Source organism: Botrytis sinoallii, assembly GCF_014898435.1.
Source record: "Botrytis sinoallii strain Bc 23 chromosome Unknown BSIN_005, whole genome shotgun sequence".
Taxonomy (NCBI): Eukaryota; Fungi; Ascomycota; class Leotiomycetes; order Helotiales; family Sclerotiniaceae; genus Botrytis; species Botrytis sinoallii.
Window position 1 is genome coordinate 1,154,812 of NW_024066032.1, and position 1,128,098 is coordinate 2,282,909.

Consider the following 1,128,098-nt stretch of genomic DNA (forward strand, 5'->3'; position numbering starts at 1 on the left):
TTAAAGCTTATTATAAAGGAATGGATAATAGAGGTATTTCATTATTTCCTTTTCGTATTACTCTTAAACTTTTTACAGATCTTATCCACAAACTCTACTTGAAATGGGCCTATACGTATAAACATCAGCAGCTCACCATAAGATTGGCAAACACCAGGCATTGGATATTGTAGGAAATCAACAAGCTTGAAAACAATATCAGCTCTTAGGAACTTATATTGCTTAGGGTAGTTTTGTGCAATCATATAGTATACTTGGTGCCAAAAGGGCAGTGGGTTGTCGACTTGAGTATGTAAGGCACTAAAGTGGTTTTTCGATTTATTAAAATCTCTTAAGATTTATTAATATAAAGTAAACTATCTGCAACTTCAGAAGAGATAGTTTTTCAAAATCTTTTCGATAATATATAGCTTGCAATAGATTGTTTATATCACTCTATTTCTAATTATAAATCAATTAATAATAAAATATATCTCAAAAATATAAATTCCTTACCTTGTATATCCCAGAGCTATATTTATTCCACCTTTTAGCACTCTTATCTGAGAAAGATATAGAGTGTATTGAATCAGCAAGATTATCCTCCTTATCCGAAGAAATGATTGTTTATTATATTAAAGCTGTAGAGTGATATGCAAATTTATTATTAACTGTACAAATTTCGAATAGAAATTGAAGAATCGACCAGCTTTCTGTATAATGACTTCGATACCAACGATATTTTCGATTATTAGCTTTGCTTACTTGTGAAAGCGTTTTCTATAAATGATTAGATGTATAAGACTGCATAATATCGTTTTTTTCATTGAATCTAATATCCCAACCAAATAGGTTAAAAAGATACCGATACTCTACATAACATCCCTTGATCTAAATCAAATCAATTAGATCAAATAAACAATAAAAAAAAGAGGATATTTATATCGAATTGATTTTCTTTTTAATTTGATCACCAGTTAGATTCTTATTACTATTAGTACGTGTCTTGTGCTCTAAAGTAATAGCTTGTGCAAATTGATTATAATGAAGTATTCTCCATCCAATGAATTGATCTGATCGTTGACTAGTCTTCTGTAAATGACTTTGCATTAAATTTAAAAGAAGCTTTTTATAGGGTTTCCATTTGAACTAATTCATAGATTTCTTCAAAATATTTTCGGTTTTAGTTTCCGGATTCACTAATTTATCCTCCCTTTCAATAATATCAATAAAGAAATTCTTTTCACTTTCTGAACCACTATAAATATTATATTTTAGATCTTGATTGATGTTATAACTATTATCGATATTCTTCTCGTCGTTATCGTTTTTATTGCTATCTATATCGATGTTTGTTGAGAACTTCTCATCAGTTTCAGAATCCTACTATATATTATAAATTAATATAATTAAAATAAGCTTTATTTGAATCAAATACCTATATATAGCTTTTCTTTTTTATAAAAAATATCTTCTTCTGATTAAAAATAATATCGTCATTATAAAAGGAACTGAATAGTGAATCTCTAATAAGAGAAAAGGAGGAGGGTATCATAATCTCAAAGTTGGCTTTGAGATTCGATTGCTTTTACTGTAGGTTTAGGCTTTCGTTTAGAATGACAAATTGAAAAAAAGAAACTTCGAGTTCGAAATCTTCTACCTCTTTTTCGTACAGATATAAACCTTCGATTGCTATCATCGTCAATAATTTTCGACTTCCTAAACGCTTTCGAGGTGTTTTGAGTAATGATTGCATCATTGGCCATTGAAATAATTTTATATATAGAAAATAGCTTCAAAAATACTTCAAAAAAAGATTCTTTCTTTGAAAAGAAAAGAAAAAAGAAAGATAAAATCAAAATATATTTCTTTTCCAATTCTAAACACTTTTTCAAGATCATTACTCTATTAAAGCTTTTTACATAGTTCTCAATTTTAAATATAAGGTTTTAATATCGAATTGAAATTTAAATTGAATATTCTAGAAAAACCACAGATTATTTGACGGATTTGACATCCAAACTATAAAACCACAGATTAATAATCCGCTCTTTTTGAAACGGATTGATGCCACCGCGAAATCCGCAATAGCACAAGGTGCAGATTATTTCAGCGGATTCAGCACGGATTTTACATCCAAACTAGCCCTTAGCCAAATAAATCCTTTTTTAAGATTTTCTTTCAATCATTCTTTTAGGGCTTCTAATTCGGGGTGGGATATGGAGTATAAGGTACTGAAAGAAGGAACAATTCTTTTTTTAAAACGGATCTTATGGTTGTATGGTTGATGAGGGGGTAGTTTCTCTGTATTCTTTAAGGAAAAGACATCTTTCCAATTTCAGAACTCAGGTAATAGGTTTTTTAGGGTTGAATACCTTTTTCTTTTTATTTAGAATATTATCGATTTGTTTGATCGATATCTGGAATATTTTATATTTCCAATAAGTGTAAGTCGAATAGGCTTTTAAGGAGATCACGACTATATCCTTATTCTTTAACCCTTCGAGGTAGGCAGGTAGATATATAGATCGGGCTTTTGAAGAAACATCTAATAGAGCTTTTATACAGAACAAACAGAACAGAGTGTTACAAAATTCATAGCAAAACAAACTATCGAACTGAAATGAGTTTATCGCAAAGTCAACACAAGGGTTGTGTTTTTTAAGCCAAGTTATTTTTAGTATAATAGGATAATGAGCTAGTTTGGTTATATATAAACAATCTTCTTTTCGATATGATTGTTAATTCTAAGTTCTACTTGGATATAGAAAGTAACTCGATTATTGGGCAGAGTGTTTCCATTAAATCCTATAACTTCGAATACTGTAGACAGTTGATGTACTGGTATTTTCTGGGAAGACATCCAACTTTGATTTGCAAAGGCAATTCCTTCACATCCACTATCGATTATAGCATATATCAAGAGAATATCTTTTTCTAAAAATAAGGTAATGAATAGAATTATTAGATTTATATAATTGTTTAGTTTATCTTCCAAAGGAAAACTATAAATAACAGCAGCAGATAAATAGAGGGTACACAGAGAATCATTCTAATCACAATTTAGATTAAGCGTATTCCGTTTCCCAAATTGATTAAGCTAGTCAACAAACAGGGAGGAAAACAAAGTGAGGAATAGATAGGGACTCAGCCCTTCAAAGGATTGTTTAGTATAGGGCTGATTCTTATAGGGCTGGTTGTAGTAATAATAACTCGGAATTGAATAGAATAGATATCAAGATACAAGCAGTCTTGTATTAGGTAACTAACAAAGCCATAGCAATAGTATTCGCTATGTTCCCACTGCAAACCTAGGTTTCTAGTAGTGTATTCCTTTTTTCTTAAGCTCAGGTCCATTGGATTTCTAGAAATAGATTTCGGGTTAGCGAGTTATAAAAGCAGAGTAGCGATTATTCTCCGGAATGAAGTTTCGAAAACGATAGGATAAATATAGTGGATTTGTTATTAATATTAATGGAATTAGTTATTGAATTATTATAAATAATTAATATATTAACGAAATTCATAAGTCGGAATAGAGTTATGCAATAGTATATTTTATAATTTGTAAAAGATTCCTTGAAATAGAAATAGGATTAGAATATTATTAGGTATCTCTCCTTTTAGAATAAGTTTCTGGAATTCCGCAAAGAAGGTGCTAAAATCGAGGTGTTTTTGCTTTAGTATATATAATTTATTCTGTATGTTTTGTATTCAATCAGAATTCTTAAAAGCGTTTTCGAAATATTCGAGAAGTACAGTATAATCAGTGAACTGAGAAATCCTATAGGAGATCTTAGATAGTATAAGCTTGTATACCTTTCCAATAAGTCTTCCAGCAATATAAATCAAGTAGATAGAAGTTGTCGGGAATCTATCATTATTCGTATTCAATTTTCTGTGTATCTATTAAACGAATCTGCACAGATTGAAGTAGGTGCCATCAAACTCTTTCAAATCGGGAATATGCTTATTCAATCGAGTAGTTGAAGTAGGTATAATAAATTCGAGAACAAAATCAACAGAAGTTTCGGGGGATATGGTTTTCAAACGAACAGATATAGTAGACATGGATTCGGCAAGGCAATCGAATAAACAAGTATTTTGAATAACAACCTACTCGTGCAAAGTAGCTTGAATACATTCACAAACTAAGGATTCGGAAATTTCGTATTCGAATAATCTGTTGATCTTCTTTAGCTCAATATAATATATAAATGCTAATTAAAGATATTAATACTAAACCTGGGGTCCTTCAATACAGAAATGCTAAATTCCAAGGAGTCCCCAGGCCGGCCAGATAGATGCGGAGCAGTTATTGCGAAAGCGATATTTTAATAGGTAGGAGCTATATAATATCACAAAGCAAATAAGCTGGATAAGATTCTAATAACTTTGCCCTAATCTAGCAAAACTATACTGATTCAGATAATAGATTCAAATTGAGGATTAAGATGTAGCTCAAAGAGCTACAATACAGGATCTTCTGAATTGAAGATATACAGAATTCTCACAGCAAGCTAGCCCGATCAGGCCCTAGCTCGCTTGCGCTCCGGTGCGAGCACTCCTTTCGGTCCTCTCCGATAGGACCAGCATATCACGTGAGCTCACACCGTGACAACTTAAAAAAACTTTATTTGAAAGATTGAAAGGTAATTTATAATATATATAAGATTTATTCATTATAACTTTTAATTGAGTGATTAATATATATTTAAAAATTAATAATTTAAAAGAATTTTAATGAAAAACCCTTACCAAAATCTAATATTATTAATAAACTCAATAGTTTCATAATTATATTAATAAATTATTTCAAATAATAATAAAATTCTAATATTTTTAGAATAATATTTCGATATTGAAATATATTTTAAAGCTTTAATATTATTATCTAAAAATTTATATTAATTTTTAAAATAGATATATAATCATCTAATTTTTAGAAAATATATAACTTTTTACCTAGAATATCTTTGATTAAGATTATTTATATAATACATTTAGTTAATCTATTATTATTCATTGATATTGTATTACATATAGAAATTTGAGTTTATTTATAATTGATTTGTTTTATTATTAATTTTTGAAAGAATGAATTAAATAGAGTTTATATTCTAATTATATTGTGTGTACCACTTTTCGTGTCACCTGCGAGGGTGTCAACTATGGCTGGGAAATGTGGTCTGTACATAATTAAAAACATCAACAGCTTTACAAATTATATCAAATATAAAAACTATATAATTGAAATTTAAGATTAAAACTTATTAATATAATAATAATTGAAAGTCTAATTATAAATTTCTTTATTTTATTTATTTTATTTCAAGAATAAATTTGATAGAGTTTTTAAATCCTATTATATTCCATTACAAAAATAAACACAATTTACGATTTTAAGAACTCTCAGATCACAATACTTTGATTGGCTGATAAGGAATTATAAGCGAACCCGGCCGTAGCTGGCACCTTAGGGGATAGATGCAACTATTCTTATGCAGGACAAGACGGTGATATCTGACCCTCACGAATTCACTGGCTTTATAACATGTAATGGTAGTGATTGACTGACAAACGAAACAAGCAAGCAAACAATGAATCCTAACACCAGAGATATAGTAATCTATCTACTGTGGTGAAATGCATGCATTCCAATGAGATTTTGTTATTTGATTTGTTGATTGAGATATCTCAATGTATTGATCATGATGGGTCTTTTTGAGGTCACAGAAGCTTAATCGATAACAGTAGTAGGTCTGTTAGTTCGATCCCTTCATTCGAGCAGCAGCAGTAGCAGTAGCAGTAGCAGTAGTATATTTGGGTAAGGCAAGGGACAAGGCTCGCACGGGCTACCTTTAATCTTCTCTACTGTGATTCCTCAATTCCACAATTTATTGGGAAACTTTCTCACAACCCATCTTTCCACTCAACTTCTAATTCCTCTCAACCTACATAAAAGGGTGCTGGATAATCAATTCAAAGGGAAATAGTCACCCCCCAAAACTAAACCTTCATATCCAGATGCATCTGTCTGCTTCTGTGAAGTCATACTACCTTTGGTCTTTCTTACAAAATCCCTGATGTGGGGCGCAAGGAACACATATCGCACCCCCCACCTCAAAACATAACGATCCCGCCTGAATAGGCTCATCATGGATCGCAGGAGAAAGCGTGAGTACTTGCATATTACCCTACGACATGCAGACATACAGGCTGACGTAAATATTGATTTGAAGGCGAACTGCGCGACTTAAACACTCGCGCTTGGAATGGCGAGAAAGGTTGGTTTGATATGCGAACAACTCATAAACCATTCTGTCTAACGTTGGATACAGACATTTATGCCGTGAACAAGTCACTAGACTCATCGCTCAAGAAGAATACAGCCTTCATCAAGCGCCTTCGAACCGCAATTTCAGCTGCGACCCTTAGCACCTTTCTACAAGAAATTCGAACCCTCAGCCTACACAAATATCTCTCGGAAATTATATCAGCTTGTTATGAAGGGCTTTGCAGACTCAAGTCGCCGGGAGAGGTTGAGGCGGGCGTAGAAATTGTCAGCGCATTACATCAGCGTTTTGGGCCGGCAGAATTTACAGAGTTTCTAGGATGGTTGGTAGGAAAAGGATTGGCTACACCCGAAAAGTCGTTATTGAAGAGTCTCGCAGCCGAAGCCCGGGAGAAGGAAGAAAAGGAGCGAATTGTACGACAGAGAGTACTTTTGAGAGTTGTCACCGAGTTGTGGCTGGTGGGAGTTTTGAGAACGTTGGACGATGTTGCTCGACCAGATGACGCATCTCACGGCAAGGAGTCTCTTTCGGGATCATCGAACAAGGCACCAGATACCAAAGTGAAACCGAACGGAGCTGGAAAGGGGGGAGGTGCGGAACCGTTTCCTCTAGAAGTTCTCAAGGATCTTCTGGGCCATGATAGGGATCATGCAAACTTGCCCTTACTGGTAATTTTTGTAAAAGCATTTGGTTGGGACATCCTCGGTGTCAGAGAAGCTGGATATGAGGGCAGAAAAATTGTGGAGGAAGACGGTACTACGAAGACGACGAACGATGCCACCGAAGGTGAAGGTGAGAATGAGGACGGCGACGAGAACGATTCGGTGGAAGTGACGTCACCCTTAGTGGACTCGACCCAAGATGCCCCTCTTGCTTCACCTGAACTCCAGGAGCGTTTCCGCAATATCCTCAACCGCTATTTTGAAGATGTCAAGGCGCACATTGTTCGCGATCAGAAGGCTATTGCTAAACAGGCCCGCAAAGACTCAGAAGCATATGTCAAATCTGGCCAATTGTTTGAGGATCGCCAGGCAAATTACGAGAAGGCGCTTAAAGGGCAAGATCGACTTGTATCAAATGCTCAAGTTCTCGCAGAATCTATTGGCGCAGAAATGCCAGATCTTAAGGACTCCGATGATTCTTCGGCCTTAGGCAATGGAGGCATTGGGCTTGTGAAGGCTGGCGATTATCTGAGAGGGGAGGGTGAGGGCGCAGGTATCTGGGAGGACGAAGATGAGCGAAGATTCTACGAAAATCTGGTAGATCTCAAAGGAAAGGTCCCGGGTATGCTCCTCGAAGATGGTAAAAAGAAGAAAACAGATACGGATGAGCAAGTGGGCAAAAAGGTCGACACCTCCGAGACGATTCCCGCGGAGACCACTGCGCCCACAGCAAAGACTGCAGATGATGATCAGTCTACAGCCATCGCCAACAAAACTATTGGTGCCCAGGTCGATGCATTGCTTGCTAGACTCCCTGATCTTACAAACAAAGACTTGATTGACGAGGCTGCTATTGATTTCTGTTTCTTGAACTCCAAAGCTTCTCGTAATCGTTTGATCAAAGCTGTGCAAGAGGTTCCTAAGGGCCGCAGTGATCTTCTGCCGTCATACTCAAGACTAGTAGCAACACTGGGAAAGTACATGCCTGACATTACCAAAGGCTTGGTTGACCACCTTGATCAAGAATTCCGTAGCCTTCAACGTCGCAAGGAAAAAGAATTCTTAGGCCAAGCCCGACTAGGAAACATCCGCTACTTAGCTGAGCTGACCAAATTTGGCGTGGTTCCTGAGCATGTTATATTCCATTGCTTGAAAGTCAGTCTTGACGACTTCTCACGGATGAATATTGAGATCATATGTAACTTGCTAGAAAACTGTGGTCGATACTTACTTCGCAATCCAGATATGTCCCCTCGAATGACATCCTTCTTGGAAACACTGAAACGCAAGAAGTCTGTCCAACATATTGGCCAACAAGAGAAGATGCTGATCGAAAATGCCGTTTACTATGTAGACCCGCCTCTACGACCAACGATCCAGCAAAAGGAGAGAACTCCAATTGATTTGTTCATTCGCAAGCTTGTCTATTCTGATATGACTACGCGAAATTATGCTAGAATTATCAGGTCGATTCGTAGACTTCACTGGGAAGAATCAGAGGTCTGTACTACCCTCAAACTTTAGAGGAGATTTGCTAACATTCTATCAAAGGTTGTCACTATTCTCGAAAAAGTCCTCTCCAAACCCGGAAAGGTGAAGTATGGTAACATTTATCTTTTGGCAATTGTTACAAGCGCTCTATTCCGTTACCACCAAGGGTTTGTAATCACAGTCATTGACAATGTATTGGAATACATCATTGTTGGTTTGGAGCAAAATGATTTTAAGTTCAATCAACGTCGGATTGCAGAAGCCAAGTACCTTGGGGAACTGTACAACTTTCGAATGGTGGATCATCCTGTAATATTTGACACAATGTACCGTATTTTGACATTTGGTCATGGTGAGCTTCAATCGCAGCATTTTACAATTTTGCGGCACGCTAACATGATTAGGTGGACCACCTGTGCCTGGTCGCATCAATCCTTTCGATATGCCTGATGACTTTTTCAGGATTCGTCTTGTAGCCATTCTATTAGAAAGTTGCGGCGTTTTCTTCAGTCGTGGTGCGGCGGGAAAGAAACTTGATTACTTCTTGTCATTTTTCCAGGTATATTATATTACAATTCCATTGTTGCTGCCATGCTAACCTGTGTAGTACTACATCTATACAAAAGATCCTCTCCCTATGGACATTGAATTCATCGTCAGTGATGTTTACGCGGCCACAAGACCTCAATGGAAGCTTGCTTCAAACATAGAAGAAGCTAGTCGTGCGTTCCAATTGGCCATGGCCCAGGATCAAAAGACTGCTGGCATCGAGAAGGTTGCTGAACCAGAGGAGCCTGACAGTGAGGCATCATCAGATGAAGGAGACGCAGGCATTCCAGAAGGAGATGTCGACGATGTTTCCCTAGATTCGGAAGAAGAAACGGAAATTGATGCTAATACAGACAACTTAACATCACCAACAGGAAATGAATCAGAAGAAGAGAATTTCAAAGTCACTCGCCAGGAAGAAGAAATCGACCCCGAAGATGAAGCCGACTTCGAACGTGAGTATGCTAAAATGATGGCTGAGAGTCTAGATTCCAGAAAATTTGAACGAAAAGCGACCTTCGATGTTCCACTTCCCATGAGACGCAAAGACCGTGAAGTCGCAAACCCAAGCGAATTGCCTAAAGAGACTACCTCAGAAAATGGTCCATCCAGTGGTACAATGGCATTCTCACTCTTAACAAAGCGTGGTAATCGACAACAGGTCAGAATTTATCTCCAAGAGATATTGCAATTGTCACTAACTATTCACTTGTTAGACTCGGACGGTAGCCCTCCCTTCAGACTCAAACTTCGCAATCGCTATGAAATCACAACAAGCTGCCGAGCGCGAGGAGCAACAACGCATCAAGAATCTAGTTCTGAATTATGATCTCAACGATGGCGAAGAACAAGATGGTGACTCTGCACTGCAACCCTTACTCCCTAATCCCAATATTCACACTTTCACTTCAGGTTTCGATAAAAATGCCTCTACAACGTTCTCCAGATCTGATAAATCTGGTAGTAACCGTAGTGGACAGAGGTCAAGAAAACTACAGCTTAGTGATGTTGATTGGTATGGTCCCCCAAAAGAGTCTTCTCAGATTCAAACTCCAGGAAATGCCCTAAAAGAAGAGAATCGTAAAGCCCGGAATATTCCTGAGTTGGACGTTGGGATAACTTCAGTATCTACGCGAAAAGTTTCCAAGTCATGCCCAAACCTCACTGTTGAAAGTAGCCCAAAAGATAAAGGTTCCCCCCAAAAGGAAGAGAATCTGCCAATGAGAGATACTCCTGGAAGTATTTCCAAGAAGTTCCATCCGAGATAATAATCTGGCTTTCATTTCGGCAATTTGGTATCCTACTTTGAACAGAGGACAACTCAAAAATTTGCTTTCATTTCTTCTTGCCAACATTACTAAAACAACAAGGATAGACGAGTGCTGACATGTTCCCCTTTATCCGGGGACCGCTTAATAGGACATGATAAATTTTGGTATTATCATATTCGCATTTCAAACCCGAACTTTGACTTGGGGATTGAGTTCGCGAACACATAAGTATACACTTCTTCTCTGCCCACTCGATATAAAGTTCACCGCAGTCTGTGGATGCTTCTTCTTCGGGTGTTCATTCATTAGGGGTATGATTCAACGTGGCCCATTGTCGACCGAGACTCAACGCATCAGCAAACAATCAATTCCGATGATGGATGATGAGTTGATGTTTGTCAAGGTGCTAGCTAACTCCCCAAAAGCGGCAAACGTAGTGGAGATGGAGGATGGGATGCAGATGTAGCTCTTTTGAGGATCCGAGAGATGAACTTTACAATTCACTCTGGTGACCAGGACGGATGGGTGCGCAGTTGATTGGTGGCACATGAGAAGTGAGGTACCTAGATAGATATGATGCTGAAGGATCGCACCGTGATGAAGATTAGAGAATTTGGTGGCCAATCTCATTTTTTTGTTCATCCACTCGTTGGACTTGCGTACCTTATCTTACCTTGCCTTGCTTCCTCTGTTGTCGTCGATAGTTTTACATTCTTCACGTGCATGCATATGTTTGTTTCATCCTCACTATCCCATTCTCGATCCTTACTCTTCTTCTTTGACTATCAGTAGAGGAATCTGGAATAGATATAGATACCTATAGATAGGGAGATTGTTATTGGGAAGATATGGATGGATTTAATTCAGCATATGTTTGTTACTCACTATTAATTGAAAATGAAGCACAGCACATCATATTGTATCGTATCGTATTGTTTCATAGTGTTTTGACGTAATTTATACAAATACCTAGTAATATATATATATGATATATCAGTATCGATATACATATAATAATTATACCACGATATAAACATATAAATAAACATATAAATAAATAAATAATCATTTCATCATTTAGAAAATCATTCAGAAAATCATCTAGAAAATCATCTAGAAATAAAGAGTTACTCTTTTTACAATTTATATAAGACTTATCTACTTACTTATTTCTTTATAAAACTATATATAAAAATAAATAATTATTACATCTTATATGATATATATATATATATATAAAAGTATCTTCATTTACATCTCTAACTCCTCGAGAATAAGAATCTCCTTTTTATTCTTAATTCTTAATTCTTAATTCTTGATTCTTTATTCTTTACTCTTAATTCTCTATTATTTATTCTTGATTCTTGATTCTCTATACTATCTAATATAACTCTCCTCTTTAATCCCCTCAGCCTATATCCCCCCCCCCTCTATCTCCCCTCCCTACGCAATATCGATACATTAAAAGATCCGTCGAGTTTCACTCACTCATATACTACATATCACACATCATATATCACCTAGCTAATTGATGTAGCAATCTAACAAAATATAAACATCTATTTATTAAACATCTATTAAAAATTGATTAACCATACATTCTCGTTTACTAACCCTTCCCCCCTTCTCCCTTCCAATTCCAATTACACTTCCTCTCCCTCCTCTCATAACCCCATACTCCCACATCTATAAACAACACATCAAATTACACAACATCACTCCACTCCATTCAAACTCCATTCATCGTATTCATATTCATAACATCCATTCATTCTATAAGATCATTCGTAGCTTCGCAGTTGTACCACAACGTACGTCATGCCTATTCTATTTATTTCCACCCAACTCCCTCCTTTCACATCATATATTTTCTGTTTACTTCTCTTCAACTTCTGGCTCAACCTTTTCAGCATCTGTCATGACCTCATCACCATTTGCTCCACTCTCGGCTGCCTCCATGGCCATCGCAGCTTGTTTAGCAGCTTCGGCCATATCTCTCTTCCTCTGTAATTCAGCCTCTTCTTGTTTCCTGACTTCCTCACGCTCAGCTTCGACTTTGTCAAAGTAGCGTTGAGCAATTGGTCCTGCTACCATGCGGATATCGTCCATCTTTGATACGTAGACAGCCTTGGATGCGTCTTCACCTTCATCGTAGAGCCAGTCCTATTTCCTAGTTAGTACGACTAATTCCAGGTATAAGCAAATTAAGAAAACTAACCTCGCTAGCCTCAAGCTTAGCCTTCAACTTCTCCTTCTCCTCATCACTTGCAAACTCGGCATATTGATCATCGATCTTGCTTCTCATTTCGTAAATGTAAGTCTCGAGTTCGTTCTTCTTCTCTTCGGTATCGGCGACCAATTTGTCTTCCATGTTCATGGTGTTTTCTTGTTCAGAAGCAGTGGCAATGGCGGCGGTGTCGAGGGAAGCGGTACCAGAAACAATTGGAAGATCACCCTTTCGGACTTGCTTCTTAACCTTTCTGGTCTTTGGTTTATCATCGGTGTCCATAGCCTTGGTGGTGTGTGTTAGTTTGTCATGTCCCTGTAAACGGGGACGTTTTGCGATACGCTCGTCTTCAGAATAGGGTTGAACATTATCAGAAATTTGGTTACTCACATCATCCTTCTTCTCACCATCCTTCTCTGGGATTGGCTCCTCAACTTCCATATCTTCAACGTAGTAACCTTGCTCAACGTTCAAGATACCGTGTAAATTGAGACGTGCCTTCAATTTACAGATCATGAAGTCATCCTTTGAGTCGGCCTTAACGTTCTTCACAGTAAATCTTCCGATCCATGGGTTCATTGTGCCGGGGAGTAATTCTGGCTTGGCATATTTGGCCTCTAAGTTGAATGGTTCCTTTCTGTAGAAAGTAAGGATCTTGGTTGAAGGCATAATTCCACCTCTGTTGAAAACGGTGAGGCTGGTATCTTCATCTGGAATATCTGGGGATTTTTCCCATGTGAATTCGATTGGGTAGTTAACGATATCGTGAATGGCAAAGTCGCGGACACGGAAAACTGGGGAAAGAATGGCGCAACTGAAAGCACATCCTCTCGCGATAGCCTCATCTTGGTTGAGGGTGAAGGAAAGGTTCTTTCCGAAGAATTGTTGGATGCGCTCCTTGAGAGCTGGGACACGTGTGCAACCACCAACAAGTTCGATAATGTCGATATCCTCAGCCTTCAATCCGGCATCGGCCAAAGCTTGCTCCAAAGGAACATGGGCACGGCTAAGAAGTGGCTCAACAAGTGCCTCGAGTTCCTCACGCTTCAACATAGCGCTAACATCAACGTCGTTCATCAAAGATTCAATGTTGAGAGGAGCCATGGCGTTGGCGGACAAGATCTTCTTCAACTTCTCGGCACCAGCGGCAACACGGACCATAGCCTTAGGGTTGGTCTTGATATCGATCTTGTACTTCTCCTTGAACTCTGCGGCGAAATGCTCAACCAAAGCCTTGTCGAAGTCTCGTCCACCGAAATGTCTGTCGTAAGCAGTTGACTTGACGGTGAGTTCACCCTTTCTAAATTCCACAATCGAGGCGGTATAGTTGGAGTGACCAATGTCGATGAAAGCCACACGACGGGGCTTCTCCTCTGGACTTGGGAGATCCAATTTAGTAATACCCCAGCCCAATGCAGCGGCGGTGGTATCGTTCATTAAACGGAGGAGCTTGACACCGGCAATCTCAGCAGCATCCATCAAACTTCTACGTTGAACATCCGTGAACCATGCTGGTACACTCATGACCATATCTGATACTGGAAGCTTCAACTCAACGGAAGCTGTTTGTTTGATCTTGCTCAGGTACATAGCCACGAGTTGAGTAGCAGTGTATCTTTCCTTCTTGCCCAAATATGTGACTTCCGCACCAACTTGACCGTTGAGGTCGACGAGAGGAGCCGAGACATAATCTTGTTCCAAAGCGACATCTGGGTCCTTTAACGATCTACCTGCCAATCTCTTGAGGGATCCAACAGTGTTCTTGAGGTTGGAGATTTCTTGTGTCTTCGCTGGTTCACCGAGGTATCTGGCTTTGGGTCCGAATCCTACAAGGGAACTAGATGGCAGACATGTTAGAAGTAATTCAAATGAAGTGGAATCCAGATAACTTACGGAGTTGCACGATTCGAGACTTCGTTTGTGATCTGCGCAAAAAATAGTTAGCATAAACTAACCCCCACCAAAGGGAAAACCCATCCAAGAGTGTGAAAACACATACGACATCGACACCACGGTTTCTTGCGACCGCGATGACTGTGTTCAGAGTACCGAAATCTACACCGACGACTATAACACCATGACAGTTAGTATCAAAGTCCCCATCAAAGAGCAGAGCTGGGTAAAGTAGTCATCACCTACCAGACATATTGAGTTTGAGTTGTTGTCTTTGCGCTTAAAAGTAAATGGGGGTAAGTAAAAGGTAGGAAGAAGAGGAATCTTCTCAAGATAAGGGAAGAAAGGATATCTAAAAAATTGGAATTCCTTTTTGGAAAGTCTGAAAAGAAGAAGATAAAAACTTTGGGGGGGGGGAATATGGGAGAGTTGTTCTTGTTGATAATCAAATCCTCAAGTTGGTTTTTGGCTTTTGGACAAAGTACGAAATCGAAGGGGTTCTCAGAAATTTTAATTTTTCAGTCTAATCTGGCGAAGGCGCGGTCCCATTGTCTACACACACCACCTGGGCACACTACACTACAAGCGCTTCCAGCTTAACGAAGAAACTTCTCGATCTTTCTCGACCAATTCACTTCATTATTACATCAGGGAATTTGCCATACACGGCTATTTACATATAATAGACAACCAGCCTTGTTCTTGCGTAATATTTTGGATTAAATTGGATATATTTTATATCTTATATATAAACATAAACACAAACATAGGTAAATATCCATAACAATACTAGTAGGTATACATCTAACATTCACATACCTATTCTTTCCTCTCTCTTCCTTTTGATATTGACATACGGAGTAGGTAATCATTCACGATTATATATCTGCACCCAGGTACGAGTATGGATATAAATGATTTCCCTCCCTCCCCTCTCAACACAACAAACCAAGCTACAAACCCCTCTCTACCCAAACACTTCCAAACACTTCCAATCATTCTCCCACTTTCTACTCACTTCGTTCACCCCTCTTAGTCACGTGATACGATTTGATAATTGATAAAGCGGACGATAAGGCGAAAACTAAAGTAAGAGCCACCAAGCAAACCCTGGCAGGAGTAGGACTGTCGGAGCCAGTTTGAGCCACTTTGTTGGTAAAGTGACGTCTGTTTGGTGGGGGATGGGAAGATGTTGTGTTGGCAAATTTTGATCAAAGAGCCCAAAGAGAATCAGAAACCACATCATAAGGAGTTTCGCCCTATTCTTTGTCACAAAAACAATAAATGTTAGGTATCAAGTTTCATTGGGACCATTGTAGGCATTGGCATTAATAAACGTATTCAAATGTCTAGTCACAATAATCATGATGTTTTCTGGGAATCCACATCCTGTATCGTAAATAAGTCTTAATTGTCAAACAAATATCCAGATTCAGGGCTTAGTTTCAAAATGTAGACATGACAGCAAACTTGTTTACTTTATTCGAATTATTCTACTGTAACTCTCTCTTCAGTTTCCTTTTATCATTAATTACAACTCCTGCCAAGAGTCATGGTTCTCTGGCCTCTATGATGCAAAATTCCTCCACATGCCTTTCTATGCTCGTGGTCTGGTATGGTTGTTTGTACGCCGCGCTATGCCCACTTCAATATGGTGTATAAAAACCCATCAAAATGCAAGATACAATATGCAGATGCCATGATATATGAATGCCCTTCGTAACGCCCAAGAAGTTCACCCTCCCTGTGCTTGTTCCGTAAACCTTTTCAGCCGAGGAATCTTCCTACAGGCTCTTTGGGCCCAATCCGATAGATCCCATTTCCCTTCCAGAATTTCGAAGCCCTATTTCCACCGGAGACTCTTCTCAACGTTTTGGTTTCGGTTCGGGAGAGTTTGAACTGTCAGAATGCTGATCTCTATCCGATCGCTGGTCTTCCATCTCAATTGGATCATCCCTCGAATTGGAACGAATCAAAGACGAACGACCCAGAGGACTTCGTCCATTTCGGTACGAAGATGCCTGAGGAACTGCCAAAGAATTTGATGTTGTTCCATCTAGGGACGCCAAAGATTCCACTGAATCCTGAAATTTACCCTTGGCCTCTGGCCCATCAGGAATTTCATAAACGTATCCCTAAGTATATAGTTAGCACTGTTCAATTTGCAAAGATCTATTATTGCTTACCTGGTTGTAGTATGCTCCAGCTGGTGCTTTTTGATTGGCTTGAGCAATCTCATACTTCTTTCTATCCTCTTCTCCCATGATACTTTCCACTCGTCTTGGCATGTACACTGAGTTTGTGCCGGTAAACCCTGACACATAACTATCGATAGATTCTCTGGATCCCGTGGGATTTTGCCCAGAAGGTGCAACGCGTCCCACAGCAACGCTAGTAAGAGAGTCATTGACATGTTGATACCATCCACCTGGGAGTCTCTCCGCAGCTGCGAAACGACCTTCGAGACGAGTTGGGGGCAACAAGGGAAGCGTTGGGCGGCGAACTATCTGGTTGTTTCGAGCTTCGGCAGCGGGTTTGAATGTTTCTGGAATAACATTGAGATCATCTCCAGCCTGCTCTGCTGCTTCGATAACTTGTTGTGGACTTGTAGTCGAATCGGCAGCTCCAGCATCTGCTCGAGGTCCACCCCAAGTTCGTTGTCCACAAGTGAAGATGCCATAAACCATGTAATACCAATTAAAGAAAGGATTAATGATAAACATCAATGGGTAGAGCCAAATCTTGAAACGGCGAAGTTTAGCACCAAAGTAGATCATCATCAACCAATTAAGGCCGAGTGAAATACCAATAAATCCAACTGGAAGATCTTGAACTTTCTTTGTAGTTGTGATAATCGAAAGTACCATGATGAAGAATAGTAGAGCTGTTGTTCGGATCGTGTTCTGCATAAATCGCACGACAGCCAAGATTGGATATCTCTTCCAGATTCTGATGTCAGTCAACATACAAACTTCATTGGTGATAAATCCCAAGAACCAACGACGGCGCTGCTTAATCAGAGATTGGTAAGTTTGAACAGCTTCGGTCTTGCAGAAAGCAGAGGTACACATTTGAATCTGAAATCTCTTCTTTGCTCCAATCATGAAAAGATGGGTGAGCCATCGATCCTCTCCCAAATGACATTTACCGTAGTCGAAAAGATCATCGCATTGCTCAGCCTTGTCAGCAAAATAGTACTTGGCCATACGGCGGAAAGCAGAAAATCGTAGCATCGTTAAAGCTCCTGGCAAACACGTGACGGAACCACAACCTGACTCGACTGTTCGCTCAAAGAGTTGGCCGTGAATGTATTCCATGTCTTGGAGCAGAGTAATGAGACTGTGTTTTTTGGTAGTCGAAGTAATAACCCCTGTCATTGCCAGCATATCTCTGGTGTTCCCCGGACTCAGCTCCATATCGTACATGAAGTTCTGGAGACAAACACGATCCAAAATACAATCGGAGTCGATGAAAAGGATGAACAGGTTGTCATTGCGCTTCAGGTATTCGGTATAAACTTTGTCGATCAACTTGAATGTGGCCTTCTGGCAGTGACGCTTTCCACCGTGTGGAAATCGGGAGACTGTAATTCGGGCAGTTCGGTAGGTCACGTCGATACTCTTTGGATAGGAATCTAGGGATAACGGAACTCCTAATGCCTCAATCGTCTTAAGGTATAATTCATCCTCTTGATCGCCATCGAAGGAAAGAAAGACGTGAATACAAGAAGGAGGGTAATCACAATCCACAATTGAATCAATAGCCGTCACCAAAATATCTGGTTCTTCCTTGTAACATGGCATGACAATCACAACCTTTGGTGCTGAGTGCTCATCTAACACTTGCTTTATACGTTTCTTTCGCCCCAAGGAATTTGTTACAATTTGATATACGCAAAAGAGCCATGGAATAGTGAGAAGAGCTGCGAACGACCAGAATCCGAACCATTGGAGGAAGGTAACCATTTCCTTTGGGAAATATTGAGTGACTCCTTCTGGTAAAGGAAGCGTGACAACCATAATGGGCAGATAAATCGCTCTGTAAAAGATCCCGATTAGCAAAGCCTACACACACATTCTTCAATAGATTTTGTACCTCAAGAGAAAGAAGACAATCGCCACGATTATTGACAACACCCGGACGGACCAGTGCTCAGCCTTTTGGAAAACCTTGAACAGACAATACATGAACGCTGCCAGCCAGAGAAACCACTCGAGGAATGCGGCAAGCATTACTGAGCCCACTATGGAGGTATAGACGATCTGGAACAAAAATTGTCAGTAAACTATTCTTCACAGCTCCATCGCGAAAAAAGGGCGAAGACATGAGCCTGAATAGGGAACAAACTACTCACATCTCTCACCGGCCATGGTGAAGTATCGTATTGAACCATCTTGAACCCCGAATAACAGTTTTAAATGTGATAGACTTTCCGCAGACGGGTAGTATGGATATAGGCCGAAAATTAAATCGCCGGCAGCAATATCTCAAGTTTGGGAATGGAAGAACACCATGCGCGAGGTTTCGAAAAGTGCCCGTCTGGAGATGAGTAACTAAAGAGCAAATTCGTCAGAGTGTGTCTGTGAAGAAATATTGGATTCATCAAACGTACAAACCAATGACTCTCCAGCGAGTTGGTCAATCTGAGTAATTCAAAGATCTTCCGTCACACGGTATTCGAGTTCCTGTTTAACCAGGTCAAATTCGAGAATAAATATGTTGAGCAACGCTCCGCCTAATCGGTTGAAAAGTTCAGGTAGACACAAGATGGTGTGGGAAAGAATAAATCGTATTCACTCAAGAAGGCGGGTTTGAGGCGTAGATTATTTCTGTATGATTTTGTGAAATGATCGTGAAAAGGAGAATGAAATGCAGGTTATCGTGGTTTGCTGCAAGTTGGACTATCACAGCAGGAAATGGGCGAAAGCTGCAGTATAATGTCTTGGTATATCGAATTAATGTTTGTTTGAAACGAATGGATGCCCGTTAGATGCGAGATGGTCCTAAAAGGAGAATTGAGGTTTCACCAAACGATTTGAGGAATTAAAATTTCTTTTTGGAACGATGAAAGGAAAGGAAAGGAAAGATTTCAATCTTCCAGTGATTGTGACGAAGTAAAAAGTCAAGAAGGGGAAAGTAACATGACCGTGGGAACGAATGAAGATGATGACAATGTTGGCTCCAACGGCGACCCAGCAAAGAATCTTTCTCTCGCAAGAATGATTAAATTTAGAAGGAAGATGATGAGGTCGAAGAAAGGTATTTGAAGAGGTTCGACCGGTGGTCCACGAGGGTCAAGTAGGAAGGAGAATAGTAAAAGGAAGTTAAATCATCACCCCTGCTTGACTTGGAGAGGGGGGCGTGGTGGGTGAAGTCCTTTTCTTATACTTGTTACTTGCCTCCCAGGGTGCATATTAGAAATAAGGAAATCTTCTACCGTTTCTTTAGACTGCGTCCGTGGGGCTTCTAAGGGTATACAAACTACACTGCATTGGAAAAAGCTGAGATGAAATCAATGTAACCATTGGCTCCTGGACTCCGACTCTTTTCTCTCTGCTCGTTTGGACCATATCAATCTCACAATTGAGGGAAGTGTCGTGGGAGCGTGGGACTGTGAGAGGAAGTGGGATGAAAATCATAAGAGGGTACGAGTCTCTAGTAGATGTGAAGAGTTCGCACGATACTCTTTTGGGTAAGGTCACATCGAAATATCCAAATCACCAAGGCGCTTTGATGATCGTGGGGGGGGTAGGGGAGTGGAAATATCTTTCCCGCCAAGCTATTCAGGTCCCTAGTCAGTTCTAATTCATCTATCGATCCTTTCCGCTGGTGCTAGGAGGTCCAAGTGTTTCCGGCTTCGTTGGGATCTATGACCAGGTGGGAGGGGAGGTGGGTAGATACATGATGTGGATAGCATTTCTACAACATCTCGAGAACATGTAAGATTTGTAAGATTACCTAGTACATCGTAGACACCTGAGGTATCCATATCTCCAGCTATCATCATATCTCTCTCATCGTTATACCTTCCTCATCATATCCTCCCTCCTCCCTCCAAACTTCCAAGAATCCTCACGTGTCAAAATAAAGGGCCATCCCAGGTGCAAAGTCGCGAAAGAGGTATATGTTGACCCAAAAATTAATTTGTATTCCATTCTTAACATCCCCCTCACCACCGGATTGTTCGCGCCATGGTCAAAAATATCTCAACCCTAGTCAAGCCCGGATCTTTTTCTTGCCCCTGGTTAACATGGATGTAAGGGCAACGAGTGGCCAGTTTCATCTTGCAGCTAAGAAGCGAGTGCAGCTTTTCAAGGTTTTGCAGCAAACGACCTTTCCAACGCGGTTACAAGAAGCACAGCAGCCAATTCTTTGCGAATATATTGATTGACTTTGCATGATACTTTGCCAGTCGCTCTCGTCTACTTGGGCACATTGTACATGCCTAGTACTTAGCCCAAGAATATCTATTCTTCTTCATGGATTTTTCTCCAACATTGTATCTGGTCGGTAGATCATTGGTTCACAGGTTTCTAGAGAGAATTCACCAAGTCGATTAAAGATGATCATCAAATTTTGAAACTCTCAAACATATCCTCCTCCACATCCAAGTCACGTTTTTCACGTTTTTCACGTCTTCGCATCAAAGAACAAGTATTTTAGTCGGTTCTAAACTCTAATTACTCATGGTGATTTGATTTAGTCCAGTCAAGTAAAGTTGAATTATCCTTTCCCGTGAGTAATTCCTTCTAATTTGAGGACTTTCGTCAAGCTAAATTTCTAGGGCGGTTGGATCCTGACCCTCGACTTTCAATGATTCTACGTACATTCGACGAAGACACGGCAGTATTGCATGCATAGTAACAAGAACAAGTTAAACAACATAGGAGAACAAGAAATCTATCCGAATAGGAATACCCAGACCGAAAAAGGTTCGATCCAGAATTAATCTTTACAATATCTTGGGATCACAACCATCTTTTCGAAATTCACTCAACATCTTACATTTTGTGGGGAGTGGAGGTTATGCCATCCATATCAACTTTCTTCTCTTCTTCCGTCAAGGTGCATAAACGAACGACCATTTGTACTATATACTAGGTAGGTAGGTAGGTATGCAGAAAGGACGATACCAGAAGAACTTCAGCTGTTGATTTTCTTGCACAGTAATGTACAGTCAAATCCAGAAGAAGCGTGAGGGTGCGAGCATTTTCCCCGCCTCTTCGTCCTACAAGGATGACGAGTCCTTTAGCTGTTGGTTACATTTCCCTCCTTCCTAGTATCATCAGTGTAGCCCGCGACGATAAAAACGGCTGTGCCAATACCTACATGGTGATCCGACTTTCATCCGTCAGAAGATGTCAGCCGTCAAGCTTTCATGCCCATTCTATGCATCACATCTTCTTTACTATCTGTACCGCAGGTTTTGTCAAGATCCAGTCGCAAATACCTGAACTACAAACATGGCATCATCAAATAATACGATGTAATAAGAAATGCAGTTAGCCTTCGAACAGCCTCCATCTACGCCACAAGGGACATCCTGTTCAGCCTTTCAGATCTTTAAGAAGATGTTCATTTGCTTTGACCGTTCTCAGACCTTTTGACACCTGTGTATGAATCAAAAACATCAGCAAACTTTTCTGGAAGCTGGACCTAACCCAGGACCAGATATACCGGCATTGCTTATGTACCCGATTAGGCTGACTATTTTGACTTCTATTATTGATCTCAAACAGCATTCAACCGTCACCTGACAGAAAGACTTATCGATGGATTATTACCTATCAAAGCTCGTTGATTGTTTCTCTCTGGTCACATTGTAGGGGATGAGAAGCCTCATTCTGTACAAACATTCAATCCTTTCAGCTGGACAGACTCTTGAGTCTTTATCATTGCTTTTTCTTTGCTTTGCCTTGCCTTACCTTACCTTATCTTACCTTACCCTCGGCTCAACCGAGATTGTTTTTCTTTTCATTTATTCTCATCGCCCATTCTGGACCAAGCGTACTAGAGCAGGTACGACAGTACATTTAAGTTATCTCATCCTCAGACCACACGGTGATTACATAATAGGCTTGAGGCCTTGTTTTCGAGGCAGGGGCCTCCCGAAGGTTCACCGTAGGGTCTGAAACAATTTGGTTCCGGCTTTGGTGTGAATAGTAACAATTCAGCTTTTTCTGATTTTTTAATTAATATTATTAAATCATTCAACAATCGTATTATTTTAGTGCAGATTCAATATATAAAGCTGATTTTTCTCATTATTTTGATATAATTTTTATTATTATAGCTCTATTAGATTATATACAAATACAGCTTTGAAAATTAAAAAGTAATATTTCAAATAGTAACATTTCAATAAAATAAGCACCCACCCCCTTCGAAATCCATTATCACCACAACTTTCAATTAAAAAATATATATTCCAGAAATCCTCTTATTTAGCTCATCCTCCTCATATAAACAGAATCTTAAATAATAAAAGTTGTTGTTGATTTCGAAGAGGTTGGGTGCTCTTAGCTCTAAAATTCTGAAGCAAAATGCCTTAAACTTAAGGCATTTTATATTCAGAATTTAACCACCACCGACAACATGATCCCAACGCCACTGATACATTTGAAAAGACTTGCAAGGTATTCAGCTCAATAAGGCGATTCGATTGATACTATTTTTATTATTAGTGAAGATAATTTGAAATCATTGAAAATAATTTAACTGATTTGAAAAAAAAACTTTTCAATTGAATTTCACAACAACCACAACTCCAATCAATTTAAAGTCGATTTATATAATAATATCAATTGAGCTTTTTCGAATGCTTTAATTAGTTTTTCAATAAATAATAGTTGAAAGGATGATGTATATAATTGAAGTGCTCTCACCAAACGAATTGAGTTGTTTACCAAAAACACACCCAAATACTCTCAGACTCTCGAGGAGATAAACGTTCCCCCCGATCCCTGATTGGCTGAAAAAAATTGATTATTAGTAAGCAATCCAAAATATCAATAGTATCAAAAAGACCAATATGAATCTTCAATACTATAAAAATTTTATCGACAAAGAGGGTTTGAAAGTGAGATAACATTTAAGGATCCTCGGAAAGGAATGGTATGTCAGGTTACCAAAATGCATGTGGTGCTTCCCCAAAAGATCGTCAAAATTTCATTTAATATTGGGGAACCAGAGTCGGAGTATTTTTAGGTGCCATATGAACGAAACTCAATCTCAGCTTCATCACTTGAATACGATTTTGTGCTTCTACAAGATATAAAATCAAGGATTTATACGATATATGGGATTGTATGTGTACATCCTCCGTACGAAGTATCCTAACACAATTACTGAAAGATTAAAATACACCCAAAACACATAAAACACACTCGCGACCGATAGAAAAAACCGAACATCAACCCCGCAAAATAAACGAAAATTTGAAAATGATTCTTTTTCAAAAATTAGTATTAATTTAATCTTATATTTTAAATCTTTTTGAATTAACCTATAGAAATTATAAGCTAATAAATAAGTATTGTCAAAGATTTGAAAATATTATATTGAGTTGTTGTTTATATATCAAATTTTGATTGAGGTGAAGATTTTTGGTGTTCGGTTTTTTCTGTCGGTCGCGAGACACACAAGTTCGATATGACGCCTCAACAAGCCGCAGAAAAACTTCAGACGGATTACTACGAAGATATATAGGTCGGATCCACGGGTAGGTATGAGTTTTATTAGTCTCTTCCACAATTAAGAGTCCGGTATCATCTTGAAACAAAAGATCGTAAGGAAGATTCAAGGTCAATGCTTTCACCCTTCACCGCCTCCTACTCACATCTTTCATTTCTGCCCTTCTTATCGTCACCATGATTCAGATTTGTTTTTTTCTCTCTCAAACTTTTGAAACTTCCTGAGTGGCGGAGTCTTCTCGTATTGTGTTGGCATACATTTTTTTTGTGCAAGCTGTCATATATACTGAATTTCATATGCACAACACCCCTTTTACACACATGGATTTTATGTACCTAAGTAAGTGATACTTGCGATTCAGTACCGGTATTATTAGTATGAACGTATGACAAGCGAGTGCTCATCCTTTGATTAGTAGACGAACTGAGCGGTAATGAGTGGATTGTCAAAATCTAGATCTTAGTCCAGATTTTTGGTGTCAAAATTACTGGTCAGATTTACTTTCATCTACGGAACTTTAGGTTTCATAATCTGATTACTGATCATGTTTGCACATCATCGATATTGATTGTATTGCCAGCCTTTGCTTTGCTCTTGCGAAATAGGCATCGTGTAGTCTTCCAAACTAGCATATTTTTTTTAAATATGGAGAGCTAGTTAGCTTCTCAATATCCTTTCCTCGTCAATCTTACTTTAGTATGATAAACTTCCATCAATCGAATTAGCAACGGTGATTAGACTCTCTTAGCAGAGCTTGTCCCTTCTTCTTGTCCTTGAAGATCAAAAATAACCTTTGATAGAAGAGTGTGAACGATGGAATAAACTTGTCTTCTAATTTCATTCCTTCGACTGTTTGTATACTTATATCATTCCCAATTAACTGGAGACGAGAATTATACTTTACAGTGCGTAAATGAACAGGTGCAGGATGAATATCTATCTCTATATATTCCGTCAACCTACAAAATTACTTCCTGTTGATTGATTGATTGACTGATTTTGTGGATTACTGTGGGAAGTATATTTATGTGATGTGGTTAATCTTTCTGGAATTCTGGGTGTCTTTGTTGTGTGTTAAGGTGGATGTATATTCATAGTCCTTACCACTTCATCTTCAGAACCTCAACCTAAAGATGCACACAGTACAGATCTGTTCTAATTAAATCCAACTGTCATCTATAGCATCTCTTCATGTTTTTAATTTAAATACGCATACATAGTAAATATATTTACTTCGTATAGCTGTTCTGAACTTGCTTTTCATATTCACATCTATATTTATCTCTCCACCAAATAAATGAATATCTCCTCATCAGTTTACCTTGTACATGTATACATAATAAAACACATTCTCATATATTAAACTCGCTATTCAAACTTCTTTATATGCATGTGCATATGCATATACATATCTCTATATGTCTCTCCATCGAAGAGGTCAATGAATGAATGAATGAGTAATAAATGAATAGGGAATGGCTGAATGAGTAACAAATGAGATAAATGGGAAAAGGGAGCAGGGGAAATACAATCTCTATAGTACATACTCCTACTATACCATAACCATACAACCATACAACTACATCCTCATATCAAGATAGAAAATAACTCGAATGAAATGATACCAGCAAAAATAACAACGTCAAGACTTCTTGTGAGTGAGGTGTTGATTTAGAACTCTTGTAATCTTACATATCCCCCCTCCCTCCTCAACGTTTAAACCCTTATAGTCGTTGCAATTTTTATTAGATAGTTCTATCTATAGGTACTTGAAGATTTTGAAGATTTTGAAGATTACATACATGACTTGTTATATTTATATAGATACTCGTACAAGATATATTTTTCTCGGTAGCTGTAGCTAATTGTTTTCTTATAATTGAAGGAATACTAAGCTATCTATCTATCTAGTAGAGAGAATATCTTGCTTGTGCTGTGTAGAATTTCTGGAGGAGTTTTGATTATAATGATAATGAGGAGTTTGGTTTGGTTTGGTTTCTGAGTATGCGCGAGGATGTTTTTTTGGAGTGGATGGGTTGGGTTGGGATGGAGGGGTTGATTCCTTTTGATTTGTCTTTTATTTCTAGTTTCGTATTTTTTCTCTTTCTAGTTCTGTTTGGGGTTAGAGAGAGTTGCTTTATAGATGTGTGTGTGTAATGTGGTATATGTCTGTATGTTGTTACTTGTATTAGTTATAACTATCTTGAGTTTTGTAACTTGGTAACTTGTGACGTGTGACTTGGTTACTTGTGACGGGTGACTGTAACTTTAATAACAAATATAATTAATTAAAAGTTTCAAATTATCTTCAATATATTCTATTTCAATAATAACAATAAAACTTCTAGTTCTTATCCCAAGCCATCCTCCAGTCAATGATAATATAACAATTTAATTACAGCCACCAACCAACCCCCTCTCCAACCCCTCTTTCCAACCCCTCTCCACTTCCACTTCCACTTCCAATTCCGACTCCAACAACCCATCTCTTCTTTTTCTCAAAATCAAAAGTAAAGTATGTTCTCTCCTCCTCTTCAAACTTCTCTAATCTATCTATTCGCAAATCTCTCGTTATTTCTCTTCTATACTCTTCTATACTTCTTCTATACTTCTTTATACTTCTTTTATACTTCTTTTAGACTTCTTTATACTTCTTTTATACTTCTTTTATACTTCTTTTATACTTCTTTTATACTTCTTTTATATTTCTTTTATACTTCTTTTATACTTCTTTTATATTTTTTTCTATACTCCTTTTAATACTCTTCTATAGGCTCCTCCCCCCTCCCCCAAGTCGTTCTCTCATTTTCATCTCTCACCTCTCACCTCTCGCCTCTCGCCTTCCCTTTTCTATATTTCCTTTTTCTATTTTCTAATAAAACTATAATTGCAGCAACGAATCAGAGCTATTAATTACCACAATCAATAACTTCTATCCATTCAGAAATTTCAAGACTTAAAAACTATTCGAGATCTCTAAAATCATAAAACACATCATCACTTAAATCTACTATCCAAGAATAGAGTAATATTGAGTTATAATATACAATCTTATATCTTAAATCTTAGCATCTCATATTTCATCTATTCACTCATTCATCTATTTATCTATTTATCTATTTATCTATTCATCTATTCATCTATCCATCTCTACCCCCCCAATCCAACCCAACACTTTACCTAGCTACATCTAGGCAATCTACCCCTCCAAACTATTCCCACTCAATTCTCAATCAACCTCAGCCCTCTTCTAAATCCGACCCCCCTAACCCATCACTCAACCCTATTTAAATCCAAATCTTAACCTCAAACCTCAACTCCCAACCTCAGCTCCCTAAATCTCATCTTCAATCTCGAAAATATACCCCCTCGCCTAAAATCCCTAAAATCCCTAAATCCAACCCTTCACCTCAACCCCCTCATCCTCTTCTAATCCAAATCTCTAATCTAAACCCCTTCAAACTATCCCAATTCCCCAACCTCAACTCCCCAACCTCCCCAACCTCCCCAAATTCAACCCTAAAATCCATTCCCTCATCCCCCATCCCCACCATCTAAATAAACCCAAATCCAATTCAAACTCTCAAACACACACACACAAAGAGAAACCCACCCCCCTATCTCTGTCCCTGTCCCTATTTCTTTCCCCTCTCCTTCTCCGTCCCCTTCTCCCTTCCCCTTCCCCTTCTCCCCTTCGCCTTCCTTTCCTTTCCTTTCTCTAAAATGCAAAATGTATCATCTACTTAAGCCTTTAGATACCTACCTACCTACCCACTATAAATCACCCAACACCTTCCTTACAGCCTTCAAACCTACAAACCTCTAAACCTCTAAACCTCTAAACTTATAAAAATATCAAAACATAAAACCATCTATCTACTCTCACCCATAAAAACAATTATATCTCAATATCTAATCCCCTCAAAAATATCTCTATTTCTTTATTCCTCTTCATCACTCCCCTTACTCTCCTCCCTCTCTCCTTCCTCTCTCCTCCCTCTCTCTTCTCCCTCTCTCCTCTCTCTCTCCTTTCTCTCTCCTCTCTCTCTCCTTCTTCTCTCCTCCTTCTCTCCTTCTTCTCTCCTCCTTCTCTCCTCCTTCTCTCTCTCCCCCTCCCTAAATTCACTCAATTATAAAATTACTCAATCAATCCAAATTATTCAAATCTTCAGTTCCTCATTAACAATACTATCCAATATATTATCCAAAATACATACATAAATACATACATACACACACTAACCTATCCAACCCCAGATCACCCTATAAAATCCCATATTTCTAAATTAGCACCAGTAGTATATTCAGCTTCAACCCCATCTCCATCTATAAAACCCCATCCTATTCCAAGGTCCCCAGATTCCAGTTTCCAGATTCCTAATATTTTCAAGTGAGAAAACCACACTGCGCCAAACGATTCCCATACCCATGCGATGCCATATCTTGCGATGCGATGCGATGCGATACCAAATTGCTACATGTCAAGAACCCAAAAAGCCAACCCTAGACTAATCCAGCTAGTTTATACTCCGAGTAATGTAATCACAATATTCACAAATCCCGATCCTAGTAATGCCTATGAATCCCCTCCTAGCTTCTCGCTTTCAAGACCCGCTCCTTCTCTCTCATTTCCACCAGCCATCTCCATCGAGAGCCCTACACCTAATTCTCTCAATCTTGTTGCCAACAATCCTTCGGCGGGAGATTGTCTTCCCTCTCTATCAGGAGTGTTGACTCTCGTTGGCGAGAATCCATCACTGCCATAACCCAAATCGCCTTTCTTCAATTTCTCATATAATCTCGTTCTTACCCCACTCCTCATACCACCCATTTCTACCTCTCCAAACGCCGTACCTGGTCTCGAATTATAATCCGAATTTAATGATTCGCTTGCCCCCAAATCCAATGGTCCAATATCACTATCTCCGTCCGTCATACCCCTCTTCGCAGGAAATTGAAAAGGAATAGGATCCACCACTCCCCCATTCGATGCACCGTCATCACCTCCAAAATCAAAATTCCTATTTCCACTCAATGGAAATCCAGAACTTCTCCTCCGAAACGCCTTTTCTGCCGCCAATGCCGCACCTGCACCTCCGAAACTCGAATCGCGAATTGCTTTATAAGTAGTAAATTTCGGTTCTGGAAATGTGATTTCGTTGTGAAGCTTTTCTTTACCATCTGGAACACGATTGGCAAAGACGACTCGTATACTTTTGTAAAGATAGTAGCGACCTCGAGTTGGTGAGCAAATATGGATATGAACTAGATAGCGGAGGGTAGGTCTTTCAGCGAGTGGATCAATGATAGGTGTGGATCGATGAGGCGAAGATGAAAGTGCCGAATCAAGAATAGGCCCGGCAGAGTAGCTCCGTTGACGGATAAACGTTTTAGTGCCAGGTTCCATTCCAGTGAGATCATATGGGACGAGAAACAATTTGACAGCTGTTTTGTTAGGGTTCTTGATGATAATTTGCAATTGTCCTTTCTCGGGGATACGATAGCTACCACCCGGAGGTGCTCGTGGAGAAGTGGATCGACGTTTTTGTTTTCCTGCTCTACGAATTTCTCGTTCTGAGACTTGTCCTGAACTTGATGGGTTGGTATCGAGATCATCCGTATGTATTCGGTCAAGCGTAGCATTTCTCCTCCTCTTTTGATTATCCTTGGCTTTCTCGGGGCTCGGCAATCCATTTTCTAAATCAATACAGCCAACATATGGACTAGGCCCATCATCAGATTTCCCTCTCCGACCATGACTTGTGGATTCATAGGCATAAAATACTGCCGGAAATGATAGGGTCACATGAGGTGGACATTTGAGACTCGGTTTGCACTTTCCGAACCCCAGCACCCCTATTTGAGCAACAAAATCGAGTGGTTTCGAGGGTGTAGTAGACATTCGTCCCCGAAGGATACTCTCTTCGTACGATCCCACCATCGAAGCATGCAGAGGTGATAAATCTGAAAATGAAGGTCTCCTAGACCGCGAGAAAATCGGTGTTTGCGGAGAAGATGTCGAGTGGGGCATTGTGTTGGAGGCAAGAGATCTCCGAGGTTGATGAGCTTGGTAAGGATATGTATTATCTCTCCTAAGACTCGGTAAAGGTTTGTTAAAAGCAGTGGATCCCGGTATAGAATTATTTGAATATGTTGAATGTGAAGCCTGCAAAGTATGACGTCTTGAGTTAGTTTTAGGTGTCCCGGGAGAAATGTCTATTGGATTTAAATTTGACGTATAATCTAAATCGTCGTTACTTTCTGATTGTACTAGAGGGCTTGTTGGTGCTTTCAATACAAAGCTCGAAGAGTATGAAGAGGATAACGATGGTGCACGAGTTCTTGTTCTTAGCTCTGCTTCAGCTCTATCCACTGATGGAAACCGAGGATCGAGTTGAAAGGGAGTAAAATTTCGCGGTGGAGATGTAGCTAGCCATGGTAAATTTACTGTGCCAAATCTCTTCATATCCTGTGCAGGACTGCCAGATATAGTTTGTTGTGGGCCTTCCGTGAAATTCCCACTGTGTAATGCGGACCTTGGTCTTTCAATCTCCAGACCAGCTTGTAAGCTAGGTTTGTCTACCGACGAGGGTCTGGTAGTATTGGATATTTCGGGAGATGGCAATAGGGGAGATGAATTCGAATGATTCGAAGTCTTTCGAATGGGAGTTTTTGGGCTTTGTCCATGAAGTAGGGACTCCAACTGTATTCACTGTCAATATAAAATCACATGCATTGGAGCTCAATGATTCACACACATTTAAATTCGGGAACCAACTCGAACTTTCGCCCCTTTTCAACCTTTCAATAAGATCCCCTCTGTCCAATGTTCCGCTGTATGAATTCTTCAAGCTTGTATCCAAACCCAAAGTCGGTATAGTCTTTGATCCCTCGGGGGTATCTGGTACAGGGCCTTCACATAATTCCGTTCTAATGCTTTCTTCACTATCTTTCCTCATGATCGTTCTTCTTTCCGGTGGTGACATTGAAACGGGCGTCATTTTTGGTTTTTGAATGGGCAATATCTCTCGGCCGTCACCGAGGTCATCTTGAAATATGGGCATGATGAATGGATGTGTGAATGGAGCCTTTTGAATTTGCTCCTTTTCGTTTGGTTATAAGAACATTTCAACGTAAATTTTGGATACTTCGGGGTGGAAGAGAGCTTTTATCTGTTGTGATGATGTGGATTTGGAGGGATGATGTTGTGACGAGGCGGGGGACAAGTGGTGGTTCCTTATTCCTTTGTCTCTGCCGATGTGATGTCGTATTGTATGCAGGACTTGTACGACGAATGAGAGGATGAGATGATCTGATATTTGATGGGAATTGATGTTAATAAGAGAGAAATTTGGAAGATGCGCGTTCACTAAATTCAGTAATGAGAATGCAATTTAACAGTTCGATATAAATGTATAGATATATACATACATATATATATATATATATGTATATGTATGTATGATAGTTAAAAATGTAAATAATAAAGAAGACAAGAAATGGAAGAGAGGAAAGAAAACCTAGAGGTCTTCAATGTACAGACCGGTATATGCTTGCTGTATGATGACTCTGCTCTCCCAAACTGATAACCCTACGATTACCGCGGATGCATTAAAATTCCACTATTCTACGTTATCGCTCTTGAGTACCGGGGTACCCTACAGATGGAAGAGTGGTAGGTATCAATTATATCATGCTAACTCGTATTCAATTTGGTGTCATCGGGTGTGAATCTAGTAAATCTCTGCATATGTAATAAGTCTCCACTAAAATTTTCTCACAAGACCCTTCCAGTTCAATTCATTCCACCAAGGTATCACATTACATCCTCGATTCTCATATTTTTCATTTCATCCCAGTATTACAATTTCACAAACGCTTTTCCACTCAACAAATTCCACAAATGGCTCCCACCAAGCGCCCCCGCGAAGAAGATAATTCATCACACTCAACTACCAAAAAACCTCGCCACGGCTTCAAAGTTGGCCCCGACAATTTGCCTGATGGAACTTGGCGTCGAAAGGTCATTGCCATTAAGAAGGACTTGATTCATAAGGCGAAAGTCAAGAAGTCGTATGCGAAAATAAAGGCGAGGGAACCTTTGAAGGACGAGAGGAAAATATATGCCGATGATGAGGATAAGGAGGACGAGGTAGCAAAAAATGAGGAAGGGGAGGATGCTGTCGAAGGAGAAGAACCAGCGGAGCTCCATCCACAGAGGAAAGCTATGCTTGATGAACCTGAAGCCGATACCGCCACCAAAACCGTTCCACGTTACTCGAATAATTCTGCAGATGCAAAGGACAAGAAGAGGGAAAGAGGTGAAAAGAGAGGAGCAAAGCCGGCGTATTTTGCAAAAGAATTAGCGTTTGCTGAGAAGCAAAAGGCAGAACAGCAAGCTCGAAGAGAAGAGTTTGAGAGGAAAGAAAGGGAGAAAAAGGCTAAAATTGAGGAGCGGGAGAGATTCAGGCGGCAGATGGCAAAGGCTAGAAGTGGAGGAAAGAATGGGCAAAGAAAATTGGGAAGGGAGAGTCAGGTTTTATTGGAGAAGGTCAAGAGGGTTGTGGGGTAATTGAAATATTAGTGGGATTTGAGTGAAGTAAAAAATGAGGGAGTCGTAGGGAGTCCTTTTGAATGGATGTAATGGTGGATATTAAAAAATGCAGCAGCGAGCTGCTCAGGGAAGGCTGGAAAAGCTTATGATACCCATGAAGTTATCACAGAGGAATGGACGAAAGGTCTATGTAGAATTATGGCGTTATGGCCTGTGCTTCCAACAAGCGTTCTTGCATCATGGCACTTTCTCAGAGGCATATTTAGTTAGTGTCTTGAATTAAACAGAGGTTGCGGTCATTTCTTCACTGCGATTTGCATTTTATATTGACAAATTATCATTAACGCTGCTATACGACATGCTATGTACTTCACTCTCCTAGTCCTACACTTCACCTAGTACTTCGTCTGATCATCGGACTTCAACCTGGACAATTGGAAGCCCTTTACCCTCCAGCCTCTCCATAAAACTCCAGTTTCTTCAAGAGCACCACTCAAAGCCTGTTTGACCTTTATCTTTTCCTCGAGTTCCGCTTCGATTCTTTGCATCTCGGCTAGATTAGCAGCCTGGCTTTCCAGCTGCTCGGCTCTCCTCAAGATCATAATATCTAGTTCTTCCGCAGTATCATCAAGTTTCTTCATGTCATCCTCTCTTGCTTCCTTGACTCTCAAATAATTCGCTCGCAAGTTAGCGATTTCGAGATCGGTCCGCTCCTGCTGTTCTCGTAACAACTGTTCCTCTGGTTTCGAGCCGTGGCTGTTTTCGGACTCGATATCACTTGTGGAGACTGGCTGGGACAATGGGGTCTCTTCGATTGTCTCGCTTGATGTCAAGGAATCATCAAAGGATGGAGGTGTTTGCCAATGTCAGAGGATCGCTTGAATCTGTGCTTGCCGAGATGTGGCTGGAATCGAAATTACCGTGATTATCCATCTGTGTCATACCATCCGTTCCACTTGGTCGCATTGCGGGTGGAGTGGCGAAGCCCCACTCGTCACCAATCCATTGTACACTGTTCTCTGCATCCTCTGTTTCGTTCGGTTGGAGTGATGGTGTATCATCAACCTCTTCTGACATTGTCTCTTGGAAATCGATTCTTTCGTCTGCAGTCGTTGGCTCTCCCGAATATACTCCCTCATTTGACGTCATTGTCTCATCCGGTTTCAAAGCTTCCTCGGGCGTAGTTGTCTCATCTGACATCATGGATTGATAATCTGCCAATGCAGGTGTAGTGGAGAAGCGAGAAGTGGTCGAATTCCGAGCTGATGGCACTGAATCTCGCTCGTTCTGCGGCTCGATCTGCGGCTCGTCTTCGGTTACGAACAAAGGACTTCCGGGCGGGCTGGCGGCTGGGGATGGAGGAGGAGCATAGGCTGCCCGCGGCTCGGTAGTGAAAGGTTCAAATCGCTCGCCAGTAGATGGCGTGATTAATTGTAGAGGGTACTCTTCTGCTCTTTTTGCCGTCTTGTCTTTAACTCTATAGCCACCCGCCCAACTTTTGTTGTCATGTGCTACCATACTTGCCATCCGTGGCTTGTTGGCTTTGGGCGTCTTGGGAATCCTGGGCGATTTTTGCGCCAGGGAAACTTTAAATCTCACTCTGCTACTATTAAGCTGCGAATCTCCTCGTCTTTTCCTTGGAGCATCGTCGACTGGAGAGTCTTCTGGTGTCATGATCCCATTCCCATGTTGCATTCTGCCAGCGTGAACACGAAGATCGCCAGGCTGCGAATAGTAACCGGTTTCGTGGTAGCTGAAGTGCTTGCGACCATGCTGCTCAAACCACTCGCGATATTCATCCGATTTCCTGGTATATCCTTCTTTTCTCATTGCTACCCCGACCATCGACCACCAGTACTTCATGGACTTCACACGATATTCCTTATTTACACGTGCTTTCACCATTTCAAAAAGGAAGTTCTTCTCTTTTTGAGTCCAATGCTTAGATTTTCGGGCTGGGCCTGGTGCCGCGACAGTCTCGGTAGTCACAGGAGTTACAGAGCTCTCGGAGGTGACTGGTGCTGTGGCCAATCTCGCTACATATGCTGCTTTAGTGCTTTCAGACTTGGTAGTCTTCAATTGCCTATATCTTTCCACCTCCTTGTCGACCTCATCTAGATTTTCTGGCCAGCGTGGAGCGATATCTCTTTGCATACCCTTCTTGCGCCAGTACAACCAACAGTCGTGTACTTCGAGAAATGTACCGGTTTTCACTGCAACGTTATTGCACGCTCTGCTGAGAATCTCTATCGCGCTCAAATAATTATTACCCGAATTTTCTGTAATCGTTTTGGTGATGACGTCACACATTAGCTTGGTGAAGCGGCGTATTGGGCCTCCGGCATGCTCGGAAAGGAGCTCGTACTCGTCCTCGGCTCTTGATGGAGGGGCTTCTTCTCTCTCTGGGGAAGCAACGACTTCTGCAGGATGCGAGACCAGTGGAGCTGACTCCCATTCTTCTGTTGCGTTTGCAGATCCTGCAACACCGCTAAGCGAAGTTCTCGCGGTGTCGAAGCGTGTATTCTCTGACCCCTGAGTGGTGGTCTCACGTGTACCAGGACCGAGGCGCGAAGGGTGGTGAACCGCATGATTGCGGTATGAAGCTCGAGGAAAATATGGATTATGTGTTCTATGGCTTGGTCTATAGCTATCAACTTCTCTTCTCGGTGTACTTCCAAAGTGTTTTGAAGCGTACGAGTCTGAGTCTCTTCTTGAGTCTTGATAATCTGCGAACATTTCTCTTTGTGACTTTAACATACGTGGTTCTTTTCTTGGTGGATCATCATTGTCGCGTTTTCCGAAGGAATTGATGCTGCTATGTCGTTCCATGTTGAATTATGTTTAGAGAGGAGGTGGTGGTTGTGAGATGTTGAAAGTAGAGAGGAATTCAGAACCCTTAAGTAATTCTCAAGAGTTCGCCTAAAGACGTAGTAAACCGTAGAGGCAGAGAGCGTATTGAATAAAGAGGGAAGGACTTCAACCTGATTGTCTCTGGCGATTGAGTTATTGTATGATGTTGTGTGTTGCGAGAGAGAGAATAAAGTTCTGGAGCGGTGCGAGGAGGGTTGTTAAATCTATCTTGCAACCTCGCGTAGCAACGAGAAAAACTGTGTTTACAGTACAGACTGTGGTGAAAAATACGCTAGTGCTCTCGAGTCTATATTCAGTACGTTCATTGCGACGAGAAAATTTTATGAGCGGGACAAGCCGTGGTGAGAAACGCGCTAGCGTTTCCGAGTCTATGTTCAGTATGGACATCGTGGCTAAAGAATCGAAGGGTCAGTACAGACTGTAGCAAGTAATGAGCTAGCGCTCTCGAGTTCATTCTCAAGATAGGTAGATTGTGAGCCGTATAGACCGTAGTGGAAAACTCGACAGAATATCAAAGTGGATTCTCCAAACTTCCGTTGCGAAGGCAAATCATATGAACCGTATGGACCGTAGTGGGTGACGCGACAAGTGAATCTCGAACTTCTCAGTAACGCGAAAAGCCGTATGAGCTGTGCAGCCTTTTAGATTGAGAAGTTCTCCTGTGGAAAAAATTTGCTTCGGCAAACCTGATTTTCTCAATGCGTTGAATTGTTCGAATTTGTTGAGACGATTGTCTGCTTCTCACGTTTGGGTGATATCACACTTTCTATTCACACTTTCTATTCACACTTTCTATTCACACTTTCTATTCACACTTTCTATTCACACTTTCTATTCACACTTTCTATTCACACTTTCTATTCACACTTTCTATTCACACTTTCTATTCGCTATTGCACCAGCTGCATTTTGTATCATTATATTTATAAGTCTTAGGGTACTTTCGTATGTCTTTCGCCAAAGAGTATAGCAACCAAGTACCTGGGGTTTCTACCCGCGGCTTGGCAGTACTGCAGCGGCGTATCTGGAACTGGCACTGGGATATGATGAAAGTAATCATCCGAGCCGTAACTGTTATACTGCCACAAGTATACATCGATTAGACATCTCCTAGGCTCATCTAAATTCTTGATCGCAGGTTGAGTTTGATATTGGGATCCAGACTTATGAAGGTACAGGAGGACCATGGATCGGGATAGTCATAGACCTTAACAGTATCTATTAGTCTGATAAAACCATTAGGGCACGCTCTTAACATCGTTCCATATCCTTCTTAACTATTGTTAGCGTGTGATTTGATGTTTAGATAAAAATGCACCGTCAAGTTTTGGCATATAAATAATCAAAAGAATGGATTTGACTGAGATATCGAGTATGGTAGTACGTAACTGTCAGTATTATCTAATGTTTGAAAGCGAATCTGTTCAGAACTTTGAGCCCAGAAGTCAAGTGGTTGTAATCGTAGCATCCTCGCAGTTTGTCGATCAAACGATGCTTTCAATTGTTTATTTGACTATTATATCAATCTAAACCCTCATGTCTCACCAAGTACTCAGCAATGAACCGATGAGACCCCACATCATCCGAAACATAATCTCTCTCCCCCGCAGGCCTGTCCACAAGCGCAAATAGTCCAAAGGATCTCTCATACATCAAAATGGCAAAATAGTAATCTACACGCACAGAACCATGAATGGACCGGTTAAGTGAGCTGGCCTCACTAACACACATTCTTTACAGCATTGTTAGACCTTATCATCTGAATCGAGAAGTGCGCACTAGCAAGGTGAATTACGATTAAGATTGAGATAAATGTATTCCCCTTTGTTAAAGTCATTCTACATGTATACCTAAAGATCATACAGAGAAATCAACCACACCAAGTACCCCATGGTACTTAAAAGGTCTTCAAATCCCCAAGACTAGTAGGACGAATCGAAAACATGTCGATAGGTATCTGTCAAAGTCGGTATTATCAAGGAAACTATCCGGAGTAGTGAGAAATCCCAACCAAAGTAAAGAAATAGACATGAAACTTTTCCCGGCCCAAAGAAATTACAATGCCCTCCTTACAGCACAATACACTTAGTAGTCGTCAAGGAAGCTTTCAATCATCGCAATACGCTTTGTGGCTTTCTCGCGAATTTCCCGTTGAACTGTAAGCTCCCGTTCTTTTGCATGTGCAGCCTTAAGCTCCAGATCTGCTCTTTCCTTGTGAGCAGCTATAGCGAGTTCCAATTGTTTGTATTCCTCCTCAGCCGCGTGTACCTTTTGTTGTTCCATTTCCCGATTTGCTTTCATAACGGTGGTCACATCAGATGTACTGTCCGGAATGTTTCTTTGTGGTGCAGACTCGAGAGAAGGTTGTTGGACTTCGATAGTTGATATTGCAACATCATTCGCTGAAGGTTCATTCGGTTCTGGTATAATTGAGCGACGACCAAAAGTCTCGGGTTTGTCCTGAAGATTATATATTAGAGAAACCTTCAAAGAAGCAGCGATCGAATGGTCAAAATAGAACAGGATTCTGAACTTGCCTGAGATTTCGAGTCAACCAGAATTCCCCCATGATTTTTCATCAAAATCTCCGGGCCCAGGCTGTGGCGAACTCTTTTGGCTGGGTTTTCCTCTTCTTGAAGATGATAACCAATGTCTGACACGCGATATCGCTTCAATCCCATACTTTGAACCCCTGGTTCATCGAGAATGGGAGTAGATAGATCTTTTTCGGTCTGTAGCTTAACTTCCTTTTGAATGTCTGCTTCTTTCGCATCTATAGCTCTCTGATTTCTATACCACAACTGAGTTTCCTTCATTAGTGACGATGGACTCGAATAATGACCTAATCAATGCACTCGTACCTTAATCTGCTCTCTGCTCAAACCTGTATCCTCTTCCAACTTGTTCACTACAGGGTTATCTAGGTGATTGTATTTTGTATACTCAATCATCAGAAGATCATGCTGCTGAGATGTAGCCTGGACTTGTACATCTCTCATAGCCGTCTCAGCTCTCGAATTATTCTGCTAATCCAACATTGTCAACAATCTTTGAACTATTGTGTGCGAAAGCTTAAATAATAATCACCTGGAAATATTCTCCAGTCGAGGATTGAGGAATCGAATAGCAAGGGTCAATTTTATGCGCTGCGTGCCCCGGAGAATTTTGTGCGGATTTCCCTCCACGCACTCGAACTATTCCACGCGAGGATTTCTCAATCGTATCTGGAGTTCTTTCATCGAAGTTGTACTTTTCTCTCCCCTTGTTCTTCCAGTAGATGTAAATGTTTGGAATTTTTCGGTAGATCTGACGTTGTTCTAAAGCGTTTGCCACAATACGCCAAATTTGATCCGCCGTGATGGGTTCCAGTTTGAGTTCTTTCTCTTTGTCTCGTTGACTTTTGATGCATTGGTATACAATATCACTCTCTTCATCCGACCAATTGCTTCCTGTCGCCCAAGGTTTAGAAGCATCCTCTCTGGACTCAATTTGGAACAAAACGTCACTTTTGGTGTCAGTCTCTCCATCGAAGTCTACAATTCCCTCTTCGTCTCTTTCTTCGTCTTCAGTGTCACTGAAGTCCCAAGGAGTAGATGGACCTTTCTTCGACGATTTCATTCTAGGTGGTTTAATCAGACGCATCCATTTAACATGAATGGCATTTGCTTGACGATTGAATCCGTGTTCTTCCATTTCATCGGCGACCTTCTCCCAGAATGGATTGTTCTTTCCACGTATGTCAACATGTTCCTGACGACTACAAATTTCCTTTAGCTTGGCAATCTCTTCAGAATGCCATCTTTTAACCTTTCCCATCGCAGAATCTTCTGATACTAGCAAATGATCTAAAAAAAATAACAGTTAGAAGTTTAATGAAAGTTAAAAGGTAGTTAGGGTAGCAAAGAGATATCAGTCGATAGAGTACACAATGAGAAGCTCAAAGTATAAAGCCTTCTTAAGTTGCTGCCCACGGGCGAGCTGGCGATTATTCAATGATGAAGTTCTATGATGTCTGAAAGTATTTGAAGATAACACACGGAAAAACGGGAAGGCGTGTAAAAGCAAACGTGCTGTGCCGCAACAGGGTTATCGCGCAAAGTCTATTTTTAACGTATCGAGGCGCGTGTTGATAGGTCTAAACTGAAGAGTCACATGCACACGCGATTTTGTCCTAGATACCTAGGTAGACAGGGCATCCATCCATCCATTCTTTTATGTAGGATTAAATTTCATGGTGAATGTTTATCAAAAGAACTATGTTTTTATCTCAAGGCATAGATACATTGCCATTAGGAATTCACGAAGATTTATTCTCAACACCTCTACTATCGACCAGAATATAATTTATTGTCCCCTCTCCTAGTTCGTTCATTTGGTCCACCCATTCACATATACAGAACCCTAAATGTATATAGTAGCGAGCAAGAAGAGGCGAGCTGATTCATTTGCTTGCTTTCCCAAAGATTTTATTAGTCCGCATTCAAGGACACCTGCAATGAGTTTTAAGTGGTATATTTCAAGGATTTTTCAAAGTGTAGATAATCTTTTAACTTCCTACGACAAATCTTCTCGTTGATTGTGAACTGGCTTCTCCCCTCGTGACTTTGTTAGGCGATCGTCAATTTCTGCTTGTAGACTTCTTTGTTCGATTTCAGCGACTTCGATTAGACTCTTCGACTGTTGAGATGTAGAGGTCCCCTGCACTGTCTAGGAATCTTCTCGATACTTAGATTCTGGTGATTTTTTCTTTATTATTGGAATTCTAGTCTCGGGGGGGAGGAAGGGGAGGGGGGGGGGGGTCAGGTGATGCTGAAATATCGTTGTAAGCTGCAAATCCAGGGGCGCTTTCCATTTTACTGGCCTCATTTATGACTTACATAACACATCCGCTTCCATTTGATCCGACTATTGAAGCATCACCTGATAGATACATCGGAGACTGGAGCGTGGAACTGGGTGGTGAATGAATGAGCAACGCCTGGAAAATCTGATGGCTCATGTAGCATATGAGAATAGTTCTATATATTTTCATGGTGTAGGAGCTTGCATTGCAAATTTGTAACCAAAGTGTTGTCATATGCCCGCAAAATCCAACGCGGCAACCTCTGAAGCACCGCCAAGATAGGTGTTCTAAATCGTGCTAACCCTTATAAAAGGGTCGAGCCATTCTCTTTTCCTCGCATGCCTCTCTTATTTGCGGAAACTCTCACTCGACCACCTGTAGTAACATTCACATCCAATCTACTAAACCACTTTCCCAGCCATATCTCTTGCTCCTCATCCGCCCCGCATAAAAAAATTTCCTTCAAAGTCTCAATTCCATAATCCTTATACCTTAACTCCGGAACTACATAACGAAGCTCATCTGCCCATTTGCCCGTTTTCTTGAGCTTGCGCCTTCTCAGTGGCAGTCCTAGCATTTTCCGAGTTTCGCCATCTGGATCGTCGTCGAGTGGACGAAAGGGACGTTTGATTGGGGGTTTGGCTTTCTGGAGTAGGGATTGATCAGTGCATGTGGATGAATAACAAGGAACAAGGGATGGATGGCAAGAGTCTTACTTCTTTCCCCGCTAGGGCATTCTTTACTAATTCTAATTCCTTTTGTTGTTGTCTTTTTTCATATTCGGAGATAGGCTCGGGGAGGTTTCCAGTAGCTGCCCGGTTTATCAGTATCAAAAAAGGTTTGGATATTAGGCAAAACACACACCTCGTAGTGCATTATCTCTCTTTCTTTTTTCTTGAGCCTCTAAGCGCTCGATGGATCTTAGTAGACGATCGCGCTGTTTAGCACTGATAGCTCTCTCACGCGGATCCTTGAAGGAAGTATCAATGACAGCGAGAAGTTGCTTTCTAAGTTCCTCGATCCGAATTCTCAGTTCAGACTTTGTTTCGTCTCATACCTAACAGCAAATGGTGTGTTTGACTTTCTCAATCTTTCCAGTGGGGCCTCATAGTCTTCTTCGTTGTCACCAAAATTGTTCCGAAAAGTGTTTCTTTCTGGCTCTTCATATATTTTCGGCTGGGCTGATAGCACAGATGCCTCCTTTGTAAATTTTGGGGATTCATTTTCTGTGGGGACCTGAAGCTTAGCTTTCATAACCTCCCTGCGAAGGAAAGCTTGGAGACCGAGTTTCTTGGTCATAATGACGGGTCAAGGTGGCGGAGATTCAAGCACTTGGTATTTTTAGGAGAAGAAGAGAAAAGGCCAGTATTACTCCGCATACTTACTGCAAAGATTTCGATTTGATAACGAAGCACTTAGATACTAATCTAATCCAAAGATGCGGGGTAAGCACAAGATGTTGGTGAATATCAGATCAATACTACAAGATACTGACAACATTTTCCCCTGAATTCATTCGGCAATGAAAATAAGGCTTGGCAATTCACAGCACTTTGGCAGCCATGCCAGAGCCACGTCAGAAAACACAAAGGGAGATAGATATTGAACAGCTATATTCAAGCAGGCTCAGTTGCACATTTTGATACCAGGAAAGTCTGTGGCAATTTCCTGGGTATGTAGGAATCACAACTCGACGAAGACATGAGGGCAAACTTACATCGATCTTGTTGGTCCACTTTACTTCGTTTATCTTAGCTTTCAAAAAACGTATCATACAATTTCAGCTTTGCTGACAGTAGTTTATCATCGCTAGTTCGGAAAATTTAGTTTTAACTTTGACCTGAATTATCTCCTACTTTGTTTTTTGTAAAGCTCGACAACTTTCGGTCTTCGCCAGCAACGAGGAGTCCGCCAACGTTTTATTATACAACCTTCGTGAGTATTATCATCTTGCTTGTCTTACGCTCAACGGTATCAATTTGTTTCTGAAGGTGGATACTAACTTCTCAACTTTGCAGCCCATCGATAAAAATGGAAGCCGATTCAGAACAACAGTTGGCAGAAACAGCTGTGCGTTGGCATTGGAGCTTGCCGGAGGAAGAATGTCTAGCTCGGCTCGTCAATAAACACAAGAAAAAAGCTGAAGACGGTGAAACTCATACAGGAAATCTCTTTGACGAGGTAGCCATCGAACTCAATGGACTGGGATTTGGCATAGAAAGAACTGGTGGTGCATGTGCCAGTAAATGGCGTCGAATGAGCGATAACCAATCAAAGCTGCGTGGCAACACATTGTTAAATGGCTCGAATTGGGATTATGACTTTGATGACACTGGAGACTTTATCACAGATGAAGATGAAGTTGACAAAGGTCCCAATAGCATGATTGATAAAAAACCAGAAGATAAGTAGACCTATATGGAGAGAAGAAGAATCGAGAACCCTCTACGAGAATATCAAAACTCTTCAGGAATTGAGCAATCAAGAGGGGTCATCAAAGTTTGCTAATGCAAAGCAACTTTTCAATCATGTAACCGCACTGCACAGAGTCAAAGGTTATTTTAGATCTTCAGATGCTTGTCATCACTATTGGAATACCACAGGTCGCGAGTTGTGGGACTATGATGAGCGAATTGTTGGAGATTTCAAGGTCAGTTTTCAAATTACGACTCACATCAAATATTCTAACTATCTTTCAGACGAATGATGCACGCAATGCAAAGGACATAAACTCTTCCTTCAAGACCAATGAAAGAGCAGTTGGGGACGTCAAGAAGTCAAAAAGATTTACACCTAGCCAGATAAGTGAACTGAGTCAATTAGCTAAAGAAACACTCAATCCATCCACGGAGCAAAAGGAGAAAGTTGCGAAGGATCATGGCATCAGTATTTTCCAAGTTTCGGTATGTTTGAGTTCTCATCACACATCCCAAGAGTTTGTAGTTTCTAACGAGATTTTAAGACCTATTTCGCAAATAAGAGATCCACCCAAAAGAAGGAAATGGCAAAAAACGCGTTAGACCACGAAAATTCCAAACGGAAGCAGTCTGGAAGACTGGAAGCAGAGTTCGCTGATGGTAACGAGTCGACTGTTGCTCGAGCAGATGATGTTTTGAGGGACACAAAGAAACTCAGACTGTCAAGTTCCTCCCACATAGCATTTAATAATGATGAGAAGAGTGCTAAGCTACCATCAGGTATCGAACAAGTGAGCGGGAATGAGTATATACCGTGTTTGATCATTGCTAACATAGAGCTAGGATTATATTCGTAAGCATTCTGCCTCACCACCATTTCCAAGCCCCACGAGACTGTACCCACCCGACAAAGACTTTATTGGATCGAATGCCCCTATCGAAATCAACGGTTCACCTATGCGCCCCACAAGCACCATGAAAGATGCACCGAATTCAGATGACGAGGCTGGGTTCAAAGAGATGCAAGAAATGGTGCTCGTTCAGCGTCGCAGAATCGAGGAAAGAATTTCAGCATCGATCGATAGACGAAAGCAACTGGAATTGGAAACAATTAGACATCAAACCAGTGCGGATATGGGGCGAGAGGCGGCGAAGGAACCCAGAAAAAAGTTGACGAGGAATTCAAGGTCGAGGCTCGATTGAGGACTAGACTCAATCAAATCGGAAGCTTGTAGAGAAGAGGACAAGAAAAGATGTTCATGTGTCATTAGCATTGATCTGTTTTCGAGCTGCGAGGGCCGCCCTTCTTCTTTGTAATCAGATTAAGAAAGAAACGCTATATGAAGGACAAATAGTAGATGCAGTTAGTAAGGATACAACAATGAGTTCACAAATGATGAGTTCACAATCACAAAGCGTAAGACACTCTCCAACCTTCAAAGCCACAGATAATCTACCCTCGAGTCGTATATCTACGAAAATACTGGGTACAAAGGTTATCTTAGGACTTGATGCGTAGTGAATAATCATGAAGCTTCTTGATGCAAGAGCACCGGCCCAACGGTTTCGCCATTTCATGTATACATTGGCACACGGTTGACACATGATACTCCACGAAATTTGTCATTCTGCAAGTCACTACATAGAACAGATTCAATGAATAAGTCAATGTCATGATTAAAAACCCCTCATCTTATTCTAAAGTCAACCACACCCAGCAGCAATCTCCGAGGTGCCACCTCTCCTCGTCCGAAGGTCTCAGGAAATGACTATCTACTTATTCCCATATGAAGCTAAACCTTTTTCAACCACTTCTTTATGCACCGCCATTTCATTCACTTGATACCACTTCGGGGAATCACTTATTCCGCTTGTTTTGATAGAAAATCTGATGCGCTAGTGGGAGGTACCGAGAGGAGTAAAATATTGCACTTTTATCTTTCGCGACCAAATCCCTCTTTTATCTACTTCTCAACAACGACCTTTGGACCAACTGACGTCCAACATCTGTGTCGGGGTCCTTTTTACGCGCTTTGCCCATGTTCTACTCTGAGTGTACTTGTTCGCAAAATTCATTTCATTCAAACGTCGAGTTCAATTTTTGTTTTTTCCCACAAGCCTTGTGTCGAGAATTGAGTAGCACGAACTCCTTTCAAACGACATCATCTCATCCATCAACACCCACTCCCAATACAATCAAATCGTCAAGTCACCTGCTACCTTGTGCACGTTGAAGTTACGTCTCTTCAATCTTCACCCTTCTCATTCTTTCGATTACAAAGCAAATCTACGACCTCAAATTTCGGCATAATGGCGCCACCTGATGAGACTTCTGTCAAGGAGGTACCAGCTCTCGCCAAGAATGCAGAGGTAGAGAAAGCAGACGAGCACAAACATGCAGAAGAGGAAGATGTCTTGACACTTCGATCACCAAATCTCGATGTCATTGGTGTCAAAAATGTCAATCAAGAGGTTAATCAGGGTGTCAATCAAGAACTCAATCAAGAGGTCAATCGAAAGGTCAATCAAGAAGTCAATCAAAAGGTCAATCGAAAGGTCAAAAAGCGCCTTCCATACACAAAATGGTCAGAAAAGGAACAAGAGATTGTTCGAGACATCATTGACAACCATAAAAGCAACCCAGAGACATCTAGAATGACTCTTGGGGAGCTGGATATATATTCAGTCAAGAAGCTAGCAGAGGCAGGATTCATCAGAACAGGATCGGCAGTTAGTTTTGTCCGGGGAAAACACATTGTAAATTCGATTACAGCAAGGTATGTGATCTTGTTGCTAATATGCCCGAGTCAATTCGTGCCATGGAAGCAAGAGAAGATTCTAAGAAATCTGCCACCGTCGCAAGCGAGCCGTTTCGTAGACGAAGTACAGTCCCTTTCCAGAGCGCAAGTGAGTTATGAATCATTGTTTTACTCGAATTATTCTAAACCTTTAGCTTCATTGCAGGAGTATGATACTTTGAGCAAAATGAAGAATAGCCAATTCGCTCTGAATGGCAAGCGGAACTACGAATCGTACAACGGCGATCCGGCAGTAGATAGTACCAATGCTACTAATGCTGCTGCTGCTCGGAACCGCAAGCACAGGCATGTTCCATGGCGACCAACGGCGCATTTAACCCAGTAACCAATGTTCCTTTTATCATTTTGAAACTTGATCAGCTGAACTTCTTGCTGACATAGAACAGCAGCAGGGCTTCCAAACGACTTCTGGATCCAAATCCTATGAAGTTGGCAAGAGACAAAGTGAGATGGGGTTGAAGATGCCACCAGCATCAAAGCGGATGTGTGTCACCAATAACAGCAAGGAAACTCCTGTTGCGATCCGAAACGATTCACCATTAGGTCAACCACAGTCAGAGAGTGATCGAGTGAACAAGCCAGACTTGAAAAAGCCAGAATTGAAAAAGCCAGAGCTGAATTAGCTGGTCTAAAAGCAGTGTTCTTGGAATGTTACCAAGTAAAGCATTGGTGTGAGATGCTTGTAGGGGAATATGATTCGCGGCGCAAGGAGGCAGCGGATATAGCAGCGGAGTACACAAAGAAAGCTAAAGAGAATGTGGACAAGATGCTCAAAATCCAGAAACTAAACCCAGAGTTCAGAGACTATGACTCATTCCCATAAATGTATAGTTGATAGGGCTGGCTTTGATTCAGAAGACGACAATGATAATAAAAAAGTGTAAAATGAAGTGTGAAATGAAATGTGAATGAAGTGAAACCAAACGAGTCAAAACCTACCTTCAAGATATTTAATTCAGGATTCAGAACTATAAGCAGTAGCCTGCAAGATCTACAATTGAGAAGTTGGCGTTAAAGTATCGTTCTCCATTGTATTAAGCGAGAGACTGAACAAGTCTCGTTAACACCAACGCATTCATAACGCTCTCATTAATTTTTGTTCCTGCTTATATCCTTCAAGTTTTTCTTAAAGACAAGTTTATTTCTATCCGTCATCAGGAACCAACAATATCAATTTAGAATATCAAAAAGTTGGGAGGGAGATGGCTCCTTGGGGGTTCCCGGAGCTCGATGTCATGTGTCCTTTCCCATGGTCTAAATGAGGTGAGATATGACAATAAACTTGCTACGGGAGTTACTGCAATAAGAAGAGGTCTACAATAATACTGCTAGTAAGACCATCAGTCGCACTGAATGAATTATGAGATGGTTCATCGGGGCGGAAACTTTTCGGCTACAAACAGTCACAAGGCAGGCCATCTCTCGAATTATGGCACCGGCGCTGCGAACAGAGCAAATGACAAAGCCCGGTGCGGAACAACCAAACGAAAAAATCACTAAATTGTTATGCTATTTGCTATATAGGTAGAACTATTCCATATGGAAAACAGGTGTATTCCTGGCCGCATCAGACAAATTCATAGAAATCTAATATGCAACGTCCGCACATACTAAATTTAAAGACACTAACCTTTCTGCAACGATAAGTAACCGTGATAGCATTACAGGTTCAGACTGACAAACAAGATGCTGGAAAAAACCACAAACTCAACAACAATTATCATCATTCCTCCAAGAACACGGGAACAGCCCACTTACCTCAGTAAAGTAAAACCTCCCAACATATAAGCAACAGTCCTAGTACCACAAAAACTATATACAATTCCACTTGACTGCTTACCAAGAGACTATCGTTGAATATGTCCCTGAAACCTCCAGCTAATCAGACAGCTACTTGGCTATCACATCATTGATTATACCATCACAGCAATATTCAGATTGATGGTTTGTTTCACTAAAACATCGAATGGACGTCTGCTCTCACGAAAAAGTTAAATACACCGCCGTAGAATACATCAGTTCCAACCGAGAGCTCTGAATACGAAACAAGGCATAGTCTAGACAGGGCTGAAGAGGAGCCGAGGGAATGGCGACGTGTAAGCAGGGGATGAGGGATGGACGAATTTGTGCGTCAGACTGTACGGCCTTTTATGCATATCATGTGAGGTGTAATGCGATTATATGACTGTTTGATGTTTATGGTTAACCTTGTTATAGTTTGTGTTACGCTGGGCGTTGGTTCAATGTAGGATGATAGGTGTCGTCACCCAGAAAGTGGGTTGGTAGATGCTGAGTAGGTATCAGTTTCAGGTCCGATAAGATTAGGGGCTGAGCTTGGAGTTGATTCATGCGGATGATTGTCAGTTGGTTGAAAAAGTTGGTGAGTGTCATTGAGGCGGCGGTTGGAAATTGCTGGCGATATGTTGGTGGTTTGTCCTGATACTCGTTGGACGGGTGCTATATAGCGCGTTGTGCTTGATATGAATCACGGATAATAATCAAGCTCATAACAGCTTCTCCCCCCTCTCGGTGTGGCACACCTCTAGATTCGACAAGAACGACGTCAAATTTATTCACGTGACATTCCAACACCCCTGCTCTCCCACCAACGAAAAGGCCGCGGCACTGGTGACCGGCATGAAACTTTTGGTAAGCGACAGGGGACAATGATCTGAATGAAGGGTCTAGAACGGAGTTCTATTCTTGTGATTTGCTCTCCACAAATAATCTCCCTTTGAAATTCAATCAGACAGGGTCAACTCTGGAGTCTGAAGAAAAGGATATGGTATATCATCCCTCGATCCCATATTTTCTGCAACTCCCTTTGTGATTGGGGTGATCAATGGGCCATGGGTAAAAATTTCTTGTTGGAAAACGCGGTCGAAACAAATCCAGGCGTTTCTTTAAGGAGGATCATCAAATTGACGCTGAAACATCGATGTAGTGTTTTAGGACAGGACAGATAGGCGGAGTTGCCGAATTAGGCATTAGCGATCGAATTATCTTTCTCGGCTGATAATTTCGTTCCTACCGGATCAGAACAATGGTATGGAGCATAAATTATATAATTCAGGGAAGGAAAGTCGACGTAAGAGCAATTTAGGTTTGATTCTTCCGATGAACTATTTTCAACCTACGTAGCAGCTACGTAAATTATGTACTCAGCCTCGTCCAAGGAGTTCGAAGTAAAGATTCAAAATCAAGGGGAAATTGTCAAACTGGACATGTGGGTAGCCGCGTGTTTGAATAGAATCAAGCGTTATTTGAGATGTGGTGTATCTAGTAATGGAAGAAGCGGTAAATCATCAACATTGTTCCCGGCGACCGACAGGAGGATTTTCGAGGTACATACTTTAGTCTGGTTCTTGACTACTAGCTAGACCTTTGGCATCTTTCTCGACGGACCAGCCTTTCCAATATTGAGAAGTTTAAGATTTACTTATGGGAGTCTCCAAAAAGAAGTTTCGTGGAGTATAGACCGTAACAAGGAGTATCATGTGCAAAGAGTACTCTCATCCTGGCTTTGAGTGGCAGCGGTGCTGTATGACGATAATCTTGTAATACGAAGAACACGATGTTATTCAAAATGCTTGGGAATTGGTGGCGAATGAATAACTACCTAGTATGTATATCTATAATTTCACGAGTACATATCAACATCCTCATTCGAACACAAGGACTCCATCTCATCATCTTATATGTACACACCATCTGTTTGGATCATCAAATACAACACACTCTTCAGCATGGAGAAATTGCTATATACTGGAAGATCCATGGATTACAGCATAAATAACACGAGATGAAAGGATGCGTTGTGGAAGTTCATATCGCCACGTTCATCTTCTCTATATGTCATCTTTCGATCAGCGAATAAGATGTGACCCGTCCTTATGTTCATCGCGACATCTCCTTGGTTGAGGGTCTATATTTGAAACCCTTAAAAGTGCCACCATGCAGGAATAATCGCATCTCGTAGGCTAAACACTCTCTTGGTTCCATCGACCCAAGGTTATTCCTGGTCTCGGATCAAACTCTGTTGGACATTGAAATGTCGGGTCATTTGTATGTATGGACTGGGTTCCGAAGATTCATTGTATCTTTTCGGTATTGGAGAACAACGGGAGGTCCTTATTGTGCCTCGAAAATCAGTTGTAGTTATATATATTTGACGGAATGTGAGGAGTACAGACGACATTCAATCTTTCCCGTTCCTTGGGGTCAATATACGAAGAACATCGATATTCCTTACTGTGACCATTCTTCCTGTACCTTACGCCATGAGAGGAGAATATGAATACCCTACCGAGGAACGAATATAAAAACTGATACATATTCTCCATCCATACCTGCAGATTTGATCTGCAACGGTAATTAAATTCTGAGTGTTTGGTATCTCGAATGGTCATCCTTCTTGTAGCTACCTACCTACCTATACTCTGCTTGGGAGAAAAAAGAGGTTAAATTAATTATTCTAATAAATTCTATAATAAATCAATAGATAATAAAAATACAAAAATTAATGATATCTAATAAATCCTTGAATAATCTTTTAATTATAAAGTATTTAAACATTTAAATTCTCTGAATTAGAATGGAACAATAGGATTTATTCAAGGGCTTTGCTAGTGGTCAATTCCGGCCTGTTTTTCCTCCTACGAAGAGTCTGTATCGTACCCAATCGGTACTCAACTTGATTCACTATATTCGGAATCAGAGCGGTCTTGTATGTTTATGTTATATAATTTTATCCCCTCTTGGTTCTAAAGGCTTATTAGACTGTGGGAGTTGTCTCATCTCACGACTTCCACTTCCAATTCCAACAACGTGGCTGCGCAGAACTGCCACCAGTAGATGCTCTGCCCCCCTTTGGAATGTATGCTGGTCGCTAAAGGATCATTAGCCTTTCCTTCTCCTCGATTCCTAAAATCTTACCTCCCTCGAGCCTCCTTGACCATTTTTGTCTCATCTGATCTGAGCCCAAGGGAATTTCTAGACCACTTCCCTCATTGATAAGAGTACGGATGTACCAACCACATTCACCCTGCGACCACGGTGAAGCAAGAAAGATACACCGTTTGGCATAAACCTTCTTCTATCAGTCTAGCCCTTCGTCTCCCTCTTCGTCTTTCCTTAGTATCTCTGTACTTGCTGGACTAAGGACTAAGATTACGTTTATATTGGTACAGGTACAGGTACTGACCTACTTATCGATAATACATTTAACAGCAGGCTGAACAAGAAGTCTCAAATCTCACAAATCGGATCGAATCGCAACTACATTCAATCAACATCAGTGGTATCTTCAACGGGTGGATTGATTTGATCTTGGGTGAATTCGTCCAACGTATATCTCATCTCATATCGTTCTCCAACAATTCACAGTTCATCCATCCCTCGATCTCGTCCCGTCACTACTACCTAGGTATTACTAATTATTCTCTCACCTCACCTGTCTGTTCTCTCCCATAGACAACCACCCTTCAACTCATTTTCTCCACCCAACTCAATTGACCCCCAACCTTCGCGAATCAAGCTCCAGGAACGTTTCTTTGATGATCGTCTATTCGCACTAGCTTCTTTTCCCCTTGCGAACTTGCATACCTCCGTAAACAATTCTCGAATCTCCTACAGACCGTGCGCTTTTACACTCTAGAAATCGACAAACCTAACGTCGAGGGATCGCATCTGTCAATTCATGTTCAGCCTGGGTCCACCGTCCGTGATACTCGAGGAGGAAGTGTATCTGCAGAAATAGAAGGACATTAAAAGGGTTTCTTTCGAGGCTCGCTCCTCACATACATCTGGCAAGATGGAATCGCCAGACAATAGTACATATCTGGAATCCCCTATGGAGGGTGACGATGTGGCATATCCGTGTAAAGGATGTGGTGATGTGAGTGTTCCCGTCCCTCGCACCCATAATGTGTTTACGAATCTGCCACTAAAAGTGATTTTTTTTGCACAGATCCTCGAGGAGGGAAAAGCCTTCGAACTTGGTAAGTTGTGAACTATCCCACGATCTTCTTCAGTCTCTTTACTATGCGTTACGTTGCTTGATTTGATTTGAGCCTCGAGTTGTACATTGAATATCCGAGAAATCAATCAAATGAACCCTCCGACCTCAAAATTTAACAATTCTAACGATCCTATAGCTGGCAATCGATGGCATTTAAATTGCTTCCGATGCAATACTTGCGGAACTCTCCTGGATTCCGATGCGAATTTGTTACTCCTGGGTGACGGGTCTCTTATCTGCAATAATTGCACTTACAGCTGCAGTGCTTGCAATAACAAAATTGAAGACCTCGCAATCCTCACCGGTGACCAAGCATTTTGTGCAACATGCTTTCGATGCAGGAACTGCAAACGTAAGATCGAAAACCTTCGTTATGCTCGCACATCTCAAGGAATATTTTGTATGAGCTGTCATGAATCGCTAATGGCTAGGCGGCGTAAAAAGTCGAGGGCCGCTGCGAATGCGAAGAAAAAAGACGATCAATCTCCTATGCTTGTCGATAAATCACTACCCGCCCTACCACCGAACGCCGTTCCACAAAGCGCCTTCTCCCCTGAACGTGAGATCCCGGATCCTCACAATGCAGATAACCCTACAGAATTATCACCAAGGCCGCGGCCAACATATTCTCGTACAGATTCCTCATCTAGGAATAGTTCTCGAAAACCTCGCGATGATACTTCCTCTCATCGAGCCTCCACCGATACTACAGGCCGAGATGGATTGACGCTTCCAACGACGACGTATCGAAATAATAGATATTCGGGGATATCGCAAATGTCTGAGATTGGAAATGGGGACGGGGAGAGCTTTTTCATACCTCTCGCTCTGGACCCAAGCCCTGCGCCATCCTTGACACCAAGATCTACGTCGACATCATGGGACACAAAGAAGGCGAAAGAGAACCAAGCACCAGATCGAGATTACTTTGGCGCGAAAGACAATATGCGAAGTCAAACCGAACCACAGCCACAGAGACGATCAAGGGATTTGAGGGATGCGAGTTCAACGTCAACACCGCACATCGCATTCCAAGATAAAAACCAACCATCCGATGAACAGTTGGCACAGATCAAGGACAGCATACGCAGAGCAGCAAACGGCACAGGCGCACCTGCCAAAGAACCATCTGCATCTACGAGCGATGATACTCTATTACAACATGCAAGCTCGCCAACCGCTGACGCCCCTGATGGAAAAACACAAGGATCTAGTGAAAAGTTCAGGTTAGGTGATGTTCCAAAGGGAAAGCGGGCTGGAACAACGAGAAGCGATTCTCAATCGGATTACACTGGCAGCGAGAGCAACTCCTCGAAATCTGCCATATCCAACATACCCACCAGGAAAGACAGCAACATGCCAAAAATGGACTCTCCAAGGACTCTAATGGCAGCAGACCAGATTACGTCCAGATCTTCACTGGAATCACGACCAAAGGACATGGAAAATTCTACCATTTCAAGGGTCAATTCTGGAAGTTCCAAAGTCTCAATACCCCGTAAGGAGATAGCCTCAGGACCAGTGAAAAGTCACGTTAGTACAATGAGCTTGTCTTCCGGAACAGAAACCTCTCCATCCACGGAATCCTCTCCAGAAGGAACAGCTCATACTCCGACAGTGAATGGCAAATTAATCTCTGGCCCCTTGTTGCAATCGCCTATAGATGATATGGTACCTCCAAATCGCTCGTCAACTCGCCCTCCTTTACCGAAACAACAACTCAGTGATACATACATGACTCCAAGAGCACCCCCAGCGCCGCCATCGGCAGGCTCGAATGGTACCGCTTCATCGCCCAATTTACCAAGGTGGAGTGCTGGCGGTGATCTTACCATGGATGAAGATATGGCTAGGATATTTGGCAACGATGAAGGCTCACAATCCATAATTCGCAGAGTCTCCAATGCTGTACGCCACGTTCGAAATACCAGCAGTGAAGCAAGCACTTCTGCCCGTGGTCATGGTCGTAGCGTCAGCGAAACAACCGCACGTACTCCTAACTCACCACGATGGCCAAAAACTCCAATTATAGAAGACACTAGCGGACCCAGAGATATTAGTAGCCCGATTTCTATAAGCTCGCCAAATCCTGGAGATGATCCGGCTTTGCTGAGAAGGCAACTTCGCAACTCCGAACAAAGAGTTGCAGAACTTGAGAGACAGTTCGTAAACGAGAAAGATTTGAAAACACTGAACAAAAAACTCATCGAAAAGCGAAAGACTGTCTCGGTTCTAGATTCTCAAACGGAACTTATGATCCGCCAATTGGAGGTTCTAGCTGGCTATGTGGAACGTGCCAAAGGTTCGAAACAACCACTTGACATCGCTGAGCTGGAAGATTCTGCCATCAAAGAATTTGTTCAAAAGCTTGATCGCCTTAAACAGTCAATGTCCGGCGCAATTGAGCAACTCTTTGAGGAGCGAGATGAATTGCTAGAAGAAAAGAACCAAGCTATTGCCGATCGTGATAGAGCTTTAGTTGAGTTTGAGCAATTATCGTCTAAGAATGCACAACTTGCAGATATGAATAATGATCTTACCCACCAAATCCAGGAACGCTTCAAATCGGCCAATACCAATATGGAAAGTCCAAGGCCATCAACAAACGGTCTGGGAATCTACACTCACCATAATAAGGATAAGTCTAACGTTTCCGTTCATTTAGATAATGCAAGCCTCCGCCCATCGGAAAGCAGTAGTGCTACCTACAATAATTCGATCAATAGCTATCCACACCCAATGGAACAGGACCCCAGCATGGAGCCAGCGACGTTGTTATCAGCACCCCATGTCGTCAATATCCGCAAGGGACAAGCAAAGAAGTTTAACTGGAAGAAGGGTGGCCAAACTGTTGCCAAGGGAGTCACTAAAGGTTTCAAGGGTGCTTTCTCCAGCGGACAAGAACGGCCATTAAACCAATGGCCAGGTCAGACTGGTGATAATATCGGTATGCCTTACAACATGACTATGGAGCACGTGCAATCTCCGGCCCCAAATGCCTCTGGGGCAAGCTTACCCAGGTCTACATCAAATGATCCCTCTCGCCAAGGATTTGGATTATTCAAGAAATCACAGTCAATGCCAAAGTCGATGTCTAGTGGTAACATTCTCGCCGCCGAGAGTCCTTCAACTCTGTTCGGTTCTGATCTTGTTGAAAGAGCTGATTATGAGCGTCGGCAAATTCCAAGTGTGGTCACTCGCTGCATTGAAGAAGTTGAATTGCGTGGAATGGACGTTGAGGGTATCTATCGGAAAACTGGAGGTACTGGGCAAGTCAACATTATCAAAGAAGGATTCGACAAGACTGAAGACTATGATATTTCGGATCCCGACCTCGATATCACCGCCGTTACCAGTGTTTTGAAACAATATTTCCGAAAGCTTCCTGTACCACTTTTGACCTTCGATGTTTATGATCGAGTGTTAGAATCAATCTGTAAGTTCAAACTCATACTCTGACAGAAGTTACTTGCTAACAACAACTATAGCTATCGAAGACAACGCAGAACGCTGCACACATCTGCGGAACACAGTTAACATGCTACCTCCCAAGCATCGTGATTGTCTTGAGTTTTTGATTTTCCATCTTGTGCGTGTGGCAAAACGAGATAGCGAGAACTTGGTATGTCCATTTGTATACATTGGTCTTCTGACATACTAATTGTTCGTTACAGATGACACCTAAGAATCTAGCAGTGGTTTTTGCACCGACTATCATGCGTGATCACAGCTTAGACCGTGAGATGACGGATATGCACGCCAAGAATCAAGCTGTTCAGTTCGTCATTGAGAACAGTTACGACATATTTGCTGGCGCTTAGAGAAGCTTATAACCTTACCACGAAACCTCTATGACCTTACACTTCTGAATGATTGGAACCTTTAACTTTTCTTATCTTATGTTTCGCTTTCAGCGTCGGATACGCAGAAAGCGTCGAGATGTATATTCTTTTTTGCACTCATGTTTAGCAAGGTGATGGGTGGGGCGTTAGTTCTGGAAAGCGAATGAATGATAGACCGATTTTTTCATCGATAACGGAGATTATTGAGAGAGAAATTTACATTTTTATGGCGTTTTTTTAAGTGCCTCACTTGCTTCTGTGTTTTTTGATTGATGATTGATTTGATTTGATATTTGAATGGCTGGAACTCTACATACTTGCTTGCTAGCTCTCTTTTCTCTTCTTCAAATCGAGCTAATTGATAGGCTTTCATGTCTGGGGCTATGTGTCTGAAGAATGCATATAGGGGCACGAAAAGGGGGCAATATGATTAGTAGGTACTGTGCATTTTACGCGAAAAGACGCTGCAGGGAGAGAAAGTTCTGGCATTAGCTTGGGGGTAGATCATGAGATAGAAAGTTCGTCGTCGCTTACGCAGAAAGGAGGATACTAAATCGAAAGCGTGGTTTATTTAGGGGTTGATATTTCTACTGCGATGTGGTGCGATGTGGTAAGGAGTGGTGAGGTGGTGGTTTTAATGGCTATGATGCGTGGAGGTTGTGGGTGTTGGTTAGTTCGGTTGTGTATGTATGTATGTATGTATGCGTGTATGTAGGTTAGTTAGTTAGCTTAGGGAATGATTATTGCGTTGATGTTGTATCATATCATACATCGGATGTTTGAGTGTGCGTGCGGTTGTGGATGGTGGATGCGTATGTGAAATGAACAATGGGTAGGTGGATTATCATCGCGCTCGTTTCCAGATGGATGATGGATAGATCAACTTGTTTTAATTCATTCGGTCGCGCATTTCATCATCTGTTCCACATATATCTATGTCTATATCATATCATATCATATCACCTCACTCCCTAGCCATCACTATATCCACATCCACATCCACATCTACATTCTCAACCCCCAACCAGCCAACCAGCCAACCAATCAACCCCATCAACTCAATACCCAAGTCTTCTCCATAAAAGAAAAATCAAAATCTCGATTCTCGCTATACAAAACCATCCCCGGCTGGATTTCTACCCTTTAATACACTTTCCACCAATCTATCTCATAGCATACTCCACCAGTATAACGCTCTTGGAAATTGAAAATTAGAAGATCAAAGAACCCCGCCTAGCGAACCCGGGGTTGTAAACTCCATACTCGTAATGTGCAAGGAGATATTGATCAACCAACTATACGGATCTGAACTCGAAATGTTACAGGATCTCTGTATAGCGAGTACCTACATTCAAGCAGCGATGCAATAAGTAGGTGGAACCGAATATACAATTAGCAAACATAGAAGCCGTCATTAGATCATCCATGATCATCACTCAAAATGCGCAAAGAAAGCTAGCCATGAGAGCGCACAAAAATGACAAGATTATAACATATAAATGTACTATGACTATGACTACGACTCAAACTCTTACGCCTCTGCCAATAACCAGAAAGTTGATATGTAACGTGCACTGCACAACGCCTTGTATCGCCCTTCCATTTTCCCTCGCTGCACACCATAGAATCCATCGCACCACCCAGAAAATATCCCAAAAATATCCAGTCAAAACAAAAGACTTTCGTATTGTACAACGATCTTACTCATGATTCCCTTCGTTCACCCAAATGAAACATTAGCTTATGCCACTGACCTTCGTTCCATGTCACCCTCCACACCGTCAGTTTCCTACCTCCAACTCCCTCTGCCTCTTGACAATATAGTACGTGATCAAGCTCTTTGGATCACCACTCACTCTCCCACCAATTCCACTCCAGAATCTTGCTTCTCCGATTCTTGCATGCGTACTCACACAGAGTACCACAGCATCCAGTCTCACTCCGCTCTCCTTGCTCTCAAGACACTTCGCTGCCAATTCCAGGATGCTATCAATTTCTGCATCTTCCAACTCAACTTCTGATTTGATATCTAAAGTCTGCTTGAGTATATGTAATCCCATACTAAATTTTCGGCATCCTTCCAATGTCATTTCTTCGTTGGAGAGGGAGTTGAGAATGGTCGTGATGGTCTCTTTGGGATTGGCAAGTGTAACAAGCTCATCGGCGAGAAGTTCGAGGCCACTGACAATATGGGCGCGTGCATCGTAGCAGGATCTAGTTACAAGAATAGAATGGAAGCCTTTCGCGATATGTGGTCTGAAGTGCTCTCGGTAATTTTTGTACAAGAGTTTAACTGTGGTTAGTATTTGTGCTTTGACATCCTGAACTTTTGCGGGCGAGAGATTTGTTAATGGTTCTTCAAGATATTCAAAAAGTCCTAACAAGAGGGCGGGGAATCTGCCTTCTCCCCATACGGCTTTGTTATCTCTGATCATGGCTTGAAGTTTTCGGAAACCGTGGACGTCTAGAGATTTGGCTCTGATCTTGGAAATACCACTATCGAGTAATTTTGTGCTTTGTTTGAGTTTATCCGGGGACATTGGCGGGTTCTTAGCTCCTTCACCATCAAATTCGCTAATGCCATTTCTTGACAGGTTCATAGCATCTTCATTGACAGGTACTTCTTCTAAAACGGATTGAGGAACTGTAGGTCCTGGGATAGTGGTGTCATCTGTGCTTGAGAATGGGTCTTCATAAACCTTCATTGGCTGATTGACAGGAGCTTTGATATCTTCCACCTCAGAAGGGTCAAAGACCTGGGGGAGTTTCTCAGATTTGATCCGTTCTAATCCTGTAATGGTGGGAACAACCATTGTAAAATCTTCATCTGCTCTTGAAGGACTAGACCCAGGTCCGGGTAATCCAGGTACCGATTTGGTTCTTGTCCTAACAGGACTACTGATGTGAGGAGAAGCAGCAAGTCTAGGAGAAGCAGTTGCGACTCGCCCAGATGTACTTTTTGCTGCAGGGCTTGTGTAAGTAGATTGGGTTGGATGATGAGATTGCGTGGGATGACTAGAATGGCTTGTGTTGGGTCTCGGAATTGGAGCTCTTCTAGCCTGGGGAGAGCTGGTAGCAACGGGAGTTTTAGATCTTGGTGGTCGTGCGGATGTAGAGGATGAAGGGCTGGCATTTGCTTCGCTGGAGGCTTGATTAGTTCTTCTTACAGAATACGGCCCGGCAGTTGCAGGTCTAGCAGCAAGTTCTGGTCTCTTGGATTTACTTGGTCGCATGGGTGCAACAGAAAGACCGCCACGAGATCCAGTAGCCTCTAGATGAGGTCTTGTGGGAGCTACTTCTGAAGACGATTGTTTACCTGATGCGGTTGGCACGGTCCTTGTTGGAGAAAATGTTGACATCGCAGAACCAGGACGAGTAGGAATAGTCTTGGTGGCCATTTGTGCCTTTTTCTGCGCTAACATAGTCTCCCTCAAAGATGGTCTAGGAGGTCCAGTAGTGCTCTTGGAGAAACCAAGGCCGGGTCTCGCGGAGCTGACTGCCGCTGCCTTCTTTGGTGCATTGGGATTGTCTGGAGAATTCTCTAGTAGTCTCCTCTGAGTCGGTTCTAGATCTTCGATTATCCTAAAACTCGTTAGTATCATTGAGAAAGCGAAGAAACGCTTATACACTTACAACTCAGCCCTTGCTGGCCATATCTGAGCAAAAGTCCAATAGGTCGATCTCATATTCTCGCGAACACCAGGATTGGCATCGGCTAGACCTTTCTTTATACATTTTTCAATCAGTTCCAAGCCTCCGCTGTGTTCAACGTGACTTTTGTGTTGCGCCTCCTTCTTAAGCAATGTTTTGAGCCAGCCTGTGGCATATGTTCTAGGCTGAACATTCTTGTCCTGGCATGCGAGCCAGATATGCTGCATGATCCGATGATTATAGGTAACGCCGCTGATAATAATATCAACGGTCAAATTTCCGTTCTGCGAACTAATTTTTTTAGTGCCACCACAGAGTTTGATAAGGTTTTGTAGAAGAATTTCGACCATAGGATCCAGTCCAGGCCCAGCAGTTCGAGCAATTTCTTGAACGACACTACACCCTTCTTTTGAAAGACTAGTTCTCAATGAATTAACAGCTTTCAAGATACCATCCAGAAGGCTTTTGATACCAGCAAGGAAAGCATCATGATAGTCGCTTGGGGCGTTTCCGGCGTTCAATCTTCGTAACTTTGTACAACTTTGTTCTCTCTTAAACCAATTTGCTTCAGACTCCTTGTCTTGAAACCATTGATGCATTTCTTGAAAAGTTTCCTCCAATTCCCTTTGTGTATTCACATATGCAGGGTCTACTTGCTCAACTCTGACTTCTGGTGTTGCTGGTCTTGAGACGTTCATCGCAGATGCACTACTAGCTAAAGGGTTTCGCATAGGGACTTCAGTTCTTTCCGGTTCCACAACTACTGGGGCTCCTCCTTGTATAAGTTGACTCGTGATAGCTGATACGATCGCTGGTCGAACGTTGAAGTTCTTCAACTGCTTCTTGAGATCGGATTTGGCTCCATTGGGGGCATTTCTGTGGCAATTAGAATATGAAAGTAATATGGCCGATGGAAAGAGACTTACTGGAATAAGGTGATGACAGTGTTTCTCGCAGTATCTCTTACCATGCCATCGGCATCTTCGAGTAGCTCCATTAGTGTAGTTACAAAACTTTTGAATGCCATCCCATGCTCTTGGTGCATCTATTTGATACGATAGTTAGAAAGTGTAAACAACCCCGCGCCAAAATGCATCTGTTTACCTGTACAATCCAATTCATTGAATTTTCTTTCATCCTCGAGTTCTTTCCTATCAGTCCTGCGTTCTTCACAATTCTTTCCACATCCATCGGCGCATTTTTCCAGAACGTTGTAAGACATTGCGCAGCAAGTTGTCGATATTTCTCCCTCTGATCGCCCATCTTATCATTTATCATTGGCAGAGTTCGGGCAGCTTCCTTGACAATATATTTTGGTTCCTGGCGTGACAATCTGGTGAGGAGATGATTGAGGGTAGAGAACCCAGCGTTGACTAGTGCGGCATGCTGCGACGACATTGCTATGCGCAAGGCTTCGAATAGTGAAAGTATGCATGGTTCTGGAACGTTATGTTGTTTGATACTGGATTTGATGTTGTTGATCTGATTGACCTTCGAATCTATCAAAGCATCTGTTCGAAGTATGGCCAGCAAATTTGCTACTTGATCTTCGGTGATCTTTTCACCCATGATTGAGGTGGGGTGAAGTTGAAGAAACCGTAAATATCAAATCAGGATATGTGCCTATCTGTAGATGAGATGTGCTGTCAGTGATTTTGAGAATAAAGGAGGTTATGCACAGTATGGCATTCGGTTATTGAAGAGATGATGATGTAGCACAATATTCACATTAAGAAACTATGAAATTTGGAGACACTTACGATGATGCTGTACGTTGGTATGTAACTCTCAAAATTCCCTTTGGAGATAAATCTGTCGCGTCAAAACAAATTATGGTTGCCCGGGCAGGGGGAGCACGGACTAGTCTCAGAGCTTCCATTATTATAAATACGATCAGACCCCAGCAAGAGGAGATAAGCCAGTCAGATTGGTAAGAGACATGAACATTTCTATACCTCTCATTGGACATGGAAATACTCTTGTTGACAACCTTGGAACCTATCATCTCAATATTGATTCCTATTCAAGAAGCAAAGAAAGCCCTTTCAGCCATTCTCATTTGGCAATATATCAATCAACAAACATCTACAGCCTGTCTCCTTACCGCATCTGAGTCCTCAACTTGAAAGAAGCTCATCCCTCTGCTCCATCAACAAGGTCAAGCTAGGAGACTAAACACGGCACTCATCACTCACTCCATTACCGACATCACCCAGCACCTATTCAACCTTCATTATTGCAATTCCGCATAAGAAGACCAATGCAACACAGGATCCTTGCAAGGAGTGACCTTGTCCTAAACCTTATCCTTTGAACCTTTGAACCCTACATATCACCCGCATAATGCCCACTTCCCCCGCAACCAGCCCGGTTCCTCCACCTGTATTCATGCCTCAATTCTCCAGCACCTCACCGGCTCCAACTCCTATACCGATGCCTCCTTCGAAAGAAAAGCCGGCTTCAAAGCTTAATAAAGATGACAGTTCCAATCCGTCTATCAAATTTCCTCTACCCAAGTTACGCCTCGAGTTGCGGGATCTCAATCATGCAGGATCGCATACTTTCTTGACCGCCGTTATAGCGAACGAGGCTCTACAGACAGCAGTTCAAAGCGTTCTCACGCTACTATATGAGTCTCCTGATTGTCCTACCACAACTCCGACTCCAACTCGATCGGTGACCCTGATACTCCGATCCATGGAAGGTGTGGCATATACAACAGGTAGCGACCTTGACAATGACCACAAGGAGATACATTTATCCCTAGATTACATACAGCACGAATCAATTAAGCCGGATCGAAAGAAGCATGAGATCATGGGTGTGTTGACTCATGAAATGGTACATTGCTATCAATACAATGGATTCAACACTTGCCCTGGTGGCTTGGTTGAAGGAATTGCAGATTGGGTTCGATTGAACGCCAATTTGAGTCCACCTCATTGGAAAAGAGAGGCTACCGGGAAATGGGATGCAGGTTACCAACACACCGGCTATTTTCTTGAATATCTGGAACAGAGATTCGGTAAAGGTACAGTAAGAAGGGTGAATGAAAAGTTGAGAGTTGAGCGATACGAGGAGAAACGATTCTGGACTGAACTTTGTGGAAGGCCGGTAGAACAGCTTTGGAAAGATTACTCGAAGCATCTGGAAGCAGAGGAGAGGAAAGCTGAAGAAGAAGAGTGTGTGATTGTGGAAAAGGAAGATGCTATAACACCCACAAAGTCCAAGTCAGAAGGGAATAAAGTGGCGCTTGCCACAAAAACGGAGGAAACGAAAGATAGCCCCACAAACACTGAGAAGCCTGAGTGAATTTCAGAGACGCTTTTTGAATCGATATATCATTCTACGAATCTCAAAAACAGTCTTTCTCCATCACTTCACCGAATGCATATGGCATGTTTCACATCAATGCTTATCTGAAGGTGTTCAAGATGAGCTTGTACAATTTAGAGGGTAATTTTCAACCAAGATTCCGATTATTCACAAGATTCAATCATTGGCTAACTTGAACTGTTATAGAAGGGTAGAATACCATAGAATGATACAATTATATTATGATTATACATTATATATTTTTATTACCTCCACCTATGTCCATACCATTCATCGCGATCTCTAATCCACTGTATCTTTCCTATTTGCTTCATCTCTACCGTGTATCCGTCGTTTGCTTAGATGATTTCGAACTCAATGGCTGTGGGTAGGAGACGAGAACTAATAGCATGCCCCAAATCCAAATCTATGGCCGAAGACAACCGCTAAATGGAATCTTTGTCCGAGGTCCAATTCTGGAATCTCACAATCTCCGTTTCCATTTCTCATGTCGCTGGCATACTTGTCGAACAATGTTTTCAGGTCCAACTCATCGTGGTACATATCATGTACAATTGTTTTTGTTGCGATAAACTTTTCAGAAGCAAACTTTGCATCTTCCAAAGCCTGCTTGAGTCTTACTACAAAGAAAAGATTTTTTGTTTCTCTCTGCGTACGCATTTCATACTGTTATAAACCCTTCCATAAATTTTTTGATGCTTGAAAATTGTTCGAAAAAGGGCTCATCACTAGCGGGAAGCAGTGATGCTATTTCTTGCAATTTATCTCGGGCCGAGGAAGATGGTACGATACTTGATGTTGAGGATGCAGAGCCGGTAAGGGTTACGGAAGATCCAGAGGAAGAATAGGGCGTGGCTCCATGAACTCTTTCATGATTGCTATCTGATGTTAGCGCGATGTGACACTTTTCGACGGCAATGGGAACATACGACATATCACTTTTGAATTTGAGATTAGCATCGCTTAGTTCCCTATTCCGGATTAACAATTGATGGAACTCTTTGTGAAAGTCGGCATAAACCTCTGAAAGACTCTTCTCTGTCGATACTGTGGACGGACGAGGAGGGTGGACGAGAAGGTTGGACTTAAAGATCCGACCGATGGCACTGGGGTGTGTCTTGCAGTCATGCTTTCGAATTATGTTCGATACTGAGGATTTATGAGGTTTCTATCAGGGGCCTATGAGGATTTTCAGCGGAAGCCAAAGACCATTTTATATCATGTGCAGGATTTCCGGGCTAATAGTAGTCATCGCTCCTTGGAAGTTCTGCAAAGACTCTAAATTGTACTTATTGAATCTACTTCTAGATTATGTTGACTAAGTTACAGTATACTTTTCCAAACGTCATTCAGGATTGATAATTCCTAGATTTGAAATCTCATGATTGACATTTTCAAACCCGAAGATTGATGTGATAATTGCCAGGAATAGACTTTTATCATATCATGTCTTTTTCACTTAGCGTGTCGCTAACTGGATAAGGGGAAAGTTAAAAGAAACCAACTACCGATGGGACATAAGTACAAGTAGATAACCAGGCTCAGATGAGGCATGAAATCATGATTCGTTCTTCCCCCCCACACTTGGCCTTGCTTTGGGACTTTTAGCTTATCGATAGACTTTCCAAGATTATGCCAAAGTGGAGGTTTATATCTCTGGCCCATGAAAAGTAGTCATTGTACTGTACCGTACATACGTAGTGCACCAACTCAATTGTACATATGCAATGCGAGATAGATGAAATCGATAGACGAATCTCCCCAGAACACGCAAACAGTATGAAACCAAAAATGGTTAATGGTTGGCGGTTGTTACGGCGCCAACTACATGATCTGTAGTTGCCTTCGTGCCTCAGGCATAGTATACTAGCGCGCCCTATTTCCTATAAATAGGGCTTCACTCTTCTATAACTCTTCTATCCTTATAATATAATATAAGTCTTTATCTATATCTTAACAATTTATATTATCTTCAAATAAGTTATTACAACTTTATTTCTTATTTTATTTCCAAAGTTTCATTAATACCTTATTCCAATTATACTGATCATATTTATTATTAATCTATTATATATCCTACTACTGATATTTTGAATCTCAAAAAATACTAAAGATAAATAAACAAATATCTATACTAGAAATACTTATATTTAGTTTATCTTTATAATTCCTTTTCTTAAACTATATTTTCAATTCTGTTGAAATCGATATCTTTTTTTTTATAGATCTATTCAATAATCCAAATACTGTATATTTCGTTATCATTCAAGCTATATTTGAATTAATCAAATCGATTACAAACTTATTACAAGTTTAAACTATTATTATTTAGATTTAAGCTATTAATACTCAATTAAAGATTATTGAATTGAAAGATACAATTGAGATATTGAAAATTACTATTCATAATAATTTACAAGCTTTATTTCATTGCAAGTATTTTGTTGCTTTTGAAAAGTTTAATGATAATAAATAAGATATCGCAAAGTGTTAAGATTAGTATACAAACTTTTTGTAATATAGTTAATCACTATTTAATTGTAATTACGAAAATGAATTAAAGTTTTAGAAAATCATATTTCTTACTAATCTACTTTCTGGCTCTATTTATACAAATAATCAGATATATTTTGATATAATTATAGACAATATGTATAATTCTGATCTTTGGCCTTCTGGATAGTATACTGTAACAGATATTTGGCATGAATTAAACAAGTAATACCAGATTCTAGATTTTTTATGTAAAGTTTTTATGGATTATAATAAATGTAAAATGAAGAAGACCTTATTTGGTAACTTTATTACCAAATTCAAGTAACTTGTTATCAAATGTAAGAAAATTATTGAATAACAAGTTATTGATTTTAAACTTAAAGTTTTATAAGAATTAATTAATATTTTAGTTAATTACTCTAATAAACTTTTGCTATTAATATTAATATGTGAGTAGTTTGATAATAAGATATTTATAATAACTTAAAGGAGAAGATTCATTTTGATAATCAATACAAAAATCAAAACATCAACTTTAATAATTAGAAAAAACCCAATAAAAAGAAGTTTGTTATTATTATTGTAATATTTACACCTAATCTTTTTAAAAATTCTATATAACTGAATACTGCTTGTTAAGACTAGCGACCCTTATTATATTACAATAAAGAATAATATCTAAATCTTGATCTTTATTTTTATTACAAAAAGCTTGGTTATATCAAATTCAACTACGAAGAAAAGCAATGTAACAATACAAAATATAATATTAACTCAGGAATTATACAATATCTTGATTGTTCTCCTACTATAAATCAATATATTCTGAATATTTATTGTTTTCCTATTATCGATTATTATTACAATCCCGAACCCTATTATAACGCTTATAACCTTATTTATTAGAATATATTCCTATCTACTAATTGTTTTTCAATTACTACAATACTATTTCGATATGCCTTTCCAGTTTTTATTAATAATAGAGATCTGGGCGGATTCGTTAAAGACTTTATATATTCGGATAATAGCGGAAATTCAATTTCCTAGTCAAGTATATTAAAAGACTAATCTCGATTTATAGTTGCGAATCAAGGTTTTTTATAAAAAGTTTGTTTTTGTAGATTAAGAGATTGGTTATGTTTAGGGATCCTTTGTATTTTAGAATAATGAATAGCAAATTTCTTAAAATCTCAATAGAAATTTCCTTGTATTTAATATAATTATTCTACTTATTGGTTTAATAGATAATGGAGCTGCGGGATATGGGTTTATAGATAGAACCTTTATATTCAAGCTTGGTATCCCTATACATCCTTTTCCTACTATCTGTAATCTATTATTTATAAACAAAAGAACTTCTAATATCCTATCTCAATATATATTGTTAGATCTATGGATTAATAATTATAAAGAAATTGGCTTATTCTATATTACCAATCTTTCCGATACGGACCCTATGATCCTCGGTCTTCCATAGCTTCAATACCATAACCCTATCATTAATTAGGCAATAATGACTCTTAAGTTTATATTTATATATTACTTCAGATATTGCTGCTCAATTAACTCTACTACAACTATCATCCCCGATTGTAATAATATGCTGACCTCAGTAAATACAATGCTCAATCCAATATTATATATATTTGTTAGAAAATCTATTTTGAAGTCTACTTCGAAGAAATCTATCTCAACCCTATATTGTGCTTTTACTAAAGAAATTATCGATAAAAGTCTTTAGACTCCCTTTTTCTCATTCTAAAACCAGTCGATACTTTTGGAATATAATCCTTTGATTTCAGTTGTGGAGAAGAATATTAATAGAAACCTTTATAATATAAATCTTGCTAATCCAATACCATTTAACTCAAATTGCTGTTATATTTATCGAATTAACGGAAAAACAGAGATTTATGCCAAAATGATACCAAACCGGCCGATCCTGAAATTAGTTCCAATATAAATCATTGTAGGCTTTAGGATATACAAAAGACTGTCATGAAACCAAAATGTTTTATTCTTATTGAATCCCCTATTACTATAGAAGCCTTTTGAAAAATCGATTAATATCTTATGAAATATCTAATAGAAAATAAACGATATAAAGTTCCTTATAGCTAATAGTTTTGTTCAATTCTGTAAAGATTAGGAAGTTTATATTACAAAAATAATTTGGAATAAATTAGATAGAGTTTGCGAGTTACATTATATAATAACAAACGATTCTATTTAACTATATTGCAATATTATAGAAAACAATATCAAGAAGTTTATGGAAAAGACTGATTGATCTGTACTATCTACAATAGAAATTCAGAATAAGCTACTACCCTAGCTTCGCAATCTATTTGCTAGATTCTTACTCTCTCTCACTAACAAACTCCCACTACAATACTCTTAGAATTACAAGATTGAAATTATATTAGGCAAAGAGTTCCTGTACAATAAAGATCGCCCAATATCTCCAGCCAAGCTTCAAGTCGTTTGCAAATAGCTCGATGATAATCTAAATAAAGGATTCATTTGCAAATCCTACTTCCGATTGGTTGTTCTACTCTTTCTAATTGCAAAGCCCAAAAGGAGTATTCGAATTTGCTAGGACTATCATAAATTGAATAATATTATTATTAAGAATCGTTATTTGCTGTTATTAATTAAAGAAATCTTTAATACCTTATATTATACTAAAGTTTATATCAAATTGGATATTATCGTTATATTCAATAAACTATAAATTGCGGAAGGTCACAAATAGAAAACTGCTTTTATAACTTGTTTCAGCTTATTCGAATCCCTGGTAATGCCTTTTGGCTTTTGCAATACTTCTGCCTCGTTTCAGAACTATATCAATTATGTTTTTTTTGATCTTCTGAATAAAAATTGTACAGTATACCTAAACAATATCTTGATTTACTCTGAGAATGTTACAAATTATCAAAAACAAGTTCGCAAAGTTGTTTAAAGACTTATTAATATTGGATTACAAATTGATATTGATAAATACAAATTCAAAACAAGGAAAACGAAATATTTCAGTCTAATTATTACTTCTGGTGATATCAAGATGAACCCTGATAAGGTTAAAATTATTCTTGAATAAAAGTTATTAATTAAACTAAAAGATCTTTAACATTTTCTAGAATTTATTAATTTTTATTAATACTTCATTCGCAATTTTTCTAAAATCACAAAACCTTTAAACCATTTATTGAAAAAAAAGAATATATGGAATTGGATTATTAATTAAAAGAATACCTTTGAAAATCTGAAGTATGCTTTTATCTTTATTCCAGTTCTTACAATATTTAATCATTATTGCTATATAATTATTAAGATAAATATTTCCGATTAGGCTGCAGGCAGAGTACTCTTTCAATATAACGATAAGGGCCGATTACACTTGATTGTATACTTCTCCTTAAAATACAACGCTATCAAATACAATTACGAGATTTATAATAAAAAACTATTAGCTATCATCAAATCCTTAAAAGAATAGAAACCCGAATTATATAGAACTCAAAAGCCATTCGAGATTATTATTAATTATAAGAATCTAGAATACTTCATATCAACAAAGATATTGAATCAAAGATAAACTAAATAAACTGAATTTCTGGTTAGTTTCAATTTTCGTATTATATACAGACCGGATCTTAAAGCAATTCGTTTCGATATATTGAATAGGAAAGCAGAAGATCGCTTTGTATATATTGACTCTAATAATAACCAAATCAAGAATCACTTATAAACAATTTTCCCGAAAAGAGTATTCGATATTGTTATATTCAAGGATCTTTGTGACACTTTGCCTTAGAAGAACTGCAAGAGCAGGGTACAATTTATCCTTAGAATCTACAACTATAGAATTGGGAGCAAAGCGCTTGTAGAGTGTTTCTATATACTAGCTATATACACGTGATCGTGTACGTGTATAAGCGTGTACGTGAGCGATCGCAGCTGCGATTGGGTGCGATCCGTAATACTACCCCTCCTTTCGAAAAAGCTTGCCCTTAAGCTTCACAATTATCTAATCTATAGACACATTGGTAATCTCAATAAGGCATTGTTGTTTACATTGTAATATAATATAATAAATAAGTGTATACACAAATTTTGCTTTTTTCACAACAAAAAGGTATATAGGAAATAAAGGAAACTATTTTGTAACCTAGCAACAGCACAAAGCCTTCGAAATATATAGATTGCCCGAATTTCCCTTTCTCTTCCAAATCTTTTCTGGTCACTTACCTTTTTTATATCCCTTGATTAATAATCAATATACCTTTTATATTATTAAGAAAACATAGCAGTAAGAGTAAGTTGTTACTAGCGCAACTGAAGCAATAGAAGGATGTATATATAGTAATAAGTTGTTTATTTTTCTTTTGCATTTACTTTACTGATATATTTCTTTACAGTTTGTAATGAAAAAAGCATCTGCCTCTTCTGTTGTATGAGGCAAGTGTTCTATTGAGGAAAAGGAGAAGTCAAGCTACAGTGGGAGTGATAGTAATCCTGTCGGCAAGAAGGAGGATGATGAGGAAGATGGGTTGGACAACGAAGATATATGTAAGTAAGGCTTTCTTTTAGTGTTTCCGGCTTATGGTCGGCTTGTTTAATAAATGCGATTATAGATATCGAAGGCAATATATTTAAGGGTGGGGTCAATCTTCGATATGCTTATTGAATGTATCCATTCTATCGTTTTCCAAGGTAGAATTCGGAGAAAGAATACAATCCTTTAATCAATCGTATTGATGATTACGAAAAGAAGTTCATTGACAAGTTGACTACAATAGTATATCATTTTCGTAATCTCGAAAATGATAGCAAGATAGTTGAGGAAGACATCCTGGAGGCCTTGCGTTAAAGTCAATCTAGTTGCAAATTCGATATACTTTATTACAAAAGCATTGGTTTTGTTGATATCGACAAATAGGGATCTTCAAATAAAAGGTTACCAAAAAAGATGATACCACAGCGGAAACAATGCGTTCAGAAGAACAGCTAGATTTGTATTGGCTGTATACACAATTGTGTTTCCGGTAAGGGAGATAGCGTCTACTATCGATTTCCTGGATAATCGTCTAATCAATCTCGCTGTCTGTTTTATCTAACTAGTAAGTATAAATATAAGCACTTGCCTAACAGGGATATATATAAGATATTTCTCTAATATCGATTAGCTATTGTTGAATATAGTAACATAGCAGAGATAAGTTATAACTTTTGCTAGCTTTTAGCAAAATTAATTCTTGAGATAACTTGATATACGGGAAGAACTAAAGAGTTGTATTTCGAAAAAAATGCTTTCTTTTACTTTTGCTCAAAAAGCCGTAAAGCATTGCATAGCAAAGGTTGCAGTGTGGAAAGACAAATTGGAATAGTAATACCAGCTTGTTCTAACTCAAATAAAAGTAAAACTTTTGGCAGCTTGTAAACAATTGAGTGTAACTGAACACTAACTTGGTTTTGTTATCATGTGTACTGTAACTAAGGATTGTTTTGTCTTTCAGTTTATGGTTATCCTATATATGCTTGTTATTACTGTTAGCTAGGGACTCAACTAATATTTCGATTTAAACCATTTAGTCTTTATTGTTGTGTCTCGCCTGATTGTAATTGTTGATATCTGTAAAGGCTTTCTTTCTGGCTTAATTTAAATCTACTAGGTAGGGGAAAAGACTTTCTTTGTTAACATTTCATCTTTATCCGATTACTTTCAATTTTTTGTGTGATTAGAATTTTCTTTGTTATAATAATGAATTAAAAAAGTTCTTTCTATCTTTTTCATTTATATATTGATTATTATTTGTGAAATTGTAATTATCCTTTCCATTTTTATAAAGACAAATCCATTCTGGTAAGTGTATAGAGGGTTCTGGCAGAGTGGGATTTCATAAATAAAAGTTACAGAGGTGGTGTGGGGCAGTTTTTAAGTCAGAAGCGGGGGTACCAGATAAGATCGTCATCGATGTTCAGTCATGATACTCTATACTTAAACTGTCGGTGTACTTTCTTTATAGTTAGAATACGCTCCATTTCCTATTCAGTATTATTGATGATATTTATTGGGGGTGGTGGTTTGAGAATTTGTTTGAGAAGTAGGTTGTTTATTGTTTTGTAGAGCTTATTAGATAGAAATACGGGGTGGACTTTTATAATGAGTAGTAAATCCAATCGAAAGGAATCTTTGATTCGATTAATAATCTTGAATCTATCTTGAATAGGGTAATCCAGTTTTTTGAATGATTGTTGTATCGGAAAGTCCTTTATATTGAGTTATATATAGTCTCCTATGTCGAAGTCGATTGAGCGGCGATACAAATTGATCAATCGAGATATCTTTTCTTATACATGTAAGATATTTTCTTTTGCTCAATTGAATACTAGTTTATTGTATTTGGTATACTTTCTAATATCGGTTATATTCAAATTGTTGATAGGTATGGTGAAGTCGAGTTTTCAATCCCAGGAATTGCAGGGTAGATAGCTATACAAAATCTCGTATAGAATTTGACTACCTAATGATTTATGGGGAAGTGTAAATTGAGCATAGTCCATTATTAATAGGAATTCAGATTAATCATTTTAATAATAGTTTATAAAGAATTGCAAGCATTGTTAAAGATATTGATTATAAATCTCAATTTGACTGTTAATTTGCGAATAGTGAGTGGTAAATAGCTTGACTTGTGTTTCTAAGATATTATTGAATTCTTATCAGAATTTGGATTTGAATTGAGGATTACAATTAGAGATTATAATCTCCAAAGTATTATAATATCTGTATATATAGTATAAGTACAAGCGGGCCTGATTTCTCGAATTAATTGATTTATAACAGAGTATCGAAATAGCTTGTTTAATCAATCGATTGATAATGATGAATATATTGTCGTAATTGTATTTATCCTTATTGAAACTATAGTAGTTTATAGTGATATATTACTATACTCGTATAGGGATTGGAAGCGGGTGGAGGAGATCGGAAATGCAATCTCTTGATATAAAGCTGCGCTTATATTTATAGCAATTCCGTATATATTAATCGATTGTATCATTTATATTCTTCCAATAATATTGATTGGCCAAAAGAGTGTAGGTCTTTTTAATATTAGGGTGTATAATAAAAACTGAATTGTGAACTTTGCAAATCAAATAGATTTGTAGATTTTCGGTGTTCGGTATGTAAAGTCGATTGTTATAAAGCAAAAGTCTTTTTTTGAGTATAAGATACTTGTGTGATTTGATAGTTTGAATGTACAGAGTTTCTAAATTTGGATAGAATCTATTTGCTTCAATAATACGATTTACAATATCGAAAAGCGGTGTAATTGCGTGTATATCGATATTTGCAATTACATCCAGATCTTGCCACAAAGATTTATATATAATCTTTGTATCCACCTGATCATCTTTTATAAGCTATTGAAGACGATTTTTTTTTTTAGTATTATTTTATTAATCCAATTTGTTAGTATAGCATGTAAGTATATCTATAAGTAGATTATTCTTTCCAGTACAGTATATAATGATAAAGTTATAATCAGTGAGTAGTTTTGTTTAGTGCGTTTATCGAGTATTTAGCTGTTTAATTGATATGAAGTATTCGAGCACTTTATAATCGGTGTATACTTTGATTTAATATAGGGATCCGGCAAGTTCGGTTTTCCAGTAACCTAGGGATTTAATGATTGTAAGCATTTCTTTATCATAAACTTTGTAATTTAGTTTGGTGGCAATCATTGTTTTCGAAAAATAGGCAACTAGTAATTATTCATCACCATACTTCTAAGATAGTACACTAGCGATTATACCATTGGATATATTGGTTTTCAGTATACAGGATAGTATATAATCGTAATGCTGTAGGAGAGAAGCGGAGATGAATCTATCTTTGAGTATATTAAATGCAATTTGATAGATTTCGTTGAAATGGAATTTGATATTTGCTTTTGTGAGTTCATGAAGAGGTTTTGCTATTATACTGTAATCCTTGATAAATCGGTAATAAAAGTTATAAAAACCTAAGAACGATTGGATACTTTTTATGGTAGTGGGGTAAATCCAAATAGCAATTACTTCAATCTTTTTTGGATCGATTTGTACACTGTTTGTAGAGATAATAAAATCTAAATACTTTATATATTTAACATTGAATTCACACTTCTTGAGGTCTACCTGGAGACTAGCGGATTCAAGTTGTTCGAGGATATACTTGATGTATTCCTTGTGTTCATTTTCGTTTTCAGAATATATAAGAATATTATTAAGGTAAGTAATACAGAAATTATCTAAATAGTTAAATAGGATATTGTTTATATATCGTTAGTAAATCGCAGGACCGTTTGTTAGTCCAAAAGGTAAAACTTTGCATTTGTAGGAACCATATCGAGTGCGGAAGGTAGTGTATTCTTTGAAAGCTGGATCTATGCGGATATAATGGAATGCTTGTCGAATATTTAATTTGGTATATACCTTTGTATCAGCGAGTCATGTGAGTGTCTTGTCAATGAGAGGTAGAGAGTACCTATCTTTGTGTGTTAAAGAATTGAGTAATCGAAAATCTATACAGAACCTTAAGCTTCTATTTAGCTTTCTTATGAAGAGAATCAGTGTTGCGAATGGTACTTGGCTAGATTCTATAAATTCTTTGGTAAGGTTTTTTATAATGTATTCTTTAATAATCTCAAGCTATTCGAGTGATATTTTATATAAGGGATTGTATTTAAAAGCTTTTTTATCTTTTCCTTTAAGTATGATCTTATGATTGTATAACTAGAAGAGAGGTAGGATATCGGATTTGCACTTGGAGAACGCTTGGTGATATTGCTGGTAAACTTTGGGGATCGGAGGCTTTATCTTGATGTTTGTGATGATGTGATTGAGAATAGCAATAGTTTTTGGTTTAGAATTGTTTAAGGTAATAACTGTAATTGAGATTCGATAATTATTGTTTTGACTAGATTTGTGAATCGAGATGATATTATTAATTTTTGTATATATAATTGTAAAGATTTTATAATCCTTATTTTTCTTATAGGTAAATTGAAATTGAATTGGTTTAAGTGTATAGATGTCGAATGTATTGGAGATATGAAGCAGGAGGGATTTGTAAACAGATTGAATAGAGATTTGACTGAGAGTAGGTTTCTTTTTCAGATTAACTGGAATCTGAGCTTTGATTGCATTTGAGATTATTGTATTAATCTTTTGGGGAGGGGTAATAAGTATCTTAGGTATAATCGATGCTATAATCGATTATCCATTATCAAGTTGATGGTATATCTCTTCCAATTGAGCATTCCGATTATCAGTATCTTTTTGTTTTAAATAACTGATTCTGGATTGTTAAAGACTGTTTCTGATTAAAAGTATATTTTTTGATAAGGAAACAGTAAAAGAATGCTCAAAAGGCTATTCGAAGTATTGGTTAAAACAATCAACTTTAATTCGGATTTCTATTAATCATTTGCAATCTAGGATTACATTATGTAAATCCAAATCGGTAATGAGAAATGGCAAATAAAACTATTGTCGAATATCAATCGTGAAATTAAGAAATGTGAAATGAGTGATAGCTTCACCTTGTATACTATTGTAGCTTTTGACTTCAATCAGTAATTCGAATAATATAAAACAGGGTTGAATATAGGGAATAATAATAAAAGGAGTGTTTTGTCGATAAAAGCAAAGCCATTCGCTTTAGAATCTATAAGAGATTAAGTATTATATGAATATCCGTTTTTTGAAAGTGTGTATAATAGATTTATGGAATCACCTTTTATTAGTTTTATCAAATCGAGGAATTTCATATCCCGAATTGTATTTAAAAAGGAACTTTTATTTAAGTGTATTGATTTAAATATTGATCTTTGGTAATACAAACGGATTTGATAGCTTTTACTTGTACTTCTTGATTTACATTCTCCTCAATATTCTTTTTTATATTATAGAACTCTTTGTTTTCTTCAATCTCTTGAATCTCGATTATAGTATTTATATTACTTGTGTATAATATAAAACTGTGATTTACTCCTGATATGGGAGCAGTAGTATTATAATTGAAATTGTTTTCTGAAAATGAAGTGTTGTTTAGCTTGAAGGTTTTTGTATAGCCAGTAGGAGTGTAAGGAGGATATTGGGTGTGAAACTGAGTAGATAGATTTGAATTATTCAATAAGCAGAGAGTGCTTCTAAGGGTAATCAATGAATTGGTGTTACTAGATGACTTTTTAAAAAGTATCTCTTTAATCGTTCTATAATAATTGTATTTTCGAAGTGTAATTTTGAATTTATTAATCTCAATAAGCTTGATAATCAGGTTCTCAACAATGTAGCATTTGTTGATGTAAAGATTAATAGCTTATTAAAGGAAATCGGATATTTTTCTTTCTAGATTATAAAGGAGAGTTATCGGATCAGTGATTTCTGTTTGTATAGCTAATAATCTAAACCTGCGATATCATACTAAAAAGTTTCCTTGTTAGATATTATTAGATATAATCTAATATTTGTATTCAGTTTGTGTATAATCGGCTTTAACCAGGTTTTTATAAATAACTGTAAGCTGATTAATCAATTACTATCCTATCAAGCAGGGTATTTGAATATATAGCGAGAATATGTATTCTTATGCCTTTCCTTTTATTTAATCTATTATATAAAATTGCCATTGTATTTCCAAAATAAATAAATTTTTGTAAAGTTCGAGTTGCTCGATAACCAATAACTACTAAAGGCTTGTTTTCGGCTCCATATTATCTTTGAATTTGGATAAAAGATTGATAGATTTCGAAATATACAGATACTTTACTATAGTAATAAGTGAATAAGAGTAGAGTGTTTGATAAATTTGTAGATTGCTTGGTAAAGCAACCGGATTTGAAAGAAGTCTGTTATTAATATTCGAAAGGAATCATTATAAAGACTAATTTTATAAGCAAGGGTTTTTCTTGTTTTTTCTTTTCTTGATAATAAGAGATACCCTTTCAATAAAATCGATTAGAATATTAGAAATCTAAACTCTATAATTCATAAGGGAATCTATATAATATTGCTATTGGTATTTTAAAGGTTGAAATAAGTAAACAATATTAAGACTACACTATAGTAATTTGTTTTTGAATCTTGCAATTTCATTCCGCAAATCCTCAAAGTCTTTAAGGATTGGCATTTGTTCTTCCTGTAACGGAAGAGTGTGTGTCGACATACTACCTTCGAGAGTTAATGCCTCGATTGAGGAGTCGTTTTCAGACTATTTACCCTTTTCACATTTACTAGTATTTATATTAGAATTGTAAGGACTGTAACCGTCGTTCTATTGAGATTGATTGTTATTGACTGAAGGCGTTTGGCTAGCGAGAGAAAAAGAATAATAAAGTCCTTTTGAAGTAAATGGGTTGAATATAATAATAATATTTGTAATTCTATATATTGAGGGTTTATTGTTTTCCGTCGAATAGATTTATTTGGAATCAGCCCTTTTTCTATAAGTGATATTGAATGTTCTTGATATACTCAAGAAGGTATTATGATTATAAGGTATTATTTAATCAGCTATCAGATGGCCATACAATTGTATAGTGAGTTGTAGATAATGTGACACTTTGCCTTAGAAGAATTGCAAGAGTAGGGTACAATTTATCCTTAGAATCTACAACTACAGAATCGGAAGCAAAGTGTTCGTAGAGTGTTCCTATATATTAGCTATGTACACGTGATCGTGCACGTGCGCAAGCGTGTACGTGAGCGATCGCAGCTGCGATTGGGTGCGATCCGTGACAATCTTATTCGATAAACAAATAACAATATCAATCTCATTATAATATTTATAGATATAATTATTTTTGATATTGAGAAGCCGATTAATAATCTTATCAATAAAATATACAAATTATCCAAATTAATTATTATTATATATAAAACATTTTAGAATCCAATTATTTGTTATTGACTGTTATTAATCCAAAAAAACCTCCAAATTGTTTTTCAAGACTGTAGATTAATCAATAATAAAATTTTTTATCATAACCACCTCTTTGTTTCTCTTTTCATTAAGCTTCGCATCTAGATTATATATTGAACGTACTCTATTAATCCGGCAGGACATTCTAGTCGAATTAAAACTATTGATCTTGTTTTTTGTACATACTAGTGATTTAATATATCAAGGGAAATCGAAACTTATATATAAGCCTATCAACTCTGCTTCCAAATCAAAGCCTTCTATCTTGCTGTACCCGGATTTCTAGAACCTCTATTAGTATTATTCCGTTTCTGATCTGATATCTCTATTGATTATATTATATTGTTACCGATTAATAAATGCTATAGCAAAAAACATCAATATATTATTACAATTGTTTGCTGTCTAATAAAAATGTATTATTTCATTCTGGTTATAGAACTATCCGTAAAGGAGCTTGTCGATCGGTTTGTCGAAAAAGTCTACTATCTATATAGTGTATTTGATAATATAATATTTGATAAAGATTTACAATTTATATCAGAATTCTAGAAGCATTTATCCAAGTATTTATTGATCACTTTGAAACAATCCTCCTCATTTCACTCCAAGTCCAATAGACAAATAGAAAGGATCAATATTATAATAAAACAATATCTTCAGGCTTTTATAAATTTCTATCAAAATAACTAATACAATTAGCTCCTATTTGTGAAGTTTGTACTTAATAATATTACCTCAGAGACTACCAGCATATCCCTATTCTTCACTAACTATAATTTTCATCTATACTTCAGTGTTGAGCTCTCTTCATCTGTTCCCCCAAACCTATCATATCAATACAAACGCAAGTTTCTAAAGGCCAACGAGATTGCAGATCGATTTGATATTATCCTAATAAAATTGAAAGCCCTAACCACTCAATCTATTCAGAAATATAAAGATTATATTAACAAGACTCGTACTGACACTCCTTTATACAAAGAAGATAATAAAGTATAGATTAGTATTAAAAATATAAAAACCAATTACTCAATAAAGAAAGATAATAATAAATAGAATAGCCCTTATAAGATTCTAAAAGTTTATAAACAAGCCTATCTATTTCAGTTCCTTATTAGTTTTAAAATCTTTTTAGTATTCCACAATTCATTATTCCAACTACTCTATTATTTATCTAGACTAGTTGATCAAAAAGTAATTAACGAAGTTGAATCCTATCGAAATCAAGGTTGTATTTTAAAAAGAAATAACGAAATGAATAAGAAAATCAAATAGTAGAAATTCAATAAACTATTTGATTACTATAACAAAAACGGATTTCATTATCAAATCAAATAAAAACATTACCCAGTATCTTGGCAACCTACTAAAAACTTTTGCAACTAGAAAGATATAATTATTGCTTTCTATTTAGCAAATCCAGATAAACCAGAACCACCTGTTTGGGTAAGCTTCAAAAGATTTACTACTTCTGATCCTTTACTAATATTTATATCAAGCATATCCCCGAATCGAGGTTAAGGCAAACCTAAAAAGTTTTAGCAATTAATTATTATTCCTAAGAAAGTTCATTTTAATCTAATAGTAGAAATTAGAGTATTTTAATGTTATTTTGTTTTCTAAAAGATCAATTGGTATTACGATTGTGGATCGATCGCCTTAAGCGGGGGGTACTATTACAACACCAACTATATGATTTGTAGTTGCCTTTGTGTCTCAGGTACAGTATACTAGCGCGCCCTACTTCCTATAAGTAGGGCTTCATTCTTTCATAGCTCTTCTACCCTTATGGTACAATATAAGTCTTTACCCGTACCTTGACAGGCGTAAGCAAGGAATGCTTTGTTTCCTCTTCCCTTCAATATTGGATATATCGATAGATTGAGAGAACTTTGAAACCTCCTAGACATGTATTTTGGGGCGAGCCAGCTCGCCAGTATTTCGGAGCGCCTAATATTTTCTATTATTTCATATTATTATTCTTGTTATTTAGATAATTTAGATAATTTAGATAATTTAGATAATTTAGATAATTTAGATAATTTAGATAATTTAGATAATTTAGATAATTTAGATAATTTAGATAATTTAGATAATTTAGATAATTTAGATAATTTAGATAATTTAGATAATTTAGATAATTTAGATAATTCAGATTTATTGATTTAAATTTAAATTTAAAGATTATAAGAATTAAGAGTTTAAGAATTAATCTCTATATATATATATATTATTATATCAAAATTAGAATAAAAAGATATATAAAAGAATAAAAAGAATAAAAAGAATAAAAAGAATAAAAAGAATAAAAAGAATAAAAGAATAAAAAGAATAAAAGAATAAAAAGAATAAAAAGAATAAAAAGAATAAAAGAATAAAAGAATAAAAGATATAAAAAGATAAAAAGAATAAAAAGAATAAAAGGTATTAAAGATAAAGTTTTATTCTTTATTTTTTTAATTCTTATACAATTAAACCTATAATAAAAAATATTATATAACTATATACAGATTATATAGTTATATAATATTTTTTATACAATTAAAACCTATAATAAAAAATATTATATAACCATATACAGATTACATCAAATATATATACTAGGTGGCAGAAACAAAAACGTTGTATTATATCGATACCTAGCATTGAGTAATACAACAATTATAACAAATCATATTAAAGGAATCTTATAACACCATAATACCATCAATATGCGATTGTAAGCAACCTATCGCACCGCCAAGCACATCAGATCGCAACCCAATCGCTTCAACGATAACAATAATAATTACATTGATAATTAAAATGAGTAGAGATAACGATATACAATCTATTTATAAAACAATAATTAATTAATTCTATAAGAAAACAGAAAGCGATAAGTAACTTTAAAGATTACAAATACAATTAATGTGTGTATTAAAACCCTGAGCAAAACAAAACTGAGCTATACCGATATACTAAAGTCTGTATATATCGATAGCATAATCAAGACTATAAGACAAGTTAAGCTTATATAGAAAACCCTTATATTAATTATAAGAGTAACCCCAAAGAGAATTACTAAATCCTATACTAATATATTTAAAACTGGAAAAGCACTTCAGATATCAAAAAGCACCAAGACGAGTATACCCAAAATAACAAAAACGATATAGGAGTGTAAACAATAAGAGCGAAATAGTTATACAATCTTTATAAAAATGGGAAATAGGTAATAGATAATTGCTAATAATTTTTTCGAATTGTAATTAAAAATTATAGAAACAATTCCTAGATTAAAGCTTGAACTAATCCCCTTGCTTTATTGTAATAGAATAAGGTGGACTCTGGAATACAAAATACTAGAGAAATGTAAGAATTTTTTGTAAAACGAAAATCGTATACAGTTGATTACTGTACTTGATGTAGATGATGCTCAAACTATAGAAATCTGGTACAACTATATTGTACCTCAGATTTTTTATAATATACTAGATATATTTATAACACTCCCAGATATAATTATTCAAGAAGAGATCAAGGTATAGATAAGAAAGAAATCAATGTAATACAGAGTCTTTAAATATAAAGTAAACCCTTTTACAAAAAGGGCCAATTAGATTATTAATTTCAAGAAGACAATAAAACTATTTTGGTTATTTAATATCAATAAATATTTGAAGCCTCTTAACAGGTTATGATACTCTCAATTATAATAGTACTCCAATGGATACTAGTTATACTATAACCTGTATATATATTATCACCCAACTCGCTATTCTAAGTGCAACAAATTGATTACTAAATATATTGATGAAAAGATTTATGAGTAATATTAAAACAATATTCAATATACAGAATGCCTAAAACTCTTTTGATCTGTATACAACAATTACCCAGCAACACCACAATTAATTAATAAAAAACTGATTAGACTTATCTACTAATAAATAAGAGAAATCAGGATTATTAGTTAAAAAGAAATTTAGGAAATATATAAAGGAAAGGTATTTGCTTTAACATTAGCTAAACAATTTTAAGTAATTATTTCCAGATTTTCTATACCAAGAGCCTGTATTACTGCCTACAAGAATAAATAGCAATTGATGAATCGATTATCTAAACAGACCTGATTAGGGGAGGGCCCCTTTAATAGTTTGATTTATATCCTGGGCCGTAATTCTTCATGTTGTGTTAATAAAGGGGTAAACTATAATATAGTAACTATAATTGAAAAAGCCTTTTTACCTCCCGATTTTGAAATGAGTGAAGGAAATGAATTAAATATCAACGAAATTGTTATTATCTTTGTATAAGTCATACAACCAATACAAACTCAACAGGGGGAAGGGGGCTTACAATTGTATAAACGAATGTGGGGTGCGGATACTTCAATTATATTACCCTCCTACAAGTCACTGGAAAGGCTAATATGAATATCATCTATATCCAAAAACCCCAACTATACAATAACTCGATAACCCAAAATCATACCGCATATAACCAATACCAGCCAATCGATACCTGGAAAACAATTAATAGCCCTAAGCATAGACCACAAATAATCACCTATATACAAAAAAGAGATAACTTGAAGATCAGACAAATAAAATAGACCAAAAACAGGAACCTACTTTGAATCAATATTAACAGATACTCAATTCTCAATGCCTATCGTGTCCCGCTCGATCTACTAACAATAGAATATATATTTAAACTAAAGATCGCCCCAGAAACTAATACAATTATTGGAAGTAATTTCAATACTAAATATAATCTATAGGAACCTGGAGTAGCAACTACCAATTAAGGTGATATGCTTGTACAATAAACTACCGAACAGGGAATGGAGTATATCAGGACTTCTGGTGTCTTTATATATACAAGGGGACATATTCTGGATCTGATCTTTTCCAATCTGATTATTGTTACGATAATGATTGATAACGATCTGTACAGCGGCTCTGACTATACTATTCAAGTTACTATTATTTCGGATAGAGGAACCTCTGAATACAAGCAAGCGTATATCCGGATACACAATTCAGATTTATCCTGCCTGACAGGCATAATAGCCAATTGCTTAGCAAATCTTTAGAACCTGGATTTCCAATCTATTTATAATATCGATAGACTGATTGCTAGATTTACAAGTATATTAAGTGCCTTTATAATAACTATAAAACAAAAAGGCTGCAAACCCTACCGATTATCTTTATAATAAATCAATAAGTGTAAGAAGGTATACCGAATATATATACAAACCAGGAAAACTGGAATTGCTAACGGAATAGCAATTGCCCAATAGGATTTATAAAGAGTTATGCAAATATTAAAACGAGTCTATTGAACTAAACACTTAGATAATATACAAAATAATTAGAAATTATACAAAATCATAAACTAATACAAGCTAATCCCAAAAGCAAATCTCAAAGTCTTTTTTCTAGTAATCGAAGACTAGAAGATTATTAATATCAGAAAAAAAGCCGAAGTACTCTTTATAATGGTATTTAACTATTTCAAAGTATCAAATAATCTATAATACAATCCTTTACAGGAACAGGGCTGTCAAACAACCTTATTATGGAAAAGAACAATCATCGCAAAGAAAATGGAAAAATATGTAATAGAAATTAAAAGCATATTATCTAAAATCGATCGGGTAATTGTTCACCTTTTCAAGATGTGCTGGCCTAGTATGAAGAATGTAATATATAAGATTTTCGCAGTCTGTCTTAGGCTTAGCTATTATTCTAACAAATAAAAACTCATTGAAGTAGTTATGTTGTTTAAGGTTGGTAAGAAGGATAGGATGTCCTCGAGATTGTAAAGGCTGATTGTGTTGATATCGTATATTGGAAAAGAACTAGAAAGGTATATTGTTAGTCAAATTGTATGGACGGCTATGAGATACAATATTATCAGCCTTTAGCATTACAGAGTACTGCCAAAAAGAGCCGGTATTAATCTCACAGCTATCTTTATTTATAATGCTGAGCTTGCTTTAGCAGTTGGTAAAGTAATTATATTAGTAATAATGGATGTTCAAAATGTTTATAATGTATTTCTTAAAAAACGGCTTTTATAATATATGAAGAAGCAGGGTTGGCCTATAGTGTTTTTGCAATTCGTTGATTCATTCCTGACTGGGAGATGTGTGTGTGTAAAGCTTGAGGGGATTACAATACAGGATTTCCTGGTTGTATGTGGTATTCCTTAGGGATCGTTACTTTCCCCTATTTTGTATACCCTCTATTTTGCTAAGCTTCTCAATCAAGATAGAGCATAGCACTTTGGATATACTGACGATATAGCTATATATTATATATCTAAGGACCTATCCACGAATATATATATACTCCACCGAACCATTCGATGTATTCTACAATAAAGAAATCAGAATAAGATCTTTTTTATTTCGGAAAAGTTTGAGCTATTTTATATATCAAGAAAGCATGAAATTGCAAATCCGGTTATAAAAATAAATCGGGATCTAGTTATTATACTGATCCTTTTAGAACTTATTAATGAAGTACAATCGATCTTATACTGACTTGGCGTTTTTTTTGATTGGTGCTTAATATTTTTATAGTATGTTAAAATGCGCATTGCGAAAGTTATACGTGTTGTATCCCACATCCGATCAATAGCTTATATAGCCTACAGACTATCTACAGCCTACTTGCGAAAAGCAATTATTACCTGTGTATTCCCTGTCGCTCTTTATAGCTCTAAAATATAATTCGATAGGTTATACAAACAACACCTAAATGCAGGTTATATTCCAATCGGCATTGAGATCAAGAAATATATCAATCTAGTCAGTAAAACGATTCACAATACAGCACGGGAAGCTTTACCCGTTTATAAAACAACCCTGATAATTGCATTCCTCATAGAAGCTAGTTTTCTAACTGGAATTATTGCACTAGAGCAAGCCAGATTAAGGTTTGTGTTTCAGCTTCAGATAGTGGATACACAACATTTACTTATAAACCGATTGAAGCTGTACATCAAGAAGAAAAGACGAGGTACAGGTACTCTGAAAGGTTCTAATACAAAACTGCAAAGAATGGGATAGACAATCCTTGCCACTAAGTGCCCCAGATTCTTACAACCTCACTTCTCTCCCGAGTACCATACCAATCCAATAAATAATATGGATAAAGAGAACGCCACAAAAACATTCAAGAAATAATGGGATTTAATCCCCCAAAAAAACTATTCTATATTTTCAAACGAATCTGAACAATACAACAAACACAATTACCGTATGGGGTACAGCTTTGCAATCTATCGCAACAAGCAACAGATCGATACCGGCTATAGCCGTGTACACGAACAATCGCATATTTTTGACACTAAGGCGATTGGCACATAGTGGGAACTAGAATGCCTTCTGAATATTATTAATTACTTCTATCAGAAATGAATATGGTTATATATTAATAGCATTTCAGTAATCTGGGGAATACAAGGAAACATTGCTGTCTTCTTTTAATAGATATACTACAAGTACCATCAAGTGATGTAATACTACGATATTGTAATCAAGTGGTTCCCTAGGTATATTGAGATTGAGGGTAACAAGGCAACCGATTGCTTTGTTGATCAGGGCATAGTTGGGCTGCTTGACCCTAACCCATTCTACCTCTTTACAATCAGCAGCTCCTATTCTATCCTATATGCCAAATATCGGCACTCCGAGAATAAATAGTAAAAAGAAAAAAGGGGTCTGATCTCCGAAATATATAATATATAGAAACTGGTATATAATATCTCGAAACCGAAAAGCCTTAAGCTTTTTTGTAGAATACTATATAGACTTATAGCGATGCAGACTGGATATAATGATTTTGCAGCTTATTATATTAGATTCAATTACAAAAATAACACAAACACCTATATATATAGAATTAAAAAAAGCCTATTACATTTCTTTCAATATTCAATCAATAATTAGATGCGCAGCGATTGGCTATTTGTACCAAATCGATTTCGATCCGAATGGGACGCGATAGTATATATCAATCGCATTCTGCAAATATAATATAGCTTTATTAACTTTCTTATTAGATCTAGATTCTATATTAGGATATGCTCAAACTATACGAAACTATACGAATTCCAATCTGTTTTAATATTTTAAGGATAAGCTCTCCACTTTAATCAATCTAAGATCTGCACCGAATAGTTATAAGCGCTCTGAGTGCTTTCCTAATCGATAGCGATCAATCTGATTATCTGCTGATACCCGGATGGTATATGAAACAAGGCTTTCTGAAACAGGATTACAAATCCTTAGACAGAATAGTTGTAGGATTGCTATGAGTGGTACTGAGTGGGGGAATATTAGAGGCAATAAGCTCCTGATTAACTAACATTACACTACTATAAGCGGCTGGAACGCTAGCGGCCTGTAGGCCTGCTCCTTAGTATATCTAGAATACCCCTTGGGAGGTCAGATATTAGACGTTAATCACTATAAATAAATAAATAAATATATACAGATTATATGACTACATACAAATTGGATTTCTGGGTATAGAAATATAATCAATATACGCTATATAAAAAATTCCGTAAAATCCGACGCATAAGTTTCTTTCGCTACGCTCCGAAACATTACGCATTCTCTTCTGTCGTATGCCGGTCTAATTGGGAAATTCAATATCGCGTGCAAATGGCAATACCACCATACAAGACAGGGCTGCCAGCTTCCTCATGGGTATTACTTTGAGCGGTTATCAAGCGGCACAGTAGAATTCCAACTATTTACAGTAGTGTGGAGTTTACTCCCCTCTCCCCCTCTCCCCCTCAAACTCTTAGACGCCTCTTTTGTCAAACCAACATCATTCATTCCGTGCTCCGTTTTAGTCTGCCTCTGCTCTAAAGGACTCTTTATATAGAACGACAAACGTCCCATCCATCTCTTAATATTGTACCTATTGTTTCTCTCTCTCTATCTCTCTCTCTATCTCTCTCTCTATCTCTCTCTCTATCTCTCTCTCTCTCTTTTTTTGTCTCTAGGTTTTCATGTAATTCAAATTTCCAGTTTTTTGATTAACCAAAAATAAATTCCAAGAATGCCTTTCATGTTTTCACCAGGTAAGTAATTACTCAATGAATGTACGGCACGGCATATTGCCACAATTTAAGTCCGTGATATTCATTCACACCCGACACACACACAAGTTACAGCACCCCAATTCTTATCCTGTGATAGGTGAAGATCACCCGATAACCCTGCAAGTAGTGGCGGTGTTTTTTGTATACACAACCTCATAAGAGGCGACCATTTATCATTTCAATACCCAATATTCCCACTACTTTCTCGTCCTTCCCTTCTCCATGAGAGATTCCCTTCAATCTCTCCATCAATACATTTCTCTTATCTCACAAAGTTTATTGAGGGAACATGCCTAATCATCCCGTTTTGGTTTCAGGTGCGGTAATCATAGCTGCTGTGGCTGTAGGCGTAAGTTTCCCCCTCTTTTTACAGAATCCATGCAATGCACAACGAAGAAATTCAAGAACTAATAGAAACAACAGGCGGCGATAGCAGTATATGAATCACCACAAGCCCGACAATTCGCTGAAGATGTTCGTCGTAGAATCGCAGTCGCATTACATTCCCTCGGCGATGAAATCAATCCGAATAGTCGACAGCCCCGTTTCAACCGACCTGAGGATGCAGAGGGTTTTATGCAGAGTGCTTCGGAAGTAGGCGTAGATGCCGATGAGGATAGCAGGAGAAAACAGAGAGAGGAATTAATGTATTGGAATGCAGTACGCATGGAAAGAATGGAAAAAGAGCAAAGGATGGATGAGAAGAGACCAGCAGGAAACCCGAGTCGAAAACCGAGTTTTGAGGATTTCTTACAAGAGGATCCCAATGCTGAGAAGGGCACTTTCGTTTACAATACTGGTACAGATTTGAATGGTCAAGCTGAAGAGGGTCTCACCCATCGACGCGGTGTTCGAGGTTTAAATCGATCGACAATCTACGCAAATCCATTTGCAGATGAGCACGGTATTGACAGCGAGGAACAACAAGCTATGGATAGAAGTTTAATGTCTCCCGGAGACGGCGAACAATACGAATCAGACTCTGAAGGATTATACAGTTGCCACGAAGGCCGAAGTCGATCCCGCTCTCGACAAAGTACCTCCACTCTCTCACCAGCAGAACCAATAGCCCACGAAGACGCCGAAACGCTTGTTGATCTTTCCGAACCTTTCAACCCAGATCCACCAGTCTCTGTACCTACCCTTGAAAATTTGGAAACTGAGCCAACTTACACTGCAAGAGCACAAGACAATGAAAATCCATTTGCATCCATTCACGCCTGGGCCGATCATACCGATAACGCAACTGGCTTTTATTCTCCTCTGCCTGTCACACCTCACGAACGCCCTTCAACTCCAACCGCCACCCAGAGCGCTCAAGTTACTCCCCCATCGCCCACCATCTCCAATCCCGATTATTCCTCCCTCGAGTCCCTTGATGGAGATGGAATGATTACTCCAACAAATTCCGCATCGTTAGCTGGTTCGGGCGAAGAAGTCTGGCACCCAAGAAGCGGCGCTACCAGTGACGCCGATGTCATGAGTGTAGATGACGGTATCGTCACACCTGATAGCTGGTCGGAAATCGGAAGCTTAGCAAGCGAAGATGAAGTGCACCATTAATCATTCGTATCAATTCATACATTACCAACACGTATTGAGAAGCTACAACATCTACTCACTCACAAAGCATGCGGTCTATAGCAAGCGTAGGAGTTGCATTCGGCGTCGGATACATATTAGATGTCATATCGTACAGAAAGTCCATGGGAACCATTACAATTAGCTAGCTGCAGGAACAGTATATTTGGAGGCATCACAGTTTGGGAATACAAGCATGGCGTCGGGATCAAGGGCAAACGGGGAATCGGGGTAAGGTTGGCGTACTGTAGTGGACATATCTAACTGTCTCTAAATTGATCGATTGACATAAAAATTTATTCTGAGATTTACGATTTCTTGGTTTGATGGGGCAGGGTGTTGAAATGGATAATTTCGTTCGGTTTGCTATTAGTGTGGAATTCGAATTTTTATGTGATGATGATGTGATGATGTGATGGTGTAGTTTATGTATGAACCCTTCTATCTCTATTGTAATTTTGATATTCATAAAGATTTAAAAGAAATGTTCAAAAGGATTTTATTATCTACTGGTAGTTTTGGTTTGAACTATTACAAAAAGTTATAATCCAACTCTCGATATCCTATGTTGTTTATAATTATAATTACAATCTTTACAAAACGAGCAGGTATATATAAGTACATACAAATTATACAAGAAACATAAATAAAAATACACAACCCCTCCACCCCATCCCCAGCCCTCAAGCCGGCACCCCCTCATACACCGCACCCTCTCTAACCCTCCGTCTCCTCTTCCCCTCTTTCTTCCTCCCCAAAACGCCCTTCCCACAATTCACACACAGGACGAGAAAAAAAATGAGCAACACGATAATCGTCGCCACCAACGGCACAATCACGGCTCTCTCTCTCGTACTATCGTCGGCCTCTTCATCGCTATACGGACACGTGGTATTCGGACCGCCAGTGGTCCAGCAATTTTTCGTATCGAGAGAATTAAAATCGAGCCAGATTTTCGGGTCGTCGGCGTCGAGGTCGCGGACGGGAGAGAGGTTTGTGACGGTTTGGGTGAGGTATGCGTTTTCGAGGGCGGTGCGGGGCGCGGAGAAGAGGTAGGGGGAGGGACAGGCTTGCGCGGCGTAGGAGTAGGAGATGGGGTAGGTGGTGAGGGTCCAGTTGTAGGGTTGTGAGGGGGCGCGGCAGGCGGCGTAGAGTTTGGTGGAGCAGTCGGTTACGTGCCAGTGGGTGGTGGATGGGTGGAGAGTGGCGCAGCGGAAGAGGGGGTCGTCGCTGTCGCTGCCGCTGTCGTTGGAGGAGCGGGGTTCGTAGGGGGCCCAGGACCAGATGGTGGAGTAGGTGTAGTTTTGGTAGGGGAGGTTGTTGGTGTCGGCGGTGGTGTTGAGAAGGGTTGTGTTTAGGGTTGGGGATATACCACACTTTGTGAGAGAGGATGTTAGGTTGAGGAGAGAAGTCAGGTTGGAATTCGAGTTTGTGGGATAGTCGAATCCGGGTATGTTTGCCGCGGTTGCCCAGGATGAGTTTACTTGAGAAACATCTTCGGTGGCATTAACAAGGAAGCAACCGGTTTCCACTACGCCAGCAGCACTGACTAATGTGTCATTGTCGCGGCGGTTGCTAAGATAGTTTGGGGGGAAGATAGTCCCTGCATCTCCACTGAAATTATAGTTTTCCATTTGAGGATCCACAGAGCCAAATTGTAAAAGCATTCGTTTGCCTTGAGAGAACCCGATGTAAGATTCTGACGGCCAACCATCTTCAGTCGATATGATACCAAATTCTTGTGTGACGGTAGTATAATAATCCAAAGCAGGGCGATATCTTTCTATAACTTGATACCAAGATGTATTTAAATTTGCCCGATTGGACCTTAGATTATTTGGCGTATATATGTATGCTGATAAATCCGCCGCGAAGAGGAACTCTAAAGATTCTAACGGAGCTGGAAGGTCGGTTGGCGGAGGGGCAGGGTCATCAATGCTAGAGCCAGTCTTTGCTGCGTGGATATTGAGAGTCAGTATCAGCATATATGCATCAATCGTATTTTGTGTTTCTTGTATGTAATCCAAAAGAATACTTGTTAGCATATGTAAGCTGATGGTGTTAGTACAAGTGTAACTTCCAATATTGTACAGCGATTTGTTCGAAGTGTTTAAGGTTGCAGAGGCTACAGGTAGTGTTGATTCGAGAGAGCTTGCTATTACGTCCACTGCAGACACACCATGGGAAGTAGGTCTTGAACTAAATGTACCATCTACATCTGTCATACTAGGTGAAGGAATGATGGAACTCGTGGCTGCATTCTGCCTAGGAATCAAATCTGTAGTTTGCTGGGCTAAAGTCAAACTGGCTATGGTGGATGAAAGCGTCGATGTTGGAGTTGATGTAGGGGCAACATCCGAGCTCGAAACTGGTACGGCAACAGGACAAAAAGTCCATAATTGCCTTGCTTCATCCCAATATAAATCCACTTCCAGTCTCCGGAATCCATTGGCTAACAAGTTGGAAATGCAAGTAGCCGCATCATTATCCTCATATTTGAGAAATGAGAAACATGCGGCCGTCAAAGAAATGCCAGGAGCCGTAGCATAATTGATTGGTATATTCAATCCCAAATCTCTTTGTGACTAAGAAATAATTTAGCAAGAGTGCCCATGTTGATCCGATCAGAAGAGCATAACACACCAGAAATGCTATATCGTAAGGAGACTCCGGTAAAGCAGCATTATCTGGTTTATAACTTTCGTTCATTTTACAAAGTGAGTGTCAATGTCTGCCTTCTACTCAATTATAACTGCGAATTTTGCCCCTCTGTTTTCTTTTCCATCCGAAGCATCCGAATGACTGAATGCTGTCATAGCTTGTGAACGGTCACCAAGGGGTATTTTATGAACTCAAGAGAAGAATGAAAGAAGGAGAGGATCATGCTCAACCAATATAGAAATGGTCAATCATCCTTATAGTAGACTCCAGATGATGAAATAGGTTTAGATAAAGGTTATAGAACCTAAAAATGTAAAGTTCTTTTTTCATTTTGTCATTTTAGCTCTTTTCGGATAGCCGATTCGATGATGAAGGAGGTTTACCTAATAAGAAATGAGCTCGATTCGGCGATTCTGTAACTGGGATGCCTGAGGACGCTAATGCTGCTGGATGCCGCGCTGATGCTCACATTCCTTGTCTAAGCTCGGAAAAAGCTCCGTGCACCGTTCATGCCAGCATGCCTCACGAGTTACCTAGGTACAGCTTACCTCATCCATCCATCCATCGTGCCTGTTAACGTCCGCCACATTGTGTGGCTGTATAACCCGATTTATACCCACACTAAAAATAAAGATTTGGACAGATAAGTTTAATCAATCTTTATTCACTGATTCACGCACTCACTGATTCACTCACTTCAACCACATTTTTGCTGTAGAAATCCCCCTTACATCAACTACATATTGTATTCGCTTTTACAGTTTCCAACATGGATTCTCCAAAAGCAGATCCCCAACAAGGACCACCACCAGGACTAGGTCAGATTCAATTCAGATTACCAGATGGTTCACAACCAAGTCCGGAACAAATACAGATGATGCAACAGCAAATCGCTCAACAGGCACAACAACAAGGATTATCGATACCTGAATTCATAGCAAAGATGAATGCGCAAAACCAAGCCCGACTACAAGCTCAACAAGCCCAGCAGCCATCTCCAGAACAAATTCAGGCCATGCAGAAGCAACTAGCTCAGGATGCTGAAAAGGCCGGAATGTCTGTACCTGAATTTGTAGCGAAGATTAAGGCGCAACAAGCTCAGCAACAAGCTCTACAACAAGGCCAACAGCCATCTCCAGAACAAATTCAGGCCATGCAGAAGCAACTAGCTCAGGATGCTGAAAAGGCCGGAATGTCTGTACCTGAATTTGTAGCGAAGATTAAGGCGCAACAAGCCCAGCAACAAGCTCTACAGCAAGGCCCACCACCATCTCCAGAACAAGTCCAGGCGATGAAGGAGAAATTGGCTCAAGATGCAGCAAAAGCTGGTATGACTGTACCCGAATTTGTGGAAAAGATAAAGGCGGATGCAATGGCCCAACAGCAGAAACAAAGAGAAGCTGCAATGGCCCAACAGCAGCAGCAGCAACCTCAGCCAATTCAACCAGGCCCTCCAAACCCAGCAGCTATTGCCCTCGCAAACTTCTTGATGAGTCAGGACTTAAAAGCGAGAACGTGTATCTTGAATGGTCAGAGAAAGGACATGTTCAAAGGTAAGCATTTTCACTACCATATTACAACTGTTTTCTAACATGCAATTACAGTGAAACGTGCTCTCCGAGCCATTCAATCACCAGCTTATGAAAAAGCTCGCAAGAAGAACCCACTTCTCCCCGAAATTACTGATCGCGCCTCTCTCGAAAATTGCTTCAAACTTCTCCCACTTTCTCTCCTTGCACTTCGTGTTTCTAAAGTCGACCCTCATGAAGGTCATGATCATGCCCCTGGTGCTCACAACACAAAGCGGGTGAAAGGGCTTTGGACTGTCAAAATCGAACAACAGCAAGAATGCAAGGAAGAGCTCCATTTCGTATGGCTTTATGAAGGTGCACAAATCAAACAGAAATTATACGCTGCTGGAGCATTAGCGATTGTGTTTGCAATTGTCATGTTCCCACTTTGGCCAATGAAGATGAGATTGGGTGTTTGGTATCTAAGTATGGGTATGCTTGGATTGTTAGGATTGTTCTTTGCGATGGCAATTTTCAGATTGATTCTGTTTGGTATTACAATGTTTGCAGTACCTCCTGGATTGTGGTTATACCCAAATCTGTTTGAGGACGTTGGATTCTTTGACAGTTTCAGACCCGTCTGGGGATGGCAAGAGGTATGTTCTCCTTCTCATGAAATATCTTGTTGTGGAGCAGGAAAAGCTAACGTGATCAATAGGAGAAGAAGAAAGGCAAGAAGAAGTCTAAGTCAAGTGCCTCCGCCAGTGCAAGCGCTATTGGAGCAGCAATGACAGGTCAACCAGCTCCAGCATCGGCAACCACGACAGGATCAACAGCACAGATTTCTACCGGAGAAACTACACAACGAAATTTAGCACCAAGAGTTGAGGAGGTATTTGATGAAGAGTAATTACGCGGTAAATGAATTTACTACGTGATATGATGTCTGCAAGACGGTTTTATGGATGGGCTGATGAATCGATCTATGGATGATCGGAAAATCACTGGTGTACAATAACTTTATGTGGATATTGGGAAGGAAATAATGTTCTTTTTCTTGATCCTAGATTTTTGATTTTACCTGCTTTTATTTATCTATCTTTGGTAGTGGTATTGTGACACTTAAATTTACATTTTGACAAGAGATTATCGACAATCGTAATGCAATTCTGATATAAAATACCAAGTGCAGCAGCCCTTTACATACAGTGTCTCCGCTTCTAATACATATTCTCATAGGAGACTTAGAATTCGGTCCGGTTGTCTGATTCTGATTCTGATGTAGTATTATTGTATTTATATTATATATTTCTTAGATGTGCAATACATTATTTTGAATGATGAGTATACCATTCCTAGGTATTTTCAATGATTGATATTCTATTAAAACACAAATGTTCAATCTCCAACTCCGTCCAAAATGCCAAATCTTCGACTCTCACACTTCAAAGACTATCCGAGTGATCATCCAAATGCTCAAACTGTTTTCCATAATCCTCCGGAAGCCTGAGATCTTTCGGCAATATATACTGTCCTCGACAAGTCCCCATTGTCCTACAATCTAAATCGCACTTCCCGTAGAGTCGACAATAGCACTTTTGTGCACTAGGACACGCCTGTCTATTAAGTCTTTCCAAATCCACCATTCCCTCCTCACCACCTTCCTGTTCCAAAAACAACACGTGCCACAAATAACTCAATATCCTGCCCGCGACCTTATCATCTTTAGGTGCCCCATTAGGATTCAACAACCACTGTCTCAGCGCTACATATTCCTCTCTCTCATGTTTCCAAATACTTTTCCTCGAAACGACAAACTGTGCACAACACTGACTCCTCACAACATCCGTTCTACTCAATTGTTCCCCCTCGCCGAACAACACTCTCAGCGCCTTCGGCATCGCCGCATCAGAAACCGCTCTTTTATCCCACGGCTGCAGCGATGCTTGCATACTCGTCTCCAGACTTCCTTGAGCGACCGCTTTATCCCCACACGTGCTGAGACTCCAATCACATTTCAGATTATGATACCCGTGTTCCGCCAAGGCACTTTCAAGATTAAGGTGAGATAACAGATCCAGATTATCGTATGTGGGATGGTCATTATGCCACTGGAAGCGATTTCCATGGACGAAGACCGCGCCCGCCGCAGGAACATTCTCGTAATTGTCAATGAGGAATGTGAGATAGGGCATGGCTTCATGCGCGCGATTCGCGGGCACCTGAAGGATTTTCTGAGAAGATTTCAGCAGAGGAGAGGAATCGACATTGTAGATGCAGATGTGATATTTGTGGCTGAGGGTATCCAACCAGCTGGGGTCGCCGTCGGCGGCGACGCGGGAGACGATCAGAGCGGGTTTGGTGGTGGTGGAGAGCCCGGGACAGATGCCGTGGGGAGGGGGGAGGGGGATTTTCCGGGATGAGGCATCGTGCGTGTACCGGATGCGGGTCCAGGGAAAAGAGGTGTTGCTGGATGAGCGGTTGAGGTAGATGATGAGGAAGAGGGCGCTGCTGAAAAGCGTGAGATGCACGAGGGCTTTGCGGGTGGTTCGTCTCATCTTTGGGAATTTGCTGATGAAATGTGGAGAGGGGGTTTAGAGATGAGATGAGATGTTCACTTATCTATTCATCTACCAAGCAAAAACTATTAAATATCTCCCATATAATCGACGTTTCAAGAATTGGTAATGATATCCCTGTCTTTTCTGTGGACATATCAACTCTTAAGGAAATTCCAACCTCCTAGTCAAAACGCACATCCATCGATCGTCTCCACTCCACTTAGGAGCTAAAAAATCGTTTCAAGCACTTAGGTTGCACTTAGACCCAAAAAAGCGACAAGTGGGTTTTGAAACCCCGCAATGGCGAATAAAACGCTTGAATATCGTACATGTATAGTTTATAGGCTGACTCGGAACTGACGAACTGAGTTTCTGAGTGTGTACAAAGACATTATGAAGACGAGCAAAGGAGTAAATAATATAAGCGACATTATATCTATTTATCTATCTATCTACCTATAAAACATAATTCACGATCCATCACTACAATTTAAATATATCATTTTTCTTTACTTCAAATTTTTCGTAATATAGATACATACAGTAAAGTAAAGTAAGTAATACTTTTAAAATTATAAATAGAATACCGATCAATACTACGAGTATAGAATGAATATTCGTACGATCATACTATATATCTATCCATATATATTTCCACGATTCAACGATTTACAGTACATAGTATATCAATGAAGAAAAGAGGAGAAATTTCTCACAGTTGAGTTATCATAAAAGTGCACTCGATCGATATTTTGATGTTAGAATCTTTGGAGTAAGATTTTATTATAGCTTGCTCCTGTAATATCCATATTCGTGATGCCTCTAATCATGTATTCGTATGCATAGTTCTGGTCCTCAAGAAGATTCTTCTGTATGCCGAATTGCATATGACTTGAGTTGGATATCTTCTCTCATGATAAAGGCATCTCTTATGTGCATTTCCTTGCCCGCCTAGGTATTTTTTGCTCCATCTCTCCATCTCTCGCTCTCGAGTTATTATTACAAAAATGCCAAATTCGTACAAGAAAGATTTACGCTCTTCATTATACAATCATTGAATCCTGAGTTCATTGAATATGCTTCTTCATCCACCTAACCCGTTTCTCATTTTCAGCATAATCGACTTATTCATCAATCTACTGCCAATCGTCATCACCCGCAACGTCATAATCGATGTTTTCTTGCATGTCCCTCTCACCACCATGTCCACTCATACCCATCGAATTAGAATCTTGTGCCATGGCATCACCTTCCATACCACCTTCCATCTTGGAATCTGATTCTGCATTACCACCTGCGGTTGGGTTCTGGGTGCTTGGCAATGTAACCGGTGGCAAAGGCGTTTGAATCCATGATAGTTCAACCTTCCCTACCGATGGAATTTCGCCGTTCTGAAGACCATACATGAATTTCTCAGCCGTGTGGCGATCTTTGAAAGTAATCTGACAACCGCTTGGCGTATTTGTGAGTTCGGTATATTCACCAATACCCTATGAATGTATTAGTACACATCGACGAAATTTTTAAAGGGGAAAAAAGGGAATCACACCAAAGATGCTCTCTCAAGCTCTCGTCCGTCTGAGGATTTGTAAAGTCGGCACCACTAACGGCAATCTTCTTTGTGCGATTATCAAGATTGTAGCGAGCTGGAGCACCACCAAAAGGAGCGCCGCCACGTCCCCTGAAACCACCTCGAAAACCACGTGGAGCAAAAGTACCTCTTCCTCTGTAGCCACCACGTCCGCGACCTCGCCCGCCCCATGTATCATCAGAAAGAGGGCTATCCAGACTCGGTAAACCTAAAGATTGAGCTTCCGCCTCTAAAGCTGCAAGTTGTTTTTTCAAGGCTTCTGTTTGAGATGAAGGTGCGGGCGCAGGAGAACCACCTTCTGCATTGATGCCTGGAGATACAGATTTACCAGACTTGGCTGCAAGTCTTTCCATCAACTTTCTCTTTTCCTCGGCTTGATTTTTCAGAAGCTCTTCTTGACGTCTTTCCAGCTCCTTACGAGTAGCTTCCATTTCCTGTTTCTTCTTCATTTTTTCCTCGTGAGCTTTCTGTACTTCTTGCTGCTTTTTCGCGAATTCTTCGATATCAATCTGAGGTTCATCCGACTCTCTTGCAGGGACTGAGCCTGATGTACCGTTACGATTTGTGCCATTAAATGATCCGTTAGCAGGAGGTTTTGGAAGCGCTTCATTATTTGTGAACCAATAGACCTTTACAAATCTGTTGTCAAAAATAACCTTAGGTGAGTTGTATGCTGCATTCGCCCCGTTCCAGTCATCAAATGTGATCAGAGCCAACCGTTTATATGGTTTCATGTCTACCTCCTTTATGTTACCGAATTGAGTAAAAAATTCTCGAACGGTTTCCTCTGAGAACTTTTCTTCTGGAATTTGCTCCACTACGATTGTAGTGTTGTTCTTGTTATAGTTTGCTCGATCTGATGAGAACTCTGATCGTCTCGCGCCTCTATTAGAGTGCATTTGCGATCCACCTCTGCCCATAGACTGCCCTCTGCCACGTCCCATACCACCACGGTTGTTTTCAAAGCCGCTGTATGGTGCTGGTCGTTGGATGTTGTCATTCTGGTTCTGACTTCCGGTCATAAGCGACGCATTGCTTGGATCGTACTCGTCTGTAGGTTTGCCAGCACCTCCAGGAACATATATCGAATCTTGACCATGCTCGAACATACAAGTATTTCCTCGCGCGCAAAATCCCTTTTGGTCGTAATCTCGACATCTTTGTTTCCTCTGGCCCGCTGGACCTGGATGCCCTCTATTTTGATTAGCTCCGTTAGGAGGAAATCCTGGCATACCCTGTGGAAGAGGCATACCCATCGCACCCATAGCTTGCTGCATAGCAAGAAGAGCTGCCATTGGATTGTTTGGATCGAGAGGAGGTAAGCCCGTTGGAGAACCTGGCATGTTAGGCATGTTAGGCATGTTAGGCATGTTAGGCATGAATTGCGCATTAGGCATTTGCATATGTTGTGGACGACCTTGAAATCCTCCTCTGCCATTATTGAAATTGTCGAAAGCTCCACGTCCTGCCGCGCCACCTCTTCGAGGTTGTTTATATGCGCGCGAATTCTGGTCTCCACCCCCCATATACATTTGAGAATCTCCATCGCCTCGTCCGTCAAATGCGCGCTTTCGGGAACCGTTTTGATGGCCCATCGCAGCTCCCATATTTTGGTTATTGAAAGCTGGAGCTGATGGTCCGGTAGGTGGCGCGAATTGTTGCGAATCACGACGAGGAGGTCCACCACTCAAGTAAGTCTTATATTGGAGGGCATCGAAGACATCTCGTACGAAAATTGATGTATCTTCTTTCAAGAAATCGGGAATTTCAGCCATGCAAAGTTGTCGAACTGTATTGACATCTCCATCATGTCGCAATAAAGCAAGAACATAATCGGCAAGAACATCTGCATCTGCATCTGATCTAGAAAGAAAATTAATGTCATATCTATGGGATGACGGAAATTGAAGCTGAACATACGTATTTTCAAGTCTCTTGATGATCCATTTCTTCAATTCTCCCGCATCTTCTTCTGGAAACAACATCTTGAAAATGGGATTCTTTTTGTTATAATATGCTGTTGAAAGGTATATTCCTAATTCTTCGTATCAATTCGTTTTCAGGAAAATTATTGATTCGCAATCATAAATTCATGACTGTCTGCACAAACAGTTTGTCTTTGGGAATAAATTATTGAATCGCCTCGGGGAAGTTAAACTTTTGGGAGACTGGAAGCTCTATTGTGGTCCGAGCTCACTAGGGTGATCCGAGTGCCTAATCACCTCTGTACAAGCAAATATCAAGGAAATTCATCGAGTAGAAATGATGTTAACCAAACACAACTGTTGTTCTAGACAATTTTCAAATCAATATATCTTTTCTATATTTGGATATACAACTCTCTACACCCTAGCACAAATTGTATTGAAACAAGGGGTGAATACTACAACAATTGACAGTTGGTTGATAATTGGTTGTACCAGAAGAGAAAAACGGCAAACCACTCTGGTGAATATAAATATGTTGGAAAATATGAAGTATCTGCTCTTATACAAATCTATGGTCTTTCTATATTCTAAATCTATATCTAATCATCTAGTATATCCTACAGCTTTTGTTTTCATTATTCATTTATAGCCTAGATCCTCTCATCGAATATCCTTCTGTTTGTTCCAGAAGGGCGTCCAAGGTTCAAGAGCTTCTTCAGATGAAGTTTCATGAAATCCTTTCACTTTAATCATAGGTACCTTCCCAGGACTTTGGTTGTCTGATTCTCTCACATCAACCATGGTATCTTCACTGATACTCCTAAGGCCATTCTTTGTAGTGATTGATCTCTTCAAATCACCCTTGGGAGCACCCATTGGTCTCCATCTCATCCATCTCAAAAACTTTTGTTTGTAGTTTTTGCTACTATGTTCATTTTCTCGTACAGACACACCTTTCTGTTTGGGCCCCTTTTCTTGATCATCAACATCTACTTTCACTGTAGCATTTCTTTTTCGCCAATACCAAATTCCTGCGCAGGAAATTGTTACCACAGTTACAGCTAGGATCACAAAAGCTATCTCTCTCAGCATTGCTTTTCTTCTCTCTCTTTCAGTACTATGATGAGACTTAGGATCGGGAGCTGTGGGTACCGGTGTCAGAATACTGTTGGGATTGGCAGTATCGCTGACCATGCTCGCTGGACTTGGTGGTGCTGGTCCCGTTGTCCAATTGGAGGGTTGAGGTCCAAGAACAAAATCCATTGTCCCACCATTCGCAAAGACATCGTTCCAGGTAAGCCATGATTGATTCCATGGTTTTCCATTCACTGTGAGGGATTGTACGTAGAAGGAGGACTCCGAACCATCAACAGTGGTCATAGCAAGTGTTTTCCCGCCACCAAGTTGAATGGTTGTGTTGGCGAACCATGGGCTGCCAATCAGGAAGGTGGTTTGCCCTACCATAGGGTATAAACCAAGCATATTCCAGATTAACCATGATTCCATTGCGCCAGCATCACTATTCCCTGGTAATCCACCAGGTGTAGGTGAGTAATATGACTTTGCAATGTATCGAGATTGCATTACACTCAAATCTTGTCTTCCTACGTAGTTATATAAGTAAGGTGTGGTGAACGATGGCTCATTGCCTGGGTTGAAGATCGTATTGTTAAATGCTGAAGAGCGCCCAGAGGTGTTGATTCCAGGTTTAAACATGGTGTCAAGACGATTGACGAAGGTTGACGGTCCACCTGATAATGCGATCAGTGTGTTCATGTCATGATGCATATTAAAGGAATATTCCCAAGGGAGTGCTTCATAGTAAGCATCTCCCCAATAACATCCACCACACGAGAGTGGGTCCTGTTTGATAAATCCTAAAGCACTTCTAGGAACGAGAAACCCATTAAACCCTACAGAAGTAGCGTTCGGGTTCCAGTGGTTTACCCAATTACGAGATCTCTCCAAGTATTTAGTTGCGTCGTCTTTTATTCCTAACCCATTCGCTACTTGATAAAGGGAAAAGTCGTTAAAAGAATACTCGACAGCTCGAGACACAGATCGGCCATATTTTGGTGTAATATACCCATACTGTAACCAATCTGGAAGGGCTCCACGACCTTCTTTCGTCGAAGATGAATTATCTCGAGGATCGTTGTTATTAGCTGGGGTAACCTCAGCATTTTTGACCATAGCTTGGTATCCAGTTGTCCAATTCACTGCCCCTCTCACTCCCTTTATATAGGCATCAGCTAGCACATTATCAGAATTCGACCCCCCTTGTATTGCGCCATTGAAGTTCGAGGACCTCGCATCTGGCATATAACCCTCGAATCGAAATATGTCAATCAGTGATCGAATATACTCCTCATATGCTACCGGCTGAAGTATATGAAGCAACGAAAAGGTACACCGAAATAGGTCCCAAGTTGTAAAGGTATCATCATAGTATGGCTCTGATGAAGTCCAGAGTGGGTTTTCCCCGGTCCGGTTGGATGGTAGTAAGTGCATGAAATATAGGGAGCTATATAATAACTGTAAATTCGTTTTATTGGTCTCGGTAGTCGTGACTTTGGATAATACTTCGGTATTCCAGACACTTTTCGCATCGTTGGTCAAGGTGGAGAGCGTTGTACCAGAAGGTATCTGTGAATTGACGTTTCCACAAGCCTGGGCTGATGATATAAAAGATATTCCTACTCTGGAGACTACCGTTGTAGTGTTGAAACTGAACACGGCTCCTAGTCGAGTTTTGGAAGAAGCAGATTTTTCTGTACCATAACTTGCAACTGCGCTTCCATTTAGGCTCATTCCGATAAATGTCTTTGATATCGCTGGACTTTCGAAATAGCCACAAAAGTATATTCTCCAGTCAGGTGCCATATTCCATCCATTGTTATAATCACCAAATCCTTCATAATGCCCATCCTCTAGCACAGTAATATTCCCGCCAAGGTAATTCTGGGAAAGGCCTTGTTTTCGATAGGATGGTAATACATGAGACACATCAACAACTACGTTTGGGGTGCCTTTACCCTCTGGGAATGTGTACTGATAAAAGCCCGCACGACTTGTTGCCGACAATTCAACAGTGATGTTGCTTCCCAGCGAAGCTTTGTAGTATCCTACCGATGTGATATCGGCAGAGGCCCGAGTATCATTCAGATTGGCCAGTGGGTTGGTTATGTTCCCAAGTATTGGCATCTGTGAGACAACACCATATTTCGGTGATCCTCCAGTTCCACTCTCGTGCATCATAGAGAATCCGGTAAAGTTGCCATTCAATGCAGCTCCAGAATAACTATCACTTCCCGTAAACATGTCAGGCCCAAGCTTGACCATACCAAAAGGTAAAGAAACTCCAGGGAACGTATTGCCTCCACTGGCCTCGCCATTCTAGAAAGTACATTAGGTAAACTCTGGTACTGGGTATCGTATCAACTTACTGATGTGAGGACATATCGTGAATAATCTACAGTAGACTGAGCCACCGCTCCACTTATGAGCCCGAGTAGGGCAGTGTAAAGATACATTAGAAAGGTGTCAAAAAAATCGAGATGTGTTAGAAGTTGGTTTCAATCCCATGATTATGGAGCCCTGAACCGTCCAAGAAATAGTGAAATTGTTGAACTGTTATATATGATCATGCATATTAGCAGTGGTGAATTCAGAGATGCATACACATCCTCTACTTTCCTCACAGAGTGGTGCCAAAAGCAAAGAGCGTCTGTGTGTAGGAGCAAGTATTTACATGAATGACTGGAGGATTTTATAATAGAGCCGTGAATCATAAAGAAATATGAAAGCAATGAGAGGGATCATAAAAATGACAGACTTGTAAATATAAAAAATGATCTTTTGCTGAAACACTCAAGTCAAATCAAGTGCTAAGAAAAGTCAGGAATGATCGAGGTGTCGAGTACAGCAAGAACGAAACATGGCACTTGTGACTTCCTTTAAGAATGATCAGGAACTCCGTGCTGTATTTCACGATACCAGTTACTTGAGTTCTAGACATTAGATCGATCCACTTGAATCCCCCAAAGTCTGCGCTGGTCCTGTGCATCTGCGCCATAATGAGGGGTCAGCACGAGTAAACATTGCCGTACGGGACCAATAGAACGCAATAAACCCAAAGGTTTTCTCAAACATGGCCCCCAAATCCATACATTATGAGGGGTTTTTGAGAATATAATTAGCCAAACAAAGTCTCTCGTTCACACATGGTAAGGAATTTGCTGGCACAAAAGGGGTCCGTAGCCAAATTAAGCTTCCCGATCTCGCGCAGTAGCCTTATATCAGCCCCCCTAAGCCCTAGCCACATCGGACAATTTGAGTACCAATAGGATTCTGTACTTGATCATCGTGTTTCCATTTTTATCATGTTTGTACCTGTCGACCGAATCAAAGGAGATGATGGTAGTTAAGTTATTTAACAGTTGGTTTCCATGTCACCGAATCTATTAAGATCTCTCCCTCTTTCTTCAATCATGGAATTGCGCCTCCAACATTTGATCTCCATAACATACCATCCCTCGAGGTCTCCCGAGGTCCATCTAAATCCAATTGTCGGTGGCTCATATGGTGAATATATACGAGAGATCATACCACCTATGATAGTCAGATATTCGCTCTGTTCTACTGCGTAATTACGATACAACTGTTTAAAAATCATTCTCAGCATGATCTATTTGATTTGATGGGAAAGTATCCAACAACAGCCAGCTGGACAAGGCACAAGATGACTATCAATCACTACCGCGCATTGCAAAAAGTCTCTCGAGTCTCTTTTCAACAAAAAAGCTGTTGGTCAAGATTGCCGACAGATACTGAGGTTTGCAAAATCGATTCTTCCGAAGAATGAGAACGAACTTACGAATCCTAAGCTTTAAGCTGATGTGTTCAAGCTTCCGGCGACCACCATACCGAATCCCGAGTGTGATGAATATTAGGCATTACTATAGTAAGCATGTACAGTCAGGATCTATGGCGTTCTAGAAGACAACTCCTACATGAGCAAGGGCTCTCAAACACGTCGCATCCATTGTTGAGTTGTTCTTAGTGTGCAGTATGGTGGCATATACGGATGGCACGCGAGTGAGATTTATAATCGAAGTGCTTACTATGTTATATACTTCTAAGCTCGGCGGAGCCGGTATTCACATTTGGCTGCTCTTCTCAGTGGAACGTTACTGTATCCTCAGAAACAGATTGTTGGTTGGTGAATGAGAGGAAGAGAGCGTATCTTAGCTTACCTCGCCTCCTCGTCTTCACACACACACACACACACACACACATCCACCACCGGCTGATAGATTTTGACTGACCTAATTCATGCTTTTCCAAGATTTTCTTAACCAACAATCAGAGATTAATCACCACGTGTGTCAGATACAAATCCCCCGCGTCGCTACCGTGCCACTCCAAAGATAGGAAAGATGGCGAAAGATCTAATGGCAACATTCTGTCTCATTCTGAGTCGAACAAATGGGATCAATATACAATTATATAAATCCATGGTACACGATACATGATACACGATGTATGATACACCATCGCTCCCGTGTATTACTCAGAAAGACTATTTTACGGCATACTACTCACATACCAAAATCCTTCTCATTCCTTCAAATCTTATATTGCCTCTTCGATGGCAATGATGATATCAAGCGTTGGTAATGTATCATTTCATTGTAAACACAGTTAGCATATACCACTACCTGATGATCATCAACATTATATTTCAATAATGAGCCACCATCACACTTTGCGTCACTTGGTAGATCCCAACATTTAGCTTTAGCTTTCAAAGTGATAAGAAACTAAAAATACACATCACATCGTGTGGAAATCTCATCACATCTAGGTTACTCTCCCGGATCGTCCTCGATGTCAAAACGCACGGATTTCTTCATCACAGGAACGTCTATTGAACGACCAGATTTTGCATTTTAAACCTAGAAACATAGCTAGGTAACTGGTAGATACATGTATTGTTGTAGATCTCTTTTAATAGCTTCAAATGATTTCTTGCATTAGTACAAAGGTTAGTCCGTCCTGCAAGGTACAGAAAGAATAGAATTGCTTGAATTATTTTCACAGCCATCCCATCCAAATTTTAATCCTTCCATTCCTTTCAAGTACACCCAAAGTCCATCAAAGTCCATCAAAGTATCCCAAAATGTGAGCAAATGTCAAGAGACCATTCCTGTCGGGGCAAATCCTTTCAATTAACTGGTAAATTTGCCGCCCAATGGTCAATCTAGCGGTCTATCTCCCCTTCCAACCCCGCCCACTCCATCTCATCACAACCTATCACCATGCACCAACAGAAACAATTGTGCGTAACTGCAAGCAGGTGTGAGCATGCATCTGCACGCCATGGGGTAATCATGGGTAATCATGGGCAATGTGGAATAATCATGGGTCATCTACACCCATCTCAAGCCTCACAATGCAATATTTACCCGCTGCGAAGAAACTCAAATTTGGTGTGCCTTTGGCTCTCAATTTCGAATAGGCTTTTTCCGGCGTCTCGATCTTTGACTGTCTGGTACGACGCTCCCATTTATGCCTAGATAACCAATCATTAAGATAGAGTTATCACATTCTTCATATCTCATCTATACTTTCGCAATGATGCTCTCTTAGCTTTCCACTTGATTGTTTCCCGTTATTTTTTCCCTTTGGAAATATTCTCACTCTCGTTTTCTATTGTCTTTTGTCTTTTGTCCTTTTCTCTTTTTACATTTAATTCAAATTGTGTTCGGTATGAAGTCGTGGTCATGCAATCTTTGAGCAGGTTTCTCACTGATGCGCAAATGGCATGGTTAACTTCTTCTATCAATTGTTGTGCGGCGGGGGAAGATGTGGAGAGCTCTGGTAAGCAAACAAATCACAATGCTCAAGTCAGCAAGTATGAGTTCTAACGAAACATCAAGAACCAGAGAAATCAATGCGAATAATAAATGGGCAACCTCAATTAATATCTCCCCCATTATCACAACCTCCAGAAAGGCCACCAACAGCATCTGCTTTTGAAAGACCAGAAACTAGAGGAAAAGAATGGGCGAGAACTCGATCGAGGACGTCAAGTCGTGCAAGCAGCTTTACTTTGAAAAGAAATTTATCATCTCGTGCGTCAAATCGAATGGTGATTAGTGCGCCATATAACTTCCAACATCATACGGAAATGAGTTATGTGAGAGAGCCCGAACGAGTCGTACTTAGGAAAGAACCGAAATTGCGACCGTTGGAATTGAGCATATACTTACCAGGAAATCGATTATCGCCCTTGCCTGAATTTGGACCTCACTTCAATGAAGACACGAAGAATCGTCCTTTAGTTCATATGAGAAGCGAGTCGGCATTGGAATTTAGGGTACCTAGAAAACCAGTTCTGTCGACAGTTATGGAAAGGAGATCAATGAACACCGAGGAGTTGTTGAATGCTTTGTCAAGTGATTTACCTCACGAACGTCCTACACGATTGAGAGCAAATACGGAACCACTTGCATATGAGAGAGTCAAGTCTGCATTGCTAGAGAATATGGAATTGGATAAAAAGTTAAAAGAACTTGATGACGCTATCGAGAGACGAAGTATTTATCTAGCCAGTCGACCAGTAAGTCGTGCAAGCCGAGCCGAGAGTCGACATGAAAGACGTGAGAGTATATACTCGGAGTTCACAGGTAGGTCTCTGATTACATCATTATATTCTAATGCGAAAATGCTAACAAACTCGAAGAACCCATGCCACCCATCACCGAGCTTCCACCCCACCATGTCGATCATCGCCCTCAAACCGCACCCTCTCGTCCTCGCCGCATGAAATCCCTAGACTCTTCTCTTCACGCACCTAAACTTCTTAAAGAACGTCCATTACCTCCCCCTCTTCCATTGGTTCTCCAAACACCTCAAATTACGAATCGAAGGAAATCTCTATCGCGGGTCTCCTCCTGGTTATTCCCATCCGGTTCCGAACAACAACACTCCCGTCACATGTCTCTCGATTCCGTTACCAACACTCCCAGACCCGTAACCTCTAGAGATGGCTTTTATCAATGCATCGAAGTCAAAGAAATCCATAACCCACACAGTGTGAGTAGTGTGAGTAGTATCGAAAGTGAAATTGATGGTAATGAAGATTACGAAGCGACGAGTTGGAGTGATAGTCCAAGTCTAGGATATGGAGCTAGATACGCACGGGGATTGGGGTATGAAGTGAGAGTTAGCGCGGATAGTAAGGGGTTGCAGGTCGCGCCACCAAGTAGAGATGGCGCGAGAACATTCGGTGGGAGTGAGAAGGGTGAGGAGGCTAGATGGAGTATGGCTTATGGACATGGACATGGAAGTGATAGCGTTGGAGTTGCAATTTGAGAGATGGAGAGATTTCTTGATTTGTCTTGTATAAATATTAACTGGTTGGTTGGGAGCAAAGGAGATGGGAATATGGAGGTTAGGTTGGTCGGTGGTATGGATGGTCGGTCGGTACGGTCTCTTCGATCTGGATGATTCGAATGGTTTTCAAAGTTTAGTTTTTTTTTTCGCAAAGGGGAAAAAGGGTCAGGATACTTCCTTTATGATACCACCTATTGTATTTTCGGCGTTGTGATTTTAGATATACATAGTTTAGATATGATAATGAGGAAGTAGTGTATGTATACATGATTTGATCAGATCTCATTGATATTACGTTAAGGTTAAATTCTATGAGAAGTGATGTTTAAGAGAGAGGTAGCTTTCAGGCCTTGAGATGGAAAGTAGCTTTACTTTGCAAGTTGATATTAGAAGTTGAGTTTCGAGTCTGAGAGTCAAGTGTGAGTTCTGGTGTTCTCACCTATATGCATCTCCAGCCCCTCCCTCACTCGATAAATAAAATACTAAAATTCACGAAACTCTAATTCTTGCCTCTATTCTTATTCTCATTCTCATTCCAATTGGAAATCGGAAATCGGAAATCAAAAGGAATTCGTAAGATATAGATATCAAATAGCCAATATAGAAAAGAGCTTTCTTCAGAGTATCTTATATGATTACATAGTTGATGGGAATATATTTATATATGAAATTTGAATACAAGGGCGTGGTTTTGATGAGAGCCCGGGTTTGTATACAGGCACTTTTCACATCAAAACTTATCTATTTTAGAATTCAATATTAAATTTGATTAATAATATTATATATTTGAATTATTATATATAAAGAGATTCTAATATATAATTTTACAATATGATTTTAGATTCTTTATAAATTCTTTTCATTTAATTAAAATCTATAATGAATTATTATTATTTAAAATTGTTATAAAAATAATACTTATTTTAAGGATTGAAATTTTATATAAGATTTATTGATTAATATTTCATTCAATTCAAAAAAAACCAATACTAGAATAATTGTTTATTAAATCTTTAAATACATTATGAATTTCAAAGTTTTATAAAGAATATTCAAATTATAATATATTTATAAAAACAGGGAATAAAGTATAGTTTTGATAAGGAAATTCGCTTAAATTCAATCCGGGCCCTCATCAAAAACACGCCCTCGTATAAAAAAGTCTTTCTCTCACGCGTTGCAAAAAGCGGCACTTGATTAACCTTACCTCGGTACCTAGGTATCTACCTAGTTAGAAGCTTAGTTTAGTATTATCCATCCGAGCCATTCATCCAACCATCCCATCCCATCCATCCGATCAACACAAAGAACCAACCAACGAACGAAACAAGTGGAGAAGAAATACATACCTAGTCATTCACACAACACACTATTCACTCTTTTCCCGAAAAGAAAAATCTTCTCTTCTACATCCATCCACCAGGTGATCTTATTTTTCGAAAAAGGAAGGAAAGAAAGAAGGAAAAAAACATGATGAGAGTGGGATTCGAACCCACGCCTATTACTAGACCAGGAGATTGCAGACAATCTTATGTTAAGCTTGACCTTAACCTGGCGCCTTAGACCAACTCGGCCATCTCACCTTTGAGATTTTTGATGTTGTGGGAGAGATGTGTGTGTATATATTGAAAAGTGTGGATGAAATTTTGATTGTGTGGGTGGGTTCTGTAGGGAGACCTAGATGCTAGGGGCTGGAGGGGCTGGGAGTGACTAATTGGGGGATGGATAGAGAGATCTTGTGTGGGAATTTGCGAGCACTGGGGTTGGAGAGGAATTAATGAGGATGTGGTTTTTGGGGTGTTTGGCGGAGAGGGAGAGGGGGAGGGGGAGTCTTTGATAGGATGTGAGGAGATTATTTGTATAGTAGATTCTTCCGGATCCTTTATTTCTGATTTCATCAATTACTTTTATATTATTCAATCTCTAGATCTTGAGTGAGATGATTAGTATTTATTTTATTTATCAAGCCACCTATCACTATTATTCATTTCTAGATAGATCAAAATATAAAATATAATTTTCCTTCCACAGCATACGAATCTGAAAATTCTCGGTGGGAAAATCCCTCGTTTCGCTATTTTGTCGGTCGGTTGATACGCGGGGTTGGAGTGAGATTCGAGGATTGATAATCATTAATTGTATTGAGATATCTGTCTGCTTCGAATAATAACTATCTAGGTAATTAGAATATAATTTATTTTCTCAAGTCAAGTTAAACAACGGAAGTCTATTATATTATTTATATATATATGTATGTATGTAAAATCTCAAGTAGGATTTCAAGTCTTCGAATTTGAGAACAGTTCTTATATTCGAGGTGCTCCCCCCCCTCTCTCTCAGGATGTATAGATAGATACCTATCTTTTATATCTACCTTACTGTTAAGAAATCATGGGATATCATTCTCTCATTCTCTCATTCATTCATGGTATATTAAAATAAAGTAAAGTTACATATACAATATCACATCGACTCTAATCTATTTTAAGACAAAGTTGTCGTCTTGACTCCCCAGCAATGCTATGACGAAAATAGCAAGTTTCTATATATTCTAGCTATACAATTTCGAGGATACTTTGTTACACTCTTAATTACTCAACTATGAAGTATTTCTAAACAATCATTCAAGAATCTTCGTTACAAATTGCTTCAATCCTATCAAATTACACATACACACACATATATATACATATATGTAGAATTCCCCAACCTCAACCCATCATCTCTTCTTTCAAATCCTCTCATCAGATACCTTACTCATCTCCTTGTGTAACGATCGAATAAACACCTCCATATCATCTATATCATCTTTATCAAAAAACCAAACAGCAAAAGTTATGTCTATATCTATATCTACCTACATACCAGCATACAGAACTCATCGTAAACTCTCCCATCACTACCTAGAGTAGATATCACTCCCATCCCGTACAAAACACAACTATACACAACTCTGACACCACAAACCTCCATCCATCCATCTTCCTCCTCCCAAGAAAATAAATCCCCTCCACCAAATCCGCAAACATTTAACCCCCCCCCTTTCATACCCACTACTAATGAAGTCCACAATACAATCAGTAGCACATCTCTACGTACATCTCCATCTCCATGAAAAGGAGCTGTAGAACATCCCAACATCCCAGATCTTATTAAAACCCTATCTCTCAACTCTCGAAAACATCGCACATCGCACATTACACAATCTAACTAACAATCACTCAAGATTCATAAAACTCTCAAACCGAGTCGAACATTAAGGATCAACAAACAACCGACCGTCATCATTTCTGAAAGGGCTGGCTAAAACGAGAGGAAGTATGTAGAGCTCCTAGGCTTTTGGTTCAGTCGCAAGAGCCATCTCTCTATTGATACACCGCCGATGACAAGTATATAATAGAGAAGGATACATATCAGCAGCTGTTGCAAACCCCTATCCTTTTCTCCTCTTCTCACAGGATACATACAGTATCACATTAAATCACACCACACCACGCAAGGCCTAATGATCGCATAAGAAGTAACAATGATCTATGTATCTATCTATCAATACCACATCTCAAACTCAACCCCTCAATCCACCCATCCCATCAAATAAACCTCCAAATTTCTCCATGAACATGTACTACATACAGTACAATGCAATACAGCCTTCGCCGAACCCCATCCTTTTCACGCATTGTATAAAGTCCTCTAAAAATATATTTCTAAAAAGTGTAGTGGTAACGAAGCTAACCTCCCGCTCCCCAAAATTGAAGTCATATCATGATCGTGCATTTGATTCCCCTGAAGATCATCCTGTCCACAAACGCCCACCCAGGAAGAACATGATATTAACAAAATGTAAAGAAAAACATAAGAGGTGGGAATCTAGTGTCTGATCTTGAATCAGAAAAAATGATGTATACATGTAACATCATCCCAAACTCCATCCCTAAGGATCTAATGTACCATTGACCCTTGTATCTAATTTTGACAATCCCAATGGTCCCCTCCAACCTGCCAATAACACCGAAATTTCAAGGTCCAAATCCCAGAAAATTGTCATTGTCATTACGCCTACTTCCTGAACAAATCTTTCAACTCTTCCAATCTCCTAATCGACGCTTCCTTTTTATCCAACCTTCCCTTCTGGGAATCCATGCTCAAGCTCGCCAGCTTTTGCTTCTTGTCTTGAATATGCAACATTTTCTCCTCAAAACTCTTATTCATAATAAATCGTACTGTCTGTACCTCTCTCTTTTGACCCAATCGATGTACACGATCAATAGCTTGAGCTTCAGCTGCAGGGTTGAATTGAGGTTCCATGACATAGACCTTATTAGCTGTGGTGAGATTAAGACCGAGGCCACCTGCAGCGATGGAAACTAGAATAACAACGATTGATGGATCATCGCGAAATTTCTCCATTGCCATTGAGCGAGCGATACGAGTCATTTTACCATCGAGACGTGTGTAAGGAATATTATTCTCCTGCAAAGCGAGTTGAATAAGGTCAAGATGAGTTGTCCAGCCAGAAAAGACAACACTTTTGATGGGTGGCTCGTTCGGTCTTGCTTGTGATTCCCTTCTAGATGCCAAAAGATCATGGATTAAAGCTATTGTCTTAGTATGAGGTCCACCATAATTTGATAAATCCTTGCCTGCTTTTGCCGATTCCTTGGTTTTCAATCGGGATTCTTCTTCCTTGTCTACTTCCTCCTGTTTCAGAGAAAAGAACATAGACGGAGAGATTTGTTGGTGACAAGTAGGACATCCGACTAAAGAACCACCAAAAGCCATCTCTTCCAATTGAGATTTGTAAGCACCAATGCACAAGCCACAAATGATATGGAAACATGGTGTCATGTATCCGATAACTTCTTCCTTAGATTCGCCATCAGAATCGACAACATCCTGAGAGCCAATCTTCCGATTGCACGTCAAGCAACTATCTGTGCCTGTATCCCTCATCAACTTATACATTTCATAAGCCTGTTTGGGTGTCATTCCATCTTGATCTTCGTATTCTTCACTATCAAGATCGATAGCGGAATCCTTGCTTAGACCATTCATGATTTTCAAGTCCTCAGGACTCAACAAGTCCTTGCCATGAGCGCAGACTTGACGAAGACGCAATATTGATTGCAAAATGTGATGAAAGGTTTTGCCTCCCAATGCACTTTCTCCCTGAGAAGTAATAACTTTAAGCCTATCTGTTGCATTCTTTTCGAAGATATCATAGACCATACGCTCTTCATCACTGAAATCTAGCCTAGCAATCTGATCATGACGCTTAGGAAGATCAATTTTGTCTTTGAGTCGACGAAGAGTAATGCTGTCGACTAACAATCGAAGTTTGGGAATGATTTCAGGATCGCATATCTTGAAAGGGGATAGTATATGTTGGGCAAACCCACTTCCGTTGAATGGTTTGACGCGAAGGAAATTCATCAAAGCACCTAGGTCCTCAAGTCGATTCTGAACTGGTGTACCTGTGCATGCCCATCGACGCTGTGCTGAAAGCCTACAAATAGCCTTGAATTGCAAAGTTGATTGTTCCCGAATCATATGAGCTTCGTCGAGTACAATTCGAAACCAATTCATCTCCTCGAGAGGATATTTACCATCTTTCTTTTTGTTCCTGTTATTGCATTCGCTAGCGACAGAACCATATGTAGTAATGACCATATCATACTCTGACAATTTCGTAACATCTTTGATACGATTAGCGCCATGATAGATATAATACTTCAAAGCATCGGGTTTGATATGTGCCTTGATCTGATCTTCCCAATTGGAAATGACACTGAGCGGAGCAACTAAAAGGGTAGTTTTGCAGTTCAAAGCGAGAGTTGCGGGTTCAAACTTGGGCTGAGCGGCAGCCTTGCCTGATTTAAGAACTGGCTGCTCTCTCTGGTCGGATTGTAATGGTCTTTGCTTCGCCCAGTCTCTTGAATCGTCCAGTGTTGTAGCTACCAAGGAGAGAATGCTGAGAGTTTTGCCAAGTCCCATCATATCGGCAAGAATTCCACCAAGTACCTGTGGTGGACTTTTACGTTCCTCATCACCGGTGATAACATTGTAATATATCCTCTGCCCATTATTCCCATGTCTAAGTTTCCACAAATCGCATTTATCATTTATCTCATAATTTCGTTCCTTTTCTCTATTTATCATGAAGTAGAGACCCTGTTTTTGATGTTTGAGCAGCTCCGTAGTAATCAAAGAACTTGGCTCCATCTCTGGTAAATTTTCAGATCTCGGCAATGAGTCGAAAACTCCCAAAACGTCATTTCGAATTTCTTCTGTTGTCCGAACGGGGGCCTGAGAACGAGATGCGTAAGATGAGTATGTACTAGACGTGGGCTGTAAGGCCCTTGAAGGCTTCTCTATAGCATGAGGATTGTGCAATGGAATGCCGGCTTCTACAGAAAGTGGGGTTCGTAACCACAATTGCTTGTGAGAGAGGTGCCGACCAATTTGAAGAGCGTGCTTTTTTGGTCCGTAAAGATTCAAATCCAAATTATAACGAACAGAGCATGGGGAACCCACTGGCTGATCATCAGGCGTCTTTCTTCTTGTAAGAATACGGGCAGCTGTTCTGACACCCATTTTTGGGGAGTCGAGGATGGGTGCGAGTCCAATTGCAGTATTCACATCGACACAGCCAATAATTTCGCGAGTACAATCGAGAGCGTGGATATTATTCGTCTTATCCCCTTCCTTCCTTCTCAAGACAATCTTTATCTGCGGCCAGTTCTCGGGTATAAGTGATTGGGCTCCAGGTTTTGGGGTTGGTACTCGATGAGCGTTGAGTTGAGATCCTTCAATACGTCCGTAGCAAACTTCCCTATCCTGCTCATTCCCGACAACTACAACATCATCGTCATCCACTAAAGATAAGTCGAGTACTTGTTTGGTACAACCATCCTTCGAGCCTTCAACTCTCCTGTTTTTCACATATTGTCCGTATGCACCTCCACTAGAACTTCCATTAAATTGTGCTCTGCTTCCCTCCCCAGTCAAGTCTTCTACTCTTCGGCGTTTTTGAGGTACCATGTCGCGATCTGTAATATTATGCATTCGATCCACAAAACTTCCCATGCCCGGCATCTGCCCACTTGGGTTTGCGTATGATGCAAAGCCATTCTGGCCATTCGAGTTCGAGTTCACGTTATAATTCGAGTTCGAGGGAGGTGACGGCGTATACGATCCGCCGGGGGTGTCAAACTGAAATAGAGGCTGAGAAGCAGATGCTGCTGGTGAAATTCTTGGTCGGGGATGAGGCGATAAATTGGGCGAGGGTCGTGAGTTTTGATTAACGCTTCGAGGATTTAGCAGTTGCGCGGGACTCCAATTTTGGGCATTTGTGGCATGACCGTTCGAAAGTGGTATACCGGGATTGTTCTCATTTTGATTCGGTCTTGATCTTGGAGGGTTTTGGCCTTGTGCGACAGAGAGATTGTAAGTAACAGGTTTATCAAAATCGGTAGGGTAATTTGGGTGTAGGTCTGAACTTCCAGATAGTTTGCCTTGGTGTGTATGTAGGGACTCTCCGTTTGCGAGGATTGGGAAATTACCAGAGAAGTTGCTATTCATTGAGGCCATAATTCTCCTTTATGGTAGATAACCTTGAATATTCGTCACGGTCGCATGCATTAAGTTGTGTGTTGTATGTACTGTTTGTGTGTATGGTTATGATGTGGTTGTAATGGTAGGTAGTTGTAAATTGAGCCGATAAATTCACAGGAGGGGCAATATTTATCACTAGGGAGGATTGTGCAAAAGTAAGTAGGAAAAAGAAAAAGTCGATGGAACTAAAATCATCGGAATGTGATCATTCTGTTTGATCTTCACTGAATTTTTTTGAGTTTCGTGAATACCTAGGCATTTATAGAATTTCTTATGTGTGAATGAGTAATGAATTTATTATTATATAGGTAGGTGAAAGTACGAAGGAGAGCAGACGTATGGATATGTACGGAGTAGGGATGTGGGAGAGAGAGGAGGCACAGCGATAGATGTGATAGAAAATTTCCGTAAGTCTTGAGGTACAAAGCAATTAGTAAGCAACGATATATCATTTTTAATAGGAAAGTTTTTCAAGTTATTTACCTAGATAGGTATGTAGGTATATTTGATACCAAAACAGATACCTAATTAAGTAGCTTTCAATCATATGAGAGTTTACTTATACAACAAAGCAGGTTCGAGATGTTTCGGCTGCTGCTTAGGTATGTTCGACGAGCTTCATCCATAGTATACCTAGGTAGGCTCGGTAGGTAGTCTCAGCGCACTAATGACATTGTTCACGTGCATAAACATCCTAATACATCGCCATCTCCCATTCTCATGCCCCCGGTGATTCATGTTCCCATTCTTAAATCACCTTCATCATAATCAAAAGAAGACTAAATATGACTGTAGTCGAGTTATCTAACTAGATTATCAAGTATTCATTTCTCACGTCTTCGGTAAATCACGTGACTATTCACCGGCCTCCGATAACTTGGTCGCCTAGTTCCCAGCGAGCCCAGTTAGTAAAAGCGAGTGTCCCTTTACTTAGGACTGTATTGCCTTCAGAATTAAATTATTAGAAACTACTAGGTATACTAATAGATATGTCACTCTCATCGAGCTAATTACAATGACATGAAGGTTATTATTCTAGCTCAACTCCGAACTCCTCATGGACTTGATACCAATGTTACGGAACACTCGCTTAGGACACTCGCTTTCACTAACTGGGAACGAGTCGGCGTTAACAAAAGCCGACTACGACATGAAGGTTTCGATGAGATGATCCAGCGGATAGCGTTTGTAACCTCAGAACCTCAATGATATCTTGTCGAAAATTCGTTGCCGAATTCTCTTTCAAATCGCGATGAGCTGAATTCGACACCTGTTCGTTCCCCTGGAGTCAAATTCAAAAAGCAGTCACCCTTTATATATTTGCTAAGCTCTGTACTTGAAGAGCAAGATATAAGCAGCTTAAAGATCGCTCGCATATCGGTCGCCTCTCGAAGCTCTAAACAAGAATCCACCACCAGTTCCATATCTTTGAAATGAGGGCCACGATGATCACAGTAAAAATCTATGCCATCTATGATACACAGCACTAAACGCAAAATTCGGCAAGAAAATGGCAATATTTGGCGATCCAGAACCCAAAGATCTCTCTACTGCTGTAGGCTCTGATGGTCAGCCACCATATACGATTATTGAAGGACGCTCAAACGAACCTGCAAAAAAGACGGAGGCTGACTCAGCATCAGATCATTCCCCCGAAGCAGACAGCCTAGATCTTAATTCTGAGGCTGCATTTAACGAACTCGGTTGCTTGATTGAATTTATTGATCACTATATCAAAGATTAAAAAAAAGTATTTAGCAAGCAGATCTTTCCAAAAGGTTGTTTTTAGTGACATTTGGCATCTCTTTAAACCCGGAGATGAAGTTATAGAGGGGAAACTCCTGCAAGTCTACCGAGTCGTCAGCGTTAATTCTAGAGTGCAGCATATAAGGTTAATCAGGACATCTCAAAGGCAAGACTATTCCAGAATGACTATCCATAGTCCTGTCACCATCCACTGTGTTTGTATAGATTATGACGGCAAACGCATTGGTCCGGTTTCGAAGCGTTTCACAATACAACAGTATGAAGGAGAATATAATGTCACCTCACTGCCAGTGTATCCACTCCGTTTCCGAAAGGAGATGAATCGTGAAGGGCTGATTCGCTAGAGGCCAGCTCTTTCTTGAGACAGCAGGTGTGAAACACATGCACTGTTCTGGACTCACCCTTGACACACGAGACGAGGTTGATAGTCAGGCAATGATTGATTTCGAAGAAGCTCTGCTTCAGCAAGAAAGCTGGGTACCCTCTGTTGAAAATCTAGCAGACACTGCTCTATACTCAGAAGACGAAAATGAGAAAATACCGGATATTTTCGACCCCGATGCAAGGCGTTACAGAAATCAGGAATGGGTCGGCGATTCATATGTTGATCGTAATCGCAAAGAAATTTTCATTGAAAGCAAGTATTCCGCTGTCAGTTGGAGGCATTCATCTTTAATGATTGTCCCATGAAGCCTACAAGAGGCTCGAGGTGACAATCTGCCGAGTCAAGACGAGTTATTGATCATGTCATACCGCGTGTTTGGCTTTATTTTACGCAGTCGAAAATGGGGTATACTTTCTGTCTCTACCTCTATTCTTCTCAGTTAAATCAGCATGGAGCTAGACTAATTGTTTTGCAGCAAAGTTGAATCTTGGAGATGTTACCGAGGTGAGGCAAGTTGATGATAAGGATGGCTTCGACCAATTGGTATTACCAAAGGGCCATAAGGATATGGTGAAGTGTCTAATCAGACAGCATTTCAGAGAGAAGGAGTCGAAGCTGGCAGATAAGGATGAAATGGATGTAGTGCGTGGGAAAGGTATGAGCTCCCAGTAATATATAAACTGTGCTGTACCTAACGCAATGCTGTTAAGGTAAAGGATTGATCATGCTCTTGCACGGAGCACCTGGGGTGGGCAAAACTTCCACAGCAGGTATTTTAATCTTTGCTTTACCTGTACTCGAATAGAGAGATCATACTAATACCGTTCTTCCCATAGAATGCGTAGGAGATTCTTTTCGAAAGCCTTTATTCCAGATCACTTGCGGTTGGTACCGACAATCACAATAATAGCTTAAGAAAAGAACTATGACAATGATGCAGGAGATCTTGGATCAGAAGCCGCTGAAGTCGAAGCAGCACTCGAAACTAATTTTTCGCTTGCAAACAGATGGGGCTGTATTCTGCTGATTGACGAAGCAGATATCTTCTTGGCAGAGAGGACTAGGCACGACTTTCTGCGCAATGCCCTTGTAGTGGGTATGTTGTGCCGTGAAACGAATTTCCTTTAAATACTAAAAAATTTCTAGTTTTTCTGCGTGTTTTGGAGTACTACGCAGGCATCCTTTTTCTTACCACGAATCGGGTTGGTGCTTTCGATGAGGCGTTCACGTCCAGGATTCACGTCAGTCTGTACTATCCACAACTTGATTGGAATTCCACCCTGGAGATATTCAAAATGAATATGCAACGGGTGAAAGATAGATTTGTGAAGAGAAACAGAAATTTAAAGATCGATGAGGCGGATATTGGTGCTTTTGCAAGGAGTTATTTTGACGAGTATAGGGAATGGAGATGGAACGGACGTTAAATCCGGAATGCATTCCAAACAGCACTCGCTCTTGCCGAATACGATGCTCAAGGAGACGGTGATTCTACAAGTCTCACTGACAACATCAACAAACAAGTAATTTTAAAGGGAAGTCATTTTGAAACAGTTTCCGAAGCGTACCTTGGGTTTGTTAATTACCTGAAAGAAGTGAATCATGGGGTGGGTACGTCCAAGAGAGCTCTTGACAGGAGTTATCGAGACGATGAATTTGGAGAGCCCAAGAGTTCAAGTTGGAGTCGTATTGGGGCACGAAGAGGGAGTGTCCCGCCAATACCACTAGTAACATCAAATCCTCGCCTTCCATCCGATCAAAATTTTCGGGACGATCGCCGTCAACAGTTTGGTAGAAAGATGCCTTCATGTGTACCAGTTAACGATTATGACCAGTCATATCACGTTAATCATTATCAAGATCCATGCTTGAGTCTGAATCTTGTCGATAGACGACAAGCTCAGCCAATGGAGCTAAATCGCGGCAGAGACTTCCCGCAGAATGCCTATAGCTTCCGAGAAGACCCCAACGACAGGGGTGACCTAAGTCGGAACTATACCACCACTAGCGAGGGTGGAATGAGGATAGCTCAACAACCCAGTCAAACTCATCAAGGCCCGCAAGCCTGGTCTATATCGGACAGAACGGAGAGAAATGATGGTTCCAACTATGTAAGCTATGTATCGGATCCAAACACGTCTGGTATGGAAAGAAGAGGGTTCCATCCCGAGGATAGATATGACAACCAATCAAGGCTTCCTAGTAGGGGGGCTGACAACCAGAGAACGAATTCTGGAGGATTTCAAAACGCAACCAGTCAAGGTTAAGACGATTAGATGACATGAAATTGCCACCACACACTCTTGCTAGCCTAGTTTACAAAGCTACATGAATACAGCTTAATTATCCTTTTCTTTTTCGAATCCTTTCTTTTCGCTAGTGAAATGAGCTCCCTCGTTTTAAATACCCTTCCGCATGGTTTTCTGTTTGTAAGTATTTGAGTTGCATCTAACAATCCATTCAGTATAGACGGCTGTTCACCTGTCCTAATCCGTTCTTGCTATAACTACCCAGACATTCTACCTCCTACTTCCCACTTCTTACTTCCTACTTCCTATCTCGTACACCACAAAAAGCGCATCAACAAGCCATCCTCATTACTTCTTTCCCTTTTTCTTCTCCTTTCCTTTCCCTCCGAGTTCCCTTCTACATACACACACCATCACCACCCAAACAAACATCTCTTACTAGCTACTCAAGAAGTTCCCAGAGACCCACCTACCTACCACCAACCCCTAAACCCCAGCCATTTCAAAACTCACAACCTCACAACCTCACCAACCCAGAAAAAAAGTCAAAGAACAGGATTTTCACACTATTCCCACTCCCCATCCAATTCGAGGAGAAATACGAACAAAGAAAATAGCTTAGTACTACTTGGTACTACTTAGTAATCAATAAATTCCATCCATCCACCTCATCAAGATCTATTTTTCATTTCCGTCAGCCTAATCAACTTTGAATTTATAGGTTTATCAAATAACAATAATAATAACAATAACGGGGTATCAATATCAATCCCAACATCAATCACGCTCAATCTAATAAGACTTTCCTACAAAACTTCAGATACCTAGGTAGGTAGTCATCAATTGCCGAAAAAGGATGAAAAAGAATAACACAAAAATCTTGATGTTTCAAATATATTTCATTCATTGTAAGCGAACGGCATACCAACCAATTTCATAAAAATCATGCTACCCCCTTGTCCCATATGATTACTGCCCCGAAGATGTCTATCTCCAGACTATTTTGACGCCCATTTGCAAAAAAATAAAAATCATGCGCCGCCTTCCGAGAAATAATATACATATTCGTACTCATTTATGCCTTTGCGGATCATCATTCCTTTTCCCCATTAACACCATGTAAAGACGGGGTTTTTGCTTTTGACTGTTTCAAGTCTCTCTACTATAACCTTCCTTTGATTACCCTCCATCCCTTCAGCTGCTGCATATCCCAAGTCCCCCTCAAGATCATCACCATCATACAATGTCTGAACAGCTCCACGACTCCTCGAGCTAAATGAGAATCTTCTCGATTCAAAATGGTTGCCGTTTGGTGACCTTGCAGGCCCATCATAACTCATACGATTTCTAGAATGTTGAAGGTGTGGTCGATCTGAGAATCTCACTCCATCCTTGGAAGTATTATCTCGAGAGAATCCTGTATTTGCAAATGTTGGCTCAGAAGACTCGAGGTCGGGGGAAGGCTCTTCGCTATATCGTGGACTAGCTAACTCGAATCGGTTTGGATTTGGTAATTCTGTAGATGGACTTGCAAGTCCAAGAAGATCTGGTTGCGGTGCTGGCGCATTGGCGGCACTAATATCCATTTCTTCATCAAGGCTATTGCGAGCCTCATTACGTCTTCGCATTTCTGCAGAAGGCACCCTCATAGGAACCGCAACAGGTATATCAACAAGATCATCCCAGACACAAACTCTTGGTCTTCGAGTCAACTCTAACGGACCGTGGTCTACCGTTTTGAGGGTTTCGACGACATTCCAAGCTTGTCCTTTCATGACAGCAATTTGTCTAGCGAACATGCGTTCTTGAAAATCTGCATCTTGACTGAATACCTTTCTCAACTCTAGCTGAGTCTCGCTCCACCATTGCTTCGAAGTCAGCAAGGGAAGAAAGTGTTCTCGAGTTTTTTGAGAAAATGGTTGTCCAATCAGTGATACAGGTAAGAATAACCATCCAAAGGGAAAACTTCGCCAAGCATCAGGATGCTTCCAAGGCCACGATAAACTATTATCAATCGCACCAATAGATATGGTTGGTGCTGCCATTCTAGATGGTGTAGCCGATCTACTTGTAGCTTCCATAGGCTCTTGACTACGGTAGGGATATGCCGGTAGATGAGAAATATTGATGTTATCAGAGCTAGAAACCACTCGTGGTGCATGTTCTGAGTCTGGATTGGTCCTCATTTGAGGAGGGTCTGAAACGATAGAAACGCCCTGATTTTCCCAGTCGATTTTGATCATCCAATTATCAAGGCCTCTGTCCGTATTTCGCATTATATAATCTAATATAACCAATTTCTCCAACTCCTCTCGAAATGATTGTTGTAATGCATCTGTCCAAGCAAAACGTCGATTTTGATTACCATCTCCAGATCCGGTAGGACTGCTAGCCCCTGCCCCTTCGTTACCCTCGTCTGACTTTGATGAACCTGGACGGCAAGTCTCTTTCCACCCTCTTTTGTTTCTGTGAGTATCGTTCATTCTAAATGCTCCATTTGCATGATCTGGCCAAGGGTGTTCACGGAGAAAGATATTCGCGTCCTTGAAACCTTTGAGGAAGACTTGGAAACTGCCAACCTTTGGAGGTAGAGGCTTTTTACTCCTGTAAAACTTCCTTCGATCCCAAAAATCATAATGGAAAGATTTCGAAGACAAGTGAACTATGTCGGTGTAGGGCACAAGGTGAGTTCGTAACCTACAGTCAAGCGTGTATGCTGCAGCTTCGGAAACATAACTCAAATTGGGAATCAGACATGCTCTGCCAAAGAAGCATGGAAATAAATTGCGATGAATCCATTTATTCCATTTCGGATTTCCTGCGGCGTACGGTTCCTCATCCTTCGGTTTGAACACACCGACTACTTTTCCATCACTATTTCGAGCAAAATAACTTCCAGAACTACCCTGAGATATCATTTTCGGATGCATACCCTGCTCAATCGCAACTCGAACACTTTCAACAACCTCCTCAAATTCCGATTTAGTCATTCGTCCATGATCGGGCTCCGATGCTAAAGTATCAGCAGTAACGGGTCGCATGCCTTCCGGTGCTTGAAAAACCGAGTGCTGGATTTCCAATTTTTCCTCCTGATGTGATTTCCCTTTTACTTTATTGATTTTAAACTTGGACGCTATCTCGTCGGCCCATCGTTCTAATCTAGCATTTATAGCTTTGATGTCCACGCCGGAGGCATTGCTTCCCATACGACTTCGCCTTCTCGTATGCCCAAACTTTCGATTATTTGTGGGTGAACTGTATCCATCTGTATACATTCCACCATGCGGTCGAGGTTGTGAAATAGAGGCATATCGTGGTGCGGTTGCTGGTTGTAAGGAAGCATGGCTGGCAGCGAGGGGGTCCTCATCTTCGTCATCGCTGAACTCTTCGGCTTGGGCAATTTGGGCATAACCCGTGGTAGCTGGTCGAAATCTTGGCATATTAAGTATGGTATTTAATTAGTATTGAAGTCGCCATGAAGTAGAATTGTTTATTTATGGTTATGAGGCATTTCCAGGAGCGGTGGAACTAAGCATGTTACAAGCTCTAGATTCACAACATGCCAGGTAGTCACCGTGGCCCCGGGTCGCGTCACTTATCAACATCCTTATCCAATCAAAAGGGTGGAGAACACAAGGCTGAAAGATTTATCCCCAAAGATGTCAAATCATGAAGAAACACGATGATTGATAAACTTGTGTCGATTGATATTCAGTACTAGGTACACTACTCGAGTAGTAGGTATAATTATCTAGACTGGATATTCGATGTCAAATGGAGTCAATTGGATTGAACACCATACCATCAATCCAGACATTGTAACGATGATTGAGTTGAATTGATTTCTATGATCTTGAGGCTTTGCGAATTTGATATCTTCTCGTACAATTGAGACATTGGCCAACGCCCTTACGATGCTGCCATAATCTCCTTTACTATCTTTGCGACCTCCCCCTTTTCTACATTCTTTTCTCCCAATACTTCAGGAGCAAATACTCTCTTCAACACATCTCCCATTTGCATCTTTGCTCCCTCGGCTTTCATGCCATTGACAAGATCCTTGACTGTATTTCTGATCTCTTCCTCACCAACCGTCTCAACACCACTAGCATATTCTTCCAAGACCTTCAATTGTTGTTCTTCCTTCTCAACGAGGTCTTCTCTACCTGCTGCCTTGAATTCTTCACTTGCAGCTCGGCTGGCATTCGCAGTTTTTCGGAGAAGAGCCAACATTTGCATATCGGTATTGATAGGTGAGGAAGTTTTAGAGGCATTGAGTGTTTGACTGAGGAGTGATCGAAGGACTGAGAGTCGGTTGCTATCTTTATTTTTCATGGCAGTCTTCATATCATTCCTATTACCAGACTGATATTAGTACAATTGCCCCCTCTAAACAAGAATAACGAATGTCATGTCGTGTGTACTGTGTGTACTGACCTGATCTTCAAGAGCATAGGCGGAAGGGTACTGGCAGAGCTTGCATAGCAGCGGCAGTAAATCCTCGAAGCTCTCACAGCTGGTCGTGAAAACATTGTCGATATGGGTGAGGGAATTTTGAGAATTTAAATATTTGGTAAAGGGAACTTGCAAAAAGTGATTCCCGTCTTAAAATTGAAGGTATTTTGTATTTTTGATTCAAGTCCACTCACTGTCTGCGAAGAAAACGAGGCTCGCCAAATTTATTTTCCCCGAAGCTGCGCTGCCTCATACATCACATAACACAACATTTGAATGAACGGACACCTACCTAGGTAGCTACGTCAATTGTATAGCACGACAGTTGTTTGTTACTTTGATACAGATATATTTGGATTATAATTGTCTATCCAGTATGTTATCATGGATGTGAATATATAGTTAGTGCATACATTCTCGTGCGGACTATGTCAACCCAAACATAAAGCCGTGAAACAAAACAGTTCTTTGATTCGTCAAACTCCCCTTTTAGGTGATCGTCAACTTCCCCGCATCTACTCATCACATATGAAGAGGGATGGTTGATCAGTTATTATATTATTGTTGTATATCTATTCGTACCTATCATGGTATTCTTTTCAAAACGAAAAAGAAATATCATCTGAACTACTAATGATTTGAAAGACCATAATTCGTTTGCTTATGTCTAATTCTTTATCAACTCAAAATATCTAAAATCGATTCCTTGCATGAACACCCTTCTTCGAGATCCAACGTCCTACTACTTCAATAACAGAGCTCTGTCTGCTCTACATATTTGATCCTACCACCATACTTTGATATGTCTCTTGATACTGTGCCACTATATAATCAACATTGAACCACTAACATTTTGACGTTCGCTGGCACCAGTCACCATCAACTTATCGTTCAGCCTCTGACCTCCGACCACTCATAGAGAGACGGACGATCACTCTTTATACACAATCTTTCATGTATACTATATCTTCGAGTATTACTCAAGGAACAAACTAACAAAAGAACATAGTTGACTGATTACCCAACATCAATCACAATAGACGACTTTACCTCCAAAGCTCGAACCTTGCAAACTGGATCACCAGAACTGTATCGAGACAAACAAACAAACTCCTAACATACATACAATTCCTCCAACTCCATCGTAAAAATGACACTTATTGACCCTCGCCCCGCAGCCCATCCACCTTCCAACGAACCTTCCCCTCAGCGTGGTCGTAAACGTCGCCGCTCTTCTGCTGCTTCTCCACCACCCATAATAACCAGTACATCCACGAATTTTCGAGGTCGAGTTCGTCATCGATCACCTCAGACATCTCACCTAACAACCTCCTCACCATTGCCAGTATCCTCACCCCTCAACCCCAAATCAACAAACGCAAACGCAACCATGACCCCCCTTACAGCCACAGCCCACAAAACCAAATACCAAAAGACTCACGCTACAGCAACGACAACGACCACGACTCCCTCCCCATCATCATCTCTTTTTCTTTGCTCTCCACGCTCAAAGACCCTGAGAGGTCAATCACCCTCCCGCTCTCGTAGCAAGGGTCACTCAGCCGATAAGGAGATTCCAAGGAGAAGACAGAGAACAAGAAGTAGAAGTCGATCTCACAGGGTTGCGATTGATGAAAAGGATAGCAGCAAGGGAAAAATGAAAGCTTTATCCGGCACAGAAAGAGCTTGAGATATAGGAGACTTGGAGTTTCATTGATTTAATTCGCGGAAAGATACCCACTTGGAATTGACTAATGGAAGATAATGGATACGATGTGGCGGTTGATCAACAGAAGACCCAAGAAGAATTCTCACTCGAGATCTCTATGAATGCTACGCCCCGGAGTATCTGAAGAAATTTTGGGTTTGCATTGGATGTATTGTTCGGGTACCAAGAATTTAGGAGTTCATTCCATTATGGGCTAGGGAGCAAGCACGTAGGCACTGGGCAGATAAGAGTTAGGCCTGAATGCATGAATTTTCTCTTCTCCAAGTATAACAATGGGCTCGTTCGCTCCATGAATAATAAATGAATACCAAGAGCAAATGCTCATCTTGAAATACACGCTATTTTTTTTAACGCATTGTACTACATACCATACATGCAAATAATATACACCAGCCAAGTTCTCTCTTCCACTTGTACTCTATCCTTAAATCCCATCCCATCCCATCCCATTCCACACAAACAAACAAAAAACCCAACCCAAAATCCCACCAACAAACCCCACCCATCCATCCGTCCACTCCACTCCACTTCCAACAAACACTCCACCCCACCCCACCCCACCCCATCCCATCCCGCCGTAAAATCCAAAATTTCACATACATATATATATTCTAATTCCTCCCTCAGCACCATCAAATAGGACAAACATCTTATAACAAAAAGATGGCCTCGGTGGCACAATTGGTTAGCGCGTGGGCCTTTTAAGCCCAAGGTTGAGGGTTCGAGCCCCTCCCGAGGCGAAGTTTTCTTCAGATCCATTTTTGGGGGTGACTTGTGATATCTATATCTGTACCTGTTCATTGTTTTTGGAATACTAGATGATGATAGGCGGGTTTGCTACTCTTGATACCTAGGTACCTAGTTAAAGAATAAAATGAATGATTGGAATTTTGCAAATTTTTGAAAAGTTTGGAAGGAAGGGCGAGGAAATGAGTGAGTGGATTCTTCTTCATGGATCGATGGTCTTGAGGTTGGCCTGGTGGAGTTTTTGGATGAAGTGAGTGGGTTTTTGACCGAGAGGATGATGGAAAATCCCTACCACCGTTCTGGTTGTTGTATTGACACTGACATTTGCAACCTCAAATTGTCATCCGGTAGACGTGAGATTATTGGAGTCTTTCGGTGGCAGAAGCGTATTACTGGGACTCTAGTCGTTCGTTTCAATACCCAGCATGTATCAGGGAGAAGTTCGAAACTATTCAAAAGACTGATCTCGTTTTAGGATTATTACGATTCGGACATGGAATGAATTCACATTTTCATATTGTTTTAGTTTCACCAATTAATAGGATACCATTGTTAAATGTCATAAATCATGTTTTTGAAACCCTTCAATTCGCCATGCTGCTAAATACATGAAGACTCGAAATGAAAACAGAAGCTCAAGAGATGTGAAAAGGCTCATCTGTCTATCACATGGCGTGCGGCTAGCTTTTTATACCAAATTGGCTATCAAGCCGAAGTGGCCAACGAGCATTCGCTCAGAAAATCATGAAGCGCCGGAGCTTGAGATAATCTTGATGTGAAATGTGCATGGGAATATGGAAAGGACGGTATCTTTTATTTTGGAAATTCGTTCTTTATAGCTTGTCATAGTACTATTGAAATGATTAGTCAAATGTTTTTTTGCAAAGGGTGATGATATAATGTAAACTTACGTTCTCGTAACCTGGAACCTCAACCTTGATACCCTTACGTTTACGGAGCTCTTGGACGATTTGTCCAGTCTTGGAGGTTGCGTCAATTGGTGATCCACCTGGAAGAATTTGCCAATGATCGAAGATGGATTGCGGGAAGGCTTGACCGGAGGTGTGGGAACGGAGATCAGCGTTGAATCCGAAAGATTCACCGACTGGCAAGTATGCCTTAATGGTGAAAAGAGGAGTTCCTGGACGTTGCTCCTCAGCGAAGACGTGACCTCTTCTTCTGGTGAGAACACCGTAAACACCACCCATGGCAGATTCTGGTACTTGAATCTCGACCAAGAAGACTGGCTCGAGGAGACCTGGCTCAGCCAAGAGGGTAGAAGCGTACAAGACACGACGGGTAGTTGGCATGACTTGTCCGGAACCACGATGGATAGCATCAGCGTGGAGGGTAACATCCATGATGTTGAATCTGCAAGATCTCATTGGCTCTTCAGCAATTGGACCTTCTCTTGAAGCCCATTGGAAACCAGAGACGACGGAATCCTTGATTTCGTTCAAGTATTGAACAGCCTTGGTTTGATCAACCAACAAGTTGGCACCGTTGGTATCTGGACCGAAACACCAAATCTTACGGGCATCAGTGACATCCCATCCGTGCTCATCGGCCAAGATACGGGCACGAGCCTTGAAATCATCACGGGGACCGATCTTTCCGGCCTCGATCTCCTTGGAAACCTCCTCGTCGAGAGGCTCAGCGATCATGTAAAGACGGTTGTGCTTGTTAGGGGATTTGGAAAGAGCAGTCATGCTGGACTTGCCAGTGACGGTCTCACGGTATGGAACGACAGGGTCGGAGATTCGGAGAGGAACACCAGCGTGGTCCTCCTCGAGATCCTTCAAGCAAATTTCCAAATGCAACTCACCGGCACCAGCAACAACGTGCTCACCGGATTCGGAGATGAAAGTCAAGACACAAGGATCGGACTTGGAGAGACGCTTGAGACCTTCGACAAGCTTGGGGAGATCTTGGGCGTTCTTGACCTCGACTGAACGTTGGACGACAGGGGAGACGGAGAACTTCATGACCTTCAAGTTGTGAGCGGTGTCACTGGTGGTGAGGGTACCAGACTTCAACAAGAATTGATCGATACCGACCAATCCGAGAATGTTACCGGCTGGAACATCGTCGATAGGGTCGACCTTACCACCCATCATGAGAACGACACGTTGGATGGCCTTGATGAACAAATCATCCTTCTTGCCAGGGGTGTAGTTAGGACCCTGGATACGGACCTTCAAACCGGAACGGACGGTACCAGCGAAGACACGACCGAAAGCGTAGAAACGTCCCTTATCAGATGTTGGTACCATCTTGGAGACGTACAACATAAGAGGAGCCTTAGGGTCACAGTCACGGATACCAATGCAGGCCTCATCATCTGGAGGACCCTCGTACAAGGTCTCAGCACGGTACTTTTGGGCGGTAACTGGGGATGGGAGATGGAGAATCAACATCTCCAAAAGAGCATCAGCAGCTGGCAAGAAAGTACGCATAATAACCTTGAGAAGTTGCTTGCCCTCCTTATCCTTGTCATCTGGAGAAAGCTTGATGTTAAGCTTCTCGAGGAGAGTTGGGATCTCGTCCTTCTTGAAGTTCATGACAGCAGCGAAGATACGGAAAATTGGGTCGAGAATGAACTGGTTGAAAGCACGCTCCAACTCCTTACCCTCGTGAGAAGACTTGGTAGTCCACTTCTTGGTGTGTGGGTTGAAATAGTTGTCGCCCCAGAGACGCTCCATCATCTTGTTTCTGTCAACACCGAATTTCTTGGCGTATCTTTGAGCGAATTGTCTGATGGTGAAAGCCCAGCCGTGGAGACCGGAACCGAAAGCAACCGTTCCCTTACCTGGGTAAACTTGGACATCACCCAAAGATTTGTCGAAGTAGGTAGAGATAACGACATTGACGGACTCGATGGTTCTCGAGAAAGATTGGTAAAGATCTTCCTTGGAGACTTGCAACTCGAGGAGAGCACGATCGACCTTGTTGATGATAACAACAGGCTTGATACGCTCACCAAGAGCTTGTCGGAGGACGGTCTCAGTTTGCACACAGACACCTTCAATGGTATCGACGACAACGAGAGCACCATCAGTGACACGGAGAGCAGCAGTAACTTCAGAGGAGAAATCAACGTGACCAGGTGAATCGATCAAGTTGATCAAGAAATCTCTTCCGTCGGTCTTTTGGCCAACAATGTCCTTCAAGTCGTCATCGTCTGGGAGGTTACCGTAGAGGGAGATGGCAGTGGACTTGATGGTAATACCACGCTCTTGTTCATCGGCACGGGTATCAGTAGCTCTGGCATCACCAGCCTTTGCGGCGGAGATAATACCAGCCTTGGAGAGCAAGGAATCGGTAAGGGTAGATTTTCCGTGGTCGACGTGGGCAATGACGGACATGTTACGAACGTTCGTAGCCTTGTCCATCAATTGGCGGACCTCCTCAACGGTGAAGCTATCAAGAGAAGAATCGTTAGCAAACAGTTCATTGTCAAAAGCATAAGCTTATCTCCGAATCCTCCATCTCGAGCTTATCATTTCAAGATCCTTAATCCATCAAAACAAGATGGTTAGAGATACTTTTGATGATTTGCGATTTAATAGTTTGATCTATGTATCTGCCCAGATGGTATGATGTTAAGAGAGAGGAAAAATAGGTACTTACTTAACCATGTTGGCGGTGGTGCTTCGAGAAGCTGATTAAAGAAGATTTATTGTTTTGACGTTCGACACACGCTCGAACGAATAGATACTTGAGTGGTTTATTGAACCACTTGAAGTATCGTAAATAGTTTGTAGATACCTGCTACAGACCCAAAAGTATTTGGGATAGAGAGATAATACAAAGAAAGATTTGGTGACACTTTCGATGTAGAATGAGAGGAAGAAGAAGAGGGGAAGAGAAGGAAGTCTTGTATAAAGGTGGGCAAGAATTTGGTAGGAAAAGATCTCGGGTGGGGCAGGTAAAAGTGGCGGGGTTCCAATTGTAATCTGGAAATTTTTCACTTAATTTTTTTGCACCGAGTTAGGTGGCTAGGCAACTATAATGCATGCCTTAAAAGGGTTAGTGCCCTAGTTGAGGTTTTGGAATGAGAATGAATTGCATCCGCCTACCAATTGTAAGCAGGATGGTAATTCAGATAATTTAATTCATCCCATTTATGAAGTGTGATGAAACCGAGTGAATACGCTTACGGAGGTGTACGGTATGTAGCATTCTTTACCTTTATTATCATTGGTTCATTCTGTAATAAGTGTATTAGTAAAGGGTACATTATCATTTTGTGCAGCTCAGGTCACCGTATATGTGTCAGTATGATTGTATACCCTACTGTACTTGAAAAAAGCACCTAGGTGTACTTTGGACATTTTCAAGTTTTAAATTCACCCTCCTCTTTTACTAGATATGCTCGATGTACTTGGTGGGGAGGAGGGGCTTACAAATTACAACGCACATTAACCACAACTCATTGTGATTTCCATATGAATTCCATATCATGGATTCATACAGACACTCCACTACATCTCATGACTATGTGACTGTATCAAAGAATTCATGATTTACCCACTCACTATTGGGTAATCAATAAAAGGATGGTAGCTCATTCACCCGGTCAACACTTACCCCTCCTCTTGACTCACCGCCTTACCGGCATGACAAATCCGGTCTGCGTCAGAATTGAGGAATGGATTGCTATTAATAGTATAAACTCAGCGATCTACTCTAAGACCTCTAGTCCTCCATCAGCAAGTTCACCCCAACTCCATCGCTGCTATCTGTAAAGATCATGTGTGAAACTGACACATGAATAAGTGATTCGCAAAGTCGAAATGTACTCAAGAGGACCCTAAAATCTTTTCATAAGCATCCTCTACCTCCCCAGCCAATTCTAATAACGCTACAATCACTATTTGATGTGTGAGATTTGGAAGTCGATCTCGATGTAACCCAAAGAATTCCAAAGGTGGTGTTGCTTCACCCAGACTTTGAAGAAGAGGAGTCTCGATGACAGGGGGCTCAAGGGCTGTATATTCATATTTCGATAGAGGAACGTTGACCTCGGCCGTAATCTTTTGTTGCTCACCCTCTTTACTTTGTGGATCTTCTGCGTTTGGTACACCCGTGATTTTCAAGGCCGAGGGTGGTAGAGGCTTTCCTAGTCTTTGTGCTAATACTTTTGTGTGTGTACCGTACATGCTACGAATGTAGCTGACACGGGAATAATTCCATCCAACCTCAACCTTCCCCTCAAAAGAGCTTTTGAATATGTAATCGATGTGGTTGGAACCAGGAATCTGCCAGGTTTGCATCGTGGCCTCGACCTGGGGGACTTTCAATATGGTACCACCACGAGATCCCGTGACACTATTGACCACATCTTCCACAGAAAGGTCGCTAACGGACTTTGGCGCCTCATCTTGCTTCACTCCAGCAAGTCCAATGCGAAGTTGACCGAGGGTGAGACCTAAAATACTATGAATCTTTCCCCGATCCATGGTTACGGCAAAACGTGCCTGTGCATTGAGTGCCTCGATTTTGAAGACTTGGTGGTCGGAGAATGTGCTTGGAAACGCCCCTATATTCAATGCTTTCAGTGTGACGATCACATCAGTGTGCAGTGATACAGGTGATTTCGACTTTTCTGGTTTCGGCTCCGTAACAGGTGTCTTGGGATTGGGTGACATTGTCTGAGAGATCGATTTACGTTTAATGTATTTTTCAATTTCCGAAAGGGACGTTTCATAATTACTCTTCTTCTCTTGAGCGAGACGCAAGAATGCTTGGTATAAAGCGAGTGCTTGCGAGGCGGTCGTTGCCGTACAAAAAATTTGTACTGCTTCCCCGTCTAAAATGGCAACGAGTCGATCTCCCTTCGCCTGCGTCCCATTACGAACATTATACATAAGGAATTCGAAAGATGTGATATCCGCGACTAAGAAGGCTTGATAATCAAATGCAGCCTTGACTCTTAATTGGCTGAAACCCAAAGAGCCTTGAACTAATGGCGTTTGATTCAATGCCTTCTCGCGTGCTGGCCATTGGATGGAGGTGCGTATTTTGAAATCCTGAAGCGCCACGAATCCACTCATTCTGCCTGAACTATCAACACCAACTTTGTCAAAGCCGAGACACAGATTTTGCTCCCAGTCCGAATTCTTTTTGGATGAGATCCAGAAATTTGATATAATGAAAGCGGATTTGCCGATAGCTTGGCCGAGATCCAATTGAACGTCCAGCTCAGCAATAGAGACTGTAGCATTCCAAGGGAAAGCACCAGTTGCTGCAACTTGCTGGTATCTCTGCACGAGAAAGGTTGATGATTGTATATTATCAGTTGACGATACGGGAGCTGTAGAGCCTTCACGCAACTCTTGTGGAACCCAAATCTCCCTAAAGAGCAGGAAATCTTGTAATTGCTTGGCATTGATTAAGACTTTCATAGGACTAATTTTTAATATTGCAGACATTCCGCTGGTGCCACTCACATGCTTACTATTCATGAGAGATAGGAAAATTGATTCAACATCAAAGCTTCCCGTAGATTCCCTGGAGTAAACATGTTGTACTGAAGCTTGTAGCCTTGAGAAAGCAACGGATGCAGCAAAGAAATGCCCATGCTCGGTCGATCGGACCGTGTTGATAGTCAAATAGATTTCGTCAAATCGCGCGCTAGCAGCAACACGAGCTATAGGTTGACAGCTAAGAGTGAACTCTTGCTTACAAATTCTAAGCCCTAGATTGAGGCGAGTGCGGCCAAGGACAGTACTGGGATCGGCTGCCAAAATGTTATCGTCATCGGAGCCCATGAATTTTTGTGGCGATGTTTTGGGCACCGACTTTTTATCCTTGCCATCCTCGCTTACAATGTCTTTGACTGAGGAAGATATCTCTAAAATGAGAGGCACAACTGATGGATAGAGTATGTTTGTCGAAGCGTCCACTTTCACCTCAGCATTCAGAGACGGGTCATCAAGACCATTATCTGTATACTCTATTTTCCAAGCCAGGCCAGGCGCGCGTAAGACCGTGCTACTACCGGCGTCTTTATGCGTAAATTGCCCATATCTTCCAGCATGAGGCACGCGACTCGTTATGCCTGCTTGATTTGTCTGCGTAGTCTCTGCCAGTTTCCTTCCCGACAGATATACAACAGCTCCAGCAAAGTCCGCATCCACCAGTAAAGACTCCATACGTTTCTTCCCGAAGAAGGGCTGCCTTTTGTTGGAAGGCGTTGGTAGTATTAGTGTCGGTGGTGGGCTTGCACTCCATGTAGCCGAAGCTACCCGTACCATTTCGGTAGCAGATCCAATTGATCGTTGAAGCTCAGCGGCAGGTATGATGAATTGAGAAGTCAGTCGCAAATCAAGGGATTTTCCTGCCGCTTGAAATGCTAACCTACGGGTATTTTGACCAGAAATATATCCAACATTGAAGATAACTTCTGGCAATAAAGCCGAGTTAAGCGAACGTTGGATTTTGTCATGTGATGAGGGTACCATTTGCAGTTGTAAGTCTTCAATGGTAAGTCGAGCAGAATTCTCCTTCCTTGTAGACAAACCAATACGTTTCAATGATAAAACCAGATTTTCCTTCTCAGAATGCGAGATGCGATCGTTTTCTGTATTGCCAACCAGCCAACTAACTTGGATATTGAGCAATTCCAGAGTGTACATCGAAGCAAACATAATGGTAGACGTTGAGCCAGTAATGCTATCATGATCTTTGGGCTCATCGTTGACTGTAATCCTTGGTCTGGACTTACGAAGTTTCTTAAAATACTGTTTTTCTCTAGTGAAGTCGATGTCTTTGATTTTATTTTGCAAATGACCCATGACATCTACTACAGAAGATGCAGTTTCCGCGAAAAGGTTGATTTCAAGGCCATTGCTAGTGAGATTGAATGATCTAACATCGTCCCCTATTTCGTTCTTTTTGCTCGTGGCAGTCAAGAATGCAGCGAATGCAAGATTTCCGCAAGGTTCCATAGTCCCATTGTTGAGGCGAGACAATTCAAACATAATACGATGCAGACTTACATGAATCTCTGGAAATTCATATGTTGCCCCATGTGCCTCCAGCCTGTTTGCAACTAGAAGTTGCACGCATCCGACGTTAAACTCAAGTCTTGCCGTGGTTTTTCCCTCTCGCGACGGTTCCGCGTTTGCATAAACATCTAAACCTGCAAAGGTTAGGTGAGCATCGTATATAAGAGCAGGACCGGCTTTCGGTGGTGAATCCGGTACTGGACTGCTGCTAGAACCGAATATTTCTTCAATATGTGCTTGTATTGCTTTGATATCGTCACGGATATCGGAAACGACACTAGATATTTCTGGTCGATTGAGTGCAGTCAAGAGACTATGGAGAGCAGCTGCATCAAGCTCTATGGGTTCCACAGAAGCAAAGACTGAAATCTTATTCTCTTCCACGGACATACTGCTAACAATACGACCGTTTGTTGGTGGCATTTGCAACAACGAAATACTTTGCTTTTTATCATTTTGGGCTGTTTGCACATCGTGTGAGTGTTCTTTAATGTCAAAATCAAAGACAATTTCGGACCCAAATTGAGCTGCCAAGGAAGCCCTAGCAACAACACCTGAAATGGTATATGTCAACGATTGTATGAGAGGTATGCTGATTTGATACATATTTAGGAACAGTGCCAAATTAATCTTGTTGATGGGCATTGATTCTTGAACACTTGATTGCAAGACATTCGGCGGCGATGCAGGTCGTTTGGCTGTAGGAAGCTTCGGTATCAAACGGTTCAGCTGCGCGACTTCATCCCCAATCACTAAGTCCAAGACTTCAATGAGTGCGACAATATCTTGCTGGACTATGAATGACAACTCTTGAGAATTTGCTGCAACTTTGAAAACGTTAAGAGAAGTTTCGTCGAGCATTGAGCTTTCGAATGACACATAGACACTTGGATTCCGCAGCTGGTACAGACTTAAAGGTTGCGAATGACTCTGAATTTTCGAGGTGGCAGCTTCTGCAGCGAGCATGATGTTTATCATAGTCGTGTTAGCAATGTCTTCTGTTGAAACAACAGATACTTTCAAGCCGTTACTAATGGAAACAGCTCTGAGATTTATTGTGTCAAGCGTGATAGAACCTTTGTCAGTTGCAATCACGACCTGAAGATTTTGTTTAGCTTTTACTTTTGGGCGAGCTAGCGTGATTGGTGAAGGCCTTTCTGGTACTTTTGCGTTCGATTCGCTTTGTTGATATAATTTTAAGATATCTTGCACAAGCTCACATAGTTCCCAATTTAAATTAATCGAAATTTTCTCGCAAAACACATGCACGATAGTGTTCTGAATTGTGTCTGTATCCGAGCCATGCTGCGATATAGATATTGGAGACGTGATGGAAGAACGCGTAGTTGTCACCGAAACACTGGCCGACAAAGAAGATAGTGCAACCTCGTTTTGCTTCGGACCTGGATCTATCACTAGCCTTACAAGTTCTGTTCGAAATGTTATGCTCAAGTTTGGTGCTTCTGCTACCGTTACCGTGGCATCATCGTTGGCAAAGCCGAAAACATTACTCATCAAGACACAAGTGCCAAGATTGTTGAGATCCCAGCTCCTCCATTGAGAAAAGCTAGCGAGGACTCGCTGAGCAGCGTCTTCGGGAACGCTTTCTGCATTATTTGCGCACCGGCTAACGATATCGTGTTGCGAAGATGTGCCAAGTATTGAATACATGTGTCGAAGTCGAGCAATTACTTTCCACGAATCATGGGTTCTCAAATGCCTCTGTGTGCTTCGAAGGACGTAAGCCGGTCTTGTCAAAAATAAAGGATCTGTAGCATGCTCCCCTGCAGTCGCGACGAGATATGTGAATAGCTGGAGACGATTTCGTTGTTGGCTTAATCTAGACGCAAATGTCTCACTTACTCGATCAGCGAGAACATTGGTACGATGTACCAACGACGCCAGATATTCAATCTTACTGCTAGCCGTGTTGACTTCTATAGTTTTGAAAATTATGTTTGCCGCCGTGTTATGTCCAGAAGAAATCCAGAACACAACATCCTCAAGAATCGCGTTCACAGCTGCCTGAGGATCATTTAGATCACCGAATCGTTCCTTCGCAGCCATGATAGCAGAACCGAGGTATAAATGGATTGCAGAGGACTGCCGACCAGCTTGGGCGGCGATGAAGTCCGAAGTTCCAGTTGTCTCACTTCTTGAGGTAATGGCAAGCTTTGCGATAGAGAGATCGTACTGATCATGCGTTTCATCTTTATCACTGTTCAAGTCATGTGCATCGGGCGAATTTAAGAATCGAAGACATATGCCTGGAGTCCGTATAGCTATATCAAGAACCTCGCCGTGTATCTTGTCTTTTTTGTCCATGCCAAATATCTCTCCCATGGAGCTAATCTGAAGATCATCTATCATATCCACAGGATCTACAGGTTGTATTGCAGTGAGTAAATCCGCAACAGCTCGCACTGCTTTCGGGCTAAACACTGCCTTGATACCCCCGGGCATTTCTATGATAAAGCTGACATGGGTGGCGTTCTCGCCCACTCGATCTGGCTGAATGTCTTCTAAATTCATGCGAGGTGATTGCATGGTGTTTTCGGTCTGAGCTTCTGGATCTAGGACTGGAAGATCCTTGATATCAGGTTCGACAGCCTCAAGTGGAAAATATGGCGCTATGTAAGAGCTTGAGAAGGTAACATTAGATGGAGGTATGCCTTTAGGCTCGCCAACAGCACTATAGAATGAAGATTGACGACCGGTCGAAACTGAAAGGTCTCTGAGATGCGATTGACCAGCCTGTATACTTCGAGAACGTGAAGCAGAAATGGATGTTCCCTCACGATTGAACGAGTGAGGCCGAATGATACTCTGATTGCTTCTGAAGCTTGAACTAGAAGCGGTCAAGAATGAGCTTTGGCGCCCAGTCTGAGGTCGATTCCTGCGAACCGACGATACATTGGAGGACATCTTGTAAGTAGATGGCCTATCTTGAATAAGGCCATCACTGTAAGAGAGTGGAAGGGGCATTGGCGGAACACACATTGCAGGCGGTTCAACATTCTCTTGATCTACGTCTGTCATAACATAATCATGTAAGAGGAAATCGGTCCGGTGCGTTCTTCGGTCATGAAGTCTCAGGTGTGCTTGCTGCAGGCGGCGATCCTCTACAAATGCAAGCTTCTTCAGGATCATCCCAAATGAAATCGTTGTTTGAATAAGGCCATGCGTCTCCACGGGATGTTGTGCTCTTGATCTGTGCCTTGAAGCTGATTCCGCATCAACACAGCCAAATTTCAGATTTGGTATTTGAAGATCTAGTTTCTTGGAGTAATGGGATCCAGCCCAATCATCGAAATTCAATATAATTTTAGAAGTGGAAAATAGAAAGGCTGCTTCTTCGACATGTATCCAAATGCGTATGGAATTAACCGAGGCACGGAGAAAAGTGACATCGTGCAATATTAATTCAGCAGTTGGCGGCAGAGCATTTTCATCGTCATCGAAGGAAAATGCAACTGCCTTGACACTTCCAAGCAATCGCACAAAGAATTCCGTTGTACACTCGCCAGTAATTGCGCCCACACTAAAGTCCCAATTACAGACGTAAGTTGGTTCAATAGGAGGCAGACCAAAAAGGCGGTTGCCCGATATATTAAGACCGTCGATAAAAAGCTGAGTACCAGACGTTGCGCTAGCAAAAGACATTCTACTATCACTTTCGGTACCCAAAGAGAAAGCTAGTGTGCCAAGCTCTACATCCAAGTCCATGTAATAGTTGGTGAAGCGAAGATCAGCAGCCAGTGTCGCAATCTCGATTCGAACATGGTCCTTTGCTGAATACAAATTTGCGGGTAAAATTACACTGGATTCGTCAGCAGATATGCTCAGGATCACATCGAGATCATTGCTCTTCTTGTGAGGTTGAACGTTCGCGTCCTCTTGGCTGTTGGCGGTTTTGACACGGATGGCTTCTTGGTGTTCCTCCAAGGTCCTGAAATGAATATCATCGCCAAAGTAATTGTCTTTCACCTTGAGGTAATATCGAATGACGAATCCATAGAATTGCGCTGTAGCCCCATTGCCATGTACATCAAGTATTAGTGTATCGGTATTACTGGAAGAAGTAGTTGCGCAATATTGATATTTTCCTCCAAGTTTTAAAGTATCGAGTTCAGCAATTTCTGTAGATTTCAGAAAGGTGGCCTGCGTATTCCACGGAGGCACATGCAGATTCAAACCACCGTGCTTAGCGGAAACATCAAACGATATATCGTTTCGGTGAGGCCGAAATGTATCGATGGGAATGCAAATGTCTGCAATCAGCGACTCTCCAAAAATGATGATGAAGGTATTATCGTCAAAATCGGCAGGATTGTTGATTATGTTGGAGTCATTGACGTTGAGGTAGAGTTTGAATGCCTGAAGGTTGAGGTTCACCAAATACCGAAACGGCGTAAATGTGAGATATTCTGGCGGCGGGCCACTGGCCCAGTCCCCAACAAGATCTGTGAGGAGGAAGATGTGTTCCCTCAGAATAAAAAGTTCTAGTCCGCGACTGCCAATATCGAAATTCCATGTTCGGAAACCGTTCCATTGTAAGGGATTTGATAGATCACAACTAATCACATTTCCGGTAGATCTCCAAAGTAGCCCGTGGTTAACGCTTGTAGTTATCTCGGTGTTGGGCAAATCCAATTGAAGCTTGTTTGAAAATCCAGATTCTCCTGCCACCATATCCATCAGGTATCGAATCGTTGCATTCGCCCCAACCTTAATATCAAGCCAACCAAAGGGTCTAACCTCGGGCCCAGGGGTCCCCTTGTCATCTTTTCTCCTGCGACCTCTGTTATTAGTTCTTTTTCGCTCGCTCGGCCGGGCACCAGCTGTTTCTGCTTGCTTTGTCCACTTCCAATTCTTCGATTCCTCTCTAATGGGCACTCGAAGTGTCGTCTCGTGGTCAAGTTCAATGTAAAGTTTGAATTGTGTTGGCACTCTATATTGACCAGGTCTAATCATTTTGGCAGGAGAGGCGTCTTTACACAGACCTGGAAAGAAGACTCGCTGGATCTCGGCCCGCTGCCTATCTGCCCAAGGACCGTAATTGATAACAGCACCTTCCAGAAGAAGATCGATCCCCCATTCGGGAGGAACATCACCATTGATGTTATTGCATGCTGATTTTGACACTTCACGTCGCCATGGAACCTTGGCCGGGACATCCCAGTAGAATCTCATAGTAGCGCTGGGGCTATCAACAATAGTAGTAACTGTTGCATATTCGTTAGAAGACCACCGCGCCTTGTCATCCTGCTCGCTTTCATCCAGATACCTCGAAAGACCTTGCCAGCTACTAGGGTTGGGGTCTCCTGGAATGGGTGAGTTGGAGCGGCTATCATGGCTGGATGAGAAAGACTCTACAGAGCTTCGAAAATAAGGTACAAGGTCTTGAATAGTATGCCATACTCTCTTGCGCTGTCGATGGAAAAAGCTGTGGGAGTGAACGCGGCTTGCAATAGCGTTCGACTGCTCAGGAACCCCGCGTTTGATTTTACAGGCTGCTGTAGTTTGATCTTCTTTGTAATCATCATTCGGTTGCATTTGTATAACGGGATGTTCGAAACGAAAATTTATTAGCTGTTTATACTGATCCAATTTAGTCGCTGCTGAGGCGTCCAGATCTCCCTCTGCTTTGTCCATTTTGACAATGAGCACGCTCTTGGTATTTTCATTCCCTAGTACCACTGCAGCTTTGGAACATTCAATATGAACGGGAAGAAACCTAAGTAAGAAAGTTGATTCCACTGTTGCATGCGACTCATCATTTTCCATATCGGCTGTCTGAGAATTCGCGGAAGATCTATCAGATTTATCCTCTACGCGAGGTGCTCCAGGCTTAGCTTGTTCTTCGATATGTGAGGGCGAAGTTTGAGAATCGGCAGTAGATTCCTTAAACAAGTCTTGCACATTCCCACGACCATTTACAACACCTTTCTTTCTTAATCTCACGTGCTGATGGGAATCATCTCCATGGCTCTGCGCAACATGATCTGTATCCTCACCATCTCCAGCAATTCCCGATATAATAGCATCGTATGCCGCACTTCGGTTGTAAACAAACCATTCCACCCCGTTCAAAACGATAGCGAATCGACACGGTAGTTTCTTCTTTTCTTTCGGCCCCGCTTCCTGATCAAGTCTCGCATCAACAGTCGGCTCCTGCTCCTTCTGCTTTTTTGTAGACTCGTGGGTTTCTAAGTCCAATTCTCTCACATTGCGGAGCCAATATTTCCATGTGATGTATCCATTTTGTATCAATATAGTTTCATTGTCGCCGTGGTATCTAACACCTTTGAAAAACACGCGCCCTCCTAAGAGAGATATTTGTAAAGCTTGGATGTCGACATACACTTGATATTGATGCCATGTCCATTTCCGAAGACCAAATGATACGATGGCAGCAAAAACACGGTTGAAATAGAAAAGGAAGAATAGTGTGCTATACGGGGGGTTAGCTATGTGAAAGCAACCACAGTATAAAGACTCACACAATCCCGCAGACAATCAACTCAATAAGGAAAATCCTAATCTATTAGTTAGCCTGCTTTTGCGCCGGGAATGCAGAAAGCTACCAATTGAAGCCCAGATCCGCTCGCAGAGGGGATGCTGTCAAGCCACTACTGCTCGCCATCTTTTAACGTCCTTGTTTGAAGTGTGTATGATGTAAAGTTCTACGTGATTCCGACTGAAATGCTCATGATCGCAAAGACTCCGGCCTCCATGCTACATATTGCATTGTCTCTTCAATATCGTCAATCTTTCGTTCTTCGTCTTCAAAAAAATCGAAATTACCGAGAGATATCAAGTGAAGTGGTCAGAGTAGCATCAATCCTTTTTGGTTGGATAGGTAAAATAGAAAAGATTAAACGTGTGGTAGATCGCGAAGTGGAATTGTAATGCTTCATAGGGGCCACTCGGCCGCATTAGCCCGCTTTGAAAGCTGGAAGCCACCGCCTTGGCAGAATTACGCACGCTTTCGCCTCTATGCTCTGCGACAAAACATGGCATAGCTTGGTATCAAGACCACTACAACTGCCCGCCTATCTCGCTGTGTGAACATTTTCCAGAGACTATAACATTCACTAGACTTTATCATTCATTTTTAACAGTATGAAGGAGAGTTTCGCAGATCATGTTAGTCGCACAATTTGAGACTTCTAAGCTCCAATCTACTCCTATAGCTTATCGTGACCAGGAGAGCGCGCCAACTTCATTGATTCTTCACGCCTTCCAAGATGATGGCAGGAAGTAGTGACCTATCCGGTGGTACTGGTGAGAAGTTGACAAATGCAACAATAGTGGTAGCTGGTTCTGCTGCATTGCTTGCCTCTTTACTATCAATCGTGTATGTTTGAGAGCGACTTCGTTCATTCACTTTAGAAGCTAACATCTTGTTCGACAGGTCGGTTTGGTTGCAAACGTATGTTATAAAGGCTACATGATACAACATTGGATCATTTTCCTAAACTTATTTTAGGAAAAACTATCGAAAACCTCTTTTACAACGCTATGTCATTCGAATCCTACTTATGTACGTGGATGAAGTCTTCAACAATATTTACAGTTCCTATATTGACCAATACGCTTAGGGTACCGATATACTCAATCTCGTCATGGACTAGTCTAGTTTCTAGAGAGGCAGCGATGTTTATCGATCCTATTCGTGATGTGTATGAGGTAGGTTGAACATCTTTGAATAACATGGCTCGAAACTGATTATTGGCAGGCTTTCACAATTTACACTTTCTTTCAACTCCTTATCAACTTCCTCGGGGGTGAACGAGCATTGATTATTATGATGCATGGACGAGAACCGGTTCATCACCTTTGGCCACTGAACCATGTCTTCCCCAAGGTCGATATATCCGACCCTCATACATTCTTGGCCATTAAGCGCGGGATTCTACAGTATGCTTGGCTGAAGCCTCTTCTTGGACTTTCAGCTATAATCATGAAAGCTACTGGTGTATATTCTGAGGGTACCATTTCTTTAACCTCCGGTTATATGTGGAGTGGTATTATCTACAACATTAGTGTGACATTGAGTCTATATTCACTCGGAATGTTTTGGGTTATCATGTCTAAAGATTTACAACCTTTTCGACCTGTACCGAAATTTTTGTGCATCAAGCTCATTATATTTGCTTCATACTGGCAAGGATTTCTTCTTTCGATTCTGGTCTTTCTCGGAGCAATTCCAGACAATGTGGAGGATTATACAGCCGATAGTCTTGCTGCGGCAATACAAGATGCCTTGATCTGTATCGAGATGCCTATTTTTGCCATTGGACATTGGTATGCCTTTTCATGGCACGACTATGCAGATGTCACTATATCTGCAGCTAGAATGCCGGTCCGCTACGCTATTCGGGATGCTTTTGGTATTCGTGATCTCATTGAGGATACGAAAGAGACATTCAGTGGGAAGAAATATGAGTATCGGTTATTTGATTCAGGGGATAACGTCTTGGCCCATGAAGGATCCTCGTCAAGAGTTGCTCGGATGATGGAAGGTATGCGATACGAGCGTGGTGGGAAAGGAAAGTATTGGATTCCCAAGCCAGGCGAAGCAACCGCCAGAACACCGTTGCTTGGAAACAATGCTGGATCTCCTGGAAGCCAATCTCCCGTACAACCTCGTGATGGCGATTCCGACTACATGGGGTGGGGAGACGGTGGGGTAGAACAGCAAGGTCTTGATCCTGAAGAAGAAGGTCTTTATGAGAGAGCTAGACAACTGGAATTCGGGGATTGGAATGTAAGTAAATTTGGCTTACTGCATGCTTAAAGCTAATCAATCATTTATAGTATCATGTGATTACTGCTCATGAACCGTCAAGGGAAAGATGGCTCACTGGGCAGCCTGATCTTCTGACAACCTCGGCAAATCGTCATCTCCTTCAACCTACTGATGACAACCGTATTCGAAGAGCCAGTAATATTAGAGAAACGGTCGAGGATGTCACTAAACGAACTAAGAGAAAGTCTTCAAGGAACAGTCGTAGCAGAGATTCCAAAGGCAAGAATAAAGAAAATTCGCCGCTGAGTGAAGAAGGAAGGGCTCCAATGCTCAAAGGCATGTTACGACAACATTCGTCTGCCTCCAGTTCAGCCAAATCCGACAGAAGTCAATTGGTTGATGTCATAGTCGAAGATACTGCGGCAGAAGAAACTGAAAGAGTTCGGGCTCGCAAAGAAGGAAGTTCGGGATGGAATGAAACTGAGCCCCGACGTTTTGTGTAAGTCCACCCTTTTATTGGACAAAACTCAAGGCTAATTCTTAAAGGCGAACATATGGAGACGGTACAGGTGAGGACATCCGGGAAGGATTCGAGCCCAATGATGATGCAGAGGCTGTGGATCCCAAGCCAGGTTTTGATGAAGAGTTCGCAGTTGATGGGTATAAGAATCATGGCAGTGTTCAGGAAAGCTCGGAGGAATCACACCATTGGAATGAAGCTCGACAAGAGAATGTGTTATTAAAGCCTAAATACGGAGTTGACGGAGAGGCGTTTGAGAATGTTTGGGGTAGTGGAAAACCATCGACTCCTCCACGGGAAAACCCCTGATGTATAATAAACACCCTTTGGTCTTTCGGGAGTGTTGCGGATATATGGTTGAGGCGTTTGTTCTAAGCATCATGTAAACATACACGGGTTTTCTTTTCTTCTTTCTTTTGTTTCCGCGGTTTTACCCATTCATACCGTAAATTAAACATAGGATTTTCTTCTCCAATTATCTGTGAAATTAAGGAATTTGATGTATCGCATTTGGGGTTCCAAGTACCAGGGCTGTGATATCTAGCTCTTTTCTATTTGCTGGTCCACGAATGCGACAAATCATATTTACATGGGACCAAGGAATATACCACGGGCATCTCAAATCTCAGGTAACACTTCCCATGCACAACATCCAAGCTCCATCGACCACTTGCTTATCTCAGTAGATGAACCATGTGTTGGCTTGGCTGGGGAATTACGGTTAACCCCGACTTGGTTTAAAGCTTGTGTAACACTAATCCGTTGACCCACTCTTCCCAAAAACACAAAGTCAGTCTACGGTGTAATGAGAACAGCTACTGGGCCCCTAATAAGGAATACTGTAGTAATGATAACAACTTTTGGTAAATTCGGTCACGATTGATTATTCAACACCCATCGAGACCACAAATTTTACGATGATGAGTGAGTTCCTTTAGGCTAAATAAAAGGGAAATTTCTAAAAGGCTATCTCGGATATTGTATATTAATGCTACACAGTATCACATTATGATACATACACCTAATTAGCGGGCCGAAAAGGTGTCTTTGTCTACTCGATATTCTATAGCCGTCGGCTTTACCTTCTCTGTGTAACTAACGGGCTGTGTTGTGTAACCACGGGACGGCAAAGGTTCTGAGGTTATTATGATATCTCTTATCCACACTTAGGAAGGAAGGGCCACTCAGAACTCAGAATACTTGGCTGGGCGATGACATCCGTGTCTATAAAAAGAAGGGGCCGAAATATTAAAGCGGGGATGACATCTCCCAGCTACATATGACCTAGTGTATGACCCAAAAGAAATCAGTAGTAGGGCTAAGCTTGCGAAAGAGCATCCTGTCATAGAACATACCCAGTACTTAGCACCTTTCAAAAATGGCATTGGATTTTCATATGTAGCTACTGGGATTCATGCGCTGTTTCCTGTCTCAAGAGGAATTTCACGTAGCATAGCATGCAATGTTCTCTTGCTTATAAGCTCTTACCCGGCTGCTCTGATGACCAAGGGTTCCATACTGCTTCCCGTTTGAAGAATCCCAACGTATCGGTAGCGAGTAAATCTTGGGAATGTATATATAAACCTCAAGACTCACAACTGATCTGAGAAAATCCCTTTCAAAAAAGCGGCTCTGCTATATCTATTTATGTTGCAGCGGTATCCCTTCGATTATTCTAGGCTATACACGCTTTGGGCTTTATCACCCTTTTGCGAACCGACCATTAGTCTAAAAGCACTTGCCATCTAGCGATCTCTAACACAATTTATCCAATCATGTTGAATATAAGGGTCGGGTGGACAAGGGACTACTTACGTTGAGCTTCTTGATCACATCTTCATTACATATATTCTATAATCTAGCCCAGGATGACTTTACATTAGATAAATTTTGAATTTCGTTATTGGAAACAGCTCATGAAAAAGATGGCCGACGAAAATGTACTAGGTAGCTGGAGGTAGTTAAACTGCTTACTTCTCAATGTGGAAAGAACAAGCAACTCGCGACACGATAAGGAAACACTAAAGCCTTTACAAAACCAAAGAACCTCACGTCACAAAAACCCATCAATTCTCTGTTCCTATTCACCATGAAGCCTGCCACTTGAGCGGGCGATGTATGTTCTCATTAGGTACGTCCAATCTTCATTGTGCTTAAATATACCATCTCTGAACATCATTGATTCCCTTTCAATCCAATTTTTGAGCGTCTTGGATGCAATCAAGTGTTCTTACTCTTCCCCTGCTAACATTCCAGTTCGGACTACCTAGTTCCTGGGCCTTTCAGACTATACGAGTGCTCCAATGTGCTTGTAAGTTACATATCAAACCCTGCGAACTATCGACGCGAGCGAGGTTTCCTTCCGATGCAAACATACAAAGGGAAGTACACCTGCGAACGGGAGATTAGCAACCTTCGTCTTTCAAATTATTTGGATGCAATAATCACCTTCAACAATGGGTCATCGGCCTCTACTCGAGCCTGCGCTACAAGAAGTTGAACATCTTGGATCGGCATCCTACCATTGATTAGATCTAATTCTGAGAGAGGAGCAGAGACAATCACTCTAGTCTTTCCGCGAATGGATAAATCGCAATGGATCCTAAGAATTGTTGTACGTTTTCTCTGTTGGAAGTACCAATATCATAGTCTCTGGAATCTATCGCACTTGCTATTAGTGTGCTTCTCTGCCCGCTCATTGCTTACTGACCGCTTGACCACTGTAAAGTTCTGAGGGTTAGCGTTTAGCCATTACCACGTATCGCCTTTAAAAGTTAATGAAATATTTGATTTCGAGTAGAAGATTAAGACCGTGTTACTTGGGAAAGTGTCCCATGGTTTTTGGTTATTCGAATGGATATGAAGTTGGAAACTTACACCACAAGTGTGAAGGGGAATCATTCTATGTTCAACATCGACAAATCCTGCAGCTCTCATCATTTCTGGAAGCCGGGGTGCCACGCGAAGATCTTTCAAGCCGTTCAAGCTCTCATTGTACCTAGTACTCCACTGTCTAAGAGCATGGGCTGTTGTTTTGTTCGATCAGATACAGTATCTTTACATAGTACCTGTCTGGAGAACTTACCCTCTGTTAGACTTCCATTGTCTGACTGAGCGTTATGATGCAGCTCCACCAACTGGCACCATCCTCCGGGTCGGAGTACACGAAGCATATCACGAAGGTATCCAGCCCATCTGTTCACATGTATAGCGCCCGACATCAATCGACTGTGGACAAGGTCGAAGTTGTGGGCCTGAAAAGTGAATCTATCAGATGTTATCAGACCTATTCCTTCTTTAGTCTTTTCTGTACAAACCGGTTGTTGAGATCGTCCACTTGCAAATACAAGTTTTCAGGTACGGTTTCTGGCTGGAAGGGATAAATATCAATCGCTATAACCTGCATGAACGTTAGCACTCGACCACACAGGCGGCTCCAATATTTCTGATGATGCTCAGCCATCTGCCCGGTACTGGCTGAGCTCTGCATTATATACACTCGAAGAATCATGCCGTTTTGTATTTCACTGAAAAGCAAGGGAAAGGAAGAGAACCTCGCATCCTGGGTTTTGTGTAGCAACGTCGATAGCCCAGCTGGCTGTTCCATAGCCACAATCCAGAATCCTTCTAGGTCTGTTCAGAGTCGGAAATAGAAGACGATTGTCGAAAACTCTGTTTAGGACTGCGTGCCAAACACGCAATCTTTCTAATTCGTCCTGCGCGGATGTTTTAGTTGAAGCTTTCTAGACTATTGTGTGTCTGCTGGTCGTATTACCTCATCGATAGGCTGGAAGTAAGATAAGTTCGCTATGGCATACTGCTGGAAGTGTCGATTGTGATATATGACAGTCTCGAAATAAGTGTTATCCACTTCGACTGTCTGAGATTCGGGATGGCTAGGTAGAAAGTTGTCATCTTAGCTAGTGATTCATTTTCTAGGGACCTTAATTGCAGAGCACAGAGAACCTACCTCGCCATGTTAGTTCTTCTCAATGTCTTTTAACCAAAATTCGTGCTACTGTTGCTTTCAAAAATCTAGTTTGAGGTAGCCGATGCGGGGCCAAAGACTGTATAACATGTATTGTCGAGGTTCGATTTTCAGTTTAGTTTTTCAAGCAAATTGGCGATCCATGCAATTCTCTTTCCGTCTACTAGATGTCACTGAATACCTCTATTGTACAAGCATCCATGTATTCTTATTTGCTATTCGTTGACCTTTTCAGAGCCTGTGTGGTGCGGGCATAAGCGGTTGCTTCCATGTCTGCACAGTCAATGTGGCATCTATCTGTTCCTTCACAAACGTGGTAAATCCGTGGTGTATGTCATATAAAAAGAGAGAAAACAGCAACTAGTTCAATAGGCAATAAGTATAGAAAGCTATTCCTGGCGCAAACCTTTATCAGAGTGATTAAAGAGCCAAATAGAAAAAGTCGCGAGCCACTCAAATTCTGTTGCTTGAATTAATGAGGCTTCAACAAGAAGGTCGTCAGTTGGTCTATTCACTCTCCAAGGTTCTTCTGCAAGGTCTGAGCACTAGTAAAGCCTTTTCTTTCCCACGTCAATAGGAATCAGAATATGAAAAGCTAGCGGGTGCTGTGCGGTACCTCCGAGTTCACTAATCGAATCGAAGCGGGGCAAAGAGTTCCTTAAATTTGCATCGACTAGCAGGTTATCTTTGCAGGCACCTCAGCATGCTTTAGGTTTCACTACTGGTTAATGGTCATGGTGTAAACTGACATTTGGCTATTGATACATGGTACTGAACAGTTCCACCACAACGAAAGAGGTAGCCATACTAGGATAGACCACAATCGGCGTTGCATGCCTCCTCTGGCATCCTTTCATCATGAGTGAAAGTTATGTTTCCATATAAAAGCCAAGGTCAAAAATCTCTTGAACAAGATGAGTGTTTATTGCGGCTTCTGTATTCGGACTATGTGAATACCTGGTGAGCGTATGACAAGAGACAAGGATGAGATATTGAGTGGCCACAGCCTGTAGCTGTTTGTTACCTGCACCAACGGGCCTTAGTTATTTTATCCAAGCTTATGACCTATAGTCAATCCAGTACATGTACGATGTGTTTTGCTGGATGCATGTCAAGCCCGTTATATGTGTTGATGGAAATTTTACCGGTAACACTAAGAAAGCAAAATCTGTACAGGCTCGGGCCGCCGATTCTTAAACAGCACAGATCTTCAGCTAATCATTCACCCTTGGTGGGCAGCCGACTTATTACACTTCATGTTAGGCATGCTCAGTGGAGCCAGACAATCGAACCGGGTCATTGGAACAAACCTTCTCAACGATAGCTACTAATGTTAAAATTGCAGTGCATAACAAAGGTGAGTAATTTGTATTCATGCTCTACGAACCTTATTTTGGAGAGATGATTTATAAGCTTGCTGAATTGTGGTAAATGGAAACAACACATTCTGTAACTTATGACCTGAAAAATTACCAGACTTGAGATTGTATGGACTATCAATGGCAAGAATTCTGCACTACCCGTGGAATATATTATATGGAATTCTTCAATCATCAAGACCCGACCCACTCGAACGTACAGATTACCTTCATATGCGTCACCCCCACCATAGCATACGACAACAATGCGTGCTCTGATGCCACTAAACGCTGGATCACACGACATTGTATATAGTGGCCGCATCAGCAAATATCCTTCAGCCAAAGATACCATGATGTACAGCTTGTTAATACCCAGTGGAGAAGCACAGCCTGTAGCAGCAAAAAAGCAAAAACACAATGGAGAGATTACCACAACTCGACTAGCCTTCCAATCTCTTAGACTTATTCAACGTTATTGTAGGGTTTTCTAGCCGGAGCGAAGTCGGACATGAGCCTAGGTATGTATGAAGTTTGATCCGATGGGGCCACTGTTACAGTTAAGCGTTTCCAATATGGAGAAACTTTAGAGCAAGAGGTTACATGCCGTAAGGATATCGGGATTTAATATCAAGTTCGACATCTGTGGCATCCCGAGTGTACTAAGCTGCCGTTCCTGGACAAAGTCTCCGAGACCCATTGCCTCGGAGATGTAGGGGGGTGTGGATTATGACTAATATTAATAATTTTGCTCAAGTAAACGGGTTATAGCAAGTTTTGGAAATTTTCTTCACCCAGAGATATAGTAGTATCATGAGGCCTATCGCAAAACCGTTGACAAACGTGTGGAAAGTGCCATGATTTATGTGAGTGCACGTGGAAAACCATTCTTCTGTGGAGATCATCACCTTTTATAGGCCGGCTACATTACATGATTAGCGATGAGGCATTAATGGAATTGAAGAATGGCCATTACTGAAAAAGTTTATAAGTTTCAGTTCGGAGAAAGAGTTTAGCTAGCACAGTCCGCTCCGTGTATTATCAAGCACGTCGGCCATTGGGCTATACTATCACCACAAATACTAGCAGACTCGGGAGATTAATCGTATGCATTACGTTGCGTAACATGTGCATCTTTATCCCCCAAGGATTGCAGCCTGACTCTCCCACTCAGTATCAAACCTTCGTCCGATATCAAATCTGGCTTCCTCGCTTTCCGCTCCAAGCAAGACAAGCAGCTTCAAAATATCATCAGAAGTAAGAAGCTAGAACGACTTGGCTTTCGTGTTCGGATGATTCGAGTTGGCCGCCTCTGTCTTAAACCTTAACTTTCTTCAATATCCATGACCACGTCTCATAAGCCTCACGCCAAAAAGCCATCCGAGATTTGAGTTCCCTCTACGTGTATCAGTGTCGAGCCCTGGCCGCGACAGAAAAGCCATGCAGATCGCCTATGTACGGATTAGATATGAGACTTACCGAGCTCCATAATGCTCCCTGCTAATATCTATACCACGCTTTTCAGTGAGCCATGATCGCCTTACACAGGTAGCATAATTGTTTATTTCTTGCATCCGATGACTTTATGCAAGATGCATAAGTTATACAAATGCATCTAGCACCCACCCTGTCCTAATATCATTCGTTACCACACGCCTGGACTCGGCACGTCGATGCCACTGGCGATCAGTGTTGGTATTCGGATGAGTTGGGAGATCGCCTCCAGCAGGCTGGAACGGTTGACAAGCATATTTCTTTTATGCGTCGGCCGTAATTCGAATATGTACCATGTGTGTTACTGTCTCCAATTGTCTCCAATTGTCTAACTAGATTAGGATCAACGTCGAAGCGACTTCATATGCGGAAATACATAATCAGCGACGCGAGCATGCTGGTTTCCATTAGCTTGGCATCGATCTAGATGATGAGCGAACTTTTTAACTCACTATAGAGAAACCAGGACATGGATCGAGAGGATATAAATTTCACAGCGCACGTGGGAGATTCCGGATATGCATACATACGTACATATCCTCCTTTGACAAGACCAATTAACACACTTTGAAACCACTATTGGAGAGTAACAGAAGCTGAGTCTCAAAACAAGTACACATTGGATTATCAAGCCAATATATTGCAAAGTGGATACAGATATACATAAATAAATACCAAGAAAGCAAAACCGACCCCATCGCTCGGCCCCTGAGACCATCCGGGATGCGTAAGCGACGGCAGTGCAGCTCGGCCGCTAAGAAACGGGGTTAGTCGTCTGGGTCTTGGATTCTGCCATGGTGTGGTATGTGCATCTAGTTAGTTTCGGAGTGACATGTTTTTCTTTTCTTCTGGCAGTGCCGCTGTGCGAGAAGGGGAGGTGGGATGCGTGGAATCGAACCGTGGTTATGGGTCGAGACTTGAGAGGGGACGGGATGGGATGATGGGATGCGTAGTGTTTGAGGGTTTGGAAGGGGATGAGGGGTGTTTGTATGTGTGTATTGTGTTGTGTTGTTTTGTCTTCTTTACTGGATGGTATATCTCACTTTACTCTCGGGAGAGATGTATCTATCAATCAACATTCCCATTTCCAATTCTCACAAATCTCCATGCTGCAGAGACAAGATCTATTCCTACAGAAAACACATTGAGTAACAGCTCATCAATCCATCAATTCACCAATCAATAACAAAATTCAAAAACTCCAGAGATGAAGAATTATTAAACCGGACCAATAACTCAACATTCCATCCTCTACCGCCTTCTCTCTCTCCTTTATATCATACATTTCATACCTACACGCAGAATTATTTTCTGCGTAACTCACATTGTACGTATCCTCATTCGAATTCTCGAATATTCTCCACCGAGCTACTCGAATACCGCTTCTCCTTCTCCACTCTTGGCACTGGGGATGGGGATGTGGATTGGTAATGGGAATTGATCCAAATGGAATGGGATGGGATATTTTCTCGGGGTCTAAATGACATCGTAAATGAGTAAATGAGTCTATCTTGGCATAGATATAGAGTTATGTTTTTTTCCGTCGCAAATCTCGGGTTTTGTATTTTTTGGGGGGGGGGGGGGGGCTATAGTCGTTGGTAGGTGTGGTATCTCGGGCATGTTATTGTGAGGTGTGAGGTGTGAGGTGTGAGGTGTGAGGTGTGAGTTATGAGTTATGAGTGGTGAGGTATAAATTGTAAATCACATCAGGGTTTCTTCATGAAAAGGGGAAGAGGGAATTTCAAGGAGAGGTGCGGAGGAGGAGGTATGGAGAAGAATCGAGACCCCCCCCCCCCCCCCAATAGATTTTCATTTCATAGGTACTTACTTGTCTGTCTATCTATCTACCAGACTTCCAAGCTGTAGAATGTAAATTTTCCAAACAAACCCCGGGGTTTGTAAGATTTAACTCGGATCTGGGATATGGGTTGATAGCTGTGGGTGTTTTAGAATTTTGCAGCAAGCAGGACAGGATAGGATAGGATAGGACAGATATAATGAGAGAAATAGGTATCCGATGAGCTCGCTCTGGGCGCGAAGAAGAGTTCTAAACTTGTAAACTTGTAAACTTCTGTTCTTCTGCTCTTCTATTCAATGTCCACTGAGATTTACCAAAGAGAGGATTACACACACAATACAGTCTCGCACGATGGAACAGATAATCTCTTTCTATTCCCTCGTGCTTCCTTTGCTATGTTTCGCTTTCTTATTGTATATCTAGAGAGCTATCTAGAGAGTGATGTTAATATGTAATGTGAATTCACAGTAGGTAGGTAGATCGATCCTTTCGAACTCGTCGGTGTATACTCATACTCATACTCATACTCATACTCATACTCATACTCATACTCATACTCATACTCATACTCATACTCATACTCATACTCATACTCATACTCATACTCATACTCATACTCATACTCATACTCATACTCATACTCATACTCATACTCATACTCATACTTGTATATAGTTCTATTCACATTTCATTGATCTTGCTACTGTTACCTACTTTCCAAGTTGATTCGAGTGTTTCCAATTCACTTCATATTCCAAGTACAATGTTTCTTTTTACGCCCTGGACTATGATAGAGATGTATCGGTTAAAGATAAATAAAGCAGATATAAAAAGTGGAATTATATTACAAAGTCGGGAGTAACAAACTCCAAAGCAAAAGAATTCTACGGAGTAATACAGTAATATTGATATTTATCGATACCAACGACTCAATATTAAAAGGGAGCTTTCCCTCAATTGTAAATTGACATTGAGAAATTTGTGAAGCTATAGATTTGTATTGTTTATCTTGTAAAAAAGTTTCGTATTCATCTCTATGTATCATCCTCCCATTTTACTTTTTGGTACGTAACACCTGACGGATACTGCATCTGAATACATTATGTCGTGAATGACTAAAGAGAACCCTCCCCAAAATCTCCAAAACGCCATGCATAATTCCATTATAGTAAGCTTGAAATAGAATTGTGCCTTGAATGTCAGAGGGTATTTTAACGACTGTTTGTTTTGCCGATACTGCGTTTTCCGGAGAACTAATTGCACATGTGTTAGCAGGGCGTTTGATATTGGGTTTAGAAGACCATTTTCAGGTACAGTAAGGAATGATGTGGGAATAGAGGATCGAGGGCAGTAACGTACCAAATGCTTTGGTCTGACACCAGCAACATGCCTATCGGCTTCACCTTGTCTCGCCATACGATTCATCTTTCTCTGGCCGAGTTTCTGGGCACGCTCAGCCTTTGTCCTGGACTCTTCGTTTCCAGCAACACCATCATCTCTTCTATTGGCCTGGCTTCTTGCTCTGCTCTTAGCACGCATCTTAGCTTCATAATCAGGATCATCAACATCCATAGCATCTTCAGTTTGTGCGCGGCTGCGTGTTTGACTACGGCCTCTAGATTGGGAGCGTGCACGGGCGACAATAGATGTGGTATCGTGACCGAGAGAGTCGAGGTGATCTTCCATCTCGGAAAGCTTCTTGCGAGTGGCAGAGCGGGGAATGAGAGCACGGTTCTTGAGGGATTTCTTCATCTTGGCTTCATTCTTGATGAGTTCACGCTTCTCGCGGATGAGGTTAGCCTTCATGCGGATCTCAGCATCTTCAGCATCCTCGAGATCGTCGTCAGAGTCGTAGTATCCTTCTGCCTCGAGCTTCTCTTCTTCCTCTTCCAAAGCGGCCAATTTGGCCTCGATATCTGGGTCCACGAAATCGTAAACGTTCTTTCCGTCGAAGATTTCGGGAATTTTGTCGTGCTTCCATTCGTCGTTCTCGAGCATATATTTATCCTTCAAGTCTACGTTGTAAACACCAGCTCCACCATTCTCTTCCTCAATATCACGAGCAAGCCTGATGCGCTCCGGATCACTTTTGTCGTACTTCTTCTTGGCCAAGGCAGCCTCTGGAATGAAGGCCTCACGGACAACACCATCCATAGGTCTGGCAACGTGAATTCTTGCGAGGACATCACCCAATCTACCACCAACAGCACCACTGCTGTTTGTACCAGCCTTGAGCTTTTGAGCAACACGATCAGCGATCAGACGCTCGCATGCAGCATTCTTAACTTCTTGAACTCCCTCGGCAGTTGTACATGATAGTTGCAATAACTCAACATCACCAGGCTTAAGGAGTGCCTGGAGTTGAGCTTGAGTCTCAGGATCCAAATCTTCGGGGCGTGTAACATCAATCTTGTTAATGACGATGAAAACGAGTTTGTTGGCGAAGAGAGGTTTGATACTTTGGAAAAGTTGCATTTGTGCTTGAACGGTGTAACCACACTGTTCAGACAAATCCATGAAGTAAAGAATGGCAGATCTTAAATGCGCAATAGCAGTAATAGACTGCATTTCAATAGTGTTCATCTCTTCCAGTGGATGATCCAATATACCGGGGGTATCAATTGCTTGAAACCTTAGGTATTTGTAATCGAAATGTCCGACAAACAAACTTTTGGTGGTGAAAGCATATGGTTGAACATCCACATCGGCTCTAGTAACACTCTTCAAGAAACTGGACTTTCCAACGTTGGGATAACCGCAGATCAAAAGTGTTCTTGTATTTGGGTCGATAGATGGAAGACGACCGAGATGCTGACGAACTTGATCGAGATACAAAAGAGGGTCTTTAAGTCTTCTGCAGATGGTGGCCATTCGTCCCAATGCAGCACGCTTAAGTTGTTTACATTGGAAGAGGGATTGACCATATTTGAGAAGTCGAACATAATCGCGAGAAACAATTTCAATCAGATGTTTGGCAGTTGACAATTGTCCTAGAGCGATACGGAAATGGTCGGCATCGTAGAGGGTGTTGAGGAGATCTTTGTGGAACGGATGAATATCTTGTAGTCGTGGGAATCCGTCCAAAATGAGAGAGAGCTTCTCGGAGAAAGTCTCAGCTGTGAACTTGACCTTTCTAGTGTAGAAACCTAACATGAATTAGTTAAAAGAGTCGTTGCGATGAAGGCAAATAAGTTCTGTACCTCTAATTCTGGTAATGGCAAATCCAGAACGAATTTGTGTAGGCAATCGACGTTGTGTTCTGCTCAACACAATATCGAGAAACTCTTGAGAGGTTGGAACCGGTTGAATATCCTTCCATGTGGTCTTCATGATGGGCAAATGGTATCGATGAAGTGTGATGGAGGTGTTGATGGGGATATCGAGAACTCGGCTTGAAGTTCTTTCGATAAGAATTTGGATAATTTTTTTTTGCTTAGTGCCTCAGAAACTGGCCGCGCTAGTGTATCTTATCGCTAATCGGTATTTAGAGTGTATTGGAGTGACTCTATCAGCTTTCAATCATATCAGAAAGTCTTACCTAGGTGGTAATTTCACTTCAAGCAGACAAAAATGATTCGCAAAGACATGATCGAGAGTATGCACAGCTCGACCTCCCTGTTGTGATTTTGCTTACCAGCAATTTGAGTCGGTCGATGGTGACTTGTATGTCAAAAGGAAGTACGCACCATTTCCATGTGGTGTGCCTTAAAAGATCCTTGCGGCGTCGACCTATCCTTCAAGTTCTGTTTTGGAGAGAGGAGAGAATTAAAACATTCAATACGATATACCTGGTATTCTTCCTAATACCTGCATTTTCATGTAGTTGTTGTCAAATGTATAGTAACAATCAACATCAACTGTAACGAAAAGAATGAATCAATGCTTATCATTGTATTCGTTTGGCCTGTACCAAATCTTCAATGAAACCATGACCGTAACATCTGCTTATCCGTTTTTTCTCAGGGTCGCTCATTCCCCACCATAATATCTTAGGTGCATCCGATGAGGTACCGAGAGGGGAGATGAAAAAATTATTTCCCCTCCATGACATAGACATTGTTATACGTAGTTCGAATTCCAAGACACAAAAAAACACTCGAGTTCCACTCACACACAAAACCTCGAACCTCACTCATTCCACACTTCGATACACATATCCATCATGTCCACCCTTTCTCCATACAAAGCTGAATTCCTCAAAGCCGCAATTGATGGCGGGGTCCTCAAATTCGGCAGCTTCGAATTGAAGTCGAAACGAATCTCTCCTTACTTTTTCAACGCCGGCGATTTCTACCGCGCAGATCTTCTCCGCGCTATTTCTACTGCTTATGCAAAGGCTATCATCGAGGCACAAGAAGCAAACATTCTGGACTTCGATATTGTGTTTGGACCTGCATACAAGGGCATTCCTCTTGCGACAGCTACCGTGGATAAGTTGGCCGATCTCGATCCAAAATACAATACTATGTGTTATTCTTTCGATAGAAAGGAAGCCAAGGATCACGGAGAGGGAGGAAATATCGTAGGAGCTCCTTTGAAGGGAAAGAGAGTTTTGATCGTGGATGATGTTGTGACTGCCGGAACTGCAAAGAGGGAGGCCATTGACAAGATTCGCAAGGAGGGTGGCATTGTAGCTGGTATTTTGGTGGCATTGGACCGAATGGAAAAATTGCCTTCGCCAACTGGAGATGATAGTGCCCCAATGCCAAGTGCGATTGGAGAGATCAGAAAAGAATATGGGATTCCAGTTTTGTCTATTTTGACATTAGATGATATTATTGGAGGTCTCAGCGGCATTGCGTCAGAGGAAAATGTCAAGAATATGGAAGAATACAGGGCTAAGTACAAGGCCAGCGATTAATAGATTCGAGACCCTGTTATAGCGCGTCATGCGGACATTTTTGCTCAGAGTGATATCAGATGTTAATAATCCGATTTCTTAATATTATTTAATCTATACTCTCATCTAATGAATTTTTAAATATATCATCTTACCTATCAATTATATATCATTTTAAAATAAATTTAAATTTAAAATCTAAATCTAAATTATTTTCAAAGATTTCAAAGATTTCAAAGATTTCAAAGATTTCAAAGATTTCAAAGATTTATATTAAAAAAGATTAGATAATATAAATTTTTATATTAGATAATTATTACAGAGGAATAGCTAGATATGTCGAATAATCACTTTGATTAGAAGATAGATATATATGATAATATTTGTCACGGCGCCAACTACATGATCTGTAGTTGCCTTCGTGCCTCAGGCACAGAATACTAGCGCGCCGTGACAATATTAAACTAGATTGACTTGAGGTATAATTATAAGGATTATATCAATCTTATATATTTTGATTGAGCAATAGAGTTGTTTAATTAGAGAAAAGACGTGTAGAATAGGTAGATTATTCGTATTAAGTGTAGTGCGTATTCTCTTGAAAGCTATGTACGATCCAGTTGAGTATATCAACCAAAGTGATTACCTAATACGCCTAATGCGTTTAGCCCGCTTTCTATTAGATATTAGGGTTCACGAAAGTAAAGAAATAAAAGAGGATTTTGTGAATATGTTTAATAGGTATTTTGGAGGAGTGCCATGCTTATTCATATGATATTCCACAAGACGGTGAATTCCGTAACAATAATATATATCAGATCGATTTTAGAATCAGATAATACTATATTAGACGAAAGAAATCGTTCTGAGCAAAAATGTCCGCATGTCGCGCCATACCCTGTTCGTAAATCAAGATACCCGTACGAGGAAATATACCACCACTTCACAAATGTTTGAAACTCCTGTGTGATCCCCTCTCCAAATGACAATGAACCGTGTATGAACCAAAACTGTAAAAGGGTATCATTCTCTAACCATAAGCTGTTCGTGCCTCGGGAGTCTTAAGATCATAAATCTGGACATGTGTCAGTGTCCATTCAAGACTGATCAGATGTGTACCTTACCATATCATACCAGCCGCCGCCACCAAATTGAGCATCACTCTTGCCCTTTTCTAAAAAGCCAAGCATCTTGTAGAAATTCACTTTATGCTTGAATAAATGTCAGTAAGATAAATGTGTGCGAAGACTATGCATGTCTCGAGTCAGAGCAAACTTACATCATGCGCGATAAGAGCCAATCTATCAGCAATTCCAGCACCATTCATTTGTTGCATGTACGCAGCCATAAGAACTTTTCCCAAACCGCGTCCTTGGAATGCCGGTAGAATGGCAACCGAATGAAGTACTATGGTCCGTCCATCTTCTTGATGGCCGATATTTGTACGTGGAGGTTTAGTGCCCTCCCAACCTTCAGGAACTCCCATGGATGCATCCGAAGCTGTCGTGTCATGTGTCTTGGCTGCAATAACATGACCGATGAGAACACTAATCGCTCCATTCCTTCGACTAGTTTCAACCGGACGGCCTGTGGCAAGAGTCTCGATTTTGGAATCGGAGCCGGGGACCATGGTGCAGAAGATACCCAAGCATAGCTCACCACATCTGGTAAGTCTATACCTTAGCTTGTCGAAGGTTAGCCACGCCAAATTCTCTAGACGAGAAGGGAATTAAGATATAGATGACCAACTTTTTCTCTAGATGCTCTTTCATTTGGATCTTCGAAAGCGATATTCTCGAGGGCCAAGACCGACTCCAGATCGGAGACAGTCAGAGGACGAGTGTACGGGTGAAGATCCCGATGAGAATTGGAATACATATGGAAGTTTTTGATTCGTTGATCTTCAGGTATAATTACAAAACCTCTTTGGGGTTCTTGCTGGTCGTCGAATTGTCGTGGTGTTACTGGATTGGGACTCTCTGATAAAATAGGTGATTGAGGTGTTCCTTCACGTTGTTCGTTTTCCGACATAATTTCAACTTTCTAGATTAGGTTGGGACCCGAGAAATGCTACTAGGTAGGTACCGTATCCAGGCAATTGTAGCCTTATGGGGAGAGATGGTGAATTAGTTCTAGATTTGACCGATTACCTAACTCCACGGGTAGAAATATGGCACGGATATGGACTGATAAGATTTGGAGGTTGGATCCGCATGAGCAATCCATTCACTTGTATTGAGCAATTGCAAAATGGAATGTCTGGAATCGATTTGATGGAAGTGAGGTCGAGCTGGGAAAACAGCAGATAAAATACAGGTGAAGAGTCAAAACCCGCGCCACAAAACCAAAAAAAAGAAGGCAACAGAGAACAAACGGCGTTTGATTCGATCATGTGCTAACAAGGCTGCTTTGTAGTAGGATTATACCTAGATAGGTATGTAGCTCATCGTCATTATTGGCTATTGTGTACAACCTTGATTGAGAGCTCGCATCTATATGCTGCTCTGGTGTAATGTAATGGTTATAATGGGCATTTTGGTAATATTTCTACAATAAATAGACAAATGAGGAAGAGATATCTACACATGGTCATACGATTAGATTGAGCTGATATTGTAGTAGATGTTGCAGTATATTTCAAGTACCTAGTATAAAGTAGCTCCTACCTACTACCTAGGTATGCTGCTTTCATTCTAGTTAGGTAGATACCTAGTATTCATATATTCATACATCTATACAATTGCTATTGAAACCCACGCTTGAAAATGTAACAACGCTTCATCTCTTCCATGGTTGAACAAGATATACGAGCTCGAAACATGTGGTTAGGTGACATTCAATTACATTACTAGGCTAACGAGTAGGTACTTATTGAGGCACATTTCTTCTATTGCACAGCATCTGCTTCTTGTGTGTGTGTACAAGAAGAGACCCCGAAAATTCTATATTTATATTCGCATTTATACGGAGTATCTGTTGATCTATTTCTTTTATCAGATGAAGCATTGAAGAAAACGTCCCCATTTGTATGTCTTTGTTGTCGCATCATTATCATTGCATTGAGGAATACCTTCAACATTTCCATACTCCAGAGTGCCGCTACTCCATATTCCATATACCTCAATCCCCTGCGGAAGAACATTCGTCACCAATTGAGGCGGATCTCTCATGTTATCCTCTTTAATCGGCTTCTACCCATCCCATCCATGGGTTTCATCGTCGGGTGCGGGCATGGCTGCATTCGCATGGTAACCAAAGAAGCTTTTAGCTACTCCTTAGGTACCTAATACCTAGTCAATAGATAATTTCATCTATTTTGAGTATCACAGGTCATTGGCACCATTGCTGATCGACATCAAACCGGTATCTTAGCTTCCCCAAGATTCTTCCTAGGTAGATTCATCACTCTTTGACATGCACTGCCACTGAAAATGAGTACCCGAATCAGTCACCAAGCCTTCCTGCTGCCGAAGACTTTGTCATCACACTCATTGGTATCCATGCATTCAGATGCACCGAATGAGGGAAAAGATAAGTGCAATGCAAGTACACCTGGGTAGTCAGTACATTCAAAAGCAAAAAAAAGAGGCAAACAAAAATGGTAGATGCTAGAACTTTCTGCGGTACAAAGTTTGCCATGTACCGTGTATGTAGTTCTACACTACCAGTGACCTCACAGATAGATAGATATTCGCTACAAACAACTTGTCTCCATTTCTAATTTACTAGCTTCATCCGCTTCTATTTCAGGCGATACTGGAGTGCTCGTCATACATGGATAACTACTTACCCCCAAGCTCTGACCGAAATAGTTAATAACCCCTCTACCATCACCATCACCATCACCATTACAATTTCAACTTCAAAGTTTCAATCTTTTCCACAAATTTCACTACTTCTCTTGAGAACCCAGATTTTCTAATATTTACAATATCATCTACTTTCTACAGTCTTCTAATATTGAAAAGTACAATACTTATTACTGCCACAGAAGTGCTACCTGTGACATAATCTTCAAAATGTTCGTTGAAGATCCCAAGAGAAGTGCTTGATTTGTGAGCTGAGGCTAATCATTTCAAACCTAGGCGTATCACTTTAACCATTACTGCTCCTACAGATGACGATGCAGATCTCATATCTCTCGAAATACCTCAAGACACCACGGTGGGCACATTGAAGGAATCCGTCCAAGCCGAATCTCGCATCCCTAAGAGAGATCAACATCTATACCACAATGGCCAACTACTACACGATGACAATAAGACCATGGAGCAATTACAGATTGGTGATGGAGAAATGCTTGCTTTGCATGTTAGGGAATACAGAGATCCTCCTGCTGCCACCGCACAACGAACTTCACAACCTGCTCGCGCACCTCCAGGAAGAGGAGGCCAACAACAGCCAGATCCAGAGACAATTAGATTACAATTGATAGGCAACGCGGAAATGAGACGAGAGGTCGCTCGTCAAAATCCGGAATTGGCTGCTGCTGCTGATAGTCCAGAACGATTTGCAGCAGTACTGAACCAAATGCGAAGCCGGGAAGCAGGTGAGGAGGCTAGGCGGAGACAGCAGATTGCGGATCTAAATGCCGATCCATTTGATGTCGATGCGCAAATGAGGATTGCGGAGATGATTCGTGAGCAACGAGTGCAGGAGAATTTGCAAAATGCTATTGAGCACAATCCCGAAGGTAGACATGAGGTACCCCATTCTGCCTGCGCCAAGCTTCTAACCTGATCAATCAATAGTATTCGGTCGTGTTCATATGTTGTACATCGATGTCGAAGTCAACGGACACAAAGTCAAGGCATTCGTCGATTCCGGTGCCCAAGCTACCATCATGTCTCCCAAATGTGCTGAAGATTGTGGTATAATGCGACTGGTCGACAAACGTTTCGCAGGTATCGCACGAGGAGTTGGTACCGCCGCTATTCTTGGCCGAGTTCACTCTGCGCAGATTAAGATCGGGAGTATGTTTCTTCCTTGCAGCTTCACCGTGATGGAAGGCAAAGATGTCGATTTACTTTTGGGCTTGGATATGTTAAAGAGACATCAAGCTTGTATAGATTTGTCCAAGGATAAACTCATCATACAAGGTGTCGAGGTTAGCTTTTTGGGAGAGGCAGATATTCCTAAGAATATGGAGGATGAGAGGGCAGAGGAGCCACAACTCGAGGGACCAGGAGGAACAACCATCGGAGCAAAATCTGGTGCAGTGTCAGGGCCTTCGACAGGACAGCAAGCACCCCAGAGCGCATCATCAGCACCAGCTGCTTCTGCTCCATCCGTCCCACCACAGCAGCAACAGCCGTCGTTTCCAGCAGAAAGTATAGATCAACTTGTAGCATTAGGATTCTCGCGCGATGAAGCCGTTAATGCGTTGGCGGCTTGTGGGGGAGATGTTCAGTACGCGGCTGGTCTTCTGTTCCAAGGATAGATTGGGGCTGGGCTGGATTGGATGCGCTAGGTTATGATACAGTACAGAGTGCGTTCAAACAATAATATGTTCAAAGGTCAGGCAGGCATGGCGTCGCATGGCAAAAAGGAACGAATGAGGGGCAGAAAGGATCAAAGTCAGAGGACACAGGACTTGATCTTCCCGACGATGTGGTCTGACGATAAAACCTTAAATAGCAAAACCGGCGTTAGCATAGCAGATGTGTGGCTTGATGCATTTGATTCTTTCTTCATGGTATATCTGCTCCTTTCTGATTTGAATTATGAAATGGGCGAATCTGGTCCCTAGGATAGTGCTTCACATGTGCCCATCACCTTCATTGTAATTACAGTACGCTTCCCCCACAAACTCATATCAACGTTCCCCCTATCTCAACTTGTAAACACAAGGTTTTAAAACTGCCGCCTCGCTGGAAACAGGTACCTCCTCGGGCTCATCCAAAAACTTAGCCTTGGGCTTCTTCTTCCACGTCTCTCCTTCTGGCATACCCTTTGGCACTGGTACACACTTGCCCTTGATAGGCGTTGCACCCTTAACAAAATGCATCTTGACAAACATCTTGTTACTCAAATCTACCGATTTTTCCGTCTGCAGAACAAATCCTCGCTTCTTAAGGACCTCAACGAAAGCCGAAACGTCGGTTTCCTGCTTGTTGTCTTCGTTACCATCAACGTGCACCATGAGATCTGCCTCGTTTTCCTCGTCGTCGGCGGCTTTTATGGCTTTTTTGTTGACGGGTTGGTTCTTTTTGCGGTGGCCTACGCTGTGCTCGACGACTTTCTTGTTGTTTCCTCCTACGCGACCGAAGCGGGATTTGATTTCAGCGATCCAGAGTTCACCTTTCCAGCGAAGAATGCGGAAGGCTTCTTCGATGAAGTCGATCCAATTGGTTCCCATGAGCGCCAGGCAGAAGATTGCGATATCGATACTTCCATCTTCGAGAGGGAGATTCGCGATATCCGCGCGAGTGACGAGGGGGCTGGGACTTTGGAGATCGAAACTGTGGATTTTTAGGTTGAGTTTCTTGAGATCTTTTTGGAGACCTGTAGAGAGAGCTGCGTCGCCGCATCCCAGATCAGCAATGCGACATGTGCCGTCTGTTCTTGGTAATGGAGTGAGATCAGTCTTTTCCTGGGCGGGTTGACCTCGCATATCTCGTCTGAGTTTACCGCGCTGGCGGATTTGGAGAGAGTAACCGTCGACGGGGTTTTCGGGCCAGACCTCTACTTGACGACGGAAACCTTCGTGGTACTCGGTGAACATTTCTGGGTTTTGTTGAAAGGTAGCGAGGGATTCGGCGGATGGAGTAGTATATAGAGATTGATTGAGGTGACGGAAGCGGGCGGAGATGAGCTTTTGACGCATAGAGGCTTGGAGTGGTGTTAATTTCGCTGCGGGCTTGGGAGGTTGAGGAGCTTTGCTCGAGGCAGCATTGGAGGTATCGTCTTTTGAAGATTGGTCATTGTCGGATGGTTTTGAGTCCTTGTCTTTCTTGTCCTTCTTATTCTTCTTTTGTTTCTTTTCTTTTTTGGATTCCGAAACTTCTGTCGATTCATCTGAAGGTTTTGCTGGTTTACTCTCATCCTCACCTGCGCTGACTTCCTTGGCTACCTTCTCTTTCTTCTCTTTTGTTTCCCCATTCTTTTCAGCATTCTTTACTTTCTTTGCTTTTGGTTTGCCTTCAATGACCGATTCCCAAAGTTCCGACAAGTTCGCTGCGTTAACATCTGGATTCTTTGCGCGTTTGCGTTTCTTGCTAGATTTCGTCTCGGCAGGCGCTCCTTCTTCATCAGCCTTTGAAGCTGCAGCAACAGGCTCCGCTTTTTGAGTTTTTAACAGACTCGGCGAGACTGACCATCCTGGAACTGCGAACATTGCGAAGAAATGGCAATGCTTGCTTGATGTTGTGAGGATTGATAATTATGAGGTTGGTAGTTGAGATAAATTCTAGACAATTAATTTTTTTCTGCTGCGATAAACTCGATAACGATGATAAATTTTGACCCCACATTTTTGCTTCAGCTAGCGTATTCTTCTGGGGAGCTTATTAACCGAACCATATGATGATCGATCGACCGAATTTCAATTATTTGATATACAGTAGAACTTGGCTATACCGGATTGAGAAATTCGATCTATCAAATCCGGTATAAAGGAGATTCTGGTATAAAAAATGATGGTTTAAGTGTTGCTATCAATTTTTATATCCGATTTCAATTCCAATCATTGATATTTTCAGAAAAATATTATGTGATAACAACTAATCACACTTACTCATACAAAAAAAAACTTATTCAGCTTAATTTATCACCAAAACTTATACCGGATTTGTGAAAAATAAGTCCGGTATTCCGGTTTTGCCCAAAAATCCAATATCACTATATAAAAAGTGATCAAATCAGGAAATTATTCCGGTATATCCCTGATTCTGGTATATCCCAGTCCGGTATAGCCAAGTTCTACTGTAGGTACTACAATGTTACCTACCTGCCAACTCACCTACTCACCTACTCACCTACCTAGTCGGTATCTAGTAATTCTTCTTCGCAGTAAGTTTTATTAGTAGTAAGAAAATGAATAATGTCTGATTCGCCCTCCATTTAACTTTATTCAATCTTGATTATTTGATTATTTGCCATGATTTACGTGGACAGCGAGTGCTTGCTTTACAGTTTGACCTTTGAACCAATTCTATTGTCTTAACATGCGGTGATATGCGTCTGGTATGATACCCTCGTATGGAGATGTTTGCTTCCCTCGGAGACCTACCGATTGAGAAAGAGTTTTACACATCCATTGGAACCTAGGTAATATTCTAGGTTATGATGGCGAATGTGTCTTGATCTGGAACTCTCCTTATATACAGTACTACTTATGTAGAATGATCGCTGTAGGTCATAACGCGGTGATGAAACGGTCAGCTCCAGGTGGGAGACGGCCGAACCGATTTTCTCTGGGTCGGTAGAACAGGGGTAAGGTTTAGTAGTGGCTTTGGGAAACATGGATACAAACCAAAAGATATTGGAATCATCAGCCTGTCATTCTTACAATCGGCCAAAAAGGGCACGAGAGGAGTTCTGAGATTTGCCATTATTTCTTGCTTGTCATACAAGGGATTGAAGGTCAATAGTCGAAGCCACAAAGTTTTCGGCGTCGTTTACAAGTATGGTCTAGATCGTTAGCTTCTCCGAACACCCAACCTTAGTTGCATACTTTCCGTCGGAAATAAGATCCAACTTCCAAGACAAGGATATCTAATTTGGAGCGGTGATGATATGGTACCGGTAGATTTGGCAGCTTGATATCAAGCGGAGAGTCCAAGATTCCGCCCCCGATGGAAGGTATCTATGGACTACGGAGTCTGGAATGCCGCTGTTGAATGTTCAATTAATTGGCAATACTGTTGGCCACCTCTAACACGAGGGAATGAATATACGATGTAGTGTACAGAGTATGAATTGCTAACTTTCCTTTTTTTATATGGGTAAGTATTGTGGTCCATGTGAAAATACTACATGGGAAGCCCAATAGACCGATGGCAGCATTCTGCATCAACCCCTGACTAACACCTCATTCTCCTCCTTTCCTACATCCGAATGTAAAAGATCAAGGTGGGTGGGTAGTGTTACCAGTCTATTTGGGTGCCTAAGTTTGATGTCAAGCCTTGTTTGAATCCCATAAGCCCAACTTCATGGGGTTTTCATAAGCTCAAGCCAATCGTTTCTTATCCCACGCAGCCTTGCAAATGAAAGACATTTTTAGTTTATGAGGGGATCTTCTCATCCGGCAAGCCACCAAAAATTAAAACTGGCTACTCGAGTAAAGGTTTACATACTGTAGTCATCTCGAAAATATATCCACTACAACGTAGAGCCAGCTCTGTAGTGATATGTTCAATTCCTACTTCCTCCTTACTTTCCAATTTGTCGATTTTTCCAATTTGGATGAAGCTCGGTTCAACTAGAGGAAAGGTCCACCAAAAAAACAACAACAACCGTATTGCAGGGAACCGCGGAATAAATCGAAGTGTGAATTTTGAGAAAAAGAGACTGGATGCTTCTTTCCTTCAACCCTCTCTTTACTTTTGATGCCTTTCTTCTACATCCAAATCTGGGCATCAACTTTGCCATCGCCATCGCCATTACAATCATCGTCGCCATCGCTACTGTCATTGTTGCCTCGCCCTTGCTGTCGCCATTTAATGATATCATCTACCTGACCTAGCTGAGCAACCTCCTTTTACCTTGGAAATTGGGACCCATCTTATTCAGCCTTTGTCGATTTTGGGTTAATCCCACCTTTAAGCACTCAAATACTGGTATCACACCAGACTTCAATTGCATACACCACCAAACGTCAACGCATAACTGGCTATACTTCATCTGGCATGACACATTTGAACTGAAGTTGCAAATAACAATGATTCACATCCCTTAGGGTACACAAATTGGTTGTTACTGTGAATAATCCCTCGTGGTGGCAATATCACCATTGTCTCAATTTCATCGACTTGTTCGATTATTGTAGTATATATTATGGTCTCCCAAGTTCACGGGTGAACCTACCGAAAATTGACGTTTCCCAAGGTTACACGAGTACTACCATGATGGAATCATGAGGTCCGAGTTTGAATCGTCATTTAAAGAGGGGAGATATAACTACGCTTAAACCAACCCACGGTCATTTTCAATATGAATACAGAGAAATCGCAGGATCTTGAAAACGAGGAGGAGGAGGAAGAGAGTCCCGCAGGTGTAAGAAAACCTGGTTCCAAGGCTCAGGGTAGGAAGCGCACGAAAACGGGATGCTTAAGTGAGTCTAAGCCGCACCAAAGCTAGGTTTGTGTTTGAAATGACTGACATTTCTACCCTGCTTTTAGCATGCAGAAAACGACGGATCAAGTGTGGGGAGGAAAAGCCAACATGTCAAAATTGTTCAAAATCCAAAAGGCACTGTGAGGGCTATATCCAGCGAGTTGTGTTCAAGGATCCTTTGAGTGCAACCCGGGGACCATTTGCCAATTCTTCCAGGCAACTTTCTCATCGGGATCTGGTCGGTCAAATCAGCGTCGTGTTGAGGCCCCAAAACCTTCTACTCTTACGCAAGTTCAATTACCAAATCTTGCACCGAAACCAGGTGACTCGGGCACATATCATAGCCCTCCATCTAGACTGCCCAATGAGACAAATCAAAGATTTGAACAAGGCATACACGTTTTCTCCGGTCGCGCGACTCAAGACGTAGTAGTCCAAAGGAACACCTCTCAAGAAACCCCAGAGGCAAAATCAGCCCAAAGAGATACCGTGGATCGTTCATACCTACCAACTCCCGAACACAGATCCCCTCCAGGTTCAGGGCCTACTCACTATGATTTTAATGCTCTCTTTGAGCAACAATCACCGCTTGGGAATTTCCCTGTTATGCAGTCCAGTCCCTCTCCATGGATTGTTGACCAGAATAGTACACCCCATGCCTACCCTCAAAAACATACACAAAATACGAATCCACAATTTTCGCTTCTCTCGCCACCTATGGTGACCACTCAGAGTAATACAAGCTGGCAACAACCGGCCTTTTCTCACCCACCTAATTTGAAATCAAGTATGTCACATGCCCCACTCACAAACCAAGTGACACCGACTATAGAAACAGCATATACACCTCCCTTTGACATGGCACAGCAGGCCAGTCATATATCGGATGAAACCTTTTCACATCGCACGGTCTCAAGAAAAACAGACGATCATACCATCGACAAGAAGAACTATGCGACGATTGAACGGGGAAATGAACGCGCATTTGACGATGATGAAATGAGCCTGGATAATGATCAAGGGGCTGATGACTACGAATATGATACTTCCAAAGCTCGGAACATGGACTATGGCATTGGACAAGTGATTGCCCTCCAAGCTCGACAGAATGCACAAGATCAAAGTCTTCGCTCTTTTACCTCACTGCTCGATCGATCTAATATGCTATTGGCTTACAATCCTTCACTACGGTCATCTCCACTCAATGATAGTATGACGGCTAAAATATTTTGTCATTTTATCAATGTGACTGGACCGAGTATTTCAATGTTCGAGCGGAATCCTGCCAATCCTTCTTTGATATTTCGGGGGACACCCGTGCCATCTTCTCAACAACATATCTGGACTTACACGTTTCCCATGCTTGCCTTGAAAAATGAAGCGCTTCTCCACGCAATACTCGCTTGCGCCAGCTTACACATTGCAAAACTGCAAAACACCCACATAACCGCATCTTTAAAGCACTACGCAATTGCTTTACGAAGGATTGCAAAGAGCGTATGCGTGCCTGGACGCCGAGAACATCCTGCTACTTTGGCTGCAACAATGCTGCTTGCGTTTTTATGAGTGCTGGTGTGCTGATCATCAAAAGTGGAGTAACCATCTGCTTGGGGGAAGGACCCTTGTGAGAGACATCGACTTCACTGGGATGACTCGCCATCTGAAGGATATGCGGGCACAGCTGCGTCAAGAAGACCGTGAGCGCTATCGTCAGGAGCAGATACATATGGGTAAAACATTTATTGAAGAAAAACGTAAATTCGCAGCCTCGTTAGAAGATGTGGACGAAAATATTGTTGGTGTATTGATGGGCCGAAGACTTCGCTACGATGACTTTGGACACATTATCGATGAAGTTTGGGAGAATACCGAAGACAGAATTTATAGCCCTAAGGATATTGAAACTTATGAAATGCAACGCGACCTTGTGTGGTGGTACTTTAAACAGGACGTTTACCAAAGTATATTAGGTGGAGGAAAGCTCTTCGCTGAGTATGATCGATGGAGTCTTTGCCCTCCGCGTGCACCACTCGGTCGATTAGACGCAGTTTACGGCACTTTTGATCATCTCATTCTGTTGATGGGACGACTTGCAGATTTCGCTGCCAAAGACTTGAAGAGGAAGACGTTAGCAATGAAAGCTGCGAACAACCCTATGAGTAATCAAATGCCAAATTTTGCAGGCATGGTACCAAATGTTAAGGAGGCAACTCTTCCTATGGGGTTTTCACCAACGCATTCTTCATCTCCTCAAAGCTCAGAGGGCGGAGATATGGATCTTGAGGCTCAAAGGCTTGAGGCAGAAGAAGAGTGGCAGGATATCCGCAATGCATTCAGTGTACTTGAAGATCATTTTGGTGAAGACTTTCAACCTTTAGGCGACGAATTCTCGACCCCAACTCAAACTCCCTTTGGCCCAGCTTTGCAATACCGAACTTATGGTATTGCTGGCATTTGGATGAACTATTACATGGGTCTTATTTCTTGTCATCGATCTCATCCTTCTATGCCACCAGCAGCAATGGTAGCTGCAGGCATGGCGGCTCGTAAGACAGCGTTCTTTGCAAACGAGCTCGGTCGTATCGCTGCTGGCATTGCACCGGATCTAAGCATGACACCTCAAGTCAATCCGGGAGTTGGTGCAGCACTTATGGAAAGCACAATCTGTCTCTTTTTGGCGGGCGTTCAAGTTAGTCTGTAATATCTGAGTGCTGTAATCTTGTACTGACCATTTGTAGTTCCAAAACCCGGACCAGCGGACATGGCTAATATGCCGGCTCAACGATGTGGCTCGTTTGACGGGTTGGGAAACATCACTCGCTAGTATGTAACTTCTTCATTCTCTATGAACTTGATGTCTCTACCTTTACTAATATATTTCAAGTCGCTTCCGGTTGCGAAACATCTTGGGTCAAGGCTGGAGAAATGGGGAGAGGTCCACCGTACACAAGGACGAGAGACGAGCGAGTAAGTCCACAAGTAGTGAATGTTACACGCAATGGGGAAAGAGTTGCAATGCAACAGCGGCAAGCAACTGATCAGGGATTCGTGATTAGTACTCATCAGAGAATTCATTATGCGATTGGTATTTTGGGTGTCCAAGATGATCTGAATAATCTTGACTTGAGATAAAAACCAATCATAGTCAAATGATATTCACCCTTTACAGAGTCCGAGAGTCGAGACACAAATAATCGAAACGTCGCCTGAACGATGGGTGTTTGGAAACAAATTTAACAATGCGACTTGAATCCGAAGTCGTCCAGAGTCATGTTGGAACAAGACCAACGGCTTGGTATAATGACGCTGTCAATAATGATATCGACGGTCGTCGCAGAAAGTGATTGGATAGCTCGTGCTCGAGCCTTGGCTGTCCAATATTTTTTCAATCTGGGCCATGAGTTCGAGATGGAAAGCAATGTTATGAATTGGGTTGGATCGAGTATGGGATGATGCCTTTCTTGAGATGAGATCGTGCATGATACGGATCTATGAATGAGATGAGCTTGCATAAGCCGAGGAGTCCTAGAACTCGTATAGTGTTATTCGTAACACAAATAATAATGTCATTTGTAATACTGATCTGGAAATGTTGTAGGAATATTCACGCGTTACTGTGATTTTATCTGTACCGATATTTGTGAGATTATGGATGAAGGATTTCGTGTGGTCAGGTAGTGAATATTAGACCATCACACATTTTCCAAATGAGGCCGACCGTCTTCGAATTCAAGATGGATGTTCTTGTTATCATCCAGGTCCAAATCTGATAATCAAGTGGTCCTTCATGCTTTAAACAATCAAATAATCTATCGGGACCTCGAAGCCCTGAAGTACATTTTATCGTCTATATTGAACTTCGACACTCACATGCTCTCACACATTTTGAGACTTCGTCAAAAGAACCACTCTTCACATTTCTAATCATTCATTTCGATATTAAAGTCTCATGTCATTTACGTTGTCTGAAGGTAGAGTCGAGGAGAAAATTCCATATTTCGATTTCTTTGGCTTCGTGAAGTAGTCTACAATGAGTTTAAAGGCGCTTTCGTTGACGGGAGTTCGGAAATCACACCTCATGTCAGAAAGCTGTACGGAAACAACGACTTCTTGACTAGTGTATGTTATCTCCTCTCATGGACTCGAGGAAGGGGAGAAGAATTCCAAGTTTGGAGATCTGGGTAGGGTAAGTGGAATGGACGGAATCACTTCTCTCGATTTCCAAACTCAGAAGCGGAAAACCAAAACGTCATCAGCCCTTGGATTATTTATCAACTCATCACCAAATAGTATGTCCCGACATTGAAGTTGTGGTAGTTGCAAACAACGTGCTTGCTTCATCAAGTAGGTAGGCACGGTGCACTTCGAGTAAACAAATATATCACCTCATCTTTTAAAACCTCCAGAATCATTTTTTGGTTGTTCAACTTACAACCTAGCAATTTAAAACATGTTTTTCGGCAAAACTACCGGGAAAAATAAGACTGGAGAGCAAGCTTCTAGTCAAAATGAGATCCCCAATATGGCCCAGTGCTTGGCTGCCAATCGAAGCAAACGCGACAACGAGCACATAAATGCGATGACCTTTCAAGATGAATACTATCGGGACCGTCTGCGAAATATGCAGGCCACCTACAAAGTTAAGCTAGACAGTTTCCCTGGTTTAGGTTACATTTCACGCATCAAACTGATCTGGGACCATGATCGTCTCTTGGGTACTTTTGAATTGGACGTTTCAAAGGTTCTTTACTTATTGATCCTGGTCCTAGTCAAGAGCACTTTAAGGCAGATATTGAATACTCAAAGTTCCACGAGGCACGAGCAAAAGATAAGGAATCGAGTGAAGAGTCTGGAGACGATAACGATGACGCAGATGATGGAGATGATGAGATTGCTACTACTCGAGAGTATCGTTTCAAATGGCGTGGCATAAATTCCAAGATACCACACAAGACTTTCAATTCTTCCTTTACTGTCGGCAAGATTCGATTTGGCAATGGCAAGATTTGGGGACACTTTGACGCAATGTCTGGTGTTGGGTTTCCAGGTAGTCGTTGTGAATTTCATGGCAAGATACCTCACGGTCCTTGTCTTGTGGATATGACTATTCAACAGTTTCTTGATAAATGGAATGGATATGCGGAGATTGAGGAGGATGAAGAGCCACGATCTCCTACTCCAAGATCTACAATGACAAGGTCACACACTGAACGTGATGGTGCTGGTTCAACACCTTCACCAAAGGGTGATACATCACAGATTGGGGAATGGACAGAGGATGATCAACAGAGTTTTGTTGATATGATTACAGGTATTTATGATATCACTAGTAGGGAGATAGAAGAGGATTGGTCGTCAAAGTCAAAGGGATTGATGGTTCGTCTTCACGTGGACCAGCAACAAGGAAAAGTGATGGGATTTTTTGACATCGGAATAGTTGAGGGTTTCTTCTGCTTGGATGATGGACTCGAAGACCTCACACATAACGATTCAATGGGTTTCACATGGCACGGAAAGGGAACATTCTCTGGATCATCTGAGAAAGGCACTGGTACGATTAGCATTCGAGCACGAGGAGGCAGAACAGTAGAAGGTATATTTTGTGGTATGCCTGATAAGAATGATGGCGAGATTGATTTCCGTGGTACAAAGCGAGTTCTCCCAATGGGAGTTTCGGGTCGCGGTGCGGGCTATTATCGTACGCAATGGGCAGAGTATTCGCGTTTTGGACTGGATGTTCCACAGCCAACTCCTCATAAAGGACGATGGGGAGTCGACAGGAGCTTGCTAAGAGAGTGAGCTGGAATCGCTCTGGGGATTCTGCCAAAGAGAGTGGTGCTCTGAAGAAGTCTCTGGATGAAGAATGGTTATGATGGTTTTGTACTATTCTTACGGATCATACATTATAGGGAAATGTTGGCATCGGCGAGATTTTTAGATCTTCGCATGCTCAATAGATGCATTAGATTAGATTATTAGACGAGAAACATTAATCCAGATCATCTTTGTACAGTGTGTTTATTATTTGTGATTGAATACTGCTGTACATGTGCAGGATTCATCTAGCCATTATTCGATATCCATCACCATCATGCCATGAATCTCATGGACATTGAATTGAGTATAACCAATCAAGTTCCCTCGTTGGTTGTGATTATTTACTCGTAGCTGGGAAATGGGAAATGGAAAATGGAAATGGAAATGGAAAAGCGAGAAACCAATTTAACTAGGTAGGTAGGTAGGTAGGTAGGTAGGTAGGTAGGTAACTAACTGTTGGGAAGTTGTATGGATTGAAGAGAAAAGATGGGGTTGTGAGGGTGAGGATTGATTAGGTCGTAGATAAAGATGTATTAAGTAGGTATATTTATATCTAGGTATATTGTAGATGGATATATGTGTAGATGAATAGATGAATAGATAAATAGATAACTAGATTAAATAGATAAATAGATAAATAGATAAATAGATAAATAGATAAATAGATAATAGATAAATAGATAAATAGATAAATAGATATAAATAGATAAATAGATAAATAGATAAATAGATAAATAGATAAATAGATAAATAGATAAATAGATAAATAGATAAATAGATAAATAGCATTCAATCCAATCCATTCACTCCAATCCACCATCTTCGAAATCTCAACCCACCTCTTTAATACAAACCTTCTGATACACGAAGTATATGGATATTCGTATGCATATGTGAAAAAGAGACGGACAATCCATATAAATCCGAAATGTAAATGTGGAATGTGCGAGATGCAGTGCATACAGGATCGATAATTGTGATGGTGGATACCTAACTTGGAAAAATATGGGGAGGGCGTGGCGCGGCGCGGCTTGCATGTAATGCTGTCTGCGCGTGTTTTGTACGATGGATCACGGATGGAGTACCACGTGAGTACTTAGGTACTGTACACGTTTTGGGTGGGTGAGATGTGGATTGAATAGATTGCGTGTTTAGATGCAGAGATTTTTATTTTTATTTTCATTTTTGGTCTGATTTCGTGATTTCATTGATTTCATTGGTTTGTTTCATGGGGACTCGGGAGGAGGTTATGGGATTGTTATGGGATTGTTATGTATGGGGTGGGTTAGTTAGAGGTTAGTAGGTAGGCGCAGGTTTTGACTACTGTAGGTGGCTCGGGTGGGTAGATACTGTACTAGGTAGGTAGGTAGGTATCTGGGATTGCGCATGCGTATGTGAGCTAAGGGGTGGATGAGCATGTACGGTTTGTTCGGTTGTGTGTGTGTTTGTTACTATGTATAACGATGGGCTTAATACGAACGGATGGATGGATCATGGATTGCTTTGGCGATTCTGGAGGGCTAGCGAGGTGTTGGAGAAAACGAAAACTCGTATTGGATTGCATTTGGATGGACTCTGTCTGCTACTGTGAGGTGGTGATATGTTATGTTGGATGATGTTTTGGGATGAATGGAATGGTGAGGGGCGAGGATGTTTATTCGATGTGTGTTGAATTAGATGTGAATATGCATAGGATTTATTAAATGTAGGTAGGTAAAGGTATATCTGTATCTCATGATTTCTTATGGTTGGAAGAGGTTTGATAGATAGATTGAATGGGTAGGTAGTAGGTAATATACAGTGTCGCGAGGAATTAATTCGACACAGTTCAGACGGCAGAGTGTGATCCAAGAAGAGAAGAGAGGAAGAATGATATGACAGGACATGATCATATACTTTTCCTCCCATCCTTGCTTCGCGTTGCTGGACACACGGGTGCTCCGTTCTCCGTATATCATTTATTTGTGGCTCTCGGCGTCCTCGAGTTCATGCAGGGAATGCTGAGTAGAATTGATGTGATTCATCCAATCAAAATTGATTAATGCAGATGAAACATACGTAACCGATTAAAGGGGCACTCACTTACTTGGTGTAGGTAGGTAGGTAGGTAGTGTAGGGAGGACGTGACTTGGTAGGAAGATGATGATAATCCATCGTCTCATCTGTTCCGAAATCAAGTCCACTGATTATTACGGAGGAGATCAAACCTTGGAACCCCTCCTCGCTTCATATCAAGAGAGGATCGACTTTTAGGTTTTGGGATAGATGGATAGATGGATACATTGATACATCCAACCTCCTGTGTAAAATTACTTTAAGTCGTGGGTTCTCTAGTCGGGGGTTTCAAGGGAGAATGTTAGTGATGATGACATCAATTTGGATGTTCATAGTCATAGGGATATTCATCGGGATAGGGCATCAGCACGATACCTAAGTTTTCTTTTCTTTTTGTTGATTAACATGTATAACATGTGTGAGATTAGATGGTAGGTCTGTATTGTAGTTCTTAGATACCTAGGTAGCTATGATACATGGGGTTGGAGATTATTCAGATTCAGATTCACTTGATATGAATGATCGATTCTGTCTATACCTACCTAGGTATACCTGGGTATGACCTACTTAAGTTAGATAATCCTGTCATACCTGTCATAGCATAGTCTGGAATTTCAATACAGACATGAACTGTAACATCATTAGCGCCATAGATACGGAGTCAAAGTATGAGTATCATCTCATATCTAATTCAATCTTTCCATTCGAGTATCGTTGCCGTACATCAAACTTGAGATTTCTGTATTCTATATATATACTAGGGACATATCTATGTATACCTCCTATGGTATACCTCCAATGTATGCCTCCAATGTATGTATAGCTAGATACGGATGATGTACCATGTCATGTTGTATATCTTCTCGATCCACCATACTTCTAGCATAGCCTCCTATCATTTTGATTCCACATGAAATCTTTATTGGACGATCAAGTATTGATTGATTTTCTTACTCTGTCTGTAGGGTAGATTATCACAAGAGCACAAGAGCACAAGAGCAAGCAAGAAAGAGAGAAAAACCTGTTAATAAAGTTTCTAATAAACCCAGTCAAGCCAGTGATGTACTAGATAGCTTAATAAAGCCTGCCCGCCCATACCCCAGCCCCTCGACTAAAATGTCAAAGGAATAAACTTCTCGAACGGCCTGAATTAATCTTATCCACCCAAAAAGGCAAAACCCTCACAACCCTCACGATCTTCTAGAGTTTCCCAAGCTTACGTTCTAGCTACATTTCCACGGGAAAATCGTAATATCCAGTTAAATAATCCACATTGCGATTTTCTTCCTCTTCATGCTTCATGCTTCATGCTTCATTCACGCTTCATTTACGCTTCATTCGGATTTTATAAATTATTCTTTTAATTGAAGGATTGATTCAATATACCATCTTGCATGATTCAAAGCGCAAGGACTCGAGAAACAATAAGAACTTGCTTGCCTTTACCTCGACGGACTTGGTTCAAATATATCCCAAGAACAACAACATCTTTGCACACGCAATTTAAAGAAGAGAAAACAGGACAATACTAGTAACAAACTCATTTGCTGTTGGCTTTACTCTCTGTCTGTTTTATGCCGAGAAGATCCTCCCGCTCGAATTCTCGCAATCTCAATAATTAACTACAAATTAACTGCGACACCTGTCGGCGCGCATAATTCCTCAATAATCAAGGAATATCACCCACCAATTTACCTCTACATGAAATCTCAACCATAACCACGAAACTTCTCTGAACAACTAATTTCTCAATTGTAAAGGGTTATCCCTATTCGATTTACCTCCTCCAAGACCGAATAAATTTCAAAGATCTCTATTGAGCGACATACAAAAAACTTCAAGTCTCCATATCCTTCCTAGGCGGATTTGCCGCCGACTCCTCCTCCATTATGGATCAAGCCGGGCATGCTCTCCTGGCTGCGAACCTCATATATGCTAGAGCAAATACGACAAATGGCACAACCACTACAGATGCTGAGACCGAAGTTCGACCACCTATATATAAAGCTATTGGAATTTCATTGGCTGTGGCGTCAGGAGTATTCATCGGAATATCGTTTGTGTTGAAGAAGATTGGATTACTGAAAGCCAATGAAAAATATAATGAGGAAGCAGGAGAAGGATATGCGTACCTTAAGAATGCCTTGTGGTGGTCTGGTATGTCTCTCATGATTCTTGGAGAAATTTGCAATTTTGTGGCATATGCATTTGTGGATGCCATTTTGGTTACTCCGCTGGGCGCACTCAGTGTCGTCATTACCACTATCTTATCCGCAATTTTCCTCAAGGAACGACTGAGTATGGTCGGAAAGGTTGGATGTTTTCTATGCATTGTTGGATCGGTGGTTATTGTCATGAACGCGCCAGCGGAAGCTTCGGCGGCGACCAATCAAGAAATGCAGCATTTTGTGATTGCTCCAGGGTTTCTGAGTTACGCCGGTGTCATCATCATCGGGTGTACCTTTCTTGGATTTTGGGCTGGACCACGATATGGAAAGAAATCCATGCTTGTGTATTTGTCAATTTGCAGTTTGATTGGAGGACTTAGTGTTGTTGCGACACAAGGGTTGGGAGCTGCAATTGTCACTCAAATTGGCGGTACAAAACAGTACAATCAGTGGTTCTTATACGTCTTATTCGTCTTCGTCGTTTGCACACTTTTGACGGAGATTATATATTTGAACAAAGCGCTCAACATTTACAATGCGGCATTGGTAACTCCTACATATTATGTTATGTTTACGAGTTCTACCATTGTCACTTCGGCCATTTTGTTCCGAGGGTTCAAGGGAACTCCAACCTCTATAATTACGGTCGTTATGGGGTTTCTGGTTATTTGTTCTGGTGTCGTCCTTCTCCAACTATCGAAATCGGCCAAAGATGTTCCCGATGCTGCCATTTTCGCAGGTGACCTCGATCAAATGCGCATCATTGCCGAACAAGAACAGCCAGAAACTGAGCCCAAGGCAGATGCTATCAGAGGAACAGCAGCTATTGTTAGAAAATTCTCTTCAGCTAGACAAAAGATGGAGATGGAGGAAGCTAAGAGGCTTCATGAAGAGTCTCACTTGGAACCACTTGGTGAAGATGAAATAATTGAATGGGACGGTCTCCGAAGACGTAGAACTACAATTGGTTCGAACTATAGCGCGAGCATGAGATCTCGTGCTAATTCATCTGTTCCTCCTCTGCCCGAAAATATGCACCATCAACCAACTCATCGAACAACTCTTCCTAGAACACCTATTGCTCACCCACCTCTCGGTATGTCTCATTTCCCGGATCCAGAAGAAGATCGCGACGAAGAGGATCGTCCAGGTACCGGTCTGAGTTCTTCCATCTTTGGCACTATTCGCAACCGTGTAGCTCGTGGCAAATCTCTTTCTTCGGGCACAAATCCTGTTGTCAACCTACAAAGTCCTACTCACCCTGTTCCCTTGACCGATATTCGTACCTACAGAGGCGGTGATGGCGATATTTACAAGAGCGAAAATAGCGATGAAGCTTACTACATTCATGATAATCATACTTTAGGTTTACCACCTGCTTTACGTGATCAGAAGACTGAGTATACTGGCTCGGGAGGTAGACATATTACTATTGCGGATGATCCACACCGTCCAATCTCCAGAGCTAGTAATTTAGTTCCACCTACACCCCCACCTCACTCTGCCAAGAGACAATTTTCATTCCAGAATGTCTTCAGAAAGGGTGGAGGACCACAACAAACTGACGGACCTCCACAAGAAGTCCGTTCGCCTGATAGAAAACGTGTGGGTTCTCGACATGGAAGTGATGAGGTTGTTAAGGGTGCAACCGAAGAAGAAAGATTGGGACTCGTCAAAGGCGATACGAGAACACAAAGCCCATCGGGTACATCTAGTACTCCTTCTTTCGATGAGGATCTTGAAGAATTAGAACCGTGGAGTTCTGAGACCAAGGGATTTAGAAGAAATCGTTCTCCTCCCAGAAGAGATCCTGCGTTGGGAGAAAAGGGTTCATTTCTTTAGGGATACAAGGATGGACATATGGGATATGATGGAATGATATGAATCATGTGGAGTTTTGGCGTTTGCGAATACCTAAGAAAGTTTTCCTTCTGGCATTATTATTTGTTTGGTTGATCGATTGATTGGATGGATGGATGGTAGGGTGGATTATTATTACTGCAAGTGTATAATCACAAGCTTTGTATATTGAAGAAAATGGGGGGAGGGCTTGACTAGAAGGCGATTTGGATTCGGGAAGAAGGATGGAGGAAGGAAGATGATTGGAATTATTCGAGGAAGTGACTGGGAGGGGAAAGAGAGACCTATGATACCTACCTAGAAACTATTATGAACTCGGTTGTAATCGCACCCAGGACTTCTTCTTACCTGTGATTGATGTATGTTGCTTCATGGACGGAGATGCTATGTGATGGGATTTTGTGAATGGAATGTGCGTGTGTGTGTGTGTGTGTGTGAGATGTATATTTTTTTGGCGGGGAAGGAGGGGGTGGGGTCTATTGTTATATTCAATGGGGTAGGTAGGTAGGTATTGGGGTTTTTGTGAGAGCGATTTACTTGCTGATTGGTGGAATGGAGTGGAGATGGGATGGGATGGAGAGTTTGCGGATAGAGAGATAAGTGAGCGAGTGGGCTTGGAAATAAGTGAGTACCTACGATATCTACCTAGTGGAAAATGGAGAGGAGAAAGTGGGTAAATGATTTCTGGAGTTTTGCTTTTATGATGCGGATTTGAAGGAGGGGGATAAGTAATAAGTGCTGGTAAATATCTATTCGAGTCTTTTTGTTATCGAGTATCGATTTAGTTTGGATGGTTTGTGTTGTTGTTATTATTGTTATCGTCGTTTAGATATTGAAGAGTTTTGTATATGTTAGAGTAGAAACGATGAGCGGTTATATCGTCAGTTTCGCGATCATACAAAGAGTACTGTCTAAGAAGTCTTTATCACAATTTCATCTCATCAAATTTAATAGAAACGATTTAATAGGATTATCGTTTCTTCGATCAAGTGTACGGGGGTTTATATATACACCGGAAAGTCTTCCAGGGTAGCTAGGCTGGCTATTCCGTGTAGAGTAATGTAGAGTGTGGGTTAGTAGGGAATAACCTTAATGAACAAAGTAGAAAGGGAATCCTAATCGCATCCTACCTCAATAATTCTCGCTACTATAGTTTATCTAGGAGAATATATATGCTAATGCATTTCTGTCGATCTTGGTAGAAGCGAACTTGAGATCAATCATTAAGCGAACTTATTTACTACGAGCAACTCATAGCTAGGTATTAGTAGTCTCTGAACACTTTTTGAGTATTAAGTATAGTATTATAGATTGCCTATCGAATCATCTAGAGGGAAGATATAGTGCATAGTGTAGTTTGACATCTGGGTGATGATGGAGCAAGAAACAAACAACCATGAACTCGTTAGTTATAGAGGAGCACAGTCTCAAAGCTTTTGATATTGTTATGAGTGATGTAATGGGTAGGTACTATTAAGGGTGATCCTTTTTCTGATGTTCATTTATTATTTTCTTGCTTTGCTCTTTTTGATTGATGAGTTACCGAATTTCTCAGTATCAATTGAGGCTGATGGTAGATATTGGAAGATTGGATATGTGAGTATGATTACCTACCTAGCAAGATTCATCGTTCGAGCCCATCTGAATCATCAAATTCTCACGCCTGAAATTGTCTTGTATGAGTGCACTGGTGTGAGTATTATTCATTGCATCATTGTGTATGACTTGGCTAATTAACTCTTAGTGAGAGACCCAGTCATTTACAATGAACACTATGATTCCAAGACCATGAGTTCAGCGCCAGATTTGTGCTCTTAAGTTTCAAAATTTCCTGGAAAGGAAAGGTAATAAAAGCACAACCAACTACCATTCTAAAATCCGAGAGTCCGCTTCAATATCCATCTTATTTAGACATATCTACATACCAACAACTATCTTCAAAATGGGGATTCATCAGGACAATCAAAATTCTCTCTCCCCTTCTGCGCACATTCTAACGCGTGAAGAACTTCCCTCCGCAGCCTTCACATCTCAAAATACCGATTTGATTCATACGGCGACTTTTTCACCACCACCCACCATCCAGCACGGACATCCTGTGATCTACACTCCATCCTTTCAAAGCACCAGAGCACATCGCGGATCAGATGGACATAAATCGACTGATGAGGATGGGATTGTTCATTCCTCGTTATTGGAGATTTTTCCTCAGAGAGTTGATAAAATGGCGCTGAGAGAGAGGATTGAAAAATGGATGGAGCAGGTTGAGCATGGGGAGTGGGAGACGGGGATGGAGACGGAGATGAAGACGGAGAGTAAGAGTAGAGAGGGAGGAGATGAGGTGATGGCGGGAGGAGTCTCTTGTTGTAAGGGTCGTAAGAGTCGTAAGAGAGATAGGAAGGGGAGGTATGTGGTGGGCGGTGATGAGTATGAGGATGAGGATGAGGATGGTGGTGGAGTACGTGGAAAGAAAAGTCGTGTGGGAGAGTGAGGGGATGGAGATGAAGATGGAGATAGTGAAGGAGGTATGTGTGAGGTTTTTGAGAGGGAGATAGTGAAGGATTTGGAAAGAAAGTATTCTCTTGAGGAGCTGGAATACTGAAAGGCTGAGACTCAGATATCATGGATATACTGTCTAGAGCGACTTGAACGAGTGGAAGCTCATTGTTCAAGTGAGGCTTGGATTTTTATGGATAGGCGCACGTATACGCTTTATGAGACTTGGGTTTTCTTAGCTGTTGTAGTTTAATATCATCGATGCTTTTGGTCTTTTCTTCTCTTTGCCTGGTTTTGAAATTGTTGGTTTGTGGAATTATTCAAGGAGTGAACTTTATCATACAGATTAACTTGAGTGAAATCTAATGCAACTGCTTGAAAAGTTTCTTGGCACCTTCTCCTCTTGTCCAGGCAGTCTCAACTCCTGAAAACCTCCTTTACTAAAAAGACGTTAAAATTACATTCCTCTCCTCTATCAACATATCTTCTCAACCTTCACATTTTCCCTCCAACAAACCAACCCCAGCCCAAAATCCCCGCTGCCACGGCCAAACTTCCTCCCTAGGTTTCCACTCCCAAATCGCCCCCGGCACTTTCCTCCACTCTCCACACCACCATTTCCAATCTTCCGCCGTCGGTACGCGATACCACGCCCAACCAACTCTCCCAGATTTCCCAGCTCTCGGATCTTTCCCAAACATTGCATTCTTGATCGCAATCTCATCATCATCAATCGCCCAGAGATACTCCCACTCTCCATATAAATATGGTTTCTTCTCTCCCTCTTCCGGAACCGCATATTTCTCATCGATAAACCCCATGATCATCCAATCATCAACTCGTTGATTGGGACCTTGAGATTGTAGAATTAGATTTTTGGCACAGTCGATGAAGGATTCTGCTGCTTGTGCATATGTGCTTTGACGATCTGGGGTAAGCTCCTCGAAAGAAGTCATGCAAATGTGTGCGCTTCCATTCATGTAAGTGATTCGATTCATGAGTTGGTTTGCGAGTAGGGTTTTGGTTCTGTGAAATCCTTTGTGTGGGTTTCGACCGGTCAGACTGGTGTGGCGGTTAAGATTACTAGTGGAGGTATTGTGACGGGGGTTTGCAGAGGGAATGTGGATGGGGTTGGGTGTGGTAATTGTTTCTCCGAAGGCTTGCGCCCATGTTGTAGACCATCGAGTGGACCACCAGGTTGAGGATTGTGGTGCTTCGTTGTTGGATTGGGATTTGGTTTCTTCTGTCTTCTTTTGTTGATTCTGGTATGGTTTGTAAACAGGAGGTGTTTGCTCCGGAGACCATGGAGATTCTGAAAAAGTGGCCCTGGTGTCAGATATCTGGCTTCCCACGACGTCGGCAAAGTAGGCTTGGCTGGGTGGTGAAATGATCACTTCTGATGCGTTGGCCCATCCAGTAGAAAACTCGTGCTGCCTCATTGCAAATATCATCGTTTGTGTCTTTGGGATCATCGAGTTGGAGATCATGGAACTTGTCTGGTCCAGTAAGGTAAGACCCTGTTGAATTGTATGAGGGAGGCTCTTCCTTAGACCAATGAGGTTCTTCAAGGTCTGTGGCATTAGTGATGGGTGGTGGACTTCGTACGGAGCCAATCATCTTGAATGGTGGATCTGTATTTTGTATGTTGATGAATTTGGAATGTGTATTGTGTGCGACGACGAAAAGTTATCGGCTTGCATAGATTGTTTCTTGATGATTTGAGGAATGGGAACAGCGAAACTATATAATACCATATCGATGAGTATCATGATTCCTCTCGTTTGTTTCGTTTACATGACTGGATTTGTTGATATCGATTGTATGACTTATTCGAAACTTTCGAAACTGAGTCAAAAATGTTGTGTGATAGTCATTTGGAAATTGAAATCATGAATAGTTACAAGTCAAGTTCGGATGAGAGCATATGATTTAAGAAATATGAAATTGCTACTAATACAGAGGATATGAAAACGCCTTTGAACATAAGTATCCACAGAGCGATATCAGCTAGACCCCTCCCTTTGCTCCTATACTCTCCGAAACATCAAATATTTCCAACTCTCAACAATCTATCTTGGAAATTCCCAACTATTCAACCTCTTTTGCACCGCTTAGGTCTAATATTCTCCTTTTCCACGCCTGGTATAGTTTGATTCTACTTGCTTCTGAAGGTCCAATATCTAACTCATGTTTTTCCTCTGTGACTTTCTCACTTATTTTGGTTGACTGCGAGTTATGACAGTGACTCTCTTCCTTGTTGTCTTCTCCCACTGTGATGGTGTTCTCGGAAAAATCATGATACTGCTCCGCACTGGCCCGACCAGCCAAATTGCAAGTAGACGAGTTTTCAGGTGCAGGTAAAGGCCAGTTAGAATCGTTGAGGGGAGCTGGAGGTGTAGATTTGGTTTCGGTTGCTGCTTCGGTTGCTTCTTTGATATGGGTGTTGGCTTTCTCCTTGATTTGCTTCGAGAACAATCTGTTAGAGAAAGTACGGATGTTTGGCTTGTGAAAGTGTGCTCGAAAGAGGTTACTAATGTGCACTGATGTTTTGTGTGTAACGATATTGGTCTTAAGGAGTTGGTTTTCTTGGACCAGCTTCCTTTTCTCAACATTTTCACTCGTCTCGACTAGTTGAGTTTCTCCAATCTGTTGTCTTTCAACAGTGGAAGATAAGATAGTACGAGCCCTTTGCATTCTCAATGCTCGAAGTCGGGCAAGATGATGTTCGGGCAGATACATCACTGGGAGACTTGGTATTCCATCCTGAAAGATATTGCCGATTGATATTTGGGGATTTGGTGATACGCCCACATTCTGCTGTATAGATTCTTCAGGTGAATGGACTGGAGGTTTTTGTATTTGTTGCATAGGTGGCAAAGTGTGCTTTTGTTTGTGGTACAGAAGCGCAGCTTTGTGAAGTTCGAGTTGATCGGGAGCTTTCGAGGGGTGTTTGGAGAAAAGCATTTTGAGCACGAGGATGGTTGAGCGGGTCGCAGATGCTTTTAATAAAATATCGATTCCGTTGATGTGAAAATCTTGATGGATCGTTCTGATTTCTTTGGTAAATGAAGTGAGAAATGAGATTAGGTTGAGAGTATTCAGAAATATATATAGCTCCCGACACTATATTCTGCTGACTCTACAAGGTATTTCGAATCATTTGAATATATCTAACAGGCAAAATATCCGCTTGGAATTTGTCAACGATAATACACAGTCAGGAAAATTTAATTTTCGAGTCAATACGTACAGATAAGAAAATGAAGCTGCAGTGAATACTTACCCATAGCCCCAGGATAAACCCTCTCACTCAAGTCACAATGAAAGATAAAGGCGCAATAATAATTCATATTGAATCTCAATACCTCTGAACCAAACTCAAAGGCGCTCAACATACATAGCACCTCTTTTCCAAAAAGCTTCAACCTCTATCAAAATCACGCCCCTTTTAACGAGTAACACGTTCTCACACACAATTCCCAGAAGTACAACAATCTCCTTTCCATAAGTTAGCAATGGAGCCTTTGTGTTAGAGATATCAAATATCGTACCTAAATAATCGCAGGTTCTAGATTCCTTACTTTTGAGGTGGCTCGATTCCCAGCACACTTTTGATCTGTTGCATGGCGGTAGGAGGAGAAGAGGCAGTGCCTAAGCCCTCTTGGCTAGAAGTCTCGACACGTTTTGGGCCTGCGGGTTCTCGTAGACCGAAACTACTAAAGGAGGTATATGCTGGTTGACGAGAAGCTCTTGGGTGTTGTTCGCTATTTGTTGATTTGGGATCTGGCAATTGTATGGCGGATTTTGTTTCATGAGTTGGGTGTATAGCCTTTTGGGGGGTAGGAGGCGGAGTTGGGTTTGAGGAAGTTGGTAGAGGAGTGTCAAGTAAGAGGGTTTGGAGGTTCATGAATGAGTCTGTGGTTGGACTATCCATAACTAGTCTCGTAAGATCTCAGGTAATAGATGGCTCACTGGTGTATAGAAAGATTGGAACACTTGATTATGTGTAGAACAATTGGATTTAGAAGCTGTTCTTGTCTTCAGTGTTGCGCAAAGATGTAGTACAATATACCTGGAGAGTTGTATCAAGGGCCAAGAATGGTCTAGCACAGAAATGTGACATCAAGTCTGAATGGACCATTGTTGGCATCCTTGTATTGAATAATCATTATCAGCCCACTTGACTGTGAATGAATACTTCTTATCTACTTAACCCCTCAGAAAAGAGTGAAAGCTACTCAAATTCATGTGTAAGCCTCAGTAGCTTTAGGTTCTTCAGATAACCATTAACTTTATCTTTATGAATAGCATGTAAATCTCAAGTAAACTTTATCATTTGAATGGAGCATCTCGGGTTCAAATTAGTTTCGATCTGTATATGCCATGCAGGTTGACTATCCCTTTCAAACCCAAAACCCAGAATGATTCCCACAACAACGACTGGACAGAGCCATCGAATCTAGCACGAATATCTGTCATAATGCTCCAAATCATAGAACCAGAGAACAAACTCGTCAGAAGGCTGCCCCTTGCCTGTCGGTAAATACTCCTTTCGGACGATCTCCAAATCCTCTAATACCTTTCTAGCGATCCACTCCATGCCCATTCCCATCTTCGCAGCTTTTTTCTTGTAACGACGCGTGAGGGCTCGTGTAGCTCGAGGAAAGTTTTTCGAGTTCGAGGTCATCAGATTAGCGGCCGGGGCGATAGCTGTAGAAGTACGGCGTTCGGGTTCTGCGTTGCTAAGGAACATGGTTACTGCCATGTAAACCGGGAAGTTTGACAGAGTATCGTTTGCTGGAGGATACTTAAGTTCTTGTGAAGAATATTTAAGCAATTCATTCAAGTGGAGAGTTCTCGTGCTATCTAGACCTTAAAAGTGTAATATAAGTCATGTATTGCTCACTGTGATTCAGATGTTTTCTATGTATAACTTAATAAAGGAATGTTCCAACTACGTATTTTGGTATCATCAAGCAACAATTCGAAAGCAAGCGAAAGCATCAGACAATCACTGTTCCCAGGCCGTGTCCAGGATTTTCAGAAGCCAGGACTGCATCCTTGCATTCAGAAGGTTTCAATTCGTGAAATCAATCAGACCATTCCAGTCATTTTGAGATATTGAATTTATTCTAACTATTGGACTACTTTCAAACATCAAAAGCTTACACCAGTCCCCCAGTCCAAATGATGAAACGCCTTGCCTCCAGATTATCATTATGCGTGCCTCCAGCGAGCTCCAGCTTGCCACGCTCCGTATCTGAGCTTGTCCAATTCAATCTGGTCCTTTCTAGCACCGCAAAAGTCGATGACAGCATTGTCATATGATTCATCGAACCATTCCAATCCTTCGCATTGATGTGAATTTGTGAGTTTGTCGGAAGTTCCATGAGCATTTTCGAAGTTCTTTATTTGAATGCGAATCAGCTGCTCAATCAATTTATGCTTTGCATCCTGCAAGTCATTCTTCATCAATAAGGTTGCACAGGACGAAGGATTGGGTAGCGTCTTGTAACTGTTGTTGTTGTTGTTGTTGTTGATACGTGCGGAGAATTCTTGAAGCCTAACAATGTATGGAGAACATGGAATGTTTAAGAACTCTTTGAACTTCTTCTCATGACCATACCATAACACCTCTTTAGCTAGAGCTGGTAATGGAGGATTTTCTGAGCAAGCAATTTGCGTGGAAAGCGATAACGTGATTACGGGTGGAATTCGTGGATCTTCGTCAGGTACCGAATCTTTCAATAGCATCAAGTATTTCTCGGACGCCAACCAAGCCTCAGATCCGACCAATGACATATTGCCTGGAACTGGACAGCTGTCATACATTGAAAGGTTGACAGGTTTTGAGACAATGTATTTTCGGCAGCTAATGAGGATTTCTTTCAGAATACGGAGACCAAAGCGTCGGTACGAAAGACTGTGTGATGTGTATTTACAATGTTGATATGTATTCAGTTGATCCAAAAAATGCTGGAGCGTTGCAAGAAAACTTTGTTGAAGTTTAGGTGTGAGGAGAAAACACCACCAATGAGGATGTTTATACATAAAATTCGAACAGATAGTATGATTCAGACATTATTTTTGGAAAATATGACTCCAAGAGAGGAAGATATGAATAATCGCTAGAATTATCATTGAGCTACCATCTCCCCATCATATCACTACTCCTCACAAGATATGGTGCGCTTCAAAGTTGTGGCTTCGTAGTATTGAACTGCATAGTCCCACGCATCAAAATAATCAATAACGTCCTTTTGCGATGGATGTTTCCCATTATGACCTTCCTGATAGACTCGAACAAAAAATGAGATTTCTTGGTTGACAATCTTTGAAATCTCCATATTCTTCATGCGCTGGAGGTTGCAGTCTTCCACCGACTGATCCATGACTTCACAAGGAGCATCAAATCCGACTTTGATGAGGTGTATCCGCACGGGCAACGTATAATCTTGCATATGGTAAAGTTCATATAACCTCAGGCGGTGTCTGAAATTGAGGATTTTAAGAGCATTATTGTAATTAGAAAATTTCATGCCCAGTCTGCTTTTTAAATAATCCAACGTATCAAGATGTGGTGCAGGCATCCTATGCATACCATCAACGCTTGAGTATGCTGGAGGTGCTTCTTCCATGTATGGACTGATCGAGTTTTCCTCCAAAGACATGGCTATAGTCTTTTGCTGTAGATTTTAGGGTTGCCACAAAGCTGACGAATACAAAGAAACATGGATTTTGAGTTCTGCTGTTTCTGGAACGTCTTGCGAAGAAAGTTATGAGTCTTAAGACTTGATCGAAACGAGAAGAATTATGTGCACGAATGGATGGAGTGAAACTGCTTTGATAGGAATAGAAGAAACCAAAAGATACACTTCAATATTGATGCACCGTTTGCCAACCTATTTTATATATACAACATGAAATTATGAATGATTCAGAGCGGCAGATGTTCCGCAAACAACCACGCGACGTGAGCATCACTTGATGTATACCTCCAGTCGTACAAACCTGTTTACACAATGGCTGCTTTGACAGTCTCGGACAATATATTGAGGCTGCAAGTACTAGTCATCAGATCAATAGATCTATCACAAACATGGTAACAGTACGATTATCGATTTTTGGTCCATCTAGAATAACCACTTGGGTATCATCGGTACCGGGCTTTGCAAGTTTATGATGTATGGTTTTCAGCTCGAAGTTGTTAGACCGTGTTCTGCGGACACCAATATCATATTGAGCGCCGTAAAAACTCCAAAGCTGTGGAAAGGAGGTCCCTGAAGAAGGCAATCATCTCCACAACGAAGCCAAAAGGTAATATTGGCTCTCCTGAGATAAGCATGTGTCTACAAGCATCATTCGAAACACCTAGGATCTAAGGGGTTTCAAGATGCTTTGGACCAACTTCTGGAAAATGCGCTCCACACATCGACAGGAAACAAATGCTTTGTGCTGATCTAGGTATCTTACAATACTATTGTCAGATATTGCCCAGGTGCCATTACTACCCACCGGATCTCCCGAGTGAGATAAAATAGATAGATTCGGAAGCAAACGTAGTCAATATTATGTGACTTAAGCCAGTGAAATCGGATAAAGATCGATGTACCAATAGCCACAAAGTTATCTTTCATTGATTTTCAAGATACCAAAATGATATTTGATCCACGCTCCAGGATAGCAATTTATTGATATCGTCCTTTCGGATTTCGCAACTCACCGCCCGATAGCGGTGAGCAAATGCGGGATTTAATGCTGGTAATATATATTACCCCAACCCAAATTTTTCTTCCTTCTCAATACCCCGCAATCATCAAACACCCCACCATACGACATCATGGAGAAAACTATAGGACTTTTGGGAGGAGGGCAATTGGGGCAGATGCTCTGCGAAGCTGCGAATCCTCTCGGTGTCAACGTTATTATTCTCGATGCACCAAACTCCCCAGCCAAACAAGTTAATGCCAAGAATGACCATCTTGATGGCTCTTTCATTGATGCTGAGAAAATCCGCGAACTTGCAAAGAAAGTAGATGTTTTGACAGTGGAAATCGAACATGTGGACACATACGTATTGGAGGAGCTCGCAAACTCTGGAGTGGAAGTTCAACCCAGTGGGTATTCATTTTGATATTCATTATGAATATGTTGGTTCAAACTTTGCAACAACACTAATATAACTTTAGGCTGGAAGACATTGCGAGTCATCCAGGACAAGTATTTACAGAAAGAGCACCTCATTAAAGCTGGAGTACAGACTGCGACATCACAAGCGGTAGAAGCTGGAAATCTTGAGGAGTTCGGGCGCACACACGGGTACCCCTTCATGCTTAAGGCAAGGAAAGACGCCTATGATGGACGAGGCAATTGTCCTGTGAAATCGGAATCGGATATCAAGAATGCACTTGAAGTGTTAAAGGATAGATCATTATATGCTGAGAAATGGGCAAGCTTCAGAATGGAGCTTGCGGTAATGGTTGTGAAGACAGAAAACGAAGTTTCCAAAGATGGGGACTCTACGATTGCATACCCGGTCGTCGAGACAATCCACGAAGATAGCATCTGCAAATTAGTTTATGCTCCAGCAAGAGGAATTTCCAGTGATCTCCAAAAGAAAGCACAAGCCTTAGCGCGTAAGGCAGTGGGTAGTCTTTGGGGTAAAGGTGTTTTTGGAGTTGAGCTGTTTGTTATGGAAGATGGTGAAATACTGGTCAATGAGATTGCTCCTCGCCCTCACAAGTGAGTATTTTGAGGCGTCATTTCAACAGGCAAATTTGGACGAGTACTGACACAATCTTCCTATAGTTCGGGACATTACACAATTGAAGCATGCCCAACCATGTCGCAATACAAATCTCAACTTCTTTCAATATTAGGTATCATGCCATCCTTCCCCAACTCAGCTATTCCTTCCATGTTTCCCGCAACTATCATGTTGAACATCCTTGGTGGAGCGTCAAAAGATTCCCACAAGGAGTTGATGCAACAAGCCGCCGCAATCCCCACGGCCAACCTTCACATGTACGGTAAAGAATCCAAGCCAGCTCGCAAAATTGGTCACATCACTGTCATTGGTAGCTCTATGGCTCAAGCTGAGCAACTTATTTCTCCCTTAATCACGCTTAACGATAACATGCGTGCCGAACGAAAAGGTCTCCCTAAATCCACATCCACCACAATCTCATCTCCATCTTCACCTCAAAAGCTCGTCGCTATTACTATGGGTTCAGACTCCGATCTCCCCGTTCTCAAACCCGGTCTTGCTATCCTTGATTCACTTCAAATTCCATACTTCCTTACTATAACATCTGCGCATCGTACACCACAACTCATGGCAGATTTTGCACGCGATGCCGCTTCCAATGGCTTCAAAGTTATCATTGCTGCTGCAGGTGGGGCGGCACATTTACCTGGTATGATCGCTGCGCAAACCCCTCTTCCAGTTATTGGTGTACCAGTAAAGGGAAGTACATTAGATGGAATGGATAGTCTTCTGAGCATAGTACAAATGCCAAGAGGAGTTCCTGTCGCAACTGTTGCTATTAATAACAGCGTCAACGCAGCGTTGTTAGCAGCAAGAATAATCGGAGCCAGTGATAGTGTGGTGTTCGCAAAGATGGAGGACTATATGAAGAAAATGGAAGATGAAGTTGTAGGAAAGAAAGGAAGATTAGAAGAGGTCGGATGGGAGGGATACTAGATTTTGAAGGATGTAGAATCACATTGATACCACGCATTTCAACTATGCACACGGGAATATATAGTTAAATGAACAATAGACAAATAAAATCAGCAACTAAATTCTCATTTGCTTGATGTATCTACTTAATTGATTCCTTTGCTAAATACCTATCAACGCCTGACCTCCGAACCAGAAAATATCAAGGAAGCATAAGGTGAAAAATCACGAGAATTGCGTCCTTCATTGAACCATTTCCCTTTCACTTACTCCATAGACTTATCCACGAAACTGGGCTCTCAGTGCCATCAATTGTGCCCTATCAGCTGGTGGCAGACTATCGATCAATTCCTGTGGCATGGCCATAACTTGCGCCATCAACGCATCTGCATCTGGTTCGGCTACTTGAGCTGGTGGTGGGGGAGCTTGTCTTTGTTGTGGAGGAGGTGGCGCATAACCTTGCACTGGCGGCGTACCCATCATTGGCAAACCCATCTGGCCTGACATATGTGGAGGAGGAGGGGGATACCCAGATGGGTATGCCGAACCTCCATATTGAGGAATAGCCGCAACGGGTAGAGGGATACTTGGGACGGGGGGAGCGGATACTGGTGCTGCGATCGATGATTCGATAATGGACGAGAGGGCTTCGGGTTGAACAAGGCCCATCAGAAGAAGGGCTTGAAAAACGGCATAGGAGAGTTGGGGAGCTTGATGGAGGAGTTCGGTCGCTTTTTGAGGATCGGTCGAGGCAAGGGTCTTCATTTGAGAGAGTACATCGAGAAGTTGGGATGGAGGGAGAGTGTTGAGAGTGCGAGAGATAGCATCAGGGCAGGTGAGGCCTTGGGGTAACTCGATGCCTATTGGCAGAGGCGGCAATGGGGCGGTGTTTGAGGCTTGAGGAATTGGTAGAGATGGAGGTGGAACTGGAAGGCCATTTGTATTGAGAGGGGGAGGTTGATAGTTTGGCGCAGACTGGAAAGAAATACAAATTAGCACACTCTCTTGGTAGATCGGATTATTATAGGGTATAAGCTCGACATACATTCTCTTCCTCACCACCATCATTTGAGAAATCAACGCGCAATTTTCGATTCATAATTTCGTAGTCGTTTAAATTCCTTACTGCAGAAGCTGCAGAATCTAGATGGACGCGCAAAAATTTAGCAGTGTAACTATGGATGGGAAAGTCGCAAACCAAACATGCAGTGTACTGCACGTACCTGAATCGGGATATTCTGCGAAACCGAAGCCTTTGGGTCTACCTGTTTCGCGATCATAGACAAGTCGAAAATTGACAACATTTCCCGCGCTGCTGAAGATATCTATTATCTGTTCCTCGGTAAGACCTTTTCATACGACATAAATTAGCTTGATACGGTACAGCGATGATGACCGGTCAAATAGAAAGAAGATAAATTACCATAAGGAATATTTCCAACAAATACAGACTTGGAAGGAGGTTTTATTGACATATTGAAAGAGATAATGAATGTTCCAGACTATGGAAATATGCGATGGACAGAGTTGAGATGATTTTGTTTGCAAGATTTGACCCTTTAGAAAGGAATGCAAATGGATTGATCACTTCTTTTGTCACTGCAAAATTGAGAAATGGCACAGAAAGTCTTTGAAGAAGTGATTTCTGGCTACTCTAAAATCCTTCTTGTCCTCTTCCTTATGAGCACCGACAATCCAAATCCCTTTTATAATTGCGGGAGTAAGGGCGATTAACAGTACTGCCTCTGTTTCGAGAAAATTCGATTTTTTTATGTTGTTTTGAGCAGTATGGAAGGGAAATACGTCCTCGATAGAAATGATAGTAAGGTTCAGTTCATCGCGCTTCACGACTTTCACTATGGCTTGGCGTCAAAGCTTGTGTGGAGTGAAGGTGCGGCTAAATTAAAAGTACGCTAGGACGGTTTTCGTTGATCTGATCATAGAGAGCTTCACAAATCCCCCCTCCGCATCACAATTTACTCCCCTCAAACCCCGCCACAATAACTCGCAGATCGATATTGTATCCGACTTTTCGAAAGCTGCCATCATGTCGAACAATCCACAAGATGTTTTCAAGAGGCTGCAGAGAATGGCAAATGAAGCAAGTAGAAGTGGTGGCGGAGGACCGGCACCAAAGGGAATAGCAGGTGGAGTGGCTACACTTATTGCACTGGGTGGAATCATGGTCGTTGGAAATAATGCGCTTTTCAACGTTGATGGTGGTCACAGAGCTATCAAATATACGAGACTGGGTGGTGTTGGCAAGCAAATCTACAGTGAAGGTATGTATTTACTTTTTCCTGGGGCGATTATTTCACGCACTGTGGTGGCTAACATTACAATTTTGCTTTCCAGGTACACATATCAAGATCCCATGGTTTGAGACCCCTATAGATTATGATGTTCGAGCGAAGCCACGCAATGTCGCCTCCCTCACCGGTACAAAGGATTTACAGATGGTCAACATTACCTGCCGTGTTCTCTCAAGGCCTCGAATCGATGCCCTTCCTCAAATCTACCGAACCTTAGGTACCGACTACGATGAGAGAGTATTGCCATCTATTGTGAATGAAGTTTTGAAGAGTGTAGTTGCGCAATTCAACGCCAGTCAGTTGATCACCCAACGTGAGATGGTTGCAAGATTAGTCAGAGAGAATTTGTCGAAGAGAGCAGCTAGATTCAACATCATGCTTGATGATGTTTCCTTAACGGTATGATATTATAAGATACTCTAAAAATGACACAGATGCTAATGAGTGAATAGCATCTCGCATTTTCTCCCGAGTTTACAGCAGCAGTAGAGGCCAAGCAAGTTGCACAGCAAGAAGCCCAGCGTGCTGCATTCGTAGTTGACAAGGCACGTCAAGAGAAGCAAGCTATGATTGTTAAGGCCCAGGGAGAAGCACGATCTGCGGAGTTGATTGGTGATGCTATCAAGAAGAGTCGATCATACGTCGATTTGAAGAGAATCGAGAATGCTAGAGCAATCGCTCAAATCATTCAAGAGGCTGGTGGACGCAACAAGATGTATTTGGATTCGGAGGGATTGGGATTAAATGTCACTGAGGCATTTGAGGATAAAAATAAAAAGGCATAATGAATTGGGATGGTAATAGTGAATTAAATAAACTCTCTCCACTGTACTACAAGCGTATGTAGCATGTATACTATATTTTCTGAAAGGTACAAGGTGTGCCAATCGGTTTCTGGCCCATGGCTATGAATGCATTTTTTGAGCACATATAATACGCCTTTCTTTGAGTCGATTAAATACCCACTACTGGTGATTAATAGGTGCAATTGCAATCTCTAAAAGGAGAAAATCACTTTTCTTCAAAACTTTCGAGTTTTTAAACTTCCATTTCTCGCTTGAAGTCGTGTTTGGGTATCCGTTAAGATCGTTGTAGCATTCAGATTGTTGATCACTTGCATTGACCCCTTGTTAAAATTCATACTCATCATATCATCCATTTCGGAATACGGATCAAGACTTGCTCGAAGTATAGGTCGGCTTAGAACGGCTCACAATTTTGGGCACGCAATCGCAGAGCTCTCGTGCTTTTGGAGGTAAATCACGTGATATACATCCATTTCTATCTCAATTCCCACCAACGATTTATCGTGGCGTGTCTTGGCGCTTGGCGCTTATAGCCAAGACACTCCCACCTTCCTTTTGGATGATAGCTTCCGATAGCATTTTTACGGACCTTCCCCTCAGGTTTAGATTGGCCCAGCCTCATGGTTGAGCATTTGGATCGATACGAGTAAACTCAGATGAATGAGCCAATTCAAACTGGTGTGTCCCTGGCCGATCTTCCCAAAAAATTGGAATTACCTTATAGAATCCTGGTATTACGATAAGACCACAGACGAACAATACAGGGGAAAGCTTTCTCCGCACTTTGTGTGACTTTACCGTTGAGTGAATGCATATTGCCTTGTTTAAACTTCGGATGTAAACTGTCAATATGTTTACTGTTATTGAGCTTGGCGCTCTAGCACGATATCATAGCCCGAGACAACAATCCAATTAGCGGGGCTCAATGGGATGAATGGTGAATATATAAAAGCTCGGCTTTTCCCCGAAAAGTTGTGTCTCGAAGTCACCCTCCTCTTACCGCCCTTCCTCATAGTCCGCTAGGATACTTGCTCATCATGCTCTTTACGATGAGGAGCTCTTTGTCGCTGGTGGCACTGTTATCCGCAGGGGTAGCTAATGCTACCTACACCAATTCTACACCGACATTCACTCCCCAAGCGATGTTGAGTTCTCCTCGTCGAGGGTCGGCAATCCCAAATGCAGATGGAACGCTTGCACTTTACACTGTGGCCACCTACTCATTTGAAGAACATCACAATTCTCATGAGCTCCGTGTGATGAACCTTGCGAATGGTACATCTTGGCTATTCAGCAATTCTAGTGGCATCAGCAATGCCAATTGGTTAGGCGATGGAAGTAAGATTATTTGGTTCGTTTCGGAGGATGATGGATCCACTAGTTTCGTCGTGGGAGACGCGACGGCACCAAGTGCGGAGTGAGTCTTCTATTACATCCGTTATGTGGTCTTTGGCTATACAAAAGACTATGCAAACCTCAAAAAGGGTTCCTTTTTGTATCTTAACTCAATTCTGACCCTCTTATAGACCCATCTCAGCAGGTTCTGTTCCTGGAGCAGTAGACAACCTCAAGCTAGTTAGCATTGGCGAGGGAACTCTTGGTGTTGCATTCAGTGGCCAAGCTTTACCCAATGGTACTTTGTACAATTCCGAACTCGCTCCTACACCTTATTCGACTGGAAGAGCGTATACCACCATTTTCGTGAGGCATTGGGATACTTGTGAGGAACTCCCAAGATTCTATTTGAAAACCAGCACTAACATAAAATAGACGTCACACCTCAAAGAAACAGTATTTGGTACGCGGCTTTGTCAACCACTGGCAGTAACTATACCCTCAGCGAACCAATTAATGTTTTGAACGGATCTGGACTCGAATCGCCCGTCCCACCATTCGGTGCTACAAACAGGCAAGTGAATGACGTCATATTACTTTCTGGGAAACTTTCTAATTTCGAACAGCTTTGACATCGGTAGCAAAGGTTTATCTTTCATTGCCAAGGACATTACTCTGAATCAAGCTACCACAACCAAGTCCGATGTTTACTATGTACCATTGACGACATTTACCGAAACCTCTCCGGAACTAAAAGTGGTTTCCACTCCCAATCTCGAGGGTGCCTCGGACGCTGTTGTCTTTTCACCCTCTGGATCTTCACTTGCTTTCGTTCGTATGGCACATATCGCCTACGAAAGTGACAAGAACCGCGTTCTACAAGTAGCAGATGTCACTTCCGATTTGACTGCTGTTGAATTCTTTGCCTCAGAAGATGGAAAGGGAGCTTGGGATCGTAGCCCAAGCACACTCCTTTACAGCCAAGATGGAGAGTCTATTCATGCAGTAGCCGAAGATTTCGCTAGGGTTAGACTGTTTACATTTTCTTCGGATCCTACAAACACAACCCTCCCATCCATTATTTATAAAGATGGCGGTGTAACAGATCTTCACCCTCAAGGAAAAGATAAGTTACTTATTAGCAGTTCAAGCTTTCTCGATAATTCGGTCTTCTCTTCCGTTGACCCCAGCGTTTCAGCTGCCACCAATGCATCATCTGGTGTCACCACCATCTCAGCTAATCTCAACAGTCTCAAAGCGTATGGACTTTCCCGTGATCTCATCTCGGATGTTTTCTACCAAGGCGATGGAGACTACCTAGTCCACGCCTGGGTCATTAAACCAAGTACATTTGTTGAAGGTCAAAAATACCCCCTAGCATTCTACATTCATGGTGGACCTCAGGGAGCAACTGAAGACCTTTGGAGTACCCGTTGGAACATGGCCGTGTTCGCCGAACAAGGCTATGTTGTTGTAGCCTTCAACCCTACCGGTAGTACAGGATTTGGTCAGAATCTCACCGACGGAATTCAAAACCAGTGGGGTGGTAGACCATACAACGATCTCGTCAAAGGTTGGGAATATATCGAAGAGAATCTCCCATACGTTGACACAGATCGAGCTATCGCTTTGGGTGCCAGTTATGGTGGATACATGGTAAACTGGATTCAAGGCCAACCTCTCGGTCGTAAATTCAAGGCTTTGTTCACACACGACGGATCTTTCTCCACTCTTGCCCAATATTCCTCCGAGGAACTTTGGTTCATGCAACATGATTTCAACGGAACACTCTGGGAAAACTTTGACAATTACGCACGTTGGAATCCGGCAAACCACACCGATGCCTGGTCTACTCCTCATCTCATTAACCATAATGAGTTGGATTACCGTCTTCCAATCGCGGAAGGTCTTGCTGCATTCAACATTCTCCAGGCAAAGGGAATTGAGAGTAAATTTTTGAGTTTCCCAGATGAAAACCATTGGGTTTTGAACCAGGAGAACAGTTTGGTGTGGCATAAGACGGTATTAGATTGGTTGAATGAACATGTAGGCTTACCTGTTTATTCCAGCCCAGATGATACCGATTATAGGGCTGTTTTGCAGAGTGGTTCTTGGATTTGAGGCCAATAAAAGGTTACGGCAAAGAGGTCATTAATAGGGTAGTTTGATAGGCCAATGAAAATTACATTTTACTTTCGAGCTTTTTTTTCTTTGGATGCACGAAGAGTGATGATTATTTATGCAAGCCTCTCGTTCAATATCCCATGTTGCCTCAAGATATTGTAGACTGGCGAGAGAGATCTTTTAGTCTCCCTCTCAGACGATAGAGAGTTCTTTCATGAAGACACTTTGGTGTTTTTGAAAGGGTATGAAGGTCGAGAAACACGTGAGTAAGCTTCCCTCACGTCTGCATGTTCTTTCCCGACTGTAGCTTTTCGTTATTATCTCAAATGTTAGGAACTAGTTCTCGCCCTAGAAAGTTGGAATAAAAACTGAGAACTACCTACGTGGCCTCACCATGCTTGGAGTGCTCATGCCATACAATAATTTTTTCCTATACATTCATTACCTACTGATTTGATGTTTGCTTTACTTTTCGTTCACCTTCATCTTCATCGGCATACAGACACAAAGTGAATAAACGGTCACCCAATCTGTCCATTTGGACCTTAACTTTTTAGAGTTTTTTTTAATTCCTTCCCTTTTGATATCAATTTTTTTCCTTCAATACAAATTTCTATCTTCCTATACTCAACATCAACTGTATTCGATAGGTTCGAAGGGAAAGATCAATTCGAAACAAAGGATTCCCTCCAGAGATCCGTTTTGTCATATTACACTCATTTCTGACAATCAGAAACCATGTCTTTCAATTCCGATAAACGAAATGGAAGTCGTGCTAGTTCCTATACTTTTTCTCCAAAAATATCCCAAATAGCTGAAGCTCCTTCTCCAGTTCTTCCACCAAATATCCGTAAGTGAATACTAGCACTGCTCTCTGCATATATCCCCTAAGACTTTCTCGTGGAACAGAGGTTCATTCTAACCAAATACACAAGATCCGACAACTTTTTGCGCCATTGGTCCTAATGCCTGCGATCTCGATATTCTCTCCCGTCTCCACGCTCAGACTGTCAGAGCCATGGGCCGCGATATTTCCCACGAAGAATTCTATCTCCGTATGGAAGGACGTCCTGCCAGAAGTCTTGCTCCCCTTTCTCCCAGCCCAAACATCAATCCATTTTCATCTTCCAATACCAAAATCAATCCTGAATACCAAACATCTGGAAAATGTCGAATGGAAAGTGGCACAACTGAATCTAGAACTAATAATCTAAGGAGTGGTATTAGTGCAATGGAAGCAATAGAGCCAGATCAAAAGTTCAGAGAATTTGTAGCGAGATGCGTGGGAATTACACCGCGGGCTTTATTTATGGGAGTTGGGGCAACAGAGAGGGCAGATAGAAAGGTTGGGAGAGGACCAGGTTTGACGGCTAAGGAAGAAGAAGAAAAGGGGGTTTACGAGAAAGTTGATTGGGGGGATGGGATTCTTGAGTATGTTTCTTAAGTTTTGGCGGAGTAGATTTGAAACCTTGTCCGGCTTACTAATGGAAAGTAGGTTTGATGCGTGGGTCGATATGGTATGCAAAGAGGTCCTAGCTATGAGAAGAAGACTCGATGCTTCAAGAGGTTTGATTTAAAATCGGCGAACAAATCAGTTGTTCTATTGGCGCACTGCTAATGGTACAAGCTGTCTCATATCCGTTACATCAGCTGCATTGAAGGCGACGGGTATTTGGAAGTAAAATATCAGTTGTTATTATCGCTCGATCCATCGACTCTGCTTATTTATACTAGCAGTAATGTTGGGGTGGGAGATGTATCGCTGGGAAGAAAGGGATGCAGATTGGAGAATTTCGTCTTGCTACAGTTACTTTCGTGACGAAGTTCTCTACATGCGCATAGATTTCGAGTTAACTCTTCTCTAAAAGATTCGAACTCCAACTGCTGGCAGATAGCTTAATAACCCTAATAATATTAATAACACCACCAATATTTATCAAGTGTCCGATGTTTGATGAGTGAGCGCTGTAAAAGAAACTCTTGGCCGAGAATAATGAGGAGCTTGCTCGATCTTCGTTAGGTAGAGCTAATAATATATCACCCTGCAACGTTCTGTTTCCCGATTTTAATGTATTTGAGGTTGTGCGGAAGACAACTCTTCCAGTGGAATCAAAGTAGTGAAAGAGATGCTGGATGAGTGGTTTAATAAAGTTAAAGAAAAGCTGCGCTCATGTAAAAGTAGTTCAATGCAGATGAGCAATTCAAGAGATTGAACACTTGAATGTAGTCAGTGACGAGTACCTACAGACAGAAAAATTGTAGAGTAATGGATGAGCCTATTCATATAACTACCCAGATACCTATAAACAATTCTCAAACAACGCACACAACATAATCTCCTGACACCCCAAACTCCTCTACATCATCATCACCCATTCATACCTTCATACCACCCAACCCAAATACTGCCATACCCCACCCTCCTTCCTCTCCTCACCTTTATATACCCCCAATTCTAACATCCCAACATAAGCATTCCACACGCCTCGTGGCGCAGCGGTTAGAATTTCTCACTCCCCGCAGTTTGAGATCTCGCCTTTCTTCCGCATTGTGGTACTTCGATCGGACAGTGCATAGAGTGCGGTTTCGCAAGGCAGTTTCGGACTGTCTTGATCGTACATGTAGACTGGGACTGCAAGCCGTCGCGGCTGAAGTTTTGCTGTTTTGGAGGGTGGGTCGGGGCTTGTTTTTGGGGGGATGGGGGTGTGGGTGAGTGAATGAGGTGGATGGAGTGGGGCGCTTTTTTGGCGAGGGAGGGGTTTGATGGGGGGGGTTTGATGGGAGGTTTGATGGGGTGGGAGAAGATGGGTTGGAAGGGGTGGGTGAAGGTGAGGTGAATTGGGGTTTGTGAGAATGTCAAACTTGGGCATTTCTTTGAATTTCAAATTCGGTTTTCGAAGTGGAGATCAAAGAATGGATTCATCGAAGGTTCTGCTCGAAGAATATTCTTTTACCACAAGAACCTATCTGCCGTTTTGATGCCCTGCATATTGAATTCTGGATTTTACTACATCTCTGGCTTTCGCAGCGCAAGACTCCGTTCATCTTGCTCACTGTATCACTTTGTTTGCTGCTGTGTCGCATGTTGTCGCCACCGTCTAGTAAATCTGGTGTGTAAGTTTCACGCCAATTAATTTAATATTCGCCTGCACTGTTTTCAGACCATGGCGCATACAGCTCTGAAGCCTGCTTATGATAGATGTGCGCGAATTGCGATTTTTCAAGTCTCGACTCGTTTGTCGAGTGAGTATGATTACGGCGCATGTGTCTACATAACTATACGAGACTGGGACACTCTCCCAGGAAACAAGACCAGAGTCATACACAGTGCAGGTCTTGAATGCAACTGCATATACATATGGTTCCAACACAGGGTCTTGACCGTATTGCGAGACAAAGGATTCCGTAAAGAGATGTTATCGAAGCCTTGCACTTGTGTATGAATGTGGAATGACATGAACCTCAAACGCCTTGGCGTAAATAGGTGCAAATGGCATACATTGGTATGCATTATTTTTTGTGCCTAGTTGGGCAGAAATATAACAACATACAACGCGGGTAGAACGAGGAAACACCAATATGCAGAATTCAAATATAAGAATGATGAGATAAGACTTACTGAGCCCATCGAGTTTTGGTTAGAGCTTCATGGGACTCCTCACAGGGCAATGAGAATCTAGTGTTTTACCCTTGGCCTACTTCTGCTTGAGGTCAAAAGTGTTCTAAGCCCATTCTTTTTCTCTTCATTCAGGAGTTTGAATAACTCCGAGCAAGCCAGGTCCAGAGCATTCCTTTTCAAGGAAGATGCAGTATGTCTCATCAAATACTTGAGTGTGTCTTACCACAACACATAACTACCCAAAATAACCAATTATACATGCTCTTAGAACAGGGATACTGTGACACTAGTATGTTGTTGCAGATACTGAAGAGCGACTGCTGGATTTTCGATCTTTTCAGTGATATATAAAGTCTTACCAAGTGCTGAGAATCAAACCATGACGAGTATAATCGTGCCTTGTATCTCACTTTATAACACACATTGTAAGCGCCACTTCTCAAAGTCCAACACCAACTTTATGACTCGATCATTGTTTCTTGGCTGGTTGACAGGCTGGTTGACAGGCTGGTTGCTCTCATTTTCCTTTCAACAGCTGCCTTATCTTATCTTGAAGTTCTTTTTTGTCTTTCCTATGCGATGGAATCGAGATACATGTGTTCAACTGAGTTGAGTGATCTAGGTTCGATGTGAAGTAATTCAATGTCACGTGTTGATGAATCACAGCGGTCGTCACGATCTAAATAACGTGGAGAAGGGAAAAAATGAGTAGTTATCCGGAAACTACCTACCTAGTCAGGGCTTAGCATGGCATTTCCGGTCCGTCGATTAAACTTAAGGAAGGAGCGCCTGGGGGTCCAAGCATGTGCGTGTAAGCTCCGAAATACTGTTAGGGTACTGTTTGAGGGACTGATTTAGAATCAGAGAATCAATCTTAGAAAAGATCCCTTTACGAAATCCTCTCGACTCAGATTGCTTGAAATGGGCATTCAAACAAGACAGCCTCTAATACTCAGCTCTTTTGATCATGCTGCTCTCGGATTATACTGTTCGAATCGGATCACTGATGGTCATGATTCGTGAGTAAAGTCGTGAATTACAACAAGGGTAAGATCCTGATTGAATTATTATCATGAAGCATCGAAAGGATTGAAGGATCTTATTGGCCTGGGATACAATGAAAGGTTACGCGTATACATGGGTATTCTCCTGAACCTCAATTGTTGTGTAGCTGGAAACTTGTTCCTATTCACCTGTTATATATCAAAGGCCATCTAGATTTACTTCAAACTTCAAGGTTGCCGACTTCCCCATAATGTTGGACGAGTTGCACAACGTTACAAAGCGGAATTATCCCATTGACGAAGCTCAATCTTATCTCGGAAGGACAGATGTCGAAAACGATAAGATAGAAGATGGAACAACTCAAAAAATGTTTTCTCGAGATGGTCATGATAGTTCTGCAGCTCGATCTGATGTACACAACGGCACTATTAAGTGCGGATCTCGCCAATTGATTGAGACATGGGTAGGCATGTTTGGCGACGATGTCTTCTTATGATAAGAACTAATGATTACTTTAGATGACCGAAGTACGATGTATGGATTACCTGCCACAGGTTCCAGTCCCCAAATTGATGGGAACTCGTCAGATGCACGTGATACGACAAACATGTCCAAACGTGAAGACGAAGAGCTAGTCACGGTTCCTGTCGCAAAGCTACAGCAACTGGTAGAATTTGGGATACAGGTACTGAAAGAAAGCAGAAGGAAGACGAACATTCGTGAAATTGACCTAGAGTATAACACAGCTCCGGCTTCAGAAGGCTTTCCTGTGATTCACTCTTATCGTTCGAAATCCCACTCTTCAACTAAATCAAAATTAGGTGCTAATGAATAATCCCCAGAAGCACGTTCGGAAATTCCACGCCCACTGAATCGCCCGAAGTACCTACATGAATTCTTAACTCGGGCTTGCGCGAATCCCTGGCCAGTTCGCAAGGTTGAAGTGAACCGTAATCAGGTGATTCATCTGGATCATCTTGGGCAGCCCTTTGATAGATTCAATCGTGTACATTTCGAGGCCATTTGGGAAAATCACTTCAGGATCTTCTTTGGATACGGACAAAGATCTGTAACTGCTTCAGAGATAGTGCGAAGAGGATGGTTTTGGAAAAGAATACTCAATGAGTGCGACAAAGAAATGATACCCTGGTTGCTCGAAATTGGGACTGATAATCCAGACGCTCGAGCAGCAATTCTGGTAAAGATTTTAATTTGCATCATCAAGTCGTCAATTGAAAGGAGATATTCTACTACTTCAACAATTGGGGCCATTCTCGAGCGTTGCTACACGAGCGGAGTATTACGCCAACCCGAAGATATCCCATCGAATCCAGATAACATTAACTTCCAAAAAGAAATGAGGCAGGACTATGGCTTTCATATAATTCTTGTTGCAATATCACTGAATATATTCAATGATTGTTTGATGGAAGATAATTCGGACCTGGGTCTCAACAGCCGCCAGATACTATGGTCCCCCATGGATTTGTTGAGAGAAGCTTGCGGGGGTGCCAACTTAGAACAAATTCTTGCTTTTCAGGGACCGGAACTTGTTGTATCAATTCTATCTGTATCAAAATCTTCGAATGCTCCAGTGCTATTGAAAAGCCCAACCACTAGCTCTGGACGTATCGACGATCTGAACATTGGGTCTTTGCAGACTATTGGGGATCTCCGAATAGTCTGGACAGATATTTTCGAGGAACATCTCCTCCTGAACCATGAAAATAAATGTTTGAAAATTGCACGACTACGACCCTTCGTTTGGGGGATGTTAAGTATTTTTCAGAACGACTGGTTAGTCATATTATCTTTCATTGTTCGGCATCATACTAATGACTTGAAAGCGTCCGTTGGTCTAGTATATACCGTCAGCCACGAGAGCTTTCAATCTTGAAAGAGCTAAAGGCCGATATCGAAAAGACATGGGCCATTCTCTTCTCAATCACAACTCTAGGCGAGAACTCCAAGAACAAATCACGGGTTAGGGAAAAGCTCAAGCATGAGTACGAGACCATTATTGACGAAGATCGAAATCCAATACATACAGATATTCAAACCCTCAAAGAATACCATATGCCATGGATAGAAGACGATTCAGCGACCGGCAGAGTGCAATCATACTACGAGTCACGATGGGAAAATCTTCAAGGAATCATTAAATCAAAACAAGACAAAAGTACCATTGCCTACTCCAATTTCGGCATGTTCGGAGACCGTGTGAGAGATCTGAGACAGTATATGGATCATCAAAAACCACATGGTTTGCGACAATTACTACGAGATTCTAGGGATGCGCTTAATTATTATACGTTTATGGGGGTTATTATCTTCGGATTGTTGACTGTCTTTCTCGCTCTGGCATCTTTTTTTGTGGGCGTCGCTCAGACGTATGCTGCGTTTAAAGCGTTGGATACGTCTTCTTAGTGTGAAGTTCGTGGCATGCTTGACGACCAGTACTCTTGTGGATGGAATTTAAGAGCCGTGTTGGAATTTTTTATTAGATTCTCGTACCGTGAAATGATTACTGTGAGCCGAAATGGCTAATCATATCTGCTTTGTGGCAAACACACTACGTCAGTACTCACGTCAACGAATCACCAGGAAACAATGCATGGACAATCCCAGATCTGTAATCAAACCTCTGAAGACGAGATATAGAATAAATCGAGCGCGAGAAAAGTCGAAAGATCGGATGAGTGGGTATGGAAAGATGTATATGCCACCCTTAAGACTTCTCTCACAAAAAAACACCCCGCAGGAAAGGGCAGAGAAATATGAAGTGTCCTGCTACTCTAGAGATCAGAGTTATAGAAGAGAATAATGGGAAAGACATGGGATTACAAGACATAAATATTGTGTACGAAACTGGGAACGGGGGTAATTATTTGCTTTGTATTCTAATTTTCATCATGTTGGGTTCCTTCCCTCTGTCATAAGGTTATCAGTGCTTTCTAGAATGTGGACCATGGTTTTATCCACTCTGAGATGAAGGTTTTACTTTAAGTAAGAAAATTACTGTCAGTTTGATCAATTCGTCGTTTTATATCGATTCAAAAAGAGTATAAATTTCTATATGCGATTGGTTTCAACATTCAAGAGACTTCAATTGCTGGACTGTAGTCTGGACTATCGAATACACGGTCTAGAGGGCCGTCAAGTGTTATGCAAGTCACTCGCCCCATTGTGTATCATGGGTTTATTAAACTTTCTGAGAATTTCTAAAGCTCTCTACCTAGGTAGCTAAATTTTACCATGAAATAAGAGACCAGCGAAATCTAAGCAGAACCCATTGGAAAAGAAAATGAAACCGTGAGACATCAAATCGTTAGAAGCACGTCAAGCTCCGCAATTATAGTCATAAGAAGCCCGTATTTCCATCCATCCCCTCATCTCCATCAAGTTTGATGCAATAATAGCTTATCCTTGACAAAAAAAAAACTCTGTATCAAGTTCTCACGAACAATGAATCACCAATTTCTATCCCTGCCAACTATTCGGAAGAAGACCAGGTACCCTCTCCATTTCCCTCAAACACACACCCGCAGCTAAGTATCTGAAGCTCTTTAGAGGTTCGTCTCGAGCGCCCTTCCTCTTTCTATCATCCAAAGAAACTGCAAAACAAGCAATGCTTCGCTCGAGAGCCTCATCCGAATACTCATCATTGACCTTGATGATGCAATTGACAATGAATGCCGCGATTTCGTCATATTTCTCTTTCATGCTGGTGCACAGCTCTCTTTGCTTTTTGCTTACAGATCCAACTTTTCCGAGAATGTTACCTACGAATACCTCGCGCTCGCTGATGGGACGAGTTGGATGTTCACTGTACTCATGCATTATATCTAGCATGTTGTTCTCATAACTGTATTTTCGTTAGTTGGAATAATCATAGAAAAGAAAAGGGAAACATGAGAATATGGGCTGTTCAATAGTCGAGACTAGCGGACTGGTTTTGAGGCTCCAATTTTTGGTGATTCAGCAATCGAGCTAATTCAGGTATTCGAATTGTTTGAATGTTCTAAACAAATCCAAAAATCAAAGCCCCTCGTTATCGGACCACAGTCTGGGCTATTTTGACAGCTTGTGAGAACTTACATTTCTTGAATCTCGAGGGCATCTTCGCGCAAATGTTGCCATTGAATTCCCTGGGAACGAGATTTAACGAACTCCCACATGTGCTGCATGACATCAGGACTATCATTAGCTTGTACGTTCAGCTTTTGAATATCCTCAAAGACTTTTCGCTCATCAATCGCCCGGTAAAGCCGTCCACAAACTTTTTTACTTTCATAGTACTTGATATTCGTGATTTCGTCCTCTTCGTCCATTGCCTCAATTGGAACATACTCTTTCACAAATTCCAGACGATCATCAGGCCGATGGGAGATTTTGATATGAGGACCTGGAGCCATAAAGTCAGGACGCCAGAGGGTACTCTTGGGGACACTTGGATCACCAAGATTAGGCTAAAGGAATTTAAAAGTTAGTGAGGAATCTCAGTCTGTTGGTAAAAAAATATCATACCGGAATTCCAGTTTTGGAATAGTCAACTGCCGTCGAGCAAAGCTCCGCCAATTTAAGGCAATTAGAACACTCGGTTCCCATCACATCTTGGTCTGCATACACTTGATGTCTATTGGATATAACACCAAGTTGGTCCGTCTTCATGAAAGTCAGGAAAAAATCTGCCATGTCTGGTTGTGTGACTGAGCGGCCGATGTCTAGAGGTGGCAATCGTCGATAGTCCGCAGGCGTTACAGTCCTCTTTAATTTCATATCTGGATCAAACATGACATAATAGAGATCCCCATCTAAGTCTCCACCCGATAACTGACTTGGTAGATCCCGAGGACCTTTCTGACTGAAGCAAACGCAGTTGTAAAGTTTCTTTAACGGAGAATCAGCTGGAACATCCACAGCAGTCGCCCATTGAATGTCTCCAGGATGAAGGGCAGGAGCACGAGTGATAACAACATTCGATCCGACCAGAGTTGTGCGTCTTCCATCCTCAAGCCAACAACAATAAATCTCGCCTTCCTCTAGAATTCCAGTCTCGTCCATGATACCATGTAGATGATAACCCTTCTCGACGGGTATTCTGGCCTTGTGCTTCAAAGTACGAAGCTCAATCAAGACTGTCATTTCGAGAACATCCCGTAAAAATAAATCATTTCTGAAGTCCAAACCTAAAGCAGAACAATGGTCAATAAGGTATGGGAGAAGAACAACATCTCCGACTCTTTTGGTTTGAAGAAATGTCGATGCGTTGTATGCATTGGCTGTGATTGCTCTCATTCGTGAGATTTCCTTTGCTTGGAGCCTCATGAAGTATTCAGGCTGCACTCCTAAGTCTTCCAGAATTTTAATGAATTGTCGATTAAGATACATAGGGAGGGGTTTGTATGCACCGCCGCATATTTCAAGATCATTCGAACTCGATCCTTCGAACTTTATCATAGAATCTCTGAGTCGTAACTGAACGCCTGGGAGACGACTATCCAGAGAAATCATTCCTTTGGCGCCTGTCATTATTGGTAAGCTGAGTTCAAGAACAACTATATCATAGAGTCATAAGATGGTCACACTAACCTTGATAGCGAATTTGGAAACAAGTCGGCTTCACACGGTGTTTATTCGGTAGTTTATCCCATATCTTGTGCATCAATAACTCCGACATTGTGCCCACTCCATCACTGAAGACTCTGCCATTTCGTTCGACGTCAGCAACTATTTCTATTGTGACAGTTTCATCAAGAGTGAGAGTATTTGGTGTATCAGAGAATGCCTGTCCGATTCGTGCCGCACATTTGGCCGGGGAGCGAATATCTCCAAACTGGCCTAAGTCGCGGATAATACGCTGGGCATCATGATATACATTGTTTTGTGTGAAAGGTGCCACAAACCAACAAGATTGTGTACGAAGAGAAGAATGTGAAGAGCCTAGGTACTCATATTTCTGTTTTCCAATTGAGAAACCATTTTGTAGAACTTTCTTGAAAACTCCGTCAAATATCTCGTCGTTAGAGACATTTGATGCATATTGAATTCTTCCGCCATCTTCATCGCAGAAGGTCACACGTACAAAGTTACTATGGCTGCCTAATGATAGAAACTCGGTCGTCAGTATGTGAGAATATTATTGTAGGATTCGAAAGGGGTTACGATTCAAATCAAATGGGAGGAAGAGGATAGGGGAGAAGTATAATGAGACTCACCAGCATATTTACGGAGTATGCGATTATTACTCTCAGACTCAGGACCATCTAGATACATCCCGGCAGGAGTAATGGTAACCCGATGAATCAAAGCAGTATTCTGAGAGGCTGTGCCCCCAAATCCTTCGGCATACTGGGCCTCTTGAGTCGAGGTCTTCTCAATATCCAAAAGTAGTTCAATGATGGCGTTCTCGTCAAAATCTTCCGCTTTGACATTGGGTCCAGGGTATGGGATTTGCAAAAATAACCTCCTCATGGTCGTGACGCAAATTGGAAGAGTAGTTCTTTCAAACATTGAAGTGAAGGCTGGTAGAAGATCGATTATTTTGCGAGGAGACAAATATCCGTTCTGGGCTAGCTTTTGGACTTGAAATGTCAATGGGAATGGTAGCTCGTTATTGAAACTCTCTAAAGCTTCATGGAGTTTCCTGAGTCCGATAATATGAGATTCTCTAGGACTAATAATTGAAGCAGAATGATGAATCATTGGAGGAATGCCTCGAGCATTCTTCAATGTCTCCAACTTTTGCTCAATAACCGATGAGAATCCGTTTGTGTCTTTGAATGTACAGCGATACACGCGAGAGCTCCCCGCAATCTCCTTGTGCTTATCGCCAAAACCAGCGACTCGAGACCTTTTTGTGTGAGGCCTGCTGCCGTTTCTGAGGTTTACTTTACCAAACATATTGATCATCTCAAGGAGATCATTTTTGGGGGGCGAATTGAAGAAATGAGGGGATTGATGAAGCGTCGCAGTAATTCCTGGGTAATGACCGTCATCAGTTGTGAGAAGTTCAATTGTATCATACCGAATTACCATCCTTGATCCGTTATTCAGAACCAATATCATTGCTCTCTCCTTGAAATGAACAATGATCCTACTTTGCCATATCAACTCCGGCATGAAGACCAAATTCTCTCCAAAATAACTCCAATTACCACACATGATTGTAGAGCATTCAAACGAAGTGTTAGCAACTGGTGGGCCATGATTAAGATAGGAATTCTCAACACGTTCTTTCTCTTCCTTTTCCAAGCATCGGAGCAAATATGGATTGGCAGCTGATTTACTCTTCTCACAATAAATCGGCGTACTGTGATAAACAAGCTTTGCCGGAGTAGCTCTCGGATTTCGTTGTCTATTGTTTGGTCTCCGTTCACCAAACTTGCGTAGAAATTTTTCTCCATCTGTAGCCGTCCGAAAGGTGATTTTCGCATAGTCTATGCTTCGCGCAGTGTAACAATGAAACGCACGAATTGTAAGAGCATTCAACTTGGGCCTGAGAAAATTGCGAAGATCGTGCTCTCCAGCATGAATTGGCACGTTTCTCACGAATACCTCCATTGCGTCTTGATGAATGTCACCACCGTGGAGATGGAAACAATTATCAAGTCAAGAGAATATCACAAGACCGGCGAGAAAATTCAGAGAGAAGAAAGCATCAAATGTGGGAGAAATATGAATGACTTCAGATAAGATAGAATAGAGAGACTTGATATTTCCAAGGTAGAAAGTATAAGAAGGTAAAGGTAAAGAAAGGTAAGGCTCAGTGAGCTGCTGGTAACCGTTGACTGGATGCGGGCAATTCACTGGTTGGTCGATAAACAAGAGCAAGGGTGTGTAAACGGCGGCTACATCCGCTTATCTGCAGGCGGGGTAAATCATTATCGTCCCATATTTGTATATTTTCCGTTTCTTACCTTTGTGAATTCTGCATCTCGTGACTAGAGCTTCATCTTTTTAATGCCGCCGACATGCTTTATTAAATAAACTCTGTCATCTAGAATTCTAGATACTTGAAGATCAACAGTACATGATCGCGAGGGGCACTTTGACAAAATTTCTATTCTTCAACAGACCCGTGACCTGACACTTTGCTTACAGAACTGTGGAGCATTTGAAAATTCAGAATCTGGCTTACCATAAAGCGAGGGCCAAAATACAAGCCTGCGTGGTTAAAGCGAGATAATTGGTAGTACCAACTTTAAGCTTCAACACTGGCAGCAATTTCATGAAGGCTACTATGGCATTCTGGCCATGCCGAACATGCTGAAAATGCTGATGACCTTGCGCTCGAGATCAAAACACTTTCAGACAACAAGCACCAATATAGAGCTCAAGAGACTATCGCTTGAAGGTCTATAGTAACCACTAGAATACCACAAGCAGGGTGGCTCCGTATGTTGAGAAAAATGCAGGTTTGGGAAAGAAAAAAAGCGTTCCTCTACGTCCTCATTTCCGACCTTTATTTCTAATCTTTCCTTCGACGTGGAGAAATGCAACGATTGATTTGGGAACCAAAGATCAAGACAAACATACTATGTGGCCACATTACCAAAGCAGCGCCGCACATCTATATACGCCTCCAACACTCGAATGCGTTGGAGCTCGAGCTTCTCCAATTAGGCCGATGAGTTCCAATTATTTCTGCCTCAACATTCTCGGTCCATAGACCAAACTTTGAGACTGGAGAATATCAAGTCCAGAAATCGGATAAAAGCTCTAACGTAGTTTAACACCGAGTGGCCCATATCACCAAGTGGCCCACTTTCACCTCAATTTACACTTTCAAACTCATATTATTCAATAACAATTAAATCAATTGATTAAAACTATTAAGAATCTAATAATCTAGAATCTATTATATTATTTTGATAGATTCTTGTATTATATCCTATCTTTCTACATTTACTATAATATCGATTAAAAAATACTTCCCTATTAAAATTCCCCTCTTTTTGATACTCATTATATTGAATCTAAATATCAATCTCTTGCTAAAATAATATATTAAGAGTTTTTTGTTCAGTAAATACTCTTTCTTAATATAATTAGGTTTTTTTCATACATCAATATTTGCTTAATATCTTATTTGTTATTCGAAGTATATGAATCTCTATATTTAAATGTCACAGTCAATCCGCATAAGGACTGGCGAGGACACGTGAATAGCCCTGCGGGCCTACCCCGAGCCGACACCAACCCGCGCACAATTATAAATTATAGAATTTTTATAGTTTAAAAAAATTAATGAAAAATCTTTATATTACATTATATCTAATTGATTCATTGTTATTATCTATTCTAACAATTCTTTTCATTCTATATATAAAACAATCCATCAACTATTTCTTAGTCGAATAACCATCGATACCACTATGATTTCAATAAAAAGAATACCTATCCTAAGGGAAAAACAGAACGCCCACAATACAACTCAAAACCAATCCAATGAAATTGTCAATCAATTTCTGCAGAGTATTAATAGCAATATCCATTCAGTTCCATTACACCCCTTTAGTAATAGCGAGGATATATTGTTGACTTAACAATTTCGAGAAATAAAAAAAGAAATGGCAGTCATAAGAGAAGCTCACAGAATAACTATAAACCATATCTTATATATAACTATCCCGATCGAGTATAACCAACCTACAGTCATACCGAATGCAACCCACCAGGTTGCCAACCTCAATTCAGAAAAATCACCGAAATTGTAGAGATTAAAATAATATAAAGAAAAGAATATCAAGAAAACTAAAAACTTCTTTTTCCAAACAGAAATTATATTTCGAAGTGATGGTGAATACCATTTCCCCACCAATACAAAGAAGATAGAATATATCATCCAATACTTCGAAAGACAGCCTCTAGCGATTTGGTGTTGATATATAAGCGAGTCGAATTACAAAGAAATGAATTAGAAAAACTTTAGGAAATACATATATAACACTATCATAAACAAAAAGACTAGGCAACAACAAGCAATCCAAAAGATTATGTATACAAAACAAAGGAAAAAAAAAACTGTAAATACATTATAACCTACCTAAAAGACCTTAAAAAAACATCGAACAAAAACAAAGAGTGTTTGAATCGAAAAACTCTTAACAGATCTATTACCCAACATAACTAGAAAAATCTCAAAATCCCCACAACAACCTAAATCGCACAATAAGCTTATAAGACAAACCTGTAGATTGAAAAATATAAAGAAATTATTCCAAGAAAAAGACACAGAGGAGCCACAACAACCCCGCAAACACAACCAATCACCCTCTCGATATCGAAACCCTTCTAAACACCCCCACCTAGAAAACAACCCAACCCTAACTACTAAACCAAAGGCCCAAGAATCCAACCAACCCTCTCGAAAGGAACCCTCTAAAGCCCTGAAATATCCTGTTGAAATACCATATACGGATTGCATTCGGAATACTATATACTATAAATGCCAACAAAAGAAGTACTATACTACAACCTATCGGAACAATGTTATATGCAGACGTTGTGGAGGGAGGCATAGAGAACCCGATTGTCAAAATAATCCATCTGAGATTATCTGCATAGGAAACGCTTAGATTCAGCAATTATAATAAATATCCCATTGATACTGGATTTATATAAGAAAGGGCGGACAATCTTTATAGTCACAACAATCTTTAATAACAACAACAAATCGATAACGCTTCAATGCTTTATCGACTCGAGAGCGCAAGTCAATATTATACAGCAAAGCAAGTGTATTGAGTAGGACTGGATCCCTACTAAGAAAAGCACTTCCCTTGTATTAACGAATAGTACCGCAATTGCATTGTATAGGGATTACAAATTCCTCATTGAAGTAAAAGATGAAAAAGGGGAAAGGAGAACCCACACCCATAGTTTCACATCAGCGGTACTGGACCTACTACGGATAGATACCATCCTAGATCTTTTATGGTTATAAACAGTCAATCCCAACATCGATTGGAAATCGATATCACTCCGATACCGCTACACCTTGAGCAAGCTTGAGATCATTTCTACAAAAAAATTTTATCAAGAAATAAAAGAAAGCAAAGCAGTCTTCGCAATCTTCCCAAACAAGATGACATCGCACCCAAAGATAAAAGGGGGCCGCCTGGTACTCGCATTAACCTCATATAAAATACCAAAGGAATTCCAAGAATACAAGAAAGCTTTCTCTGAAGAAGAAAGTAGCCTTTTACTTGAATATTATCCTATAGAGTATTGCATTGACCTCAAGCTCGATTCAACCCCTCTATAGGGTTCAATCTATTTCTTATCAAAGAAAGAGTCAGCAATATTACAAGACTATTTAGATAAATATCAAAAGAAAAGGTAGATAAGAAGATCCATTAGCTCAACAGAAGCTCCTATCATATTCGTTTTAAAGAAAGGGGGAGGCCATCGATTATATATCGATTATCGAGAGCTTAATCGGATTATAAAAAAGGATCGAATTTTCTTATCCCTTATTAGTAAATCCCTAGACCGATTCCGACAAGGTGCTATATTCATTAAATTAGATTTGAGAGATATATACCATCGCATCTGTATAAGAACGGGCGATAAGTAAAAAACAGCATTTCGCACGCGATATGGTCAATATAAATATAAGGTAATGCCTTTCAGTTTTATTAATACTTCTACAATATTTCAGATATATATTAATCAAGCACTAGCAAGGTTAGCGGATAATATATGTATAGTATACCTCGACAACATTTTAATTTATTTTAAAGATAGAACTATACATACAGCAGATATCCGATAGATGCTCGCATATCTCATTGAGTATAAGCTTTTTGCGAAGTTAAAGAAATGTATCTTCTATACCAACGAAGTCGAATTTCTAGGATTCGTTGTTTCAGCTGAGGGGGTTATGATAGAACCCGGGTGTGTTCAAACTATTACGGAATGGCTAATACCTAGTAGTCTAAAGGATATACAAATGTTTCTTGGCTTTGCGAACTTTTATCGACAGTTTATTAAAGCCTATTCGGCGATGGCTTATAGTATAATTGCGTTGATAAAAGGAATGTAGAAAGGGAAAATGGTGATCAAGTTCAAGTAAACTGATGAAATACAAAAGGTGTTCGAAGTATTAAAGAAAGCTTTCACATTGATACCTATTCTTCAGCATTTCGATTTTTTACTCTGTATAATAATCAAAACCGATGCTTCGATCTTTGTATTGGGTTGTGTATTGTTATAGCTTTTCTCAAAAAGGACCAAAAATGTATTGGTTTAATAATAGCACCTCATCGTGTTCTATTCGAGAAAGCTAAACCCAGCAAAGTAGCGATATTTTATTTACGATCAAGAATTATTAACGATATATACTGCTTTTGTATAGTAACGCCACTATACGATAGGGAGTCGACATATTGTTATAATTAAGTTGGATTACAATAGCCTTTAGCACTTTATGATAAAGAAAAGCTTGAATGATTGACAAACAAAGTGAACAGAGATTTTGGCCGTATACGATTTCGAGATAGTATATAGAGCAGGAAAATTGAATCCTATAGATGAACTGTTATACCACCTCGATTATACTATCGATATAAAGAGTATTAATGATATACTTTTAATCCTTCAGAATAAACTGAGGAATAGGTTGATAATTATGAAATTGTTTTAAAGTTTCCTTATCAAAAAGATGGAGCCTTTGTGTAATGTTATAGGTCTCTTACAAAGGGAAGGGTGTAGCCTATTATTCTATGAATAATCGAATTTATTGATTAAAGCTGATTGCAAATAGTCAATACCATATTAGATAGCTTACATTTTAACAAAAGACAAAATAGCATTTGAATTAGTATTAGAGACAATAAGAAATACTTTATTGCAACTCCAAGCAGATAACGATTTTATAAAGAATAAAGAGTATCTGAATCAAAGACTATACTCCACTAGAGTTGTTTTACCTTAGCAAATAAACACCAATAGACTTCTTAGACACAATAGGAACGCCTACATACCGTCAGATTCTGTTTTGAGAATAGAGATCCTGAAAGCCCATTACGATAATCCTATGGGGAGATATTAAGGTATTTCTAAAACTCTAGAAATCTTGAGATCTAAATATTTCTGGTTTTCAATAAGGAAAGATGTGAAAACGCATATTAAAATATACATAATATACCAGCGGACTGCTATTAAAAGGTATAAACCCTACAGCGAGTTGCAAACCCTTTTTATACCCTGTGAACCTTGGAAAGAGATAACTATGGATTTTATTACAGATCTACCCCTATCGAAATTAGGTAAGAATATTTACAATGCGGTTCTAGTAATTATCAATAGATTCACGAAAATTGCTTGATATATACCCGTTAACAAAGCGATCACTTCGCCGAAGTTTGCACAAATGTTGATACAGAATGTGTTTAAAGATTTCGGAGTATTAGAGGGTATTGTTTCGGATAGGGGATCGCAATTTGCAAGCAAATTCTAGAATAACTTCCTATTTTATTTTAGAATACGATACAAGCTCTCTATTACGTTCCACCCTCAAACCGATAGACAAACGGAATGGCAAAATCAGAATCTAATTCATTATATCAATTGTTATTCTAATTATCGACAGGACGATTGGGCTTCATTACTATTATTCGCAGAGTTCATTTATAATGCTATATGGCATAATACAATAAATATAAGTTCATTCCAAGCAATATACAGATTCTTACCAACATTCCATTATATCGGCAAGGACACCGATACCACAGGGAGGGTATCAGCTGTATACGAGCGAATTGTTTTCTTCAATAAAGAAAGGGATAAATTGAAAGAACTATAGCAAGCAGCTATAAACCGAAAATCGAAGAATATAGAGAGCACGGTATCCCAGCGATACAACATTAGGAATAAAGTAATACTAAGCATCCGAAATATCAAGCAACTTCGATTTAAAAAGAAGTTTTCAAACAGATTTATAGGCCTTTTTTGAGTAATAGATATAAAAACTAGTGGTCAAGTATATAAATTCAAACTACCACCTACCTATAAGATTCACAATGTTTTCCACATTTCCTTATTGGAACTATGGTATAAACAATAGAATACCACTGACCTACTGTTACTAAAGGAAATAGACAATCACCTGGAATACGAAGTAGAGAAAATCATAACATATAAAAAGAAAAATAGAAATATTCAATATCTAGTTTGATAGAAGGGCTACCAGTTAGTAGAAGATACATGAAAAGCATCCCGTGATCTGGATAACGCGAAAGAAGTATTAGAGGAATACAATAAAAAGGGGAAACTATTAATATAGAATTCGAAAGAAAAAAGGAAAAAAGCTATAAAACAATAGGGTTACGCTGTGTATCCACAAGCGAACCATTAGTAAGTCGAAGCTGTTCACGATGTTCCTCCTTTTACTGTTTTTTATCCTAACAAGAATGAGGATGCAACTTTTTACTTGCCGGTATATCGCATACTATTGCCAAGCGTATCAACTCATCCTGATGTCTCTTGAATACTTCAGGCTTCAACTCGTGAGTATCAGAGTTAATATTAACTGAATCCTTGTTGATACTCGGTATATAGGATTATTGCTATTCCTTCTATAAAGCCTCGTCCCTTGCAAGAGTACGCCTTTAACTAGTATAGGAACGCCGTCGTAAAGGCGTCGTCATATTAGTGTGTTGAGAGGGTCTTATAGCGAGAATTAACCTTCTCATCCTATATATCGAAAGGATTTGATATAGGAAGAAGAGTACCAAAGATAGCATTACCTACATCACTATCGTCGTGCTCACCCTCCTCCACCGAAAGCATATCAACTTCATCCTCGTTCTCATTTTCCTTCTCCTTTACTTTTACAGAAGCTTCGCTGGGCAATCGACCCTTCGTCGGCTGGTTATTGGCAACCCGCTAGTGCTTACAGGATCGAATACTTTCAGGAAAACCCGTACAGGCGTCAGACTTTTTAGTATAGATATTATGATTCATAAGGGGAATTTTAGACTTTTGTGGAATGCTATAGCCTCAATATCGAGAATCAGATAGAGAATTGGTAGTAGCCAATGCTGCCTTTTGTTTTGGAACTATTTGGGAAGCTTTATGAAAAGGGAGAATAATTTGAGGGGTCGATTTTCTGGTTGCAGATTGACGGGTGGAAACTGTTGAATCTCTAAAAACACACTTCTTTATTTGAGGGGTGGTAACATTGATATTGCCTTAAAAGATATAGAAAACGTTGGAACGTCGAGAGGCACCAATAATTTGGTAAAGAAAAGCAATGCCACCATTATTACCGATATTATTTTCATCGTTTTTATTAGAATCGAAAAGGGAATCCTCGGGGTACCTAATTCGATCTTTCTTGTACATTGAGGAACGAACACGGAAACGGGAACGAGATGATAATTTAGTATCGGTATGAAGGGGTCGATAGCTTTCCAAACCAATTATCATATTTACAGCACCCAAAGCCTTATCCCTTATAGGAATAGGGAGTGGGACAGGAGCGATAAGAGTACAGAAGTGAACAACCGGGGCAAGGAACTCGCCCTCATCATCCGAATCCATTGCAGATACTAGTTTCAGAATGGAACCCGGAACAGCAATATCCAATGTAAGCAAATTATTCTAGAGTTCAGGATATTAGCAAAAAACAATTTTATAAAGGAATGAGGGGTAATCAATAACAATTCGATAGGAGTCCACAAAACACTCTATAAGATCATCTATTCGATCCAGCTTCTTTATAACAAATAGAAATAGTGCCTTTACTGACTTTGGCTTTTTAATACCACCCTATTTATTTTCCTTTTGCAAAAAGGCCTTTATACTCTTGATATAGTGTTTATTCCAATACCTCAGTATATTTTCAGTATCCTATTCCTCTTGATTACCAGCAAAAGTAGTTAACCAAAAAGCTTGAGTCTGATATATGAGATTGATATTGGAAATGTATTGCAAAAATACCAACTAGCAGACTTTCTTTTGGATATAGTAATAACTACAAAGAGAATTAGAACCCTTATCGTAGTGATAGAAATCTTCAGGGACAGAAGTCGCAATACGCTTAAAGCAACAAAGACATATGGGAATAATTAGATTAGCAGGGCCTGCTGCAGACCGAGCTGCAATTGCCTAGGGATTGACAGGTTGAGGAGTGGTTATGATGAAATAAGGATCGGAAAAATAACGGGTAAAGAATAACCTATTGAAAGGGAAAATGCATTCGGGAAAGTAAAGGGAACTTATAGGGCCTCTAATAATCTATCAACAAAAGTGGTAAACGTATTGGAATGTTGTTTATTGATTATTTATAATTTCATAGCGTTCTTATTTTCTTTTGAAATGTATCCCGGATGTGATCACATGGCGCCTCATTTTCTTGTATTACACGAACCGATTTCGGGAAATAAACATATACGTCTCGGGGCGCGACGTACAAAATAGGAGGCTCTGTCACAATCAATCCGTGTAAGGGCTGGCGAGGACACGTGAGTAGCCCTGCAGGCCTACCCCGGACCGACGCCAACCCGTGCATAATTATAAATTATAGAATTTTCATAATTTAAAGAAATTAATGAAAAGTCTTTGTGCTATATTACACCTAATTGATTCATTGCTATTATCTACTCTAACATTAAAAGTATATTCTTATAAGCTAATCTCTTTGTATCTTTAGTTAGAATTAATATAATCTTAAATATAGGTATAGGAAAGCTTAATTGATAATAAGTTATTCAAGATTTAATTAATATTAATTAAAAAAAGTTTCAATTGAATTATAAAGAGTTTAAAAAATCTATTGATCTAGGTTAAAAAAGGAAAGGGTAGGTGTATAAATTCGAATATCTAATTTTGAGAGTATAGCTTCAGGATTAAATGAGATTAAACTTGTTCCTCGAAATTCTGATTTTATATTCTAAGAGATAATTGATTTTTTATATACAATTTTGAAAGCTATAAAGAATTCAACTTTCGAAATATAATTAATATATGCTTTAATGAATCTATCAATCTGAATACTATATAAACGTTTCAAGTTATTAAAACAGTTTATATCAAACAATTGAATTAAATAACTTGAATATAGTAGTAAACATATATATTTAATATTATTCTCTTTATAGTATATTTGAAAAGCTCTTGATTTATGGCTTTTATATTCATCTAATATCAATATTCGATATTTACCCTTTTTTTGATTCTTAATATACTTATCGAAGTATTTCAACTATTCTAAATCCGTCTCATTGTTTATTTATCCATTAGATGTAGGTTTAATAGTCCAATCCATAGGAAAATCGGTTTTTGTATATCAATTGGAAAAATGAACCTATTCTTGAATCACTAGAAATAGGAGTATAGTTTCACCCTTCCTGTGACACTTTGCCTTAGAAGAACTGCGAGAGCAGGGTACAATTTATCCTTAGAATCTACAACTACAGAATCGGGAGCAAAGCGCTCGTAGAGCGCTCCTATATACTAGCTATGTACACGTGATCGTGCACGTGCGCAAGCGCGCACGTGAGCGATCGCAGCTGCGATTGGGTGCGATCCGTGACACTTCCTATTACTATATATAATTATTATAGTCCATTCCCTATTGCCTAATTGTATTACCTTACTTCTATCATTTTGTTTAGTACTTATTACTACCATTCCAGAGTATATTATACCCATTATAAAGCTCGTTTTATCGAAATTATAAAAATCATAATCAAGAATATTATATTTCGCTTATATATTCAAAACTAATCAAAATCATTTCTCAATAAACTTAGGATCTTTATAAAAAGCTTTTTGAAAATCATAAATACAATTAAAACATATCTTTAATTTGATTCAACACTTTACAAATCAATACACCCAAAGCTTTCCAATACATTTCGTATCCCTCAATTCAAAAATATAATTCACCATATTTTCTACATTCTTTAATTTTGATAGAAATCCTCTTGAATCCATATTGAATATATATTGAACAATCATTTTTTTTTCTAATTCTATAATCTTATAACTATTAATTCAAGTTTTTATACAAAAAGATAAATCTTTCATTTTATATTGAAAAATCATACAAGGGATATTATAAAGTATAGCGGCTTTTTGAATACTTAGTTTTTTATTTTTATAAATAGATTTGATAGCGAGGAGTATACAAGCTTCTTGATTATTCGAATTCATCATAGGTTATTAATAAAACACGTGTTAAAAGAGAAAGGTGTAAATTGAGGTGAAAGTGGGCCACTCAGTGATATGGGCCACTCGATGTTAAACTACGTTACCTAAAGCTCAAATCACACTATCATCCGCCCTGATCCATTCAGAACTTTCGATTTCCCCACTCCTGTTAGCAACCGAGTGAGCCGAGGTATTCTGACCCCCACTTCTCATCTGATATCTTTTAATACTGTCTGCCTTGGTTGAAAGCGGCTATAGACCGGTCACTCCATGATCGAGGCGAAGTTGTTGACATCAGAAAGTCTTTTGATGAAGAGCAGGCAGAGAGTTTAATATTCTAGGATATTATTAGAATCACGAATTAGATATGCAACATTCCGATTTCTCGTGGTCGACGGAATGGTTTAGTACGGTGTGAGATAGCCAGGTAAGGCTTTTTGAATAGTTTATCGGGCTTCATGTGGCTCTGTGTAGGCTTTATTTAGAAAACACAAGAAAGTTGTCTCAGTTATTCCAAGACAAATCCTGGGAAGAGCTAGAACTTCTGGAACTTGTGGTGGTACTATTCATGTGCACGGGCCGAAAAAACTTACTTCCTCTTGGATTTGGTCGAAATTTTCAATATCAAACTAAAGACTCCCGGATTGGGGAATTGAACACAAATACATAGTGAACCCAGTGTTTCAAACTATCTAATCATCGTACTGAAAATCAGAACTTTCAGTCTCATTCAAACCTTCTATCCGTCATTCGATTACCTACTACCTAGTGAGCACATCCAAAGTCTACCTCGAAATAGGGTTTCTTCATCACGATTTACATGTATATGTCCAACCACTGACACAGAAAGTCATATATACTTTATCCCGGAAGTAAGTTCCCTAAACCTGTATTCAACATGCTTCCTCCATCCTTCTTTATGATTCAGAATAGATTTTGTTGCACATCTGATATAGCTATCTAATAATAATATACCTACAAATAGTACTATAACTATTTCCAGATCACCTCCACGACCAACACAGGCCTCGATACAATCCGATCCATCTTCCATCATGTCTCCACTTCCTTCTCTCCTTCTATTCTTCAAACTTTTGTTGCACATCTATTATACCTGCCTAATAATAATAGATCCCCAGATACAATGATCTCCATCCCCTCCAAAAAGCCTCTCCCATAACCATCCATCCCATTTCCCACATCCCCTCTCCCATCAAGATCTCAGACCCCATAACCACCCAATGTTGCACATCTAATATACCCATCTAATAATAATACCATCTTACTTTCCCTCCTCCCAACCTTCCCAACCTTCCCTCACCTATATCAATCCCTATATCAATCCCTATATCAAACATATTAATATAACATCCTCATATCAAACCGTCCACCTAGTAGGCACTAGCGTCTCCGACACGTCCACCCTGCGGCTCAAAAATAAACCCCAAGCCACTTCCTAGCGCGGAATTGACGCTGCACAAGAGCATGTTCTGGTCCGTCCGTGAAGAAGCTCGGTAATTGCTGTGGGTCGTGCTGGGGCTCAGGCCTCCTTACTTCTTTTCAAGTTTGGCGAGTGGGAAAATGGGGAAGAGTTGAGACTGTTTTTTTTTTCGGCCGAGAAGAAGGATTTGTTTTTTTTTTTTTGGTACCCTGAGATCCTGGGGATATAGAGATTTCGTGACTTTTGTGCGTTGGTTTGTCATGTTTCTTCGTGGATATCTATTAAGTGTACCGGTATTCGATTCAATGGATAGAAAACGAAATTTGCAATTTCAAGTGTTAGTTGCACCTTTCGATGATGATGGGATATTTTATGTCTCAGACTCTTGAGACACAAATGGAGAGACCGTTTCTCATCGTTCCTGACGTCACCATTATTGCATATCATGCTGTTGCTACTCCTTTCTCTTTTCTATTCTTGTGAATTGTTTGTAGTATTTGATCAAGTGCTGTCAAATATCCTTCGCTATGTTAATTCGTATCACGGAAAGTTATGTGTCTGTGAATGGAAAATTTGATCAAACTCACAATCGGGAAACAAGGTTTCCTGAAATCTATTTTGTATAGTATAGGGCATACAAGTTATGCTGAAGATCTACGAGACAGGAGGACTTGTGCCTTGTTCATCCAAGTCAAATTTGAGTCGGTTATTATAGAGGAACAAGAATTGCAAAGATGGAGCGATTTTGATCAATCGTGATCGCACAAACAATGCCATTCAATAGTCAATTCAATTCTACAGCAATTGTGAGGATTCATAATAAGTCCACTAAATCACTTATTAATATCTTACTAAATAAGGGATATCTTGATGACTAATACACATATAATATGATCTTATATTATAAAATCATATTATCATATAGTTGTATAATAGTATCTCTTATCAAATTGATTTATAATGGAATAGAATGAAATGGAACTAGATGGAAGTATACAGGAAATATCGCTAAATTGATTGGTTGTACTTTCTTTTTATTATCTAAAATGATTCTATAAGATACGATTTAAATCGATCTTATTTATAAGCATAGAATATACTGGAATTTCATTATAAACTATATAAACCTAGAATATTCTTTAAAGAAAATCTAGGAAAAAGCAAGCAATTCATCTCAACTCAGCCTAGCTCTTCTAAATTGACTTCAATTCAACTCTTATTCTATATATTCGATTTATCCCTCAAGCTTAAACTGACTAGATCTTCCACTATCATTATAATAATACTATTCCTTATTATTATAAAAGCTAACCTCCAAGAGCAATAAAGGAATTCATCTAATACACACAGTCTGCATTCCACATCTATAAAACAGTTATAATCCAACCATACCAAACATTTATGTACACTGCTCCGCTATGAGTTTCGCCAATCGTATGCGTCTTTCCCTTGACTTTTTCACATCTCTAATTCTGGAATACCCAATCAAGGAATGTTAGTATTAGGAAAGATCCCGATAGTTTGGCAACATCACTATCAATGCTAAAGATCCCACTGTCACCAAGATTATTGGTATAGTTCCTCATGCATACCCTTCAATCCTAAGCACTGTCAAGTTTTGAACAACCCAGAAACATCACTTTTGACTCTCCACAACTTACTTCTCTCTTGATCTGTATATCTGCCTGGAGCCAAAGGAGAATCATCAGCATCGAAAATTATATTCTTTCTCTCAAACAGAATTTGATATATCTAGACTCGAGCTATTCTGCAAAAGAATTTCTCACAGAAATATGCCATTATACAGTATAATTCCACCCCCCCTTCAATATCTTTTCTCCACTCCCATCTCTCATCTATGATTTTTCAATTCTTAGACCATCAACCTCTCATCTCTACACACACCACCAGTAATCACTATCACATCCCTCTTCTTCCTCTCCTACCAACACCAAGTACCCATCCATAAACCCCACAACTCCCAGTCAAAACCAAAACATCTACAAAAATACATCATAGTGCATCTGGGAATGGTCCACTCATCGACATGAGTGTATCTATTTTAATATAGAATAATTCCGAATGATCTATTATACGGCACGTTAACGATGCATCAAGCGCAGTAATCTCCTACCAAATAAAACGCATGTCAGAATCTAAACGACGTATCTCCAAGCTGTCTTTTTTATCGAGGAGAATCCTTGGAGAATAAAATACACACACCGTATTTGTGACTAACTATGTAGCTAATCTCCTCCCTCCCCCCAAAGATCCAGAAACCAATAATCCCTCTATCTTCTTCTCGTCATATTCTCAAAATTTGGTTTCTTCTCTTACCTTCGTCACTATCATCGTCACTATCATCGGACTTCCCACACCCCTCACCATCAATCCCCCTCACTATCAATCCTCCTCATCACCGATCCCCCCTCTCCCACAGAATATCAAATATCAAACACCAATTCACCCCCCTCCCCCCCCCTAATCTCCCTTCCTTCCTTCCTCCCAACCCCACACTTATACGTATACGCATCAAGTAATCCCAGCCCCACATACCCATGACCCACCAAAAAACTGCACTGCACAACCCAAAAATCAAACCACCACCCACCCTAATTCAGTTTTGTACATATACTCAGATAGTAAATAGACATACTATAATATCAGGATTTGAATAGATATAAAGGGGGTTACTTACATACTCACTTTTACCCATCTCTACCGAGTTAGATATTACATATTGGATATTGGATATGAGTTTCTCCTCGTAGTCAAGATTTGATCGGATGCGAGAATGGGTTTTAGCTGTAATAGACGCTATTCCATTTCACTCCGTCTGCACAGTGTTATCCCTCTATCCCGCTATATCTAACTACTATAACCTCCTCCTTCCCTCCCCCTTCCCTCTCCCTTAAACCACAACCTCATCTCAATTTCCAAAACGCATCTAAAAATTAGATAAAACTCCTCCTTTACCACTCATCAGAAACTCACCTCACCTCACCTCACCTCTCTATAATCTCCAGTAAAAATCTATAATCTACCTGTACCAATTTTCTGACATTTAGAATTTAGGGAGATCAATAAAATATGAGATATAAGTTTAGATCAAAATCGATTAGGGAAATATTAATGTTATTATTACTATTACCATCATATCCGACTAATTATTTCATCTTCCCAATTCACTAGTATTATCAATCATCTACAACAAATCCTCTCATTACCACCCACCCAACCTCCAAACCCCCAAACCATTCATTCATCTCACAACCAGCAAGCGAGGAGATTCCCCTCTCCCTCACCACAAGTCTTCTCTAATCCCATATATACCATATACGTCGTTTTTGATGTAAGATTAATATCGCTTCTACAAGAAACCCCTAATATTATTTCGCCTTATTATATATAGTTTGATAGCGCAAATCTTAAATCTCAAATCTCAAATCTCAAATCTCAAATCTCAAATCTCAAATCTCAAATCTCAAATCTCAAATCTCAAATCTCAAATCTCAAATCTCAAATCCTAAATTCCACCTATTGCTTTTTGTTTAAAGAATATAAAAAATACAAAAACCGCAAACAAAAAAAACCCCTCGAATATATAAATACACAATAAATCAATTGAACCCAGCTCAACTAAACTCAACTAAACACCATACTATACCCACCATACCCACCCATCAATACACTACACTACCACTATATTACACCTACACCTACACCTCCAACTCCCACCCAAACCTCCCCCTCCCCCTCCCCCTCCAATCCCAATCCCAATTCCAAAGAAATAACCAGTAAACTATCAACAAGTACTTTCTCTCCTAATCACCTAATATCTATTACCCATTACCCATTCCCTCGATTTAAAATCAATACGCATCCCCTCGATCCAAAAATTAATTCCTCTTCTTTCTCCCTCTTCTTTCTATTAATCAATCTCCCATTTTGCTAGATATATATACTCACTCCACTTAGCACACTCAGCATACTCAGTACACTCAGTACACTCAGTACACTCAGTCCCACTCAGTCCACTCAGTCCACTCAGTCCACTCAATCTCAATCTCAATCTCTCCCCATATCTATCCCCTCATCTATACACCCCCCCCCATTTCTCTTTCCTCTTCATCCCCACCTCCCCCTCCATCCACAGCATTCATAGCATTCTCTAAATCCTCCCAAAGCCTCCCAACCCCGCAGCTCCCATCCCATCCAATCCCATCCAATCCCATCCTACCCACTCTATTCAATCCAATACCTCAATACCCCAATACCACAATACATTCCTCCCCTTCACTCTCCAAACCCTAGCCACTCAACTAACATAACAATATAACAAAACAATAATACATCCTCAAAATCTAATCCTCTCATTACTCCCCTTCTCTCAAACCTATCTAGATATACGCAACCATCATTCTCATTTCTCATTCTTTCAATTAGCATCCAACTTACCCTGCCCCTTTCCATTCCCCATCCTACCCAAATCCAACCATCAAAACTTAAATCCACACATCACATCACAAGAATCTCACAAACCCCCTCAAACCACGATAAAACTTTTTGTTCTTATTCTTATTCTTATTCATATCCCTATCCCTATTTAACCACTAAATATCTCCACTTCCCAAATCAAGCTTAACCACGTCTCCCCTCCCATCATCTCATATCCACAAATGAATATCATCTAATCTCAAAACCAGATCAATCAAATAATGAATGAGACCTAGCAAAAATTCTCCTTCCACAACTTCCTCATCTACAATCCCAAAATACTACCGCTCAATAATAGCAAAACCAATCCTAATCAACCAAACCACTCAAATGGAAGGATGATATAAAAAAAGCCATCGAATCGATTCAAAGCACAGCTCTTTCTTGGCTCAATGTCTCATGCCAACCAATTGAAATTTATCACCAATTCATCTCCACTTCCCGTTCTTTCCTCCCCCTAAATCAATCTTTCCATCAATGACTAGCATTGAAGTCTGAAAGTCTCAACTCCCACCCAACATAACATGTTTCCTAGAATAGAAAGGTATCTCACAAGTAAAAGGCTCCGTCGTAGAAAAGAAGAATGTTCATAGATACACATTATTGTTATTAGCCCATGTAATAAGTGTATTAAATTTGGTTCTGAACTCCTCCGAAAGAATAACGAAAAAAAAGAACACCATCCACAAAAGAATTGCAAATTTGGTGCGAAAGAAGTGAAGAAAGAAAATATTGAATTTTGCTAATCGATTTGATGAAAATGCGCCAATAAAAACTTGTGTACATTCGTCGTTCTGTTCATATCGAATTTTGTCTGATCAATTCGATTCCCATTTGCGCCATATGTAAGACCCTATCTTTGTACTTGAAGGAAGTCTATATTGGGATATAGATAATCTATTCATCCCTTATTCGTTTGATAGGTAGGTAAATTACATGGCTTGACCTGGAACAGGCTTTCGCTCCACTGGACTTCTGATGTTTGGAGCGGATGGTGGAGATGAAGGACTATCTGTTGGCGCGGATGTAATCAATGTAGGACTTGGTTGTCTAGAGATAGGATCGGTATCCGAATCACTTCGAGCACGTCCTTCACTTTGTGGAGCCACTTCATGATTTGGTGGAGTGGTTGGTCGTTGTTCGGTCGCCTGACCTTGTGGAGTCATTGGTCTTGGAGCAGATGAACCTTGAGGTGTCATTGGTCTTTGTTGATTTGGGTGATTTGGAGGAACCATTGGTCGTTGACCTTGTGGAGTCATGGGTCTATTACCAGCTGGTGACATAGATCTTGGAGGACCTTGCATCATACCAGGGCCACGGGGAGGGCCTTGTCCATTTGGACCCATGGGTCTTGGAGGTCCAGCTGGGGACATAGATCTTGGGGGACCTTGCATCATACCAGGGCCACGGGGAGGGCCTTGTCCGTTTGGACCCATGGGTCTTGGAGGTCCATTGGGTGGTCCATTTGGTCTCACTGGAGAAGATGGATAAGGTGGACCGCCATCCTTGTTCGGAACGCGAGGAGGACCTTGATTCATACCAGGTGACATAGGACGTTGTTGAGGACCAGGTTGTTGAGGGCGTGGTTTAACAGGCCGAGTAGAGAGACAAGTTCGAGGAACGACACCTTGTTTAGAACGATCGAGACGAATGCAAAGAGCCTGTGTTCAATCAGTATGTGTAATTTAGAGTAAAATGTTTCATGGAAACTTACCCATCCATCATCATATTCATGCAAAATTCGAATCAATTGGCCAGCTTTCAATTCAAGTTCATCATCCATGGAAGGAACGAAATCAAGTTGAACTCGGTGAACAGTAGTATTAGGAGGACCTCCAGCTGCAGCAATAGCCAAACCGGTTACAGATTGAGCTTGAGTGGCACCTGATGCAGTACTGAATTCAGAACCAGAAGGACTTGGTGGGCTCAAAACTGTGTTGGGCTTGGTAGTGAAATCCATTTTGAGGCCATTACCGGCTTTAGAAGCACTACGAGCTAGACCAACTGGTTTGAGAGGGGCTGGAGCTGGAGAATTAGAAGCAGGAGACGATGCAGCAGCAGCAGCAACGACAGCAGAAGTAGCAATTACTTCACCTCCGTCGTTGAAACCTTCTATAATAGGTGGACCATTGGTGTTAGGGGTATCGATAGATTCAGCATGGTTACCAAATGGATTGTTTCTGTTCTGGTCTTCAGGTTGTTGTGAGTGATAGCTAGGCGCAGTTGACACTGGGGTTAACATGCCACCCATTTGAGAAGGTGCTTGACTGGCTCCAGTTTTCTCATTGAAGGGTTGGAATTGTGTCACAGGGCGGAGAGATAGACGATGAGCGGCTGTTGCTGCGGCTGCTCCTCCTCCATTTGAACGTTGACTTGCTTGACGTTGAACTTCTACGCGTGTAGCTTCCGCGCGACGAGCTGATGACGCTACCATGGCAGATTTCTCATCATCAAGACGTTCAGCCTTGGCCGCTTGCTTCTTCTTTCTGAAGAGAAATAAAAGAAGAGCAAGTCCAACTCCAAACAATAACAAAATACCAACGACCAATCCTGCTTTACCACCAGCACTCATACCGGAACTCGATGTATCTGCTGCAGCAGTGGAGGAAGCATTGGCCGAGGAAGCACCCGTAGAGGAAGCGACTGCGGTGCTTGTCGGTACATTATCGGTGGCTACGAGAAGAGCAACCGAGCTTCCTACCGACGTAGTGGCGACGAGGGAACTGGGAAGTTCGGAAGAACTGGAAGAACTGGAAGCGGAGGTTTTCAGAGTCGAGGCAGAAGTTGTTGTGTGACTTGCACTTGAAGAAGTAGCAGTGGTCTTGGCGGCTGTAGTTTTAGTGGAGGAGTGTGTCTCTTCAGCCGATGATGTTGTTTCATCTTCTTGTCCGACAGTTGAGTAACCTGCAATCGATCCGCTAAAGGTTGGTGAAGCGGTGACATAAACAACCGATACAATTGTTTGTAAAGCTGGTTCTGGATCTGGTTGCCTGACCTCAATTGGTGCTGCCATGATATCTTTCTGATTTAATTCGGCGCGCTTCGCATGACGTGCATGTTGGTGAGAACGACCTTTCATCTTGAGCGATTTGAAGATTTGTGGATTGAGTATGGATTGAATTGTGGGTGGACGTCAATAAATATTTTCGAGACAATAGTATCCTTTCGCTCCGACGGGATATCTTGTTGATCGTGTACGATAGTGGTATGATTATTGTAATAATCAACTAGGTATTCAGCTACTGACAGTATGTGAATTGTATTCGAAAAGAAGGTAATGGGAGTCAATCGCGTTTGAAGGTTGGTGTAAAGAATGTAATCCAATTATTGATTTTCTCGTCGCAGAGAGTGACTGTGTGTGTGAATGGACGGAGCAATGATTATTTTTCAATAATTATCAAAGCAACCCAAGGATTAACGGAATTATTGACCGATTGAACTTGATTTACCCTCGTCGATAAAGGAAGGACGACGAGATAGAGTTAATCTTGACTCTAAAAGATTGGGGGTGGGAAGGAAAAAGCAACGACGGTGGTGAAATTGAAAAGAGGGAGAGGTTGAGGGTGGAAGAGAGAGAGGAAAGGGTAGAGAGAAAGAGTGGAGTGGATTGGATGTGAATGGTAGGTGGTGAGTGATTGGGTGGTATGGGTGGCATGCATGTGGTATGTGGTGGGTGGTACAAGCGTGAGATAATAATTCTACTACGAGTCTAGTCTGCCAAAGGAAAAAGGGTTCGTCTCTTCTTTTTCGCTGATATCCAAGGTGGTGTGCATTGGAGCGGATTGCGGAGAAATGATGAGAATTCCACCCCAGTGTCATAAACCAATGTCCATTCCAGTAAGGTTGATCCGAATTCATTTAATCCCTTGATCCAATTATTTCCTCTTGCAGTAAGATCGATACGTGACAATTACAGAAATACTTGGGATGTCCCGTGGTTTGCTTGATTTATTACCATGACCCAGGGATTCAGATTTTACCGTAGTCCGATTCGAGCTAAGCTCCAGGAACCAGACACGGACCTATCCGATGAAAGGTGAGATGTGATTGGTGAATGGGCAGAAAATGAAATGAGGATTCTTGATGATTGTCAAGGGTGTTTCAACATGAACCTATCACTTACCTTGATCGAGACTAGGTCTAGTGAAATGGGTTAGCTTGGCTGTCTAACCCCCCTTGCATACTGGTAATGTGGCATGCATAATCAGGAACAGGAACAGGAACAGGAATAGATAGGAAATTGGAAAGTGATCCGTTTGTTGAATGGTAAATCATGAATGATGAGTGAATGAATCAAAATTTAAAAATGAGGGGATTGAGAGAGAGTGTGTATGTGTGTGGGTGAGTGAGTGGGTGTGAGTGTGAGTGTGTGAAGATAGAGTGAAGAACCCGTGACATGAAGAAATATATGACCAATGCGATTGTAGTAGGTACCTTTAGTAGTATATATTAATAAGTATCATGTCATTCTTCAACATTCATACCTACCAACCTAGATACTTCCCAATCAATCAATCAATCAATCAATCAATCATAAAAATCATAACACAATATATCTTCATCCGAAGTAATTCCTTACCTACTAGGTACCTACCTATCTCTCCTCCGTAACATCAACAATCTTCAACCTTATCATCTCAAGCATCGAAAGCCACGTATTCGTTAATTAATTTATATAAGCGCTTCCGTACCCTACTAAAATTCCTTGCTCCTGAACCTCTCTTCACATTTCTCTCTACCTTGACCAGGGCTCCACGAATATCCTCATAATCTATCTAGGTAGAGTCCTAGATATTCATCTAGAGAAATTTCCCCTTTACATTTTATTAAAGCCGTTGAACTTTGGAGTGAAGATGATTAATCATACTATCTAGGTAGGTAGGTATATACCTATATATTATGAAAAAATCCGATATCCGAGTGGCATCGATATCAGCCGGTTGTATTCAGATAATGTAAGATTACGATTCAGGAGTACAGACTGTACAGTAGATTATAACAATCTCATCGCAAGGGAAAAATAAAAGATGTCTTTTCCCGTATTTCCCTTTTCTATATTATTACAATCTTTCTATCTATCTACCTATCTAACCCAATGTATACCCATAAACATCACACCACCATCATCATCGTCGCCTCACAAACCCCAACCCCAACTCACAGACAAGATCTACGACGATCCCCCAAATACACTAACCATGAACTAATAAATCATTCCATTCTCCTCTTTCCTTTCCACTTCGATTTTCCACAGTACCTTCATACATACAGTGGACACATAAATACATACATTCATCCATCCATACAAACAAACAACCTTTTCTCCCTGCCCTCCCAATCCCCAATTCCATTCCCATACTATATAATATCATACATATCACATCCAATCATCCACCTACTTCATATCAAACCACATACATCACAGCACCAACAACCCGACACCCAAACAAAAAAAAACCTCATCACAACCACAGCGATCCTCATAATTCCTCTCCCCCCCCAAAAAACACCTACATATTTAAAATTACACAAGACAACGATCGACACAGAGGCTTAGATCCATCCACTAGCCCCATTTTATCGTTTTTCGCATGGAGCACGTGCTTGCTTACTGCATTCTTGGAAATTTCCGATGATTCCGGGGATTGGTGTGTGGTGTATTGATGGATATGACATGGTGAGATATGATGGGTTTTTCTAAGGTAATTCAAGTTACATCATAGCAGGTACAGAACTGTGATCTCAGACAACTTATAATTTCTTATCTAGGTATTGCCGATTTAAATCAATTTGTTCTTGTGTTTGGCTGGGGGGATGGGGACGGGGGTGATCTATCTTACTCTCGTGACCTCAGTGAGTGAAGAAATCGAAAGGAAGTTTATTTTAGAGAGGAAGTTCTGTGAGTATACGTCACATAACAAATCTTCCACAATGAGAACTGACAGATCTAGGCTGATGATACACTTGCATGCATGATTCAAGAGGGTTATTAAATTATGCTTATAGTATTATTCATAATACTAATGAATACTGAATACTGAATTCTTGAGAAATGTAATATAATATATCTCACGATACTTTTATTAGTGTTTATGTTGGTTCAATAATGAGATCAGGAATACGGGAGACGTGGTTCCCACTATCATTAGTAGGCCCCTAAATGTCTGTATTATATTCTGTTTAAAGAGCTAGCTAATAAGGGGAAATAGTAGGCCTTATATAGACATTACTGAAAGAGCTAGTTTTTTTGCATTCGCCTAAATATCTTTAATATAATAGCTATTATATTGAAATCATTCTTTTAAAGTGAATTCCCTTATTCATATACTCGAAACTCTTTTTTATAGCTTCAAATACAATAATTGAAAAGAAATTCATAAAATCATAAAAATCCTTTATCTGCTAATTAAAATCCCTGACCTCTTATTAGTAGAACCAATCTTTTCCTTTAATCTTGTTTCACTCACTTTATTGCCTTGATATCGATCTTATTTGTATTAATCAGATCAGCAAAAACTTGATATAGCTTTCCTTTTATTATTACATTAACTAAATTAATCAAATCATCAATCCAGATTACTTCAATAATCTCTTTTCACTTATAGGATTGATATAATACCATAATATCAATTATTAATCTCTTTCTTCCTGGATTTCTTATACATAATAGGATTCTTGGAATCAGCAGCAAAACATTCAGGATAGTAATCTTATATATAAGTTTGAATCTGAGATATAACTATTTACAGAAAAGATATTGATATAAGTATCTAATCTCTTTTCAACAAAGCTTGCTGCCCATCCCTTATAAACTCATCACTCAACTGATCACTCGAATACACTACACCCTAAAAACCGCAAACCCAATATATAACACAAAAGCCCTACTGCTCGGCTAAACAAATAGCAACCCATTTTTGCTTCTTCTCCTCTACCATAGAGATCGAAACTCACAATAAGCCTATTCACTCGAAAACCAAGCTCTGCCTCAACAATAATCCGAATCAGATATTCCCTTTTGGAAACAAAAGCGGATCGCATCTGCAGAGGAGCGAATAGCCCCTGGCATTAAAATTAAATTGCTAAATTCGGTCACGACAATCACACCGCTCAAATAGTTCCTTATCTTAGCATATCTAAATACCTTTAGGGAGATCCAAAACAGACGTTAATTAATATAAATAAATAAAAAAAATAAGTATCTAATCGTTTTTGAATAAATCCAAAAGAGATTCCTTTAGATTCGTTATACATATAATCGCTATTCCTAAAGGAAATAATATAACTTTGCTGGAATTTGGCAAAGTTACCTCAAAATCAATATCATAATCCCTATCCCTACCACCTCTACCACTACCTCTACTACCATTATTACCGCTTCTACTATTATTACTATCTTAACCACTATTCCAATTATCATCATTATCCGAATTATTATTATTATCAGATGATCCTACAAAAGTATTTCATATATCCCTAGAACCATAAAATGAAAAGGGTCTATATACCTCAAAAGGAACAGATGGAACAGCTTTGCTGATATTTAGTAAAATTAGATAACCAGCTGGGTTACCGTTTAGAGATTCGGTAGGAAAATCGGCAAAGAGTTCGACTTGTGGTTTCGGACTGAGTCCAACAGGAAGATAAACCTATTTCATAGATACAAATAATTGTACCTCATTAATCTGGTATTCCAAAAGCTATTCCACAGTCCAATCGTGATACTCTTTATGAAAAAATGCTTCCATTAAAGCATCATCGAGATTTGCATTTATATTAACATAAACTCCATAACATCACAAGACCTTGCAAAAGTCATATAATATCAACTTATCAATACTCCTAAGTAAGGCTTGTCGAATAAGCTTGAAATCGAATATAACTATATTCTAAAGAAATACGTCGGTGATCTTTGTATTCGAGTATATAGCCATTCAAAAAAGAAAGTATTCATTGATCTAGTGTTCTGTTTCCATTTTGAATATATATTCTTTATAAAACTATCTAGCTTTATTGAAATCTTTTGGAAAGGAATAGTTCTGAGATTCTCTTTTGAACTTCAAATCCTTAACAGTTTTCTGAATTTTTCTTTTTTCAGCTATTGCTTTATTAGGAATATAGAGATTGAAAGGAGTAGGAGGATGAGGAGAAGCACTGATTATATCTTTGTAGAGAGAAGTCTTGAATTCCTGTTACAGAGGATCGGTGTTGTCAGTTGTCGTATCGATAAATCCTTCTATATCAATGGATTGATCGGATAGAATAGATTTCTTGCCAGTATCGGGTTTCTTGCTAGCTTACTTAGAGCTAATGCTAGCGCTTGCCCGGGATGTCATAGTGCTGATAATGGGAAATAAAAAAAGTAAAAGTAAAAAAGTATTTCGAATAAATAAGTTAAATAATTTGTGATATTATTAATTAGTATTGATTCAATAATAAGATTAGAAATACAGGAAACATGATTCCCACTATTATTAGTAGACCCCTAAATGTCTATATTGTATTCTATCTAAAGAGCTAGCTAATAAGGGGAAGTAATAGACCTTATATAAACACTACTAAAAGAGCTAATCTCCTTCACATTTGCCTAAATACCTTTGATACAGTAGCCATTGTATTGAAGTCATTCTTTTGAAGTGAATTCCCTTGTTCACACAGTTTAAATATAACTCTCTCTTGGTTTGTAATTGCAGACTAGTTTTATAACTATACGTTTTTATATTCTTTCTCGAGTATTATTTTTTCTATTTCGTTTATTTAGAGATGTACTATTATATAGATATTTATTATTAAACGTTATATTATATATACTCGAATCGACTCTAGTATGTCTAAATAAGTTTCATTCAAGTCGACTTGAGAATATTATATATATATCGACGCGAATAAGATAGTAAATACTAGATGAGAATATATATATATTATTCTATCTCAGATCTTAATAAAGAAAAATAGAATAGCGAGATAGTAAAATATATAGAGAAAAGTATGGTTATCTGATTAGAATTTATACTTCTCATACTTGTCACGGGGTGACACTAAGCCCTTTCTGTCCTGTCCTGTCCTGCTATATATGTGAGAATAAGGTAGAACTTCCAGTTCTATCTTCTAGTCTTTTAAGCGTTTAGCTCAATAGTAAAGCTTCTGAATATTTCCAGAGGTGATCCTATGACATTAGGTAGAACTACCCTTAGTTATAAGTAGAGCTGTGTAAAGAGCCTACTTATAGTTTACAAGTCTTCATTGGTTTAGGGGCTAGCATATATAGATCCTGTTTGCCTGTCTGAATGCCTAAGGCATTAGAATCCAGAATCCTGAATCCTGAAACCTCCTAGTAGGTGATGGTATGGAGACCATACCTTAAGGAGGGGGGTGGTGTCACGGGGTGACACTAAGCCCTTTCTGTCCTGTCCTGTCCTGCTATATATGTGAGAGTAGGGTAGAACTTCCAGTTCTACCTCCTAGTCTTTTGGGCGTTTAGCTCAGCGGTAAAGCTTCTGAATACTCCCAGAGGTGATCCCGTGACAAAAGGTAAGATTTAGGGTTAGGGTTATATTATATAGATAAACTATAGATAATTATAAGTTTATATATCACGATATTATAAAGATCTAGTAATAGAAGATTAAATTCTATTCTTATATGAATTAGAATAAATGACTTCAATTCAATAACTACTATATTAAAGAGATTAAGCAGATATGAAAGAAACTAGCTCTTTTAGTAGTATCTATATAAGGCCTAACGCGGCATACCATGTTGCAATAGAATGTATACAAAAGCTACCCTTACAGAATAAAGCAGCTTTCAAACAAATATTATATAGGAGATCGGAAAGCGTGCATGGAGGCGCTCAGAGGATCGGAGACAAAGGCGCAAGTGCGCTAGCCATCGCTTGGGAGGCTACTGAGGGTATTGAGACCCTATCCCTAGGAAAGGGGGATCATGTAAATTAGAAGATCATCCAGCAGTTAGCCCAACCGTAATGCCCCCTGGGAGGCTCGCCTATACGGCCCGGTTGAAAATTACTAATAATAATAATAATAATATAAGGCCTACTACTTTTCTACATAGCTAGCTCTTTAGATGGAATACAATTAGATATTTAGAACCTATCAATACGTAGGTACTACGTCTTTCGTATCCTTCTCAAATTAATAATTCTATTCTATCCTATATAATATAATATATAGTGTAATTTCTATATTAACATCGACATCGAGATCAGATGTTTGATTAGTCTTATTCTTAGGATATTACCATCACTTAGGAAAAGAAAAAGAATAAGAATAAGAATAACCTTCAGAGTTTAGATTTCTGATATCTAGATCTTCAGCAAGAACGGGAGTTCAATGTATAGATCATGATCGATCAAGCATCAAGAAGTTGTGATCTGGAGAATTGAGAAAATGGAATGGATTCTGAAGAGGTGGATTTTTGGGTCGAGTAGTGGAAGTTTGGTTTAGTAAACAGTTGGGCTGTGATTAGATTTGATTTTCTATTGAGATGGGTATTGGAAGTGCATGAGCATGTTCAACAATTCGTGGACAGGAAGAAATCGACTAAAAGGAGAACGATATAATACCAATTTATGCAAAGACAATATCGTAGTTGAAAACCGTGCATATGTCAATATTAAATATTAAATATTAAAGATTAGGCTACACTACAAATACATCACCCCAACAATCCCACGTAACTAATTGACCCATCATAAATCATTCTTCCTATCTCACCACATAAAATCCATTCAAACCCACCCCCGCATCCCTCAACCTATCCACCTTCATCCTCAAACCCATCTTATGCAAAGGTACTCTATCCAACTCCCTCTGCGCCCTCAACCTCACATCCGCATATCCCGTCGTAGCTCTCTCCAACAATCCTCTCCCTTGCTCCTCCCCCGCCTCCGGTGCAAAAACCGGTTGACCAAGTATTGTCTGCGCAAAAACAATATCATTAAGTGAAGCGACCAACTCCTCTTCTATCTCATTTGCAGATACAGGATGCGCGTCTGGACGTATGAATCCCATAACTTTGATTTCCAAATTCTTCACATCATAGGCTTGGGGATCGAAACAATCGGATATGAAATGGATTTTGAATATTCTTTTGCTGGCTTCGGTAATCGTCGCTTTGTGAAGATTGGATGCTTGCATTGGTAACGAGGATATCACTGTTTGCGACCAGATATCCGTATCGAGACGCGGTGTTCCTTTATCTGGAAGTCGTCGAACCCATGCGAAATAATGCCCTCGGAGTTGATGAGATATGTGTTCTGCAATACCAGATAAAGTCATGGTAGGCATACTAAAGTAATCTCCCTCTTTCATTTCAATCTCAGATCGTGCTATGAAACAAATTGGATAAGGAGCTCTTGGTCCCGACTCATTGTCTCCACTTCCAGCTTGATTATATGAGAAACTTCTCACTCCCTTGTAATGAATGTTTCCATTTGTGATGGTCGATTTCACCATATCTTCTGTTCCGCTTTTTCCATAAAGTGCCACGGCTGCTTCCTTCTGGGTTTTAGAAGGCATGAAAGGTTGAGCAACTTTCATTGCAGTAGATGCAACTGGAGAAACCAATCCTCCAATTGTCTTGTTGGCATAAACAGTCATAGCCATAGCCCCAATTTCCAATGGTAAGGTACTCAAACTCGCACCTCTCATTGAAGAAGGACTTTTCGAAGCAGAAAGAATGCGGAAAACCGGACTTGGACACAAAACTTTTTTCTTCTCACCCTTACAAAGCACAAGGTGGAAATAGCCATCGCTTGCTTCGACCGGTATGCGGACTACAAGAGTCTCGCGCAATATATGTTTTGGATGTTTTGTTTTCTTCAAAAATTTCTTGATATCTCGCTGCCAGGCTCGCTCATCATTTTCTTTTAGTTGTTCTGCTGAAATGGGTATTGTTGGTGTGACGTTAATCCAACTACTATTATTTCCTACAAAAGCTTTCAGACGCATCCCAGTATTTCCAGACCACCCTTTGTCTTGAAGCCATACCTGCCGATCTGGCGGTAAAGGTGCATCTGAGAAGATTGAAACCGTAAGAGTTGTAGAACAACCTTGATAAAATACTAGACCGTGTGAATGTCGTAGAATAGAAAAGTGTTTTGTGCTTTCTGATGGATGAGATATGAGTCCTCCCGCGAAATGTCGTGCTTCTTGAAATGCCTTTGAGACGTAGGATGTGGATGGAGTGGATGATGGTTCTGATGATGTTTCGTTTGCGATTTTGGGAACGTCATTGAGGGCTGGTAGATTTGAAGGGGCGGCCGGGGCAGAGATTGTTCTTTCAATGTGTGTACCCGTTTGGGTGATTGGAAGGGTCTCAAAACCGGCGGGTGGAATGGGAACTGTGTGCGATTGCGACACTAAAGTTTGAGCAGCTTTGTTGTTACTATATTTCCCCGCTTTGCTGTCTTCTGATAGATTTCGACCATACTTTGTCGGATCATAGACATTGTTTCCCAAGGGCGTCGCTGGATTCAATTGGAGTGTTACGGGCTTGCGCTGGATTCGAGAGGGGTTCGCACCGTCGTAAGGCCGTAATGGCCTCGGGGTCTCACTGTATGCTGGTGGGGGCGAATAATAATCCATTTGAGTTTGTTTGTTAATTGATCATCATTTTCCGTGTTGTCAAACCGCCGATTTGAGTCCCCATTTCATTAAAATGAGTCGTTGCAGTATCATAATGGCCAAGATAGATGACTGTCGGGAATGTTTCAGTAATCTCGGTCAAAGCGTTAGTCATTATCTTGGAAGATATTGGCAGTAAAAACTGGTGAGTTCGCTCTTTATCATATGAACCATTATATTCACTTCCAGAAACCTCATATATGAAAGAATATTTTGATACCTTTTATGGTGTTCAGCTTGACGTATGGTTTGCCTTGCGCCCAAAAGATGTTTCGTGCATGCAAGCTTATTTTCCCCACCAAATCAATCAATCCACTTTGAACTAGCCTCACTCTGTGCTTCTCACGCAAGGGACGAACGATAAGTTGCATACCAAGCAAACTACCTTGTAAACATTTTGGTACTTTTGAATGTTCCATTTCGAATTTACCAGCCAAACGCTTCCAGTTGCCGACTTGCCTCTTACTGCTCCTGTACAGGTCGAAACAGCTAAACCCGATTTCTTTTTCCCCGACGGCTCGCCACAGCACGTGATATACAAGTCACGTGACATATACTATGCATCGCGTCCGTAACCTGCATGCGTAGATTGGCATACGATTTTATATAGGCAGTAAGAACCCTCTTAGGGGGAAGGAGACGGGATGAAATATATCAAAAGAAACCCTATACTACATGTGTGTACAACCTGACGAAGTCTGTCCAACAGAGAGATCGCTAATCACTTCCATATAACCCCAAAGGCAGCTCCTATAACAATAAGGCGAGCAAATAACTAATAATAGTCATACGGCTATATATCTCATCTATAACCTTTACTATATTCAATTGATTGCTATTAGCACCATAACTAATCCCTTTGTTGTCCCCATTGTGAATTCCAACTGTACTACCCGTATTGTGAGATTGATTGATGACAGTTCCTGCCCCACTATTGTTCAACTTCTCGTCCACAGAGCTCCCTAACCACGGATCGCACCCCTCAACAACTTCCTTGAGCTCCTCTAAATTAGACTTGCTGATACCCATGCACTCCTCATCACTGAGCTTGCGAAGTTTCTCGCGGTCATTCTCCGGAAATTTGTTTTCAAGATCATCGATCAACTTGCAGATGCTCTCTACAAACTTGTCAAAATGATCCTTTTTGTAAAAAAACCCATTTAATGCCTTCGATGACTTTGGATGCCTGACATTTACGCTTGCCGAGAAATCCCATAAACCGGACTCGAATTTTCTTTAGATCGGTTGGTAGGCATGATTCCGGATCAAGTGGCAGCGAACTTTTTCCATCTAGCTTTGTCTGTAACCTTCTTGCTTCCCGCTGAGCGCTCAATAAGCGATCCTGGATATGACCAAGAATTTCGTTTATAGAAGCTAAATCGTATGTATACCCACTCGCGTTCTTGCTGGGGTTGCTAGTGATAGTGAGACCAGCAATTTCACCCCAACGAGAAAGGCGAAGTTGAATAATATCGAGCTTTAGCTGATGAGTTTCGAAATCATCCTTGATTCTCTTGCAAGTTGAATGTAGCCTAGTGTGTCGACAGCAAACTGAAAGAGACTGATGGCTGTGCTAACGCCGTCCATATTTGGGAGAAGAATCAAATACTAGTATTTTATTTGTGTGTGATGTTAAAAGAAGAAAAGTTGTCGTAGGCGATTTGTGATTCTTTCTCAGAATTCAAAGTGACGGAAGAAATTTATATCAAAACGGAGTCGGTTCAAATGTATGCACTCGTGCAAAATAAGTCAATCAATCATAACGACGGTTGCAATATTCATATTGCGGAGTGGTTAATATCTATTATACTTAATGTAGTATCACTACTCCGCCCCTTTCAACAACGCACTCAATAGAAGCTACGGCGTTGTCTGTATCTACAGACCACTCAACTCAGTTCCTTGAGAATACTAAGTAGCAGAGACCTTTTGTAATCCTATTGTGTATCATACGTGAGGAATCACAACGTGTGTTGTCAGCAAGAGTACATGTGAGAGATCTGCACGGATCAGTATGAGGTTTATAAACATGTAAATTTACAATATCGGCGCAACAGATCAAGTTTTAATTGCTTGAAGAAAAAGATGATTATTCAGTATCGAGCCACTACGAACACCCCAGGTTTTTTTGAGCTGTCAACTCCGGCGAGGAGGATATCAACATACCCCACTAACGTACAGATGTGAATGGTCTCCAACGAAACACAAAGTTGAGGCTTTGCATTGGGCTGAGACGATTCCGGCCTAACGCCCCACCAGAGCATCAAACAAGCTGCACCACAAAGCTGTGGCATTTGTGCCATCCATTACAGCCCCGTTTTGTTACTCAAAATAGACGTGCAGATACCAAAACGAGGGACTAGTAGCCAACGGACAGCCACCTCCACTCGTTTCTCGACTTAGCTTAAAAATACAGCGAAACGACCCTTCTTTCTCGGCTCCAGTTCCGACTACCCTTCTTTCAATTCGCCTTCTTCTGGCCTGGTAGCTCGATACCAAACAAAGGGTGCATGCTATCATTGATACACGTGCTGCCATAAAGCATGCCACACTCCACTGACAGGCACGTCCCATAAGGGGGTAAAATACGAGGTAATTGGTGGCCCATGTGTGAGTGGAGTGTTGCATACTTTCTGGCCGTACGCGCAGAGCTTTATGGTCAAGCGCTTGTGCATGAAATGCTTTCTGAGGTGGGCCAGATAACTTGTATGTAATTCCTTAGCTTAGCACGTCCTCACACCCTACGGGTCATAGGTCATAGGTACGGAGATCTTCTCCATCCGTTGGACATACATAAATATCATCACCACCATCACCAAAAAATTAAACCCCCTGGATCTGCAAGCTAACAAATTTTCTGATCTGATAAGCGAGACTTCCGGCGGCCGTACGGTTGTGAAAAGACGGTCTTTTCTGCACTGTCATATCATATTATGTCAGCCCGTTTCTTCTGTGCCAGCGGCCGTTTCAAGATTTTTTTGACTGATATCATTTGATAATATACTGTCACATAACCAATCTCATCGAATATAGATCTCATATTAAATAAGTTTCTCAAATTGCCGTATTAGTGAACCTCAACATCATATCATCGAACTGACCATAGAGCGCTACGAGCTCGTCGGTCATACAAGTATTAGTATGTTGTTTGAACTGACCGTCGTATCAAGTTGCCATCCCTAGGTGGCTGCTAGATGGTGGGATAGAAATAGTTGTAAAAATACTACCTCTTTGCGCAGCTCAATCCAACTTTCAACTTGCATGGACTTCTTTAACGTGTGGATACGATGCAGCGATTAATAATTCACTGCGACATACTACCGAAAATCATGTATTTGTTGTCACGATTACAATGTTGCATCCGGAGGAGTGAAATAACTACCCTATGATGTTGTGATGTCTAATCATATACAGTCGAAGGCCCATTTACAGTACTCCTCAATAGCGGAGGTTATGCATGATAACGATGCATGGCCCAGTACATGTGACTATATCTTGACACTCACTACCACCACTATCATTGCATCTCTATCGACTCGGCTGGACGACTCAATCTAACTCTTAATTTAACTCTCAATTCAACAAAGATAATATCAATTATCATTCAAGTTATCATCCTGTAGCACATCAATAGCTGATCTACAGACTAACTGTTCATCGTCATGTCTGGAAACATTAGCCATAGAATCAATCAAAACGGCAATATTGGTCTGGTGCAAGGTGTAAACTATGGTGATAATATTCGATGTAAGTTTCGGGCATTTACAATACAAGTCCCAGTAACACTCACATTTGCAGATGAAACTCAAGGAAGCAAGACCCTGAAACATATTGCACAGGATGCACATGAAAGGACTAAAACAGCGTGGGAACATTCCGGAACATGCAGCTGGCTATTGCAGGAGACCGATCTTCAATCATGGCTGAAAATGGATGAGGAATATTCCTTTCTTTGGCTTTATGGCATTCGTAAGTTTCTTGAATCGCATAGTTCACAACGCCATACTGATAATTATACAGGAGGGTGCGGAAAATCAACTTTGATGTAAGTTTCCAGCTAGATTGACGTTGTCTTCATTGAATACTTAAGTCCGACCCTCGTGAACAAGCAATGGTTAATCTTTCTGCTGTCCAGGTCTCGTTTAATTGAGAGCACATACCAGGATCGATTTCCGATGAAAGGACATGGAGCTATACGTCTATTGTACTTCTACATCAGCGACGAAAATAATCCAGAAAGCTATCGAAACATGTTGATGACATTTTGGGACCAAGCGGTTCTAAAAACCGAAGAACGATCGACCCATACTTTCGTAAATAATCGTGATACACAGTTTCTTGAGAGCAAGCTGCATGAACTGCTTGTTTCCTTGAAACGCGATATATACATCTTCATTGATGCCGTGGATCAACTTTATTCACGTTCTCGCTATCAAATGATCATGGGACTCAACGAGATGGTTCAAAAGTTCAAGGGGACATCAATCAACCGCATCAGTGTAGCCATCAGCTCTCGTGATTGCGATGGTATGGAGAATCTACGAAAACACAAACTGTTTCCGATTGAAGTCACGGCGGAGAAAAGTAAAGGAGATATCGCAACTTACCTGTCGAAAAATCTCCAGTCAGCAGTCTTACGACGCACATCTAAGCTTAGGCAGCAGGTTTATGACAAATTAATGCAGAAAGCTGATGGGATGTGAGTATAGTGAAGTATCCCTCTCTACTTCAGCTGACATGAATGATCTTAGGTTCTTGTGGGTAAGCTTGCAAACGTTGAATATCTGCAACATGGAAATGGAATCACAAATCTTAAATGCCCTAGAAAGCCTCATTCCACCATAAGAGATGCAAAGACTCTACAAACGCTATGCCGAATACTTTGAAAACACAAAAGAACCAATTGAGCAACAGATATGCCAAAGAGCGATTGCTCTTCTAGCACATAATATAGAACCAATGCCAAAAGAGGTTCTCATTATAGCTGTCTCCTTGGATGCCAAGGGGATACCAAACCAGAAATTATACCAAGAACTGAACCGCAAGCCTACTATGATTATTCGCTATTGCAATTATTTGCTGCGCATGAACGAAAAACTTGGAGTCTTTCAATTCTGCCATGAAACTGTCTTTGAATTCTTCAGAAAATACAAGCCAGAGATATACAACCACAGGATTGCCCGAGTCTGTTTGTCTTACTTGTGCTCACTGGATCTCCCTCGAGGTCTTTCGAATGATGCTACATGGTTCAACCCGGGTAGTCTTGAGGAAATCCTTCAGAAGGAGCCATTTCTATCATTCGCATCTTCTAACTGGGCTACCAGCCTTGGGAAGAGCTTCGTGCCTGAAGATGGAAACAACCCAGAAATAAGACATTCTGGAATTTTCAATCTGTTGAAGATACTTTTTGGCAAGGACGGAGCAGTCGAAGAGAGAGGTAATTTGCAGCTATCATTTCAGATACATATGCTCAACCTGAGAAAGAAGATACCCAAAAACATCACCTACATCCACATCATTAGCTACTTCGCTCTTTTCAGACTGTTTGATACTTTGAGAGATAGAGGGTGGCTTAACCCGAATAAATCTGATATTGACGAGTTGAGGCCGATCCACTGGGCTATAAAGAATGAGAGTGATCTTGATGGTGCTAGCCGCACTGCAAAGAAGTTGATCGAATATGGCGCTGACTTCGATGCAAAAGACAAGGAAGGTCGCAGCCCCCTGTATTACGCGGCTTATTACGGAAATTTGAAAGTAATACAGCTACTGATAGAAAGAAAAGCTCAACTCGACTCCACAGACAAAAACAGTGAGACAGCTTTGATTGCTGCTTGCAGAAAACACCATGAGGCTATTATAAGGGTTCTCGTCGAGGCTGGAGCAGATGTGAAGATTAAAAGCCTTTTCGGTACTGCCCTTCACTTCATTTCCTCTATTGGATGTAGCCATTGTGCTGAAACAATACTTAAATATTGCGGAAAGCTCAGGAAAATTCGAAATGACGGGCCATTTGGAACTTCAATGCATGCTGCTGCATTTAATGGTCACTCAAATCTGGTTAAGCTCTTTTGCTCAGAAGGAATGTCTGTTCGTGTAGCAGATAGAACATACGGAAGCCCTGTGACAGCCGCAGTTGCGGGGCTTAACCCCGGCCTGGACCCAGCCCCTTTCGTGGAGATCATTCAGGAACTGATCAGACATGGGGTGAATATCAATGACCAAAACGGTGAACTAGGACCAGCTCTTCGTATAGCAGCATATCATGGTTATCCAAATATTGTGCGTCTGCTCTTAGAAAAAGGTGCCAAGGTCCGCAAAGCCACTGGTCCAATGGGTACGGCTTATGATGCTGCATCAGACCGCGGGCACGATGAAATCATGAAACTTTTGTTGGGCAGTGATCCAAATGCTGCAGACTACGCTGGCTTATCTGCCTCCAAAGCTCATGATCAGCAACAAATCCAACGCAAATTGTTCAAAAGCGCTGTCCAAGCAAGTAGTATGGATACAATCAACAAGCTCATTGAACAGTTTGTTATTCTCTTTGGAAATGAAATCAGAAAGGGTGAAACCACATTTCTTAAGCGGCTAGCAAAACTTGCCGAAAACGTCTTCGAAGACGTGACAACATTGGCAACAAAGATCCACGATGATTCCGATACACCCAAGAGAAAAAGAAACTTTGGCCGCAGACATTTTCATCGAGACAGGCTGTTTAGCATTTTGTGTATGGGGTTAGCACGCAAAGATTTCGAAGATGATGATCATGATTCAACCTCAGCAATGAGGCATGCTAGTGAAGCGTCTCCCGGTTATCGCGGAGCTGCGACTAATTTGGCCCAAAACAGTTTTGAAAAGCACTTCCCACAAGTTCTGAATCTACTGACTCAAGCTGCAGTGAAGATCCTGGAGAATGCCATTGAGAATAAGGATAGAGCTGTGATTAGGCTAACTGCCAATACGTGGATTGATGGATTGAACAACCTTGTCTCCTATCCTATTTTTGGCCAGTTTATGTTGACTAAAGTGGTTCAGAGGCGTGCGGCTGAACTCAAGCAACACTTGATCGACCCAGACTTGAGCCCAGATGAAAGATTTAAGAAAGCCGAGGCTCTAGCTCTTGTGGGCACTGAACTACTTTTGACAGCCGTTGGGCGCGGCCAGAAGTTCAAGCACCTGTCCCTTGTTATTTCTAAGCTTTGGATCAAGGCTATTAATGATGTCGAGAGCCTGGGTGAAGCAGGGAAGGCATCAATAAAAGAGTTCATACGAGCTTTTGTGGAGCGGTTCTCAGAAGCAGTCACAAACAAAGATCAAATCAACGCCGAAACATGTACAAAGGCTGGGATAGAGATCATGAGAGCAGTATCCATTGATAAGAATGAGACATTGCTGGAGAATTTGAGCAATGAGTGGGTGATACAATGGGCTATGGCTATTGAAAAAAATATGGAATATGTAGTCAAAGAGCCGATCCATCAAATGTTGAAAGATTACCAAGCATGCTTAAAGGACAACAAGTACAACGAAGGTATTGGTCTCGCAATTACAGGTATTGCAGTTCTTCGCTCGGCTTTCAAGCAAAAAGAAAGCCCAGCAGCATTGGTACTCCAGCCTTTCATCGAAGATGGCTTTGAATTGACGCAAAAATTTCTTGCACGGTGTGATACACCTACTGCTGCGGAAAATTTGAAGTCATTCCCGGTTGAGATTCAGGATCTAAGAGCTTTGCTTAACTCCATTATCAGCTTGCTTGCGATAGAAGAGATACAGCACCACCGCTTATCAGTGAGGCCTTTGGTTTCGCAGATTCTTGATCTCGCACAAGTTACTGTAGACTATCGCTCCCAAGAACTTTCTCAAGCTTTTACCCAGTGCGTTGAAGAGGCCGATCAAATCTTCTTTCCCCTTGAGCAAGATGAGCGACTCCTTCAGATTGGTAGAGCAGTTTTTTGTTTACTTGAGGTGGCGTTATACAAGAAAGAGAAATATTCCAATGTTTTGTCAATACTGAGAGGGGCGGCTCTGAATGGTATGATTAGGGTATCGACCTTTATCGGAAGTGGTCGATTGGTAGAATATGATGGAGTTATTAAGTATCTGAACCTTTATTAATATAAATAATTAAGGAAGTTAGAGCAGGAGACTAGATTACTATATTGAGTAGATTGAATGAAGAAAGTACGTTAATTGAGAGCGTAGAATGTATTGTAAGTAGGATATATTCTATCATAAAAAGATCTAAATCGAAGGCATGTAAATCTCTTTTGATGACTAAAGTAGCTAACTAAAGTAGCGCGCAATCTAGTAATAATGATTTCGTAGAAGTAATCTCAGATGATTTCATCCTAAAATAAGTGTTAATTTATGAATCCAAAGAACGAAATGAAACCGATTCACATTATAAAAACAGAATATCTCTAACCGTAGTATACTATTTTCAAAGTATTCGATTATCAAACCTCTTCTGATTGAATAAGTAATGTGCGGACGCTAGGACAGAGCTGTTCCGGCCGACGAACGGGCTAAATGCCTACGAAACCACTTCAATAATTCAGAGTTAAAATTAAGTTCTTCTGGGATTCATTTCAAAATGAATAACAAAGTTCTCCTAACATCCAAACCACAATTGACTAATTAAATTCTTCTCGCGTTCAAATTCAGGTTAGACAATCAAGTTCTTCGAGTAATACAATTCAATTTGATATTCAAATGCCTGGGATATTATTTTGGCGTGCAATTCATTACAATCATGTGGAGCCCCTTCACCAGACCCAAAATAAGCGAAACGGCGAAATCAAATTAAGATTTTTCGTATTTGTAAAAAGTGAAGGAATAATTTTCATAACCTAAAGTTGTGGTATGCAGTACATTTGCTTCTGTTTTCCACAGGTCTCGAATTTGATACAATCTGAATGAGAGGTCAAATTTAGAGTGAATATCAAAGATGACCCACTCGAGAGGCAGTCAGTGTATCGGCATTTCTCATGCCTATAACCTCAGGACTAAAGTTCCTGTTACGCAACCGAATCGCCGGAACGCTGCTGATATGCTCCACACGTTCATATGCTGAAATAACAGCCACATCAAACGTCAATTAGGATTAGGCCGAATGGTCCAGTGGTAGGATTGTTGTTTCGGGATACTCTCCCCACGTATACTCGTGATAGAATATGACAGATCCCGGGTTCGAACCCCGGTTCGGCCCTCCATTTTTGCTACCTTGTTAACGTTTTGATATTGAGTATTCTGGTTGGAACCACTGTCGTTCGAAGTTTTGACATTTTTCTTTTGTCCTGGTGGGGTACACGAACGAATGACTAATGATGCCTACCTACCTAAATAAGGGTTCTCGGGGTTGCAGATGCGATCCACCTATGCACACTAAGAAAAACATCGAATTCCATTTAACCTTCTTTTTCTTTCGTGATTTTACCCAAAAATTCGAATGTTCATAGGCCAGGTAAGACTGGTAGAAATTACCTCTCTGATCAGTCTCTTAACCCGGAAACCGATAAATTCCATAGCGAGAATACGTGGCCGAAAAGGGAGGGCCTTAAGAGTGCCTCCGGACTTGTGGAGTAATGTGAAAATTGGACCTACCGAAAAGTTTGAAAACTTCTCACTCACTTCTCTGACAAAAGAATGATTCATCCACTTGTCAAAACACAACTGCATGAATTTTCTGCAAAGTCGCGAGAGACGGGAAACTGGAGAGCATACCATCAATCTCAAACCCTCACCCAAAATGTAAAAGCTGACCACTGGCGGTCTCGAACCGCCGACCTTGGCGTGCCAAACCCATCTGAAAGATTGGAACAGATATTAGCACCACGCTCTAACCAACTGAGCTAAGCGGCCTGATTGGATACCAGCGGCGCCGTGTATCAATTCATATTGGTTTCTCTGATCAGACAAATTCACACAGTATTCAGAGCCTGGCTCTCTGGGTATTGGAATAGCTACCCACATCTCATTGACCTCGTCTTCCTGTAAGTTAGTCACAAGCAATGTGATACAGCTTTCGAGATTGCAACTGTAAGGGAATTGCTCACAGCATTTTACACTCCTGACTCGTTCCTTCCTATCTGAGATTTTTAGCAATTTTGTTAATACATAGTCTATACACAGATATTGGGAATCACTCTATGAGCAGACAATTACACGAGTAATGAGATACTTCTGAATTGATCTTGCAGCATTGGAAGAAAACCATTGTTTGGTGATAAATGATTTTCAATTGTTAGATGAGTTCGAGTATTGGATTCGTATTGAATGTCTGGATCTATTGAGAACAATAATACCTAGGCAGTAGCCTAATGTCTCGAGTATTCGAAAATTCGAAGTCGGAAGAATTTGATTCGGATTGATTACAACCGAACTATTTGACAAATTTTTGGAGGGGTCAGACTAGAGTCTAGCTCAGAAGGCGGGTATGTATGTGTGTATTCAATTTGATAATATCAGAGTAAGTACAGCTTGCTAATTCGGTAAAATCTAGTTAAGGCGAACTAGTCGTATACATGTTTAGTTTCGAGTTCTGAAAAGAGACGACTGAATGCTAATCTACTAGCTCTCAGTCAGCCAGAGATCTCTCAAAGACGTAAGTAATGTAGCAAACAGAGTAGCCTGATATTGTCATAAGAAGGCGGCGCAGTTGTTCATTGCATCCTACAAAAGTACAAATTACATGTAATATTGACTTCGCCAGCATAAAACTTGACATCAAGATTGAAACAATGGCGCCTTCTGCGCAGACAGTAAAATAATTGCATATAGATTGCAACCAACTCATATTGGAAGGATAACTAACAAACGTACGGGTATCATATAGACAGGTATCAATTCATAAAAACTGTTGCTCTCAAAACACTCAATAGATGTAACCTTCGCTTCCAAACACCGAAATCTTTCCCTTCCAAAGATACCCACCAAATTAACGTCCAAGACAAATTTTCTACTCATCACTTTCCTCGACAGGTCCACCCATACTTGCAGGTTTCTCCGTAAGTGCTCTCGTGATTCGTGCGTAAAATCTCGCAGCTTGTGGCCTTGGAAATTCTATCTCATCAACAAAATAGTCTGGTAATAGATCCAGTAAGGGTTTATCTCTGCTTGGATCTAAAAGTGGCGTATATCGACAATCTGGATCACCATCTGCCATTTTCTCGCTCTCAACACCTAATTTGAAGTGAAGAGCTAGTGTTAAAGTCAGTATAGAGTCATTATATTAGCAAGAAATAGGACAACTTACTACCATTACGACCTGTCTGAATACAATCAAAGACATCTTCTTCGGTTTCTCGTTTGACACCACGTATAATAAGTCCGGTTAAATCACTGTATAGATCTTCTTTCAATTGAGCGGCTTGTGCGGCTTGAGCTGCTTCTTGACTTCCAATAATACGCATACCACCATTGGCTTTGATAGCACTGCCTGGAACCTTGTTATTTGCGCTTTCGTATGATGCGGTTATCTTACGATTTGCTGCAAGCTTGGTAGACAATGTCTTGTTTTCTACCTGTGCTTCTGATAACGACAATTCCAATTGATGGATCTGGGCTTGTAAATTCGTAACTAATGCGTCTTGCGATTCAATTGTTTTCTTCAAACTTCGTGCTTCTTTTGCCAAAGAAGTTTGAGTTGCTAGATTGGCTTTCAAAGAAGCGATAAGCTCATTCGATACTACTCAAGGTTAGTGCCTGACCCGATTGCCTGAGTTTAAGAGTTCCTTACCCTTTGTTTTTTCCTCCGCTGCCTTTTTGTATCGGTCAAAAGTTTTCTCTGCTTCCTTGACCCCGACCTCTCGTAGATCTTGGTATTTTACCTCCACATGCTCAAGTTTCTTTGAAAGTTCGCCAAGCCTGCGTCTGACAGCTGGCTCATTCCTCTCTGTATCCGAAGCACTGCCTGCTCGGTGCCGCGAAACGGACATCTGTCGTCGCCGTGAGTCGTTGTGCGAGCGAGATCCTTTCCTTTTCACCTCAGGTATGCTATCTTCTTGTTCCAATTCTTCGATATCTTCATCCATTTCCACTTCTGTTTCTTGTGCTTGAGTTTCTTGAATAACCTTTTCAGGTGACCCTTGTTCTACAACAGGCTCCTCTTGTACCTTTGCTTTGCCTTTTCTTCCAGGCCTACCCTTTTTGCCCACGGGTGCTACGATTTCTTCTGCGATTTCTTCTGCGATTTCTGGTTCGGGAACCACTGTTTTAGTGGCTCTACCTCGAGTCGCAGCTGGTTTTTTCGTAGCTTTTGCTTCAACTTGCTTCGGCGCAGTAACCTCACCATCTAATTCATCACCCGAAGCTACATCCTCCATAGTGATATCTTCTGTCTCATCAATTTGCTCGGCCTCCTTCCCAGTATCCTTCTGTCGATTAATTTTGGCTGCCTGAACATTCTTTCTTCCTCTTTTTGCCTGGGATGATGATTCAGGTGTTGGCTTCCCATTGATTCTTCCACTCGTGCGACGCGCTGGGGATTTTATTTTTGTAACTTTTGATGGAGCAGTCTTAGGTCTTCCTCGTGCTTTCTTCGCAGCTGTATTATCTTTTAATTGTTGTTTCGACATTGTGCGCTCTACCAAGTGGTCATCCTCTGAGTCTGATCCTATCAGTCCTGCAAGTGTTGAGTTCTTGAACTTCGACATTTAATGTAAACAATGCGCTTGGATTGAGACGCGAGATGATTGAATGAGTAACGCGATTTTAGCGGTGAGGCTGTATAATTGTTAAAATCGTCTTAAGTTGGCAGAGTTCGATTCGCCGGTGTGATCTGATTTGCGACAGTAGAGAACTCAAATGAGTAGATTTAATAAGTGCAAATGTTGAGGCAACGGGGTAGTTCCATCCAAAATCGAGGGGAAACCTCTTGCCAAAGTAAACAAAGTTAGACGAGTGGCTTCTGTGGCTCATCGGATTTTATCCTTGCAGATCCGTGAACAGAGCACGTGTCAAAGCCTTTACATTTTTTCAGCCACATTAGACACCGAACAAACGCCACAGCACAAGCAAACCGCCGCGATCTCAAGTCAGCTATTCAGTTCTTAAACGGACAACTACAAAATCGCGTTTCTAGTATACTTTGATCTTAAAACTCCATTTTTGAAGCATCGGAAAGCTGCGACTAGGTGGCATATACTGTCTCTGAGCTTTGCGCATCATGATGGGGGATGGTAATAGTAGGAAGTATGGTCTCTTACAAGATCTATTATTGATCGTTGTTTCTGTGAGTATGCCAGGAATACCTCCACAATTTGCTTTACAACGACTAATCTGGCTGTCATTCATAGACTGCCTCTTTTTACTACGTCGCAAAGAGTTTAATACCGGCTCTACCTTTTCAGAACGATGCTGAGAAGGAACAACACGAAGAAGCAAGACTAAAAGCCGCGGCGAACCTGCGAAGATTAAATAGAAGGGGTAGTGATGAAGATTCAGATTCAGAGGAAACAGTCTCGGGGAGAGGAAAGTCTCGCCGTCCTCGCAAAGAGGACTTGATCCTCGATCAATATGAAAACCAGATTGCCATGGAAGTTGTAGCTCCAGAGGACATTCCTGTCGGTTTTGATGGTGAGTAATCTGTACTAAAAAGTAATACAAAGGTGCTAATTTTATACAGACATCGGTGGTTTGGACGACATTATCGAAGAATTGAAAGAATCCGTTATATATCCTCTCACAATGCCTCATTTATACTCGCATTCATCCCCTCTTTTATCTGCACCTTCTGGTGTATTATTATATGGTCCTCCAGGATGCGGCAAAACTATGTTGGCAAAGGCTTTGGCGCATGAAAGTGGAGCTTGTTTTATCAATCTACATATCTCGACTTTGACAGAAAAGTGGTATGGTGATTCAAATAAGCTGGTCCGCGCAGTATTTTCATTGGCCAGAAAGTTGCAACCCAGTATCGTGTTTATCGATGAAATAGATGCAGTGTTGGGACAAAGACGAAGTGGTGAACATGAAGCCAGTGGTATGGTCAAAGCAGAGTGAGTAAAATTATGCGGATATTTCATAATTCTAGCTAACGATTTCAGATTTATGACACTCTGGGATGGTCTCACTTCATCGAATAAGAGCGGATTACCAGCTAGAATTATGATTCTAGGTGCTACAAATCGAATTCAAGATATTGACGAGGCAATCTTACGAAGAATGCCCAAGAAATTTCCTGTTTCATTACCCTCGAACTCGCAAAGAAGACGTATCCTGAATTTGATCCTTAAAGATACAAAAACCGATCCAGATAACTTCGATATTGAATACCTTACAAGAGTTATGGCTGGTATGTCAGGAAGTGATATCAAGGAAGCATGTAGAGATGCAGCTATGGTTCCAGTTCGAGAATTCATCAGAGAACAGAGGGAAAGAGGCATGTCCATGAGTGGCGTTGACCATTCGAATGTTCGAGGTGTACGGACAGAGGATTTTTTCGGTAGAAAAGGGGGCGGCCAAATTATCAAGGACAATCATGCACGACACATAGCTGCGGAAACTACATCAACAACAAGAGGCACGACTTCTAGTGATGGTTATGAAGATGTTGAAGAGAGCGTTGCTGAATCAATGGATTAACGAATTTATCACGTATATCTGGTCATCTGAGTACAATCGCGTTGTATTATACTAGGTAGCTATGCACGGCGTTTGGGGGTTTGTAATGATATAGAAACAAAGAAAGCAAAACTTCCTTTCTTTCCATGATTCAATGAAAATATATTTCATGATCTAAATTACCAAGCTTCACCAATTCTTACCTTCATGGATTAAAATCATCTACTTTTTGAGCTGCATCGAAATGATGCTGATTCTTCACCTCGCTCGTTCACCTCCTATTCATCATTGTTATTGTTATACCCCTCTCTATGTGAATGCTTACAATCATCCCTCTCTTGAGGCGAATCGTGATAAGTGAGCACGTCATTTTTAGCGTCAAACAACCCCACATCTTCAGAGTCAGAGTCCGATTTACGGCGCTACGGAATTCTCCCTACAAAGTTATATCTGGGGAACCAAATTTCTGAGTCTTACAAACAAAATCAATACTTTCTCATATACTCTCACCGACCATAATTATTTGTTCAACTTATAAGGAATTGATATATTATACCAGCCTTCAATCTCAAGTCCAAGTTTGATTCATCATCTTTCATCCTCTTAAATCATTGCTGCTTCAATTGGAATTTCCCCGCTTCTGCAATCTCACACGACCTTGAAACACAATACCAATATCAATATGTCTTCACCATCCGGCTCCTCACAAGCATCTGGAGCTGGCAAAGCCAATGGCGCCCTCAACAAAGCATTCCCGCACATTGACCTTGATGGTCACAACCTTCCTCCCTCGCCTGCACCATCTAGTCCTCACAATGGCAGAAGATATGCCTTGGCCACCGAATTAGTTTACACCGAGACTAAGGATCAGTATGGAGCTTCAAGCATGCCGATATATCAATCTGCCACATTCAAACAAAATTTGGCCGGTGGCGGATCAGAATACGATTATACACGTTCCGGAAATCCTACAAGAACACACCTGGAACGACATCTCGCGAAGATTATGAACGCTAACCGTGCCCTCGTCGTTGGTTCTGGCATGGGAGCATTAGATGTTATTACACGAGTTTTACGACCTGGAGACGAAGTCATTACAGGAGATGATTTATACGGAGGTACCAATCGATTGTTGACATACTTGGCTGCGAATACTGGCATAATCGTACACCACGTCGATACGACTACTCCCGATAAAGTCAAAGCAGTTCTGGGTCCTAAAACAGCCATGGTTTTGCTCGAGACACCAACCAATCCTTTGATAAAAATTGTCGATATTGCGACAATTGCAAGGACAGCACACGAATTGAATGAGAAAGCTTTAGTTGTTGTTGACAATACTATGCTTTCTCCCATGCTATGCAATCCCTTGGATCTTGGCGCAGATATAGTCTATGAGTCAGGCACAAAATATCTCTCTGGGCATCACGATATCATGGCTGGTGTTCTAGCTTTCAATGACCCCGCCATTGGAGATAAGATGTACTTCACAATTAATTCTACTGGTTGCGGGCTCTCACCAAACGATTCATTCTTACTTATGAGGGGAATAAAAACTTTGGCAATCCGTATGGAACGACAACAAACAAACGCCCAAGCAATTGCTGAATTCCTTGAAACACATGGTTTCCGTGTAAGGTACCCTGGCTTGAAATCCCATCCTCAATATGATCTTCACTGGTCCATGGCTCGTGGAGCTGGAGCTGTGTTATCCTTTGAAACAGGCGATGTTGCTCTCTCTGAGAGAATTGTTGAGGCAGCAAAGTTATGGGGCATTAGTGTCAGTTTTGGTTGTGTCAACAGTCTGATCAGTATGCCATGCCAAATGAGTCATGCCAGTATTGATGCAAAGACCAGAAAGGAAAGACAGATGCCAGAAGATATCATTAGACTGTGTGTTGGAATTGAGGACGTGAATGATTTAATTGACGATTTGAGCCGTGCTGTAAGTACACATCGAAAAGGTCCACGTAATAATGCTAACTCTACCCAGCTCGTTCAAGCAGGTGCTGTGAAGGTAACTCTTGATGGATTCCATGCTGTAGAGACAGCTCAAGCTGTTGCTGAGGTACCGATAGCTGAATCGGATGCTGCTGCAGCTCCATTGTAATGAATGATTTAATGTACATTGCCAAGGCGTTCACGGAGTTGTGGGATGATTTTGATACTCAACTAGCAAATGTTTTGAGATTACCAAAATGAAAAGGAGCTAGATATTCAGATACACCGCCATAAATGAGGAATAATTGATCAATCAGATCATTGTCTCGTGTAAATTTGAGACAAGCGCCTCAAGCTTCAAGAAAAAGCAAATAGTGACTCACAAAGCATTATACATGGTCCTGATATCGGAGCTTTACTGTGATGCAAGGCGGAGGTGGCTCGTTTTGTATCAATACGCCACGAATAGTAATTTCCTAGCTGGAATGTTTCCGACCCTTCGACAATTGATTTCTATTTAACATCTCACATCCACATGCTTTCTTACCGAGTTTGGCTTTGTCTATGAAGGAAGATCTCGTGTCAGATTCGAGAACTCAATGTTGTTCGTATCCGGCTACGAAGAGCATCCTCTTCAACGTCATATTGCTTTCATGTACGACTACCATGGCCAGATTAGGCTTTTTGGCTGTGCTTTTACATATTATCCAAGTTAATGCAATTTCTTGGGAGGCAGCTCCTTCAACATCGATCGCAAATCAGACTACGTCTTCGCTACCGATTCAAACACCAAAGCCTTCTTTAATTACAGCGTCGTTTCCCAGCAACAATCATACCTACGAGTCACCAAATATCTGTGGGTGGGTAGATCACAACCCTGGTTGTGCTGAATACTCATTAATCTTGTGCAACAATGTTAATCAAAGTTAGATAATTCCTACACATGTGGGGGTTCCGCAACCTGCTTTTGGGATTCTTCTCTTAAATTAGTGGGATGTGGACATATGACGTCGATGGATTATTTCACCTCTTGCATTCCCTACAAGGCACTTAGTTATTGTGATAGCTCTTGCTTTGCGAATCCGAGTATCGTTCGTTGGTATGTTTTTGCTACAATTCTCTTCGGACCCTACTCTGATATTTTGTAAAGTGGCTCCGATATTCCCTATTGCGCAACTCCTCGTGTCGGGCCCGAAGGAAATTATTCAATCCTTGCATGTCAGGGACATGAACCATATGGAAGATCCGATATAAATTTGGCGTATAAAGGACAAACAACAGTCGGTCACCTTCCCAGATATCTTGGTGCGGACGGTATTGTTACATATGCTACGAATACACCGACAATGCCATCGTTAACCGCACCAAGCACCGGAAATCGCTCATCTCTTGGATTCGACGGCGCACCCGTACAAGTCTCAAGCACATTTTTCCAAAAGCCATCATCCAATTGTCATTCCAAGGCCTATCATAATGAAATCAGTGATATGAGTGTCGTCCCCGAAGCAGCTATCGTGGCAGGAACTATTGTAGGGAGTTTGGTGGTTATATGTGTAGTAGCTGGCTTCATTACGTTTCTTGTTTATAGATATAGGAGACGGATGCCTACTGCTAGTATGCAGGCGGATCTTGATATGATGCCGCTGGAAGAATTGGTAGGGAGGAAAACTAGTAATGGTCGGTTGTGTGGGCCGGCGCCTCGTGGATCCATACCATCACGAAGGTTCTAGCTAGTGGAATGATCTATCGGTCGATATATGAGATCTTACATTACTTTTAGGAAATAATAACTCTACATAGATTTGAAGTCGTGCTATTAAAAAAATTCATTGACATATAGATCTTTCAATGGACTGTTGAAGGCCACTGAAATTACTGAGTCATTGACATTGAGGGGCTAAGTTAATAGAATGAAATCTTTGTTGAGCAAGGTCTCTTTCTTTCTTATGAATACTACCAGATGTGAGCGAACATGATTTCCTGTTCCATCGTAATCAACAAAATTTCAAGGGATTGTTCAGGAAGCGATTCGAAGCCATTTTCTAGAAGAAACATAATCTCTCGGTAGAAAACCCTCAAATCCCGAAACTCCTGACCAAATACTCTTTTTGACATCCGAGTTTCTGACAGGATTTTAGTCAACCATGAGTCTTGATCATATCAGCACACTTTTCTGCCACCATTACAGCCGGTGCTTGTAAATGATGTGAAATAATCTGTGGGAATATGCTGGTATCACAGACTCTTAAACCTTTCACACCATGGACCTTCAACTGATCGTCTACTACACCGGGGGATTCAGCATCATCCGCAGGAGCCATTCTGCAGCTAGAAGAATAGTGATATATCGTCCTGATCCTACGCCTGATGAATTTATCGATTTCTTCGTCATTGTTATTCTTCGCATCTATGGCCTGTTTATCTTCTGGAAAAGTAATGTTCTCTTGTAGCGGGAAACCAGAAGCCCTCATAGTCACTGCAAGTTCCAAGGAAAGTCGTACAGAGGCTCGGGCAACAACATAGTCTTCAGGATTTGACAGGATGCCAAAATCGACTTTGGGTCTCTGGTGGGGGTCTGAAGACGCAAGACGAACGGTCCCACGAGATTTTGGTTTCGCGAGAGTGGCCAAGATAGAGAACATGCCCATTTTGGAAAACAAACGTTGGTGCTCCTCTAAATCATCCATAGCGGTGACAGCAAGAGGCATGAGCTCAATGTCTGGAATCAAATCCTGAATCTGACTACTTGCTGTGGCAAGCTTTTCATTGTCAATTCCAGCATAGTCCTGGTTGAGTGCTGAGGATCGAACGAATAGAGTTATATTATTAATGGGCATGCTGAGAATGCCGGAACGGAAAAATATGTATTTGAAGAATTCCAGTACGCCTAGCATTGGATGGATCACCAGTCTAGTGAGTGATTCCTTGACTGGAACTTTCCATGCAATTGGAATACTGTGATGATCACTCTATTGAAAAGTCAGCATGATTGATCCTCTTGTCGGGCATGATTTGGGGGTTCGCTCCGTACCAGTCCCGATCCAACACCTGGCAGATCCTTCACAACACTGATTCCATGCTCTTCTAGATGTTTCTGGGGTCCTATTCCACTGTTAAGTTTCACTGTTAGCATGTCTTACCATTTGATGAATGTTTGAAACCCGAGAAATGGTGGATTACCTCAACATTAAAACTTGGGGTGAGCCCAGAGCGCCCGAACAAACAGTCACTTCTCTTTTGACTTTAGCCGAGTATGTTTTGTCAGATTTCGAATTAGCAAGTTTGAAGAAGACCATATCGGGACGCGGAACTCCGTCTTCTTTCGAGAAGGCAATTCTTGATAAAATCGTGTTAGTGCAGATTGTCAAATGTTTTTCTCGTTCCAAGGCTATATCTCGAGGAAGAAAAGCGTCAAAGGTAGATACTCTCTGCCTCTGCTCGTTTACTGTAGAGTATACTGTTGTAACTCCATCAACCATGGCGTCAGGTGTGTTTGGATCGTCAATCTGAATAAAGCCTAGAGCTTTAGCGGCATTTGAAAAGCTAGCAAAAGTAAGCCTTGACGACCCACACAAACGCAACCTAGGCACTGTAGGTATCGAGATATACTTACAGCCGATATGCGCCGAATCCCCAAGTATGAAAAGGAAATGTCCGGATAATCCATGGACCTACACTGCCATCAGCTCTCAAAACTACTTGAGTAATCTTGGTTAAAATTACACACCAGAAGTCCCACGATACTCCGACTTTTGTGAGCCCATCACAGTTTCGCTTTTCATGAAATAAGGCAAGAGCTTGTCATAACTCCAATCCGGATGACCAAGCTGTGCCCAGTAATCATAGTCTGCAGCAGTGCCACGTGTGTAAACCATACTGTTGATTCTAGAGCCTCCACCCATAACTTCTCCGCAGAATGCCAAGCTTCGGCGATTGTCACAATACTTCATAGGCTCGCATTTCCAGCTGGAGGCACCGCCATCAGAGCGTAAGATGTTCGATGAAACAATGGGTATGCGGGACATGAAGTTATCGTTGGCAGGCCCGCGCTCAAGAAGCAGGACAGACACATTTGGATCCTCACTTAATCGTGAAGTCAGGACACAACCAGCTGTACCACCTTTCGGTTTGAGAGCATTGTGTCAGTCAAGATCCAGAAAAGCATGATACGAAAAGATGGATTGTAAGTGAACAAGTGAAGATACCTCCAATCACAATATAGTCGTAGGCCTGGCCATCCGCACATTTCGGGTGCCGCTACGGGTACTTCTTACTAAATGGCCACCACATGGTGAATAATTTCGAGGATTCAAAAAGGAAGATCCAAAAAACAGTCTCGGGTTATAGACACAGCTCCGTGAGGGTGCTTTGTATTTCGCACGACTGAAAGATACAAGTTGACAAGAAACTGTGAAACTAGTCTACAAAAGCTAGAGCTTGGTTCTTGCTGTCGTGGTTGTATTTGCAAAGACATAGGGCGGATCAAAAATGGAGTTTTAATAAGTCTTGTTACTGTGCCGCATTTTCCTTACCCTAGTTTCTAACAGTGCAACAAGATATTACCAACAAACGCCGCGCTCTTACATTAGCGTATGAGCTGCAAACATGGCTAAATGCTACCTTCAGATTCGAATAACTTTTCATAACTTTTCATTTTTCGCATCCATTGTGGAGGAGAGAGCATGTGCTTCGCCTACCCCTTCATCTACCCCAGCAAGGACTCCAAATCATGCAGTTCAAAATAATCACGTGATCATGTGCCAGTCGTAAACACATCAATTCTCGAGTAGAGGAGAACCGCTTTGTTCTTGTGAAGCATACAAAAAGATACCGGAAAAGTCTCGACACGATAGTTTCAAACGAGGCAGAAACATGACTTTGAAATAGATACAAACAAGTTAGCCTGGAGAAGTTATGCCTCAAAACCAAGCCGAGATCTCTAGCGTACCGTCTTTCAATGACTAAGTTTCAAGTGTAAGGTGGCATTTTCGGTGGCTATTTACATAATTATCATCTCGAAGGGATGAGCGACAAGTTTGAAATGGAGACCCGGCGTGATTGGGTGATAAGAGTTTCTTTCACTGCGATATCAAGCCAGTCACATCAAATTTTCAATTGTGCAGATGAACACGTGAAGTCTGCTACGGCTAGTTTTTTTGAAATTGTTCAGAAAGCTTATGTATTAACTCACTACCTAGGATTTTTAAAAACGAAATCAAGCACAAAATATGATGGCAGGGTTTTTGTTTAGGTGTATGGCACATAGCAAGTTCACAAATTATGGAAGTGTTTTTCTCATCTGTTGTCATTGATATGGTTTTTTTTCTATTCATTGTTACTGTCGCCAAAACTTTTATTGTGAATACCAGTTTCTGTATTGTTTTGACGATAGCAGGTAAGATATTTGGTAACACAACCATCATGGACCTTCAAGGGAGATAGGGGGGCATGAGAAAACTCGACGCAATCTGATATGCAACTACTATTTATCTATAAAATTCTCATGGCTCTATGGAAGTTAAAACCGTCTGATTATCCCTTATAGCGAGATTCACTTATGCTTTTCTTGATTAATTTTTCAGACTAGCCCTCTTTTAGGTGTAAAGCACTTTCGCAATATAAAAGACAAGACTAGTAAGTAAGTCCGGATCTTACCAAAGCCTTTCAACAGAGAACATCCCATTCGGGGATTCAAGACACTCAGAAGTTTTCTACGCGAGCAACAAGAATCTTTGAAGGTATGGATGTGGACCAGGCGCTCACGTAATCTGATGTTGCTATCTATATATCTATCTTTGGTATAGTTGTCGATTTAGATTTCATTTGTGTTTTTGTTGCTGTCATCTCTTTAAGAACATATGCTCAATTTGTCAAAAGGGAATAACAAACTGACCGTAATCGTAGAAGATCAATCCCTACCGAACCTTCCTTGTCAATTCCGAGACAGCTCTTCCACCCTTGGTCCTCTCTCCAACATTATCTCTGACAAATCTCCGTGGGTTGAGAATTAGTGCTCTTTGTAGAGATATATAGAGTTGTCAATTGATTTTGGTCTTGAAATTACATGCAAGCCTATCCATGGAATGGGGATCTGTCTTAATAATCTGTATACACTTAAGCTACTAGCGGCCCGGAACGTCTATATAATTGGCCAAGTCTGCGAGCGTAAAACAGCAAGTGAGAATTGCAATACGAAAAAATTGATCCCGATGACCCTTTCACAGTATTGTATTTCGAGTTTACGACCGTTGCGCGGATTCACAGCTTCAGAGACCACAAATTTTCATCCGACGAAAATCTTAGAAGCATGTATCTGAACCTTGATTGGCAGTACTACATAATACATAGGCTGTTTCTATTTTTTGTAGTCATAATAATGATGTCAAGCTTAAAGGTCATACCGATGGTTGCAGTTATGATAATTTTTACTGCCCAAACATTTCAAAACTCTGCGAAAAACAAGTATTCGTTGTCGTTAATCATGTTATTTGAGCATGGACTTCAAAATTCATCCTGTAATTTTCTTAGTATATACCAGCATGTATAATATCTGTTTATGGTTAAAGTCATTTTGAACCGATGCAGACACAGTATGAGTAGTGCCCAAGATATGACGCCGTGGATGAAGGCAAGTTGATGTAGAAGACGATTGCCTATCAGTATCACGGCACTTTGAGAGGAGTAACCAGGAAATTGAAAGCATGACGCACACAAAAAGATGTCGATATCAGATCAAGTTATGACTGCTATTTCCATGTGTCTTTCAAGCATTTCCGTATTTGCTCAAATCGATTGAGTCTAATTTCAACACTCAAGTTATTTTTGACAACAAATCAATGCCTCTTTCAAAAACAACAATTACAGCTTTTGTATATTGGCTTCACACAATTCATTTGACGCAGACATTCTGAAATTTATGGAGATTATGTAAGCCGTAATCGCGTAATTCAGGAGACACATGATGCACCGATTTCTTTGTTTGTAATAATCTAGAAAGGATGAGTCAATCAAAGTAGGTACACGATACAGATAGACTACTGAGACTTTTGGTTCTTATAAAGGGAGATAAAGCAAGATGATACATTGAAAAATACTCGCGAGCTATGAAATGTTTGAGATGTTCACACAAATTTTTGGCATGGGTAGGATGTAATGTGATTTTGTAATAGCATGAATTGTGAGAATTACCCCCCCCCCCCCCCCCCCCCCCCCCCCCCTCTTTGACCGCTAAGTCTCATTGAGAAACCATATTCATTTCCCATTTAGTATTTATACGAGGAATGTTCCGGAGTTCTGAGTTCTCTTTGCATCGGCGAAACTTTTCTTGAGATCCATCAGGAATTAGTGATACGTTAAACATTGCCTTGCAATAATTTTTTCACATCTGAAGCTTTCTATTTTCTTGTGCTCGTGCACTTTCCATCTTCGTGGGAGTGGTACGTACAGCGATAGCTCTTGCTTGGATCGGAAATAACCGTCCGACGGCCAACATAACTTCGGATTCTGGTCAGAAAGTCTAATGCAAACTCCTCGTTCTTTGCGTTTACATCTGCGAGTATGGGTAAATTGAGCTGTCTGAGAGTGTTAAATTCGAAAGTTATTATATCGAGCGCAAATAGACGAAGCTTGGAACCTTTCGGTAGTCTGCTGTAAATAACTAAAGCATCCGGTGAGCTAAGTGGAAAATCGGTCTGGATTACATCCATGACTTCATCCATGAGTTCAGTAAGACAAATCTTATCAGCTAGAATATAAACCTCGACCGGATTCCAGAAGCTGCCATCTGGTGGTAATCTGTTCGTGTAGACCCAACCTACCAACACGTCGAAAGCTACTGTGTTATCTTCTCGGAGTACTGCACTATTTGTGGCGTTTTCGGAAATCCACTATTGAACATCTTATCAAAGAAGGGTACGCGTGTACATAGAAGTTCTTTATGAATCCGGAACAACGTCAATTCTTTCCCGACTCTGATATCTACCATATGAGTCCCCGCTTTCCTAGTCTTAACTCAGCAAAATATTCTTACGCTACCAAGCGACTAAACGTCTGTACGATGCAGGGACACTGTACTCACTTCAAGAACGACATTCTGGATACCAACTTGTCTTCCTTCTCACCTATTCAATCTCTCTACAATTAGCACACTTCGAGATTAGTTCAAAACAGGATAATTATTGATTGAAAAGATGGAAACTACAACAAGCTATCGAGATACCATAAAAAGATGTTTTTCTGTCTCAACGTTCTTTGTCGAGTTTCAGAACAATGGTCTAGAGAATATTCGAGATGTTTAACACGTACAACTTACAAAAATATTCGACTATGAAACATGATTCCACAATAGAGTGCAAGGTCATTCCCGAAGAAAATAGGAATCGGAAGATGGACGAATGCTATGCCATGAATTTGGTGTTTAAATATCAGGTGGCATCATTTCACGCGATAAGGTAGAAGCACTATTGGAAGAACCTGATGTCTGAGATAGTCTTCTATGTATAATGAAGATTCATGTCCACTAGTGTAAATGAGATATGTATCATGTAACGTGTATAAACTGCCTTTTGGTGTGTCATACATCCAAGCTCCCGATTCATCGTTTCGTTATTGTAGAAGTTGTAATCTTTGCGTGATGTTCAAATATTTGACGATGACTGTAGCCATACAAGTACATCACTGTGGGAGCTCAGGAAGGATTCAAAGACTCGATCAGTTTAAGGAGGAATAAGGTCATATATTTAGCCTAAGAAACTCATGAATTCTCAAGTACTTAAAGGTGTGGATTATAAACACATTTGGAATTTTATCATCTGCTTCAAAACGAGGTCTTTAAGTTTTGAGTTGACGGATTACTAGAAGATTAATTACGAAAGCTAGAGTAGAAACTACATTGAATCATCCACTCTCTAATCAAAGTCTGGAAATAATGTTTTGGAGAAAGAAACTTTTTCGGAAGTGTACTTGGTAATGGTGTATGCATTCACCAAAAGTCATGAACTATTTTCTCGCCTCAACACCATCCTCGAAACAACATTTGGAAGAGAACGGTAATTGATAGGTTCACCCAGTATATATCACATGTTAAAGCTTCTAGATTTGAGAAACAGTCTTGTAACTCAGAATAAAAATTGACAATATAAATCTAGGCAATGGTGCTAGGATCCTATGTCATTGCAGCCACTCTCATTTCCGCCCGTCAAAAGATCCATAAACACTATCTCCACTCTAGAAGGCTGGAGACTCTTCGAACAGCCGCATCTTCTCTAATTCAACGAACAGCTGCAGCCGATTCCTTCTCCATGAATATGATAAATGCCACCATCACCTGCTGATGGATTGGTTGGCTTTGGGCCCCCACGGATTTGACCTCGAACGGCTGTGAGGAAATCGGCAGCCAGATCAGTCTCTCTTGTTACTATACCCATCAAAAGGGTCATCGGTGTGAGATCGGGCTCCTGGTTCAAGGAAAAGGCATAGAGTAAGCTGTTTAATACATATAAACGTATTTTTGAGCCCGGCAACGATCTTCTGTAAACCCAGATTACGTGGTTAATTGAGGGTAGAAAGTCATTGTCTTTAGAAAACTGTCGCAAGAGATCCATTGCCTCATTCATCAGGTCTGGTATGCATAGTTTATCCATAAGTAGGTAAAAATCGATGGTGTTCCAATTTGAAGATACAGAGCCGGGCGAAACACGATTCAAAGGTCGGAGTGGGTGATACTGAGAATACGCCATTCAAGTAATACATCAAACGACTGAGGAGAATCTTCGGGAAATTCTGCGGAGTTGTTTGAAGCCTCTGAGAAACCGCCGTTGAACATTTTATTGAAGTATGGTATCTTGGTACAGAGAATATTCTTGTGCACTCGATAATGCGTACGAGTTGGACCGATGTATAGATCGACCGTCTCGATGCCGACATTACTATTTATTGTTAGCATGGTCCAGACGCTCAAGAGGAAATTATAATTAGCACTGACCTGAGAAATGGATATGACTTTGGAGTAGATTCAGGGTCTGATTTTTCCTCCGACTTAGGATCCATGTTGAGCTAGGGTGCTAACCAGTAAATACCCTTTGTAGTTGTCGGTGACTAAAATCTCTGCGAGGTTGAGACTTCGAGTTCAACTTATAAGATATCTTGTAATGAGTTTTGCCTTTATTGAAGGTAATGTTACGGCAAGTAACGAACTTTTTGATACCTAGGTACTACAAATCATGATTGAGATCCACGTCAGGATTAGCAATCAACATGAGTGAATGGGTTCACTTCACCAGAGTTTCAAAATAGTCTACTGTATAATTCCGATGGATACATACCTAGTGAATTACCTAGTATTAGACAAATTTCAATTGTTTGAAGGTTGTAAAGGTATGGATACCCGGAGTCATTAATTAACCTCTTCAAGTTGAACCGGATTAATCGTTGATCATTTCCATAATTCAATACAATGTCGAGGACTTCTTGAAAGATATGCTTAAGAGGACTCAATCATCCAACCAAAAACATGTAACATAAATTTAGATTGTCCCTCTGCCTCTATCAGCATTAGTTCGAAAGTGTTAGTTCTAGAAGTAGAAGAGAAAGAAAAAAGGCTGATTAGACAGTGAAGTTCTATATGGCCAAGGGATATGTGTGAATAAGACGTAAAGAAGGAAAACATCAACATGTCATAGTGCACAAAAAGTTTGGGCTAACATCAACTGGATCAAACCAAATGTCAGACGAGACCTGGCGCATAATTAAGCGTGAGCCTGATTGATAGATGAATGGGGTTCCAAACGTCACTCTTGAGTTCTGAAAACTTCAGTGGCTTTATTTCTCTGCTAGAATACAAAAAGATCGCGTGTCAGTCTCATGGAGATGAATGACTTTCATAGTACACGTGATGTGAAAGCCTGTACTCGTTCAAAGAAAGAGATATTATGACTGTATATTGAACCGATCCTCCACATAGAAGACTCCTTTATTCCCCCATTTTCCTAACAGAAATTCCGTTCGTATTACTATTCAAGTTCTCTTAACCTGTAGCAGTCCTCGTCCTTTGTATGATTGTGCTACTCGCATTTGGTGGCAGGAATCTTTGGATCAATGACTCTCGGATCTGTTGGTGCTCCCACTTTGACATGTTTACGAAGTGTAAGCATGTAGTCTGCAAAGAGATCATTGTCGCTTTGCATTGCCTTGATGAAATGGTCATTGAGATTGGAACCCAAATTTTCTTGGGTGTGAAATCTCCAAACCAACACTTGAATAGTATATCTTCGAAGTGCTGCTCCTTCTGGAGTGATTTGGTATGCATTTGTAGCCCAGTCCATGCCAAAGTTTGAATTCTTAGCTCTACAACTGTGTCGATAAATGTCCAGTGCACGATCCTCCAACTGAGTGAGACCAAGCTTTTCTGCTAATGCGTAAAAGCATAGGAAATTCCAGTTCTCCGGGCCGGCATTATCCCCGACCTCATAAAATCGAACGTGTCCAGAGTATACCCACTCAATAAGTATATCAAAAGACTCAGGAAGGTCCTCGGGAAATTTTGCCGAATTCTCTTTCGCTTCCTTAAATCCGCCGTTAAACATTTTATCGAAGTATTGTATCTTGTTGCGGAGAAAAGATTTATGGACTAGAAAAAGAGCTTCTTTAGGGCCTACTATGAGATCGACTATTTCTGTCTTACTTTATACTGTTAGCTGGAAGTCTTTTTTTATTGTTTACTGTGAAATATACTTAAGAAAAGCATTACAAGTTTAATATATTCTTTTTTGATGCTGAAGTATAGTCGGATAGCTAAACCCATAACTTATTATCTACAACTCTCACCTTCTATTCGAACTTCTTAGAACAATTTACTTTTCTAATTTACTTAAAAAAATTGATAAATACATAGTTATATAAGTCTTTCAGATAATAGTTTGATCAATCTTGACAGAGCGTTCAGCTTCATTTGTCTTGCCCATAGCAAACCGGATTTTGAATTACTGCACTAAACGGATCATTTATTTTACTAGATAGATCGACAATTGCATTTCCACAACTACCGCGAGTACTTCCAAAGCTACCACGAGTATGGTCACTGCCTCCACCGCCCCTACGAGCAGAGCCTCTGTAAGTACCGCGTCCACCGAAAGGTGACGACATTCTTGATATGATTGAGAAGGATATTTCGAGATGAGCTTAAATGCAAGATCTATAGATGTAATTAGCAGGAATGTCATTTCCCAGAATGAAGTAAGAAGCACTTTTGGAATACTTGCGCGTTTGAATGATAGAAATGGTTCTGCAGAAGATCTATTGTCGAATTCGAGAATTCAAATTTTGTAGTCGAGTCAATGTTTTTCGGGAAAAGATCTGGAAGACTTATCCACGTATTTATCAATTTTTTCTAGCAAATCAGAAAAGTGAATTGTTCTAAGAAATTCGAACAGAAGGTGAGAGTCGTGGGTAGTAAGTCACGGGTTTAGCCATCCGACTATGCCCTAGCGTCAAAAGGGGATATATTGGACTTGTAACGCTCTTTCATATTAGATGCAAGTATTTCTTCAATTTGCATACTAAATTCACTGCAAAAAAGTCACAAAACTTTCATTCACACATATAGTTCAAGGAAGAAAAGACCATGTTTTTTAAATTTGCTTGATATTGGTTAATTAGGACGACACCAGGCGAGAAACAGGCATGTTCAGCCGATGCGAATGAGGAATGGGCGTCGACAGATCTTTCAATTATCTGAGAGCATCGCTGTAGAGATTTTCCTCTTGAGCTTGTTCTGCTTTTTAGTGCATTCATCGCCAAGCTTGTGACTGTGATATACACAATCTTTCCCAAGTCTTGGGTCAATTATGGCTTTACCATTAGATACCTCATCTCTCAAGGTGACAAGAAAATCTTTTCAGAGATCATCGTCATTTTTGAGGATACTATGCATCAAGTTGGTTGGCCATTTTGTTGTGAAGGCAGAGTTTGGTGATCTGAAGACAAAGATCAGAGTGTGCAACCCATATAGACGATATCCTGAGCCTTCTGGGACTCTTTGTACATTTTTCTAATACAATCCAATGTAATCAACTGAAGATAGACTCGTTGAGAGTCACGAAAACGATCCATTATTTCGTCCATTAACTCTGATAAACACAACTTCTCACAGATCAAATATAAACTGTGGCAACTTTCTGTAAAGCGCGCGCAATCCTCCTCATGGCTGAGCTGAGAAAATACGGCCGCTATAGACCCAGCCTATAAGCAAGTCAAACGACTCGAATGTGTCGTCAGGGAAAGTGGCTGAGTTGTTGGCAGATTCGACCCCAGGGCCGTTGAACATTTTATCGAAGTATGGAACTTTTCTGCAGAGGATGCCTTTATGAACACGGATGAGCTTCTTGTGGGGTCCGATGAACAGATCAACCATTTGAGTGCCTGCGATACTAAGAAACATTAATTTCACTAATTATGGTGTTTGGGTGGGATTTCTAACTCAGAAAAAGCGCCATTGCTGAGGGTTTTTGATTTTGTTTCGGAAGCCATGTTTGATCTGAGAAGCAACATCATTAGCCTCCGCATGCAAGAATCTCTTGATCATCATTTTAACTCACATTCTAGTGTCCAAGCACTTGGATATCTGGATCTTAAAAGATCTCCAGAATAGTTTGCGCGTTTTCGAAACTTTGAGGGGGGCCAGCTTAGACTTGTTAAATCTTCAATGGCAGAGCAAGGTGTGGTTGTTGATTTGAGTTATTCTTCGAAGCCGTATTTGATTACGTGACAAGAAATCGAGGCTCAAGACCGTTCGGAATTATCCATAGATGGAAACCTCTCAACGCGTTTCTTGGTGATTGATAAATCTTGAGCAAAGGTGACTTATTTATGTTGAGAAGTTGACTTGCAAAAGACAACTGGGAAGACAACTGGGAGGCTCGCGAGGCTACTGCCGTAGCATTCACCTCCACCTTTTACGAAAGACTACGTTATGGAGAAATTGTTCTGGGTGAAGCTTTCAAAATAATACGAAATGAAAGCTTGATTTAATTATAAAAGATCTTGATCCTGTCTATGATATGGTGCCATGAATACTTCTTTTCCTTCCCCCTTGACTCCCTATAGAAAAATTCTATCCCACCCATCCGAAAGGAAATTTTGTTACCAAGTACCTTCGAGATACGAAAAAGAGAATCTTGTCGTGTATTGATATGAGCAAGGAAATGGGCAGTCAGGATGATTATGGCGTATCCATAGAAGAGGCGCCGCTTCTTGGATCCATATCATCACCCCCACTCCAATTGTCCGCTCTTCTTGATAAATCCAAATAAATCTCCAACATTTACTCGTTCTTGGCTAGGAATTTTGTGAGAGAGGTCGTATCAACATCAGAAAATGGAATTGGTTCGCCACGAGAATCGTTCGAATACTCGAGCCCCTCAGTTGGCGGTTGCAATGACTGGAATCGAAGCATGCGGGCAGCGCACTGGCGGGGTTCTGATTTGTTTGCTGTCTTCTCAAAAATGTATTGGAACTCCTCAGCTGTGTAGTAAGTTTCGTAAGCCTCATCTTCGTGTCGCCAAATGTCCATAACGTGATTTTGTAGACTTGTCAAGCAGAGCTTGTCCGCTAAAACCCAAAGATGCAATTTTTTGCGAAAATCTCGACCCATAAGTGACCAGACCTTATTATCGTATGTGACCCAGGACATTAACATATCGAAGACTTCAAGATCATCTTCTGGGAGTATCGCCGTGTTTTCTTTCGCCTCTTTGAAATTTCCGTCGAACATCCTATCGAAAAATTTAACTTCGTTGCATAAAATGTCTTTGTAAACCTATGTGGCTTGTTAGTTTTTTCGGTTGAGGTATACCATGAGCGATATAAGATATGCAAAGCAATTCATACTATAAATCGACTTACACGAAACAATATCTTTTCTTCCCCAACATAAATGTCAACCATTTGAGTACCGTGCTCCTCGAGCAATTGCATCGATGCTTTTCCTTTACTCCCAGCCAATGCTGAAGCTGCTGTACTGGACTGACCTAGAACATCCGGAGCTTCATGATAAGCTGAAGTTCTCTGAATTTCTGCACTTCTCGTGAGAAGTTCGCTGATGGTGGGAATCTCCTCAATATCATTTTCGTCCGAAAGATCTGATCGAACCATTTGGAGCTCCCACAAGTGGGCTTCACTCGCCTCTGTCTTCTTTGATTGACTAGTCATATCTTCTGAGTTGATCTTTCCGGAAGCGATGAGAATTCTTTCAGCTTAAAAGAGATAGCAGACAAAACGTCGTTCAAAGACAAGTTAAGAAAAAAGATGAAGGGTTTGGTGAAGTTTTGAGAGACACACGTATGTGTTTTGAAAAGTACAAGTTGCGCTAAAATGTAACATGACAAGTATCTACCTAGTAGAAAATTGAGGCAATTTAGATTGATTATATATTAGATATTCAATTATATTACAACTATCTAATTCACTTTTTCTGTTTTAGCTTAGGTGTCACGGGGTAACACTAAGCCCTTTCTGTCCTGTCCTGTCCTGCTATATATGTGAGAGTAAGTTAGAACTTCCAGTTCTACCTCCTAGTCTTTTGGGCGTTTAGCTCAGCGGTAAAGCTTCTGAATACTCCCAGAGGTGATCCCGTGACATTAGGCTACAATCCCTAAACTAGAAAATTAAAATTGAATACAAAATTATATAAATATAAAGCTTTCTATAATTACAGAATAGATTATTTCCTAAAAGTTAAAAGTTATTTAAAATATAACATTAAAAGTTGAATTAATCGCATATATATTCTTTATTACATTCTTTATATAATTATGTTTAATTTCATCAGATCAAACTTTAACTAATTTGAATTTCTATAATAATAGTAAATTCTTTGTATATAAATTTATAAATTTATTATGATATTCGCTAGCTTATTTATTAATATTAATTCGATGAATAAAAAAGAAAAATAAATAACTCAAATTTAAGCCTTAAATCTAAAAAACTTTAAAGAATTTCTTATATCAACTTAAATACTCTCAACTATCTTTTATCCCAATCATTTATTAACTTTAATCGTACTAACTCATTTCAGAATATGGAAAATTATAATTTCTATTTTAATCGGATCAGAAATAGATTTCAAAACTGAAATAGATATATAGCAATTATAGATCGGAAATAAAAACACTCCATTTCCTATACGATAGGTATGAATGAAAGACGTTGAAGTGAATTGATTATGTAATTTGGACCACAGCATTTTCGTGTAATGGTCACACAGCAATACTTGAATTTCACAACGTATACTACCTGCAAAAGAATGATGCTCACTGAATGAAAACTTGATTAATTAGTGTTTTCTAAAATTCTTCAAGAGTTTGAATCTACATGTTATAATACTATGAAAAATTAGATCTCTGTTCCCACGATAATGCTAACGTCGCCCATACTTCGAGAATCGACACGTTCACTGCGTAGATACATCTGACGCCACTCAAAATAGAGTAACCTGGATAATCGACAGAACTAAGCATTGTATCAATTAGCAGCTCTTTCCTCTGTTGAAACTTCACTTCGAGCATCGAGGAAGTTTGACCAAGATCTAATTTTAAACATTCTAGATAACAAGCAGGTGTATGATAGCCAGCTAGAAAAAAAGAAGAAAACATGTGATTAAATCATGAGAGAAGCATGAATTAAGAAATTTGTCCATTTTGAAAACTGAAGATATCTGCAAAAATGCAATGAAAGCTATTTAACTATGTAACTATTTTCCCCTCAACAAAATTTCGAAGGAAACTTTTTCTTCGAAATACGACCCGTTCGCGATCGATTTAGATCATAGTTATTAAACCAAATTGATTGCAATTGCCCCCCAGTGATTCTGACCAGTAGTTGTTGTGCTACTGTCGTCGGCGCTCCGAACACGAAACATACACGAAAATTCGCGTAAAATTTTCTCACTCCGAACTACCAGAATAAGAACTAGATCCTCAATATGAGCTCTCTTAACAATCCATCAACATTTAGGGATACGGCCATGATGGAGGCTCCTTCTGAAGCCTCCATTATACCAAACACTTATCCTACTGTTGTCCTAGGTACCCCAATATCTTCAAGCCCTCCCCCGCCTTCTGAAAACCCTCAATTCGAAATCTCTAGCCCTATCCTATCAACCAACCAGCCAGCCAGTTCTGGAAGAAGATTTGAAGAATTCAATCTACTTAGTGACCCCTTTATTACTCAAGATACAACCAATACTACCTATATATTCAATCAGAATAAGAAACGGGGCCCTACAATACCCCTTAGCAATCAGAACAAACAACCTAGAATCCAAAACAACCCAAACACACCCAAGGAAGCTATTTTGAAAGCTAGAGACCTTATAGTGCTAGCTTCCTCTCTCTCCCAATCACGCGAAGAACAATCCAAGCTCTTAGATCTCCTAGAGATCTTTAGAGAATATACTGAAAAGGGGAAGCTTACTACAGCTTCGAATATCATCACCTCTCAAATCACCCATTTGGAAACCGCTACACGCAAAATCGAATCACAAGCGAAAGCATTAGCTAAACCTCTTCCGCCCACTACTGCTACTACCACTACATTGAAACCAACATACGCTGATATTTCAAAAAAAGGAGAATGGAATTTAGTCCCCAAAGGGAAAAACATTACATCTACTAATATAGAAAAGAAATCTAACCTCATCCAAAAACGAATTATCTTAATCAAGCCAGATTTTCCAAACCCTACCTCCTTTTCCCCTCTAATTATCCGAAACAAAATAAATGAAGCCTTTCAAAAGATCGGAATCAAAGGGCCAGTCATTGCAGCAGCAACTATATCCTTCAATAATAATATCATTATCACAACAAATGATCCCTTTACATCACAATTCTTATTGGAGAAGAAAGCGATTTGGAGTAATATTATCAAATTCGAAAGAATCCAAAAGGATCAAGAATGGCACAAAGTCATTATTCACAAAATCCCAATTAAAGAATTCTCAGGCACAAAAGGAATGGATCTTATACTCGACGAAATCAAAACCTTCAATCCAGACTTCAAGCCTATAGGAACCCCCTTTTGGCTTACACCCGCCCCCAGAAGAGCCCATCAACGAGAGGGTGCTATCGTTATTGCTTTTGCTACAAAATCAGAAGCAGAATTAGCTATTCGAAAGCGATTATATATTGCTGGAAGTAGTATAAGAGTAGAACAATTCTACGAATCAAAACCAACTACACAATGTCAGAAATGTCAAGGATTTGGGCATCAGGATGCCTATTGTAGAAGGAACCCTTCCTGTGGATTATGTGGAGGCAAGCACATTACATCAGTACACTTGTGTATGGTATGTAATATCAGAGGAAAGTTCTGTCAACACTTAGAAGTAAAATGCTCGAATTGCCAAGGGAATCATGCAGCAAATTCGAAAACATGCGAAACCTATCAGGCTATTCAACAAAAATCGAATACTACTCATTAATGAGTCACACTAATATTCGAATCCTTCAAATAAATCTCAATCGGAGTTCACAAGCTACAGAGAACGTTCTACAGCTTGCAATAGAACTTAACATCGACCTCATTATGATTCAAGAACCTTGGATTATTAAAAACGGAATCGATTACTCAAATTCAAGATCTATTATACACTCCAATTTCACACAAACATTACCAAGACTCAATCCTAATTACCGGCCACGTACACTACTATACACATCAAAAACTCTTCAAGCTACAATCAATCTAGCTTCCGATTCTCCAATAGATTCTGATATACAGATTTTCAATTGTCAAAATGGAAACAAAACCTTTCAAATCATCAATATATACAACGAAGCTGATCAAGCTAAAGAGAAAGGTTTCACAATCGAAAGGTGCTTGTATAATATATCTATCACACAAGAAACCATCCTTTTAGGCGACTTCAATGCCCATCACCCATGGTGGGATCCTTTTTCGAAGAAAAGCGGAAACGCTGATCAATTAGCTGAATGGTTTGAAGATCAGAATCTCATTCTTTTAAACGAGCCCGGAATCAGCACTTTCTATCGAACTAATCTCCTTAATCCAAGTGTTCTTGATCTAACGCTAGCATCAGAGGGAATCTCTCCTCAAATTCACAATTGGCAAACGCTTTCAGATACAGGATCCGATCATGCAGGAATACTATTCGAATTAAAAGGAAAAGAAGATCTAAGTACTTCTAATACTGGATCGATAGCTAGATACAATACTAAGCTAGCGAATTGGGAAAAGTTCGAATCAATACTCAAATCGGAATCCTTATATTCCCCTATTCTGTCGAATTTAGAATTAATCCTTCCAACCAAAGAGGATTCCTTAAACCTTTTGAAAAACAAAGACAATCACTATCTAACTCTAGATCAAGCAGCAAGCGAACTTACTAGGATCATTCAAAAGCAATAGAAAGGTGTATACCTAAAATTGTTTCAATCAAAAGGGCCAAACCATGGTGGACACCTGAATTGAAAGATCTCCGAAAAGAGCTAAGAGAAGCAAAGCAAAGAATTGAATCAGATCTGGAGAATCATAGCTCTAAGGAAGGATATCGAATCGCTAGAAACAAGTACTTTCAAGCTATTAAAACAGCAAAGAAGGATCATTGGAATAAGTTTCTAGAAAAGGAGGACACAAAGACAATTTTCAAAGCAATGGCCTATACTAAAGACTTTCAAGATCAAAGGATACCGGATATTGCAACAGAAAGCTCTTTCGAAGGAAAATGCTCTGCTTTCAGATCAACTCTGTTCCCACCCCCTCCTATTACCCCAAAACCACAATGGGAAGGGTATAAACAATCCAAGCAATGGGAATGGCCTAATCTTACTCAAATCGAATTAAGCAATGCCTGTTCAGTCAAAATCCAAGGAAAAACCCCTGGCCCAGATGGAATCACTCAAGAGATCATTATAAAGGCTTACAAAGCAATCCCACAAACCTTTTTTACTCTCTTTAGTAAACTTATTAATCTAGGATATCACCCGAAATGTTGGAAACAAGCCACAGGAGCTATTCTGAAGAAAGCTTCCAAACCAGATTATTCCCTTCCAAAAGCATATAGAGTAATTGCACTCTTAAATTGCCTGGGTAAAATAAGCGAAAGGATTCTAGCTCAACGATTAGGATATTTAGCGGAAACAACCCATCTCCTTCACAAGAGTCAAATGGGAGGACGCCAAAAGAAATCAGCAATCGATGCTGCACTTTTACTGACTACAGAAATTGAAAGAAACAAGCAAGCCAGTAAAAAGACCTCAATATTATTTATGGATATAAAGGGAGCATTCGATCACGTTTCGAGAAATCGACTATTAGATATTTGTAAGAAGCTAAAACTGCCCACAAATCTGATAGCCTGGATAGCCTCATTTCTTCAACAAAGATAATTGAAACTATCTTTTAATAATCAAATCGAATCTTTCAAGCCAATTTCGACCGGAATACCACAAGGCAGCCCGATTTCTCCAATTCTCTTCCTTATATATATCAGGGAGCTCTTTTTACCCAATTCGATCAAGTTTCTTTCCTATATAGATGATATTGCTTTAATCACACATTCATCTACATGGAAAAAGAATATCAAAACCCTAGAGAGAGTTACAAAACAAATCTATGAACTCAGTTCTAGAAATGCAATCCAATTCGATTTGGCAAAAACAGAGCTAATGCACTTTTCATCATCCAAATTGACGAAAAAATATCCAATCACGCTACCCAATTCGGAAATAATTGTACCCCAATCTCTCATTAGATGGCTGGGAATATGGTTCGACCCGAACCTCAAATTCGATCAACATGTTAATATTCGAATCACACAAGCGAAAGGTGCCTTCCATCGAATGGCTCGATTAGCTAACACCGAAAAGGGCCTTAATCCTAAAGCCCTTAGACAATTATATATAGCATGTGTAACCAGTATAGCTGATTACGGATCAGTGATTTGGTGGAGAGGTCAAACTCATTTCAAGAATATAATGCAATCGCTTCAAAACCTAGCTCTTCGAAAGATATTAGGAGTCTTCAAAACAGCCCCAATCCTTCCAATGGAAGTAGAAGCAGGCCTAAAGCCCCCAAAAATTCGATTAGATTCAAATGTTAGGCAATACGCGTTTCGTCTAGCTAAACTCTCGCCAAACCATCCAATCAATATCGAAAAAGAAATATCAGCTCAATATCAAACCGATTTGGAAGTAATCCCTACTCCTCAAGAAAACGATATAAATCAATCCAACTTGATAGAATTAGAGGATCAATAAATCAGGATCTCAATCCTATTTCACTTGAAAAGATTATTCACTTCAACTTCCCCCCATGGAAAAAGGAAATTCCCTTCAGAGTTAATATTAGCAATTCATCAAAAGAAGATACTGCTATTCTTCACAATATCGTTTTCAATCACAGAGATAAGGATACTACCTACATTTATACTGATGCCTCTTCTACTGAAAAAGGAATAGGTATAGGTGTAGGTATAATCGCAATACAACCAAACAATCGAATTTCATATCAACAACAATTGAATATTGGTAGCAATCAACTAGTGTATAATGGAGAGCTTTACGGGGTTACTAGAGCTATTGAATATGCTAGCAACAATTGCCTGTATTGGCAACAAATTCAAGATATATTCGGACAACCAAGCTGGTCTATATCGCTTAAAAACACCATCAGACCACCCTGGACAGGCCTATCAGATTCGAGCAATCAAAGCAGCGGAAATCATCAAGCAAAAGGAGCTGAAGTATCTCTAAATTGGGTTCCAGGACATACTTTAGTAGAAGGAAATGAGCTAGCAGATAAACTAGCAAAGGAAGCAACCACAATATGTTCTATCTCAACGAAACAAGTTTTGGACTTCTAGGTATGATGATCAAAGAATACGATTCAGATCAATGGCTTTCTACTCTCAATCAATACAAACTCAGATCAAATCAATCCCCTTTGACCTATTCAAAGCTATTTCCATGGAAGATAGGATCGAAAATCAAGCTACCAAGCGAAACCAAGCGAAACACTGCTAGCGCATATTTTCAACTCAAATTAGGTCATGGATATATCAAATCTTATTTACATCGATTCAAACTCTCTGATAACAAATGTATATGTGGTAATATTGAGGCTCCACAACACCTCCTTATTAGTTGTCCCATATACAAAGCAGAGAGAAAAGAAATATTCAAGAATATACCACTATCTAAGATCACTATACAGTTCCTACTCCATACAAAAGTAGGTATTGAATTAGCCATTAAATTCATCAATATCACCAAATCGCTACAAGAGCATGGCACCTGGCCAGGGCTCTCATACAAGACGAGATAGAGGAAGGAATAGTAGTAGAAGAGGAGAGAGGAGAAGAGAATGAAGAAAAAGTAATTAGAGAAATAAGAGAGGGCTTTGATTTCCTTACAATTTCTTAATTTTCACAATTTTCTTATTATATACAATGTGTATAATGAGCGGGCACTGTTCCCCAGCATTTGTTTTTACTTCCCTAAATCGTATATATCCATTTTTGTAGAATAAAAAGTTATCCGCTAGAGCCTCTAGAGGCCTAGCCGTCCTATATAGTCTTAGACTGAAGATGGACGTAAATGAAATCAATCAATCAATCAATCAATCTATTTTCCCCTCAAAGGTATCCCAAACTCACTTTATGCTACACTTAAAGCGCCCAAGCCATGGATAGTGATCTCAGATCACTCCATACCATAAACTCTCTCGAAATATCCGCGAACTGTACAATTGACCCAGAAATATCCTATCGGGGAACAAGCAACGCCGCAAGCTCAATTATCCTCTACAGCCGCATTGCGACGTTTGATTGAAATAGGACAGTCATGATGAGAAAAATGCTGATGCAATTCGCATAGGTTCCATTTTCGTGGATCAAGAGGATGCTCATAAGTTCCGCGATCTGTGATTTGGCTTCTGCAGTATTCGATATAGTCGATACCGGCATTTTCAGAGCGGGACAGGAGGCTCCAAAGCTCGTGACTAGGAATCTTAGGTCTACCAGTGTCTTTGTTGGATTCATCGGAGGTCAAGAGCCAGCTGAAGTTTGTGTTAGTTTGTGTTCAAGAAGAGAGGGAAGGGAGAGAGCATGGTAAACATACTCAAAAACAGCAATATAGAGCTTTCTCAAAGGATTACCGGGATCAGTTTGTGAATAAACGGTACTAAACTCCCGAACATCTGGTAAAATGGCTGCTTTATCATCCCCACCCCAAAACTCTCTCATAGCCAAATCCATAAGCTCATCGCACAATCGAGGGATATGGAAATCGGTTGCCATGATGTACGCGTCGACAAAACGGTAGTTAGAAAGACCTTCGGCTCGTCCTGGCTTATGCAACTCTAGTGGCATAACTGTACCCTTAGTAAGCCATTGAATGATGACTCTGGAAGATGAAGCCATGTATCCGCGCACATAGACCGAGTTGGAGTAAGGCTTGCGAAACTTGTTAAAGTGGGGTATGATTTCGAGTAAAGCTTCGAAAACGGTTTCTGTGAAGTAAAATGTCGCGTAATCTTCTAGTTGACCACCGAGACCACAACTAACCATGCAAATCTTTCTGGAAAATTGTTAGATATGATGAAAAAAGCTGCTGGAAAAAACTACTCACTCAGGTTCCTCAAACTTCTCGCGACTACGCTTGTTGCTTTTCTGGGATGGATCCTGGGATGAACTTGTAGATTGCTTCGGTGCCATCGTTGATTGTGTAGCTGGCTTTTTATCTTCATCCTGAGATTCGGAGTTGTAACTTGCCTTGTGAGTAAGAGGAAGACGGATAGATTTTGTGGCTAAAGTAGTTGACTTCTTATTGTGTCCCTTTGGGGACTTGTTTGTAGAATCTGCAATAAAAGATGATGATCTTGGGAGTGCCTGTCTTTCTAATACTGAAGGTGGGGCCTTTTTGTAAAGTCTTGTCTTCTTTTTAAGTGAAAAAGAAGAAAAGGGACGGGTGGCAGGACGTATAGCTGTGTGATTCAATTGTTCACTTGGGATTAGGTCGGGATCCTGCTTTGGATAAATCGAGCGATACTTTCTAGCTGTATCCGCAGTTGCTGATGTTGTGGCCGTAGTATTTATTGAAGACGGGGCAAGTGTTCCGGTGGTAGTCGTGGCTTGCTTAAGAAAAGGTCTGAGAGATCTTTGAGCTGAATTTGATGGTTCTTTAATATCGGATTGTTTTGGAACTCGAGTTCTTAATGAAGATCTGCGGTCCATTTCAGTGGAGGCAGTATTCTGGGGAGAAGACATGGCTGGTGGTAAGTTGATATCAATCCAAAAGCCGCATTTGATTTGGAGAAAAAGTGAGGGTGTGGCTTATCAATGTAATTTATCAAGTTTATCAGAATCGGGCCGTGTTAAGAAAAGGTATGTAAATTGAGATTGAGAAATTTGACGAGCCTTGCTAATTTTCCTTGAAATTTAAGCGAGGATCTATGGTCTCATTTCGTCAATCATGTGAGCGACAATTCACTTTGTTTTCTTCACGCTAGCAGAAATAAATCTTTCCAATAACACTTGATTAAAGTATTGTTTCAATTGATATACCTATACCTACCTAGGTAGGCATACAAAGGAGAACTTCGCAATAGGTGCAGTCGTATGATACTACATATTCATTCTATTCACCAGTCTAGACAGTTAGCATTGTGTACTAATTTAGCACCCTCGCTCATCTAATACAGCTACCTAGGTATAATATATGACTTGAGATCATTCACTATACTTCTTATGAACCCTATCAACATTTAAAATTCTGTTTTGAAAATATTCTCGTTTAATGACCATCCCTGTGAGGTTTCTTGAAAGAATTGATCAAATTCGATCTCTGATAGAAGAGAGTTGAGAAGTTTCATCTACACGCTAGTAATAAAAACATTCAATCGAGAGGAAAAATAAGCTATTAAAAGAGGACTGATATTGGAATACCTACTATTGGAAAACGAACAACAAACACATCACAGAATTTAACACTTTGATTTTTATGGTGAATCATGGATTATTGTAAGACGAAGAAAGTCAATCTTGTTGCTTAAAGACAAAAAGAAGCGGAAGCCCAATAACCGGGCTTATAAATATAGTGAATCAGATTAAATTTCTTCTTGCAATACTCTGTGATTCATCATGACTTGAAGATACAATGTCACGTCAATTTCAATTGCAAACAAATTGTTGATTATCAAAAAAAGAATACAATTTTATCTATAAATGTTACCGAACTATGTACTTGAAAAAACCGAGACCAAAATTCAGAGCAATAACAGGATATACCTCATTCATAACAATTCACAAAGCATTGAAATCATCACCACTACCCCCTCTACTCCCCAAACACCGGACTCTCAAAAACCCCCTCAAACGCCTCCGCCAACCAAACCTTCCTATCCACTGGCATCCTCAGCGCTCCCTTGCCAGGCCAGCCCTCTATCCACCCTGCCGATCCATCCGCTTCTCTAACACACCTCTTTCCAATCCCCCTCCTTCACATTCTCACCCTTCTCCACCATAACCACCACCACACTTTCCCAATCCCTAAATCCCTCGTCCAACAACGTCCTACTCCCATTCTTCAACCATCTCCTCTCAATCCTCAGCTTCACTATTTTCCTCTCTCCCACCTTCGCCCTTTGTACGATCGCTGAAAGATGTCGTTTCAACTGCGACACATTCCACAGTATCGGAATATCATGACACACCAAATAATGCGGTGGCGCCGCACCCGGAAAATGTTGTTTCGCAGAAGTGAAAATCGTGAGATTGAGACTAATCTTTCTGCGCTCAGCAGACTCGGAAGCATAAGCGTGCATCCAAGCTATATCTACAGGGGCCAATTCGTAGTCAGCCGGGACAGGAGTACGAATAGATGGCGACGGACCATCGGGAGCTACGGTTCCCGCTCTCCCTTGCAAGTGTGTAGGACCTCTGAAGCTCAACCAGGAGATGTCGGGAAAATTGAATCTGCCGGCGATGCTTTGGAAAAGTCCACCTCCTTGAGCCCTTTTTGCAAGTGCAGCAGCTTCTTCTTGATCCTTTTTATCCTGCTCTTTCTTCTCACGTTCCTTTTTCTCCTTTCTGAGTTCAGGATTTTGAGCTTCTGACTCGAGGTTTTCTACTGTCACTGATGTTTCAACCTCTCCTCTTTCTTTCCGTTTCTTCTCGATGTGATCGCGTGCCAATCGTTCTTCCCTTTCTACTTGATCTTTCTCCTTTTGCTTCTTAGCTTTTTCACGTTGAAGGTTATCCCACTGATTCGCTTTTTCAGCTATCAGTCGATCTTCTTTATCTTTCTTCTCCTGCTCCTGACGTTTCTTCTCGTTTTCTTTCTGCAGAATTTCGTTTTGTTTAAGCTCCTTCTGCAAACGATCAATTTGTTCATCTACCAATCGATCTAGCTTATCCTTCGCCTCTCGCTCTAGGCGTTCATTTTCTCCGCGTTCTTTCTGCTTCTTCATCTTTCCGCCAATTTTCTCCTCTCCTCCTTAAACCTAAGTCGATCATTTTCCTTCTTATCTTTATCCTCTTTAGCCTTACGTTCATCCGCAAGTTTTTTCTCTTTAAGTGCCTCCTGAGCCTGTTCTTTTTCCACCCGTTCACGCTCTTTCCGTTCGATTTCATCGTTCTTATCTTGTGCGATTTTGTCCCTTTTCCTTTTCTCATCTTCCTCCTGTTGAGCTTTCTTCTGCATTTCTGCACGTTTCTTCTCAGCTTCTGCCTTTTGCTCCGCAGGTGGCTTTTCCCCAGGCTTGTCCTCGCCCTTACCCGCCGGCGTGGAAGGAGTGACCCCTCCAGCCGCAGGGTTGACCCGTTTAGCTTCAGCCAGGAGATCATCTAATGAAGCAGTGACCGCTCCAGCTTTTGTCAGGAGACCATCTTTTATCTTGTTCAAAATATCTCCAACATCAATCGGTGCACCTGGCTTTTTCTTATCTTCCTTATCTTTCAAATCTTTAGCAATCTTATCCCTAGCGATTTGAGCGGCCTTTTCTTTCTCTTCTCTCTCTCTATTAATCTGATCTCTGAGGGCCATCTCTCTTGCCTCTCTCTCCTTTCTCTCCTTCTCGGCTTTGTCTGCTTTGGCTAATTCATCTCTTTTCCTCTCCTCCTCCTTTTTCTTTTCATCAGCTTCGCCCTTACCTCTTGCCGTTTCCTCGTCCTTCAATTCTTGTTTCCTGAGTTTTTCAGCTTCTTCCCAGGCAGCCGCCTCTCCACGATCCTTCTTCTCTTTGCCCTTTCCTCTGCTGGTGCTCCTTCTCCTCAAGAGCCTTTAGCTCCTCTTTGGACATCATAAGTCTAGCAACCAGTTTTTCTAATCTTTTCTTCGCAGCTCGAATCCGCTTTTGACTTTTCTCCTCTTCGGCTGGGTTAATCGGGCCAGGATTCATCACACTCTTTTCTTTTACCCGCATCAACTCCGAATCAATCAGTTCGCCTTCACCTGTCCTGACTACCTCCTCGTTGTTTCTTACCATCGTCAGATATTCCAAGAAATCTGCAACCTCACGATCCGTTTCAAAGGTAAGACTTGATCTCTGTTCTTGAATCGACGAAAGTGATTTTCCAGGTCTAAAGGGTGAACCAGGACGCGGCTCAGGAAGTGATATGTTTCTCTGCTTCTTCAGTTGAACTGGTGCGAGGATCTGTTTCCGCGGAATCTTTCGGAGCCAAAGATACGTTAACGGTGACAGCCGTCTCAGCTTCTCCACCATCTCCAGCTCCTTTAGGCGCTGTGCGAACACTGAGTAGACCTTTTCTTCCCGAATCCTTTTCACCTTGTGTAGATGGTTCGGGTATAACGACTCCCTTGCCTTTAAGAGCGACTACGAGTCCAGAAATATCCATCCGTTTTCTTTGCCCAACCACCGGTGGTGCGTTTTGCGCATCATGTACTCCCTCAATATCCTCAATAGTCTTATCCACTTCGGTATCTCAATCTTCTTCTTTGCTACCGTCGCCGCGAGGGCATCCGCAAATTGACGCTTCTTTACCTCTTCTTCCTCCTTATTTCGCTTATCAAGTTTGCGAAATTTCAATAATTTTCTTCAGCTTCAGCTTCCGATTTCAGCCAAGCATCCTGCCGATCAGCTTTCACCTCATCCGCTTGTTCTTTCCAAAGGTCGGTCAATTCCTTGTTTCTCTGGAGTAAAATGGGCCGACGAATATCTTGAAAAGCTTCCCAATAGATGTCTCTATCTTCCGAATCGGAGAATTCACCAATCTGATCGAAAAGATCTTCTAGTTCTTCAGGTGCATCTTCTTTTTCCCATTTATCTCTCAGAAGCTGTTCAGCAAAAGACTCTCGAAGTACCATAGGTGGCGGTTGTTGTGCAGGTGCCGCGAAATGATGTCCAGCCGGCATCTCTAGCACCGCTCGCTCGGCAGGCGTCATATCCTTCGCTTTTTGCCAAACGGAATCAGGACGCATGTGAACTTGGAGTTTTACTAGTTCGACCTTTTCTTCAAGTTCAATTTTGGCTTCCAATACTTCAAGTAGTTCTTGTAATCTGAGTTTCACAAGGACATTGGTTTCCAACTCCACATTATTTCTTAACGTGTTGAGACTTTGCCGTCTTTCTTCTAATCTAATAGATTCTTTGATACCAAGCGTGCACCTGATGATGACGTTTTGCAATTGGAGTATTTTGCTCTGATCGGTTTCAATTTTGAGCCGACGACTCGCTACACTTCTCTGTTCAAAAAGCCACGCCAGATGTTTTTCGCGTGCATCATACAGATCATTTTGTGCCCACGCTTCGAGCTCTTGAGCTGCAGTTTTGCTTTCCGAGCTTCTATCACGGTCTATCCACTCCTTAAACTTTTCTTCGACGGTAGGTGATTCTGCAGGTTCGGCAGCCCATCTACGATATTTTTCACTTTGGCCTGGAGAATTCTATTTGGATTAGTACGTGCAATTGCGAAGGATATATCACATCTACTTACATTCGAATCATGCGGTAGAGGCTTTTGAACAGGGTGTCTTGGAGGAGATGCACCGTATAAACTGCCCTCATCATCTGCTACAGGTTCCTCAGCCGCTGGTCGGTCTGCTTTGTCTTCTTCCCCAGTAGGTTCTTTTCCCTTATGCGAATCTACCTCCCCTGTCTCCAAGTCTTCACCACCTCCAGTTTTCTTTGGACTTTCAAAATTTTCCGTCTTCTTACTACCCGTTGAACTTCTTTCAGCAATAGGGGAGAGATCAGGGGAGAGAAAGAGAGGTCTTCGCGGTCTTCGTGGTGGTTTACCTCGCCCGCCCCATCTATCACCTTGCAAAGGATCTTTCAAAGGACTTTGCAAAGGGTTAACTTCCTCTGCCCTACTCAAAGGTGCCGTTGCTTGTGTAGTATCAAGGGGTTTCATCGCCGGTACAGGAGCCATGGAGCCCCGAGCTCTTTCTGCCCGACGCTCCGCTCTCGTTTCTCGAACTCCAGCCTGAACCCGAGTCGATACCACAGCTTGTATTCTAGCCATATCATAAGTACCATCTGGATTTTTAAACTGCGAAATATCCAATGGTGGTGGTTTCCCTTTTGTAGGAGCAGGGATCTTAAAATTCGGATCCTTCTCAGTCTCCGCAGGTTTGGGACTCGGCTGTCCTGTACCCTGAGCCGGTCTCCCAATGCCAGATAAACCAATCTCACCATCTCCCGTTCCCGGTGATCCAGGACCACTTCCTCCACGAAGGCCACCAGCAAAAACAGCTTGCGGACGAATTGCAGGTCGTTCATCAGGACCTTGAATTGTTCCTGAAAGATCAGCCGAGTCGCGACTGCTGAAACTACGTCCAACCTCTGTTTTGCCACTTAGACTTTGCGCCCGCCCTTCTGACAAAGTCATCAAGCCAGGTCTCGAGTACGGGAAGTCTCGTCTGCGGCGTCCAGTTATGTCGGCCATGCTGTATGCAATTGTCATTGTACTTGAGAATGTTACGTGTGCGATACTAACTTTTCGGTAAGGTGCTTGATCACAGCAATGATAACCTGCAGTGCAGACATGGATCAAATAGCTGGCTTTATTCATAGCGACCCCTTTGTTGCGTTCTAACTTGATCCGGCCACTAAAATCGTAGTCGTGATTAATTGTTTTGTTTCCCAAATCTCAAATCTTACATACAAAGAAATGTGTTATGAACCGGAATTGGTCACACTCCTTTGATCGTTCTCTTCGAATAGCCATAGCAGCCAGAAGCCAACAATGAAGCTCTATTCAACGCCATAGATATAATCAATGCGATTGTAAAACTGTCTTCGAGAAAGCTATGACACATCACTAGCCACGTCCATAGAAAATATATGCGAGCAAGTAAGATCATAATGAGGACTCTGACCGCACCAGGCAGGCAATCTATACATTTGGACAATAACCGACCGCTCAAATTGTCGCAGGCTCCACTTTCCCAATGTTATAAACAAGACGCACTCGATTTACAGCTTTTCTTGCCTCCCGCCCTTGCTCGAAAGCCTGCGTCGTCGTTTCTTGACCCAAAAACCTATGATACATCCACCATCGCTGATCAAGAACATCGAGTTGATGAAGGAAGAGTGCACCGGCACCTTGAAAACCGTTTCCCGTCTGGAAGTCATTCTTCGCTGTATTAAAATGTATGCCATGAAGCCATGTTTTATTATCACGTAAAATTAATGGAGCCGAACCAAATTCAACGATTTCTCCTCTGGAATTAGAATTTTCCGTCCCCTTATTATAAAAGATAAAAAAATCGTCAATCTGATGACTCCAGGGAAGTATATGCGCCACTTCCATTGATTTTTGTCCACGCAAATTATTGCTACCCTCTGTGCCTAAGCTTTCAATGTCTGCTATATTCCAGCCCAAATATTTCAGTCCATTTTTCAGACATACTTTGCGTACTTCGAACGCACTAATAGTTGTTCCTTCGCTATAAAAGCCTCCCTCATGAATCATGAAATCAATCAATGAGCCGAAACACAATCGATCTATCTCCCAATTGATATAGAGCTGAGAATCCCTCAACGGTCCGCCAAATACTTCGCGTGAAAAGTCTACATGGCTATAATATTTGAGGGCTTCCACCCTGAACTCTCTGTTGACATGTAGGATCGGTGGAGGTTTAGTGTAAGTAACCAGTTGACCTCCAGTTGGCGGACATCTTCCCACGTTCCCACCCATTCGGAGTGAACGAAATGATGCATCGATATTTCTTTGCTGGAAACAAGCCAACTTACAAATACAAAGACGAATTTCGATGGGTAGATCTGGAAAAAATGTAAACGTGCTCGAGGTCGCCATCGTTGTTTCTATCGTTATAGTGTGAATACAACGAACGGTATTTGGACTAGAATGATGCCGAATTCTTCAGAATGGTAATGGATTAAAGAGTCAGATGATAAAACCTGCTTCAAGGATGAGAATCTTAATACTTTGAAAAGGTATTAAGGAAGCTGTCGAGGAAGGGATGAATAGAAGTGATGAGGATTGTGTGAAGTAAGTTATAATAACAACCAACAAAAAAATGATAACCGGTTTTTTTCTTTTAAGAAATAAGAGTTACTACGAGGAGTCTCTCAAAATTATTATTCTTATAGACTTGACCAGTGATACTCCCTAGTAGCCGAGAAACTATAAATTCCAGAGAATGATCATCCTCTCCAACTAGCTTGAAGCAAGCGAAAAAAACACCGTTTACATAAGCTGAGCTTAGTATCTGATTGGACATTCATCTTGTACCAATTGAACCATTACCTTTAGACTACCTCTAGACTTGTGTCTAGCTGCCAACAATTCAGGCTTTGACGTTGCTACCTACTTATTACTCATTTTCGAAAGGACACCTCTCATTTCCAAAACGGGGCAGGTTCCATGAATAGTCGATCACCCATAATGCTCTGAAATCATATTGCCAGGCATCAATTTTCCACAGATTATCCGACTATGTCAACGAAGGACCGTTCAAAAGAAAGCTCCTCCCACTTGGGGGTTGAAGCTGTGTGGTCAATAAATGTGCTTAGAGTGGGAGGGAGGGTGTAGTAACCCTAAAATAGCCTTGACAACATAAGATGCCTCAGGATCACAGCACGTATCAGTCAGTAGTAGGATAGGGTATGCGCTCAATTCATCTCAACTACAGTAAACGAAACGAAACGAAACGAAGACAGGGTAGTGGAGGTAGGTGTATCATATGTGAGTTGGCGAACGAAAAGAATTGCAAGCATTGACCACCCATCTATCATTCAGTCATTCCACGTCCTGCCAACAATCGATCGTTCTGTCGGCCATTCATACTATACATTTCATTCTTCCGATCCTTCCAACCATCTAACAACTCCAGTCCCAACAACCTAATAATAGTAGTTCTCATCGTTCGTCCTTCCTCTCATGTATTGAGGCTCGCTTCCCCTTACGTAGATATCCTCGTACAAAATTTGTGGGGTCGCATCTGGGAAAGGCATCTCTTCGGCCTCCTTGACCTCCGCATCGACCTTGGCTCTTGCCTCCTTGTCAATGGACTTCAACTCATCCTCGGTTGTAACGTTCCATTCGATCAACTTTTGTTTCAGACCAGCGATTGGATCTTGGGTGCTACGCATACGTTGGATTTCCTCACGAGTACGGTATGTGGTTCCTGGATCGGACATGGAGTGTCCTCCATAACGGTATGTAACATATTCGAGGACTAATGGACCGTTACCAGCGTTGGCGTATTCCTTGGCGTGCTTGACAGCAGCCTTAACAGCAAGAGCATCCATTCCGTTGACCTTAAGACCTGGAATGTATTGACCACGCTTGTAGTAATCGGTAAGAGCAGAAGATCTGTTGGCTGCGGTACCCATACCATATTTGTTGTCTGAAACAATCAGTATACACTCAGCCTCATAGTCAGGTTAAATACTTACTCTCACAACCGAAGAGAACTGGCAATTTCCATAATTTAGCCATGTTGAAAGCCTCGAAGACTTGTCCTTGGTTACTGGCACCATCACCGTACAAAGCAACAGAGACATTCTTGTTGCCATTGTATTGATGAGCAAAAGCCAAACCAGCACCAACTGGAACTTGGGCACCGACAATACCGTTTCCACCATAGAAACCCTTGGTGAACATGTGCATGGAACCACCCTTTCCGTAGGCGATACCCTCACGACGACCCAACAATTCACCGATGATAGATTTTACGGAAGCACCGCGCATAAGAGCAAAACCGTGGCATCTGTATGCAGTAATAATGTCGTCCTCCTTGGTAAGAGAGTGCTCGATACCGACGGCGACGGCTTCTTGACCAGTTGACAAATGGCAGAAACCACGAATTTTCTTCTCCTTGTAGAGTCTATCGGCTGCCATTTCCATACGACTAAATTTTCCCATCAGCGGAATCTTCGGTCGTGATACCAAATCATGATCTTACCGCATAGAAACCATATCGATATACATCTGCTTCAGCTCTTTCTTGGTGGTCTCCATGGTGTAGGATGGAGGATCGAGCTCGTAGGTCTCGAAAGACTCGTCCGATAATTGTAATGTGAATGGCTTATCATCTTCCTATCGTCCCAGAGAATCATTAATATACACATTCCATGTATGCAATAATCAATTGGGATATCTCAACAGGAAATCTTACTTGGGGAACAGCATCTTTATCGGCGTGCGCGGAGGCGGCGTCTGTGGTAACCGTTCTCTTCACGAGAGCAGCTCTGGAAATGGCATTTCTGCGCAGAGGTGCGGCAGATCGTGCCTTCAATGCTCTCGAGAACATGGTTGTGGTGGTAGAGAATGTGTTGTAGGGAGTGAGGGAGGCGGAAGATAACTCGTGGAAATTTCTCAGCAGCTGCCAAACAAAAGATGTTGACGGTTGGGATGCTTCGATTAGAGTAGTCCCATTTTGGTTTAGTTCGGACAGATTGTTCCTCAAGCTTCCGACCCAAAATCACGTGTAACGGAAACGTTAGAGCCCGACAATTTACCATTCGGCCTTACTTGCGGACCCTCTTGTCTAACTCGGGTTTCCACGTTCAGTCTTTATTTCATCGATCACTCAAGAAGAAAAGCCATAGCATAGATTTGATTCTTTCGCATTTTACTATGCTACCCTACCAACTCAAAGGACAAGCTTAAGCAAGTAACTCCCTGACCCTGGGGAATCCCTAATGCAGATTCTCTCGATGCTACGCCGTTAAATTCTTCCCTTTGAACTGTCCCCCTTTCCTTTGCCCTATTGGTATTTGAGCTATTAAAAATCATCTGTACTATTCTGCCAACCAGTCAAATGAAAAACGCCCTGCCCCAGATGCTTCTTTGCTTCTTTATAAACAAGTCTTCTGTGCTTCGATCAATCAAAGGTCAATCAATATGGACATAAAATAGGTAGGTGATGTATGAGGATTGCGGAAGGATGACGGTAAAATATGTGAGACCGTATTCTCTCACAGTATTGTAATCATCTCTCAATGGAGAAGTGGTGGTAGTGACTATAGATTCCATGACCCAGTACGTGAAAGAAGCAATCAGAATTAGTGAGTGCTTATTATATAGATTAGTTAAATGGCCTGGATCAGTCATCTTCGTGAAAGAAAGTAGGCCCGGTAGCTTGCGGAGGAGCTGTCGATGGTCCAGCATCGACCATTTCAATATCATCCCTCTGATAAGATGCTTCATGTGTCATGATCCCTTGCATAGCTTGGTCTTGACTACCGCTCCGATATTCGATGGCACTTAGTGGTCTAGCGGGCCCAGTGATGGGAGGAGTTTGTTGGCCATAGGGATTCTCATACAGAACATCTTCTGGCGGAGAAAATGACCACACCTTAGATTATGTTAATATAATTCAGGGAAAGGGGAGGACTATGGTACTTACTTCCATTATAGTGCGATTTGATCTGCTTGCCATAACCACGCACTTTTCTTCTTCAAAGGCCACTCTCCAAACAGCCTCAGCAGGAGCAGTGAGTTCACGAACAAGTTGACCAGTCTTAAGATCCCAAACTTTGACTCGACCATCACTACCTCCACTAACCACTCGTGTATCATCAAATTGTAAACTTGTGACACTATTGTCATGAGCAGCTAATCGATGAATTGGGGCCATCTTTTCAAGAGACCAAACGCGAACAGACCCATCAGAACCACCAGTGACCAAAGTGTTTCCTCGCATTTGCAATTGCCCAACTAGCGAGGTGTGTCCTTGAAGAATAGCTTGACAGGATCTAATTATTTGTTAGTGTGATTTTTCACATCTCAATCGAAAACACATACCCATTTTCTGGATCCCATATCCGAACACTGGTGTCAAGACTTCCAGTAGCTATTCTCTTTCCATCAAAAGCAATAGCATAGATTTGAGAGAAATGTCCCGAGAGTGTTCGTAAACATCTTCCCTCCGAGATGCTCCACACTCTAGCTGTAGTATCATAACTTCCAGATACAACAATATCTCCTTTAATTTCTAGGCATCTAACACTTGCCTGGTGACCCACAAGGACATTTTTGCAAACTCCAGTCTTAATATCCCAGATTCTTAGAGTGGTATCTCGAGAGCCTGAAATTGCCGTGTTTGCATCAGACATCTTCAGGCACCGGACTGTGGAAGTATGTCCACGCAGAGTATGTAAACTCTCACTGTTATTCGTTAGTACCTGGTCTCGAAAATGTGATTGGCAACACATACCCAGCAGCCATGTCCCACACTCGTACATCACGATCGCAACCTCCACTAACAAGTGTATCCTCCCATGGTACCATTGCCCAAACACCCATTACATGCCCAGTCAAGGTCTTTTGTGCATTTCCATCCGTATTGAAAACATGAATCTTAGCGTTGTCCAATGCTACCACAATGTACTTTGGTGTCAGATGTAGACTTGTAACAACACCCTGATCTTGTGTAATATGCCTTGCGATGTTTTGTCCTCCAGTCCTCCAGGCGGTTTCGACCAAATATCTTTGTTTAAAGTGTGATTTATACGACCTGATCTTTGGTCTTCTCAATGCGCCAGAGGCAGTAGCACTATCAAAGCTCCTGGAACTTCCAGGGACTTGTGATAATCCTGCGCTGATTCCGGGAAAAGAATGTGCAAGGGCCGAAGTCTCTCCTGCTTGTAATGCCTTATGAACGGGGTGTGGAGGAGGTCGAAGTGACGGTATTAGAGGTGTAACGGGATGATGTTCTGACATTCTTCGACCATAATCGTGCTTCGCACATAATTTCATCCAAGTGACATCGTCTGCAAGAAGATCTCTCCAACGTTTCGAAACCTGGGACGAGCGCGCAAGTACTTTCGGGTCGTCGATACAAGACAGAATCTATACAAATCAATTAGCTTGGGCTTCACCTCTTGAAAATGGAAACATACACGAAGGCATAGTTCATCTGGTAAAGTGGTAAATGGATCTTTCTTCAATAACGGGCTAACATATTGATGTACAAAGCTTAGTTGTTGGCTTGTGCACAAATTCAAAAGATCTCCTAATATTCTCGTTCTTTCGGGTGCTGAACTTTGCGCGAAGTATATTCTGATTTGTGATAAAAATATATCCTCCTTTTCTCCCGCCTCACTCCAATCTGGCTGCGGGTGATCAGGACCTGGACTGGCTGCCGGTGTAGGGGGAGGAGGAGGGTCATGACTCGAGTGTGTGGGAGACTGTATATCGGCGGAAGAAGTCGTCATATTTGGCGTCGGAGGACCTCTTGGTCTACTTAGGATCTTTTCTAACCTTTGCGGCATTGGAATGCGCTCGCCATTTGTGTCGACCGTTAACGCTCGGGTGGGAGACATTTCGCCGTCTCTTTCAATGGGTGCAATGGAAGCCCTTCTGTCTGTTAAGCTCAAAGGTCTGAAATTGTCCATAGCCGCTTTCTCTTACCCTCTTTCTTCAACCAGTTGTTCCGTCTAGGTTGAACGGTTGAGAAAAGGTTACGATCGTAGATGCGGAGGTCGTGAAGGTCTTTCCCGACTAGATTGAGGCTTGGGACCAAGGGAAGAATTTGGATTGACAATCAACGGATGAAATCTCGACCATGGAAATGAAAAACGATTGCGCCAATTGGTAGAAAGTCGAATATATTAAATTTAAACCAAGGAATCGTCTTTTAACGTGTGTTGAAGGCGGTGTTGAGAGAAGGTCGTGCAACGTAGTGTCCAAGGGAACACATTCGAATGCGTTGTCGTTAGGGTTGAAACTCGATGATTAATGGCACAATTTGAATCAAGTATGTTTTAATATCTATACCGATCACGAATATAAATGGCAAGAATCAATCGTAATGATATGGTCTATACTTGTTGAATTGTTTGACGATAAGATGATATTCAAAAAGGGAGTAATATAAATGCTTTCGTACTTTTAATGTACTTTGTACTGGCTGGGCTGAGCTTGATCTTGAGATGAGAGAGAGTCTTCTGTGTGGTAAGCCAGTGGAAGTGGAACGTCGTGGGTCGTGGGTCGTGGGTCGTAGGTGGATTTTGCTAATTGGAGTTAATGAACTTTTGGGTGGTCTCAGTCATTATTGCGGTCATGCCTAGGAGGCAGGGATAATTCGTTAATGAAGTAAGGATGTTGAAGAACTTAAAAGTGGAAAAAATGGATGATCATGTACATGTTATCAAAGTATGATATGGCCATTCAGAGTTTGGTCGTTGACTTGGATGGAGATGTCTTTGGGATCATGTTCTCGATACGAAGATATCCAAATCAAGGTATGGCAGGTCACTGCAAACAGACAATCACACATGGGAGAATTACCTACCTCGCACAGCACTAGATGAATGAACCTCCACGTTTCTTGTTACTCCTTTATAAATCGAGGGGTGGATCTATCTGTACTGTCTGCACTACCTAGGTAGAATAGATTATCTATTGAAGTATCAACATCACTCGCTCCCAAGTTAATAAATGATTTCAGGTCTTCGTCGTCATGACTTATCGATAGTGTAGAATTTGAAAGACTGTCAGCTAGAACTGAGATCTTTCAATCTCTATTTGAACACCAGAGTAATAATAGTTCAATGAGAGCATCAGTGAAAGAACTCTATGATATCAGGGGGGCTTAAGTTCTGGTACCGATTCTTTGATTGACCTGCTTGAGTTGGTGGTGGTGGCGGTGGAACTGTCATATAGCTACAAATATCCCATTATAAATCAATATTCTACATCTAATTTTTCTAAACGCCTAATAGCAATTAAGCGTCTAGAGAGTGTGGCCATCAATACCCAAGTCTCTTATATGTTATCCCTCCGTCACATAGGTACCTACTCTTAGGAAAGTTCCAAGATGCGAATTACAATTTCTACGCAGTGAGCATTCAATCATTTCATCCAACCTATCTAGATTTAGGTATCAACAGTAGCACCCACAACATCTAGAATCCTCAAATAAGCAACACATCAGTGCATACATAGCACATGACCCATTTTGTCTTTCACCACACACATTAATCATCACAAATCATACTCTTTGAACCAAACCTACCACATGATATCACGAATCGTTGGAATCGAGAATCCACTCCATCATCTTCAGAAAAGGGGGGGCGAAAAACTCACTTACAACTCGTGCCGTGCCACTAAATAATCTAATCTCACACCACCTAATCGCCTCCTTTTTTGTTATCGCGATAAGGCCTCCTAACAAACTAATAAACATTTTCCCAAATACCTACATCATCGCTATGCTCGCCAATATCGGGAGCACGATCACGAACTTTTCAATAGTCAAAGGTTAAACTCAAGGCTTAAGCTAAAATACTGGAAACAGAAGGCTGTGCATCTATTTTTCTCGTTTCAAATCCTCCAACCTTTTTACCCCTTACATTTTGTACATTTCGTACTTTTCTTAGCTTTTCTAAGGTTTCAATATCGAAGAGCGCAGGACTTTTCGTCCAGAACAATGAAGCGAAATCAATCCGCATTAACATGGTAAAATACATCTGAATTGTCTGTTCTCTAAAAATAGTATGGAGTCAAAGGGTCCAGTGTTTCGAGATCCAAGGTTTTGTCTCGGAGTGGAGCTTTGATGTAAGCGAATTATGCGTTCACCCCCCTCTTCAATTTCTAATTGCAAACCTAATTGGGAGAAATAACGGAGATGAATATCCTAAAATTTCCAATGGGTAGGAACATAATATAATTGGTATCATATTCCTCCCTCCTGTGCCCAATCTATATCTTACAAGAACATCCATCTATGCGTTTTATCTTTTGCATTCTCGTACTGGACGAGCATAAGTTTCCATTCCATTCCATGCCCTTTCTCCTCTCTTTTATATATACAAAGCCTTCCTTCATCTAGCCTTCCACTCAATGGTCATGACCAAACTGTGTTAATAGAGGGATCAACATTCCCCCGACAGCCGCGAGCGTATCTCTCATTTGCGGTTTCGCTTGTTTACGTTGTGAAATACCGTCAAGATACCCATTGGAATTTGTGTGTTCATGGGAATGCACCCCCGAATCTTCTTGCATAGCATGCATTGCGACGTATCTATTCACTTGTTATTAGCCCTGTCTGCCTTTTGTTTGTTTAAAAAGAATTAGGTGTGCCTTACAGAAAAGTTCCACCAGAAAACAATAGTAACATTCCCGTCCACCATTGTCCTTTGGCTCCCTCAATATTTCCACCACCAAGAATATTTACTAATAGAAACGTCGTGATGGCACCAAATGGAGCTGCGAGACTAAAAACTATGAGATGACCACGTGCTGCTCGTTTCGAAAGTCCTTGCTTCAGTAAGACCGATGTAAGTCCAAAGGCGGCAGGCGCTTTATGGACCATGATTGCAATGAAAATGATAAACCCTAGTTTCGTGTTGGATGTAGAGGCGGATGCACCCATAGCTATTCCATCTGCCGATGCATGTATCACAAGCCCTGTCGTTGTAGCCAGACTACGACTTTGCTTCGGGCTCGGCGTGAGTGATTGAAAAAAGCCGTCTGATTCTTCATCAGACGAAGAGATGTTTGATATTCCTTGAGATAGATTATTAAGAGAAATTTGCCTTGGAGCTACCGGGGCTTGTAATTTCTCGGAAGCATGTCTTGGAACTTTGTCAATTAAGAACATAAGAATGAATCCCAAAATCAGAGATAAACCAATCCAGAATGTAGGTGATTCGTACTCGTCGTGATGCACATCGCTTGCACCCGTTGGTTTTTCATCCGACTTTTCCGGTGCACTATTTTCCTTTTCCTCTGCCAGAGTTTCCCTGGTAATGATCTCAACTTCTACGGGCTCCGAAGTCCTTGAATTTAGCTGGGCATGTCTTCGGTTGACAATTGCTTTGTTCGAGTATGCGATTGTGTTGACTCCACCAACCCACGATAGCTCGGAGCTTCTCTCTTGAACCCTCATGCTCCTTGCTCCATGAGTATGTGCCGAAGATCCTGCAGTATATACTGCTTCAATTCCTTCGGGTATGATAACAACCAGCGAAGTCCCGACAAGTACTCCCATACCAATCGTAGATATTAATCGAAGTTGGGACGGCGATAAGGTCATAGATAGTGGAATTGCTCCAGCAAGAAAGCAACTAAATACTTCATCAGCATATGAGTTGCAAGCTTTGAGTAGGGGAATTACCTCAAGCACATTATCACGCTCAAAATGAGCAGCATAAATAACCCGTCGAACATCGTGAATACCCTCTATTTGCTGCACCTTTAAAATCTACGTCGCAATCCTATAAATACCAGATCAAAAAGAATATCACCGCTTCATTTCGAAATCAGAATCACAATAAGTAGAAAGGAGACAAGACAATTGATTAAATCCTCAGAAAGGCAGGTGAAAGATAATTTTCCTATGCTTGCGCACTCCCACTCCCTTTATAAAGAAATCAATTCGTCACTCCGGGATGACAGATTTGGGGTCTTACTCAATACACGAACGAGGCTGAACTACCAGATTGAACTAAACTAATAATAAAGAGTGCCACATTGTTAAGTAATTTATTAGAAATCCCTGTAACTTCTGGGGAGAAAACGCGTCTCGGCGGAAAATCACTCTACTCCTTACGCGATTTGTTAAGCTCTGGTGAAGCTTTGAACCTGTACAGAAATATTTACAATTGATCTCAATTGACAACGACAATTACTCAACAAGCCTATCTATCTTTCGCATTAACAGTATCAGCAAAATTATTGTCGCAAAGATGGCTGAAATCGATTCAGATTGTAGGTATTATTAATTTCTTTAACCCAAAGTCTTTTTATTGTTCCAGTCGATCGGCCGTGTTCATCACAGAATATTCTACCTATTGCTCCCCCCCCCCAATGCTCCGTGTTGAACTGTATGCGCCGACGAGCAAAAGCTCACGAAGATCAATTTCATACTTCATAAAAGCTAACATAATGAAATGCAGGGTCGTCCGATTCAAATGAGGCCATATATATCTCTCTTGTCACCCCAAGCGCCGAAGGCATAACCTCACTTCACACCTTCAATCCAAAATTCACATATCCCATATTCGGGGAAGAGGAATCAATATTTGGATATCAGGGATTGAGAATCAACTTGAAATATAATGCCTGTGATATGCGACCTGGCCTACAAATTACCTACAACAAGAAATTTAAAGCAGTCGGTGATATAGAACCAACAGACCTGAAGGCAGTGCTGGAACCATTCTTACCAAAGAGTATGTTCACTTCACGAAGAACTTCCAGGAACTGTCACTAACATCAACACAGCTGCTTTTGAAAAATCAAGTGTTTTTGAATCGCATATTTCAGCTACCCCAGCAGATTGGCATCCACCAGGAGAACTCTTTCGCACAATTGAGGTCGGTGGAGAAATTTTTGAAATATGGAAAGGCAATCTCTCGGATCCGGTCATTCAACAAACCATCAAGCGGGTGCAAACTCTAGTCCCATTGTTTATTGAAGGAGGAACATTACTTGATCTTGATGAATCAGAAGATGATCTTGGACGTTGGACAGTATTCTTCTTGTACCACAAGAAGCCAGCCGCAGCCTCATTTTTTGAGAAATCATCATCCTACATATTCATGGGCTTTTGTACCGTTTATCGCTATTTCGTATATACGCCCGCTACTCCTCCACAATCCCCCAATGGCGACAAAATAGCTCCCGAGTTCACAATCCCTGTTGATGGTGTATCGTTTAACACTCTTCCATGTCGTTCAAGAATATCGCAATTTCTCATTCTACCCCCTTTCCAAAGCGGGGGCAAAGGATCACTATTTTACAACGCCGTATTCGATTACTTATCTAGTGACCCATATACAAGAGAAATCACAGTGGAGGACCCGAATGAAGCATTTGATGATTTAAGAGACATCAACGATCTAGGTCGTTTACTCAAAGACGAACGTTTCCTCAAATTAAAACTAGACTCAAAGGTGAAAATTAACTCTAAAGGTCCAGCACCAGCCAAACTCTTTGATACCGATGCATACGAGAAGCTTCGAGTCCAATCAAAAATCGCCCCTCGCCAATTCGCTCGTCTTCATGAAATGTATCTTCTATCTATAATCCCCCCATCCGCCAAAGCAGCCCTTTTGCGCGACATGGGAAAACCACAAAAGTCTCTCCCGCCTCCCAAAAAAGAGGATGAACACATGTATTATCTCTGGCAACTCCTCGTGAAACAACGTCTCTATCGTCACAACAAAGATGCATTAGCGCAATTTGATCGCGGAGAAAGAATCGATAAATTGAACGAAGCTTTAATGGGCGTAGAGGCTGATTATGGAAGGTTGATTGAGATGGTTGAGGAGAGAATTGAGATGGATAAATCGACTGTTATTGGAAAGGGGAAGGGAAAGAATGTGGCTAATGGAAATGGAAAGAGGGCTGCTGATGATGAGGATGATGAGGATGAAGAAGATGATGAAAGTGAGGAGCCTTTGGCTAAGAGGTTGAAGTTTGCTTCTTGAATAGCATCGGTGGTAATATGGTTGGTATAGGATGGAAGAGGCACGTGTATTAAAAGTGGTGCCGTACATTGGTACTCACTATATCATGGAGTTCGGGTGTGATTGAATTTAGGGATGATATCAGGGAATGCTTGAGATCTTTGGTTTTCGGATGGGAAAGAATAAATCTGGAGAGAAAGAACGAACATTAGAGTCAGATAATTCAACTTCAGATATCAGTACACAACAAAATTCGAATGAAATATTTCAAATGCTATTTGCGCTGATTCTTTGGGTATCCCCATTATCCTATAGTTTTCCCTTTCATTTTGTCCAACCATTTTTCCAAGCCGCCCGCCCATTACCCATCGCTAAACACCAAACCCAACCGTGCAATCTCGTTAAAATCTAAAACCTCATCCCATTACCTAACCCCCACAACTCCCTTTCCAAGCTGCCCCTCCACAACAGCCGCCTCCCTCACTGCTCTCGCTACCGCCCCCTTGACTCTTCCCTCCTCAAGCACCAGCAATCCTCCTATCCTACATCCACCTAGCGTACTCACTTTATCCCTCAAAAGCGCAGGATGCTCACCCGATAGAACCAAACCAGCTGCACCATACATAGTCTGCGCAGCTATTTTTTGCGATTTTGCTCGTGGGAGTCGCATGCCTACAGTACCGTCTATGGGGGCCTCGAGAATTAATGTGAAAAATGCTGGAGCGGAACCACAGAGAGTAGTACAGGTAGGTAGGTATCCATGGTTGAAGAGGAAGAAAAATAACTTCGTCGATACGTGTGGAGATCTAGGTTAGAAGTGTAGTTGTGCTTTCATGGAGGAGGGGGTAGAAGTATTTAATACTGTTATTGATTCTTGGATCTGAGAAAAGAGGTTGGGTATTGCGCGGACGATGGTACAGGGGTTGGAAGCGGAAGCGAGGTCGGTAAGACCTTTTGTTTGTTTGACGAAGAGCTGAGTCTGGAGCTGTTTGATGGTCACGCCGGCAAAGATACTGGTTAGAAGTTTAGCGGCTAGGGCTTGCGCTACGTTGGGCTCGGATGGGATCTCGTTTACTGTGTAGGGCTTACAGGTTCGGTTGGGTAGGCGGGAGTTGATGTTCCTGATGTGTTTGGGGGGATGAGAATTCGGGTTTGAGGCGTATTGAGGGAGCTGAGTATTCCAGAGAGGATTGCTATACCCATTGCTATACCCATCGTTCCTACATTCAAGTATCAGTGTTGGGTTTTGCTTTTGATCCATGTTCTGGCATGACTCCCCCGGAAAGCTAGCAAATAAGTAGACATTCATCCACAAACGATTGGTATATCCAACAGATGTGCATAAAAATGGAGTTTGGTTTCTAAGATACTATTGTCCAAGTGAATAAACTTATAGATACAGAAATATAGCAAAGTGTAACATAAAATATAATTTCTCTGCGCATATGGGAGAAGTACATGTCCATATCTCGTCCCATAGCCTACAAGACCAGGTACGGACGACCGATGGCTCCTACCGTACTTGAGAAGAACTTCACTGTTTCAAAAACAATAAATTTAAATTGGCAATGTAATTTCCTCTCGACTCCATCTCTTCGAGTCAATGAAAGAGGTTCAGAAAAAACAAACACACAAACATACCACAACCAAGAACTGTCAAGGTCATTTCTGATTCCATATTTTCAATTAAAGAACTCATAATTGATTATCTCCTTCTTGGATCGGAGTTATCATCAAAGTAATTATCTCCAATACATTCTTGAAGTATCTTCTTCATATATATCCCTTGTTCGGAATATTGAGGTTCTAACTTTGAAGTAAGAAGTCAAGCAAAGCTCCCTTCCCCACCACACCAAAATACTGCCAACGCTCCACCGCCCAAATTTCACCCAACAAAGCGTAGTGCTTCAAAACTACATCATGGATACAACCAGACCAGCTCCACTGCGCAACAGTGAACTGCTAAATTCCATTGAGGAGCCGACTTTTCGCGCGAATTTACCTGATCCCATATCAAGCAAGCCGCTCAAAGCGAGGGTCAAGCCAGCGCAAAAAGAGATGGATCCCTTCGAAGTGCGCATTCGCTTTACGCAATATTTACAACATCTGAATGCGAGTGTTACGAGTGCGAATAAGACGGCACAGTATGCGTTGAAATATAGGGATATGGATGAAGATTTGCATAGTTGCATTCTGGAACAACTGGAGAAAGTACGTCTATATTTTTTTTCTGGTGTCTAGAGATTGGATCTGTGGGATTCAAGAAGGAAGCGCGTTTCTGAAATTTTATGACAGCGACTTGGGTTGTTAAAAGAATGTAGCTGACCTGAAATTCAGAATTCTATGAACAATAGGGCAAATATCATGTTTTTCATCGAAATTTTATGCGACATGGCATCGAGAGAAGGACACGATGATTATGTACGCATGATGCAAAGAGATATTCTACGGGTAGTTGATGCCGTTGCGCCAGAAGATGGATCCGGAGCAGCCAATGTTAAAGTAGTGCGCAAGGTTCTCCAAGGCCTTCAACAAAAATCCTTCCTCTTACCTCAAACTGTTACGGAAATTGAGGAATGTCTCAAGGAACGCGATACCCAACCCGACGCACTCATGTCTTCTCCGCCCGCAAACGAAGCCAATGGAAATGGAACCTCACAACATGCTACTCCCAAACAAGCTAAACCAAATGGAGTAGGGAGATTGGATAAGAGACAGATTGAACAGAGAATTGAAGAGGATCGTGAGAGACATAAAAGATTGAGAGAACATATCTGGGCTGTACCGGCCTTGGGACCCAATTCGGAATTCGATAAGTTGTGGGATGAAACGAGCGATTTGGGAGATGATGATATGGATTTGTATGAAGAAGAAGCTATGGAGAGAAAAGAGGCCGGAAGGGAATGGTTTAATGAGCAAGTTCATAAAAGTAGACTGGAGGGTCAATCTTGAGTGAAGGGTCACTTTTTCCCGGTCATGGCGTTAAATTGCATCATATGGCGGAGTTCGTGCATTGGAGTTCTACGGTTGTTCAGGTATACCGGGATCATTATGTGGCATATAATTGGACGGCGTGATTATATATAGGTTTGAGGACTTTTGCATCGCGCGGCTATATAGTCTTAGGTGCTCATTTGTATGGACAAGATTGAGGATTCGGCACATACATATGCGGTAATATCATTTTATCTTACAGAGATTTTGTGTTGAGAACTCAGCTTTCAATACAGAAACAGGGAAGTGGGACCTTTGAAATTATGGCAACTATCATGTTCAATAAGCATTTTCGCAAGATCACTTTGATTGCGACTACAAATTTACAATTCCCTCCAAAGTATGGAAGCATCGGGCAACATAAGGGTTCTTACCAGTGTATGCAATATGGCACCTGTGCGGCATATTCATCTTTGCATCCAGCCACAATTCCGCCTGCGAATCTCATATCTTGGATAGTATTTTCTTTCCATTATAATTCCTTGTGTGTTTGAAGACCACGAAATTGGCTTGCTATGACGATCTAGCCACCTTTTAAACCTCGCAGTAGCAGGCCAAGTAGTTCTTAATGTTTGTTGGCTTGAGTCTGTGGGTGAAAAGTCGACAAATAACAAGCACTAACTTCCCCTTGATCTTACTAGAGAGGTTCTCTCGGGGCTAGAGAGCCTCTCATAGCATTATTTGGGGATTCAAGAGAATTCACTTTAAGAATAAATGTTCTTTTGTTCTCTTGCCACGAGTTTCAGTGTCTTGTTGTAGTGTAGTTCGTATCTCTTTTTAATCCTCAAATGACCCTTTTTGAGTTCCACAGGGTGGTAATTTATTTTAGATGGTTTTTCGGAAAGCTATATAGACGGTGTTTTGCGAGGATTTCGGGGTTTTCAGGCGATAGAGAGATGAATTGAGTCGGGAGGAAATAGAGTAGTTGATCCTGATGAGACGCATCGCCTATCAGTTATATCTTTCGCTAAATTATGACCTAGCACTGTAGGTGAAGAGAGACTTTGCACATCTTTAGATTGAAGATTTGATCGTTGGATTTTAGTTAATTACTCAACGATTGCATATTTCACATCACTGAAACACTTAACTTAACATAGAAACTTATTCCTAGCATTAAATATCATTAAACAAAGCGAGAGCTACTAGGGAGCTCTTTTCACAGATTCCTAGCCAAATAATATGATATTGACCTCTACAAGATAGACAAAAGGTTATTTCAAAAGCGGTGTTCTGTCTTTCAATCTTCTTCTAGAGGCTGGATTCTGAACCAAATTCATCACCTTCTTTATTCCACGTTTCTTCTCTATAGGCATAGACGCCTCAGAAACTGAGGAGTCACTGAAATCGTCGTCCGAGAATATCGAGAGTGATTTCTTGCAGGAGGTGTGGGTTTCGATGAAGAACCATCAGTCACATCTTGGGGACGTCGTTTGGGGGTAGATAGTGGCTTTGATGAAGCTGGCTTCCTCGAAGAAGGCGCTGTGTCTGATTCTGAATCTCGTTTTTCATTGCTTCGCCCTCGAGGAGAATGCGTTTGAGAGATTTCAGGTGACCTCTCACGACCTGTATGTGAAGGCGGCAATAGTTTATAACACAATTTCAAACACTTTTCAAGGGTTTTATAATCAGAGTTCGCTTTTCCCCATTGATTTTTCAACGCTCGACGTTCCCTGTCTTTACCGGTTTTGTTTTTAAGATCGTCGTCTATGCGTACGTATAGATCATACCGCCAATTACTCGGCGATTTGGAAGGGTTATGTGAAATTGTTGCTAGAAATTCTTTGCGCTCTTTATCTAGTTTATCAAGAGCTTCTGGGGCCTGTCGTTCGCCTTTTTTCAACTCGGACGCTGTAGGTTGCAAGTAGTGGCGGGATGTGTCAAGAAGCGCTAAAGCAGAAAATTCAAACAAAAGCTTCCCCAACCATGCTTCACGTGAAGTTCCATTTAGTTTTAGCATTTTATCGGCAAATTCAAGGGAATCACTGTAGCCGTCACCGGCATTAGCCAAACACACCGCTTTACTCATCGCACCTCTCGCTTCAACGAGTATTTTCCCCCGCGTTGTCTCAAGGTTTGGTTGTCCATCGCGAAGCAGTTCTTTGACTAGGCGCGAGAGTTTAGATTTGCTTTTACTGAACTCCCATTCTTTTTTTCTGTATGTCAAAGGATTTTAATTCATGATGTATCTTGAGATCACGATTATGATCAAAATCTGTATCATCCTGATAAAGGCGACGTATTCACCATCGAGCCATTGTTCCAGAAGATAGTGATAGCTTTCAAATCGAGCGTCTTGTACGTTAGATATTTCCTTACGGAGATTGAGTTTGTAAGTTCTTGCAGCTAACCATACCCAGAACTTTTCAGCTTTTAATTGCTACCCAAGATCTCTCGTCAGTATTTATTATTGGGAAAATCATGGGTAAATACTTACTTCATGCGCCATCCAATCTTCCTTGCCATTAATAGAGATCATTGTGTTCCAAAACCGCTTACCAAGGATTCCAATATCCGATTTATCGAGAGGTTTGTTTTACGGAGCCGCACATGACAGTAAACCATTGCTCGGTGAACTCACACAGAAGAGTACGGTCCCACTGCACAGAATCTCGACACCGTTCATTGAGAAGGTTGACTCGAACAGCATTCTCGTGGGTCACACCAAAGACAAGTCTCGCAACCTCCACGGCTTTTTTGTGACTATCCTCTGTAAATTTCCCAAGTAATATCACTGATTGACCATGTTTTTCATCTTCATCTCGAAATTGATAATATTTGCTGGTGTTACGTTGAAGGGCTAATTTGTAAAATATCATGGCCAAGATCTGGTGGATTAAACTGCCTTTTGATACATCTGCAAAGAGGAAATCCTTCCGATTATATAGTTGTGGCGGGCCATTTTAGAATGCTGTAAGAAAATTTGTCTTTGAATATTGGTCTTAGCATGCCCCACAGCAAACATGTAAGTAAGCAAAATGTAGAAAAACATGCTGAACGGTAAGCTGTAGGTGGAAACGTTGGAGGTTAATTTGAGGATCTCGAAAAGTACGTGCAATGCTTTTCTTAACCCCATAAAATTGAAATTATCGTCAATGTAGGACAGCAAACAACAACTGAAGTTATAATACTGAGGACGAGGGGTGCGATGAATCGTAATCAGGGCAAATGACTGAAATAGAAAGACTTTATTGAATAAGATATCAGCGAATTACACCATTTGCAATACAAGCTGTCGAAAACCATTTTATCCAGCGCTAAACAGTACACGGTGTTACAAAGCAGACCGAATCGGCTATTTTCTGGCCGATATAGCCGAATCCCATAAGAGGCTCGAATTTGAGGTATCTTGCCAGCCCGCCTGCGCTTGATTATTTATCATATGGCAGCAAAAACAAGCATGTAGCTATGAATCTCGTGCGCGAGATTCTCGACTGCAAATAGACTGATAATAGAGGTTGTTATCGTGAAGTAGTTCTACACTTAATATAGCCGCATTTTGCTCGTAATAATCTGGTTTACGCTCTTGTTTTTGGTTGCAGATTTGGGCCTTATTGATTTTCCAGGAAGTGCAGGTCCACTACCTGTGACATTTCCATCGAAAAAGGCTCGGATCTGACTAGTGACTCAGTAAAGCATCGAGAGCCCCGAGAAATATAATCGTGCAATACTAGTTATTCACTACGAAGTCAAATACCAGAGCCCCGGGCATAGAATGCGATGTCATATTGAGAAGTTCCTAATTTTCTCATCCCACGACAGGTCTAATAGCCTCAACACTTCAATAACATTTCTCAAATTATCAATATTATGATCCCAAATGTAGGATTCATCCTTCGTAGCCTTGTCGCTATGATGGCCATCGAGGAACGACTACCCCAAGGCTATTGACAAGCAGACACTACATATTTTTGACCGAGTCATTTTTGGGGCCAATTATTATCCAATTTACAACTCCATGGAAAAAGATCTGAGGACCAAAGCATCACTTACCGATATATCAAAATGGAGCATCAAATAATGGAGGACGACTGATAAAACAGTTTGAGGGGAGTGTGTCAGTTGCTTGGAGGTATGTGTATTCAATAGGTTAATTCTTCTCGCCTGAAAAGTTTGTAAGCACGAACACAGGTGACAGCATGCACATTCATATATGATAGGAGGTGTGTAACTACAACGCATTATATTCCACAAGCTCAACTCAATTAGAAAGTCAGGCTTACTGTCCACCCGTGATGTCTTCCACCCAGACTCTTAGCCTATCTAATATCATAGTTCAATCACTAAATTGAATATTTTGTTTTCGTCTTCCACCATACGTCTTATCTCAGCAACAATTTTATTAAGCCGAATTGAAATTTCGATAATTTCTCTATCCATTTCATGACGTGATCTAAGATCATTATTCGCCGTTGCTCGGGTCATGGCCACTTGCAATCTGGGGAGTCTAAGCCTCAGCCGTGTAGCAGTCTCCTGATCTTCATCAATCTGAACATCTAGTTTCTCTATCATGCCATCAAGGTCCCTTTTCGCCTGTAGGAACCTGGCGAACATTGCTGAACTAAGCCGCCTGTATGCGCTAAGATGCTTGAAATTCCTAACCAGTTGGTCGACCTCCTCTAGTGATATTTCAGCGCAATTCGTTTGCTGTGTATTACAACACAATATCATAAGAACTTACTCGCAAGGATGTGTCTGCCAGAATCAGACATAATGAGGATGCCACCTGATTCTTGTGTAAAATCTCACAACGTTGACCTGTTGAGCTATGGCACTGACAAATCTAGATCTGTGATTTGATGGCGGGTGAAGGCCAAATAAGTAAGATTTGGATAACAAATTCGGAGGTATCAAATTGACATAGATCAGTGTAGATGAACAATAGGGGATGTCTGAAAGACGCGTAACTTGTTTTGACAGGAGGTTTTTGAAGTTTTCAGTTTTGTTATTTGGTGTTTAATGTGCGGTTGTATCTGAGGATTGAACGTAAGTGGGCTAGAATATCGAAACTGTTCAACGCATCTTTAGAGCGTTATTGGTATGGTGGAATTAAGAATCATTCCATGACCATTGCATCTCCAATCATATCATGTACTGCGTCACAATTCAGCATTGGAATCACTTCTCCTCGAAGAATGCGTCACGATACGTTCGAAGGACTTCTCATGTCAGTGCATGATGCATTTCAAGTCATTTCTGTTAACCCTACCGGTTTAATCACTGGAAAAAGGAAGCCATCAATCCTATGACAAATCTACAGAACTCATGAGTTCCGAAACAATGACTAACTCAAAAATGTTGAGTCAGCGCTCTATGGGCTGCTAATTTGGATCTTGAAGTGCATATATCTGTGTCATAATCATATCACATATCTTACAGTCAGAGTTTAACAAAAATGCGTTCTGTTGTGAAAGCTCGTTCGGTTACTTGAAAAGCCATGCATTCTACCACGCAATAAAATCACTCCGCTTTTGCTCTTTAGCACTTGTCACTCCATCACTGAACTGTCAAAACTGTGAAGGATTGAGACAGGTCTGAGGTGGAGCGTATGTAAAAAAGGTGTTAGGATTGATATGAATTCCAATCACGAGCAACGCCTCTGTAGCACTTCTTTATGACTGGCTTAATCCTGTATGTTTGCATACCATGACCTGGCTGTAAGCGCTTGATCAACCTATCCAGATATACTCTATCTGTGAACAAACTCCACAATTTGATCCTTCCCACACCTTCAAATTTCTCGCATTTCTCCTGCAGAGCACCCTCCAGCAAGTTCTTAATAATCTGATGTTCTCTTCTATTCACAGGAGCTTCAACTTGCTCCGACTTTATTTCCCAATATTGCTTCATTCTAGATTTAATTTCTTTCTCAAGAATTTTTTTTCGTGGTTCAAGGAGTTTTCGTCACGTAGTATTTCGTTTCTTAACTTCTCGGCTTCATCATGACAACTGCGACGAGTTTCATAGTATAAGCTGTTCGGGACGTCGCCAAGATTTCTTATTAATTGCAATAAGTCCATAACACGACCTAATAAAAAGTCAGCATTGTGTTAATTGAATAGAGATTGTATAATGCTTTACTAGTGTATTTGGTATTTTTTGTGTATTCAAGCTGGGTTGTGAGTTCTGGCATCAGGGCTTGAAAGCTCAAATTGACAGATGGAATATCAGACATATCAATATTTGTTGACAAAATATGTATTCAGCAGTGTAGTTGAGAGAAATATGTCAAAATTTGAGGCCGAACAAACGAAATTTAATGATGTAAGAATGAAATACCGATGAATCGCGAAAGTTGACTGGATATTGCTAAATGATGTTCGCGTTTTTGTTTCCACGAAGGGTCGATGAGGATTTCGGTGTGTTGTCTTGTAAGTTTCTGATTTGATGTCTGATGTTTGATGCCCAATCGTTTCTGGATATTAAACGAATTTGAGTAGACGGGAACTCGAAGTTTTTATGCTCTCTTGAGCTCTCTAAGGGAAACCTCCAGTCATTCCAAATCACTGTGTCATTCAGTAAGAAATGCTTTGTGAGTCACGCTGTATCCCATAAACCCCCTAAATTTCTTTAAATGACTGCGTTGAACGACCCCCTCTCCAATGCGATTCGAATCATAGTTCATCCTTTTCTTTTATGTCTTTCAAAATGACAATAGCATCAGTTTCACGTGAATATCAAAATCATAGATTAGGAAAACTTGACATCAAATCATGTTACACACAGGTCACGTTTGACAGACGATTTAATAGAGGTTGAACTAGAATTCACTTCATTGTAAAAACTCGGCTACTCTGTAAAACCAGGCATTCTGCGATACAAATAGATCCTCCACTCAGGCTCTCTAGCAGCATAATTTGGTACTTAATGCTACACTGCCTCTTTAACTGCAAAGTCTTCCGCTCATCCCCTTGATACATCTGGACCTACCTATATCCAAAGGCTGTCACACTCTTTAAATCTTCATGGATAGTAGCACTATGCAAATCTTATCCATTCAAGTTCTTGACGCCAACTTTCTACAAAATGTAGATGTGAAGCTAAAGTTGCCAGCTGATAACGCAAAACACTGATTTCCTCCTGTCTATTTTGCAACATGTTGTCTCTTATGACTCGCATTCGATCTCCCCAGCGTAAAAGACTCCTGAGCCCATCTTGCAATCCACGGAGTCTGATCTCTAATACACTTCTTTCATGGCGGAGATTTTCCAACAGACGTACCACACTTCCCTGCACACGCACATGAATTTGTTGGCGATTAGAACATTCCGTCGACATTTCTCTGAAATTTTGCATATCTCCTCTTATGGAATCGAAATCTTCTAAAAATACGGTCAGTATACTGCATTCTTAAGATGTTAAAGTAGGAGGAGCCTACCAGAATTACCTGTGACGTGATCTCTCATCTGTGGACATGATGATGGTTCGTAACAGTGATAATGGCTATGGCTTGGCCGAGATAAAAGTCTGAGAGTACTTATGCGAGAACTCGTTGGACAAGAAGGTAGATGGATGAATGTTGAAGTACCTCAGGGATCGTACCTGTGTTTGATTTATTGACGAGCATCTACTGTTGTGTTGCCTTGCTTTTGATTTTTGCTTTCGCTTTCGAAATTCGACTTTGCTTGGTTTCTAAACTTCCACCTCGAGGGGAACTCCCAGCCTATTTGAGCACTCCAAAGCAGCTCTAAGGCACCTCAAAATGATTATACCATTGACTCTTAAATCATATCTCGGGTGACTTGTCCCTGAAAAACATCCCAGACAGACTCATAACTCGACATTCGACTCATTATCCAGGCGCATTCTGCAAGAAAATCATAAAATCCACCATTTCAGTCACGATTTCTCTCGAAAAGGCTCATGTCGAGGTGATTCTGGAGTCAAAATACATTTTTTGATTGATAATCGTCGAAACCACACTGAAAAATTGGACCTCCAGTCATCTTTCCTGAATTAAAGCTCGCAGAAAGGTATGAAATAAACGTCGTAGTGTATCTTTACTCATATCATACACCATACCAAGACAAATTCGAGACTTCGAATCATATCAGATTTCTTCTCTCGAATCATGCTTTATACAACATTACTTTCGAGTCATTACCGAAATCAGAGATTGGAAATTTCAGACCTGATTATCAATCACACCCATAGTCAACTTTGACTCGAGCTTTCTCAAATCATAATGTAATCTTACATGAATCACAATAATAAGTACAGAGATGCCTCATATGAATCCTGGAATACTTCCAGCTCTCACTCACACGCCGACATATGAATTCAGCCACCGACGCATATCGAAAACTTAGCACTCCTTCCCGCCTTCAACTCTTTCCAACTTCCCTCCATGTTCCCCTCTTCGAATTATCTTCCTCTCATCAGAATCCCCCCAAAATCTGTAGGGACCATAGAATCCCCCAAACGAACTCAAGCTCCAATCCTTCGAACGTTCAAGCCTCAGTAACATTTAAAGCTCAACCTATCCATCCAAATACCTACTTAAGCACACAAACAAAAACTCAACATCCAAAAGTCCTATTCGTCACTGCAGTATCTGAAAAGCTCACGCCATCAAGACCCCAGGAAACACAAAGTTTGAGGGCAAGGAACGAAGCAAATAACTATACTATTCTTGCAACGATATAAAACCCAACAAACCCTCCCAAATAACTTCCATACACATCCACATCCAAGAAAATTCACACTCCATCCCCCACGAAACCACAAAACGCTCTCAGCGACGACAAGCTATCCCCAGACTACCCTTCCATTACAATCTGATTACATTCTCCTACCCTCCCATTCTCCCACCCTCATAATACAATCTTCACAAAACATGTACACCATCAAACCATCAAACCCCACCAAACACTACCTCCCACAAAATACCATACACCACAAAATCAACTCACCCATTCTCCCAGCCATCTTCTCCCCCCCTAAAAATTAGGGACGTATCCTATCCAATCGAACCCCACCAACACCACTTCTTAGCGAGCTACCATCTAAGTACCTGTATACCCATACACCCCTACACCCATAAACCCATATACCAACCAACGTAGCACAGCGATCACTCAATGCAGCCCACCAATCAAAAAAGAATTCCGATATCAATCTCAATATCAATGAAACGATAATTAGCGAGTAGCACTACCTACCCACGTACCAACTTGTGTTTCCTTTTGCACGCATTGGCGATCACTCGATACATCCATCACATATCACAACAAAAATCCCAATTCCCACACCTCTATACCAATCATCTCCACATCCATCATTACACAAGAAAACCACACAGCATCTAAAAGAACATTCAAAAACAAATACTTAACATAAAATAAAAAAACTCCTTTGTAATTCAATTCATGATATATAAATGTCCCCACCCCCAAAAATTCTTCAACCCAATAATAATATCCATGACGATATCCATGCCATATAATTATTCTTCATTTCAACGAATCCCATTACTGAAGTTGAAGGAAAACCCTAGGAAGAAAAACCCCTAAAATAAAATAAACCGTAAATGATAGGAGTAGAATACAAGAAAATACAGTAGTCAAGTATAAACCCGATCATAACAGTCATAACCTTCGTAGCTCTATTAAGCTTTTGTTCGTTTCTTTCATCATGAATCCTTTTCATGTCTCATCGTGTGGGTATTGGGGATGGCATTCCGATCCATCCACGTAAATAAAAAAACAAAGCCTTCCTGCCAAAACCAACGATATTCTTTTCCCCAAATATACGCCTGATGTTGTGTCGTCCAAAAATTCCAAGAAAAAATAACAACGGAAGCATTATGCAAATAGCGTAATAAAAGACAATCCCCAACCATCATCTCATAGTACAAACCAAGATCCGACCTATCCACCTCATCAAAATTCCTATCTTTTATCATCCGATAATAGACTATCCCAAAGAATATAAAAAGCATGCCTTCATGCCTAATCCCTTCCTGGTATCTGATCATAATTCATTTACTACGTCTCGAATACTCCATCTCCAGGAGTTTCCTTCAGTGTTGCGCGCGGCGCCGACCCATTTCTCACACTTTCTCCTCCAGCGCTCTTCCTCCTCTCTCTGTCGCCTAACAAATTCTGGACCGACATCAAATTCTTCACCAACAAGCCAATCGCTGAGACCACTGGCACCTTCACCTTTCATACCAGAAACTTCATCAGACTCTTTAGAGGGCCCCTCCTCAAGATCAGGAACATCCTTAAAGACATCTTCCTCATCTTCGAGCGCATCAAATCCATCCATGGTATCACCAGATTCACTTTTTGCTCTTTTGTTGTCCCCTGGCATTTTAAGCCAACACATACGTTGCGGGTCAAAGACCATTCCGCCAACAACTTGGACATTCTGGGCAGAGTTTATATTGGTGATAAGCGCAGGACGAGGTGTCGAGCATTCCTTTTCCCGATATATTTGTGGTGCTGTCGTTCTTGGTGTCTGTACAGGTATTGACGCTGTCGGGGTTGCAGAAGCTGGCATATCAAAGGCCGATACTTCAATTTCGTTGCCTTCCCATCGGTAGTTAATAGGATCATATTGCATTCCTTTTACAGCTACAAAGAAAGATTAGCGGTAGTTTCAGAAGTTATGCGGAGGGTATACGTACATCTGGGATTGTTTACATTTCCCATGGGCTTAATAAGTTGTGGCTTTTGGGGCACCTTATTCTTTTTTGATCGAACTGAACCTTGTACATGAACCGGACTGAGTCCAGTTGTTGCTGAAACCTTCGCCCTCCATTGATTTGTAAGAGCAGCAAGAGGAGCACCAGACCCAGAGACAGTGCGATGAGATGATGTTGCTTCCCGAGCCATGCGGCTGGCGGCAGTATCGCGCGCAAAGCGCGGCAATTCACTCCTGCTTTTCGCTGGTGTCAATGGTGTTAGAGGTATAGGCGATGGGTTTCGGATGGGCATAATGTGTTGATGAGCTCTGTTGCGAAGTGAAAGCTGTTTAGGCGGGCCACGGCCGATTGGCTCTTTGACGAACCTTTGCTCTGCATCTCGTGAAGTAGGTAGATCATCAAAAGCATCAAGTTCACAGCCATCACCAAAATGTCTTCGTCGAACAGGTTTTGTGATTTGTCGCTTCATAGTAGCTTCACGAGCAAGCATATCGGCGCCCCGAAGAGATCTGCGCGGACTGGGCGATCGAAACGTTTGCCTTGAAAGCGTTCTCGATGGTGGACGAAAATCGGCGCTATTGGTTGAGGACTCAGAATCGTTACGGCGAAGATGCCGGGACGTTTTTGCAGTGACATGATGTGATTGAGAACTGGAAGCACCACCAGCAGGTAAGAATGGAACATGATTTTTCCTAACAAAGGACATGCTAGACTCAGCTCCGGATCGATCTTTTTCGACAGGTTCCTTGGACCGAGACATTGAGAGTGGCCTATTATAGACTTCCGTTCGAGACTGAGGTCTCTCATATCGTGTAGGCATTGGCTTAGCTGGCGAAGGCTGATAAGTCTTCATGGTTGGCATTGACCGCTTGAGCTTTAGTAGTTGGGAACTGGTCGTTGTAGGCTCATTGCGCAGAGTTGATGTGGATAACTTTGCGCCTAGTTCACGACGCCGAGGAGTTGATGGAGGTATTGGATGATTAGAAGATGATGCGTTAGACAATCCAATACTATTGATTGAAGAATGGACTGAATTTCCCAACCTAGATTGCGACCTACGGTTTCGACTTGGTATTGGCCCACCACTCTCCGAAACTGGTTCGAGAGATGATGGAATACGTTCATGTCCATGTGGCCTAGGGAGTCGGGAGGTGGAAGGAAGCGCAGGTTTATTTGTAAAAGTTAATGAAACCGATGGCTTGGGTCGAGTTGGGCTTTGTTGTTTAGCAGGGTTAACCTTTACGTTACGATTTAATGTGAGCTTCTTCGAATCGAAGACATCCCCATCGCCAATCTCAAGCCCGGTCAAAAAGTCATCCTTTCCACCCAAACTTTTTCTTGGTTGCTTTACCTCTACTGGACGTTCTGGCCAATCATTTAATTGACGCCTCTTGAGAATATCCTCGAAATTGAGAGGGCCACTCGGTAAGACTAAACCTTCAAGACCTTCATCTTCACTCTCAGCAGTCATGGAACTGGCGATACTGGGGCTCATCGCAAAGGAATCTGAGTTCCTATTGGATCGACCGTCTCTTTTTGTTCCACCAAATCGAGTACCTAAACTGCCTTCACCCCAATCGTCAAAATCGTCCTGGATACTCTGGGGGGTCTTCGGGATATCTTTACGAGATGTGAGCTTCAAAGCTCCATCTGAAGGAAGTTGTAGATCTTGTTCGAAATCTTCTTCGGTTTCCTTACATTTCTCTGGTTTCGTTGATGTGACAGAAGGTGCCATAGACTGGGGGTTCCGTATCTTTGCAACTTTTATAGTTGCTTCGCCATCTCCAAAGAAGTCATCGTCCTCCTCATCTCTGTAGCGATCAAGCATGTTCGACGATGCCGCCTTCGTTTTTAATTCGGGTCTTGGGCTAACATGGAAGATCGGAGCAGCCATCAATGTCTTCTGTGGACTTAGAGATCCAGAGCCGCTGACTTGACGTAGTGTTTCTGGGAATTGAGACCCATCTTGTTGTTTGATCTTTAGGGCTTCTCCAATTGGTACTTCGATATCCCCATCATCCCAATCATCTGAAATCACTTTCCTTAATTTTCTTCCACCAAGTCTCTTTATACTTCCTCCTAATAAAGCCGAGGAAGGTACGTTTTCTGGTAAAGGTATACCGGCTCTTTTAGCTGTAGCGATCGCATCGTTCATGGCTCGTTCGTCGTCTTCTGGTAAATGTACTTGTCGTTCCTCGTTGTAGTCCGATCTTATCGATAAACGTGAAGAAACCGATTCTCTGCGTGTCGACGCAATGGTCGCAGTTGTTGCTGCTGAAGCACTGCGAAATGTAAAATCATCGCCCCCAGTGTCAAGGTCATCATCATCCCAGTTTTCCACATCGTCCTCCACGGGTGCCCGCGGCTTCAATACCAATTGATCCATTTCGAGCCCGATTGTGTGTCGCAAAAGATCGAAAGTTTGATGAAATATTGCGACCGTGTACTACTTCTCAATTATGAGCTTCAAGATGAGTTGAAGTTTTTCAATCAGCTTAATCGCGGGTAAGTAACTATCGTGAATTCATGTCGTAAAAAACTTGCAGATCGGAATGTTTTTTTGTTGACGTTGTCGTAAAGGAGGAACTGCAACTGTAATTTGCTTTGTTTTGTTTCGTGTTGATTGAATAGCGAATGAATGTATGAGTGAATCAGTGCATTCGTGGTCGCAATGGTGATTCCCTGGTTTCGAATTTGTGGTGCTCGGTGTGCTCGGTGCTTGGATCTTGTTATTTTGAGTTCGCTGGCTTCAATTGAAATGAGTATCAGGATCGTGTGGATTGATGTTGATGTTTTCTTCCACCTTTGCTGGTATCAAACCTCCAGCGCCCTTTTGAGGGCAGGTAGCAAAGAATTGTTGTTGGAAATTCGAAAGGCGATGAATCTCTTGACACTCCTGGCGGGTGGGTATTGAATGTTGAAGTGGGTTGAAAATTTAGTTCTCCGCTGTATTCAGTGTTCACGGGGGATTGAGTGGATGAGTCGAATGATTGAAGCTCTGTGGCTGGCTACTTTGAGGAAAGAATCATGGGAATTGACCAGCCACGAGGATTTGATGCGAAGAAGAAGGAATGATTGGGTGCATTAAACGAAGAAAAATGAATAAATGAAGATTAATCGCGACGCGTCTGTTTCTCTTGACGGGATTGGTGCTATTTGCTTTATTTGGGTTGATTATTGATATTAAATTGATTCTTTTATTTTTGGTGGATTTGTTATTGGATCTATAGTACGGATGATATAGATGGACCGTATGGTATCTATGGTGTCGTATTTCATCTGAGTGTACCCGTCCGTACCCGTACTATTGCGATGGATCATATCATGTATATAACAACCAACAAGAACTACCTCTTTCCTCACTCCTCGTACCGAGCTGAATGGAAGTAAAGTCTGATATCTGTCATTAGGCAGAATGGGAGTGAAGTGAGCAATAGAAAGTCAATTCCTCATCGTTGCCTGATCTACCAGCAGATCTACCATTGATATCTACCTACCTACGTATCGTAGCAAATAGTAAATAAAATTGATTATATCATCATCACATTTGTTTGTATTTAATTCATCTCGTGGAAAATTTAATACGGATTTACATCTCCCCTTCCCTTATTGATCCTTTGATTCGGCTTTCTTGTTTCATCACTCCCATCACCAACCAACCTTATTAAACCGAATCAGATCAGCACCAGGAATACAGCCGTAACCATACTATGGCGGCGAAGCAACTTCCAGCGGTTCTTCGCATTACATCGAGCGCTACGAACCAAGATGAAGTTTTTCTTCTTCACGTCGAGTCTGCTGGGTCGCGACCTTTAGATCTCAAGTTAGTTGGGACGGATGGTGAACTCGTATTTGCGGTCTCAGGTAAGCTCCGACCTTTGTTTGGATCGTCCCGCGCTGGAGGTCCCTGATTTTCAACCCTGATTTTCACATTCATGCGTTAATTGCGGGACCTCAAATTAATATTAATCTTCATTCTAGTAAAACACAGCAAATTATCTGCACTCAAGTCGAAGAATTCTCCATGTAGCGACGAAGGATGGATTCTGATTTTGTCATCCATTCTGCTTCATGAGCCGCCGAAGGAAGGGAATGAGAATGTGACCAGAGGAGTTGAGATTCATGCTAAAGTGGAGAAGAAAGCCGTGACCCTCGTGATCCAAAAAGTTATTGAAGGGATCAAAGTACGTATCCTCCCAGTCATTATGTTGGCAATCTTATCATATTACATACTAATTATACATCAGCAACGTCTCGGCGCAATCAAACTGGATGAAACCGAAGAAGAAGAAATTGGCCTTTTCGAATGGTGCGCTCTAGCAACAAAGTCGGCAGATTCGGCAAAGGATGAGCTGGAAGCATTACAAACTAAGTACAGGGAACAGCAGAAAATGTTGGATGGACTCAATGAAACTTTCAGGGAAGTAAATAAAACAAAATCCGACTATGAGATTCAGCTGTTGGAGAAGTTTAGCCTCTTGCAGAATGAGAAGAAGCTCAAAATAAGGGACCAACAAACCTTATTAGCAAGCGCCAAAGTTGATCCAGAAAAAGTCGATACAATGCGAGCTACAAGATCTGGGAAGTTCAGAACCGCCGGCACATCGAGAACTGGGAAGCGTAAAGCCAGGAAGGAAGCGCAGGCTGAAAGCTCAGATTCAGATGATGCTTTTGAAAAAATGGATATTGACAAAAAGCAACAGGAGGATGATATCGCCGATGAATCCGACCAACAAGGGATACAAACTCCTGATCGCTCGGATGAAGAGACTGAAGATGAGGCAGACGCTCCACAGTCAAAAGCTCAGCGTCGTACGGGAAAAAATATCGTTCAAGATGATTCGGATGAGGAGATGCAAATAGCGCCTAAATCAACAGAGACAACAAAAATCGCCGAGCTACCAGCTAAAAGGGAACTACCATTTGCCAAAAAGCCAGTTCCGGTACCTGCAGATGATGGATCTGAGACCGAATCGGGCTCGGACGATGAACTATAATAGACATTCTCATTCCAATAAGAATTATCCTTCAATGAATAACGGGTCAAATCAATGAATGTCCCAAACTGTCTCATCGACACTACACAACATACAATCGTGATTGGACCTCGCAAATAATATGAATCTTCCCAAGCGCAAACGATATGCAAATCATAATCACGATTTCAATTCTCAATTCCCATTCACGCACTTCATTCACTTGCAGCAACTCGGCAATCCCAAAGCTAAAGCTCCACAGTGACTCGTGCGTATCCCTGACAACCACCATCTCGAGCGGGATTTACAGAGTTGACGATATAACGGTGGGGGAAATTGTGCATGTCGCATGCACAGGTGGGGTGAAATATGTATGCACTCTATGCACCACGAGAGTGTGGATATCACACCGACATTTCTACATGCTGTGAAGAGGGGCGTTACTGGGTGATGATTCTGTCCCATCGTGTGGCGGGGATATATAAGGGACCTGGAAGTCTTTTGAGGAATGGGTATTGTGTGAACAATGATTGAAAGAAAGGCTGGCGAGAGTCGGTGGTGGTCAGTATATGGTGTGTGCGGCGATGTGGCTGGAAGCTTTGGGGGCCGCAAAAAAATTTGAAGGTGGTAAATAAATAATTTCCAGCCTTCTTTTGTTTCTGTGGCAATACTATCTTGCATCAAATATATCATTTCATGCCAGCCTCCGTCAAGTGATGGAGGTTCTTCGTGGTCATGGAGTCTTGACCGCACTATCATATCAATCCCCCGAAGATAATTTAAAATTTCACATCTAATTACTATTAATATCTCATCGAATATGATAATTTGTCTGATAAGCAGCTTGATTTTCGAGATTTTTTGGACACACTCTTATTAGATTCTATCTGCCAGTATATCTACTCATACTCATGGTATAATATAATACATTTGAATTTTTCACTGTTGCAATCCAGGGTACCAAATTTCGCAGTGAGCATCCAAATCGCTCATTCATTAAGACGGTCCATTTGCTATACTCGTCCATGTTAGGGCATGCACAAGAACAATATTACACTACCGAGATTACCAACCCCATGGCTACTGTTACACACACTCTACCCTGCACTTTCACCCCATCAGTAACAGTAACAAACTACAATAATACTCTTCATCTACGCTTGTGAAAGCAAAGCTGAATGAGAGATCAAGTGAAATTCATCAAATAAAAAAGACTCCCTTTCGGTCTGCAAAGAAATATGCATATAGCACACGTATATTGTGAATTAGCTATATACTATCTGAAGTACATGAAGCTGTCACATACGACCATAGACTGAGGAGAATTGGGCATCCCGTCCGCTCTGCCATACACAAGCCTCAGATCGGTAGATTAGTAGTTGGGTGGGTGACCACCAGCGAATCCCTACTGTTGTATGTTTCTCTCATTTTGTTACTTTGCTATTGTTTTGATTGTTTTTTTGTACAAGTACCTCGCTAGGTATGAATGAGTGGATGAGAGTAGATTTTGATTTTGATAAGTAGGAGGGGGAGGGGTGTACTAAAATTTTAGGGTGCTTCTTGGAGAAGACAAGAAATTGAAAGGGCAGTTAATAGGTTAGAAATTATCTGGGTACGATGTAGGGAAGGATATTTTTGGCTGACGCAACTGGAAACCGAGTATATATTTCGTAGCGATATCAAGTGGCTTGGTATCTTGATTCTGAGGTGAAGTGTAGGTAGCTGATGCATTTTTGCAGAACTATGGGAACATGAAAAAAGGGAAATGATAGTAAAATATGATTTTCATTTCCTCACAGAGATGTGATGTCAGGTATCTGAATCAGAGAACCACAAAGTAGAAGATGTATGATGTGCATGCGGTTCATTGACCTGTTCTTAATGTGAATATGTCACGACTGTTTACTCGCGGGACTCTGAATCCGGTGGAATGTTGAGATGATTCCGATAAGTTGAGAAGATTGTCTGACAGTTCCATCTTATCGTGTGCTTTTCGTAAATCTGTTCGATTTAGTTCTTGCATTTCATTCGGGATGAAGTTGAAGCTGGACGTAATGAATACATATATTTATTGTGGTGCGTTGTGATTCTGAGAAAATCTTGTCATGGAGCATCGTTTGAGAAAGTTGAAGGTAATGAGTTTCCCAGTACCTGCGATGCTAAGATGTCACTTCGGTCTTGGTGATTGTTCATATTCTAGAGAGAAAATCAACTGGGAAGCAGAGATTCAGGACTTCCTCGATGTCAGAATCAGAATCGGTGACTGTGAGGATTTTAAAATTGACTATATGTGAAGCTCTGCGAGGGGATTTGCTTGGATAGAGGTACAAACGCAATTTAGAAAGCACGCGGTAAGGCCCCGAAGTATCTTTTACATGATTTAAAGAAAACCACACCGCATACACGCATTAGGAAAACGAATTGCTGCAAATGTGAACGAAGTTAAAAGGAGTAATTCGAATATTAAAAGTGGTGGTGGTTGATATAAATATTATACATACTCCGAGCCAGAGTTTATGGGTAATATGGTAGAAAAAGTGGTGGGAGGAGGTGGGAAACGAGAGTGTCCTGAATGATCAATAATGTCTTTCTGGAGTTCGATTGGTGAGGTGCTTGTTCTCGAAATACTTCTATGGTCTCCTCGCTAATAAATCATGAGGTTTCCTGAAAGAGTGGTCTTGTCTATTGTGTGTAGAGCTCTCATAAATACAATGTGCTCCTCCCCTGGAGCTGCATGCGAATAGCCAAGAAGAGGAGCTAAATTTTCGAAAGCAGAGCTTGCTTCTATTGAGGGATGTATGGATTAATATGTAGGATGTTGAGTTTCTAATGACGATGTGTATCTGCTACATGTCTTGGCTGATGAGAAGATCTGAATGGCAGATACGTCAGTACATATAGGGTGCAGGTACGACTTGAGGATAGAGATGGGCTAGTAATTCGATTATTGTTAAAGGAGAAGATAAGTGCTAGGTAATCATTGATATGCGAAGATAAGTAGGGCATCAGGAGAAAACGTTGGTCTCGGATAAAGAAGTAGGTATGGTCAAAGTTTGAGCAGTGTTATGCATGATATGAACAGTGAGCAATTGCATGTTCTGATACAGCTAGGTCTATACTTTGGTGTAGTAGCACATTTTAAAAGTATAGTAGATAGCTTTGCATATCTGAATTTGACTGCTAGACGTATCATATGATAGACCTCCTCAAAGGAAAACCATTGATTGGTAGCCTTCCTGCCATTCTGCACCACTCCGTTATACTTGATTACGAACATGTGGTTGTGAACAGTTGTGAAAATAATCCTAATTCTCAAAACTGCCCACTCATCTCCTCGTACCAATTTGGTAACCTGAAATGATCTACTTTTTTGACTAATATCCAAGAGTAGGCGTTCGAGTATTAATTGTGCCCGTTATGTATATGTCGCTCACTGACTGACGCTTTTATACCCTCTATGATGTTTAATTCGAGGTGAAGATCTCTTCATTGAAATAGATTGGTTCAACTATCATTCATCTCGGATAATTTACGACATTCGTTGTGAACTCTTTTGCGTGACAATATCGAAAATCAGAACGAGAAAATTCTGTTGGTTTTCACTTCCAAATGCAGTAACGTAGACGCTCCCAAAATTAGACTACCTCCAGAGAACGAGATATAGAGCTTTACGAAAGGCCTTCCATGTTAAAAAAAAGTTTCATTCCAATGGTCTGGCGGTAGGAAGGAATCGAATTTTCTCTGCTATCCTGCCTGCCCAGCCACTACTATGGGTTGTAAGAAGCCAATCGAAGATTCTTGATTCTACCGTTCCCAACACCGCTTCAAATATATATTACCTGCCATCTTGCAAAGCACGATTTGCCAATTTCTCCGCTTCTGTATTATCCTCTCTCGGGACGCTCCAAAAACGAACCAAAACTTTGTGCTCCGCAAGATCCAAAATAGCCTTGTCAATCTTGTCTATCAACTCACGGTTAACGACCTTTTCACCCTCGGAACTTTCAAAGCCATTTTTGCGCCATAACCAAATCGACGTGGTGAAGGTGTCATAAACATATGTTGAATCCGTCATGATAACGATTGTGAATGATCCTTCACGCTCGCTAGTGGACCGCCAATTTTCAAGGACTGAGCTGTTTATGAGATTCAGTGCAAGATCAACGGCAACCAGCTGCGCGTAGTCTTTAGTTTGCTGTCCCCCATCAGATCCCTCTATCGTTTCGTACGTATTGAAACCTGAATCCTCCCCGAAGAATATCCCACAAGATGATTTGCTTCCCGAAGCATTCCCACCTTGAGGACAAGCTCCATCAACAGCAACCACCAAGCTCTTCTTGTCACCAGCCATCTCATTTGCATCATGAACATGAGAAATCCCAGAAGTTTGATCATAATAAATAAATCTCTTAGTATTTCTACTAGCCGGGGAAAAGTACTGATGGAGATCAAATTTGCGCGAGAATATCTGCTGATCCTCCAAAGATCTTTCCTTATCCCGCCTAGCCTCTCGCATTAGATACTTTTCCAACATCTCGAATCCCAAGTAAGAAGATTGGCCACTTGCTTGGAGGTATTATTGATGGAAGATAGTGGGTGGATGTTAGTGATCTCTCATGTTGTGATAGGATTGAGGAAATTTGTTACTGTTGCGAATGACTAAGCAAACTAACTTGAGCACGACTCCACCAGCTAATTCACCAGCACCCTCGTGTGGGAATACACAAAACCCAGCACACTCTTTTAACAACACTTCTACTTCAACATGAAACAGCAATCCAACAAACCTTCAAAAAATTCCCCAAGCAACTCAAAACATCACAAACCACAAGCCTCGCAATTCCAGAAAACACATCGCATCTTAACACCTAAACGGTCTATACCAACAAACAAGGATAATAGTCGGGGTTTCAAGCGGGGAAAGCGAGTATCCCGAGTTGACCAGAATCGATTGAATTGACGTCATTTAATAATCCCAATACCGTTATATTGCCAGATAGGACTTTGTTGGATACAAATTGCTATTTTTCTTGAAGTTATTTCAATCCGTTTCTAGGCCAGAAACAAGGTATAAGAACACTTGTTTTCCACATTTAGTACTAGTCAGCCGCTTGAAGGGCCGACTGTCAGAGGATATTCTTGGATGTGCTAGTATTTCTGTTCTCGGTGTATCCGCGTTTTAGCCTAATTCATGGTCGCCTACTGCAAAAACATTCAGCAAGTTCTAGTACCTTGTCATTGTGCCCTGACTAGGTATTGTCCTAGGCCCTCGAAGCACATTTTAGTCATGTCACTTGCTCGATACAGGGTGCAACCCAGTAAGATGAGGTCATACATGCATCTTATCATATTCACTAACGCTGAAACTCAGGATTGGTATTGTTGATGGCATAAGACGGCTAAGAGGTAAGATGCCAGTAAAAGCACAAAAAATCTAACCTCGCAATGAAGTGGAATGAAGTCCAATGATCAGATGTATTTGCCAAATACTCCTCGATTTTTCCACCAATCTTCCCATCTATGACCTATCCTCCGGTGCAAACTTATCCCTCCAAAAGCCCCTATAATGTTTCTCGCTACCGATCTTAGCAATCTCCTCCACCTCCTTCGGTGTCAGTTTGAATTGTTTAATCTTCTGATATCCCTTCAATCGGTCCTCATTTCCACTAGTAGTCAATGCCACGATTCCCTGATCAATGACCCATCTCAATGCAATCTCACCGGGTGTGACTCCATACTTCTTAGCTAGAAGAGAATAGGTATCGTCCAAAGGTCCAGGAGAAGCCTTGACGGCAGCGGTCAACGGAGAGTAGGCTGCTATTGCTATGTCCTTCTCGCGAAGGAAAGGAATCAGAGATCCATGTTGAAGGTAAGGGTGATATTCGATCTGGTTGATGGAAGGGATAATCTTCGCCGTCTCCAAAATAGTTTCTATGTCCTTTTGTAGGAAGTTAGACACTCCAATAGATTTCGCTTTTCCGGATGCATGAATTGCTTCCATCTCTGCCCACTTTCTTTGTAAATCTTGAGGGGTCTTGGCGAAGTATGGAGCGTGAATCAAGTAGAGATCGACATAGTCGAGTTGAAGCTTCTTCAGAGATTCTTCAAAGGTAGCTTGTGTGTCAACTACTTTGGTACCAGTAATCTTGGTAGTTATGAAGAATTTCTCTCGAGGAACACCGGATTCTTTGATTGCCATACCCATCTCGGTTTCATTTCCATACACTAGAAACAGGTGTTACAAATGGTAATCATTCGAAAGCATTGAATGATGAGAAACACCTTGAGCTCCATCTAAATGATAGTAGCCAGCATTGATGGCCATGACGGCCGTTTTCACAATCTCATTATCGATCTGACCATCTAAATTGGGCTTGTAATGAGCAGTTCCAAGGCCATACCCAAGCATTGGAATCTCAGTCCCATCATTTAACTTGAGATTTTGCAATTGACTCATCTGCTTTGGAGAATCGCCCGAATTGCCTCCAGCTCCAAAAGAACTTTGATATGCCGAGGTTTCAGAATTCATCATGTAACGAGCAGGAATTGCAGAGAAATGGAGATTAAAAGAACGTTTTATAAGAGGACGAGTGGAAAATCTGAAAGCAGAATTGATCAATGTATTCATAGGAAACAACAGTGAAGGAGGAGGTAGAATGTAGGTACTACCTAGATATATATCTATACTCCCGTTGCATGACGATTTTAAAGTTCATCAACTCCACCAAGCCCACTATGTCACCCGAGAAAGCTCCCGAGCTCCTGTAAAACTATAACTAGGGGTAGCTTGTGGTCCGCATGGATTATTAACGATTATCAACACCCAATCAAGCCGGAGCACGACATTTGCCTCCCTTGCCCCTCATTCTTAGACACAAACCAAAAGTACTTAGGTAGGTATTCAAAGCAGTCCCAAACCATACCCAATCACAGAATACTTTGATAGTTTTCTCAAGTTTGATAGAATATTTATCAGCTTCTGTTTATCAAGAGTATCTATAGTATCATCAAAATAGTTCATGCTCTTGCGTTTCTTCTCAAGACCTCTGGTACCCCGCTTGCGCATAGCTCAGATGGCATCTCATATCTCTCAAAGCAGTCCCTCGAAGGCCTCTTCCTTTGCCGGAAAATCCCTCGCAGACCTTCCTAAATCATGGACATTTACCTCATCACTACCTCCCGATCCTCAGTTTCCCACGCCTGCCGCATCGCACAAAACTGCTCGCGATGAAATTGGACCTCGGCAGGTAAAGGGCGCATTATTTACTTGGGTTCGACCGGAACATTCGGTAAATCCAGAACTTCTCGCGGTAAGTCCCACTGCGATGAGAGATTTGGGAATTAAGGAGGGAGAAGAATCCACGGAAGAATTCAAACAAACAGTTGCCGGCAATAAAATTCCAGGATGGGATGAAGAGAAATTGGAGGGAGGATATCCATGGGCGCAATGTTATGGCGGGTGGCAATTTGGTTCTTGGGCAGGTCAATTGGGCGATGGACGAGCAATCTCTTTATTCGAGACGACAAATCCGAGTAGTAACGTTCGATACGAATTACAATTGAAGGGTGCAGGAATAACGCCATACTCGAGATTTGCAGATGGGAAAGCTGTGTTAAGATCAAGTATAAGGGAGTTTATTGTCTCTGAGGCTCTGAATGGATTGAAGATCCCTACTACCCGAGCTCTTTCCCTGACTCTCTTGCCGCTTTCGAAAGTCAGGAGGGAAATAACAGAACCCGGGGCCATTGTGGCAAGATTCGCCGAATCTTGGTTACGTATTGGAACATTCGATATACTACGAGCGCGTGGGGATAGAGCTTTGATAAGAGAGCTTTGCACATATATCGCAGAAAATGTATTTCAAGGATGGGAATCATTACCAGGAAGAAATTCTGCAGATGATGGCAAAACAGAAACTATTGAAAGAGGAGTATCGAAGGACACAATTGAAGGTCCGGCTGGTTTCGAAGAAAATCGCTTCACTCGTCTATATCGCGAAATTGTATTGCGCAATGCAAAGACAGTTGCAGCGTGGCAAGCATATGCCTTCACAAATGGTGTACTTAATACGGACAATACATCCATCTTTGGTTTATCCATTGACTTTGGACCATTCGCTTTCCTCGATAATTTCGACCCTAGCTATACTCCTAACCACGATGACCATATGCTTCGCTACTCCTACCGCAATCAACCAACCATAATCTGGTGGAATCTAGTCCGTCTAGGTGAATCTTTGGGTGAATTAATAGGTGCAGGTGCCGGTGTCGACTCTGAAGAATTCATTGAGAAAGGAGTCCGCCAAGAAGCCGCCGACGAAATAGTTTCCCGCGCAGAAGCTCTCATAACCCGCATTGGCGAAGAATACAAAGCCACCTTCCTAGCAGAATACAAGCGTCTCATGACCGCCCGTCTCGGACTCAAGGTATTCAAAGAAACGGATTTCGAAACTTTATACAGCGAACTACTTGATACAATGGAAAGCCTAGAATTAGACTTCAACCAATTCTTCCGTAAACTTTCCTCCATCCCCATTGCCTCTCTCGAAACCAGCGCCTCGCGAAAAGAAATCTCCACCACCTTTTTCCATCACGAAGGCGTCACCGGTCTTAACAACACCATGGAATCAGCAACCACTCGTCTCAGCGACTGGCTTCAGAAATGGCAAGGAAGAATATATGAAGATTGGGGACCGGATGGCGATGACGAGAATCGCATGATAGCAATGAAGAAAGTGAATCCGAAATTCATACCCAAGGGTTGGGTTTTGGATGAAATTATCAAGAGGGTAGACAAGGGTGGCGAGAGAGAGGTACTGAATAGAGTCATGAAGATGGTGAGTGATCCATTCAAGGAAAGTTGGGATGGGGATAAAGAGGAAGAAGAGAGATGGTGTGGGGATGTGCCGAGGGGTGATAGAGCTATGCAGTGTAGTTGTTCTTCATGAGTGGTTAGTTGTTCGAGATCAGGCAAGATGATAGGGGTGATAAATATATATCATACATATATCATGGGTAATTTCAGAATAGGATGTCAGAATATATTACATCACATAATACACATAGATGTCTAAACTGCATAGAACTTGAAGGAACACACTTCTCAAATGTATCACAAATGTATCAATGAAAATTCAAGTGCAAGATAATCTTTCTCAAAGCACAAGATGTGCATCACAGTATTATTGGTTTGATAGTCATTTTTCGTATTTCCAAAAGATGTAGACTGCAGTATCTAGTTTTCACCTTTCTGTTGACCATCAAACTCATATCCCCATTTTCTCACTCGTTCAATCATGTTCATCTGATTCTCATGACTTATCCTCCCCTACTGAAGAAGTTTCAAAAATCTTCATCGAAGATGAATGACAATCTTCATTCGAGCAAAATCAGCCCTTTCAGCCAGCCTTTATTTCGTCTCATCATTGACACCCAACTCCCAAAGTATAGTTTGTGATATCAAATGAGACCTTTTTGTCTTTGTGAATAAGAAAATCCCCCACTCCCTTCAATCACCAGTGATCTGCTTCACGCGCCACCGAAGCCGATGAAGATCCAGTAATATCTCAGTCTCGCTCACGAGACCCTTCGTGGTAATACACGCAAGAAACAAAATGCAAAAGAAAACGATTGTAAACACGTTTAAAGGAAATAGCTCCTCCCCCTTGCTGTTTTGATCCGAAATTAAAAAATTCGTCGCGAAGTTTTTGATACACAGCAAAGAAAGTTATCCTGATCCAGCAAATTTCGATTCATGATTGGGTGTGTTTTATTGTGACACAGTCTGGGAATCACCATGACTTCGATATCCCGTACCACGGCCACGTGTAGGCTGTCCATTACCGGCATAACCACCTCTTCCTCTGTATCCACCACGGCCGCGACCACGACCGCGGTATCCTCCACGATAGCCGCCATTATCGACACTTCCCTGGCCGAAGGTTTCAACATTCTTCTTTTGTTCTTCGCCTCGCCATTGATGTCCACCAGCTCTGTTTCCGGCAGCTTCTGTACGGTCCTTTGCCTCACTCGAAATGTTGTCGAAAAATGATGTGGCTTTGTTATATGCCTTGGGTGCGGTTTCCTCAACCTCAGCCTCAGGCGCAGGAGGCTGTTCCCCAAGGGGAGATCCAGCAATAGCCTCCTTGACCAGGTCTTGTTTATTGAATTTTGCATTAGCAGATTCGAAATCAAAGTCGGCCGCGGGGACATCGACTTTAGCTGGACCAGGAGCCCGACCACCACGTCCTCGTCCTCTTGCGGTAAATCCATTAGTGCCTGGTTGTCTGGGAGCACGAACAGGTTCGGTTGTTCGCATTTCGTTGACCTTTCTGGTTAGGTTATCAACTGCACTTCCATTGCTTTGTTGACCTCCAACTGGAGGGAGTTTAGCCATTGCAGCAGCAACAGCGGCAGTCGCAGCTTGTGTGGCATCTCTCAAACTTGCGGAAGTGTCATTCTGTTTTGGAACTGCAGAGGTAGTGGTGTTTTGTAATGGAGCTTTGGTCACTGCAGGACTAGCTAATGGAATTGCTGGTTGAACGCGACCGGCGCTTCTAGGACCACTTGGGGTAGCTCGAGCTGCGGGAGGAGCTGTAGGCTGAGATTGTTTCGTAGCGCTTGCATCTACTTCAGTTGGTGAATTCTTGGAAGGAGGTGGTGTCGCTTGCTTGGGAGCTGGTCCAGCATTATTTCCAGTACCAGGAGCTTGAACATCTGCTAGTTTGTCTGTTGGGTTTGCGGAAGTAGGAGTTTGTTGTTTGTTCGCACCAGGTCCAATTGGCGATGGCTTTTGTTGCTGATTTTGCTGTTGGAAGTGTTGACCTGGTGGTGGGAAACCATAGCCTGGTGGAGGGGGAAATTGGCCAGGGTGTTGAGGAAATCCATGTCCAGGTGGGGGATACCAGCCTGGCGGGCCACCAAATGGCGACATTCCTGGAAACCCTGGACCAGGAGGAGCTCCTCTACCCCACCCTGCAGGCGGAGGAGGGTAAAATCCAGGAGGTGGATATTGTCCAAAAGCCATGCCTGGAGGTGGTCCTTGTTGCTGGGGAGCATTTTGTCCTTGCGGTGGAGGTCCCCGCGGATTTTGATTTTGAGGAGTAGGGGGTCCTGGCACAGATGTAGGAGCTGGACGAGTTCCGCTCTATGATAAGTAATCTTGTTAGCCAAAACTCTATGAGGATCAAACAATGAATATATGATTTGAGGGTCTGAATCAGAAGGAAGGCAACGGAAAATCTCCACACGGTTTTGCGCTCTCGGAGACAATATGATTTAACATCCGAAATATCTCATCATTAAAAGGAAGTCGATAGGTACAACCAAGAATAATTTGGTACGCTGGCTCAAAAGGATAGCTCACTTACTCCAAGAATCGCAGGATCATTGGGCACCTGTGGGGGGATGCTTTCTCTGGGCGCAGGCGCTTCCTCAATACGCAGATCCTTTACATCACCCCCACGGAAGACAATGTACTCGTAAATGTTATCCGAAGCTGCAATCTCCTCTTCGGGGTTGTCCTTTCGTCCTTCTGTTCCATGGGACTTGACGTTTTCCAAGGCCACCGTTGCGTTTTCCGAGTTAATCTCATGAAGCGTACCGACGTATCTTAACTCGCGTTAATACTTGGCCAAATGTGACTTAACCATCGTAAATACCTAATATCGCTCTTTGATACCAAGGATATCCTTGATCTATGAACGCGCCTTTGTCAGTATGTGATGTAGAGTGTTGAAGAAGGTCCTCCAGTTTCAGCCTTGGAACTCACCCTATGAATTCAGACATGATGCCTTGTTAAACTGCGATCAGCTCACAGCCCACAGCTAGCTGCAGAGTAAAGAAAAAACGAGTAAAATCAAAAGAAAGAATGAGTATGTTGGATATCGGGCAATTGAAATGTAAGATGTTGAAGTGTGTTGGAGAGAGAGTTGTTTAATGTTGGGTGTTACTTTTGTGGAGGGCATGAGTGTTACTCTGGCGAAAAGCTTAAAGCTAAGGTGCGGTGCGGCAAGGAAGCGCTCGCTTGAACTCTGTTCCTGTTTCGGTATAGGACCCGTCCCAAAGCTCCAGCTGTCGACGGGATTATGTAATATGATTGGTTGGATCTATCGATTACGGCATGGCATATGACAGCTTGATAATTCACTACGGTTAGTCAAATGAACCTATAAAGCACCTCAACCCACCATGTGGGATTATCTCAGCCTTATTACAACCACCTACGTGACCTCACCTCATCATCCCCATCATCGACTACTTGTATTATTACGATTCTTCTCTACACAGTGAATCGGAGAGCAGTGAATTGGAGAGCGAACTCTTGCCGAGAGCTATTCTTTATCAAAACCTCTTATTATATTAATCTTTCCAATACAATCCAACCTCATCAAACACATCAACGATTTACCTCAATAATATCACAACACCACAACACCCCACCATCTGATAAGCCGGCCTCGCCAACGTCGCCATTTACCACCATAATTTCTGTGTTACACCGATATTTACTTATGACCAGCAGCTTTGTGTCTTTTCTTTCTTAATCACCATCTCATCTCGTTCTCCAGAATGGCGACAGATACTTCAGATCAATCAGGAAGTAGTGATATCAGCATTTACAAGGATCTCGTTTCATATCCATGGGATACCGATAAAGAGTTCCAGGTAAGCTTCTTGCTATCTTCTTTCAAACCCTCCTTCATTGGCCCTCGATACGTTATTCAGAGTTGCAGATTTTGGTAAACCATCGATTAACATAAAATAGGGCGGTCTATCAGCTATATTAGGCAATGCATCTTCACCTGATCAAATTCGAGAATTGACGCTTCGGGCTCAGTGTTTCTATCTCTCTCGTAAGAAGAAGATTGACATCAATTTTGATGGATATAAGGCATATCTGGCAACTCACCCATCCACATCTTCTTCTACTGATGCCCCTGCGCCTGATAGCGCCAGTTCAGCAAATGATACTTCATCTTCCAACACTCCAAATCTCGATCATGAAAATGACCTTCTACCTGCTATCACTACAGCTGATGAAAAGGCCCCGCCACCATATCCTCCATCTTTTGCTGAAATCGTCGCTTTAATCACAGCTGGTGCCACCATTCCGGGAATCCGTGATATTCCCGATACAGTTCTGACGGATCAGGGTACTAAGCCGGTTGCACGAAAGCGTCGTAAGCCATGGGAGAAAGACGTTGACGAGGAAGCAATTCAGGGTGGAGGAACTTTTGGCGACCACCGAGATACCATCATACAGCAAGAATACCCAACTGATGTATAAAGGTATCCATTTGCATTGTGGTCACGTTTTCTCACAAATACTTTACATTTTCCGAAATTATGGGAACGGCTATATCCAAGGACCAATTACTTTGTGGAAGCAGCCAGGCATTGAGCTTCTTTTTACGCTACCCTTCTTCTGGTTCATATGACAAAAGACCGTGGACATCAGATGGTTTTATCAAGCTAGAAGCTCGCAAGCTGATACATTTTCATGTTGTTCAAATGAAAGCTGTTGTACTTGTGATTTGTTCTATGGATTTCTACAATGCACGCGGGTTTTTTCTAAAATCGCTGCTTATGTCACTTTCCGAGCTTGAAAGAGTTGTCAGATCTCCCCAAGTCAACCTCTTTCTGCGTTCTAGTGAACCTTGTGTTGCCAGTCGGATCTATCGAGTGCGGTATTTTTAGTAGCGCCAAAACTTCGCGCGACCATGGTATTGGGCGGGACTTTATAAGAATCTGAATATTCATAAGAAGCCCAGGATTAGAACACAGCATTGAGTCGAGATTCATTTCATAACTTTCTGGGGCTGGACATACGATTGTAGACCAATCTTTGTCCTTCAATTTATAATCGAATCACTTTAAGGAACCACCTAAAAGTAATCTTTCAATTACAATAAACTGTCTTATCTCCCCTGATTTTATCCTTTGAATCAATATTTGAGAGCTATTTAGTGAAACGCATGGTTAGAAGGCTCCTGAACTTGGCAGATTAATAAACATTTGAACCAGCCATCTTTTCGGGGCGCCAGCCATTAGATGATGACATCTAATACCTTCGAAGACGAGTTTTTTATTTCTAATCGAAATATCTTACAAGCTCAAAATTTCGCATACATCAGTGGGTTTGGGGAGACTTCACCTCCCAGTGTAGATCCTTCGCAATGTACATCCCCATATCATTAATTATCTTCATACAATCATCATTCTGCAATTGTAATTGCAATTTGAGGGGATGATAAAAAGTTCCACATGCTAGATCTACAGACAGTTGCCAAGCACTATCGTTTACCCCCCGCCAAGGGCCTCGGACATCAATTAGCGAGCACAAGTATGCATCTGACGTTCTGAATCGTTCTATTGTTATGCTATAGTCATCTGCTATTAGGCAAACCTTATTTTCGAACCATTTTGTCTTATAGTAAGGTGGTCTCACCTCGGTCATTATCTTCCAAGATTGTGTTTCAGGTGACTAATAATTAGATTCCTGATTTTTGCTTGTCTAATATTCACTCTCACAGTCTACAAAAAATTGCTCTTATTACCCATCACCCTCAATAGAATTAAGATAGCTTTCTGAGTTCTGTGTGTCCACTTGAATAATATGCTCTCAATAAAATCTTGACTTTCCAGCCTACACAATCGAATTTGACGACAATTAAGAGCACCCACAACGACTCCAAATTCATTTAGCATTCTTACATCTACTAGTCTTGCCATTCCTTTCATCTCTGCATTATGAAGGTTCTTTTGTTTGTCTCTGCACTTGTTGCACTCATCATACCTGCGCTAGCTGGAACTGTTCCTCTCGAATCCAAACAGTCCATCGTAGGATTGTGGGGAAAATCAACCGATATTTCCGTTCTATATTGCTACAGTGAGTAATGAATACCTAAGCTCTGGAAAGTTCTTGTCATTTCAAGAAATACCCGTGTCTGAACTCCAGTTAAGCAATATTGTAGTGGATGCTACTTGCATGCAAATGCGAGAGCATTGGCAATCCTGTCAAGTAGATCTTTTCAAAGACGTCAATGCACCCATCGGCAATCCCATCGCTCGCAACGAACTGGTAGCAAGCTGTCTTTGCAACGCCGGTATGCCTGACTTGACATCCGAGTGTCTGGCCTGTATCAGTCTTGCTAGCCAAAATTTCGTGGTCCAAGAAACTTTGCACACGCTTGCTCAAGATGTGTGTGATAAGAAGATTACTCTTGGTCAATATGAAAATCATGCCTCGCAATTTGGTAGCGCGGTGAAGTTTCCTCTTATCTTGCCATCGCTTTGGCTTAATGGTACGAAGGTTACATCTCCGGATCAAATTGTTGTGGAGAAGTGAAATCTTCAGTCGTGTTCGTGAGTGTTTTACAGTCCATCGGGCGTTCACGTTTTGCTATATTCTCCGCTTCTACTACTAATTAATGAGTTCAGAATTCGATAGCTTCCTGGTGGAGATCGATTTCAGCATGCGGAAAAAATGGGCGCACTCATGAAGTGCAGGTCTACTATGACGAAATCATTTTATTGGTCCTTTCTTGAATTTGCGATAGTGGTCAAGAGATTCGGCGGCGTTGCTTTCCAGGGAAAGCCCACTCTTCAGATTTAAGGATATGAATTGACTATTTTTTGAACATTCGTTTTGGTTCCATTATGATGAGGCTTCACGTTTATGCTTGTGGTTGCTGCATTTAAATCCCTTTCTTGCGACCATGACTACAATGTATGTTGCTGTAGGCGAGACCCCGCCAAAAATTTAACATACACAGCGCAGATACTTGCTACTCCAAGACTACATTCGTTCCTCATACTCATAAATCTTATTCGGATTGCATCAGAAACCCCTCACCATCATATTTTCTGCTACCATGGGATAATATGCAACACTTTAGGGTTCCTAAAGATCTCGTATCATTGATCCATGCAAATCACTATCACAGGAAAGATGCTTTTCAATGAAAACCCTTTCATTTGTTAGAATGTGTCGTAGACACAAATAACTATCGTAGCCTTTTCCAATGTGACGATAACTCAGATCAATTAAATACAGAAGCTTTTATAGCCGCAGCCATAGGCCAATTTACTCATCTGCTAGACGATCCATATTATGAAACAACCCTGTGTTTTTGTACAAATATCTCCTAGCACCAAGACCAATTTTCCTATTCCTCGTTCCAATCCTCTATTCTGATTGTAGGCACTATATCTTTTTCACCTTTAGATGTACTTAGACTTGCAGTGACCACTTGAATGAACGGTATCTCCCATCTTTCTACCTCGCTTGGATCTGCCCAGGGAGTAACAGAAACTAGTTTGACACCCATTAGTTAGCTGGATATTCATAAGTCCTAATTGACCTTCGTCATGTTTTGATTTAGTGAAAGTACTCACAACCTCGATTCCCAGCTTCAATAGCCCGTGATTTAATAAAGTCGAGTATCAGCCACGCATCTGATGCCAATCGTCTTGCTGACCAGTACTCAGTATGTGGTTCTACTTCTGACGATGCCACTGGCTTGCCTAATGCCTTCCTCCAATATTGAGAGAGAGATTTCCGGGAAATAACAGAAGCATCATGGGGACCACTTGAAACCATTCGAATTCTCTCTGGAGCATAAAATTGTATCTCGCCATTGTAAATTGGTCTCTCCGGTACTACATCTTCGACTTCTAGTAACAACATGATACCCTGGAGATTTGCAAACGTCGAGATTATGCAACGGAGGAAATTCAGCATGTCTTCCAGCTCAAAAAGAGATTTTCGTCGTGTTTTGTATGAAATCGCGAGATATTTCAGGTTATGAAAAGCTGAGCGAGCAAGTGCTGATCTTCGTAGTTCGTCGAGCCAAAAATCTCCTTGGATCCATATGATATCTTGAGGGTTGTAAATTATGTTTCTGTGCGTACGCGTTGAATAAATGGGAAACGAACTCGGCGGTCCATCGGCGAATGAATCACGTAGGGCGGTATTGTGTTTCTCATTGGCAATTATCTTTAATGCATCCTCAATGCTTAAAGTGGTATGCGATCTGGTAATTCCTGGCTTGGTGAACCTATCAAGAAACATATCCCGGTATTCATGATTGAGGCATAGGATTGGTGGCAAGGAACCGCACGTAAGACGAAAGCTCTTTCCAAACATATAGTGATGTTGTAGAAGATCAGATGAAACGAAATTCAATGTTGTAATGCGTGGTTCTTCGAGGTACAATTCCAAAATGTCAAGCTGTTGAGATGCACAAGTGTCAGTTGTCTTTCATTGAGAAGGGGGTCTTGTGAAGTACAAATAGATATTAGCAATGAGACACTTACTCTTAGTTCAATTGGCAAGTCTTGAAATCTATTGAACGTCCTTTCTTCTTCCTCTTCGTCCCACGACCCACCATTATGAAGAACTTCTCCATTACTTTGTGATTCGCCAGCGTTCGTGGTATTTGTGCCCAACTCATGATTCAATGAAGACTTAGAAACCTTGAAAAATAATCGTTTCGAAATTTTCTTTACTTTTTGAAAAAACAGATAATTTTTATGAGGTCCTTCCATTCCAGTCGAAGCTTGTTGATACCTGTGGACAACAGCATGATTTGTGACAGCTGTTGAAATTCTTTCGAGTCGCTTTCTTTCAAAATCAGTAATAAAACGAAGCATCCTGGAAATGTAAGAAAGGTTATATTATCCATGGGATTTTGAAAATGCAATTTTTCTTATGTATGTAGCAAGTTCTGTGACTTTAACTCCGTAGATGGAATAGCCAAGGAAGTATACCCAAAAGAGTTAGTGCGTGCAGACAAATTTAGCAATTATATTCACTCTATATGATACGATACTAGCTCTGCCTGGATCCGATGAGAATTAGAAAATAGATATGTTGCTATTGATTGTATTGATAACAAAGTGGAATGAGAGTCAAAGAACCCCCCGCATCTGATTCAACCCGCTTCTTTACTCCGCATTGCTTAAGATAATAGCAGCGGGCTTTCACACTCTGATGAAATGGATATGAATCTTCAAATCAACAACAAAATTACTTGAAGCGAATTATCATGGACTTTCAATCAAGACCATATCCAAGTGAAAATCTTGAATCACTTCACTGCCAAGCTACATAGAAAATGATGTAAATTTTTGGCGAGCATGATCGTGAAGCTAGCGGTCTTTGATAAGAATCCCGGTATCAACGCAAGTGAACTTATCACAAGTGTGCTGAATGCTACTCCAAAATAACACATAACACAAATTCCTCTCTCAATAGAGCTCATAGAGAACTGCTAGAGTGCGCATGGGGTTCAAAAGTCTTTCTACCTCAACAATCACGACAACTCAGCGCCCCTTCGATAGAGCAGAAAAATGAACCATTTATCCAATACTGCACTCATTTAATCCCATGCCATGTTATGATTCAAGGATCAACCAAAAGCATCCGACAAGCATTTCAAAGTCATTTTCTACAATGGAATATCTAGAACATTGAGTATTGGGAGCTCTTCCGAGGTTCAATACATTGCTAACCAAGCTAAGTAACGGGTGTCCATATCTGTCCATAAATCTAATGTCACTATCCAGTTCTTCGTTCCGACCTGCCATGGACTTTTTATCAATAAGCATCACTGACTGCCTAAAACTAAAAAATTCAAATAAAGGGTAAGTTTCCATGAATCAACTACTTATGATAAAACTCCCCCAGATTCCTAGTAGTAAATACACGCTGTAGCCACGGATCGTAGCAAGAGTAGGCAGAAACAGATTTTAGAACAGCCATGCTCGAACGCTGGATAGCCAACTCGACCTTTGTGGGCCAGGGAAATGAGTATGTCGCTTTCGATTGCTCTGTTGAAAGACATGACTACTCCGATTTCTGACCACTCTTCTTAGGCTTGCTGTACCGCTCATCGCTTTTATGGTACCTTTGATATCTGTTGGAGCATGATGTCCATCGAAAGTCAAAGGGTCCTGATTGAAGAGATGTCAGAGCTATTATTCCTAGAAATATTTAGTATTGATCATCAATCACTGGATCACAGTTCACACCTTATATGCTCTGGCACTCTTCGACTAGATAAAAATAGAAGTACTTAGACGGCAACTTACTTTCTTACATGTCTCTTCAAAGCTGATTTCAAACGTTACCAGAGTGCGACTAGGTATTATTCTCAATTATTCCGTCAGCCGACAACGAAGTCTTTTCCTCCGTTCTAGCCCGTTTTTGATTCCCTTCTTTACCTGTATCAGGAACTGCTCGTTTACGAAGAGACCATTTTTTGCCTTTCTGTTTGAATTCCGGTTGCTTTTCCAATAGAGGGAAGTGATTTGGCCTCTCTAGCATTCTTCTCATTTTTCTTTGAAAACACTTCTTCGACGGGTCGTCTTATACTTATTAAAGCTGGATCATGCTGTTCACTAGATTCGCTAGTGTCATTCCACTGTTCAATTTGGGTGGCCTTCTTTTCACGTAGCTCATAATTCTTGATCATGTCTGTTAACTCATCCCAAGTTCCATTTTCCTATTGCACATTAACTTTAATTAACGAGGGGTTAGAGCTGAAACTTACATCAATATTGTTTGCTCGCAGCACTAGAAGTACCTGTTTCTCGAAACATTTCTCGGCCCGTTTTTCTTGTTCCTACACAACATGAGCTAATTGCAACCTCATTATGATGTATATATACCTTTGTTATATAACGAGTGCGAGTAGCCGATGCTTTAGATTCAACCACATGCATTGTTCTGTAATGGCGCCAAAGATCCTAGGCGTATCTCTTTTCTGATGATCATTAATTGGAAATAATTTGGGGCATCTTTGTCGGGGCATACCGTGTTTTCACATAGACTCCCATCTTGATTAGGCGCACGACAGAAAATCTCGCCTTTGGGGATGTGAAATCCCCTTCTTGTTTCTTTCGACTTTTCGTCTATCCAATCTTCCTTCTCCCATGCCATCATTTCCTTTGGACGGGTAGTAAATTGGTAATACAGTTTGCCCAAATTGGGGTTCATTATATCTGATTGTTAATCAACGTTATGTGAGTCACTGCTGAGGGTCGGTATTATGGCTTTGCACTTTTTTTTAGACTTGGAGGTGGTTGGGAGGGCTATCAAGCACTGGGAGTTGAGGTTTGGATCTAGGCGATAAGAAGTCGAACGATAGAATTATCGATTACTGACAGATCAATATGATATTGATGAGAAAATTGTTTTATTTAATCAATAAAGTGATGCAAAGTGTTGTAGTAGTTGAAAGAATAAGAATAGGAAGTAGCATGGCCATGTGAGATCTGTAGTATTCTCTCGTAGAATCCGGAAGGAAACAACATCGCTTAGGTAGCAAAAGTCTTTCCAAGCAAGTACTCTTATGGTTCCTTCTCTTGATAGCTTGCTATGTGTAAAAATGGATATCAAACCGAAGTATGGATTACCACAAAGCCTGTTGAAAATTAAACGTGCAGCTGTGATGAATGAATTAATCAGATAAAAATACAAATCGTTCACACTTGATGCTCAGATCAGGAAATAACATGTCTTCAAGCTTCCAAGATGATTAATCCAAGAAAAATTGGTATTTTTCTCTAATAAGCGTCTAAATCCCTAACACATATAACACTTTAGCAATTAAACCATGAGTAGAAAAGATGAGATGATCTGTTCTGAAAAGGCTTGAGATTTATAGAATACATGAAGTTTCACTGAATCTACAAGAGGAACACAAATGACAGAATACATTTCGTGCTAATCGTTTGGAATAATGCTTTTCGTAGTCTATACTTCATTCCTATTATACTACCAAGGTTCCTTAGATTCTGATATCAAGTCCCATGTTACCATGTCGCAATATCCACTTAGTTGCGATCTATTTCCTCAAGTTGCTTGTATGTAGTAGCGGCTAGAAATCTTACAGACGGTACAGTCCATTTTCGAAATACCTGGACTAGCTGGTGACCTTTGTCGTCTCCTTGATCCACTTGTTTCATCGTTAGCAAAGCATTTCAGATGCTTGGTATAAAATATGGAAAGTAGCTTACCAGTCGACATCCCAATACTCGTCTTGAAACCCTGAAGACCGCAGTACAAATCTTCTGCTGGATTAGTCTTAGTTAGACTCGGCATTTTCTGCACTGTCTCCTGTTTCCGCATGAAATAGAACTTTATTGACCGTGTCATAGAACAAACCAAATTGTACCAATGATTTGGCTTCCACTCCCCGTGAATTACGCTTAATACAAGTTCTTTACCTAAGGAAAGAATTGTTTGTGTATGGTGGGTAACAACGTTGTCTTCTGGGAAACTTTTCGGCGTGAGATCCATAAAGGTAATTTCATCGCGTACACCAGGAATTGTGAAATCAAGACGCTCCATAATGACGATTAGTTCCCGCAATTCACAGAAGCAATGGACAAGAAGAATAGATAAGCGATGAAGATTATCCCAATTCACAAGAACATCTCGAGATGATAGAGTAATGACCAAACTTTGGGACAATCCAATCATAGGAAAAAACATAAGACAAAAGGCTGGCGTGGCGGCTCCCTTCGGTTGGCCATGACCAGAAGTCGATTTCGCGGAGCCAAATTGCATCACTGGCGGCTTTATATGCGATTGCTGGTAATGATTCGGAACCAGTAGATAAATTGCTGCATTGAGATAAACAATTTAATCTTTGAATTGCTTGTTGACGAGTCAGACGATTGACGTATAGCTGAGGATTTTTTTGACCACTATCAACAAGTCGAACTTGATAATGGCCATAGGAATCGCCGTTAATATATTTGCATGAAGTTGAAACAATTCTTGGAGCTTCGAATGCGTATTTCCATATTTTCAGCTGGACTTTTTGTTAGAGTCCTTCTTCTCCATTATTCATGACATTTATAGTTCCTACTGCATACATGTTCACTTACTTTTATTTCGGTTGGAAGCCACTCAAATAAACCAAAATCACCATCGTTAGTGATCACCGTAACTCTTTCTCCTGCGACAGTGATGATGAATTTATTTTATCAACAATGGTCTCAGTGGTTTTAGGAATTGAACTTTCCCACACCAATCACGCCCGATCGAAGTGTTTGTACAGAATTGAGGCCAAGATTACGGAATGCAGAGTGCGAGAGATCTCTTCTTTTCGAAATTGAATCTGTTCTGGTGCCCGAAATCACTAAATCTTCGTTGGCAGACATAGAGACGGTAGAAAGGAGCGAAATTTAAGTAAAACTTCGAAAGGCGAGAACTTTGCTGGTAGGGTTTGGCTATGAGGTCAAATAAGATTCCTCAAAAAAGATACCAAGATTGGAAAGGGTCATTGAGGGTCCTCCGAAGATCAGTGAGAAAGCCGTAGTAGAGACCCCTCTTATATAGCAATCATTGATAATTATTCTTCAAGAGTTGCTCGAGTTTCATGTAAAGCTGATTGGTTTCCGAAGATGAAGATGAAGATAAAGGCTCGAAGTACGGAGTTACCCTTGCCCGAGGGTGTATAGGTGGTCTTGGATATCAGACTATCTTATATTTCAACGAACGCACGAGTACAGCAAGACAGGAAACAATTTAGTGAATATTATGTATTGAACGGAATGAAACGCATGCTACTTACCTATCTATATCTATAGATTGTATTCCAGAATCAATGACATATAGAAGATTCAACATTCAGTGGAATTTTAAGTACCTTTGCTGGTCATTGAATTGCTTATTATCCAATTTGAAATAGATATTAAAATAGTTGGAATTTTAAAATTAGTCGCCTTGTTCAATATGAGATCTTACATTATCGTAACATACGTATTTTAATGAATGCCCTAGAAAAACATTAAAGAGTTCAATTCATCTCTTCACCATCTAATAAAGATTCGGCAATCAGAAACAACTAATCAACATCTCTTTCTGGTAAAGTGCTGTCATACATCATGATAACATCATGATACATGTGTTTATACATTAACTCTACGAAGCATGAAATGCTTATACAGCGGCTTATACATATAATTCTGATGTTAATTGGTTCAAATTTCAAATTAGCCGAACGAACGCATTCAATAACTTCACTCTTCCATATTTCACTCATTCTACGCCAATTCAAGAAGTGATTGCTTATCAGTCGGAGTAGGCACTCCTACCATCATATGTACATCTTTATAATTTTGTCTTCCATTCAATCCACAAGCCTGCTAACTTTCAAACGACACATCTTACAACAACAGCAACAACAACATGACAGATCACACGATAAGTACTAATTCCTCTTATCACAATGAACCTAGAGAAATGAAGCTTGAAGACAAGACTGAGAAAGACTTAGATTCTTCGAGTCACCTAAAAGACGAAGGAAAAGAAGAATGTAGTATCTCCAATGAACCTCGCAAGAATAACATTTTGGACCTGATCAGAAGTTCAACAAGTGGCACCTCTCATCAAGATTCCCAAGAACTCAGAGATCAAGGCACAGAGAACGAAGCAAGAAGTGCCCCTTTTGGTAGAAAAACCGAGACTTCCAGCAGAAAGGAACGTCTTTATGAGCTGGTAGCAGCAGAGCCTCTTCATGGAATCACATCTTCTACTTTAGATTTTATCTACGCAACATTGGAGGATGAAAACTTGTCTAAAAACTCTGAGCTTAGTGACAAGATTAGACAGGCTTTTTCCGCTTTGGAAGATGAACTCTTCAGTGAAGATAAGGAAGCGATCTTTGAGAAGTTCCCTAAACTTCCTCCTGAAGTTCGAGTATGTTAAAAATTTCTAAGTATCCTTCTGCTAGTCTAAAGGCTAATTTGAAGCTATCTTCCGATTCCCGCTAACATTTTCACAGACAATGATCTGGAAGCAGAATCTTCTAGAACCAAAAGTTGTGCGCGTCGGTATTGTGCCAACAGAACGCACAATAGAGCAATGGCAATACAGCGGTGGTGAACTTATGAAAATCGATGATCATATGCCGATGCTACTCGAACGAAACTCCATTCTCAAGACCCCTCCCTGCTCTCTTCTCTATGTCAATAGAGAATCTCGAGATCAAGCATTACAAGTACACGGTGTGTTTTGGGAACAGAAGCGCCCGTGTAAAGAAGCCGAGGGCGGTTATGTTTCAATCAACCGCATATATGTCAATTGGGAGATCGATACATTATGGTTGGATTATAACCTCTCCGTCGCGTGGCGTGATAATAAAATGGATCCAAGCGACATACTGATCACACCAATGCCGGCATACGACAAAGTTCGTCGTCTTGCAACACCAGGAGAATCTATCGAATGGCCTTGTGACTTTCAAGTATCGGATACAGGTTTAGCAATTGCAGATTTCCCAAATCTAGAGGACTTGTTTTTGCTAGTTCCTACGAAAGAGACAGAATGGAGCGACCCGATTCTCGTCCCAACGCCAATAAACACGAAATTCTGTAGCATTCTCGACAAATTCGATGCGGACTCACTTGGTTCGGGTCTCGAATTCTTTATTGACGAAGATGAATACGACATTATTGCTGAGAATTTAGATATAGGTGAATTGAGGGACATTGTATATTGTGTCTTTCAGCACACCCTTGAGAATTTTACTTCTGCAGATAACGAGGAAGAAATCGAAGGTAAGAATAAGGTATCAAAGACATTAAATCAGGTAACTAACTACTCTTACCAGCGGGATATATACGTGATCTTTCCACCTGGGAATGGCCAGATGTTCGATTCATGGAAGTAAGCACAATTGAGAAGGAGAAAGTCAAATTTATAGCTAAAGCTCTACTTGAGGTTCTGCCAGCAGGGGTCTATGAAGTAGACGATGAAGACACAGATGAAGAAAGCCGTGGTCCCAGCAGTACATCATTTTATTACATGCTGCTTTTGCGAGATTAGCGTTAGAGGGACTTCAGGAACAGGCAAATCTCCAGTCGAGCAAAGGCAAGCGCCTTGGTTGGGTTTTCCAAGCTAGATTTGCAATAAATGGATGATACATATGATGGTAAAATTTGACACTATGTGCTTCCATAAACCGCACTAGTGCAGAGCACGCAGCTTATTCTTCACATAATACACGTGAAATTCTTGAACGGGAAAAGGAAACGGCAGAGCAGATTTCCTGACTTCCAGTCCAAAAGCATACCTAGTTTACTACTAACGTGAGAAATTCGAATAACATAAGCAAAGCTTGAAAGATTGATATCAGGTGGAAAAGCTCTCGCATTCTTCCTTGGCTTCCAAGTCATGCCTCTCTGTTCATTCTTCCACTCAACCTTTCTCTCTCACAGCACATATTACCCCAGAAACCAAAACGAGAGACAATTACAGTGTCACTAATATCACATATAGATTATTGAAGTAACAATTGATTCTTAAATTCATTAACAATTTACATATTGTACAAACTTTGGTAGCTTCAGGCAGCTGACTCATAAAACTTTCCGAATTCCGTCAGAATCCTTGACCAAAGATTACGCCTGTGGATCATCACAACAACTGACAGGTGAATATAGTATACCAACAATTTTAAGATGTACCCCCAAAAAGCCTAATCGTAAAAACATCTATCTTCGCGGATCTCGTTGATCATCCCGGCTTCGGTAATATTGTTGTTCTCTTTCCCTTTCCTGTCTCTCTCTCTCTCGTTCTCTCTCATAGTGATGCTCATAGCGCTCTTGAGTTTGTTGTTGTTGATATTGCATGTGGTGGGAAGGTGCTTGGGCATAACCTTGCTGACCTGAAACTGATGTAGATGGAGCAGCATTATAGTTCCGGGCATCGAAGCTATTTTGTCGTGAGTTGTGCACATGATGACCTACTTGATGACCTTGAATCCATTGACCACGTGGTGCTGGTGGAGTTCGATGTCCACTTTGTCCACTTTGTCCGAATGCTATAGATCGATGACTGGCTGCCACTTGAGGTGCTGAATGGAAGTCTACCGGTGTATTCGGTTGTTGTGGCACAGCGAATTGTGATTGACGATTATATATATCACGATCGGAAGCTTGAGGTATGTCATGAGGAGACGACATTGTCTGACGTGCCATCTGTTGACTAGCAGGAGGAGGAGTAGCAGAATAAGGTGATTCATTAAGCTTCGTAATTGGACTTCGTGTATATCCGCTCGGAGCATTTATTTCATTTAAAGGCTCTCGACGAATAGATGAAGACTGCGAACCAATTGTTTGGCGAGATGGTTGAGAATACATCTGGTGATGTTGTACAGTTGGTGGGGGTGCATGACTTCGGCCTTCATAAGGTGTTGGTGTGTAACTGCGACCCACGGAGGATGAATGTTGATGCATAGATTGAGAAGATGATTGTGGATACCCATGCTGTGGATTCGTTTGAGAAGATATTTGATGTTGAGCCTGCTGCATCTGCTGATTTTGTTGAATTTGCTGGGACATTTGTTGCGACTGTTGAGATGAATGCGATGAAAATCGTGAAGTCTGCAATGAACGTTGAGGTGGTGGAGTTTGTGAATTTTGAATGGGAATTGCCGCGGCACCACCAACTCTCTTCGGTTGGACTTGTGCTATGGGAGGAGCTCTGCTAGGTTCACTGGATTCATCGTTCAACAAGGACATGATATTGGAAGTCTTTCTTGGTGTGTCTTGCTGACGTATAGCAGCAACAGCCGCTGGTGGAGGCGGTGGTGTTGAATACTGCTCTTGGATTGGCGGGGTAACAATGCCCGATCGACCGAAAGCTGGAGAGGGAGATGGAATCAAGTTTGGAGCAACACTCATACCATCACTAAGCAAATTCCTGACACCTTGACTTCTCGGATATTGTTGATTTGGTGCTAAAGATGGTGCTTGTCTTCGAACGTCCGTTGCGGTGACTGTCGAATATGGAACCTCGGGTCTTGTAGGTGCCATTGATCCTGTACGGCTAGAGTGTGCAGAGTATAGTTCATATTGTTGTGGATTTCGTACATCAATTTCCTCTTGCTTCATCTGAAAATTTCGTTGTTCTCGCTTTTCTTTTCGATCTTGTTGTTCTCGTTGTTCACGCTGCTCATGGTCACGCTCTTGTTTTCTCTTCAAAGTTCGTTCTAGCTGTTCTTGTTTTGACTCCCTTTCCCTTTGTAGCTGTTGTTGCCGCTCGATAGCCTCCATTTCCCTTAGCTGCTCTCGTCTTTGGAATACCTGCTGTTGCTCACGATGTGTCTGTTCTCGCAAAGCCTGCTGCTCTCGAAGGGCTTGTTCTCGCTCTCGAATCGCTTGCTCTCGAAGGGCTTGTTCTCGAATAGCTTGCTGCTCTCGTCTGGCCTGGTCTTGTAAAGCTAGTCGCTTTATGGCTTGTTGTTGTTCCTGTGACATTCGTTCTACCTCATGCTCAAGAGCCTTCTGCCTCTCGCGATGGGCTTCCTCGGCGACCCGGGCTGATCTTTGAGAAGCAAGTGTGGTTGGATCGGAAATTGGTGAAGCATTTTGAGATTGCTGCGAAAGATTACTCTGTAACGTAGGACGTTGATTATCAGTCGTGAAGAAGCCCATAGCAGGACCTCTTGGTTGTCTAACTTGCTGACTCTGAATTTGTTGTGGTTGTGGTTGTATCTGAGAGGCTGTTGCTGTTGCTGATGGTGATGCTGATATTGGTTGTTGCTGTTGCGGGATTTGAGATAAGCTGTGTTGATTAGCCTGATGATGGGAGCGTTTGGATGGCAATGAACTAGGAGTTATCGTTTGATTCATTGATTGGGGAACTGGTCCAGCTTGAGCTAAAGCTGGGAACCTAGTACTCAATGTGGGCTGAGGAGGGGAGGCTTGAGAAAGAGTTATAGGTTGGTTAGCAGATAGTTCATCGAGATCCATAGCAGAAGCTGATCTCGATAGAGGAGCGGGTGAGGGGTCATATCGTCGCTTCGTTGGAGCAGTTGGTGTTGGTGCCGGTCCAGTAGATTCGCCTCTCTCACGTTTCGAGTCAGCATCTCGAGTGATCGCTTCCCATTCTTTCTTACTTCCAGAATCAACCGAGCGTTGGTAGTAGTTCTTGACCTGTTCAGCAATGTTAGCTAGCCGCTTAAGGCCTAGTTTTCCTTTCTTGATATCAAGCCAATCAGAAAATATATCGTTATATACCATGGTATGTGTTTTTGTTCCCATATGTTTTGCAATCCCTTGCCAATCTGTACCAAAATGTCGTAGTAATTCAGGAAAGTCATGCACCTCCGGGACACTCCAATAGCTAGAAGTTTGTTGTTGGGCAGTAGAACGACGATCCGGTTGAGATTCAACAGTTGTTGGAGGGGCAGATCCAACACGTTCAGGTGCAATTGGAACCTCTAGATTAGCTGGTGTAAGTCTTTCGGGTGTCATGAATGGTGGTGAAAATGCTGGAAGTTGTTGAGGAACAATACTTTCATATGGAGGGAAACGAGCAGGAGCTACAGGAGGTCTAATTGGAGTAGGCTCGGGTGCAGCGGTTGATGGGGGAGGATTCGGCGATTCATCGTTACGGGTAGCAGGAGATGGGGCAGCTGCTAGAAGTTGACTAGCCTTGGGTTGTTTCGGAACCTTCTCTCGTGGAACCTTTACTTTCCTTTTGGGTGGAGCTGAGTCACCATTTGCATCTCCTTTTGGGGTAGCAACTCTTTTCGCTGGAGTTGGTGCAGGACTGGCGCCTTCATTGTCAGTTGGTGGAGGTGCTTCAAAATTCCAGGTTGGAGCAGCAGCTCTCCTAGGTCGACGTCTTTCGTTGCCATTCTCGACATCTGGTGTAGCGTCGGTGTCGTTGCCGCCTCCATTTTCTATGTTGGTAATGAGAACGCTAGATTTTTTCGCTCCTTTCCTCCTACCTGTTTTAACTTGATTATTTTTCTTCTTGAAGATCGCTTTCCATTCATCAGTTGTTTTGATAATGTAATAGTGTTGAATGCAGGCCTTGTAATCACGATGTGGAAGGCTTTCTGCGATGACAGAAAATTGCTTGCCAGAATGGGAGTACTTCTCTCGAAAAATGCGAGCCTCTTCTTCCGTGAAATTGTCGATAGATTCTCCGAATTCAAGCATACGAAATGATCGCTCAAATGGAACCTTATGCGTAGTATCTACAAACATAGTTTCTTTGTATTCATCATCCCAACACATATCTGGAATGCTCGCTTCCTTGGAATTAGCGGTCTCTTCCCTGGCATCCTGTTCTTGCTGTTCCTTCGATTCTTTAGCTTCACGCTCGGATTCACGAAGGACGCGTTCTATATCGTGCTCTGTCGCAAATCTACTCCCAGTACGCCGCTGACCCTCTGTCTTCGGATCTGAACCATTTACCGATTTGCCTCGTTCGACCGATTCCTCGGCTTCCCTGTCTTGGGCTTTAGCAAATGCTTCTCTACTTCGCACAGCAATCGGATCCAAATCCATATCAGTAAATGTGCGGTATTTGGCATAATTGTCTGCCCACAGTTTCCCTTCTTCTTGTTGTCTTCTCCATTTCTGCGCCATTTTTTCTTCCATGAACCTCGTAAGAGAGGGTTCGGCATCAGGAGCAATTTCAAGAGAGCTCAAGAACTCTGGATCCTCGTCCCATTTATTATAATCGTACATTGGCAAAGATTCCGGAGGGGGTGTCTTTGTATCCCTGGGGTGCTTGACGGCGTCGAGAATTTTAGACTGGCGATCCTCTTCGAGGGCGGCTTCTTGTTGAACAAGCTTCTGCCGTAAAAGTTGGAATCCGGCTTGTTCAGCTTCATCTTCGTCATCATCACTTTCTTCGGGGATCTCCATCGTTAGTTCTGGGGCCTGTGGTACTGGTGAAGGCATCTTTTGTGGTCCAAAATCATAATGACCATCTTGTTCTTTTCGAAGACGGCGAATTTCTTCTCCGGAATTGCTCATGTCATTAACTGCCTCCTGGTTGACAGATTCATTATTTTCAACTGTCTCTGTACCCTCCATCTGATGATCACCATCTGCATCTTTATCCATTGATCTTTGGATTGGAGCCTGAGTCCTGGGACTAATTAGTGAATCATCTTCAGGTGCTTCAGCATCTGGGAGGATCTCAGTATCAATGGTTCCTAGAGATACTGGGAATTTGTAAACTGGTTCAGTTTCTGACTTTCTTTCTTTCTCAGCAGCTAATCCTGATACCTCGTTTGACTCGGGCGGTCCTACATCCGTAGATTTCTCCACAATTTTTTGGTCGTCATGGGGCTCCAAGACACGCTCAGAATAATCTCTTGATAACGAAGGCGAAGGTGGCCTCTCTGAGCTGGAGAAATTCGTACCAGCATGTTGAGGCTCCATGCTAGGGAGAGCTTGGAAGTCGTTGTTGGAGGTGTTGTTTTCAAGATCAGTTCGCGGTAATAGTGATGACTCGGTCGTAGAAGGTTGGGGTTCTGTGGGCTCAACGGTAGCAGGTTGAATGTCAGATGGTGCAGTATCTTTAGATGCATCATCCTTTGAGGAGTTTTCTTCGGATACACCAGCTTTAGAGAGACTCTCGTTAGTGGACCGGTCATTTGAGCTCTCAACATCCGCTTTTGTGACTGTGGAATGGGGAATATCAACATTGGTCTCGGTGGCTTTGATGGGAGTTCGAGAATCTTCAGATGGCGATTGACTTCTCTCAATGGGCAATGGAGCAAGATTAATCGCTGGCGTTGATTCTGCTTCCTTAGTGATAGAATCCTTTGTAATCAGATGAGTACTGGAATTGGAATCTTCGGTGACTGCAGTGGGTGGTGATTGTGGTTCGACAGAGGGAATAGCTGGCTTTTCTGGGTCAGTAGATGGAGGTTGACTTGAATGTCGATGATGTTTCTCATTAACGCTCGAGTCGATTGTTGCTGCTGGAATGACCGGTTTCAGAAATGGTGAAGCTGGACTTTGATGATCTTCACCGACAAAGGGCTTAGAATCGGATGAAATGTCTTTTGTCGGGTCCAACACTACGTCGGGCTCTTTCTGAGGCTCTGAGTGAGGTTCAAGCTCAGATACAGATTTATTTCCCCCCTCAGTCAGTGCGTAAGGTATATCGTTTGCGGATTCAGAGCCAATGGATTCAGACAAAGTATCCGGAACTTCTCTTGTATCTAATAGCAGAGGCAGATCCCTAAACGAATTGACAAGAAAGAACTGGTCAAGAGGAGGTAAGTCGGGTCTGTTGCGAGCATCGTTCATGCTACGCCTGACCTCCGCTAATTCACTCTCGAAATTGATCTCATCCTCAGGGTCATCATCATTGAAGGGGTCCAAATCGGAGTCGGAATAATCATCACTGATCTGTATTTTGGGTGGGCGTCTACCGAACAAGGGCTTTCGCTGACGACGTTTTTTGTCAACTCGTGCTATCTCATCAAATTTGTGTTCTGGGGTTGCGACGACTTGTGTGTCCGATCTGTTGTCTAGCGGGGGGTTTTCAATGGACTGTGAAACTATAGATTTTGCAGGAACGTAGAGGCTGCCTGGAGCCCCACGGCCGGCAAGAAAACGGGGCGCAGTTGGGACCGATACACCAGGTACAGGACTTTCACTGACCGATGTTCCAGTTGAACCAAATGCAGGAACCTGAGGAGGAGGGGCTTCATATGGTCAGCATCATACACAGAACACACATGTTGAAACATGCACAGGAACCAAATTGAAGTGCCAAGAACAGGAAAAGTAATTAGATCGTGAGACTTACTTGCGGATGGTTGAGTTCTACGTGGAAAATTCGGTTCAGGAGATCTACTGCGGACTTGAGTTCGATGATAATGTTCATCGTAGTTATAAGGTCGTCCACGTCCACGTGCTAATCCATTTCCTCTTGCTCTACCATAACCATGAACAAATGGTTGAGATGACTCGGACGAAGGCGAGGTAACAGACATTGGACCGTCTCGTGAGCCTCTTCGAGCACGATCAAGGTCCAAGCTTGAAGGTACGTCACGAGTATCTCTACTATTGTAGTTAGGAGATCTTCCCCTACCAAGAGGAGATGAAGGCCTTCGCCCTTTGAAGCTGTCCCGACCACCCCATTCTCGATCACGGCTTCGATCATCGCGAAACGGTACTAAAGGTCCTCTGTTGTCCCTTCGAATATCTCTATAGTCTCTTTCTCTTTCTATTTCTCGGCCACGTTCTCGTTCTCGATCTCGATCCCGATCGCGGTCTCTACTCTCATCTCGCCAGCTACCTCTTCCGCGACCACGACCTCTGCCACCTCTGAAATCACCCCGATATCCGAAATCACCTCGATATCCATCGCCAAAACTGTTGCCTCTAGGGCCGCTTGGGGGGTCGATATAACTTTTGGATCCAGCCCGTGGTCCTCGAGGAGGATCGCGTAATGATGAATCTCGATTTGTATCTCGTGAAAGTGTATGCCTATCTGAGAAAAGCTCTCGATTTTGATTGTGATTAAATGCGGCAGTGTTCGCTCTTGAGTTTGATGGCGATCGGCGCCTGTCACCGCCGCGCGCAGCCCCTCTATAAGTATCGGAATCGCGGGAGTCGAGATATCGTCTTGGAGATCGATCCACTGGAGAGCGGGCGCGAGGTGATGTGTGTGGTCGAGTCCTGAAAGATTGAGGTTAGAATCAATTCTCATATAGTAATCATTGAAGCGACAAACATTGCGATGAGATTTACAAAAGGGGAAGACTACAATTTGTAGCAATCCCCCGTCCCTGTCGTCCTTCTTTAGTCGGTATCTCAGCGCTTGACTACCTAGTATTTATCGGTATAGCCACTGCAGTTACGACTCTGGTCCGGCGCTGCTGTTCATCAAATGGATACTTAAATAATGCCAAAAGCGTAAGCGGTGGGTGTTGATGTTGAATGACAGCGCTGAGTATTGTCGCTGGCGCAGTATTGAATCTTGAGAAGCATGCGAAATGGATTTGATCGAATACTGAGGTTGCCGCAATTGTTCATTCCCGCAGCACGACCGATATAGTTCGACTTGGCTCGAAAGGTTTGACCAATCAAATCTCGTTGTTTGCGGTCCGATCCTTCAAGGTTTTATAGCCTCGAATTTTGACCTCAGCCTCAGGGTTTCTGAGCCTAGCTTCGGATGTTATCATGTGATTAGCTACACTTGTATTGTTTTCAAAAGGAATCAATTGATAATATTTAATCAATTTATGTGAATTGATAGTAAAATATTCCTTATTCACCAAAATCATACTTTAAGACTACCTAGTAAATACTGAATGATTTATCTGCACCCTAGATAATTTTTGATCATCCCACACTGAAAACCCATTACCTGTCTACCTAGCAGGTACAGGTACCTACTGGTATCTACAAGCATTTATTAAACATTTCCCCGCAACGATTTAATCCTATTGAAGTCGCACAAGTTATGTGCTCCACTATTCAGCCACAATATAAAAATACCCAGGTGCTCCATATTATTGGATTAGCTAATCATTCGAGATGTGGCTTGACGAGGGCGCTCTTGGTGGAGAATAAAATTTCAACACTTCAATCAGAGCCACTAATAAAGTTAATGCGCTGCACGGGCCACAAATCGCTTCTTCCTGCATCAAAACTTTTGATCACATTTCCTGACCAAGACATATGAAAATATACATGAACACAACATATTTATTAATACTTCTTGGAATTTGAATTTGTATACCGTTCTCTATCACAGTCGATACCAGCATATTCATAATAGAAAGCCCAGAAATGGCCTCAACATCCAATTCCGATGGAGCACCTCCATCCTCCGTCATGGATGCAGTTCTCGTCCCTTCAAACGAAATGCCAGTCAATGCACAAAAAGTCGAAGAGCTTGACTTTAACAAATTTGCTGGGCGCCCAATAACTGTTGATGATCTATTGAGTGGTATGAATAATATGGGCTTTCAAGCAAGTTCCATTGGTGAAGCTGTTCGAATAATTAATGATATGGTACGTTATTCCTCTCTCATCATTTCTGCAAAACCTAACACTACTAGCGTGCATGGCGTGGTCCAGAACCAACAGATCGTACCACCATTTTTCTTGGATATACTTCAAATTTGATCTCAAGTGGACTTCGTGGTACTCTTCGCTATCTCGCTCAACATCGTCACATTTCTGCAATCGTCACCACTGCCGGTGGTGTCGAAGAAGATATCATTAAATGTCTTGGTCCCACCTACATGGGTTCATTCTCTACTCCTGGAGCTGAGCTACGTGCCAAAGGTCAGAACCGTATTGGAAATCTTATTGTTCCTAATAACAACTATTGCGCATTTGAAGACTGGGTAATGCCCATTCTCGACACCATGCTTGCTGAGCAAGAGGAATCGAAAAAAGATCCCGACACTGACAATCACATTCACTGGACCCCCAGTAAAATCATCAGAAGATTGGGCAAAGAGATCAACAATGAAGAGTCACTACTTTATTGGGCCTACAAGAATGACATCCCTATTTTCTGCCCGGCACTTACCGATGGTTCCTTAGGCGATATGCTTTACTTTCACACTTTCAAATCCTCTCCGGCTCAACTTCGTGTGGATCTTGTTGAAGATATTCGCAAGATAAATACTATGGCTGTACGAGCCCAGCGAGCAGGAATGATTATTCTAGGTGGAGGTGTAGTCAAACATCACATTGCGAATGCCTGTCTGATGAGAAATGGTGCCGAGAGCGCAGTTTACATCAATACTGCGCAAGAATTCGATGGAAGTGATGCTGGAGCGAGACCTGATGAAGCAGTTAGTTGGGGAAAAATTAAAGTTGGAGCTGATAGTGTCAAGGTTTATGTTGAAGCAACTGCCTGTTTCCCACTGATAGTGGCAGGTACCTTTGCAAAGGACCAAGAGAAGAGTGTATCTCAAACTTCAATACCCTCGGAAAATTAAGAACAGAATTACGATTCCAAATTGATATCTCTCCATGCACGTGAACCTATGTAGATAACAGACTATTTCTTGCTAAGAATTGGAAACTGATGGTCATATCAATTTGTGCTGTCAGATTATCTACGCTTCCATGATCTCTACTCTTGAAAAAATGTTTACCTAGGATTTCATTGGTAGACCGATAGATAGGATATCATACACGCTCCCTTCCGCTTACAAAATCCATTAATAAATAAAGTAACAGTCATCGTGCCTGACATTTCCCAATTTCAGCAGCAGGAGCAAGCTTCTGTGTGAAAATGTCACTTCCGGGATTTATTTACATAGTCAGTGTCTCTACCATCGGGTTTGTGATAAGTTAAGTGAGAATTTAAGCCAGAAAATCCCTTTGAGTGGTATTGAAAGGTTTCCTTCCTTGTGTAGTAAATCGCAGTTCCAGGGAAGTTTTGTTAGTATAATAATATTAATGATGAACGATGGATGCATCACCTTGGAGATATATAAAAAGCGTACTGGGCGGCGGCCCATTGACTAAATGGTTATAATTATTATGTTCGGAGAAGAATGAATTTTCATTCATTGTTGGGGGTGGAGTCAAACATAAGAATATGTTTTGTGAAGGTATGGATGGATGAATGTATGGATTAATTGATATCTATGGAAAGTGCAAGAAGTGGATTTAAAAGTTTGATATGCATCTCGCTGGTTGCGGTGGATGGGTTTGTTCAAATATAGATTACCTGCCTATGATATCTCTTAGATGAGGGCGTTGAGAGGTTGAGAGCTCGGTGGATAGTTTTAGTTTGCTGTAATGGACTCAAATATTTGATGGGAATTATGGTGGGTATAGAGAAGTAATGGTAAGTTATTGATATAGGTAGGCTTAATGATATCTCGTTTCAGTATTTAGGGATTACAAGTCTAGGCTGATTGCGTGTCGTCTGAAAATCAAGAGCAGGTAATGAAGAGGCTTCATGCCTTGAGAATCAAAGCTTAGAATCACATTTCATTCATCACAATGAAGTCAAATATTAAAGATAATGAGTTAAAAATAACCTACATCACCAAATTAAAAAAGCCCCATCATCCTTCAAAAGACTGACCTGCTCTGACCTAAAATTCAAAACAAACCAGATTCAAACTGCGCCACTCGCATGAGCAAGCAAGAAGAATGAACCTCCAGGGCTGGCCTTCACAAAATCCGCCACGTATCAGAACTCTGTTACTCTCAACATGTATCAACGGCTGACCGGGGATCAGCACGCTGTATTGAGAAAGAATCCTGCGTCTCAAGCACCCATGATATCCGAAGTTAACCTTGCATATCATATACCTTGAGAACACGTCGCATTAAGAGTGAAGACCAACCAACCCATTCAAACAAACGCAACTAAAAAAATCCCCCCAAACGCCGCATTATAAAATACCCCAAACGCCGCATTATACAATCCAAACCACCACACATCCAAACCAAATCAGCTTCGATATCCTAATCGATGATCAAGATTTTTCTTGCTTTAGCTTGGTTCGGGGAGCGCGGGGTTTTCTCTCGACCACCGTCAGTTCCTCCGGGAGTCCCTCGGCTGGTAATGGAACGCCGATTGCATCCAATTTGACTTCGAGCTCTTTTCTGACCCGAGGCTTGAAGCCTTGTTTCTGATAAAGTTGGCGCTCTTCCTCAGCCTTGACCTCCCTAGCTGCCTTTTTTTGCTCCGCAGTCAATGGCGTCTTGGCTGCGGAAGATTTTTGCCTTTTGGCAGAGGTCTTCTTCGCTCTTTGGCGAGGCTTTTTGGCCAGAGGTGCAGTAGTGGTACTATTGACATCCTCGGCTCCCCGCTTCCGTTTCTCAACTTTTTGTACGGGTGGTTGAGAAGCAGCTTCTTTGCCGGACCCAATTTTTGAGTCATCTGACTCGGGAAGCGTTGTAGGTGGCGATGGTAGTTTGGCAGCCTCTGGTGTAGGGGATCCCCGATAGGAGATCGTGTCTTGACAGCTAATTGTATCAGATTGATCATTAGCTGTAGGGACTACCCGTCCTTGGCGTAATTCCTCAATCCAAATAGCCTCAGAATCGGATACAGGATTTGTCGTCATCCACATCAAAAGATTCACGAGGTCCCGGTCGGCCAAAACGTCGGTCATTTTGAAAGAATTAATGCCTAGTGTTGGGTTTGAGGTTCTATAGTACAATAATTGTCAGCCTGTATTCTACATATCAGATAATATAAGAGATCAGACTACAGTGTTCATTGATAGATAAGCGTATTCCAAAATGTTTACAGCTTTGGTCCACAGGGTGTCCAATAGTCTGGACTGTAGTCCAACAATGAAGATTATCAAGTCCCTCAAAACTAGTTAGAATATTCAACCGATTTGAGATGTTGAATTTGATTAGAATATTGAATTGTCTTCAAGCTTTCAATGGCTTTTAAACATTCAAACTCTTACATTGTTGGATTGCAGTTCAACAATGAAGATTATCAAATTCCCCAAAATCAATTAGAACATTCAGACTATTTGAGATATTGAATTTGATTGGAACTTTGAACCATCCTCAAGCTTTTAAATGCTTTTGGATATTCAAAATCTTATATTGTTGGACTGCAGTCTGGACTATTAGATACCCTGGCTATGGCATTGATGATGTATCAAATCTGATCTGTCAAACCGGCTAATGAGATACTCTGCGGTGACAGATCGATTTGAGACTTTTCACCATTGCAAAGCTGTAGAAATTTAAAGGAGATTCGCTTATTGGGTTACAGGGAAGATCGTAACGTCAGTGATAGATAGGTGTAGAATCCTATGCTTTCATCTGAAGATAAGAGATATAAACAGCAAGGGTCGACGAGATTGTACTCCTAGGACGGAGTCTCGAGGAGTGGGGTAGAATTTGACTACTTACTTTGTTGTGATTGAATGATCTGTTTGTTGTGGTTGCGGAAGTAGATTGTGAAAGTAGATTGTGATAGTAGGTTGTGAAAGTAGATTGTGGAAATAGATTGTGGAAGTAGAATCGTGTTGTGTTCGTGAATGTTAATGATTGGAAAAATGGAATCAGGGGGGGCTTCAACTTTTTAAATGGACATGAACATTCTAAGTAACTCGCTTGTACGGTAGGTACGTAGATCATTGAGCCATTGATGCCTAGCTCTATCGACGATATCAATGTGTATACTGTAGCGAAAGCTTAACAGTCTTAGCCCCATGTTGGATACCATATTATTACCAACTTTTCAACAATCAAGATCTATCCTATAGGACTCGGTACGACGATCAAGTCACGATTGTTTTACTATAGTTATTTTTCAAGCAAAGTAAGTCTCTCCATTGTTGGATGAGTATCCCGCGATACATACCAAAGTATGTAAAGTTCGAACTTAAGAGTTCAGTTGGGATCCATCATCTCGTTGGTACTACCCCACGCACCATCAATGATATGACCGGTGGACGATTCAAAGGGTCATAGATGGGTATGATCTAACGGTTCATTTGATATGACGGTTGTTTCTTACCCTCATACGATAGGTCTGCGCATACTGATTTGAATTTCGTGATCAAAATGGATTTACGAGCCACTGTGATATACCAATTACATTACAATCTACCCCAGTACAATTCAAAGTTACCTTACTTTTTCTGGACACTGAATTTTTCAACCATATTCATCCCTTTTTAAATTCTTATTGTGAAACTCATTCCCTCACTCACCATGGTAGTCTCGATGTTCAAGAACGTCATTACTCATCATACAAATGAACTCGCAAAGAATTAATCCACAATCCTCCAAGCTCAATGATTTCGGCAGACACATCATACGCCTGTCTTGTGCATGCTTCTTGATGAATTCAACTCTACTGTCTTCAACATGCTCGCACCTTGTCTTTGCTGTTAAATAAGCTCAGGAGTCGCTGGAACAATACGTTCACCAATATTCATCTTATTTGTGTGATGATTCTATCTCGTTCCATCACTCCACTTCAATTTCTCGTAGAAAGCTAAGCGGAACAAGTAATAATTTATCATGTAAAGAGTGACTTCATGGTATTAGAAGATCTAGCTTTATTGGTGCTAGTCAAAATAGTCTTGTTGAAAAACACACAACAATTTGTAATGACTGAGATGTAAAATCAATCCATCTTATTGAGTTGATTAAACCTCGATAATGTATTCTGAAGTTTTGAAGTAACAATTGACAGTCAAAATAATCTCAAAATAATATCTTATCTCATTTCCGTGGTTGTAAGAACGATTGAATCTCGATTTTGATGTACCCACGACTAAGCGGAGCCTCCTCGCTAGTGCGTTGAGTTTATTTTGACGTCGGTAATCTCGAAAATTCAACCAATCATTCAGCATGCCCCATAATCCAACTAGACAAAAACACGAATATATTATTTGAGGTAAATTTGGGTATACAAAATAAGGGAGCGGTACTCCGTAGACACAAATGCTTTCCTTTTCGAGAGCAGAGCCTCTTCGTTCATAGAGAGGCCATTCGACAACTCCATACTGTCCTTATGAATGACTTCAATTTCGAACTGCTTAAAAACAACAGTCAATGAGGTTGGTATGATTGCGGGAATTCAAGCAATGAATAATCAAATTTTTACGAAATTTTCTTGGATTTCAAATAAATGGACTGAGGGTCCACTGTCGCTTCCTAAAGTAGCGAACATGTCTAGTCTACAATAGTTCCTTGGCAAAAAAAAGTCGATAAACAGGTGTGGCAGTTATGAAATAGATGCACGTGGGACGAATTATCGGTATCTTGTACCGGAGGGTTCATGATTCTCCTCGCATTCCTGGACTTCAAAATTTGCCTACTTCATTCGATCAGGCAAACTATTCTCGCCACCAGCCTCTGCAGTTCCATTATTGGATCCTCAAGTTATGGTCGTCCCATTGAGGAAAAGAATACATGCTATCATTCATACTGAGCAACTACAAGTAAATGGAAACGAGTCGTCGAATTAATTCTTTCAAACGCGAAGGTTGTAATCACCCCTCTACTAAAAGAGAAAGGACATCCTAGGTATTATCAAAAGTACAAGCCCCTACGAATATAGAATAAGAGCGCAGTGTTAGCATCTCAAACGGCAGAGATGTGAAATATCCCTCTTTCAAAAGAGAAGGTAACCTGCTGAGTATTAAAGATAGGCGCGCAAAGATACATAAAATGACATTACTAAATTAATATATAAACTGACAAAAGAAGTATTACAGGGCGTCTTTGAATGATATGCTACTATAAATATTCTAAAATAATATATTCATCTTGAGCGAATATACACACTTGTCGTCTTTACGCTCTGGAGAACAAGATTTCAAATGCCTCCTATTTTGTATTATGTTCACTTGATTTGAGGCATTACACATTATCGCCTTGGATTTTATATGTGCCGGAATTGCACCGTGAATCGCTGTGAAGTCGAGACTCCATGCTCTTTCTGTGGGTTACAAATTTGTTCCACCATTTCACTATATCTGTTGTTCGACAACCAACTTTTTACATGTCAATATCATCTGTTACCGTAAAATTCATCATTTTAATCTACCTACCTGTATATAAAAGCTCTCGACGATATCTTTTCATGATACTATCTCCGCAATATTTCTTTATCGCCATTTATACCTCTATTCCAAATGTTTACCCCTCGTCTTGACGCCATTAAAATGGTATCCTTGTCTTTCAAAGTCAACTAACCTAGACATTGCTTCGATCTCCAAACAAGTAGCTGATGAAAATTGTTTACTGTATGCCTCATTCCAGCGGCTGACCAGCTGCGAATGATGAGTTACCACCGATCACCCTCGTCATACGATTTCAATACAGCCTAGAAGGTTTCTTCGCCGCTTTGCAGAACTTCATTCTCTCCGCAAGCCTCTACCAAAACGATGTGGCATATTGATGAAGAAATGCGGCGAGTTCGATTCTACCCATTCGTTCCACATCTATGCAATAAATCATCTTGCCGGCGATTATCAGACTGGATCAAATTCGACTGAATCTTCTGGAACAAAACGGTGGAACGCGCAGATGCAAGATCTCAGGACGCCAACCTCATAGATGAGACTCCCTCATGAGCTTGAAAGCAAGCCGAATATTGAGGCTTCGACTATCAAACACATCTACTAGATGGCTGCCTCATACAGATCTTAACAATAATCCTAATCTACCACGTACATACCGCATGGCGCATTCAACTCCTATACCTAGATCAGGACCCATACACGATAAGATCGTGAGAAGCCAATGAATTTTGAAGAGTTCCTCGATCAAGAGCTCTGACAGGCCAGGTTTTGCATGGTATTGTGCCCAAATACCTCAAAGATAAACATGCTAACTGGCAAATTACGGACTGTTCTCATTGCAGTAACCGAAAACCATTGATATTCATGTCGACAACCTTTCCCCGTTCTTTTCCGGCAACCATCTCTGAGTATTTGTGGACGATAAGTGAGTTATATGAGTGGAAGTATGCATCTCGATGCCGTCAATTCGATGTCCGACGACCCGAAAATCTGATGACCTTGAGCTTGGAATGGCCACAGATGAGATTGTGTCGAGTAGGATAGCTTCTTTAAACCAGCTGTACATCTCTTCTGCATTCTAGAACCACGGTACTCTGCCCCCTTTTTCAAAAAGAGACGATGAGGAGAGGGTACCGAATAATAGTGGGCTTTTAGAGACGGTAGTGGCAGGACAGGACAGGAATTTAGCAACCACAAATCTCCACGTCAAGACGAGAACTTTCAATCTTGACAGTGCAATAAATATAACAGAGGGTAATTGTTAGTAGGGAATTGATATGGCAGGCTGATAAGAGCAGCAGGAAGATGGGTGTAGCGGGATGATGGGATTTGTGAAGCAACTACCATTGCAAGAAAATGTCTATATGTTGGCAGAGTGATGGCAGATCTTTTATGACTGTTGATTCATGAGAGAATCATACCGGTTCCAATTAATCCTCCCTCAAAGTAGGCATACTGACAATCCCGATCTAGATGCAGTATTGCTTTATTATTCTGAACACTCAGTATATACTATGTAGGAAGCCCATATAGTAGTAATTACTTCATGTCCCCTACATACTTCCCCAAATGAAATTGGGCCCATTCGGCAACTTCACATATTAAATATTACTCGGAATTCACTAAAATATTGGAATCTGATATGGAATACTCATTCTACTCTAAGACTAAATCAGGTCTGGAAAACTAACATCTGAATGAGACTGAATACTCTACATCAGATTCCCATATTTCAGCACATCTCTGTGAGTATTGGACAAGGTAATATGCAATGAAGCGAATGTGGTCTCCAATTATCTGGGGAAGAGTGGTGAAAGACTCAAAACCAGCCACAATATTACTGGTGTAGACCGGTCATTGCTCGAGCGAGAAGATTCAGCATCTCCCTCGACTCAAATATCTCTTGGTCTTGACTCGGTCTTGACGACTTGATCCCACTCATTGAATTGTGAGAATAATTTGATGTGACTTCGATCTCATGGTACGTCAGTCCTATCTTGCATAGGCATGATTCAAGGTCCCCCCTGTCTTTCGTCTGCCCCCTTCAAATAACAAACCCTCTAGATTTGAAGCTGTCCAAAGTTGTGGTCAATTTAATTGTAGACCTTTGAAAAAGTGGTAGTGTAATACCAATGGCGTCCCCAACGTGCAATCCAGATATCGAAGTCTTAGCTCCTCATGAGCTCCGAAGGAAAATGACAATTGCTCATCCCTATTATCAGGTTAATCATCTTAAAACCAATCCGTCTAGGATGATATGCCATTCATTATCCCAATCAAACTTATATGGACGACATCCCTGTCTTAACGCGGTAAGGCCGTGCTTCGTATTCGCTTCTCGTCTTTCAACCCCTTTATATTGTTTCCATTATCGAATGGCATTCTATTTACAACCGGTACAGGTTCTTCGACTCAATTCATAAGTATCTTCTCATTGGTGTTTTCTTGCGTTCCTGAAATCTTCCTTCTTTTATATTCATCTGCTATGAGTTCAACAACGACTTCTATTAACACCCAACCCAAGAGATTCTATAACACACTCATTAGCACAGTCATCAGCACAATCATCAACACACCCCCTTCCTATCATTCTTCAACTTTATGAATTCTTTCTCTCTGGAACTCAAGACTCCGAATTGTGTAGGTATATTTAATATCGTACATGTCATTTTTTCACAATAATTAATTCTCTCAATACGTGTCTACAATATCTAGGGCAATTTAAACGATTGTGATATTTAGATATTTACAGGGTATGTTTATAGAATTTCGACTCTATTTCTCACAGAGCGAGCAGATCTAGGATACACTTTTGCAATAACAAGTTAAGTTCACCTTTTCAAATTTTGAGTCGATATGTGATCATTAGATTTTAGCCGTGCTAGGTATTCATCTACCTACCTTTTGAAATTTGAGTGCTTGTTATTTGGAGGATACATGATGTCATTATCTTGAGGGAAAGAGTGGGGACTGAGGTTTCTTGACAGATTGCAGATCGTTAGAGTGTGAGTTTGAGGTTAGTTTAGAGGTGGTTGGGTTGGCTAAAGACTAAAGATAGTCGGTGTTATAGGTAGAGGACACTTAATGGCATTTCTAGATATGGAGAAGATTTTGATCTGTCGATCCTCTGGATTGGGTAAGATTTGGATGGCAGGTGAGAGTTAGATTTATTGAAGTGGGAAACTGTGAGATTGCGTGATTGGATTTTGAGATGGGATGGGATGGGATGGGATGGTTGGTGAGTGAGCTAATGGGTGAGCTAATGGATGGGGAAGTTTGGATCGGGTGTTAGGGTTTTTGATGGGGAGTTTTTCTTTTTTTTTTTTTTTTTGCTTGGTGGTTGTGTGGGGGGAGGAAAGGAAGGAATTCTTTGTTGAGTTGAGTCATTGATAGGAATGGCTTGGTTTATGGGCTAGGTGCTTGGTGTGTATTTGTATATCTATCTATATTAGGTACCTAGATAGACATTATATTTTTAAATTTGTAGGAAAGGTAGGAAAGATAGGAAAAATCTTGCAAATGACGTGTGCATGAAAAAGTTTGATGAATAGGTAAGCAAATGAATGCCGACTGGAATAGTTCGTAATGAGTAAGAAAGAAATTCGAAAGCTGGATCCGAGTCCGAAGGATGGGAATTGGGAATTGGAAATTGGAAGTAGGAAGTCGGAAGTGAAATTGCCTATCTAGGTAATAAATGTCAAATTTATGATACATGATGTTTAGGATGAGATATTGATCCATATAGATGATTGAAGATATTTAATGTTTAGTAATTATGGGATCTTTGTATGTTCATTATGTTTTTTGGGACGAGATGAAACACTGGATATTGTAGATTATTGAATTACAGATGGAAGGGAGTGTTTCATGGATTTCCATTACCATTACTACATGAGATTTGTGAAGTTGACATTGATGATAAGTATTCAGTTGTGGATTTGGAATATCTTCTTATTCCTCTATTTACCCATCTATCCTCTCATTCATCGATTTTATATACATCAAGGATCTCAAATTGAGGAATTTCATATTGACTTTAGAAATCGCTTTATTATAAAATATGTATTTACTCATCCAGTTTTGCTATCCTGATATCTCAATAGGTACTCTACGATCTTCCCATTCGAAATCTCAATATCTCATCCTAAAATATCATCTCAACACCACATCCCTCTAACCACCCACTCTCCACTTCAAAACCAACTTTGGGACTCACCATCACAAAGTCAAGATAAACTCAATCCACTCACTCCAGATCCTCTCCATCCTCTCCATCCTCTCCATTCTCTTCATCCTCTCACCACTCTCCCCAACCCTACCTAAATACATACTCCCATCCAACCTTCCCATCTCATCCATCCACCCACCCACCTACCAATCCAAATAACCCCAATTCCATTCTCTTCTTATTATACTCAATATACAAATATACACATATTTATTCATCCATATATATATACACATATACACATATACACATATACACATATACACATATACACATATACACATATATAATAAAGAAACACATACATCCAAACACATATAACCTAGCCTCTAAATAATAAAATAGAATCCTCCACCTCTCATCTTCCTGATACTCAATACATACCTACCTACCTATCTATCTCTCACAGCGATTTATCTCTTTTTATTTTTATTTTTATTTTTATTTTTATTTTTATTTTCACTTCATTTTCACTCACTAGACTAGGTAGATAACATGTAAGATCTTACATAAAATGATTAATCAAGTAGGTGATAGTTAGTTTATACAGTATACAGTAAAAGAATATCTATCGACCTAGCATTTACTAGATTGGGTATTCATCCATTTATCCCTCCGTCTACTCATCCATCTACCCCTCCATCTATCCCACTCCTTTTCTTTCCATCCCTTTCCTCACTCCTCACTCCTCATCAATCCATCTACTCACCCATCTACTCACCCATCTACTCACCCACAGCTACCAAACCCCCAACCCACCCTCCTTCGCAAAACCACGCACCAATCTGAATCAACACTACAAATACCAAAATAGATTCTAGTTACCGTTTGTCAAGTACGCGATACCGACAATGGAATGAGATTTAGATATGGAGAATTGATGGATTGTCTAGATTATGTATACTCGATGTGATACTGGACTTACATATGGATAAATCTTGTTATGCAAAACGCTTTGAAGAGAAGAGTTAACTTCCAAGGTTTGGTAGACACTGGAGCTGATATAGTGCACTAGCTGCGAGGGAACAATTCTCTTACCTATTGCCACGGTAACATCGATTAAGGGTGCTAATACCGAGACGACAATGGACCCTGAGAGATAAGTTGGAGCTGAAAAATGTCACGACGAGAAGGAACGTCGCAATCCCCAAAATAAGACACCGAAAATCACGGACCCAACCATTTCATTCCCAGTAAATACTAGGTAAAATGCTTACATCGTGACAATAATAAGTACTAACGATCCCGGCATCTGTCAATACGATACCTACTAGGTAGTATACACATAGACGCGAAGCACAGCACAACAAAGCAAAGCAAAGCCGCAAAACGAATTCCAAGTTTGAGCACACGACATCATCGTTCACCGCACAGATCACCACATTCTCCAAGCTGCTGCTGATCGCGCGAGGATCTCCTGTTCCAGAGGGTGAAAGGACGGCTCGCGGCGAGCTCTAGAGTTTCCTACGATCATCAATTCCCGAGTCAAGGCTTGTCGTTGATGATGATTTTTGATGAGGGGTGCTCCACTCTTCCTGTTTCATGGCGGTTGGAAAAGTAAGTGGGCATCGAACTGTGAATTTTGTCGAGTCGAAATTGCGACTGTGCAGGTTGACTGACGGGTTTTCGAATTATCGCCGATGTTCTGGAATTGTGTTGACGTACTTCAATTCATGTGATGAGGGACCTCAGATTCATCGATTCGTCATCCTCATATCATTTGCAATTGCGAACCAAAGAGAGATTCTTCAACGCATCACATGATCAAAAAGGGTACCGGCGAGAAAGAATAAGTGATGTAAGAGAACATGGTATATGTGAAAGTTGGAAATGCTACAATGAATACCTACCTATCGGAACATTTTCTTCTCTTGGATATCCATGGTGGTAATATTGATCGCGGCTTCTTATCATTTCAGCCTTTTGACAACGGGATCTCTAGATAGTGATTCCGATTGGGTAGTGTGATGAACATCCAACTATTGAACCTGTTGGGATCTGGAAGGGTATTGAGAATACGATGAACTGACTCCATTTGCCATCATTGGAAGATTTGATTGACTCAAGTCAGATTGCTGAAAGTCTCATTTGACGGGATTGACATGTCTAGAAGCAAGCAATTCATCCGGGTAGCATATTGCTTTTTTAACATGTTTTGAAGGATTGCGCTTCCAATTAAATAATATAAATAGCATCTCCAGACAATTGGAGTCTTCGGACCCGATCTACCAATGTCTTGAAAAATGATGGGTGTGTTTTGATTATCCAAGAATCAGTAATCGAATTGGAAATGAGCATTCCCTTTACTTCCTCGCAATCGATGATTTCGTGTGAGTAAAGGAAAGATTCAATATTGAAAAACGAAGTGACTGGGTCGGGGAAAATAGGGGACCAGAAGCACACATCGTATCGTTGCGAACAGACCACATCATGTCCCTTTAGTATATGAAAGTTTGATCATCATGTCGGTTCGCCCCGCAGCCAATATTAACTGGATTGAGTATGATGGATCCTTTTTGAAAAAGGGGTTCGTGATCCAGGTCGAATCATATCTTTGCGGTGAGGCGTGGTAGTTCCTTCTGTGACGTTTCATTGGTCTTGTTTTAGGAAACAATGTCAAGAGATATGCGTGGGCCTCGAACATTTTGGATCGTTCTTTGGGTGATTTTGTTTTCTTTCTGGAATTGGGAAATTGTTTGGTACTGGAACTTGGAGATGATTTATTCCGAAATGAGGATGTCGGTTCTTCGTATTCTAGAAGGTAAAGAAAACCGGCAGAGTGGATTGTGTACAGGATTGTGTACAGGAACTAAGAAGTGACATTTTGAGGGGGAAGGGGAGGGGAGGGGATATTGAGCTTGTATAATTTGTAAGACGTGGGACGGTGAGATGGGGGATTTGAGTTTTAGGGAACATGAGTTGGAGGTTGGAGGTGCAGGTAGAAGAAGGGTGATGGTGATTGTGATTGTGATTGTGATACTTGGAGTTGTGTATCTAGATGGGACGTTGAGTAGTTTTTGATATATGAGTAGTTGATATAAAGAAAACATTGAGTGATGGTGCTGAGTAATGAGTAAGATTGAACAGCGTTCGTTGCTATAGAGATTCAGAATATTCAATTATATTCAACTAATTTGATTTGATTTGATTTGATTTGTTTTGATTTGTTTTGACTTTACGAGTATATACAGGACTGAGTAGTGATAAAATAACTTTTTCTGTTTAATGTATGTTGTGGGCGTACAACTCCCCTGCTCTAATTCCAATAGATTGTAATTGGATAAACTCTATACCCAATCCGGAAAATACGAATGATGTTGGAGGGGAGCACCAGAGGAAAAAGGAAAAGAAAGGAAAAAGAAGGCGATGAAGTCGAGGGACAAAGTCGACGGATTCTGCGCCTTCCACGAAATCTCCCCAAAGATGTATGGAGGAGTGGGTATGGATACTTTTGATTAATCTATCAAGATTGAATACCCCATTTGGGCAATTTGGTACGGAAGTATTTCATGGTGGAATCCACGAACTCCACTTCCCGGTAATTGTCTCTCATCCATGACTTGCATCTCAGGAGCATCTCGAAGGACATCTTTCTGGGTGTTGGTACGAATAATTACTAGACTCCCTGGTAAGTACTCCATACGGTACTCCCATTTCATATTACCGTTACCGAATCACGAAAATGTATCGAATCATGATATGATACATCTGATCTAATGATAGGTCGATGGATTGATTGACTTTGGATTGCCTCTGGATGTGCTCCGGATGTGCTCCGGATTTGTATTGTATATATTTGCATATGTAAACACCTAGGTATACGTATATATATATATACACATAAATATACGTGTATATAGAAAAGGCTATTCTCGAATCTTTCCACCCAAGTACATACATGGAGATATAACGAATGATATGAATTCATCTAGGTCCTCCGTACAGCTTCTCATGTATATCACCATAGTATATGAGATATAAATCTGCAGAGATCAACATGAACCAACTGCAGGAAGCGCACCATCACTGCAGAAACCTGTTCCACATGAACCAATGAACACTCGATGATGCATGGATGGATAGAATTGTGATCATTTTTTTTATTTCATTTTGATAGTGATGGTATTAGTGTTTTACATGGAAATGTACGGAGTACTCCTACGGCGTACGCAGAATGGACTTCTGTCACCGGTCAGTGGTGATTGTAGAGTAATATGTAAGATATATTTGGGGGGTTAAATTAATGCGACTCGACTCTTGAAATGTTATATGTATACCACCTGGTAGGTATATGAATGTATATGGCCCAGGGTCCAATATATCTAATGTCCACGGCTTCATTCAACCCACCAACTAACTACCTACCTACTACCTCCCTACCTACCCAATACCTCAAGATATCATGCTTCACAACATTCCATTCCATTTCAAACCCAACATAATCGATAATCGGAACCAGCCCAAGATTCCATTCCATGTCCGTACCACATTCAAATCCCAAGCCAATCGATTTCGGTTCCTTACCTTTGGTTTGATGGAGTACAGACCCGAGAAATGCCCTAAAGTCTTTTCTTGTCCTGCCCTTTTCGATCTTCTTCCCTCCGTTCATCTGTTCATCTTATCTTAATCGGGTATTGGATGCACATATATTGATCAAACTGATGGGGGTCACGGGATGAATGAATGAGTAATGGCAAGGAAAGTTTAAAATAGAAAAAATCAAAAGGAATTTAAACATTCTCTAGTATCTTTAGTATCTTTAGTCAAGAAATTCGAATGGCTTATGTTGTTGGTTCGATCTAAGAGGTGTGATACTAGCCAGAACTAATGACGAAAGTCACTACTTCTTAAGTCGGTACACTATGATATCGGTCGGTATGTATGGTAGAGGGAGAGAGAGATGGAGAAAAAGGAAATGGAAAAGTATATTTATGGATGATGGTATTGTTATGATCATTGAATCAGGTATTTCGATTTGCCCTATCTATTCGAGAGAAACCAAACACTGCTTCATTTCCCGTCCAAATCCAAGTCCACGTTCCAGTCCAAAGCAATTCTTCATTTATTGCCCCGCTCACAAAATAACATATCAAAAGAAAATATCCCGAAAAGAGTCTTGTTTCTATTTAGATTGTACTATTAAACAAAACAAAACCATTGAATTCTATCTAGGTATTTATCTCTCTCTCTCTCTCTCTCTCTACCTACCTACCCACCTACCCACCCACCTACCCAGTATCTCCCACCTCAACTCGAAACGGTTTTCATTATCTATCCCCTTTCCTCTTCCCCATCCCCTCCCCCTTCCCCTTCAATTTTATGATGATTGGAAGCGAATCTCCCTAGGTATGTACTATGTATCTATGTATCTATGAATGATATATGTACATCTGTACATCTGTATATCGGTATCGGTATCTGTCTGTGTGTGCCTGTGTCTACCTTATACTATAAAAGTCGTAGGTGCTAGGTAGAGTGCCCAGTAATCTAAACTAACCTTATTCCAGATTAGCTTCATTAAGGAGTCACTTTCTGGCTTCTCTTCCCAGGTTTAATAAAATCATTAAAGCAGATTTCTCCCCTTCCATCATTTCATCACCTCGAAGAAAGTCTCTCCTCTCTCTCTCCTTCCATTCTTCATTCTTCCTCGATTCTCCTCCAACCAACCGGCGTCAAGTATTAAAGTCTTCTTATAATACTTGTTACTTGTGCTCTATTCGAAGTCGATTCTCTTTTCTTCAAATCTAATGTCAAAGTCGTCACTTTATCTATCCTTCTTTCTACAATAACCATCCATAGGTCAATTTCACAATCTCACACTCTCCCAATTAACTTCTGGTCGCAATCTCCCCACAGCAAGGAGAACGAACACACACCCCCCCCCAGTACAAAATACCTATCGTCAGAATTATTATTCAACCACCCACATCAAAAATAATTTAAAAACAACCACCACATAAATATCTTTAAAAACTCGAGCAACAAACGTCAGAGATCTTACACACTTATCCCGCGAACAGAGACTCGTCTCGATTTGGTGTGAGAAATCATCACCTGACAGTGCTTTTTTTCGCTCAAAATCTTTGGGGGTACTATTGTGCGAACACTTCGGACTAAAGCTTTGACAAGCGTGCCCACCGGCTCCTTGCATCACAACAAACTTTTCTTTTCTCTTTCTTGACATCAAGACTATCTGCCTCTCATGATGAGTCAACAGTATTCCGAGATGTTCCAGGATTACCCTCCAAATCGATCGCCAGCGTCAAGTCGAGGAGCTTATGGCAATATGACGCTTAATCGCCAATCATCGCGACAATTTATGGACAATTATCAAGCACCTCTTCAGAATGGAGGAGGACTGTACGCTTCCGACGACGCATCACAATACAACGCAAATCAAGCCGGCTATAGAGGTCCTTCCAGCAACGTGAATTATGCCTACGAGAGTCAGACTTGGAACTATGGAGGTGCGAATGGAGCTAGCACAATGGGCACAGCAGGCCGCATGAGACCTCAACAACAACAAGCTCGCAGAGCTGAAATCCCATCTGTATGTTACCCCTATGTTATTTACGAATTGAATTTTGCGCGCCTCTCGAAATGAAACTGACATTTGGTAGGGTTGGATGAATCCAGGTACTCCATCTCTCGGCGGTCCAATCACTCAAACATCCTTACAACAGCATAACTTGTCTGGCATGTTTGAACAACCTCAACATTCCCATCGCTCACCCCCACCACCAAATCAGCAAAGCGATCACGAAGAGCTAATCCCAACCGCTATCGTCATCAAAAATATTCCTTTTGCTGTGAAGAAAGAACAACTAACAGAAATGATGTCTAACATGGGATTGCCATTACCATATGCCTTTAATTATCACTTCGATAATGGTGTTTTCAGGGGTTTAGCATTCGCTAACTTTACTGATGCTCGCGAAACGCAACAAGTCATCGATGCCTTGAACCACATGGACTTGCAAGGACGAAAGCTCCGAGTAGAGTACAAGAAGATGCTTCCAGCTGCAGAGCGCGATCGAATCGAACGCGATAAGAGAGAAAGACGCGGCCAACTTGAAGAGCAACACCGCGCACCAAATGTCATCTCCACAGGCTCCCTTCATACCGCAGGATCTATGACTTCCATGAATTCCGGCTTGAGAACTACATCTCCTTCACCTGTAAACATGCGTCAGAATGTTGCCGCCACCAATGGTACCGCTGGTGAGTGCTGATTTCTCTTTTTCTCGCGCACAAAACTACTGAACTAACCTTCTTGCAGCAGAGTACGATTTGAATGATCCAACAACATTGAACTATTACACCGAGCTACTCTTCTTCAAACAAGACGCCGAAAGAGAAGTTTTAACATTCGCGCCTACAGTTTCTCCTGCCGATCGAAGGATAATCCACACCTTGGCTCACAACATGGGATTGGACCACCACTCCCAAGGACATGGCGAACTTCGTCAAGTACAAATTGTCAAGCCTAAGCTTGCCAGTCCACCTTTGAACTCAATTCAAGCCGGATACTATAACGAATCCCAACGTCGTGGACTCAACCGAGCTGCAACAATCGATTTCAGTGAGCAGCGAGCCAATGACGCTGCCTACCAGATGCATACTCTCGGCCGACAAGGTTCCGGTCTTCTGGATATCCCAGGTTCTCCAGGGGTACGTGACCTGCTCAGTGGTGATCGTAATTTACGAACCGCCAAATCGTTTGCGGACTTGCGCTCATACACGCCATCACCTGTACCATCGTCGGCGAGCTTCCCAGCTAATATGACCCAGAATATCGCCAGATTCCAAGGCAACGATTATGGTCTCGGATCAGTTACAGGTGGAACCCCTAACTTGACTCCTACGTCTGCAGGACCCTTGGGTCTCAGAGAGGATGCGTTCCTTGCCAATGGCATGAGCAACATGTCACTTGGATATGATCGTCAACCCCGTTCGAATGCGCCCGGTCGCATTGGTCAAGAAAGAGATAGCTACACATCAAATGCTGGTCCTATTGGAAGCCAGCGTCCAGTCAATGGAAGCCTTGAAGATAGCAGCTCCAGAAATGGACAAAGTGCAGTTCCAGAGAGACAACCAAGAGGCCCTACTAGTGATCAATGGGGATCAGGATTTTCTCGCAACAGACAAAATGGCCATGGTAGCAAAAGCAGTGATGGTAAGTCGTGATGATCAATCCTGAGAATTTCTAGCTAACCAAATGTCAGATTCATCTGAGCGCAACGGATTCACCTCCGCATCTCGGTTCATGTAATACTCCTCAAGAGATTTACGACGTTACGAACATTAGAGCTATTGACGTGATCTATTACCACTTATTATAACGTCAAATCACGGGCAGCGGCGTTTAGTTGTCATCCCTCTTCCCTCGGCGGAAACACGTTCTCTTCCATGCGGTCTTTTTCGGGGCTTCTGATTTGCCTATCAACAGGCTCGTCAAGCTCGGCTCTTGTTACTGTAATTACACTTGTGACCTTGATCTCCCATTTGGGAGCCCCGGGGCTCTAGATCTATTCTTGCTCGCGGTATATACAAATTTTGCTTAATACTATCACCGATTGGCTTCCGCGAACGACGACATATTACGAATCAACTAGGATACCATTAAATCGACTGGGCAACCTTGACGATAACGCTACTATGACCTCCTTTCGGTATCCATCAAAACTAGGATCCGGATTATTTTAACGTCTTTGGACAATGAATCCGATAATAATAGGGGCTCGCCACACCCCTTTTCTACCCACGATTGACGACCGTAACGTCCTGTCATGCTATAAAATTATAAAAATTACCTTGGTCTGATATTCCAGATATCGACATCAACCAACATCTATGTTTACTCGCTGGTTCTCGAGTTGAATTCACAGGGCTGATTGAGGAATACGAAAATCCATTGTATTTTAATTGTTTGCTGCTCCTCTAGGTCATCGAAGTTGGAAAATTCTTGTACTGTTGTTGCTGGGAATATTGATTCCAGAAGGGGGGTTTGAAGGCCATGGATATGTGCATGTTTGATTTCAGGGTGTATTGGGTTCTGACTCTTATTGGATGAGACACGGAGTAGGACTTCAATGCACCCTTTTGCGCTTGAATTTGTGCTGCAACTGATATTATCATGTTATCACGGCGTCTGGTGGCGGGGAAATAATAGGATATAGGGAAAACAATCACTCATCGCCTACTCTGTCTTATTATCATATGTTTCGTGACCATGCGTGATTCTCTACTTGACATCTTCCTGTCCTAAGTTGTTCTATCGACCAAATTGTAACTATCCCCTTAACAAAATACCTACCTAGATCCCGATTGTTTACTGATTGTTTACTGTCCTTCACCGCTATTTCGATACCACTCGGGCCGGGACTTCCGCTCCGTACGGAAGGTTACTTTGCATCCGAGCCTCTTAGCTTGATATACCTACAGATGTTGAACCGCAGAAGTTGAAACATTTCCACGTGGTTCAAGGATGTTATCGGTGATAGATGGGAATTGGTACATCAGTATCGTTGAACGCTTGAGATATGAATTCTAGAGAGAGCGATAGTGCAGATTGGGGAATACTCTGTTGATTGGATGTGATGAGATGTGCTTCAAGAATCAGGTTGGGGAACGAATCTAGAATGAAAGTTGAAGTGAGGATAGGCAGATGGTTGGTTGAACTGTTGACATGAATCTTGATTGGCTGTTGGAGCTCATTGGCAGTTGAGGTTTCTTATCCAATCCAATGTCATGCCTTGATGTGAGGATTATGTAAGCTTAAGCTCACCCTAGCTCCATTGAAATTCAATCAGAAGTCAAATAATTGATCGACGTCTTTCCATCGCAGCCAACACATCTCACAAGGCCTCATTAATTTGTCGGACTTGCTCCTTTGTGCAACTCAACATGTCGTCACTCTACAATCTCGAACCTCAACCTACTGCATCATGCATTTTACACACCACCTCTGGCGATATCTCTCTCGAGCTCTGGGCGCAACAAATTCCTCTCGCGTCTCGTAATTTTCTGCAACATTGCCTCGACGGCTATTACGATAATACGGTATTTCATCGACTTGTGCCGGGCTTTATTCTACAGGGTGGTGATCCTACCGGTACTGGATCTGGTGGAGAATCGATTTACGATGGCGGCGAATTTTCTGAAGAGAATGGCATATGGCCGATGGAGGAGCGGAAAGGTCAAAATGCGGGACCGAGAGGAGTGGGCTTCAAGGACGAGTTTCACAGCAGGATAAAATATAATAGGAGAGGATTGTTGGGGATGGCTAATGAAGGGAAAGACACGAATGGGAGTCAGTTCTTCTTGACTTTAGGGGATACGCCTGAGTTGATGGGGAAGAATACGTTGTTTGGTAGGGTGGAGGGAGAGACGATATATAATTTGGCGAGGATGGGGGAGGCGGAGTGTGGAGAGGGAGAGCGACCATTGTATCCTACGAAGATTACGGGGGTGGAGGTGTTGGTTAACCCGTTTAAGGATATGGTTAGGAGAGAGAGGGTTGCGAAAATTGCGGTTCCCGAGAAGAAGGCTCCAGAAAAGAAAAAGAAGAGGAAGGCTGGGAAACAGTTGTTAAGTTTTGGGGATGAGGGGGAGGAAGGTGTCGAACAACCAGTTGTTAAGAAAAAGGCGAAATTCGATACGAGGATTGTAATGGACGATGGAACTGCAGATAATGCGCCGGAACCAGAACCCAAGGCTAAATTCATACCAAAAAAGAAAGCGCCCAAAGCACGATCATCTGAATCTCCTCAATCATCACCAGAACCCGAAGCAAGAGCACCTCCCAAACCGTTGCCCAATAGAGCCGCAAAACTCGAACGAGATATTTCTTCCTCTCCAGAGCCTCAAGTTCAAAAGGTTACCTCTTTGCTAGATCGCACAAATGCGCAAATAGCGGAACTAAAAGCGTCTATGAAGCGGAATGTTCAAACAGCTCCCGAGCCGGAGAAGAAGAAATCAGCTTTGGAAGCCATGATTCCTGCAACATCCGTTCGTGGACGAAAGCGCAACGCAAATGGAAAGTCAAATGCTAGTAACGATCAAGCAGCTCTAGATATCTTGCGAGCATTTCGGGAGAAACTGGAAACTGCACCACCTGAAAAGGAAGTGGCTAAGCCTGCCTCACATGACGAAGCTGAATCCAAACAGGAGGAAAATGGAACCGTTGATGATGAAGAAGCTGCATTGTGTGATTTACACTTTATTGCAAATTGTCAGTCCTGTAGATCATGGGAAGCGCAAGGGGAAGAAGAAGAGGAAGAAGATTTTAATGACAAAGGGTGGATGTCTCACGCGTTGAGTTTCAAGGAAGACAAATTAGGCAAGGATCTCAGTTATAGGAAGAAAGCCGAAGAAGAACTGGTGGTTATTGATCCTAGAGAGAAAGCTAAATCGCTGAGGGAGGAAATGAAGGCGAAAAGAGAAGCGAAAGCTGGAGGTTCGACGGGTAGAGAATGGGATATCAAGCGGAACGAGAAATTAACGAGAGGGTCGGCTTTGGCTGGGAGAGGAGCTAAGTAGGAAATATGTATGGTAATGGTGATGAGGAAGTGTGATGAATGGTTCACATGACGGAATGGTCTCAAATGACATAAAGAAGGAAGATCTTTCTGGTCATGATTCTAGAAGCTAAATTGACGCTTCAGTGGTGTCTTCCAAAGTGATGCAGATGATGCGACGGTGAACAATAAAGATGATGAAATAGGCGATTTATGGAAAGAGGATGAATTAGAAAGGTAAAGAAGAGAGAGGATGGAAGGGACCTGGATCTCTTGGCAGTCCGTAGGACTACCGCTGGGGTGGCAGTCTATAAGGATAGATAGCATTGAAGTAGGAAGTTCTCAAAGCAAATTATTTGGAACCACATTTCAGATTTCAAAGAAAGGTTTCGAGCGTAGCGAGCTAAGGGGGTTTGGGGGCTTGCCCCCATTTACAGGGGTTTAGATGGGAGATGGTTGGGTAGAAATGGAAATGGAGATGTAAGTGATTTTGAAGACGTGTGTTTTCTGTTCTGGATGGATGACTTTCTTTGGATGGGTTTTATGTGGATAATGTGGCTAGGTATGTATGTATAATAGGATATGTATGATAGGTATCAATAGTATGTATGGTATTGAGAATTGAGAATTGGCTAGGTGAAAGTGTATTTTTGAGATGTTGTGGTTTTGGATTGGATTGGATTGGATTGGGAACTCCGGACTCCTTGTGTGTTGTGTGTTGGGGAAGGGGGGTGATGAATGGATTGTTGTTTATTTGAGAGGAGAGATGTTGAGGGGTGGGAGAGATAGGAGAGATGAAAATTTTTGGTGGGTAGATGGATAGATAGATGGATAGGTATTGTTATTATTGCTGTTGATGTATTCTATTTCATACTCTCTCTGCGATGTAATGTGAAGAAAAATAAATATATTTCTGTAAGATAGATACTGTAGTTGGATGATAGAATGAATGATTGAATGATTGAATGTCACCTAGGTACGGAGTAGGTAGATAGATAGTAGATAGATAAGGTTAGATATCCATCAAGCTACCGAGCTCGCGACCGACGGAATATTCCGAATACCAAACTACTAAACCTGCAAGATTAAACGAAAATGAATGTTTGGTTGTGGATTACTGGGTAGGTACTAGGTAGGTAGGTAGGTAGGTAGGTAGGTATATATCTCTTTTTCGAATTGGAGTTTGGAGTGGGATTTGAGATTTGAGATTTGAGATTGAGGGTTTGGGTTCTTTGGGATTTTTATGATGGGAGTTTTGGTTTTGATTTAGGATAGGATAGGATAGGAGATGGATGGATGGTAGTGAGGATTTGGAGGTGTAGAGTTTTGGTTGATTGTGAGCTGGCTAGGTTAACTACTCTGTAGATAGATATCTGCTAGTGTTATTAGGCTTATAAGTTATTTTATTTATTTATTATACGTACTGAGTACGTACCAGGGAGGTAGGTATCTCCTTCTTCTACCAGTTCCTCTTCCCTGTCAGACCCACTGAGCTAGTAATAAATATTATCTAATTAAAAGAATGAAAAATGAAAACTTTGAAAAGTCGATGATTTTCTGTGATGATTTTCAGTGATGCACTAGCGATTTATCGATCAGAGGATTGAGAGCGGAGCTTTGGCTGATAAGATTAAGGTTGGTGAGAGACCGGGAGTGGAGAGAGGAATGGTCAGCCTTGTTATTAGTCAGCATTGTCATCATCGATGAAAGCTGGGGTGGGTGAAATTTCTGAAGAACGTATACTCCGGAGATGCGGATTCGTAGGGGAATGTGTGTATGTTTATGTATGGGAAGTTTTATATATTGTAATATCATGGACTGTTTGTGAGTATATAAAGAGAGAGAGGTATGAAGTTAAAACATCCATCAATTGATTATCATCATATTTACACTTGATAATCTGATCCATCTACCCACCTACAGTAGTACCTCTTCCATCTACCTAGGTACCTAGGTACATTTCCTCTCAATGAAAAACACATCTATCAAACATTAGACATTACCTAGATACTAGATAGACAGAGATAATTTATACGGAAAATAATTTATATTTATATATAATTTAAATCTCATAAAAAGATGTCTTCAATTCCCATTCACCTGAGATCTCTCTCTTTCTCTTTCCACAAATACTCCATCTAGATCTAGATAATCAAAAACGTTTCAATTCCCATCCAAAAAAGAACAATAAACTTCAAGTTCAAGAAGAATTCCTCCCCCTTCCCAAAACACACAACGAAGAGGAATATCAACTCTATCAACTTGCATCATACATAACCCCACTACCTATTTCCACCCCCTTCAACCTTTGTTTGGAACAATAACTTATTCTAAGAATCATCTCAACACATCTACCATTGACTCATATCTTCCGTCCATACCTTTGATCCGCCATCATCATTTATAGATACCTTCAATCCTTCCTGCACAATTCCATCAAACTCATCGCGCCGAGCCTCTACCAGAATCTCCCGCGACAATCGCAAAAAAATTAAAGGCAAACATTTTCCAGCATAGAGTAAACCATTTATCTTCGAGTTTGGCGTCGCACATCTATCCTCTGCTTGAAGTCGCTAGGGAGGCTGCAGGTAGCCTCGACTTTGGACCCGTGAATCGTTTGCTACGGCACCACAATACAGCTGCACAATTTCCACTTCTACATAACAGCTCACACTTCGACCTTCACTTCCCCCTTCACTTCCCCCTTCCATCTACTTCTACAACGACACCTACACATCTCGTAGAAGATCACTTCCACGCCCATCCCGGATACACACCTCATCGAATGTATTCTCCTCATATGTCTTCCACCAATCCCCGAAAAAGAGCTGCACCGGGAGCCTCGTCTGCTATTCAAACACCGCAGATGCAACAAACATATAATGCAGGTACCCAGCTACCCAGTGCCGAATTCTTGCGCTGGAATCAAAACTCTGAATCTCAGAATTTCGCAGATCCAACCACGAGCAATTATATGAATATGTTTGGAGCAAATCCCGGTCTACCGCAAACGACCACTGGTTTCGACCATTCCCTTGCCGCGCAAACTCATTCCACACAATTGGCTCGTCGACCGAATGTCAATAACAATCGCCAACTTGTTGCGCCGCGGACGTACGACGGTTCGGGTGATGCTTGGGGAGCTTTTGACGATTCGATGATGGATTTACAGAATGGGCACGGGGTGAATGGGGAAAATGATGATATTGAAGCGTTGGAGGAAAAGGCGGCTATTGCCAAGAGAGATGCTCAGTCAAAGAGAAAACAGATCCCACCATTTGTGCAGAAGCTAAGCAGGTAAGCGCTTCCTCTTTTGCGAGCTTCGATTGAGATTGTTTGCGCTGACTTTCTTCCTTGATAGCTTTCTTGACGAATCCAAGAATACGGAACTTATACGATGGTCTGATCGAGGTGATTCGTTTGTGGTGTTGGATGAGGATGAGTTTGCGAAAACGTTGATTCCGGAATTGTTTAAGCATAATAATTATGCCTCTTTCGTGCGACAACTCAACATGTATGGTTTCCACAAGAGAGTAGGACTTTCCGATAATTCGATGAAGGCTAGTGAGAGGAAAAACAAGAGCCCGAGTGAATATTACAATCCTTACTTCAAGCGTGGACATCCAAATCTTCTCTGGCTCATTAATAAACCGAAGGGTGGAACGAATAAGATTCGAAAGGAGGGAGGACCTAGGAGAGGGAAAGCTGAGGAGATGGGAGATGGAGATAGTGATGATGAAGCAAGAGATATTGAAGAATTTGGTCAAAATAATTATACCAACAATGCAGCCACCAATCGAGCGATATCAGCCGCGCCAGAATCTGGACCCTTACAACGACGAGAAATTGCAGTTGTTCAGGGTCAGATCTCTGATATTCAAAAACAACAGAACACCATCTCACAAGCGATTGCACGTCTGAGAAAGGATCATAATCAACTCTATCAACAAGCTATGGCTTTCCAAAATCTTCACGAACGTCATGAGAGTTCAATCAATGCTATTCTCACATTTCTTGCTACGGTCTACAACAGAAGTTTGGATGGACAGGGAGCTGAAAATATTACTCGGATGTTTCAAACTGGGTTAAATCAACAAGGTCCACATCAACAACAAGGCAATGTTGTGGATATTGGTGACCTTGGAACTCCTCAGCAGCAACCAGCGGCTGGGAGTGTTAGTCCGGTTGTTCGCAAAACACAAAAGTTATTGACAGCAGGACCACCGGAACGAGAAAGTAGTCGGGTTACTGAAGCTTCAACGGCTGCTTCGAGTCCAAGAAATCAATATTCTACTCCACGTTCTGGAACAGTTGAAGAACTTTTCGAATCTCCTAGTGATAGTACGACAACGAAGACCGAACCGCAAAGAGATATGTTGAATATTATTCAAAACGCCAACTCACAAAGTCGACCGGAGAATAATGTTATGGACTTTCCGGATATGCTCACACATTACGAAAATGCAAATGGAAATTCCCCGCTGACCTCGGAACAGCGCAGCAATATGCTTAATATCATTGCTAGCACTTCGTCGGCTCCAGGTTCTAACAATGCACTTGTAAGCCCGGCACCTCAAGCTCCTGATCTAGCGCAAATGGCCTATACGCAAGCTGAGATTGAAAACTTGATGGGATTACAACAACAGCAAAGTGATCGTATTGCAAGTCTTTCCGCAAATCTTACGCCTCTCAGTCCTTCGGGTTCTATTCCTGGTGTTCAAGGCGACTCGTATTTTAATGGTGCTGAATCCATTGACCCTCAGCATTCACATCTGGATTTAGATAAATTTTTTCGATTCCCAGCTTTTATAGTGGAGGGAGTCCGGGCAATCCGAGTTTTAACTTTGATGATTTTGGCAATGGAGTTGATGGAAGTGGGTATGGTGGTGGAGAAAGTCATTTTGATGTTGGTATGGATGGTGTGAATGATGGGAGTGTGAATGGTACCGGCTCGAGTGGGAATGGAGCGAGTAGGATTGTCGAGACGGTGGCGAGTAGTGAGTCGACGAGTCCGGCGGATGATGGGATGGGAGATGGCAATGGGAATTCGAATGGAAATAGTAATGAGAATGACAACGCGAGTAATAAGCGGAGGCGGAAGATTTGAGGATGGGAGATGGAGTGGGTGGGAGATAGTGCAAAATGCGAAAATTATGGGATAAGATGTTAAGGCTGGTGTCAAGGGGCGTTTTTCTTTCCATGGAAATGGCTATGGAAATGGAGTAGTTTAGGTGGAATGGATGGGTGGATACTCTGAGAGGATTGATAGTTGTGGGGGGATATTATGTTGGTCGATTTTTACCTCTTTAGACTTCCGGCTCGTGGAGTTTCTTTCTGTTTAGTCTATTTCTCTGTCGAGGTGAAATGGAATGAATGGATGGAGTGATAGTACATGAGAGAGGAGCAGGAGCAGGAGCAGGAGCAAGGAAAAAAGAAAAAGTAAAGGGGAGAAAAATTCATGTTCATATTCATATTCATATTCATATCGTACTTGTGAGGATTGAAGATGGGGATGTATGTGGGTGGTGGATATTTGAATTTGAACTAGGTATGCTGAAGGGAAGATGGGATACTGTTGGTATGCTAGTTAGTGGTGATGGTGGTTGATGTTGGTGGTGGGGGAGGGGGGGGGAGTTTCTTTTCCGATTCATTTCCGTTAGGGAGAGATGGGATAGGCATAGTGGCATAGTCATAGTCATAGTCATAGCATACATGCATGGCGTTTCTAACCTTTTCGCAAGCTTACGGTTGACTTTTGAACCAATTTTTCAGATTTTTTTGTTGATTGTCGTGTGCTTGTTTGTCCGTGTCTTGTCTTGTATTTTGGGTTTGGTATATTCTAGTTATAGGGTTGATGGGGTGGGATGGATGGATGGATGGATGGGTTGAGTAAGTGATAGCTGGAGAGGAGGGGTTGCTGTATAGAGGTTGTAAAGCTACATGCATATGTATCTAGTAAGAAGAGAGTAAGAAAGCAAGAAATTAAGGAAGTAAGAAAGAAAGAGAGTAAAGAAGAAAGCAAAAAGCAAGTCAGTCAGTGAGTACAATTATCTATCCTATCTATATCAATATGAATTGATATTGATATTGGATTGGTATTGGATTGATTATTATCATGGAGAAAATTAGCAACCAATAATGTTGTATCCAAAGGATACTAGATAGAATGATTTAAATAGATGTGTGTGTATGCTGATGTGTGTATGTGTTGATGGATGTGGGATAGATGTGAGTGGGACACGATTGAATGGGGAAGGGAGGGAGAGTTTTTGGTATGTGTAGGTATGTGTATATATTGAAGAGGAGAGGAATGTTGATTTGCGGATTTTGTGTCTGGGGGATGAAGGAGGGGTTTGATGGGAGATGAATACTTTGAGATTTGAGGTTTAAGTTCGAGTAAAATAGCTGTTGTTTAGTGCTCGTAGTGGATGGTGGATTGTTTGAGTTGTATTCGAGGTTTGTGGTGTGAATATGTATGTGTACCTATGTATACCAAATCATCGTGGTCGAACATCGCTTGAGAGATAGGAGGAGAGTAGAGGAAGGGGGGTTTGCCACAGATAAGTAGATTGTATTTTTCAGGGAATGGAATAGAAAGAAGGAAGGAAGCACGCAAGAAGAATGGTAATTCCTATTGCCTGTTCTTCTTCTGAAGAGAATCGATCTCGCTTTTCGTTGAAATGGATAATTAATCATGTCGAAAGTTATCTTGAGATTTCGGAGGGAGATTGTTGTTGAGTACACTCGAGTAGCGTGTAGGTTTGGTGGATTTTTAAGGGCAAGTGGGACCTAGAGAGATAGAAGAACATCTTTAAATTTCTTAGTAACTCTACCGCGTTAAATATTCGTGATTGTTCGTCGAGAACGTCAATAATGACTCGAAAAGATGTCTTGAGGGATCGGTAAGTCGAGGCACGGGAATGCCAAGATCCGTAGATGCATGAAGATTTGATAGAAATCTATCTATTGAAATCTAAATGAGATGATTTTTGAAGAAAATATAGTATTGCTCCTTTCCTGATGAATGATTATCGATTGGTGAAGCTGTGGAGCGATTGATGGTTTTGGACTTAACCATCGGCTTCTCATTGCTTTCTCTTGAAATCGACATCTCGTCTTTGATCAAAGAATCAGATGAACATTCAGAATTTGATTGACAACTACTAAGTTGTGGAGAAGCAATGGAACATTACCTAGTTTTGATGCTAGCAATAACGATCTGCTATCCTAGCCTATACAACTGATGGAACTTATGCCCATTATATTTCCAATCCATGCTGTTCATGCGACCGCGACCATTTCTCCATGGATAATATCAAAAAAAGACGCAAATATTGATTTCAACCAGCTATTCGTAAAGACGTTCATATGATTGGTATGAATGATACACCCAAAGAAGAGCAAGTACGCGAATGAACATCAGCATGTCATCAACCAACTCGAATCTGCCTTTCCATAACCATCCCAACCCAGGAGATTAAACATACCAGCTAATGCGGCGAAGTTTCGTAGGAAACTAACACGTATCTAGTTCATTACATTCTAAGAGGCCGTTGTAATAGTCGTCAATGTGAAGATGTGAACTAGACCAATGACCCGAATCCAGAAGATTGAAGGTCTTAGCTAGATAAGAGGGTGGGATTTCAAACATGTTTCTGTCATCTTTCGTCATGCTCTGCGCGTTCTCATTTACTGAAAGGTTGACTTTTGAAAATTAGAATGCATCAGAATTAGGCACCGACTTGGAATATTCAATTTTGGACCTGCGGATCTCCTCCTAGTCATTGCGGAGCCAAGGAATATATATAACTCATTGTTAAAGTAATCGGATGACAGGATTATATATAGCTTTGCGGACCAATAGTTCAGCCATCACCCTAAAAGATGAAGAACGAAGAGTAGGCTAATGATATATAGGATTCGGATTATTGTCCTTTCATCATGAGCTTCTGTGTATCTGAAGCGAGTTCTCGTGCTCTCCTAAATAGGATATCGTATTTTGGACAAATAGTTCTCAGGGTCCTTGCGAGCTTGCAAGTATCGCATTGTCATATTTCTCGTAATCCGTAGATCCACAAATTGTACGGAGTATATTGCTGGCTTGATCTGACATGGCAAGTTCCGTTCCAAATCTCGAGATCCATGACATTGATATAGATTTGAATGCTCCGAATGAAACCAGTTCCTGCAAGATGATTGACAAGGTCCAGACAATCTAAAAGTGGTATAAGAACTGCAAAATTTCTATGTTAACCTTAATGCCCCATGCCTGGTATTTGATTCCCGAAAAACATCACGGGTGGCTGAACATCAAAAAGTCAATCTCTTGTTAATTAATCAATCCCCCGCATTTTATCGTGTAACATGGGGGTAATGGCGATTAGGAATCATCTTCAATCGCTTGTGGTTTGCGCTTGCGACTCGAGTTGTGCAACACTATTTGCAACGAAATTTAGAGGATTTTGTCATGATACTAAACGGATTTGATCCTGTGTTGCATATACATGAGTTTGATGAATGCTTCGATGGTGACGAATTTTCAGTCATACCTAAATCATCGTACTCGAAATGATCAAAATAGAAAATCAGCAGCGGATGTATACCCTTTTTGGGAAATACTTGGCGATGTCAACGTATACGCCCCAGACAATACAGTGCTTACTCCGTGGCTAAACATTTTGCACTGTGTTACCATGAATTTGAGACGTCAGGGACCTATGACGATCCTGCGTAAGCGACGGTTGAACTGAAATAAAGGCCAGGCTCATCGATATGATAAAACAATAAGTTGCTAATTCTCACAAGACAGTAGGTGCTTTCAATAGCTCTGCTTGACAGCGATCACATGCACCATCCAGGAAGTTGTCTTTATTTTCATTGTGATTTGAAAGGTTGAGCTGACTTCTGTAAATTTTGCGTTGTGCGAGCCTCGGACTATTCGTGGGCCTTCGACTGATCTTGTCCCGAATATTAGTGTAGGGAGGAACAAGGTATATAAAGCTCATACCAGTAATGTGAAGCGAGAAGAGAATTTCGGATGATATGTAAAGTGATTGTTGGTTACACCCGATATTTTCTTGTAAGAGTTATGGTCATCGCTCATCGCACACCGTAACGTTTTGTAATATAATCCTGCAAAATTCATGTTTCTTATATAAACTAAAATACTATATAATTAATCCAATTATTAATATTAAATTATAAAAACTTTATAATAAATAATTTGAATTATTATATATATATAAAAGTTTCTAATTTATTTTTAAATATTTTAATTGAAAAGTTATATAAACTTTTAATTAAAAAAAATTCAGAATTTTTAAACTTGTAACACTTTCCCCATACAAAATAAGCGAATTTTTTCAAAGTTTTTCGAATTTCCAACTTTAAACTTTTAAAAATACTATTATAAAAAATATTTAAAAATAAATGATATATTTTTTTAAGTAATTCCAATAATTCTGGATATTTTTATAATATGGTTTTTAATTTTATCTTTTATTATAACAAATAAGCTAGGATATAATAAAAAAAATAATCCTATATTTTAGCCGGCAAAAACGTTACCTGTGCGATGAGCGATGGCCCCAACTCTTACATCTTTAACCAATTGTGACGACCATTGCTTAATGTATTGTGCATTAATTCCAATTAAGCTTATTACTACCGCTAATAAACTTCTAAAGTGTCGATATCATGGCGATTATCAATTCGAACCAGTTCTTAGTTTTGATGGGGCGCCTATTGATAAGATAAATAGAATCTGGCACAAGTACGCGAGCTTTGTAGATCTGAGCCTTGGCCATCAGTCAGACAGATAGCTGGGTGCAAAAACCTGGGTTCAAAGTTCATTTATCTTTGAAACGGTTGGATGAATTTGTGGATATCGTCCTTGGAGTGAACTTCAGGAGGCGATTCAACGTTCGCAAAATGTTCCGAGCCGTTATCATGTGGCTGACACAACCAATGAGTTGCGGGGAGGATAACAATATCAATCCGAAGTAAAGTGGTCATATCCATTCTTAGGTCAACCAAAAATGGGTTGTAATACGGCTTAACAATACTCCATGTGTATGACGCACTTCATTGGCTTTTGAGTTGACGTGGTAAATTGATTGGCGGAGTTCAAGGGGCTAGAGAATAAATGTGATAGTATAGCCCGGAAAAATGGAGACGAATGTAATCTGATTATTGTATGCGTGTTGCCCTGCATCTCGGATAGGTTTCTACATCAAGTAGAAATACGGTTTGGTAACAACAAATGTACAGAGACAAAAGGAACGTTTGAAGAATCTCGCTACTTATGTTAGTCGGGATTTCAAAAGGAGGGAAGTTCCGTTCCGTTCACCAAAACGGTCCGTTGACATCTTACAATATTCAATTTTCATTGTTTCTCAAAATCCCAAGCTTCTCCCAGTATGAAGTTATAACCTTAAATCAAAAGTTTGGTTCTTGGGATAGCCCGCTGTAGATCTGATTGGCTAGCTCGTTCATCTTCCACGGAGACGTCAAGGGTTGGTGGACCCTGCTATGCCTGTCAAAAATGCCTGTTCCATATGCGCCCATAGTTCCCATTTGGAACAGCAATCCCGGTATCTCCAAGACCAGCGCAGTATGGAGTCCAATACCATGATCTTAAATTCCAAAAAATCTGGCTTATGGATACTTCGCCATCCGGTCATGGTCATATAAGGCGACCGGCCAGTAAATTAATCGAGTGGATCATTTGTAGCTTAACCTGGCCACATTTAAACATAAGGTAAATAGTATATGAATCGCTGAATCAATTATCTGTGGAAAGGTCCATCTCTCATTTTGCTCATAAGCCTAGCCAGCTAGCATACCGTCGAAATCTTCACATCAAGCCATTATCAGGACTGGTAAGTTGGTCATAAATTCTTGAACATAACACATGAATGTGTGAGATGAAAGTATATGGAGAACCATCTCAATCGACTAATCATCAACATTCGCTATCCTCTTTCAAAATGGCTGGAGCTTCGACAAAGCAGGTTATAAAGAAGGAAGTTCCCAAACGCTCTCGGGCATTCAGTACAAGAGTTAAGACGGGTTGCAAAACTTGCAAGTGAGTCCATATTTGACATCCTACCTTCTTGATATCGATCAATTCTAGATAGGCCAAAATGCTTTTTCGATAGCTAGGTTCTCACTTGATGATATATCATCAATGGTAGAGCCGTCTATTTTCTGACTTTCTTTTGAACAGCACCGTCGAAGCCAAATTCTGTGCACGAACCTGTCAACTGACAAATTTCTTGTAGGGTTCGCCATGTAAAATGCGACGAAGGGAGACCCGGATGTAGGAAATGTGCTGCAACAGGGCGTCAATGTGACGGCTATGCTCATTGTACCCCTAGTCCAAACCCCAAACCTAGTGCAATTTCGTCTTCGATCGTCCCGAAATCTTCCAGCCGTGCCACACATGAAATACCTCCAATAATTCCCGACTTCTTGTCCCCAACGCTAGCTGTCAGTGATCAGGAACAGCATTCTTTCAACTTTTTCCATAGACAAACTGCGCCTCAGCTAAGCGGTTGCTTTGGCTCGAAATTTTGGAATTGTTTCGTTCTGCAAGCTTCGCATCGTGAGCCGGCTGTACGACATGCAGCTATTGCGCTTGGGTCTTTACATGAGAGGTTTGAGTTGGAAGATAGATTTATCTCCAAGGTAAAGGATGATACTGAGGAGAATTCCTTTGCCGTACGTCAATATGTGAAGGCAATAAATTGTCTGGTGCAACCGAACATGTCCAAGCATACATGTAAGTCGGCAAACGTTGCGTTAACAACCTGCATACTATTCATATGCTTCGAGGTAAGTGTCTTTGTAATTTCCGTTTATTTGTTCGAATTTTTGAATCCCAACTTATGATGCATCTGAAGACTTTAAGAGGGCACCACGACTCCGCTCTCGCGCATATCGACGGCGGAGTAAAAATATTTTCGGAGCTGGAGGTATCCGGACACTCAACTCCTGTTTCGTATGATCTGCCTGAAGATCATATTCCCGTTCCAATATTCCGTATGTTATTCGGCAGATTAGATACACAAGCCTCGGTTTTAACTTCAAGGGCACGTATAATTGATGGCGAGTCTGGCTCTTCACCAAATTCTATTCCAGACAGGTTTCTGAACATCGAACAAGCGCGCGAGGCAATGGAATCAATCTGGACATATAGCGCAAGAAACCTCTTGTCTTGCTCCATGTATAATGGCGTTCCCCTTCCTCTGCCTACCAGCCAGGAAACCAAATTACAACTATTGGCTCATCTCGAGAATTGGAACCGAGCATTTGAATCATTTTCATGCACGTCAATCGAGAGAGGTAATATTGAAATAGTCAGTCCGATGGAAATGAGAGCGAGGGACCTTCTCCGCCTACACAAAACTATGACCCAAATATTGGTCACGACCTCCACAACACATTCTGCAAGGTTTAACGAATCGAGTGAGTTACTTTGGGATGATTTTAAGTTGGAATTCGAGGCGATGGTAAAGTGGGCATCCGATATTATCCACACGCCATCGAATATTCAAATAGGAGGTCGTAAAGCCGCAAGTTTCACATTAGACAATGAAATACTACAGCCCCTATTCCTAGTAGCCACGAAATGTCGACATAGACGCATAAGAAACAAAGCTATCCTGTTACTAAGCCAGGCTGATAGGCAGGAAGGTCTATGGAACAGTTTGTTGACTGCAAAAGTGGCCGAGAGAATTCGAGAAATTGAGGAAAGTGGATTGGGCGAAATGATAGCAATAGTCCCGGAATCGAATCGCCTACGAAACATCGAAATGAAGTTCGAATTTGAAGGCTATCATGGAAGAAGAGCGTGGCTTGGATATAGGACTTTCTCTGCGTATGAAAGCGGAGAATGGATCCAAATTTATGAACGCAACACCCCGCCCGAGACGTTCAGAACACCGAGCGGGTCGACAGATTTATCTTTTCAGGTTCATGATAATCTGAAAATTGAAAGAAACAGGGAGCAATCCTTCGAATCAGCATGGAGAGTCAGTATCAAATCAGAATTGTCATAAATCTGGCGCAGGATTGGATATGGTAATATCTGAATATCGACCGTGTTCCCTACAGCATGAATTGATGATCGAATAGCGTAATGGACTAGAGAAAGTATCTAGAGAATGCATAAAGACATCGCTGTTCCAATGTATATCCATTGACCTAAAAAAGGTGGAACTTTGTGAAGACAAACATACTCCATATAAAAGTACTGGAAAGTCAGATCTTCAAGTGGCTTCCAGTATGGGGTGACTTGCGCACCAGAACTCACGGACCCGGCACTTAGAGTCATTGGCAGACTTGGTATATCAGAATCACGGTGACATTCGGATGCAGGGCCGCACAGGAGTGTGATAGTACCGCAGCCACACAGATTGCATGATGCCTATTTACTGTATATGGTCTCATACGATACAATCATGTACCTTGTAATATGAGGTATCAGTAAAAGCTAGTTACAGTCAACTAATGCTACTCTGACAAGCAAGGGGATACGTACGTACAGGTAACAAGGGTGAAAAATAAGCCTGCATGACTGCCGCTTGCAACGAGACATCTCAGCATATCGTTATGAGACCATCTGATACAGATATTAATTTTCAATTAATCAAATATTACCAAAATGCCCTCACTGTATTAGATCACCCAGTCCCTTTCTAATTTTATCCAACAGATGAGGTCGTGTCCGAATTTGAATGTATGTTCGAGGTAAGATTCCGGTGAATGTTGATGACCATAACATGAGCTTCATTTTGCCAATCTAATTTGAAGATAATAAGACTCAATTGATGATTGATAAATGATAATGATAATGACAAGGGTGATTTACCGGCGTCGAGAGGCATCAAGAGGCACCTGCATCAAGAATTGTTGTCAAGTTGTTGCCACGTATCACGTGATAGTATTATGTAATCACCAAATTGGCTGGTAATCAAATTGAATGCCCTTCCATCAATCCGAGATGTTGAATCGTACAATATATTCTACTGTTTTCTAGTATTCTTATACAGTTCTGTTCATAATTCAATCTCACTGAAAGAGTCAACTCTCAAAACTACATGAAATGATGACCGAAGCATCCGAATTACTTGGATATGCAAACAGAGTGATGTCGATTCTACATTCTGGTCATTTTTGAACGAACTTCACAAACAATTCATGCCTTGAATACGCTCATGAACTACTTGTGCCAACCACGAAATCACTTCAGGAATTGGAGATCGTGTATCTAGTCCTAACCTGTGATACAATACCTCTGGATATCGCAAACACATAGGATTACCATTTTCTTGGCTCGCATATCCTATTATAACATACGCGAAGGTTTTCGAGGACGAGATAAGAAAGCTTGCCAAATTTTCTCAAATCTATCCTTAGCTATCACTTCTTGGTGGCATAGATACCGAAATGAATTCAGTAGTATGGCTGAGCAGTGACCCTCATACTTCTGGAATTTCTTTTGGTTTTTTGGAAACTGGGCTTTTCAACACTGGAGATTAGACGTCTGGGGCTCTTATGCTTGATGATTTTGTCCATCTCAAACGCTACAGCCCATCGCCTATACCAAGATTGTTTGTTTTTGGACTGAGAAAGAACGTATAGAAAGACACGACTTCTCCTATCATACATCACACAGATTGTACTTTTGAATTACCGAAATCGGTCAATCTACAGCGCACGGTAGATCAAGTGCAGTGTTTAAGAAATCGTACTTACATGTCCACCATAGTGATAAAACACCTTCATATTGAGAACATCGACATCAAGGCTATGTCAACCCCGATGTTGTACTTCTGGGATGCGTGAATGCTCAACACTCGCTGTAACCTTAAAGGGTGCTGATTGAAAATCATCGACCATCCGAGACTGGGCTATGGACCGCCAACAACCAGAAAGCGACCCCCAACAGGATCGCAGAATCTTGAAACCCAAACCAGATTAGGGAGTCAAATTTACTTTGTGTCTAGTGACTTTCAATGACGAAAACTCAACACCAATGTTCAAATACATGAATTTGGATATTGAACCATCATGAACGTGGTTCAGCAGACAGTTAGTTGAAACGTTTGGTTTAAACCATAGAACATCTATTCATCGGAATTGGCAGCGCTTAATCCATCTCGAACATCTGTAAAATTCGATGAGTTGTTGGTAGGATCTCCCAATAATTTGACCTCGAACTGATCAGGAAGATTGATAGCACACCAACTCGCATAATGCTGCTGGCTGGTCTTGGCCACTACCCAACCAACAACTTTCGTATGATTTTGAAACGTCATTTTATAAAATTCTCATTCCAACACTATTTATTCCTTTGTTGCTTATCTATCGATGATACATTACACGCACCTCTAATATAGTTAGACGGAATAATTATGTGAAAGAAAGATCACGCCTCATAGACAAAGACGTCTCAACAGCAGATGGTGAACCTGACCAGATGGTTGAGAATGAGAAAATTTAAGAAATTAAATCTTTAATTGCTCATCTATAGAGGTTCTCGTTTCTTGTTCAATTGCTTGCTTTTTCTCTATTTTCCTGTCATTCCATCTCATCTATTTGATTAGCAAAGTAGGGTCACCATTTGGATTAATTGGCCTTTTTGAACCTTGACATTGACATTGTGGTCGGAGCCTCAGGTTGTTCTAACACGGGTCTACTTTCAAAGAATTGCCGCCACAGCGACGGGATGTGTGACTGAAGACTTGGAAAGTTTCGTGAGAAGAACACCGAAATTACACTTGGAATCTTTAGGGCTTCGTCATTGACTTCTTGACATCGGCAACATCGCGCTGGCGTTGGATGAGATTTTCCAATACTCAAGAACGAGTAAATTGTTGAAATAGCTTCCCAGTAACAAACAAAGAAATTATCCCGTCCAACATCAACATCTATTCCACCTCATTTCTCGAGAGATCAGTAGATCATCAAGTTACCATTGATCGACAACTTCAACGAGGATATCATAATAACGTATGATGGATCGTCGACCACAATACATAACTGTGCCCAGCTATCCCTCTCTTCTCAAACATGGAACATCCCATCCCTCACCTCTTTCCCCCTTAACCCCACCTCGACGACTCCACCAACGCAGCCTGCTACCCAGCCCACCCATCTCGCCACATCTTCACAAACCCCCACCTCCTATACCTTACCCATGGATTTGGCGCTTGCCACATATGTCACTCTGTTTACCGTCTTGGCGTCACCCGTCGCTGCCGTAAGATCTACTCATGTCCCCTCATACACGTCACTTACTAACAGCGAGCTCTATAGTCGAAGACGGTCATTACTTCTGTTCTATGCCAACTCCACCCCCATCTCCACAAACCGCTTCTCCCGTGTCCCCATCCCCCTCTACTAGTTCTCTTTCCTCCATGATTCCCCCCAAAAAGAAAAAGAAACGTCGTCGCCAACCCCGTGGCTGCCGCGCCGAATTTGACTACACAGGTTGGGAACATTACAACCACTGGCGACGGGACATCTCTCTCCTGAAAACCGAATCTCGTTCTCTGAACAACCCACACTTCATCCCTCCATTGAAAATAGGCAAAGATTGTTACCGCGACTGCGATTTTCCCTCGGAATGTCAAACTGTACATTTACGATCGGCAGTAACCCCTAAAACGCGACAAAAAAGCGAGCCGGAGTTAATTTTCCCCATTTCTCCCATCAGTGCCGAGGAACGTCAACGCATAGATGATGAACGAGAAGATCAACAGTTGATCTTTGATATAGCAGCTACTACACCACCAGCCACTCGTGCTCATGGCGAATTCCATAGTTCCTCAACTCTCATGCCCGATATTACTTCTCCCGATTTCAACACGCTCGTTGAGCGCGAACGGCGCAAGAGTTTGGAAGCGGAGAAACGCGGATTAGAACACGAGGCGCAATTCATTGTTAGTCCTCTGACAAGTCATACCGCCTTTGCGGATATAAATTATGGCGGCAGTGGATCTACGAGTCCGAAAGGAAAAGAATGTGAAAACGAAAGACAAGAATTGAAAGATGGTTTGGGAGTCTCGTATCCTCCTGAACTAGACGATCTAGCAGGAGAAGAAGAAACAGAAGAGGATGAACAGGGATACGTGAGGGAGTTCATACGGGTGAAGAAACGGAAAAGCATAGCGAAAATTGAACAGCTCACGGGATTGAGGTTATCAGAGGTGCAGTATGGAAAGATGGTAGGAGAGGTGGTGGACGGAGATTTGGGAGGGACCGAGGGTGAGAGAAGGAGAGGGAAGCAAAAGTCGGAGATCTAGTGTAGAGATTGAAAGTCCACCTAGTAGTCCGTTGAAGATGTTTTATACAGTAGAGGATTGTGATGATGAGGATGATCTTGATGAGGTCACCCCCTGGGATGAACAGAGGAGGAAGCATATTCGATAATGATCCACATTTGTTTGATTCGAGTAATTTGGTGGACCTGCAACTGGGAGGTTCTTCGAGGAAGTGGATATTGCGAATTGCCGGAATGTATAAATAACATTTAGCATTGGTTTGGTATTCAAAATACCGCATAATCATTTTGAACATCACATTTACTATTGTAAAGTTGAAGTAATATCCGATCTCATTCAAAATCGATAATAGTACATCGGCCTGAGGTGATTCCACAACAATCCAGAGAGAAGTCGTTCCGAATTGTGCCTCATTCATGGATGAACTCATGTAGCCTTTTATAATCCTATCTCATAGTCCGATCCATGATAAGTAATCAATTCCATTATGAAACCAAGCAAAAAGTGAATATCCCCAAGACACCATCAAACTCTGAACCCTTAGAAAGAGAAGAAGGAAATAGCGTAAAAAAAGCGGAGTGCGTAAATGAATCGTAGACGTGTGTGTTTGCGATGATCATGCGGACTCGATAGTCTTCTTCTTCTTCTGTTCTACCTTCAAAAGTAACGCGCGGTTTATGTGTGGTAGCACACCTCCGAAAGCGATAGTTGCGCGAATGAGTGTATCGAGTTCTTCGTCACCGCGAATGGCAAGTTGTAGATGGCGGGGTGTGATACGCTTGACTTTGAGATCCTTGGCAGCGTTCTAAAATGATCAGTGGATGCTTTTTTACGCAATCGTGGGGTATAGATGTAGCTTACTCCTGCGAGCTCAAGTACCTCAGCAGTTAGGTATTCTAAGACCGCTGTAACATAAACTGCTGCCTTCGCTCCCACGCGCATCTTGTTCTGGGTGTTGTTCTTCAAGAAACGCTTGACACGACCGCAAGGAAACTGTTTTCAATATTTGTCAGCATATAAAAATCTAACAATTAATGCGCAATTCAAAACAAAGAAAGAGGTATTCCGAAATCGAGGTTTTCCCAGGATGAGAAAATTTATCTCGCGTATGCACGTCTTGTTGATATTCGGTGCGCGTCAAAAAGAACTCCTCGACGAGGCTTTGGAGATATAGTTGATTCATGGATAGGAGTTTGTAGTCATCGAGATTAATGTGTATCGCGACTGTTGGTAATTGTTCCAAGGGATTGTTCGCAGATCGAAAGTTGACGCGACTTGGTGGGGTGTAGATATTGTAAAAATCGTAGTTTCCGTCTCTCTCCGGATCGAACCACAAAATTTCATAGAGACAAAGAGAAAATAAAATACAAAGCTTGCGCAATACTAACCTGAAGACCGGCTTTGCTTGAATGACTTTGTTGCTTCTTGTTTCCATCTGCGCCAATCTTGCCTCCAGCAGATGACTTTCCACCAGAAGATTTTCCTTTTCCGCCGGCCATTGTAAAATATTGAGAATAAACCTAAATATTAAGGTAGAAGTTGATGTATGAGATGTAAGTTTTGATGTTTTTGAAATTATGAGTTTGTATGTTGATGTTTGACAGAAAGAAGGCGCGTTGATTTGAAAAGTGATAGTAATAAGATATAGGTAAGGTATGTAGCCGTTCTTTGCTTGATTGGAATCCTTGATGATGACTGGTAGCCGAAGCGAGGCTTGTGTGAATCTGGAAAGATGCGAGTTCAAAGAGGAGAGAAGAAGTTGAAAAGCAACAGCAATACTTGGCTGAGAAGCTTTTAAACTTACTAGAATGATAGAGAATGTAATGATTATCATATATAGATGTATAAATGATAGATGAAGATGGTGGTGAAAGAGATATATGGAGATCATGTAGGAACTCTCACTACCATGAGGAACCATGATTTCGCCATATGATGGTTACTTTCATAGCAGCCCCACGTTAATGATGAGAGACTTACCTGTGAAGCCGTGAGATACAGATGAAATAGAAGAAGAGGTCAAGGAGAGTTGTTAAGTATTCATAAAGCTGTCATGGTTTGATGTTTGTCGTTGATTCAACAACAATCTGGGGGAAATCTATGAACCTGAGGATCTGATCACGTGTCGTTCTAGCGCACGGATTATTTTTTGGACTTGACCTGGGGTTTATCCGATGACATCCTTACTTCGTACATCGTAAGAACATTCTTCGCCTGGCCTTGACAATTTGGATGAATCTTATCATAACTGCGTTCCCAATTCCCTTCGCTGTTGAATTGTTTAAACACTCTTTCCCCCGTTTTCATATTCAGCATTCAGCTTGTATCATACCTGGTATGCATACAATACAACATGTAGAACAAGCATGATCTGTACGTCATCCTATGCATCGCAAGGTCCGGTCGCACGAAGGATGGCAAAAAACTCACGACATTAGAGATGAAAATCTCACAAGTCAAACATTTTCAATCACTGGAAACTGTATTGAAATGCTTGTTGGGCCTGGGATGTGATACTGCCCTTTTTGTTAAAATTGTTTTATATTTTCTTGTTTCTCAAACTCGACCTACGGTCTGAATAGAGAATTACATCCTCGTTTGCAAGATTTATGAAGCAAGGCGTTTATCGAATCAGTACGCCCAGTTGTCACTTTCAAACTCAACTTATACCTCAAAGCATCCTTTCTTTAAAACGGGAAGCAACGATTGATGTTTTTCATCTAAGTTAGACCTCTACCGATGTTTTGTTTCACCCATCACCCTGGACCTACCATCTCAGGCTCCAACCTCAAGAGATGCTCGTAAATTCCCTATGAGCCTGTTGTTGGATCTCTACATAGTAGGAAGGTAACATTCCTCATAAACTTGCTTGATTGGTCCAATCCTAGGCTGCATAGCTGGCCGTCTGTTTCTCCTCCATGCGATTCTGGCATGTGTCATGTGGTTAGCAAAGTGCTGCACTTGAAGGTGGCCACCATGATAATTTTGCGGTCCACGAGTGAAAGGTGATGGGAGCGATGGGCTACATGATTACTAAAGGGAAAGAGCGAATGTTCATATTTTGATTCAAAAATCAGAAAGCATTCATGCTCGTCGATTTATTATTCAAATACATCTATCGCCTGTCCCTTTTCCTTACCCCCGGGGAATACAATACTACAATCTACAAAGCTTGTTTAAGCAATCAAGTTGATAAATAAAGATCTTGTCATTGACTTATTATTGCAGCTGCTCTTATATGCATCCAGTTCTTGCTTTTCGCCCCCAGTGTGGGTATTTGGAAAATTCTATCATATTCGAGTCTGAAGCTGGTTCTTTCTAAGTTCAAAGATATTGATCAGGGAGATGGGGAAGGGGGCACGGAAGTATAGAGAGAGATGGCGGTGGTCATTGGCATGGTTAGAACCTTGTCTTCAAATCTTTTCATTCAAATTCATCAGGAAGTTCCTGCTATGGATATTTCGTTATGGCATGTCAATATACTATCCACTGGTTAAACGAGTGCCATTCAATGGACGTTAAAAGCTCAGGCTTAGCCCTTTTTTGGTTGGATCTCTCATTTCTTAATCACAGTTGATGATTGGAATTGTTTAATTTCTCATATGGTCATTTTACTGATCCTCTGAGCTTTCTTACAGAGTTTCCGGGATTCAAATCTTTTGTATCATAAGCTCGAATTTTTTCTGATTCCGTGTCTGCAGATCTACCAGAATACACAATAAAGATATGCAAGCGTCTAGGTACAAGGGCAGAGAAAAACTTAGTAATGCATTGTATCTTTGAATTATGGGTACTATTCCTTCGACCTACTCATTTCTATCTTCGTTATCGATATGTTCCAACCACTCTAACCCTCCCTCGCACATACCTTACTACAACTTGGATGTCCTACTTCTCCACACTTCTTACATCTAATTCTCAGCCACATTTTTGTCCCTGGACAAAATCCATGTACACACGGCGTACAAATATTAAACACCCCTTCCTTCCCAGTGACCGTCTCTCCCTCTTCAACAATCTGTTCAAACACAATCCCTGAGCATTTAACACATCTTTCTCTCCCACATTCCTTACAAGCTTGTGTCCATCCAAAAGCTCCATCCCATTCATAAGCAATCTCTGTTTCCTGCTTTCTCTTGCACCGGTATGCTTTCTTTCATTACCCCAGATTCAATATCCTCTGCCGTCCATGAAAATAGAGATAAGCTACTCGGTCGATAATGCTGACTGTCACTTCTTCGACGATTGACCGGCATATCTGGAGCCCAACTAACGCTCTTTGATCTCTCCACCTCTGTACCTATCTGTCCATTCAACCAACTAGAACTTCTCGATCCAACCGGCTCAGGGTATTCATACAAAGGCCGCAGCGATTTTGCCGATGGCGGCGGACTTCCTGAAAAAAGGGAAATTGACCGTTTCGAACTTCCGGTGATAGTAAGGGATCTGCGAAAAGGATGTAAGGATAATGAAGAAACAGATGAAGATAATAATTTCTCGTCGCCTATCAAGCTCGTCAGCCGTAAATTTGGATTCGAAACAGATCGAGATCGAGATTGTGATTGGGAATTTTTAGATCGCGTAGTAGATGAGGATAATTTTGAACGTGTGCGATAAAATGAATAAGGCGAGGAAAAACAACAGATTTGATCGCCGCAGTGAATACTACGATATGTATCTTCTTCTTCATTATGAAGATTCTGGGCTTTGGCTTTGGCATTTGCCCGACGGGCTTTGGCAATGGAGTGAGATTTGAATGTCGAAAGGAGTTTGTTGACGGATTTGTACGTCTCATACTCGCCGGGGTGGATTTGAGGAATACGAGGGGCTGGTGTACTGGTTGAAGAGGCGGATGAACTATTTGATGAAATGGGGGCGCGGGCTAGAAATGTGCGTAAAGGACTTAGAGATGCGAGAGCTAGGAGGGAGTGAAAGGATGAAGTTCGATTTTTATTGTGTAGAGAACTATCTGGGGATTTGGGAGACTGTTGCATGGTGAGAAGAATGAGCGCTGTTCTGTTCGTGAGTACTAAAAAATTCCATGCTGCTATTGAAAATGAAGAGAAAAAAGCGACACGGGCTGCAAAATCTTTACAGTACTAGATGAAATGGATAGACTCGGTATGGGAATAAATCTATCAATGAGCTTCGAAGACTTTACTTTGTGTGGCTACAGGTAGAAGGATTTAGTTTCGCTTTGTATTAAAGTGACTAACACAATAGAATACAGATGGAGTATTATGAATCATTCTCGCATATTCACAGCATGTGAATCACAGGAGTGGTAATTTAGTCATTTAGGTTGTTGAACTATTCGACACATGTAGAATGGAAGTGACACGAAAGTAAGTCTTACTAGTCATGTGATCATTTGAAAGACTTATAACCTTAGTACGGTCATCATAGAATAAAAAGAAAAATTAAGTTTATGATCTCAAGCACGTGATGCAACTGGTGCCTCGATCATCATCTAGAGATGAATACACATGTCAAGACATTTTGCTGGAAAATAATTTGTCAATATGTATTCATATGTGATTGCTCCCAAGTGAAGTTTGTCATATTTGCGACGACACCTTGAGTTGAAATTTTTGACCTCGATGACGTATCCGCGAGGTATCCAGCTTCATCTATCAATGTGTTCTCTTCGCGAACCGAACAAAAAGATCGGATTGTATATATGCCCCAGCACTGAACGACTTCCACGGCTTGATCGGATTCACCAAGGATATATCGATCTTCTAAATAGCTTTTTAGGTCAGTTTGTTAGATTCCCTGCTGGAAACAAAACTCACTTCTACGAGAACCTTTCCCATTTCCATCATGGCTATATTCTTCCCGGAACAAGACCATTTACCGGACCCAAAAACTAAATCGGCTGCGAGAGTCATTTTTCTTGATTTATCATTGTCGTCACATTCGAGCCATCTTTCTGGCCTGAAGATATGGGCATCTGGCCCAAACGTAGCTTTCGAATGCGTAATAGAAATCAAACTAAGTGAAACGTCGGTTCCAGCTGGTATACTAAAGCCATTAATGATATCGCCGCCTTCAGGTACCGTTTTTGGTAGAAGTCCAGCGATTACAGGAAACTTCCGGAGACCTTCCTTGATAACTGCTTGCAAATAAGGAATGGCTTTTGCTTCATTATCAGTTACTGGGGAGGAGATTTCGCCATTTTTGACGCCTTCATCGATAGCAGCTTGCAAGGCCATGTAGCAAGTTGGAGAAGTTGTAATGTGAAGTAACATAGCTCGAATTGCCATGGCAGTCGTGTCCGTAACAGCGATTCTATCCCTCCATTAGCTTTGCAGGTCCAAGAAAATGAAAAGAGGATTGTTGAGACAAATACTTGAAGCAATGTCTCGGAATTAGCTTCTTCTTGAGTGAGTCCGTGGGCGATGAAAGAACCAAGCATATCATTCTGGACCTCTTTTGATTCTCCAAATCGCTTCGCAACGATATCTTTTGCAACTCTATTACTTGTTAGCCTTTTCTCCTCATGGAGATGTAGCAACCATACTGAATCATTTTTCCAAAACCAAGCTTATCTTTTTCTGTTGGTAGAAATGGTTTGAAGATAAAACTTCGTGATAGAGTTAACAACCATGGCAAGACTCCTGCAACAACAACAGCCGGTAGTAATTGTTCAACAGTCTTGATGTAATCATGCATGTCGTCATCTTGAGCAACACATCCAAAAGGCGTCCCAAAAGCCACATCGATATCTGTAATTGCATCCAATGTGAAGTATTGAATCTTCTTAGCAAAGTCAAAAGGTCGGAAATTGGTTGGTGTTGAAAGGTATTTTCGCTCAATCAAATCAATGAACGCATTAAGTTGCCTATCAATTGATTGCTCGAGGTTTTCAACGTCTTTGCCCGAATACTAATCAAGGGATCAATACAACCTCATAGCTAGGCTTTTCGAAATGATTAACCTACACCTGCAGCAGTCTTCACTTTCAGGTCGGTATGAATTTTCTCGTCTATAGTCGATAACATAGTGTCTTGATCAGGATTGAAAGCGAAAGAACTATAAAATCTCGATCGACGATATCCTAACTTTGCAGTACCCATCCGTCGAATGACATCAGGATCACTACAAATAAGATCATTTGGTCCAATACGTGCCAATGAACCTTCCAGATTGAATTAGCATGGTGAGTTTCAAGTCAAATCAAGGTATGCTAACCATATGTTTCGCACACATCATTCAACGCTTCTGGCATTCTGCCGGATAATGCTGATTTTAGCTTTCATAAATTTGAGAATGGTGCTAATCGAGGTCCAGGAATATGACGAAGGCGAGACCATACGAGATATCGATTGACTATCAGCGCTGTTGTGAGAAATACTACCAGGATCCCGTGAAACAGCATTTGACCGAGTAAAAACCCAAGATTCAGAATATAAGAAGGCATTGTTTCAACGAGACTTCAACAAAAATATCTTCATATGGTTTGGATGGATCGTGAAGATATATAGCCATAATATCGACACACTATAAGATGGGCGTGTCAGATGCGATCATCAATAAGGTTATCAGTATCTCCACCGAATAAGCAGCATGCACTCCATGTAATGCCCTAACCAGATCAACTCCGACGTGCATAATGCATGAGATTGCGGGTATATATACCTGTCATCTCTTGGTACGAAGTCGGATTGGACACCCGAGCGGGGTAATCATACATGAAGGTGAAGATATGAAAGAGAACAGTCCGTTGTTACAGGTTCACAAAATCAAGGCAACCTTGTGCCTGTCACGTGATACTAGTCAAATCCGTTGCTTGCTCTTTCTCTCCTCGCTCACGCCTCACACCCCATGACCGATACCTCACATTTGAATCCAAGAATTGCGGATTGTTTCTACATATAATATATAAATTAAGGTATATAAGTTCTATTCTATCTAAAAATGCAACGCTTTTACCAGGGTATTGATACCAACGACGCCATCAAAATGCAACGATGCCAAATCATCTCATGAAAAATAATCATAGACAAGTGTACTTCATATTAGTCATTCCATCCAACATATAAGTGTATCCATCATCATGATACATTGCATTACACCACCCGTTCTGGTTTCTCCTCTTCAATCGAAGGTGCAGCAGTGGTAACTGCAGTGCCAGTGCCAGTCTCCTCGTCGACTGGCTGATTCTTAGGTACACCGAAATCGGTTGGAGCATGACGAGACATCTTTCTCAATCTTTCACCGTACTTGTAGAACAAGAAAGGAATTGGTAAAAATGCGATAGCCAAGAAACCCAACAAACTACCAGCCCATTGGACACCGAGATTGTGGAACATTGCTGTGGCAAACAATGGGAATCCAGCACCGAAGAAAGATCGAAGGAAGGTATTGGCAGCGATCGCACTGGCAGCGACAAACAAATATGAATCGATGAGGTAGTTCAAAGCTTGTAAGAAGATGGTCATAATACCGGCTCCAGTTAATATACCACTGACAGTTGGAGCGGCCCAGTTGATGGATGGATAGTTTCCTGTCCATGCAAACCAGAATAGACCACATGGGAATAGACAAGCACCAACCATCATTGGAACAAGTCTCTCTTCTGGAACTGGAATACCACCGTTCGCCTTGAGTTTGCGATTATATCTTGGCTCGAAGGCAATGACGATACCACAACCGAAGAGAACACCAATGATCATTCCCAAATATGGTAGTGTTGCAACTGCTGGGTCGATTCCACGGTATTCAGCGAACACAATAGGGTAGGCTTCCAAGAAAAGATACAAGATACCATAGATGAAAGCGGTATAGATGGTGATGAGGAATACGATTGGCTCTCCGAAGAGAAGCTTGAACGGGAGGAACAAATGCTTTCTGACAAGATCATCAAAGCTGATGATCTCTTCTTCACTGATATGGTGAATGGCAAAGTTACCAGTCTCTTTTCGAATCTTTCCTGCTCGGCTTTGGAGGAGTGTTTTGGCGTATGTTTCCTCGAGGAACAAGATGTCGAGAATGAAAGCGAGAGCACCCATGATACCAGTGATGTATTCGGTCCATCTCCAACCAAGGTGAGAGGTGGTGATGAATGCTCCAACGATAGGCGAGATGAAAGGGCCGATAAATACCAATGCTGAGAAAGCAGCAATAGCAATACCTCGAGTCTCGTTTCCAAACATATCAGCGAAAGCGCCACCGACGACAGCCAAGGGGCAAGAAGCGAAGACACCTGCGAAGAATCGACATAACATCAATGTTTGGAAGTCCTTGGCAGTTGCCGCTGCAAACATAAAGCAGGTGAAAACAAAGCATGCTAAGGTTACAGGTTTCTTTCGACCATAGAGTTCAGATATTGGACCAAAGAACAAGGGACCTGTAAGATGTTTATTAGCCATGATGTTCAAGGTATAAATCAAGGGGATAAACATACCAGTTGCAAACCACAGATATATAAAGTCAAACCAAGAATAGACACAACCTCACTGACGCCAAATTCGTAGGCAACTGGTGCCACAGCTGCTGAGTATACAGATGAACCCCATGATGCGATAAGAGTATCAAAACCAAGAACTGCAGCAGTTCTCATCTTCCTTCCAAAAGTCCATGACTTTGCATTGGCAGGGTCATTTTCATCTGTTAGTTCGACGAGATAGTTGCTCTGTTCACCAACAAGATGAGGTGGTAGTCCTCTATCTTTTCCCAATCGATATGATTTATGGGTCGTTGAGATAACGATCGGTTCATCGGGGCGGGGTGCTAAGTCGAACATATTGCACGCAAAAGATCCAAAATCTTATGGGTAATTCGAACTGAGAGACGATCACAATCTTTGAGATGGATGAAGAAGAAGATTCATGGTGCGAGAGATCCTCCTTATTATGTTATTATTTGGCACTCTTCACTACTAAATAATTTCCGGGTAGGATGAAAGTTCTAGCGATTAGTATGATGTAAATCCACATAAAATCCACAAAACTAGCGACCCACTGCGGCCGTATCATCAAGAAATGATCAGTTAACCTCGGCAAGTTTTGAGGGCTTACGACCTTTTTCTCATAGATCCAAATGTTTACCGCCAGACAACCAACCAGATGGGAGAAAAATTTGCGGTTTTGGGGTTCAAGATCATTCTACGCCTGTTCTAGATCTACAACGCCTGTGACGCACGGAATGTGGCACTGATAACTATGCGTTTCTAGTAAGATATAATGACCATGGTTCACTATAGGATACCGGTATGGGTACGCTTGCCAAGGTGAAAACTTTATTTATAATTTTGTTTTAAAGGATTTTTCAAAGGGATCATCAGTAGGACCGAAACTGGAAGAAAGGAAAGTTCTTTCGGTGTGGTGTGATTGACTCAAGTAGGTGAGGAAATTCCACGCACCACCAAGAGTGAACCGAGGTACGACTTATCAATATATTGTTCATTTAGGGGCAAATTTCTCGTTTCCCCTACATTGTACCTAGGTACATTTCCTGTCCACGTAATTTGATTCCACATTCTCATTTTTTGCATTTCAAATCAAAAGCAAAGTAAATTCTACACATATGGCATAAAAGATTTCACGTATTGAAAGTAGACTGATTTTAATGTATTTTCTTTGTCATTGATCTCCAGGCTGTTCGTAGCTTCTTCGAGTCTAGATAGGTTTTCACCTTGGGAAGCACCTATCCGCTCATCAGCCGATCCGCCACATATAAACTCCGACGCTAAAAAGCTTGAGCCTCTCGAGATGCGAAACCAAATCAATCATTAGTACCCATGACGCTCAAACTTTCTGCGATGTCAGACCTGCCATCAGATAACAAAAGAAATACCCGAAATCAGCATAAGCTGTCAAATCCATGCCAAAAGCAATTCCTATGCTTATCTGCCAGCGATACTGATTGATCTGCTTCTCTAATCAGTTGATCACCTCGATAGATCCAGTTTTCCTACACCCCCATCGGCAATGCTGAATCATTCGGGTGTTTGGCGAATAATAAAGTTGTGGTTAATTGCAGGGGAATTGACAACGATTGACCCATTGGAAATTCCCAATATCGGCATGAATCCAGCAACCATTATACGCACTGGTACATCTTCCCGCATAGCAGAATTCAGGGAAAGCGGTAAGACGTTGGTTGTTAAATGCCATGTGACCGACAATCTTATATGGAAGTTGACTGGCCATATTAATGTTTTGGCCCGAATACATGCCTCCGATTGTACGGCAGGAACTGTCGAAAAGGTAAACCCAATCATCCGTGGCTCCCGCGGCGAGTCTTTCACGTGTGACCGTGACGGCTATGGTGCAATAGCCAGCGTCGGCATGATGGCAAAGATCTCCTCGACGAGCGATTGTTCCATCACGAGTCTCAATGATTTCTCCATCACTAGCCTTGATTGGTTCGTCAAGAGCCTCAACATCAACTGATACTCCATCACTAGCCTCAATTGTGTTGTCTCGACGGGCATTCATGTTGTTGCATTGGAATACACAAACATTTTGCCACTGATCTTTTCCATTGCCGATAGGGACTCTGTACCAGCAAGGGTCCTTTGATCCCCAGCATCTACCAGCATAGCAAATGCTGGGGTTAGTTACAATGCGTCCGACGGTACCGTCCTTCGGCGGCTAGTGTTCCGACAACCTTATATGGAAGACGGCTGGCCATGTCGATATTGAAGGCCCGATTCCATGAATCCATATCTATTACAGTAACTATCGAAAAGGTAAATGAACTCAGGGAGATCAGCGGCGATTCTCGATGGAGTTACGGTGATACCGATGGTGCAGTAGTTTTCAGGAGCCATGTGGCATGTAAATCCAGGATCAGCGCGAGGTGCAAGTGAAACTGCCTTGGAGACGATTGGGGTCGCGTTGACGAATGGGACAGTGATTGAGAGAAGTGAGAGAAGTCCAATCATGCTTGGCATAATGCGGCTTGGATTAAGGGAAATCATTTTGAGGTTGGGTAGGTGTCAGAGTTTCGATTGTGATTTAAGCTGAAGTATCGTCAGTTCTTTGCTCGTCAAACGAAGTTTCTTTTCACTTACTGTGGATGTGGGGATGTATTGAGGCAAACGGAGACAGAGAAAGATTTAGACGTGGTGTTTTCTTGCGTAGAGAGTCTAAGGCGTTGTTCTGATGTTGTGTTGATAAAAAGTAAAATTGTAGGCGGGAGAGAGCTCAACCTTTTATGGTGGTTGAAGAGCTTGAGAAAGAGCTTGAGATACTAGCCTGTACCGTACCGTTGAATCTTTCATGAGAGTACTGTGCAAAATATCTCGAAAACATAGTATGGTTCAAGCCAATACGGCTTCAGAGAGATGACTGCTCATTTCATTTTGAAAAGGTAATCTGATTCCAAGCGAATGCCGCTTTGGTGAGCCTATCGTATATGGTGATTCATATTATTGAAGCAACTTGAGGAAATTAGTTCGAGTGAATACTAAAAATTTGCTTCACCTACAAAGTTACACATGGCAGTCAAGAGTCGGGAAAATTTTGATAAGCAAGAAAAGAATGAAGCCGTATCCAGGTTTTTTAGCTAATCTTCATTTACAAAGGTGAAAATGTAGTCACAGATATACACCATGTATTGGATTCATTTTGAGATATATTTACCCCAAGACTTAGTTAACCACAAGTCAAGGATTTACTTTGCAACGTGTGAATTTCCGCTACTCTTCCAATCTCTCCAAATTACATTTTGTCCTTTATCTTGCAATGTCAGGATGAATCTGAAAGCTTGCCTTCTTAGCCCTTGATGAACAGTATTCACCCGAACTCCATTTGTCATCCTTTGTTTCTACCTTGTATCTTTGTTAGTACCGCACCTTCGGTCAACGAGAGGGCTGCGTGTTGGTAGTTCCATCGACGTCTCTAAAGCCGGAGCACTCTATTGTTACACCCATACTTAGGTATTGTTACTTGACCATTTCCCCTTCGCCTACGTAGTCTTTGTAACTATCCTGTGCCTTAGCCTCGCTTTTCGCATGCTTCGACATTTAAATCTGAATGGCACTATGGGACGAAGTTCATACCGGAAAGCCTGTCGTTTTGAGGCTTAAATCTCTGAGTTAGAAGCATAAAACTTTCTAGAAAGACTCAATCATCTCGATCCCTAGTGGAAAAGCAGATGAATAGACTTGGCGGTTATTCAGTCGTGTCAAATCTATTTTGATATATTCACTATCAGATCCTAGGACATTCCTCGTAGCGCTTTTGCAGATGATAGGGCTGATGTATTCACTCTGAACTCTTGATTCATGGAGAATCATTGATTACGGACGTCTAATGTTTTTTTTCGGCGGGCTGACACGAGAGAAGCCAACACGAGAAGTTCCATATTTCATTCGTAATGCTGTGTACTAGCCAACATATCTCTACTTACATTTATCAGCGAGACTATCGGTCTCGAGCAATCCTGCATGGTAACTAACAGTCCTTTCTGTTTTCAATTGGATCACAATTATCAAGAGCAACAGTTTGTGTTTTGCCAATGTAAGCTGCCAAGCAGTACTTTATAATCAACATCAAGCTTTTTTTTTCTGCCGAAATGTGGCGCGTGTGGCATAGAAAGTTTTGACTGTCTGTTTTTGAGTGATGTGCGGGATATCCAGAATTCTCCAATGTCTAATGAGAGGAGATAGAATGTCTCCTTTGTATCGAATAGTTATTGATTTCTTGGCTGGGTAGTTTTGTCGATTATCAATCATATCTCCCTAAATTGACGAAGTGGAAGTGGAGTCTAGAATGACTTCGTTATATACCTTTCACTGATACCATTTCGGAGGGTTAAGTGACTCTGAGGCAGAACATATTTTCCATGGTACATGCCAAGCAATATCCAAAGTATTACATTCCTCAAAACGCCCACCATTAAAATACGTGAAATAATTCACAACAGAGATCTTTGGAATGTAGGGAAGAACGTGTCAACATGTGCCGGGCCTCACAAAAGGAGCAGATATTGCTCAATTTTTCTCGCTCCAGATTTCCGAAGGCATCCTTGGTTTCTTCACTTCGACTTTCAATAAGATTGTTAATTGATACCTTTTGCAGCGCATCATATCGCCCTATTCATAACCACTGATATCTAATAAAAGAACAATTTCCGAGGCCAGATATCTTCAAGTGGGTATCTTATGTCAAGATTGATATTGCTCATAACCGCCGAACCCCAACAAACAAATCTACGCCGAAGAGGTCAGAGGTCCTAGAATTTAGGACATAAATACTCGCACATTTCCAATAATAAGAAGAGAAAACAAAATCCATCATCTCGACTTTTCGTGGCCATTCAGAAATACAACAGTAATCTGCAAAGAAAAGGACACAGCCCTACTCTTCGTTTCTAATATCAAAGCGTACGCTCATTTCTCTTTCACGATATTCACAGCTAATCGAGAACTAGAATATATACCCACAATCAGGTCATTCAAAAATGCAATTCCTAAATATTACTACAAGCTCCCTCAGAGTTGTCTTTGCTATTGCTCTCTTTGTCCTTTCAGCACCCACAATCGCAGTGCCATTACCACTTTCTCACACCGTCAGCTATCCTGTTTCGGGTGCCCATGAATCACACTCTGATGAGTTGCCACATACAGAGCTACAGTAGATAAATCGACTTGCACTTGGAATCTTAGGATTTGCACTAGATCTATTTACTGGGGATATTCTTTTGCGTAAAGAAGCTCAATGCTCAATGCTCAGGATATGGTCTGGGCTATTCCCATGCAAGTGGAGAATGTAGAAACATATTTTGGTACCAACATTGTGGAAAGAGATAGAGGGGCCACTTGGAGGACCAAGCGAGCAAACCGAATAGTGTAACACGAGCGAACATGGCCTTGAACGCGGCAGTAGCAAACGACTCTTGGCCAGACTTTGACAGAGGCCCTTCACTTTACATAAATTCCGGCGTCACGAGTCAAAAAGAAAGTTGAAAACAAGGGACGTCGGGTTTACATTTAGAAACACATGGCTTTAGGGTGCGGGGAATAATGTTAGAATGGGATATGACCCAAGACCCGGGGCTCTCGAAGCGAGGTCAGATTTGTGGTTAGTGGTACCAAAGTGGAGGATTCGTACGATGTCAAACGTACGTACTGTTGGATCGCGCTTGGACTTTGTGGTGGTTTGAGATGCGTCTATTGTACTTTAAATAACATTTAGCCGCCCTCGATTGAGTATCGAATAATTACCTAGGGTCTATACAATATTAGCTAGTGTTGATTGTGTTCTAGATCTTTGTGTTACCTTCCTGTTCGTGCTGTGGTATTATTAAATGCTGGTGTGTGTTTAACAAATTTGATGTGAAGTGGCTAGCACGGTCATGTGATAACCCCGAGCGCCATTGAAGGTACCTCGTAGAATGATTTTTATTATTCAAGATATCTAGCATTCTCAAAATTCTACTGAAACTACGAACTATGGGTACCTCAATCATTCTCCTCTAATGGAGGCCTCGGCCTTCCTTATTCACCACTCAGAGAGGGATCTCTTGTCATCTACAGCCTCATTTTCTCCTCGCCCGGAGGCCCCGCGATGATTTCAACACTTTCATTGGCTGATGAAGCAGCCACAAGGTCATACGCAGGTGGGTAGCAGTATCTCCAGAACTCCAGGCTATCATTGCAGGTGGTCGTCTGGATCTATGTGCGCAGCCACGTCCCTAATTGTGCCGCGCTTGTTCATCGCAGGGCCTCCGTTTGATTCAGAATAAAATTCGCGATTGCTCCGTTCCATTTTATTCATCAACACTTCATCACAACACAATTCATTTGTACTTATATTCACTGAATAAGGGACATCGAGTCCTCTAAACTGAGATCTGACAGCATTTTGCTGTAAGATCTCAGATCTAATTTTGACGAGCGGAGACGTACATCTCCGCATAGCAACCTATCTCGAGTTATGATGATTGGCAATTAGGTATGTAAGCTGGTGCGAATGATAGAACCCTTTTGCTCATTCAATTATAGGTAGAAAAGACGACTTCTACGACATCCCTCTAGACTTCACAAATTCAATTGGGATGATTTTGGACAATTTGACAATGATCCATGTTCAGAATTCCTCAATTTCTTCAACGATGAGCCGAGCTCAGAATCACATCAAGATGCTTACAGCATCTCACCCGTGATTGCCGATGCCTCACCGTTTGTGTTCCCTTTCGAATCACTTCCAAATGTACCCGTCGATGATCACCAAGATATGGGCTCTGGTTTTAGTCGCCCATGTGATGAGCTTTGTTACGCGCAATCACATGCTAGAACTCCTGCCTTGGACAATAATGCCTACAACCAAACCGATGTCACTTCGAATAGCTATCCTCCTCTTTCGGCAAATGTTTCCTCCAGGAGCTCTCCACAAGAGAGTCCAGGAAAGAAGACTATCAAAGATGCAAAGCACTTTTGCACTATTTGTCAGAAAGGTTGCAATACAAAAGCTATTCTCAGGTAAGCTCCGATGACCGTTTTCTCATTATTTGGTTAAATTCCACACTACACAAAAGACCCCCCTCATCTTTTCACAAAAGAGGCGTAACAAGATTCACATTCGAAATGCTCATAGCTTTACATTTTCTCGAGAGTTGGAGACCAAATCTAAACATATCGATATACAAATTTCCCCCATGTCGAGTTTTTTTTCCCAGAGCATTGGGGAAATAATCCGAGGCAACATATACCCCATTCAAGCATTGATACTAACTAGTAATACAAGACGACATCTCAAGATCCACGATCCGAATCTCAAATGCGAATCCCCCGGCTGCTCACAAAAGCCATTCGCAGAGAACAGAGATCTCGAACGAAATCGCGCATCTCATGGCATTATTGGTCCTCTGCTTTATTTTTGTTCGTCGGAAAGTTGTCACATGTCCCATATTGGTGGCTACAAAGGCTCAGTTCGAGCAGACAACATTAAGTGGCATATTAGGAGACGACACGCAGGACAAGATATCCCAGTTTTAGGAATGGAAGTATAATATTTATGTGAATCTCTAGAGGTTGTTGATGAAGTCGCATTATTTCATCGACAATGTCAGAGAATTTCGAGCAACATTTTTACCACCACACTACAACACTACTACTCCAACTCAAACACGCTTGATTCAAATCAGATCATCCAAAATCCTGAGCTCCGACATGTCAGATCCGATTCTGATTTAAGTTTCGGACTCAATGTTGATGACGAAAAAGGACAAATGAAGAATTACAAAGCTGACATTTTCTGGGTAGTAGTGCCCACTGTATGTAGCAAAGAATGGTGCGTCCAAGCAGCCATTTAATTTTCGAAAATCTACAAAGTAGATTCTAACTCAGGTCCTAAAGATGCATCTCATCTGCTTACTCCTCTCTCGCCTGCGATACACGACTTTCAGATTACTTTAATGACCTGAGAATCTTAGGGGTTTACTTTTGTAGCGATTACGATGAGATTCAACAACGTCCTTCATATGAATCGTCAAATTACATAAATTCATATATTACATTACGCTAAATCATACATTCAATTACACTTCACAACTCCCATCCCTTCACTTCTTCTCCGCCTTCTTTGGATTTTTCTCCCACTTCTTACACCATTTATCCCAACTCTTTGCGCCCTTCCCCAAAACCCCAAGTAAATCATCTTTTGCTTCTCGTTCCTGCCACCTCTCATCATCCCAGTCCCTCATCCCGCCCTCTGGCATCCCCCCTCTCTCCCCACTCTTAACCCTCCCTCTCATATCCGGTTCCCATCCCATCGCTTTCAAAACCTCCGTTTCTGTCGGTGGCACCCCCGCACTTGCAAATCTCTTCGGATTCTGCTTATGACATAATTCTTTGACATATCTCTCTAAGATTCTCAATTGTTCAGATTTATGAAAGCGGAGGTACAATTCTCGATCTTGGATGCGCATTTGTTCGTGATCATGAATTGTGTCCTGGGAGGATAATCTTTTGGTTACGGAGCGAGAGACGAGATAGCCGCGAACGGAGGTGAAAGTCCATACGGCGTCTACTTCGAAGAGACCACCGAAAGGCCAGATGACGGCGGCAAATGTGTCTATTAAAAGGGTGGGGAGGAGGAGAAGAGTAGAGATTGCAGCATGTTTTTTAGCACGGGCTTTAGTGCGGGTTAGTTGGGAAAGGAATTGGTTGCGGAGGTCGATAGGTGAATAAGGTATGGTGGGTGGGTATATCAGATGAAGTTCTTCGATTTCTAATGAAAGGGTCGGGAATTAGTTTGATTTTGGCGAGAAATGGATGAGGGGAAGAAATACCTTTTCTTGGCACTCGGTTGAGAAACGTGATGTCTGTATTTTTGATGGAATTGATTCCCCAGACTACTCCTCTGGTGGTTTTACTATGAAGTCCTTTGAGACTCATAGTTTTACCATCATAAGTCTTGGCTTTCTTGACCTATGGTGAAAGGATGGTCAGCTGTGAATCATGTGATTGGATTCCACATTTCGCAAAAAAAGAACACACACCTCACGCTGCCAGACTCGTTTTCCCTTATGTCGTTTACCCTCTTTAATGCCTTCAGCTGGTTTAAGAAGATGAGCAGCTGGTGGTGTATATACTAGGTAGCGCTAATTGACTATTAGTGAAATCCCAAAATAAGATGGTAGGAAGGTTCAACCTGAGGAAATTCTGCATCAGAAACATCGATTGGTTTAGGGAGAGGTATAAGATATGCGACCACTCTATGAGATTCTCGGGTATAGTAAACTTCATTTGGGTTGTGTTGAGAGATTCTTCGGGGTGGAAGAGCTGGACCGGTGTGGATACTGGAATCTGATCTGTCACGCGGGAGAGGTGATGGGTTCTCGGAAGAGCTGGTTTCGTATGACTCAACAGTGGGTATAGGAGGTCTATTCGGAGAAGGTGTTGATGTGATATTGTGGGTAGAGTTTGCTGAAGTTTGATTCAAGAGATTCGAATTTGATCGACGTGTAAAGAGTGGTAGAGGTATAGCAGATGGGTCATCTCCAGGAACACCTCGAATCGTCGCATTATCGTCAGGTGATGAAGCCGAAGAACTTCGGGGAGGCAATGAAGGTGGTTGTTGCGATTGTGGTTGTATTTGTGGTTGTGATGAAGTAAGAGGCCTAGGAGTATTTTCTATGGGATCCGCTGGGAGTTCATAATATATGTGGTTGACCATCTTTTGAATCTCTATTCACTCGACAGAGATGGAAATATGGAAAAGAAGCAAAAACGTTCGAGAAAGAAAGAATGTAACATTTCGCTTTGAATGTGTTTGATTTTGATACAGAATTGATAAAATGCAGTTTCATGCTGTTGTACGAGCACATGATGCATAGTGAACACGGCGCTCATGTTTGAAAGGGAAATCCTTGCTTCGAAACACAATGCAAAGAAATTCTCATTTCAAAAGCAATTATAGCATTGAAATTGCGAGTGTGTTGACCCGTTTGTTTGCTTTTTGTTTTGATCCTCATCTCCCTCATACTCCACTGTGTTGTAGACGGGAATAGTCATCTTACCAAAGTGCTCTCAGGTGTTAAAGTCAAGTGACGGGAAGGTGCACGAGTCAGATGATGATATGATCACGTGATACTGATGTTTCTTGTCGCAACTAACGATGAGAAAACGAAGCAAAGAGTGATCATTGAGATATGGGTAGAGATATGATCGCGCCATATCATGAGAGAAATCTTCTCAAGTATGTCAATACCATGTGTAGCTTATCGGACTCAACTGATTTGGTTTAGAGCCTCGATGAATGAACTCGGATCGCCCGGTAACAAACGCCTCCAATCTCAATTGATCAATCGCTGTTACAAAGCATGAAGAAGAGGAGAGAGTACATAGAAGGAACTTTTAGAATGCGAATTGATCGAACGAAGTAGTCAGTATATACCGATAGCGTCTAGGCGGATGTAAGTGGCTGATCATTGTTAAATAGAAAAATAATCTCGACCTGGCTGAAGGCTCGGCGCGGAGGGATAGATTCCTTCCGACACGAACGAATGGAATCTTCTTCTATATTGGCTAATGGGCGATTAATCATCCTTGGCTGCTTCATCCAGGCGCAATTGTGTAACTTGCATGTTGTCAGCCCTATTGGATTGCTTCCCTCGAGCTTCCATACCTAGGCATCATCCGTGTACCGGCAACGTCATGCTCATGCATAAGTGTTATGATGGATGCATAAAATTGCAAGAATTCAAGGCTTCTTGGTTCCGGATCAATGATTTTCAAATAGAGTGGTCCGGATAGATAAGATGCATTCACATCCGATATCAGAACGGAGGTAAGATATAGAAGACGGAGGATCGGACATTAACCCGGAGGAAAGAAAAGATTTATGAAAAGGATTATTATGAAGATAGAGTTTGGACGTTTCGTCATAATGCTGACTAGGTATACTTCATTAGTAATCCATGTGTAGATCAATTGAGGCGCGGAAACAAACGAGATTCCATGAAGGGGTAGGCTGACGGGGCAGGGCTGTTTATTGACATTTTACAACTTTTGCTTTCTTCCTTCTTTTCTATTATTTCACACTTGAATTACTAGTAACCATAAATAAATCAACTTCATTATCAATAATTATGTAGATATATTTATCTAGTAGATACCTAGTAGATAGATGTAAGATGTGCTCCCAATTACACACTCCCAAGAAATCTTCATCATCTCTTCTGTTAACCCGCCAGAACGGCGGAGTTATGTTCAAAAGTTGACTCCTTTTTCTTTAGCTTTTATACGCACGGTTCGAATTCATCTGGCATGGAGTTAGATCACTGACTATGGTTCCGTCAAGTATTGTCAAATATTATTATCCGGCACGGCGAGCTGAATAAACTGGGAATCACGAAATCATTCTCCATAATTAAAAGTAAATACTGGTAGTTATCTAACTTATACTTTTGGGGAGAAGATGATACCCATGTAATACTTGTCAAGAATCGAATGTATTGGGGGCGAAGAAGAGCTACCTCCCTAGATACCTTTTTATCTTCCAAAGTTTCTATACAGTCGTCAAGCTTGCAAGATTCCTGGATTTCGCATCTTCTAGTCGTTTATCACTATCATCACACACACTAATTCGCATGTTCATATGTCTTTCCGATCTCCTGTCAAGGATTTCTGACAGGAATTACCCAGAAGGATCGACAACACTTGCTCTTCATCATTCGAATGTCCATTAATTGGGCGAAGCACCCCCACTGCTTTAGAGTATCCGTACTAATATCTGGGTACCTAAATACCGGTATCTCGTATCTCGTATCTCGCTCGGGTCGACATTCTGTATGATATAATGTCGAGAATGTATAATCTGTGAGCCCCTTTGTGTGTTCTCCGTCATATTGGGACCAATTGAGTAAGCCACTTACCCATTTGACGGTAGTTGAATGGTCAGCTTTGGAGTTGGCTGGATTTTATTTATTTATACAAGAGACATAGCTCCCACCCACTCCATACACATTGAAGAAAGCGTTTGATCTGAACTTAATTTCGACTGCATTCTTGTTCCTATCTCTTCATCAAAATTTTGGAAGACCAAAGGAACATTCAGCTCACGGTTTCTCTTTGTCTTAACTTTTATGCCCACCGTCGATACTTTTATTAATATCCTACAATTCTATCCTTATCAGTAATAATTATCAGTGACGACATTGGCTATACCCCACATCCACATTCGACAATTGAGCTTGAACCACAGGACGAGTGTGCCAATTAATTATGGCTTCCGCTTCGAATCATGAGCGTCATGATTATTTCCCCGAAAGATCAGACAATATTCTGAATCCTCAGTCGGAAAATTACGAGAACGATGTTGAAGGAACGATATCATCAAGCAGCGATGACTCTCTAGATCCAGATACCACATTGGAGCCCGTTGAAACCAACGAAACTGCTCGAGAAAGACAATTCGAATCAATAAGGGCAGGAGACCGAGAACAATTACAGAGAATAGCTTCAGGTTTCGGGGGGTCTCAGCTTGGAAGAACTTTGACTAATGCTACAAATGGAACACATGAATTGGAGAAAAAAGATACCCTGTATGGGGTCAAGTTGGGAGATTCCACGTTGGACCCCAACTCCCCAGATTTTGACGTATATAAATGGGCTAAGATGTAAGTTTTGGCATGATCAATTAATTGTTTGGACACGGACTAATTGTGTACTTTCCAGGATGATGAGGCTGGTTGATGAGAATCAAGTCATACAAAGACGTGCTGGAATTGTATTCAAGAATCTAAAAGTGTGTGGCTCCGGATCAGCAATAAACATACAAAAGAATGTCGGCTCTCTGTTGATGGCACCTCTACGATTCAGAGAATTTGTCGGGAAAGGTTCGGAGAAGACCATCCTCAATGATTTTAATGGCGTTTTGAAATCAGGAGAGATGTTGATTGTTCTCGGAAGACCTGGGTCCGGTTGCTCCACGTTTCTTAAATCTTTAATGGGGGAACTTTACGGATTGGACATGAAGTCACAATCGGAAATTCATTATAATGGTTTGTTATATTCATACACCCATTGAATAGTGATGATGCTAATGATCATAGGTATTACACAAAAGCAAATGCTCAAACAATTTCGAGGTGAAATTGTATACAATCAAGAAGTTGATAAGCATTTCCCTCATTTGACTGTTGGAGAGACTTTAGAATTCGCTGCGAGTGTTCGAACGCCTCAACAAAGACTTGTTGAGGGAACAACTCGTTCAGCCTGGGCAAAGCATATGACTAAGGTCGTCATGGCTATTTATGGATTATCTCACACGTACAACACCAAAGTCGGTAATGATTTTGTACGAGGTGTATCTGGAGGTGAGAGGAAACGTGTTAGTATTGCTGAGATGGCATTGGCTGGTTCACCAATTGCTTCATGGGATAATGCTACACGTGGTTTAGATGCTGCAACTGCTCTGGAGGTGAGTAAACATTCACCATAGCAATCACTAGCAAATCACTGACTCGAGAAATAGTTTACAAAATCATTGCGAATGACTGCCAATCTGTGTGGTTCATGTCATTTAGTTGCCATTTATCAAGCTAGTCAACAGATTTATGATCAGTTTGATAAAGCTATTGTGCTTTATGAAGGCCGTCAGATCTATTATGGTCCTTGTGACCAAGCGAAGCAGTATTTCGTGGATATGGGCTGGGAGTGCCCAAGGTAAGTGCACACAACAAAATGCCATGATTACATGCAATTATTTGGACAATACTGACTGAATGTAGCCGTCAAACCACAGGTGACTTTTTGACTTCGATCACCAATCCCTCAGAACGAAAAGTGAGACCCGGCTTTGAGAAGAAGGTTCCTAGAACTCCTGAAGAATTTGAGAAATACTTCAAAGATTCAAAGATCTTTCAGAGAATGATGAATGAGATGAAATCACACGAAGAGGAATTCCCAATGGGCGGCAAAACATTGGAACAATTCAAAGCAAGTCGAAAGGGTATGCAAGCAGACCATTTACGGCCAGAGTCACCATATACAGTCAGCGTTGTCATGCAGACAAAACTTTGTGCAAAGCGAGCAGTTCAACGGTTATGGAACGACAAAACATCCACCATTACTACAATAATAGGACAGATTGCTATGGCTTTGATCATCGGATCTATCTTTTACAATACCCCGGATAATACAGCAAGTTTCTTTCAAAAAGGAGGTGTACTTTTCTTCGCGGTATTGCTCAATGCTCTCATCGCCATTTCGGAAATTAATACTCTATACTCTCAACGACCGATCGTAGAGAAGCAAGCATCTTACGCATTTTATCATCCTTTCACTGAAGCTTTGGCTGGTGTTGTCGTTGACATACCGGTAAAATTCGCCATCGCTACGTGTTTCAACATCATTCTATATTTTCTCTCTGGTCTGAAAAGAGAAGCAGGTGCATTCTTTGTCTTCTTTCTCTTCAACTTTGTCGCGATTCTGACGGTAAGAATTCCTCTAACGCTACAGTCATTTCACGATACTAATAAACACTTTAGATGAGTCAAATATATCGCAGTATTGCAGCAGCGACGAAAACCATATCCCAAGCATTAGCCATAGCTGGTGTGGCCACACTTGCGATTGTCATTTATACCGGTTTCGTTATTCCTAGACCACTAATGCATCCCTGGTTCAAATGGATTTCATGGATAAATCCAGTTGCATATGCATTTGAAGCTTTATTCGTCAATGAACTACACGGAAAAAAGTTTGTTTGTTCGACTTTAGTACCAACAGGTCCTGGCTATGTTCAAACTGGTACCAACTTTGTTTGCGCTGTTGCAGGCTCTGTTGTTGGCTCGACTACTGTTAGTGGTGATGATTACTTGCAAGCACAATTTCAATACTCTTACTCCCACATCTGGCGTAATTTAGGATTCTTGTTTGCGTTCATGATTTTCTTTTTGGCTTTCTACCTCCTTGCAACAGAGTTCAATGCATCCACAGACAGTAAAGCCGAAGTCTTAGTCTTTCGTCGTGGACATGTACCAACGAACTTGTTGGCCGCCGAGAAAGCTGCAAAGAACGACGAAGAAGCACATGTCGGGAATGGTTCTGCTGTCAAGGAAGGCAATTTGGATAAACAAGGAGAAGAAGTTCAAGCATTGCCCCCTCAAACAGACGTATTTACATGGAAAGATGTTTGTTATGATATTAAGATCAAGAATGAACCTCGCAGACTTCTTGATAATGTATCCGGATGGGTCAAGCCTGGTACCCTAACAGCCTTGATGGGTGTTTCTGGTGCAGGAAAAACAACTTTACTTGATGTTCTTGCCCAAAGAGTCTCTATGGGTGTAATCACAGGTGATATGTTGGTTAGCGGCAAACCCCTCGACGCATCCTTTCAACGAAAGACCGGATACGTTCAACAACAAGATTTACATCTTGAAACCACAACTGTTAGAGAAGCTCTTCGATTTTCTGCTATGCTACGTCAACCAAAATCTGTTTCTAAAAAAGAAAAGTATGATTTCGTGGAAGATGTTATCAAGATGTTGAACATGGAAGAGTTCTCGGAAGCAGTAGTTGGTGTTCCAGGTGAGGGATTGAATGTGGAGCAACGAAAGTTATTGACCATTGGTGTCGAATTGGCTGCTAAACCTGCACTCTTACTCTTCTTGGATGAACCTACTTCCGGTTTGGATTCACAATCTTCATGGGCAATTGTTTCGTTTTTGAGAAAGTTGGCCGATAATGGTCAGGCGGTCTTGGCTACTATACATCAACCTAGTGCTATTCTGTTCCAAGAATTCGACCGATTACTATTTTTAGCAAAAGGTGGAAGAACTGTATATTTTGGAGATATTGGTCATAATTCGGAGACTCTACTCAAATATTTTGAATCTCATGGTGCGGCCAAATGTGGAGAGGATGAGAATCCAGCAGAGTATATGCTGACAATGGTTGGTGCTGGTGCACAAGGAAAGTCTACTCAAGATTGGTAAGATTGATTCTCGTTCCCTGACATCACAGAGACTAATTCAATATAGGCATCAAGTATGGAAGGAAAGTGATGAAGCCAAAGATATCCAAAGAGAAATCTCACGCATTCAACAAGAAATGGGCCATCAATCATCTCAAGATGATAGTAATTCCCATGGCGAATTTGCCATGCCATTTACTATCCAACTTCTTGAGGTCATGAAGCGTGTATTTCAACAATACTGGCGTACACCGGGTTATGTATACTCCAAACTTGTTCTTGGTGTGGCATCTGCTCTCTTCATTGGATTTTCATTCTTCCACGCCGATGCATCTCAACAAGGTCTTCAAGATGTTATCTTCTCCATCTTCATGATAACAACTATCTTCACCACTCTCGTACAACAGATTATGCCCAGATTCATTCTACAAAGAGATCTTTATGAGGTTCGGGAAAGACCATCAAAAGCATACAGCTGGAAAGCTTTCATCATCGCTAATATCGCCGTCGAAATTCCATATCAAATTCTCCTTGGTATCATGGTATTTGCGTCCTACTTTTATCCAATTTATACCAACAATGGTATTCCACCATCAGGTCGACAAGGTCTTATTCTCCTTCTTCTTATTCAATTTTTCGTCTTCGCTAGCACATTCGCACACATGCTTATTTCCGCTCTTCCGGATGCTGAAACTGCTGGTAATATCGCAACATTGATGTTCTCACTTACCCTGACCTTTAATGGAGTCTTTCAACCCCCACAAGCTCTTCCTGGATTTTGGATCTTTATGTACCGTGTTTCGCCTTTGACTTGTAAGTTCTTCTTTCCGCTACTAGTAATCATCAATTCTAACGTCTTTCAGATCTCGTTTCAGCTATCGCGTCTACTGGTCTCTCCGGCCGTCAAGTAACCTGTTCCGACAATGAACTTGCAGTCATGCAACCACCCGCTGGCGATACTTGTGGTAGCTACCTCCAGTCATATGCCACCGCAGCTGGAGGTTCCATCTATAACCCCGAAGCTACAGCAGATTGTCAATATTGTTCTTCATCCAACGCGGATCAATTTCTCTCGTCGGTAGCGATTAGCTATAGTACTCGATGGAGAGACTATGGTATTGTTTTCGCATACATTGTTTTTAATATTTTCATGGCGGTTTTGTTGTATTATTTGATTAGAGTTAGAAAGAGTAGCGGGAAGAGCTTCAAGGAAAAGTTGGGGGCTTTGGGAGCACTTTTCAAGAAGGATTCGAAGAGTGATAATACGAAGACGACGGGAAAGAAAATGGAGACCCCGCAAGCTAAGGGTCATTAGTACTTAGGGTGTGGATGGTTAATATGTAATTATTTAGGTTGGTTTGTTGTTTATTAGAAGGGGGCATGCCTCCAGATGGCTTAGCTTTCTTTTCTTTTCGTTGCTATTGCTGTTGCAATTTTTTGTATATTCTTAATGAGACTAATGGTACATACCTGATTTGAAGTATCTACAATACTCGTATATCCCGTGGGTTTCAAGAATGAAAATGAGATTAGTGGGGGTGATATACCCCGCCAAAAATAATCGATGGTGCTTTCCATAGGGGTCGTGCTTGATCATGACTCATATCAAACATGGACAGAACAGTTTTCCGAAGATTAATGCTAAGTAGCGTATAAAAACCCATGCATATTTATGCGATTGTACTTACAAGCCGGGTCAACGCCGCAAGTGCAGGACTGATAGTATTAGTCAAGAAATTCTGACTCTGAAAATTGGCTGAGAAATCGGTGTACTTGAGGTAAGTGCCAAAGACCGCATTCATGAGCGTTTTCTCCAGTAGGTGTTGAAGGATATTTCGGGGGCGTTGGGAACGACGGTTTGTTTACTTCGAGGGTTACGCCGGCTATTAGGTAGCCGTTGTTGTCGATGACTTGGAGAATGGATACGAAATTTTCGGTATCGTTTTGCACGACTAATCGCGGGAGTAAACGGCCTGCTGTGTTGGCGTTGAAGACGTTGGCGCCGAAGGCGGCGGAATTGTAGTATTCTAGGAATGAGGAGGATGCTGGGGATGCGTAAGCGTAAGGGATCTCGAATTGTCGAGTGTGGAAAGGACGGGCGAAAAGACGCTATCGATTGTATCTTGCACGACGTCAAGACCTGTGACTGGAGAGATGAGGAAAAAACCGGGGCCAATGATCCAGACGATTTGTAAGCCGCTGTCGACCATCCGTGGCAATGATTGCAGGAATATTTTGATAGTCTGCCAATATGCGGTAAAGCCTTCTGTCATGGCTGGGGGCGCAAATTGCAAAGTCGCGGAGGATATTGAAGTGACTGTGGGATGGAATGCGACAGTTGCGGATATAGAACAATGTCGTATGTTCCTCCACCACCTCCAGATAGGGCCCAGAAGAGATCTGGATTTTGAGTAGAAGTAGCTGTAACGAGTGTTCCTACCCCAGTCACAACTTGCCATTCCAAGACCTGGTCAACTGCCAATCCGAACTCTGTAGCAAGCGGTCCGTGTCCGCCTCCTTGCCCATATCAGCCAGCCGGTGCGACAGTAGGATAATTTACCGTAATAATGATGCCGTTGTTTGCATCGGCAAATTCATAGGCTTGTTGAGATGAGACCCCTGATCCGACTACTGCTGCCTTTCCTGTATATGCTGCAGACTCGTACGAGTCGGTGAGAGATATGGATGTGAGATGATATGTCCAAACGGCAAGAGCACCAGCCCCAGTGGATTTGCCATTATAGTCATAGCCGGTGGCGCGAATCACCGGACGAACATTAAAAAGATTGGCAAATTTGACTGCTTCTTTAACATCGTCCGCGGTAGTTGCATTGACTGTATAGCTAACATAGTTACCTAATGCACACAATGTAGTGTTCGAAAGAAAGGGATTGCACGCGTTATCTGCGAACATCCAAGCCATAGCAGAGCAACAGGAAGAGGAAGAAAGGTGGGTTTCTGGGAGAAACCAGTTTTCTTTCAACGTAGCACATACTATTGCATTATAGGTTGCAAACTGATCGTTGTGACAGACGGCCGCGATGGGGACGGGAGCAATTAGTTTTCCGCCTATTTTTGATTGAAACTGTCCCAATCGCTGATAGCATTTATCTCCTGGAAAGCAGCGGCATGTAGAGGGAATTATTGGTGTTGGCATTGCTTCATATGATGCGAAGGGTACCATTGAAGGTAACAAAGCTAGCATACTGCTAAAAATAGACGTCATGATTGCGATGATCGAGAAGATATTCCCAATAGCCCGTCTCGATTTTGAGAGAGCGGGGTCCGTCGTTTCTATATCGATTATCTCGTATCGGAAAAGACGGAATTTTTGTTGGTATCTTGCTGGTGACCAATGACTTATCACAAAATATACACACACAAAAGACATCAGTCGTAAGACTCTTGCATGACTGCATAATGTTGTCTCTCAAATTCTCGAATTTCAAGAGTTGGGGTATTGGTAGCCACTGGGTTACAGAGTACATCGGTCCGATTTCTTTTTGGGGAACCAGCCGTTGGGTTTTCACAATATTTGGAACTGCCAGCACTGGATAGTTACATTGCTAGCACAGAAAGATATTATATTGCAACGTCCCACAGCTTCTTAATCTGACAGATGCAATCAGCAATACTTTCGGTCGATAAACATGATATGCTCGACTCTAGGGCAACTGGACCGACTGTTAGTGTAAAAAGCAGGTGATTGTATCGGATCACTTCAACTCACACATCTCAAATATTAATGCTCCAATATCTAGGGAATATTGTGCCACGTTGGCCCTCGCTTGTCATTGTCCTTCGCTTGTCATTGTCCTTTGAAAGGTTAAAGCGACGTGGCGATTAGTTTCTATTGCGTCTGATAGCTCATGGAAGAAGAAATGCAAATAAAAGGTGATGGGAATATTCAATGGTGTGTAATTATTTCTGCTGGGTGTGCATTAACCTTATTAGCTTTACCCGGAACAATTTTGGCATGTGAGGTGTGCGATTATGAATGGATCCACATTCTAGTGTAAATGCATGGATTACTAAGCTAATCTTGACGACATCTCAACATTCACTAATTTCAGACTTCACTTCACTCTTGTTGGATACCCGACCAAATTTGGAGTGAGTAATATCAAATTTGCTTGGGATGTATGGATTAAGATTAAAATCTAACATACATGAGCCCTTCAGAGCGACCTTTCAAATCAATAAAAATCAGAGCACCAATGACACCATCGACAAGTTTGAGTGCAAAAGTCCCAAGCGTGACCAGCTTCAGAACACTTATGACACAAGTCAGACTTTCCTTTCGGATTGATACCTCTGAAAGATTCTGGATCTGGATTTACTATAAATCAAAAACGTATCAGTATCAAGATCATGAATGGGCAGAAAGAGACTTACCATAAGTAGTCCACATCTGGAGTTCCAGTTTGTATTGATGAATATCGGCTGATACACCGTTGAACTTACTGTTCAGATATAGCTTGTTCCACAAACAGGCCATCATCTTGACCGAAATCCATTCATTCCTATTCTTCAGATCACGAACTCCGTTTTGAGCGATGACTCGAAGCTGACTTGGAAATTTCTTAAGATCGACCTGGGAAGATATCAAAAACCCGTAAATCTGTGGTGCAATCCCAAGTTTGAAATCAACTATAGTTTTCTGGCTTGGCTCTTCAGGAATCCACATAAATGTAGAATCTTGGCGTAAAGTATCATCAAATTCAGACAGGTAATGCCGAACCTGGCCGTCAAATCCGACTTGTGTATTAAATTCAGCTTCGCATTCAACTTGAGGGGTGTCTGATTCACTGCGCTGGTCTGATTGCGAAGCTCCAAAACGTGGAGAATTATCGAACGGAAAAGATGGAAGCTGATCAGCGCTCTGAACCACTTCAGCTCCCATGGTCTTTTGAGGTAGCGCGGGAGCTGGACCACGGCGTGTCTTTTGTTGATCAGATGGTTTGGGGAGACCACTGCTTGTGTTTGGTCGATCAGGTGTGTTGAGGACTTCGGCTGGGACAGTGACATTCTTCAGATTATCTCTGGCAGCTGGAACGCAGAGTTAGTATGGATACCAATGGTGTAAATTCGAATCTTCAGAGTGAATTCACCTCTATGTCTGTTTGCAGCTTCCTCAATAAACTGGTCCAAAGTCTTTACCTTGGACCGGTTTTCAGCAGCTTCAGCTTCTAAAATTGCATCATTAGTATCTCAAAGATGAGTAGAATCCAATGACTTACTTGCTCCCTTGGGCTTCTGCGCTCCCAATCCTCCCTGCAGAATCAGATCTTCTCTCTTTCTCTCTTCTTCTCTCAGAGCTGATATGAAGATTAATATTCATGTTCTATATGCATATAGGCTTGCTCACCCTCTGTCCCAGAGAACCAGGCGTTCTTCTCGCTCGCCATTGTCGATTTTTCTGAAGTTAAGGTTAAAAAATGCGAACAACAGTCAAGGTTAAGGATGAAAAATTACTCACTGGCTTCTTCTTGGTTGCTTGCTTGTTCAAGCAATTGTGTTCTTCTTCTCATGTTGTTGACTCGATTTGCCATCTTTTCCGTTGTTTTAATAATGCAAAGTAAAGGTTTCGAGGTTTATTTTACAACTGAGGCGCTGATAATAGGACCATCGGCTGAAGCTGAAAGACTAGGGCATGTTAGTGTTATTTTGGCAATCGCTTAATTTCGCACTAAACCATTTTGATCTTATTAATTCTTCAGCGGTTGCTACTTGACTTTTACCCACATACAACCACGAACAATCATACATCAGAATCAACAAGATGTCAGACATCAAACGTGCTTATGCACTATTATACGTCTCAGTCGCGCCAAAAATCCGAAAGTATCTTCTGGATACAAAAGCAAAAAAATAAGACCCCCAACTGGCTGACACACGACACCACTGATAGATCTCCGTTATCTCTGGATCAAAGCCTCAAAGCTGTCAATGATATGGTGGTTTTATACATCAACAATACGGCAACGCCAAATTCTGATCCTGAGATTGTGAAGTTCGAAACTGAGCGACATGCTTGGGTAACGATCAGTAAGTGAGATTCTGAGATGAGGAAAATATCTTATTAACAATGGATTACAGACATGGTTTTCAATCAGAGAGCTGATTTCCCTGGCGTTCGGCCGTATGTCGTCACTCCAACAGCGATACAAAATCCTGAACAAAAGTCCAAGTGGAAGCCCGTTTCTACACAAGATATCGTCACCTGGAAGAGCATGGGCAACCGTGCTATGTTTCAAGGGAAGGAAACTTTAGACTTGCCGTGGGCAAAGCTTCTGAAAACCAGCCTTCATGGTTGGAAGATGGAGGATGGAATCCCCATCCCATTCTTTGGGCGTCTGATCCATCACCGCCGAGCATTCCTCCTGACCACTGGCACCAACTTCCGCACAATGACCAGTTTCCAGAAGAGGGTCGGGTCTCGAATCAACGTCACCGTTGAAAGACCTGATCGAAGAGATGGAGAGAATGCATCCATGGTCTGCATTTATCTGAACATCAGAAACCCCTCTGATTATCGCAAGGATAATGTTCTGATGGATGTTGCATACATTTTGAACTTCCTGAGCAGGTACAAGATCGTCGTCAGTCAATCCAAATTTGGTCAATTTGGATGTCCTGACCTTGTCAAGATGTGGGACTCTTTCGTGTCTTCTGAATACCCGCATTCTGTAGCATTCAAGTTGCCCGCTCCCATCGTGTCAAGATCTAAACAAGAAGAGGATGACGCTGAATACCACCGCCTTGCTGGGGAAGAAGATCGAAAGATCAAAGAGGCTGAGGAGAAGGCAAAGGCCGAGCAATTGGTACGTTATCATCTTGTACTTGTTTTTTCATTCTTTTCGAATTATACTGACATCTTATAGGCAGCTGAAGTCAAGAAGACATTTGAAGAAACTGAGAAGAGACAGCGGGCCGAGGAAGAGGAGGCAGCTGAAGAGAAGAGATTGGTATGTTCTTATCTTGCAGTTGTTTTTTCAATTTTTTTCAAATTATACTGACAACTCATAGGAACACCCTCTGATCAAGAATCCTCTCGAAAAACCTGATTGGCTTCACCAGAAGACTTTGAGTGTAAGTTTCATTGCTGGATCCCTTCACTCAAACATGACACTAACCATTTATATAGTGGATGGTTGTGAATTACTCTGAAGAATTATCGGGAGATGAACTCTTGATGGTGTTAAGACGAGATTTTGGTATCTGTCCCAAAGTCTGATCTCTGAATGGTGTTGCGAGGGATGAAGCATTTCTGGTTCATACTCTGAATTTCAGTGGCATATCAACATTGCTGTGGGTATGAAGTAAAAGAAAAAGCACCACAATACTACCTTCTTCAAACGTATATTATTTTCATTGTGATTCCCTCTCTAGAATGCTTTAAAATGTTACGTTGCTCTGGATTTGACAGGCTGTCATTGGAATGATCCTCAAACCTCAATGTGTAGGATTCCTAAGAAACTCAAGGAAATCACAATCATCACATGGTTGGGATCTGGAAGAACGGTAAAAATGGACGTCACTGCATATAAAGTAGTCGAAATGATAAATGAGTAGTATGATCCTAGTGCCCTCAATTATACCCGCAGATTGACAGAGAAGTTTGAGGACTACAATTGTGCGATGTTGAAGCAGAACTGTCAATTCACAAAACTACAAGGTAAACAGTTATTCGATATGTCTTCAGTCCAAACCAAAATCCAGGCTTTGGGGAAGAAAGAGACGAAAAAGTCAATCTGGCAGTTCTGGTATGAGATTTGACTTGACATTTGCGCCGTAGCTTCACAGCTTAAAAGGCAGAATAATACGAGAATACCACTCCATAAACACCTAAAATTACACATGTTCATGTAGACTCATAGAAAAGGGCACATAATGCATTACACCATACTTTTATGGTGGGTATAAGCCCTTCAGCTCCTGAGATTCGGAGACTCCACTCTAATAAACCCAATCCCCAATCGGGATACAAGTGCCAAATCGTAAACTACACATCCGTGTATTCTAATCACGTATGGCAATGGTCACAACAGAGAATTATTAGGTAATATGAAAGTGAGATGATATTTGAGCTAGTGTAGCTATCATGTGACCATGATTCGTTGCGCGGAGACCATGCGAGACTTCGAGATAACCACAAATTCTGAGCAGAACACAAACATCAAAGCATAAAACTTTGCAACTTTTACTTCAGAACTGCACATACCTCAACCAGTATGTCAAATTTGAGACACCATAGAGATTACTCTGAAAATGAAGAGATTCAATTACCTGTCCCAAAGCGAGTGCCGATCAATTGGTCCGACGAAGATGATAGAGCTCTTGCTGAAACATCATCATGGGAAATCCGAATCTGGAGGAAGTAAAGGAGTTATATGGAATTGATGCCACAGATATTATCCCCCCAAACACAACAGCATCTTTTCTATCTGATCGTGGAACTGACAATGTTCCTGTTTGGGCCATACTTCCTGCTCGGAGATTGACAAAGATACCAAAATGCCCAATTTTTAGTGGTCATCCTGGTTTGAACTTATTACATTACTCAATGTTATTGGCCAGATTTCATCGACTGCCTCATTCGAGTATGACTCCGAACAATACACGCGTGCGACAATATCTGGAAAATCATATGCCTCCATTACCTGAACCTCCAAGGAATCTGCCATTACACTCTGACTTCACTAAAAACATCAAGAGATGCGCTGAACAGAATCCCAGGGAATCGACCGTAGCTTTAGGAATTTCTCCTTTGGATTTCGATATCATCATAAACTCATGGGATGTATATGTTAAGGAGAACCCTGAACATAGATTGAAAACCGTTGCTGAATATTCAGCTCGGAGGACCGAACGTATACCGGCATCCGAGAATGGGGCAATTTTACAATTAAAAAAGAGAGCCTTGGTGAATGCATTTCGTCGACCTGCGGACAGAATTGCTGATGATGCACAAATGCCTGAAGAGCCAAATGATCTCGAATCTCCTGATATGACTTCTGACGACGAATCCCCGATCCAAGGTCAAGAGGATTTTGAAAATCTCGAGCGTCAATCTGAGCCTATGGCTGAAAATCCACCACCTGGGCAGCCAGCACAACATAGACGAGATGGACGGCGTGAGCCTGTAGCTCAGAATCATTACCAAAGTGACAGCGAAGATTCTGAGTATCAACCCAGATCCAAAGCTCCAAATGGACCATATAATCGTTCAAGAAAGCACCAAGGAAATAGAGACGAAGAAAATTCTGAACACCGGCCGGACTCTGTAGCTCAGTATCAGTCATCAAACTATTCGGCACAACACCAAAGCGAGAGTGAAGGTTCTGATCACCAGCTCAGCCCCGCAACCCTGAACAAGGCTTCTGATAACTTATCGGTACGCCAGGGAAGAGGTCGGCGTAAGGCCGGAGCTCGGAACAGGATGATGAAGCCTCCTTCCCCTCAAGGAGGTCCTTCTAGTGGTCGTCCATTATCCAAACAGAATCCTCCCGTCTTGGCTGAAGTGATTGTCATTTCCTCTGACGATGAATATCCCGTAAAAAAAGAAGCCCTGGAGCAGGACCGAGAAGAGGGAAAGCCCTCCCTGAAACAACGAGAACACGATCATCTGAACACTCGGCACAAATAAGAGAAAAGAAAGGATTCGAAGCTGGGCCGATAACTGTCAATAGATTTGGGGTTTCCGCAGAGAGTAGAAGAGGAACAGAAAACTATAGACTCGAAGGAGAGGAGGTTTCGACTTATCCCATGACTCCCACACGATTATATGACTCCCCAGTACAATACCAGAGAGGACCTGAACGTGGAACAGGATGGGGAGATTCTGATGTAGAGGAGGAGGATGATCAGCTTGAGGTCATGATGAAAGATTCGGCACAAGGCAGAAGAAAAGGAAATTCTAAATACCGACATGAGACTCTGAGTTCTCTATCACAAACCAGAGGAAAGATAGATTCTGATTATCAATACGAGCCTCCGAGTTCCTTGTCTGACCGTAGACAAAAAAAAAAGAGTTGAATCTGACATACAGTCTCTAACCTCTTCGGCACAACACGAAAGAAGAGATAGAAGTGCTGATGATCACCTGGGACCTACTCCTCGCACAAAATCACAAAACCATTCAAATAATCGTCGAGAAGAGAGCTATCCTGAGCTAAATGACTGGAATAGTTTGTATGACGAAGATCTTGAAGAAGATGAAGAATCTGAAAGATATATCCCTGAAGAGAACTTTCGTGTTCAGAGTTTCGGCATCAAAGATCCTGCACTTGTGGGAGGAAATGATGAGGTGAGTGCTTACGCATATATCCGCCACTCAGATGCTATTCAACAGATACTAATATTCATCAGGTCCGCAGACGGAGACGTGAACAACTTGAATCGACAATCACCAAAACTACTTCTGAGAGCCGTGACGAGGACAACAATCAGAGATCTGAAGAAGATGTAAGAACAAGCTGGCATAAAGATACCCCGCACATGCTGGTTGAAGGAGAACGTATTCATGGAGCTCTTGGGCCAGAAGTCAACGCATTCGACAAATTTCTGCTACAAGAGGCTAATATACAATCTGATAATGGTATGCGGGCTCTGAGTATCTCGGAGGAGAAGGAGATAGTGCCCTGGAAGAGGTTATCTGATAGGAGATAATGAAGTGCGGTAAATATCTGAAAGATTCAGTCTCGAAAGATATGTTGCTAGATCTTCGGATCATGATTTCTATGGATGGTAAAAGACTAGACAGTAGTATTCTGCACTTGCTTTGACTTCGATGGATTGATTAGGAATACTCCGCTGGGAACCATGGATGCTGAAAGCTTCTATGAAGAACCAAGTCAGAGGTTGATTTCGATAACATTGGGGTTTAGTTTTTGTAGTGGATTAGCTAGCTACTAAGTGAATAGAATAAATTCATTCAATGATCGAAATAGGAAAGACTATATGCTTTGATAGGCTCCTGCCAATTCTTGACATTGAATCACTTGAGTCCCTCGTAGCTTCCCTGTTATTTCCCGTCAAAACGAACGAATCTGGAGATTCTTTTGCATACATCTAAAGCTTCAGACATCGACGCATATGCTTCAACCAATATCTGCTGCAGTCCATCTTGTCCACGAGTTTCCCGAATTGTAGCAGTGTATCGTGTCTGGGACTCTGGTTGGCTTGTTTGATCAAGCAAATGTTGTCTACATCACTGCCTAATAGATTGATTAGATATAGTCTTCAATTTGTAAATTAAATTGATTCAGAAATAAGACTATAATTTTTTTTTAATAATAAGATATCAATAATAAAGCTCTAATTGTTAACAACAATTGGAGATCGCTTAATTCCACACTAGTTTCTTCCAATCTCATTATCTCAGCCATTGCCAGGAGAAATTTTTCCACACACAACAACAACAAAAAATTATCAACTTCAAATTTTAAAGCATCGATCATTGAAGATGGCAGATCTCAATTCATACTACGCGCTACCATATATAACGGTGGAACCACAAATTCGTAAGCATCCCGAGAAGACAAAGAAAGCAAACCAAAATCCGATCAACTTTTTGACGCATGATCAAGTTGATGGGAAAGAGCTGACTCTCGATCAAAGGTTCAGATCTCCGAAGATCATAAATGCCAATTCAAACCCTCGTAGTGAGGTACAAGGAGCTGATTGCTCTTCCACTTACGTGGATTATTCGATCTCATCTTACTCTGAGTAAGTAAGACTTTGGTCCTCTCCATGAAGAATAATTACCTTCGATCTATCGCTGACCTTTTTTTTCTTACCAGACCGAAGCCAAAGGTTCTGATAAAGATCAAATTTGATTCTGATTACGTCCTCTTCAGAACGTAAGTCTTTTGTTTTCCCTACTCAGAATACTTGCTTTCGATCTATTGCTGACTTTTCATCGTTTCACAGAGAAAAGTTCTTCTGATTCGCCCACCCACCAACTCTGGTTGCTGTTGGACAAACGGTAAGTGTTCCTATCACTCGCTTTTGGTGAATAATTACTGACGTTCGTATTTGATTCTTAGGCGCCATGTCTGACAGCGCTCCTGTTACACCAGCGGCTGGAAAGCGCATCCATTCACCTGAAGGAGAATCTTCCAACAAACATCTGAGGTCTGCTGAAACACACAAGCAATCTGTCTTCACAACTCCCAGTGGAGCTGATGCATCAGCCAAGGCACAAAACCCAGTGTCTGCACCAGTGGAGACAAACCCTGAAGGTGAATCCTCATCAGCAGCGACTCTGTCGAAGATTCAATCTCTATTATCTGGATCTCTTATCCACTCCACTCCATCTGATCCAAAGAGACCCTATACACCCCCAAACATCACACTCATCGCGCGGAATATCCAGTCATCATGCCTTGATAAAGCTAGAGATTGGATCCCCGCTGATGGAGATGGAGTGGAGTCAAAATGGGCTCAAGACCACATCATATTCAATCCAACATCCGAACCAGACGATGCTTCGTCGTTTCCCCGATTCAGGTACTATTTTGATGCGGCAGTTTACGCTCTGATGAGAGTGGTCGGTGCCAGTGATAGGTGCAAATATGCACCTGCCGATTTCAATTCACATGGTGACATTCTGAGGAAGAGAGTGTCCGTTGGTTTATCAGCGGTTTCTGATAATCTTCAGATTATCAGATACGATAAGAAGCCTCTCCGCGGGAGTGTACCTTTGGCACTTCCTGATCATCACCTACCTGACTATGTCGATGTCGATAAGTCCAACAAACCTGACTGGCCAGCACAGAAGTTTGGCGATCTCGACGTCAGACCAGTTCCGAACACAAGAGAGGAGCTGGCAAACGAGGCGATTTTTCAGAAAAACCAACAGAGATACAAAGAATCTGGGTTGAAAGCACTATCTGGAGTGCCTGATCACGATGACGAGCCACCATCTGACGAAGCCGACGTTCAGACTTTAATCAACGCAATTGCGAGAACTGACGCAAACCCTTCCAGGCCAAGTCATAGCCGGAAGGTCAGCCAACCTTCACCGCTGAGCGGGCCGCCAATTATGGCAACGCTGACATCTCAGAACAATAAAAATTCTGATGACGTCTTCGCAAACTCAGTTGTTGGATTCGGGAAGGCTGACACGAAAATTCTGAAGGCCAACCTTCAAAAAGCCATTACAGCGATCGAGGAGATCGACGTTCTGAGAACAACTGTCTCCAAGCTGCAAAACGAAGTTCAAGGTCAGAACTTTCAGCTGATATCCAAGCTGAAACTATTCAACCTGCTGATATTCAGCCTGCTGATATCCAACCTCACACCCAGCCCGCCATATCCCAGCCTGCTGATATTCAAGCCGGTATTCAGCCTGCTGATATTGAGCCTGCCGTCATTCAAGCCGATATTCAAGCTGATACCGAAGCAAATGCCATCCGATCTGCTGATACCCAATCCGCCATCTTCCAACCCGCTGACATTCAAGCCGGTGCCATCCAAGCCGCTGTCATTCAAGCCGGTGTCATCCAAGTCAGTGTCCACGCCGATACCGAAGCTGATATCGAAGCTGATCTGAATCCTGTTCACAATACAGATTCAGTAGCTGAAAGTTCTGAAGCCAATCCCTTGCTTGACACGAACCTACCAGTCAAGTACAGGTGGACAACAAGTCGATCTTGAACACAGCGTTGACGCCCAAGAGAATCGGGTTTCTGTTGGGAAGGTTGATAAATCCGCTCGTCACATTGCTCTTAGTGAGCCACAAGTATGTCAAGATACACAGGAAGCGCTATGATTAACATATCGTCCATAGCTCCTATCCCTACTCTAAATAGATATCCATGGGAAATTAAAGTCTCAACACTTATCGTTTGCTAAGTCCAAATGTTAAGCTCATATGTATATATATAGGAGTATTTCCAAATAATTCAAATAATTAGGAATCACATTGCAAATGTCACTTGGTATCTAGATTTATTTAATGAGCGAAAATTTCTTTCAATAGCATCTTAATTGCTGGGATCTAACTAAGATAGACACTTTATGTCAATGAACTATGATTTTGATGTTGCCTTGATCAATTTCCCACATCGACTTCGTCTCTCCCTATGAACAAAGGAATAAGAGAATTGAAGTAATCTAGAGTCATTCCCTTCCCCCGCAGCCACTCTCTATTCCTCATCCCTATCTCGAACAACTCTCTTTCTTCGCAAGGCTGCAAGATCAAATTTGTATTGACAGAATCTCTCCTTGTACACATCTGCCTTGAAAAGATCTCTCCATGCAGCTGTCATTCCTGCGACTTGCTTGTCCATGTCCTCCTCAACTGTCAGGGCAACCGTCTCGAATTCATCGAACTCCCGATCCTCCATCATTCGATCCAGCTTACCAAGCATGGTTTCTCTTGGCCATGTTGCACGGAGGTTATCGAATCTGCGCTTCTGTCTGCGGAACTCTGCAGCTGTATCAGGGTTCTTCTTGCGCTCAAACTCTGCGGCATATTTTTCGATTAATAGTAGCCAGTGAGCAAATCCAGCATCTTTTCTCTCCCAAAATTGGTCTCGTTCAGATTTGAAAGACTTTAGCTTGTTAGAAGCATCTAGCAATCTCTTATACTGGAGTCGCAATTGCTTGACCACTTCTTCCCTATGCTGCTTGAAACTAGAATTTTGCATAGTCAAATCGGCATTTCTGGCTTGGAACAGAGACTCTTCCGGGTCGTTGTTGCCGTCTTTGTTGCGGTTTGGGTTTGGAACATGATACTCAGTGTATCTCTTGTAACCGAACTCGATAAGTTCATGTATGTCCTCTGGATGAGAACGAATATTGTCGTGCATAGTTAAGGGAGCGCGGAAATTCATGTCCATCTTGAAGGGAAGATATCGCTCGAAGCTCTCCGCGAGAATGACAAGCTTTTCTCGCATCGTGAATATTCTGTTTACTTAGTTAGCACATAATCTTCGTATCAAAGGAATTGAAGATTCTTACCTCTCAACTGGTCTACCGCTTTGTACCAGATTTTGTAGCATGCGAGTCAATACTTTCCCAGGCTCGTGGGAATTCCAGACAACTTCGTCTGGGTTGAAGCCGTCGATTTCATGGAGGAACGACGGGTACTCATTTCTGATGGTTAATTTTCCGACATTGCGTAACATGGTAAGTGGTGCTAGTGTTTCCCATGGCTTCCACGTACGGCATATTCCCAACCGCCCGACTTGAGCTGGATTAGGTGGACCGGTTCCTGTCTTCAACATGACAATCTCGATCTTCTTTGGACGAGCGTCGCAGACTGCTCTACAGAATTCGTAGAACTGTTGGTGTGAATCGGTTTTATCGACAGACGAATCGACGAGAACTTTCCAGGAACGGGCTTGTGTCATTGCCAAAGACTTGACAGGAATCTCAAGTCGAGTGAGTGGAGAGGTAAGCTTGTATCTGTATCTCAATATAGGACAAGGGCATGACATAACAGGTCTCTGCCCAAGCTTCCACCGCGATAGCTGTAATCGCACTTGATAATGAAGGTTTGGTCGTACAAGACCTCCGAAGCTTCTGCGTAGACGCTGCGACATGTGCGTAATATGGCCGGTGTGAGTCCATAGGTGGCTTCGACTCCAAACTCGGTGTCTGCTTCAATGGCCTTCATGGTTCCTACAACTGGATTTACTAAGAGCTCCTTGTAGATCATTCGTCTAACCTCGAGTGGGAGCTTGTCGAGTGCAGATTTTTTGGACTTGGTCATGATGCCTGGCTTTCTTCGGGAAATCCAGCGTGAGCCCTGTCGAGATTGTGTTTGGTTATCTAAATACAGTTAGCATGTTATAAACCATAGGAGCTATCGAGAAAAATTTGATATCTTACCATTGATGTCCGTCATCTCAATATCTGAGTCGTCTGAAGAGAACATTTTGACTGGTCAGGAGTCTCGAAATATTTGAATTGAAAGAGTATTTTTCTCTGTATGAGTATCTTTGAAGTTGGTTTTGGATGTTTATTCTCTGATTGAGAATGAGAAGAAGTTGCTTTGGATATTTTTCCTGCGAATGAGAATGAGAGGGAGAGCTCAGTGGATTGAGAGGTTTATATATTAATTGTATTGGATGCCATGTTCGCAAAAGTTGCCGTACACCGTACTGAGTTGGTAATCCTCATCAGAACCGTAACGAATCCAAATGTTTCCTCAAACCGTGCCAAATCGTATGGTCACATCCCAAGTCTTTAGTACGACAGTAGCAGTGACCGTAGTAAACTCAGAGGACTAGCAGTTCAGTTTACTATTCCATGTAGCCACTACCGAAGTTGATCACATCGTTGCTCATGACTTATCACCAGGTAATGACCGTAGATAATATCATGGTGGTAAAGTCCGGCACAATGATTTGGTTGCATCAACTAAATCAAAGTGAATGCAGTACGGTCCTCATAATTTGCAAAAGAGATGATCTTAACCGTAGTTCTCTGTCAAGAACCATACTTGGATATCCATGGATGAAGACCAGTTATACGGACCGTAATACCATATCAACGCCACTAGAAACGGCGCAAGGGTCGTAATGAGACATGTATAATGATTGATAGATGACAGTGAATTAACTCTACCTACCTACATCATGGTGTTTTTAAATGGTTGTAGAAGCATCACGTGACACACTCTCTTGTCGTTTAAATGCAGATGATGTCCTATCGTCTAATATCTAGGCGAACGAGATGGATTGGAAGATGGTTTATACCCATCATGATACGTACAATCATCTAATAGAGATGGACTCTCGGTAAAGATCTAGTCTATCACTCAATCACTCAATTTTTCAATCGCTCAATCGCTCAAATGCTCATATTCTCAGACGCTCAATCAGTCATGTTCATGCAGAAACAAGCACTCAAGTTAAAAATTTATCCACAAACGTGCATGTCTAAGTGTTGAATGGAAACTATACATTCACTAGATGGAGTTGTTAATCCAAAAATCTGGAGAATCTGATCAATATCATCAAATGTTATTTTAAAGCAAGTATGAAAGCCTGCATTAGATTTCACAATGAGCCAATCACAAGAGATGGTATTAGAAAGATGGAAACTCGAGTATCACTACTAATTCAATAGTCAGACGCCTTTGATATCTGAATCCTGACAGGATTCATTGCTTCAGTATAAATCTCTTTTAGCCACACTATATTGAGCTTGAAGAACTGCTTCCACTGGTTCCAGGTTGTAGAGATGCTCCAAATGTCGCGGTTGAAGAATAAAGTGTATTGCGAACTCAAAAATTGTGACTAATCGTTCAAATTAGTGAAGAAGTGCCGAAAGAAAATGTTTCATGGGGGATTGAATTCTTGATATATTAGTTCCTTACTTTCCTGTTAGCCTGGTGATAGATTAATTGGGCCTTTTGATCGGACTTCAGCAAGAAAATTTATCACTCATTAGATCTGTAATCAGAGAGCAAAGTTATCTTGCTTAGTGATTTTTGCAAAAGGACCTTGTACCCCTCTTCTTCCTACATGTTTTACAGTCTCTTAATATTTCCCTGGGTGTTTTCTGCAAGATAACACAAGACTGTGTTGCATGATTTTCGGGATCATGAGAGAGTACTGTATTAGCTAGCGAGGCGCTAGCGCTTCCTTATATAAATACTAGCTTCCCATGATTAGTAGTGATCAAGAACGATTACAATCATAATAGACTAAAACACTTTACACTTATCAACCAAGTTGACTATCAGCAATAATAAGCAACACAACAACCTTACGGAAGGCACGCAATTTTGTTAAGGAAACAATTCTGTGGTCCAACTTAATACAAGTCACGACGGTGGGATAGCAGGCACTGAGAACAATAGCAACAGAGAAGTATGGTGTGCTACCTTTATTCATCCGCTTTTCTAACACTTCAATGAACAGTCACGAAAGACTGCCTCTGAGCGATCCAATTTTTGAACATCTACCACAATGGAAATCGAAGCCGTACTTGATCAAGCCGATCCGCCCCCATCACTCAATACACTGCCGCTAGAGATTCGATTCAAGATCTTCAAAGAGCTACTCATCAATCCTGTTCTAGGAGAATTGAAATCTATTCTGGGAAACTACCAAGTCCAGGCTCCAAATGACCCTATCAAATATCATCTGCATCCTTCGATTCTCAGAGTCTGTCGACAGAACTACGAGGAAGGATGCGAGATCTTGTACTCTCAGCCATTCTTCCTATGCTATAACAGACAAATGTTAAATATGGGCCATCCGCAAGGGAATAAAAACATATTTACTCCTCTGTTGAGGTATGGTGGTTCATACCGCCAAAAAGGCCTGGATTGCAAAGAAATCAAAGCAATAACACAACCGGCATTTAAAAAGGTTCGACAATGGAGAATAATCATTAGCTCGTACACGATTAGGAAGGCAATAAGACCGGAGTGGGAGCACAACCTGTTTCAACACTTCTGCGACCTTGTGTTCGGTGTCCCTATCAGAGAGCTTGAGGTCATACTATGGGACCTAGCCGTACCCGAATATGGCGAGGAACTTATGGAGCCACGACAAACTTTCCTGCCTTTGACAATCCTTCGAAACGTAGGAAACTTAACTATCAGGGAGGCGGCACTGGATGAATTCCCACCACCTGCACCACGAAATAATAGTCGCTTTTCGCAAAGCAACCGCAAACTGTTGCTCGCTTATCCCGACGAGTCGAACCTCTTAGACAAGAAGTCATACAAAAAGTTGAAGCGCTTAGTCGAGGGTAATAGACCGGTCGAGAGGTAAGTTGTGACATTTGAAAAGTAACTTTACAGCGACAACAACTAACACAATCAGGCCTTCTGAAATGAACAGACACCTCATCAATTTTGTACTGTCTTTCGAGAATTTTGCTCCATGGAAGCTAGACCTGAGAAATATGGGTGAAGATGTAATAGCAGTAGCTCATAGTGGAAATGCGCCATTTCGCGGGTGAGAAAAGAGCTTTGACTTGAACCCCTATATGGATGATCCAAGAAATTTTCATGAGGAGGCGTTTAGAAAAGCAGCGAAAGCCTCGCTGAGTTTTGATAGTATGGGATTCAAATCCGTCAGAGCGGACATTGTTAAGCATCTTCAGCCACAGTACAATCGCATTGTTAATGCTTCTCGTGTCTTGGTAGCTGCCATTGAAGAGGACAAAAAAAAGGTACCGGGCTCTTGATCTAGAGTCACCAAGAGGATACGTTCACAAATATGAGGCTGCTAGACTGGTGATTTTAATCGAGAAGTATGCTGCAGCCTTCAAACGTGATCAGGATGAGAGGATTGAAATTGCATTTCGAGTTGAAAGAAAAGAAATAAAGAGTTTTCGCTTGGATCACCCAAGAGAAATAATGCTTCGAAGACTAGGAAGAGCCTTTGAGCACGGAAGATATGACTTGTTTATAGACGTGTTCAAAGATTTATTGCGTGATCTACAGGCCCAGTTCTCGGAAATCAAGCAGAGCTGGAGAGATTTATTCAAAAGCGATACACATGGAAATACGATATGTCGTACAGAGTATGATAGCTATAGCGGTAGTTTGGATGGTATTATCGACTTGGCAGTCTGATAACCAACTATTTGGTTCTGAATTGGTACATTCAGCAGGGTGTAATTATCATTGAAATAACGAGGACATCAAGGAAGCAGACAAAAACTGTGGTTATGCATGAGCATTTGCAGCCATTTTCAGCTTGAATCAGTTTGTTTGAGTTTTTGAAATTTGGGTGAAATTATGGAAAGTTTGTATTTTTTTCATGCTTTCTTTTCTTAGAGAGTTAGACAACCGATCAATCACTCTGTATCAAATACTACCTTCTCCATTCATACAACATTCCCAAAGATCTCAAATAAACTTTTTGTAAGAGTGATTTCCTTGTAAATCATTAAAATGCATACTTTGCTATCATGGATTTCTCAACTTCTTCCTCCCGGCCATTCTCTTATGTCTTTCTTCTTCTTGTCTCCTCAAATCTCTGTAAAAAGCCAATTCTGGATCCTCATCATCCGATTCCTCATATTTGCTGAACTCTTGACGACTTTCGCTAGGAATAGCCACAGGTTTCCTAGCTATGTTTTCCTTTGCCACGGGAGAGTCTGGCTCTATATCCCCACCAAAATCTAGTTCCTCAACTTCCACTTCCACACCTTTACTTGGCTGTCTCAAGTCAATACCCTCGTATCGATTTCCAGTCTGAGAAACTGAACTGCTCTTCCTCTCCCTTCTTCCTGCGCTCAACAATTCAACATTTTCAAACTCCAAATTCCCTGTTCCCTTCCCCACTTCAAGTCCCCTTAACCATCCAATTTCCGCCAGAAGTGCAATATGCTGTTGTTGCAGATTCCCTCTTCTCCTCTCAAATGCTGATCCATCGCCTAGTACCCATTGCAACCTCTTCTTCACCGGGATATGTTCACCTTCATAAACCTCTTTTCTACACCCTTCCAATAGTCTGCATATGTCCAAGATACTTTCTCTTACATCATTGATGATGCCATCTAGTCTTTTGGAGGCAAATGGGCTTCGAGAAAGATATTTAGAATGTTGGGAACGGAGAAGAATAAGATGTTCTAGGTCAGTAGAAACCCGTTCGGTGAGGGAGAAACAGGTCTTTACGTCTGCTGGAGTATTCTTGATATCTTTGACGAATGCAGCGATGGAGATTGAATGAGATAGAGCCTTAAATGGGTGAATTAGTATTTCTAGGTGAAATTCGAGAAATATGTGATAGAAGAGGGGCGCATCATTTTGTGTGCATTGGGAATCCCAAGAAAGACATGCTTACCCCGGCTACACTAGCTATAGTGCTAACAGTAATAGGGTCCGGCATGATCAGTCAACCGGAGAAAGATTGAATAGATCTTAGGGATGGAAAACAGCTGTCGACAGCTTCTTGAGTTTAAGATAGTCTACAGCGATGATATCCAATGGAGAAAACGGGGAAAATGAGGAGAAGTGATAACATGCATGTGCGTGATCTAGGTAGCTTATCAGCCTCTGCCACACTGAATATTACTCAGCCTCAAAAGCCTTCTGCAGCTCCGCGGCTAAGTAGCTAGTCTTATATTCCTGAAAATGCATTACTTTTGTGGGACTTGGAACTCTGTAGTACTGAGTACTCTGACTAAGAAATTTGAGCAGTTTGTCTAGAACAACCCAACACCTTTCTGGAGCCTCATCTTCTCAATCTATGACTAGCATCTAATCTTCCATATAATGGAGCACTTATGGATTTTGTTTATTGATTAATATTAATGCTACATACTCCTTTTAGAAGTACCTCTAATACCTATCCCCTTAAATCGTTTCCCTCTCCTGCTCACAAACAACCCTCCGGCGTTCTTTTCCGTCTTTATTAATTACCTCCTCTAAACTAGGGAATACAATAATCTGGCCCTTGGTGTTCGATTCCACTCCTGCGCTTGTTTGCCAACCAAACAGCCAATTTCCTGGTTGTGCTAACAGCAGCAATCCGAACTCCCTCCCTTGATAGATGATTGAGGCGAGATTCTCGAATTGTGAACTTTTGCTACTGGGTTTTATGAAAGGCTGGAGTATGGAGTTGAGAAGGTTGATAACTCTTGCTATTGATGGGTCTTTGGAAGCGTCTTCTGGAGATTTTGATGAAGACATATGACGTGTGGATATCTCTCGCACTCGGGATAGTACGTTGCCGTGTGCTGTTGAGAAAACTTTAGAAATCACTCTATAGGAAAGACAAGAAATTCTATGGAAGAAAGTGCTGAAAAATGAATAATGCATACCATCCTGTTTGTTCAACTGCTTATTATCCTTCAAAGCTGAACGATAAAAGCTTGTGATCTCATCAGGCAACAATGAATAGTCAGAACCACTATTTAGCTCTACCCCTCTCAAGATGACCCAGGCGATAAGACTTTTGATTGCTATCTGTCGCTCACTAGAATTGCCAAGTAGTGATCCAAGCGTAGAGATCGTAGGCTCAGTTCGTTCCGAATATCCACATTTCCTCAACGTCGCCGCGAAATCCTGAGAGGTTCCAGTATGTGGTCCTGTAGTATAGTGATTTTCGACATGTTGGTAGATCAATTCTCCAAGATTTTGCATTTGGTGCCGCAATTGACTATCATCTGCTCGTTCAGCAATTACATAGCTTTGCATTTGTGTTTCGGGATCTTTGGATATTGCAACACCATGATCTGTAGTAGCATTTCTTTTGCTGTATCCATTTCCAGAGTTCCACGGTGTTTTCGATGCTCGTTTTCTCCTAAAGTAAAACCAAAGGCCAATCGAACCGAGAAGTGCACCAACAATGAAAGTAGCTATTGCGATACCAGCAATAGCTCCTCCAGAAACCGAAGAGCCATGGTGACCAGTCGCGGTTGAATTTGCAGGACCAGTATAGGTCGGAAAGCCTGTCGAGGTTGGCGATGAAGAGGTTGCTAAAGTAGTGGATTCCGTAGTAGGGCTTGCTGTGTTAGAGGCTCCCGATGCAAGACTAGCACCAGAAGGATTGGAAGATGCATTCGAACTTGACATGATTGAATTGCATGAACTTTGAAAGATACTCAACAAAATCAAATGCAAATGCCAATCTTCATTTCCAGATCAACAAGAAAACAAAGAACAAGCTCTGGGGGAATGGCATCGCGTGAGATTCATGAGGCTCTCGGCCTTAGAGCGCAGCGCCGCCTCATTAATCGGTTTGGACATGGGACGGATTAAGTACCAAGATCAATCGGTGAGTTCCCTATCTAGAGAGGAGACTCCACAAAGTTCATGTAACCAATCTAATTTGTGTTGCATTGCATGGACATTGAATTAATCTGTGCCGCAATCCTTCTCCATTAATGGATATTTCTTCAATAAGCATTGGCTTAATTGTTTTGGGGTCCAAAGCTAGTGCATGATCCTTGTCATTCCTAGAACTTTTCCCTTCATCCGGTCACAATGTTGCCATTTTTGCAGTTTTATCTTGGAATACTAACTGATATTTGAATCGCTAAGAAGCATACGAATAAATAAGATCAATCTGACAGGTGTTTTGCAAAAGTCTTGCCCTGGCGCGGACAAAATAAGTTCCACACCAAGGAAACCATTGGGTCAATATTCTAATATATTCCACAATCAAATGCTGTCAACGCTCCAATTTGAATTTATAGGTCAAATCATTTTGATATTCCAGAACAGATTAGATGTTCATATACATACCCTACTCCAAATCAGTTTACATGCTCGAATATATATTTTAAAATTTATTTTGGTGTGTGATTTAGAATCTATTTTCTCCGTGCGGAGCCTGGTTCTTTGGCCTCCACATTTACTTACTTTGTGGTGACATGAACATACATGAGTATGACAGTCTGGAATAATAGAACCAAGCAGGATAGAAACAACGAAGTTAATAGGCTGATAAGATTGCGGCTGATAGATCAGTTATTGGCTAATCACCCAAATAAGAATGTAAATCTGGGGGCTGGACTTATAGCGACATTGTCAGATAGATTACAAATTACCATTACCTGGTTGATGATTACTTTTTTGGTCAAGTAGCATCGCAAAAGTCAAATTATTCAAGATGATTATGCTGTGAAATCAATGAAGTTCTTAGAGGCCGGTACACCTTGCTCATAATCAATCAATTTCTTCTCGATCAAAAGTTCCCTATTTTTGATCCTTTTCGATTCCTCCTGGGTAAATTTGCACGCGCAAGGAAAAAAGACCACTTCAGTCACGATGGCTCCCTTCGATGATAACGCTCCGGATATCATAGTGGGGATTGATTTTGGGCAGACATACACTGGTAAGTCTAGCAACACACTGTGAGTATACACGAAATACTAAGAACCACTTCTAGGAGTTGTATGGTCAAACTTGAGCAATTCCAATCCCACCAAAAGTATTCAAGAATGGCCCGGATTACCTCCAGATTCAGTGGAAACGAAAGTTCCAACGACGATTGCATATTCACGCAATTCAAATGGTAGACATGAAACCGTTTGGGGATTCTCATGCGATCCCGATGATGAATATCATGAATTTGCAAAAGTACATGAGCATTTTAAGATCTACTTAGATCAACATAGTTTGGATTTAGCTCGGAAGGGGGGTGTAAGAGATATGCCTGAAACTGTTGACGAAGCAAAATATCTCGTGACGGATTATTTACACCAGATTTACAAGCACGTCAAACTATGTATCGAAGCTATTACCGGAAGTTGGAAAGAGAAGAGGATCGAATTTGTCTTTAGTCTTCCCACCACCTGGGATGCTTTGGACACCGTTAATAGATTCAACGAAGCGATTAGTGCGGCTGGCTTCACATCTCAAAATCCGGATAAGCATTCGGCGAAATTGGAATTGACCGAAGCTGAAGCTGCAGCTGTTTATTTTGTGACAAACTCCGAAATTGAACTTGAGAAAGGAGATATCATTCTCATTTGTGATGCAGGTGGAGGAACAACCGAGTAAGTCCTGGCTTAAGTTTAGATATTGATGCACTGTAAGTTTATCAAGTCACAGTCGCTAATTGCCTCTCTCAGCCTTGGTCTTGTCGAAGTAGCGGATCCAAACCCTCAAAGACCAGCATTGAAGCAGGTAGCAGAAGTTAAAGGTGTTGGTATCGGATCGACAATGATTGACCGAGCATTCGAACGTCTCGTACAAAATCGATTGGATGCGTATCCCGACATAGAACTTCCAGATAACCTAGCACATAAACTAGCTAGAGGTTCGTCCTTTCAGTCTATTAAACATAACTTCGGTACGACTTCAGGCAATCATGCTGTATATATACTACGACTCGATAAATTGGGAATTGGGATTGACAAAGATCTAACTCACCCGGGACTTCGGATGAAAGGGTAGAATGCAATTTTCAAGGCGAGTGAATGAATATCCAAGGCGACCAATGCTAACAAAACATAGATTCGAAATACAATCTCTGTTTGACGTGCAAATATCTGGTATAATACGTAAAATTGACAAACAACTGGACTGGATGCAAACGCATAGAAGCCATGATGATGTGGTAAGTCCTTCAAAAATGGAAAACGAGATCTTGGCTAAAATTTATAGAAATTTCTTGTCTTGAGTGGCGGTCTTGGAGGCTCACAATATGTAAAGACCAAGATTGAAGAATACTTTCATCGAAATCCTCGCCAAATAGCACATCGTATAAGAATTTTAAAATCTCAAGAGCCACGGCTTTCAGTGGTAAAGGGATTGGTGATAGATAGAAGGCAAAGAATAAAAGTTGGATCGGCGACTCTGAAAACTAGAGTGTTCGTATCTCAAACATTTCGCTTTTCGTATGACGGCAATACTAACACAATGAGAAACACAGAGCAAGAGCGAGTTACGGTGTCTTATGTCGTCAGGAATACAACCCCGCGATTCATGTAGGAGAAACCATCATAACTGATCCTTACAACAAGAAACAAAAATGGGCAACGATGCAAATTGACTGGATCATAAAAAAGGTATAGTGAATGCAATTCTCCAGACACCGACTCCTAATTCTTACAATTATCAAGGATGACACTATCGAGACTGATTCTGCTCGAGACCGACTGTTCACGAGGAAGATTATTCCGGGAGACAATAATCGAACATGGGATACAACAATTGTAATTTCCCACGAAGATCGTAACAATCTACCCACGAGTTTCAGACACTGTGAGTTCCAATCCCACCAGCATAAATATAGAAAATTAACGAATAGCTGCAGCCAATGTCTCAAAACTGTGCACAGTGCACTCGGATTTGAAGGAAGTCGACGAGGAAGAATTTGAACCGAAAAATCGAAAGCTCTGGCAACGAAAGAAATACTATCTCGCCACGTTTACCGTGCGAGTAATAGTTGCACCAGCAGATTTAAGGTTTGAACTATGGTTCAAGGGGATGAAATATAACAGAAGTCATGAGCCGCTATCGATAGATTGGGATCCCGCTGGAGCTTCATTGCGTCCACCGTCAATTGATAGACCGGTGGATGGATGGGAAAGTCGTGTGCAGTTGTAGGGGAATTTTTTGTGTAACTATTATAGTCAAGAATTCCAACGTATATAGAATAACTTATTAATAGTGTGCTGTTACTATTTAAAATAGTGTCTCTGTTTGGGGAAGATGTCGCAAAGTGGAAGCCACAGCCAAGCACAATTGTGGCTGATGCGTTTATTGACTTCCTTCACACGGATGTCAACTGAGCAGACAGCATCAAATGAAAATCGAATCCATCAAAAATTATAGGGGTCCGACAACAAAGCTTCAGCAAAATAGGACGCTAGGTGGTTCTTCCTATGTAGGTACTGAATCATATTCAAAGCTATATACACAATGATTCTAAGCGTCTCAATCACGCTGCCCCTGCCAATTATGTACAAAACTACAACCCTTGCCCCTCTAGTCTAAACATAAGCAATGGTTACTGACTTATCAGTAACACTAGACTTTCGTTAGGACAGTATTCGAGCTAGTCTCAATATCCAAATTACCGCGCCAGATGGTGTGACCGTTTTGGAAGCAGTAGTAGCGACTGCGTCGGAGAAAACAACACTTCCATAGTTTGCGAGACCGATAGTGCTAGAATCAACGCTCAAATCCTCCATGATCCATTCAGCACTAACACCACACAAAGTATTCGCCGAGGAAACGGTCCTGGTGTATGATTTTCCTGTGGATTTATTTTTCATAACAACGGTTCCTTGGTTGAGGCCACTAGTGGTGATATTTACGGAGATAACCTGGAGTTGTTAGTTTGGTTCCTGCATTACGGCAATAAGACTAGGAAACTTACATCTTCAGCTGTGAGAGTACCTAAATCAATGACTTGAGTTGCGGCGGGGTACCATTCATACCAAGCATAGTATGAAATTTCACCCGTCGATTTCTCAATTGTGGCATCAACACCTGCTTGCCAGAGGTTGTTACAATTATATCCATCAATACCAACCCAGGTAGAAGCCGTGAAGTCTGATGCTGAGGTCTCTCCTGTAGTACCAACCTGTGGCTTGGGTATCGAAAAAGAAGCAGAAACACCAGTATAAACAGCACCAGTAAGAACAGCACCAGACCAGCTCTCATTGTAGTATTCGGAACGAGCAGCGTTCTTGTTTCGCTGAGCAAGTCTTTGCTTGGCATTGAGCTTCGTTGTTGGTGCTGCAACAGCCGAGCTTACAAGGAGAGCTGCGACGGCAATTGAGTACTTCATGTTGATAGATGGTAATGATAGTTTCAAGAACGAAGACAGATAAAACAAGTAAAGATTTGAAGCAACTTGCTTTTGAGAGAATCAAAGAGCAGAACGAGTGAATATAGCTTGAAAACTCGTCAGATGAATGATAGACTTCAAAGCAACTTGGCTGAGCTTAAGTTATATAAGACAAGACACCTTTCCCAACCATCGTATTACCATGTAATTGTCTAATCTGTAATTTCAAGAAGTACGGTACATACTCGCAGAGCAGTACGAATTCTTCTAATTTCCATATTGCTATGGAAATTATAGAAGACTGGAAGAATCTCGTTTCAGTTTCATATAGATTATCTTCGAGGAGATTCAATGCCGATTACCATTTAGCAAACGGCTTTCAGTAAAATCAGTGGAATCAGTGGACCCATCATATCATGGATGACACTCTGTCTCAGATCTTATGGTGTGCACGATATGAGAATCAAACTCTAAAATCTGGAGAAACTGTTGCTCATCTATTCCGCAAGCTGGACATATTGCCAAGTGCACTTACGAGGGCGTGTTTTTGATGAGGGCCCGGGTCCGTGCACAGGCACTTTTCACACCAAAACTTACCTACTTTAGAATTCAATATTAAATTTAATTAATATTATTTTATATTTGAAAAACTATATATAAATAGACTTTAATATAGAATTTTATAAAATCATTTTACATTCTTTATAAGTTTTTCTAATCTAATCAAAATCCATAAGAAATTATTATTGTTTAAAATTATTATAAAAATAATACTTATTTAGAGTATTAAAATTCTATATAAGATTTATTAATCGATATCGTATTTAAATAAAGAAAATTGATATTAAAATAATTATTTATTAAATCTTTAAATATATATTGAGTTTCAAAGTTTTATAAAGAATATTCAAATTATATTATATTTATAAAAATAGGGAATAAAAGTATACTTTTGTCACAGCGCCAACTATATGATCTATAGTTGCCTTGTATCTCAGGCATAGCATACTAGTGCGCCCTATTTCCTATAAGTAGGGCTTTACTTTTTCATAGTTCTTCTACCCTTATAATATAATATAAGTCTTTATCCATACCTTGATAATTTATATTATCTTCAAATAAACTATTACAGCTTTATTTCTTATTTTATTTCCAAAGCCCTATTAATGCCTTATCCCAATCACGCTGATCATATTTATTATTGATTTATTATATATCTTACCACCAATATTTTGAACCTCAAAAAGTTGCTGAAGATAGGTAAACAAGTATTTATACCAGAAGCACTTGTATCTAGCTTACCTTCGCAATTTCTTTTCTTAAATCACATTCTCAATTCTGTTGAAATCGATATTTCTTTCTTTACAAATCTATTCAATAATCTAAATGCTATATACTTTACTATTACTCAAGTTATATTTGAATTAATCGAATCAATTGCAAGCTCATTACAAGTCCAAACTACTACTACTCAGACTCAAGCTATCAATACTCAATCAAAGATTATCGAATTGAAAGATATAATTAAGATATTGAAGATTACTATTTGTAATAATTCATAAGCTTTATTTTATCACAAATATCTTATTACCTCTAAAAAGTTTAATAATGATAAACAAAATATCATAAAGTATTAGATCAATATATAACTTTCATAGTATAATCAATTATTACTTGACTACAGATTACAAAAATAAATCAGAGTTTTAGAAAATCATATTTCTTATTAGTCTATTTTCTGATTTTGTTTATACAAATAATTAGATATACTTTGATATAATTATAGATAATGCATATGATTTCGATCTTTGGCTCTCTGAATGGCATACTATAGCAGGCATTTGGTGTGAATTAAATAAATAATATCAAACTCTAGATTTCTTATACAAAGTTTTTATAAATTATAATAAATGTAAAATAAAGAAGATCCTATTTGATAACTTTATTACTGAATTCAAACAGCTTGTTATCAAATATAAGAAGATTGCTGAATAATAAGTCGCTGATTTTAAATTCAAAGTTTTATAAGAACTAATTAATACTTCAGTTAATCGTTCTAATAAATCTTTTGCTGCTAATATTGACATATAAATAGTCTGGTGGCAAGATATCTATAATGATTTAGAGGAGAAGATTTATCTTGATAATTAATATAAGAATCAAGGCATCAATTTTAGCAATCAGAAAAAATCTAATAAAAAAAGCCTGCTATTATTATTATAATATCTATATCTAATCTCTTTAGAGATCCTATATAACTGGATGTTATTTGTTAAGGTCAGCAACTCTTATTATATTATAATAGAGAACAATATCTAGATCTTAGCCTTTATCTTTATTATAAAAAGCCTGATTATATCAAATTCAACTACAAAGAAAAGCAATATAATAATACAAAATATAATATCAATTTAGAAACTATACAATACTCTGATTATTCTTTTGCTATAAATCAATACACTTTGAATATTCATCATTTTCCTATTATCAATTACTATTACAATCCTGGATCTTATTATAATGTTTATAGTTTTATTTATCAGAATACATTCCTATCTGCTAATCGTTTCTGATTATTGTAGTACTATTTCGATATATCTCTCTAGTCCCCACTAATAATAGAGATCTGAGCGGATTCGTTGAAGGCTCTATATATTCGAATGATAGTGGAAATTCAATTTTTTAGTTAAGTATATTAAAAGACTCATGAATAAATCGAATCTATTATCTATTATCTAAATAAATATATGAAAAAGCCTCACACTATATGTAATAGTATCATTCAAAAAATTTCTATCTCAATTTATCATACAAAATCAGGATCTCAAATACAACGATTATAACAAATTATATTAAAGGAATCTTATAATACCATGATACCGTTAATATGCGATCATAAGCAACCTGTCGCACCGCCGAGCGTGTCGGGTCGCGACCCAATCGCTCCAACAACAACAACAACAACCATATCAACAACTAAAGCAAGTGAAGATAACGATATATAATCTATCTACAAAGCAATAACCAATCAATTCTATAAAAAAAACAGAAAGCAATAAATAACCCTAAAGATTGTGAGTGCAATCAACATATACATTAAAATCCTAAACAAAACGGAATTGAGCTACACTGATACACTGAGGTCTGTATGTATTGATGATATAATTAAGATTATAAGACAAGCCGGGCTTATATAAAGAATCCCTATATTAATTACAAAAGCAACCCCAAAGAGAATTATCAAATTCTATACTAATACACTCAAGATTAAAAGAACGCCTCAAATACTAAAGGATGCCAAGACAAGCACACCCAAAATAATGGAAATGATACAGAAGCATAAACGACAAAAACAAAACAGCTATACAATCTTTATAAAAATAGGAAGTGGGTAACAAATAATCACCAATAATCCTTTCGAATTGTAATTAAAGATTATAAAAGCAATTCCTAGATTAAGACTCAAATTAATCCCTTCACTCTATTACAACAAAACAAAATAAACTTTAGGATACAAAACGCTAGAGGAATGTAAGAATCTCTTGTAAAACGAAAATCGTATATAGTTGATTACCGTGTTTAATGCGGATGATGTTTAAATTGCGGAGACCTGATACAATTATATTGTGCTTTAGGTTCCTCACAATATACTAGGTGTGCTTATAATATTTCTAGATATGATTATTCGAAAAGAGATCAAGGTATAGGTAGGAGAGAAACCAATACAATACAGAGTCTTTAAGTACAAAGTAAACCCTTTTATAAAAAGAGTCAACTGGATTATTAGTTTCAAAAAACAATAAAAACCATTCCGGTTATTTAATATTAGTGAATACTCGAAGCCCCTTAACAGATCGCGATGCCCTTAATTACAATAATATTTTAATAAGTGCTAGTTATATTATAACCCGTATATGTGTTATTGCCCGGCTTGTTGCTTTAGGTATAGCAAACTGACTACTAAACATACCAACAGAAAGATCTATAAGCAATATCAAAACAATACTTAATATACGGGATACCTAGAATCCTTTCAATCTGTGTATAACAATTACCTAGCAATACCATAATCAGTTAATGGAAAACTAATCAGGCTTATTTACCAACAAATAAAAGAAGTCAGAATTACTAGCCAAAGAAAGACTTAGGAAACATGTAAGGAAAAGGTACCTACTTCAACACTAGCCAAATAATCTCAAATGGTTATCTCCAACTCTTTGTATTGGAAGCTTATATTATTATTTATAAGAATGAATAGCAATTAATGATTAATTATTTAAATAGGTCTGATTAGGGGAGGGCTTCTCCAATAGTCTGATTTACACTTTGGACTGTAATCTTTTATATTGTATTAACAAAGGGGTAAACTATAATGTAACAGTTATAACTGAAAAAGCCTTCTCACCTCCCGATTCTGAAATAAACGAAAGAAATAAATCAAACATTAACAAAACCACTACCACTCCTATATAAATCGTATAACCAGTACAAACTTAATAGGGAAAAAGAGACTCACAATTGTATAAGCAAATGTGGGGTGCGGACATTTTAATTATATTATTTTTCTACAGATTACTAGAAAAACTAATATGGATATTATCTATATCCAAAAACCCCGACTATACAATAACTCGATAACCCAAAATCATATCATATATAATCGATATCAGCTAATCGATATCTAGAAAGCAATTGATAGCTTTAAACATGGGTTACAAATAATATCTATATATAAAAAGGAAGCAACTTGAAGGTCAGACAAATGAGGTAGACTGGAAGTAGGGATTTACTTTAGATCAATGTTAATGGGTATTCGATTTTTAATATTTATTGCACCCCATTTGATTTACTAATAATAAAATATATATTTGGATTAGAGATTGCTTTAGGGATTAGTATAATTATCGAAGATAATTTCAATACTAAATATAATCTGTAAGAACCTGGAGTAGCAATTATCAATCAAAATAACACACTTACACAATGGGCTGTCGAATAGGGAATGGAGTATATCGAGACTTTTAGTGCTTTATGTATACAAGGGGATATATTCTGGATCTGACCTTTTCCAATCTGATTACCACTACAATAATGATTGATAACAATCTGTATAACAGCTTCAATCATGCTACTCAAATCACTACCATCTCGAATAAAGAAACCTCTAAATACAAACAAACATACATCCGGATATACAATTTAGATTTACTCTGCCTGGTAGGTATAATAACCAACCGCTTAGCGAATCTTTAGAACCCGGACCTCCAATCTATCTACAATATCGACAAACTAATTGCCAAACTCACAAGCACACTAAGCGCTTTTATAGTAATTGTAGAGTAAAAAGGCCACAAACCCTATCAATCATCCCCATAATAGACCGACGAGTATAAGGAAACACACCGAACATATACACAAACCAAAAGAACTGGAAACTACTGATGGAATAGCAATTACCTAGCAGGATCTATAAAGGGTTATACGAGTATCGAAACAAATCTATTGGATTAAATGCTTGAATAATGTACAGGGACAATTAGGAACTATATAAAGTCATGAATTAATACAAATTGACCTCAGAAACCAAACCTCAAAACCTCTCCTCTAATAATCAAAGGCCAAAAGATTACTAATATCAAGAAAAAAGCCAAAATACTTTTTATAACAATATTTAATCACTTTAAAATATCAAATGATTTACAGCATAACCCTTTATAAAAACAGAACTGCTAGATGACCTTACCATAAAAAAGAATAATCATTACAGAGAAAATGGAAAAATATGTAATAGAAGTCAGGAGTATGTTATCTGGAGTTGATTGGGTAATTGTTTACCTCCTTAAGGTGTGCTGGTTTAATACAAAGAGTGTAATATATAAGATTTTCGCAACCTGTTTAGGTTTAGCTATTATTCTGACGAGTGGAAACTTGTTGAAGTAGTTATACTGTCCAAGGTTAGTAAGAAGAATAAAATGTTCTTGAAATTGTAGAGGTTGATTGTATTGATATTGTATATTAGAAAAGGACTAGAAAGGTATATCGCTAGTCAAATTGTATGGACGGCTATGAGATATAATGTTATCAGCTCTCAGTATTGCGAAGTGCTACCAAAAAGAGCCGGTATTGATCTTATAGCTGTCTTTACTCATAATACTAAGTGTATTTTAGTAGCTGATAAAGTGGTTATATTAGTAATAATGAATGTATAAGGTGTCTATGATGTACTCCTTAAAAGACAGTTTTTATAATATATGAAGAAGCAGAGTTGGCTTATAACGCTCTTGCAATTTGTTGATTCATTTCTGATTGAAAAATATATGTGTATAAGGTTTAAGGGAATCACAATATAGAATTTCCCGGTTATATGCGGTACCCCCCAAAAATCACTACTCTTCTTTATCCTGTATACCCTTTATCTTATTAAACTTCTTAATCAAGATAAAACACAATGCTTTGGATATACTAATGATATAGTTATATATCATATATTTAAGAACCTATCTACAAATATAGACAAAAAGACCATTGTCCTCCGCAAGGAGCCTGGCTGGTTCAGTGGTAGAGTGATCGGGTCACTCTCCTACTGTTCTATCGATTTATGGCTATAGCGATCTGATCCACATGATCTACCCTACTATACCACCTCATATGCCCACCTTTAATGTGGACCCTCTAACACAGCCCACTGAGCTCCGACAATCTACCCACTAACCCTAATAGAGCTTTTCTATTATAGGCCGCAAAAAACAATCGATCGAATACTAAAGGGGAACTGATCCCCCTCCCAGCCGCACCACTACGCCTATACGCATTCCGCTACTCAGCGGAACCATCATTCCAACTACTCCTCTCGAGCAGCCCCAATAACCGAATCCTCCACTCCTCTGGAGCACCATCACACACACACCCACTTCTTCTTGAAGCAACACACCTATACACACACCACTCCTGTCCATAAACATAATTCTATAAACAAAAATAATTATACATCAGAGCGCTCCCTCCCATAAGCAGAAGGAAGCGCTAGGAATATGGGGCCAATCAAAAACAGCCCTATTTGCAATCATTACACTAACTTGTTTAGGATATATAGAAGGAACTAGGTTTACCCTGTAAGGTTTTACTAGCGTGCGCATCAGCGCCTTTCTGTATTTGTAACTCTAGATCTAGCCACGTCTTTCATACCCCTCGGGAGGTCCTCTACAAGACGTTAATCACTATAAATAAATAAATAAATAAATATCTACAAATATATATATACTCCACCAAACTGTTCAACACATCCTACAATAGAAAGATCAGAATAAAATCTTTTTCGCTCCAGAAAAGTTTGAGTTATTTCACCTATCGAGGAAGTATGAAATTGCAAATCTGATTATAAGGATAAATCGGAATCTAATTATTATACCGATCTTTTTAGGGCTTATCAACAGAGTACAACTGACTTTACATTAGCTTAACATCTTTTTTGATCGGCGCCTAACATTCCTACAGCATATCAAAACATACACCACAAAAGCTATACATATTATATCCCACATCCAATCAATAACTCATACAGCCTACAGACCATTTGTAACCTGCTTACAAAAAGCAATTATTACCTATATACTCCCTATCGCCCTCTTCAACTTCGAAGTATAATTCAATAAACTATACAAACAACACCCAAATACAGATTATATTCCAATCAGTATTAGAATCAAGAAATATATCAACCTAGTTAGCAAAACGATTTATAATACAATACAGGGAGCTTTACTTATCTATAAGACGATCCTGATGACCGCACTCCTTATAAAAGTTAGTCTCCCAGCTGGAATTGTTATACTAAAGCAAGTCAGACTAAGGTTTGTGTTTTGGCTTCAGACAGTAAATACACAATATCTACTTGTAAACCAATTAAAACTGTACATCAGAAAGAAAAACGAGATAACAGGTATTCTGAAAGATCCCAATCACAAAACTACAAAGAATAGGATAGATAATCCCTACCATCGAGTGCCCCAGACTTTTACGGCCTTACTTCTCTCTGAGTGCTGTATCGATTTAATAAATGGTATAAATAAAAAGACACCACAAAAGTATTCAAGGAATAATAGAACTTAATCCCCCAAAAAGACTATTCTATATTTTCAAACAGATCTAAACAATATGATGAATATAATCATTGTATAGGATACAGCTTTGTAATCTATTACAACAAGTAATAAATCGATATTAGCTACAACTATATATACGAATAGTTGTATGTTTTTGATGTTAAGGCAATTGGTGCGTAGCGGGGACTAAAATGTTTTCTGAGTATTATTAATCGCCCCTACCAGAAACAAATATAGTTATATATTGATAGTATCTTAGTAATCTAAGAAATATAAGAAAGTGCTATTGTCTTCTTTCAATAAGTATATTACAAATGCTATTAAGTAATATAATATTATAATATTATAATCAAATAATCCCCTGGTATACTGAGATTAAGGGCAACAAGGCAGCCGATTGTCTTGCTGATCAGGGTATGCTGGGCCGCTTGACTCTGGCTTATCCTGCCTTTCTATAGTTAGTAGTTTTCGCTTTGTTCTATATACCAAATATCAGTGCTTCAAGAGTAGATAGTAAAAGGAAAAAAGGGTCTGATCTCCGAAACGTATAATATATAAAAACCGATATATAATACTCTCAAAACCAAAAAGCCTGTCACGGCGCCAACTACATGATCTGTAGTTGCCTTCGTGCCTCAGGCACAGCATACTAGCGCGCCCTACTTCCTATAAGTAGGGCTTCACTCTTCCATAGCTCTTCTACCCTTATGGTACAATATAAGTCTTTACCCGTACCTTGACAGTTTGTACCATCTTCAAATAAGCTATCACAGCTTTATTTCTTATTTTATTTCCAAAGCCCCACCGACGTCTTGTCCCGATCGCGCCGATCGCACCCACCGTTGATCCATTGTACACCCTGCCGCCGATGTTTTGAGCCTCAAAAGTGCCGAAGATGGGTGAAACAAGCACCTGCACCAGAAGCGCCTGCATCTGGCTTACCTCCGCAGTTCCTTTTCTTGAACCACGTTCTCAACCTCCGCCGAAGCCGATATCTCTCCCTTTACAGACCTATTCAATGATCCAAACGCTGCACACTTCGCTGCCGCTCAAGCCGTGTTTGAATCGATCGAATCGATCGCAGGCTCATTACAAGCCCAAGCTGCCGCTGCTCAGGCCCAAGCCACCGATGCTCAATCAAAGATTGTCGAATTGAAAGACACAATTGAGACATTGAAGATTGCTGTTCGCAATAATTCGCAAGCTTCACCTCGTCGCAAGTATCTCGCCGCCCCCGAAAGTTCAGTGGTGATGAGCAAGATATCGCAAAGCGCCAAGATCAGTACACGACTTTTCGTAGCGCAGTCAATCGCTGCTTGACCGCGGATTACGAAAATGAATCAGAGTTTCAGAAAATCCACATTTCTTGCTAGCCTACTTCTGGCCCCTGCTTATACGAACAATCAGATACACTTTGATACAATCACAGACAACGCGCATGATTCCGACTTTGGCCCTCTGGATGGCGCACTGTAGCAGGCATCTGGCGTGAATTAAACAAGCAATACAGACTCTAGATCTCTCACGCAAAGCTTTCCATGGATTACGATAAATGTAAAATGAAGAAGACCCCATTTGGTAACTTTATTTACCGAATTCAAGCAGCTCGCTATCAAATGCAAGAAGACTGCCGAACAACAAGTCGCTGATCTTAAACTCAAAGTCTCACAAGAACTAATCGATGCTTCAGTTAACCGCCCCCATAAACCTTCTGCCGCCGACATCGACGCGTGGGTAGTCTGGTGGCAAGGCATCTACGATGACTTAGAGGAGAAGATTCATCTTGACAATCAACGCAAGAACCCAAGGCCACCAACTTCAGCGATCAGAAAAAACCCAATGAAAAGAAGCCTGCTATCGCTGCTGTAATACCTACGCCTGATCCCTCTGGAGATCCTATGCAACTGGATTGCTGCTCGCCAAGGCCAGCGACCCTTATTACGTTACAATAGAGAAACAATGTCTATATCTTGGCCTCTGTCTTTATTGCAAAAAGCCCGGTCATATCAAATTCAACTGCGAAGAAAAGCGACGCAACGATGCAAAATATAATACCAACTCAGGAACCATACAATAACCCGATCGTTCCCCCTGCTACGAACCAACACGCTCCGAATGTCCACCGTTTTCCCGTTACCGATCACCATCACAACCCCGGACCCTATCGCAACGCTTATAGCCCTACTTACCAGAATACATTCCCGCCTGCTAATCGTTTCCCGACTGCCGCGGCACCATTTCGATACGCCTCTCCAGTCCCCACTGGCAGCAGAGATCTGGGCGGATTCGTTGAAGGCTCCGTACATTCGGATGATAGCGGAAATTCAATTCCCCAGCCAAGCATGTTAAAAGACTAACCTCGATTCATAGTCGCGAATCGAGGTTCGTTGTGGAAAGTTTGCCTTTGTGGATTAAGAGATCGGTTATGTCTAGGGATCCTTTGTATCTTAGAACAATGAATAGCAAATCTCTTAAAATCTCAACGGAAATTTTCCTTGCGCCTAACGTGATCATCCCACTCATTGGCTTAGTAGATAGTGGAGCCGCGGGATATGGGTTTATAGATAGAACCCTCATATCCAAGCTTGGTATCCCTACACGTCCCCTCCCTACTACCCGCAACCTGTTACTTGCAGACGGAAGGACTTCTGATATCCTATCTCAGTATGCACTGTTAGATATACGGATTAACAATCATAAAGAATTGGCTTATTCTATATTACCAATCTTTCCGACGCGGACCCTATGATCCTCGGTCTTCCATGGCTTCAGCGCCATAACCCTACCATTAATTGGGCAACAATGACTCTTAAGTTCACGTCCACGTACTGCTCCAGATATTGCTGCCCAGTTAACTCTGCTGCAACTGTCGTCCCCGATCGTAACGATGTGCCGACCCCAGCAGACACAGCGCTCAATCCAATACCACGTACACCCGTTAGGAAGTCTATTTTGAAGTCTACTTCGAAGAAATCTACCTCAACCCCATATCGTGCCTTTGCCGAAGAAGTCATCGACGAAAGTCTCCAGACTCCCTCCTTCTCACCCCAAGACCAGTCGATACTTTTGGAATACGATCCTCCGACTCCAGCTGTGGAGAAGAATACTGATAGAAACCTCTACAACATAGATCCTGCTGATCCAATGCCACCCGACTCAAACCGCCGCTACACTCACCGAATCAACGGAAAAACAGAGACCCGCGCCAAGATGATACCAAACCGGCCGATCCTGAAACCGGCCCCAGCGCGGATCATCGCAGGCTCTAGGATACACAAAAGACCGCCACGAAACCAAAAACGTTTTACCCCCATTGAACCCCCTATCGCTACAGAAGCCCTCTGAGGAACCGACTGACGCCTTACGAAATATCCGACAGAAAATGAACGATATAAAGTTCCTCACAGCTAATAGCTTTGTTCAATTCTGTAAAGATCAGGAAGCTTATATCACAAAAGTAACCTGGGATGAATTAGATAGAGCTTGCGAGTTACACCGTATAATAACAAACGATCCTATTCAACTACGTCGCAGTATCATGGAAAGCGATATCAAGAAGTTCATGGAAAAGACCGACCGACCCGTACCATCTACAACAGAGATTCAGAGCAAGCTACCACCCTGGCTTCGCGATCTGTTCGCTGGGTTCTTACCCTCCCTCGCCAACGAGCTCCCGCCACGACGCTCTTGGGATCACAAGATCGAGATCATGCCAGGCAAAGAGCCCCCGTACAACAAAGGTCGCCCAATGTCCCCAGCCGAGCTCCAAGTCGTTCGCAAATGGCTCGATGATAACCTAAATAAAGGATTCATCCGCGAATCCCGCTCCCGATCGGCCGCCCCACTCCTCCTAGCTGCAAAGCCCGGGGGGGCGTTCGAATTTGCCAGGACTACCGTGGACTGAACAATGTTACTATTAAGAACCGTTATCCGCTGCCACTGATCAAAGAAACCCTCGATGCCTTATGCTATGCTAAAGTTTATACCAAATTGGATATCATCGCCGCGTTCAATAAACTACGGATCGCGGAAGGTCACGAATGGAAGACCGCTTTTACAACTCGTTTCGGCTTATTCGAATCCCTGGTGATGCCTTTCGGCCTTTGCAATGCTCCTGCCTCGTTTCAGAACTATATCAATCATGTTCTTTTTGATCTCCTGGATAAGAATTGTACAGCGTACCTAGACGATATCTTGATCTACTCTGAGAATGTTACAGATCATCGAAAGCAAGTTCGCGAAGTCGTGCAGAGACTCATTGACGCTGGATTACAAATTGACATTGACAAATGCGAGTTCGAAACGAGGAGAACGAAGTACCTCGGCCTGATCATTACTCCTGGTGGTATCGAGATGGACCCCGACAAGGTTAAGACTATCCTCGAATGGAAGTCGTTAACTAAGCTAAAAGACCTCCAACGCTTTCTAGGGTTCGCCAACTTCTACCGACGCTTCATTCGCAACTTTTCTAAAATCACGGAACCTTTAAACCGCCTGCTGAAAAAAGAGAATATATGGAATTGGACTGCTGATCAAGAGAATGCCTTTGAAAACCTGAAGCATGCCTTTGCCTCCGCTCCAGTCCTTGCAATGTTTGATCACCACCGCCGCACAGTTGTCGAGACAGATGCTTCCGACTGGGCTGCGGGCGGAGTACTCTCTCAGTATGACGATGAGGGCCGACTACGCCCGGTTGCATACTTCTCCTCAAAACACAGCGCTGCCGAATGCAACTACGAGATCTATGATAAGGAACTACTAGCTATCATCAAGTCCTTAGAAGAATGGAGACCCGAACTATATGGAACTCAAGAGCCGTTCGAGATCATTACTGATCATAAGAATCTAGAGTACTTCACATCGACAAAGATGTTGAATCAAAGACAAGCTAGATGGGCTGAATTCCTGGCTGGTTTCAACTTTCGTATCATATACAGACCGGGTCTTAAAGCAGTTCGCCCCGATGCACTGAGTAGGAAAGCAGAAGATCGCCCTGTACACGCCGACCCTAATGACGACCGAATCAAGAATCGCTTACAAACAGTCCTCCCGAAAAGAGTATTCGACACCGCTGCATTCAAGAACCTCATCCGACAAACAAATAACGACATCGACCTCACCGCGGCGCCTATGGGTATGATCATCCCCGATACTGAGAAGCCGATCGACGATCTTATCGATAAAGCATACGAATCATCCGAATTGGTCACTACCATGCGTAAAACACTTCAGAACCCAACTGCTCGCCATTGGCCGCTATCGATCCGAAAAGACCTCCGAATCGCTCTTCAAGACTGTAGATTAATCAATAATAAAATTTTCTATCGCGACCGCCTCTTTGTTCCCCCCTCCGCTGAGCTTCGCACCCAGATCATATACCGAACGCACTCCACTGGTCCGGCAGGACATCCCGGTCGAGTTAAAACTATTGATCTCGTCTCCCGCACATACTGGTGGCCCAATATGTCGAGGGAAATCGAAACTTACGTACAAGCCTGTCAACTCTGCTTCCGAACCAAAGCCTCCCGTCTTGCCGCACCCGGATTCCTAGAACCCCTGCCAGTACCATTCCGCCCCTGGTCCGATATCTCCATTGACTACATTACACCGCTACCAATCAGCGAACGCTATGGCAAAAAGCATCAACATATCGTCACAGTTGTCTGCCGCCTAACGAAAATGCGTCATTTCATCCCGGTTATAGGACTGTCCGCAGAGGAGCTCGCCGATCGGTTCGTCGAAAAAGTCTACTGCCTACACGGTGCACCTGACAATATAGTATCCGATAGAGGTTCACAATTTATATCAGAATTCTGGAAGCACTTATCCGAGCGTCTATCGATCACTTTGAAACGATCCTCCTCGTTCCACCCCGAGTCCGACGGACAAACAGAGAGGATCAATGCCATGGTAGAACAATATCTTCGGGCTTTTATGAACTTCCACCAAGATGACTGGTACGATTGGCTCCCACTCGCGGAGTTTGCGCTTAATAATACCACCTCAGAGACTACCGGCGTATCCCCATTCTTCGCTAACTACGGTTTTCACCCACGCCTCGGCGTTGAGCCCTCTTCACCTGTTCCCCCAAACCTATCATATCAACGCAAACGCGAGTTCCTAAAGGCCAACGAGATTGCGGACCGATTTGATATCATCCTAACAAAATTGAAAGCCCTAGCCGCTCAATCCATTCAGAGATATGAAGATTACGCTAACAAGACTCGCACCGACGCCCCTCTATACAAAGAAGGTAACAAAGTATGGGTTAGTACTAAGAATATGAAAACCAATCGCCCGATGAAGAAAGGTGATGACAAATGGGATGGCCCCTATAAGATTCTAAAAGTTTATAAACGAGCCTGTCTACTCCAGCTCCCCACTAGTTTTAAGATCTTTCCAGTATTCCACAACTCATTACTCCGACCACTCCACCGCTCACCTGGACTAGCCGGTCAAGAAGCGATCAACGAAGCCGAATCCCGTCGAAACCAAGGCCGTATCCTAGAAAGAGATGACGAAACGAACGAGGAAACCGAGCGGTGGGAATTCGATAAACTACTTGACTGCCATAACGAGGACGGATTTCACTACCAAGTCAAATGGAAACATCACCCAGCATCTTGGCAACCCGCCGAAGACCTTCGCGGCCAAGAAGACACGATCATCGCTTTCCATTTAGCAAATCCAGATAAGCCAGAACCGCCCGCTTGGGTAGGCTTCAAAAGATCTACTACTCCTGATCCCCCGCTAGTACTTACACCAAGCGCACCCCCGAATCGAGGCCGAGGCAGACCTAAAAAGCTCCGGCAATTGATTACTACTCCCAAGAAAGTTCATTTTAATCCAATAGTAGAAATTAGAGTATTTTAGTGTTATTTTGTTTTCTAAAAGGTCAATTGGTATTGCGATCGTGGACCGATCGCCTTGAGCGGGGGGTACTGTCACGGCGCCAACTACATGATCTGTAGTTGCCTTCGTGCCTCAGGCACAGCATACTAGCGCGCCCTACTTCCTATAAGTAGGGCTTCACTCTTCCATAGCTCTTCTACCCTTATGGTACAATATAAGTCTTTACCCGTACCTTGACAAAGCCTCAAGCTTCTTTGCAGAATACTATATAGACTTATAGTGATATAGATTGGACACAGTGATTTTGCAATTTATTATATTAAATTCAATTACAAAAATAGTATAAACATTTGTATATATGGGATTGAGAAAAGCATATTGTATTTCTTTTAATATTCAATTAATAATTGGACGCGTAGCGACTGGCTACTTGTACCAAATCGACTTTGATCCAAATGGGATACAATAGTATATATCAACCGCATCCTATAAATACAATATAGCTTTACTGACCTTCTTGCTAGATTCAGATTCTATACTAGAATATACTCAAACTACACGAAACTATGCGAATTCCAATTTGTTTCAATATTTCGAGGATAAACTCTTTACCCCAATCAATCTAAGACCTGCATCGAATAGCTATAAGCATTTTGAGCATTCTCCCGATTGATAACAATTGATCTGATCATCCGCCAATATCTGGATGATATATAAAACAAGACTCTCTAAAACAAAACCACAAACCCTTAGACAAAACAGCCGCAGAATCGCTATAAGCGGTATTGAGCAGGGGAATATTAGAGGCAATAAGCCTTTGATTAGCTAACATTACATTACTATGAGCAGTTAGAATGCTAGTGGTCTGTAGGCCCGCTCTTTAGTACATCTAGAATATTCTTTGGGAGATTAGATAATAGATGCTAATTACTATAAATAAATAAATAAATAAATATATTAAAAGACTAATCTTAATTTATAATTGCAAATCAAGATTCTTTATGAAAAATTTGCCTTTATAAATTAAGAGATCGATTATATTTAGGGATCCTTTGTATCTTAGAATAATGAATAGCAAATCTCTTAAAATCTCAATGGAAATTTTCCTTGCACTTAATATGATCATTGTTAGAAAAGGTGCTCATACCGCATATCACACTATGCTATATCGGGATTAGCCCGCATGTGACACTGTCGAGTCCACACATATATATCGTATCGTTATATAGAACTTAATAATATTAAGGCTTTTCCACCAACTCATATATAATCTTCTAACAGGTTATGAGCCCGGGTTCGCGTGGCGCTAGGATTAGTCTTCCGGAGTCACTTGATTAAAGCTGCAACAGACAGTAGCTACTCCGTCAAATCCGGAGACTGTCGTCTTCGTAAATATGGTTCAATCCTAAAGACATCCAGATGGCATCTGGCCCAATACGATTGAGCAATTGGGGGAGCGCGGCTCCGCTCGGCGAATGAATCTGGCTTCGGTGCCGTCGTAAGATTCCGGCATCCTGTGTGGTGTCGTAAAGCGCGCGGCGCTATCACGGTGGAGACCGTAAGAAATACTCAGGTGCGCGGCACCACAGTGATCCAACCTACAGGGTTGAAGAGGGCGACGAAGCTCTGGCAGACGACTGCCACCCACTCTTATCTTCTTTCGACAACTCGAGAATCCCAGTTACGATACGATTCCCTCGATTTCCCATCTTTCGATTCTTTTCTTCGTCTCGATCCTCGTAAGCTCTACATCGATGGCAACGATGCGGTATAAGCAACCGATAGTGCCTTACGAATCGATTAAACTTTATACAGTTGAGGGTTACCTGTAGAAAACCTTGAAGTTGAGAATGCTTTGGATATAGTTTATGGGGGAGCTACGAAAACCCATCTGATTTAATAAAGATTTTCTTCGTCTCAGAAATTTTCCCACCATCCCCCCCATTTCTTCGACAGTTTTCCGATCATCCACACCTATGATCTGATAAGTGTAATGATCATTGGATTATTGTTTTATTTAATGCCAGTTTTTATGGTATTTAATTTGTTTCGCTCACCAGTTCCGCCATTTTACGACATCTCAGCTCTCAATCTCATCTCCTTTCGACTTCGATCTTCTTTCACTTATTTATAGTTCGTGTAATATATTCTGTTCTGACAGATCAGTGTATATTATTAAGCACAGATCGACTGTCTTTCTTTTCGATCACCGTCTTCATACGATTTCGACTTCGATCTTCTATGTCGACAATGGCTACGCTGGCGATCGAGGGGGAGGGAGAGTATATAGGAAGCCGGAGGGTCTATAGGGACCCGAAGGCATTGAGTGTAGGGAGCCGGAGGTCCCAAAGGGAACCGGAGGCGATCCGAAACCATATATGGAGGAGGAGCGGATGACTACGGTAGTGGGAGAACGCGTATTACTATACTTAGGTAGGAGATGATGGAACCATCTCCTACACTCCTTATGGTAGAGACCAGCAAGACCAAGGTGATCAAGGGTATCACCGTCAGTCTTGTGTTCCCTCTTGGATATGTTCAAGAGGGAGAGGAAGAGTTGTAGGATACACTCTATGGGGGAGCGCCCTGGCGTTCCACCATATAGGAGAGGTGTACGATATCTCCTATACCCTTGTAGAGGAGAGCAAGGATCAAGGGATCCTATATGATCAGGGTGATCATGTAGGAGACTGTATCCCAGCTTCTCTACTAAGAGGGAAGAGCTGTAGAGGTACAGGCTCTATAGGTCAGTAGGTATCGTACCACTAATACGATCCCTACGCCCTTAGAGAAGCGTCTACACTAGATATTGGGTAATCCTAAAGGAGAGGTTTTTCTTTAAAAAATTGATTAAAGATATTGGTTCCTGGAAGAGATATTATCAGCGATCAAACACTCCCATGATCATATTACTTGCTGATCCGAGAACGCTTCCTGGCGGTGTGTGAGATCTGATCTATTGATTTTATAGCGGTTTTGATAGCTACAATCTCAAAGCGCTTTCTGGCATCCGTTGGAATCAACTCGCTAGCTTCAAGATACTTGTTAGCGATTCTCGAGATTCACCGAATAAGAGTGATCAAATGCTGTACACATACCTATACGATACAGATCATGCCGCTTAGCTTGGTTGAAACCAATTATAGCCCCGACTTACGATATAGCTCTTCATAGCTTTCGATAAGCTACATAGCTTTAGATATGCAATATCAGCATAGGGGAGTATTAGAAAAGGTGCTCATACCGCATATCATACTATGCTATATCGGGATTAGCCTGCATGTGACACTGTCGAGTCCATACATATATATCGTATCGTTATGTAGAACTTAATAATATTAAGGCTTTTCCACCAACTCATATATGATCTTCTAACAATCATCCCATTTATTGATTTAATAGATAGTGGAGCTATAGGATATAGGTTTATAAATAGAACTCTTATATTCAAGCTTGGTATCCCTATACATCCCCTTTCTATTATCTGCAACCTGTTATTTACAGATAAAAGGATTTTTGATATCCTATTTCAATATATACTATTAGATCTATGGATTAACAATTATAAAGAAATTGACTTATTTTATATTACTAATCTTTCCAATACAGATTCTATAATCCTCAGTCTTTTATAGCTTTAGCACTATAATTCTATCATTAATTGAATAACAATAACTCTTAAATTCATATCCATGTATTACTCTAGATATTGCTGCCCAATTAACTCTATTGCAATTGTTATCCCCAATCATAATAATATACTGACCCCAGCAGATATAGCGCTCAATCCAATACTATATATATTTGTTAGAAAGTTTATTTTGAAATCTACTTTAAAGAAATCTATCTCAACCCTATATTGTATCTTTATTGAAGAAATTATCAACAAAAATCTTCAGACTCTTTCCTTTTCATCCCAAAACTAATCGATATTTTTGGAATACGATTTTTCGACTCTAGCTATAAAGAGGAATACTGATAGAAACCTCTATAATATAGATCTTATTGATCCAATACTATCCGACTCAAACTATCACTATATTTACCGAATTAATGGAAAAACAGAGATCTGTATCAAGATGATATCAAATCAGCCAATCCTGAAACTAATCTCAGTATAGATTATTATAGGCTTTAGGATATACAAAAGACTGTTATAAAACCAAAACGTTTTACCCCTATTAAATCCCCTATCGCTATAGAAGCCCTTTAAGGAATCAACTAATGCCTTATGAAATATTTGATAGAAAATGAACAATATAAAATTCCTTATAGCTAATAGCTTTATTCAATTCTATAAAGATCAAAAAACTTATATTACTGTTACGTAAGCGGACACAATAGGAGTTGTAAGCTTTACCACTACGCCACACACGCAATCTGTCCAAAAGGCACAGTATCAGGGATTGTTTCCTGATAGCTTACTACTATATATATATCCATATAACAGAGCCCTCCTCTTTAACCTTTTCGTCCCGAAAAGGCTAGTACAGGGGCTATTATACTATACTATAGTCAACCATATGATTTGTAATAATAGAATAACACTCTTCTATTATCTAATACCCTCACCATTAATAATCCATTATTAATGAATTCAGAATATCCAATCATTAAGCAGATACATCCTCGTCCCTAATTCGATCCACTTTTCAATTGGTTGTTAACCCAGTTCCAATTAAAAGCCCGAATCAGAGATCCCAGAACGATATCCACAAGGTAAAATCCCTGATACTCTGTTACGTAAGCGGACACAATAGGAGTTGTAAGCTTTACCACTACGCCACACACGCAATCTGTCCAAAAGGCACAGTATCAGGGATTGTTTCCTGATAGCTTACTACTATATATATATCCATATAACAATTACAAAAATAATTTGGGATGAATTAGATAGAGCTTGTGAGTTATATTATATAATAATAAATAATCCTATTCAATTATATCACAATATTATAAAAAGTAATATCAAAAAGTTTATAAAAAAGACCGACTGATTTGTATTATCTATAATAGAGATTCAAAGCAAACTATTATCCTAGCTTTATAATCTATTCACTGGGTTTTTATCTTTTCTTATTAATAAGCTCCTATTACAATACTCTTGGGATTATAAGATTGAGATTATACTAAACAAAGAGTCTTTATACAATAAAGATCGCTTAATATCCTTAGTCGAGCTTCAAATCGTTTACAAATGGCTCGATAATAATCTAAATAAAGGATTTATTTGCAAATCCTACTTCTAATTGGTTGTTCTACTTTTTCTAATTGCAAAGTCCGAAGAGGGTGTTTGAATTTGCTAGGATTATTATAGACTGAATAATATTATTATTAAGAATTGTTATTTATTATCACTAATTAAAGAAACTCTCGATACTTTATATTATACTAAAGTTTATATCAAATTAAATATTATTGTTGTGTTTAATAAACTATAGATTACAAAAGGTTATAAATGGAAGATTGTTTTTATAATTTGTTTTGGCTTATTCGAATTTCTGGTAATGTTTTTTGGTCTTTGTAATGCTTCTGTTTTGTTTTAGAACTATATTAATTATATTCTTTTTAATCTTTTGAATAAGAATTATACAATATATTTAAATAATATCTTGATCTACTCTAAGAATATTACAAATTATTAAAAATAAGTTTGCAAAATTGTTTAAAAACTTATTGATATTGGATTACAAATTGATATTGATAAATACAAATTCGAAATAAGAAGAACAAAATATTTCGGCCTGATTATTACTTCTAATAATATCAAGATAGACTCTAACAAGGTTAAGATTATTCTTAAATAGAAATTGTTAATTAAATTAAAAGATCTTTCAACATTTTCTAAAGTTTACTAATTTCTATCGACACTTTATTTACAACTTTTCTAAAATTACAGAATCTTTAAATCGCTTACTAAAAAAAGAGAATATATAGAATTGGATTATTAATCAAAAAATGCTTTTGAAAACCTAAAGTATATCTTTACTTTCACTCCAGTTCTTATAATATTTGATTACTATTACTATATAGTTATCAAAACAGATACTTCCAATTGAATTATGAGTAAAATACTCTTTTAATATAACATAAGTGTCACGAGGTGACACTAAGCCCTTTCTGTCCTGTCCTGTCCTGTCCTACTATATATGTAAGAGTAAGATAGAACTTCCAGTTCTACCTCCTAGTCTTTTGGACATTTAGCTCAGCGGTAAAGCTTCTGAATACTCCCAGAAGTGATCCCGTGACATTAGATAGAACTACCCTTGGTTATATGTGGAGCTGTGCGGGGGGCCCACTTATAGCTTACAGGCCATTGGTCTGGGGGCTAGCATATATAGATCCTGTCTGCCTGTCTGAATGCCTGAGGCATTAGAATCCAGAATCCTGAATCCTGAAACCTCCTAGTAGGTGATGGTATGGAGACCATACCTTGAGGAGGGGGGTGGTGTCACGGGGTGACACTAAGCCCTTTCTATCCTATCCTGTCCTGTCCTGCTATATATGTGAGAGTAAGGTAGAACTTCCAGTTCTACCTCCTAGTCTTTTGGGCGTTTAGCTCAGCGGTAAAGCTTCTGAATACTCCCAGAAGTGATCCCGTGACAATAAGGGCCAACTACATCTAATTACATATTTCTCCTTAAAATATAATATTGCTGAATATAATTATGAGATTTATAATAAGAAACTACTAGCTATTATTAAATCCTTAAAAAAATGAAAACCCGAACTATATAGAACTTAAGAGTTGTTTGAAATTATTATTAATTATAAAAATCTAGAATACTTTATATTAATAAAGATATTAAATCAAAGATAAGCTAAATAGGCTGAATTCCTAATTGATTTCAACTTTTGTATTATATATAGATTGGGTTTTAAAACAATTTACTCTAATATACTGAATAGAAAAACAAAAGATCGCCTTGTATACACTAATCCTAATAATATGTCACGGTGTGAGCTCACGTGATATGCTGGTCCTATCGGAGAGGACCGAAAGGAGCGCTCGTATCGGAGCGCAAGCGAGCTAGGGCCCGATCGGGCTAGCTCGCTATAAGAATTCCGTATATCTTTAATTCAGAAGATTCTGTATTATAGTTCTTTAAGCTATATCTTAATCCTCAATCTAAATCTATTATTCGAATCAGTATAGTCTTATTAGATTAAAGTAAAGTTATTAGAATTTTATTCAGCCTATCTGCCTTGTAATATTATATAACTCCTACCCATTAAAATATCGCTTTTGCAATAACTACTCTATATTTACCTGGCCAATCTGGAGACTCCTCGGAATTTAGTATTTCTGTATCAGAGAACCCCCAGGTTTAATATCAATATCTCTAATTAGCATCTGTATATTATATCGAGCTAAAGGAGATCAACAAATCGCTTGAATATGAAATTTCCGAATCCCTAATCTACAAATGTATTCAAACTATTTTGTACAAGCAGGTTGCTATTCAAAATACTTATTTACTCAATTGCCTTACCAAATTCATATCTACTATATCTATTTGTTTGGAAACCGTATTTCCCGAAACTCCCGCTGACTTTATTCCCGAACTCACTGTATCTACTTCGACCACTCGATTGAATAAGCATATCTCCAATCCGAAAGAGTTTGATGACACTTTTTCCAATCTGTACAGATTCGTTTAATAGATATATAGAAAATTGAATATGAATAATAATAAATTCCTAATAACTTCTATCTACTTAACTTATATTGCTAGAAGATTTACTAAAAAGGTATATAAACTTATACTACCTAAAATCTCCTATGGGATTTCTTAGTTTATTGATTATATTGCATTCCTCGAATATCTCGAAAATGCCTTTGGGGATTCTAATCGAATACAAAACATATAGAATAAATTATATATATTAAAGTAAAAACATCTTGATTTTAGTATCTTCTTTATAGAATTCTAGAAACTTGTTTTAAAAAAAGAAATATTTAATGATATTTTAACCCTGTTTTTATTTCAAAAAATCTCTTGTGAATTATAAGATATACTATTGTATAATCCTATTTCGATCTGTGAATTTCGTTAATATACTAATTACTTATAACAATTCAATAATCGATTCTATCAACACTAATAACAAGTCCACTGTATTTGTTTTATTGCTTTTGAAACTTTATCCCGAAGAATAATTATTATTCTACCTTTATAACTCACTAACCCAAAGTCTACTCCTAGAGATCTAATGGATTTGAGTTTAGGAAAAAAGGAATACACTGCTAAGAATCTGGGTTCGCAGTGGGAATATGGTAAATGCTATTGCTGTAGCTCTGCCAACTATCTAATATAAGACTGCCCGCACCTCGATATCTGTTCTATTCAATTTCGAATTATTATTATTACAACTAGCCCTATAAGAATTAGCTCTGTATTGAACAATTCTCCGAGGGGCTGAGTCCCTATCCGTTTCCCATCTCGCTCTCCTCCCCGTTTGCCAATTAGCTCAATCAATTCGGGAAATGGGATACACCTGATCTAAACTGTGATTAGGATAATCCTTTGTATATCCTCCATTTATCTACTATTGCTACTTATAGCTTTCCTTTGAAAAATGAATTAAACAATTATGTGGATCTAATAATTCTATTTATTACCCTGCTTTTGGAAAAAGATACCCTTTTGATATACGCTATAGTCGATAGCGGATGTGAAGAAATTGTTTTCACAAATCGAAGTTGAGTGTCTTCCCAGAAAATACTAGTATATCAATTATCTACAGTGTTCGAAGTTATAGGATTTAATGGAAATACTCTACCTAATAATCAAGTTATCTTTTATATCTGGATAGGACTCAGAATCAATAATTATATTGAGAAGAAGATTGTTTTATATATAATCAAGCTAGTTCATTATCCTATTGTACTAAGAATAGCTTGGCTTAAGAAATACAATCCCTATATCGATTTTGCGATAAACTCGTTTCAATTCAATAGCTCGTTTTGCTACGAATTTTGTAACATTTTATTCTGCTTGTTCTATATAAAAGCTCTATTAGATATTCCTTTAAAAGCCTGATCTATATATCTGCCTGCCTATCCCAAAGGGTTAAAGAATAAGGATATAGCTACAATCTCCCTAAGAGCCTGTTTGACTTATGCCCACCAGAAATATGAAATATTCTAGATATTAATCAAACAAATCAATAATATTCTAAATAAGAAGAAGAAGATATTCGACCCTAAAGATTTATTATTTGAATTCTGAAATTAGAAAAATGTCTTCTTTTCAAAGAATACAGAGAAGCTACCCTCTTATCGACTATATAATTATGAGATTCATTTTAAAGAAAGAGCTATTCCTTTTTTCAATATCTTATATTTTATATTCCATTCCGAATTAAAAGCTTTGAAAAAATAATTGAAAAAGAATCTTAAAAAAGGATTTATCCAGTTAAGCTCCTCTCTCACTGCTTCCCCTATTTTATTTGTTAAGAAGACTGATAAAGGCCTCTGATTTTGTATAGATTATTATACTTTGAATAACTTGTTGATTAAGGATTGATATCCTTTATTATTAATAAAAGAATCTCTAAATAATCTGAAAGGAATAAAGTATTTCAATAAGATCGATATTATCTTTGCTTTTAATAATATAAGAGTAAAAGAAGGGTAGGAATATCTAACTGCATTCTGTATCTAATTCGGACTGTTCGAATCCTTAATTATACTGTTTAGGCTGATAAGAGCCCCTATAATCTTTTAGAGGTTTATCAATGATTCTCTATGGGGATACCTGGATATATTTTGCATTGCTTATCTGAACAATATTCTGATATACAGCTAAACTCGAAAGGAATATATTTGCTATATTCAGAAGGTTCTATAAGTATTGAGGAAAGCCGGCTTATTTACTAAATTCGAAAAGTGCGAATTCCTGAAATCCGAAATCAAGTTTCTAAATCTTATTATAGAAAATAATGATATCCGAATAAACCCAAAGAAAATCCGAACAATCATGAATTGAAAACCACCTATTAATATAATCGATATCCAAGTATTTATTGGATTTTCGAACTTTTATTAACAATTTATTAGAGATTTTTCAAAGATTATTAATCCAATAATAAATCTAATTAGAAAGAATATTCTATTTCTATAAAACTCTATTTATCAAAAAGTATTCGATTGATTGAAGCAAGTATTTATTAAAATATTTATTCTGATTTCCTTTGATTGGAAAAAGAAAGTGATTATAGAAACCGATACCTCCGATTATATATCCATTGGAGTATTCTTTCAATACAATAATAATGGAATACTTAGACCTGTTATATTTTTCTCTAAAAAATATTCAGTAGCTAAATATAATTATAAGATTTACAATAAAGAACTGCTAGTTATTATTTGTTGTTTCGAAGAATAGTATTCCGAGTTAAAAGGTGCTGTATTATTAATTCAAGTAATCACCAATTATAGAAATCTGGAATACTTTATTACAACAAAACTATTAAACCATTATCAAGCTTGCTAATTCGAATTTCTATCTCGATTTAATTTCCGAATCACCTATCGTTCTGGAAAGCTAGGTGCCAAACCCAATACACTAACCAGAAGATCAGAAGATCTTCCTAAGAAGGAGAATGAATATCTTCTGTATCAAAATTGTATTATTCTAAAACAAAAGAACCTGGATCCCGACCTGTTTCCTACTACTGTTACCCTAATCGAATTCAAGATTACTAAAAGAATATACTTTACTATAACTATTTGTAATTAGAGAAACCCTGATTTTATTGATATTATTAATCACTTGGATTCTGATGATACTATAACTTTATCAAAAAATAATAAAGTTATAAAGCCTGTAATTCCATATGCTATATCTATACCCAATCCTGCAATACAATTAGAGAACCCAGAAAATCCTCTAAACCTTTTTGTCGATCTGCTTACCCTATTCTACAAAGACTACTAAGCCAACCTTATACCTAAATCTATTCTGAAATCCCTACAAAAAGGATCCCCGAAACACCCGAAAATCACTTTTACCGAATATACCAAAAACAACAATCTACTATACTATCGAGAGAAACTATACATTCCCAACCACAACCCCCTGAAAACCTATCTGCTCTATTTATACCACGAATCGCCCGCCACTGATTACCTGCACTATATCCAAACCTTCGAATTACTATCCCGAAACTATTATTAGCCTGAATACTACGATTATATTATACAATGAATCCATAACTACTATAGTTACCACCACACTACCCCAAATCGCAAAGGTTAGAAGGAAGTTCTCTATTCGCTCCCGATCCTATAGAAAGCTTGGCAAGATATCTCAATAGATTTCATTATATATCTATCCGAAAATACTAGTTTTGATGTTATTATAGTAATAGTCAATCGATTGATAAAAATAAAATATTTTTTGTTCTACTATAGTATTTGTAATTCTGAAGAGGTTGTCTGCCTATTCCGAAAGAATATCTGAAAGCTTTATAGCTTATCCCTAACCATTATATTTGATTGTAAAACTTAATTCGTTTCTGAATTCTGAAAATATATCTGTAAGTATTTAGATGTAGTTGTTAAGCTTTCAATCGCTTACCATTCTGAAACTGATGAACAAATTGAAAGAGCTAATACAATACTGAAACAATATCTCTAGTCATATATAGTTTACTTACAAAACGATTAGGTAGAATAACTTTCACTTACCGAATTCTCTATTAACAATATCTAGTCCGAAAGCACTCGAATAATCCTATTCTTCTTGAATTATAAATTCCACCCCCATCTAAATTTCGAGCCTGCATTATCCTAAAGTAATTATCTTGTTATATGAGATACTAAAGAATTCGTTACTAAAATGGAAGCCATTTTCTTATATTTATAAACCGAATTAATTACTAGTCAAGCCTGATATTCGAAGAATGTTGATGCCCGCTATTCCCCTACCTATAAATACTTGCCCAATAACCTAGTTTAACTAAATACCAGAAACATCAAAACTCTATATCTACAGAAAAAGCTTGATTGGAAGAACCTTGGGCTCTTCAAAATCCTGAACCTGATAGACCCCTATGTCTATAAACTAGAGCTCTTAGTCTCGATAAAGATTCATTCTGTTTTTTATATCAACTTGTTATATCCTATATATAATAATCTTATTCCTAGATAATATAATCCACCATTACTTTCTATAGAAATAAACGGCCTCAAGCGTTTTGAGATTATTGAAATCCTAAATTCCTATTAAGAAAAAAGAGGTTATGGAGAATCTTATCTAAAATATATTATCCATTAGATTAGCTACAATACATCAATTAAAGAATCTGCAAACTACCTGGAAAATATATAAGAACTAATCTACAACTTTCATTATAGATATTCTAACAAACCCGATTCCACTTGATCGGACCTTGCCTACCTATAGATTATAAACCGTGACATACCGCCTCAACAGAACTCGATCCTTAAAAGAGGGGTAATGTTATAGTATAAACTCACATAATATACTGATCCTATTAGAGAAAACCGAAAAGAGTATTCGCATCAAAACACAAGCGAGTTAGAGCCTGATTAGACTAGCTCACTGTAAGAATTCCGTATATCTTCAACTCAAAAGATCCTGTATTGTAGCTTTTTGAGCTACATCTTAATCCTCAATCTGAATCTATTACCCGAATCAGTATAGCCTTGCCAGATTAGGGCAAAGTTATTAGAACCCTATCCAGCCCGCCTGCCCCGTGATATAATAACCGAATCAAGAATCGCTTATAAATAATCCTTTCGAAAAAAGTATTCGATATTACTATATTCAAGAATCTTATTCAATAAATAAATAACAATATCAACCTCACTGTAGTGTTTATAGGTATAATTATCTTTAATACTGAGAAGCCAATTAATAATCTTATCAATAAAGTATACAAATCATTCGAATTAATTATTATTATACATAAAACACTTCAAAATCCAATTATTTATTATTGGTTATTATCGATCCGAAAAGACCTCTGAATTACTTTTCAAAACTATAAATTAATCAATAATAAAATTTTCTATTACAATCACCTTTTTATTTCTCTTTCTACAAAGCTTTACATCCAGATTATATATCAAATATACTGTCACGGGGTGACACTAAGCCCTTTCTGTCCTGTCCTGTCCTGTCCTGTCCTGCTATATATGTGAGAGTAAGGTAGAACTTCCAGTTCTACCTCCTAGTCTTTTGGGCGTTTAGCTCAGCGGTAAAGCTTCTGAATACTCCCAGAAGTGATCCCGTGACATTAGGTAGAACTACCCTTGGTTATATGTGGAGCTGTGCGGGGGGCCCACTTATAGCTTACAAGCCTTCATTGGTTTGGGGGCTAGCATATATAGATCCTGTCTGCCTGTCTGAATGCCTGAGGCATTAGAATCCAGAATCCTGAAACCTCCTAGTAGGTGATGGTATGGAGACCATACCTTGAGGAGGGGGTGGTGTCACGGGGTGACACTAAGCCCTTTCTGTCCTGTCCTGTCCTGTCCTGTCCTGCTATATATGTGAGAGTAAGGTAGAACTTCCAGTTCTACCTCCTAGTCTTTTGGGCGTTTAGCTCAGCGGTAAAGCTTCTGAATACTCCCAGAAGTGATCCCGTGACATATACTCCACTAATCCAGCAGAACATTCCGGTTGAATTAAAACTATTGATTTTGTCTTTTGTATATACTAATAGCTTAATATATCAAAAGAAATCGAAACTTATATATAAGCCTGTTAACTCTATTTCCAAACCAAAGCTTTCCGTCTTATTGCACCCGGATTCCTAGAATCCCTATCAATATTATTTCGCCTCTAATCCGATATCTCCATTGACTATATTATATTGCTATTAATCAATAAATATTATAACAAAAAGTATCAATATATCATTATAATTATCTATTACTTAACGAAAATACATTATTTCATTTTGATTATAGGATTATTTATAAAGAAGCTTGCCAATCAGTTTATTGAAAAAGTCTATTGCCTATACAGTGCATCTGACAATATAGTATTCAATAAAGATTTACAATTTATATTAGAATTCTAAAAGCATTTATTCAAATATCTATTAATCATTTTGAAATAATTCTTTTTATTTCATTTCAAGTTTAATAAACAAACAAAGAGGATTAATATTATGGTAAAACAATATCTTCAGGTTTTTATAAACTTCTATTAAGATGATTGATACAATTAGCTCCTATTTGCAGAGTTTGCGTTTAATAATACTACCTCAAAGACTATTAGCATATCCCTATTTTTTATTAACTACAATTTTCACTTATGCCTTGATATTAAGCCCTCTTCACCTATTCCCTTAAATCTATTATATTAATACAAACGCGAGTTTCTAAAGGCTAATGAGATTGCAAATCGATTTGATATTATTCTAACAAAATTAAAAGCCCTAGCTATTTAATTTATTCAGAGATATAAAGATTATACTAATAAAACTTGTATTAATATTCCTTTATATAAAGAAAATAATAAAGTATAGATTAGTATTAAGAATATGAAAATTAATTATTCAATAAAAAAAGATAATAATAAATAAAATAGTTTCTATAAAATTCTAAAAGTTTATAAATAAGCCTATCTATTTCAGCTTCCCATTAATTTTAAGATCTTTTCAGTATTCCATAATTTATTACTTCGACTACTTTATTGTTTATTTAAACTAACTAATTAAGAAGTAATTAATAAAACCGAATCCCATTGAAACCAAGGCTGTATTCTAAAAAGAAATAACAAAATAAACAAGGAAATCAAGCGGTGGGAATTTAATAAACTACTTGACTATTATAACAAAAACGAATTTTACTATCAAATTAAATGGAAATATTACCTAGTATTTTAGTAATCCGTTGAAAACCTTTGTGACTAGAAAGATATGATTATTATTGTCACGGCGCCAAGTACTCTACCACTAAGCCACGTAACCCCAAAAGGGTATAAGTAGTTTGATCAACATCAAACCTACTAAGTAGAGTTATAACCAATCCGTGATACTACTTCCTCCTTCAACCCCGGAATGGGCATAGCGGGATCTCGTCCCCTATCCCGGAATAGGATTGCCAAGGATTCTAGTAGTAGAAATTGATTACGTACCTAAAAGTGGGCGGGACCGCTTTTCCCTGACTAATCGGATTCCATCACGAAAAGCCTTCGGGTAGGATCAAACTAACTGTCACGGCGCCAAGTACTCTACCACTAAGCCACGTAACCCCAAAAGGGTATAAGTAGTTTGATCAACATCAAACCTACTAAGTAGAGTTATAACCAATCCGTGATAATTATTTTCTATTTAACAAATCCAGATAAGTTAGAATCGTTTGTTTGGGTAGATTTCAAAAGATCTATTATTTCTGATCCCCCACTAGTATTTACATTAAGCATACTCCCAAATCGAGGCTAAAGCAAATCTAAAAAGCTTTGGTAATTAATTATTATTTTCAAAAAAGTTCATTTTAATTTAATAATAGAAATTAGAGTATTTTAATATTATTTTGTTTTCTAAAAGATTAATTGGTATTATAATTATAAACCGATTGTTTTAAGCGGGGGGTATTATTATAGTGCCAACTATATGATCTATAGTTGCCTTTATGCTTCAGGTACAGCATATTAGTGCGCCCTATTTTCTATAAGTAGGGCTTTATTCTTCCATAGCTCTTCTACCCTTATGATATAATATAAGTCTTTACCCGTACCTTGACAACTTTTGATAAGGAAATTCGCTTAAATTCAATCCGGGCCCTCATCAAAAACACGCCCTCGTAGAACTGGCAATATAAGTCGCGTGAGGTGATTGTGTGAATGTCAGAACGGCTTTTGGATGTCATGGTGAGTTATTTTCTTGAGCGAACTGACTGAAATTCAAACCAATTCCGCTTACCTAATATTGCGGATGCAAGGGGCTAAGTTTCGATTGGTCTAGAACGAATTAGAATTACTAGGTCCTACGTAACAAACGAATGAAATGAGATGTCAGCCTTGTCAAAGTTAACTTTACAAGGCTGTAGATACAATATCATCGACTTGCATGATAGATTGCGATCATCAAAATATGTACACAACATACCTAGGTATCCAGCAACAACCTTCAATGATACGCATGGGTTCTTTTAACTGCACGTTAAACGTGATACTGCATGATTTTCGATGACCATCACGAATCCCCTACTGTGAGCCAATAATTTCGAGCTCATAAACAAACCCACCTGGTTTTATCCGACAATCAAATAAAATAACGACAAAATTACTTCCAAATTTACATATATCTAAGCCCACGATTGTTGAGGCTGACCGGAAGAATCTCATATCAAATCGTAGAGCAAAATGACATCCTCATCAACATCCTCCTCACCTCCACCACCCGACCCTGACGACTACCTATTTCAATCACACTACCAACCAAATCCTACGCATCTCAATCCCTCTCATCCCCTAACGCCCCGACCACATTCTCGACCCAGCTCGTCTTCGTCCTCCGAATCCCCCTCACCACCCCCTCTCCAACACAATTTCTTCGCACCCCCCTTCTACAACCGACCTCCTACACCTCTTCCCCCCTCCCCCTCACTAACCAGTCTCCTCCGACCCTCTCGCCCCACCACCCCCGATTCCTCCGCCGATGAACTCGAGCCTCCCGTCCCGCGGGCGTCCCCCAAAGTTCCAACCTACGAATACTACGGTTTCGTACTCTACCTTTTCTCCTCTCTAACCTTCCTGCTCTACCTCCTCTGGTCCTACCTCCCATCTCCCTTCCTACACGCTCTAGGAATCTACTACTACCCCAATCGCTGGTGGTCTCTCGCGTTGCCGAGTTGGATCGTTATGCTCCTCGTATATATCTATGTTGCGCTCGCGAGTTATAATACCGGATATCTTACTCTAGGTATGAGTAATGTGGAGACGATTATAGATGGGGCTGCGAATGTGTGTTTAGTTGATGGGAGAGGAATGGCGGGAGCGAGTCATGCTAGTCAAGAGGAGAATGCTAGGGAGAAAGATAGGAGGAGAGGTAAGGAGAAGGAAAGGGGTACGGGCTATACTGGGGGAGGGAAAGAGGCGGATGTGAGGGCATGGAAGAAAGTTTGGAGTCGAGGTACAGATGCTGTAATGGATGTACCATTGGGTGGTGTGTGTGAAATTTTATATGGAGATGGGAGGGAAGATCTTGAGATGGACGATGATGATGATTATTATTGAGCTTAAAAAGAAAGACGGCGGCCGAAAGCAATCTATACCCATATCCGTTGTATCTTTAGTGCTTAAGTGTAATGACATCTAATGAACACAATTTTGCATGATGCTATGCGCAAATTCGATCTCAATTATTGGACCAGAGCATCCACCTTCTATCATTACTTCAATCTTGTTACAGGTGTTACTCATACATGACACGATGAAAACACTTATGTGATTCCAAGAAAATAGGTATCTTCATTCCGTTGTTTGTACAAGATTGGCCTCCGCTCTATACTTTCCCATCACACAACCCATATTATCCCTATGCCTTCCACTTCCATAAACGAGTTGAGCAAATCATCTAATCAGCTCACTCACCCAGGCACCCACCCATCAAAACTACACATCCACCATCCATTTTCCTCCCTTACATCATCAAATCATCTCCCACCAGTAATGCTAAAAGGCCAATCAAAAAGTTATCAGCAGACTCACTTTCTGCCAAATCAAGAAAAATAAAAGTATCATCTAAACTACAAAAACATTATCTTATCTTTCATCTCATCTTAACACATGCCGTTTTCCACCTAGGATTGGAATATTTCCTCCAAATTTATCGATCCCTACTTTCTCTTCCTAGATCATGAAAGTACAATTCGGCTGAAGTATGCCCTCTGCCACACGAAAACAACCCCCAACTGTGTGAGAAGACATGTTGATTGGTGAAAATGCAAAGAGAATGTCAAACAAATCAGAGAACATTCATATGTGAGATGTAATGCATATAACATTTAACCTCATCACTCCTTTCGACCATCCGTTCATTGATTCCATATATCCATGTAGAAGACGTATATGCGTTTCATCTCAAATGGAAAAATTAGAGGAAAAATATTGAATATGGGGTATTATCACAAATTAGCGCGCAAAAACTTTTACGACGCCATCACCTCCACCACTAACGATCCATCTTCCATCTTGACTCCATACGACTGAGCATACACCTTCCCCACGCATAAGTCTATGACTTGTCATCTCTTGAGTGCAGCTACGTGTCTCTAAAGACCAGAATCGTAGACTAGCATCATGACCTGCAGAGACAAGCTCACGTCCATCAGGAGATAGTGATAGAGCAGAAATAGCTGCTGGATGAGCAAGCATGTTGTATGTGCATTGACCTAAATTAATTAGTCATGAATTGTCGGTGAGGTTAAGGGGGTAACTTACCGCTATTAGCATCATAAAATCTAATGAAGCGATCCTCATGTCCACTGATGATAATGCCTTCAACACCACCACTTCTACCTGTTGCTCCACTAACAACATTCTCATCTTCAGACATTCCTCGATTAGAATCGGAACTCAAGGAACTATCAAGACCGGTAGTAGTTGCAACAATTGCATTGACCCCTGTTGATTGGGTGCCATTAGATGTTTCCAGACTGGCCATAGAGGCAACTTCTTCACCAGTTCTTGTATCATATACCAGAACAGCTGCGTCAGAATAAGACACGGCAAATGATTCGCCTGAAGTGGCTAAAGGTGTTATACAAGTAGGGGATGCGGTGCTATTAGGTCTGGTTATAGAATGTATTAATGTGTAATGGAAAGGCGAAGTCGAGGCAACGCTTGGTTGAGGGGATGATGGGAATGCTGAGCCAGATGACATTGAGTTACCCCGAACTCTGCCACCTCTTCGGCTACCTCCGCCAGAAGGTGATACAAGCTGTGGAGGTGCGCTTACAGACCACACTTTGACAGTGCCATCTGCAGCACCACTTGCTAAAATAATACGATCTGGTCCACCAAAAGCATTACTTTGACCAAAAATCGATCCAGTTGTACCAGGGAGTACGCAGACTGCCCATACTGCATCTGTATGACCATCGAGAGTCGCCTTAGGATCAACTCGCCCTCGCTCCCATACTCTAACGGTAGCGTCTTGGCCACCAGAGAATATCCATCCGTCACCTTGTGCACGTCCACCACTGGCAAAGTTTTGTGATGGAGACCAAGCAGTCAAGCACATGACAGCTCCAGCATGACCACGGTGAGTAAAATAACTTTGAATATCCAAATCATTGGCGCTGACATGGAATGTGCCTTGATCTTCATAACGGGCGGGAATGATCCATCTTTTAATTGTACCGTCGTCGCCTGCTGTGCATAATTCTGGTTCTCCGGGACTTCCGCCTCCAGTAAATATTACCGAACGAACTGCATCTAGGTGACCTCTGAGTCCGAATCGAACTTTGAAACTACCACTATCCGGCCTTTGTGTTGGATTTAATGAGAGTTCATGTTCGCCACTTTTCCTTCTTGATATAGAGGTTTTTCTCCGATGTGAGCCTGGACCACGAATAGGCGATTTTGGTATATCTTGAGCTGATGGAAATACATCTGTATCAGGCCTCTGAGTCGCAATCTTATTTTCTTGTTCTGTAGTTTGAGCTGGCTCATTGAAATCCCATCCATCGGTATCAGAAGAACCTGACTTCTCTATTGCTTCTTCATTTTCAATAGGTCGTCCATAGGAGTCATAAGAATGATTGACTTTTGTTATGGGCTCTTCCGCCGGTTGGGCTTTCTCTGGAGATCTAAATGTAGAAGACCATTCTTGTTGAGAAGGTTGTGGTAAAGGTAGTTGGTCTGCTAAAAACCTTGGCGCTGGATTATCGGGATTTGGTACAGAATGTTTATTAGGACTTGGGACTGGTGGTGGATTATGGTTAGGTGTCGGAGAAGGCGCTGGAGGAGCTCTTGATAATTCTGGTACTCTCATGACTTTTGATCCGGAGTATCGCTGTTGCATTTCTTCGATATTTTGCTGCTGAGCTTGGCTAACTCCGAAAGGTAGAATCTCCTCCGGTGGTTGTGGGGCTTCTCGTGGTGGCATAGGGTTTGGTGGTGCGATCAAGAGATAAGTGAGCTCTCCTTGAGATTTGTCCATAAAATCTTTCATGTTACCTTTCTCCGCTTGAACCGCCTTTTTCGCATCGGGTTCCCCGTCAACCACGAGGAATGAGTTATGTGCCTCTCTTTTAGTTGCTACATCTATTAGTCTTCAATAAGCACAAGATTTTCAATTGACTTACGACGCGAATCTTTATCCTTGGTCCCTTTATTTGCTGGCACCGGCGCTGTACCACCAGATTTGATCGCTTTCAATTGTGCCTCTCGATCCTTGGCCACTCTCTCCAACATTGTGAGGAATTTCTTCAAACTCTCATTTGACCCTTCAAGTTTTCTAGTATTGCCCTCTAATTTGGCTATCCTACTTTTCATTTCTTGTCTTTCGATCTCCCAAGCATTTCGTTCCCTCTCATGTCGATGCCACTCAGTTTGTAAGAATCGCATAACACCTAATTGCGAATTAGTTTAACCACAAGAACAAAACGACTAAGCGCATACCTTGTAGTGTATATTCTGTCCCTTGAGGTTGATTTGCTTGGTTCCCTCCATCACCTACATTACCACCCCCATTATTTTGACCTCCACTACCCCCCATACCAGATAGAGACTGCCAGGCCATCTCGTTCCCCAGGCCCAGGCCAGTCCCTCTTTTATAACCTAGAATCCGCCTTGTGCGCTAATTTCGCATCCAAATTCGAGGGCACGATGAGCATTTGTTAATCTTGGTTGGCGCAAGATATGTTGAGTGGTCGCCAAAGACAACGAGGCCTTAATTTTTCTCCAGTAAACTACCAATGCTCAATTGAACATCTTTGCGCACAGAACTGTTTAAGATAACCAAAGTACAATAGAGGTCAATAGACTGAGATTTGTGAATCTGTAAATCTTCTTTGATGCGTCTGTACAAGTTTGTCGCGTAAGTGAAACGTATGACATTCAAAATCATAAGAAGGAAGTCTGAAGGAGGGCGTTTCTTTCCAAATAGAGATCGTGAGCTACCAACCAAGCCAACTATCCAATTCTAAACCGATATCCATGTGTCAGGCCGCTTTTAAGGCCATTATAAATGCTTCGCCTGGGGTATTGTTGTCTTGGAGGTGTAGGTGACGCCGCCTTTAACTTAAGGTGGCCATAGCTCCTGTGGCATTTGAGTTTTTGGGGTCTGCGGATAGATACAATCTATAAAAGAGAGACCCCTCGAACCTTAAGGTTAAAATGGATGTTATTTTTGCCTTCGTGTTGATCTGTTGATGAATGTCTATAGAAGACTTATAGATAAGTTTCTCTGTTTCTTATTGCTCACACTTAAAGATATATCGAGTCACCATTCGCAAAACCAGTACAATATGATACTTCGATTTGTAGCAACAAGACAAAACATTCTGATACCCGCTATTGGTGTTGTATCAGCCCTAATGACCATATTGATATCAGACAATGCACAAGCTCATCTAACGCGTTTCATAAGGATAACTTTGATATCGGTGTTCTAACACGAATGCAGCGAGCTGGGGGGGGGGGGGGGGGGGTTGGAGGCTTGCATAAGAGGGAAAAAGGAATGTGTATGTACATCCTTGTCATAAAAAGCAAGTGTTTGAGTATGGTTATCGCTGAAGGATTCGTAAATATCCTTCGTGTACATTCACATATGCATACCTCGAAGGTTAACAAAGTCCAGCCTTTCCAGCCCTTCCAACCTTGATCATGACGATCATAGATATGACGTGCAAACTCCAAATTCCTTCCATATCGCTCTCAAGACTAATGAAGATACAACCCAATGTATCGATGCCCATACCCGTACTCATACACATACCCATACCCATATAATTTCCTTCCTCAAAATTCCAACTCCTCAACTTCCATCCCGCACTCTATACAACTCTTGACGCTCATTCCATCCTCGTTCTCCACCGTTTGACCCCATTCATGTTCATGTTTCCCATTACTAATCACATCTCCAAACTTTCCACCTTTTCCATCACCCGCTAATCCCCTCCTATATGCTTCGGTTCTCGTCTTTTTCTTTAATTCTTTCAGTTTACTCTTGAACTTTTCTTCTTTCCTCTTCTTCTTCTCTGCTTCTCTTTTTTCAAATTCCGCATCTAGTGCTTCTGCACTTCCCCACTTCGTCTTAAATGCATATTCCTCCACTTGATATCGTAGGAACAACATCATATCATGCCAATGTGATTTATGCGGATTGGGCTTGTTGAGATGTGGTAAGAGCTCTCCATCTTTTAATTCCGCTACAAAGAACATTAGTACAAGCCCATTATCATGCAGAAGCTATGAAACTTACGATCTGTAATGAGATAATCCTCCTTTGCCTCCGTTTTAGTTAACAAACTATATTTCTCAGGAAACTTCTCCTTACATCCATTACAAACCCTACACTTGAAAATCTCATCCCACACAAAATCGATCTCTAAACTTTTGCACTCCCGGCACTTCTTATTATCCCCTCCAAGTACACTCAACCCGGGTTCAAAGGGTCCCTCTTTCCTATTTCGCAACCCTTTCAATAGCTGATGTCTTTCCCATTCCTTCAGTGTCATATGCGCAGGTTTCTCTCCATCTTTCGATGCATGTAATGCCTTATTCCATGGATCATCTTCTTCAGCTAAGAATCCACCTTTCGTATCCGTCATCTTGCTAAAATCATGATCAACATATTTCCGAAACTTCCGTGCAGCTTGCAGTGAGGAATCATCGGCTCGCGCCTCTTTGGCAGCTTGTCGCGCATCGCGAGAAGTGGCGGGAATTGATGAGGTTGAAATAGAAGAGTGAGTGCGTTTTTGACCCGCCAGAGTTATATCGGGAGTAGCAATAAAACCCGAGGGTGTACGATTGGTATCATTTACGGACGACGCTTTCTCACGAGCTATAGATTGTTCGCGGAGTGCTTTAGCCTTGAGTCTGTTCTCTTCCTAATGAAATAACTTAGTAAATGAGAGGCCAAATTGTCTGAATGGTTGCCTTGTACTGACTATTCTTCTTTTAACGTCGGGTGTTGGCGGTGATGTAACTTGAGATCTAGTTCTTCTTGCAGGCGGGGGAGTATTCGATCTTTCCATAATGTCAAATTGTGTAAAAAAAATGGCAATTATCAAATTCCTGAACTTCCATGTATCTAATAAAGTAAATTTGTAACAAGGCTGAACTCTGGAAGTGGCGAGAAGTTTAAAATGTTCAGCCTCGGTGTTCTTGGGCTGCGCTAAAGCTAAATTCGTCATTAATACTTTCAGACCACAAGGTGAATGTATTGAACCACAAAAAAAGCTTTGAGAACTCTATGAACTACAATGGATAATGGACGAATAGAGTATAACGTAGAAAGTATTGATGGCATTGAAGGGTAGTTTCCATCTACTTGTCTCTATGATACAAACGAGATAAAAATCTCTTGCCCGTCCATCCCCCAGTTTTACCGCTCCATGCCCCTGGACTTGAAGTCCAATCCCCAGTTTCCCGATCCCCCAGTCTTTGAAAACATTACATCGTGTATGTCTGATGTTTGAACATCTATTCGTCCTTGACACCTCCACGGCCTGCCTTCTCAGCAGCCTCAATAGACTTCTTATCTTGTGTTGCGGAAGCTCCTCCTTGAAGACTGCTCATCAAACCAGCTGGTGCCTTGAATGGTCTCTTCATGTCCCCAGTGGCTGGCTGTCCGAAAAGATGAATCTTAACCATGTTACCCTCGAATGCGCCCTTGAGTGGGATAATAGATTGAATCATGAGAGGGTTGGTGTATTTGAAATACAAGTGCATAACAGCCATCATTCCAACACCCATTAATTGTGCCTTGTAGAGAGCCTTCATTTGATCGCTATCATATTTATGGACGGTAGTGGTAACGAGCTTGGGTTCTTCGGCGGAACCCATTTGGGGTTGTTCAACGTATTTGAGAGTAGTCATGTCTATAACATTAGTCTATTAGTATCTATAGTAGCTATGCGCAATGAGTTAGGCTACATACCCTTCTTCTTGTTGATCAAAAATTGAGTATAAGCGTAAACGCCCGCGATGATGATGTTGGATAGAATGTAAATCCCGCGGACAATGTTCAAAACGTTGGGATCCTCAAGAGGAACACGTTTAGAGACTTGCATCATCCCAAGGATGATGATCAAGTTGGTTCTATTTAAATCATCAGTAACAATCTCAAGAGAAACAACAAGACGGAGTTTCGGGAAAGTTGTTCATACACTTGAGGACTGATAGCCATTTTGTCTTATTTAGAAATAGGAACCGGTATGAAATGATGGGATTGATAAGGAGATCGTAATTGAATACGACCAAATGATACTTGAAAGAGATATCAATAAAGAGACAAGAGTTGTTGGTCTCTTTCTAGACTTTATGTTGTACTCTTTAAACAAATTGACAGATCCCAAGAAATAAATTTGAAGAGTGGAAAGAAGACAATCGTCGCGATTAGAAGCGGCGGCCCTAAGCTGTACTGTGCCCGAAGCTTGCCTAACAAAGTCTAGACCCTTGTAAAAGTGGCTGAGGACAGATTTGATTTTATGTTTCACTGGCCATCTATGTAACGTCGTTACCGTATTGATAATTCTCGAATATCACGAAGTAAAACAAATACGATTTAGGTAATCAATACAACATGTCTAGTGATGGCCTTGTTACATTGTTGGATTTCAACTTGATCAATCACGAGATCGAACACGCATCTATAGAAATACATATAATGAAGCAACAATTTCAGTTATCAGCACAAGAAGAATGAAGTTTCGAGGCAATCTTCATGTTTCTTTCAATTCAATATGCAAACCCTTTACTTATACAATAAGAAATTACTCAAGTGAGTCTCAATTCTAGAGCGAGTGCATCAAGTGCTTCTATCACAAGGAAACTCTTCCTCGTTTCCTCACTATTCCAAACTTGTCCACATCTTCTAGAATCCCTTGGTGTTCTAGGTTCTCGTAAATTTTCCTTGTGACATGTTATCTTTTCCATTTCTTCCTTCTCCTGCTCCTGTCGAGAAGCCTCAACCTCCAATAATTGAACCAAGTCCTTTGTCGAAACTGAATGTGGTAAAGGATGATGCTCAACTTCATCTACTGGAATCTTGTGGGCAATAAGTTTCCTTTTCGGCTGAAGATATGCTGGCACCAATGTAGATATGTCTACAAGTTCGGTGCCCTTTCCTTTTTCGCCAATCTGCAAAACCCCCCAAGAAGACGCACCATTGGATCCTACACTACCACGGTTTTCTCCGTCGCTTCTCTGTTGGGCGTTGCCGATTTGAGTATGTTGTTGGGGGCTTGAATAATTCAATATTGTTTGTGATGTGGTTAAAGCCATACCAATATCGTGGTTAGAGTTTGATGGTATATGTGGTTGATATGGACCATAGTTCGCATTATATACCGGAGACGGGACTCTTCCTATTGCAGGCTCGCCTACCATTGTCTGACGTTTTGAAGTCCTGACAGATACCCTTTGTGGAGTTGGATCGAGAATCTCGGGAGTGAGCTGTACAGGTAAGATTGGGCTCTGTTCGAGAGGTTGGTCTTCGACGCCTGATGTCCGCGCGGCCTTAATGGATATAGAAGGACCTTGAGAACTCTTCCTGGTGTCACTAGCGGGAAACGTCAGTTTGGTTCTTGTCCTCGTCAATATCATATCGCGTAGATTTGAGAACGTTGTGATTTGATCTTCACATACCTGAATAATGATACATGTTTGTTACGAACACCACCAGAGCTACGACAGCGCAGCTTTCGTAGAAAATGTGGCATCTGACGTATTTTATTACGAAAAGGATTCAAGACTTTCAAATCCTTGACACGGGGACGATATTGTAGACAGCTTCGCCAAATTGAACACGAGTCTACTCTTTCATAATAAATTTGGCGTGAACCACGATTGGGATTGATGATATTGAACGTTTGTGGGTTGTTCATATTTTTGGGAGGTAATATTGCGTCTTGTTACAAATGGGATGCATATAGCAAATATTTCTTCTAATGCATTGCCGACCTATGATTCAATTATTCCTCAGAATCATGTGTGTTTATTAGCTAGTCATAACTCGGCGACATGGAACATTTTATTTATTACTGCAAAGTCACAGTCATATTCATTGATTTCATGTTCATAGGACAGCATATTCATAGGAAAGCATATTCATAGGACATCATATTCATAGGACAGCATATTCAAACAAACGTCCACAAGTTTGCATAGTTGTATGAGTAACTGTTAGAAATCTCGTATTTTACTATCTACTCATTATGTAGTTTAGATCTGACAGATGTATTCTTGTAATAGCCTGCCATTGATTGCACAGAGAATTTCGACAGTAACGAAAGGAAAGAAACGAATCCACTGACCCTTGCCTTCTGGCCCTCAAGGCTCGAACACTATGCTTTATCTCAGTCCGGCTAAGAAGGGATTGTGTATTTGACAGAAGATATGTGCATCCCTCCCCAACATATCAACTCTCAGACCAGCTGAGATATGAACATTCATTACCAAAATGAAATAGAGAAAGAAAAGAGAAATTGAAAACCGAAAACTGTAGCACATGCCCTGGAAGGTTTGACGGTGTTGAGATCCGAATATTGAGATAATGAACGAAATTCAGAAGTTGATCGTGGATGTAGATGAACGAAACAGAATAGGATTAAGAGTATTCAGCAAAATCTTTGCAGAGTTGAGGTTTGCGGAATAGTGTCATTTGAGCTCGTAAATCTGCCTCCGATAATAATCAAAATTGAACTCAATAACCATAATAGATGAAATCATAAATTGCATACCTTGATCATTCAGACTCTTTCCGCACCTTCACTCCCAGATCTCAAGTCTATCCCCACAAAGCAGGAGAGTATTCATTAACCTTCTCATTCTTGCTCGCTTTTTTGATACTCTCAAAGCATTTTGTACACCAGCCATTATTAGGCTCCGTCACAACATTGGTTGCTTTTGTGGGGATTTTGTTCGTACAATCCTTCTGGACAAGGAGAGGTGTAAGTTGATGACCAGTCGCTTTTGCGCAAGCTTTTATTTCTTCTGCATCGGCAAGTCTTATTTTTCCGCAATTATTGCATTTGAAAACCATTTCGGGTACACATTGTTTTGGGTTATGGTTGATGTTCTGTGTTCTTGTTGAGACGGGGAGTTGTTGAGTTGTGGTATTCTTTGGAAAAGTGGAAACAGATAGATACGGACTGGGAGGAATCGTAACTTAAGTAAACTAGAGCTTCTTGTCGCCTCTACGGAGATGACTCGATCATAATACCAATTTTCGCATTATTCACATTTGGCGGATCAATGCATGAGTCTTTTGACTGGATTAATCATCATATATCTTGAAGTGACTAGGTTTAATTGCTACCAGCTGGTTTCTCCTCTTTTGCACCACTCTTACCTTTTTCTTTCCTTTTCATATAACCTTAGAAACCTTAATACCTAAAAAGCCCATATGTATCCTTATTACCCTCATCAAAAAATCCACGGATAAACTTCTCTTGCTCTGTGTATCTCACGAACACACATTGATCCCCATTGTCAGGTCTTCGAGATCACCAAATGAAACATCATTCCAACAGCTATATCTTCTTGCATTCGCATAGCCATATGAAGCAGGCAGGATTATTTCGAACTTCCTATAAAATTGGTTCTGCTTTTGATGTGGTAATTTGCACAGTGACGTGAGCTTTCCAGTGATTGAGCTGACCATGATTCGTATTCAGCTGCTGGCGAATAAACAAGAGTATACCACTATTGCACGTGCCTCTTAGTTTTTTATTTCGCATCCTGTTATATTGGTGGCCGGCTCCCAATCAGAATTCACTCATTAGGTATCTTACTACCACCCCCCTCCCCCCCTCCCACCCCATCCACCAAACTCAACCCCACAAACGCCAACAAATACATACCCAACCCCCAACCCCTCTCACATAAAACAAATCTGGAGCTCTCAGCCGTGTTGGACTCTTTTCCTTTACGCATTCTGCATTCCAAGTTCTCAATGCATCCTTGGTTTGCCCTTTCATCGGGCAGTTGTGATTTATTCTTCCATAAAGTCAGTCAGATTATGTTTCTGTTATTTTCTGGGCATTTGTTTTGATGATTTGGGGATGATGTTGAGATTTTTATAAGGAGGTTGGAGGCTGGAGGTGATCAGTTGGAGTGATTTTGTGGGTCTTTGGGGGGGAAGGAGTGGTTATTCACTCGCGACAAGAATCTATTGAAGGATTTGAATTTTGAGAACGCACATTTTATTACTGGAGTAAGAATCGACATGAATCAAAAATTATTCAAAAACTGACCTGCCACTAAATCCGCAACTCAAGCAGCAAGTATAAAAAGCATAGTTTTCTTCTCTTATGGATACCTCAGCACTATAATCTACACTCTCCCAACCCTCTCATCCATACCACAATTTCCCACCTCCACAACCAACCTCCTCCCATCAAACCCCCGCATGCTCAAAGCCGCTCATAGGCCCTCCACTCCCTATCGCTTTCCCCTTCCCCTTCCCCTTCCCCTCACTCTTCCTCTCCAAAATCCACCTCGGCGTCATGCGTGCAGCAATCCCCGGATGCCGCCAAAAATACTCCTTTTCACAAGCCGGACAGAGATGTTTCGAAAACAAATCTCTCACTTCTCGATTGAGTTTTACCAGACCCGGTGGACATGCGCATGTGCTTCGATTGCCGGAGCCGAGTCCCGAGTGGTAGACTCCACAGCTGTTACCGTGGGCTACTTTGTGGGGACAGTGTTTGAATCCGTAGAGGAATTCGGGGGGTGGAGATTCTGTAGACATGTGTTTTTCTTTTTACTTCGGAGGTTTGGGGGTTGGGGTAGAGAGTGGTGATGAGTTTGTGTTTGATTTTATTGGAATAGCTGTTGGTAGATACTTATCTTTATAGAAGACTGGTCGATCATGCGAATCCGACTTCTGGTAGATACCATTCAGCGTTGATGTTTTCAGACAGATTATTAAACTTCCTAGGTGATGATTGTGCTACAATTATGAATGTTTTGGTGCCCCACTTATTCACTCCCCTAAATTTCAGTCCTCGCTAAATGCTTGGCTCTCTTCCTCACATATTGAAGCCAATCATTCATTCGGATACGACGTATAGAAGAAAGAAATACAGGTGACAGTTTTTATAAACATGAGCTTTTTCAACCCTAGAGAAGGGATTGATTATTCAGAGCAGTTGCGACGCAAATAATCGTTTTTGATAAAGTGACATGTAAGAGAAAATCATATGTGTATATTATCTCTGGTAAAAGGTAGGCCCATGCCGACTAAGTTTTAGTTATTAATCGCCATTCGCAGTCTTCTCAATATGCCCAATACCTGTTGTGTATATAGCTTCTATGTACGCGACTAGCATAGATTCGATACTTGTTGATGTATTCTGGTACAGAATGGCATCCACTGGCCCAGTGAAATCTCCTAAGGATTTGAATTGTTGGTAAGTAGAATCCCATGATTCCAGATTAAAATGAAAGACTGAATTGATCATGAAAGCAAGTGATTCTCTCTTCAACAGATACCTATCTGAATAGCATCCTCAACTAGCTTTGTAGTACTTGAGCTGTCCGCGTAGAGTCACAAATACTCATCGGTAGTGAATCGCATACTTAATCCCGCAAAACTCCCGTTATCGTAAAGTTTTCAATTTGATCTTTGAGAGCAAGGCTCGTCCTCTCCATGGCAGTGAAAATCGCAATTTGGGAACGCTCTTGGATCTTGAGGAGCAAAACCTGGAGCATCTGATCTCATCAGATTGAGAAAGTCGATAGTTAAATCCTGGTGGAGGCTCATGGCTGTTGCCATATCCTCAGTTGTCCAAAAATTTCGAATATCTTCAGAGTTGTATTCAACGAAAATATAATACATGCAGTGACACATAAGCTTTCGAAGAGGGGAGTCTTTTGGTGTCAATTGGTATACCTCGCTGACCAAACTTACCCTGGGAAATCTGTTAGACTTTTCATATGTATTTTTGTATGTGTCGAGAACAAGATCCACGAGCTCAGGCAAGCATAGCTTATCCGCGAAACTATACAGCGATAGTAGGTTCAGGTCATGCTCAATCTTTTCTAATGAGGTAGAAGCATTAAGGACTCGCAAAGTACCAAAATATATCCAACCCATGAAAAAATCAAAACATTTTGGATCATCTTCTGGAAAGAATGCTTTACCCTCCAATCCCTCAACGAAATTACTTGAGAACATTTTTCGGAAATATGGCACTTTATCACAAAGTATACCTCGATGGACTCGGAAGAGCTTCTTCTGTGGTCCCACGTGAATATCAACTATTTCTGATCCCATAATCCTAACGCACAGTTAGCAAGCCATGATTCAAGTGACAGATTAAATATTAACTTACTCAAGAAATTCAGGAAGATCTCCTCGAGATTTCCTCAAGGACACAGCTTCTGTTCTCTTCTGCTCTGCCACATCTCGGTCTGTTTTAGCTTTGGAGAGGGCAATCCCACTCTTTATAGTTGAGGGAGAACTTTTTACATCATCGTTTTTTTCTGAAGATGAAGACGAATGTGAGCATGTGCTTTGCTGATCTACCTCGATCGGGGTTGTGGAAATAACCGACATATCGGTTCGTTTTTCCTTCAAGCCTAGTCGTAGTTGAAGAGTTTCGTTATGTCTGGTGTAAAACTCCTCTCATTAAAAATTGTTTGGCTGTAAATTCTTTCTAAAATAGGTTAGTGTGAACTCTATGACTGTAAATTGAAACGGATACATACGTGTCGAAAGCTACTTGACCTGGCCAAAATGCTCAAATGGAGGAAAGACAGTTGGGTCGTAATGACAAATTCCAGATCTGAATTGAGTATTGATTTCTCGCAGAACAATTAATAAACAACTCAAATTGTTGTGTTTGGTGTGGTGATAAGACTTGTCACAGTAAAAATTGGTTCATCTTGAGATTTAAATTCAGGAAAGATTTGACGAGGCTATTTATAAGTTTCGCTATTGATTATACACGGCAGCCACGTGTGATTCAAATTAGCCCGTACATTGCCCCAAGCAGTTGAATGACCGTAAGGTCGTTAGCCTACCTACCGTAGTACTCTTCGCGAGAGGGGTAGTGTCAATATATAAGGATTGCTTCTTCCTGTTCATAGCTAGATCTTTAGACTGAATAAAATATTGACAATCAGGACCGACATGATATCTGCTGCGTTATCCATTCTCTCCTTGTACAAGCATAAAACATCATAGAAGGAAGATCCGAGTACTATCGGAGGGATCAGAGAGGTAGATCACGCCGAGATGTGTGCATACTATGCCAAGATATTATCTGAAAGATCTACCAAGGGTCAACAGTGAGTTAAAAAATGTCCCCAGACCTAAGTATCACCAAAGGCTGACTATTTTTGAGGTTTATAGATTCGGAAATGGTTGATATCCACGTTGGAAAGGATGAGGATTCGGGTCACTTCCAGCTCCACAAATCGATTCTCTGTGAAAAAGTTCCATACTTCGAAAAGATGTTCAATGGAAATTTTGAAGAGGGCACAACTAACTCCGCAACTCTACCCGAGGATGATCCCGAAGCTTTCAACATACTTATTTCCGTAAGTACTCTTTCCTGAACTGTGATTTAACCACGCCTACTCCCCTCTACCTTCTGCAAAAGAGAGAAGTACTTGCAGATGATCATAGTTCTGCCATGAATCAAAGTGCTATTACAATAAGCGGAAATATCACGTTGTTTGTATTATCATTCCTGTTGCGTACTGATGGCTTGTTCAATATAGTGGATTTACTCAGACCAAGTGTTCCCGGTGGGACTAAGAGAGTGCACACATGAGACATGGTGCGTTGGAAAACTATATTTGTTAGCAGATAAGCTCTGTCTTCCCGACTTGATGGACCGAATATTAGACGAACTCACATTCAGCATGGACAAGGATAATTGGATGCCGAACATTACTATGAACACTCCACTCAGCGTTCCACTCAGCGTTCAGAATCTCTACAAATGCTGTCCCCGCGAGAATTGTGGTATGTTTCGACTCCTTGTCTCTTTGATGTGCCATCTACTATGCGAAACGTACAATGCACATTGCCTGGAGACTTGGCCAACAGAAGAGATTGACTCGTTTCTCACATGCCACGACGACTTGAGACATGAGGTTTTCAAGATGATGAGGACCGAACGTGAGCACACAACTTTCAGCGAGCAGTTGTTCAAACCAGGATGCCGGGTTCATGAACATGGAGAGGACCAGCCTTGTTCTCAGCTCTACAGAAGAGCAAACAAGCAAACGGAGCAAGATTCGTGAGCAATGATTAAGAACACATATCTCGGGTAGTAGATAGCAAATACGCTGGGAGTGGGTCTTCTTGTAGTCTCCAAGTCGTGGAGCAAAGACAGATTAACAGCTCGACGATCGACAGCTAAATACTAGATAACCAATAATAAAAAAGATTGATCCCTCTTTTGAGACTTTCGTTGATATACATTCATTGCTTTGACAGTTTCTGTTTGACAGTTTCTGTTTTCGCAACGTTGGTTCCAGCATATATCTGAGATACGAATTGACATCAAGTCAAGTGAAGTGAAGCTTGGGAGACCCTCGAGAGACCCTCCCCAAATAAAGTGCAAGCTCGAACCGGCCAAGCCGGAAGCAGCGTCCACGTGACCGTAGATCATCTCCCCGCCATCTTCCATTACATTCCAAGGTTACTACCATTTCTGATCATCAATAGTAGTAGGTCGAAACCTCAATTCTTCGACACAATTGATGTATATAATGTGAAGTTTCCTACATCTACAATTCATCATCTTACCGTCCCAAGGTCCCGATCTTCTCTTCCCTACTCGTATATGCACAATAATCCAATGCAAAAGGCGAATTAACTCCGACATCCGCTCTATCCTGAAATGACGTAACATGGATATCATTGATAGCTACCCCTGTGCATTGGGCTAGAATTTCTCGGGAACGGCCAAAACCAACACAGGGACGAAAGCTTATCAAGGAACATCGGCACCACCATTCGTTTGACTTGACGTCTCTACTACCAAAATAACTTTCAAGGACCACTCATTTATTGTTCCTTTTCCAAGTTTCTGTTCACAAGAATTTGTGTTTAATACTTTGCTCTCGCTCTTGCTCTTGCTCTCATCCAGTCTTCTATACTTCATTAATACACAGACTTCTTCCGATTGTGAGGTTATTGTCAATTCACGAGTGAAAGAGCAGCTGCGATAAGGAATTCCACCCAAAACCTACACAAACATCACCAAGACACAACCAATTCTCCCCAAACCAACCAATTGATCTCTCTCAAAATGCCATCTCTCGAAAAAGCTCTTCCGCAACCTAAGATTGAGCTATACAGTGGAAAATACTTCGCAGCTTGTGGACTTGGTGGTATAATTGGTATGACCCCTCTTATCTACCCCTCCATGAACCATCGCTCATCCTCAATGCCTCTTCCGGATCTTCCGCAACTAACAATCTCTTCCTCTCAGCCTGTGGCCCAACTCATACTGCCGTCACCCCGCTCGATCTTGTAAAATGTCGTCGTCAAGTCGACTCCAAACTTTATACCTCCAACCTTAGCGCCTGGTCCAAAATCTACCGTGCCGAAGGTCTTCGCGGAGTCTTCTTCGGATGGTCTCCTACATTCGTGGGATACTGTTTCCAGGGTGGTGGAAAATACGGTTTCTATGAAGTATTCAAATATCTATATGGCGAGAAATTGTTCCCACACGCAAATCAAACGGCAATCTTCTTGGGAGCTAGTGCTAGTGCGGAGTTTTTGGCAGACATGGCACTTTGTCCATTTGAAGCTATCAAGGTCAGGATGCAAACTACTTTGCCGCCTTTTGCAAACAGTTTGAGAGAGGGAATGTCAAAGGTTATTAAAGAGGAGGGATACGGAGGGTAAGTTTGCTCTCTCCTTCCAAGAGATCTCTTGGGATTTGGAAACGTATGCTAATTGCTCCTAAAATAGACTCTACAAAGGCCTCTATCCTCTCTGGGGTCGACAAATCCCTTACACAATGGTGAAATTCGCAACTTTCGAAACCACCGTCAACAAAATCTACGCTTATTTGGGGAAGCCTAAATCCTCTTATTCCGGTCTCCAACAAACTGGAGTTTCTTTCCTCGGTGGTTATATTGCTGGTATTGGTTGCGCTGTTATCTCTCATCCAGCAGATGTTATGGTCTCGAAACTTAACAGTGATAGAAAAGCCGGAGAAGGAGCTGGAAAGGCTATGACGAGGATTTATGGAAACATTGGATTTGGAGGTCTTTGGAATGGCCTACCTGTTAGAATTGTAATGATTGGAACATTAACAGCATTCCAATGGTTGATTTATGATAGTTTCAAGGTAGCATTGGGCTTACCTACTACAGGAGGTCATTAGATTAGATGGTGCTGGGTGAAAAATAGCTGGAAAGGAATTGGGAGATAGCGAGTTGGGGATACGGAGTCGGCGGGATGGATTGGTTTGGGTTCTTTAATGAGATATTAATGAATTAAATGATTTATTTAAAATATTTTCTAACATTCAATTACGGATATCTTGGGTGGAATAGACGTGTAGCTCACGTACTGGTGGCACGCGGCTCTGAAACCAGAACACCTAAGCAGGGGATGTCAAGGAGCTGAAGACTACAATTTTTCTCTACACATCTGTGGTAAGGCAACAGTATTACTTTCATACTTATTCTCTTTCTCGAAGTTTTTCCTCTGATATCAATTGGGGCACACCTTCGTTCACCGACGATTATTATATGAAGGGTGAAATGGAGGAATTTCAGGTAAGTCGACCCAATTACTCAGACTATATGATATAGGGGATTCGAAACAAGGGCTTTTCTAATCCTTGTTATATGTAGAATGGTTTCTATAAAACTCAACAAAAACAACCTCCCCATCGTTGATCGGCTCGGTATTATCCTCCTTCTAAATCAATGTATGTATTGGTTTCGTGGATGGCTGTGTATTATCTTCCTATTCTTGACCCGCGGAAATAGAGTGGTGATCTTGATTCGGTGAGTGAGCAAGAGTTCGGAGATGTGGAATATTCCTATGAATGACTGCTTGGTTATAGACTATAATAATGGTTTGAGTTCTTTTGGATTTTGAAACGCATTAACGGTATTTCCAGGGGGTTTTTTTGACGGACGTCCACGGGTTGCATAATCATTCTTCTTCGTCGAATTCCGCAGGGTTCCGGGCGAGGTTGATATCATAACCGCCATACCGTTCGGGATTGATTCGCTCATGATGAAACATCTTGGTGACTAGATTATAATGCGACGGAAAGGAACATACTTCCACAGTACCCAAGTGTTTTCCTTGATGGTGAGTCCTCGAGACAGAAGGTATATAACTAACTTCCGACTTGTGTGAGAGTCTAAAGTAGAGGCTATCATTTCTCCGATAAAATTCAACGTTCTCTTAAAGACGACGATCTAATTGAACTCTCAGAAGTTAGGTATGTCGAAAGTAATCAATTGGAGATCAAACTCATACCTAGGTGGTTTGTTCATTTCAAACTTGTCATCCGTTTCCTTCCTATTTCATCTTGAATTTCCTGTCAGCCCAATCCAGTTCCCATGCTTCATTCCTTCTTGGAGAGCTGCCATATACTTATGTAGGTATCTAGATAACGTGAAATGGACACCTATGTATTATTGCGCATTAGCATCGATGATTCTTATGTACCTGTATACATATATATATATGGTCATTTATCTGCAGTACGGGAGTTTTTCATACTTCGAGCGTCGATTGCAATACTGCGCAATATTCTGCATGTTCGGCGATGAATCTAAAAGGAAGCGACGTGTGAGGAAAATCGTTATCCTCTTCTTCTCGTAGCATATTTGTCTGGTATGCATAGTCTGCTAAATTGTGTTTCATCTTAGCTTGTTTCTTAGATTTGTCTAGCTGTTGAGATGCGTCATTGAGGGAATTCTCCATTTCAACATTCACGTTGTTCACAAATAAAACAACACTCAATAGAAGATTTCCAGACATATGAGGACAGTTCAGATGATTGAATGGTGTCAAAATGTATACATAGCTTGCGCGGTTGATGATGGAGATCCATTTAGTAGGTCCGACTTTGATGAGATCTGTATGCCTTCACTTCATACTATAATGATAACGGCGCCATCTACAAGTCTATCAAAATGACGTTTCGATTTCTATGGCGTGATATTTGACCTTGGAAGTTATTGAGACTTGTCATCTATCAGTATCGACTAACCAAATGAAGCGTAATCTACCCCGCCAAACCGTTGAAAGTCGGACATATGACAGCACGCCTTAACGTTCGTCGACCTTTTTCATAAACTATACCTATTCAGAGCATTGACTAGTTTGTAGCGCAACTATCTTCCAATGTTTCATCGTTTGGTATACCACTAGATGAAGATTTCTCTCACTGATCAACTCTTAAGTTCCATCTTATGGGGTGATCTCTCCTCAATCGAGTTTACGTTGAAGCTAAAGCTGTCAAAATGTCTAATCAAGTGTCGACGGTTTCAACACTAAGTTTCTATGTGAAATGACACGTATATATAGTTGAAAATTCCCTCAATCTGAAAAGATTCTCTCTCTCTTTTTCCCTAACAATCATCACTCAACTCAGGAAAACAATTTCATTATTGCATATTGGCTTTCCTGCCTCATATCATTATCAACTTTGCGAATTCAGATTCTACATCAACAGTCCATCCACATCATCTCATTCTCATCTTCAACAGCTACAGCATCCAAGACCATCACCATGGTCATATCAACAAGCATCGCAGTTGGACTAGCCAGCGCCGTCGGACAGGCAACTAGCTTTACCCTCTTCATATATTTCAGTCCTCCAAATCTTTTACATAAATATCTATCGATTCTTCTCACTGACGGGGAATTATGTTGGCACCAAGGTCATCAATTTTGTGCTATCTTGTCTTTCTTCTTTACATTCATATTCAGTATGAGTGTCATACCATGTGTGTTGAGAATCAGGGGTGAGAAAGGCGACCGAAGCGAACACGAAAACGCATTGGAGGCGAAGACAAAAGATAAGACAGAAGAGGAACCAATAATGACCAAAATGGAAAGCGAGACGAATGATATCAAAGAAGCGAGATCCTCAAAAATCCAACAATCCTCCGAGGAAGTGAAAGAAACGGACAAATCCTCAAATTATGACGAGCTTGTGGAAATACGTGTGGAACTTGTCAATACCAAAACCGCATTAAAGAAGGAGCAAGAACGAGTAAACCGCATCGAACAAGTTATGGAGTCGCTTCAGGCACAAGTTGATGTCTTGCAAGCCAGATTGACAGTTAAAGATGCAGAAGCTAAGAATGAACGCAAAATGGTAGAGGCGATGGAGGAGGATCGCGAGGGACGAGCTGATCTTTTGGAAACGGGAATGATGACGCTAGAGGCAAAAATTGAGGAAGTTTTAGAGAGGTTAGATGAGAATGATAAGAGTCATGAGGCAATCGGAGAGTGGGTTGAGAAATTCAATAGCGAAGGTGCAAAGACCAAGGGGGAGCTCAAGAGATTCGATCGTGTTGATAAAGAGATCAATGGAGTGTATCGTCATTTGAGAAAGGAAGTCCGTAAAATTCAGGAAACCGCAAAAGGTAATCTCGAGGAGCTTAGGGCAGATGTGCAGGCCGTTGAGAAATATTGGATGGAGGAGTTGCAAAGGATAGATGACAATAGACAAAGTAGAGAGTGGGATCTCAGAGGGGAGATTAAAACTGAAATCAAAAATGATTTGAGAAGAGAACAGGAGATAAAGGAGATTGATGAGTGGTGGGAAAAGAGATGGGGTCCAGGAGGGGTTACCGAGGAACAATTGATAGCATACCATGAAGCTCAAGATAAGAAGGAGGCGGAAGTCTCAAATATAGCTTCTAACGTGGAGCGCTCCTCGCACGCAGACGCCGAGGCTGTAGAGACCAGAGTCGAGCAAAAGATGGTAGAAAATCTGGATGGCGATAAGAAGCAAGAAGCAGATCCATTGGTCGAAAGTGAGACGCCGATTCAAGAGAAAAAATATCCTTCTCACAAGGCTGTTGAACATGCTATGCAACCCTCCCTCGATCAAGAAAGAGATGCGGAAATGAAAGATGTCGATCAAGGGAAAGATGAAGTCATGGAAGATATCACGCATGAACTCGAGGATGGAGCTGAGGTTAAGGAGAAAGGCGATAATTTAGACGAGGAGTGGACTGAGCTTCGATATTAGAAAGGGTTCTGGAAGTTTGTGGAGTCTGGGGGTTTATGGGAGTCATGGGAGTTGAGGGTTATGAGGGCTATGAGTGGTGTGGGGAGTTAAGGGATTTACGGGAACCATGGAAAATTATGGAATTTACGAGAACTATGGAAGTCATAGGAGTTTTAGGAATTATGGAAAATTATAGGAGTTATGGAAAATTATAGGAGTTTTAGGAATCATGAAAGTCATGGAATATACGGGAGATATAAGAATTTCGGGACATTTGGAGTCATGAGTATCATCGATATATACCCAAGGGAATCTCTTATTATGCGTTCTCGATGAACACAATATAATAGACAATTCAAAAGATAAAAAAAGTAATCTTACATATAAAAGATCAACAAAAGATCAAAAAAAGATGAAAATATTATCACCAAAAAAATTAAAATACATTCTAACCACAATATAACCCCTCAAAGTAACTCTACTCGAGTATAAAAGTGAAAATGGAAAGAACAAACAACGAACTGTGAAGAATTTCCCTTCCGCGTAACCTTACTAAGATGAATTTACTTGACGTATCTCACAGGTAGGCAAGTTTTTACTTAGTACAGGCTAAGTATTTATTAAGAGTGAGGAAGGGATACTCTCCAAACCGTCCACAATAAACATCAATATGCATACGATTCAACTCGTATTCTAGCATTCCCTTATAGAATGGCAGTGTAGGCAATAGTATACTATAGTAAAACGGTGGCGCGTATGAAGCTTTTGATACGGTAGCTAGTGCATATTAGACAATTGAAAACTCACTATTGTAGGTATCATTTGAAACGGATATTTACAAAGATATATGGGAAAATTGAAATATAAAACTAAAAATCAAAATTAATCCTAATAAAGTTTAGATAATAAAAAATACTACTCAATTATCAATATTCATATTCAAAGGCAACAAAAAAGATCAAAATATTTGATAATATTGATAATTTAGTATCAATTAATAACAATTATTTAATTGAATATATAATTTAATGTTATTGAAATCTGGGAATAACCTCAAATTCATATATAACTTATTCTGTATTAATCAGAGATTTGTATTTCTGTATTCTATTAGTGGTATTCAATATTATTCTAAGATTGAATATCTTTAGTAGTATTGAATTCCATATCATATACGTATATTTCGGGAAAAAATCGATACGTATTACTATCTAATCTATATATAGATTACGAGAAATGATATTGCCTACACTGTAGAATGGTACTGTCGGATACTAAGTTGGAATGTGTGAGTGGGTCAAGATCTCAGATAAGAAGAAAAAGAGAAGTAAGGAGCGAATATTAGGATTTATGTACGAAGTTGAGACGGCTAGGTAGATATATGAGTTAAGGATTTAATATGGTGAAGTGAAATTATGGAGGTCGTTTCATTGATCTCACAATCATGGAAGATATAAATGATATCATGTGAGTGAACGCATGGTGATGTTGAAGTCTGACTTGGCCATCAACATTTGAGGAGTGGGATTATAGGTGGTATAAAGTAAGGTTTTATGATGGAGTGAATCACATCTTTAAAGAAACGCTGACTACGCTGATTTCATCTTGAGACCATAGTATATGGAGCAAAAAAAGTTGAGATTGTAAGTATAGCTAAGCTATATATCCATTGAAATATCATATCGTCATAACCCATATCCGTTCGTCCATCCATTCCGTTCCCAATTACCGTCCGAAGCTATTTATCTAGCCATTGTATTCTATGCTTTATTGCAGAACACATTCTTTCATTCCAACTCCAAACGCCTTAGATGTCAATTCCATCAACAACAATACCCTTCTTCCATTCATACTCCATAAACTTAGCAATCTCACCAGCAGTCTCTTCATTGACCATAACGCTGACAAGATACAAACTAGCATCAAGTCCACATGTAATGGCTCCAGTGGTGATGACTCGAAGACCACCAAGTCGTAAAGCAGCTCTACGAGCATTACTTTCACGACGATTGTTTGATTCCTTCCAAGCATTGGAGCCCTTACGAGCATTTGATGGACGTCTAGCATCAGACTTGCGACGAACGTATTGACTCTCCTCTGGAGAATCAATATCAAATCGAAGATTATTCACCACATATCTCTCCTCAACAACATCACAACGTTCTGCCAAGTCTCTTTGTGCGGCCTCACTATTGATGTTTTCGAATTTGGCGAAGTAGTCGGGGTGAGTGGTAGCTGAAAGACCGTGAAGGATACCTTGTTGAGCAAGGAAGAGAGAGCCAGTGCAGATGGATAGAAGTGTGCGTTCCTTTTCAGGATGTTTCTTCTGCAAATCAGAGAAAGCTCTGATGAGACCAAGAGGTTCAGCTTTGTTCTTGAGGACTTGATCAGATCCACCACCTGGGACGATGAGGATGTCGTATTGAGAAAGAGTGGCATAAGCATCTTTGTAATTGAAGTGAGCACGGAATGCAGCTCCTTGATTGGAGATGGTAAATTCCTCGGCAGCAACGAACTTGCAATCGAATGCCTTGGATTCTGTAATGAAAGAGTTGAAGGTTAGCAATTGAACAAGCGGTGATGGTCAAAAGTAAAACATGAATAACAAATAAAGAAAGAGTAGTTCACTCGACCTCAAGTATAAGAGTAAATGAATCGAACTCACTTGGATCATTAACATCATGCTGAGCACGGCTAAGGACTTCAAGGGGACCGATAAAATCCAAAGCATCCATGCCAGCATGAAGTGTGAATAACACTTTGATGATAGGAATTTCTGGTGTTGACATGATTGCGACTGAAGAGGTATATCAAAACGATATGATGTTGAATTGTTCAAGTGGTTGAAGTGGTTGATGAAAAGTTGAAGAAGATGATTGACTTGATGAAAGGTTGATCTTCAAATTGAATCGATGATGAGGGGGAAGAAGAGGTTATAAAGTATTGAAAACAAGGTCAGGTCGTACGAGCAAGCAAAAGATCACCATATTCCTCACGTGTTGGATTGAAATGCGGGGTAGCTATGAGGAGGACAATTTACTTTTCCTTTTATGGATTAGTCTCTGGATCGGACAATGCGGGGAATTTACCCCTGTCTCCTTCTCCTTCTCTCTGCCCCTCCTTTTCTTCTTCTCTAGGAACATGTCACACGCGACCATTCCAAGCATTCCGAACCTATGATGATATGTCATTAAGCATTTAAGCATTAACAAAGATCGAGAATCTTTACTCCATTCATACCTCAAAGCAGCCAAAAATGGAGATCAATTGACAGTTACCACCGACTTGAGAATATGACGATGACAGACCCACCCAATCATACCACAATCTGAGATCATTCGATGGTATAATTGGGCAATTGAAACGCGTATTCCATTGGCTTTTTAAGGTTCAAGCTCATGTATAGAGCTATAATAATTCCCTCAATTTATGGATCTTTACTATCGTATCAAAACGCTATGGGCCATCGCGTGTTGGTAGCATCGACCGATTGATGAAATGCTTGGCGAAGTCATGATTGTGTTGGATCATTGGCCAGAATCACTAATAAGGTTGAGTAGTTGTTGCCGATTGAGCTACTCTCTCAATTCATTCGGAGGATCTCCGAGATATCAAGAGTCTTCCCATTTGCATTGAATATGAATAGATGATAACCTCGATATGCCCACGGATTGGAGCATAGAAAACTCACAACTATCCGATGTAACGTCGAGTCATGGGTTCGAAACCAGACATTCACGACGGTATTATGATAGTCAATTCATTGAATACTGAGGTCCCTCCACTCACTTTCCATTTGTGTATCGATTGACGACATGTTCAGTGTCTCTGAAGCTTCATGTCCTGAATGAAGTATGCAGATATCACGCCAGTAACGCATCATGTTTTACTGGAAATTATGCAGAATCATGTGACCCGTTTCTGGCTTTCGTCGACCAAACAGTAACAAGGGCGATGGTTTCCACAAATTCTCACCAATTGCTTGATTAAGATTGAAGCATCCATGGAAAGTCTCCATGGTATGAATTATCTCTGAGCCCTACACCTCAAAGAGTCCAGAACAATGGGAGGCCTCATTGTGTCAATATGAGTTTATGAAGTCATCGACTTGGCTTCTAGGATACATAAGCTCTGGAGAGTTGAGGAAAGAACTTGGGTATGTCGATGGTGGAAGTTATGGTAGGAACTCAAACAAATGATTAATTTAGTTTGATATTGATCTATTTAACGAAGTGTAAGTCTTCAAAAAATGGCATCTCCCCCGTCTTGCTGAAATAGGTAGTTATACACACTCACAGTCTCCAAGACCTCGCTCTCCTGCCTCTCCAGGCACATAACTGTCTCGGCGAATCTCCTTTCCATTTAACTATTCACGGCGAATCGGCCCGTCCCTTAGCCATACTACCATAAAGTCCCAACTTCATTCTCCCTCGCCTCCTCATTTTTACCGAGCAATCATGCAAAGACCAACAACGGGACAGACCCTACTTGTGCATAAATAAAGTCAAGGTGGACAGAACTAAGTGTTCAAGGCAATATTGCTGCCGGAAAGAGAATTCTCAACGGAACCATCGCCTTTGGTTTCATTGAATTGGCTCTATTGAAGTGCTGGTCTGCTGACTAGAGCGATCAAGGACCTGGATTAGTAAAACCGAAGTAGAAGAAGACTGGGCTGAGAAGTCCTTGTAAAATCGTTACTATCTTCGAGAACTGATGTGTAGATTTCTCGCCTTCTGCAGATACATATTCGGGATGTGAAAATTGAGAAGGCTATTTACTCAAGAGAGATTCCAGAATTCCCGTATTCCGTATTGGAAATTTTGATTTTCTTCTAAAAATCACCTTTTGATACCCAATTGTATGACATGAGGTACGTATTGAATATCAAATACATTCATAGATTATCTAATCTAGACAAGAAAAGTTTCATGTATTTTTCTTTTCTTTTTCTTCTGGACCTGGACCATAAAGCTTGAATGCATACCTATATACACTTTGTGCTTGAATCAACGCATCAAAACAATTTACGACACGTGGATCCCTTGAGGAAAATAAACTGCTTTTCACGTACAAACACCCACGGATTTAACGCTAGCAAGCAAAGTGTGTAAACCAGAACTCTCATTATCGAGTACTTCGAAATTTTATCGAAGTCTCTATACCCAAAAATCGGCTTTTATATGCCTACCTCATAGAAAGGAACGAATTCAGAAACCCTCGCTTTCGGTCGAGTAGGTCCTCTAAATACCCCTCGAGATGGAACAGCAAATTTGCCGAGTGAGGTGAATTTAGGAAAGGTGCTAAATGCCTTTCTTCCTCGAATCTTTCTAATATTCTTTTATCCTTACTGGTAAAAAATGACGAATACCCAGGTAATACCCTATGGCCTTTTCATAAGGTGTGGAAATTCGCGGCAGGAATAAATTCCTACGATAGCCCCAGCCATGGTATTGCTTGGTAGAAACCGCCTCTCGGTGACACAAAAAGGTATAGGAGTCGCCAAACAAGAGAGGTTCCGAATAGGTGGGTCGAATCAGAAGCGTCATTATTGGCGGCATTGTCGTTCATCGTTATAAATGGTGGCTAGGGACCGAAGTACACGGCGTTTCTCATTAGTGCACCTTTTATTCAGACCAATTCCATTTCTCCCCTCTCAACATGCTCTTTGATATCCGACCATCTTGCAATCACAACTTCTCCTCTCCCAACATCTTTGACATCATCACCATCTCTTCCTCTTCCCAAAACAGATATGCTACCACCATCACCAGTAAATTCTTCGTAACTTCCCGTACCTCTGGCAAATACCGCTGTATCTTCATCCGGTCCACTTATCATAGAAATACCTCCAGCTTGATCATTCAAATTCTGTAGTGTGCTCGGAAAACTTCCCAGAAAACTCGACAGGTAATGGTTATGTAGTAATTGTTGATGTCTCGTGGCATACGCAATTTCGGTTTCCGATAATCGTGATCGAAGGTCTTCGTTGCTCAGATAGTGTAAAGTATGCGCATCAATCTACAATATACAAGTAAGCAAATGCGCATCCAATTGTGCATGTTGTTGGGCATACCTTTGCGATTCTGGCTCTGACCAATCCTCTGATTAGATACTTCCACCTCTCCAACTCAGTTTGTAAACAAATAAGACCAAAATTGGTCTTCGGATCCATATCTCCAGTTAATTCCTCTACCTTCTCGATTTGCTTTTTGATTCGTTCTGTAACTCGTTCGACAAGATTATTGGGAGGCCATCTATTATCTCAGCAGATGTCAGTCCCGATTGTAATAAGGATATCGTAGGACGCTCGAGGTCGTCGCATGTGGTGAAAAATGGGTTAGAACCAACGGTAGAATTTCTGGAGCTCCACGCTCATTAATCCAAGCTCTTGTTAGAGCTTGTAAGTCCGCCTCGGGTGTATTTGCATTTCTGGGTCGCAATGCGTCCTCGAAAGGATCGTTGAGAAATTCATCGATATCCATTATTGCAGATGATATGAAATTGGGGGATAAAAGGGGGACTCCTTGTATTTGAATATAATAATTGTGAGAAATTTAATTATCCATGGGATGGTTGTAGAATATTTGATATTAATATCAAGCGCCAAGTCGCGGGGTCGGCGCGTTTAAACGCGTTTGATATTATGGGTCTCAAAGGCGACGGATCTTATATCACTTCTGTTGATGAATATCAAGGTTCAATGTTCGATTCATTAACTTGGCTACATGCTAGGTAGTATGAGTATTATGTTTTGCCATCAAGTCATTCAAAGTGTAACATAAAAGGAGCAAGATTGGAAATGAATCTGAATATTTATAACAATTATGGATTTGATAAACACCCGTGGACATCCTCGAGACATCATAGACAAAAAGGTCCAGGCTTTGACTCCAAAAATTGCGGAGCTCAGAAATCCATAATTCATTCGCTTACCTAATCAGACCCAGAAAGATCTCGAGACCCTCAAGAAAATGAAATGGCAAAAAATGAACACATTCTTCCTCCCTTTGCGATACAAAATCCAGTCGAAAAAAATGCAAAAAAATTGGTAGCTTCTCTTTGATTGAGCGTGTCATCCTTAGTGCAGGGGCCATGCTAATCTTCTCTGTATCGTTTCAAATTGACCACTAGTGAAATTGTTAGTTTAGATGTTGATTGCGAGAGAATCGGTAAATACTTACAATGCCCGAAGGCGAAGTAATTTGTAACATTTAAATTTATATAGTACCCCAACTGTCCCAAGATCAGGCTAATAATTTTCTGCAACCACAAAAAAAAGGTTTCCACCACAATAAGCAAAAGATGATAATGAAGTTCATTTCTGCCATCGCACTTTCCACTCGATAAATGTTTCGGAGAACCTCCAAGCATTTTCTCGTCGCAAATGTTATTCCATGCTGTTATTATCGCATTCTGTAAATGACTATATCGGTTTTGTTGGATTCTCGGACAAGTAGTGGTGGGTTTTTGCAACGATTGCGTTTCTATCACATCAACTTCTGCATTCGAGTGATTCAACTTACATACATATGATTGGCAGACTGTTGCCGACATATTTCCCCTTTTCATGAAACCCAATTGCCAGTATAGTCTGTAGGATATGGTATGTTGGTACACGCTTCTCTTCATGCTACAGACTTCTCTGCTTGATCTTGACCAGGGTTTTTTCGCTAAGTCGTTGCCTCCAAATCTCCATTCAACCGTTGAATGGTGACTTGAAGCATTCCAATAGAGACGGCTGATTGACAGCTTAAAAGCCTCGAAACATCATGGTCCTGTGCAAATATAAGTAGGTTCCTAGCTTATCTCTGGAAATAATTTGTGGTCATGTTGGAGGTGGGGTAGTAACCCCGCGTTAGGGCTAGATGTGGGTTTGAAGTAACCGCCTCTAGACCGCATGAGAAATCATGTCTAGCATTTCCAATATCATTTACCCTCTCAATAATCTTCAAGATATATGGTTATTCTTTCCTCGTTGCTTCCCAGGGCTAGTCGTGGTATAGTCCCAATCATAGATGAAGTCTCATCATGGATACAACTTTATTGTTGGAATTACCGCTCAAAGTCTTGGCGAATTGTGGGCAAATAATGAACCCTATACATACATACGTTCTATCATCGATAGGGCTGAATACGCTATCGCCGGCCCTTCATCTTGTTCGTCGTTTAGTTGGACCTCGAACAATATGTGGACCTATTGGCAAAGGTGAGTTGGAATGGTTGATGGTTTATTTGTGATTTCGATCATATCGATGCATTATACAAATTGGATTGGGACGGTGGATTGCTTTTCATTCAACCCAGAGTGGGATATCAACGATGTGACATTTAGTGGAATGAAGAATCGAACGTTTACGTTGGAGTGAATTTGAAGTAATAGTGAGTAATACATTGCTTGGAGTCAGAATATTAGTACTCATCGCTGGGACTCGTTGACACCCCATGACTGTGTTTATATTTATAAATAGTATATTTAGTTCTATTTATTCGATTAATCATACAACCAGGCTTCTTGAATACACCTTATGAAGCTCGAAATTTGTCTACTTAAGCTTCGAGATCCCCTCGAATGTAAAATGTAAAGCAGAAGCAAAAAAGACATTTCTATACATATATATTCTTGAACTGATCATATCTCCCTCGTTGGCATCATTGAAATCTCGAAAAACATCTCTTCTTTCTTGCAATCTAAATCATTCGGTTGTTCATCATGTCAGCACTAACTGAGAATCAACGCAAAAAAGCTCGCCAGACCGTCCAAGCGCGCGGTATATCTGGGCCTCCAGCTACCAATGTTAAAGCCTCAACGACATTGATTGCAGATGGTGGAGATAGTAGTTATACACGACATGTCAACTATCCTACGCCACAGCCTCCTGGTATTCCTGGCACCCCTCACAATGATAGAGGTCAATCATCAACACCCGGTCCCTCTACCATTCATGGCCATCCTAATTTGGCACCTCAAAACCCTTCCAGGTCAGTCCCGAGCAGTCCTCTTCAATCAAACCAGGCTCCTCCTCGATCAGCACGTTCCCAGCACCCGGGTATGAATGCCTCCATGGCCAGGCAATCTAGCGATACTGGTAGGCCCAGAAGCCAGGATCATACTATCTCCACCTAACGCAATTCATCCAGACCTCCCTCGGCTCATTCTAGAGCTTCCTCTGGTGACGCTCCCCCAAATGACACGGCAAGCACCTCCCAACGTGGCTCTAGTGACTCTAGCCGTAGTCGTTCCTCTGCCGTGTCCTCTCGAGATCCTTTTGAATACGATAGCCCCGAGTACAAAGAGCGCCTCGAAAAGAAATGACAATGCACAATTACTAGGTTGGAAGCGAGACTTGGGTGTTTTTTGTTTTGGATAGATAAAGAGGTTCAAGGAAAAGTCTAGGTTTTGGGATATATGGGTGTCATTGGTTCGTTCGTGTGTTTTTTGGGGGATTGAGGGTTTTCTTTTCTTATAAATAATTTTTTCCTAGGAATGGGAGTCAGTTTGGGGGGGTGCAAAGGGGACTATTGTCACGGATCGCATCCAATCGCAGCTGTGATCGCTTACATGCGCACTTGCGCATGTGCACGATTACGTATACATAGCTAGTATATAGGAGCACTCTACAAGCACTTTGCTCCCGATTCTATAGTTATAGATTCTAAGGATAAATTGTACCCTGCTCTTGCAGTTCTTTTAAGGCAAAGTATTATATTATCTATAACTCACTATACGATCGCATGGCCATCTGGTGGCCAATCAAATAATACCTTATAACTATAATATCTTTTTGGGTATATCGAGAATGTTTGATATTATTTATAGAAAGAGAACTGATTCTAAGTAAATCTATTCGATGGAAGATAACAAATCCCTAATATACAAAATTACAAGTACTGTTATTATGTCCAATCCATTTATTTCAAAAGGATTTCATTGCTTTTCCCCTTTTGCTGGTTGAGTATTTCTAATTGATGATAGTTAATTTCAATAAAGCAATAATTACAATCCTTACAATTCTAATATAAATATTGATAGATATGGAAAGGGTAAATAATCTGGAAACAACTTCTCAATTGAGGTATTAATTCTTGAGAGTAGTATATTGATGCATATTTTTTTGTTATAGGAAGAACAAGTACTAATCCTTAAAGATTTTGAGAATTTGCAAAACAAAATTGTAAGACTTAAAAACAAATTGCTATAGTATAGTTTTAGTATCACTTACCTATCTTAACCTTCAAGATACTGATAGCAATATTATACAGATTCCTTGTAAATCGCGGAGTCCGGATTTTTGATATTTCAGTTGATTTTATTAAAAGAGTATTTCCTACTACTGAAAAAAGGAAGAATAAAAAAAACCTTTGTTTGTGAAGTTAGTCTTTACAATAATCCTTTTTGAATATTAATAGTAAATTCTTTTCAAACCTGGTTACTTTGCCAAACGACCCACAAATTCATTAAATATTCTATTTTTGTTTACCTACCACTATAGTAAAGTATTTATATATTTCAAAGCCTATTAATCTTTTATTTAAATTTAAAGATAATATAAAGTTAAAAGCAAGCCTTAGTAGCTATTAATTATCAAGCGATTTGAACTTTATAAAAATTCGTTTATTTTGGAAGCATAATAATGATTTTATATAATAAATTAAATAGAAGGAGAGATACAAGAATACATATTCTTGTTATATATTCAAGTCTCCCATTTGACAGAATAGTAATTAATTAATCAGTTCATAGTTATTTACAAAAATCTGGCTGAAGTCAATTATACATGAACTAAATATAAACACTGAATTATATCTAATAATATTCAATAAGGAAACTTTCTAGTATAATATTACAGATTTAGATTATTAATTATATAAATAGAAATCACCAATCCAACAACTCTCTCCACAATCTGAAAAGAAAAATATCCGATTTCCTTCGATAAGCTATTAGCCTTTATATTAATGAATACTATATTATTAAGAATCTGGTTATTAAGCTTATTAAAATCAATAAACTCGAAGTTATACTTCAAGAATGTAATTATTATAGAATGATTAAAGAAATACCTTTTAGAAAGTTATCTAGTAATACTGATTTGTTAATTATCTTTAGAAGTATTCTCTGTTTATCAAGTAATTCGAATTTATTTATTCAATTTCATATTTAATATCCTTTTTATATTCCTACTAATTATATAAAAACCTTTAAGTCAAATAATATTCTATCTTTAGAAAACAATTTCAATCATAATATTATCATTCCTGTATCAGGAATGAATTACAGTTTTATATTATATATAGATAATATAAATATTATAACCGAGATTTAAGAGATTAAAGAAGACAAAGAGTTTTATAATATAAAAGAGAATATTGAAAAGAATATAAACCAAAAAGTGTAAGCAAAAGCTATCGAATCTGTTTGTACTACTAAAGACCAATATTTAAAATCAATATGCTTAAATAGAAGTTCCCTTTTAAATACAATTCGGGATATAAAATTCCTTGATTTGATAAAATTAATAGAAAGTAATTCTATAAATCTACCATACACATTTTTGAAGAATAAATATTTATATAATATTCAATCTCTTATAAATTCTAAAGTGAATAACTGTCACGGGATCACTTCTGGGAGTATTCAGAAGCTTTACCGCTGAGCTAAACGCCCAAAAGACTAGGAGGTAGAACTGGAAGTTCTACCTTACTCTCACATATATAGCAGGACAGGACAGGACAGAAAGGGCTTAGTGTCACCCCGTGACACCACCCCCCTCCCTAAGGTATGGTCTCCATACCATCACCTACTAGGAGGTTTCAGGATTCTGGATTCTAATGCCTCAGGCATTCAGACAGGCAGACAGGATCTATATATGCTAGCCCCCAAACCAATGAAGGCTTGTAAGCTATAAGTGGGCCCCCCACACAGCTCCACTTATAACCAAGGGTAGTTCTACCTAATGTCACGGGATCACTTCTGGGAGTATTCAGAAGCTTTACCGCTGAGCTAAACGCCCAAAAGACTAGGAGGTAGAACTGGAAGTTCTACCTTACTCTCACATATATAGCAGGACAGGACAGGACAGAAAGGGCTTAGTGTCACCCCGTGACAATAACTTTGCTTTTATTAATAAAATACTTCTTTTATTATTATTCTTTATATTTAAACCCCGCTTTATATTATTCGAATCATTAATTGAAATCAAAAGCTATAATAGTGTATAAAGTGAAGCTATTACTTATTCATATTTTTAATTTCATAATTAATATTCGATAATAGTCTTATTTGCTATTTTTCATTATTGATTTAAATTCACATAATATAATTCTAGATTGCAAATGGTTAGTAGAGATTCGAGTTAAAGTCGATTGTTTTAATCGATATCTCGAATAGCCTTTCGAGTATCCTCCTATTGTTTTTTTATCAAAAAATATACTTTTAATTAGAAACAATCTTTAATAATTCAGAATCAGTTATTTGAGATAAAAAGATATTAATAATCGGAACGCCCGATTGAAAGAGATATATTATCGACTTGATAATGAATAACTGATTATAACACTAATCATACTTGAAATACTTATTATTCCTTTTTAAAAAACTAATATAATAATCTTAGATATGATCGAAATTTAGATTTCAATCAATCTGAAGAAGAAATCTACTTTTAATCAATCTCTATTCAGTCTATTTATGAATCCCTTTTGTTTTATATCTTCAACATATTCGATATCTATATACTCAAGCTAACTCAATTTCAATTTATTTATAAAAGAAGCAAGAATTATGAGATCTTTATAATTATATATATAGAGATTGATAATATTATTTCAATTCACAAATCTAATTAAAACAATAACTATTAAATCTTAACCGCAATTACTGTTTTAAATAGTTTTAAATCAGAAATTATTACTATTTTCAATTATATTATTATAGATATTGAAACAAAACCTTTAATCCCTAAAGCTTATTAGCAATATCATCAAGTATTCTTCAAACACAAATCTGATATCCTATTTTTCTTTTGGTTATACAATTACAAGATTATATTTGAAAAAGAAAATGAAAAAGCTTTCAAATATAATTCCTTATATAAGATATTGCTCAAATAGTTTGAGATTATTAAAGAATATATTATAAAGAATCTTGCTAAAGGATTTATAGAATTCAGTTAAGTATTGTTTATAATACCAATTCTTTTTATAAAAAAGCCAAATAAAAGTTTAAAGTTCTATATAGATTTTTAATTATTCAATTCTTTAATATATAAAGATAGATACCCTCTATCTTTTATTAATGAAATATTTATATGATTTATTGGTGTGAAGGTGTATATCAAATTAGATATTCAATAAATATTCTATTATATCTATATGGATCCAGCTTCCGAAGAATATACTATTTTTCGCATTTAATATAGTTTTTATAAATACAAAGTTTTACCTTTTGAATTAATAAATAGCTCTATAACTTATTAATAATATATAAACAATATTCTATTTGATTATTTAAATAACTTCTATATTACTTATCTCAATAATATTCTTATATATTCTGAAAACAAAAATAAACACAAAAAACACATCAAACATATTCTCAAATAATTTAAATCTATTAATCTTTAGGCAGATTTTAAAAAGTATAAATTCAATATCAAATATACAAAGTATTTAGGTTTTATTATTTCTACAAATAGTGTACAAATCGATTCAGAAAAGATTGAAATAATCACTATTTGGATTTACCCTACTACTATAAAGAGTATCTAATCATTTTTAGATTTTTATAACTTTTATTATTAATTCATTAAGAATTATAATATAATAGCAAAACCTCTTTATAAATTTACAAAAATGAATGTCAAATTCCATTTCAATAAAACCTATCAAATTGCATTTGATATACTCAAAGATAAACTCATCTCCGCTTCTCTCCTACAGTATTACAATTATATATTACCCTATATATTAGAAACCAATATATCCGATAGTATAATCGCTAGTGTACTATCTCAAAAGCATAATAACAAATGATTACCAATTATCTATTTTTCGAAAACAATGATTGTCGCTAAATTGAACTACGAAATTTATGATAAAGAAATACTTACAATTATCAAATCCCTAAATTATTAAAAAGCTGAATTTATTAAATCCCTACACCAAATCAAAATGTATATCAATTATAAAGTACTCGAGTATTTTATATCAATTAAATAACTAAACATTCGATAAATATATTGGGTAGAATTATTTACTAATTATAACTTTATTATTATGTATCGTACTGAAAAGAATAATCTATTTATAGATATGCTTATACACTATATCAATGAATTGAATCAATAAAACAATATTAAGAAGAAGAATTGTTTTCAGTAACTTATAAAAGATAATCAAATGGATATAAAGATTATATATAAATCTTTACAATAAGATCTGGATGTAATTACAAATATCGATATATATATAATCATATTGCTTTTTGATATTATAAATTATATTATTAAAATAAATAGATTTTATTCAAGTTTAGAAACTTTACGTATTTAGATTACCAAATTGTACAAGCATTTTATATTTGAGAAAGGACTTTTGTTTTATAATGATCGATTTTATATATCGGATATCAAAAATCTATAAATCTATTTGATTTGTGAAGTTTATAATTCAATCTTTATTATATACTTTGATATTAAAAAGATCTACATTCTTTTAGCTAATTAATATTATTAGAAGAATATAAATAATACAATTAACCAATATATATAGAATTGCTATAAATACAAATATAGCTTTATATCAAAAAATCACACTCCCAGTTTTCTCTATTTGCTCCCAATCTCTACACAAGTATAACAATATATTACCATAGATTACTACAATTTCAACAAGAATAAATATAGTTATGATAATATATTTGTTATTATTAATCAATTAATCAAATAAGCTATTTCGATACCCTATCATAAATCAATCGATTTGAAAGATCAGGCCTGCTTATACCTATACTATGTATATAGATATTATAATACCCCGGAAATTATAATTTCTGATTATAATTCTCAATTCATATTCAAATTCTGATAAGAATTCAATAATATTTTAGAAATACAAATCAAATTATTTATTACTCACTACCTGCAAATTGATAGTTAAATTGAGATTTATAATTAATATCTCTAATAACATTTATAACCCTTTATAAGCTATTATCAAGATAATTAATCTGAATTCCTATTAATAATAAATTATATTCAACTTACACTTTCCTATAAATTACTAGGTAATTAAACTTTGTACGAGACCTTGTATAACTACCTACCCTGCAATCCCTAGAATTGAAAACCCGACCCCACCGCACTTATTGATAATTTGAATATAATTAATGTTAAAGAATATACTAAATATAATAAATTAGTATTTAATTGAACAAAAGAAAATATCTTGCATATACAAGAAAAAATATCTCGATCAACCAACTCACATCACTGTTTAGTTGATTTCGATATGGGAGATTATGTATAGCTTAGTATGAAGGACTTTTTGATACAATAACTATCCAAAAAACTGAATTACTCTATTCAAAGAAAATTCAAGATTATTGGTTGGACCGGAGATTCCTTTCGATTAGACTTATTATTTACTATAAAAGTCCATCCCATATTTCTATCTAATAAGCTCTGCAAAATAGCAGATAACTTATTTCCTGGATAAATCCTCGAATTATTATTTTTAATAAATATTATCAATAATACCAAATGGAAAGTGGAGTATATTTTAGCTATAAAGAAAGTATACCAATAGCTTAAATATAGAGTATTATAGTTAAATATCAATAACAATCTCATTTAGTATTCCACCTCTAACTTAAAAACTGCCCTGCACTATCTCTATAACTTCCATCTACAAAATCCCACTTTATCAGGATTCCCTGCGCACCTACCGAAATAGATTCGTTTTTACAAAAATGAAAAGAATAATTACGATTTCACAAACAACAATCAATATATAAATGAAAAAGACAGAAAGAATTTCTTTAATTCATTATTATAATAAAGAAAATCCTAATTGCATAAAAGGCTAAAAGCAATCGGACAAAGATGAAATATCAACAAAGAAAGTCTTTTTCTTTGCCCGATAGGTTTAAATCAAGCCAAAAAGAAAGCCCCTACAACCATCAATGGTTACAATCGGGTAAGGCACAACAATAAAAATTAAATAGTTTAAATCGAAATACTAGTCAAATCCCCAGTCAACAATAATGACAAGTATATACAGGATAACCATAAGCTGAAAAACAAGATGACTTTTAATTGCAGCACGTGTAATCATAAGACTAAGCTAATGCTCAATCGTATCTAATTATTTGCAAGCTACTGAAAGCTTTATTTTCATTTAAGTTATAACGAACTAGTACTATTACTCCAATTTGTCTCCCCGTATTACAATCTCTGCCACATAACACTCCACGGCTTCTCGAGCAAGGATAAAAAAAAGCATTTTTTTCGAAACATGACTCTTTAACTCTTTCCGCATATTAAGTTATTTTAAGAGTTAATTTTGTTAAAAGCTAGTTAAATTGTAATTTACTTTTATTATATTATTATACTTAGTAATAGCTAATTAATATTAAAGAAATATCTTATGCATATCCCTATCAGATAAGTACTCACACTTATACTTGCCAGCCAGATAAAGCAGATAGCGAGATTGACTAAACGATTGTTCAGAAAATTGATAGCAGATGCTATCTTTCTTGTTGGAAATATAACTATATATATAGTTAGCACAAATCCAACCGTCCTTCTGAATATATTATTCTCATTATAATATTATCTTTTTTGATAACTTCTTATTTAAAGATTCCTACTTATCAATATCAATAAAACCAATACTTTTGTAATAAAGCATATCGAATTTATAATCAAATTGATTTTGATATAAGGCCTTTAGGATATCTTCCTCAACTATCTCACCATCATTTTCGAGATTACAAAAATGATATACCACTGTAATCAACTTATTAGCAAACTTCTTTTCGTAATTATCAATATAATCAATTAAAGGATTATATTCTTCCTCCAAATTCTATCTCAGAAAACAATAAAACGGATATATCTAATAAGCATATCAAAGATCGACCCTACCCTCAGACATATTGCTTTTGGCATCTGTAATCACACTTATTAAATAAGCCAACCATAAACCGAAAACATTAAAAGAAAGCCTCACTTATATGCATCTTCGTCGTTCAATCCATCTTCCTTATTATCCTTCTCCTTGTCAACAGGATTACTACCACTTCCGCTACAGCTCGACTCCTCCTCTTCCTCAATAAAATACTTATCTTATATAACAAAAAAGGTAGATACTCTCTTTATTACAAGCTGTAAAAAAATATATCAGTAAGCAAACACAAAAAAAAAATAAACAATTCATTACTATATACATATCCTCCTACTGTTTCAATTACACTAACAACAATTTACTCTTACTACTATATTTTCTTAATAATATAGAAGGCATATTGATTATTAATCGAAGGATATAAAGAAAATAAGTGATCAGAAAAGATTTAAAAGAAAAAGAAAAATTCAGATGATCTATATACTTCAAAGGCTTTACACTATTACTAGACTACAAAACAGTTTCCTCCGTTTTCTATACACCTTCTTGTTATAAAAAAAGTAAAATTTGTATATACATTTATTTACCACGTTATACTACAATATAAACAATAATGCTTTATTAGAATCGCTGATATATTTATGAATTAGATAATTATAAAATTTAAAGACAAGCTTTTTCGAAAGGAAAGATAGTATTACAGATCGCATTCAATTACAGCTGCAATCACTTATATACACGCTTATATATATGTATAATCATATATATATAATTAATATATAGGAATACTCTATAAACGCTTTGCTCCCGATTCTGTAATTATAGATTCTAAGGATAAATTGTACCCTGCTCTCGCAGTTCTTCTAAGGCAAAGTGTCACAACTATTTTCTTTGGACCGGAAGTCTTCTTTTTTCACGTTGTTCTTTTTTCGTTGCTTTACTAGGAAATTGGTGGGCTAGTATATAATTCGGGGTTGGTATAAATACTTGCGGGGTAGGAAATCACACAGTTGGAAACAATCGGCGACTATTTGGGCGAGGAAATCTTTTTTGTATGGAGCTCAACTAGTCCTTTATATGAATTCTATAGTTTTGGATCAATCAATGCTTTTACCATGCTAAACCTTATCTCATCAATCAATGCAAAATGATTCATGTAACAGAGTCAGTAGAAATACTCCTAGTAAAGGAAGACAGAGGATGCGAATTGTCTATGAGAAAATGCGGGGTCATGAGGAGTTAGGAGGAAGTAAAGTGCCACAATACGAATATAAGCGGAGGACTTAAGGGGCGTAGCTTTAGCGAGCTATTCGTAAAAGAAAAAACAGGCGGAATTTGATCATCTATGGATTTCTATAGTATCTTTATAAATTGATAATTCCTCTTTAAAATTATGTGAAAAAAACCTTTAAATTTTATTTGAACAATAAGAAATAATTTCTCTCGCGATTTTATTGAATTTATATAATACATTTGTGGTTGATCTTTGATTCAATTAATTCAGAAGATTTCAGTAGATTTAAATCATCATATCGTGCTACATAGGCGAGCCGCGAGCCCATTTTTTCAGCAAGAAAGAGCCGAGAAAGCTGATCAATCATGAATAAATCCTGAAAATAAAAGTAAGCGCTAATTACAAGCGCATCAATATATATAATACAGGGGAGCGCCATCATTTTTTTTCTTTCATACAATCATTAATCCCATTAGCGAAATAGGAAATTCCGGAAAACGTTTTACACCGTAAAAACCAAGCTTTTCAATTTACCAACCTCTAAAACACAATTCGTATTTAAATATATACATTTAATGACAAGCTAAGCAAATCACATAAATTATGGAAGACCCCGCAACAGCACCCTGGAACATTCATATCAGTTCCTCCGACCTCAGCAAACTAAAAGCCGGTTTCGAGGCACCAGATATGGATCACAGATGGGAAAGTACTCCTAAAGATGCTGATGAAAATGGAATCATATATGTCCATACCAGTCGCAGCTGGACTGAAGAAGATCATTTTATACTTGCTGTGAAAGCGAGTGTTGAGGATGGTGCGGAGATTGTGTCTATTACGTGGGATCAAAATGAAGGGAGGTGAGGAGGGAAGAGGAGTATGCGAAGAAGGAAGTGGTGGTTATTTGTAGGATGGTGTTGAATTGCGAGTTTGAGGCGCTGCCGTTTTATGATAGGAAGGTTTTATGGGGTTCGAGGAGGTAGTTTCGAGTCTGGTGGTTGGGGTGGTGCTGCCACTGAGTGAGAATAAGAAGTGGCGAAAAGTTCATAGAATACCTATGACCAACCTGAGGGCATTTGTATTTGTATTTGTTTTTGTTTTTTATACACATAATATGCGGAAATATCGTACGAAACTGAATTCAACAAAATAGAGTTCGTCCAATCATTTGCCCCATTTTTATCCAACATCACACTTTCCAATGGCACGATTTTACATGACTCTCACCATATAAAAGCACTCTCCTTTCCTGAAATTATTGAAATAACGGAAAAGATGGCCAATCGAGTCAACAACATGAGAAGGAGGGGGCTTCTGCTTCTTTGGTCTTACAAGCTTATGATTGAACACGGGAAATGAGGTCGTGGTATTTGACCTATCTTTGGATGGAAAAAAGAAGACGCACTGGAATGAAAACGATAACAATATGTAAGAATTGAAAATAAAATTTGAATCTCTGTAGTTTTGTTCTACTCAGATATCCTGGACCTGTCGGAATATAAAGCAAAGAGAGATAACCAGCCCTCTGGTGAAATTCCGACTCACGCCATATTCTTCGAATTGTTCCTTGGGGATTCCTGTTTATTGCAGCCTAGTAAAAATTGAAGTCCTTTATATACCTTCGCAACGATTTCCTTTACCGACTTCTGGAGTGTGGAAACAATGCTCAGATGGCACTAGTGAATCATGAAGTCATTTACTTGCCTTCAATTCGCATTATCGATCTTACAGACCAATTCTCTGCAAGACCGCGTCTCTTTCCTCTCTCTTTTACGATCTCAACATATAAGCTTTCACCCTTCCTGATTTCTATGTTCTGTACCTAGATAGGCATCTGCCCTTGAAAAGGCTGCAAAGATTGGCGAGAAGAACAGCCTGCGCCGATATCTCAATTTGACTTATTGAGCGACAATTGGTCTAAAGTGGAGTTTAAGATCTTACTGTCACCACTTTATGAGATGGCGCCAGAGATGTTAAGGACGTAGAACTAAAATGACAGTGAAAAGTTATATTGGACAACGGAATAAATCTAAATCTCGAAGCTTAAATCCTTGAATTCACCTAAATTAATCCGATATCACTACATGGTAACCATCTGCCCAACTTCATAAGTTTTTGTTGTGATGGACGTAAAAGCCCTTGATGCTTTAGAACAGGCTGGCAGGATGAACAACTTTTATAGAAAGCGTGTGCAGGCCATGGGTGCATATGGAGAAAGGGCTGACGGTACATTGAATCTGTGTACATTCACCATCTGCCGCCTTCTTCCCAGCGCACCCCTCCCCTTCCAATACCTACATGATTCACCCTCAATCTTCCACAAACAAGCATCATCTTCAGCGAAACACGAACCTCACCCCCCATCTCATACCCTCGTCCAACAGCCCAACACAAATCCAAATTCCTTTTCACGCGATATATAAGCAGCTCTTCCAACCATTTTAGCTCATTAAACCGAACGTTAAAGAACAAAGCCAGAAAACTATAAGGCATGACTTGTAAGTTTGAGACAAACTATTTGCCATTACTCCATTCTCAAGAGAATTGCAAGAATGGGATGGGGAATTTAAATTGGGGCCCAAAGACTATGGTGAAAATGAGATGGAAGTAGAATGATAGCTTGGGTGATCAATATATGACAACAAAAGTAACTATTATACAAGCGTAGAGAAATGATAGCATTATATTGGGTCCCAAATCCCGTCCAGCTCGTGTTCATTCCTCCTTCACGAACAGCTAAACACCCGCAACTGGCTCAGAACTACACGCAACCTTGCCAACAACTATTAGTTGCAGACCTCATAATTTCTCCCCAATCATTGTGCAGTTTGCTGTTTGAAATACAAGGAGTAGGAACATTTATATAACAATTAATAGAAAGTTTGGAAGTGTATCCCGTAGTTTTGGAGAGATTTCCATCAAGCGAGAGTGAATTTATTGGACCAATTTTTTTTTGAAACCACTCCAAATGCTGTATGTGTAATGATTTGCGGACAATAACAGTTTTCTCAATTCGGAGACTAGATTATAATGAGGCATTGTGAAATCTTTCACAAGCTACAACTGTGTTTACCATGTATCCTCCGAGTTTTTTTTGACCAGACTCGACTGAAGATATGACGATAAAAGTAATGATGACAAAAATTATAATTGTTGGTAAGATTGTCAACAAAAGTACACTTCTGTTCGTCTCTCTCGTCCTTTATGATTGTTTCGACCTTACTTTAAACTCCAAATCGTAGTGGACACAGAGTCTCTTGGGCACGGTGACGAAGCTAGAACTTCTTGCACGCCCTTGAGGTTTGCTTTTGCCAGCTATTCAACTTTGCTGAAGTATCACGTCGAAGATGCTGCGCCTTTAAATGTCACAGGGCGGAAATTGTTTGCCGAGTACTAAGACGAACGCAGGAGTTATGAATTGATACTCAGATAGAGTCTTTGATTCACCAACTATTTCTCAACTCTATACAAATACCTGTCGTTCAACGCATTCACCATCTCGTCCCACATTTTCCCTTTTTGTTATTCCTACTTTCTTAATGCTAACAAGCTCTCTTGTAAATTGGCTTTCTGTTCCATCTCCCCTCTCTGCAGCTGATTGAGGAGTACCCAATTGAAAGCGAGATGAGGATAGCATACTGAACCAGCATTCCTACATGATACATCATTAATGCGGGCGAAGCTGGACGTGAATAAGGTACGATATCTTGATCTCCACTTGGCACAGTATTGAACTGAAAAGCACGCAACGAAAGAGGTAAAGAATCAACAGAGAAAGGAGAAGTGGAAAATGGCAGCGAAGGACTGCTTCGGCGAAGGACTTCGAAGATGGTAAAAAACAAATCCGAATCTTCTCTCGAAGTCTGGGAGACCACGAGTATGCACGGAGGCATATTACTCATGAAGGTTTCGTCTACACAACAGAGAAAGCAAGTGTTAAGGATCTTTTCTCGCACGTAATGTTTGGATCAATTATGAAAGCCCTGAGTGACGACTTTTATAACAGAACCCCAATCTCTAGAGTGGGAAGTCAGGAGGATGAAGTAATGAGTCTACTAGCGCACGGTTTTGTTCTAACCTTCGATATTCACTAGATCTCACTTCTCCTCACTAACATTGCTTTGCTCTCCTTTAGTCGTCTTTCCCTATTAATAGCACATCCTCTCCTAGTCTTAACTATTTCTATCTATACGATAACGAGACAAGAGATCACTTATACAGGGAGTGAGATACATGTGGCATTCATCCACGTGAACAATATCTCGTTTCCATATCAAAGCCTTGAACCTGTTCTATCCCCTAAGCCTCCAAGTCTCGATGTCTAAATCACTTGATAATAACACGCCAGAGTGTAAAATTGACGGCAAGTGTGGAATGGATGACAATGATACTCCAAATCAACAATATCCATCACGAATTTCTTCCTTTTCCGTTCACACAACAGAAACAGCTTCTTATTATTTCCTGGCTCGAACTATCTGTATGTTCGAGATTAACAATGGTCTTACCCATGTCGTTGAAAAGAAGTCTCTAACATTTCCGCACAAACTGCCACTTTCATGAGAAGGAGGCTCTTTATATGCGCTCTTCTTCCCCATTCTCTTCCGCTTCCGATTCGACTTTCAGATTCACTACAATCTTTACACTCCGACTACCGCCTTTGTCAGAAGATTTCACCCCTCATAAAGCTCCTTCGCCAATCTGCTAAGTTTTCCAAGTCTCCATCTGCTCATCATAAAGCACGAGGTTTCTCAATCACCAATACGGGTAAGTACCTATCACCAAAACTTCAGTACTCCCAATGAATAGTCTTCTCATTCAGCTCAGAAGTACCTGGTACCCACTCACTTATCCGCATGCTCGTCCTCCATGTTCTCAGGCTATATTCAATAACTGATCACCTAAAATTACCGTCTGGTTTTTGAGCCTCTCGTGTCACCCATCATTATATAAATAGCGTTCTTCCCTTAAAGTTTCTTCTTCATCAGAAAGCCAAAACAATGACAGGAAGAAATATGCGGGGTACAGTACATATTCCAATCCCATTGATATCATCTCTCTCTCTCCGTGTTCACTTTGAAACTGCGTGCTAAATTCGTATATCTATATTTCGCGGGAGATTTACATGAATTAGACGACAGAGAGGGGCGACAGTGATAACAACAATGATGAGGATGATAATATTCATAAATATCTAACAACACTCAGAAATTCGATAAAAGCATACTTAACAACAATTCAAGGGACCTTCCATAGATTCCATAGAAAGAGAGAGCCATGAAACCAGAGCTCAACAGTCGATACAATCTTTCGGAGGACTCTTCAGATTGTGACCATTTATATTACCCATGTCATCTGTCAAGAGGGTAGTTTATATCGCAAAGTAAGAGAAAAAGAGAATGAAAGGGAAGTGAAGAGATAAAGAGAGAGGAGTGGAAGGAGGGGTCGTGAACATTTGAGCACACAAGGGAATCATGCCCCCCTCGCCCCTAACTCTCGCTCTCTTTTCCTCGCAAAACAATCTTCCTCACCATCCTCTCGCTCCTGCTTTTCCCTCACTGTCTCCCCTCACCTCCAGCCACCCACCAGCTTTTCGTAACCATTTATTACAAAAACTCCCTCTACTTCTCCGGATAACCAACGAACAAACTTCCAGACTTCGTGCGCGGATACAAAGGAACATGCCCATCCTAAACCCCCAAGAGCTTAAATCAGAACTTCTCATTTTCATTCATAAATCATTTTTAACCCCTCATTTATAACCCCACCTTTCATTACCACAGCCCATGACATTTGGCAGAAGTTCTAAACACTACAGAAAAGAAAAAAGTGCAAAAGAGAGAGAGCCAATAACAACAGTAATAACAAGAGTCAACAAGTCCGAAATAGCCATAAAACACATTTACTGATGAATTAAGCCATAACAACAAAAATATACCACTTTCAGTCAGAATAACAACAATAGTTTTAGCAATCAATTTTACCCCTCCCGTCAGCACTGACGATACTGGACGCCCGATGTTGCACCGGTATCTGATGCATTGCATATGTTGATTATAGTAGCATATCCACCACTTTGCAGAATTTCTCGCATAATTTTTTCAATAATTGGTTATCAAGGGAGGAGAAGGATACGTCCTCTTGTATTCGACAGAGAGAGAGAATCAGGCCACTTGAACAAACAATGAATAAACCCTTCCCCTCATGAACATTACATTCATAAAACCCATGATGCCGTCACTATAACTGGCGGTGAATATCCACGATGGAAGATCGAACGCATGGCGAACGGGTTGGAAATGATGCAATGTGAAATATAGGCTGGAGAGAGATCTCTGGAGGCAAAATGATTTTCATAGATGAGCTCACCTACCGCCTATCATACAGCAATTAGCTATCGTCATGATAACATCTCATCCCCATCATCAAAATGACAACACAACATTGCCACCCCTCAAGTTCATGTCCATGTCCTCCACCACGATCATCCAGTCGATCTCCCCATCTCCATTCGTATCCTCCATTCTTCATCCTCCACCCACCAACATCCACAAACTCTATCCTTCACTCTCTTACCCACCAGCAATCCACAATCTCCAACCCTTCAAAAATTTCTCGCCATCACGTTCTTTCTCATCAACACATACCGACGCAGCAATGCGGGGTACTTTTGCATTGCATGGCATGACATGACACTTGCCATCTCACAACACCTCCACCCCTAATCCATCCATCTCTTTGCATGATACATCATACATACATGATTCTATTGAAAAGCAGCTGCAAATGCAATCCATCCATCCAACTCTCCAACCATTTGATCTTCCATCCACTTTATATACATTTCCTCACCACCCTACACTTACGATTCATGCCTCCCTAGCCGACCGATAATCCCCCCATGCACGCGTGCCGCGTGCGTCACTAATTGTTCTCCTCTCAAAATATGCAATGCAATGCAGATGCACCATCCATAGTGCATATATACCTGGATACATATCATGATATCCATCGTGGCACTTGCACTTTCTTCTTATCAAAGATCATGAACGGATAAAAAAATCATTCGTCCACGATAGATACGATGAAAATCATTTGAATGTAACGTACGGGATTTACGGAACATCTTGCTACCTAGCTTTCAGAAAGAAAGAAGGAAAGAAAATAATTCAAAATATAACTCTCTCGAGTCAAGATGACAGTATACTATCTTCACGTAAATACTTACTTATCCATGATGATAGGATCATCCTCTGAATTTGATACACACGATGATCATCAAAAGTCACAGATTGATATTCCGAGTCCTTACTTGCCCCTTCCATTTCTTCCGTTACTTACTAGGTACTAGGTAGGTAATTCCAGTTCCATTCAAGCTCGCAGTCAGTTCAATCAATCACGAATTAATTGATTTGTCACTTTATCTTTTCCCGTTTGAAGAAATCAAATATATGAATCCAGGGTCCGATCAGATCATCGTTGTTCCCCCAACGCAAAATTAATCCCATCCCATCTCCACTCCACTACACCTACCCCCCTCAGGTTTCCGCAGCGACGAACGAAACGGCCGGTCAGATCGTGAGTTCCGATTCCACTGGTCCGACTCAGACAAAGAAAGACAAGACAGGAGACACGAGAATACCAGGGAAAAGAAGAAAAAACGGGAGAGCTTGTTTCAAGGTTGGGCGACGAGGCTCTCGAGCTCAACTTATCTCATGAGTATCAAACCAAAAAAAGAAGATTTAGGAAAATCTTCAAGTCGAGTCAACTTGCCAAAAAAAAAGAAGAGTCTATAGAGTCTAGAGACTGCTTGTAAAACAAAGGGTCCTTTCATGTATCGTTTAAAACACACTCTAGACCTAGGCGAAATGAAACAGATACACAGAAGACACACTTCAGAAGTTGATTGATACTAGGTATGTATATAATCGCTGGTTTCCCCAGAGACTGGGTTAAGGGGGGACGTGAATGTGGAAAGTCAAATTTCCAATATATTGAAATTGGGTTCGTTCGTTCGTGTCGTTGGTGGTCGGTCGGTGTGTTCAGTGTGCTAAGTAAGTAAGTCGCAAGTAAAGTAAGTCAAGTCTGTCAGGTCTGGTGAGTACAGTTATGCCATAGTTCCATAGTTCTTGGGCTTATTGAAAGCTTTGGGCATTGGCATATGCCTTTCTAACCCTATTGTCTTGTATCCTATCCTAATCCTGTCCTATGCTATCATACTAGATGTCCAACCGGTATTCCATCACCGACGACCAGACCCAGAGTGTCGATCCAAGTTTCGTCAATGTGTCCAGAAAGAATATTCATTTCCGATGAGGATGGATAACTTCAAGGTACCGACTCCTTCGTGATTGTGCTTGTACACAAGAAGAAAGTTGTACAAGTTTCATCATAAGTATTTTCCGAATATCGCAGATTGATATGAATTGTCATAAAAAAATGCAAGCCGCCATGACAGATTATGTATATATATATGTAACATACTCCATAGCGATGTCCATCCCTCAGCAAACTAACAAAATTTTCCACGCAAGTATATATTAACATCATACGCCTAGGAAAAACCATCACGAACCATCATGAGCCATTTGTCACCACTTCGGTCATATATCCACTCGAGATAGTAAATCTACGTAGTAATTCGTAAAAGATCTTCAAGTTCCAAACCCCAGACTCTGATGGATCTGACCATTGCACATCTCTCGGCAAGAATAGGAAAAAAAGAAGCTCAAGAAAGAAAAATCTTTCTCTACCACAGCAACGGTTTAGAAAGTTAAAACAAACTCCACTTGCACCGAGCGGAGCGAAAGCTTGCTATCCTATCCTGTCCTATCCATCCATCGTTCGCCGGAGGAGTGGAATCCGTACTGTGGATATTGATATCCATCCAACCATCCAACCATCCACCCATCTCCATCTATCCGCTTCACTTCAGCACCAACTTAGAGTAGTAAAAGCATAAGAAATCAGGGTCCCCATCCAAAACAAAATCCCCAATTTATTTTAGAATGTCCATTCTACCCGAACCCCCCCCACAATCCAGCAAGCGAAACACCCGTAGTACATACCGAGAAACACGATGAAAAACAAAATTCACTAGAAGAAATAATGATGATAATAATTAAAAAGAGTGGAACTCCACCTTTTTCTTCCTTTTCCTATGGGTTTTTCTAGAACCATTTGCATTAATTAATGATCTGAGCTTTCTTACCTACCTAGGTATCTATATCTCTAGTCTCTCTCTTTTTGGGGGGGGGGGGGGAGGGGGCCGGCGGAGCGGGGCATGGCTCATTCATACTAAATCTTTCTTGACACAAGCTTGAAGCTATAGCTAGGTAGCTATAGCTATGACTTAGCTTAGCTTACGTCTTCGTAGATGCCGCGCAGAGATCAAAATACCGGGCCGGAAGTGTGCAGATTGTAGATTGTAGGTTGTAGATTGTAGATTCCAGATTCGAGATGGATGCATGCAGAAGCATAAAGGGACCAATACATATACATTTACATACACATACACGTATACATGATACATATCACAATACACATCACACTCCTCCTCATCCATCTCCAACTTCAGCACTTCACAAACCCCGAATAAATAGAAGAATAATCCGCACTAGCAAGACTCAGGCGAGGAGGGGAAATACGTCGTACTAAAAGATGGTGGGTAGGCTGTAGCTAGCTAGCCAACTAGCTCGGGTGGAACGGATATCTCCCAAGCTTTACTTCGCCGCGGGCTTATTCCATATTCTCCTCTCCTCTCTCCACTGACTCCTGAGGCTCTGACGAGCGAATTGCAATTATAGTATAGATGCGGGCCGGCTGGCTGATGGGCTAATTGGCTGTGCCGTGCTGTGCTTTGTTTTCCACATCTTGCGGCTGTGCACGATACATCTAGATTCTACACGATACATTAAATGCATCACGTAGATGCGAGGAAGGATTCTGTTTCCCCGAAGCTTCGATGTCTAGGTAGGTATCTATACACATAAATTCATACTAGATGCTAACACCAAAACGTACAATTTGACCTGATTTACCCAAGTATCTAGAAAATACATACACACATTTAAATACATACATAAATACATACATACCACTACAAAGCAAGCAAGCAAGCAAGTAATTAAAAAAATCTTCTCCAAATACCCAGATCTAGATACCAACCTCCCTCCATCCCTCCATCCCTTCGTACGTCCATGTAAGTAATACCTGCAGAAGCGAACCGAACATACCTACAGTACTTCCAAGACCTGCATACATAAAGAACGAAAACACGGATATAGTATCAGAAAAGTACAAGAAAAAAGAGGATATATAATAAATACCGAACGGATCGTCGGGATGAATTTGACTTTCTATTTCCTGTTTCTATTTCCGATTGTTCTTTCGGCTCTGGATAGTAGGTAGGTATTGGGTATTGTGAAATCTTCCGGTGTGAATATTGATATGTAGATATCTACCTAGTATTTTTTGGATTCTCAAGCGGATGGCAAGTTAGATTTTTGAGCGGATGGGGAAAGGTTTTTGTTTATATAGGTATATAAATTGATTGATATAGATATAAAAAACTATACACATACATACATTACAATTCTCTTTCTTTCAAACTCATAACATAAACATATTTATTATTATTTGGTTCTCTTTCGAGATATTCATCACCACGATACGAATTGAAATTCTGTCTGCTCATAAACGAAGGAATCATTTGACTCCCATCCTATCTACCTTCTGCTCGATCCTCTCTCAAGAGAAGCTTACCTGGTATGCTTAACATATTAATACCTACCAAGATATATCTCGTGATATCCATCTCAAAAACAAGCACAGAAAATCAAAAAATCATAATCATAAATTCCATACTATCGATAACTCTCCTCTAGGTTTCATTTCATTTCTCCCTACTATCCCATCTCGCAAGTAATCATCCATCTCTCTATGTACCTAGTTTACCGTATCTATCTATCTAACACTCAATACCCATCTATTTATCCCTCCATCCCTCCATCCCTCCATCCATCCACCCACCCATCATCACCCAGTGAAGATCAAACCCAAACCCAACCCCAACCCCAAACCCAGACGTATTCCCTTCCTTCTATCGTCTGATACATCCGAATCCAAATAGAACAAAATCCCAAGTAAACTCTCTCCCATCTAAGTTTCTAAAAATGGTACCTACCTAGCATCCCATTCCATTCCATTACGATTGCGTAAAAAACAAACCAGACGCCCCATTTATTTCGCTCAACGAGGAAAAAGAAGTGCTTGTGAAATACCTACCTACCTAAGTAGGCTGGAAGGTATGAAACCGTCCGACCAGTCTGTGCGTTGCTCTCACGCAAAAATGTAAAGCATGTCATACCTACTAGGTAGTATCATGTGATTCATATCATACCAGGTTATCTAAATTATCTCTATCGATCTACGAGTATTCATCTATCTGTATACACTACAAACTACAATAACTTTCGAGTTCTATTTCTATAGATAGATACTTCCTCCATACTCTATCAGAAGATAGATGTATAAAAAAGCTCTAGCAAGCCCTACCTACCTATCTAACCACCCATCTACCTAGCAAAAATTCAATTCCCCTCCATCTCATCTCATCATCTCACCCACCTTCCCAGCTGAGAAACACACAGCCCACCATTCCCAGCCATCTTCTTTTTTCCCATTTGCGGGATCTCTCTGGAAGCAGGATGATTACCTAGTACATATATATTCATTCCCATATCCATTGAGGATTTAAACATAACTCCCCGGTCGCATTGATGTTGCGGGGTTAGAGTGGGAGATTCATATGTATTGTACGGAGTAGAAGGAAGAGAAAAACTTCCAGAATGATCGAATGATTGAATAAATGATTGAATGAATGAAAAGAATTATGCTCTCTTGGGTTTAAACATATCAATCCATCACTCATCACTCAGCTCACACATCCCAAGCATAAAACTCGGGATATATCATACATGCAAGCCTCCGAAACCACGGGCGTGAAAGGTATCTATCTCTATCTTACTCTGTATATCCACTTGGCTGCGCTGCATTGCATAAGAGAGAACGCGAAGAATCACCAGTTACAACAGAGCAAGCACATAGCAACCAGAGTTTGTTTATTGATAAGAGAGATAGATACCCCAAAAGACATACCTAGTTAGATAAATAGATAACTAGATAGATAGAGGGGTCAAAAAACACTCACAAACAAAAGATCTTCAAATCCCTCGAGATTCCAATCTTCGACTCGTAATACCATACGGTATTCCAGCATTCAAATTTCCAATTCCCATCATGAGGAAAGGAATACGATGCGGGTATCGTAGACATCCATAGATAGGGAATCCCAAATTAAGACAAAAAAGACCCAAGCTTTATTATTACTAGGTAATTCAATACACATCTCCGAAGATCTGCAATCTCTGCGCACACCGCAAAGCTCGTGACGTCGTTTCAATTTGGCGAGAAGTGGATTCCCATTTTGTTTATTTTCCTTGTTCACTGACACGTCTTCCGAGGGAAATTTTTCTTTCGTGCATTTGGCTTGGATATGTATTATAGTACATATTACATATTACATATTACTTACCTACACACGCACGAAAAGATGCAAAAGAACGAAATCCACAATTGATGAATAAAAGAATAAAAGAATAAAATGGACTCATGTAAAGAAGGCGGCAACTTGCATAGCTGCCATATCATTCATTGTACTCCTCACGTACCATCCCGTTCCCTTGCCGTATCCGACACAGGAAAGATCTAATCTATGGCCGGCCTTCTATCGTGTAGCCGCCGCGAGTCCAAACCCCGGCTGACATATCGCATCATGTTGAGGACTGTGATTGGCAGATGAGGAAGAGTGTCTCTCAGCTCGCGTTGATATCCTTGCCGTGTTTATTTTTGATAACTGATCGATGATGATTGCTCTATCAGATATGAGACCACACGTTGAATCAAAGATAGAGCAAAAAATATATAAGCTCTGTGTTGTCAAAGTTCTCATCTCCTTTTGTTTAGGAATCCCCTCACAGAAATTCAATGTTTGGACAAAACATAACCGTCGCTTCCAGAAGATTGAGACGGATACTTTACGAGAATTTGCCAATGACATCAATTGCTTGCCCGGGAATCGAAATTTGGAGTGAGAATCGAAGAAGTAAAATATTAAAGATGGAGATAATTTGATACAAGGTTCCTATTCTCGGAGCGTTTAGAACAAAATCTTGATCCCTTGAAAATCTGGCCTGCTTTCAAGGTTCTTGTTCCGTTTCTAAAAAGCATACGGTACCATACAGTGTACATAATAGACAAGGGGGAGGGGGGGCAATATTCAATTGGTATGTAGCAAGGCTCGAGAGTTCAATGTGGAGAATACAAACAAAACGAGCAAACTTGACAAGGCTATCAAAACGTTGAACTGGCCAGATCCAGACTTTGTTTCGAATGAGGAATTCATTCTCGTGACATTGACGAGTCAATTGCTGTGAATGGTGGATATATATACACATATATACCTTATAGATGTAGATGATTTTCCTTCTTAGCCCTGAAAGTAGTTGACCGAGTAGCCTTATTGAGTTCCAAGTTGAATTATCCTTGGTTCCTCCGTTGATATTAATCAACGATGTAGCCCGGTCGCTCTATGACCTTCTTCTGAAAAGTTGAGATCCTCTTTTCTTCAAGAAAAGGAGACAAGTCTGAAGCAAAAGGATCTCGATGAACTTAACCCGCGGTGGAGTCAGCAATGTCAGTACTCCTCACCATTGAGGAGACTAGAAGGGATCATTAGTTTATTCGTCGACTTACGACATTTTCTTACCCGTTGATAATCACCCAAATTGCCAGGCTGAGCTGAAATTCGTCTCCTGAGACTTTTAGTTGGTCCGCGGGAGCGAATTTCGGCGTCGGTCGGCCAGGCTACCAATCTCGTGAGATGATAATCAGCCAAGCCTCCCCTAGATATCCTCGGGGGAAATGGGCTGAATTGGCAAGGCTATGAACATGGTGATACGAGCCATTGGGTTAATAATCGTAATGAAATTTGTATCTGTAACTTGTTAGTACGGCATATCCGATAAGAATGATTTCTCCAATCAGTCCCCTCGTCCATCTTCATCATGGTTGACCTGGACACCCACACCGCTGCTCAACTCGTCCCCTCATGTTCCTAAATGAGAATCCTTCGGTTGAGAAGTCAATATATCATCATACGGAAAGTCATAGCTGACCTTCCAGCGACGACGACGATTGATGATAAAAATACAATTGACACTTGGCTAACTACCCCGGGCGGCTACATTAGAGGCCACATGGAGAACATAATTTTATGATTCTGCCTTGTAGAGTCCGAGAGCAGAAACAAATAATGACGATGGAACAAAATTGTGGATGATTTTATGCGTTGTCAACTCTAATAGGTCGGCCTCTGGTGAGACCTCAATTTGAAGGATTGTGTCCGCGCTTGATGGTCGAATGGGATGTATAACCTTATGCTTATATTGCTGGATAATGGAGACATATGTAATTGCTATCCATAAAACCTTGACACAATTTCAGATAGACAATAATGTCGCACAAATTCTGCCTATGATACCAAAAGTGTAGGCGCTCGGGATACCAGGCATCTGGGTTTCTCGCTTTCGTCAGGGGTACCGATCAGTATCGTGCTTGCTCTACGGAGTCTTGAACATGGAAGCTATTTTCACCCCATTGATTGTATCGAGTAGTCTTTGGCTTTGTGTAGATATCGCCTAGTAGACATAGAGACAACTGGCTCTTTCGAGATATCGGGAACAAAAGACCACATGCAGGTGACCCTCTGATGATAAGGCTAAATGATTTGAAAGTTGTTTGTAATTGAGGGGAGACGCGTTTTGGTAAATATTTACTTTCACGCTTTGTTTTCGCGCCCACTATTGTGATGTATAAACGCACTCTGGATATGTACGAAAGAACAAAAGAATGATTGAACGAATGAAATTGTGTAAAGCGAGAATCTGAGCACGATGTATAAACACCAAAGCGGGAAGATATTCAGGTTGACCAATACCAAAGATAGAAAGCAGCTAGGATAGATAACGTGATGCAATGGAAAGCTACGAGATACATCTGCTAGGTCGGTACTAGGGAATCAATGCATGAAACTTAAGACGCAAAAGCTTAAATTTCATAAACCTTGTGCATGCCCTGTGCATTTTGCTACACTTTCCAAGGTTTGCATCTAGAATTTACTTGATCGGCAATAGTTGTTTTGCTTGCATATTTGACTGATCAATTCATTGTTCAGATGATATTCAAGATATGAATGAATGAATGAATGAATGAATGCCTTTGATCTGATTTTGAATCTTGATATCGATATTGATGGAAGTGTCTCAATGGATATACCTAGGTCGATGGGATAACAAAACCTGTGTCTATCGAGATAGTATCCTCTTCCCCATCAATATCAGAATGTCATGTTCATAATTCCGGATAACGAATGGGCAGAATCAGTGATATCAGCCAGTGATAAGAACGAGAATTGGTATCAGAACCCAGCATCTGTGAGTTATAACACTTGCAGATATTATACATCTTTTGATATACCATCATTTTTGCTTCTTCATCTCACATCCACCATGGTAATCCCTTGATTGCTCTCCCAAGCCAATATACTTACCGGTGTTGAATATGATCTATATCATCTCATCAATTATACTTCTATCAAAACCATCTCGATGCACTTCTAACGACATCATCAATCTAAATGTTACATATCTGATTCATAACCTTCTTTGTACACTTGATCCATATGAAATACCCAGCTGCATATCACTCAAGGTCACCTGCAGAGCATAAACCAACCCATGCACCATATTGATGTCTATTTCTCACTCAGCAACCGTACGGACGGAGTGTATTTGCTGAACCAATCCATCATGCTTGATACTCTCCGCTCCTTCGCCGCACGACAACAGCCCACCCATCGAGCCATCCACCTCTGGAGTCCTAACTCATTGTCCTCTGGTGCTGTTCGCTTTTGTTTCTTTCTGCGAACTAGGTAAGGATTCGTAGAACCGATGGATTCATGGATCCCCATCAAAAGCAAGGTACCAAGTAAGTTGGCGTAGACCCATCAGCAAGGCTAGAAGCTGACTAGGTGAGTAGCCATGTTTTAGTTGGTTGCTGTGGTTGATGGCTGGCCTAGCTCTAAGAAGTAACAATTAAATATTCCGCTTCCCTTCCATCATGTACGAGTTCCAACCCTTTACTGCCCAGTTCGCGAGCAGATCCCCGCAGCCAGGAGACAAAGCTACATCCAGGTTGGCATTAACCAGATTCGTAATACTGTAGATTTTTGGCTTCCGTGGGGCATGTCCATAGCAGGAAAGAGGTCCATTCTATCGTGCGATTCGTTAGAGAGCGGTTTGACCTGGATACTTTTGAACCCACCAAAGCTCCTACTAGGTACCTTGAACCTTTTTACCCACTTCCCTAGCACTTCACTACCACCCACGCTTCATGTGAGGATCACGATACTGGAAATAATTAGAGGGTTAAGGTTAGGATTAGGATAGTAAAGTTAGCAGGGCCAGCATCGCAGGCAGAGCACGTATAGCACGTATCGGTAATGAATAGAAGAGAAGCCAATCAAGAGAGGGTAAAAAGTAGCAGGTCTAGTATGATTGTGGTTATAGTTTGTCTATAATAAGAGAAGAAAATATAGTGAGAGGGGATGAGAGACAGCAAAGTATCAAACAGACCCAGGCATTTAGACATTGTACGCACCTTTCTTGGTATCCCCTCACCTCGTCTCGTCTAACTAGCTACCTAGCAGCTACCTCGGAAACGAAATATATTCATTTTTTTTTAATCTCCCTGACAACACCAGAGCGACAGGACCATCCAAGGAATATAATTGTAATGAGAAAATGAACTCCACTGGCGACACCAATTGATACCACTAAATCCCGATTTTTCTTGTTTGCTTGGATAAACCCTTAGTTAATTCGAATTCATTTATCTTCAACCAATTCGCACTTCTCAATTCCTCTTTTTCTCTTACTATCACGACTACTAACCCTTTTAACTTTCGACCGTCGACCCTTCCCTTCCCTTCCCTTCCCTTCCCTTTGGTCCCCTTAGGTTCGTCTTCTTCAACTGGACGCCACCAACCCAAAGATCCCTTGCGATAATTCCGTCGTGGTATTAAACATACCAAGGGAGCAAGAAAATTAGAAAAGGTCAACTTCCCCCACACCAGCCTTTCTTTTATATGTGAGATATATCATCGACCAGGGCCGACCATCCTTCGAACCTACCATTAGACCTTTTCTTCCGACGAATTGATCTCTCGACCTGAATCACGACCCGATCCTCGAGTAATAATCCGGTTTAAGCCACCAAATTCAATCATCGACCGAAAAGTACATACCAAAAGGCAATACAATCAACCCGATAGGTTTCGATGCACCAAGCATTCCAGTAATTCCCATCGGACAACCTTTCAATCTCTACAGCTCCTCGTGAACCAGCAGCATTCTACCATTGTTCGCAGTTTGTATAGCAACGACATCTGGGAATATCCTCCCCATTTGATTGTTTGCCGTCAACCTGATCTCGGAACACTCTACATCTATACTACAATTTATAATCGCGTCAGCGGATCTTCCCTGCAGTGGACTTCAGTTGAATCAATTCAATTGATAGTATAATTTAGAGTAGCCAATTCACCTCTTGAGCTCACATCCCGTTCACTATGGAGTCTTCACCCATAGCTGCAATGCAGCCTTCTTCATTTATGCCAGCTTGGGCTAGAAATGACATGTATGCCTCTCACCCACACGCACATATGTCAAACGTCACTGCAAATTCTTTCGGTCCAGGTGCTTTCGACTTTCGGGATTTGAGCATGAAGCATTCTGCAAAAGCGGATTACTTCTTGGTTAAACCTGTTCGTGGTTCTTCACCTACAGCAAGCTTGGCGGCAGATCTATCTCAAAATTTTCACATTGACATGAGGTACATTAAATTCAAACTATCTTCATTGTGTGTATGCTTTACTAACATCAATCATTTACAGTCCCCAATTACCAACTCCTCGTCGATCTCTCTTCACATCGAATCTTTTTGGGACATTGGATGGTAGGGGTAAGAGTTGATCTACAGGAAGATATGACTGGAGATGTTAACAAGATATAGATTGTGCTACTACTCCTCCTTTACCTTCCTCCTCACCAGGTCCATTGAACGAAAGAATGGATATATCCCCTCTTCCACATAAGCAACCATATTTCTCTGCGCAAATTGAGATGGCTTCACCTACACCAGCAGGTACACCAGTGGAAGATACAGCTATGGGGTCATCTCCAATTCGTTCTAGTCTATTGGACGCCCCAAAACCTTTTGGTGCTGAGTAAGTGCAAATTATACATTCCAAAGATTATCGTACTAATACAAGCTATAGGAGACGCAAAAATGGATTATTACGACCATCCCTCTCACGTACCAAGGGTTTCTCGACGAATTCCCTTCCTCGACAAAACGCCGAAAGTCAATTGCCTCCCTTCCGCTTCGGTGCTGGAAGCAGCAAGTTGTCTACCTCTACATCAATGTCTTTGGGCGAATGTTTCATGGAATCACCACCACGAGAACGTCCTGAACGTCCTTCGGGTGGAATCATGGCACCACCACCTCGATTGAGCAGACCATTCTCAAGTGTGTCAAGCAGAGTCGTCAATGGATCACCAATTGGCAGCCACTCCCGCAGAACTTCCAATCCGTTAGTTCGGCCTAGGAAACAATTTCGACGATCCCTCAGCATGTTTGAAAGTCCACAAGATATTGTCAAAGAAAAGGGGAATACGTCGAGCAACTTGGAGACCGTCATGGATGTTGATGAAATACACCAACCAATCTTACCACACTTTTTCCAAGAAGGTCAACCTGATAGCATTCCTAGAATTGCCAAGGAGACTTTATTGGAAATTCTTGATGGAAAATACGATGATGAATATGACCAACGAATGATTGTTGACTGCAGATTCGAATATGAATACGAAGGTGGACATATCGATGGTGCTGTCAACTATAATGACAAAGAATTATTGACCAGTCAATTGTTTGAAGAAAATATCCCTGGCAAAACCCTCCTAATCTTTCATTGCGAATACTCCGCACATCGAGCACCCATAATGGCTCGTCACGTACGACAACAAGATCGTACTACTAACGTCGAACAATACCCAAAACTTTCTTACCCTGAAGTGTATATCCTGGATGGTGGTTACAGTGCTTTCTTTACAGAACATCAAGGCCGTTGCTTTCCCCAGAATTACGTTGAAATGGATGCTAAGGAACATGCTTACACATGTGAGCGGGAAATGGGAAGACTTCGACAAAATAGAACCAAGCTCAGCAGAGCACACACTTATGCCATTGGCCAACACGGACAAATTGATGATAGCCCTACTGCACCCAGTCGATCAAAATCGAGTGGCAGTATGTTAACGACAGAAATGACGAGTTCCCCTATGATGAGCTCTCCTATATTTTACGACCGAGGTACCCCACGAAGACAAGTCTCATACTAAATAATACCTTTGCATCTGATTTGGCGTTTAGCATGGCATTGCATTCTTTCACTCGGAGTTTTTTTGGTATTTACAAGTTCGGAACAGAATCCGACACTCATTACAACAGGTCGTCTAGATACCCTGACCTGTTTTCTTTTTCTACAATTACTCACCGATTTTCTAATTTCTCGGTTGAGTCTTCCTTCAGTCGTCCGTTTTCATCTTCGAAAGGTTTTACGGAAAGTTTTTCTATATCAAACAAATTTGCTCTGGCGTATTGGCGTGCATCTAAAGAGTTCCTGTGTCTTGCTTGTCACACACACTCTCTCATTGTCTAGGTTCTACCCTAAACAATGCATTCGACATACTTTTTGAGTTATCAGCGAGTCCTTTTTTAATATCGATCATCGAGTCGATTCAGCGAAAAACAAACCTTTCTTGGATCAGGAATCCCGGACCACAACATTCTTTACACGAACCTTTTTTTATTACCATGAGAACGACCCATAAATGGCCGAAACACGATGACGTTATCAAATTTCCTTTTTGCAAAGAAGCAAACTTCTAGTCTTGACATCGACTAAAGAATGTTTCAATACTCTCTACATCAACTCAAAGTTTTCTAACTCTGGAATTTTTCCAAATCGTACATACAACACACACATGCACATGCACCTCAATTCTATGGATTCGAAACATTCGATTTGCTTTCAATTCCTTCGACTATTTTCACCATAGACCGATATTCACTAAAACTCCTTTAATATTTCCCATCAATCAACAAATCGTTTGCGTCTGGATCTTGAGCTTTACTCCTTTTTAATGATACGTTTGACAGTTACATGTGCATCCGCAAAGTTAAGCTTGTTTGCTTTTTCTCGTTGCTTTTAAAAAGAAATACAGATGGATTGTTAAGAGATAATGATTGACGTTAGGGGCTGTCAGAATATAGGGTGTGAAATAAATGGATGATCAGGGGATGAAAAAACTGATACCTTTTTCTCGTAATACAGTTGATGGGTTGGAAGATGATATAGTAGCTGGGCTTTCTGCTGCCTTTGTTGGGGTGAAAGAAACTTACTTTTATTTGTTTAACTGTATGAGTGTTTGGAGTACTAGGAATAGGGAGAAGGAAAACGAGGTGGAGAGCCGTATTTGCAACCCTAAATGGGTGTAGAGTTCTGTCACACGCTGATGAGACTGCTACTTTCTACTTACTTACTGCTTTACTTATACCTCACGAGTATTCTTGAAAAAAGGAACCGTGTTGAGAGACGATACTTAAGATATGAAATGAAAAAAACAAGTTAAAAATTTATATCATGGGGTTTTTGATTGAGTGCTTGTGATGTATAGAAGGTTGATGCCATCAAGTGGCTAGATATTTGTACTTGGATCACTTGTTTTTGGAATTCATTGACGGTAGGTACGGTACGCTAAATAGGTAATATCTTTGCTTTTACTTGGGTGTCCTTGATCATTCATCTTTTTCTTGTGTATACCTATACATACCTAGGTATCTATCTATGTATATATATATTTACTCACTCACAGAGATGAATTCATCTACCTACGTACTGGTCCTTCATTTTCGATTCCTAGTGTCTCTCTTCCTATGTGCATCTGGTTGTATTCACTTGTGTCGTTGGGTCATCCCCTCCTTTCATCGTACTCGTAGATTTGATGATAATTTATATTTCATTTTTATCTCATGGTGGGTATAAAAGCTACCGAGTTTTTGATGTTGATGCGGCACAATGCCCCAAAGTTTGGTCAGAGATGAGTCCTGCAAGACCTCTGTCTTTGAGAAATCTTCAATTGGAGTTCTGTTGGGTTTTCATTCGTTGGATCTATTTGGCAGCGTGGCGGGAGTGCGTCGCGTGTATTTGTCGTTTGGATTTTATTATTGTTGTTTCTTCATTCCTTTTTCTTCATTCCTTTTGATTGGTGATTTGATATTTCAAAATTTGCTGGCGTTGATCAATCGTCACTTCCAATCTTTCCCGCCACGTTTATTTAGTCTTGCCTCGAGACTTTGGTCTTGATATCTGAAGAGTGTTATCAATCAATTGCGAATGAGATGATCATATCTTCACTCTCTTAAAATCGCGACGTGGTCAGAAACCCTCCCGTCAACTTCAAAGTCTAGCGTAGATCTGTCGAGCCCCTTTGAGAGATTGGAGGGAGGCTTTTATATCCGAATTGGAAGTCAAGTTTGGAGGAATTACTTGGGGATGAAAGTAAGAAAGTACGGTGATGATTCACTTTTTCGTCTTTGAGGGGTCTTGATTAGGAGTTGGTGTATCTCATACAAGTTCATGATTCCCTATTCATCGATCTCTGGTGTAACCTCTACTTTTGAGACCGGAGCAGAGTTTATGAGGGGAGGGATATATAAATATGTATCTTTTCACCTCTTTGGAATATACAAAAGATTAATAGGATACAGGGAGAATTCAAGGCCGACTGCAACAGCAGATGCATATGTTATATCTCCTATAGCTAGCATCGATATTTTTCTAGTTGAAGAATCAATAAGCCAAGATTGTGGAAGGGGATGAAGTAAAGAGAGAGAGAAGTTGACGGTACCTGAGTATTTACTGTCACTACTCCAATATTCAAAGTTGTCATTGATTTTATCTACTGCCATTCTATACTGTAAGTTACTGAAGTTGTTGCATCTGGATTACTCTACTTGTAGTGTATGATTTGCGAGAGTTCTTGATTGTAAAAGTCGTGCCATCTATGATTTGGGTTTTGATGTATGCTCGAAGTCTCCTCAGCTCGCACACCTCTTCACGGGTTGCATTTATTTACCGCTCAATTCTGGCAGGTCTAGTGTATATATACTACTAGATGAGATAGTCACGCATCTCAAAGTCGGGAAATAGAAAGCGGGGAGGAGAGGGGGGTCTGGGATGGGGGCAAGGTTCAGGTGATATGTGAATCATGCCATGAAAAGTCAAAGTTTGCGTATGTATTCACTCATCGCTCTTCCTTGCCAGCATTCTCCTCGTTTGTCTGCTTATAAGGTGCCTCCTTGTCTTCTATCTCACTTCTTGCACCCAGTAAATACCATCATCATCTTCAATGTCTTTAACGAGACGGTTAATTTTTGTGATTATTACACCAAACTTGAGTCAGAAAATTTGAAGCCCGAAATCCAAAACCCTGTTTCTTTTAGATTGTGATATAAATAGTCCTAGTTAAGAAAGTTGTATGTGTCATGTTATGGGTTTGCATGCAGTTAATGCTCATATCTTCGAGTACCAGGAGATGTAATAATTGAAACGAGTATGTTTTGAACACAAACTAGACTTGAGTCGTAGTAATGTGACGTTGATAGTGTGAGGAATGGATTTCGGTATTCTTAGGAGTGAGGGTCAAGGGGGAAAAAGAGAAGAGGAGGCTGTCTGTTTATATCAAGCTGTTGATGTTGTTGTTGTTTAATCCATATAACTGCTTGTATTCATACCGCTTGAAGATTTTTTGGGTGAGATTGTAGCTCACACTTATTAACATGCAGCATCCAGCCTTTTGCCCCTGCTACAAAGAACAATTTTATCAGTTACTTTGTAAATCTGTTTTCCGGTAGCTGTGCTGATTATCTTATTCGCAGGTAGTGGGTGGATAGTGTTTATATAGCAGAAAAGGTTTCCAAGTAGGTGATTTATTCACTCACTTATTACATTCCCTCAACTGCTTCCGTTTTCAGTGTACGCATGATGTTATCATGTGATTACAAGCTCCGTTCAATGGTTATATAAACGTTTGCTCGAACAAGATTTCATAGAGCCAAGATTTCCGAAGGATACTATTACAATGGGCCAGGCGGTTTCTTTGACTTTGTTGATAGATTCTCGATATGAGTTGTATTAGGTTAGGTGTTTTGTATTTGTAGAATAATGGATAGATAAATTAGTAACTATACTGGTAGAAACTTATTATTGTTGTCGTTTCCAAAGGTTGAGAAGATGGGATTTCTGAGATAATAACAGCTAGTAATTGTTGTTGTCATTCGACTTTGTATTATTAATCTCCGAACTTTCAGACGAGCTCCAGCTCCGCCAACAACTCAAGAGTCGAAATGTCAGGAAGTATTTCCGTCTCTAGCACTATTCTGGGCTAATTATAATAATCATGGTAACTTTCCTACAATGAGCCATTATACTTAAGCTTTGGTGCTTTGTAATCTGGTTAAGCTGTGACAGACTAGGAAGAGAGGACTGTTTATACAACTTGAAAACAAAAAAGCAAAGTGGACTTAGAGGATGAAATCAAATCCGGAGAATCTAGTAGTGAATGTGAGATCCAGAAAAGATGTTAACGTGATTTATTGATTCAAGATCATCAGACACTCGTTCACTTACTTCTTCCTTGCTTTTTAGTTTCCCGCCTTGCAAACTTTGCTGGAGGCTTATTTAAGGGCTCCGCCGAGAGGCTCCCTAGAGCACAAACTGAATCCATGCCGTCAGAACTAGACGTTACATACCGACAAAGTTACTGTAGACGAGTTCATGTAAATTTATTCATTTTGGATATATGATATAATATTGGAAGTTCTGATCTGAAATCTTGGTGTGATGTAGGAGGAGCAGTGTTGCTTGATTCGCCCATTCGGCTTCAGATGATCGAACTCAGCGAATTGTCATTTCGTGTATAAGACTAATACACTAACGATGTAGTTCTGATAATGTTGTACCTCGCTAAAGATGTCAACGAAAAAGAGTAAAAGTAAAATCAACATGATCGCGCAACTAAAGCAGGCGCAGTGCAAACCAAACTGCAATCTCTAACCATGTATCTCGTTTGAGCCAGTCGAAGATGGAAGAGTTTTTTCTTAATACCAATATCTTAAAAGTTTTTTCAGCAAAGTGTGCCCCCAGTAATTTCTACTAACAACAAATTCTCTGTCACCCAACGCTTTCTATCACACTTTTTCCTACCTTTGATATTTCCAAGTTTTTCTCCCACACCCAAATATATTTTCAACGGCCCTCTTCTAGCTGATACCTTCCTAAATTCTGCATTCGGATCTGATAGGTCAGGTATACTCTCATTCCCCATGCAGACCATATTCTAATGTTGAATGGGTACAGAGTTCTGACATCACCTCATCATAATCTTTTAATTCCATCAGTATTGAGACAACAGTCATGTTCATATCTACAAATGCGACATCTCTGTCTCGAGCCTTCTTTAAGTTCCGCGCGCTAATTCTTTAGCCTGGAGTGCGTGAAATTCTGGTCTGTTTCTGCGTCACACTCAACATGAACTATATTTGAGGAACCAAAGTCAGAAGTCTTTGAGGAAGAATTGATAGCTTGCGCTTTTACGGTACAGGAGCAGTACATTTCGCGTGAAGCTGATATTGCTCCGCAAACAAAATGGGACCATTTAAATGCAACTCTAAGAGAATCGTGCGCTAGAAAACTTACTCCCTCTTCAGAGGATGGAAAAAATGTTGTTGAGGTCTTAGAATTGTGTACAGGTTCGTCTGTGCACAAAGGAATAAGACGGTATTTGAGCATGGCTGCCTTATTCTTTGCGCCTCAGAGCTGTGTCTTAGATTTAAACAAAGAGAAGAGGCATACAACCATCAATTTGATGTTTCAGATTATTTGGTGGAGTGGTTGAAATCAACAGGAATTTATCTGTTGGGATGGGGAAAGGAAAGGATACAGATTGGGCAGAAGTTCTCACTTAATGGGAGTAGTCTTCTATCCATCATGAGAGCTCTGAAATCTAACCAATAAATGAGGAAATCAATAACTTCAAAGATTTTGGAGGCGCATGCACGCTGTGAGTATTTTACTTCGCTAACGGCTTCATGAAACCACGATTGTTATGTTCAAAGAGAAGCTTTAGCATACAAGAAGCAACCATACTGACCTGTCCTCATCAATTGTACCCCTTCATCAACAGCATCCGTAAAACTCACATCACCTATACCACCCAAGTATCCACAACATCATTACTCAACAACTCGCACTTCCCATCAAATCAAATCAAGAAATCAAACCATCATCATGTAAGTACCACTTGTTAAAGATCAAGTCTCACCACACTAAAATACACACAGGTGTGAGAGGACCACAGCTAAAAAGGTCATCAAGCGATTTGATGGAGCTGTCCAAATCGAAACCTTCAGCAAGTATGTGGATTGTCAGAGAAAACATTGCGCAAGCTCTGGTTCTTACAATTCTTCGCCACCGGTGGGTAGCATCAAGAACGGCAACGGGAACACGGATGTAGAGAAAAAATAGGAATGTTCTCTCAGGTTGTGCTACGACTTTTCCTGTTCTGCTGAATCTCCTTCTGGGCACGGGTGCGTGGGAGATTTGGTTTGGAGATATGAGCGCAGCTGTGGATTGATGGGTTGGACGCCGAGGTTGAGATCTTTGGAGGCGAAGGAGGAATATGGAATGGTTTCGGAGAACACCGACACAGACAAATACCAAGTCTAGGTTCTGGAACACTTGCCCTGATTGAATTTTGAGGGTGCCGTGGTAGTGGGGGACTCACGTTCGATTAAAGCGTAACATTATTCATTGAAATGGAACTCAGCATTTCTTGCTATGAAGAACTTCTTCTAAACATGAGATGATAATATCCTGTATATCATGATCTATAAACCGCTCCTTTTTGACCTTTAATGAGATCATACCAAGTCCCACAGGTAATGTTCTCCGCTCGGAGAATCTGTAGCAAAAGAATACATGCCTTGAACACACTGCACAGTAAAGAATTCAAAAATATCACCCACGAGATGTGAAAGTGAAAAACATGGCTCATTGAATATCATCTATCTGTTCGTTGTCAAAATCATAATAATACACACAAAAGTACAAATGCCATCCCTGCCTGACTCCTGACTCCTTAATCTATCTTTTCAACGATATAATCTAATGCCATAACCGAACTAGAAACTCCAACTCCTCATAGATCAAGTGGATATCTCTTTCTGATCTGTCCTCCATACTTGTAGATCAAACCTGTTGCGGGAATCATCGCTACAGCTATGAACCCCAGCATAGTGTTTCCCCATCCCAGTCCCAATTTTGCATAAATGCTTGGCGCAGCTAACGGCAATAGAGCGCCGAAAAGACTCCTACTAGCCGTCATAGCTGCTGTCGCACTAGCTGCAAAAAGAGGGAAGCTATCAATAATATATGTCTGGATAGGGATGAAAACCCCCATCATGCCGAATCCGAAGGGAATCAATCCGATAACTGGTATGATCCAGTGGGCGTGTTTTTCGGCTGACCATCCATACCAGAAAAATGTGATGGGAATGAATAATGAAAAGAAGAGACAGGCCGGTAAACGCATTTCCGGCTCGAAAATACCGTTATTTGCCGCGGTCATACGTATCACTGTCTTGTCGGAGATTTTCGTCACGAGAGCTAGACCCGAGAAGAATCCAATGCCAATACCAATATAAGCAAGGCCACAGAGTCCCACACTCCATCCGTATTGCTCTTGGAATACTGGGGTGATTGTAGTGAACAACAGGTATAGTAAGCTGTATGCAAAACAGATGTATATCGAAAGTATGAAAACGATTGGTGACATGAATAACATCTTGAGTGGTCGAAGAAGGCCATTGAGAAGAACTGTTCTGGTACTAGGATCACCTCCTAAATCATAGCAAGATAATAAATCTGGACGATTAAGCTCTAGCCGAAGCTTTTGCGTTTTTCTTCGTATTAAAACAGGAGGATAAGTTTCGCGATTGAATATTTCAATGCCAATTGTTGTTACTGTGCCAGCACAGAATATAGCCCAGAAAATCCAATGCCAGCCAACTCTTTCTGCTATGAAGCCACCGCAGATGGGTCCTACTACTGGTCCAAACAAAGGACCAATGGTGTACGCTGCTGAAGCCGCTCCACGTTGCTCGCGTCGAAAAAGGTCAGCTATCACACCACCACCGAGCGCCAAACAACCGGAACCACCAATACCCGCAAAGAAACGAAATATTATGAGTGCGGTGAGGTTAGGAGCAAGAGCGCAACCAATTTGAAATAGACAAAAGACGATATTGGATGCACATAGTACAGGCCGTCTTCCATAAATCTCTGATAATGGTGATAAGAACAGAGGTCCGAAGACAATGCCTAAAAGAAAGACCGTAACAGTAAATGTGCTTAGTGTTTCATTATGATTGTTGAATGTCTCTTCGATGTAAGGCACACCAGGAGCGACCATAGAAGATGCTAGAGGACTGACAACAGTGATGCTTGATATTAGTCCGAGAAGAAGCCATTTTCGGCTTGGAGGAAAGTTTTGAGGGTTATTTGGGTCGTCCTGGCCATCCCAACCAACAATGCCTGCATATAAATCGGTTTCTGGTGCCAGTGCATCACTGGGTTTAGTATGTGCGGGAACATCGTTTAATTTAACATCCGTCTATATTCAGTTAGTCTTGGAGCAAACCGGGAGTCAGAATACATGCTTTTGGATAATTAACAAGAGCTATGTCTGAGAGATTTGATGAATCTTCAAACTTGTGGCTGCTAACATGACTCTTATGAGTGCTTCCAGTAGGAACTCTTTCTACAGAGTACGTATGTGATGTATTTGAACCATATAGTGTTTCCTCGGATCCAGCCACTCGCGTGTGTCCTCGCTCTTGAGCTTCCAACATCTGTATCGATTGAACGTGACTTTTTATGTACCTACAATCGAAACAATGATGTGCTCAGTCGGTCGCAATATCTTTGATAAACTTAAAAGAATGCCTGGAGATGATGGGGTTTGGTGGTGCGAATCATAGGTAGGAGGGATTCGCGCAAATGTCCTTCTCACTTTCAGTATTTGATCAAAACTCTGTTTCTATGCATTCTGCTCTACTCTTGGTGTCGCTGGAGTGAAATGAATGATAAAAAGTAAGTGAGTCTCGAAGTAGAATGAATGTATTTGGGAGGAAATCAAGAATACGACGAGAAAGAAATTATCTGAAAACCGTTGCAAATTACTGGACATGCAAAAAAAAGGTCAATGAAAATCCCATCGGGCAGCTATTTACACAACATCTCAAACATATGTTGTCCTTGACATCATTGTCCAACCTTCGGATCCGAATATACCCGGACAGAAAATTATGGCTTACGTTCACAGCTGCCAGTAACCTACTGTAATCATTGTATGATAAATCAATCAATGAATATAAGCCGGATCCGACGAATTATTTTGATTTGGAATATAATATCACGGTACTCTCACAAAGACGATTTGATTCACTGTCGCACTCGCAATAGTCCAACAGATCAATGCGAAGATAGAATTAAGAGAGCGATGCTTTGCAAGAAGCATTGCTATCTCTAGCTAAGCAACTCGGAACCTTGCAGGTTACATTGCCAGCCAACAGCAAAACAATATCGAAACCATGCTGTCCTTGCCACTGAAACCTTGCAGCAGGCAGGATTTCAACATATTTGAACAAGAGGGTTGGAGCAGATATATTCCAAGTGGGCTTCACTGTTAATAAGGTTGTCGAGAAGCCTTTCTTGACGAAACCGAGTTCACTGTATCCAACACTGAAACCCTTTCTCGATGCTATCGGAGGCACGTTGTATAGTCCAGTATCTCAGGAACACGCATATATTTCAAATAGGCTGATATGGTCATCGAGAAGCCCTCTTGATGGTACGAGGGTCCATTGTATCCAACATCGAAAGCCTTGCGTGCACCATGTTCACCTGGAAGGCTACCTCATCATGTGGCAAGAGCAGAAGAACGACTGGTGAAGACGAAAAGTTACAAAAATCTGCCTATGGTCGCACCGGGGTCAGAACGCATTGAGCATCGCAGTGTTGCAGTAGCGCAAGGCTGAGTAATACGTGGGGGCTAGTACCATTTCAGCGGACCCCGAAAGTGACCCCATATCCCATACCAATACCCACTCCCTCTCCCATAAACCCTGTGTATCAAACCAACCACACCATAGCCTCCAATTGATTGATTGATTGTTCACTGCAAAGCCACTTCACTTCATTCATATGGTGCATCATTCACCATATATAAATCATCATCAATTGTGCCATCCAAATATAATATGTGAATAAGTATATCAAGGTTTCGGTATTCAACATTGCTACAGTGCATTACCAGATACTTATATTAACTTGCTTACCTGCACCCCTCCCTCCCCACCACAGTGCTATCACCCACTATACATCATTCGTGATTACAACCTTTACATTCGTCCAAATCTTGCTAAGAGTCTGTCACAATGGCCAAAAAATCGAAGAACTCCATTCCGAACCCACCACGAAGTATTTCTGACGACTCCAACAACGACGATGGAGCTCCCGTTTACACACCACCCGAAACTGAGTCTAATGATAGTCTATCGACCTCAGCTCATCTTCCGGACCCAAACCATCTCCACGATGTAATTATAGGACTTCAAAATGTCAATCTTGCGCAAGATAAAGCTGATCAGCTGGAGCAAGAGGTAGACAAGGATATCTCTACGAATAAAAAGAAGCAGGGTAGAGGTCGAAATCGTTCTTCAAGCAAGAAATCAGTTTCCGCAGATGTCGTGGTCAGCAATGTCACCGGTTCCCTCCAGAACCTTGCAGTTTCCGACAAAGATCTAAACAATTTGGAGTCAGAGAAGATCAACCTGAAAGCTGCAAAGAACAGAAGGAGGAAGGAGAGGAAGAAGAGACGCAAGGCTCGACTAGCTGAGGAGGAAGAGCAAACCCGGGGTGAAATATCCAACTACAAATGGTTCAAAGACGCGGGATGGAACGACATGAAAGATTTCATGATAGGTCATGGATTTAAATGGGGTGATGTTGACGATTATGCTGCGGCAAGTGAGTTGATCAAGAGACTCAAAGAGGATCAAGGTTCCGAGGAACATGCCGAACCAGAGCCACCAAAGAAAGAAGTAATCAAGGATGCTTCTGTCAAGGCAAAGATTGCAAAGACCAAGAAGAAGACTGTAGTCGGCTTGTGGAAAGATTACTTTGGAAATGAAACTGAGCTTGCAAATTGGCAAAGACTTTGCGTCGATGTTGGCTTGGAAGAGATACCTACAAGTATTACTCAGTGTCGCAAGGTAAATAATACATATTCTTCCATGGTCTCGTTATGATGCTAATATCTATATTTCTATAGGCTCTAGGAAAAGTCTGGGTTAACATCTTCGATTTCCTCGACGCCAAAGCTGAAGGTAAACCAGTTAAGAGATACCCGAGCGAACATAAACTTGCTAAATATACACTGGACACTGGCAAAATTTACCCAAAGAGTAAAGCTAAGGAAGGCGGTCCCGTTAGAGTTCTATTGGCGCACATTTTCAGACACTAGGAACAGATTTAATGAGGTTCTTGAGGCGTCATTTTCTGACATGTTACGCAAGGATGATTTTATGAGCAAACGGATGACATATTTGGGAATTTGACTTTATGGTTGGGATATCAGGATTTGGGATAGTATGGATGTTCAGCATGATTATAGCGTATTGGCATGGGATTTGTATCGCGTTCATCAGATTGTGTTTGGGCGGGACAGTAATAGCCTGGAGTGTGGATAGCTGCATATACAACGCATATACAAGCATTTTTGCACATTCTTCTGATGTTCTCGTTTGTTTTTACCTTTTCTACTTTGACATCTCTTTTCTTTTTCTCTTTCTCCCTTGTTCTGAATGCTCTCTATTATTTCCTTCTCTTCGTGAAACTTTCTACCTGCACCCTTCCACTCTTTTCTCATTCTGCATTGCTGCATCATTACATACTCTAACTCCCGGCGTCAACTTGTTTGCACTCCTATCAAGGATACAATCATGCACAAAGATACAACCAAAAATTCCCAACCATCCTATTCATCCCAAATTCTATGCTTTGAATTTCTCACCACCCTAACATAAATATCCAGCAATCAACACCCACCTTAACTCATCAATCCTCATCCCTCCCCACACCAAAACAACCTCTCTCCCCTATTCACGCGTGCGCTCGCATCATACCAGCTCCCCCCGAACCTCCCCGGGAACCCCAAAATGCCACCCCGTCGCCCCAATATCGCCGGGGACTTTGATAAATATTTCGGAAACGTAAGCGATCTACGAAATTGGCAGCAATTGTGCGCGGATGTGAGAATTCCTAGAGCGTGGAATTTGGGGAGTATTAATGCTTGTAGAAAGGTGGGTCTGAGGAGTGTTGATCTCGTGGTTTGGGAAGAGGAGAGATGGGTTGGGATTGGGATGTTGCGGTCTGGAGACTGGAGATTGGAGACTCGTGGTTCTTTTATGATGATTATCACTCCCTATATATCTTACTTCTTCATTTTTCATCCACGCATCCTCGTCATCTATCTTGCCTCTCGCATTTCCCGTTACTAATACACATATCTATCCCTTCTAGGCGCTCTCCAAAGTCCACGTCAATATCTGTCAACTGTTGGACTCCTATCAGACTGGTGTTCCCGTGCGCCTTTCTCAACTAGGGATGAGCTTCTTGCGTATACGATCAAGAAACATAAGTTTTATCCATTGAGTGAGGCGAAGAAAGGGGGGCCGGTTAGGGGATTGCTTTTCAAGAGGGGATAGAGGGGGGATGCAGGTATGGGATGAAGATGAGAGGAGAGGAGAGATTATTGGGAAGAGTTGGGATGAAATGCATGAAATGGATAACAGAGGGCAATTGAAAGATTTGTGGATGGTTGAAGAACTTACTTGTGTGAACTCCAGACCTTGAAAAGGTAGGATAATGACTGACCTCAACGTTGGAAAAAACTGAATCAAGCTCGACTTACATAGTTTTGCGAATTTTTCACTCTTAACTCAAGAGAACGGGGGGTTTTTAATATGTCAAATCCGACACTATAATCATTCATTACATCTATACCACTAACTTCTAATTTCCCACAACCTGATCTTTCCAGCTTCATTACCAACCGCCAAAACATCACTTCCACTACCAAATGCCACGGACGAAATTCTTCCTAATGGTGTATTCGATGTTGGCCAGTTCTTATATACTGTACAACTAGGTAGATGTACCAATCTCAAGGCATCTTTCTTCCACCTACTACTGAAAACCAACAATTGTCCATCGGGACTAATTTGCAAATGACTTGTAGGTGTAGTTAATTGCAAAAGTCGTCTATTTGGCTCAGGTCTCTCGGGTATGTTTATGTCGTTTCCTGAGATGAAATTCTTGCGATCGTAAATATTTACCACACCACTTTGAGATCCAATCACTACCCAACGATCTCCACCGAGTTGTTTAGGTCCATTTGGTCCACCGAGTGTGAGGACAGTAGCACCAATGGAACCATCATCATTCCAACGAGCGACAAAAGATCCAGTTTCCATACTCCATTCTCCTACTTCCCCACCCTTTCCCACAACAGTCAATCCTTCTCCAGTTTTCCACCAAGCGAAATCAGCAACTCCATTTTTGCCTTCAATTCTTGCTGATGCTATCCATTGTGTTGTATTTGCATCAAGAATATTTATGAGACCGCCTCCCTTCTTCGATGAACCAATCAGTCCCATATATCGGCCACAAGGACTGAGCTTGAATCTTTCCATAGTCTTTTGATCATCCTTATGACCATAAATTCGCGTAACCTTGTTGATCTCTCCAGAAGGAAGATCCCAGATGTGGAAAAAACGGCGTCGACCAGCGAAAATGATTTTGTCTCCGGAAGGGTGAAGGAATGCGGATGTAGCAATGGGTGTTTTCCTAACGTGAACGCTAGTCAGTTGTGGATGTGGATGTGGATGAGCTGTAGGCGCATATTGGTGTAGATATAGAGTTGATGCTGGACCTGAAGAAAGTATGACTGGGTATTCTGGATGGAAGGAAAGAGAAGTGACGGCTGATGGTTGAGTTTTGGGTATATCCCTCGTTCTTTGAATATCGAGAACTTCTGGTCTGAGTTTCGGTCTTTTTGAGGTTGCGGGTGCTTCTTTTGTGAGAGCTCCGGCATCTTGAAGAAGTCTTGCGAGAGGTAATGTAGAAAGGTCGGAATCATCAACGTCCATATCATTCGAAGACAATGAAGAGTCGGAGGCTGCAGATGACCTGCGACGTCGTTTTGTCGGTCTAGAAGATTGCGCCCACTCTGGAACAGGATTGAGACGCTCAAATTGCATTCGTAGTCGCCGTGTGTACTCTCTTCCACTAACTACATCTTCTCCTTCATTGACTCTAAGTTTTCGTAATCGAGAATTTCCAGCCAGAGATACATTCAATCGATCATCGTCACTATCTTCCCAAGCTAGCGCATCTCCTCCTTCTTCGTCTTCAGGTTGTGGACGTGGTATTAATGCATCTTGAGGCACTGTTGATGGTCCGGAGTCTAGAAAAAATAGCTATAGAAAAAGTTAGTGATTAACATCTATATTTGGGCGGCGGAGTTATACATCTGCATCGTCAACTCCCTCAATTTCAATGTCCTCTTGTTCTTCATCTTGACCTTTTTCTTCTTCTTCATCTGCCGATTCGAAATCCATATCTTGACCCAATTGAGCCGTGAATCCTGCACCATCTCCCAAAACAAGTCTGTCTAACTCTTCTTCATCGGAATCCTTATCCATCATGTCAACACTCTCATTGTCACTGGCACTCTCCTCATTTTCTTGAAGAATTGTTCGCGCATCTTTTTTTGGTTTTGCGCTACCATTGGCAGACTTTTTTGATCGTAAGGGAGGCATTGTGGGTGATTGTATAGTTTTATTTCACGTATATTCCGTTTTCTCATCAACTTTTTTTTGTCTGATAGAGAATAAATTTGCAGGGATATTGTACAGGGATTAAAAACAGTATGGGAAACGTGACTACTTCTAGTATTTCATTGGGTGTGCATCTAAGAACGCGCCTTTGGTCACACGTTGCGTGCAAGGTGTGTTTTTGGTAAGAAAAGCGGACATTTTATCACGATTGCACTCTCCATATGAATAACTACAAGTACACCACTTGAAATACATGCTCTTTTCAATATTGATATCAAATCGAACAATCAAGATTTTCAACTGAAATGTCGTAAAAAATCCTTGGAGCTTTTCGACGATCATTTGTTTGGGAGAACATTAGTTCTCTTTTTCACCAGTTATGTATATGAACCATCCGCTATATTCGCACTTTGTAGATGTTATGCTTCATTTCCTATAAATCTGAATCCCCTATTTAAGCCTTCTTGCTCGATATTTGTTTTATTCTCTTCTGTTTTTGTAACAACAAAATAGTCTTTAATCTATCACCATGAGCACCACACGAGACATAGCGAGTGCCTGTATCGTTGGTAGTTTGTGCAGGATTATATATATTTTCATAAGATATCAATGAACACAGAGACGGCGAATGTGAGAACGGAAATATAGTGGTATTTCTGCTCGACGTCAACCAGGGACGATCACCTGTTCTAATTTCAGTCCCATGAGGGCATTCTAGATGATAATGGACATACAGATGAAAAGATTGGTCTAGGATGGCGTAGTAGAAGTCTATGGAAGTAAGTTGGGCTTGAAAACAATGCGGTACTGGAGCACAACCCCTTGGCAAGGGGAGACTATAAGATTGAGAGCTCTTCAATCCTGGATGAAGTGCGCATTATCTAATATCGTGACGAGCTTCTGTAGCCAATTTCAGAAGCTATCTTTGGTCTGGAAGGAAAGCTAGCCATGTAAGTGGTTTTCAGGCTTGATCCAGTGGTCTTTTTCTAAATGAACTTCTAATATTGATCGATTGAATGACCGATTTAAGAATATGAAAAGAGCTACTTCAGCAATTCCCAATTTCCTCGTGATTGATTCATTTTTGTCCTTGAACATTCTCCCAGCTATTTTCTTCAACACTAGCACAAGCCTTGCGATATTCAAATGACAAACAAATAGATTAATCAAGCTCTCCTGAATAACAACACGATAAGTTCGCTTCAATTTAGCACTATTCGACGAAGTCTTTGTTCGCCCTCCGGATCCGTCATTCAGAATCATCTTAACCATAACATGAAAGGAGAAAGTTCTTGTCGCTTGTTCACCCACAGCCGTCCTTTATCCCCTTTGAACGTCGAAATATTTTAATCCATTGTACAGCAAGCTCCAAAACCCATCTCGAGTTCCCATCTCTAATTTTTTCCTGTTGGAACCTTGACATCCAGGAAACTTCACAGAGATTTTCATTGTGATCTCATGAAACTCTAACCATATCCATATTCAAAGCCAATATACACTTACATACTTCGATCCTCTAGCAGCCATGGCCGGCATTTTGACTAGCGAAGAAAGGGCCGAACGAGCCGCAGCTCGACAATATCTCGAGCGACCATGGCGCAACCTCGACTTCTGCGTCTACCGCTTCGTTCCCCCAACCGATAAACGTGGACTTCCCTACCCAGAAATAACAATAAATGGTCAAGCCCGAGGACTCGCTGCCGATAAAGTCTGGGTCGGAGATTTCGCTCCTCGTTGGGGAGAATTTCTTCTCGATCTAGGCGAACCAGTTTATGATATACAAAATCATCAACCCTTAGTAACACGACTCGAAGGATTCGGACTCGATCAAGGACGTGTCAAATATAGAAATCTACAACAATTACCCTTTCCCTGGGGAATCGATGGCTCGCTGCCCGTACAAATATGGGCCAATGAACAATTTCGGGATAATCATCGCTTACCATTCAATCCCAGAGGAATGAGTCGTCTAGACCTCCAATGGGAAGCCCGACGACGCGGTCTTCCCACCAAAGGAAAACGCTCCGAAATAATCCAACGAATCAACCGTCTCGAATTAAAAAAAGGAATCCAAGCCCCTGACTTCTACCAACGCGAAGCGCAGCTGCGTCTCGATTCCGTCCAACTCCCTCTCTTCCGCGTTCTCGAGCCCCAGGAACCAGTAAAATCGACACCCCAAACTCCCTTAAAACAACCTCCTTTCGACACGGGCGAAATCGTCCTCGTCTACGGTCACTTCACCGGCGACGAGACCGTGTGTCTCGTGCGCGACTATGAAGGAAATCGCGGACGCATCAGTATTGATTTTCTCGAAGAAATCCAAATGCCGTTCGGACTCAAGTTGAACCGACGCGAATTAGTCGAGGTGCTTGAGAGATTGGGCTGGGCGGATGAAGTGGAGAAGACGCCTGAGCCGGAGGAGGGCACCGACGAGTGGAAGGCATTGGCGGCGAAGAGACGTGCGGAAATGGAAAAGGCGGGGGCGACGCAAATGTGGCAGGATTATGATACGAGGTGGAAGGAGGGGATGAAGAGAAAGAAGAGGGCTGAGGATGCGAAGAAGGCGGAGAGAGAAGCGAAGAAGGCAAATTGGCAGCTGCGGCGAAAGCGGCGGGGGCTAAGTGACGGATTTGACTTTATGGGGATTGGGGATTGGGTTTTAGGTTGGATAGCAGTTGGTTTTGTGTGGTAGAATGGACTAGCTTGTTTATCTCCTGTTTATTGTATGTATTCAAAATGTATGATGATATATCACATTTGCATTTGAAAATAGGCCAAGAATACGAATCGCTATTTATTTTGGTATCAATGTTATATTTAGTTCTTTTTATCCCATACCACTCACTCCCAGCAAACATCTCGCTTCCATCGGGACGTCCAAAATTCCCCTTCCTCTCGATACTTTTTCATGATGCACGGAGTTTTCAACGCCTAAACTCCTCATATGCGAGGGCAATTACATATCCTTTTCGACACAATCACAGGGCATCTCCTTGCCTTATCACTCCCTAACCATACCCCTAGCCCTTGTCCTCTCATCCACCGTCAAAACCCAAACCATCTCTACTTCCTCTTCACCCAAACCATCACCTTCAACATTAACCGCCTCCCATTCTTCCTCATCCATATTGACAACCATAGCAACCTGCAATACCCTTGCAAAAACATCTCTCAAGCCATACTTTCCTCCTCTCGCAATTACTCCTACAATCCCCCCATAATCTCTTTCCATCCTAGTTGCTCCCAATGCATTCATTTTCCCGCTATAATTCCAAACTCTTCTTTCTAGAACTCTTGCTAGATATTGAACGGTTTGCTCTAGGAGGGTATTGAATGGTGTCGTGGACATGATTCTCTGAATAGGTTTCATGAGAGCATCCCAATGATGTTCGAAACGACGAGATACCATGTCCTGTAGTATTTCTTGAGGATCATCATCAGTATCATTTTGGCGGGCTATTTCAGCGAGATCTTCTGATGTAAGGGAATAATCTACGTCGCGGAAAGTTTCGCTTAAAACAGGACGAAGTCGTGGTTTAATGACATTATTGAACATTACTTGAAGACCTTCGCTGATTAACTCGTTGGTCTTTGACGAAAATGTCGCATTAAGACTGGTGAGAGAATTGGAAACGAAAGTGGCGTCATGACCATAGGGGAACATGTCTTTTAAAGCTGGAGCAGGTGGTGCACCTTTAGCTTGAGATGCGCTGTTTGTTTCGGAAGATTGGAGATGACTCGACACAATTCTGGAAATATAGTCATTTGATACAACAAGACTGTTGATCAGGACGATAAAAGCGATAATTCTATCTTCCGGTGGAAATCCACCTTGGACGAGTGGTTTTGGGTAAGATTCGTCTCGCATTTTGCGTTGAACCATTCCTACAAAATCGGTTCCCAAAACTCTGCTTATTGCTGGAATAACGGATTCGATTACACCACGTTGTGATGTTGAGATGGATCGTTTAAGTACTGCATTGACGATATACATAACATCATCAACAGCAGAGATTATGTATGGAGCAGTTCCATCTATAGAATTTGATAGATTGAGAGATAATCCTGTAGGAGATTCATCCAATTGAAATGCTTTTTCAACAGATCGTCGAAAGAAAAATGTAGTCATAACATTGAATGGATCCTTCAGACGATTTGAAATTTTTCGACTAAGAGCTGATTTGTCTATTAACTCTGGCATGACTAGAGGATCATCTGAGCTAGCTTCTGGATCCTGTGATGTATTAGAAATGGCTTGCAGAAGGGCTGGTATTGATGTTGGACTTACCCTGCACTTGCCGCTCAAGAATCGAGTATATAATGACCAACGACCTAACATCACAGCCATCTCATTCAAAAGACCATCTACTTCTTTCATATCCACACCCTCATCTTCACTTGCTCTCCCATTAGCAGCCGCTCCAACTGCAGGTGATCCCGTCCTCGAAATTCCAGTCGGTCTTTGATTCGGTAGAAAGCTTTGCACCAAGAAAGAAAACGGATAACTTCTCACATCTGTCAATCTCCTATCGACATTTTTCTCGTCTCCCCATGTGTCCAAAACAATCCCGCCTTGCACGTCTGCCTCAGCCTGTAATCTCTCTATCACTCTAACCATCTTCCCGGCCCCATAGTGTCTTTCCACCAACCCTCCATGTCCCTCCACGATCTGCGCAATGTGTTCAAACAACCTCGTCAACGCCTGCGCGTAGAAGAATCCCTCTTTACCTCTCTCCCCTTTCGTCCCCTCCTTTAAATTCTTCCTCGCCGTTCCTGCTACTCCTTGACAGACATATCTTCCATAAACATCCAGCCCAACCTCCTCCCTCCCAATCAATGGGAACAATTTAAAGAACCTCGTAACTCTCACTCCATCCCCTTCCTCAGCGGCCTTCTCAAACTCTCTCAAAAACAATCCGCACAAGCTTTTCTTTGCTTCCTCAATCGTCACACCTGGCGCATCCGGTACTTCAACACTTGGAACCGTCCTTGCCGCAAAATTTCCCTCAACAATATGTGCCGGGATTTTCGACGCTCTTGCAATATATCCCGCTGCAGCTTCCCAGTCTTGCGGAGCCCCCATGCTACCCACCACACCATTTACACATGCTTTCAATTCCGCGACTTGTTCTACAACGGCCAATGTTTCCTCGACTCGTTTCTTCTCCAAATCCAATTCCTTTACCTTCGAGCTCAATTTCTCGGCCGTGCCAGCGGCATTATCTAGCATTCCATTTGAAATGGCTCTGGTATTTATAACATTTGTGCCAAGATGCGCGCGTAAAAGATCGAGTCGGCCGAGGTCGCGGGAGAGCGAGGTTTGAGAAGAGATGAGGGATTGGAGACTAGTAGTGATCGCTGCATCGCGGGTATGGAGGTTTGAGAGGATGTTTTGGATAGAGGCTAGGGAGGAGGCATTGCGAATGGATGATTGAGCTGATTCTGGAGACGGTGTTGTGGGTAGAGGTGTGAGACTGCCATTTGGGAGGCCGGGTGGAGGCATTGGGTGGGTTGAGGCATGGGTAGCTCTTCTTTGGGGAAGCTGGGTTGAGGTCGGGTGCATCTTTAGGTGTCATCTTTTTGGGTGTGGGGTAAGCGAGAAATAATATATTGACGATTTGACGATTTGATCAATAATTTGTCCCCTCCCTTTGATCATTTCTAAATTTAATTCTTATGTGTGATTGATCAAATCATTGTGAATTCTCCTTACTTTTATTTACTACAATGTATACGCTTGGGAATCTATGCAATACTAAATCTATGTATACAATAGGCATTAAAAGCCATATTTCATTTATACGACTTGACTATACCCACTACCAAGCCTTCTCCTACTCCTTGATTTCCACCATTTTCTTGCTTCATCCGCCCAGAATACAGAACTTGTTAAGATAACCAAGCCAACCAAATCTGTAAGTGCCAGAGCTTCTGTTTGAAATACTTCCTGAAGCCAGGGGAAGTATATGACTAGTATTTGTCCACCAAGACTCAACGAAACTGCCCAATTGAATAGCTTGTTTGAAAACAGCCCGACCTCACCTCTGAGGACAGACTTTGATTCTGAACGACAGTTCAACGCATTAAACATATCGAAAAGAACGAAGCAGGTAAAGGTCATGGTTGTATCTCTCTTACTGACTTTGCCATCTGAAAGCATTTCGTGAGTATAAACTGCCATGGTACCTAACATGATAATGGTAGCGGACGTAAGGACTCGAGTGATCAATGCTCTTGTAAGCACAGGAGCATTTCTCTTTCGGGGTGGTCGGTTCATAACATCTGGATCCACTGGCTCCACGCCTAATGATTGAGCTGGGGGTCCATCCATGATAATATCTAGAGAAATTGTTAGTACAAATATGTGATACAACCCAAAATTAACTTACTAATCCAAAGGATCTGCATCGCATTTAAGGGATTCTTGAATCCCAAACACGTGCAGACTAGAACCAAGCTGAGTGCCGCAGCACTTGTGCTAAGTTGAAATGTAAGGAAATTTTGGATATTACTGAAAATCCCTTTGCCCTCTTCGATTGCTTTGAGAATAGTTGAAAAATCGTCATCAGTCAAGATCATATCTGCAGCTTCTTTGGCAACATCTGTTCCTTGCAAACCCATAGATATGCCAATGTCAGCCTTCTTGAGGGCAGGTGCATCATTGACACCATCACCCGTCATTGCGACAATATCACCACGAGCTTGTAGTGCTCTGATAATTTTCATCTTATGATCTGGACTGGTTCTGGCGAAAACGGAAGTATTGGCTATGGCGGCTCGTAACTCTTCATCGGTCATCTCATCTATCTCATCACCTCGTAAGACTGGTCTAACTTCTACAGAGTTTACTGAATGCGCACGTGGTGCTGCAATAGGCATACCGAGCTTCTTCGCAATAGCGAGGGCAGTTGTTTCAGCATCTCCAGTGATCATAATCACTTTAACACCGCCCCGCATGAGTCGCCGAATCGATTTCGAAACACCTGTTCGTGGAGGATCACTCATACCAACCAATCCAGCAAATGTGAGACCATTGTAGACGTCTTCGCTGTGAGACACATGGTGGTCTAATTTCGAGACTGGTGTTGCACTTCGGCTTGTTGGAGCCAATGATTTGGCTTGCCTGGCAACTGGGCCACTAGCAAAACCAAGAACTCTAAGTCCTTCAGAAGCAAGCTTTTCGGCAGCTTGTAAAGCTTGTTGTCTCTTTGCAGCATCCAACTGAACTTCACGACCGTCTTTTGTAAGGTATGTATCACACCTTTCCAAAACTCGCTCGATAGCTCCTTTAATATAAGCATGTTCTTTTGGACTCGATGTACCTTCCGGGCCCAGATCTCCAATGGTAACACCCATCCATTTTCTTTCAGAACTGAATGGGGTTTCCCCAATACGATGACCTAAGCCTTCACGGACGTCGTGCTCTCTGAATCGATCGAGCATATCAAGCATCGCAACATCAGTCGGTTGACCGACCCACCTGCTTTTCAAAACTTGACCTGAAGCACGACCCTGAGTAGAGGATAAAATAGCGACTGACGATGCTGATGGAGCATGAAGATGAGTAAGACGTGCGTTATTAGCTATATTTCCGATGCGAAGAATACGAAGAGTCACAGTATCAGCTTTAGACTCTACTGTCTCATCATCCGAATCAACATCCAATGGAGCTTCGGCATCAGAATACCACATTTTAACAGTAGTCATATGATTCATGGTAAGAGTACCTGGAGAATAATCAGTATTCCGAACAAGCTTTGTGATTTATTAAGCATACCTGTTTTATCACTGCACACAACATTGACCGATCCTAGAGTTTCCACACTTGGCATTTTTCGCACTATAGCATTGTGTCGTGCCATTCGATGTACGCCAAGAGCCAGGGTGACTGTAACAATAATTGGTAAACCTTCAGGGATAGCTGCAACAGCTAAGGATATCGAAATTGTGAATATATCCAACCATGCTTTTCCTTGTAACCATCCAACTAAAGAGATTACCGCAATAATGACGAAAGAAGCTTGACTTAAGTGGTTTCCTAAATCGTCCATTGAAAGCTGTAGGGGAGTTCTAGGACTCTCCGTTTCCGATACACTTGCAGCAATTGTTCCAAAATGAGTATTTCCACCTGTTGCATAGACAATTCCTTGACCATGCCCAGATCTTACAAGTGTTCCCATGAAAGCAATATTAGTCGTGCTGTTTAATCTGATATCTGCACCTACAGCTCCATTGGCAGGAGAGGCATAATCGGAGGATGTAGGTGGTTCTAGTGAGCTAGATCCGGGTCTAAAATCGATATGTCTAGCTTCCGCAGTGATTCGGACAGGCTCATTTTCTCCAGTTAAGTTGGATTCATCAATTGTCAAATCTGAAGCTTTTGTGACACGAATATCGGCAGGTATACGATCTCCAGTAGTAAATAAAACGAGATCTCCAGGAACCAATTTCGATGCCATCATTTTTTGTGATACAGATTCTGCCATACTAGAATCCGCGTCAGATCCAGAGTCTGCCATCAATGCTTCCGTCTCTGGGACATCTCGGGCGCTAGGGGGCCATGCAGGTGTTCTAGGGGTTGTAGTTCTCATTTCTCCTCGTATTATGTGCGCATGATTGGGGACCAGGTGGTTTAATGCCTCAATCGATTTTTCAGAACGATACTCTTGTACGAATCCTACTGTGACCACAATTGTAACTGCAACGGCAATACTGATCGCATCATCTTTGTTTCCAGCTATTACTGACATAACAGCTGAACCCAATAACAACAGAATCAAAGTTTCCTTGAATTGCTTCACAAATCGAAGCCATAATGGTTCGGGAGGTTCGTGGGGAAGTTCATTCGGTCCTTGATCGTGTAATCTAGCAAGAGCTTCTGCGGGTGTCAAACCTGACGTGAGTGAGGTCTGTAATCGTTCTGCGGTTTCTGCGGGTGTAAGACCGGAAAATTCATCTGCTATTGACTGTTGCGCATTAGTCGTATTAGTCGGGATCCTTTCTGGTTCAGCTGAAATTGGGCGTTCACTAACTTTGGCCATCGCTGAGGACGATCGAGTATGTCTGCTCTTTGAATTGGCTCTATCCCTTGACCTTGGTCTCGAAGATGGCTCTGAAATTGGCTCTCTACCATTCGCGGATGGAAGGTTGACCATGGGCAATAAAGATCCCGAAGGACTACCAGATCTTGCAGGGCGCGGCCACGACATAGCTTCAATTCCAACTATTCAGAAAGCCCTTTTACCGTCTGCGAGAGTAACGAGCAGCAGTATTTGCTGTCGTTATGCTTAATGCCTATCACTGAGGCATGCGAATTTGGCCGAAACGAAAGAGGAAATGTGGTAAGTTAAGAATTTGAGTAAAGGCCACCCATTAAACAAAACAAGAGAGCTCCTCCCAACTCCAACATGCAAGAAATTGATCTCTGAAAGTAGTGTAATTGTATTTCTCAAAGAATTGGTTGATAGTCTTTTAGATTTTGATCCATAGTAATTATCGAATTACGTGTCGTCTCCCCGTAATAACTTTTCCTACCAGTTTCAAAAAGTAGAAGAGTATCCAGTATCAGGTATTATACCCAGTAGGCAATCAGCATCTGCAGTGAGCTGAGCACGGTCTAGGGTTTTTGGTATATCCTCCCCTGTAGTTAGGTCGCATGCCTGGGCGAGACTTTCTCCAAGGGGGTTTCTAGGCCTGGAATTGGAATCTAGAAGTCCTGGGAAGGGGGTTTAAAGTTTGAATAAGCACTGCCTAGGTATATATACTTCGTAGGGGAAAAAGATGTAGAACCAAGAAGACCGTTGCTCCGTAAGAGAAACCACCAGTGAATTGTTATAAAATAAATATGCACCCGGTCGAGACTTTATCATACATCAAATTGCCATACTTCATACCCAGTAGGTCAGGTCAGTATTACCCAGCTCGCTTAGATAGATATTACTACAGTACTGTTTTATTTATCAGACTTCACACCAATTCACATATCAGTTGGTTGAAGTTTTCCCTCTTTGTCCTTCTCTCTTGCTCGAACTGCATATGGTATTGAATAGATAAATACCTACCTAGGTAAATATAGAAAGGTAGAAATGTCACGTGTAGATTACGGTTTTAGGCTCCAGACCCACTTGTTGACGAAGCTTTTAGCCATTAATAGCTTAGCGTTAAAAATCCAAAATGTATCCCAGCCTCTTGATTCTTCTTCTTCATTGCGCAAACATTAACCTCCCCACCCACCTGTTCCCCCATCCTTTCTTAAGCTTTATCACCTGGTCGTCGTCGTCGCATCGCATTAAAGCACTACAATCAATTCGTTGCTACGATTGCCATATTGTTCTTTCGATACCTGTGGTTTCTTGCTACAATTTAATGCCGCGACGCGCTTAATTCATAACACATATTCATCGAGAGCTGTCAAAATCCAATATCCTCGACGCGCCATCAAACGAACGAAAGAGTCGACGGTCAACAGTAGGCAATATACACGCGTTTTCATTATTGAATCCACTTAACAAAACCTACACTTCCTCGCGCGAGGGCGCCATACATTTCTTGCTACCACCATGTTTTACTCAGAGACTTTGTTGAGCAAGACGGGGCCTTTGGCTCGTGTCTGGCTTTCGGCAAATTTAGAGCGCAAGTTGTCAAAAAATCATATTCTACAAGCCAGCGTCAAGGATAGTGTTGAAGCTATCGTCACACCTAATCAAGCACCAATGGCTTTACGTCTAAGTGGTCAACTGTTGCTAGGAGTGGTCAGAATTTATAGTCGAAAAGCGCGTTATTTGCTGGATGATTGTAATGAAGCTCTCATAAAAATTAAAATGGTACGTTTTAATATTCCAATAGCTTCAATGTAAATACTAACCATTCCAACCTAGGCCTTCCGTCTCTCCGGCAACAATGATATTCCCGCCGGACTACATATGCCTTCTAGAGATGCTCTCATGCTTCCCGATATGCTTACTGAAGGGGATAACCTCGAAATGCCACCGATGCCTGATGCATCATTCCTTTTTTCCCAATTGGACGAAGAATCGGCATTGGGTCGCAAACGAAGAGGTGCTAGCCGTGATATAAACTTGCAGGACGAGTTCAACAATAGTCAATTCTTACAAAATAGTGTCGAAGATAACAACGCAGATGAGGATGAGCTCGCATTAGAACCATTAGACGATGATCTTGATTTGGGTCTTGATTTTGGACTCGACGATATAAACCCTAAGGCGACTGGAGCTGATAGATCTGGAGCTGATATCAGTCTCGAATTCGGACGAGATGCACCAGCAGCAAGAGCTGTTGAAGATGACTTACTCAGTGAATTGGATATTCAACCACGAGCAAAGGATGTCTTTGATGATGGAGATCGTGAAAATTCAATCAACCTCGGTTTTGGTAATGATGATGTTGGATTCCACATCGGTGATGATGATGGGGACATCGACATGCTTAACATTGGTGGAGAACCAGATATCTCTGCTCTTCCACGTGCTCCAGAACTCGAGCGTCTTCGCATTTCCGAATCGCCACTTTCCGATATCGACGAAACTATTGTTGCCGAAGTCGAGGCAAATCAGCAACAAAGAGAAGGATCTGGATTATTCGCACCAGAAGATGAGACAGAACAATCAATCTTTCGCCAACCAGCTCAACGTGCTAGAAAGTTTAAACCTTTGATGCCTGATGATGATACTACCATTTCTAAGTATGCTATTCAAGAATTGCAGAAGAATCACGAGGCTATTTTACGTCCTCAGTCATTCCTTCCCCGTGATCCTCAACTTTTGGCATTAATGGAAATGCAAAAGAATGGTGGCTTTGTTTCTAATATTATGGGTGAAGGAAGAAGTATGGGTTGGGCACCAGAGCTTCGTGGAATGCTTTCACTCGATGCTGTTCGTAGGACAGGAGACTTGAAGCGTAAGCGTGATGGTGGTGTTGCTGATGTGGATGGTGAGCAAGAACCAGGTGCCAACAAATCACCACGTTTGGATCTTGGAGAGGAAGAGGATCTTGGTGCCAATCTTGCTGGTGATGCTGGTTTAGGTCGGGACGACACAATGATTGCTGCTGATGGTACAATCATTGAAATGGGGGGTGATGATGAATTCAATATCAACATTGACGATGACGAACACAACGCTACTGCCGGCTTAAGAGACGCTCGCAGCGTAAGTCCAGGCAACCAATTCGACGAGACAACCGCACCTCTTGTACACCCTGCGGATAGCGGCCCCGTATCGCTCGGTACCACTCACGCTGTTCATCTTCTCCGTGAACGATTTGGCAATGAGGCAGCCAACAGCCCAGACAAGCGCAAGAAGGCCAGCGTACTTTTCCAGGACTTATTACCAGAAGGTACAACAAGCAAAGCCGATGCTACCAAGATGTTCTTTGAAGTTTTGGTACTCGCAACCAAGGATGCCGTTAAGGTTGAGCAACCAGAAAACTCTCTAGGAGGGCCAATCCGTGTTAGAGGCAAACGAGGTCTTTGGGGTGCCTGGGCTGAAAGAGAAGCTGGTGGTGAAATTGCTGAGGAGAGTGCCCCCGGTCCCTCAGCTACTGCACCTTTGTTGGAAGCATCCAGAATGGTCTCTGTTTCTGCCTAAGAAAGAAAATATGTTGTTGTATGAGTACATTATTGCATTTAAGGAAAAAGGAAACGCTGGTCCAGCGATTGGCGTCAAGGTTATCTTTTTCGTAGGCACAACTCTTAGTTTATGAATCCGGCGTTTGAGAGTTGATATCCTGGGCGTTATACGAAAGCTTCAAGGCCCAGTCTGATTGATGATTGGGGTTTGTTTGGGTACCATATGGGCGTGCAACTTGAGAGTTGTTATGATGAGTGATTGAGTAGGGTTCAAACGTATAAATAAAAATTTACAATGTTCATAATTACCTATTCTGTGTTTAATTATATTCTTGTGATTGCGTCTTTGAGTGGTATTCTGTTCTTTTTTCTTCTTCCCCAAAATGTTTAGAAAAGCTATTTGTAATATCAATCTTTTGTCCTGTTGACCATATATACAATGCTGCCTTACTCGTTCATATTTAAGAAGTGTTCATAATTAAGAATTAAGGGATTGTGATGTCGAGGAGAGTATTGAAAAATGTTATTCTGTATGCCTAGTAGACTTGAACAGCCTAAATATTTGCTCTGCGATTCACAATGCTGATCGTCAATAACTAGAGCGATACTTCCATCGCTCCATTAGAAGTGTATTCAAAAACCTGATTCAAATTCCACGACTTTAAATACAAATCCGATTCAATAGCATTGATATTTCAACAACACCACAAGCCAAATTCTCATTCGTCAAAACTCAAGGGTTAACCAACACCGTCGATCTAAATCAATTAGCCCATCAATTCCACCCGAAGGACAAATGAAGAAGGAAAACCTACCCGCTTTCCTCCTCAAACCGCTTTCCCTTCTCCTTCTCCTTCCCATCCTTTTCCTTCTCCTCATAAAACTCATCCACATCCACTACCTGTCTCCCATTCCAATTCGTCATAATATCCTGTCCCTTTGTCCTCACTCTATTCTGATACCACCCCGGCATCGCTCTCAACCACGTGAGGCTAACCCCAAACCCAGGATAAATCCCCTGCCCACTCTTCCCCTTCAAAATCTTCTTGACAATTTCTTCCGCCACCGTATCCACCTCCAGCGTCGGAAGCAAAAACGTCGCATCATTTTTATATCCTTGAAACAGTGCCGTTTTCGTATATCCCTGGTTAATCACTATCGTTCTTACTTTCGGCGCGTTGTATTTGGTGAGGAGTTCAGCGGTTAGTCCTTCGTGGAAGGATAGCGCGGCGGCTTTGGATGAGGCATAGTCGGTCATGTTTGGGACGGGGAGATAGGCGGCGAGACTGGCGATTGTGACGACCATGCCGTGGTTTTTGTCGATCATGGAGGGGAGAAATTCCTTGGTGGTGAAATAGTGCGAGAGCGTGTTGACGTCGAAGGTAAATCGGATATCTTTCTCGGTGGAGTCGAGGATGCTTTTTCCGCGCGCGACGCCCGCGTTGTTGATGAGGATGGTCGGATTACCGACTTCGGAGCGGATGCGAGATGCGGTTGTGGCGATGGTGGATGGGGAGGTGATGTCGCATTTGTAGTAATGCACATTTGGTGCTTGGGGATGTGTTAGTATTGTTCAATTGAAGGGTTTCAAAAGACATAGGTAGGGTAACATACTCGTCTCGAAAGTCATAGGAATCACATCTAATACCACAACTGTGATGTCCTTCTCTGCTAAAAGCTTTACTACTTGACCACCGATCCCTCCCGCACCACCGGTGATCAACACAATTTCTTTCTTCCAATCATATACATCGTCTACCCAATTATTCTGCACGCCTCTTTCCAAATAATTCGACACTAATCTGACAACCCCAAAATAGAAGAGTTTTCGAATTCGAGAAAAGGCCGTTTCATGAAGAATCGAAAGATCATTTCCCCGTTTAGTGTAACGAGCTAGAATGAGGAAGACCAATGTAAAAGCGGGATTTAATGCCGTTTTCTTGATGAGGCTACCAAGGGAATCGCTTCAGAAACCTAATATGTTGTGTGAGCTTTGGTGCTACGAGTACAGGGAGTTCAAGCTTATACCTTCGCGTGGAAGCCATCCGTTATGCATTGGCATATTTCCCGTCTGTTGTGTAATATTATTGATAGTTATGAGGGTTTGTCGATGAGACGAATTGATAATGAAGTTTCAATGGGATGAAAGGGGAGAAAAGAGAATATCTTGACAGGAATGCTACTACCTTTGACTTAACTATGATATTCCAGATATCCGGCTTAGCATTTATCGAAGCACATGCTGGCCAATCAGAATAGGGAAAGTTTGCCAACCGAGGAAAGGATTTGAGTCTTGAATTGCGGGGAGCGGGGTCTAGCGCGTAGGTTTCCCCATGAGAGGTGTAGGTATTATGGGGCTATGTGATAACACTTCGCAAGCTTCTCGTTCTTTGCTTTAATCCTGGATTTTTCCATCGGCAAATTCTTCGGGTTTTCTTTCGACTCCAATCTACTGCTCCGAAATCTTACCGAGCAACATAGAGAAAATAAAACTGTCTAGACATAATACTTTATGGGAGAGTAAGTGACCTTACTATGGGAGGATATAACTGAAGGACACTTGAAGCTGTGGGCTAATTGGTTGCTAGCTTGTCACGGAGTTGTTAGCTCTCAAACTAACTAATGCAACGGAAACGGGACCCTAAGGATGCGTCGGTGGATTATGAAACTTAAATTAGATTGGAAATTAGTACAGAATCTACCCCCCTTAACCCTTGACTCGATGTTCTAGAAATTATAGCGCAAACATCATAACCAGACTTCCTATCCATATATAATGTACACCAGTTCTCCAATCGATGGAGCTTCCAGCACCAATTCCATCCTGTGAAGAAGCTGTAGTTTGTATGGCCGTTCCTGCAATACGAGTAAAACTATTTGCCGACGCGTTTAATGTTGCCCAAGGAATCAAATCATTATTGATAGAATCACAAGAAGGTCTATCACTTTGCTCAGGTATAGAGTTGGTGACTTGAATTGGCAGGTCGAAAATTGTGTACTGATCAGTTCCATTCAATCGGAAGTTTTGACGGATGGAAATCTACAAGATTGTTAGAGTTGGCTCACAAGCATAGGATGGATATCAAGGACGCACGTTATATGCCCCTCTTGCAGTGTTTTTATCCGATGTGCCATCACCAACAAGACAGTCAGGCCAAACCCAGTTTACATGTTTGACTGTGCTACTTGATTCTTGAGCCATGATTTCGCCTAAGCTCGCATTTCCTGCCGTCGCGGTTCCATTTGAGATTGTGAAGTTTTTGCCTGTAGTATAACTGGAGAGAAACATGGTGATGTTATAGATCTCCGAGACAGCGTTCTTCGGATAGGGTGGAAGTTGAAGCTGTCCATCTGAGGAGACATCTAGCGCAACTTGTAGGAAATCTAAACGATTAGAAAACATCCAACATCCAAAGTTAGGCGTTTGTTAGAACTTACCCCCTCCAAGTGGTGTATTTGGTTGCGGCGCATCGACTATCGCGATACCGGGAGTATAAATTTGTCCATTGACAATTTCTTGGGAGAAAATACCTTGAACGCAGAGACAAATGAAAAGAATGAGGGAATGTAATGCCGCCATGGCGAAAAGATACTCAGCAATACAATGTACAGAAAATCAAAGAAGCAATGGATACATCATGTCAAAGGAAGAATGGGCAGTTGGTTTTACATGTAATATCAGCATGACAATATACGAAATAACGACCAGGGGATAAATTTCCGTTCCAATCTCTTGAATGAAATGTTCGTTACGAATTAATATAAATTATGCATGACAGTGTTCAAATCAACAAATTGATTGGTTCGGTCAACTGATTCCGAAATATCGAAGAAGAAGACCAATCAAATTTTGATTGAGACTCGGCTTGTATCAAATATATTGCATTGCTTGAATTTACTTCTCGATGGTGCTTCAACTGCCAAAAATCCTTCTCAACCTTCCAATGTGTCACAAACGGATCACGTGAAAATAAGGTTATCAATAAACTTAACAGGCTTCTATTCACACCCCACTCACTGTCTTGTCCACACCTCATTGGTAAATACACTCGGATGTTATAAGTCCAACAAATGGCCGGCCGTGAAGATATAATCTTCTTGTGATTGACTCATTTACTGGTACATCATTGAATTCCTCATCTTACATCCCCACGGTTACATGTTGAAGTGCTTCACATTATGAATTCCATACTCCGGCCCACACGTGGGATCCGAATCTCTTCCGTGTCAACCAGCACCTTATTATCCAAATGCCATTTCAGCAACCCCTCTAATCAAGGGCGTGGCAGTTATCAAAAGAGATCTCAAAGGCCGGGCTTTGGGCGTGCTGAGAGTAGACTCTTCAAGGTATCTGAGGAAGTGAGAGAGGCTACGAGGTATGAGAAACCAGTTGTAGCTTTGGAAACCACCATTTATACTCACGGATATTCATATCCTGATAATGTCAAGTTGGCCCTCGATTTAGAGGATGTTGTTCGTCTTAATGGAGGAATCCCAGCAACAATTGGAATCTTGGACGGTGTTGCACGTGTGGGATTAAACAAGGAGGAATTGATTGCTATTGCATCTGCCGCTGGTAAACCGGAGACTATGAAGGTTTCCCGTAGAGATTTACCTTATATTTTGGGAATGGTAAGTGGTAGTTTCTGTGCTGATCTGTGCATTTTAACATACTATATTCTTCTGGGTAAAAATGACAATAAACTAACGGTAGTTAGGGGATCACCGGACGCAAGATTACTGGTGGTACTACAATTGCTGGTACCATGATTCTAGCACGTAAAGCTGGAATTAGTGTCTTCGGAACTGGCGGTCTAGGTGGCGTTCATCGTGGAGGTCAGGACAGTATGGATATTTCTGCCGACCTCACTGAACTTGGACGTACCCCAGTTGCCGTGATCAGCAGTGGCTGTAAAAGCTTTCTAGATATTCCTCGGACATTGGAGTATCTAGAGACTCAAGGAGCCGGCGTCTTCACATTTGCAGATGGACGTACTGGACCGATCGACTATCCGGCATTTTTCACTCGTGATAGTGGTGTTAAAAGTCCTATGGTTATTCAAAATGCTGAAGAAGCTGCTGCCATTATCTGTAAGTTTTGACTCTATCCCTCGTCAATTTCCATTTAGTAAGCGATGATTAACAATAGTAGATGCCCAGGACTTTTTCAGACCTGCTAGCGGTTTTCATTTTGCAAATCCAATTCCTGAAGAATTCTCCCTTCCCAAGTCTGAAATTGACAAGGCAATCGATCAAGCAGTCCAAGAAGCCGCCGAACAGGGCTTCCATGGCCACTCAAATACTCCCTTCATTTTGGCAAGGATCAAAGAACTTACAAAGGGTAATAGCACTGCAGCAAATCGGGCATTGATAGAATCCAATGTCAAAATGGCGACAAAAGTAGCAGTTGAGCTTTCTAGGTTAAGAACACGCGGGTTAGTGATGCCTGGGATCAAACATTTGATATTGGCTCAATAGATATTCATAGGGAAAACACTAGTAAAGTCCTCACACGGCCTTCCTCTACAGCGAATATAAACAAGATAGACCCCAATCACCCTAGCTTAGAACTGTCCTCTTCCAGTGTCTCTACTTCAAAGGTTTGCAATAATCCTCCTTGCCTTCCACAATGTTTTTTTGAGGAACCCACTTTTTAGAATATTACTGCTTTCTAATTCTTTATTGCCTGTAGCCCAGCATAGTCGTTGTAGGCTCAATAGCTATAGATCTCGCTTGTGACTATACTCCTCGTACCACGCAATCGACAGGGGCTTCTTCTCCTCAGATGCATACATCGAATATCGCGAAAATCCATTCATCGATAGGTGGTGTTGGTTATAACGTCTTACGTGCAGCTCAACTTAGTAGCAAGGAGCCAATCAGTCTATATACATTTATTGCTGATGACCAGTGAGTTACCCACAATCGTGTCATCAATCGATTCTGATAATTCTAGGGCCGGAAAATCGATACTTCAAAGCTTACAAAGCAATGGACTCAATACCGATGATATCACAATATGTTCAAAAGGTACTGACTACCGCACAGCTCAGTATGTCGCTATTAACGATGGAAAGAAAGATCTCGTCATTGCCATGGCCGATATGGATATATTTGCTAGGCCATCCAATGACTCATCTATTCGAACCATTCACAGCAAACTGAAGTCTCTTACATCTTCCACAAAATGGGTCATTATAGACGCAAATTGGCAATCAGAAGTCATTCAAGAGTTCTTGAGCGCCACGAAATCATCTTCATCTTCCATCAAGATTGCATATGAACCCGTCTCAACCATTAAATCCGCACGTCTTTTTGAACGCCCTATCAGCTCACCTCTCAGGGTCAATAAGCTCCCAGTCTTCCCAAACAACATTGTGGATCTCGCAACTCCTAATGAGCACGAACTCACTTCTATGCACGATTCCGCCACTACCCACGGTAAATTCGAGACTGACGAATGGTGGCAAACAATCGATGCTCTTGGTATTCCTAGCACCGGTGCTCGAGATCGTTTCGTACAGATGACATCCAAGGATCTCACTGACCAAGGGATTCCTGTCAAAGCTGTTCAACTCCTCCCTTATATCCCAACTCTTCTTACTAAGCTTGGGTCTCAAGGAGTTTTACTTACTTCCATATTATCGCCTACTGATCTACGACTTCGAGATCCGGATCATGCTCCATATATTCTATCGCGCTGTACTAATGGAAATGAAGAAGTGGGTGGTGTATATATGAGGTTATTCCCAGCGGCAGAGAAAGTTGAAGAGGGTGATGTGGTTAGTGTTAATGGGGTTGGTGATACATTTATGGGTGTCTTGATATCGGGGTTGGCGAGAGGATGTGAATTGAGAGATGGATTGATTGAGATTGCACAGAAGGGAGCGGTGATGACATTGAAGAGTAGTGAGAGTGTTAGTCCTGAAGTTGGAGAGTTGAAGGAGAAATTAGATGAGTTGTCTCGACGATGAGGTTCGGGAAGACTTTTAAGATGTAGGGAAAACAAGGGGAACATATCATGTTAGACTTATATCTTAGGGACCCAGGTACTTAGGATATAATGCCCATGGGTAGCATGATGTTGGGATGTCGAACCTAATGATGTATCTAACGCGATCGATTGTCGATGATGTTCAAGGTGTGATGACAACATTTGGCGGGTTTTGAAAAACATGGGGATATCTAGCCTAATGGAAAACGACAATCTCATGCATTCATTCATGGTGGGAATTGTTGGAAAGAGAGCTCACCTTCCCCTCTTCGTGATTGATTTGATTTTGCTTGGGATTTCGAGAAAGATCAATCGATGCCGTGCAGTCTACAATGTTGAATTGATCCTACCTGGCAAGAACAATTCTTAGACGCGATACGAAGAGTAGCATTGTAAGATTACTTTTCAAGCGACCAATCGATTAAAATACTCACGAATCTGACCATTCCCATCCCCATTATTTAGAGACCCAAAATTTGTATTCTCTTATCTAAAGAGGTTGCATAATTTCCCCGGCTCGTACGTACGAAAGACAAGGAATAGAAATGGTTGAAACCCATTCGTAGATATATTGCTTAAGGATCGCCACAGCCAGGAATATCAAGCACATTCTCCTCCCAAGCTGTGAGATTATTCTCTTGGGAGGATTTATGAAAGGAAGGGCTTTTTGATATTGTGCAAATTGATAAGAAAAGAGAAAGCACGGAGTGATGAATTCACGATTCCCATTTTTGAAACTCGGTATGATGGTATGAATACTTATTTCTATGCACTCTTCAATACCCGTATGAACTATGCAATCGAACGTGCTGTCTCCCCTCTACGATCTCATCCTGAGAAATCACAAGACACTTTTTTGATATTGTTTGAGTCTGGTCATGGAGGGTGATAGCATAGATATCTCACTCACTGTCTCTTTCTCTCAAAATGTCTGGGAAATCGCTGGGTAGCAGATGATTTCTTGCATAAATATTCTCGGATACAGATACACATACATACATACATACATACATATATACATACACATATACATACATACAGACATACTGTATAATCAAGTCAGCCTCGAAAGTTATCTCATCATTATTCATCATCAATCAGATGACCATCATCCCCTACGTTCCATTCAACACCCCGAAGTTTATCTGCTCCCCGGAGCAACTATCCTCAAGCATCCAAACAAATTACAGGTGACTACCCACCTACCTACATAGGTATCGAAAGACCCCGCACCACCACATCCTTCGTACAAACCTTGAGATGACGACATATGCAACGATGCAGATAAGGGGACAACCAATACTAGCACTTAGGAGCGAGCTATGGTGCGATAGCTGAATGTGTAAAAGCTGGGTATGGACGTGATGATGACTGAACGAGAGGGAAAGATAGGGGACTGGGAAGGGGAGGGATCTGATTGGATGTTCGATACGAATTCTTCTCCCGTTGGGAGGAGGTTAAATGTGCAGAGAGATCTGGAGGAACTAATTGGATAAGCGAGGGATTGGATTTTCTTCGGTCCGAGGGGTCTGATGATTATCTTTTGGTGAGGTGTTGGTGTTGGGGGTGGTGTTATGTACTGAGTAGATGAGGTGAAGTGGGATTGTGTGCTTGACGGGATTCAATTGCGATGGGGATGGGGAATTATTGGATTTTGATAGGGAGAAAGAAAGAAAGAAAGGAAGGAAGGTGGTAAGATAACAGCAAGGTAGGTAATCATAGCAACAAGCAACAGAAAATAGTTCGTTCATAGGCTCATAGGTACAATCACATCGCCAGAGATTAACAATTAGCAAGCGGCACCTATCTACATCAACATTTACATCATTAACAACATCCAATCAATCCTCCAAAATAAAATAAAATAAAACCATCATTTTCTCAAAACCCAAAAAAGCTAAAAGAGTAGCCATTTATTCTTATTTCGTCTCAAATAAGCATCAATAGTATGAATGAATAGTGGAACCTCCAATCCCAGATTTAAGATCTTTCTCTCATGAAAAAGGATATTTAGATGTATCCCGTCCACACGATATCCAAATCCTTCCTAGCACCATTCGCAAACTGGGAGGTTGTCCCCCCAAAAAACTTAAGCTTTGAATTGGCAGATAAGTTTGAAATCTTAGCTGGGAGAGTGAGAGAGGGAGCGTGTTCCAAAGCTACAAGTCTTGTCTCGTCGTCTAGACTTCTCGTACGAACTTGTCAACATTCATATGACTCGGTCGGGAGAGAATAGCTATCTATCTCACCAGACTCTTTCCTGCCAAACAAGACAACGCCAGACCAGACCAGACCATGCATTTCACGTAAACGTAACCCAACGTTCCATCGCTATTGAAATGAATGAGTAGAACGAATCTCGATCATTCGAGGAGAGCACACCTAGTCGCTGTCATAGTCGCAGATCATGGTGCACCCATCCCATCCATTTACATACAGCAGAGACCAAGAGCGACGACATTTTAAAATTTTCGTGAAGATCGATCGTTGGCGCAAGTGAGAAAGTATATCGGATTCTGGGACTAATGCTCGGAGCTATCCTCGCTACTGACTTAGCAACTTGTCACATACCGTCGATCACTAGGATTCTATCCTATACCTACCTAGGTAGGTACCAGATCTTTAATTGTATGTTTATGAGTATCGAAACAGGAAAGGAATTTATTTCTCTTTAGAGTTTTCGATAATATGAGGAAGAAGAGGATTATTAGTAGGAAGAATGATATTGATGATTTATATGGTACAATTTTGAGAATATGCAAGAGATGTAGAATTAAGAATCGATACGATTTACGAATTAAAGGAAGAAGTTGCCTATATTTACCCCTTGCATATAAGTTATACTTACATACCTACCGATGGTACACACATAACTATGTACCTATCTAAAATCCTCACATGATTACCAAGAGCCGAGGGCTACACATACATACATACATACTGCACAATCCAACCCCAATACAATACACCATGCCCCAACTCCCGAGATGAAAATAGAACGCACCCGAAATACCAAACCCAGCACAGTCCCTCGCTCGAAACTTTCACAGCCATGAACGTCCCACTCCGCATGCATTCCCGCCCGTCAGCGGGCGTTCCGCAATCCAGGCTCGAGAGTGCGAGTGCGAGCGCGAGCGCGATCCATTCCTCGGATGCAGTGCGTGTGTTTCCATTTCCATACCGAAGACCTCAGATCTCATACACCTGACTGACACCTGATACCACAACACCCCCGTTCATTGAAACTTTGTTTCGTCCTTTGCGTTTTTGTTTCTCCCGGTGTCAACTCGTGCTTTGACTGACACTTGGTTTGGTTGTATCCTTGTATATGTATCTCTTTCCTGATTTGCATGCCTAGGTCATAGTTATTTATCTATTTGGTGTTTATTACATGTAGCAATTTCTCGATGTATCTTAGATATGGATCCATGTGTCTCTGGGTTTTCTTACTCCAGACTCCAGACTCCTCCATGTTCTATACTTCATGCTAGTATATCATATCATATCACATCACATCATGCTTAACCAAACCATACCAAACTATACCATACCATACCCTATACAATCTACGCCATCCATCCACCCAGCTACTCATGCAACTAACAGACCCAGCAACACGCGAAAAACAAAAACAAAAACCCAAAAGCAAAACCGAAAAAAACACAAGTCTTGCGATCGATCTACTTTACTCGGTATCACGTACCGTACCCATCTCATCAATGCTAATCCCCAGCTGAAATTTACCTAAGACTTTCTTCCATGCTAGGGATCCTTCCATGTATACTACAGTAGTACACTACCTATCGCAATGACACACATAGTATGCTCGGTACATCGATTGCAGTTTTTGTATTGTTGTGTTGTTGTGTGCGTGTGTGTTTCTCAATTGATGAGTTTTGCAAAGATGATCTCGGAGGTGTAGTGGTTGGGGTGTTTGTTGGGTTTGGGATGCTTGGCTTTTTGTGGAGGTGTGGAGGTGTCTGTGGAGGTGATCTCTTTAGTTGTCGAGTTGTCTGTTTTGATATGTATGTTGTCTATCTAGTGATGTCGTTGTCTAGCTTGTCTATCCCATCTATCCATCTACCTCATGATATGCTCGCGAGCCTCCCATCTCCATGCTCGTAACGTGTAACGTGGGGCGGCTTCACATCATCCCTATCTATCCATGTCTATTGATTCCACTCATTCCATTCATTCCATCACCAAGCCACTCTTCCACAACCCCAGCATTCCATGTTCCCAACACCGAAAAGCGGGGGTCCGATATGCATGTATGGGGAAGTGCGGTCCCCGATAAAGTAAGCACCTAAGCAAGTAAGTTGATAATCTCCCAACATGCAAATCGACCATTTACCCAATTCCGTAATAAATAAATCCCGTAAACCGTAAATGTACCATACATACAGTTTTTTTTAAATCCCATAAGCACAATACCAAAGGTGCACCAACCTTATATTTCATTTCCAGCACCACAATCTCCATCTCCATCTCCAGAAAGCACGGCACAAAACATCTCCAGACTTTCGACACTCGTCTCGATTGATCGATCGACCAATGCTTCCCGTGAAGAGATCCTCTACGCATTGCTCTCTCATGTCATCTGCAAAGTTTATTCACACACTATGACTTTAGTTATTTAACGTTACATACTACTAAGTATCTAATATCGTCAGTTTACGCATGTTAAGCATGTTAAGCATGTTCTATTAGTAATAAAGGGGGTTGTAAACTTGTAATACGGAATTTGTGTTTGGGATGGGATGTCCGGTATCCGAGTTCCGATCACGTGGGAGAAGAAGGATGGGATACGATATGATATGATACGATATCCAAGATACTCTTTCAAACGTTTAGCCTCATACAGAGTAGGGCCAAAGGAAGACATTAACCATATTGAAATCGAATTGAATTGGATTGAATACCAGATACCTACCTAGTACCCAGCAACCGATGGCTCAGATAATCGAAGCCACATACGAGAAATTCTAGAACAAAGATCTCGAGACATACCTCGGATTCAAGCCTTCTTTTGCGCACTTTAGCTGGGGGAGTGAGTGTGATGAATCAAGAAGAGAAATAGAAAAAGGGTCTTGTACTTGTTGGTACTTGTTGGTACTCACTCGAGTATGTTTGATACGTGTATCATATCATCATACCATTTGGATTCTCTCGACTCTGAAAGTACCTATCTAGATATGTATTGCACAGGTACTTACTATCCGTCCAAGAAAGAGTATCTACATACCAAATACTAGATACTGAATAGATAGGTAATCAACATTCCATTCCATTCTCATTACATTCCCCCCAAAACTCCCCAAAACCCCAATGATGTGATATAATATAACATAATACCCCCCCCCCCCCCAAAAAAAAAGCACCGATAAACCCAACCCAAAAAGTCCGTGAGATACCTAAGGTTACCTAGTAGTACCAAAACTAAGTCACAAACCCACCCCAAAAAAGATCTTCACAACTTAAAAATCATTTCCCTATGTGTGCTTTGACAGCGCAGTGATGATCACTACCCAGATAATGAGGGATGGGAAGGAAACATTCGCGATCCCCGGGAGTGGTAGGGCGGTAAGTAGGGAGGGAGGTGAGTGGAGGTAAGTTGGTTTATTATATTTTGTTTTGTCTTTTTGATTTTGTTGAGATGTTTGGGATGTCTGATATGTGTGTGTGTGTGTAAATATCCGAGGATATATAAGTATTTGAGGATATATATCTGAATATATGTATATATGTATATAAGTATCTAATCTGAGAATACATGTATATATATACATATATAAACAAATACATACTAACAATAACTACTCATACAACTCTTCATCTCTCTCACTAAGGGAGGGAATAGAAAAAGACTACCTAGTATCTACCATCCAACCATTACCACCTACAACCTCAAATATAGATATATCTTCTATCATAATTCCAATCTCATCTCATCTCATCAGATATAGATAGATAGATAGATTCATCGAGAAACATCTATCTGTTCAGCCCAAGCGTTAATAAAATTAATCAAATCAATAAACCATCTTTTCTATTCTTATTCTTATTCTTTTTCTTTTTTCTTTTTTCTTTTTTCTCTCTTTCTTCAGTAATATAATATAATACAACATAACATAATATAATATCACCCATCTAGATCAAACAAACTAGATCTCAGCACACACCACATCACACCAGACACATACACATACACATACACATACATATACATACAACATAATACACTCAGAACAGACTAACAAAAAGTACCATTCCACAAATGTGATATTGATTGTATCATACTCTTACTCTTATTCTTCCTTAGTCTTGGTACATACTAGGTACGATACATAATTTCTCGCTAGCATAAGGCTCGGTGGTTCGGCTAGAATGTTTTTGGAAGGGTTGATGGTTCAAGGTACCCAGGATCAGAATGCTTGCACGTACATACTTCGTAGTATGATTGATTGATTGATTAGGTATAATCTGGTATGGATGACTATGACGGAATGAAGTAAGAACTCATAACATAATATCGAAATTACCTTCTTCTTAATTTCATCACCCGCTCGGTATTTTATGTGTATTCTCTGTATTCTCTGTGCTCGCTCTCTCCCTCTCTCGCGGTATATATAAGATCGGAGTCGTCTCCATATAAGCCATAATCTTTAATCTATAATCCATAACTCTTCTTACGACCGATGATGGCTTGGGCGGGGGCTTGGGCTTAGTATCCATAAAGTGTGTCCACCATCCGTTGTCCGCTGGAGAGAGAGCTCGTACTTCCATCCATGATCCATATTCATATTCATATCCATATTCATATCTACATGCCACACACACATACCACAATAAAACCACAATAACACAAGTAAGCCGTCCTCCTTTTATTCATATATCTATCATAATCACAGCATGATCCCGACAAATCCACCCATGATCCATGATCCATTATCCATATCCATCATCATCATCCGCCATCCGTCATCCACCCTCATCCACCCTCATCCACCCTCATCCACCCTCATCCACCCTCATCCACCTCATCCACCCTCATCCACCCTCATCCACCTCATCCACTTCCTTGCATGACCTTTACCCCAGAATCTCAACAATTTCTTCACACTTCAATTTCACTATCCATTTTAGTTTATGCTGATCGTGCAAAGTTATAAAACAGATTCCAAATAACTTTTATACTCATCAAAACATTTTGCGAATTCTTTCATACCACTTCCATCCACATATCATACAATCTTTGCGATGCGAATTTGATTTTCGTCTTTGAAATTTTGACGTTGGGATTGTATCAAATAGCTCGAAAGCCCGTTAAGCTACCCCAACGGATTTTGTTAGTGTGCGTGTTAGTACCCAGGTATCATACCAATCAATACCAACACTCACTCTCAGTCAATCAAATTTCACAAAGGAAATTTTACTTATATTGCCTGCACGCGGCCACAATTTTTAAATCAACTTATCTCTTAATGTTCAAACCGAACTTGGACTCTCCGTATCAATTCAATAACAATCAACAAAAGAAATATGGATCTCTCGAGAGAAGATGAATATTTCGAGTGGGTGGATCGAACCGATTTGGTCGATGTTGCACCGCGAATAATTCGTCAACCCGAAATCTCAGCCTTGAAAGTTATTTGTATGGACGATGCCGACGATGATGAATTCGAATTTCCAAGGTATGACGATATACAATGGAATAACAACAACGAGGATCAGGTTCCCAAGGAGGAATATGACGCTCAAGTCGACTATTACCTTCAATCTCCCTCGCTACAACCGACATACCTCGAAGATGATATATCATTGTGCAGTACTCCAACAACCCTCTCTCCCTCAGATCAATCACCAGCATCCGAACTTTCGGAGCTGCCGGAACCCACTGAACCTTGCGATATCACCGAAACTGTGGATGACTTGGGTGTCCGAGTGAAACCATCACGCCATGTAGATTATCTCGCACACGATTGGCCAGAGGAGGATTTATGGGCGTCCTGGAAATTCATTCAATCACATCGTACCGCATATGAAAATAGCAAAAGATTAGAGAATGCGTCTTGGAGAGGTTGGGCGAAGAAACGATCCAATCTGAAAACCATCGACCCATCAACATTTGGCTGGTATGCATGCACCTTTAATTTGGGGTTTCTTGTCAGCGCAATGCTAACACAACAGTAGGGAAAAGGACCATGATACAACATGGCTATATGGACCACTTCACAAGCCAGAATCCTCGCACTCTCTATTTTCTTCTCCAATGGATATGGATTGTCGACCAAAATTGACGAGATCGTTATCATACGCAGACGTCAATGTAAAGCCGATTCTTAAACAACGAGGCATATGCGATGTATTATTGAAACGTTCATCGTCGGCTGGATTGGAATCGATGGAATCTTCCCTGCCTTCCCTCTCTTCTGGCAGATCATCTCCTACATCGACCTCTTCAAGAAAATGTGTTCGCTTCAACGATGAAGTTGAACAATACATCGCAGTGAATAGTTCATATGAAGAGGTAACCGATTATACGACGGGGAAATCGAACATGCGCATTGTCGCCAAACTTCCAAACTCGACTCTCAAGAATACTGTCGAGGTTGATAATATTTCCGCCGTGGCTTATAGTCTACAACAATCTTTGATACAAGATCATTTCGTCCTACCGAGGTTCGAATATGAAGAATACGCCAGTGCTGCGAATGGCGATGATGATGAGTGGGAGCTTTCGATGATAGGGATGGATTTCAAGTCGTCGACGACTTCGATTTCAGTAGGAGGAGGTATTTATTAATCTGGGTAATATTTCACACTTAGCATGGCGTCTGGGTGGAATAAATAATAGCAGCATAACAGGTGTTTTGCATAGCATGTTTTGAGGAATTATGGGATGAATGATACCACTTGCTACTCGGTGCCCTTGGTTGGCAACCTGACTGGCTGAAATTTGAAGAGGAACGTAATGTCCTCGCCGGTACTATAATGTCCGGCATGGTTTTGTACCCATAGCATAGCACATAATGAAAGAAAGAAATTAAAAGTCAAAACATGAGGATCTTGATATGATACGATAGATGATAGTATATGGTTTCACGCTGTGAAAGGCGGAGGTGGTGAACGTAGGTCGCTGGCAATATGTATATGTATATGTAGTATGAGGGGTTAGCTTGGAATTTTCACTAGAGTCGCGCGCGTGATTGGATGGGGCAGAAATTCACCGCTTGAGATATCGTAGATATCACCAGATTATTTTGAATAGAGATGATTCGATGAGAGTGGAATGAGAATGAGAATAGGAAGAAGAAATGAGAATGGGAAGAAAAGAGAGAAAAGACATGTGAGATGAAATGACATGTGAATGAATGGATGGGGATGGGGATGTTCTATGTTTTATATGGATAGCTATAGGGGGAACCGGTCCGGTACTCTAGAGAGTAGGGAGTAGGGGAGAGGGGAGTAGAGAGTAGAGAGTAGAGAGTAGATTGATCGGAATAGGGCCCGAGTTTGACAGGGGGAGGGGGTGGAAAGGAGGGAAAGGAGGGAAAGGAGGGAAAGGAGTGGGAGGGAATGGAGGAGGGAGGGGAGGTTTATATGTAAGTAGGTATCTGGTTAGGTATTTGGGTTGTAGTCTGATATTTGATATTTGATGTTCGATTTTTGAGAGGGGAGGGAGGGGAGGGGATACTAGGTAGATAGATAGTTTTATATGACATCAATCTACCTGGTATAACACTCTACCCGTAAGAGATACCGATAGGTCGAATGAACAACAAAGTAGGGTTTCAAAGTGCTCTTAGAATCTACCACTATCGAATGAAGGAGTTCGTGGTCCGGAGGGCTTTGTGTACTAGACTATATACAAGTAATCAAGACACGTGCAGGCTCGCACGTGCTCGGACAAAACTTCCTTCGATGTTCGGTCGTAAAACTCTTCGGTCGTAAAACTCACTCGATAGCATCTCAGAATGCTTTTCGAAACGATTGATCATCCCATGATTCTTTTCCGATTAAATCAAATAAGGCCTTGCATAAGCCTGCATAATGGCCTTAAGGCGTTGAATCGAATCACCTGCCCACCTGGGTAAATTCAGGGTTCTCATTAACCTGATATCTGGAAAAATAAGTTTTGATGCCAGTGGATGTTTACATTCTATATCTACTTCTCCAAGAAACGTTTGTTTTTTTTATAATCGTCACTCCTTTTAGATTATATTCTACTTGCATTCACGCTTAATTCTCAATATGAAAAATGAAGGAAACTGTTCAGAAAATAAGAAAAAGGAACTTTGTGATACGTGCAACAACATTCCAGCAGTAACATTCTTCAGTAATAGGAAACCAACACGAGGATGTGAGTTGGAATATGGGCCGACAAAATCGTATCAGCTTTTTGAAGGTCGCAACGCATTAAAAGAACTAAGACTATCTGCAACCAACGGTTTTAGTCTTTGTAAATTGTTCCAGGATGCTCTCGAATGTGCTCACTATAACCCCGACGAGCATCTACGAAGATTCCCAGAATACTGCGATAGGGGAATTTGGCTCCAAAGAAGGCAAGAACAGAAGACCACTTTGCAGATCACTCTTGGCTCTCATTGCAAAATGTGGCTTGATGACCGGCTGATTATCCATGAGGATGAGGCTACAACTAGGTCTATTGATTCTCCTTCATATGTAACCGAAACTGAGTCGGATTCTCCTGCTAATTTTGCTCTCGCTCGTTCATGGCTGGCTGAGTGCCGCATGGAACATGAAGACTGTAGAGAATTACTAGAATTCGAACTGCCTACAAGGCTGCTGGATGTTGCGGTGCCCTCAAAACCAGGCATAGTTCGCCTTTGCTTCACATCTGACTTGCCCGCCGAAGGAGCGGACTACGCAGCGCTTAGTCACTGTTGGGGTTCCAATCAACCTCCAAAGACAACTAAGAACAATTTGCAAAGTCAGCTACTAGGGTTTCCTGAAAATCGACTTCCTCAGACCTTCTACGATGCTGTGCGCACAACTAGGGAACTTGGTCTTCGATACCTCTGGATTGATTCATTGTGTATTGTGCAGGACGATCGAAACGATTTCGAAGTAGAGTGCGCTCGAATGAACACTATATATACCAACGCTCTATGCACAATCGCTGCATCTGATGCCAGAGATTCCAGAGATGGGCTTTTCCAATCGCGGACGATGAAACCAGTTCGACTAACTTACGAGAGCGACGGCAGCGAACCCAAGTTAACAGTAACAATCCAACCTGCGTTTGATGGAGATTGGATGGGGCTTTTGCAAAGCCGTGGCTGGGTGCTCCAAGAACAACACCTGTCTCCGCGTATCATTTGTTACACGAAGAAATTTTTGGCATGGGAGTGCAGAACTGCTATAGCATCGGAAATTCTAAAGAAGATGCGTCTCAAAACCGATGTTTATAGGTTTGCCAACGAGGAAGCCTCCCCTCTGCGATTCTTGGATGGAGGAAGATCGAAACTCGGGCCTTCTGAGGAGAGTCGCATGTGGGGACCCGATTACAAATTCAAGGAACTTCGAAGCCATTGGTATGGCGCTGTACACCAATATTCGCACTGCCGTCTGTCACACCTTGAGGACAAGCTACCAGCATTCGCTGGCTTTGCTGCAGAGTGGAAGCGAATTAAGCCAAATGACGAATACTTGGCTGGTTTGTGGAAAAGTGATATTTTTAGGGGACTTGCGTGGTTCCCTGGCTCCGGGAAGCACGAATTCAGCCGCCGCCTGCCCGAATCTGATGCAATTTGGCCACCGTCGACCCCTTTTAGAGGCATACCATCCTGGTCCTGGGCGGCGTTCGACGGCGGTGTGGCTCACATTGGGGAAACATGGCTCTCCGGGGCATTTTATGATTACGATTACAAACCGAATACCTTTCAGACAAAGCTAAACGCTTCGATTATTTCTTCCGCTCCACATCTCGATAGTGCAACCACAACGACAGTTGGGCGGAATCCTTTTGGACACGTGAGTCAAGGCAAGATCACTGTATCAGGTTGGTCGATTGTCGTTACTTTGAGTGAATCAGAATTTGTACCCGACGACCCAGTCATAGGGGAAGGCCCAAAGGGGTACCATCTGTCTCCAGATCATAGTGTGGAGTGTGGAATGGTGTGTTTCGATTACGATCCTTTCTGCCTCCCGAAGATACAAGTACGGCTTCTACAACTCGATGCGGGCCAAGCTCTCCGTGGGCCCATGGCATGCGTATGCGGGCTGGCTTTGATACAGCTGAAAGGTGAGGAATTGACTACGACCGAAGATTTGTATAAGCGAATTGGCATGTTTGAAATCGATTGCGAGTCCTTTTGGTTGCTAAGGAGAGAACGAAAGGTTATTACAATGATTTGAAAACAATATTTAAATATTACATCTGAATATATGTTATTATAAGTTTTAGTTCCCTACCCCGGTTTCCCGTTATTCCTTTATTTTGAACACTTTGATTTTCAAAACTAATCATTTTCAAAATTCTTAATATATTATACTCTTTTATGTTTTCGGGATCTTTAATGAGTAAGAATATTATCTACCGCGCTATCGTCATCAACTAGCCCTATTACGTCAGGAGATACGCAACCGAGATATTTATTTTGATAATAGTAATATTCCATCAAGAGTAAAAAGAAAGCAGGAATGCTTCCTCTTTTGAATATGGCTAACTATTCGTAGGAGAAAAAACAGACGGAATTTAATCATTTCTATAATATCTTTATCACTCAATTATTTCGTCTGAAAATCATATTATTAGTTTGAGAAGAATTCAGATGATATAGTACCTACGATGATAGATTCTAGATATCAATATTGTATTCTATCTCAAGAGCTGACTGTATATAGAAATAGTAGACCGTTAAATAAGGGCTACTGAAAGAGCTAGTCTCTTTCGTATTCGCTTAGGTAATATAGTAGTTATAATGAGTTAAAGTCATTGACCCGCGTTCGTTCATATAGGTATAAAATAAAACTATTAGATATCATTCGAATAATGAGGAGTTATTTCTTCTAGTTCTATTGAATTTTTTATAAATTGTTTGTAGTTGATTTTTGATTTTTGATTTAATTTATTCACAAAATATAATAGAAATTTAAATAATCAAATTCCGTCTGCTTTTCTTCTTAAAGATCATCAGTCATCAATCGAATTAAATATATTATTAAATTCGATATTCGGATAGTAATATTATTCATTGGTATTATATTCTCAATATCTAAATCTCTAAAATAAAAGTCTTATATAATATATTTCTTTTATCCTCTGCACATCTTAAAAGTTTTCCTGAACCTCATCATCAAGACAATACATCTAATTCAATTACATTCAGCGGTCCAGTTCCACATGCGAGACCCGTGGCCATTCTTGACTACCGTCGGTAAGCTCCATTGTCGGGATATCGCGTAGATTTCTCAACATTAAGCGAGGCTCCCCTCTCGGAAGATGAAGGAAGGTCCGATGTATCCTTCTAACTGATCTGCCCGAATACCCTTTCGATGATATAATCTTACATACCGATTGGCCAAATACACTTCAAGATTTCGGATATAGGTTTTGTGGCTACCCTCGAAATGATCTCCTAGAAACGTGATCTACAGATTGGAACCCTCTTGATGCTAGATGGCAAATTACCATCAAGTCGACTGAGATACCTTGGGTCAAAGACCATGTGGTGAGTGGGCCTATTAATTTTGCTTGTGGATATCACTAACTATAATTGTTTATAGGTCAATGGAACTATTATTTACCCAGGTGCCGGAATGATTATTATGGCTATAGAAGCTTTGAAGAAATTTGAGAAGATGCTCCCATCCCAATATGTCGAGCTTTGAGATTCGTGATGTAATGTTTCAAAAACCACTTGTCATTCAAGTAGATTCTCCCGGGACAGAGATTTTATTTTCTCTCCGTCGGTTAAGCGATGGGCCCAAGAAAACTCCACCCAAACCAACTACGCTTCAGGAAACACATACCAAGACGCATTTGCTCGCTATCGACTCGCCAATAGACAACGCGCAGTATCTCTCAATCTCGGACCCATAAGCGAAGATGGGCATTCTATTGGCAACCCCATTGCTTTTGAGCACCTATTCAAGAGCGACAATTACATCCTGCAGTCTGGGGCCGATCTTTGTAACCTGCTTGATCACTTTTGCAATCCGCATCTTGATATATTGTACCCCCAACTCCTAATGGGTATCAGAGACCCTCTTGGAATCCATTCCCAAAACCGCGAGGAACCGCAATGAATGCATAATAAGCTCTTTTCTCATTTTTTACACTCGAGGGATTAAATCTACAAACCACATATCAACCAGAAGACAAAGCGATAGCCAGAAGACAAAGCGGTAGATACACCTTCTATCAAAACTAGCCATCTCACACGCCTCCTGATAGCTTTACAGAAACTAGATATACCAATCGAAGACAATACGGAAAATGATGCAGGCTCAAAAAAAATCACTGATAAATCCATTAATTACCCCAACATCTTGCGCATTTCCTACTAAATAGCACGTGTTGAATAAGAGACTAGCAAGTTTACATATTTCTCTATCGCCGCTTCCCTTTTCCTAGCTGTCCCGAGATCTAGCTATTTCCCTCCATCTGCTTAAGATACCAAGCCCCTATCATATTCCACAACAAATCTTTAAATCTACCCAACGCAGGAGCCTTGCCACCCGAGAATTCTGCCGTCAACCCATCGAGTGCAGCAAATTAAAGTGCTCTGCATAGGTATTTCAATCCTTTCTCATTCTCCACAACGGTCTTCTCCCATGTCCAGGCACCCGGTCCTTCGACAATTTCATTCTGCTTGTCTTTGGCTTTTGTAGCTTCGCCAACGAGAAGAGCAGTTGATTCCCCAGAGAGAGTCACTCATCGTAGCCCATCCATCCACCTGGTTTCTCCGGCAAAAGCCCACTCGAAGCTAACAACACCTCGGGATGATTCGTCATTCGACCAAACTTGATGACGTACTTATTAATGCCAGTAGTCAAGATATACTTCTCCTCAATCTTCTCTGCCTCTCCTTCCTGCGCCACAAATCTAGCATTACGTCCACCAAACCAAGACCCATCCCCCAAAACATAACCCTTGGACTTAACCTCCCCTTTCTTCACAAAATGCGTAGCAATATAAATCAACTTCTTATCCCACCCAGCACAACAACCGACTCCACATCTCATACGACTCATACGGGGCAACTTCCTTTCTGAAGCTACAGCTCGTACCTCCCAAGATGATACCCTAGCGTCCCCTCATCCGACAAGCTACTTCATGTGGGGTGGTAACTTGAGTATGATTCTTAGGAAGTTCTGCCAGCGAGATGACTCTTCTTCAACCAAGTTATTTGTATCTCTCGAGTCATCTACCTGCTTCATATAGCCTTTCCCACTATCACCAGGATTTCGAGTAATGTTTCCATACTTTTGAGACCTGGTAGTAAAGGATTTGGTTGCATCCAATGTTGAGCGCAAGCGTTCACTTTTCAAGTATGAAAACAGTGAGCGATAAGTTGGGAAGCAGGCGGCAAGTAAATAGGTTCCTGGCTCAGCAACGGTGTATGCAAATACTGTGACATTGAGCCATCCTGGATCTTCGAAGATGGGAACGGTGAAAATTCCGACAGCGCGCAGGATTGAAGCGAGGATTTCGCTAAGTAATTTATTAGTCAAGTTCACAGGCTGAAAGTATTTGCAAGTTAGTCTCTCTTGCCTACTGGCAGTAAGAAGGGTGATTGTAACACAGATCTTGAGCTGCGAAGTTGCTTTTAAGTTCCATATTGCTGGCAGCGGGTCAAGAGTAAGACCAGGTCGGTAATGATGTTTGGAATTGATGCATAGGCAAAAAATGCCTTGATGTCAAAAATCACACAAGCACAATACACCTACATACGATAATAGTAGAAATTACAATAAATTATTATTAAGAGCCAGAAGAGCCAGTCAGCCAGGTTCCCATACTTTCATATTTCCATATCATCGTAACATACCATGCTCAGCTAAGCCATTAGAACATACACCATCGCTATGTATCCCATTCCATTTTCCCATCAGCAAATTCTGCAACAGCTAATACTTAGTATCTCTCTCCACCTGTAAACACTCCTTGTTCATTTCAAAATTCCATCTCTGACTTCTCACTAAATAATTAATCTCCATAATGCAATTCATGAAATTCCTCGTCATCACTTTCAAATCCTTCGAGCCACTCCAATTCTTGTTCCATCAATCCTTGTCCCAATTTTTTATTGATTTTGCAACCAATATCTGTAATATCATCCTTAAAAAGACACTCTCTGTGCCAGCTAATACGTTGACAGTGCTCCCACATATCTTCAATAAGTCTCTTTGTCCATTTAGCAATTTGTAAAGGGCTCTTTACAACGATGTCTTGCTTTTGCATCCAGCGTAACTTTCTGAAAAGTCTTCTCTCTCCAAATGAAAGTATGCTGCCTCATACATTGTGGTTCCTTTCTGTACTTGAATCTGAATATGATCAGGCATAGTTCGATTCAATAAACTGGCGATCTTATCGAGTTCGTAGATGTAGCGATCCAGATCCTCTCCAAGAGTACTCTCGTATGGATCCTCTTCGTATTGATGAAATACACCACAACCAGTACACTCATGAAATACTCCTGAAAGTCTCTCCTTTTCGACGAAAGCTGTCAACTTCTTAGATGCATCGACCATTCTTCTGTATTGAGGATCAAGTTCTTTCAAAATAGAAGCTCTAGCAGCTTTGAACTCTGTGACATCCTCCTTATCTTTGGCTATGATGGCTTCTGTCCTAGGTGTCAGCGATTTTCAGATAAATGTTGGTTCAGATGTCGTGCGGGCATGGAAGTAAGTTCATGCTTCAAGAATAATGATTGACTTACTAGAAAAGGCGAGCTCCACTGGATGATACGATAAAGGAGAGCGAGATTTGAAAGGGTTACCAAGAGAAGCACCAGGAAGTTGCCAACCGAAATGACGAGTTTCTCGCCTACTACCTTCATGACCTCTTTGCAAAGTGATCAAGTCCATTGTGAATTTTCCAGATCTTTCGAATGACACTACATATCGCTCTAATCGCTCATACATCTTAAATACCTTTTCAACGGGTGAAAGATCCTCCGCAATAGCTTGATATTTCTGAACGATAGGCAATGCCAAATTCATAGATCTCTCGAGATTGACCTCGACTGTCTGGGCTTCGCTATAAGGAAAGTAATACTCAGGCCCAGCTCCACACAAATGGGTAGATTGTGGTAAGTCTGTTTTGAATTGTGCAATGTTCAACTCCAATTTGATGTCTCTCAAGAGCCTCAGCGGTTGAAGCAGATATTTCAGTTGATCTTGTGAAAATTTGTATTGTGTGTCCTCAGTCTTAATCGTAGCAATACCGGTATTGACTCTCGCAAGTGCAAGGACGATTTCGAGAGATCTTTGCGGTTGTGTTGGAGCTTCTTGACATAACGCTTGACAAAAGTGAACGAAAGACTTTGCTGGTACTGGATTTGTTGGAGTCGGTCTGTATGCCCCAGTGAGTATTCTCCAGCGCTTAACTTTCTTCAAGGCGCTGAATGCGGAGAAATCAAAAGGGTCTCTGTTCCAGAATATCCCATCATGTTGCGCTCCAAATCATCCTCTGCATCACTATCATCAAAATCATCGAAGCTAGGATCCGTAAATCTGGTGAGTGGGGATTGTGGGACATGAAGGGAGCCAACTGGACCATAACCACCAATGCATTCGATAATGAAAGTGTTTGAGCCGTAGAGAATTGGTTCCGCTTCACTGTGAATTGCTTTACATGTACTTAAGATTGCTGGGGTAAGTTCGAACTTGACAGATTTTCCATATTCGACAGCCTTGCCAATAGATTCAGTTTCACTCAACTTAGGATTGACCAAGAGCAGTTTATAGATCTTGAGACGAAGTTCAATGGGAAGTTTTCTCATGAAAGGTGAAGTAGATTTAGCTTGGATCAGACTTTCTTTCGCATCCTTTAACTGCGCAAGAGTACTTTCAATGGTAGCTTGCTTAGCCTTGATGGTGTGACGGAGACTAGCACATGATCTTTGCTCTGCTTCAAGTTGCATGCGAAGCAGATTGATCTGATCATTTTTGGTTGGAAGTCTTGGCATGGTGATGACGGCGAAAACGACGATGATGTTGATGATGTCGCTTTTGACTGTTGACGACCTTTGAGAACTACATCAAAAATCAGCTCAGTTGAGAGAGTGCACAGAAAGCGGAATTGATTATACCTTTTATTTCCTTTACCCTGATTTTTCACTGGCCACTCATGAATATCAAATCAATTCTTATGTTGAGAAGTTGAGATGGTATCTGTCGTGACACGACTGTACTCCACCAGTGCCAAGGTTACCAAATATTCGAGATGGCTCGAATAACAAATGGCAGTTTATGGTTTGAGTGATTTGATTGAATTGAAGACGAATACCTATGGAGATGAAGAAGATAAGATTTGGGAAATGATTTTATTTGTGCAAGTAAAAGTGAATGATTGAGAATGAACTTGCTGCCTTAAGGGTCCTTCCTTTCTTAGAACGGAAGGGGAAGGAACAATTGATGCAGAAATGTAGACATACATAACATCAATCAAGACTTCAATGCCAGAATCAAAGACAATGATTGTATGGAATATTCACGCCTTTTGTATACCCAGAATTGTTTTATGTAATGCTACACATAAATGTGTCTTCCACTTGATTACTTGTATAGAAATTGAAAGGTGTAACGATAAATGCGTGTGGGACTATCATTCACGGCCTTGTAGAGGTTCAACATCTGTGAAAAGCTAGGTAGGTTCTACCTATTGGATAAATTGGAAGCAATTGAGTATTTTGTAGATAAATGATGTAGAAGCTCGAATTTTGTACCAACCTGAATGCCATACTGTAAAGTTCCTGTCTTAGTTTTCCATCCCGGATTTTTCATTCTCACCCCTATCGTAAAAGTCGTAACAGTCTAGTTGTTATTCCCCAGAATCAATCTAAATACCATCTCCCTTCCACCATTTACCATTTCAACATCTTCCTAGTTCTTGCCCTTCGTCGCCCGATCTAAATTGAATGCTGCACTAATCAAAGCCAAATGACTAAACGCCTGTGGCGTATTCCCCAGTTGCTCACCACTCCTCGCAATCTCCTCACTAAACATACTCAAATGATTACCAAAACTTAACATATTTTCGAATATGTTAACTGCCTTTACCAGATACTTTCTATCATAAACACCCGCTCTAGTAAGTGCTTCAACCAACCAGAAGGTACACATAGAAAATGCACCTTCACGACCACCTACACCATCTTCAGATGTAGAGGTATTGTAACGGAAGACGAGACCAGTTTCTGTGAGTCCTCCTTTTTCGGGAGAAAGAAGGATTTTATCGATTGTGTTCAGGAAACGAGGATCATTGGGAGAGATGAAGAAGACGAGTGGTGCGATGAGAATAGAAGCATCGAGCATAGTGCGTGATTCATAACTTTGAACAAACATTTGCTTTTCGGTATTGTAACCTATATATTTGTCAGTTGGCCCAAGTTGTATTAATCTATACCATGTGAATGTAAATTACCTTTCTGCATAATTTCCTCGTAGATAGCATCACGAACCCTCAACCATTCTGTTTTATTCGGACATGGCAAACAACGTTTCTCTGCAAGACGTACTCCACGGTCAAATGCTACCCAAAGCATGACTTTGGAATATGTATAGTTTTGTTTCTTGCTTCGAACTTCCCAAATTGACATATCGGTATCTTGCCAAATTTTCAAAACATAATCTGAAAGTTCTTAGTATAATGTACTAGTGAAAGAGTGGCGTGAAATAAAATACCTAAAATCTCTCGAACTGCTACCCATTGATCCCATGTGACAGGCTTTCCATATTTGTTCCAAAGATATATAGCGTCCATAAGCTCACCATAGATATCAAACTGTTGATGGAAAGCTGCACCATTGCCGATACGAACAGGTCCACTATCTCTATAACCAGAGAGATGGCTATGCATGATTAGTCTATGGAAGGAAAGAAAAGGATATCTCAAATTCTCACCTAAGCTCAAGTTCCGGGATATCAGTCTCGCCCCTAATTGTGAACATGATTGGCAAAGCACCATCTGGGCCCCTTGACAATCTGAATCGATCACTGATAAAATTCATGTATGCATCTGCCTCATCGACAAATCCCATCCTGAGTAGAATGTAGATGGTGAAACTAGAATCTCGTACCCAGGAATAGCGATAATCCCAATTGCTTAAAAAGTTAGCGAGATGCCCATAGAAGATCTCATTATATTTACCGAACTCCTCCAATGTCTTCAGGAATAGAGAATGTGGGTGCTGCAATGATCGCACCAGTAGGCTCATAAGTCAATAATTTCAAAATCATTAAACTTCTGGCCACAACCTCTCTCCAACGACCTGTATATTTACTTTGACCAATCCAACTTGACCAATATCTTTGGGTGTCATGTTGTTGTGTATCTAATACTTCGGTAGTGACGTCCCTGGTGATATGATCCGGAATATCATCACGCAAGACGAATGAAATAGCTTGACCTTCTTGTAATCGTATGTTTGCAACAACACCGTCACCTTTACCTTCCTTCTGTCTTACTCGGCGGAATATTAGGGAAGGGCATGAATCTATATTCTCCTCACCATGATCAATAGTCACATCGAGTTGAAGCTTCAAATCTTTACTGGAGAAGGTGACCGTTTTACTCTCAAGCGCTCCTGGAGGATGTTCCGGCATGAGGATTTCCAAATCATGTTCATCGCGGGCATAATTGAAGGCTGGGAATATCTCCACATCTAGACAAAGTTGTGAGATATGATGACTGCCGCCGTGTTCTGGATCTTTCTCACCTAAATCGACGCTGCCTCGAATACATTCGACTCGTCGTACCAGCCATTTCTTTAATTCGCCCTGAACTTTTGTAGTCTCCCGGAAAGGCATGGAACTTTTCTTTGCGACATGACTATGATTTGGACGTGGAAAGAAGTCAATCAAATCAACAACTCCTTCTTCATGGATATATCGAGTTTGTAGGATGTTGGAGGACGGGAGATATTGTTGCTTTGTGTTGAAAGTAACTCCATTCGCAGGTGAGATGGAAAAATGACCACCTGAGGTATTCGCAGAGTTAGCATTGGTAAATATGATACTGGGGGTGAGATACAATCCGGGGTAACTGATGGAGCTCATTGCGGGAGAGACAAATGAGGGGTCCACGGTAGCTTAACATCCCCAGGATTTTGAGACGGCATTACAAACGAAGCTCCCAACCAACCTTTGTTTTTGTCTAGAAGTCGACCAAATATTGAAGGAGAATCGAAGTCTGGCCTGAATTTGTAAATTATAAGTATTCTGAAAAGGGTGGAGATACTCCATCGATTGCAAACATAGCTTACCAGCACATGAAATCAATACTTCCATCAATACCTACCAACGCACAAGTTCGCATATTCCCAATGAGACCATAATTTTCAATTGGCAAATATCCTGTATCATGGCGACGAGACGTCTGCGCAACACCGGGGACGGACATTGTTGATAGATCCAGGTACGCGTTGTTTGTTGAAATGATTGATGCAAGTTGCCTTGTGATGAGAGATGACGAGAAAATAGTCAACGGTTCCAAAAAGAAAAAGGAACAAAGCAATCAAAACAGTGTAACGAAATATTGCAGGAAAAGGAGATGTTATTGCAATCAAGTCAATCCTACGAGTTGGTGAACTGTGATACGTCAATGAGTGTACACAAGATATAAGATTATTTGTGTAGCCATGAGAATGATTGATGGCTTATATTTGCTGCAGGTAGGTTTGAAAACAGGAAATTGATACCTTGATATTAAAATGAGGACTGGCTCAATTGATGTTTGATTTGAAGAGAAGTTTGCATATCGGAGTTGAATCTCGGATAGCCACGAGAGAAGCTTGAGGAGAAAACGCGATCGATCTTTTCGTCATACCTACCTGCGCTCGCTGCGTTACTTACGGACGGGATGTGAGGGGAAAGCTTGACATTTCCGACGTTCCGTTGATTAGAACTAAACCCAACTCGGGTCCACCAGGTCCCTTTCTCTTTTAGTCACAACACGACCACACGACGACATGTGATGGTTGACTTTTTGATCAATTGACGCTACTCGAGTAGGTACTAGGGAGAGAGGGATGTCCCGTTACCCAAAGTTCCATGCAATGCCCAGAATTATCTTTGTTCGACCAAGAACCTCAAATGGGTCAGAGGGACAACATGAAGTAAGTGTAAGAAGATATGTTGTGTCCGCTTAATTGAGTGAAACAAGTAGCTATGAGAAGATGACTTTATGGCTTCATCGTCTGACACAACATAAGCGGTCAAGAAGGATAGCTGAAGTCATTAACAACAGTTGAGAGTAGGAGTGGGAGTGGGAGTGGAAGTGGGAGTGAAAAGAACCCGACAATGCAGAAATCCTGTCAACATTCGAGATCAGAGACTTTCTTGGATAATCGGATTTGAACATTTGTTAACATTCTATTTGTTGACTTCATAGGACGTCAGTCTATTATACTTTGGCTCTTAAGGCTGATCGTGATTGTGATTTGTGCGTTTTCACCTCATCCTAGAACGCATGGACGATCTGTGGGAAGAATCATGAAGGATGCTCAAGAGTCAAGATGTCCAAGATGTTCAGGAACTTTTCACTTCTAGAACGACAGATCATACATGCTTAGACTTAGACTAGGATGTAACTCAGATGATAGCTGTCGGAACGGGGCGGAAGTACTAGGTAATTAGTTGCTCGGTGGGAACTGCAGTGGAGTGAGGATACTTTGCAGAAAAGTCATCACGGATGTCCGCATTGTCCGGTCAAGGGTTTATTTGTGTGTTTATGGCCAATAAGAGGGAGGGAGAGAGAGAAGGTAAGAGATGAAATATATATATATATATATACCAGTACTCGAGTAGGCAGGAATACATTGATCATCTCGGCTGAGGCATCTAATTGATCATGATTACATCCTGAGAATCCCATTTGATAGATGTAGATGGGTACCGGCACTCGTACATAATTCAAAACGATGATCCAAACCTAATATAAAACCTGCAAAACCTGATATCACAATTGAGGTCAAAGCAATCTCCTAGCTGTAGAAGGATAGGTAGATAGGTAGGTAGGATTACCTTCCCGTTACTATTGTACCCAAGGGTGGTAATATCTTTGTTGCCCAATATATCAGTTCAAGTCCATCAAGATATGTACGTGATATGCCTCTTTATCGAGTCTTCAATCATGTAGTTACTGTAGTATAAAATGACAACTCCTATGAAATGTACCTCGCAATCAACGAGTGAATGAGTAAATAGATAAACAAGTAGGTGTATACGATATATATAATCCTAAACATCAGAAAACAAACCAAAAAAACACATAAACTTTCATATATTTAACCGCTCAAAATTAAATCCGTTAATTTCGTTTCACATTCACAACATCGAGGTCTCATTCGTACTCAAATCAATCGCCAAGTCAAGTAAGTAACCAGTCGCGTGTACCTCATACCATACACCTACAAAGCTCACACGCATTTGTATCACACCTCACCATCACTTAGTAACACAACTCATACTCCTGCACTGTACATTAGACCTTGGACCTTAGACACTCCAGGACTGTACAAAGTACACTGCTGTACTATTCTCTGACCCTCTTTTCGAACCCCCTTGATGCTTGCCAAGGTTACCAAAAGATCCAAAACTTATCCATAATCGGAGATAAATCGCAATCAAATCGCAACTCATCACGGTATAGTGAGGGTCTGATCTCCACACTACTACACCATTCGAAAGGTTACAGGCCCAAAATATTGAAAGTACATTAGCAAATCAACCCTGATTCAGTAATTACCATGGCCTTGGAAGAAGAGACGAGATTCGAGAATCCTGCACAACATCATTCACAATTCGACAGAGAAGAAGTAGTAGCAGAAGAGGAGGAGTTTTCAAATACCCTACTCAGATCCGATCAAATCTCCACTACGAACACTTCACTCGACTCTTCGCAATTACGATTACAATCACAATCACAATCTCAATCACAATCACAATCACGGTCAAATCAACCCTCACAATCCCATTTTCCCATACAAACTTTATCAAGAACCTCAATATCTGAAGCATCGGCGCGGTCGGAAGAAGAGTTGTTAGAGCCAGATGCTGCTACAGCTCTCGCAGATTTACATCCCACAGATACAAATATGGATTCGCAACCTTCAGGTCATCGGCGGAGGAGGAGTAGCATGATGAATAATTTAGATGGAAGTTTACGAGCTCCAAGAGCAAAGCGATCACCCAGAACATCGACAATTGGACTGGATTTGAAATCCGGAGATAGAGTGTCAGACGACGATTCGAGATCAACTAGTGATGACATGGAATTAAACCATTTCTCAGAAGAGGGTGATTTACAAGACGATGAAGAAACGGGGTTGACTGCTAAATCCAAAGCCAAAAGAAAGAAGAAGAAGATACGGCATCAATCAATGGATCATAGAATTGCGGGAGAGATCAAAGTAACGAAAGATGAGAAGAAAGAAGCGGATTGGAATGTCATAAGGAAGAGTTTAATGAATGGAGTTTTAATAGGACTTTGGTATACATTTTCTCTATCAATATCTATAGTAAGTTCATCATCTCCCATCTCGTAGATTTTCCTAACTCTCAAATAGTATAACAAATGGATGTTTGACCCAAAGCATCTCAACTTCCATTTCCCTTTATTTACAACATGTATGCATATGCTAGTACAATTCTCTCTCGCGAGTCTCGTCCTTTACTTTCTTCCTCAATTCCGTCCTCGATACGATTCCATCTCCAACCCTCATAATACACATGTATCGGATTCAGATATGGCTCAACATGAGGTGGATTCAAAGAAACCGTTAATGACGAGAATGTTTTACTTTACGCGCATAGGACCATGTGGAATGGCAACAGGATTGGATATTGGTCTTGGAAATATGTCTTTGAAATTCATCACCCTTACATTTTATAGTTTGTGTTCCCTATCGATTTCCAAATACTTCCATGCTAACATATATAAAAGCAATGTGCAAATCCTCATCTCTAGCATTTGTACTTCTTTTCGCATTCGTTTTTCGTCTCGAAATCCCTTCATGGCGTTTAGTCGGTATCATATTCACTATGACAATTGGTGTAGTAATGATGGTATTTGGCGAAGTGGATTTCTCAACAAAAGGCTTCGTCCTTGTTATATTTGCCGCATTTTTCTCCGGTTTTCGTTGGGGTTTAACACAAATCCTCCTTCTTCGCAATCCAGCAACTTCAAATCCTTTCTCCTCGATTTTCTACCTAGCTCCAATCATGTTCGTCTCGCTTCTCGTCATCGCTACCCCCGTAGAAGGATTTCCCGCCCTTTGGGAGGGTCTTAAAGCTCTAGTAGAAGTAAAAGGTCCGGTTTTTGGTCCTTTACTTCTTCTATTCCCGGGTTGTATAGCATTTTGCATGACGGCTTCTGAATTCGCTCTGCTGCAGCGTACATCTGTGGTTACTCTATCCATCGCAGGTATCTTCAAAGAAGTAGTAACAATTTCAGCCGCAGGATTGGTTTTCCATGACCCTCTCACCCCGATCAATATTTCAGGCCTTTTCGTTACAATAGGTGCAATCGCAGCATATAATTGGATCAAAATTCGTAAAATGAGAGAAGATGCTCAAAATGAAGCACATAGAATTCATGAAGCGACGGAGAGAGCAAGAGAAAGTGGGAGTGACGCGGATGGAGAAGATGGGGAAAGTGATTGGGATGGTCAGGAAGGTAGTTATGTTACCAGTGATGGTGATGTGCTACCTAATCCAGATAGATTCCAGGTTAAGAAGGGGGAAAGCTCGAGAGCTGAACATGCGCCGTTGGTGGGCGGGAGTTCGAAAAAGGATTTGAGTGATTGATTTTTTGTTGATTGATTTTTTGTTGATTGATTTTTTGTTGATTGATTGGTTGGATTCATGGGAAGAGTGATGGGTGCATCGAATTGGATTGAGTTGAGTTCGAATCGCATTTTCAGTATAGATATTTATTTTCATATCCAAAGGAGCGAGACGGTAAGACGGCGAGAGAAGAGGGGAGGGGATGAGGTATATATTTATATAAATATGAACTCCCATACTGTGGTGTGGGTATGCAACGAAAGTAGGTGATAGCATGAAATTGGATGGGGATACCCGGCGTTTTTTTGTATGCATTTTAGGTACTTGGTACTTTGTCTTAGATGGTTATTTTCGGATGGGTTTGGGTGGTAATATGTGGATGGTTGGATGGATGGATGGATGGATGGAGGGATGGTTGGAGGGTGGGTTAGTAGCATAGCATAGCAAAGCATAGCAAAGCAAAGCATAGCATGCGTATGAAGATATTTGGTTTCTTGGATAGAGATTGAAGAAATGCTTGATTGGATATCATTTAACTTTAACTTTGACTTTGACTACAATATGTGTATATGTATGACCGTGTATGTAAGTATAGAGTTGGGGTATCATTATCATATCACATGAATCTCTCGTCTTTTCTTCTATACCTTCAATGTCTCCCCTCTCCCCTCCTCTCCACCCTCCCTGTCTCATCTCTAGAGCTACAACAATAAAGCCATACTCAACCCACGATTTCCTCACCCCAAGAAATCTCCACTCTCCTCTTCATCCCCAACCTCTTCCCCACCTTGCCCACCACCTTCTCCAAATCCACATCTCTCTCCCCCTCCCAAAAAACCCTCAAACAAACCCCCTCCTTCTTCCCCTTCTTCCCCAACCCCTCCTCCCACGTTCCCTCAAACCTCAGCCCTCGCGCCCCTCCTCCACTCATCCCAGGAACCGTCACAACCCCACAAACCACCCTCGCCACCGCCCCCATATACTCACACCACCACGCCTTTTCCTCCCCCAACACCTTTCTCAACCCCTCCAAAACCCCTCGATCCATCTTCCCCACATCATTCTCCCACCGCGCACACATCGTCAGTGCCAACACTGCAATCACCCCATGCGTCAACCCGGGCATTCCTGCAATCGCCCCGGAAATAGGCGCATGCAATGCGCGCGCCGCGTTGAGATTCGATATATCCGCCATATCGTCACCCATGTGTTTTCCTACATATTCCAAAATTTCAGGGGTGAAGATTTCCGTGCCCGGTTGAGCAACCGGGAGAGCGGAAGAGAGGATTTTTGCAAGCGCGGCGGATTGGATAGGGGTGCTGGATAATTGAGAGGGGAAAAGAAGAAGAGGATGGGTTTCTTGTATTTGAGGTGGAAGTTTGAGATATAGAACCCCTTCGCGATTTCCTCCGCCGCAGAATATCACTTCTTTGATATTGGGAACGGTTGCTATGATTCCCTCCACCACCTCGACTATGGCGGGAAATTGTTCCCGACGTCTTTTACTCATGCCGTGGATCTTTTCTTTTTCCTCGGCATTGACTCTGAGCATTTCTTTCGTTTGTTTGAAGCGTTTCCCAGATACTGTGTAGCCGGCGATAGAGGGGATGGGATATGGATTGATGGGATCAGTATGCATCAACATACTTCCGTAACCTCTGAATCCTCCACCGCAGAAATATATCGTCACACCTTCATCCTTCACATGCTTTTGAAGTTTGGGAAACCTGTGACATAATCCCTGAAAGGTCTCTTGAAATCGAGAACGCATATCAGTGCGAATATCATGAATATCATCCCCCTTCATCTTCGCCGTCATCTTCGCTGCTCCAAAAGGCATACTCTTCGCACACGCCGCACTTTTCGTCCAATATCTTTCTCCCTCTCCCTCTTCCTCCACACTAATCTCCGCAACCTCTCCCATCTCCCTCACAGCACCCCCACTATCCATAAAAGTCATCTGCACACTCCCACCCCCCAAATCCATCATCACACCCTCCACACCCCCAAACCCACTCCGCGCCCCCAACGCCCCCAGCAAACTCTCCACCTGCGGACTCAAAATATCCACTTCCAATCCACTCTCCCTACCAATCGCCCTCGTCATCTCCTCCCTATTCTCCGCCGTGCGCATCGCCTCCGTGGCAAACACCCCGATATTCTTCCGCAAAACACCGTACGAATCGCATATCTTTTTGAATCCCGCGAGACACCCCGCCACGCGCGAAATCGTCTCGGCGTCGAAGTAGAATTCTCGAGACCCGGGAAGCGAAGAATGTAGCGCGTCGTAAAGAGAAATGGCAGCCCGATCGCGATAGATGCAGTGAAGGAGACGGGATGTAGGAGGTGAGAGATCGGAGATGGAGAAGCGGATTCCATTGCTAGGCTTTATTTAGTAGGGGATTCTTTCTTTCTTTCTTTCTCTTACCTTCCCATATCAACTAAAGCATATAAATGATCTGTGGATTTCTCGACGCCATTGATATCATGAGGGGGCATTCTGGTAGAAATGTTATCAATGGTTATGACGGATGGATCTGCCACTGAGGCATTTGTATTGTCTCCCATCTTGAAATCAGAGATTATTGAAGATGTGTAAATTCTATTAAAAGAATGTCTTTGTGGTTTAAACAAAAGTCATTTAGAAAATGATATTGAAAGTGGCATTGTGGGACGCGCTGCCAACTTTTTTGAGGACTTGCATGTTGTATCGCTGGAAAATGTGCCCCGCGTTTTGGAGGGGCATGACATGTGATTGAAATTGTTCCTCGACGTTTTGGGTTTTGGGTTTTGGGTTCTACACTGGAGACATTACCATTTTCAATTGTTCTGCTACTGAAGATCTTGTGGCTAAAGATTCCTGACAATGTTGATAATACTTATATATTAGTAGTTTATTGGATGTTACCACCAATCTCACATATCATATTGGCACACAAAAGGTGGGATTCAATCAAGCTAGGTAAGATAAAACAAAAAATCTCTATTCATACAACTCATAGTATTATCATACAAGCAGAATAAGAAACTAATAAGCAAACAAATTTGAAAATCAACGCTTAAATCCTTTTCTCAGCAGAGAATTCATCCATCCACCAATCTTCATCCATCAGCAAAGTTCCACCACAGTTCAATCAATACCATATCCACCAATGCCCATGATGATTTTTAGAGCCACTCTCCTTTCATCTCCTCTCTAATCATACCCATTCTTAGTATAAGACCACTCCAGTTCAGTTCAGTCCGATCCAACCCAACCCATATGAAATCTCAAAATCCCTACGACCTACTCACTAATACCCAGATCACCGACTCAAAAACAAATCTTCAACTCAATATCCAAACCACAAATTCTATTAACATCAAGGTTCTTTCATGCCCCAAGGATAAATCAAAGGAGGAAGTTCCTCACTCACAAAGTAGGAGTGTTTTCAATTATAGAAATGTGAAGTTCGAAAACCCAAAGTTAGTCGTTTGGTTATGTTGCGGCGAATCTCGTCATCGTAAATAATTCCATAGAGATTCTTCGTATCATCCGTCAAGTCGGTATCGATGCCAAAACCATCCATAAACCTTGCTTATCTTACATGCCGTGATGGTCTTCATCAACATTATCATTGTGATGATCGACGCCGTGAAAAGCATCGCCAAATGCACTATCATCGACGAGATCACCCAAACCATGTCCATCATCACCCATGGCATCACCGGCATCATATGAAGCTAAAGCATCACCAGCTGTATCTAAATCTTCAAGATCGAAATCATTTTCGTTGAGTTCGGTATGATGTTCTTGTTCTTCCTGTCCCCCTTGGTGTTCTTGATGTTCTTGTTGTGGTTCGGGTAAGGAGGTAGAAGTTGTTGTTTGTTCTAGTGTATTGTTATCGGAAGATGGCTTGGAAAAATCAGATAATGTTGATTGTTGATTTTGATTTTGAGTTTGAGGATTTGGTGTATCGTTGTTTGAATTATTGTTAGAAGGGTCTGCTGTAGGTGAGACACCTCCTGGTGGTACAACAACCCAATCTGATGTATCAGCACCTGTTGTAGGTGGCGCTGTTGTAGTCATGGGTTGTTGAGTTTCTGCTGTTGAAGATGAATCTTGCATATGAACATCATTTTGTTCTTGTTGTGGAGGAGATTGACTCTGTTGTGTAATTTGTGGTGTTCCCATAGTTTGAGAGAGATGTGGAGATGCCATATGTAAAGCTCCAGCTGGTGTAGTTGCTGCAGAAGGATGTTGTAAGTGACCAGGAGTTGGATAACTGGCACTTACTGGTGTGGCGTGTGATGAAGATGGATTACTATTGTGGAATTGATCCAGTAAACCAGCAGTAGAATTGGTCATATCAACATCACCGACATCACCAACATCAGTATCATTCATAAGAACACCACTTTGTTGAGAATTGTTTCGAGAAGGTTGAGAAGGTGGAGGACTTGCTCGTGCAGTAACTTCTTCATATCCACCATCTTGAATACGACGAAGTTCACTAATCGCAACTGCATGACGACCAAGAGAAGCTTCAACCTTTGCAAGGACATCATCAACCTTGGAAGGAATATTGATTGGAATTTCAGATTCTTCATTTTCTTCTTCATCGATTTTACCTTCAAGTCTCCAATATTCGGGACCAATATCTGAAGGGTTATCGACAGCGGTACGCAATTCTTTCTCAGCTTGAGAAATAAGAGAACCTCTTTGAAATTTTGCAACACGTTTTGCATGCTTAGCTTTCATTTTTTCAATATCCTTGTTGGTTTGTGCAATAGTATCATGAGCTCTTTTGCGGAACTCATCTGCCTTTCCAGGATCAAGACGACCAACATAATTAAGGGTTGGTTCTTCAGTCTCTTTGAGAGGAGCATTAAATATGCCTTCAGTGAGACTGCTTAGTTCACCACGAAGACCAAGTCCAAGGTCTGTGGGAACAATTTGATTGATGGCGTAGGGTGAAGAGAGTACTTCCTCCATCCACTCATAATTTGCAAGGAACCTGCTATAACTGATTTCCCTAGGTGTTGTAAGATCAAACCAATCTCCTCGAGAATTCTCTTCCTCGTCTTCTTCGACAACTGCTGCAGCATTATTTGCGACTGCTGCTTGAGCAACATTGGCCGTACGAGCGCGTTTTGATGGCGGACCAGGTTGAGGGTGAGTAGGATATGCCATTGATTGAGGAACTCTTGGTGGAATGCTTGCTGCATACATTGGAGCACCTCTTGGATGACCACGAGGGAAATCGATCTTTGCCCAATTTGCTCTATCATGAAGTAAGAACTCCTTGTGAATAAGTTGACCTTGTTGATGTAAGTATTGTCGTGTACTCATAATGGTTTGAATTTGTTGATTGATTGGGATCATATGTGGTGGGAGACGATCCTCGGGAGGAGCTTGAGTATAATGTATAATCCATAGATTTGGATCAGGTGAAGGATTTTGATTTGGAATTCGTGGTGGTAAAAGTCGATATCGGCGACGAGTATGAGATGCGATAGGTTCTCCAGTACCATAGCCGATTTTGCAATGGTAAATTTCTAGAGTCTGCGAAAGCAAACGAGGTCAGTTAAATTCTGCCCAAATCACATTCATATAAACTCACGCAGCCCATAACTTCGAGAGAGAAAGCTGTCTCTCCAGGAGCCCAGACGTAGCCATCACTTGGAAATTCCTGACCCAATGAAGGTGTTTGCCATGATAATAAGACTGTGCCATCAACCGGTCGGTCCAGGTAAGTCCAATAAACAGGAGCTTGATCGCGAGTAATTTTAGGTCCATTCATAAGCCATTCTGCGACTCTTTCGGGATGTAATTGTGTAGGTGTAATTGGAAATCGATATGTAGAGAGAAGATGAACGTGATGTAACTGCGCAATGAATTAGATGATAATTGACAATTGAAGCTGGAATAAGTTGTAAACATACCAAGTCGCGATGAATCCCTTGAGAGGGATCTTGCATTACCTGCATCGTGAAGGTAATGATTGAAATCGCAAAAAGAAAAGCTTGTAATTGCCGTAAGTTCAAAGAAATTTGACCAGTAGAGAGATTGATAATCGACAGGTGAAGTTCACAATCAATCTGTCGCGAATGTTAACAGACGCGAATTAGGTGATGGAAGTTGAAAAGGCACTAGTTCTGATCTAGCACGTGACATTTACCTCCATGTCCCAAGAAGGAGACCTGTAAATCGTAAGACAACAACGCGTAAGAAGTTTATAGGAAATTCGCAGATGGGAACACCAGTTTCTCAGGATTCTTGTTCAGCCAAAGGTATGAGTAGCTATCAGTACCATATTCTTAAGAGAAAGTTAGTTGCGGCATTCGCCCAGGAAATCCAATCCAATCCAAATGGGGACAACAAACAATGAGTACTTCAAAAATTCCAGGTTTGTGCCAAAATCTCGGGCTATGGTACCTCAAGCAATACCATATTCATTGACCTCTCCTTTGTAATAAAGGATCAAGGTCTCGGGTTCCAAATCCATCTCTGGGAATTGTACACATTTAGCCCTGTGCTCTTCCAAAAGATATCCATTGAATCCGTCGTAGTTCCAGTCATAATCTTCTCTCTGATTGGATCGTTAGTTTATTGTATCTAGATGGATTGAGCGAACTCAAAAGAGGAATGACGGCAAGTCAATTACATAGACGAGAGATACAACGAGGAGCTTATAGGGCACGCAAGAGTGTATACTGACAGTATCCATTGCATCGCTTTCAAGGGATCTCAACACATTTGCAACCCCGAATCTTACCACCTCTCGACCCAAGGCAACAAGCCCCTTGCCATTTGGACGTTGCAAGACTCGACTTTCCGAGATAGCTAGAGGAGACTTTGGATATTTTGGAAAATTTGGGAGGAGCACCGGCTTTGCCTCTTTCTTGTTCTTGACAACTCCGCTAAAGGTAGTTTCTTTGGCGAATTTTGACTTGAATACTGGTTTTTCTGACTTTCCCAACTTTTTCGTTTGAATTCTGCCGGACGTCTTCGTCTCGAAAGTATATTCGATCTTTCTATCAAGATCCATTTGATCTTGCTTGGGTTCAACGCGTTCAACGGGATTGCTAGACTTTTTCAAGGAAGTCTTTATTCTTCGAAGCAAAGTTGCTTGCTGTTTGCTCAAGGGGTAATGAATGAGTCGGATAGGACGATTGGGAGGGGTCGCAGAAGTTGGCTTTGAGTTAGACATCATCTCATCTGGGCTAGATACCTGCTTTTTTGGAGACGTCACCGTCTTTTTTATGTTCTTCGTAACTCTACCTTTAAGGGTTTTATGAACAATCTTTTCGTACATCTTGTTTGAAGTCGCAGGAGCAATTGGGTTGAATTGAGGAAAAAGCATTGTGATTGTAAAGGTATTTATGAATTGTTAATACGTTATTGTGTATAGTTAGTCAATTGTGTTTATCGATCGTGGTTATTAGTTGCCAATTGTCGATATGGTGGTGGTAATGCAGGTCGTAATGGTTGTAAGTTTTTTTCCAGAATCAGATTTACTTTTAAGGAAAAAAAGAAGATAAAGTATTTTCAGTCAAAGCTACGGCACATAAGAAGAGGCTTGGGGAGGACCACAAGGTATTTCTGAAATACCTTACTGACCGTATCAAAATTTCATTCGCTTACATTCAAAGTTGACTTTTGGTATTTTATAGTGAATTTGGATACGCGAAAATGATTGATTATGATGAGGACGAGATAAGGAAGTGAAAGTGAAGTTTGGAGAGATTTATAATGAATGTGACTGTTCTGAAGCTGGTTCAAGAGTTCGAGGTGTTGTTTATTAGTGGTTATGGCATATCGCTATTAACAGAGCTAAAGCTTCGCTTCGGAATATGGGATAGGGGAATTTCGGAAGAGTAATTTATGTCACAATTCACAAAAACTGGCTCTGGATTATGGATTATAGACACACAACTTTTGCACTACATTATGTGTTGCGTAGCAGTCAGTTAAAGTTTCATAGCTATCATCGACTCCAGATCAGCATGTTATCTACTCTTCCTTAGCATTGTCGTCAACCCCAGATCACCGTTCTCATCTGATCTTAGTTAGCATCTCCACCTGCTCTCAGTCATCTGTCTTACTCAATCACACGCCATCGCAACAGTAAAGGAACATATACCTTAACATCTCTCAAGCTCAAGGAGGATATGTACCCACAGATCTCGTATTTCATGAAAGGAGGTTATGTAGAACTTAGGTTGATGATTTGAAATCACAAATCATCTTCTCGGGGTGTTTCAAAATCACTACATCGTCTACATACTGCGTTACGTTTGTTAGGTAACAGGAATTATTCATTCTTCTGTAATCCTGATACTTTGACATTCAAGATTCTAGATGGGTTGATGATGATGTATAGAGATTCTGGGGGTTAAGGACTGCTCGGGTTATGGTTTTTGGGTGGTGTCGGATATGTGATGAGATCATGGTTTCTCTTACTGCTTTTGGTCACTTTGCTTGAGAATTAAGGTTGTATGGTATTCATTATCTGAACTATTAATGGTTTGCACCGAACGCCTAACATACCGTGGAAACATCAAGTTCACACCCTTAAATTCATAAAACTCCCAAGAACATCCGCCCAAGAGTCCCCCCAAAAAACTCAATAACCCCAACAACCCTACCACCCCACAACCTTCATCCTCACATTCATCCCTCCCACCGGCTTCGTCGTCACCACCCCACCAACCTTCACCTCCTCCTCCTTATCCCACATTTCCCACTCCAAACCCCCCACCGTCCCCGCCAACAAACACTTAAACTCACTAATCGCAAACCCTCTCCCAATACAACTCCTCTCCCCATGAAAAAACGTCATATTCGCAAAATTACTCTCCGCACCACCAGTATTCGCACATCCATCTTGGAGCCAACGCTCCGGAGACCACTCGTCTGCTTTGGGACCCCAGAGAAGCGGCGATCGGTTGATGGCCAGCGGGGAAATAAGCACGCGTGTTCCGAGGGGAAGGGAGATGGGTGCGGAGTTGGGGAGTGAGATGCTGGTAGTACGCGGGTGGTCTGCGCACGGAGAGAGGAACGGTGGGGTAGAGACGGAGCGTTTCTTGAATCATGGCGTTGAGGATGGGGAGAGAATCGATGATTGTGTGGTCTGGTTGTGGGGAGTTGGGATCGCTGGGAGAAGGAATTGCAGCGTGGATTTCTTGACGGAGTTTGGTTTGCCATTCGGGATGGATGGCGAGGAGATAGATGGCCCATGTGAGTGCTGAGGATGTAGTTTCGTGACCGGCGGCTAGGAAAGTAAGGAGTTGGTCTTCGAGATCCTCGTTACTGAAGTCGTTGGATCGGACGAGGATACTGAGGATGTCCATTCCGTCGACTGTTTTACCTTCGCTTACTGCTTGACGTTTTTTGTCGATGACTTCACGACAAAAGGTTCGGAGATTCCCGGTTGTTTCGGCGATTACTTTGCTATATTTGAAAGGTAGTTTCTGAATGAGATCTTGAGGACCGAAGATATTGGCTGCAAAGTAAAGACCTTTACTAAAGGTAGGCTCGAGAAGTTCGTTGTAATCTCGTACGAGAGGATCATCTGGATTTCGAAGAGCACCGAAATCTCTACCCACACCGGCTACACCAATAATATCCAATGTAACGCGAGTAGCCCATTCATTGAATTCGATATGAGATTCATTCCTTTTTTCCAATGTGCTCGTTTCGCTTATTTCTTGTGAGATACCTTCGACAAGACCAAGAGCTTTGGCCCAGAATACTGGGTATAATCCTCTGATATGTTTGACTTGAAAAGCGGGAAGTAGATGTTTGCGTTGAAACTTATGAAGAGAACCTTCCGACATGATAGGCCCCTCACCCAAGATCAGAGAAAGGAATTTCCGAACTCCATATGGTTTTTCATAATCGTATGAATTATCCGCTAGAATACTTTTCAATACTTGAGGAGATGTTGGAATAAGTCTTTCGATATTGCCAAAGGATCGAATGCGGATTAAACCATCATTAGGTACATTTTTAACAAACTCTTTGATTTCATGTCCAGGTGGTTTGGTAAATTGTGCTGTGCCATTACCCCAGAGATAGTTATGGGACTAGATATAAATATTAATGATTGAAGGAAGTTCTGAAGAGTCGAAAAAACTCACCACTGGACCAGGTAGATGACGAAGCGGACTAAAAAAGAAAGGATATATGAACATGCGCCAAAACGAAAATAATGAAACATCAACTAAAAGAAAACGAATCGCTGATCTCGAAATCCGGTCGACAATGAAGTGTTGTGGAAATATATAAACCAAGGTTGCAGCAAGAGCTGAACAGGCCAACCATTCTGTTTTCCCCATCTTTTCAATTTCTCTTGATCAAATGTGTATAAATGTGATGCAAAATATAAATGCAAGTAATTCACAACAATAGAAAGAAGGAGGTCAATATATATATCTTATCCCACACCCTCGAATCGCCAAACCATACAAAACCGTACTATCAACACTTTAGAAACAACCTACCAGGCAATCCGATGGACGTTTCAACAACGAAAGAAGACAACCCTGGCAATCCATCAATCAAGTACGATCAAGTTCATCTTTCATCTCGGTTTCACATGCCATTTGACATGTTTACAGCTTTGACAACATCAAAAACTGTTTGGTTTTTGCCTGAAACACGATGCGATGGAACAAGGGGTGTGTTTCTGAAATTTTCTTGCGAGCCAGTAAAGGTTTTGCAATCAACCTTAGGTATCATCAAGGCTGAATTAATAAATCCTGATAATATGTGACGGGGTAGGATAGTATGGGGAAGTCTTCTTTCTTTGGCAGGCTATTCGCAGGAGAAAAAACAGGCGGGATTCGACCACTTCTATGATACAATATCATTCAATTACTTTCCTTCAATATTATATAAAATAAAATATCGAAAACATTGTCTAAACAATAAGGGGCTAAAATTTCTTTTGATCTTTTTAAATTTATATAAATCATTTGTAAATGATTTATTATTCAATTAAATTAGAAGATTTTAATAGAGATTTAAATTGTCAAATTCCGCCTGTTTTTTCTCCTGCGAATAGGCAGGCACACGGGCTCGAGGCGGGGTATGCTTTGTACAGTATAAGCTGACTAACCTAACTGGGAGCATTTTCTTGCTACTATCCCCCCTATTCGTAGGAGAAAAAACAGGCCGGTATTGACCAATGCGCAATGGTACGTGCACCCTCACCAAAACAACGCGTAGAGAGAGGTATTACGCATTGGTCAATTTCGGCCTGTTTTTCTCCCACGAATAGCCCCCTTATACACGAACCGATAATCATGGCCTCACCTACCTATCATTTCACCAAGACTAGGTATGATTTGTATGTAGATATAGTTTGAATTATAAATGCAAACAATTGTTATGCTTATCTGTTAAGTAAAGAATACTGCTCTGGGTAATTTCGACCATACGAATTATCGTGGCGTTGTATCTCAAGGATCAGCTCAATCGAAAGTTTGCCATTAACAAATCCAAAGCCATACCTCGGTATGTGTCCTGTTGACATGCGCCGACGATCATTACTTCTCTCTCGCCCTCTCTTCCTCTCCCATATACTTCGACTGGCTTGAAACCCACTGACTTGGTGTCCACTCTTACTTTGATAATTATCCTAAAACCTTCAAGCCACCCTTGGTTTTGCTTCCTGCCTTTTGAATGCCAGCTCCAGTCCTATCTTTATTACCTTGTCCTCCATCATTCCTATTACCACCTTTCCCCTTGTTCTTGTTATTCTTTCCATGTTTGTTGTCCTTGGGTGTAACAGCCTTGATCTCAGTAGTACTTCTTCTTAAAAGAACAGGATGACTACCGATATATTTTCCTTGCATATCCCTAGCAGCTTGAAAGAAATCATCTCCATCACTAAAACTAACAAATCCATATCCTTTACTTTTCGTAGTACGTTTATCCCGAATAACTCGTGCTTTTTGTAATGATGTCCAACGAGAAAATGCCTTGTGTAAAGATTCATCAGTAACTTCACCAGCAAGATTACCAACGAAAAGGCGAAAATGAGAAGGATCCCATTCAAGAAGGGAAGAATCTGTCCATTGTGAACCACCACCTGTTCGTACAACTGTCTTTTGATTGGTCTTAGAATCCGACACAATTGCTGCGACACCTGTATCATTATGCGCCGCGTTCGTGATTGCTTGTGAAGTCATACTAGGTCCAGTCTCGGTTCTACCTAATGGTGTCGCATTCGCATTCGATGCTGATGTTGATACTTCTCCAGTTGTGGGATACTTTCGAACAGCTCCAGTATAACCATTATTAGAGGCAGAAGTTGCATTTGCATCCTTTCCGGCGTATGCGCTTTGCCATTGTGCTATCTGTGCTGCCATTTCTGGATCTTCATCAAATCCACCCATACCACGTCCTGCAGATGCCGTCGGTGGCGCAAAGGGATTTCGAATTTGTGGTGTAGCTCCATATGCAGCTTCTTGTTGCGGTGCGGCAGAATATGGATTGTATGGTTGAGGTTGTTGATAAGCAGTGGGAGGTTGTTGAAAGCCTTGATAACTTGGCTGTACCGGAGCAGCTACTGATCTGGGAGCAAAACCAGTAAAGCCGCCATATCCTCCCGATGCAGGAGGTCTCGATGGGCCATTATTGTTATTGCTAAAGGCAGGTTTAAAACCCGGCTTGTGGATTTGTGGATGGAGGTGGTCGGGCGGGCAAGGAGGGATGTGGCGAAGGAGTGGATTTAATACCTGGTGGAGGAGGATAGGACATGATGAATTGCTGTACGTATATATCTCTTGATGAGTGTTTAGACGTACCTTTGCGCTTTCAAAACGCACTGGTTATCCCAAAAATCCTAAACAGAAACCGAATAGTTCTTGCGGAACTCTATCGTGATTGTTGCGAACTTTTCTGATGTGGATATCTTATGATTTGTTATTAAGTGGCGTTGAAATGTGCGAGTATTTGATTGATACGGTTGTGATAATTTATGATCTGGCAATGCGACCCGACGTTGTTGTCTACGATGAGGCGCCGAGAATGCATAATCTCAATTATTTTACGACACGTGATATGTATGTGGTTAGTCAGCTCATATTGAGCATCAGCTGACTCAGTAGTCATGCCTTAAAACGTGGGCTCTAAAGTGATGTGTCGGGCCGATCGGAAAGTTGAATTTCCCGGTTGTTTTAGCTTGGTGGGGTGAACTACGACATACGTAGTAAGAAAAATCAACAACCGCTTGGCTCGTCATCACTGTTGGTGGTGAGAAGAAAGGGAAACATGTAGAAGTCTAGATTTCCAGAATTTCCATAAACGAGGACCTGAGTTGGAAGAGTTGGATGGAAATTGTACTTTGGAGATGAGTGTGCCTTGAGTGTGGTACAAACCTCGCAGCCGGAGAAATGACAAGAACAGAAGAAAGTATGTAGATAAAAGTGGGGTGGAGGGGATTGACAACTTACACTTGCAAGTTACGAGACCAACAACCTGACACCGAGGAGCCGGAGTGGTCATTACTCTCCAATATGATAAAATACCACCAGAGTAACAGAAACTGAAGATGACACGGTGCGGACTAGTTGGGCACGTCGTAAGTATGATGTGTGAATGAGAATACTTTGGTTTCCCATAGTAGAGTAGCTAGTACGAGTCGACATATACCTACGAGTGATTACTATCAATCTCTCAAGCAGGTACTAGGTAGGTATCAATATCAAATTGGATGAATAATCATGAGGCGTCACCGAGCAAACAAACGTCTCATAAGCATAAGCATAAGCCATAGGTATTCAACAAAGCCATATTAATTTGGATCCCCGGACGCATCTTTTCTCTTCTCGATACAGCTTCACCGAAGATATCAACGAGGGACGAGTTAGTAAGGAGGGGTAACTCATTCAACCAATCACCGTCGTCGAATCAAATTAATTGACCAAAAGAGTTAAATCACGAAAGAATCTTATATAGAATTAATCCAATCATTTTCCGTCCTACATCATAATATTCCTCGCCGTCGTATAATCTCCAAAAAGTTCTTCCGAAAACAGCTCGTCGGCGTTTATATTCTTGGGACACTTTGGGAGAATATCTCATCCAAGCAAGGTAAGGAAGAGAGAGGTCAAGGTCATCCAAGGTCATCCATCTAGCTACCGAGCATCTATCTTGGGAACGAGAGGGTCGAGTGCGGAGTATGAACAGGAACATGAGACCAGGAAACCCACGAAATAGTAATAGCGGTGCCGGTGCTTCTGAAGTAAGTTAAACTAATCGAATAATAAGAGAGCGTTGCGTTGCGTTGCTTTGCTTTGCCCCTCCTTTTAAAAATGGTGGTTTGGAAGAAGGCCCAACCAACCATCTTTCATTACTTAACCATCCTCCCCTCCCATCCCATCCGTCTCTTTCCTACCTCTTATATCTTAGTCTCCCTCTTCATTCTTTCCCCCCATTTCTTCCGAACAACAAATTAATTCTCAACTCTTTTGTCAACAACAATCATTGAAAATATCATCAGGATAAATTCAATCAACGTTTAATTCATCTACAAAACCATCTCAAGATGTCTGCACCAGAAGCAACGTAAGTATTCATTTACACTCTTTACACTCTTTACACACATTCAACAAAAGACATGTTCCCCTCCATGTTGCCGTTGCAAAAAATAATACCCCGCCATCAAACATCTTTCTTCTCAAATCAAATACACCAACAAATATCACCTTTCAATACACTCACTGACTGACAATGATGCAGCGGAGATTTCGGCCTCATCGGCTTGGCTGTTATGGGTCAAAACATTATCCTTAACGCTGCTGACCATGGTTTCAACGTTATTGCTTTCAACCGTACCACATCAAAGGTTGATCGTTTCCTCGAGAATGAGGCGAAGGGTATGATAATTTTCCTAGTACTCTCTTGGCAGATGATGAGAATCAAAAATCTAACCCTGGTGAATCCTGATAGGCAAATCCATCGAGGGTGCACACTCAATTGAGGAGTTCTGCGCCAAGTTGAAGAAGCCCCGTCGTATTATGCTCTTGGTCATGGCTGGTAAGCCAGTTGACGACTTCATCGAGACCGTCCTCCCTCACATTGAGGAAGGTGATATCATCATTGATGGTGGTAACTCCCATTTCCCCGATACCAACCGCAGAACAAAATACTTGGCTCAAAAGGGTATCCGTTTCGTTGGTAGCGGTGTTTCCGGTGGTGAAGAGGGTGCCAGATATGGTCCATCTTTGATGCCTGGTGGAAACGAGGAGGCTTGGCCATACATCAAGGATGTTTTCCAGAGTATCGCTGCCAAATCTGACGGTGAGGCATGCTGTGAATGGGTTGGTGATGATGGTGCTGGTCACTACGTCAAGATGGTTCACAACGGTATTGAGTATGGTGACATGCAACTCATTTGCGAAGTAAGTAAATCTCTAGTCATAATCTCCATAGTTCTCGACTAACCTTAATAGGCTTATGATATCATGAAGCGTGGTCTCGGTATGCAAGACAAGGAAATTGGTGATGTTTTCGCCGAATGGAACAAGGGTGTCCTCGATTCATTCTTGATCGAAATTACCCGTGATATTATGTACTTCAACGATGATGATGGAACCCCACTTCTCGAGAAGATTATGGATTCCGCTGGACAAAAGGGTACCGGAAAGTGGACTGCCATTAACGCTCTTGACCTCGGAATGCCAGTTACCTTGATTGCCGAATCCGTCCTTTCCCGTTGTCTTTCATCCATCAAGGAGGAGCGTACTCGTGCCTCCAAGGTCCTTTCTTACGTTGGACGATCAAACAAATTCGAGGGTGACAAGAAGCAATTCCTCGAGGATTTGGAGCAAGCTTTGTATGCTTCAAAGATTATTTCATACGCCCAAGGTTTCATGCTTATGCAAGAGGTATGATCAGATCCCAATTTTTAACAATATTTTGATACTAATAATGTTTCAGGCTGCCAAGGAATTCAACTGGAAGCTTAACAAGCCATCCATTGCTTTGATGTGGAGAGGTGGATGCATTATCAGATCCGTTTTCCTTAAGGATATCACAGCTGCCTACCGTGCTGATGATAACTTGGAGAACTTGTTGTTCAGTGATTTCTTCAACAAGGCTATCCACAAGGCTCAACCAGGATGGAGAGATGTTGTTTCCAAGTCTGCCCTCATGGGTATTCCAACCCCAGCTTTCTCCACTGCTTTGTCTTGGTTCGATGGTTACCGTACCAAGGATCTCCCAGCCAACCTTCTCCAAGCTCAAAGAGATTACTTCGGTGCCCACACCTTCAAGATCAAGCCAGAGCACGCCTCTGAGAAATACCCAGTCGGAAAGGATATTCACGTCAACTGGACTGGACGTGGAGGAAACGTTTCCGCTTCTACTTACCAAGCATAAATTGGATATATTTTTTATTGATGGGAAAGATAGCGCATTGGCGGTTCATGCCTAAAATTGGCGACAGGGGAAATGTATTTAGACTACGCATGCAATGAATGAAATGAAATGGCACATGGATTAATTTATTTGATGGTTCACATTGCTTTATTGTTGAAGTTTATGATTTGGGCTGTGAATCTGATACCCTGACATACTCATCATGATACCTGGAGTTAAAAGTTTAGTGGTTGTATTCATCGCCGCCGTGGAGAATGGGTGGGGCGGTTGGTACTATGGGAAGGGGAGGACAGTATGAGTTCACAATGAGTATAGTATACTAGATTAAGATGCGAAGCTAAATAATTGACCTAGGTTTTGAGATGATATCCATCTTACCCCCCTCCTCTACCTCTACCCTTTCATAATCACAATCACCTCACACAATCACCACAAGCGAATCATTGCCTCATTTCCCAGTCCCTCACTTAAAAGGATACCCGACCCTCCTCTCCTCTGAGCCCTTCTCAACCCCTCGTCACCTATCGCACCTTACACCTCTGGCCCCGCCCCGACGACTCTTTTACAAATTTGTAAGTAGGTATTAGAAGAATATCATAGCTGTTGGTGTTGGTGGTTGATTAGGTGGTTGCTTAGGTGGTTGATAAGCATGGTCTAAAGTAGTTGGATTGGGGGGCTGTAAGGGCTGGAAGTTGTTTTGTGAGATTGGTAAGTTGGGGTCTGGAGGTTTGTGGTTCTTATGTTTGGGATTTGGGATTTGGGATTTGTGTAAGTTATTGTCTGGATGTTTGGAGGTATTGATGCAGACGGAACTTTGGGAAGGTTGGTTTGATGGTGTTGTGGTTGTGGTTGTGAGGGGGAGAAAGGGGAGGAAGTGTGAAGACCAAGTAGAAAATAGAAGGAGTTGGGATGGGATGGGATGGGATGGGATGAGTAATATTTTGATAATGGCATACTGCAAATTGGAGGTGAAGGGAGAACGAGGAGGGAAAAGAATCACGCAGCACAAGGAAAGCATAGAAGAGAGGGGGGGGGGAGCAACGAGATGAGTTACGCGCTCATCTGTAGGAGCGCATCGGGAGGTAGATGCAGCAAGCAGTCAGAATATTTCACGGAAATCAAATGGGATATGTATGGGATATATATAATATCATATAAATTCTCCCCAGTGCAAAGGAAACTAGTTACATGAAGACATTTTGAAAGTCGACTAGACTCTGAACCCCGAAAAAGGTTTGAAGCCCCGAATAAGGCGTTTACAAGCACAGAGGCCTGGGATATAAGCACAAAGGCCTGGGATACAAAGTTGAACGAAACATATAAAAGAGAAGAGAGAAGAGAGAGAAGAAGCAGCAGAAGAAGAAGAGGAAGAGAAAGATGGAGGGGAGGTCGTACAAGGGATTGAATCAATCCCACGAACCTCTGCCTTCATCTCCGCCATCAACCCCCGAGAACCCGGCGAAGTCTTGGAATTCTTCATCCCACGCATAATATTCATGCAAGATTTCCCAAATGTCTTCATCACTCTTACCATGAAATCTTGGCTTTGATTTATGATGAGCGATCAACTTCTTCTGCCTAGCAATGCGTACATCAATCACCCATTCTTCTTCTACTTTATCATCTTTAACTTCATCGTCAAGCTCTTCGGCTTCGACTTCCTCTGACCAAGAACCAATATGGTCACTCTTTAGAGCATCATCGATTTTTTTGAGATCCTGTGGAGTTGGAGGAGCAGATGAAGTCGTGCCTGAAGTAGCATTTGGACGAAGTGGAGCATTGGTAGCGGGGGCTGCAGCAGGTGAATAGCCAACTGTAGCTGCCCAAGTAGGAAAATACTCGTCGGCAAACAGTGGCTTGGATCTCGGCTGTACCTTAGCGGCCTCCCGGGAGTATGCTCCCAGAAATTTTTGACACTCCGCACACGCGTCACGAACTTTCTAGTCGTCTTTGAGTTTCAATGTCCATGGTTCCGCGTAGAACATTAAATGGAGGTCAAATGTTCCACATTGAATCCGGACATTGGGAAACTTCTTTTCCACCGCCATCACAGATCTACCTCGAGGACCAATAAGCCATGATTTGGTTGAATTGGGATGAACAGGACCAACTGTGTATAGAGGTATACTGCTGTTGTCTTGTTTAGTGAGCATTGGCGGTCTTGGTAATCTGGAGGGAGCGGAACGTGGAGTTGGTTTGGCTGGGGAAGCCGCAGCAGCTTTTGCTTTCGCTTTAGCGGCTTCAGCATCGGCGGTTGCTTTGGCGTTGTCGGCAGCTTTCTTGGCGGCAGCAGCATCAGCAGTCTCTTTGGCTTTGCCGGCAGCTTTCTTGGCGGCAGCAGCGTTGGCAGTTGCTTTGGCTTTCTCGACAGCTTTCTTGGCGGCGGCATCGGCGTTTGCTTTCGCTTTGGAGGCTTCAGCTTCAGCAGCTTTCTTGGCGGCAGCAGCATCAGCAATCGCTTTAGCTTTGGCGGAGTTCTCCTGTTCTTTGGTAAGATTAGGAGGGGCGTTCGCGTTCTTCGTGTCTTTCCCTTTGTCATTGGACTTCGAGCTCTCGCCTGTTGCTGGTTGTGCACCTGCAACTGGCTTGGGCTTGACTCCAGGGAAAGGATGGCTTCTGACTAGAGTTATCAGCATCCTCATTAATTATCTCATTCAAAATGAATAACTTACAGAGCTCGCGCCACAACAATTTTTCCACATAGTACAATTTGACTTGCAAGTGGTAGTCGGCATAAATGGCTTTGCGCTTGACGGTGGCAGTCCATTTAGCCCTACTTGCTTCGATGATAGCTAACGTTATTTGGAAGTCATCTGCTTTCATGATTTCCCACATGGCGGGCCATGTGGTTTCTATTTTTCATACAGCGCCATTTGGGTTATGTGGTGTAATTTTTGAAAGGTAAGATCGATCAATATTTTGATTTTGTAAAAGTCTCGTTTGTTGTGGGCGAACGCGCTAAACCTTATTAAGTTTTATCCAATCATTCAAGTAAACATTGTTGACGTGAGGCAAAGTGAAAGGAAGTAAAGTGAGGTAAAATTCATTTCACTATATCTAATATAGTGGACCACTTATGGTAGCTGTTCTACGGCGAATAAATTTTCGTTCCACTGACCATCGGCACAATCACATTCGCCACATCTGTTGGATCTCTCCATGCTGACCAGTCATGGGTAAGTAGGCCTATACAAAATTCGTTAGTCTCAGGATTCAGAATGCTCGTCTTCCTCTCCATGTCTACAGACTATGAAATCACAGAAAACTTAGAAAAACTTACCCCATGTCTCTTCGAAATCTTGACTTCCAGACCTAATATAATAGCTTCCACTCAAGACCCAAACCATCCATCCACCCTTAATGGAAGTTAGATAGGTCTTCAAACAAGTCGAATAAACCGTTGCATAATCCGCCGCTGTCTGGGCATGACCCCACTCCGTCATCACCACTGGCATTTGATTCGTGACTCCAGCATTCAGAGCATTATATCCTTGAGACCTTAGACTACTTTGCAAACTCGAGCAGCTGCTAGTACTGCTTGCGTAATTGTGAAGTTCCAAAACCAACTTGTTAGCATATGAGAAAGATGATTTAAGGAACTTTTGCGTGGTGGAGGGTGTAAGGAGAGCAGCGTTTGGGATGGTTGATAAATCGGTATCGAAGTTGAGACCGGAGATGAAGATTAAAACGTTGGGATTAGCGGTGTGGATACTGTTCATTCCGGCTACAACGTTGGTGTACCAATTTTCCCAGTTGTATGAGGATGAATCGAGAGAAGCGTTGGATTTTGGTTCACGAAGTTCGTTGCGGAGTGCCATGGACATTAAGTTACCCCAGGATGCACCCTGGTTTTTGTCAGATCGTGTAATGGATGGAAAAAGGGGGATGAGCTTGAGAGTACCCTCAAAAATGGAGAGGATTGAAAGATTGGGATAGAATCATGTGATCGGGTAGAAGTGACTTGGGAGAGAAATGACTTACCCGAGTAGCCATGTATGCAATACCTCGTTGCCAATTTGCAACGTTGAAGTAAGTATCTCCAAACCAAGAGTTTCCATCAGTATTAGAGCAGCACCAAATAGCCTTCGAGACATGATTATCAAGATGCACATAAATCTGCTGCTTGAAGCACTCCGCAGCAATAGCATCAAAGACCTTCAATCATTAATCAGGTCAGCAACATCTTCAAAGTTACAGTGATTGGAATATTCCTACCTGCATCCTAGTTGTCTTACTTGTAAAAGTAGGGTTATTCTTGATAACCTGATTGAAAACAGCTGTGCCATTAGTTGTTCCCAATGCCTTTGTGAAACTTGTCAAAATCGATGTATCCACTTGACCATTGGCATAAAAATCATCAATCATCTCGATGGCATATGTGAGACGAATGACATTCATGCCTAGACTCTTAATCTTTGTCACGATACTGGCAATTGATTGATATTGAAGACCTTCAGGTATCATGGTGTCTGCAGCACCAGGCCAATTGGCACCAGCATAAGACACATTATGGCCGGCTGAATCAAGAATCCATCGACCTGATGTGGTAAAGGGGGCGTAAGGCCAGGAGGCTCGTTCTTCGATTGGAGATGCGGTAATGGATAAAAGAAGAGGGGAAATCAGAAGGAGGATTTTTGAGAAGTACATGATGGGCAGAAGAGAAGAGTCGTACTCTGTGACTGCATAGAAAATCCCTCATCTTGTCGGGGCAGGACATCATGTTATAGAGATTTTGGCTCAAGTACTACGAATGCAGCTGGGTGGAGTCCGTATCAATTGAGCCATATATGTAAACAAGTTTATCTTCTCTTTCCAAGAACAGGACTTCCCGTATAACGAGCCATAAAGGTTACATCTTAGTTTTGCTGCTGACCTACAATGATTGGAGCGCATGCTTTACTTCATTCGACTCCACTTGGTCAAAAAGTCCAAAGTATAACTCGTCGGCCCCCTTCGGCCCATGTCAAAATTATGCTCATCACAAGATCAATACACTCAGTCAGGTCCATATACAGATCGACGTCATGAATTGGTAATGTATGCATGCAGTTTAAAGTAGATACAATGGATCTGATGCAACATTGCAAAGAATCTTTACCTCGGGGGATTCGGGGAGACCATAATATAGGAAGTTCGGCAGCTAATCAATGTGGGGTAGCGCCGGCTGATCTTCCTCGTGTTACCTTGGATGAAGATTCAACAGTGGTGGAAAATTAGGGTTTGTGGGGAAACTAGCGGGGTACGATTGGTATAATTTTATGCAAAACTACGCAACTATGTTTTCTAATCATGATCTAACTGTTTGATCCACCCAAAAGAAGTCATCGAAAGGCCAAGATCCACTACTTTATACCTATTAGACTTCAATCTTCTTCCATAAATAGAGTAAACAAAACGCACATGCCAAAAGCATGGACTAGTGATAGTGTTGAAATAGTATCCAAGCGTCATATTACAACTTCCTCCTTCAAATATCCCCAAGTATTTCACTTCATTATTTAGGTCCAGGAGTTTCATATCTATATCCTGATACTGAAAGGACCGTTCCTAATCCCCGATGTACTTCGGCTTGAAATGGTCCAAATGGTACTCGCTCTCCATCAATTGATATGTAACCATCTGACTGGTTCTTTGGAGTGATGCGGTATGCTTCAACTTTGCGGTAATTGACATATGGTAAGCCGAAGAATTTCCCACTCTCGACAGCCGGCATAAGTTGAAGTGCTTGGAGTCGACTAAGATTTGAATAATCAATGGTTACCATATCCATGCAACCATCATTTGGAAGTGCAGCTGGAAAGTAATCTACATCTGCCCCCATCCAAGACATCTAAAAAGCATCAATTAGCTCACTTCGAAAGTCACGTTACTTTTATCGAGGAAAATACTCACATTGCCACAGTAGAAACTTCCCAAATTATCATGTTGTTCGACTTCCCATCCTTGAGGTAATGGATCGCTAGAATTTCCATATTTCAACTCGGGTAAGCCGCCCTCTAAAGAACCATTTTCTCGTAACGAGTCTTCAGAAGTACTTCCGATTTCCATAGCTTCACGATAACGTCGCTTGATATCCTCTTTATCGTCCACAACCACCTTGACTGCGATGTCACACGGGAAGATTTTCTTTTGGATAGACTTCATGACAAAACCATAGACAAAACGTGTTCCTCCCATCCACCGCAAATGCTCTGTTCCCAGGTCAAACTCAGCCACGATACCGAGTGCTTGCGAGAGAAAGGATAGATGTCTCTCTTCGCCCTGTGTGACCGAAATTAGGTCTAAAGGAGTACGAATACCTTTAACTATTGAAAGAGCTGCGATACTGGTAGATCTTATATTACCATGAAGACTACAATGTAATCCATTTCCAGATCCGCAAGGTATGTGCGCGATAGCCATTTTCGAAAGAGCTCTCTTCGCATCTTTACGTTTGCCAAGACCATTGAAAACCTCGAATGGAAGACCATCTCCAGAACAACAGATTAACACATCATAAGCTTCTATATCGAGTTTTTCCACAATATCAGTGGCCCCCCTTGAGGCTTTAGTTACCGTCACATCGATAGATAGATGAGCAGCATCAAAGATAGGCGCAACGTCTTTTGCATAGATTTTTTCGGATTGTCCCTTTCCACTCTTTGGGTTAATTATCACTTTAACTCGTTTCTGTTGCTGGGATTTGCCATATGCGCGATCTTTGAGCCTAGAAACCCATGCTTTCACTCGATCTCGCTCTTCTTCAATGATATACTTCAGTACCGCTGGTTGAAGAACAGTCTTTGAAATCTCCTTTGCGTAATTTATGATGAGTTCAGTTTCAGTTATTTCAGCCCAAAGGATCTGACGCAAAGGTATTGCCCTCAGAGTTGATGCCCCAACAGGCTCTGAGTAGGCAGATGCATCCAGTGTTACGGAACGACGGGCACCGGCTGATTTTGCTCCTTTCTCTGGCTTTTTTGCTGTCTCGGCGCCTGTGTACTCTTGAGTATATTGAAGATACTATACGAAATAGACCTACATACCTTTGATAACCAACGACTCAGGACTCAAGGACAAAGAGACATCTTTGCTAACAAATAGTGTATTGTCAATATCGAATTGACCAGCACTGCCACTTGAAGCAGTTTGTCCTGATGGGGGGATTGAATTAGAGGATGTAGGAGATGTTGCCATCTCAAATTTAGTTGCTGAAGATAGTTTTTGACAAACAATCACACTGTCTGTAAATGAACGTGATACCGAGGTTGCGAAAATATCCGGTATCAAATTGTCCAATCCAATGCAAAAACGACGGCTGGATGTGCTATTAAGGTTGAATCTCTTCGTCTCATAAACACACAAACAATTCTAGAAAATTAGATGGAAGGACAGAAAGTCAATAAATTTGAGTTGAATAAAACATTTCACCATCCGGTCAAGTGAAACCCACGATGCTGGTGCGACGCGCGACCTTCCTCATCTGGGGCACGAGTTTGATGATTACGAGGTTGTGATTTGCTCAGACGCGCTGCAACCCTTGTTCAAGGGCAGGGATGAGAAGTGCTATCAATATTGTGACTGTATCTTGATGAGATATGGAAGAGTAAAATCGTTCAATATTGACCAATTGTGTGAGTTTGGTGTTCGATGGTAAATATCGTGGAACTACCAATCTTCCTCGTCGTTCACTTCACTGCACGTCCACTAAATGACATTAGAGGGGACGTCTTATAAATAAACGCTGCCCAGAATCGTTTCTGCGACGCCTTGAAAGGGTGAAAACATAGATGTAATCTCCATCATCATTCCATGCTTCCCAAGATCGGAAAAGGCCCAAAAGAATGAGACGATAGATTCGTTAATTTACGAAAAAAGAGAGAGTAGAAGGGTTGGAAAGCGTTTGCTGAGTGTCACGTGATATTGTTCCTCTATGCGGCCGCTCCTAGTTTCATGAGGACAACTTCCTTAATTGTCTTCATGCAATTGCCGCACTCGGCTCGCCATAAAATTTCACGACTCGTTCCTTTCAAAATTGCTGTCCGTTTCAGCTTGCCATGCTCCCAACGCCCAACTTGATAACTGCATCGGGTAATAATAGCTCGAGAGAGTCATGCATTTCGATTCCGTTGCTCGGAAGGAATAAAAGAGAAACGTTATGGCATGGCTCCAAAGACTTTACAATCTGAGCTAGAACAAATTACCTGCCAACTTGCGGAGAAGCATTGGCCTGGTAGTGGAATCACTACCGTTCGATGGAAGATTGGAGGATACAATGTGACTTATCACGTCACGTATGATGATGGCTTCAAGCCATTGTTCGTTTCGCTGTATTAGGTCGATCGCTCTATCGCACCTAGAAGGTGGAAAACGAGGCTGTTGCATTCCAATAACTCCGCAAGCATACCAAGATTCCAGTTCCACGGCCATTGGCGTTGGAAAAATTGCTCTTGCACCGTATATTGTGGAAGAATTTGTGGAGGGGGATCTCGTTTCTGGTTTTTTTATGGACTCTAGGATAGAGCTACGGGACTTACATTTTCTCTTGGCTCTTAAGTCGGCACAGTCTGCTACCACTTTGATACCATGCAATAAAAATATTCTCAGCTCTGGATAACATGTCACATGAATCAAATTGCATTCTCATCATACTAACTTGTAGTGATTTTCTGAACTTTAAGAGTGGCAGAGTGTGATTTATGTTCATTCCAAGATTCAAGTTACTAAAAATTAAAAGGGAAACAAATAATAAAGGGCTACTAAGCCCTGTACCCCTAAAGAGGTCTAATGGACCCAAAAAATCCATATGAAGGAAATAAGTAGATCCTTTGAGCCCCCAGAAAGGCACGTGAAACCCCAAGAAAGGTTTAAAGGACATAGAAGCCCATTGAGCGCCAATAAATGCAATTCAAAGAAACGCAAGGAAAAGAGAAGAAAAAATGGACGATCTTAAGTGATGATTGTAAAGGGGGAGAGAAGGATGAGGATCAGAACAATGAGCAGTTGGCTTGTTTATTGAGATCACTTCTATCCTGAAGATGAGTATCAGCAATAGATTGCCGGTTTCCTCTTTCTTACTTCTCTTTGGTGACCTAGTTACTTGACTTGAGATAGTCCTCAAGGCACCCCGATTGTCCGAACGAGTTGCTCAAGAAATCATTAAGAAACTTGAAAGCAGGCTCACAGAGCTCAACGGTATCGTTGTAAGTCATGCTTCCGATATCAATAGGTTCGCAGTAGAATATAAGCTCTTCCTTATGGAGACCATATTCAAATCGAACTCCAAAGTGCTTTTATCCTGCCGCCTTAAGTGACATCAACATTTCGGCAACTGTGGGGCTTGCCGGGACGGATATGCCATAGCGAGGGCGTTCCCAGAGCTGCTTCATCGTGTTTAATTGTGGAGAATGTTCAAGCTTGAGACGTTTTGTCTACTCTGTTACCGCCCTCTCGCTTTGTGGTAATGCGTCAAGATCGGAAATTGTTCTCTTTCGCTTACCTGCGGATAATTCGATTGGAGGACTATGGGCGGCAGCGTCAGGACAAGGGATCTTTCCCGAAGTAGGATGTAAACCCGCTGGTGCTGACGGTCTCGGTGACAAATTTTCTGCTCCTTGACTACAGCCCTGCTGTGATTCGACGTCCTCCCTATTTCCCATGATTTTTGGAGGCGGTGGGATAGCGTGAGATTGTGCCTGAGGCGTATTCACCCTTTCTTGCGCAGAAGATTGACCAGCGGTAGAGGTATTACTTCTGCTTGCAAGTCTAAGATCGGCCTTGGGCGTGTTTTCTATCAGATAGGTAAGACTTACATCTAAATCATCTCCAAGACTTTCCGTGTGAATAAAACAGATCAGACAGGCGACAATTTTGTTCTCTCACCCTCCACGCGCATTTCACCACGAGTTTTCGAAGCTTTCGGATCTATTTCCAGACGTGGGCGTTCCCTTCAATGTGGCAGTTGCTCCTTGTGAACAATTGAGATGGGTGAGAGGTGTGCTCACAATGTCATGATGATTTGAATTCTTCGGAATCTCCTTTTCGCCACTCGCATAGCTTCTCCCTTCTACCATTGGTTCGTTAGATGTTCCATTTACTAGAGAACTATTTGTGCTAATAGTGCTAGACCAGGTCGGCTTTGACTGTGATCGAACTTCATTTTCAGGAGTAGGCGGATACACTCTCATCATTGCTGCTGGTCCCTTGGGAATATTGATGGTTTGAGAAAGGGATGAGCGGATGGAATTATGATGACTTGACTTTATTAAAGTCCCACTCTCGCTGGACAAATGGCCATCTCTCATTGCTGCTGGCTCCGTTGGGACATTATGAACCTATGATAAACTGATGGAACTACGATGGATTGACCCCGAGAGAGTCTGATCCTCGATAGTTGAGTGATCACTCCGAATTGCCTTAGGCGCGGTCGGAACCTTTAGACCCGGAGGGGTAAAATTTTGGTTATGCGGTTCTGACAAGTAATCTGTTTGGCTGGCTCTATCTATTGTTATAGATGGATTGGAAGATTTATCAGTTTGATCACCAGCCCCTATCAACAAAACAATGGTATAATCTGCAGCCTTCATAGCATCATACTTATTCTTTGCATATACGAGGATCTTGTATTGTTCTTTGCCAAAGAAGATATACTGTAAAGTATAAAAATCAACCGGCAAATCATCTGCAAATTCTGATATTGAGCCCAAAGCCCGATCTCTTTCCTTGAGCAATTCGTGTTTGGTATGCCTATCATTTGGCGAGAAACCGGGCAAATTTTCCAAGACTTGATTGAAGTTTGTTCTTGTGACCACACTGCTTACGACAAAATTACCAATGTAATGATACTCGTCTGTGTCTTGTGAAAGTAGCAAAAGAGTAGGATAAGCGGTTCCTTGCGTCGCTCGAGTCGATTCCGCTGTAGCTTGGGAGACAAAATGGACAATCTGTCCGTAGGTTTGCATAGGGGTTGATAGAGGGAAGATACATGGTTGCGTGTTCAAATTTATGGTGAAAAATCCCGTCCATTGAACGAGATTTGGAACATGCGATGGTGGAACTATGTTAAGAGTGTGATTGATAGGCCCAAGGATTCTATTGAGAAAGGACTCGTGGAGTGCGTTAGTAGCAGGCGGGATCTGTACCGAAGCATTGGTAATGGCAGTTTTATGGCGGGATTTCTGGGATTCAAAAGTTGCAATGGTAGGAAGAAGATTATTGGAAGAAGTCATAGCGTTATCTGCCGGATCAGTTGGGTTGGAATGTAGAGGTGAATGGAGAGCGCATGCTTTGGACAGATGGTCGCGAATTTCGTCCGCGCACATTGGAGGAATCTAAGGAGTTCAAATAGTATATGCGAGCAAGGTAAAATACATTTTGAAAGTCTCGCTTTCCCCCAATTCTGGAGTTTGGTATGACCAAAGGAAGGGTCGATAAGTCGTTGCGAGCGTCACTTGTAATATCTGATGAAGTTCTTTGCCTTTGAAACATTTTCTCCATAGCGCAAACTCCAATTACTCCACCCCTCTCTTTTGCCGAATTCCAGAGCCTCAATATGTTTTCCTCCGCGATTTTCTCACCCCCTAATCTTGCAGCGGAAACATCTTTCTCATCCTTCTCCCGCGTATTTAGGATCTCTCGTTGCAGCATTGCTTGATCGTGTTCTAACTGCAAAAATTGTTCATTCAATCTATTGTTCTAATTCTCAAGTGCGTTGGCACGTCGAATTTGATCTTTTAGTTGGATTGCAAAAGATAATTCTTTGTTGAGCGTGGCTTTAGTATAGTTGTTTTTGCAGTCATTCGTTGTATACTGATTCTCTAAGTGGCTCCATGCTTGGTTACATAGAAGTACGAGATCCGACGTGCCGCGTTCCTCATGAAGCCTGCCTGCTATGATGCTTGTAGACGCTTCGTTACATTGAACCTTTTCGCTTGCTGGTATCTGTGTCCCATTCTCATGGAAGGGTACGATTGCTGAAGGTGACATCTGGCTGATCGATACCTGTGCTTTTGGCCTGCAAAATCTCGTTGAGATTCTGTTCTGGCTAGCTTCATATTCACGAATTGGAACAACTGTTAGAGCCACAGTGTCTAAAGAATTGTTAAGCTCGAAATAATTTGCGCAAAGCCATTGCGAGAAAGACTTCTGCCTAAACTCGGAAAACGTCTCGCCGAACTGCCATCGGTAGGAATTGAACCGTTCATCATTTAAGACCGGACTAATCCAATGCGGTCGAACATTAAGAGAACGCCCGAGCAAAGACTCTAGAAACTTCAGTCACCTAGCTGATCTCCAAAAGATTCTGGTACGCACCTATGAAATCATGCGATCGAATTCTCGTATACTTTTGGACATCGCGTCTTGTCTATCTATGAGATTGTGATGATGCTTTTATACTAATGAAGCCTCCATCAAATGCCTTGTTACACTTATTGATATCTTCCAACAACCATTTGATGGTCATTTTTTGTGGCAGTGGATGGAATTTGTTTACTTCGTCCGGTTCACTAGGAAATCCATCATATTCAGGACTCGTAACCCTCCAATTAAAACTAATACTTGACTCTCGAGGTGTTCGAATAAGTTCAAATAAGCCTGTCCTCGCAGCTAATGCATTCAGGATTAGTACGGGACGCGACAAGTGAACGTTGCAAGCGGATTTACTTACAGATGAGCCCCAAGAGTTTACGCTGAAGAGTTCTTGCACGCTCAAGCCGCTCTGGCGTAGCTCCTGTGACAATTAGTTGATCCATCCCGCAGGTGGATACGTTGTCTCTTCAGTCCAAATCCCAACGTAGTATAAAGTCAAGCTTGGTGCCATATATTTGACCTCACGTTTCAAAATCAGAAATGAAATGAACCCCGATTACCAATTTATTTAATGCGACTTTCAAGATCGATATGATTGATTCATTGCATCTTTTCCTGGTTATCTGTATCCGTTGAGTGAATATATTGATTGGGACTGAGAAGGTAGATGTGAGATTTCCATGAACCCATTTCGGTCGCAGCTACCGGCCTTCAGACGGATAAATCAATTGCAGGTTCTGGCTAGCTGCAGAGAATGCACACTAGAGGGTTGAATCTGCCAACAGATTATATTGAACTTGTCTTTGGTAATCTGCTGTGATTGGCTGTCGAATAATCAAGAATTATGATTGATCAGCAAGATGCATAATGCCGGTAGCCCGTCGTACGCATCAAGAGTATAGCAAACGCGGCATGTAATCTACCTGAAAATTCTAAGATTGAGCTTGATTTGCCTGCCTGAGACTTGGGTCGAACTAGATATAGAGCTCATTTCATACTCTTGACAATACTTTTTTAAGAATATTAGCGTCGTGCTAATCCGCAACTATCTATATCATGACAGGCCAGAACTTACTATCTCCCGAGACAAATAGAAATGCATTTCAACGGGAATATTGCGTCTTCAGATCAAAGAAAGTCTCAGTGGTTATGTTTAAGGCCAGCCAGACCCGTTCACCGATTAGTACCTCCTGCTATCGCCGTTAACACGCGAACCGCATGAGCTTGTCTTAACTGACCCTGATCCCTACAAGTAGAGTATAGCCTAGACATAGTCATTTTATTGTACTAAGGGCTCGTTTCATACTATCTGCAGTATAGTCAACTGCGAACTCGTAGCAAGGGACAGGAGACAATTGCTATGCAGCTATTATATGATGTGGAGTGTAGCAGGCTCTTGTTCTTCTGGACTAGGAAACAATTAGCACTATATCAACATCAATAGGGTCGAACATTTCACATCGCTAACATCACATCTTAGATTTCAATATTAATTCGAAAGATGGTTGAGAGCACGACGGTCAACACTCAAGCGTGACCGATGGTTACGCTGAGATTCACGATCAATGATGGAGAATCAGAAGGATTCTCACAAGATACATTTTCAACCACCATGCTTCTTAATTATATATCTAGATAGGTAATTCAAAGTTTGCTTGTTACACAAGGAGGAGGACAGGTGCAATTCGCAACCCCGGCAGTCAATCCAGTGCTTATTTCATTAGCAATCAAATTAGCGGCCGCTGCAAATCCTCAGGCACATATCGCTTATCGGAAATTTTTCACCGAACTCTAACTTCACTTCATTCGATCATCAATCAATCATACATATTAAACTTCACCATCTATCACTCACAAAACGATATATTCAGCAAATCATGTGTATTGAGTTGTGTTCATCGACATGGTTAATCTAGAGCTGGTTTCAAGAAATATTTACCCAGGAAGCACAAATGGCATAAACACCAGTGGATGCATGGTCTGACGGGACACTTCTCAACTTTCGAAATTTTCAACAAATTCATTCTTCGATTGTTTGATATCATAATTTATCTTTTGATTGTTCAATCAATAATCAAACATTGTAACAATTCCCAAGAGATATTTCCAAGTCCATTCTCGTATTGTCTTGTCAGTTCGTACATCAGTAGTGAACCTACCAATAAAGCAATACAAATATGTCTTTCCCGATTTCAAGATATTATTCCGAAAAGTGTGCGGCGTATAGAGAGCTTCTTGCACTCCTATAGTTACCTTCTTTTACTTCTCCTATTTTGATACCAGCAAGGAAGTTTCTAGCAGAGATTCGGAGATCTACAGACCAGTCAAGTAACTTTCAAAAACCATACTTCATACCACTTTCTGTCTCTTCTTGATTTTTCTACCAAAAAATTAATGTTGTCTCAGTCAGTTCATTTCATTCAATGTATACTTCTGGAAATTTATCAAATTGTTAGTTTGTTAGTTCATTCGATATCAAATGCTCCCCCCCCCCCCCCCCCCCCCCCCAAGAGAATCACTTATGCATGGAAAAAGTTTGAGCTGGAAAATGATGCATTTTTCTAAGAATACATGTTATATAATTGGCTCCGCTAGGAATACCAAGCCCCCCAAAAGGCATGATGAACCCCACGAAAGGTTATATGAACACAAAGGTCCAGTATGAACACCAAGGTTCTGATATTACATTAAGAGCGGAGCAACAAATTAAAGGAGAAAAGAGAGAGAGAAAAGGAGAAAAGATCAGTGAGGCTTTCCGGTAAGAGGAGGCAACTGGAAGCTATTATTGGCCTTTAGGTTCCACGTCATTATCAGCCTTCGCCCAACTAGGTTTGAGTTCAGGATAAGACATGGAATCTTCCAACTTTTCCAACTTTATATAGGGTGTGCGAAGGGGTGATCTTTCGCGGTAAGTCTCAGTCTTAATCTGAGCTTCAGGGCTTTGACTCAGATTTTTGGCTTTGGTTGCATCGCGCCTGGCTTTTGCTCTCGCCCGATTCTTACGATTGAGAATCGTTTTCCTGGCTGCTTTTGCTGCCGATGCTGCATCTCCTGCATCTCCTGGAGCATCATCAAAGTTAGAGAGCACATTCTCAACTTTCAACAAAGGTTCCACGTCATCATCAGAGATATCGCCGTCATTATCAGCCTTCACCCGACTGGAATTGAGTTTAGGATATAATATGCGATCTGCCAATTTGACACCGGATGTGCGGAGAGGCGATCTTTCGCGGTGAGTTTCAGTCTCAGTCTGACCTTTGGGGCTTTGACTTCGATCCTTGACTTTGGCGTTGGATGCACCCTTGATGGCGAGCTTCTTCCGACCACGACCATTATTACCACCAGCGGGAGCAAGATTCATCAAGTTCTGGGCGAATTTGGTCAAGCTGCTCTCAAGTCCTGCAAGAGTAATTGTATCAGGTGATGAGGCGGGTGCTGATCTTGGCGGCTGCGACGGCGGTGGAGGTGGAGGCGGTGGTGGTGGATTCGATGCGTATGATGGAAATTGCGGCATCATCGGAGGAGGAAAATATTGTGCCGATGGTGGAGGAAGTTGTGATTGTGGTCGACGACCGAGACCGCTTGCATTACGGGTCAATCCTCTCTCCGATCTATCTTTGAGATGAATCACGAGAGAAGGATTTCCCCAGGCTGGGTCTTCTGCAATTAGTGGATCTTCCTGCCATGTCCTTGCGTAAACATAGTCTCTCCAATAATGTGGATTTTCCAATTGGTACTGCAGTGCGAAAGATGGTGTCCAGATTTTCGGTCTGGTTTCGGCGGATAGGGCTTGCCAAACTGGATGTTCAGTCAATTCAGTTGGCCATGATAACATAGCTTTCTGATTTCGACCGAGCATCAGCAAGTGGCGTTGATTACCATCGGATTTCCATGCTTTGACACATTCAAAAAGAACGTGGTCCGTTGTGTTGCACATTGGACATCCATCGATAACACCGAATGCATTAACTGGACCAACACATCTTTTCAGCTCATCACCTATGCGAGAGCAATTGCCGCACTGAAGTACAACTTTTCGTGCTGCAGCTCTTTGCTGGTCGCGATTTAGCGGTTGGGGGCCTTGTAGCTGCCATGATCCGTTAGGATTTTGCGTGCCATAAGGTTGTTGATAGCCTTGAGGCTGCCATGCTCCGTTAGGACTTGGAGTGGGCCAAGGTTGTGGTTACGGGTAATAGTATTGACCGGATGAGTAGTCATATACTGGTGCGTTTTGGTATGCGTAAGGATTTGCGTACGGATTTGGATTTGGATTTGGAGGTCCATACCCAGGTGGGTAGTTGCCTCTCGAGTTTGGGTTCATCGTTGAGGTTGATGAATTTTTTATGTGGGTGGTTGAGGAAAGAAATATTCAAAGTTGAAAATAATATATAAATACTAGGTATTGTGCGGCCCTACTACAAAATTTTGCCTGAGTTCATATTTCATATTGCTCAGGTAACCATGTTGTTGCCCTTATTTCTACTCATATATCCGTTGCACTATTCAGAGTTATTCCCGTGGCTCTATAGAAATCTGTGCCGTTTTCTTTCCTTTCTTGATATCAGTGAGAGATAAATTCAAACAACACGTGTCTGACCAATCTCCAATAGACTAATGGACATCTCCAAGAAGGCTATCAATAATGCCAGAGAGCGAGATCCCCAGATCTGGGCTTCTTTGTTTTCGAGAGCCGACTCCAGATCCCAACTCACTGGGATCACTGTTCCACCAGAAGCCAGAATGGCAATAATCATTGTTGAATGGACAGATGAATGAAGCTAGATTATGGTCTTCAGATGAATCTGCAGGTTGTTGAGTGAAAATGTAGATAGCTAGTAGTTGTATGTTTCAAACCCAAGTCCACAATCTCCTCATTACAAAATGCCTATATCTGACGTGGTTTTTCCCCTCCAATATTACAAGTTGACTTAGATTAGTGGTATTGGAAACTCCTCAATTGGGGTACTGAAGGCTAGGTAATTCGTGAAAATATGTATTGAAACCACAACTCAACTCAAGGCTTTACTGCGTAAGTAAACTTACACAGTTTTCAATATTGACCCATCTGATCCAAGCAAGATTTTCTAAACCCGATTGTGAATTTAAATAATATCCTCCCATCAGATAAACTACAAAGACCACCTACTTTGATAGTGAAGTTTGCTTTGAAACTGACTACTAATGAAAAATCTCGAGATATATTGAGCCTGTCATTCGACAAATGCATGAAGAAAACCCCCAAATCAGGCCTATCCCACACGAATAACCATCCCCCCCCTAAATCTTCTTCCAAATCAGGTTTACTTGGTCAGCATCACGCATTCTCAAAAGTAATTCCATGTCACAGTCTTGAGTGACAAACAAAGCTCTCTCTTGTGCCTTTTCCGGGGTTTCATTATCGTTTTGAACGACACTCACTCGGTGATGTCGTAGCAAGATTGCTAAAACTGCGACAAATTCGACCTGGGAGAACTTTTGACCAGGACAATTCTGTGGTCCATCAGACCAAGGGAAAAACGTACTGGTAGCAGGAGTAATAACTTTCTCTGTGTTCAATGTGCCAGTGTGGGAAGTTGGGTCGGGCGTAGATTCAATCCAGCGAGAAGGGTTACAAAGCGAGGGATCTTCCCAGTACTTTGGATGCATTTGAATTCCGAGTATACTAGGCATTACTCCTGTATGGGGTGGAATGATAATATTTTTCCTTGTATATCTAGCGTTTGTGGAATGTCATTGCTCCACTTGGGCAGTGCCATGATGGGCGGAAATTGTCGAAGAGTTTCGAGCTATATTAGATGTATTAGAAAAAATGAGAATGTAGAAGAGGAAACTTTTGAATGGACTGAGTTACGTACTAGTACAGCTCTACATCTGTTAAGCTTCTCAAACACCTTTTCGTATTCCAATGATTCGTCGGCAGTATCTTTGATGACTTCTTGCAATTCCTCCGCAACCCAATCTTGAACTTCTGGATAGGCTGCAAGGAGAATCATGCTAAAAGCTAGTGTATTTGCCGTGGTATCGTGCCCGGCAAAATTGATAACAAAAATATTGCCAAAAATTTCTTCGACCGTGAGACCTTTGGAAGCAGATTGTGCCGTTTGTCGGGATGGAACCATTTCCTCTTTTTGATGTACTCCCAAAGCTCTTACAAAAGAAGTCATTAAAGTTCCACTGCCGACCTTACCCTCTTTGAGTAAGGTAGACTCTTCATCCAACATATTTTCCATGTATACTTTGAAATCAGTAGCAGCCTTACCCACGAGCCTCCAAGATTTCGGCATAAAGGGTAGACACAAATATCGGAAAGGAATAAACATGATCAATATTACATTATCCAGGACAGTTTGCAGCGCGTCACGATAGCTAACAGCTTCATCTGTTGCAGCCTGGGCAGAGCTACGAAATTGATATGATTTTCGAAAGCCAGTTGCAGCGAGAACATTCAGAGATAGAGTGCGCGTATCTTTGGCGGTGGATATTTCCCGAGATTCGGAACGCTGATTCCATGTCTCCAGCATTTCTTTTGCCTGCTTGAGTGACTCCTGCCAAACGAACTTCATGATGTTTTCGTTGAAGGGTGTAGCCAGAACTTTTCTGTGTCGTGGCCAATTAGTCCAGTTTGCTGTGGATATACATGGACCGTAGACCTCGAGAAGAGCTAACAGGAATTAGTGTTCTGTTGATCACCAAACCTAGTGATAACTTACTGTACATCTTGGATGGGCGAAGAAAATCTCCGCGTCGGGTAAATATTTCATGAATAGCATTAGGATCTGCAACATAAACGTAGATATCACAAGGAGTGACCAATCCAAAGATTGGACCATATTTCAAATGCGATGTTGCTTTGTCGTGAAAATGCCAGCCTCGGCGTGAATAATGACTAAAATTGCCAAAGATTATAGGTAATTGATCCAACAGTCTCCAGAGAGATGGCTCCAAAATCAGCCAAATCATATTCATTGGGTCCACGGGGAGCCGAATAAGAGGAATTCCCATCTTTGATGCACGACGATGGTTGATTTCCATGGCAATCATGCTCCATAGCAAATAGCCTAGAGCCAAACCGCTAACAATCTCGGCGAACATATCGATCTGTTTTTGAAGGCTATGTATTATCGAAAAGGTTGAATCACCAATGTTGAGAATAGTAGAGAGTTAAATACCCTCAAAGATGTCTTGGGGTTGTGAATATGCGACGAAGAGGCGTAGGTAGATCGTCTTTCGGCTGCAAGTAACTGCCTACAATTCACCTGATGGTTACAAACACATCCATCTAACAGCCGAGCCGAAAATATGTTATTGGTTGAGGACTTGAAAATTCCAAACTAAAAGATGGACATGGTGCTACTTCGGTTTGCATGTAGTTCTGCTTTAGTTTTTCTGAGAAATTAAAATTATTGAAACTGCTGTTTACTTGCTGGGTTTCTCTTTGGGCGAAAGGGTTGGCTCAAATCTCTGATCCAACCAACTGTTTGTTGTATATTGCTACCCACCAGCCAACACCCCCTAATTATAATGCGTTCATTCCTAGACTGCAAATCTTCTCTTCTATCTATCCTGCAGGTAAACACACGCAATGTGCCAAATAAACTTCAATTGCGGAGTAGAAAGTAGATGAAAAGTCAATGTTTGGAAAAGTTCTTGTTCGTTGTATGATGAGTCTCAACCCTGTACATAGCTCTTCGGATACAACAACAAAACGAGGCTCCACTCTGAAGAGAATTGAGCTGTGGTCGAGTTTTGAACGTATTTCGTTTAGTTATCATCTTCCTATAGCTCTGGTTATACTTTCATTCGTGAGACATTCATACAATCTAGATTCTTTGTTATTTAATGAGAATATCCGATATATGTATAGCTCTTCATCATATCTATCTATCTGAATCTATCATTCCAACGCATTTCAGACGCCAATAAATCATTGTATGACCTGCGAAACAATGTTATGCTAAACGAATATTGAAAGAAGCATCAAACATTCGAACTTCCATACTGCAAACTCTTTACCACTGCTTCATCTCAAATGAAGTCATAATATAGTCGCACATCCTCCCGTCGTCCACCAAACCTAACCCAATCGACAAGCAGTAGGTGGACAATATCCATGATTACAACTATAACTACACAATCCCAAATAACTATCATCTTCTCCTGGTAACGGATAACCTGCTTGATTTGTGATTGGTGGCTCAGGAATTTGAGCACCATACGATAAACATGTACAAGGACCAGGGGGACAATAGCCAAAGTTGCAGGTAAATTGACAGAGACCGATATAATTTCCTGGACCCCAGCCTGAGGTACAGACTGTAGAGGGAGAAGGTGTTGAAGGGGAGGTGGATGTTGAGGAACTGGAAGTAGGGGAAGAAGTTTTGGTCGTGGTGGGAATAATGGAAGTAGGAGAAGTTGTGGTCGTGGAGGAAATAATTGAAGTGCTGGAATTGGTTATGCTAGTTGTTGATGTAGTGCTGGAGGATGAGGGTGTAGTTGGAATTGGGAGAGTACTTGTCGTACTCGTTGTGGTGATGGGACTAGATGTTGACGATGTAGAGGTAGAGGTAGAAGTCGTGGTTATTAAAGTACTCGTTGAAGTTGTATTAGCCGGTGGCGGCGGACCATCACTACTAGTACCATTCAAAGATCCCACATATGCATTGAAGTTGTATTTCTCGCACTTGTCGGCTATTTTCAAACCACCATATCCATTCAAGACTGGACTGCCTTCTCTAGTGACCATGAAATATTGGTTCCCTACACCCATGGTGAAATTGGTGGTGACGATCCCAGCAGGTACGTCAATTGATAGAGGAGTCTTATCTCCACTGGTAACAACTAGAGTTGCTGGTTTTGTAAGGAGAGTGGTGACAAATATATCATCAGCGAGCATTTCGCGTCCATTTGGAGGTCCAAGAGTATCATTTGCGCAAGTAATGCCTTTAGGTGTTGGTCGATACCAATATACAAGTTGATCTTCTGTGATGGTTGGTGTACTTGCTCCAGCTTTATAAGCAGCGATATATGGTTTTGTAATTATACGCCAACCATCGTGAGGAAAGCCGTCAGCCCACTGTGATGAACCATCATCTTTATGATTTGGCTCCGCTGGAGAGATGTAGTGAGATTCACCGAAATCTAGAACATCCGTGAGCTTAATTTTGCTTTCATGAAGCATCATACTTACCATTCCAAGATATAATTTCAATAAGTGCGGGCTTCATAGCCAACATTTGATTCCATCGGTCGGTAATGAGTTCTTCGCTTATGAACACCCAGTTCTTAGAGTTAAAATGTGTCGAGAACCATGGAGAAACAGCTAAATGAAAATCAATAATGATTCCTGCTTCCAAAATCATGGATTACTTACGAGCCATATATGGCTTTCCTTTGAGATTTGTCAGGAATTTATCATCCCATGAAGTTGACATTGGACCGGGAATAATACTATTTCCACCATCTGTAGGCCATGCTAACCAAGAAAAAGCACCATCGAACGATGTAGAGAGATAACTTGCTTCGATAGGATCTTGCATCATAGGAATGGCAAAGATTGAGTGATTTGTTCCAGCTTTGACAGGTGCCCAATCAAAATAATCTCCCACAAAGGTACTGACCACAGCTCCTCCATTATATTGCATTTGGCCAGGATGAGATGCATATTTGTTCATGTAATCTGTGATGTTGTTGGTGTTTCCGTTATTCCAATATGCAAAGTCGAATGATATGAAAACATGAAATCCAGTTTCTTCGGCTGCTTGATATGCAAGTGCAAGTTGAGTTGGAGTATAGCTATCAATACTTGCACAATTCAAAGCGAACCCGTCAATGCCGATCTCTTGTGCATATGCCATATCCATCTTCCAGTCAGATAGTTTATAATTCTCGACAATCCCAACCTGTTGAGAAACTGATTAATATGAGTATCAAAAGACTATCGACAAGGATAACTTACCATAAAATGAGCAAAGACATATTTAGGAGATGTAGCTCGGTTTACTGTTGGTGCGGAAAAGGATAACCATGGTAAGAATGATATTGCAGCCAAGACACTGATAAGAGTAGAGTGAAGAATCATTTTGATGTTGAAATGGAATACAGATGCGGAAAAAGCCAAAAGACACCAGGGACTATGAGAATAAATATGTTTGTAGCTAAAGTCATATTTCACCGAGGTGATGAGCCTATATTGTATAAATTACGAAAGATGGGTTCGTTGATCTATGTATGACCAAAATTTATTGGCGCTCATTGTGAATGATCACATATTGTACCAGTGAATAACGTCGATATGTTTTATAACTTATGAGACTTTGCGGAGAATGAAGTTACACCAGGGGTTCACATCCCGCAAAAACCTCAAGCAATTGTTACTAGTTTGTAGGGCCTTTGGATCTCCCTTCTCTCGGAGCGAACCACGACACAAGACAAGAGCAAGAGATCATTGAGACATCTAGGATCGATTTTCTTCCTCTCACTGTAGAAAGCTGACAAAACTAATCATTTCAGATTCGTCATTGCCAAACAATTGGCTTTCGAAGTAGCTGATTCATTTTCCTCGTCCCGACTCAACTTAAAGCCTTCCTATATTGAAACATATATGTCGTACTTCATGCGAGAAATTTGATGTCCAGCGGACAAACAGGTTACGTGGTACGTACATTATAATTCCGGCGTTAGAGTGTCATGTTGTGCACCGGGAATTAGTTGTAATGTCATACGAAGATTATAGCTTTGGAAGAACGACATTTGACGGATCTGACTTCGATCCATCACTTTATGTAACATTGAGGAATATGCGTGACTAAAGGCTCATGCTCAACATACTTGCAACCCTAAACAGGCTATTCTAATTGTTCTAGATGACGAGAACTGTTAGAAAAGCATGAAGGTACAACAAGAGAAATCAAGACAGTCTATGCCAGAGCACTTTCTCAAAGGTCACCTGATCGGGCCGATAGAAAGACTCGGCTGATGATTTCCTATCATCTTGACACCTCTCATGACCAACAATTGTGAGCACTGGCTCCTTGAAGTTAACGATACCTATCGTAGTCTTGGTGGCTAGAACTTGGTGGCTAGAAACTGGTGGCTAGAAATTGGTGGCTAGAACTAACTACCGTGAATGAAAAAGTTTGTTTCTTTGCTTCATGACTCTAGCACAAAATGGCGAGAAGCAGATATATAAATAATGATCCGTTGAAGGCACCCATTTCTTCATCCAATCTTCTTCATAACGACAATTGTATGGAACAGAGATCTTACCTATCGACACGAGATTGAAAAAATACCAAATCAATGTTGCCAACAACAGTTCTAGACACATCCTGTGCACTACCATGGATAAGTAGTTGTTACTTTTGGAGTGAAGAATTCAAAGAAAATCATCTGATCTCGCGACATTATTCTGCCAGAAAAGCGGTCAAGCACCCCTCCAGGACAGTATCATTATCCTCAAAATTCAGCCCCTCAAAGTCTCAAAACTTTAACAAACATACACGATTCTTTTTTTCGAAAATTCCAGAAAATCACTCAAAATGGCGCCTCCATCTCAACTCGCTATAGCTACATCATCTGTTGCTCGTCTTGTAAAGGAAGAAGCTTCATACCATAAAGAGTTGGTTTCTCAACAGGCACGATTAAAGAAATTAGAGGAAGCTACTGAGGAGGATGAGAACAGAGAGTATTCTCTGAAGCAGGAGGTTAGTATTCTACGTTCTTGTGCTCTTATACCATAGCAATCTGGGTATCAAAAACTAATAATCGAATAGCGCGCCGCAATCGAAGAAACCAAAGCAGTCTTCCCACCACTCCGTGAGCGACTCGCAGACGCTATACTTAAGTTGGAGGACTTAGTTCAAAGAGGTGGTGATGAGGCAGAAGAGGCAAAGGCAAATGATGTTATCAATCAAGCAAAGAAGGCTATTGCTGCTGGAAACTAAGGATTCTGGATGACGAAATCATGATTCACGATGAATATACCCAATTTTGCGAAGCGTTATGAATGATGTGTGACGAAGGTTTTGATGAAATGCACAATTTACACCGCAAGATAATACAAAGTCATTGAGGGTATCATTCTGATTTGGTATGGTACATTATATTGTACATAGTGTTGAAAGTATTATTGATTAAAAATACCTACGTGGTATCCATCTTATCACCAACTTCTCCCTCATCTATTGATCCTTCTTCTGGTTCATTAATTGTGACTCTTGGTGTTCCTTCTTGCGTTGAATTCATCCCATCCGCCATAGGTGTGTCGGCCGAATGATCCATGTCCACTTGTCTAGCACTTGCATCTGTCATTGCAAAATCTTCCCCTTCTCCCTCTTCCCCTCTACGTTTACGACTTCTAGCCCGTTCTGATCGCGTTGGAGATGCTATTCGACTCGTTGATCTACCTCTTGAGCCAGACCTCGAGCCAGACCTCGAACCGGGCCTTGAACCGGATCTTGATATTGATCCAGAAGGCATAGGTTTGGGTTTAAGTGTATCTCTTTCTGGACTTCCTTGTCTTGGTGTTGCATCGTCACTTGTGCTATTTCGCCTTTGGGGGGTCGGTCCATCACCATCTCCATCTCCAACCTCACCATCTTCCTCCCCTCCGTCCATACCTTCTCGTCTTTCGACCTCTTCTTTCTCATCTCTAATCAACCTTCTCAATTGCATTCCCTCCTCAACAATTCTACCAAATTGTTCTCTCCTCTCTTTCCATGTCTCACCATATGTTCTGCTTTCTCTTTCTAACTCCTTGCACTCATCTTCCAATTTCCTCAAATTAATTTCTTGATCCTTTCGTGGTCGCAATAACATATTATTCGTGATCTTCTCGGCCAATTCGTCAAACTTCTTTCTCTGTTCCAATGTAGTCTTCGCCTCTTCCAATTGGATTCTCAACTGAGCAGTACTATCTCTCACCGCTTGTGCTGTTTCCAAAATATGTTCCTTGTCGGCCTTGTACCTCTCGCGTTCGCGTTCATTACTGTTGCGAAGAAATTGAATGCGCGCGAGACTGCTGTCAAATGCTGCGAAATCGAGAAGTACATCTTCGCGCAATTGACGACGCTCATCGAGAATCTTTTGTTGATCAGCTTCCCCAATCTCTTCGTTGGAATCTAATGGTGGTGTAGGAAGTTTGCTAGGCGTAGTGACGAATCCAGGAGTGAGTAAACGTTTAGTGATACGCTTGAAAGGTTTTTCTTCGACATTAAGAAGGCGAGATTTGTGTAGTTCGTCCTCCTCTCTTTGATCTAAGAGTTGATAGGAAGCCATCTTGAAGGTATGTATTTATCGATTATTGTCTGTTGGTCGTGATATTGATGCGGAACATTTGAAAGCTAAGAATAGTTCTACGAATTTACCACGGCCGCTAGTGCACCTCTAGTCCGGGGTTCCAGATGCTGGTGACCCACCTCACTCAGTGCGGGCTTCATAATCTATAAATTCCCCCAAACTTCTTCTTTGTTCAAAATAAAGCATGCTATTCACCAATTCTCAATTTTCTACAACAATTTTAATTCATTTTAATTTCAGGAAAGAAATCTACCTTCACGAATCTATCTCTTCATTTCTGCCATACAAAAACTTCAATTTAATCAGAGTAAATCCTCTTTTATATCACAAAACGCTTAATCTGTCAACCTCTCGAACGGTCAGCCTCTCCAACACAGGTACATCTAGAGATCCTTGAGTACTCCTTGAAATTATCATTCATCCCTATTTTTAACACGAAACGACATTATGGAAGAACATACCGGTGTCAAGTCCCTGTACAATCTTTGTAAAGCAACCTGTTTAAGAAATATCAAAGGTAGGCTTTGTATATTACTTTATTATGATTTGATCGTTCATCGCTAACATCTTCAAGACTTGCATGATATTGGATATACATCATACCATGTAGCCTACCCTATCCTAAAGAATATTACCAATCCCGAACAACTTCATAAAATCGAGCAAAGATCTCCACATATAAAGGGTGAAACTGCGGAGCTCTGGAAAGCATTCATCGTTCGAGACATTCCTAAATGGCAAACAAAGAATTATGTGCCAAGAGATCCAACCAAGTGGGCTCAAGTTTACAAGAAATACAAAACCGAGCATGATGAGGAAGTTGCTAGCGCTCAAGCCATTCTGATGAATTCAATGAATGCATTGAAGCAACATAAACAAGATCATGTTAGCAGATTTGTCGATCTCAAACGTTTACCGAAAATTCCAAGGGATTATGGAATGCGCGCACACAATGGAGGTGTTCCTTTGACCAAGGGAAGGGCTCTTCAAAATGCTGGACCTAGTTCCTTGACTTGGGGTGGAGGTAGCAGAACAAAAATTACGGATGGTGCAAGCGTACTGACGAAAGCTCGTCGAGAAGCTAAGGAGATGAGTCAAAGAAGTAAACTCAATACGTTGAGCAGCGGATTAAGACACGGACAAGTACAAAGGGCCCCTGCTGGAATGTCTCAAGAATACAAAATTGCCAACCAACCTGCATTAAAGATTTTAACAAGACATAGGCCATCGGGTGCCAGAAGTCCCGGTGCTCTCAGTTCACCATCTAGTGGACCTTCCCTGGAGGATCGTGAAAAGCGATTACGCGATGCAATGAGTGGTAGAAAGCCAGTTTCCAGTTCTTCAAAGGAGCCTATGGGTGGAGCTTCAGCCGGAACCCCGACCATGCTAGATGACGACATGTTCGGTGATGATTCGGATGGTGTAGATAACCTTTTTGACGAGGATGAAGAGACAGAACCAACTCACAAAGCAACGACTCGGCCACCGCCATCTCGCAAGATCATGAAACCAGTTGCACCATCAACTCGCATTCGTTCATCCTCCCCACCAAACAAGGCAACATCAAGACCATCCGCACCATCTTCTCGCACGAGCTCGGCACCATCATCTCGACCAGCAACACCCGGAGCTATGATGCCTGCTCGTAGACGACCAGCTCCTGTCGATATCTTCAACCGTGGACCTAAGAAACCTAGAAGATAGACGGCCAACATTCTTTGTACATTTTATTATCTCATATATCGGGTTTTGGATTGGGAAGTGGTACTTTGGGATCTGGGGGGTTTATCAGTGAGGCGTTTTGGAGGGCTATATTATTTCATAGGCCATGGGTGACGACATGTTTTGTTATATAGGTATCAAAAGGGCTTCTAGAATATCGGGATATTAGGGACCGGATCATGGAGTTTATTAGAATCTAGTGAAGTCTGTAGCTGTTTTGATAGCTATTATATGAGCAGCATTGTAAATGATAATTATCCATACATAAATCTTATTGTCACAAATGAGTATTATCTCATGAATGAACGAACTTCAAGTAAAACCCGAATTGCGTTTTTATGAAGAGTTTATTATTGAGATATGCGCGGTCTATTGAAAATCTAATCCCATATCAGACAGCCAAAATCGAATTCATGCACGCACGCAGAAAACCGCCCATTGTATAATATTCGGAATTTCTGTGTCATCCATCAATAAAATGCCCAATCATCTGCCCATCAATGTAATCTCATCGTATCGCATCGCATCGCAATGTATCGTATCGTGAAAAGGGGGGGAAAAGAGACGTAACCAATGAAAACTTGCTCGAATGCGTAAAAGTCATGAAGAAGGAGGTACGGGGTATTTCGGTAGGCAGCAACGCGGTCGAAAGTTGAGAGGAAAATGACATGAGAGGTTTTTTAAATGCCGCCGCGGAGTGCGAGAACTAAATGTAGTGTCGCTCCAGGTTCGAGTTCGTAGTCTTTTACTAGCTTGTCGTCGGCCCTGGGGGGAGGTGTTAGTTGGGAGGTTGGAGATGGAGGGGAGGGGAGGGGAAGAAATGAGAATAGAGTAAAATGAAACTGAACGTACATTTGCTTGCCGCCATAAATTAAACGCTGTTGAACGGGTGGAATGCCTTCCTTCTCCTCGACCTTTTCCTTAACTCTCTCGATCTGTGATGGGAATGTTAGTTGGCGTTGTAAAGGAAGAATATGGAACTGTTGTGACAAACGTACCTTGTTGTCAGCTTCGACATCGAGCTCGATTTCCTTGCCAGTGAGGGTTCGGACTCTGCGAATTATTAGTATGGAAGATTTGCAGATATCGAGAGGAGGATATGAGAGAGATATGACAAGACATACTTGATGAGCATTGTTGCGGTGGTAAAGATTGATTACTTTTGGGGAGGATCTTGGTAGGAATGGTTTCCAATGTTCAGATATGGGAACTTGGTAGTGTAAGGTTGATTAAATCTTTCAAGACCGATTGTGTGTCTGAAGAACTTCTGTTCTTTAAATAGTTCAAAAGAGTTCAAGGAGAATGCAGAAGATCTTCGTGGTGAGATTTCGATTGGAGGGGGAGTGATGATCAATTTGAATTGAGGATGAGCAGGTGGTGGGGTTGGAGGTGGAAGTGGAAGAGGTGCAGTAATTGGAGGCTGACTGCTCTCTTTAGTAGGCTTGGAACCCATCTTGTTGCAGTATCGATGGGGGTAGTTCGGATTATTGTTGTTCCTAAACAAAGTTTTTCCGAGGATATCCCAGCCATAAAAAGCTCTTAAAACTGCACTAATGAGACCCCTGTCATGAATTATGATGGTCCAAGCTTCCCTCTCCCTCTATCACTCAGGTAAATCTTACCACCTGGCATACCTTGACATTTCCTCACCACATCTCATCATATCATGAACACACATTCATGTCAATGATTCTCAAAAGAACAACCAAAACTACAGTTGTCTTATCACTTACTTCAATATAGTGTTTCCTCTGTTGAGATGCTCAAATGCTTCTGAATCTGAGCATTGTATCTTTGTATCTTTGTTAAGAGTTATCAGTGCCTACCAGCATGCCAAATCCTACCACTTAGATTTTATATCAAGACTTAGAAGAAATCAATATCGAGTTGGCTCATCGAAATTTATTGCAAGATGCCATTCTTTTCATACTTGAAATCTCTTGTGTATCTCAGACCAATTTCTTTGAGAAAAACATCTTGCCTATGCAGAAACCAAGTAATGAAGTTTCATGCTATTGATGTAGTAAGATATTCCTTACCAGAGAAGTGTAAATGACTCGGTCTTGATGAAATACACTATACTTCTAGTGAAGCTACATAAAAGTCCTCCGTTTCTTTCTATACTTGAAAGAAACGTTCTCATTCTCGTATTATTGACCTGGGACTCCTTCACGGCCAGTCCTTCAAAGGACATCTTTATCGTGGATTGCTTCTCTTTGTTGTTGTGTTAACTTTTCATGATCTTTGACAAAGACTTTTCATAATGTACATCCAGGAAACAAAATTATCAATTCACAAGAAGTTTTGACCCCTCTTAGTAACTTCAACATTCTCAAATTTGCCGACAATGCCAACAATAAAATTTGGACAAGCGACAAATACAATCTTTAATGTTAGTCGGACCAAATATGGAGAGAAGCGAGTTTATGTCCATCCACATGGTTATGCTTCTGCAGCCAGCGGGTGGTCTCCCACAGGCTACCTTCACCATAGTGGCAGTTTAAAAAAGATCGAAGAGGAAAAAACGCATCGAGGAATTCCAAAGAACGAAACTCCGCGAATTCACGATACGGGAGCTTGTCGATTTTGATATAGTTAGTGGTAGAGTTCTGGAAGAATCAGATCTTGATTCAATTCCAATTAATCCTATATTCGCACAAAACATGTGGGAGAAAGTTGGGCAGAGACAACGGGAATGGATTCTACAGACGCCCGAAGAGATGGAAGGTGGCCATTACATCATGGACAACCCTTATATTTTGAAGGAAATGAAGCCAGTTCTCACATTAGCAAGTGCATTTCTTGCTGAAATGCATACTTTACCATTTGTATATCCCCTCTTCCACGGCTTTATTAGGTAGATCTTGTGAAGATAATTGATTGACTTATTTCTTAGTTGGATGCAATGCTCTTAGGACCTCGAATACTGGTAGATCAACGCACTTCAACAACTAGGTTTCCGGAAGGAGTTTATACATTCTGGCGCAGAGATCAAGAAACTAGGACGGCAAATGGTTCTGAAGAATGTGAAAAAGCTTTTACTAAATGTTTAAAAGCGTTACAAAAAAGAATGATGTGGGGGTTTGCCTCGGGTATCCGTATGCCATGGGATGACGCTCCTCAACAGAGTAATTGTCTTGGTGTGACTCACTTAGGTTGGGATAGTGATGACAGATCAGTCATCTGGATATTCTTGGACATGAAGCTCTGTGATATACTATTGAGGAACGATTTGACCTCTGCAGAGAAAGCTGGTGCCCAATATTACTTAGCAATTGTCATGATTCACGAGTTAACACATGCGATTGGTTTTGACTTTCTCGACGACCCGAATATCAAGATGCGCGGCGATGGGTACGAACCATATTTCGAGGATTCACCTCAGTCCGAATTGGGGTATGAAATGGAAAATAGCGTGATTTATACGAACTTGGATAAATATTGGAATACTTGGCTAATCAGTATCAGGTTTTTGGTGGTATCATCGAACCAGTCTTCAAGGCACCTGCAGCTCCACTTGCATATAGGATGTGTTCCAGTTATCCCTCTTGGTGTCACATAAGCCAGCGAACCCCGACAACAATTGTTAGAGATGCGGCTGCGGACTATAATGATGTGTCATATCTTTACTTTATCCCGATTCAAACTTTAGAGGATCTGAGAAAACTGGGCTTTTGGAATACTGTTATTCGGCGGGTAAGTTCTACTATCCACCTCTACTCTTACCACCGAACAGATTCAAGACTTTACTAACTTCTACAACTTGAAGTTTGGCTTCTCCGCAATTCATGCTCGGTCAATAAAACATGGGTGGGGATCGCTAACCATGTCGCTATGGGAAAACAAAGATGAATACGGTGTTCCTGAAAGTTCGACGATGAGGATAGCTAGATTTAGGATCCATGAAGGGAGACAAGAAGCTATGAGACAAGAATTAGCCAAATCGGTCGCGGCGTACCAATTAAAAACAACTTTCACCTTCAAGAAAGACAGCATTCAAAGTTTTAGATGATATAATGGCAAGTGCATCAAAAGAAGAAGAGTTCTATGAATTCACTCAAGAGCAAGAAAAAAAGCTCTCCGCGATACGTGAAGCTTGCATCGAACTGCAAAAACCATCGATTGCTGCTGATTCAGGACAACGTGGTGAGATAGCTTTACTGCTTATCCCAAAGCTCAAGCAAGCAGTAGTAGCCCACAAGGAAAGTTTCGTTCTCCTAGAAGACTCGGAAGCATTTAGGCATGGAAAATTTCGAGATCGCCGCGCCACACTTTTTCGTTGGAATGTCGGTACTCGTAGATTGCTCAATGATATAATTACCGGAGTGGACGAAACACCAAATAAAGATGAGAATCTAATCGCAACTCTTGAACAACTCGCCGGGTTCCTTGCCCAGCTCGAAGATGTGCGGTTGAAAATCTTCCCCCCATTACCTACTTGGACAATTGGACATGAATTTAAGCCAGAGGGAATCGCAGAATTGAAACTATGGCCCGAGGATTTCTTTGCAGGAGAACTGGCAGAATTGGATTTCATGTATCATCTCTACAATGCAGCGTTGGAGCCCAACTTGAATGGATGCCGTGCTTTGGCAGCAAATAGGATGATGAATAATCAGGGTTCGTCGTCGATATCGTTTTATTGTCGCTTTGTGTGCATGACTCTGGCGGTGGTGTGTAGTGATGAGTGGATGGAGAAGGATTGGGAAGAGAGGAATCGAGTGGTGGAGGAGAAGTTGCTGTGGTTGAGAATTATGATGGAGAGGTGTACGGTGTTGTGGGGGAGTACTTTTCAGGGGTGGATACAGTGGCTTGAGTGGAGGAGGATGAAGGGGGAGATGAGAAGGCGGTGGAGAGGCGGCGAGGATAATCAGGGTGAACTCCGAGAGGGAGAGGAGGAGGAGGAGGGAAAGGTTCTAGGGGGTCGTGGGGAGGGTGGAAGGGAGCGTGGGCGTGTGGGCAGGCGGGCGGGTGAATTTTGTTACACGGGGGCTTGTATGGTGGTTCTGAACAATTGTGGGATTGAGAAATGATGTTAGGTGTTCTTATTGTATGTACAAAACTTTGCTAGTATGATTATTGTAGTTGTTTTGGGGGTTTGAAAACTCTTCTTCTCGATTGTATTCGTTCATTTGATTCACTTTTCTGCGTCGGGTTATTGCTCTTGAGATAAATCATTACCAGTCCCCTCCCTTAATATTCCGCTCAAGTAGTGAGCTCTGTGCACCATTTCACCGACCGTATCGGTTTCTATTGCAATCATTCTCAACCATATTCAAATTTCTCAACATACCATCAAAAGTTTTTGAAGATGATGAATTGGAGTGAAGTTCATTGTATTCAATGATAATTACTTGCTGTTAATTTGATTGTGAGGTCTTATTTGTGGGTATGATAATTTTGAATTCATGTTTCACAAGATTCGAGTACGAGCGAGATGATATCTTGTTTGGAACCTAATTAGTGATTGAATGGAAATGGATTATATACAAAAACTCTTGGTGCGTTTCTTCATCCTAATATATACCTTCAACCTCCTTCCCACTCTTTCCCTTCCTCTTTCTCCAACACCGCCTCCAACTAACTAACAAACCTCACCACATTCGCCCCATAAACATTCTCATTCGCGGTATAACTTGCTACACTCTTCCCATTCATGTCAATCATACTTTCCACCCCCAGCGTATTCAATCCATATACATACACCGTCGAACCTGCATATGCTTCCGTCGCGGACCCGCCTTCATCGATATCGAAAATTTGGGTCTGGCAGTTACTGTTGTAAGTTGTGCTGGTGTGGTTGGAGCATGCTGTGGGGCGAGGGGAGGGGATTGTTAGTTTGAGGGATGGAGAGAAGAGATAGAAAGGGAATGGGAGATAATCGGTTGAGGGGAGGGAAAATTTACTAAGACTATAATTGTTAAAGAAACTGTAAAAACCAGCGCCGTAGACGAGCATTTTCTGGGAATCTAAAATGCGTAATCCCCATGCGTCATAACATGTAGCAGATTTGCCGGCGCAGAAAGTGGCGAAATCGGGGTCGTTGAGGGTGGTGACTGGGGGGAAGGGTGAGGTTGCTTGGGGGACGGGTTGGTAGTAACTTTGGTTGTTAGGGTGGTTGTGGAGTAGAGGGTGGGAGAAAGAGAAGGGGTATCATAGGATTAGAAGGAGTGGAAAGGGCAAGGCAAATAATGGGGAAGTGGAAAGGGTGTTGAAAGATGGCTTGGAATCGGAGAGAACACTTACGGGGTTTCCGTCTGGATATATCCCATAAATACATTTTGAGTGTTGGCGAATTGGTATTGATAAAGCGCGTGATGTTCGACAGCTGTTCCAATCCTAGATAATTCTTAGTGATTCTGCAATAAACGACAAGGGGGGAAATACATACAGCCAGAAGTTTCCAGTAGTACTCTCGACCGATAATCCTCTTCCACTATAGATAGAGATTTGAGTATCAATCACATCATCAATATCATGATCTGCATTCCACAACCATACATTTTCCATATACAATCCACTCGCGATACTAGTGATTTTCATACTCATAAATGCAGCGATGAAATTAGGATTCGGTTGGGTACCTGTCGTGGGACATTGAGCAACCTGTAAATTGCTACCATCAAACCCACCAAGTCGGGTATGCACATCCCATATTCCGGAAGGCGTGGTAGATGTAGATGCGAGATTCCATTGGATGAGTGTTGCTCCTGCTGTGGCGCCTTGCGTTGATACAATCATATCTGACCATTCTACAATACCGGTTTGGCCACTTGTGGATCCGATTCGTATAATTGGTTGAGGAGCAGCCATATTGGCGAAGAAGGATCCAGATCCCATTATTACGGGATAAGTCTCTCCGACAATTCGAGCACCTGCTGGACTAGAAATTGTGGTGGTTACTTTATAAATACCAGAGTCGAAGTATACCACTTTACCAGCAGCAGTTGCAGAGGTGATGATTGCTTGGATAGCAGCTGAATCATCCGTTACCCCATCGCCTTTAGCTCCGGCTGTACGAACACTAACAAATTGAGTGGCTGCAAGAGCGTTGTATTGAGATTTAGATCGAGTATAATATCTTGTACCACTGAGCAATGATGCTGGACGAGGGAAAGCAGATGTTGCACCTTGAGTTGAAGTGGGACCTGTAGGACTATAGGTATTACCTTGCACCCAAGCAGCGACTGTCATGGAACCGGTGCTTCCTGCTAAAGATACACTATTTGCACCTTCTACTGCGGTTGGTACATTAGTGAAAACCACATTTTCGATGGCTAAACTTCCAGCGGTAAGAGGAAGTGATGTACTGCTTCGAGCAGTAAGGATACCAATAGGAGTATTAGAGAAAGTATTGTCAATGACAGTTACTGATCCAACTTGTTGTGCTGTAGAGCCTCCATCAAACATATCGAGACCTACACCACAGTTGTTGATTGATAATCCCATATATGTCCATCCCAATCTTAAATTGTCAGTATTATAATTAGAGTAAGATGAAGGAAAATTACCCCAAAGTCGATATATAGCGGTCCCGCAACTATGGAAGTTAATTTGGTAGTACCTCGGGAAGCGAGATTCTTACTTATTGAATGTTAAATTTCGCGAGGTGAATCGCTGCGATCCAACACTCATGCCATATTGACCACCATTGAAGATGAGATCATTCAAATAACCACCAGAGCCTATAGTATTCTGTTAGTGATATGTATCTTGGAAACGAAAATAGGCACCTACCATTTTCTATGAAAACTCCTTGATGTAAAGTACCACTCGCTTTATTGAGATTGAAAACCATATTTTGGAGACTGGTTGCTTGAGATGTTGGCCAGTGAATACCTCGTGCCAACGAAGTAGCGGGCATATTTGTAGTGTCAATGATAAAATTTCGTACTTGACGATAAAATACATTCGTAGTTCCATAATCTGGTACAGATGATCCATAAGGGTCGGCATCAATAAGTGCTAGACCTACAAAACCAGCAGTGGCTTTGATTGTTGGTAAAGCATTTGGATTTCCAATCAATTGAGTCATATATTAGGGAAGAATTGGAGATGAGATCAAGTAAGTTCCAGCAGGAAAGTACACCACGGCTGGCGAGTTAGTGGCAGATGCACATCCAACTCCTGGAACTCCTTCGACACAGCGAGATCCATACGCAATTGCTGCATTAATCGCAGCTGTATCATCGGTTACACCGTTGCCTTGGTGATTGGTCAGTAATTTGACATCTAAAGATGCTACGAGTATATACCTGTGGCTCCAAAGTCCTTCACATTTCTGAACACTTGATATGCAGTCCCTTGGGGATTATAAGGAGCGACTCCCTGATGGGCAATTGTTTCATACCAATAGGCTTGACCGAGACATGAGGAAATGAGACCAAAGATGATCCAAAATGAAGTGAAGGAAATCATATTCAAAAGATGGTATATACAAAAGGAGTGGTGGTTGGTTGTACAAAAGAATGGAATTTAGCAAAGTAGCAGATGAAGCTTTTATATAGGAGAAAATTGGTACTATGAGCACTCAGGTATATTTCATCATCGGATTGATTGCCTGGAAGCATAGAAGAAAAAATTGATGCCAAAATACTCGGTTCGCTCCTGGATAGTTACTTCGAGGGCTGCAACAACCAGCACAAGGTCCATTCAATACATGGCACATGCAGCGGTAGCAAACATGATTTTTCGATCTCCTGAGCATAGTGACAAGGGAAAATCAGCTACCGGAGATGAGTGTGGGGAAGATCGTGGGGTTCAAGAAGAGATTGATGGAAGAAACCGGAAGAAAGAAGGCACATGCCTTCATGAAATGACACTTCAGTCCGGTAACGTCTCATTATTTGGAAAGTTCATATATTTTTTGTCTTCACAACTTATTGATAGTTTGATGCCTGCCTTGTAGAGGAAATGAAAGGAACAGATCGACAGTGAACAAGCAGTTAAATTTAGGAAAAGGAGTCTATCGGGGAATAACAATCTGACTCTAATCTTCAGGTCTTCCTGAACACGGCACTCGACCTCAAATTTGAAGGTTACATTCACCATCTGGTGATAGTAGTACAAGGTATGTACCATCCCAGGCCTGTCAGCTCATGATCGAACAAGATGATTGGATCAACAAGGCCTCCATACAACTCCTAGAGACCTACCCTATCCAGGTATGGGGTAGCATACTTGTTTAGGGGGCATATCGGGACCTGCATTGTGGATATCATAAGATGAGGTGAGATGGGATAAAATGGGATGATAGTTTTTCCGACCCAAGAAACATTCAAATAGCGATTCTCATTTGCGGGGTAAAAGGGGGGTAAAAGAGCCTTGTTGAAAATCTCGGGCCTTTTCAAACCGCACATTCTGTTCCTGCGCCTTCATGCCACGGCTAATAATTCCGAATTTTGATCTGTCTCAATGACACCTGCCGAAAAAGCTTAGCCAAAAGCCAGCGTTGCATGTTTCAGAAAATATAAGCTTTTCTGAATCAATGATACCGTATTACGCGCAAGCTCGAATCGCGCCACGACGGACGAGCAAGTCTATTTGATAAAGACACATGATCAAATCAGAATTGCTCCAGAAGAAGGTCGTACCTAGGTATTCCTTTTAGACAAATGGAACCTTTGCAAGGCTTTCTGCAGGGCGTACTGAAGCCGATGGATGTCAGTCATGCATTAAGAGGCATGTGTAAAAGCAAAGATTGCTATGTGCTAGACTCTCCCTGTTGATGGATGAGAATTGCCTCGGAAGTATAATGTTCAATGTTCAATGTTCAATGTTCAATGTTTCGGCTTGGTGGTTGTATTTATCACATGGACGATACATGGATAAAAATGTAAGCACATGCTAAGGTTTCATACGCGTACACGCTAATCTATACCCAGAGGGTGACACGGATCACATTTCCATTTTCTCTATGATTTTCTAGATTTCTACAATAACTTATACCCAATGGATGAGAATGAGATAAATTAATGGTAATCAGATAAAAACCCTCGAGAATTCTCCCAATGCCATTATCGCCATAGCCTGACCGTATGGCATACTTGTCCTATCAATATCAATGTAATGCTGTAAGGTATGACCCATCGCTGTCCCAAAACTGACATCAAGTAATTCTCCTTGATCATTAACTTTCCCCAACACAGCTTTTATGGCTTTAATCGCACAATTCTGATATTCCTCCCCTTCTATATATCGCATTCTTAATGCTTTCAATATACCATATGCAAATCCAGCTGTTGCAGAACTTTCAATATAAGATCCTGTATCTGCAGATTGATCCAGAAGGGTACGCCATAAACCATCGTCTTCTTGATATTGAACCAATGCTTGACACTGCGCTTCCAGAGTATCGATGAGATGAATACGGAATGAATCATTGGTTGGCAAATCGAGCAATTCCAACATTTCTGGAATGACAATTGTTAACCAAGAGTTACCTCTCGCCCATAATGCCTTTGCAAAGTTATGTCCTCCGTCTGCAAAGGTCCATCCATGAAAGAATAACCCAGTCTTGGTGTCAAATAGATATTTGATATGGAGGAGAAACTGCCTCTTCGCTTCCTCCACATAATGAGGTCGATTTAAGACTTTCCCAATCTTCGCTAATGGAAGAACCGTCATCATTAGGGTATCATCCCACAATTCTTGAGCGTTGGTCGAGTTGTATGTCATGTGTGACATCCCACCATATTTTGTTCGTGGAAGCTCATACATTGCCCATTCTGCCCAGTTTTCCAACCACGGCAAGAACTTATTGACCTTCTTCTCTTCATACACGTATGCTAGCGTCAACATCGCGGCTACTGTGTTGATATTCTTGGTAGTTCCTCCTTCATCGAAGCGATTTTGAAACCACTTTTCGATAATCTCCAAGGAGTCTTGAGAACCGGTGAGGCAGTGATCTTTCCAAAGACCATAAAGTCCAATACCATGTGTCCACTCCCATCCTTGCCATCCTTTGGTATCTATGACTCTGCCATCTTCCAATTTCAATAGAAATTTCCCAGATTCATCCTTGATATGAACCATTTGAAAAATCAAGGAGTCGATGGCCTTTCGAACATCGCTCGAGGAAACATTGTAGATTTCTTGCGACATTTTTGTCTCGATTGTATTGAAGTCAATTGGGTTTGAACTCTCTGGACTTGACAATTCTCACTCCTTCCACTCATGATATATCTACTCTTGAAATCCGGTATGATTTCTGCCGAACCCCGAACTGTCAGCCCTTGGCAAATCCCCCGCGTTTATCCTTACTAGTCTTTCACGTGATATTTCTAACTGCTGCTTTACACAGCGGGAACCACATCTGTTTGTTGGTTGTTTCTTCATCTGATGATTGAATTGCATTCATCACAAGCCCGGCTCTTGATACGATGCATTTATCATGCATATATGGCATCAACACAAAATACATAATGCAAGTTGCCATTGCTATCCAGTGGAATCCAGATCATGATTTCCGAGTTCTGGAATCAATACCAATATGATTCTGCTGCATATTCTTGAAAATTTTCATGGACTCATTCCAATTCGTTCGGGTAGCCACAGCAATTTAATCTCGTTTGCCTAATTTGAAAGACAGAGTGTTTGCTTTCCAAGGTTACCTACTGTCGGTATGGGACGCGCAGTCTTCTGACACAGATACCTGTTGGAGTTGCCGAGGGAATTGATTCAACGGATTGAGGCACTGTTTGTTGGATATCTTTGGTGACAAATCAAATGTCTTTACCTTTGAAAAGCACATTGGAGTTTACGAGGTGGTTTCCAAACTCTCACCGAGTGTCGAAAAAGAAAATCTGATATAACCATTCAGGTATCTCGCCAAGGGTTCCACGGGAAACAGCATTAGGGTGTATACAGTGACTTAAAAGTCCATCCTCACGCTGTTATTTGTGCCAGATTTGCAATCTTTCTTGTGGTTAGACGTGTCTATTGTGCTCAAAAGGCGATGATTATTCCAACCATCGTCATTATTCGATGCAATCACGATGTCCCAGCTACATCCAAACGTTCAGTTAGAAGAGGAGATGAAGAGTTTCCAAATCGGGAGATTGGTAATCAAAGTTCATGAGCAATTACATACTTTAAAAAGTAAGTGTTTATCATAGCCCTCTCTTTGTTGACTCGTCAATCTAAAAGATTACACTCTTAGTGAAAGCCATCAAGGAATTCTATGATGGATATGGCGAGGATATGAGTGGGTGTTTGTGGGAACTTTCAGATCCAGCTGATCCAGGGAGGGAGTTGGTCTGGATTCCAATCAACCACTCATTGGTATTACCGCCTCTGAATGGATGGCCAACGAGCGCATTAGAAAGATTAGAAAAGAACTTGAAGTACGAGAATCTTAATATGAGTTGGCTGAAGAACACTAGAACGGTCAGAGTGAAATGCCTTAATTCTCTTCAATACCAGGACTACGAAAACGGCTTTGGTTTTTGTGGCCCTCGATTTGATTACAACTTTCGTGGTATACACGATCGATTGTTACACACCTTAGGTAAGAGGCTTGCCTGCGATCCCCAGAATCGTACTATATATTATCTCAGTTGATACTGTTTCTTATCTATTTCTAAAAGTCACTAATTGCAATTACATAGAGAGAGCTTGTGGTAAGCGTCTACTGCGATCAACGGACCAGTTTGATCCCCGGAACCCACCTTCTTTTCTCACATGGAAGTTTTCTTGTTGCCAGTTTCCGAACTCCAATATCGAGGAATGGACTCCTTCAGAGATTTCTGAGTGCCATATGGCATTGGATGGTGTCAAACTGCGTGTCGAGTTGTTACCCGATCCTGAGTGGGTGCTTCGATGCTTGCGAAGTTCCATATTCTCTAAGCTCTCATGCACGACAGGTATATCCGAATAGAGTGTCCTCTATATCCTGCTGCTGCTAACTATACGAAGATTTGAACACCAGAAAGCGCTTAACCATAAATGATGTAAAAGAACTCTTCTTGCGAGGGCCTAAACTTTCTGGATGGAGATGGTCATTTGAAAGCTGTCTTTCCACCCCGAACATTCTCAAGGCTTTACAAGATGTGGACAGAAGTATCGGATCAGGATTCTGGTCAAAAAAACGCTTGCTCGAATGCGACAACTTGATCGAGAAAGGGATGCTGAAATTGGAGCCAATTGATAGTACTTGCAGAGGTATGAAATTTTTAATTTTTGGATGGATAGAGACTTTTTAACCTGAGGATAGATTTCGAGATAGGTAAGAACAATATCGGAATAAGCAGGACAACTCAAGATTTATCTGTCTCCAAGAGAACACTCGCAATAGAGAATACCATGCCAATAGAAAGCCACACCACCCAAGGTATTGGCAAGAAACTTGTCGATGTTTCCAAAAATATGTATGAAGAACTAGTTAGTCGACGTATATTGGAGACGAAAAAGATTCTTGAGGAGCAACATACTGTCCAAATTACTGCGCTAAACTTAGAAATGTCGAAAGTCTCTGATGAACTCGCAAATAATTGGACCATCTTTCGTACAGCCAATGATGAGAAAGAAAAAGTTGCGACGGCACATTCGGCTCTTCAAGCAAGGGTAGAAGTGTTACGCAGGGAGCTTGACGAATGCAATTCAAGTAAAAGGGATTTGTTCTTGGCTAACCAGGACTTGTGTCAGCGCATTGAAAATACGACCAAAGAAAAATATGAAGCGGAGGCCAATGCAAAAATATGGAAAGAGAAATACGACGCTAAGCATGAAGCCATGATTTGGCACTTAGGCATATTGAACACAATGTTTAAGGACATTACCACACAGCGACTTGAGCTTGAATATGAGAAAAAAGAGTTTAAGGAGGATGTTTCACAATTATGCGCGGGGAAAGGACTCGGAACGATGAATGTACAAACAGCAGGACAACCTGTCGACCAAAAAGTGGCTCTCCAGGACACCGAATCCAGTCAACTAGATGTCTTTACGGGTATCAAGCAAGCCCACCTTCAACACATTCTATTAGTCCGTGAAATTGACTACAATCGAGGACTAAAAGATGGCCAGAGCACTCAGGTAAACAAGGGAACGTCGCAGGTCTTGAGTGCTACTGCAATTGTTGGGCAGGAGTTACCAAGCTTGCAAAGTAAAGATAAAGAACAGAAATTGCACGAGAGAATTGTAGCAAAGCCTAAAGAGCTTGGGATCAAAGCGCCTGATCGACCCAAACATCCTCCTGTTCAAGCAACTCTCGCTCCCAAATTCGTCAAGTCTTTCAACGTGGAATACGAGATAGGGCTATTACCTCAATCTCTCGGTTGCAAGATTTTCCCTTCCAAATTGTCCTTATTTAATCATACATTTCTTAAGCAATTCTATGGCGGTGGTGCCGAATTTTGGAATAACATGGAACTCGCAATGGAGATTGGGCCACCACACGACATGTATCGAAATCGGATTCTCAAAATACATAGTGATTCACAATCTAGTATGTATTTCGGGCAACTTCCAATCATGGGGCAACATGGTGCTCTTTTACTTATTCACGGTCTCGACGATAATTCTCTTGGTATTGAGTCTATACCAACAAAGGGACACCCGACATTTCTTAATACGGTTCAAGGCCATGCGATGTATATTGGAAACTACACGGTGACCAAACAACATGTGAATCATTGTTCCGAACATCTTTTCGGACTTGAAATTAGAGAATGCTTGTCGAAAGATGAATCTAACACCCATAGATTTATAGAATGGTTTCAGAAAGAGACTGGTGCTGATGCGGCCACCACGAGTATTGGACTGAGTAAAATAGTCACAGCATTCAAAAAGGGTGTTATTCGAACGAGCTGGACGGTACTCCAATTCATAGGATTTGATCTAGAACATTACGAAGGATTGCTAAAAATGTATGCGCAAATCCAACCGTTTTGCAATAGGGGAAAAGGTATCCCATTGAAAGGACGTTCAGGGGGGCTTTGAGCATTTACTTCTGAATGAGCTATTGGGCACATCGACGAAAAGAGTCCATGATATTGAAAATCCGAGTGAGAGTGAAAGAAAACGGCCGAAGGCGGCTCAGCAAGATGAGATACAAGCTTCTCAACCGCAAGAGTTGGAGGATGAGCTGACTATTGTTGTGGATACTACGCCTAGAACTCAATGATCGCTTAGTTTGATGATATACCTCGGAGCTCGCTTGATATCATCGAATGTTATTTCTGCGCCATTACGGAGCGGGAAAAGTCGGGACGGGTAGGGATGAGGTTGTAATGTTATTTGATTCTACTTTTGACGGTACCGGATGTCAGAGTCAGGGAAGAAAGTGTGTTTGTTTGTTTTTTGAATTGTTGGGGGTTTTCAAGTGATTTAATAGTGTGAAATGTAGATGTGTTTGAGGTATGGATGTGGTTTCGAGGTTCCGACGATGTGCTTGCGGGTGAGATGGCAATACCATTTTTTCTTCATTTTTCTAAAAAATGAATAAAGAAATAAACTTCTAGCAGATTTTAACTCCTATGAGGAGATTTGGTCAGAGGAGGTGTTAAATACGAAAATACCATGTCCCAAATTCAATAGTATCTCTTTTCGTGGGTTTACGTTTTGATGCTTGGGCTGCAAGGTTTGGGAGTTTGATGTTTTGTTATGGCAGAAATGTCTTTTTGTAGCCATCACCATATTTATTTCCATATTTCTACTTCCATCCATCAATTAAAAGGGAAAAAAGCTTCTCCTCCTTTGAGCTTTAACATTCTGTACGCATTTCTCAGGAGTCCAAAACCACCATTCGCAAGGTAAAAATGTTAAAGTAATACTTAAAAGATGAAATCAAATCTAGATGAACTGCTTAATCTTCTAATCTATACTCCAATATCCTTTCTTCATTCTTTCTAATTTCCAACATCTCTCTCTACAGTTTACTCTCTCTCTTTCCCTCGCCCCCTTTATTCCCCTCTCCCTCTCCTCTAACGAGCTCTTCCACCTTCGCAAACCGATAGAAGAATTTCAAACTCTCCGGATTCAGCAACGTACCACTAGGTTTAATAATCTTCCCCGAAACAATTTGCTTAACGGGAAGTTCGACTTTCTTCAGATTTACAGTTGTCTAGATAGGTGAGCCGGAGATTAGTTCAAGCATACGAGATAGAGTACGAGATCTTTTCCAGGCTTGAGAAGAGGAACTCACAGGAATATCTGGGGCTTCGAAAATCCACTTGGGAACATGTCGTTTACTTAACTCTCTTCCGATTACCTCTTTTACCTTTTCTTTCAACTTGTCGCTAAACTTCTCACCCTCTCTCATTACTAAAAATAACATCACCCTCTCGTCTTCATCCCCTTCTCTTTTCTGTCCCACGCATAAACTCTCTTGGACTTCCTTTCCAAAATATTTCTCAATGATACTATAGATCTCCGCGCTGCCAAAGCGAACACCACTAGGATTCAAGACACCATCCGCTCGACCATGGAAATGTAAGTTATGAGTTACGGGATGAATGGATACGAAATCACCATGAGTCCAGACATGGGTATATTTTGAGAAGTAGGAGGAATGGTACAAGGAACCACTGGGGTCGCGGAAAAAGAAGGCGGGAATGTTAGGGAAAGCGTGGGGAGCTACTAGCTCACCGGGCGTGCCGTGCTCAACTGGAACGCCTTGGCCGCTTTCGATGAGAGCATCGTAAACCGCAATGGGTGTGCCTAAGCTAGGACCTTGGGTGCCTCCAACATAAACTGGAGTGAGGGGATTCCCTTGACCAAAACACCCTGCCTTTTGAATCATTAGCGAACTCATAATAAATATACCAAGAATACGGGACAACTCACAATATCCGTCCCTCCAGAGATATTAGCCAAATGCACCGTTTTTGGAAATCCCACATCATAGAACCATTCAAAAATTTGATCCGACAACACCATACCCGTGCTCGTTACCGTGTGCAAACTCGAAAGATCCGTCACATCTTTTGGCACAATCCCATTTTTCTGCATTTCTGCCATCCACCTGGGAGATGTCCCAAAGTGCGTAACTTTCAACTTGCCAAGGAGTTTTACAAAGGTAGTGAGATCGGGTTGAAAGGGACTTCCATCGTAGAGAACTAGGCGACATCCGGTGAGTAGATTGGAGATGGAACTAAAATACATGATCCACCCGGTTGTTGTGTATTGAAGAACAGTACAATGGGGACCGGTTTCTAGATGAAGGATTCCTTCTTTGGCTGCGCTGAGAACTGCACCACCAATGGAATGGACGATGCATTTTGGTGTTCCAGTGGTACCGGATGAATACGCAATGAAGAACGGATCGTGGAAAGCTGTTTTTGCAAAAGTAAGAGTGTGAGAGGTAGATTTTGAGAGGTAAGTAGATAGACTTTGGGTACGAGGAATTTCGGTGATATCCGAGGGTGTTTGAAATCTAGGCATAGAAACCATTCCTTTGAACCCTTTAACATCTTTCATCCCATGCACGATTGCGACCATCTTTTCGCGAAGATCAACTGTCTTGCCATTGTAGACGGCCCAATCATCCATAAAAATAAACTATTTTACGCATGTTAATTTTTCACGCGTCACATGTTATAGTTAAAAATGGCAGACATACCTTTGGTTCAACCTGTAAAGCTCGTTGCAAAACACCTTGAACACCCATATCCGTCGAACTGCTACTGAACAACCCCCCAAGTGATGCTACAGCCAGAAAAACCTTCAGGGTATCAAAAGAATTACTAGCCACCACTACCACTCTATCACCTGTCCCAACGCCATGTTCCTTCATAGCACTAGCTAACTCCGCTACTCCTTTCCTTAACTCCCCCCAACTAATATCACGTATTTCTGTTCCTCCCTCTCGAACCTCAGTTAGAGCAATCTTATCATCTTCTTTCCCAATTGTACCTCTATGAGATGATGCATGACCGGGTACTCGCGAATACAAGATATTTTCAGCAAAATTCATATATACACCCGAGAACCAACGCGGTATAGAATCTATAGGGGCATTCTCATCAACAACGGTCGTGTAAGAGCCGCTATAGATTAGACTGAGAAATTGGAAAGCTTGATCCCAGAACTGAGCTCGGGAGGTAGTGGAATATCGCCAGAGATCCCAGAAGTTCTGGAGTTGTCAATTAGTATATCATAGACAGGAGAGAGGGGTTTAAATTACATCGATCTGAAGATTGTATTTTTGATTGATTTCCTGCATCAGTTTATACATAGCTGTGCTTTTAGGACTGGGATGCTCCCAGAGCTTTCTGGGTAGACTCAAGGTACTCATGTCTGTATACAATCTCCTGAAACTCTGACGAAACGATGAAATGAACAATTAGATGTCGAAGCAAATTGATATGATAATGAAGGAGGAGGTCTTCAAAAGCTAGGTAGGCTTTGCTGTCTAACTATTAATAGCCGCGGAACTAAGTATCTATGTGGAGAAGATCTTCCCCAGATGGTGCCAAATGGCGGGATGCGGGGGTAAGGTTAATTTACCGCGGCATCAATCCGTTGGACGATTGATGCTAACACTTTCTAATTTTAACATCTATATCATATTCTTCTTTACATACCGGCATCCAATATATAGGAAAGACGGACACGGTAGATTGGAACTAACAACGGTAGTCTGAAATCCGAGACGGTTGATATACTCCCGCATCCAAAGTTTAGCTATGGCTGGATGGTCGGAGAGACATTCTCAAAGCCACGGCTCTTTTTGTCATCTTACCTCTACCTCCACGTATACCTATACTTATATGCAACAACTTTCCCAGATCAGACAATATGCTAACGAAGTATTTCGCTTTCGTATCATCGTTTGATCTCCAGAGCTCCAGTAATAAACATTCGATTTTCACTGCTAAATCTAGCCTCATCAAACTCATACCTACCACTTAATGAGTCTAGCTCGATAATAGCGAATAGGAGGTGATCTCATTCTATAAGGCCGGAGTAAGATACGAAGTACCATTTAAGTGGATTTACTGTATCATGACGATAAAAATATTCCTTTCAAAGCTGCAGATATGTTTACACAGCGACTTCTATATATATAATAAGCTTGTCGCTAAGATCCGAGAGGTAACAAAGAAAAAGTCACACCACCAAGATAACGTGGCTGATATCAGACTATCTACCCCTCATTATTCAACAGGAGTGTTACTTGATACTATACAATATTCACAATACTCGCTATCCAGGAAAACAAACTCATCGCATCTACTATCTCCAACCCGCATTTCTTCAACTCCCCAATCTCCATTTACCTCTGCGAATGATAACAGAAGTAGCATCGGCACCGAAGAAACTCCATGCCGGACGATATTCTTCCTCTAAATCTCCATTTCCCATATCATTTAGCGAAATTTCACTAACCGATTTCCCTACTACGTGCACGTCCCTGCTATATGCACGATCTCGATCACCCTTTTTGAATAACTTTAAAAATTAATAACAATTCCAATTTATAAAATAAAGAGCTAGCAATTTAATTGATAAATAATAAAATACAATACTATCTAAAAATATAATAAAATCTTCAGATTTTGAATTTCGATAGAACTTGTAGTGTTCGCTCTCTACTAGATTGCAATATGATCTCTTCCTTTTTCCCTTTCAAATTATTAGTCTTTATAATATCAAAAAGCTTTATAATCTTTATTGATATTAGATTTATAGTAGAAAAAGCTTTGGGGAACTTTTTATTTTTTTTGATTAGAGATTTTATTGATTTTAAAGTCTTTTTAATCTTTTCTTTTATATTATATATAATCTGATAATTAATCTTCCTTTATAATATTCTTTCTTTCGTTTCAATCTCCTTTTATTTCTTTTTAGCTTTCTTTTTAGCTTTTATTTAAAACTTAGTTTCTTTTTCTTACTTTTTTTTAAATACTTTATCTTCTTGATATACTCTAGTTTTAATAATAACAAAAGGTAACTATAAAAACACACCATTCTTCTCTTCTCTAATAAGATTTAAATACTTTGAATAAACTCTTTTCCTTTTTTCAAACTTTAGAGTTTCTTTTAAACCTTTAAATCTATATTTCTGTATAGAAACTTCAGTTTCTAATATAATTGCAGTTTTAAAAAGCTTTAAAATGATCTTATAGATAGGAGTGCAATGAAATTCTAATTTCATTTTACATATCGCTTTTGATGTATATAATATAGTAAGAGTATTCCTATAAGTTTTAAATAATGTAGATAGTATAAGAAAAGCTTTCAAAGCAATATAATCGATTGTAAAACTTCTATTCATAGGATATATACTCGTTTTTTTGAAGAATCGTAAAATATTATACTTTGTATAAATAAGCTTTCAAGCCTTTTTAAATATACCCCAAAATATATATTTTGTTATATCAATAATCCTTTTGCTATTATATATCAAATTATTCAATAATGTATTGTAATTTATTAAAAGAGCATTAAAGGTTCCAATATCGAAAGGCTGTAATCGATATATAAAATAAAGAAAGAGAATTAAAATAATAATCTTTAATTTATTATATTTTAAAAGGAATTCTATATTAATATAATTAGAATAATTATCAATAATAAATAGATAATATCTTCCATCTGCTTTTTGATATATAACAAGGTCGAATATGTTTATAAGTTAATATAAACTAAAAGCATTCGATAATTACTTATTACTTGAAATTTCAAAATAGGCTTTATTCTTTTCCCCTATATCCTGAACCTATATATCTTATAGATCCCCTGAGTCTTCTTTATAAATAAGAGCAGAAGGGAGAGCTATTCCATTAGCATATATAGCTACCAATAGGATAATAAACTCTCTTAATCCATTTTGCCTAGCTTTTGTTACTCTGCCTCTATTATAAGTATTAGTACTCATTATCCTTTTTATAATTCTCCCTATATTGATTATAAAGCCCTTCTCATCCCAATTATATATATCTCTCAGCTATATATTGTATTTTATAATTACTTTTATTAACTAAATTAAAAAAAGAGAAATATTAACAAAAGCATTTTAGATAATAAAGATTAACAATAATAGAAAATAGCTTAAACCAGATTATAAAAGTAATCAAATATAACAATATTATCAACTTTCATATATAAATTATTAATATAACAGAGATATTGACTTTTAAGATATATTGAATGCTTTTTAATAAAATTGCTAGTTTAATTCTTTTTCACCTTTTTGCTTAGAATTTTTTTTGTAAGGTTTTTGATTATACAGCTTATAGAAAGAATAGATCTTTATATTAGTTTATTGATTTGATTAATTAAAATCTTCTCTTGATTACTAAAAAGTGTTTATTTCGTATCGAAGAGGAACTATTTTCTCGAGATAGTTTTATTTCTATATTGTTGGGAGAGTATGGATTAATCAATTTTAAAGAAATTAACTATCTAGATGTATTTAGAAGCTTGAACCCCTTTCGAATAATCTAATGCAAGTTTTATATAAGTTTCTAAAGGTATATCATTAATGTTTGAAGCCATAATATTGATATTTTCAAAGTCGTGCATATAGTAGGAACGTGTACATAGTGGGGAAATCGGTTATCTGACAAAGTAAGACTGCAAGGGTTATTGAAGTCCGCCCCACCAATCAATCAATACAAATACAACATCACCTCACCAAACTCTGATTTCCGACTCTAGATATCGATAAAAGCTACTATCAAACAGCACTCCCGCCAATTATTTACCCCACAACCCCCTCTCAAAATGTCCCGCTACTGGCCCCACCCCCCCTACGCCGAGGACCAACCTCACTCTGGACTAATCCTGTGGACCCACATCCTCACTCGCGCTCCCCCTACCGCCGCTTTCCTCACTCCCTTCATATCCGCCAGCACTCTTATCTACCGCAAACTCCCCTTACCCGCCTCCCTACTTCCCCGCTCCCAACCGTCTTCCTTTCCCTCCCAGCTCCTCAATCTCCGCTCCATGGGCACTAACACTCTCGGCGTCACTTCTCTCGTCACCCTCGCAACAATTGCCCTTATGTACGGGCGCACAGATATTGAATATCGAGATCGCAGTTGGCGGCTCTTAGAAAACAAAGGACAGATGGAATCTGACGATTGGATGTATGGTGGTATGATAGTTGGTGCTCTTTGGAAGTTCAAATCTGGGTCTCTGGTAGATTGGAGGGTGAGAGTTGGGAGTATCAGCGCAGGAAGCGCAATAGGGGTCCTGGGGTATTTAGGTTGGAGATATGGAGTCAAAGGGGGAAAATGGGATGAAGATGAAAGGAATCAGAGGACTGAGAGTACGAAATTATAATTTGCGATTCGGGCTTCAGGTTGCATGGCACGTGGGTTTAGGAGTTCGGCGGAAAGTAATTGGATATCACCCACTCTTTTTTATCTGTAGGTTCTTGTATATTACTACAACCCTTGAATTGACTGATACCCCATGTGAGTGTGTATATAAATTGATCAACAACCATCCCTCATCAGCGAACAGGTGATCAAGTTTCAAATGCTATACGCCATTTAGAATGCATTTTTACCCCCTCTTTACCCATTTATTCTGCTATTGTCCCAATTGCCTTCCGTCCCACCAACATACGCCCCTAAAAGAGAAAAAAACTCCAACCAGTGTAAAGAAGCGAGAATTTCCCATCTCAGACCTCCGGTCCTCATTTCCACCTTTCCCAGAACCCCAGCTCCTTAACCAATCCACCGAAAGAATGCTAATCGCCATCACTAAGCTCCATCGAATTGACTTCATTCACCACCACTTTGCTCCTTGACTTCCCCTTCCCTTTCGTTCTGCTTGGTCTCAAACCTGCCAAAACCTCATCTTTCCTCAATGATAATTCCCTCTCAATTTCATCTTCCTCATCATCAAAAATCCTACTTCCATTTATACCATGAATAGCCGTTTCCTCCAAGGCCTTATTAAGTAATTCGGTCGCAATAGCATCTTGAGGTGAAATAGCAAGTGCTTCGTGGAACATCAAAACAGCTTCAAAAGGTTTCCTCTGCTCCATTAATACCAAACCCTTTGCACAAAAAATAGCTGGATCTTTTCCGCCTTGCCGAAGTACCGCATCAAATTCTGCCAGAGCGGCATCCCATTGATGAAGACGTCGATATGCATGACCCAGATTTGAGCGAGTGGATATCCAAGCTTGTGGATCACTGTCAATCTCTTCAGCAATTTCGAGCGCTTTCCTTAATATCAAGACAGCATCTTCGAGTCGTTCTTGGTGATAGAATACTACTCCCATCTCGTTCAGTAGTAATGGATCGGTTTTACAGAGTTCATATGCAGTTTTCAAGAACTCATCGGCTAGAGTCATGTTGTTTAGCATGTGATTTTGCATGCCTAGAAATAGTTGAGGCAAGTGAGTGCCCATAAAAAGTCTTGCCGCTGTCGAATACGCTGAGATTGCTTGATCATGTTCTCCTTCTGCTGCGAAAGTATGGGCGAATCCAATCCAAGCAGGTCCAAAATGAGGATCCATCATACTGGCTTTACTGAAATAACGTCGAGCTTCAGCGACTTTGTTTATGGCCAAATAGTATATGCCTACGGCAAGCCAAGTACAGGGCTCTTCTGGATGATTATCCGCCAAATCGTGTGATACCTGTCAGTGAAAGTGTCAGCATTTATGGTGTGTCATAACTTTTTCTTAGAAATTCCTCGGAAAAGATTGAGCCGTCCTAGGTCCATCCCCAAAAGATGCGTCATTGGGAGTTATGAATAAGAAGTCGCGAAATCTAATTATGCTCTCAAAAAAAAGGAAGACCATGGACTTACGAGGAACAGAGCATTCTTCAGTTGTAATTCGTACAGACATGCTAAATGCAAAGGGTATATACTAAAATTGTATTTGTCTTCCTCGAGGATAGAATTTGTAATAGCTAGAGCATCCTTAAACCTGCATTGTGTAAAAAACAGATCCGCTTTAGATAATAAAAGATCTGGATTTGTAGCAAGGTTGTAATGTGTTGAGAGAGTTTCTGTTGCTGTTGTAAACGCTGCTGGGTTCTTGTATTTCGAAAGTCGAGTAGTATAAAGCATTTTTGTAAATTCGGCAGCTTCTTGAGAGGATGAAGTATCGTCCGTAACGGATATAGTATCAAAATCCAGGGATTCTAGAAATTGCCATTCCTCTTCTGGTGACATAAGACAATTCTTCATAAGCTGCTCGAATGCTTCGAAGCATTGTACATCTATTCGAACAGCATCTTTGTAACATTCTTTCGCTCTATCGAAAGCATTTTGTTTGGCATAGCAAAGTCCTCGTAGAAAGCACATTGCAGCTTCGAATTTGACATTTGCCGCTTCATCTTTTGCCATCTCATCTTGTCTATGCCGACTGCTCTGTGTCGTTGATCCATTTCGTGCATGGCCTCTCGTATGTTGTAACTTTTTTCTGTTGTGACCGGCCGTTGATATTAAATGTGTAGGATTCTTCTCGCCGAGTATACTCAAAGCCTCCTCGAATCTCGATTGTTTTATGAGACAATGGCCTGCAAGGTACCGGCAGGATGGATTTCGAGCTATTAAGTCTTGTTTGGTGAGGAAACTCTGAGCTCTTGTATAGTTTCCCGTGGAGAAATGCACTTGTGCAAGCCAAAAAGCATCTTTATCACTTTCTATAAGATGGTTAGAACCAACAAGTTACCAGAGGAGTATCTAAGGGGTGGTACTTGTTATAGCTAGCAATTTATCTCCAATAAATATTGCCGAGTCGTATTGGTGCTTATTCATAGCATCCTGCCGCCAATCTCTCAAGAATTTCTCCATATCTTATCGTAAATTGTACCCATACAATCAAATTCCAAGATTATTATGATCAATGTCAAAGGGTATCAATTACGAAGGGGTACAAAATTAGGTTTATTGTTTGTTTTCATAGCGAGGCAGTCGCGTGGGGTGACGCGAGGCTGAGGTCTTTATCAATGATTTTCACGAGGCCAGGCGATAGAGGCTTACATAATGTATATTGGACTGGGCTATCGATTTGATCCAGAACTTCGTCGCCTTGTCTCGTCTCTCACCTATCATCCATCATTGCATCGCCAACTCGGAATCGAAACCACCCTCATCCACTTTGAACAACTAAAACCTACCCTACTACGATAACAATCAGATTATTTACAGCAGCTTAATTCAAGATGTCCGAGCGAAAAGTTCTCACCAAATACTACCCACCCGATTTCGATCCTTCGAAGATTGTTAAGTCGCGCGCTCCCAAACAAGTTGGCCCGAAAGTACAGACAGTCCGTTTGATGGCACCATTTCCCATGAAATGTACGGCTTGTGGAGAATATATCTACAAAGGGCGGAAGTTCAACGCGCGCAAAGAAACTACGGAGGAGAAATACTTGGCTATCTCAATTTACAGGTTTTACATCAAATGTACAAGATGTTCTGGCGAAATTACTTTCAAGACGGATCCCAAAAACATGGATTATCAGTGCGAGCGTGGTGCGAAAAGAAACACCGAACCGTGGCGAGTGAATGGAGGTGGCCTTCAAGAAAGCGATGAAGAGAGACTGGATCGTCTGGAAAGAGAAGAACAAGAGCGAGATGCCATGCAAGAATTGGAGGATAAAACAGCAGAAGCAAAAACAGAAATGGCTGTTGCCGATGCATTGGATGAAATCCGCACAAGAAATGCAAGGAATGAACGGGTCGGAAAGGATGGCACTGAGGTCACTGTAACGCGAGAAAATGTTGACTCGGAACGAGAAAGACAGGAAAGAGAAGACGAAGAGGTTGCTCGAAGGGCGTTCATGAGGAGACAGGAGGCTATGGAAGAGATTATAGAGGATGATGCTGATGATGTCGGTGCAGGACCAGCACCAAAGATTACTAAAGAAGAGACATTAGCAATGCCACCTCCCAGCTTCAAACGAGTTGTAAAAAAGAAAAAAGATCATGCTGCTGCATTGGGGATCAAGAAGAAGCCTTCCCTGGTTTAAATGAAGACTTCGGCTGTGACGGCAGACGATAGAAATAATTCGATATTCTGTTAACATTCGAGGGGATTGATATGGCAAAGCGTTATGCTGGCACAAGATCATGTTTGTAAAATCAAAAACCATTCGTTCAAAATGCCACTGGAAATGTCAAAAGTGTTTAGACTAACTAAACGCAGATTGTCAACGGCTTTAGGGTTACTCCCGTGCATCCGTCTTACGCTTTGATGATCATATTACAGCAAAACCTCTCCATAAGGATCCCCCTACAAGGATAACCTCTCTATAAGGATATATTTTTCGGTCCCAAAAAAATTTAGGCCTAAAAAAGGCCTATATCCTTAAAACCCTTCCATTAGGATATCCTTATATTTTTCGGTCCTAGAATCACATGTATTCTTAATGGACTAATAGAATCATTAGGATTAGTTATTATATAATCGATATATTGAAATTTTATTCATTTTTTATGAAAATAATATTTTTTTCGGAATTGTTACGGAATATGTCCTGATCGGGACTAATCGGAAGCAGATTACTATTATGTTGGGATTAGTCGGATACCTCTATACAAGGATATCTCTATATATCCTTAAAAAAGTCTACAAAAACCAATATCCTTATAAAGAGGTTTTGCTGTACATCGATATAGCGCATGTTTCAGGGGTAACATTTGAATCATGCAAATTGCCGATATTTCCGCTCTGGGTCCGAAAGTCAATTACTTCTTCCGCTCACATTGATTATTCGTTGTTTTGCCTTTTCGATGCAGAAAAGATTCGAGTGCAAATATGGGGTCATCCGCATTGCATTTAAGACGAACCAATCTCGTATACGAATGACGTTGTCTAAACTTACTTTACTTTGTGAGAGGATAAGCATTTATTTATGATCATAGATGGAGGAAACGATGCTTCGTACTCAGTGCGCAAGATGTAACGACAGGACGATTCGTCAGTTAATTACATATCGTTCGAGGTATACGAAGCACTGAGCAGAATTTCAAGCATTCATGCAGGCAGGTGGGTTACGTCTGGTAGTTCAGTCCATCATATCTAGTAGATGTTTTACTCTCAGTCTCACCAATATATCAACGGGATTCTTTCGGCAATATCACGTGAAAGCCTACCAATCCTTTTTTTGGTAATGAACTCCTGATCCAGTTTGATCTGGATTCTCGTATTTTCTTCGATGGTTGACCCCCCATTTTGTGTGACAACGCCGATGTCCTTTTCTGATTGCCGGCGTCAGTACCCAAGAGCACTCCGCACTGTTTGCATGATTATCAAGGCGACCTTGTCTGTAAAGGCTTCGAGAAGCTTGTGTGGATTGAGAGAGGGTAGATCGGCAAATTTCCATTCACAAACCCCACATCTGATCTTTTGTATCATCACTTCAAGGCTGATGCTGGCTTCAATCGTAACGATGAGCTAATTAATCATCTTCATGGGCGGCACTTTTCTCCCGCGGTTCTTAGGAAAAGTTTGATGGACGCCACAGCCGTTATCAGTGAGGGCTTTTGTTGACTTTTGTATGGATCATATCGTAAGTTCCGACATACCCGCCAGGCGGATCGGAACACAATTAACTATCGAATACACTCCGATTTTGAGCATGTGTGGGTGGGTGTCAATGGAGGTGTGAGATATGTCGTCGTTCATTCATGAGATAGGTGAAAAGTCTCCAACTTATAGGGGGCTTTGGAGATATAAGTATCATCTCAATCCTGAGCATCAAAATCTTCCTTTTACTCCATCATCATTATCATTTTATTATCATCTTCTTACAGCTTTACGATAAACTTGAAATTCTTGCTTCCAATAATAATAAACCAAACAAATCTTCCTATTTATTACTTGACTTATTAAACACTATCACATAAACATGGGCTCTGTTCAAAGAGAAACTCCAGCTTACGGGCAGCGCTTACTACCAACCTTGGTTGACGAAAAGGCTGGAAGCGATCCTAATCGTATTATATATTCTTATGCGAAAACCACCAAAGCAGTAGATGGTTTCGTCGAAGTATCACAAAAGCGCCTCGCCAACGCGGTGAACAGAGCTGCTTGGTGGATTGAGAAGTTACTTGGAAAGGGCAAGAACTTCCCATCCGTAGGATATGTTGGTCCAGGTAAATCTAGAATATATATCCGATCACCTCAAAGTTATGTGCTAACTATTTCGAAGGGGATCTGAGATATCAAATCCTTGCCATAGCACTCGTCAAGGCTGGCTACAAGATCCTCCTCAATTCCCCAAGAAACAGTATCGAAGGACATCTCAATGTCATAAAACAATCCGAGTGCAACATTTGGTTACTACCTAGCCACAGCACTGGTAATATCCGTGAAGTCCTTAAGGTCCGTCCTATGACTGTTCTCGACTGTCCAGAACTCGACTTCTTCCTCGACGAAACACCAGTTCCACATTATGCCTACAATAAAACATGGGCAGAGGCATCTCAGGAGCCTACTCTTGTCTTGCACACATCTGGATCAACAGGTCTTCCTAAGCCTATTGTTGTTCGACACGCTTTAGGTGCGGTTCTTGACGCACAAAGGTTGGTGAAATGCGAAAATGAAGAAGCCCTTCAATCGGATTGGTGGAGAGGATCTAAGGCCTTTTCAAGTTTCCCAACTTTCCATGCTGCCGGTGTTTATATAAATCTTTTCAGCGCGTTGTTCCTCGACATTCACGTTGTGTTGGCATCACCATTAGCTCCAGTAACCCCCAGTTTGGTGGACGACATGATTGAGCATGCTGGCGTTGATGCTCTGATGCTTGCTCCATCAACAGTCGAAGAATTGGCATTCTCTTCCTCGAGTCTAGAGTTGATTCAAAAGAAGAACATCAAGTACATTTGCTTTGGCGGTGGACCAGTTGGACAAAAAGCTGGAGACATCCTCACAAAAATCACAATTCTTCAAAATCTGATTGGAAGCACAGAAGCTAGCCTTTTCGCACTCATTTGGCCAGGAAGAGACGATTGGAGATATTTCAAATTCCACACCGACAATGGTCTCAAATTTGTGGATAGAGGTGACGGTCTCTATGAAATGCTTGTTGTCCGAGATCCAAAGTTGGAAAAGTTACAAGGAATGTTTCATACTTTCCCCGAACTCAATGAAATTTCTACAAATGATTTATGTTCGAAACACCCCACAAAGCCGGACATGTGGCTCTATCGTGGCAGAGCAGATGATATCATTGTATTCTCAAACGGCGAGAAGCTGAATCCTGTCACAATGGAACAAACCATCAACGAACACGAATTAGTCCGCTCAGCAATCATTGTTGGTCAAGCTCGCTTCCAACCTGCCGTCATCATCGAGTTGATCAACCCGGTAGAAGTAACCGAAGACAATAAAAAGGACTTGATCTCTCGTATCCAACCTTTCATCGACGCTGCAAACAAAGGCTCACCAAGCCACGGTCAAATCAAAGATGGCTTTGTGATGTTTGCTAAACCCGAAAAGCCATTCTTGCGCGCTGGAAAGGGTACTGTTCAACGTGCAGCAACTATCAAACTTTACGAACCGGAAATTGAAGAGCTCTTCGCTAACACAGAAGGTGGTGATGATAGCGGTCTCGATACTAGTTCTTTAGAATCATTGACTTCTACATTGAAGGATTTAGTTGCCAAGATAGCTAGCGTTAATGAGCTTAGTGTCGATGAGGACGTCTTTGCAAGCGGATCATTCGATTCTTTACTCGTTTTCACTCTTTTGAGACAATTGCGATCAGCTTTAAAGAATGATAACGTTGAAACCGAGAAGTTGCAAGCTAGCACCATCTACAAAAATCCAACCGTCAAATCTCTCGCATCAGTTGTCTTCAAACTTGCTCATCCATTGGAAAACCGAGAAGATTCTTCCAAAACCGACTTCGATGAGAGACAAGCAATGTTTGAGAAATACGCGAAGGACTTGCCAACCAAGACTTCTGGTACCGCTGCTCAAGATTCAAATGCTAAGATTTCCGTCATCTTGACAGGAAGTACCGGATCTATGGGTAGTTACATGCTCGACGATTTAGTCGCCTTACCTCACATCTCCAGAGTCTATGCACTTAACCGAGCCGTCAATGGCGAGGAGAGACAAAGAGGAGCCAGCTCAAGCCATGGTCTCAACACTGATTTCAGCAAAGTTACATTCTATAAAACAGACATTTCGCAACCACGTTTCGGACTCGACCAGGAATCATATGATGAGTTGTTGAACAATACCACTCATATCATTCACAACCAATGGCAAGTAGACTTTAACTTAAGTCTTGCATCTTTCGAACCTCACATCCGAGGTGTACGAAACTTGATTGATTTCGCGGCCCAAAGCAAGAACAACGCTATTGTATCCTTCATTTCATCGATCGGTGTTACACAAGGAAAGAATTGGGAAAAGCCTGTTCCAGAACTTATCATTGATGATTGGAATGCAGCGGCTATGGGATATGGTTCTTCGAAACTTATCTCTGAGGTACTTTTGGCGGAAGCTAATAAAGTTGGTGGTGTACGCACGCAAGTACTTCGTGTTGGACAGGTATCTGGACCTGTGAGGAAAGAGAAGGGAAGATGGAATATCCAGGAATGGTTCCCTACTGTAAGTTTTCATGTCCCCTTTAAAGAGACAAAGAAGCAGAATCCTAATAAAACATCCTAGATCGTCTCAGCATCCCAATACATGAAAGCCGTCCCCACAACCATCGCAGCCATGAACCGTATCGACTGGGTCCCCGTCGATATCCTCTCCAACATAATCCTCGACCTAGCTGATCTCTCCAAACCCTCTTCCTCTTCCCCTTCCACCCAAACCGCCTTTTACCACCTCGTAAACCCCACTTCCATAACCTGGTCCACCATCTCCCCCATCCTCGCCTCCCAAATCGGCGCAGACTGCAAGATTGTCTCTTGGGAAGAATGGGTCGCCCTCCTCCGCAAATCCGCCGAGCGCGGAGAAATCGCTCAGAATCGGGGTATCAAACTCTTGGAATTTTACGAGGGGTCGGGCAAGGGAGCTCCGCTTGCGAATTTAGAGACGGAGAAGACAGTTGCCAAGAGTGAGACTTTGAGACAATTGGAGCCGGTTAATGGAAGCTGGATGGAGCTATGGATGAGACAGTGGGCTGCTTGAAATGATATAAGGTGATGTTTACATGGGTGGGGAGTTTGGAAATTATGGAAGGTAGCGGGGAATAGATTTCTTTTCTATTTTATTCGGGCATTGCGATGGCGCATTGAAAGATGGGGGTGCATGTATCAAGGTGGAGTTACTGGATGTAGTAAATTAGCCTTCTATTTCAACAAATTTATAACAATGGTTAAGACAAAAGATACGCCTATTGACAATAAGGTGCGATGAAAAGGTGACAAGCGATGAACTTTATAGGGAGGATAGAGCTAAGAAACTGGTATTTTCCAGTGCTTGATTATGCAATGAATGTGTATCAATCATTTGTCTGCAAACTCTAAATCTGTCCTTCCTGTGCTCCATTTTCAGTGCTGAAAAAAAGGGAAGGTGACCAGCTACCTTCTATGCAAAACCACAATTCTTCTACTAACAACGAAATGCTAGACACCCAATGCACCGACATTCAATCTTGTGCATTTTCCCAAATTCCAAACCAACCCAAGAATGATGATCATTTATCTGATAGTGCATTGGCACTTCGACCTCTCTCTTACTATTCTCTTCTTTTCCTCCAAAATCCATTCTTCCTCTCTCTTTTTATCCGCCAACTCCCTTAACTCCTTTCCCATATCCGTTTTGATGCCCCGCCCGCCAGTAGGATCTGGTTGATCAAGGAAATCATGAATCCCAATTTCGCTCTCGTTACTTTTCGCAGCCTTCGCATCAACTTCTAGATTCCTGGATTTAGTGAGATCTTCCCCTTCATGTCAAAGAGAGCGTGTTCACAAACCGGCATACTCCTCGCTTTCATCCGCCCAATTTCTCAATTTCTCTCTCCTGAAGAATTCGAAATCCCATTCTCCTTTCTCCAAAGCATCCAAATCTGTAAAGACATATGTTTGAGCTTCTTTCTCTTCTCCTGTTTCAACAGCTTCGGCCATGATTGCATTGACACCGTGTACATGTTCTTTATCCTTTGGAGTCAGGATCTTTACAGTGACTACTTTTCGCTCATATTGAGATCCTTCAAAGTAATCAAGATTGCGCATGTTGGAGGGCGTAAGACCGGTTACATAGGTACCACGGACAGTATGACCTGGTTCGGAGATTATGGCCGGATAGTCAGCGAATCTAACACGGTGTCGACAGTAGTCATGGAGAAGGGCGGGAGTGATGGTTAGAGAAGTAGAAGGATGATTGGAGGCACCGTAGATCACGCGGTAGAGAACTTCGGGGGCCATCTAATTGGGAAAAGAGTTAGTGATAGTAGAAGAACAGAGGGTGGAAAAAGTAGAGGAAGAGTAGAAGGCGGAGACCAAATAGCGAGTATGAGAATCAGAGAGAGAGAGAGGAGAGACTTACGAGAGTGCCGTAGAAGAATGCATTGTAAGTTTCGGGGAGGGTTGGCTCGGTCATCTCTGTGTTTCCTGCTGCCATTGATATCAAACTTGTGTATGTAGAAATGGTAAGCCTCCTCTTGATATTGCCTATCAACTTCCTTCCCAGTAGAGTGAATGTGGAGAGTTCAAGACGAAGATAAGTGACAGAGATGCGACGATGGAAAGAATGACAAGAAGAACCAAAAAAATCTTTCAATATCCTACCAAACTTATAGAAAAAACTTAACTCAGCTGCCTCATGTTAACGAAGTCATACTTTATGCAATCATTCTTTGTATGGAGGGTAATATCTACGCGCCGATGATTAGAGAGGTCTCTCGGTGTGTTACTCACTGATAAAGAAAGATAAGGAACTTGTATTAGTCATCGCAGATATGACAGCTTTCGCTAATCCTTTCAGAGACTAGCTCGACTAGGTAGGTAACTAGACATATTTTACGATCAACGGTTTATCATTGATCCATATCAATGCATTTTCATCTTCATCATGAGTACAAACGATATTGAGCATTATCTAAAACTAAAAATACTCTGATTCTGTCCTATCTCTTTGTTGTTCTAACATTCTAGATCTTCACCGGTTTCATCAAGGAACAAATACCAGAATCATCAAGTGATGATCAATTTACCTATTTTGCGCTGAGAATTTGCTAGGAAAGAACTAGAGAGCTCTGGAGTCACGTCAAACGTTGAGCTAAAGTCTTAGTTGGCCATCACTTCTCTATTTCCTTCCCTTTTCGCCATTCTTTAGTTTTTCAAAGACTTTTGAGAGTTATTCACTTGATAGTTGGATAGATGTCGTTATTTTAAGCAAGATCGTCCCATGCTAGTATCCTACTATAAGAGTTTTGATAGGAGAATAAAGAATTGATCTCGTGACCACTCTACTAATTATGAAGCTACATCAATCTTAGTTTTCAATAGTAAATAGTTCACTGGAAGTATGGCTAAAATTTAAGGACGTGACGTTATGACAAGTGTTTGATCCTTTCCCCCCCCCAAAGCAAAATATACATATATAAAGTCTTGTCTACGTACATGCTTAACTCTTCTTTCTTTTCATACACAAACTCTTACGCACACACACCAGGACAGTCAAACTCCGAGATGTTGTTATCAAACCTCATCAGTGCGACTGGCCTTGCAGTCCTCGCGGGCCCAAGTCATGCAGTTGCTTCCCATAATTCATTTCCTTCCAATCAAGCTTCAATCGAATTTTCTGAAGAGAATCAAATGCTTTTTGGTCATTATCAAACCATAACTCACCTTTTGAGCAATCTTCATGGAAGAATCGGCATCAACGATTGACGCCACAATAAATTTTCAACTTAGTAGACAAGAGCCACATTATATCGACCCTGAAGACCTCAAACTCGTACCAGTACATGATCTCGAGGAATATAACGAGGCTAATTGGGTAAGAATCAATGACAAGAGATCGTTTTGCAGTGTGGAAGTGTCAATACTATGAATACTGGAGAAGATTGGGCTCTTATGCAACGCTGCACCAATGAAGAAGTTGCTATTCGTCGATTGATGGCCACCTTCAATGACGAAGGCCATGAATTTGTTGTGTCAATCCCTGTCCTTAAAAATGCATCTACAACCCGCGAAGGCACCTACCGATGTATCAAAGATTCATGTCCAAAAGGTCCATTGGCACTTGCGACTCCTACCTCCGCAGCAACAATTTTAAACGGCGCAGTTACTGCATCGCCCATTCGCGATATTTTCGGACAGCCGACTGCAAAAGAGAGTGGTAGTGGTCTCCAAAAACCGACTGAGACTGCATCACAGACTAGCGACCATCTCCAGGCGCAGATTACACCACAAATTGGAAGCGTCACAAAATCGACAACTCTTATGACTATTACGCGTGCTTCGAACCTAGAAGATTTTTCTCCAAAATCTCCAATCGAAAACGAAGTTATCCACGCACCAACCAAACAGCTTCCAGAGCCTGAAGACCTACCAGCTGGTCGTTGGCTCGCCAAGAGAAAAGAAGATCCCTACATCACCGTTCCAAGACCCGAGTGCGTTCCTCCACCAGATGATTTCACCTTGTCGGGGAAGATCAGAACCGTCAGCCGCAATCCACGCAAGACTAGGTATACCACTTATGAATACTGGGGTTATACTTCGACTGCGATTATCCCTCCTGATCCTAACCGCCCGCCACCACTGCCATCTATTATATATCCAACTTGGGTAACAAATTCATTTTCCAAACATGGTCTTGCCGCAAAGTTTGGATGGATTATTTCAACATGGATTATTTTCGGAAGAGGGATATTGTAGAGAGAGTTTTGGGGGACTTGCAAGTTGCTGCTCGTAGGTAATAGGAAGATGTGGGTTAAGAGGAGTACTTGGGAAGAGGATTCGGAAATGGATTCACAAAGGCATCTCTTTGGGTGTCAATGGATTAAGAGAATAAGATTTGTTAAGGGACTTGGGTGGAGTTAGGATCTGGATGTAGGTCCATCTGCAAAAGCCTGCAAAGTAATGTAGTACCCGGGTTACAAGTGTACATACGTCTGACTTTTATAGATAGATAGAATAATTCCACAAGTCTGCTGTTTCAAGTTGCTAGCACTTTGATGCAGTATGAAATTATATAATAATAAATAGTGGCTAGTCTGACAGAATGTTTGTGACACTTCCTGTTATAACAATTCATCGAATCCTCGACAACAAAACATCGATCAACGCTCAATAGTATTATACAGGAAAGGTACCACCATCTTAGCGTGACTTTGAAGAATTCTTTGGCGAATCCTTTGATCAACAACAATCACGGCTTATCTGTAACCTGTGAGCTGCATGTCTTGCAGAGTACATATTTACGACGGCACAACATATTGAAGCAATTGTATAAATCAAATGACGTTTTCTGTGACCTGACATGGAAGATTATTTGGTATTAAATCTAGAATGAAGATATATTTTCAAAGTAATTCTGCAAGAATGTTTTAAGTTTATTCTTATTCGTTGGCTTGCAGTGCATCGAAATCACCAATTGTATCAGATTTTAGTGCCGTATTTCGTGTCATTTGATCGCCCTCATCACATCCCACCGAAAGAAAAAATAGTAGCCCCGCCATTCATCAAACCAGCCAGCCTTACCGTATCTACCTACATTGATATAAAACCAACGAACAATTTCGAACATACAATACAACAAGAGATAACCTCATCAATCTAACGACAAATTCGAATAATCGCATTGATATAGCATCCGCGTAATAGGAATCACAACAAAATGGAGAAAATCACAGAAAAGATCGCGGCTTTGCCTCCAGACACCAATTACTTCTCCCTCGAATTCTTTCCACCAAAGACCTCAATGGGTTCTTCGAATCTACGTGCTCGTCTTGACAGAATGTCTCGAGCATTGAGGCCTTTATTTGTCACCGTTACATGGGGTGCTGCGGATCTTACTGCGATCAAGTCTTTAGAACTCGCAGAGTTATGTCAAAGGGATTTGGGCCTCACAACGTGTCTACATTTGACTTGCACAAACATGAGTCGAGCATTGGTGGATCAAGCATTGGAAGATGCAAAGGCATTGGGAATTAGAAACATATTGGCTTTGAGGGGCGATCCCCCTAGGAGTGAGGAATACCGTGCCATTGACGAGAAGAATGGTGATACGCCTGCTATGGATTGGGAGTTTGAGTGGGCAATCGATTTGGTACGATATATTAGAAAACAATACGGCGACTACTTTTGTGTTGGAGTGGCGGCATACCCAGAAGGACATGCGGATGAAGGACATCCAGAGGGTCAAAGCCTTGAACATGACCTGCCATACTTGGTGGAGAAGGTTCAAGCGGGCGCGGATTTTATCATGACACAATTATTCTTCGATGTCGACGCATACGACGGATTTGAACAAAAGCTACGAGATCATCCAAGTGGCGCATTTAAGGATATTCCTATTATACCTGGTATGATGCCAATTCAAAGTTATCAAATGATCAAGCGAACTACGAAACTCAGCCACGCGAAACTACCCTCAACTATTATAACAAGATTGGATGCGGTTCGAGGGGATGATGAGATGGTTAAAAAGGTCGGGGTGGATATTTTGAGCGAAATGGTCGAACATTTGAAGGGCACAAAATCTCAGTACTCGGGGCCTAGAGGTTTCCATTTCTACACTCTCAATTTGGAGAAGGCGGTATCTTTCATCTTGGAACGAACAGAGCTTATTCCAGACGCTGAAACCGTCGCCGCTCTGGAACCAGAATTCGTTCCTACCATTCCAGATATTGCAGATTTAATGTCTATCCATAGTGGTTCTCACAAACGTAGCTCCAGACGTCGATCATCTGTTGGATCTGATCCTTACAATCGCATTATAATTACTGCACCTCAAACCTCCAATCCTAGCTTTGAAGCCACAGCACAAGAAGCTGGTATTCCAGCTGAAGCTGTCAACTCGCGAGCCAATACTCTTGCAATCAGTGAAGGAGAAGGTAGTCTTGGTCGAGAGGCCACATGGGATGACTTTCTAACGGTCGTGGGGTGATGCTCGTTCTCCTGCTTATGGAGAGATTGTGGATACGGTGTTTTCACTTCACATGTCCATTAACCAAGCTATCAAACTTTGGGTCATCCAAGTTCAGAGCTGATATCACGGACATCTTCATTCGTCATCTAGAGTCAACTCAACCGCCATTCCTTGGAGTGAGGAAGGTCCAATGAAGAAACCAACTCTATCAAAAAGCAACTCCTGAGTCTCAATAAGAAGGGTTGGTGGACGGTAGCCTCCCAACCTGCAGTCAACGGACTCAAATCCTCAGACTCAATTTTTGGATGGGGACCCAAGAATGGATTCGTATTCCAAAAAGCATTCGTAGAACTCTTCCTTCCAACAGCTGATTGGAAAACCCTACATGCTAAACTCACATCTCCTGAACTCCGGGACACAGTCTCTTTCTACGCCTCAAATGCCAAAGGAGATTTCATATCCAGTGATGAAGCAGTCGGAAGCACAAATGCAGTAACATGGGGTGCATTCCCTGGCAAAGAAATCATTACACCAACGATTATTGAGGAGGTTAGTTTTAGGGCATGGGCGGAAGAAGCGTTTGGCATTTGGGGAGAGTGGGCAAGAGTTTATGGGAAGGATAGTCAAACGAGGAAGATTATTGATGGAATCAAGGAGGATGTTTGGTTGGTTAATGTTAGTCATCATGCTTATTGTGAGGGAGAGGGATTGTGGGATGTCCTTTTGAATTAGAAGGGATGGTAGCTTGAGATGGGAAATCGGATCAGGATGGATATTGAATGCGATGACTGCTTTGTATTTGGATGCATCTTGAGGTTTTAAATGAAATCGTCGGCTGCATGATTGGTGGGAGGGATTAGTTATAGGTGTTGGGCGTATAGGAGAATTATAAGATTGACTCTAATTGGATTTTTTGATTGTATGAATTGAGAAGATTTGAAAGCCTCTTGATTTTTCTCAGAACTTCTATTGTCTTTTTATTGCTTCATCATTATTGACTTGGTGTTTATTGGAAAACTATTTTCTTCTATTTTTTCGATATTTTTAGGAGAGAATTCTAACTCATGTCACACATTTATATACGATTCAACACACATCTCACACCCAAAACCTGAGATCTAAAACTCCAAAGTATAAAAACTCGCAAAACTTTTTATTCATCTGTAATTACTGACTGTCATTAACCATAATTATTTTCGTAATTCCCGATTCGGAAGAAGTGAAACGATTCGTCCGTCATGTGTCTGTCTGTCTGCCATCTACTCGCTCGCTAGCTATCCATCTACCGCTCAAACTCATCTTTCCTGAGAATCTGAGATTGTGAGAATTTGGAATGAATAAAGGGAATGAGTGAAAGAAGTGAATGAAACCATGATATCCTTCCTTGAAATTGAAAAATTGAAAAATTGAAATAACCACCACCATTATCATCAATCATCATCATCATCATTCTGAAGTAAATGAATGAGTAATCGAATGATTGGTGAAACGAACTAACTGAATAACTGACTAACCGACTAACCAGACCGGGCTGAATGAATGAAGGAAGGAAGGAAGCAAGTAAGAAATATGAACCATCTGAAGCGAACCAAGGAATTGAAAAGAATGAAAAGAAAATCGAATTGAATCGGATCGAATCGAATCGAATCGAAGTGGATAGAGAACTCGCAACCTGTTGTGTTCATCCTATCCCATCCTATCCTAAACTATCGCATCGTATCGCAATGTATCACAACCCCCTGCGAGAAATCAAAGACCGAGCCTGAGAATGCTTGGATTCGGGGAGTGTTTGTCAGCATGCTATCAACATTTGATTTTTCTCTTTCGAGAAAATCATCGAGTTGTTGTTTGTTGTGGGTTGTCGGAGAAAGAGAGGATGATGAATTGGATGGATGAGATGGATGAGATGGATGAGATGGATGAGATGGATGAGATGGATGAGATGGATGAGATGGATGAGATGGATGAGATGGATGAGATGGATGAGATGGATGATATGGATGAGTGGATGAGATGGATGAGATGGATGAGATGGATGAGATGGATGAGATGGATGAGATGGATGAGATGGATGAGATGGATGAGATGGATGAGATGGATGAGATGGATGAGATGGATGAGATGGATGAGATGGATGAGATGGATGAGATGGATGAGGGATGGATGAGATGGATGAGATGGATGAGATGATGAGATGGATGAGATGGATGAGATGGATGAGATGGATGAGATGGGATGAGATGGATGAGATGGATGAGATGACTAGAGCAAAATTCGATATCTCGGTGAAAAGAGGGAGGAAATTTCTGCTATCGAATTGATTGAATAGCGAAGGAGGCGAGGAAGGAATCGAGTTGAATGAAGTGAACTGTGGATGAAAAATTGTAAATTGTAAATCGAAAGTCGCAAGTCGAAAGTCGAAAGCATAATTAGATGAGGTCCTCCGAAATGTAATCATAAAGTATTTGCGTGAAAAAAAAGCGAGGAAACGAAAATGTCGAAAATGGGCGTAGAGTTGAAACGATGAAGAGGGTTGTTGTGGATATCTTAGCAACGAAAGTAGAGTATCCGGATCCCGAATATCGTAGTTTGAATCTGTGATCGCTGTGTCGTCATCGCGCCATTAGATACTCCATCCCACGCATAAGGTCGCTCCCAATTCCGAAAATCTAAGACTCATCGTCGTAGAAAACATCTTCCTCTTCAACTCCATCACCTCCGTTTCCATGAACAAGACGAAGATCAAGACCATGACCGTTTCCATTTCCGTGACCATAACCATGACCAAATCCACCACCACCAAGCATATCCTCATCACCATCCGCAGCGCGACCAAAATCATAAGCACCAATATCCTCATCCTTGATGATCAGATCGTCGTCGCCCTCGTCATCGGAATCACATAGCTCTTGATGTTAGTCTTTGCAGCTCGGCTGGGTGTTGCCGGCTTCTTTTCGACGCGGCCGCCCTTGACTTTGTTGATTGTTTCCTTCTTGACTGGAGAGCCCTTCTTGGATGGCGTAGCCATTTCCATGTCACTGTCATCATCGCCCTCCTCATTGCTGGATGCAGCGGCTTTCTTGGTGGATTTCTTGGCTGAACGAGGAGCACGAGCCTTCTTGGGGGTCGTACCTAGGGAATCATTAGTACCGAGCGGTGAGTTGAGAGCCCAAGCAGGTTCTTTGCGCATTCTGTTGTTTATGTTAGTTCTTCTGTTTTTGAATGAAGGGAACAGAGCGGATACGTACCTTTCGAAGCGAGTGGATATAGCCTTACCTGTAACACCATCACCAAATTTCTCGGCGGTGGCTGAAAGATGTTAGTGAGACATTCCTTCAATGAATGAGTGGTAGTGATGAATGGGCGATGACAAATGAAACATGAAGGCGTGGGTGTGTAAAATCAACACGAGGATGAAGGGAGTTAGGAATAGCAAGAACCATTCTTAGCAGCAGCTTTGATGGGTCGAAATCGATGCTCCAGAGAAGATACGGTGGTGCCATCATCCAACCACTTTGCCATTGCTATGACGTACATTAATATCTGATCTGAGTTTCTCAAAACTAAAGAAAGGTATGTGCTAGCGACGAAATGAAATTGAGGAATGGGGTAACGGGGAAATTCTCGCATATGTTAGCACCAATATTGAGGGTTTGTGGATCAATTCCAGCCTTGAAAGCTTCGCGCTGGCGATGTGCATTGATTGGCTTTTAAAGCTCAAAATTGAAATTAAATTCCGCCTTTGGTGGAGTCCTTGCCGAACATGTTGCTAATTTCTAGATAGCTGGAGAGATGAATGATGTGTTCTTCATGTTGTTGTGTAACGGAACATAAATTAAAGGAAATATTAACGAAACAATATCGCTTTCAAAGAACACTCGCCCTTATTGCCGCGTTTTCTAGGATCAGGATTCAGAGCTGCGTCAAAGTCCTTGGGATCTTTTCCGTTGAGCACTGCATCTTTTTGGATCTTAGCACCAGCTCTGATGCCGCGAAATTGCCATTTAATTGAGCTGACGTCTGTGTCCGAACCGAAGTGCTTCGCCATTTCTGTTGACCAACATTAATATTGAGAACAAAACGGGTGTAGAGTGCTAGGGAAATGTGCATGTATTCAAGGCCCGCAATGGAATATGTAAATCAAGAGACCATTGGAATTGAGTATGATATCTTTGCAGTCTTTGCCAGCAGCTCTCGCACTGCGAATCTGGTCGACATGCTTCTTGATGGTGGTTGCAAATTGGAATTTGATTCTACCAGCAGTAGCATCTGAACCAAAACACTTTTGAACTTCTGGGAGAAAGTTAATATGTGCTTGAAATAAATATGTGTGTAGAAGCGTAAGATGAAATAGATCGAAAACTGTCAATTAAACATGGTAGAACTTCTAACCAGTCTTGCCGCCAGTGACAATATCAACCGTTGAAGGATTTTCGCCTGCAGCAAGCATGGCTTTCTGACGTTTGGCGATGACCTTGTAACGAGTGTCGAATTGAAATCGAAGACCGTTCATAGTGGAATCTCCCATGAATTTGTCCATTTCTGCAATTGATCAGCCATGGGCATCATGTAACAGTTATTGCAGAGAGCTAGGTGATGTTTGATAATAATAGAAGAAAAAACACGAAGAATCAAGATGACAGAATTCCTGACCATCCTTTTCCTTCTTGGCAGGCATTAAACCTTCCAGATCAACACTCTTGGGATCTCGACCGGCTGCTCGCATCTTGGTTTGGCGACTGCCAAGAACCTTGATACGCTTTCCAATCTGTTGCTTAATAGCATCAACGGTAACATCTGATCCCATAATTGCAACGATCTCTAATATTCAAGGTATCAGTGCTGGCCAAATGCGGTTGAAAGGATGTATGTGCTGTGCTGTGATAAAATTGTTCAAAAAAACTGTAAATAGATGACAGAGTTTCTGACCACCTCCTAGACCATCAAGGCTGACTTCCATAGAGTCTTGACCTGCTGCTAGCATCGACATCTGACGTTTGCAAAGAACTTTGACAGTCCGACGAAAGTGATTCTGGAGAGATGAAGGAGTAGTGTCTGATCCCATAATCCTTGCAGTCTCTAATAACGTGATATCAGTGGTGCTCAAACAGAATGGAAATCAAAAAGTCAATGCAGCGAAACATGACCATAAAAGCCAGGAGCAAATTGTTGACAGAACTTCTGACCACCTTTTGGGTTGTTTAAGGAGACATCCAAAGGATCTTTACCGGCATCAAAAAAAAGCTATTTGACGACGGGAAAGAGCTCTGATGGTTGCATTGTACTGGATCTTGATAGCTATGGGAGTGACATCCGAGCCCATGTACTTGGCAACCTCTGGACTCAAAATCAGTTCTGTGCAAACATAAAGAAAGTGTGATTGGTGTGTTGAGAAGATACGGTAATGTTCCACAAAATATGAACAGAGCTTTTCCTAAGAATGAAGATATCACCAGACTTCTGTTGACTACCCAATTTGTCCAAACTGGCATCCTTGGGGTCTTTGCCAACAGCACATAAAGCATTTTGACGAGCAGCCAAAACTCTGAAGCTTCGACTGAACTGTGCTTTAACACTAATAGGAGTGACATCTGATCCCATCTTTGCAGCAATCTCTAAGGGATATCAGTGGATTTCAAAAGCAAGGAAAGGTGATGGGTGCTGTGTGAAGATGTGAGAGCAGTCTCGAAAACATAGACAGAACTTCCTGACCAGCCTTATATCGGCGAGTACCCAAGTCTGTCAAATCAACATCTTTACAGTCCTCGCCGGCATCACGCATGGCAATCAAGCGTTCACCAAGAGGTTTGATGGTTTCTCGAAGCTGTGATTGGATGTGACTAGCTGGAGTTGCTGATCCCATAAGCACGGAAGTCGCTAATGCAGCATTAGTGTAGGCAAAAAGGGACAAATCTGTGCTCTTGTGATATGGAACTTGAAAGACGAAAAAAACATAAACTCATTCCCACCCTTTCCCTTGCAGGCAACCTCTCCATTTGTATCGCCCACATTCATGAGGATAGGATCTTGTCCTCTGGCAACGGCAGCGTTGATCAGTTTAGCATCAGACTTCAAACGCCTAAATCTGTTGTCAAGCGCAGAGGCAGTGCAATCTCCACCAAAGCGAATGCTGATTGCTGTATGAAAATCAATACACGAACGAGCAGAATTATCCGCGAAATTTTCATTGTGCATGAAGAAAAGATTGATGAACAATAACTTATGCTCCACGATGAATGATACCTTTCTTAACGCTAAAATCGTTCTCGAGATTGACGGTAGAGGCATTGAGTCCTGCATCGACTGCTTTTCGGAGGCTCTCGGCATTACGCTTTATGCCACTCATACAACGCCATATTTGGTGATAATTTGACTCATCTCCGTAGTATTTGGATATTGCTGGTAAAATCAGGGATCAAAGACAAAAGAAAGAAGATGGAGAATGATTAAACTTGCGAAGGCCAAAACTAAAGAGGGAGAATTCTTAATGAAATTGTTTACTAACCTGCGTAATCGAGTTTGAGATTTGGGTGTGCAGCAACAATGGCGCTGAGGAGGCGAACTACCATCGTGTGAGTATAAATGTAAGAAAAGTGATCGTTTGGACAAACCAGTTGCTTCATAAGACTTCCAATTAGGCATGATTGCGGTATTGGAAGGTCTGCAGATAGATGGATCAGTATGGTTATTTTACTTTGGATAGTCGAATAGACCGGTAAGTCGCGGTAACAAAAGCACGTAGAAGATACAAGAGTAGGAGGTGGAAAAGTATGACTAGAAAAGAAAGAGGAAGTGGGAGAGGAGATGAGAGAAAAAAAGCAACGACGATAAGAATTATCGATAGTGCGTGATCAACAGTGAATTCTCATTATGCTCAAGTAAAGGTGAACAAGATCGAGAGACTCAAACAACGCACTTGGCGACAATTATGAGGAAAATGTATTTGTCAAGATTGACAGAAACAGAGTATTGATGGATGGGAATGGTCGAGTATAGAAAGTTATTGTAGGAAGAGAACAATAACATACTTGGTTGGGTGTTTTGTTGTTATGTGTTGCTATGGAGAGTGCGCCTTGTGCGATATCGACGACGACGATCTAGAAATCCAAATCAGTATTAGTAACTCATAGACCAGGATCATTTCTATTCAAGAAAGTGATAATGGGAACAGGAAAAGTACTCACAGTAGTCAAGAATGCTATGCGATAGATGAAAATAGATGATTGATCAAAGTATTGTTGAAGTTAATGGAGGTTGTAAAAGGTTGTTGAGGTTGTGGGGGAAAAGAAAGATGTGCGAAAATGGGTCGAGATTTGGGACTTTAAATAAGTGAATTTTGAGCAGCCAAAAGAAGCGGGAAGAAAGAGCGCCAATAGGGAAATCAGGTTTCAGTAATCTAGAAATCCTGTAAGCCTGGTGTTGTCTATTGTTCAAAGTCTGAATAGATTCAAATAATTCAATGTCAAGCGCATATTTTATACCGGTCATAACACAGTGAGGAATAGACATTTTTGATTGAGCCAAGTTTCCAATCTATTCTACACAGCAGACCCTTCATTTCTGAGCTAATTCGACTAATCCAAGATGATGGTTGTAATTATTTTCTATTCTTCCCTATCCCAAAGATACTTCAAGTACATTGAATTCTCCAGATTGTCTTCCCAAGATATTCACAATTGCACGTTTCTTCCGCAACAATAGCGGGGTCCTCGCACGGACTGAAACCCGATAGATTCTTGATGTAGGCATATGGGTATGCTGCCTGCGGGAACTTTTCCGTGAAACTTGGTGTATATTGGTTTTGCTTTTTTCGTTTGTTGCCATCGGATACCAGCATCATCTTGTGCGACTTGATACTTTTTTTTCGTTTTTGATTACATGAGGAGTCTGCTGCCTAATCATTTGTATTTCAAGAAACAAACACAAGAAATAGATTCAGCTATTAGGCAATTATGGTAGTATATTGGAAAGATTCTAAATCAATGATCCAGAAAAAGATCTCAATATTCCAAGGTGGTCTGATACATCATTTTGAATACTATCAGATATCTACTACATTTCAAATAACTACAACAGAATTGGGAAAATAGCGAGAAAAGATTGGAAATAGATAGAACAATTTTAAGAATTAAAAAGGAATAAGAAGAATAACCAATTAATATTCGCAAGCTGATCCAATTGGACAATGACTAGTGTCCAGTTGTTTGCAAGTAAACTGCTGAAGCAGTATTCAGTGGATGTACTTCGAACTCGCTGCTTGAAAAACAACAAACACTCGCTGCATATTGCCTGCAATAATGAATCCACGACATTAGTCTCTAAAAGCTCCTTTCCGTTGCGCGAGCAGATAATGTATGCATAAACCCAAATTCCCTCGGCTTCAAATGACCCAACGTGCTGCTGATCCAAAGGTGTGCAAAAACCAATGAAACGGGATGTCTCCCCACCTTCCCCAGGAAGAAAGATCCTCGGCCTTATCAATTCCGCCAACATACCTATCATATTGATGCCGGATGTATCCTCTTTTGGGATATGATACAATAGAATGGACCCAATAATCTTAGTGTCTTAGCATGTCCTGAATTGTATTCTACACATCTTCAACGACTTTATTCGTTTCCTGAGTGGTCTGCTTTGATTTCTCAAATTCCATCCCCAGAGCAGCAATAGCATTTCTGGCACAAATTGCAGCATCCCAATTACCTTCTCTCCTAGGTACAATATCTAGAAGCACTTTTATGGCCTTTTTCCGGGTAGAGATAACCCCGAACATCGCCGCTGCCATAAGCGATGGTATAATCCCAGCATGAAATACAAATCCCTTTTCAAAATTTGGGTGGGCAGCGACTATTTTGCAAATTTCCACGACCTCTTCAAAGCTGGATTGATAGAAACGAGCTGGGGTTTGTGGAAAGAAAGCCGAATGAAAGCTATTACGTGTTGTTAACCAGTGCGCTCGTAACATACGAATACTCATAATGTCGACATCTTCTTCTCTGGCACGCATGGCCAATGGCTCAAAAGCAATCTGCCATTGATCGAGTTTGTCTAAGATCTCCTTGAATTCAACCGCTGCTGGAGACCAATCGAGCATTCGATGATTCCATATCGCCGAATCTGATATTTCTTCTTCCGTGGGCTCTTCTCCTCCTCCTCGAATAAGTGTTACTGTGCTCATGAGAAAGCTGATGACCTGCCTGCAAATTGACGTGAAATTTGCACCCGCATCATCGATGCTTATAAACCGCGTTGGAATCAGGCTGGGAATATACATTTGAGTTCCATGTATGATATCTTGTGCTTGTGCTATCGTGGGATCGATGGCGGAAACCAATCCAATATGCGTGCTATGAAACGTGGCAAAAATGACGTCTTCAATGATATTTGGGGCTGGTGATAATGTTGGATCCGCTACCTGTCGCTTTTCGCGGTCTTTCATCCATGCTTGAAGTAAACTTGCAGCGCTTTGAATCTGGGTTATCGCCGCCATTCGATTTCCGTGAAAGTTCTCAAAGGAGAATATAAGTAATGTGGCAAGTAAAGTCATTCGAATAGGTATGAGCTTTTTGATTCCACCAAGAGCTTTACCATATTCCTGTATGGCAAATCTATAATCATCATTCATCGCCATAAGCTGACCCTGCTTGCGTGCTTTCATGACCCTACTGAGAGCCCCAATTGCACAGACAGCCTGGAGAATACATGGTTCCTGATGACATGCTTGAAGCATAACACTACTCCATAGTTCAGAATAAAATCCGCCAAAGACTTGGATCGTAACATCGCTACAGAAGAACCGAAAATATTGGAAGTGTCTTGGACTTTCGAATTTGATATCAGAAATGCTCTTTATAGGACCATGACTGAAAAGTGATTGCCCAATAGTATTCGCGACCTCCTTCGGTAGGATTGTTCTCCTGGTTGCGACTCTAGATTTTGGAATTTCACGTGTTAAATAGCCACACTTTTGAGAAGTGCCTTTATAAAATATTTTACAGCGACTACACTCTGGCTTTCCTTCATCGCATTTAATCCGTCGAGTTCTGGTGCTTGTTAGCCATAGGAACAAAATAATTAGGCTTGTCCGGGAGACAGACTTGCATGTTGTACAACCCGAGTGAACTTTCGGCAATCCTCTTCGCTTTCGTAGCGGTCTCGACGTTTCTTCTCCTGTACTAAGATCTCGTTTTAGCTGCGGTGGAGGTGTTATAACTAAGAACATTTTCCGGACGGTGTTGGAAGAAAATGTCGAGATGGCTACAAATGCAGCTGTAGAACACCAAGATTCTGGCAGGGCTATGTGCTCAAATGTAACGTGACAAAATGGCTCTTTTGTCCGTCACAACCGAGTATACAGCTGATCTTTACCCTTGTCGGAATATATTGAACGCTGAAGGAACTGGTGGGTCATCCAAGCCGGGAGATAAAACCGAACTCCCATTTTTGACATCTGAAAGCTTTTGGCATTCCAATTTAAATTGAAAAAATCAATTAATTTCTGAGAAATGAAGCTTGACAACACCTCTCGAAAATCTGATTCAAATTTAGTGTTCCAATAGCCTTTGCAAGTGTATAGGTGTTCAGGTTTTCTCCAAGTTGCCAGCCAAAATCAGAATTCCACCTCATCGTGAAATACGAAGAGTGTGCCGACAAGGCGATGTACTGGGTACATACTTGTACAACGTTGTCGGAGCCGCCGTGCATGAGGTCCTTGCACTTTCCATTCCTGGTCCTGGGGGTATGTCTACCCCAATTCGTGGAATCACTCATATGAATGACAGGGTACCCGCCCAGACCCAAGATTCAGCTTATCAAGATAAGCATGATTCCTTCACACTGACAAAGAAGATTGAACTTCAAATACACACCTTGGTGTATTGATATATGTGAAGGTAAGAAAAGATGGACACTTTAATGGAATATTCATGTTTCATCAGCTGAACAGGTCATTGATCGTCGCATTTTATACGGAACTTTTGAAGAATTCTCTGATGCCAGTCCCGAGAGACGTTTCCATTGACACACCAGCGGATGATTCTTTTCACGGTTGATTCGGTGGGGAATTTTGCCATATCGAAATTGGACATCCCGACCCGAGACCCACATCCTGGCTTAGCTGCAGATCCTCAAGACATTTCCGGACATCAACCACTACGAAATGGTTTTGGTACTTGGAGTGCACGTGAAATGATGAAATTAAAAGGTGCCTCTTTCTCCACTCCGAGGGCCATTTCATTAGAGTCATTGAGCCCTCGAGCTTGGATCATTTCTTCAAAACTCTCGATGGGGCAAGAATTTATATCATTCAACAAAGTAAGGCGTTTTGAATTTTAAACATTTAAATGTTGGCCGATGCTTCCTAGAAAGGTTCCAAGAATACGGTTTCAATTTTCTGGGTTTGAAAACTGGTATCCTATTTTAGCCTAGATGGCTGAGGAAGAATCGATCGATCGACGTCACTGACAAGCTAAAACGCCCAGCGTCTTCGCTTCCGGAGTTGGCATAAGGTCATAGAAATGTTTCTAGTCTTGTGCGGGGACAAACGTTCTCTTCTAACTTGATAAAATTGGTATGGAGAGCCTCTGCCGAGTACTAAATGGCGGGAAATATGGCCCTTTATGCTGGCGCCATTGCTCGGCACTGGCTATGAGCCGAACCTAATCTGTATGGAGAGCCTCGTCATTGTCCATGATGACTTGAATTGTCTTGCCTATGAGACATATCCCAGATACATAGCAGCACGAATCCTCGTCCTGAATGTTTTGCTCACCATACATCGCAGTAAGGATCGAAGAAGAGAATCTATCATTCAGCAACAAGACAGTAGCAGTTCTCTTCAATTCGAGTGATTCCACCACAGCACAGATTTCGACTGAATTGAGGGGGTTTTATAACAATGGCAACTCAGGAATCCGAAGATCCGGTTCGAATGCTAGTTCTTGAGACAGATTCGCCACATCCTGATATTAGAGACGAAAAGGGTGGCTACAGTGATATCTTGAACGCTTTATTTCAGGATGCTGGGAAAGAACACGATCCACCCTTGAAAATAGAGACAGAAATGCACTATGTTGTCGATGATCCTGAAAACGGTCATCATGGACACGTTCCTCAAGTCTCCGATGTCGATCCATCGATCAACGCCATATTGATTACGGGAAGCATGTACGACGCTCATGGAGACGACCCATGGATTCAACGACTGCTGCAACTTTTGCGAGATCTTTGGATTGAACGAAAGGATATGAAGTTCAGTGGTGTTTGTTTCGGTCACCAGATATTATCGCGGGCTTTAGGGGCAAAAGTAGAGCCAGAGCCGTCTGGAAGATGGGAATTGTCACATACGGAGATGGACTTGACGTCTGTGGGCCAGAGACTGTTCCAAACGAAAGACAAGAAACTTAGTCTACATCAAATGCATCAAGATCAAGTGACTATTGTACCATCAGCGTCGACAACTGATTTGCTCTCTGAAGATGATAACGTTGAAAATTGGGCCAGTACTGAACATACAAAGATTCAAGGTCTGTATTTGAGGGAGAGGCTGTTCACCAGTCAGGGACACCTTGGTTTTGACGAAGATATGGTACATCTCGAAATTGAAATGCGTGTTGAGAGTGGCGGAATCAAGGATAAGGAGGTTGCAGAGAAGGCGAAGGATACCGCACACTTAAGGCACGATGGATTGGCTGTTGCTGGCGCAATCTTGAGGTTTTTCCATGGAGATGATCGGGACATTCCATGAAGGGGTTATTGCCATGAATCGTCAGATTCGGTTGAGCGAATTTGTTTTCTGAATTTCAGCGACAGTTAGCGCACAGAAATATTTTTCATCGTATTTACACAATCTGGAGGCTGTGGATTTGTGTCATTTTCAGTGAAACTGTTGTTCGATAGTATATTTCAGGCTTCTAGAACATAATGAACTGAACTGGGCCCTGGTGATCTGTCTGTGGTGTCAACGGCATGAAAAGGGAATGGATATCCACCGATGGATAAGCCAAAACGGCTCTATCTCAGCTGTACAACCAAAGGATCTCATTGACGCTCTCCAAGAAAAGCCCCCTCGCGCACCGACGATCAATGGTAAGGTGTCACAACATCAATGGTCATGGAAACAAGATTTGGGGTTTTCTGATATTAAAATAGATCGATATTGGAACGGTGACATTCTCATTAGTGATTCTAGTAGGAGATGTTGGGGTGGTACAGCATGCATACTACCAAAATTAAAATTACATAAGCGACACATTGGTCAAGGTCGTACACCCGCATACCACAACACTTTCGTCGAAACCCATTCAATCCTTCTCCTGCTGCAAATGACTATAAGAGATTTATCGTCCAACTTCTCACACAATACGTACCATTTCTCACAAAAGATGTAGTACCATCAACCCCAGCTTCGCACAACAAGGTGTTCAAAATTCCGCTCAAGTGATGGAAGCGGCTGAATGTAACGCAAGATTACTTACCCATGTCCCCTCCCCGCGTTTTAGGGAGATTAAGGATTCCGAACCAACACACTAAGAACTGTTCTGCCGTTGAATACGAACAACAGCGGAAGGATTTTGGAATCCTACCCAGGCTGCAGAATTCTACCGCCGTCACTCAAGAAAGAAGCATAACACATAATGACGATAAGGCTATGCAACGCTGAAGAATGTGGAAATGAAGGTGTCGATCTTACCCAATATGCGGCTGATCGTCGAGAAATAAGTGAAGATATAAAAATATAGGAATGTAGCATCGTCATGTTTCTCTTTCTTATCTTTCTATTTAGTATTTACCGTAAATTTATGCTCATCATTTATTCCATTTCATTTCCATTCAATAATCCAGAATCCTCAACTATGTCTTTCTCCAAGATTTTTATTGCCTTCGCAGGTATCATAGCTGTCGCTTCGAGTAACCCTCTTGTTGCTAGAGCATCAACTGCTTGCTCAACATCTAGTGGGCCCGGCTTCTGTCAGAGCACTTCGAGCTCCTGCTCGGGTGGAAAGTACATTGCTGGTGCTTGCCCAGGAGGGGTCGATAATCAATGTTGCGTAGCAACATGTTCCAGCGGAAAGGGTACATGTCAAGCGACATCCATCGCCTGCTCTGGAGGTTCTTTCAGTAGCGGTCTTTGTCCCGGACCGGCTGATATCCAGGTACGCCTTTTTCACATCTCCAAAGCTCCATATACTGATAGCCATTAGTGCTGCATCAAGAGTGGCGGTGGTACTACTCCACCATCTACCGGTGCTGGTTCTGTAGGCTTCGATATATCTCAACTCGGCACCTCAGCATTCTTCGAGTGCGCCAAGAAAACCAAAGACGTAGTCGCTATCCGGGGATATCAGCAAGCTTGCGGAACCGGCGGTCAAGTAGACAAGAACTTCGTGGCCTCCTACAAGAACGCCAAAGCCGGCGGTTTCACCCGCATCGACTCCTACATCTTCCCCTGCACCGGTACACCCACCGGCTCCGAGCCCAACTGCAAGAGCGTTGACACCCAGATGGCCGAATACCTCAAAGTAATATCCGACAACAACATGGACATCCACACTCTCTGGCTCGATATCGAGCCCACATCCGTCTCCAATTCTCCCTGCAATGCCTGGAATCTCGGTGCTGCAGTCAATGAAAAGCTTGCTAAGCAATGGGTTGCAGCAATGAAAGCCACAGGATTAAAATGGGGAATATATGCAAATGGTAACCAATGGAGCGGCATGTTTGCCAGTAGGAGTACAGACGTTGGAAGTGATTTGCCTTTGTGGGCTGTGCAAGAGGATTACAAAGAGGGTGTAAATACAGTGACTACCTTTATGGGGGGTTGGACAAAGGCGGTTGCTAAGCAGTACAGTCTTGGTATGTATACTTTGATCTCTTTCTCATTCCTTCTGTCTCCGATTCGAAATTTGCGCGATTAGATACTGACATGTGCTATAGATACTACCTTATGTGGTCTCGGTGTGGACTTGGACTCCTTTGTGTGAGTATTGGAACTTGGAAGCCGAAGGGGCATCGAACCCATGATATTTCCTCAAATTGTAGAAACTAACCCTCTTTGTCGATATTCTTGTTTTTAAATCAGTTCGAATATCATTCCGTCTAAGATCATCACACTTGTGAATAGCCTTGAATTATCACCGCATGTGTGCATGTGTCAGTGAAAGTGAAAGTGTGTATGTTCCGAGATGTGGCACCGTCACACAAACGTGGCATATCTTTTCGATCACAGTATTACGGGCATTAATTAGACACCTGAGTAAACCTTATTAGCAACTATTTAATTTAGCCTCGCCGATGCTCCTTCCCTGCCATCTTATTATACATGAAAAGCCAAGGGTATTCCCAAATCCAACGCCATGCCAGATCCCATTTGCATTGTGTCATATCGTATCGTCATATCTGAAAGTAGCATCTATCTATCGATTGATCTTCATATCCATCTAAACAATTCCAGCCTCAGTACCTGTTGCGCCTCTATCAGCACTCTTTCTCGCCGGACTATCAAGTTCTTCGAAATCCCTCGCAGCAATCTTCGCATTCTCCAAAGCGCAATTGAAGCGTTCCTCTCCCGGTGGAAGGATGGCCGCAAGGTATGTATTGGTCGTAAATTTAACAACAAACATACTAAAGTTTGGCATCTTCAATTCAAATAAACTGAACTGCTCGGCGGATTTGGGTGTACCGGTATAACGAGAGGTGCTTTGTTTGAAGTTTTTGATAATATTCGAAAGACGCTCGAACCGATCAGTGGTAGGATTCGCTTCTCCCTCTGGGGAAGTCCAGCTTGAGACGACAAGGAAAGACGAGCGCTCAAATAGGAGAACCTCTTCAGCTTCAATGATAGTACCGAGTGAAGAGAGATGTCTTTCGATTTCTCCGAGATTGGGAACTAGATCGTGAATGATTTCCGCCCATGCCTTGTAAAGCGATTGATCCCAGATAGATGTTGCGAATGGTACGATATTGAATGATTCTGATTTAGATCGGACGAGTGAGATTCTCTCATGAAAGATATCCTCTCGTTGGTTCGGAAGGACAAGATCCATCTTATGAATCAGGACATAGATACTTGCGGTTGGTGAGAATTGAGTGAGTGCAGTAATGATCGAGCGATATGTTAAAAGATCACGATCGAAATCCCGAGATTCGATATCGAAAACGTAAATGAGGACGCCGACACTAGAGAATACATGTTGACGTTGTTGAGATAAATAGTTTTCCATGAACGCATCCTGACTATATTTTTGTTAGCCGTGTTCAAAAGTCTGAACTAAATACACAGCAACGCAGACTGTAATGATATGGAAAATTCAATATTAATCTGCGAGCAGTATGAGAGACCAATTTGTTATCTTGTAAAGTCTGCCAAAACTCGAATGTAACTTGCGATGACTACCCCGCACCCCATGTTTATGGAAAGCTCGAAAACACCATAAAACAAGAACTCACCCTCCACAATCCCATAGATTGAGTGTTAAATTTCCTAGAAATTTGACATGGCTAAGATCGACATCAATTGTTGCTCCCAATCGTCTTGTATCCTTTGCGACATAGTTCGAAAAGATAATGCTTCTCATAGAACTCTTTCCCGAACCCGACTTTCCCATCAGCAGAACCTTCTTCTTTCTTGGCTTTTTGGATTCAGATGGAGAAGATACTGCGGAAGCAGCAGACTCCTCTTGCTGTCGATGATTCTCCATTTTTGGCTGAGGTACAGAATTGGTGGAATTAGAGAGAGATTGGGAGGTCGAAGCTTGAGCTTGACCTTTTGAACCAGAGGTAAAGCGGTGAAAGTAGTCCATGGTGGAGTTCGGGGAAACTGTTATTCCGAATGATGGTCTGAGAGAGGAATTTAGAAGTATGAACCAAATAATCTTTTTGTCAAGGAAAAGAAGACTGACAATCCATAACTTCTTTGATTTTGGTAGAAATATATTCTCAAAGATGACAAGTTTAGGACAAACCCAACCCATTTGAATGGCAGGATTCAGTTTTGAGTAAAACTCTTATCCAATCAAATATTAGCCTGCAAACCAACCGAATAATCCCAATATCAACAGGACATCACAACAGCCTTCTGGCCTCTTCATATTATCCCTCACTCGTGAGCATGGATTTTCTTAGTGAGGGCCATGTATATTTCAGGTATTTGATTCTTATTAATATCAGAAAACACCACCCGATGTAAAATGAAGCTTGCTCTGTATCTATCGATACAAGAAACTGTTTATGAAGCTTGCAACTTTGTTATTGTTGAGTGCTATCCTATTAATTCCTCTCTACGGAGGTACAAATTTCCTCTATCCATGCCGGCTGGTAGGGTTTCAGTCGTGCTATAGGCTTCTATCTTGGCATCAACTCTCAATTGGAGACAATCCACTTGGGTAGTTTCTTACACCACGTTACCGTCAGGCGACAGGCGGATCAATCTGCCTTACAAGGGGTTTTACGCAGCCATTGCAATTTCAAAATGTGTGAGCATCCAGTTCAGGCTTGATTTAAGACCAATCTCACTGCTACCTTACCGATCGGGGCATTTATCTCGGTGGGATGCTCTCCCCTTTATCATTGGGTCGGCTCTACTACAACTCATTAAATCCTGAGCCTGTCAAGGGCAATGTAGATAGTAGTGTATGGCGGGGTAAATGCAGGGCACACGTAGGGCATAGATGGTTGTATGGTACCTCAATTACTATGATCTACCTTGCATTTCTGCGTGCAGATCTTTTTTTGTGTGATGTAGGCAAGAGTATTTCCAGTGGAGATCTGGTGGGCGAAAGGAATATTGCGTCGGATGACTCAGAGAATGTTGCCCTACACTCAGACCACTGAGTTTCAAAAGAGTGATTACAAGCAAAGTTCTCACGGTTGGAAGATATGAATGGAATTGTATCATTCCCCGTCGAGAGTACAACCTAAGACCCGCAAACTCAGATTCAAAATTTTGGCGCCTGGGAATTACCCGTTTGATATAGACTTGTATATCTAGACTTAAGGACCTTAAAATAGGTTTGGAATCACTTGCGAAGTAGGATTGCCAAGTGATGGAGTACTGGTAATTCATCCATATTCTAAAGACACGTTAAGTTTCTCGATCTCTTAGACAGCACTGCCTGGATTCTTGGATCCTCATTTGAATTTAAGACATGTTTATGGGAAATTCTTTGTCGACTATACAAATCAGGCCGAGTTGCAAGTCTCGTGGAATAGCCGACAAGTATCGGATGTGGTTTTCATTCATTCCAAGGTTTGGCACGATGACTTGTCAGCTAATTTTTGTATTAAAATGCTGCCCAGAACCCACTTAAAACTTCTTTGAAGCTGTATCTATTACTACCATGAGTCTGCAAGGCCTTTTTCTTAAATTCAAAGTGAACTCGATACTTCAGCCAGGGAGGAATGTCTTCAACCTTAGTCAGTATTGGGGCAACCAAATCCCCAGCGTAATGTCGTCTGAGCAGAGATTTTGCATGTGGTGCTCTACCATCACTGAAACTCTCTTGCTCATACTCAAGTATTCTTTGTTTTTGATGCACTGGTACTTCCATCAAACTAACGAGAGGTCCGCGTGAAGTAATCGTGATGTTGAAAACAAACGCATAGATGCCCAAGTAGCCTCTTTCCATACTAGTACGCTGGGTGAAGGTTATTATGGCTGTCATACCATTTGGCTGTAATTGATTGCTTTGCACTCTTATCCCATCCTCAAGTTTTACTAATTTCGTTTGTCGAGTGTTAGAAAGCCATTCAGTCGTCATGGTGAAGCCTAATTCTGCTAACGCCTTGGTCTCTATCCAAATGTCACAAGGTTCGAGAACCTTATTGATAGGTTGATGCTGCCTGACAAATATACTTTCCATATATTCCTGTATCCTCGATGCTGAAAATTTGTCTAGGCAGGGACTTATTCCAATTTCCAAATGCGAAAGTGGACTTCTGTCGAGTTGACGAATGTCAATTATTTCGACGGACTCGGGGTCAATTCTCGAAAATTCGTTACCACGATTGCGAATGAGGTATACTGCCAATACGTATGGGTTACCTGAATTGGTATTTCCCTCGTAGCAACATTGAAGAGGTGCAAGCTTGGTGTCTGATGGGTAGGCGGAAGGTTCGTGCGCGAGATGCCTGACATAACCACAAGAACAATCTGTGAAAGGCGTTGCAAGTGGTGACTCTAATTGTAAGCCCTTATTCGTCATCAGGTATGGTCTTCTCGTTGAATTTGGATTCCATTTTTGTATGGTGTCAAATGCTTTAGAGACAATCTCGGCGGAGTCGCGAAACGCTTTTGGAGAATGAGCTAGTAGCCCCCCTCCTATCTCACTTGAATCTCTCCATGCGAATATTGATTCATCATCAGATACAGCCAATATCTCAAGTTGAAGTCTCATAAAGGCTTTCTTGCCTTCTCCATATAATGGGGCCATGTTAACGTCGAATAGACCCAGGAGACTATAAGCCTGATCTTCAACCCTAGTTGTCGATCTTCGAGAAGCCCAAGACATCTTTTGGGCAATCGAAGCGCTTCTCCAGTTATTCATGTCCAAAATTCCGGTAATTGTTCGAAGTTCATCTTGGAGGTCTTCCTTTCTCCCAATTAGATCCCAATTTCGGTCGAAGAAAGTCAACTTTTTTGGAGCAAGTAGTTCTTGTAGTGTCCACCCCCTTGTGAACCAATCACTGGATTTTAATTCTGCCAGGTTTGAAGGATCAGGACGATTCTCAATATCGCTCAAATAGGCATAGCAAATTTCTGCTTTCTGATACCATTGAAACATGGAGTTGATAGCTTCTGAAAGCTCAGCACTGCTCGCTTTATCGATACAACAAGTATCAATCCAAACATACATCCAACCGTCTAGTCTGGCCTGCTTACAACATCCTTGAATTTTGGCGAACCCTTTTACATTCATGCAATCACCAGCTTGCATGTCATGAAATGTTACCTCTTTCTTGCCCCATCGGTGTGAAAGAATTGCATATGCTGGAATATGGCCATCGTAGAATTCCTCGAGGCATAGTGATGATGTGTTTATAAGACGCATTTTGTTCGGACTACAAAAATCAATCATTCGAAGTGAGGGTAGGTAGGAGTTGGCGGTGTGGATGAAATTCTCAGCCACATTTGCGGAAAGCAAAGTGTGGCGCCACACGTCAACTTCAGAATTCGGGTACTACCTACCTTGCCTAGGTATCACATTCCAATAAGTCTGTAGGTAGACAATCAGGGAAAGGATAGCAATTGTGATCATTTAATTCCAAGATGCACGGAAACCTGGGATCCTGAAAAGGGAAAAAGAAAATTATTGGCGAAAGATTGATTGTAGACCACTTAGAATTTCATTCAGAGTATCCGTACCTGAAGCTTGTATATCAATGAGTCTTCTAATTGTAGAAGAAAAGATCAAATCAAATAGTGGCCTATTAAAGAGGAGAATCGACTGTTGCAGTATCAACGACTGGGAACGAGAATAAGACTTTCCACCAGGACTGGGCCGCCAAGTCAGTAAATTGGCCAAGATGGCGGCTTCGCGTAGAATTATGAGTGCTTGCAGGCGGAAAGTTGCATATTACTGCAAGTGCCGCAACATTTGGGGCAGAACATATCGCACGCCAAAATAAATCACTCAACCTAAAGAGTCATCATGCCTTAAATCATTTTACCATCTGTTCTAATCATTGAGTTTTGAAATGGTACCAACAGTGTTTTTGTTCAGCTACCTAGTCTAATCAACGTCTCGAGTAATCAGTAAGCTCGCTCAACACAGAAGAGGATCTCCCATTTTCCATTCATTATAACAAATCGACTTTCAGAAAAAATGCACACCAAGTCCCATGTTGCCTAAAGTACCTAAGTGCAGTGGGTATCCCATCATTCTATCCAACAATCTCTCCCGGTCATGAAATCATTACGTCATTCAACACAACCCCGATCCAATTCATGATTTATGGGCCTCGCAATATGCTTTGCTCTTCTCAAAATCCTCATACTCGCAGTAGCACCAAGCGTTGAGACAAGAACATGTATTTCTCGGGTTAACCGGTTTGAAAGTTTGCCATCGCAGATATCCTTCCTTCCCAGTGCGAAGATTTTTAACCTTCACTCTGCCCCAACCTCGCTCGCAGGCTTCGAGAAATTTGCATCGATCTCCGATTTCAGTCTCGAGAACTGGACCAAAATCGTGAGGAAAGTGAGCATGTTGCTTCACAGCTAAGATGGCTCCGGGTGCTTGTCCAGCGGCTGTCAGGGGGTCGTTTACTTCTGGAAGTGTCTTTGTTGTAAAATTGGTTGCATATAGTGGGGAATTTGGATAATTGGACGTCTGAAGAGGTGAGGCTATCGATGAGTAAGTTTGGGTATACATTTCATCAACCTGTAACCAATCCTCCTCTGTGGGAAGTTTGAAATCCATACCATATAATCCACTCATATCCTGACCACCATAAACTGGCATCAGTCTTGGTGGACGGCGTGCAGAATATGCTTGCCAAGTTTCATAGACACATCGACATCCTACACCTAAGCAACCGCATTTTCCATCGTACGGAACCGGAAGTAGATCTTCCCAATCGATGGTTCCTGACATACTAGTACGAAGATTCTTAACTTCAACTTGACTGAAATTGTAATTCGCCAAAATCTCGACATAATCACCCACTTTTGCGAGCGGTGAACAGAAAGCCGTGGCTTTCAATGATCTCTTGATTGGAAGGATAGCGCCAATTTGCTGACCTTCAAATGTTGCCGCATCGTGAACTTGAATGGTAGATCTCTCATCTTGTGTGGTTTTCTTGAATGCCGTTGAAGGTGCATAAGTAACATTAGGCGGGGTGTCAAATGGTGTCATCGGAGGTATATTGTAGTCCATTCTGAAGGTCGTGGGAGAAGTCTGCTCGCCTAGATTATTTTCAAACATCTTTCAAATTGCTTTATATTGTGACTTTCGAGCATCTTCGATATTAAGTAAGTAAACAAAAGCATGAACTATGATCATTTAGTGCACTTCCATTTTTCCTCAGATTCAACACGCTTTAAAGCATAAAGCAGTATGATGTGTCTATCCGAAGGCTAAAACACGTTTTCAACGCCACAATCTTTCATTGGGACGAAATGACTCATGGGCATGGATTGAGCTGGTATACTGTGTTCACTTCTGGTCGTTCTCGAGCTGCAAGGAGTAGATTAATACAACTGGGCTGATATGATATTCGGCATGTTGCATTTGAAGCTGTGAATGGGTTGGGAGAAATGCAGACCGATAGGTTATCTGGACCTTGTAGATTGCAAAATGCCGCATTCGCATGTAAGGCTATCAGAAAATGATCTCAGCCAATATGATTGAAAAACCAAGTTATGGCGCAGTCGGTGTAACACATGCGGAACGAAACTTTTCGAAACTTTCGAAATGCTCATTTCAAAATAAGACAAAACGCGTGGTTGGTGAGCAAGTATAGAATCTGGTGAATGCGAGATTTAGGCCTCCCACCAAACGTGCTGCAAACAGCCTGTTCAGCCAATAATTGTATTTGAAGTTCCGTTTGAACCTTTGGACTTCGCCCATATGATATGCTTCGTGACGCGTCTGAAGTATATTGTTTCGGGTATTGAACATGGGCAGTGTCGCATACGTCACTTCTGTAGCGTCTATAATACACGATGCAGGCTCCAATCAGTCCTGGACTATCCATGATAATTGATAGATGTTCGATGTTGAGATATCACTCAAGTTGAGAAACACTGCGCAGTTGACGGGACGGCGCTTAAACATGTGTAGTTCTGCTGCAAATGCTGGATTTTGCTTTCTTTCTGTGTCAGCCACAAAGTTCCACCGTTAGGCTAGCCCTGGTAAGATTGAAACTCCCCGGGCCAATTGCACAATTACCAAAACCTGGCGAAGCAGTGGCGAAGCAATATCTGCGACTCTGAATCGCGGACGACAGCAGATTATAACGTGCGTGCGGAAATATACATTAAATGTAACCGTAACTAGATTTCCACCAGGCTTCAACTCAACCGGAATCAAAGCCCAACACGATGTTTGACTTTGCAACCTAAAATGTTTATGGGTCAACCAAGTATTCGACTGCTTCGCCTTTCCGTCTCTCGGCTCCAGGGCTCGAGCCGTGATGCAGGTTTACCAATTCTTAATCTCATCTGCTGTTTGTACTTTGGGAGTGGCAGTGCATGCAAGCCTCGTTGATCCCGTGATTTTGGCGTGATGTGATGTGTGTTTTGTTGCACGTCTGTATTTGAGATCATATTAAATTATTTTGAATAAACTTTCGAGTGAAGAAACGCAGAAATCACGTGAAATATTTCAAAATCCTTCTCAGAATACATGCATCCTGGTGATCCTTTGCCCATGAAGTTGGGTCGCAGAAAGGCATGGTTTTTGATATTTATAATTTCTATGGTAGGAGATATCTTGTAAGTGGAATCAATGATGAGATATTGATATCATGTTTTCAAGCTCGTACTACTCATGGGGTGAAGGTTTCTCAGTCTCTGGATTATATCCAACAAACACCCAAGACGCCTATTACGCCTAATATGCCAAAGACGCCAACCTTGAGTACTCCGTTTCATCCGCAAAAACACATTACAACATGACAGTGAGACAAACAAAAAGTACCTCCCATTCTATCGATCTAAAGCTTGCGCTTGACACTACATTTGATGATTAGCCTTCACTCTAGAATGTATATTACCAATTAGAACATAAGTGAACATACCATCTGCCAATACAACCCTCTCATTCCCAACAAGCGTCCATGACTTCCTCTTTCCACCACATTTCCCCTTTCTCCTAGGACAAAAATGACATCTGCATTCTGAACAGTCGCCAATCTATGCGCGACAACAATCATGGTTCTTCCCCTTCCGGTCCTTTCAAACACAGCTTGCACACTCCTCTCCGTCTCAGAATCTAAATTAGACGTCGCTTCATCTAACAACAACAATTTTGGATTCCGAATCAAAGCTCGTGCAATAGCAATTCGTTGTTTTTGACCACCCGATAGTGCGACTCCATGAGCGCCCACAGCAGTGTTGTAACCTTCGGGGAGTGAGGATATGAAGTCATGGATCTCTGCATCGCGACAGGTTTGATGGAGTACGGTGTCTGATACCTCTTCTTCGTCTGAGACGCCCAGGAGAATATTGTCGCGGATCGAACCTTCAAATAAGGAAGGTTCTTGCGCAACCAACGAGATGAACTTGCGATATTCTTCAAGAGAGATGTCATTGATATTCGTGTCTTGGTAGAGAACTTGACCACTCTGGATTTGATAAAATCTCTCGAGTAGGGATATAATACTTGTTTTGCCGCATCCAGATGGTCCAACAATGGCTGCGAATTGCCCCTTCTCAATAATCATGTCGAGTCCATTGAGCACTAGAACATCACGAGTAGGATACTTGAAAGAGACATTTTTGAGCTCAATTTTGACTCCGCGAGAGCTTTTCTCTGGATCGTGAGCATCTGCAAAGTCGTAAAGCACTGACTCATTATCGTTTTTATCTTCAGGTCTCATGCCATGGATACGATCTGCTGCTGCAAAAGCTTGCGCCACATTTGGTCCGAAACTTAGAGATTGGCCTGCGGTGGTACTCCCTTGTACGACGGCTAAGTATACAACTAGATAATTAAAAGGGGTATACTCATGGTCCGCCAGAAGCTGGCCACCATACCAGAGAACAAATGCCATACATAGTATAGCGATGCTATCGCTCATTGCGAATATAAAAGTTGAGAATCTAGCTTTCCGGAAAGCTTTCTTGGTATAATTTCGTAAAAGTTTCTCGTATCGTCCGCAAATCTCCGATTCTAGAGTAAGAGCTGATACTGTCCGGAACGCACCAATAGATTCAGTAGCGAATTTTGAGCTCTCAGCAAATACTTCGTTGTTCATTTTCTCGAATTGGGTTTCGTATCGAAGTCGGAAAAATCCTGCGGCTAGAATGATGGGCATCGTCGTCACCACGGTCAATAGAGTGAGTTTCCATCCAAAATAAAAGGACATTGCCACAGATCCAAAGATGTTAAACATAGAGATGAGCACGATTGCCATGTTGATTCCGAGTAACTGCTGAAGTTGGGTAGGGTCACTCGCCATTCTAGCTGTCAAACTGCCCACGGAGTTCTCCTCTTCATCATAGTATGATACAGGCTTTGAGAGCACATTTTGAAAGTATTCTTGGCGATATGTAGCTGTGATATTCTGACACTATTGTTAGTCGCTGAAGTAGCCAACAACCAACAAAACTTACGAATGAGACCGTGTTTGAAGACCATCCGAGGGCACAATAACTGAGACCCACACTGATGGCCAACAACGTAAACATGAAGCACCAATAATTGGTCTGGACTTGGAGAGCTTGTCCCCATAAATTAAATAGCGAAATGAGTTTTGCAAATAGAAATGCATGTAATGGGAATGAAGCACCAGCGCCCAAAGAGCTTAGAAACATTATTGTATACCATACCCATCGTGGCTTTTGTTCCCAAAGAAAAAGTACAAAGCTCCCCACAAGAGTTTTTGGCTTCGCTACAGGGAACCCCATCTCCAAGCTGGATGATTCTTCTGCCACATCAAGACTGATTCTTTCAAATGTTGGTGAGTCTATTCTTCGTTTCTCGGGGTCGCTAGGAGTATCAATTTCTTTTCTAGGAAGCTTGCCATTTCCCAGCTGTTGAGCATTTGCAAGTGCCCGATATGGACCATTTAAATCCATTAACAGCTGTTCGTGAGTTCCCTGTTGTACTACCTGTCCTTTCTTCATAACGACGATATTGTCAGCTTTAATAACGGTAGATAGACGATGCGCTATTGTGATCGTAGTTCGGTTCTTGGAGACTTTGTCCAGCGCAGCTTGAACTATTCTTTCACTTCTGACATCGATAGCGCTCGTTGCTTCATCCAGAATCAATATCTTTGGCTGCTTAACAATACTTCTTGCAATTGCCAGTCTCTGTCGTTGACCCCCACTGAGTTTTATCCCAGAGTCGCCTACTATTGTATCATATCCCTATAAAGATTTAGAAGCCTTTCAAATAAATGAATCATGATTTCATGGCTAGCATTACCTCTGGAAGTCGTTTAATAAATTCATCCGCAAATGCCTCCTTGCAAGCTCGTCTCACTAATCTCCTCTTCTTTTCGTGGGATTCATATTCCCATTTAGTACCTATCAGACCATATTCCACATTTCTGTAAATAGTGGTATTGAATAAAAATGGTTCTTGCTGAACGAGTCCTATCTGTGACCTCCACCACTTCAGGTCAATCTCATGTAATTTTCGGCCTCCGACAGTGATTGTACCATTTCGGAAGAAAAGTGTCTTGCGATTTCTTAGTGATGGATGACCTTTAAGCAATTTTTCATGGATCGAAACTTACAATGGCATTATCCGTGAGGTTTCCATCAAGCTCATACCACCTCTCGATCAACCCGACGATGGTACTTTTCCCTGAGCCAGATGCTCCGACAATAGCTGTCAGTTTTCCGGCTGGAAATCGAACACTGAGATTGTCAAGTACTTTCACATCATGCCTCAGAGGATAGGCAAAGTTGACATTCTCAAGAACGATATCTTCCCTGGAAGAAACATCCGGTGCCTTGAAACCATCTGTTTTTGGCTGTGGAGCATCAATGATACTGAAGAGAATACCCGCAGCACCGGCGGCTTGTGCGGCAGCAGTGATGGGTGCTGCTATACCCCCAATAGACATTACAATAGTCATTATAGACGATAAAACGCTGAAGCTATTGATTAATGTCATATATCAAAGTGAATTAGGGTGAGTAATGAAAACGAACATAATTATAGTTGAGACGCTAGCAATTTCGGATTCTAGGTACAATTTAATGGCGAACCAAAATGACATTGCAAAGGTACTGTTATGTTTGTAAGTATAAATTCTCATGAGTGTATGGAGCAGACTTACGCATGAATTGCGAAAAATACTAAGTCCCGGTCAGTATGGGTAAGAAAAGAGATTTTTGAGGACATACCAGGAGCTTGCTGAATTGCTACCAAGGGAGACATAAGTAAACCTCGCCGCCGAGATTCTTGTACCCATGCAGCATATCTCTTTGCCATTTTCCCTTCAGCTTCACAGGCGACAACCATCCTAATCGAACTGAAAATTTCACTCGCAATAGAGGAAGACACTTGGTCAGCTTCCTCAACCCGCTTCAGCATCTTTACCAATCGTGGAATTGTGTATGAATAAAATGCAATGATAAAAACCAAGCCAGTGCTGGTTACAAGTGTGAGCAACCAATTGTAGTAAAATGCGACTATCAAAGCCGAGAAAATTAAAGAGACGCTTTGAAGAAACATGGAAAGCTTTTCGGAGATACCAAGTTGGAGTATATTAGCAGTAATGGTTATAATGGATGCTGTTTGCCCTGATGGTAAGGTATCAAGCACCGAAATGGGTTGACGAAAAAGGGCATTGAGATACGCTATTCGCATTGATGCGGATATTCGAATGCTCACCATCCGAAATCCCAGCTATACGAGTGTTAGGAAACTTTCGAGGATCTATATGTGTAATCCACTCACAACAGCGACGTAATCGAGGAGGAGCCTCCCTAAGAACAGGTAGAGCATGTAAATTCTGTACAGTTGCATTAGTATCTACCATCAATCCTCTTCACATATGCTGCTACTCACACATTTTGATTGATAGCTTCAGTGAATACCTCTTTTGTTTCATCCGAGTTGGGGTTATAAAACCCACTGAAGTCGCCTACCAGTGAACCTAGAAATACACTCAGCACTCCAAACAGTCACCAGATAAATGGTAGTTCATAATTCTTACCAAAAACAACATTCATGAGAGGTAATGTGATACCAGTGAACACTGAAGCACCACCTGCCGCAAGGAGGAGTAATTTGTCATCACTATTTGTATAAGAGAATATTCGCTGTGGAGGATTTTAGTCATGTGCAAAAGTCCAGTATGAGGTGAATACTCACCCTAAAATGAGACAAAGCAAGCCTATACTCTGCGCTGATATAAGGTGCCTTAGACTTTGGTGGAGGATCAATGACTTCGACGTTCCCATTGTCTATTTGGATACCTTCCTCGCCTGGTAGTAAAGGTTCCTTTGCTGAAGTTGGCCATTGCGTTGGTGAGGTAGGTGAATTAAAGTCTCCGGAATGTGGGGAGAGAATCTCTTCCATTAAAGCATCTGTTTGCAATGGAGCTCCATGGAATTTGTGAGACCGTTTTACCATCCCTATACTCGAAAGCGACGTATCTGCCTTCTCGCCATCATCATAGCCTACTGCAACATCTGATAACAAAGGCACATTTGATTGAGAGAACTTTGGTGGAGGCGATGATGACGACCTGCTGTCAATATTCCCTGCCATCTTGACTTTCTGAAGTGTAAAGTTTCCATAGAGATTCTCATGAAAGCATCACCTCTCTCAAGGTGGCAAATCAAAACCACTCAATGTCGACATAAAGTTTCTTGTTTCGAAATTGCCCCGCTCTCTCATTGTAAAGCTGACTCGGTCTCAGGAGAAGAAATTAGAGATTGATGGTGGAGCCAGAAATAGACCTCACATCCGTGCATATGGAGAACCCTTGGTCTGATCGCGGGCACTGAACGCTGTAGCACACGGCTTAATTGGTTAAGATAAAAACATGATACATGACAGGAAATCTCGCCAGAATTTGTTTTGATAAGAAATGAACGCAATTGAATATGTTAAGTTTCTGCAAATCTCCTGATAGTTCCCTTGAATAATCATTGCAGGGGATTCGACTTTGTATGTGAAATCCTCGATCTCCATTGTATAAGATCGACTATTACATGGTTAGAGTCAAACAAGATCAATTGTAGTTGTTTCTTCCTTTGACTTGGCGTGACAGAATATACAGACGGAATTGTTGCATAGTACCCTCGGCTAAGGCCCCCCTTCAAAATGTGAAAATCCTCAAACTTGAGATCACCTAGCACGAAACCATTTCTTGGCCATTTCGAAGAATGAAATGTACATGAAGACACTCCCAGTAGTTTCATAGAGCCAGGTATGAGGATAACATATGTAAGTTCAAAGAGAAGGATGGTTGTTCTGTCGAACGATGTACAGCACACCAGCGCAGAAACATTACAAATGAACATCCCGCTATTTAATGAAATAAATTTATATACTATAAATATAATAGTCGTAATAACGCCTTTGATCCTGCCAGGTCGCCTCTACATTTGGTATCGTGTAATAATTAAATTTTTTGTAATGAAGAAAAAAGTGTCCGGTCTACGATCCGGCAATCCCAACCTCCACAGCATGCGTGAGGCCTGCTCACTGCAAGGGTGCAAGGCCTTCTGTTAGGTATTTGACATAAATGCGCCAATGCATTGTCTCCTTTGAGACCTCACAAAAGACCAATATTCGAGCCCATTGTGCGTATTATGTTGCCAAGCTCTCGGACTGTCTCTGGATCTCTGGGCAATGTGTGGCCTTTTCCATGATCAAAGAGGTACGCATTGTCCATATCGCATACATTGTAGAGCGAAATACATCCTGCAAGATATGGGTCTAACGAGCCAACTAAATTAAGAGTTAGATTGTGTTTATGGTACCATTTGAGAGTTTGTTAGACTTACTGATGTGAACGGTTGGAATGGTGATTGTCAAATCGGTTTCATCCGCAAGAACAATTCCGTCAAATTCTGGTGTCATTGGAGGCCACCCGGCAAAGAATATAGCGCATTTGAACATTGGCGTTCTTCCCTCGACTTCGAATCGTTTTTGTTCATGCAACAACAGCGTCCCTGCAACTGTAGCTCCCTCTGAGTATCCAATGATTCCATCGAAAGGTCCTTCTTCTTGCATAATATCGTATAAGTACTCCATGGCGTCTTGTGCACTCTCCTCACCGTAAGTGCCATCGGCATTTGGGACAGGAATTGCGGAACCAATTCCACCTCTCATCAGTTCTCGCATTTGATCTTCTGCGGTTGCACCCTTGGGAAAGTTTCGAATGCGATCAAGAAGATCGCTTCCCCCTTCTTCCGTGTTACCGGGCTTTATGAATCGATAATGTGGCCCAGGACCGAAATAATCTTCATATCCTTCTGGAGGAAAGGCGTCAACTGGACCATGAGCGAAGAATAATTCGGCAGTCTCATCAGACGCTAATTCCTTAATGAGAGGAGCTATTTTAAAAGTAAGCATGATTCACATGTCAATGAGAACTGCCGAGGATACACACCAAGCTGCACTCTAAATTTCTGCGTAAAGTCAGCTTAAGCACCAAGTTTGCAAGCGATGTTGAGAGATTATACTTACATCTGAGCTTCCATATGCTCCGCAAAGACATAAAAACTTCATGATTGAGAATGATTGAGGGAAGATGATATTCTGAAGTCTGATATCAAAGAGTTCAATATTGTATTAACCGTAGAAACGACGAGTAAATTATTGCAAGTATAAAGTTTGATCGAGGTCTCTATCTGGGGTTTATGAAGCTCCTTAAGCTTTTAAGAATGGAAGATCTGGTCAAGGATCTATATTGCTTCACAGCCAGGGAACCCATCCGAATTCTGGAGATCTCCATATTGAAACTTTGATAATACAAACATCCCTTCAAATCACGTCTGTCATCTTGGAACAAGTTTAAGATGATGTGCACAGACGGAAGAAATTGGGGATGTAATCTCGCCCGAGTCGGATATTGTGGATATCCTGCATCTTCAGCAAATGATTGGATAGGAGACTCTTCACTAATGAATCTTAGATCGTTTCTATTCAATAAGAGACCCTTTGGGTAAGAAGTCTGGGTATAGATCCACAGATTATATGGGGGTTTTGAGGATGGAGGTGAGGGAATTACCGGTCGATCAGGAACACCCGACTTGAGTCGAAGAAGGCTAATAAGGTTGGTGGCGTGAGGGGTAAGGTTTGTGTGATTGTGGCTGGAGAAATGACGCGCCACAACCACAACCACAGACCTCGGACACAGTAAAGGCAAATGCACTTTTTCTGGTCGAGTCTGATCTCAAGTGCTTTTGGATGTTTCGAAATGAAGTTCAGTGCACAACACGACGTCCAGTCAGAAGGGTAAGATACATGGACTGACTTGCCGGCTATGCACTAATCGCTGGTTTCACCGACCCTATCTAAAAGGTAACCTGAATCAGAAAAGGAAGTATGTGCTTCAGCTTTGTTTTTGTCTGCATTCCTGTTTCATGCCTCTTTCCCCGTGTTCACGGTTCGTGGTGTAGCTAAGCTTTAGGCCCAGCTGTTGGTCGATGCTTCATTTATCATTGTTCATGGATCATGCTCACCATATCTCTTGGAAGGAGGCGTTGAAAGTGTATGCTACAATCGATTCTTGGTTACCTATGGAACGAACGACGACAGAGTCCATTACCGGGTGTAGACCAATGCATCATGGGGATAATGTGATGCGATGCAATCCCCAGCACGCTTTGAGAGGTTCGAACACCAGAGCCTGACAGTTTTAACCTTATCGTTTCGGCTCTTTTATCATTCCATAATGATCAACATGAATTGTCAATTAGATGGGATGAAAAGCCAAGATTTGATTGACACGGTTTTGTGCAATACCACCCGCTTTGAACATGGGATGGCAGCCGTGCGAGATTTTATCCGTTTGCATACCCGACACTTGACCGGGAACTCAAAGCTCATATTTCCCATCATTCTAGCTATGATTTGAAACACGACCATGTTTAAGTGAAGATTAGCTTGAACTGGCCCCAAAAGGAATTGACAAATCAATTCAGCGCATAATATAGCCAAAACCATCTACATGTTCTTGTGATTCTTATTTTACAATGTTATTGTAATACCAGACGGCTTTAATCACAACGAAAAAGATATGGCGCCTTCAGCGACCACCTGGAATTCGCCCCAGGAGGGTATGAATGGTGCAGTTGAGGAAACGGTACTGGAGCAGACCTTCGAAGCTGCTCCAGGAGAAAGCGATGATGCGCCTGAAGTCAAGGCCTTCAAAGATATTTATTCTCAAGCTTTTAAAGATGGATACATTTCGGGATATAGCCAACCCCAACTTGCAAAGCAGATACCAATAGCAATCGTTGGAATTTCATGTCGGCTGCCAGGAAATGTTAGCACTCCGGATGAGTTTTGGGAGCTCTGTTCGAGAGCTCGAAGCGGTTGGTCAGAAATACCGAAGGAGAGATTTGATACCGCAAGCTTCTATCATCCAAATCCAGGAAAGGCTGGCTGTTTTAATGCAGCTGGCGGAAATTTTCTCAAAGAAGATGTAGGGCTCTTTGATGCGCCGTTTTTCAGTCTTACTGCCCAGGAAGCAACTTCGATGGATCCTCAGCAACGAATTTTGCTAGAATGTACTTTTGAAGCTTTGGAGAGTGCGGGTATACCGAAACATGAAATTGTTGGGAAGGATGTGGGTGTGTTTGTCGGTGGCTCATTCTCAGAGTACGAATCCGCATCATTTGTGGACACTGATAGTATTCCTATGTACCAAGCTACAGGTAAATAATTCTTCCCTGGCCACACATTTTGCTTTACTGAATATTCAACCTAGGATGTGCTTTTGCTATGCAGTCGAATCGTATTTCTCATTTCTTTGATTTACGAGGGCCTAGTTTTACCATGGACACTGCATGCTCTTCGAGTTTGGTTGCTTTACATCAAGCTTGCCAGAGTATTCGGAATGGAGAATGTAAATCAGCTATCACCGGTGGATGCCATCTCAATATGCTACCAGAAAACTGGATTTCAATGTCAAATTCTCGGTGAGTCTGCCATAACTCCCTAGCATTTTGGGATCCCATCTAACATATACAGTTTGTTTTCCGATGAAGGGAGATCTTTCTCTTTCGATAGCCGGGGCACTGGTTATGGACGCGGTGAGGGTTGTGGTTTGGTTGTTTTAAAACCTTTAGAGCAAGCTCTTAAGGATAACGACAACATCAGGGCCGTTATAAGAGGAAGCGGAATCAACCAAGATGGTAAAACTCCTGGAATAACCATGCCCAACGGTTCTGCACAAGGTAAGTCCAGAATTAATTCTAATTGACATTGCCATCCGAAATGTTAACCGGATTAGAATCGCTCATGAAATGGGTCTACGAAAGTGCTGATATCGATCCAAAAGACACAGGTTACGTGGAAGCTCACGGAACCGGTACCAAGGTTGGGGATCCTATAGAAGCTACCGCTCTGTATAATGTATTTGGAGAAGGCAGAAATGCCAGAAATCCCCTCTTCATTGGATCCGTGAAATCAAATATTGGACATCTTGAAGCTGCTTCTGGTGAGTATCACTCGGTTATCCTAAATTGCCTAAAAAGCTAAGAAATATCTCACAGGTATCATATCGGTGATTAAGACGGCTATGATGCTTGAAAGAGGCTTTATCCTGCCTAATTACGATTTCAAGACGCCTAATGGGAACATACCCTTTTCGAAATGGCATTTGAAGGTTGGTCATCGATCGCTTATAGTAGACCGAATTAATGCTGATCTTTCACAGGTTCCTATCAGTCAACGCCCATGGCCAAGAGCAAAGAAGTTTGCTAGTGTAAATAACTTTGGGTTTGGGGGTACAAATGCACATGTTGTTTTAGAACGAGCTCCTTTCATAAATGAGCTTGAGCCTGAATCCAGTGAGAAAGCGCTGCAAGGCAGAAGACTAATCGCCTTGTCCGCGAACGATAAAGGAGCTCTAGAGGCGCTCATGAAGAACATCGGGATATATTTAGAAAGAAGACCAGAATTTTTTCAAAATGGTCTAATGAGTAACGTTGCTTACACACTTGGACAACGAAGATCTCTGTAAGTGCTCATTCCATCCATCTAGTATATCCAAGATGTCTCATTTGAGCTATATTGTTTCTATTCCTAGAAGATCGACGGCACTGGTGCTAACTTAATAATGCTTAGACTGCAATGGAGAGTAGCTATTCCAGCCACATCATCCTTCGAACTCATACAAGCACTCAACTCTGGGAAAATTACTCCAATGAGAGAGATCGAGCCACTGCGTATAGGTTTCATATTTACCGGACAGGGTGCTCAATGGAACGCAATGGGCCGGGAGCTTTATGAACATTATCCAGTCTTCGCTGCATCCCTAGATGCTTGTGACAGATGTCTCGTTTCATTTGGGGCTCCTTTCTCCCTCATCACCGAACTAAATAAAGATGCTACAACATCGCTTATCAACGAAGCCCATATAAGTCAACCTGCATGCACAGCCATCCAGTTGGCCTTGACTGATTTATTAAGGAGTTGGAACATAATTCCAGCAGCCGTCGCTGGTCATTCCAGTGGTGAAATTGGAGCAGCATACGCAGCTGGAATTTTACCCCTCGACTCCTGCATAGCCATTGCATACTACAGAGGTCTAGCGACTGTTGGATTAAAGAAGAAATTTCCAGATCTTCGAGGATCAATGATGGCTGTAGGCTGTACTAAGGAAGAAATGGAGCCACTCATCGATCAACTTAGCGCAAAGACAGCTCGTATAGCTTGCTTCAACAGTCCGTCTAGTTTGACTATCTCAGGAGACGAGCCGGCAATCGACGAACTTCAAGCATTAATGGATCAGAAACAAATGTTCAATAGAAAGCTACAAGTTGATGTGGCTTATCATTCTCATCACATGAGCTTGGTCTCAAAAGATTACCGAAGCTGCCTTCAGTCTCTTGCTCCACCCAAAACTTCAAATGTCAAGTTTCATTCTTCATTACTTGGTCATCTCGCTGAAGGATCAAGACTCGAGGCCCAGTATTGGGTAGATAATCTGACACAAGCGGTTCGATTCTCTGAAGCTTTGACGGATATGTGTGCACCAGGTGATGGACATAAAACTGGTGTGAATATGCTCATTGAACTTGGGCCTCATTCAGCCCTCGCTGGCCCAATCAAGCAGATTCTAAAGGCTTGTGGGAAGGATGCAATGAAAATTCCTTATGCATCTGCGCTTGTGAGGAAGAAGGATGCTGTAGAGACAGCAATCGATTTGGCTTCAACGTTATTCACGAAAGGCGCATTTCTTGACCTTGGCGCCATTAATATTACTCCCCCTCTTAATCCTCCTTCATTACTGATCGACATGCCTCGATATCCCTGGAACCACACAACAAAATACTGGCATGAACCACGCTTGACTCAGAAACACAAAAGTCGCACAGCTCAACGTCATGATCTTCTAGGTACCCTAGCCAATTACTCGAATGATCTGGAGCCAACTTGGAGAAATATTCTTCGAATTGATGATGTTCCATGGCTTCGGCACCATAAAATTCAATCCCTTACCCTTTTCCCCATGTCTGCTTTCATTGAGATAGCAATCGAAGCGGCATCGCAGAAAGCAGCATCTAATAATATTCAGTACGACAATTTCGAGCTTCGCGATGTCTCCGTCACCAAGCCCCTTATGCTTACTGAAGAGCCTGTCGAAATTACTCTTCAGCTACGTTCCCGTATACCAGACAATTGTGCTTCCGATATTTGGGACGAGTTCAAAATTCATTCGTGGGCTGCGAATAAAGGATGGACCTTGCATTGCCAGGGAATAGTAGCCACTAGACTAGGCAATCACGATCTTGGACTTGAGATGAAATCAAGCATCGCAAAGATTACTGAAGCAGCAACAAGTACCGTCAACAAATCCGAATTATACGACTCGCTTTCAAATATTGGTGTTTCATATGGATCGAGTTTCCAAGGTATGAATGATTGCTTCGCTTGTGAAGACGCCTCCATGGCACATGTCGTGATTCCAGACACCAAGCAAGAAATGCCAAAGGAGCATCAAGAAGATATGATAATTCATCCAGCATTACTAGAGCAAGTCATCGAGATGTATTGGCCAATCATCGACGCCGGAAAGACTTCATTGGATACTGTCTATTTGCCTTCATCTGTTGGACAAATCACTATTTCCCGAGAAATAACAAAACTCATGAGAAGTCCGGGTGCATCCCTTCGGGCCTTCTGTGAGGGTACCTTTCCATCTGGTTACCCCAAGCCCACCAATATCTCAATGTTTGCCGTGGACAATGACCTATCAGAAGCTCCACTGATTACAATTCGCGATTTAACAGTTTCGCCAATCGTAGAAACGAATTCAAATTCAGAGAATGACATACACAGGGAGCTTTGTTATAAACTAGATTGGGAGCCTGTATTTGAGTCTTCAATCTCTACGGAACAAAATGGTGCCTCAAATGAGGTATCAAAGGCATCCAATGGATCAGTAAATGGTACAACGATCGAAGTAAAAAACCACGATTATGCATCCGAAGGCATCGTCATTATCCATGAGAGTTCGGATGAACAAATAGCTCTTTCAACCAGATTGACCGAGTCTCTAGAGCATTTGACCGGGAAAATACCCGAGATGGGTAGTCTATCTCAGGTTGAAACGACCGAAAAGCTCTGTCTGATCATTTCAGAGCTTGATAAACCATTGCTGTCAACACTCACATGTTCCCAATTCCTTGCGTTACAAAAAGCATTGATTGGATCTCGTGGAGTACTCTGGGTGATCAGAGGAGCATATGGTGATTCATCTAATCCTACTACCAACATGGTCACTGGTCTAAGCAGAAGTATTCGTTCCGAGTCAATGCTGAAATTTTCAACCTTAGACTTAGATCCAAAAAGTGCTATTTCTGATGAGAACACGGCCAACGCTATTCTCAAAGTCTTCAAAAGTGTTTTTGATCCAGAAGCTGACGCAAACTGCGAGTTGGAATTCATGGAGAGAAAGAATGTATTTTTTACGCCACGTATCATCAATGACTCAGAAATGAACGAATATGTTCACAAACAAACAAAAGATTCTGCTTTGGAGTTGACACGATTTGGACAGGAACATCGACCATTGAAGATGGCCATTTCAGTACCAGGTGTTTTTGAAACCCTTCACTTCATCGATGCATCGCCGGAGGAATCTATAGAAGATAGCAAGATTGAGATTGAGGTTAAAGCAATCGGCATGAATTCAGTAGATCTTACTGCTGTTTCAGGGCATACTGATTATGACGGCTTTGGCTGCGAGTGCAGTGGTATCGTTACGAAGACAGGTAGTCGTGTTACCAACTTTGCCAAGGGCGATCGTATTTCAGGAATTGCAGTATCTCAAGGAGTCTACTCTAGCCGTGCTCTTTTGGATTCTTCTACTGCTTTTAAGATCAATGATGATATATCATTCGAGGTTGGTGCATCAATCCCTGTGGCATTTTGCACTGCATACTATGGTTTGAATAATATCGGACGATTGTTTCCAGATGATACTGTCTTGATTCATGGAGGATCCAGTGCATTTGGCCAAGCAGCTATCAATCTTACCCAGAACATGGGTGCTAAGGTTTTTGTAACCGTTGGTAGCATCGAGAAGAAGGATTTACTCAAATCAACGTATGGTCTCTCTGAAGAGGAGATAGTCGTAAGCCATAATACTTCGTTCGGACCGAAAGATCTCCAACAAACATACAGAGGCAACTTTGACATCGTGTTGAATTGTATTCCAACAGATACAGATACGCTCCAAGAGTTATCTTCATGCTTGAGCAACTTCGGGCGCTTCATCAATCTCGCAAAACAAGAAAATCATCCAAAACTTGGAAGCGGAACCAACAGAAGTTATTCTTCCGTTGACTTGATATCTCTGGGCACTGAAAGACCTAGAACTTTGAGCGCCGTCCTCTCACGGATCTCTAGCTTCTTGATTCAGGGTTCCATCAAGCCTATCAGCACCACAGTCTTCTCAATTTCGGACATTGAGACAGCGTTCAAAACATTGCAATCAGCAAAGTTCGACGGGAAATTAATTATTGCACCGGAGCCAGATGATTTGGTCAAGGTTAGTTATTTCAAGATACACTGCCATGAAAAATACTAACAATATCACAGGCCACTCCCGCAGATAAGAGAAGCAAGATACTTCGCTCAGATGCCACATATATACTCATCGGAGGAACTGGTGGCTTGGGCCGAAGTATGGCTAGATGGATGGTCAGCAAAGGTGCCAAATATCTTGTTCTTGTGTCAAGAAATGGCTCTGTCACTGGAGAAGTTAAGAAGATGGTTGATGATCTCAGTACTGTTGGTGCCAATATTGTGATTCGACGTTGTGACGTGTCGAACAGCGAGGCAGTAAATAATTTGGTCACGAATGAGCTTACAGATATGCCTGAAGTCAGAGGTGTCATCCATGGAGCTATGGTCCTACAAGTAAGTACAATCGTCTAATTATGTTTCATTATAGCTAACAGAAGCAGGATGTTCTATTCGAAAAAATGACATACGAAGAATATACCTCCGTTATTGAATCTAAAGTCCAAGGTGCTTGGAACTTCCACAATGCTCTTAAATCGCAAGCATTGGATTTTTTCGTCGCTATTTCTTCTGCCGCCGGTGCAGTTGGAAACAGAGGTCAAGCTTCCTATGCTGCGGCCAATACATTCCTAAATGCATTTGTGCAATATCGTCTCGCTCAAGGCTTGCCTGCCTCATCCCTAGATCTTACCGCCGTGTCTGACGCCGGATATCTCGCGGAAAACCTCGACGCAGCAGCCGAAGTGAGCAAGAACCTCGGAAGTGACACTATATGCGAAGCAGAGGTATTAGCACTTCTCGGGGCTGCCATTACTGGTCGTTTGGCTAGTACATGTAACAATCACACAATAACAGGAATGCGTATCACCACTCCGCCACCTTTTTGGACGAACGATGCCAAATTCAAACATCTACGACTCGCCCACGAAGCTCTTTCATCCTCTCTCTCCGATTCTCCATCAGCCAATATATCCTTCAATGCCGCACTTAAGAACGCCACCACAATTGAGGAAGCGCAGGAAGCCGTTACGCGAGGATTATTACATATTTTACCTTGTGTTTTGATGTTGGAAGCAGAAGATATGGATGTTACACGAAGTTTATCGAACTATGCATTGGATTCTTTGGTAGCAATTGAGGTGAGGAATTTCATTGCGAGGGAATTTGAGACCAATTTACAGGTTTTGGAATTGTTGAGTAGTGGCAGTATTGAGATGTTGGCGAGAGCCATTTGTGGAAAGAGTAAACTGTGTAGTTTTTAGATTATGTTATGAATTTTGGGTTATTAGATGGTGTGAGGATAAAACCCGGCTGGCTGGGTGTGAATTATAATCCCAGAATTTAATTTATTTTCAAGGTTTATTATTAAGTCGAACTATAATTCAAACCAATCATCTTCATTTTCCAAGCAATTTTCCTTATCAATACCATCTCATTCTCCTTTTCCTTGGCCATTTGATTGAACGAACCTTAATAGTACAGCCCGAAGTGGGAACAGCAATCATCACGAACAACGGATGTCTCCTCAGCTCTCAGGGGCCTGGTACTTCCCTTCCCGAAGTGACCAATTAAAGTGGATTGAAAGTCCCATTCCCTTATTTTTTCGCTTCTTGTTCTTCTTGATGCTTGACCCAACACTCCGGATCCGAACTCTGATCCCGTCCACCTGGTGCTCTAATCCGAAGTAATCGTACCTCTTGAGTCTCTTCTGCTCTTTTTTTAGAACACATAGCTAAAACGAAATACTGGATACCTAGCCATACATTTCAGAGTAACAAACAAGGAACTAGATAACTTTTAACGAGTAAATTCATGTAATTTCTCAACGCCTTGTGATATTCCCCAGGGAGAGAACAGGGAGCTATCGTATCGTAGAAGCTAATGTGATTACTAAGCTTGGCGATCAAACGCTTGGTCCTTTTTCCTTTGCCCCTAGTCACTGCCTCTCCTCTCATCTTAATAAATGGCTGTGTTTTAATATAAGCTAAACATGGTCTTTTATGTCAACTCATCGACTTGTTCATCTTCCGCTTCTGTCAGTATGGACTTTGGATGACAATTGAGAACGTTGCTTGAGTATGATATTTCAGTGCCTATCTTTGAACGCTGTTTGATTCGATTTGTTTATCAGCCAGCTTCATTTCAAGCCACAATTTCTTGGCATCAGCAGCCACATAAGGACCTGACAGTATCAATCTGTATGAAGAACAGTACGATACTCAGATCTAAGTTATCTTTCACGCAATTCACATACCTATGCTGAAGATGTCTACAACCCCAATCTCCCCAGGGACTTCCACTCCCCACAGTCATCACCACAGAGGTCATCGACTCCGCAATTTCATGCTTCCCAATGGCCGAAAAGTGCACATAGCGCCTTCTCCAGAAGAGGCCGATCTCCTTCGTCGACACCTCAGCACCATAGAAAAAGATCAACCTTTTGATCTCGTGATCAACGGATCTCCTGAACATCTCGACGCGCTTCGAACCGCGCATAGTCATCATGAATCTAAGCGACTGGCACTAAAAGATAAACATGGTGACGCTTATGATGAATTCGAAAATGTGAAATTAGAACTAGATGTCTTGGGCTCAGAGCTTCATATGTTGACAGACCATTCCGTGGCATTGGATGCGAATTTTTCGAAATATGGGTATAGTGCGCATTTAAGAACTTATGATGATGGGTCGGAACATACCAGTCGGGCGAGCTCATCGTATCACGGGCCTGATGATCATGAAAAGAAAGATTGGGCAGCGGAAAAGAGGAAGGGGAGAATTATCAAACTATATAAAAAGGTCAAGTCTGACATGATATGGACAATGAACACTGACTCATTTTGTCTCCTTCCTCTTTGTATACTGACGAACTAACAACATTTCAGCCTACTGTCAGGCAATATTTTCACCGTGGTTTATTATGGAGAGCATCAGGAACTACGGAAGTAGCATCATTTGAACTCTTTGTGGACCTATTATACGTTGGTATTCTCGCTATAAATGGAGATCATGCCGCTGAAAGTCCCACTGGATATGAGCTCCTAAGATTTTTCGTAACATTCATCATGAGTTGGAAGATCTGGAGTGATCTAACACTCATTATCTCTTGGTTCGAAACCGATGATATAGCTCAAAGAGTCTTAATATTGTTTGTCATGGCGTGTTTACTTGGGTGAGTGAAGTCGTAGATTCTTCTGATACTGCCCTCTATATGCTTTCGTCGTTGCGCGTTTATATTCAGTCTAATCTTGGACAGCCTCACCACAAATATGTTGGAAGCCTTCGAAAAGTCATACACAATGCTAGTCGCATTCTATTTAACCGCTCGTCTTTTCATGGGCTCATATTATTTATTTCTCGCTTGGCTTATACCCATGGTTCGAGGCATGCTAATAGCCCAAGCCATCATTATTCTGGTCCCCAGTATCCTTTGGATAGGAAGCATCTACGTCGATCTACCTCAACGATTCGCCATCATTGCTATTGCCATACTCGTAGATTTAACCGGTACGGCAGGTGTAGTATTCCTCGTTCGAGGTTCTAAACTCATCTCAATTAGACTGGCCGAGTGGACTGATCGAGTGTTTGAATTTTACCCTGCTACAAATATCGAACATAAGACCGAACGAACAAACGCGTTTGTGACATTGGTCTTTGGCTATTCAGTTGTCGCTGTTATCTATCAAAGCGCAGCGTCATTTGGGTTAAATGCATTCTTTGGAAAAGCCGTTCTGGGCCTCATTCAAGCATTTGTTTTTAACTGGATATATTTTGATTTGGACGGTACGGATCTATTTACGCATGCTATTCGACGAGATGTTAAGGCTTCTATCATCTGGGGTTTTGCACATTTACCCTTTATTATGAGTTATGTTCTAGGTGGTGCTGCACTTTCTAGACTCGTTGTTGCGAGAGATTGTGGTGATACTCCTCTTGAGAGTCTCACGGAAGCATACCAGGAGAAATCTGAATCTGAAGTTTCTCATGGGTTGCGTTGGTTTTATTGTGTCGGTTTCGGTGTTGCACTCTTTTTTATGGGTATGAACTCTCTTCCACTCTCTCCACCAGTGGTGTACGGATTGGCAGGACACTGCAAAGATCGACTTGGAAATATTTCTTGACATATCGATTTGCATATCTTAGGAATTGTTACAATATCTTATTAGAGTTGAGCAATGAAAAGATAGATTATGATATCAAGCAATTGATGAATGAATTTGTCAAACATTTCAAAAGTCGAGAAGTGTCCCGTCGTTCCATGCGCCCACTGGTGCTTTACATCTCTTCATTCTCGCAACTGACCTTTTCTCTTTAGGTATTATATCAGCCTGCCACATCCATAAAAAAGACCACCACGGCATTCGACTTGCCAAGCGCTACCGCCTGCTCAATCGTCTCATTGTCTGCATAATCCTCATATGTCTTCCTCTTTCATCCCTAAATTCCCTCACACTCATCTTCACTGTCACTGGATTGGTAGTCTGGGTACTCGTGTTGGAGCTATGGGGCCATAGTTGTCCGGATGAAACATTTTTTGGAGGTGGAATGAAGTGCGGATATACGGCAAAGTGTAAGATATCGAGGAAAGATTTAGAGGAGAAAGGAAGAATGGGAGAGGTAATAAGACTCAAGGAGTTGGGTGGTGGGGAGGGGGGCGTTTATGAGGGAAGTTGATGAGGGAAGTTGATGAGGGAAGTTGTGAGGGAAGTTGATGAGGGAAGTGTTGATGAGGGAGTTGATGAGGGAAGTTGATGAGGGAAGTTGATGAGGGAAGTTGATGAGGGAAGTTGATTGAGGGAAGTTGATGAGGGAAGTTGATGAGGAAGTTGATGCGGGAGTTGATGAGAGGAAGAGGGTTGAGTGGACATAATGACTATGGCAAGATGAATATAGGTTTAATAATTAGAAGTGGTCAGTGATACATCCAATTGTATTCGTTCATTGTATGAATATACAAGGGAACATATGAATGTTCGCTATTACGAATACGCCGTTCTGTCGCCAGGACTCTATATCGATGCATGGGGAAAAGTCTATAATTAAAACATCTCTGCATATTTTGGGTCGCACATCTGATAACTATTGATATCTTGCAGATGCAATGCGATACGAGCTTCACCGAGTCTTCTCTTGGCATCATCGATCCTTGATTCGCAGTCGTATCACCGTTTTTGATATGGCGACCTGCATATGTTCAACAGCAGGGTAAAAATGGATTGGTCAATGGTCGATCAATTACGTTGCTTAGTTACACGGTCTGCAGGTTGTTGAGGGGATGGCAATTGACCAATCGGGAATGTTGAGTTGAATTTGTGTTAGAAACGTAGTGCCAGTTTTGTTTACTCTATAAGTTCGCTGCTCCCGATTTATATTTTTGAAAGTCTACAAACTCACAGTTTGAGAACAGACGCGCAAGTTCATCACTTGGTTTCGTTTGTGAGATCTGAATTCTTTAGTGTATATTGAGTACATACTGCAGTGCACATCCATCAATCCATCACGATGATTTTCTCCTCCTTTTCACTCTCCATCATTCTCGCACTCTCCACCCTCAGTGCCGCTCTCCCTCAATCTCCTACAGACGCCAACCTCACCAGTAACCCAGGATCCTGGCACCGTCTCCCATCCATCCCCCTCTATCCCCGCCAAGAACACACAACCGTGTATCTAGACCCCTACATCTACATTCTCGGCGGCATCATCCCTCCACCTCCACCCCAGCACCGACCCCTATCCCACCACAACCCTCATGCAGCGCTTCTCCCTCACCACCAACACCTGGTCCCGCGCCGCCGATCTTCCCATCCCCCTCAACCACGCCAACGCCGCCATCCTCAACGGCGCCATCTACCTCCTCGGCGGCCTCACCCCCGACTCCACCGGCATCTGGCTGGCCAACCGCTCCTGCTACCGCTACGATCCCAGCAGCAACACCTGGACACAACTCTCCACCTCCTTTCCCTCTGGACTCCAAATCGGCGCTGCAGCCGTTGCCCGCCGCGGCAACACCATCTATCTCGCGGGCGGTCTCACCTATCTCAATATCTCCGAAACCTATCAACCCAGCGTCTCGTACTTCACCGCGTACACCGCCGGGTTCGAGACGTGGACTTCTCTTCCTGCGCTGCCGCACCCGAGAGATCATGCTGGGAAGGGTTTCTCGGGGATAACGGCCCGTTGTATGTTATGGGGGGAGGGAATATTGGGCACGATACCGTGGTGGTCACGAATTACATGTATGATTTTCAGAAGGGGGAGTGGCGTGAGAAGGAGGGATTTTTGACCCCCCGAGGAGGAGTAGCGAGTGCGTGGTGGGGGGAGGATTTTTGTTATGGGGGGGGAGGGAAATAAGGAGAGTGCGAGTGGCGTTTTTGAGGAGAATGAAGCGTATGATACGGAGAGGGATCAGTGGAGGAGTTATGCGCCGATGGATGTTCCGAGGGTATGTTTGTGTGCTTTTTCTTTCTTTTTGGTTGATTGATTCTGGGGAAATCGAGATGTTATGTTTGTCTGTGATATTTCTTGTCTTCTTTTCTTTTCATCCTGCCGTGCTCTTTCTTTCTTTCTCTTATCTCTCTTCCCTCTTTTTACTTCTTTATTTTTCTTAGATGTTGCACTCGATCTCTCCCTAAACCCTTGAGTCAACCGTAACTCTAAAATAACAATCCCTACTAACATCCACTTCCCCCTCTAGCACGGCACATCTGCAGTAGCCGTCGGAAACAAGATCTACGTTCCCGGTGGAGGATTGACAGAAGGGGGGAACCCCACAGATTATTTTAGTTATTTTGAAGTTCCTTATTGAGTTTGTGATATTGGTCGATGTGGTTTAGTAAGTAAGTATGGACTCTGAGAAGCGAGAAGAAAGGCGGTAGTCAAAATTCACCTTCGAGTTGGTTATTTTGGTAAAGTGTTGCAAATTTTTGATATGATATGATACCATACGATGTGAAATAGCGAGATTGGCGAGGTTGGAAGTTGGATGCGTATGAATGGGTTGCTTTAAATACATACATACTTACAAGCATATATTTATCCGTACAGTTACTCATCTCCTTGAAAGTCAAATTAAATCCAATTACAAAATAATACATATCAATCGTCCTTGCATTTCCCTCTCCTCTCTTGCTCCATTCAATCATTCCCATCCTCCATCTCATCTCTTTCCCCTCCTATCTCTTTCCTCTCCCATCTCTTTCGACTCCTATCTCCTTCCTCTTCCTCCTATTCCCCTCTTCTCCCTCACTTCGTATTAACCCCCACCTCACACGCACTCAACGCCAACGCACAACTTGTAATTTCCCCCGCCCCATCCGCCGTCTTCATACACATTCCAAACGCTCCCACACACGCCACACTTCCCCACGCCCCATTCGTACACACGGTTGCTACCCTCTTTTCCGGGTTGTCCGCATCTCTTTTCGCGGTTGCGGTTGCGTTTGTGCAGGTGGAGAGGTTGAGTGCGCTATTGATTTTTCCGTCAGTCTTAGACTTCTTATTGTTACTGTTGAAAGAGAGTCACACTTACCAAGTTGCGATTGCGTCATTATCGCCAGATGCGGCTGTCATGCAGGTGTTGTAGGTATCGATACATGTGAATCGACCGTGGCGGTAGAACAAGACGATGTTTTTGTGTTTGTGTCTGGAGGAGCTGGAAGCGCGGTGGTGAGAGTGAAGAGGATAGCGAGAGTAGTTGTGAGTTGAGAGATTTTGGTATACATTTTGGGATGGGTTTGACGGTGCGGAATTTATGATGTAGATAGAGTTCTGAGAAAAGTGATTAAAAATGTGGTGGAATGTAATAAGGAAGTTGTTTTAGAGATATTGTGTCTTGTATCTTGTGTTTGTAGAATATGTAAGAGAAGAAGGAGAAGAGAAAAGAAGAGAATTTCTTTACTAATAATCTGCTATGATGTGAAAGAATGAATCTCCTCTCCATTGGGAATTCATCATGATATATATAGCCATACACATACAAGTACATATATTCATCAATCATCGTCTCCCAAGCCCCCATCCATCGCGCATACTTCTCCCCCTCTCTCCCCGCTCCACATTGAAGTCATGACAACGGACAATGCACTACGCACAATGCACAACATACCTCCTCACTCCCTTACTCGCAGTACAAAAAGCCCAGAACATGACATCATACCTACCAGACCTAACCATCCAGATGATCACCCATAGCAAAAAAATACACTTCCCCCTTCCATCTAACCTCGCAAACCCCATTTCATCTAATAATGCCAGCACGATCGAATGACGAAAGATGCCATCTCCATCTCCATTTCCAGACATAGGTATGTCCACTTAGATATCCATCCAAGACCATCACAGCTCTAATGATCAGACGACACTACCATTTCCCCTCTCCGCATTACACTTGACATCAATCGCAGGAATCGCGAGAGAGGAAAAAAAATTGACGTCACAGCCTCCTAATCTCTCAAATCCCAAGTCCCAAGTCCTAATAAATCCCAAACCTCAAACCTCGCATCGCAACCCCATCCATCCATCACGTTTCACCATGCAAATAATGGCACCACGCACTCCTAAAAATAAAAAGATAATTAAAAGAAATACACCCTCAATATGCCATGCGCAACATATCCCAACTCTCGATTTGATCTATCCACCCCGCTGAGAGAAATCCAAGTCTTACGTTTTCATCAACATCGTACGTCATACATACTTACTTACCTAGGGTACTTGGAAGTTAAATAAGAATCTTCCATCCCCATCTCCGTCCCCAATCCCAAAACCAGCATCCTAACCAAAGCCAGTGCGAAAGGCGAGGCTATGCGTCTATGCGTCCATCCAAATACCATGTCTGCCATACCTAGGTAAGTAAATCCATCACGCATCCCGACTCCTCCCAACATCAGATGAACATGAAACCAGATCTCCGAATCATGACATCTACATCCACATCCACATCCATATTAGCAAAAACAATGAACAATGACTTCATTATCAAATCCATCTCTCCAGATCTTAATAACCTCCCTCGCTCCCTCCCTATCAAGACTTCAGATCTACTCTCCTCCCCCTTTTCTCCCCAAGAAAAAACAAAAGACAAAAGCGAACCACAACTTCACACTCAACTGTTCTCCCATGATATGACATGATATCGCATCTTTCCCCCTTTCATCTTGATTTTCCGTCTTGGAGAAACATGATATCATTTCATTTTATCACCCATCCCCCACATACCACGATTCATCCCCCTTTCTTTCATCCCACCTTCCACTCACCCACCTCCTCATTTGTCTCCTCTCCTCCTCCTTCCATCTTTCCACTACTTTATCAATTCAATTGCCCTATCCAACCTACCTTTCGTTCTCTATACTCTTTACCAAATACCACCATTCCTTCTACTTATACAGTTCATTCAAGATCGCAATCACTCACCTCAATCTTTCCCATTTCCCCTCTCATCCCCTCCTCAGAAACCCTCATGATACCCACTTAAACTATACGATGGGATCCATATGGAAATTGCCGGAAAGACTTTAAACATATCAGATAGAAGAAGCCTCCGAGCTAGTCAGTTATTCGAAGACCATCAACCCTCATCCTCTTGAGGAAAAGAACTATATATGCCTACTAGATTATTTACACCATAAAACACAATTTCAAACATCGCACTTCGCAAATCAGACACTCAATAGCAACAATTAAAAGCAACGACAGTGACTGAAATCGTTCAGACAAATGTCATCCATTCTATTCTTGTCTTGACTGGCGACATTCATTATCTTGACAGTTCATCCCCAACCAACCATTCATCTTCCCATCCAATCCATCCATACATGCGCAGACGTGCCACCCTTTCATACGTTCCAAAATTCAAGTAATGTAGTAGGCCCAAAAGTCCAAAAATCGCAGCGCCCAAGTAATTTGTGCTATCTCATCCTGTCCATACAAAATTTCTGTCTATCCAACTTTCCAGTTTCCCATTCCCAATTGATTCAATCAAAGACGATCGAACATTGAAATTTGAAATGGGTTTCAAAAAGGCGAGATAGTAATAGAAACCCCAAGATGAGAGCGGGTATAATCAAGTAACGCCTTCTTCCACTCTTTCGTAGAATCAGTATCTCCCATATTCATATCATCGCCCCCCATAAAATCCGAATTTGATTTTTCCACCCGGATATTGCAGTTTCCCATCCGCTCCATACCAGAAATGCAAAAAACCCCCTGTTAACTCCTCGACGCACGAGAAATGTACGCTCCACTTTTGTATAAGAGATAAAAGTGCCATACTGGCCACCTTATTTATTCAATGTAATAAGATATTGAAAATACGTCAAATAATTGACGAGTCCAAGAAGAAGAGGAAATATAGATACTGTGAAGTAAAACGTAAAACGCCAACCGGTTTTCTAATAGAACACGTGCCTCGTGGATAGATAGATGAGAAGCAGGGAAGAATAGGTATGCTCGAGAAAAGCTATTAAGTAACAGAGAGCGAAGCTCGGTCTCAATCGGATTTTTATAACGCTTTTGGGTATAATATCGCTAAAAAGAGATCTTCGTGACGGGGGAAAAGTGAATTTTCAAAGGCGAGAGACATGTAGAAGAGATAATTGCTGGTAAATGATGATAAAGGTCAAACCCTTTTAGATTGAAAAACTTTGTCGCAAATGTTATCGAGAAAGCATATCGTAGACCGTCCGAATAATTTGAACTTGATCTAGAATCGAGGATCACGATAACCATTACGGTTTAAATCCGATTGATATTGAACTCCACTAATGGATTCAGGTTGTGATATTCCACGAAGTGGTGGTAATTGTTCCTCGCGTTGATAAGAGCCTCTTGGAGCATAATTTTCTTGTTGGTATGCATTCATGTTGACATGTTGACCGCCATTCTGTGGTATTGGAGTGAAGCCGTTCATCACAGACTGGTGATTATTGGAACCGCCTTGATTTACTTCGTTACGAAGCTGTGAGTTCTCCAAGCGGATGACATTGTTCTCACGGCGAAGACTTTCATTCTCTAGTTGTGAGTTGTGAAGCCTCGATTTCAAATCTTGAATTTCCTTCGTCTGTGTATGGTGTTCGGCGATAGCTATATAAATCTTCTTAGTACATAGTCAATGGGTGTTATTCGAATCAAATACCTTTTGTCAATATCTCCCACTTGCTAGCTTTATTACCGCGCTCTTGAGGCATCAAATCCCTCAAGGTTTCAAACAATTCCTTCATTTCAGTTCGACGCTTTCTTTCCGCAAGTTTATGACTGACACGAAGTTCAGGTGTGCGGCTGTAGGGTTGCCCATTGTTTGGAGAATCGGCATCTTCAGCTTGTAAATCAGAAACTTGGCGATTTTGTAGAGAATGATGGTGATGTGATACATTTTGAAACTCAGATGAGGCTCGCGATGATCTGAAATCGGCCGACACTCCATCTTCTAACCTTCTCTGTCCAGCTGGCAGACGAGATTCTGTGGTGTATTGGCTGCTTGCGACCGAGTCTGCCATACTACTACGTCTCGAGTCAAGATTTAAGAACGAAGTACCAACTCTACTTATGCTCTGGCTGTCCTCGGCATGGCGATCGTGTGAGTTTGATACTCTGATTGGCTCTTCAGGAAACGCCCAGGCTTCTCCCCTAGTTGGCTCAGCAGCTCGAGCAATACTAGACATGGCAGGACCAGTAATCTTGGGAGCAGTCTTTGGGACTGTACTTCTGGGGGATGTTGGCTCGGGCAGACGTTGAGGTTGATAGCTGTTCGAGAATCGAGGGTTTGACAAGCGATCGGCGGCATTCCCAGGGTTGCGCTGCTGCTGCAAAGTGCTTTGGATAGAGGTGGTTGATTGATTGTTGCTGGCGTATGGGGAATTGAGTCGCAACTCTTGAAACCCCAATCTTGAATCGACACTCTCCCGACGGGAATCTCCGTTCATTGAAAAAGCTCCCAGTCCAGATCCATATGATTGTCTATTTGACTGGCCCATCGACAGTAGTGAACTCGCCATGGAATGTTCGTAAGATGGAGAGACCATAGATGCGACGCTCATGCCATTAGAAGTTGGAGAGGTGAGCTGTTGATTGGCAATGTGGTTTGCTGCAGGTGAGGGGCTTATATCAGCGCTGGAGGAATGATAACCAGTTGGCGAAGGGGCCATGATGACTTCGCCGTTCGATAATTGTTGCGAGTTATCTAAATTGGGAGGTATTCGTTAGCAAGTTGTTAGAAGCGCATGTTGAAGAGAATGCCCCAAGACTCACGCTTCGATGCCGAATCTAGATTTGAATAATAAGCAGAGTCTCTCATGCGCTCTTCAGGGCCAACTTCATTTAAAACTTCAGCCAGCCCAGTGGGCATTCTAGTTGATGGCGGACGTGAATCCATCCTAATCGATTTGATCGACACAATTGCTTGCTCTAATCACTTATCGTCTATTCTATTTTGAGTGGCGGCGGGGATTTTTCTCAATTTAGGACTGAAGATAGAAAGCGGGCAAGATTCGCGATTCGCGAGTCGCAATTGAAGAGAGACAATTCGGAGTATTGGAGTGATAGGATGGATAGGATACCTGGGTGGTTCAAGGTGGTTGGGAAGATATTGAATCGTGAGGAGTGAATGTCGAATATCGTATCTCGTTCGGAATTAAGTTGAATCGTAGATTGAACTGTAGCTTTGTATGTTGCGAGGGTTTAAGAAATTTTCTGGAAGAGTGCAGATAAAGGTAAAGTTGTGTTCTTGTTCTGCAAGGGAGAATAATGGATTATGGTTTTCGGGGAGCGGTGATCGGTGGTCGGGTCCTCGCGTATAGCACTAAAGACTCGGTGGTGGTGGTGGTTATGGTGGGTTGGTGGGATTTTGAGTTTATACGTGTAAAGGACCTAGTATGTAGCTATGTACCGTAAGATGTACCGACTCGTCTTCCTACATGCGTGGAAAGTGTAAAAAATCAAAGGATAAAAGGGTCTGGCTGAAATCGGGAAGTTTAACTTTGCTTGGCTTATATAAAATGATCAAGACGCAACCACAATAAGAAAAGGAGATGGTGCTGGAATCTTCAATGAACGGTGATGATGAGGTTCATGAGTTCTCGTGATGCCAATAAAGTATATTATAATTGTGCTTGATGCTGATGGGGGGGGAGTATACGACCGAGTACTGGAATGTGGTCCCGTATATAATTGGATCGAGGAAAGTCTGTTTTCGGTGTGTTAGTAGATCTGGGGGACGAGAGAAGTGCAGGTGCAAGTAAGTACTGGTCGTGGTGGTGGATAAGTAGTACAAGTAGTACACACCTAGCGATCAGAATCCCGTCCTAGCATCCAGTATGTGTCAAGTACGAGTACTCGGATACGATTCCCCTCCTTCTGGGATAGGAAGAAAAAGTGGTTTGGTGATTTGCAAGAACCAGAGCCCTTGTGCTGATTGTACGGAGGAAAGAAGAAGGAGAAGGAGAAGAAGAAGAAGATCCCTTGCGGCTTGTGCTAATTGTGAAGAGGGAGAAGAAGAACGGCCAGCCCCTTGTGAAGTTGAACTTGTGCGTGGAAAAAGGTTTATGGAGCCCGTTATGATGGACTGGGGAATTCGTAGTCTCTTCTTTAATAATAATAATGATAATGATAATGAGGTGCACAGTCGGGAAGACGTATGGTCGCCAAGTGTGGATTGTGTGGATGGTGGAAGGCGGATTGTGGGTTCCCTTTGTACTGGACGGGGTGCTGTACAGTAGGACAGGGTCAAGGAATCTTTTAGTGCAAGAGTACAATGATGGCGACTCAGGGAGAAAATTTGTAGATACGTGAACCACGGGCAAAACGGCCAACTTGACTTGGAGAAAGATTGAGTATGATATGTAGATTGTGTAGATAGGTTCCAGCACCTTTGGGGGAGGAGATAGATGGTCTGTCTCGTATTTGATATTGGCGAGAGAGGAGAGAAGATGAAGGGGAAAGAGATTCAAGTATTTCGTAAGAAGGTGTAACAGAACACGGTGGAGTTATTTCTGTCGAGACTCAAGACTCAAAGCCATAAGATTGAGTTCGATGATGGAACTCTGTATGGACTGACTGATACTGGATGAATACCGGTATGTTATATCCACGAAAATCAGAACTGCCGACGTTTCTTAGATTGTGCGGCCAGGATCCAAGATTTCGAACACTTGAATCACTCAATTTACTCTTCCTAGGGGGGGAGGGAAGAAAAGTAAGTTCCGTATCTAATACTGAATGAGCAATATTCCAAAGATATATAGAATGGGAAGGTTATTCGATCGATCAATATGTAAGTGTGTGCAGATTGTACTAAACTCTCCGTTTAGTCCTTTCCTCGACGGTGATTTGATGTCCACTGTCCACCCATCAACTGATCCATGAAAATGGATTGAAAGGGTGTGATTATGCCCTCCCTTGTGTTTCTACAATGTGCAATTGCTGCGTGGGTTAGTACTAGGATTATTGTCCTCATGTTCTAGGATCATTTATGACCATGTTTGAATGTCAATCTAAACCAATTGGAGTGTAATTTCCCTGGAAAAAGTAATTATATTTAATATCTATTACTATTTTGTTGAAAATGGGATTTCTTCCCCAACTTGTCTCTCCCCCTCCCTCTCCCCGCAAAGAAAGATCAATCATATCAATCGACCAAACCGGCGAATTTCTAGCTAGCCATAGGTAGGTATGTATCATCTAGGTATCGTCTATCTGTCATCTAAGGAAAAGACTCCGAAAGTTGGGTTTGTGAAGTTTGAGTTTACTTGCATTAGTTCGAAGCAAGTAAGTAAGGTTAAGCATCTAGTCTGTATAACTGTAGCGCCTTGGATTGTGGAGAGAGCAAGACAGAAAGAGAAAAGAGAGTACAAGAAAGATAATCGCTGGTAGCCATGCAAGTCGTCGGCGAGATCACAATCGAAAGTGTGAGAAGTCCGAAAGGATATCTAAGCAATCATAAGAAATCATAACCGTTCCATCAGTGCCTGGCTGGGTATCTAGTTTGTAATACTCTTATAACGATTAACATATGTAAACTACTTTGATATGGCAACTGAACTGTGCCGCATCCCCTCATCATTCATGTCAGCCATGTATCCATGGATTACATCGTAAATCGTGATGGATAAATGATTGGGCATATTGCGATTTGGTGCTTACTCGTCTTTGGATCAGATCAGACCAGATCAGACAATAAGATAATCAATAGTTGCGCCATCTTTTCATCTATTTCCCCTCAATCCCTCGACATCGCGCGCGGGAGGTTCCTGGGTCAAATATTGGTATCTGGATCATGTATCACTGATTAAGTGAGGCATGCTGCAGGTCTCGCAAAGCTACATGATACATGGCAAGTAGATGTGATTAGCGTGGTCTGATTGTTCATTGGTATTTCTTGGGAATTACCACTCAATGATAGTTCGATATGGCCAAAAGGAAAAGGAATAGTTATGGTATTATAGTCTTTGTCTCTCAGAGTTTTGAAGAAGATCTGATCAGATCTGACAAGTCACCTCCGCCAGATGCTGCAACTCAAATTCCTCACCCATTACTGAAAACTCCGAAGATCTTGACTTGACAATGACAGGGAAACAGTTTCTATTGTATTACTTGACTAGGCACTCTCAACGGCTTTGTTGAGCTGGTACAGAGTATAAGTCGTACGGGACTAAGACATGATATCAAAATAACGATACTACAGAATCTGGGAGAAGCTTGGAAGTGAAAATGTCTTGGGGGTTTCCTTCCATCTTGACTCTGGAGTCCGGAGTCTGGGGCCTAGACGGAGATATCAAGCCTTCCAGGAATCCATAAGGTCTTTATCCAAGACAATTGACTTGCAGTATCGATCGATATCGTGCCAGCTTACTACTAATCCTACCTTATTACTACCTAGGCAGAGTAGACCTGTCGACAATACCTATCCTATCTAGAAAGATAAAAAGCTCAGATCAATCTATGGCTCTTTTTTCTTGAACGCTCGTGCCTGACAGGACAAACTTCTCCACAAAATGTTTCCGAGTATTGATCCGGCAAGTTTTTTACAATGTCGATTCTGTACCTAGTACCTACCTACACTGCAGAGTGCCTGCGAAGTGGCTACGGAGTGTCTGCGGAGTACCTTGGGAAATACTAGGTAGTCTCTAGTAGTTAGATATTGCATCTCTTCACACAAACTTTAATCGCTCGTCTCCTCAAAATGGCATTCTTGCCGTTGCATCCTATCCAGTGATTCCAATCTCATCCCATCCCGTATACCCAGTCTCCCAGTCTATCAAACAAGCAGTGCTGTCGATATCAGCTAATACATTTATCCTTTCATCACTGGCATATATCTGCCGTTGTTTCAAAAGCAGCGTTAAGCTACCTTGAACCTTGTTCCCCGATTAAAAAAACCCTAGTATACACGGTAGGCTTCGACCTGGTCCGACCCTGTTGCTGCACAATGCGCGGCATGAAAGAGCAGGGCTTCCAAAAATCATCTGGAGGTTGGGGGCCACGCTGACCGAGAACGACACACGCCCCTTCAAACTTTCTCAAACATTCGATACCTACGTCAATCATTGCATAGGATGGGATCTAGACTGATTCATTGTACAAAACGGTGACATGATTCATTGATGAACCACCTCATCAACAATGATTCATAGAGGTACTTGTCGACACTGCATTAGATGCTTGTTCTCGCCCGTCTGACGACTGGAGGTACTTGTACTTAGGTAGGTACCAATTACTGGGTATTTGACTTCTCCAGGGTTTTGTGTGGAGTGAGATCTCACCCCTTCTCAAAGTATTACACAGGCTTTATATCACTCTGTGCATTCAGGCTCAAATGTTTATCGGTGTCATGGCAGTTTTGCAAATCACCGAAGATTGTTGATCAATGATATGATTTGTTAAAATGTACCACCTGGCGCTTGTCGATAGACGCTGTTCGCCCAGGATATCAGGACATCATCGAGGGGAGGGGAGGGGAGCAGGGAGCTTACTCATAAATCCTTGCCTACGACGCTGTGAGCCCAATCTGGATTGAATCCACAAACCCCCGAGTTTAAACCTTGGAATATCTTACTCTCACTCATGAAATTCCTGATCCTCGGCTCGGGGATGCATCTCATGAAGGAGGTGACGCCGTCACGCCGCCGTGATTACAGGTGACATGAACAAAGAAATGGTGATGGACTTGCAGTAGAGGCAAGCAATGCTTCGGAATGACCTAAATCAATCAACTTGTCCTGTCACTCCTGTGGCAGCCCTCATAACCGCCCCGAAATATGGTTTGGGGCCAAGATTCGGACCATCATATCTCAATGAAAATCTTAGCAATTTGCCAATTCACTTGCAGGGTTTCAAGTTGCATTAGTAAGTCTTTAAAGTGTAAGTTAGGCTGTTTAATCCACGATATATGAACGTGGTAAATCTAGATCGACCTTCGTAACAACGTGTGAGCGTGTATTTGGGGTGAAAGCTTAAACTATTAATAACCAATAAATGAAGTCCAGGTGTGAATGGGGGTTTCGTTAAAATGGGGTAAATTCGCAGTAGTACAGATGAATCTGAATATAAGGGCCTAAAAATTTCAAGGCCTAAATGCCCGTATACAGGGGTTGCTCGTATATCCATACAGTTTCAGCCTTGGCATTTAGTCTTGTTTTATATTTTTAGCCTTTCCATTTTCATTAAATATATCATGTGAATTTATGAATTCATTATGTGATACCTAGGCTAAAGCTTGGGCTATTCCCACTAATTTTTATAAGGGCATTGGGAAAATTAGAACCATATGCTCTTATATAAAGAAATGCCCGTTTAAGTCAATTTCACTATATAAATTTTTAGAAAATCTAAAAATATGCCCGTATAAAGGGGCTGCCCGTATATCCAGGTTCATCTGTAAAAATGATGAAAAGGGTCTAATAAGAGCTGACAAGATGTGGTGACGCTATTTAGGTTAGGTAATAAATAGTAGATACAGTCAAATGGCTAAAATTAGGTTATAATTTATTACATGCACCGTATGTAGCATTTATTATGTAGATATATACGAGTAGATATCGAGAATAGAAACGTGAAATAGTATTCATCTACCGAAGTAATAGACGATATTCATTCGGATAAACTTCAAATTGCTAAAGCTACGCTAACGCTAAAGTTAACTACCTAATCAGGTGCGAGGGATTTCGGAGGGAAGAAAAAGAGGATGGCTCGGATGGATTGATATTCAGATCTTAAAGGAACAATAAAGATCAGTCAGATTTCCTTACGGCATCTTCATCCGCATCGACGATCCTTCGGATATGACCATCAATCCATTCATCCTCAGCTCGTGGCTCAGTTCACTGCACGGCCCCCATTCTTTTCATGATCCTTCACGTCCTCAATTCAGATGTTCAACATGTATGTATGATGTATGGATGGATGGATGGATGGGTGGGTGGGTGGTGAAGCTTAAGGTTACTTATTGTACTAACAGACTAGTACTTGGAAATGGTACTTTGTTGATGTTACGGTTACACTCATCATGAGGTACTTTTCGCTTTCGGTGCTTTTCTTCCACTCAACCCATTTGAGCATTCCTCCACCACACGCTCCACACCACCATTACCCATTTCCAGCCCTTTTCAAAGTCTGGACTACCATGTGCTGAGCCACCAAATAAATGAAGATCCATGGAAATACTTCGTTGCAATACCTCCGCGGTATGCACGATGCACCAAATACATGTACTTTCCACACTTCACATTTTCCATCCAATCATGAAATATGGTTCTTTGGGTGAATCCAGCTTCCGGGAATTTCTTCCAAGCACACAATTTCCCTGAAGCTTTCCCTCCTACCACTCGGCCTGCGTGACAGATAACTTGTATCGTGGAACATCAAGTCACATCATGGAGATCAGTATGTACCATTCAAGTCGTTCCGTTTGCTACCGACTACATGGAACCTTATATCGATGATCATTCTTGTACTTCTATATACTTGAAGTTGTACAACTCGACCCAATCTAAGTGGGTTGGTAAAATGTGAATGCATCTGATACTTCGATCTCTGTGCTCATATCCTTACATCACAAATTCTACGTGGCTTCGGATGCGTTGAAATACAATTGACAATCTCTTCGTTGTATATATGCCGATGCAGCATAATCTATATACCTTCAATATATACCCTATCGTTTCGTCAACAAGATTCATATGAAAGTTCCCAGCTCACACGATGAGTCTGGACGAAGCTTATTTCGTTCTTATTGAACAAGGAAATTTGAAGTAAAATTTCTCAAGAAGTACAAACTCACGGGATCACAACATTTTCATTTATCTACCCCAATTTTCATCTCATAATTTAAGGGTACCTGCCTATAAGTCGTGATACCATACGGTGGCGTGTCTCCATATCGCCAATTGATCCCCATGTTACCCCCTTACCTAGAGTTTTCTACGGCCTCCAAATTTTGCCTCACACAGATGTATCGATACACCAAATAAAGTTTCCAAAACAATTTTGAACACAAAAACATACTCTAGGATGTGATGATTGTGACGTTTTTTCTTTCTGCTGAATCTTTGTGTAAAGTACGCATGCTACTTGCATTTATATCTTGAACTATGGTTCCTCAAGAACACACGGCTGGAAAGTATCCTAGACATATATGAGATGAGCTCAGCTGCTCTCATTCACCGAATCAGATATTAACGAACCATTTTGAAGGATTTGGTCAGGGACATATTCAAATACGGTTCAGCAATAAAGAAATGCATCGGGAGCCTCATATCACCTCTCGATTCTTATATTGGCATTCTTTTCTAAATTGATATTGACTACTCCGTCATTTTTACCCGTCAATGTTATACAAGCCATATCAGCTCCATGCTAGCAACGACGACATTTGAATACTTCGTCATACTCATCTAGCTTCCTGTTTTCCAGGTATTAGATAAACTCCCAGCGCTTGTTGCAAGATTATGAAACTATAATACTGTGCTTTGTACCCAGATATAAAGCTTCTAGTCAAGGACTGGACTCTACGATATCTTAGAGCTGGTTTGTACCACATCGGCCTTACTGTATCTATCCGAGCCGATAGCACTATCATTCATACCAATCAAGCTCGTTCAATAATCCAGATGCACCTGATTTCCCCATTGGAATAATTGATAGTATATGATTGTATTTCGAGAAGAGTTTCAAGACAACCCCAATCACAACAAAGTAAAATCGTGAAAATCTTTCAACATTCTCTCCCCATCCATCCTTAGCAGCCCTTTCACTTCAACTTTCCAATATCCATCCTCCTTACACAAATCGTTCCGTTCCATCGCACACTCCACAGCACCACAAGACCACAACACCACATCTCACACACCACCATATCCCGCCCCTGGAAATAAATTAATTCTTCTTTCAGAAAAGAAAAAAAGATGGCTAAAGCGTGTTTACAGGCGTACACTACACTACACTACATAACACTCTATTTCATTTCTCAATCCATTCTGCATACGTAATATACGTGTTGCTTCCACAACATATTTACTCGGTTCGGAAGATGCAGGTTCAGGGCCGGTAATATGGTAATGTGCCGTTCTGGTATTATGTTTCTTTGTGCAATGTGATGGGATATGATGTGATAAGTGTGGTGATACAGGTAGGTATTCTGTATCTTACTCTGCATCTTTACTCGCTTTCATTTTGAATGAAATGAAGAAGATGCAAGTGCTAGGGTATCAAAAATCCGGGGAACGGGGAGGAGTGCGGTATATAGAGGATTCTTGGAATTTTAAGAGGGGACGCGTATGTATGTATTTCTCTCTGTGTGCATCTGCATGTGTGCGTATGCACGTCATCAAAACCCGGACGGAACCGCGGAGGTTTTGTTTATGTATGCATACGTGTATGTATGTAGGTTTATTATATATATGCGAGTTCTGGGCGGGATAGCAAATGGGGATTAAAAATAATTCCGGTTTGAATGGTTTAGTGAGGAGGTAGACATTGATAGACTTGACATCTCTGGAAAAAGTATTCATCCATCCAAGGGCTTAATTGAGAAATGCTAATTTTGATATGTCTAGAGAGTACTCGACGCATAAATATTCCCCTATCCTATCTTATCCTATCCCATCCCAATCATGCAATCTTCCATATATATCCATCCATTGATCCAGACACACATCACATCACATCACATCGCATCTCGATCCTGCATCTTCTCGATAACGCATGTACAATGAATGTAAGATACAATGTACAATCCCTTTCCATCTTCTACCCTTCATCCTCGCTTCTTTTTCGCTTTCCTGCTGTGTTTTATAGTAAGTAGATAGATAGATAGCATTGCATATCGAGACTCAACTCTCAACTCTCAAATCCTCCACCTATCAACTCTCAATCTTCCCAATACAAAATCTAATGAAATCACAGATACACTATGCGTACCTACATACCCAAATATATATAGATACCCAGTATTCCATATTCCAGAACACACAACTCCATAGAAATATACAATCTCAATATCCATTCATCTATCTATCTCTCACACCAACTATAACTACCTATAACCATAAAATCCCTCATTCCACACGCCTTATTTCATGATATCCTATCCCATCGCATACTATCTCACTCTCCTCCCATACAATCAAATAAAACAAAATAAAATAAAACCTCCTCCCCCCTGCCCTCAATTTTTCTCCTCCTTTCCTCCTCTTCTTTTCTTAATCCTCTTTACTTTTCTTAATAAAGATTCAAAATAGACATACATATATAATATAACATAATATCCAACCTATCCCAACCTATCCCATCCCACTCTCCTCCAACCCACCATCATCATCCTCATCTCCATCTCCATCTCCACCATCATCATCAATCTCAACATCAACCTCAACATCCCGAATACAAGTAAGACTTACTGCCTAGTAATTACTTACAAGTATAACCTCCACCCGGAATCATGAGAGGAATGGAATGAACATTAACCCGAGAACTTTCGGATCCGAATATACATCTACATTTATATCCGCATCTTACATTCTGTGGATTATGGATTATCGATTATGTAATCTTTGTTCAATTTTTTTTCCAGCACAGTAATCATGTTGTTATATTCTAGAATTAGTAGGTAGGTATTTTATAATTATGAGACTGTGAGGTTGATATTGATATTGATGTTGATGAGGATGAGGATGAATATGAGAATAGAGATAAAACTACATATCAAAAATGATTTCCAAACATACCTAGGTACCTACCTATAATCAATCAGCCATTCAAAAACTTAATAGCTAGGTATCTCTATCTGCGCCCCCATTACACAGGTGAAAAGAGTCAGAAAAAATATTCAAAATCTCTTGATCCCATTCTATCTCTTCCTCTTCCTTTTCCTTCTTCTTGATACTTTGCTTTGCCCCTCTCTTTTCAATCCCTTTTCCACACGATATATACTAGCTAAAAACACACAGAATCTTCAAAAACAAAAACTCTGCATCAAAAATAGGTAAATACTAACTGTATTGAATCCCACCAACAATCCCAGTACCAAATTCCAAAAGCCAAATCCCAAAATCGATATAAAATAAATCTTTCCTACTATACATCCAGTGCCCCAATAGATATGCATTTTTTATGCTCCTCTTTTTTCCCATTCCATTCTGCCCAGTCCTCTTGCACCAAATTTGTATACATCCACAATGACCATATAATACAATGCCCTATCCATAGAGTGTGCAATCCCGTTAAAATCCCACGCCCGCCAACTCCAATAATGCCCCATAACATCTAGGCTCTGAAATATCCCAATAACCAAGCCGACTTCTCGGCAGAACCGATGTATATCTAACAAAAGAAACCCCAAATGATCAAAGATGTCTCCACCCACTCTGATACAAAACCTGCATCTCATTGATCAAACACTCCAATCCCAATTCTTCCCTCAATTCCTCTCCTTCCCCCTCCTTCGTCCACTTTTGCACTCTCCTCCCCACCCGTCCCCTCTCCACCCATCCACTCCCCCATTCCCTCACCCACCCCATCCTAACCCCCCAAACTCCCCTCACAGCCTCCCATCTCCCAGGCCATCCCCCCTTCCCATTAACCATCTCATAAATCTCCCTCTTATACCCCACCCTCACATTCGGATTCACATAAATCCCCTTCTTCTCTCTCAGCGGGTTATCCGCATGAATGAGACAACATTCGCTACCCTCTACATGTTTTTCCGCAAGAGAATCAGGGACGCCTCTGAATTTAAGACCCTTGAATTCTTTCTTCGAATTTAAAGAAATGGAAGAGGAAGGATACCAAGGCTCCCCATCGAAAACAACCATTCCGTTCCAACAACTTTTGACAGGCGCGGGGTCATTTCTTTTCAATGCATTTAGAGATTGTGAGGCGTAGAAGTAAGGCCAGGAAAGCGATGAAGTTTTTCGACCAGAGGAGTCACGGAGGGCAAAGGTATCATAGTATTGGGAAGGCAGGGAGAAATCTAGGGAGCAGGCTGCTGCATAGAAGTTGTTGTTAGTAGCGAGTAGGGTTGTTACATCAGTTGTCTGTTTCGGAGTTAGCTAGGCGCTTGGTTGTAGGGATATGGATAGTGAATGGAATGAGTAGATCGAAGATAGAGATAGAGACACGGGAAGCCTACGACGATGGATATGAATCACAAACGAAGGGGAAGAAGGAGAAGAAACACGTGACAACATACCGTAAAAACCACATCGTTAATCCACAAAATCTTATTAAACTTCCTTCCCCTCCCTTCATCCCATACCCTCAAGAGAGGTTCCATAGCTCTATTCCTCAATCTCGCCAAATAAGGGATTCGTCTCATTTCCCACCCACTTTCACTTTCTTTCCTCCCCGTATACAACCATCCAGTTCTATCCTGCCCCTCCTCTGGCACATCTTTTAATTCTTCAAGCTGAGCCAGACGATCCATACCCAATTCAATCGTCCTTTCTACCCCCGCCTCCCCTAACATCCCATCCAAATCCATCAGCGCCGCTTTCGTTCCATCCCACGAACCCGATTCAATAATCGAGACATACACATTTTGGGGACCCAGATGGTGAGCCAGGGATACAAGAGCCGGAGACCAATTTTGCCTGAGCATTATTTCAGATCTACGAAATATGGCTGCTATGAAAATTGTTTCATTATTGGGATTCCCCATTTGTGGTTTGGATCCCTGAAAAGCCTGTCTACTTTCAACATCACTAAATAATAATGATTCTTGATTCTCCTCCCCTCCACCCCTTTCCACCGATAAAGAATCCTGACCTGGTAATGAGGGGGCTTCACGTTGATTTGACGTCAAATCAGATGGGTTAATCGCCGAAAATGGAGGCGTGATAGTACGTATTGGATTTGGAAGTTGGATGATGATCCAATAAGCATCGAAGAGGAAAAACACCAAAAGAGCGAGAACCAGATTCGGAAGACGTGAGTGGGGATGAAGAGGGGATCGTGGGGCACGAAGGTAACGTTTTGGAAGGAATGTCATGGTTTGGTTTTGAATGTTGATGCCGGTCTGGTCCTGCCAGGAAAAGATGTGTGTGGTCCAGTTGTGGTTGTCTTACGACCGCAATGAGGGATTATGAACGGGCCGAAATGGCTAGGTATGGTAAACCTAGCTCCGAGCTACCTTGTAGCAATGCAACATAAAACGTGCTCAGGGAACAGTCAAGCTTACAACAAGAGAAGTAAATAGTGATCCTAGTATATAGGTAGTATCGGGCGTCCCTTTCGGAGATATGATACAGAGGGGAAGGCGGTGGCTAGGCGTTTGAATCCGGGGTTCAGATTCGAGCCCGTCTCGACAATTCTATCCCCTAGGAAATATGGAGGAGCGGAGCTTGTGAACTTGTGAGTTTGCGAATCTGTACTTCGTGAAGAAAGCCAAACGATTTATTCAATCGAAGCTTGGGAGAAGTGAAGGAAAGTCAATGCATGATTTTATGACTTTTGTTCTGTGAATAACCGTTGGTTGGTTTCTAATTTCCGTTTTCAGCAAAACTTCGTGATGTAACGATGACTAGGTATGTCAAAGGATTCAATTATGTTTCCACAAGTAGCATCCTGGATACACATCCCCAACTGAACTCGTACCGCAACAAAGGGAGAAAGCGAAAAGAGGAAGAGTACAAAATGGTACAGCGCCGTTGGAAAACGCAAATGGAAAGTTAATTAAGGGATCGAAATATTACATCGATAGGAGTAAGAACCCTACACATGTAAGCTCGTTAGTGTTGGCCCGACCGAGCTTACTTTATTCAGTGATTGATCTGAGACATGGAATCACCTGCAGCACTCCTTCTGCTGACTCCGTAGTTGACTGGTAGCTAGCGATTCAACGGCCTGGGGATCCCCAGATTTTGAACCTTTTTGTATCTTCGGTCTGAGTGCATATAAATAAAGTATATCGATTGAATGTCCAAGTACCTAATCAATAAGTTTGTTGAAGTTCATGGTAAGAAGACAAAAAGGGAACTTTCATTCGTTGAATGTACAGATAGATAACCCATGGTTTGAATATCTAGGTAAATTTCTCTCGTTTCCTCTAATATCAACAAGTTGTTGGTCATTACTTTTCACATATATAATATGGATTGGGATGTTGATATCGACTGGGACGGCGGTCATGTTAACTGGGACGATCATATCAATTGGAATAATAATGTCAACTGAAAACCCCATATCAATTAGGACAATCATCTCAATTGGAAGAAAGTAAAAGGTCATCAGAAATTCCCTCTTCATCTGCACTCCCAGTCCCACTCACAATTCTTCTGGAGTACATCGGACTACTGAATCTTCAAGTTTTCAACAAGTTTTCAACAAGATTTTGATGAATCCAAAGCTACCTAGTGGCAAGCAGGCTATCTTATTCGCAGTCGTAATAATTAGTGCTCTTATTTGTACTTCTCATTGAATCATCTATCACAATGCAACTGGACTGGTATTGTGTTAAAAAAAAGTACATCATAAGATTAATACACTCCATCTGTCTACTGGGTATTTATCTATCTATATATCTATCCATCCATCTATGCGTTATAAAAAACATGTTTTTATATATAAAATTATGCTGAAGATTCAATGGCCTTTTGTTGCGCCTCAAACTCCTTACTGAAAGGATAACTGGTATATCCCTCAGCCTCCTTCTTGTTATAAAAGAAATTTCTATCATATGGAGTGAACTCAATTCCCTCCTTAACTCTGAATGGAAGATCTGGGTTGGTGATGAAGTATCTTCCGAATACAATCACGATATCCTTTCCTTTGTATTCTTCATCAACAGCCTTCTTTGCAGATTCGGCTTTGAAACCTCCGGCGAGGAGAACTGGACTGGTGCCATTCCAGGTATCGATCAAGAAGTCAACCTTCTCGGTTGCTTCGACATTTGCATCTCCGGTAATTCTTGATTCGACAACGTGGAGGTATGCAAGGCTCAATTTTTTGAGCTCTTGGGCGATATAAGTAAATTGTGGAACAGGATCTTCCATCCTCATTCCTTGGAAAGGAGAAAATGGACTCAATCTGAAACTAGTCTTCTCAGCACCAACAGCTGCAACGACAGCCTTGGCAACCTCGAGACCAAAACGTGCGCGGTTCTCAACACTTCCTCCCCAGGAGTCGGTACGCTTGTTTGCTGTATCTTGGAAAAATTGATCGACCAAATAACCGTTTGCTCCGTGGATCTCAACACCGTCAAATCCAGCTTCAACTGCGTTCTTGGCAGCTTGTGCGTACAATCCAATATATTCCTTAATCTCGGCCTCGGTCAAAGGTTCTGGCTTAGCACCTCCCTCGAAAGCAATATCGCTTGAAGACTTGAGTTTGTAGCCACCTTCTTCTTGTAAGTTTGATGGGTCTGCAGCTCTTCCTAATGCCCACAATTGTATCCAGATGTATGATTTCTTTGCGTGTACGGCGTCGGTGACCTTTTTCCATCCGGCAATTTGTTCTTTGCTCCAGATACCGGGGGGGTTGGCATAACCAGCGGCTTGGGGAGCAATGAAGGTAGCTTCGGAGATGAGGAGTGTGCCGGGAACAGAAGCACGTTGGGCGTAGTATTCGACAACCATTGGAGTGGGTACGTGGTTGTCATCGGCACGGAATCGAGTGAGAGGTGCCATGGCAATTCGATGTTGGAGCTCGGAAGTTCCGACTTTGAGAGGGGTGAAAAGAGTGGAGGAAGACATGTTTGTGTCGTATTATCGAGTAATTGGTGTATGTATGAGTATGTAATTGTAGTTGTAGGTTCAATTGCTTGTCTATTTGTATACTTGTCTGAATCGATATGAAATGGAATGAATCGAAAGCAAGAAGAGGCCACCTACCTACCTTTATACTTTCAATTGATATGTGGGAATATCGCGCAGTTGCGCATGAATAGGAAAAAAACCAAGTAAGTTGATTGTTCAGCAAGATGGTCCTAGCAATCATCTCATTCCACTACTGATGCTTACCATACCAGAAAACCCATAGCAATCGTATCGAACACGTTGGTTTGGCGTATCATGTATCCAAGATATCTCCGAGGGTAGTGGGGGTTGTTCGGGGAAATGATATGATGATAGTCGCTAGTTCTCTGATCTCGCAGGAAGAGATAGTTTCTGCAGAGATCTGAAGCTTTCCGTACAGATGGAGAAGACCTTTTGCCCATGTTGCGGTAGCGAAGATCCATCAAAGCTTATAAATCAAAAAAACTTCATGACGTTTTGTCAAGGCAATTGATTCTCAACTGCCGACATCCGACCGGGTACCAGAATTATGTAAGCCATGGGAAGATGTTTTACGAGACTGATGACAATTCAGAAAGCAAGAAGACATTCCCCAAGGACCCCAACATCAAACAATTTCCTTGCGTTGTAAAAGTGCCAAGGTTTTTGGAAGGAAAAGTGGATTTCCTATCTTCCCCAAAACCCTTACTCCGTATAATGCTTATACATCTGGAAAATTCGAAAAGCGCTAGCAAGATTTTATAATTTAAGCTCAATGCGGGTTGAGATTGCATCGCCTACGTGCGTACTAGGTGACTATCAAAGTTGCTTGATTTATTATCATTTATTTATCGAATCCTTTGATTTTGAGATACTACTTGTTTCTCGAATTTTCCAGATGAATAAGTTATTTGAAAGAGGGTCATTAAAAAGGAGAAGCAATAAACGACGCACCTACTACCCCATTTGTAAAAGCAGCGACCCGTCTTCCCACCCCGCTACATGAGCCTCCAAAAAAAATAACTTGCTCATCACCAACACGACAACTTCTTCAATTTTGGAGATAGAAGAATGCAAAAAAGTGTAAAATGATATTGGAGCGGCAGGGAGTCGAACCCTGGACTTCATCGATACTAGTCAAGCACATCTGATGATATATATGACAATGCAAACGAGGCACTCTACCACTGAGTTACAGCCCCTGGTAGTTGTTATGGAATGTGTAGTTCATTTGAATATATATTACTGACAACATGGAGAGAAGATGCTGTGATGATGGAGCAATGTATCAATTAAAGCTACTTATTAGGTAAGAGTTATCGAATATACTTACCGCACACCGTGATGTTTTGTGACATAATCCCTGCAAAATTCATGTTTTTCTATATAAACTAAAATATCATATAACTGATATAATTATTAATATTAAATTATAAAACTTTGTGATAAATAATATGAATCATTATTTATATATAAAAATTTCTAATTTATTTTGAAATATTTTTATTGAAAAGTTATATGAGTTTTTAATTGAAAAGTTCAGAATTTTTAACTTGTAATGCTTTTCCTATACAAAATAAGCGAATTTCTAGAAAATTTTCGAATTTCCAACTTCAACCCCTCAAAAATACTATTATAAAAATATTTAAAAATAAATCATATGTTTTTTTAGATAATTCAAGTAATTATAAATCTTTACATAATACTATCTTCAATTTTATCTTATATATTTATAAATAAACCAGGGTGTAAAAAGCTGAATAATCGTATATTTTAGCCGGAAAAGCGTTACATGTGCGGTGAGTAGGTTCCAGAACTCTTACTAATGGTTGGCTCTTCAAGTGGGTGACTAGTTGTAGTTATTGACTCTCATAGATGAAGTATTCTCTGTTGATTATACTTTTATTCTATGCTAATCGATGTCTTTGACTCAGGGAAAGTCATTAATATAAATAGAAAATGTAATGAGATAAGTAATCATATACAATTCCAACAAATCAAGATATACAGTAATGAAATTACTCAAACCATCATATATTCAATATAAAATTAACAAACAATAATTCCCACGATATTCAAACATCTTCAAGCTCCTTTGTATTAGAGCTATCAACTGATATAGACAGAAGTGTAACTAATTAAAAACATGACAATTAATCGTTTTCGAGAGTCAGCGACTATGGAGTACAGTCCCTAGCTTCTCATCGGTAATGATTCGGTAATATTTAGCATTAAACGGAAGAAAGAGCCAAGAGCAAAAACTCTTCGCATCAAGAAGGGTTATAATGAATGCATTGACTAGGTACTCAAAGATATCGAGTATCTGCTTAGGTACTTGTCCATTCTTACAAATCAAATCTTTCTACAACACTTCATACCAAAAACCATCATGATTCATGCTTATGCAGACATCCATATTTTCATCTTCTATTAATACACTCCCTCCCTTCTTACCCCTCTAAATACCGCGGCGACGGCAAGATTAATAATCATCGTAACAGAAATCATGCTGTCTCATCCACACATATTCTGACCTTCGTATATTGAAACCGGGAAGTGTGTGTCTCCTCAGAAAATTGGGGGTTAAAGTCATATACCCAGGATCTCTATGGTTTTCAAGGACGGGAGAGAAGAGCATATTCGAGCGATTTGAAAGTTTAAATTCATCGGAGAATTGTTTTAGGTGATTCCTGCGTCATTTTCGGCTTGCGGAAACATGCCTCTTTCCGAAGTATAAGGAGAGGTTTAGAGTTTTAGAGAGAGGTAGGGTGTATGTCCCCATTTTTATCAAGAAATTCTTGGTACATTTTTGTTTATATTTTGCTTGATCAATAATTCCCAAAATCTCAAAGATTGGGGGAATTCACTCTTTTCGCCCTTTGGAAGAAGCTTGCGTTATATATCAGTACAACACACCTGTTTAACAAGTGGCACTTTTTGGCTATGTGATTGTGATACGGATTGAATATCTGAAATGGATGAAATCTCTCAAACAACTCAAATGCTTCATGTGAGTTCAAATTTCGAGAATGAAAAAAGTCGAATCAGTAAGGCACAATCCATTCTCATCACAACGATTTTCATCCAACAATAGTATCAATCAACCTCCTTCCCCAGAGAGCTCCACCTACTTCATTTCCCTCTCTTTAAGCCTCTCATCCTTCATCCACACCGACCATTTCCCCCCAAGCCCATCACCTCTCCATACCGCTTTGAAACCCATAAGTTCCGGTCTCAATCTATTACTCACTCTATGGCATGCCATACCCATCATCATCGCCGCAAAACTTCCTCTAAAAAATCTCTTCTGATCTTCTTTTCTGGCCCTCAACTGCGTGGTCGGGATACTCAAGTTGAGATCCTGATGTTTCAATTTCCCGTCTAGCCAGTCTTCTAGCACGTAGGTATCGATGTCATCTATCAAAAGAGCTAGGAGGATGATCGCCTTTTTTACATTGTTCGCTTATTTCCTCACGTACTCTCTCTGTCTCTTGTCTCGGGTCAGGAAATGTACGACAGGTGTTATATAAATCGATTCTATATTTTCGCCCTTTAGTTCTAGAAAGTTCTCCCACCCAAGCTCAAATAATGAACTTTGATTTTCCTATTGCAAATCAAAATACTATGATCAGGTCCTACACTCCTGCAAAGAACACCACCAGCGAGTAAAGGCGATCCCGCATCGGCCTTCAACTTTCCTGCTTGAATCTTCGAGAAAGTAGCTTGAAACCAACTAGGATACATTCTAAAATCCTTCAGGGATTCTCCTCCGAAAGCCCAAATGTTCTCCCACGACTATCAAAGCTTCATTCCTAATCGTCTCGTCGGATAAACAGCTACAGGAAAAGAACAACTTAGTTTCCAGCACTTCCCAGATATCGTATCAAGTCTCTCTTTCGCGCTGCAAATCACCTGGAATAACTCTAACAGGGCCCGATCCCCATATCCAAACTCGCATCAGACTCGTATCCTCACTCCTCTTAACATGCACCGCTGTGTACCGTGCCAACGCAATCCAATCATCTCTATCCCAATATACTTCAATCTCCCTCTCTCAACCAACATCCTCACTCCTACTCCACGCTTTCCACCTAACTCTCAATACAATCTCCGTTTCCACAACTCCACAAGATCACAAATCAAAACCATACACCCTATCATCCCATCGAAAATAAGAGTAAAACAATAGGAACATTACTATCCCACAAATCTCCCCTCTCAAATCCACGACCTATCTTGATCTCCGAGAAAAACCTAAAGATGAATCGGCAGGATGGTAAAAGGCACAAATCTTAAATAGCGCAGCATGTATATTCTCATTATCCGAACCAGAGATTCCGAGCCAGAGATAGAGAGTATGAAAACGGATTTTCGGGATGAGAAAATCTAATATAAGCAGAAGACTCAGTACACCTCCAATACACACCAAAATACACATACCAATTGACATAGTGATAGATTATTACCTCTCTAAAAAGAAAATACAAAGTCAACGATAAAGACATCTCTAAGAATATAACTGGAATCTCTCACCTCTCATCAACTTTGGATTGCGGCGTGGACGATTCTGCGAGACCGTGTTATATAGCTATAACATAGGTAGGTAATGCGAGATCGACGTCGAGAAACCTAATCGGTGATTAGAGGACGAGTAGCCATTGGATGAGGAAGAAATGTTTTATCACGTGAATATCTCATTCACTCATTCGCACCGCACTATAAAGTTTTGTTGCATATCTACTGACCGGGGGGGTGGGTACCAATGACAATTTTGGTCACATATTTCCATACCCCCGGGTACAAAAGACATTTTTATCATCATATATTCTCGTTCTTTAAATTGACGAACTGGCTCTGAAGTTTTTCAGTGAAAGTATATCTTGAACTCTGCCTTGTGGATATCTAATTTATGCTAAATATATGTACTTCAAGCACCACCATACTAGAACAAACCCCTCTAGTGACCGAAATGTCCTTCTGAACTCCTCAAACAGAATATTGCCTCGATTTATTAAACTTTGTCAACCTTTTGGTGCTACCTCCACTATCCCTGATTCTGAAAGACATTACCTCCCTTAATCCATTCCTCACTAATAACCAACGCATCGACCATTCCCCTCTTCAACCTCATAACCTTCGCATCTCTCTCCTTAATCTGCTGTTGCAAACTGAGATACTTCGCCTTCCAACTCTCTTCATTGTCATCGATTCCTCTCCCCATATTTCCCATTCCTTCCCTCATTCCCATCTCCAGGTTATTCTCCACAACTGTAGCTCTTATCGTAAAATCCCCTTCAAGGCTACCAAATCTCATTTTCCAATGACATTCGTAATCCGTTCTTGGTGGCGGGCCGGGGAATTCAAGTCTTGTGACGCGAAGACGTGTCATGAGGGGACCGCCTGCCAGTGCTGAAAGATTAATAAGGAAAGCTTCTGTGCTGCTAGATTCCGCTTGAAGATTTCGGATGACTTGTTTGCAGATTTTGGATGCTTCGTCTATAGAGCATCGTTGGATCGAATTTCCGGCTCCGTCGTACCATTCGGCGGCAAGAATTTCTCCAATGAAGTGAGATTCTAAAGCATCGATATTGGTACGGTCAAAATCTTCATTTTGACGAAATGCTATACTGACAAAGTGTTCGAAACTGGGGTCTTGAGGTCCATTGGCAGGATTGTTGAAATACTCCATGAGTGACGTTTGTTGAGATTGTTCAATTAAATCATTTTGCATATTCGTATCGGTCTCACCGTTTAGAAGTACAACGGGTGGTGGCGGTGTTGCTAATCGAACGTTTCCACCTTTTCTTTGTGGGACTTGTAGCGAAAGTCGGCTTGGTCGAGAATTTTGAGTTTGTGGAATGACAGTAGGTGGAGTGGCCCTGACACCAGCAGGAAAGAAATGAGAAATCTCGGAATCTGCCACTATAGGAGTAGCGGTTGGTGTATCTCTTGTTGAACCAGGATTGGCAGGAAAGGTCGAAAACGGACCATCTGTAACAGAACGGTTATTAGGTGGTCTACCTCGTAATTTTCCAGTAGAGGCACTACCATTACTTGGCCATGCTGATGATACTGCAGGCCCATGACGACGCCTTGACCGAGATTTATTCGGCGTTGTGGCTGATTGAGGTTCATTGCTATCCGGCCATAGGTGTGTTCTGTTTGATGGAGTGAGAGCTGATTGTGGATAAGCTGATAGAGGAGTTGCACTTTCTGGTGGAGCACCCCATCTGAAGTTGTCCACTAAAGGGCCTCGAACTTCTGTTGCAGACCATGGACTTAAACGAGCATCGAAGCCCTGTTGGAAAGAAGAATTTGCTGTCGCTGGTGTAGCACTATCCGGATGTAAGGTCGCCCTGGGAATCATAAAATCTTCAGATAGTGTAGGCGAGTGTAACCGAGGACGTTGAGATGGTGATCTCCCTATCTCATCATCTTCCCTATCCTCGGCCTTCTTTCGTCCACGCTTAGGTCTTGTTTCCGGAAGCAAAGCACGGAGAGCCAAATCTTCATCGGCGGGTACCCCATCTCGACCATGCTCTGATGGTGATTCGCCAGGGGATGGTACTTGTGTCCAATACACATGAGGTTTGTTCAATAAATATTCAAAAAATGCATCAACATGCATTGCATGCAACCACCGCTAAATGTTGTTAGTGTTACATTGACGAGTGTCTGAGATCCACTTGCATACCTTGAGCCTAACAGCATATTGTTGTACCTTTTGAGCACTCTGACCTTTCTCCAAAGAAGGAGGTTCAACTCCCAAATCTATTGCCAATTGTGCCCACGTTTTGATCTCCTTATTCTCTAATTTACAAATCAATTCGAATAATACAAAAGTGCTGAAACTTTTGTTGTCACTTTTGGGAGGCGCGCGAAATATTCGCTTCAATTCAGCAGTATCTGTATCTGATGCCACCGCGGGATTGCAGTACATGATGAAGCCTACGTAGGCATCGTCAAAGTTCTCGTCTGTAACTTCTCTCGAAGGTAGACTTCGAGAATTCTGGCGACTTGGAGATGAATTGCCCAGCGGCGAAGGCTGTCCCGGACGCTCAGGCATCACTCTATCCTGAACATTTGCACATGATGCTTGATTGTGGGCTTGAATATATTGTTCACCTCCTTGAGGCGCAATCGTGGCATATTTACTACGCTTTGTAGCTTCAGGGGTCATTGCAGAGACATGAAGGACTGGGAGCATTCTCCCACTTTTGAATTATCAGATGACCCAGGCTAAATTTCTGATACAAGTAATGAAAATATGTAGTTTTAAGAAAATATATGAGAAATTTGACTATAATATGATGACTTGATAGATAGATATAATGAGATTTACTTCTAATATTTGAAATATACACCCCAAAAGGAAAAGCTGTTAATGAAAGACACGTTTCCCCTTTCTCCCTACCGGTACTCCAATTGACAGTTGAAAAGAGAGACAAATGATTTTAACGATAGAAACGAACGACGTTGGGTATATATGCTATATAACTAATGACAAAAGTTTAGATATATTTTCGCGATAAATTAAACAAAAAGGGGGTATATATTTAGCGTTGACAAGAATGATGAATAATCGATGATAATTACTTTGGAACCAAATAATTGTTAATGAGGAGAAATAAATTGATGTTAAGTTTGAAGTGAAGTTTAATCTGATTGAGCTTTGCTTTCCCAAGCCGAATGATTACTAATCACATGCAAGAATAGATCATCGGCACGTGAATGAGAATGCTACCTAAGCACGTGTCAGTATTAATTAAATTGAGGTGGGGAATCTCCGGGACAATGCAAGGGGGGGCCCGCATTGCCTCGGTAAGTCGGAAATGGCCTTTGATAGGTAGGTACCGGTATGTAAGTTGACAATGCACATCTGATGCAGCGAGAGGACAAAACTACCTAGGTACCGGTATTGAGGAGGATAATAATAATTCATCTTTCTTCATTCTTCACGTCTTTCATATCATATTTCCAATCTGGATTTCTCCATAATAAACTTACACTCCTTATTTTCAATATCAGAACGTCATCGACATCACATATACCTACACAAAACAATCATGGCAGCTCAACAATCAGATAATGTTGCTCATGCTCTATCCGGTGCTGGTGGGGGCATTCTTTCCATGGCTCTTACGTATTAGACCCCTATCCTTCTCCGCATTTCAAAAGTTAACAATTTGAAGCTATCCTCTTATTACGCTTTCCACGCGCGCACAAGTCGAATCGAAACGCGCTGATTCGGGATTTCTTGACGCTGTAAAGCGTATCATCGAGCGTGAAGGTATTACAGGCCTTTATGCTGGACTCGATTCAGCACTATTTGGAATCAGTGTTACAAATTTTGTATATTACTACTGGTATGAATGGACTCGTTCGGGTTTCGAGAAGGCGGCACTCAAGGCTGGCCGAGCTTCAAAAAAGCTCACAACAATCGAATCGATGATCGCGGGAGCAATCGCAGGCTCAGCAACAGTCTTGCTCACAAATCCTATTTGGGTAGTCAATACACGAATGACTACACGAAAGAGAAACAAGGAGACGGGTGAGGGCTTTCTACCTGGGGCAAAGGCACCTACAACAGTCGGCACATTGCTTGCACTCATTAAAGAAGAAGGCCCACAAGCGCTTTTCTCTGGAGTCGTGCCTGCTTTGGTGCTTGTTATCAACCCCATATTACAATATACGATTTTCGAGCAGTTAAAGAATGCAATCGAGAAGAAGAAGAGAATCACCCCAACAATGGCATTCCTTCTAGGCGCATTAGGAAAGCTATTTGCTACTTCAATCACATACCCTTACATCACAGTAAAAAGTCGCATGCACGTTGCCGGAAGAGATGGAGGAAAGGAAAGTATGATTCAAGGCATGAGACGTATTTTGAAAGAAGAGGGCTACGCTGGATTTTATAAAGGTAAGCGATACCTTTTTTTTGAAATTATTACGAGGCTTGTTACTGACTTTACTTCAGGGATTGCTCCCAAAGTCTCACAAAGTGTTATGACTGCTGCATTTTTGTTCGCCTTTAAGGACGTTTTGTATGAACAAACCATCAGGCTGAGAAGAAACCTTCCTGCCAAAGTGGCTGTGAAGTAAATATAGTCCTCGGTTATCGAGGTAGACCTGTGGTGCTCTTGGAACATGGATCTGATTGTAAGTTATGGCTTTGCTGGAGTGTACATATATACGGTATTTGGACTGTTTAAGGAAGGGCGTTAGAATATATCTGCGTAAGATATGGTGTCGGAATAGACTTCTCCTATTGTTATTAATAGGAAGGGGTCGTACACATACAATTTGGAATATCAGATATTGTTGAAACAACCATAACAGGGCATGAATAGTCATCGATTAAGGATGTTAGCAATTTTACCTAATTTTTCTTACTAAAGTTGTAGTTGAGTAACCACCAAGTGTACGAAATGTATCTATTAGATCCCATCTCATCACTCTCCTCAATGTCTGAATTCAAACTGGATATTGAAAGATTTATCAGGCTTGATCCACTAATCATGTGATCGCGCGAAAGGCAAACACGGAGTGCCGCCGGTCTTGAATACTTTATTTATTTACAGCGACAGTATTGAAAATGCGATTTTTGCAAAGGTTTGGTTCCTCTCGTGCTTTGACGAAAAGAAAACAGCAATTAAGATTATCCCATACACATATCATGGAAAATTCAACTGAAATTGATGAATATGGCTTCAGCTCTGGCGACGAGGCAGACATGCTAGACTTGACAAACGCGGTCGATGCTAGCATCAACCATGGCCACAAGCGTAAAGCTTCTCCCGAGCAGACTTCGTCGATTTTCAAGAGACAGGCAATCCAGAGCTCCCACAAGGTATTTGAGTCGGCAACGTCTGCACTGAGTCGCCACTTTGGTTTCAAATCTTTTCGGTTGAAGCAGGAGCAAGCCATATCAAGAATTCTTGGTGGCGATAGTGCCGTTGTTGTCTTTCCTACTGGAGGTGGCAAGAGTCTCTGCTTTCAAGTCCCGGCACTTGCTTTTGAAGAAGAAGACAAGATTCTCAGGACTCGTGATGAAGGCGAACATGGCAGTGAGTAAAAGTTAAGAGTGCTATGCGGGAATTCTTATTCAACATCTTATGAACAAATGAACCAGACCACCTCAAATGAAGCTTCGGTTTCATGGATTCTTCTTTGATTTCATTTACATTTTGAAAAGAATACTAATTTTAGTGATATGCAGTTACCCTGGTAGTATCGCCACTCATAGCTTTGATGAAAGATCAGGTGGATGCTCTTGTTCGTCGCGGTGTTGCTGCTGCAACTTTCGACTCGAGCAAGACTAGAGAAGACTTTATTCAAACATGCAACCAACTGAGAAGTGGAAAGTTAAAGTTACTATACGTAGCACCTGAGAGGCTGAACAATGAGGGTTTCGTGGAGCAAATGAAATATGTCCGGGGAGGTATCAGATTACTTGCAGTAGACGAAGCACATTGTATCAGCGAGTGGGGCCACAGTTTCCGTCCAGACTACCTAAGTTGTACCTCAAACTCTACCAGAAATGCATCATCTACTGACTAGGTATATGTAGAAATTGCCCGTTTTGCTGATGAGATCAGAGCAGAGAGAGTCATTTGCTTAACTGCTACGGCTACACCCCGTGTTGCGCAAGACATCTGTGATGCGTTCAAAATCGAAGATTCTGGACTCTTTCGAACCTCCACCTATCGACCTAATCTACATTTATTGGCTGAGTCAGGAGATAGGAAGGTTACTATGCTGCCCAAGCTTATAGACTTTTTACGAAAGCATAAAGGCTCAACTATCATATATGTTACTTTGCAGAAGCAAACGGAGAATCTTGCAAATATATTGGTAGAGGCGGGCTTCAAAGCTAACGCATTCCACGCAGGAATGACGACTGAAGCCAAGACAAAGCTGCAGGACGATTTTATGAGGAGCAATGACATGATTATGGTCGCAACTATTGCTTTTGGGATGGGAATTGATAAGGGCTCTATTCGCAATGTTATACATTTCAGTGTCCCTCAAAGTCTGGAATCTTACAGTTAGTAACTTTTATCATTGAAATCCTAGCTGTTACCACCCCAGCCGCTGCATCTAGATCTCTACTATGTTCAGGTTTACCCTCAAAGCTACCAAGATCCACACCTCATTTTTACTACTCAGTTTCGAAGTAGAAACTTCTCCGTACTACTTGATGATTGCAAATGCCAAAGCTCTTCATGCTGATATTTGCACAGGTCAGGAAATTGGAAGAAGTGGTCGAGATGGGATAATTTCTAACTGTTTCTTCTTCATATGTGGCGAGGATCTTCATTTCCGTGAATTATTCGCACGAGGTGACCTACCATCTCTTACATCCATTCGTGGACTACTAAACGACATATTTGATTCAACTGCGAAAAGGCTTCCAATAGGAGGTGAGATACACAGTTCGCATTATAATCAAACGAAGGAATTCGATATCCGCCCCACAGTTCTAGGTGGTATATATGCACAATTAGAGCTGGGCCACGGTCTTATTCGTGCTACTACACCATTATATCAGAAATATTCGTATGTTGCAAACGATCGCATGTATCATTCCAAAATCAAGTCAGATCGAAGTCCAGCAGCAGCAGCGATCGCAGCCTGTGGAGAGAAAAAATCTAAGTTCCATCACATCGATGTAGACGCTGCAGCTCGTCGTTATAGCCTTGGAAGAAACGAGGTCATTGGCAAGCTTAACGCATGGAACGCCGAAGGAATTCTAGAATTAAAAGCAAGCCAGGTTGTAAATGTCTACAAAGTCACTAAACCTCTTCCCAAAACCGCAAAGGAGATTGAGACAATCGCAAAGACAATTTACAGCAGCATGGAAACACGCGAAAAGCAAGCTTTAGAGCGCTCAGAGAAAATCTTACAGCTTATCACCGGTAAGGCTTGTTTTTCCAAAAAATTGGCCCAGCATTTCGGAGATGAGCTGCCTGACGGAAAGGAAGAATGCGGTCATTGTCAATGGTGCTTAACACATAAGCCCGTCGAGATTCAACTTCCCCCTCCTGTTCCTTTCAATACTATAGCTTTCAACAACGTTCTTAATATGATTGAAGAGCGCGATGATCCAAGGTTCCTCGCTAGAGTAGCTTTTGGTATCTCTACTCCGAGAGTGACGGCGATGAAGTTAGGAAAGAGTCCCATCTTTGGTTCGATGGATGATCATGAGTTCTTCGGTAAGTGGGATGTGGATTCGAACAGACTCGTGATTACAAAGTGGCTAACGAAATATTGGCTGTAGGTTCTTCTTGAAGCATTTGAGAAGGAATGCACATAGGGTTGGGCTTGTGGGGCACGACTTTGTAGTATATTTGGAATATTTAGCGAAGGTCTTGATGGTCCTGCATAGGATATTTCATTTCTAGCTTTTTCGGCACAGTTGTATGAGAAATCAGGATGAAATGAATGGTACTATTGAGAAGGAAGTAGCTTGAGTCGTGCATCACGTAGATGCTGGCTCATAGCATAAAGCATAAATCTCATTTTAAATACAACTCGCATTATCTCTGACATATCTAGACATCGAGCAAACTTAACGAATAGCAGCTAAGGGCTGGGACTTCCAGTATTTGTTTCATTACTTCATTGAGAGGGTGTTTACGTCCAATATTCTTACAAAGTCCCAAGCATGTCTTTTTGTCCGAACACCAATACGCTAAATCAATTCATGTCCCATGTCAATCATCTTCACCCCATATATAATACAATTGCGCCTTCATTCTCTCATCGCCTCCCCAGGTTTTGCTCATGCACCCAAAAGGCCGGACAAGGAGCCCCCTCGTCACCTCTTCCGTTCTTCATCCCGCCCAAAAGCCAATCCGTCAACCCAACGACTTTAGCCCCTACACCTCTTTCCCAATTTCCCCCCTCTTGAACGTGCTCAATAGTATGCGACCAGATCCTTCCCTCTTCATCGAATTCGAAGAGGAAAAGTCCAGTAAATTCCTTACTATCGTCCTCACCACTTCCACCCCCCAACCACTCTGTAATCTTATCCACATTCTCTCGCGCCCCAATCCCTTTGTAAAAACCTCCTGTTCCTTTGTTTTTTGTCTTACCAATGGTCCTCCATCGTACGATTAATTGTTCGCGAGTTGATCCTCTAGATGACGATTGGCTCATTCGCTCAGAAAGTATTTCAAGCTTCACATTTCCGACGAGGGGAACGCGACCCCAGGCAATAGGAGATGTCCATAGAGCGGCGGAATATGCGACGCGGCCGGAGACAGTGGGGAGATGGGGGTGCGTGGAGGGGAAGAGGTGGAGGGTTATTTGCGGGGAGAGTATTTCTTGGGGAAGTGGAGATTGGAGGAGGGAAGGAAGACGTTCTTGGAGAATGCGGAGGGCTGAGATTTGTTAGTATATTGTTTGTAAGTGGGTGAATAAATTGAGGGGGGAGCGGGGGGAGGGGCTGCTTGCTTTTGCCAAGTTTGACTGTTCTCTCGTTGTTGGGAGGCTTTGGTGGTGAATCCTCATTCCGAGGATTTGAGCCGGTGAACCAGATATCCGGTAGGACCCTAGGTCCTGCGTTGACAGTTGCTAGACATCGAGCACTTTTCTGACATGTGTATGTAGTGGCAAGCTTCGTTTGGCATGTTGAAGAAGTAGAGGAGAACTTCGAGGCCCGTCTTCTAGTAAGGCGTAGGATACTGTAAGATTTCGACATCAGCTTGGATGGATCGCATTCATATGCAAAGACATCAATCAATACATTCAATAAGGTCAAGAAGAAAAAGTAAGAGTTGCAACCATCGTCATGATAATTGGTTTCTACCACTTTTTTTGATATCCATATTCATTCCCTCATCCAGTGATATTCAAGCTTTATCAATCGGCCTTACAAGCTGCTGATTGCCGATCAGATAGGTACAAAGCGGTGCGGTCAGGGGGTCAGTTGATCAGGAGTTTGAATGAATCACAAGAAACAAGAAACCGCAGAAACAATAAAAGAATCACATTATCGTATATTGGTTTGAATCATTCAGCGTTTTTGAATCAAGCAAACGGTGTAAAGGAAAAGAGAATAAATAGTCCCAAGTATCCAATACGTGTAAGAATGAGATTATTGCATCTGATTCTTCCATTGTGTGTTTGTGCATATAATAAGATTAAAGATATAAATTGAATAATATACGAGTAGAGACATTCACCTGCAAACGCCTCCTCCATCTTCCAAGGCTGTACCAAGTATCACCACCATCCTTAGCCAAGTAATCCCGGCCAATTCTGATTCACGTGATACTCGTCTAACGCCCGTGGACCGCCTCTGCACCTTAAACACAGTTGAGGTTCCCAAGAGTTGCGATATCTTATTCTACAACTACAACCACAAGACATCGAAAAGGATAACCAAGAGGTATCATAGAATTTCCACACAAAACAACATACCTTTCAACAACCAACCGCAAATATGAATCCCGAGTAGTAAGTTGAAACCCCTCAGATCAAACGTCATCCTTTCATCAACTTCAAAGAAACCGCCATCTACATTATATCTCCCAAGACCCAATACTGATCATGCTATTTGCAGAGTACATTATACATACCCCTCATCACGAAGATGCCATTACCATCGCATAGAGTGCACTCGAGTGGTCCACGTCAACATGTATATCCTGAACGGACTCCGACTGACGAACTTAATAGATACGATTACCTCTTCAAGCTCCTCCTTATCGGTGACTCCGGTGTAGGAAAGTCCTGTCTGTTATTGCGATTCGCAGATGACACTTATACCGAGAGTTACATCTCGACTATTGGTGTTGACTTCGTGGGTGTTGCAGTTCCCGGTTCACAAAGTATTATTTGCTGATGGCGATGTAGAAAATCCGCACGATTGAGTTGGACGGCAAGACCGTCCAGTTACAAATTGTAAGGAAACCCGAAAGAGAATAATGTGGAGGCATTGTACTGATAGTTTTACTTTGTAGTGGGATACCGCTGGACAAGAGCGTTTCCGTACCATCACATCCTCGTATTACCGAGGTGCTCACGGTATCTGCGTTGTCTACGATGTGACCGACATGGACTCGTTCAACAACGTCAAGCAATGGCTACAAGAGATCGACAGATACGCAACAGAGGGCGTCAACAAGTTGCTTGTAGGCAACAAGAGCGATATGTCAGACAAGAAGGTCGTGGACTACACCGTCGCAAAGGTACATATCATCACATGCTCTCAACCATCTGGAATCTTTAATCAGGCTCCATCAGATTTCCTTAGAAAATTGCGACTAACATGCATTGTTTTAGGAATTTGCTGACAGCCTCGGCATCCCATTCCTCGAGACTTCCGCCAAGAATGCCAGCAACGTCGAGCAAGCTTTCTTGACCATGGCACGCCAAATTAAGGAAAGAATTGGCACAACTACCGCAAACAATAAGCCAGCGGTACAAGTCGGGCAGGGCCAGGGAGTACAATCGGGGTCTGCTGGTGGATGTTGTTAGATGGTGTCATTTGTCGATCGGTCGAACTCAATCTAGGTTATTGAAGAACCTAGAACGTCACGAACTTCTGCTTCCCTTTTATTATCCGCATTAGACTGATGGTCCCTTGGATCGGCCTCTGTATTTCGTCTGTCTTTCGCTGCCTCCGCTAGCAAAGCATCGCAGCAAAATCACATAGCAAATCTTTGCACCAATGACGCTAAGGAAGGAAGAGGGGAAATAGATAACTTTAATGGCTGATGGACGGAGGGAACATAACCCAGTTGTGAAACATTTGGCGTGAAATGGGAGGAATTTCGGGGGATGGATCTTGTCATTGTTTTTATTTCCTTTTTTATTGATGCACGGTTTTCCTTATTTGGGTCTGAACCTTATTTTTCGACGCTACTTATTGATGGCATCGAGATTCTTTTTACATTTTATTATGACAGGCAAGGCAATATTCGAGACTTTTTCCGCGAGACATGGGCTTTGTATTGTATTGCATGATATGTGGGGTTTATCTTGATCTTGATGTTGATGTTGATCTGATATGATATGACATGATGTGAAATGTGAAGCGATCCCAATCTCAGTGTCTAGGTGAATCAGTTTGTTGGTGACCGTGAGAGCAAGTCGGTTTGTTTCAAGTTTAGAGGGGACAGAGTTGTGTGTGAATGGATGCACAATGTCGAGGCGCTATGCTGCGTTCGGGGTTGAATTTAAGGGGCTATTTGCACTTGTCACACAGGTACTACCTAGGTATTTGTAGTAGGGAGGCAAATAGCCAAAGATTATGATTGGTGGTTGATTGTGATAGATAAGTAAGTGTCTGTGGGAGATTGGCTTGCGGTGTGATATTTGGGGTTTTTGTTGTAAGTTATGTATATTTATCTACATACCTATGTACGAAGTTAGGTATGTATATGAGCTCCGAGATGGAGGTTCTGGATTTTCTTCATAGAGGTGTGGGTTTATGGAGAGTGGCACTTATATGTAAGCGTGATAGTGCTTTTGACTCTGGCTAGGGATAACAGGTAGATAAAGGTATAAATAGTGTTTCATTATTTAGATGAATTAACTCCTAGCGCAAACATCTCATTGATCATAATAACGTAAGACTTACAAGCCAATTACTTACTCGCGTCCCCAAAAGCCGTCCCAACTCCTCAATCCCCCACACATTCTGTGGAACTCGAACCCTAAACCTCAAACCTCGATCCCCAGCTCCTTCCCAATAATAACAGCTGCCTTCTCGCCAACTGCTAGAGCAGTGTTATTGGTATTTGCACCCACATTCTCCGGAACCATACTCAGGTCACAAATCTTCAATCCCTGCGTCCCGTACACATTTAGATACTTATCTACCACACCCCCTTTTTCTTTCGGCTTCATCGCACATGTTCCTAACGAGTGCCATGTTGTATTCAGATTATCTCTGATCCAATCTTCAATAAGTGCATCATCTTCTGCACTATATTCTATATCCTTTATTTCTCCCTCAAGTGCCCCATTAGATAATGCTGCAGCAGATTTCTTTCCAAATTTTGGATGTCCCAGTTCTAATTCCCCACGGTAATAGGGAAGTCGTCTACATATTTCTCGTTGCATTTTATATGCCCAAAGCTGTTTCTTCAAATCACTTGGGTGACTTAAAAAGCCAGCGTCAAATTCATAGCCATTCTGTACGTCAGTAGAAGACGTGATGTGGATGGAACCACGTGAATAGGGGTAGGCAGTGTAGGTGCACATGGTTATATATTGGCCTGGATCGACAAGTGTTGGGTCTGCTAGAAAGGTACTCACGACGCCGCAGAGCATGAGAGGCTTTGTGGGATAGGGAGCGAAGTCTCGGTCCCAGTCTGAGACGAAGTCGGTACCGAGAGCTTCGACTTCGGAGGTAGTGGGACGGAGTTTGCTGCATACGTCTAAGGGCCTTTGTCAATTTTGAAGGCAAGACTTGGAGTTGTAACAGGACTTACCAACTGCATTCCAGCCCAATTGAGGGTCTTTGGCTTCAAGTGATTTGACAAAATCTTTCCTTCCACTCAAGATGTTGTCTATGGTTTCAGAATCATCGAGTGATGTTCTGTAAGGATACAAAAGTAAATGATGATCTATTCACAAGATATAATTAGCGACTATCCCTGAAAAAACCACGGGATTGAATAGGCTCTGCTCACCTTGATATGACTCGCCCACCCCATCTAATTCATTAACAACCTCTACTCCGCATCTCTCAAGCACATCTCTCCTGCCTACCCCACTCCTCTCCAAGACCTGCGGTGTCCCCAAGGCTCCTGCACTCACAACCACTAATTTCTCTGCTCTGATTGTGTGTGGAATTGCTTTACTAAGTGCAACAAAGGGTTGATGGTCTTCATTGGGTATGTATTCTATACCTGTTGCTCGAGGAGGTATAGAGGAATCAAACAGCACACGTACGACTTTCGATTCGGGGAGTATTTTAAGATTTGGGTATGAAGATGATTGAAGGAGTGGGTGGATGTAAGTGTGTGCTGCGTCTTGGCGTTTGCCGTCTGGAGAGACGTAGCGTTGCCATCTCTATAGAAAGGAGATGATGTCAATATTTTGAACGAAAAGAAAATACATGATAGAAAATGCAAAGGAAACTTACACTAAACCCTCCACACTCCTCTCCATCCTGCAAATCTACAATTTCCCTATACCCCATCCCTTTGATCGTCTCCATGAAGGTATCAACACTCTTCCCCTGATATCCACCATCGCTCACATTCACAGGTCCCTCATATCCATGTTTCTCTTTGTCAAATCCCTTTCCGGTAGGATGAAATGTTTCCAATTTCTTACACATTTCGAGCATGTCTTTTCCGGTCCATCCTTCTGTATCCCAAGAATCGAAATCGATAGATTGGGCTCGCGTGTACATCATGAAATTTATGGATGAGCCGCCACCAAGGAGACCTCCGGCTGGGATAATTGGGGAGCGATTGTTGAGGTGCTGGGAAGGTTGACCTTTGTAAAACTATTTGATGTCAGTATATATAGATTACCATCATTCTCCTTCTTCCACCTTCGACTCTCGGCGTCCAAATGTCCAGACCGCAGCTCAACAATCAAAAGCTTTGGAATATCCAGTTCCTTCTTTACAATCTCAAAACTAGAATTTTAAATGAATTGCAGTCCAAACTATCGGCAATACTGGGCCCCCAAAAATAGAAAAGAGATGGGATAACATACCAAAGCAGTCTTACTTTCCGGTGCCAAATGAGATAAATACACGGCCGGAGTAGTAATACTCGGATCTTGGAAATTGTTCTTGCCGCCCTCGACAAGTAAGATTCGTAGATCTGGATTTGCCTTGGCTAGACGACCGGCGCAGACACACGCAGCTGTGCCGCCGCCGGCGAAGATGATATCGACGGTTTGGGGAGCTATAGGTGCCATCGTTCTTAAAGAGAGAAAATGTTAACTGAGAGGGGGCTATATATAGTGATTAGGAAATTGTAAAGTGCTAAAGCAGGTTATGACAGTTTTCTGGCGGCTTGCAGGAAATCTTGGAATATCCCTCAGAAGTATATAGAAAACCTCAGATTTTCAAAAGGGAAAAAGATTAGCAGAGAAGATTATTCGGCTCGTTCCTTTCTTGTAGGACAAGTTGTGTTCAACGTTGAACAAGTAGGGAAGTACAAGTATCTTATGTACTTTTCCGTTACTCACAACTCATAACTCGCATCCCACTTGTCACTCGTCGCCCCTCACTCCTCACTCCTTCCCGCGCACCATCAGCCACTGCCTATTTTTGCACGTCGCTCTTTCCCTAGGTTATACAAATTGAGCCTTCGAATTTCCACTTCCCCGCACTTTGCTTTGATTACCCAGGTAATCCATTATCAGCGCTCGCTACCTTTAAAGTTTCCAATTGACTTATCTCCTAGCTCACAGCCACACTCTCCCTCTATCGCCGTCCCCATCATTAGAATCCCTCGCTCCGTACTCCCCCTTCTGTCCGACACTAGCACATGTGTATCATGATAGTGTATCTTGTACTCATCCTCCCTACGTTTCAGAGCGTTTGTGTACTAACGTGTCCCCGACAGAAATGTACCGAAGTCCCGTGCCAACGCAAGTGCCAGGTCCATGCGTGATCGACGGACTAGACTCCGCCCCAGACGCTGAGAGAAACGGAAAGGTGCCGTCCCTAGTTTATGTTCTTAACTTTTTGTAGTATGATTGATCGATTTGTTAATGAATGCCAACTTTACTAGCGAGGGTCCCCTAGAACCTTCGTACAGATACGAGTACATCGGTTAATAGATTATCACGTAAAACATTAAGCAAATCAAAATATATTTCTGTCTCCCTAGGTATATATATATCTAGGTATATATGAATATTTGATAAGTATTATTTATTAATATAATGAGCTATCACATTCATGCTTATTACTTATTGAAATATCTTCAAGTCAAGTCAAATCTTAGCAAATTACATATCTAGACAATTCTTAAAAATATCAACTATTAAATTTATAACACACATATCATTATCAATCTTTTCCTATAAGCTGCGTAAACTAGTGTACAATCGCATTCTCCTTCCTCTCAAATGCTTTTCATCTCCTTTCTAAAATCGACTCAATGGTGCCTGTTTGTTTCGTTATGTCATACTTTTCTCTGTTTTGGTTTTGATTGATTTACCTTGTACATTAGGAACAAACATGAATGAGAATAAAAATGCATCCTAGCCATCAAGTAGTTCTCACAAACATTATAATAATTTTTGAACATTAATCTGAGATTCCCACATATAAGAGAAGGAAACCTGTCCACCATATGCAGACACTGAATCGAACGAGAACTTGCTAGAATTTATGAACTAAGTTGAAAGAATTGAAAGAACTATAACATGAACAAACCCGGACGAGAACCCAAACACCTCATCACCCCTTAACCCAAATATCCTTAAACGCCAAACAATTCATCCTCATCTCAGGATTTGGTATTATGTACGCCCCCAAGAATCATCATTAGACCCATCAATGCACACCAAAATTTCTTCCACATTATGCCCCCTTGAGGTTATTTGGTTTTAATGTCATCATGTTGGAAAGGCTCCTCGAAATACAATCCACCTACTTTGTCGTGCCTGTTGTAACCTTTCTCAAATTCTTCAGCATGTCTTCAATTAAAGACTCTGAGTCAATTGGTACGTCTGGTAAGTCATGGGTTTGCGGAGGAGGAGCAAAAGTTTGTGGCTGTGCCTGCGAAGCGTTGAGGGTTTGGAAATGTTGCTGATGAGGGTAGATGGGTTTCGCCTCCTGCTGAGGAGGTTGAGGTGGGACCTGAGACTGATTTGAGGCATCGATCGGTTGCTGACTGGGTTCTCTCTGGGCGAGAGGAGGAGAATATGAGGGAGGAGTAATGAGAGAAGCTTTCGCAACCGGTTGAGGCTGTGACAATGGATTATCGCCAATCTTCTGTGCAACTTGAGGCGCAGGTTGAGATTGCGGAGGTTGAATTTGTTGGGACTTCTGAGGTTCCTCAGTTTGCTGAGCTTGCTTGGACTCGATTGTTTTCGCCACTTGAGACGCGAATCCAGATTGCGTGGGAGAGCCTTGGCCACCAGACGGAAGGTAAGATGAATTTGGATACTGAGTAGAACCGTGACTTTTGTGGTTGTGTTGCTGACGACCTTGCTGCTGAGGATTTTGTTGCTGACCTTGTGGCTGCGGCACGTGGTGATTGTGAAACATCGAGCTGTACTCCTTCCGAATAGCTGGGTGCAAGGGCGAGTCTTTCCTTTCCCATTGATTCGTATCGTACGGCTTAGGCGTAACCTGTTGAGTTGGTGTTTGCTGATGTCTGGGTATGGAAGGTGAAGAATAGCTTGGTCTTGCAGATGAGGTTGCCGGGGAATATATTTGGGGCCCATTGGAGGAATAGGAACCGCGGGAAGATTGGGGGGTATAAGAAGTAGGATAAGATGCTTTCCTGCCAACACCCCCGGTGTAGGAAGAAATTGAGGTTGGGGTTGATGCTGTAGATGATCCCGATTTTGCAAATAGGGTCTTCTTGAGATGCTCTGTCCAATTTCCTTGGTAACCATTCATGAATCCTCCACCTTCTCTGTAGGGGCTCTTATATTCCATAGGTGAGCGGTTATGCTCGATCTGCAAGTAGAGATACTTCGCAAAAACGTTTCCCATTTTAGGGGCAGCTGCTCTACTACTAAAAGGATTGTTTCCTTTCGCCAACGACTGAGTTGGTCGATAATTTGTATTGGGTGGAGCCAGTGGACTAGCAGTTGGTTGGGGATGACGCGGTGTAGCTGCTTGATGAGGCTGGCGTGGTGGAGCATATTTAACTTGTGGTGCATAATTGACTTGTGGAGGATAGCTGACTTGTGGAGCATAGCTATTATTTGGTGTATAAGCGGCTTTCGGAGGAACAGCCGCAGATTGATTCGTAGAACCAGTTGCGGGAGGAGTAGTGGAAGTGGGCGCAGGAGACGCCGGGTTGTTTTGAAATCTGGGATCAGTACCAAAGTTGAGACCAACTGCAGGTACTTGGACAGGCCTAGATGCCGCTGACTGTCGCAAGAAAGCTTGTTGAGATTGGTATGATTGCGCATCTATCAAACCACTGTGATAACCATCTTCAGATTTACGAGGCTTATACACATATGGTTTCTCTGACCTCGCAACAAAAGGCGCGGAAGTTCCAGAGGATGGTGCCGGTTGGTTCACAAGTTTGGTAGCAGCCATCTTCTGCATTGCCTGTGCCGCCGGGCCCATATTGGAAGTGTTGGCTGTGGGCATCTTTGTTGTGGTTGCAGAAATTTTGTTCGTGGATGTAGGATATGAGGCTGCATAAGATGTACGTGGCGCAGCTGTAGCCGGTTTGGGAATTGTATCAAGGAAATGACCTTTAGGATTGTGTCTCTGGATCCTTAGATCTTCCGTAAATTGTGCCCTAGCCTCTGTGGAGTTCTTTCCAAGATAATACCAAACTTGGTTCTCCTTGCTCAAATCTAATTTGACCTGTGCCGCATTGCGAGCGATACTTTCTGTATTAAACTCTGCCCATGTGAAGCCCTTGACAAATGGATCTTCAGCTCTTGGAATATCATCTACTTGACGTTTTGTGGTGTTGAGTGACGCTGCCTCAATACGAGATTTTGGCATGGGGATTGCTTTCTCGGATGGCTTGGCGAGAGTAAAGAATGACGCGTCAGGGATGAGAATCCATTTATATTCGACTTCAACGCGGGTCACTAAAAGAAGAGTTAGCAAGATCATCATACAACTATAAAAAGTTTTTACGAACCCGCGAGGCAGAATATCAACAAGCACTGTCTCTTCATCTTTCCGATTCTCGATGATGGTACCTGCAAATATGTCGCCCTTGTGAAACTGCATTTGACAGACTTCGCCAACCTTCAACTCCTTGGCACCATTACGAATACGGTCGTCTTCCTCGAGAGAATCGCTGTCCAGCCTCTTATCGCGTTTGATGCGATGGAAGCGACAACTGAATTCGATGCCCCACTCTTTGTACTCGGTACCATCCTCTCCAAACACTGGAATTTCACCTTGCTCAACAAAGACGCCTGCAGCTGCTGCGCAGGTCGCATGATATGCTCTTGTACACTTCTTCTTAGAGCATTGAAAGCATGCACCTTTCTTCGAGCGGCAATAGTTGCACTTGAGGTCAAATCGAGCTTTGGAAATCTCCTTGATGCCCGTAACCACTTCTTTCTTGTCCGCTTCTTCAACGATCGTTTCTGGAATGTACTGAGCACACATACGATGTGCCTGTTTACCATCCTCGGTTGGGAGTAGAGGCTCGGAGGGAATGTCGTTGGGACACAAGACACAAGGTTCGTTGACCGGTGCTTTGATGCGCATTCGAATTCTCTTCACATTTTGCTGCTCGTCCGACTCACTCTTGACACGCTTTCTCTTGCGTTGTGATTTAGTTTTAACCTTTGCGTCGCCACTGCTGTCAGGGGGAGTAGGGAGATCTGTCGTTTCATTTTCGTCGTCTTCCTCTTCTTCTTCATCCTCGTCAAAGTCGGTTTCATATTCAGTCTCTTCGCCATTCATTTTGCGTTCTAAATCCCGAACATTGATCCAAACGCTGTCTTGAGCTTGATCACAGTCGCACTTCTTAGCCACCTTTCCGTATTCAAGCCAAGATGGTAAACCAAAGTTAACAGCCTCAGCGCAATTGTACCCGAGATTGTATCCAGAATGATATCCGTATGGGAAGGTAATCACAAACTCTCCTGGTCGGTGAACAATTTTGTTGACCTTGATGTTATAGTTTGACAACAAGTGCTGAGGTGATATCAAAAATGTTTTGTGACGAAGGAATTCGCTACAAGCTTTAGCATCAGCTGGCCAGATGTTTTTCATCGCAGCTTCGAATCGTCGTGCATCCCCCTGAGAGATACTGTACCATTGCTTCGGTGCGCCAAAGTGAAGATAGTTGATACTATAGAGGTCGACATCCTCCAAATGCCAGGCAAATGTAGCTTTCCACATGCCCAAGTAAAGATATGCAGTGTTGACACCAGGAATTTGCCCGCCCAAATGATCAAGTATATTAGGCAACTTTCCAAGGTTCCATTCAGTCGTTTTGTCATCGAACAATGATCCCATCATATCCGCTCCATAAAGTGGTGGGGCATATGTGAGGGTACGCCAATAGTGTCGTTCCAATTCTTCACACCTCTCCGCCGAGTAATCTTCACCCTCTAGCTCGTAATTGAAGTTCTCAAACGCGGCTTCGTCTACTACGCCTGCTTCACCACGGCGATTGTTCTTACGACGAGAAGAAACAGATATGGCTTTAGGCTGTCTTCCCCCCTTTGGTTTGACAGGCGTATCATCCTCGTTTACTTCTTGCTTGACGGACGATGAATCACCTTCGGTTTTCGGAGATATTGGAGTCGGTAAACGATCTGGAGTTCCACCTTCTGAATCGACAGTAGCATTTGTCTTAAGTCTGGACGGCCGGCCAGGTTTTCTTTTTCCTCCCGGTGTTGAAGCCTTTGCTCTAGTTGTAGCTTTAACCTTTTCAACATTGGCTCTCCTTTCACCTCTCTTGGCCGGAGGTTGATGTTCGCTTTGGTCGCACAACTGTCGCCATTGTGGAAGGTTGTAAGAACGTTGATGGAGAATGTTAGCTTGTCGGTATGTTCCGCTCTGACCCATGATATCTTGTTTAATCGGATCCTTCACTCTAATCGTTTTTATAGCGTCGTCGAGCGGTGGAAGGGCAGCTTTCCATTCGGGTGGTGGGATAACCTTGACAATACCAGATTTCATACCATATTTATTGACTTTATCCATCTAGACATCGTCGCATTAGCATACACCCCAGGGGGACTTTGAGGAGGTTGTTCACTCACGAAGAGATTAAAGTCCTTGAACTGAGGCATGGTCGGCATAAAAACAGGGACTCTGCCATCGTCTTCCCAATGTTCTGGTTCAATTGGCTCATCTGCTGTAAACTCGAGATCTGATAATTCTGAGTCGCTTGATGGATCGGTTCTGATAGTGTTGTTGCTTTCTGGTGGCGAAGCAAGACCCTGCGGAATCGCAGATGGCTCGCCCTCACTGGGAACAACTACCTGGTCGGTAGCAGTCGACATCGTGTAGGCTCACATGCGATCGACCATGCGACTTTATTATGCGTGATGTGGTTGTGTTATCAAATCGTGAATTTGGGAGAGTAGGTGAAGGTCGTCGAAGTGTGGAGGGGGGATTGAAGAATGATGCGCGCTGTGGAAAAGAATGGATCGAATCTTGGCAGATGTCGAAAGAAACAATTGACAACTTTATCCTATTAAAAATAAAGGCAACTTTAATATCCTCGTTGATAAGGTCTTAGATGAATTATCGGATTCGCAGTTGATTGTCGGATTATTGTGTATGTATATCGTACGGCTACTGAATGAAACAAGATAGGACGATTTATTGAGGTGCGATTTCCCTCGAATGATTCTCCTACTTGCCGATACGAACTAACCTTTATCCACTTTAGCGAATCTTCTTTCGGTTCCCATTTCTAGAACAGTGGATCTGCATTTTTGATAAAAGAAAAAATGGTTCACCGAGATTACTTTTATCTTCCACCTCAGTCTTCGCCATCACTTCAATCAGACTTCTCAATGATCTCTACGATACATTGACAAACATGTATTTTATCTCTTGACAATTTTTATCGTTATAATTACCTACCTAGGTAATTTCGGTAATTACAATTCTTTTTTTATTTTATCATAATAAAGGACACAGAATTCTTTCTAGACGCACCCACACATACATCACATCAACAGAAATACCAAGATATCAATTACTTCATCGGAGGAGATAGGAAAGGGGTACCAACAATCAGCTGCGATCCAAGTATATATGGTGATGTCGAAATTCTTCCCGTTGTATGAGATAAGGAGATAACATACACACACACACACATACCTAGTATATACATGTCTACACTTCGGCAGGTCCCAAGTATTGCAACTGTTGAAGATTCTTGCTCATTGTTTTGCCATTTATTTCCCCCTTTCCCCCTTTGGCTCTGCATTCTATCCATTCTTCGTGATTTTTTTCAACACTGATTGCTTCTTCTTACTATAACTATCAAGGATTGATGGTTTTATCTCGATTTATCCCGGTCAGGATCGTCTCATGCAGTGCACAGTTCACCTTCCTGTAAGATGAGCATCATCATCATCTCAACTTATCCATACAGATTTGGATTTCATCATCACATTACATAGGGCTGAGAAGTTTATCTGTACCTACTAGTCTCATTGCTTTGTACCGTACAGTTTCGGAGCTTGACTTGTGCATCTGTGTACAGTCTGTCCATATCAATCAAGTCAAGTGCGACAAAGAATGATACCACATACATCTCTCAAATCCTAAAGTCATGATTGACTTATCGACCTGGATTCTATGGTATACGACGTATAATTAGGAAAAGTTGATATGACGTGGGTTCCGGCATGAGATGATTGAGATACTCGATAAGTACTCGTATCTGATAGGAAAATTACCCCTGCGCTAGTGAAATCTCTGTCATCGAACTTGCATCAAGCCAAAACCCATCTTCGTCAAATTTAAGCTTCCATAAGGCGTAGGGCCGAGTGGCTAAAAGCGGTGACACCTTTGCATCTCCACCTAACCTACCCAAGCAAATCTTACCCGTTTTCCCCATGACATCCCGGCAAATCTGGGGAGACATAGTGTCTCACTGATTGGAATCACATCACCACAGCCCAGTCATGATCTTCAAACATGTCCAACAGGTGTTTGTCGAAAAAATTTGAATACCAACCTCGCAAACACTCTACTGGCATCTAGCCCTGGGCATTTTGGTCCGAGGTATCGATGTCATCTTGAAAGTCCAATCTGATTTAGAACATTAATAGGGTCTGGACATTTGATCTGGCTGGAGAATGTGACTATGTTGTTTGTATGATCAACGATATCACTGGAGGCATGGTAATAAAGATGCAACTAGATGTGCAAATTGTGAAAGTGGACAAGAACTGGGCGACGAGCTCACGAATCAAATCGCTCGGCAACATACATATGGCTTGACACTGACTCGTGCTCTATCACGACTGACTCCCCCAAGATTGGAATTGAGAACCACCTCGACTTCAACATGAAGCAAGTTCCATCCAACAGTTGCAAAGTATGACGATTGTGTTCAAATTTTCAAGTGTTCGTACCCTTTTTATCACTGATGCTAGGCTAATCTTATCTTGGCCCCACACCTCGTAAATAGCTCACACGTCCATTGATCGATTTTTACTTGACATTCACGAACATCACGGCTACAATGTAGATAAGGCTGCGATTTCTAGTGCTTTGGTGTGACCTCATATGATTGATGAGCTACCAATAACAATCAATATGCTGATGTAATGAGATATATGGCAGCGCAATCTCGCCATTGCGCCGTACGCTCAATAACAATCGCAAACACAGGATAAACATACAGCTCAGTGTAATGTCGCAGGTATATATCTAGGAGAATAACATCCCATTCATTTTGGAGGCGCGCGTTGCAGATATTATGTTAGAGCCTCAGTGGCTGATAGTGCAGATACAAGAGGGAAACCTCTTGTGACCCTTCCTGCAAAGACTAGTACAAAATATGTAACTACATATTGCTATAAAAAGGTAACCCCTACAACACACAAAAGCATCTTGCAAAAACCTCGACACATTTTCTCGTAGACTCTAAACATTTCACTAATGTACCCACTCCACCCATGAATCACAGATCAAACCACTGAAATAAACCCTCGCCTCACGCTGTCTAGACCATACTCTATACCCCATACCCCATATCCCATCATCCTAATATCCAGCAACCTCACAGCAAAAGCAACACCCTCCAACCAAACACCATATCAGACACATATCCACACGCCCACGCGCCCACATAATCTCCTTTTCCAACTTCCAACTTCCCACTCCCCCGTCTTCCTCCTATATCAAATCTCGCAAATTCCTAACCAACATAACCGTAAACTTCCAGCTAACACTTAAACACACGTCCAACACACAATCTAACATTCCATCGATCCCACTCGCATAAATTAAAGCACCTCACCTCACATCTCCTCGCCCACAGAATCCTCAAGACTACCTGCAGGCCAATGGTGAGGAAAATTCGCCGAACTACGACGTAGAGCTCGAAATAGTAAGATCTAGACACAACACAGTGCTGATCTGAGATTGGCAAGATGCAGCAAATATGAACCGCGAACCTCGGTTTCGAAATGCTTCGCAGTGAGATTGCAGGAAAGTGATTGGGAGTGAGTTTTCTCACTGAAATGAAGTGAAAGTCAAATAACACTTTACGCTGGATAAAATACTCCTCACTGCATACACAACCAAAAGATCACTCATCACTATCATCACTCTCTCATATGATTATGTATCGGGGTTCTTTCTTTTTTTTCGTCATTCATACAACCATCATCAAATCATAGGTATCAATCATTCCATTTTTTATCGTTTCGATTTGGCCAGCCCAATCCGATCCGATCCGTTGCGTTCATCCAGCCCAGCCCAGTCCAACCGTCCTAAAAGACCAAGACCAGCGAACCAAAGACCAAACCAACCGAACTTTTCAATGTGTGCCCCGGGTATGAACAAGCAGCCTGCATAAAAGCGCGCAAAAAGGAAAATCAAGTTGGCCAAAGTACAGGAAATGTGTGTTGTGTATGTAATGCCATAAAAAAAACGAGACGCTCTCCCATATCGTATTGTACCCCTATGCCATATCCAGCCAATATCAAGAACATGACAGATTCATGCAAATGCTTAATTGTGCTGTTTTCGCAATTGCAAATATTAAATGCAAGAAAAACTTTACCCATTTCGCCTTTGTGTGATGCCATGCCGCGAGAAACAAGTTGAATGAAAGAATCAGGATATTACAAGTTGCGTGAGCTAATGCATCTAGGATTTCACAGTTTGTGAGGCCATAGAGCTGTTTCCGAAAGGTGAATCTATGATGACTCGCCTCTTGGGGCACGAGGAGCACCACGAGGAGCACCACGTCCGCGTCCTCTGTATCCATCGCCTCTGAAGCCACCACGACCTCGGCCACCTCTACCACCTCGATGATCTCCACGGCCACGGTTGCGGCTGACTTCATGGAAGCCATCATTGTTGCTGACTGGAGGGGTAGGAGTCTTCTGAAGCGAAGTCATTAGCAGGGTACTCTCATTTATTGTACAAATCGGGATCAACTTACTGAACCAGGACTCTCAGGTTGCTCATCGGCCCAGCTTTGAGTGTTAGAAGGGGCAGCAGGAGTAGCAGTAACACCGACATCTGTCTCAGTGGCTTCACGAGGAACCTCGACCCACTCTTGCGATGTAGACAAATCGTTGTTGTTATCCCAATTTGCCTCAGCTGCAGCATTTCCTCCTTCGCCAAAAGCTGAATTTTGGGGAATTCCTTGAGCTTCCTCGAAGCTTGGTGATTGGTGGCCATCGCTCAATGCACTTGTGACGGGGTCATCGATTTCAGTCAAACCGGCGTTGGCGATAGTTGGGTCACTTTGAACGGGATATTCGGCGACTTCGGTTTGTGTTCTCTCTTCATCTGCGAGCTCGGTGGGTTCGGCGACAGATGTGGTTGGCAGCGCAAGGGCAATGGCCTTGATGTCGGCAACTAATATACCAATCAGTGAATTGTAATAATTACAACTACAGGTGAACTTACAGGTTGTGGTAAGTTCTTCGCCGTTGACGGATGAACAGACTTCATTAGATCCTTGGATGATCTTTGTCATGGCAGCTACAGCAGCTTCGTCTCCACTGTAAACTTGAGTGAGAAGCCCTTCAATTCCCTTATTCTCATCGAGCTCTGGATCATTTTCTGGGCTTCGGCGCAAGGCAGCGAGACAGAGAAACTTAGTGATAAGCAACAAATTACTCTCTTGTTCTTCAGCCTTTTCCTTAGCAACAGAATCCTTAGCAGCCTTGACTTTCTCCTCGAGTTCTTTGCTGGCACGCTCATTGAAAGTCTTTTCGAATTCGGCCTTCTCCAACTGAAGCTTTGTCTTGTATTCTTGGTCGAACTTCTTATATTGTGCGATTTGCTCCTCAAGCTGGGCTAAAGATGCTTGGAGGGATGGCTTCTTCAAAATTTGTGCCTTTTGGTCAGCATTGATCTTGCGAGTAGCTACCAATTCGTCCAAGCTCTTGCCTGGGTTTTCGGCGAGAACATTGTCAACTTTTGAAGCGTTGGTCTATCCGATATATAATTAGCAATTTGCCTAAGGGCGATCAAATGTAGATTGTGTTGGCTTACGATCTTCTTGTTGACATTACGGATGCTCCTAACACCAGTTGTTAGCTGTGTCAACCCCACCAAAGATTGACAAGAATGCCAATGATGGATAAACTTAGATGGCCTAGAAAAAAAATCTTACTTGTAGAGCTCCTTGATATATGGACTCTCGTATGCTCCATCTCCATTGCTGTTCTCTTCAGCATTAGTGGACGAGGCCTTTTCTGTAACAGCAACATCTGCTTGTGCGGCGGGCTTTTGCCCGTCGACAGCTTCAGTCTTGGCCTTCTTCTTCTTTGCAGACTTAGATTCCGGCTTAGAAGCTGGGTTTTGAACTACGGAAGCAGCCATTGTGAACTTGTTTTGTTGTGTGATCGTGATGTTTGGTTTCGTGATACAGAAATCTCGAGAAAGATAGCTTGCTCGTAAGTGAATGAATGATTAAAATGCGTCGTCTATGAATAAAACGAAGTATTTAATACAAGAAGATGAGGAAGAAGATATTTTCAGGTTTAAGAACGAAGTTTTGTGAGATAGGATTTTTTAGGAAGTGTTGGTATCAATTATCAAAAGTGAGTGAGCTCCAAGATGATGGGAAGAGATGTTTGGATCGGAACCTTGTCAGCCTTAGCGAACGTGGAAGAAGGAAGTGGAATAACTTCTGCCCCCAACAGAAGAAGAAGTAGGAGCAGAAGGTCAACGCATCTAATAAATTTTATAAGGTATTGGACTGTGGAAATGAAGTTGAGCTGTATTTAGACATTATTGAATTCTTATTTTATTGTAGTTTGATCATACCAACCACAAGTGATTGATGTATGGCTAAAAAGAGTTGCTAGCATCTGGTCATCTTCGCCTTGTCCCCCGAGCTCCGTGAAATTCACAGCCTCGCGCATCAGTCCAATACATTCTTCTTCTTCTTCTTCCTCATGCTTGTCGACCACCAATGGTATCGTACCTAGGTACTCTTCGCATCGCCATCTGCCGTCCGATCCATTGTTCGTAGCATCTTTTTTAAGTAGGTACATCTCGTATTCCTCCTTCGGATTCAAGCGCCCTTGAGACCCATACCCTCTTGGAAAGCGAATTCACTATATCATTTATACAACCACGTATCGAAGCTCGAGCATCATCCCTTAAATTTCGATAGCGATAGCTAGTTTGATATGGTTATTATAGGTATGGGTAGCAAGAGGGTTAGACTTACTTCAGTAACCTTTTTGATACTCTTGGCACTAATGCCACGCTCTCCAGCCTGCTTCGCATTGATACCAGCTTCCTTCATTAACCTGAATCAATTAGACAATATTTCTCGATAACTGACTCCGCAGAATGGACGTTATCGTGACATACGTTTCGAGAAATAGCATATAATCGAGGAAGATCTGTGATAATTGTATCAGTGAATGTCCTTTTAGCCCGGAACGCGTCGTAAAACATACCAATACATCAACATTTTTGGTGAGATTACGCTTGGAATGAGCTTTCACGATCTTCTTAAGATTTGCTCGAGGATAGAGTTTCTGTCCTGTAGCCATGCTTCCGGGAATGGCAGATATTATTCGTATGAAGAAGAATGCTTGCGATAAGATTATGTTGCTAAGTTTGGTTGTGTACAAAGGAATTACTATGATGCTCTCTTCGCGTGATGTGATGTGATGTGATGTTTGAGTTTCTACAGCCTTGTCATGTGTCGTCGCTTATTGGTTGAAACTTCAAGCTTCCGCCAAGCTTTCGTCGGATAAGCTACCTAATTAGGCAAGTGGGCGGTATCGTCCCTTCCCGCACCTGCCAACCTTAGCACCTATGACAAACGGACTAAATTTCCATAGTTACTTCTGATTTACTCCGTGCTTGAACTCCGTGCTTTCATCCACGCTTTCCTTCGGCCTTCTTTCCAATTCTTTCTTCTTTAAATACCAGAACTCCAATCAAAGTCCTCCCAACCATTCAAGAACATTCCCAAATTACAAAGTCCGATTCAACGTCAACTGGTTTGACCGTTTCTTGATATCTAGTACTAGATCTCACCACAGTCGTTGAACCATTCACATCATGGCTTCTTCAGCATCCGACCGAGATGTGCTTCCAGATTCGGTCAAGCCTTCTCACTATGCGCTCTCTATCTACGATATCGAGTTAGGAGGAGCTTTTAGTTATCAAGGAACAGTCAGAATCGATATCAAAATCGTCAAGCCAACCAAGGAAATCACTTTGAATGCTTTTCAACTCAAGTTGCATGAAGCAGAGGTTTCTTTCACTTCCGGGAAGACTTCTCAGTCTATTAAGTCCAGTGAGATATCTTATGATACCAAGAAACAACGTGTAACTTTAAGTTTCCCGGACGAGCTTTCTGTTTCTGAAAATGCCATACTAGCAATCAAATTTCAAGGAACTGTCAACAATGACATGGCTGGCTTTTATTATTCAAAATACAAACCTCAAGTCACCCCAGCCGCATCTGTTCCTAAGGTTGATGAGTTCCATTGCATGTATAGCACTCAATTTGAGTCATCTGATGCTCGCAGGGCTTTCCCATGTTTTGATGAGCCTAACTTGAAGGCCACTTTTGACTTCGAGATCGAAATTCCCAAGGACCAAATTGCTTTGAGCAATATGCCTGAGAAAGGCTCAAGAAATTCTAAGGACGGATTTCACTTCATTGAATTCGAGAGAACACCAATCATGAGTACCTATCTCCTAGCTTGGGCCATGGGAGATTTCGAGTACATCGAGGACTTCACAAAGCGCAAGTATAACGGAAAGTCACTGCCTGTCCGTGTCTATACTACCAGAGGATTAAAGAGCCAAGCACAATATGCTCTCGATCATTCACCCAAAGTCATCGATTTGTTTTCTGAAATCTTTGATATTGATTATCCACTTCCTAAAGCCGATTTGCTTGCGGTACATGAATTTGTGAGTCTCAAAATGCCTTTCCATCTGCAATGGCCTCTATGTCCAATTACTATCGACCCTTTCACTAACCATTCATTCTAGTCCCATGGAGCGTATGATAGCCCCCTTAGATTTCCCACACCTACTGTTTTATGAGGACGTTAGCTAACTTTTTAAATTATCGGATAGTATGGAGAACTGGGGTCTGGTTAGTTTTAACATTCTTTTATGTGATTGAAGTATTTACTCACTGGTACAGGTTACCTATCGCACAACAGCTGTCTTGTTTGACGAGAAGACTTCTGATACAAAATACAAAAATAGAATTGCCTATGTCGTTGCGCACGAACTTGCCCATCAATGGTTTGGTAATCTAGTGACCATGGACTGGTGGAGTGAACTTTGGCTAAACGAGGGTTTCGCTACCTGGGTCGGGTGGTTGGCAACAGATCACTTCCATCCTGATTGGTGTGTATGGGATCAGTTCGTGGCTGAGGGTATGCAAACTGCATTTCAATTGGACTCCCTACGCAGCTCGCACCCTATTGAAGTACCTGTCAAAGATGCTTTGGATGTTGACCAAATTTTCGACCACATCAGCTACCTCAAAGGTAGCTCGGTAATTCGAATGCTAGCCACGCATCTTGGCCAAAAGACTTTCCTGAAGGGCGTGTCAGATTATTTAAAGGCACATGCTTATGGCAATGCTACAACACAAGATTTGTGGTCAGCTTTGAGCGAAGCTTCTGGTCTAGACGTCAAGGCTATCATTGATCCATGGATCACCAAGATTGGCTATCCTGTTCTCACGGTTGAAGAAGAGCCTGGTCAAATTAGCATCAAACAAAGTCGTTACCTTTCAACTGGAGATGTAAAACCCGAAGATGATGAAACAACTTGGTGGGTGCCTTTGGATTTCCAAGGAAAGGTGGGAGCCAAGGGAGCACAGCAAATCGCGTTTGAACAAAAAGAAGATGTAGTTCGAGATGTCGATGATTCTTTCTACAAGATTAATACCGATACTGCAGGCTTTTATCGAGTCAATTATCCACCGTCAAGACTTGCCAAGTTGGGTTCACAATTGGATCGCCTCAGCTTGACTGACAAAATTGGTGAGTCTAGATCAAGATTTTGATTATCTTATAGTTCAAACGGCAGTTCAGTCCAACAGTGAGATATCATTACGTCTAATTGATCTCTTGATACGCTCGGTTATTCAATTAACTGGCATATGGATTTTGCTCAAGATTGAATCTGTCCGTACGATCAAACTGCATTCGGACGTTCGAGGCTTTCGGGTTCGGATTTTAGTCTGGACTGTTATAGTCCAATATGCTTCGTCATCTCATTCTGATAACTAATACTCTCCTAGGTCTAATCGCAGACGCGGGTTCACTCGCAATTTCAGGACAAGCAGGAACTCCAGCGTTCTTGTCTTTAGTACAAGGTTTAGCTAATGAATCGAATCACTTTGTTTGGTCAAAGATCCTAGGACCAATTGGTACTATCAAATCTGTGTTTTCCGACGATGATGCGGTCTCCAATGGCTTGAAAGCATTCTTGCTGAAACTGGTCTCCCCGGCGGCGGAAAAGATAGGTTGGGAACAGCCTGCAGATGAAAATTTCCTTAAGTCTCAACTTAGACCTCAATTAATCTTGAGTGCTGGTCTTAATGGACATAAAGAGTAAGTTCAGAAGGATTTATTGCCCGAGTATTTCATAACTGACAAGTTACAGAATTATCACCGAAGCTAAACGTCGCTTCGATCTATACACAAGCGGCAAGGATAAGACTGTCATTCATCCAAGTCTTAGAAGCGCCATCTATGGTCTTTCCGTTCGATATGGCGATAAATCAGAATATGAGGCTTTGAAGAAAGAGTACCGCGAAACAACTTCCATTGATGGCAAAGAAATTGTTCTCCGTGCAATGGGACGTGTTCAAACCCCAGAACTCATTTCAGATTATTTCGAGTTCCTTTTCAAGGAGGTCGCAACGCAAGATGTACACACAGGTGCATCTGCTCTTGCAGCCAATACCAAAACACGTTACCAGCTTTGGCAATACATCCAAGACAACTTTGATCCAGTTAAAGAAAGATTGTGAGTACTCAATGGCACACTGAATAGCTTCTCTATTTAATAGCATTACTAATACTTTTGACAGATCTGCTAACATGGTTGTCTTCGATCGATTCATAAGACTTTCTCTATCAACCTTCAGTGATGATAATGTCAACAAGGAAATTGAAAAGTTCTTTGAAAATAAAGACAACAGAGGATATGATAGATCACTAGCAATTATTGGTGATACTATCAAAGGAAGAGCAGCTCTCAAATCAAGAGACAGGGAGGTTATCCTTGAATGGTTGCAAACCAATGGTTATTGCTGAATTCAACCAAGCTATGGATATTCATATTGATCTGATAGGTTCTCGAGCATTGCATCTATTTTCTTAGGAATCGAAAGAAAGAAACATATCTAGTATAAAATTACATCCATTCGTTATTCAAAATTGATGGATTCCCCTCACTGTTTTCTATGTCTGTTTGACCAATGATCGTGAACCGCATAAATGTCTATGTATTCTTACATCACCTCCCTTCTACATGAACACAGATTGAACGGGTTGTTCAAAACATACATGGCTAGGTTTCTGTGCGAAGTACTCTTTTTTTCAATATTCCTTCGATATTAAGAAGAAAAAAAAGAAGACTGAAAGCTATCCAGAGATGTTCGAAGTTTTTCGGATCATTCTTATTATACCCAAAAATGATATTCATTCATTATTCGTGCTTATTATATTTGTTGCTGCTGCTCTCTAGTAATAATGACAAGTGGACCGATAGATAGATAGGGTGTGCCACTTTTTACGGCCATGTATGGAGGTAGCCCACTCCGCTTGTCCGCCGCCCGACTGACTTTCTTTGCAATTCGCGCCCGCATAAAAACAGAAAAATATACTTTCTTCCCAGCGCAACCGCTCAATGGAGAAAAAAGGATTGAAGCAAAAGCGATGACCAGACTGGGGCACGATCCCAGGACCTTGTCCGAATTTAACAGGTTTGAGTTGTTAAGGACACGTGATAACCAACTACACCATCCGGCCGATGATTGATGAAAGCCATGAGAATTTAAAATTTATATTCTGTCTTTGTATTGGGTGTACTGATTGAGGTGGGGTTTAATCTTTCTCTCTCCTACGGATTATAAATGCACTTTGCTTCTACTCGAAGGGTACCGATTTGCTAACAGAATTTAAGTGCTTATGCTATTTGTATGTGGCATTAAAAATGGGATGAATATTCTCATTTCCTGCATTTTCTTTTTTGTATATCTATTTTGTAGCGGACAAATAAATTTTGGCTATTTCTTTCTCCTCGAGGCACAGGTAGAACTAGTGCGATGGAAATGGAAATGGAAAGACTCGCACACAAAGCAAAGGCTAAATTTTGGTCAACAAATATCCAATGGTAATATCAATCTTTCAGTCAGGCTTGATACCTTTTATTCATTCATCTGAGACTTCGAGTTATTTGTGTTATTTGTGTTTATATGCTGAGGCAGTTTAGACGTATCCTTCTCTTTATGATTCGAAGATAATAAAAGAGTCTCAAGTTTCATACATTTCGAAAGATGTAAGACAGTGTATGTTAGTGGTTTCTTTACAGTTTTTTTTTTACAAATTCTTTACTGTTGTGCTTTATTTGACGCTCACGAGACACTTGTGAGAGCCGTCTCATTCGGCAAGTGCTTGGTACCGATAACTCTCTAGTATCTTTGTCTCGTTTCTGGCCCAATTCGGAATCAGAGATTCTCCATGCTCATAAGTCTTGGTTTCTTTGTTATTGTGATCTCGCTTCAATCTTTGAATGGAATGGCGAGGCGTTAGGAACTATTATTTTTCGCTGTTGTACTATGCATGTTCTTTGAAGTTTGAGGCTTCCTTGTTCGATGCTCAAGTCCCGAGTATATATATAAAGTTCCGCAATGGGATGAATATAACATCATTAACCTTAATTTCTTGTTGTTTCGATTATACATACTTCCACTTTGCAAACACTCAAACTGTCCCAAAGATTTCAACATGCCACCAAAGAGAGCCCCTTGCAAACATGTCATTTTATCTGACGAAGAACTCGCATCTGGAATTACCAGTTTAGAAAACATACAAGCTGGAGTGGAAGAATTTCATACAAATGGAATTGTCATATTTGAGAATGCCATTCCTCATGATATTCTCGATAAGTTCTACGAGAAGATGAATACCGATGGTGCCAAAAGGTTGGAAGATCCGAAAGTCTTTTTCAATCATGGCAACGAGAAAACCAATTTCTCCATATGTCCCCCTCTATCCAAAGAGTGGCTTGCCGAAGATATATGGGCCAACAAACACGCTTCAGCAGTAATGGAGGCTGTATTTGGGAAACCACAACTAGCATATGCAGGAAGTAATATCAACCTCCCAGCTGCAGATCCAACATCTCGTCAAGCTGTACATGTCGATTCTTACCACGACCATCACCAATTTCCCACCTGCATCGAGCTTTTCATGTACCTCCACGACGTATCACCCACAAATGGCTCCACCGAAATCTGGCCCGGCTCTCACCGCGACTATAATTTGAAAAATCTAGTAAGCCATGGTCGTGGCTGGGTAAAATCATCAGCTTTCAATCGTCGTGCAGAGCATTCTCCTCCCTTCCAACTCACCATGCCTAAAGGTTCCATCGCCATTCGAGATCTCCGTCTCTGGCATGCCGGTATGCCCAATCTGTCAGATCAAAATAGAATCATGCTTGGGTTTATTTATTTCCCTCGCTGGTACCGCAGTCCCATGCGCATCATGCTTCCTAAAAATTGTAAAACTGTCGTGCAAAAATGGACACAAGTTGATGCGGTTGGGGCGACGCAATTCGTGGATGGGGAGGTAGATCATTTGGATCAGACGTTGGGAACGCTGGCCTATTTGAATTTCACACAGGATCCGGAGATGGGAATTAAACAGATTCGGGCCAAGATTGATTTGGAACAGGGAAGAGAGCCGAATGCGGCGTTGGAGGTTACGGAAAAAGATTATTGGGTTCCGGGAAGGAACAGGTTGAGTGATAGAGTGACGGAGGAGGCGGAGGGTAAAAGTTACAAAGGGAGGTCGAGATTGAGTCGCAGGGCAGGGGCAGAGGAGGGGGAAATTTTGACGCTCTGAAGCCGAGGGGTGGGAGTGTAAAGAAGAGGGCTAGGAAGTAGGTAACGGAAAACGAATCCAAGAATGAGTGAGGACGTTAAAATTGTTGCTATCTCTTTGAGAACTTGTATATTTGTTGTTATTCTCTTTTGATTATGTAGTAGTGAAGAATCTGAACGAATCTGTACTGTTGCAGCTTTAATTTTTATGTACTACTGCCGAGAATCTAATCTTTAATGATCTACTAAATAATACCAACGAAACACCTTTATAGCGCTGCAATGAGAGAATTGCACATAACAATATCCATGCCTGAAAAGAATCAACCAACCAGGGTCTGTCGCCCCATCCCATCCTATCCCATCCCATCCCATTCCATGCTAAAAAAAAAAACCTATCCTAAAATCCCGATCGCTACTCCCGCTCCCTTCAAATAGGCGAAACCGGGCTCCCTGATCTCGGCAAAGGATCTCTACTATATGGAGGAACCAAAGATCTATTAGCCCTCCTCATACTCGGCCCTCTAGCATACGGACTCACACTTCTACTATTTCTCCTCTCCGACGACGATCGCTCTAAGAGCGTTTTCGTAATACTCCCGCTCATCATCGCGGCCACGGTACTAAAAACCCATGTTATCCATTGAAGTGCTAACATTACTTTTCCGGGCTTGATATTCATCTCTGTAACTTCTCCGCTTGAATTTGAGGCCGAAAGGGAAGATGGGGAATGGACAGCTAATGCTGCGCCGGATGAGGTGAGCGAATACGCAGCGGCGAAAGCTACAGCAGCGGAACACCAGAAGAGCAGTGTGATGGTAAAGATGTGGGAGGGAGAATTGTTTCCGTTTCTTTTGATGATTCCACGGGCGAAAAAGAGGGCGAGGAGTGCGAGGAGGAAGAGGAGAGCGGACATTGCGGGGATGACGAAGGATATGCTTCTTTGCAGATCGAGTGCGTATTGGAGGGTTGAGTGGGGAGTAGTGAAGTTGTAGAGGGTGGTGAGAATGAGGGGAGATTTTCCGACAGAGGGAGTACAGATGCGGCCGGTGGTGGTGGGGGCGCAGAGGGCTGGGGATTGTTAATAGTGCTACGAGTAGGGGGGCGAGTGGGTGCCTTACAGGTGTAGGAGAATTTAACTCCGTTAGATAGTGAGGCAACGTAGATGTTGTCCATACCGGGTGAGTTGGTTGCACAGCCAATCAGTAGCAGAACTAGAAAAATCACGTTAGAATGCTTCTGACATTTAGCATAGAAAACGTACTGTGGAATAACAAGATGGGAAATCCTAAAGCATATAATGCAAATGTAATAAAAGTTACTTTGAACCTCCCTAAGTCTGATGATTAGCAATTACGTAGAGAAGATAATCTCAAGGGGACTGACCCCAACCATCAAGACGTGGTCTCCTTTCTCCGGAAGGCATTGTATTATGATAATGAACTTTCCCCTTTGAATTTGCAAAATTTCAATTAAAATTGATAAGAAAAGAAGTCAGGTTGCGATGCTTGTTTCTTCATCAATGCTGTGAGGCAGTTATACAAGCTAATATAGACAACAGCAATCACTATATGGACAATGTTTGTATTTTAAAGCACCTAAATTCAAATTCCATACATTCATGATACTATGATATTGAGTCATGTGGCGGTAAGGCGGTGACCAGTATGATCATTAAGAGATATGAGAATTGTTGCTGCCCAATTCAGGTCCAAAAATAGGTCTACAGATTGCGGAAACCTTGATCCTAGCTATAGTTTCGTTGCGACGACATGTATCAAGGAAGAAGCGATTTATCGACAGGATCGAAATCTGTTTTCATTCAATGGCAAACACGGGGAAGAGAAGTTTTCTCGCTGGGTGTGGTCGGCTGTCGGGTCATATATCGAGTCTCTTTGCCAGATTTGGTGGAGGAGACCTATCAATAGACCGGAAGTTTCACGAGGCAAAGTGAGCAATGTTTTTGTCTGCACTGTCTCATGATATGTGGAAAGCAGAAATGAAGATAGACATGCACAGATCGTGTTCGTAAAAGAAAATTTCAGCATCGCAGAAATCCTTAAAAACATTTCGAGAAGCATCTTTCCCACTCCGCAACCCAGTGATCTGTCCGGTAAATTGGCCATAGGTCGTGACCTATTGGGGCGGGGATTTGAAAATTAGAATGGCAAGTCACTCGAACTCATCAAGGCTTGGCTCGTCATCGATTTGCCTCGAGACTTCTGAGGCAAAATTGTGAAATTCCATGTGCACTCGCTGTGGTAAATGTGTTACAATTCTCTACTGAAACTGCAAAGCTCGCCATGAATGACAGCAATGGAGCTCTAGCATTATGAAGTATAAATAATATATACGTTTGATCCACAAAAATTCACATAGAGATTCCTTATCCCGTCGAATTGTTTCGCATGTTATGATGTTTTTTTTTTTTTGGAACTCAATGTGAATGACATGGACATTGTCCCAAATTTTGTTTCCATGTTGAAGTATATGGCAGAAAGGCTCGTAATAGGTTGCACACCAAATCATGATTAATGCTCTAATTCGAATTTGAAAATCAAACGCTTTGAATGCTCCAAACCATTAAGATGTTCAAATTCATATTTGAGAATTCAGCTTGGTGTGTGGTTTATGCCATCTAGAGCATCAATCTTGGAGCATGAAGAGCAATCGCGAGGGTGCGGAACTATCCATGCTCGACTACCGATCGACACATGATGGTCTGGTCACACATAGGCAAATCTTACTAAGTCCACTCCCCACAAGATTGACCGCACACCTTGCTCTCAAACAACCATGAGGGAAAAACATGTTATTATTCTATTTGGATAGCCAGCACGACCTGCATATACTATCTACACAAACCCAGAAACCAAATATAATTGCCATCTCGCCATCCCAAGAAACCGATCCATGAACCAAACATAACCATTCAGCAAATCCCCACCGCAAATTTCTCATTCCTTGTTTGGTACAAACAGATCCATGAACTCGCAAACCGACATACCAAAAAACTCCATGCTTTTGGTTTTTTCTATAATCGTATCGATTCTCTCCTCGCTCAGTTTCAATGCGAAGTTCTTCCTTGCTTTCTTTTCTATTAACTCTAAACTTTCTTTCCTTCTCGCATGGCCTTGAGGGAAGTGGATGACTATCTCCTCCAATTCGGTATCGTCGTTTAGAGTAACCTTTATTGCGTTGGCTAGACTGCGAAGATCTTGATTGTGGTAATCTTTTGTAAATTCTGGATCTTCCTTGATGGCGATTTTGTCTCTCAATTCTTCCACTCGAGGATCTTTTGACCAGGTACTGGTGTTTTGGTAATCTTCAGTCTCGGGCAGAGAATTTTTGAGAAGAGTAATGGCAATCATATATCCAAGACTGTGATCACGATCTGAAGGTGTTTGAAGCGCTCCTTGTTTATTCATAATAACCATCGCTGCTTCTTGGGTCCGAACTTGAATACTTTTGATATCGCTCGTGGATACTTCTTTTTCTTTCAATTCTTCGCAGATTAAAAGGGCGGCCTCGAGTGCAGTCATGCCGTGGCTTTCAGTTGTATAGATTTTGAAAAATACGTTTTCAACAACGGAGGTACCAAATGGTCGGGGAAGCTCAAACGTATTGCCTCTGAAGAGAACATCGTAAAATCCAGACCGTGGAGCACTCAAAGCAGTTTTCACACCTGCTTGTCCGGTCTTCGCCATGAGTGCCATTTGTACAGCTCGCATGCAAGCATCACCTGCCGCCCAGTTCTTTCTTGGGCCAATATTGGGTGCTTGACGATATGCACGGAGAGGGTTACCATCAATCCACGCATGAGAGACAGCGGCTTTGGCTTGCTCTTTTGGGAGATCCATGAGCCAGGACACGACAGCTGTGGAAGCTACTTTGACAAGGATGACGTCATCTAGACCAGCTCTGTTGAAAGCATTCTTGCCTTGAAAACAGCCCTGAATTTCGTAGGCCTTGATTAGAGCGATAAGTACATGACGCATGGTGAGGATGGAATCTTGATCGTCTTTGGAAGTGGCTACGCGTGAGAGAACGTCGGCTGTTGATAAAATAGCTCCGAGATTGTCTATGAGATATTGTCAATAATCCATTTGGACGATGAGGGAAGGAGTGTTGGTAATCATACCAGAGGGATGCGTCCACTCAGCGCCTAAGAATGCATCATTATGGTTGAGGTATCGAATCATGGCTCCCATATCAAAAGCACCCTTCGCTATATCAAGTTGATAATTTGTTCCGGGTAGTTTAAATCCATTGGGAATGGTGTCTGGAGAAGGGAAGGTAGGCCCAACCAATTGAGAGAGTTCGGTGCTTGTGGCAATGCTTTCGAGACCAGCTCCAATAGCATCAAGTAAAGCTGAAGTTGCGCGAGTCCATGCTAAAGGAGATGTAATCTCATAGCCGTATGTGTAGTCAACGATCCTAGTGATTTCTTCATCGTAACAAGTAATGCCATTTCTGTCTACTTTTTCATTCCTCGTCCTGCGAGGAATTGAAGCCGTAGAGGCTGATGTTTGAAGTTCTATCATCTTCATGATGAATGCGGCTAAATCAGAAAACGAGAAAAGAAAAAAGACGTGATTATTGAAAATAGAAGGGTGAATGACAACGATAGCAAACCGGAGAAAACATCAGGGAAAGAAAGACTTCATATATAGGTGTGCGTTGAGGCACTTGCTCTCCAACCCAATTGTTCCGATAACATTTTGACCTACATGGAATACTTGGCCCAATGGCCGTTTTGATTGTCACAATTAAGAACGAACCAGGTAGACCGTCGAACTACGACAGACAAAGTTCAAACTCTCCAAGCTATTCAGAGCGTACAAGGTTACGAGCTGAATACTCGTTAGATTTTAGCGTGCGTAGTGTTGTCAAGTACGAACTCCTCTCCTTATTGATTTTCCAGCAAGCAAGTTGCCTTGCATGCTATTTGAAACAAAATCAGGTAGAGTCTCGCAAATGTAGCCCCAGGTTGATTTGAGGATCTCGGTTGGTAGACGTGTATCCATCGGTCATGCATATTTCCCCACTCGGTTCGTTGGTGGCACAACCGCTCATGATTATCCCTGCCAAGCTGCATTGGCGTGCGGCCACGCATGTCGACTATGAAAATTGATGACACGACTTCACCGCGCTAAGTGATGTGGATTGTCTCTTTGAATTTGCATGAACTTTTCAACGGACAGTTCTTATCCAATCATGATAGAAGAAAGCAGGGCCTCTATAAGAAGCACACGATGCTTTTTGCTTGGATTTTCATTGGTTCAACTTCAGAGCGAGCATCCGAACTCCGAAGATAGAGCAATCCTCCCAATTACTCATCGTAAGGCAAAAGAAGAGTTGATACAGAGCTTGGACAGCAAGTTCATCTGTAAGCTAATGCACTCATCTCAACCTGTATTCGGAAATATGGCAAATGGATATTTTCTCGAATGCTTCTTGAACCGTCGGAGAAGTGGACAAAAAGATTCCAAAACATACAACAGTGGGGATTCGCTGGTGGTCACCCACCCAACTACTAATCCACCGATCTGAAGCTTGTGTATGGCAGAGCGGACGGGATGCCCAATTCTCTTCAGTCTATGGTCGTATGTGGTAGTCATTGGCTTGCTGCAAAATATATTCCAAGTCTTTGTGTACTTATACTAAAACTACACAATTTCGATACCACAAACCCCTCTCGCAGTTGCTAGCAAATACAAAGTATTTAGCTATTCTGATACACTTCATGCATTAGATAAAAAAACATCAAGCTTCCCGATAGGATATTCTCAAATAGATACTTTGCACTAGTAGTGATGAGTCTCTTTCTTTTCCCCGACAGTCATTCTGCTCGTTGTCTATCACTTCTTCCGCAACTTCTCCTCCTTCCCCAGTAAGCTCTTCTTGTTCAGTAAGTTCTTCAGCATCTTCAATCCCTGATGACTGATCCTTTTGCTGCCAATTCACCATGCCGTAATTATCTTGAGATCCTTGCGAAGGGTCGCCGAGTAAAAAATCCAATAAATTAAACGGAAACATCTCCATAGGGCCACGATACGCTTGATAGCATTGTTCGAGCATTTCCAAAGCTTCCTCAAGTTTGTATTCATGGTGCTGATAGCTTGCTCGAAGAAGATATCTATTTCTCCTCCAGGAGTCGCAGAAATTCTCAGGTTTGCAGCAAGTATGAGTTAACCCCATTGATTCGAAGATAAGCATCCTTGTGCAATCATATGAGTATTGCTTCAACTGCATCGGCGATGGATGAGTATTTATTACCCAGCAGCAATAGATACTTTCTAAATACGGCCTTGATTGAGTTAAAGATCGGGATGCTTTAATCAGAATCGATGTAGGCGTACATCCACGTGGCGAGCACAAACAATCGCAGTCGTCGTGACCTAGACTGTCCCGGGGCTGTGCAGACCACATCCACACCTATGCTGTGTAAACAAAGCCTCCATTCATCAGAGAAACTGCTTTCTGGAGCATTCGTTCAAGGGACTAGGTGCATCTAAGCGAATCACTGCTCAGTCCCACGTTATATCAACTTTCAGTTCTGGCGACTAGCCATAATCTAATGCCATCAATCGCTACATTTAGGACAATCCATTAACTGAGTGCATTGGTTTTATCACAGACACCGACAGTATCTGCTGTAAAACGTAAGTGCATGATGATTAATTGTGGTAGGCTTAAGCACCGCCTACGGTATCCATAGCTGGATCGATCTATACGGTGGTAATAAGGCTCTGAATAAATGAATATTTTTGTTCGGATATCAAGAATGTCGAAAAATACATGCACCAGCAGGCTGCACAGCCACATACTTGTGTACGACAAGATTGTGCAACTGAAGAATGGATTCTTCCATTCCAAAAAACTGATAAGAAGTTTGTACTTCTAGATCACACTGCAAGGATAGAGAAGGAATACACGTCATTTCAGATTCAGTTAATTGTCGGGAAGTATTCCCTTTGGGGTGATTGGCTATAATGCCCAAGGACGGCCAATTAGATGCATATAGTTGAAAAAGTCATCAATTGTGTAAAGAAAAGTCAGATCAGTAGTCCGAAATGAACGGTGAAGATTCACAGCCTTCCTGTTCCTATCGCTTATCCTTATAGCCCTTCATTATCGGTGAAGTAATGGTTCGAGCCACTTGTCGAGTTATTGGGTGTCTCACTTTGAGAAGAAGATTATTTGGAACGAGTGTTAGATGATTTTATGAAAGTCCCAGTTTCAAACCTCGCTTTCTTGGATTGAACAGTGCTTTCTGATTGTACAAGCGATTCGTAAGATTCGAGTTGTATACATTAAGTGAAAAACACTAGCCAAGTAATTCCAGCCACAATATGTTAGAGGCTTCTGCAACATATATCCAGTATGGATGACATATATCTTTGGTAGATGATCAGGGCACGGCTGGGCCGCTTGACCCTGGCCCATCCTGCCTCCCCACAGTCAGCAGCTCCCGCTCTGTCCTATATACCAAATATCAGCGCTCCAAAAGCAGATAGTAGAAGGAAAAAAGGGGCCTGATCTCCGAAACGTACAATGCATGGAAACCGGTATATGATATCTCGGAACCGGAAAGCCTCAAGCTCCCTCGCAGAATACTATACAGACTTATAGCGATGCGAACCAAACATGGTAACTTTGCAGCCTATCATATCAAATTCAATCACGAAAATAGTACGAATATCTGTATATATGGGATTGAGAAAAGTATATTGCATTTCTTTCAATATTCAATCAATAATCAGATACACAGCGACTGGCCGCTTATACCAAATCGATTTCGATCCGAATAGGACACAATAGTATATATCAACCACATCCTGCAAACACAATATAGCTTTACTAACCTTCTCGTTAGATCTAGATTCTATACTAGGATATATTCAAACTATGTGAAACTATACGAATTCCAACCTACTCCAATACTTTGAGGATAAGCTTTTCACTCTAATCAACCTAAGACCCGCACCGAACAGCTATAAGCGCTCCAAGCGCTCTCCCGATCGACAGCGATCGACCTGATCATCCGCCAACACCCGGATAGCATACGAAACAAGGCTCTCTGAAACAGGATCACAAACCCTTAGATAGAACAACTGCAGAATCGCTATAAGCAGTATTGAGCGGGGGAATACTAGAGGCAACAAGCTCCTGATTAGCTAACATTATATTACTATGAGCAGCTGGAACGCTAGTGGCCTGTAGGCCCGCTCTTTAGTATGTTTAGAATATCCTTTGGGAGATTAGATAATAGATGCTAATCACTATAAATAAATAAATAAATAAATATCTTTGGCAGATCCACTGCTGTTATGTAAATCATGTGTAGCCGTAAATTGTCGATTTCAACTTTTCGTGTCATCTGCGTATATTTACATGATAGACTGAGTTCGTCATCTCTAGCCGCAGCGACGATCCGCCCTTGCATACCAAAACATACCATCCCCTCTATCCCGCACTTATTATGATGTCAAGATTGAAAGATCGAATTGCAGAGCCAGGATGTAGAAGTGTCTTCTCCCTCACGAAGTATCGTGATTTGTTGTGTGTCGCCATTGTGCAGTAGGCTTTCGCAGCTCGTTTGACAATCCTTCCATGCGAACATTCCCAGACTCTGAGGCTGGAGTTATTTACAGCGAAAAATAAGAAGGCTTAACAAACTTGCCCGTTTCTGTTTCATTTCTGCATAGTGTTACACAAAGAACATATGTTGGTGCCTAGAAAAAATACGTACATGCAGCCTCTTACGCCAAGTCGGACTAAACCAGGACAGATCTTACATCTTTTAGTCGCAGCTTCGACTTCAATCTCATACACTTTGCAACCTCATTTATCTGTCAGTCGTTGCCACTAAGCATATAGTTGGGCTTGAATTAGCTGGAACATTTCTAAAAATGTGAGAAGTGATCAACCCTAGATCTTGGGAATTTTTGCTAACATGCGGAGTTTCGCCTAGCAACTCTCATAGCAGAGAGTCGCAATATCTCTCATATGTGATAATTGGGTAATCGATAACTCGATATTGATCATAGATGAAGCAGACATTCATTCTCTAATTATAAGCGGAAGCTTTTCATTGAAAGAATTATATTATCAAATATACAATCTGGTGCGAGAGCGCCAACCTTTCTAGTAGCTAAGGGCTAGTTTGGATATACAAATCCACGCTGGATCCACTGAATATTCCGTTCTTTTTAAAAGCGGATTTTGAATTTATATTTGAATATCAAATCGCGGATTCTATCAAATAATTCGTATTTCAATGAATTTAGTATATTTCGAGGTGGGAAGGAGATGGATTACTCTAAAATGATATTAAATAATCTGTGTTTTTCATCAAATTTGTATAGAAAAACAAGGATGTAGATTGAAAACAAGAATTAAAAAAAACAGTCCTCATTTTTAATCTGATAAATAATCCGTGTTTTTTATAGGCTTTTATAGGTCTTTCATCTTATATTCATATAGTATTATAATAATATTAATATTTCAAATACCTAAGTTTATAGAGTATCTTTATTTTTCTTTAAATCATTTTTGATTTCGATTTAGATTACTTTATATTTCTATTCCCCACATACTAAAATATATATAGTTTAGTTTAAAAGTAGATTCTTCAATATTCTTTTTATTATAGCTTTAGATTCTATTAATGATTTAGATTGTAAACTATCTTTTTCTTATTCACAATAAATGATAATGAGATTAATAATTCTGAACAGTTTATTCCTATCTTGATTTATAATTTAGCTATTGTTATTAGCTCTTTTTATTGTACTCCAATTTCGAAAAAAAGAACTAGTATTTCTGGTGAATTTAAAATACAATCTCTTCTTGATTCTAAATATCCTCAATATTGTCAAGAATAATTGTATATACCTCTACATACTTTTTGACTTTTGATTGAGTTTTGTCACGAAAAAACAAAGCTATAACACTTTCAATATGCTTTAATTGATCAAAAACTATATGTATTTCTCTATATCGTAAACCAGCATGGAATTATATATAGTATAGCTAAAGCCTTTTTTTATTTTAAAGAAACAATCTATAGTTACAAAAAACACTTTATATAAATCTACTTATTGGTTTATTCTAATATACTTTAAAATGGTTTTATCAAGTTTTAGATACTATAATAATATTATATCTATTAGTAATAAAACTACCGAATCCAATTATACAATTCGTTTTTTTTTCGAGTAGTAGAAGATGAAAAATATTATATATATTTTGTAAATTGTCTAGAAGCTCTTAATGGTATCTTTATTCCAGCAATAGTATCTTTCGAAGATCGATCTGCTTATTTTAATCGAAAAGGGTATACTGCATAGTGTTGGGATAGGGATCATGTGACTGACCGCGCTAGCGCATGCACTAGCGCCCCCGCACTATAGCATATACGTTCGTAGCCTTTAGCTTTTAGAACCTCAAGCAATATTATAATAATATAAATTATTAGTACTATATTATTTCACTATCTCTATGGTGATATCAATACTAATTAGTGATATTATAGATCAGGAGTCTGGCACTTTAATTTCAAATGTAATATAAGTTTGTAACTAAGATTGATATTTTTCTAAAAGGTATAAGCTCTTATATCAAAGTAATATGGTTTGATATTTGTTTTTGTATAAATAAGGATTGTTAGTAATGTAGTGGTAGTTCTTATATTCAGTATTAATTCAATATAATTTAATATTCATAAATCAAGTTTAATTAGTAATATAGTAATAACCCTTATAATTAATTTTAATTTATATTTTATTCTTCAAAGCAATGTGTATTGAAGAATACAAACCAGTAGTTATCAGCTCAAGCTAAGCACTATCTTCTAATGAATAAGTATAACTTTATTGGATTTTGATAAAGTTATATTTAAGTATTTCACTTATTATTTATTTATTATTCATCAATATGATAGGATCTTATAAAAACAATTCTGTGGAGTATAAGTCTAAATATAATAATAATATTGGAAGTGTGGCTGAATCGATTGTATTATTAGTTATTGTGATTAATGATTTTAATATAATGGCTGAGTAATAATAGAATAATTTATTAATCTTACAAAGAAAATAGGTATAAAAGAGATTAGAGATTTTTGTAAATATAAATTTTATGAATATCAATAATCGAAGTATTATGATAGCAAGCTATAATCGGATTACTTTCGTGAATTTGAATATTTCAATTCGGAATATTTTCAAGTAGTCGGTATATATCTTTTATATAAGTTGAAATACAAATTATATTTGTATGGTGTGTTTGTTGGTGAAATATGAGATCTGTATGATATAATTTATTTATGATATTTTAATTGATATAATCCGATTATTATATAAAAAATGGTTAGATAAAGAGATTGTGAATATATTTGTAGATAAGGGATTTATATTTCGATTGAAAAGTATATAGAAGAAAATAGATAAAAAGATATTCGAGCTTTTATATATATATTATTAAAAGAATCTAAGATATCTCAAGTAAGCGGCTAGTTCGGACCATCAGGTTTCAATTAATACAGATTACTGCAATTATCAAGTATTCTATTTCAGATTATAATAATTTCAGGATTCAGCTCTTTAGATAGTAAAGAAAAGGTATTAATATTAAACAAAAGCATTATCAAAACCACAAGTACCTTATTACTATAAATCCGTCTCCAACCTAATACCAGCTTTCTACAAGAAAATAGTAAACCCAACTTACCCGTATATTTATTCTATAATCAGAAGAAACCATTATCTTCACAGCTAGTTCAATATGAATAGTTTTGATCTAAAATATCTTTTCGACAATTCGATTTTCTATTATTACAATTGTCTTTATTATTATAAGAGAAAAGTAATCAATTATCTAGTAATCTATTTGATAGTGATAGTGATTCGAATAAAGGAAAAGAAAGAGGAGGTAATGGAGGTAAAGGAAAACGATTTCCTATAAGATGATTATAGTAGGAATAGTAGTGGTAGAAATAGAAACGGTTATAGAAGAAGGAGGAGGAGATAATTCAGGATATAATTACAGCATTTCGAAGATCTTCTCAAATCTATTACCAAGAATCATAAATATTGATCAACTTTTCAGAAATCTTATGAAACTTTATAACAAGAATAATAAATATAACAAACAAAATAACAATTTTATACACAAATTCAACATATTCCTCAATAATTACCAATATGTTAATCTATCTAACAATCTATTCCTAAGAGCATTCCCTGCTATGCTTATCGATACAGCACTTGATTTCTATTATACAAATTTAGAGACTATACCGATATTAATATAGGAAATTCGCAAGTTGTTTATAAATACATTCAAAGACCTCAAGTATAAAAGGAATATTATATAATAATAGAAAATTGTTATACTAAGAGTATAATAACACAACCAAAGAATAATAAAAAATCAATCACTCATTATCTATAACAGATAGTGATAAGATTACATCACTTATACAAAAAAATTCAGTAATATAATTAAAACAGAGAATTTACTTTATTAAAAGATTATCAATATATATACACCAATATTAATATACTTTCTAACTTGTTTTTGCCTAGCTAATAATATATCAAGTTTTTTTAAAGAACTTTGTTTAGCTATTATAATATAAAAGCTGGCTTATCCAAACAAAAATATAATATTCTATACTAACCGGAAATATTAATGTAAAGAAGGATACAATTAGAATAAAGGATTTGAATAAGATAATTAATAATTATTCAAATTATAAACTAAAAAGAAGTATTTTGTTTACAAAAAGAATAATTATTAATTAATCAGATATAACAAGAAGAAACATAACAAGTTATGATATAAATATAAGGAGTAGTTTAAGGGTATTAATAATAATTTTAATAAAGGTTTTTAAATAGTTTCTTATTAAATATAAAGATCTTAATCAAATAATATTAAGAAAATCTGATATTAATATTAATAAGAAAATCGAAGCTTTACTTTGCTTAATATAAATTTTAAGATTTATCAAACAAAAAACTATATTCAAGCTTTATTACTCAAAACGGACTTATTAATAATAAAGAGATTATAATGAGATTGATTAATAAAATATTTATTTATATCCTAATACATCAAATCGAAAGGAAACTATATTTATAAACGAATACAATTTCAAAGAGTTTAAGGGTATTATTATTAATATAGCTACAACAGAATAATCCATAGTAGAATTCAATTATATATAGTATACAAAACAATTATTGAGAATATTATCTTAAACAAAAGCAGAGCAGGAGTTGCAAACATGATATTCGGGATTGGAAGAGCTAAATCTTTCGAATCAGTCAAACTCCATCTACCCCTAGGAACTATCGAATTTCATATTATAGATACAGAAACATTATTCCTATTGTCACTTAATGATATAGATTGTTTCGATATATACTACAATAATATCATCAACACTGTTGTTACAAGAATAGAAGAAAGTTACTCTTACATTCGATGCAACAAGTATATAGTTCTATTATAGTAAATAAATATATAGTAGTTCATATAATAAATTATCAAAAATAGTGAATATTACCTTATCGATATAGAATTATAATGCCTATACCATTGCTTTGATTATCTATTAATATATAGACTTTTATAAGTACTATAATAAGCTGGTCATAATAATATCTCAAAAGCCAAGATTGATAAGCTTAACAAGTTTTATCAATATTGTCAAAAGTACAGAAAATCACTGGATTGATTTAAATTTAATTTATAAAATAATATTGACTTCAACTACTCAATAATAATTAATATCATATATATTAATATTATCCCATTCTATACATTATTAATAAAAATATATAATTCCAAGCTATATAATGGCTAAACAATGTCACTACAAAACACACTTTCGATATACTTCGAAAATGCTGGATGGATACTTATATTAATTCACTAGATTTTATTATATATAATATTGGGAAGAACTTTGTAAGTAAGAAATTCGTTCAATACACTGCAATTATATCAACAAGAACAAAGAGTATACTAATTGAAGCATATTGGTTAATTAGCATAGTTGAATATTATTATACAATTATTAAGAGAGTGTATACTATTATCTCCAACAAACTTGATAGTTTTATTATAAAAGAGATAATACTATAAATAACTATAAAAGCAATAAATAACACTACAGGATCAAATGGATTAATTCCAATACTTCTAGTTTTTGGAGTATATCTGCGAATATCTGAATCTGATCTATTTATACCTACAGTTCTATAATAACAATCAGCAATTAAGAAAGTAATAAATGAGATTCATAAACTATAAGTGATATAACAAGTATCTAACACTTTGAGTTAGCGAAATGGACTATTTATAATAGCTTTATATGATTTATCTGTTAATTCGAAGATTTGAATATAAAGAGAATATAAAGAATAAATAGAATCATATTATTTATTGGATATAAAAGATGAGATATGTATAATACAACTATTAAGCAAATCAACGGAATTCCGCACTATTCAGATTAAACCTTATATAAAGGATATACAAAATCAGTCTCAGGATTAACCCCAACCATTTATCGAATCAATACAAATATCATTTGTACAAGCTGGATTGACATAATAAGGGCAACTTGCTATATTTAGTGCAAGCAGAACAACTTTACCAAAATCTGGCAAAATTATATTTACCCCCTTACCAGCTATTACCAGAAATAGGAATCCAGAGGAGACCCTTTTGGATATATCCAGGAATCCCCAACCTCAACAACAATGAATCCCTTAAGTAGTAATTCCAGTATAATCAATACTTTTCGTGAAAGGAGAAAATATCGAATTTACAGAATACCTATTGAATTTGTTGATTTTTTTATTAAAAAAAGATAAGTCTAATAATATATAGTATATTAAATACTATATAGTGTCTACTGATATCTTACTATCAATAATTTTTATGAAATTAAAACGAAAGGAGGTTAATAGACTTATAGAAAATAGTATTTTCCAATTTATAAAGATTATGGATATCCCTATAAGTATAAGGATTTTTAATTCTTGTTTTATTGATAAAATTAAGAATAAAGAAATTGATAAAGTATTTCCCAAATTCCGATTAATTATACAAATATGAAAAGATTAAGGAAAAGATACTATTTTAATATAATTACTAATAATACAATGTATTAGCTAATATATTATATTAATAGTAATAGTAATACTATCTAAGAACAAGGTAACCATAAGTATTCGCGATATTATATAAGTATATACACAATCGATATCGAACTTAGTTCAAAAGTTTTATACTCAATCATCACTAGAAATAAATATTCCAAAAAACTTTATCCTACAAGTTGTATAATCATTATATAATATTCTGGAAGCAGGCAATTATTGGTTTAGCATTTATTATAAGCATTATACTAATATTCTTAAGATAATATAATCGATCTATAATTTATATTTGTTGTATACAATTAAAGATAATACAGTATTCGGTATTGTTGGATTACAAATGAATAATATACTTATTATAACTAATAAAGTATTCACAAATTGTGAATAAGCTGAACTCAGAAACACTAAATTCATAGTAAAAGAATGTGAAATACTTATACCAGATATATTATTTAAATTTAATAATAATCTGATTATTTAATAGAATAATAATATAATCTATTTCAATTAGAAAAAATAATATGAAAACCTTTATTTAGTTAATTCAGAACCATTTAATATATAAAGTACATATAGTAAGTTTAGAAAGTTGGTGATAGTAAAAGACCAGTATATTATATAATGTGTTCGAGGAGTATATATAGTAATTATATATTAATCAGAGGCAGCCTTTGATTTGTTATATATAATATAAATAGTTAATTCAAAAAAAGAAGATACTAATATTTTCAATAAATGCATTAATGATAGATTGACAACTCAGAGAAAAGATTACAATTTGTTTCATTTAATATGGACTCTCTCAAATTAGTTATATTTATAAATATGTTCTTTACTAACAACAAAGATTTGTTCTTCCAGATTAGATATATTATTATTCTAATAAACAAATTCAATAGGGCTAATATCATTTATTGATTATCAATCAAGTGTAAAAGAATTACTAAAAGTATATTAGTATTAGAGCTCTATAGTATAGTTTTGGGCTTTGATATTAGCATAACAATTAAAGGCACACTTGATAAGATCTTTTCAAATCACAAAATACTATTAATCATATATATCGACTCGAGATCATTATATAATTATCTCACAAAGTTTAGTACAACTATCAAAAAGAGACTAATAATTGATATAATAATAATTCGAAAAGTATACAAGAAATAAGAGATTATAAAAATCAAATAGATTAATAAAGAATCTAATCCAGCAAATACAATAACTAAATCTAAACTGTATCAAGTCCTAAAGGACTTGATTAATAATAACACCATAAAGATTAAGATTATAAAATAGATTAAAAGAAATTAATAGTATAGATAGTTATATTGAGAAAAGAATATTAATTAGAAAAGATACAATACAACGACTTTAGAAAATCGCTAGTATTAGGATAGGGATTATGTGACTAACCGCGCTAGTGTATACACTAGCGCTCCCGTACTATAGCATATATGTTTGTAGCCTTTAGCTTTTAGAACCTCAAGCAATATTACAATAGTATGAATCATTAGTACTATATTACTTCACCATCCCATGGTGATACCAACACATAGAATATTCTTGTAATAATTATTTTCAATTTATAATTCTGTTATATATTAGCTGGTTGAAAAGGTTCTGTAAATAATCAAAAGATACTTTTAAATACTTTGATTTCAAAAGGTTTATGAATTCCAAAAGGTTATTATTATCTAGATAATACAGGATATATAAATATTGGGCAGGTTCTTATTCTATTCAAAGGGGTAAGATATTATTTATAAAGTAATTGGGATTCAATAAAATATCCAAAATATTAAAAAAGCTTTTCAATCTTTGACATTCTTTTTTACGAAATAAGATTAAAAGAATTTTTGAAATACTCAAAATGCGCTTTTTATTTCTAATATAACAATAAAAATACTTATATACAACTCAAATATATATAATTTATACTTTGTATATTTTATATAACTTTATTCAACAAAATAGTTTCAAAAAGATTTATTCGAAATTCAATTTGATTATATTATTGATTATATTTCAAGCACTATAAATAATATAATAATGAATTCAAGTAATAACGAATTAGACTCTATTTCGTTATAATCTATGGATTACTTTCGATAAGGAATTGCAAAGGCTATATAAAGAGATTATTACAAAATGAAAAGAGTTCGAAAAGCATAAGAAAAGAAAAGCAATACCATATTGAAATAGAATTTGATAAATACATATAATTAGAATAGAAAATAATCATTAGGGTTTCTTTATTTATTATTATCTTCTATTATAACTTCTAGTATTTCTTTGAATTCTTTAAGGAGTTAAGAGAGATCTTTTTTTCATTCTATATAATAAAATAGATTCCAAGCTTGCTTATATCTTACCCCATCTTTAGAAATCCAAAATCCATATCTTTTTGGATTATAGTTCTATTAAAAGTTCATTATTCTTCAGATCCAGGAAGCTTGATATCACTCTTTCCCTTTAGCTTCAAAATATCAAAGCTTCAAAAAGCAAGATTTCTCTAAATAATATATTGTCGATAACTAAATATTTTATAAAAAAGTTTATTAGAATACAAATATACTCTATTAATATATTAATAATTTGATATAATAATAAATAAGGAATAGTAAATAAGAAATAACTAAAGAGAAATAGTTAATAAAAAAAATCAAAATAAACCTATCTAAACAATCTTTTATCTATAAAAAATCCGAAGATTCTTTATCAATTTTTTGTTTAGATTCTTTAAATAATTATAAATTACTTTACACTAGTTTTCCAAGCTTTAATTTAAATCAAAATCCCAGAAAGTCTAATTACCTAAACTTATATATTAGTATTTATAGAATCAATAAATATTACACCTTCATACTTATTTTAATTCTTAATTAATATTCAAATCTTTTAAATTAATCTTTTCAAATTCTCTAACTTTATTGTTCTTTTCTTTATTATCAAATTTCTTTTTTTCTTTTCCTCTTTTTTATTAATATCGATTTCTCAACCCTCAAAATCTATTTCGGAATCATCTGATTCAGATTCTAATACAAGATTATCATTATTTTAAATAAGGTTTTTTGCTTTCAACACTTTTCTAAATAAAATTAATTAAAATCAGATTTTTCATTTAGATTCACATACTAGGATTGTTGCATTTTGATATTCAATCGAGTTTGTATAATCATTTTATCTTATCTATTCTTCGATATCTTTAAAAAATCAGAAGTTTTACAAAGCACTTTCAAAGTATAGAAAATCTAATACTTTTTCCTATCTTTCTCTTTTTCGACTTCTAGTTTTTTAGATATTATTCTTGCCTTTTGATTATATATATTTCTAGTTTTTCGCTTTTGCAAATATTTTTCTTACTTTTTCTATAACTTCTTCTTATTAGATTTAATTACTACTGGCATCTTTTTGATTCTTTGAAGCTTAGAAGAGATTCAATATTATAAATATAACATTTATTATTGTTATTGTTATTGTTGTTTCTAAAAGCACATTATTTATATTATTTATAATATTTTTGTATTCGGAATAACTATATTCTATAAGAAATAAATAGTATGATTAATTGAATTACATGATATATGATATATTAATTCATAAATACATATTTCTAAACATTTAATTTTTCAATGCTTATTCCTTTCACCCCTATTCTTGAAGCTTTTTAGATATGCACTTTTTGAATATTTGAAACCTTTTTTACAATAAACTGAAATGATTCAAATCTAAGCCTTGAAAACACTATATTCTAGGAAATCCTATAGCTGTAATATAAACTACAAATATATTACATAGGGAAGCTATATTACATACTAATATCAAAAAGAGATTAATAAATAAACAAAAGCTAGGTATAAATAAAAGATTACCTTTTTTTAAAAATAAAAGTGTAAAAAAAGCTTTGAAAACAAAGGTTCAAAGTGTAAGAAAGTAATCTAAAAAAGGAAAAGCAGAAATTGCTAAAAGAGCTTACTGATAGAAAGCGGAGAGTAAGTAAACCTTTTCTTGATTTCTAAGCTTTTTTTTTACTAATTAAATATAGCAGTTGCATTACAAGAGATTAAAAAGTATCAAAAATCAACCGAATTACTCTTGAAAAAAAGCCCCTTTTCAATATTTAGTTAAAGAGATTTCGGATCAATTTGCACTTAATAAAAAGTGTTGGAAATGGAATGCTGCTATTCTTATAGCAATTCAAGAGGTAGTTGAATCCTTTATAGTTACTCATTTTGAGAGTACATTTTCTATCCTTTCTATTTATCAATTGAGTAGATTATTGATTTAATTTATAGTATTACAACATTGTGCATTTCATACAAAGAGGCAAACTATTAAAGATATAGATAGCATTTTTCTTCGAAGAATAATGGAGCTGGCAACCCCTGTTATTAGTGGATATTATATCTTGAGAGGCTAAACTTTATAGTTTTCTTATTAGCCGTTTTTACTAGCTGTTTCTCACTAGCCATTTCTCATTAGCCGTTTCTCACCAGCTGTTTCTCACTTGCCATTTCTTACTAGCCAGTTATTACATACTTATATTCTTTATTTCATATACCTAGGGCTGGTGAATAGATGTTATTCGTACTCATATATTGTTAATATCAAATAAGACAAAGGTATTGAAAGATATAATATTAATATCTAATTGAATAAATACAAAGGTTATATTGATAAAAACATATAATAAAGAGAATAGAATAAATAGAATTGCTAAATCAAAAGCTATTAGAACTTGGAAGTCACCCTTTATTTAAAGCTTGTTATAAAGGAGTGGATAATAGAGGCATTTCATTATTTTCCTTTTCGTACTACTCTTTAAGCTCTTTATAGATCTTATTCACAAACTCTACTTGAAATAAGCCTATATATATAAACATCAGCAACTTACTATAAAATTGGCAAAACACCAGACACTGGATATTATAAGAAATCAACAAGCTTAAAAGCAATATCAGCCTTTAGGGACTTATATTTATTAGGATAGTTTTTGTGTGATTATATAGTATACTTAATATCAAAGAAACAGTAGATTGTCGATTTGAGTATATAAGACATTAGAATAGTTTTTCGATTTATTAAAATCTCTTAAAGATTCATTAATATAAAATAAACTATCTATAATTTCAGAAGAGATAGTTTTTCGAGGCCTTTTCAATAATGTGTAGTTTACAATAGATTATTTATATCGCTCTGTTTCTAATTATAAATCAGTTAATAATAAAATACATCTCAAAAATATGAATTCCTTATCTTGTATATCCCAGAGCTATATTTATTTCATCTTTTAGCGTTTTTATCTGAGAAAGGTATAGAGTATATTGAATCAGCAAGATTATTCTTCTTATCTAAAGAAATAATTATTTGTTATATTAAAGCTGTAGGGTAATATGCAAATTTACTACTAACTATACAAGTTTCGAATAGAAATTGAAGAATCGACCAGCTTTCTGTATAGTAACTTCAATGCCAATGATATTTTTGATTATTAGTTTTACTTGCTTATAGAAGCGTTTTCTATAGATGATTAGGTATATAAGGCTATATAGTGTTGTTCTTTTTATTGAATCTAATACCTTAACCAGATAGATTAAAAAGATACCGATACTCTACATAACGTTCCTTAATCTAAATCAAATCAATTAGATCAAATAAACAATAAAAAAAGAGGATGTTTATATCAAATTGATTTTCTTTTTAATTTGATTATTAGTTAGATTCTTATTACTATTAGTGTGTATCTTATATTCTAAAGTAATAGCTTATGTAAATTGATTATAATAAAGTATTCTTTATTTAATGAATTGATCTGATTGTTGATTAATCTTTTGTAGATAACTTTGTATTAAGTTTAAAAGAAGCTTTTTATAGAGTTTCTATTTGAATTAATTCATAGATTTCTTTAAAATATCTTCAATCTCAATTTCCGAATCTACTGATTTATCCTTCCTTTTAATAGTATTAGTAAAAAGGTTCTTTTTATTTTCTGAATTATTATAAATGTTATGTTTGGGTCTTGATTGATATTATAGCTATTATCAATATCCCTCTCATTATTATTATTCTTATCACTATCTATATCGATATTTGTTGAAAGCCTCTTATCAATTTTGGAATCCTGCTATATATTATAAATTAATATAATTAAAATAAGCTTTATTTGAATTAAATATCTATATATAGCTTTTCTTTTTTATAGAGAGTATCTTTTTTTAATTGAAGGTGGTATTGTTATTGTAAAAAGAGTTGAATAGTAAATCTCTAATGAGAGAAAAGAAGGAGGTATTATAATCTCGAAGTTGGCTTTGAGATTCGGTTACTTTTACTATAGGTTTAAGCTTTTGTTTGAAATAATGAATTGGGGAAGAAAGACTTCGAGTTCGAAATCTTCTACCTCTTTTTCGTATAGATATAAATCTTCGATTGCTATTATCATTAATAATTTTCGATTTCCTAGATGCTTTCGAAGTGTTTTAAGTAATGATTGCATTATTGGCTATTGAAATAATTTTATATATAGAAAATAGCTTCAAAAATACTTCAAAAAAAGGTTCTTTTTTTGAAAAGAAAAAAAAGAAGAAAGATAAAATCAAAATATATTTCTTTTCCAATTCTAAGCATTTTTTCAAGATCATTACTTTATTAAAGCTTTTTATATAATTCTCAATTTTAAATATAAGGTTTAATATCAAATTGAAATTTAAATTGAATATTCTAAAAAAACCATAAATTATTTGACAAATTTGATATCCAAACTATAAAATCACAAATTAATAATCCGCTCTTTTTAAAACAGATTAATATCATCACAGAATCCGCGATAACACAAAGTACAGATTATTTCAGCGAATTCAGCACGGATTTTATATCCAAACTAGCCCTAAGAATCTCGTTGAATCTTGAACTAAAATATCAAGAGGCCAAGACGGCTTGAGAATTTGTTTCCGTCATCGAAAAGGGAGAGAGCGGGGCCCCAAGATTTCAAAAGCCTCAAGAGAAGAAGAAAAGGATCTGCATGCAGGTGATAGACCTGATTCTTTATGCTCAAAATTCAGCAACTTTGATCAGCAGGCTCAAGTACAGAATATTAAGAACGCGGCAGAACTTGTCGTCGACAGGTAAACTGCACCTTTTGATAGGAAAATGCTGTGACGTTTGGCTTTCATGCGCTGGCCACAATGCTCCCAGAAGATTATATGCTTGGAATGTCTAGCACCGCTGAATAAAGGCTTAATGCCTATATAAGCGTCCATTCTCACATCAAAACCTGATTTTCGATCATCAATCTAACGACATATTACAGACTTACTTCAAACTGGCCAAATAAAAAAGCTTCATCATGCAGTTCAAGCTTACATCACTCCTCATTCTCCTGCCCCTTTCCCTTGCCCTGCCCGAGCCGATTGCGGAGCCAGTTCCAGAGGCTGGTTTCAAGGAAGGAAGCGCCATTACACCCCGTGATGGGCCCGATACACTCATAGCCCGCGCTTGCTCCTACAACACTGGTTGTACGTCCCAAAGCGGAGCCAGTGCTGGAAAATATTGCGGTTTTTGTACCCAAGTACGCGGAACGTATCATGTCGGTGACATCTATCAGTGAGTAGTTTTCCTTTCCATTTGCCCTTTTAGTATCAGGGCTGCATGTTCAAATCTTTCTTGCATAGCACCAAGTGGTCTGCAAATGATAATAGTTGCTAACTTCGGCTTTTAGAGTCAATGGTGGCTCTGGGTCCTCGAGCTGCTGCAGTTATGGAGCAAGCTCGGCATGTGCTGCACGTTGGCCAGCTGTCAGTCCAAAGTAAGTGGATTCATGTAAGAATTTACACCAAGCTGATAATTCTAGTGTTCTTGTCAAATGCGCCAACAATGGTAGAGGATACTAGCTGAGTGGAGGCCGTTGATTAGCTGGAAAGCTCACTCTTTTTTCTGATCTAAATTGCAAAGTAGACTGCCGAACAGACTTGGGGGTTTTGCTTTACCCACATTATTTTCTTGTGGAACCTGCGAATGAATGTTCCAAATCTATGTATTCCTTGCGTTTTGTTCAATGACAGTCTTTTGGTATTACGTAGCCATAACCAATGAAACAAAGCCCTGCTGAGTACCCAGAATCACGGAGCCATCACTGTTGCTAAAGGGCATCTGTATCAACATTTGAATTCAATGCTGTGAAGCATCTTGCTTAATGTTGCATAAGAAGGAGCTGTTCAAACAAAGAAACAAACATAGAAAAGAATTATTACAAGAGAGTGCCGGTGAGAAATTGGCTAGTGTACAAGCCACACGACAGGCAAGCGCAAGTAAACTCAAGAGACAAGATGCAGGGAAGTATATCTCGAAACCAAACCTTGACGCCAGCCGCCCAAGTATGTTACTGTAGACAATCAATGAAAAGATGGGTGGAAGTGAGCTTCGCACTGGAATTGTAGAAATTATGCTGGGAAGTCTGAAGTATCGCCATCGAAACCTTTGCATATGTATTTGCTTCTGAGAAAACACGTACCCAAGAAAGATAAATGCTATTGGTTTGTGGAGTTTCTCCGATTGTGTTGACTTGTCAAGACAAACGAGAAGAAAGGGGAGGGGTGTGTGAAAAGTGGGTCGAATTGGTCATCGATATCAAAAGTGCAAAAGTGGGTCGTCAGCCTTGCATTGAAGGCTGCCGAGCTCGGCTTCAAAATATATTTCTAACCCCTCCAAGATTCATGACTCTTTATAATTAAGCAACAACCACATATCACAATGCCTTCTCGTACAGATTCCCCGTTCAACTTGCAGACATGTGCTCGACCTAATATTCTTGCATTGGAGCCATATCGCTGTGCACGAGAGTCAGTGTTCTACAATCCCATCTCTAATGTCTGTTTACTGACTCATATTCCCATTTAGTGATTACAAAGATGACGGAACAAATATCCTTCTCGATGCCAATGAGAATGCTTACGGCCCATCTCTTCCAGAGAGCGTTACTTCAAACCAATCTCTCAATTTCCTTGGGCTGAATCGCTATCCCGACCCTCATCAACATCCTCTCAAATCTCTCTTATGCAAATTGCGCAACACCCACCATCATACCGATTTGCCCCTCCACCCTCTCAACCTCTTTCTCGGCGTCGGTTCCGATGAAGCAATTGATGCTCTTATCCGCTGCTTCTGCACACCCTCAGTCGATTCTATTCTCGTTTGCCCGCCAACTTATGGCATGTATAGTGTATCTGCGCAAGTCAACGATGTAGCCCTCGTTAAAGTGCCATTACTACCAGCTCCTGAGTTTGGTCTCGATGTTCCAGCTATTCTTGACACACTGTCGAAACCACAACCAAAGCCCATCAAGCTCATATACATCTGTTCGCCTGGAAACCCTACTGGATCCTTAATTCCAAAAGAACAGATTGAGCAAATACTATTGCACAAGACGTGGAATGGTATAGTGGTGGTCGATGAAGCATATATAGATTTCTCACCTGACGGATCATCACTTGCGGAATGGGTGAACGAGTGGCCAAATTTAGTGGTGTTGCAGACGCTGAGTAAGGCATTTGGCTTAGCTGGTATCAGACTTGGTGCCGCGTTTGCTAGTGTTGAAATTGCGGCATTGTTGAACAACTTGAAGGCACCATACAATATTAGCTCACCTACAGAGGCTCTTGCTTCTCAGGCGTTGAAGGAAGACGGATTGTCAGTCATGACAGCACATAAAGAGAAGATTGTAGAACAGAGAGAGAGGTTACTGAATGAATTGCCAAAGGTCAAGGGTGTGGGGCGATTCAGAGGTGGCGTAGCGAGTAATTTCTTGCTTGTGGAGATTTTGAATGAGAATGGGCAGCCTGATAACGAGGTTGCAAGAAAGGTTTATGAAAGCTTGGCAGAGAACAGGGGAGTCGTGGTTAGATTCAGAGGAAAGGAACATGGCTGCCTTGGTTGTGTGAGAATAACAGTTGGAACGGAAGATGAGGTAACGAGGTTCTTGGGACAAATTGGCGGAGTTATCGAAGAGGTTTGGAAAGGTGAGGGAGCGAAGGTAGAAAGCGCTGAGGCAGAGCAAAAGAAGGAAGTGGCAGCTAATAATATCTTGGCATAGAAAAGAAGGATAGACATGTAGAAATGATATAGATACCATATCTTGTTTTGGAATTTGCACATCTGGTAATACAAATTCTCCAACCTGACAATCCTGTGAAACTAAGTTGCACAAGTGCGAGCACAATGTAGCCATATTCTGTAAGGCTTTAAAGGCAGATCTCGCATATGAAGGTGCCCATTTCCGCGATATCTGGGTTGGAACATTTCAAACCGGGGATAACTGCACATCTCAACCATACATGATTCCAGATTCATACTAATGACATCCTCTCAGGGGCTCCGAATCTTTAGCGGGGGGCAAGCAGCACTTTGAGCTTTCTGAGATCAGGGAAGCTATTGAAGCTCAAGTTTCCGAGGCTACTTGACGTTATTAAGTTTTTGCTCTTCAGGAATAGCACGAGGATTGTATGGATTCGAATTTTGCAGTGAATTGTGGGATATTTGGCTTTCGAATTACTGCTTCCATCCTCTATTAGCCTTTGAATTGCAGAGAAGCTACAAAATCGTGTGAAATATAGTCAGTCCATGCCGATGCTTCCCATATATATGGATATAAAACAGAGCCGGGTCAGTTCCATGCACCGGATGTAAAAGAGACCTGGTATAGTACGTTTCCATTATTTCATTGGGGCATACTAACGAAACTAAAATACAGTTCTAGACACTCTTATTATCATGTTGACGTCGCATGACTGTAAAAGACAAATGAAAATTTGAAACCCACTTCTCTCAACTGACATCCCATCCACATGCAACGACCACCTTGATACATTATTAATACTCCTAACATCTGATTTGAAATTGGAGAACTTGTAAACTCTGCTTCTGTAGGATCGCCATTCATCATACAATCAATTAACCCTCCATACCATTTCCTGAAGACGAAGCGAAAAGAACAGGGGAAAGCAGAAACAGATGTGACCACCCAATTGTCAGTATGTGGCATTGTATATACGTCAGGAGGACGTTGAAATATACCATAGCATACTTCTTTTCGTATCCAACCTTAAATATCTTGGTATTTCCAAGAATCCCAGGGTAGATAACAACTCACAAGGAAGGATGACTCAGCAAATAGTCGATGCCAAGCCACTTCTCATGGTTAACTCCATACTCTCCCTCACAATAATCAGCAACGAATGTATAATAGGCCTCTTCGTCTGAGATCAATTCATCCAGCTCATTCTCAGCGAGACCCCATTCTTCTTCCGGCAAGTCATCTTCGACTAACTTGGGTGTATCATCATCAGCATTGACGTCACCAAGTTGACCAGCGACCTTAGCTGGCTTAGGGCGATACTCCTCGCATGGGGGGTGTTGATAAGTCACACCTGGTATTTGAGGAAAGTTGTTACACTCGCAACGTTGATACTGACCCATGTGTGATAGTTTACCATCACGAGCCGCTCCCACAACCGAAACAGAAGGGACTCTCCAAGTACAAGTCAAATCCCACTTCACGTCTGTAAAACCTCTGACTATTTCGTGAGCCCCGCAGAAGGCGCAGAAAACTGAAGGGTGAAGGCGTATATTGGCAGGAATGTCGTGAAATGTAATTTCCCCTTTCTGATAGGGGTTAATATCTTCAACAACCACGTATAGTCTCTTCAAGGAACTGAATCTGGCGAGTACATTTGATGTAGCGTGACAGAAATATTCTATGCTGTTGGCCGAAAATCCCTCGGGTACGTCAAAATAGATCGAGTTGACAGCTATTCTTGTAATTGATTTCAAATCCTGTCTTCCTATTCCCATCTTACCAAGCGGACCAATGGCAGCATGTTCAAACCAACCGTTCTCCTCATATTTATAGCCCGTAAGCCAGTCGGAGAAGTAGACAACATCGATATCGTATCTCATGTAAATATTCGCCGGGTGGGATGGTGTTGGAAAGCACAAGTTGTAGACTTTTTGTGCAAACGATCTGGCTTCTCTATTCTAAGGAGTTGACTTGTTAGCAATATTACTATCATAATATACAGGGGATGAGCAGGGTACTCAATAGTCCGGACGGCAGTCTAACAATCAAAAAGTTCAGAACGTTTATTCCCTTTAAATATCGAGCTTATCTCAGGCAATGAAATAAATTTGATTATTGGATCATATTTTAATAATGGATTTGTGAAATTGACAAGTGCATATTCGAAATCTCAAAATTGGAATCCTAGATTGAGCTGCAGTCCGGACTATTGGAAAAACTGGGATTCAGCATCTTGACGATGGCTTCCCCGGATAACAAAACACAGGATATGAAGACAGATCAAACTTACTGTGTGCAGTAGAGAGGGTGGTTTAGAACGGAATGATAAGTACTTGTCCTGGTCTATGTCGTAAATTACATCAATGATTCGGGCTCCAGGTAAGGTCCATTTCCATATCATTTCGCGTAACTCAAAGGACAGCTTCTGAAACTTTGGAAATGTGCTAGGAATTACTGGTAGGACCGCATTTATTGATCCAGGTTGCATAATTCCTTGAGATGAAGAAGAACTCATTCTCGCCTATGTAGTCCAAGATGAGAAGTAAGATCGGTGCTTTGAAGAAAATGAAGGATTTGTCTGTGGTCGGTAGTTGTAAAATTGGTTGCAATGTCCACGATCTACAATAAGAAGGGTGTTAGTGGATATTGCTAGCGAATGAGATGGGATTTCATACCTTTCTTGCGGAGAGAAATGACAAGAAGATACCAGTAGTATCGTGGTGTCGGACGAAATATTCTCAATGTTATGTGAGATAATAGCCCAGACGTTGTCTGTCTGAGAAGAAGGTTGCAATATGCTTCAAGTGGTGTAACTTAGGAGGACTGTCGTTGAAGCTTCTTTATCATGTATAGAATAAGGTAGATTGCTTCTTTGTGCTCTTGGTATAATATGTCCAATTTACAGTATGATATTCTTCAGATGAACCATAAAAGTCTCAAGCTAAAGTCTGCGATGGTATTTCGACTAGGAGATGGTTATCAACTGGTTGTTCTCCGAACCTTTTTGTTTATCGAGAGAATCAGATAAGGTAATCAAGTCAACCTCGAACATATAAACAATTCCCAATCAAAGCATATGGACTCGAAGGGAGAAGGTGCACTAGGTCCGTGCGACATCAAATAACAAACAACAACTTCCTTTTCCTAAAGACCTTCAACTTCAATCCACTTTTGCCTTTTTCTATTATCAATTTCTACATCTCGAGATGATTTCTGCAAAAGAAAGTCGACATGAAAGTGCGTGGGAGGAAGAAGCTTTACTAGAGCTTCTCTTTAGAGCACCAGGTTTAGTAACTGATGATGATCTACTAAACATATCTTTGAGCAACTTAGCTAAGAATGTGAACGATGAATCACCAGCTTCTTTGATCATGAGAATATATTGCCGATGGCTCGAAGTCCATCGGAGAAGCTCATTACAACTATTTAAAGCTTGGCCAAACACGATCAAACAGTGGGTGGAATCATTGGAGCACCGTGGAGTTGACAAGGAAGCAGTAATCGCACACGTTATAGATTGGAAGAAATCCAATGGTCCTTCCACGCTCAATGGCCCGAAAGGATGGATTGAGGAGAAGCACCTTCCTTCCGTTGATGAGATTGAAAAAGTGTTTGATGAAAAATACGGCTTAAACAAAGATAAACCTTCGGATAAAGGATACTCTGACAGAGGTGAGTATCGATCGGACAAGCCCTCGAGTAAATCGGATCTCGGAGGCAGCCGTTCAGAGTATGTTCCACCGAGTTATATCTGCAATCGATGCGGGAAGAATGGTATGAGCCCCTTTTGAGATACACTCTAATGATAAAGGTCTTCATCTCTATCATGAAAATCGCATACGAGAGCAAGTAATGACTACTAACATTGAATAGGCCACTTGGTCAAAAAATGTCCAACAAATATGGTAGATAATCATGATCAAAGCACAATACGGAAGAATGCTGATAGATTTTCAGGATCCTGCTTTTGACAAAAAGCCACCGGGGTCGTACAAATGCTCGATTTGTAACAAATTCGGAAAGCACTGGTATTCCCTATGCCCAGAGAACACCAAAAAAGACTCCATCACCCAAAAAACGTCTGGCTGCCGGGATGAAACCCAAAACTCAACAAAGAACCTTGGATAAGAGAGAAGACTCCAAGGCAAGGCAGGGGGGGATGTCAAAATCAAACAATTTCGAAAACGAAGGTGCGGAGTGGGATTCGAGTCAATGGCGAGGTGAAAACTTGGAGACATTTAAGAAATCTAGTTCCTCTAAACGAGAACAAGCAATGACTTTAGATGACGATATCGACCGAGAGCCAGAATTGCCAACTCGTAAAAACATGCTTGAACAACTTGCCGATATCGAGGAACGCATACACAGAGCCTCCATGGCTATGGCAGAAGATACCGGGATGTCAATGGAAGGGGTAGCAGAAGTGACTGGTGTGTCGATCTCCAATGTGGCCTCTACCATCATGGCAGCTAATCGCAAGCGTGCTCGCTCCATGGAAATGAATGATATTGGTTACAAGGAGCATCAACGTACCACCAGACAAAAAGTTGAATATGATGATAGAGAAGAGCTGATGCAAGGTGTTGATGACACAAGACCCTTACATTTGGACACTGAAAGACATGACGCAGATGCTAGGGGAATTCTCAAGGAAACGGATCCCTACACCGCAGAATTTGAGTTGAGCCAAAAACTTCCAGTCAGAAAATCGACAAATTCAACCGAGAATTCTGTTCAAAGCCCACTCTCTGATATGAACATGCGCCAGCGAGAGATTTCACCTATGGATACTTCTAGCGAAGATGACATCCGAACTCCTGTGGATGATATGGAAGCAGGGTGTGACTCGCCACGGGTGCGTTCAGAGACGCCAGAGAAAATCTACTCCGATTTTGTTAAGAGCCTAATTGCAAATCGAACAGAAGGTCAAATTGTAAACCTGAGAAGAAGACGTCGCACGGCGGTAGAGCTGTGGGATGAAGACGACCAACGTCGCATGGGACAATTGAATGTGTCAACATCGTAAGTTAGATACCCGTTGTCCAGATGGGAGTGTGAGATATCTGTATTAACAATCATCAGATCCCTGCAGAGCTCTTCTCCATTGTCTTCCGCTTCATCAATGGATTCAGATCATACCTTCGATCATCCACCTGGCCGAGTTTCAAGTGAGATTCCTTACTTCATTCTCGACAAAAATACGTCAGCCTCCCCAGGTTCCGATATTGAAATGCAAGAGTAAACACCCGGGGACCATGGACATGTTAATGATGGTAACACCTCGACGGATGCTGCGGGCGATCAATCGTTGTAACGACAGCTGTTTTTATATGAAGGGAGTTTTGAAAATTGATGAGACGGCGGATGTTGAAAACAATATAAGCAGCTACTTCGCAAAATCTGGGCTGTTTATTACACAGACTTTGACAATCATTTTGTTTTTAAAGTAGCTCTTTGATATTGCTGTTGTATAAAAGTTGGTAATTAGGAGGTATGGTACACTGAGTGATAGGTGACAAGAGAAGAGCGTTTTAGCTTGCTATTTGTGCAAGGAGAGAAACATATGAATCATAGTACCTCAATAATGGTGCCACTCGCGTGACAAATCTAGGTTTTGACTGTAACTTCGCCTTGCGCCAGTTCTTATGCCTGCAGTTGAACTCCTGAACTCCTAGCTTTCCCTTTCGTATCGACTGCTACTAACTGCTTACTGCCATTACTGTTGGCTAATTTTAGTAGACCAGCCTCTTATGTTTCCGCAATCATTCCAATTTATCCAGATGTTCCAACCTCGTCAAAACAACTTGTTTACTCGTCTCCTCAATTTCCCCAGCCAAAAATACTTCATCTAATATGGCGTACACCTATCATCGCGAAAAATCAGCACCATTCCATTCCCCTTTCATCTCCTCCTTGCACTCTCTAATCCGAAATAGTTCCCTCGGAGGGGAAACATACTTTATAAAAATTAAAGACCAAATCCAATTCACACACATTCCCAAAAAAGCTATCGAGCACCTCGACAAAAAAATGTATAGCCTCTAAATACGCCAACTCATTATCATTCGCATCGACGCACGCGCAGAAGAACAGTCCCGCATAGCGACGATAGACAATTTTATTATTGCGAAACTCGACGAAATTCGATTGGTATTTTTGATCGCGGGGCGCGACGAGTCGATGCACCTGGTGCATTGTTAGATTGATGTTGGGGAATAGGGGGGGAGAATGAATGTACTTCGCCCTTGAGCTTGATCTTCTCTTCATCGTTGTACGGAGCGTACCATTTCGCGAGCCGGGTTTTACCTCTGTGTGTAATGGAATATGTGGTTAGAGATGAGCGGGGAGAGGATTGGGTACTGGGGATCGAAAGTACTTACTGGCGGTTTTGTATTAGGATGAAGGAGGAACCATTGTGTAGATGGTTATGGAGCTTGGAAGGGGAGATGGTGGCGAGGTGAGGTTATGGGAGGTCCGGATATTACGGTGGTCGAGATGTGATCGTGGGGCGGGTTTTAGTGTAGTTTGGAGTGAAACGAGAAATACAACATCTAGGGGTAGTTTACAAACGTCACTTCGATGGAAATACATTCTACAATTGTTTTTCCGCTTGATATTGGTCTAAAGTACACTATGGGTTCTTCATAATGGTATTATACTTACAATCTGCTACGAGCTCAAATGATCAATTCTCAATCTCAAGTTCGAACAACTGCTTGGGAATGAATATAGAGCCCCTTTTTGTTCATTTTTGAGTTCGATTCATTGCGGACAGTTTTACAAAGCAGTTGTGAAATTGAATTTCGGATTTACATAGGTATTTCCTTATGAGTTAAATACCTATTCATGTTTATCACACTGAATTATTCACTGTAACATCCAAAATGATAAATGTTACTTCAAACAAGAGTTGCAGATAATTTGCTCCAACCATAGCGGGTTAGTTGAACTAGATGGTGTTAAGTAGACGTCACATTCGGCTGGATTTTAACGGCCTTCTTTCTCTTATACATTTCGTTGTTATTCCGGCCAATCCGCTGTGTGTCATTGGGGGAAGAAAGTAGCTTTTCTCTAACGACAGAGATATCTCGTCGCAAGTTGCCCGAGTCTGGCATGAGCATGGCTCTCTCTCACTCTCTCACACATAATTACGGATCTATACTGCAACCTCGCAAGTGTTCTCGCAAATTTCTAGCTTTCTGAGCATTTGCGTGGCATTGATCGCGAGGTAACTCATACTCCAAGCTCTGCCACTCTCACCATCGTAAATCTCATCAAAGTATATTGCGTCCTCAGACTCTCAAGAAATCCATTTTCTGCACTTTTCAGGCACTTTGAAGCACGAGGCCTACATAGCTCAAAATCCGGTGAAACATTGTTAATACTTGTGCTCACCTTTTTCAAAGCGCATTTGATGGCAGCCGCTTGGATGACAAATTTCTCTCGATTTAGAAGTATGTTGTAGATTTCGAAGAAATGTCTCCCACTCTTGTTGACCAAGACATTCCAGAGGCTCAACGGGAGCTTCACACATATTTCTTTAGCAAAATTTAATTGCACTGATCCTCCAGAAAACATGCAACGCTCACTAATCTCTTGCATGTTTCCAGTCAAACTCTCTCTTCTCTTTGCCATACAAGTCCAAGATTCGTGGATCTAAACTTTCTAATATAGGACTACGAGTTCCACTACGAGGACAGGAAAGTTCTCTGAGAGGTCGTTTTGTAGTTCCATATGGTCATGGGCTTCATTAGTGATAATTTCAATTAACAAACAACACCGAACACCCTAGAATTCTTCGAATGAATATCCTGGACTTTCGCGTCGTCTTCATGCACGTCAGTTACCTCATGATAGCTCTCACTATATCGACGGATCACCTGAAATATTAATAAGCATGTAATCAATAACAGCGCCTGAAAAGATTGAAAGATTTTAGTTTGAATTCTTCAACTATTTCCTAAAAAATTTGTATCCCGAGAAATACCAGTCAACTCAAAAAATAAAACAGACATCCCAAATTAAAACGCTGCAAGAATAAAACAACAAGCAAGCCACTCCTTGCACTATCATTGTGACAGTACCTTCTACTCTCAACTCTCTCACCCTCTAAACATTCCACCCAGCTCAAATACGATATGAACCCGTAAAATTATTCACTCTCCCCTCCAAGTTCCAACTACCTACCCACACACACAACGTATCACTTCTTTCTTGCACGCATATCCTCAAGCCCCGTACCGTACACTTATTTACTATAGTTGGTAGGTAGCTACCAGGCCAGATATACATAAACAGTATATATATATATATATCATCTCCATTTCAGATCCGTACCATCACCAACATCAACATCCACCTCAATTCCCCAAACACACACAGCAATCAGAGCCTAATAAATAGGTACTAACCAGTTACCCTCAACATCCATCATGACGTCATCTCATCTTCACAAAATGACTTTCAGGGTATTCACACCTAGAATGCCTTACCTGGGTCCACACACATACACACACAACTATCTGGTAATCATCCTCCTCCAGAATTCTCAATAAATCAGAGATTCCAGTATAATGAATATATAACATACCTACATAACATGCCTACCTAAACGCTCACCCATCTAGAATCCCCCGCACCACCAAAACCCAGCAATCCAACCTCTCCACACACTTCTCGATATTGTCCTACAACAGCAAACAAGTATATCAACCACACACTCATCACTTCTCACTCACTTTCTAGTAACTCCCCGACCACATGATTGAATGATTAAACCATTACAGATACCCATCCAGCTACCACACAGTGCACACATACCTTCTATTTACACAAAGAAGTCCAATCATCTTTCAATTTCCCATGTATACATACCTATTTACACACACCATATACACACCACATACACATTCGGGGCGAGGCAGCTCGCTAGTGTCTCGGAGCGCTCAATATTCGATATCTAATAAGCCTCTGATATTGAAAGACTGAAAGTAAAACTTATTCTTTGTTTTTTAATTCTTTATACAATTAAATCTTTGATAAAAAAATATTATATAACTATATACAAATTGAATTCCTGAATATAAAAAAAAAATCTATATTACTTAGAACGCCATACAAAAATCCCGTAAAATCCAACGCATAAGTTTTCTTTCGCTATGCTCCGAACACACCATAAACACAGCACATACCCACCTACCTGCCTACACACACCATATACACACTACATACACACCACATACCACACCACATACACAACCACCTCCAAAGCCACCCCCCGCGCTCCCCATTCCCTTCTCTCATCCCCCCAAAAAGTACGACAACGACAACGGCAACAACACAACAAACATCCACACAATTTCCATCACGACCCCTCCCTAACATCAACCCCATCCCATCCAACCCCACTAGCCTAAACCTACCTCCCAATTCCAATTCCAATTCCACACAAAGAATGAAAATAGCTCAAGACAGGCACACAACACTCACTACCCCATCATATCAAATCATAGCATCCAATGCCTCCAATTTAAACCCCCAACTCATCAAGTTTCAAGAATTTCAGATCCTGAGACTCACATGGATCAAGTGTTTGTGCCGAGCTACTTACTTGGATATCCATGATATAAGAGGAGAGAACGTATCGTGAATCATAATGTCAGGAGTAGGGCATTTCGGCGCCAGCTTACCGTTCACTAACCGGCAACAAACAGGTCAAGGTATGCGAGCTTCGTGAACATGTCAAAGTAACTCCAGGCCTCATCCAAACCTCGAAATTACTTTAATACAGAATTAAACACACTCATGTAAGTAAAGATTTTTAAATTTTTTCATTTTAGTTTGGCAAAACGCAAAAAGAACTATAATGCCCTTCCTATGTCCGTAAAAAACGCAAACGCTCCTTATAAAATATCATCAATAACCGTAACGTCATTCCTACCCACCCATTTCACTCCATCCCATCCATCCATTAGAAGATACCCACTTGGAACCAACCAAAAGGCAGCGACCGACAGAACTAAAGAAGTCGCACAACTAAATAAAAAAGTAAGAGAAAAAGCTTCACAGACAACAAAGTTTGCCGTGCATTTCGTGCTAGTCCCTGTATTTCCTTCACCGGATCTCGTAATATGGTAATTGTCGTATGCATATCAATCTGCGTGATTCTCGCTGACTCCTTGTGTTTCTTCAGCTAATACCATGATATAACTTTTTGCTTTTGTATCTCGACCCCTCAACTGAGGATATATTGACCTCTCTTATGAGAGTTGTAAGGAGTCTCCTTTCCACGATGTGTTGCATTTGCGGTACATTTATGCAGCAATGAGTGGCTCCTCCTCAGCAGCAATTCCGGATTTGAACTCCTCCTTTGGGGCTGTTGGGAAATCTTCCTCCTTGATACCGTTAGTCTTGGCAGTTGGGGAGGCAACTCTGCTAGCTTCTGGAGATCCGGAGCGGCTTCTAGCACTTCCGATCATTTCTTGTGCCTTGTGAGCATACTCTCCAGCATATTGCTTGGTGGTCTCGGCAACGTGGGAAGCGTGTTGACTAGCAAGTTGCTTGACTTGTTCGGTTTGTTGGTTGACAATGCTCGAGATTTGAGCAAGAGTGTTGTCGATGAGCTCCTTATTGGTCTTGTAGACAAGTGGGGAGATGAAGAGAACTGAAGTAGCGATGAGAGTGAGACCCCAGAATGGAATGAGCTTAATCAAGTAGTAGGAAATGAAGGATCCGATCAAGGCCTGTTTATGTCAGTACTTCATATTTTATGGCAAGGAATTCGAGGATTGCTTACAGTCAGGGAAACAAATACATTCTCGGCAAAGAGAACACGTTGTGACTCAATGACGAAGAAGTTGATAAGTTCATGGACATCACCAAGTAAGCTATCGAGAGTCTCTTTGGAAACTGTGTAATACTTCTTAGGTCTGAATTGAGAAGTGAGTCCATGCGAGAAAGCTAGCTTTCCAAGACCTTCTGCGAGAACAGTCACAAACAAAGTCATATATGTAATCTTGAATGAATATCGGAGGATGTCAAGATATCTGGCGGCGAAGATGAATGCAACGGTAGAAAGGTATGCAATTCCAGATGCACGAGGATTCTCCCACGATAACACGTTGTAGAAGAAGGAATGGTAATGTGTGAGTTGTTGACCGTTAGCTGTTTGAGTGGTAGGGGTGGTGCGAGAGCTTGCGAGGTTGGAAAACTCGGCTTGAGTCTTTTGATGTTGGTCTCGTACATTATCTGCCATTGGGCCTATGGAGAAAATGTCAGTATTGTGGATTTGAAGGATATGTCATGGGAAATTATCATACCGTTCACGACACTTTGAGTGAGAGGATGATTTCCAACAGCGTTGGCAGCTGCAGATGCATCTACAATTGATTGATTAGTTTTGTCCTGTATTGATCTTATTGATCTCATTGTGCGAAGTTTTGAACTGTTTCATTATTAGCGATGTAGACTTTGGTGTGATTTATTTGATAGATTGATAGATATAGCTTACCTTACTGTCATACACTGTATTCTTTGCGTTCTCCATTGTGCTGGTAGTCCCTTCAGTGGAAGTTGTACTGGCGTTGGAGGGAAAATCGGACATAATATGTATAGAAATTGATGGTTTGTTGTGTGGAAGAAGGGAAACCGTCGAGGACGCTTATGATGATAAGCTTGTGATGGAAAGGTGGTTGATTTTTGTTCGATGGTGCGATGACTTGTGTTGTTGTTGTTCTGGAGGTGGTGTATCCTTTGAAGTTGTGACTGGCAAAGGCTTTTTGTTTAAAAGAAAGGCAAAGGACTAGGTAGGATAGTCTTTCACAGTTTATTAATTGAATTGCAATGATGACGAAAGCTGGCAAGAAGAAGACCGATCGATTCTTTTGTCCTTTTCTTTCTGACCTACGAAAAGCTGCAGTAGTGGGTTGAGAAATGGGAAGAAAGTGGAGTCAATATGGTCGCACTTGCACGAGCCAAACAATTTCTGTGGTAGAGGGTAGAGGGCAGAGCTCGATATGGAATTATTTTTTGGTTCTAGTGAGAGCCAATGGGGTTTAGCGTCGAATGAAGCACGCGAGCAATCCTGTTCTATTTTGCTTTGCCATGGGAATTGTTTGGAATTCAAGGTTATGGATGGGCTTGTACAGCACCTGGGTAGGTAGGTAGGTAGGTAGGTAGGAACGGAGTAGGTACGGAGTAGGTAGAGAGTAGGTACAGAGCAAGCACTCTACTCTACACGGGAGAGTATTCTGTAGGGACCTGGGGTAGATGTAGATAGACATTGGACATTGGATTGGACATTGGACATTGGACATTTGGACATTGAACATTGAACATTACCTAGGTAAACATTGGATTGACGGACTGGTCACTACTTACGGTAATACCTACCTACCTACATACCGTAACTGGCTGGCCAGTGAATTGTCCTTCGGATGGGGCACGTCAGAATCGAAGCGCACACGAGAAAATCTGGTACATGGATGGATACGCACGGTTACAGGATTACAGACTGATTACAGACGACTAGGTAATTACAGACTGCAGTTACATTACTACGGGTACGGGACACCATTTAGGCCAGACCATACAGTGAATGTCATAATAACATCTTACAATCACAGAAATACATCCATCACACTCCATATATACCTATCTAGGTAACATCTACGCATTCCACAAATTACACCTTATCTTATCATTTATATCTTATATCTTCATGATTCATGATTCATGATTCACTTCCCTCCCCATCTCTATACCAATAATTAACAGCATCGTGGTCTTTTCACTACCTACCTACTGTATTCTGCTGGAAACAGAGACACATCTAAAATCACATCTACGCCCTAGTCCATATTTCTACCCAGTCGTTCCCTAGTCATTACGGATACCCATCATGCAGACTCGCTCGCTTGCTTGCGTGGGTGTCTCTAATTGTCCATTGCTCTCTCTCCAGCTGCTTTTCGCTTTTGCTTTTTCCTTTTTGCATGTGATTCTTATCTCTCGCCTTGATGAATCATACGAATCAAAGTTCCAGTCCCGGTTTCTGCTGATGACGGAGATGGAGGAAAGGAAGAACAAGATGACTTGGGATATATGTAAGATATATTGACTCACACATCGTCTACTGTACCAACTTTTCTTTCTTACATTCCTTTACTTATCTGTCCTCTGTGAACAGTTGAAGAAACTGGAAACCTACCTACTCCTACCTACCTATCGTCACTTACATTAGAAGGGGCCAGATCCAGTAAGACATGGGATGATGTGGGGGTGTTCTAGCTACTAGCCATTGAAGCACAATGCGTCACATCTTTCAGTATCCACCAAAGCCTAAGAAGGTATCTCATTCCCGTCTTCATTTTGACTTTCCTATGCCCAACCAATCGTATTGATATGAATCAATTTCATCCTTAGGGTTTGCACATTCTCATACCCTAATGTTGAAATGCTTCTCTTTTCTATATCGCTGCCATCCGAAATGGAAACATATCCATCGTTTCCGTGAAACCTTGGTGGCGTGTGGATCAGGGTACAGAGAGCAGTGAGCACAGTTCTGGAATTTCAATTGATAAGGATTCCGTGCCCCGCGAAGGATCTTTTGTGGGTATGTATGTATCAGTCAGATTACACCGTCATGAAAATACCATGATAAAAACACTCTCTCACATATACATTTGAAATCAACTTGTCTATCTCGATCATTCCAAGGCTATTAAAATGAGCATCTTCGAATGTTTTACGTCTGCCCCCTGAAGAGTATCATAGACCTAATGATATATCGTCCATTGTAACAAATTTCTTTCCTCAAGGAATTCACATTTCTCTATTGATAACCAATTGACCAATTGTTGGTTAGGCACGCGCACAAGATTCACGAGGTCGAGGAAACAATTCGTGGCTGTCCCAATGAAACACCACCTGCTTGCTGACCAAGAAAATCATGGAAGTATTCTATTCATTCTGTCGACTATCACTTCAAGTGCTTCCAAGTTTGAAAAGCACATAGGGTCCAAAGAAACAAATTGCTATTATATTCTAAAATACAAGCTAACACAGAAACAACCAACAAACTTACAACAAATCCCCAATCCAGACCCCCAAATCTCACTCAAGACATGCGATTAGGATATGCCACCACCTGACTCATGACATGAGTACACAACTCACTACTCTGTCCCACCGTCTGCACCGTATTCCAGTCCAAATACCCATAAACCCACTCCCCGGGACTCATCAGCGCCGCAGGCGTATAATTCGCACAATGCTTCACATATATCAAATCATCCAACACAGCGACATCGAACCCCGCAGTCGTCATGGGGATCTCGCTCAGATTGCACAGAAAGGCGACGGTACCGTGATAATCAGGGGCGTCAAATGCACCACGTATCGCAGACACGGTATCTTGGTTCGGCTTCATGCCGATCCCGAAACAGGGCCATCCTGGGGAGATGGTCGCGCAGGTGCTGGTGGTGTTGGTTTGGAGAATGGAGCGCGCTCGGTCGGTGGCGGTTTCGGGGAGGAATCCAGCGCCGCAAGTTGCGGTGGCGGCGGTGGCAGAGGCGGAGAAGTCGGCGGTGAGGGTTCCGGTTGTTTGGATTGTGCTGCTAGGAGATGTTGTCGATGAAGTGGTGGAAGATGAAGTAGTGGACGAGGTAGTGGACGAGGTAGTGGAAGAGGAAGTCGTAGATGATGTCTTCTTAGTAGAACATAAAGAGGGCGATAACGAACAATCCGTCTCTTTCGCCCTTTCCACTATCGCAACGGCAATAGCATTGCCAATAAAGGCAAAAAGAAACACTCTATGAAGTCTCATCAGGTAGCTTTCAGAATGAAATATTTCACAGCACAAGGTAAGTGATACCGTCCGTAAACTCAAAAGAAATGAGAAAGACAGAAATCAAGTATCGATCTCAAGAATGCGGATACATGAATAGCAAGAATCGATAAATTGTCAGACGATGAACAGAGATCTACACAGCAAGAGTTTATGTATGAACACTCCCTTTTTTCCCCCAAAGATGTTGGACTACTCGGTCAATACACAGGCGGGGTCATATCTCGCGTCGCTATGTAGAGATGTGTACGGATGAGGTCGGGATTTAGGTATTTGATGTCGCAAAGCCTTGCAAGAGACCTAGCGTCTTGTGCGTATTGCGCTTTCGGCATTCTAGATTTTGTGAATACGTACGTACCTTGCTTTGAGGGGTTGCTGGTGGAGAGGTTTTTTGTTTGGAAGGGAGATGTGTAGGTGTATCATTCAATATATGTTCATACTATCCGTCGACTCCATACATACATAACCAAAGCAAACTAAACCAACCCAACACGAATCTCCAAACCACCAACAATCATGTCATTATTATTTCATTTTATTTTCCCATTACATCAATCCCTTACACAATTACACAATTACATAATATAAGATTACAATACTCATCATCCAATCATCCACCTAAAAGGTCGCAGGATCATATTAAGCGCCCGATAACTGCGAAAGGATTGGCAGAATCGTAGGTATTTATTGGGGTGGGCATGCGTGGACCGCGTTTATTTATCATGGGGTAGGTATTGCGTGTTAATTGGGATGGGAAGGATGCGGATATTGGAGGGGGGGTTGGGATGGGGGGATTGGTGGGAAGATTGGTGGGAAGATTGGGTGGTGGAAATGGATCATGTGAGGGGCACGTGTTTGTGTGCGCGGGTGTGGTTTGGAGTCTGGGAAGATTGGTGGGAGGATTGGATGCGGATATGGAGTTCGGGTTGTGAGTTTTAGATTCAGAATTTGGATGATGGATTGAGTCTCGCTTCTTGATCTTCTACGAATATCATTTTCATCGGGCTATTGTGTACTCGGCTGTTTGAAGTCGCATTAACTGAATGATTTATATCGATAGCTTTCTTTCCAACCTCTCAAAGCAAAGGTCTCAACGCTTCCGCTGTATCAATCACACTCTCCTTAAAACTCCTGAACCTAAATCCCATTTCCCTCTGTGCCTTTTCTCCACTCACACGCGGCCTCTCCGGGGTCGATTCTACTCTCTCCACTTTCCCCGTTTCCTTATTGTATCCTACATAACCCTCTCCGGGATTTCCAACCACGATCTTCTCAAGAGCTTTCTCATCTCCCTTCTCCTTGAAATACTCCCGTAAAATATCAGCCTGCGACTGTGGAGGCCCAGTTCCCAAACACGCGATGTAGCGCTCCCCGTCTGATTTTTCAGGGTGTTCGTACGCCCAGATGTGCATGTACGCTACATCGCGCACGTCTACGGAACTGCCGGTACCGGAGGCAGGTGAGATGGTTTTGGTGACGCCGGAGAGCATGTTGTAGATGGGTTTGAGGGTTTCGTTTAGTTTCTCGCCTGTTTCGGGGAGGGATACTGGCGGCCCGGTGACGAAGGCGGGGTTGATGGTTGTGAGTGCGAAGGAGGGGGATTTTTCGGTGCGGAATTTCCAGACGGCGGATTCGGCGGCGCTCTTGGAGGCGGCGTAGAGAATTCCGGCGCTGGAGGAACGGTTTTCCTGGAGATCTTTTTGCGCTTGGGTGAGGTAGGAAGTGGCAAAGTCGCTCTCGGTGAAGGTGTAGGGGTCGGTGCGAGGATCTACGACGGTGATGACGGAAGAGGTTATTACTACGGTTTTGAGTTGGGGTCCGGCTTTTAGGGAGGAGTAAAGCAGGGTGTTGGTGCCGTCTATGGCTGGAGTGACCATTTGGGCGTAGGTTTTAAGACTGAAGTCTATGGGAGATGCGGTGTGGAAGATTCCATTGACACCTGGTATATTGATTAGTCCAATTCAGTTCAATTCAGATCGAGTGAGGAGAGTGAGGAGAGTGAGGAGAGTGAGGAAATTGAGATTTACCTTTAACAGCTTCGTCGAAAGCACCAGAAATTGTCATATCGGGTACCTCGTATATCTTCACTCGATCAACATAAGGTGCATAAGGACCTTTGAGCAGTGGTTCCGCACTAGAGATACGACGAGTGGTGCCGCGAATTGAATAACCGGCTTGCAGAAGTTGAGAACCTAGGACACTGGCTATGTAGCCATTGATGCCAGTTATAAGAACTGTCTTGTTGTTTGAGGATGGAATTGCCATCTTGAAGTAGGGCATATATGACTGTTGTTGAATATATAAAGGTTGACTTATGGAAATAACAAGTAATGAAGAAAACTACTTCTCTTGACGCTTGATATCCTTCTATATTTTTGATAATATAATTTGAACTTTAATTGAAAAAAACTGTCCTACATGATGGGCCTACTTGACACATATATATACCTGATCTCCTTTTCGAGGGCTCCATACAAAGCACAAGATGACGAAACCGGCCACGTTACTAATAAGTCGGAGAATAAAGATCAATATTCCTGCCAAAAACTCTTTTCCGATATACAACTTTATATCGTCAAGCTTAGAAATCCATTGTGGAACCGTTATAAACCTCGGAATGATATTGTCCCATTAATCCACTTCGGAGGTTTTGTATTTATGTCTCTACTCCGTATCTGATCATGATCAGTAATCGGAAGCCGAGAAGTTAAGATTGACATCACCGGGGATAAGTATTACGTAGGTCAGACTGAAAAATATGCTTGCTAGATGCTGATTAATCAAGAAGTTACAAGAGAAGAAATCTGAACATTTCTTCAACGAGAGAGGACAGGAAAAAATCAGATGTGCAACAAAACATTTGTGTCAGACTAGGCACGTGAGCGGTCAAATACTCATCTTCTTAAAAGAAGGCGGTGTATAATTTTAACGGTTTAAAACAATTCCATAAGAACGTCAAATCATTAGAGTTCACAAATCATCAAGTTCATAGTCATGAGTACTACTAAACTCATCCCCTCACGCCCTCTATTGCGTTATCTCAATGAAAAGATATCCAATACCTCAGTACGCCCGTTCTACCACCCAGTAACCCAGCAGTCATCTACGAATTCATTGCGCCGCTCCATCCTACTTCGCCTTCCACAACAATGTCGCCATATTATGTTGTCACGAATCGCAGAAAGGACAAAACATGGTAAATTGCAAGCCGATAACCATAAAATTCTGGATTATGTCAAGACATCACTCTTTTCTCAAACAGATTATCAATCGCAAAAGATTATATTATGGGTAGAAGCGGATAAAAAGCCCTACAGCAAGCCACACACGTTTATTGGCGTAATGACGATAGGCGATGTGATGAAAGACTACCTGTGCAAAAGAGAAGAAGCATTATTGGACCCAGGAGAAGGGACGAGCTGGATGCTGGTGCCTAGAACTGGGTTCCAAAATATCTCAAGGGGAGAGCGTCATCAGCTGAAGAAGATAGCTGAACGTCTTCATGATCTGGGAGCGACCAACGTTGACGAATACATTTTGATCAAACGAAAATCTTTCATGGTGCCAAAGCCCGGGAAAGCAATGAAAACTAAAGGAGGTCGTGGCAATGCGAAACTTATAAATTTGACAAAGGATGTTACGGGCGATAACCTGAGCGTGATGTTGGCAAAAGCTTATTACTTTTTAGAAACACGCAATTACAATGCAGAGTTTCACATACATTTCGCGAAAAATCTCAAGTTCAGCGAAGATGAGATGTTTCAAAAGATGATGGAGATGCCCGGTGGCTTGGCTCTACATCCTCAAGTCATTCAAAGCCAATTGCCTAGTAGTTCCCGGATCAATATAAAGCCTTGGAGTAATGGAAGAGAGCTTGTATGGGTTGTAGGGAGAAATTCATCACGTCAGCAAGAGGAACTGGTGTTACTTGCTAGGGATAATATCGCTCAGATGAAAGGAACTCATGAATTTGTAATTCACAGGGGAAAGGAGATGAAAAAAGATAGGAACTGGAGATTGACCCAAGATAAGCGAGAGATCGAAACCTTGAAAAAAGAAGGCAAATCTTTCGATCACGTTCTTGAACGACAAAGGGAAATCAATGCGCGTGAGGGCGGTCTAAAATCAATGTTTACGGAGGTGAAATTGGCACGAAGACAGAAAGAAAAGGATAGGAAAGCACGAAGGATTGAAGAAAGACTTAGTTATCAAGCACGCGGGCGAGCCATGTTGGCTGGTCGTTTGGAGCGAAAGAGAACATTGAGGACACGTTGGGAGCGAAGGAAACAAAATCTGAGAGCAACGGAGCGTCAAAGAAAAGAGCGCGATGCGATGAGAGCATCTTTCCTAGCTCGGAGGAAAGCGATGAAGGCAGAACTAAAAGCCGAGGCTATGATAGGCACCGTGAATTATTATTCGCGATCGGTACAGACAGGAGAAAAAGGGGTGGAGCATAACGGATCAGGTGCGAGAAGAATACGACTAATCAAGTTCAAGGAGACAGCAAGGGATGTAGCGAAGAGAACATCGCTTTTGCGATCTCCACATCCTGCTGCACCGAATGCTTTGAGAATTGAAAGACAAAGGTCACTGAGTCAAAGAAGAGCAATTAAAGTGAAGGCAAGAAGGGAGCTGGAGTTGAGGAGGAAGAGGGCAAGCCCTATTCGGTCGAAATTTGAGGATATGATTTAGAATTTGGAAATGGTATAAATGTAGACGTGGAAAATTACATTATGATACCTTCAGTTCATGATCTCTATACTTGCTCAGGGTGTATTTCTAAGAGCCAAGGCTTGTAGGACTAAAAGGATAGGTACGTGTATTGTTGCACGAATTTAGACCAAATTTGAAATTAAAGTCCCACCTTGTCGCATGAGAGGAGCATATCACTTTGACATCGCGAGGATTTTGATGGCGGTTTTATCTGGTGTTATCATCAATTTGATGGGTTGTAATTCGAACTTAGGCTATTTAAATCGGTTGTAGGCGGAGTCAGTTTTTTCTATGCCAATGGCAAGCATGAGAACACTGCCACATAGATTCCTGTAGTTGGGATTGGCCGAGTACTCTGTTGATGCGGCTGTGCTTACTTTTGATCCCACGTCGCGAAACGACACAGTCCTCGGGCTCGTCCTCGAAATGTCTTTTCGTTCTCGCAATTGATTTCAATTTATATCATACTTCCTTTCGAGCAAAACATAATTATTTCACGAGCTTCGAAACAGATCTTGTCTTTCAATACCATACTCATGGCAGAATTTGGCATCATTGCCAGTGGCATGGGCGTAGCCTCGTTGGGGCTTCAGCTCATGGACGGCGTTAGAAAATTGAAACGATTCTGGGACGAGGTGAAAGAAGCTCCCGAAGATATCCAATATGCCCTTGAAGAGCTCGATGCACTAAGTCTGGTTCTTTCCGATATCCACACATCTAATTCAAATCTGCCATCGATTCCTTCGGCTACGGTCACAAAGTGCCTAGAGCTTTGTCGCCGTGGGACGGATATTCTCAATACAATAGTGAAAGACCTTAATGTGGCTATCTCCAAGCGACGCAAGATTGGCAGCGCGAAAGTGGTGTTGAAGAAAGACACACTCGATAAATTTCGGAATCGGTTGAGGGATGCGCAATATATGCTTATGCTTTCTCGGCAGACATACTCGGACGCACTCCAAATGGAATACCACAAGCTTCAAATAGAGGCAGTTGAAAGTCATGCGGATCGTCAGCTGCAAGGATTCGAGGAGCTAAAAGTTTCCATTACCCGTTCCGCCAATGTAATGTCTAGTACCCTGCTTCAATCGCGCGATACTGTGGTTTATGATTATGAGACGAAGAGACCCATGAGAAGTAGAACACGAGATAAGCTTGATAAGCAGGCTAAGTACTTTCAAAAGAAGTTCAGCACTCCTCAGTTGTTTTCATCCTCGGGCTATACTTGGGATTTCTCTGGGTTTCAAGCACCTTCAGGGTGGACATTCAACTTCCGACAATACTATACAGTCGGTCGTGATTCGTTAACTTGGAAATATTTATTTAAAGGAGATTTATCCGGACTCCAGGTATTATTGCAGAGCAAAAGAGCCACCCCATTCGATAGAAACTCCCGTGGTATTACATTACTTGATGTACGTAATCATCCCATTTTTGCCAAGAAATGTAACAGTCTAATTTTCATAGATAGCTAGTATGCATGGATATTATGATATGTGCCGTCTTCTACTTGATCAAGGAGCAGACCCGAATGACTCTTCCATGACGTACGTACTCTGGCCTTCATATCATACACGGCTTTAAATAACTAGTTGAGGTAGATCTGCATTATCATATAGTGTTTGCCGCCATTCCTACAAAAACTCCTCTCGAAACAGTGTGGTGCAGCTACTGTATCCAATATCTGAGATTCATAATCCACTGCAAAATAGTTGGGACATCATGGTTGATCCTGATATTTTAGCTTGGCTGCTTCATAAAATTGATCCGACATTCAAAGAGTGGAGTTTCGAGGAGAGGATGATGTTCGCACTGAAAGTTTGTTGTAACTTTACTCGGGATTGTAGTACAGCTGGTATGATATCACTAATGCTTCACGGAGACCAATTGAACGAAGTTTGCTGCAAGATGGTTTTTGGAAACCGCCCTGAATATATTGGCAGAACTTTTTTATCAATTGAGCTTGGTTACGTTGCAAGTGTCATGTCTAGTTGGTTTAGAAGAAATAGAGACTCGACTATGTGCTCCGACTCAACTCAGCTGATAGCTAGGAAAGCAGAATTTGGACCGAGGGGTCGATTTTCAAATGCAGAATGTTTTACATCAATCGAGTTGATAGAGCGCCTCATTGCCAATGGTTCAGAGGTCTTCCGCGGAGGTCTTCTACCTTGCTCGTTGAGTGGAAATATTTGGACTTACCCTCACGTTTTACCCTATTCAGGGATATGCCCAGTTCCTGTGCAACTCTGGCTCGAGATACTGCACGATTCTGGCACTGATCTACTGAAATACGGCAAAGTAGAGCATGACCATTTCGTGGATAATACCTCTGAATGGTTGTTGCTCTTCAAAGCAAAGGGAAAGAGGAAGATGAGGAATGGGAAATATCACAGTATTTACGAGACGGGACATCTGATAAGCTTTGTCTATGGACCAGCTGTTGATGATTGGAAATTTTGGTACTCATTGGACGAACCGAGGCGGGACTACTACGCAAACTTCCGGGGTTTCTGGGAACTAGTTGATCATCCAGAGAGAGGGATACCTGGGGCTTGGGAGGATTATTAATCAAGTTTCACGGGATCTGATATTAGAAAAGCACTTCAATGCGGATGACATAGGAAGGGTGATTGGTGAACGGAACTTAAATCCAGGTCTTGTGCTATCGCTGGAATGTGGCAATAATTTTTCTTGTCAGGACTATTCAAGATGCAGATTAATGAAGATCTATCGGCTACTAGGTGTACCACTCGCTGATTTGATATATTATCATCAATCCATCGCCATCTACTGCATTCTTCTGGCTGATCAGCCTAAAACCTTTGTGCCATAATCATGAGCTTGAGCTTGAGTCAGATCCTGAGATGAGAAGAAGATTGCGATAAGCGAAACCATATCAAACAATCACTTTGATCGTCAGAAGGGAAAGCTTCGAAACCCGCACTCAGGAATCGAAAGCTAAACCACGGCGACATGAGATTTGTATGATTGCATACTATAGGCATTATCCCGTGTACTGAAGAATCTGAAGCACAGAGCTAACTTGACGCATTTAACAATCACACAGCCAGAGAAATACTAAGAACTGTCGAGATGAATGTTAATGCATTGAACGATGAAGTAAGACATCCTGCAAGGGACTTTCCCATGACCAAAAGCATGATTATCCATCTCCAGCCCAACCAGCCCAACTCCAAGGTATTACTCTAAACCCATACCTCCCCATATCCGAAAACGTCACTCATGGCGTAGTGGTATAGTGTATTACTCGACATGAGAGACATGATTAGGTGTCCAATGTTCACTTAACGAGTGCAAATAATATGACCCTTTCACTAGCAGAAATATTACGGGACACTGAACCAGTGAACATTGATAGATTAAGCCGAGTGGCCCAACTTTTGGTATTTTGCTTTTGCTTTTTGTGGATGTTGTGGAGTGGGGATTTTGAAGTGAATGAGGAAGGTAAGATGAGATGAGACGAGACGAGATGAGATGGAGGTATAGGCTGAGTATATAAATTTCGCAAAGTGGTTATGAGTGAGTGAATGATGAATGGGGTAGTGGACTCATAGTACAGGAAGTCAGTCGATCATAGCAAAATCAATTGGGCAACGACAACATGATAGACTTACTCATTATCAGTTATTGAAGCCATGCAAAAATCATCATCAAAATTCAAACTACTTTGAAGTTTCTGGAAGACGTGGAGAAAAATTCAAGGAGCGCGTTCGCAATGATTCACTTCAATCATTTGAAGAAAGTGTTTGGTACTTGCGATTCAGTTGAAACGACATGTAGTGTATGTAACATGCCAGTCTTGTACTCTGGGGATCAGAAATTCTACATGTAGAGAAATTATACTTTTGATTCTGACTCAAGATTGCTGCATTGAATGCAATACAACAAAACATGTTCCAACTGCCTGGAAAAACAGTTCACTGGTAACAGTTAACTAGTCCAGCTCATCTCTCGACTATCAACTCAGACCACTCTTCTTACAACTCCGGAAAATGTGTCTAAGACCAATCCCAAGATTTCTACATTTGCCTTTCCCCAACTCTCAAATGATTTCAGATACTCCACATCTTCCTTTACTGTTTTCTCGGGACTAATTTTTGTTTCGTTAGTACTCTTCTTTGATTATTATAACCTTATTACATTCAATCCATCCGCAAGAACCTGAAATAGAAAACACTAACTCCACTATAGCACCAAATTCCTCTCCATGGAGATTAATCTCAGGATGCTTTGCTTTCGATCTGTCCTGAAATTCAGATTCTGAGTAATGAGACATTCCGCAGTCTGTATGATGAATCACAATGATAGTGCCTGTGTTACCAAGACTATCGAGGGCGAGAAGGCTGGATAGAGCTGGACGAGCACGTCCTCCTGCATTGCGGACGATGGCTGCTTCTATAGAGTATATTAACTTTCAAACACTCGAAGAGCTTCAAGTGAAGAGAAGACAATACCGGCAAATTCAAGATCAAGGAATTTCTCAGGAGTAATGCGAGGATCGGCGCATGAAACTGTGAGTGAAGTTAGAGCCTAGATGAAATTTGATCTTGAGTAAATGAAGAAACTTTACCAATCACTGTGCCACGTCTTCCGAGGGATTCATTCTTCTCTATTGCAAACACTGAGTAGTGGTGGTTTAACATGCATGGTCTTGGAGTAATGTCCGAAGTTTAAGTTGTTAGCATGTTGGATGTGTAAACTTCTGATAGCAGTTTCACGTACAAATTACGCTCAATGATACTTGCTATCTTTTCCGCTGACTGGGTTGACATGGTAAAGGATGTGATAGAAGTTTCTGTATAGTGAAATCGTGTTAATATGTCAGATTCTTTAGATTTAGGAGCTAAAGTATTAGCAGCTAGAATGATATGTGGTATTCTCCTGCTTGAACATAAGTCAAATTGAAGATGTATAGTAGTCCACGGGTAGTCTTACACTCTTGTGACGCATTTGAGGTGTCTTGAAATCGTTTCCGGATTTTTGATTATTCTTGATTAATATTCTCTCCTTATGCTCACTCAGACTACACATTGTCAGAAAAACACATTACCAATCGATTAGATAGTCGATGCTTGTAATCCGCATTCCTATACCTGCGTTCCCGCACTTGGAAGAAATCTAATACTAACTAATCATCAGAAATAGTACCAGTGCAACCTACAATCTTTCAAGGCACCGAATCCTTCTCATCCAATAATCCGAAGTGACCACATTAATGCCGACAAAGGCTCTATGCTTGTTGCGGAGTAAGCATTCTCTTTTGTTGCATGATTACTATTCATTCTCATCATTGACTCCTAAAAGGGCTCGCTTAAATCAGCACCTCGATTATGGCGCTCTGGATAAAGATATTGCGCGGGAAAAGAGAATATGGATATGAGTGAGGTGTAAAGGATTAATAAATATTCTGCGGGTTGATGCGAGGTATGCAGATGATGCAACAATCGACGCATGGGTGATTAGATATTTGCGCCGAGAAGGAGGGAGGTATAGAACATGATTAGTGATATAGAGAAGGGTATATGTTGGGGGTTTTTGTCGCTGGAAAACTTTCTGGGGGGACTTTATATAAATAAATACCAGAACACTCAATTCATTTAGTCTAGGATATTTAAACAATTTCAACAACCATCCGAACCTACAACTTCTAAGCTGAAAACAGAATGGCTTCTACAAAACCCCTTGTTCTTGTCATTGGAGGCACAGGCGTCCAAGGCATGCCCGTTGTGAAAGGTAAATTCCCATGATATCCATCGATAATCCCCTAAGATACACTAACACTCCCTTAGAACTAGCTCAAGATGGCGCCTACAACATTCGCCTCGTAACTCGAAGTGCCAACTCTCCACACGCGCAAGAATTGGCACAACTTCCAAGGGTAACCATCGTCGAAGGAGATATTTACTCCGAGCATGACCTCCATAAATTCTTCTCTGGATGCACCCACGCCTTCATCAACACAAATGGCGGTGCCATTGGCGAAAAAGGTGAGATCTATTGGGGCATCCGTTATTACGAAATCGCACGCACACACAAGTTGCAACATTTCTTGTACTCCAGTCTTGAGTATTCACTCAAGATCTCCGATTTCGATAATGATTATAGAGATGGTCATATGGATGCGAAAGCTAAGGTTGCGGATTGGATTAGTGTGCAAGATAAGGAGAAGATGAAGTGGAGCATCTTGACTAGCTGTTTGTATATGGAAATGTTGAATGAGCTTTTGGCTCCTCATCCTGATAAGGACGACCCTGAGACTTTGGCTTTTATTGCGCCCTTGGGACCAAGAGGAAGTGCGCCGTTGATTGCTTTAGAGGATTTTGGAAAATATGCCAGATGGGTGTTCGATCATCCCGATCGTAGCAATGGACTTAATCTCCATGTTGCTTCTCAAGAAGTTGTTTGGGCAGATATTCCAGCTGCCTTTACTGAAGTGACCGGGAAGAAGGCGGTGTATAAAGATGTGACGGTTGATGGATGGTTTGATCTTGGCCTTTTCCCAGATCCGGATGCGAAGTTTGGGCACAGTGCTCCCGGGGATGAAGGAACATTGCAAACGTATCGGGAGAATTTTGGTGGGTTCTGGAGATTTTGGAAGAGTGGCAAGGTAAGAAAGGATTGGGCTTTGATGGATGAAATTTGGCCGGGAAGGATCAAGTCGGTGGGCGAATGGATGAGGAAGAGTGGGTACGATGGAAATATTAAGCCCTTGTTGCATGACTTTCATCAGAAAAAGAGAGAAGCCTAAGAAAGGAGACCGAAGTTCGATACTGCTTCAAAATCTCAGGAAGGCCTGGAAGGAAGATCTCGGCAGATTACCTCAGAAAAGACTTGGGAGACTAGGTTGTTAATGGATAAACGTTTCTATGATTAAATTCTATCCTACAGTGGCCATGATCGTGACCCCGGATAAAATCACACAGCATCTGAATAGTGGTATAGATTGACGCCAAATAAAAATAAATCCCTATGCCTGCCTGAATATGCTCTCCAACTCCTGATTCCGCCGCCGTTGCAATATTCTATAACCTTACTCATTTCTTCAATGCTGCAAATCTTGCCGCCAACTCATCCACATCCGGTATCATACCTCCAACTGGACCCTTGCTTTGAATGCCAGGTTTTGATGCAGCCGCAGTTTGCATCTTCTTTGTTGGCTTCAGGTCTAGAGCTCCGCGAACCCTAGGATGCAAGTTGTCTGTACGAGGACTTGGTGGATTGACCCTAAGTGGGCTTGAGGGCCCGAAATTCTTTGGTGGGGTGGCTTTACTCAACTCCTCTCTCTCTTCGTCAGCCTTACCGTTCGCTGCTAGCGGCGCCTCCAGGTTCTTTTGTGCCTGTCCACCACTCGGATTTTCGTCATCATCGTCATCATCCACAAATTCTGGGGCTTCTCCAAGATCTTCCTTTGGTCTTTTTGGCCAGTCAACTCCATATGTTCTAGCAATCTCCTCCAAATATCCATTCACCAATTCCTGGGCCGGTGGTGTGACAGATAGCTTCTTTAACACTTTCTCCGAGACCTTCTCATCACTATTCTCCATCGCTTGCAACGCAAACTCCTTTCCGTACTTTTCGCACAATAAAGCGCGCACTTGTTGTAACTCCTTAATTTCTGTTCTAGGCGCAGCATATATCAAGCTCTTAACAGCTTCCTCCAAGCCCGCATCGCAAACCGACGATTCCATGAGTCCAGTTCGCGCAAGGAGTAGCTCGCAATAGAGCTCGAGTATTTCATGGAGTTCGGTTGTGATATCTGATCGAATGATATTCTCGACTCGAATCTTTGCAGATTCTATCTTTCCGGTCTCTAGAAGTTGAGCCATAGCTCTACGTTGTTGTTTCGAAACGGCTTCATCTTTCTGTTGTACCATGCGAAGCCGGGCAATTGAGAGCTTCAGTTGGACCTTGAGTTTAGACTTTGCAGGAGTTAGCATATGTACATGCGATTCAGTATTTACAAATAATAAATATCAAAAGTATTAACACTCACAATTACCGTTGAAAAAGGCGCCATGGTGATAAAAAGACGATTGTTTATTATCTTGATGTTAAGAAAGTAGGAATGTAGTTACGTTGGTGGTTGTCTGTCATGGCTCATTGCTCAGGATGTAGATTAAGTTGTGCGGGGCACACTTTTAGCTGGGCTGGGCTCGCTGGGGTCTGTGAATTACAGCCCGGTGAGCTCGTAAAGATAGGTACGGGCGGTCAATCACCCCCCTGTATGCAAGTTTAATCACTGTAGATCAAAAATTGGGTCGTCATTGGTTGGCACGGTTGGCTCGAGGTTGGGCATTTTCATACTTTGGAAAGAAATTCCCATCGCGCCTCAATTTTCTTTTCTTCAATGTCTTTTCTACTTCCTTTCTTTTAATTAACTTCAAACTATAAATATATATCTACTTTTCCTTTGGCTATGCATTCAATTGAAGTTTAATGGTGTACACGTCTCAATCTTTCTTTTTCCTTATGCTCTTGTAATGCCTCACGATACACGACCAACACGACTCTAATACTCGAAATCTACGTCAAGTCCACTCTAGGCATCTGTCGGTACCATTGAATATCTGGGATCTTACCCATACATACATGGTAAGATTGGTCAAGTCCTTCATGCGCCGAAACACATACAATATATACATGATGGGGAAGTCGATATGGAGTCCCAGCAGATGGGAGGAATGGGCGGAGAAGAGGGCGAGAGCAATATGGACCAACATGCAGACGAACAATTTGTGGCAGCGAATGCTGAAAAACACTCTGGCGACTACAATCTGTATTATTCTCGCAATTATCCCGCAGGTGGTAGCAGTATATGGGAAAGCCGCATACCTTGCGCCAATAACCACTGTCTTTGGGCATCCAGGAAGACGCTTCGGAATGATGGCCGAAGCTCTGATACTGGCCCTCTCAGGAACAATGCTTGGAGTGGCTTGGTCTATGCTCGCGCTATACTTGTCGAGTCTCATATATGACAGTAACCCTCAAGCAGCATTCACTATTCGAGGCATATTTCTTGCTATAGCGCTGCTCTTCCATGGAGTCCTACGGTCACACACACCACGCCTATTTCTCATGGTGGTACTCTTAGTTATAGTGTGCGTCGTGAGTATGACTAGTACAGCCACGGCAGTCACAACGCTCTCAGTCACCCAGCTTGTTTACCCAATTGTAACTGCTATCGCTGTCCTACTTGCTGTGAATACTCTTGTTTTCCCGGAGTTCTCTAGTAGCTTCCTGGGAATCACCACTATTGAGACCCTTGGCGAAACTGTTGGAGCTTTGCGGGATGCTGGGCGCTACTTCATTGCCAGTGCCGAAGGTTCTGAAATTGCAATCACAGATACTAAATTAGAAAACATCATAAGTGCCTCTGGAAGCGAAAATGGTGCAGACCTGGATAGACCTCCGACTCTCGCCGAAAGGCTTCCCGAAAAGTCTAACATCAATCACTTGACTTTGAGGCAAAAACTACTTTCTCTTTTCCACAAGACTAAAGTAACTCCGGAACCGCCTCCAACAGACGTCGACAAAGGACCCCAACCAGTGAAGCTCAAATCACTGACCGACAAAAAGGCCCAACTACGTGCTAAATTAGCAGGATGTAAGGCAGCCCAACAAGAATGTAATTTTGAGCTTGCTTGGGCGGTCATACCACCGAGAGATGTGAAACCCATCAGTGATATTGAAATGAAGAAACTTGTGGCTAACACCATTGCTCTTATTTGTGCCTGTGAAAGCAAGTATGCATTAATGGGTGACGTTGATGACAAGAAAGAGGCAGAAACTAAGAATGAACAGCAGCTCAAATCAGTGGCTGAAGATGCTGGAATCGAGAATCCAGATACAGAGTACTCGTCAAGAGCAGCGACAGACATGAACACACACGATGACTCAAGTTCAGATGAGAAGAAACCTTCCAGAAAAGAAAGGCGCAAACAAAAGAAGAAGAGAAGGAAGGATAGGAAAAAGGTCAAGTCATTGATTGAAAAGGAGATGGACAACCTGGAGTTGATTAAGCCGAGAAAAGAAATCGAGTATGGCGATATTGATTTGTTGAAGTATCTTGTGCAACGTATTGCAAAGCCATTGTCAACTCTTCAAGAAAACATTGATAGAAGTGTTGATGTTGTTTCTTCTTCTCTCGCCTATTGCTACGATGTCCCGAAACTACCGTCAGGCACTCGTGCGCCCGCTGGTATTCGACTCGAAGAGGTTGATATTCGAGTCGACATTCTGGTTGATGCGATTGCAGAGTTTGATAGAACCTCAGCCTCAGCATTGGAAAATGCTGCCGTGCTACACGATCTTGGCGGACCGCAAGTTGATTTGATGCCTCGAATGGAGACATTCCTAATTTCCTCGTTCTTGTTGAATCTTCGGCAAGCCGCCCTACATACACTTGGGATGCTTAGACATTCTCGGGTTCTAGTTGAAAGAAGACAGGAACGACACGACCGAAAAAGAATTTATCTTCCACAAATCAATTGGAGAAAGTGGCTTCAGTCTGGTGGTGAAGCGGATATGTTAGCCTTACCGGACAGTGCGCGAAAAGACGCAAGAACTGGCAAGAAGAAGGACACTGATGCGGGCGATGCTGCAAGTATTGATAGTGGAGAAACACTACTAGCGAAAAAGGATGTGGAGTCAGCAACGCCGAAAAAGGAACCCCCAACACCATCATCCAAAGCTACAGATAAAACTGTAAAACGAAAGAACAAGGGAACGCGCATGTTCCGACTGCGAAATGGGTTAGCCGACGCGATTGAATACTTGGTTGGTAGCGACGACATATCATACGCTGTTAAGTTGACTGTTGCTGTCTTTCTTGTAACTTGGCCGGCTTTTCTTGTTCAGTGGAATACTTGGTATTCTTTGAACAGAGGTCTTTGGGCTGCTCTGCAACTGGTCCTCATCACAGAAGTTGCTATTGGAACCTCTGTTATGACTTTTATGTTGCGAGGTGTCGGTACAACGATAGGTTGTATATGGGGGTATGCCGCTTTCCAGGCTCGTGGGGGCAACAGAATAGTAGCTGTGGTGATCATCGTTATTGGCATCATTCCATCCACTTACATACAACTCGGGTCTAAATACATCAAAGCAGGAATGGTCACAATCATCTCAATGTCGATTGTAGTTCTTGCGACTGAAGATCATACCGTTCCTGGTTCAGCTACCGAGAATTTCTTGAAACGACTGATTGCCTTCTTCATTGGTGGTGTTGTGGCTCTCATCGTAGAAGTCGCGCTATTTCCAGTCAAAGCACGTGATCGTCTTGTAGAATCTCTCGCCTGTTCTATACGACAAATCACGGAAATGGAAGCCTGTCTAGCATATGGTATCGAAACTGAAATCAATAACGTCAATGTACGTTCTCCAGCTGTCATATCCCGCTTTTCTATCGCCAAGGGAAAGGCCGAAGCCGCATTAGCAGCCGCAGAAACCTTCCTCCCATTCTGCGCCAATGAGCCACGTCTCAAAGGTTCCTTCGCACCTCATGCTCTTATCTACAGCGAAATTCTTTACGTATTACACGCTATTGTAGATCGAATGGAGAATATGCTTATCCTACGTCACGAATATGGATCTGGTGTGCTCGAAGAACTCAATGCACAAGTTTACCCTTATCGGCGTAACGTTGCTGGATCCATAACGCTGATTCTTTTTGCCACTCACGAGGCTCTTACGACAAAACTTCCTCTTCCTCAATTCTTGCCATCCGCTCGTCTTGCCCATCTGCGCATGATAAACCGTGTCCGGGAAGTCGTTATTTCCTCTTCAGGCCATGTTAAAGACTCTTCTCACGAACGGTCAGAAATTGAAGTCTCGATGGTGAAAAGATTCGTTCGTCAAAAATTTCTATCTTGGAATGCGGCTTCCGCTGGTCAAATCGAAGTCATCGAATACTTGGAAGAACTCATTGATCTTGTCAAGCTATTAGTGGGAGCAAATGAGTTTAGGAGCGGACTATTGACGAGAGGCAGTTATAGGGAGTGGGTAGATAAGATTCAAAGACCTGACACGGTAGAATCGGAAATGATACCAGCTGATGGAACTGTGGAGGAAGCCCAACCACAGATGATATCGACGAGAAAGCGGAGACCAACATTTAGCAGTACGAAAGAGAAAATATTCGGGCCTAGTCCTGGAAATGCCAGTACTGCACGACCTGATTCTGCAAGGCCTAGTACGGGGGTCAAGTCTGTGATGATGGATAAACCGGAGCTGGAAAAACAGAAGAAGGATATGGAAGAGGAATTGCCAAGGGTTCTGCAGAGGGTTCGCACGAGGAGAATGAGCGAGATGAAGGGTTTTGGGGAAAGGAAGAGTAAGGAAGACATGAATAGTGGCAATGCTGGAAAGGGTAAAGGAAGGGGAAAATGAATATTCACGAGGAGTTCAGACTGTTTTTATAGGGAATTTGGGTGGATATTATTATATAAATCTTTTAATTCATAGGGATTTTGGGTGGGCATTGGTATGTAGATATTGTAATTCATGCACATTTTTTCCTATCATTCGCTTTTGGATACGAATTTAGTTTTGTATATACATCATCCTTTTGATAAAAGTTCACTAAAGAAATTAAAACCCAGCGTTGCATCCTCGCAAACGCTGAACTCCAACCCCGACATGATACTCCCGCTTCCTTTAGTATATGCAACTCGCTAATGACTGGAAATATATGCAAAACGCGCTAATAATAACAAAGAATCATTCCCCAGTTGTCTAGAAATCTCCCATCTTTTAACGCCTATTCCCCGAACCTCATAACCTTTCATCATCAATCTAAATCCAGGGATCTATCCACACCATCCCAAGCCTTTCAGATCTAACCAGTAGCATCATACCAACTCGTGACCCTCTCTCCCAAATCTCCACTTCCCTGCCCATGCATCAATCTTTCCTTCCTCTTCATTCTCCTCTCTTCCTGACGTTCCTGAAAACGTTTCTTCTCCGGGCCTTCTTGAAACAATTCTTCAACATGAGGTTTCAGATTTGGTTTTCCGCTGCTACTCTGTGAGCCGCAGGAACTGACGGTGTCGAAGCGGTCGATGACGGGTTTGATTGAAATGACGGGTTTGGAGGATCTCTCTTCATTGTGGGTGAGGAAGGGATTGTTTGAGGGGGGAGCGCGGAGAATGGGTTCGGGAGTGGCGAAGATGGAGTCGGAGGGGACGATGGAGATACCAGGGGTGTTGGAGAGGTAGATCATTTTGGGTTTTACTTTTGAGATGGAGGTTTGTTTGCTGTGGTAGTATTTATCGGTTTGGGGGCGCGAAGACTCGGAGGTGGTGGGGCGGCTGGGGGGGAGGGATGGGTAGGTTGGTGTGGGGTAGATGGAGGGGATGTTGGGGAGGGGAGGCACTTCGGTTATGTCTTGGGGGGAGATGGGGAAGGTTTGGAAGGTGGAGACGGAGGCTTGGGAGTGGGTGGAGTAGCGGGCGCCGAAGGTGTGGAAGGATTGCGCGGAGGGGGATTGGAGGGGTGGGGAGGTGGGCGAGGCGAACTCGGTGGTTGCGGTGGGTGTTCGAGGTGTGTTGGGGATGGATGAGATGGAATGACGGGAGCGAGTTCGGAGAGCTCGGGGTGAGGATGGGGTTTCGGCGACTGAGAGCGAGCGTGCTAGAGCGCCGTAGGAGATTCCGACAGTTCGGGGTGAAGGTGGCATATTGTGGGGAAAATCTGAGAAAGGCCTATCTAGTCGAGCAATGGTCTTTACTGGGACTTCAGGTGGTGGCGGGGTTCGAGGTAGAGATTGATGTGGGGTGTTAGGTCTAGAGGATGTCGAAAGGGTTATAGCAGGTAGATCCAGTGCCGGTAATATGGGGGGCAAGGATTCTCGTGAGTTGGAGTTATTACGAGAGTGGTGAGGAGGGAATAGGGCACCTCTAGGTTCGACTATCTCAGGAGATGTAGGGGAGTTAGCGGTGGATGTCGAAGGCCACCTTACAGGACTAGTATCGATTCTACCAACTGGCTCGGGACTCTGTCCCACTCCTCGTAAGTTTTCATCTATTGTCGAGAGGAGACCTCGTGGCTCTCCCCAAGATTCACCACGGTTTCTGTTCTTCGGAGAGGTTGGCGACATGTATGAAGTGATCCTTTGGGTGTGGACCCTAAATGATTTCCGAACGCCAATACCTCCCCACTTGAATATTTGGGTATCATTTCCTTGCAGCTCCACCGGCGTCTTACCCATCTCTTCATCTTCGTCAAGGTTCTTGAACTTCCCTCTTGTTGAAGAGGTTTTCTGGTTTCTTCTCCGTTTCCATAATACCCATGCACCGACAGCAAGTATTAGTAACAAGGCCGCGACGGCCAGAATGATCATGGCCTTGGCGACATCACTCAGATCCTTACCCGAAGAGTTAGTGGAAGACGTCGATGTGCTAGACGGCGAGCTTGCTAGTGCTATTGGCGTAGCAGTCGCGGTCATTGAAGTAGAGGCCATCAAAGTAGATGACACTGCACTACTTGAAGTTGTACTACTTTGTGATGACGTAGTAGAAGAGCTCGAGGCGCTTGATGTTACTGATGAAGAGCTCGAAGAGGAGGATGTGGGGTCATTAATAAGGACACAAATCTGGCCAACAACCTTCAAGGAAGCTATGAGGAATTAAGCATGAGTTCTGAACTATCCGGGGAACAACTTACTGCTAGCATCAATGAGACTACATGAGTCTTGTATACAGGTGGTCGCATTCGATACGGTCGAACTCTGTGCCGAGTTTCCACTTTCGTCTGCACAAAAGCAACTGTAATCACCAATACTACATCCAAGTCTGCTTGTAGCAGTATCAAGACAGCTATCCGAGCATGGCGGGAGAGAATTAATTTCGTCCGAAAGAGATTGAGTGTTAACAAATGTCGATAACAAAAGAATTATTGAACAGTATGAAAAAATCATTATGAAGCTACATTACTCGTAGTACAACAAAAAAAAAACATCAACGTCGCAAAAGGAACCAGAATCATATCACACGTTGGATATCCATAGATCTAAAGTTAACATGTCAAGACCCCGGTCAGAAGATGACATGGGGATAGATGAGAATAGAATAAGCTCTAAAACTCGAACGATGCTCAACCTACTGCACAGTATCCACAAAAATATACGTTTGAATATATCAATGGAGGCGCAGCTGGCAGGGTTTTATTGTAAACATTAACTTGGATGCCTTTTTTAACCGAATTGCAGATGAGAGTGCTTGGAGTAGGATTAAGGATTACCATCAGTATGGTCCGCGTCTCCAAGTCGTCGGAAACTAACCGTGAAACGCCCCTCCGAACCTCGTGCTACGTTGGGTTTGAAAGTCGCGAAATGATCCACAAAAGGTATGAATACCAACAAGCTATCACAAGTTATGTTACTCTCGTCGAATTTACTCAAATTCTGCCTGCGCTTAACTCGCCCCACAATATCGTTTGGAAAGTCGAGACTAATTGTCAATGGCAGAGGTATGAAATGATAGAAACGGTGAACTAAAGGATGAGTGGACATTACAGCATTACAGCCAATCGATCCACTTGCATCCTCGAAGGATTTCAGACGTCGATATAAATCCCTGTCCCTTCATGTCATTTGAGGAAAAGCGCAGTAACGTGTTAGGTTCAAGGGCGCTACCAATAAACCACACCAACTTATAGGCACTGAAGCAAAAAAGAAAGACAGAAAGTGCCACGTCTGAAACATGTAAACATTTTCTGGTACTCCTGCGTAGAAGCTGGACAGAAGTAAGAGAAACATAACTTTACTTGAAACAGAAACCCACAGTTTGAGAAGTCCCCCTTCTCTTCTTCATCTATAGTGTAGATACATCGAAACCTTATGAGATGAACAGGAGTAAGTTAGCTGTAAGTTGTAACGCAATCACGCAACCAACAAAAGCAAATTCATGAACGGATGGTTGAAGACTCGGAAAAGAAGACATTTGGGTATCAATCTCTAGCATCACGCCCAATTATCAATTTCCACAAAAACAAGCTCTGAAGCCCATATGTCCACCCACTGTAACTGCAACAGTACCAAAATATATCAATACGGAAATACCGTATCTTCAATCGATCAAAACACGCATTGATCAATTGATAGACATTCAGTCTTCTCGTATGTTTGATGATTAATATGGATTCCAAATCCCATGACTAACACGCGAGCGACGGTATGTAATAAATGTAATTTATCATATGAGTTCAGACGAAGATAGAAATGACATTGTACCAAAGTGTCTTGGATATCCTCTACCGCCATCCCTTAGACTAATCGTAGCACTGACCGCCAATTTTCTTCTTCGCTTCTCGACTTCTTCCCCTTCATCAACCGATCTAGTGACTCAGCCTTATTAGAAATAATATTCTCCATAACATAACGTTGTCTCAAACAACTTTCCGACATTAACTTCACAACAAACTTTAAAGATCTGAGTTGCACATCTCTGTCGGTATCCTTACTAATCTATAAGAGGGAACGATTTGTTTGTCAGATCCCAGCCAACCCAACCACCAGCCACATCCACAAATAGCTACATACATAGTATTACATACCAGCCTTCCTGCATGCGAAATCCTTCGTTCTACCAGTGGATGAAATACGATTCCAACTTCTCATATTCCCAAGCTTCAACCGTGAAGAAAGTCTTACGAAATACAGTTGATTGATCCTCGCGACTTACTTAATCCTCTTGCTTTCACTTCTTGCACAGGGTTCTTTACATACACACATACACAGATACATACAAAGACGCAACTAACAAGCCGAGTAAAATCTCTCTCATTCACCCCCTCACTCTACTCCTCTAAGTAAGCAAGCAAACAAGCAAGCAAGCACAATGCCTCACTCCATGAATACTGTCCATATATACGATCGTATCTTAAAGCCCACCTATGCACGACTGTAAGAAGTATCCCGCTCCAGGCTGCGAGTTATCCATTTTATCCATCCCATTATCAAGAGCTATCTACCTACCCAATTAAACCCCAAAATATCCCCCATTTATCAGAGATTAATGTAAATTTCGCGAATCCCAAATGCGTACATCTCTCTTTTAGTCTCTAGGTATTAGAGACCCAGCTGATTCCAGCGTTCATCGGCGCTGATATCCAACATGGGATAAGTGATGAGGGGGTTTCACAAGCTTATCGCTCGCTTCTTTGCCTGTATGTAATGTAGATTCCGTGGCTCGCTGTTATCAGCTCTCTGAAGTTACTCGATACTTAACCCAACTGTCATTACATGCTATATCATCTCACAGAGCCGCAACTGGCGCAACTAGCACTTCACATCCCACGACATACAAATTTGAGGCATAAAACTGGAACAAGAGTCCAAGAAGTATCAAATCTAGGTATATTTGCAATTCAATAATCCATAATCATTCCATACATGCAATATCCTGTTCCACTGCTATAAGCATAAAACCTCCCTTACCCAACGCCATATATCATACAGCATATACATACGCCTGAACCTGTGTCGTCCGATGTAGCCAATCCCTCATCAAGTTTTGATACCCAACACCAATCAAATGCCACATCAATCCCGATCCTTCACTACAACCACATTCTTTGATATTGGCCAGCTGCAAGAAGTAAATATTTATCTTCCCGGCATTTGCCCCATATTCATCATTTGGTTCTTTTGGGCTTCCTGCATCATCCTCTGTCTCATCATTTCGTTTTGCATCTTTTGCTGATGTTGCTGTTGCTGCTGCAATTGATTCTGATTTTGGTTGATGCCGGACATTCCCATATTTTGTTGAGCTTGCTGCTGATGCTGCTGCATTTGGCCCATACCAACCATGCCGCCCATGCCGCCTTGAACCATTTGACCTTGTCCCTGCCCTTGACCTTGCGCCATTCCATTCTGCCCTCCTATCATATTCTGTACGCTCTGGCTCATGTCACCCGGTTTCTGCCCTGCAACCTGCATCAAATTTACGTGTTGCTGTGCCTGTGCTTGTGCTCGACCTGCTGCGTTGGGTGGCCCAGCAGGTGTATCTTTCTTAGGATCTACGCCTGGGTAAAGGGCCTGTAATCGTTTATAAGCCTCTTTTAAAATCTCTCTCCGATCTTCGTGCCCTTCTTCGGGTTTCGATGCTGGATCGTCATCGTTCGTGGGCGCAGATATAGGGATAGTATGCGCGGGTTTATATGTAAGAGTTGGTGCAAACATGATGGCGGGATGCGAGGGAATCTGAGCTGCGGGCTTGTGCGAGCGATCGGCGATTGCGGCAAGGTAAGCCAGATTTGATTGTAGTCGTCGCATACATCTTCAGATTCGTTAGTAAACGCTTCAGCCTCAACACGTATAGGGGACAAACTGCATATATTCGGTCGCCAGAAGCTTATGCTCTGCCTCAAGCGTTGACTTCTCGGCGGGATCCTCAGTTTTGTTGTTCTTCAAATCAGTCTGTAGAGCTATTATCCGCATAATTTCTAACAACATTTCTCGATTGATATCTAGTAGTACGGTGACCCTTTCCTTCTCTCGAAGCTCTGAGCCAGGACTTAATGGCGTACTCATGGCAGCTCCCGCGTTTTCAGAATTTCGCACACCTGGCGGGAAGCTTGGGGTCTGCGGAGTCAAGCTCATTCCTCCTTGTTGATTGTTATTAGGGGTTTGATGGTGTTGTTGATTGTGATTCAGTGGTACAGCGAATTGTGCGTTTGACGCGCTTGGTGGTGTGCTCTGGGGAAAATTTCCGTAGGGAGAGACGCGGGAACTCGCCGACGTCGGCGTCGGTGTAGAAGATGGCGGTGGCTGCATACGCTGTATTTGATGCTGCTGCTGTTGTGGTATCATTGCGGAAGGGTTCATCCCATATTGTGGAGGCGCATTTGATGCGGTCGGCATGAAGTTTGTAGGGTGTGCGACGGAAGAGGATGTAGCGATATTATTGCCGTAAGGAGAGCTTGTATATGGAGTTTGATAGGAAGCAACTACTTAGAAACCAGTCAGTCATCTTGCTCTGTTTGATCACTACTGTGAGAAGTAACAAGTTGCCGCCTGCCTTTCTGCTTAACGCGAATGACTGTGTATATGCGACACCTCGCATGCCCTTCATAGTCTGCTTAACAGGAGCTGTGCGGTCTTTCATCTGACATTGACGCGTGCACAAGATATGCAGCAGCCAATACATTCTTATAGCAGACTGCAAAATAATTATTAAAATGTGCGACTCACCATTTCCACCAGGCATATGCGCCAAACCGCTGTTCTGCATCATTCCCATTCCACCGGCATTACCAGCCATGCCGGGGCCAGATGCGCCGTAGGGTGATTGATGACCTCCGGGCCCGTATTGTTGAGCATTATACATCATGTGCTGAGGCTGTTGTTGACCTGGTTGATGGACATTCTGGGGAGCCTGTGGATGGCCACCATTGGGGTTGAAAGACTGCGTATTGTTCCCCTGTCCAAAAGAGTAATTTGGTGCATACATGGCTCTTGGAAGTCAATAAAGGGGCCTATGATAGGCTGCCTATCATAATCTCAAGTCGCACATACGCCGCACGGCAATGATTTAGCTGGGAATTGCTAGATCAACTTTCGTTCGTTCGGGAATGTGCGTAAGGCAATGCCAAGGGTCTTTGGTTCCCGTTGGGTGGTCTCGTTTCGGGAAGTTTTTCCTGGGGTAATTTGGAGATAGGTGGGCTGTAGGATGTGGGATGGGTAGATGACGGTCTCTTAAGCTACTTTTTTGCTGTCCTCTTTCTTTTCCAGTATTACGATGTGGGTTGTTTTCTGGGGTGTGAGAAATTAATGCGCGTTTGCCTTCGGATGCATCGTAGCAAGAACCGAGCTCAAATTTGGCAAGGATTTTTAACCGAAGTCATATTGAGTGGTAGAAAAGCAATCTAGACCAGGAATGTGAACATATCTGGAAACGATCCATGCAACGACATGGTATGGACACTAGTTGTATATTTAAAAGGCAATATGGCAACATGAAATGAATTAGATGGCCTCAAATGCTTCAGCATGAGTTCTCAGATCTTGGTTTTCCTGGTACCGTTGTCGGCCCATTCTTCGACTGTTAATTGAAGGGTTTGCTAGAATCAAAATGATGGGATTGCTTCAATCACTGCACATCTTTAACCCGCATCTGCTAAGTGGTAAGATCGGATTGCACATGCATGACAACATGCTCCTAAATATGCACAACCATTGGCTTGCCGTTGTACGATGATTGATTCGTCTACTCTTACAATGCTTCTTGAGGGTTCAGTGAGTCTTGTGGGCTTTGGTATACGCATTTCCACGCAAACGATCCTCTTGTACCTGGCGGCGCTTTCGTCGGAAGGGAAATATGCATGTTCGTCTCAGTAAGGCTTAGGTACGGGTGATGGTAACACAAGTAAGCATACAACTTCAGTTCCAGATAATCGTCACTTTTTCTATTTTATCATTATGTTTACCTATCAACCAATCGCTGACAACAAGCTACCAATTACCAATATGTGGCATACTTCGAATTTCCTCTTACAACATTTATAAATTCTTGAGCAATAACTTTATCTGTTCCTTGAGAAGGGTGAAGTTCGTCGTACCACATATAGCCATCTAAGCTTCCTGGTTGCTTGGGACATGGTGATCCGGAGACAGCGCAGAGAATGTATGATACATCAACAACGGCTGGTGCTGGCAAATACCGCGTTGGATTGTTGTAAATGTCGGTAAGTAAAGAATTGGTATCGAAGATGGCGATCGACGCTCCTGGGTAACGCTTTTTAATTACTATTTCAAATGGTACTCTGTAGTCGAATATGCTATTGGCCAATTGAGTATATTCTTTCATCTTCCCGCTGATTTCTGAAATGTTGCTTGGCTACAAATGTGTAAGTTTAAACGCCATATGAGAGGGGTTGAGATTCTCACTTTGTTGGGCCAATAATGGCTAGCATTCAGTCCTCCTGCACCTGGCATCCCATACAATGGCGTTAATTGTAACGGTGCATTATTCATCAGAACAAAATATCTGGCTCCGGTCTGATAAATTCCGTCGAATCTATCGAAAATGCAATCAACGTAGTCTGGAATGGTTGTCCCGTTCAAAGAAGAGTCTGTCAAAAAGGCACCCTCTCCCAAATCGTTGGTACCGATCCACATTGAGTATACCGTGTTGTCAGGCTTACGGTTGGTGTAAAGAGTGTTGGTATTTGTGGATGAATTGATATACTTGACATCCGCAACGAACGCATCAACTTCGTAGACAACATCAGGGAAAGGTCCAAAGATACTGGTTAAATATCGATTGATGATTCCGTTAGAGCAGACTGCTCCGGCGACAGCATAATCATAAAGCTTAGCTCCGCTATAATTCGACACCCATCGATCCCAGGTGACGCCTCCACCAGCAGTCGAATTACTGGATGGAAGTAAAGTTCCTGGTGGCGGTGCAGAACCGTTGTGAGTTTGGAAATAACTCAGTCTTGACTCGTCTGTATAGCTGTTTTTGAATTAATTTTAGCCATTCTCTCTCACACGATTTTCCGGGAATTGTAAAAATCCGTGAGGCTGATTACAATCAACTTACCTGTCTCCAAAAGCTACTAAGTTCTCAAAGCGCGGAATCCAGCCATTTTTATGTGCAGATGATGTCAAATCTGCCTCCGATGCATCAGGCATAGCCATTGACAACCCATATCCCGTAAACAGAGGGACCGTATACTTAGAGAACTTCATGTTGTCTGTTATCCCAAATTCCAACAAAACAAGTAATGTAAACCACATAGAAAGAAGCCAAGACATGACGAGAATTTCCCAGCCTTTATATCTACCCATCCTCCCATCTCCACCTTCGATTCATCCAGGAACGTCCGGATACCATACATATTAAGCTTTCGGAGTATCATCGAACCTTCGTGTTATTATTTTTTCCGAACCTTGGAAAGCTAAAGACTTGCAAGTAGCAAGCTGCAGACGGTGACCCCGCACAAAGTACCCCGCGAGATGTCAAGGTACATGCCGGTTGAATAGACGAAAATGCTACTCTACCGAAGTAGCGTGTCGGAGAGGGAGAGTTTCCATATTTTCAGACGAAAGGTTGGAATTATCCGAAGTTCCGATGATCGATCTGTCCATAAACTCGCCAGCCACCTATATATGCTAGATAATGAGGTAATGATTTATAGTCGGCCATGATTTCAAAATGCCAGCCAATATCACCGTTTTCTACAACAGCCTCATCTCAAATCAAGATGACGAGATCCTTATCCAATTAGCTAACGAAAACAGTATCTGTATCAGGTGCATATAGGCTAAATTCATCACATGGCTTTTTAGTGGGAACTTTGGACAACAGGCGAATGTGGATGAAGAGACGATTGCATGTTTATTTTAAGTATTATGCAGCATCAATTATGAAAAAAAGCTTTCAATACTCTTGATTTGTCTCACTTTGGCCATCCATGATGAAACAATCGCGCAGTGTATATTGAGGGAACAGATCAATCACACAAAGCAGTCAGTTATCGGAGTATACAAGACGAGTTCCTGATCTTCAGATCATGAGAATAGAGAACAAGGAGGAAGGTATAAGAAGATATGTTGGATTCGGGATACGATTTATCTTGAACATATGTGTGTAGCATGAACTGAACATCTGAAGATCTCATGTATCTGGCTACACTCTCGTCTTCCTATGGGATAGCCCTTATCCTTCTTTCAATAATGTGATTGTGTACGAGCAGGCGCCAGCGTCGCTTTAGAACCTTTCCAAGGTTGTACCTGAGGATAGAAATAGGAGTACGAATTCAAAGAAGAAATTCTTTATGGATTTCCCTCTTCATATCATACACTTATTCCCATACTCTCGTATATCATCATATAACCCACCATATCACCATATGATTTGGCCCAGTATTGGAGGCACCCATTGCACCCATTGCTCTAGAGTCCTTGTGCGTAGGAGTGGGAGTGGGAGTGAGAGTTCAAATATAAGTAAGAAACCCCTTATGACCTCTGCCCCCCAAAGCCTTATGATTCTAGAATTATTCCAACGTATATCGATAAATCAACTGATGTGATCACTCACCTTGATTGAAATAATTTCTCCAATTGATAATTGATATCGACATCTAAGCTAGAATCAATACCTCAAATAATATGATTGTCCCAACTGATATCACTATCCCAATAGATTGATATGATTGTCCCAATTGATATGATTACTTCCAGTTTATATCAATATTCCAATTCATATCCTACAATCAAACTCTCTCATACATTACTACATAACTATACTTTTCAGTAACTTCTAGGCAGTCCAAGAACCTTCTCTCCAACATAATTCATGATCATTTCCCTCGAAACTGGTGCAATTCTTGGAACAAAACACTCTCTCAAGTATCTCTCAACGTGATATTCCTGGGCATAGCCCATGCCGCCCAAACTTAACACGCTCCTTTCACAGGCAGTAAAGGCTGCTTCAGCTGCTAGATACTTTGCACTGTTGCACGCAACACCAACAGATGCTTGGGTTATTGTCTCATCCGTCGTCGAGCTATCATACAATTTCGCAGCATGATAAGTTGCCAACTTTGCGGCTTCGAGGTGCATGTATGCATCGGCCAATGGATGCTGAATACCTTGATTCATACCTATAGGCCGGCCGAAAACGATTCTTTCTTTTGCATACTGGGAAGCCCGGTGCAGGGCAGCATACCCGAGACCTAGTGCTTCGCCTGCCAATAGACATCGCTCAGCGTTCATGCCATGGAGTACGATTTTGAAACCTTGCCCTTCTTTGCCGATTAATGAATCACTATCAACAGTGTAGTTGTCGAAGAAAACTTCGTTTGCATCAATAGCACGCCCACCCATCTTTTTAATTTCCTTGAGTTCGAGACCAGGCTGTTTAGGATCGAAATCGATGAAGAAAAGGGATAAACCTTCGGAAGGCTTTGTCACTTCTTCCAATGGAGTAGTTCTAGCCAACAACACCATCTTTGTTGCGACCTGTGCTGAGGAAATCCATATTTTTTGACCCGATATTTTGTAAGTGTCGCCTTCACGCGTAGCCCGGGTTCTGAGCTTGAGAGTGTCCAAACCAGTGTTGGGTTCGGTGACTCCAAAACACGCTCGCCAGGTACCATCGATCAACTTGGGCAACATTCTTTGACGTTGCGAGGCCGTCGCGAATTTAGCGACAGGCTGGGTAGCATAAACGTCTGATATATATGGATTAGCATCGCAGTGTTTTGAATCACTGAAACCACAACGTTGTTTGAAATCACTGAACCTAAGAAAGCTGAGGTTCACCACGTCTGATCACCAAAGCAGTAGGAAAGTTTCGTTGGAATAGAATTCCAGCATATTTGGGTCAGACGGACTTGCATGTATACTTTGGGCACCAGCCATGCCTCCACCGCTCTCAGATATGGTCTGCAAAAGCATCGTCGCTTCTGAGATTCCAAGACCCGATCCTCCAAGTTCTTCAGGAAGGGCAATGCCGATCCATCCACCCTTTGCTAGATCTCGATGTAAATCATGAGGATATTCCCCGGTTTCATCACGCTTTGCCCAGTATTCCTGGTATATTCAGTGAGAAGTCACGGCAGTTTGAACCGGAATAATCTTACATCAGGATATTTTGAGCAAATTTTGGCAATGGCTTCTCGAACCTCCAATTGTGTGTCTGAAAACCCACTTGTTTCCATCAGTGTATTGGCTCTTAGAGAAGTCGAAGCTGCGAATGCTCTCCTGGCAACCGCATTTTGATTCAGTCTTAGGCCTAATAACCTAGAAATGGTGGAAACTCTGGTGCAAATCATCATGCTGGTAAAGAAAATTGGAAATGTCTTTCTTCATCAACATATAAGTTAGGGTTTCAATCCATTTGACTCTTTTCATGCATAGAAGAAAAGTGGTAGTCAGTCCTGTTGTTGTTTCCCGCGGCTATTCGAAACAAGCCGGAATTGACCGCTTGCGAAACCCTTCAATGATCCAATTGTTCCACTTCGATTGGAAGAAATGAAAATTTAGTTTGGATTGTAATTGAAGATTCAGACTCTATTGAGTAGGTACTATAAACTCTCATGATTTTATTTGTGGCTGGACTGCGGGCGAGCCGGCGTTTGCGTTGTTTTAGAGCCTTTGTGCTTGGGAGTGTAGATGGATGAAAGACAGACCTGATGATTGTTTCAATCCGTATCATACAATCAGTCTCATATTATAATATGAGACTACCACATAATTATATGATTTACCTAGTTTAGTAAAGAGACTCTATACTGTCCGCGAACCTTTCTATGAAAAATCCCGATACAATGATTTTATCACAGACTCAAAAAGATACGATTTATTTGGATGAGGTAGTGTAGTGTCGTGAAACAGTCATGTGATACAGAATTTAGGGATGAGCCGTTGACGCGTGGGGGTAACCAAAACAATCATACAGCATCACTAAGTTTACGAATTTTAAGACTCCAACTCATACTCTCATGACCAACACAACGCAAATCGCCCAACCTTCAATTAAATGCCAATAGCTCAAAAAGAAATGATCTTGTCATCTTCCGAGTACTAAATCACGTCAAATTATTCGGTACTTCATAACACGACGCGCTGTTTTGAACAGCAGAAAAAATGGCGGCAATGCGACCAAACAAACGATTGCAAGTAGGGTCGAAAGGGTGGATAGCAGAGGAGCGATCGAACGCGCTGCAGCTTGCAGCAGCAGAGGCAGAGGAGTTTACATTTGCTGCCAGGAATGAGATTGACTGGTTGAATGAACATATGGCAGAAATATTCAATAAGAATCAAGTGTATGTAAACAAACCTGCGACACTGGGCACGAGCTGATCTTATGTCCTTTAGGAACGTTGCCGAAATATTTAAAACGCCGGGGAAGTTACGTGGGAAGACACCTAGAACAGCTAGGAAACTGAATCAATTGGAAGTGCGCGCAGTATGTCTATCGAATGTATGTAGCGATTTAAACTAATACCAAGCAGCCATTGTCCGATGTCTTTTCGGCAACACCTCAAGGAGCCCCAAGTCCATTCAAACAAGCTCATCATGAGCGGTCACCCCCGAAATTTCGAGTAGCAGAGGACGCCCCGGCAGAAACTCAAGAGGAACCTGCTCAAGCGCAACCTACACCCTCGCAACCTACACCTTCACATCGTCTATCTAGCTTTGGCACTGCGCAGAGCAGTGTTCAGCGCAAATCTTTCATCAACGCACTTGATTCTGGTTACTACGGAAGTCAGCTTGAGGAGGCGACGCAACCTAATACTCAACCTACCGAACCAGAACCATTCGCAACAAGCCCACCCCGACAATTCATACCCCAAGAAGATACAATCGAGAATGAAGACAATGAAGAGATTGCAAGCAATGCAGGTAACACGGAGAATGAAGAAGACAGGCCCGAGGATAAGATAGCCCCCGTCGAAGAGAGTCCAGTCGCAAATTTAGAGTCTGAAGAGCAACGAACTGTCGAGGTTTCGTTTCAATCTGCACGAGAAGGTTCGCCAATAGCGCCCACCATTGAGGTAGAAGCACAGACAGAAACAGGGACAGAAGCTCAGCAAGTTGAGAATGAAGAACAAGACAGGGAGCCAACGAACGGAGATCAGGTCATGGGAGATGTCGAATATCCAAATCTCAAGTTACAGCCTCATGACCAGAGCTCAGCCCATTCATCACCGGAAAAGCGACCACAACAGAAATCTCCATCTAAATCTCCCGCAAGAGCCGAATCTCCTTTCAAAGAGCCCTCGGTAGAGCCACAGTCTTCACCATTCGCCCCTCAAGATGACCCCCAAGATGAGGACGAGCAGATGGATGATATTCCCGATGCTCAATCTGCTTCCGAGGGATCAAGTCCCATACGCCCTATTTTCCGCAAAAGCAGTTTGAATTTTGCTTCTCTACCTGCGCGAGATTTATCCAAGAAAAGTCTCGGGCATCGTACTTCGCGAACGAGCCATCTAGACCAGACACGTACTAGTCATTATGGTCGGCCTACGGGCGGAAAGAGTCTGGGCAACGTCAAAGAAGATCTCGCAAACAAAAATGAAGACGAGATGGACGTTGATGAAATGCTTGAGCCGACTGGACGGGAGGAATCCGAAGCCGAAACATTACTAGCACGTATCCACAATAAAACTTCGACACAACGTCTTCAGGACCAGATCAGTATGCTCGGTCAGTCTCAGCCTACAACCAGGCCTGCATCGAAATCTCTTGTTGGTGGCATAATACCCTCACGCCAGTCGATACAAGCGATTCAACCTCCAACGCCACAACATGGACCAGAGGAAGCATCACCATCAAAAGACAAGCCCTTCGCGACTCCAGGTGCCTTCCCCGAAGATGAGGATAGCTGGATTGGACCTCCAACGACAGCGTTACATGGAAAGTCGATTTTCAGCCCTCGCCCAACCATTGCCAAGAATCACACTGCAGATGTGATGGAGAGCGTGCGTGGCAAAGAAACTGTCAGTGGATCAGAATTCATCGTTCCCGAAAACGGAGACGAAGGAAGGCAAACATCTCCAATCCGTGAAACCAATGTACGAGGTCTAACTAAATCTATCTCGACTTCATTTATCTCCTCGCCTAAGAGAGCTGTTGGGCCACAAAGTCCTAACAAATTGATGTCGGTCTCCAACCCAAATCTTCCCGTTAATGCAATTGATGAAGATTCTACAACTCCTCCAAAGTCTCCGCCCAGGACACTTAGGGGAAGCCCGTTGAAGGTTGCGAAAGACAAATTCTCTTCGATTTTGAAATCAGGAAAGACTTTATTTGCAAGTAGCGCAGCTGCAAGTGCCGAAGCAAAAATTGAAACTCTACCATCATCTACAAGAATTTACCAGAATAGTGTGCCTTCCTTTGAAGATGTACTTCAGAATGAGAATAGCGACGCTGAAGTCTCGTATCCGAAAATGGATATGCATTTCAATGATTCAATCCCTAAACGTATTCAAAGTCCTGTTAAAGCTACCACTCGAAAAACTAGAGCTTCTACCGAAAAGGAAGAGAAACGCAAAGAAGAGGCCGCTAGAGAGGCTAGAGAGGCCAAAGAAGCCAAAGAAGCGCAAAAGATGAATGATCAATTAGAGAAGGCACGCATGAAGGTCAAAGAGGACGCACGTGTTTATCATCAAGAGCAAGAGCGAGCCGCAGCCATGCAGAGGGAAGTAATCTCCCGGAAAGAACAAGAGAAATTGGCCAAGGCAAGTCAAGTTGAAGTGCCAAAAGCAACTCGAGGTAGTCCACGAAGGACGAAAGCTCAATTGGAAGCAGAGGCCATAGCAACCACAGCTTCATCCGCTAATACGTCTTACGGTAAGGATACCGATATGACCGATGCACCAGCATCAATGCCACCGCCTTCTATTCCAAGACCAAAGTCTCAGATTGGGCGACCGCAGGCTAAACGGCCATTGAGACCAGTGAAAGACACTGCTCCTAAAGCCAAGGCACCAGCGACTGTAATACGTGTCGACACTGGCTCCTCGCGCGGTCAGCAATATCATCCATCTAATGCAACACTTGCAGCAACCTTGGAACAGTCCTTACAATCTTCACAAGGCGGACACCTACGAAACAAAGCTAGTTCTAGTTCGTTACAGAGCAAATCTTCGAATAACAGCTTCAAGGCTCAAGCCAATAAAGCCCTAGAAGCAGCTGCACGAAAGAAGGAGGCGGATGAACTTGCTGCTCAACAAAGAAGGGATGCGAAGTTGGAAATGGAACGCCAGCGAGCCGCTACAAAGGAAGAGCAAAGGCGACAGAATGAGCTAACTGTCAAACGTGACCAAGAGCGTCAACGGGAGCAGCAGAAGGAAATCAGTCTTAGCGAGGCTAATAAAAGGGCCATCGAAAGGGCGAAGCAGAAGAGAGCTCCTCCACCAGCTATTCGACCTCAACAAAATACCGATCAATGGCTTGAGAAGTCACTGCCACCAGTTCCACTTCAAAGAAACGACCTAGGTGGGCAAGCAAAAGCTACCCGTATGAACACCGCCAAAGCACCGCCAAAGAGACCTTTGCTAGAGAACAATGAAGAGATTGCTCGTCCACCAGTTCAGCGAAATGCCCCTTCAGTTCATGGTGACCCCCGCACCAAACGCCAAAGGACCAACGAGTATCTTGATGAAGAAGATGAATTGACGGAGTCTCATCCCAAAATGACTGCTCCCCCAATTCGTCAATCCAGCATTCGTCCAAAGGTAAGCCTATATTCATAATCAGTTCAATTTGTCATACTAACTAAAGATAGGAGATGCCCACAAAGTCGTTGTTTGCAAGCGGATATGCTCATGCCCCACCGCCTGCTAATCTACAAAGGTCTACTATTGTTTCACAACACCAGAATAAAATTGGCAATCCCATGGATATGACTCAGGTTTCTAAGGGAGCCATTCCATTTGCATCAAGCTCAAATGGACAGCCATACAAAACACCCGCACGTAATGTAAGTCATGCCTCGGCAAAGGCGGCAAAATCTGCAGCAAAATCATCACCACGATACGAGAATGGAGAGAACATCGTTCTTCCCGAAATACCGAGTGATAGCGAAGACGAAGATGATGAAGATGATGAGAAAGAGAAGAAAGCGTTCCAAGGGCTTGGCTGGACGGATTCTCCTGAGATTCGCAAACAATTGGCACTCCAGGAAACTATTGATCCCTCCAAGATTTTCGGACGACCCCAAGCCTTGAACATGGAAGAAGTGTTCGATAAAAGCAAGGATCGATTCCACAAGTTTAGAGCTAGGACATCCAGTGCCAATTGGAGTGGATCTGATCGCCTTACGGAAGAGGAGGTGCGCAAGGATTTGGAAGGGAGAGATCGTGTGCGAAGGCAAGGTGGATGGAGTTACGATCCCTCATTTTAAGCTGCGCATCTCAGTAAGAAAACTCAGGGTCTCGGCTATTGCTCAAGATATTCATGGCAGAAGGGCATGGATCTTTTCACGTTTGGTAAATTATGCAGGAAATGTTATGGTTTCGAATGATGTGAATTCAGGATGACATAATTCTGTTGCTTGATTATGTTAGAGTCATGACAAGGCTTATCATGGATTGGCGATGGAGTATGATTTTGATTTAACAGGAGTTTGGGGGGAACAATAATAAATGAAGCGAAAATTAATCGTTCTCGCAAAGGATTGGAGTAACTTGTACCAAAGTACACATAACATAAACAAAGGAATATGAACAAGTAAAATATACAATCATATGTGGATATTATTACTCTGGTGATTTACATGTGTGATGATGTGGTTTATGTCTTTGAGGTTCTTTCTTTCTATGATGGCTTGTGACTAGTAGTATAGTAATATATGAACTTTATCCCGTCTGATGAGCTTCTCTCAAAGGGGACATGTAGCAGAACCTCGGGCACATATAGGTATAAAGATTGAGGCTATTCGGATTTTTGTGTATTTATCATGCCTTGGTATAAGTTATCAATTAAACAATGTCTCGTTCCTACCTACCGACCAAAGATCCTCAGCTGACAGATCCATAGACTGACCGCCTTCTATATTTGATCATCGATCATCGAGCAAAAGTAGTTGTAAGAAGAAAGGTTGAAATTGATATCCATGCGAATAGAAATCTAGGTTGTACCAGAAATTAGCAGTTAATGAAGCAAGGAACATACGCGGAGAGATGAAGAACTGGAGAGACGATCTCAATGGTATCATTTGTTTCGGAAATTTGTTTTGATTCCATCAATCTCAATATACTTCCTTTACCACTGGACCTAGGTCCCACGAGATCTGCATCTGCATCTGCATCCGTATGGCTACTACTGCAGTTCAGAATGGTCACTGCTTTCATGCTTCCCATATGGATCATCGGTGGTGACATCTTTCTCGTATGTATGTATGTATCTTGTTCTAGATGCTGTCTCTACGTCATTTTTGTGGTGCATCTGTAACGTCAAGATTGAAGTGGGATTTTGTTGTGTTGTGTTCATTGGATGGATGTGTACCAGTCAGTATATTTCCTAAATAGCGTGCGCATTGGAATCTTTGATCTGATATGATACGGCGTGAAAGTAGGAAATGTAGTTTTGTATTCCAAGGGGAAAAGAAGCTCGTTCGGTAGAGTGGAATATGCTTCCATACCGCTGCCGTATCTCTTGTCTCTTGATCAAGGAGATACTTATTAGTAGGGCGATGTAAAGTACCTGGTAATCATCTGATCTCTACCTGTGACCAAACAAAGCTCAAATGATATACTAGGTAATTTAATCAGGTAAATGTATATATTCACCAGCCTTGATAACCTTGAAAATACCTAGGTAGGTATGTGTACATGTATGTACTATGTATAATAAATATACTATTGAATGGTTGTGAATTGTTCGAATCAATTGAAATCCAGAAATAATATGATATGATATCTGAGGTTATGACAGGTAAAAGAAATACAATTAATTATCCACCTGGTAGTACCATATACCTACGAAAGGAATCACTGTTTTCAGGGTCTTGGTCCGTGGATTATCGGCGATTATTTAGCCGCTTCCCTCCACCTTTTACCTGTAAACAAATCCCACCTAGTGCTTTAACTACCACCTCTACCTCTACCTCTACCTCTACCTCTCCCTCTTTACCTTTACCTCAAAATAGATATCACAAGCCAAAGAAGTCCCTCTTACTACCGTTTTGCTGCCAATTTCGACGGAGTGATACACACACCCGTCCCTTCCTTTCATTTTAACTTCAACATCACCTGGATATCCAACCATACTTCCTTATCTACTGAACCGTATTGCAGGATAAGTTGCGCACGAATTTATACATACAGCCCACCTCGAGATTTATTAGGTCCTGGCCAATTTAAATAAGCAGGGTAGCTGGGCCAACACAGGATCTTTTCCACTTCCTTTCGCTATCAAAACCAAACTCCAGAAGTCTTCTCAAATTTTAAGCCCCAATTTCCGAATGGAATATTCAGTGTAACCAATAAATCATTGTCTCCCACCAGGTCCAATAATCCAGTTCGTTGTTTCGACTTAGAAAACACCAGAAACTTTTCCATATACGTTTTGAGCTTTGCAACTGAATCTGGTCCGAACCGCCCCTTCAAATATGGTGAAGGCAGATTTCGATCGGGATTACTATGCTGATCTCGAGATTGATTCAAGTGCTTCGATAAATGAGATTAAGAAACAATTTAGGAAACTTGGTACACAACCCTCACCTTGGCCTTCCCCGCGCTCAAAGCTAACCATTTTCTCTTGATAGCTCTCGTGTACCATCCAGATAGAAATTTAGGAAAAGAAAGCGACATTACTGCCAAATTTCAAGCCATTCAATCCGCACACGAAGTTCTCACAGATCCGTCAGAGCGACAAAGATACGACGATGCTCGATCGAGGTTTAGATATACATCAGCTTCAGCTTTCAGATCTACGAAAGGAAATCCTTATTCAAATTATGGCTCCGAATTCCCTCGTCCGCCCAAACCACCGCCATATCGACCTAATAGAAATCCTCCCCCACAATCTGCTGGTGCTGCGAGATATTCGACGTTCACAACACCGAAACAATCAGCTAGCGCGGCGGCACAAGAAGGGCCCGAGGCGAGGAAAAGTACGTTCAATGCATGGGAGAGCATGAAGGGTCACCAGAAGACACCATCATCCGGTTACAGAACTGGTTCAGGTCCGACATGGAATACACCAAAAGCAGCACCCAAAGAGTACGCTTCTCAGCCAAGTCGCGAAGAGAGCAGCTTCAGGGGCTTTAATGCACCTCCAAGAGCCAAGCCAGGATTCGACGACTATATGTCTGACCCTCCACGGAAACCAAGTAATCCTCCACCTCCTACACCAAAAAGAAATGGGTTCATGCCTAGCAATCCGGGAGCGGATGAGCCATCTGCAGGAAAGGGCAATTACTCTACTTCCCGCGTCAATAGAAACATGCCGCCGCCACCGCCACCAAGAGACTCTCCATCATTCGAGCGGGAACGTGAGAAGGAGGATACTCCACCTGATGCTCCACCAGTCAATCATAATACCCGTCCATCGGCGAAGACGAATGATCCTTTGCGACAATTCAGGACCGAAGAAGAGTCACCATACGAGCCTCGCATCAGTACACCGTATGCCAGTGCTGGAGGAGAGAAGTTTGATCCATTTGACGCAGCCAATATAGGAAGGTCGAAGAGTACTCGAGAGAATGTTGCTGAACCAAAAAGTAGAAAGCCTGTCCCACGTGCTGGATCTGATTCAAATTTACCTTCCCCACGTCCAAATGGTACTCCAAAGACTAGCCCTCCCAAGACGACTCATGCATTCGCATCCTCCCCTGATTCATCGGATTCCGGCAATGGTCCAGAGATCAATCCCCAGAAACCACGGGTATTTGCCAAGCCTAGGAAACCTGCACCCGCTCAAGAGCAAAAACAGCCAGATGCTGCTCCCCCAGGAACATCGAATCAAAGTGAGTGTGACTCTGAGGCTTTGAATAAATATGAACGATCAGCCTACAATGACCCTCGTTTGCTAACCACGTTGCAGATGAACCTCCAGCCCAGGAAGAGCCTAAACCACAACCTTCAATGTATGACACATCTTCTAAGTACATTGCTTCTGACTCCAAGGAGCCGCTCCATCATATCAAGCATGCATCATTCCCTGGAACCCCTTTGCGTCCACCCCATTTCAACTCTAAAAGCATGCAGGATGCATACAAAGAAAAGTACCCTGGTTCTTTTACTACTCCAAGAGAGCGTCCCACTGCATCACCTCTTAGTGGAGGTTCTTCTCGTCCTTTAGAAGGGTCTCAACCTGGAGATAAAGACAGATTGCATCGCAACAGCGATGGGTCTGCGAACAGACTGAATTCTTTTGAGGCTGCTCAACACAATCTCGTCGACCGATTGGTAACCAACAAGGAACGGGCTCAGAATTCTCGTCAAAATGGTCATGTAAAGCCAACCAAGAGTATTAACCACCAGGTTCACAATGAAAAAGCCACATATTCGTTCAAGTCGACGCCAGCTGAGACGAGTAACTTTTCCAAGAGGCCAAGTTTTGTCACTAAATCTCAATCTGCATTTTCAGTTGGCGATTCGCGTTTGAATTCTTTGTTGTTGGATAAATTGAATGCCCATGCTAACAGTAATTCTCATGATAGCTTCTCTATGAAACTGGATGATGAAACATTCTCTCCAACTCGGCCAAAGATCAATACTACATTTTCCTCCGAAGAGTGGCATGGAAAGTTTGAAGCTGGTGGTGATTATTTTGTACCAGAACGTAAGAGTACTCAGATCCCGGTTTCCTCCCATGTCCGTGCTCAGTCAGCAAGTCGGCCACCAAGAGGTCGATCTCCCGTTAAAAGCCGCTCAGCGGATTCGAAACCTTTCCCGGCATCAAGAGTCAATTCAGATACACCAATCGAATCCCCTGCCGGTACTAAGTTCTCTCCAGAGGACTGGGCAGAAAAATTTAAGCCTCAAACATTCGCTCCTCCGTCAATTCCATCGCCTACTAAGCCGACTGTTCCTACACGAATTGGGTCTCGGAGACCAAGAGTGCCTATCGCTAAGCCCACTGTTGGTTCTGCTGCGGTAGTTATTGAAGATGACAGCGCAGACGACAAGCCGCTCTTCACTGGTAGAAACCCAAAACCCCCAAAGCCCCCGGCTAGTCCAGATGCAATGGATGTCGATTCTCCTCCCCCAGCTACACCAGCACCTCCACCACAAGTTGTACCACAAGTTGTACCACCACCAGCTGCACCGCCAGCAGCCCAGTCAACACAGACTTCGCCACCAAGGGCTAATGTTGGACTGAAGATCAACACCGATCAACTCAAGAGATCTGCAGCCCCATCACAATCTCCAATTGACGCAGAAGGCCTGGGAGTCGAATTTCATGACATGAACATTCAAGATCTTCTTTCTTCCCTTAACTTACCAAAGCCACCCGCTGTCCCGAAGTATACTCAAGAATCGAGCACATCATTGTCGCAAGGTATATATTTATCGTCATTTACAGCTTACATGAGTGACTGGGATGTATTTGCCAAGCGCATGTTGCTACATCTCCTCGCACGCAAGAATCAAAATGATGGGCTAGGATCAAATCGTTGGGAAAATCCCCAGGGTCTCGACATCTACAGACGTGGTCTCAAAGAAGATGGAGCAGTTATGAGCCACTGGGTTGCGGCGATGGCAAGTCATGATCAAGCTATGAAAGAATTTGCTATTCACAAGGAGCGTTTCAACATAGCAGAGGGTCAAGAGAGGGAGAGGCCAAGAAAGAAGACACACTAATTTAAATTTCGTGGGCACTTGTTTAATAGTATTACTATTCTGGTGATAGTACACTCCGACTTTTTGTTATTTGCTGAGTATTATTTTTCTAGAGATACATTAGGAGAGATGACGTGGATGTGATGGGGAAGGTTCAATAAATAAGATGAAAGAAATATGATTGGAGAGGATTCTGGTGATTAAATGGAGTGGGTGCATTGGTGCGTGGACATGATTTGGAACAAATAAAAGGAATTCATTTGGTAGCATGGTCCGGAAGTTTTTGTTCTGGTTCGACTTCATTATTCACGTTGGTTTTATTAATTTGATTGATTGGCTTTTGAATGGCTTCGTTTCCAGATACCCCTTCGGATAAGGATGGATGAATGAATGGATTGGCATACATATTAGGGTTATATTTTTCATTGAACTGCCGAATAGGGCGAGAAGAAAGATATGATAGGCGAATTCGAGGATGTTTCATGGAATGAATCAATGGATGAATGATTGGGATGAATGAATGAAATGAGCATATTGCATATTGCATACCTCGTACATACATACAATATGAGATACACCTTAGAACAAAATAATTTTGTAAATTAGCTTTTTCTTACCTCTTTTACCTTTTTTAAAGATTCTTCTGAGACTTGTTTTGTGATTTTGGTGGTGGTGTGTGTGGGTGAGTGAGTGTAATGGATTGATGTGATGATATTAGTTTTGAGTAAATGATGGTATGATAGTTGCGGTGCGAAGGGTTTATTACCCTGTTGGTGGAAGAAAGCTTTATTGATTTAGTTGATCTAGCTGGTCGTTTAGTAAAGTAAAGCGTGAGAGAGAGGGGGGGAGGGTGTGTGATATAAGTACCGTGGATTAAAAGGGGAAAAGAGGAAATTTGGGAGGTTGGGAGGAGATGGAGAGGAGATGGAGAGGGGATGGAGAGGGGATGGAGAGGGGATGGAGAGGGGATGGAGAGGGGATGGAGAGGGGATGGAGAGGGAGGTGGTTGTGTGTATATGTTTATATACAGGTAGGTAGGATCTTTCTCTGAATAGGGAGGGGGAGAATGGGGAGGGGGAGAATGGGGAGGGGGGAATGAGGAAGAGGATTGATGGATGTATAGTGGACAATGAGTTGGAGTTGATGGGGTGGGATGGGATGTGGGATGTGGGAGGCTTTAGTAAGGGGTTTGGTTTGAGGGGGTAGGGGATAGGGAGGGGCAGGGGCAGGGGGGAGAGAAGGGGAGGCGGAGGATTCATAAAGGTGATAATGGGTATATATATGTACAGATTATGGATAATGGAACTAGATAATAACTAGGGAAATTATTTTCTGTATCTATATATTGAGTGAGAATGAAACCGAAAATATTGGAAGATAATGTTGAGATGAAGAAGTAGAACTACCTAGGCAAATAGAGAAATTGAAATTGAAAATGAAATTGAAATAGGATAATTACTGGCTTATATAATAATTTGAAGTAAATTACACTTGGAGGATCAGAGTAGAGGAGAGGAAATCTATTGAGTAGAATCATTAGATTAACGTGATTGTGATGTATTATGGGAAGAGGAGAAGTTTTTTGATATTGAGGATGTGTGATGGAAGGGATATGTGGAGTGCGGGATGTGAAAGTGCGGGATGTGTGTGAGTAGGGGGTGGAGTTGTTGTGTTTGGGGATGGGTGGATGGGTTGACTGGATGGGTGGATGGATGGATGGATGTGGTGGACTTAAATTGTTGAGCTTGAGCTTGAGCGGATGGGGATGGGACTGGGGATGGGGAGATGGAAAGGGCTTGAGGATGGAATGGAATGGAGTGGAATGAGTACTGAGATATAGATATATAATTTGTGTGACTGTATATATCTACCTAGTATGTATGAATACAAGAAACAGAGGAATATAAAGGTAAAGATGCTGAAATGGAATGGAATAGACATGATACAGTTTTAGCAAAAGTTGATAAATTATTCAAACCCTAATAATTAGAGGAAATGTACAACTGCGTATAAGTCTAGAGGAATCATCTGATCATATCTGACCTGTTATGATATGGAAACTCCATTGAGGACTATCCATATCCCCAGAGACAGTGCTTACAATGGGTAGGTAGGTAGATTTCGGACTTCTTCTTCAAATTTTCAAGATCAATTTTACTTGCCTGCTAGTCTAAGGAAGCTCTAGGGGTTACAACTCACTCATATCTAGTTCATGGAATTATAATTCTTGAAGAGATTACCTATTCATCAAATAACCGATCCGCATAATTTGAGCGAAATAAGAAATGTAAATTAATGAGTTTAGGAAATATCTATTTCGATAGGATATTTTTAGGCCTAGACAGATCTAGAAATCACAGATTATTCGTTTTAACAATTCCTAGCTCAACCCATCATAACTCGTGGTTTTTGATTCCAGGCTGTATGGCACAACCCAATCCACTTAATGCGAGTACTACTCAGAGGGCCATATATAAGTGACATTCTCTCTGTACCTGAGATACTGGGAAATAATCGATATGTTTTGCATTACTAATGGTATGGGATAGGAAAAAAATATGTGCACAGGTTTGGACGGTGTGATTATTATGTCCTGGTACAGTGAAACGGTGATCGTAGAGGCAAATATTACAAATTTGAATCAGCATATAGCTATAGCATATCACTCCCCCTCCAACCCGTGATTCCTCACTCCTTACTCTTTGTCTCCTCTCCTCTCCTCTTATGCAATCTTGCCCCGCTCATTCACATATCGGGTCCTCTCAAACCACCATATAACTCTCAACAATACAAACTCAACACCCCTTTTCAAAAATCCCCCCTGCCTGACTTTTGAAGCGTAACCTTCCAGCCAGCAGCGAGATGAAATATCATCCGCAACACTTAAAATCACAATATCATATCAACGTATCTCTTACACCTCTCTTGATCACATATTCGAATCCCGACTATGAAAGGAAATCTCTGGAATATCTCACATCCTCACTAACTATAAAGTTTCCACTTCAGTCTCGAATCTGGTCTCGAAATACCTCTCTCGTATGCAAATAAATTCCCGCGAGACTTCTTTTCGATGGGTTTTTCCGAGCTAAGATTCTGCTGGAAATTTCAATAAAACAATCATGTGTGCGTAATGTAATTCTTGTGAGTCCGCGACTGGAAGCTAGCGAGGTGTATATAAATCTGTCGGGATATCGATCATGTGATCTAAAAGAGGGCACTGTATTGCACTAGCGTATGCACTAGCGCTAGTACTTCTACTATATTAAATACTAGCTTCCCATAGTTAATAATGATCAAGAACGAATACAATCATAATAGACTAAAGTACTTTACACTTATCAACCAAGTTGATACCAACAAAATCGTAGACTCGGTGGGAATTTGAGAATTCTGCAGGATATCCCTGTGTTGTTAGTATGCACCACCGTTTACTTACTCACTTGCCATCTTGAACCCTTCGCTAGATAAATTTCTGCTCGTCTTGTGTAGCACAAAATTCGATGAAACGTTGTAAGATACTTCGTAGTGTGAAATGTAGGAAAAATCACGATTTCTATATTTTTGGCTAGAAACTTCTGTTCTTGTGTTTGTCTCTCAAATCGATAAAATCATAAGCGTAATAATTCGTGAGACAGAATTCGAACTAATCTCATCCTTCTCTCGTTCGCCTCTGCAAAAATGTAATCTCGTATATAAGTCTCGAAAATACCTCAGGAGAAGTGAACAGTCTGTGAGCGCCTCGCGTTGCTGGCATATCTGCCAATGTTATGATTCTGATATGATGATATGTATCAAGTCGAAGTTCGAACTAACTCGCACCGTGTGGCGGAATGTATCTAATCCCTCTCATTTGCGTGTTTATTCGAAGAAGTAGTTGGTTCGTTTTGCTAAATAGAGGAGGTGTGTGAAAGGGATAGACTCGCAAGTATACTGACAGCTGCTGGAACACATGTAATACTTCGACCGTGGTATATGTATGAAGTTGAGATTTCAAAATCTCGGAAGATTGTACTGAGGGTGCGAATTGCATATTTTATGTTGAAGCTTTTGTGCCTAGTGTAGAAATGGAAGTGTAGATACAAAAGGGAAAGACCTTGTCACAATGCGTATCATTCAATCACTCACATACCCTTGTAATACTGTACGATTATTGAATCTAACTATATGATCTAGTTTAGCATAGAAAAAAACATATCTTCCCGCACCGTACAATAAAGAATGTCAAGGAACTCAGTACGATGATTTTCTCGCAGACTCCAAAATATTTGGATAATTGTGATTCTTGTCATCTTGAAGAGTGTCACGAATCCCTGCACTCATTGCAAAATCTCGTTTCGAGATATACATTAAATGCTTTCTTGAAAGTGAGCCAGGTGCTTTAAGAAGGATCGACTTGATAATAGAGCAACCCATCAAGTTAAACCATGTTATCGCGGAAGTACATAGTTATCTGACCGTCAACATTCTCGAGGGGCACTTTGCTTTTATTGGTCGATACGCGAGAAGTTGTTAGCGAATTTGGAGGCCAAGAGTATGATATTCCGTACCTTCAAACATTAGTGATTTCAAGGTTATTAGAATGATAAATCCGCCACAAATAAATTCTACGGAATTGGAGAGTGAAACTGAATCTTATTCTCTACCTAATTAATCTTGCGTATCGAAATGTCTTTGGTAATTATTAAAGCCTGATATTTAGGACAATACGGGAATAACAAATGAGCACAGGACGTCTCACTGCGTACCGTATTTTGTCATTTTATGCGGGGCCCCGCGTACAATTTTCCGATGCGGGGGTTAAACGACATGCCAATATCGATATAATTTACATGTACCATTTTAATCGACTCAGATGATTTATTGTTATAGTCATTATAAGTTAAAATCAAGAAGCAAGTGTAGTGTTTGGATGTGTTGATTGGGGCTTGGAAAGTGTAAAAAGTAATAATTGTAATCGGAGATGGTTGACTTTCGGAACACTACCTACGTATACCTGTGGATAGACCCTCGCAAAGAATTTCATGATAGTTTATGCCCAACGAACTGAGGAACAAGCTTGCTCGTTATGAGAATTGTAAATATTGTATGCGAAGAGATATTTCGACAGTGTATGCGTTGTATCGAAAATAAAGACATGCGCTCTCAGTATAATTACAACCTTTAGTTTGTAATAAGTCTCTACATAACCCTATATTCTCGTAGCACACTTGCTTCCGGTATAGAATATGGAACAAACCCAGTTCTAAGCTGCGAGGCTTGATCAGTTCGTCTCGAGGAAGAGGAAGAGGAATGGGTAGGAAGGGATCGAGATTCGATATTAAGAAAATCCATGCTATTAGAAAGGAATTAGCATGTTTGAGAATTGGAAAAGAATGTTCCATATGCTGGCTTTATCGCAGAGCTCGACTGAAAGACAGAATTGCAGAAGAGATATCAGTGAGCCCAACTTATCTTGGACTTTATTCTTGCGCCCCAATTCTGTGCCAGTGGGTAGAACTTGTAATTGATACAATGATTGATTGAAGAAACGAACAGATGATCGAGAGTGGTACTTGGTGTCGGGAAAGCTCTGCAGGAAGATAGGGAGCGGCCAAGTTTGGAGATATAGGGTGTGAAATCTTGTCGCCATTACACCCATCAGCAGTATTTGATGTAAAATTACTTCGAGGCGAACACAATAATATGAATTTTAAAAGCTGAATGTTCCAATCTTTGAAACACATAAATGTTGTATTTGTGATACTGTCACAAATACTCAGGAGATGGAATGAGTTTGTGGACAAGAATAAATGGAAGAGGAAGGAAGGAAGGGCGGAAATATACAGGGCGCATGGTCAGGGAAGGCACCCAGATGGAGAGATTTCACTGAAAAACGAAAACACAGAAACAAATCTATCTCAATATATAATGAAGAATAGAGAATCAATGTCAAACTGCGTATCTATTTTGATGTATGTTCTCCGAATCTTCTATTTCTGTTTCCATTTGAATTTGTGGTATGGGTATAATTATATTGACAAGTTGAATACATGAAGGCTATTTATTCAAGAATTACTTACAAGAACAGATGATATATAGTAGAAATAGATGGGTATCCATGAGAAAGGACAATAAGCTGAGATTCTATCACATATGTCTACTTTCATATCTGTTCTTTGACGTTGTATTTGGGCTAGAATCGTCCTGATGAACATTGTCAATGAGGGATGTGCACCTAGATGGTGCTTGCAATTGAAATCCCAGAGAAGGAGACATATATCCCATTTCAGGGGTGAAATTGAGAGATCAGTGTTACACATTCGTCTCAAAACCGTCTTTTCGATTGGATGGCTACCTAGATATCTTCAAGTTCCTCTTTTGGTATGAGCTTACTCTTCTTCAATCAAATGCGGTGTGATGTGGTGTGGTAAGTTTGATCCTGTAGATGATTGCTCTTCCCAATGCTGTTATCTCGTAAAGTAATTTACCAATGTTAATTCACCACAAGTTGAACATCTGAGCGTTCGGACGAGTTACCAATAATACGGGCTCGAGAGGTTTCTGTGCAGTTCCACCACGGTACCACCAGCTGCCTTATCTCTTCATTCCCGATTGAAATTCCCTCGAGAACTATTCTGGTACGGCAGTTCAAATCTCCTTGTGGTGCGAGACCTCTATTGGGTAGATTTGCCTGCCCTAGACAGTCTAGTCTAGGTCTACTCTGACGATTAATAAGCAGGCCACACTTCCACTTTCTATATTTATAAAATTTTACCCTTACCTCTCTTGAAACTAATAAAAGTCTCTTCTACATACAACACAACACAACACAACCGCCGCAACTCCAAGAAAGTTACATCAAAATATCCATCACAACAATTCGACACAGTGACTCCCAATACCAAATAATTCAGAAACTGTATATTATATATCTCTTTTCATCACAATGTCTGGCCATGATCCAAAAGATGTCAGCTCCAAGGGCAGCCATCAAGGATGTTTTCGAGCTATCAAAAACGCGCGGGCCCGCAACAGAGCACTAACAATCCCTGGCGTGCCATCTCCGCCTGTTCCTCTTGTTGATCCACAGCCTCAAGTCCCATTGCTTGATTTTCAAGGTTTGCCTGGAGGAGATCAGTTCCCTGACTATCATCCGAACAATGGCGCATCCACTGTCAACCCGCAAATACCTGCTCATCACTATGTTGATGGAACTCTCATCAACCATGATCAAGTACCTCAATGGCCCTTCGATAGCAATCAACATCAGGCTCAAGATCCATCCTATACTTTCGGGCAACAGCAGACTCAAATCCAGAGCAACTATCCAAGTAATATAGACCATGGCATCGCTCAACAACCATTCATTGATCTTCCATTTCCAGTTCCTCCGATCGATTTGGATCACCTATTTCCATTGCCTGTTTATGCCACACATAGTAACGGACACGATATTAGCCAGCAAATACCTGCTCAATTCCAACATGGAGAAGCTCCTGTTCATTGCGGTCAACAACCTCAAATGCCCGTCAATCAGAACAACTTCAATGGTGTCAACAATAACCAACAAGCATACATTGATTTTCCATTTCAAATTGCTCCGATCGATTTTGAACAATTCTTTCCGACGCCTTTTGATGATAACGGACACAATATTAGCCAGCAAATACCTGCTCAATCCCAACTTGGAGAAGCTCCTGCTTATTGCGGTCAACAACGTCAAACGCCCGTCAATCAGACCAAATTCAATGGTGTCAACAACAACCAACAAGCATACCAAGGAATGGATACCACCGCCGTATCATCATTCGCTAATCTATCGGCGCAAGAACAGGTCGCCGAATTTCAACACTTTGTTCAACAACGTCTCGCCCTTGGAGATACGCAAATGGTGCAGTTCGAAATATTTAAGGCCTGGTATATAGGCAGGCAGTTCAATGGAATCATCACACCGACACTTGCATATGGAGTTACTCCTCTCCATCCAGCTCTTAACTTTAATAACAATGTACCAATTCAACAGCCCATGATGCCGCTGAATAATCAAGAATACATGCAACCGCCTACCATGATCTATCAGAATACGGGGAAGAATTAACTACTGACTTTCAGCACACGATGGGCCCTTCAACAACTTTTAATGGACAAGCTATGCAACCGAACAACGAGCAGCATCTTCAAAACCCTCGAAAAAGCATCGAACCTGATACGCGAACAAGAAGAACTTCGTTGGCTGTTGCATCCGGGGGCCAACCCATTTTGCCGGGCTCCTCACGATCTTATGGCACGCCAGTCCTTTCAATAACTACGACAATGCCCGCTCCCTCATCATCAACAAGAGTTTCAAGCCCCTCCATTGACCACGACAATGCCAGCTCCCTCATCATCAACAAGAGCTCAAGCTTCCCCATCAATTGCAAGACCTCAAGCCCATCAATTGACCACGACAATGACAAGAGCTCAAGCTCCCCCATCGAACACGGCCCTGCCAGCGGTCACCAAAAGAAATCGAAAACAACAAATGGTATGTCTCAAAGAAAACTTACTTCAGGATGCCATGACTAACAATACATAGGTCATCCACAACAAATGGGGAACAAAACTTCCGCCACAGGGAAAAAGACTTCGCGAGAGCAAGAAACTGAGGTTACTCCAGCAAACCAGCGAATGTCGATCCCGATTGATCGAATCCTTGGTGCTGCTCCTGGCAAATACACTGTTTCCTTTTCGAAATTGCCAGAAGTGGGTTCGTATGATGACGATTTCGATAACCATTATTACCACTATTTTGACGCTCAAATCGAAGCTCTTGATGCGAAGAAAGCGGAGTCAGAGAAAAAAATGAAAGTGTACATGCTCAGGAATGAAGAAAGTTTGACTATGTTGAGGATGGTCTTGGGAGAAATGCTCCAACAGTTCATCGCTCTGTCACTGGACACTTCCTCGGACGCACGACAAAGCCTCGAAAACTATGTAAAGACCAAACAGATTCGCCATTCCTCCATGAAGTCGTTAGAATTCGCCCCAAAATCGCAATTTACTGAAGAGAAAGTCAAAGTTGCACGTGAAACAGAGCAAACAGCCCAATCGACCAAGGATGATGTCCCAGCGTGCGCCACGCATAATTTAATGTGTGCTACAGACGAGAGTAATCTCAATGGAACAACGGTGGAAGGAAGTTGGTCGTTGTATACGAAAACGACCTTCATTGATGAAAGTACTCCCTTGAAGTACGCAATCAGGCTCGAAATAGAGGTTGCAAAGATTGGTGATAGATACGCTAGAGACAACCTGCTCATTTATGAAAGATCTCTGCCATCGAATATTGCAGGGGAGCCTCTTTGGGCTGATATACTCGACCTTTTCAAACTGCAAGCTGCGGAGTGGGGTATGACCGCCAGCATTCAAGATCCACCTACGCCTGACCCACGTACAGTTCGTGGAGAGAAGCGCAAGCGCCAACAACAACCAGAGCTTCATGCTTCTCCGGTCATTCTTGCGTCAAGCTCCGAGGCCTCCAATTCTTCAAGCGATCAAGGAAACAGTCCAACCTCTAACACGTCTACTGATAGGACCAGTGTTTCCCCAAAACCAGTAGTAGGAGCACCTCAATTACCAGACAATTCAAGGCCTATCAAACGATCAAGAAATGGATATGAGATGGGCTTGCTAGAGGCAGGAACCGGTATGAGGAAATCTTCGCCTTTGGGAGTGCAAGCTCGCTTGCCATCAAGTATGCAACCACCCATGGGCCGGATCTCTCAGAATAACCACATGCATCCTGCACGTTCTCCTTCCGAAATTGTGCGATCGCCATCTACAACTGAGACTCAGAATCGTATGCCTGTGCAGGTGAGAGCTGAAGCTGATGAATCGTCCTTTGACGCACCAATAACTCTTTATAGGCAGGGAGTGCTACTCGTCAACAATGAGAGACCTTATCAATACCCTATTTCAGAACTCATACAACCGTCACGCACATTTTCAGCTCAGAGTAATATGCCGCCACCAGTGCAAATTCGACTTTCGAGACAACCCACAGAGGCAGAACTGGCTCCTTGTGAAGAATTTGTGAGTAGCAGGTGGAAGAGATCTTTTCCAGTGAAAAGAAATCGTCATAGAGTCAGCGAATGTGCACATTCAATGACTGGATTTGACTTGAGCTAGGATTTCGTATTTTACTTTCGTTGTTTCAGGTGTGGTGTGCCGGGGGTGCACGGTTTTGTAATATAGCGTCCTGTGACAAACATTGGTAGATTTTGATTATATTCCTAGAATTTGGATGGATGCGGGAATGAGGAAAGGGGAAAGGAGTTTATGTTATTGTTATATAAGCAGAGTAGTATCACAAATTGAAGACTCACAACTAGAGTGAAAGTTCACGTTGGTGACAGTGAGGTTTCATGTGAATAAATTTCAGATGTAACTTATAGGAGGTGTTCTGTCAAATAAGCGAAGCTGAATTAGGTATGTTGAATTTGTGAAAGGGGGATCGACGTATCTGAATGATATTTTGAGATTCATTCCCGTGGGGTTCTGTGCGGGTGTGTAGTTCCGAGAATATTGGCGCTAACGAGGTTCGAGAGAAGAGAAAAAGGAAGAGTTTATTGACAAGGTACAGCACTTTTCACATTTCGTGTGGGGCATCTATTTACTTATACTTCAACTCACTGTTGCGGGGATTCCAATCGAGATGCCTCACATCGCTTAGGCATCTTCTTGAGCGCATCATTATGCATTTAGTTTCATTGGGACTACACGGATGAAGGGAGATGGAATCTGAGTTTTGGACACCACTGCTTTGGAAAAATGGATATGTCTCAATTAAAGTTAGTAATATTATTTTGGTTTTGGTCTAGTATAAAGGATCGAGAGGGGGGATGTCACATTGTTGGATGTTAATGCATGTATGATGGTGTTTGGGGCTGAGATTAGCATGAAGGCTTTCGGAGAGCCCAGAAAATATTTGAATATGGTAGTATGAAAATCGATGTGGAAATTGGAGGTTGGGGCTCTAGGGTCCGGACTATGTAAATGAAAATTTTCTTTAGGGTGTTGGTTTTTTAGAGTATGTGCTAGAGTGATTTCAGGCTCAGAGAGTCGTTCTCGAATAAGTACCATTGCTTTGACGTAATAGCAAGCGCGAATATTAGCTTTATTTTCTTTAGTGTCAAATTTATATCGATCGTCACGTGCTTTTGCGTGCTTCGGGGGTATGGCAGCGCTAATTGTTACGTGCCTTAGGAAATTTTAGAGACTAGTTATTGTGATAATCATAGCCAAGCTCATCGCTAAGCTAACTAATGACGTAGATCGGTCGGAATCTATGGTTTTAAAGCGTGATCTTGACTACAAAAAGAGCCTTCTCCCCACAAACTTTTCACTTCATATATCATCAAAAATAATTCACGCGCAAATTGAAACCTTTTCACGACGGTTTGGATTTTTTGGAATGATGGACCTCTTATATTGACTAACTTTTTTGTACATTTTAATGTAATTTGACTCATTTTTCGATTCCAGACCTCATTTTTCCTTCGATGAGAATAACAAAAATGGTTAGCGAAGCAATAATGAGGAGTTTATCTCCCTTAGCTGTGGAAATGCTCGATAGTTCGCGACTACATCAGTACTAAAAATCACAGATCAAGATATAACGAACACAGAAAACCAAGAAAGAAAGAGGAATCATTGGAAAGCGAGCCCCTAGATCAACAGACACGTTCGAAACAAGCAGAAAACGACATGAGGAAACGTCATTCTACGGCGAATGGCAATTCCGCCTCAATATACTCAAAACCAAGGTGCAAACGTTGGAGCAGGAGGAAGGGAAGACTTTAGAGCAAAAAAGCCCACTCGAGAAGTGTCAGCACAACGAGCGGGTGATCATCGATTCTTCGGCGAACGACAGAAATATTCGCACGAATACAGAGTACCAAAATTCACGCTAGAAATGCCAGCTTTGCTTCAAGTGACCGGATAGATGTGCTTAGACAGTGGAGATACGAAATCTCATGCGTGAAGTGATTCAAAGAATCTGCCAAAACCAGTCGACGGCTGGCATATTCTGGAAACTACGCTTATCCTCTGGAAACGAGAATGTAGAGGAAGTCGACGGAACTTGAAATTGGTAAGCTCGGAGACATGGAATATGGAATAGCAGACGCTACAAAAAGCTGGCAAGCAGAGATATAATACCATATAGCCTACAATGTAGCAGCAAAACTAGAAAAACTAGCCATGCAACTTCTAGTTTGCAGAAAAGGCTAGCGTTTTCATCATCATCTACTTCTTCTTCCTCTTCTTCTTCTTCTCCAAGTGACTTTTTCTCCAAGTGGCTCTTTCTCGTGGCCCTCCATTATCACGGAACTGCATGCAGTCCCGCAGAACTAATCACTTCAACGAAACCTCAGAACTACTGGTATGAAGCTGTCTCGCGCATCACTGGTGCAGCTTCGTTGATGGTTTGACTCGTATGTTACAGCCTAATCGCATGGCCATATGTGCTGAGAGACTAGACTCTAGACTTTGTTCGTAGTATGAAAAGACTTTGAGATATACTTTGATTGACATATACTTTGATTAGTATATACTGGGATGCGAAGACTCAACACCTATACACAGTACATCCTACGAACCTTCAGCTCTCTTTTGAGAGTCTGTAGAGCTAAGATTGAGTTGCAAATGGAATTAAAAGAATTGGAAGAAGAGAGGTGTCAGAGATATAGCAAAGGATTATATTATGATTTTACAATAGCAATACCTACGAAAAGTTGAATACTAGCTTTAAACACAGATACAAAAATTATAGAAACCCTAATCAAATTCAATATCTACTATCGATTATTACTTTATAGAAATAAAATACATAATAAATCTCTTCTCTTTAAAAGAATCTTTTCAATATAAAGCTTGTCGTCACTCTACTTATATTACAATCCCTTTTTTAATACCCTTTAGCTTTCAGCTACTCAAATACCACAATAATATAATATAAAGAATATTATCATCTTCAAATTAATACTATATTCTAAGTATCAATACAATATAACATTTTTCCTTTTAATTTTCGAATTTTCGAATTTTCCGAATTGATTTGTATATAGGCTTAGGGCTCGGCTTTGCCCCATTATTGTTAACAGTTTCGACTATATACATTTAATAAGAGCTGGAGGATATCAAGTTTATGAAAATATATAAGGGGCTAGTTTAAAAGAAATAAAGATAGAGAAGAGTGGTGATTTTTATTACTATCTTATTAGTAAGAGGACTTTTTGCTATATTGGAGGCAATTCGGGAGGGGATAACTCTTGCCTTTTATAAAAAGGGAGGAATAGCAAATTGAATTTAGGATTTTAAAAAAAGAGAAATTGGATATTAGGATATTTTAATTGGATTAGGGGAGGGGAAGAATCAGAAAGGAAGTATCTCAGAAAATGAAAACAATTATCTCTATTTGCATTCCGAATAAAAATCGGGCTTAGTTTCCCAATATTTGTTTTTACTCCCCCAAATTGAATATATTTATTATAGATATCCAATAGTATTTGCTAGGCCCCTATAGCCTAGTCGTCCTAAATAGTTATGGACTGAAAAAGGACGTTAATAAAATCAATCAATCAATTAATCGATTAGTATATACTTTGATAGGTATATACTTTGATAGGTATATACTTTGATAGGTATATACTTTGATAGGTATATACTTTGACAGACATATAAGTTGACAGATATGTATTTCGATAGACATATACATTGACAGCTATAAAACCAACTCTACAAGGAAAATTGAAACTGTGCCAGACTCCCACTAAACTTGAAAGTGAGCATACAGTACGTGTGGAGCATTAAGCGAAAATAAGCGAAAAGCCACAGGAAAATGGCTGACTCATCATAAGGAAGTATGAATCAGGTTTAGACTTGCATTGCCTGCGTATTCCAAGGTTCCTTTCATTGAAAATTTTGCTGACGCTTCTGTGCTCGATAGACTTAAACTATAGGAGCGGATATTGAAATTGAAAGGTAGTGCTTGGAGTAAAGATACGTGTCTTGAGGAAAGCAGGTACGTCATTGGAAGACACTGATATACTAATTTATTGTGACTTGACAGCGCCTTGACAGGAGCAAAGCAACGCAAGACAAAGAATATAAAAGAAGGCGGAAGGGAACGCGGTACATCGTTATCTACAAAATGTGTATGGCACATATACATGAATGAAATTGGTTATTATTCATCCTCCGATTATTGATCGGTTTGGTATCATTGGCCATCATCCAAAAACGCCCCATATCTAGATCTGCGAATGCGACTAGAATCATCGGAAGGCGTGAACCCGCAGCCTCATATACCAGAACTATCATAAAGCTTCGCAGCAATTGACTGTCGCATGTCAATGCTGCTGTACGTTTTCGCTCACAGATGGTTGGCTACCTTCTATAAAAACCCACGGTAAACCACTAAAATACACGCTGACATCATGCCTTGTCTATGCAATTGTAAGTCATGTATGTAGTATTCACAACATTGACTTAAAGGACATAGGGTCATCAGATCCTCCCGCAATATCAAAATCTCCGACGTCATCGCCAACTACGCTGCCAATACCTTCTTTACCTTCACCTTCCACGGCATTACCCATTTCATAGGTGATTCTTTTCCAACCACTCTTTTCCGAAGGGTCTTTAATCCACTCTGTAGTTGGGAAATAGTGATCATTCTTCTTCATTGTGATGACCCATGGGACGTTATCAAAGGTTACTACCTTGATGCGGAAATCTTCAGAACAATATTAGTAATTTGTCAATCTGGGAGAGGAAAAAACGGAAACGTACATGTGTTGTCAGGAATCTCGATAACAACTTTCAAGAATGATTCCAAATCAGGTGTTGGTTTCCCATTGACGTGGGTCACAAAGTTTGTTGGGGTGAGGTTGTACTGGTAGGATGGAGATCCTCTTGTTCTCGCCGCAACGTAAACCTCACTATGGAGTTTAGAGATTTGTTGGCGAACAGCATGATGAGGGCGATGTAAAATAGCTCCACAGAAGGAAACGGCTCGATCAGTTTCGAGATCATCTGCTGAAACAGTGTCAAGCTTAATGTGCATTTCCTTACAATCGCGGACAATTACTGCATCGAGAACGTCATGGTCGTACATTACATCAAGTTCATTGACCCGAGTAATTATCTTACCATTGAGAGAAAGAATGATGTCTCCTTCCAAAAGAGCACCCGACTCACTATTTCTCTCAAAGGTGCGCTTTCGTACCATGAAAAGTTGATGGCGAGATCGATTGTCTTCAGCAACCTTACGAATCCATTCTTCAGAGACACCCATGACACGAGCTTGAGCCATTTGAATGGTATTGAATTCAACGCTCAACATGCGTAACTTGGGCTTCTCGTCATTTTGTATTTTTTTAATGACAGGTAAAAGCGTAGGAGTTGCAAGACCAAGATAATATTCGACATCCTTTGAGCTGGATGGAGATCTCTCTCCCAAGTAAGTCAACCACAAGGCTTGGACAATGCCATCTTCACCGATAAGCACACCACTTCCACATTGACCACTCAGGCTTGTGTCAACAGTGATAGCATCGATATTGATGGCCCGATATCTTGGAGATGCAGCATTTGCAGGGATGGCAACAGCAGTAATTTCAGTGATGGTGGTTTTAGCAACGACAATTCGCATGTTAGTGTTGAAACCAATGAAGTATGTTGAAGCTCCTTGGGAAGGCTGCTTATTGCTCAATCTCGCGCTTTGCACAGGGGCAAGAACCAGCGACGGGTCGTATTGGATGATGGCATAATTTTGTAGAGGGTGCAGGAATACTACCTTTCCTTCCACAATGATGGAATCGGCAATTGTGATCGAAATGTCACATAGATCATATGGAACGACGGCTCTAGAGATAACAACCAATCCTTTCTCAGCATCGATAACAACGCCCATACCCCACTTGCGGTTCCGGGGGTAGCCGTCTAGTTTGACAGGCATGTGACATAGCACTCGAACGAAGCTGCGAACAATATCCGCTACCGCTGGATGCTGTGAATTCTCCAGTTGTATGAAATTTGCAGACCTAGCTACAGGTGTTGTGGGTGGAAGAGCGTCGGCTAAATCCGAAAAGTCCCAAAGACCAGTGATGTCATTTCTGACGGCCAATCTCATCTTACTTGACCAATGGCGGTCAATCTGGAGAATGCCGGTATTTAGAGTGTGGAGATCTCGGAGATGTTTGTATGTTACTACAACCCTTTCTCGGTCAGGAATTTTCTTCATGACTTCAATGAAGCTTTTCAAATCAGGCGTCTTCTTATGATCAATGGTTTGAATCATCCAGCCATTATCAGTGCCTTCGAACCGAAATGATCCACTGGCTTCACACATGAAGACACCTTTACAGGCAACACCATACAGACGTGCTTGCTGATACGACAAATCATGAAAGCTGCCTCCTGCGACAGAGACAAAACGGTCTGGTGTAATCATATGAAGATCTCCAACAGCAACCGCAACTTCGATATTTTCTCCGCCACGCTGTATAAGGAAGCTTACCGTCTGACCAACACTGGAATCAAGGATATCATCCAGACGAATGAATTGTGTCAATAATTCGCCGTTGACCTTAAGTAACAGATCTCCTTCTTCAATCAATTTGTGTGACGGTCCTTCTGGAAGAACAATTTCTGCGACGAGCATACCGGTCTCCTTGGGAAATGCTTTTCGGACAATGCCTTCCCAATCGGGTGTTAAACCAAGTCTCCGGCATTCATCAAAAGGCTTGATTAACCATTGACATTGAATTGTTCCCCTGGTAATGGGCTTACCCGCCTGAACGCATTGAAGAGCTCTTAGAGGTCGATCGAGTGGCAAGAAATAATCAGTTGCGGCACCATCACTTCTTCCACCCGCTTGTAGGGCAACGGCGTATCCATCAATCTAGCGGCACATCAGTATTTGAAGGGTAATAAATTGGGAGATATGAATATTCGAACGTACATTAACGACTGGACTTCCAGAACTTCCGCCACTCGCTGCAGCTGCTGCTTGTATATAATTGGTATTGAAATCGCAGTATCCGTCACCGTATTCGGGGGCATTTCTGTCGAGTCTACTGATGACTCCGGATAAAATACTAAGCTTCTCTCCAGCATCGTTACCAACCACTCTAATCTCCGATCCTACCTTGGCAAGATCTGGTCGCAATCCCAGAGCGGTAACAGGCATGTATTTGATAGCTTTAGGGTCGAATCGTAATATACCAAAATCGTGAACGGGGTCGCGGTAAACCGGGTAGGCATCCACTTCTTCGTGGTTATCGAAAACGCAATATCCCCAAAAAGGACCTGATCCAACAACATGGCGATTGGTCAAGATATATCTGCAGACACGTTAATAAAGCTTAAAAGACAAACGGCACGTCCGTCTGACCAGGAAAAACTAACCCCCTTTCTGCATCTACCACAAAGCCAGTAGCTTCGCTGGTTAATGCAGGGTCTGTGTCAAAAGAACAAGTCTGGCAGAATCTGATCGACACTACATTTCGCACCACCCGCTCAATAGTGGCCTGCCATTCAGCTGTATCTGGTGATACATTTGATGGTAATAATTGTGGTCCATCAATGTCGTAATCATCGTCGGAGAGGTCAATTTCTGGAGTATTGACACCCGTTGACTCTTTTCCGTTCAAGGCTCGGAGTTGCTTCTGAGGTCTCTCGGGCCCCGTTGGATGTGACTTTCTCTTTGAACGCGTTGCAACGCCATTGGTGCCAATCATATTGATTGGTTTGTTTTTCCTCAAACAATCAAAAATATGCGTGGTTGAAAGCGCAGATGGAATCAATGAAGGAGAGTTCCGAGTATAGCGCAGAAGTAATTGTCGAATCAGTAAACGGTTTCTCGTCGCAAGGCTTATTGGAAAGTATTTATGTGCAACGAAATGGGAGAAGCCGTGTCTCAATCGCATAGACAATAACACGCAATATAAACGGCCTTGGAATTGGTCGAATCGAATTGTGAATGAATGTGCGAAGAATTGATTTTGAGGTGTTTTACAGTTGGCGTTGTTTGTAGCACTTGGTGGTACTAAGACTAATAAGGAGCAGGATCAAATAAGGGACGGCGCCAAAAATGAAGGAAATAAATAATATCACAAGGAGAGAAAGATTCCCAACGGCGAGTAAGATGATACAAAGTGAGCTTTTGTATGCGCCGTAGGATGTGAGAGGACGAAGCGGGCGTTCCTAGGATGTAATTTGGTGGAGGTGAATCAATAGTTATAACAATGGCAGTACTCGGGTGTACAAGACCTTTTTATTTCTCCAAGGCTGAATGAAACAAGGCTGATGCTGCCGCCACTTAACCCAAATCAGTTTAGTGTATCTTATTCGCCACACCGCTTTACGTTCTACATAGGCAGAATTATTCGTTTGTTGCACCACTTTCTTAACCAGCCAGCACGTGGACGTATCATGCTTTTCAAGGTCCAACATAATATCGAGACCTCTACTCGTATGGTGATCTTAATTTGGATTGGAAGGACCCTCGCATCACTCTGAAATCCTTATTGTGAGGTAAGGAGGAGATGGGGTTTTCCAAAAATACATAGGACCCCGGTACATCATCTCGCAATCTATATGACCGATCCATCGATATCCCATGGGTAGAATAAACCTCTTACCTCTCTTACCTCTCCTCACTCTGCATCGCAATGCCGAGAGATAGGGACGTAATTCTGATTGCATCCAGGATACTAGGTATCATCAAGATACAATCCGATACAAAGCTCTATGTAGGTCATTTACGAGGTCCTTGATCTTCAGAAGCCCCGAGGCTTGATATTTCAATGTAATGTGTCGCTCAGATTCACAGAGTCTAGAAATACAAAGCTAATGGACGAATGCGCCTCTACAATGCTGTCCTCGCTTAGTAATTCTTCCGCTCTTTTACTATAACTGATTGACAACACGAGGTGGGTCGTGGTAGACTGCACAATAGCCTACCTAGGTACACATATTTCATGTAAGATATGGTAGTCAAGTGCCCCCAAGCCATGGATCTCAACTTCCATATGGTATTAAAATGGATCGTTTGTCGCTCGGCGCTCCGCTGTTATTTTGGGCATCTCTTCCATTCCGGTTACCACAAACATGTAAAAGTAAGCCTAGAACATCAGCTACGATCTGAACAAGTTTATCATGCATTCGATTGGAAGTGCAATAAAGCTTCAATTCTTGTTGTCAGGAGAAAATTGGAATGAATCTATTTTCTCATCACTCCAGCTGGCAGGCAGTTTAGTATGCCCAGCGACGCATGTGTATCTTTGCTGTTGGGAAAAACATAGTGATTTGACTATCAACTCACGCTGTCATGTCAGTTCATATCGATCAACTCATCTTTTCGAGCCTCTCACCTGGAGATGCAGAGTCTTACACCAAAATCAACATCTTTGTCCACAGACCAGACAGAACTTCTTTGATATTGAAGCCTAAGCTCACATCTTTTAGCAACATCCTTTAGGATTGAAGGCTATCTTTACATCGCTCAGTGAACAATCATAAGCATCCAATATAGAACCTTGATTGATAACCCTGGATCCTCGATAATTGGCATCCATGCTACAAGGACCGACGAAAAGTCTGTCAGTAGAGATCTCAAGTTGTATAATATGAGCCATCATGTCTCAGAATTTGCTGGGAATCCACTTTGATACAAAATTAGTCACATTTTATCTATTGGGTATTCGACACAAGACGTTTGATGTTAGTTGACAAGTAAACCTAGACTGCTATTATCTAGTACCTATCTCCTTGAAATTGGATAAGATTACATCAAAAATTCACATTAAATTGAAGTTTAATGAAAGATATCCTCATATGATTGGATGAGGCTGTCCGATTTCAGGATCTCTTTGGACATTTAGACATGTATTAGCTAAAGCAAATGCTTATCATAATCTAATTACATGCACAAAGTGCCGATATTGTAGTGAATTTCATTCATTCAGCTGAAGTATTCCAAGGGATACTTCAACTAATTGCTGGAAGTGGCAAGGAAGAAACCCTTCTACCATGTAAATATACCCCACAACCTTGAATATCCTCCATTTTGCCTTAGAGAGTCTCCACTTCCATAAAACAGGCTTCTGATTTAATCATCGACGTCAAACTTTCCACTTGACTGATCTGCCGAATCAATGATACCGTGGTCATAGTCGTCGGAAAAAAAAACTTCATTGTCGCTGACGTCCTCCTCGGTCTTAGACTCGGAGGTGGTCTTCTTATCTACCTTGTTCTGCTTCTTAGCAACACCTAGAAAGCCAGTTTTTAGTATGTTAATGATGCAGCGCTAGGATTAGATGGTCACATACCTTCGTCTTTACCCTCAAGCTCCGCCTTGCGCTTCTTTGAACTACCCTTAGCGACGCCTTCACCCTTCGCTAAAGATACTTATTAGTGATCTAATCATGATTTACGAGCTAGGGATGAGCTGCACGTACCATTTTCCTTCTTAACACTGGCATGAGACTTCTTGAGTGCTTCCCAAATGTGTCTGACAGCCTTTTCGGTGCGGCCCGGAGCCTTGATGGCCTTGAAGTTAGGAACGAAGTTCTTGCCAGCAGCTTGAAAGAGAATCTGGACTACAATCGCATCCTGTGTTTCAATTAGTCGTTTTCGTCAGATGCTAGGAAAGCGATTGTACTTTTTCGGCTTGGGTCCATTGTTTGCCGGAAGAAATTCTATTGCTGGAAGCCTTGACCTTCTTATTGGCCTTTCCCTTAGCGGTGGGGGCAGCTGGTGCAACTTCAGCAGCTAGTTGGGGAATCTCATTGACGGCGGACATTGTTTCAATTGGAATTGGTGATTGTTATGTTTTGATTGTAGAAGTAGTAGCTAGAAATTGTTAGCAAGGTAATGTATGACAAGAAGTTGTACATCATTAGGCTTTGAATGTATGTGGAGACCTAAATACACAAGAGGCTCTTGTAAATTCATAACACTTAAATGTACACAAAGCTGTTGCACATTGTATTGATTTGCATGTTTCTAAAGCTTCTGTATATTTCCAAGACTTGTATGTCTGATATTATGAGAATGTACAATAGACTGTTGGAGAATAGAGGTACTTAATGAGAAATGAGATGCAGGGAACTGGTGTGATTTGTCCGATTTAAATCCACAAGACAAGGCCGTGATAGCAATGACTTGATCACACACAAGCTCTTGTACATTTTAATGACTTGACTGTTCAAGTAAAATCATTGTAAACGGACATACTTGATACGTCGAGGAAGATGTTATAGCTTGCTATATAGGAATGAGATGGAATGGATCAGTGTTGATCAACTTCGACCGAAGCAGACCGAGATCAACCTGCCAAATGGTAAACGTAACATCAAGAAATTTAAATCTTTCGCGCTCTAGCGATGAAGGAGTTGTTTGAATAAAGATATGCGAAAGGTATATGGCTTACCAAGGTACAATGTATGATGATCTATGAACGTGGTTGATAAATGCGTGAACTTGGGAAATTGTTGTTTGGGAATGGGGAAAGTTGGAAGAATTTGGGCGCGAGGAAGACTGATGTATCCCGGAAGTGGTTGTGCGGGGTAACGTACGATTTAGGTGCTTTGTTATGAAGTGAATATAGGCGAGAGTGTCGTGACCGGTCTGGGTTGCTAGGACGTCGTCTAATCAGGAGGCTAGGTATTGGTTTTCGAGGCGAGGCTGGGAGTGTAGCAAGAGAGAAGGAGGATGTAGTTTAGAGAAGAAAGCGTAGCTCTCTTCGGTCGAGTTGATGCTACATATTAGATTGGGAGTTCCATTATATACAGTCGCTCAATGGCAAACTGATGTAAAAGAAGTGATACTAGGTGATCCTTTGACTTTGCGACTTCTTCAGGGCTACAAAGCCGATTCAACTAATTTAAGTTTCTAGAAAAGAGCAGGAGCTAACTCTCTGTCGATCTAAACCTAGCTTTAAGTTGACAAGTTGCATGTAAGGCTTCGCAATCATGGTTTGAGAGATAATCCTACCTTGCTATTCTCCTATCAACCCAATATAGCGAGTTCCTAGCTATCTGCCCCCTTCTGACAGCCACTCTTGCCCTCATTAAGAATCACCGATCACCATATAAAAGCTTCTAAAAGCTAAGCACTGTGCTCTCGTGTGGTTTCTAGATGATTCCATGATGCTACGATGCTTTGTTGTATTCTGACCATTCTGCTAAGTCGCTTTAGACAGCCCCGAGTATTGACATTGTACCCGAAGCCTTGCCTTGCACCTGCGAAGCTTCTAAGCTCACGAGATTCTGCTAGCACATCGTGCTAGATCTTCAGGAAATACCACCAACACCCCAATACTTACCAAAACGCACGGCACTATCTGCGACTCTCTAAAACACTCCATCTCACAGTCAACTCAGATCTCAAGGCTGTTGAGAAATAAGATGCTTGCTCAAAACTTACCTGGCTACTCAACACTCCCAACATTGTGCCAAATCTTTGCACAAATCTACAGCAGTAATACAAGACTATTATTCGCCAGTCTCACCCTCTCTACTAGGTACTCTATCTATTCTGCTAGATTGCTTCTGAGAATGAGAATCTATTTTCTTGACCAGAACACACTCTGCATCCCTGGAAACATATGAGATTACCTATCCAACAAAAAACATTTATAATTTGAATTACTTTTACAAAGTTAGAGCATAGCTAGAAACATAACCTATATCATGCGAATCTTTGTTCTAATACTATCAAAGACTATCAACTCGTTTTGAGAATCCTCACTACTCCGAGACTGTGCGGGGGCTTGAAAGAAGAACCTGCGTTCGTCTTATAAACTGTATGAAACTTAATAGCAATCACAAGATGGCAATTTGAGACAATTTTTCTATTACAAAACTTTGGGTACATCAGCTACCTACCCACGCATTCTTTTTTAGCCGAAAACATGGGCAATCTGGAAAAGTTTCCTCTCGATCATATTTTACCTACCCAAAACTTCTCCAGCCAGGATTCAGTACAACTTCTACACTATCGGGCCAATAAATTACTAAGCAAAGATGAATATTGACCTATTTAGAGATCACTGACCGTGATTCTGTTCTGCAGATTATATAGCGCTCCCTCCTTGCGGCCGACTACAGCAACCCTTTGATTTTGCTCGAATCGCTCTCTGCCAAATTACAACAGCAGTCTATCATATTCTGACGAAAAGATGGCTCTGGAGATACTAGACTAAGTCTCACACTACATCCCTGAAGAGCCTCGCAGACGGGGTTTCCAAAGCTTGCGTTTTCAAAGCTTGCAAAACCCTCTGGGAATATTTCACTAACATGACACCAACAGATGCGACAAGCGCATGTGCTATCCTATTCCTTCAGCCACCAAAAATACACAGGCGCCAAACTTCTGCAGATCCGCGACGAATCCCTCTCCCTTACGATTCGTTCATTGTTCTCGAAGTTTCCCGCACACAGGTAAAGGTCGATAATTTACAGCAACTCAAAGTCTGAAACTACATATTGGCATGATACCATTGCGATGCGAGCCTCTCAGGCATTTTTTGGACTAATTCTATCTTTGCGGAACAAAATACTAGGCATTTGAACTTCAATCACTCAGCAGACAGCCTGGAGACTTTTTTGCTTCTCCACAGATCAAGATAAAGGTCTCTACGTTCTTGTCACAAGTCCATATCTCAAGGGTCGTCAAACGAGCGCAATTAAATGAAGTGAGACACGACAACTCAAAGCCAACACGTAAGCCGGTCTCATTATTTGACCTGATACACGTCTGCTGTTGTTGCATTGAGAAAAAATTTCTCATTTTCTTATACGAAATATCCATCCAACACGCCGACTCAAAAAGGAACAATAGAATGGCGGATGATGAGATGATGAGATATTTCTTTTCTGGTTAGCTGACGTGCTAATATTCAAAGAGGCACAAAGTGCATGAATGGGTATCTCTGAGGAGAAATTAGATCTGAGCAACTTCAGCAACTAGATTGCCCGTTTTGTGGCAGCGCATTACAGGATGATAACAGTGGTGGCAATTAGGTATTCTTTAGGCATTGTGTAGCAGAAATGCGAGATATTCAAGTCATGATTAAAACCATTATAGAGTGTTCCAAATTCTGTACAAATCGAGTTCTACTAAACGTAGGCTGTTGTTTACATTTGACTACCGTAACTTTGACCATTTCCGTTGAGCGAACTATCTAGATTGAAAAATTGATCACAAGCACAGAAGTAAGAGTACGCCCAATGAGCGAAAGAGCTTTTGCTACTCCAGTGCCTTGTTGCATGTCATAAAGAGGTAAGGCTATTCTCAAGACCAACAGATCTAACAAAAAGAAGTGCCCTCCAATGAGAAGTGGAGCTTTTGCCATCCCAGGCTCTTGTTGCATGTCGTAAAATGGTGAGGCTACTCACTGAAGTTCATAGATCTGGCAGAAAGAGATACCCATCCAATAAGAGGGAAAGCTCCTGCTAATGAGTTCTCTTGTTGCACATCGCAAAGCGGTAGGCTGAACGGCGGTAGCCTTGCAACGGGCAGAACCAATCGATGGTCAATGGGGGGATGTTCTGGCATCCTTCTTTCTTATGTTGCACGTCGTAAAGCGGTGCGGCTGTACGCGGCTTATATGTCAGCCGGCAGAAATAAGGTGGAGCCATGGAGCACTCTATGGTATACTAATATTTCTAGAACACTTAGTATGCTTCAAGAAGCCCTTGGGGTCATTCAGTAAGGATACAAACAACTTCTACTTCGATGACTGACTGGCATACAGCTTCACACTTTGATATTCGGTTTCTGAAGACATTGAAAGACTTCTGAGAATAACTGCCATCAACTTCCTTGTTTCTCCATAAGCTTAACAATTCAGATCAGTGACATTCCGCATTTAATAATTCAGATTCCAAGTGACAGAGGCATGAAACTTTTCAGAAAGAGCGCCACAGTCTATACTGTATCCGTGAAATGAAGCTACATCCGATAATCCAATCATAAAATACATTTATTCAAGATCCGCCATCTCAGCTCTAGCTAGTGACATTGATGAATGCTACTAAAAGTCCTACCGTCTGTAGCCGACCACATCACGCTTTACATGCAGCTCAATTTTCTTATTGGTCTACGCAGACTGTGTTTGCAATTGTTGCACATCTGAATTTAAGCGACTCAATGCAGCCACTTAAAGATACCTGTTATTTGGTTACTTGACTGAGAATCAAAGTTTTGGTGCATCCGAGCTTTCGTATCCCAAGTTTGTGCGCAAATTATGGAAAACTTCCTCCAACTTACAGAATTCACAAACGCGTTCATGGCGTATCCCCAACAGGTGATCCAGACTACTAGTTTATCTTTATGGTATTCAAATGTTTTTTGAAATCATCATAATCAAGAGAGATTTCCTTTTATGAAAGACTCAATTATCATGGAGCTGAAAACTCTCTCCTTAGCTGGGTTGAATTGCTTTTCTTCAACTTCGAGATCATTTTTCACGATTTAGATTCTTGTGACTGTAGCTAACTCAAATATCTCCTTAGGCTCATCAGAAATCTTGCATCGATCAAGAATCACGTTATTATCTCCTTCGAACGGTACTACGAAAAGCATTTATACGTTGGTGAGGGTGCGGCGTCTTGGAAGACACGCAATGGAACGAATTACTTGAAATGGAAACACTGATACGATGAAGACCGAGCGTACTTGCGATTAACAACTGGAAGGCAATATAAAAAACCGGATGGGAAATATTATTATACAACGGGGTTGGAGCTTTGGGATGGAGTGGGCTTGGAGCTTCTTGGGGTGCGCATCGAGATAAATCACACGGACATTATCACGACTATACATGGGCCCAAAGACGGCGTCACTTCGTACCGCTTCAGCAAAATAATCTATGATACACTTCTCTCAAGTCATTGAGCCATGAATGTATACTACGAGCCACTTTTGAGTTCAAACATATTCAAGGCTTGGAGTTTCCGCTCTAAACCCTATGCTGCCACCAGCTTTAAAGTCGAGATCGAAGAAGCATCTGATCAAAGATGACCATCGATAAGGATTTCTAGAGGCTTGAAGGAAATTTCTCTTAACGCTTCTCTTATCTTCAGGTCTGGTTGTTTACTTCACATTTCATATACAATGTTCTTGAGGATTTAGATATCGGGTTTTCCAAAAATGTTGACAAAACATTCTCCAGGTATGAAATATACCCCATCCAGACAATTGACAACAAATTCTGGAACCAGTTTGGCATTCCTAGTGGATAGAAACAAGATATGCATACAACTTGGGCTGTCTCGAAGTCCAAGAAGTCCAAGAGGTTAAGCGAGTGGGCCCCTGAGCCTTACACTAACCACATTCATGCATACCATGCAGGTGATACTCTGTATACGCAGGTGATACTCTGTACACCCAGGTATTCTGTATCAAAAACTATAATTGAAAAAGTGCACAATACAAAAGGATGTGTGATTGGGAAATATATCAGATGGTTTTACCCTTTGGAAATAGAAATCTCTGACTGACCATGATCTTAATCAGAAATTTGAGTAAGTCACGAGTGTGACACGTGCAAGAAAGACTTACACTCATGAAACTTTACAAGACAAGTTGAACTTTGTTCATCCAGGCTCAAGAACCTCTGGACAATAGACTGACAACAAATAGGTATAGACTTAGCCTGTCTTGAGTAAGACTTGCAAATATTTTGGAAAGACGCAAAAATTAATGAGTTCGCTGATAAGGTGGTAAAAGTTGGAGAGCCATCCCTATGGCTGGACTTGTACAGGTGAGTTGTTTCGTTTATTTTCTCAACAAAATGAGACAACTTCTCATGCTTCTGAGCTTTGCCATTTCTTCTCGCACCTTATCCCAGTCCTTTCTGGCTAGCTGATTCTTAGCAATTTTCAAGAAACATATTCTATAGAGGACGCATTTACACATTCTCTTTGTTGATTGCACTTGCTGAGAATGAGAATCTTGAAGAGAACATCAAGGATTTTGAAGATTCTTTGATGTTATGCTATGCTTCCGTTCATGAATTTAGAGTCAGGTCTGACTTTTCAACTCTAGAACCTGTTTATTCATCTATTCTCATGAACCAACAGAGGTTGTTTTTGTCAGGTTTACAGTGGTTCTTGTTTACTATCTTGTCCTGAAGCTCAGGCCTCTCTGCAACCTTACCCTTTCAACCAACCAACATTGATTCTTGTGACTTTCACGGGACTTCGGGACCACTTCGGACTTTGCAGAATTTTGTTGCACGTCAGAAATAGTTGATTTTCGAATTTTACCCAACTTTTCCTCAAAAAACTCCCTGAAGCTTTTTTGGAAGAAAAGTTGAAATCACAACGAAAATGAAAAAGTTGTCGTTTGGGACAACTCTTGGACAGTGGGAATAGTTAGTCTTGGGAAACTTGGAAATGAAGTAAAAGAGTTGAAAAGTTAAATTTTGTAGAAGTTATGAGTGATTGAGTATCTGGCTTTGGTATGTTCACTTGATGTTGAATTAAAATCACCCTTCTCAGTTCAAGAACTATTTTAGCCACAATTGTTACTCTAGATGTCTCTGGAGAGCTTATTATAAGAAATTAGGAGTTTCTAGATGGTTCAGGCTAAAAACAAATGGAAGGTGCACATAATGAAAGCTCATATGTCTGCATAGCAAGTGATGAGAGTTTGGGGGTTTCATGTGGAGTTCATGAAGACCTCAAAAGATCAAACCACCAAAAAAACAACTTTATTTTTGGAAATGAAGGTGGATTACTTATGGAATCATTTCTTCTCAGTAAGTTCTTCAACATAAGGAATGTGGCAAATCTTCCTGCTTTGCTACAACCAGATGAAGTTGTCATTTTAGGATTGTGTACTTTTGTGAGGGCTGTGATCAAAGGCTTTCTTTGAATTTGTGTGCAATCTAAAATCTAATTAACTTTCCTCAATACCAACTTATCCGCATGGCTTTTAATTCGCTTAAACATATGAGACACATGCAACTCTACGGCGAAGGTTAAATTTTAAAAGAAGAGAAGTCGAGTTGATTTTTACTTCAAAGTATACCCCTTCCCTGATAGTATCTCCGGCTACGCGCTCTCCCATAAGATCTTCCGTTACGAAACACACTCCTATAGTGCACACCATTCTGTCTCACGAGGCTCCTTACGATCAATACAGACGCATCAGATAAATGTGCTTTCTGTCTGCTCGATCAGATAAGGCAAAGTATGCTGGCTCAGTCGGATCAACTATTCCAGACAAGTGGAGTGGTTCAAAAGAATGCAAAAGAATGGATACTCCATTCTTTTGAAGGAAATTTCGGACTCTGTTTGGTGAAGGAAATATCTCGATAACTTTAGGTAGATCGCTTGTCCACAACTCACAGCAAATCAGATGGACCACTACAGGTTTCAGAATACCCGTTTAGCCAAATTAAGTATCAAAATGACCTAAATTTTAGCACATCTCCACAAATTGCAGTGATCTGAATTAGTTCTTTACCGTATGATAACAATAATAGTATGAGGAGCATCGAAGTTAGGGAAAGTGGTCAAGTCGCTCATATACCAAAGCTACGGATACAAATTGGGGGAGTTGGTTTTCAGGAAATGATCCTGGTGCGCTACTTGTACCCGCCTTTATGTGACTAAACAAACATGACTTAAAGTCAGTAAGCATGTATGAGTATTCTTGCGGTCTCAATGTGCCTCATCATGAGTAGCTTTTAGGGTCGTGACGGAAAATTGCTGTAGCCAATTCAAGATCTTGTGTACCCTTCCAAAATCGTATGTCAGACTTGCTCATACCTAACGATGCATGCAGAGTCTTCGCGCTCACAATCAAACAGAAGTTCTAACAGGCGCGAGACGTACCCAAGGAAGTCGCTGCATATCCACAACCCGAGTCCGTTACTGATCTCTTTGGACGCTTCGTAATTTTCCTCTTCTCCAACCAGAAAGTTCGAACAATTCACGCTCGTCAATGCAAGTTCGGCATCTGAAATACCGTGAGTTCCTGATTCCGTCAAATTATTATCTATACCACCAAATTATCTCGCATGTTTGGGATCAGCCTCCTGGGACCGTCTATTAGAAATACACGGACGAGAACTTTTCCTTCACGAGTACCATGCAAAAGTTACTGGAAGACCAACTTTTACACTTAGGAACAACACAATCAACTTCTTTAAGACGTAGTCTATCTTCACTACCGGATATGAGCACGTGAAGTCCAGAATCAAAATTTTCGACAATCATGATCAAATGCTGATCTTCCGAAACTTGGCCTGAGAGATCGCAGCGAGTCACTTCCGAATATTACATTCATTTACACATTTTAACAGGATTTGTTCAATACCAATATAAGTAAAAAGGCGAGAGTGCAGCATTTCAAACATATGCATTACATGTCTCATTTAAATCATCTGCCATTATATTCCAATCCGCATTTACAATCAATCAATTTTGAAATACGGAGCTGAGATCCGAGTATTTCACTTCGTCGTATCTGAATTGGATATTCTTCATGGAGAAAACAAAAGCTGGGGAAGATATCGATATTGAGAGTAAAGTTAAATAACAACGAGGAGAGTAGGAAAGTTTCTTTTGGCGTGCATGTGATGTGGACTGAGAATCGGATAGCTGTCATCATACCTGAGTAACTTCCTTGTTTTCTCTTTTATGTAACCTATGAACTCACCATCTCATCAAGATTCAGAAACCACAACCAAAAATGTAATCCGAGATATCTCGCGAATTAATGTTACAATTTAGCCTCATCTCACAAACGTGGGCGTCCCCAAAACCCTGTCAATTTCTGTGAAAACAGGCTGAAAAGAGAAAGCGGGTAGAAAAAAACCTGCCGATCTCAAAAAAATATGCAAAGAGCCACAAAGATATCAATCAACGTTTCCAGCTACCCAATAAGCTCGAAATTTTCTGTATGTTATCACAATTGCGGAAAGATGCTGATATACGAAAATGTCGGGGAAGCTGCATGCATAATGCAAGTATGAATCCGAACCCCGCCTCAAGAACTTTTCGGTAAGTACGAATGTAAATTTGGAGAACGCTATCAGTGAACTCTTACCACAAATTATCAATCTACAACATTAAAGATTCACGTCACAGATCATAGAGAAGTCAAGTTGAGAGAAGGTATTCCATTAAGTAAACAAGGCAATTTATGCCAGAAGGATGAAGTTTACAGGAAATGACGAGGGTGATTTCACCATCTCTCTATCTATCTACAGTGCTCGGGTATTGCTGCTGCTGCCAATCTATACTAATCCAAAAAACATGAATACAAAATAACCACCGTGCCAAAATTCCTCCCATACCAAGCCTATGTCGAGCTGAATGTGTTGTCAATTTTGAAAGAAGCATGTCGGTGGAACAAGTGATTGTTCCTGGCGCAGTTGAGTTGTGCTTTTCTTGCCATGTTGATGGTTGCGTGAATTGTCGTTTTGATTGAGGTGTTGATTGATGTTGTGATTGTCGTTTCGTCTGAAGTTCTTGTTGAGGGTGGGTGACTGTTACGTCAAATTGAGTATTCGTTGAGAGCCGTAGTTCGGGCTCTTCAATTTACGAATAAGGGCACCGACATGCCAAGGAGGTCCTCCAAACGAATTCCAATCCATCTACCAATACCGCCAAATGCGTCCATCCCAGCAGCACATCCCCCGCAGCAAGCAGCAAACCCCCAAGTAAGCAACGACACCATATTCGTAGCAAACTCTATCGGGACGCTAACTACCAGAACCAGCGTAGCATGAGTGCTTTTCATCAATCATCCTGAACAGCGAATCAATACTAAATCGTCAGTGTAAGTACCCAAAACAACGGTGCAAGTCCTCTCTAACGGATCAGAACGAACAGGCGGTGCAACACCAACGAGGTCCGAAGACCCCGAAGCTACTATCCTACCCGGCCGCCCAGTCACCGCTGACTTAGTAACACGAAAGGCATCACGTCCCGCCCACGACCCCGGCGCAGCATAGCAAACTCCGTAGAGAAAGCCACCTGAACCCAAGGTATCACTGGGAAGTAAGATAAACCAATCAGAGAACCTGCTTCAGACCGAAGTCTTCCACAAGCCCCCTTGAAACTTCGCCACTGAGTTTTCTCACTACTGCCTCAGCATCAACTGAAATGCTATCGAGGAATCTCTAGAAGCCTCGTCAAGGAACCCCGAAGGGTCCTATCAGAAGACCTCACGCTACTCCAGTCGAGAAATCCGCGGAGAAGTTCGGTAAATCACCCGAAGGTAGCTCGTTGAACGACTCGTTAGACTCTCAGTCGGTGCAGCAAGAAGAACAATCAGAAATCGCAAAGAAGCTCGGCGAATCACCCGAAAGCGACTCTATGAGCAACTCTGGAAATCAACATGAACTTCACCTGAGAAACCTCAGTCCCAGAACAGAGAAAATCTCATCAAGGAACCCGAAGGAACCTGTCAGAGATCTCTACCGCCCCAGTCGAGATCTCATGAGAAGTTCGGTGAGTCACCCGAAGGCGACTCGTTGAACAACTCGTCGAGAAACTCAGTCGGATTGGCACGAGGAAACCATTAGAACTCGCCGAGCCGCTCTGTGAGTCACCCGAAGGCGACTCGGCGAACAACTCATTGAGCCCACAGGAAACCTCATCTGAACTTTTGACAATCAGAAGACCGAACAACAGGTCAAAACGCAAGTTCACCATCCCCGCCTCAGCATCACCGAAGTGACCGAACAACGGATCATAGGATCTCTTCCAAGCCTAGAACCAGCGTCTCCTTTCATCCGCCGACAACCTCAAGAGGAACCTATCAGAGTCCCCCGAAGGAGTCTCAACAAGGCCCTCAAACGAGATCGCCGATTTCAGAAATTCGAGACCAATCTTCGGACATGGAAGTTACCCGCAAGAATCTTCCACCAAACAACACCTCCCCACAAGCAGTACCCCTCCCCGGGCATCGCTGCAGCAGTTCAGCGCCGAAAGGCAGGTCGGAACGAAACAAGACGAAGAGCCGGCTACTCCGGTACGACACAGGTCGTTCACCATCAATGCAGTAACAAATCCCGCGCCAGAAAAACTTATGAATTGAAACTTAACCTCTAGGGTGTTTCCACACCTAGACAGTAGCACAATTTAAGAGTCCCCGTCAACGAAAAATGCCATAAGAACCACGTCACCAAAGCTCGTTGCTTTTTAACAGGACGGACAATGCCTCAGCGCCGACACGACTCCGCACATCGATTGGCCGAACAACACGAACAGACTAGTCTGCTGCCCTAATTTCGTCTCAGTGCCCGGTGGTTGAACAACGAAATCCCCGAGTGGACTGAGAAGTGAAGCCTCAGCACGTCCATTTGTATACCCCCAGGGGCAGGTAGACGCCGAACAACTCCACTGCAGCTACACCCACAGTAGAACCCGCGAAGGTAAAACTGGAAATGGTGGATAGAAAGGTAACTACCAATTAGCTTCTCAAAGCCCCCGCGCAGAACAATGACACGAGACTTTCACCCACGCCATGCTTTCTACCTTCACTGGAAATGCCAGGTGGAAGTGACTGAACTTAAAAGATAGGATTCTCCCAATCCGGGAAGAGTTGCTGAGACCGCGCTTTGGACTCATGACACGCATCATCGCTAGGAGAAGACTTACGCTGCGCAACGGAGTGGGTATACCTGAGGGTGTGCCTTCGGAATTCTCCTCATACAGACAATATACACTATACCCACATCACTCCGTTACTCCGAGAACAAAGTAGGTGGAAATATCTGCAACCAGTATCCAGGTATACAGTATCTGACTAAAACAGCAAGCGCCCTCGGAAGACATGACAACAATCAGGAACTAAATCTAAACCCATGAGGTGTCTCACACTCAGGCAGTGACCAGTCCAGGAAAGTCGTTGGATATGCAGTATCTTCTTCATTGGGCAAGACCTTACTATTTACCATAAATCACCTTGTTCTGGGTAGCTTTCCATATTGCTCAGCAATGCCATCAACAACTCTTGCAGGCAGTTTTGATGAGCTTCACGTTATATCTTGCCCCGGTGGCAAGACACATTGCTAAACTCCTGCCTGCACCAACTGAATGTTTAGTGTAGATCAATAACGGCATCATCGTCCAGAAGAAAATCCAAGCGTCAAAATGACCTAGTACCCGGCAAGCCGCACAGCCAGGGATTGCTCTCCCAGCCATGTGAGGGCTCCTCATAGAACATGAGTCCAGCTAGAAACTTGGAAAGCTCACTAGTATTCCTGCAAGCCGCACCGTCAAAGACGATACGGTCCTCATGAGAGATGCAAGCATCTACAATCAAGAGTCAGGCTAGGATCTCGTTGATCGGGACAGCTGTCACACGATCCAAGATCTTCCTTTCTCCGCACGTTATCTCCCTACCACTATCAGCCCGTACAAATGATCAAAGTTCCATAAGGTACTGTCGAGCATCGTCGCATACGATAAATCGGGATTTATCGCACACTCAGCAAGCCAACACCAGTAGTTCTAAGATCAAATGCGATAGACGTGGATCGTGCTAACATAATGGATGGAGCTATGTGCATTGGAGTATGATTTTGGATGATTATTGAAGCCCATAGAAAGTTAGAATGTGAGAGTTGAGTTGAAGATCTGTTTCCCTTGCGCCTGTGATATTATGAGGAGGTTCCACGAAGGGTCTGCGCTTTCAAATATCAATAGGTCACAAGTAACAACCAAGGTACGGTATTTCCCCCAAATCCCACGAGATCAAGCCCGCAACACACGATGTTTCGTTAGAATTAGAGATCGAGAAATCAAGTTCCGAAGAACGAAAAATCGTAGCCAACACCCACAAAAGCCGACACCCCACAAAAGCCAAAGTCCCCACAATGATCTCTAATTCACGGAAATAAAGTGCTAATGTTGCGAGCAGATCTGAACCATCGGTTCACAAAGCCAACGCCCACACAGATCTTCAACTCATCACAAACTTACGATCAAGAAACAACGAAGACACAAACAGAATCATAAGCCGCATGCACGTCGCTGGCCGTCACTTGGCTCAACCATCACCATCGAGCGTCAACGTACACTTACGCAAGTCAGTGAAATGAATACCGATATAGCTTTCAGGGAATAATCCCATCCGACCATATTTTCTTGCATTTCTCTCTACAGGTAAAACCAATGAGGTAAGACACGGCTTTCTGTAATGATGAGATTCGGAGCTTGTGGCTGTACGGTTTACTTGCATCGAAACCTGCTATGACACAGTCGTACTGGAAGCGTTCGCAGAGTAGCAGCCCTTTAAAATACTGTACGGTTTACTTGCACCACGATAAATCGTGGAACAGTTGTACTGGAAGTATTCATAGAACAGAAATCTTTGGACACTGTACGGTTTACTTGCATAACAACGAGTCTTCAAACAGTTGTACTGGAAGCGTTCGCAGAGTAACAGCCCTTTAAAATACTGTACGGTTTACTTGCACCACGATAAATCGTGGAACAGTTGTACTGGAAGTATTCATAGAACAGAAGTCTTTGAAACACACAAGCTCTTGTGCTCAACTGAAATAACGTTTCAGTGAACTCGGCAAGCTGGCTTGCTATACGAAAGTTTCCCCACTGTAGATGAAACTTTGGACGGCTTGGGGCATCAGCATCGTGTTATTTTTGTTAGGGAATGGGGGACAGGGGTAGGAGCACTAAGCAACTTACTATTGAAATGCGGGGAGCAACTGTACGCTGCTCCCAAGATAGACGGATCTAAAAAGTTCAACAAACCCATACATACTGAATAACCAGCCACCGAATAGTTGGCAAGTAATGAGCTTCCGTCGCCGATAGAACCTACTCGCGACCCAACACCAAACCTCTCTTACACCACCGAAATGGGGGCAAACACGTCAGAAATAGCAATCTCCACTGGACATTCAGATTGGCTACTAAGCCGCTCTAGCTACAAGTTCCAGCAGTCATTGTCCCGAAAGGGAATGCTACTCAGATGGCGCGTGCTACTCAGCACATGACCAATTCACACACAGAAAACAGGAGCACAAACTATCTAAATACAAAAAGAAAAGTGTTGTCGAAGACGATTGTCGAGGATGATTGTCGATTGTCGAGGATGATTGTCGATTGTCGAGAAAGGTGATCGGAGAGCTCTGCTTCGAGGGCTGTGGCTGTCATTGAAAGTGGACAAAACAATCAAGTTTGGTTTGAATCTAATTTTCAATGTTGAATTGATGGTATTGATATCTTGATATAGATTCATCAACATTGATTCGTTGACAGTGAGGTGTACTTGACTCAGCCCTCGAAGCAGGCGTACGATGGGGAGTGACCTCAGAATTGTTCCCTTGACAGTTGTTGAAACATGGATTGAAGATTCAGGGAGGATGCAATACTTGAGAAGCAATGGCAGTGTGAAGTAGAAATACTTTAGCCAAGTGCATCAGACAATTCTGAGGTCGTGAGAGGTGACGGAGAGGTATCTTGTAAGGAGAATTCGAAGAAGAGATACTCTGCATTCTTGCATGAAATTGAATTGATGCTCGCAGATTCGATGAGACTCGATTCCTGAAGAAGATCCACCGCCAGGAGTCAAAGTGTTAGAGATCTATCATGATTCTCGTCATCACACTTCGCTCTTCTGACTTCCAAGTTACTATCACGTCTTATAATGTGTTAGCAACATGACCGAATTTTGAAGGAGATGTAGCGTTACCAATTGAAGTAGACAGCGCCGAAGACTCGAGAGGTGTTGGAGGTATGTATGAACGAAGACGATTGAAAGACACGAGTGCGCCCTTTGCAGAATAGTGTGAGACCACACTGAAGCTCACTTTTGAGGTTCGCAGCAAGGTAGATGGTACGCATGGTGAAGAAACACGTGAGTGAATCAAAAGATTGATTCGTCTCGTCATGGTGTGACAACTCCGCAGTCGAGTACGCCGAGGAACGAAACTGCGGCATGAAAGTCAGTAATTGGATAAGGATGATTCATTAAGAACACTCACAGTACTTTTATGAACACAGAAGAAGAAGTGACGTCGGATCGAAGGAACACCTGATGGTGTTGTCGTGGATGACTGTTTTGGTGACAAATTGAAGTATTTGCCAAAAGTCGCGTCGCGTAAACACTACAACATTGTGTGATAAGAACAATATTGGTTCATGGTTGTGATGAGAACTGCAAGAAGAAAAAAGCTTGCAGGCGTGGTTGGAGGAAAGGTTCCAAGAAAGGATGGAGAGTGTGATTTTTCTCTCTAAAAAATGGAGATCGTGAAGGTGATTCGAAGTTTTTTTTTTTCGGAGGGCGCGCTTGAGAGAAAAGGTTCGGAGAAAGGATGGAAGATATGATTGTTCTCTAACAGACGAAGACTGTGAGGTGAATCGAAGGTCTTTCTTGGAAAAGCGCGCTTTGAGGAAGACTGCATGACAGGTGTCAGTATGGCACGAACAAATGATGCAGTAAGATCGAAGACTTATACCATAAGAACTATGCGAGAACACCTTGACTGATATCTAATGAGATAACAGACTTAATTGCATACTGACAAAAATGCCGATCTGCGGGTATGGCAGATTAGAGCATTTTTAACGGACGTCGACTACGAAAAAAATGTCAGGAATCAAACGGAAATTCAGTGCATGTGTAGCAAGACTTACGTAGCAGTGTGAGATAGATGAGATCTTTGATTGAGAACCGTTCTTCTTTGAAAGACTGTTGATCAACAGAAAAGAGATACTGAAGGCTCATAGAGGTTGAGCACAACCGCGACGAGCCACTGAAAGTGACCCGTCGCGTTGCTTTCGATCTGAATGGAAAGACCAGAAAGATGTTTGTTATTGAAGAAGATCTTGAAGAAGGTATTGAAGGTTATCAAACCAAAGAAAAGTTGAATTGAATTTGAGATTTGATGATATTTTGGTGGTTGAGGTGGGTTGGTTTGTGAGAGAGAAAGACGGGGAGATGGTTGCTATGCGAATGAGAAATATAGTACATGCCTCGCAACAGGATTTCAAATTTTCCACGCTAAGGATAAACAAGAGATGGCACCTGCCGCGAAAGTGAATTGTTCCCCCGCCTTGTGATGCTAGATTAGAGCAAGTAATTTTTTAATTGGCTATATTTACGTCGAGGTCCGAGGCATTCGGAATAGAGCGGCGTTCGTCATAGAGTATTTTCAAGTTCAAGATGCGGAAGTAAGAATTGGATATTACAGTTAGTACTTCTATTGTGTATATTAGAACATACTGTGCACGTAGATATACAATATTAGAGCAAGCCATTCAACATGAGCATGGAGAGAAGACTGGAAGGCAAAGTTATGTATCTTCAAACACACCCATAGAAGTAGAATAGATCAAATGCCTCTTGTATTGAACTATCTATGTGACCTGCAACGCTTGAGAAAGTGAATTTTGTTGTCTCCCAATCAAAAGAATTCCGCTTCATGCCCTCTCACTTTTCCATCTTCATTCCACTTCATTACCAGCCCATCGCTCTTGCTTCTTCCCTAACACTCCATCCACGTGATGTTTTAGATTTATTTTACAAAATCAAGGCCACACTTACATCTTTGCAGTTTAATATTCATCCAAGAAAGGCATACATAAAAGGGCGGTAGTCAATCATAAAATAGCAAACCTTTATCTGTACCGAAACCCGAGGTTTCTGGTTATTCATTCACCCATTTTATTTCGGTCAGTGGCTGAGCATATCAACTATAGAGTCGGGCTCTATCGGGAAATATTTAATTCCCCGATTGGACACTTGCAAATAGAGGTTGGGATCGAGATGACAGATATGATCTCGTCTACTTGACTGAAGAGCCAATTCACTCAAACCCTTTACCACACCAGAAAAGCACAGACTTACGGATAACAAGACAAACTAGAAGTTTCCAGATATATGACAGGATAGAATTAAGGAATTGAATCGAAACTTCGAGATAAATTTCCTTGAGAGCCCCAAGCACACATGAAGCTCTGTGATAGCACATGATTGACAGGATTTGTATGCATCATTGCGGAACTTGAGATCTTATATAGTGTAGTAGCTTCTCTAATAGTCAACTTTCTTCTACCTTTGTTAAAGAAGGTTTTTTCGAGAGCACTGAAAGTGTAGTCCCAGCCTATCGTGCTTCGAGTGATTGCACGTTCTGACACTGGTCATTACACTAGCAATGCTTGAGGAAACCGGGTATGCTTTATTTCTATATTCAGTACAACGAAACTGAAAACTTTGGGTACAAGAATATCCCCTACTCGAGATGCAAAGTCGATCTTGAAGAAGGTCTGATTTAGAATCCGGAACCTGTCCTCGGGAGCAAACACTGGTCTGCGAACAAGGTTCAGCATAACAATCGAGATGGCTTTTATCACTTGACAGCGCTTCGTAAACAACTGCTTCCCACCAGCTCTTGTCTGGCTGTATCTCCTCCTGCACATAAAATCTCGCCTCCTGAGTGACATGACTGGAGCACATCAAATAGCTCTCATCAACGAGAAAGTATGCAATTGATCCGCATTTTCGAAGAGAAATTGGACTATCTTGTCAACCAGATTAAGATATCCAGTATTCCACTCCATAATTAGTTCATGAAAGCGTTTATTAGCGACATTTTATGATTCTTCATTGACGTTGTGTAACAGATGAGGTTGGAATTTGGATGACAAAGCATCGTTCGTACAGTGGGGCAATTCAGCCCCTGCAACGACAGGACGACAAACGACCGTGTCTCATTCCGTAGGTCGAGGAATACATCAAATGCGTCGACCGCTCTTGTTAAAAGTTGCATATCCGTTATGAGTAACAAGCCAAGAGGAGCACTTCTTATCTTACCTGACGCTGACGCCAGTGCGTGTGGTGTTTTTCATCGGCTTACCAGTCTTTGCTCGCGAAATTAGAGGAACCAGCACAGCGAACGTTTGAAAGTCCTCAACAGTGTGAGAATTGGCTTAGGTGTTAGGGACTCAGTCTTTATCTTTTATTCGAATGTTTCGAGAAGTTGGGGGTACTGTTCCGCAATCGCACAATGTTAAAAGCATGCCAAGCTTCTAGATATCCGGAGAATCTGGGGTACCTAGCGTATTTCATTATTCATCACTGCATGTCAAAAGCTTCTTGTTCTATGTCATTTCCGTTACATGCAAATGTGTATTTCTCACCGACTTTGGTTTCTTCATTCTAGGGCTCTTTTATTATCAGATTTATCATGAAGGTGTAATATTGTAGTGTTGGGTTTCATTTGACTCTGCGCCCTAATCCGAAAGTTTCATGTATCTCCTACTTCAAAAATATGCCAAAACTTTATGGAACCCAAGAGCTTGTGGTTATCATGATCTCGAGTATCATTTTTCAATGGGTCTTTTCCAAAAGTCAAATGGTTAGAAGATCTCATACCATACTTCGAGACCCTGAGCAGGTAACATCATCGTATCGTAAGAAGGCTTAATGTAGTTGGCATAGCTAGACTCATAAAAGTCTTTTCATTATCATGTTTCAATTCATAACACAGTTGTAGTTGTCCTCCTACAAATGCATTATGACTCCATCGACGGAAAACTTCATGCGACTGATCATCAGTACGATTCACAAGACCGATGAACTAGAATAATTGAGCTTAACGGTCTTCGAATTAGAAAGAAAAGACAAACTAAATGGCCTAGTAGCCAATTATACGTTGAAGAATGTGCCCAAATGTGCAAAAAACATAAGGACACCTCATTTCGCCCAATCAAAGATGGATTTAGCAGCCTCACTAACTCTAGCTCACCATCTAGCTCACCCACAAACTCTAAATATCAATTTATTGTTGGTCTTCAGTCTTTCATTCTCTCTCGAGAAATTCTCTTCCATTCAAAAACATTGCACAACTTTAAAGATCTCCAAAGAAAAAACTTCGATACACATCTCAAAGAAACCACCTTTCAATCAATCACAGCTCAAAACCCAACCTCCAAACAAATAATCTCTCGATAATTCCTCTCCACAAAAACTTCTCTCAAGAGAAATAGCACCATCAACCCGACACACAGTCCACAGAAACACATCCCAATCTCCCACAAACCTCGACCCAACAACCACAAAATCACCACACCCAAGAACACCTAACCCATCCGCAAAATGCACGCCCACCTCGGCCTCGCCCTAACCCTCACTCCAATCATCATCCTCTCCCTCATCATAACTATCGGCCGCATCTTAAACCGCAAGCGATTCTCCAGCGCCGATACCTACGATCTCGAAGCCAATTCTTCTGATTCTGAAAAAGATGATGATGTTACTACCAATAACATCACTACTACTACCACTGCCGCAATGATGCCTTTAAGACCTGCGAGAGCTGCGCTTGCACCACAACGAATCCAGTGGGAAATCGGTAGTGGAAATTGGAATGGGGTTATGATGTGTGGTAATTTTGTATCATATAGTGAGTATGATTTTGGTGATAATTTTGGAGTTATGGGATATCAATGTATATGCAGGGATGGTTTAGGATACCTATATTTGAATTTTGTATAAAGATTTAAGGGGTTGGAAATATGAGAATTTTCATAGACGGAGTGGGAAATTGTATGAAGGGTTAATTAGCGATACCTATATTCATAATGTAGTTGATACACACAATTATCTACACTGAACCAAAAATAAAGTTTACCCCATGAATGTGCGCGAAACTATGATGTCATGAAAACTAAATTTGGAAAGCTTTTCAGTGAGATAATACATTGTATCTAACTAGCGCAAAGAGATGGAATTATATATCCTGCCAGATACTTCCTCTGCTTGTAAATTCGGACTTTCGGTGAATCCACAACTTCTTTCCTGATACCATCTTACTATCTTCCTATTTACGAATGAAGAGATATCATCATTCTCTTTCTCTTCTTTATACTGAACTCCCCTCGACACCACTCTCATTCAATCATTCATTCACTCATCCTTCCTCTACTTGCGCTTCGGACCACTTTCTCAACATACCACATATCACTGACTCCTCTTCACCCACATTACTTTTCCCCAAATTTGACCATCGATTCATTAATTAAACACACATCTACTTCCAAATACACAAGATTCCCCTTGGATATCTAATCCCCATCCGTACCATCCTTTCCTACCCCCATCACTCACCCAAAAAGAATCTAAAATAAACTATAATCACATTAAACATCTCCTCCTCCAAGCTACCTCCTTCATCCTTATATCCCATAAACCCAACCCCTACAATACAAGCGCAGAAACAAAAAAATCTAGCAATCCATTTACCACCAACCAACCCATCCCAACCACCCACCCCCCCTCCGAAATAAAACAATTATTGCACATCTCCCCCCGCAAACTACAAGCCTCAACCCAACAAGTTTCTCACAACCTATAACCACAACCTATAACCACAACCTATAACCACAACCTATAACCTACAACCCTTCATCAACCTCATACTTCTCTATCCAGTATCCAGTATCCAGTATCCAATATCCAACATCTATCCAGTACACATACCCCCCATCCCATCCCCCCTAAATCCAACTAACCCTCCATCCCTCCCTCAAACTTCATCATACAATTCCCACAATAAAAGAAATCCAAATATCGATCAATCCATCACTTACTCACTCACTCATGATAAATTCTCACTATTACAAAATCATAAAACTATATCATAAATGAAGAGAAGGAAGGAAGATATAAGATAAGATATAAAAATTTCTATGCAGTCTGTCGACACAGATATAGATATAGATATCTCGAATTAAGCGACACAATTTTACATGAAGAATTCTCGATTTTTGTTGTGCTAGCTAGTAATCCATCTTGATTTTGATTGTTGATTATTGATCGCGTATGTTTGGTGATATCGTACTTTTATGTAGATAGGTAGTTTTACTTATATTCATTCCTCATATCAACCATACTCTCTCCTCCCCCCCCCCCTCTTCATTTTTCGTCGTTCCGGCTCACCATCATAATATACTCATCCTCTCTTCTCAATGTCCAATGCTCCCCATCTCCATCCTCATCCCATCCCAACCCATCCCTCTAAACTCCAATCCCCTCCTTCCCAAACCTCCACTCAATTTCAACATTCATATTCAAAATTACAACTACACTATCACAAATCACAATTTCAGATTTCAGATTTCATTAAAAAACAACAATAACAACAACACTAATAACCACAACAACACCAACAGCAGAACAACACTATCACAATCCCCATCCCATCTCCCAAACCACCAAACCACCAAACCACCTCTCCGTTCCCCTTTATTCCCTCGTCAAAAAATGCAAACTCCACAAATTTTTCATTTCCATCCTCCTATAGCTACACAGCAACTGCAGATGCACCGGCTCCTTGTTAACTACCTACCAAATCCTCTCTATACACATAACTCCTCTCCAATACCTCTATTATCTTCTACTCTCCAATACACTCTATTTCCCTTCTCCCTTGCCGTTCCCTCTCATTCTACCATTATTATTGTATATAATATCACACCGTACTCTATAACACCTCCCTCATCTCTCATCCCTCTCTTATCCCTCATCCCTCTCTTATCCCTCATCCCTCTCTTATCCCTCATTCCTCTCTTAATCCTCATCCCTCGCTCTCTCTCCCCCTCCCTTCCTCATACCCTTCACATACACACACACATATACACAAATACATACCTACACAACTCCACACAACCAATTAATCTATCTTATACCTTCCTTACCTTTCCATTCCCACTTCCCAATCCCAATCCACTCCCAATTCTATTCTATTCTATTTGATCCTCTCACCCGTCCTCTCACCTCTCACCTCTCCCACCCTCCCCATATCCCAATCCAAACCCAATGCCCAGTTCAAATCTATCTCTCCACCCATCTCTCCACCCATCCTAGTTCTTTAAGCTTTCATACCCCTCACCCCTTATCTCTCATCTCACTCATCTCAGCATCTCATCTCATCTCCTCTCTCTCATCTCACCTCTTACCACCTCTCATCTCACCCCTCACCTCCAATCCACCTCCCCAATTCACTATCCACTATCCACCATCCACTTCCTCATCCCTCACAGTCCCCAAACAAATTCCCCCAAACAAAATTCCCCAAATGAATCCCCCAAAGAGTTCCCCAAAAACCATTCATCCATTACCTACCTACCCTACCACCTACCGATACCACACCCATCATTTACATTTACAATTACATTCCTCTCCCATCTCCCTCATCCCCTCTCCCTCTCCCTCCTCCGCCTCTCCCCCTCCCACCCCCACCACCCATTCATTACCATACAAAGATTTACCAAGAACTCTTTGTGCTATTTATTTATCCAACCATACATTTGTCCACCCATCTCTACCTATCTACCCATCTACCTATCTACCTATCTACTCATCTACCTATCTGTTCATCTACCCATCTATCTATTTACCCATCTACCCATCTACTCATTTATCCATTCAACCATCCACCCATCTACCCATCAACACAATCCATCATCATCCTCCCATCCCCATCCCTATCTCCCATTCCCATCCACCTCCAAACAACAAACTAAAGTATCAAAACAGAAACAGCAAACTCATAAATTCCATCCATAAATCCACTCAATATACTCACCTACAACAAAAGCACACACATATATATACATACATACATACATACATACATACATACATACATACATACATACATACATACATATAGACATACTTATACAAGATAAGACAAGAAAATTTCACATCACATCACAACATAACATCGAAGCAAAACCATCATATAGAATTCATCTCCATTCCATTCATTCCATCTTCCTTTCACTCTATCTATCCTCACCCAGTCCTCGCCAACCAAGTCCCTCGCCCTCTCCTTTTCTTACATCCCTTAAACATCCCCCCCCTTCACCACCATGCATCATACACTATACATCCTTCGCAAGATACTCTTCCCTCCCCTCTCCCCCCTCACTCCTCACTCCTAATCTCAGAGCCTCAAATCCTTTCTATAAACACCCAACCCCCGCTTTCACCAATAAACAATAATTCTACATCCGCAAGCCCCCTCCACTAATATAAAAAGAGCCATCTACGTAAGGCCACGCACTCTCGGGTATTTTGCTTGTAAAGTCAAAAAATCGCGTCGAAGAAATGTACCAAAAGGGCAAAAGCAAGTACAAACAATGATAAGCAAACAAGCTTAAGCAAAAAAAAAAAAAAGAACCTCCTGCAATTGTTCAATTCATTCTCATCAGTTCTTCCCATCCTTCATATCCTCCTCCAATACTTTAAACAACACGTATCATATGCCAATATCCCAACATCTCAAACATCCACGCCAAGAAACCTTTATATCAATAAACTTCTATTTTCCTTCAGTACTAACAGCAGCTTTCTTTCCCCAACCCCAGAATCCACCACCGCTAGCGGGTGCTGGTGTAGCGGGCACACTAGCTGGCGCATTTGGTGTTTCAATCTTGGGAACAGTACTTTTTGCAGGTATAGTTGTCATCGACCTATCAAGGCTAGGTTTTGACGAATGTCCAAAACCCGAGGTTGGCATTTCACCATTTTGTAAGCCGGCCAACATCTTCTTCAAGCTTTCTAATTTGAGCTTGGCTTCTTCTGCTTCTTGCTTGGCAACCGCTTCAGCAGTTTTTGCTTGTACAAGTTCAAGAACCAATGAATCAGAATCTACATCTTCCTTGGAAGAACGCTGCTGGTCAGACGATGTAGAAGCGCGGAAATTTTCATTCTCTTTGAGATTTTGCGGAGAGATAAGGCTTGAACTTCGTTTATTGTAAGTCGTGGCTACCGAACGATTGGAATTTGAGCGAACAAGTTTCAACTCTCGAAGTCCGCCTGTAGTTGCACTTTTGACGCCCCACTCAATCTCATGATCCCTTGAACCATCCGGTGTCGATTGAGCACTCTTCCTTGAATTGCGCAAATCGTATACTTGTCTCTCCAATCGTTGTCTATCTTGATGTGAATTTCGAACATGAGCTTGAGTTTCCCTGATCTGATCTCGCAAATTGCTGATTTCTTGGTCTTGTTCAACAATACGCCTGCTCAATTCCTGAGACCTCGATGTCTCAATGAGAATCTGTTCTTTCGATCGATCGAGCTCTTCCCGCAGTTGAGATCTTGTCAACATCATAGAAGATCTCCGATTCTCGACGGGATTTTGGAAACGATCTTCCACAATATCAAGTAGATTAGAAATATCGTCGGTAATGATCGGGAGAGCGGTGACTTTATTAATCTCCGACTCGTCAACAACGTCGTGTGTCGCCAGTTCCTCATCTCTGGGTACTCCATCTAGACTCGCTTCCTCTGCAATTACATCCATTCCCTTCACTGTTTCAACACTGACATCACTTTCAGAGCTTTCCACTACTTCCCCACTAGTCTTCTTCCTTAATGCATCAATCAACGGCTGCACAGCAGTCCTATCTTCTTCACGTTCCTCCCTCTCTCTTTGCAATTCTGTAGCAAGTATAGCATGGTCTCGTTGCATCTCACTTAGAGCCATCAAAAGATCTTCAATCTGGCTATGCAGGTTTTTGTCCTTGTTGACTGGAGTTTTTGCTGCACTAACACTAGCAAATGATTGAGCCCGAATGGAGGCGCCATCAGCAGTTGCTGAATCACGAGAAATGCTGGTTGCATCCGTTGAAGTGCTCAGCATACTTTCTGATCCGCTACCCTCTATAGAATTTAGTGTAGAAGCTAAACTCTGCTTCGAAGGTGATCTTCTCAAGAAACTAACAGGACGTGATGGGGCGCTAAGCCCTGGACTAGGTGTGAGATTGGCCGATTTTGTTGACGAATTTGAGCCAGCCCATAATCGTCCGAGAAATCGTGAGGCTGCTGATCCTACGTCTGATGGAATAGCAGTGTCAACAATCTGAGACTCCCGATAACCCGCTTCTAAATTCTGAAGGCTTTCGTGTGTTACAATCCCTGTCAGACTAACAAAATCATTGACAAATTCATCGGCATTGTAATGATAAACGTCCCATAAACCCCTGGAGAGAAGTAATTGCATTACATCCTCAAATTCGGTACATGATAGAATTTTGGTTTCATTCTTTCTCATCAATGACAGGGCAACTCGCATGATAGTTTCTGAAGCACCTTCGGCGAATATAACATCGTAGATTCGGAAAAGCATCGGTAAAGGACAAGTGGTAGCAAAGAATGATAGGAACCACTGGGAAACGTATGCAGGTTCGACTTGTAAAACATCGAGATGTGTTGACAAGGCCGGTAGATGCAGTTTTAACAATTCTCGAAATTGGTGTATTCGAACGTGGAGACCGGCAAGATCAGGAAGGAAGCAATTGCGTAGGTCATAATGTTCCATGAGACTACAGATTATTAGCAAATATTGTGACAGGTCGCATCGCTGATGTCTTACCGGACGAGCACACAGAATGCTTGCTTGTCCCCCATGTGCATCAATAAAGGTCCAACCAGAAATCCCAAGCCTTGACAATACCCAATTTTGTGATCGTATAAACTGAAGCATTTAAGAACTCTTCCCAGCATGCGCTGCCCATCTCCCTCCGGATCACGAAACATCTCGACACCAGGAAAGCTTCGCCCCAAATCCTTGCCAATAATTCCTTCATATGGACTTGACTCGCCACAGAGTCTATCGAATTGCTCCTCCAATAGTCTGTCGCGGGCCCCTGACATACTCTGCCACACTACACCTCGCAGTGGCGGGGGAATACCACTTCTAATCTTTTTCGACAACAATGTAGGTAAATATTGAGCAGTTCTTGGGTAGTCTTGTACAAGTGCGGCGTAGAATTCGAGGTCGGTCATGGGGGGTGGAGGGGTGACGGAGTATCGAAGCGCTGAGGGTGTAGGGCCATTGACCAATTTCTTGAGATGTTGCATCGATGGTGGTCTGGATTGAGCGCGAGCTCGTGGTTTCTCAACCTTTTGAACCTTTGCGATACCAGATTTTGGGTTCGAGGCGATCGCATTGTTTTCTTGCTCAAGCCTGGCTAGCAGCAAAGCTGTGGACTGCAAAATGTCAGTATTGGAAGAATGTACGCGTCTTTCGTAACCTTACATCATCAGAATCCTGATTTCTCGGCTGTTGTTCCTCTGTCTTCTCTAATTCCTCCCAATTAACCTCCTCTACTGATGTATCCGAGCTATCGCTTGCCCTCCGCGAAGCATTCTGTTCCGATTCTGCTGATTCTGAGCCTGTAGGCGTGGGCACTTCATTGCCATTTGGATCTACCATTGTGATTCTCGGCGAGTCTTCGAGACTGCCAGTTTCCGTTTCCTTCCCTGTTACATCCATTATACTCATTATCGTCTGCCTTTTGTCGGTAGGAGTATTTATCTCCTCGCTCGCCTCCAATTCCTCATTTGTAATGATTTTGTCGGAATGTCTCTTCGTGTCGAGTGTCAAAATTGGCGGTTCGGAAAGTCGCACTGTAACCATAGAATCATGCTGCATAGCCTGTCCCTCCTGGTGAATTCTATCCTCCACCTCAACTCGATCTAGGGTGGACGCCATTCTGGTCTCGAGGTTTCAGGAGCGAACGTCGTCGCGTGGCAGTAGGATAAACAGGTCGGAATGACAATCAAGGCACCCCAACCTCTGTTCGAAAATTGGTTCACTCCACTGTAATTAAAACGATCAAAAAAAAAGTCCAACCTTCACTCTTTACCCTTAGATTTTCTTCTCACAAACAAACAAATTTGGATGACCCGAGGTGGAAGAATTCCCAAAGCAGAACCCCCTTTGAGTGTAACCCGAGAGATAATTTATTACTGGTTGCACAATTCGATGAGTCCGGTCGATGAATGTTCACAAACAAGCTGTCAAACTTTGTCAGATGGCAAAGTAGGTAGACAGACAGAGGAGAAATGGACGCGCGCACGGAGATCGGATGTTTGATGTTTCAAGGAAACGTGGGTGGTAAATGCAATGCTGGACGGCAGCCGTTGAAAGTCAACCGTAAGCCAGGTTATCGTGAAAGTCGTGAAATATGTAAGTATGTACAAATTGAAATTTGAAATGAGGGTACAAAGTAGTTTTGTCGGAAGAAAGGGGTGGAGGTGGATAGATGGGTAAATGAGTGAGTGCGTGGTGAGTGGTAAGTGAGCGAGAGTGACTGGTGATGTGACTGGTGATCGAGAGGGAGATGGGGATGGGGATGGGCGATGGGGAGATTAGAGATTAGAGATGGGAGATGATGACTGGAAAGAGTGACTTTTTCTCTCATATAAATATGAGCGAGTGTATGTTGATTGTAAAATTATATCTACCAGAAGGAAAAGAATGTATCAGATTTTTTAGTTTTTAGTTTTTTTTTTTCCTTTCCCTTCCCTTCCATCAACTATACATAGGTAGGTAGGTATCTACATAACTTTTGTATAAACAAATCCTTAGCACCCAGGTAGGTATTATGTTTATTATTATTATGCTGTCCGTCCGTACCTTCATATAGTGTAGTGAGAGATGGTAGTCAGAGTATGATGAAAAGGATGGGGAAGGAGTCGATAGGAATTTGCCAGGATGGATGCAGATATTTGCAGCGGTGAGATAGCCCACTAGTAATTTGGGAGGGGAGGGGAGGGGAGGGGAGGGGAGGGGTGATTGGTGAAAGATCATAGGTCGATGGGTAATTTGCATATCTTTTTGTACTCTTGAGTCTTGAGTCCTGAGTCTTGAGTCCTGAGTCTTGAGTCTCTCGAGTCTTGGAATCTCTACAAGTGAACGGAGCAGACGTATTGCTTCGTAGGTAGGTACTAGGAACAGAGTACACGGTAGATATTGAATCCAAATTTCACAGTGGATTAAATTGAGGGAAGCTTAATCTAGCAAGGACGAATCAATTCCCCCCAAGCCAACCGACCCAACTTGTGAACGACAAGGATAGATGGGAAGAGTGGAATGAGCCATTGGCTCAGAAGAGAAAGAAAACAAGCATTAAGGGGGTGGAAGCATAATTTCAGGGGAAATGTAACTCTTCTGCTGCTTTTGTGCAGACACATGCATCCACTCTGCATCCACAGAGTCAGAGGACAGTGTCTATTACTTATCCACCCACCATGGTCCATGTCCCATCATGCTTCTCACTCCAATCATATACCCAGATATATACATCATAGACGCCTAGAAGAGATTAGGTTTAGTGATCTCATATCTGACAATATGTAGCTCGGTGCTAGCTAGGTAGGTACAAAGTATGATAGTAGATAGCGATATCAGGATTAGTAACATGACATCTCAATCATCTCAGTTATCTCCATGTGCTCAATGAAATCCCACTCATCTCACTCACTTCCCTCACCATCCTCACCCCAATCATCCCTATCCATCCCAAGGCTAACCTCATGCTAACCACCACATCAATGATAGGCCGTTACCCAATCATCCACACCTGCATCCACGTACCACTCACCACTTACCCCTGAACTAACCTCTTCTCCTTTAGTCACAGTCGCATCTAGCACCCACTAGCGCGACGGTAGAACCTACCTTGAGAATTCTAGAGCAAATAATCTAGTGGAGTACGGTCCAAAGAGAGTCAATAAAATGGCACTTTCAGTCCAGACTGACTCTCGCTGAAATGGGGGATTCGGGTCTCTCTCACTCTCTTGCCTCTGGTCTCGGAACTCTTGGCTAAAACGGGTCTGGCATAGTGGGATGTTTTGACAGAACGGACAGATATCTATCAAAAGAAGAGGCATAGATAGATAGATAGATAGATAGGATAGTTCGTTGGCGGTACTTGATCAATTTATTTGGGGGCCAAAATAATATTAGCAGAATACCTATATTTATATATATACATACTACTACTACTAAGATTACCTAAGGTGTAAAATGAAGTCGGATCCCAGACTTTCAATTGCACCAATGATTAAGAAATACGTAGATGGTAGCCACTCACACAATTGATTGTATAATTTTACATTTACATTTGTGAAATGATTCTTTATTCAAGGTCACCGTGGCATATAAGGTCAGATAATCTTACCCCCCCCCCCTCCATACATAGAGTTAGTATGGTACGAAAGGCCCTTACTGGTACCTGTTATGCTATACTTACTTATTATTGTTATGCTATGATCATCTAAAAATAAATGCTGATCATCACAAGAGGTCTGTCAGTGTTGAACCATTGAAAGCATCCTTACAAAACAATATTGATCACCACACATCACAATCACCAAAGATCTTCATTCCTCAAAAATTGGTTGGAGTTTTGTTTTTACAAAGAAAGATGTATTTCATAATTGGCTACCTATGTATTGATCAAATACTATACGCATACAAATGGTCTACTAAAAGAGTGTAGTGGGAAACCGATCCCATTCGCTTGCACACAAAATCCCTTGATGCACAAATTGATATCCTAAGGCAAAGAAACCATTTCGCATAACAGTCTTTCCTAGAAGACTAAATCACTGTGACGAGCTGAATATCTCACCCATAAACGCCTGAACACAGAAAATACGATATCCATTTACTCGCTGAAGTCATCCTCGCTTTCATCATCTTCCACCAATGCGGACTCATCAACATCATCAACGTCATCATCGTTCGAATCATCCGAATCGATGGTATAAACTGGCTTCTTGGTTTTGGCAGCGGCAGCTTGTCTTGCTGGACGACCACGGCCTCCGCGCGCAACTGGTTTAGGTGGAGAGTCCAGGTCATCTTCCTCGTCATCCTCATCATCGTCAACGACTGGCTTCACTTGCTTCTTAGGTATAGGCTTCGAATTTGTAGAACGTTTGGGAGGAGGAGCGATTGACTCATCTTCATCATCGTCATCACTAACGACAGGCTTCTTGGAAGCGGCTTTAGACGCAGTACCTCGCTTCGCAGGAGGGGCAATGGAGTCGTCCTCGTCATCGCTAAGGGCGGACTTTTTGGGCACAGCTTTTGGTTTAGCCCCTCGTTTAGGGGGAGGGGCAATAGAGTCATCCTCATCATCGCTGATATAAGCTGGCTTGGAAGCAGCCTTACCGTTAGTACCTTTTCTGGGTGGTGGAGCATCTTCCATTTCAACGTCTTCGTCTGAATCGTCACTGAGGGCATATTTAGTCGCAGTCGCCTTAGAGCCGGCTTGTCTACCTTTGGCACCAGGCTTTGCTGGCAGCGGTGGGGCTTCTTCCATATCCTCATCCTCACTATTGTCCTCGTTGTAACCGATTGTTTTAGAAATTTGCTGGAGGCGATTTTGTTTCGCTGCATATGCCTTCGCAGCTGGTGAATGAGAAGCAGGCTTTGACTCGGCCTCTGCAATAGGTTTTTTGGCAACTGGGGCTTTCTTCAACTTCGATGTTTCTTTCGTCGCCTTTGCTTTCTGAACAGGAGCCTTCTTGGAGGCCACCGGAATAATGTCATCATCAGAGGACAAGAAACCATCAACTTCGTCTTTGGCTGTAGGCTTTTGAGGGGAACTTCTAGCAAGCATTTCGTAGTTGGTCTCATCTTCGGAAAGATCAACCACCTTGCTGGGCTTAGATTTTTGCTTAGGTAAACCCGTGCTACTGCTAGGTCTGTCGCCATTGCTTGTTGACATTGCAAATAAAGAGAGCCTTGAATTTCCCGTGACAGCGTCTTGTTTATCATTGCCACCTATACCCTTGACCATGTTATCAATATCACCGAGAAGGTTGTCGTCATCGCTCTCATTTTCGTCGTCGTCATCCACTATCCATTTCTTTGGTGCGCTTGCGGCTGCGCGCTTGCTTCGTCCAGTACCAGCATCAAGTTTGGGTCCATCGGCTTCAGGAGCCGCCAATGCTGCGAAATCATCATCAGACATCCCCGAGTCGTCACCGCCATCAAAGCGACCAACAGATTTTGGTTTGGGTTCGTTGGAAAACATATCCATGAATCCTTGATGAGGCTTGCTCTGAACCTTTGTAACTCCCTTTATTGGATCTGCCTTCAATGGCTTAGCTGGAGCCTTTTTCTTTGCACCAACAGTAAATTCTTCATCTTCCTTCTTGACCCGACCTCTTCCAATAGGCTTTCCACCTGCTCCAATCTTGTTTGAACGACGTCGGTTTGTATTGCGGATATTCTTAGTGATCTCCGCATCTTGCTTGAGTTGGTCTTCCCACTCCAGAACAAATGCATCAAGATCTTCGCACCACAAGTCTTTTTCGCTGAGCTTGTCGAGTGTGTCGATCTCGTCTTTCTTGTCATACATCTGCTTATTTAATTTGTCGACGCGTTCTTGGGTAAGAGACCAAATTGGTAGCTAGTGAAAAGTCAGCTTGTGATAAAAAAGTTAATACGAGATTACTTACGCCAAGAAGATAATCATAATCTCTAGCTCCAGCGTCTTCATCAGCGCTGACCTCTTCTTCATTTTCAACCACATCATCAGTCTCGCCAGATTTCTTCGCATCTGTAATCTTTGGGAATCCTTCATAGCCGCGCTTTCGGAGCTCTGCAACAAGGACTGGCTTCTTCTTCTTCGAGACAATTAACTTATTCTCAATGATTTCAGTAACGAATCGAGCTTGATTGGTGAGCTTGCGATACTCCACGTTGAGTTTCTTCATCCAATGTGCTTTACGAACAGTGTACATCTTTAGGCGCTGCTCGTAAAACTCCTCGAGAATATCCTCAACTTTGTCGTATTTGCGAATCTGGCCCCTATGATCAAAGGCTACCAGATTGGAGGTTGCGACAGTCTTATTCAGCTTGAACTTTTCGGCAAGACCTTCTTTTAAAGCTTCCTTCATATGTTTGTCATCCATCTGGATGATCATGTGCACGTTTTTGTGATCATTGAATTCCTTGTAATCTTTGATAAACGATGGGACCTTTTCGGCCTTGATAATCTCTTCGAGTTTAGCTTTGAAGTCATCGGTCCACATTCGAATAGGCAACTCTGTAATCTCAACCTCGGTATCACCAGTTTCTCGAATAATACCATTGAACTTGTAACGATCTGGACCAGCAGGCTCAGCGGTACCTTTCCATCCACGGAACCACGGCATCATTGTTTCAAATGGTTTCTCTTCACCACTGTCATCTAGACGACCCATGCGACGCTTCAAGTTGTTCACAACTTCCACGGGATGGTAGTTTGGAATATTTGTGCTCCAACCAGTACCAATTCCCTCTGCGCCGTTAATCAGAACCATGGGAACGACAGGGAAGTAGGTAACAGGCTCAATCGATTTACCATCATCGATATTATATTCAAGAACTGGGTCATCGAGAGCGGAATAGACTCTTCTGGCAAATGGTGATAGTCTCGTGAAAATGTAACGGGCGCTAGCAGAATCACTGCCACCTTGAAGTCTACTACCGAAATTTCCACTTGGCTCAAGACAATTGACGTTATTGGAACCAACAAAGTTCTGAGCAAGGCCAACAATGGTCATTTGCATTGAAGCTTCACCATGATGATAGGCGGAAATTTGACTGACATAACCAGCGAGTTCCACAACTTTCATATCGTTTATGAGGTTCCGCTTGAAGCAAGCATACATGACTTTCCGTTGTCCAGGCTTGAGACCATCAATGACGGAAGGAATGGAACGCATATTGTCCGCCATACTAAACAGGATCAACTCCTTATTGATGAAATTGTCATAAGTGAGCATCTTATCAGTGTGGTCCAGATAGGTACCAGGTACAAAGTTTCCTAACCATGTCTTACGAGAATCAGCTTTCTTCTTCGAGAAAGCAAGATCCAACATTTCTTCTTCTTCTGGTTTAATGGTTTCGAATTCTCTCAGATGGACATCGAGATTACTGAAATAGATTTGCGCATCTTCAGGTTTGCTCGTACCCAGACCCTTATAGTACTTATGTTTCCATGATTTGTCGTTATTGTTAGACTCTTTCCATTCCTCATATTCGGGCATGGTGAAAAAGGATCGTAAGTTGGTAGGCTTGTTAGGGTTTGGTCCTTTCCATACTTTGACAATCGGAGTGATGAACTCTCGAAAGAACTCTGGCAACTTCAGTAAACTGGGATATTGTACTTGTAAAAAGTTGATCAACAATCCTTTGATATGACTACCATCGTGATCTTGATCTGCCATGATCATTAGATGACCATATCGAAGCCCTAAAGTGTCCTTGTAAGTGGTTTTGTGCTTCAACCCCAAGAATTGTTTAATGTTCTGAATCTCGGCGTTCTTTGCAATTTGGTCGTGTGAGGCATCACGCACATTGAGAAGCTTTCCACGAAGAGGGAAAACGCCAATGCGATCTGGATCGAGAACTGCGCGACCAGCAACTGCAAGACCTTTTGCAGAGTCACCTTCGGTGAGAATTAGAGTACATTCATGACCACGTTTTGTTCCCGCCAAATTTGCATCCACAAGTTTTGGATTATTCATGCGTGAACGTCTGTTTCCATCACTCTTTGCCAACTCCAGATCAGCCTTCTTTGCTGCAAAATTGAGAATATTTTCTACCGCTTCGGTCTTGCCAATCTTCTTCAGAAAATCCTCTGTTAAGACGCATTTGGACCCGAATTGTGGTTTTCTCGTAGTCAATTGCTCTTTTGTTTGGGAGGTAAAGGCAGGGTTTGTAATTAGACAATTGACAAACAAGAAGATGTGATTGCGAACTTGATTGGCCTTCAAGAGTGCACCTTTAGGATTCCTCTTCTTAACGACCTCTAACAATTTGTCGCAAATCTGGTCGGCGATATAATTGACATGAGTTCCACCAGAAGTTGTAGCAATTGAATTGACAAATGAGACTTGTTGGAAAGAACCATCAGAAACCGCGAACCCAACTTCCCATTTTGGATGACCTTTGGAATCCTCGACTATAACAGTGTTTGCGCTGGAATCATCAGAACCGCGTTCCTTATTGATTGCCTTGGCGTACATTTCGATGTACTTCTTGAAGTCAAGCTTGATTTGTGTTCCATTGAGGTAAACCTTGACGCCTTTGACAGTTCCAGCCATGTCGTACACTCGACGCTTTACCATAGCTTCAAAATCGTCGTCAATTCCCGTCATCTTAAATTTTGTCCAATCGGGGGTAAAGGTAACTCTGGTGAAGTCGGCATTCTTGCTAGATGAGATTCTCGCCTTGCCCATCTTGCTCATGTTGTCAGTCCAAGTTTGCTTGTACCTCTTACCGCTATTGGAATCTTGTGTTTCCAACGTGAACTCCGTACTGAAAATGTTGCAAAGTTTTGCTCCGTAACCGTTACGACCACCAGTTGTTTTGGCTTCGTCATCATCGTAATTGGAACCAGTAAGGAGATGTCCAAAGATCATCTCTGGAATGTAAATCTTCTCTTTCTACACAAGATGTCAGTACTTATAAAATTCTGAGGCGGGGCGTATTTATGTGTTCATTGTAAAAAAAAGAATGGAATTGGGTCGAATCAACATCCCAAATGGTTATGTGAGTAGTGAATGAAACACATGTGTAATTATGATGGAAAAATTTAGAAAAAAGAAAGGGTGACTAAATGATTTACCTCGTGGATTTCAACGGGAATACCTCTACCATCGTTCTCAACACTAATTTCGCCCTTCTCACGATCCACGACTACTTTTATGTTCTTCATGTTGGCGTCATTTTGTTTGTTATCTGCGGCATTGACCATGATCTCGTCAAAGATCTTGTAGAGACCGGGCACAAATGTAACCTTTCGCAGCTCCATCTCCTTATTCTCGGAATTGAATACCCACATAGTCTGCTCCGTCTTCTCAACGGAGCCAATATATGTGTCTGGACGCTTGATGATGTGCTCAAGTTGAGTGAGTTTCTGGTATTGTTCCGTTGAGGTTTTCGTCTTCTTGGGTTTAGGCTCTATTTCCAGTATACTTTCGTTCTCGACATCGTGCAGAGCTTCAGGTGCCTGTCTTTTGGCGGCTGGGGCTTTCTTCTGCTTCTTCGCATTTGGCGGGGTACTGGACAACTGCGACGCATCATTGGTTGAGTCATCATCTGATTGCTGGTCCTCATCGTCGCTCCCTGACCTCGCCCGCTTCTTGGGAGCCATATTGAGGGTGGTTTGTATGTTCTTTGTGGTTTTCGTAGCCTTGGTGGTTTTCGGGGCTTTGGTGTTTTTTGGCTCCTTGGTCGCTTTGGCTTTCGCTTTTGGGGCTGCAGGTTTTTTTACAGTAGTCTTCGCTTTAGCTTTCTAAATTGTAAAGGTCAGTTTAATGTTGAAGATTGTGTTTGTCCGGCAGTGCATTTTGTGTAACTGAAAAGGTATTGGAACAACATACCACTGTGGGAGCAAAGTTATCAGACTCATCGTCCGACATATGGAAGCTTGGCACATCACTCATCGAGTCGTCGTCCATGATGAATTAAAGAGAGAAACAGATTGTTCCTCAAAATATGAAAATAGTCCCGAGGTAAGAGAATGGTAGTACAATAAATAGAATACCTAATAACTAGACAAGCTTCTTCTAACTTTTTTCTAGAGAACAACTTGATCAAAAAAGTAAGTAAGCAAAAATCTGATCAAACAGTGAAGTTGAAGAAAGAGTGTATGACCAAAGGAAAACTTCCCCTTGATCTTTGTCGTTGTATGTGATCTTTGTGAATTTCAAAAAAGTAAACAAACAATGATAAATCGCGTCTCAATATGAGCTAGTACCAATACAGTAAGGCTTGCTGAAGGGTAGCTCTTAGTCTAACCATAAATAGACTAACCAATTATAAGCTCTTAAATTCTTCCAATGATAATTTACATTCTGTACAGATTATCTACTCAGTCTTACCTACCTGCAGAGTAGATATATCCCAACCCATACGATACAATTCCATATAACAGTGGGCCAATGGGCCACCAATGGATTTACTTCGCCATGTTCGTCTGGTATTTTGATCTTTCTGCTGTTCTCAATATGCACTTGGCCTTTCGTCTTGATCCTTTCCTCTCTCTCCCTCTCTCTTCCTCCCATCACTCGCAAATATCTGGTGTCGTACAAAATAAAGTACTGTACACTGTGCTCTCTCTCTACTGTACTGGCTCTATCCATCTAACCTTTGCCCGGTATTGTAATGTTACAATAGATATCGCGAAAACCAAAAAAACTATCCGAAAAGTTTGATTCGATGCTACAGTCCTTTGAAAGAAATCCCAGGCGAGAAGATAACGCGAGAGAGAGAGAGAGAGGCTCAGTGCACGCACAGAGAGAAAAGCGAGCGAGCGACAAAGAAACTGTAGAGGTACAGTACAGTATCTTCTTTCATGATTCGTATTACTCAATTAAAACTTTGACATCGGAAGACTCACCTCTTGCGTTACTTCGAACAGGAATTTCACGTTGAGAAAGATGTTTCCGATGCGAATAATGCATGCTGCCGACATCTTCCTCCCGTTGCGTTATACCAATTCCTTAAAATGGATCTGGTGTATCAAGGTTTATTGTACCCACGCGTTCTCCACGATCTGAAACTCCAACGGCTGTCAGAAGATCATCCGGTATAGCTTGGGAAGCAGGACCTTACAGGTAGGACTGACTCTCAATAGCGGAGTGCATCGTATCGTATAGTAGGGTAGCTGGGTATTTGCTCTATTTCTATTTTTCTTAATGCTAGAATGGTCAAGGGATATTGCTTGCAAATCGGGAAAAATGGTATGTAAGACGGTTCTGACCCGAAAGATGTGTTTGATTTTTGATTCAAATCCTCAATAAGGCCAGGTAAATTCTGAAACCGAAGGCCCGAAGGAAATAAATGAGGGAGAAGCGATTTGGTCTCACAAAGTGCATCGAAGTAAATGTGTCCCTGCCTTCTTCTTTCATTGCATGAAGATCTCGTCGAGTCTCTTCCAGGGGCTGTGGGCATTACAAGTAGGCGTAATGACTTGCATAAGGCGCATGTTGTCCTATCGTTTTTTCTCATTAAACTTACCCTTCTTCTTCGTTTGTCCAGGTGCATTGGCGACAACGTGGTTGGCCTATGGCAAGGCGTTTTTACGACAAGGTCGACGGGTGGCTGCACCTTTCATCCAATTTGGGTCACCCGCACTGACATTGTCTTAGCAACTGCGACTCGAGGGTGTATGGGTATGGTAGCATCTCAGAAATTGCTCATTGAATAAGGCTAGCTACCATACTGCGAGGATCAGACATCAGTTTCTTTGTCGCCAAATCCTGGCTTTCGTGTTTGTTTTGCATCTTTCTGCTTTCTCTCTCTAGCTTGCTACATGCCATCACATCTATTGAGGTAGAAATCTCCACAAATGCCAGCCTGGTTGCCATGTCTTTATGACGTGCACACTAATGACCATTTCCATCACCAAGTTGGAGCAGGAGAGCAGCCAAACACGCATTCCGGCTTTACGCTTACCTGCATATTCCCGTAGACTTTACCATGCTTTTCAAGTGACAGCTGCAGTACTAGTCCTCGCATTAGTTGTGTGATCAGAGTATTTTTTCTCATTTAATTCTCGAAGGCCCGTAGAAGAAGTTCCTAGGGGAAAGGGTGAATTTGCTTTGATGTGATAATAGCGGATGGGGACATGATGTTTATTTAAAGCATCCCTAACGAGGTGTTTTCTCAATGATTCTGAGAAGTGATAGTGATGGATGGTACCCACTTTTCAATTCAGATTTTGATACTCATGAAATTGATGTGTTAATTCTCTAGCATCTCTACTTTCCGACAGAGACACAGATAGAAGATGTGTTGTCCACGTGCATCGAGTCAAGCAATCTTGCTTTAGATAGTGCCGCTTATGGTGGATGGATTTCTTTGTCTATCTACGAAATTGTGGCTTTCACTTACTGTAAATCATCCGCAAGTACTGCGGGCACCCGGCTCAAGACATCTCGGCCAGCAGATACGTCCAGCAACCTTTTTGCTATCCACATTCAAACAAGCCATGTTCCCGATCGGGCTGTAGCACAATATTTGTTGTTGTCAAACTTAATTGATCAGCCTGGCTTGCCACCCCCTGTGCAGTCACGCAGCCGAATTGATGGTACTGAAGTCGGTAAATATTGCTTTTTTCTTAGTGTAGTGAAACGTCTTGCCTCGATATGCTCTGCAATCCATATGCGGGATGCTTGGTGGCCGTGTTGGCTTTTTATGTTGACGGGCACGGGAGCGGCGAATCTGAATAGAAGCTTCTTAAATGTCGTTTGGATTTATGGTCTCGTTATCTCGGCCTTTGTCAATTCAAGGAAAGTCCCACACCTTGAAGCTATAGAAAATTGATAGAAATCATTTCCTTCGCCTTGTTGGAATACCAAGTAGGCCATCCCTGCCCAACTTACCCCGGAGTCTGCAATTGCTAAGTGGATGCCTCTTATTTTTGAGCTTTGGAAGAGCGGTGGGCACCAACAAACGGACGATTGATATTCTACTGGTTGATTCTCAGACAACTGCCAACAAAGACTGCCTCCAGTTCGAGAATACCGATTTGATCCAAAGACATCCATCCTTGGACTGCAGGAACTGCATCGCTAGTTGACACCGACGAAAGTGAAGCCGTGAAGCTCGTTCATTATTCTGCTTCAAATCTCTTCATAAGGATCCAAGAACAGTCCATTACTGTTTTCCTGTTTGCCAGATTCAAACACTGATTTTTTCCATTTACTGTACCGAGAAAATTTAGACATTACCTAGCCCTCGTTTCTTTTAGAGAATTCGTTCGCTTTCGAAAAAAGAGGCATTCAGCCTGCAGATTTAGAGGAAACAAGATTCTGTTGAACTCATTTCCACCACTCACCGCCCACTATGCTCTCCGTAGCATCGCTACTCAATCCTGCTAAGTCAGAACCGCGAAGCACTCGAATATCATCAAGTCCTCCGTCGTCGCTTTGTACCTCATCGCCCTCTTATGGGCATACCCTATTACCCATTCAATCCTCGTCCATCAAGAAACAAAAGATGGCTAAGGACGGCGCAGTTTTCGCCAAGGGTACTAAGATTAAGGGCGATGTAAACTTTCCACCGTTTGAACATCTGAGCGAGGAGACTATGCGAGAAGTCTCAAAATTCCAAGTGTATCCACTTGGTAAGATTCAAGATTATTGCCGCCATATCCCTTATAATAGCGAGAAAAAGAACTTCTTGGAAAAGACTGGTCGAGAGAGCTTCGAAGGTATGCTTCTGTCTATGCAAAGCTGACTCTCTTTCCGATAAGCTTACCAGAGTTGACTTTTTGCTTGCAGTATTTCAGTACACCTTCAAACTTCCTGGTGAGGATAGAGTGTACACTGTTATGTGGGATTATAATGTTGGGCTCGTTCGCATCACTCCTTTTTTTAAGTGCTGTAAATATTCTAAGGTAAGCAAGCTTCATTCATCAGGTTGCGTGTACTCAAGATGGCTAATTTCATCTAATCATCTACAGACAACTCCGGCCAAGATGCTCGGAATGAACCCAGGCCTAAAGGAAATCACGCACAGCATCACTGGTGGCGCTTTGGCAGCCCAAGGTACGTTCTTATCGTTTCTCATCTTAATTTTTATGAAGAAGCAGTGCCAAATGCATTGTTTTACTTCTTTCTTTCCAACATTCTAAAATTCTTCTATTGTTATTACAATGCAACAATAAAACCCAGTTGAGACCCCAATACTGATTGCGTTGCAGGTTACTGGATGCCATATTCCTGCGCTCTCGCCGTTTGCACCACCTTTTGCTCCCACATCGCTCCAGCTTTGATTCCTATCTTTGGTCCCTCCTTCCCATCTCAGTGCTTTTCACCCGACGCTCCAGAACACGGCCGTATGGTTATCGACCCCAATATAATCCGTGCCGCCACCGCAGAAGCCGAATCTTATCGTCTCCACTACACATCCTTCACCCCCAAATCTTCCACTAACGTTACACCTCGCGATTCCGCCAGCCCCCAACAGCAAAGCTCTAATTATCTCATTCGCACAAACACCATGACGCCCCCAACAAGTTCAAGCAGTCATCTCGAACGAAGACTGAGACTCAAAAGAACGTATGGCGGCGAGAGTCCTTATGCGGAGAGCAGTACTGATCATGATGCTGCGAGCGAGACATCAAGTGGTGATGCTGCATACTTTTGTTCGCCAGTAACTCCTACATCCGGTCTCGCAGGTGCGAATTGGGGCATTCACGCCAGATCGTATCTTCCTAACGGTCCTTCACATTCCTTGTCAAATGCGATGAATCATCATCAGCATCAGAACATCAATTCCCATTCCGCTAATGCCGGGATTAACATCTCCGGGATGGGATGGGAATGGGGATGGGTGGTCATGGTCTGGGGCACAATCAAGGTCTTCATTATGGTCATACTCACAATCATAAATTGATGAACCCGCACATGAGTGTGAACGGTGCTATGGCCATTGGACACAGCGGTACAAACCCATGGTTAAGTGCCATTCCGCGGAGTATAGGCGGACTCGCCGACATGACAGCTAGCTGGAGAGCCAAGCGACGCGCGGAAGAACTAGATGAAAATATCTCTGATCAAAGAGATAGAGAACGAGAACGAGATATCCACCGTCCTCATCCCACAGACGAAGAATACGATGGTGAAGAAAGCGCTAGTGCTACTGGTGATGAAAAGAGTCCTGTCGGCGACGATCGAACTATTACCTTTGGTCCTCGCGCGCCTGTAACGACCATGGTGCAAAACCATCAGCGCACCACAATGGCGAGAGAAAATCTCGGGAGATAACATCACAAATGCAGCTGGTGATGAAAGAAGGCAGCTTGGCTTTTGATGAAACTTAGTGTTAAGGATGGTGAAGCAGGTGCTGCATTACCTTCTTTACCGAGTGTATCTGCAGTAGGCACACCGTTGATGGGGAGTGCGAAGTGGATTAAAGAGGGGGGGGATAGTGATGAGCCGCGGGTCAAGAGAAGGAGAGCGCTTAGTATGTGAGAATGCGGCTCTCCAAGGTGCTTGCTCAAGCTTCATCTTCAACTTTGTGTTGGATGGGTTGAGCGGGGATGGGTACCATCGAGTGGATGGTTCATACATGAGCATCTGTCGTCCGGCTTGATTAGATCGGAATAGATTTGCTCGAAGCATTTTCGCTTCTTTTCTTTTTCTCCTGCGTGCATACAGGGTTTGCGCATCTTGTTTGTTTGTTTTTTTATCTCAAATGTTTCATGCTTCATTTCATTTTCGGAAAAGGTTGGATGGGTACAGGGGAGGAGTAGTAAAGGAAAATATTAGAGGAGGTATGAGGATTAGAGCAGAGAGAAACTGGTTTGTCTAGTCTGACTAAATGAGTCTGCCTGAGTTGGTGTGGCTAAAGTGATTGAATAAGTGGATGCAGGTGGTTGATAGAGTCAGGTGGAGTAGAAAAGGGGTCAAAGGGCGGAGAGAAAGAAGGTTGTTCATATCTAGGATAGCAGGTTTGCATTGTATGTACTTACATGTTGTGGGATTGATGCATTTAAATTGCCATGTATTTTGATATCTATGGTTGCTTCTCTTATGACAACTGAAATTCTGAGGATCGTGATTATTGAAATATAGGATATGCAGTGTCATCGTGGCAGTGTATTCTTCACATGTGAGCTCAAAAAATATAATTCACACTCACACAACACGAGATATATCAAGAAAATATAAGAAGGAGCCTTTTTTGAAGTTTACTCAAGGATATCATTTATTTTGCTACTACATTCCTCCTTTTCCATTCTTCTATCCATCCTGCTGCTTTCTGCTTCGGCACAACATAAATGCTCACAACACCATCCACCACTTCTCCACCATTTAAGACTTTCAATAGTGTAACCTTTCTGCCCACCTTAATCAAAGAACCCTTTTTCTTTTCCACGTAGCACTCCACCACCTTTTCATCTCTATATTCCCCTTTAACATCCCATGGAAGTGGTAATATGTATTCCAGATGTTGTCCCACAGTATCCATCTCATTGAACGACTTGATGAAATCCGATTCTGCTGCAAGAGGATATAATAGAAGAGCTGGGAAGGATAAAGTCGAATTAATCGGATCCAATGGATCGGGCACCAACTCGATCTTCGCATCCTCCATTTCTGGTGGCTTATCCGTCATCCGTAGAGTGATTTCCCTCGCCGCCAACGATGTTTTTAATATCTTCTCTATATTCTTCTCCCTCACTATCCGTTCAACCTCCTTCTTCCTCTTCGCCTCGATCTCCTCATTCTTCTTCATAATTTCTCCAGCTAAAGCTAACAGCGCTTTGTCATCCGCTGCTAACTCCAACCCCCTCGCACACGCATCATCCGCTTCCTTTACCCTCCCTAAAGCCAGTAGAGCTTTCGCACTTCTGTAAAACGCCTTGGTGTTTTTATTGTTGATTCTCAACACCGCTCCACAATCAAACACACAACTCCTATAATTCTTGAGTCCCAAATGCGCCATCGCCCTATTCACAAGCAACACCTCAAGTATCTTAACCTCCTCCACAATCTCATCCTCCTTCTCTTCCGGCACATCTCCAGACCTTTTCTCCCCTCTCTGTCTCCTCCTCACCTCAGCCAACAAAATATTCACACCCTTCGTATAAAACTCCTTTGCGTCTGCTAATCTCTTCTCCTTGAAACTGTCATTTCCCTGCTCCTTGAAATTGGAAGCGATTTCTAACGGTGTACCTTCATAGGCCAATGCCTTGAAAGCTTCTAGTTCGTCGTTATCTTCGAGTTCGGTCATGAACAGGGGAGTGGAGTTCAGAGAAGCGAGAATTTCGGGACCGGATTTATCGCGGAGAGAGGCGAGGGAAGGGGGGAGAGAGGGAGTTGTGGAGGAGGGGTCAGAGTTGGAAGGTGCAAAGCCGGGGAAGGCGGAGGACATGGCTTGCGCGAGGAGATCAAAGTCCTGACCTGGTGCCGGGGCGGGCGCAGATGTAGGCGCATCATCGGAGAGTTCTTCAATTTTCATTTGAGAGTTGGGTGATTGATATGAGGTTTAGAAATGAGAAGGGTGGTGGAACTTGGGAAGAAAAAAATTGGAGGGGAAATTCATGGGACTTTCTTATCAGAAAATTGTGGGGTAAGCACATGGCGATAAGTACGTTTGCCGAAATGGAAGAATAATGAGACATGTGGGGTGGATCATAGAATTCATGTGTGCACATCAGTTGTATCAATCGTTTCAATCTCACATGTACAATGGTTCGCAAAACTGGTTCGCACAATCGTTTCATCCGAACTTTTGTCAAAGATGGGACGATGGGATAATGAAACGATGAGAACGCCACCCTTAGTCAAAAAATATGACAAATGAAGGAAAAAGCGTAACTTTTTTTCTTGGTTTACAACGTGTGTGAACATATCGTTACTTGAATGAGATACCTCGTTTGTACCCTCATTCTAATCTGGGACAGAGGAACCTTCAGTAGTTACAAGAACTTTCCATGGTGTAACATCCTGCTGCTACACTCATGGACAGCAGGCCAAATCTTCACATAGACTTCCGCAAAGCATCTGACATTTCTCGTCCGCACCTGTGCCATTTATGATTACCCCGTTTGATGCTTCAGCTTGTAGCGTTACACTGTGGATACCATATGCGTGCAAACATTCCCTAATAAGCTTGGCTTGCTTCATGAATGTTTTCAGATCCGTCTCAATCGTAACAATATGGGCTGAAGCGACTGTCTTCCTCTGGCATAAACTCCATATATGTAGTTCATGAATAGATAGGATGCCTGCAATGTTTTCGATATCATGCTTGACATTGTTGATGTTTATGCCAGATGGAACTGATTGTAACATTATTGCACCGGCATTCTTGACTATCAGACTAGTCAGTAATGTATACGTTGTTGAAAAGGTCAGTACAAGGGCACCATACTTATTGGGAGAGAGGAGAAGATTAGCATTAATGATATACCCATGCTCACGCCTGGATCTGCATAAAACCTTCCCTCATATTTGGTGCGCCAAATAACCAATGCGGCTATGATTACTCCTATGTTATTTACTGCATCCATAATAACATGGAGCATTACCGCAAGGTGCGCTAAGTCTCTAGGCTCGCTTCGGCTGTTTGACGGTTGAACCATATGGCAATGACCCTTGTGACGATCTTCTCTGAGGTTCCTTGAAGTGTTCAAACTAGATGTGCTCACCGTAGTGGCACATAGCGTGTCAGAGCTCATTTGTTCAATGTCGACGGTGCTTAGAATGGGTCTTTCACCATGACTATGATGTCCGTGATGATGCCCATGGTGATCATGGTCTTGATAAAGTTAGCTGAGAGCCATATCCTTCTAGGACTTTCACATACCGTGTAGGAAGATAGCACTGATAATGTTTAGAGTGAGCCCGGCACAGCCAATGATGAGCATTAAATGAGGATTTTTGACTTCTAGAGAAGAAAATATTTAGCTTTGAAAGTCCGAGTGCTGGTAGATTCGTACTCTCTAGATACACGAAGCGATCGATAGATTGCAGCGCTATGCTAACGCCTAGAGCAAGCAAGAAACAACCATTGAAGAAAGCACCTAATAATTCTGCGCGTTGCCAGCCGTAGGAGAGGGAGTCGGGTGAGTCAGAACGTTGAGATACCTGCGGCACATCGTCAATCTTCGGTTCGAAAGCGAGAAGATAGTCAACAGATCACTCACCCTCAAGGCAGCCAAAGCGACCATGAAGCCGATCAAATCATTCAGCTGAGTAGTTCTGTCAGATGAAGTCCCACAAGAACGGAGTAGAAAGAACAAAAAACGTAGGCGAAAGGAAGAGCAAACAGTTTGCTAGACGATCGGGAAGAACATACATAGTGAAAGGCATCCGCTACCAGTGCAAGGGACTTCGTATAGAACCCAACTAAAGTCACACGATTTAGCTTCCGCTGTTGAAAGCGAGATGAATATTCACGTTGACATACTTGATAACTCGGCCAGAAAAAACGACGTTGATATGCAGATCACCACGGTCAATCTTTGAGCTTTGGATAACGCCATTCTTTCCAAACGAAACTTCTGAAATTGAAAATAATATTTTCAAAATCGAGGCAGATGGTTGAGTCAAAAAGCAAATCAGATATGCAGTGAGCTGTCAAATAATTCTCCGAAGCGTTGAAATTTTCTGTACCCGTCCCTCATAATAACTTCATACATTCCTGACGACACATAACCTTCACAGCAAGCACCTAGGCATGGGTAGTTACACTTGAAACCCCCAACAACGACGCAGAGAAGGACGAGAAAGGCATTTGATCATGTAACAATGTATCGCTGCCATCACACGGCTAACGGGAAATTGCATTGACGGCTCTGTGCTATCTGGTTCTTGGAAACTTGTCTGGATAACATGGCACCGGGCTTTATCTGGTCTGATGTAGGTAACAGTCAATGAGGGACAAAACATGTGTGTGTATTTGAATTGGGAAATCAAGCTCTATAGAATGCTTGGTAAAGAGGGGAAGTTAATGAAAAGTTGACAGTAGCTGGATAGGTAACCGCCAGACGGCAACTTAGTAACCGTCGGGAGTTGCCATTGTAATACCTGATATCATATCCACCGAGTTGATGAGATACATAGGTACATGAGATTCCTAATAATATTGATTTGTGGTTGTTTTCGTTGAGATTTGAACAACGTTAATAAGTGATGGAAGTAAGATGTTTTGCAAAGTTCAACCTGCACGAAGTATAATGTTTTGATTACCTAGGTATGACGGTATTACTAATACAGCAAAATCTTTCTATGAGGATCCTGTATAAGGACAACTTCTCTATAAGGATATATTTTTGGGTCCCAAGACTTTTCAGAAGTCGAAATGATTCGTATCCTTAAAACACCTTTATAAGGATATCCTTATGTTTGAGATTCCAAGATCATGTAATCTTATATTCTTATTGGATAGATAGAAGTATTGGGACCTGGATTATTATTTGATACTATATTGAAACTTTGGTTGATCTGTATCAAAGTAGAAAATAGTACAGAAACGTTACTCGATGGGATTCATTTGAATTAGATGATCATTGGGTCAGAATTAGTTGAATATGTTTATATTATGACATATCCCTATATACTTAGGAAACACTACAAACCAGTACCTACCTATCCTTATAGAGGGGTTTTGCTGTAGACCTCTCTTCCCGAGCCTCCTCTCATGAGTTATTAATACCCCTTCATTATTACGGTGACCTGCTCGGGGGCTCGGTACTTTCAGCACTTCTATCCTGGTCTTCTTTGGCATCCGTAATTATCCCGTCATTCGCAAGCTTAGAAATCCAATTGCGCAACTTGGCCCAGTATTGACAGAATGAGGGGGATTTATGAACCCCCCCCTACTTGATCTCGAATCAAATTGCACCATTTCTTTAAATCTTATCAAAGAGAGACTGCGGAACATAACATGTCCGAAGAATCTGAGAAGAAAGAGTGGCATATAAAAGGTTCGTATCTCCCAGTCTCATCACCATTTTATTCTTCCAAACAATCATCCCACCCTCACACTTTCGATAGGATCTTTAGACGCAGAATTAGTCGTGACCCCAGCCCTTCCACCTGACTTTCATATCAGCCTTCACACACACGATACACCAGACGGAGAATCAACTATTGTCGAACTAAAAATGGGTTCTCATCCTGCTCCAAAGATTATCTTGTATACTTCCTATGCATGTCCTTGGGCCCATCGCTCTCAGATAGCTCTTGCTGAGCTCGGGCTGGAATTTGAAACTGTCATTATCGATCTTAAGGTTCCACGTACACCAGAGTATCTGGCCATCAATCCCCGGGGTCTCGTGCCTGCTCTCTCCTATAATGGAGAAATCATCACCGAATCCGGAGTGATTTCTCAATTTTTGGTAGACTCTCATCCTTCCCACTTGGAGAAGACCAGCCGTGAGGAAGGAGGTGCATTGCAACGTGCCAGATACAACTTCTTCATTGAAACCTACTTCTCGAAGGTTGCCCCACATATTATGAAAGCCGGGGTAGCGAAATCAGTGGAAGAAAGAGAACAAGCTGCCTCCAATGCTATAGATGCGATTGTGAAGGAGATAGAGCCTTTAGTTCAGAACGCAGCCCCGTTCTTTGGAGGCTCAGAGAAACTGACATTTGTGGAAGTAAGTACCAATATCTCTGGCAATGTCACTAGATACTAATGAATCCCTTAGGTTCAAGTTGGGTCATTTCTGCTCCGACTTTTAGCTTTCTCCAAATATGATGGCTTGCTTCCTAAGAGCCTTTTGACTTTAGAAGAAAAGGCTCCGGCCTTCTGGAGATGGGCGAATGCCATAAGCAAGGAGAAGAGCGTTACCTATATTTGGGATGAGGAAGGCACAGCAAAGAGAATGCTTGAACGATATGAGAAGATTAGAGCAGCTTGATTAGAGAAGCCAAATTTATGACGGAACCATCATGAGATGAATGAAATAAGAATCCAGCGGTTTGGGCACAGCAATGAGGGTAATGACGGCGTTGATATAGTAACAATTCAATCTTTTAAGATATGCCAAGAAACATCAGTCTACAAGCCTAAACCATTTTCCCCATAACACTTGTCCTCGTGATGATGTCAATTTATGCATCAGTGTTTCGTCCCTGCATTGTCAGCACCAGTCGGGGATTTTGTCCCTAAGAAACATTCAAACATTTGGTTGCTAGCATGTCTTAGAAAATGATGAGTAATGTCTCGTGGGAGCAGTTCTTCATTCTGCGACCATCACAAGGCCGCCTAGAAATTCGATAGAATTCGAACGGGACCATACCTCAGCCTCCTTTTGCCAAGGGGTGGGCGGATGCTTATGTTGTACAAATACTGGTACAAATGGATATCTAGGTAGGTAGGTAGCTTATCTTGTGCTGACAATCGTGCAATAGTGCAATAGCTGTATCTTGTGCTTTGTTGCCGAGAGATAATGTATCAAAGAGCAATCGTATGACGAGTGAGAGAAACATTAACAATGTTTGTTTTATGTGATAAATAAAACATATTTATCGTGTATTTGAGCTCCAAGATTACGATGTCTGCTACACACCCTCGAGACTAAGTAATCTTGGTGAGGGAGTCACGTGCCAGTGAGGATAAACTCTTCCTTTTCTAGATAGTAATCTCCCTACCGACCTAAGTAAGTAAGACTTAATTACTAAATCATTCATCAGCCCTACCCGATTACCATTTAGAGCCGTTCTTGAACATCCTGTTGATCTTTCCAGATTCGAATTTGATAGAGAATTGAGGGATACCGGTAGGTAATGAGAGAGTGAGAGAATGAGGCTCGGCCATGATTAATAATTGCCAGCACGAGATCATGCAAAACAAACTGCATTTTCCACTTGGCAAAAGCTTTGGGTTTGTACCTGCCCTGCCCAGAGGATATACGACATGAAAACCGACATATAATCGCATAACTACGTACCTACCTATTTAGGTGAACTCGATGACTTCCAAAGGTACTCGAATATTGTTGGTCAAGTTAAAGATGTCAACTCAGAAAAGTCTCTCAATCAATGAAATTCTTCGATATCAGGATGCAGATCTAACAACCACACGATTCGTGTTTTGATAGAACTACCGGTACCTGCTAGATAAAAGTACTCTCTCTACTGTACTTATGGATGCGGCTGGTATCGATTCCAAGTTGCTGCTGTAACAATTACCAAGCGAACAATGCACAGCCCCAGTGAGCCCCTCATAGCAATCGTGATGGAATGGATAGCCTAATAAACTCATTCATTACCTGCACAATAATCAATCAAATGATCGCCGCCTCACTTCAAACTCTCAAACTGCCAATTCTCAAAACTCACTGGCGACATACTTCTTTGATTTCGACACTTTCGGTTCAGATATCTTCCTAGATTTGATATATGCGAAAGTCTCAAGTGAATAAATATAATTCAACTACTCACTTCTTACTCAACAACGAAGACGAAGACCCACCTACCTCGTCAACCAAGCAAGGCCGTTCATTCAGTCATCTAGGCCAATTCCACCTACCCCACGGAGTTTCTACAAATCTATTAGAACCACACCCAGCAAACACCAACACTTTACAACATCCTCTCTCTACTTGCAATTCTCGAAGTTCAGAATTACTTCCGCACAACGATACATTCAACCAAAGGTATGTCGACCAAACATCCAGGCTACCATAAGGAGGCGCGGAGTTGTTCTCCTTGACTGCTTGAAGCCAAATCACTGACATCAGTATGTTCCATTCAGCAACCAATACTCGGACTTTCAGAACCTTCCTCAAGAGCCGCGCTCTTACTTGCGCCAGATCCGAATTTCCACAGACAGTCCGAATCAATATCTTGGATATTTAGAAGATGGGTAAATCGTGAGTACCACATTTCTCTTTACGCTCCCGAGACTTTCCAGCGCAACTTGCACAACATGAATACCGCCAAAAGCCACGAGGCCAATGCACCGATCTCATGAGTGTGCACCGCATTTCCGGAAGTCGTTACAAAGTCCGAGTCTTATCGCTCGATGAATATACAAAATTAGCAACTTCAAAGTCCAGCATAAAGCGATTCGGTGAGGTGTACGATGGACGAGGAGAATATCAACCACCATGACGTCGAATTACGCGCAAATGGCTGAATCGCTTGCATCTACTTGATTAAGGAACATGCGGGATATTTCATACCATCTGGATGGCGCACTGGCAGATAGACTGACTTGTTAAACCTAGTCAATCAAAGCTCTCCGCGGAGCAAATCACCGAACTCCAGAAATCTACTCACTTCGATAAGAAGGAATTGCAACAATGGTATAAAGGTGTGCAAAAAACGTAGTCGGTCTCATTGAATGGCCACCTAATAATGTGGTCTTTCTAGGTTTCTTGAAGGACTGCCCATCTGGGATGCTCACCAAGGAGGAATTCCAAAAGATCTACCGACAATTCTTTCCATTTGGAGACCCATCATCCTTTGCGGACTACGTGTTCAATGTCTTCGATAGCGACAAGTCAGGTTCAATTGATTTCAAAGAGTTTATTTGCGCCCTCAGTGTGACCAGTCGAGGAAAGATGGAGGACAAATTAGACTGGGCATTCCAGCTTTATGACATTGATGGAGATGGAAAGATAAGTTATGAAGAGATGTTAGCGATTGTAGAGGCAATTTACAAGATGGTGAGTACCTCTCAACTCCTACCCTTATGGTCACGTGGGCACACTTGAAGTCTCTATTTGCATTGGGCATGGAGCAGTAGTATTTTGCAAGTTTTGCAAGATTTGTCGAGTAAGATGCTCTGGCAATGATGCTCCTCATGAGCTGGAATTTCATCCACTACCTCGCCGTTCGGATGATTTTCCTACTTTGATAGAAGCCCATTTCGAGTATCTTTGTCTCTTACGTCACTTTGAAATGTGCAAGTACTGATTAGCACTTCTGTAGGTTGGCTCAATGGTCAAACTTCCACCTGATGAGGATACCCCTGAAAAGCGGGTCAAGAAGATCTTCCGTATGATGGACAAGGATGAGAATGGCAGTCTGGACATGGAAGAATTCAAAGAAGGAAGTAAACGTGATGAGACGATTGTATCTGCACTTTCGCTCTACGATGGCCTCGTCTAATGGATTTTCATGGAGGAATCTCTTTTCGGTGCTGAAGGTGCAAAGGGGTGTCAAGAAATTAGATATTTGAAAGAAGTTTGGGTGGTCTTCTAGATCTCCCCTCTTCTTTGTACTTTGGATCATTTGTACCTTCATCATCATTCGCCAAGTATTTGGGCGGTTCATGTTTTTGGAAGGAAATGTTTGTTGGTAGTTTAAGCGTTGCGTATGGTACCGGGAAGTTATCTCCTGGATTGGATCCCTAGGATGGATCAATTGATTAACCACATATACCGGTATAGAATAAAAACTCCTGATGTACCAATTTTCTGTGAAACGCTTTGTGATGTACATGGATTTGGTATTGGTTGGCTATTTTCCCTCCTACGTGATGCGACGGGAAGACACTGGTTACAGTGATTACGGCTGGCTCTGTCTTGAATATAAATATTCAAGAGGTAGCAAAGCTCATATGTGACATACTTGAAGACCAGTCTTGAGCTGGGGGCTTAATTGTCAGTTCACTCGGCTTTGTTGGGGTTCTTTTTTGGTAAAATTGACGGTATGCTTCAGATCTCAAAAACTTCACGTCGGCTCGAATTCACGGCCAACGCGAGCCGTAGTGAAAAATTCACTTCACCTTCTCGTCTAAAGTTCACTTGCTACCATTGATTTCTACATTCGGTATTGAATAGCCTTGCGATAACTGACTTTCTTGGTTTTAAAAAAATCTTACAGTAAAGAGACTCAATTCTCGACATATCAACTACACACACAAAAGCGCGCCATCAGCAATTTCACATATAGCTTCATCAACGTTCATCAAATTAAATAATAAACAAAACAACACCCTTCATCTCGAACAAAAGAGCAAAGAATCGCCACCAACAATGTCGCTATCCAAACCCTCCATACCCTTTCAACGATGTCCAGCAAATTGCAGAGGCTGTGCGACATTTGCAGCTCTCGGCGGCGGATACTTTCCTCCTCAAACACCTGGCGGACCATTGTACCAATGTTATGAATATGCTTTGGCGGTGGGTATTATAGACGGACCTTGTTCGAGCACGATTGAGAATGAGGATTTAGTACCTGCTCCATTGGCCGTACCTGCTAAGTCGGCGAGACGTCCTACGGGCAAGCCGATTGCTCCTTCTGCTTTCACTTCTCCTCCTCCTCCGTTGCTCCCTTTCCTGTGGAAGTGAGCAAGGAAACAAGAAGGAAAATGGAGGCAATAGCAGCCGGGCCATATACATTTGAAGAGAAAGTAGAGTTGATGACTTTTGAGGCAACCAAAGATCCGCAGTCCGCTGCATATATGGTGAACTATGCAAGAACGCACCAGAGTGGTTCCTCCGCAGGATCGACGATGTCACAAATTGAGAAAGACGCTATCTTTGCTTCCTCTTTATCTAATATGGGTGTCTATGAAGAGAAAAATGCGACTTATCCTCTTGGTCATAGTTACCTACCACCCGGTGTGGTTCCGCTTCCTAGTGATCTTCTGTTTACGATCACGACGTGTGGAGAACGATGCGCGACGAGTTTTGTTGGGATGTATGCGATGCGGATGCGAGATGCGTTTCAAGCTTCTGGGGTCGATATGCGGGCTCATGAGGTGAAAGGGGAGTGGGAGAAGACAGGGGCGAAGCGATGGTTGTATAGTTTGGGGATGGACAAGGATAAGGAAAAGGTGAACAAGATTCTAAGGAAGGGGAAAGATGTGGTCATGGCGCAGGAGAAGAGAGGGGTTAGTACGTTCAAGTTGTTGAGGGAATATGAGAATTTACGCAAGGATATGGAGAGTGAGATAGAGAATGCGTTTCGGGATATAGAGAAGGCGGTTGAGATTCTCAGGAAGCGGAGTTTGGTCTCGAGTCATCGGAGCCTCACTTACTGCCTGACAAGATTGTGCGAAGAGCGGTTGAGAAAGTTGTAAGAGAACACTTCGATCCTATTGATTGGCAAGGTCCGGACCGGGATTGGCTAGGAGCTGATGTTAGCATTTCCACCCTACCACCACGACAGCGACCATTGCAGAGTTGTGGCATGGACGGACTCGTGAGCGATGACCCGGACGACGAATCTGCATGCACCAGCTTCGTTCAATTGAAGCGTACGAAGCCAATGCATTTTAAATGGTACCATAGGAGCAACGAATTCGACAAACCGAAATACGAATGGCCCAGCAATTGAGATGTATCATGAGCAATGGAGCAATCCGCGAGCATTCGATGGGTCCGTTCTATAACGAAATATCTGATAGACCTCTCTATGTTAAAGGAGCATTCTATAAAGCAGAACATTGCTGCAGCTAACACGCTGCACTCTGTGGATTCATCGTGGCAAATTCATGGCGATCGGGATGAATATCTGTGATTGGTATTGGGACGAAGAAAATCGCATACTGGTAAAAGGATACAGCGGACACGATGACTACAAGAAAGATTGTGATCGATTGACCGAGAGTTGAATAACTGGGCAGCGGTCATCATGGAAGGGATGGAGACTCCAATCGACTCTGATAATCTATCCAAGAAGGAACTTCGATATGCTACGATTGGGAGGCATTTATTGCGACAATGGAAAGACGGACCGGGAATAATGGTTTCCAAGACTCCTAGTGATGAAAAGATGAAGGATCTCTTTTTGCTCCTCACACCACGGATAACGCTTCGCATATCAACTATCTCAATGCTCGTATTGCTGATGCAACCAAACATCGAGCTGAGATCGAAAGCAAATGGAATCACGAAACTGCGCCTCAAGATGTCTTTCAGGCTAGAAGAGATTTGCTTGCTCATATAGATGTGTTGGAGGATTTTAAAATCGAAATCGAAGCGCTCAATCGTCAGGAAGAGACAGGACAGAGCCCCATTTTCAAAGACAAAAAGACGAGAAGAGAGTGAGTTTGTGGGAGAGGGAACGTTCAGAAGAGATTGCGGTTGTGGGAAAGAAAGCCGGCAGGTGAAATAAGGGACACAGTTCGGGTGCTAAAGCGAAATGATCTGAAAAATGAAGTTAAGTGGAGGGAGGGATGATGTGTAGTTACGATTTCTGCATAAATACTAGATTGGACATGGAGTCAGGAAAAGATATTTGGGTTATATGACAGGAGCACTGATCAGCGGTCAATTTGGTTTGGTTGTTCCATTATCGCGGTTAGTTAAGTTGCATATGTCCATACGTGCTGGTATTAATGAATATGAATGTTTTATGAATATGCTCGCTCTTCTGTTCTTGATGTTTTTTTTTGTCTAGTAGATGGATTGACTGTTTGCTTTAAGTATCTAGTATTGAATCAAACATACTTATCATAAGGCTTATAGTTGTCCACAGCGCAAAGTCTGCTATTACAAAAGAATGACAATATCTTCAAAGTATGCGTTTCTTCCTCTGATGTTCCTTCCAAGTGAAGTGAAGTTGTTGATCAAATGCAGCAGGCGGTGTGCATGATCGATCCGAGCCGTTTATGGGAAAGGACCTTCGCTTAGGTAAGCTTATAACCTTATTTCTTAGCTCCCATATCATGTGCCACCGTGGACCTCGGAGAAGGATTTCCTCTTAATTAAAACATCCTAAACACCACCAAAAGAGACATCCTTGACAACCCAAAACACAATGAATTGGTTTAAACAGACGTGTGCCTCTCCCTTAATTTGATAAAATCACCTGCTAAAATTCACAGACTCGCAAATGTCGTGGGAACTGAGGAACCAGAGTATGGTTCTGCAGGTATTCGCACGGTAACAGCTCAAGCTGAGAAAACTCCCTACACCGAGTTGACGAAGACCGATTTGAAATGGAAGGCTCAAGAGAGTACAAATGTAGAGACTCAGACCTTCTATATGATCTCAGATGAGGGTAAAGTCGCATCTGTTCAGATGATTTACAACAATGTGGCGTATGTTTAACCCTTGCACTTATGAGATGCATCACGCGTTCAGGTAACATTACACTAACGCCGGGTGCAGCGGACTTCGAACAACTTGTCAACTGAACGTCAAAGTATTCAACCACAAAGGTCCAAAACAATCTGACCATCTCTGGCTTTCAGATGCACTCGAGAACTATGGTTTTTGACGAAGAATGGTTTCGTTCTACGCCGACGGTCTTTCCATCGCTTTGAACGAAGCTGGTGACGAATACACCATTAAAGCGGCTCGTAATGAGTCTGGACTTGTCAACCTTGTATTCAAACGCGCAGCCCCTGGCTTCCAGGTGGGAGAGAATGGAACCACCTACTACGGTACTGATCCCGCTGCACCATGGGGAGAGATGAGACATCGATTCTGGCCTCGTTGCACCGTCACCGGTACAATCACCACACCCGAGAAGAACTACGACTTCAAAGGACGCGGAATTTTCATTCACGCCATTCAAGGCATGAAGCCTCACCATGCTGCAGCAAAATGGAATTTTGTAACTTTCCAAACACCTACGTACTCCGCTATCATGATGGAGTTCACAACTCCTGCTTCTTACGGCCATACCTCTGTGAATGTTGGAGGTATTGTAAAGGACGGCGAGATCGTATATGCCGGCGCTACCAACACTGTAAAGCATACTGAGTCGAAGGAAGACCCAGAGACCATGTGGCCCGAACCTATCTCAGCTGAGTATAAATGGGATGGCAAGAGCAAATCTGGTGAATTCTCTGCAGTTCTCAGTGGACCGCTCGGGGAAAGGACAGACAGAGTTGATATTCTATCCCACATTCCCAGCTTTATCAAATCGGTTGTTGGAGGAGTTGTGGGAACCAGACCTTTCTGTTACCAGGTAAGCTATCCGGCGGCGTTTTGATTTATCAATATTAACATTTTTGTAGTGGGCTATCCCTCCAACTGACTCCCTCGTCCTTAAGATTAAGGATGGCGAGACAGCTGTGGAGGAGCAAGGTACACTCTTTGGTGAATCAACCTTCATCTTGTAGAAGGAATGCGAAGTATCCAGGTTCCAGAGATTACGAATGGGGGCCTCATGATAATATAGAAGTTGGCCAATGCCCAAATTTGTAGTTTTGAATATTGCGCATCAACATAACAATCGTTTACCTACTCCTGCTTTCGCACGAGGAGCCGCGAAGAAGGGCTTCTTATGGGTTCTTCTCTTACTTTCTTTCTCTACGGCTCGTTTCTACAGATTGAGAATGGTTTTAATTGGATGATTTTTTGAAAGGGGTACGAATGATATTGTAGGGCTGTTATAATTCGTTTTAGCTTAGAATATCATTACAGTCTCTTTGTACCTACTCTCATCTCATGATGTGATCTGATAGCACGACTCGCCTGCCGGGACATGGTATGGTATTACAAGCAACTATATGTGGATGAAAAAAGTGAGTGCAGGTTATGAGTTTGAACTTAAAGTTCATTTGAGTACCTCTCTCGTCTAGTGTTCATGATTAGTTTTCAAGTCAATGCTCACATCACAGTCTGGCACTCGAAGAATTTACTTTGAAATTTTCGTGAAACAGTCTGATAACATGGAATATTCTTACTCGTTTCAATTTTCAATTTATTCAACTTTTCTTTTAACACTATCAAATATTCTATCGTAATTCAACGCATGACTCGTCATAGTAACCAACCACAGATCTTCAATTTCCCCAAAGCGCCCATTAGACACTCGCAGCAACCTCCTTATCCTTAACAATCTTCTTCACAGAAGATCTCTCCATCATTTTCCGATGCCACTTCCAGAAATGCGAAAAAAATCCATCTCCATCTCCATCACCACTTCTCCCGCGCGAGCGCCAAAAGATCCACGGGATCCCCGTGTCTCGGGGAGTAAACGCCACATCCGCATATGTAAGATTATATTTGTTACCGACTAATCGTTCTTTTTCAGTCAGATGTTTATCACATACGTACAAGACGCGTTTCATCTGGTTGAGATAGCTCGCTGGCGCTATTCAGTTTTTCGCTGTGGAGTTTGATACATTAGATGGGTTGGTTGGTGGTTGGAGGAGGGTGCTTGGTTGGATATTTGGGGATGTGAATATTGGTTTAGGTGGTGGTGTGCGGGGAAGGAGGGGTAGGGTAGGAGGGTGGGTGAGGAGGGCAGAGTGGTCGATGAGGTATTTCATGATGGCGCTGGATTCATAGAGGGAGAGGGAGGTGGTGGGGTTGAGGTCGGTCATTGCTGAGAGGGGGGGTGGGGCTCGATTAAAGGAGGGGTGAGGAGGTGAAGAGGTAAGAGGAGGGAAGATATTATTACGAACCTAGGTATTCGGTGATGTAGATCTTGAGTTCTTCTATAATGATAGCTACCTTTCATGGGTTGGGCCCGGTTACTATATTGTTGCCAGCATTCTTTCCGATCTTTGCATCTCAAGGGCTTCGACTTACTATAGCTGTAAAGAGTAATTGGTTAAGTCATATTGATGCATTGAGTTGATTTTTAGTATCTAATATGTGAACAAGCTGTCTTGAATGAGATCTGACAAGAGAAAATAAGGAAAGCTCATTCTATCTATACAACCATGCCGTCGTAACCATTATGATCTTATGTGACGACTATCCTCTGAGCCCCTCATCGAGTACCGACGAGCTCGGATGACGGGTAGTGACGAACCTTCCGTAGTCCCCGTTTCCAAGAAATTTAAAAGCCTCCGTTGAACTCGGGAAGGTTTTCAGAGTTTCTGGTGGAGAACTTTGTAGTTGGTTACACGATCAAGATTTGGTCTCACCATCTGCGCTCTTACAAATCTTCGATACTTTCGTCGTGGGTCCATAGGTGTAAATGTAATTCATTGTTCTCTTTCCATCCAAATCGTTGTGAAATGCAAAATCCTTAGAAATCACATGAAACCTCCGCATTAAGGGTCAACGATGTAGGTCTCTTGAGCAATGGGGAAAGTGTGTATGTATAAGACTCTGATGGTCCGTTTCAGTGCAGTAAACTCACAATGAATGAAGAAATAAACCGGGTTAAGGGCTTCATTCTAAAATCATGCAGACTCCAGCATGTATTGCGGTTCGCTGTCATATTACATGTAGCGCCTTTCTAATGATCATTGATCAAGGCTTTCTGTAGATGAGTTTCCTCGTCGAATTTGTGTTTGTAGGCAACTAGCCATCTTGTTCATATTCTATTTGAAACATAAAATGGTTCACAAGGCACTTGCCAGACTTATCAATACCTCCACACTTGGTGTCGATGCCGCTGTTGATATTGATCTTGTGAAGAGGTTGAATTCTGTAGCTGCAGAAGATTAGCCCTGCCACTAGTGGGTGTATGGACTGACAAAACACTACAAAAGTTGATTTAGTAATATCTCCTAAATCCTAACACGAATATCTGAAAATCATGATACCAATTCACCAAAGATCGAATGACAAGCATATAGATTCTGATATCAAACAATCGAAGAATAAACTTATTATGAAACTTAAAAGTTGAGAATCGTCCCATTAGTTCATGCACCCACTGGTGAGCTATCATTTACTATGACTAAGCACAAAAGCGCCACACCAAACAGAGAGCTCTCCTTTCCTTCGCATATCAAGCCATCTCACAAGTCAGATAAATCAACCCCCCTTTAATATCCAATTCTGTGATATTCAGGATATGATCGTACGACCAGTATCCCAACGAATACGACTCCCAATCTCTCCATTCCGCAACTTCCAATCTCGCACCATGACTTCCCACCCTCCCCCCAAACCCCTCATACACTTTGGGAAATTCGAAGTCACGGATCAGGCAAGTTCTATATAAGAGCAAAGCTCAGATCTCAATGCAGAATTCCAGATTTCTAACTTCATCCAGGTCTTCCACAAATCCACCCACTGCTACTGTCTCGTAAACATCAAACCCATTCTCCCCGGCCACGTGCTCGTAATCCCTTACCAGCAACATCCCCGCATGACCGATCTCTCACGTGCAGAGCTAGACGATATCTTTTCCACGACGCAGAAAGTGCAGAGAATGCTCGCGTCTTATTATTTCCCGGGTCAAGATCTCACAGCGGGATCGTTTAATATAGCGATTCAAGATGGGCCGGAGAGCGGACAAACGGTACCGCATTTTCACTGTCATGTTATACCGAGGACCAAGGAAAGCGCGAGGATTGGTGATGGGATTTATGATAAGTTGCAGGGAGAGGAGGGGAATGTGGGAGGGGGATTTTGGGATAGAGACGCGCAGCTGGGGGAGAGACCGGCGCAGAAAGGAAAATTCCCAAGGGTGGATGAGGAGGATAGAGTGCCAAGAAGGTGAGTCTTGAGTTTGTTTCAAATGGTCTTTTCTTGGGAATTTGTTCTGGGCTTTGGATTCAAGTGTTTGGATTGTGATTACTGATTAATAACTGATGATGTAGTGCGGAGGCGATGAACCAGGAAGCCGCTCTTTTTAGAGAACAGATGCAAAAGTTGGGGCATAGTGAGGTGGAACAACTTGATCAATAGAAAGTTCTCAAAATCGTAAGATTCCCAGCTAGATAAATAGGTACTAATGTTTCCACGACCATTATATCATAAGATCTAGTGATCCCTAAAAGTAAAATCCTCATATGAAAATAAGCAAGATATAGTATCTATATACTTTCTCAATTCGTCGGCGGCAAAAATCATCACTAGACTCTAGCTCTTCTGACACTTATGCTTATGTTTCTGGCCCTATATTAGACCCCATTCACGTAGATCACTCTTTCCACCTCGTCGTTTCGCCCATCTTCAACCTACAAACTCGCTACGACAACTCGCGGCGCTTAACGGACCCCGCTTTCCCACGATGAAATTGCTCCTCGTATATAATAAGTGGGATCCCGTCATTCAACATCGCTCTTCTCTCATGACTTATGTCAAACCCAAGTCAGGAAATGATTTCAAGATCAATCACGATTTTAGAAATCGAGCATGCGTCCAGATAATTCCGCGAGTGCGGCGCCGCTGCTCCAATTCGTGGTGACGAATACTCCTGTCATTTTCGCTGATTTTTTCGCATCTTTGATACAAAAAAAACCTCGGAATGTAGTAGCATCCAGATAAAAAGGTGGCGAAGCCAGTCAGCCCTTACTGCGGGGCTAGCAACCGATGTTAAAGCGCATCCGTTGCTTAAGCTTAAATTGAGTTAACTAGGCCTTCGTGTATGCTTGGCGTTCCTTTGGCTAGATAAATGCATTGGGGAAAACTCTTCTCGTGCTGTCTTCCTGTGTGAATGTTTGAAAGTGTCCAATTCAACTGCGGGCTTTCAGTTCTATTATCAAGTCAATTTGACCACACTGTCGGGCAACACAATCGTCTATCCATTTCCTCCCGTATCTGCCGAGCTTATCACGATCACCTCGAACACCCGCCTCTTAAGTTTACCACGACCATCCCAAACACCACCCTCTCAACCACACCACCATCTTCTCACCCCCCACCCAGAAAATGCACATCCCCTCCCTCCCAAACCCACTCCTCACACTCATCATCATCTCATCAATTCTCCCCCTTACCCTCGCCGTGCCCATCTGGTCCTACGACTCCACAACCACAACCATAACCATAAGCACCATCAGCATCCTCACGCTTCCACCCACCCACCCCAACCCAAACTACGAATATGCACTCAACTTCCCCACCCACAAATCCTGCCTCTCTTCCACCCCCTCCTCCTCCCTATCCCCCCTTCTCTCTCCCTCCCGCTACCTCTCCGCCTTCACATCCCCATCCCCATCCCCATCCTCACCCTGCTCCACTCTCCCCACCAAATTCCACTGCTCCGATCGGCGAACTGGCGGATTGCCAACAGGAACAACAGGGGTATATGTAGTCGTTGAGTTTCTGCGCGAGGAAACAGAGTGTGTGATGCAGGCGGTGAGGGAGAGTACAGGGCTGGAGATTGGGAAGATGAGGTGTGAAAGAAAGAAGGGGATGTGTTTGGTGGATTTGGTGGTGAGGGATATGAGGGAGAATGATATAGCGAAGCGGGAGCGTGAGGACTTATATCGAGCGATATTGTAATAAGAAAATAATGTCTATCTATCCTATCCTATCCTACTCCACTCTATCCTACTCCACTCTATCCTGTCCTATCCTATTCTACTCTCCTCTATCCTATCCTATCCTATCTTACTCTACTCTATCCTCCTTTCCTCTACTCTATCCTCCTCTCCTCTACTCTACTCACAAAGACGAATTTTTCTCAAAGTGCAAAAAACGAATATCCGTACTCAAAACTTCACAATAAGACTAAGACTACAAATTCCCCGAAGCTAATTTTATCTCTCACACTAATTTTTCAACTTCTTTCTTCCTTCTTTCCTCCTTTCCTTCCTCTCCCTTCCTCCCTCCCTTCAAATTTCCAGAACTAATTAATCCATATGATACGACAACAACATCAAACCCCAATAAACCCCAATAAACCCCACCATCACATAAAAATCCCTTCAAAAGCATCAATATACTCATGAAATCTGATCAGCATTCCCCTAATCAATTTCCATGAACTAGTAGGTACTCCAAGACCCCCTTTCGAGTATCCATCTGCCTTCCCCTCTTCACCCACGTTGAAACATGTGATTGAGCGCCCCCTTCCCTATTCTGCGCTTATCGACCGTGAAATGTTAACCGCCATCATTTCTTTGCCCCTCATTGATTTCCGACATCAACTTCACCAGAAGAAATATGTCTGTCTACATGCGGAGCATTTTGAAAAAATATGTCCATGATCATTCTCCTACCTTAAATAGTTTTCAATCAAGTTCACCCCTTGGAGTCACCAGAAAAAAAAAGAGCAAAGGTTGATACTTTTATAAATCCTTTCTTTATTATGCACAGGTATACACTATGCTGTTCTAATCCTACAATGAACGTGATATCTATCTAGTCTAAGTCTAGATCAACTTTTATTAAGAACGCCCTTCTAACCACCCAATGCATCTATCATGTCATGTGCAATACTTTCTTAAAGGATCCACCAACACCAAACCAAGTAAAAGAAGAAGCGCCATCCAAATCCCTATTAAACAGGCGACCAACAGCCATCCTCCCTCTACACCACTACCAACCCTCCCTATTATCACCCTTCCATTGTATATTCAACATCTAAAAACACACCTACTTTAGTAATGGGAAGACATGCCTTGATGAATCCGGATCAAAGTCCTAGGTGAAAACCAGAAACTCATCAAGGTCAGTCCCTCAAAACCAAAGTAAGCGTATTTTTGATGTCAAATATACATTGGAAGGCTGAGTTCGAGCTGGATTGGTTGTGGCGTAGAAGGATTCAGACTGTTGTCCCTCAAAACCCAACAACGCAGCATGGTATTCGTTCGTTCACAAACATAAGTCGTTATCGTAATACAGAAAACAATGCTTCCCTCATCCCATCCCCACGCCCCTCTTGGCCTACTTGTCGCTGCTTACTGTGACCTCAGGTCCAGCAATGACACTGAACTGACCTCCACAACCAGCAAAGGTAATCTTCTTGCCCTTGATGGCAGAGTTTTCGATGAGGGTAGGTGTCCTGGTGGTATCGTCACTGCCTAGACCAGTCCTGTAGTTCTCACCATATCCCCATGCCCATACTTTGCCGTCTTCTGTCAGAACAATGTTGTTATCGATTGCACCAGCTACAAAAGTGGCTGCGATACTAGGAACAACGGTTGGAACCTTGAGAATTGCTGGCTTAGAGGTGGTGGAGCTAACGATGAGAGAATCTTGGTCAACGCTAGCGAAATCAAGACCACTTTGACCTTCATCGCATCGTCCAACAACCAAGACCTCCTGCTTCTCAGTACAGGCAATTGAGTGATGAAGACATCCTTTAATTTGCTTGATATCAAACCCCTCAAATCCCTTAACAACAGTTGGGTTACTGATGATCGCATCATCTTCGCCAGCATTTGAGCCAATACCGGTCTGACCGAAATTGTTCAAACCCCATGCGAGGACTTGGCCTTTGGTGTTGATGGCAAAGGAATGATAGGTACCTCCAGCAATCGACTTACACTTCTTCAAGACTGGTGTTGGAGTAAGTGCGGCGAATTTGAAACGGTTATTGACTCGTCTACCGAGCTGGTTTTGTTCGCACGCTCCCCAGGTGAAAACGGTTCCCTTGTTATCAAGTGCCATGATATGATTGCCACCACGGGCCAATGACTTGATGTTCTTTAATCCTGGAATGAGTATGGGCTCTACCTGGATCTGGAGCTTCTTCTTGAGATCACCGTCGCGTTCTTTGGCCGCCATTGACGCGCCTTCAGCAGTGAAACCGATGATACCATCATTTCCCTATTATTGTTAGTCGACTTGAATCATCAAGAGCGTGGAAAAACAACTTACAATAAACGAACCCCAACCGTATACATAACCGTCTTCAGTGAGCACGAAGCTAGCAGAGTCACTGGCGATTACTTGAACAACCTTTCTTCCATCAAGGAAATCAGTAGAGATAGCCGTTGGGGTACTCTCAACTGGGTTGAGAACGATATCTTCCTCATTCCCATCCTCAGAATCAGCATCCATATCTTTGGCCGGTGCTTCATATGAGCTAGTGTCACGACCCAGAGATCCTCCATCAGATACTCCCCATGTCAAGATTTTTTGATCATCAGTCAACGCGACGCAGTGCATACCACCGACGGCAACTTGGGTAACTCCTTTGAGGAGCGGGTTGTAACGTGGTCGCTTGACATTCATGGGTGCTTTGCCATCGATCTTAGATGCACCCAAACCCAATTCATTGTTTTCTCCACTTCCAAAAACATAGACATCAAGTCGCTCGGTAGGTGGAGTGTTGATGCTAGGGCCGACCTTGAGTTTCTTTGCAACAGGTAAGGCCTCCGATTCTTGAGTTCGACTTCTCTTTCGGCTAACGGCAGGCTTTGGTGCTGTAAACAAATGTTAGACGCGTTCCTAATATTATGCTGATTGAGTTATGAAAAAAGCTTACCTGGTGTTTCTCCTCTTTGTCACTCGTAGCGCTCTCAATATCTTCCTCCTCCTCCTCCTCCATCTCAGCATCCTCCTCTGGAGCTGGCTTAGACGCAACCTTTGATTTTTTAGGAGCTGGCTTCTTGGCAGTCTTTTTTGGAGCGGGTTTAGCAGCAGCAGCCTTTACAGCCTTTGCAGCGGCAGCTTTGGTAGTGGCAACTTTCTTCGCTGGCTTCTTCGTTACTTTTGATGGTTTTGGTGCTGTAGTAGCAGATGTGCGAGACGCAGTGGTTCGTTTGACGCCGACATTGGCGGGAGATGTTACTGCAGCTACAGCTTTAGTTTTGCGGCTAGCCATTTTTGGACCGAGTATCTTGTACGATTAATTGTTTTGTTGTAAGGGTAAGGTGGTATTGTATTGTTGAATCTTTGTATTGAAATGCGCAGATGGAAATACTTCAAAAGACGCGTCGCAAAATCGGAGAAGTAAAAAAGCTCGAGAATCTTCAAGAATCTTTCAAATGCAAAAGGGTAATCAAAAGAATCCTTTTGAATATAACTGATTGATTGATCTTAAGAAGCTTGAAATACAAAAGGCAATTGCAATTTCAAGAAATAAGTAAGATGGTAGAAACCTTCAAAATTGAATTGAATTGATGATTGTGGGATTTGTGGGTGGAGGTGGAATTGTTTATTATTACGAGAGATCGACATAAACGGATGGAGGGAAGCTCAGGGATTAATCACGCTAGTCAGGACTTATCTGGTTAGCGTTGAAATGATTTTTAAGCCGCACCAAAATGAGAAATAATTTGACTCAACGAGGCGCAGACGTCATGATTAGTCATCGCACTCATGTATTACTGTTGTCTACTGTACTACTCGTGTATGATGTGGTACTGGGTACGTAGATAGTAGGCAGCAGATACTAGGTAGATACAACCATCTCAATCCTCAATCACCTAGGTAGATATGTAGAAACCCACCTTATTCTCATGTAACTTGTCACACCTACCTCCCAGAAGTTTCAAACCCAGCACTTTCTCTTCACACATAAAAAACATCATATCAACATTCACTCCTCTTCCCAATCACTCTCTCATTCATGAGTAGGTAGGTGATCTCTAGAAGATACAAGACATCTACCTGCAACGCCCGTTATATCCTCCAAAGAAATCCACCAATCTGTCTAGCTACCTGTCTAATTCATCCATCCATCCATCCACCCATCCACAAGATCTTTCCCACTATCCAGAAAGTTCAAGCTAGATGCCTACTAAAGTGAGTATATGAGTGTATTGTATGATAATACAGAATATATTGTGATCTACGATATCTGTTACCCAAAACCCCGTCATCCAGCCTACTATGACTATCTACCTACAGGAAGACTATATCATCATATCATGTCATAGCATATTATACCCTCCTCACACACCCTCCCCCGCCTTCTTAACCCCATCCTCCCCTCCCTCCCTATCATCTTCCCTCCCCTCCCCTATCATCTTCCCTCACCACTACACCACCGAACCACCACCTCCCCACTTCCACCTTCCAAACCCCATTCTGCATTCTGCATTCTGCATTCTCCATTCTTCATTCTCCACTCCCCACCTCTCATCCAGAATCCACTTCGAACTCCACCACCAAGTAAGTCTAGATCAATCGAACTAGAACCACCTAGACATCTAGGCATCTGAACATCTCGATATACAGAATTTTTAGGTACACACTGACGCCTTCATCATATTGTAGATTGGATTGTGGCACTTCCGATTCACAGCAGCTCACATCCCAGAGATCAACCCAGGTCACATCACATCACATTATAATTATCCAAAACAACTCCAATTCTCGCCAACTTTTCAAATTCTCAACGTACAACAACTAATCTCTAGGGTATCATAACATACACCCACAAAATACATATAATGAATGATTCTGATGCCCAATCCATCGATCCATACCAGATTCCCCAAATTGGAACCTCACGCTGTCTGTTTATAGCAGAATCGCGGACCCACCAAACCGCTTTCCGATGTCACTGAAGCCACCACCCTCATATTCTTCCCTTCTTCCTTTCCCATACCTCCATCCAAAGTTCAAACAAAAAGAGTGTGAAAATCATCCCTCATCTCTCATCCCTCATCCCCTCATCACAAACCATCTTCCAATTCACAATCCCATGCACCCATTTACCTGTTTGTTAACCCCTACCAAACACATCGCACGCGAAAAACAACCAAAGTCGAGGATATTGTAGCAACCAAAACGAAAAGTAAAAAATCAATCCCACGCCCCTAAAAGCAAATAGGTATTTCCTCTTAATATTCCCATGAATAGTCAAGCACGCAAGAAAGATCTTCTAAATGTCTTGTCTTCTGTTCGTCTCTGAGAGCGCCCGCATGCTTTTTCTCTTCACCTCAAAAAAGTTGGAGCACGGTAAACGCAAACAACACAAATAACAAAACAGCCCAAAAAATAAAGAGAGAAAGATCAAATTGGAAGGAGAGATGAAAAACAATCAAAGCAGCAAAAAAAAGTGGTATTTGGGGTATTGCGCGCCAGGGTATATATCCAGCCATTGTGTACGTCGAAATTGACATACTTGAAGACAATCTAGGAAATAAGGGAATAGTTTTGTGGATATCTTAAGAACGCGGTGGTCCAATTGGACCGGGGTATCCTGAGTTTGTAGAATTAGAAGTTGAAGGGCGACCGCTATCGGTCGAAGCTCTCATGCTATGTCTTGGTGTTGCATCGCCCGGATGCCCGTGTGGGTGCTTGTTGTCGTGGCTACTGCCACTGCCAGTTCCAAATTGGCGAGTTGGCCATGGTGTGGTGTCATCGTCCGGCAAGTTAACACCACTATCGTTCCATGGATTACGGTCTGCGTTAAAGCTTCGTGTAGACTCGATGGAAATCAAAGATGTCCTTGATGCATTACGAGACCCGTTCCTGAAGAAAGAACCGGCGGGGGATTGGGAGCTATTCTTGCGGCCATTCAAGAATGAAGAAATTGATGACATGCTACCAGGCTTGCGAAGCTTATCAAAAATGTTGCTCCTTTCCCTTGCAACGTCGTCACCAAACGAAGACTTGGTTGGTGAATCAGTTGCCATTGGTGCAGGAGCGTGCTGTAAGAGTTTAGAATTGAAAAATGGTAAGGATTCCTCGAATGAGTCGGACTTGGGACGAGGAATTGTTCCCTTGACAGTGGTAACTTCAATACCGGCCGCGGCAATGTTAGAGAACAAGAATTCGATTGCATCTCGAACTCCGCCTGCATTGTTTCTGGTAAAAGTCCAGAGAAGGATGACTGTTGGTTTACTATCCTCGGTAAGCTCAGAGGAATCTTCATCGACGTGGACCTCGACTACATATTGGGACTTGAGCTTTGGTACCATCTCTGTTTTGAATTCGTTGGAGCTCAAAAATGTCAAGAGCTCCGGAGTGCGAGCCAAAACAAGTTCATGACTATCTGGAACCATGCCAAGGAACTCGTCAACACAATGAGGAACTTGCCATTCTGGTCCTGATATTGTGACATCATCACTAGCTTGCTCGGTACTTGGAAAAAGAACTTTACAGTTCCATTTCTTTTCCAGGTCCTCAATTTGATCAAGACGAGTCAAAAGTTCTCGATGGTACAATCGGTCAACATTGACAGTCTGAGAAGTGAATTCTGAATCAACCCGATCGACCATATCGAGGATTTCAGCTTTCACAAGCTCTAGGTTTTGAGCATTACGAGCTGGAGTTCGGCAGATAACATTGTCGGCCTTGATATCATCATCCTCACGATTGGGTCCACCACGATCCATGACATTGGAGAATTTAACAAAAACCGAATGCTTCTTCATGATTCTTTGAATGTGTTGACCACCAATGCCGATAATGCGCTTGTGGTATTGATCAGGAACATGGAAAGATATTTGGGCTGGCATCTCTTGCTCGACGAGGTTAAGACCGGTAACCATTTGATCGTAATTGTTTCCGCAAACGTCAATGTTGAAGTTGTACTCATTGAATCCGTCAAATATAATTTGGACATTACCTAAACAACGTAATTAGTAAGTCAAATGTAACAAAGCTTCGAAACCCTTACTTTGGCCCATGATCTTGTTAATCTTTCCATTCTTTTTGCCACTAACAAACTCCTTGTGCTCATTTGCTAGCTCAAGCTTGACTCGAATTTGATAGGCGAATCCTCGCTTGTTCAAAGGGATATTGCTGATGATAGTCAACGCATCTTTGACAGCTTCGTCAGAACCAGTTATTGTCCATTGTAGCTTATCATATGTCACATCTGCTGAAGAATATGAACAGATATCTACCAACATTGCTCTCAACTGAGGTGGGGCTGGCTGTAGAGGTGGCTGATTTGGTGGTTGTTGGATCCACCACGACGCGCTGTAAAATTGTACTCCCTGCAAGTTTGTTAGCCATAGCGAGGAAGCAACGGAGTTGTGTTACCTACCATCAGCATGAGCTCCCGGACTGTTCGTTCCACGTGGAGACCTTCAATTCCTTGGATTCTGATCATGCTACGTTGAGAAGCAAGAGCTGGGAACTGGATAAATGTTCCGTTTGTCTCCATGATTTTACGAACCTTGTCCATTCTAGTCAAGAGAATGCTGTCGATCTTAGCGGCAGTCACATGGGCATCTTTCATGAAGAGCCTTGTCATTCTAACAAGTTCATGGATTCTGCTTTTGGCTGCGGCTATGTTTTCTGCTCTGTCACCAGTAATGAAAATCTCCTCGGGGTTTCGTCGCTGAGCACCCTCTGGACAATACTTGTAAACCTGTGAGAAAGGAGGTGGGAAATAGATAGCCGTGTTAGTAGAGGATTCGATCATCTTGATGTTCTTTCGGGATCGTCCACATATGACGGTGTGAAGGGAGAGCTCGAGAGATGCTACATCAGCTACGCGACCAAGCTAAACCAAAAAATGTCAGTATGCAGTGTCACTTTGATTAACACACATAAACGTACTAGTCTGTCAATGTAGACCAATATTCTAGTCTTTCCGTGTTCGGCGCTCTCCATATCTCCATAGACTGCTATTCTCCAGCGTTGATCCCTTCCTGCCTCGCCATTGCTACTGAGTCCATCGGCCAACGAAGGAAATTTTGGACCTAATAAGAATATATCAACACCGCAGAACGCGGCGACTTTGTCCAAATGTTCAACGACAGATTGTCTCAAGCCTGAGACCGCGGAATCAATAATCAAGTCTCCGTCAACATCTATGACTGCACAACGCTGCATTGACGTTAGTACGTTATAATCACTGGGGACAACAGCATGAATCATACCAAGGCGATAGGGGTATCATTTAAGATCGTTTCTCTGCTCTTGTGTACCAATTCCGGGCTTCCCGAGAGAGTAACGGTTGTAACCTGTGCTGGGGAGGCAGTGGGACGTTTAGGCGTGGTGACGGCGACATCAGCCAAGATGGGCAAAGGCCCATTGGTAATAGCTGCGCAAAGTTTCGAGAGAATTTCGATATTTGAGGTGTGTACCGGCAACTTCCACACAGGAATGTCATCAGGCGCGTCTTTGGGATGTGTCCATCTCAGAACAGCATTGGCCGTAGCGTAAAGAATATCCTCAGTATTTGGACCGGCGAGATCGGAAGCGAAGGGGATATTGAATGAATAGTGGATAGTAGAGTCCGCAGGGGTTGGTGCCAGCGCTGGTGAAGGAGTCGGTTTTGTGTGAGGCGGCATTGAGGACATGCCATTCATTTGATTTTGTCGCGACATGCCAAATCCTGGGCCTGACCAGTGCCTCATATCGCGACCGAGGTTTGATAATTTATTCATTCTTATTGTGTGTTTTGTTGTTGACAAACTCGACCACACAAATTTGGGTTGAGTTGTGGAGGGTCGAAGATGGTCAAAGGGAAGTAGACCAAATAAGATATTTGGGGTACCAGAGATAATGTAAGTTGAAAGACTGGGCTCCTGCTGCTTTTGATCAGTAAGGAAGCTGGATGAATTGAGCCAGACCGGTTCGGTAATGACAAGCGAAGAGTTTGGGGCTGATGAGTGGTCTGTGATGTATGATGATTGAAATCGAAGTGGGCAATCGAAGAATGAGAGGGTTAAAGCAGCCAGAGACAAAGCAAAAGTAAAGTAAAGTAAAGTAAAGCAAAGCAATTGGGTTGGAGAGATCGAGTAAGAGGTACGTATTGTGTTGGATGTACCTGGTAGGAAAGATTGAAAGTTTGGTATAGCAGTGAGATGAAGAGATGGGAGAAGAGCTAAAGGAAAGGGGGCACTGGAAAGAAAACGCAGCACAGTGAAGTGAGGGGAAATGTATTGGAGTGAATTGAGGTGCAATTGAGTGAATTAGATGGAGTATGATGTACAGAGTACCGATTATTGACAATTATATCGCTGTCTCATCAATTCTGGAATTGTTGGGTACATATATATATGAACAGGACAGGGGACTAGCAAAGAGGGTTCGAGGAAATGAAATAGTTACACACCACCAAAGGAACAGATACGCACAGCAATCGTATCTTATCTTGACAAACTGTACAATACAGCCAGGTAAGTACGACGTGGTATAGATGTCGAGGAGGCACGAAAGATAATATTAAACTTATGTGATATGTATGTGGGATAAGGGTATCAATATTGGTGAAGAAGGAGAAGGAGGAGAAGAAGAAGAACAAGACGAGGAGGAGGAGGAGTAAGCAAAGGCTCGAGTATTGGATGTTAGCCTCTGGTTGGTCCAATCCGTTGTTCGCAGTGGTAAAGTTTATATGGTGTGTGTGTGTGGAGAGAATGTTCCAAGGGATATGGTTCGACGAGAATGGAGGTGGTTCAAAGAGGTGATGGTGTCCTATAGTCAGTCTACAGAGAAATATATGGTTAAAGCTATTTACAAGTCCCTCTTTACACTTTCGTACTATTCCAATATCGTACAACCCAGCCAACAGCGATGATAGTTACAAAGCTATCGTTGTCATCCAATTCGCCCTTCAATTGGTGAAGTCGCAATGCAGATAATATCGTATGAAGCGAGGTAAGCAAGGGCAATGAGTGAGCTTGAGCTCTCGTTCGTGTGTTCGAGGGTTGACTTTTTTTGTTAATGGACCGGTAAGTACGTTTGACACAACGATGCATGCACAAAGGATACAAAGAAAGATGTGGGCAATCCACTCAAGTCTTATACTTTGATTTGATTCGACTTTGGTCAATGGATAAGGGAAAGTTTGGAAACTTTTGTGCGAGATCCCAGCATTGTAGCCAAATTCCACCTCGATTGTATCGCAAATAGACAACTAAATGCCTGAGCGTGAATAGTGAGAAAGCTTGAAATTTCTTGATATGATTGGATTGGATTGGAGAAGAAAGGAATCTCTAAGGAACTAGGAGGCCAAGACCCAGTATAGCTGAATGAACAACGAGGCAAGAGAGAGAATTCCAATCCTATACTTCCTAGGTAGGTGTTGATTAGACTGGACGAGCTGGAGTCAATGACGAACAGTAGTGGTAGGATCGACACCCGTAGGCCACTCGCGAGAACTTGCTCTATGGAATGAATGGACGGATGGGAATGTTGTTACGTCCTAGGTAGTAGGTAGGTAAGGTCGGTAAGGAAAACCCAATATCGTACGGTATTATTTGTAGTTGTTTGGTATACTCATTGAGGGATAGATGGATAGATACTATCGTCGACAGGTAGGTAGGTAATTACTAGGTAGGTACAGATAGATTCCTTGCTTTTAGAGTCTCCCGCAGAAACAAAACAGTAACAATGGATGGAAGCATGTATGTGTACAGGCAATAATAAACGAGTCTTCTTAATTCTTCATTGCTTCTTATGAACGGTCGATATCAGATCACGAGGTGCATCGATAGATTTAATCAATACTATCGTCACTTCATCTACAACGACAATCAAAACAAATTGACATCACCCAACGGCAATTGGGTCAACTGTAATAAGTTACAAACCTCCCACCAATTTCCCACACCGTTGCCGCTCTAACAACCATCTCCTCCGCCACTACCTACCTACCGACGTACTCGATGATGTGAACATTGTTACACCAAATGTGAGAGTACCCTCTACAATCATCCAACTACCATATCACATCCTAACATAAATAATAAATTATATCAACAAAAGAAGATATAATAAACATAATTTCAACATCCTTCCCTTCCTTTCTTTCCTGCCCATCCATCCTCCATCCACCATCCACCACAACCACAAAAATCCTCTCCCCCCCCCACAAAACCCCAATCCGTTTCAATAAAATCGTTCCAAGTTTCGAGTAAAAACCCCTCCAATCCGCAATCCGCAAACCTCCCAAGAGAATAATAAAAAAACAAAAGAGAAAACACACACACATTCTCAAGATCGTCTACCCTACATCCCTATCACAGTAATGATCATCCATTTCGTCTTTTGGGTCCACTAGCTACCTAGTACCTAGTACCTACCTACCGACCAACTACCAACTTATAAATCTGGACCCAGCTTTTGCTTCGCCTCAACATATCTCATGATTCTCATAACAACGACTTCAGTCGCCTTACCTAGTACATCTCGCTTACTAATCCCTTTCCTCCTCCTCCTCCTTCTTCTTCTTCTTCCTTTTCCCCCCAAAAGTAAATTGAATCGGAAGATCCATCTTTCATCAATCCATCAATCCATCAATCCATCAATCAACATAAAATCCCCACTGCACTCCATAAAACCCTCAGGAAAACATTCCATCAAAACTCCATTTGAAACATGACTTGGTATTCTTGTTTCTGTCCACCAGTTCCAGCGTGTGTGTGTGCTCCATAAACAAAAACGCCCAAAAACGGAAATACCTACAGAACAGCTTACCTGCTACTCAGTGTCCAAACTCAAAGTTCGGTCTAGACCCCGGACTTTGTATTGTTAGTGATGCATGCTTGCTCGTGCTTGGTTCAAGACTTAAAGTATGCTGTGTTAGTTAACTATCGGTTGCAAGGTACTTCGCTGAGAGATGTTTGCTTTGGTCTGGTTTGATTACTAAAATAGTTTGCCGATGTTGCATTCGTTCAATCATGGCAATCTTCACGTTAATCATAGATTGATTGAGTTTGATATGTTACGGCACTGGGCATGATGATAGTTGTACAATGACTTATATTTATAATTACTTGCTTCTGATTGCACTGATGATTTACAACCCTGATATCCAATCCAAGACGGCTGTTTAATAAACCACACAAAATTCCTCCAAGCCCATTACGCCACATTACCCCTTCATGTTTCTCCACCCACACACCTCACCTGGTATGATATCAGCCACAATCGAATCGGAACAGACTGCCGGTTGGATACCGCTGCATTCAGTCTTGGCTTCCATGGATTGTTACGAATTTCAGCGGTACACCTTTCTTGGTACATCATCTGCATAAATGAACACCGAACCTTCGCGTTCCCGAGGCCTCTCTAGAATAGCCGGCCTCTGATTCTCCAATTCATAATATCTCTCACCTTCTGCTGCTGCAGGCTGATGACTGCGAGGAATTATCTCCGTGGGACGAACGCTAAATTCTCGACGAGGAGGTGCCATAACCTCGCGACGAACTTCAGGGTGAACACTTGAAGCATACTCCCTAGGAGCCTCGGGTCGGACACTAGAAAGTCTTCCCACATATTCTCTAGGGACTTCATATCTAATGGCTTCTGGTCGCACGCTTTGTGGTCGAGACAAATACTCACGAGGAGCTTCATCGTAGTGACTGGCTTGACGACGCTCAGGTTGAGCCCTAACTCTAACATATTCTTCGCCTGGTGGTCCCATTGGAGTTGGGCGAACTGAATATTCTCGTTCACGGTATGAGCGATATTCGGGCTGGGCGTACTCTGGTTGTGTAATGACACGTCGTGGGGCAGTAACGATGGGAGAGGCTCTTCTGTATAACACACCATCCTCTTCAAATGTTTCTACTGGTGGGCGAGTAGACATGGTTCTAACAGGGGCACGCTCATAATACAGCTCTCCGTCGTCATGCCTTCTGGCAATTGGTGCAACTGACTGACGCATTGAAGGTGCGGGAGTGGGATCAATATACTCACGGCCATATGCATCAACAATGATCCTAACAGGTTGACGCGGAGGTCCCATTGGAATTGGTGATCTTCTTTCTCTCATAATCGGCGATCGAGACCTTTCGCGATCAGCATCTGGGCGGACACTCATTCTGGACAATACAGGTCGTTCTCTTTCGGTGTAATATCTAGGTTCCTCAATAAGTTGTCGGTCCACGATTGCATGAGAGCTTTCTCTAATTGGCCGAGAGTATGGTAAAGCATAAACCGGAGACGCTGGTCTTCTTGTATACTGTCCTCCGCTATCAACCCTTTGATACTCGACTTCATCGCGCTCCACGCGTTGATATATGGGTTCTGGTCGTCGAATCTCTGCATATCGATCTGGGTAACCTCCCTCATAACGCACGGGAGCTCGAACTTCTTCATATCTTTTGGAAGTGGCTTCCGGAATCACCTCAACTGGCTCATATCTAGGCTCATCATAGTTAAGTTCTGACGCGTATTGTCCTGACTGTCGTTGTCTCTTTGGTGGTCGTGGTAAAGGTACAGCAGCAAATGGGGATGGTGAACGGGGTTCTGCCTTGATGTATGGAGAATCAGGTGTACCGATTTGGCCACTATCATTAGCCTTACGCTTCTTCTTCTTTCCTTTCTTCTTCTCTGAAATCTTTGGTCCATTTGGGGAACTTTCTGCACTGGATAAACCCGAGGCTGCATTTCGAAGCGCAGCAACTTGAGGTTGTTGTGCCTCATTAACGGGAAGGGCGTCTCTTAGAATAGGGGGGTCTCTTGCAGTAGCCAATGGTGAGACACGAGCAGGTTGTGGTGCCAGGGGAGATAGATTATGGGCTCGGGTGTTAAGTGGTTGCTGCAAATCCATTTGAGATGCCTTTGATGGGGCCACTCCATCACCTATCTGCTGAGAACCTGCGCTTTCAGAGCCTGTACTCGTACTGTCTTGGCAAAGATCAACAATGCCCGATACTCTACGTGGTACACCCTTGGAATATGGTGGTTCTTGGACAACCTTTCCTCGAAAATCATTTGGAGACTGTTGTTCAGCAGAATGATTATTCTGGATTCCTAGTGGGCGGTACTGTGATTGTGAATGTGTCTGAGATTCTAGATGATTATTTTGGGATAGTAAACTACCAGTCATAACCACATCATTGTCTTCAACATTGGTTGTAGGATCAGATTGAGCTGCCGATTCTTCAATCGAAACCTCACCGCGTACTTGCCCGCTAAGGGTTGGCTTGTGGCTATGCGATGAATTGGATGGCTCAGGGGTATCATGCTGACTAGAATAGAAAGAGTTTTCATCAAACGAGTCACTTCCAGCACCCACAGAAGGTTCAACTTCTGGAGCCGTGGCGGGATGAACTATAGCAAGAGCTTTTTGCAAAACTTCGGTGAGATCAAAATTGGGGAGGGATTCAGATGTCTGAAGCAAAGCTTTTTGGGCCAAACGATGTTGGTCCATTTGTTCCCTGAGAGCTCTTTCCAATCTCTGCCTTTGCAATTGTATTTCCGCCTTTATAAGATCGTCAGATTTCTCCAACAGAATTGGATTAATCTCTGAAGTTTTCACAGATTTATTAGAAATCGTAGATACTGACTGTTTCGCAATGTGGCTGTTTGCCGCGGCAGCACGATAATTGACTGGTGAATGGCTCTTCGAGGATGATGCCGAGTCGATGGCTGCTTGCGCATTTGCGCGGATTGCTGATGTGTTAGGTGATGATGTATTACGAGCTAGACTGCTCTGTTTTCCCACTCCTACAATATGAGAAGGGACTTTGACGCGAGGATGAGTTCCTGCAAGAACAGCATCTCGAAATGAAATTATCTTCTCGTACTCCCGAATTTCACGAATATTCTCTGTTGTCAGTGTTACACCATTTGTGCCATTGGTCGGCACAAACGCAACAGCCCCTTGGGCCATGTTTGAAAATAGTGAGCAATTAAATTAATCAGCAATACAAGAAACTGACTTATTGCGTATGCAAGTATTGAGTCTAATAAATGAATTGATGATTGACTATAAATGCCAAAGTTGTGTTGTTTGAACGATTATTCGTGTCGATATTTTTAAGGAACAAGGTTGAATGTCAAGAAGGTCGAGAAATTATGTCGGCTAGAAAATGAATGGGTAGGTGCAGACTTGTATGACTAAGCGTGGACTCTACCATAGAATTGACACAGCATCCGTACTAAAGTGATCCGTACTAAAGTGAATATCCGATCGGCCGGCATCGATGTTCCCCGAATGACTCTTTAGATACATACTATTATAACCCGACACTCTCCACATTCTCTTAGTTTTTTGTTAATCAATGTATAGCATCTTCAAATGTGCTAGAACTCGCACTTTCCTTTCACAACCTACATACACCATTACTAGAGCAATTAGATCACCAATTACTACTTTCTCCACACCTACCCCTATCAACTCTCATTTCACCACCAACAAGATGGGGGATTCGCGACCTGTCTTCTTCTTTGATATTGATAATTGTGTAAGCCAATACTTATAGTTGATACGATTTTACGATTGCTAATCTTCTTCATAGCTATATTCCAAGAGTACGAAACTCTCTTTTGCCACATCCACACATAATCCTCCAATGCATTGACTAACGCAACACACTCCGTAGGTAAAAAGGTTCATGACCACATGACCGATTTGATCGATGTCTATTTCATGAAACATCTCGAGCTTAGTCGAGAAGATGCCTATAAGCTCCATCAAGAATACTACCAAACCTATGGACTCGCCATCGAAGGTCTAGTACGTCACCACAAGATTGATGCTCTGGAATATAATCGTCAAGTAGACGATGCCGTCCCATTAGAAAGCATTCTTTCAGTTGATTCAAAGCTCCGCAAGCTCCTCGAGGACATTGATCGGTCCAAAGTCAAGCTCTGGCTATTCACCAATGCTTATGTTACCCATGGAAAACGTGTTGTCCGTCTACTCGGGGTAGAAGATTTGTTTGAGGGTATGACATACTGTGATTACGCTCAGGAAAAAATGGTTTGTAAACCGTACAAAGAATCGTTCGAAAAGGCCATGAGCGAAGCTGGAGTAAAGGAGTTTAAAGACTGTTATTTTGTCGGTAGGTTCTTTCTGAACCCAATTTTATCATACTGCTACTCACACATTTCAGATGACTCGCTCATAAATTGCGAGGCGGCTTATAAACTTGGTTGGACAGCAGCTCACTTGGTTGAGGAAGGTGTGAAATCACCTGCTAAGCCAGTAGCAAATTTCCAAATCAGCACTTTGGAAGAGCTGAGGACTGTCTACCCACAGTTTTTCACCACTACATAAAGCATCGATGATGTGACATGAAGTATTCAACATTCCCTAAGGGAAGTAGTTCTCATTAATAAAGTGGACAATAAGAGAGTCCCTCGTTTGTTCTTCCGTAGAATAGACTAGATCAATACATAATACATAGACCTTCTTGAGCTACTTCGAAATTATCTCAATTATTTTCATTCTACATCTTATAACGCAGTATTACTATTGTCTAAAAAGCAAACCGGTTTCCATCAGCCAGGGTTGCAGTGCCACAGTCCTATCGGGTGACAAAATTGTGTGTTTATACGAATGTAACGAGCTGAGAACAGTCGACTGTCTAGATTTGCGACACACCGCTCGATCGCAGACTTTTCTGTCGTCAGACTCCCATTCTGACCACTTCCATATTCCTAAACGCCTTGTGCTTACCCAAACGCCGAATTTTGCAGGTATAATATATTCGAATGAAGGGCTCAATAGCGGTCAATTCACGGTCTCTTCACACTCCTTATAACTCCATCCAACCTCGCCAGAACGGCCTCTTTTTCCTTCAAAGCCTCTTTTCTCCTCTCTTCTTCTTCTTTCAATTCTTGCTCCAATCTTAGGATCGTCTGGTGCTGCTTGTTCTCGCTGTCTTCTAGTCCCGGCAGTGCAGATATAAGCACCTCAATTTGCTGCTCCTTGATGATGAGATCCCGGGCTAATTCTAGCTGGCCTTCTTTGAATTTGTCCGCAGGTAATGGCTCTACTATAGTAAAAGGGTGAGTCAAAATCGGCATATGATAGGGGCTGGCAATCTCACAGCCGTCTTCATTTGGCAATGCTTCGCCGGACTCGTCCTTCTTGGTATCTTTTCGGACCATGTCGGTTGGGCTGAGAATTTGGTAGTCATGGTGCTTGTTAATCCATACGAGCGATGCGACGAATTGAAGAGCGAGCTAAGTAATGTCAGTCAGTGGTTGAACGTGGATGCTTTTTAATAATAAACTAGACCTCGTCAATTGCTTCTTGAAGTTGTGTCAATCGATCAGCCATGACTTGTTGCTGATAGAGAAAGGCAAATCAGTGTTGTAAACCGATGCTCCAGAGCTTACACGAATTGATGTCAGCCTTGCAGATAATCCTATGCGGGGAGATGTCCGTAAAGGGTTTAGCTGACTAAAGATCATCGGCCGTAGCCTTACATAATTTCCGGTTTCCGAGCATCGATATCAGAAAAGGTAAAAATATGTACAAAACATTCTCACACTACATAGGTACATGTTTATTCCTGCCGCTCGTTTTTCTTTCCGAAAGAGTGTATGCAGGTACCCAATCAGAGCCCGCTTTCACATCCGTTTTGCATTACTCAGGACGAACTACACTGTGGAGGATTATGCTAGTCACATGATACTAGCAAACTCAGCCAATCTCCATGTTTTTACCACGTTCTTATCTGCGTTTCTTGCGATGGGGCAAGCAATCATCACGCAGATTTTTTGCAAACAGTGCAACTGTAACTGCATCTAAAACTAATGCCGAAGTGGATGATATAGCACATCCTAACTTACAGAATGCAGAACATCATGATCTGCCCAGTTTTCTAGAATATGCATCACGCAACAACATGGACACAGGCAGTACTACATATGTAGGCACTCATTATGAATATATGGTCAAGCAAGCATTGGAGCGATTGGGGATGTCTCTCAGGCAAGTTGGTGGAAGATCAGACTGTGGCATTGATCTTCTTGGAACTTGGTCATTACCTACAGCTCCCCAACCATTAAAAGTCCTTATACAATGCAAAGCATTTGCATCCAAAATGAAACCAGCTCAAGCTCGTGAATTAGAAGGCACCTTTGTAGGGGCTCCGCAAGGATGGAGAACATCTAGTGTAATGGCGTTTCTGGTTTCGCAGCAAGCAGCAACCAAAGGTGTAAGAGAAGCTCTAGGCAGGAGTCAATGGCCGATGGGTTATGTACTGTGCGGAGCGGATGGAAAGATCATGCAGATACTGTGGAACCGAAAGGCAGCTGATGAAGGCCTGGGAGGCTTAGAAGTTGAGATGCAGTATGCTGGTGGTGATCGGAATGAAAAGGAAGTCATTTTGACACACAAGGGAACGGCTATCAAAAATTGAAACATTGTTTGATGCGACCAAAGTTAGGCGCACTTTTCGGTAGCAAGACATAAGACGGCTCGTTTGCTCCTCAGTCCCGAAAGAAGAACAATCGCTTCAGCAAATAGCTTGTCGTCTTTGTCCCACAGCCGACAAAATTTAGGTTATGAATACATTTGCGGAGAGGTCCCATGTATCCACTTCTGTTCTTGTCCACAAAATCTAGCCTGTCTTGCGAACGATCATTTATCAACTGTTACGACTGATATCACCTACGAGGATTTCTTCTTGGCCGCTGCGAGACAACTTCTAAGCAATCAAGATGTGTTATCAAGTCATCCGATTATTTGAGTGCACTCACCAAAGCCCTTCGTTAGATATTCCATGCAAGCAGCCATCGGAAAACTGCGGTGGTATCTTTCTGAGACAGGAGATTGAAGATACGAAAGGACTATGTGAGGTAAACGTTGATTATTGGGTATATTAGCCTATCATGATCTAACACCATGTTAGAAATGCCAGGGAGCTACGGAAATGAGAGGATCTGGGACAGAGCCGGAAGATGAGGGTTATTGGTCATGACTCTGGTCCGCAGTGTGGAGAAAGGGACGCTCAATGTGCTCATAACGACGAATGATTTCTAAGGATTAGAAACTTGGATTATCCTGGAATAGTCCAACTCTCAATAGCAAACACTACGTCACACTGGTGCACTCCCCAAAAGAACATTGCGTCTTGGTCTTGAAGATTCTACTTTGATCTGGTGAAATATGATGTTTTTACTTTGCTTTCTGTGTATTCAAAAGCCTTCATCCAATTTCATAAGGTATTCTCATCCAGCCCGAATCTTTCTATTGGTGAACGACAGCAAAATATCTTGACAACGGCATAGAGATATATCTACATCTCACCGGCTTCGAGTTACAACCTTGGGGTACACCGTAACAATGAATCCTGCTCCAAGGCTATCTATCTGTCATTGAGAACCCTTTTTGCAATAGACAGGGTTTCCTCTACGATTTGTTGACCATGGATATCAAGGATATGCCCGTGCGAGAGTCGCGTCATTGGTATTTAGTCCATCAAGCTGGTGGTAATAGTCAATCCCAAGAGTCATGAATAAATTGTTTTCGAATTTTCAAGCTGTTCTAGGCTGGGAAAGCCTTGTTGCCCTGGCAGATTTTATCAAGATTGAATATGATGGTTTGGAGAGTTGATCTGGTAGACGAAGAGCCGGGACACAATGTGGTCGAATAGTTTCAAGCATCAACATTCGGTATTTGCATGTAGAGATGATGGGAAACGAAGATGGATTGATTTGTTATGTTTCTGCTAAGAGAAAAGGATCATGACGTGACATATCATTAGTCGGTAGACTTTCAAAAGTATCAGACATCACGCGATGGGAGAACGTTTCTTAAAAAGACGCTGACAGTTGTCAAGGAAATGATGAAGAATCAATATAATTATGATGGATTGAACGACGTAAGCACGTTTTTGGAGAAGATAATAGAAGTACTTTATTATTAGGATCAATTCTATGAAGAAAATGTGTCTCAGTAACGCATAGAAATCTCCACAGATTAAGGTGAAATTGAAAATATAGCAGTAGTGCGGCCTCAACATCAAAACGGTTTGGAGGGAGGGAGGCATGCTGCCTAAGAGGAGAAAGGAACGGAGTTTGTGGAATTTCAACTAGACCTTCAGAGAGTGTGAATCACCAGGGGGTGAATCAACGTGTCGACAAATAACGCAGACCTAGGTATTTCCTGGTAGAATGCTGGGGAATCTTTTGAAGTGCTTAAAAACTCACCACATAGTCCTACTCGTTGAATTCCGAAACTGTGACAAGAAAGATGGAAATACTACAAAAACTCGCGTCTTGCCCCTCTCTTGTTTGTTGACCGTAGTTCATATCTCAATCTCTCAGAAAGTATTGCACATGGGTAGCTCTCGCTATCAATTTTGGAAAGACTATGATTTTATGATTTCCCTTTAAATGGTTGTTCGTCTGGAGTTTTGAGCGAGCGGCAACGTATACGTCAGGTCAGCAATTGACAACAATGAAGTTCAATCTCTTGAGCCTGTGTATTTGTCTTTGCTTCTTGAAACAGGTGGCGGAAACCGGATAGAGAAGTTCTGTATAAAGTTGGATTAATCACTAGTCCCTAAATTTCTCTTATAGCAGATATCAGTGTCGAGATGCTTCTCGGTGCTGACTCCAATGGGAAGAACTCGTTCCTTGCAAGTCTTTCTCGTTCACTGGATATCACACCCAACCCATAATTCGCATGCTATAGTGAATTCCTGTCTCTTGATCAGAGACTAACCTGAAAAGAGCAGGAGAATGATTTGGAATGAACGGTGCCCATAAATACGGCCATATTCAGCTCAAACGAAAAACTTCAGTGCAAAAAGAAATGGGGTTATGACAACACTAAAGGCCAGGTTATAATTTTTGAGCTATCTGTTGAACGTCTACACATTTGTAACTGAGTTTTGTACGTGTAATATGGACTCAAGTACCCACAATTTTAAATCTGTGATTCTTTCTGTGAGAGAAATGACAATGACACAAGCATTGATAGATACTTATGTGACAAGTGGCAGTGTAAAACATTTCAACGAATAGATTACTTCTGCTGTCAACGATCAATACTGTAGAGTATTTCTCAATTAAATATCACTATCCAGTTGTTTCTCTTAATTTATCCTTGAAGTTAGATTATTGCTGTTAACTAACGCGGCGTCTAAGACTAAATTGCTACCCTTTCGACTGTTGCACGACTCTCCAATTACCGCGACCATTATGATCTTCGGAGATCTTTGGAGAACTTGAGTCTACAGAAGAAAGACGGTCCGAAAGATATCAAGTGGTAATTTATAGATGGGAGTGGAGAATGGAAATGAAAAGTAGAGGGTAGTGAATCATTCACTGTTCACACAAGTACCACTAGATATGATCACAAGACACTGTGCATAGATATTTCGAGCACTGGTGTCAAGGGAGCAATAGCGATTCAAGTAAATTTGTTTATAGCTAGCTCATCATATTTATTAATAAAAGTTCAATGCATCCCTTTTCTCAGTAAACAAATTTTATATAATCGCTTAGGCGATCATCAGCACTTGATTCTTACATACTTGGGTATGATACCTGAAGATTGTGTCACATCCAAGACGCCTATTGAGAATATCATTATAAAGGTAATGGTATATTTTGATGTGAATAAATGAACGAATACGAGTCTCTCTTTTCAATAGACAACTTTATTATTATTAAATAAGAATAAGATTCCACTATTGATTACTTAATGGGTGCAGATATGAAAATGAATTCAACGAGATTGTTTTCATTTTGCATCGGCCGAAAAATGTTTCACGACTCCAGCAGAGACGGTCACCATCCGTTTGTCGCCCAAGGATCCACGAAATTGATTGTCTAAAGTTTAGTAAACTTCATCGGCGGCATTTGACGTTGGAAGCTACCTATACTATGATATCTCACCGTGTCAAAAGTTCGTATGTGGACGCAGATCTCGCATGTCTCAATACGCTTGTGCGAAAGAGGAGAGTAACTTATGTCTCGTGTCTGGAATTCCATAGGTTTTGGTTGAATGATACGTGGAAACTTCCCCCAGTAATAGAAATGGCAGTTCAAGTGGGCATTATTTGCTTTATAGGAATGAAGAATCAGAAGACAATGAATACCAGGATACCTAGGCCGTTGAAGGATGAATGAGTGAATGTATGTGGATTTGCATGTGAATCAATGTTTAGAGAATTTGGTCAGAGAGGTAGAAGTCAGTCACAACAGACAGCTAGGCATTGAACATATTTCACAAAAGTCTTTGTAAGTAGGATCTCTGACCTCAGTATTCGTTTAACAACGATATGAGATCATTGTGCCAAGAAAACACAGATCATTTGGTCGAACTCACTTATGAATACATAGGAAGAGGTACTGAAAACTAGCTTGAATATGAGGGGCCAACCCAACTACGGGAGCGCTTAAATCTCACTTCGTTATACGACATCCCATACAATCACATAAGTATCATTCATGACATCTCACCATCACTTATATGTACTTGCTAGTGACAGTAATAACATGACAGGGAATAGAGACGAGAATACGAAAACAACAGCTCAGGTACTTCGAAGACAAAACCCGAGCCAGAAACTCCGGCTTGTGATTTTCTTCAAAGGCTTCACCGGCAGGAATGCTAGCTTCAAAGTCGCCTGGAGGAGGTTCCACGTCAGTTTGGACTCTATAATTATTAACTTGGACAACATATTAAAGCTTTTTATATGTGCCTTGTAGTCATTCGAAGAAACAAAGGTGAATATCCGAGAATGCGAAGTAAAAGTTTGGTAGCTTACTTACCTAAGTATATATGGGCCCGAAAATCATATTCAGATGTTCAAGACTTGTGAGATTATCTCTGATGGAGGATCTTTATGAATTGATTTCCCTGCCAATTAGAAATAGCATGCTATATACTCAAAGGGGAAATAATAATAACGAGATGTGATTCCTACATGCGATTTGTGAGGCATTTGTAGTTCATCTGAAGTTAAGATAAATGACAGCGTGTGAATGTATCGATAATGAAGCTCAATATCATACAATGTAACAATAAGAATTTATACCGATGATAGTGCTTGAATCTTTATTGGATAAAAGCAAGGATTTAGGAGTCCTTATCAAACTCTCTACATGTGCATCATCAAAGTTAGCAAATCGTACGCTCTTCCGCGCCTTCGAATCTGATACTGGCGTTGGATAGATAATTTAGCGTCTGCAAAGCTTCCATAGCATCTGCTACTTATACCGATAGCGCAGGAAACAATGAGTGAATAGAGTTTTACTTCAAGACTATGGAACAAGTCAAGGAGAAACCCAATCCGTATATGCGTATGAATCATCAAATAATGAATCAGATCTAGCGATCCGGTGAGGAGAAGCCAAGCTAACGAATTGTTGAGTCTATGAATCAATCGTATTAAGGGAGGTACTTTGAGGATTCATCTGATCATGAGATCTCGGTATTTGTGTATATATACAAGAAGATGAGACAACTTTTTGCAAATCATGGAAATCAAGAGAAATGGAACTTAATAAAATTGTCTGTTTCTCGTGCTTTGATCGTTATTCTCTGCAAGAATTTACAGTTTCTATATTGGACGTTAAACTTTGGGAGTACTCTAGGCATTCAACTTCAACTATGTTGTTATATATTCTTGCTATTGTTTTTTCATCATCTTCGCTGTGATCATTTGCTCTCACCGAATATTCAATACATCAGAGCTGCCTAAGATGAAGAGGAGCGCCGAATGATGAATGCGCAAATCCATACAAGAATCTTCTCAGATCTATCGTAACGAACCTCGCAACAATTCTTTCTTTCTTTCTTAGATTTGGATATTTATTATTGTCTCGTACTGTCCATGATCATCCCACAATCTCAAAAGCCGAGAATTTATAACAAGATCAGTAGCACAAAGACACTGAAGAAGTGAATCCAAGCGAACCAGAAAGCGATCCCGAATCTTAGGAAGACGTAGAGAAGAAAGTGAATATACTCTTTAATTTTGTCTACATATAAGCTCTCACCCACGCATTCCGGCTTCAGCAGCAACACAGGTAGTAGCGGGAGAAGTAGGAGTACACAGTAGTAGAAGCCCAGCTTCTTTGGAGCTACAAAAGCTAGATCCTCGCGTTGCATCTTAGCGATCTTATGCATCTTCAGAGAAGTTCTGTTAGGTAAATGGCAATTGACGGACGAAATATGACGATAATGTTTTCGAAGCGACGACAAAAAGAATGATACTGAGTGCTTTTGTTCAAGAATCATGATATCATATGTATTACACAGCGCAATGTGTCTCTTCCGGTAGGTCTACCAGGAACTGCAAACCATTCAACTGGATTATCTAGAAACCGATTTATGAAGTTTTATCAACACGCTAGGTCGTAGTACTGCTCGGCCACCTTCTCTTATTTTACAGAAAGCGGGAAGATATAGTCCTTCTTGTACAGGTGAAAATTAAGTCAATCAAGCAAATCAATCCTCCAACTCCCACCCTCTAACCGCCTACATCCACATGGCCATTCCTTATCCCAGCCTAATCATTCACTCACATGATCATAAGATATATCCCTCATCACTCCAAACCCCACTCCCCCGATATCAAGAAACTGAACACGCCCTCCACATCCCTCTCCATCTCGCATAACCCAGCTTTCCTAAGCGAGCCCCCTCCTCCTTTAAACCTCTTTTACCAATAAATACCTCCTCACCTACTCGCCAAGTTTCACTCAATCAGAGGATATAAAAACTGTCATATGGACTTATGGAGCCATATCAACAGCTTATTTCGAATACCAGAACATGGTGTTCTTGGAAATGGGTGTGGAGGAATATATACTAGGTATGTAGTATAGTTGAATTCTGATTTCACGGTAGAGGATATATCATATAAACAACAAAAACAACAAGAATAAAGATAACAATAATACCGACCCATCAAAAATAACAGCAAAAATATCAATCACTCCATTTAGATCATAGTCTATAGACGAGAAGTAAGATTACCATCGAAAATTACCCACAAAACCAGACCCCCATTACTCCATCTGAAAATGAAATGAAAAATACTCACTTCTCACTTCCCATCTTCCCATCTTCCATCTCCCATCCTCCATCAAATCCAATCCAATCATCAATCCACAAAACAAATAAATCCCACATACCACACATACCACACATACCACACACACATCAACAAACTAACACCCCCTTCTCCCCCTCTCCCTCTTCCTCTCCCTCTCCCTCTCTCCCTCCCTCCACACAAAACCTCACACTATAGCAACAAAAACAATCCCAATTCCAATCCCAAACACCACACCACACCATACCATACCATTCATTCATTCCACAACTTCACAGCCCATTTTCCAACTCCACTCACTGCCGCTAGCAGCGAAGAGGAAAATACAATACAATACAATACAATACAATACAATTAAATACCTAGGTAGTCTCCTTCCCTCCCTCATCTCTCGAATCACATTATATATATATATATATATTCAACTTCAAAAAAAAAGTATCAAAATTCCAAATAGTCTGAGAAAAAAGTAGAAGCAAGGAAGAAGAATACTAGACAAGAGTAAAGTCACACAACATACATACGTAGTAAGTGGATAACCCAACGCAAATGATAGAGTAAATAGGTACATAGATACTATCTCGTATAAAATTTGTCACGAGAGATGCTTCGAAGGAAGATTGAACGCGAGATGATGGTGTGATAGTGATGACGATGTAAATTTATTCTTATTTATATTCCTCCGAGTCGATGTGATGGTATAATAGTATAATAGTATGTATGTATGTCTTTTCATGATTCATTACTTTTCCCACAATTCTTGATGCCAGTGACAATACCAATTCAATGGTATGTAACCTCATTCCCCACAAAAACTCTACAACCCTCTCATCAACTCCCCAATCGTAATTGGTTTCCTAACCGCATTCGAAAATCCCTCATGAAACGTAACCCATACTTTCTTTTCCGGCATTTTTCTTTTCTCCACCCCCACCATTCTCTCCCGCTCCCACATTACCCCCCCTTCCCACCCCTCTATCTTCCAACACCCTCCCAAAGAAATCCTTCTTAATCTCATTCCCCGTTCCCACCCCCAGAACCTTCTTCTCACTCTTCCCCTTCCCAAACTTTCCCTTCTCAAAAGAATATTCCTCATCCCCTCCATCCACATTCCCCATCTTAAAACGCGCCTGTCTCGCCTTATTCTCGCGCACGATAATATTTTTCTGATATTCCTGATCCAGAACCTGTCTCACCGCATACCTCACATTCATCGCATCATTTTTAATAGGTGATGTCAAGAACGTAACTAGCGTATCAAGAGGTGGTTCCATCCTATAAACCCACTCACTCGCACCCCATTTCGCGCCTACATCACTACCCTCCAACCTTCCTCTCTCATATATTACACCGATTTCGCTCATAACATCTACAGCTCTCTTGACCATTCTCTTTTCAGAATCCTTGCGTACACTGGCTATACCTTTCGTTTCACCGCTTCCTCCTACGATGATAGGTTTTACTTCTGGACTTATCATACGTACAACATAAGGCAATAAATCCATAGCTATATCCTCGCAACTTCTAAAACTTCTCAAAAGTTTCGCGTCAAGTTGAGATTGTAGTTCTTGAATTGTGCTTCTGTTTAACTTCTCCATTTCAAAGGCCGAGAAATCAGCACGCGAGCCGGTGAATGGTAAGGGCTCTGCTTCTGGTTCAGCATCTTCGTTGTTTTTGCTCCACTTCTTGTTTGGCTGATTTTCGGAACGGAAATAGTGACGAGCGGGCGATGCAAATAAATGATGCCATGCTAGAACGGGTTGAGTAAGATAGCCAGCCAATTCCCATTCCTGACCCGAAAAGACGCGTGATGAACAACTATCATGAAAATGTAGCCATTCGTAAGCAGCATCTGGTTTAGAAAGTATCGAGTCATCGTTGAAGGGTTGATTAGGATATTCACCAAAGATATCGGTCATGATCCTATCAGTATCACCACTAGTCTCGATCATGGAACCAAGGCGCTCCATACCTGCTTTCCGAGCAAGTTCAGCAACACCAAGCTGCGTTTTTGGCCCTGCATTAAATGCGTCGTCTGGCACTATGTTTTTGAAACTTGTTGGCCTAGGGAAACCGGCTCCTTCCAGGAACACACGGTTCACAACTTCTTTGATACCTCCTCGTCCAACAGCCCGAGATCCACCTCCGCCGTGAGATAGATCACCAGTCATGTTCTGTTCGACCCATTTTCTAGTTAAGCGAGGTCTTTCGCCTTTAGACTCAGTTCTGAGTTTCCCTGCTGCCCATTCTCCTACTACCAAAATACTTCGTAGATCGCCTTCACCAGTTCCTTCAGCCCCTTTCTTAGTATCCATGGGACTTATTCCCCACGTTGCTTCACATAATCGGCGAATAGCGTCACTATCACAGGATACTCCTTCCTTCTCAAAAACTGTTTGCATTCGCTGAACAACAGCATCTAACGGTGGCTTTCGGATATGTATGATTTCGGCGAAACTGGAATTGCGTAGCGGTCTCAAGGAAGGATGATATACATCGTTACAAACCAAAATCAGTGGTCTCAGAAGTCGAAAATCATCACCTTTCTTTTTCTTCGAGTAATTGGTATTTGTACCCACTGTCGAAGAATTCTTTTGATCCAGAAGTACCAGATCAATTAGAGCCTTGATAAATCCACCCTCACCAGATCCACCAGCACCTCCTACAACTCCATCAACTTCATCAACAACCACACAAAGTGGGTGGGCATTCTTCGATACATGTCCAGATTTCGATGTAACAGTCGAACCAGTCTTGACGTTTTCCGTGCCAACACTTGTTCGAATTCGACCTTTTACTACATCTCGACTTCGTTCATCGCTAGCATTGATTTCCATAACTTCATAACCAGCCTGCCTAGCACAAACATGTGCCAAAGTAGTTTTGCCAAGACCGGGAGGTCCCGTAAGCAAAAGAATTTTGCGATGAGGCTTTTCATCATCTGGTTCCCCGAACTTCTTCGTTGGTACAACTTTAGGTTTTCCGGATTTAGGGAAAACAATAGGATCCCAAGCTTTGAGCCATCGTAGTACTTGACGATGTGTGCGATCGTCTCCACAAAGTTCCATGAAATGTCTTGCCCTATATTTTTCAGTCCACATCAATGTTTTGCGCGGTTTCTTCCCTGTAAGATTCTCAATTGAGGGTATGATCTCATTTTCCGTCTTAGCTTTACTTGATTCCTTCGCCTTAGTCTCCTTTGAAGCTTCCTCGACCAACTCTGATATGTTTATCCCATAGTAACTCTTCTTTGCTTTCCCTGCTTTTGTCACAGATCTAGCTGCTACCAGTTTCTCGAACGATATAGGTGCAGCCTTCTTCTTTAGGTTTATTGAGAAAGACTTTCCTGAGCATGTTTGTATGTCTCCAGCTTTTCTCGTTGTGTTGTTTAGGAAGGCTGGCAACGTGGAGGTGTTAATGTTACTCCCAATAGAATTTGTTGAAGGTTCGAAGGCAGGTTTAGGCAATTGTGTGTCTCGCGAAACCTCCACCACTGAACCTTCCTCGTTTTCCTCATCAGATTCGTCAATCATGAAACCGCTGACAGTTTGGCGTGGCCCTGTCCTTGAAGGTTGTATCTCCTTTGCGGAAGCTTTTTGTGATTCTTCTTCCGGTATGATGATTGGATCCGTGGGTTTCTCAGTCATCCGTCTCTTTGCCGCAGGTTGTTCAAAGTCTTCCTCAGTATCTGAGCCATCATCTAACAGAAACCCTCCAACATTAAGTGGCTTTCTGAGGTCCGACGCTTTTACTGGATGTGGCCTTTTTATTGGAGGTGGTGAGGAACTTTGAGGGTATTCGATTGGCGATGATACTAGCGGCATCTTGAGATTCGGTGGGGAGGAAGGGATAAAGAAGGAATGTTGCTGCTTGGAGGAAGTTATTCGAATTGGTGATTTTTCAAAGATATAAGCATTATAATTTCCCAAGTTTTCAGAGAACAATCAAATTTCTAACCCTGAATATGATCTGCCTCACTTCGAAAAACCTCTGCGACTTTCCAAGCTCTATGTTGAATGACTTCCTCTTCTCTATTCTTTCTCAGTCGAGTTTCCTCTTCAAGTAGATGTAAAGCTTCGAATTCGTCCGACTTGATGTTTGATGGTAGATCTAAAGGGACGAATGAATCCTCCCAATCTTCGAGTAATGCTGGATCAGATGTTGGAGGTAAATCTGGGGTTGAAGTAAATTCCATTGAATTCATCAATCTTCAAGATATAAATTTAATTGATCAATTCCATGGCTGATTGTGTATTTCCTATCGAAAGCGCGAATAACGCGTTGGTGGATACGCGACGTGAAAGTTACTAGGTAGCGTACCGTACCTTAGCATTATACGTAGGACCCCTGATATTACATAATCAAATTAATAAGAGAAATGGAATGGTTCATGCAATCAAACGGAACCTTGCGATCGGTGGTCGGTAGTTAGATAGATCAGATAGATCAGAAGCCTTCTTCGACTACGAGATATATGGTTACCGGTATATGGTACGGCAGCAAACGTTGATATCCTTCTCCTACTGGCATATATTCATACGTTTGATATATATTCATGGATAGCCGGAAGTCAAGAAAGCTCTTGCTCAGTCTTAAATTGGCAATGGCAATGTCAATGTCAATGATTTCCTCTTCCTAGTATATCTTGTTATATACCGGTATCTTGTTTTCATTGATATCGTCACGTGAAGATATCTTTCTCTCAATTGAAATCATTACCGACCTACCTAGGTATCTACTGCATCTCACTGACTAGGAATCCTTTCACCTTCCCATGCCAATTTCCCCGCTTTTGCTTATTCAGGAAGCAAATCACTTGACTCCGCCTCCGTCCTTACTCAGTCGTCGAGTCCAGCTTTCCCCCATCCATATTATTCATATTATTCATATTCCCGAACAATCAATCGCATTCTCGCCTGCGCCCTTTTTCCTTTCTTATTTCCATCAACCAAGCGACCAATTCCACTCCTCGTACATTGATAGACCCATTGAGCCAAGCTGCCGATACTGAATAATACATACAGGGGGAACTCAGAAAGTGTACAATTCGGTTCCTGATGATGGATCAAAGAAGTGTACCTATTGGCCCTATTGGCCCTGTTGGCTCGATTGGACCCAATGGACTCAATGGACCTAATGGACCGATCTCCCCCGCATTCGTATACAATGGGACAATCACATACGCTTCAACAACATCCCCGACAGTTACAGATACCACTTTCAATGCATCTCCAGTAACAAGTCCAATACAAAGGGAAGATGGTCTGACAACAGAACCTCCCAAGAAGAGACAAAAGCGTAACAAGCCTACCCTATCATGTGTTGAATGTGTAGAACGTAAAACAAAGGTTAGTTGTACCCTGCAATGTCTTTTTCGACTCTTGAGTTCCAATGCCATATATGATCAAATTCTAAGCAAAGTTGCTTCTATGTTCTACGTACTATATACATACTGCACTATATGTTCTGCTTCATCTTGGTCAAAGTTGAACACGTTACGATTCTTTTTCCCAGTCTCTGATCATTTCGATGGGTCATGCAATTACATTTACATCGGAGAATAGGGAAAAGGACGACATTCTCCCGGTTGTACTGCTGTAACCCACCTGGGGATCCACCTCCACACTTGTTATGATCCCACCCTTTCTTTTAGGGTTTGTGACATTATGTATCATTCACAAAGTTTATTGCTTCAGTTCTGAACTCTCCCATTTGTCTAGTAATTTATCGAAATGCATATTAATTTATATCTAGTGCGATAGGGGTCGGCCAAATTGTCTTGCATGTAAGTCCAAGCATGTTACAATCTAGATGGACTAGAATAACATAGCGTTTAGGTATTAAGCGACAATCACAATGCGTATATCATCCAACAGCAAACATACTCGAGTTAGTATTACCATGGCATCTTCTGTATAATCTCTAACATCATCTTCAGAGAGACGAACAGGACGACTGCAAATGCTCGACGTATGACTAAACCACCAAAGAAGTTGGGTCCTGGAGCAGGAAATCTTGTCGAACGACCAAGACAAGCACCAGATCCAAGCGAGCGAAGTGCATCTAGGGGCTCCGTTTCTTCATCTACCGGTCTGCTTTCTAATGTACCTTATTCGCACCCAAAAGCCTCGAATGTTTTTGGTATTGGCTCAGAGCATCCCTTTGCAAATTATTGGACATGTCAAGGAGGACTTCCGGAAGTGATTTCGGTGTTACCAGCCAAGGACCAAGCAGACATCTTGATGGAACGATATTTTGAATGTGTCGATCCAGTCTATCCTATGCTTCACAGACAAACATTTTATGCCGATTATGAGCATTTCTGGTCATTAGCAGGACCCGAAAGAGATAGAACAGATGCTGCTCTAGTTGCTATGATATTCTCCATGATAGCTTTGGGGACCCAATTTGTTAACAACTCTCCACCAAAAGAACGACAACAAACTGCCGAGTTTTATGTATCTGCCGCTCACCAATCGCTTCGTCTCGGTTCATATCTTAATAAAGCCTCGATGCGCTCAATCCAAGCCATGGTTCTTATCACATACTTCCTCATCAACGATAATCATGCTTCTGATGGGTGGGCATTTGCCGGTATACTAATTCGACAATCTTATGCTATGGGTCTCCATCGCGATCCTAACATTGTCACTCCAAATGCATCTATCTTTGACAAACAACAGCGTCGAAAACTTTGGCAGGCAGTACTGCTACAAGATACCTTCCTCACTGTTCTACTTTCCCTCCCACCAAGCGCTACACATACAGACGTCAATGTAGAAGACCTCATCGATGATTCCGGCTCCATCGCAAACTGCGATCCAAACGATACAGCTTATATCCGCGGATGTTGGACTCTCGCCAACCTCGTACAAGAAAGCATTTGCTCTCCCCGCTCGCTAGACCTTCCCATCTGTCCCACCGCCCGCCAAAAACATAAACTCATTTCCGATTTCAAAGCCGTCTATCGTTCTTTCCCAGACGTCTTTCGCTCCTGGGACCGCGATTCCATTTCTGTAGTAGCAGAAACTAATAAGCGTCTTGTACGACAAACACTCTTCTTGACGAGTAATTACTTCCATAATGTGATGTTACTCCATTCAAGCGAAAGTCCCGAAGTCCAACCAGATGTTCGAGGAACTTTGAATGCGGCTCACGAAGCTATCAACGCGTTCTTCCTCCTGTATGAACTCTTCGAGAGCGAAAGTAAAGTTTGGTGGGTTTTCAATCATCGCGCATTTTTGGAATGTATGATGATTGGAAATACTTTGCAGGAAGTGAGCAAAGATGAAGACGGCGCGGAGAAATCGGGGAAAGATCCATTGTTTGTTAGGGCTAAGGGGGATATTGGTATGTTTCTTTTTTTTTCTTTTCTTTTCCTTTCTGTTACTCACAGAGCTGTTCCTGGATGTTTGCGTGCTGATGATTAAATAGTCCGCATGATCGATATCATGACCAAAATCGGCGACGGAGATAATGGCTCACAAGTCGCGCGGACGAGAGTCCAGGTTCTAAGTGATTATGTATGAAATTTCTTCCTTACTATCTTTGTTTGAAATGGTTGTAGCATTTTCCTGGGTTGCTGAATTGCTAGGAGAGCAAGCCGAGTGAGTTAGTGAGCGAGTGAGTAGGCGGGTAAATAAGTAAATGGGAGGAGAGAGGAGGGAGGAGGGAGAAGGAAGAGAAGCAACGGCGAAAAAAACCCCTGGTAATCATGCGAGTGCGAATTGTCAATACGGATGCGGATGCGGATATTGAGTCAGGAGGCTCGTGTAGATAGACATGCAGATTAAATAGGTTAGGGTAGGTAGGATAAGTTAAGATAGGATTAGGATATGATTAGGATTAGGATATGTTGAGAGAGTAGAGCTGAAGAATCTTTTCGGGTTAAATATGGTAGAATTGGAAGAGGGAAGAGAAATGAATAGCAATGCAGTTTCTGTACACATTGTTCTTCTTACCTTCACATTTCATACATCACATCTCACATCACATGTAACACATCTCATCTCATAAATCGTAACTCGTTAAGAAACACAACGTAATTATAATACCCAAGTAGGTATCCCCTCTCTGCCCGCCCCAATTTTCCATCCCCACGCACTCACTCATCCATCCATGTAATCTCATTTCATCTCATCTCAAGCCATCTCATAATTCTCCTATGTACCTACCTACCTAGTAATCTGTCAAGAAAAACTATAAACAGTTCCTCACTGTTCTTTTCTTTCAAATCCAGCCCTGTTTAGCGTTACGCTATTCCAGCATTCCACCAATCCACCATTCCAGCATCTTCTCCCCTCTCCATTTTCTTGCTCCAACCCATTCATCTCTCCTTCCAAAGAAAGTTCCAGAGAAGAGGGCACTTCCTTGGGGGGGAAAAAAACAACGCCGAGTGTTATCTGTCCAGCTCGGCTCTGCTAAAGAAAGAACATTTTAAGAAACAAAATCGATTCAACCCCATGCCCACTTCCTTCCTCTCAAACCCCGTGTATATCATCTCGCATCGTATCGTACCGTACCGTAGCGCATCGTAATAACGTAAGTGATGAATAGATGCGTCTTGGACTGCCGGAAAATTGTTTTGTAGACTTTTACGACACTACCATCAATCTTCTTTGGTTTCCTCCACCAAAGCATCCATCCATCCATCCATCCATCCATCCATCCATCATAATCCATCCTTTCGATTTGAAAAAGTTCAAACTCGTCCCTTCAATAATGCACACACCCCCATCTATTCCTGCCTCCTACCAGTACCCCAACGATCTCTAAACCATCCACTCAATCCTCCATTTCCAGCCCCCTCACCTCTAGTCGAACCATCACTCCCACTTCTCTGACTCCTCGGTCTATCCTCTGGAAAGCTCGACGTTGGGCTTCCAAATCCTCTCCTCTGATCGTTTGCACCCGCACTCATACCAGAGTCTCTTCTACCAAAAGCGGGAGGTGTCGGTGCACTATCACTTGGAAAATAACCCGGCATATTTTCGCTTTGAGCGGTAGGACTAATGAAGAAATTACCCGCCATTGCATCTTCCGTCATTCTCTCGGCTTGTCTTTCTGTCTCTCTTCTTTGGGAAGCGGAAGGGCCGGAAGGAGGCATGAAGCGCCCGTTTCGGATAGATTCCAATCGAGCCTCATTTCGGGCCATCCAGTCATTTTGTTCCGAATTGAAACGAGAAAGACGAGCACGACGGCTAGTTGGAGAGGTGGGAGATTGCGAAGTTGGAGAATTGCTCGATCCTCTGGCATTGCTAGCAGACGAGGCGGATGCTTCATTAGCTCCGATACCTTTGCGGCAAATAGGGCAGGTATTATGTGCGCTGAGCCAGGCATTGGCGCAGGACTCATGGAACCAGTGGGAGCAAGGAAGCACGACAACTTCAGTACTAATAAAAACATCATCCATACAAACGCTACATTCGCCTTTGCCTTCGGGGCCAAGCATCTTTTCGTCGAGGGCCTTCTTTGGAAGGGAAGAGATGGCGTCGGCAGGGGCAGGGCCGGGTGCATTGGATTGTTGATGCTGTTCCATCAATTGTGACATAATCTGATCAAATGCCTCTTGCGAATACACAGCATCACCATGTACTGCATTTGGATGATTGAAAAGTGATTGAAGAAGAGCTGGCAAGCCCATAGCTCCAGGAGGAGGCATACCAGAACGACGAGCCTCGCCATCTTCACCTGCTGCTGCTCCACCAGGCCCGGCGCCTATTTGAGAGAATAAATGAGAGATAAGTCTAATACTTTGGTCAGCAAACGATCTTCAAATTAATGCAGAAAGGAAAATGGTACTGAGCTGTGAGAACAGAACGAATGTCAGGAAAAGTACTGGGATTCAGCGTTTGTATGGCTTGAAACATGCCCATAAGATTGGGAACAGGAAGTGCATCAGCTCTGCGTCGGCGCGCCGGCTCACGAATATTGACAAAATGAGAATTAAGGGGTGCATACGTAGACAAATCCTCAACAGGTGCTCCTTGACCCTGGGGACCATTTGCATCTCTTGGCCTTAATCGACCATTTTCGAGCGTTCCTTCAAATGTGTATCGACCACCAACAATACGAGGTCCTTGACGAGCACCTATTCCGGTACCGACTCCACCACCACCCGTATGAAATTCTCCGGCGCGTGGGAATAAGTCATCATGACCCGATCGACCGGTGCGAGCTTCTCTCAAATTCGGACCCAATAGATTTCCTAACATGCTTTGAAAATCTCGCATTGTATCATCGTCACCTCCATCACCACCTGCGGCCCGCCTTCGGCGATTGATGATTCTGTTGGCTTCAAATGGGCCTGGTCCGGAGGTTCTTATTGTTTGCGAAATTAAAATAGAGCCATTTGGACCATGCGTAATGTGTTCTTCAATATCCGCTTCTTCCGGATCTGAATCATCGGCCCAAGGATTATGATTATCAAGATCGCGCAATGGTGCATTTTCTGGAGCATTACCCATGCCACTACGAGGGTCGCTATTTGGATCGACCTAATGAAATGATCAGAAATGACATCGAACGAAGAGCTGCTGAAAGTTGTAGACTTACTATTTCAATAATTTCTCCCTCACACGCTGGACATACCAAGCCATGTTCATCCTGATACCATTCATTCTCGCATTGATGGCAGTAAACCACTTCCCTTTCTCCCGTAGCATCCAAATGTCTACCACCACCAGTTGCATTTCGTGGGTCAGCCATGGCTTCTCTGAACGTTTGGTATGCCCCAAGGGCAGTCAAACCGAGAGATAATGCCAGGCCTGTCGTGCGCAGCGCTCGTAAAGCCAGAGTGGTTGATTTGGCGTGCTTGCTTCGATCTCTCGCTATCTTACAATGAGAGCGGGGAAGCTCGTTAACCTATATCCCCTACGGACAGGGGGGGTTGAGGATATCGTAGTCGGTGTGGTGTATGTGATTGCTCTGAAATGTGTGTCAACAGCACAAGGCGCAATCAACCCACAGATATTATTGTGGCGTAAGATTGCACACTGTAGTTCGGAAAACTGCCTCGTTGTGATCGTCTTTACGAAGATTGATAATCGGAAATTTATGTGGTTAGGCGGGGAAGAAAGAAGAAAGACGAAGTTTGAAAGTAGTATTATTTGATTATTGAAAGTCGTTATAATAATTCACCATGCAATGGGAGATTTTAAATAGAAGGTGAAGAAGGTGAAGAAGGGAAACTGATTTGAAGTTTCTTGGAGATTGTTGTTGATGTGAGAGTGAGAGTATGAGTAAGAGAAGTTGGTGGTTCTGGTGTTCTACGCATTTGAGATGGGATGGATGGGTCAGTGACGCAAAGTATTCGATTCTATGGTTCTATCAAATGTGACAGGGGGTTCAGATTGTGAGTGGATGGTGGCAAGGCTATGCTGGGTCCTTTGAGAACGAACAATCCATCCATTCTCCAGATTAATAAGTACTACAAAGTACCTTCACACAGTATGTTATTTACAAGTGTGACATTGGATAAGCTTAGAAGATGGATTGTGCTTCAAATCTTCAGTCGTCGCACAATCATGTCTATTGGGATTTGCTTGCAGGAAAGGAAGGACGAGAGTCAAACATAACCACGCTCAACCGATCACATTCTTACGCATTCCAACAATTCCCCAAGCTGAAAGAAAAGGTGAATTCTAGATCAAGGGCGGGGTCAAAACTGAGACTGTGATGAATCACATACATCAAATGCAACGTATGGATATAGATCTACTCGTTTCAAGTCACATTTTGAAAGATTGAAAGATTGAAAGATTGAAAGATTGAAATGTTGAATAGTGAAGTTGTTCTCATCATGCAAAACCGCACTTCCGCACCCAATGGTATATCAAAAAAGCCCCCCAAATCATGTATACACACTTTCATTCTGTTCATCCGAGCCTTTGAAGAATTCAACCCGCCAATTATCTATTATTTCTACTCACACCTCTGAATAACATCGAGCCCACAACTCCAGCAGCAATAGCAACGCCACTGAGAATCGCAACACCTATTAAGCCCTCTTTCGCAACTTTATCGTCGATCAACCCCTTCAGACTGCTTGCCTGTAAATTCTCCGGTTCCTTTTCCATTAATAAATCATTATATCGTCGTGCTTCAGAGTAGTTTCCTAGTTTGTAGTTGCCAAGGGCGAGGTAGTAGAGGCATTCCCTTCTTCGCTCAGGGGATATGCGAAATATGTCGGAGAGGAGACGAACTCCCTCTTGTTGTTCATGTCGAGAATTTGACTTGATCAATCCCTGATTCAGTTAGCGACTGGCCAGAGAAACCAAAAATGCAGGATGAACAAACCCATGCGTAGTTGAACTGTGTCTGCACGCCAACATGTTCGCCCTCTTTCTCATATTGCGCTCTTAGAACTTGGAGTTCTGCAGGCTTCAACGGGCTGACAGTTTATTAGACTTGGTTTTCCATAGCTTTTCCACCGTTGTCCCTTTGAGAAAAACTAACCTTTCAGCATCCGCGGCATCTGGTATAGACAGTCTTGTTAGCATCACTGATTCCAGGCGAAATGCGTAAAGAAATGCTGTGAAACGAGTATGGAGCTGGGTATCCAATATTTCGGTAGCCATATTTATACTTACATGGAAGTCCGCCACTCATCTTCAAAACTTTCGTCTCAAATTCAGTATTCTTCAAAAAAGGAATATGGAAGTTGCGATATGAAATTGTTTACTTGAAATGGTTAAAGATGCTCTAAGGTTGGATGGAGTACCCAGTAGCTATAGCGTCATGTGGTGCGGCCGCATGGGATTTTTAGGTTGCCTTTGCAACCTTTTTTAGTTGTCAGAAGCGGGCCCTGTTTGTTTACATCGAAACCTCAACTCTTTGCTTCACTACAACAAAATCACAAATATACAACAACGACATCCACACTTGCTCTTCAAGTAATTTACAATATGCTTCTCGACGAAGATCCTGCGACTCTCATCCGTCATACAATTGGCAATTTTAATATTGTTCCTGATAAATCTGCTGTTGCGCGCATCAATGAATCTTTATCAACTTTACAACAAGCTCGAGATCTCAGAGTACGGGAAGCAGAGGGTGCATTGAAAAGTAAGTGACCAATCATGATATCGAGAATCACAATGGTATACTAACAATATGTAGAACTATCCAGAAACTTAAATATTCTCAATAACAATCATCTCGAGACTGTTTCCGCCCATTCCCCAACTGCACACGCTTCCGAAATAGCTACTTTAGATACACAAAAGTTTCGTATTGCGAAAGCAGCTAGTGACCTAGAGATAGAATCCGAACGCCTCTCGTCACAACTTGCGGATCTTCAGGCCCGCTTGCAAGAATTGGAACAACAAGGTATGGAAGGAGGAGAGAACGTAAAGAGAGGCCAGGTGGACGATGAGATTAGTCTCAAATTAAAGGTCTATAGAGGGCTAGGGATTGATATTGAAAGAGACAGAGAGAGTGGAGAATACTCCAAGGCTATTATCCGAAATGGGAAGAAAGGGGATGTACATGTGGTGAACATGGATGCTAAATTCTCGAAGTTTTTCTACGCGAATTACTTTTGGCAGACTTTGTAGAGATAAGACGGATGGATTGGTTGAGTGATGAAGTTTATGATTTGAAAAGGTTTCTGGAGTCGGTTTGGAGTTCTGGTGCTAGGATCATTGGGTATTGCATTGACTTGCAAATGAGATATGGCTGATGCCACGATCAGCAGATGAAGAGTTGTATGAAATTTACGAACAATAATCCAGATGTATAAACACTATACCAAACGTGTGCCGCAAAGTTCAAAGACTTTCTTGTACCTTGACCCAAAATCAAAAAGACATCCCAAACGTTGGATCCAAAAGCTTTCAATGTCCATCCAAGAAGGTATCACTCCTCAAAGCTTGCCGTCTAAACAGATAAACGGTAATTTATATCTGAATTCCGAAAATCTCCATTATTGAGCTGTAGCCTGGCCTATTTAATGTCCTCAATTCCTTTCCAGAAACGCCGAAGATACGTGCTGTGTACCGTTCCCGCCATAATTCGTGGTAAGCCAACCCAGTAATAGCTCATATCTGCTTCATATTGACAACGGAGCTAGCCTTAGAGCTGGCTAATGATCCAGACACGGACCCAAAAGATGTCCTTTTCTTGGTTCTCGGACTTTGAGTCATTGTTGGAAAATAGTTCTCCCCTCCCAACCCCAACCCAATAGAGGGCGGTGTTCTAGCCTTTGATGAATTCATTGTCGTCTCTGGGCTTCGGCTTCTCAGCTCTTCTGAGGGGAGACTGCCGGATGTCAAGGATCGCTTATGATGTCTCCTTCCGTGATTTGCGGGGAGCTCTAGCCTAGAATTCATATTCGTCCACAGCGCATCATCATCAGATCCGCTGTCGCCCAGACGCCATCCACCTACACCTTCGAAATCTCTGGAAGGTCCAACACTTTGGCCCAATCCAAGCATTGATGCCGAGCCCTTTAAGATATGATCTGGTACTGGCGTGATTGAACCAGTAGCCGATTGACTGCTGCTAGCGCTGCTCCTCCGTTTCTTGTGACGAATAGGTGAATTTGGAGGGTTGTAAATTGCTCTTTTGGAATGTGCAATTTTGATTTCAGCTTTGGGCCCACAGATATAGTATGGAATGACTGCGAGGGCGAGTTCAATGTATACAATCACGACTCGAAAGCAGAGGACACAGAAAGCAAAAGTTGTAGTGATAGTCGCGAACACTGCGATTGGAAATGTGAAGAAGAAGAGGAAAGGTAAAATGACGGCGTAAAAAGCGCTAAATAGCTTCATGATTTCAGCCAATTGGTCAAAATTTCAAGACATATCCAGCGAAAGCAATTGATACGGAGTTTGTTTGCAAATTGAATGTGTCCATGATGATGGGATAGATATCAAGTAGCGCTTTGTTTGGCTCGGTTTGGTATGATTTGCATGTGAAATATGTGGTGGGGTGATATGCTTGCGGAGTCTGTGCGGTAATGCGGCCGCACTCACTCTGCTAGGTGACGTCTGGAGTTGAAGATCTACTTGTGTGTTTTGACCTCACTTAATAATTCATTCAGACGTCTCTCCACAAGGTATAAATCCATAGAAAAATTAGAGACTGTTGTCTCATATCTCCCCCTATATAATATCGACCCTAACTGGATCAGTTAGAATGGCGAAAAATACCGAGTTCCCTTGGCATATTGGTGTTTATGATGCACATTGTCATCCAACAGATACCATGGATTCTATTGAATCGATGCCTTTGATGAAAGCAAGAATTCTAACAGTGATGGCTACCAGAGCACAAGACCAAGCGCTTGTTGCTCAAGTTGCTGATAGTTATGGTTTAAAAAAGCTGCAAGCAAAAGACCATCCAAATACAGAATGCATGGTTCCTTGTTTCGGATGGCATCCCTGGTTCTCGTATCAAATATTCGACGATACCAAAGAATCACTCGATTACTCTCTGTTCAGTACCGAAGCTTTCAAAATCGACCATTACGGAAAAGTTCTGACGCCGAGCCCCGCCGACAAAAAGTTTCTGTTATCATTACCATCTCCTCGCCCCCTTACGCAATTTCTGCGTCAAACTAAAGAGTATCTTCTGCAGTATCCGCTGGCACTTGTAGGAGAAATTGGACTAGACAAGCAATTTCGTTTACCGAGCGAGTGGTCCGGAGATGTTGAAAACTCTAAAGATGCAGGCCTCACACCCGGTGGAAGAGAAGGGCGACGTCTTACGCCGTATCGAGTTCAAATGAGCCATCAAAAGGTGATACTCAAAGCCCAATTGAAGCTTGCAGGTGAAATGCAGAGATCAGTGTCCGTTCATGGAGTACAAGCGCACGGCGTCCTGTTTGACACCTTACAAGAGACTTGGAAGGGTCATGAACGACAAATCCTCAGCAAACGAGAGAAGAAAAGAATTGCTGGAGTAGCACCCGCCTTGGATGATACAGATGATGAGAAAGATGAATTGAAAAATGAGTCAGAAAAACCATTCCCTCCGCGTATCTGTCTCCATTCATATTCTGGACCACCGGACACTCTCAAGCAATATTTCCATCCTTCAGTCCCAGCTGAGATATTCTTTTCATTTTCAGCAGCCATAAACATGTCCTCACCAGCTAGTGCTAAAGCAATTGAAGTCATTAAAGCTGTGCCTGATGATCGTGTCCTTGTTGAAAGTGATCTCCATATTGCTGGCGAAAAAATGGATAATCTGTTGGAGGATATGTGTCGAAAGATCTGCGAGATTAAAGGTTGGGACCTCGAAGATGGTATAACTAGATTGGCAGAGAATTGGAAGCGTTTTGTGTCTGTTTGACAGTAGTCAGATTATTCACACATTTTACACAATCACAATATTGTAATAAAATATCAGCAAACAATGGACTCTGAATTCCTGATTGGGAACAAGTCTAGAATGGTGGATAGCATACATCTCAACGTGAAGTTGAAGGCAAACGCCCTTGTATACATTACAAAGCTAAGATTCTATATATATTACTCTTTGTTGCTGGTATTGCATGCTCTCTTTTATACTAACGGCCAACAGACTAGATCTAACCATTCCGTTTTTTTACAAATACCGGTCATCTTCCCAAGCCAATTATTCGTAACTTGTGTACCTAGATATAACCGGGAATTCTTTCAACATTCTCCAGGATCCTCGCGACGGGAAATAGCATTTCTTCGGCACAATGATATATTGACGTTAGATCAATTCAATTTAACGACGTGAGTCCGATCCACACTCTGTATGATAGCACACATTCAAAGAAACTAAATTACCCCAGCGAAAACTCCTTGCTCACTGCCCATGCGCCTTGATCTGCTTGAGAATTCTACAGAGTCTTTGCCATCGTTCTTTATTGAATAAGTGCTCTATTCGCAGCTAGAAGTGAATGATCTGCCAAAGGTGCAGAACTGTATGGGTCATGTATCATCTTTCAGACGAAATGTAGATATTGGACTAGCCATTTATGTATGCCTAAGTTGAAAGAAATAGTTTCAATACAGAATTTGAACGCAACACAATCGCCATCTACAAATCGCAAGCTATCGATAGTTGCAGCGCATCGTATTTTCTTCCTTTGACTGTCACAACCACAGTACTTCATTTGGGTATGTACAAAAAGTAATATCTTGTGGTGAAACGCAACTAACCTAGCATTATATTAGGCTTAACACTCTTCAAAACTGTCAACAGATCCCGATATGCTCTGCTGTGGTCACAGCAAAGCTCCTCCAGTTTGTCTAATAGTTCACGCGGTGGGATTTATGACCCTGTGGAATACGAAATGAGACGTTGGCGTGTTAGATTCTTGTTACCCGGAGCAAAGTATCCCATATCTTCTAATCCATCAAAGGTATGTCAATCTCTGGTACATCTAAGAAATCTTCGACTCTTTGTACGAAAATTTCGGAGCCTTTCGTCTGCTTGGCTCTTTCATTTGTTTCTCAGTGCGATGTTTAGAACTTAAGATTTTTTGTTGAAGATGTCCCTTGAGCACAGTTTCAAGATCTGAATTATTCGAGCTTGTTTTATTACAAGGCAGTTTATACCATTTGATATTAATGAAAGCATCTCAATAATTTCTCAGGTTCAGAGCCGTACTATCAACCCCTCTTCTGCAAGCACATCTGATTGAAGCTTTTGGTTAACCCCGCCCTTCAGTGAATTTTCGTCGGTGGAGTCTTATCTTCGATTCCACCATATGCTTCTTGTTGAATATTTTGTTATCGAAGAATTAGGGTGAATGGTTGATTAGCATGGTTTGGCTGCTCAAGGCTGTCTACTTAAGAGTTCTCCCCACGAGAACAACCACTTGAGATCAACAATAAATCAACAACAACAATCACAACAACTCGGGAATTTGGATTCTTTCCAAAAGCCCACTTCAAATCACACTGTCTTTTTATTTCAACAACAATTTTTCCTATCTGAACTGAATACTAAGAACCTAAACAGATAATCAAAATGACTGAAACAAACCATCGTCAAACTGATTCTCCTTCAGAACATGCACCTTCTCCTATAATCACCGAGTCGCAAACCCCACTTACCACTACTCAATCTTCCTCTGACAACAAAGCCTCTCAAGAAAAATCCACTATCGATCCATATATCATCGCCATGGAGCAAGATCACAGTGCAGCGGCATTAGAAGAGCATACAGGTGGTGGCTTTGATCCCAACGGTCATTATCAAAATGGTAAGTTTCACTTGTTCTGGTTTAATGATTCTTCCGGCTTTATTACATATCTTCTTATCTTCCCTCGACTTGCATTCATATGTGCACACTATGACCAGTTTGTCCAAGTTGTCAACTCGTATAATCATAATTATCTTCGGATATCCTCTTGACCCTGTCATTGTGCATCTCTTACTTCATCTCATATGGTGTGAAGCATTAATTGTTTTCACTACTCTTTCATCTGGGAATCTCATTGTCACAAGAAATACGCTACAGGTGGAGGTTGTTGCTGTTTTTTACCACTGGCTGAGCTGCATTATCAACAATGTTCAAATCAGCCATCGTTTGTGACAGAGTGTACAACAACCTTGTCATCAAACCATTCACTATTTTTCTATTTCATGAATTCGGCAGTATTAGGAAAATTCCAGTATTCGTTGCTAACAATTTTACATAGCATATATAAACATTAGCAAAGCTACAAATGGTGTTGCAAATGCTCAATCTCAACAACTTCATATTCCCGATCCCCAGGGTTCATCTGCAGGCCCGAAGACTCGTCGAAATGCAAATCAATCTGGACTTGGTGATGGGGGTGTTCGTCGTCTCAAGAGCCAGTTCCAACAACACAATGATAATGGTTGTGAGGGCCATGATAGCCTTCTGAATCATGGTAGGAGAGATACCCGTCGCTATTCCCACCCATTTGAGGAAAATGGTGACAGCAGAGAGCTCAACCCAATGCAAACTCATGAGATGATCCACCAGGCGCAAGGAAATCTCAATAACTTTGATAGTCCTTCTACGGGTCAGGATGTTCGTCGTGCTGCCCCTCGACGTTCAAATAAACAGCTTAGTAGCAGGAATAATCGCCAGGTCCAGGGTCGGTCCCAGTCAAGTATTGATAGCGATGATGACTTCGACACTATGGATGAAAGCCGTCAAAATAATTGGGTCACTTCTCAACAGTTCCAGAGAGTAGCACTTACATCGGGCCTTCCAGGGCCTCACTTTCCCATTGTTCCCGTTGCTCCTGTTGTCAAGGGTCGAGTTGTCAAGCAAAGTTTGAGACGAGGTGATCGCCCATTCGCCAACGTCAGTGATAATGAAGATGCTGCTTTTGAGAGCTCCGACTGTCAGGATAGTGACATGGCTGGTGATGAGTTCTATGAGCAGCCTATGCATCAAGATGAAAGCTCTCATTATAGCCCCGAATACGATATGCCCATGGCTGAGGATGAGGAATACGATGAAGACAACGACGAGCATATGTTCGTTTCCGAGCCTGGCTCCCGCCGCTCAAATCGTGTCGAGAAGCGCCGTGCTGGTGTTGCATATCCATCAAATTTACGAGCAATCACAAACGTTACAGGATCGAATGGTGCCAGTCGGGCCCACCCGGCCGTACTCCGACGTAGTAAGGAAGGCAGACCTGGTATCTTTTTTAATAACCCGGGTGAAAATTTGGCACCATCAAGATACTCTGGAGCCGTTATGCCATGGGGTGTCAATCAGCAGCCTGTATTGGTTGACCAGGAGACAGTCTCGGACGCCCACTTCAAGAAGAGAGGTCTCAAGCGTCCTCCACCGGGAGGAAAGATTGGCAAGAGAAGTTATGGAGCCAATGATCCTGAAAATATTGCAATTGTCAACATGAAAGAGAACCAGGGCATGCCCTTTGCTGAAATTGCTGAGCATCTCAATTCAGAGCGCGAGAAACAGGGAAAGAAACCAGATCTTAGTGTTTGTGGTGTCAACGGACGCTACAACCGCACTGCACCTATTCTCTTCGCCACTCAGGGTCTGAAATTCGTTCCTTTGAGCGAACGCAAGAAGGCTAAAGGTGCAGCAGCCCATGGAAAGTCAAATAACAAAGCTGGTTGGACTGTTGAGGCTGAAAACAAATTGGTCGACATCGTCAAGCAGGTCGATGCTGAAAAATGGAGTAATGTTGCACATCTGTTGAACATGGAGCTTCACAACGGGCGAGCTATATATGATGCTACGACCTGTGCCAGGCGTTATGCTGCACTCTAATTGTTTTGCCGACTGTCGAAAAATAATTCGATCAAAATGTTGAAGAAGTGAACAGTTGCGCTTGAGAGTTCTTCCTAGAACTTGCGCCAGTTTTCTGCTTTATCACACCCAAATCCGTTTTCGCCCCTTAACTGTCACTTTCAGTTCCCAGCCTGGCATTTCTTTCTCGGATTCACCAAACCAGCTTTCCATTTCAGCCTGACTTTTCGAATCGAATCAACATTTCCTTGCATGACCTACACTTAAAATCACACACCACACATTCATTTCGACGAAAGTAGCCTGGGAGGACGACCATGATACATAGCAAGAGTTATACATAGAAAGAGTACTCAGTTCTACTGAGATAGAAGATGTTATGGGAGAAGCTGGTAGTAAAGCATATATCGATGGTAAAAATGTATCTGGGCCGCCTGTTTAACACGATGGATTTTACGATGGATTACTTTCTTTCTTCCTTTTCACATCCCGGATTTGTGACTGGACTTGCGAGACCTTTTACATAATTTTTTGGTGTTTAATACCCCGTGGTCTATTTCTTCCCAGAAAGGGATGGACAACATGCATGGATCTGAAGTCTTAAGAATATTCAATAGATTAGCAGTATGATGTTGTAGCATATTTATAATGTGTTGACAGTGAATAAACATGTGATTGTGAATGTCGATTCACGTTGAAGTTGTGACTTTTGCTGTCGATTTATGACTAGATTCTTAATTGTGAATAGGTAGCCATGCCATTCAATTCCCAATCGACATATATCGCCCAAAATGACCCCATACGCAGGGTCACTAGGATAATCCAGCTCGATATTTCTTTTTATTTTTCAACTAAGAAAACTTCGTTTCGATCACCATTCCCTTAGTCTCCTTATTATATGAATGTAAATGTTGAGAAAGGGGGGGACGTCTTAATTTAAGATGACAGGTATTCTCATGGATGAAAATTCAAAGCCTGCCCAGGTAGAAACCTTCAGTAAATAGAGAAAGATGCTCACCGGGCGAGACTGGAATTTGATTACTAATTGAATCACGCTTGTCCCCGTCAATCAGTGACGACATGACTTCACGTCGCGTAAAAATCAATTTACGCGTCTCATGCATGCCATTCGCAACCCTCTCACAATCTTTGGTATTTGCGCACGGAAATATTCAATTACTGATTCAATCTTTTCCCTTCAGACTATATCTATTAGCCATTGACTGCCGCGAAACATTGCTCGACATTTGTGGTATCTGGGCTAGTGAATCGATAGGTTTGTCGACACGAGTTTTACTCTGAATATTAGTGAGGTATATTGAAACAATTTAAGTATTTTGCAAAGAATTATCGTGTCTCGGGGTTCGAGCGAGCACCAGAGAGTATAACTGTCACTTACTCAATCATTACTGCCGATTGAGCAAATTTGGATTGGAGCTTGAGAGCCCTAATAGAATCTCTCCACCGATACCTAAACAACTACAATACGAGTACTTTCGTTTTCCCTCCGACAATGAGTTCTACGCCCAGTATGAGTCGTTCTCAAACACCTCTATCCAAACCACGTACCAGTGCTCCATCTTCCCCTCCGGAGGAATCCGAACCAGAAGAATTTCCCGAGTTCGAGCCCAATTTTGCCACCGAAGAAGAAAAGAAAATATTCGAAGAAGAAGAGAAAGCTCGAATCGCAAACTCAAAGGCAGAAGAAAGAAGACGCAAAGCGATTGCTAGAAAGAGAGCAGCACACAATGAGTCAAAGGGGGAGCGAGAAGCCAAAGCTAGACAATTGGACGAATTGTTGAGTAAGAGTGCGGCATTTGGAGAAGTGCTAGTAGGAAAGACAAGGGTGTTGGGGCGCGTGGGAAGCGGAATGGATGGGAAGGCATTGGGGGAACATAATTTGACAATGGCAGAACAGCCTAAGTGTATGGTGGGTGGCACAATGCGAGAATATCAACTAGAGGGCTTGACCTGGATGTATGAGATTTGTATACAAGGCATGTCTGGAATTTTAGCAGATGAAATGGGCTTGGGAAAGACAATTCAGACGATTTCGCTTATTGCATTATTGAGAGAGAAGGAAAGTTATTTGGGTCCACATCTTATAATTGCGCCGTTGAGTACACTCTCGAACTGGATTGAGGAATTCCAGAAATGGACCCCTGATGTACCGGTCCTCTTATACCATGGTACGCCAACACAAAGAAAGGAGCTCCTTCGTACGCAAATGATGAGGCACATCAAAGGTGGCCGCCCCGATGAAAAGTTTCCCGTTGTCTGTACGAGTCCAGAAATTGTTCTTCGCGATCACGCCGATCTCTCCAAAATTAGTTGGGAATTCATTATCATTGTAAGTCTTATATTCGTGGTTGCGTCTCCAATAGCTGACATGAGGCATAGGATGAAGGTCACCGAATGAAGAATTCAGAGTCAAAATTGTTTCAAACTCTGAGGACCTTTACATCTGCTACTCGTCTTTTGATCACTGGAACACCACTGCAAAATAATCTCAAAGAGCTTTGGTCATTACTAAATTTTCTCCTGCCTACAATTTTCACACAATGGGAAATGTTCGAGAGTTGGTTCGACTTTAGTGATTTACAGGACGAAGAAGGTACCGAAGACTTTATTGCAGATCAAATGAAGCAAGACCTAGTCAAAAAGATGCACTTGATTCTTCAGCCACTGTTGTTACGACGAGTAAAGGCTGATGTCGAGCACATGCTTCCGAAGAAGCGAGAATATGTGCTTTATGCACCAATGACAAAGGAACAGATGGAATTGTACAACAAGATTGGTGATAAGACAGCTGATCTTCGCAAGTATTTGGAAGAGAAGGTTGTAGAAAGACTGACGGGGGGCAAGGCTGTCAAGAAAGACTCGAGCAAGGCAGCTGAGGCTGCGGTTGAGGTTGAACTAAATCCTGAAGATTCTGATAGCGAAGACGAGAAACCATTGGCAATCCGAAATAAGAACATAAATGTTACTTCAGAATCTACACCGGCTCCAAAGAATGCATTTCAACAAATGATGGGGAAGAGAAAGCCAGGTAGACCACCTAAGAGTCAAAACGCTGTCCCTTCACCACAACCCTCTATCGAGAAGGGAAAACCTGGTAGAAAACGGAAGCAAGTTGAAGACTCCCTTCAATTACCAGCTAATAAATCCACAAAATCTAGCCGAACTGCATCACCAGCTGTTAGTGTTCGTAGCCGGAGCTCACGGAGTCGAAGAGTTTACGAAGAAGCTGATGCATCTGGGGAGGATGACCTTAGTGACGACGAGTTTGAAACGAAACTTGCAGCAGAATATGCTGAGAAAGAAGAGGCAGAACTCAAGAACAAGAATCAAATCGAAGATGAAACAGCAAAAATTCTAGAGCTTGCGAAAAAGGAAATCTCTAGTAAGAAGCTAGGCAATCCTGTTATGCAAATGAGATTGGTCTGCAATTCTCCTTTGAATTTCTACAATCCTTGGTCCGCGGACTCAGGTATTCCATTCAACGAAACTCTGGTGACTTCTTCTGGGAAGATGTTACTTCTCGATCGATTACTTCCATCACTATTCTCGCGCGGTCACAAGGTTCTTATATTTTCACAGTTCAAAACTCAACTTGATATTCTTGAAGATTACGCTCGCGAATTGCGAAATTGGAAAGTTTGTCGGATTGATGGAAGTGTGGCACAAGACTTTCGACGTCAACAAATTAAGGAATTCAACGAAGACCCAGAATTCAAACTATTTCTTCTCTCCACCAGAGCCGGTGGACAAGGAATCAATCTCGCAAGTGCTGATACTGTTATTCTCTTTGACAGTGATTGGAATCCACAACAAGATCTCCAGGCTCAAGACCGCGCTCACCGTATTGGTCAAACTAAACCTGTCGTTGTATTCCGTCTCGCTACCAAGGGTACTGTTGAAGAGGATTTGCTCATGAGCGCCGATGCAAAACGTAGGTTGGAGAAATTGGTTATCAAAAAGGGAGGGTTCAAAACTATGGGACAGAAAATGGATACCAAAGAAGGAATGAGTGCTGACGCGTTAAGAGCATTATTGTTGAAGGATGGAGAGGTATACACATGTAAAGAAGATGATGAGATCTTGACAGAAGAGGATTTAGATACGTTGTGTGACAGGAGTGAGGCGGCTTACGAGAGAGCGGAGAGGGGCTTGGGTAACAAAGACGCGTTTAAGATTGTTGAGACCAAAGCTGGTGGTTTGATGACAAGCATGGAGGGGAAATAGAGCGGGCATATTTAGATGCGGATGTTAGATGACTGGATAAAGTTTTCTTGGCCGGACGGGAATGCAAGCGCTGCAGTTTTTGTTTTGTATCAGATTTGTATAACAATAGCGCGGTATTATGAAATAATGTTTGATCATATGTATGGCTTATACGGTAGAAATAAAGATTCGTTATGAATACACCATCATCCATACTGCTTGATATGATATCAAGCATCCGCTCACTGTGTCTTCTTTCCTTTTCCCGTATGGAATGGAAGTTACTACCGTACTCAATTCTACTTCATGTTCTTGTGCGCCAATTCGATTTCTTACGGTTTCTCTTTCAAGATTTATACTTATTCCCTTGAGCTTGAGATACCAATCATCTCCAAAACAATAACCCGATCCAATAAGCAACGAGCAAAGAACCCGACGAGCCAAAAACCCTTCTCAAAGAAAGTCGAAGAAATTAAAACGAAAATGAAATATCTCCTCTTCTATCTGATCCTAGCTGTCATCACCTGTCTCCTCCACATCTATCTCTTCTCCTACACCCTCCCACCCCTCCACCAAAAGCCAACCGATACCCTCCATCACCATTCTCACCCCTGCGCTGATGATCAATCGCCCTGGGGATCTTCATCGTTGGAACTAGAATTCCACACCCAAGACGCGCACGAGAAATCGCCACAGATAGCAAAAGCTATCACGGGAATGACAACGCCAGGAGAGGGGAAACAAAAGGAAGAACGTGTACCGACGAAAGGATACTGGTTTGGAGGCTGTAGAATGGCGTTGCGGGAAGTGATTATGATTGTTGCGGTGGGAAATCCGCTCGTGTTGGGGGGTGTGGTGGGTTTGGTGATTGCGTTTTTTAGGGTGAGGTATGGGGGGTTGATTGGAGGTTAGGGGTTGGGGAGATGTGGGTTTGGAGAGGAAAGGGGGGAGGATAGATTGAGATAGTGTGAGATTGTTGGCGTACATGATGATGGTGACGCGCTCTCTTAGCAGTGGTAAAGTACAGGTGAGCTGTAAACCTGTACTTGATAAATCACATGCAGGCGTTTTGCGAGATGTAGAGAGTCTAGACTACTGTCCATACGAGATGGATATCAGACGCGAAATGGGTATGCCTTTTATCAAAAAAAACTCGTGCTTCGTAATGAAGAGACAGAAATCAACTTGTGATTCAAATTTCACGATGTATGTTCGATAGAATTGACATAAATTAAAGAAAATGATTTACTTATGAAGCACTTAAAAATGGAAGTGGAGTTCGCTTCATGTGGTTGATCACAACTACGTATGTGTGAGTAATTGATGACATGAATTTGAATCATCAGCACCACCGATTATTATCTTGCATATATAAACAACTCCAAACTATCTCTTCTCCTTCTTAGTTCTCCTCAATATCTCAGCAGAAAAACTCCACACCATTTACATCTCCCAAAAACTGCTAGGCTGATTCCTACCAACCCTCTTGACAGCAAAATTTCTGTTGCACGACATGTCCAACAACCCCCTCCTCTTCCTGATCATAACCCTCACCATCTTCCTTTTCTGGACCGTCATAATCTCTCTCCTCGTCTACTTCATCTCCTCCCTCGAGCTGCCCAAGCCCGCCCCGCCCTGCCATGGCAGTTTGATCCACGAAGAAATACGTTATTGTCCCGCTTCCATCTCCCGTTGTACTCCAACTCCAACCGAATCTATCACAATCCAAAATCAAAATGAAGATTCTGGACACGAAACTCCGGTTAAACAGATAATAATGTATTTTGCGCTCGCAATGTCGATATGTGGGATTTTGGTACAGATGGTGGTACTAAGTGGATGGTGGAGTCCCTGGGGAGAAAAACTTGTATGGAGGAAGAGAAGATCGGGATGGGAATGGAAAGTTAGTTCAGTAGGGAAGGATGATAAAATAGGGCATAGTGAACAAGCTCCTTTGATTGTAAGCGAGAGTTAGGGGGATGACCTGTTACGTTGAGATGATAACGTTGAGACTAGAGTGAAATTGGATAGAAGAGATGATGAATTTTGAGAATTGGGACTTTGTTTGGGTAATAAGTTTGCAAATTCAAAGATAGAGCAGTCTTAGCATTAAATGGAAGAATGCGACTCTCATGCCAGCTTGACTAACCCTCTTGACGACAGTCGCAGTTTCCTAAGCTTTTTGGATCCTGAGACCCGTTTTTGAAATATCGATTCACTTTATGAGCCACCGGAGTGACACCACTAGGCCACTTTGTAAAAAATTGGTATTAGTAGTAGTAAACAAATCTATCGGCTGCTCTTCTCATTCTCAATTTCCTGCTGCAGCCCTGCCAAAACCTGTTCTCGTGTCCTCAAATGTGCTTCCAAAGCGTCGACCTGTTCCTTGACCGTAGCGATCTCATCCGCAACCCCTTTTAAGCTTGCACCAATTTTACTCTTTCCCTCACCAGATTCCAAGTCTCGTAATTCACGGCGCTTGTAATCCAATAGCTGTTCTAACTCCCTCTTGACTAACGCGGGTTTGGTATCTCGTCGTCCACCAGATCTTGCTGCAGATGCAGATTCAACCTTTTCAAGCTTGGCTTCAAGCTCCGCAAGTTGTTTCTTTAGTCTTACTTCCTCCCAATCCTCAGTGGTTTTCGTGCCCGAGAAATCCGTGCCCGCAGGTCTATAGCTGCCCTTTCCACCTATTCCAAGTCGACTCATATATGTCTCTCCAAATTTAGCTTTGCGGCCAGTACTTGTTTCTTCATTACCGGTAACGCCCCATTTTTGCGCCGGCGACGCTACACGTTGATTGTCTATCTGGTAATCAATCTGATTACTTTCAAAACTTGCTCGAAGCGATGGTGGAACGGTTCTAGGGATGCGATACCCTTCGTGCCTATTATTAAGTATATGTAAGAAGGCGAGAGTAGCATCTTTTGTAATAGCGGGTGCAGCAGATGGGTTGATCAAATTCCAGGCCGAGCGAATATCGGTGTCTGGAACTTCGAGGGAAGAGTAGAGGGTATCTAGAGATTCAACTATGCAAATTTAGACTCCGTTGGAATAATACCATAGCGCGCATGCACTTACAAGTGATATCTCCTCTGCCATTCCTATTCGCCGAGTATATCTCTTCGTATTTGGACTTATCTGATGGGCTCATGTACCAATCGAAACCATCCTTCAAGCCCGGGGTATCATCATCATCCTCAACACGTTCAAATTGAACTTGTCTTCCGGTAAGTGCTCGACTGGCCTGGACTAAATGTGCTTTCGATTCAGGGACAAGCCAGTCCGGCAACGCTGGTGGTACATCTGCATATTCCTAGAAGATCCTCACATTAAAACCAATCCAACAAACAATGATATGAAATCCCCATACCCCGTTAACAAGATCGAAGATCAATCTCATCGCCACACAGAATTCCTCAAAATCTAAATTCCCATCGTTGTCTACATCTGCCAAGTCCCATATCCGTTCGAGTTGTTCGTCTCGTAATTGACTGTTCTTCAACACTGGTGCGGCCTGCGCACCAGTAAGATGTGTGCCACCATTCGATAGAGAAGCAAATATCTCCCAATATTTCTCGATTTCGCTCTGTTCAATTCGTTTGTTAGACATTTTGTTGTGTTTTGGCTTGAAAGCTCACCCCAAAGCTTACGGGGGTTGAAGGCGGAGGCACGGAGGTTTGGAGGTCCACACTGTGACCAAGCTTGGCTTACCTAATCATCGGGAACAACGGTGTTTCTGCGGCTGCGCTAAGAATAGGTACCCCAGAAATTGGACTGTACTCGAAGTCTCGACTCAAGCTCTCAACATGATATCATTTGAACAACCGTCAGTACAACTCGAACTGGAAGAACAAAAAGATTCAACATACTTTACCGTATAACGATCTATTCACTTTGATATTCCATTCGATTGTCCATTACCAGTCTAATAAATACTTAAGACCTCCAAGTACTCTTAATTCAAAGGAACGAATCCTCCAAGAGCGTCGGCATTCTTCTGAACAATAAGCATAGTGTCTTCTTCTGCGATATTCCTCTGGTTGCCTCAAAATCTCTAGATCTTTTGACGTCTACCTTCCGATTTTTTACAATAATTCTAGATCCCTGGAGGGTCTCCAGGCTCCTTTCGCATTGTCTTGCACAATGACACCACCAATGTTGAATGGTATGGATTTCACAGACTCTGCAACAAGTCCTGCAAAACACAACACCACTCCTACTACTGCATATTCATGGAGGGTAAGTTCACTCGACTGATAGTCTTGTATGAAACCATCTAACTTGATCTAGCCTCCATCGCCGCCTCATATCCACATACCACCCATCTCCGGCTCAGATACTTCAATCACTCTATCGAAATATCGCGGGCTGGATGATGAACAAGAGACTCGAGAAATATTGAGTGTGATAACACAAGGACAAAACGTAGCCGTGGAAAAACCGGATTGGAAATATGAAATGCGACGCCATATCCAAGCAATTTTATCCTTCCTTTATCTCGGACCATCCTCTGGCGCAAGAGAAATCGAAACTCTGAGACGAGAAGGAATTACAATGCTACTTGTAATCAGAGATATCAAGACAGCCCAAGCAAGAATTCTGAGTGGTGCAAAGGTAGCAAAACAATTGGGCATCGAAACCGGTGCCATTGACGTTAGCGGTAACATGGAGCTCATCGCTGCGTTTCCAAAAGCCATACAGACCATAAATGATCATCTCATCCGAGTTTTCAGACACCGGAATCCTCAAGGGGTAAATAGCCAGCCTTTGGCTGCAACACCAAAAGTTCTTCTCTTCTGCGAATCTGGAAATGATCGATCTGCTGCTGTTGCTGTGGCATATGTCATGGCGACTTACGAACTAGGACTCGTCGAAGCCATACAATATGTGCAAAACCAGCGGTTCTGTATAGCTTTTGACGATGAGATGAAACATACTTTACTAAACTTCAATCAACTTCTGGAAGCCAGAAGAAGTGTCACTCAAACTCGACAGGCTGAGGCAACTGTATCATACAAGCCAAAGAGACGACTCGAGCTAGACGATGATGACGGTGATGTAGATATGGGCCAACAGGACGATCGAGATAGATTTTCTGGGCGTACAAAGTTTGCTCCATTTATATAACATGGAAAGCAATATATGGCGTGGTATATCGCATGATCTGGTGATTTAACTTTCACTGTGGACTGGCGTAATGGTATTATAGGACACTTATATTTGTCGCATGGTAGGCGTTTATCGATACCCCAAGGCAGATGACGGAGTGATGTTTCTTACGGTACAGACATAAATTTTACTAGGATTTTACATTTCACAATTGTCGTGTTCAGTTCTTTTTGATTGAAAAGATCTACCCGTTTTATGTGCTTATCCCCAACAACGTACTTCCTAAATGGAATAGAAGTCATGGGAAAATTTTCATTTCAATGTCTCCTGAGTTCAATCCCCCCCCCCCCCCACTGACACACATATTATTAAATTTACACGACGACCTGAACCATTCGGTTGCAAGGCAAGCTTGAAAGTGGGCTTTTAATCACGTTCCTTATCGATATCTACCACGCCCAATCCCATTTCGTGAACGTTATGGTCAGCTCAGCCAAATTCTCCCTTTCTCCAACACTCTCGCTATTAAAAAGTGCGCACTTGTCAATTCGGAAAGGGGCGGATGAGCCGAGCGTGGAAAATGTAAGCTTAGAGGACTTAAGTATATCGATTTCAGCAGGACAAAGTAACCAGAAGGAAACTCAAGTGAAGATATTCCAGTGATCCTTTGTTAGATTATGAAAGCCAGACGTGGGGATGATGCTCCGTTTATATGGGTTGATGTGCGAGTTTGAGAGTGAACTCCTTTGCTTGGGCGGCTTTCGACTATATGGGTGCTGGATGGCAATTCGCGCACAGTAAGGGATTGTGAAGATGTAAGCGATTCGGTTGGGGATATCCAAGGCACGTAGTTGGTTTCTGGTTGTGAAAATGACAATTAAACCTTCTCCTTCCCGGAAATATTCGTCTAAACGCGACATGACTTAAACGTTCCATCGAACTTTCTTCTCCCCTATCTCCCATACACCATTTTGATTATTTTTGCTCACTGTCTTGCTTGAATCAGGACTGAGAACATCGATATAGCGAAAGGAATGGATATGTCGAAGTACGACTATGAGGAGCGATAGTGCTATGAGTGGGGGACTGGCGAGTTGCAGACTGAAGAGGATGAGTAGTTTCATTTTCTAGATGGTTTACTATTCTGTTGGAAGAGGTCGAGGGAAGAGGTAGAAAGCGTGAATATGAAGATCAGGTGGAGATTTCGGGCTCTCGTTTCCCCTTATTTCCTTGGTGCCGTGTTTAATGTTCTATCATTAAATATCTTGAATTTGTTTTCAAATGTGTATCGCTGCGATGTATGCGCCGGAATGAGATGGAGTTACGTGGTTGTTCTAGACGAGTACCTAGGTCAAGCGTCGTCTAATTATACACTCCTATCTTCTTTCACTATATCTATGGATTCAAACCTATTTAAAACTCCGAGAATTCGGAAAAGCGGAGCGATATCGTCACATCTTTTCCTCGTCAAGAAGCCTTATGAGTTTCTTTCGCCTTAAGCACCCAAAAAAGAAATTTTCAGCAGGAGTTGATGGTGGCGGTCGAAAGATTTGGCGCCTTAATCTTCTCTTGTGATTTCATGATCATGTAGGTTGACACTACATTGTAAAGGCAAATATCAAGATATAGACCACTGTTCGCGCGAAACCCTCGTGACATCCTAACCTGACTGGTTCAGCCCGCGTGGGTTCAGGATTTTTATATGTTTTCCGTAACTCCTTTGGTTCTTCCGGAAGGTAATGGTAACCGGATTGAATCTTGGTTGTGTAACGAGGGACTAATCCTACGAACAATTACTTATCATATTTGATTAGTATGATTTCGAAAATATCTTCCATGTGTAAGTATTTAAAGAGGGAGAAATGAATGCAACAATTTAATTTCATCGAGAACTATCCATATAGGAGTGAATGCTGATGTGTTGTGTTTTTTTCAAATCAAAAATACAAGATTATATCGCAGGCAATAAATCGTCGACCCATTATCTAGATTCAATCCGTGAAGAAAACCTACTAAACTCGACGATATTCTCAATGGACGGGTAACGAAGACGTGTCCTGGAAGAAGAGTTGGTAAAGAGAACAATCCAGCTCGGATTAAATGTGTGCAACACCGCACGAACGATTACTATTCCCTTCCAATAACTCATCAGCCTCGGATCCAGCCCCTCGCTTGCGGGGAAATGCTACCCTCGCCAGACTTTCAATGATTACTGATCCCTGGTATATGTGGGACATCGATGAAAATGCATGCGTACAACAGATTTATTTGAGAGGCTCGTTTGAACTTGATATAAAAAATGCTTCAAAATGTACCAATTATGACAACACGAGAGGTTATCATGTACCTCAAAATATATCCGAGGACTGATCAGTAATGTATGTTGATTATCGGGCGATGACATTGTGACTGAGTACTTTATGTATTTACTGTGTCTCGACAAGCAGGTTTCCTGATGTAGTCAACGAATAGGACGTTGAGCGTAAAATCAGGTATAAAGACTCGAGGAAGCCCTCATACAAGTCTTTTCCAACACCATTGAAATATCCTTCGACTTTCAAATACCTCACTCGACGTTTCATAAATACGTTGCGAGATTCCACCTCAAGCATTATCATCATTCAAGATGTCCCGACCTGATATCTTCTACCAACCTCCGAAAGGGGAAAACTCTGGGCTCCCTCATGACCCTTTCAAATCTTTCGTTATTCCTCGTCCAATTGGCTGGGTGAGCATAAAATCTTTACTCTTCTCTCTCTCTTTCAAGATATTTGCGCTCTATGCTCTAATTTACCCTCTCCGGAATTTTCTAGCTTCACTTATTCTTGTTTTGCTCCTCTTCTTTTTGCATCAAACTGACAATCATTCAGATTTCCACAACCTCTAGAAGCGGTCAGGATAATCTCGCCCCCTTCTCACAATTCAACAATGTATCTTTTGATCCTCCAACTATCATGTTCATCGGTCATCAATCGGTCTATAAACGACAAAGTAAAGATTCCATCAACAATGCCAAAGACACTGGGGAATTCGTTTGGAACATGGCTACGTATGTTTTTCTATCTATGTCTAATCAAACCCCCTTCTCGTTGGCTCCCTCTTTCTTAATTATATCCAACTAACAACCCCCAGCTATGATCTCCGCGATTCCGTCAATGCGACTGCTCTTGAATCATGGGACGATGAATTTCCCCTCACAAAAGTGACGAAAGTTCCCAGTAAAGTAGTCAAGCCCCCCCGCGTAGCCGAGTCTCCGGTTCAATTTGAATGTAAAGTCCATTCTATCCTTCGAATTACCGGGGACTCATTGGTTGGTCATAGTGATATTGTGATTGGACGAGTGGTGGGGATTCACATCAGGGGTGATTTTATTACAGGTGATGGGGTGAGTGGTTTTCCTCCCTCTTGATTCTGTTCTTGACAGGGTCAACAAGATGACTGATAGAGTTATTAGCTTTTCGATGTTTTGAAAGCGGCCCCGTTGGCTAGACTTGGTTATCATCAATATACGGCGATTAACAATATTTTCGAGATGGAAATGCCGTTTATGCCAGATGATCATGTTAGTGGTAATACACTGGGAGGTGTAGTCCCGAAGGACATTGATGAAGATGTTGTGGTGAAGAATAGCAGTGAGGTGGAGAGGGGGCTAGCATTGAAGTAGACGGTCATTAAGTTCTGCGAGCGTAGATTTGGGTGTGAATGAAGAAATCTGGGATATTGAAAGAAAGATGGGGCGATTGGCATTAATTAAGTGGTACGATATTGTCAGTCATAGAGTTGTTTATTCGAAAGTCATTTTCATTTTATACATGTATTCTAGTTTCTCTATATGTGATTAGAGTAAACAGTTTTATCAGACGCTATAAAGTTTGCTTACCTACTAATAGTGCCTATTAAAAGTGATAAATTCATAGACTCAAATCAAGCAAACTATACTTGAAAATCAATCTAAGAGACATGATATCGTACAAACCAGACATACATGAGACTTGATTGAATACTATTACATACTTCAACCTCTATTTGACGAGGAAAGTGTAAAAAAGTTCACATATACAGATTTTACATAGGGCAATATATGGAAGTAAAATTTAATTGCACATCTCAATCCCTCACGACGACATCACTTCAGCGTCATTCAGCGTCATCATAAACAAAGTCCACAAAAACTGACTTTTGTTGCACATCTAAATCTGTCACAACGTCATTGATTCTCCTTGAATTACCTACACAGCAAGAACCAGTGAATATCCAGAGACCACGGCGCCAACACAGGAGTTTTGTTGCACCTCTTGATATCCTGAAACGTCATTGTAGTAAAACTTCGGAATATAACCGAGATCAGTCTATGCATAAAGAATATGACTGCAACGGTTTATTGCATATCTCTTTTATTCTGTCCGTCATTCGGTGAAGATTAGGAAAAAGGTTCTGGTGTATTTCTCTAGTCTTTTACATTATTATTGCATTCGGGACTATACTTTCTGATGCACAAACTCATCTCTTGACAGTTATAGATTACTTCAAAGACTAAAGGTAGATAGCTTGAAAAGTGTATTTTATTCTATTTTCTTGATATATCCAATCCTATCAATACACGGTGTGGGAGATAACGTCTCTATCTAGAGCTAAAAGAATAGTCTATTTAAAAGCATTGCTGCAAGATATAAATTTCAGATTGGTCAGATACAGTCTACGATGAATCCTCTACAGTGAGATGATTCTGAAATGGTCAATAAGTGGTGACTGAGGGGTAGCGAGAGAACTAGGAATATAATATCTCGCTATTTGAAGGCTTGTCAGGATGCAGTCTGCAATGTTTATCCTATAGATGTGCAACACTTACTTCTCATAGGCTCAGAGTTGGCAAGTAATTTAAGCTAGTTTTGATCACCACGGCCAGAAGAATTCTCGGGCTGAAATCCTAGTCATGGTTTGGAAACTTCAATGCAATAGTTCACAGATTTGTTAGGATGAGGACGGTAATTTAGAGCTATATAGATATGCTCCATTTTGACTTGATCTGGGTGGTCAATGACCTGAGGCTAATTCAATTTGCCGGAGCTAGCGAAGAGAAGTGTCACCTTTGGAACTTGCATCTTCAAAGGATTTTTATGATCGTTATGATTGATATTCTAAATTCGGCATGAAGTAACCATGAATGAAAGGAACTCATATTGGCTACCTAGTCAATTTGATGTTTCAGCCATCCAACTTTAGCGTTTTGTCTTTTTTCTTTTTCTTTTCCTGACACCCAGAACCACCGCAAATATGCTACTACTACCAACTATGGAAAACCCGCAGTTACACGAACCATTGACGTGCAAAGAATTGTCGGATTCAAAACCATGCTTGAACGAAACCAATTCCTGAGACGGATTCTTTTGCTCATGTCAGAACCTAGAAGCATCAGCTTGCTGCATAAGTATAAAATTGCCTGTCAAATTACACACCTTAGTCAAACTTTTCTGGCAATCGGGCAGAGTTCGGGCTCATAATAGTAATCTTTACGGTCTTCTTCCTGTGAAAATAGGCTGTCCCAGTCTTCTTCACCGTAAAATATCCATGAGCCGTGCTCCATTGTAGCGTACTTTGCCATCTCCTTGATCAACATGAAAGCGTCACGATCTGGTAATCGGTCCCAAGCGGGGTTCTTTTTATATCGAGCTGGCTTTCCTATCAAGTCCACCCCCAAGTATATCTCTTCAAGACTTTGATGATTCAACAACGTCTTGAACGAAGAGTATACAGTGTTATGCCATCCATCTGTCTTGATTCCAACGTCCAGTGGACAATCTGGGACACAAACACCGTCAAACTCAGTGAATACAATAGACAGAACTCGCAGATTAACGAAGCTTTCTTTTGCGGCAATTGTCATAGCCTCAAAATACATGAGGTCGGCGTGTGCGAATTCTGTTTTTCTAAAGTAAATGACAAGACGGGCCAGAATAGTAAGTTTAGTCATGCAATTGACATAATGTCTGGGGGTCCAAGAAAGAAAAGTTTGTATACCATCAGGAGAAGGCTCAAGTTCCGGTTCCTGATCCCATCTCCAACTTCCAATAACAAAATTGGTTTGGGAATAAAAGTACTCAGCAGCATCATGATGAATCGCCTTGCTCACTCCGAGAATAGCGTGAGAATTTGTGAACGGCTCTTTGGCTTTTTTATAGGCAGGAGAGAGAGGCGATCTGATTGATATCGGTCTTGTTCTGACGAACGGAATGTGATCGTATATCATCCAGCGAACATCCAATGGCAACTTCAAGAACAAATCCTCCCATGCTTTACCTTCAGGATTGGGTGGTGGTGGCAAGAGACATTGTGGTGGGTCTTTGAAGGGCCGAACAAGTTGTGGTAAGTTACTGGTGCTCCTGTTGACTCTGCATTTTCTTTTCGCAACTGCAGTTTCTCTCAAATCTTTTGGTTTGATTGTTTTAAAAGAGATGGGATGTGCTGGCTTAATGGTACAACCATACCCATCAATTTTGAATGTTAAACTGTGTATTGCAGCAGGAAGAAGCCTTCTTCTTATTGGTGCCGGCCCCCAAGAAGTCGGCCAAACAACTCGGTTTTTAAATACATCCATTCTACATTGTAACAATGTTTGATCCAAAAAAATAACTCGTTGAATGCCTGTTTGATGACAATGGAGCTTTAAACGAGACTGCAATTAATCTTTTCAGGTACTGGTATTGATTGTTGACAATATTTGGAGAGCAGAATAATTCATTGACAATGTTGTATGGATATATTGAATGAATAAGTGAATGGAACTTGAACAGAAAATTCTAAAAAAGGCACTGAGAATGTACACCTCTGCGCTTTCCCGTTATATAATGCCATATGCCATGAAAGCTTATATATTCGCTGCGGCATGGGAGGTTTTCAATTTCCTAATTTGCAAAAAGCCCAAGACATATAGAATAAGATAGAGTGGAACGAGACTTAAAAGGCAAGTGCATACTGAAAGAACAGAAAATCGCTTGATCAATCTTGCAGTTTCATATTTCTCTCATCGCACCTTCCATTTATATAGATAGGTAATCAACCCTAGCTATTTCGACATCTCTAAAGCTATCCGAAGATATAGAAGAATATGATTACATTCTTTAAATTCTCGGAGCGTTTGAGCGACGACGAGAAACTCTCGTGTGGAGGCTCTTTTAAAAACTATCGTGTGTCCAAAGGCCATATTATTCCTGTTGAGTTACAAAACAATACACTATGAAAGTACTAGAACAGATAAGGATGTATTGGAGATAATTAATACACCGTATAAGACGTGTATGGCAAGTAAAGGAGAAATTAAAAAGGGAAATAGTGATTAGCATGATCTGGCTTTAAAGAAATGTGTGAATGCAAACCCTAATCGACTCTCCAAGTACTGTATTATTTTGGGTGTCAATGATCGCTTGATTTCACTAAGGTTAATATATGTTAGACGAGGAAATATGACAATTTGGTGAAATCTGCTTCGAAAACGAAGAATCGTGTAAATACGTCGAGCGCAAAGACTGACAGTGATAGTATGGTATGAATAGGCATGGGGGAATAATAAACATGCATTCTCAGATCAAATAATCACATTTCTTGCGAATCACAGGTTACTCATTCTTTACAGCTGAAATTTTCAGGACTGGCAAGCTTGATAGAAGTTGTCAATATTGAAAGCAGCTCGATATCCAAAGTGAATCAGCATGGCTGTCCAATCGAATCAATCAATCGGATTCAGATACAGAAAACTTTTTGCTGCCGGATTATCATTCAAAATATCACACCCACTACTCCTTCCTTTGAAATATGCCATTAAAAACCCCGTTCATACTCTCACATTCTCTTTCGCGATCCCTTGACGATAAAATATCATCCTTAATGTGCATCTGAGTTAAATTCGTTCCAGGAGACTCCCAAACATCACCCTGGTTCTTCAAAGCTCTTTTCATTGAGTCTTTAATTACGCACAAAACGAGACCACCGCTTTCTATATAGTCCGCAGGGCAAAACCGATATGAATCTGGATCACCATTTAGATCCATCCCAAGGGTTATCTTCTCGAGGTTGCCATATTGAAAAAGGTTGTGAAACGAGTTGAATAAACTCTGCTCGATATTCAAAGGATGGGGGGGCATCGGTAGAAATAATTCTCGAAGTTCTATCTCATTATCAACATCACTGAAGATGATATTGACTACTCGTAGACTGGAAAAGCGTTTGAGAGTGACAGTTGTCATATCCTGAAACTTATTCAGAACGGAATTAGAAATGTAAACTGAAGAAGGTCTCACACGATAAGATACAAGATCGCAAGACCATACTGCTAGTTCATCTAATGCAAAAGAAACCAGAATAGTAAGTTCTTTGATACATGAAACGTAGAACCGCGGCACCCGAGTGAGGAAACATCTTAATCCGTGGCTATTGGCCCGAGAAATTGATTTCTCAGTGTATGAGAAGATGCTCAGGCGATGCAGGGCATTAACAGAAAGTCTAATGACGAAATGATTATTCTCGTAGAAACACTGTGCAGCGTCATGATGTATTGCCTTGTTCACTTGGAGTAGAGCAGCAGCGCCCTTTGGTTGCTTGCGTTTTCTTCTTTCAGGATGTGAGCGAGAAAGAGTATCCAATGGGGAAACAATTTCAATTCGGTTCTCTTTGACAAGTACGTATCTGTAGATGATCTGTCGAACCTCCAAGGGCAAATCGAGAAGTGTCAGCCTAGATATACTATCGCTAGCTTTGTTGCTGACTTTCATCCCCTTTCGAGTGGCCTTCTTTGGGTTGACTCGTTTGGCGACGACTTGCTTTGCAAGACTTCCTGACTTGTTGTTGGCCTTGTTGTGAGCGCTACGTGCTACAGCCATGTTTGGATTGGATTCGATGATTGAAGTATTTTGGTCATAAGAGTGGAATGATTTATTTTGAGATAGATGAATGAGGTCTCGAAGCATCTGTCGTAAGAATGGAGCTAAATTGCCTTGGACATTTGTGGGGCGATTTTGGAGCTATTTATAACAAGGTTGAATGGGATGAAAAGGTGACGTCTGTGAAGAGAGGTGAGTAATGGATTGATTTTCGTAGAAAATTATCACTGTCGTTGTTGTTGTTGTTGTCGTCGTTGTCGTCGATTCTGATAAGCGGAGTCAGCAGAAGGTAGAGTAGGAGGGAAATAGAAAGAGAGAAACAGAAGGGAAAGAGAACATACTATATCATTATGAATTTGAAGGAGCTCAATGTTATCAATTTTAACACCGATCCAATGGTCTAGGATTAATAATCTTTCTATGAGAGTATTTAAAGAGTTATTGAAACCTTAGAACTCGGAATACTTTCAGAGTTCCTAGAGTGAATTGATAAATAGAAATGAAAAATGAAAACTCTACTTATGATCTGATAATAGAGTTTTGAATAGCTATTTCTAACTACTTCGAATAATCTGGGTTTGCATATACTTTTAATATTCATAATTAGTTATGTCGTAGTTCCTGGGTTGAGGTTCGTGTAATATGCTTAATGGAAAATTTCTGAATGAGAAGAGTAGGCACCTATAGTGATCATCATTTGCTCCAGCCTAAGAGTCCTGGTTGTAGACGAAATGCTTTGAATACTTCATCCCAGATTGGATAGCCGATACAATATCAATCTATCACTAGATAGGTACTTCGAATCTATTTTCATGCTATTGTGGCTCAAGTCCAATGTGGTTTCTCTTATTCATGTGCAAAGAGATGGAGGCCAAGGAGAGGTCATTTTGAAAGAAGTCTGAATTTACTGTGACCTGTGAGTGAAAACGACTTGTGGGTGGAACTCGTAAAGGTATAAATGAGTGTGTTGGGATAGGGATCATGTGACTGACCGCGCTAGCGCATACGCTAGCGCCCCCGCACTATAGCATATATATTTGTAGCCTTTAGCTTTTAGAACCTCGAGTAATATTATAATAGTGTGAATCATTAGTATTATATTACTTTATCATCCCTATGGTAATATCAATACTGATTAGTGATATTATAGATTAAGAGCCTAGCATTTTAATTTCAAATGTAATGTAGATTTGTGATTAAAGTTAGTATTTCTTTGAAGAGGTATAAGCTTTTGTATCAAAGCAATGTGGTTTGATATCTGCTCTTGTATGAATAAGGATTGTTGGTAATGTGACGGTAGTTCTTGTGTTTAGCATTAATTCAATATGGTTTAATACTGACAAACCGAGTTTAGTTAGCAATATGGTGATAATCCTTACAATCAATTTTAGTCTATATTTTATTCTTTAAGACAATATATATTGAAGAATATAAACCAATAGCTATTAGTTTAAGCTAAGTATTATCTTTTAATGAATAAGTATAATTTTGCTAGATTTTAGTAAAATTATATTTAAGCACCTTATCTTATTATTTATCTACTATCTATTAATATGATAGGATCTTATAAAGACGATTTTGTGAAATACAAGTCTAAATGCAATAATAATATTAAAAGTATAACTGAATCGATTGTATTATCAATTATTGCAATTAATGATTTTAATATAATGATTAAGTAATAATAAAACAATTCTATTAATCTTATAAAGAAAATAAATATAAAAGAGATTAGGGATTTTTGTAAGTACAAATTTTATAAATATTAATAATCAAAGTATTATAACAATAAATTATAATTAGATTATTTTCACGAATTTAAATATTTCAATTTAGAATATTTTCAAGTAGTCAGTATATGTTTTTTATATAAATTGAGATATAAACTGTATTTATATAATATGTTTATTATAAAGCATAAGATTTATATAATATAATTTATTTATAATACTTTAATTAATATAATCCGATTATTATATAAAGAATAATCAGATAAAGAGATTGTAAATATACTTGCAAATAAGGGATTTATATTTCGATTGAAAAGTATATAGAAGAGGATAGATAAAAAAGATATTCGAATTTCTATATATATATTATTAAAAGAACTTAAGGTATTTTAAATAAGTGGTCAGCCTGGATTATCAGGTTTTAATCAATACAGGCTACTACAGTTACTAAATATTTTACCTCAGATTACAACAATTTCAGGATTCAGTTCTTTAGATAATAAAGGAAAGGGTATTAATATTGAATAAAAAGCATTATCAAAATTATAAGCACTCTATTACTATAAATCCATTCCCCAACCTAATACCAGCTTTCTACAAGAAAATAGTAAACCCAACTCACTCATATACTTATTCTATAATCAGAAGAAACCACTACCTTCGCAACTAATTCAATATGGATAGTTTCGATTCGAAATACCTTTTCGATAATCTGACCCTCCACTATCACAACCGCCTCCACTATTACAAGAGAGAGGTGGTCAACCATCCGGTGATCCATCCGGTAGTGACGGTGGTTCGAGTAAAGGAGGAGGAGGAGGAGGTGATCCAGGATACAATCACAGCATTCCGAAGATCTTCCCAAATCCATTATTAAGAGTTATAAATATCAATCAACTTCTCGGAAATCTTGTAAAACTTTATGACAAGGATAATAAATATAGTGAATAAGATAATAATTTTATACACAAATTTAATATATTTCTTAACAATTGCTAATGTATTGATCTATCTGATAATCTATTCCCAAGAGTATTTTTTGCTATATTTATCGATATAGCACTTGATTTCTATTATATGAATTTAGAGATTATGCTAATATTGATATGGGAGATTCGCAAGTTGTTTGTGGATATATTCAAAGGCTCTGAGTATAAAAGGAATATTATATGGCAATAGGAAGCTATTATATTAAAAAGTATAATAATATAATTAGAAAATAATAGAAAATCAATTATTCACTATCTATAACAATAATAACAAGATTATATTACTTATATAAAGGATTCAGTGATGTGATTAGGATAAAGGATTTATTTCATCAAAAGATTGTCAACGTATATGCACCAGTATCAGTATATTCTCTAGTTTGTTTTTGTCTAGCTAACAATATATCAAGTCTCCTTAAAGAACTTCGTTTAACTATTATAACATAGGAGCTGGCTTATTCAAATGAAAATATGATATTCTATATTGATCGGAAGTATTAATGCGGAGGAGGATACAATTAGAATAGAGGATTTGGATAAGGTAGTCGATAATTATTCAAATTATAAACTAAAAAGAAATATTTTGTTTATAAAAAGAATAATTATTAGTCAATCAGATATAGTAAGGAAGAGTGTGATAAGTTACAATACAAATACAAGGAGTGGTTTAAGGGTATTAATAATAACTTTAATAAAGGTTTTAAATAGTTTTTTATTGAATATAAAAATCCTAATTAAAATGATATTAAGAAATCTGATATTAATATTAATAAAAAGGTCGAAGCTTATTTTGTTTAGTATGAATTTTAAGATTTACTAGAACAAGAATTATATTCAAGCTTTATTATTCAAAAACAAATTTATTAATAATAAAGAGATTATAATGAGATTAACTAATAAAATATTTATTTATACTTTGATACACTAAACTCGGGAGGAAATTATATTTATAAACGGATATGATTTCAAAGAGTTCAAGAATATTATTGTTTAATACAGCTGTAGCGGAATAGTTCATAGTAGGATTTAATCAATATATGACATACAAACAAACTATCGAGAATATTATTTTAGATAAAAGTAAAGCAGAAATCACAAACATAATATTCGGGATTGGAAGAACTGAATCTTTCAGATTAGTCAAATTTCACCTATCCTTAGGAACTATCAAATTTCATATCATAGATATAGAAATACTATTCCTATTATTACTTAATAATATAGATTATCTTAATATATACTACAATAACATTATTGATACTATCATTATAAGAATAGAAGAAAGTTACTCTTGTATTTAATGCAATAAGTATATAATTCTACTATAACAAATAAATATATAGCAATTCATATAATAAACCATCAAGAATAATAAGTGTTACCTTACCGATATAAAACTATAATACCTATACCATTGCTTTAGTTATCTATTGGCATATAGACTTTTACAAGTATTATAACGAGCTAACTACAATGACATCTCAAAAGCCGAAATTGATAAGTTCAACAAGTTCTATTAATATTATTAAAAATACGGAAAATCATTGGATTGATTTAAATTCAATCTATAAGATAATATTGACTTTAACTATTTAATAATAATTGATATTATATATATTGATACTTATTCCATTTTATATATCATTAATAAAAATATACGATTTCAAATTGTATAATAGCTGGATAATGTTATTGCAAAATATATTTTCGATACACTTCGAAAATGCTGGATGAATACTTATATTGGTCCATCAGATTTTATTATACATAATGTTAGAAAGAACTTTATAAGCAAGGAATTCATTTAATATACTACGACTATGTCAATAAGAATAAAGAGTGTACCAATTGAGGTATATTGGTTAATTAGCATAGTTGAATGCTACCATACAGTTATCAAAAGAGTATATACTATTATCTCCAACGAGCTTGATAGCTTTACTACAAAAGAGATAATACTACAAATAGCTGTAAAAGCAATAAACGATATTACAGGACTAAATGGATTAGTTCCAATACTTCTAGTCTTTAGAGTATATTCACGGATATCTGAATCTAACCTATCTGCACCTACAGTTCTATAATGGCAATCAGTGATTAAAAAAGCAATGAATGAGATTTATAAACTACAAGCAATATGATAAGTATCTGACACTTTGAGTTAGCAAAATGGATTGTCTATAATGGCTTTATACAACTTATTTATCAATTCGAAGATTTAGGTATAAAGAGAATATAAAGAATGAATAGGACTATATCATTTATTGGATATAAAGATAAGATATGCATAATACGATTATTAAGCGGATCAACGGAATTCCGCATTATTCAGGTTAAACCTTATGTAGAGGATGTACAGGATCGGTTTTAGGATCAATTCTAATTACTTATCGAATCAGTACAAATATCACCTGTACAAACTGAATTAATGTAGTAAGGGCAACTTACTGTATCTAGTGTAAGTAGAACAACTTTGCCAAAATCTAGTAAAGTTATATCTACCCCCTTATCAGCTACTACCAGGAATAGGAATCTAGAGGAGATCCTCTTGGATATATTTAGGAATCCCTAACTTTAGTAACAATGGATCCCTTAAGTAGTAATTCCAATACAATTAATACTTTTTGTGAAAGGAGAAAATATCGAATCTATAGAACACTTACCGGATTTATTGATTTTTTTATCAAAGGAAAACAAGTTTAACAATATACAATACATTAAATACTATATAATATCTACTAATATCTTACCATCAATAATTTTTGTAAAATCAAAACAAAAGGAGGTTAACAGATTTATAGAAAACAGTGTTTTCCAATTTATAAAGATTATGGATATTCCTATAAATACAAGGATTTTTAATTCTCATTTTATTAATAAAATTAAGAATAAAGGAATTAATAAAGTATTTTCTAAGTTTCAATTGATTATACAAATATAGAAAGATTAAGGAAAAGGTACTGTTTTAATATAATTATTAATAATACAATGTGTCAGCCAATATATTATGCTGGTAGTAATAACAATGCTATCCAAAAACGAGATAACCATAAGTATTCGCGATATTATATAAGCATATACACAGTCGATATCGAACTTAGTTCGAAAGTTTTATACTCGATCATCATTAGAAATAAACATTTCAGAGAGCTTTATCCTACAAGTTATACGATCATTATATAGTATCCCGGAAATAGGCAATTACTGGTTTAGTACCTACCACAAGCATCATACCAATACTCTCAAGATGATATAATCAACCTACAATCCATATTTGTTACATATAACTAAAAACGACACAGTATTCGACATTATCAGATTACAAACAAATGATACACTTATCGTAGCTAATAAAGTATTTGCAGATTATAAGCAAGTTAAACTCAGAAATACTAAATTCATAGTAAAAGAATATAAAACACTTATATCAAATATATCACTCAAGTTTAATGGTAATCTAATTACTTAGTAAAATGATAGTATAATTTATTTCAATTAGAAAAAACAATACAAAAACCTTTGTTTAATCAATTCAGAACTATTTGATATGCAAAACATACACGGCAAGCTTAGAAAGTCGGTGATAGCAAAAGACTAATATATTGCACAACATATTCGAGGAATATACATAGCAACTATGTATCAATCAAAGGCAGCCTTTGACTTGTTATATGCGGCACAAACAGTTAACCCAAAAAAAGAAAATATTAATATTCTCAATAAATATATTCAATAACAAATTGACAACTCAAAGAAAGGATTACAATTTGTTCTACTTGATATAGACTCTCTCAAATTGGTTATATTCACAAATACATTCTTTGCTAATAATAAAGATTTGTTCTTTCAGATTAGATATATTATTATTTTAATAGATAAATTCGATAGGGCTAATATTATTCATTGGTTATTAATTAAGTATAAGAGAATTACTAGGAGTGTATTAGTATTAGAGCTCTATAATATAGTTTTGGGCTTTGATATTAGTATAACAATCAAAAGCATATTTAACAAGATTTTCTCAAATCACAAGATACTATTAGTTATATATATCAACTCGAGATTATTATACAACTGTTTCACAAAGCTTGATATAATTACTGAAAAGAGATTAATAATCAATATAATAATAATTCGAAAGGTATACGAGAAACGGGAGATTATAGAGATCAAGTAGATTAATAGAGAATCTAACCTAACAAATACAATAACTAAATCTAAACCGTATCAAGTCTTAAAGAACTTGATTAACAATAATACCATAAAGATTAAGGTCACGGAATGGGTTGAAAGAGATTAATGGTATAGATGGTTATACTGAGAAAGGGATATTAGCTAGAAAAGATATAATACAACAACTTTAGAAAGTTGCTAGTATTGGGATAGGGATTATATAACTAACTGTGCTAGTGTATACACTAATGCCCCCGCACTATAGTATATATATTTGTAATCTTTAGCTTTTAGAACCTCGAGTAATATTACAATAGTATGAATTATTAGTACTATATTACTTCACCATCCCCATAGTGATATCAACAGAGTGCATAATATTCGATTTCTGGAACTACTGTAGTGGTGTGTATAGGTAGCTATAACACGTCGAAGTTATAACATCGACGTTGGTCACGAGGTTGAGTGGTGATATAAAGATTATACGCAGGTGTATGCCAAGCCCCTAAAGATCGCTTCGGAAGTACCTGCATAACATACCTCAGATACCTCTTCATCCATCGACATCTTGATATTGTTTTGTTATTTCAAATTTGAATCATCGAGTTTCTAGATAACCTAATATATCTCAATACTCACAAACATATTCTTAGAGCTAGTTTGGATATACAAATCCGCACTGGATCCGCTGAATATTCCGCTCTTTTTGAAAACAGATTTTGAATTTATATTTAAATATCAAATCGCGGATTCCATTAAATAATCTGCATTTTAACGAATTTAATATATTTCGAAATGAAAAGAAAATAAATCATTTAAAATGATATTAAATAATTTACGTTTTTTATTAAATTTATATAGGAAAATAAAGGTGCGAATTGAAAACAAAAATTAGAAAAAGCAATCCTCGTTTTCAATCTGATAATAATCCGCGTTTTTATAGACTCTTATAAGCCTTTTATCCTATATCCATATAGTATTATAATAATATTAATACTTCAAATACCTAAATTTATAAAGTATCTTTATTTTTCTTTAAATTATCTCTGATTTCGATTTAGATTACTTTATATTTCTATTTCTTATATACTAGAATATATATAGTTTAGTTTAAAAGTAGATTCTTCAATATTCTTTTTATTATAACTTTAGATTCTATTAATGATTTAAATTGTAAAACTGTCTTTTTCTTATTTATAATAAGCAATAATGAGGTTAATAATTTTGAATAGTTTATTTCTATTTTGATTTATAATTTAGCTACTATTATTAGCTCTTTTTATTATACTCCAATTTCGAAAAAAAGAACTAATACTCCTAATGAATTTAAAATACAATCTCTTTTTGATTCTAAATATCCTTAATATTATTAAGAATAATTGCATATACCTCTATACACTTTTCAACTTTTAATCGAATTTTATCACAAAAAAACAAAGTTATAATACTCTCAATATACTTTAATTAATCAAAAGCTATACATATTTCTCTATATCATAAGCTAGTATAGAACTATATATAATATAACTAAAGCCTTTTTTTATTCTAAAAAAACAATCTATAAATATGAAAAACACTTTATATAAATCTACTTATTAATTTATTCTAATATGCTTTAAAATGATTTTATTAAGTTTTAAATACTATAATAATATTATATTTATTAATAATAAAGCTATCAGATCCACTTATACAATTCGCTTTTTCTCGAATAATAGAAGATGAAAAAATATTGTATATATTTTGTGAATTATTTAAAAGCTTTTAATAGCACCTTTATTTCAGTAATAATATCTTTCGAAGATTAATCTGCTTATTTTAATCGAAAAGGTATACTATACAGAATATTCTTATAATAGTTACTTTCAATTTACAATTCTATTATATATTAGTCGATTGAGAATATTCTATGAATAATCAAAAAGTGCTTTCAGATATTTTGATTTCAAAAGGTTTATGAATTTCAGAAGATTATTATTATTTAGGTGATATAGAATATATGAATACTAAATAGATTCTTATTTTATTTAAGGGGTAAGATATCATTTATAAGAGTAATTGGAATCCAATAAGATATTCAAAATATCAAAAGAGCTTTTCAACCTTCAATATTCTTTTTTACAAATAAGATTAAGAGAATTTTTGGAATACTCAAAATACGCTTTCCATTTCTAATATAACAATAAAAATACCCATATACAATTCAAATATATATAGTTTATGCTTTATACACTCTATATAACTTTATTTGATAAAATAGCTTCGAAGAAGATCTATTTGAAATTCAATTTGATTATATTATCGATCATATTCTAAACATTATAGATAATATAATAATAAATTCAAGTAGTAATAAATTAGACTCTATTTCATTATAATCTATAAACTACTTTCAATAAGGAATTGTAGAGGCTATATGAAGAGATTATTATAAAATAAAAAGAATTCGAAAAACACAAGAGAAAGAAAAGCAATATTATATTGAAATAGAATTTGATAAATATATATAATTAGAATAGAAAGTAATCATCAGGGTTTCTCTATTTACCATTATCTTTTGTTATAGCTTCTAGCGTTTTTTCGAATTCTTTAAAAAGTTGAGAGAGATCTTCTTTCTATTTTATATAATGAAGTAGATTCCAAGTTCGCTTATATTTCATTCTATCTTTAAGAATCCAAAATCCATATCTTTTTGGATTATAGCTCTTATTAGAAGTGTGACGATTGCATCATTTAGAATACTAAGGTGAAGAGCTAGAAGAGCTCTTCGGAAGGAAGTGGTAATATACAGGATTGTGGATCACGTGAGGATCTAGCCGATCCATTAATATGACAGGATCGTTATACTACCCCCCCCTTCTGAAAAGCTCGCCCTCAAGCATACTAATAGTATTCTAAATACAGTTCTCCAATCTAATTATATTATGATCTATATTCTCTATTACCGCTAATATCTGATCCATAATTCCAATACTAGTTCCAATATTGCCTATAATATGATTCGTAGCGTCGTTGATCGCTTTGCGGAAGTACACATTTTGCAGTTTCATCGCTTTTGCAAGAGAGGCTTCGAAATCAATAGGAGGAGGTTTTGAAAGTTGTTGAAAGATAAAATGAGTGAAAGAAAGGAGATCTGTTTGAAATGCGTTTCTTGTTGGTGGTGCTGATAAAGCAGCAAAAGTGTTGGTGGAATGCGGATTGGCTTGGCAGATCAACTGAATAAGTTGCTTCATTGCGGTATCGATTGTGCAAGTGTATTGATGTTTTGAATCGATCAGTTCCTGTAGTTTGCGTGTTAGATTCAGGATTTTCGGATCTATTGTCGATAGAGCAAGGAGATTCTAAATGATATGATAGTGAGGTATTAGCTCATCGGTGGGTGAAGTCTGCGGGAGCGGAGCTAGGGAGAGGTCTTGATCGAAGGTTATACGAATGGTTGTATTGGGGAAGCGGGCATGGAAGGCAGTAGACATTCGGCGAGCGGGCTAGCGATAGGAAGCTTTGCAGGAGCGATCAAGAGCTTAAAAAATTTATATGACCTTAGTATAATGTGACGATTGTATCATTTAGGAATACTAAGGTGAAGAGCTAGAAGAGCTTTTTGGAAGGAAGTGGTAATATACAGGATTGTAGATCACGTGAGGACCTAGCCGATCCACTAATATGACAGGATCGTCACAAGAAGTCTACCATTCTTTAGATCCAGAAAGCTTGATATCACTCTCTCTCTTTAGCTTCAAAATATTAGAGCTCTAAGAAGCAAGATTTCTCTAAACAGTATATTATCAACAACTAAATATTTTATAAGGGAGTTTATTAGAATACAAATATACTCTATTAATATATTAATAATTTAATATAATAATAAGTGAGGGAAGTAAGTAAGAAATAACTAAAAAGAAATGGCTATAAGAAAAAATCAAAATAAACCTATTCAGACAAATTTTTTACCCATAAAAAATCCGAAGATTCTTTATTAATGTTTTTATTTAGATTTTTTAAATTAGTTATAAACTACTCTACACTAGCTTTCCAGTTCTAATCCAAATCAAAATCCCAGAAAATCCAATTGCCTAAACTTATATAGTAATATTTTATAAAACCAATAAATATTATACCTTCATACTTATTTTAATTTTTGATTGATATTCAATCTTTCAAATTAATCTTGGTAAGCTCTCTAACTTCATTGTTCTTTTCTTTATTATCAGATTCCTCCTCTTCCTCTTCCTTTTCTCATCAATATCAACTTTCCAACCCTCAAAATCTGTTTCGGAATTATCTGATTCAGACTCTGATATAGGGTTATCGTTGTTTTGAATAAGGTTTTTTGCTTTCAACACTTTTCTAAATAAAGTTAATTAAAATCAGATTTTCATTTGAATCATATACTGGGATTATCGCATTTCGATATTCAATCGAGTTTGTACAACCATTTCATCTTATCTATTCTTCAATGCCTTTAAAAAATCAGAAGTTTTGCAAAGCACTTTCAAAGTATAGAAAATCTGATACTTTTTCCTATCTTTCTCTTTTTGACTTCTAACTCTTTAGATATCATTCTTGCCTTTCGATTATATATATTTCTAGCTTTTCGCTTTTGCAAATATTCTTTTGCTTTTTCTGTAGTTTCTTTTATTAGATTTAGTTATTACTAATATCTTTTTGATTCTTTGAAGCTTAGAAGAAATTCAATATTATAAATATAATACTTATTATTATTATTATTATTATTATTCCTAAAAATGTATTGTTTATATTGTTTTATAATATTTTCGTATTCGGAATAACTATATTCCATGAGAAATAAGTAGTATAATTAGTTGAATTACGCAATACGTAATACATTAATTCACAAACACATGTTTCTAAATATTTAATTTTTCAATATTATTCTTTCACCTTTATTCTTAAAGCTTTTTAGGTATACACTTTTTGAATATTTGAAACCTTTTTTACAAATAGATTGAAATAATTCAAATCTAGACCTTTAAAGCACTATATTCCGAAAATCCTATAGCTATTGTGAAGGACTGTCATAAAAGGATTCAATTCTACTTAGAATCTAAAACTAAAGAAGGAAGAAGAAAAGATAAAAGAGAACTGTAAGGGCTCGGACTATATATACTAATGAGTTACATGCTAGGCTACGGTGTCTAGAAGCTAAGTGGACTGAGGAAAGGAACCTGAAAGGGACGAACTCGTTATATTACCTCTTTGTCTGAAAAAGCTGCCCTCGAGCATTTATTCATTTTTTTTTATCTCCAATAATATTATCATATATTCATCATTACCATCCTTTGTAGTATTTCAGTTTATTGGAAGATAATGCCTTAGGCGGGCTGGAGAGGTCTTGATTGGCTAGTGATACTCTTTGAGTTTGTGAAAAGAGTATTTGAAGTTTATCAGTAGTGTATCAGATAAGGTCAATATTGTAATACGCTATTGTATTTGGTAGTAAATATTATTACGAGTATTCTTCGAAGCTATGATTTGTTCGATTCTTCCATTCTTCTTCATTAGTAATGTTGATTGGAGGGTCAGGATCGTTCACTTGACCAGGAAAAGGGTCATTCGCAGCTTTTCGTAGCTTTTCAGCTGGGAATGTATCAAAAATTTTCATTGTATCTGGTAGCGCTAGCTTGAAGGAATGCCCTACCTTTTTCGATAATAAGGAACTTGCTGTTTATTGGAAAATCTAGCTTTCTTGAAGGGTGCTCGGTTCAGTAGTATCGCATATCAAGTCACATAAAATCGCCTACTTTGAAATCGACAGATTGTTGATACGCATTAGTTTTGAGCTGGACTCTTTCTTGAGTGTTTGTAAGATGTTTTATGGTGAGTTTTTTATGTATTGTAATGTTGTTGAGCTATAATGCGGGCTTCGTTTATACTGAGCTTGTCTTTAGTTTCGGTATTATAAAACTTCCAATCCCAAAAGGTTTGTGGGGGATAGTTGTGTACGACTTTAAATAGAGAAATACTATTAAGAGAATTGTAAGGTAAGATAAGCTATGCGTAATTCATTATTGGTAAGAGCTCTGACCAATTATCTTAATAATAGAAAACAAAGAATCGGAGTCCTCTTTGAAGGTATTGATTATAGATCCTTAATTTGTTCATCAGTTTGAGGGTAATCTGTAGTTGAATAGCTAATATTAGTATCTAGAATCTTTTGAAATTCTTCCAAAAACTGATATGAATTAGGATCCACGATCAGATATTATAGAAAAAGGAAAACCGAAATAGCGATAAATATAATAAATATATAATTTAGCTGCTATAATTAATTCAATCGTTTTTTTGCAAGGGATGAAAATAGCTTGTTTGCTAAATTGATTGATAATAACAAATACATTGTCATATTTATATTTGTTTTTGTTGAAGCTATAATAATTTATAATAATATATTCCCAGAGTTGACTTGGTATTGGTAATGGATATAGCAAGCCAGGGGTTTTATCTCGGGGAACATTTATTCTACAACAAGTATTGCAATTTCAACAATATTGAGTTATTATTTGAGAGATTCCTCGCCAGTAATAACAATTGGTTAATAATTTCAGGGTTTTTCGGATGCCTGGATATACGGTAAAGATATTATCATAGGCTTCTCGGATTAAGAGAATGCAAAGGTTATTTGTATCAAGAACTACTAGTTTGTCTTTATATAATAGTAGTCCATCTTTGAGGCTAAAGTGATTATCGTTTTTCTGCGTTTGTTTTTATAAGGCTTCTAAAAAAGGAATATAGCAATTAGTGAATAGAATACGATTGATAATTCATAGAGCTGGGAAAATCGGAGTTAAATCTAGGATTTGGATAAAAGCTTTTTTGGCAGGATCTGGTTGAAGCTTGTGAGCTAGGATAAGAGAATCGATTTGATTGTTTTTCAGAAGTTGCTAACAGTATTACAACTTTTTCTTTTGATTTTGGTTATTGAGTTTGTCGATACGGCGAGTAAGAGTATTGACTAATAGATTGTCTTTTTCTAGACAATAGTATATTACAAAATTGTAATCGGTCAGGAGTTCGGCTCATTGTGTTTGCCGGGAATTTAAGGCTTTTGTAGTCATAAAATAGATTAGTGCTTTGTGGTTGGTATAGACACAAATCTGGTATAATATACTAGTGAGTTCAGTATATTAATATCCAAAGGACTTTACAATAAAGAGCATCTTTTTATTATAAACTTTATAATTAAATTCAGCAAAAATTATAGTTTTCGAATAGAATCCTATAAATAGCTAGTCTTCACCATACTTTTGCAAAAAAACACTTACCACTACTCCATTTGAGATATCTATTTCCAGTATACATTCAAGGTCTTATCGATAGTGCTATAAAACAAGAGAGAAGATAAGAGAGTCCTTAAGAGTATTAAAAGTGTGTATACAATTGTTATCGAATCGGAAGGGGACGTTATTTTTGGTTAGATTGATTAAAGGTTTGGTTAATATACCAAAGTTGCATATAAATCGGCAATAGAAATTATAAAATCCTAAAAAGGACTGGATTCCTTTAATTATAGTTGGATATACCCAATTGCATATAACAGCAACTTTCTCAGGATCTACTTCAACTCTTTTTATGGAGATTATAAAGCCAAGGTATTTAATACAAATGATACTAAATTCGCTTTTCTTTAGATTGACTTGAAGATCAATATCTCTTAAGCATTATAAGACCTTTTTCATATAAATCTAATATTCTAAAGGATCTGAAGAGTAAATCAAGATATTGTTTAAATAAACTATACAAAAGTTATCGAGGTAATCGAAGAGAATGTTATTCATATAACGTTGATAGGTAGTAGGACTATTGGTTAGGCTAAAAGGAAGAACACGGCACTTGTAGGCTTTATAGCGTGTATGGAAAGTCGTATATTCTTCGGATTGAGGGTCCATTCTAATTTGATGGAATGCTTGATGGATATTGAGTTTAATGAAAATCTTAGTATCAATAAGGCGGCTAAGGATTTTGTTAATCAAAGAAAAAGGATATCAATCCTTTTGGATAAAAGCATTCAATACACGAAAATCGATACAGAGTCAAAGACTTTCATTTGCTTTTCTTATAAAGAGGATAAAAGCTGTAAATGGAGCTTGATTAGGTTTAATAAAGCCTTTATAAAGATTATCAGTAATATACTTCTTAACTGTTTCGAGTTTTTCAAAAGATATCTTATAAAAAGAGCTGTATTTGAGAGCTTTTTTATTATTACCTTTAAAAGTAATCTTATGGTTATATAATCGATATGATAGTAGTATATCCGATTCGGCTTTTGAGAATATGTTGGTATAATCTTCATATTCTAATGAAATGAAAGGTTCTGTATCCAGCGCAGATAATAAGGTTAATAACAAGTATGCAGCTATATGGTGTTGCAATAGACTAAAACGAAGGTCTTACAATGTAGTATCAACTAATTTGGTTGATCTTTCCTTTTTAGAGTATTGATCGATTAATTCACTAATTTTGTGGAAAGAGCTAATGAATAATTCATCGTTTTGTCGACATATACAGATCAAATGGAATACAGGGCCTATAATGAGAGCAATTTAATTAAACACTTTAAAGCTATCTAAGGAATGCAGGGTAGAAAAACGCCTTTTACAAAATATAGGTATAAGTGAATTATCCTTTAAGACTTCATATAATAGATCCTTCAGAATTTCGTTTATTCGCTTGATGCTTCTGGTTATTGATTTCTTAAAAGTATTACCAATAGTAATCAGAATCGAGAATATCTCTTTTAAAGTCTTTTCGAAATTCTCTTTTAAAGGTTTCAAGACTTTGGAACTTTCTTGAAAAAAAACTTCTAATATTTGGATATCAGGAAATATATTGGATTCTATTGAATTGTTCGAAAGAATAATTTCATAATCAGAATTAACTTGTGAAATTAGATTCGAAGAATAATATATATTATTAGAATAGGGGATTTCGTCTTCTCCAATATTAATTTAACTTTCGATCTCTTCGCTCAATGTCTAATTACATCGCTGAATCTAGAGGCTTAGGTTTGAGGTTTTTTAAGAGAAAATATAATTGAAAATGAAAGAAAGAGTTAGAGGATAAAAACAAGGCCAAAGTAGTTTCTGTTTCTTATAATCAAAAAGAAGGAAATACTTAGTTAGCCATTATCGTTCTAGAATAATACTATTATTCTAAAGAATAATAATCAGAAAAGAAATGTATAATTAAATATGTTTATCAATTGTAAGTATAAAATAAGTGTAATAAATAATTTGTTTATCTGTAATGCTATTATACCTTTTGACAAGTATTGAAGCAAATAGTTTAGCAATAAAGATAATAAATATTGAGGAGATTTGTCATAAAAGGGCTTTGTTAATAAATGCATAGCTATTAGCTCCAGAGTTAATAAGAGCTTGAATTTGAAAAGCAGTTTTCTTACTTCAAAATTATATAAGAAATAGTTATATAAAGATCTCCCATTAGCTTTCATAGATTAAGATATCTTATATCTCTCAAATACTCTAAAAGGAAGACTTTTCCTAGAGTTTGTCTTTTGAAGGCTTTATATTTATTACTTCTTCTTCCTAAACGAAATCTATTAACTGTTGGATATTAGAAAGATCACCGGTAGGTTTACCAAAAAGTTCATCAATGCCGATAATCTCTTGAATTCGGGAATCAGATTGAGTTGGAATTGAATTTCTTGCTAAACCATTAGATTTCCAAGATTGGGAATTATGATAAGGATTATTCGAGATGGAAACTGTATTGGATTAATGATTTGATAATAAGTAAGGTGGAATAGTATTCGTGGAATGTTGTAGGATCTTTTGATTAGTCTTAAGCATAGAGCATAACTGTTATAAAGTAATCATATAATTACTAATAGAGTTCGATCGGATAGCTGATACAATTACATATTCCCTAGCTTTAATAGATCGATAATTCACATTATAAATTTGAAGGAAAGCTGTATAATATAATATTTCGAAAACTAGTGAACTCTATAATACAAGTATATACTAATCTGGTATTAATTCGGTTTCAAAGGCCATTGAGAAAAGTTAAAGCTATCTTGAATTCCGATAGTATAGCTAATTATCGAAATTTTTGATAGAATTCCCAAAATAACTGATTTGCGCCTTATCTTAATGTTTTATATGATCTAATACTACTTGTTACTTGGCCAGATCAATAGTAACTTATATAGCAGCTTTAATTAATCCTTGTGCATTATATTCGAGAAATGGATCAAAAGCAGGGGCTGCAAATAATTACAAGCTATACCTTTGATATTAATAATAATATAAATCCTGTATTGCCTTTTTACTAATAAAAGTATATATATATTATTCCAGATTACATTCAATCAGATATTTCCATAGTTTGGCTTCAAGGCTTTACTATCCAAAAGCTTTTTGTAAAATAAGGGATCTTCTTTATTCTATAAGAAGTAAAGAAAGTTATGCCTTGCTTATCAATGTAAATTGTTAGGAAAGATCGAATCAGAAACAAGATGAATATCCTTTTTGTACAAAAAGTGTATAGTGGCTTCTGTAGGATCTACAGATTCAATTATATCAAGAACTGATTGATATGGGGCTTCCCGAAAAGTAGGGAATCGATTCTGAAGGTTATTCTTAGAAGGGTGAGAGGTACGAATATTGTTGATTTCTAATCTCAATTCAGTAATAATAGCATTTTGCTGAATGATAAGATTAAGAAGATTATTAGTCTAGATAGGAGGCTTTTTTTTATTTAGTTCTTTGCCTTTTTGTAGTATGATCGTTTTAGGAGTGGGGGAATCCGAATCTTCTTTATTATTGTCGAGAGCAGCAAACTGATTTGAGATTGAAATGAAAGGGCCAGCTTTTACTTGAAGAGGAGAAGTACACAATAATCCTTTGCTTTGAAAGACTGTAATCATACTGGATTTTTTGGAATCGTAAGGAAAAGCTTGGATATACTTCTTTGCGACTCTTTTCGATCTTCTTAAAGAATTGGTATAAGGATTAGGGGATTGTTGTTGATTAACCATCCTTCAGAAACGTTTCCTTATCTTCTGGTATAGGTTCTTCTAGTCCACACAATATCGATGCTTGGGTGGCCTAGGAAAAGGTGAGATATTATTTGGTATGCTGTCACCGGCAGAGGCTTGTATAGATGAGTTTTAGATAATATGAAGGACTATCATAAAAGGATTCAATTCTACCTTAAAATCTAAAACTAAAGAAGGAAGAAAAGAATAAGAAGAGAACTATAAGGGCTCCGGACTATATACACCAATGAGTCACGTGCTAGGCTAAGGTCCTAGAAGCTAAGTGACTGAGAAAGGAACCTGAAAGGGACTGAATCGTCACAGCTATAATATAAACTACAAACGTACTATATAGGGAAGCTATATCATATATTAATATCGAAAGAGATTAACAAATAAATAAGAGCTAGGTATAAATGAAAGGTCACCTTTTTTTAAAAATAAAAATATAAAGAAAACTTCGAAAACAAAGGTTCAAAGTATAAGAAAACAGCTTAAAAAAGGAAAAGCAAAAATTACTAAAAGAACTTACCAATAAAAGCAAAGAGTAAATAAACCTTTTCTTAATTTATAAGCTTCTTTTTTATTAATTGAATATAATAATTACATTACAAGAAATTAAAAAGTATCAAAAATCAATCAAATTGCTTTTGAAAAAAGCCTCTTTTCAATATTTAGTTAAAAAGGTTTCGGATCAATTTACACTTAGTGGAAAGTATTGGAGATGGAATACTGCTATTCTTATAGTAATTCAAAAAGTAGCTGAATCCTTTATGATTATTTATTTTGAAAATGCGTTTTCTATTCTTTCTATTTATTAATTGAATAGATTATTAATTTAATTTATAATACTATAATATTATGTATTTTATGCAAAAAGATAAATTATTAAAGATACAAATAGTATTTTTCTTCAAAAAATGATAAAGCTGGTAATTCCTATTATTAATGAATATTACATCTTGAAAGGCTAAACTTTATAATTTTCTTATTAACCGTTTTTCACTAGTCATTTTTCACCAGTCATTTCTTACTTACCATTTTTTATTAACTAGTTATTATATACTTATATTCTTATTTCATATACCTAGAGCTAATGAATAGGTATTATTTATACTCATATATTGTTAATATCAAATAAGACAAAGGTATTGAAAGATATAATATTAATATCTAATTGAATAAATACAAAGGTTATATTAATAAAAACATACAATAAAGAAAACAAAATAAATAGAAATTACCAAATCAAAAGTTATTAGAACTTGAAAGCCACCCTTCATTTAAAGCTTGTTATAAAGAAATGGATAATAGAGGTATTTTCATTATTTTCCTTTTTTATATTATTCTTTAAGCTTTCTATAGATCTTATTTACAAATTCTACTTGAAATGAATTTATATATATAAATATTAGTAGTTTATTATAAGATTGGCAAATATCAGGTATTGGATATTATAGAAATCAATAAGCTTGAAAGTAATATCAGTCTTTAGGGACTCATATTTGCTAGGATAGTTTTGTGTAATTATATAATATACTTATACTAAAGGGATAATAAGTTATTGACTTGAATATATAAAGCACTAAAGTGATTTCTCGATTTATTAAAATCTCTTAAAGATTTATTAATATAAAATAAACTATTTATAACTTCAGAAAAAACAGTTTTTTCGAGATCTTTTCGATAGTATATAGCTTATAATAGATTGTTTATATCATTCTGTTTTTAATTATAAATCAGTTAATAATAAAATATATCTCAAAAATATAAATTCCTTATCTTGTATATTCCAGAGCTATATTTATTTCATTTTTTAGTGTTTTTATCTAAAAAAGATATAGAGTATATTGAATCAGCAAGATTATCCTTCTTATCCAAAGAAATGATTGTTTATTACATTAAAGCTGTAGGGTAATATATAAATTTATTATTAGTTATACGAGTTTCAAATAGAAATTAAAGAATCAATTAGTTCTCTATATAGTAACTTCGATGCTAACGATATTTTCGATTATTAGCTTTGCTTATTTGTAGAAGTGTTTTTTATAGATGATCAGATGTATAAGGCTGTATAGTGTTGTTTTTTTTATTGAATCTAGTGTTCCAATTAGATAGATTAAAAAGATATTAATACTCTATATAATATTCCTTGATTTAAATCAAATTAATAAATCAAATAAATAATAAAAAAAAGAGGATATTTATATCAAATTTGATTTTCTTTTTAATTTGATTATCAATTAGATTCTTATTACTATTAATACGTATCTTGTGCTCTAAAGTAATAGTGTGAGCGAAACTTGGTACTGGTCACGTGACCTCTTTCTGTAGCTAGTATTTATAGGTCTTCTTTGTATAGTTTAGAGAAAGCAATCAGTTCCTACCTATCTTCTTGTATATTTTGTAATATGCTATGTAGAGTCTTCTTTCTCCTCTTCTCCGCTGGAGGCGCTATGTCTTAGTGACTTATTTGTGGTATTTGTGAAGGACTACTTTATGACCCTATTACCTTTTATTCTTTTATATTGGTGACTTACACAGAAAAAAGAATGTTAAAAGGTTAGAAAATGTATACGAATCTGAGTTTTTGAATTACTTAAAAAGCAGAAAGTCATTAATTTGGAAAAGTCGATAGAAAATGGGGAACAAGGAGTTACCCAGTATTGTGGAAGAGTTGGATGATGTTAGTCTGATAACGGATGGAAAAGGGGAAAAGCAATCCCCCTTTCAAAACCGATCTATGGCTTTGTACAAGTTTGAAATAGGATAGTATTGTTCTTGAATGGATTATACCTTATTATTGTGGAAGGGCTATAAGAACAATTCATGAAAATCTTTTTGACGGTACTTGTGGGAACCTGAATAAACAATCTGATTTGAAAAGGAAAGTTCTCTTTTACAAAATAGATCTAAAAAAGGTTAGGCAAGATTCACTTTCTGTATTCAGGTATAAAAAATTTTGAGTTCTCTGAGAAACCTTTTAGCCCTTTGGTATCACTTATATCTAAATGAGATCTAATTGTTTCAAGAAACTCAAAATAATTTATAGTGAGGTTAAAGGAGAATTATTATTTAATTTAAATAAAAAACTACTTATAGGAAAGACCTATTCAACTCAAAATCAGAATATCCAAAAGTATTTCTGAGAGAAACCTGTGGTTGAGATTTTTTATAACAAAATGCCAAATTATATTTTTTTAATTTTTTTTTTTCATAAGGTTTGAGGAAATAAGAGTTACGGAGAATGTAACTTTACCGAATTTTGGTAAAGTTATTAGGAGAGGGAATAAGAGAATCTGTATTTATATTGTACTCAGAAGTGCTGTTTATTCAATTACTCAATTATTCCTTATATTATACTAATATAGTTCCATATAGAATAACAATCAATCACAATATATCTACTCCCGATTTTAAAATTAAATTTCAGAATAATAATCCATTTATTACAAAATCTGAATTCTCAAACTTATTACTCAATATCAATATTATCAGTATTGATAATCAAAAAAAGAACTTTCCGAAACCAAATACAGCTTTAGCTAATCGAAAGATAAGTAATAATAAGAAACCTGACAAAAGTTTTGATTTAAAACAAATGGAAGGGAATTTCAGTGCCGAATAGCTTGCGGTCTGTTTGAATTATTTTTTTAAAGCTCTTGTATCTTCAGTTCCTTTTCCTGAGATAATTGGAATGTTATGGTTCAAAGGTTTTAATACTATTAAATAGTACAAGGGGATAGAATACCTTCTTCGGAATTATTGAATACAAGTCAAAGATTTCTGAATGCACATATCTCTCCAAATAGAACGCTCACTTCAAAAAGAGATTAAAGTTATAAAGGAATGGTAGGCAGAAGGATGGAATTAGGAGAAGTATTTTAAACCTATCTTTTTTAAAGAGTATTTCAATAATAATCTTATTCAAAAAATGTATTTCTATAATTATTTACAAAAACTTATCAAAAAGTACAAAAAAAAGGGAGGTACAGGAATTGAGGATCTTGGTTGTTATACTTAATAATTTAATCAAATTATATAATGGTTTATTAAGGATAAAGCCTTAATAAAAAGCAAAATCACTAAACTCTTCCTCAGAAATATACAGTCCAAAATCTCTTGAAGATATATTATTATAGTCAAATGTAATATAAAGCAATTCAGTATAATAAATTAGGATAAAGTATATAACTAAATGGTACAATATACAGAATCTGAATCTCAATATATCCTCCTTAATATTAATAATAGTAAGGATTCTGACTTCAATAAATTACTGAAATCTATTACTCCAATCAAGAAGATATAAGAAAAAAAAAAAGTTCTAGTAATTTAAAAAATAAATGAAATAAAGAAAATAATTAAGGTTCTAAAAGATCTTATATTCTTTCTGAAGGAATGAGTTATAATAGGATCTAGGGCTGGAGAAAAGATTGAAACAAAAAGGATTCTTTTTGATTCTAGTATTATAGAAGTACCTCAGATTGCAATCTATAAGCCAATTCAGGTTTCCCCCCCTGCTGTTGTCAATATAATTATTGATAATATTATTACTAATCTCGAAATATTGGAAGTTATATATTTAATCTATAAGAAGATATATTATAATTATAATAATGAATAGCCTGGAGATAAGGAATATAATCTTAAAAAGATTATCCAATTTTTCAAGAATATATTGAAAGAGGATTTGTGTATTATAACGAGATAGATTAATTGAATTAGAAACCTAAAAACAAGTCAGATAATCCTATTCCAGTTATACATAATAGCAAAAACAGCCTGAATCTAGTCAAAAAAATCAGAATACAAGCTTTTTAGAATAACTAAATAAAGCCTAAAAAAGACAAGGAGATTATACAATTTATGAATATAAAGAATAAACTAATTAATATCCTAATAAATAATAAGATGTATATAGTCCAAGAGTATATTAATGTTATAGAAAATATACAAAAAAAACAAGGCAGATTATTATATAATAATTTAGATAGAATAACAAAAGTATATCCAAATACCTCTTTAAAACCTTTTATTTTATTTGCAGATAAAATCCTTAAGTTCAGTCGTCAATAATCTATTATTGATACATTGTTATAGGGTATTGTATAAAAAAGTCCTAGGGATACTCAACCTTATGATGTAGAAGACTCTATTATAAAGGTTGTGATTGAAAAGATATTAAATAAGATTAAGAAACCAAGGTGGAGAATAATCTTTTATATAATAAACAATGATTATGGTATAATGGAAGCTGTTGATTGAGAGATACTTTCAATTGAGATCCCAATTATTATAGATTTCATTATCAAGGAATACCCCAATATATGGAAAAAATGAACTATGAAGATAGACAATCCAATAAGACCTTTAGTATTTAATAATTTTATAATAAAGATAATCAATGAACTTCCTATTCTTTTTAAACCAATAGAATATATTGAAGCTCTAAAGACAATTTATCCGGAAGCTATTTACAATACAATAAATATATTCTCTCAGGATAACCAGAAAAACCTTTCTTATGTTAGAGTATCTTTTAATAATTATAGATCTATTAAAGTAATCCCAGATTTCAGATCGACAATCAACTTAATCAATACTAATCTAGCAATAAAGCTAAATCTTTTGATAAGCTTAATATAAATTATGATTATTGGTATTAGCCTTATAGAAACAAATATCAAAGGACTTTATAAGGATATGCAAATATCTCTTAATAATATATCAAATATTGTCAATCTATTTATAATAAAGAATGTATATAATAATTTGCTTTTAGAAATACTATAAATTATTATAAATGAAGTTATCTTTATATATAAAAATGGAAATTAATATATTATGGTTGTAGATGATAATAAAAAGAATCAAGTGAGTATATGGTATACTGAGCAAAAGACTTTTATTCCTTTTCGTTTTACAGAAAACTAGAGTCTAATACTCTTAAAGAGTAGTATATCAGAATGGATATGAGTTTTTTATCAAAATATAACTTTGCTAAAATCTAATAAAATTATATTAGGTTATATATCAATATTCTATACAAGAATAAGGTAATCAAGGTATTTCCTTAAGTTAATCTGGGAATCTGATAGATAAAGGTGTCACGGCGCCAACTATATGATCTATAGTTGTCTTCGTGTCTTAGGTATAGTATATTAGTGCACCCTACTTCCTATAAGTAGGGCTTCACTTTTTTATAGCTTTTCTATCCTTATAGTATAATATAAGTCTTTATCTATATCTTGATAGTTTATACTATCTTCAAATAAGCTATTACAACTTTATTTCTTATTTTATTTCCAAAGCCCCACCAATATCTTATCCCAATCATATTAATCGTATCTATTATTGATTCATTGTATACTTTGCCACTAATATTTTGAGCCTCAAAAAGTATTGAAGATGGGTGAACAAGCATCTATACCAGAAGTATCTGTATCTGGCTTACCTCCACAGTTCCTTTTCTTGAATCATATTCTCAATTCCGCCGAAGCCGATATCTTTCCTTTTATAGATTTATTCAATAATTTAAATATTATATATTTCGCTATTGTTTAAGCTGTATTTGAATTAATCGAATCGATTATAGGCTTATTACAAGCCCAAGCTATTACTGTTCAGGCCCAAATCATTAATATTCAATCAAAAATTGTTGAATTGAAAGATACAATTGAGATATTGAAGATTACTGTTCATAATAATTCGCAAGCTTTATTTCATTACAAGTATTTCGCTGCTTCTGAAAAGTTTAATAATAATAAACAAGATATTGCAAAATGCCAAGATCAGTATATGACTTTTTGTAATGTAGTCAATTACTATTTAATCACAGATTACGAAAATGAATTAGAGTTTCAGAAAATCATATTTCTTGTTAGCTTATTTTCTGGCCCTGTTTATACAAACAATCAGATACATTTTAATATAATTACAAATAATATATATAATTCCGATTTTTAGCTCTTTGGATAATATATTGTAGCAGATATTTGGTATGAATTAAACAAGTAATATCAGACTCTAAATCTTTTATATAAAGCTTTTATAGATTACAATAAATATAAAATAAAGAAAACCTTATTTAATAATTTTATTACCAAATTCAAGCAACTCGTTATCAAATACAAGAAGACTGTCAAACAATAAGTTGTTGATCTTAAATTTAAAGTTTCACAAAAATTAATCGATGCTTCAATTAACCGCCCTAATAAACCTTTTGTTATCAACATCGACACATGGGTAATCTGATGACAAGGCATTTATGATGATTTAAAGGAGAAGATTCATCTTGATAATCAATATAAGAACCAAAGCACCAATTTTAGCGATCAGAAAAAACCTAATAAAAAGAAGTCTGTTATTGCTATTGTAATATCTATACCTAATCCCTCTGGAGATTTTATACAACTGGATACTGCTTGCTAAGGCCAGCGATCCTTATTATATTACAATAGAGAATAATATCTAGATCTTAGCCTCTGTTTTTATTACAAAAAGCCCAGTTATATCAAATTCAACTACAAAGAAAAGTGATATAACAATATAAAATATAATACCAACTTAGAAATTATATATACTACTCCAATTATCCCCCTGCTATAAACCAATATATTCCGAATATCCACTGTTTTCCTGTTATCGATTACTATCACAACCCTGGACCCTATCGCAATGCTTATAGCTCTACTTATCAGAATACATTCCCGCCTGCTAATCGTTTCCCGACTGCCACAGCATTATTTCGATATGCCTTTTCAGTCCCTACTAGTAGCAAAGATCTGGGCGGATTCGTTGAAGGCTTTGTACATTCGGATAATAGCGGAAATTCAATTCTCTAATTAAATATATTAAAAGACTAATCTTGATTCATAATTGCGAATTGAGGTTTATTATAGAAAGTTTGCCTTTGTGAATTAAAAGATTGATTATATCTAGGGATCCTTTATATCTTAAAACAATAAATAGCAAATCTCTTAAAATCTCAATGGAAATTTTCCTTGTATTTAATATAATTATCCTATTTATTGACTTAGTAAATAGTGGAGTCGCGGGATATGAATTTATAGATAGAACTCTTATATCCAAGCTTGATATCCCTACACATCCTCTCCCTATTACCCGCAATCTATTACTTATAAACAGAAGGATTTCTGATATTCTATTTCAATATACACTATTAAATCTATGGATTAATAATTATAAAGAAATTGGCTTATTCTATATTACCAATCTTTTCAATGCAGACCCTATAATCCTTAGTCTTTTATAGCTTCAGCGCTATAACCCTACTATTAATTGGGCAATAATGACTTTTAAGTTTATGTTTATGTATTACTCTAGATATTGCTACCTAGTTAATTCTACTGTAATTATCATCCCCAATTATAACAATATGCCGATCCCAGCAGATATAGCACTTAATCTAATATTATATACACCCATTAGGAAGTCTATTTTGAAATCTATTTTAAAGAAATCTATCTTAATTTTATATCATACCTTTACCAAAAAAGTTATTAATAAAAGTCTCCAGACTCTCTCTTTCTTATTTTAAGACTAATTAATACTTTTGGAATATAATCCTTTAACTCCAGTTGTAGAGAAGAATACTAATAGAAACCTCTATAATATAGATTCTGCTGATTTAATGCCATTTGACTCAAACTGTCGTTATACTTATTAAATCAATGGAAAAACAGAGATCTGTGTCAAGATGATATCAAATCGGCTGATCCTGAAATTAGCCTTAGCATGGATTATTGTAGGCTTTAGGATATACAAAAGACCGTTACAAAACCAAAACGTTTTATCCCTATTGAATCCCCTATCGCTACAGAAGCCTTTTGAGGAATTAACTAATACCTTACGAAATATCTGATAGAAAATAAATGATATAAAGTTTCTTATAGTTAATAGCTTTGTTTAATTCTATAAAGATCAGGAAGCTTATATTACAAAAATAATCTGGGATGAATTAGATAAAGCTTGTGAGTTATATTGTATAATAACAAACAATCCTATTCAATTATGTTGTAATATTATGAAAAGCGATATCAAAAAGTTTATGGAAAAGACTGATCGATCTGTATCATTTACAATAAAGATTTAGAGCAAGTTATTATTTTGGCTTTACAATCTGTTTACTGGATTCTTATTCTTTTTTGCCAATAAGCTCTCGCTATGATGCTTTTGGGATTACAAGATCGAGATTATGTTAGGCAAAAAGCCCCTATACAACAAAGATTACCCAATATCTTTAGCCAAGTTTTAAGTTGTTTATAAATAGCTTAATAATAATCTAAATAAAGGATTTATCTGCGAATCTCGCTTTTAATCAGCTATCCCATTCCTTCTAGCTGTAAAGCCTGAGGGGGGCATTCGAATTTGCTAGGATTATTGTGAACTGAATAATGTTATTATTAAGAACCATTATCTGCTATTATTAATTAAAGAAACCCTCAATACCTTATACTATACTAAAGTTTATATCAAATTGGATATTATTGTTATATTCAATAAATTACAGATCGCAAAAGGTCACAAATAGAAGACTGTTTTTATAACTCGTTTCAGCTTATTCGAATTCCTGGTGATACCTTTCGGCCTTTGCAATGCTTTTGTCTCGTTTCAGAACTATATTAATCATATTCTTTTTGATCTCCTGGATAAGAATTGTATAGTATATCTAAACAATATTTTAATTTACTCTGAGAATATTATAGATTATTAAAAGCAAGTTTGCGAAGTTGTGTAAAGACTCATTGATATTAGATTACAAATTGATATTGATAAATGCAAGTTTGAAATGAGGAGAACAAAGTACCTCGATCTGATTATTACTTCTAGTAATATCAAGATAAACCCTGATAAGATTAAGACTATTTTCAAATAGAAGTTGTTAACTAAACTAAAAGATCTCTAATGCTTTTTAGGATTCGTCAACTTCTATTGATATTTTATTTACAACTTTTCTAAAATCACGAAATCTTTAAATCGTTTGCTGAAAAAAGAGATATATAGAATTAGACTACTGATTAAAAGAATGCCTTTGAAAACCTGAAGCATGTCTTTGTTTTTGCTTTAATCCTTGCAATATTTGATTACTATTACTATATAGTTATTGAGATAGATGCTTTTGATTAGATTGTAAGCGGAGTATTCTCTCAATATAACAATAAGGGCCAACTACACCCAGTTATATATTTCTCCTCAAAATATAATATTGCCAAATATAATTACAAAATCTATAATAAGAAACTACTAGCTATTATTAAGTTCTTAGAAGAATAAAAACCTGAACTATATAAAACTCAAAAGCTATTCGAGATTATTATTAATTATAAGAATCTAGAATACTTTATATTAATAAAGATATTGAATCAAAGACAAATTAAATAAACTGAATTCCTGACTGGTTTCAATTTTTGTATTATATATAGATCAGATCTTAAAGCAATTCACCCCGATATATTAAATAGGAAAGTAGAAGATCGCTCTGTATACACTGACCCTAATAACAATCGAATCAAGAATCGCTTACAAACAATCCTCCCAAAAAGAGTATTCGATATTGCTACATTCAAGAACCTCATTCAACAAACAAATAACGATATCGATCTCATTACAATGTCTATGAGTATAATTATCCCCAATACTGAAAAGCTAATTAATGATTTTATTAATAAAATATATAAATCATCCGAATTGATTACTATTATATATAAAATACTTTAGAATCTAATTGCTTGTTATTGACTACTATCAATCCAAAAAAACCTCTAAATCGCTCTTCAAGATTATAAATTAATTAATAATAAAATTTTCTATTGCGATCGTTTTTTTATTCCTCTTTCTACTGAGCTTCGCACTCAGATTATATACTGAATGTATTTTATTAGTCCGGTAGAACATCCCGGTTGAGTTAAAACTATTGATTTCGTTTCCCGCATATACTGGTGGCTCAATATATCGAGGGAAATCGAAACTTATATATAAGCCTATTAACTCTACTTTCGAATCAAAGCCTTCCATTTTACTATATTCGAATTCCTAGAACCTCTACCAATACTATTCCGCCTCTGGTCCAATATCTTCATTGATTATATTACACCACTACCAATTAGTGAATATTATAGCAAAAAGCATTAATATATTATTACAGTTATCTGCCGTCTAACAAAAATGCATTATTTCATTCCAGTTATAGGACTATTCGCAGAGGAGCTTGCTGATTGGTTTATTGAAAAAGTCTACTGCCTATACGATGCACCTAATAATATAATATTCGATAAAGGTTCACAATTTATATCAGAATTCTGGAAGTATTTATCCGAACGTTTATTAATCACTTTGAAACGATCCTTCTTGTTCTATTCCGAGTTTGATGGACAAATAGAGAGGATTAATATTATAATAAAACAATATCTTTAGGCTTTTATAAACTTCTATTAAGATAACTAATACAATTAGCTCCTATTCACGGAGTTTGCGCTTAATAATACTATCTCAGAGACTACTGGCGTATTCCCATTCTTTGCTAACTATGGTTTTCACCTATATCTCAGCATTGAGCTCTCTTCACCTATTCCCTCAAACCTATTATATCAATACAAATATGAGTTCTTAAAGGCTAACGAGATTGTGGACCGATTTGATATTATCCTAACAAAATTGAAAGCTCTAACTACTCAATCTATTCAGAGATATAAAGATTACACTAATAAGACTTGTATTGATACCCCTCTATACAAAGAAAATAACAAAATATAAATTAATATTAAGAATATAAAAACCAATTGTTTGATAAAAAAAAGTAATAACAAATGAGATGATTCCTATAAGATTCTAAAAGTTTATAAATGAGTCTATCTACTCCAGCTCCCCACTAGTTTTAAGATCTTTTCAGTATTTCATAATTTATTATTCCAATCACTTCATCACTCATCTAGATTAACTGGTCAAAAAGTAATTAACAAAGCCGAATCCCGTTGAAACTAAGGCTGTATTCTAGAAGAAATAACGAAATGAATGAGGAAACCGAGTGATGAGAATTCGATAAACTATTTGACTGCTATAATGAGGATGGATTTCATTACTAAATCAAATGGAAATATCACCTAGTATTTTGGCAACTTGTTGAAAACCTTTATGGCCAAGAAAATACGATCATCGCTTTCCATTTAGCAAATCCAGATAAGTTAGAACTGCTTGCTTGGGTAGACTTCAAAAGATCTACTATTTCTGATCCCCTATTAGTATTTACATCAAGCGCACTCCCGAATCGAGGCCGAGGCAGATCTAAAAAGCTCTGGCAATTGATTACTATTCCCAAGAAAGTTCATTTTAATCCAATAATAGAAATTAGAATATTTTAATATTATTTTATTTTCTAAAAGATCAATTGGTATTACGATCGTAAATCGATTGCCTTAAGCAGGGGGTACTGTCACAGCGTTAACTATATGATCTATAGTTGCCTTCGTATCTTAAGCACAGTATACTAACACGCCCTACTTTCTATAAGTAGGGCTTCACTCTTCCATAGCTCTTCTACCCTTATAGTACAATATAAGTCTTTACCCGTACCTTGACAAAAGGATTGGGAGGAAGAAGCGATTGACTAGAAAGATATAGAAAACAAAATTCTTATCTATATTTATTAAAAAAATGAAAAGATTATCTTATCCCTCGATTCAATAAAGAATCGGAAAACTATCAATTAATTTCAGAAAAATGGAAAGAAATCAACTTTAGAAAAATATTTTCTATTCAGGAATAAGAATTACTATTTATATATTTATTAAATCGAAAAGGAGCTCTTGCTTTTAATTAGATTATATAGGATGTATATAGGAAGAAATAATTCCTTTATAGAAAATCCGAATTGTCTCTTATAAAGTATAGCAAATGCCTGATTTTCTAATTCCAAAAACTCTAATTAAAACTATTTCGAAAATGCTTTGTGAAAGAATGAATCAAGGAATTCTCGAGTATACAGATGGTCTTTATAGAAATCCGTGATTTTTGATTAAGAAAAAGATTTCTGGTATTTATTAACTAATAAATGCAATGGTAGAATTCAATAAACATTCGATCAGAGATGCTAACTTATCTTTGGACGCCGATACCTTTACAGAAAATTTCACAGAATATCGAATTGTGTTTTTAATCGATTTCTTTTTAGATTACGATCAGATTTCATTGACTATGGAAAATCGCGATATAATTGTATTTCAAATACTTCTTGGATTGTTTATACTATATTATGCTATTTCAAGGTGCTATAAACTCTATTACCCAATTCTATAAAATCATTATAAAAATTTTGAGCAATCTAGTATCCGGAATAATGATATTGTTCCTAAATGATATAGGGATAAAGAGATCTAAGACTAACTTCAACAACAAGGAAGTAGTTCCTGGAGTACGAAAATTTATCCTCGAATATATTCAAGGAATCAACAAAACTCTAGAGTATATAAAGAGGGCAGGATATTCGATTGATGCAAAATCAAAATAGTATTATGATAATATAAAAATCGTTGGATATATAGTTAGTTTTAAAGAGCGGATTCTATAATAATCGAAGATTGTTCGAATTATAGATTAAACCTGAACTTAAGGATATTACTGAAATACAAATATTTCTAGGAGTATATATATACTATTATATATGGATCAAGAAATTCATTCAGAAAACCGAATTATTGTATCGCTTATTAAAGAAAAATTGGGAGTTTATCTAAACAAGAGAATAAGCAAGAGCTATAGAGTTACTGAAAGCTGAATTGACTAAACCCCCTGCTCTAATACTATTAAATTATAGAGATGCTTTGATTATCGGAATAATTATTTTAGATATAGATACTAGCCTTGATAGTTGGGGTGCAATTTTAGATTAAGAACTCAATAGTAAATATATAGTAACTAGATTTGAGAATGATTTGTAGAATAATATAGAAAAGAATTATAATGCTATAAAAAGAGAATATAGAAAGATATTCAAGGCTTTTCGAAAATATAGATATGATTTGTATAGAATTCATTTCATTTTCGAACTGATACTAAAGTTCTTATGCTTAATTGAACAGAATTGTAATAAACTTTTCAGGGGTGTTAATAATAAGATGGATTGTATGGATTAGGCTTTTTGACTTTGAAGTTTGATATGTAAAAGGGATAACCTATATTGTAATGGATGGACTTTTCTATAGACTGAGTATTTTATTCAAACTTCAATAAGAAAAGCTTAAGATAATAATATTGATGAATGGATTATCGATAAGCTAAACAATATTTAAAATATCCTTGTTCCTTATAACTTTTTGTTAAAAATTGATAAAGTTATATATTGAAGTTGATTTATAATGAGGACAGTTAAGAAATAGTCAAATATCTAATGATATAATAAAAGTCTAAAGATATAACAAAAAGGCCTTCAGAAATTTCAAAAAGAAAGGCTTCGATTCTGCATTGAATAATTGTCTTTCAAAATTAGTATAAAATAGTTATTTTTAAAAAAGGTAATTGATAATTAGAAAGATAAAATAAGCTTATCGAAATCTATATAAGATATATAAGCACAAAGGTATGAAAGTACTTTTGATAAGGTATCCCGTTTGTACTACTAGACAGGGATATACGAAACTATCAAGAAATTTATTAATTCCTATTTAAACTATTAATTTCGATAATCGAACCTTTAAGAAGAGCTTTATATTCTATATGGGTAAGTATATATTAGTAAAAATGTGGTTTGATATTATGTAATACCTTTTAATAATAGTTATAAATATTTTATGCTTCTAAAAAATGATTTGTTAGGATAGATGGAAGAAAAGGCATTTTGGAATACAATCTTACAAATTATAACTACTTTTATTTAGAGTATTATTTATCAACATTCTGTTTTTGGTAAGATTTTTAATTAATAAAGAACCAAAGAACAAAGTATATATAATGTATTTCCTGAAAAAATATGGTATACAGCGAATACAAATTTCTATATATAATTTTAAAGCAAACAATCAAATTGAAAAAGGGCACTAATCTATTACTAATGGATTATTTAAAATAATAAATAGAAAGGAAGGTTGACTTAGATATCTCAATATAATATTATTTACTAATAGGGTTACAATACACCGATCGATTAATCTCACCCCCATTCTATATAATCTATAACCACCACCCAATACTGCCTATCAAACAAGGTTCTGCACCTGGAGAATCTTTGATTGGGAATCTGTTAATGATTCGAACGGAAATTGTTAGTATTACGGCCTTGACAACTGAAAACACGGGATATTGATATGGAAAAAGCTACATTTCGGAAAAGCATTACCGTTTGAATAGGAAAGTACCACTTTGATAAAAATAATAATGTAATAAACAAAAATATTATGGCAGGGGATATTATACTCCAATATAACCCACAGTCAAAATTGATATGTCGCGAGAAAGGAAGTTTGTATACCAGTGGTTTGGGCTATACCGAGTAGTGATTGCTAACCCGAACAAAAGTGTTTATATTCTGGAAGAGATGGATGGCACTCCAATTGACGGAATCTATGCAGGTTCCTGCCTTAAGAAATTTGTTAAAAGAGAAGGTGAATATCTGCCTGTTTTTGAAGGAAAAATGAGAAGGAGGATCATTAATCGGAATACGAGGGACTTATTGGAGTCTTATTAAATCATGTTAATTGGATTAAATAGGTTAATGCTTTAATAATACAAAATAATAATGGATTATATATAACTAGCCCAAACTTCTGAAGTTTTAACAACTATCTTAGAAGGTTTTAATTGTATCTTTGTAAAAATTCCGGCTATCAGTCTATCAACAAGAGTAGCGTTTTTCCCTGTACAATAGGAAGGGTAGGTGCTTATCAAAAATTTAGATGGGGAAGGGTGTTTGTTCTTGTTCTTATTTGAAAATTTCAAAATCTTTTCTTCTTCTAGAACTTATCTTTGAGTATACCTTTTTTTTATTTTATAAAAAATAAAAAGAATTGAAAAGCTAAACAAAGATACTCTTTATAAAGAGATAAATATCTCTCCTTTCTTTTTAAAATCAATTATCTATATTCGCTTTATTTTTCTTATATTGTATTAATCCTTTTTTCTTTACAATTTCTTTTTCCTCAATTATAACCCTTTATCTTACCTAAAAGAAAATGCTTGCTATTTATTTCAAAGCAACTCTCTTTTTCAGTTATTTTAAGAATCTTTATAACTTTACTACTTTTTAGCAAAATTAACTTTTATATAAAAATCCTTTACAATGATGGACCAACCTGAAGACAATAATATCTTAAAGCAGTCTGAAGATATGAATCTAGTTATTCAATATTTGAATATCCAATTACAATACATGCAATGTAATACGGTAATAACAATCGGTAACACCCAACTGATTAATATGTTGAATGCTTTCGAGACTATCCAAAAACTTCCCGAGGAACTTTAATACGCAAAGTTCACGGAATTCAATACCTGAAACAAAAATGCAAAAGGCGAAAACTAATATCCTGATGGAAATGGTCATGGTGCTAATCCTACAAGACAATCTATATATCAAGGTATATGTAACAACAAAGCAGATGAAGATCAACAATAAGAATATCCTTATACAAATAGAAAAATCCTATAAACTGAGACAAAAGGCTATTAGCAAGATTAGTGTGTATTAGGGTTGTTTTCAAAAAGGCATTATATTTTACCACAATCCTTATTATAACTTACAGAACTAAATTTCAGAATAAGCTCTCCAAGTTAATTAGAATAGCTAATCCTGAGATAATATTGGAATTAGTTAACAAAGAACTCATACGTAAACTGATGGCAAAATTAAAACAGGTATTCAGGTCAATAAACATCTGATACTCTCTAAATTCAAAAGTACCCTTAGGATTCTTAATAAAGATCTTCTCGATATTGCTTTTGATAGAATAATAAACAATAATGTAAACTCAATTTCCGATATAATATAATTGGTATACTGGGAAAGGCTAGTGTAGACTATTCCGAGGATACCCCGCCTATTGGAAATTCTGTTATTGAATTTCAAGATATCCCATCTCTTTCACTTTCCAAAAACATTATCACCAATCTGGAAAGGTAGAAGAGACTCGATATATTAGTAATTGATAAAGATATCGAGCCCTTTCAAGAATATCTAATAAACAAAATTATATTTTGATAAGGTAATCTTTTAGAAAAGAAAAGTAATATATTAGAGGATAAGGAGAAGACAGATATTGCTTAACCCAAGTCTGTAAATGTGACTAGAAGGTATTAATTCTTAGAACTGGTTTTATATATTTAAAGAGAAGTATATCGCGAAGTAAAATCGGTTGGCAAGTAATAGTAATACTAGTTAATCAAATGTCTTTTAATTTTTGTGGGTATTATATCCATCAACTTGCTGGTATTCTTGATTTCAAGACGGCCCATATCAACTGAAAGGTATTACTCAAATGTCTTTAATATATATATAAGAATCAGAATTGAATCGACAATATTTGTATTCACAAAAAGCATTTTTGTTGATTCAAGGAAAGCTTTGTGATTAGTAAAGAGCAAAGAGATAAACTCTTTGGTATTCTCAAATTCAAATCTGTTAATCAAAATACTGCTATAACTATATTGGTATAAGCTCTTTTGACTGGGTTGACTAATATTCACAAGATTGATATTATATATTAAAGAAATAATATTTTTACTTTTATAAGAAGATTTTTGCATTATTGATTCAAGAATCCGTAAAAATATATTATTATTATAATTATTATGAAAAGATGAATTTTGACTTTGTCTATTATTATTATTATTCTTTTTAATAGCAAGCCTTCTGACGAGATTTAAAAATTTAGTGAAATACTTGGTTATAGCGTATAAATCGAGAATTCTGTTTGATTTTATTCTTTTTCCTGTAGTTATTATACAAACCAACAAAGCTTTTAATTATATCTTTGTGTATAGCAATGCAAGAGAACTGTATGCAAAAGATAACACAATGTATGCTGATGATCTATTATATATATTATTTATTCGACAAATAAAGGTATTAATAAATTAATATGTAGAATTCGTTATAGCAGGGTGAAAGTGAAAGTCGAGCAAGATGTGATATGGCGTGAACTTGCTAAGAAAACTTTTGGAAAGTTTAATAGGCTTTTCGAAAAGGGGTACTTTCAAGATATAATCTTGAAAAAAAAGTATGCAGACTATATTAAGCTAATCAAGTCTGAATAATTTGATAAAGTAAGCAATGTATCTTAAACTCTTATTGTTAATAATAACCTAATGAGCTTTAGATAGAATATGAATAGTTAAGAAAACAGATTACTTGCTATATCCATCATTTTATATATTATAGTAAAACTGGCTTCTGGTGGCAGCTTAAATCCTATTCTCAGGAATAGAATAAAGTATAAAGATATTATAAAAATCCACTACAATTTGAAACTTATTTTCGATAAATACATTATTGGTAATAGATAATACGAAATTCTCGAATTCCTGATTGAATATCATTTAACTTTACAAAACCCTATTGAACAAGTTTTTGTTAATAAACTTTTTTGGGATAATATATTTGTTTTTAATAAGACAATAAGACTTTTCATTATAAATAACCAGAATTTCGATTAGTAATATAAAAAGTATGCGAGAGTTATCAAAGTTTTTCTTATACAGGTATTTAACAATACCAAGTTTGTTAAGAAAAGCTATAAGGATAAGTTTTACTTTAAAACTATTAAAAATCTCCTGAAGAGTGAGCATGAAAGTATATATATTGAATTGGATAATAAAAAAAAAATCAAACCTATTCCATCTAATAATAACAAAAACTCTAATCTTGATCCAAATCAAGATCTAGATAAAGATCCGAACGAGAATCTAGATCCAGGTTTAGGTTAAGGCAAAACTGGATTCTCAAGCACTCTAAAACACAGGAGGCCTAAGTGTAATAGAACCCCAGAGATAGAGAAGGGATTGGAGTTTAAAATACAAAAAAAAACTTTCTAGTGATACAAATAGAACAAGAGTATTGAAACTTCAAGTCGATGGAGTAATTGGGTTTAATAAAGGGTTCTGGAAATAACTTTAAACTATTGAACTGTTAGTTTATTATAACTTTACTAAAATTTGACAAAGTTATATCGATTGATATTAAAAGTTAATCAACGAATTGCTACTCCTAAAAGTATTAATACTTATATTTTTTCTTATCTTGTTCTTTTTGTTTTTCTTTTTTTCAAGATATACTTTTTTTTTCTTTTGACTTGATCAGAACAATCAACCTTTCTATATAAAGAGAAATGTAAGTAAAACTTGGTACTAATCACATGACCTCTTTCTGTAACTAGTATTTATAGGTCTTTTTTGTATAGTTTAAAGAAAGTAGTCAATTCCCATCTATCTTCTTGTACATTTTGTGACACACTATATAAAGCCTTCTTCTCCTTTCCTTTGCCAAAAACATTACGTCTCAGTAACTTATCTGTGGTATTTGCAAAGGACTACCTTTACAACCCTACCAACCTTCTACTCTTTTATAATAGCTTGTACAAATTGATTATAATGAAATATTCTCTATTTAGTAAATTAATCTGATTATTGATTAGTCTTTTATAGATAACTTTACATTAATTTAAAGAAGCTTTTTGTAGAGTTTTCATTTAAATTAATTTATAGATTTCTTTGAAATATCTTCAATCTCAATTTCGGATCCCACTGATTTATTCTTCTTTCAATAATATCAATAAAGGAATTCTTTTTTATTTTCTGAATTATTATAGATATTATATTTTGGGGTCTTGATTGATGTTGTAATTATTATTGGATATTCCTTTTATTGTTATTGTTCTTATTGCTGTTTGTATCGATGTTTGTTGAGAGTTTCTCATTGGTTTTGGAATTCTGTTATATATTATAAATTAAATATAATTAAAATAAGCTTTATTTGAATCAAAATACCTATCTATTAGCTTTTTCTTTTTTGTAGAGGGTATCTTTTTTTGATTAAAGATAGTATTGTTATTGTAAAAGGAGTTGGATAGTGAATCTCTAATAAAAGAAAAGGAGGAGGTATTATAATCTTGAAGTTGGCTTTGAGATTCGGTTGCTTTTGCTATAGGTTTAGGCTTTCGTTTGGAATGATGAATTAAGGGAAAGGGACTTCGAATTCGAGATCTTCTATCTCTTTTTTGTATAGATATAAATCTTCGATTGTTATTGTTATTAATAATTTTCGACTTTCTAAATGCTTTCGAGATGTTTTGGGTAATAATTATATTATTAGTTATTGAAATAATTTTATATATAGAAAATAGCTTCAAAAATACTTCAAAAAAAGGTTTTTTCTTTGAAAAGAAAAGAAAGAAGAAAGATAAAATCAAAATATATTTCTTTTCTAATTTTAAGTACTTTTTCAAGATTATTACTTTATTAAAGCTTTTTATATAGTTCTCAATTTTAAATATGGGGTTTTAATATCGAATTGAAGTTTAAATTGAATATTCTAAAAAAACCATGGATTATTTGGTGGATTTGATATCCAAACTATAAAACCATAGATTAATAATCTACTCTTTTTGAAGTGGATTGATGTTATTGCGGAATCCATAATAGCACAAAGTGCAGATTATTTCAGCGGATTCAGCACGGATTTTATATTCAAACTAGTCCTTACAATCTCCAATGCTTTCCCCACGCCCCCCCCACACATCAAAAAGACAGGCCGGCAATCGCCCGAAAAGCTTGATTTCTGGCCTCTGGGACTAATCCCTCCACTCTTCAATATGCCGGCATTAGGATATCGTACTTGGATCTGGCTACATGTGGCTATCATGACAGGGTACTGTGTAATCTCCATGGATATTCAGGATTCTACGTCAGCTCATGTATGAGGGGAATAAGATAAGAAAAGGTAAGTGGATTGATTGTTGGTAGGAAAGAGAAGGGAGAGTATAAGTATTGTGTTTCTCTCCAAAATGCCCTTTATCCTTCGCCCATACTCTTTCTCCCTTAACGTATCTATATTCTCTGATATCTGTAACCTGATCTACTATTCTTCTACAATGGCAACCATCTGTAAGCACACCTTCTCTAAATCTCTCGGCACACTACCATACTAATGTCATTTCGCAGATGATGAACCCACTGGCTGCAACTGCGATAATGAGTCAACCTATGATCAATCAGCCATAGACGCAGCTTGCAAACAAGCATTACTGCTCGCATCTGAAAAGAAAACAGTTGGAAAGGATAAATATCCTCATGCTTACAATGGTTGGCTCCGCTATTACCATCCCCCCACTTTCTCCACTAATCCCTTCCGCCCAGACTACGAAAAGTTCACGTTCATTCCCCGCCGCCAAAAGCCCTACCTCGAATTCCCGATTCTCTCCAACGGTGCAACATATACTGGTTCGGATCCCACTTCTCCAGGTACAGATCGCATCGTTATTGGAAGCATTGCTACCGATTATAAATCTGCCGTTTTCTGTGCTGTGATCACACATGATGGAAGTACTAAGAATGGGTTTACTGAGTGTACGAATACGGGAGATAGTGGTGAGGGAGCTTATCAAAGGAGAGACAGGAGAGAAGAGGGGAAAGAGGGAAGGGAATTATTGGAGAGAATTGATTTGTAGCTTCAAGGAGGATCTGGATGGGTGTGATATTGGAGGTCCGAATGATAATAGTTATACGGGTAGATCTATGAGGAGCTTTCGGTGATACGAGAATGAAAGCAATTGATGTAAACTTCATTTCATTGCTGCATACCTCCAAATTCGAACTCATCAAAATCTGCCGAGCGACGAATCCAAATATCAAAAAACTGCATTTATATCTCATCTATTCTAATCCCACGTATGGCCCGCACTGGAGGGTAAATCATAATCAGCAAATTCGCGACCTAAATCTCATTTCCATCTTCAAATCTTCTATGTCTGTTCTACCCGTCCTTTTTCATACCCAAATTTCCCATATAATACATCACGTCTCACAAGTAAGACCCAATTTTCGCTCCACGAACAAAATTTCACAAAAGCAAACTCAATCCTTCATAAACATACATTCATACAAAACAATCCCTCAAATCAAAGATTATTCCCGCCCCCATTAACTCTGACCGAATATCTCCAATCCGGGTTTCCTTCTCCCAACCCGCTTCCCAGATTCGGACCTGTCAATCCACTCCTCTCTCTATCTCGCATGCGATCTCGCTTACGTATCCAATCTATCGAGTCGCCGAAATCTACTATATCTTCATGAGGCCCTTCTTCGACTGTTTTTACATTTGAGGTTGGATGATCAGGGGTTTTTGGTAGTGGTGCGGGAGAAAATGGGAAGGAAAAGGAAGAGAGTTGGGGTTGATCGGTAAAGGGATTTTGTAGTGTGGATTGAGATGCTGTTGAAGATGTAGAGGGGGTTTGGGAAATGGAACTACTAGCGCGAGTTCGGGCACCAGTGAGACTGCGCATGGTATTCCATGTTAAGATTCTCTGTACTCCCGTACCCGCAGTAGTTTTGCCGTCGTAGGAAGGTGATTCGTTAACTTGTGACATGTTGCCTCCCACTCCACCACCGTTCCATTCAGCAACGCCAAATCCGCCAATGCTTTTTCGGTGCTGTTTATTCTTCTTCTTGCGCCGGAGGAAATACCATATTGTTGTTAGAATGAGAGCTAGGAGGGCTAGTGATCCGATGGTGATACCGGCGATGGAGCCTTTGCTCAGGCCGTGCTGAGTTAAGGTTGCGGAGGGAAGGACGGTGACGCCGACAGATTGGGTGCCGGCTCCAGTGTTGGAAAGGGGAGTCGCGGCAATCGTAGAAGAGGATGTGGTGGTGGAGGCGGATGAAGTTGAGGTTGTTGGTACAAGCGATGTTGAGGAGTTGGAGGTTGTAGTTGTAATTGTCGGTGTAGCTGCAGAAAAATATGATGAAGATGAGGATGAAGATGAAGTATTGACTGTACTAGTAGTGTTGGTATTTACAGATGTAGAGGATATATATGATGCTGGTGATGAAGACGAGGTAGTTGAGGCAGCTGCAGTACTGGTGGTAATAGTGTTCGTAGATATCGCAGAATAATAGCTGCTAGTTGTAGCTGGGGGTTCGGTGGTCGAGGGAGGGCTGTTTGAATTCTGAGGGCGGGGAGGTGGCCCATTGCCATTATTACCATTGTTGTTCACTCCCATATTATTCCCGTTGCCCATATCAGTACCTCCATTCATATTTCCTGGCCCTGGCCCTCCATCTCCGCCATCTAGCTGATTTCCCTCCCACCAATCTGCACCACCACCTGCTTGCACTTCTTCATCCCCGAAGCCAGGTGGATAATACTGGGACTCCATAAATTTTCAGGAAAGCTATAGTCAATTAAACAAAATGAATCTCGAAAAAGACCGTAAGTCCCAAAATTCCTGAGTAAATGAGTCTTTGTAACATTGCATTTCATATGTCGATCAGTCCATATTCGGTTCTAATTCCAGGCCAAAGGAAAATAAATGAGATTTGTCTTCTGTAGGTGGGTTCGGAAATTCAAAGTAAATGCATTTTAGATCAGCGAGAAAGAGAAAATATGAACACCAGCCCACAGTGTCAAATTTGGCCTCAAACCATCCCGCGACAATACACGACTGGCCACGCACAAAATGTGCCATCTCGACTTCTATCTTCATGCCAAGATACCTGAGCGCTCAAGTTCGGACGAAGTTCTTCTACTGATAAAAACATCCCTGGTTCGTTATATACGGCAATTCGGGACGGGCGAGTTGGGAGATGATATATTGCATTGCGAAGTTAAAGACATCATTTTTGCCTTTATTATATCCTAAGATATTGCCATCAAAGAAAGTAATTACAGCTCCTGATATCTAGTGCTTTGATCCCCTCGATGAGTTGGTGACATGAACGCTTTGAAGAAGTTGATCGTTACAGTGGGGTGTTGGCGTTTCATGTTTCGAACTTGACGTGAAGCCGGTCTGAGGAACCGTCTCTTTTCAATATATCATCTATCTTGCTAGAATAATTTTATGAACTTGTGGGGTCGGAAAAATGAAAAAGTAACTCCCGTCTTATTGGTATGTTTCCCCAGAATGATGCAATCAGTTCTCAACGATGCGAATTTATTACTGTGAGGAATCCTGCCTTTCTGACCAACTAGTTTCAAATGAGAAATTTCAATCAATTCCCAATACACATAGAGCATCCCCAATACCAGCATTCACAGCTAGATCCTCAATGGAATCATGTACTTGCGTTGCAACTTCTACCCATAGTTCTAGGAAAGGCGTGGTGTTTGTTCGAGCCATGATATTGAGAACGTAGAGCCCTTGCCGAGAACACCATCTGCGTCTGATCTCTCCAGGATGCATAGCTATCAGAACCATTCCTATTCCTTGAGCATATCCTTCCAGATCGAATTGAGATAGCAATACTCTCCCAAGTCGATGGCATTCATCATAGTCATGCTTCTGGTACGCGTTCATAGCTTGGGCCAATATTGTTTCTTGTGAAGCTGCCTGTAATATTTCATTCTGTGCATCACTTGATTGCAAACGTTCAAGTCCTTCATAGTCCATAGCATTTCCAACTCGATCAATTACCTCTTCATAGGTTTCGTTTTTATCTGGCTTCACTTGTTGGGCGAGAATGAAATTGATAGCTCGCAATATGTACAAGGTTTTGTCGAATTTCGCACGTATCTCATGAAAGTCCGTTCCAAGCGTAGCTACACCAACTCGATCACAGTCTGCACTTGCTTTTGTGACCATCTTTCTCGCCACCCGGTTTGTATTTAACAATCTCTGCCCAAAGTCAACATTGCTTGGGGTTTTCAAGTCGGCTTCTGCCATGAAGTCAATAGCGCATTGTGTCTCTTGGTCGGTCTCACGCTTTAGATTATCGGCAAAGCAACGAAGCAATCGAAGTATCTCAGAATCTGAAAGTTCTCCGGGGCTTTGTGTAAAGTAACGCTCAAGCGCATTGTTACACTCATTAACGCTTCTTTCTGTGTTATCCCGCTGATGAAGGTATTGCACTCTTCTTAACTTATTCCCCTCATTGTCTCTCTGTACTAACGCGACGTCATAAGCCTTTCTCTGCTCCGGATTTAATGATGAAAGTAGTTGAGCATTCGATTTTACAGCTTGCACTTCATACATCCACTTTCTTTCGGAATTGTTGAAGACATAACTTGACAACTCCGGACGTGAGGGGTCTGGTTCGATAACGTCAATTGGAGCTGGTGTAGGTGCTATTATAGACACGCCAAAGTTTGTAGCCATTCTATCCCAAAAGTCGTCACTATGTATGAACTCGTAATATTTTGATACGATAGGCACAAGCTTATTCGTCTCTTCATACTGTGCAAAATGCTCACCAGCTTCGTGCAAGAAAATTCCCTTATCGTACTTGCGTGCGGGAATCTCTTTACTGAGCAATAAAGTTACTGCTGGAGCACCAACAATATGTCCAGGTTTAAGAATCTTTGGCATTGCACCGAGAAGCTATACGAGTGGTCAGTTATCACGCTTTGGTGATTTTTAGAAACTAAAGTCTTAACTAACCCCCTTGACAAATGAATAGCCTAACCTACAAGACCAGAAAGTCAGTATTGCATACCAAAGAACAGTTCCTTGAGGGGAAAGGTAAGGTCACAAAGGACTAGAGAGCTAGAGCATTGGGGTGGGAGTAAGATTGTTGTAAATCGGATGCCCCACTTTCTGGCCACCCCCCTTTTGGGCCACTTTTTATACTCAAAATATATCAAAAATGGAATTTATAACTTTCTTATTTATAAATAGAATTCAATGAAAATTTGTATATATATAATTTAGATCGATTTAAGCTTATTCTGAAATTTTTAGATTTTTAGGATTTTTCTATATTGAAACTAAAACTTCAAAATATCGATTTCTAAATTTATATAGGAATCATATACAAATTTAAATTTTTATAAAATTTTTAATAACTTTTTAATAAAAATTACTAAAAATAAATTATAAAATTTTAATATAAATTTATAGTATGTTTAATATAAGAGATTCAGAAAAAATAGAAAATTTCTTATAAATAAATATTTATAAGGGTACCCTCAAAATGATAGGGATTATTTATATTACTCTAAACTCATTGTATATTATATCTTTATATCTGTTAATTTTTCTTAATTTTTTTTGAATTTCTATATAGATTTAAATTTAAATCTTTCAAAAAGATATACAGTTTTCTTTTAATAATTATTATTAAAAAGTTATTAAAGGTTTATAAAAATTCTAAATTTATATATGATTCTTATATAAATTTGAAAATCGATATTTTGAATCTTTAACTCTCAATCTAGAATAGTTCTAAATATCTAAAAAGTTTAGAATAAGCTTAAAACAATCTAAATTATCTATATATAAATTTTTATTAAATTATATTATATATTGATAGAGATATTAATAGGCTTAAAAAGTGATTTTTGGTGTGAAAGGGTGGCCCAAAACAGGGATAGCCCGAAAGTAGGGTGCCCGACTTACATGATAAAGCATAAAAGTGGAATTCGAGATCGAGGAACAGAACTAAGTAGCAGAAGCGAAGGATGTAATAAACCGATCAAGCTTACTCGCAAAATACTTCAGCGCCATTACAATTCACATCGCCACCGTATGCCGGCTCATTTCGTACAATCGTTCGCCCCATTGGAGGATCTTGAAGTTGGTTCAATGCATGCTAGAATAGTGTTAGCGCTTGCCCGACCAATTAGGATAATGAGGTTTACTGCAAACTCATGCATAAGAGTCGAGGCAATATAGAATTGGCAGGATAATCTCTCTATTGGTGACAGATCATTCCTGAACAAAGGTAAAAGCAATTCGAGAGCTATCTCAATCCAAGCTTTGTTTTCCGTGTAAAACTCAAAATCTTTGTTCTGCCGCTCGGTGGACACAATTGTGAAGCCTTCCCAGCCTAAACCAGACCCATTTGGCGTTCTCCTATCCCAGGGTGTGAGAAAGGAGGAACCAATGCCAAATTGAACTCTCTTCCGCATTATATCCTTCAGCCATTCCGTTTTTTCCGCTGTTTGAGCATTACTTCGAAGCTGAGGATCCCGTTTGTGGAAGAACTTCAAAGGTCCCTGTTCTAGTTTCTGCCAAGCAGGACGACGATCAAGACGTTCAGGAACATCCGTACGATCTCCAAAATAAAATCCATCAAGCTATGGAGTCAACCATAAGTACTCATACGAAAGCAGATGATTGTGAAAAATAATAATACATACCCAGCATGTGGCTGCAGAATGATGCAAGAACCTAGTACACAATCTCAATATCGGGTCTAAACGTCGCCAGACCGCAGGATTATCTGCCGTCCATACCCCAGTATTGTCTGGCTCTACAGGGGAGAATGGTTTGTGCGGTGGAAACTCCATCTGAATCACTGGCCATGTCTCTAGCGTGTGACGAGACTGCCATTGATTTATCTCAAAAAGTGGACTAGAGAATGATTAGACATGTTCTACCCGGTATTTATAGCTCCTAGAGAAAATGATGCACTATGAGCAACGTGTCTCGAGGATAACAGCAGAATAAGTTATAGATAAATCAGAATAAGAAAGACCAATTACTCAATAGGGTTGGTAAGAGTTGGTAAATAGTTTAAAGGATAAGGATATGCTCCGATTTCTTCCAAGAGTTCGGGCCAATATCCAGACAAAATCCACTTCTGATGATTCTTCCTTTCAGCCTTCAATTGCTGGTTATCAAGTGCGTTTGGTGTCAAAGCTAAGACTGATTAATTATGCCATATTGAGCAAGAGGTGACTTACATACCCGACTTCTTATAAGGAAAAAGAGTTGTGTCGGGTCCATAATCTCTGGTAGAACTCCATATTTACTGGCCCATTCCGTACCAGCCTGGGTAGACCAAATGCTGTGAAATCTACCAAACTTGGGATCCCAGTTTGTGAGGGGATTCTTGGCAACCATACTTATCCCTACTTCTGGACACTCTGTTTTGTAGCTTAATTTGACAATGTTCAGTAGATGAGCACTGTCAACGACATGTACCCCCCTGATATATGACGGCGAGAAAAATTGCGAAATCGTAAAATAAGAGCCTAGTATGAAGTCGAAATTCCCATTTGTGACAAATGAAGAAATAATCTAGCTTATGACTGAAACAATAAAATCATATGCCGTACAGTTTGTTGATTCTTTGAGAGAAAAATAAATCCTTTGTTTTCACCTGAGCAGGACACACCATACTTTAGGAAGAACCCATGAAACAGCTTTCTTTTGCAGCTTCCGCAAGAACAAAGATTCAAGACAACCGGATGATTCTTAAACCCATGTATCTTTCTTTTCTTAAGAGAAAAAAATCAATAAAGAGAGTCTTCAAAGAGGAATTTAAATTTTGCTTGGGGGGGAAACGGAGGGAAGTGAACCACTTGCTCGAGCACTTGCTAGCGAATGTGGCTTCAGAATAATTAGATAGTTATAAAGCATATTCAAACGTATCTTTCCATCTACCTACTCTATCAATGGTTAAGTTCATGAGCCAAAGTTTGATATTGATGAAAATAATCGAGAGGATACACATGCGGTACATAAATGGTGTATTGTTGTGAACGGATGATCTAGAGAACCTGGAAGCCGTTGAATATATTCTGTGGCTTGTCAAATGTGGCTTGTAACAGACCTCATGTACACGTGGCTGACCATTTCATAGATCATTTTGGCGGCAACTTGGGTTTTTATATACCGATTCCCATTATTTTCCATACATGCTTTGCCTTCTGTAAGATCATATCAGAAACTGTCTGAAGATATAAAGAATTCAAGTAGAAAAGAGCTATCTATACCTAGGTAGGTGTCACACATCATTAATCGATCAGCAAAAATACATTCGTTCTTTCCTCTCACCCACGGACAAGACGAACAAATTAAGTCAAACGCAGTCCGAGATTCTGAACGTCGAGCCAGAAGTCGAATAACATTCTTCAGTGCCTGATTTATCTTCGACAATAGGATTGAAATCACTACCCTTCGGCCTCACTTGAGAAATAAAATTTTAGAACAAAAGGGTCACCACAAAATCACGGAATGCAAGAAAAGATTTGAAAAGGATCGAAGATCAAATTCATCGAACATCACTCTATTATACAGAGCCATCCAAGATATACATAAAAATGCTCCCAGAACCAATAGCACGAAAAGAAAGAACACAGTGGGTGTGCTGTCTCGGGTCCCACCAATACCCCTAATACCAATAACATATACAAATCTTTTGAACATCGCCAAAAACTAACAATCATATAAAAACAGTAAGTCATGCATAAACCATGCAATCATCGAACCACTTAGGACGTAGGTTCAGGAGCGGCAGCAGAGCCGGATGGGAAGCCAGATGGGACAGCACCTTCGAATCCTGATGGAGCAGCTCCAGATGGGAAGCCAGATGGGAAGCCAGATGGGACAGCACCTTCGAATCCTGATGGAGCAGCTCCAGATGGGAAGCCAGATGGGACAGCACCTCCAAATCCTGATGGGACAGCTCCAGATGGGAAGCCAGATGGGACAGCACCTCCAAATCCTGATGGGACAGCTCCAGATGGGAAGCCAGATGGGACAGCACCTCCGAATCCTGATGGAGCAGCACCGGATGGACAAGCTCCAGTTGGCTTGGAGCTACCGGCGGAACCAGTTGGCTGTTGCATCTCTCCACCTGGTTGCAAGGCAGCACTGCTTTGTTGACGTCTTTGATGACCGGAAGCCTTGGCACCTCCAGTGGCCTTAGCTCCAGAGGAACCGGTCTTTGATGCACAACCGAAGCCACTTCCAGAAGCACCTCCCTTTCCACCCTTTCCCCCTTTGTGGCCACCCTTGCCGGAAGCTTGAGCAACACCGGACTGTTGCGCCTTGCCGTTTCCGAAGTTCGATGAACCGGTTGGTTGAGCACCACCACTGTGGTGGTGTCCTCCACGTCCTCCAGCTCCACCGGAAGCCATGGCGAAACCGCCAGATGGAGAAGCACCGCCGAACCCACCAGCGCAACCAGATGGTTGAGCACCACCGGTAGGGCGGGATCCAATCTCACCAGTACCAGTTGGGGCAGCTCCACCGAAAGCGGAAGTTTGGCCAGCTACAAGAGGAGCGGCGAGGAAAGCAGCAGCGATAATCTTTGAGAAATGCATCTTGATGATTTGTTAAATTTTGAAAATTTCGAAACGTGGTTGGTAAGAGGAAGTTGGTTGAGAAAAAAGTTGAAGAAGTTTTTTTTGAGAGAGTGATATGAAGAGTTGTTTGAAAAGGCTCAGACCTGGAGCTGAAGATGTGAAAGAGAAGAATGAAGCTTGAAAAGACTGGATGCTCTAAGACTGGATTTTAAAAGTAATGTGGGATTTACACATCCTTTATATCTATCTTGCCGTCACCTACTTGGTGGCAATCATCACCCAATTCAAGTATAGGGTTCAATGATACTGGCAGAAAATTGTTTCAGAGAACACTGCCAAACCCCTGCCAATGGGTCTGCATTCTCCACGGTATAGGTAATGGAAGTAGGAAGTAAGTGATGAACCGGCAATTACAAAGTCACCGATGTCTCTTACCCCCCACAAGGTGACCAATTTGCGCGCTAATGAGTTATTGAATATACATGAGGGTCCGGTATGTGTCCCAAAAGTAAGAGGGTAACGTCAATCTACTCAATCTGGGGTGTGCTATAAGATGTTAGCGCTAGCGTATCCATAACAAAAAGCTTTCCAATTGCAAAAGTCAGGGATAAGCTTGTCGTTTGAGCCTTGCGCCTGTAGCTCGACAGATAAATTAATGTCCAGATGAACCTTGTTTCATTAGCTCACAACTTAATTTCTACGGAACATTCTTGCAAAACACTTGGAGCAAATATATGTAGAACCGTGAAGATAGATTAGCTATGAGACCAAACAGCTTCATCCTTATGTGTAAACTGTCAGACAATCTGGCATGTCATTTCGAAAATAACGATAGTCTAGGTGGTGATGTTACCATCGAACCCGCTCATGATGTAAACAAAGCATGGCGTCTAGAATCATCCTCTAAACCAGTATCTAAGTTTTAGCTTATGCCCTACATTGTAATGATCGCTCCTACCTGCATGCAAACAAAATGATCAGGGGAAATATCACCAGTGGATCGCCAAGGCTTCACGCGTGTATACTTCGATTCAAAAGGGACGTTTCAACTTCGCGCCGTTGAAGCCTGTAATCATCTGTCTCTCGTCGTAACTTTTAAGAGAGTTCTAGACTCCATGAGGCCCAGTCGAAAGTCGTGCAAGGTGATTTTCAGGAAAATTCACTTCAAGGACCACAATTCGCGGGGATCAATCTACTAATTCTCCTAGACTCTCACAATTAATATGTTTATGTGGGACGATTGTACTAATTCGTATGGTAACGGAGATCCGGGGACGGTAGGTTAAGATGAATCGACTTTAGAAGTTGGTGATGACAACAGAAGGATAACCGTTCTATGGCTTGTTCGTTGGAATGTCCGCGTAAGCTTTTCAATATCTGAGACGAAGTGAACCCCTGATTTCCCCACATATACAACCTCCTTTCATTTAGAAGTTTATGTTGCTTTTGCTAGAGCGAGTTGAACTTAGCTGTCGAGTTGGGATGGTGACATTTATGAGAAGGGAGGGGAAATAAGTGACGTGGATTGTAGAAAATTAGGTTCAACAGAGAGCAAGAATGAGATGGCATGGTGGTAAAGTTTACTTCGTAGACTAATAAACTCGCCATGGTTTGACAGTCGAAGGCATACTTATCAGGCAATTAGTCGAGAGTTGGGCATGTATCTTACGATTCTGCCACCGACTCCATCTCGCCTTCGCCTCCTTCAGCCTTCAAAACGGAACGATGCCAAGTTATCTGACAACTTCAACTGTAGAGTTTTTCCTGGTCAGATTCACATGCCAGATACTGGATATTATCTTCCCTAGCTGGAGGGGTACCTACTGTAATTTATCCGTCAGCCACATAGCCACAAGCAAGTGGGTGTTTCTTTACACACGGACGCTTTACCCACGGAAGCTCTTGAAGTTAAAAATCCTGTCTAGTATCTTTCAGAATCTTTATTCAAGACTTTAGATCATAGAACGCATTCGCCAAGTCATGAAACAGCTAAGGAATCTATCTTAAGGTTCAGATTCGTATGCCTTTACTTTATTCAGAGCATGACATTGCTGATATGTCTTGGCAAGAGACAGGTACCGTTGAATACCGGTATTGATAAATTTCTATCTTTATCTCAAAGTTTACTCAACTACACAACATGCCAAGTTAGTGGCGCGTCAATAGTTCTCAGGGATCGACTTGTTTGTATAACCGATATCCCTACATCTTGCACAACCCCTGTATCTTGCACACTTTTTATTTATTAAAACAAAAATAGATTATAAATCGAAATATTATTGTAATTATTTCAAATTATTTAATAAGAACTTTAATATTATTGTGATATAATAATAAAGTTTTGAAAGATTTAAAATATTAGATTAAATATTGATTGATTTAAAATAACATCAATTTAAAATATTAATAATTCAAGAAAAGTTTATATTAGAATTTGTTTATAAAATTTTAAAATAATCTATTAAATTATTTCATATTATCACGGGGCAGGCGGGCTGGATAGGGTTCTAATAACTTTGCCCTAATCTGATAAGGCTATACTGATTTGGGTAATAGGTTTAGATTGAGAATTAAGATATAGCTTAAAGAGCTACAATATAGGATCTTCTGAGTTGAAGATATACAGAATTCTTATAGTGAGCTAGCCCGATTGGGCCCTAGCTCGCTTGCGTTCCGATACGAACACTCCTTTCAATCCTCTCCAATAGAATCAGTATATCATGTAAGCTCACATTATAACATTACCCCCCTTCTAAGAGTCGAGCTCCGTCGAGGCAACATGTTACGGTTTACAATCTATAAATAGGTAGAGCTTGGTTAAGTGGGATTGGGTTTGTTAGGGTATTTATAGTAAAAGTTATAGATTAGTTTTTGTATGTCTTCCAGATAGCTTGTAGATTTTTCAATTGGTATATTATAGCCGATCTAATAGACAGTGTATTTCAGGCGAGGTTCTCTACAACTTCTTCTTTCCTAACAGAAGTTCAGAATTTCGGTAACCTCAAAACACTCGAGGCCGTTTATTTCTATAAGGGGTGGTGGCGGATTACACTATCCAGAAATAGGATTATTGTATACAGAATATAGCAGATTGATATAGAAAACAGAATGAATCTTTATCAAGGCTAGGAGCTTCAGTTTATAAGCATAAGGGCTTATCAAATTCAGGATTTTGAAGAGCCCAAGATTCTTTTAATCAAGCTTTTTCTATAAACACAGGGTTTTGATATTTCTAGTATTCAATCAGATTAGATTACTGGGCAGATATCTATAAATAGGAGAATAATGGATATCAATATTCTTCGAATATTGGGTTTAACTAATAATTAATTTGGTTTGTAAATATAAAGAGATGGCTTTTATTTTAATAATAAATTCTTTAGTATTTTGTATAGCAAAAATGATTACTCTAGAATAGTATAGACTCGAAGTCTAAGTGAAGATGAAACCTGTAGTTTGAGAAGAATAGGATTATTTGGGTATTTTCGGATCAGGTATTGTTAATAGAGAATTCGGTAAATGGGAGCTACTCTACCCAATTGTTTTGTAGATAAGCTATATACAACCGAAGATATTGTTCTAGTATTGTATTAGCTCTCTTAGTTTATCCGTTAGTTTCAGGATAATAAGTAATTGAAAGCTTGATGACTATACCTAAGTGCTTATAGATATATTTCCAGAATTTAAAGACGAATTGAGCTTTACAATCAGATATAATGATTAGGGGTAAGCCGTGGAGCTTTTAGATATTCTTTCGGAATAAACAGATAACCTTTTTGGAGTTGTAGGTACTATAATAAAGTAAGAAATGTTTCATTTTCGTCAATTGATCGACTATTATTATAATAGTATTGAAACCAGTATTTTCAGACAGATATATAATGAAATCTATTGAAATATCTTGCTAAGCTCTTTGTAGAATCGGGAGTAAACGGAGAATTCCCTTCTAGCCTCTGCAATTCGGGGTAGTGTGGTAGCAATTATGATAGTTACGGATCTATTGTATAATATAATCATAATATCCAGGCTAGTAGTAATTTCGGGACAATAATTCAAAGGTTCGGGTATAGTACAGGTGACTAGCGGCGGGCGATTTGTGGTATAAATAAAGCAGATAGGTTTTTAGGGGGTTGTAATTGGGAATATATAGTTTTTCTTAATAATATAGTAAGTTGTTGTTTTTGGTATACTTAGTAAAAATGATTTTCGAATATTTCGAGAATTTCTTTTATAGGGATTTCAGGATAGATTTGGGTATAGGATTGGTTTAATAGCCTTTGTGAAACAGAGTAAGCAGATTAGCAGAAAGGTTTAAAGGGTTTTCTAGATTCTCTAGTTATATTACAGGGTTAGGTATAGATATAGCATATAGGATTACAGGCTTTATAATTTTACTATTTTCTAATAAAGTTATAATATTATCAGAATCCAAATAATCAATAATGTTAGTAAAATCGGGGTTTCTTTAGCTATAAGTAATTACAGCGAAGTGTATTCTTTTAGCAATCTTAAATTCAATTAGAATAATAATAATAGAAAACAGATCAGAATCCAGGTTCTCTTATTTCAGAATAATATGGCTTTAGTACAGAAGACGTTTATCCCTTTTCTTAAGAAGATCTTCTAACCTTTTGATTAGTGTATTAGATTTGGCATCTAGCTTTCCGGAATGATAGGTAATTCAGAAATTAAATCGAAATAGAAATTCGAATTAGCAGGCTTGATAATGATTTAATAGTTTTATTGTAATAAAGTATTCCAGATTTCTATAATCAATAATCACTTGAATTAGTAATACAGCATCTTTTAACTCAGAATGCCATTCTTTAAAGCAACGGATAATAGCTAACAGTTCTTTATTATAAATCTCATAATTATATTTAGTTATTGAGTGTTTTTTAGAAAAGAATATAATAGATCTAAGTATTCCATTATTGTTATATTAAAAGAGTACTTTAATAAATATATAATCAAAGGTATCGATTTCTATAATCACTTCCTTTTCCTAATCAAAGAAAGCTAGAATAAATGCTTCGATAAATGCTTGCTTTAATTAATCAAACGTTTCTTGATAAACAAAGCTCTATAAAAACAGAACATTCTTTCTGATCAGGTTTACTATCAGATTGATAATCTTCGAAAAATCTCTAATAAATTATTGATAAAAGTTCAAAAACTCAATAAATACTTGGATATCAGTTATGCTAGTAAACAATTTCCAATCTATAATTATTCGGATTTTCTCTGAATCCATTTGGATATTATTGCTTTTTATAATAAAATCTAGAAACTTGGTTTCGGATTTCAGGAATTTGTACTTTTCGAATTTAACAAATAAGCTGGCTTTTCTTAGTATTTATAGAACCTTTTAAATATAACAAACATATTCCTTTTAAGTTTAATTGTATATTAGAATGTTATTTAGGTAAGTAATGTAAAATATATTCAGATATTCTTATAGAGAATTATTAATAAACCTTTGAAAGATTATAGGAGCCTCTATCAGTCTAAACAATATAATTAAGGATTCGAATAATCCAAATTGGATATGGAATATAGTTAGGTATTCCTACTCTTTTTTTATTCTTATATTATTAAAGGCAGAGATAATATTGATTTTATTGAAATATTTTATTCCTTTCAGATTATTTAAAGATTCTTTTGTTAATAACAAGGAATATCGATTCTTAATTAATAAATTATTTAAAGTATAATAATTTATACAAAATCGGAGGCCTTCATTAATCTTTTTGATAAATAAAATAAAGAAAATAACAAAAGAAAAGCTCAGCCAAATAAACCCTTTTCTAAGATTCTCTTCCAACTATTCTTTCAAAACTTCTAATTCAAAATGAAATATAGAATACAAAGTGCTGAAAAAAGAAACAGCTTCTTTTTTAAAACGAATCTCATAGTTATACAGTCAATAAGAAAATAGCTTTTCTATATTCTTTAGAAAGAAAATATCTTTCTAATTTCGAAACTTGAATAATAGATCTTTAAGATTAAATATCTTTTTCTTTTTATTTAGAATATTATCAATTTGTTTAATTGATATCTAAAACATTTCATATTTCTAGTAAATATAAGCCAAACAGGCTTTCAGAAAGATCGTGGCTATATCCTTATTCTTTAATTCTTTGAAATAGATAGGTGGATATACAGATCAGGTTTTTAAAGGAATATCTAGTAAAGCTTTTATATGGAACAGACGGAACAAAATGTTACAAAATTCATAGCAAAACAAACTATTGAACTAAAACGAGTTTGTCGTAAAGTTGATATAGAGATTGTATTTCTTAAGCCAAGCTATTTCCAGCATAATAGAATAATAGACTAACTCGATTATATACAAAACGATCTTCTTCTCAATATAATCATTGATTCTGAATCCTATTCGGATATAGAAGGTAATTTGATTATCGGACAGGGTATTTCTATTGAATTCTATGATTTCAAACACTATAGACAATTAGTATACTGATATTTTCTGAGAAGATATCCAACTTCAATCTGTGAAAACAATTCCTTCGCATTCGCTATCGACTATAGCGTATATCGAAAGAGTATCTTTTTCTAAAAATAGGGTGATGGATAGAATTATCAGATCTGCATGATTGTTTAGTTTATCTTCCAAAAGAAGACTATAAATAGTAACAGCAAATAAACAAAGGATATGTAGAGAATCGTCCTGATTGCAGTTTAGGTCAGGTATATCCCGTTTCCCGAATTGATTGAGCTAATCGGCAAGCGGGAAGGAGAGTGAGATGGGGAATGGATAGGGACTCAGCCTCTCGAAAAACTGTTTAGTACAGGACTGGTTCTTATAGAGCTGATTGTAGTAATAATAACTTGGAGTTAAATAGAATGAATATCGAAATACAGGTAGTTTCATATCAGATGGCTAATAGAGCCACAGTGATAGTATTCATTGCATTTCTACTGCAAACCCAGGTTCCTAATAGTGTATTCCTTTTTTCCTAAGTTTAGATCTATTGGGTTTTTAGGAATAGACTTTGGGCTAATGAGTTGTAAAGGCGGAACAGCAATTATTCTCCGGAATAAAGTTTCAAAAGCAATAGGATGAATATGATGAATTTGTTATTGGTATTAACGGAATCGATTATCGAATTGTTATAGATAATTAATATATTAATGAAATTCATGAATTAAAGCAGGGTTATATAATAGTATATTTTATAGTTTATAAGAGATTCCTTGAAATAAAAGCAGAATTAGAGTATCATTAGATATCTCTTCTTCTAAAATAAATCTCTAGAATTCTGTAAAGAAGATACTAAAATCGAGATGTTTTTGCTTCAATATATATAGTTTATTCTATATGTTTTATATTTAATCAGAATTCCTAAAGGTATTTTCGAGATATTCAAGAAATGCGATATAATCAGTAAACTAAGGAATCCCATAGGAGATTTTAGATAATATAAGCTCGTATACCTTTCTAATAAGTTTTCTAATAATGTAAATCAAGTAAACAGAAGTTGTTGGGAATCTATTATTATTTGTATTTAATTTTCTATATATCTATTGAACAAATCTGTGTAGATTAGAGTAGGTACTATTAAACTCTTTCGGATTGGGGATATATTTATTTAATCGAATAGTTGAAATAGATATAATGGATTTAGGGATAGAGTTAATAAAAGTTTCGGGGGATATAGTTTCCAAACGAGTAGGTATAATAGACATAGATTCAGTAAGGCAATCGAATAGATAGGTGTTTTGAATAGCAATCTGCTTGTATAGAACGGTTTGAATACATTTGTGGACTAGGGATTCGGAAATTTCGTGTTCGAGTAATCTATTGGTCTTCTCCAGCTCGGTATAATACATAGATGCTGACTGGAGGTATTAATACTAAATCTAGAGGTTCTCCAATATAGAAACGCCAAATTCCGAAAAGTTCCTAGGCCAGTTAAACAGATGTGGAATAGTTATTGCAAAAGTGATATTTTAATAGATAAAAGTTATATAATATTATGGGGCAGGTGGGCTAGATAGGATTCTAATAACTTTGTCTTAATTTGGTAAGACTATACTGATTTGGATAATAGATTTAGATTGAGAATTAAGATATAGTTTAAAAAGCTACAATATAGGATTTTCTAAATTAAAGATATACGGAATTCTTATAGTGAGCTAGCCCGATCAGGCCCTAGCTCGCTTGCGCTCCAGTGCAAGCACTCCTTTCGGTCCTCTCCGATAGGACCAGCATATTATGTGAGCTCACACCGTGACACATATTAATATTATCGAAATGAAATTTAAAATTCTAAAAAATATCGAAATTAAAGTTTTATAAAAGTTTTTAAAAATATAAATAATTTTTCATAAGATAAAAGTAATTGAAAACTTATTTTTATTTTTATTTATAGTGATTAACGTCTAATATCTGACAAAAAACTTATTTTAAAATATATTTATATACTTTAATAAAATTTAAAGATAAAAAATTATTATTTGAGTTTTATTTATAAAATTAAACATATAATATAATAATAATAAAATTATTTAATAATAGGATTTGAATAAATATAATATTTAATTTTATTAAAAATTAGTAGAAAGAAAAAATAATATAAATAATGTTAAAAGATTATATATGAGTTGGTGGAAAAGCCTTAATATTATTAAGTTCTACATAGAGATACAATATATATGTATGGACTCGACAGAGTCACATACAGGCTAATCCCGATATAGTATAGCATGATATACAATATAAGCACCTTTTCTAATACTCCCCCATACTGATATCGCATATCTGAAACTATATAGCCTATCGAAAGCTATAAGACATTATATCGTAAGTCAAGACTATAATTGATCTTAATCAAGCTAAACAGTATAATTTATATCATATAAATATATATACAACATTTGATTACTTTTATTCGATGAATCTCAAAGATCGCTAACAAATGTTTTGAAACTAGCAAATTGATTCTAATAAATACTAAAAAGTACTTTGAAATTATAATTATCAAAACCATTATAGAATCAATAAATCAGATTTCATATACTCTTTCAGAAATCAATATCTTTAATTAATTTTTTAAAGAAAAACCTTTCCTTTAGAATTATCTAATATCTAATATAGACATTTCTCTAAGGGCATAGAGATTGTATTGATAATATAATACCTATTGATTTATAAAGCCTATATCTTTATAGTTCTTTTCTTTTAATAGAAAAGCTGAGATATAATCTTCTATATAATCATTCTAATCATATAGAATCCCTTAATCCTTGCTCTCCTTTATAAGGGTATAGAAAATATTATATATTTTTCTTATATAATAGAATGTTAGGGTACTTTTCTATAAAATATATCCTACAACTCTTCCTCTCCTTTTTGAATATATCTAAAAGGAGATATAAGATTAACAATAATACCCTTGATTACTTTAGTCTTACTAGTCTCTACTATAAGGAATATAAAAAATAATTCCATTATCTCTTATTTAAATATAATAATATATATTTTCCTATTATCATAATCATCTACTCCTCCTCCACATATAGTTTCGGATTGCCTTTGATTTCCTTTGGGATTTCCGGTTTTCTATACTCAATACCTTTGGATCCCTACAGACCCTCCGGCTCTCTATATACTCTCCCTCCTCCTCGATTGCCAGTATAGTTATTATCGATATAGAAGATCGAAATCAAAATTGTATAAAAACAATAATCGAAAAAAAAGATAATCGATTTATACTTTATTACGGAGGTAATAGCTATGTCTAATGGTCACTTTGATCAGGAGATAGGTACATAGAGTGATAATAAACTAGATTGACTTGAGGTGTGATTATAAGGATCATACCTGCTTTATATACCCTGATCAGGCGATGGAGTTGCCTAATTAGGTATATAGGGTATACAAATGAACTGAGTGAAATAGTTTTAGTAATCATGGAAATGAGTACTCTGAAGAAGTACTAGGATTAATACCGTAGGGTTATATTATACGGTGAATTCCGTAATATACTTCCCAGATCGCTCGGTGTTTTGATGGTTATACTGAGGGATCTGCATAGTAAACAAAGGAAAATTTTTTCTGATCGTGAGTAATATAAGTATTGGTGAGCGCCTTATTTGAATAGTTACTGTGATTTTACCTGCCAGATAGATTTATTCATTAGATAAAGGAGTATAAGGTATATAAAGCATATGATTTTTCAAGAAAAGAAAAGAGTAAGTTATATTGTTAATTAGAAAAGCCTATAAGAAAGTGATAATATTTGAGTAAAGGAATTAATCCTTTGGATTATTGTATATCAGAAGGCTTAAGTTATTTTGATTATTATGCGATTGAGTATTTATATCAATTGATTCAATCGATCCGCATATACAATATTTTATAATGGAAATGGAATTGAATGGAATTCAATGGATTTTGAAAGAACTTAGTGGATCGATATGATTATAAGAGGGAGACAATTCCCCTTCCTTAAATTCATATTCGATAATTCTAATACATTCTTTTATTATGCTTTTTTCTGTCAAAGAGTCCTTGATCTCTATTGATCTTGTTGATTGATATATAATTGCCTCTTTGTATATCTTATTAAAGGGTGATATTCAATCTAATAGATTTAATACTTAGTATTCTCTTGATCAGTTATTGTTTATAGTTAAGATTCGATTACCCTTTAACAAATAGTTTTTATGGATAAGATTATCCTTTGGTGAATATCACTAAGATCTCGATGATAGCTTTCTGAAGAAGGTTGAAGTTGTTCGAGATTATTAGGTTGATATAAATAAAGGTTGTATAATAATAACTCTTGCGAATCGTGATAATCCTTTTGTTGATAGTAAGGAAGAATATCATCTTCCTGACTTTCTTTCTAATAGCAAGAGTTCCTTATTAAAGTTATCTTTCTTTTTTTTTATTGATCCTATTTTCGCTTTTAGATTAAATAAAAGCTGAATATCTATTTGTAAAGCTTGTAATGAATGTAAATAAAAGGGCTCAAAATGTGATCTTAAGAATAAGGATATACAAAACGTTATTCCCTGTATAGAGTGTGTTCATTTTTTTCTTTCTAATTGTTATAAGGAATATGATAAGTGTTTCAAATAAAGAAATGTGTCTTCTCTTTAATGCTGGAAGTGTATTATGTATACTTATATATCTTTCCCGGTGTATTTGAGATTTTTAAGTGTTTGACTGTTGGAGCTTTGTGATTCTAAATTTGTGATATTTTCTGAAAAGGTATATTCTAATCTTTTTTATCTCATTATAATTTGTTGATATACTTTTTAGAGAACTATCCCGAATCAGAAATCGGTTTGTATTGTAATGATAGTTATATTGGTAATAACTAAAGAGAATAGTAAGTTTATTAATCTTAACTCTCTTTCATTATCAATACAGATTATATCTTCTCCCCCTATTCGATTGTTGCGATTATCCATTCATCCTTTTCCCACCACAAAATCATTATCTTCCTTTTCGATTAAGAAACAGAAATCCTTTTCTACTCCTCAATCTCCTATAATAAAGCATTTAAAGATTAATATAAGGGCTCCTGCAGTAAATTTTAAAACTCAATTATAGCCTATTTATACTACTTCAAAAGATAAAGAGAAAAAGGTTGAATTTGATATATAATAATAATAATCTTGATAATAAATATAATACTATTGGTAAAAAGAATATAATTGATTCTAATAACAAACTTGCTAAAAAAAAGCAAAAGTTTGAATTAATATAGCTTGAGATTGAATTCGCTATAAAAAAGCATACTCTTAAAGGAAAATATATTATTTGATTTATTGATCCTGATACTCATGTCTTGTAGGTTTAAAAGGGATATAAAATAATTGAATTTTTATTGTGATAAATTCTTAATTAATCCATTTATTATTATCTTTATTATAGACAAATATATAAAATGAAAACTCCCTTTTGAATATTCCTAATATAGTCATATATTCTATATATCGATATATCTCAATTTAATAATAATCCTTTTATTCTCATCTATTATTAATCTAATTATTTACTAATTATTACAAAAGATTGTGATTAGTTGCTTAACTACAAAATTAATCTCTTTGAGAAATCGAAGAATAGCTAATATCTCTTTTGATATATATTCAACACCAAATAATTCGGCTTTGGTAATAGAAATAATAATAATATTTTGTTTTAAAGCTTTCTATATTATTAATCCACCAAATAATAAAATCACGAAATCTTGAGATAATCTTTATAATTCCTTGTTATCAGCAAATAAAACATTTGAAAATAATAAAAGCTATGGGATCTATTCTTGATAGTATTCAATTGAATAATATTTCATATTCCAGAAATACTGAATATAGTGATCAACTGCTTTTATGTGATCCAAAAATGGGTTAGTCAGAAAGTGATTGAATTACAATACTGCAAATATAATATCTGCTTTAATTGTAATTATGATATATAGCATTGATCCTATCTTTTCTTGATAGATTTATATGAATGTAATAGTAGTAATTCCATTATATTTCACGAATTCCATGATTGGTAACAATATGCATATATTGCTATTATTGAGATTAAACTTTTTTACAATCTTCTCAATATAGATATTATATACTAACCAAAGTTTTCCCATTTTCCAATCGCGAATGATCCGAATACCCAAAAACCACTCTATATCGCCTAGATCTCTCAATTCATAGGCCGCCTTAATACCAGAGATAATACTATCAACTATTGATATATGCTTGCGATGATATACGATCTATATATTGTTTATAAAGAATAGTACCAAAATAGTCTAATCTGGGTTTGTGAAAAGACAGAGTTCCTTCTTGTATTGATTTAGACCTAGATTCTTTAATATCTTACTAAAGTCCTTAAACTATAATACAGAGGAATCTCGGAGACTATATAATACACGATCAAGAACTATACATTTATTTGATTCCTTAAATCTATTCGATAAATAGCAAACTATAGGTATACCTGATGAATCCCTATAAGTATTGACAAATATATTGACAATATTAAATTGCTTTGTTTCCAGATTGTATTTTGCTATTAACATTATTACAATCCTAAATAATCTTTTAGTGAATATTGTAGTATAGATTGATTCGATTATATCTTTAGCTTGAAGATTATTATGAACAATCAGTCTAGTTCGATATTATGTTAAGAATCCCTATTCATTATATTTATATATAAATATCCATTATAATAATATAGGGGCAATTGATGTATTTTGTATATTGATTTCATATTATATTTTGCGATCCTTCAAATTGTTAATCTCAATTTCACACTTGTATTTAAACTATTTCCTCAAAAAGTGATCCTTGAATTAATAGTAATATTAAAGTGGTTTGAACAATCCTGATAAATGCAAGTTGAGTAGCTTCTTTAAGACTCCATTTTCAGGTGTTTTAGAAGGGCTAGGTTTTGTTTGTATAATAAAAGCAATCATATTGTATACAATAATAAATAAGTGTTCTTTCCTTTGTATATCTATATTTAAATGGCTAGGCCAAAATGTTAAATAGAAATCTTTAATATAGGAATCATCTTTAAACGATAAATTTACAATAAGAATATTTATAAATATATGATCACTTATTAACAAATTATTTTACAATCTCTTTTATTATCGAATTTGATAATAGTGATTTGTAGATATATTAATATCAAGAGTTGTATCATCAAAATCAAAGAATTGATATTCAAATAGATTAAAAATTAGGCAAGGAATTTCGATCCTTATAATCCTTTATCTTTTGGATTCTCGATCAAAAAGAAATGAAAATTGATCTTTTTGAATTGATCGATTGTACATGTTAAAGGAAATAATCTTTTCGATAATATTACTTCCTTTACAATATAGGCATCTATAGTATCAATAGAATAAATATCTGGATTACTCTTGTACTCCCTATGTATAACTTGGGTAGCATTATTAGTATATTCATAATCCATACTTTCTGATTAATTACTATAATTGCTCAGTAATATCGGAATAAAACTTATAGACTCCTATACCTAATCAATAGTAGTTCGTTTTTGAATTCGGTCTTCTACCTCTAAAACCTCTTCAGAATACAGAACCTTATGCGTACTACTACTTTTAGTATTTATAATATAACTCTCACCCCCCAAAGATACCCCCGAGTTCTGTTTGTCTTTAAAATATATCTGAAATATACATAATAATATCAACAAAACCAATAATAATAATATCGAAATCAATCACATCGTCCACCTTAATCAATAATAATACTATCGATATCAATTATTTGCTAAATATCAAGAGTTAGTACAAATTGCTATATCTTTGATCCATATATATATCGATAGTTTTATCTATTTAATTTATTTTATATATTCTTTCCTCAAAGAAAATAATATTTCGAGTAATAATAATCTACTTGAATTTGAGTATCCAGATACAATAGATTAGAGAATCTAATATATATCCAATAAGATATTCAATATTTACTCTAAGATTAGTTTTGTAAATTCTTTTATTTATATCTAATTCTCTTTTCTTATCCAAAGAGTATACCCTACACCCATATCAATATATTCTATTCCAATTTGAATAAAGATTGATAATTAAATGATCTACAACCATTGGGGTAGATGATTATAGATATTTATAAAACCAAATATCCAGTATCTCATTTGGGGATTTAAACAATTAAGCTTTAAAAGAACTAATATTATATAGATAAATAATAGCTTACACTACTTTAACCTATAAAAAATCAGATATGCTTATGGAGATTTATATCTTAATCTATTTAGTGATTATTTCTTGTTCTGTTTGTTTTAATTCTCTATTTGATTTGTACTATTAATAAAAATAACTCAAATTCAATACCTTCGATTTGATCCAATTTTCGAATATAGTATTTCTTATAAATATTAATAATTGAAATATCATTATCCTATTTGATATAGATTATTAATAAACTATACTTTCTAACTATCTAAATAAGAAAATTCTGAATTGTATTGAATATTTTAAAATAAGTTTTTTAATATAATAAAAGTTAAAGATCTTTCTACTAAACATATCCTTAATTATCAAAAGTCAGGATACTCCAGTATATACACATAGAAAGTCGAATAAAATCCCATTGAATTTTGTAGAAGGATATAATGATCGAAATTCACTAGGAGCTTATGATATTATTTATTTAGTATATATATATAAGCAATTAATATACTCAATTCTAAAAAGTCCTTTTATTTTCATATTCCTTATTAAAAAACAAAATGTTCAAATACTTCTTTATTCAAATATTCTAATCATTTATACTAGAGTTTTACGAATCCTTTTGAGGTTTAAATGGATCCCTTGATTAGCGGAAATGATTATTTAACATTGATATATGATTATGAGATATATCAGAAGATTTGGATTTATAGATATTATACTTAAATTAATTAAGTAGAAGGAAAGTAGTTTGTATTCTAAAAACAAAAGATTATCTTTACAAATACAATAAACAATAATATAACTGTTTTTCAAGATTGCCCTTTGTAATATAGAGTTCATCCCTAAAAATCATATTCCTACACCTAAAAGCTTTATTTCCAAAATGATATTGATATGAAATTCAGGAATATATATAATATTTGAAGAATTAGATTACCTTTTGAAATCTTGAAATCTTTAAAAGATATTCTTAATTGTATAAGTATCTCATTCAATAACCTGAATTTTTGTTATTCCTGTCTTAACATAATCTAATACTAATAAAAATATATATTCATATTCGTTAAGAAAATCGATATTATTAATAAGATGCATAATATTATCACTATCAAATATAATACTATCAAAGAGTTGATAGAATGGATTAGAGGGTAATAATATAAATCCCATAACTCATAGAACCTTAATGAAACAGACTATTATTCTCAATCCAGAATCTATTGAATTATATGATTGAGAGATACTATCTCTTAAATTGATTCATCCCTTTTGCTCCCAGACTTTATATATATTTTAATCATCAATCTTCCTTAATCCTTTTTTATTTATTTATTTATTTATTTATAGTGATTAGCGTCTATTATCTGACCTCCCAAGGGGTATTCTAGACTAATCCTTTTTTATATATTATTATATTCCTTCTTTGTTAATAAGATTGAATTCCGGGAATCGTATTTTCCAGTAAATATGAATTCAACTAATCAGTATATCTTGGGATAGTAATTATTACTCGTCTTTCTATTTTTCAATCAGATTCCAACTTACAAGGATATTTATATTGACCAATTACCTTTTTAAAAACCTTCTCTCTAAGTATTACCTTGTTTTTCTTATAGATTATTAGGATTATACTTAGGTTCAGAATTGATTATTGAGAATATACCCTTGCCCTTAAATACTAAAAAGTTCTGATAAATTAAGTTATTAAAAATATCTCCGAATTGCTTTAAAAAATAATTGGGAATTCCAAATTGATTATTAATTTCAATTTGAATAAATATAATACTTACCCAAATGGAAAATATACATACTCCCACAACCTATAGAAAGTTAATAATTACTAAGTTATCCTCTATTTCAATATAATATGATTTTATAATAATATAAACTTTAGTTTATTTTATTATACTACTTGACCGAATTAATTTGACCTACAATTATTTATTGAAGAATATTTCGATATTCTTAAGCAATAGTAGATTTTATTATTGTAATAATAGATACAAGCTTATCCTATAATTTCTAAATAATTATTTTGAATAATAAAGCTTTTCTATTATTATTATCAAGAATAAATTCCATAAAATAAGATAAGTCCATTATTTCCATAATCCATTTATAGATATCCTGATACGATTTATGTATAATATTATACTTATCCTTTTAATAACAGTATTCTCCTTGAATACAAAGTGTTTTTATTGAAATATTTGAAAAGTATTTACTTTAAGCTTTATAAATTTAAATATTAACTCTTTAAAGAATTATAATAGAATTATTTTAATTGTTTTTTTTTTGAATTCTTTTATTAAGATTATTTATAAATATCAAGATCAGTAAGATTACTTTATATTGTTATTCAAATTATATTTTCTCATAAGATTAATAATTATAATAAGCTTAAATAGATTTTTGATAAACTAATCTTCTTCGTCGGTGGGGATTAATTGATAAAGAGTTTTTTTATTTTTTAAGAATTCTCCAGAATTAATTAGAATAATTAGAATAGTTTTGGAATTAGATAGTTTTGATATCTTTTTAGATATCTTTTAATATACAAAGGTATTATAGATTCAGAAACCATTTTGATTAGTATTTATAGATAATAAGTCTAGTAATTTCTGAGGAATTGGATTTAAATATAATAAGTTTATAAAAATAAATAAAAAAAAGTATATATAAATCAGAATGATCAAAAGATATATATGAATAATAAGGGCGTAGTATAAGTGCTAATTGGGCTTATAACTATTATGAAGGTAATAGCTATATCTAATGATTACTTTGATTAGAAGATAGATATATAGAATAATAATAAACTAGATTGACTTGAGGTATGATTATAAGAATCATACCTGCTTTATATATTCTGATTAGGCGATGGAGTCGCCTAATTAGGTATATAGAGTACACAAATAAACTGAGTGAAATAGTTTTAGTAATCATGGGAATGAGTACTCCGGAGGAGTACTAGGATTAATACCGTAGGGTTACACTATACGGTGAATTCCGTGACATACTTAATAATATATATTGATCTATCAAACAAAATATATTATATAAATTATAAATAAGTGAAAAAATATTGAAGTTGAAAGAAGATAAGATTGAAAACTGAGATATTGTAAAATGATGAAACTAATAAACAAAACAAATTAAATATCATAAAAACTAACATTAAATAAAATACACAATTTAATGATTATTACATTCATCAGATTATAGATATAGATAATTGGAAAATTGTTAAAGAAATAAAAAAGGATAATAGAAAAATTTCTAAGATAAAGAAAATCTTTATTAAATCAGATAGGTTTTTGTAGCTTCCTTATAAACTATATTTAAAGTATTCTTAATTTTAAGATTTTCTACAAATAACTCTTAACTATATAAAGTTTAATTGATTTGTAAGATATTATTAGTTACTTATATCGTATTGTTACCATCAATATAGAACTTACAAGAATCAAAACAAAAAAAAAGAATCGAAAGATAGGAAATCGAAGGAATTATATTGTAATTGGGATTTTCAAGTTATCAAAAAAAAAATAAGAGTAAATAGCAATTATTTGTTAAAGCTTTATTACCCTTTTTAATTCTGTAGATTAGATTACTGTGGTACCACACACCTGAGTATTTTGTACAGTCTTCATTATCTTCAACCCTGTAGATTGAATTATTATGATGCCGCATACCTAAATATTTTATATAATCTCCATTATCTTCAACCCTATAGATTGGATCGCTATAATTACTATACACCTGAATATTTATTACAGTCTCCATTATAATAACATTGTATACTTTATAATATTATACAGGATACCGGAATCTTATAATAAACACTGAAGCCAGATTTATTCGCTAAACAGAATCACGCTCCCCTAATCACTCCAATTGTATTGAATCAGATATCACCTAGATATCTTTTGGATTTGATTATATTTATAAGATAACAACCTCCGGATTTGATGAAATCGCTACTATCTGTTATAGCATTAATCAAATAATTTTGAAAGATTAATTCTAGTGTTACACGAACCCAGGCGTTATAATCTGTTAAAAGATTATATATGAATTAATAGAAAAGCCTTAATATTATTAAGTTCTATATAGAACTACAATATATATATATGGACTCGATAGAGTTATATACAGGCTAATCCCAATACAGCATAGCTGTCACGGTGTGAGCTCACGTGATATGCTGGTCCTATCGGAGGAGGACCGAAAGAAGCGCTCACACAGGAGCACAAGTGAGCTAGAACCTGATCGGGCTAGTTCGCTATGAAAATTCTGTATATCTTCAATTCAGAAGATTCTGTATTGTAGCTCTTTGAATTATATCTTAATTCTTAATCTGAATCTATTATTCGAATTAATATAATCTTATCAGATTAGGGCAAAGTTATAAAACCTTATCCTGCCCACCTGCTTTGTAATATTATATAGCTCTTATCTATTAAAATATCGCTTTCGCAATAACTACTTTACACCTACCTGATTGGTTTGGGAATTCCTCGGAATTTGGTATTTCTATATTAGAGGATCCCCAGGTTTAATATTAATATTTTTAATTAATATTTGTATATTATATCAAACTAAAAAAAATCAACAAATCACTCGAATACAAAATTTCCGAATCCCTAATCTATAAACATATTCAAATCGCTCTATACAAACAGATTGCTATTCAAAATATCTATCTATTCAATTGCCTTATCGAATCTATATTTACTATACCTATTCATTTGAAAACTATATTCTCTAAAACTCCTACTAACTCTATTCCCAAATCTACTATACCTGCTTCAATCATTCGATTGAATAAACATATCCCCGATCCAAAAGAGTTTGATAGTACTCACTCCAATCTATACAGATTTATTCAATAGATATATAAAAAATTGAATACAAATAATAATAAATTCCCGATAATTTCTGTCCGCTTAACTTATACTATTAGAAGACTTATTGGAAAGGTATACAAACTTATATTATCTAAAATCTTATATAGAATTTCTCAATTCACTAACTATACTATACTTCTCGAATATTTCGAAAATATCTTTAGAGATTTTAATCGAATACAAAATATACAGAATAAACTATATATATTAAAGCAAAACAATAAATCTATTTCTTCTTGAATTATAGCATCAATACCTATATATACATACACAAAACAAAAGTCGGATACTAGCTATATTATAACAAATCATATTGAAGGAATCTTATAATACTATAATACCGTCAATGTACAGTCATAAGTAACCTGTTGTACCGCCAAACGTGTCGGATCGCAATTCAATTGCTCCAACAACAAACAACAACAACTATATCGATAACTAAAGTGAATAAAGATAATGATATATAATCTATCTACAAAGCAATAACCAATCAATTCTATAAGAAGAACGGAAAGCGATGAGTAACCCTAAAGATTGTGAGTGCAATCGATATATACATTAAAACCCTAAGCAAAACGGAATTGAGCTATACCAATATGTTGAGATCTATATGTATCGATAGTATAATCAAGATTATAAGACAAGCCGGGCCTATACAGAGAATCTTTATATCAATCACAAAAGTAATCTCAGAGGGAACTGCTAAATCCTAATATTGATATGCTCAAGACTGGGGGGGCACCTCAAATACTAAAGGATACCAAGATGAGTATGCTCAAAACAATAAAGACAATACAGAAACATAAATAACAGAAGTGAAATAGCTGTACGATCCTTATAAAGATGGGAAGTGGGTAATAAATAATCGCTAATAACCTCTTTAAATTGTGATTGAAGATTATAGAAATAGTTCCTGGATTAAGGCTCGAACTAATCCCCTTGCTTTATTGTAACAGGATGGGGTAGACCTTGGGATACAAGACACTAGAGGAATACAAGAAATCTCTTGTGAGACGAAAATCGTATACGGCTGATTATTGTATTTGATACAGATAATATTCAAGTTACAGAAATCTGGTACAACTATATTGTACCTCAGATTCTTTATAACACGCTGAACATACTCACAACACTCCCAGACACAATTATTCGAAAAAGATCAAGATATAAATAGAAGAGGAATCAATACAATACAGAATCTCTAAGTACAGGGTGAACCCTTTACAGAAAGAGCCAACTGGATTGTTAGTTTTCAAGAAAACAATAAAATCATTCTGGCTATTTAATGTTAATAAATACTCAAAGCCTCTTGATAGATCGCGATAACCCTTAATCACAATAATACTTCAATAGATACTAGCTATACTATAAACCCATATATATATTATCACCTGGTTTATTGCTCTAAATATAACAAACTGACTACTAAATATATCAACAGAAAAATCCATAAGCAATATCAAAACAATACTTAATATACAAAATGCCTAGAATCTTTCCGATCTGTATACAGCAACTGCCCTACAGCACTACAATCAGTTAATAGAAAACTGATTAGGCTTATCTATTGACAAATGAGAGAAGTCAGAATCATTGGCTAAAGGGAGATTCAGGAAATACATAAGAAAAGGCATCTGCTTCAACACTAGCCAAACAGCCTCAAATAATCATCCCCAGACCCCCTATACCAAGAGCCCGTATTATTACCTACAAGAACAAATAGCAACTGGTAAAACCAATCACCCAAACAAACCCGATTAAAAGAAAGCCCCTTCAACAATCCGATTCATACCCCAGGCCGTAATCCTTTACATTACGCTAATAAAGGGGTAAACTATAATATAGCAGCTATAACTGAAAAAAACCTTCTTATCTCCTGATTCTGAAATGAGTAAAGGGAATAAGTCAAATATTGATAAAGCTGCTACTATTCTTGTATGAGTTGTACAATCAATACGAATTCAATAGGGGAAAGGGGGCTTATAATCGCATAGGCGAATATAGGGCATGGATACTCCAATCATATTATCCTCCTACAGGTTGCTAAAAAGGTTGATATAAATATCATCTGTATCCAAAAACCCCGACTATATAATAACTCAGCAATCCAAAATCATACTGTATATAATCGATACCAATCAATCGACATTTAGGGAACAACTGATAGCTCTAAGCATGGGCTACAAGTAATTATTTATATACAAAAAGGAGGCAATTTGAAGGTCAAATAAATAAGGCAAATCGGAAGTAGGGATCTATTTTGAATTAATATTAACAGGTACTCAATCCTCAATGCCTACTATGCCCCACTTGATCTGCTAACAATAGAATATATATTCAAATTAGAAATCGCCCCAGGGACTGGTACGATTATCGAAGGTGACTTCAATACTAAATATGATTTATAGGAATCCAAAGTAGCAATTACTAATCAAGGTGATACGCTTGTACAATAGGCTATTGAACAGGGAATAGAGTATATTGGGACTCCTGGTACCCCTATACATGCAAGGGGACACATTCTGAATCTGACCTTTTCCAATCTGATCATTGCTATAACGGTAATCAATGACAACCTGTATAGCAGCTTCGATCACACTATTTAAGTTACTACCATCTCGAATAGAGGAATCTCTAAATATAAGTAAGTACACATCCGGATACACAATTCAGATCTATTCTGCCTAATAAATATAATGGCCAATTGCTTAATGAACCTCTAGAACCCGAATCTTCGATTTACCTATAATATTGATAAACTAATTATCAGATTTATAAACACACTAAGCGCCTTTATAATAGTTGTGGGGCAAAAAGGCTGCAAACCCTACCGATCATCCCCGTGGTGGACTGATGAGTGTAAGGAGGCATACCGAATATATATATAAACCAGGAGAACTAGAACTGCTAATGGAATAACAACAGCTCATAGGATTTATAGAGAATTGTGCAAATATCAAAATAAGCTTATTAGATTAAGCGCTTGAATGATATATAGAATAATCAAAAACTATACAAAGTTATGAACTGGTATAAACTAATTCCAAAAATAGGTCTCAAGGCCTTTCCTTTAATAATCAAAGACTAGAAGATCACTGATATTAGAGAAAAAGCCGAAGTACTCTTTACAATAGTACTCAATCGCTTCAAAGTATCAGACAATCTATAGCACGACCCTTTATAGGAATAGGGCTGTTAGATGATTTATTATAGAAAAAAACAATTATCATAAAGGAAATAGAAAAATATGTAATAGAAGTCAGGAGTATGTTATCCGAAATCATCGGGTAACCATTCGCCTCCTCAAAGTGTACTAGCTTAGTATAAAAAGTATAATATATAAGATTTTCGCAATCTGCCTTAGGCTCAATTATTACTTTAACAAATGGAAATTTACTGAAATAGTTATATTGCTTAAGATTAATAAAAAGAATAGGATATCCCTGAGATCGTAAAAGCTGATTATATTGATATTGTATATTGAAAAAGGATTAGAAAGATATATCATCAGTCAAATTGTATGAATGGTCATAAGATACAATATTATCAGCCCTTAGTATTGCAGAATATTACTGAAAAAAGCTAATATTAATCTCACAGCTGCCTTCACTTATAATACTAAGCTTACTTTAGCAACTAGTAAAGTAATTATACTAGTAATAATGAATATACAAGGTACTTATAATATACTTTTTAAAAGACGGCTTCTACAATATATAAAAAAGCAGGATTGGCTTATAATGCTCTTATGACTTATTGATTTATTCCTGACTAGAAGATATATGCGTATAAGACTTGAGGGGATTACAATATAGGATTTCCCGGTTGTATATGGTACCCCTTAGGGATCGCTATTCTCCCCTATCCTGTATACCCTTTATCTTACTAAGCTTCTCAATCAAGATAGAGCATAGTACTTCGAATATATTGATAATATAGCTATATATTATATATCTAAAAACCTATTCACAAATATATGTATACTCCGCCAAACCGTTTGATGTATCCTATAATGGAGAGATTAGAATAAAGTCTTTTCGCTTCGGAAAAGTTTTGAGCTACTTCATATATCAAGAAAACATGAAATTGCAAATCTGGTTATAAGAATAAATTGGAATCTAGTTATTATGCTAATCCCTTTAGAGCTTATCAATGGAGTATAATCGATTTTACACTAACTTGATATCTTTTTTAATCAGTATTTAACATTCCTATAGTATGTCAAAATGCACACTACGAAAACTATATATATTATATCCCATATCCGATTAATAGCTCATATAGCCTACGGACTATCTACAGCCTGTTTGTAAAAAGTAATTATTACCTGTATACTCCCTGTTGCTCTTTTCAGCTTCGAAGTATAATTCGATAGGCTATACAAACAATGCCTAAATGCAGGCTATATTCCAGTCGGCATTAGGATTAAGAAATATATTAATCTAATTAGCAAAACGATTTATAATATAATATAGGGAGCTTTATTTGTCTATAAAACAATCCTAATAATCATACTTCTTATAAAAACTAATCTCCCAGCTGGAATTGTTATATTAGAGTAAGCCAGACTGAGATTTGTGTTTTAACTTTAGATAATGAATGCACAATACCTACTTGTAAATCAATTAAAGCTATATATTAAGAAAAGAGAATAAGGTATAAATACTCTAAAAGGTTTTAATACAAAACTACAAAGAATGGAATAGGCAATCCTTACCACCAAGCACCCCAAATTCTTATAACCTCACTTCTTTTCTGAATATCGCATTGATTTAATAAATGGTATAAATAAAAAGGATGCTATAAAAACATTCAAAGAATAATGGGATTTAATTCTCTAAAAAGATTATTTTATATTTTCAGATAGATCTAAATAATATAATAAATATAGTTATTGTATAGAATATAGCTTTGTAATCTATTGTGGCAAATAATAGATCGATACCGACTACAATTATATACACAAATAGTCACATGTTTTTGATATTGAGGCAATCGGTGTATAACGGGGACTAGAATGTCTTCTAAGCATTATTAATCGCCCCTATTAGGGACGAATATAGTTATATATTGATAGCATTTTAGTAATTTGGGAAATACAAAAAAGCATTATTGTCTTCTCTTAATAGGTATATTACAAATGCTATTAAGCGATGTAACACTATAATATTATAATCAAATAGTCCTTTGGGTATACTGAGATTGAGGACAACGAGACAGCCAATCACCTCACTAATCAGAACACAGTTGGATCACTTGACTCTAGTCTATCCTACCTTCCTATAATTAATAGTTCCTGCTTTATCCTATATGCCAAATGTCAGTGTTCCAAAAATAAATAATAAAAAAAAAAAAGGAGCCTGATCTTTGAAATATATAATGTATAGAAATCGATATATAATATCTCAAAACCAGAAAGCTTTAAGTTTCTTTACGGGGTATTATACAGACTTATAACAATATAAACCGGATATAGTGACTTTGCAGTCTATTATATCAAATTCAATTATGAAAATAGCACAAATACCTATACATACAGGATTGAGAAAAGCTCATTACATTTCTTTCAATGTTCAATCAATAATTAGATATGCAGTAACTAGCCACTTATATCAAATCAACTTCAATCCGAATAGGATATAATAGCATATATCAATCGTGTCCTGTAAATACAATATAGCTTTACTAACCTTTTTGCTAGATTCAGATTCTATATTAGGATATACTCAAACTATACGGAATTATATGAATTCTAATCTGTTTTAATACCCCGAGAATAAACTCTCCATCCTAATCAATCTAAAATCTGCATTGAATAGTTATAAACACTCTGAACACTTTCCTGATTGATAGCAATTAATCTAATCATCTGTTAATATTTGGATAACATACGAAATAAGGCTTTCTGAAACAGAACCACAAACCCTTAAACAGAACAGCCGCAGGATTGCCATGAGCAATACTGAGCAGGGGAATATTAGAGGCAACAAGCCCCTGTTTAGCTAACATTACACTACTATAAGCAGCTGGAACGCTAGCGGCCTGTAGGCCCGCTCCTTAGTACATCTAGAATACCCCTTGGGAGGTCAGATATTAGACGTTAATCACTATAAATAAATAAATAAATAAATATTAAAGCAAAAACACCTTGATTTTAATATCTTCTTTATAGAATTCCAAAGATTTACTCTAAAAAGAGAGATATCTGATAATACTTTAACCTTACTTTTATTTCAAGGAATTTCTTATGAACTATAAGATATACTATTGTATAATTCTGCTCTGATTTATGAATTTCATTAATATATTAACTACCTATAACAATTTGATAATCGATTCTATCAATATCAATAATAAGTTCACTATATTCGTTCTATTATTTCCAAAACTTCATTTCGAAGAATAATCGCTGCTTCGCTTTTACAACTCGTTAGCCCGAAATCTACTCTTAAAGACCTTAATGGATTTAAGTTTAGAAAAAAAGGAATATATTACTAAAAACCTAAACTTATAATAAGAATACAGCAAATACTATCGCTATAGTTCTACTAGTTATCTGATATAAGATTGTTTGTATTCTAATATCTGTTCTATTTAACTCTGAGTTATTATTACTATAACTAGTTTTATGAGAATCAGCTCTATACTGAATAGTTCTTCAAAAGACCGAGTCCCTATCCATTCCCTATCTTGCTTCCTTCTTGCTCACCAATTAGCTCAATCAATTTGGGAAACGGGATATGCCTAATCTAAACTGTAATTAGGATAATCCTTTGTATACCCTCTGTTTATTTACTATTGTTACTCATAGTTTTTTTTTAGAAGATGAATTAAATAATTATACAAATCTGATAATTCTATTTATTACCTTACTCTTAGAAAAAGATATTCTTCTAATATATGTTATAGTTGATAGTGGATGTAAAGAAATTGCCTTTACAATCGAAGTTGAATGTTTTCCCAGAAAATATTAATATACCAATTATCTATAGTATTCAAAGTTATAGAATTCAATAGAAATACTCTATCCAACAATCAAGTTACCTCCTATATCCAAATAGAACTCAGAATCAACGATTATATCGAGAAGAAGATTGTTTTGTTTGTAACCAAGCTAGTCTATTATTTTATTATACTGGGGATAATTTGATTTAAGAAATACAATCCCTATATCGATTTTACAACAAACTTGTTTCAATTCGATAATTTGTTTTTGCTATAAATTTTGTAACACTCTATCCCACCCGTTCCACATAAAAACTCTACCAGATATTCCTTCAAAAATCTGATCTATATATCTACCTGCCCATTCCGAAAAGTTAAAAAATAAAGATATAGCTATAATCTCCCTAAAAACCTATTCAACTTATACTTACTAAAATATGAAATATTCTAGATATCAATCAAACAAATCAATAATATTCTAAATAAAAAGAAGAAGGTATTTAACCCCAAAAACCTATTATCCAAGTTTCGAAATTGGAAAGATATCTTTTTTTAAAGAATATAGAGAAGCTATTCTCTTATCGATTATATAATTATAAGATCTGTTTTAAAGAAAGAGCTGTTTCTTTTTTCAGTATTTTATACTCTATATTCTATTTTGAATTAAAAGCTTTAAAAGAATAATTAAAAGAGAATCTTAAAAAAGGGTTTATTCAATTAAGCTTTTTTTCTTATTGTTTTCCCTATCTTGTTTATTAAAAAGACTAATAAAGGCCTTTGGTTTTGTATAGATTATTGTATTTTGAATAATTTATTGGTTAAGAATCGATACCCCTTATTATTAATAAAAGAATTTCTAAACAATTTGAAAGAAATAAAATATTTTAATAAGATTAATATTATCTTTATTTTTAATAATATAAAAGTGAAAAAAGAATAGGAATACCTGATTATGTTTTATACCCAATTCGGATTATTCGAATTCTTAGTTATATTGTTTGGGTTGATAGGGGCTTTTATAATTTTTTAGAGATTTATTAATGATTTTCTATAGAAATATCTAAATGTATTTTATATTGTTTATCTAGATAATATCCTAATATACAATCGAATTCGAAAGGAATATGTTTGCTATATCTAGAAGGTCCTATAAGTATTGAGGAAAGCCAGTTTGTTTACTAAATTCGAAAAGTATGAATTCCTGAAATCCGAAATCAAGTTTTTAGGTCTTATTATAAAAAGCAATAATATCTAAATGGATTTAGAGAAAATCCAAATAATTATAGATTGGAAATTGTCTGCTAGCGTAATCGATATTCAAGTATTTATTAGGTTTTCGAACTTTTACCAACAATTTATTAGAGATTTTTTCGAAGATTATTAATTCGATAGTAAATCTAACTAAAAAGAATATTCCATTTCTATAAAAGCTTTATTATTACGAAGTATTCGATTAATTGAAGTAAGTGTTTATCAAAACATTTATTCTGGCTTTCTTCGATTAGGAAAAGAAAATAATTGTAAAAAACCGATATCTTTAATATATATTTGCTGAAGTACTCTTTAATATAATAAATAATAAAGTATTTAGATCTATTATATTCTTTTTTAAAAAAACACTCGTAACTGAATACAACTATAAGATTTATAACAAAAACTACTTAACTATTATTTATTGCTTCAAAAAATGGCATTCCGAGTTGGAAGGTGCTATATCACTATTTCAAGTAATTACTGATTATAGAAATCTGGAATACTTTATTATAACGAAACTATTGAATTGCTATCAAGCCTACTGATCTGAATTCTATTTCGATTTAATTTCCAATCACCTATTGCCTTGGAAAGCTAAATACCAAACCTGATATATTAATTAGGAGATTAAAAGATCTTTTTAAGAAGAGGATAAACACTTTCTTTATTAAAGCCATATTATTCTGAAACAAAAGAATCTGAATCCCAATCTATTTTCTATTGCTATTACCCTAATCAAACCTAAGATTATCAAGAAGTATATTTTGCTATAATTATCTATAGTCAAAGAAACCCTAATCTTATTGATACTATTAATTACTTGGATTTCAATGATACTATAACTTTACTAGAAAATGGTAAAGTTATAAAGCTTGTAATTTTATATGCTATATCTATACCCAACCCTACAATATAACTAAAGGATTCAGAAAACCCTTTAAACCTTCCTGTCGATTTATTTACTCTGTTCTACAAAGGCTATCAAGCCAACCCTATACTCAAATCTATTCCTGAAATCCCTATAAGAGGGATTCCCGAAACACCCGAAAATCACTTTTGCTAAGTATATCGAAAATAACAATCTGCTATACTACCAAGGGAAACTATACATTCCCATATAATCCCCTAAAAACCTACCTGCTCTGCCTATACTACAAATCGCCTATTGCTAGTTATCTGTATTGTATTCAAATCTTCAAATTATTATCCCGAAACTACTACTAGCCTGGATACTACGATTATATTATACAATGGATTTGTAACTGCTATAATTGTTATTGTGCTGTTTTGAATTGCAAAAGCCAGGAGGGAGTTCTCTGCCCATTCCCGATCCTATAAAGAGCTTGGCAAGATATCTCAATAGATTTCATTATATACCTATCCGAAAGTAATCGGTTTCGATATTATTATAGTAATAATCGATCGATTGACAAAAATGAAATATTTCTTGTTCTGCTATAGTATCTGCAATTCTGAAGAGGTTGCCTGTTTGTTCCAAAAGAATATCTGGAAGCTCCACAACTTAGCTTTAATTATTATATTTAATCGTAAAAACTCAATTCGTTTCTAAATTCTAGAAATATATCTATAAGTGCTTAATATAGCCACCAAGCTTCAACTACTTATTATTCTGAAACTGATAAACAAATCGAAAGAGCTAATATAATACTAAAATAATATCTCTGATTATATATAATCTATCTGCAAACGATTAGATAGAATAACTCCTACTCACTAAATTCTTTATTAACAATATCTAATCCAAAAGTATTCAAATAACCCTATTCTTCTTGAATTATGGATTTCACCTTTACCTAAACTTCAAGCCTATATTATCCTAGAATAATCGTTCTGCTATATAAAATGCTAAAGAATTTATTGGCTAAAATAAAAGTTATCTTTTATATCTATAAATTAAATTAATTGCTAATCAAATATCCGATACTTGAAGAATACTGATATCTGTTATTCCCCTATCTATAAATATCTGCTCGATAATCTGATCTAATTAAATACCAAAAACATTAAGATTCTATATTTATAGAAAAAGCTTAATTAAAAGAACTTCGGATTTTTCAAAATCCTGAACCCGATAGACCCTTATATCTATAAACTGGAACTCCTAGTCTTGATAAAGATTTATCTTATTTTTCTATATCAACCTACTATATCCTATATATAATGATTTTGTTTTTAAGGCAGTATAATCTGTTATCATTTCCTATAAAAATAAACAGCCTTAAGTATTTTGAGATTATCAAAATCCTAAATTCCTATTGAAAAAGAAGAGATTATGGAGGATCTCACTTGAAAAATATATTGTTTGATAAGTTGACTATAATATGTTAATTGAAGAATCTATAAGCTATTTCAAGATATATAAAAACTAATCTATAACTTTTATTATAAATATTCTGATAAACCCAATCCTACTTGATTGGGCTCTGTTTGCCTATAAATTATAAATTATAATATATTATCTCAATAGAGCTCGATCTTTAGAAGGGGGGTAATATTATAATATAAGCTTATATAATATATTGATTTTATTAAAGAGAATTAAAAGAAGTACTCATATTGAAATACAAATAAGCTAGAATCTAATCAAACTAGCTTGTTATGAAAATTCTGTATATCTTTAATTCAAAAGATCCTGTATTATAGCTTTTTGAACTATATCTTAATCCTCAATCTGAATCTATTATCCGAATCAATATAACCTTGCCAGATTAGGGCAAAGTTATTAGAACCCTATCCCGCCCGCCTGCCCCGTGATAATAGCGTGATATGCGGTATAAGTACCTTTTCTAACAAATAAAATATATTCATTAAAATATTTAAAAGAAACAATTTAATATACTTTTTCAAAAAAATTTAATAAATTCTTTTTCAATTTTTGAAAGAATTTATTATCCAAAAAAATCTTTTAATTCTACAATATTTCTAATAATTTTAAATATTAAATTCGATTATAAATTGATATTATAAGTTATTTTATTAGATGTTGATATAAATAATAATTATATTTCTTAGAATATTATATCAAAAAATAAAAAATTCAAAAAATATCTTTTAAATATTATATTATCTTATATGTGACGATTGCATCATTTAGAATACTAAGATGAAGAGCTAGAAGAGCTCTTCGAAAGGAAGTAGTAATATACAGGATTGTGGATTACGTGAAAATCTAGCCGATTCATTAATATAGCAGGATCGTTACATTACCCCCTCCTTCTGAAAAGCTCGCCCTCGAATATACTAATAGTATTCTAAATACAATTCTTTAATCCAACTATATTATAATCTATATTCTTTATTACCATTAATATCTAATTTATAGTTTTAATACTAATTTTAATATTACCTATAATATGATTTGTAGTATTATCAATCGCTTTACGGAAATACACATTTTATGGTTTCATTGTTTTTACAAAAAAGACTTCGAAATCAATAGAAAAAGATTTCGAAAATTATTAAAATATAAAATAAACAAAAGAAAAGAGATTCATTTGAAATATATCTCTTATCAATAATACCAATAAAGTAGTGGAAACATTAATAGAATACGGATTAGCCTAGCAAATCAATTGAATAAACTACTTCATTATAGTATCGATTATGCAAACATATTAATACTTCAAATCAATCAGTTCCTACAGTTTACATACTAGATTCAGGATCTTCGAATTCATTATTGATAGAATAAAGAGACTCTAAATAATATAATAATAAGGTATCAGCTTATTAATAAATAAGATCCACAAAAACAAAACTAGAAAAAGATCTTGATTAAAGATTATACAAATAATTGTATCGGAGAAACAGACATAAAAAATAATAGATATTTGATAAACAAACTAGCAATAAAAAGCTTTACAAGAATAATCAAAAGCTTAAAAAATTTATATAATCTTAGTATAATGTAATAATTACATTATTTAGAATATTAAGGTGAAGAGCTAGAAGAACTCTTCGGAAGGAAGTGATAATATACAGGATTGTGGATCACGTGAGGACCTAGCCGATCCACTAATATGGCAGGATCGTCACATTATATTTTATTTATTAGTATTTTTCTTATAAATAATTATATATATATTTATAATATAAAATATAATTATTTGTATTTTTTAATTAAAATTAATATATAAATATCAGAACACAATGAAAATCTTTTTAAAATATTATAAAATTATTGATTTATAATTTATTTCTATTGTAAAAAAGATTAATTTAAAAAACTCGAATTATATATTAGTATAATTTCGAATTTTTAATAAAAAAACTATCTTTCTTAATTATATATATTGTAATATATTGAAGTTTATAATTTTTAAAGAAATAAATATTCTTTTTTATTTGTAATATTAAATAAATCAATATAAAGAATTTTATATAATTATTTTTAAAATTAAGATTTAGATTTACATATTGATATATTTAGTATTTTGATGAATTTATAGTAAAGAGTATATATTATTTTATTCATTTTATAAATTTTAAAAGAATCTAATGATTGATTGACTATAAATTGAATTTAGAATATTGATATAAAAAGAAATAAAAGTGTGCAAGATACAAAGTTGTGCAAGATGTAGGGATATCGATTATACACATTCAAACCGAAAAGCTCTTTTTCTTTCTCTTGAGCTTCATGTACATGCGAGCTTATACTCACACGTCAGCATGACGATCCTTGGAAATGTTAGCATCTGAGCCGTCGAGGCAAATACCGTCTGTTACTTCTTGACTCAAGTTTCTTCTTTTCTCTCTGCCTCCTGCTTCGTTGTACTTGTGCACAATACCTCGCCAGCTTCCAACAATGGTGTACCGCATTTGATATAAATTTCTTGTACTATCTTCCTCTGTCATTTCCATATGCTCAACGACAAAATGTTTCCAATCACCCATCAGCCTCCAGGATCTACCAGAGGGTCCTCCCAGCTAAGACTCAATCTGGGTCACCATAGAGGCAAAGAGTACACAAAGAAGCGATTTGGACCTGACTGATAGAGTTGTGGTAATAATTGTTGCAAAATTAACACGTTTAATGACAGATCAGGAAACTTAGGTGCGTACGAATCACAGCTCTGTCGATCGAGCACAGATCGTTTGTCTGCATGTCTTTGTCTCTCAAAAGCTTTCTGGGTTTTCCCTACAGCGCATCTACAGATCTGCATTTGATTCACTGCCAAACTCCACAATGATGAGTTTTCGATAAAATTGACGCCATACTACATTTACTTTTCCTATTTTGTCCTCGGCATCCAAGGCGAGTCATGATCGATACTTCGTAAAATGCTACCAACTCTCATCTGGTATCTTGGAGGCTTCATCTGTGCAGACATCAGACTCATTGACGAATAAACACACCCTCAGATGTCACATATCGACCGTTCATCCTCTTGCCGGCAGATGATTATGATCAGACTCTCTATTGTACCAATTCTCATATTTCTTCCTCGTGTTTTTTTCCGCCCGTCACTATTGACCACTGCAAATCTCGGCAGATTCTAGAGTCAAGCACTCCTGAAGCTGTTGGAGCACGGCTACTGCAGACAAGATAAGCACCTAAATTAACATGACTTCTAGTCAAAGTAGGGCAAGATAGTTGAAGATGGTACTGCTCACATGCACCTCGCATATCCGAGATACTTCATTTCGTCCTGCATTCTCATTCTCAAAGAAAAGAGTAACCTATCGGTAGGTATTTGCAGTCTTCAATCTCATGAGGCTTCATACTTCTTGTCAGCTCATAAACAGGAAGGTATTCCGAATGCTTTTACTTTCGCGGGTAATGGAATACCCCACCATAATCGGAACGGCTCGGGATAAGCCCACCGAAGAAACTCCACTGTCGTTTTATCATCGTCATATCATTTGTGTTGTGCCAGAAGAGCAATCTCAGTTGATATTGTAGCTACATCCTAAGTGTTTTTTCCATATTGCTTTTCTTTTCTGTTGCATAGCTTTAGCCTCTCTCATATTCATATCTCAAATGTACAATGGCAAAATCAATGCAAGATAACAAAGCAATCCGCATGCTTCAAGCAGCAGAGGATGGCGGATATGGTGTTGTAGGAGTAGTTTTCCGTGAGTACAGTTCACTCCTATATCCCTCTCAAAACAAAGAACTCATGTCTTATCTTTAGTACAATCTCGAAACTATAACCGCCGTCGTCAGGGCCGCAGAACGCAAACGTTCCCCCGCACAAATCCTTCTCTTCCCCTGGTCCCTCCACTACTCACCCCTCCTAATCCACCTCGCAGCCGCCGCCTGTCGCACCGCCACCGTCCCCATAGTTCTACACATGGACCATGCACAATCTGAAGATGAAATCCTGGCCGCTGCAAATATGGGACTATTCGATAGTATAATGGTCGATATGTCGCATTATGACAAAGAAGAGAATCTAGCCAAAACGACTAAATTGACAAAGATATTACGAGAGAAAGGCATAGCAGTTGAGGCTGAATGTGGTAGAATTAATGGGGGCGAGGATGGTGTGAAGGATACAGGGGATTTGGAGGGGTTGTTGACAACTCCTGAAGAGGCGCTCAAGTTTGTAGAAACAGGAGTAGATTTCTTGGCGCCGGCTTTTGGAAATGTGCACGGGAACTACGGTGGAGTGGAAAATATTAAGCTGGATTTTGATAGGTATGTGCAGGATAGTTCTTGAATGCGATTTCAATGGTATCGTTGTGGGCTAATGTTAGTTCTCAGACTCGAGAGCATAAGAAAAGCTTCAAATGGTCGAGTAAGGTTAGTCCTTCACGGCACGAATACATTCCCGGATGATACAATGAGAAGCTGTATCAAGGGGGGTATGACAAGGTGCAATTTAAATGATTTGGTTTTGAATACGTATAATAAATATGTAGCGGACAATACAGGGAGACTTCCTTTAACGGAACTTATGGAGACGGGAACTAGACTGATCCAGGAATTGATTGAACATCAAATGGATATAATTGGATCGACCGGAAAAGCATAATGTAAAAGTAGAGGACGACCAATAGAACATTCAAATATTTGGTAGGTTAGTTAATGAATGGATGCAAAAAATGTTTTCTTTGTACAGCAAGTGCACATGTTAACTTCTTTCTTTAGCAAGTGCGAGGGAAGTAGTCAAAAAATATCTACGGGTATCCGAACCCTGAGCTCTTTGCAATCTTGTGATAATCCGTTGAAGCTACATGATCTTACTGAAATTTCGACATTGGCCTAATTAGAATCCAAAAAATCGCACCATCACATCGCGTGGTATTACAATCAAATTTTGGCAGTATAAAATGCGGGAAGCAGAATACAATTGACTATCAACCAACCTCCACGATGCAATCAAAGAGAACACATCTTAGAAGCTACAGAAGTAGAAACCAGACCGCCCTCCCTTATGAACATAACAACACCATAAAACCTATCCGAAATCCGTGCAATACGAGGCATTGAAAATCACAGCTTTTGATTGAATAAAAGAAACCCTCGACTCCCATCTTGCTTTTATACATTGCAACGATTTTATCCTGTTTATACAAATCATACCCATAACCAGTACCGGTATGATAAAAATCCTAAAGTTGGAGGGTCGCGCGATCTATAGGACGAAGACGAAGACGAATGCAAGTGCCTAGGTAGGCAAGCAAAGAGGAAGAAGAGAAGAACGAATGGTCAAGTCTATTGGTAGATCTTGACAGAGTTGACAAGCCAGTATGCGTCGTCGAAGGCGTGGGGAACCTTGGCGACGTATTCTTGACAGGTGGAGTAGCCGGTCTTTGCGGGACAGTCGGACCAGTCGGACCAGGCTTGGCCACCGGCTCCTGCGCCGCAGAATGTGGTGTCGAAGTACTAGGGTGAGAGTTAGTTTGATGGGAACACAGATAAATAGGGAGCGTTATCATTGGGTATGATGAGGTGTGAGCTAGTGGGCGATGAAAAGGAGAAATAAAAGAATACAACTTACGACTGTCTGAGCGGGGAAATTAGCATCGATGTCACAACCACCATTCGCACTATCGAAGTTTGCAGTAGGTGTTCCCCATTTTGTTGGGTCTGGAGTACCAGCTGTGATATCGGCGGGAATCTTGCTGCGTGCAAAGAACCAGACTCGGATAAAGGTAGAGGTCCATTGCATAGCATAAATACCACCGCCATTCTTGTTGAAAGGTGTACCGTAGGAGTTGGCAGTCGATCCAACAGAACATCCTGCACCGTTGTACAATTGACAGTCGGTATTACCGTTGTTGACAGTTCCGACCTCGGCGGACTTGGGAGAATTGAAGGTGCAGGCGTTCTCGGTGTGGAGAGAAATGAAGGCTTGAGTGATGTCGTTGGATCCTTCAAGGATATCGATTTCACCGTAAGGGCCGTCACCATTTCTGATTGTCCAGCTAGCGAATCTGTTAGCGGCTAATTCTCATGGGGAAGTAGCGGACGAGTTAACACTTACAAACCAGGCCAGGTTCCACAATCACTAGCGGGCATGTGTGCGAAGTCACCAATAAGAATACCATGAGTAAACTCATGAACAGATTCAACCCAGATGCTGTTGCGCTTTCCATTGACTTTGTCGGAGAGAACAGTAGTATTGTCAACGCCCATGTAAACTTGATTACCGATGACCTTGGTCAAACCAAGCTTTTGAGCATCAGCAAGAGAGACATAGTTGACGTTGCCATGGGTTGGATCGGGGAGCTAGATGTGAGTTAGTGGCCATTCTCAGATCGAAGATATTCTTAGGAATACTAACATTCTCATAGACGAAGGAAGTGAACCAGTTGGTATGGTCGTAATTATGAATCAATTTGTAACCACTAGTAATTGAGGCCAAACATGAAAGAGTGCAGAGGAGCGAAACTGCTAGAGACTGCATGTTGAATGGTAGTAAAGCGCTGCTGTGCTAAAGGAGTGTATGTTTGTATGAAAGAAAGTGATGTACAAAATGTACGAAGATAAATAGACCGATCTAAATCAAAAGAGGAAGAGAGACACTTATCAAAAGGAATGTGCTTGAGGTTGTTGAAGGATAGAGAAATTTTTCAGGTCGAGGTTCGATCGAAGACTTAAATACACAACGAAGATTGGCATTAGGCGTTTTTCATACGGTATCTTCAAGTGAATGAGCCGCGATCTCTCCACGATGTATCAGAATCGTGATACTTCATGGCAGACAGGATGATGGATTCAACGACTTGTAGGTGAATATGGGTATTGATTCTCTACAAATTACTAAAAAAATCCTCTGGACCAATTGCACAACGCGAATTACCCCATAGAGGCGATTTCAGATCCGTTAGTTTTAACTCGGAGGGAACTCAAGGAAATTTGATATGGGTATCTCCGAGGTTGGCTTGGGTAAGTGCCGATGTCAGAGAGGGGATGGAAGGTATGACAAATTTGTTCCTGATGTTGATTCGTTCAATCGCACTTCTACACCAAAGAATCTTCTATTGTCAATCTAAAGAGTGGCAGTAGGATCATTTAGAGATATATTATGATCTTGGCTAGATGGATGGCGTTTGCAAAGAGCCAGGATGCTTGGCTATATGTGAATTTTGGTCTGATAATTCATGTATGCTATGGAGGATTTTCACCAGCATTTCCTCCACAGTCCAATGCTTAAATAGAAATGAACCAATAATAACAACGAAACAACAATCACATCACAGTGAATACCCATAATATAACCCCCAAAGTAGTTCTTCGCTAATATCATGGGATTGTGAAAACGGATGTTTGTTGGTGGATGTAACACAATTTCTCACTCACATACCAGCATATTTGAAATAAAGAAAGGTGACTTGTCCTTGTCCAACATGAAACAAACTTCTCTCATAGAGCGATGGCGCAGTGTTGGACATATAAGCTGACTCCACTGTTAAAAATTATTGTACGTAGTACCAAGTGAGCTTAAAATCCTTCGAGGCAGAATACGAGAATTTTACTTGTTGGTTGGTATATTTCTAGATCTGGAAGAGCCCAAGGCGGTGAACATATGAATCTTGTAATAAATATGGAAGGTTTGTACATGTATTGGTCTTATGAGCATGTAATGTTTTTATCTATAGATGGTCTATATGACGATATTGTTCGTGCGTGAAGAAAGGGGTTGATCATTCTGTGCTGTCAACCACAAGCTTGCATAGGAATTCGAAAAAATGCATGGGAAACCAATGCTCGCCTCATTCATCACAATCATTATTAGATTGTCAAAAGTGAATTATAATGAAGCAATGTTCATACGGCGATGGATGTCGAAAATAAATGCTAATGGTGATACTAGCTCAAAGCGAGAAGGAACTTCATGTTAGATTCCGCTTCCAAATTTAACATGGCAGTATGACAATCATTTTCGTGCAATGATATCAAATATAGATAAAGTGACTCCCAGCCTCGCAGTACATATATCTTTCAGTTTTTTGTCATTACTCTTGTGGTCAGTCTCTGAACACATATATCTCAATTTGAAAGCGAAAGGGAGGCTAGATTGCAAGTAACACAGGAGTTGAAGATCGAGGGCGATAGCTGCAGTAATGATAATTCGTACTCTTGTAGCGAAATAGAGGTTATTCCATTCAACTCGTGATTCTTCGACATATGTACAACACAGGACCTGCCAGCTCAATTTTGTGAAAAGACAACTGTATTCAAATAATGCAAATATACAGGAATGACGACTGGGCCTGCAGAAAGAATCGAGAGGTTATTTTGAGTTGATTTTGCTAGGTAGAACTAATCATTACATCAAATACCCTACATACGAGAAAGATGAAGATAGTGATAAATCCAAAAAACGCAATTCGTAGATCTTAAATACGCATCTATATATTCTCCTTTACATAATAGAAACCGCAACTAATACGCATTCCTCAAAAAGTATCCTTTTCCGTCCCAAGTCTCAAAACCGATAAATAAACTCATTTACATACAGAAGTAGTTCAAATATGGATGAATCTCAAAATGCCGAGCCTAGGCCACCAAAGCTCTCAATTTGAAAGAGATTTACCTCACCTCTTGACATTCGAGAGACGGTAGATATTTGACAGCTTAGTGTATGGTGAATTTTGTCTTGTCCACTTGCGTTTATTCTTCATGGATCGCCTTGAGCCGATCCTTGATTATGAGCTCCGTTAAAAAATTGAAGAATGCGGAGTTAAAAGCGAGTAATGACGATGAACGATCATGACGGCATCATGAATAGTGATGAGTTTTAAGCAAGATGTTTGATAGTCTCTTTCCCGCTTCTCATTTATTGCTCCTCTGAAATTCAATGGGGAAACGAATGAATTTGAAGTGTAGGTACATGATTGCCACTAGATATTATGATTGACAGGCTCAATGTCTTCTAGCAGTACCTCTTCTTAATACTGTCCATCACTGGGTTCTAAAACATAGTGATTCTGATTGAATTGGACATTAAAATATTGAGTCGATATCTGTGAATGTGTGCAGGGTGTGAGCTCTTAGTAAAGTGCTATTTTTGAACACTTCAATTTCCCTTCTTTGTGGTCTTGTTAAGAACTTAAGATAGAATTGATCCTAGGGCATTGCTCAAATACAACACAGAGATAAAGTGATGCACTCAGTATTTTCAAGAGATATATTATATTATCATTAATATTGCCGTTCATTCATTTATCAAAGTCCCATCGACAGTACTGCGGCCAAATATAAAGCAAGCAGACGTCGGAGTCAATATATAACATCTATCATAAACATAACCAAATCATTAACCCTTCTAGGAAGTCTTCTCAGGACTGTCCTCAACTCTAATAGTGCCAGCCTTGCTTCCTACTGACTCGTCACCCTCATGATGAACAATATCCTTCTTTGAATGGAGCACTGCCTCTACGTCCTGAGCTCTTCGCTCGGCGTTGACAGCTCCGAAGAGAATATCTAATTCTTCCAATGTCTTGCCCTTGGTTTCTTTGATGATGAAGAATGACCATACACACATTCCAAAACAGAAGAATCCGAACATCAAAAATGTTCTCCATCCAATGTTTGAAACGGCAATTGGTGTAATCTCGGTAATGGAAAAGTTGCACAACCATTGAGTAGTAGCCGCGAGACCAACACCGTAAGAACGGAGACGAGTGGGGAAAATCTCGGATACGTAGACCCATGGAATAGGTCCCCATGATGCGGAATAACCGATGACGAAAAGGTAGATCATTACAACCATGGCGATTGATGCTGGTGCGACAGTGGTGGATTTGGTGTCAGGTGGGTGGGTAACGAGGACAGCTGAGAGAATGAACATCATGGCCATCATCCATGCGGCTCCGAAAATGAGAGACTTGCGACGACCCAACGTATCAATACCAGTGAGCAAGAAGATACCAGGTGTTGATGACCTTTACAGTACCATAGATACCGGTAGCAAACAAAGCGGTATTAGCAGCGGAGATACCAATGGTTTGGAAGATTTGCGGTGCGTAGTATCCAATAGAATTGGTTCCGGAGAATTGTTGCCAGAACATTAGACAGAAAGCTGAAAAGAATCTGAATCTGTTGGCTGGTGCGAGACACTCTTTCCAGGTGAGTCCTTCAGTTGCAGCCATTTCCTCCTCAATGGATGCACGAATCTCAGCGATTTCTTGCATGATTTCTTCATCTTCAATTGTAGTGCATCTAGTCCAAGCCATGGAAGCAGTGGCTTCCTCATATCGACCTTGCTTAGCAAGCCATCTTGGAGATTCCTTCAAGAAAAATAGACCGATTAAGAGAAATCCACCTGGGATGAGTTGAATAGCGACTGGAATTCTCCATTGCTTAGTAGATTTAGGGATGTGTAATGCAACACCGTAATTCAAACCAGTAAGCAAAGGTAGAACCGAGTACCAAGAACTCTTGAAACATTCCCGTGATTCGTCCTCTAATGCGGGGAGGAGCATTTTCTGCGACGAAAAACAGGAGTAATGGAGACATCCACCAACTCCCAAACCAGCAATAACACGACCAGCATAGATTTGTCCAATACTATGGCTAGCGCTAGTTTGAACAGCGGCGCCAATGAGGAAAACCAAGCTGAACCCCATGAGAGAGAGTTTTCTTCCGAATCGATCATTGCAGAAAGCGGCAGCGATCGAACCGAAAAAACAACCAGCCGTAAGCAAAGAGACAACATTCGAAGAAACCTGTGCATTTTTGGATCCACCAAATCCCTTCGAATCAGGCGGTAATCCGAAATCTTCTCTGAAACTTGCGAGAGCCAATACCGATCCCATGACACCGGTATCGTAACCTGCATAAGCCATCATATGTCAGTCATGTTCCATCATCTGATTGGTCTTGGCGGTTATGGCACAAAAGTTTAAAATCGTTGAGCCGACGCGGAAAAGGATTATCAGGGATATTATCCAGAAAGAAGGTATAAAATTACCGAAAAGTAACGATCCCATGTAAGCCACGGCCGTCAGAAGATAGACGCGGTAATTTTTGAAGAAAGCGGACGGCATATTGGCGGTTTTGCTGTTCGCAGCAAATCTTGACAAAGTTGGTATTTTATTGTTCGACGAGAGGCCGATGAGGGAGGAGGGAAAAGGATTCATTTGGGGAGAGGTATGGATGTATCTTATGTACTTGCCAAGTTGGCTATTGTGGAATCTGTGAGCGGCAACATATTATTGTTGGATGAGAACTGGATTCGCAGCTCATTCGTGCGAATACTTTGTTATCACTTTGTCACTTGAATTCAGGGAGAGTAATTCCACCATTTACAATGGAGAGAATGGGGAAAATGAAAAGTAGATTTTAGACCAACTCTATTTGGAATAGTTGAGCGGTTCCCCATTGTTTAGTCTTGAGATTGTTGAGCAAGCTTTAAGATTTCGTTTTATTGTTGCCGATATATTCAGGGGGTCGTGATTAGTCGATGTGGATTTTAGTGTCATAATCCCCGCGGGTGTGCATATACCCAGGTACTCTTGCCCACGGGGTTTATGGTTTCCACCCGAAATCATACTTTTCCTTGGTACAATCCGAAATTTCTTACAATTACTTGCTTGATCATATGTCATTTGGCTTCAATGCTGGATAAATTCTCCCTGATGCAACAGTAATTGTCAGATCAACTTAAGCTTGATTAGACTAAGCTTCCTTTGAGGAATTGATCATCATCCAGGAGTCTGGAATCTACCGGCATGGGGCAGCTAAGGCAAATCACATTTCAATCTGCAAACACGAAGCAACAAGGATGACGATAGCTGCTGTGGAGAAGGGTGGTTGGTAAGATGGGGTTTTCGCATGATTTTGCTCGGGGTCATCCGAGGTATCAATGTTTACGCGTTGGCAAATAAGAACAGCTCCGCTCGCTGGAGACTGTAGGACTGGAGTTCATTTCTTACTAACTTAGGAGAATCTCAGAACTCCGCAAAATTCAGTTTGTGGAGAGAGTATGGAGAAATTATCAATTCTGGTTGCTTTTCTCGGGTACCCCGGACGGGGTCGAAATTGCAAATTTCTCAATCAAAGCCAAAATCAAGGCACATGATCCCTCAGCATAAGCTTCCTCAATGCGAAGAGTGATCTTGGTTGTCCCCTCAAAAAAGTATCGATACTCGTGTGGGTATCGTGACCTTTGACGCCGTCGTGGGATCAATGTTACCTGCGGTAATCTGCAAATTCAGCGTCTATTTTCTCCATCGTCGAGCTTCGCCTGTCGGAAGATGTTGGAATTATTGACGCCGTCTTTAACTCGCGACAAAACAGCCTTGCTGCGCCTTGAGGAATAAGAAGTATCAACAATCATCAACAATTGATACACGCCCAAAACAGCATGACGATATACAGACACAAATTCCTACGGAAAAATTCTATCCAGTTCAGCTCAGTCAAACTCAAAAAATGGGTCGCTGGCCAACTAAGCAGAGCTAGTAAGGTAGAAAGACATCATAGCATCCACAAGCCATGATTTTATTATTCATCTATGCTTCCGGAACTATCTCTCGGTTTGTGGACACTATCATTTTCTTTCTCCGGAAAGGGGAACGATAGACAATCTTTCAAAATGCTTACATTACGAAATTTATCTTGCAACTTTTGCATGATACTTCGAATGCTTCACTCATTGACAAGATTAGAAGGGAGTTACAAAGCGGCTCTTTTCCTTTGGATGTTGCTATTCTTGCCCTAGCGAAAACGGAGGATAATGGATATGATTGCTAAATCGATTTGCTTGATGAATGCCCCCTTTGAGCGGTGTTGTACTTGAATGAAGGATGGTCGGTTGAGATAACTTTTCGCAAAATACTCTTTCGCTACCGACGAACCACAAGTTCCTCCGCAACAGTAGTTCTTTTTTCGCAAGTCCATCGGCTATGTGTACGAAAAGATAGATAGATTCAACATATGTTCGTTCCCCCTAATTTGTCATCTGCATACAACTGTCGAGAAGTCACGTCCTGGTCAGGAGCACGGTTTTGGGACATGAAACGGAATAAATCTTCTCTAGTCTCTGAAAAACCAACCCATAACCGAGAAGAAAGAATACACGTACCGATACTGACACGGGGAACATCTACTTGCACACTCATTTCCACCTCAAAGACAACGACTTTTCTTCCTTTCAACCGATTCCGAAGCTTCATCTTATCATACTTCGAAACCTAAAACGGATCAATCTTCGGGTGGGAAATAAGAGAAACAAATATCATACGACTTATCACATCCCATCTTCAAACCTATATATGCTTGTGCGACATGTCGACAAGCCACTTGCGTCAAGACCTCATTTTGTGCTTTTGACTTCCAAGTTTCTCTACCATCCACCAAGTTATGTTGTGAAATCTGCCAATAAAGCGGCGAAGTAAATGGCGACGACAGATATTTGGATACTTGCTTATTTGAATGGCAAACGAACCAAGTCTCGACTCTTTACTTCTTCAAATCTCTCATAGCTCTACATTTTGGTCTCCGAAGGCTGAGTCCGCAACAGTATCACAATCTAAGTCACATTCTAACTCAGGCTTCTTCCTTCATCAAGTCACATCTAACTCAGGCTTCTTCCTTCATCAATCTACATCTCTATCTCCGTTCAAAATCACACGGTCTCATCTCATCTCATGATCTCAGTACATCTCATCTCGCACCGATTTCACCTGTCACTAAATCTCCACTCCGACCGGAAAAATCCCAACTACGAGTAACCGAAACAAAAGCCCCTTTCCTCTCCGTCAAAGCCATACTGGTGAGTGTGCCTCGACGCAAAATCCCCAGTACAACCTCACAACACTATCTCGCTTCTTTCGTGTTTACAACTTTCCATCTCCTAACCACCCGAGGAAAAAACTTTGAGCTGTGAAACGTCTCACCGTATAAGCTCAAGTCTCTGCATCTCCCCCTCCACCATCTCGCATCTATCTCGCACGAAAAATAACATGGCGTCCGATGCCAGATCTCGACCCGCCGTACCACGCGACCGTTCAGCCTTCCAATACATTGCGTCCAAGCCACCGATCTCATACTTTATACATCTCCAGAGCATCGCACCATTGACCGCCTTTTTCCAAAACTCGGAATTTTATTAAAATCTAGGATTTGGGGATCTATACAAATTGATTTAGATTAACGAAGTTGTATTTTTCGGCCAAATAGTACGGACGTTGCACTTCTGTATATGCTGCGCTCTACCTCGATATGTTGTCCGTGCGGGAATCTATTGAGAGGGAATACAGATACAAAATATATACCAATACATGTCGGGGGAGAAAAGGAAATACAACAAAAGGTTTTCTGGGAGTAACGGCGGGCGGTAGAAGTAGGAAGAAACTTTTCTTATTTTTGGAGTGTTTACTGATCATCTAGCGCGCTCTATTCAGGGCAGATTAAAAGGAAAACATGTGAACAAACACACAACGCACTGAGTATAACTTCTAGATCGACCTTCGGCTGTCTCGTTCCTCGAAAGGCCCTCTTCCCGTGGGACTTATGTCACACAGTGATCTAGCATCTAGCACAATCTTACCGCTTCTTTGGTTCCTCCACAGACGAACCTCATAGTTGGCAGACACAAAAGCCATGCATCAAAGCCAAGCCCTGTCGACTTGTCTCCGATCCGATCTCACCGGGGAAGAATCTCTTCTCTTCCTGCAGATATTGCATGTAAGATGTTTGACCCGTGGAGAAAGTTACTTGCATTCCGAATTACATCCTGGATGTGAAACCTACCTATATGAAGGGCGTGAAAAACGTCATGACGTAGACGTGTACAACAGTAGGCTGTCCCTCGAAGAATATCAACCATGCATATATGTATATGCTTCACGGTAATTACCTTGACATCTCTCAGCGTAGGTAGGTGGGTATAATATCGGCACATCTTCCCACCGGCATGCCTATCTGTACGACGAGGAATCAGAGGCTTGAATGTGATTCCGGAAGAATGGGATCTGTCTGCCTCGAGACATTGGGCTTATCTTCTTCCTCTATTTCTCTCCCCTGGAAAATAATATATAATATAATATCACAACCTTTCTACCCTTGAATCTGCCCCAAAGAGGACTAGGACTCCCGTCCCGTCCCAATTAATCTAATCCATCAATCTCGCACACACTAAAAACAAGCCAGCTTCCATCCCTCCCATCTCAGACATGCTTCCCCAATCCCAGCATTCTAGAACTGCCGATCCAGAACCACATCACCCATCCTCCCTTTCTAACAACTCTTGACATCAGTCCAATCTTCGGAACTATCTTCCTGATCGCACCACACACAATTTTTTTGAGATCCCCACAGCATGGATCTGGATGTCGGGTTTAGATTCAAACCTTAACCAGAAAATCGGAATTGGTGTTCATATATCACGAGGGGATAACGATTTGGGGGCTATGGTGTAAGGTTCTACGGAGTTGTTTTCGTGATATTGGGAGTTAGATAGGTGTATAGGCGGGAGACTAGGACGGTTCATGCAGAGAGATATGCATACTTGCAAGCTTTTATTAGGTACTCGTTCATATGCATAGGTAGGTACCTAGTAGCTACTTATATAAAGGTTACCCGAAATACATAGCCTGAATACCTACCCGATAGTAAGAGTTCTGGAAACCTACTCACCGCCATGTAACGCTTTTCCAGCTAAAATATACGATTATTCAGCTTTTTATATCTGATTTTATTTATAATTATATGAGACAAAATCGAATATAGTATTATAGAAAGATTAATTAATTACTTAAATTATTCCAAAAAAAAATAAACCGTTTATTTTTAAATATTTTTATAATAGTATTTTGAAGGATTAAAGTTGAAAATTCGAAAAAATTCGAAAAATTCGCTTATTTTGTATGGGAAAAGCGTTACAAGTTAAAAATCTGAATTTTTTCAATTAAAAGCTTATATAACTTTTCAACAAAAATATTTTAAAAATAAATTAGAAATTTTTATATATAAAAATGATTTATATTATTAATTAAAAGTTTTTGTAATTTAATGTCAATAATTGAATTAATTATATAGTATTTTGGTTTATATAAAAAAACATGAATTTTGCAGGGATTTTGTCACATTTGTCACAGGGGCGGGGTAAGTAGGTTCCAGAACTCTTACATGATACCCGATATCCCATCCGGGTACTTGCAAAAAACTAATATCGTATAAGAATTTCTTTTCATCATCCTACTTTTCAGTTCCCCTTCCTCACTCATATCATATCCTTTCTCATCTTCTTTAATGCCCCTCAGTTCATGTAATACATACATATCCCATCCCGTCAAACAAGCTTTCTCACTCTCCATCAATAATCCGCCCACATGATACGGCGCTTCCTCAAAACGCCGGTGCGGCCCATCGCTTCGTCGGATAATCCCTTGCGGGACTTGTGCCCTTCCCGTGTTATCTGATCGGGACCCTGTTTTTGAGGTTGTCTTTGTGTTACGGCTTTGCGGGGTGGTTTGCTTGGATCAGGACTCTTTGGTGTTCGTGTAGTTAGATCATCTATGGCAGTTCACATCGTGGGATTTCTGATCTAAGAAAATTGAGACTTTTGATGGGGAGATTTGATGGGTTATATAGGTGTTGACGGTACAATTATATGCTATATAGATGAGAATATAAAGATAAAATTGTAGGCAAGAGATTAGATGGGATTTATCGTCTGTATAGTGAGTATAGTCAGTAACATGAGGGACTTGGCACTTTCAAACCTCTGTGTATTGACAAATATCTTCATATTCTCATCCATGAATCTCTTGAGTTCAAATCAAAATGAAAAACATCTTGTCAATCTCTCATGATGATACTGCAGGATGATTCTCTCCCTGTTCACAAATAAGTTCCCACAAAGGACCATTTTCACTCCCAATTTAGAACGCGTCTGGAATCTGAATCACTAATAGATTTCGTTCCTCGTTATGAGTCAATACACTTAACACCGGCAATTCACCTATGAATGGACCTACGAAAAATGTCAAATCGTAGCCCATATCAAGCAATTCGATGGAGTGCCCACCATAGAATACCATCGCTAGGCAAGTCGGTCTAAGTTGTCCATCTGTCTGACCGTAAAATAAGGGGTTACTCCAAATGTCCTGATAGCCCTTAATGACCATTATCGACTTAGTCCCAGACACATTTGTTTATCTGCGTGCTGGTCCATTGTTTCCTCTCTCGTATCTGTCTGCCTTTTGGTTTGTAATGTATAAGCCAGGCTGTTTCGAACGGACCGCTCTTACCTAACTGTTCATTCAGTCGCCTCGTTGATTGACAATGCCCTTCGTTGTCGGCCAGAGATAACTCTGAGAACTAACGGATGTATTGGGCAGAGAGGTATAAGTACCCAGAACGCTGTAAATGGAAGCACAATGAGAAGATTTATGGCATTGCCACTTTGGTAGTCTGAAGTGCATGCTGTGAGATACACGCACTGGACAGAGAACAGAGGCCCGAGATAATTTTTGATGGGAAGCTAAAATTCATGATATTCAAGGTTTGATTTGCAGCGCCCAGCAAGCAAAAAATTACTTTGAGAACGGATTATTCCTTCCTGTATCCAACTTCGAAAAAGAAAAGCAGAAATCAATCCCTTCTATCCAAGAAACTTCAACAGCGATTCATAGGTAAAAGATAGAGCCTCTTACATCAACAATCAGGGGTACGATCTCAACCACCAAAACACATTACATCTGGCCAATCTCAACCACCCAATATCTCACCAACGTATCGCGATCAAACAAAAGAAAAGAACAATACCCCTAATCGCCTTATGTCAAGATGATCATCTTGTCAAGAAAATGTCGTATATAATTACCTACCTCATCAGCACCACTCCAGCGACAAGCCAATTGCCGTGGGACAAGACACTCGGGAGTCTGTTCACGGGGAAAAGTGGTCCGGACCCAGAACCTCGGAGGGTCTGCTGATCCACCAGTCTAGATCTTGTTATCCGATGTTTTCGTAGCACCTCACTATCGGGCCAAAAAATTTTTAACCTTAATACTTTATCGAGCTGTCGAAATTTTTCAGGGGTTCGCCTTGTTCTATAGAAGACACTAGGAAAATATATGCAAGAAGTAATCATATGAACATGACGATTATCTGCAGCTTTGACCGTTCTGTGGGAGTTTTTCCACATCTTGAAGATATTTGTATGCAACGTTGATCTGAAGAAAATTGAGACTTGTCTCACGATAGCGCACCCCGTCAATCTAAGTGGAGAGATCTCTGGGGGTTGAAAAAGACAAGATGAGATGTGTACTTCACACGGCTTGAGATTCGGAAATCTAAATCTAGATTGGGTGTCAGGAGGATCGCGATATCTGAGAGACTGAGGTTGTGGACCATATAACGGCCTTCCTAAATTGGCGATTCTGTCAGTATGCATGGAATTGAGTGGAATCAGGCATCGGGTAGCGGTCAAGAATCACCACAAGGAAGGTGATAACCCTGTAATAAAGATTTTTTCGGGTGATTTCGCAGAAAAACTTTCGTATTTTATGCAGTGAGCTATCTAAAGGTCGATCGCAATCTCAATAAACCGCGTAATAACAAAGGATTCTTGGTATCACCCCTCAGTAGAATACTCTAGTCTAACATGACAAGAGCGATGCGCTCCTGCCAATTTGATTGATTACTGAACAGTCCCATTATGATGCCCATCCAGAATATGAGTGCCAATTGATGTGTGTCCGATCATTCGGCGTATTGACCATGAGAGATCGAGTTTGTGATGCAAAAGATCTGAAAATATCTGCCACCAGATCGGAGAAGCCACGCTATTCTTCAGCCAATTGCACTGGCCAATATGAGGAATATCGTTTGCCATCCAGAAAAGGACCGTGAAAGAAAGTTGTCGGCAAGAATCGGTAAGGTGTTTCTCAATAGCTCCACCGAATGTGTTCAAAACGGGAACACATGGAGGCGAGCATTCTTACACCTTGGTACGCCATGCCATAGAATTTTCACGGATAACGCCCGCGATCGATATCCGACGCTTGTATATTTTCATGAAGCTCATGTAGAAAAGAATTGCGAGGAGACAAGACCGGTGGCCCCAAGCAGAATGATTAGAACCGTGAATCCTTTTACTGTCGCCTCATAAGGTATGTGGTGATGAATCGCGACGTTGGCTTCCGAATTGATGTTTGTAGAAAAGGTTCAAAGCCGAATACGCCAAAATAATTGCTACACACGCGATAATAGATGGAAGAATGATTCGGAGTATGGTATCCTCTCCCACGGTATACATGAATCGAGGCTTGAACTATGCTTGAGTCTCGAAAATGCTATAGAGAAGGATATCAGACGATGTCTGTGATACTACGGCATGACTGCGGAACCTCGCAGCTGCAGGAAAGATATATGACGGTGCCAATGTTGATAAATACCTAGCTATGTGTTCGTCTTGTCGGTCCGTGAACTTTCTGAAGATTGAGAATGACTCGTTTGTATTGTTCAAAGTCTTACGATCAGATCGCGGAAGAGAAGTCAAACAGTCTTTGAGGTAAGGTTCGTGATACGTAGTATATGGCTGTCTAGGGGTGCCATAGAGAACGAGGGAAATAAATGATTCAATGGAGATTAGAAAACAAGAAATAATAAGAAAGAGGTTTTCAATAACGATGTTGATCGGAAATTTGATGATCATGGTTATTCCATCGAGGAAAGAACTCATGATGGGGTTGAAAGGTAATCACGACCTGCGACTGCGCCGACTGTTACCCCTCTAAGCATTTTAACCCCCAAACCCGTAACTGTACTTATCCCAACCATTCCGTATTAAGGGTATTGATTGAAGTAGGATTTGAAGAATAAATGCCTAAATTATCTTGATCAATGACGCTCCATTGAATGAGTAATGTACAGTTCAGTCATTATGTTTGAAAATATTACATACCGATTTTCATACCATTATTTCAGTTATCCATATCGATAGTGGATAGTGCGGGGTTCAACCCCAGTGAGTGCCAGGTGGTTCAGCTATCAACAATAACTTGAGGGGCTCCAAAACCCTAGTTCAGCGGCAATATGTCGTGATACCCAGATCTCAAACCAGATCTATGCAGGTAAGAAAAAAATGTTTCTACCATGCGAGATATCCTAGCGGTTTCTGCACTAAAGTGGAAGAATCTTAATTGAATCCTTGTTCCAAATCAGCCAGCGCCTAGATGGGTCCAGAAATCGGGTGAATCCCTTTTCACTTCATTCCCCGAAGTAGATATGATTTCAACACATCTTATCCACGCATTTCCACCCTTGCTGCTAATTCTCTCCAATATTGTCGTGTGACGTAGGATATCTGGTGAGTACGGGTTATGAAGGTTCTGATGCCCTTTAGCCCCCAATCCCCACATCACAACGAGTAGGTCACGAAATAGAAAGATTACAGACGTCGATGAATAACTATACATCCTTAAGCTTCAAGAAAATTCTCGAAGTGTTAGGTTCCATAGTATTCTCAATCTCCTCACGAAGATTTATTTGAAACTGGAACAAATTGGTCATTTTTAATTGAGATGATGTTGTGATAGCCCTTGCTAGCTCTTGCTAGCCCTTGCTAGCCCTTGATAGCTGAGATTCCCACGAGACCTATGACAGGGTATCGAAATCGATCGTATACCCTTGAAAAAGGCTTTAGAGGGCGCCACTAACACGCCATACTGAAAATGGCAATGGATTTGACAGAGGAGCTGACACTGCCTGACAGGAAGATTGTTGGGATGAGGGAACATAACACTTTTGCCGTGTGTCAATGAAGGTTTCACTAAAAGAGGGTTTCCATTTCCTTCAATTGATTATCCTAAAATCAGATTGGATGAAGTGTACCGTAGCCCAATTGAGCCTAAATTTGGTGTAAGTTGGTCAGGTCTATAATGGAGATAATGGATTGATACTAAAATCGGATTGAACGAGTTAATTAGTTCAGTCAATTACAAAGCAAATAGAGTGGATGTGATATAGATGCTCCATTGACCTCAAAGGAAAATGATTCCAAGGTAGATAGATACTTTCAAGGGTTTAGACGGAAGAAATCTCTAAAGGAGATGAAAGCTCCCTCTGATGTAACATCCAATCTAAGATTCGATTGAGTACTCCAAAAATTAACTTACTATCTTTACTCCCATCTCTTTATTGGCTCCAAGTACATAATTTTCTAGGGTGGTATTTTGTATCTTGTAATTCATTGCCATCAAATCAGCAATTGTCACTAACACGAGCCGAATGTGACAGTGGTGACGACTTGCCGGGTCCCGATGGCCCTGTAGTTTTCTCTTAGCGTGGCCGAGTGGACCTTACCAAGATAAGCATGGCTTGCGACTTACCACCGTGGGTCCTGGACCATTCCCTTGGGAATACCGCATAAAACCAAATCTTGCATTTCGTTGCATGAGATCTATACAACGTTCAAATCTTGGGTAGATCTAAGACGCCCACAATAATGTGTGTTCAGTGGGACCGGCTTCCCTTGCTTGGAATTTCCCGAACAATAGTCTGAGGGGAAAAGAAGTAAAGTAAAAAAAGGCCACACAGAGGAATTACCCGTAGAAAAATCAAGTAATATTTCACTCATCGATGCTGTCAGAGCTGATATTATCGAAAAAATAGATTGGCTCTGACTGGTCGAAGGGCACAAGCGAATAGTTCTCTATTCGATTGAGGCGGCATGAACTATTCTTGAGATACCTATCGGGAGGGAAGATTCTATCCCATCCATGATATGTTCAAGAGGTATCTCAGCCTCATATATTTTCTTCTCCGAGTGTGAGCAATGGAGAAAGATAAAAGGAGTCCTTTCATCCATGTTTCGAAGTATTTCTCATCATCATCTCGATCAGTCTTCTCTTCACACTGTCTTCGTTTCGAAATTCACAACAAACTTCCAATTATCATCCAGTCAAACACCCACTCGCCATCACTACTTCGATAAGTCATCGAAAAGAAGTCGCATTTGATCATCCACAACTCCTTGTCCTATTAGTTTTCAGTTCCTGCCATCTGAAAACCTCTTTAATCAGCACTCATACCCAACACCTACCAATACGCACCTTACCTTCAACATGTTATCTATTGCAGTCCAACCTCCCGCGCGAGTTCGCCCAGGATCAATCTTATACCCTCCTCTAATTGTTCAACTCAGTAGTGAGCACGATCTTTATGAACATCTTGCCGGTTACTGGACTTGTGTTTCACTCATCCATTACGCCAGTGGTCAAGTTATATATGAACAAATGGATGGGAAAGCCGCAGACTCTGCGCATCCTATCGCTCAAACTAGATCTAGAGGTGTGCGCGATCAAGCGTACTTTTTCTTCCCAGATCTTGCAATTCACGCCCCTGGTCGTTATCGCCTCAGAATCAGTTTAATGAGAATGGATTATTCTCCCGAGTCGGGCCCAGATGGTGCAGTCGTTTGCGATGAACAAGTCGATACACGCTCGATTACTGTGGAAGAGACCGGCCCAAACTATTCTCGACCGAGTAAGGACTCCTCTGTCACTTTTTAGAGGACACAATTGGCTAACAGATGTGTTTAGATTCTCAAGAACGTGCTTTCATTCGAATGCTACGAGACGACGGTCAAGATGTTCCAACTCCAGCTCATTGAACGAGGTCGGCAAAGACGAAAATGCTGGAGAGTCTCACAACATGAGGTGATATAGAAGTGCGGGGTAATGGCGAAATTTTTAATATTCATAATTGATGGGTTTAGAATTTGGGTTCTGGTTCTGATTGTTATAACTTTTGGATTTCCTACTTGGTGTTATTATCTTCAGTCCTTTTTAGAGGAGTATATACCATACTTATCTCTTGGTCTTTTGTTTGGGAATGGACAAGATTCGGTATGGTGTATTGAGAAAGGGGAGGTTGTTTGCCTTTTGGGTCAGATATGATTAACTGTTCGAATATGGATGGCGTTGAAAATGGAAGGATTTCTTATTATCGTTATGACTTCATCAATTGTTTTTAGAAAATGATAGGAATGAACTATCATCCCTTTGAAATAAATCCATGATTTGAATTACTGCATTTGATCTCTTGAAATGGTGTATTCTTCACTGAAGAAGTAGAAGAAGTGAAAAAATTGAAAATGGATGAATTGGGATAGAGAGCTCTTCAGTACTTGTAGACAAACGCTCGAAAAGTGTGTGGAGAGAGAAGAGTGAAGATGGTGATAGCCAAGCCTTCTTAAGGCGTGCGGAGACGAAAGCGGAAGGATATTAATCAAATCTTGACCATTTTCCCTATCCAAACTGGAATCTCAAGGAAAAATCTGGTGTGACCGTTACCATTACAATCGAAGTGGCTTGAGAGACACGAGTGGTGATTTTATGGCTTGAAATATTTTCCAGAATGAATTTAGAAACATTATTTGAGCTACTGGCCTTACATTTAAGGCATTAACAAAGGCGGTAAATCAACTAAGCCCAAAAAGATGAAGCAGCCCTGTTGAACCAGCAGAAAAATCCTTTGAGGGGTGGGTTGGTCAGTTAACCAGGAACTTTTTGAGTCACCAACGAGAATCGGAGTCATAAATATTACTCAATCCTCTCTTCATCGTCGCACTTCACCATAATCTCAAAGCGGAGAAGGTATTGTTGATACTGTCTCCAACCATATGAGCTTCACCTTTTCTATCCTTCGCAAGAATTCACTCCACTGTCTGAAATTGATCTCCACTTCAGTCCAAAATACCCCTCGATTTAAACCCCACAGCTTCAATTCTTTTCGCATATTTTCAACCACAATTTACAAGATGGCGACGACAACTTCATCCTCAGACTTCATTTCGGAAAAACTCAAGTCTTTGAGTGTCTCGGACTTACCCAAATTCCCTAATTGTCACCCTGATGTCAACATCAACGACATCTACAGAGCTCACATTACTTCTCACTTAGCTGAGATTACTGGTGTAGATTCCGCCATTATTTACCCTGCGTTAGCGTGGACAAACACTTTGGACAAAGGTGACTTGGTGTTGCCTGTGCCAGCTTTGCGAGTCAAGGGCAAAAAGCCCAACGAGCTCGCAGAAGAATGGGCGGCAAAGGTACACTCGTCGCAATCAAGTCATATATCATGAGAATGACTAACAAATTGAGTTGAATAGTTTCCTGAATCACCTCTCGTTCATAAGCCTACCACCAATGGTGTCTATCTCCAATTCTTCTTCAAAGCCGACAAACTTAACGAGCTTCTCATTCCTACCATCATCCAACAAAAGACAAACTTTGGTCAAAACAAATATCTCGGTCTCGTCGATCCTGAAGATCCATCAAAAGGACAAAAGAAAATAGTTATCGAATTCTCATCCCCCAATATCGCAAAACCTTTCCACGCTGGTCATCTTCGAAGTACAATTATTGGAGGTTTCTTGTCGAATCTTTACGCAGCAGTTGGATGGGATGTGACTCGTGTCAACTATCTTGGAGATTGGGGCAAACAATATGGATTATTGGCTTTGGGATTTGACAAATATGGAGATGAAGAAGCTTTAAAGGCAGATCCTATCAACCATCTCTTCCAAATTTACGTCAAGATCAATACAGATGTGAAGGCTGAGGCTGATAAGATGGCAGCATTAGAGGCAGAAGGAAAGACAGATGAAGCATTGCATATCAAGAATGAAGGTTTGGATGAACAAGCTCGTCGATACTTCAAAGCAATGACGGAGAACGATGAAAAAGCAATTGCGCAATGGGCTAGATTCCGTGAACTCAGTATCAAGAGATACAGGGAGACTTATGCACGATTGAACATTCATTTTGATGATTATTCTGGAGAATCTCAAGTCAAGGCAGAAGTAATGGAGGAGACTGGAAAGAAAATGGAGGAAATGAAAATTGCCGAAGAGTCGCAAGGTGCTATGATTGTCGATTTCACCAAGCACGTGGCCGGAAAGGTTGGCAAAGGTCTTGGAAAAGCAATCGTTAAGAGAAGGGATGGCACAGCACTTTATCTTACTAGAGATATTAGTGAATTGTTACAAAGAAAAGAAAAGTATGACTTTGATCAAATGATCTACGTTGTCGCAACTGATCAAGAGCTACACTTACAACAATTGTTCAAGATTATTGAACTTTTGGGCTACAAGGAACTCCGAGATAAGTGTCAACACATCAACTTCGGATTGGTTCATGGCATGAGTACTCGTCGTGGTACTGTCAAATTCTTGGATGATATATTGAGAGATGTTGCCGAAAAGATGCACGAGGTTATGCAAAAGAACGAGGCCAAATATGAGCAGATTGCCGATCCAGTCGCTACATCTGATATCCTTGGTATCAGCTCTGTCATGGTACAGGACATGAGTGGTAAACGGTAAGTAAATCGATTATTTTTTACTTCTATTTTTATGATCTGGAGTTCCAAACTAATTCTTCTTAGTGTCAACGGATACACTTTCAACATGGAAACCATGACATCTTTCGAAGGAGACACAGGTCCATACCTTCAATATGCCCATGCTCGTCTTTGTTCCATCACCCGTAAAGCAGCTCTTACACCCGAAGAAATTGCCTCCGCAGACCTTTCACTCCTTACTGAAGTCCACGCTCAAAACCTCATCAGAACACTCTCCCAATACCCAGATGTTGTTCAGAACACTGTCAAGACTCTAGAACCAACGACCATTCTTACATATCTCTTCAAGATGACTCACGTTCTTAGTAGTAGTTATGATCATCTTAGAATTATGGGTAGCGAGAGAGAAGTCATGAAGGCTAGAATGGCTCTTTATGATGCGGCTAGAGTGGTACTTTACAATGGTATGCGCATTTTGGGGTTGAGTCCTGTGGAAAGAATGTAGGTGGAGATTGAGGCATTTGTAAAGAAGTTTGACGGAAAAAAGAAGAATCAAGGAGCCACGAGCTTAGATGAGTGTTTCATGAGTTGAGAGGGGAAAATTTTGACAGGAGAGATGAATGATGATTTCCAGACCAAGTTCTGTTGATGTTGAACCAGAAAGAATATTGCTTGGTTAAATTTGAGGGAGCAAAAACCGGACATCTGCATTGTCCAATGCAAAGACAATTGAAAAGATAGATAAATCAATATCATGGTATAAGCAAATTTAAACGGTCCAATTGTCAATCGTCTCTTCCGACACGAAATGCAATATGACTGATATACATTTGCAAGAATTCGAATGGTGACCAAGCCCAGCTTAGCCTAACCCAATTATCATATTCCTCTCTCTCCTCTCCATGAAAATGTATTTCTATTTGCTTGCTACTTGATAAAGGATACCTGCCTACACGAACACATATCATTGTCGGCTATGCCCCTTAGAAATTTCAGGGAAACTATGACCCCCACCATTTTGCCCCCCACGGCGCGGGGTAGAGGCGGGGTTAAAATCTCTAACTTGGAGATGGTCTTACTTCCGTCGCAAAACCTTCCGTCTAGAAATATACTACATATATGTGCCGTACTTACCGATATCTAGATCTCACCCGCAAAGTTGTACAAGTTGCGTGGATTTGCAGCCGGCATATGTACAGCATCAATCATATATAGAGCGATTATTAACCCCCATTTTTCTTTCGGCTTCGGGGTCAATTCTTCCATCTATCAGAGTCTCGGTTTGCAATTGACGACTTCTTTGATTCTTGATTCTAAAAAGGAGTTCCTACTTATAAGGTATAAAGCTGTGAACTCTGTGCACAGCAAGGACTAAAATTCTTGTTTTTTGGAATTGGTTTCAACAGATTAAATAACATCACCACCATGCCCACCATCCTCATAACCGGCGCCTCAGGCTTCATCGGACAACTCCTCGCCACTCACCTCCTCACCAACCATGCCACCGCCCCAGAAAACAAACTCATCCTCACCGATATCATCACGCCCTCTGCTCCCTCCTCCCCCCATCCCCAAAACATACAATGCATCCAAGCCGATCTCTGCAATGCCGAGTCCCTCTCTTCCCTCCTTTCCTCGGCCGGAACAATCGACACCATATTCATCTCCACGGGCATCATGTCATTCCGGGTCGGAGCAAAATTTCGAGCTCGGCATGAAAGTAAATCTGCACTCTACACTTTCTCTTCTTGAAGGAATCAGAAATACTCCATCTTTGAAGCCCGAGGGCAAATTAGTTCGTGTCATCTACGCGTCTTCGCTCGCGGTATACGGGAGACCGCTCCCGGAAATAATCACAAGAGAGACGCATCCCACTCCCGAGGGTTCTTACGGCTGTCAGAAACTAGCATGTGAGACTCTCCTGCAGGACTACATCGCAGGGGATTATCGATGGTTTGGCATTGCGTTTCCGACGATCGTATCAGGCCCGGGAAAACCGACGCAGGCGGGCGAGTTCGTTTCTGAGCGGGATGATTAGAGAGCCGATGCGGGGAAGGAAGTGCGTGGTGCCGATTAAGGACCGTGGGTTTGTGAGCTGATGTGTAGTCCGAGGACGTTGACGGAGAATTTGATTCATGCGATGGGATGGATTTGCAGGGGGTGGATGGACATCATAGGAGCGGTTATCTTACCCGGGAAAGGAGCGAGTGTGCAGGAGATGTAGATGGCGTTTGGTGAAGGCTGGGGGGAGAGGAGAAATTGGGGTTTGATTAGGGAGGAGGAGGAGGAGGCGACGGTGAGGATTTTGAGGAGCTGGGGGGTGAGGTATGATAATTCGTTTGCGTTTGGGTTGGGGTTTAGGGAGGATAGAGGGTTTGAACAGGCGGTTAGGGATTATGTGGAGGGATTGGAGGGGTGATGGATGATGGATGAAGGAGGGAAGGGAAGGGAAGGGAAGGAGAGAAATTTTGTTTATGAAATTTTGGAAATAATTAAAATCAGATCAAGTTCAATGATAGCAGTTTGCACTCGAATCAATACTAACACAATAGCAGAGAACTTCCCCTCTCCCTTCCATACCCAACACCAGATTGCTCTCCATAGGTAGGTTGAGATTACACATGTGAACATAAATTCTGAGTTCTGAAGACTCGATTTAATATACCACAGTGTAGGCAATAGTATACTACAGTAAAACGGTGGCGCGTATGAAGCTTTTAATACAGTAATTAGTGCGTATTAGACAGTTGAAAACTCACTATTATAGGTATTACTCAAAACTGATATCTACAAAGATATACGGGAAGACTGAAACATAAAAATCTAAAAATATATAAAAGATAATATTAAAAATCAAAATTAATCTCAATAAAACTTAAATAATGAAAAAATGTTATTCAAAAAAAAAAATTCTATCTTTTATCTATTCAAATTCTCGAATTCTATATTATCTTTCATTTACAAATCTAAATCTAATTATAATTTTAAGTATTTTATTTTTTCAATAATTGCAATTTAAAGCTTATTTTGTTTTACAATAATAATAATTTTTATTAAAGAAAATAAGTATTCGATAGGAGTAGATATATTAGAAATACTAAGTAAATCAAATATCATTTTACTTAAATTAGGATATACTTGTTATTATATAAAATCAAGTCACTATTTACAAAAATATTGAATATATTCAAAAGAAAGAATAATAAGATATTTTGTATATTTATTTATTGTATAATAAGATATCTTTTTAATTTGTAGATGTGTAATTAATGTATTAAAAAAGATTTCTTTGAATATTAATTAAAATGAATCTTCGAAATCTAGCTTATATTAATCTTTCTAAAATCTCTCAATATTATTCTTCCATCTTTAGATCTATAATGAATAAGATTCCTTTCAAGATTCTTCGAAATATAATTATTTTTGTATAGGATTTAATACAACAATAGCAATATAATATAATAATCTGTTGATAAAAGAATAATATTTTTTTGAGTTTTGCTTATCCATTATTGATATAGAAATTTAAAATGGATTACTCGTATAGATAATTTAAATAAGATTAAATATAAATAGAATAAGCAAATAAAGAAATATAGAATAAAGAATATATAAACAAAGAGTATACAAATAAAGAATATAGATTATACCTGTTAGTTCAATAATGAGATCAGGAATACGGGAGACGTGGTTCCCACTATCATTAGTAGGCCCCTAAATGTCTGTATTGTATTCTGTCTAAAGAGCTAGCTAATGAGGGGAAATAGTAGGCCTTATATAGACACTACTGAAAAAGCTAGTCTCCTTCATATTTATCTAAATACCTTTGATACAGTAAGCTATTATATTGAAGTCATTCTTTTGAAGTAAATTCCTTATTTACATACTCAAAACTCTTTTTATAATTTCAAATATAATGGCTAAAAGAAATTTGTAAAATCATAAAAAATCCTTTATCTGCTAACTAAAATCCCTGACCTTTTACTAACAAAACCAATCCTTTCCTTTAATCCCATTCCATCTACTTTATTATCTTAATATCAATCTTATTTGTATTAATTAGATCAGCAAAAGCTTAATATAGCTTTCCTTTTGTTATCATATCAATCGGATTAATCGGATCATCAATCTAGATCATTTCAACAATCTCCCTTCGCTTATAAGATTGATATAATACCATAATATCGATTATTAATCTCTTTTTTTTCTAGATTCTTATATATAATAGGATTTTTGAAATCAGCAATAAAACATCGGAATAATAATCTTATATATAAGCTTGAATCTGAGGTATAACTATTTACAAAAAAATATTGGTATAGGTATTTGGTTATTCTTGGATAAATTCAAGAAAGGTTTCTCTGGATTTGTTGTATACATAATTGCTATTTCTAAAGGAGATGATATAACTTTACCGGAATTTGGCAAAGTTACTTCGAAATCAATATCATAATCCCTATCCCTATTATCTCTATTACTACCCTCTACCACCATTATCACCACTTCTACTATTATTATCATCTTAACCGCCGCCCTAATCATTATCATCATCCGAATTATCACTATTACTAGATGATCCTATAGGAATATCAACTAATGGAATTCTAAAGCCTGATTTTGGTACTAGTAAAGATATACATAGAACTCGTATATCCCCAAATTGGAATAGAGCTGGTTCTCTATATATATTAAAAGGAATAATCGAATTAGTTATAATTTATTAGGTTTGGCAAAGTAGATAATCAGCTGGATTACTATTCTGAGGTCAATAAAAGATTCAGTTATAGTCTCGAATTAAGTTTAACAAAAAGATAGATTCATTTTGTGAATACGAATAGTTATATCTCATTAATCTAATATTCCAAAAACTATTCCACAATCCAATCGTAATACGCGTTATAGAAAAATACTTCTATCAAAGCATCATCGAGATTTACATTCATATTGATATAAACTCCATAATATCACAAGACCTTGCAAAAATCATATAATATCAACTTATCAATATTCCTAAATAGAACTTATCAAATAAACTCGAAAATCGAATATAATTGTATTCTGAAGAAATACATCAGTAATCCCTATATTCGAATATACAGCTATTCGAAAAAGAAGTATCCATCAATCTAATATTTCTGTTTCTATTTTGAATGTATATCCTTTATAGAATTATCTAGCTTTATTAAGATCTTTTGGAAAGGAATAGTTTTGAGATTCTTCTTTGAACTTTGTGACGGAAACGGTGTTGTAGACCACGTGATCAGATCATGTGATGGTCAGGTATTCCATTATATAAAATACTCCGGAGCGGAATAATGATAACCGGATCGGCCACAGGATCGATCACCGCTCCCGTGATCGGTACCCGAAGATCACCCAGTATATAATCCGATCTCTCTCTACGAGAAGAGATCAGTTCTAACTGTAGATAAGGAGATATACACATTCTTATAACTTATACCATTATGTCCAGTCATTCCCCTCCATTGTGATATGCTATTGTCCTGTACGATAAACTTCAAATCCTTAGTAGTTTCCTGAGTTTTTCTTTTTTTAGTAATTATATCTTTATAGAAAGAAATCTTGAACTTTTATTGCAGAGAATCGGTGTCGTCAGTTGTTGTGTCGAATAAATCCTTCTATGCCAGTGGATTGATCAGATAGAACAGATTTCTTATCAGTATCGGATTTCTTGCCAGCTTGCTTAGAGCTAGTACTAGTGCTTGCCCGGGATGTTATAATGCTGATAACGGGAAATAAAAGAAGTAAAAGTGAAAAGGTATTTCGAATAAGTAAGTTTAAGTAATTTGTGATATTATTAATTAGTATTAATTTAATATCACGCTAAAAGTGATATCACCGATAGCATTAAGCTAATTGGGTTTATATAGGCTAATTCTCTCGTGACACACCCCCGAGATTGCTGACTAGCTAAGTATAGGCAGTAATCTCTGTACTAGTCTTATTGAGTTATAAATGCGCAAATCTCTTTCTATCTTTATGTGATGCCAAATCTAGATTCTCTTTTAATTAGATACAACTAGTATTAGATTCTCTCTGGATATATCTAATAGGCTGAGTGGAGATAGTGGGGCAACAGAGTAGAGTCCTTACATTAGCTCCCATAGACCAAGATCAAATGACTAATGTGGATCTGTTGAAATACCCTCTTATAAGTGGGCCCACAGAAAACCACTACAAGAGAGCACAGTAAAGTGAAGAATTATGCCACTGCGCTATAAACGCATACCGGGCTCATAACTATCACGCTAAAAGTGATATCACCGATAGCATTAAGCTAATTGGGTTTATATAGGCTAATTCTCTCGTGACATTTAATAATAAAATCAGGAATACGGGAGATATGATTCTCACTATTATTAGTAGGCTTCTAAATGTCTGTATTATATTCTGTTGATTGATTGATTGATTTAATTTAACGTCCCGCTTCAGTCCATGGACTATATAAGACGGCTAGGCCCTAAGAGCACTAGCAAGTAACTTTTGAAATACACAATAGAAATAAAATATTGGGGGAAGTGAAAACAAATACTGGGGTATATTATTCACTATTATATATAATTTATATAATAGATTTTGAAAAGGGTTTTACTTTTTTTTTTCTTTTCTTTTTGTCACGGCGCTAACTACATGATCTGTAGTTGCCTTCGTGCCTCAGGCACAGTATACTAGTGTGTTCTATTTCCTATAAGTAGGGCTTCACTTTTCTATAGCTCTTCTACCTTTATGGTACAATATAAGTCTTTATCTATATCTTGATAATTTATATTATCTTCAAATAAGCTATTATAGCTTTATTTCTTATTTTATTTTCAAAGCTTTATTGATGTTTTGTTCTGATTGTGTTGATTGTATTCACTGTTGATCCATTGTATACCCTGCTATCAATGTTTTGAGCTTCAAAAAGTGCTAAAGATGGGTGAACAAGCATTTACATTAAAAATACCTGCATTTGGCTTACTTCTACAATTCCTTTTTTTGAACTATATTTTCAATTCCGTTGAAGCTGATATCTCTTTTTTTATAGATTTATTCAATAATTCAAATGCTGTATACTTTATTGTTGTTCAAGTTGTATTTAAATCAATCAAATCGATTATAGACTTATTACAAGTTCAAGCTGCTACTACTCAAACTCAAGCTATCGATATTTAATTAAAGATTATCGAATTAAAAGATATAATTGAGATATTGAAGATTACTATTTGCAATAATTTGCAAGCTTTACCTCGTTACAAATATCTCACTGTTTTCGAAAAGTTCAATGATAATAAGCAAGATATTGCAAAACGTTAAGATCAATATATAACTTTTTGTAGCATAATCAATACTGCTTGACTACGGATTACAAAAATGAATCAGAGTTTCAGAAAATCATATTTCTTACTAGTCTACTTTCTGGTTTTGTTTATATAAACAATCAGATACATTTTAATACAATCACAGACAATACATATGATTTTGATCTTTGGCCTTCTGAATGGCGTATTGTAGTAGGTATTTGGTGTAAATTAAATAAGCAATATCAGACTCTAGATCTCTTATGCAAAGCTTTTATGGATTACAATAAATATAAAATGAAAAAGATTTTATTTAATAACTTTATTATCGAATTCAAATAGTTTATTATCAAATACAAAAAGACTGCTGAATAATAAATTGCTAATCTTAAATTTAAAGTCTTATAAGAACTAATTAATACTTTAATTAACTGCCTTAATAAACTTTCTGCTATCGATATCGATATATAAATAATCTGGTGGCAAGGTATTTACAATAACTTAGAGGAGAAGATTCATCTTGATAATCAATATAAGAATTAAGATACCAACTTTAATAATCAGAAAAAACCTAATAAAAAGAAACCTACTATTATTATTGTAATATCTATACCTAATCTCTCTGGAAATCCTATACAACTAGATACTGCTCGCCAAGGCTAGCAACCCTTATTACATTACAATAAAGAACAATATCTAGATCTTGACCTTTATCTTTATTACAAAAAATCTGATTATATCAAATTCAATTACAAAGAAAAGCAATATAATAATACAAAATATAATACTAATTCAGAAACTATATAATATCCTGATTATTTTTTTGCTACAAACCAATATACTTCGAATATCCACTGTTTTCCCATTATCGATTATTATCACAATCCTAAACCCTATTGCAATACTTATAGCTCTATTTATCAGAATATATTCCTGCCTGTTAATCGTTTCCTAATTGCTATAGTATTATTTCGATACGCCTTTTCAATTCCTACTAATAACAGAAATCTAAATGGATTTGTTGAAGGCTTTGTATATTCGGATGATAATGGAAATTCAATTCCTTAGTTAAATATATTAAAAAACTAACCTCGATTTATAATCGCGAATCGAGATTTGTTATGGAAAGTTTATCTTTATAGATTAAAAGATCGATTATATTTAGGGATTCTTTATATTTTAAAACAATAAATAGCAAATCTTTTAAAATCTTAATGAAAATTTTCCTTGTATTTAATGTGATTATTCTATTCATTAGCTTAATAGATAATAGAACCGCGGGATATGGGTTTATAGATAGAACCCTTATATCCAAACTTAGTATCCTTATATATCCCCTCCCTACTACCCATAATCTATTACTTACAGACAAAAGGACTTCTGATATTCTATTTCAATATACACTATTAGATCTATGGATTAACAATTATAAAGAAATTGGCTTATTCTATATTACCAATCTTTCCAACACAGACTCTATAATCCTCGGTCTTCTATAGCTTCAGCGCTATAACCCTATTATTAATTGGGCAACAATGATTCTTAAATTCATATTCATATACTGCTCTAGATATTGCTATTCAGTTAACTCTACTATAACTGTCATCCTCAATTGTAACAATATACCAATCCCAACAAACACAGTACTCAATTCAATATTATATATATCTATTAGAAAGTCTATTTTGAAGTCTACTTCGAAGAAATCTATTTTAATTTTATATCATACCTTTACCAAAGAAGTTATTAACGAAAATCTCCAGACTCCCTCCTTTTTATTCCAAAACCAATTAATACTTTTGGAATATAATCCTCCAACTCTAGTTATAAAAAAGAATATTGATAGAAACCTTTACAATATAGATCCTACTGATTCAATACTACCCAATTCAAACCACTACTATATTTACCAAATCAATGGAAAAACAGAACCCATACCAAGATGATATCAAACCGGTTGATTCTGAAATCGGTTCCAATGCGGATTATCACAGGCTTTAGGATACACAAAAGATCACTACAAAATCAAACGTTTTACCCCTATTGAACCTCCTATTACTACAAAAAACCCTTTGAGGAATCAATTAACACCTTATGAAATATCTAATAGAAAATGAATAATATAAAGTTCCTTATAACTAATAGTTTTATTCAATTCTATAAAGATCAGGAAGTTTATATTACAAAAATAATCTGGAATGAATTAGATAGAGCTTACAAGTTATATTATATAATAACAAACGATCCTATTTAATTATATCGCAATATTATAAAAAGCGATATCAAGAAGTTTATGGAAAAGATCGACTAATCTATACCATCTACAATAGAGATTCAGAGTAAACTATTACCCTAGCTTTGCAATCTATTTGCTAGGTTCTTACCCTCCCTCGCTAACAAACTCTTGCTACAACGCTTTTGGGATTATAAGATCGAGATTATACCAGACAAAGAGCTCTCATACAATAAAGATCATTTAATATCCCCAGCCAAACTTCAAGTTGTTTACAAATAGCTCAATAATAACTTAAATAAAAAATTCATTTACAAATCCCGCTTCCAATCAGCCATCCCACTCCTCCTAATTACAAAGCCTGGGGGAGGCATTCGAATTTGCTAGAACTATTATAAACTGAATAATGTTATTATTAAAAACTATTATCCACTACCACTAATCAAAGAAACTCTCGATACTTTATATTATACTAAAGTTTATATCAAATTAAATATCATCGCTATATTCAATAAACTACAGATTGTAAAAATCACAAATAGAAAACTACTTTTACAACTCGTTTCAGCTTATTCGAATCCCTAGTAATACCTTTCGGCCTTTGCAATATTTCTACCTCATTTCAGAACTATATCAATCATATTCTTTTTGATCTTTTGGATAAGAATTATATAATATATCTAAATAATATCTTGATTTACTCTAAGAATATTACAAATCATCAAAAGCAAGTTCACAAAGTCGTGTAGAGATTTATTAATACTAGATTATAAATTGATATTAATAAATACAAATTTGAAATAAGAAAAACAAAGTATCTTGATCTAATCATTATTTCTGGTAATATCGAGATAGATCCCGATAAGATTAAGACTATTTTTAAATAGAAATTATTAATTAAATTAAAAGATCTTTAATGTTTTTTAGAATTTGTTAATTTTTATTAACACTTTATTTATAACTTTTTTAAAATTATGAAACCTTTAAATTGCTTATTGAAAAAAGAGAATATATAGAATTGAATTACTAATCAAAAAAATGCTTTTGAAAACCTGAAGTATGCCTTTGCCTCCGCTCTAGTCCTTACAATGTTTAATTACCACCATTATACAATTATTAAAATAAATACTTCCGATTAGGCTGTGGGTAGAGTATTCTTTTAATATAACGATAAAGGCCGATTATACCCGATTACATACTTCTCCTCAAAACACAATGTTGTTAAATATAATTATAAGATTTATAATAAGGAACTACTAGCTATCATCAAGTTCTTAGAAGAATGGAGACTCGAACTATATAAAACTTAAGAGTTATTTGAGATTATTATTGATTATAAGAATTTAGAGTACTTTATATTAATAAAGATATTGAATTAAAGATAAGCTAGATGAACTGAATTCCTGGCTGGTTTCAACTTTTGTATTATATACAGACCGGGTCTTAAAGCAGTTCGCCCTAATGTATTGAGTAGGAAAGCAGAAGATTGCTTTGTATATGCTAACCCTAATAATGATCGAATCAAGAATCGCTTATAAATAGTCCTTCTGAAAAGAATATTCGATATTGCTGTATTCAAGAACCTCATTTGATAAACAAATAACGATATTGACCTTACTGCAACACCTATGGATATAATCATCCCTAATATTGAGAAGCCGATCGATAATCTTATTGATAAAGTATATAAATTATCCGAATTAGTTATTATTATATATAAAACACTTCAGAACCCAATTGTTTATTATTAGTCATTATCGATCCGAAAAGATTTCTAAATCATTCTTCAAGATTGTAGATTAATCAATAATAAAATTTTCTATTGCGATTACCTCTTTATTCCTCTCTCCATTGAACTTTACATTCAGATCATATACTGAATGTATTCTATTAGTCTGGCAGAATATCTCGGTCAAGTTAAAACTATTGATTTTGTTTCCTGTATATACTAGTGGTTTAATATGTTGAGGGAAATCGAAACTTATGTATAAGCCTATCAACTCTGTTTCCGAACCAAAACCTCCTGTCTTGCCGCATCTGGATTCCTAGAACCCCTATCAATACCATTCTGCCCCTGGTCCGATATCTCCATTGACTATATTACACTACTATTAATTAGCAAATGCTATAGCAAAAAGCATCAATATATCATCACAATTATCTGCTGCCTAACGAAAATATATCATTTCATCCCAGTTATAGGATTATCTATAGAGGAGCTCACCAATCGGTTTGTCAAAAAAGTCTATTGCCTATATAATGCATCTAACAATATAATATCCGATAGAGGTTTACAATTTATATCAGAATTCTGAAAGCATTTATCCGAATATTTATCGATTACTTTGAAACGATCCTCTTTGTTTCATTTCAAGTTCAATGAATAAATAGAGAGGATTAATACTATGATAGAATAATATCTTCGGGCTTTTATAAACTTCTACCAAGATGATTGATATGATTGGCTCCTACTCACGGAGTTTGCATTTAATAATATCATCTTAGAGACTACCAGTGTATCCCCATTTTTCGCTAACTATAGTTTTTTATTTACATCTCAGCATTGAGCCCTCTTTACCTATTTCTTTAAATCTATTATATTAATACAAACACAAGTTCCTAAAGGCTAATAAGATTGTGGATCGATTTGATATTATTCTAATAAAATTGAAAGCTCTAATCATTCAATCTATTTAGAAATATGAAGATTATACTAATAAGATTTATATTAACATCTTTTTATATAAAGAAGATAATAAAGTATAGATTAGTATTAAGAATATAAAAACCAATTATTTAATAAAAAAAGATAATAACAAATGGAATAGCTCTTATAAGATTCTAAAAGTTTATAAACAAGCCTATCTATTCCAGCTCCCATTAGTTTTAAGATCTTTCCAGTATTCCACAATTCATTATTTCAACCACTCCATTATTTACCTGAACTAACTAATCAAGAAGCAATTAACAAAGCCGAATCCTATCGAAACCAAAGCTATATTCTAAAAGAAATAATAAAACGAATAAGAAAATCGAATAATAGGAATTCGATAAACTATTTAATTACCATAACAAAAATAGATTTCATTACCAAGTCAAATGAAAATATTACCCAGCATCTTAATAACTCACTGAAAACCTTTGTGGCTAAAAAGATATAATCATTGCTTTCCATTTAGCAAATCCAGATAAGCTAGAACCGTTTATTTGAATAGACTTCAAAAGATCTATTACTCCTGATCCCCCGCTAATACTTATATTAAGCACACCCTCGAATTGAGGCTGAGACAGACCTAAAAAGCTCCGGTAATTGATTACTACTCCCAAGAAAGTTCATTTTAATCCAATAATAGAAATTAGAGTATTTTAGTATTATTTTGTTTTCTAAAAGATCAATTGATATTGCGATTATAGACCGATCACTTTGAGCAAAGAGTACTATCACAACGCCAACTACATGATCTATAATTGCCTTCGTGCCTTAAGCACAGCATACTAGCACACCCTACTTCCTATAAATAGGGCTTCACTCTTCCATAGCTCTTCTACCCTTATGATACAATATAAGTCTTTACCCGTACCTTGACACTTTTATCTCTTTCCTCTTTCTTCTCTTTTCTTTTTTATATCTCTTCTTTTATTTTTCTAATTATTCTTTTTTCTTTACTTATTGAATCTATTTCTTCAACTATTTCGTTTTGAATTTCGGCTCTAGCTAGATATTAGATCCTTATAGTAATTTTAATAATATTAATAAAGTTGATTATTAATTCGATATCTATTTTTATATATAATAGGAATTATAGATTGATTTGAGATATTAATAGGTTTTTGAAGATTTCTTTTCTTTTTTTTTTGTATATTGGATATTCAATTAAAAGATAAATAGCAATTTCGATATTATTGCAAATATACTTATTATTAGAAAGCTTAAATTGATATAGATAGGACTTGATATAATCATAGCCAATTTTGAGTTGAAAAAGGCACTAGTGGTATTTCGCTTGGTATCTTTTGATAGCTTGATTTTGGAGCTAATTTTCTATAAAAAGAGTTTCGAATAGGTTGTATTGGATTGATTCAATCTGGATTTATATTGATTAAGAGTCTTTAGTTATTAATCGGAATTGTATTCTTTAATTATTATGTCAAGTAGCCTTATACTAGTTTCGCTTGAAGTGGCCTGTATTGAAGTTGTCTCTTTTACTAATTTATTTGTTATTTTGTTTTCTTATATTGAAATATAATCTGGGATTCAATTTAAAGAAACTTCTACTCCTTTTATTCTGATAATCTCTATTACTTTGATTACTTTTATTTAATAAACTTGCCCTAAATAATTGGAGGGGGTTTTGAGACGATAAAGTTCAGTTTGATTATTTGAATAGATCTTAAATTTCTGGCCTTTATATACTATAGTACTAGTATATTTAATAGCTTTTATAACTCTAAAGAGTTCTTTGTTATAAACTAATTGATTTAAGCCGATATTGATTTATTTTCGATAAGAAATTACTTTGTTTAATTATATTACAATTATTCCTATTCCTATTCCAATTCCTTTTTTGATAGAAGATACATCAGTATATATATAAACTATATTATTGTCTTTATATTTGAATATAATATTGTGAAGAATAGTTATATTTTCTTTCAAAGCTTTACTAATATTGATTTTATAAGGAGTTTTTTTTTTAAGAAAAAAAGTTATAATAAATAATCTTTTCGAAAATAGTTGGATTAAAGTCTTGATCTATCGATTTTCTGATTTTATTTAATTGGAATGGCTTGTATTGTTTTCTTTAAGGAATAGTTATTGCTTTTAAATCCAATTTGTATTGAAATAGTAATTCTTTTTCGATATTAATTGGGTAATTTGGAGTGAGTTTTATTAATTAAAAGGTATATCATTTTATATTTGAATTTAAATGGATTTTTGCTAGCTTTAAATCTACTTCGATTTTTATTAAAAGGATTGAAGTAGTTTTGAAGACTTTAAGTATTTTTCAAAGTATTAGGTTTTGAAGTGATTAAAGGATATTCTTGAATTTGGCTTAATCTTTTTATCAAATTTCCAATTCGTAATCTGTAATACTTATTATATAGGCTAAATATAGCTATCTTATAATATTAAAATTAAGACTCTTTTATATATTGATTAATCGAATTATTTGTTAAAAGACTTCTTTTACTTATATTACTTTGATATTGATATATTAATTGAATTTAAGATTTAAATCGAATTAGATATCAAGTTATTTAATTAAAGATTGGGGTATTACTATTTCTATATTAAATAGAGTAATTGAATATTGAGCTGTTAATTTGAATGAAGAGAAATGCATTAGTTTTTATTTTAGTTAAATTAAATTGAATTACATTTTTGAGCTGAATTTATATAATTGTTTTATAATTCTTTTTAATAAATTAATATTCTTTTCTAAATAAATAAATTAATAATCAAAATGATATTATTAATATAAAAAAGGACAATCATTTATTTTTAATATACTCGAAACAAAAATCGGATACTAGCTATATTATAACAAATCATATTGAAGGAATCTTACAATACCATGATATTATCAATGTGCGGTCGTAAGCGACCTGTCGCGCTGCCAAATGTATTGGGTTGCGATCTAATCGTTTCAACAATAATAATAATGATCATATTAATAATTGAAGCAAATAGAGATGATGATATATAGTTTATTTATAAAGCAATAACCAATCAATTCTATAAGGAAAATGGAAAGCGACAAATAATCCTAAAGATTGTAAGTACAATCGATATATGCATTAAAACTCTAAATAAAATAGAACTAAGTTATGTCGATATACTAAAGTCTATATATATCAATAATATAATCAAGACTATAAGATAAGCTGGGTTTATATAGAGAATCTCTATACTAATTACAAAAGCAATCCTAAAGGAAACTACTAAATCCTATACTAATATGCTCAAGACTAAGGGGGCGCTTCAGATATCGAAGAGCGTTAAGGCAAGCATACCCAAAACGACAAAGATGATATAGGAATGTGAACGATAGGAGCGAAACAGCTATACAATCCTTATAAAAATAGGAAGTAGGTAATAGATAATCACCAATAACCTCTTCAAACTGTGATTGAAGATTATAAAAGTAATTCCTAGATTAAAACTCAAACTAATCCCCTTGCTCTATCACAATAGGATAGGGTGGACTTTGGGATACAAGATACTAGAGAAATACAAGAACCTCTTGTGAGATGAAAATCGTATACAGCTAATTACTATATTTGATGTGGATAATGCTTAAGCCGTAAAGACTTAGTACAATTATATTGTGCCTCAGATCCCTTACAATATACTGAGCGTATTTACAACACTTCTAGATATAATTATTCAAAAAGAAATTAAAGTACAAACAAGAAAGGAACCAATATAATACAGAATCTCTAATACAGGATAAACCTTTTTATAAAAAAGACCAACTGGATTATTAGTTTCAAGAAGACAATAAAACCATTCCGACTATTTAATATCAGTGAATACTCGAAGCCCCTTAATAAATCACGATACCCTCAATTATAACAGTATTTCAATAAGTACCAGTTATATTGTAACCCGTATATATTATCGCCCAGTTTATTATTCTAGGTATAACAAATTAACTATGAAATATATTAACAAAAAGATTTATAAATAATACTAAAACAATATTCAATATATAGAATATCTAGAACCCTTTCAATCCGTATATAGCAACTGCTTTGCAATACTATAATCAGTTAATAGAAAACTGATCAGACTCATTTACCAACAAGTGAGAGAAGTCAGAACTACTAGCCAAAAGGAGATTCAGGAAATATACAAAAAAAAGGCATTTACTCTAACACCAGCCAAACAATTTTAAATAGTTATCCCCAAACCCTCTATACCAGGGGCCTGTATTACTGCCTATGAGAATAAATAGCAACTGGTGGATTGATCATTTAAACAGGCCTGATCAGGGAAGGGTCTCTCTAACAATTCGATTCATACCCCGAGCCATAACTTTCTGTATTGTATTAATAAAGGGGTAAACTATAATATAACAATTATAGCTGAAAAAGCCTTCTCATCTCCCAACTCTGAAATAAGCAAAAGGAATGAGTTAAATGTTAACAAAGCTGTTACCACCTCTATATGAGTCGCACAACCAATATAAACTCAATAGGGGGAAGGGGGCTTATAATTACATAAGCAAATGTGGAATATGGATATTCTAATCATATTATTTTCCTATAGATTATTGGAAAGGCTGATATGGATATCATTTATATTCAAAAACTCCAACTATATGATAATTCAATAATCAAAATCATACTGTATATAACCAATACCAGCCGATCGATACCTGAAAAACAGCTAACAGCTTTGAGCATAGACTACGAGTAATTATCTATATACAAAAAGAAAACAAATTGAAGATCAGATAAATAAGATAAATTGAAAGTAGAGATCTACTTTGAATCAATATTAATAGATACTTGATTTTTAATATCTATTGTATTTTACTTGATCTATTAATAATAGAATATATACTCGGATTAAAGATTGCTTTAAGGATTGATATAATTATTGGAAGTGACTTCAATGCTAAGTATAATCTATGAGAATCTGGAGTAGTAATTGCTAATCAAGGTAATACACTTGTATAATAAATTACCGAACAGGGAATGGAATATATCGGGACTCCTGGTGCCTCTATATATATAAGGGGATATATTCTGGATCTGACCTTTTTCAATCTAATTATTACTATAATGGTAATCGATAACAATCTATATAACAGCTCCGATTATATTACTCAAATTACTATCATTTTGAATAAAGGAACCTCTGAATACAAGCAAGTATATATCCGGATACATAATTCAGATCTATTTTGTTTAACAAGTATAATAGTTAAATCGCTTAGTAAAACCTTCAGAAACCCAGATCTCTAATTTATTTATGATATCGATAGACTGATCACTAGACTTATAAGTGTACTAAGCGTCTCTATAATAATTGTAGAGCAAAAAGGCTACAAACCTTATCGATTATTCCTGTAGTAGACTGATAAGTGTAAGAAGATATACCGAATATATATACAAATCAGGAGAACTGGAACTGCTAATAGAATAACAATAGCCCAATAGGATTTATAAAGGGTTATACGAATATCGAAACAAGCTTATTAGATTAAATACTTGAATAATATATAGAACAATTAGAAACTATATAAAGTCATAAACTAATACAAGCTAAGTCTAGAAGCAGATCTCAAGGCTTTTTCTTTAGTGATTGAAGACTAGGAGATTACTGATATTAGAGAAAAAGCCGAAGTACTCTTTACAACAATACTTGATCGCTTTAAAGTATTAGATAATCTATAATATAACCCTTTACAGAAATAGAATTGTTAGATAACCTTATTATAGAAAAGAATAATTATTGTAAAGGAAGTAGAAAAATATATAATAGAAATCAGGAGTATATCACCTGAAATCGATTGGGTAATTGTTTATCTCCTCAAGGTATACTGATCTAATACAAAGAGTATAATATATAAGATTTTCGTGATTTGTCTTAAGCTTAGCTATTATTTAATAAATGAAAACTTACTGAAATAGTTATACTACCTAAGGTTAATAAGAAGGATAGAATATCCTCAAGATCATAGAGATTGATTATATTGATATTGTATATTAGAAAAGGATTAGAAAGGTATATCGCTAGTTAAATTGTATAAACAACCATAAAATATAATATTATCAGCTCTTAGTATTATAGAACACTATTAAAAAAACTAGTATTGATCTTATAACTACCTTTATTTATAATACTAAACTTACTTTAACAGTTGGCAAAGTGATTATACTAATAATAATGAATGTACAAGGTGCTTATAATGTATTCCTTAAAAGATAGCTTCTATAATATATAAAAAAGCAGGATTAGCTTATAGTATTCTTGTGATTTATTGATTTATTCCTAATTGGGAAATGTATATATATAAGACTTGAGGGGATCACAATACAGGATTCCCGGTTATATGCAGTATCCTTTAGGAATTGCTATTCTCCCCTATTCTGTATACCCTCTATCTTACTGAACTTCTCAATCAAGATAGAGCATAGTGCTTCGAATATACTAATAATATAGCTATATATCATATATCTAAAAACCTATTCACGAATATATATATGCTTTGCCAATTATTCGATATATTCTATAATGGGGAGATCAGAATAAGATCTTTTTTATTCTGAAAAAGTTTAAGCTATTTTATATATCGAGAAAATATAAAATTGTAAACCTGGTTATAAGGATAAGTCAGGATCTAGTTATTATGCCGATCTCTTTAGAGCTTATCAATGGAGTATAATCGATCTTATATTAGCTTAGCATCTTTTTTGATTGGCGTTTAATATTCCTATAGTATATCAAAACGTGTATTGCGAAAGCTATGTGTATTATATCCTATATCTGATTAATAGCTTATATAGCTTACAGACTATCTGCAGCCTATTTGCAAAAAGCAATTATTATCTGTATACTCTTTATTGCCCTCTTCAATTCCGAAATATAGTTGATAAGCTATACAAACAACGCCCAAATGCAAGCTATGTTCCGGTCGGTATTGGGATCAAGAAATACATTGATCTAATTAGTAAAACGATTTACAGTATGGTATAGAGAGCTTTATTTGTCTACAAAACAATCCCAACAATCGTATTCCTTATAAAAACTAGTTTCCCAGTTGGAATTGTTGTATTAAAGTAAGCCAGATTGAGATTCGTATTTCGGCTCAGATAATGGATGTACAATATCTATTTGTAAATCAATTGAAGCTATATATTAGGAAGAGAGGATAAGGCATAGATATTCTGAAAGATCTTAATATAAAACTGTAAAGAATAGAACAGCAATCCCTACCACCAAGCGCTCTAGACTCTTATAGCTTCATTTCTTTTCTGAATGCTATATCGATCTAATAAATAATATAGATAAAGAGAATATTGTAAAAGTATTCAAAGAATAATGGGATTTAATCCCTCAGAAAATTATTCTATATTTTCAGGACGGATCTAAACAATACAATGAACACAATTATCGCATAGGGTATAGCTTTGTAATCTATTATGGCAAGCAATAGATTGATAGCGGCTATAGCTATATATACAAATAATCGCATGTTTTAATATTGAGACAATCGGTATATAATAGGGACTAGAATGTTTCCTGAGTATTATTGATTACTTCTATTAAAAACGAATATAATTATATATTAATAGTATCTTAGTAATCTGGGAAATATAAGGAAATATTACTACCTCCTTTTAATAAGTATATTATAAATACTATCAAGTAATGTAATACTATGATATTATAATCAAGTGATCCTTTAGGCATATTAAGATTGAGGGTAATGAGGTAATCGATTGCTTTATTAATCAGGATATAGCTAGACTGCTTAACTCTAGCCCATTCTGCCTCCCACAGTTAGCAGCTCCTGCTCTGTTCTATATACTAAATATTAGTATTCCGAAAGCAGATAATGAAAGGAAAAAAGGGGCCTGATTTTCAAAATGTATAATATATAGAAATCGATATATGATATTTCAGAACCGGAAAGTCTCAAGCTCTCTTATAGGGTACTATACAGACTTATAGCGATGCGAACCGGATATGGTGACTTTGCAGTCTATCATATCAAATTCAATCACAAAAAATAGTATAAATATCTATATATACAGAATTGAGAAAAGCCCATTATATTTTTTTCAATATTCAATCAATAATCAGATATATAACAATTAGCTATTTATATCAAATCGATTTCGATTCAAATAGAATACGATAGTATATATCAACCGCGTTCTGTGAATACAATATAGTTTTACTAATCTTTTCGCTAAATCCAGATTCTATATTAGAATATATTCAAATTATATAAAACTATATAAATTCTAATCTACTTCAATATTCCGAGAATAAACTCTTTATCTTAATCAACCTAAAACCTGTACTAAACAATTATAAGCATTCCGAATACTTTCCTAATTGATAGCAATCGATTTAATCATTCATCAATATTCGGATAGTATATGAAATAAGGCTCTTTGAAATAAAACCACAAACCCTTAAACAAAATAGCTATAGGATTGCCATAAGCAGTACTGAGCAGGGGAATACTAGAGGCAACAAGTCCTTGTTTAGCTAACATTATACTATTATAAGTAGCTGGAACGCTAGCGGCCTGTAGGCCCACTCCTTAGTATATCTAGAATACCCCTTGGGAGGTTAGATATTAGATGTTAATTACTATAAATAAATAAATAAATAAATAAATAAATATAAAAAGGAATTTGATTAAATTCTATTGAAAAGGTTTTTGATATATATTAGAAATAAAATTAGCAAGATAGGGTTATTTTATAGAATTTCTATTGAAATTAATTTGAAGGATTAATTTGATTATTAAAGGATAGTTTAATTGTTTATATTATAGAAATAAAGCTATTCAAGCAATAAGATTTATAGATAATTGTAATCTTTTATAAATCTCTAAAAGCCAATTTTTGGAAATGTGATTGAAGGTCTTTTTTATATTTATAAATAGAATTAAGGTTTTAAAGTCTTCTTACTTATTGTTTTTATCAAGGTATAGGTAAAGACTTATATTATATCATAAAGGTAGAAGAGTTATGGAAGAGTAAAGCCCTACTTATAGGAAGTAGGGCATGCTAGTATGCTATACCTGAGGTACGAAGGCAATTATAGATCATGTAATTAGCGCTGTGACAGTACCCCCTGTTCAAGCGATCGGTTTACAATTATAATACTAATTAACCTTTTAGAAAACAAAATAATATTAAAATACTCTAATTTCTATTATTAGATTAAAATGAATTTTTTTGGGAATAGTAATTAATTACTAAAGCTTTTTAAATCTATCTTAGTCTCGATTTGGGGGTATGCTTGATATAAGTATTAGCAGGGGATCAGGAGTAATAGATCTTTTGAAGTCTATTCAAGTAAATGGTTTTAGCTTATCTGGATTTGCTAAATGGAAAATAATGATTGTATCTTTCTGGCTACAAAAGTCTTTAACAAATTACCAAAATACTAAGTAATATTTTCATTTAACTTAATAATGAAATCCATTCTTATTATAATAATTAAGTAGTTTATTGAATTCCTATTATTCGGTTTTCTTATTTATTTCGTTATCTCTTTTTAGAATACAATCTTAGTTTTAATGGGATTTGGCTTTATTGATTGCTTTTTGACCGGCTAGTTCAGATAAGCAGTAGAGTGGTTGGAGTAATAAATTGTGGAATACTGGAAAGATCTTAAAACTAGTGGGGAACTGAAATAGACAGGCTTATTTATAAACTTTTAGAATC

The 1,128,098-nt window shown here is 40.4% G+C and overlaps 289 protein-coding genes across 289 annotated transcripts; 121 read left to right on the top strand and 168 right to left on the bottom strand.

Annotated features, from left to right (window-relative positions):
* Positions 1-6,137: 6,137 nt before the first annotated feature.
* Positions 6,138-10,245, top strand: EAF02_003502 (uncharacterized protein; the record flags this gene model as incomplete). The annotated part of the gene is made up of 7 exons (XM_038899550.1): positions 6,138-6,156; positions 6,222-6,266; positions 6,321-8,437; positions 8,489-8,780; positions 8,833-8,987; positions 9,036-9,638; positions 9,694-10,245. The coding sequence occupies 7 exons, from the start codon at positions 6,138-6,140 to the stop codon at positions 10,243-10,245; spliced, it is 3,783 nt and encodes a 1,260-aa protein (XP_038760477.1).
* A 1,878-nt stretch (positions 10,246-12,123) lies between these two features.
* EAF02_003503 (uncharacterized protein) lies at positions 12,124-14,621 on the bottom strand (the record flags this gene model as incomplete). The annotated part of the gene is made up of 5 exons (XM_038899551.1): positions 12,124-12,411; positions 12,467-14,312; positions 14,369-14,400; positions 14,475-14,542; positions 14,615-14,621. 5 exons carry the CDS (start codon positions 14,619-14,621, stop codon positions 12,124-12,126), a joined length of 2,241 nt encoding a protein of 746 aa, XP_038760478.1.
* A 1,612-nt stretch (positions 14,622-16,233) lies between these two features.
* EAF02_003504 (uncharacterized protein) lies at positions 16,234-18,761 on the bottom strand (the record flags this gene model as incomplete). The annotated part of the gene is made up of 4 exons (XM_038899552.1): positions 16,234-16,503; positions 16,555-18,406; positions 18,464-18,630; positions 18,723-18,761. 4 exons carry the CDS (start codon positions 18,759-18,761, stop codon positions 16,234-16,236), a joined length of 2,328 nt encoding a protein of 775 aa, XP_038760479.1.
* A 9,876-nt stretch (positions 18,762-28,637) lies between these two features.
* Positions 28,638-31,125, bottom strand: EAF02_003505 (uncharacterized protein; the record flags this gene model as incomplete). Its single annotated transcript, XM_038899553.1, has 2 exons — positions 28,638-30,764; positions 30,820-31,125. The coding sequence occupies 2 exons, from the start codon at positions 31,123-31,125 to the stop codon at positions 28,638-28,640; spliced, it is 2,433 nt and encodes an 810-aa protein (XP_038760480.1).
* Positions 31,126-31,964: 839 nt separating this feature from the next.
* On the top strand, positions 31,965-32,633 carry EAF02_003506 (uncharacterized protein; the record flags this gene model as incomplete). The annotated part of the gene is made up of 1 exon (XM_038899554.1): positions 31,965-32,633. The coding sequence occupies one exon, from the start codon at positions 31,965-31,967 to the stop codon at positions 32,631-32,633; it is 669 nt and encodes a 222-aa protein (XP_038760481.1).
* Positions 32,634-33,010: 377 nt separating this feature from the next.
* Positions 33,011-35,444, bottom strand: EAF02_003507 (uncharacterized protein; the record flags this gene model as incomplete). Its single annotated transcript, XM_038899555.1, has 2 exons — positions 33,011-33,423; positions 33,536-35,444. The coding sequence occupies 2 exons, from the start codon at positions 35,442-35,444 to the stop codon at positions 33,011-33,013; spliced, it is 2,322 nt and encodes a 773-aa protein (XP_038760482.1).
* A 2,127-nt stretch (positions 35,445-37,571) lies between these two features.
* EAF02_003508 (uncharacterized protein) lies at positions 37,572-39,302 on the bottom strand (the record flags this gene model as incomplete). Its single annotated transcript, XM_038899556.1, has 4 exons — positions 37,572-37,946; positions 38,024-38,287; positions 38,348-38,509; positions 38,574-39,302. 4 exons carry the CDS (start codon positions 39,300-39,302, stop codon positions 37,572-37,574), a joined length of 1,530 nt encoding a protein of 509 aa, XP_038760483.1.
* Positions 39,303-40,633: 1,331 nt separating this feature from the next.
* On the bottom strand, positions 40,634-41,628 carry EAF02_003509 (uncharacterized protein; the record flags this gene model as incomplete). Its single annotated transcript, XM_038899557.1, has 4 exons — positions 40,634-40,975; positions 41,046-41,140; positions 41,194-41,357; positions 41,387-41,628. 4 exons carry the CDS (start codon positions 41,626-41,628, stop codon positions 40,634-40,636), a joined length of 843 nt encoding a protein of 280 aa, XP_038760484.1.
* Positions 41,629-42,360: 732 nt separating this feature from the next.
* Positions 42,361-43,949, top strand: EAF02_003510 (uncharacterized protein; the record flags this gene model as incomplete). The annotated part of the gene is made up of 5 exons (XM_038899558.1): positions 42,361-42,737; positions 42,877-42,979; positions 43,029-43,232; positions 43,292-43,537; positions 43,590-43,949. The coding sequence occupies 5 exons, from the start codon at positions 42,361-42,363 to the stop codon at positions 43,947-43,949; spliced, it is 1,290 nt and encodes a 429-aa protein (XP_038760485.1).
* A 1,107-nt stretch (positions 43,950-45,056) lies between these two features.
* On the top strand, positions 45,057-46,188 carry EAF02_003511 (uncharacterized protein; the record flags this gene model as incomplete). The annotated part of the gene is made up of 5 exons (XM_038899559.1): positions 45,057-45,476; positions 45,524-45,653; positions 45,700-45,886; positions 45,955-46,009; positions 46,072-46,188. 5 exons carry the CDS (start codon positions 45,057-45,059, stop codon positions 46,186-46,188), a joined length of 909 nt encoding a protein of 302 aa, XP_038760486.1.
* A 4,372-nt stretch (positions 46,189-50,560) lies between these two features.
* EAF02_003512 (uncharacterized protein) lies at positions 50,561-56,181 on the top strand. Its single transcript, XM_038899560.1, has 5 exons — positions 50,561-51,461; positions 51,534-51,564; positions 51,721-55,020; positions 55,073-55,206; positions 55,259-56,181. Exons 1-5 carry the CDS (start codon positions 51,378-51,380, stop codon positions 55,403-55,405), a joined length of 3,696 nt encoding a protein of 1,231 aa, XP_038760487.1. The 5' UTR covers positions 50,561-51,377; the 3' UTR covers positions 55,406-56,181.
* Positions 56,182-56,896: 715 nt separating this feature from the next.
* Positions 56,897-60,789, bottom strand: EAF02_003513 (uncharacterized protein). Its single transcript, XM_038899561.1, has 4 exons — positions 60,182-60,789; positions 60,004-60,122; positions 59,060-59,953; positions 56,897-59,008 (listed from the first exon to the last, which is right to left on the bottom strand). Exons 1-4 carry the CDS (start codon positions 60,644-60,646, stop codon positions 57,208-57,210), a joined length of 3,279 nt encoding a protein of 1,092 aa, XP_038760488.1. The 5' UTR covers positions 60,647-60,789; the 3' UTR covers positions 56,897-57,207.
* A 631-nt stretch (positions 60,790-61,420) lies between these two features.
* EAF02_003514 (uncharacterized protein) lies at positions 61,421-62,389 on the top strand (the record flags this gene model as incomplete). The annotated part of the gene is made up of 1 exon (XM_038899562.1): positions 61,421-62,389. One exon carries the CDS (start codon positions 61,421-61,423, stop codon positions 62,387-62,389), a length of 969 nt encoding a protein of 322 aa, XP_038760489.1.
* Positions 62,390-62,794: 405 nt separating this feature from the next.
* On the bottom strand, positions 62,795-63,347 carry EAF02_003515 (uncharacterized protein; the record flags this gene model as incomplete). Its single annotated transcript, XM_038899563.1, has 2 exons — positions 62,795-63,029; positions 63,091-63,347. 2 exons carry the CDS (start codon positions 63,345-63,347, stop codon positions 62,795-62,797), a joined length of 492 nt encoding a protein of 163 aa, XP_038760490.1.
* Positions 63,348-86,292: 22,945 nt separating this feature from the next.
* On the top strand, positions 86,293-87,566 carry EAF02_003516 (uncharacterized protein; the record flags this gene model as incomplete). The annotated part of the gene is made up of 2 exons (XM_038899564.1): positions 86,293-86,352; positions 86,427-87,566. 2 exons carry the CDS (start codon positions 86,293-86,295, stop codon positions 87,564-87,566), a joined length of 1,200 nt encoding a protein of 399 aa, XP_038760491.1.
* Positions 87,567-88,267: 701 nt separating this feature from the next.
* On the bottom strand, positions 88,268-90,293 carry EAF02_003517 (uncharacterized protein; the record flags this gene model as incomplete). The annotated part of the gene is made up of 2 exons (XM_038899565.1): positions 88,268-90,169; positions 90,228-90,293. 2 exons carry the CDS (start codon positions 90,291-90,293, stop codon positions 88,268-88,270), a joined length of 1,968 nt encoding a protein of 655 aa, XP_038760492.1.
* A 721-nt stretch (positions 90,294-91,014) lies between these two features.
* EAF02_003518 (uncharacterized protein) lies at positions 91,015-92,666 on the top strand (the record flags this gene model as incomplete). The annotated part of the gene is made up of 3 exons (XM_038899566.1): positions 91,015-91,798; positions 91,850-92,412; positions 92,475-92,666. The coding sequence occupies 3 exons, from the start codon at positions 91,015-91,017 to the stop codon at positions 92,664-92,666; spliced, it is 1,539 nt and encodes a 512-aa protein (XP_038760493.1).
* A 535-nt stretch (positions 92,667-93,201) lies between these two features.
* Positions 93,202-94,314, bottom strand: EAF02_003519 (uncharacterized protein; the record flags this gene model as incomplete). The annotated part of the gene is made up of 1 exon (XM_038899567.1): positions 93,202-94,314. The coding sequence occupies one exon, from the start codon at positions 94,312-94,314 to the stop codon at positions 93,202-93,204; it is 1,113 nt and encodes a 370-aa protein (XP_038760494.1).
* Positions 94,315-95,453: 1,139 nt separating this feature from the next.
* Positions 95,454-97,893, bottom strand: EAF02_003520 (uncharacterized protein; the record flags this gene model as incomplete). The annotated part of the gene is made up of 3 exons (XM_038899568.1): positions 95,454-95,807; positions 95,926-97,771; positions 97,829-97,893. 3 exons carry the CDS (start codon positions 97,891-97,893, stop codon positions 95,454-95,456), a joined length of 2,265 nt encoding a protein of 754 aa, XP_038760495.1.
* Positions 97,894-98,496: 603 nt separating this feature from the next.
* EAF02_003521 (uncharacterized protein) lies at positions 98,497-101,369 on the bottom strand (the record flags this gene model as incomplete). Its single annotated transcript, XM_038899569.1, has 2 exons — positions 98,497-101,232; positions 101,283-101,369. 2 exons carry the CDS (start codon positions 101,367-101,369, stop codon positions 98,497-98,499), a joined length of 2,823 nt encoding a protein of 940 aa, XP_038760496.1.
* A 3,252-nt stretch (positions 101,370-104,621) lies between these two features.
* On the top strand, positions 104,622-106,215 carry EAF02_003522 (uncharacterized protein; the record flags this gene model as incomplete). Its single annotated transcript, XM_038899570.1, has 3 exons — positions 104,622-104,718; positions 104,778-105,527; positions 105,584-106,215. 3 exons carry the CDS (start codon positions 104,622-104,624, stop codon positions 106,213-106,215), a joined length of 1,479 nt encoding a protein of 492 aa, XP_038760497.1.
* A 4,080-nt stretch (positions 106,216-110,295) lies between these two features.
* EAF02_003523 (uncharacterized protein) lies at positions 110,296-113,826 on the bottom strand (the record flags this gene model as incomplete). Its single annotated transcript, XM_038899571.1, has 1 exon — positions 110,296-113,826. One exon carries the CDS (start codon positions 113,824-113,826, stop codon positions 110,296-110,298), a length of 3,531 nt encoding a protein of 1,176 aa, XP_038760498.1.
* Positions 113,827-115,360: 1,534 nt separating this feature from the next.
* On the top strand, positions 115,361-115,594 carry EAF02_003524 (uncharacterized protein; the record flags this gene model as incomplete). The annotated part of the gene is made up of 1 exon (XM_038899572.1): positions 115,361-115,594. The coding sequence occupies one exon, from the start codon at positions 115,361-115,363 to the stop codon at positions 115,592-115,594; it is 234 nt and encodes a 77-aa protein (XP_038760499.1).
* Positions 115,595-115,778: 184 nt separating this feature from the next.
* EAF02_003525 (uncharacterized protein) lies at positions 115,779-115,961 on the top strand (the record flags this gene model as incomplete). The annotated part of the gene is made up of 1 exon (XM_038899573.1): positions 115,779-115,961. One exon carries the CDS (start codon positions 115,779-115,781, stop codon positions 115,959-115,961), a length of 183 nt encoding a protein of 60 aa, XP_038760500.1.
* Positions 115,962-115,998: 37 nt separating this feature from the next.
* EAF02_003526 (uncharacterized protein) lies at positions 115,999-118,269 on the top strand (the record flags this gene model as incomplete). The annotated part of the gene is made up of 6 exons (XM_038899574.1): positions 115,999-116,272; positions 116,478-116,657; positions 116,713-116,772; positions 116,919-117,098; positions 117,149-117,385; positions 117,452-118,269. 6 exons carry the CDS (start codon positions 115,999-116,001, stop codon positions 118,267-118,269), a joined length of 1,749 nt encoding a protein of 582 aa, XP_038760501.1.
* A 1,091-nt stretch (positions 118,270-119,360) lies between these two features.
* EAF02_003527 (uncharacterized protein) lies at positions 119,361-121,691 on the bottom strand (the record flags this gene model as incomplete). Its single annotated transcript, XM_038899575.1, has 1 exon — positions 119,361-121,691. One exon carries the CDS (start codon positions 121,689-121,691, stop codon positions 119,361-119,363), a length of 2,331 nt encoding a protein of 776 aa, XP_038760502.1.
* A 469-nt stretch (positions 121,692-122,160) lies between these two features.
* On the bottom strand, positions 122,161-122,783 carry EAF02_003528 (uncharacterized protein; the record flags this gene model as incomplete). Its single annotated transcript, XM_038899576.1, has 2 exons — positions 122,161-122,605; positions 122,689-122,783. The coding sequence occupies 2 exons, from the start codon at positions 122,781-122,783 to the stop codon at positions 122,161-122,163; spliced, it is 540 nt and encodes a 179-aa protein (XP_038760503.1).
* A 1,073-nt stretch (positions 122,784-123,856) lies between these two features.
* On the top strand, positions 123,857-124,396 carry EAF02_003529 (uncharacterized protein; the record flags this gene model as incomplete). The annotated part of the gene is made up of 1 exon (XM_038899577.1): positions 123,857-124,396. The coding sequence occupies one exon, from the start codon at positions 123,857-123,859 to the stop codon at positions 124,394-124,396; it is 540 nt and encodes a 179-aa protein (XP_038760504.1).
* Positions 124,397-126,015: 1,619 nt separating this feature from the next.
* On the bottom strand, positions 126,016-128,820 carry EAF02_003530 (uncharacterized protein; the record flags this gene model as incomplete). The annotated part of the gene is made up of 3 exons (XM_038899578.1): positions 126,016-126,033; positions 126,094-128,602; positions 128,813-128,820. The coding sequence occupies 3 exons, from the start codon at positions 128,818-128,820 to the stop codon at positions 126,016-126,018; spliced, it is 2,535 nt and encodes an 844-aa protein (XP_038760505.1).
* Positions 128,821-129,984: 1,164 nt separating this feature from the next.
* Positions 129,985-140,047, bottom strand: EAF02_003531 (uncharacterized protein; the record flags this gene model as incomplete). Its single annotated transcript, XM_038899579.1, has 3 exons — positions 139,782-140,047; positions 139,698-139,733; positions 129,985-139,648 (listed from the first exon to the last, which is right to left on the bottom strand). Exons 1-3 carry the CDS (start codon positions 139,838-139,840, stop codon positions 129,985-129,987), a joined length of 9,759 nt encoding a protein of 3,252 aa, XP_038760506.1. The 5' UTR covers positions 139,841-140,047.
* Positions 140,048-140,444: 397 nt separating this feature from the next.
* EAF02_003532 (uncharacterized protein) lies at positions 140,445-142,778 on the top strand (the record flags this gene model as incomplete). Its single annotated transcript, XM_038899580.1, has 7 exons — positions 140,445-140,554; positions 140,612-140,629; positions 140,687-140,740; positions 140,799-140,886; positions 140,936-141,967; positions 142,018-142,448; positions 142,496-142,778. 7 exons carry the CDS (start codon positions 140,445-140,447, stop codon positions 142,776-142,778), a joined length of 2,016 nt encoding a protein of 671 aa, XP_038760507.1.
* Positions 142,779-144,806: 2,028 nt separating this feature from the next.
* EAF02_003533 (uncharacterized protein) lies at positions 144,807-146,447 on the bottom strand (the record flags this gene model as incomplete). The annotated part of the gene is made up of 10 exons (XM_038899581.1): positions 144,807-144,860; positions 144,918-144,987; positions 145,035-145,128; positions 145,180-145,189; positions 145,347-145,495; positions 145,555-145,736; positions 145,787-145,869; positions 146,024-146,185; positions 146,245-146,365; positions 146,440-146,447. The coding sequence occupies 10 exons, from the start codon at positions 146,445-146,447 to the stop codon at positions 144,807-144,809; spliced, it is 933 nt and encodes a 310-aa protein (XP_038760508.1).
* A 5,871-nt stretch (positions 146,448-152,318) lies between these two features.
* EAF02_003534 (uncharacterized protein) lies at positions 152,319-154,437 on the bottom strand (the record flags this gene model as incomplete). Its single annotated transcript, XM_038899582.1, has 3 exons — positions 152,319-152,360; positions 152,467-154,253; positions 154,308-154,437. 3 exons carry the CDS (start codon positions 154,435-154,437, stop codon positions 152,319-152,321), a joined length of 1,959 nt encoding a protein of 652 aa, XP_038760509.1.
* An 832-nt stretch (positions 154,438-155,269) lies between these two features.
* EAF02_003535 (uncharacterized protein) lies at positions 155,270-155,968 on the top strand (the record flags this gene model as incomplete). The annotated part of the gene is made up of 1 exon (XM_038899583.1): positions 155,270-155,968. One exon carries the CDS (start codon positions 155,270-155,272, stop codon positions 155,966-155,968), a length of 699 nt encoding a protein of 232 aa, XP_038760510.1.
* A 1,009-nt stretch (positions 155,969-156,977) lies between these two features.
* EAF02_003536 (uncharacterized protein) lies at positions 156,978-157,978 on the bottom strand (the record flags this gene model as incomplete). The annotated part of the gene is made up of 4 exons (XM_038899584.1): positions 156,978-157,022; positions 157,072-157,158; positions 157,227-157,631; positions 157,697-157,978. 4 exons carry the CDS (start codon positions 157,976-157,978, stop codon positions 156,978-156,980), a joined length of 819 nt encoding a protein of 272 aa, XP_038760511.1.
* Positions 157,979-159,545: 1,567 nt separating this feature from the next.
* Positions 159,546-161,387, top strand: EAF02_003537 (uncharacterized protein; the record flags this gene model as incomplete). Its single annotated transcript, XM_038899585.1, has 4 exons — positions 159,546-159,593; positions 159,898-159,968; positions 160,033-160,640; positions 160,699-161,387. The coding sequence occupies 4 exons, from the start codon at positions 159,546-159,548 to the stop codon at positions 161,385-161,387; spliced, it is 1,416 nt and encodes a 471-aa protein (XP_038760512.1).
* A 387-nt stretch (positions 161,388-161,774) lies between these two features.
* On the bottom strand, positions 161,775-163,283 carry EAF02_003538 (uncharacterized protein; the record flags this gene model as incomplete). Its single annotated transcript, XM_038899586.1, has 1 exon — positions 161,775-163,283. The coding sequence occupies one exon, from the start codon at positions 163,281-163,283 to the stop codon at positions 161,775-161,777; it is 1,509 nt and encodes a 502-aa protein (XP_038760513.1).
* A 2,030-nt stretch (positions 163,284-165,313) lies between these two features.
* On the top strand, positions 165,314-169,800 carry EAF02_003539 (uncharacterized protein). Its single transcript, XM_038899587.1, has 6 exons — positions 165,314-166,220; positions 166,295-166,362; positions 166,439-167,719; positions 167,814-168,911; positions 168,961-169,045; positions 169,107-169,800. Exons 1-6 carry the CDS (start codon positions 166,100-166,102, stop codon positions 169,352-169,354), a joined length of 2,901 nt encoding a protein of 966 aa, XP_038760514.1. The 5' UTR covers positions 165,314-166,099; the 3' UTR covers positions 169,355-169,800.
* An 872-nt stretch (positions 169,801-170,672) lies between these two features.
* Positions 170,673-172,021, top strand: EAF02_003540 (uncharacterized protein; the record flags this gene model as incomplete). Its single annotated transcript, XM_038899588.1, has 2 exons — positions 170,673-170,937; positions 170,964-172,021. 2 exons carry the CDS (start codon positions 170,673-170,675, stop codon positions 172,019-172,021), a joined length of 1,323 nt encoding a protein of 440 aa, XP_038760515.1.
* A 3,962-nt stretch (positions 172,022-175,983) lies between these two features.
* On the top strand, positions 175,984-178,104 carry EAF02_003541 (uncharacterized protein; the record flags this gene model as incomplete). Its single annotated transcript, XM_038899589.1, has 1 exon — positions 175,984-178,104. The coding sequence occupies one exon, from the start codon at positions 175,984-175,986 to the stop codon at positions 178,102-178,104; it is 2,121 nt and encodes a 706-aa protein (XP_038760516.1).
* A 1,960-nt stretch (positions 178,105-180,064) lies between these two features.
* Positions 180,065-180,613, top strand: EAF02_003542 (uncharacterized protein; the record flags this gene model as incomplete). The annotated part of the gene is made up of 1 exon (XM_038899590.1): positions 180,065-180,613. The coding sequence occupies one exon, from the start codon at positions 180,065-180,067 to the stop codon at positions 180,611-180,613; it is 549 nt and encodes a 182-aa protein (XP_038760517.1).
* Positions 180,614-181,106: 493 nt separating this feature from the next.
* On the bottom strand, positions 181,107-182,198 carry EAF02_003543 (uncharacterized protein; the record flags this gene model as incomplete). Its single annotated transcript, XM_038899591.1, has 1 exon — positions 181,107-182,198. The coding sequence occupies one exon, from the start codon at positions 182,196-182,198 to the stop codon at positions 181,107-181,109; it is 1,092 nt and encodes a 363-aa protein (XP_038760518.1).
* A 508-nt stretch (positions 182,199-182,706) lies between these two features.
* Positions 182,707-183,582, bottom strand: EAF02_003544 (uncharacterized protein; the record flags this gene model as incomplete). Its single annotated transcript, XM_038899592.1, has 1 exon — positions 182,707-183,582. One exon carries the CDS (start codon positions 183,580-183,582, stop codon positions 182,707-182,709), a length of 876 nt encoding a protein of 291 aa, XP_038760519.1.
* A 613-nt stretch (positions 183,583-184,195) lies between these two features.
* On the bottom strand, positions 184,196-184,552 carry EAF02_003545 (uncharacterized protein; the record flags this gene model as incomplete). The annotated part of the gene is made up of 1 exon (XM_038899593.1): positions 184,196-184,552. The coding sequence occupies one exon, from the start codon at positions 184,550-184,552 to the stop codon at positions 184,196-184,198; it is 357 nt and encodes a 118-aa protein (XP_038760520.1).
* Positions 184,553-185,835: 1,283 nt separating this feature from the next.
* On the bottom strand, positions 185,836-186,450 carry EAF02_003546 (uncharacterized protein; the record flags this gene model as incomplete). The annotated part of the gene is made up of 1 exon (XM_038899594.1): positions 185,836-186,450. One exon carries the CDS (start codon positions 186,448-186,450, stop codon positions 185,836-185,838), a length of 615 nt encoding a protein of 204 aa, XP_038760521.1.
* Positions 186,451-186,785: 335 nt separating this feature from the next.
* On the bottom strand, positions 186,786-187,256 carry EAF02_003547 (uncharacterized protein; the record flags this gene model as incomplete). The annotated part of the gene is made up of 1 exon (XM_038899595.1): positions 186,786-187,256. One exon carries the CDS (start codon positions 187,254-187,256, stop codon positions 186,786-186,788), a length of 471 nt encoding a protein of 156 aa, XP_038760522.1.
* Positions 187,257-188,458: 1,202 nt separating this feature from the next.
* Positions 188,459-190,321, top strand: EAF02_003548 (uncharacterized protein; the record flags this gene model as incomplete). The annotated part of the gene is made up of 3 exons (XM_038899596.1): positions 188,459-188,735; positions 188,808-189,360; positions 189,427-190,321. The coding sequence occupies 3 exons, from the start codon at positions 188,459-188,461 to the stop codon at positions 190,319-190,321; spliced, it is 1,725 nt and encodes a 574-aa protein (XP_038760523.1).
* A 258-nt stretch (positions 190,322-190,579) lies between these two features.
* On the bottom strand, positions 190,580-191,775 carry EAF02_003549 (uncharacterized protein; the record flags this gene model as incomplete). Its single annotated transcript, XM_038899597.1, has 4 exons — positions 190,580-191,275; positions 191,346-191,443; positions 191,524-191,649; positions 191,724-191,775. 4 exons carry the CDS (start codon positions 191,773-191,775, stop codon positions 190,580-190,582), a joined length of 972 nt encoding a protein of 323 aa, XP_038760524.1.
* Positions 191,776-192,347: 572 nt separating this feature from the next.
* On the top strand, positions 192,348-193,573 carry EAF02_003550 (uncharacterized protein; the record flags this gene model as incomplete). The annotated part of the gene is made up of 3 exons (XM_038899598.1): positions 192,348-192,582; positions 192,656-193,011; positions 193,065-193,573. 3 exons carry the CDS (start codon positions 192,348-192,350, stop codon positions 193,395-193,397), a joined length of 924 nt encoding a protein of 307 aa, XP_038760525.1. The 3' UTR covers positions 193,398-193,573.
* An 882-nt stretch (positions 193,574-194,455) lies between these two features.
* Positions 194,456-196,874, top strand: EAF02_003551 (uncharacterized protein; the record flags this gene model as incomplete). The annotated part of the gene is made up of 4 exons (XM_038899599.1): positions 194,456-194,835; positions 194,945-195,138; positions 195,189-195,327; positions 195,380-196,874. The coding sequence occupies 4 exons, from the start codon at positions 194,456-194,458 to the stop codon at positions 196,872-196,874; spliced, it is 2,208 nt and encodes a 735-aa protein (XP_038760526.1).
* Positions 196,875-197,615: 741 nt separating this feature from the next.
* Positions 197,616-198,454, top strand: EAF02_003552 (uncharacterized protein; the record flags this gene model as incomplete). Its single annotated transcript, XM_038899600.1, has 3 exons — positions 197,616-197,727; positions 197,813-198,308; positions 198,373-198,454. The coding sequence occupies 3 exons, from the start codon at positions 197,616-197,618 to the stop codon at positions 198,452-198,454; spliced, it is 690 nt and encodes a 229-aa protein (XP_038760527.1).
* A 3,552-nt stretch (positions 198,455-202,006) lies between these two features.
* Positions 202,007-203,928, top strand: EAF02_003553 (uncharacterized protein; the record flags this gene model as incomplete). Its single annotated transcript, XM_038899601.1, has 3 exons — positions 202,007-202,286; positions 202,344-203,362; positions 203,410-203,928. The coding sequence occupies 3 exons, from the start codon at positions 202,007-202,009 to the stop codon at positions 203,926-203,928; spliced, it is 1,818 nt and encodes a 605-aa protein (XP_038760528.1).
* A 766-nt stretch (positions 203,929-204,694) lies between these two features.
* EAF02_003554 (uncharacterized protein) lies at positions 204,695-209,212 on the bottom strand. The gene is made up of 5 exons (XM_038899602.1): positions 207,720-209,212; positions 207,094-207,603; positions 206,029-207,026; positions 205,600-205,970; positions 204,695-205,366 (listed from the first exon to the last, which is right to left on the bottom strand). The coding sequence occupies exons 1-5, from the start codon at positions 209,062-209,064 to the stop codon at positions 204,982-204,984; spliced, it is 3,609 nt and encodes a 1,202-aa protein (XP_038760529.1). The 5' UTR covers positions 209,065-209,212; the 3' UTR covers positions 204,695-204,981.
* Positions 209,213-226,533: 17,321 nt separating this feature from the next.
* Positions 226,534-228,680, bottom strand: EAF02_003555 (uncharacterized protein; the record flags this gene model as incomplete). The annotated part of the gene is made up of 2 exons (XM_038899603.1): positions 226,534-227,262; positions 227,316-228,680. The coding sequence occupies 2 exons, from the start codon at positions 228,678-228,680 to the stop codon at positions 226,534-226,536; spliced, it is 2,094 nt and encodes a 697-aa protein (XP_038760530.1).
* A 7,648-nt stretch (positions 228,681-236,328) lies between these two features.
* Positions 236,329-238,209, bottom strand: EAF02_003556 (uncharacterized protein; the record flags this gene model as incomplete). Its single annotated transcript, XM_038899604.1, has 1 exon — positions 236,329-238,209. One exon carries the CDS (start codon positions 238,207-238,209, stop codon positions 236,329-236,331), a length of 1,881 nt encoding a protein of 626 aa, XP_038760531.1.
* A 595-nt stretch (positions 238,210-238,804) lies between these two features.
* EAF02_003557 (uncharacterized protein) lies at positions 238,805-239,835 on the bottom strand (the record flags this gene model as incomplete). Its single annotated transcript, XM_038899605.1, is given in 4 exon segments — positions 238,805-238,824; positions 239,094-239,388; positions 239,405-239,780; positions 239,801-239,835. 4 exon segments carry the CDS (start codon positions 239,833-239,835, stop codon positions 238,805-238,807), a joined length of 726 nt encoding a protein of 241 aa, XP_038760532.1.
* Positions 239,836-241,910: 2,075 nt separating this feature from the next.
* On the top strand, positions 241,911-246,366 carry EAF02_003558 (uncharacterized protein; the record flags this gene model as incomplete). The annotated part of the gene is made up of 6 exons (XM_038899606.1): positions 241,911-241,995; positions 242,047-242,217; positions 242,269-242,293; positions 242,384-242,947; positions 243,000-243,009; positions 243,163-246,366. 6 exons carry the CDS (start codon positions 241,911-241,913, stop codon positions 246,364-246,366), a joined length of 4,059 nt encoding a protein of 1,352 aa, XP_038760533.1.
* A 2,842-nt stretch (positions 246,367-249,208) lies between these two features.
* EAF02_003559 (uncharacterized protein) lies at positions 249,209-250,904 on the bottom strand (the record flags this gene model as incomplete). Its single annotated transcript, XM_038899607.1, has 3 exons — positions 249,209-249,450; positions 249,506-249,937; positions 249,989-250,904. The coding sequence occupies 3 exons, from the start codon at positions 250,902-250,904 to the stop codon at positions 249,209-249,211; spliced, it is 1,590 nt and encodes a 529-aa protein (XP_038760534.1).
* Positions 250,905-251,416: 512 nt separating this feature from the next.
* On the top strand, positions 251,417-252,834 carry EAF02_003560 (uncharacterized protein; the record flags this gene model as incomplete). The annotated part of the gene is made up of 4 exons (XM_038899608.1): positions 251,417-251,482; positions 251,547-251,826; positions 251,876-252,248; positions 252,297-252,834. The coding sequence occupies 4 exons, from the start codon at positions 251,417-251,419 to the stop codon at positions 252,832-252,834; spliced, it is 1,257 nt and encodes a 418-aa protein (XP_038760535.1).
* Positions 252,835-253,495: 661 nt separating this feature from the next.
* On the top strand, positions 253,496-254,923 carry EAF02_003561 (uncharacterized protein; the record flags this gene model as incomplete). The annotated part of the gene is made up of 2 exons (XM_038899609.1): positions 253,496-254,758; positions 254,807-254,923. The coding sequence occupies 2 exons, from the start codon at positions 253,496-253,498 to the stop codon at positions 254,921-254,923; spliced, it is 1,380 nt and encodes a 459-aa protein (XP_038760536.1).
* Positions 254,924-255,318: 395 nt separating this feature from the next.
* Positions 255,319-257,724, top strand: EAF02_003562 (uncharacterized protein; the record flags this gene model as incomplete). The annotated part of the gene is made up of 3 exons (XM_038899610.1): positions 255,319-255,618; positions 255,681-255,853; positions 255,905-257,724. 3 exons carry the CDS (start codon positions 255,319-255,321, stop codon positions 256,482-256,484), a joined length of 1,053 nt encoding a protein of 350 aa, XP_038760537.1. The 3' UTR covers positions 256,485-257,724.
* Positions 256,893-258,779, bottom strand: EAF02_003563 (uncharacterized protein; the record flags this gene model as incomplete). Its single annotated transcript, XM_038899611.1, has 5 exons — positions 256,893-257,723; positions 257,786-257,864; positions 257,935-258,297; positions 258,368-258,425; positions 258,482-258,779. 5 exons carry the CDS (start codon positions 258,777-258,779, stop codon positions 256,893-256,895), a joined length of 1,629 nt encoding a protein of 542 aa, XP_038760538.1.
* A 3,369-nt stretch (positions 258,780-262,148) lies between these two features.
* On the bottom strand, positions 262,149-263,088 carry EAF02_003564 (uncharacterized protein; the record flags this gene model as incomplete). Its single annotated transcript, XM_038899612.1, has 3 exons — positions 262,149-262,640; positions 262,670-262,754; positions 263,066-263,088. The coding sequence occupies 3 exons, from the start codon at positions 263,086-263,088 to the stop codon at positions 262,149-262,151; spliced, it is 600 nt and encodes a 199-aa protein (XP_038760539.1).
* Positions 263,089-264,017: 929 nt separating this feature from the next.
* EAF02_003565 (uncharacterized protein) lies at positions 264,018-267,621 on the bottom strand (the record flags this gene model as incomplete). Its single annotated transcript, XM_038899613.1, has 5 exons — positions 264,018-264,476; positions 264,503-264,680; positions 265,819-266,429; positions 266,722-266,896; positions 267,617-267,621. 5 exons carry the CDS (start codon positions 267,619-267,621, stop codon positions 264,018-264,020), a joined length of 1,428 nt encoding a protein of 475 aa, XP_038760540.1.
* A 1,450-nt stretch (positions 267,622-269,071) lies between these two features.
* On the bottom strand, positions 269,072-269,958 carry EAF02_003566 (uncharacterized protein; the record flags this gene model as incomplete). Its single annotated transcript, XM_038899614.1, has 2 exons — positions 269,072-269,566; positions 269,653-269,958. 2 exons carry the CDS (start codon positions 269,956-269,958, stop codon positions 269,072-269,074), a joined length of 801 nt encoding a protein of 266 aa, XP_038760541.1.
* Positions 269,959-277,559: 7,601 nt separating this feature from the next.
* On the bottom strand, positions 277,560-279,034 carry EAF02_003567 (uncharacterized protein; the record flags this gene model as incomplete). The annotated part of the gene is made up of 3 exons (XM_038899615.1): positions 277,560-277,824; positions 277,887-278,345; positions 278,397-279,034. 3 exons carry the CDS (start codon positions 279,032-279,034, stop codon positions 277,560-277,562), a joined length of 1,362 nt encoding a protein of 453 aa, XP_038760542.1.
* A 1,069-nt stretch (positions 279,035-280,103) lies between these two features.
* EAF02_003568 (uncharacterized protein) lies at positions 280,104-284,671 on the bottom strand (the record flags this gene model as incomplete). Its single annotated transcript, XM_038899616.1, has 8 exons — positions 280,104-280,216; positions 280,278-281,261; positions 281,315-281,952; positions 281,993-282,390; positions 282,455-282,673; positions 282,730-282,789; positions 282,873-283,670; positions 283,721-284,671. 8 exons carry the CDS (start codon positions 284,669-284,671, stop codon positions 280,104-280,106), a joined length of 4,161 nt encoding a protein of 1,386 aa, XP_038760543.1.
* Positions 284,672-285,148: 477 nt separating this feature from the next.
* Positions 285,149-286,045, bottom strand: EAF02_003569 (uncharacterized protein; the record flags this gene model as incomplete). Its single annotated transcript, XM_038899617.1, has 1 exon — positions 285,149-286,045. One exon carries the CDS (start codon positions 286,043-286,045, stop codon positions 285,149-285,151), a length of 897 nt encoding a protein of 298 aa, XP_038760544.1.
* Positions 286,046-287,094: 1,049 nt separating this feature from the next.
* Positions 287,095-288,506, bottom strand: EAF02_003570 (uncharacterized protein; the record flags this gene model as incomplete). Its single annotated transcript, XM_038899618.1, has 4 exons — positions 287,095-287,600; positions 287,650-288,104; positions 288,159-288,292; positions 288,372-288,506. 4 exons carry the CDS (start codon positions 288,504-288,506, stop codon positions 287,095-287,097), a joined length of 1,230 nt encoding a protein of 409 aa, XP_038760545.1.
* Positions 288,507-288,713: 207 nt separating this feature from the next.
* EAF02_003571 (uncharacterized protein) lies at positions 288,714-292,364 on the bottom strand. The gene is made up of 5 exons (XM_038899619.1): positions 291,100-292,364; positions 290,415-291,049; positions 290,003-290,365; positions 289,605-289,953; positions 288,714-289,553 (listed from the first exon to the last, which is right to left on the bottom strand). The coding sequence occupies exons 1-5, from the start codon at positions 291,592-291,594 to the stop codon at positions 289,302-289,304; spliced, it is 2,094 nt and encodes a 697-aa protein (XP_038760546.1). The 5' UTR covers positions 291,595-292,364; the 3' UTR covers positions 288,714-289,301.
* A 1,488-nt stretch (positions 292,365-293,852) lies between these two features.
* On the bottom strand, positions 293,853-295,600 carry EAF02_003572 (uncharacterized protein). Its single transcript, XM_038899620.1, has 3 exons — positions 295,323-295,600; positions 294,292-295,272; positions 293,853-294,227 (listed from the first exon to the last, which is right to left on the bottom strand). Exons 1-3 carry the CDS (start codon positions 295,373-295,375, stop codon positions 294,044-294,046), a joined length of 1,218 nt encoding a protein of 405 aa, XP_038760547.1. The 5' UTR covers positions 295,376-295,600; the 3' UTR covers positions 293,853-294,043.
* A 293-nt stretch (positions 295,601-295,893) lies between these two features.
* On the top strand, positions 295,894-297,639 carry EAF02_003573 (uncharacterized protein; the record flags this gene model as incomplete). Its single annotated transcript, XM_038899621.1, has 3 exons — positions 295,894-295,915; positions 296,104-296,379; positions 296,432-297,639. 3 exons carry the CDS (start codon positions 295,894-295,896, stop codon positions 297,637-297,639), a joined length of 1,506 nt encoding a protein of 501 aa, XP_038760548.1.
* Positions 297,640-299,538: 1,899 nt separating this feature from the next.
* Positions 299,539-300,570, top strand: EAF02_003574 (uncharacterized protein; the record flags this gene model as incomplete). The annotated part of the gene is made up of 2 exons (XM_038899622.1): positions 299,539-299,829; positions 299,956-300,570. 2 exons carry the CDS (start codon positions 299,539-299,541, stop codon positions 300,568-300,570), a joined length of 906 nt encoding a protein of 301 aa, XP_038760549.1.
* A 1,348-nt stretch (positions 300,571-301,918) lies between these two features.
* On the bottom strand, positions 301,919-303,091 carry EAF02_003575 (uncharacterized protein; the record flags this gene model as incomplete). Its single annotated transcript, XM_038899623.1, has 3 exons — positions 301,919-302,718; positions 302,860-302,992; positions 303,050-303,091. 3 exons carry the CDS (start codon positions 303,089-303,091, stop codon positions 301,919-301,921), a joined length of 975 nt encoding a protein of 324 aa, XP_038760550.1.
* A 1,790-nt stretch (positions 303,092-304,881) lies between these two features.
* EAF02_003576 (uncharacterized protein) lies at positions 304,882-305,324 on the bottom strand (the record flags this gene model as incomplete). Its single annotated transcript, XM_038899624.1, has 2 exons — positions 304,882-305,231; positions 305,294-305,324. The coding sequence occupies 2 exons, from the start codon at positions 305,322-305,324 to the stop codon at positions 304,882-304,884; spliced, it is 381 nt and encodes a 126-aa protein (XP_038760551.1).
* Positions 305,325-307,590: 2,266 nt separating this feature from the next.
* EAF02_003577 (uncharacterized protein) lies at positions 307,591-308,028 on the bottom strand (the record flags this gene model as incomplete). Its single annotated transcript, XM_038899625.1, has 2 exons — positions 307,591-307,954; positions 308,000-308,028. The coding sequence occupies 2 exons, from the start codon at positions 308,026-308,028 to the stop codon at positions 307,591-307,593; spliced, it is 393 nt and encodes a 130-aa protein (XP_038760552.1).
* A 1,420-nt stretch (positions 308,029-309,448) lies between these two features.
* EAF02_003578 (uncharacterized protein) lies at positions 309,449-314,410 on the bottom strand. Its single transcript, XM_038899626.1, has 2 exons — positions 311,243-314,410; positions 309,449-311,189 (listed from the first exon to the last, which is right to left on the bottom strand). The coding sequence occupies exons 1-2, from the start codon at positions 313,644-313,646 to the stop codon at positions 310,585-310,587; spliced, it is 3,009 nt and encodes a 1,002-aa protein (XP_038760553.1). The 5' UTR covers positions 313,647-314,410; the 3' UTR covers positions 309,449-310,584.
* A 560-nt stretch (positions 314,411-314,970) lies between these two features.
* Positions 314,971-316,257, top strand: EAF02_003579 (uncharacterized protein; the record flags this gene model as incomplete). The annotated part of the gene is made up of 3 exons (XM_038899627.1): positions 314,971-315,124; positions 315,242-315,444; positions 315,508-316,257. 3 exons carry the CDS (start codon positions 314,971-314,973, stop codon positions 316,255-316,257), a joined length of 1,107 nt encoding a protein of 368 aa, XP_038760554.1.
* Positions 316,258-320,071: 3,814 nt separating this feature from the next.
* On the bottom strand, positions 320,072-320,770 carry EAF02_003580 (uncharacterized protein; the record flags this gene model as incomplete). Its single annotated transcript, XM_038899628.1, has 1 exon — positions 320,072-320,770. One exon carries the CDS (start codon positions 320,768-320,770, stop codon positions 320,072-320,074), a length of 699 nt encoding a protein of 232 aa, XP_038760555.1.
* An 830-nt stretch (positions 320,771-321,600) lies between these two features.
* Positions 321,601-322,864, bottom strand: EAF02_003581 (uncharacterized protein; the record flags this gene model as incomplete). Its single annotated transcript, XM_038899629.1, has 2 exons — positions 321,601-322,461; positions 322,519-322,864. 2 exons carry the CDS (start codon positions 322,862-322,864, stop codon positions 321,755-321,757), a joined length of 1,053 nt encoding a protein of 350 aa, XP_038760556.1. The 3' UTR covers positions 321,601-321,754.
* A 445-nt stretch (positions 322,865-323,309) lies between these two features.
* On the top strand, positions 323,310-325,184 carry EAF02_003582 (uncharacterized protein; the record flags this gene model as incomplete). Its single annotated transcript, XM_038899630.1, has 1 exon — positions 323,310-325,184. One exon carries the CDS (start codon positions 323,310-323,312, stop codon positions 325,182-325,184), a length of 1,875 nt encoding a protein of 624 aa, XP_038760557.1.
* An 821-nt stretch (positions 325,185-326,005) lies between these two features.
* EAF02_003583 (uncharacterized protein) lies at positions 326,006-328,023 on the bottom strand (the record flags this gene model as incomplete). Its single annotated transcript, XM_038899631.1, has 4 exons — positions 326,006-327,382; positions 327,606-327,846; positions 327,897-327,932; positions 328,007-328,023. The coding sequence occupies 4 exons, from the start codon at positions 328,021-328,023 to the stop codon at positions 326,006-326,008; spliced, it is 1,671 nt and encodes a 556-aa protein (XP_038760558.1).
* Positions 328,024-328,806: 783 nt separating this feature from the next.
* Positions 328,807-329,524, top strand: EAF02_003584 (uncharacterized protein; the record flags this gene model as incomplete). The annotated part of the gene is made up of 2 exons (XM_038899632.1): positions 328,807-328,902; positions 329,003-329,524. 2 exons carry the CDS (start codon positions 328,807-328,809, stop codon positions 329,522-329,524), a joined length of 618 nt encoding a protein of 205 aa, XP_038760559.1.
* Positions 329,525-330,871: 1,347 nt separating this feature from the next.
* On the top strand, positions 330,872-331,856 carry EAF02_003585 (uncharacterized protein). The gene is made up of 3 exons (XM_038899633.1): positions 330,872-331,126; positions 331,212-331,602; positions 331,678-331,856. The coding sequence occupies exons 1-2, from the start codon at positions 330,988-330,990 to the stop codon at positions 331,583-331,585; spliced, it is 513 nt and encodes a 170-aa protein (XP_038760560.1). The 5' UTR covers positions 330,872-330,987; the 3' UTR covers positions 331,586-331,602; positions 331,678-331,856.
* A 549-nt stretch (positions 331,857-332,405) lies between these two features.
* On the bottom strand, positions 332,406-333,891 carry EAF02_003586 (uncharacterized protein; the record flags this gene model as incomplete). Its single annotated transcript, XM_038899634.1, has 3 exons — positions 332,406-332,551; positions 332,635-333,469; positions 333,556-333,891. 3 exons carry the CDS (start codon positions 333,889-333,891, stop codon positions 332,406-332,408), a joined length of 1,317 nt encoding a protein of 438 aa, XP_038760561.1.
* A 3,186-nt stretch (positions 333,892-337,077) lies between these two features.
* On the bottom strand, positions 337,078-338,412 carry EAF02_003587 (uncharacterized protein; the record flags this gene model as incomplete). Its single annotated transcript, XM_038899635.1, has 5 exons — positions 337,078-337,199; positions 337,261-337,815; positions 337,856-338,060; positions 338,137-338,207; positions 338,280-338,412. The coding sequence occupies 5 exons, from the start codon at positions 338,410-338,412 to the stop codon at positions 337,078-337,080; spliced, it is 1,086 nt and encodes a 361-aa protein (XP_038760562.1).
* Positions 338,413-339,442: 1,030 nt separating this feature from the next.
* EAF02_003588 (uncharacterized protein) lies at positions 339,443-341,080 on the top strand (the record flags this gene model as incomplete). The annotated part of the gene is made up of 3 exons (XM_038899636.1): positions 339,443-339,952; positions 340,038-340,812; positions 340,866-341,080. The coding sequence occupies 3 exons, from the start codon at positions 339,443-339,445 to the stop codon at positions 341,078-341,080; spliced, it is 1,500 nt and encodes a 499-aa protein (XP_038760563.1).
* Positions 341,081-341,748: 668 nt separating this feature from the next.
* EAF02_003589 (uncharacterized protein) lies at positions 341,749-348,907 on the bottom strand (the record flags this gene model as incomplete). The annotated part of the gene is made up of 4 exons (XM_038899637.1): positions 341,749-344,193; positions 344,278-347,720; positions 347,825-348,699; positions 348,882-348,907. The coding sequence occupies 4 exons, from the start codon at positions 348,905-348,907 to the stop codon at positions 341,749-341,751; spliced, it is 6,789 nt and encodes a 2,262-aa protein (XP_038760564.1).
* A 759-nt stretch (positions 348,908-349,666) lies between these two features.
* EAF02_003590 (uncharacterized protein) lies at positions 349,667-350,993 on the top strand. The gene is made up of 2 exons (XM_038899638.1): positions 349,667-350,040; positions 350,088-350,993. Exons 1-2 carry the CDS (start codon positions 349,816-349,818, stop codon positions 350,979-350,981), a joined length of 1,119 nt encoding a protein of 372 aa, XP_038760565.1. The 5' UTR covers positions 349,667-349,815; the 3' UTR covers positions 350,982-350,993.
* Positions 350,994-352,481: 1,488 nt separating this feature from the next.
* EAF02_003591 (uncharacterized protein) lies at positions 352,482-353,123 on the bottom strand (the record flags this gene model as incomplete). Its single annotated transcript, XM_038899639.1, has 1 exon — positions 352,482-353,123. The coding sequence occupies one exon, from the start codon at positions 353,121-353,123 to the stop codon at positions 352,482-352,484; it is 642 nt and encodes a 213-aa protein (XP_038760566.1).
* A 10,049-nt stretch (positions 353,124-363,172) lies between these two features.
* Positions 363,173-363,388, bottom strand: EAF02_003592 (uncharacterized protein; the record flags this gene model as incomplete). Its single annotated transcript, XM_038899640.1, has 1 exon — positions 363,173-363,388. One exon carries the CDS (start codon positions 363,386-363,388, stop codon positions 363,173-363,175), a length of 216 nt encoding a protein of 71 aa, XP_038760567.1.
* Positions 363,389-366,352: 2,964 nt separating this feature from the next.
* EAF02_003593 (uncharacterized protein) lies at positions 366,353-369,945 on the top strand. The gene is made up of 4 exons (XM_038899641.1): positions 366,353-367,294; positions 367,365-367,965; positions 368,024-368,920; positions 368,970-369,945. The coding sequence occupies exons 1-4, from the start codon at positions 366,947-366,949 to the stop codon at positions 369,014-369,016; spliced, it is 1,893 nt and encodes a 630-aa protein (XP_038760568.1). The 5' UTR covers positions 366,353-366,946; the 3' UTR covers positions 369,017-369,945.
* Positions 369,946-370,650: 705 nt separating this feature from the next.
* Positions 370,651-372,285, top strand: EAF02_003594 (uncharacterized protein; the record flags this gene model as incomplete). Its single annotated transcript, XM_038899642.1, has 1 exon — positions 370,651-372,285. One exon carries the CDS (start codon positions 370,651-370,653, stop codon positions 372,283-372,285), a length of 1,635 nt encoding a protein of 544 aa, XP_038760569.1.
* Positions 372,286-374,307: 2,022 nt separating this feature from the next.
* Positions 374,308-377,370, top strand: EAF02_003595 (uncharacterized protein; the record flags this gene model as incomplete). Its single annotated transcript, XM_038899643.1, has 3 exons — positions 374,308-375,560; positions 375,625-376,992; positions 377,067-377,370. Exons 1-3 carry the CDS (start codon positions 375,049-375,051, stop codon positions 377,368-377,370), a joined length of 2,184 nt encoding a protein of 727 aa, XP_038760570.1. The 5' UTR covers positions 374,308-375,048.
* Positions 377,371-383,251: 5,881 nt separating this feature from the next.
* On the top strand, positions 383,252-385,324 carry EAF02_003596 (uncharacterized protein; the record flags this gene model as incomplete). The annotated part of the gene is made up of 3 exons (XM_038899644.1): positions 383,252-383,349; positions 383,546-384,098; positions 384,167-385,324. 3 exons carry the CDS (start codon positions 383,252-383,254, stop codon positions 385,322-385,324), a joined length of 1,809 nt encoding a protein of 602 aa, XP_038760571.1.
* Positions 385,325-388,543: 3,219 nt separating this feature from the next.
* On the top strand, positions 388,544-389,575 carry EAF02_003597 (uncharacterized protein; the record flags this gene model as incomplete). Its single annotated transcript, XM_038899645.1, has 1 exon — positions 388,544-389,575. One exon carries the CDS (start codon positions 388,544-388,546, stop codon positions 389,573-389,575), a length of 1,032 nt encoding a protein of 343 aa, XP_038760572.1.
* A 225-nt stretch (positions 389,576-389,800) lies between these two features.
* Positions 389,801-391,602, bottom strand: EAF02_003598 (uncharacterized protein). The gene is made up of 3 exons (XM_038899646.1): positions 390,943-391,602; positions 390,416-390,547; positions 389,801-390,359 (listed from the first exon to the last, which is right to left on the bottom strand). Exons 1-2 carry the CDS (start codon positions 391,473-391,475, stop codon positions 390,517-390,519), a joined length of 564 nt encoding a protein of 187 aa, XP_038760573.1. The 5' UTR covers positions 391,476-391,602; the 3' UTR covers positions 389,801-390,359; positions 390,416-390,516.
* A 2,058-nt stretch (positions 391,603-393,660) lies between these two features.
* EAF02_003599 (uncharacterized protein) lies at positions 393,661-394,548 on the bottom strand (the record flags this gene model as incomplete). Its single annotated transcript, XM_038899647.1, has 1 exon — positions 393,661-394,548. One exon carries the CDS (start codon positions 394,546-394,548, stop codon positions 393,661-393,663), a length of 888 nt encoding a protein of 295 aa, XP_038760574.1.
* A 639-nt stretch (positions 394,549-395,187) lies between these two features.
* Positions 395,188-396,785, bottom strand: EAF02_003600 (uncharacterized protein; the record flags this gene model as incomplete). Its single annotated transcript, XM_038899648.1, has 5 exons — positions 395,188-395,295; positions 395,350-395,845; positions 396,078-396,442; positions 396,499-396,695; positions 396,749-396,785. 5 exons carry the CDS (start codon positions 396,783-396,785, stop codon positions 395,188-395,190), a joined length of 1,203 nt encoding a protein of 400 aa, XP_038760575.1.
* Positions 396,786-397,626: 841 nt separating this feature from the next.
* Positions 397,627-399,302, bottom strand: EAF02_003601 (uncharacterized protein; the record flags this gene model as incomplete). Its single annotated transcript, XM_038899649.1, has 2 exons — positions 397,627-398,906; positions 398,996-399,302. 2 exons carry the CDS (start codon positions 399,300-399,302, stop codon positions 397,627-397,629), a joined length of 1,587 nt encoding a protein of 528 aa, XP_038760576.1.
* Positions 399,303-400,530: 1,228 nt separating this feature from the next.
* On the bottom strand, positions 400,531-401,483 carry EAF02_003602 (uncharacterized protein; the record flags this gene model as incomplete). The annotated part of the gene is made up of 3 exons (XM_038899650.1): positions 400,531-401,092; positions 401,142-401,186; positions 401,263-401,483. 3 exons carry the CDS (start codon positions 401,481-401,483, stop codon positions 400,531-400,533), a joined length of 828 nt encoding a protein of 275 aa, XP_038760577.1.
* A 5,486-nt stretch (positions 401,484-406,969) lies between these two features.
* Positions 406,970-409,466, bottom strand: EAF02_003603 (uncharacterized protein). Its single transcript, XM_038899651.1, has 4 exons — positions 408,163-409,466; positions 408,011-408,112; positions 407,801-407,939; positions 406,970-407,739 (listed from the first exon to the last, which is right to left on the bottom strand). The coding sequence occupies exons 1-4, from the start codon at positions 408,685-408,687 to the stop codon at positions 407,072-407,074; spliced, it is 1,434 nt and encodes a 477-aa protein (XP_038760578.1). The 5' UTR covers positions 408,688-409,466; the 3' UTR covers positions 406,970-407,071.
* A 1,770-nt stretch (positions 409,467-411,236) lies between these two features.
* EAF02_003604 (uncharacterized protein) lies at positions 411,237-416,248 on the top strand (the record flags this gene model as incomplete). Its single annotated transcript, XM_038899652.1, has 8 exons — positions 411,237-411,631; positions 411,690-412,015; positions 412,067-412,434; positions 412,489-412,679; positions 412,745-413,450; positions 413,504-414,951; positions 415,001-415,746; positions 415,797-416,248. 8 exons carry the CDS (start codon positions 411,237-411,239, stop codon positions 416,246-416,248), a joined length of 4,632 nt encoding a protein of 1,543 aa, XP_038760579.1.
* Positions 416,249-417,460: 1,212 nt separating this feature from the next.
* On the bottom strand, positions 417,461-418,159 carry EAF02_003605 (uncharacterized protein; the record flags this gene model as incomplete). The annotated part of the gene is made up of 1 exon (XM_038899653.1): positions 417,461-418,159. One exon carries the CDS (start codon positions 418,157-418,159, stop codon positions 417,461-417,463), a length of 699 nt encoding a protein of 232 aa, XP_038760580.1.
* A 970-nt stretch (positions 418,160-419,129) lies between these two features.
* EAF02_003606 (uncharacterized protein) lies at positions 419,130-420,485 on the bottom strand (the record flags this gene model as incomplete). The annotated part of the gene is made up of 6 exons (XM_038899654.1): positions 419,130-419,272; positions 419,329-419,982; positions 420,045-420,122; positions 420,174-420,251; positions 420,302-420,352; positions 420,413-420,485. The coding sequence occupies 6 exons, from the start codon at positions 420,483-420,485 to the stop codon at positions 419,130-419,132; spliced, it is 1,077 nt and encodes a 358-aa protein (XP_038760581.1).
* Positions 420,486-420,887: 402 nt separating this feature from the next.
* EAF02_003607 (uncharacterized protein) lies at positions 420,888-422,170 on the top strand (the record flags this gene model as incomplete). The annotated part of the gene is made up of 5 exons (XM_038899655.1): positions 420,888-420,981; positions 421,033-421,757; positions 421,818-421,901; positions 421,963-422,025; positions 422,081-422,170. The coding sequence occupies 5 exons, from the start codon at positions 420,888-420,890 to the stop codon at positions 422,168-422,170; spliced, it is 1,056 nt and encodes a 351-aa protein (XP_038760582.1).
* A 1,119-nt stretch (positions 422,171-423,289) lies between these two features.
* EAF02_003608 (uncharacterized protein) lies at positions 423,290-424,582 on the top strand (the record flags this gene model as incomplete). The annotated part of the gene is made up of 1 exon (XM_038899656.1): positions 423,290-424,582. One exon carries the CDS (start codon positions 423,290-423,292, stop codon positions 424,580-424,582), a length of 1,293 nt encoding a protein of 430 aa, XP_038760583.1.
* A 119-nt stretch (positions 424,583-424,701) lies between these two features.
* Positions 424,702-425,604, top strand: EAF02_003609 (uncharacterized protein; the record flags this gene model as incomplete). Its single annotated transcript, XM_038899657.1, has 3 exons — positions 424,702-424,940; positions 424,966-425,242; positions 425,305-425,604. The coding sequence occupies 3 exons, from the start codon at positions 424,702-424,704 to the stop codon at positions 425,602-425,604; spliced, it is 816 nt and encodes a 271-aa protein (XP_038760584.1).
* A 1,384-nt stretch (positions 425,605-426,988) lies between these two features.
* On the top strand, positions 426,989-428,595 carry EAF02_003610 (uncharacterized protein; the record flags this gene model as incomplete). Its single annotated transcript, XM_038899658.1, has 2 exons — positions 426,989-428,162; positions 428,276-428,595. 2 exons carry the CDS (start codon positions 426,989-426,991, stop codon positions 428,593-428,595), a joined length of 1,494 nt encoding a protein of 497 aa, XP_038760585.1.
* Positions 428,596-429,086: 491 nt separating this feature from the next.
* Positions 429,087-430,822, bottom strand: EAF02_003611 (uncharacterized protein; the record flags this gene model as incomplete). Its single annotated transcript, XM_038899659.1, has 4 exons — positions 429,087-429,849; positions 429,904-430,316; positions 430,370-430,716; positions 430,777-430,822. 4 exons carry the CDS (start codon positions 430,820-430,822, stop codon positions 429,087-429,089), a joined length of 1,569 nt encoding a protein of 522 aa, XP_038760586.1.
* Positions 430,823-432,863: 2,041 nt separating this feature from the next.
* EAF02_003612 (uncharacterized protein) lies at positions 432,864-434,094 on the top strand (the record flags this gene model as incomplete). Its single annotated transcript, XM_038899660.1, has 3 exons — positions 432,864-433,672; positions 433,728-433,862; positions 433,965-434,094. The coding sequence occupies 3 exons, from the start codon at positions 432,864-432,866 to the stop codon at positions 434,092-434,094; spliced, it is 1,074 nt and encodes a 357-aa protein (XP_038760587.1).
* Positions 434,095-434,821: 727 nt separating this feature from the next.
* Positions 434,822-435,746, bottom strand: EAF02_003613 (uncharacterized protein; the record flags this gene model as incomplete). Its single annotated transcript, XM_038899661.1, has 2 exons — positions 434,822-435,595; positions 435,702-435,746. The coding sequence occupies 2 exons, from the start codon at positions 435,744-435,746 to the stop codon at positions 434,822-434,824; spliced, it is 819 nt and encodes a 272-aa protein (XP_038760588.1).
* Positions 435,747-436,213: 467 nt separating this feature from the next.
* Positions 436,214-437,434, bottom strand: EAF02_003614 (uncharacterized protein; the record flags this gene model as incomplete). Its single annotated transcript, XM_038899662.1, has 2 exons — positions 436,214-436,596; positions 436,681-437,434. 2 exons carry the CDS (start codon positions 437,432-437,434, stop codon positions 436,214-436,216), a joined length of 1,137 nt encoding a protein of 378 aa, XP_038760589.1.
* Positions 437,435-438,631: 1,197 nt separating this feature from the next.
* Positions 438,632-440,917, top strand: EAF02_003615 (uncharacterized protein; the record flags this gene model as incomplete). Its single annotated transcript, XM_038899663.1, has 8 exons — positions 438,632-438,698; positions 438,753-439,362; positions 439,438-439,758; positions 439,823-439,925; positions 439,973-440,178; positions 440,241-440,376; positions 440,431-440,572; positions 440,625-440,917. The coding sequence occupies 8 exons, from the start codon at positions 438,632-438,634 to the stop codon at positions 440,915-440,917; spliced, it is 1,878 nt and encodes a 625-aa protein (XP_038760590.1).
* Positions 440,918-441,303: 386 nt separating this feature from the next.
* EAF02_003616 (uncharacterized protein) lies at positions 441,304-442,106 on the bottom strand (the record flags this gene model as incomplete). The annotated part of the gene is made up of 3 exons (XM_038899664.1): positions 441,304-441,345; positions 441,391-441,639; positions 441,693-442,106. 3 exons carry the CDS (start codon positions 442,104-442,106, stop codon positions 441,304-441,306), a joined length of 705 nt encoding a protein of 234 aa, XP_038760591.1.
* A 31,303-nt stretch (positions 442,107-473,409) lies between these two features.
* EAF02_003617 (uncharacterized protein) lies at positions 473,410-474,282 on the top strand (the record flags this gene model as incomplete). Its single annotated transcript, XM_038899665.1, has 1 exon — positions 473,410-474,282. One exon carries the CDS (start codon positions 473,410-473,412, stop codon positions 474,280-474,282), a length of 873 nt encoding a protein of 290 aa, XP_038760592.1.
* An 897-nt stretch (positions 474,283-475,179) lies between these two features.
* EAF02_003618 (uncharacterized protein) lies at positions 475,180-477,793 on the bottom strand (the record flags this gene model as incomplete). The annotated part of the gene is made up of 4 exons (XM_038899666.1): positions 475,180-475,439; positions 475,489-477,309; positions 477,357-477,623; positions 477,673-477,793. 4 exons carry the CDS (start codon positions 477,791-477,793, stop codon positions 475,180-475,182), a joined length of 2,469 nt encoding a protein of 822 aa, XP_038760593.1.
* A 940-nt stretch (positions 477,794-478,733) lies between these two features.
* On the bottom strand, positions 478,734-480,251 carry EAF02_003619 (uncharacterized protein; the record flags this gene model as incomplete). Its single annotated transcript, XM_038899667.1, has 3 exons — positions 478,734-479,423; positions 479,477-480,104; positions 480,165-480,251. 3 exons carry the CDS (start codon positions 480,249-480,251, stop codon positions 479,014-479,016), a joined length of 1,125 nt encoding a protein of 374 aa, XP_038760594.1. The 3' UTR covers positions 478,734-479,013.
* A 448-nt stretch (positions 480,252-480,699) lies between these two features.
* EAF02_003620 (uncharacterized protein) lies at positions 480,700-481,405 on the bottom strand (the record flags this gene model as incomplete). Its single annotated transcript, XM_038899668.1, has 3 exons — positions 480,700-481,097; positions 481,157-481,317; positions 481,386-481,405. The coding sequence occupies 3 exons, from the start codon at positions 481,403-481,405 to the stop codon at positions 480,700-480,702; spliced, it is 579 nt and encodes a 192-aa protein (XP_038760595.1).
* A 590-nt stretch (positions 481,406-481,995) lies between these two features.
* Positions 481,996-483,104, bottom strand: EAF02_003621 (uncharacterized protein; the record flags this gene model as incomplete). Its single annotated transcript, XM_038899669.1, has 2 exons — positions 481,996-482,779; positions 482,866-483,104. The coding sequence occupies 2 exons, from the start codon at positions 483,102-483,104 to the stop codon at positions 481,996-481,998; spliced, it is 1,023 nt and encodes a 340-aa protein (XP_038760596.1).
* A 2,513-nt stretch (positions 483,105-485,617) lies between these two features.
* EAF02_003622 (uncharacterized protein) lies at positions 485,618-485,971 on the bottom strand (the record flags this gene model as incomplete). The annotated part of the gene is made up of 1 exon (XM_038899670.1): positions 485,618-485,971. The coding sequence occupies one exon, from the start codon at positions 485,969-485,971 to the stop codon at positions 485,618-485,620; it is 354 nt and encodes a 117-aa protein (XP_038760597.1).
* Positions 485,972-486,835: 864 nt separating this feature from the next.
* On the bottom strand, positions 486,836-487,780 carry EAF02_003623 (uncharacterized protein; the record flags this gene model as incomplete). The annotated part of the gene is made up of 2 exons (XM_038899671.1): positions 486,836-487,502; positions 487,557-487,780. The coding sequence occupies 2 exons, from the start codon at positions 487,778-487,780 to the stop codon at positions 486,836-486,838; spliced, it is 891 nt and encodes a 296-aa protein (XP_038760598.1).
* A 681-nt stretch (positions 487,781-488,461) lies between these two features.
* EAF02_003624 (uncharacterized protein) lies at positions 488,462-489,477 on the top strand (the record flags this gene model as incomplete). The annotated part of the gene is made up of 3 exons (XM_038899672.1): positions 488,462-488,514; positions 488,571-488,766; positions 488,950-489,477. 3 exons carry the CDS (start codon positions 488,462-488,464, stop codon positions 489,475-489,477), a joined length of 777 nt encoding a protein of 258 aa, XP_038760599.1.
* Positions 489,478-490,244: 767 nt separating this feature from the next.
* Positions 490,245-491,787, top strand: EAF02_003625 (uncharacterized protein). The gene is made up of 3 exons (XM_038899673.1): positions 490,245-490,581; positions 490,674-491,088; positions 491,159-491,787. Exons 1-3 carry the CDS (start codon positions 490,491-490,493, stop codon positions 491,574-491,576), a joined length of 924 nt encoding a protein of 307 aa, XP_038760600.1. The 5' UTR covers positions 490,245-490,490; the 3' UTR covers positions 491,577-491,787.
* Positions 491,788-493,952: 2,165 nt separating this feature from the next.
* On the top strand, positions 493,953-495,425 carry EAF02_003626 (uncharacterized protein; the record flags this gene model as incomplete). The annotated part of the gene is made up of 1 exon (XM_038899674.1): positions 493,953-495,425. The coding sequence occupies one exon, from the start codon at positions 493,953-493,955 to the stop codon at positions 495,423-495,425; it is 1,473 nt and encodes a 490-aa protein (XP_038760601.1).
* A 1,596-nt stretch (positions 495,426-497,021) lies between these two features.
* Positions 497,022-498,375, bottom strand: EAF02_003627 (uncharacterized protein). The gene is made up of 2 exons (XM_038899675.1): positions 498,070-498,375; positions 497,022-497,942 (listed from the first exon to the last, which is right to left on the bottom strand). The coding sequence occupies exons 1-2, from the start codon at positions 498,191-498,193 to the stop codon at positions 497,212-497,214; spliced, it is 855 nt and encodes a 284-aa protein (XP_038760602.1). The 5' UTR covers positions 498,194-498,375; the 3' UTR covers positions 497,022-497,211.
* Positions 498,376-500,265: 1,890 nt separating this feature from the next.
* Positions 500,266-501,886, bottom strand: EAF02_003628 (uncharacterized protein; the record flags this gene model as incomplete). The annotated part of the gene is made up of 3 exons (XM_038899676.1): positions 500,266-501,422; positions 501,478-501,658; positions 501,753-501,886. The coding sequence occupies 3 exons, from the start codon at positions 501,884-501,886 to the stop codon at positions 501,033-501,035; spliced, it is 705 nt and encodes a 234-aa protein (XP_038760603.1). The 3' UTR covers positions 500,266-501,032.
* Positions 501,887-502,499: 613 nt separating this feature from the next.
* Positions 502,500-502,775, bottom strand: EAF02_003629 (uncharacterized protein; the record flags this gene model as incomplete). The annotated part of the gene is made up of 2 exons (XM_038899677.1): positions 502,500-502,531; positions 502,586-502,775. 2 exons carry the CDS (start codon positions 502,773-502,775, stop codon positions 502,500-502,502), a joined length of 222 nt encoding a protein of 73 aa, XP_038760604.1.
* A 1,339-nt stretch (positions 502,776-504,114) lies between these two features.
* EAF02_003630 (uncharacterized protein) lies at positions 504,115-504,717 on the top strand (the record flags this gene model as incomplete). The annotated part of the gene is made up of 2 exons (XM_038899678.1): positions 504,115-504,383; positions 504,543-504,717. 2 exons carry the CDS (start codon positions 504,115-504,117, stop codon positions 504,715-504,717), a joined length of 444 nt encoding a protein of 147 aa, XP_038760605.1.
* Positions 504,718-514,368: 9,651 nt separating this feature from the next.
* Positions 514,369-514,629, top strand: EAF02_003631 (uncharacterized protein; the record flags this gene model as incomplete). Its single annotated transcript, XM_038899679.1, has 1 exon — positions 514,369-514,629. The coding sequence occupies one exon, from the start codon at positions 514,369-514,371 to the stop codon at positions 514,627-514,629; it is 261 nt and encodes an 86-aa protein (XP_038760606.1).
* Positions 514,630-520,960: 6,331 nt separating this feature from the next.
* Positions 520,961-521,484, top strand: EAF02_003632 (uncharacterized protein; the record flags this gene model as incomplete). The annotated part of the gene is made up of 2 exons (XM_038899680.1): positions 520,961-520,981; positions 521,227-521,484. 2 exons carry the CDS (start codon positions 520,961-520,963, stop codon positions 521,482-521,484), a joined length of 279 nt encoding a protein of 92 aa, XP_038760607.1.
* A 5,540-nt stretch (positions 521,485-527,024) lies between these two features.
* On the bottom strand, positions 527,025-527,792 carry EAF02_003633 (uncharacterized protein; the record flags this gene model as incomplete). Its single annotated transcript, XM_038899681.1, has 4 exons — positions 527,025-527,255; positions 527,289-527,414; positions 527,594-527,729; positions 527,776-527,792. The coding sequence occupies 4 exons, from the start codon at positions 527,790-527,792 to the stop codon at positions 527,025-527,027; spliced, it is 510 nt and encodes a 169-aa protein (XP_038760608.1).
* A 3,067-nt stretch (positions 527,793-530,859) lies between these two features.
* EAF02_003634 (uncharacterized protein) lies at positions 530,860-534,646 on the top strand. Its single transcript, XM_038899682.1, has 4 exons — positions 530,860-531,777; positions 531,839-531,906; positions 531,958-532,171; positions 532,223-534,646. The coding sequence occupies exons 1-4, from the start codon at positions 531,515-531,517 to the stop codon at positions 533,346-533,348; spliced, it is 1,671 nt and encodes a 556-aa protein (XP_038760609.1). The 5' UTR covers positions 530,860-531,514; the 3' UTR covers positions 533,349-534,646.
* A 5,623-nt stretch (positions 534,647-540,269) lies between these two features.
* EAF02_003635 (uncharacterized protein) lies at positions 540,270-541,980 on the bottom strand (the record flags this gene model as incomplete). Its single annotated transcript, XM_038899683.1, has 2 exons — positions 540,270-541,742; positions 541,789-541,980. The coding sequence occupies 2 exons, from the start codon at positions 541,978-541,980 to the stop codon at positions 540,270-540,272; spliced, it is 1,665 nt and encodes a 554-aa protein (XP_038760610.1).
* A 1,289-nt stretch (positions 541,981-543,269) lies between these two features.
* Positions 543,270-545,014, top strand: EAF02_003636 (uncharacterized protein). Its single transcript, XM_038899684.1, has 2 exons — positions 543,270-544,404; positions 544,464-545,014. Exons 1-2 carry the CDS (start codon positions 543,568-543,570, stop codon positions 544,653-544,655), a joined length of 1,029 nt encoding a protein of 342 aa, XP_038760611.1. The 5' UTR covers positions 543,270-543,567; the 3' UTR covers positions 544,656-545,014.
* A 335-nt stretch (positions 545,015-545,349) lies between these two features.
* On the top strand, positions 545,350-545,898 carry EAF02_003637 (uncharacterized protein; the record flags this gene model as incomplete). The annotated part of the gene is made up of 2 exons (XM_038899685.1): positions 545,350-545,590; positions 545,714-545,898. 2 exons carry the CDS (start codon positions 545,350-545,352, stop codon positions 545,896-545,898), a joined length of 426 nt encoding a protein of 141 aa, XP_038760612.1.
* Positions 545,899-546,198: 300 nt separating this feature from the next.
* EAF02_003638 (uncharacterized protein) lies at positions 546,199-548,013 on the bottom strand (the record flags this gene model as incomplete). The annotated part of the gene is made up of 2 exons (XM_038899686.1): positions 546,199-547,671; positions 547,723-548,013. 2 exons carry the CDS (start codon positions 548,011-548,013, stop codon positions 546,199-546,201), a joined length of 1,764 nt encoding a protein of 587 aa, XP_038760613.1.
* A 1,543-nt stretch (positions 548,014-549,556) lies between these two features.
* EAF02_003639 (uncharacterized protein) lies at positions 549,557-550,723 on the top strand (the record flags this gene model as incomplete). Its single annotated transcript, XM_038899687.1, has 1 exon — positions 549,557-550,723. The coding sequence occupies one exon, from the start codon at positions 549,557-549,559 to the stop codon at positions 550,721-550,723; it is 1,167 nt and encodes a 388-aa protein (XP_038760614.1).
* Positions 550,724-551,032: 309 nt separating this feature from the next.
* Positions 551,033-553,534, bottom strand: EAF02_003640 (uncharacterized protein; the record flags this gene model as incomplete). The annotated part of the gene is made up of 2 exons (XM_038899688.1): positions 551,033-552,265; positions 552,320-553,534. 2 exons carry the CDS (start codon positions 553,532-553,534, stop codon positions 551,033-551,035), a joined length of 2,448 nt encoding a protein of 815 aa, XP_038760615.1.
* Positions 553,535-553,828: 294 nt separating this feature from the next.
* On the bottom strand, positions 553,829-557,240 carry EAF02_003641 (uncharacterized protein; the record flags this gene model as incomplete). The annotated part of the gene is made up of 4 exons (XM_038899689.1): positions 553,829-554,370; positions 554,421-555,758; positions 555,809-556,997; positions 557,064-557,240. 4 exons carry the CDS (start codon positions 557,238-557,240, stop codon positions 553,829-553,831), a joined length of 3,246 nt encoding a protein of 1,081 aa, XP_038760616.1.
* A 1,016-nt stretch (positions 557,241-558,256) lies between these two features.
* On the top strand, positions 558,257-561,037 carry EAF02_003642 (uncharacterized protein). Its single transcript, XM_038899690.1, has 2 exons — positions 558,257-558,854; positions 558,909-561,037. Exons 1-2 carry the CDS (start codon positions 558,591-558,593, stop codon positions 560,634-560,636), a joined length of 1,992 nt encoding a protein of 663 aa, XP_038760617.1. The 5' UTR covers positions 558,257-558,590; the 3' UTR covers positions 560,637-561,037.
* A 313-nt stretch (positions 561,038-561,350) lies between these two features.
* On the bottom strand, positions 561,351-562,679 carry EAF02_003643 (uncharacterized protein; the record flags this gene model as incomplete). The annotated part of the gene is made up of 4 exons (XM_038899691.1): positions 561,351-561,375; positions 561,433-562,168; positions 562,232-562,566; positions 562,660-562,679. The coding sequence occupies 4 exons, from the start codon at positions 562,677-562,679 to the stop codon at positions 561,351-561,353; spliced, it is 1,116 nt and encodes a 371-aa protein (XP_038760618.1).
* A 672-nt stretch (positions 562,680-563,351) lies between these two features.
* EAF02_003644 (uncharacterized protein) lies at positions 563,352-564,197 on the bottom strand (the record flags this gene model as incomplete). The annotated part of the gene is made up of 3 exons (XM_038899692.1): positions 563,352-563,657; positions 563,712-564,001; positions 564,056-564,197. The coding sequence occupies 3 exons, from the start codon at positions 564,195-564,197 to the stop codon at positions 563,352-563,354; spliced, it is 738 nt and encodes a 245-aa protein (XP_038760619.1).
* A 599-nt stretch (positions 564,198-564,796) lies between these two features.
* EAF02_003645 (uncharacterized protein) lies at positions 564,797-567,591 on the top strand (the record flags this gene model as incomplete). Its single annotated transcript, XM_038899693.1, has 6 exons — positions 564,797-565,249; positions 565,336-565,708; positions 565,770-566,052; positions 566,106-566,217; positions 566,310-566,527; positions 566,574-567,591. 6 exons carry the CDS (start codon positions 564,797-564,799, stop codon positions 567,589-567,591), a joined length of 2,457 nt encoding a protein of 818 aa, XP_038760620.1.
* Positions 567,592-575,153: 7,562 nt separating this feature from the next.
* Positions 575,154-576,417, top strand: EAF02_003646 (uncharacterized protein; the record flags this gene model as incomplete). Its single annotated transcript, XM_038899694.1, has 2 exons — positions 575,154-575,746; positions 575,805-576,417. 2 exons carry the CDS (start codon positions 575,154-575,156, stop codon positions 576,415-576,417), a joined length of 1,206 nt encoding a protein of 401 aa, XP_038760621.1.
* Positions 576,418-577,865: 1,448 nt separating this feature from the next.
* On the top strand, positions 577,866-579,992 carry EAF02_003647 (uncharacterized protein; the record flags this gene model as incomplete). Its single annotated transcript, XM_038899695.1, has 1 exon — positions 577,866-579,992. One exon carries the CDS (start codon positions 577,866-577,868, stop codon positions 579,990-579,992), a length of 2,127 nt encoding a protein of 708 aa, XP_038760622.1.
* A 2,362-nt stretch (positions 579,993-582,354) lies between these two features.
* EAF02_003648 (uncharacterized protein) lies at positions 582,355-582,833 on the bottom strand (the record flags this gene model as incomplete). Its single annotated transcript, XM_038899696.1, has 2 exons — positions 582,355-582,512; positions 582,536-582,833. 2 exons carry the CDS (start codon positions 582,831-582,833, stop codon positions 582,355-582,357), a joined length of 456 nt encoding a protein of 151 aa, XP_038760623.1.
* Positions 582,834-582,908: 75 nt separating this feature from the next.
* On the bottom strand, positions 582,909-583,419 carry EAF02_003649 (uncharacterized protein; the record flags this gene model as incomplete). The annotated part of the gene is made up of 2 exons (XM_038899697.1): positions 582,909-583,293; positions 583,358-583,419. The coding sequence occupies 2 exons, from the start codon at positions 583,417-583,419 to the stop codon at positions 582,909-582,911; spliced, it is 447 nt and encodes a 148-aa protein (XP_038760624.1).
* A 369-nt stretch (positions 583,420-583,788) lies between these two features.
* On the bottom strand, positions 583,789-585,772 carry EAF02_003650 (uncharacterized protein; the record flags this gene model as incomplete). Its single annotated transcript, XM_038899698.1, has 4 exons — positions 583,789-584,056; positions 584,101-584,425; positions 584,522-585,229; positions 585,283-585,772. 4 exons carry the CDS (start codon positions 585,770-585,772, stop codon positions 583,789-583,791), a joined length of 1,791 nt encoding a protein of 596 aa, XP_038760625.1.
* A 916-nt stretch (positions 585,773-586,688) lies between these two features.
* On the bottom strand, positions 586,689-589,206 carry EAF02_003651 (uncharacterized protein; the record flags this gene model as incomplete). The annotated part of the gene is made up of 7 exons (XM_038899699.1): positions 586,689-587,170; positions 587,230-587,436; positions 587,490-587,656; positions 587,709-587,909; positions 587,956-588,784; positions 588,949-589,001; positions 589,070-589,206. 7 exons carry the CDS (start codon positions 589,204-589,206, stop codon positions 586,689-586,691), a joined length of 2,076 nt encoding a protein of 691 aa, XP_038760626.1.
* Positions 589,207-591,553: 2,347 nt separating this feature from the next.
* Positions 591,554-593,612, top strand: EAF02_003652 (uncharacterized protein; the record flags this gene model as incomplete). Its single annotated transcript, XM_038899700.1, has 3 exons — positions 591,554-592,324; positions 592,373-592,697; positions 592,750-593,612. 3 exons carry the CDS (start codon positions 591,554-591,556, stop codon positions 593,610-593,612), a joined length of 1,959 nt encoding a protein of 652 aa, XP_038760627.1.
* A 700-nt stretch (positions 593,613-594,312) lies between these two features.
* EAF02_003653 (uncharacterized protein) lies at positions 594,313-596,250 on the bottom strand (the record flags this gene model as incomplete). Its single annotated transcript, XM_038899701.1, has 2 exons — positions 596,020-596,250; positions 594,313-595,972 (listed from the first exon to the last, which is right to left on the bottom strand). Exons 1-2 carry the CDS (start codon positions 596,157-596,159, stop codon positions 594,313-594,315), a joined length of 1,800 nt encoding a protein of 599 aa, XP_038760628.1. The 5' UTR covers positions 596,160-596,250.
* A 924-nt stretch (positions 596,251-597,174) lies between these two features.
* Positions 597,175-599,561, bottom strand: EAF02_003654 (uncharacterized protein; the record flags this gene model as incomplete). The annotated part of the gene is made up of 3 exons (XM_038899702.1): positions 597,175-599,136; positions 599,195-599,458; positions 599,517-599,561. 3 exons carry the CDS (start codon positions 599,559-599,561, stop codon positions 597,175-597,177), a joined length of 2,271 nt encoding a protein of 756 aa, XP_038760629.1.
* Positions 599,562-600,010: 449 nt separating this feature from the next.
* EAF02_003655 (uncharacterized protein) lies at positions 600,011-600,937 on the bottom strand (the record flags this gene model as incomplete). Its single annotated transcript, XM_038899703.1, has 2 exons — positions 600,011-600,163; positions 600,239-600,937. 2 exons carry the CDS (start codon positions 600,935-600,937, stop codon positions 600,011-600,013), a joined length of 852 nt encoding a protein of 283 aa, XP_038760630.1.
* A 1,489-nt stretch (positions 600,938-602,426) lies between these two features.
* Positions 602,427-604,252, bottom strand: EAF02_003656 (uncharacterized protein; the record flags this gene model as incomplete). The annotated part of the gene is made up of 2 exons (XM_038899704.1): positions 603,717-604,252; positions 602,427-603,662 (listed from the first exon to the last, which is right to left on the bottom strand). Exons 1-2 carry the CDS (start codon positions 603,912-603,914, stop codon positions 602,427-602,429), a joined length of 1,434 nt encoding a protein of 477 aa, XP_038760631.1. The 5' UTR covers positions 603,915-604,252.
* A 961-nt stretch (positions 604,253-605,213) lies between these two features.
* Positions 605,214-606,342, bottom strand: EAF02_003657 (uncharacterized protein; the record flags this gene model as incomplete). Its single annotated transcript, XM_038899705.1, is given in 2 exon segments — positions 605,214-606,228; positions 606,248-606,342. 2 exon segments carry the CDS (start codon positions 606,340-606,342, stop codon positions 605,214-605,216), a joined length of 1,110 nt encoding a protein of 369 aa, XP_038760632.1.
* A 1,435-nt stretch (positions 606,343-607,777) lies between these two features.
* EAF02_003658 (uncharacterized protein) lies at positions 607,778-609,966 on the top strand (the record flags this gene model as incomplete). Its single annotated transcript, XM_038899706.1, has 6 exons — positions 607,778-607,828; positions 608,087-608,151; positions 608,326-608,462; positions 608,536-608,987; positions 609,039-609,473; positions 609,526-609,966. The coding sequence occupies 6 exons, from the start codon at positions 607,778-607,780 to the stop codon at positions 609,964-609,966; spliced, it is 1,581 nt and encodes a 526-aa protein (XP_038760633.1).
* A 1,406-nt stretch (positions 609,967-611,372) lies between these two features.
* On the bottom strand, positions 611,373-612,801 carry EAF02_003659 (uncharacterized protein; the record flags this gene model as incomplete). The annotated part of the gene is made up of 3 exons (XM_038899707.1): positions 611,373-611,906; positions 612,078-612,586; positions 612,639-612,801. 3 exons carry the CDS (start codon positions 612,799-612,801, stop codon positions 611,373-611,375), a joined length of 1,206 nt encoding a protein of 401 aa, XP_038760634.1.
* Positions 612,802-613,054: 253 nt separating this feature from the next.
* EAF02_003660 (uncharacterized protein) lies at positions 613,055-614,613 on the bottom strand (the record flags this gene model as incomplete). The annotated part of the gene is made up of 4 exons (XM_038899708.1): positions 613,055-613,152; positions 613,247-613,811; positions 613,948-614,121; positions 614,182-614,613. The coding sequence occupies 4 exons, from the start codon at positions 614,611-614,613 to the stop codon at positions 613,055-613,057; spliced, it is 1,269 nt and encodes a 422-aa protein (XP_038760635.1).
* An 847-nt stretch (positions 614,614-615,460) lies between these two features.
* Positions 615,461-617,142, bottom strand: EAF02_003661 (uncharacterized protein; the record flags this gene model as incomplete). The annotated part of the gene is made up of 3 exons (XM_038899709.1): positions 615,461-615,796; positions 615,859-616,940; positions 616,992-617,142. 3 exons carry the CDS (start codon positions 617,140-617,142, stop codon positions 615,461-615,463), a joined length of 1,569 nt encoding a protein of 522 aa, XP_038760636.1.
* A 966-nt stretch (positions 617,143-618,108) lies between these two features.
* Positions 618,109-618,562, top strand: EAF02_003662 (uncharacterized protein; the record flags this gene model as incomplete). The annotated part of the gene is given in 2 exon segments (XM_038899710.1): positions 618,109-618,263; positions 618,283-618,562. The coding sequence occupies 2 exon segments, from the start codon at positions 618,109-618,111 to the stop codon at positions 618,560-618,562; spliced, it is 435 nt and encodes a 144-aa protein (XP_038760637.1).
* A 676-nt stretch (positions 618,563-619,238) lies between these two features.
* Positions 619,239-620,249, bottom strand: EAF02_003663 (uncharacterized protein; the record flags this gene model as incomplete). Its single annotated transcript, XM_038899711.1, has 3 exons — positions 619,239-619,325; positions 619,389-619,776; positions 619,846-620,249. The coding sequence occupies 3 exons, from the start codon at positions 620,247-620,249 to the stop codon at positions 619,239-619,241; spliced, it is 879 nt and encodes a 292-aa protein (XP_038760638.1).
* Positions 620,250-620,279: 30 nt separating this feature from the next.
* On the bottom strand, positions 620,280-621,266 carry EAF02_003664 (uncharacterized protein; the record flags this gene model as incomplete). The annotated part of the gene is made up of 1 exon (XM_038899712.1): positions 620,280-621,266. One exon carries the CDS (start codon positions 621,264-621,266, stop codon positions 620,280-620,282), a length of 987 nt encoding a protein of 328 aa, XP_038760639.1.
* A 373-nt stretch (positions 621,267-621,639) lies between these two features.
* On the bottom strand, positions 621,640-622,697 carry EAF02_003665 (uncharacterized protein; the record flags this gene model as incomplete). The annotated part of the gene is made up of 4 exons (XM_038899713.1): positions 621,640-622,208; positions 622,258-622,309; positions 622,439-622,551; positions 622,613-622,697. 4 exons carry the CDS (start codon positions 622,695-622,697, stop codon positions 621,640-621,642), a joined length of 819 nt encoding a protein of 272 aa, XP_038760640.1.
* Positions 622,698-625,036: 2,339 nt separating this feature from the next.
* On the bottom strand, positions 625,037-626,575 carry EAF02_003666 (uncharacterized protein; the record flags this gene model as incomplete). Its single annotated transcript, XM_038899714.1, has 2 exons — positions 625,037-626,414; positions 626,442-626,575. The coding sequence occupies 2 exons, from the start codon at positions 626,573-626,575 to the stop codon at positions 625,037-625,039; spliced, it is 1,512 nt and encodes a 503-aa protein (XP_038760641.1).
* A 956-nt stretch (positions 626,576-627,531) lies between these two features.
* Positions 627,532-629,346, bottom strand: EAF02_003667 (uncharacterized protein; the record flags this gene model as incomplete). The annotated part of the gene is made up of 4 exons (XM_038899715.1): positions 627,532-627,916; positions 627,997-628,040; positions 628,110-628,915; positions 628,965-629,346. The coding sequence occupies 4 exons, from the start codon at positions 629,344-629,346 to the stop codon at positions 627,532-627,534; spliced, it is 1,617 nt and encodes a 538-aa protein (XP_038760642.1).
* Positions 629,347-630,004: 658 nt separating this feature from the next.
* Positions 630,005-632,660, bottom strand: EAF02_003668 (uncharacterized protein). The gene is made up of 4 exons (XM_038899716.1): positions 632,210-632,660; positions 631,625-632,153; positions 631,442-631,573; positions 630,005-631,392 (listed from the first exon to the last, which is right to left on the bottom strand). Exons 1-4 carry the CDS (start codon positions 632,330-632,332, stop codon positions 630,329-630,331), a joined length of 1,848 nt encoding a protein of 615 aa, XP_038760643.1. The 5' UTR covers positions 632,333-632,660; the 3' UTR covers positions 630,005-630,328.
* A 1,131-nt stretch (positions 632,661-633,791) lies between these two features.
* Positions 633,792-634,196, top strand: EAF02_003669 (uncharacterized protein; the record flags this gene model as incomplete). The annotated part of the gene is made up of 2 exons (XM_038899717.1): positions 633,792-633,956; positions 634,026-634,196. The coding sequence occupies 2 exons, from the start codon at positions 633,792-633,794 to the stop codon at positions 634,194-634,196; spliced, it is 336 nt and encodes a 111-aa protein (XP_038760644.1).
* Positions 634,197-634,395: 199 nt separating this feature from the next.
* On the bottom strand, positions 634,396-635,529 carry EAF02_003670 (uncharacterized protein; the record flags this gene model as incomplete). The annotated part of the gene is made up of 1 exon (XM_038899718.1): positions 634,396-635,529. The coding sequence occupies one exon, from the start codon at positions 635,527-635,529 to the stop codon at positions 634,396-634,398; it is 1,134 nt and encodes a 377-aa protein (XP_038760645.1).
* A 468-nt stretch (positions 635,530-635,997) lies between these two features.
* EAF02_003671 (uncharacterized protein) lies at positions 635,998-637,254 on the top strand (the record flags this gene model as incomplete). The annotated part of the gene is made up of 2 exons (XM_038899719.1): positions 635,998-636,067; positions 636,125-637,254. The coding sequence occupies 2 exons, from the start codon at positions 635,998-636,000 to the stop codon at positions 637,252-637,254; spliced, it is 1,200 nt and encodes a 399-aa protein (XP_038760646.1).
* A 558-nt stretch (positions 637,255-637,812) lies between these two features.
* EAF02_003672 (uncharacterized protein) lies at positions 637,813-638,510 on the bottom strand. Its single transcript, XM_038899720.1, has 4 exons — positions 638,397-638,510; positions 638,271-638,325; positions 638,125-638,207; positions 637,813-638,037 (listed from the first exon to the last, which is right to left on the bottom strand). Exons 1-4 carry the CDS (start codon positions 638,405-638,407, stop codon positions 637,953-637,955), a joined length of 234 nt encoding a protein of 77 aa, XP_038760647.1. The 5' UTR covers positions 638,408-638,510; the 3' UTR covers positions 637,813-637,952.
* A 1,425-nt stretch (positions 638,511-639,935) lies between these two features.
* On the top strand, positions 639,936-642,305 carry EAF02_003673 (uncharacterized protein; the record flags this gene model as incomplete). Its single annotated transcript, XM_038899721.1, has 5 exons — positions 639,936-640,100; positions 640,169-640,687; positions 640,741-640,968; positions 641,042-641,141; positions 641,281-642,305. 5 exons carry the CDS (start codon positions 639,936-639,938, stop codon positions 642,303-642,305), a joined length of 2,037 nt encoding a protein of 678 aa, XP_038760648.1.
* Positions 642,306-642,731: 426 nt separating this feature from the next.
* On the bottom strand, positions 642,732-645,690 carry EAF02_003674 (uncharacterized protein; the record flags this gene model as incomplete). The annotated part of the gene is made up of 7 exons (XM_038899722.1): positions 642,732-643,372; positions 643,519-643,611; positions 643,664-644,812; positions 644,858-644,957; positions 645,010-645,261; positions 645,391-645,477; positions 645,528-645,690. The coding sequence occupies 7 exons, from the start codon at positions 645,688-645,690 to the stop codon at positions 642,853-642,855; spliced, it is 2,364 nt and encodes a 787-aa protein (XP_038760649.1). The 3' UTR covers positions 642,732-642,852.
* Positions 645,691-647,253: 1,563 nt separating this feature from the next.
* On the bottom strand, positions 647,254-648,375 carry EAF02_003675 (uncharacterized protein; the record flags this gene model as incomplete). The annotated part of the gene is made up of 1 exon (XM_038899723.1): positions 647,254-648,375. One exon carries the CDS (start codon positions 648,373-648,375, stop codon positions 647,254-647,256), a length of 1,122 nt encoding a protein of 373 aa, XP_038760650.1.
* Positions 648,376-649,268: 893 nt separating this feature from the next.
* On the top strand, positions 649,269-652,212 carry EAF02_003676 (uncharacterized protein; the record flags this gene model as incomplete). The annotated part of the gene is made up of 5 exons (XM_038899724.1): positions 649,269-649,371; positions 649,433-649,780; positions 649,881-650,135; positions 650,188-650,433; positions 650,498-652,212. The coding sequence occupies 5 exons, from the start codon at positions 649,269-649,271 to the stop codon at positions 652,210-652,212; spliced, it is 2,667 nt and encodes an 888-aa protein (XP_038760651.1).
* Positions 652,213-653,086: 874 nt separating this feature from the next.
* Positions 653,087-655,613, bottom strand: EAF02_003677 (uncharacterized protein). Its single transcript, XM_038899725.1, has 5 exons — positions 655,397-655,613; positions 654,833-655,345; positions 654,058-654,771; positions 653,417-654,001; positions 653,087-653,335 (listed from the first exon to the last, which is right to left on the bottom strand). The coding sequence occupies exons 1-5, from the start codon at positions 655,505-655,507 to the stop codon at positions 653,141-653,143; spliced, it is 2,118 nt and encodes a 705-aa protein (XP_038760652.1). The 5' UTR covers positions 655,508-655,613; the 3' UTR covers positions 653,087-653,140.
* Positions 655,614-658,941: 3,328 nt separating this feature from the next.
* Positions 658,942-659,502, top strand: EAF02_003678 (uncharacterized protein; the record flags this gene model as incomplete). The annotated part of the gene is made up of 1 exon (XM_038899726.1): positions 658,942-659,502. One exon carries the CDS (start codon positions 658,942-658,944, stop codon positions 659,500-659,502), a length of 561 nt encoding a protein of 186 aa, XP_038760653.1.
* A 412-nt stretch (positions 659,503-659,914) lies between these two features.
* Positions 659,915-661,980, bottom strand: EAF02_003679 (uncharacterized protein; the record flags this gene model as incomplete). The annotated part of the gene is made up of 3 exons (XM_038899727.1): positions 659,915-660,814; positions 660,988-661,829; positions 661,884-661,980. 3 exons carry the CDS (start codon positions 661,978-661,980, stop codon positions 659,915-659,917), a joined length of 1,839 nt encoding a protein of 612 aa, XP_038760654.1.
* A 371-nt stretch (positions 661,981-662,351) lies between these two features.
* Positions 662,352-663,161, top strand: EAF02_003680 (uncharacterized protein; the record flags this gene model as incomplete). The annotated part of the gene is made up of 1 exon (XM_038899728.1): positions 662,352-663,161. One exon carries the CDS (start codon positions 662,352-662,354, stop codon positions 663,159-663,161), a length of 810 nt encoding a protein of 269 aa, XP_038760655.1.
* Positions 663,162-665,042: 1,881 nt separating this feature from the next.
* EAF02_003681 (uncharacterized protein) lies at positions 665,043-668,287 on the top strand (the record flags this gene model as incomplete). Its single annotated transcript, XM_038899729.1, has 3 exons — positions 665,043-665,289; positions 665,346-667,756; positions 667,817-668,287. The coding sequence occupies 3 exons, from the start codon at positions 665,043-665,045 to the stop codon at positions 668,285-668,287; spliced, it is 3,129 nt and encodes a 1,042-aa protein (XP_038760656.1).
* A 512-nt stretch (positions 668,288-668,799) lies between these two features.
* Positions 668,800-669,721, bottom strand: EAF02_003682 (uncharacterized protein; the record flags this gene model as incomplete). Its single annotated transcript, XM_038899730.1, has 3 exons — positions 668,800-669,014; positions 669,075-669,525; positions 669,647-669,721. The coding sequence occupies 3 exons, from the start codon at positions 669,719-669,721 to the stop codon at positions 668,800-668,802; spliced, it is 741 nt and encodes a 246-aa protein (XP_038760657.1).
* A 1,245-nt stretch (positions 669,722-670,966) lies between these two features.
* Positions 670,967-671,982, top strand: EAF02_003683 (uncharacterized protein; the record flags this gene model as incomplete). The annotated part of the gene is made up of 2 exons (XM_038899731.1): positions 670,967-671,101; positions 671,134-671,982. 2 exons carry the CDS (start codon positions 670,967-670,969, stop codon positions 671,980-671,982), a joined length of 984 nt encoding a protein of 327 aa, XP_038760658.1.
* Positions 671,983-672,943: 961 nt separating this feature from the next.
* Positions 672,944-674,929, top strand: EAF02_003684 (uncharacterized protein; the record flags this gene model as incomplete). Its single annotated transcript, XM_038899732.1, has 2 exons — positions 672,944-674,162; positions 674,490-674,929. The coding sequence occupies 2 exons, from the start codon at positions 672,944-672,946 to the stop codon at positions 674,927-674,929; spliced, it is 1,659 nt and encodes a 552-aa protein (XP_038760659.1).
* Positions 674,930-676,866: 1,937 nt separating this feature from the next.
* On the bottom strand, positions 676,867-677,719 carry EAF02_003685 (uncharacterized protein; the record flags this gene model as incomplete). The annotated part of the gene is made up of 4 exons (XM_038899733.1): positions 676,867-677,058; positions 677,100-677,388; positions 677,446-677,506; positions 677,638-677,719. 4 exons carry the CDS (start codon positions 677,717-677,719, stop codon positions 676,867-676,869), a joined length of 624 nt encoding a protein of 207 aa, XP_038760660.1.
* A 325-nt stretch (positions 677,720-678,044) lies between these two features.
* EAF02_003686 (uncharacterized protein) lies at positions 678,045-678,245 on the bottom strand (the record flags this gene model as incomplete). The annotated part of the gene is made up of 1 exon (XM_038899734.1): positions 678,045-678,245. The coding sequence occupies one exon, from the start codon at positions 678,243-678,245 to the stop codon at positions 678,045-678,047; it is 201 nt and encodes a 66-aa protein (XP_038760661.1).
* A 66-nt stretch (positions 678,246-678,311) lies between these two features.
* Positions 678,312-680,839, bottom strand: EAF02_003687 (uncharacterized protein; the record flags this gene model as incomplete). The annotated part of the gene is made up of 10 exons (XM_038899735.1): positions 678,312-678,490; positions 678,590-678,739; positions 678,851-679,018; positions 679,127-679,276; positions 679,651-679,812; positions 679,910-680,110; positions 680,167-680,334; positions 680,441-680,596; positions 680,703-680,759; positions 680,809-680,839. The coding sequence occupies 10 exons, from the start codon at positions 680,837-680,839 to the stop codon at positions 678,312-678,314; spliced, it is 1,422 nt and encodes a 473-aa protein (XP_038760662.1).
* Positions 680,840-681,827: 988 nt separating this feature from the next.
* On the bottom strand, positions 681,828-682,037 carry EAF02_003688 (uncharacterized protein; the record flags this gene model as incomplete). Its single annotated transcript, XM_038899736.1, has 1 exon — positions 681,828-682,037. One exon carries the CDS (start codon positions 682,035-682,037, stop codon positions 681,828-681,830), a length of 210 nt encoding a protein of 69 aa, XP_038760663.1.
* Positions 682,038-682,787: 750 nt separating this feature from the next.
* Positions 682,788-684,419, bottom strand: EAF02_003689 (uncharacterized protein; the record flags this gene model as incomplete). Its single annotated transcript, XM_038899737.1, has 2 exons — positions 682,788-684,240; positions 684,295-684,419. 2 exons carry the CDS (start codon positions 684,417-684,419, stop codon positions 682,788-682,790), a joined length of 1,578 nt encoding a protein of 525 aa, XP_038760664.1.
* A 1,674-nt stretch (positions 684,420-686,093) lies between these two features.
* On the top strand, positions 686,094-686,942 carry EAF02_003690 (uncharacterized protein; the record flags this gene model as incomplete). Its single annotated transcript, XM_038899738.1, has 1 exon — positions 686,094-686,942. The coding sequence occupies one exon, from the start codon at positions 686,094-686,096 to the stop codon at positions 686,940-686,942; it is 849 nt and encodes a 282-aa protein (XP_038760665.1).
* A 1,108-nt stretch (positions 686,943-688,050) lies between these two features.
* On the top strand, positions 688,051-689,178 carry EAF02_003691 (uncharacterized protein; the record flags this gene model as incomplete). The annotated part of the gene is made up of 3 exons (XM_038899739.1): positions 688,051-688,350; positions 688,399-689,050; positions 689,132-689,178. 3 exons carry the CDS (start codon positions 688,051-688,053, stop codon positions 689,176-689,178), a joined length of 999 nt encoding a protein of 332 aa, XP_038760666.1.
* Positions 689,179-689,634: 456 nt separating this feature from the next.
* EAF02_003692 (uncharacterized protein) lies at positions 689,635-690,996 on the bottom strand (the record flags this gene model as incomplete). Its single annotated transcript, XM_038899740.1, has 2 exons — positions 689,635-690,430; positions 690,644-690,996. The coding sequence occupies 2 exons, from the start codon at positions 690,994-690,996 to the stop codon at positions 689,635-689,637; spliced, it is 1,149 nt and encodes a 382-aa protein (XP_038760667.1).
* Positions 690,997-692,475: 1,479 nt separating this feature from the next.
* Positions 692,476-694,242, bottom strand: EAF02_003693 (uncharacterized protein; the record flags this gene model as incomplete). The annotated part of the gene is made up of 1 exon (XM_038899741.1): positions 692,476-694,242. The coding sequence occupies one exon, from the start codon at positions 694,240-694,242 to the stop codon at positions 692,476-692,478; it is 1,767 nt and encodes a 588-aa protein (XP_038760668.1).
* Positions 694,243-695,136: 894 nt separating this feature from the next.
* EAF02_003694 (uncharacterized protein) lies at positions 695,137-696,066 on the bottom strand (the record flags this gene model as incomplete). The annotated part of the gene is made up of 1 exon (XM_038899742.1): positions 695,137-696,066. The coding sequence occupies one exon, from the start codon at positions 696,064-696,066 to the stop codon at positions 695,137-695,139; it is 930 nt and encodes a 309-aa protein (XP_038760669.1).
* A 541-nt stretch (positions 696,067-696,607) lies between these two features.
* On the bottom strand, positions 696,608-696,886 carry EAF02_003695 (uncharacterized protein; the record flags this gene model as incomplete). Its single annotated transcript, XM_038899743.1, has 1 exon — positions 696,608-696,886. One exon carries the CDS (start codon positions 696,884-696,886, stop codon positions 696,608-696,610), a length of 279 nt encoding a protein of 92 aa, XP_038760670.1.
* A 952-nt stretch (positions 696,887-697,838) lies between these two features.
* EAF02_003696 (uncharacterized protein) lies at positions 697,839-702,585 on the bottom strand (the record flags this gene model as incomplete). Its single annotated transcript, XM_038899744.1, has 12 exons — positions 697,839-697,865; positions 697,931-699,418; positions 699,468-700,226; positions 700,285-700,539; positions 700,598-700,958; positions 701,019-701,096; positions 701,147-701,165; positions 701,214-701,718; positions 701,770-701,824; positions 701,881-701,968; positions 702,029-702,134; positions 702,187-702,585. The coding sequence occupies 12 exons, from the start codon at positions 702,583-702,585 to the stop codon at positions 697,839-697,841; spliced, it is 4,140 nt and encodes a 1,379-aa protein (XP_038760671.1).
* Positions 702,586-703,258: 673 nt separating this feature from the next.
* EAF02_003697 (uncharacterized protein) lies at positions 703,259-705,055 on the bottom strand. Its single transcript, XM_038899745.1, has 4 exons — positions 704,515-705,055; positions 704,438-704,456; positions 703,830-704,381; positions 703,259-703,773 (listed from the first exon to the last, which is right to left on the bottom strand). The coding sequence occupies exons 1-4, from the start codon at positions 704,554-704,556 to the stop codon at positions 703,598-703,600; spliced, it is 789 nt and encodes a 262-aa protein (XP_038760672.1). The 5' UTR covers positions 704,557-705,055; the 3' UTR covers positions 703,259-703,597.
* Positions 705,056-706,069: 1,014 nt separating this feature from the next.
* On the top strand, positions 706,070-713,291 carry EAF02_003698 (uncharacterized protein; the record flags this gene model as incomplete). The annotated part of the gene is made up of 9 exons (XM_038899746.1): positions 706,070-706,709; positions 706,763-706,973; positions 707,026-707,231; positions 707,288-707,494; positions 707,550-707,662; positions 707,714-708,015; positions 708,124-712,054; positions 712,105-712,425; positions 712,473-713,291. The coding sequence occupies 9 exons, from the start codon at positions 706,070-706,072 to the stop codon at positions 713,289-713,291; spliced, it is 6,750 nt and encodes a 2,249-aa protein (XP_038760673.1).
* Positions 713,292-714,294: 1,003 nt separating this feature from the next.
* On the top strand, positions 714,295-716,703 carry EAF02_003699 (uncharacterized protein; the record flags this gene model as incomplete). Its single annotated transcript, XM_038899747.1, has 4 exons — positions 714,295-714,828; positions 714,915-715,201; positions 715,286-716,022; positions 716,357-716,703. The coding sequence occupies 4 exons, from the start codon at positions 714,295-714,297 to the stop codon at positions 716,701-716,703; spliced, it is 1,905 nt and encodes a 634-aa protein (XP_038760674.1).
* Positions 716,704-717,778: 1,075 nt separating this feature from the next.
* Positions 717,779-718,834, top strand: EAF02_003700 (uncharacterized protein; the record flags this gene model as incomplete). The annotated part of the gene is made up of 3 exons (XM_038899748.1): positions 717,779-718,208; positions 718,335-718,471; positions 718,724-718,834. The coding sequence occupies 3 exons, from the start codon at positions 717,779-717,781 to the stop codon at positions 718,832-718,834; spliced, it is 678 nt and encodes a 225-aa protein (XP_038760675.1).
* A 437-nt stretch (positions 718,835-719,271) lies between these two features.
* Positions 719,272-719,750, bottom strand: EAF02_003701 (uncharacterized protein; the record flags this gene model as incomplete). Its single annotated transcript, XM_038899749.1, has 3 exons — positions 719,272-719,494; positions 719,558-719,591; positions 719,648-719,750. The coding sequence occupies 3 exons, from the start codon at positions 719,748-719,750 to the stop codon at positions 719,272-719,274; spliced, it is 360 nt and encodes a 119-aa protein (XP_038760676.1).
* A 2,981-nt stretch (positions 719,751-722,731) lies between these two features.
* Positions 722,732-724,399, bottom strand: EAF02_003702 (uncharacterized protein; the record flags this gene model as incomplete). The annotated part of the gene is made up of 3 exons (XM_038899750.1): positions 722,732-723,111; positions 723,164-724,207; positions 724,276-724,399. The coding sequence occupies 3 exons, from the start codon at positions 724,397-724,399 to the stop codon at positions 722,732-722,734; spliced, it is 1,548 nt and encodes a 515-aa protein (XP_038760677.1).
* A 10,462-nt stretch (positions 724,400-734,861) lies between these two features.
* Positions 734,862-737,236, bottom strand: EAF02_003703 (uncharacterized protein; the record flags this gene model as incomplete). Its single annotated transcript, XM_038899751.1, has 2 exons — positions 735,707-737,236; positions 734,862-735,551 (listed from the first exon to the last, which is right to left on the bottom strand). Exons 1-2 carry the CDS (start codon positions 736,502-736,504, stop codon positions 734,862-734,864), a joined length of 1,488 nt encoding a protein of 495 aa, XP_038760678.1. The 5' UTR covers positions 736,505-737,236.
* An 847-nt stretch (positions 737,237-738,083) lies between these two features.
* Positions 738,084-739,205, bottom strand: EAF02_003704 (uncharacterized protein; the record flags this gene model as incomplete). Its single annotated transcript, XM_038899752.1, has 1 exon — positions 738,084-739,205. One exon carries the CDS (start codon positions 739,203-739,205, stop codon positions 738,084-738,086), a length of 1,122 nt encoding a protein of 373 aa, XP_038760679.1.
* Positions 739,206-742,805: 3,600 nt separating this feature from the next.
* Positions 742,806-746,812, bottom strand: EAF02_003705 (uncharacterized protein). The gene is made up of 4 exons (XM_038899753.1): positions 745,921-746,812; positions 743,760-745,869; positions 743,667-743,696; positions 742,806-743,612 (listed from the first exon to the last, which is right to left on the bottom strand). Exons 1-2 carry the CDS (start codon positions 746,431-746,433, stop codon positions 744,271-744,273), a joined length of 2,112 nt encoding a protein of 703 aa, XP_038760680.1. The 5' UTR covers positions 746,434-746,812; the 3' UTR covers positions 742,806-743,612; positions 743,667-743,696; positions 743,760-744,270.
* A 480-nt stretch (positions 746,813-747,292) lies between these two features.
* EAF02_003706 (uncharacterized protein) lies at positions 747,293-748,328 on the top strand (the record flags this gene model as incomplete). The annotated part of the gene is made up of 3 exons (XM_038899754.1): positions 747,293-747,369; positions 747,419-748,146; positions 748,204-748,328. The coding sequence occupies 3 exons, from the start codon at positions 747,293-747,295 to the stop codon at positions 748,326-748,328; spliced, it is 930 nt and encodes a 309-aa protein (XP_038760681.1).
* A 574-nt stretch (positions 748,329-748,902) lies between these two features.
* On the top strand, positions 748,903-751,517 carry EAF02_003707 (uncharacterized protein; the record flags this gene model as incomplete). The annotated part of the gene is made up of 5 exons (XM_038899755.1): positions 748,903-749,293; positions 749,446-749,742; positions 749,797-750,273; positions 750,470-751,441; positions 751,507-751,517. The coding sequence occupies 5 exons, from the start codon at positions 748,903-748,905 to the stop codon at positions 751,515-751,517; spliced, it is 2,148 nt and encodes a 715-aa protein (XP_038760682.1).
* A 471-nt stretch (positions 751,518-751,988) lies between these two features.
* Positions 751,989-752,931, bottom strand: EAF02_003708 (uncharacterized protein; the record flags this gene model as incomplete). The annotated part of the gene is made up of 2 exons (XM_038899756.1): positions 751,989-752,611; positions 752,685-752,931. The coding sequence occupies 2 exons, from the start codon at positions 752,929-752,931 to the stop codon at positions 751,989-751,991; spliced, it is 870 nt and encodes a 289-aa protein (XP_038760683.1).
* Positions 752,932-753,675: 744 nt separating this feature from the next.
* Positions 753,676-754,712, top strand: EAF02_003709 (uncharacterized protein; the record flags this gene model as incomplete). Its single annotated transcript, XM_038899757.1, has 5 exons — positions 753,676-753,686; positions 753,912-754,035; positions 754,089-754,136; positions 754,196-754,423; positions 754,518-754,712. The coding sequence occupies 5 exons, from the start codon at positions 753,676-753,678 to the stop codon at positions 754,710-754,712; spliced, it is 606 nt and encodes a 201-aa protein (XP_038760684.1).
* A 1,188-nt stretch (positions 754,713-755,900) lies between these two features.
* On the bottom strand, positions 755,901-758,120 carry EAF02_003710 (uncharacterized protein; the record flags this gene model as incomplete). Its single annotated transcript, XM_038899758.1, has 5 exons — positions 755,901-756,619; positions 756,674-756,808; positions 756,875-757,256; positions 757,330-757,698; positions 757,914-758,120. The coding sequence occupies 5 exons, from the start codon at positions 758,118-758,120 to the stop codon at positions 755,901-755,903; spliced, it is 1,812 nt and encodes a 603-aa protein (XP_038760685.1).
* A 1,687-nt stretch (positions 758,121-759,807) lies between these two features.
* On the bottom strand, positions 759,808-764,333 carry EAF02_003711 (uncharacterized protein; the record flags this gene model as incomplete). Its single annotated transcript, XM_038899759.1, has 2 exons — positions 759,808-764,031; positions 764,091-764,333. The coding sequence occupies 2 exons, from the start codon at positions 764,331-764,333 to the stop codon at positions 759,808-759,810; spliced, it is 4,467 nt and encodes a 1,488-aa protein (XP_038760686.1).
* A 3,888-nt stretch (positions 764,334-768,221) lies between these two features.
* EAF02_003712 (uncharacterized protein) lies at positions 768,222-769,863 on the bottom strand (the record flags this gene model as incomplete). The annotated part of the gene is made up of 5 exons (XM_038899760.1): positions 768,222-768,410; positions 768,470-768,891; positions 768,943-769,471; positions 769,534-769,561; positions 769,655-769,863. The coding sequence occupies 5 exons, from the start codon at positions 769,861-769,863 to the stop codon at positions 768,222-768,224; spliced, it is 1,377 nt and encodes a 458-aa protein (XP_038760687.1).
* A 778-nt stretch (positions 769,864-770,641) lies between these two features.
* On the bottom strand, positions 770,642-771,050 carry EAF02_003713 (uncharacterized protein; the record flags this gene model as incomplete). The annotated part of the gene is made up of 4 exons (XM_038899761.1): positions 770,642-770,668; positions 770,720-770,801; positions 770,866-770,897; positions 770,955-771,050. 4 exons carry the CDS (start codon positions 771,048-771,050, stop codon positions 770,642-770,644), a joined length of 237 nt encoding a protein of 78 aa, XP_038760688.1.
* A 313-nt stretch (positions 771,051-771,363) lies between these two features.
* On the top strand, positions 771,364-774,943 carry EAF02_003714 (uncharacterized protein). The gene is made up of 7 exons (XM_038899762.1): positions 771,364-772,431; positions 772,513-772,523; positions 772,600-772,618; positions 772,670-773,522; positions 773,783-774,095; positions 774,148-774,513; positions 774,578-774,943. The coding sequence occupies exons 1-7, from the start codon at positions 771,568-771,570 to the stop codon at positions 774,801-774,803; spliced, it is 2,652 nt and encodes an 883-aa protein (XP_038760689.1). The 5' UTR covers positions 771,364-771,567; the 3' UTR covers positions 774,804-774,943.
* Positions 774,944-776,498: 1,555 nt separating this feature from the next.
* EAF02_003715 (uncharacterized protein) lies at positions 776,499-777,617 on the top strand (the record flags this gene model as incomplete). Its single annotated transcript, XM_038899763.1, has 1 exon — positions 776,499-777,617. The coding sequence occupies one exon, from the start codon at positions 776,499-776,501 to the stop codon at positions 777,615-777,617; it is 1,119 nt and encodes a 372-aa protein (XP_038760690.1).
* A 408-nt stretch (positions 777,618-778,025) lies between these two features.
* Positions 778,026-779,021, bottom strand: EAF02_003716 (uncharacterized protein; the record flags this gene model as incomplete). Its single annotated transcript, XM_038899764.1, has 4 exons — positions 778,026-778,666; positions 778,717-778,809; positions 778,860-778,928; positions 778,982-779,021. 4 exons carry the CDS (start codon positions 779,019-779,021, stop codon positions 778,026-778,028), a joined length of 843 nt encoding a protein of 280 aa, XP_038760691.1.
* Positions 779,022-780,332: 1,311 nt separating this feature from the next.
* Positions 780,333-782,145, bottom strand: EAF02_003717 (uncharacterized protein; the record flags this gene model as incomplete). The annotated part of the gene is made up of 2 exons (XM_038899765.1): positions 780,333-781,676; positions 781,737-782,145. The coding sequence occupies 2 exons, from the start codon at positions 782,143-782,145 to the stop codon at positions 780,553-780,555; spliced, it is 1,533 nt and encodes a 510-aa protein (XP_038760692.1). The 3' UTR covers positions 780,333-780,552.
* A 1,216-nt stretch (positions 782,146-783,361) lies between these two features.
* On the bottom strand, positions 783,362-783,796 carry EAF02_003718 (uncharacterized protein; the record flags this gene model as incomplete). The annotated part of the gene is made up of 1 exon (XM_038899766.1): positions 783,362-783,796. One exon carries the CDS (start codon positions 783,794-783,796, stop codon positions 783,362-783,364), a length of 435 nt encoding a protein of 144 aa, XP_038760693.1.
* A 16,286-nt stretch (positions 783,797-800,082) lies between these two features.
* EAF02_003719 (uncharacterized protein) lies at positions 800,083-800,829 on the top strand. The gene is made up of 3 exons (XM_038899767.1): positions 800,083-800,379; positions 800,495-800,581; positions 800,627-800,829. Exons 1-3 carry the CDS (start codon positions 800,123-800,125, stop codon positions 800,664-800,666), a joined length of 384 nt encoding a protein of 127 aa, XP_038760694.1. The 5' UTR covers positions 800,083-800,122; the 3' UTR covers positions 800,667-800,829.
* Positions 800,830-801,375: 546 nt separating this feature from the next.
* Positions 801,376-803,032, top strand: EAF02_003720 (uncharacterized protein). The gene is made up of 2 exons (XM_038899768.1): positions 801,376-801,614; positions 801,673-803,032. The coding sequence occupies exons 1-2, from the start codon at positions 801,526-801,528 to the stop codon at positions 802,862-802,864; spliced, it is 1,281 nt and encodes a 426-aa protein (XP_038760695.1). The 5' UTR covers positions 801,376-801,525; the 3' UTR covers positions 802,865-803,032.
* An 884-nt stretch (positions 803,033-803,916) lies between these two features.
* On the bottom strand, positions 803,917-805,361 carry EAF02_003721 (uncharacterized protein; the record flags this gene model as incomplete). The annotated part of the gene is made up of 2 exons (XM_038899769.1): positions 803,917-804,804; positions 805,137-805,361. The coding sequence occupies 2 exons, from the start codon at positions 805,359-805,361 to the stop codon at positions 803,917-803,919; spliced, it is 1,113 nt and encodes a 370-aa protein (XP_038760696.1).
* Positions 805,362-806,052: 691 nt separating this feature from the next.
* EAF02_003722 (uncharacterized protein) lies at positions 806,053-808,088 on the top strand (the record flags this gene model as incomplete). The annotated part of the gene is made up of 3 exons (XM_038899770.1): positions 806,053-806,576; positions 806,804-807,868; positions 807,929-808,088. The coding sequence occupies 3 exons, from the start codon at positions 806,053-806,055 to the stop codon at positions 808,086-808,088; spliced, it is 1,749 nt and encodes a 582-aa protein (XP_038760697.1).
* Positions 808,089-808,608: 520 nt separating this feature from the next.
* EAF02_003723 (uncharacterized protein) lies at positions 808,609-809,780 on the bottom strand (the record flags this gene model as incomplete). Its single annotated transcript, XM_038899771.1, has 5 exons — positions 808,609-808,710; positions 808,805-809,032; positions 809,085-809,154; positions 809,227-809,279; positions 809,718-809,780. The coding sequence occupies 5 exons, from the start codon at positions 809,778-809,780 to the stop codon at positions 808,609-808,611; spliced, it is 516 nt and encodes a 171-aa protein (XP_038760698.1).
* A 299-nt stretch (positions 809,781-810,079) lies between these two features.
* EAF02_003724 (uncharacterized protein) lies at positions 810,080-810,448 on the bottom strand (the record flags this gene model as incomplete). Its single annotated transcript, XM_038899772.1, has 1 exon — positions 810,080-810,448. The coding sequence occupies one exon, from the start codon at positions 810,446-810,448 to the stop codon at positions 810,080-810,082; it is 369 nt and encodes a 122-aa protein (XP_038760699.1).
* Positions 810,449-813,159: 2,711 nt separating this feature from the next.
* On the bottom strand, positions 813,160-814,448 carry EAF02_003725 (uncharacterized protein; the record flags this gene model as incomplete). The annotated part of the gene is made up of 4 exons (XM_038899773.1): positions 813,160-813,588; positions 813,642-814,105; positions 814,165-814,224; positions 814,361-814,448. 4 exons carry the CDS (start codon positions 814,446-814,448, stop codon positions 813,160-813,162), a joined length of 1,041 nt encoding a protein of 346 aa, XP_038760700.1.
* Positions 814,449-816,959: 2,511 nt separating this feature from the next.
* On the bottom strand, positions 816,960-817,667 carry EAF02_003726 (uncharacterized protein; the record flags this gene model as incomplete). The annotated part of the gene is made up of 1 exon (XM_038899774.1): positions 816,960-817,667. One exon carries the CDS (start codon positions 817,665-817,667, stop codon positions 816,960-816,962), a length of 708 nt encoding a protein of 235 aa, XP_038760701.1.
* Positions 817,668-818,764: 1,097 nt separating this feature from the next.
* On the bottom strand, positions 818,765-819,953 carry EAF02_003727 (uncharacterized protein; the record flags this gene model as incomplete). Its single annotated transcript, XM_038899775.1, has 2 exons — positions 818,765-819,627; positions 819,716-819,953. The coding sequence occupies 2 exons, from the start codon at positions 819,951-819,953 to the stop codon at positions 818,765-818,767; spliced, it is 1,101 nt and encodes a 366-aa protein (XP_038760702.1).
* A 729-nt stretch (positions 819,954-820,682) lies between these two features.
* On the top strand, positions 820,683-822,380 carry EAF02_003728 (uncharacterized protein; the record flags this gene model as incomplete). Its single annotated transcript, XM_038899776.1, has 1 exon — positions 820,683-822,380. One exon carries the CDS (start codon positions 820,683-820,685, stop codon positions 822,378-822,380), a length of 1,698 nt encoding a protein of 565 aa, XP_038760703.1.
* Positions 822,381-822,937: 557 nt separating this feature from the next.
* On the top strand, positions 822,938-825,307 carry EAF02_003729 (uncharacterized protein; the record flags this gene model as incomplete). Its single annotated transcript, XM_038899777.1, has 3 exons — positions 822,938-823,816; positions 823,869-823,948; positions 824,003-825,307. The coding sequence occupies 3 exons, from the start codon at positions 822,938-822,940 to the stop codon at positions 824,967-824,969; spliced, it is 1,926 nt and encodes a 641-aa protein (XP_038760704.1). The 3' UTR covers positions 824,970-825,307.
* A 1,078-nt stretch (positions 825,308-826,385) lies between these two features.
* Positions 826,386-827,065, bottom strand: EAF02_003730 (uncharacterized protein; the record flags this gene model as incomplete). Its single annotated transcript, XM_038899778.1, has 4 exons — positions 826,386-826,512; positions 826,604-826,817; positions 826,877-826,933; positions 826,993-827,065. 4 exons carry the CDS (start codon positions 827,063-827,065, stop codon positions 826,386-826,388), a joined length of 471 nt encoding a protein of 156 aa, XP_038760705.1.
* A 1,020-nt stretch (positions 827,066-828,085) lies between these two features.
* On the top strand, positions 828,086-829,170 carry EAF02_003731 (uncharacterized protein; the record flags this gene model as incomplete). Its single annotated transcript, XM_038899779.1, has 2 exons — positions 828,086-828,155; positions 828,212-829,170. The coding sequence occupies 2 exons, from the start codon at positions 828,086-828,088 to the stop codon at positions 829,168-829,170; spliced, it is 1,029 nt and encodes a 342-aa protein (XP_038760706.1).
* A 286-nt stretch (positions 829,171-829,456) lies between these two features.
* On the bottom strand, positions 829,457-830,439 carry EAF02_003732 (uncharacterized protein; the record flags this gene model as incomplete). Its single annotated transcript, XM_038899780.1, has 2 exons — positions 829,457-830,341; positions 830,416-830,439. The coding sequence occupies 2 exons, from the start codon at positions 830,437-830,439 to the stop codon at positions 829,457-829,459; spliced, it is 909 nt and encodes a 302-aa protein (XP_038760707.1).
* Positions 830,440-831,065: 626 nt separating this feature from the next.
* EAF02_003733 (uncharacterized protein) lies at positions 831,066-834,809 on the top strand (the record flags this gene model as incomplete). Its single annotated transcript, XM_038899781.1, has 1 exon — positions 831,066-834,809. One exon carries the CDS (start codon positions 831,066-831,068, stop codon positions 834,807-834,809), a length of 3,744 nt encoding a protein of 1,247 aa, XP_038760708.1.
* Positions 834,810-835,257: 448 nt separating this feature from the next.
* On the bottom strand, positions 835,258-837,336 carry EAF02_003734 (uncharacterized protein; the record flags this gene model as incomplete). The annotated part of the gene is made up of 2 exons (XM_038899782.1): positions 835,258-837,035; positions 837,084-837,336. The coding sequence occupies 2 exons, from the start codon at positions 837,334-837,336 to the stop codon at positions 835,258-835,260; spliced, it is 2,031 nt and encodes a 676-aa protein (XP_038760709.1).
* Positions 837,337-840,024: 2,688 nt separating this feature from the next.
* EAF02_003735 (uncharacterized protein) lies at positions 840,025-841,870 on the bottom strand (the record flags this gene model as incomplete). The annotated part of the gene is made up of 3 exons (XM_038899783.1): positions 840,025-840,697; positions 840,749-841,370; positions 841,612-841,870. 3 exons carry the CDS (start codon positions 841,868-841,870, stop codon positions 840,025-840,027), a joined length of 1,554 nt encoding a protein of 517 aa, XP_038760710.1.
* A 1,008-nt stretch (positions 841,871-842,878) lies between these two features.
* On the bottom strand, positions 842,879-844,113 carry EAF02_003736 (uncharacterized protein; the record flags this gene model as incomplete). Its single annotated transcript, XM_038899784.1, has 3 exons — positions 842,879-843,256; positions 843,307-843,877; positions 843,965-844,113. 3 exons carry the CDS (start codon positions 844,111-844,113, stop codon positions 842,879-842,881), a joined length of 1,098 nt encoding a protein of 365 aa, XP_038760711.1.
* Positions 844,114-845,244: 1,131 nt separating this feature from the next.
* Positions 845,245-847,670, bottom strand: EAF02_003737 (uncharacterized protein). The gene is made up of 3 exons (XM_038899785.1): positions 847,011-847,670; positions 846,762-846,960; positions 845,245-846,599 (listed from the first exon to the last, which is right to left on the bottom strand). The coding sequence occupies exons 1-3, from the start codon at positions 847,203-847,205 to the stop codon at positions 845,677-845,679; spliced, it is 1,317 nt and encodes a 438-aa protein (XP_038760712.1). The 5' UTR covers positions 847,206-847,670; the 3' UTR covers positions 845,245-845,676.
* Positions 847,671-848,016: 346 nt separating this feature from the next.
* EAF02_003738 (uncharacterized protein) lies at positions 848,017-852,283 on the top strand (the record flags this gene model as incomplete). The annotated part of the gene is made up of 4 exons (XM_038899786.1): positions 848,017-848,195; positions 848,248-848,338; positions 848,385-851,615; positions 851,666-852,283. The coding sequence occupies 4 exons, from the start codon at positions 848,017-848,019 to the stop codon at positions 852,281-852,283; spliced, it is 4,119 nt and encodes a 1,372-aa protein (XP_038760713.1).
* Positions 852,284-854,491: 2,208 nt separating this feature from the next.
* Positions 854,492-857,690, top strand: EAF02_003739 (uncharacterized protein; the record flags this gene model as incomplete). The annotated part of the gene is made up of 3 exons (XM_038899787.1): positions 854,492-854,588; positions 854,648-855,850; positions 855,928-857,690. The coding sequence occupies 3 exons, from the start codon at positions 854,492-854,494 to the stop codon at positions 857,688-857,690; spliced, it is 3,063 nt and encodes a 1,020-aa protein (XP_038760714.1).
* Positions 857,691-864,597: 6,907 nt separating this feature from the next.
* EAF02_003740 (uncharacterized protein) lies at positions 864,598-865,749 on the top strand (the record flags this gene model as incomplete). The annotated part of the gene is made up of 1 exon (XM_038899788.1): positions 864,598-865,749. The coding sequence occupies one exon, from the start codon at positions 864,598-864,600 to the stop codon at positions 865,747-865,749; it is 1,152 nt and encodes a 383-aa protein (XP_038760715.1).
* A 20-nt stretch (positions 865,750-865,769) lies between these two features.
* EAF02_003741 (uncharacterized protein) lies at positions 865,770-867,818 on the top strand (the record flags this gene model as incomplete). Its single annotated transcript, XM_038899789.1, has 2 exons — positions 865,770-866,175; positions 866,227-867,818. 2 exons carry the CDS (start codon positions 865,770-865,772, stop codon positions 867,816-867,818), a joined length of 1,998 nt encoding a protein of 665 aa, XP_038760716.1.
* A 1,603-nt stretch (positions 867,819-869,421) lies between these two features.
* EAF02_003742 (uncharacterized protein) lies at positions 869,422-869,634 on the top strand (the record flags this gene model as incomplete). The annotated part of the gene is made up of 1 exon (XM_038899790.1): positions 869,422-869,634. The coding sequence occupies one exon, from the start codon at positions 869,422-869,424 to the stop codon at positions 869,632-869,634; it is 213 nt and encodes a 70-aa protein (XP_038760717.1).
* Positions 869,635-871,733: 2,099 nt separating this feature from the next.
* Positions 871,734-875,922, bottom strand: EAF02_003743 (uncharacterized protein). The gene is made up of 4 exons (XM_038899791.1): positions 875,103-875,922; positions 874,657-875,038; positions 872,484-874,596; positions 871,734-872,427 (listed from the first exon to the last, which is right to left on the bottom strand). Exons 1-4 carry the CDS (start codon positions 875,621-875,623, stop codon positions 872,168-872,170), a joined length of 3,276 nt encoding a protein of 1,091 aa, XP_038760718.1. The 5' UTR covers positions 875,624-875,922; the 3' UTR covers positions 871,734-872,167.
* Positions 875,923-877,806: 1,884 nt separating this feature from the next.
* Positions 877,807-878,499, bottom strand: EAF02_003744 (uncharacterized protein; the record flags this gene model as incomplete). Its single annotated transcript, XM_038899792.1, has 4 exons — positions 877,807-877,967; positions 878,027-878,104; positions 878,156-878,309; positions 878,359-878,499. 4 exons carry the CDS (start codon positions 878,497-878,499, stop codon positions 877,807-877,809), a joined length of 534 nt encoding a protein of 177 aa, XP_038760719.1.
* A 9,777-nt stretch (positions 878,500-888,276) lies between these two features.
* On the top strand, positions 888,277-889,774 carry EAF02_003745 (uncharacterized protein; the record flags this gene model as incomplete). Its single annotated transcript, XM_038899793.1, has 5 exons — positions 888,277-888,378; positions 888,443-888,497; positions 888,551-888,624; positions 888,845-889,171; positions 889,340-889,774. 5 exons carry the CDS (start codon positions 888,277-888,279, stop codon positions 889,772-889,774), a joined length of 993 nt encoding a protein of 330 aa, XP_038760720.1.
* Positions 889,775-897,791: 8,017 nt separating this feature from the next.
* EAF02_003746 (uncharacterized protein) lies at positions 897,792-898,190 on the top strand (the record flags this gene model as incomplete). Its single annotated transcript, XM_038899794.1, has 1 exon — positions 897,792-898,190. The coding sequence occupies one exon, from the start codon at positions 897,792-897,794 to the stop codon at positions 898,188-898,190; it is 399 nt and encodes a 132-aa protein (XP_038760721.1).
* Positions 898,191-902,022: 3,832 nt separating this feature from the next.
* Positions 902,023-905,202, bottom strand: EAF02_003747 (uncharacterized protein; the record flags this gene model as incomplete). Its single annotated transcript, XM_038899795.1, has 3 exons — positions 902,023-904,030; positions 904,081-904,697; positions 904,747-905,202. The coding sequence occupies 3 exons, from the start codon at positions 905,200-905,202 to the stop codon at positions 902,023-902,025; spliced, it is 3,081 nt and encodes a 1,026-aa protein (XP_038760722.1).
* Positions 905,203-908,164: 2,962 nt separating this feature from the next.
* Positions 908,165-913,958, bottom strand: EAF02_003748 (uncharacterized protein; the record flags this gene model as incomplete). The annotated part of the gene is made up of 4 exons (XM_038899796.1): positions 908,165-909,916; positions 909,966-912,941; positions 913,124-913,792; positions 913,881-913,958. 4 exons carry the CDS (start codon positions 913,956-913,958, stop codon positions 908,165-908,167), a joined length of 5,475 nt encoding a protein of 1,824 aa, XP_038760723.1.
* A 3,391-nt stretch (positions 913,959-917,349) lies between these two features.
* On the top strand, positions 917,350-919,481 carry EAF02_003749 (uncharacterized protein; the record flags this gene model as incomplete). Its single annotated transcript, XM_038899797.1, has 6 exons — positions 917,350-917,716; positions 917,787-917,902; positions 917,969-918,053; positions 918,209-918,727; positions 918,868-919,223; positions 919,302-919,481. The coding sequence occupies 6 exons, from the start codon at positions 917,350-917,352 to the stop codon at positions 919,479-919,481; spliced, it is 1,623 nt and encodes a 540-aa protein (XP_038760724.1).
* Positions 919,482-920,217: 736 nt separating this feature from the next.
* On the bottom strand, positions 920,218-921,474 carry EAF02_003750 (uncharacterized protein; the record flags this gene model as incomplete). The annotated part of the gene is made up of 1 exon (XM_038899798.1): positions 920,218-921,474. One exon carries the CDS (start codon positions 921,472-921,474, stop codon positions 920,218-920,220), a length of 1,257 nt encoding a protein of 418 aa, XP_038760725.1.
* Positions 921,475-921,974: 500 nt separating this feature from the next.
* EAF02_003751 (uncharacterized protein) lies at positions 921,975-923,503 on the bottom strand (the record flags this gene model as incomplete). The annotated part of the gene is made up of 7 exons (XM_038899799.1): positions 921,975-922,330; positions 922,390-922,776; positions 922,825-922,905; positions 922,958-923,105; positions 923,165-923,209; positions 923,317-923,366; positions 923,428-923,503. 7 exons carry the CDS (start codon positions 923,501-923,503, stop codon positions 921,975-921,977), a joined length of 1,143 nt encoding a protein of 380 aa, XP_038760726.1.
* Positions 923,504-924,906: 1,403 nt separating this feature from the next.
* EAF02_003752 (uncharacterized protein) lies at positions 924,907-925,885 on the top strand (the record flags this gene model as incomplete). Its single annotated transcript, XM_038899800.1, has 3 exons — positions 924,907-924,946; positions 925,017-925,621; positions 925,673-925,885. The coding sequence occupies 3 exons, from the start codon at positions 924,907-924,909 to the stop codon at positions 925,883-925,885; spliced, it is 858 nt and encodes a 285-aa protein (XP_038760727.1).
* Positions 925,886-927,256: 1,371 nt separating this feature from the next.
* On the top strand, positions 927,257-929,388 carry EAF02_003753 (uncharacterized protein). Its single transcript, XM_038899801.1, has 5 exons — positions 927,257-927,625; positions 927,724-927,841; positions 928,199-928,284; positions 928,344-928,639; positions 928,905-929,388. The coding sequence occupies exons 2-5, from the start codon at positions 927,831-927,833 to the stop codon at positions 929,082-929,084; spliced, it is 573 nt and encodes a 190-aa protein (XP_038760728.1). The 5' UTR covers positions 927,257-927,625; positions 927,724-927,830; the 3' UTR covers positions 929,085-929,388.
* A 565-nt stretch (positions 929,389-929,953) lies between these two features.
* Positions 929,954-931,259, top strand: EAF02_003754 (uncharacterized protein; the record flags this gene model as incomplete). The annotated part of the gene is made up of 3 exons (XM_038899802.1): positions 929,954-930,264; positions 930,399-930,813; positions 930,921-931,259. The coding sequence occupies 3 exons, from the start codon at positions 929,954-929,956 to the stop codon at positions 931,257-931,259; spliced, it is 1,065 nt and encodes a 354-aa protein (XP_038760729.1).
* Positions 931,260-932,684: 1,425 nt separating this feature from the next.
* On the top strand, positions 932,685-933,996 carry EAF02_003755 (uncharacterized protein; the record flags this gene model as incomplete). Its single annotated transcript, XM_038899803.1, has 5 exons — positions 932,685-932,704; positions 932,752-932,967; positions 933,038-933,138; positions 933,223-933,842; positions 933,892-933,996. The coding sequence occupies 5 exons, from the start codon at positions 932,685-932,687 to the stop codon at positions 933,994-933,996; spliced, it is 1,062 nt and encodes a 353-aa protein (XP_038760730.1).
* A 2,711-nt stretch (positions 933,997-936,707) lies between these two features.
* EAF02_003756 (uncharacterized protein) lies at positions 936,708-937,474 on the top strand (the record flags this gene model as incomplete). Its single annotated transcript, XM_038899804.1, has 3 exons — positions 936,708-936,770; positions 936,837-937,282; positions 937,387-937,474. 3 exons carry the CDS (start codon positions 936,708-936,710, stop codon positions 937,472-937,474), a joined length of 597 nt encoding a protein of 198 aa, XP_038760731.1.
* Positions 937,475-940,402: 2,928 nt separating this feature from the next.
* Positions 940,403-942,287, bottom strand: EAF02_003757 (uncharacterized protein; the record flags this gene model as incomplete). Its single annotated transcript, XM_038899805.1, has 3 exons — positions 940,403-941,287; positions 941,339-941,878; positions 941,949-942,287. 3 exons carry the CDS (start codon positions 942,285-942,287, stop codon positions 940,403-940,405), a joined length of 1,764 nt encoding a protein of 587 aa, XP_038760732.1.
* A 2,293-nt stretch (positions 942,288-944,580) lies between these two features.
* On the bottom strand, positions 944,581-947,760 carry EAF02_003758 (uncharacterized protein; the record flags this gene model as incomplete). Its single annotated transcript, XM_038899806.1, has 5 exons — positions 944,581-945,986; positions 946,038-946,359; positions 946,410-946,871; positions 946,928-947,197; positions 947,251-947,760. The coding sequence occupies 5 exons, from the start codon at positions 947,758-947,760 to the stop codon at positions 944,581-944,583; spliced, it is 2,970 nt and encodes a 989-aa protein (XP_038760733.1).
* A 3,557-nt stretch (positions 947,761-951,317) lies between these two features.
* On the bottom strand, positions 951,318-953,939 carry EAF02_003759 (uncharacterized protein; the record flags this gene model as incomplete). The annotated part of the gene is made up of 1 exon (XM_038899807.1): positions 951,318-953,939. The coding sequence occupies one exon, from the start codon at positions 953,937-953,939 to the stop codon at positions 951,318-951,320; it is 2,622 nt and encodes an 873-aa protein (XP_038760734.1).
* A 312-nt stretch (positions 953,940-954,251) lies between these two features.
* EAF02_003760 (uncharacterized protein) lies at positions 954,252-956,470 on the top strand. Its single transcript, XM_038899808.1, has 5 exons — positions 954,252-954,513; positions 954,568-954,580; positions 954,652-955,113; positions 955,165-956,049; positions 956,104-956,470. The coding sequence occupies exons 1-4, from the start codon at positions 954,331-954,333 to the stop codon at positions 955,326-955,328; spliced, it is 822 nt and encodes a 273-aa protein (XP_038760735.1). The 5' UTR covers positions 954,252-954,330; the 3' UTR covers positions 955,329-956,049; positions 956,104-956,470.
* Positions 955,790-956,336, bottom strand: EAF02_003761 (uncharacterized protein; the record flags this gene model as incomplete). Its single annotated transcript, XM_038899809.1, has 3 exons — positions 955,790-956,049; positions 956,104-956,239; positions 956,295-956,336. 3 exons carry the CDS (start codon positions 956,334-956,336, stop codon positions 955,790-955,792), a joined length of 438 nt encoding a protein of 145 aa, XP_038760736.1.
* Positions 956,471-956,715: 245 nt separating the features above from the next.
* On the top strand, positions 956,716-957,423 carry EAF02_003762 (uncharacterized protein; the record flags this gene model as incomplete). The annotated part of the gene is made up of 1 exon (XM_038899810.1): positions 956,716-957,423. One exon carries the CDS (start codon positions 956,716-956,718, stop codon positions 957,421-957,423), a length of 708 nt encoding a protein of 235 aa, XP_038760737.1.
* Positions 957,424-957,724: 301 nt separating this feature from the next.
* Positions 957,725-958,135, top strand: EAF02_003763 (uncharacterized protein; the record flags this gene model as incomplete). The annotated part of the gene is made up of 2 exons (XM_038899811.1): positions 957,725-957,862; positions 957,916-958,135. 2 exons carry the CDS (start codon positions 957,725-957,727, stop codon positions 957,982-957,984), a joined length of 207 nt encoding a protein of 68 aa, XP_038760738.1. The 3' UTR covers positions 957,985-958,135.
* Positions 958,136-964,955: 6,820 nt separating this feature from the next.
* Positions 964,956-968,272, bottom strand: EAF02_003764 (uncharacterized protein; the record flags this gene model as incomplete). The annotated part of the gene is made up of 2 exons (XM_038899812.1): positions 964,956-967,891; positions 968,035-968,272. 2 exons carry the CDS (start codon positions 968,270-968,272, stop codon positions 964,956-964,958), a joined length of 3,174 nt encoding a protein of 1,057 aa, XP_038760739.1.
* A 708-nt stretch (positions 968,273-968,980) lies between these two features.
* Positions 968,981-972,010, top strand: EAF02_003765 (uncharacterized protein). The gene is made up of 5 exons (XM_038899813.1): positions 968,981-969,425; positions 969,832-969,862; positions 969,915-969,966; positions 970,016-971,427; positions 971,512-972,010. The coding sequence occupies exons 1-5, from the start codon at positions 969,135-969,137 to the stop codon at positions 971,604-971,606; spliced, it is 1,881 nt and encodes a 626-aa protein (XP_038760740.1). The 5' UTR covers positions 968,981-969,134; the 3' UTR covers positions 971,607-972,010.
* Positions 972,011-972,814: 804 nt separating this feature from the next.
* On the bottom strand, positions 972,815-974,784 carry EAF02_003766 (uncharacterized protein; the record flags this gene model as incomplete). The annotated part of the gene is made up of 3 exons (XM_038899814.1): positions 972,815-973,823; positions 974,038-974,573; positions 974,632-974,784. The coding sequence occupies 3 exons, from the start codon at positions 974,782-974,784 to the stop codon at positions 972,815-972,817; spliced, it is 1,698 nt and encodes a 565-aa protein (XP_038760741.1).
* A 1,202-nt stretch (positions 974,785-975,986) lies between these two features.
* Positions 975,987-976,655, bottom strand: EAF02_003767 (uncharacterized protein; the record flags this gene model as incomplete). Its single annotated transcript, XM_038899815.1, has 3 exons — positions 975,987-976,322; positions 976,375-976,468; positions 976,534-976,655. 3 exons carry the CDS (start codon positions 976,653-976,655, stop codon positions 975,987-975,989), a joined length of 552 nt encoding a protein of 183 aa, XP_038760742.1.
* Positions 976,656-976,982: 327 nt separating this feature from the next.
* Positions 976,983-977,633, top strand: EAF02_003768 (uncharacterized protein; the record flags this gene model as incomplete). The annotated part of the gene is made up of 2 exons (XM_038899816.1): positions 976,983-977,142; positions 977,197-977,633. 2 exons carry the CDS (start codon positions 976,983-976,985, stop codon positions 977,631-977,633), a joined length of 597 nt encoding a protein of 198 aa, XP_038760743.1.
* A 483-nt stretch (positions 977,634-978,116) lies between these two features.
* On the bottom strand, positions 978,117-978,851 carry EAF02_003769 (uncharacterized protein; the record flags this gene model as incomplete). Its single annotated transcript, XM_038899817.1, has 1 exon — positions 978,117-978,851. One exon carries the CDS (start codon positions 978,849-978,851, stop codon positions 978,117-978,119), a length of 735 nt encoding a protein of 244 aa, XP_038760744.1.
* A 367-nt stretch (positions 978,852-979,218) lies between these two features.
* Positions 979,219-980,376, top strand: EAF02_003770 (uncharacterized protein; the record flags this gene model as incomplete). Its single annotated transcript, XM_038899818.1, has 1 exon — positions 979,219-980,376. One exon carries the CDS (start codon positions 979,219-979,221, stop codon positions 980,374-980,376), a length of 1,158 nt encoding a protein of 385 aa, XP_038760745.1.
* A 1,656-nt stretch (positions 980,377-982,032) lies between these two features.
* On the top strand, positions 982,033-984,286 carry EAF02_003771 (uncharacterized protein; the record flags this gene model as incomplete). The annotated part of the gene is made up of 2 exons (XM_038899819.1): positions 982,033-982,267; positions 982,707-984,286. The coding sequence occupies 2 exons, from the start codon at positions 982,033-982,035 to the stop codon at positions 984,284-984,286; spliced, it is 1,815 nt and encodes a 604-aa protein (XP_038760746.1).
* A 1,106-nt stretch (positions 984,287-985,392) lies between these two features.
* Positions 985,393-988,687, top strand: EAF02_003772 (uncharacterized protein). Its single transcript, XM_038899820.1, has 2 exons — positions 985,393-986,615; positions 986,666-988,687. Exons 1-2 carry the CDS (start codon positions 985,779-985,781, stop codon positions 988,508-988,510), a joined length of 2,682 nt encoding a protein of 893 aa, XP_038760747.1. The 5' UTR covers positions 985,393-985,778; the 3' UTR covers positions 988,511-988,687.
* A 2,091-nt stretch (positions 988,688-990,778) lies between these two features.
* EAF02_003773 (uncharacterized protein) lies at positions 990,779-992,102 on the bottom strand (the record flags this gene model as incomplete). Its single annotated transcript, XM_038899821.1, has 3 exons — positions 990,779-991,518; positions 991,571-991,805; positions 991,863-992,102. The coding sequence occupies 3 exons, from the start codon at positions 992,100-992,102 to the stop codon at positions 990,779-990,781; spliced, it is 1,215 nt and encodes a 404-aa protein (XP_038760748.1).
* A 533-nt stretch (positions 992,103-992,635) lies between these two features.
* Positions 992,636-993,619, top strand: EAF02_003774 (uncharacterized protein; the record flags this gene model as incomplete). The annotated part of the gene is made up of 2 exons (XM_038899822.1): positions 992,636-992,731; positions 992,783-993,619. 2 exons carry the CDS (start codon positions 992,636-992,638, stop codon positions 993,617-993,619), a joined length of 933 nt encoding a protein of 310 aa, XP_038760749.1.
* A 2,608-nt stretch (positions 993,620-996,227) lies between these two features.
* Positions 996,228-997,265, top strand: EAF02_003775 (uncharacterized protein; the record flags this gene model as incomplete). The annotated part of the gene is made up of 4 exons (XM_038899823.1): positions 996,228-996,329; positions 996,472-996,650; positions 996,734-996,986; positions 997,056-997,265. The coding sequence occupies 4 exons, from the start codon at positions 996,228-996,230 to the stop codon at positions 997,263-997,265; spliced, it is 744 nt and encodes a 247-aa protein (XP_038760750.1).
* A 1,797-nt stretch (positions 997,266-999,062) lies between these two features.
* EAF02_003776 (uncharacterized protein) lies at positions 999,063-1,000,196 on the bottom strand (the record flags this gene model as incomplete). The annotated part of the gene is made up of 1 exon (XM_038899824.1): positions 999,063-1,000,196. One exon carries the CDS (start codon positions 1,000,194-1,000,196, stop codon positions 999,063-999,065), a length of 1,134 nt encoding a protein of 377 aa, XP_038760751.1.
* Positions 1,000,197-1,001,391: 1,195 nt separating this feature from the next.
* Positions 1,001,392-1,002,474, bottom strand: EAF02_003777 (uncharacterized protein; the record flags this gene model as incomplete). The annotated part of the gene is made up of 1 exon (XM_038899825.1): positions 1,001,392-1,002,474. One exon carries the CDS (start codon positions 1,002,472-1,002,474, stop codon positions 1,001,392-1,001,394), a length of 1,083 nt encoding a protein of 360 aa, XP_038760752.1.
* A 9,786-nt stretch (positions 1,002,475-1,012,260) lies between these two features.
* Positions 1,012,261-1,012,599, bottom strand: EAF02_003778 (uncharacterized protein; the record flags this gene model as incomplete). The annotated part of the gene is made up of 1 exon (XM_038899826.1): positions 1,012,261-1,012,599. One exon carries the CDS (start codon positions 1,012,597-1,012,599, stop codon positions 1,012,261-1,012,263), a length of 339 nt encoding a protein of 112 aa, XP_038760753.1.
* Positions 1,012,600-1,041,481: 28,882 nt separating this feature from the next.
* On the top strand, positions 1,041,482-1,042,257 carry EAF02_003779 (uncharacterized protein; the record flags this gene model as incomplete). The annotated part of the gene is made up of 3 exons (XM_038899827.1): positions 1,041,482-1,041,494; positions 1,041,552-1,041,692; positions 1,041,747-1,042,257. The coding sequence occupies 3 exons, from the start codon at positions 1,041,482-1,041,484 to the stop codon at positions 1,042,055-1,042,057; spliced, it is 465 nt and encodes a 154-aa protein (XP_038760754.1). The 3' UTR covers positions 1,042,058-1,042,257.
* Positions 1,042,258-1,042,507: 250 nt separating this feature from the next.
* On the bottom strand, positions 1,042,508-1,043,764 carry EAF02_003780 (uncharacterized protein; the record flags this gene model as incomplete). The annotated part of the gene is made up of 1 exon (XM_038899828.1): positions 1,042,508-1,043,764. The coding sequence occupies one exon, from the start codon at positions 1,043,762-1,043,764 to the stop codon at positions 1,042,508-1,042,510; it is 1,257 nt and encodes a 418-aa protein (XP_038760755.1).
* Positions 1,043,765-1,044,592: 828 nt separating this feature from the next.
* EAF02_003781 (uncharacterized protein) lies at positions 1,044,593-1,048,387 on the bottom strand (the record flags this gene model as incomplete). The annotated part of the gene is made up of 7 exons (XM_038899829.1): positions 1,044,593-1,045,921; positions 1,045,982-1,046,006; positions 1,047,025-1,047,131; positions 1,047,181-1,047,618; positions 1,047,682-1,047,895; positions 1,048,027-1,048,183; positions 1,048,228-1,048,387. The coding sequence occupies 7 exons, from the start codon at positions 1,048,385-1,048,387 to the stop codon at positions 1,044,593-1,044,595; spliced, it is 2,430 nt and encodes an 809-aa protein (XP_038760756.1).
* Positions 1,048,388-1,049,760: 1,373 nt separating this feature from the next.
* EAF02_003782 (uncharacterized protein) lies at positions 1,049,761-1,050,594 on the bottom strand (the record flags this gene model as incomplete). The annotated part of the gene is made up of 1 exon (XM_038899830.1): positions 1,049,761-1,050,594. The coding sequence occupies one exon, from the start codon at positions 1,050,592-1,050,594 to the stop codon at positions 1,049,761-1,049,763; it is 834 nt and encodes a 277-aa protein (XP_038760757.1).
* Positions 1,050,595-1,084,413: 33,819 nt separating this feature from the next.
* Positions 1,084,414-1,085,465, top strand: EAF02_003783 (uncharacterized protein; the record flags this gene model as incomplete). Its single annotated transcript, XM_038899831.1, has 3 exons — positions 1,084,414-1,084,491; positions 1,084,561-1,085,066; positions 1,085,133-1,085,465. 3 exons carry the CDS (start codon positions 1,084,414-1,084,416, stop codon positions 1,085,401-1,085,403), a joined length of 855 nt encoding a protein of 284 aa, XP_038760758.1. The 3' UTR covers positions 1,085,404-1,085,465.
* Positions 1,085,466-1,086,086: 621 nt separating this feature from the next.
* EAF02_003784 (uncharacterized protein) lies at positions 1,086,087-1,087,281 on the bottom strand (the record flags this gene model as incomplete). The annotated part of the gene is made up of 4 exons (XM_038899832.1): positions 1,086,087-1,086,257; positions 1,086,373-1,086,799; positions 1,086,859-1,087,103; positions 1,087,159-1,087,281. 4 exons carry the CDS (start codon positions 1,087,279-1,087,281, stop codon positions 1,086,087-1,086,089), a joined length of 966 nt encoding a protein of 321 aa, XP_038760759.1.
* Positions 1,087,282-1,090,146: 2,865 nt separating this feature from the next.
* EAF02_003785 (uncharacterized protein) lies at positions 1,090,147-1,091,869 on the bottom strand (the record flags this gene model as incomplete). The annotated part of the gene is made up of 3 exons (XM_038899833.1): positions 1,090,147-1,090,707; positions 1,090,772-1,091,655; positions 1,091,794-1,091,869. 3 exons carry the CDS (start codon positions 1,091,867-1,091,869, stop codon positions 1,090,147-1,090,149), a joined length of 1,521 nt encoding a protein of 506 aa, XP_038760760.1.
* Positions 1,091,870-1,098,654: 6,785 nt separating this feature from the next.
* Positions 1,098,655-1,098,978, bottom strand: EAF02_003786 (uncharacterized protein; the record flags this gene model as incomplete). Its single annotated transcript, XM_038899834.1, has 1 exon — positions 1,098,655-1,098,978. One exon carries the CDS (start codon positions 1,098,976-1,098,978, stop codon positions 1,098,655-1,098,657), a length of 324 nt encoding a protein of 107 aa, XP_038760761.1.
* A 2,965-nt stretch (positions 1,098,979-1,101,943) lies between these two features.
* Positions 1,101,944-1,103,942, bottom strand: EAF02_003787 (uncharacterized protein; the record flags this gene model as incomplete). The annotated part of the gene is made up of 3 exons (XM_038899835.1): positions 1,103,645-1,103,942; positions 1,102,166-1,103,594; positions 1,101,944-1,102,102 (listed from the first exon to the last, which is right to left on the bottom strand). The coding sequence occupies exons 2-3, from the start codon at positions 1,102,229-1,102,231 to the stop codon at positions 1,101,944-1,101,946; spliced, it is 225 nt and encodes a 74-aa protein (XP_038760762.1). The 5' UTR covers positions 1,102,232-1,103,594; positions 1,103,645-1,103,942.
* Positions 1,102,901-1,103,448, top strand: EAF02_003788 (uncharacterized protein; the record flags this gene model as incomplete). The annotated part of the gene is made up of 2 exons (XM_038899836.1): positions 1,102,901-1,103,321; positions 1,103,378-1,103,448. 2 exons carry the CDS (start codon positions 1,102,901-1,102,903, stop codon positions 1,103,446-1,103,448), a joined length of 492 nt encoding a protein of 163 aa, XP_038760763.1.
* Positions 1,103,943-1,104,354: 412 nt separating the features above from the next.
* Positions 1,104,355-1,106,930, top strand: EAF02_003789 (uncharacterized protein). The gene is made up of 3 exons (XM_038899837.1): positions 1,104,355-1,104,888; positions 1,104,949-1,106,159; positions 1,106,226-1,106,930. The coding sequence occupies exons 1-3, from the start codon at positions 1,104,460-1,104,462 to the stop codon at positions 1,106,644-1,106,646; spliced, it is 2,061 nt and encodes a 686-aa protein (XP_038760764.1). The 5' UTR covers positions 1,104,355-1,104,459; the 3' UTR covers positions 1,106,647-1,106,930.
* Positions 1,106,931-1,107,566: 636 nt separating this feature from the next.
* On the top strand, positions 1,107,567-1,108,179 carry EAF02_003790 (uncharacterized protein; the record flags this gene model as incomplete). Its single annotated transcript, XM_038899838.1, has 2 exons — positions 1,107,567-1,107,861; positions 1,107,896-1,108,179. 2 exons carry the CDS (start codon positions 1,107,567-1,107,569, stop codon positions 1,108,177-1,108,179), a joined length of 579 nt encoding a protein of 192 aa, XP_038760765.1.
* Positions 1,108,180-1,128,098: the final 19,919 nt, after the last annotated feature.

Bases quoted from the DNA above. Each gene is read 5' to 3' on its own strand.
- EAF02_003512 (XM_038899560.1), top strand. From the start codon at position 51,378: ATGGAATCGCCAGACAATAGTACATATCTGGAATCCCCTATGGAGGGT. The intron at 51,565-51,720 runs GTAAGTTGTGAA...ACGATCCTATAG, and splicing joins GGGAAAAGCCTTCGAACTTG to CTGGCAATCGATGGCATTTA. The intron at 55,207-55,258 runs GTATGTCCATTT...TGTTCGTTACAG, and splicing joins AACGAGATAGCGAGAACTTG to ATGACACCTAAGAATCTAGC.
- EAF02_003513 (XM_038899561.1), bottom strand. From the start codon at position 60,646: ATGGGTGAAAAGATCACCGAAGATCAAGTAGCAAATTTGCTGGCCATA. The intron at 59,954-60,003 runs GTAAGTCTCTTT...TAATTGCCACAG, and splicing joins ACTGTCATCACCTTATTCCA to AAATGCCCCCAATGGAGCCA. The intron at 59,009-59,059 runs GTAAGTGTATAA...AACGAGTTTTAG, and splicing joins TGGCCAGCAAGGGCTGAGTT to GATAATCGAAGATCTAGAAC.
- EAF02_003539 (XM_038899587.1), top strand. From the start codon at position 166,100: ATGAATACAGAGAAATCGCAGGATCTTGAAAACGAGGAGGAGGAGGAA. The intron at 167,720-167,813 runs GTATGCGTGCCT...GATCATCAAAAG, and splicing joins TACGAAGGATTGCAAAGAGC to TGGAGTAACCATCTGCTTGG. The intron at 168,912-168,960 runs GTTAGTCTGTAA...GACCATTTGTAG, and splicing joins TCTTTTTGGCGGGCGTTCAA to TTCCAAAACCCGGACCAGCG.
- EAF02_003554 (XM_038899602.1), bottom strand. From the start codon at position 209,064: ATGGAGGTATTCGTGAGAAACGTGCCAATTCATGCTGGAGAGCACGAT. The intron at 207,604-207,719 runs GTGAGTCTCATT...TTCTATCATTAG, and splicing joins CATACTCCGTAAATATGCTG to GCAGCCATAGTAACTTTGTA. The intron at 207,027-207,093 runs GTTAGTGTGACC...CAATAATGACAG, and splicing joins TTTCCAAATTCGCTATCAAG to GCGCCAAAGGAATGATTTCT.
- EAF02_003571 (XM_038899619.1), bottom strand. From the start codon at position 291,594: ATGGACAATTTCAGACCTTTGAGCTTAACAGACAGAAGGGCTTCCATT. The intron at 290,366-290,414 runs GTATGTGTTGCC...AACGAATAACAG, and splicing joins GTGTGGGACATGGCTGCTGG to TGAGAGTTTACATACTCTGC. The intron at 289,554-289,604 runs GTAAGTACCATA...ACATAATCTAAG, and splicing joins CAAATCGCACTATAATGGAA to GTGTGGTCATTTTCTCCGCC.
- EAF02_003572 (XM_038899620.1), bottom strand. From the start codon at position 295,375: ATGTTCGACGGGTTATTTATGCTGCTCATTTTGAGCGTGATAATGTGC. The intron at 295,273-295,322 runs GTAATTCCCCTA...TGAAGTATTTAG, and splicing joins AGCGTGATAATGTGCTTGAG to TTGCTTTCTTGCTGGAGCAA. The intron at 294,228-294,291 runs GTAAGGCACACC...ACAAGTGAATAG, and splicing joins TTTTCTGGTGGAACTTTTCT to ATACGTCGCAATGCATGCTA.
- EAF02_003578 (XM_038899626.1), bottom strand. From the start codon at position 313,646: ATGGATCAATTGGTATTGAAGCCGCGGGCACCCGTGGAGGACGATGTG. The intron at 311,190-311,242 runs GTACGTATACCC...CTTTCTTTGTAG, and splicing joins AAATGTAAACAATCCCAGAT to CTGTAAAAGGAATGCAATAT.
- EAF02_003585 (XM_038899633.1), top strand. From the start codon at position 330,988: ATGAAGGTTCTTTTGTTTGTCTCTGCACTTGTTGCACTCATCATACCT. The intron at 331,127-331,211 runs GTGAGTAATGAA...GCAATATTGTAG, and splicing joins TTCCGTTCTATATTGCTACA to TGGATGCTACTTGCATGCAA.
- EAF02_003590 (XM_038899638.1), top strand. From the start codon at position 349,816: ATGGCCTCAACATCCAATTCCGATGGAGCACCTCCATCCTCCGTCATG. The intron at 350,041-350,087 runs GTACGTTATTCC...TAACACTACTAG, and splicing joins TTCGAATAATTAATGATATG to CGTGCATGGCGTGGTCCAGA.
- EAF02_003593 (XM_038899641.1), top strand. From the start codon at position 366,947: ATGATGAGTCAACAGTATTCCGAGATGTTCCAGGATTACCCTCCAAAT. The intron at 367,295-367,364 runs GTATGTTACCCC...GACATTTGGTAG, and splicing joins GCAGAGCTGAAATCCCATCT to GGTTGGATGAATCCAGGTAC. The intron at 368,921-368,969 runs GTAAGTCGTGAT...ACCAAATGTCAG, and splicing joins TGGTAGCAAAAGCAGTGATG to ATTCATCTGAGCGCAACGGA.
- EAF02_003598 (XM_038899646.1), bottom strand. From the start codon at position 391,475: ATGGTTCCTCATGGTAGTGAGAGTTCCTACATGATCTCCATATATCTC. The intron at 390,548-390,942 runs GTTAGTATTGCG...TATTGAAAACAG, and splicing joins CAAGCAAAGCCGGTCTTCAG to TTTCCTTGCGGTCGTGTCAA.
- EAF02_003603 (XM_038899651.1), bottom strand. From the start codon at position 408,687: ATGGTCAACCACATATATTATGAACTCCCAGCGGATCCCATAGAAAAT. The intron at 408,113-408,162 runs GTTGAACCTTCC...ATAGTCAATTAG, and splicing joins CTGATGCAGAATTTCCTCAG to CGCTACCTAGTATATACACC. The intron at 407,740-407,800 runs GTATTTCTTCCC...CCCTTTCATTAG, and splicing joins CAACCGAGTGCCAAGAAAAG to AAATCGAAGAACTTCATCTG.
- EAF02_003625 (XM_038899673.1), top strand. From the start codon at position 490,491: ATGCCATCTCTCGAAAAAGCTCTTCCGCAACCTAAGATTGAGCTATAC. The intron at 490,582-490,673 runs GTATGACCCCTC...TCTTCCTCTCAG, and splicing joins TGGACTTGGTGGTATAATTG to CCTGTGGCCCAACTCATACT. The intron at 491,089-491,158 runs GTAAGTTTGCTC...CTCCTAAAATAG, and splicing joins AAAGAGGAGGGATACGGAGG to ACTCTACAAAGGCCTCTATC.
- EAF02_003627 (XM_038899675.1), bottom strand. From the start codon at position 498,193: ATGTCAACACCAGAAATTCCTATCATCAAAGTGTTATTCACACTTCAT. The intron at 497,943-498,069 runs GTGAGTTCGATT...CTTTCATTACAG, and splicing joins GCATGATGTTAATGATCCAA to AATCCAAGGCATTCGATTGC.
- EAF02_003634 (XM_038899682.1), top strand. From the start codon at position 531,515: ATGGAGTCTTCACCCATAGCTGCAATGCAGCCTTCTTCATTTATGCCA. The intron at 531,778-531,838 runs GTACATTAAATT...AATCATTTACAG, and splicing joins AATTTTCACATTGACATGAG to TCCCCAATTACCAACTCCTC. The intron at 531,907-531,957 runs GTAAGAGTTGAT...AACAAGATATAG, and splicing joins TGGGACATTGGATGGTAGGG to ATTGTGCTACTACTCCTCCT.
- EAF02_003636 (XM_038899684.1), top strand. From the start codon at position 543,568: ATGGCCAAAAAATCGAAGAACTCCATTCCGAACCCACCACGAAGTATT. The intron at 544,405-544,463 runs GTAAATAATACA...ATATTTCTATAG, and splicing joins GTATTACTCAGTGTCGCAAG to GCTCTAGGAAAAGTCTGGGT.
- EAF02_003642 (XM_038899690.1), top strand. From the start codon at position 558,591: ATGTTTTACTCAGAGACTTTGTTGAGCAAGACGGGGCCTTTGGCTCGT. The intron at 558,855-558,908 runs GTACGTTTTAAT...ATTCCAACCTAG, and splicing joins CTCTCATAAAAATTAAAATG to GCCTTCCGTCTCTCCGGCAA.
- EAF02_003668 (XM_038899716.1), bottom strand. From the start codon at position 632,332: ATGATTCTTCACTCTACTCTTATCAGTGTCTTGGCTGCAATATCATTC. The intron at 632,154-632,209 runs GTAAGTTATCCT...GTTTCTCAACAG, and splicing joins ATGTCTTTGCTCATTTTATG to GTTGGGATTGTCGAGAATTA. The intron at 631,393-631,441 runs GTAAGTATGATG...CGGATGTTCTAG, and splicing joins TGAAATTATATCTTGGAATG to ATTTCGGTGAATCTCACTAC.
- EAF02_003672 (XM_038899720.1), bottom strand. The intron at 638,208-638,270 runs GTACGTTTGTCA...TTCCCATCACAG, and splicing joins ATGTCGAAGCTGACAACAAG to ATCGAGAGAGTTAAGGAAAA. The intron at 638,038-638,124 runs GTACGTTCAGTT...ACCTCCCCCCAG, and splicing joins ATTTATGGCGGCAAGCAAAT to GGCCGACGACAAGCTAGTAA.
- EAF02_003677 (XM_038899725.1), bottom strand. From the start codon at position 655,507: ATGAGTACCTTGAGTCTACCCAGAAAGCTCTGGGAGCATCCCAGTCCT. The intron at 654,772-654,832 runs GTATGTCTGCCA...TGCGTAAAATAG, and splicing joins CTTTACAGGTTGAACCAAAG to TTTATTTTTATGGATGATTG. The intron at 653,336-653,416 runs GTGAGTTCCTCT...TCACCTATCTAG, and splicing joins TCGAAGCCCCAGATATTCCT to ACAACTGTAAATCTGAAGAA.
- EAF02_003697 (XM_038899745.1), bottom strand. From the start codon at position 704,556: ATGAAGTTTTTATGTCTTTGCGGAGCATATGGAAGCTCAGAT. The intron at 703,774-703,829 runs GTAAGTCTAACA...CTCTTAATTTAG, and splicing joins CATTCCAACCGTTCACATCA to TTGGCTCGTTAGACCCATAT.
- EAF02_003705 (XM_038899753.1), bottom strand. From the start codon at position 746,433: ATGCTCCCAGTCCTTCATGTCTCTGCAATGACCCCTGAAGCTACAAAG. The intron at 745,870-745,920 runs GTATGCAAGTGG...AACAACATTTAG, and splicing joins AATATGCTGTTAGGCTCAAG to CGGTGGTTGCATGCAATGCA.
- EAF02_003714 (XM_038899762.1), top strand. From the start codon at position 771,568: ATGGCTTCTTCAGCATCCGACCGAGATGTGCTTCCAGATTCGGTCAAG. The intron at 773,523-773,782 runs GTGAGTCTAGAT...ATACTCTCCTAG, and splicing joins CAGCTTGACTGACAAAATTG to GTCTAATCGCAGACGCGGGT. The intron at 774,096-774,147 runs GTAAGTTCAGAA...GACAAGTTACAG, and splicing joins GGTCTTAATGGACATAAAGA to AATTATCACCGAAGCTAAAC.
- EAF02_003719 (XM_038899767.1), top strand. From the start codon at position 800,123: ATGCAGTTCAAGCTTACATCACTCCTCATTCTCCTGCCCCTTTCCCTT. The intron at 800,380-800,494 runs GTGAGTAGTTTT...TTCGGCTTTTAG, and splicing joins CATGTCGGTGACATCTATCA to AGTCAATGGTGGCTCTGGGT. The intron at 800,582-800,626 runs GTAAGTGGATTC...TGATAATTCTAG, and splicing joins TGGCCAGCTGTCAGTCCAAA to TGTTCTTGTCAAATGCGCCA.
- EAF02_003720 (XM_038899768.1), top strand. From the start codon at position 801,526: ATGCCTTCTCGTACAGATTCCCCGTTCAACTTGCAGACATGTGCTCGA. The intron at 801,615-801,672 runs GTCAGTGTTCTA...ATTCCCATTTAG, and splicing joins CCATATCGCTGTGCACGAGA to TGATTACAAAGATGACGGAA.
- EAF02_003737 (XM_038899785.1), bottom strand. From the start codon at position 847,205: ATGATGATTTGCACCAGAGTTTCCACCATTTCTAGGTTATTAGGCCTA. The intron at 846,961-847,010 runs GTAAGATTATTC...TGAATATACCAG, and splicing joins TTTGCTCAAAATATCCTGAT to GAATACTGGGCAAAGCGTGA. The intron at 846,600-846,761 runs GTCCGTCTGACC...CATATATATCAG, and splicing joins TGCCCAAAGTATACATGCAA to ACGTTTATGCTACCCAGCCT.
- EAF02_003743 (XM_038899791.1), bottom strand. From the start codon at position 875,623: ATGCGATTGAGACACGGCTTCTCCCATTTCGTTGCACATAAATACTTT. The intron at 875,039-875,102 runs GTTAGTTTTTCC...ACGTGTCTGCAG, and splicing joins GTGGTAGATGCAGAAAGGGG to ATATATCTTGACCAATCGCC. The intron at 872,428-872,483 runs GTACGTTTCCGT...ATTGTTCTGAAG, and splicing joins CGAGATTCCTGACAACACAT to ATTTCCGCATCAAGGTAGTA.
- EAF02_003753 (XM_038899801.1), top strand. The intron at 928,285-928,343 runs GTGTGCAAAAAA...TGGTCTTTCTAG, and splicing joins ATTGCAACAATGGTATAAAG to GTTTCTTGAAGGACTGCCCA. The intron at 928,640-928,904 runs GTGAGTACCTCT...GCACTTCTGTAG, and splicing joins TAGAGGCAATTTACAAGATG to GTTGGCTCAATGGTCAAACT.
- EAF02_003760 (XM_038899808.1), top strand. From the start codon at position 954,331: ATGTATAGCATCTTCAAATGTGCTAGAACTCGCACTTTCCTTTCACAA. The intron at 955,114-955,164 runs GTAGGTTCTTTC...CACACATTTCAG, and splicing joins TAAAGACTGTTATTTTGTCG to ATGACTCGCTCATAAATTGC.
- EAF02_003765 (XM_038899813.1), top strand. From the start codon at position 969,135: ATGATGGATCAAAGAAGTGTACCTATTGGCCCTATTGGCCCTGTTGGC. The intron at 969,426-969,831 runs GTTAGTTGTACC...ATTTATATCTAG, and splicing joins GTGTAGAACGTAAAACAAAG to TGCGATAGGGGTCGGCCAAA. The intron at 969,863-969,914 runs GTAAGTCCAAGC...CATAGCGTTTAG, and splicing joins TCGGCCAAATTGTCTTGCAT to GTATTAAGCGACAATCACAA.
- EAF02_003772 (XM_038899820.1), top strand. From the start codon at position 985,779: ATGAGTTCTACGCCCAGTATGAGTCGTTCTCAAACACCTCTATCCAAA. The intron at 986,616-986,665 runs GTAAGTCTTATA...CATGAGGCATAG, and splicing joins GTTGGGAATTCATTATCATT to GATGAAGGTCACCGAATGAA.
- EAF02_003789 (XM_038899837.1), top strand. From the start codon at position 1,104,460: ATGAGCTTCACCTTTTCTATCCTTCGCAAGAATTCACTCCACTGTCTG. The intron at 1,104,889-1,104,948 runs GTACACTCGTCG...TGAGTTGAATAG, and splicing joins CAGAAGAATGGGCGGCAAAG to TTTCCTGAATCACCTCTCGT. The intron at 1,106,160-1,106,225 runs GTAAGTAAATCG...AATTCTTCTTAG, and splicing joins CAGGACATGAGTGGTAAACG to TGTCAACGGATACACTTTCA.